This window comes from Homo sapiens, chromosome 3 (assembly GCF_000001405.40).
Source record: "Homo sapiens chromosome 3, GRCh38.p14 Primary Assembly".
Classification (NCBI taxonomy): Eukaryota; Metazoa; Chordata; class Mammalia; order Primates; family Hominidae; genus Homo; species Homo sapiens.
The window spans coordinates 67017973-67976574 of NC_000003.12; the positions used below are offsets into that span (position 1 = coordinate 67017973).

The window sequence follows — 958602 nt, forward strand, 5'->3', positions numbered from 1 at the left end:
GACCTGTGTGAGGTTGATTTCCATGGTAGCATGAAAAAATATATCTATCCTGTTTTGCATGACAAAACATATCTATCATACTTACATATATGATAACAACGACCCATGTGAAAAATAATATCTATGAGACACTGACTAATATCTTATTCTTGCATATCACTTTCTAGTTTTTGAAATGCTTTGGTATCTGTTATCTTTTTGGTTCCTACTACCGGTGCTGCAGCCATCTGTCATTGTCCCCCTTTTACTTTTGAAGAAACAAAGAAACAGAAAAGGAGTTGTTAAACTTAGGGATCAAACTTAGCTGTAAATGAAAGCAGACCTGTTAATTTCCTCCCACTCCCTAGTGAGCAGGGACCCAGGAAGATGGCCCGAATGGTTATATTCAAAGGCAGAACGTGGAGGTGCTGGGACTGCAGACCTTCTTGCTGGTCAAGGAGCCAGTTTGGGATGTAAAGTGAGTGAGTTCACTTTTGGAAGAGCTGAGTTTCAAGTGACAGAGGATCACTATGTATAGATTACTGTGCCGAGAAACAGCCAGGATGGGTGTGGAGACAGGAAACTGAATGAAGGTGATAGGTCAGGCGAAGATGTGGAGTTGGCAGTCACCCAAATACCGGTCAGCGCTCAAGGCACTTACAGAGGGAACGAGAAGAGCCCGGGTGAGAGCCAAGCGTCGGAGGGCCCACGTGAGGACTTAAGGAAGGGGAAGAGAGCATTTCAAAGAGCCAAGGACAGAGAGGTCCTGGGAGAAGCAGGAGCATAGCCTTGAGAAAGGAAAGAGGCTGCATGTGAAGGGAAAACTTGGTGTTCAGAATGAAGACGGCTCCTGAAAACTCAGTTCAACCTTTTGTTCATCAAATGTTCACTGTTAAGTGCAGGTTTTAAATTTGGACTCTGAAAAATGGTTTCTTCATATAGAATAGTGATATGAATGATTTCATTCACTGGAACATCTCACCGCCTAACCAGTGACTCAGAGGAACTTTCCTCTGTTAATGAGTGTGGCCTTCCTCTCCGCTCACCCTTCTGCACCTTGACACGGGACACTGCTCCTCTTCTGTGTCTGAGTCTGCTTGGATTTGAAGCTCCCCAAGGGCAAGGACCCTTTATCTCGAGTGTGTACTGAGCGCGGATCATGGTGCTTGACAGACAGGGGTCCCTCAACCAATTCAAGGAACAATGGCATGAATATCCCGCTTCTGCTTTCCGGCGGTTTAGTTTTCCTCTCTGGGACTCTCTGACTCCATATTTCCCGTTGTTTGGAAAGATACATTTGCAGGCTTAGCCGTGATTGGCAAACATTTTTATATGGGGCTTGGCATTTTAACATCTGGAAAAGTTGTGAAATCAATTAGCTGCAGATAAAGATGGACAGATGGAAATATCTGGTGGTTTTCTGCACATCGGCTATGCAAATAATCAGACCATTGCTTATTGTGCTACACTTGGACTCTGTTTTACCAGATTTTAGGAAGAGTATTGTTTTTTGTTTTGGAGCATGAGCACTCAGTCAGGACATAGAAATACCATCTCCTACTGAAAAGGGGACTGGGTGTAAACGTGGAGTATTTATCAGTGTGGAGTTTTCATACACTTTTCCGACAGGCTTATCAAATCTCTCTGGAAAATTTAGGTTTTTGTTTCATTCAAACAATGATGCAGTTGCATTGATTCTATTCTATCATGTATGTATGGTGGAGGAGGGCAAAGAAAGATAAAATTAACAGACTGGAGAAGGGGATGAGAACTAGGCGCTTGAAAGGGAATTGTTAAACTTGCTGGATCAAACTTTGCTTTAGCTTAAATGAAAAGAGACATTTTATCAATTTCCTGTGAGTGGGGACCCAAAAGGATGGCCTGATTGGTTATATTCAAAATAATGAAATTATTTCCCCTCCTACATCTGAGTTACAATATTAAAGCTTTGCAACCTGCTTTGTGCTGCATATATATCCTTTAGATTCCTAGATGGGCTTCCACATGTGATTAAAAATGCTCATTCCCCTCCCTTCCCTCATCTCTGCTAATATATATTGAAGCCACTGTGCCATTGCTTTCTAGCAGCCAGTGCTACTACGGATAAGTTGCAGGTTATTCTGTTTCCCTGACCTTTGTAAATTTCCTCTCTCTTTTTCTTTTTTTCTGGAATCTTATAGAATCTTCTATTTTCCTTTATATTCTGAAATTTCACAATATATGCCTAGGTTTATGGATTTTTCATGTGATATACTGGCACTGGGAAATTCTCCTGTCATTTATTTGATAATTTATTCCCCTGTGTTCTTGCTTGCTTTCTTTCTGAAATTCCTATTAGATATTGAATTTCTTAGATATGTTTGTTCTCGTATTTCTCTGTTTCTCAATCTCTTTCTACTTTCTAGAAGATTTTCTTGATTGAAGTTTTCAACTCTTCTAATAACTCAGCTACTGTTTTTTTTTTGATTTGCAAGAAGTTGTTTTTGTTTTATGATTATTCTTTTTATGGCAATCTAATAAATATTCTTTTCTTATGCATAAAATATTTTCTTGTATTTCTCTGAGAATCCTGTTTTCCAACATTTTATCATATCAAATTTCAAACACAAAAATGTTAAAGAATTGCATAGTAAATATCAATATACTTATGACCTATATCCCATAATTACATGCTGCAATTTTTATATATTTATTTAATCACATATCCATCTATTCAATGAATAATCTTTAAAAGATTTCTGTTTCTTGTGCTCTGGATTGTCTCCATTTTTTTCAAGATTCATTTCTTTTATTGTTTATTTCTTTCTTATCTTCCAGGCTGATCTCATCTGTCTGAGTTCCTAGTTACCCACTCACATTTAAGAGTAAAATCCTAAAACTCCTGACCATGCCCACCAAGCTTTGAGGAAAAGAAGTGGATCCCTGACTGCTACCATTCAGTGTGTCAGGAAGGTGGAGGAGAATGGATTGTCTCTTCTCTGTATAGATCTTCAATCCTGTCCTGTGTTCAGTCTCATTCCTCACCAATGCCTTCTGCCTTCCTTGGCACTTTTGGTCCCAGGGTCTCCAGGATTTGGTGGAGTGAATCAGCTTTCTTCTCATTCATAGCCCCCTGTGTACTCTTCAGGTACGGGTTCTTCCAATCTGCTAAAGCTACTCCTCCATTTTGTTCTCCTATCTTGCCAAATTTGGTTGAAATATTTTCACAGTTGTCCCCTATCACAATTTTTCTTGTGCATTTATGGTATGTGTGTATATACTTGCATATGCATATATATGCATATATAATATAGTACTTGCATATGTATTTGCAAGAGTTTTGAGGATGGTGAGGAAAAATATATACTTGGTTTAAAGACCATTAGAAAGCTGTCTCTTTTGTTGTTGTCCTTGAGACGGAGTGTCGCTCTTGTCGCCCAGACTGGAGTGCAGTGGCGCAATCTTGGCTTACTGCAAGCTCCGCCTCCTGGATCTCAGCCTCCTGAGTAGCTGGGATTACAGGTGCCCACCACCATGCCCGGCTGAGTTTTGTACTTTTAGTAGAGATGGCGTTTTGCCACGTTGGCCAGGCTGTTCTCGAACTCCTGACCTCAGGTGATCTGCCCACCTTGGCCTCCCAAAGTTCTGGGATTATAGGCGTGAACCACCACGCCAGGCCTGTCTTTTTCATTCTATATTGTTTTGCTTTATCAGTTGTTCCTCTGTTTCTATGGGTTCTGTATTCAGGGATTCAACCAAGGGTGGATAAAAATTTTTGAAAAAACATGGATGGTTGCATATGTGCTGAACATATCCAGACTTTTTTTTCTTGTCATTCTTCCCTAAACAATACAGTATAACTACTTACATAGCATTCACATTGTATTAGATATAATAAGTAATCTAGAGATGACTTAAAGTATACAGGATGGTGTACATAGCTCATAGGCTACTACTAAGGGACTTGAGCATTAGTGGATTTTGGTATCCGTGGGGTCTTAGAACCATTCCCCAATGGATACCAAGGGACAACTGTGTCTTCAAGCAATATGTTCATACAGGTTTGTGGATAGTATACTCTTTGAATCCTTGTGTGCCAGAAAATGTCTTCTGGGTCTCACCTTGCCAGAGAAAGTGAGGCCTGAGAGCATCATATGGGGGTCTGTCAGTGTTTTAGCTGGAGGACACAGCTGTATAGAGACATACGTAGAATAAAATAGTTGTCAATCCATCTAAGACACGTGAGTTGCCATTCGAATCCAACTTCTTACCAAAGTGGCCTCCTGACCCTCAAATTTCAGGAGTTTCCCTAGCACAGGTTCTAAACAGTACCCAATCTGGCAGCGCTGACTTGTAGAACAAGGGATCCAAACATTCGAAGACAAAGTACAGAGTAGCCAAGATCACTGAGTGACTGTGGATATGCATAGCCCAGGTCACTTTTCTCTCAGCTCAGCAGTTGAATGGCTGAATAGAGACTATGTGCCACTAATATATAACTTTCATCTCAGGTTTGAAGGGGCAGCTTTGGATGGTTCCCAGGTAAATGCCAGAAATGTGAAGTCAAGGAAATATCCCATGCTACGATTAGCTGGATATATCTACATTTTCTTCAACAGTAAGTGAAAGTAGCTTGAAAGATCCTCTAAAGGGGTGATGATGTGTAGGGTGGGATATAAGAAGGAAGCCAGGTGGGATATAAGAAGGAAACATCATCATGGAACCCCCATTGCACATAGAGAATGAAAGGTAGGGAAACAAAATGCATAGGCTTAACTAACACAGGAACAGAAAACCAAACACCCCATGTTGTCACTTATAAGTGGGAGCTGAACAACGAGAGTGCATGGTCACAGGGAGGGGAACAACTCACACTAGGGCCTGTCAGTGGGGCAAGGGGAGGGAGAACATCAGGATAAATAGCTAATGCATTCAGGGCTTAATACCTAGGTGATAGGTTGATAGGTGCAGCAAACCACCATGGGACATGTTTACTTATGTAACAAACCTGCACGTCCTGCACATGTATCCTGAAACTTCATATTAAATTAAATTTAAAAAAAAGAAAAGAAAATGCATGGCTTGCCATTTGTATTTATTCTGAACTGGATGCCTTTCCTAGGAAAAATGTCTAAAATTGCTAGAGGGTTGGTGGGGGAGAAGAGAAGCAATGATCATCTTTGTATGTGTTGACCAAGTCAGCTCAGCAGAGGTAAACACTGAATTACAGAAGGGCTTGTAACATAGGAAGCTACTCTAACGTCATGCTTACTCCGAAGTGAAAAATGCCAGAAACTGAGGGATGATGTTTCCTCCAGGTCAGAAGATACAGCTGATTTGATGAGAAAGTACTTAAAAACAAGTTATCCAGATTAAACCTAGTAACAGATAATTGCTCCCCCAAATCCATTCCTACTGTGTTCTTGAGTCAAACAGTTGCCAGGATAAACTGTACATACACATAAAAGAGTAACATGCAGAAAGAAACATCCATAGGATCTATACATTGATAATATAAGGAAAGAGACAGAGGTGGGCAGTGGGGAAGAGAGAGAGAGACAGACAGACAGAGAGAGAGAGAGAGAGAGAGAGAGAGAGAGAGAGAGAGAGAGAGAGAAACATATTAAAAAAATCACTCCAGGAAACAAAAGAAAATTTCAGACACATACTAAACAACACTAATACTGAAGCTCCCTCACTTTGAACCCTTGCTCTACCACTCCCTGGCTTGTGGGATCTTTGGCAAATTACTTGAATTTTCAGTGTCTCCACATTTTTAACAAGAAATGACAATAGTGCCTTCGTCATAGGTTTGTGAGAGGATTGGTAAGATAATATATGTAAAACATTTGTAAAGCTTTTGGCACATAATAGTACACTCTCTGTGTTAGCTATTATTCAGGAGCACACAGCTGACATTCTCATATCAAAGAAGATGGATATTATGTAGAAAAAAGAGATCAAACAAGTGATAAGGAGACAAAAAAGAAGATCAAGATGGATCTGGAGAACTCTCTAAAGAAATGAGAACTAATCAATTCATTGCAGAAATCAGTATTTATTAATAGAAGCTCAAGTAGAAATGACAGCTGAAAACAGAGCCAGGGGCATAAGAAAGACTTCTGAAAAAAAATTACACCAGAGCAAAAGCTATAGTCTCATTCTGATAGACATGAAGTTCAACAACTAAAGTGAATAAAATCACTCAATAAGCCAGAAACATAACTAAATTTGCTCTATTAATGAACAATATCTTACTGGAAATGTATCCAAGCATATGTATTGGAATAACTGTATGGTATTCCTATTAAAATCAGAAGAAGGGGTACTGTTATTTATCCCTGCTCTGGTAATGCTAATGATTGAAAAATTAGACAAGTTAGCAAAATGAGAATAGATTTTTGTGGACAAAAAAGAGACAAGTGTATGTGTGAATAATTGGTTTGCCTACCTAGAAATCTAAAAGAATCAAATGGAAAAGGGTAGAACTAATTATACAGTTCTGTGAGTTAGGCAGAGACAGTAGATGATTGCTAATACAGGAATCAAAACTTGGGCATGCCAACAAAATATCTCATTTTAAAGTTATACTCCCAGTGACAGTTAACAAATTAATTCATCCTTTTGGAGGATAGTCTATCACTTGTCCTAGAATTTGTCCTGGAGAAATTCAGCACATGTAAAAACATTTATGGGCATATGAATAGTAACTGTTGTATTATCTGTAATGGTACATAGAAATATGTGTTTTAAATAGAAAGATTATTTTAAATGGTATATAGAAAGATGTGTTTAAAATACAAATAACTGTTGTATTATTTGTAATAGTACATAGAAAGATGTGTTTAAATAGTACATAGAAAGATGTGTTTTAAACATGTATTTTTGATATTAAGAAAAAATATTCATTGTATAAATGTATCCCATTTTTATAGAAATGCTGTGTTCACATGTGTATCTTAAGTCTATCTGTGTACCTACACTAAATTCTCAATAGTGTTTACTTGCAGAGCCTAGGCTAGACAAGTGCTGTTATTGCTTCATTTCTTCATTTTATACGGCTTTGTTTGTTTCTGAGTGGGTTTTTTAATTTTTTAATTTTTTAAAAAATTTTTATTTTTTGAGATGAAGTCTCACTCTGTCGCCCAGGCTGGAGTGCAGTGGCATGATCTCGGCTCACTGCAACCTTCGCCTCCCGGGTTCAAGCAATTCTCCTGCTTCAGCCTCTTGAGTAGCTGGGATTACAGGCATGCACCACCATGCCTGGCTAATTTTTTGTATTTTTAGTAGAGACAGGGTTTCACCATGCTGGCCAGGCTGGTCTTGAACTCTTGACCTCGTGATCCACCTACCTCCATCTCCCAAAGTACTGGGATTACAGGTGTGAGCCACCACGCTCGGCCTCATTTTTGTTTGTTTTAAGCTAAGATACTATATGACTTATTACATAAATTAAATGAAGCTAACACCCAAAGTCCCTGAATTTGAACCTCAGCTCTCCTACTCACTGGCTTGTGTGATCTTTGGCAAATTACTTGAGTTTCCAGTGTTTTGGTTTCCACAGTTTTAACATGGGGCTAATAATAGTAGCTGCCACATACTGCTGTTAGATAATTAATAAGATAATACATGTAAAACATTTAAAAAGTTTCTGGCACGTAGCAAGTACTCTGTAAGTGTTAGCTATAGTTTAGAAGTGCATGTTGAATAGTTGCGAATTATTTGCCCTAGATTACTTTATTATTGCTAGTTAATTTTTAGGAATATCATGTTAAATAAACTTTGATATATTTTTATAAGTGGTTACCAACTTATGTTTTATAAAATTATACTTCTCTACTACTCAAGTGAATAAATTTATTTCCATATCAATTTTATCATCTTTCCTTTCCTTCAAATTTAATGAAGAAAATGTGGTGTACTGACATACTAATCTGTTTTTTTTTTTTTTTTTTTTTTTTTTAGACAGGATTTCACTGTCACTGCAGTGCAGTGGCGGGATCACAGTTACTGTAGCCTTGACCTCCTGGGTTCAGGTGATCCTCCCACCTCAGCCTCCCTATTAGCTGAGACTACAGGCAAACAGCACCACACCCAACTAACTTTTTGTATTTTTTGTAGAGATGGGTTTCACCATGTTGCCCAGGCTGGTCTCAAGCTCCTGGGCTCACGTGATCCTCCCACTTCGGTCTCCCAAAGTGCTGGGATTACAGGTGTGAGCCACCATGCCTGGCCTTGTTTTTAAAAAATAAATATAGAACTTTTATCTCACTTTTAGCTTTTTATCCATTTTATCCCCTCCCACCCCCACCCCTTCAAATTTCATTGCTTTTTAATTTTATACAGTCTGTCACTGCCAGAAGGCTGCAGAACCTTCAACAAGTTCTTTCAGGAGACCACAGTAAGAAAAGAGTACATTTATCTTTTATTAAAAAAAATACTAGGCCGAGTGTGGTGGCTCACACCTGTAATTCTCAGCACTTTGGGAGGCTGAGGTGGGCAGATCACGAGGTTAAGAGATTGAGACCATCCTGGCCAACATGCTGAAACCCCACCTCTACTAAAAATACAAAAATTAGCTGGGCATGGTGGTGTGCGCCTGTAGTCCCAGCTTCTCAGGAGGCTGAGGCAGAATTGCTTGAACCCGGGAGGCGGAGGTTGCAGTGAACCGAGATGGTGCCACTGCACTCCAGCCCGGTGACAGAGAGAGACTCTGTCTCAAAAAACAAACAAACAAACAAACAAACAAAAAAACAAGAAATGAAAAACAAAAACTAAACAAAAAAATCAAAAACTTACTTTGAACTTCTTATGCATACATCTAAGTAGAGAAAGTAACGTATTTTGTGGTTATATTTTTATCACCATGTTAGATGGTAGCTTAAAACAAAAACAGAAACAAAACAGTTTCTCCACTATCTCCAGGATGGTGTGAACCTGAAATTGTATAGATTGAATTTGGGTCCTTCTAGCAGGCGCTTTCTATCTAGGTTAGAAAAAAATGCTGTGTTTTCATCACATTACAGGGTAAGAATTCTGAGAAAATGCAAGTTAGTGTGCATGAATACTCTAATAGCTCTTTTCAAGTTAGATCTTAGTATCACTTTAAATCTTTTGTTTGAGTAACTATATTGTGGAATCTCAAGAGCATTTGAGATGCTTGTTTTAATTAGGAAATAAAACTTTGTCAACAACTCTGTGATAGGTATCCCTTCTTGGTTATTTTAGTTCATCTAGGTTATCATTCTCCTCTTTCAGGGCCTAAACATATTGAAATTCTACAATTAGCTTTTTGGTAGAATTGGATATAACTCTAGTGATTATAATTCATAACTAATTTGGTAGCAGATGGAAAGCTCATTGGCAAATGAATGTCTCGTATTTGCAGAATGTACTATATATCCTGAAGAGGTTTTTAAAACAATCTTTAATTTTTTTCTAACTTAGAAGTATATATATGTAATCTAGGTTCTTTCTGTGCCAGGAGGTCAGGCTAAAATGAAGCCATTCTAGCTGCATGAATAGAACAGGGAATTTTATTAAATATCTCTATTTCAGAAATACTTAGTGCAGAATCAAACTTACTCTAATTGGAATTGTTTAGAGTTAGAAAATGTTAAAAAATTGAGTAAAATATGTGAAGAATTCTGGTTAATGGCTTCTCACTTTTTCCCGCTGTGAACTTTGTTTCAGAGATGCCTTTCAAACCTTTTTGTTGCAATTATATAGCAGTTGCCCAATATTCATTTAAAATTGGATGATAAAGTTTCTACTACTTTTTCTATATCTTACTAGATTTTACATTAGTGACAAAGGCATGATTTTGAAATTGTATTTTGGTCTTTGATCAGCAAATCATGGCTCTTTGTATAGTCTTTGAGAGAGGTGCTCAAAGTCTTCAGGTAAATTAATATCTAATTAGGAGAAAGAGGGTTGCCCTCTCCTGCTGAAGGTCTCTGGGGAAGGCCAGTGCATAGTCATGCCCTAGCAGTCCATTCCTAAGCCTCGTCACCTGGAACCCAAGTCCCCTCTATGTGCGTGACATTCTGGTCTCCTTGACAAAAAGACTGCTTCCTCTCATTGATGACTTTGTGGACATGGAGAATATCTAATAAGCATATCTTTTCTATGACCCCTTCACATAATTGAAAAGGATAACTATGCCATTTCTTTGTTCTTTTCCTATATTTGACACCTTTGAATAATTTCCCACTCGTGCTGGATCGTCTCCAAATTGATTGAAAAGTGTGCTAATCTTAAACTGAGTGTTTAACAGGGTAAGAATTCTGAGAAATTCTTAGACCACATGCCAAATATCATAGACCACAGAAGGAGAGCTCATCAGTATTTTTATGTCTTTTAATAAAGCCTGGTATCATTTTGGTCTTTCCTGTTTATGAGACGACTGTATGAATTTCTATTCACTTATATATTTTTTCTTCTCTAGCTAACTTTTAGCACTTCTACTTCCTTTAATTTTTCCCTAAAAGCAAGTGTATTCTACACTTGTTCCTATTGCATTTCATTTTATTTTTATAGGCAATCTTTTCTTTTCATAGTTTCTAGTGCCTTTGCCCACCAAGTTCCACACAACACTCTAAGTTCCAGCCACAAGAAATGACTCACATTCCTGCAAACCTGTTATGCTTTTTCATGCCTGAATACCTAAGCATCCTCCTTCCTCTTCTCTACCTGGGTACTTGTGCTTGTCATTTAAGGCAAACTTCAAAGGTCACTGTATTTAGGAAGCCTTCCCCATATTCTCCCCCGTCTAAGCACCATCCCTTTGTGCTCCCATAGTACACCGTATGGATCCTCTATCTTACCCCTTGTTAGTTTATGAGTCCATTTCTGTGACATCTAAGGACAGTGATAAAGACCACTTTGTGGGTAGTGACTATGACCTACTCCTATCTCTGCTTACAACTTCTAGCACCTCGTCACATAGTTGGGTGTCAAAAATGTTTGTGAGGCTGGGCACAGTGGCTCATGCCTGTAATCTTAGTGTTTTGGGAGGCTGAAGAGGGAGGATCATTTGAGGCCAGGAGTTTGAGACCAGCCTGGGCAACATCGTGAGACCCTCTCTTAAAAAAGTTTTTTTTTAATAAGTATCCAGGTATGATGGCATGCACCTGTAATCCTAGCTTTTCTAGAGGCTGAGGCAGGATGATCAGTTAAGCCCAGGAGTTTAAGGCTGCAGTGAGCTATGATCACACCACTGCACTCCAGCTTGCGTGACAGAGTGAGACCCTAGCTGTAAAAAACAATGACAATATTTGTGGAAAGAAATTAAGAAAATTTTAAAATGTATTACTGTTATTCAGAGCATTGTTAATTCACATTAGTCTGATGTCATTTACAAACTACACATCCTGATTTGCTTCATTCAGTTCATGCCTGAAACATGTAAGAATGAATAGGCCGGGCGCGGTGGCTCATGCCTGTAATCCCAGCATTTTGGGAGGCCGAGGCGGGCGGATCACGAGGTCAGGAGATCGAGACCATTCTGGCTAAAATGGCGAAACCCCATCTCTACTAAAAATACAAAATATTAGCCGGGCGTGGTGGTGGGCGCCTGTAGTCCCAGCTACTTCGGAGGCTGAGGCAGGAGAATGGCGTGAACCCAGGAGGAGGAGCTTGCAGTGAGCCGAGATTGCGCCACTGCACTCCAGCCTGGGCGACAGAACGAGACTCCGTCTCAAAAAAAAAAAAAAAAAAAAAAAAAAAAAAAAAAAAAAAGAATGAATATCTGGCTGGGCGCCGTGGCTCATGCCTGTAATCCCAGCACTTTGGGAGGCTGAGGCGGGCGAATCATGAGGTCAGTTGATCGAGACCATCCTGGCTAACAAGGTGAAACCCCGTCTCTACTAAAAATACAAAATATTAGCCGGGCGTGGTGGGAGGGTGCCTGTAGTCCCAGCTAATGGGGAGGCTGAAGCAGAAGAATGGCGTAAACCCAGGAGGCGGAGCTTGCAGTGAGCTGAGATTGCACCACTGCACTCCAGCCTGGGCGACAGAGCGACACTCCGTCTCAAAAACAAACAAACCAACCAACCTAATATCTAACATTTACTGAACACCATGTGCCAGATGCTATTTTAAGACCTTAAAGCATGAATTCATCTAAGTTTTACAACAACCCTATGGGGTAGGTAGTATTATTATTATCATTACAGATAAGGACAGACTTGCTGGAAGATTAAAAGACTTGCCCCTACCTGGCTGAGGCAGTGTTTGCCAGGTTACTGTTCTGTCAAGCTCCTCTTTCCCCTCCCCCGCCCCCACTTTTTTTGTGAGACGGCGTCTTGCTCTGTAGCCAGGCTGGAGTGCAGTGGCGCAATCTTGGCTCACTGCAGCCTCCACCTCCCAGGTTCAAGCAATTCTCCTGCCTCAGCCTCCTGAGTAGCTGGGATTACAGGCACACACCACCACGCCCAGATGATTTTTTTTTTTTTTTTTTTTTTGTAGCTTTAGTAGAGATGGGGTTTCACCATGTTGGCCAGGATGGTCTCGATCTCTTGACCGAGTGATTCGCCCACCTCGGCCTCCCAAAGTGCTGGGATTCCAGGCCTGAGCCACCATGCCTGGCCTCCCTTCCTTTTTTTATACTGTCCTCTTTGGAAGCAAGTCACTAAGTGCAGCTCACTCTTAGGGAGAGGGGAGTTTTGCTTTCCCTGTATTCTCTTTTACATCGCCTGCCTTGAATTTTCTCACAGACCATGACCTTGGTTGATTTTCTCCTTATCATTTAGATATTCTAAATATAGGTCTAACCAAATGCCCTTAGTCTATCTCCTTTCCCCACTCAGTAGACCATCTCATCCATGCCAGTGGCTTCTCTGTCTTCTCCTCCATGCTAGAGTCTCTCAAAGGCATAACCTTGACTGAGGCTTTCTTCTGAGGCCCAAGAGAAATTATCTCTGCCCAGAGGCCTGCAAGCATGTGACAGTTCTACCTTCTGAGAACTGAACGTTTCCTTTTCTTCCCTTCTCCATTTCTATTAATAGCTTCTTTAATTGCTAAGTTGTTTAGTCATGAAACTTCAGAGTGGTATCAAGTCTTTCTTGCTTGCACCTAATTCAGTGCTTATCATGTCCCTGAAATCCTCCTTAGGAAATATCTCACTGATCTCTTCCTTTTTATCCCCATGGTTAACCCCAGAGTCAGGGCCTCAATGTCTCTTATCTAGGTAGTTTCAGCTGGTAACTTACCACATGCCTCTTTTCTCACAGTATATTCTATGCCCATGGTCAGATGATTATACAGTAGAGCTGAAATTATAGTATTCTGATTTTAAAATCTTCAGTGGCTCCTTAGTAGTGAATCTAATACAGTCCCCTATATATATTCTCCAGGCAAGTGCTGTGTCTCAGTTACTTCTTGTTATCAATGCTAGCATTTGCATAGCATTTGCATAGAGTAAATCATTTTGACAGGTTACCTTGCTTTACATTATATTGAATATCCTTTAAAATGAGAAATAGTGCCTAGATAATTACTGTGAACAATGCCCTTGGTCCTACACAACACTATCAATAATGGACCCCTTTTCTTTCCCTTCCTCTCCCCTTCCCTTCTTTTCCTCCTCTCTGTCTTCCTTCCTCCCTTGTCTTGCCTCGCACATGCTCTACTACCACCACCGTTACCAAAGGAGGTACAAGCATTTTACTGAACACTAGTGGGTAGAGACAAAAAGTGTTGAAATATGGCTCCTTTCAGCCAAGGTGGAAACATGTTCTTCACTGTGATATGTAAGTCACCAACCATTCTAGCCCTTACCTCCAAATACTTCCATACTCTGCTTATTGTTATCAAAATATGTCTTACATACACAAAGATGGGAACAATCAACAATGGGGCCTACTTGAGGGGGGAGGTGGGAGGGAGGGCATGGGTCAGAAGGCTACCTATCAGTTACTATGCTCATTATCTTAGTGACAAGATCATTCAAACACCAAGCAATTTACCCATATAACAAACCGGCACATGTACCCCCTGAACCTAATGCAAAAGTAGGAAAAAAATGTCTATGTAAATTCTGTTTTTAAGCAAATTAATTTATCTTGAATGCCCTGCTTTTGGAGACAACCCCATTACACACCCACCCACCCCCACACACAGATATCTCTCTTGTCTTTGAAGACATATAGCATTCTGTTTATATTAATGCATGGGGCTTTCTTTACAAAAGTATAGTCCTTTGTGTACATGTCTTTTGTCCTTTGCCAGACTGGTGGTTTCTCGAGGCAAGTGCTGTGTCTCAGTTACTTCTTGTTATCAACTCTAGTGTTTGCATAGAATGGACACTCAGTAAATCATTTTGACAAGTTACCTTGCTTTATGTTGTATTGAAAATCCTTGAAATGAGAAACAGTGCCTAGATAATTACTGTGAACATTGCCCTGGGTCCTATATAACACTATCAACAATGGACTGTATTTTATATCCAACTGAGTACACATCAAATAATTATCTGGCTGACATATAAGTATTGTCAGAAATTATTTTCTTTTATCATTAAAAAAAGTTAAGTGATAAGAACCAAAGAGAAACACATAGTCTAGGGTGTCTGTATGCTTTAGTAGTTTTTATTTAACAGATCTTTAAGTCCCTTTGTTAGCCAAGATATTTTAAGCACTTTCTAATATTTAATTGTGTAACATAACCATGGTTTTAGATTTAGCATCTAGGCAATTTTTCTCTTTTGTGTACTTTACAGAATTCATTTCAGATATAATTTTCAGTGTTGAATAATAACATTTTAAATCAACCCCAAGATAAAAGTTACAGTACAACATAAAAAATGAAGCCAGTTTTTCTGTGTTTCCCATTGGCGAATTACTGTTTTTTCTGCCACCAGACTTCATCTAATGATGTGACCTTTACCATGCTAATAGACAGCAAACAAAAATCTGCCAAATTGTGATAAAATACAGGTTTTAAATCTAAAATAAATTAAGCTAAAAAGACTTGTAAAGGTCAAATGCATGGAAAGAATTAAGTTGAAACAGTGATTTGTGTTAAACACACGTTGTACCAGTTTTTTCCCAAGGTTATTTTTGAACTCTTAATGTTTAATAACTGTACAAGGAAATGCAATTTTTTAAAAAAGTAACACTATAGTAGTGTTGACTTATCTTTGTGGGGCTCAAATGTTAGTTTATTCAGCAACTCTTTATTGTGCTCCTAATATGTGCCAGGCAATGCAATACAGCAGTGAAGACCTCAGTAATGATCTTGATCTCTTGCCACTTATGGTTTAATAGGAGGTACAGATAAACCTTCAACTAAATCATACAACAGAGCTAGGCTGTGAAAGAGGAAATGCAGGTGGAAGCTGTACCTATCTAACCCAGGCTGCTAAGCTGAGTCCTGAAGATAAGACGGAGGAGTTTGCTAGGCATAACAGAGTGGGAAGTGTGGTGCATACATAAAAGGTACAGAGGTACAAAGGTACAGAGGAGAAAGAAATGTGCATTCCGAAATGGAAGGAAGTTCATCATGGTGGAGATGAGTTGAGAGAATGAAGGACTATAAATGAGTGGTTCTTAATCAAGGCAGACTTTGGCCCCAGGGAACATTTGTCAATTTCTGGCAACACTTTTGGTGTCACAAGTGGCAGAGGGGGCTGCTATTAGCTTGTAGTGGGTAGAGGTCAGGGAAGCTGCTAAACATCCGCCAGTGCACAGGACAGCCTCCACAACAAAGACCAGCTCTCAAGGTCAGTAATGCTTAAGCTAAGAAACTCTGTAATATTAAAAGATAAACCTGTACACTTGGGGTTAGATTACAAAGCTACTGAAGGAATTTGGGATTTATTCTAGGAATTTGGGGGCACCACTGAAAGATTTTAAGCACATGTTGTTTGTCACTCTGAGAACCACTTTATTGTTATGGCTGAACCTCAGTATTTTAAAATCTATACTAAGTCTCACTCATGTGGGCTAACCATTGTGCCTACTACAAATGACATCTCCCTATTTTACAAAGGTGGAAAGAGCATCATTGTGAAATGTTCGCTAAAAGTTTAAAAAAGAAGATGAATTAATTATTTGATCCTCACCAGTCACAACATAATTATTTCAAAAACGTGTATTTATTTAATTGGGCTCCTTCCTGTCACACAGGGTTGAGCGTGGGGGGTCTACTCTCATGAATCTAAAGCACTTCTGGAGATTAATGGAAAATACACTGGGCCAAGGCAAGGTTACAACCTGAAATAAATAACTAAGCTTGTACATTCAGAGCAAAGGGTTTCCTAATTTAAAAAAAAACTTAGTTCCAGACTCTTTTGAACATCTGATGACACTATGGCCTCTTTTTATTTTTATTTTTATTTTTATTTTTTTTACAGAAATATGCACTTATACTCCCAAGTATTTAACTTCAGAGGCTCACAGACCCTAGAGAGATACAGTGGCTTCTCACTTGATACTGATGTTCCTAGAAATATCTAATGGCCAGATTTATAACAATAGACATTTGCCAAAAAAAAAAAAGTATAGCATAATTTAGAATCAATCAGAGAAAGCTTAGCATTTCTTAATCAAGGAGCAACTCTTTCCAAAAATGCTCATCAAGATACCATTTACGTCAACTTGTAAAATATAAATAATGTTGCATCACAGCAAAAAAAGTCTAGGGAAATGAGCAATTTTTTTATGACCCATAATGAAGACAATGTGTTGCTCTGGTTACAATAACCTCTGTGAGAAACAATTCTGTAAACCATGTGCTTTCTGCTGATTCCTTTCCATCTAATCATTACTTTCTCTAAAAATAGTGATTGATTATAGGCTCCGTGTCTTGCAAATTGGAAGAAAGGGTGAACTGATACGTGCTTGAGTTCATCACAGTTTTTTTGTTCTACAATCAAGTACCAGACTTTGGATTCCCTTTACCTTCTTTGACTGCAGATGTCCCAATGGTCTTAGTCATGACGAAACTGCCCCCAAACACCCGCATCTTATACAGACACACATGCACACACACATACACACACATATGTGTGCACACACACACACACCCTCTTCAGTTCTTTGAAGGGCTTAATGCATGCTTATATAAAGGTTTCTATCTATTTTGATGCCATCACCATTAACTCAATTCTACTTCTTGATTTGCCAGTGTGCCCTATCATTTTTCTCACTTGCTAGTTCTGTTCAGAGAATCTGTGTCAGCTTTACCTCCAATTCTCACTGTGATTTCTAGTAATCTGAACCACTTGAACCTGATTCCATTATATTGGGATTTTGTGTACTATAAATATTAGTCATAGGCCAGGTGCAGTGGCTCATGCCTGTAATCCCAGCACTTTGGAAGGCCAAGGCAGGAGGATTGCTTGATCCCAGGAGTTCAAGACCAGCTGGGGCAACATAGGGAGACCATGTATCTACAAAAAAAAAAATGTTTAAAAGTTAGCTGGGTGCAGTGACACATGCCTGTAGTTGCAGCTACTGAGGGCTGAGAAGGAAGGATTGGTTGAGCCCAGGAAGTCATGGCTGCAGTGAGCTGTGATTGTGCCACTCTACTCCAACCTGGGCAACAGAGTAAGACCCTGCCTCAAAAAATAAAATAAAGTAAAATAAAATAAAATAAAATAAGTCAAAATCGAGGTATCAGTGGGGGCTGCAGTTCTCCCCTGGCACTCAGGGTCCTCTTAGGAGCTTCTTGCTTACTTGCAGAACTCATTTCCCTCTCATGCTTTTTATGTGACTGGCTCCACCTTCAGACCCGCAATGGCAGGGAGAGCTCTCATGCTTCCCGTCTCTCTGACTTCATGTTCTGCCACATATCCCTGACACCAGCTTGAGAAAGTTCTCTGCTTTTAAGGGCTTATATGATTAAATTCGGCCAACCTGCATAACCCAAGATATTCCTTCCATCTTAGGTCTGTAGCCATTTACCATGCAGCATAATATGCTCATAGGCCTCAAGGATTAAGATGTGGACATCTTTCAGGAGCATTCTTCCTACCAGAGAAACCTACAGGTAAAATGGCATGGACATTCAGAGAGAGAGAGAGAGAGAGAGAGAGAGAAAGAGAAGGGTCAGTTTTAATTAGGAATGTGAAAGAGCTAGTCAATTAGAACTATGAGAGGTAGAACAATTTTAGCTGGGCTTCGAGTTACAGATCAAATTTTGGTTGGTGGAGATGAAGTTGGGGGATGCATTTCAGATGAAGGTGTTTAGAGAAATGATGAGAAGTCAAACTTGGGGTAGGAAGGAGGACAAAGTAGGTTGGAGTCAAGGAGTAGAAGACCTTAAATTATGGGTCAATAGTTTACTCGTACTAAACATATAAACTATACCTTAAGTAAAAATAAGTCTTAAAATTAAATATTAAACAGAAACATCCTTAATTGCTACCAGTGAATTCTGAGAAAAGTCAGTTTGCAATAGTTGGATACATTTAGCAGCAGGAAGGATAATGTTACTGGTATGATGTGGGTTGTGGGAAAGGTCTGAGAATTGATGAATCCAACTACCGAAGTGGTTCCTTTTACCAACTCCTATGTAAGGACTTCTGATTAAGATTTGATATTTTCTATGAGGTGATGCCTCAGATTTTACACTATTGTAAAAGCCTGTTTCCACCATAAATGCGGAAATGTGTTGCAGGTTATCTATTTCTTCTTTCATTCCTGAAAACCTGAAAATAATCAATTGTATTATGACTTGAAAGTCTAGAGATGAAAAAAAAATACAAAAGATATAATAGAAGGAAAATTCCTGTTTACAGTAGCAGCCGAAAAGATAAAAGGAAATGAACTTATGAAACATGCAAGATTTAGATGAAGAACACTTCAAAATGCTGTCAACAGACTAAAAAAAGAATCAAATTAATGGAAATATGTACTATTATGTTCTTAGATCAAGAAGACTAAATAGAAAGACATCAATTTTCCTATGTTAATTCAAAATTTAATATGTTATTATGTCAATAAAATATTGTTTTCTTTCATTTTTACTGGAAAAACTACATAAAAATTTGTATGAAAAAATAAATGAGAATATTCAAAAATAAAAATTCTAAAAAAGGAAAGCTGATAGATGGGACTAGCCCCATCAGATAGCAAATTACACCTAAGTGTTTCAATAGCTTAAACACTATAGTAGCAGTTCAAGACTAGACAGGGAATCCAATGGAACAGGACAGTGCAGAAATAGACCAAAACACATGCCATATTATAAAGAAGCCATCTTAGGTCAATGGAAAAAAATATGAATTAGTCACTAAATGGTACTGGGACAACTGGCTAGCTATCTAGAAAAAAAACTGTATCTATAGAATACAGAATTCCAATCTACAGAATAAACTCCAAGTGGATCAAAAATATCAATGTAAAAAGTGAAATCATAAAAACATTAGAAGAATAAATAAGAATATTCCTTTATGATCTTAGAAGCTCAGAAGCCATAAAACCAAAGGTATATATAATGATTTTAACAATTTTTTCATGGCTAAAAGCAACATAAGCTAAGTCAAAATATGGAGTTGTTTAGAGGAAATGATGAGAAGTCAAACTTGGGGTAGGAAGGAGCACAAAATAGGTTGGAATCAAGGAGTAGAAGACCTTAAATTATGGGTCAACAGTTCACTCGTACTAAACATATAAACTATACCAAACTATAAACTACACCAAAGCAATATTTGAAATAGCAAAAAAAAAAAAAAAAAAAAAAAAAAAAAGAAACACTTTAAATGTCATTTGTAGGGACCAGTTAGTTGATAAACCATGTTTGATTCATATAATGGAATGCTATGCTGCTATCAAAAAAAAAATGAGAGTTTCGTATGTATTGACATAGGAAGAACTCCTAGATATGTTATGGAGTGAAAACAGCAAAGTGTAAAATATTGTCTTAGTATGCCACCTTGTGTATAAAAAGGAGGACATTAAGAATACATATTTATAGTTGCTTGTATATGTCACGTGCGTCTGTGTGAAGAGACCATCAAACAGGCTTTCTGTGAGCAATAAAGCTTTCTAATCACCTGGGTGCAGGCGGGCTGAGTCTGAAAAGAGAGTCAGCAAAGGGAGATAGGGTTGGGGCCATTTTATAGGATTTGGGTGGGTAATGGAAAATTACAGTCAAAGAAGGTTTTTCTCTTTCAGGCAGGGGCGAGGGTCACAAGGTGATCAGTGGGGGAGCTTCTGAGCCAGAAGAAGGAATTTCACAAGAATAATCGCTCAGTTAAGTTGGGGCAAAAATAAATCACAATGGTGGAATGTCATGAGATAAGGCAGGAACTGGCAATTTTCACTTCTTTTATGATTCTTCACTTGCTTCAGGCCATCTGGATGTATATGTGCAGGTCACAGGGGATACGATGGCTGAGCTTGGGCTCAGAGGCCTGACATTCCTGTCTTCTTATATTAATAAGAAAAATAACATAAAATAGTATTGAAGTGTTGGGGCAGTGAAAATTTTTGGGGGGTGGTATAGAGAGAGAAAGGGTGATGTTTCTCAGGGTTGCTTCAAGCGGGATTAGGGGCGACATGGGAACCTAGAGTGGGAGAGATTAAGCTGAAGGAAGATTTTGTGGTAAGGGGTGATATTGTGGGGTTATTAGAAGGAGCATTTGTCATTTAGAATGATTGGTGATGGCCTGGATACAGTTTTGGATGAATTGAGAGACTAAATGAAAGACACAAGGTCTGAATAAGAGAAGGAGAAAAACAGGTATTAAAGGACTAAGAATTGAGAGGACCCAGGACACCCAATTAGAGAGTGCCCAAGGGGGTTCAGTGTAATTACTTGCTTGGTTGGCAAGTTTTTGGGCTCTATCCTTGAGTTTTTTTTATGTTGTCATATACCAGGCCAGACTGATTTAGGTAAAACAACACTTTTCATTTAAAAATCTACAGAGTCCCCTTTTTTTAGCAGTGAGTAAGTTGAGGCTTTGGCGATTTTGGAGGAAAGAGAAATGCAAAGCCAGCAATTGTTTTTTAAAGAAGGATTAGAAACAGCTAGGAGACAGTGAGTGAGATTGATAGTGTGGTGGAGACAGCTGGGGAGAGGTAGAGGGTGGCATAAGAATGGGAATGAGAATAAGAGTGAGTATAAAAGTAAAGAATAGGACTTCATTGGATGAAAGTATTGGAGTGTACCCTGTCAGCAAAGATCATCTATCCACTTTAAGAGTGGCAGTTTAGGAATAGCACCAGGCGATATTAGCTGTGATGGCTTGGAGAAACAGTGTAAACAGGCAGTGTAAACAAGAGCAGGACATTTATGAGTAGTTGAGAACAGTGAATAGGAGTATGACTAGACAGAAGACAGTAGGGATGACAAGTTTTTGGGGTGCAGTCCAAGTTGGGCTGGTGTCTGGAATGAGACTGGGGCCTAAAAAAGAGGAGTGTCCATACAGGAGCTCAAATGCGCTGTACCCTCGTAGCATCCTGAGGGCAGACCCAAGTTCTGAGAAGGGCAAGTGGTAAAAGTATTGTCCAGTCCTTTCTAAGTTGGAAACTGAACTTGGTGAGGTGTGTTTTTAAAAGACCATTAGTCCATTTTACCTTTCCTGAAGACTGAGGACCGTAAGGGGTCTGAAGGTTCCACTGAATACCAAGAGCCTGAAAAACTGCTTGGGTGATTTGACTAGTAAAGGCCTGTCCGTTATTGGACTGTATAGAGGTGGGAAGGCCAAACTGAGGAATTATTTCTGACAGAAGGGAAGAAATGACCGTGGTGGCCTTCTCAGACCCTGTGGGAAAGGCCTCTACCCATCCAGTGAAAGTTTCTACCCAGACCAAGAGGCATTTTAGTTTCCTGACTCAGGGCATGTGAGTAAAATTAATTTGCCAGTCCTAGGCAGGGGCAAATCCCTGAGCTTGATGTATAGGGAAGGGAGGGGGCCTGAACAATCCCCGAGGAGGAGTAGAATAGCAGATGGAACACTGAGAAGTGATTTCCTTGAGGATAGATTTCCACGATGGAAAGGAAATGAGAGGTTCTAAGAGATGGGCTAGTGGCTTGTAACCTACATGGAAGAGGCTATGAAATGACAACAGAATAGAATGGGCCTGTGAGGCTGGAAGGAGATATTTTCCTTGGTCTAAGAACTATTTGCCTTGTATGGGAAGAGATTGATAGGTGGAAGTTTCAGTGGGGGAGTAGGTGGGAGTGACTGATGAGAAGGAGAAAAACTGGTCGTGAGGGACAGAAGTTGGAAAGCTAGCTGCTTCTTTAGCTACCTTATCAGCATAAGTATTGCCCTGAGCAATGGGATCTGATGCCTTTTGATGGCTCTTCCAGTGAATGACTCCAACTTCCTTTGGAAGTAAAGCAGCCTTGAGAAGAGTTTTTATTAAAGAGGCATTGATGATGGAGGACCCTTGCATAGTGAGGAAACCTCTTTCTGCCTATATAACAGCATGGTGGTGCAGGATATGGAAGGCATATTTAGGGTCAGTATAAATATTGATGTGTAGTCCTTTTGCAAGAGTGAGGGCTCAAGTTAAGGCAATGAGTTCGGCTTGTTGAGAGGTAGTGGAGGGGTCAGAAAGTATATGTGTCAGATGTGAGGAAGAAAATAGATTTTGGAAGTTATGAGAACTGTAGAGAGTGAGTTGAGCATAGTTTGTGATTTTGAGGGCCTCTAAAAGTATTAGGGCAGTGGCAGCCACCGCGCGGAGACATGATGGCCAGCCTAAAACAGTAAGGTCAAATTGTTTGAACAAAAAGGCTACAGGGTGTGGTCCGGCTCTTGTGTAAGAATTTTGACCACACAGCCCTGCACTTCAGCTGTGTGTAATGAAAAAGGGTTGGAATGAGTTAGGGAGAGCTAGTGTGGGAGTAGTCTCTAAAGCTGTCTTCAAGGAACAGAAAGAGGAGTGGGGAAAGGATTTAGGATCTACGGGGTCAGCTAGGTTTCCTTTTGTGGGTTTTTATAACGTTTTTGTTAGGATGGCAAAACCAGGTATCTAAAGGCAAAAGCACCCAACCATGCCCAGGAAGGAAAGGAGTTGTTGTTTTGTAGAAGGGGTTGGGGTTTCAGAGATCAGTCGGACATGATTGGCAGGAAGAGCACGTGTGTTTTTGTGAAGAATTATGCCGAGATAGGTAATGGATTAGGCTTGACTGAAGTAATGGGGGCTGTCTGCGAAGCCTTGTGGCAGTACAGCCCAGGTAAGTTGCTGAGGCTGATGGGTATCAGGGTCAGTCCAAGTGAAATCAAAGAGAGGCTGGGATGAAGGGTGCAAAGGAATAGTAAAGAAAGCATGTTTGAGATCCAGAACAGAATAATTGGTTGTGGAGGGAGGTATTGAGGATAGGAGAATATATGGGTTTGGCACTACGGGGTGGATAAGCAAAATAATTTGGTTGATAAGGTGCAGATCCTGAACTAACTTGCAAGACTTGTACAGTTTTTGGACAGCTAAAATGGGGAATTGTAAGGAGAGTTTATAGGCTTTAAAAGGCCATGCTGTAACAGGTGAGTGATAACAGGCTTTAATCCTTTTAAAGTGTGCTGTGGGATGGGATATTGGCATTGAACGGGGTAAGGGTGATTAGGTTTTAAAGGGATGGTAAGGGGTACATGATCGGTTGCCAAGGAGGGAGTAGAGGTGTCCCATACCTGTGTATTAAGGTAGGGAGATACAAGGGGAGAATGCGAAGGAGGCTTTGAACTGGGGAAAAGGGCAGCAATGAGGTGTGACTGTAGCCTAGGAATAGTCAGGGAAGCAGATAATTTAGTTAAAATGTCTCAACCTAATAAGGGAACTGGGCAGGTGGGGATAATTTAAAAAGAGTGCATAAAAGAATGTTGTCCAAGTTGGCACCACAGTTGGGGAGTTTTAAGAGGTTTAAAAGCCTGGCTGTCAATACTCACAACAGTTATGGAGGCAAGGGAAACAGGCCCTTGAAAAGAAGGTAATGTGGAGTGGGTAGCCTCTGTATTGATTACGAAGGGGACGGACTTACCTTCCACTGTAAGAGTTACTGAAAGTGTCTGTGATGGTCCAGGAGGCTTCCGAGGTGATGGGGCAGCATCAGCCTTCAGCCACTAAGCCGAGAAGATCTGGGAAGGAGTCAGTCAGAGAGCCTTGGGCCAGAGTTCCAGGAGCTCTGGTAGTGGCTGCAGGGTGAGTTGGACAGTCCGATTTCCAGTGGGGTCCTGCACAGATGGGACATGGCTTAGGAAGAATCCCAGGCTGTGGGCATTCCTTGGCCCAATGGCCAGATTTCCAGCACTGAAGTAAGATCCTGGGGGAGGAGGTCCTGAAGGAATGCTTGACCACTGTGGTTTAGGCATTTTGAAGTTCTTGTGTGCTGGAGATGTGGCTGGGGTTTTTCTCACAGTGGAGGCAAGGAATTGCAACTCAGAAATATGTTGCTACTTGGCTGCCTCTACTCTATTATTGTACACCTTGAAAGAGAGGTTAATTAAATCCTGTTGTGGGGTTTGAGGGCCAGAATCTAATTTTTGGAGCTTTATTTAATGTCGGGAGTGGATTGGGTAATAAAATGCGTATTGAAAATAAAACAGCCTTCTGACCCTTCAGGGTCTAGGGTTGTAAAGCATCTCAGGGTTGCTGCCAAATGAGCCATGAACTGGGCTGGGTTTTTATATTTAATGAAAAAGAGCCTAAACGCTAACTGATTTGGGAGAGGTTGGATAAAGAAAAAGAAGCATTAACCTTGACTATGCCTTTAGCTCCAGCCACCTCTTTAAGAGGAAATTGTTGGGCAGGTTGGGAAGGGCTAGTTGCAGAATGAAACTGTAAGCCAGACCAGGTGTGAGAAGTGGAGGTGATAGAAGGATTATAGGGTGGGGGAGCGGAGGCAGAGGAAGAATTGGAGCCTGATTCAGCCTGGCAGGGAGTCACCTGAGGAGGAGCAGTCTGGGGAGGAGGGGAGAAGTCAGATGGGTCGGTAGAAAAGGAAGATTGAAAAGACTCAGCGATGCTTGGGGTTGGGACTGAGGGGACAGGCGGGAGGGAAAGAAGGAGGTTTTGGGATCATTCGCATTGGGAACAGAGACTAGGGAGGGACTGATGTGTAAAAGAATGCCTGGACGTCAGGCACCTCAGACCATTTGCCCATTTTACGACAAGAATTATCTAGATCTTGTAGGATGGAAAAATCGAAAGTGCCATTTTCTGGCTATTTGGAACCATTGTGGAGTTTGTATTGGGGTTAAGCGGCATTGCAGAAGAAAATAAGTCATTTAGGTTTTAGGTCAGATGTGAGTTGAGGAGGTTTTAAGTTCTTGAGAACACAGGCTAAGGGAGAAGAAGGAGGAATGGAGGGTGGAAGGTTGCCTATAGTGAAGGAGGCAAGCCCAGAGAAAAGAGAGGGTAGAGATGTGGAGAGAAGGGGTGGGGGGTTCTTGCCCCCCATGAAAGTGGTGCTTGCCACTAAGGGTGAAGGATCAAGGGAGGTGTCCCCGCGGTGATCAGACACCTCTGAAACGTGGGTGAATAATCAAGCATGCGTCCCCGCAGTGATTAATGACCAAGGGAAGACTGTCTTCCCGAGTCTGTGACCGGTGCCACTTTTGGGTTCACGGATAAAACGCATCTCCTCTGTCTCTACCAGAGAAGGAAAAGAACTGAAATTAAGAGAACGGAGAGATTGAAGGATGGCACCAAGATTGAAAGGAGAAAGAGATTGAGGGATAGTGAGAGAGGTTGGAGAAGAGAGTAAAAAGAGGCTGCTTACCTGATTTAAAATTGGTGAGATGTTACTTGGGCTGGTTGGTCTGAGAACGAGAGATTGTAGGTGGATCTTTCTCATGGAGCAAAGACCAGGAGGACAGGGGATTGATCTCCCAAGGGAGGTCCCCTGATCCGAGTCATAGCACCAAATGTCATGCACGTCCGTGTGAAGAGACTATCAAACAGGCTTTGTGTGAGCAATAAAGCTTTTTAATCACCTGGGTGCAGGCAGGCTGAGTCCGAAAAGAGAGTCAGCAAAGGGAGATAGGGGTGGGGCCATTTTATAGGATTTGGGTCGGTAGTGGAAAATTACAGTCAAAGGGGGTTTTTCTCTTGCAGGCAGGGGCGGGGGTCACAAGGTGCTCAGTGGGGGAGCTTCTGGGCCAGGAGAAGGAATTTCACAAGATTAATCGCTCAGTTAAGGTGGCGCAGAAACAAATCACAATGGTGGAATGTCATCAGTTAAGGCAGGAACCGGCCATTTTCACTTCTTTTGTGATTCTTCACTTGCTTCAGGCCTTCTGGGTATATATGTGCAGGTCACAGGGGATACGATGGCTTAGCTTGGGCTCAGAGGCCTGACAGTATACAGATGCAGAAACTTTGGAAGTGTACATAAGAAACCAGTAATAGTGCTTATTTGTTCAGAGGCTGGGAAAGTGAGTACAGATGGTCACAGGTGAGAATAAGATTTTTCTCTGAATCCCTTTTTATATTATTTTATTTTGTACTACTGATTCAAAAACTTACCCCCAAAATAAGATCTGGCAAATACCTTGCCTTTTCTAGGCAGCTCTAATTCATTCCATCAATTCTTGTTTTATTAAGTCATCATAGGGACTATGTGCCAAGCACAGAATTCTTTTCTGGCATCAGAATTGTACAATATTGACTTAAAAGTAATTGACCTAGAATACAGTACCACATGGTGCCAAAATACAAAAGGGTCTGTGTAATACTCAGTTCGAGAAAGGTAAGGTCCTTTTGGGTTTTGGGCCTCTCTGGCTCTCATAGCCACTTCAGAACAGTGAGTTATAACCTTGTAACTTTCTGAATCCATCTACCAGGCTATAAAACTCCAGGGATCTGGTGAGCCAGGCTACTTGGGGCCAGGAATTGGGCGAGTCAATCCATGACTAGGATACAGAGTTAGCAAATAAGGGATTGGCCAGGATTCCCACTCTGAATTTCTTTCTCTCTTCCCCTGGCCTCAATGATCTACCCTGACCACTTACCTCTATAGACCCCTATGAGTGCTGACATTGTGTAAGGGTCAAAAGAGAGAAATAGGGAGGAAGTCAGACTGAGAGGGAGAAAATTGGCATTTGCAGGTTCTACATACATGAGTGGTATTTTTAATTAATGAGATTTTTGGAGACACTTTCATTAAAACCATTTTTATATTTTTAGGCTTAAATTTTTTGAAAAGTTAAATTCTAGGCAAAGAGGCCCAGATCCTTTCAAATAGGGCAAGTTGTGGCTGAAGACCAATTACCTGCATGCAGAGGGCAGAAGACGGAAGGGAGCAGGCAAGCTTGGAATAAATGAGATTCCATTCCAATTAAATGAGGAGTCTCAGAAGCACCTCCCACAAGCTAGAATTACTGTGATGCCTGTTGATGTTTTAATCTCTTCTTTTCTGTCGGGTGAGAGGCATATAAAGAATCAGAGAAATAAGGAAGGCCAGTCACTTGAGAAACCACATAAGCTTTTTTTTTTTCTTTATAATTTTTAAGCATAAAGAGGCTGACTGAAATTGAGATGCGATTACTATACAAATGGCCTGAGAAGAACAAAGGCAACGGTGGTTTTGACAACTGACCATGGTGGATAAGATTTTAATTATTTAAAGAAATCCTAGAAAATCTTAAAAAAGAATCAGATGGAAAGAGAATCACTCAAGCTTTGAAAGGAAACCTAAGGTTAAAATTAACAAGGCACATTAAGAGCTGAAGATGAGTTAGAATAATACCCGATTTTACCTGGTATTTACCCTAGGTTTTCCTCTAAAATTGAGCATCTTGTTTAAAGAGAGTATTTCTTCATATTTCTAGATTTTTTTGTTTAATAGAGAATTCTACCTTGGAGGAAGCCTGAGTAGAAAATTTTGTTAAATTTGGTGACTGACTTAATCATGCCTTTGGGAAGACTAGCTATTCAGACCTTGCAGCTATAACTTAGACATCCTTCTGAAAAGGATGACAGCATCTGCCCCCAAAATAAAGAATTCAAATAGTGGGCAGAGTATCGGGAGAAACTTAGAGGCCACTGAAGTGTTAGCATAAACATGCAAATCTGCAAAATAACCTTGGTATTTTGCCAAGATTATTTTGCAGATTTGCATGTTTGCAAGCAACAGATATATACCATTTTGTATCTGTTGCTCAGAGGACAGCACTAAAATTGGCTCTTTAGGCAGATGCAGCTTTCAAAACAAGAATTAGATTTTAGGTCTTCAGAGTCTCAAAAACAAGAAAGGCAAACAAAACTTAGAGATGATTGTTGAAATATATTTAATATTTTACTTTTGCAACTTGAAAGCTAGTGACTTTTTTTTTTTTCTTTGAGATGGAGTCTCCCTCTGTCGCCCAGGCTGGGGTGCAGTGGCACAATCTCAGCTCACTGCAACCTCCACCTCCTGGGTTCAGATGATTTTCCTGCCTTAACCTCTTGAGTAGCCGGGGTTACAGGTGTGCACCACCATGCCTGACTAATTCTTGTATTTTTAGTAGAGATGGGGTTATACCATGTGGGCTAGGCTGGTCTCAAACTCCTGACCTCAGGTGATCCACCTGTCTTGGCCTCCCAAAGTGCTGGGATTACATGCGTGAACCACCGTGCTTGGCCAAAAGCTAGTGATTTTTATCTTTGCATTATTTTAATAAAGTAATTTTCAAAAGTTTTAAATGACATTGGAGCTCAGTTTGCAAGTTTATCTTCTATAGAATCTTACATACATAAACCAAAAACTAGAAATTTATTAGTTTTAACCTGTAAATTCACATTTATTACAGTTTTTACTTAAAAATAGACTGTTGACAAGCTGATAATTTGAAAACAGAAGCTGTCATTATAATAGTAGTTATGACAGTTGTAGTCCTTTGTCAGCTTCAAGACTCATCTGATTTTTGTATGTTATTTTGTTTGCACAATAGGGAGAAAAATCTTAATTCACTAAATAGGAGCAAATAGCTTTCTAACACACTCATTTTGCATTCTTTGGGTACTGGATTACTTAACTGATTTTGAAACACCACAAAGAATGGTAGATTGTTTTCCTACATTTATTCATTAATACTTCTAACTACTGTTCACATAATTAAGTGTTCAAATTTCAGAGAAGTTGATAAAAAGATATAATCAATTCTTTTGGTAGAAAATGCTTTTAAACTGTATCTTATAATGTGATGGTAAGTGGTGTTTTAAAAAAATCTTGTATACTTCAATGTTTGTCTATAAAATATAGAGTCACTTAAAATTTCAAGTAGTAAAATGGATTTTGCTTTTCATATTAAGTCCAAAATTTTGTTTCATTACTAAGGATGGTATAACTACAACCTGAACAGCCTTACAAATGTTATTTATGTTGTAAAAATTACTGTCAAGACAAAGAAGCTGATGTAAAATGTATAATCAAATGTGACAGATATCACACTCATGAATAATTAATAAAAAGCCACGTATGAAAAGCTACATGTATTTCAAAAAATTAATATTGCATTTATAAGAAGTTCAATTGTATGGAAAGAGATGTCCAAGCAAATATTATTTTGAAATTTGTGCCTGACAGCGAAAGATCAGGCATTAATGCTCTCCAATGTGTTAACATTTGGTATTTAGCACTTTTGAACAAGTTGGTTTGTGTGTTTGTGTGTTACAGTATAAATCACATCAAAAAAAGTATAAAGTCATGTTTGAATTAAACAACATTGTGTGACTCCTGAAGCACATTTTGAAATAGCTTTTAAGATATCTCAATAGTAGAGTCAGAGTTTTGGGACTTAGGATTGGAAACAATTACTACAAGCCTAAAATCCTGAGCTTTCATGTTGGTGTATAAATCCCATAAATCTCTTAATCACTCCTAGGGCAAGCTTTCATCTAATTTTCCCAAGAGAGAGTTATCAGACAAATTCTTGGAGTTCAATTAGGGCATGTTGGAGCTCTTCAGAGGATAGGTTTCATATAATTCTAATAAATCAATATGAATCCCAAGCTTGTATAATATAATTGTGTTAAATTCACTTCTTCAGAATGCTGTGCTATGACATTATGTCTTTAAATTGTTATCACAAAAGGCTGAATTTCTTTTCTAAAAAAAAGTAAAGTTAAACCTTCTATAAGTAAATAATAGGGCATTTTCTAAAGCTGTCTCACAGTGTATTTTTCTGGTTTGGTCTTTAGTTAATTTTACCACTGGTCTGTATCAACTAAAGGTATTTTATTTAAGATGTCACGAATAGTAATAATTACTGAAAAAGATATAGCACCTTAACTTAGGAGGCTGGTAATCTGTCAGAAGCGTAAAAATCATTAACACATGTATCCTTTACATAACTGAATTCACTTAAAAGGCAAACTACCAGGGTCTATAATTATAGCCTGATTACAACTTTCACTTCCTGTGTCAATTTCATGAAATGAAATCCATTCAGCGCACCAGCATGGCACATGTATACATATGTAACTAACCTGCACAATGTGCACATGTACCCTAAAACTTAAAGTATAATAAAAAAAATAAAAAAATAAAGTCAGCTCATAATAAAAAAAAATTGTCTTCATATCTCAGTTTGTTCTTCTTCCTGTTACTGTACTTTAGAAGAGTAATAAACTCTATTTAGCAACTCCTTTCCAAAAGTAGGCAATGTAAAATAAGTCAGCTTCTTCTAAAGCATTCATGTAAATGATTTTAGCCTTCCTCAGTCTTGACCTTTACTTACATTTCCCTCATTATGATAATTTTTCAAGCAATCTGTGAAAGATAATATCACAACTCTCACTTCCCCTAATTATAGGCTTGTTGTGAGAGCTGTATTTGCACTCTCCCACCTTCTTCCTGTTTTGTCCTTATGTTAATCTGTGAAAGAACTAATGGGCATAAATCCTTTAAAAATTATTTAATTCTGGTAAAAATACTTCACATGAGATCTACCCTCTTAGCAAATATTTAAGTGTACAATTATAGTTGACGATAGGTACGATGTTGTATTTGCATTTTTTTGTCTCTGTATTCTATTGACCAAGCTAGGCTCCTGAAGTGGTGTAGCACTATCTGGCATGGTGGATAGTGACATGAGAAGCCAAAAATGACTTCAGAAAGAGGGTAATTCAGAGGACTCATTAGCTTAGGTGCGAGGGAGACACACTACTGCATTGGAGTTGCATACAACTAAAGGGTTTGCTGGACAGCCAGATTTAGTCAGGCAAGTTCTGCCTTCTTGTTCAGATATGTTTTAGCTGGATAGAAAACACTTAAGAAATATCTATTAAGTAAATCCATTCACATAACCAGATATGGGAAAAAGCTGTGTTAGCATGTTCCTGGTATTGTAGAAACCCCATTTTTCACCAATGTACAAATAGAAGGCTCTGCTAAATAACTAATTATTACTTACTGCTATCCTAATAAAGGATAAGAAGAATGCCCATTTATCCAAGTGGGAAAAATTGAAATAATTATTTATTCTTGTTTTTGGAGTGTACTTATACATATATACTTGAGTGTGACTTTCATTCTGGAAACTCACATTGCTTAAAAAAAATTAAGCCACATTAAACTGAAGTTAAATAGTAGTCAAACTACGATTATCTGACTCAAGTGACAACACATTTATCTTTTTCCCATTCTTTCTTTGCTGATCAGTTCTTCAGTTCCAATATAGCTCCCCGTTGACTGCAGCAAAGCAACAGCCTTGATAGAGTTGATTTTTTTCTTCCATTTACTATTTCCCATCTTACTTATCACATAGGAAAAAAGAAGTGCTTTGCCATATATTGCAACTTCCAGAAAAACAAAATCTTCTTTATTTACATTAGAAAGCCCTGAAATAAGTGGAGCAGGTGAAATTGTCACAAAATTTGAAGGCATGAGTTAGCATGGTTAATCAGACATTCTATTCAAAGGTAAGGCACATAGGCTGTCTCATCTTTGACAGGAAGTATAGAGGACTAATGATTTTATCCATTCTTTCTCCCTCATTTTGCTTCATGCAATATACAAAAAATGATTCAGGTGGGTGAAAGACTTACATGTGAAAAGCAAAGCTTCTACGCAATTTTTTAAAAGGAGTTAGGGGAATATTTTTGTGTCATTTGCTAAGATTTGGTTGTTTGACCCCTCCAAATCTCATATTAAAATGTGATTCCTAATAAGGTGTTTGAGTCATGGGAGTGGATCCCTCATGAATGGCCTGGTGTTATCCTTGAGATAATGTGTGAATTCTTGTTCTATTAGTTCCCATAAGAACAAAAAAGAGCCTGGTGAAAAAATAAAATAAAAATAAAGATAAAAAAGAGCCTGGAACATCCCTGCCACCCCGTTGCTTCCTCTCTTTCCATGTGTCTCTGCACATGCCAACTCCCCTTCACCTTCCATTATGAGCGGAAGCAGCCTGAAGCCCTCACCAGAAGCAGATGCTGATGCCATGCTTCTTGTACAGGCTGTGAAACTGTGAGCGAAATAAGCTCTTTTTCTTAACAACTTACCCAGTTTTAGGTATTCCTTTATAGCAATACAAACATGGATTTAGATAGCACTGGAGCAAAAATGAACAGATCACAAGAGAAATGATTGGTAAATCTGACACATGAAAATTAAAAACTTGTATGTAAAAAAAGACACTGTAAACTAAGTTAAAAAATGACGACAAAAGGGAAAAAGATATTTCAAGACTTATAAGAAAAAGCATTCCTATCTAGAAACTGTAAACTCCTACAAGTCAATAAGAAGACAACGCAATTAAAAAATGGGCAAATAATATGAACAGGTAATTCACAGATGAGAAAACTCAAATAAACATATTAAAAGATGTCCAACCTCACTAGGAATGTGGGGAATTCAAACTAAAACAACAATGACCACATTTTATACTTCAAAATTTACAAGTCTATTAATACCAGGTTTTAGCTTGTAGAGAAAGAGGGAATTTTCATAAACTTCTGGCAGAAGTATAAATTGGTAAAACCACTTGGGAAAGCAATTTGGTAACACTTGGTAAAGAAAATAAACCTATCCACATTCAGGTATATTCCTTGACTTTTGCACATATGCATAAGGAGACATTATAAAGGTATTCATTACAGCAATGGAAACAACTAGATGAATGGCCACATAAATGACAAAATCCTATATGGTATCTAAAATGAATAAATATACCCAATACATATCAAAATATGATGTTCAGTGAAGAGCAAGTTTCACAATGTTTATTATTCAACTTGTATAAAAATATTAAGATATAGTTTATGCAGAAAAATATACAAATATGGACAGGAAAGATATAAGCCATCATCAGAATAGAGGTCATCTTTGGAGAGAGAAACATGGAGGGGATTGGAATAGGGGAAAGAAAAGAGGACATTCACTCTTCTCTGTAATATTTTATTTCATAAAAACAATTGCTGAAGCAAGCATGGCAAAATTAACATCTATCATTTGGAGTAATGAGGACATAAATATATATTATATTATCTTCTGTATTTTTTCTGCTTATTTTAATCATTTCATAACTAAGCAATAAAATAATAGCTGTACACTTTAAAGATAAATTAACGATAGATGCTCAAAACTAAAAATTTGAACTACTTAAAATATTTTATTTTCCAAAATAACAATTGATAAAAATTTTTTTAAAATTAAAAAACTGATTTAAAAAATAAAAAAGCTAAACATTACATAGCAGGACTTATAGAATATGGCCAATATGTTCTTTAGACAAAAATTGATTGTCTTTAATGCACTTACTTCAAGAGTTAATTCAGAATAATTCCTATAAAACCTGAGGCAAGTAGCTGAAGGAAATAACAAAGATGATTGTAGAAATCAATACTTTCAAAACTGGGTCTTTAGAAAAACAAAGAAAATAGAAAAATTTCTAGAACATTAAAGAGAACAAACAATAAAACCTAATAAGTGATATTAGAAATAAAAAAGGCATACCTACAGAAAGAAATAGAGAAGTAAAAATGAAAAGAGACTAATACACACACTGGTATGTGAACACATTTGAAAACAAAAAAAGAAATAAATCTTCTTAAAAATATACATATAAAACTTAAGAAGAAATAGGAAACCCAAATAAAAGGCAAACAAGGGAAAAATTAAGGATGGTATCAAAGGCTCTTGCATCGAATAGTATTATGAGTGAATTATTTAAGACGAAATACATATATATACCCACACATATATATATACACATATATACACACACACATATATATATACACACATATATATATATACATATATATATATGATTCCCCACCACAGAAAAATATGGAAAGCTACCCAGGTCATTTTCCAAAGCTAGCAAACCTTGAAATCTACATGTGTCAAAGATGGCATTAAAATGTTTCTATAGCTTTTTCTCACTTATAGGTATAGGGTGCACTAAAAAAGAATAATTAGCAATAGAATTAGCCAATATATTAAAATAATTCATCCTATGATAACAGTATGTTAACTTATCAGTAGAGCCAATAAGAAAAACACAGATGCAGCCTTAACAGGTCCTTAATCAGAGTTGGGATAAATTTTTTTTAATTATTATTTTTTTAACCTTATTTTTTTTAAATTTTACTTTGAGTTCTAGGATACATGTGCAGAACATGCAGGTTTGTTACATAGGTATACATGTGCCATGGTGGTTTCCTGTAGCCATCAACCCATCATCTAGGTTTTAAGCTCCACATGTATTAGGTATTTCTCCCACTGCTCTCCCTCCCCTTGCCCTCCACTCCCCAACAGGCCCCAGGGTGTGATGGTCCCCCACCGTGTCCATGTGTTCTCATTGCCCAACTCCCGCTTATGAGTGAGGACATGAGGTGTTTGGTCTTCTGTTCCTGTGTTAGTTTGCTGAGGATGATGGTTTCCAGCTTCATCCATATCCCTGCAAAGGACATGAACTCATTCTTTTTATGGCTGCATAGTATTCCATGGCATATATGTGCCACATTTTCTTTATCCAGTCTATCATTGATGGGCATCTGGGTTGGTTCTAAGACTTTGCTATTGTAAATAGTGCTGCAATAAACATACGTGTGCATGTGTCTTTATAGTAGAATGATTTATAATCCTTTGGGTGTATACGCAGTAATGGGATTGCTGGGTCAAATGGTATTTCTGGTTCTAGATTTTTGAGGAATCGCCACACTGTCTTCCACAATGGTTGAACTAATTTGCACTCCCAATAACAGTGTAAAAACATTCCTATTTCTCTACAGCCTTGCCAGCATCTTTTGTTTCCTGACTTTTTAATAGTCGCCATTCTAACCGGCATGAGATGGTATCTCATGGTGGTTTTGATTTGCATTTCTCTAATGACCAGTGACGATGAGCTTTTTTTCCATGTTTGTTGGCCAGATAGATGTCGTATTTTGAGAAGTATCTGTTCATATCCTTTGCCCACTTTTTGATGGAGTTGTTTGTTTGTTTTTCGTGTAAACTTGTTTAAGCTCCTTGTAGATTCTGGATATTTGACCTTCGTCAGATGGATAGATTGCAAAAATTTTCTCCCATTCTGTAGGTTTCTTGTTCACTCTGATGGTAGTTTCTTTTGCTGAGCAGAAGCTCTTTAGTTTAATTAGAACCCATTTGTCAATTTTGGCTTTGTTGTAATTGCTTTTGGTGTTTTAGCCATGAAGACTTTGCATATGCCTATGTCCTGAATGGTATTGCCTAGGTTTCCTGGAAGGGTTTTTATGGTTTTAGGTTTTACGTTTAACTCTTTAATCCATCTTGAGTTAATTTTTGTATAAGGTGTAAGGAAGGGATCCAGTTTCAGTTTTCGGCATATGGCTAGCCAGTTTTCCCAACACCATTTATTAAATAGGGAATCCTTTCCCCATTGCTTATTTTTGTCAGGTTTGTCAAAGATCAGATGGTTGTAGATGCTTGGTGTTATTTCTGAGGGCTCTGTTCTGTTCCATTGGTCTATATATCTGGTTTTGGTACCAGTATCATGCTGTTTTGGCTACTGTAGCCTTGTAATATAGCTTGAAGTCAGGTAGCATGAAGCTTTGTTATTTTTGCTTAGAATTGTCTTGGATATATGGGCTTTTTTTTTGGTTCCATATGAAATTTAAAGTAGTTTTTTCTAATTCTGTGAAGAAAGTCAAAGGTAGCTTGATGGGAATAGCATTGAATCTGTAAATTACTTTGGGCAGTATGGCCATTTTCATGATTCTTCCTATCCATGTTTTTCCATTTGTTCGTGTCCTCTCTTATTCCTTGAGTAGTGGTTTGTAGTTCTCCTTGAAGAGGTCCTTCATGCGCCTTGTAAGTTGTATTCCTAGGAATACAGCGTTGCTTTTATTGTTAATGGGATGGATAGATGGATAGTGTGTGAGATTTGTCTTTTTCTTTTTAAATTATATTTTCTGATTGATACATTGAAAAGCTACTAGGGTGTGTGTGTTTAATTCGAACAGACTTTTAATTGACTCTATGGGGTTTTTAAAATAAAATTTTCCTGGGCTCAAGTGATCCTCTTACTTCAGCCTCCCCAGTAGCTGGGACTACAGTTGCGTACCCCAGTCCAGCTATTTTTCGTGTGTGTTTCATGATGGGGTTTTGCCATATTACCAAGACTTGTCTCAAACTCCAGGGCTCAAGTAATCCTCCCACCTTGGCCTCCCAAAATGTCAGAATTATAGGTGTGAGCCAATGAGCCTGGCCCAATATTATTTCTGATAGCTTGGCCAGTCCATTGGAAGGAACCATTTGTTTCAACTTCTCAAAGCATTAGTGCCTTGGTGGACATAGCTTCCAGACCTTGCATTGGAATACTAGCAAAGTCTAAGAGGGATTCAGTCTTTAATTTCATAATATAACAGCCTGATAATTCTGTATATAGGAGCCATGTAGATGAGATACTTTTTTAGAACCTATACTTACTCAGTGTATTATGTTTCTGTTACAATAGCTTTTTTGAGAAATAATTCCTGTATCATACAAAATTCACTATTTAAAGTGTGTAATTCAGGAGTTTTTAATATATTCATGGAGTCGTACAAGCACTATCTAATTCCAGAACATTTTCATCACTCCTAAAAAACCCATACCCATTAGCAGTAATTCCCCTCTTTCCTTCCCCCAGCCCCTAGTAACCACTAATCCAGTCTCTGTCTCTACTGATTTGTCTATTCTGGGCATTTTATATAAATGGAATCATACAGTATTTGTCCTTTTGTGACTAGCTTTTTTTCACTTAGCATAATGTTTTCAAGGTTCATCCATGTGGTAGCATGTATCATTACTTCATTATTTTCTATTGTCAAATAAGATTCTATTGCATGAATATATAATATTTTGTTTGCACATATTATATTTTGCTTATTCATTTATCAGATGGAGGTCACTTCAATTATTTCCACTTTTATGGCCATATGCTGCCATGAATATTTATGTATAAATTTTTATGTAGACATATGTTTTCACTTATCTTGGGCATAAACCAAATAGTTAATTTACAAGTTCTAGTGTAATTTTATGTTTAACATTTTTGGGAGCTCCAAAACTGTTTTTTTAAAGTGACTGTGTAAGTTGGGCATGGTGGCTCATGCCTGTAATCCCAGTGCTTCAGAAGGATCACTTCAGGCCAGGAGTTTGATACCTGCCTAGGCAACATAGCTAGAGCCTTCTCTACAATACATAGATACATACAAAGTGACTGTGCCATTTTATAATTCATCTAGCAATGTATGAGGGTGACAGTTTCTCCACATTCTTGTCAACATTTGTTATAGCTCTTCTTTTTAAATTTTAGACATTTTAGTGGGTCTGAGAGAAATAATACACTGTATTATTTTTATTCTTTTGAAATTGTTAAGGTATGTTTTATGGCAGAGAATGTGGTCTACCTTAGTGAATGTTCCATATGAGCTTGAGAAGAATGCACATTCTGTTGTTGAAGTAATGTAGAGATGTCAATTATATTCAGTTAATTGATGATGTTTTTGAGTTCAACTATGATGTTTTTGAGTGCATGCGTCCTTACTGATTTTCTGTCTGCAAGATCTGTTCATTTCTGAAAGAGGGGTGTTGAAGTTACCCAACTATAATAGTGGATTCTTCTACTTCTTTCTGCAGAGCTATCGGTTTTATCTCATATTTTCATGCTCTGTTGTTAGGCATGTGCACATTATGGATAGTTATGTCTTTTTGGAGAACTGATCCATATCACTATGTAATGCCCCTCATTCTCCTTGATAACTTTTCTTGCATTGAAATTTTCTCTGTCTGAAATTAGTTTAGCTTGATTAACATTAGCATGGCATATCTTTCTGTATCACTTTACTTTTAATCCATATGTGTATATTTCAAGTGAGTTTCTGGTAGACAACATATAGTTGGGTCTTGTTTTTTGATCCACACTGACTGTCTTAACCGGTATATTTGTACCATTAATGTTTGAAATGATTATTAATATCTATCACATTTTTTTTACTATTTTCTATTCATTGCTCTTGTCCTTTATTTCTATTTTTGTCTTCCAACCTTTGTTTCTATTTTTGTCTTCCAATCTTTTTCTTCCTTTTGTGGTTTTAATTGATGATTTTATTTGATTCTACTTTTTTGTTAGCATATCAATTATATTTTTTAAAAGTCTTTTAGTTACCCTAGAGTTGTAATATGCATTTATGATTAATTCAAGTCCACATTCAGATAACTCCATGCTACTTCATGGGTGGTGCAAGTACTTTATAATAAAAAGGATTCCTAATTTCTCCTTCCCACCCCATGCATTATTGCTGTCATTCATTTCACTTGTACATAAACTATAATAATTGAATATATTGTTGCTATCATTATTTTGGCCAAAGTTTTAATTGTTAGGTAATTAAGAGTAAGAGAAACAAGGCCAGGCTGTGTGGCTCATGCTTGTAATCTCAGCACTTTGGGAGGCTGAGGCAGGAGGATTGCTTGAGGCCAGAAGTTTGAGACCAGTCTTAGCAATATAATGAGACCTACTCTCTACTAAAAAATAAAAACATTAGCTGGGTGTGGAGGCATGTGTCTGTAGTCCCAGCTACTTGGGAGGCTGTGGCAGGAGGATTGCTTGAGCCCAAGAGTTCAAGGTTGCAGTGAGCTATGATCATATAACTCCAGCCTGGGCAATGGAGTGAGACCCTGTCTCAAAAACAACAACAAAAAAGGAAACCAAAAGTTTTTGTTTCATGTTCACTTATTTCATCTCTAATGCTCTTCTTTTCTTTATGTAGATCTGAGTTTCTGACTTCCATCATTTTCCTTCTCCCTGAAGAACTTCTGTTAACATTTCTTGCAAGACAGATCTACTGGCAACAAATTCCCTACATTTTTTGTTAATCTGAGAAAGTGTAATTTCTCTTTCACTGTTAAAGGATAATTTTGCAGGATACAGAGTTCTAGGTTTGTAGGTTTTTTTCCTCTCAAAAATTTAAATATTTCACTTCACTCTCTTCTTATTTGCATGGCTTCTAAAAAGAAATTGTATGTAATTTGTATCTTTGCTCCTTTTTAAGGAGTTTTTTTTTCTTCTGGATTATTTTAATTTTTTTATTTTTGACTTTCTGCAACTTGAATATGATACGCCTAGTTACAGTTTTTTCTTGTTTCTTTTTCTTTCTTTTTTTTTTTGCATTCATTCTGTTTGGTGTTCTCTGAGTTTCCTAGATCTGTGTGGCATCTGACATTAATTTGGGAAACTCTCCGTCATTATTGCTTCAAATATTTATTTCTTGGTTTCTTTCTGCTTCTTTTCTTCTTCTGTTATTCCTATTATGTGTATGTTACTCATTCCGTTAAGTGTCCTCTAGTTCTTGGATATTCAGCTACATTTTTTAACTGTTTTTCTCTTTGCTTTTCAGAAATTTTTATTGACATATCTTCAAGCTCAGAGATTCTTTCCTCAGCCATGTCCAGTCTACTACTGAGCAACCAAACTAGCATTTCTTTCTGATTCTTTCTTTCCATCTCTCTAGTTAAATTACCCTTCTTTTCTTGCATGCTGCCTATTTATTCCATGAGAGCTCTTAGCATATTAATCATAGTTGTTTTAAATTCATGGTCTGATAATCAGAACATCTGTGCCATATCTGAGTCTGGTTCCAATGCTTGCGCTGTCTCTTCAAACTGTGTTTTTGTCTTTTTGTATGCCTTGTGATTATTTTGAAATAATATACTGAATATAATGTACTGGATAAAAGGAACTGCAATAAATAGGTATTTAGTAATGTGGGTGGTAAGGCATGGAGAGAGAGAAGTGTTCTGTTGTCTCATGATTAGGTCCCAGGCTTTTAGTTAGCCTGTGCCCCTTGGATGTGAATTTCACAGGTGCTTCTATGCTTTTTCTCCACTTTGGTGGGACAGGATGGTTAAAGTTGGATATTTCCCTTTCCTAAGGTCAGTTAATCTCTGGCAAACCTCATTAAATTAGACTCTGGTAAAATAGTTTTTCTTGAGGGCAGACCTTACTTAGAAGAACAGAAGGCTCTGGCTTATTTCAAAATGGTTGCTTTCCCCCTCCCTCATGCTAATCTTCACTATGAGAATTTGGTACAGCTCCTGAAGGTAAAACTCACAAAAGTGTGGGACTCCATAAGACTGTGAAGTCCTGAAGTTATTAACTCTCAGACTTGTCCATACTGAGCCCCCAGCAATTTGACAATAATAGTTCAGGTTTTCCTACCCTGGCACTGGTTTCCATGGAAGTTTCTGGTTGTGGGTTTCTGCCCCAGTAAGTTGTGATTCTCTGTATACACCTCGGTCCATTTGTGTCACAATAAAGGAATACCTGAGGTTAGGTAAAATTTAAAAAGAGGTTTATTTGACTCATGGTTCTGCAGGCTGTACATGAAACATGGGGCCAGCATCTACTTCTGGTAATAGACTTAGGCTGCTTTTCTTCATGGCAGAAGGTGAAAGGGAGCTGGCATGTGCAGATATCTTGTGGCAAGAGAGAGCAAAGAGGTTACAGGCTCTTTATAACAACTAGCTCTCACAGGAACTAATAGAGCAAGAACTCACTTATTACCATGAGGATGGCACCAAGACATTCATGAGGGATCTGTCCCTGCTAACCCAAACGCCACCAATTAGGGGCTACCTTCAACACTGGGATCAAATTTTGACATGAGATTTTGGGGAACAAGCATCCAAACTACAGCACCACAGGTCTGTCTTTCCCATTTTGTGGGCAGTAGTTTGCCCTGTGATCTCAATTCTCTGCTGTATCTAAGAAGAGTTGTTGATTTTTAATTTGTGCAGCTTTTTATTAGTTAGGTTGAAGTGATGAGTTTCAAGCCCCTTATCTGCCAGACTGAAAACCCAAAGTAACCAGAGAAAATTTTAGCCTCTGATACCTACAGCTGCCGCAAACAGTAAATACATCCTAACTCAGATTAATATAAAGCCACACACAAAAAGCCTCTTCATCTCAGTTCCTTTTACCAGATATATCATGTCTGCCTTTTAACAACAACAACAACAAAAAAGCATGTTAAAAATGTAATGTCACATTTCTATCAATGAGATTCTTTCTCCACTTTTAGGGTTTGTTGCTGTTTACCGTCATTGTTGTTGCCATTTACTTGTTTTGTGACTTTCCCAGTCAATTTATGCAAATTCTGTAATTTTAGTCATGTGAAGTCACTGAAGATTGTGTTTGTGTAGTTTAGTGATTAGGTAATGATTAAACAGAGATTTCCTTAAGTGCTTTGAAAGAGTAAGTCTTTTGGCTTCTGCAATTGGGTTCTTTGTGTGTATTGCAGCATGCCTTTAATCCTCAGGCTGACAGCTTGAAACTCTGCCTTAGTCTTCACTTCCTGCTTACATAGAGCCCATGGTCAGCCCCAGGTGACAGAAAATGGCTTTCTTGGGTGTTGCAGGAAGTCAGGAACCCTGAACGGTGGGACCTGCTGAAGCCATGGCAGAAGAACATAAATCGTGAAGATTTCATGGACATTTATTAGTTCCCCAAATTAATACTTTTATAATTTCTTATGCCTGTCTTTACTGCAATCTCTGAACATAAATTGTGAAGATTTTGTGGATACTTATCACTTCCCTAATCAATACCCTTGTGGTTTCCTATGCCTGTCTTTACTTTAATCTCTTAATCCCATCATCTTCGTAAGCTGAGGAGGATGTATGTTGCCTCAGGACCCTGTGATGACTGCGTTAACTGCACAAACTATTTGTAGAGCATGTGTGTTTGAACAATATGAATTCTGGGCACCCTGAAAAAAGAACAGGATAACAGCAATATTCAGGGAACAAGAGAGATAACCTTAAACTCTGACCGCCGGTGAGCCAGGTGGAACAAAGCCATATTTCTCGTCTTTCAAAAGCAAATGGGAGAAATATCGCTGAATTCTTTTTCTCAGCAAGGAACATCCCTGAGAAAGAGAATGCATCCCTGAGGGTAGGCCTCTAAAATGGCCGCTCTGTGGGGTGGCCATCTTTTACGGTTGAAGCTGTAGGGATGAAATAAGCCCCAATCTCCTGTAGCACTCCCAGGCTTATTAGGACAAGGAAATTCCCGCCTAATACATTTTGGTCAGACCGGTTGTCTGCTCTCAAACCCTGTCTCCTGATAAGATGTTATCAATGACAATGCGTGCCGAAACTTCATTAGCAATTTTAATTTCGCCCTGGTCCTGTAGTCCTGTGATCTTGCCCTGCCTCCATTTGCCTTGTGATATTCTATTACCTTGTGAAGCATGTGATCTCTGTGACCCACACCCTATTCGTACACTCACTCAACTTTTGAAAATCACTAATAAAAACTTTCTGGTTTTACGGCTCAGGGGGCATCACGGAACCTGCCGACATGTGATGTCTCCCCCAGACGCCCAGCTTTAAAATTTCTCTCTTTTGTACTCTGTTCCTTTATTTCTCAGACCGGCTGACACTTAGGGAAAATAGAAAAGAACCTACGTGAAATATCAGGGGTGAATTTCTCCCAATATCTGGCTGAATTTCCCCCAATACTTGGGTCTTTCCTGAACACACACAGAGCCCTGCGTAGGCTCATGTGCATCTAGATTCCCAAGAAAATGTTTGAGATTTTCAAAGCCCCCTAGGGATACCTAATTCCCAAGTTTTCGCCTTTAAGTATTTTTGTCAGGCTCATTAGCCTCAGCTGATATCATCACCTCACACAAGTATGATGTTAAACAATTGCTGCTAATTTTTTATTTTCATAATCAATGCCTTGGTGATGGGGCTGTTCCCACACAGTGAACTCTGAATCAAGTCAAATAAATACAAGCCCTAATAATAGAGCATCTCCAGGGAGCTTTCAAACAAGCCAGATAGTGACAATTCTCTGGGGATGATGCTTTGTAGGGGGCTCTGAACGTCTTCTGCCTCCTCCAAAGGCTGCTAGGCTGCTGGTTTTCATACCTGCTGTGGTTGGGAGGCTGTTATTTTTCAAGGCTATGGCAGCACTGGGGAGATGGGGATGGGAACAAGAGGAGAGAAAGTCATGAAGTTTGTAGTTCTTACTGAGATTCAGCCATTTTCTTGAATAAATACATACATAGCCAAAGAACTGTTGTAAGCCTTTGATTAATGCCCAGAGTTCTGAAACGTTGATTTTCATGATTTTTGCCAGTGTTCTCATTGCTTTTGTGGAGGAGTTGATTTCCTGAGGTCCTTATTCCAGCATTCTAGAAGTGCTTTTCCTGTTTTGTGCTAATGGCATCTATTTTGGGGTGATTAATTCACCTCCATTCGAAACTCTCCCAGTCATGATGAGAGCTACTTGATAGGAAAGCACTGATGAGAATCATCTTGCTGGAAATGTTTTACTATCCCTACCTGATGCTCTATTTCTCTTCGTGTCTCTTTTCTTAAATGTAGCTAAACATAGATAACAAATAAAAGAAACTTTGTCAGGATACAAGAGCACGAATGCTAGATCAGTTAACCAGAAACTCCCAAGGATGAAACCAGCCAGCTCTTCGGGTCTAAAAAATTGAAATGATTCAATTGTTATCACTTTCAGGTAGATATAGTTTTCCTTCTAAAAAGCATTTAAAGTGAAAATACCATGTTACTTTTGAAAATGGAAGTCATTGCAAGATCACATGTTTCAGAGTGAGGGTAAAGTAACTGTTTTTGGTTCTTCTTTATGTAAAAACATTCAATAGTTATGTATATTTTTCCTTAAAATAGTAAGATATGAACATAAGATTTTTGACTTTAGGTTGATGCTCTGTTAATAATATAAACAAACATTTTTAAGAACGTTTTAAATCCAGATTTAAGGAAGTTAATTATATTAAAAGTGGTAATAATAATTTAGCAATGTTTTAATAGAAAAATAATTATTGAGTAGTATTTCCTGTCATTTAAGATAGTCAATATTGTCATAAAGTTTGGAGATTATGGATACTTTATGTTATATTTGGCACCATGGTTATTACATAAGACACTTCCTATTTATAAACTAGGAGCAAAGGGAGGTGATGTAATTAAGTGTCTAAATTAATTCTATAGAACAACTAAATTCAGACCGTAACAATTTAGAATGTCATTATTCTCATAAGAATGAGCCAAAGTTTATCATTACTCTCTTTATATTTCTTTTAAAATTGTTTGCAGAGCAAATTAATTGAATAAGTAAATTCTCAGGAACAAACTGTAAAAGATATGCACACACAAATTATTAATATATTTAATTTTTTTGAGAGAGGGTCTTGCTCTATTGCCTAGGCTGGAGTGCAGTGGTGTGATCACAGCTCACTGCAAATCTAAATTATTGCATTTAAAGAATCCTCCTGCATCAGCCTTCCAAGTAGCTAGGACCACAGTGCACGCCACCATGCCTAGCTAATGAAAAAAATTTTTTTTTGTAGAGATGGAGTCTCATAATGTTGCCCAGGCTGGTCTTGAGCTCATAGGCTCAAGGGATCCTCCTGCCTTGGCTTCCCAAAGCACTGGGTTTATAATGTGCTCCTCCACAACCAGCTGACTTATTAATTTAGATTATTATTAATTATCTTTCAAAGCAGGCCACTTTTCCATTTGGAAACACTTTAATAACATGTATCAAGATATGTATTGGTCACTCATCTCTTCATTAAACATTTATTTCATGCCAATCGATGTGCTAGATGCTGACAATGAAAAGGTAGACAAGGCTCTCATGGAATGTGGTAGAAGATCCAGCTCTCCTCCTGACTCCATCCTCTCTGAAGTTGACAGAAATAAAGTTGAAGCAATTTGAGATAAGTGCTACACAGGAACCGGAAGAGCCTGAGACATAAGAAAAGAGCATGGAGGAAAAGAACCTACTATATATAGTACAGGCATGGGAAACCTCTCTGATGAGGAGCTCTAAAGGATAACACATTCTAGGTGATTCAGAGAATCATGTTAAGTAGAGGAACAGCATGAGCAAAGTCCTGAGGCTGGAAAGAACTTGGAGTATTTAATGAATGAAAAAAGTCAATGATGCATAATAAGAAATTGAGAGTAGAAGGAAGTGAGAAGGGTGGGTGTAGTGAGATGAAGTTGGGGAACAAGGCAAGGTCCAGATCAAGCGAGGCCTCCATAGGTCAAACTCTGGATGAAGTTTTGGGTTTTCCTTTCAAGGACACAGGACCTATGCTTATTCAGCAAATAAAGCAGGAACATTTGGGGTTAAATGATAGCATAGACAATGCTTAGAGGTTGTTTCCTTGGAAAATAAAACAAACACATTGCTTCCAGAAGAATTTCTGTCAGGAAAAAGACAAATTTTCAATCTCTCTTTTGGTTATGTGGGTACCATAAATTAATTTAGGAAGCTGCCAGAGCTCTAACAACACTAGAAACATTTTCAGGTATCTGTGGTAGTTCAAAGGCCTTCCAACTCAGGTCCTCATGGGCTAGAACATTTTGGATAGTTTAATAATGAGGTAAGACAGTTTTAGGCTGAAAATCAAATCAGGTCTTAATAATAATTGCTAACATTTATTGAGGACTTACTACATATCAAGCACTATTATCAGTGCTTCATGTGAATTAACTCATGTAATCTCCATAACCCTATGTAATTATTATTATTATCCTCATTTTTAATATGTGGAAACTAAGGCAAAAAGAAGTTAGGTAACTTTCTCAGGGCTGTGCATTTGGAAAGTGATAGAATTAGGATTTGAACCTAGGTAATCTGGTATCAGAGGCCACGCAGTGTCCACCGCACCTCACTGCCTAATCTTAGGGTGATTATACCTCACGGTTTGGTTTAGGCATGCTGCACACCTGGAAACTCCATCAGTTTATGAAGGGGAGGCCCAGCTGCCCATGTGATAAAAGGCTGATTATATCACTAGGTGGATTCACTATCATAATGAGGATTAAAAACAAAAAACGTCTTTGGTTGGAAGACCAAGTTAACATTAAATGAACTTCCCGATATGCATAAGGAATCTGAGCCAGAAAAGTGCCTTTGAGGGAGAGAGTTGCTTAGGTCATCCAATCTTGGAAAATGGTTTTTCCTCCATCCCACATCCTGAAATAACCTGGGATGACTCATAAAGGAAGTCATGGAAATATAAGCTTGGAAATCAGTGCCTAACTAAATTTGTTAAGGAAAAGATGGAATGGTATCTGACATGAGCACATTTTTTATCATATTTCCAAAATTTTGATTTTTAAACTGTGGTGATTGAAAATATATTATACTCATACGTGTGGCCTAAAACTATTTTAGAAGTATGTGACTTTTTGGGAATGTTTGCTTGCAGCAGAATATACTATGTGCAAATTTCCAGTACATATCGAAACTTTGTATCCTAAAAATTTATTAGTTATTTATACATATCTTTTAAAAATTATATGTTTATTAGGAGAGCAGTAAATTCTATCAATGAATTTTACAATTCAATATGTATATGTTAAAACATAATCCACTAAAGGAAAATACTCATTTACCACATCTTTCCACATGACGTGCTGATAATCTTCCACTAGAAACAACACAAAACAACAAGATGTGAAGAACCAAAAGAAGTCTTTAAATATATGTAGAAATCTCATGTTTTCCCTTGAAATAACATTTTCTACCTTCTAAACTTTATGTTGTAACTTATAGGAGTGAATACACATTGTTATGAATCTTACAGCTATGTGTTTATTTGTCCTGGTATAATTGAATTAGATTCTGGAATTTTTTCTGCTAATGATGGCCTATAATAACCGAATGATTAAAAAAAAAGAGAAAAGAGGAAGAAATAGAAGTGAGTGCTGAAAGGACACAAGAAGGCAAAAGCATAAATCAGAAGCATAAATGTGAATAATATCAGATTAATATCAGGTTAATACTGATATTACATGGAGCAGATAACAATTCACTGGATATACATGTCAGCCAACAAGTAGCCCTGACATATCAGAGTTGCCTTGGAATTAAAACCATATTATTGCAGCTGTATTAGATTCCCAAAAGATAAGCCCAGTGCTCTGAAACATTCATTGTGAAATATTCTAGATTCTAGACATTTTCAGTTAGTAGAAAATCCTTGAATCATTGCTAATTTCCACTTTAAGTTTTCCCCTCTTCTATGTGATCAACAGTTTTAGTAGACTCTGTTTTCCATTCCAAGTGATAACATAGTCTGATACCTTTTCAAATACATGCCTTGATTAGTTGGTTAGAAATATTTACTATGTGGATAAATATATTAAAATATATGGATATGTTCTAATTATACAAGCTATTTTTCTATCTAATTGATATTAACAAGACAATACTTTTTAAAACTTGTGTAGTTTTCTACAAACATCTTCTTCTCTGAAATGTGAACACGGCAGCTTTTTTTTCTAAAACCAATTTAGAATTATTCTTTGGACTGTCAACTGTTCAGAGACAATTTTGTTAATTTTAGACTGCACACTAAATATGCAGCATATTTGTGGCTAGAAATACAAAATGTAGTTAACTTTATTTCTTATAATGATTATCTTCATTGCTTTTCAAACTTTACATCATATAATCAATTTTCAAAACAGTTTGATTTGTTGGTAGTAATTTGCATTTTGTTTTTCTATTTGTTATTTCACAGAGTTAAGAATGTATTGTGATGATAGTATGCCTTAAAACATCAACATATCCTGATTTTAATAAATACTATGAGGTCTGCCATTTGAGGAGTTTGATTTGTAATTAAGTGTAGTAGCTATTTCTGTTTGCACAAAGCATAAAACGTTACAACATGTTCAAGTTTAAGTCCTTTGTTGCATCCTAAATGATTCACTCATTTTCCACAGAAAAGCCTCAATTACAAAGAACTAAAAAAATTAAATTAATAATCAGTGGAAGAGAAGTAGGTTTAAAAAGGATGCTCAAACTATATTGAAAAAAAGGATATGAGGCTGGGCGGGGTGGCTCACGCCTGTAATCTGAGCACTTTGGGAGGCTGAGGCAGGCAGACTGTTTGAGGCCAGGAGTTGAAGACCAGCCTGGCCAACGTAGTGAAATCTGGTCTCTACGAAAATTACAAAAACTAGCCAGGAGTGATGGCGTGGCCTGTAATCCTAGCTACGTTGGGAGGCTGAGGCAAGAGAATTGCTTGAACTTGAGAGTTGGAGGCTGCAATGAGCCAAGATCACGCCACTGCACTCTAGCCTAGGCAACAGAGCGAGACTCCATCTCAAAAAAAAAGAGAAAAAATGTATATGAAAAACATGTTGGGAATTCTCCACCGGAGAGAACACAAACCTACAAATACGTGAAGAATGACCAAAATGGTCTTTTGGAAAATGTTGATAAGGGTTGATGGAAGATCAATGTAGTATATTTGGAACATTCTGGACTATACAACACTAAATGGCCCTTCACTGTAGGACTACTCAGAGCCTGTGATATGTACATTGTTCATTACTGAGAAGCTACATATAAGAGCAAGCAGGGCTTCTGAAATAGTTTTGATGGTGGAAAATTGTTTGTTTCTTGGTAGTGCACCTCATAGAAGATCTGTGACAAATGCTTTGGGACATGGTGTGGTACCTATTTATGTCACCAACTTTATTATAGAATACATTTATTGAGGGCTCATTTAAATCTCAGGTCAAGTGATATTACATAAATTTCAACTCTCTATTAATATAGTCATTTATCTTTGCAGGTTAGCTTGGAACAAAATAAATTTCAACTGTTTTTGTAAAATATAAATTCTGAGTTAATAAACAAAAGATTTTAATTTTAACTTTTAAAGTCTAATTAAAATTTCCAACAGCATAAATTAATGCTGCAGAATAGAGAGTTCAGAAATAGACCTATGCAGATATGCTCAATTACTTTTTGATAAAATTACAAAGGCATTTCAGTGGATTTCACCAAAATAAAAATTTCTGCTCTGGGAAAGACACTGTTAAGAGATTGTAAAGCAAGCCACAGATTGAGACAAAGGTTTGCAAGTCATGTGTCTAATAAAGGACTTGTATCCAGAATATATAAAGAACTTTCAAAACTCAGTAATCAGAAAATAACCCAACTTAAACAATGAATGAAAGATTTGAACAAACAATTCACCATTGAAGATATGGCAAATAAGCACATGAAATGGTGTTTAATATTGTTAGTCACTGGGGAAATGCAAATTAAAACCACAATGAAATGCCACTACATATCTATTAGAATAGCTAACATAACCAACGAAGAAACAGTACCGAAAACAACAATGACAAAACTGACACCACCAAGTACTGACCAGGATGCAGGGAAACTAAAACTCTCGTACATTGTGGGGAGTTTAAAATAATAAAGCCACTTTGAAAAATAGGTTGAGAGTTTCTTATAAAGTTACATGTTCACTTATGCCATAGAACCAGTAATTCTACTTCTAGCTATTTACCGAGGAGAAATGAAAACATGGTCACACAAGAACCTTTTCATAAAGGCTTATAGCAGCTCTATTCATAATCATAAAAAATTGGAAGGAACCCTTCAGTGAGCCAATAGATAATCTGAGATGCATTCATATGGTGGAATACTACTCAGTGATAAAAAGCAAAAATATTGACACATAAACAATTTGAACGCATCTCAGATGCAAAAGAAACTATACTCAAAGGCTACAAGATTTCATTTACATTGCATCCTGAAAAACGCAAAACTATAGGGGATAGAATGGTTGCCAGGGGTTAAGGATCAGGAATCTTGATTGTGGCGGTGGTTATAGGAATTGATGCATTTTCCAAAATTCATAAAGCTGTACTTTAAAAAGAGTAAATTTTAATGTATGTAAATCAATAATAAGTTTTAAAAACCCACCGAAAGATGGAGAGGAAGGAGGTAATTTAAATTCCTGTACAGAAGGTTATTTGGCACAAAGGACAAATATAAAATCTTAGCCCTTTACATCATAAGTATGGTAACCATATAATGTATCACCTGAACTGGGCACTTGATGATGAAAGAGGGGTCTATGTTATTTAGAATGAGACAACAACCTAGGACTCTCCCAGGCACACTGAGCTGTACAGTCACCTTAATCTTAAGGGAAATTACAAAAACACACCAAAGAAGCTACTCACATCAATATAAATAAGTGTTACTTACTTGGCCACATATTAACATGTGGCAGCTCCCCTGGAGATTGAACTGTAAGAGTCATCAGATTATAATTTGGCCACTCTTGAACCACAAGGTTATCACATGTTGTGATGTACACAGGATTTGTAAAATCATATGTAGGAACAATTTTGTAGTCCAAAGTGATACAAAAATATCTGAATTATGGAAACTTCTCCAATGTTTTATTGTAACAAACATGCTAAAACTGTATCACCTATGCCCACTGTGTTTGTCTGGTCTTGGTTTTATATTGCTATAGAGAAATACCTAAGGCTAGGTAACTTACAAGAAAAGGAAGTTTAATTGGCTCATGGTTCTGCAGGCTCTACAGGAAGGGTGGTGCCGGCATCCAATTGGCTTCTGGTGAGGTCTCAGGAAGCTTTCAAAAATGGCAGAAGGTGAAAGGGGAGGAAGCATGTCACCTGGCAAGAGCAGGAGCAAGAGAGAGAGAAGGAGGTCCCAGACTTCTTTTTTTTTTTGAGACGGAGTCTCGCTCTGTCGCCCAGGCCGGACTGCGGACTGCAGTGGCGCAATCTCGGCTCACTGCAAGCTCCGCTTCCCGGGTTCACGCCATTCTCCTGCCTCAGCCTCCCGAGTAGCTGGGACTACAGGCGCCCGCCACCGCGCCCGGCTAATTTTTTGTATTTTTAGTAGAGACGGGGTTTCACCTTGTTAGCCAGGATGGTCTCGATCTCCTGACCTCATGATCCACCCGCCTCGGCCTCCCAAAGTGCTGGGATTACAGGCGTGAGCCACCGCGCCTGGCCCCCAGACTTCTTTAAACAACCAGATCTCATTTGAACTGAGAACTCTGCCATTTGCAGATTAAATTTGAGTGAATGGGTTTTGCCTTAGCATACTCCTTCCTTCTCTTTCATTTATTTATGCTTTCAGCAACCCTAAGTGTCATTTACCCAGCAATGCTTTGTGTCATTTGACTGTCAACTCTATGCATCATTCTTACAGAAATATTTACTCTGTGTCATGCCCTGTACTAAATATGGAGGATTCATTGGAGTATGATCCTGCCTTCATAGGGATTTACAGTATTTTAGAGGGCATGTAGGGGAAGAGAAGGGGCCCGGGCTTGTAAACAGTATTCATCCATCTCTCAATGTGCTATTTTATTAAAAATACAGACAGAGCACATGGAAGAGGGGCCTAATATAGCTTAGGTCAGGAAAAGGTTAAAGAAGTGACTTCCAAACAGCTTTACCCTGAGGGTAGCAGGGAGTAATTGAAATGTTTCAAGCAGTGTAGGTGATGTGATATGATTTGCATTTTAGAAAGATAATTCTGGCTGCTTTGTGGTGAGAGAGAGAGAGAGAGAGAGAGAGGGAGGGAGGGAGGGAGGGAGAGAGAGACGAGAGAGAGAGAGAGAGAGAGAGAGAGAGAGAGAGAGAGAGAGATCAGGAGAAAAGAAATCCAGTGAAGAGACAAGAGACTCTGGTGGTGTGAGGATAGAAAGGGAGAGACACATTCAAGCCAGTCAGAAGGTTGAATCAATTGAATGGGTTGTGGTGGTGAGGAGGAGAAACTATAGGATAACACTAAGGAATAATAAGAGATTCCATCTGTTAGATGCTCCATATCCATGCAGGAAAAGCTGATATACTTTACAGATGAAGAGATTAAAATTCCAAGAGGTTAGTAATATTCACAAGTCCAAAGAATTAATGAGTAAATGATAGAATCTAAGCAAGTTATTTAGTCCCTTCAATCTATACATTTTTCATGTATATAATGACAATAAAAGTGGCTCTAACTTTCTGTATTTGCTCAGAACAATTCCTGGCACATGTAAGCACCCAGTAAAGATGAGCTGGTCTTCCAGAGTGGGGATGTTTTTTTGCAGGTGTGAGGCTATACAGACCCAGATCCTTAAGAGTGCACAGAGGCATGAACAATGTATGGCAAACATCCTTGGCTCTCAATCGTTTGCCTGTTTTTGAGGGCTCACTGGTTCTTTCTCATGTCCCAGATCTCTAAAGGGGAAATCCTCCAGGACCCAAACCTTGGATCTCTTCTCTTCCATCTACATCCTCTTTCTATGTGATTGCACCCATTTTCATGACTTTAAATGTCACGTATATTCTAATGACTCTCACATTTCAATCTCCAGTTCTCTGCCTCAGGGCCCTGTATATGCTGCCTCTTGACAATTCCACATGGATGTCTGCAGTCCAAAACCAAGCTTCTGACTTTCTTTCCAAAGCTCACTCCTGTAGCCTGCCTCAGTCAGGTTAATGGGAAATTTTAAGTTCAATTTGCTTAGACCCAAAACAATGGTGTTATACTTCTTTTTATTGCATCCCACATCAGATTCATAGAAAAACCTGTTAGCTATGCCTTCAAAATATACCCAGAGTCAGACTACTTCTCATCATCTCTACTGCTACCTTCCTCGTCTGAGCCACCTTCTTGCTTACCTGGATTGGTGCAATCACCTGCTAATTCATCTTACTGCTTCTCCACTATCCAGCTGTAAAATATGTCCAACAAGGTAGACATAGTGGTCCTTTAAAACATAAATCAGGTCACGTCACTCCTCTGTTCTGACTCTTCCAAAGATGTCCCATGATCTAAGCACCCTACGTGACCTGTACCCCTGTTATCTTCTTGACAAAATTGCTTACAGAACTCCCTTTCACTAACTGCTGCAGCCATGTGGGCTCCATTGCTGGTCATGGAACTTGTCAGCTGTGCTCTTGTTTCAGGACCTTTGCACTTGTGGTGACCTCTGCCTGGAAAGCCCTTCCTCCAGACAGTGAGGGCTAGCTCCCACACTTCCTGCAATCTTTACCCCACTCATCTCCTGAGAGAAGCATTTCCCGGTCTAAAATGTCTACATACCTAAAATGTGAGCTACATCTAATGTTTCTTGTTCCACTTTCTTGCTTCATTTTTAGCTTTTATCACAATCTGAACACACACACACACACACACATACACACACTCTCACACCTTGCTTATTGTTTCTTTTTCCTAGTAGAAGTAAGCTGCATGGGGCACCGACTTTTATCTGTTTTATTCCCTGCTGTGTCCTCAGTGCCTAGAACAGTGAATCCTCAGTGTTTAGTACAGGGCATGACACAGAGTAAGAGTAAATATTTCTCTAAGAATGATGCGTAGAGTTGACAGTCAAATGACACAAAGCATTGCTGGGTGAAAGACACTTAGGGTTGCTGAAAACATAAATAAATGAATGAGAAGGGAGGAGTATGCTAAGGCAAAACCCATTCACTCAAATTTAACCTGCAAATGGCAGAGTTCTCAGCATTTTAGGATGAAAAACTGGGGATGTTTCTAAACCAACGTCAAAGTTGCAATTGGTGAAGGTTAAGAGAGAGGAAAGGTGGAAGGATCTGCCCTATTGAATTGCAGAGTAAATATTACATGAAGCACTTTTGATTCTAAGGCTGGTTCAGAAAGTGGAGGTATGTAGGCCCCATACACCTGGTTTGCTTGCTTGTTTTGTTATCGATTGCTGAACTTAAAGGGTAATATAACGAGGCAGGTCTGATCCTTGTTCACAAGACACGCAGTTTAGTACCAGGTCAAGATACAAACAACATCTTCTACACACTCTCCTTTCACACTGCATTTGGGCTACATGCCCCTAGGAAACATCTAAAATTGCTACTGTACTCCAAGGAAAGGTAAAAGAGTAAGACGGACATCAAATCAGGAGCCTTAGGGACTCTTTGGAAGTGGGGATTGTGATGACACAGAATAACTGGAAATAAATGACATTCCCTGCTTCCTAAAATTGATGGGGTTTGCTTCATGTGTATATCCAAGCACATCCCCTTGGAAGTAATGCTATATTTGAAGAATTTTAGAATTTTCTGGCCCGATCTGCATGTTTCTTTTCTTCCTTGGGTTTACTTGATGGCTGAGTATGTTTTGGAGTTTTCCTCAAAGTCTGTTCCAACGAACAGACTTATCTGTTGGCATTATCTAGGAATTCATCACAGCGGCAGAATCTGCATTTTAACATAATCCTGAAGTGATTTGTATGTATGTAAAAATTTGAGAAGCTTTATTTCAGAGGACTATCAGGGAAGAGCAAAACCTCGGTGCTTCTCAAACTACAGTCCCTGGACCAAAACCATCAGGATCACTTGGGAATTTGTTAGAAATGCTGATTTTTAAAACTTTATTTTTAGATTCGGAGGTACATGTGAAGATTTGTTAAACAGGTAAACATGAATCACAGGGGTTTGGTGTACAGACTATTTCATCACCCAGGTATTAAGCCCAGTACCTGAGTTACCTTTTCTGCTCCTCTCCCTCCTCCCACCCTCCACCATCAAGCAGACGCCAGTGTCTGTTGTTTCCTTCTTTGTGTTCATAAGTTCATATCATATAAGTGAGAACATGTGGTATTTGGTTTTCTGTTTCTGCATTAATTTGCTGAGGATAACAGCCTCCAGCTCCATCCGTGTTCCTACAAAAGACATGATCTTGTTCCTTTTCATGGCTGCATAGTATTCCATGGTGTATATGTGCCACATTTTCTTTATCCCATTTGTCATTGATGGGCATTTAGGTTGATTCCATGTCTTTGCTATTGTGGATACTGCTGCAATGAACATTTGTGTGCATGTGTCTTTAAGGTAGAATGATTTATATTCCTCTGGGTATATGCCCAGTAATGGGATTGCTGAGTCGAATGGTTATTTTGCTTTTAGCTCTTTGAGGAATCACCATACTGCTTTCCACAATGATTGAACTAATTTACACTCCCACCGACAATGTATAAGTGTTCCCGTTTCTCCACACCTTGCCAGCATCTGTTATTTCTTGATGTTTTAATAATAGCTAGAAATGCAGATTTTTAGCTCTATCTACTAAATCAGAAACTCAGGTGGAATCTACTACTCTATATTGTAACAAGACTTCTAGGTGATGCTGGTGCTCACTAATGTTTGAAAACCACTGATTTGGGTGGACTGCAAGATTCAATCAAGGTGTGGCGTAATGGCAGTCAGGAGATGAGGATGCTGGATGTATTGTCAGCTGCAATTAATTAGCTGTGTGACCTTGGGGAAGTAGCTTGACTAATTAACTGGATCTAGTCTCCTTAGTTGCAAAGAGAAAAAGATATCAATTCCTTGGAGTGAGAGTTCTGCAAGTGGGATTTATGGGGGCCCAGGTGGTTTATTGAGGGCCTTATCAGAAATTTAGTTATCTCAGAAATAAAAATAATACCACAAATAATAAAAATAATAAGCAAAAGTGTTTTGTGCTTAAACATATTCAGTGATTTTGAAATATAGGATATGAATGTTATAGAAATATTATAAAATCCTCCTTCCCATATGTTCTGAGGTCTGGGCTACAGAAGCCTGATTAGTTCTCAGTAACTTTTAGTTAACAGGGTGCAGATCATTTCACTAATGTGTTTTCACATCATTTTCTTATTGCCATTTTCATTAGTTAATTTCCCACTTTTATTTGCTACAGTTATACTATGTTATAATTGCAATTTTTAATAATGGTTCTACGGCTCATGAGTGGCTCATTGATACTTTGGTTTTTTTTTTTTTTTTTTTTTGGCATGGCATCTCTTTCTAGATTGCTACTTTAAAGTGCCAATACAATAACTACATAAGTGTGATTTCAGAATTACACTGATGATGCAATAAATAGCACTTTGAGGTGAATGTAAGATTTGAATCTGTTTAGGTAGAGACAAGTGAATCTTCAACATGAAGATTTTACATGGCAGTTGAAAGAGTGTCATGTGAAATAAAAAAAAGATCATCTAAATATTTTCTTAGTTTTCACCATGCTGTCTGTTATGAAACTTTGAGAATATGCCATTATATTTGTAGCTTTTCTCATTGACAAAAAGACAAATATCATATTCTATCCAGAAGCTTATTAATAAAACATTAATGACATATAACATCTCAGTAGAAATGAGATAAAAACTCTTGCTGGATTCCTTTGTGACAGCATTGGGTGATAGTATAATCCCAGTAATTTGTAACATGGAAGGGCACCTGCTCATATTCTCATGCATATGCTAAGATGGATGAATGCGGTAAGATGCAAGCCATGAATCTACTTTGTGCACACACACCTAGCACACAGATGATGGAATAATGCTCAATGGCTTTATTTTTATTTAAAATTTTATTTGTATACAGTTATGGGTTACAAGGATAATTTTGTTACATGGATATATTGCATAGTGGTGAAGTCAGGGCTTTTAGTGTATCCATCAACAGAATAACACACATCGTATCCATTAAGTAACTTCTCCTCTGTTTCTGCTTGGGCAGTAGAGTTTTATTTTTTTTTTATTTCATGTGATATCCCCAAGACCAGATTCTCCACAACACATTATTATCTCCAGTATCAAAATGTATCACTGCACAGCCAAATCACTAAGATTTTTCAAGATCAAACTGTGGAGTAGATGGCTTGATAGACAAGAGTCTGACTTGTTTCCCCAAATAAGTTGACTTTTTCACCTTTCTAAGAGAAAAATCAATAATCTCATTGGCCATTACACACACACACACACACACACACACACACACACACACATGTTGTAACCGAATAAGAAGAATGCTTTCCAGAGCCCAAAACAACCAGAGTGATTAAGAATCCATTAGCTGCCATCTTTCAAATTACTTATTCAATCTTACAGCTTTTGAATGGATATGATCATCTGATGGTGCACTGTAGTCTTCAGCGAAATCCTATACACAATTTCTTGGTCCATCCATGTTCAGTGAGACTATGTAAAACTGTTGGAGCCAAGAATCTCATGCCACCACTTTTACCTCTAGTTTCATGTTCATATTTTATCCACAGTTTACATAAGTCCTCTGTTTAGTTTTCCTGAATTTATATTCATGGAATCAATGTTTTGCAGCACACACATTTTTAAGGAATTAAGGCCTATGGAGTCTTTCAAGGAAACCAAGGATTGCTTTCCAGTTTGAAGCTGCTTTCCTCTTTTTGTGTTTTCTATGGACCTAAAGAAATGAAAACTCTCAGTTGAGATTTTCAGGAAAGTACCTGACTACTGGCTGACTCAATAAGTTGCTATGAGAAATTAAATATGCAAATCATTTTTACATGCACATTTATATAGGGAAAACACCTGCACACCTGGATCCCCAGCAGTCTCTGCTGATTAATATGCATGTAACCCCGAACTGCCCGTTGCTGGGTAATAAGAGTTTTAAATGTACTTGGCTTATTTTCAAGTAAATCTCTGGGTCTTCAGTACTGCAATTAAATGTGCCAGGTTAGATGCTCATTTCATGTCAAATCCACTTCCTACCCTATGAAAGAAGTTCTATTTTTGCATTTAATAGGTATTTTGTCTTTACTTTGGAAGAAAAAAAAAGACTCCTGTTAACAGCAAACAATGAGATTTACAATGTAAAGAAAACCACCCGGTAAACTAGAATGTTTTACAGAGTGATTTAAAAAAATAAAAAGGTTGGGGAAGATGGTTCTGCCATGAAACAGCTGAAAGATCAAATGTAACTGAAAAACACTGGGGCCAGGTTGCCTCTGATGAATGATATCTCCTTTTTGATAGTGTACTTGTAAAATTCAGGTTATACATGCACCATTTTATTTGGGAATCTACAAAGCTTTGGAGATAGGTAGCAACAAGTTGGTTATTTTTTTAAGGTGGAGAAATTGAAGCTTGGCATCCCAGTGTCCCATTCAAGACGTTCCAAGCAGTAGATGGAAATGCAGGTGAGCAGTAGAGTTCATTCGAATTCACTTCCCTTGTTCAGGCCCCTCCCGCCGTGCCATTGCTATTCTTTCTGCGTGGGTATTGCTCATTCTTCGCCTGAGAGTATTTATTCTATCTTCACTAGAAATGAAAGCTTTAACCTATGGGCTTTTCATTTAAATAACATCATTTACATTTTATTTTATTTTTCAAACAGGTCTCCAGGGACAGAATCTCTGGGAATTAATTATGTACCACACAAGACTCTAAAAAATATGAGGTTCAAACTGGCTGATGTTACTTATGGAAATGGGCTGCCAAATAAAACAATCTAAGAAATATTTAACAGTGACATCTGACACATCTTATTCCAAATTAGGTATCACATATCTTATGACAGTCCAACAGAAAGCAGAGTTTTATTGTGCATGTTTTGCTTTAAAAGATTATTCCTTTTGCACCTCAGTAATACAAATAACAGTTTATAAGCATTTATACTCTATCATTAAAAACTCACATTAATATAAGACTATACTAATAGAACCTAGTTTAAACACATGTGTATTTGTAGGTTTATATAAGTTCATATGTCAAGCATTAGATAATTTTAATTGCTCAACGTAATCTTTAAAACAACTTAATGAGATAAGTAGTAGTATTTTTATTTTATACATACAAGGAAAGTGAAACCTTTAAAAAGTGAGGCAAGGTGAGTGACTCATTCAACTTTACTGGGCTTTTGCCTGTCCCTTTTGACCCTGCCAACGGAAGTATTTCTTCCTCTGTCCTTTTTTCCACACATTTCACCTTCTATTTACTTAAATATACTTTTGTTCTTCTGAACTCAAGCTAGTATTTTTGATATGGGGAAGGCAAATTAGTAAAGAAAGGCAGTTGATATTTAGTCCAAAAATAAGCAACCTAGTTAAAGAACATAAAAGAGATAAAATATTCTAGAGTTGGCTCTAATTTTCTGTTTTTTGCTTTACAAACCAGTTTTATTTTACATTGCCAATGACTTTTGGAGTCACTCTCTTCACACCACTTTAGCCACCCATTGATAATCACATTTTTACATCTGTCAGTGAAATTTACTCAGTCCTGATATTGTCAATTTAGACACTGCGTTCCCAGATCACAACCTTCTTTTCTTTCAATTCTCTCTATTCTTTCCAAGAAATCAGCCTTTGCCTACACTCAGGACTACAGTCCTTTCTGGTTTCCCTCCCAGGCTCCTCTGTCTTAATTTATTTCACTTTTCACTGCTCAGCTTAGAATTTGCTTCTCTTCAATCACTGTCTTACAAATATTCTGAACTCCCTTGACCTCTTAACCTTTTCTTGCACTTGACTGACCAAATTCCATCTATATTTGGACAAATCCCAGAATCTACCTTTTTCATATGCAGACTTCTGGGAAGTGCTGAATACAACTGTGCAAACTAAGGCTAATATATGATTGTGGTCACTGACCTCAAATGGCTTGTTCTTTTTCTCTAATAATACTATTTTCAGTTTTATATAGTCTCTTTTGCTTATTTTTTACAGCACTTAAGTAAAATATTCTCCACTCTTGTCAAGGCTTCATTTCCTTATCTCATCATCATCTTCAGAGAAAAAAAACTAGAAGTAATCAGAGGAAAATTACCTCAACCTTCTTCCATCAAGTCCAAGTATTTTTCTTTCCTGCACTGTACTGTTTTAGTTGGGGTTTTGCTAAAACCAAAGGTGAGGTAACATAGAAATGCTAATGCTTTATAGGAAAGTGTAATCCCAAGATGGTGTGAGTCAGAGGATGGTGCAATGGTTTGAATGTTTGTGTCCCTTCCAAAATTCATATTGAAACTTAATCACCAATGCAATAGTTTTAAGAGATATGAACTTTGGAAGTCATGAGGACTCTGCCCTAGTGACTGGAATTAGCATCCTTATAAAAGGACTCAATGTTGAAGGGAGCTCTCTTTTGCCCTCCCATCCCTTCCAGCACGTGAGGACATAGTGTTCCTTTTCTCTGAAGGATGCAGCAAGAAAGCGCCATCTTGGAAAGGGAGACGAAGCTCTTACCAGACACCAAACCTGCTGGCACCGTGATCTTGGACCTCCCAGCCTCCAGAACCATGAGAAATAAATTTATGTTGTATGTAAATTATCCAGTCTGTGGTATTTTGTGACAGCAGCACAAATAAACTAAGACAGATGGAAAGCAGATATAGGTGATGCAGCATTCAGCCATCTGCTGCTTTGTGAGATGCAAAGTCACTCACCCAAGTGGCCTCTCCCTTGAAAACCTGTACAGAACACAGGTATTCCAGAGTAGAATGAGGAATAGATAAGGACATTTCCAATGGTTCCTGCTCATCTTTTGCCTTTTCATGGGCCAAAGTTTGCCTCAGAGGCAGCTATTTTGTCCACACCTCTCTATTGTGGCACTCGGTACCTTTTCAAATTTTATTTTCCGTTTCCTTTCTATCCTCTCCTTTTTAAGGCATAATTTACACATATATTTGACTGCTTGAAGTTCCCCATAGTTCACTGATATCCTTTTTAATCTTTAGAGCTGTTTATCTCTCTATGATTTATTTTGGACAATTTCTATTTGCTATGACTTCAAGTTAACTAACCTTTCGTTCTGCAATATCTAAGCTATAGTTGTTTTCCTATCCAGTGTATTTTGCATCTCAGACACTGTAGTTTTCATCCCTGGAAGTTTGATTTGTATCTTTTCATGTCTTTCATGTCCCCACTTAACATATTCAATCTTTCCTCTAGCTTCTGGAGTATATGGAGTAGTTAAATAACAGTTTTAAGGTCCTTGTCTAGTACTTTTATCACTTGTAGCATTTCTAGATGAGTTTCTATTGATTTTTCTCCTATGGGTTACATTTTTCTGCTTTTTTGCAAGCTTGGTAATTTTTTGTTGGATGCCAGATATTATGAATTTTAGCTTATTGGGTATTAGATTATTTCTTTTTTATTTTTTTGAGACAGGGTTTTGCTCTGTCACCCAGGCTAAAGTGCAGTGGTGTGATCACATTTCACTGCAGCCTTGACCTCTTGGGCACAAGTGATCCTCCTGCGTCAGTCTCTCAAGTAGCTGGGCCCACAGGTGTATGCCACCACGCCTGGCTAATTTTTGTATTTTTTCTAGAGACAGGGTTTCACCACGTTGCTCAGGCTGATCTCAAACTCCTGAGCTCAAGCAATCTGCCTGCCTTGGCCTCCCAAAATACTGGTATTACAGGTGTGAGCCACCATGCCCAGCCAGGTGCTGGATCGATCCATCCTTCCTTCCTTCCTTCCTTCCTTCCTTCCTTCCTTCCTTCCCTCCCTCCCTCCCTCCTTCCTTCCTTCCTTCCTTGGAGTCTCGCTCTGTCACCAGACTGGAGTGCAGTGGCGCGATCTCAGTTCACTGCAATCTCTGCCTCCCGGGTTCAAGCGATTTTCCTGCCTCAGCCTCCTGAGTAGCTGGGATTACAGGCACACACCACCACGCCAAGCTAATTTTTGTATTTTTAGTAGAGACGGGGTTTCACCATGTTGGGCAGGGTGGTCTCCATCTCCTGACCTCGTGATCCGCCAACCTCGGACTCCCAAAGTGCTGGGATTACAGGGGCGAGCCACTGCGCCCAGCCTGGATTATTTCCTTCTAAAACTATTCTCCAGCTTTGTTTTGAAACAAGGTTAAGTTGCTTTGAAACACTGTGGCCCTTTCAGGTCTTGCTTTTAAGCTTTGTTAGTGAGGACTAGAGCAGTGTTTGGTCTAGGGTTAATTTTCTTCACTACTGAGGTGCTCTAACTGAGTCTTTAAGTTCTCCATATGTTTTCACCTACTCCCCAAAAAGCATGTAGTATGACTGGCTTAGGTATCTGTGCATGGGCTCCCCAAGATCATCCCCAAGGTTCATGATTTGCTAGGAGAACTCACAGGACTCTCTATATGCTGTACTCACTGTGAAGATTTATTACAGCAACAAGATAGAAATCAAAATCAACAAAGGAAAAGGGCACTTGGGGTGAAATCTGAAACAAACTGGGTGCAGGTGCTCAAAGACATCTCCAAGTGGAGTCACACAGGATGTGCTTAATTCTCCCAGCAACAAGTCAGGACAACATGTGTGAAATATTGTCTACCAGGGAAGCTCATTACAAACTAAGTGCCCAGGGGTATTCTTGGGGTCTGGTCTTGTGGGCAGCTTCTGTCTGCCGTATACCTAGATTTCAGACTCCCCAAGAGAAAGCAGGTGTTTAAAAATAAAGCACATTATTTGTATGAGTAGTTTAGGCACAATGAACCAGTCTTATCGGGGAACAGTTGTAACTCTCACGAAGTCCAGGAGCAGCCTTGAAAGCAGGTATTTGCAAGTTATCACAGCAGTTCCAGCCCTGTTATAATAGCTCTTCTGCACAGTGCCGATCCCTTAAGTTTCCTTAGCACCTTATATTTCTCCTATAAACCCACTGTTCAACTGCCTGTCTCCCACAGATGGTAAACTCTTTTCTCTGTGAGAAAAGAAGGCAAACTCTGAGCCCGTGAGAAAAGAAGAAACTATACTTCACTCAATATTGCGCCTCCTGTACCTAGCCTAAAGCTTGGCATAAAGTGGATGGTCAAAAATACTTGTTAAATGAAGATAAAGGATTAATATTGTGAGACCATATAAAACTCTTAAGATTATAAAGATACATGGGCAAAGGACATAAAGAAATCAATATTCACTAATAAGCAAATCATCTGATTTTAAAAATTAGGAGTTCTTTCTAATGTATTAAAGTGACAAGGGTCAAATAAATATTAATATACGAAGTTAAGGATATGGATAAATGGTAACTGTTATCCATTGCCGAAAATAATATGTAAGTTATAAATGACTGATTTAGTAATGTATATCAAGAATTTAAAATGTTCATTACCATGTCTCGGGAAATTCCACTTATAATAATTTATCATATAAAACATTAAGAGATAAAAAAAGAAAAAAGATATAAAGATGTTAATTGCAGCATTATTTAAAATGGTATGTATGTGCTAACACTACAAATGTCCAATGATAGAAGGTTAAATAAATTAAAAGATATAAATACAATGAGATATTAAGAAGTAAACCATAGATTGCTTTCAATAAATACTTTATGAGGACATGTAAAAACACCACAATGCAATAAGTGAAAAACTCAAGATATCAGTCAATATATTTTGTTCCAAATTATGTGTATATATGTGTATATTTACATATAAGATATGTATTATTAAAACTACAATAAAGTTGGGAAATATATATGTTAAATAATATTAACTACTTGTGAAGAGTTTAATCATGGGGTCACTGTTCTTTTCTTATTTTTCTTTTTAAGTGCTTTTCAAATGGGTGTTTTTGTAATAAGGATACACATATGTATACTTGCATACATATACATTCATACAAATGAACATGTATTTCCTAATTTGTTTCATTATTTCATTATTGAATAATAACTACTGTGGGGAGAGGAATCTCAAATTAAATATCATATGTGAAGCACACAAATAAAAAAAATTATACTTGTCATTAGGAGAGGACCAATTCTCATCAGAGACATTTGGGGGAACTCACTAAGTCTTAGTTGGTACTTATCCAGTACTACTCACCATTATCAATATTTTATTTAAAAATATACTTCTGAACATGTAATTGTTTCATTTCAGAAATTAAACACTTTTTCAATCTCCACACAGCTGAGATTTCTACTTCCTTTTCATGTGATCTTAGGGTTATGTCTATTTCTGAAGGCTAGTGTATGAAAGTATTCATGAGATATTTTATACTGTCTTTGAAATTTTGATTTTACTATCTTTCATAAGTTTTAAAATATTTGCTTTTAAAATGGGAGTGAAAAGTGCAATCATCAAAGGTTAATTAAATTTCTCCCATCTGGAAATATGAATATTCTGAATATTTACATAGGATTAAAAGATTTAGACACATACATGCACATACACACACACACCAGAGACAGAGACAGACTTGTAACTTCTACTTCCAAAACCCTAATAAATAAGATTATGTAATTTGATGACAGATGATTTATTAAACAGCATCTTTACTGACAAGTTGTATTCTCTGCAACATCTGTCATTTTCCTATCTGATTATGTTTCCATCTCATTCAAACCATTATAGACAATGAATATTTTGATTAGTCATGTTGGGATACTGAATTATATCTAAAACCAAGCTGCTTCTCTGTCCTGGTTTGGATTTCTCCTAGAGCAAACCGCAAACCAAGGACTTGGGTGCAAGTAACTTGTTTGGGAGGTAATCCAAGGAGACATATTGAGGACATGGGGAGTGAGTCAGGGAATCGAGGAATGCTTGAAGCAGGTGTTCATGATCAGGCTCCTTCTGAGGGCAATCTGGATCTTGTTCTCTCTGGAGACCACCAGACAGACTGTGTGGAACATGCCTGGGAAATGACCCACTTAAGGACAAGGAAGTGAATAAGTGAATAAGGACAGTGAATTCTTTTTATGCACCAACACTTCTCTATATTATTTGAAGGTCATCAAAGGGACATTGACTTCCGGCATTTTCAGCCATCCCCATGACCAGGCTGCAAATGCCAACAGGCAGAGAGGAATGGCGATGCTCGGTGGATGGGAACTGTCTGTGGGAGACTTCTGGGTGTGGAGGAAGGCCCCGACCACCCCTCTGTGTGGAACAAGACATGGCCAGGGAAAAGAAGTGATGCTTTCACTTTTATTCTTTTGCAGAGTCACTAGCTCTGACATCAGTCTTAGCACTTAGGAGCCCAGTGACTTTGAGCCAGTTATAAATCCTCCCAAACCCCAGTTTTTCTCATCTGGACTTAGGTTTGGTCAGAACAAGTATCTGAAACTTAGAAGTAGGCAAAAAGATTAGTAGATATTCCTTCAGTGTTATGCTGGGCTTGATTTTCTATTAGCTTGGCTATTTTACAACTCTGTAGGGACAGAGGTTGATTTGTAGATTTTTGTCCTATGGAATGCAAATAATTTCTATTTGATAGAATAGAGCACCCCAAAGCTGACAGTTATGCTTCTCTTGGACATTATTCCATTTGGTATCCAACCCAGAAGTCTTATCCTAGTATTGCCTACAAACATCTGGCATTTAAATGTTCTTTGAACTGGTTTTAATATGTCAAGGGACTTTTGTTAATGAATGAATTGAATAAAAATATTTGGCATGTACTCATTTTACATTTACCTGAGAGTCATAATTTTTGCCTCTTTGAAAACTATACTTTCACAGTTTTATAAACTTATTTTAGCTGTGAGACTCTCCCATCCAAGCCTCCACGGACCCACTATATGTAAAATGGATGAGTATGCAGGAAGTGGTATATGCAGGAAGTGGTGAATATGCAGGAAGTGAGTATGCAGGAAGTGAGTACACAGGAAGTGGTGACCTGCCCACCTCCAAGCCTCTCACAGGCTGCTGAGGAATCTCTTTGCCTCTTTGGAATTGAGTTTTTTAATTGCTCTTCTAAATGATTCTCACTTGTCTTTTGGTCCTTTCTTTGTTTCAAAAAGCTTTCTTTTACAGAAAAGAAAATTGTAGAGACAAAGACCACCCAAACGAAAATTAAACAGATTATTTAGTTGGAGCTTGCTATACAAAGGAGTCAGCCACCATCACTTGTGCTCCACATGGACTTAAAGACAGGCAGAGGAGAGGGAAAGCGTACAGGGAAAAGGAGGAGGCTTCAGGTATGCCCTGATTGGAGGCTGTTGGCATGGGAAAGCTGGAGGTGGGCTGACTGGAGGTGGAGTTCCAATGTAATTGAGTTGGGGAGCATATTTTACTTTTTTTGTGTTGCTCTAAGTAGGAAGTGGGAGGACAGTGGCAAAAATTAGGGAAGCTGTCAGCTATTAAGTACTGACTACTTTGGGCTGATGGCTACAGAAATTGTGATTTGACTTCTTGGACTGGCTGCTGCAGACTGTGGGGCAAAGTTCTCTTTTTATATATGATCTGGCCATTGTCCATTTGTATTTTCAGTCCATCAAAATGGAGGCTTAAGTGTATTGAGTTGCGTGAGGTTCTGCACTCAGTGGCTAAGGAAGACTATATTGCCTGTGAATTCTAGCCTTAGCTTAACTGTAAAGAACAAAGTAAAACAAATCCCTGAGGCCCAGACCAAGACTAGGAAACAACAAAAACTAGGAGGGCAGATTAAAGAGGAGGTAGAGAGAGAAATTGAGATAGAAAGTTTATTCAAAGGGACAATAATAGAGAACTCCCCAAACCTAGAGAAAGATTTCAATATCTACGCACAAGAAGGTTAAGAATACCAAGCAGATTTAACTCAAAGAAGACTACCGGCTGGGCGCGGTGGCTCACGCCTGTAATCCCAGCACTTTGGGAGGCTGAGGTGGGAGGATAACAAGGTCAGGTGATCGAGACCATCCTGGCTAATACGGTGAAACCCCATTTCTATTAATAAATACAAAAACATTAGCTGGGCATAGTGGCAGGCACCTGTAGTCCCAGCTACTCGGGAGCCTGAGGCAGGAGAATGGCGTGAACCCAGGAGGCAGAGCTTGCAGTGAGCAGAGATTGCGCCACTGCACTCCAGCCTGGGCAACAGAGCAAGACTCCGTCTCAAAAGAAAAAAGAAGACTACCTCAAGGCATTTAATAATCAAACTCCTAAAGGTCAAGGATAAAGGATTCTAAAAGCAGCAAGAGAACAGAAACGAATAATATACAAAGACACTTCAATACTTCTGGAAGCAGCCTTTGCAATGGAAAACTTACAGGACAGGAGAGAGTGGCATGATATTTTTTAAATACTGAAGGAAAAAGACTTTTATCCTGGAATAGTATATCCAGCAAAAATGTCCTTCGGACATGAAGGAAAAATAAAGACTTTCCTAGACAAACAAAAGCTGAGGGATTTCATAAACATCAGATCTGTCCTAAGAGAAATCCTAAAGGGAGTTCTTCAATCTTAAAGAAAATGAGATTAACAAGCAATAAGAAATCACATGAAGGTACAGAACTCATGGATAATAGTAAGTACACAGACAAACACAGAATATTATAACACTGTAATTGTGGTGTGTAAACTACTATGTTGAGTAGAAAGACTAAAAGATGAACCTATAAAAAATAGTAAATAACTATTTACTAAAAGTAAATAAAGTAAATAGTAAATAGTATTACTATTTATATATATAAAGTAATATATATTTATATATAAATATATATAAAGTAAATAGTAAATAACTACTAAAAGATGAACTATTTACTAAAAGATGAACTTATCAAAAATGTAAATAACTTTTTATATCTTATTATATTATATATATTATATTATATATTTTATATCTTATATATTATATTATATTATAATATTATATCTGATTATATTATAATATATAATATAATACATATCTTATATTATATTATATATTTTTATATCTTATTATACTATATTATATATTATATAATGTACTTATATAATTATATATGACATATTATATATTATATATAACACTTATATAATATATAATTATATATGTTATTATATATGTTAATATATAATGTTATTATATAATATATTATATATAACTAATTATTGCAATCAATTATTATATATAATTATAAATATTATATAATTATAATATCTATTATATATTTACTCAAAAGTTATAACTATTTATTCAAAGTTATTTTTGAAGATATAGACAGTATAATAAGATATAAATAGAAACAACAAAAGAGTTTAAAAGTGGGGGGGATGGAGTTAAAGTGTAGAGTTTTTATCAGTTTTATCAGTTTTCTCTTTGCTTATTTGTTTTGTAATCAGTGTTAAGTATTCATGAGTTTAAAGTAATGGGCTATAAGATGTCATTTGCAAGGCTTATGGCAACTTCAAATAAAAAATACCTACAACAGATACACAAAAAATAAAAAGCAAGAAATTAAAACATACCTTTTGTGAAGGAGAAAATTACCTTCACACAAAGGAAGATAGCAAGGAAAGAAGAAAGGAGAGTAGAGCAAAAGACAATCGGAAAACAAATAGCAAACTGAGAGGAGTAAGTCCTTTCTTATCAATAATAAAATTGCATGTAAATGGACTAAACTCTCCAAACAAAAGACATAGAGTAGCTGAATGGATTGTTTAAAAAAGAACCAACGATCTGTTGCCTACAAGAAACACACTTCACCTATAAAGACATACATAGACTAAAAACAAAGAATATCAAAAAGATATTCAATGCAAATGGAAATCAAAAAAGAGCAAGAGTAGGTATATATTGGACAAAATAGATGTCAAGTAGTATCTATCAGACAAAGTTTCAGTAGTATCTATCAGACAAAATAGAATTCAAGACAAGCACTATAAAAAGAGAAAAAGAAAGTCATTATGTAATGATAAAGGGGTCAATTTTGCCAGAGGATATAACAATTTTAAGTATGTATGTACACAACAATGGAACACTAGATACGTAAAGCAAATATTATTAGAGCTAAAGAGAGAGATAGACCCCAATACAATAATAACTGGAGACTTCAACATCCCACTTTTAGCAATGAATGGATCATCCAGACAGAAAATCAACTAAGAAACATTGAACTTATAGAAGATCTGTGCTATAGACCAAATGGACCTAATAGATATTTACAGCACATTTAATCCAGCAGCTAAAGAATACACATTTGTCTGCTCAGCATATGGATCTTTCTCAAGGATAGACCATATATTAGACCACAAAAGAAAAAATTGAACTCGTATTAAGTATCTTCTCTGACCACAGTGAAATAAAGTTAGAAATCAAGAACAAAAGGAATTTTGGAAACTATGAAAACACACAGGAATTAAACAATATGCTCCAGAATGACTAGTGGGCCAATGAAGAAATTAAGAAGGAAATTGAAAAAAATTTTGAACCAATGAAAATGGGAACACAATATACTAAGACCTATGGGATACTGCAAAAGCAGTATTAAAAGGAAAGTTTATAGCAATAAGCACCTACATGAAAAAAGTAGATAAACATTAAATAAACAACCTAATGATACATCTTAAAAAAGTAGAAAAGGAAGAGCAAACCAAACCCAAAATCAATAACAAAAAAATAAAGATCAGAACAAAAGTAAATGAAATTTAAATAAAAAACCTTAAAAATTTCATTTCAAACCAATAAAGTGAAAACTTATTTTTTTGAAAAAGTAAACAAAATTGACAAACATTTAGCCAGACCTTCAGAAAAAAAAAAAGAGACAGAGAATACCCAAATAAACACAATCAGAGATGAAAAAGGAGACATTACAACTGATACCACAGAAATTTAAAGGATCATTAGAGGCTACTCTGAGCAATTATATGCCAATAAATTCAAAAACCTAGAGGAAATGGATTAATTCCTAGACACATACAATTTACCAATATTGAACCATGAAGAAATTCAAAACCTGAACAGACTGATAACAAGTAATGAGGTCGAAGCCTCAATAAAAAGTCTCCATGCAAAGAAAACCGTGGGTCCCAATGGCTTCACTGCTAAATATTACCAAACATGTAAAAAAGAACTAATACCAATCCTAGTCAAACTATTCCAAAAAATAGAGGAAGAGGGAATACTTCCAAATACATTCTACAAGGCCAGTATTACCCTGACATCAAAACCATGCAAATACATATCAAAAAAGGAAAATTACAGGCCAATGTCCCTGAAGAAAATTTATGCAAAAATTCTTAATAAAATACTAGCAAATCTAATTCAACAACACATTAAAAAGATTATTCATCATGACCAAGCGGGATTTATCCCAGGGATGCAAGGATGGTTCAACATATACAAGTCAATGAATGTGCTGCATCATATCAACAGAGTGAAAGACAAAACCCATATGATCATTTCAATTAATGCTGACAAAGCATTTGATAAAATTCAAGATCTCTTCATGATAAAAGCCTAAATAAACTGGGTATAGAAGGAACATACCTCAACACAATAAAAGCCATATACAACAGACCTACAGCTAGTATTATACTGGATGGGGAAAAACTGAAAACCTTTCTTCTAAGATCTGGAACAAGACAAGGATGTTCACTTTCACCATTGTTATCTAACATAGTACTGGAAATCCTAGCTAGAACAATCACACAAGAGAAAGAAATAGAGGTCATCTAAATTGGAATGGAAGACGTCAAATTATCCTTGTTTGCAGATGATATGATCTTATATTTGGATAAAGCTAAAGACTCCACCAAAAATTATTAGAACTGCTAAACAAACTCAGTAAAGTTGCAGGATACAAAATCATACAAAAATCAGTAACATCTCCATATGCCAACAGCAAACAATCTGAAAAAGAAATAAAGAAAGTAAATCCATTTACAAAAGCTACAAATCAAATAACATACGTATGAATTTACTTAACCAAAGAAGTGAAAGATTTCTATAATAAAAATTATAAAACACTGATAAACGAAATTGAAGAGGACACCAAAAAATGGAAAGATATTTCATGTTCATGAATTGGAAGAATGAATATTGTTAAAATGTCCACACTACCCAAAGAAGTCCATAGAGTCAGTGCAACTCCTATCAAAATCCCAATGACATTCTTCCCAGAGTAGAAAAAAAAATCCTAAAATTTTTCTGGATCCACAAAACACCCATAATAGCCAAAGGTATCCTGAGCAAAAAGAATAAAACTGGAGGAATCACATTACCTGACTTCAAATTATAATATAGAGCTATAGTAACCAAAACAGCATGGTACTGGCATAAAAACAGACATATAGACCAATGAAACAGAATAAAGAACCCAGAAATAAGTCCATATATCTACAGTAAACTCATCTTTGACAAAGGTGCCAAGAACATACACTGGGGAAAAGACAGTCTCTTCAATAAGTGGTTCTGGGAAAACTTGATATCCATATGCAGAAGAATGAAACAATTCCTATCTCTCACCAAATACAAAATAAAATCAAAATGGATTAAAGACTTAAATATAAGATCTCAAACTATGAAAATACTTAGAAAATACATTGGGGAAACTCTCCAGGACATTGGTCTGAGCAACGATTTCTTAAGTAATACCCCACAAGCATAGGCAATCAAAGCAAAAATGGACTAATAGGATCACATTGAGTCAAAAAGCTTCTGCATAGTAAAGGAAACAATCAAATAAGTGAAGAGATAACCACAGAATAGGAGAAAATATGTGCAAACTACCCATCTGACAAGGGGTTAATAACCAGAATATATAAGAACTTAATAGGAAAAAATCTAATCCGATTAAAAATGGGCAAAAGATCGGATGGACATTTCTCAAAAGAAGACATACAAATGGTAAGCAGGTATATGAGAAGGTGCTCAACATCATTGATCATTAGAGAAATACAAATCAATACTACAAAGAGATATCATCTCACTCCAGTAAGAATGGATTTTATCCAAAAGAGGTAATAATGAATGCTGGCAAGGAAAAAAGGGAACCCTTGTACACTGTTGGTGGGAATGTAAAATAGTACTTCCACTATGGAGAACAGTTTGAAATTTCCTCAAAAAACTAAAAATAGAACATATGATCCAGCAATCCCACTGGTAGATATATATCCAAAAGAAAGGAAATCAGTATATCAGAGATATCAGCACTCCAATGTTTATTGCAGCAAGATTCACGATAGCCACGATTTGGAAGCAACCTAAGTGTCCATCAGCAGATGAATGGATAAAGAAAATGTGGTACATGTACACAATGTAGTATTATTCAGCCATACAGAAGAATGAGATTCTGTCATTTACAACAACATGGATGGAGCTGGAGGTCATTATGTTAAGTGAAATAAGCCAGGCTCAGAAAGGCAATCTTTGTATGTTCTCACACATTTGGGAGCTAAAAATTAAAACAATTGAACTCATGGAGACGGAGAATAGAATGATGGTTACCAGAGGCTAGGAAGGGTAGTGGAGGTGGGGGGACAGTGAGGATGGTCAATGGGTAAGGACATCTAGTTTTGACAGATGAATAAGATTATATATTTGATAGCACAACAGAGTCACCTGATAGCACAACAGACTTTAGGTCAATAATAATTTGTTGTACAGTTAAAAATAACTAAAAGAATATAATTGGATTGTTTTTAACACAAAGAGAGGATAAACGCTTGAGGTTATGGAGACTCCATTTACCCTGATATGATTACTACACATTGTATGCCTGTATTAAAATATCTTATTTACTCCATAAACATACACATATACTATGTACCCACAAAAATTAAAAATAAAAACAACAGCAACTACAATATAACTAGGAGGACAGAGCAGAAGAAATGGAAAGGGCAGCTTGTGAATGCGTGTGAGAGATCCTAGGGCCTTCCACAGATTAACTGAGGCTTCAAAAAAGGCAGTGAGGACTGAGGACTGAAGGTTTACTTGAAGTTGGAGAAAGTCTTGGTGTTTATGTGACCACTGAAACCCCAAGGATGATGGTTAATTTTAGTTTTCAGCTTGACTGGGTTAAGGAATACTGAGATAACTGATAAAGCATTATTTCTGAGTGTGTCTTTGAGGGTGTTTATGGAAGAGATTGGCATGTGAGTCAGTGGAGTGAGTAAGATTTGCCTGCAATATGGACAGGAAGCAGCCAATCAGCTGGGGGCCCAGATAGAATAAAAAAGGCAGGAGAAATGTAATTCCTGCCCTGAGCCTCTCTGAGCACACTTTCTTGCCTTTCTGCCTTCTGCCATGGGATGATGCAGCAGAAAGGGCCCTGCTGGATGTGAGACCCTTGACCCTGAACTTCCCAGCCTCCAGAACAGTAAGAAATAAATCTCTATTCTTTATAAATTATCCAGTCTCAGGTATTCTGTGATAGCGGCACAAAATAGACTAAGACACCAGACTAGTAGAACCCATGGGAATGAAGCTTACATCTATATTTATACTTGAATTCCTCATGTTGGACCTGTCATACCTTCCCTTTTCAGGAATCTGCAAATAGCCCTTTACATCCAGGCTTGGTTTCCTCCCTTATCTGAGAACAGCATTACAAACAGAACAAAAGTACCTAGTGCCATATGGACAGACCAAAAAACTCTTTGATCAGTCATTCCACTCAGGTATGCCAGCCTGTTCCTAAACCAGGGATGGTAATGAAAGTAATTTAACATACATCTATAATTAATTGGTTACACTTTTCCTGCTGCTGGCAAATCATACTATTTTAGAAAAGTTCATGGAATTAATCTCCCAGAAGAGAGATGATGTGGAAAGCCTTCAGAAATAAATGGTTTTGTTTACTCCCAAACATCTGAGTTTTAAGAACCAATTTTAACTATAGGTCAGGGTTAATTTAGTGTTTCAAATTTGTCTTTTAGAAAGCTGTATAAAGTCAAATATCTTCTTCTCCCCACCAGATATACAGGATATCTACAGCATAATAGCATAGAAATCATTTTCCTTGTCAGATGGTTCCTATAATCTGTTAAGGGCAATAGATAAGATTTTTTTAATAGAAAGAAAATATGAAGATAAGAGATGTTATAAAAAGGCCTTTACATTTATTTATTCAACTTGATCTTTAGACAAAAGAGAATATTGTGTATTCCTGGTGAAGGTGTTACTTAGTGTTTTAGAAGTGATTTAGAATGAAAAAAGTATATGCTCATTAAGTTCAGGGTTGATTAAAATTTGACCAGACTACAAAGTAGGGTGACCAATTGATCCTGGTTTTCCTGGGACTTTCCTGATTTTAGCACTGAAAATTCTGTGTTCCTAGAAATCCCTGCAGTCCTGGAACCATTGCTCAGCCAACCAAGATTTCAAAGAATTTGAGTTTAAATAGATTCAATTTTGAAAACTGATGAATGGAATTAAGTAAGGGTAAGTCCTTAAGGATGGAAAATAGATATGCAAAATATGACAGAAAAAAATTAACTGTAGAAATACAGCAATCAGAGGATCATAGACTGCACATGATTCCCAGAATTGAAGTTTTGAAGATAAAGAGTTGCATCTCATTTAATATCTTGCTAGCAATCCAAGATATGATAAGACATGACTCAGATTCTTTCATCCTACTGTCTGCTTCTTCCATCACACTCTTTTTGCTTGGTTCTAAGAACATCTAGAGCAGTCGTTCTCAAAACTGCTGCCTAGACTAGTAGAAATAGCACCACTTGGACATGTGTTAGAAATTCAAGTTCTCAAGCTTCAGAGTTACTGAATCTGAAACTCTGGAGAAAGGGACAGAAATCTGTTGTAGCAAGCCTGCCATGTGATTCTGATGCATGTTAAATATTAAGAATGACTGATCAAGAGCAATCCTTCCTAATCTTTTTAAACTATGGATACATCAAAAATTATAATTTTATATATAACACATGGGGCAAGTGGGTGAGGCTACTTCAGGCTCTAGCCAGGGGCTAAAGTGTCACTCAGCTTACCTGCAATCCATTAGGATCACTTGTTTCTGCATACCAGATAACAAGAGACTAGATTGCTACACCTACTTTCACCATATTCCTGCTGCTCTTTCTTACTTGTGTTACCAGTCAAGGTGGTACCTGTAACCAACAGTGATTTCCTCCATAGACCTGAAGCTGTTGAAAAATTCAACCATAAATAAATGACTTCATAATTTTTTGTGCAGAGAAACCAAGAAAACGGAAATCAACCTAAGTAATAGATCTTTGCCCCAAATGAATTTCCAGAAACAGAGCGTCCTGGGGCATTCTTTGGGATAATGTAGTCAAGGAACAGTGAAGGAACAGAACTGTAGACCAGATGAGTCACGCTCTGTTATTTTTCTCATCTTGCATTGCATCTTTTTCTGTTTAATAGGTTCCCTCTTGTCTTTTCCAGAAAAATGTATAGGTTTGTCACCTTTTTTAGTGTCCAAGGGGGATTTGGCCCAAAGTGTCTGAGAGGGGGCCGCTTTACTCATCAAAGCTGGGAATTAATCTTAGTAACAACTAGAGGTCAAGGTGGGAATCTGGCAGTGGGTGCTCAATGCCTAAGAGGACAATGGGTTGAGACCACAGCTCAGTAGAACTCTCAACCACTTATTGTAAGGATCTCAACTCCAGAGAGGAGTAAATGATTTCAACAAACTAACTTGTAATTTAGGATGGATGATGTCAATACATCAACCAATATGTGGGGAGTTGTGTGACAAAAACTTAGCCTTAAACTAAACATTTAGATATTCTCACACTGAAAAGTATCCAGAAACATATTTTAAATTTCAACAAGTACAGCAGACTCTTTCCAGAGAGGCTTGAGTTTACTTTGCACATGGCTTTCTGAAAATGTATGTATCTCAGCTCCAAAACAGAAACTTTCTCCAATTTGAAGAAGCATTTAGGCCCATTTAAAATCATTCAGCTATGAACTAAATTGGACAAAGAATGCCTGTCCAATTAAGAACAACTTCCAAAGCATTCTTTTCTTGTCAAGTCATCAAAACAATATTTTCAAAGTCTCAATAGATCACATGCATCTTATAGTGTACTCACTGTTTCATCATTCAAATCATCGATGATTAATTCAATTATGAGATAACTTTATTTCCATAACTTTGGCTTTTTCAAACTAGGTTGACATGGCAGTTGCCTTTAAGTGGCTCTAACACCGAAGATTTTATTAATATATAAGATCAAGGAGACACACAAGTGCAAAAATCGGCCAATTGCCACAAAAGAGCTAGAGTGAAAAGCTGTGCTTCAGCTTAATATCTGATCTTTAGCCAATATTATTTTCTTACTTGGGGGTATTTTTTTATGGGCATAGTGTTGATAAACACCATTTTTAGTAAGAATATAGTTTTATTTAAACCTTCTTCAAGAAGCCATGGGGCTTCAACAACATTATAACCTCAAACTTGTCTCCTAGAAATAAGCAATATGACAGCAGTCAGCAAATGTTATACTACACAGAATTAATCTTCAGGTATGTGCCATCTGTGTGTGCCTGCCTGTTGTTATTTGTGGGTTGTTATTTCCTCCATCTCACTGATAACTATTTCTGTGTCTGAACTTCTACTGTACGTATTGGAGGTAGGCGGGAGAATCTCTTAAAATCAACTCTTCTTTTTGTTTTCCAAATGCAAATATGCCTGGGAGGATTTTTACTTGAAGTAATTTATAATAAATTATGAACAACTTGTTAGTATTGCTGTCCTCGCCAAGAGAGAGACTGAGTGTGAAAGGGAAAGACAACCCCTGCCACCGGAAAGAACGGAGAAAGGGTAATCAAAATGCTTACTTCTCAGTTCTGTTCAGGATCTGAGCTAACAAGGCACACCCAAACCAGCATACGGCGTGAGATATTTTCACAAGGCAATTCATCCAAGTAAGATGACAGCAACATCCCTGCTGCTGCTGCTGGAACTACAGTAGCATTAAATATTTACTGAGCACTAATTATGTTCCAGAAAATACACTGCTTCATTGTCTAATGTAAATCTTACAGCTCCCCACAATAGATTCTCTTATTACCCCATTTGAAAGATGAGGATATGGAGATTTAGAGGCAATAAATAACTTTCTCCACCACATATAAGAAATGCATGGCAAAACTAGGAAATGACTTGGTACTTTGAATGAATAACTATATCACTCTGCGGGAAGCCAAGGCCTCCTCTCCCTAGGGGCTGTGTATCCTGTTTAGGAGATTTGAGTTGAGCACCTGAGATGTTATGGGAAAATTTATAAGGTTTAAGTTAACAGGAGTTGATCTGTCTTCAAATCAGAACATACCCCAAATTTGAGAAGGAGGTTGGCTCCTAGGATGGACAGCCCTCTGCTCTTCTAAAAAATTCCAAAGTACTCATAAACCCCTTGATTCAATCCAGAGCTCATAGAACTTGCTCTGTCTCTGGCCCTCTTCCAAGAAGCTGTGATTTCCTGGTTCTGCAGATCTGGCTTCATTTGGAAACAGGCAGCATAGTTCTCTGGAACAGCCACTTCTGAGCATGCTTTCAGAACAGAGCACATTTTGCGCTTCTCCCAGACACTCATACAGCATAAGCCCCCTGTTTACATCTGGATGGTGTTTTCCTACAAAGAGTAAAATGAAGAGCTGAAGCAATTTTCTGAAACAGCTCAGGCAAAATCTTCAGATTAATGATATTGATGTCTTACAATATTCTTATTACCCAAGTACTGTAATTGTCCAACTCCAGACTCTTCTTCATCTTGACAAAAATTTTAAATTGTGTCCATTGAGAGAGTATCTACCATTGCAAACAACTGTAAACAACTCAGCAGCAAGATGGCTCTGAAAAGATATGCCAGGGCCCAGATCCAGAAGCAAAACTGGTTGGAGGCCTGAAAAAAAGCATCCTCAGTTTCAATAGGCTGCAGTCATATATTCTTTCTGTATTTCTCTGAAGGAGAATTTTTATTGCCAAATGCAAGCTGTGAACAGAAAATTCATACCTTTCTTTTAATCTGAGCTCTCCATCATCTAAGAGCAATACCCATCCAGGGATTCTTGCAGGGCAGGATGGAAAAGGAGTGAAAAGCTACAATGCTTAATTCAAGGTCTACGCTCTTCCCTCTGAATGAACCCTGTACTTCTTCTCACAAGTGTGCTGTGAAGAATAAGTAATGAATGATCATAAACCACCCAGACAACTTAGAGTGCAGTACCAGTGATGGACCCTATTTTTTTCCCATGACTTTTCTTTCATTTTGTACAGAGCACAGAGAGTCTGGGTGTTATGTCTGTGCTCTGTTATATGATCCCTGCGGCTTTTTGCAAGTAACAAATAGCCCTCCCCAGCTAATACTCATATTGAGCCACACATGCTTGTATTCTGTAGAGACTGTTTTTATAGATGAGGTTACTGCATGTGATTCTACCTTCTATGGTAATAACCTGGCAGCTTTTGAATATGTTTAGAACAAGCTAATAAGAAATAGGTCCCCAAAACATGTTTCTGCTCCATAGAAACAGCCATGGAGCACAAGGGAAACCTGTAAGAGTTTTGAATGAGGTGTCTGTCACTGTCAGAGTCAAGGCTGAGGTTTCTCCAGAATCTATTTGGAGGAAAATAGAATGCTGCTTGGGGCTGACTACCTTGTTAAACAACAAAAGAGTCTCAGGACATTATATAAACATAAATTTACTCAATCTTTTGTGTAGGGAAGCATAGGGAGCAGAAAATAAGTCACATAAGCCATTTTCTAGGGATCTACGTAAACAACCATCTATGTAACCTCAGGGTTACAACTTTCATGGTGGAAAGAGAAAGTAATAGTGTCCCTTTTCTGAATAGCGCAATATTAACAGCAGCACCAAAAAACAGATAAAACAGTTCTTTGTTTCAGCTTTTGGATGTGTATTTTAAATTGAATAAAGGCCACAGATGAGATGAGGATCCCAGGATCCCTCCTCTTGTGTTAACTCACCTAAGCCATGAAACTCATCCTAGTTCTGTTAGCTATGGTGATTTCATTTAAATCTATGCCGTCACTTCTGGTTTGAGCTTGGACATGTAAAGAACTTGAGAGTCAACATCCTCCTTCTGCAATAAGCAAAATACGAACAAACTGGAAATCAACACCTTTTTTTGGATGCATCAGAGTACCACAATTGCAAAACAAACTGTCACCCCAAAATCAGGAGAGATAGGGTTGTCCAGAGAGACACAGCTGAGATTTGCTTTCTGGAGCAAAAGCTAGAGCTATAAACTGGTAGGAACTTTAAAATGGAAAGTTTGATGAATTGCTGGAAGCTGAATGTTTACTAGTATTAAGAGTGAGAAATTCCTGGGAGCTGCATCTTAAGGGGGACTCATACCTTCATGGCTTTCCTAGATGTGTCTAGGAACCTCTGCCAGATTCTCACAGTGAGGATCCAAGAAAGATGCTCTATGACTTTGGAAGGAATAGGGGAAGAGTAATCATTGTGAAATATGCCGAGAGGCTTCCACATAATGAAATTTACTCAGCAGGGGAATAGAAGGAGACACACTTGTGAAAGTCAGAGCCCAAGTTACTGGTCCACTAAAACACTGATATCTAATTGGAACGACATAGAATGTGCCCCCTTACCTACACTATGTTACCACACTAACAGGGCTCTGGTATCATAACAGCAGATTATGTTTGAGTTGCAAGACACAGACTCTCTCTGAGACGGAGTACTGGGGGAAGCCCAAAGTCAAGAGAGAAGAAAAACTCAAACAAGGACGTTAGAGGAATTTGAAGCTGCTGGCATCTATAGGTACAGCAAACGTTGCACACAACTGATATTCTGGCCAGATTAACATAAATCCTCACACTATAGGGCTATTTAATTCAGTTCCTAATAACCAATAAGTGTTCAGGTTTCAACAAGAAATTATAAGGCATTCCAAAATGCAAAACAAACAAACAAAAACAAGCCAAAAAACTACACAGTCTGAAGAGACAAAGGAAGCATCAGAACTAAACTTAGATATGACATAGATGTTGGAATTATCAAACAAGGAATTTAAAATAATGAAGATTAAGAAGTTAAGAGCTCTAATGGAAAAGTAGACAACATACCTACAAGAGCATAAAGTAATATAAAAAGAAGGATGAAAATTCTGAGAAATAATGAAAAGGAAATAGAAACGGTACTAATAATCAAAACTAGAAATCAGAAACAGTATAACAGAAATGAATAATGCCATCCATCGGGTGAAGAAAGAATCACAGTGACAGCATGGAAGATATGTCAGTAGAAACTCCCCAAACTGAAATGCAAAGAGGAAAAACAATTCTTTAACAACAAGCAAAATAGAATATCCAAGAACTGTGGGACAACTGCAAAAGGTATATCACATGTATAATTAGAATACCAGAAGGAAAATAAAAGGACAATGGAGAAGAAAAAATATTTGAAGTGATAATGGCTGAGAACTTTTCAAAACTAATGACAGCCCTGATGCAGTGGCTCACACCTGCAATCCCAACACTTTGGGAGGCTGAGGCAGGCGGATCACCTGAGGATAGGGGTTTGAGACCAGCCTGGCCAACGTGGTGAAACCCTGTCTCTTCTAAAAATACAAAAATGAGTTGAGCGTGGTGGCAGTTGCCTGTGATCCCAGCTACTTGGGAGGCTGAGGCAGGAGAATCGCTTGAACCCTGAAGGCGGAGGTTGCAGTGAGCTGAGATCGTACCACTGCACTCTAGCCTGGGCAACAGAGTGAGACTCTGTCTCAAAAAAAAAAAAATGACAAATACAAAACTACATATCCAGAAAGCTTAGAGGACACCAGGCAGTGTAAAGCATAAACAACCCACTCCCCACAACCAAAAAAAAACAAAAAACAAAAAACAAAAAAACTTTTAAACAAACCATAGCTAGGCATATCATATTTAAATTAAGTTAAAGACAAAGAATAAATCTTGATTTATTCTTCTTTCAAGATTATAAGGCATTCCAAAATGCAAAACAAACAAATAAAAAGAAACCAAGGCAGGGACTGGGGAGAACTTTGCCTACAGAGGAACAAGAATAAGAATTACAGTGGACTGCTTGTCAGAAACCATGCAAATAAGAGGAGAGTGAAATGAAATACTCAAAGTATGTGTTATAGGCTGAATGTTTGTGTGTTCCCCACATTCATACGTTGAAGCCCTAATCCCTATTGCAGCTGTATTTGGACATGGGCCTCTTAAGGAAGTAAAGTTAAATGAGGTCATAAGTGTGGGGCCCTGACCTGGTAGGAGTAGTGTCCTTATAAGAAATACCAGAGTTCTCTCTCTCTCTCCACTTGCACGCACTAAGGAAAGGCCATGTGAGGACATATTGAGGTGGTTATCTGCAATCCAGGAGGACAGCCCTCACTAGAAACCAAATGAGCTGGAGCCAAGTTGTCTTGGACTTCCAGCCTCTGGAACTATAAGAAAATAAATTTCTGTTGCTTAAGACACCAAGTCTATGGTAGTTCGTTATGGCAGCCCAAGCAGCAATATAGTGTTGAAAGAAAGAAACACCAATCCAGAATTCTATATACAGTGAAATTATCCATCAAAAGTGAAGAAGAAAGACTTCATCAGATAAACAAAAACGGAGATAATTTACCAAAAGTCCTGTCCTGCAGGCAATGTTAAAGTAAGTTTTTTGGGTAGAAGAAAAATGATATAGGTAAGAAACTTGAACTATGTAAAAACAAGGAATAGCATTGGAGAAGAAATCAATGAAGGCAAAATAAAATATTGTATTTTTATTATTTTAAATTAATCTAAAAGACAAGTATGTATTGAAAGTAATAATAACAATAATATACCGGGTGATTACAGGATATGGATAAGTGAATTAATGGCAGCAATGGCACAAGAGGGAGGGATTGGAAATATCCTATTTATATGTGCCTGCATTACATGTGAAACAGTACAGTGTTATTTGATGGTGAGCTTCTATTAAGTTAAAATGTATATTGTAAATTTGGGGCAACCATCAAAAAATTCTTAAATGTAGTTGATATACTAAGAAAGGAGATAAAATAAGATTATGTAAAATGCTCATTTGAAACAGAGTAGGCAGAAAAATGAGAGCACTAGGAAGGGAATAAAAAACAAATTCAATAAATAGAAAACAGACACATAGTAGATGATAACCCAACCACATAAACAATGAATTTAAATTGGAATGTTCTGCAAACACTAATTAAAAAGAGATTGTTACAGTGGACATAAAAACAAGTTCCAACTATATGTTGTGTACAAGACACCCGCATTATGTATAAAGACTCAGGCTGAAAGAAAATAAATGGAAAAAGATATGCCAACCTAATATCGATCAAAAGAAAGTTGGAGCAGCTAAATTAATTTCAGACAAGGCAGCTTTGAAAACAGGAATGGTTATCAGGGGCAAAGATGAGCATTATTATAATTGTAAAGGGGGCAATTCTTCAAAAACATCATGACAATTTAAGATGTATATGCACCTACAAAGAGAATACCAAAATACATGGGGCAAAAACTGAATAACTGTAAAGAGAAACAAATAAATCCACTATCATAGTTGGAGATTTCAACATTTCTCCATTGGTAAGTGATACACTAAGCAGACAGAAAGTCATAAGATTCTAAATGATCTGAACAGCACCATCAATCAACTTGGTCTAATTGATATTTTATAGCATAATCCATCCAACAACAGCAGATGCTTCTCAAGTTCACATGGAGCATTCACCAAGATAAACCACATCCTCAAGCATAAAACATACCTGAATAAATTTAAAAGAATAGAATTTATACAAAATGTGTCCTGAGACCACAAGAGAATCAGACTCGAAATCAATAACAGAACGTTATATCTGAAAATTAAACAATACACTTTTAAATAAACCATGGGTCAAAGAAGAGGTCTCACTGAAAATTTTAAAATATTTTTAATTAAATGAAAAGGAAAATACAACTTATGAAAACACATGGGACACAGAGGAAGTAGTTCTTAGAGGGGCATTTATGGCACTAAATGTACATATTCAAAAACAAGAATCATCAAAATTCTGTATACTAAAGTTCTGCTATGGAAAACTGAGCAAAAAAGAGCAACTTAAATTTAAAGCAAGCAGAATAAAAGAAATAATAAAAATTAAAATAAAAATCAATAAAAGTAAAAACACAAAAGAAAAAATCAATGGAATTTAAAAACTGGCTCTTTGAAAAGATCAATAAAATTGACAAACTTCTAGCCAGGCTAACCATTAAAAAAGAAAAACAAGAAGACACAAGTTGCAACATTAGACATGAACATAAGTTCATCACTATTGATCCATTGGATATCTACAGGATAATAAAAGAATACTATAAACAGACAGCTCTATGACCACTGTGATAATTTAGATTAAACAGCAATTTCTTGAAGGACACAAACTTTCAAAATGCACAGAAATAGATAACCAGCATAGCCCTATGTCTATTTAATAATTCAAATCAATAATTAATACCTTTCTAACGAAGAAAGCTAGACTTAGATGTGTTAACTGGTGAATTCTAACAAACATTTAAGGTAGAAATTATACCAATTCTCCACAATCTCTTCTAGGAAACAGAAGCAGAGGGAACACTTCTGAAATATCCTAGGAATCTAGTATCACTCCAATATCAAAAGCATTTCAAGAGAGATAAAATATACATGAATATATTTCATGAAGAAAAATGCAAAAATCTTCAAGAAAATATTACCAAATGTAATACAACAATGTATAAAAAATTATACATCAACATTAAGTTGGATTTATTCCAAGTATGCAAAGCTGATTCAACATTAAAAAGTCAGTCAATGTAACCCACTGTATCAATAGGCTAAAGAAGAAAGGTTATATCATCATATCAACTGATGCTAAAAAGCCATTCAGCAAAATGGAACATAGTCATTTAAAAAGCTATCAGAAAACTAAGAATAGAGAGAAACTTCCTCCACTTAATCAAAAACATATACAAAATAGCTACAGATAACATCATACTTAATGGTGAGAGACTGGACACTTTCCTCTAAGACTGGAAACAAGGCAAGGATCTCCCCTCAACACTCCTATTTAATGTCATACTGGAAGTCCTAGCTAGTTCAATGAGACACGCAAAAGAAATAAAATGTATACAAATTAGGAAGGAAGAAATAGAATGGTCTTTATTTGCAGATGATACAATCATCTATGTAGAAAAACTGAAAGAATAAACAAAAAGCTAACAGAACTAATAAGTGAGCATAGCAAGTTTGCAGGATGAAAGGTTAAGATAGAGTTAATTGTTGTCTTATGTATTAGTAGCTAACAATTGGAATTTGAAATTTAAAAAGATACTATTTACAGTGGTACACCCACAAAAATAAATACTTGGTATAAATTTAACAACACGTTTATTGACTTGTATGCAAAATACTATAAAATTCTGATTTAAAAAAATCAAAGAAGGTATAGATAGAGAGATCTTCCATGTTCCCGGATTGGAAGACTCAATGTTATTAAGATGGCAATTATTTCCAACTTTATCTATAGATTCAACATAATTCTACTCAAAATTCCAGCAAGAAATTTTACACATATTGACAAACTGATTCTAAAGTTTACGTGACAAAAAAACTTAGAATAGCTAAAACAATAGTAAAGAAGAACATGGAGGAATCACAACGCCTAACTTTAAGACTTTCTAAAAGCTAGAAATCAAGATAACATAGTATCGGAAAAAGAATAGACACACAGATCAATAAAACAGAAAAAGACTTACACAAATGTAGTCAATTGCTCTTTGACAAATATGCAAAGGTAATTCAATGGAGAAAAGACAGTCTTTTCAACAATTAGTGTGGGAACAATTGGATGTCTCTCTATAAAAAATAAAAATAGACACAAATCTTACACATTTCCCAAAAGTTATCTCAAAATGTTTGTAGACCTAAATTAAAAGGCAAAACTACAAATCTTTTAGAAGAAGGCATGAAAGAAAATCTACATGACCTTAGGGTTGGTGGTTAATCTTTAGATACAGCACCAAAAGCACAATGCATGGAAGAAAAATTGATTCGTACATTTTATTAAATTAAAAAGCTCTGCTGTGCAAGATACCTTGTTAAGAGAATGAAAAGACAAGCCACAGGCTGGGAGACAACATTTTGAAAACACATATGAGATAGTTTGGATGCTGTCCACTCTAAATCTCATGTTGAATTGTAGTCCCCAATGTTGTGGGGATGTGAGAGGTCTTTGGGTCACCTCAGGGGGCATATCCCTCATGGCTTGGTGGTGTCCTCACAGTGGTAAGTGAGTTCTTGCAAGATCTGGTTACTTAAAAGTATGTATCACTTTACTATCTCTCTCTTGCTCCTGGTTACCATGTGAGATGCCTGCTCCCCCTTCACCTTCTACTATGAGTGTAAGCTTCCTGAGGCTTCCCTAGAAGCCATCCATGTTATACCTAGAAGCCTCAGGAAGCAGTTGCCAGCACCATACTTCCTGTAAATCTTGCAGAAGTATGAGCCAATTAAATCTCTCTTCTTTATAAATTACTCAGTCTCAGTTATTTCTTTATAGCAATGCAAGAATGATTTAACACAGAAAATTGGTATCAGGAGTGAGGTATTCCTATAAAGAGACCTGAAAATGTAGAACGGAGTAACAGGCAGAGGTTGGAAGAGTGTGGAGTGCTCAGAGGAAGACAGGAAGATAAGGGAAGGTTTGGAACTTCTTAAAGACTGGGTAAATGATTGTGACCAAAATGCTGATAGTAATATGGACAGCAAAGGCCAGGCTGATGAGGTCTCAGATAAAAATGAGGAATTTATTGGGAACTAGAGCAAAGACCACCCATGTTATGCCTTAGCAAAGGGCTTGACTGCATTCTGTTCATGCCCTAGGGAACTGAGGAAGTTTGAACTTAAGAGTGATGACTTGGGGTATCTGACAGAAGATATTTCTAAGTGTTTAAGAGTTGTCCTGGCTGCCTCTAAAAACCTATTCTCAGATGTGGGAGCAAATAAATGACTTAAATTTGGAAGTTATATTTAAACAGGAAGCAGAGTGTAAAAGTTTGGAAAATTTTACACCCTAAACATGTGGCAAAAAAAAGGGCTTTTTTGAGGGGATGAATTGCTGCGGAGCTTATTAGAGAGGTTTGCATGACTAAAAAGAGCCAAGTGCTGATAGCCAAGACCAATGGGAAAAAGTCCTCGAAGGACTTTCAGAGACATCTGAAGCAGCCCCTCCCATCACAGGCCCAAAGGCCTAGGAGGAAAGAAGGGTTTTGTTGACCAGGCCCAGGATTCTGCAGCCCTGAGCAGCCTTGGGCACTGCTTCCTGCATTCAGGCCAATCCAGCTTTAGCCATGGCTCAAAGGGACCCAGTTATAGCTTAGGCCACAGCTCTGGAGGGCACAAGCCATAAGCCTGTGTGGTTTCCACATGGTGTCAAGCCTGCAGGCTCACAAAGTGCAAGAGTGAAGAAGCTCTGGAAGCCTCTGCCTAGATTTCACAGAATTTATGGGAAAGCCTGGGTGTCCAGGCAGAAGTCTGTTGTAGGGGTGGAGCTCTCACACAGAGCCTCTACTATGGCAGTGCAGATGGGAAATGTGGAGTTGGGGACCCATGCAGAGTCCCCACTGGGGCACTGTCTAGTAAAGCTGTGGGAAGGGGGCCACTGTCCTCCAAATCCCAGAATGGTAGAGCCACCAGCAACTTGCAACCTCAGCATGAAAAAGCCACAGGGGTAGGGTTTCCCAGGGCTTTGGGAGTCCATCCCTTGCAGCAGTGTTCCCTAGATGTGGTACATAGAGTCAAAGGAGGTTATTTTGGAGCTTCAGGATTTAATGACTGCCCTGCTGGGTTTTAGACTTGTGTGGGCCTATAGCTACTTTCTTTTGGTGTATTTCTCCTTTTTTGGAATAGGAATGTTTACCAATTCTTGTACCCCTCTTGTATCTTGGAAGTAAAAAGCTTATTTTTGATTTTGCAGGCTTGTAGGTGGAAGAGACTTGGTTTGTCTCAGATGAGACTTTGCACTTAGGACTTTTGAGTAATGCTGAAATGAGTTGAGACTTTTGGAGGACTATTGGCAGGAGATGATTGTATTTTGCAATGTGAGAAGAACATGAGATGTGTGAGGCCAGGAGCAGGATAATGAGTTTGGATTGTAATCCTCAATGTTGGAGGTGGGGCCTGGTGAGAGGTGTTTGGGTCATGAAGGTGGATTCCTTATGGCTTGGTGGTCTCCTCACTATAGTGAGTTCTCCTGAGATCTGATTATTTAAAAGTGTTTGGCACCTTCGTCCCCGACTTGCTCCTGTTCTTACCATGTGAAACATCTGGTCCCCCTTTGCCTTCTGCCATGTTTGTAAGCTTCCTGAGGCCTCCCCAGAAGCTGAGCAGATACCAGGACCATGCTTTTTATAAAAGCATGCAGAACCATGAGCCAATTAATTTTCTTTTATAAGTTACTCAGTCTCAGGTATTTCTTTATAGCAATGCAAGAATGGCCTAACACAACATATTTAACAAAGGGCTTGTATCTGTAATATACAAGAACTCTTAAAACTCAGCAATAAGAAAATAAACAAGCCAATGAAAAAATGGGCAAAAGATCTAAACAGACAACTGAGAAAGAAAGATATAAAGATGGCAAAGAAGCATATGAAAAGATGCTAAATATAATTTGCCATCACAGAAGTACAAATTAAAACAATAATAAGATACCACTACATTCCTATTAGAGTGATTAAAATCCAAAAAACTGACAACATCAATTGCCAGCAAGGATTCAGAGCAACAGGAAATTTCACCTATTGTTGCAGTGGATGCAAAATGGTATAGTCATTTTGGAAGAGGTTTTACAGTTTCTTGCAAAGCTAAAATAGGCTTACCATATGTTCCAAGACTCATGCTCCTAGGTGTTTACCCAACTGATATGAAAGCCCATGTCCACACAAAAACCAGCGTGTGAATGTTTACAACTGCCTTATTTAAAATCAACATCAACTGAAAGCAACCAAGATGTCCTTCAATAGGTAAATGGATAAATTGTGATACATTCAGACAATGGGATGTCATTCAGAAAAAATGAATGTGCTATCAAGCCACTAGACTAGGTTGTAGAGAACCGTGCATGAGGTAGAATCTGACACTTTGGAGCTGGGCTGTCCACTGGGAGAGTGACTAGCCACATGAACACTTAAAATATAGCTAGTGTGATTGAAGTACTGAATTTTCAATTTAACTTAATTTAAAATTAAATACGCACCATGTGTCTAGTGGCTGCTATCTCAGCAAGTCCAGCTTTAAAACATTAAATTCTGTTCCTCTCTCCTGCAAATGTCTCCAACCCCAGATCTAGTGCCCTTTGCTTCTCTCTCCATTCTTTGTTATAAGGATCAATTTAGACTTTCTCTCTTAGTTTTTATTTGATGCTCTGTTATGGTGGAAGGTGTGGATATGAGCTAGGAAGAGTGGGGATAAGTAGACAAGTCTACTGAATAAAGACAGCACCCTCTTTTTGTAGAGTTTCAGACACTGTTCTAAGGAATCTGCATGGGTTCCTTTATCTAATTGTCATAAAATCCTATTATAATGATTTCCATTTTATAGATGTGGTACCTGGCACACAGAGAGGTTGGCAAGGTTCACATAGCTACGAAACAGTGGAATCAAGCCAGGTTCACATTGTATACCACTGTGCTATAGTGTCTCCTAGTATGGCCCTAATTTGTGGGGCCAATGGGCTTGAAATAGCATTCACTTACTTCCAATACTACAGAGTACAGAAGCAGCAGCTTCTGGAATTTAGGTATCATGAATGATTAGTACCTTGTCCTACTCCAGGGAGTAGGACATAGAACATTGTAGGGCTGATATAGGCTGGGGAAGAGATGGCATCCATCTGCTACCAATATTTGCATTGATCATGTCATTTTTAGGTCCAGTGTCTTCAGTGGCTTCCCAGTTGTCTAGGCATCAAATGCAAACTCCTCAGCCTGCAATTTGTATCTAACTTACCTTTGTGACTTGATCTTCAACTCCTTGGGTGTTTATAGCCTCTACATGGTTTCTACTACCCACTGGTCTCTGAGCCCTTCTTGCACCAGTCTTCTTGACTTCCTAATTTGTGATTGAGGCATCTTTCCCAGTGGGATCTAGGTGGTCTAGCTCTTCACTCATGCTTCTCAACCTTTCATCTGCCTTGAAGCCTGTGTAGAATACACCAACCCAGTAACATGAAGCCCAGTGATTGCCTCCCTTCCATTCCACTGCCACTGCCCTTGCTTATGTCCACACTACCTAAACCACTGTGGTCTCCCAGCTCCTCCTTCCTGTAATCCACCTCCAAAATGCACCCAATAGCTGCTGAGTTGGTCTTCCTAGCAATGCTCAGCAACTCAAATTCTTGCTCATTTGCTTAAAACTTTCACCCTTTCCCCACCACATGATAATAATAAAGGTTTCCTACCTCTCTTAATCACTGGCCTTCTTGCGTTTTCCCAAGCATGCTGGTATGTATTTACCCCTTAAGCTTTGCATGCACTAGTCCCTCTCCCTGGGATGCCCAAGTGGTTGGTTCCCACGTAGCAGTCAGGACTATGCTCAAGTTTCATTCTCTCAGAGAAGCCTTCCATGAACAGAATACTGGATCTAGCTCTCCCTTTCTTCTCTTTTCCCCTCTTCTTTATTTTTCTTTGAAGCATTTATCATTGCTTCACATTATACGGCAGGTCCTTGAAGTATACCATTTTGTTCAATGTTTCATTACAATGTTGATGAGAAAAGTAATTGATTCTGTGAAGTCTGCATGTTCTCCCAATGTCTGTGTGAGTTTTCTATGGGTCTTCCGGTTTCCTCCCACATCCCAAGGCTGTGCATGTCAGGTTAATGGGTGTGTCTAAATGGTCCCCATCTGAATATGTGTGGGTGTGTTAGTGCACCCTACAGTGGGCTGGTGTCCTGTCTGGGGCTGGTTCGTGCCTTGAGCCACTGGGACAGACTCCAGCCACCTGAGATCCTGAACTGGAAAAACTGGATAAATCATTATCTTACTTGTTTTGAGTAATCTTTTAAAAATGTGAAGTTTTTAAAACTTTAATTCACATTAATTTCAATGTTTAATATTAAAAGGCTTTCGGGTCTTTCTTTAGAAGTCTGGCAATTTTGTGACTAGAAATATGCCAAAGGAACTTAACTCCTGTTGCTATAGGTTAGCCTAGGTAAAACTGGTTTCATTGTATGTAATTGCACTTAAAGTTACAGTTTCCAAGAATCTATCAAGGATATTAAGTGAAGACTTACTGAATATTTTTTGTTTTGTTTTTTTGTTAGTCTCCCTACTGGAATGTAATTCTGCCAAGGCCCACATGCTGTCTGTTTTATTTACTGCTATCTACAGCACCGAGAACCATGCCTAGGCCCCCAATAAACATTTGTTAAACAGATGAGAAAATGTAAAATATAAATCAGAATAGCTCTATTAATCAGACAACCTGGTTATAAGAAACAGAAATCTAGGAGGACAGTGCTTATTAATAACATTTGGAAGGGGAATGGCCTATCAGTATTGTTTCTCTAAAGTTGTATGGACCAAACTGTCTTATCAATTTGCAGTGGCAGGCTCATTCGGACAAAAAAAGATTAATACTAAATGCTGCATTCCATGTTCATTTCGTGAAGATCCACAACACACGGTAGCATCTTTAAGGTTCTGAGCCACCCTGTAATAAACAAACTAGACTTAAAAAAAACTTAAATATATATCAGCACAGAATTCTTTTTCTAAAGAGCTCCTCAGAGTAGATTCAAGTTAAGGTGGTGGCCTGACGTGAAATAATTCTATCCCACCTTCTTCTGATATAGGCATGGTATATCCTAGCACAGAGGTATGCCTCTGTGGCTCACAATTTGTCTAACAGATGGACATGTGAACTAAGCCAGGCCAATTAGAGGACATCTGAGAATTAAATGATGAATCTGAGAGACAGACTTTCCTTGCCTCGCAGGCTGTGGATCTAAGGCTATAACTTTTCCCCCCCATAAGTTATTGGGGTACAGGTAGTATTTGGTTACATAAGTTCTTTAGTGGTGATTTGTAAGATTTTGGTGCACCCGTCACTCATGTATACACTGCACCATATTTGTAGTTTTTTATTCCCCAACCCCATCTCACTCTTCCCCCCAAGTCCCCAAAGTCCACTGTATCGTTCTTATATAAGGCTGTGACTTTTAAGAAGCCCAATCTATACTCCTTGTCTCATGGAGAAAGTCTGTTTATGGCAGGACAGGAGCCAACATAATTCTCAACAAGAGAATTAGCTGAGAGATGGAGAGAAAAAGAGGAGGAAAAAGTAAATAATGGAGAATAATAGGGACTTAATAGGGATAATAATATGGCATTTAAGTCTTTAAATCCAGTCAATTTCTGAAGCGAGATCCACCCCTGTCTTGACGTTTGAAAATTTCTTTTTTTTTTTTAAAGATCGGCTCACTAATACACACTCAATACCATTTTTACATAATGCCCAATGACAAACCTCAGCAGTTAAGCCTGACTTGTTGACTAGCCCACTCAAAATTGTAAAGGACAACACATAACCAACCAACTAACCAACCAACAAGAGCAAATGGTGCCCTTGTCTCTGAATGATATACAGATTTTTTTCTACTCCTTCATGGATGAAATCTACATAGATTCTTAGCTTCCAACAAGAGTAAGATAATCAGATACAGTGTGATATTGTGCAAAGACCAAGGTGAGCACTTACAAGTTTAAAGTACACAATTCCAAGGGCTGGGGGTAGGTGCTATTCACAGCAGTCTTTAGAGGCTCTTTAGTCTGATGAACCTGACTATGCAAGTTCTCTACACCTGTGTTTCTGCAGAAGCAACAAGGGGCAATCTTCCTCCACCCAGGAAAGCAAGACACTTGCCTAATGCTTCTTTATGTCCTCCAACAGTGTCTTACCTAGAGAAGGGCCTTAATTCAGGTTTGTGGAATGAATGAAACTCAGGCTGGTCCTGTTCCTTATTAACATGGTTATAGTCAAGGTTGGCTTAAGGAATTTGTAATAAAATTTATTTTCAGCACATTACTTCATGAATGCTATCCTTGTAGATTCATATATATTCAGTGGTTGCTTTTGAGAAATCTAAAAATACCGTCACTTGGCATTTGCCCTAGAACAGTGTGCTGCCTTGATGCAGCCATAACAGTCATACCATATGGGAGGAAACCTGGGTACTTTCAAACAGACTCCTCTTTTAAAATCAAGTCTGCTGCTGTCGCTGGAGCTTGCAGCCTCCTGAACCTCTTTATTTAGATACAGCATTCCAGGGCCATTATTTCATATGTAGAGGGATTTTTTTAAATAGCTTGCAGTTTGGGCTTTTCACCACTAGAGTTCAACCTTGCTCTTATCTAGATGATTTCAAGGAAGAAAACTAACTAAATAAAATAAATCAGCATCTCCTCAAACAAAACACAAAGAAAATTCCCTAAGTACCTTCTCTAATTCCAATCCTGACCTTTGACTACCAAAAGCTGGCTTCGTTCATGTGCCTTTTTTTTTTCTGACATACTTAAGATTTCCTGGTTGGTATTGTCATCAGGGATCAAATTCTTGAATGCCCTTGCTTAGTTACAAGTAATTTATCAATGCTTGATAAATAATTTCTCCTTAGATTCAGTTTGTTTATTTCTAAGTACAATCTTTAGCCGAAACTGCCTGGCTGATTGATGGGAGAGCATGCTTCTGGTCGGTAGATCCTGGGGGCTCACAACAGGGTAGTCAGAGCTACAGTGAAAGCGACTGCTACTCTGGGTCTCATAGTTGATCATTAATTTTTTGAGAAGTTTTTTCTTTAATAAATATAGCTTTCTCCCTGAGGTTTGGTTTTGATTTCCAAATTCAAGACGTACCTCTTTTTTCCCTTTCTTTGTACCCATTGTCTTCAGATATATTTCTGAAGAGACCAAAATCAAGCATACAATGTCACAATTTTGCTAGTGGTCAACCTATCACTCCCAGGACTTCTAAAAACTATGCTGTGTCAAATTAGGCATACATAATAATTAGAAATGCATGATAAAAGCTAACATTGCACATTTATCATACACTTGGCACTTTAGATGCTTTATTTCATGCAATCTTCACAAAAGTCTTATGAATCAGGGATGATCCTCAGTCCCATTTTACAGATAAATAAACAGTAATATATATAAGTCTTTTTTTTTGAGATAAGGTGTTCACTCTGTTGCCCAGGCTGGAGTACAGTGGTGCGATCTCAGCTCACTGCAGTCTCCGCCTCCTGGGTTCAAGTGATTCTCACGCCTCAGCCTCCCGCATAGCTGGGACCATAGGCATGAGCCACCATGCCTGACTAATTTTTTGTATTTTTGGTAGCGACAGGGTTTACGCCATGTTGTCCTGGCTGGTCTTGAACTCCTGAGCTCAAGCATTCCACTCGCCATGGCCTCCCAAAGTACTGCATATAAATAATTTGACTAAGGCCACTCAGCTAGTAAGTGGTGGAGTGAGAAGTCAAACACAGGTCTCTACCTGAACATTGTGCTCAATGAGGGTTCTACATTCATATAGCCTGAACTTTTTGAGGGCACAGATAAAGAGTATAATAATAACCCTGATAAAAGGAGTGGCCATGGCTAGGCAGAAAAGCAAGAAACTTGCAAGGGATACGCAGAAATTAAATGATGAAACAAAATGTGTTAATTGAGATTTTGCAGCAGACACAGACACCCTGTTCAAATGGCTGACGTATATAGGCTTCACCATCTCTAATAACAGAGAACATGCTATCAACATGTAATGTGGTAAGAACTTCTCTCAGTCATACTGGCTAAAATGTTCACCAATTTATTACAAAGGAGAATCTTAAAATTGATCTTCAAAACTCACTATTTAGATTTTCACAGTTGTGACAAATAATAATGCTCAGGTTGGCTGTATGAGGAATTATCTAGGGTTCAAGTAGTCTCATCTAACCTTTTTGTTATCACTTTAACATTCTGGGTTAATGAGTCCTGTGTCCTACCAAATGCTATTACAAGTACTTACCCCTGATAGGCCATTCATTGAACTGTTTACTTATTCATTAAATACTAAGCGTCTACTACATACCATGCACTGTACTAGGTGCTGAGAATATGAAAGAAAACAAAACAAAAAACAAATGAAAATCTCTGTCTACATTTTACATTCTGGTAGGGGAGATAGAAAATGAGCAAACGAATAAGTAAAATGTGTAGTATGTGTGATGGTGATAAATATTACATAGAGAAAAATAAAACTGGGAAGGGAGATAATAAATGCTGTTCGATTTTGTTTGCTTGTCTTGCAACTTGAAACAGGGTGGCCAGAGAAGGATAACAACAGTAATAATAATAACAGTAATAGTAGTTCTTCTTCTTTTTTTTGTGAGACAGGGTTTCAGTCTGTTGCCCAGGCTGGAGTGTAGTGACCCAATCTCTGCTCACTGCAACCTCTGCCTCTCAGGTTCAAGAGATTCTCCCACCTCAGCCTCCTGAGTAGCTGAGACTACAGGTGCACACCATCATGCCTGGATAATTTTTGCATTTTTTGGTAGAGACAGGGTTTCACCATGTTGGTCATGCTGGTCTTGAACTCGTAACCTCAAGTGATCTGCCCACCTCAGCATCCCAAAGTGATGGGATTACAGGCGTGAGCCACTGCACCCAGCCTAATAGTAGCTCTTGTTTTTGGTCATTCTAGGCAAAGTAGCAGCTAACATTAATTGAGTACTTACTATGTAGCAGGCCTCTTTAATTTATATCTCATTTAATTTTCATAACCACTCTGTTTCACAGATAAGGGGAAACAAACACAAAAATCATGTAACTTGTCCAAATCACACAGCTAACAAAAGAAAACTGTGGACATTTTGAGTCAGAGCCCAGGTTCTTAACCCTACCAGCATGCTTTTCTTTTGGTATTTGCTGCTGTATACTTTAATTGCCTATGTAAGAAACAACACCGAGTGAACCATGCTGACCTAATTTTCTAGTTCTAGTTTGTTTCATTCATAGTAATATAAAAATTAGCTGCTTATTTTCCATAATAACTCCTTAAATACACTTGTTATGTGGAATATATTAAGTTAGTTAAGAATATGGTTTATTTATATATCTAGAATATGTACTCCCTTTATATTAAAATATTTATAGCAGCTGACAAAATTTAGTGCAAAATAGACTGATTATCCATAAGAATTATAAATGATAAATAAATGAACCTTGGTAGGTTGTGCATGCAAAGACAAATCAGTTAATGATAAAAACAGAATAAGGATTATCTGCAGGAGCATGGGGTGCAGGTAATATCAGGCATCTGAGATGAACTCACTACTACTATCAGAAACTGAGTTTGGCTATACGTTTCCTAGCTGCTAAGACAGAGCAACATCCACACTAGGTTACATAATATTCATTTTTTTGAACAAAAGAAGATAGAAAATTGTCCTTGAGAAAAACTTTCTTACAACTGATCCTTGTAAAAGGTTCATGGGCTAACAGTGAAGAATATTTTCAACTTTGCAGGAAGCAAGGACTCCTGAAAGAATTTTTTTTTACAATCTTCTATAATAAATGGGAGTGAAAATGAAATTGGCATTTTTGGAAGGGGGGGGGAGAAACAGTTGAGATAATATGACCTAGGTATTCTCTGTTCTGCATACCTTATTTAACAGTGGGTTACAGAATGGGGAAATGGATAGTTAACAATTTCCACGGATTCTTCCTCAAAATATTAATTACAGTAAGCAGACCTTTGACAGGTGTCATATCACAATTAATTTCATGACTAGTAAAAATATAATTAGACTAGTAAAAACAACAACTGCTACAAAATAACAGTGGCAGCTAATAACTACTGCATACTTATCAGGAGGCAAGATCTGGGTCGAACATTTTACAAACATTATTTCATTTAAGGTTTCCCATAAGTTTCTGAGTTAGGCACAGTCATGTTCCCATTTTAAAGATGAGAAAGCTGAGACTTAGAGAAGTTAGGAAAGTTTCCCAAAGTTGCCCAGCTAGTAAGGATCCGAGAGCTCAGATTCAACTATGGTCGGACTGGTTCCAAAGCTTGTGTTTTTATCTACTACTTTGTGGTTACTCTACCACCTTTATTATATCTATTCCATGTTTTTACTGAGACAATTGCACAAGACCTGAGGAGACATAAACATTTAAGATGAGAATACACAGAGGAAAAAAAGAAGTGTTCTCCACTTCCTAGACAAAATTAGTAAGTTTAAGAAGACACAGAACCATACAGCTTACATGAAATCAGTTCTACTATTTATCACGATGGACAAAAGAAATGATGAGCCACTCTGCGCACTGTCATAGGTCAGACTAGGATCTCGCCTGGAACCCGAGGATGTGAGAAACCGCTGTGACTCATGGCTAACTGCTGTTTCAGAACCTAGGACAGCGGCACACATCCCTTCCACTAGGGGGCAGGGTGGTCATTACATTGTGATTGTTTATAAGCTGAGCCTGATTCTGACAGGCAGAAAGCCAGCTCAACTTCTGTAGCTTCAGAATAGGCAGCCAGTGGGGCCAAGTGTCCATGTTTGCCCCAGATAAGAATCTTGGACCTTTTCAAGTATTTGTAAAAGCATCCAGTGGACACCTTAGCTTTTTGCATTTGGTAACCACAGTGTCAAGAGCTAGAAAAAGTGTAAAATACCAAATATTAGAAGAGCTTTGGACAGTGCCAGCTTGAAAATGCCTCTCTTGGCCACTGTACTTATGTTGATTGATTTCATATTTACCTGTGGACTGACTGCAATAAATGGGCTTGCTAGCACATTTTTGGAACTATCCTTACCTAGGCTATGAAAAGTTCAGAAAGGGAAGTTAAGGGAGAACAGTATAACAGAAGTGGCTAGTAACAGGGGCTTTGGAGCCAGATAGACATGAATTTAGACTTGATTTCACCACTTTTTCACAATAGGACTTTGAGTAAATGATAACCTCTCTTTCTGTACTTCGATTTTCTCAACTATAAAATAGAAATGGTATAACAGATATCTTACAGGATTGTTATGATGACTAAATGAATCTCTAAAGCACTTGGCTGGATGTCTGGCACACAAGGCTCAATGATCACCAGGATGATGATGAATCTGCTATTGAAGGAAAAAAATAATAACCTTAGCATATGTCAATTTACGTTACCCAATATAGTTTATACATCTCAAACAAATATAAGAAATGTATATAAATATTCACTGGTTCATTTACTCATTTATTTATTCATCAAGCATTTATTAAACATCTGTAGTTTGCCAGGTAAGGGGAATACAAAGACAATCATTAAGAAAGCTCACAAATATTCTAGCATATAGTAAGAATTGCTTTACCCAATGAAACAGAGCAATGACATACATTGTTGCCACGTAGGAGGATCAAAAGCCACTCTATACTTTGCCATTTGATATGGTTTGGGTGGGCTGTGTCCCCAAATCTCCTCTCAAACTGTAATCCCCACTTGTTGATGGAGGGACCTGCTGGGAAGTGACTGGACCATGGGAGTGGTTCCCCCATACTGTTCTTGTGATGGTGAGTTATCATGAAATCTGATTGTTTAAAAATGGCACTTTCCCCTTTGTTCTTTCTGACTCCTGCTGCCTTGTGAAGAAGGTACTTGCTTCTCTTTCACCTTCTGCCATAATTATAAGTTTCCTAAGGCCTCCTAAGCCATGTGGAATTGTGAGTCAATTAAACCTCTTCACTTTATAAATTACCCAGTCTCAGGTATTTCTTATAGCAGTGTGAAAATGGGCTAATACACTATACTTTCCTTCTCCCCCCTAAAACAATGCACGATGTTACAGATAGCAACTTCTCGGCCAGTCTGGGTCTCTGAATGAGAATGATGGCAATGTGCAGGAGAGACCCCAGCTGACTTTTGATGGCAATAAAATGTGCACAAGAAATCAACTGTTTATTATAAGTCATTTAGATTTGGGGTCATTTACTACCTCAGCACAACCTGGGATATCCTAAATGATGTTAGGCTGCTGCTCTCAAAACAATCTACAATGGTGGAATCGATGCATGGATGCAAACAGGTAAACAATCATGCAAACTGCAGCATAAATGCTATAAGAGATGTGGGAGTGAAGTGCTTTTTGGCAGGAATCAAAGTAATAAATTTGTGATGAACTTGAAAAGGTCAATATGCACCTATCTGCTAACAAAATATCTGGTGAGGCTACAATGTGGAACTCCATTTCAAGCAGAGGAAGACACCATCTGAGGGAGACACAGCAATGCCACAGAACGTGGAAAATGTAAGACTTGGGGAAGGGGGATGGTTTATAATCCCACTGTAACTTGGAAGGAACATTGAGAAATAGAAAATAGAGTGACATTATATTCTAATGACCCAGTGACAATAACAGTCTTACTAGTGTGCCAGCTCAGGTCATATATTGTGTAATATATGGCTTCATTTCCACTTTTGACCAATAGCTACACACAAGAGGTGGTAAAACCCCGTATAATTTGGTCAAAACAATATTGGGCTGGAAATCAGAACCTCTGGCTGCTAATATGGGGTATATCAATCATGAGAGGAAATCTGAACATATTTTTTTCTCTAGACCTCCATTACCTTATTGATAAAATGAATGGAAAAAACCTAGATTATTTCTGATCCATTCTATCTCTAAGATTGTGTTTCCTACACTTGAAATGTAACATTTGAAATCTTCATTGTTTGCGTGAAAAGATTCCACCTGGGAAATAAAACCAGGCTATTGACTTGTTATAAATGGAGAGCTATTTGATTGCATCATAAACTGTAATAGATCCTGTGGAAGTGGGGAAGCTACTCCTGTCTCCTTGGAATTAGTGCACCCTCAAATTCCAATGGCCTGAGGGCTTTCTCTGGTGGCCAGAGGCTCCTTGGCCCCATTGAATAGGTTGGAAATCCAGAGAATAATTCCTCTTGGAAGCAGCCATGAACAATGACTATTGTAAGTTGGTAGACAAATGTCCAAGTTCTCTACTCTACAGGTAGGATAATTCTGAAGTTGGACATCCTCAGGATTCCCCAGCAGGACTGAGTTTCCATTACTCACATGACAACTGGTTTGACAATGTACATTTTACTGGCTACCTCCCCTTTCCTGTGTCACTACTCATTCATCTACTGGGATTTTCTAGATTCACCTCTGAAATAAAACATCTGCACTCGAATTCTTGTCTCAAGACCTGCTTCTAGAGAACCCTAAGACATATACTAATACACAGGTGAAAATACAACTACACTCCACTGTCAATAATTTTTAGGATTGGTTTAAATGTACTTCCTACACTTGGGTGCAAGTAAAATCACATTTTCAATTAATTAAATCTGGCTTTGGGCTGGGCGCAGTGGCTCATGCCTGTAATCCCAGCACTTTGGGAGGCCAAGGCAGGCAGATCACCTGAGGCCAGGAGATCGAGACCAGCCTGGAAATTATGGGGAAACCCTGTCTCTACTAAAAATACAAAAATTAGCTGGGCATGGTGGCACACAACTGTAATCTCAGCTACTTGGGATGCTGAGGTAGGAGAATTGCTTGAACCCGGGAGGTGGAGGTTGCAGTGAGCCGAGATCATGGCACTACACTGCAGCCTGGGTGACAGAGCAAGACTCCATCTCAAAAAAAAAAAATCTGGCTTTGAACCCTAACCTCAATGCTCATTGTTCAGACTCTCATAATGATTCAAAGGTGAACAACTCTACTCCCTCTATGCCAAACTGGGGCATGGAGATTTTTGCAGTTGTTCACAAATATGTAAAATCTAATGTGCAGTCTCTACCATAGATGTGTTGCCTCACTGTGGCCCTATGACCTCCTTGACATGCTGGAAACCCATTATTTCCTTCTTCTATGGAAAGCCCCATTTTGGTTTAAGGCACTCCACCTTGTCCTCCTCTAACTTCCAGTGCTGGTAGCCATCTTCTCTGACTTTGAAGGTCTGAAACATGAAAACGAAATCTTTCATGTCTGAATGTGTGAGTTTGGGTTGCGTGTGTGTGTGTGTGTGTGTGTGTGTGAGAGAGAGAGAGAGAGAGAGAGAGACAGACAGACAGAGAGAGAGAGAGAGAGAATGTGTCAGAGAAAAACAAAACAGAAAGGATAACTTAATTTTCTCCTGAAAACCCAACAATGTTCTCTCTTTCTGAATAGGGAAAATAAAATGCTTTATTCCCCACTACAATTCCCCAAAAGAAATGAAACTAGTGTTGAGATGTGTGCAGCTGTTATTGCTGTTAAAATAACTCATCCTATATCACCTTGTGAAAGTTTGAACTTCATGTGCCTAGGAACTGGCAGGGATAGATAAAAAGGAAAAGGCAAACAGGCATTTTCTCCTTTTAAGATAGAAGACTTTTAAATATTACTTTTGCATAAGAGGGGCTCAAATCTTCATCTTCAAGATGTGGCACTCCCTTAGGTATTTAAGTTGTGCATAGGTTGTCTATTTCTCTATATACTAGTCTTGGAAGAGATTACCACTTATATAGTGGCAGAGGTAAAATCGGTCAGGTACTTTTAGTGGCCAGACCACTCTCTGAGAATAATTTTCTTAGTAGATGTAACTAGGATTTGAGACTAGCCCTAGTAAATGATATGGCCATTTTAATAAGCAAGCTGGATACCAATTCTCTTCAGATGTATGAAAAGAAACCCTCTTGGGGCAAAAAAAGAGTTCTAATATGGAGAGATTTCATTTTCAATGACGTAACCTCTTTTCTCTTTGCACTGTCATACATAGCTTCCATGTAGAGTCAAAATGTTAAATATTTGAAAAAGGGAGAATTTATATACCTGAACAAGGGTAGTCAGTTCTGTTAATGAGAGCAGGCTGCTAATGATGTCAGAGTCACAACTTTGATCTGTATCTGATTTATTAATTTCCAGTTTATCTATACCTTTATTTTCTCCTATCAACCCCCTGCCGACCATCTGCCTAACGCTTTCAAAGGGGTGACTAGTTATTTGTCTGGCTATCAATCCAAATATCACCACAAAAAAATCAAAACAAAACCCTTAAAACAACCTATTCTGCTAAGGATGGAACAGGAAATAAGTGAGTAGCCACAATATTTTTCATTGGAAAGATGAGGTTATAAGTGATTTGCTTACTGGTAAGGCGAATCATGCAATTCCACTGAGTTACTTATGAACACAATCTGATCCTAGTTGTCATGGCAACATACAAAAAAAAGTGGAAAGAGTTCACGATTACATTTTCTTGAAATGATCCAAAATATTAACTGTAAGTATGTGAATTCTGTAGAAAATGTTATTTAAACTTTTTCTTGGAATCTCGGAGCTGCTGCTGGATTCCAAGAGATGTCTGCCTGCAGCTGTTCAACCATTATAATCCCCCTCTGTGATGAAAGCAGAAAAGCAATGAAGATTTGAAGAAAATAGAAGTCTTGCTTCACCCTCAGGACATCTTTCTCTAACACCCCCCTCCATTAATATACAAGGCGTGAAACATTAAATGTCACATCCATGTCATACTCTAATGCCACTGCACTGTAGAATCAAAGTGTAGAATTCTTTTGCCAATGCGACTTGGGATAAAAAGAAATCCCACTAACCAGAATAAAAGGTCAAAAACATAATTCTTAGTTTTCCTTCACATTTTCTACCAAATGAGGACAAATTGGGGAGAAAAATCCTAGGCTTTTGAGACATCATTTTCTCAGTGTTCTAGTAGAAAACAGTGCCCTGAATAAGAAGGTCACAAAAACCACCAAACACTCCTCTATCATATGTGAATAAAAACCTATAGCTTCATCCAAAAAAGGAAATGCATAAAACCTTTTAGGAAGAGAGGCCACTGTTGTATCTTCTTTTGAAATATTTTTTATTGGTATTGTTTTTCAGAGGAGAGATCTGATATTTTCTCTCACAATCATGAACTTAAAAATGGTACTATGAAAGGAATAATTAACCACTGATCATTATTTTCCTTCCCAGCAAAACAGAACTCACTCTACCAATGAAGGACCATTAGTATTTAATGCTGGAACTCTCTTGCACATGACTCTCATATCTCTACTTCTTGCATTGATGAGATTTCAACTGGGTTTAGTGACTAAGAGTTTGTGTGAGAATTTGAACAAGGCTATTTTTCCCATTGGTTTACCCAAAATTGTCTGCAACTGTCAGCATTTCTGTGTGCAGGCTGCTAGGTGGGATTAAATATATACGTCCTTCCACTTCTCAGCGGATACAAGTTCTCAGGTCAGCCAGGAACATTTCTATTCCAACATGATGACTCTGTAGGCTTTAGTGTAAGCACACAAGCCACACTAGAGTTGTAGGGTGCTGCTCTGTTCTCGTGGGATATGTAAACACTCAGTTGTTCCTAATGTGTTATAGGAAACAGGTATTAGGGATTAGCTTTTTCTCTAGGCTGCTACTCTATAATTCAACTAGTTTGTTCTCTTCTACCTTCCAGTGTGAAAAGAATTCATTATTCCAATTTTACACCAGTGTTTTCCATCTTTCTGTGTGTGCAGAACATTTTCAAAAACAAATGTTTGAGCAGCACCCCTGAAGTCAACAGTAATTTCAACCTAAAGCCTATTACAAAAGGACAATATTTTGTAGCTTCAGTAAATGGGTCCACAATGTTGCCTTGCTCTCTTGGTCACCCTCAGACCCTGTCTTTTTAAGTAAGATTGTTGTGCTGTTTGATTCAAGAATTGGGTGCTGGGAATGCAGTACTGGTGAATAAACAGACATAGTTGCTGTCATCATGAAATGTATGTGATGGAGATGGAGACAGGAGCTAAGCAGATAATTACATACAATATTTAGCTGCATTGTGATCAGCTTAAAGGGGAGAAAGACAAAACAAATGACAAATTTAAATATTGTTACAAGTAAACATTTTCTCTGTTTCCTCTCCTCCTTCTCTTTCTCCTTTAAAAAGCTTGGGGAAAAGTGATCAGTATATTCTGTTCACATTACCAATCAGCAACTGTTAAATACCCTGACAACACCAGATGTTGATTCCAAAATGAATGGCATCTGGTCTAGTACATGAGAAACAGCACACGCAAGTGCAGGCCTGGGCTCTTAAACGTGCCCTGAGACATCTTGGAGGATCTAGGGGAATTTTAGGATGGTATTAGCAACTGGTACTCCACCAGCCTGGGTCCTCTGGGAATCTGCTGTGGTTTCAACATGCTCCCAGAGATACTGCTATCTCTCACAGCCTTCATCAAAAGCAGGGTGTTCACCAAAGCCAGCCTTGTACCCTTGTGACCATGGCACACTGCTAATTAAGGGTAAGGAAACAAAACGGAAATAATATCTGAAGCCCTTGCCACTCTGAGGATATTTGTGAATGTCAGGGAGAAGAAAAAGCAACTTTCAAGAACCAGGGGGGGCAATAAAAAGCACTGGATGGAGAATCAGGGGAGGTATGTTCTTGTTCTGGCTGTGTCTCTAAAAGGTTGCTCTGAAATGGTGGGCAGTCCATTCCACCTCTCTGGCTCTCACCCAGAGGTGAATGAGTTGGCTAGATTACCTCTAAAAAAAGACAGATTAACGAAGTGACTAACAAAACAGACTTTGGAGACAGTGAGATTTGGACTTGCATCACTTCCCTCCCATTTTACAAGGTCAGAAACTTAGGAGGGTTACTTAGCCCCTCTAAGCCTCAGTATCCTCATTTGTAAAGTGGAGATGATTATAGAACATACCTCAGGATTGTTTTAAGGATAGAATTAAATAAAGCAAATAAAGTACTTGTCACAGTGCCTAGCTAAGTGCTAAGTATTAACTATTTTTTTTTGTTTTTTTAGAAAATTTATGTAATTCCATTGCTTTGTATGTAAATTAAGGCAAATGAGTCGTCGTGTAATTTTTCATGTAACCATGTAATGATATTGAAAAATTCTACTTGCCATTTCTTTTTATCAGTTTGCACTCTTGAGATGTGTGTGTGTGTGTGTGTATCAATGTATGCATGGGTTGATAAGGACACTTATTCACTTAGTAAGTATATACAACACAGTTTTGATATGAAAATAACACTCTGCTAGTGCTATTACCATGTAGATACAAGTACAATCTAACTTTCGTTTCTTGAAACATAATTGGGGGTGGGGGTGGGTAAGAAACACTCACAAAATAAGAGTTTAAAGAAATAATCAAATGCCAAATTAGAGGAAAAATGGTGAGTGCTATGGGATACAAACGAAAACACTCACACCTCACTATTAATTTACTGGCTTTATAAGAGAATTAAATTAGGACTTTATCTAAAGAGATTAATCATAGAAGTATTAAAAAGGGCCTCTATTAGACAGCCTGGCTGGTAAAATAGTCCTCTGATCTATAATTAAAGGAACACTCCTGTGTGTATATAAAGTATAAGCCCTTCTTCATTCAGTATATTGTATCACAAAAGGATACAAAATGAAACATTAAAACTTGTTACAAATTACATTATTTGTCATCATTTATAAAATCTATAGTTTGGGGACTTTGGTCAAATAAGATTGATCTATTTGTGTTACCACTTGATTAATAAAAATAAGTGTTTCCAAGATGTGTGTTGGTCTCCATGCAGCAGAGATGTTTTGCTATTGTTTGAAAATACTAAGGTCGTATTATTTCCTCCTCAATCAGTGGTTTTGGTAATGAAATTTGATTGATTTTATGACCTTTCCTAGTCCCTTTATAATTTTAATGATAAAAAGGTAGCATCTAGATTTGATTGTACCATAAATTGCAGCTTGGCTCATGGACATGTATTGTGGTGATTACCTTCTCCTGCTATGTACCACTGACAAACACAGCTCAGGGCTGTCCATCAATCAAGTCAATGGATACTGAAAAAGGCCTGTGGATCACTCCATTCTCCAAACTTAGTGGGTATCTTAATTCTGATACACCTTCCCCCGGGCTCCCAATGTAAAATACCTTGGGCCACTGCTTCAGTGGACCTTCATCCCTGATAAGGCTGTTTTTTTCCAGGAAGTATGATGGTCATATTTGTTTTAGATCCCATCTTAGTAAAAGATTTCATCTGCCACCCTGTGGCAGTGTAACTACATCACTAGAAGGGGTAAAATTGTTAATAACCTTCATCTGCCACCCCAAACACCTCAGAAATAATTTTCTTTAAAATATTACAATTACTGATTATTATCTGAAACAGATTTTTCTCTTTAAATTTATTCATATCATCTTTCAGTTTAGCCTCCTCCAGGATAACTACACAGCTGATTCCCATATGCAACAGGAAAGTCAGGAGCTGAGCTCTGCTTGCTGCTGTTCCTGAAGAGTGACTACTTACCACTTATGCCTCATCCATTGTCAGCTGTTCACCAATCACTACTGAGTATATTCCAGGCACAGTTTTATGTCCTATACATGGGTTATTTTGTTTGATCCTCCAAGGGATGCATGGGGTGGGTATTTTCTTAACCTCTATTATTCTAATGGGTATTATTCTCTATTATTCGGATGGGTATTAACCTCTATTATTCTGATGGGTAATGAGGCTCAAAGAGGTAAGGGACTTGCTCATAGGACCTCATCTAGGAACTGAAGGCAGTGGCATTAAAAAACCCAGAAGTCCTGGCGCTGAAGCCCATGCTGTTAATCACTATAGTGCATGTTTGCTTACCTCTACAAACACTGGCCAAACACTGGATCATTATCTTGCATTGAAATAATTTTCCTGTTGCATTAGTTTATACAGTAGTAAAATAGAGAAAAGACTCTGGGCTCAGACTGCCCAGCTTTTAATTATTACTCAACTACATTATCCATATGGCCTTGAGTAAGTTATTTAACCTCTTTGAACTTAATTTGCTCCTATTCCAAGATGGGAAAAACAACAGGATCTTATTCTAAGGGTGGGTGTTTGGGAAGATGTAACATGATAAAACAGGCCCACTTAGTATAATGCCATGTGCTGAGTGCTCAATAAAGATTACTGAGTATTATTATTACGGTATAATTATCAAATATTATTATTCAATAAAATAGGGATGTGACACTCTGTTGTCCAAAGAGACATCAAGACATCTAATAACTTAGGGCTTTCTGGGTGAAGGTTGTGAAGAGGAAACAGGAGAGAGGGCAGGTAGTTTCACATACACACAAGAAGAAAAAGGCAAAATACTGACGAACAGGTGCTAGAGTAAGCAGTTTCAGCCAAACCCATCACACAGCTTCCAGCCCCATGGAATTATTATGATTTCCCTTTCCTATTAAGGAGTCACATCTGGATATAAAGTTCAAAAGCAGACTTTGTCAGAATGAGCGTGCGCAAGAGCTGCTTCCACAGATATCCTGGCTGCTGTTCACAGTGCTCGGGTTTTATGTCTCTTGTTTTATCCTGAATTATTTATCCTGAGCATCTGTGTTACATTATCTTTACGTAACATCACAATGGAAATGGGAGAATGGGCGCTCTTTTCTTGTTTGCCCACTGACAGTAAATGTGCCCTGCAGCTTCCAGGTGTCTTTTCTGCCTTTCTTCACTCACTTATCGAGCTATCTCCCTGTCAAGTGGGGCACATCCCATCTCCTTGGGGGCTGAGTGAAGCCAGCTTCCAGTCAGCTTGGGGATCACAGATGGTCCCAGCTCCACTTAAAGATAAGACCAATCGATCCTTTCTAAGAGCTCCACAGCTAAGCAGCTCATACTGCAGACTGAATTTCATTTTTCAGCCACCAAAATACAAATGTCCTCTGCAGGTGGGCTTGGAATCCCATGGCCCAGACTAAATTGGAAACTTTCTGGACATCTTGACTATTTGGCAAGCTATTTCAGAGCTCCCCATCTAAACTTTTTACAATGAACCTAGAAACAGTAGTAATTATTATTCAACAACACTAATATGTGTTAGGCATTTAATATATGCTAGGAACTAAGTCACATACTTTACCTTGACTCGTTAAGATTTACTACAACCCTATGAGATAGGCACCTTATTCCCATTTTTAAAAAATGGAAGAAAATTAAGTTCAGAGAAATTAAGTGACTTGTTCAAGTTCAATATCGATTAGGCACTAAAACTAAGATTCAATCCTGAATCTTAGCCCGTGCTTTTTCCTACTTCTTTTTGACTAGTGTTTGCATGATATGTCCTTTTTGTTTCAACCAATCTATGTCTTTATATTTAAAGTAGTTTTCTCTAAGTGGCATATAATTGAGTTTCATATTTTATCCAATTACACAATATCTACATTTTAATTAGATTTTTTAGACCATTTATATTTAATGTAATTATCAAGGTTTGGGTTTAAATCTACCATCTTACTATTTATTTCCTCTTTGTATGATCAGTTCTTTGTTTCTATATTAGTATTTTCTTGACTTCTTTTGGATTGACTATTGTTTATCATTTCATTTTATCTCCACTATGGGCTCATTGGCTGTTTAGTTTTTGAGTGGTTGCTAGAATTTATAACACATACTTATCACAGTTTATCTCCAAATGATATTATATTACTTCATATATTACAGCAGAAAAGTTCAATTTCTCCCTTTTTGTACTATTGTTGTATATTTTACTTCTGCATAGTCTACATACTGCATAATCTGTAAAAAATATTTATGATTATTTTTGCTTTAAATAGTCAAATATTTAAAGAATGCTAAAAATGAAAAAAAGGCTTTTTTTTTTTTTTTTTTTTTTTTTTTGAGATGGAGTCTTGCTCTGTCAGCCAGGCTGGAGTGCAGTGGCACAATCTCTACTCACTCTAAGCTCCGCTTCCCGGGTTCATGCCATTCTCCTGCCTCAGCCTCCCAAGTAGCTGGGACTACAGGCACCCATCACCACGCCCAGCTAATTTTTTTGTATTTTTAGTAGAGACAGGGTTTCACTGTGTCAGCCAGGATGGTCTCAAACTCCTGACCTCGTGATCTGCCCGCCTCACCCTCCCACGCTGGGATTAGAGGAGTGAGCCACCACGCCCAGTCTGAAAAAAAAATCTTTAATGTTTACTCTCATAGTTACCATTTTCGGTGTTCTGAATTTCTTTGTGCAGTTCCACATTTTCATCTTGCATTATTTTCTTTCTGCATGATGATAGAAGCTCTTTAAATAATGTAGTAAAAATCATGGGGTTCCACAGTCTGCCTATGGCTGTTGCTATGAAGAAACTGAGTTCCAATGTCAGCATCAGGGATCTCTATTGTATTGTACATCGTGAGTGAGGTGAACCATGTTGAAGCAGACAGCTGAGCCACAACTGTAGAAATGGTCACTTCCTACACCCATAAGCTGTAAACTTTGGCCAAATCATGGAGTGGGGTCCTGAAGAGAAGATCTCCATCAGAAAGGCAAGTTTTGGATCTCCTTGTTCTTGAACAGTTCCTGGCTGAGAAGGAGTTCAGATTGCAATAGCATTTCAAGAATCCGAATCCTTTCCTACCCTATCTACATGTTAATGCCCTTTAGAAGCAGATGTCTAAAAAGTAAAGGACTTTACTAGCCAGCTGGGTGTTTAAGTCAGCTGGGAATCCTAAAAATGGGGGTGTATCTTCTGTAATGGAGTTGCTTATCAGTCCTCCAAAGACCAGGAACCAACTCAGACTTAGGAAGTCTTCCATTCAGTGTCATCATTTTGCATGAAAAGCCGAGTCTGGAGCCAGGCACTGCCATGGCCCAGCTCCAAGAGCTAGTAATGATTATGACGGCAAATAATAATGATAAATAATATTAATGGAAAATTTAGTAATATCCAAGCATCGTTCTAAAATCTTGACAGTTACTGAGTCATTTAATGCCGATGATAACCCAAAGAGTAGCTACTATTACTTATTATTATTTTCATTTTCAGGGCACAGAGTATTTAAATAACTTGTACAAGGTTGTGTGGTTATTAAGTGGCAGAACTGGGATTTTAATTATGGAAGTTTGGCCTTAGAGTCCATGCTCTTAAACACACACTACATTGGAATGCTTCTAAGCAAAATGGAGCTCCCCACCTTGCCCAAAGCTGCCTCACTGTCTTCTTCACAATCTCCAGTATCCTAGGTTCCTTTGCTTACTGACTCCAGAGAAGCAACAATCACTTCATTCTACCTGGTCTGAATGGATCTCATTCATTTAGACAAAGAGGAAGGCCAATGAGTCTCAATGCTTCAAGGTCTCAGTTTTCGGTTCTCCACATTGGCCAAGACTTTTCAGACCTCTCTTTCCCTGAGAGTGTGTTGAGGGTACCTAGTGGTTTTTTATTGGGTTCAGGTTTCTTGTGTTACTTCAGAAGGTAGGTCCTGAGCCTGCAGACTGAAAATTCTGGCTTAGCTGGCCTTCAGAGCTCTAGCAGCTGAGCCCTCTGGAAAACTTAGCCCTGAAAATAAATGATACTTGCCTAGTAAAACTCATCGCAGCTGGCACAACTTGCAGAGTTGAGTCTCTGTAGGAAGCATAAGCGACTAAGAGACATTGCCTTTATGGATTTGGGATGCTAAGTTAAACAGTGCATAATTTTCATTGGTATGACATTATTTTGGAGGAGAGGCCTGAGATAGCATTCTTAAAGAGGAGGTATTTCTATCATAGCAGATTGGTCCTGGAGACCTTTGACTCACGACATGCAAAATCATAAACTGAAGTGTCTTGTATGCTAAATTTATTCAGAAAAATAGAGATCCCGTCGCTGAAGATATGAAGACTGCAGCTGAAACTCATGTGGAGCTGCCTTTGGGGAAGTCTTAGGGCTTGGATTATGGAGACAAGGGCCAGGACATGATTCTGGACAGGGCATCGATGTCTTACATGAAAAGGAAACAGAGATTCTGGGATCTCATTTTCCTGTGTTGCTGAAAGTCTTGTCTCTCCTTAGGGACTGCCTGACTGCGTGAAATTCAATTCAATGATATTGTAATTCAAATCCTGCCAGTCACAACATCCTGCCTGTAATCTCAGATGACAAGGTGATCCTCAAAGTGGTGGGGCTGGTTTAGGGGATTCGTGGGAAAGAAGAAAAGGTATGCCATTTGGCAAGCTGTTAGTTTGGGCAATTTTGCTTCTTGACAGATGTACCTTTGTCCCAGAATGTCCCAGGAAACAGGGCAAATCCTGGAGACACCCAACTATCTAGTGTTACCATACACTGAATTAGGATTCTATCAAATTTTCCAGCAAACAGAGGAAATAGTGTCTACAAATAGCTATGTGACTTTGGGCATGAGTGCCAGCACTTGTCATTAACAAACTACCTCATTACCTTTGATTCTTACACCTTTCTGAAATGGTGGGACTGGAGAAGGAAAAATATATGTCATTATATTTATTCTGCCATTACTAGCACCATAAGACTATTTAACTCCAAATTAATTTTGTCTATTAAGCTGTTGTGACTCTGATGTAATCCTTCCTGTTAAGACAATAAGATTTGTTTTTAAAAATATATGATACATGATGCAAGATTTGAGTAATCATTTTGGTGACCAAGATCATTAAAAGAAACCAGTAGTATTCCTGGATTTGGACAACAAGGGCCCGAGAACCTTACTTTAGTGGCCTCGCATATCAAAATACTGAAAAAATAAACTTACTAAAAAACACGTGGCCCTTCTGTCAATTGGGATTTAGCCTTCCACACTGTTGCAGCGTGATCCATAAGTTTAATCATCCCCTCCTGGGACTGACCCTATTCAGGCTCAGAAAATGTTTCTGCACATCTCCAATGTGCAGAAACAAAAGATGTACTCAAACAAAAGATGATTTCTACCAAATATCGTAAAGATGTTTGGGTTGAGCAGCCTGGATGGAATTGGAGACTGTTATTCTAAGTGATGTAACTCAGAAATGGAACATCAAACGTCGTACGTTCTCACTCATAAGTGGGACCTAAGCTATGAGGACACAAAGGCATAAGAATGACACAATGGACTTTGGGGACTCAGGGGAAAGGGTAGGAGAGGGGTGAGGAATAAAAGACTACACATTGGGTACAGTGTACACTGCTTGGGTACACACAGATCTCAGAAATTACCACTAAAGAACTTACTCATGTAACCAAACACCACCTGTTCCCCAAAAACCTATTGAAATAAAAAATAAATTAGAAAAAATTGTGGTTTGTAGTGCTTCTGACATAGGAGCCAGATGCTGCTATGGAATGTGGGAAGGTCTTGAGAGCTAGAAGAGCTTAGGTCAGAGATAGGCAAATTAACTTGTACAAATTCTTCAGATTGTAAAAATGCAATATATTCCTGCATAAAAAAGCATCATTTCCACTTATGTTGAATATCCATTTTCTTTATACTCTTGGTTTTCCAATTTATAGTTTTAGAAATATTTGCAAGTTATCATGGTATTGACAGCAAATGCCTATGGAAGCTGAGGAATATTTTGCTACATTAAATTATCCATATTGCTGCTAAACATGTATGTACACCAGTCTACTCTAGACCTCATGCATGAACTGTGTCACCAATGGTTTATACTGGCAACTAAGTGGATGCTGAAGCCTGACATTACAAATACTATTATTTTTATAAATGCAGTCAAGATAATTTAATTAAAAAAGAACATAAGATTTTAGTTTTTAAAAATAATCTTGAGTTAAAATGTATAATTATAATTACTATTTTGACTTTTAATTTTAACAAATACTTCCGAATAATTAAAAATAACTTTTTTGAAAACACTTAACAATGACTTTAAGTTCAGTTTTTACCATTTAATTTCATTTGTATTTTTGATGAAATATTAAACATATAAGTAGATTGAATACTATTCCATTTAATTTTCTAATCCTTTAGATTATCATTGTCAATAGAATGTAAAATAAGTAAAATTATGATTATGGCAATATAATTAGTAATTTTGCTAAAATCAAGGCCAAAACATTTTTGCAATAAATATGTAATCAAACAATAATTATTTCCTGATTTTATTACTCATCTAAACATCACTATCTTAATAACTGAACACCCAGAATACAACTTAATAACAATCAAATTCAGTTGCCTTTAATACTTGGCAAACTATCAGCCACATAAGAAAGATACCTTCATACATATTTTTATTTTGCATAATGAAGTTATATTTGCCAAAGTAGAAAGATAGAATTAGTTTTATTTAATAGTTTGTTAGATGAATTTATAACTTTAAACATTTAGAGATATTGTATATGGGCTTCCATTTATTCTCTTGCCCCAGGGCCCACAAATGTCAGGGTCATAATTGAGGGAAACAAAAATTCTTTCCAAAGTCACAATTTGTGACGTATATCTCTTGAGGAGGGACTATTTACAGTATTGCCTCCTAGATTCACCCTCAGCAAAAACTTTTACTTGGCATGAGCAATTCTATTTTTATAGCTAAAATGTTGTGGACCTTGATTCACTCTCCAATTAACCTTGGCAAACTTAGAAGATGTGGGGAGTTTGAAGAACTTATAATTCATTTCTGCACACACCACCCATGAATCCAGTTCACAATCTATCACTGATCTTACACAGCCCCAGGAGCCTGCTCTGCTGCTGTCCTCCTCAGACCAAACTGGGTCTCTATGCCTTTTCAGAGCCCCCCCTCCTCCTTCCTTTACTACTCTGGACCTTTCTCTACCTCAGCCTCCTCTACATCAAAATTCTCCTACTTTGTTTCCCATTCCTCCTGGGCTTGCTCTCTACCTTGCATTAAGGTTTTCCCAAGTCCGGAGTGAGCTCATTAAATCTCTTGCCTTGGAAAGGAGCAAGGTGAGAGTAACAGGGAAGTCTTGAAGCGCTTCTGAGAGCAGAAATATGGCAGTTAACTCTGGATTCAGGGAAGTAAGTACCCCCAGGCGAGAGAAATGTCTGTGTATCAGTTACTTTTGCTCCACAATGAAGGTTGAAAGTGGAGATGTGCAGAATCCTAACTGTGTACTTCCTTCTTACTGGAGTTGCTGTAATAGGGCAGTTTGTAATTACGTAAGTGGCAGGATTATTTATCTTTTAATTTGTGCTTATTTTTGCTGTAGCTTTCCCTTCACCCACTCCAAGCAAGCAGCCAGTCTTTGTATTCCTTGTATTGTGAATTTTGCAGGGTCCATTAAGAAATGGCAGGAAGTTGACTCTCTTTCTTTTCTTCTGTGAAAGCTTGAGCTTAGGGGAAATATGATGTTAGGTATTTCTAGAGAGGAGGAGGGAGAGGTAGCTATACTTGAGGATGGCAGGAAAAGAAAGAGAGGGTTTTTTTTCCATCCCTTGACTGGAAAGCGGATGCAAGTCAGGAGGCTCCATGAGCACTGGGGACTGTGTCCTGCCCCACGACAGTTTCTTACAGATAGATCCATAGTTTTAAGGGCATGCCTCACATGTATATTTAAGAAAATTGAACCCTAGCTCAATTCTCATTCTTGCCTGTGCCTCCCAAACACAACAACACAGTTGCTGGTTTTAAGCAACCTTGTGCATGTAGACAATGAACACAGCAGTAATAACTGTTATGGATCAAAAACCTGATGCCTTGGCACAAGGTGAGGGTATGGGGAGCCCCAGCAATGACTAAGAGACTGAATTTTCAGCTACTCCAGTGGAATCAGGGCTCATGGTTTAATGTAAGTTTGTTTTGTTAAAAAATAACTTTTAGCTTTGGAATAATTTTAGATTTACAGAAAAATTGCAGAGAGAGTACAGAGAGTCCCCAATATATACCTGACCCAATTTCCCTATTGCTATCATCTTATATTACCATGGAACATTTGTCAAAACTAAGAAACTGACACTGATACATTACTATTAACTCAACTCCAGACTTTATTTGGATTTCACCAGTTTTTCCAATGACGTCCCCTTTCTGTTCCAGAATCCTATCCAGGGTACCACCTAGCATTTAGTTGTCATGTCTCCCCATCTCTACTGGTCTGTGGCAGTTTCTCAGTCTTTCCTGTTTTTCATTACCTTGGCAGCCTTGATGAACACTGGCCAGGTATTTATAGAAAGTCCCCCAGTGTGAGTTTGTCTGATATTTTTCTGGTGATTACACCGGGAATGTGGATTTTTGGAACAAATGCCACCAAGATGAAGTGGTCTTCTCATTGCATCATATCAGGGGCTAAAATTCTTCTCTTTAAAACCAGAAAAATGGACAATTCTCACACATCAGGATTTGTAGGTAAAGATTCATCGTTGTCATTTAAACATTCTTATACAAAAGAAGTTCAGACCAGTGTCACCTAAGAGAATCATAACCCTAAGCATTGTAATTGAAGGAGAATTCAGCAGCTCTTGCCTTTCCTCTAGGAGAATTCAGCAGCTCTTGCCTTTCTTTTAGGTTAGTCAATATTTCCATCAAGACTCCTAACAGACCTTCTTCTGTGTTCTGCTGTGATTCTGGGACTTGTTTAAATACCGATTTCTTAAGTATTTGAGGAAGTCTTTTGAAATCTTGTTTAAAATCAACTTCCTTGCTCTCTATACTTTTCATACCCCTTTTGGCTAAATATAATTAGTTTTATTTGAATCTTCATGTTTTTTTTTAAATACATAAACCAAGAGCATACGGTTCCAGGGGCTCAAACCAGCATTCTCTCATGGTGGTTTCTAGCTTACAGGAACTCATTCATAATAACATATCTAGACTGGGTTTTAATAGTGTGGAATAAATTTAGAATTCATAATAAGAACCATGAGAAGGACAATTATCAAGGTTATTAAAAACAATTATTTCTTACCTCATTTTCACTACAACTTTCAGCCCTCAGCACATCCAGGTCACCATGTAGGCATTAATCAAAATGTTTCCTCTAGCACTGCTGGAAATTTTGACCCATGGATAATGATTGATGGTCCCTTCCCAGGGATTGGATGGCTGTTCTCTAGAGAGGCTGGACATCTGACCCGGGCAGAGAGCATTCACAAGGCATTCACAACTCTCCCACAGCAGGTGTACATCTGTTCCACCAGGATGACATCCTCCTCTCTTTGTCACAGTTACTTACTCTTATAAAAGAGTTCTTGGATGTTGACATTCTTCTCCTTCTTTGAACAAATAGAAATCTAGAGACTTCACAGAATAGATGTTGGCTTTTTAATGATTATTTTAGATAGAAATGTTCTGCTGGTCAACAAATGCTAAGACTGATGTTCTTTAAATACACATGTTCTGGTGTGTAATGATGGAGTTATTAGAGTAAAAGGGGTTCAAGAGATTGCAGATACCTTTATCTTAGCTCTGTCCCACAGAGCAATGGTTCAGTATACTACTGGTTAGTTTGGGAACAAGGCTACCATCGTTTTGTTTTTCTCAGCCAAACAAGAACTTACACAACACTCTAACCTTTTCTATGTTGGAAGTAGGAAGATTTCCATTTGCTCCACAGTGGCGTCTTTACCATAAATATCTTTCCCATTACTTATGTTTTCATTCACAGAGAATAGTTTGATAATGTTCTAAAGGAGAAAAACATAAGGAATGTGTGTATGGTTAAAACACCCAACAGATATCAAAATGCAAGTTTCATTGCAGTCAGGCCCATGTGAGTCAGGCTAGCTCTGGGCAGAGGTAGGTAGAAACAAATCTGAAGAACAGGGAGGAGATAACTATACCAGTGAATCAACCTTTAATTGTAGGCTGACTGTAGATAATGAATCAGTTAACCTGTTCATTTCCACAAATGCAAATCCTATGCTACATAAGTTTGGCTTTTACCAATGGGTCTGCCAAGTACAATTTAGGTTGAACCACTAACACAAAGATAAAATAAAAATTCACATTTAATTTTGTTTTCTAAGGATGTGGAAGGAACTGTATGGTCCATGCTCAAGCACAAGTTATAATTGTCCATTATGTCACTTTCATTAATATGGGCCAATAGAGCTAGAATGTAACACCTATGCAGCATCAGCAACGCAGTAAAAGTATCTCCTGAAGGACAAGATCTGAATCTGGTAGGATCAATGTTTTCCTCACTAACTTTGCCACTTTTGAGGTTTTCAGGACTATTCCTTGCAAGCTAAGGAAATAGGAGGAGTGTCGAGATCAAAGTCGACTCTCCCAAGTTTCTCTCTCTTTTTTTTTGAGACGGAGTCTCACTCTGTTGCCCAGGCTGGAGTGCAGTGGTGTGATCTCGGCTCGCTGCAACCTCCGCCTCCCTAGTTCAAGCGATTCTCCTGCCTCAGCCTCCTGAGCAGCTGGGATTACAGGCATGTGCCACGACGCCTGGCTGATTTTTGTATTTTTAGTAGAGACATGGTTTCATCATGTTGGCCAGGCTGGTCTCGAACTGCTGACCTTATGATCAGCCGGCCTTGGCCTCCCAAGGGGCTGGGATTACAGGCATGAGCTACCACGCCCGGCCCTCTTGTTTAATACTATTGATACGTTATTCAAAAAGAGCAAAATGCTGAGGCTTGAGGTCACTTGAGGTCAGGAGTTTGAGACCAGCCTGGCCAACATGGTGAAACTCTGTCTCTACTAAGAATACAAAAATTGGCTGAGTGTGCTGGTACATGCCTGTAATCCCAGTTACTCAGGAGGCTGAGGCAGGAGAATCGCTTGAACCCAGGAGTTGGAGGTTGCAGTGAGCTGAGATCGCGCCACTGCACTAAAAGTGGCAAGCTGATCAGAGAAATGTTGTAAAATGCCCTGATTATGGCCCACTTCAATGCTACAATGCTTTATATGCATTATCCCCATTTTAGAGACAAAGAAACCAAGGTGTAGGAAGGTAGAATCACTTGCCCAAAGTGACAGTTAGTAAGTGGTGAAGTCAGAATTCAAACCCAGAGAATTTGATGCTGGCACCCAAGTGCTTAGTATGCATCTTTCTCCCTTTCTTTTCTGATCTAGAAAAGATTGCTAAGATAAAATGTTTGAGATAAACCTAGATTAAAATCATTGATAGGAAAGAAAACCAGTCATGAAATAATCAGGCGTTAGAAAGTTGGGTCATAAATTAACTTGCCAGCACTGAGTAGTAACAGAATTAATTGTCTCAGTCTACTTGACTTTAGCTATGTGTTGAAACCAGTCATTTTCCTTAATGATACTTGCAATTTGCTCCCTATCTTCTTGCAATTAGAAGTTACTTTCAGATCAACTGTGTCAGGCACACAGGCTCCTCTTTTACTATAAAATACCAGGACAACAACTTTAGGAGCTTTTGGAGCCACAGTTAAGATTGGGCAAAAAGAACTGACTTCAGCTCATGAGCTGGCTTTTATCTGTGTGAGAAGAATGAAGGACAGGGTTGGGAGACTTACATTGCTTTTCCTTTCACTGTCTTCATTGGAATCTATTAATTCATTAATTCTAGCCTCCTCTCTGGAATTACACTTTTTTTTTTTTTTTGCCTGTTCTCTCACAAGTCCAGACACAATACTTTCACCTTCTGCCCAGAGGACAAAATACTTTTCTGAAATGCCTCAACTGTTATCCATCCAGCCATCCATCTATCCATCCATCCATCCATCCATCCACCCATCCATCTATCCCTGCCTCCCTCTATCCATCCTTCCACTGTTAAGTGAGACCTTATGAATTAAATCAATCTTATACAATCTCATTACATCATAGAGGATTCAATTAGAAAATCCTCAAACCAAAAAAATAACTTCACTTATTACCAATTTAAATGGGAGCAAATAGAACAGTTTGCTTGTCAGATTTCCAAAGCCAAACAATTGTGAACAGTGATAAAGAATAGTTTGAACACTGCTGTGGCCATGGAGTACACTACCCAGATCTCCTTTCTCTTGGGGAAGAGCTGAGAAGAGGATAGCCGGCCAAAAGCCTCCAGCTGCTACACCTTCAGACTCACTATGACATTCATGCCAAGGTCATGTTTCCCCACAGCTCCTCAAAGAGAGAGTCTAGAACACAGTAGGGGTTCTAGAGCTGGGCCATTTCTGCCCGATATGGAACATGGGCATACTTTGTATTCCAATGGACAATCTTTGCTTGGGTACTCACCATCCACTGGGTGAGACTTTCTCAGAGCTGTGCTATAGTCAAAGGTGCTTCCTACTCAATACCTCTTCCTTTGCTTTCTCCTTTCAAATGCGTCAGACCTGCATTAAATCTAAAGTTTCCCTTTGCCTACTCCTGCTCCTTTCCTATTTTATCCTTCACGGCATTTTCCCCAATAAATCTCTTGTATGGCTGATCTCGTCTTGGCACCTGCCTCTAAGAGGAACTCAACAGAAACAAACACCAACTTTTCATGTTTATACATATCACACATACTTGGTCCATTTTCAAGCTGTACTCAACCACAATTTTGAGTTTTGTGCATCATACATGCGTAATTCCCAAATTTAATACCTGATGTTTAAGCTTGCTCTGAAATCTAAATGCCATATATCCAACTAACTAACAGCTTTACTTGATACATCCATGTTTAATATCTCATGTCCAATAACTATGTTCTATACTTCAGCCATACTGGATTTCTTTAAAAAAAAACAAAATATTTATATAAACATAATGATTCTTTTTTTATATTATTATACTTTAAGTTCTGGGATACATGTGGAGAACGTTCAGGTTTGTTACATAGGTATACATGTGCCATGGTGGTTTGCTGCGCCCATCAACTTGTCATCTAGGTTTTAAGTCCCACATGCATTAGGTATTTGTCCTAATGCTATCCCTCTCCTAGACCCCCACTCCTCAACAGGCCCCACTGTGTGATGTTCCCCTCCCTGTGTCCATGTGTTTTCATTGTTCAACTCCCACTTATGAGTGAGAACATGCAGTGTTTGGTTTTCTGTTGCTATGTTAGTTTGCTGAGAATGATGGTTTCCAGCTTCATCCATGTCCCCGCAAAGGACATGAACTCATTTTCTTATGGCTGCATAGTATTCTATGGTGTATATGTGCCACATTTTCTTTATCCAGTCTATCATTGATGGGCATCTGGGTTAGTTCCAAGTCTTTGCTATTGTAAATAGTGCTGCAATAAACATACATGTGCATGTGTCTTTATAGTAGAATGATTTGTAATCCTTTGGATATATACCAAGTAATGGGATTGCTGGGTGAAATGGCATTTCTGGTTCTAGATCCATGAATAATCACCATACTGTCTTCCACAATGGTTGAACTAATTTGCACTCCCACCAACAATGTAAAAGTGTTCCTATTTCTCCACATCCACTCTAGCATCTGTTGTTTCCTGACTTTTGAATGATCACCATTCTAACTGGTGTGAGATGGTATCTCATTGTGGTTTTGATTTGCATTTCTCTAATGACCAGTGATGGTGAGCTTTTTTTCATATGTATTTGGCTGCATAAATGTCTTCTTTTTAGAAGTGTCTGTTGATATCCTTTGCCCCCTTTTTGATGGGGTTGTTTTTTTCTTGTAAATTTGTTTAAGTTCCTTGTAGATTCTAGAAATTAGACCTTTTTCAGATGGATAGATTGCAAAATTTTTCTCCCATTCTGTAGGTTGCCTGTTCACTCTGATGATAGTTTCTTTTGCTGTGCAGAAGCTCTTTAGTTTGATTAGATCCCATTTGTGAATTTTGGACTTTGTTGCCATTGCTTTTGGTGTTTTAGTCATGAAGTCTTTGCCCATGCCTATGTCCTGAATGATATTGCCTAGGTTTTCTTCCAGGGTTTCTATGGTTTTAGGTCTTATGTTTATGTCTTTAATAAATCTTGAGTTAATTTTTGTATAAGATGTAAGGAAGGGATCCATTTTCAGCTTTCTGCAAATGACTAGGCAGTTTTCCCAACACCTGTTATTAAATAGTGAATCCTTTCCCCATTGCTTGTTTTTGTCAGGTTTGTTGAAGATTAGATGGTTGTAGATGTGTGGTGTTATTTCTGAGGTCTCTGTTATGTTCTATTGGTCTATATATCTGTTTTGGTACCAGTACCATGCTGTTTTGGTTACTGTAGCCTTGTAGTATAGTTTGAACTCAAGTAGCATGATGCCTCCAGCTTTGTTCTTTTTGCTTAGGATTGTCTTGGCTATACAGGCTCTTTTTTTTTTTGATTCCTTATGAAATTTATAGTAGTTTTTTCTAGTTCTGTGAAGAAAGTCAATGGTAGCTTGATGGGAATAGCATTGAATCTCTAAATTACTTTGGACAGTATGGCCATTTTCATGTTGTTGATTCTTCCTATCCATGACCATAGAATGTTTTTCCATTTGTGTATGTCCTCTCTTATTTCCTTGAGCAGCATTTTGTAGTTCTTGAAGAGGTCCCTCATATCCCTTGTAAGTTGTATTCCTAGGTATTTTATTTCCTTTGTAGCAATTGTGAATGGGAGTTCACTCATGATTTGGCTCTCTGTTTGTATATTATTGGTGTATAGGAATGCTTAAACTTTTTGCACATTGACTTTGTATACTGAGACTTTGCTGAAGTTACTTATCAGCTTAAGGAGATTTTGGGCTGAGACGATGGGGTTTTCTAAATATACAATCATATCCTCTGCAAACAGAGACAAATTTTGAATTCCTGTCTTCCTATTTAAATACGCTTTATTTATTTCCCTTGCCTAATTGCCCTGGCCAGAACTTCCAATATTATGTTGAATAGGAGTGGTGAGAGAGGGCATCCTTGTGTTGTGCCAGATTTCAAAGGGAATGCTTCCAGCTTTTGCCCATTCAGTACGATATTGGCTGTGGGTTTGTCATAAATAGCTCTTATTATTTTGAGATACATTCCAACAATACCTAGTTTTTTGAGAGTTCTTAGCATGAAGGGCTGTTGAATTTTGTTGAAGGCCTTTTCTGCATCTATTGAGATAATTGTGTGGTTTTTGTCATTGGTTCCATTTATGTGATAGATTACGTTTGTTAATTTGCGTATGTTGAACCAGCCTTGAATCCCAGGGATGCAGCCGACTTGATCTTGTTTGATAAGCCTTTTGATGTGCTGCTGGATTTTGTTTGCCAGTATTTTATTCAGGATTTTTCCATCAATGTTCATCAGGGATACTGGTCTGAAATTTTCTTTTCTTGTTGTGTCTCTGCCAGGTTTTGATATCAGGATGATGCTGGCTTCATAAAATGAGTTAGGGAGGAGTCCCTCTTTTTCTGTTGTTTGGAATAGTTTCAGAAGGAATGGTAGCAGTTCCTCTTTGTACCTCTGGTAGAATTCGGCTGTGAATCCTTCTGGTCCTGGGCTTTTTTTGGTTGGTAGGCTATTATTTACTGCCTCAATTTCAGAACTTGTTATTGATCTATTCAAGGATTCGACTTCTTCCTAGTTTAGTCTTGGGAGGGGATATGTGTCCAGGAATTTATCCATTTCGTCTAGATTTTCTAGTTTATCTGTGTAGAGGTGTTTATAGTATTCTCTCTGATGGTAGTTTGTATTTCTGTGGGATCAGTGGTGATATCCCCTTTACCATTTCTTATTGTGTCTATTTGATTCTTCTCTCTTTTCTTCCTTATTAGTCTGGCTAGTGGTGTACCTATTTTGTTAATCTTTTCAAAAAACCAGCTCCTAGATTCATTGAGTTTTTGAAGGGTTTTTCGTGTCTCTATCTCCTTCAGTTCTGCTCTGATCTTAGTTATTTCTTGTCTTCTGCTAGCTTTTGAATTTGTTTGCTCTTGCTTCTCTAGTTCTTTTCATTGTGATGTTAGGGTGTCCATTTTAGATCTTTCCTGCTTTCTCTTGTGGGCATTTAGTGCTATAAATGTCCCTCTAAACACTGCTATAGCTGTGTCCCAGAGATTCTGGTACGTTGTGTCTTTGTTCTCATTGGTTTCAAAGAAATTATTTGTTTCTGCCTTAATTTCATATTTACCCAGTAGTCATTCAGGGGCAGGTGGTTCAGTTTCCATGTAGTTGTAAAGTTTTGAGTGTGTTTCTTTTTTTTCTCCTATTTTTATTTTTATTATTAGATTATTTATTTTTAAATATATATATATTTATTATACTTTAAATTCTAGGGTACATGTGCACAACATGCAGGCTTTTTACACATGTATACATGTGCCATGTTGGTGTGCTGCGCCCATTAACTTGTTATTTACATTAGGTATATCTCCTAATGCTATCCCTCCCCCCTCCCCCCACCCCACAACAGGCCCCATTGTGTGATGTTCACCTTCCTGTGTCCAAGTGTTCTCATTGTTCACTTCCCACTTATGAGTGAGAACACGCGGTGTTTGGTTTTTTGTCCTTGCGATAGTTTGCTGAGAATGATCATTTCCAGCTTCATCCATGTCCCTACAAAGGACATGAACTCATCATTTTTTATGGCTGCATAGTATTCCAATCCTGAGTTCGAATTTGATTGCACTGTGGTCTGGGAGACTGTTATGATTTCCGTTCTTTTGCACTTGCTGAGGAGTGTTTTACTTCCAATTATGTGGTCGATTTTAGACTAAGTGCTATGTGGTGCTGAGAAGAATGTATATATATTCTGTTGATTTGGGGTGGAGAGTTCTGTAGATGTCTATTAGGTATGCCTGGTCTAGAGCTGAGTTCAAGTCCTGAATATCCTTGTTAATTTTCTGTTTTATTGCTCTAATATTGACAGTGGGGTGTTAAAGTCTACCACTATTATTTTGTGGGAGTCTAAGTCTCTTTGTAGGTCTCTAACAACTTGCTTTATGAATCTGAGGCTCCTGTATTGGGTGCATATATATTTAGGATAGTTATCTCTTCTTGTTGCATTGATCCCTTTACGTTATGTAATGCCCTTGTCTCTTTTCATCTTTGATGGTTTAAAGTCTGTTTTATCAGAGACTAGGATTGCCACCCTTGCTTTTTTTTTCTTTCCATTTGCTTGTTAAATATTCCTCCATCCCTTTATTTTGAGCCCATTTGTTTCTTTGCACATGAGATGGATCTCCTGAATACAGCACACCAATGGGTCTTGACTGTTTATCCAATTTGCCAGTCTGTGTCTTTTAATTGCGGCATTTAGCCCATTTACATTTAAGGCTAATATTGTTATATGTGAATTTGATCCTGTCATCATGATGCTAGTTTGTTATTTTGCGTAATAGTTGATGCAGGTTCTTCATAGTGTCATTGGTCTTTTTATTTTGGTATGTTTTTGCAGTGGCTGGTACAGGCTTTTCCTTTCCATATTTAGTGCTTCCTTCAGGACCTCTCACAAGGCAGGCCAGTTGGTGACAAAATCCCTCAGCATTTGCTTGTCTGTAAAGGATTTTATTTCTCCTTGACTTATGAAGCTTAGTTTGGCTGGATATGAGATTCTGGGTTGAAAATTCTTTTCTTTACAAACGTTGAATATTGGTCCTCACCCTCTTCTTGTTTATGGGGTTTCTGCAGACAGATTTGCTGTTAGTCTGATGGGCTTCCTTTTGTAGGTAACCTGACCTTTCTCTCTCACTACCCTTCACACTTTTTCCTTCATTTCAACCTTGGTGAATCTGACAATTATGGGTCTTGGGGTTGCTCTTCTCGAGGAGTATCTTTGTGGTGTTCTCTGTATTTCCTGCATTTGAATGTAGGCCTGCCTTGCTAGGTTGGGGAAGTTCTACTGGATAATATCCTGAAGAGTGTTTTCCAACTTGGTTCCATTCTCCCTGTCACTTTCAGATACACCAATCAAACGTAGATTTGTTTTTTTCACATAGTCCCATATTTCCTGAAGGTTTTGTTTGTTTCTTTTCACTCTTTTTTCTCTAAACTTGTCTTCATGTTTTATTTCATTAAGTTGATCTTTAATCCCTGATAACCTTTCTTCCACTTGATCAATTCAGCTATTGATCTTGTGTATGCTTCGTGAAGTTCTTGTGCTGTGTTTTTTAGCTCCGTCGGGTCATTTATGTTCTTCTCTAAAACAGTTATTCTAGTTAGCAGTTCCTGTAACCTTTTATCAAGGTTCTTTTCATCCTTGCATTGGGTTAGAACATGCTCTTTTAGCTCAGAAGAGTTTGTTATTGCCCACCTTCCGAAGCCTATTTGTGTCAATTCGTCAAAGTCAAACTCACTCTCCATTCAGTTTTGCGCCCTTGCTGGAGAGGTGTTGCAATCATTTGGAGGAAAAGAGGCATTCTGGTTTCGGAATTTTCAGCCTTTTTGCACTGTTTTTTTCCTCATCTTCATGTATTTATCCACCTTTGATCTTTGATGCTAATAACCTTTGGATAGGGTTTTTGGGTGGGCATCCTTTTTGTTGATGCTGATGTTACTGCTTTCTGTTTGTAAGTTTTCCTTCTAACAGTCAGGACCCTCTGCTGCAGGTTGGCTGGAGTTGGCTGGAGGTCCACTCTATACCCTGTTCACCTGGGTATCACCAGTGGAGTCTGCAGAACAGCAAAGATTGCTGCCTGCTTCTTCCTCTGGAAGCTTCGTCCCAGAGGGGCACCTGCCTGATGCCAGCCAGAGCTCTCTTGCATGAGGTGTCTGTCGACCCCTGCTGGGAGGTGTCTCCTAGTAAGGAGGCACAGGGGTCAGGGACCCACTTGAGGAGGCAGTCTGTCCCTTAGCAGAGCTCAAGCGCTATGCTGGGAGACCTGCTGCTGTCTTCAGAGCCAACAGGCAGGAACGTTTAAGCCTGCTGAAACTGCTCCCACAGCCACCTCGTCCCCTAGGTGCTCTGTCCCAGGGAGATGGGAGTTTTATCTGTAAGCCCCTGACTGGGACTGCTGCCTTTCTTTCAGAGATACGCTGCCCAGTGAGGAGGAATCTAGGGAGCCAGTCTGGCCACAGCCACTTTGCAGAGCTGTGGTGAGTTCCACACAGTCCGAACTTCTCGTTGGCTTCCTTAACACTGTGAGGGGAAAACCACGTATTCAAGCCTCAGTAATAGTGGACGCCCCTTCCCCCATCAAACTCTATCTTCCCAAGTTTACTTCAGACTGCTGCGCTGGCAGCGAGAATTTCAAGCCAGTGGTTCTTAGCTTGCCGGGGTCCATGGAATTGGGACCCACTAAGCGAGACCACTTTGCTCCCTGGCTTCAGCCCCCTTTCCAGGGGCATGAACGGTTCTGTCTCGCTGGGGTTCCAAGTGCCACTGGGGTATGAGGGAAAAAAAAACTCCTGTGGCTTGCTAGGTGTCTGCCCTAACAGCTGCCCAGTTTTGTGCTTGAAACCCACAGCCTTGGTGGTGTAGGCACACGTGGGAATCTCCTGGTCTGTGGGTTGCAAAAACCGTGGGAAAAGCATGATGGCTGGGCCACATAGCACGGTGCCTCACAGCTGGGAAGGGGAGGGAGGTCCCCAGCCCCTTGCACTTCCTGAGCGAGGTGACGCCCCACCCTTCTTCTGCTCGCTGTCCGTTGGTTGCACCCAGTGTCTAACCAGTTCCAATGAGATGGACCAGGTACCTCAGTTGGAAATGCAGAAATCACCCACCTTCTATGTGGGTCTCACTGGGAGCTGCAGACTGGAGCTGTTCCTATTTGGCCATCTTGCCAGATCCTCCACAATGGCTTTCTTAAGAGCTGTTACGTAAAATGCCAGAAAATGTTTCCAACTTGGGATTTTGGCATTTGCTCTTCTCATGGCCTGGATCACTCTTCCTCCAGATATTCACATGGCTGGCTTCTTAACTTTAGTCATAGCTCTGCTTCAGTGCCACCTCCTCCAAGAAGCCTTCCCTAACCTTTCCCTTCCCCAAAGAAGTGCTACATGTGAAAGCACCACACATCACACAACTCTTCTTTCCCTTACCCTGTTCTGTTTACTTCATAGTACTTACCACTAACATTTTGTTTAAAAAGAAAGGTCAAAAATTTTTTAAAAAAGAAAGGAAAAATTAAAGAAAAACTAAACTCTGCTTTTAATTTATCATAACTGACTTGGCTAATTCAGCCAACTTGAGTCTTTAGTAGATTATTTGAGCAAATGATCTACTTTTACCAACTAAAAGTTATTAGGAGATTTGGGAGATATTGCTGGTCTACGTATCATCACAATAAGGATGAGAATAGCGATATTGCCAAGTTAGGTATCTTAAATGTATCTGACACTTTTCTGAAATTACATGGATAGGTGTCACTGGTAAAATCTCAAAATGCAGGGACAAAAATCAAAGCAAACTTTTATTTAAAAATCTCCAGGACAGGCTGGGTGCAGTTGCTTACTCTGGTAATCCCAGCACTTTGGGAAGCCGAGACAGGTGGATTGCTTGAGCTCAGGAGTTTGAGACCAGTCTGAGCAACATGGCGAAACCCTATCTCTACAAGAAACTCAAAAATTAGCCAGGCGTGGTAACACACACCTATCGTGTTAGTTACTTGGAAGGCTGAGGTGGGAGAATTGCTTCAGCTCAGGAGGTTGAGGCTGCAGTGAGCCATGATTGTCCCACCGCACTCCAACCTGGGTGACAGAGCAAAGCAAGACCCTGTCTCAAAAAAGAAAAAAATCTCCAGTGCAAACATAATTTGAAATTATTTCTTATAGTACCTGAATCACATCAGTAAGTCGTTGGAGAAAGAAATGGACTTTTTCACGCTCCTGACATTGTACTTGCAATCCAAACAATAGAAGTACTGTATAAAACCTTAAAATGTGCATATACTTTGATCTATTAATTCTACTTATGGGTCTCTATCCCACAGAAATATCTGCTTATATAGGCAAATATATAGGCATATGCATATTCACTCTGTCATTGTTTATAACAGCAAAAATAGAAACACTTTAAATGTCTAGCAATGGAGAACTGTCGAAATATATGATGGTACAAACACATAATGGAATTCTCTCCAATAGTTTAAAATAATGTAGACCTACACTTTCTAACATGGGGAGATGTTTGTGATTTATTACATGAAGAAATGGATGTTAAAAATTTGTGTGCAGTAAATCCTTCTGTTAAAAATATTGTGTGTATAAATACATATGTGTGTATGTATATATATGCATATAGACACATAGTTACCTACATACAAGCATAAGAAAAAACTCTGAAAAGACATTTTTTTGAATTTTAATAGATTTGTACATGTGTAAATTATGGGTGTTTTAAATGTTTTCTGCGTATTTTTCTGTAACTTGTAGATACTTTAAAATAATAAGTACACACCAATTTTTGGAATAAAAAGATTTAAACATATATGATGATCATGTCATGGAATTACAGATTATAAGAGCTGATGGGACTTTGGAATTCATTAAATGCTATTTCGTTCAAGAGATGCTTCCATTTTACCTAAGAGGAAACTAAGACCCAGAAGAGAAATTGAATTACCCAGGACTCAGATTTATGTCTCTCTCTCTCCAGTCATTCTCCCATTTTCACACCCCAGCAGGTGCTCAATTAATGCACTGATTGATGTAGTTGGTTGGTATTGATGTGGATGAGTCTGAGGGTGATCTCATTCCACTGTTGAACTTTGATAGAAAATTTCACAGTGGGAACAGAGATAGTTCAATTTTTCCCCCTGCAACAATTATGCAAGCCTCTGATTTACATTGATCAGGACATCTCCTTGGATAGCAAATGAGTTTATTATAGAAGTTGCTCATGTAAGATTTCCTCTGCCTGCGAATGTTTCTAATTATACCTACACTACTCATAGGCCAATTCTTAGTGATCATTGAGAAAAGCATTTCTCCACATAACACATTTTATTTAGACTTTCTGAATTATTTTGTATAAACGTTATCCTGATAGAGAAACCAGAGCTGAAGTTGAAAATAAAAGTGTTCTAGATCTAATTGTTGTTATCCTCCCCAAAAGTTTGTAGTGTAAAATAATTTACTGTTGACAAAGAAAGTACATTAATAATAAAAATTCTGAAACATTATTTGCTAAGGAGGCAAAAAATGCTCAGACTCCAGTTGTATGTTCAACACTGGGCTTGTGAAACTGATTTTTGTGATCTCTTGATGATGGAATAGCCAAAAAAGGGAGTCTGTGGGAGTTGCATAATTGTCAAAAGGCCATTAAAATTTTCAATCTAAAATGGAACAGAATTCATGCACTTCTGCTGAATTTCCCAGTTCTGTGGCTCAACAAAAAATGACCACAAGTTATGGTAACCACCAGTAGGATCTTTTGTTGTCTTGCCTTGGCCTAAAACTGAGAGTCACAAAATCCTGTGCATCTTCATCAAAGAATCAGCCTTGACACAAAATACCTTCCTTTTGCCACAACTTCGGTGGCGCTGGACATCAATGGAGTTGTTTGCACATAATAAGGAAAAAAAATAATGACTGTGGGGGAGAAGAACTCTCTGCCATCACCTTTCTTGCCAAAAGCTTACTGCCTGAAAAACTATTATTCAGGGAGAGAAAGTTTGTATTTATTAGGTAAATCAGAGCCAATCCAGTAGGTATTGGACAGGAGACATTTAATTTCCTCCTCAGTAGGACATCTTACGTGGCATAACTGGTCCTTTATACATGGCCTTCTTTAGAAAACTGGTGTGAACTGTAAACTGATTGCATTAAGTAACCACACCACTGAACATTGTTGTCTTAGGTTTGTTTCTCTTTTTCTTTTTTAAGCTTCTATAGAATGAGTTATCTCCTCAGCAGTGTGACTCACATATTCTGCCCTTTGCCTTTCAGGATATTATTCACTTTGCACGAATTAGTCCAGTGCAAGATTGTTGGATGAAAAACATGGCTCAAATGCTCTTGCTCTGTGAGGATAATTAAAAAATTTTCAACATGTCCAGTTTTCTTGAAAATGTATAGTCCTGATATATATATATAGGTATACTTACACACATGAATGACTGAATGAGAAGTACAGCTTATGAATAGCCTTCCCTATATATTTTACTATATACCAAGCTAATCTTTTGTATCAATATACAATTATGTAATATAGCATAAAGAACCCTGGAATGGAATACAAAAACCCTGGGTTCTAGTTTGGGCTCTGACTCTAGATAGTTGCATGAATTTGAACAAGTCACAATATCAGATTTATTTTTCGTTTTAAATTTTATTTTGTTTTCAGAGAATGGTGTGACTATTTTGGGGCTCAGAAAATGATACCGCAAAGTAGGGTGTTTTGGTATGCTTTGATTAAAGAAAATTAACGACCTTACAAATTGCTTCAGAATTAAGGTCTCTCTGACTTTTCCTTCTTTCTCCCCTAACTGCAAGGGTGGGCTTTCTCTGAAGTTCCTTTATCTGACAGAAGGTAGTTCTTCCAAAAGAAATGCAATTGCCTTAGAACCCTCCCTGGAATCTACATTAACCATAAAATGTTAACTCTTATCACAGGAGAGGGAATGAAAAGTCTCCATACCCAGGACACTATGCCTAGACAGACTTTTCAGCTATTCTTTCAACTATTCTTCCAAGGGCTGTCACCTAAACAACTATCTGCAGAATAAGACAAATTTTATGCATAGTACACTTCTGCCCCTCATCTTCCCATAGCTTGTTGCCATCTCCTCCAGAGCCCAGAGGAACTTTGTCCAAGGCTGTTATCTACTCTTTATGCCCATTCACTTCCCTTAAAAATTATCTACTTTTCCTCTAATCCCTTTCCCCTATGAAAAGGTATTTAAACTTCAATCATCTGGCCCTTCCTTAAGTCTTGTATTTTGTGTGGCTCCTGTGCACATATGCACGTTAATCATTGTGTCTGACTTTTCTCCTGTTAATGTTTTTATTGTCCATTTATTTCAACAGACTCAATTACCAAACCTCCAGAGGGCAAGGTTACCCTTCACTGTTAAGGCAAATTATAAAATATGACTATGGTAGATTCCCTTCCCTCCTCTCCCCTCCCCTCCCTTCCTTCTTTCCTTCCTTCCTTCATATTTATTGTACACGATGTAATAGTTTGGAGAATAAAACTATAAGCTGGGTGCAGTGGCTCACTCCTGTAATCCCAGCACTTTGGGAGGCCAAGGAGGGTGGATCACCTGAGGTCGGGAGTTCGAGACCAGCCTGTCCAACATGGAGAAACCCATTTCTACTAAAAATACAAAACTAGCTGGGTGTGGTGACACATGCCTGTAATCCCAGTTACTCAGGAGGCAGAGGCAGGAGAATTGCTTGAACCTGGAAGGTGGAGGTTGTGGTGAGCCAAGATCATGCCATTGCACTCCAGCCTGGGCAACAAGAGCAAAACTCTGTTTCAAAAAACAAACAAACAAAAAACAAACTATAAACAATGCCATAAACATATCCATCATCTCTAAAAGTTTCTCCCTGCCCTCTTTATTAAAAAAATTTTTTTTTGGTGATAAGAACACAACAGAGCGGACCCTGTCTCCAAAACTAAAACAGAGGGCAGCCAAGATGGCCGAATAGGAACAGTTCCGGTCTACAGCTCCCAGTGTGAGCGACATAGAAGACGGGTGATTTCTGCATTTACATCTGAGGTACCGGGTTCATCTCACTAGGGAGTGCCAGACAGTGGACGCAGGACAGTGGGTGCAGCACACTGTGCATGAGACGAAGCAGGGCGAGGCATTGCCTCACTCGGGAAGTGCAAGCGGTCAGGGAGTTCCCTTCCCTAGTCAAAGAAAGGGGTGACAGACGGCACCTGGAAAATCGGGTCACTCCCACCCGAATACTGCACTTTTCCAATTTGCTTAAAAAATGGCGCACCAGGAGATTATATCCTGCACATGGCTTGGAGGATCCTACGCCCACGGAGTCTCACTGATTGCTAGCACAGCAGTCTGAGATCAAACTGCAAGGCGGCAGTGAGGCTGGGGGAGGGACGTCCGCCATTGCCCAGACTTGCTTAGGTAAACAAAGCAGCCGGGAAGCTCGAACTGGGTGGAGCCCACCACAGCTCAAGGAGGCCTGCCTGCCTCTGTAGGCTCCACCTCTGGGGGCAGGGCACAGACAAACAAAAAGACAGCAGTAACCTCTGCAGACTTAAATGTCCCTGTCTGACAGCCTTGAAGAGAGCAGTGGTTCTCCCAGCACACAGCTGGAGATCTGAGAACGGACAGACTGCCTCCTCAAGTGGGTCCCAGACCCCTGGCCCCTGAGCAGCCTAACTGGGAGGCACCCCCCAATAGGGGCAGACTGACACCTCACACGACCGGGTACTCCTCTGAGACAAAACTTCCAGAGGAACGATCAGATGGCAGCATTCGCGGTTCAGGAAAATCTGCTGTTCTGCAGCTACTGCTGCTCATACCCAGGTAAACAGGGTCTGGAGTGGACCTCTAGCAAACTCCAACAGACCTGCAGCTGAGGGTCCTGTCTGTTAGAAGGAAAACTAACAAACAGAAAGGACATCCACACCAAAAACCCATCTGTACATCACCATCATCAAAGACAAAAAGTAGATAAAACCACAAAGATGGGGAAAAAACAGAGCAGAAAAACTGGAAACTCTAAAAAGCAGAGCGCCTCTCCTCCTCCAAAGGAACGCAATTCCTCACCAGCAACGGAACAAAGCTGGACGGAGAATGACTTTGATGAGTTGAGAGAAGAAGGATTCAGACGATCAAACTACTCCGAGCTACAGGAGGAAATTCAAACCAAAGGCAAAGAACTTAAAAACTTTGAAAAAAATTTAGACGAATGTATAACTACAATAACCAATACAGAGAAGTGCTTAAAGGAGCTGATGGAACTGAAAGCCAAGGCTCGAGAACTATGTGAAGAATGCAGAAGCCTCAGGAGCCGATGTGATCAACTGGAAGAAAGGGTATCAGTGATGGAAGATGAAATGAATGAAATGAAGCGAGAAGGGAAGTTTAGAGAAAAAAGAATAAAAAGAAAAGAACAAAGCCTCCAAGAAATATGGGACTATGTGAAAAGACCAAATCTATGTCTGATTGGTGTACCTGAAAGTGACGGGGAGAATGGAACCAAGCTGGAAAACACTCTGCAGGATATTATCCAAGAGAACTTCCCCAATCTAGCAAGGCAGGCCAACATTCAGATTCAGGAAATAAAGAGAATGCCACAAAGATACTCCTCGAGAAGAGCAACTCCAAGACACATAATTGTCAGATTCACCAAAGTTGAAATGAAGGAAAAAATGTTAAGGGCAGCCAAAGAGAAAGGTCAGGTTACCCACAAAGGGAAGCCCATCAGACTAATAGCGGATCTCTCGGCAGAAACTCTACAAGCCAGAAGAGAGTGGGGGCCAATATTCAACATTGTTAAAGAAAAGAATTTTCAACCCAGAATTTCATATGCAGCCAAACTAAGCTTCATAAGTGAAGGAAAAATAAAATCCTTTACAGACAAGCAAATGCTGAGAGATTTTGTCACCACCAGGCCTGCCCTAAAAGAGCTCCTGAAGGAAGCACTAAACATGGAAAGGAACAACCGGTACCAGCCACTGCAAAATCATGCCAAAATGTAAAGACCATTGAAACTAGGAAGGAACTGCATCAACTAACGAGCAAAATAACCAGCTAACATCATAATGACAGGATCAAATTCACACATAACAATATTAACTTGAAATGTAAATGGACTAAATGCTCCAATTAAAAGACGCAGACTGGCAAATTGGATAAAGAATCAAGACCCATCAGTGTGCTGTATTCAGGAAATCCATCTCACGTGCAGAGACACACATAGGCTCAAAATAAAAGGATGGAGGAAGATCTACCAAGCAAATGGAAAACAAAAAAAGGCAGGGGTTGCAATCCTAGTCTCTGATAAAACAGACTTTAAACCAACAAAGATCAAAACAGACAAAGAAGGCCATTACATAATGGTAAAGGGATCAATTCAACAAGAAGATCTAACTATCCTAAATATATATGCTCCCAATACAGGAGCACCCAGATCCATAAAGCAAGTCCTGAGGGACCTACAAAGAGACTAAGACTCCCACACAATAATAATGGGATACTTTAACACCACACTGTCAACATTAGACAGATCAACGAGACAGAAAGTTAACAAGGATACCCAGGAATTGATCTCACCTCTGCACCAAGCAGACCTAATAGACATCTACAGAACTCTCCACCCCAAATCAACAGACTACACATTTTTTTCAGCACCACACCACACCTATTACAGAATTGACCACATAGTTGGAAGTAAAGCTCTCCTTAGCAAATGTAAAAGAACAGAAATTATAACAAACTGTCTCTCAGACCACAGTGCAATCAAACTAGAACTCAGGATTAAGAAATTCACTCAAAACCACTCAACTACATGGAAACTGAATAACCTGCTCCTGAATGACTACCGGGTACATAACGAAATGAAGGCAGAAATAAAGATATTCTTTGAAACCAACGAGAACAAAGACACAACATACCAGAATCTTTGGGACACAGTCAAAGCAGTGTGTAGAGGGAAATTTATAGCACTAAATGCCCACAAGAGAAAGCAGGAAAGATCCAAAATTGACACCATAACATCACAATTAAAATAACTAGAAAAGCAAGAGCAAACACATTCAAAAGCTATCAGAAGGCAAGAAATAACTAAAATCAGAGCAGAACTGAAGGAAATAGAGACACAAAAAAGCCTTCAAAAAATTAATGAATCCAGGAGCTGGTTTTTTGAAAGGATCAACAAAATTGATAGACCACTAGCAAGACTAATAAAGAAGAAAAGAGAGAAGAATCAACTAGATGCAATAAAAAATGATAAAGGGGATATCACCACCGATCCCACAGAAATACAAACTACCATCAGAGAAGACTACAAACACCTCTACGCAAATAAACTAGAAAATCTAGAAGAAATGGATAAATTCCTCGATACCTACACCCTCCCAAGACTAAAGCAGGAAGAAGTTGAATCTCTGAATAGACCAATAACAGGATCTGAAATTGTGGCAATAATCAATAGCTTACCAACCAAAAAGAGTCCAGGACCAGATGGATTCACAGCCGAATTCTACCAGAGGTAGAAGGGGGAACTGGTACCATTCCTTCTGAAAGTATTCCAATCAATAGAAAAAGAGGGAATCCTCCCTAACTCATTTTATGAGACCAGCATCATCCTGATACCAAAGCCTGGCAGAGACACAACCAAAAAAGAGAATTTCAGACCAATATCCTTGATGAACATTGATGCAAAAATCCTCAATAAAATACTGGCAAACCGAATCCAGCAGCACATCAAAAAGCTTATCCACCATGATCAAGTGGGCTTCATCCCTGGGATGCAAGGCTGGTTCAACATACGCAAATCAATAAATGTAATACAGCATATAAACAGAACCAAAGACAAAAACCACATGATTATCTCAATAGATGCAGAAAAGGCCTTTGACAAAATTCAACAACCTTCATGCTAAAAACTCTCAATAAATTAGGTATTGATGGGACGTATCTCAAAATAATGAGAGCTATCTGTGACAAACCCACAGCCAATATCATACTGAATGGGCAAAAACTGGAAGCATTCCCTTTCAAAACTGGCTCAAGACAGAGATGCCCTCTCTCACCACTCCTATTCAACGTAGTGTTGGAAGTTCTGGCCAGGGCAGTTAGGCAGGAGAAGGAAATAAAGGGTATTCAATTAGGAAAAGAGGAAGTCAAATTGTCCCTATTTGCAGATGACATGATTGTATATCTAGAAAACCCCATTGTCTCAGGCCAAAATCTCCTTAAGCTGATAAGGAACTTCAGCAAAGTCTCAGGATACAAAATCAATGTACAAAAATCACAAGCATTCTTATACACTAATAACAGACAAACAGAGAGCCAAATCATGAGTGAACTCCTATTCACTCATGCTTCAAAGAGAATAAAATACCTAGGAATCCAACTTACAAGGGATGTGAAGGACCTCTTCAAGGAGAACTACAAACCACTGCTCAATGAAATAAAAGAGGATACAAAGAAATGGAAGAACATTCTATGCTCATGGGTAGGAAGAATCAATATTGTGAAAATGGCCATACTGCCCTAGGTAATTTATAGATTCAATGCCATCTCCATCAAGCTACCAATGACTTTCTTCACAGAATTGGAAAAAACTACTTTAAAGTTCATATGGAACCAAAAAAGAGCCCGCATCGCCAAGTCAATCCTAAGGCAAAAGAACAAAGCTGGAGGCATCACACTACCTGACTTCAAACTATACTACAAGGCTACAGTAACCAAAACAGCATGGTACTGGTACCAAAACAGAGATACAGATCAATGGAACAGAACAGAGCCCTCAGAAATAACACTGCATATCTACAACTATCTGATCTTTGACAAACCTGAGAAAAACAAGCAATGGGGAGAAGATTCCCTATTTAATAAATGGTGCTGGGAAAACTGGCTAGCCATATGTAGAAAGCTGAAACTGGATCCCTTCCTTACACCTTATACAAAAATTAATTCAAGATGGATTAAAGACTTAAATGTTAGACCTAAAACCATAAAAACCCTAGAAGAAAACCTAGGCATTACCATTCAGGACATAGGCATGGGCAAGGACTTCATGTCTAAAACACCAAAAGCAATGGCAACAAAAGCAAAATTGACAAATGGGATCTCATTAAACTAAAGAGCTTCTGCACAGCAAAAGAAACTACCATCAGAATGAACAGGCAACCTACAAAATGGGAGAAAATTTTCACAACCTACTCATCTGAAAAAGGGCTAGTATCCAGAATCTACAATGAACTCAAACAAATTTACAAGAAAAAAGCAAACAACCCCATTAAAAAGTGGGCAAAGGATATCAACAGACACTTCTCAAAAGAAGACATTTATGCAGCCAAAAGACACATGAAAAAATGCTCATCATCACTGGCCATCAGAGAAATGCAAATCAAAACCACAATGAGATACCATCTCACACCAGTTAGAATGGCGATCATTAAAAAGTCAGGAAACAACAGGTGCTGGAGAGGATGTGGAGAAATAGGAACACTTTTACACTGTTGGTGGGACTGTAAACTAGTTCAACCATTGTGGAAGTCAGTGTGGCGATTCCTCAGGGATCTAGAACTAGAAATACCATTTGACCCAGCCATCCCATTACTGGGTATATACCCAAAGGATTATAAATCATGCTGCTATAAAGACACATGCACACGTATGTTTATTGCAGCACTATTCACAATAGCAAAGACTTGGAACCAACCCAAAAGTCCAACAATGATAGACTGGATTAAGAAAATGTGGCAGATATACACCATGGAATACTATGCAGCCATAAAAAATGATGAGTTCATGTCCTTTGTAGGGACATGGATGAAATTGGAAATCATCTTTCTCAGCAAACTATTGCAAGGACAAAAAACCAAACACCGCATGTTCTCACTCATAGGTGGGAATTGAACAATGAGAACACATCGACACAGGAAGGGGAACATCACACTCTGGGGACTGTTGCGGGGTAGGGGGAGGGGGGAGGGATAGCATTAGGAGATATACCTAATGCTAAATGATGAGTTAATGGGTGCAGCACACCAGCATGGCACATGTAAGCATATGTAACTAAGCTGCACATTGTGCACATGTATCCTAAAACTTAAAGTGTAATAATAATAAATTAAAAAAAGAAGTTAAAAAAACAAAAAAACAAAAACAAAAACAAAACAAAAGAACACAACATGAGATCTACCCTCTTAGCAAATTCTTACATACATATACAGTACAGTATTGTTAACCACAGGCAGTATGCTGGGTAGTCAGTGTCTAGGACATAGTCATCTTACATAATTAAAACTTTGTGTGATTTGCTGGCAAGATGGCCAAAGAGGAACAGCTCCTATCTGCAGCTCCCAGTGAGATGGATGCAGAAGGTGGGTGATTTCTGCATTTCTAACTGAGGTACCCAGTTCATCTCACTGGGACTGGTTGGACAGTGGGTGTAGCCCAAGGAGGGCGAGCCAAAACAGGGTGGGGCGTTGCCTCACCCAGGAAGCCCAAGGGGTCAGGGAACTCCCCTTCTATCCAAGGGAAACCGTTAGGGACTGTACCATGCACTCTGACCCAGAAAAGGCACTTTTCCCACGGTCTTCACAACTCACAGACCAGAAGATTTCCTCCGGTGCCTACACCACCAGGGCATTGGGTTTCCAGCACAAAAATGTGTGGCCCTTTGGGCAGACACAGAGCTAGCCACAAGAGTTTTTTTCATACCCCAGTGGTGCCTGGAATGCCAGTGAGACAGAACCGTTCACTTACCTGGAAAGGGGGCTGAAGGCAGGGAGCCAAGTAGTGTGGCTCGGCGGGGTCCCACCCCCACAGAGTCCAGCAAGATAAGATCCGCTGGCTTGAAATTCTCATGCCAGCACAGCAGTCTGAGCTCAACCTGGAACCCTCAAGCTTGGTGGGGGGAGGGGCATCCGCCACTCCTTAGGCGTGAGTAGGTGGTTTTACCCCCACAGTGTAAACAAAGCCGCCAGGAAGTTTGAACTGGGCAGAGCACACCATGCTCAACAAGGCCGCTGTGGCCAGCCTGTCTCTAAATTCCCTCCTCTCTGGGCAAGGCATCTCTGAGAAAAAGGCAGCAGCCCCAGTCAGGGACTTATAGATAAAACCTCCACGTCCCTGGGACAGAGCATCTAGGGGAAGGAGCAGTTGTGGGTGCAGCTTCAGCAGACTTAAACATCCCTACCTGGCAGCTCTGATGAGAGCAGTAAATCTCCCAGCACAGCATTCGAGCTATGATAAGGGACAGCTTGCCTCCTAAAGTGGGTCCCTGACCCCACATATACTGATGGGGAGACACCTCCCAGTAGGGGCCAACAGACATCGCATACAAGAGAGCTCTGGCTGGCATCTGGTGGGTGCCCCTCTGGGATGAAGCTTCCAGAGGAAGGAACAGGCAGCAATCTTTGCTGTTCTGCAACCTCCACCTGTGATACCCAGGCAAACAGGGTCTGGAGTGGACCTCTAGCAAACTCCAGCAGACCTGCAGAGAGGGGCCTGACTGTTAGAAGGAAAACTAATAAACAGAAAGGAATAGTATCAATATCAACAGAAAGGATATCCAATCAGAGACCCCATCTGATGATCACCGACTTCAAAGACCAAAGGTAGATAAATCCACAAGGATAGGGAGAAAACAGTGCAAAAAGACTGAAAATTCCAAAAACCAGAATGGCTTTTCTCCTCCAAAGGATCACAACTCCTTGTCAGCAAGGGAACAAAACTGGATGGAGAATGAGTTTGATGAACTGACAGAAGTAGGCTTCAGAAGGTGGGTAATAGCAAACTTCTCCAAGCTAAAGGAGCATGTTCTAACCCAATACAAGCAAGCTAAGAACTAAGAACCTTGAAAAAAGATTAGAGAAACTGCTAACTAGAATAACCAGTTTAGAGAAGAAAATAAATGACCTGATGGAGGTGAAAAACACAAAGCATGAGAACTTTGTGAAGCATACACAAGTATCAATAGCCAAATCGATCAAGCAGAAGAAAGGATATCAGAGATTGAAGACCAACTCAATGAAATGATGTGGGAAGACAAGATTAGAGAAAAAAAAGTAAAAAGAGACAAACAAAGCCTCTAAGAAATATGGGACTATGGGAAAAGACGAAATCTACGTTTGATTGGTGTGCCAGAAAGTGACGGGGGCAATGGAACCAAGTTGGAAAACGCTCTTCAGGATATTATCCAGAACTTCCCCAACCTAGCAAGGCAGGCCAACATTCAAATTCAGGAAATACAGAAAACACCACAAAGATATTCCTTGAGAAGAGCAACCCTAAGACACATAATTGTCAGATTCACCAAAGTTAAAATAAGGAAAAAATGTGAAGGGGAGCCAGAGAGAAAGGTCAGGTTACCCACAAAGGGAAGCCCATCAGACTAACAGTGGATCTCTTGGCAGAAACCTTACAAGCCAGAAGAGAGTAGGGGCCAGTATTCAACATTCTTAGGAAAGAATTTTCAACCCAAAATTTCATATCCAGTCAAACTAAGCTTCATATGCGAAGAAGAAATAAAATCCTTTACAGATAAGGAAATGCTGAGAGATTTTGTCATCACCAGGCCTACCCTACAAGAGGTCCTGAAGGAAGCACTAAACATGGAAAGGAACAACCGGTACCAGTCACTGCAAAAACACACCAAATTGTAAAGACCATCGATGCTATGAAGAAACTGCATCAACTAACAGGCAAAATAACCAGCTAGCATTTACAATGGCATGATCAGATTTATACATAACAGTATTACCTTAAATGTAAATGTGATAAATGCCCGAATTAAAAGACACAGACTGGCAAGTTGGATAAAGAGTCAAGACCCATTGGTGTGCTGTATTCAGGAGATCCATCTCATGTGCAAAGAAACAAATGGGCTCAAAATAAAGGGATGGAGGGATATTTAACAAGTAAATGGAAAGTTAAAAAAAAAATTAAAGAGCAGTGTTGCAATCCTAGTCTCTGATAAAACAGACTTTAAACCAACAAAGAACAAAAGAGACAAAGAAGGGCATTACAAAATGGTAAAGGGATCAATGCAACAAGAAGAGATAACTATCCTAAATATATATGCACCTAATACAGGAGCACCAACATTCATAAACCAAGTTTTTAGAGACCTATAAAGAGACTTAGACTCCCACACAATGATAGTGGGAGACTTTAACACCACACTGTGAATATTAGACAGATCAATGAGAAAGAAAATTAACAAGGATATCCAGGACTTGAACTCAGCTCTGGACCAAGGGGACATGATAGACATCTACAGAATTCTCCAACCCAAATCATCAGAATATACTTTCTTCTCAGCACCACATCGCACTTATTCTAAAATCAACTACATAATTGAAAGTAAAACACTCCTCAGCAAATGCAAAAGAACAGAAATCATAACAAACAGTTTCTCAGACCACAGTGCAATCAAATTCGAACTCAGGATTAAGAAACACATTCGAAACTGTGCAACTACATGGAAACTGAATGCCATGCTCCTGAATGACTACTGGGTAAAGAATGAAATTAAGGCAGAAATAAAGATGTTCTTTGAAACCAATGAGAACAAAGACACAACGTACCAGAATCTCTGGGTCACATTTAAAGCAGTGTGTAGAGGGAAATTTATAGCACTAAATGCCCACAAGAGAAAGTAGGAAAGATCTAAAATGGACACCCTAACATCACAATGAAAAGAACTAGAGAAGCAAGAGCAAACAGATCCAAAACCTAGCAGAAGACAAGAAATAACTAAGATCAGAGCAGAAATGAAGGAGATAGAGACATGAAAAACCCTTCAAAAAATCAATGAATCCAGGAGCTGGTTTTGTGAAAAGATCAACAAAATAGATACACCACTAGCCAGGGAAGAAAGAAGAATCAAATAGTTTCAATAAAAAATGATAAAGGGGATATCACCAGCAATCCTGCAGAAATACAAACTACCATCAGAGAATACTAAAAACATCTCTATGTAAATAAACTAGAAAATCTAGAAGGAATGGATAAATTCCTGGACACATACACCTTCTCAAGACTAAATGAAGAAGTCGAATCTCTGAATAGACGATAACAAGTTCTGAAATTGAAGCAGCAATTAATGGCCTACCAACCAAAAAAAGCCCAGGACCAGAAGGATTCACAGCCAAATTCTACCAGAGGTACAAAAAGGAGCTGCTACCATTCCTTCTGAAACTATTCCAAACAATAGAAAAAGAGGGACTCCTCCCTAACTCATTTTATGAGGCCAGCATCATCCTGATGCCAAAATGTGGCAGAGACACAACAAGAAAAGAAAATTTCAGACCAATATCCCTGATGAACATTGATAGAAAAATCCTGAATAAAATACTGGCAAACCAAATCCAGCAGCACATCAAAAGGCTTATCCACCAAGATCAAGTCGGCTGCATCCCTGGGATGCAAGGCTGGTTCAACATATGCACATTAATAAATGTAATCTATTACATAAACAGAACCAATGACAAAAACCATATGATTATCTCAATAGATGCAGAAAAGGCCTTTGACAAAATTCAACAGCCCTTCACGCTAAAAACTCAAAAATCTAGGTATTGATGGAACGTATCTCAAAATAATAAGAGCTATTTATGACAAACCCACAGCCAATATCATAGTGAATGGGCAAAAACTGGAAACATTCCCTTTAAAAACTGGCTCAAGACAAGGATACCTTCTCTCACCATTCCTATTCAACATAGTATTTGACGTTCCAGCCAGGGCAATCAGGCAAGAAAAAGAAATAGAGGGTATTCAATTAGGAAAAGAGGAACTGAAATGTCTGTTTGCAGATGACATGATTGTATATTTAGAAAACCCCATCGTCTCAGCCCCAAATCTCCTTAAGCTGTTAAGCAACTTCAGTAAAGTCTCAGGATATAAAATCAATGTGCAAAAATAACAAGTATTCCTATACACCAATAACAGACAAACAGAAAGCTAAATCATGAGTGAACTGCCCTTCACAATTGCTACAAAGGAAATAAAATACCTAGAAATACAACTCACAAGGGATGTGAAGGACCTCTTGAAGGAAAACTACAAACCACTGCTCAAGGAAATAAGAGAGGACTCAAACAAATGGAAAACTATTCCATACTCATGGATAGGAAGAATCAATATCATGAAAATGGCCATACTGCTGAAAGTAATTTATAGATTCAATGCTATCCCCATCAAGCTACCATTGACTATCATCACAGAATTGGAATAAAACTACTTTAAACTTCATATGGAACCAAAAAGGAGCCCCCATAGCCAAGACAATCCTAAGCAAAAAGAACAAAGCTGGAGGCATCACACTACCTGACTTCAAACTATACTACAAGGCTACAGTAACCAAAACAGCATGGTTCTGGTACCAAAACAGATATATAGACCAATGGAATAGAACAGAGGCCTCAGAAATAACACTACACATATACAAGTATCTGATCTTTGACAAACCTGACAAAAACAAGCAATGGGGAAAGGATCCCCTATTTAATAAATGGTGTTGGGAAAACTGGCTTGCCATATGCAGAAAGCTGAAACTGGATCCCTTCCTTATACCCTATACACAAATTAGCTCAAGATGGATTAAAGACTTAAACATAAGACCTAAAACCATAAAAACCCTAGAAGAAAACCTGGGCAATACCATTCTTTCAGGACATCGGCGTGGGCAAGGACTTCATGACTAAAACACAAAAGCAATGGCAAGAAAATCCAAAATTGACAAATGGGATCTTATTAAACTAAAGAGCTTCTGCACAGCAGAAGAAACTATCATTAGAGTGAACAGGCAACCTACAGAATGGGAGAAAATTTTTGCAATCTATCCATCTGACAAAGGGCTAATATCCAGAATCTACAAAGAACTTAAACAAATTTATAAGAAAAAACAAACAGCCGCATCAAAAAGTGGGTGAAGGATATGGACAGACACTTCTCAAAGGAAGACATTTATGCAGCCAACAAACATATGAAAAATAGCTCATCACTGGTCATTAGAGAAATGCAAATGAAAACCACAATGAGATACCATCTCACACCAGTTAGAGTGGTGATCATTAAAAAGTCAGGAAACAACAGATGCTGGAGTGGATGTGGAGAAACAGGAACGCTTTTACACTGTCGGTGGGAGTGTGAATTAGTTCAACCATTGTGGATGACAGTGTGGCGATTCCTCAAGGATCTAGAACTAGAAATACCATTTGACCCAAAAATCCCATTACTGGGTATATAACCAAAGAATTACAAATCACTCTACTACAAACAGACATGCACGTGTATGTTTATTGTGGCACTGTTTACAACAGCAAAGACTTGGAACCAAACCCAATGCCCATCAATGATAGACTGGATAAAGAAAATGTGGCACATATACACCATGGAATACTATGCAGCCATAAAAAAGCATGAGTTTATGTCCTTTGCAGGGAGACAGATGACACTGGAAACCATTATTCTCAGCAAACTAACACAAAAACAGAAAATCAAACACCGCATGTTCTCGCTCATAAGTGGGAGTTGATTAATGAGAATGCATGGACACAGGGAGGGGAACATCACACACTGGGGCATGTTGGGGGGTTGGGGACTAGGGAAGGGATAGCATTAGGAGAAATATCTAATGTAGATGACGGATTGATGGGTGCAGCAAACCACCATGGCACGTGTATACCTATGTAACAAACCTGCACGTTCTGCACATGTACCTCAGATCTTAAAGTATGATAAAAATAAAAAATAAAAAATATATCTTTGTACCCTTTGACTATCATCTCACTATTTCTCCCACCCTTATACCCTGGCAATCATTTTTCTACTCTCTGCTTCAACAAGTTTGACTATTTTATATTCCTCATATCACTGGGATCACATAGCATTTGTCCTCTTGTGTCTGGCTCATTTTACTTAGCATCATGTCTTCCAGGTTCATCCATGTTGTGTCAAATGACAGGATTTCTTTCTTTTTTGAAGGCTGAATACTTGTATTCATCTTCTATTGCTGCCATAACAAATGACCACAAGCTTAACACAAATTTTTTAGCTCACAGTGTCGCAGGTCATAAGCCCAGTTGGCTTGACTGATTGTGCTCCTCTGGCTTCCACGAGGCTAAAATCCAGGTTAAGTTCAGCCTGGGCTCTTCTCTGGAATCCTTGGGGGAGAATCTGCTTCCAACCTCATTCATTGTTTGCAGGATGGTGGCAGAATTTGGTTTAAGCAATGGGAAAACTGAAGTTCTCATTTCCTTGCTGGCTGCCAGCCAGGGGTTATCCTCAGCTTCTAGAGGCCACCTGCACTCCCCAACTCTTGGCTCCCTTCACCTCAAATCCAGAAACAATGGGACATTTCCTCTCAGGCTTCAGATCTCTCTTGCATCTTCTGCTGCTGCATCTGGCTCTAGTCCAAGAAATATTTCTTCTTTTAAGGGCTCAAGTGATTAGATTGGACCTAACCAGATAATTCAGACTAATCTCCTCATCTCAAAGTCTAACCTTAATCACATCTGTAGAGCCTATTTTACCATATAAGGTAACCTATTTACAGGTTCTAGGGATTAGAAGGTGACATCTCTGGGGAACATTGGTTTGCTTATCGCACTTACCTTCCCTGGGCTGCTCCAGCATCTTCACTTCTACAACAGGGGAGTTGGATGAAATCAGTGTTTCTCAAAGTATGTGAAAACATGCCTCTGGAGGACCACAACACAAGTTTAGTGAATCCTGCTCTTGGATCTGACGCTAAATGACACCGAGAGTCACACAATGAGATTGCTATTCCCATGCCAGTTTCTTTCAAGTCTTTATATTAAGGCAGGGAAATAGCCTGTTTGGTTTTAGTATTTCTTTCAGACTGCTCTAATACTTGCTTATTTCCCTTCTTATTGGGATGGGGGTTGGGAAGAGAAAGATAAAAAGGAGAGAGAATGAAGCTCAGGTCCCCCATTTCAGAGCCCATCTACCTAGTAAAATTTAACAATGTAATTTTGCTTTTATTGTATTTGTTTAAACTGCTATACTATGTTTATGGCAAATTGATATTGGTTTTCCATTTACGGTATTCAAATAAATTTTAATTTTAAAATCAATACATGTAGAAAAATCAGTAAATTTGAAGAAAAATATTAAAGAAAGTAACAATTCAGCATATATATATATATATTTTTAGATAAAGTCAGTTCTGTAAAACTAGCACAAAAATAAAGGAAACTGTGGACCTTCTACACTAGACAACCTCTTAATTCCCTTTGAGCTTCAAAAAAGTTAATTTAACCAATAGGAAAATTGCCCAAAGCTTGGAAACATGCTTCAAAAGAGAGGCTATTCACCCATTCTCCATGATGTGATTATTTCACATTGTATGCCTGTATCAAAACATCTCCTGTACAATATATAAACCTACTATGTACCCACTAAACAAAAAATAAAAAATTTAAAAAACTAACAAAAAAGAAGCTATCCAAATGGCCAAGAAACATATGAAAAGGTGCTTAGCTTTATTAATAATCAGGACAATGCAAATTAGAATCATAGTGAAACATTATTACATGCCCACCAGACTGACAAAAATTAAAAGGTCTGACAGTACCAAATGTGGCAAGATTGTAAAGCAATGAGAATTTCCAGTTACTGTTGTGAGAGGATAAAATGGTGCTCTGGGGGAAAAATGTGAATGACTTTGAAAAGGTTACTATGTGCCCTGTCTAGTGCATCTTTCCAGGTTATTACTGCCTTTCATTGTTTTTCAGCTATTTTACAGTTCTATGAATTTTAGAAAACTGATAGTAAGGCAAATGATTTTTGCCCGTAGACATGCAAATTGTTTCCAGGGGAATGAAATTGATTATTGCCCAATGTATTTTTGCCAGTTTTGCATCTATTTGTAAATTCATTAAAGCCTATATATTTGTCTGTTCTTTAGATTCTCCTTTGAACTGGCTGCAACAGTTACAGTTTCCTTCGTTGATTAATGAGTTAAATAAAATCTTCAATGTATTGGCTTTATATTTGTGTGAGAGTCACAATTTTATATTTAGAAAAATATGCTTTAACAGTCTAAACTAGAAAACAGTTTACTATTAACAAGTTATGATATGCATAGTCCAATTTTATTGAGTGCTATAACAAGATAACACAGACTGGGTAGTTTAGAAACAACAGAAATTGAATCTATAGATTGCTTTTGACAGTATGGTCATTTTCACCATATTGAGTCTTTCTATCCATCTATGAGCATAGGATGTTTTTCCATTTGTTTGTGTCATCTATGATTTTTTTTTCAGTAGTGTTTTTTAGTTCTCTTTGTAGAGATCTTTTCCCTCCTTGGTAAAGTATATTCCTAAATATTTTATTTTTTAGTGTGTGGCTGTTGTAAAAGGTATTGAGTTCTTAATTTCTCAGCTTGGTCACTGTTGGTGTATAGCAGTGCTACTAATTTGTGTACATTGATTTTGTAACCTGAGACTTCACTAAATTCATTTATCAGACCTAGGAATCATTTGGATGAGTCTCTAAGGTTTTTTAGGTAGACAATCATATCATCAGTGAACAGCGTTAGTTTGACTTTCTCTTTTCCAATTTGGATGCCTTTTAGTCATTTCTCTTGCCTGATTGCTCTGGCTGGGATTTCCAGTACTGTGCTGAATAGAAGTGGTCAAAGGGGGCATCCTTACCCTGTTCCAGTTCTCACGGGGAATGCTTTCAACTTTTCCCCATTCAGTATGATATTGGCTGTGGGTCTGTCATAAATGGTTTTGATTAATTTGTGGTAAGTCCCTTCTATGCTAGTTTATTAAGGGTTTTTTATCATAACGATATGTTAGATTTTATCAAATGCTTTATCTGTATCTATTGAAATGATCATAAAGTTTTGTTTCTAATCTGCTTAAGTCATCAAAAGCAATTGAAACAAAAGCAAAAATTGACAAATAGGATATAAACTAAAGAACTTTGGCACAGCAGAAGAAACTATCATAGAAGTGAACAGATAATCTGTAGAATGGGAGAAAATTTTTGCAACCTATCTATCTGACAAATGTCTAATATCCAAGGTGTACAAGGAACTTAAATAAATTTACAAGAAAAAACAACCCCATTAAAAACTGGGCAAAGGACATGAACAGACATTTCTCAAAAGAAGACACTCATGCAGCCAACAAACACATAAAGACAAGCTCAACATTACTGATCATTAGAGAAATGCAGATCAAAACCACAATGAGATGCTATCTCGTGCTTGTCAGAATGGCGATTATTAAAAAGTTAAGAAACAACAGATGCTGGTAAGAATGTGGAGGAATAGGAACACTTTTACACTGTCGGTGGGAATGTAAATTAGTTCAACCATTGTGGAAGACAGTGTGGCAAATCCTCAAAGACCTAGAACCAGAAATACCATTTGACCCAGCAATCCCATTGCTGGGTATATAACCCCCCAAATATAAGTCATTCTATTATAAAGATATATGCACATGTATGTTCATTGCAGCCGATTCACAGTAGCAAAGACATGGAATCAATCCAAATACCTATCAATGATAGACTGGGTAAGGAAAATATGGTACATATGTACCATGAAATACTATGCAACCATAAAAAGGAAAGAGATCATGTCCTTTGTAGGGATAGCCTTGGCATGGATGGAGCTGGAAGCCATTATCCTCAACAAACTAATTCAGGAATAGACAATCAAACACTGCATGTTCTCACCCATAAGTGGGAGCTGAACAATGAGAACATATGGACACAGGGAGGGGAACAACACACACTGGGGTCTGTCATGGGGGCAGTGGGAGGGAGAGAATCAGGAAAAATAGCTAATGTCTTCTGAGCTTAATACTTAGGTGATGGGTTGATTGGGGCAGCAAACAACCGTGACACATGTTTAACTATGTAACAAATCTGCACATCCTGCACATGTACCCTGGATTTTAAAATAAATTACAATTTAATGAAAAAACTATGTTCATGTGATGTATCACATTCATTTACTTGTGAGTGTTAAACCATTCCTACATCCCTGGTATGAAACCCACTTGATCATGGTGTATTATTTTTTCGATGTGCTGTTGAATTCAGTTGTCTAGCATTTTGTTGAAGATTTTCACATTTATGTTTATCATGGTTATTGGTTTGTAGTTTTCTTATTTTGTTATGTCCTTTCCTGGTTTTGGTATTAGAGTGATACTGGCTTCCTAGAATGATTTAGGGAAGATTCCCTCTTTCTCAATCTTTTGCGATAGTTTCAGTAGAATTGGCACCACTTCTTCTTTGAATGTGTGGTAGAATTCAGATGTAAACTCTTAGCACTGCTTTTGCCCATATACCAGATGTTATAATTTGGGTCACTATTATCATTCATTTCAAAGAATTTTTAAATGTCCATCTTGATTTTATTGTCAACTCAAAAATCATTCAGGAGCAGATATTCAATTTCCATGTATTTGTATAGTTTTGAAGGTTCCTTTTGCAGTTGATTTCCAGTTTTATTCCACTGTGGCCTGAGAAGACACTTGATATGATTTTGATTTTCTTAAATTATTGAGACTTGTGTTGTGGCCTATTATATGAACTATCCTGGAGAATGTTCTATGTGCTGATGAGAAGATTTTATATTCTGCGGTTATTGGGTAGAATATTCTGTAAATATCTGTTAAGTCCATATGTTGTAGATTATAATTTAAGTCCATTGGACTTGGTGGAAGAAGGTAGGAGGGGGGTGAGGGATAAAAGACTACATATCGGGTACAGTGTGCGCTGCTTTGGTGATGAGTGCACAAAAACCTAGAATTTACCACTATAGAGTTTATTTATGTAACCAAAACCCACTTGTACCTCAAAAGCTATTGAAATTTAAAAAAACTACAAACAGACATTTATTTCTCACAATTCTGGAAATTGGGAAGTCCAAGATCCAGGCAGATTTGGTATCTGGGGAAGGCCCATTTTCTGGTTCATAGATGGTGACTACTAGCTGTGTCCTTACATGGCAAAAGGGGTTAAAACTTTCTTGGGCTTATTTTGTAAGGGCACAGATCTCCTTCACACAGGGAAAAATCAAGGAGATAGGAAAGAAAAACAGATGAGAAAACTTCATTTTCAAATTGTTCTGTGGCCCAGATGTTGAACATATTCTACTGTTTTAGATAAATAACTTATTCTACAGCAGTAAATAATATATTAAATTGATTTTTTTCTTAGTAATAAGTTTTCTTCACTCTACCATTTTACTTTTCAATTTCTATTAGTTTTAGATATCATTTATTGCAATATCATTAGATTGAGATTTAGATATGAAGGCATGTTGTAACTCATAAAATATAATATGAAGGGTACAACATAGTACTTGGTACCGTGAATGTACCTGTTCAAATTTACCAATCCTCCTTTGCATAGTTTCATGAAAGAAATGGTTTTGGCTAATAAAATTCAGGCAAACTTAGACTTTAAAAAATCAAAATGACATGTTAATCCTTATATTTATAAATATCCTGAAAGATACCTTAATAATATGTTTTTTAATAATACTTTAATAATAAAAATACATTAATAATAGGTACAGAATAAAGGATGCCATTTTTATCTTTAATACTAAAAGCTAATCTACATTTTTCCTAGATATTAATATTAAATCATGCAGAGTAGGTATTTTGCTGTGTTTCAGCCCAATTCTTGACAGAAACTGCAAATTTCCTATAATCTAGAATTTCCATTATTTCTTTAGCTTAAACTATGCTGGAAAAATAAATAATTAAACAATCCGCAGGATAAACGAATGGGTCCACTTGAAAAACCACAAAGTAGGGTGTCAATGTAACAAGATTATATCCAGAACACAGAGTGAGCTCTAGATAAATGACCATTTATCAACCCCTTAAAAATGGCCTCTTAAAGGAATGGACACCAAATTCCAAAAGCACTCCATTATTCAGGGCAATTTCTTAATTAAGGTGCCTAGAACCTTTAAACCACCGTGACAATAAGCTCTGCTTGGCTTCAGAGACCCGCTAATATTTGTTCAAAGAGATCTTTCTGTAGCCGTGTCATCTACTACTATGATTACTCTACTGATCCCGTGACTATAATGGCTGCTACTACTGATGTCACAGTTCTCATTTGTTGAGCACTTACCCTATTCTAAGTTTTATATGTGTAGGCTTGAACCAAGCAGATGAGCCATTAACAGCAGCATCACCTCTTAGGTAGAGTTGGTCACTCGCCATTGCAAGATGAAAATTGTGTACATTCTAAATCACCCTTGACAGCTAAGCTGTGGGTATGCAAAGGCATACAGAGTAGTATAATGGACATTGAAGACTCAGAAGTGGGGACGGTGAGATGGGGGGTGAGGGATAAAAAACTATATATTGGATAAAAAGCACACTATTCAGGTGACAGGTACACTAAAATGTCAGACTTCACCACTATACCATCATCCATGTAACCAAAACAACTTGTACCCTAAAAGCATACATATATATAACAAACCAAAAAGCCCATAAAATTATTCTTGAAATTTCTTTAAATCACCCATTTTTGGTAACATCTTTGTCTACTGACCCATTTCATTAAATAAATCAACAAAGCGAGTTTTCCCCTGCAGCATTGGAACAGATCACTCTTTAGTTACATGAGGTGGTAGGATAATTTGGAGGTGGGGACATGTGTACAAGTTGACTGTAAATATCATGTGGTCTCTATTTTTTTAAAAAAAAAACACGTAGTACTATTTAATAAGTAGTGAAATAAACTCAACCCTTTCTCTTCACAGTGGATTCTTTCTGTAAAACATAAATTTTATTAGGAAGCAATTAGTTTATGTTTTAGGGAATTTGTTAAGCTTACATGTATATGTTTAAAAGTAAAGAGCACACACATCCCTATCATGCGAGGGCTGAAACAGCTGACTTTTTAGCTTACATCATGACTCAAGTCAAGATCTCAGGCATTAATTTGGATGGCTGGAGACCCTGAGATTTAAATCAGTGATTAATGAGTCTTTAAATGGCTGGCTGCTTATGTGTAACTCCCAAGGTCGGTATTATCTTATTTATTTTTAAACACACTTCAACAAGACAGTATATCTTGCAGAGAGGCTGCGTAAAGAGAGAAATTACACTCATGGAACATTTAGAATATTGATTACCCATTCCCATCCCAGTGTTCTCATAATAATTACTTAGTGATGTTTTAAAAGGTATAAGATTATGTGTGCTTTATAGACAATAACTTTGGTTACATTTCAGTCCACAAAGCACCTTTAAGTTCTGCTTTTCTTAAGACTAACGGGAGAAAAGCATTGAGTTCTGGCTATAAAATAAATACAAAATAATGTTCTCTGTTGTTGGAAAATTGTTAGTATTGCTTGTGTTTCTTGTTCATAGTCTGTTTTGACCAAAGGCTTTCTTCAAGCCACCACATCTTTGAAGTATTCTCCTTTTGAATAATACTCAGAGCAACTGAGATTTATGGAGCAATTTTAACTTTTGCAAACATTTCTACAACAGTACCAAGTTTATCCTCCCTCCAGTCAAATATGCTTTTCCTTACTTTACTGATGCAAAACATGATTAAACAGGGATTTAGTGCCATATTTAAGGTTTCCAGCTATCTATGATCTGTTAGGAACCAGAACCCAAATCTTCTAGTTTTTAATTCTGTGCTCCTTCAGTTAAGCTGAGCCATGACACTAACTGGTTGAAAAGTTCACCTCCAAGTTTCTGAATTTGTCAGGAAAAATCTCCTGAGATATTCCTTGTTCAGTTCTGAACTCGTATCCAATAGCTTATTGGCATCTCTATTTGGTGAATAAACATCTTACTCTTTTGTCATTGTTCCTTATAGCTTTTTAAAATACAGGCTTATTGAGATATAATTGACTCACTGCACATATTTAAATTTTCAAGCGGATGGATTGTAGTCTCTGTATGTATCCATGAAACCAACAGCATAATCGAGGTAATGAACATATCCGTACCTCCCCAAAATTTCCTGGTGGACTTTGTAATCTATCTCACATATCCGAAACGGAACTTTGTATTTTAAACTCTAAACATGTTTTTACCTTAGCTGTCCCTATTGTAGCAGACTGGACTGTCATCCATCCTGTTGCTAAACCCAATGCCCTACTCCCCATACATGCTATCTATCAGCAAGTCCTAGATACTGAATCCATCTATATCTCTTCATCTTTCTGGCCACCTCCCTAGTCCAGGTCACCTGGTCTCTACAATGTGGCTTCATAACAGGTCTGTATGTTTCCATTCTTACTGGACATAATTTATTCTTAACATAGCACCTAAAGTTGTCTGTTAAAAATACAAATCCAGTTAAGTCACTCCCTTGCTCGAAAACCTCTCAACGGCTTTCAGCTGCCTCTGGAATACAATGCATTCTCCTCATCATGCCTTACCAGCTCAGCTGTCATCAGCTGCTACCAACCTCTCTGATTGCCATCTCCTTCCACTCTACTACTTCTTCCACTCCTCTACTCACTACATGCCAACATCTCCTCCTTTCAGCTTCTAGAACAAGAAAAGCATATTCTTGCCACCATGTCTTTGTATCTGCTCTTGTCTCTGCCTGAAACATTGATTATCCAGTTTTATGTAGGTTACCTCCTTCTCATCATTCTTTTCTCAGATCAAATGTCATCTCTTTGAAAGAGTCTTCTCAGACCTCACTATCTCTCCTCCCCATCTCCAAGTCATTCTCTATCCTACGTTTTAATAGCACTTCTAGTGTTTGGAATTGTTTGTTTCCATGGGTTTAATAACTGGCTCTTCCACTGGAATATAAACTTGAGAACTCTGATTCACTCTATTATTCTATATCTGAAACATTCTAACAGCATTTCACGCATTATCTTATTTCATCTTCATAACACATCTATGAGAAAGGACCATTATCATCATTGTTTTAAGTCAAGGAAACTGAGGCTCAGAAATTTTAAATAATTTGTTCAAGATCACACAGCAAAGAAAGAGTGAACCCAAGTAGCCTCACTTTAACCTATCTGCATGCTGCTCAAACAAATGAATTTCTGTACTCTCTCTATTCTGTACTGACTCTATTAGACAATACTCATGACACCTGGATTGAAATCCCAACTGTGTATCTCTGGATAAGTGCTGAACTTAACCTCTCTAATTTGAATTCCTCATATGAAAAATAGGGATAATGCAGAAAATAACTCAGATGATAATCATGAAGTTAAATTAGTGCAGGTCGCTGGTTCTCAAAGGGTGGTCTCTGGACCAGCAGTATCAGCATGACTTGGGAAGTTATTTTTAAAATGCAATTTTTTGACCCTACTGCACAACTACCAAATCAGACACTCTAGGGGTGGGGCTCAGCAATTTGTAGTTTAATCTGTCCTCCAGGTGATTTTGATGCACACTAAATGTGGAGAATTACTGGTAAGTAAACCTTTTAGTTAGTGTCTGGCACAGAATAAGTGAACATAAAAAGGGCTAGTATTAACACAGCCAGGTACAGTCCAACGATGTTCTCTTTAGCAGGACAACTTCTTATTAGGCCTGTCCCTCACATTTCAGCATGTTTAACATTCTTGGACTCTGGGCATTAAATATCATTTGCAACTCCTTCAAATTTTGTGACTAAAATATGCTTTCCATGTGTACCAAAAGCTGCCTTTTGAGGGTGGGAGACTTAATACTATCTCCAGTTAAGAACCATAGCTCACTAATCAGAATGACTCTCCAATACGTTTTCTTGTTCAGGTTACAAACGGACTTCCGTCAAAGGGATACGTGGGTATGAATTGGAAGAATCTGAGTGGAAATGCAACACTGATATTTTGGATCTCCAGAATTTGCCTATAAGAAGAGTCATTTATTCAGGAGGTCCTGAATTTGCTTATAAGAAGAGTCATTCTCTGCAGAGAATGCAAAAGATGAGTCAAGGGATGATTCTGCAATATAATTGGAGGATGTAAAGCAATTGCAAAAATAATTCTGTCTCATGGAATACTGAATGTCTCTAGGAAATACCAACCAATATTGGAGTTCTGAAAAAGTGATAATGAGCAGTATACTGTAGGGAACTAGGAAAGACTACTTGACAAAGATAGTATTTGAGATCATAGATAAGTGCTTTGGGCCAAAAGAATTGTTACTTTCTCAGTTTAGTTGAAAGCAAATAATGATACTGTGCTCATTTTTATAGACAACAATAGCACACATGTATGTGGATGAAAATGAGCGATACAGACTAATTATGAGTGAAAGAAATCCTTGCAGAACTAACAATCCAGTGTTGTCCAAAACAAACCAATGGACAAAGTATTTGAAAATGCTAGTACCATCCTAACATCCCAATTGTTTTGAGCAAATTCTTATTGATAGAGATCTCTGGGCCTGCTTATCAACCAGTGAGTAACTCCAATAGTCAATAAACAAATGCTGCCTCCCTCATTAGGGATGGATATAGATGGAAATAGAATTTCAGAAGAGTTGACAGACAAGCCAAATATTGTCAACTTTCAAATTTGTCATGTTGCCCCTAGTTCGAGCCTCACTGTCCAAATCCCAGAGAAAGAGATGGTGGGATGTGAGGAATGGAGATAATCTGTGTCTCTTTGGGATGTTTTGGGGTCTACTTAAGGCCAGCATGACAAACATGTATAGTGACAACCCTAATCAATTGTTCATGGCTGTCTGAAAGGGTTGGTGAGGCTACAGTGAGCAATAAAAAATTGCCATCAGTAATTGGCCATAATTACCTTGAACAAGTGGCAACTTGTGATAGGCAACAGTTTCTATACAGTGGTAAAACATGTCTTATACTGTTCCAGAGGGTATATGATTTAATCAACAGTACAATTGAAGCTGTATTGTATTGGGGCACTTAATATTAGAATTTTGCTAAAATATTTGATTTCTATTTAGACACACAGATCTCTAAAAGATAGTTTTCTGTCTTGATTACATGTTCTTCACTTCATTCTGAATCAGATTGGAAATAATAAGTTGTGCTTTATATGCTTGGTAGCTCATTCATTCATTCACAAATTCAGCCAGTCAGCCACTGTCCTAGTTATCTATTGCTGGGTAACACATGACTTCAAAATTTGGTGGATTGAAACAACAACAATTATGTCATTATCTCTTCCAGTTTCTGTGGGTCAGGAATCTTGGAAGGACTCAGCTAGGTGGCTCAGCTCAGGTTCCCTTTGTGGTTTCAAGTCATATGGTGGCTGGGAGAGTGTGGGGCTGAAGCAGCTGGGGGCTGGATGGGCAGCTTACTGTCTTCATGTAGTTCCTGGGCCTCTGCACATGGGTTAATCTGGACTCCAAAGGTAAGATGTACCACCTTTTATGACCTAGCTTTTGAAGTTACGCAATACACGTTGAGCATCCCTAATTTGAAAATCTGAAATCCAACATGCTCCCAAGTCTGAATTTTTTGACTGCTGACATGAAGCCACAAGTGGAGAATTTCACACTTGACCCCATGTGACAGGCTGCAAGTCACAGTGCAGGAGCATAACAAGCAGTTTATTCTGTGCTTCCAAGGGAACAAAGACCCTTGGAGCCCTCCTCAGCTGTGATGTACATTTGTTGCACATGTTCAGATTCTCCCATGCAAGCAACCAGACTGTCCACATAGGTGGTTGCTAGTGACATATTTACCTTCTGATGGCTCAGTGTATACAATCTTAGTTTCATGCAAAAAAATATTTAAAATATGATATGAAATACCTTCAGGCTATGTATATAAACTGTATATAAACCATAAATGAATTTTATGTTTAGGCTTGTGTCCCATCTCCAAGATATCTCATTATGTATATGAAAATATTCCACACTCCAAAAAAAACACTAAAAATCCAAAACACTTCTGTCCCAAGAATTTCAGAATAGGGATACTTAGCCTGTATCACTTCTACTACACACTACTGATTATAAGCTAGTTATAAGACTACCCACCCAGGTTGGAGAAGAAGGGAAGTAGTCTGCACCTCTTTATGGGGATGTGACTAGGGTTTTAGAAAACATATGGGATAGGAGATGATGTTGCTATCTTGGAAAAATATGATCAGCTGATTAGCCAGAGTCACAAACATTTGTTGGGAGCCTTTTATGTGCTAGGCTGCACATACTCTGGGAATACAGTGAAGAGGAGGGACAATGTCCTTGCTCCTGAGTGGCATATATTCTACTGAGGATGAGTGAGGAGATAAACAAGAGGTAAATACACAGGAAAGACAAGATTGAATTGTGGTAAGTGCTATGAAGAATGTTAAACAAAACAGAATAACTGGGGTTTGGAGAGCTTCTTTAGATAAGGTGGTCAGGACAGGTCTCTCTCTCTCTCTTTTTTTTTTTTGCTTCAGTGTCTATTTTATTTATTTATTTATTTATTTATTTATTTATTTATTTATTTATTATACTTTAAGTTCTGGGGTACATGTGCAGAACATGCAGGTTTGTTATATAGGTATACATGTGCTATGTTGGTTTGCTGCACCCATCAACTCGTCATTTACATTAGGTATTTCTCCTAATGCTATCCCTCTTCAAGGCCCCCACCCCATGATGGCCCTGGTATGTGATGTTACCTTCCCTGTGTCCATGTGTTCTCATTGTTCAACTCCCACTTATGAGAACACGTGGTGTTTGATTTTGTTCATGTGTTACTTTGCTGAGAATGATGGTTTCCAGTTTCATCCATGTCCCTGCAAAGGACATGAACTCATCCGTTTTTATGGCTGCATAGTAGTCCATGGTGTATATGTGCAACATTTTCTTTATCTAGTCTATCATTGATAGGCATTTGGCTTGGTTCCAAGTCTTTGCTCTTGTGAACAGTGCTGCAATAAACATACATGTGCATGCGTCTTTATAGAATGATTTATAATTCTTTGGGTATATACCTAGTAATGGGATTGCTGGGTCAAATGGTATTTCTAGTTCTAGATCCCTGAGGAGTTGCCACACTGTCTTCCACAATGATTGAACTAATTTACACTTCTACCAACAGTGTAAAATTGTTCCTATTTCTCCACATCCTCTCCAGCATCTGTTGTTTCCTGACTTTTTGATGATCGCCATTCTAACTGGTGTGAGATGGTATCTCATTGTGGTTTTGATTTGCATTTCTCTAATGGATAGGTCACTTTTAATTAAAGAACTTAATGAGAAGAAAACAGTCAGGGAAACAAGAGTTCCAGGTGGATGGAAGAGCAAAAATACAGCATGTGAGGTAAGAATGAGGTTGGCTCATTTGAGAATCAGCAAAGGGCCTGGTGGCAGGAGTGCAGTGGGCAAGGAGGAAGGTGGCATGAGATCACATCTGAGAAGTAAGCTGGGGATAGAGCATAGAGCTTTGAGGCTAAAAAGCATGGATTTTGTTTCAGTTCTCCTGAAAGTTCCACAAAGGGTGACACTCTGCTTATTCACTCTTAAAGCTCCAGTGCCCAGAAGCCTGTCTAACAAACACCTGGCATTCACTTGAGCTCTGCTGAATAGAGAATGACTGAATGAACACCAGACCTTAAGTTGCCACCTGCTCATATCCCACTGCAAGCTCTACATGGTAAGGACATGTTCCATGGAGACAGAGTGGTTGAGATCTCACTTAAACTCTTTAGCTTAGGACTGGCTGGGCTACTAAACTGCATCTATTACCACCTAAATGAAGACACATAACAGGGAGCTAATTATAATGTGTCTTGCCCTGCTCTTGAAAAATTAAATGTTTTATTGTGATGTTACAATTTGAATTTATTATCCTTTGTTGGGGAACAAAATTAAACGTAATGAGGGCTGTTAGTCTCCTCTCAGTTCTGCCTGTATCCTGTACCTTATATCATTTTTACCACTTTGATTAATGGGTTTAATTTACTTCGACTGGGATATGTAGGAATCAGTAGGTGGGGGGAAGTTGAGACTGTTAAAATCCTTTTAATTAGACTAATAATGCCAAATCTGCATGTGTTAACAAGGGTGCACTATTAATTAGCTTTCGTAGATGGCTTCGGGAAAGGTAGCAGAGTAGCTTTGAAATATCCTTTGTGATATCAGGAAATCTATTAAGTTGACAGGCAAAGCATGACATTACATATTTCCTCAAATGAAGAGCCTTTCATCTCTGAAGACATAGAGAATCTCACATGACAGACCTTTCCCTAGCTTGTTGTGTGAGACGTCTTTTATGGACCCTCCAAGTTCATTCCTGCCCCTTCTTCGCTCTGCTCTCTGTCCTAGTGCTGACCTACATGGACCATATCAGCAGGGCTTCTCTGTGCTCTGCCTGCTGGTTGGATTTGGCCAAGAGAAGCCCTAGCAGGAGATCTGGGTATTGAATCTTTGACTTCCCCCACTTTGAGATCACCAGATTTGTCTCCAAAGCTGGCTATGTCCCTTGACCCAAGCTCATTGCTACTCAAGACAACTTTCTCTATACAAGTCTCTCTCTGCATTCTGCTAATATCTTCCCACTTTTGTTCTCTTCAAGCCTAGGGTAGACCTATCCTAGGATCCTTCTAGGATCCCAGAAGACCCTATGAATTTCTGTGCCATGCCCTTTCTCCAGATACTTGATACATTTCTCCACTCAAATAATTCTTTTATATAACTTTTCATTTTTTTCAGTAGTCTTATTAAATGTGACATTCTATGTTGAATCCTCTCTAGACATGTTTGCAGTGACTTGCTGATATTTCCAATCCTCTCTGTTAGATTGTCAATCGGTGGGAGCAGGGACTGTTTTCTTTGTTTCCCAAGTGCCCTGTACAGTCACCTCGACAGACATATGCTGAGGCAATAAATGAAGAAAGACAAGAGAAATTCACAAACACACCAAAACTAGTTGGCACATCAAGACTTCTTTTTTTTTTTTGAGATGGAGTCTTGCTCTGTCACCCAGGCTGGAATGCAGTGGCGCGATCTCAGATCACTGCAAACTCCGCCTCCTGGGTTTACACCTTTCTCCCAACTCAGCCTCCCGAGTAGCTGGCACTATAAGCACCTGCCACCATGCCTGGCTAAATTTTTTTTTTTTTTTTGGAGATGGAGTCTCACTCTGTCACCCAGGCTGGAGTGCAGTGACGCGTTCTCTGCTCACTGCAAACTCCACCTCCCAGGTTCACACCATTCTCCTGCCTCAGCCTCCTGAGTAGTTGGGACTACAGGCACCCACCACCATGCCTGGCAAATTTTTTTGTATTTTTAGTAGAAATGGGGTTTCACTGTGTTAGCCAGGATGGTCTCGATCTCCTGACCTCATGATCCACCTGCCTCAGCCTCCCAAAGTGCTGGGATTACAGGAGTGAGCCAACGCACCTGGCCGGCACATAAAGACTTTAAAAATGTTAAAGCGATAACAGAATTTAATTCTGATGAATGAAGTGGTGATGAAAGTGGGGTTGGCTGCTAACTGGACGTTGTGTGTGTGAGAGGTGGGGGGAGGGGTGGGATGGGCAGTTTTCAGAATAGGAGACAATATCTGTGAGCTCTATGCTGTCTTGTTCCAGAACTCAAACTGTGGCAAAGACGCAAAGCCAGGAGAAATTGTCTCGACAACCAAAACAATCTGTAAACTTGGATCAAGAGGACCCATCAATGACAAGAATACACACGAAAATCTTTTGGCCACTCTTGAAACAGATCATTCTAATCAACAGGCAATAACAGTGGGGACACCTGGGCCACAATAAACCCTTTCACAACTGTGCCCTTTACCTTGGGCCCTCATAGCCCCTCTGCTGGGATTTGCAAGTCCTCTTCAACAAGGAGTTCCCAAACCAAGGGCCAAGACACATCTGGAGACTGTCTCTTGGGTTTGACAGTTGTACTTTTAAGCATTCCTGCCCTTCTGGTTTCTTGATCCTTTGGCTCATTTATGAGAAGCACTGTGTAATCATCTGACCCTGAGCCAAGAACAGAGGCCTACAGAGGCCCTGGCTAATGTGGGAACTAAGCTTTCAGCTTTGTGGGCTGAGTCTGCTGAGCTAAGCAGCTTCCTAGGACTGTCAGAGGATTGGTGCTACTTAAGTGCAGTTGTTCTATTACACTCTTTTCTATGAGTTGGATGAGCCTTTGCGGATTAAACAGTTGTTTGCACTTCCCCAGTTCCACGCTGACTTTTATAACATATCACCAAAAGGTGTTTCACATTGAATGGAGTGTTATAAGGTTCCATATGGTGAGGTATGGTTTCCTCCTGCCTGGAGTTCTGAATCATTCTGCAATTTGTGTGAATCTGCTTTGCTATCAGGTAATGAAATAAAATGTACAATTGGTCAGATTTTTTTTTTTGAAAGAGCAACTGCCTACATTTTATCCAGAAGGTGCCAGATAGTGAGTAGGTTGATTATGGATGGCTGTCAAGCAGATGGCACTATGTAACAAGCACTGATTTAAAATCAAGGATGATTGTGTTCTGGGGCTCACTGCCACCACCAGTTTCCCCGAGATAATTCTCAAGTAACTCCTCTTTGGATAAATCTTCCCTGACCTCTCTACTCCCTCCCTTTCCCCCAGTCTGGGTTTGATACCCCTCCCCCCTGCTCCTGTAGTACCCTTAACTTTATGAAGTACTTGAAACAACGATAAAGTGCAAACACAATGGAAGGTAGAATGAGGATGTAAAACACTTTGATGTTTCAAAAAATAGTATTTCTCATCACTTCTAGTTTAAAGTCTCATCGTTCATGTCAATACGATCCCACCAAGGTAACTATGTTTCTGGTATTTTAGCCTCATTGATTCTGGATTCTCCTCTCTAGGTTCTTGAAGATGGGGCAAGGTACTGTCCCAACATCAGAGGAAGGATGTCCATATCCTTCTGGTTCCTGTGCTATTCTTGATCCTTACTGGCCTCCAAGTAGAAGGCCCTTGCTCCAAGGGTCCCTCACCATCCCATTCTGGCATATGGTGAGGTATGCCTGGCCCTGCCAGATCTTTGGGATGTGGTGCTGGCTGTCACTGCTGAAGTCCATGGCCCCTCTGCCACCTTCCTCTGATACCACTAAACTCAGCAAAGAAGACTGGAGATGTATGTTACACATGTGACTATTGTAATGAATTCAGATATGCTTTTCTTCTGATACAGAAAATATTTTATAATTAAAAGAAGATGGTTCCTTATATATGTGCCTTTTCAATGGCCATCAACAATTCATAGCTACAGATTCTGCTATGTCTGCATAGCAACAGACTCAGTCTGCTTATACCTTATGAATTATAAATTTACTCATGGACGAGTGTGTGTTGTTCTCTCAAAGGTTTGATTATTTAGATTCATTAAGTGTTGTACTCGAAAGAAATAAGACTGGTAACTGTATTTTAATAAAGTATTTAAATACCTAAACATGTTAATATTTTAACAGATATAAGAGTGTATTGTGCTGTAGGTACAGGTATTTATTATTGTTGTTATTGTTTTTAAATAGAGTAGGACTTCGAAAGGAAACCACAAGGAACTTTAAGTCCTGCTTTTAATCACCGTCACCTTATTTTACAAAGAAAAATATATTTCATTCATGTAAGTTGCTATTCATATTTAGTTATATATTTCTACATTATGAAGAAAGTATTCACCCTGAGGCGGGGAAAACAGAATCCCCAGTTAGCTCCTATTGAATGCCTCCATCCTGGAATACTGTACAACCGACACATGCATTGGAATTATTCATGCTGCTTGTATACCTTGGGAGATGAACACCTTGAAGACAAACTCAGAATTTCAGTAAGTCTAATCTTGATTATTATTTTTGCAATATCTGAAAGTATATGGTCAATAATCCAAACTAGCAGATAATTTAAAATGATTTAAATTTAACTGTGAAATATGTTATATATCTAATCCCCTCTAGACACAATTATGTTTTACCTACATTTGTATTTAAATTGATTTAAATACTAACTAGTGTGGGGCAAGCTAAGTTATCAGGTAAAAATGAGCTTGGAACAAAATACAACAGGCAAAGTAGATTAAAGATTAAGACACAATTTCATTTTCTATTACTCTTTAACTTCTAGGCAAGCTTACTATATTAAAAAGCCACATTTGTCACATTGTTCTCAGATAATATTTTTTTCTTTCAGATGAAAGTGACACACGAATGTTAAAAGTCACAAAATACAGCCAAATACCAACTTTTATTTCATTAGTCCATGTCCACAATTAGTCCACCAATTTGTTCCATATTTCAACCAAACTTAATAATTTGAACTTGCCCCAAATGACTTAAAGTTTCTGAACTTTGTATTATGCTTTCTTCTTTGCCAGACACACTTTCTCTGCCCTTGCCATGTGATTTAGAGCTCCTCCAAGTCAGGAGGGTGTGATAGAAATGGCTTCTGGGATTTGGAGCTTGATAGGGATCACACACATACACACACACCTCCAGCCCCCAAAACTTTGCAATAATGACCAATAATAATTGTGCCCTCCTCTAAGACAGCCATTGTGTGTGCGCTTGACATGTGTTATTGCCTAACACTTTGCATTGTGTTGAGGTTTGGAAACTGTCAGAAATATTTAAGGCACTGCCTAGGAAACAAACTAAGCTCATGTCTCAAACACCAGAAAGTACTCTATAATCTTATATTTGGGGAAATCTAAGACTCAGAGCAAGACATAAAAAATAAAATAATAATTTTAAGAAAAAGAGCTAGACAGATCATTTAACTTAAAAAAATAAATAAGCTGCAATTTATGACCCATCACTGTCTCCTACCTTAGCCTTGTTTTACGGCTTCACGCAAGTACTAAAGCATGTTTAGTCAACACAAACCTTGGGATTAAGGGTTACACACTGTCAATGGCTTAGGCTTACCTCTGTGGTGTAAATTACAATAAATCCTTATTTATTTATACTGAACACTGGAAAACACAATAGATAGAATCTGTAACTTATAAGAAAAGATAAAACACAATCTCACTAAATTTTATGAAAGACCACTGCATCTTGTCTAACTTTGAACCATCACAGCGTTTTGCTGAATCTTCTAACATGAAATTTCTTCTTGCTTTGTAGGTTTTGTTTGTCTTAATCTCTTTACTAAACACTAAGCAATCTAAAACAAGAAATGTTTTTTCTCTTTTAGAAAAAATAATGCCACAGCATTCAGCCTAGTGTCCCACAAATGACTGAATCTCAAAACTGTCTCTTGAATTGAATTTTGCCTGCAGATAATACAGACCTGAACACACTTGACAGCCATTGAAAATGCTTCTTTCCCCTCATATTTAAGAAATGGAATAGCCTAATGGTCAACAGAAAACCACCGTAACTCAAATCCTATCTCTGTCACATACAAGTTGTTTAACTTTAGACAAGTCTTTCTGTGCCTCAGTTCTCTCATTACTCAAATAGTTAAAAAAAATTGAGATGTAAATATATCAATATATGTAAGATGCCTCAGAAAGTGCCTAGAATGTAGCAAACACTTTACAAGTATTAATTATTATCATTATTATTATCCTAGTTTAACTCTCTGCAAAAATTGAGTTGAGACTTCAAAGGAATGGCTAACTAAAAATACGCATGCCTCACAAAGGATATTTGTTTCCAAGAGACCACAAATTTATAAATCTTCCTCCTCTCTTTCCCTGATGGTCAAATACATGGACCCATTTTGGAAATGTAATTTCCTACTGTCTGTGAAGGTAACACCCCTGCCTGTTCTCCTAAAGTACTCATGCAAATTAAACAGAATGAACTTATGGAAAAAGAGACAGAGTATGTAGGGCCTCTAGAGATGGCTGTCTGATTTTTTGTTGGGCTTATCTTCTGATTTCATTTCGATTTGGGATATAAGACCAGGGGTGTTTTGTGGTTAGTGTGAGGTCAAGGACAGAAAACAAATCCAGTGGACAATACTACCTCATCGGAGAGCAGAAAATCATAACAATTTAATACAGCATCAATGTGGCTGATTAACAGTCCAAAAATTAGTATTTTTCTTTTTCATTCTGATTAGGAATAAGATAGTAGCCTTACTTTGAAAAGCCCAAGAATAACAGGTATTCCACAAACAGGTTAACACTGAGTTTCTTCATTAGGGACTCCTCCCCTTCCCATCCTTCTCTCTCTTCTTTCTCTGTTTTACTGTACACCTCAACACCTGTGAGGAGATCATGTATAAGCATAAAAGGGAGTCAGTCTCCTGTGTTGTAGAATTAATGAGGTGTCCAAAGGGCCCCATCTCATTCCTTTTTCTCTAATTCCTTCTTGAATTTAAAGGCCTTGTCTAGCTTAAATACTTCATTTACCATAAAAATTACTTACTGGGGCTTTTTAACACACTTTGTTCAATCTTTAGCAGATAAAGCAGACCAAAAACTAAGGATATAGAAGAGTTGGGAAATATAATAGAAAATTTTGCTTTCATAGCTATGTGTTAAAATTTATTTCCTAGAGAGAGACTACATTTTTTACTAGGCCTCAAAGAACATCTCAACAAAATCCTGAAATTGGAAATTATATAGGCCTGGCAGATGAGCAGAGAGGAACGTAGGTAATAAGGTCAGGGTGGGTAATTTTTAAGAGGGCCCACTCATGCAAGGGTTGAGGGAAGAACCTCCATGAGGAAGGTCGGCATGGGGTAAGGGCATGTCAGTGGTGGTACACTTTGTAGAGGAGGACACATGTAAAATGGCACTATCATTTGATTACCTTCTTTATGAGTCTCTTGGACAAATACTAATGTTTCAATTACATATCACTGTTGTTTTCTCTAGCAACTTTTCATTGCAGTCTTCCCCAATGTGGTGTCAATATATTACCTTACAAAATTGTTAAAATGTGACAGTTTAGAAAAATGTGCTCTAGTGGAGCTCTTTTCCCACCATACCTTCCATTCGTAGCCATGCATCTGGGTTATTACCAAGAACTTTGACTGGGGAGGAAGAGGGTGGGACATATCTAAGAACTGAGCTGGAAAGCCAATGGAAATCAAATTTTGCTGAGCGGAGCTATTGGGCTACTATGGGCAATTCAAATACTTACTCAAAGCATCAGAAATATGACTTAAACCTGGTCTTGATTTCAGTGTTGTAGGGAAGAAAGAGAGAGAGAGAGGCAAGTATAGTCCAACCCAGTAAGAGTTATAGAAATGTTATTGGTCCAGGAAGGGAGTACTGATTGGTGAGAAATGGAAGGGATTGCTAGCAATACAGGGAAGAAGTAACTTTCTTAGCTGGTCCAATAAGAAAAGGGTGAGCAGAAAGACTGAGGGAAGAACCTTAGATAAGTCTTGCAAAGAAGAAAGACCATAGTCGATAGACAGTTTTGGGAACCCCAAAGACCTTCAAAATAAGTACTCCAGTGACTAATGACAGTATATGCTTACTCTAGCTTTCTTGACATTCAGGAGGAAACAACCAAAATCCTTTCTCTTAACAGACCTGTGAAGGCAATCTGCTTCTAAGATAGATTTCAGCCCCTAGGGTGGAAACACCACACATTTACCAAAACTCTTCAAATTCAGTTAAGGGTAGGAACATCTCATTTTTTCCTTCTGATTATCCATGGCATTCCTAGTTGTATCCTTTTTATATCATAAAAAGAAACACATTATGATTATAAAAGTAATGCATATTGAAAAAATACAAAAAAGAAAACAATAAAGTCAGTAATAACTCTGTTACCCAAAGATAACCACTGTGTGTAATATTGTGGTATGTATTGCTTTTTCCCTATACATATGTATATATTAAACAAAATTTAAATTATTAACAAAATTAGACATAAGCATTTAAGAACCTGCTATATCCCCGTATCATGAAATTTCTTCTGCAGTATCAGTCATACTGCATAGTATTCCACATTATGGATATTCTATTTTTAATGTTCTATTCTTGACCATCTTAGATTATTTCCAATTTTCACAACCTTTAACCACTTTTTGACTAATTAGACTTTCTCTGGCCTTCTTCTTCTCGTAGACAAACCCCTCAGGGTCTATTCATGGAAGCCTGGTTGGGTCTCTTCTTTTGGAGAACTAATAAATTAGTCCACACAACTGAACTTGCTGAAGGTAAATTTGGAGTTGGCCAACTTTTGCTGTATAACAAGCAGTGTTTGTGTACAGTGTCTGTTAGGCATTTTACTATCCACTGGCTAATATGTTCAGGGCAGGAACATCCCTTTCTACCCCATGGCTCTCCCTTTTCTCTACATGCAAGGAAGTATGTAACTGGGCACAGTGCTGCTTTGATCTGGTTTTCATTATGTGATAATTGTGGACTTTCTAAATTGTAAATGTCTGTGACTTTTTCCCCAGCAGTCAGACAATCTATGCTCTGGGAAAATTAAAGGGAAAAATCTCAGGTAACAAGAGGAGCAACATGAAGCAATACTTTGCTATAATCATCCTCTTACTAGCTGAGGTCCAAAATGCTGTATTGAGTGAAATAACATGATTAGAGTTAAATAAATAATGACAGCTAAGAGAGAAATCAGCTAGAAAGAAGTTATTTCAGCCTATTAAGAAAGGAGATGAGATGTTGCTCAAAGGAAAAAGGCCCGTATATGAAGAGTGTCAAAATAAAGGAATGAAAAAAGAAATAAATGAAGTCTGAAGAGCATGCTAGAAAAGGCAGATGGATAATTTTAAGCAAAATGTGTTGCACAGTGGGATTGGAGCTGAATGGGAGGAGGTTTGATTGTGTAAGCAGTTCCAGGTTTCTTGCTTTATAACAGGGATCTGCAACCTTTTTCTCTAAAGGGCTAGATAGTAAATATTTTAGGTTTTGTAGGTCAGAATATCTCTCACTCTACTACTCAATGCTGTCATTGTAACATGAAGGCAGGCATAGACACCACCTAACAAATGGGTGTCTCTATGTTCCAATAAAACTTTATAAAATCTGATGGTAAGCTGGATATAGCCCACAGGCTGTAGTTCTGTAGTTCTGACTCCTGGTTTAGATGATCAAAGTGGTGGCAGTTCCTTTCTCCATTGAATGGGACTCATATTAGTTTGGTGCAAAAGTCATTAATTTTGCAATTACCTTAATTAAAGGTGCCATTACCTTTAAGGGAAAAGACCACAATGACTTTTGCACCAAAGTTTGGTGTTTGTGAGGATTAAATAACAAGTGTGAAAAGTCCTAACACAGTGCTTAGCACAAGGTCCACACTCAAATGTTATCTCACCCACCGTCTTTCAAGTCAGTGATCATACTCCACAGGGAAGCATTCATGGCTTCAGTTAATCGTGCATATAAATTGAAGACAGAAAAACAGGTAGAAAAGAAAGACATGATAAATGAAAGGTCATTATTGATTTTGGTTTGGTTTTTCAATACATACAACTCAGGACAAATCATTAAAATGCATCTTCTTGCAAACTGAAGAAACAGAGCAAAGTACAACTACAAAAACAAATTATCTCAGGTTGATATAATTTTCATTTTCATGACAATAGGCTCATTTTCCTCATCTTTCATTGAGCTTGTTAAACTTTAAGAAAATCCCTACTTTTAAGAAATGATTTTTTTTAACAGTAGAGGCAGAAATATACTGATATAGGTGAATTGTACTTAACCAAAATTGTAAAATCGTCTATTTAACATTGTTAATTTCAGTTAAATGGCATCTCAATTTTGACTGGAAGTAGAATCACTCTGGTTTTGGTTTTTCATAGACTCTGAGTAGCACCACTGCAGGTTCTTTGAAGCATTTCTAAATGAGGTAATTTTATTTTACAAGGGGTTTCTTGTAAAAACTATTGTCTTTCTGTACATCTAATTAAAATAAAGATGTAATAAAGAATTTACTGTTTTAATTAGGGCATAGATCTTAAAGCAATTATCCTGTCATTAATAATTCCTTAACAGACTTTCTTGCACAAGATGAATAAAAAGATTTTTAAGCTGTGAAAAATCAATACACATTACTCATTTACATTAACAAAGCTACACAAAGTAATCTGAGCCTTCATTAAATTATTTCTCCTGTAAACCAGAGAAGTTTGGAGAGTTATTAGCTATTTATAACCTAGTGGAACTTCACTTACAAGAGAGAAATCTTACCCATGACTGGGCAGTTGTATCAATGTCATTTAAATGAACAGCCAAATAGGATTAATATATTAGTGAGTGGAAATAGATTGATATGGTCCATAAGGATGACTAAATGATGAAAGCTATCATCATGGTGTTATAATATGAATGATTCAGCACTCCATCTGAAAATTACATGTCTTAACAGTTTTTTTTCAGTGTTGTAATTAAAGTCCCTCCCCTCCATACCCCCACCATCTGCCATATACACATTTGGCTGTCTTTTAGGCAATGTAGCATCTAGGAGACACTAAGATCACTGAGCTTAAAATACAATCATGAAGGTATCTCAAGTAGTATTGCCAGACTTTGGTATTTTCTATAATTTCATCTAATATTATAGGATAATCTGGGAAGGGCAAAACCAAACCAAACAAAAACTCAAAATGATTTTTTTTTGTTAGAAAAGGAAAGGCTATGTTGTTATGAGAAGCCATTAAGAAGAAGAAAAAATATTTTGCAATCTAAATTTTAGTTACATTGTCCCTAATTGATAATTTGGAGGCAGATGGAAACCCTTACATGTGAAAGCAAAAGGTCCAAGACCACATATTGTCCAGTTTCCCTGCGGAAGAATTGTCTAAGAAATTAAATGAATCAATCCGTAACTGCAACAGGGACTTTGGGTCCTTGTTCCTGTCTGTGTTGTTTCCTGAGCCCATCAAGGTGACGGTTAATGGGAAGAGGTATTAACACAAGTTCTTGTTGGGTCATTTGGTAAAGCCCTCAATTAGCATGGCCAGATTTTAATGAATATTAAGTAATGATGATGAAATTAAAAGCATCCGGAAAGACAGCAGTAATCAAACCGGTCTGTGAACGTATGGCTGAAAAAGCTGTTCTGGGGTCCTTGTGAGAAATTTGCTCCAGGACCCTTATAAGAATTTAGAGAGGATTGCTCACCAATTTTTCATTATATATATATGCCTGTTTCAATATATATAAAACAGGCTTAATGGACCTCACAGTTCCACATGGCTGGGAGGCCTCACAATCATGGCAGAAGGTAAAAGGCACTTCTTACATGGCAGCAGGCAACACAGAATGAGAGCCAAGTGAAAGAGGAAACCCTTATAAAATCATCAGATCTCATGAGGCTTATTCACTACCACAAGAACATTATAGGAGAAACCATCCCCATGATTCAATTATCTCCCACTGTGTTCCTCCCACAATATGTGGGAATTATGGGAGCTACAGTTCTAAGACGAGATTTGGGTGGGGACATAGCCAAACCATATCTACCCTGGCCCCTCCCAAATCTCATGTCCTCACATTTCAAAACCATTCATGTTGTCCCAACAGTACCCCAAAGTCTTAACTCATTTCAGCATTAACTCAAAGGTCCACAGTACAAAATCTCATCTGAGACAAGGCAAGTCCCTTCCACCTATGAGCCTGTAAAATCAAAAGCAAGTTAGTTACTTCTTAGATACAATGGGGGTACAGGCATTGGGTAAATACAGCCATTCCAAATAAGAGAAATTGGCCAAAACAAAGGGGCTACAGGCCCGATGCAAATCTGAAATCCAGTGGGGCAGTCAAATCTTAAAGCTCCAATTTGATCTCCTTTGACTCCAGGTCTCACATCCAGGTCACGCTCATGCAAGAGGTGGACCCACAGCTTTGGGTATCTCTGCCCTGTAGCTTTGCACGGTATAGCCCTGCTCCTGGCTGCTTTCATGGGCTGGCGTTGAGTGTCTGTGGCTTTTCCAGGTGCAAGGTGCAAGCTCTCAGTGGATCTACCATTCTGGGTTCTAGAGGATGGTGGGTGGCCGTCTTCTCATAGCTCCACTAGGCAGTACCTCAGTGTGGGGACTCTGTGTGGGGTTTCACACCCCAAAATTCCCTTCTGCACTGCCCTAGCAGAGGCTGTTCATGAGGGTCCTGCCCCTGCAGCACACCTCTGTCTGGACATCCAGGCATTTCCATACATCCTCTGAAATCTAGGTGGAAGTTCCCAAACCCCAATTCTTGACTTATTTGCACCCACAGGCCCAACACCACATGTAAGCCTCCAAGGCTCGGGGCTCGAACCCTCTGAAGCAATGGCCTGAGGTCTACGTTGGTCTGTTGTAGCCACAGCTGGGATGCAGAGCACCAAGTCCCAAGACTGCACAAAGTAGCAAGGCCCTGGGCCTGGCCAGGAAGCCATTTTTTCCTCCTAGGCCTCTGGGTCTGTGATGGGAGGGGCTGCCATGAAGACCTCTGACATGCCCTGGAGACATTTTCCCCACTGTCTTGGTGATTAACACTTGGCTCCTCATTACTTATGCAAATTTCTCCAGCCAGCTTGAATTTCTCCTCAGAAAATGGGTTTTCCTTTTCTATCTCATGGTTAGGTTGCAAATTTTCTGCACTTTTATGCTCTGCTTGCTCTTTAAACCTAAGTTCCAATTCCAAACCATACCTTTGTGAATGAATAAAACTGAATGCTTTTAATAGTAGCCAAGTCACATCTTGAATGCATTGCTGATTAGGAATTTCTTTCACCAGATGTCCTAAATCATCTCTCTCAAGTTCAAAGTTCCACAGATCTCTAGGGCAGGGGCAAAATGCCACCACTCCTTTTGCTAAAACATAACAAGAGTCACCTTTGCTCCAGTTCCCAACAAGTTTCTCATCTCCATCTGAGACCACCTCAACCTGGACTTTATTGTCCATATCACTATAAGCATTTTGGTGAAAGGCATTCAACAAATCTCTAGGAAGTTCCAAAGTTTCCTACATTTTCCTGTCTTCTTCTGAGCCCTCCAAACTGTTCCAACCTCTGCCTGTTATCCAGTTCCAAAGTCGCGTCCACATTTTCAGTTATCTTTACAGGAGCACCACACTCCCAGTACCAACTTACTGTATTAGTCTGTTTTAACACTGCTGATAAAGACATACCTCAGACTGGGTAATTTATAAAGAAAAAGAGGTTTAATGGACTCAAAGTTCCACATGGCTTTGGAGGCCTCACAATCATGGAGGAAGGTGAAAGGCATGTCTTACATGGTGGCAGGCAAGAGAGAATGAGAGCCAAGTGAAAAGGGAAACCCCTTATAAAAATCATCAGCTCTTGTGAGACTTATTCACTACCATGAGAAAATTATGGGAGAAACCGCCCCCCATGATTCAATTGTCTCCAACTGGGTTCCTCCCACAACATGTGGGAGTTATGGGAGCTACCACTCAAGATGAGATTTGGGTGGGGACACAGCCAAACCATACCACTCCACCCCTGCCCACTCCCAAATCTCATGTTTTCACATTTCAAAACCATTACAATCAATTATTGTGATGCAATCTTGAATCTATAGCCAAATTTCCCACTTCTCAAGATTTATTGGAAAAAATTATCCCTAGTGTCCCTCAGAACTGTTTGGTTTTCTTTTTTTAACATTTAGACCTTTTTCATCCATCTCCAATGAACAGCATTGGAGTTGTTTATCTAGTAGAGTATGTATATAATTTATGACAAAGTTAATTTCAATGATCCTCAAGTAAGCGTTTTTTCAGTACCCCCCATGACTATTATAGTCAACTTTCTTGTTCTCAGAAACACATGAATTAATATTTCACAGATGAAGCACAAATAATCAATAAACTTATGAAACTGCTTAGTAACAATATTTATTAAATTAGTCAACATTAAAAAAAACCTCAGCTGACATGGGTATGGTGACAGATAATCTCTTTACCCAGTGATGTGACTGTGAATTACTTTCTGGAAAGCAATTTGCCTATATGTTACAAGAGCCTAATAAAAGTTCATACTCTTTGATCTAGTAATTCTACTTTAGGAAATCAACCCTATAGAATTAGGTTAATATTTTGACAAAGATGTTCATTTCAGAATTCTTTTTGGTAGTGAAATATTATTTAAAAGAGTATAAACATCTCTCAATAGAAAAATTGATTAAATTATGGTTATCACTGGGATATTATGCAGCTATTACAATTGTGTTTTTGAAGAATTTTTAGTAAAATGAAGCAGTTGTTAGAATATAAGAAGTTAAAAAAGCATATATATTTTTATTTTAAGTAAAGACAGAAAAATGACTTGATGGAAATATACTACTTTTTCAGTTATGTCCTTGGGAAGTGGAATTGTGGCTAATTTTTATTTTTTGCATTATATTTTTTCTGTGTTTTCAATTTTTGCATAATTTTAATGCATTTTTATTATGATTATAAAGAAAGATTAAAAACATAAATATGATTGAGTTCTAGATTAAACAAAACCAGAAGAAGCATTATTTACAAAAGTTGACTCAACCAAGACTTTTACTCTTTGGATCTGTTACATGTAACATTACCACGTTTTGCTGCCCAAGCCAGCATTCTCTTTCTCATTAATAACTTTATGATTATGAAATGAGTTATAAACCAATTATAAAAGAAAACCATTACTGCCTGATAGACACAAAATAACATTAAAGCAGAAATGCATCTATTCGGCACTGACAATCTTGATGGTCAAACTGCCTGGAAAATGAAACTCCTATAATTTAAATGTACCAAATTAGGAAACCTCACAAGAAACCCAGACACTTTGTCATTTGGCAATATGGACTGTTGCCTGGTTAACACACTAAATGATTACTAAAGCTTACAGAACAAAGACTGACTTTACCTAAAGGAGTCTGAAAGTTCAGAAACTCAAGAACATAGAAATATTAACATCTGGAAGAAACTGGATTGATGCTCTCAATAAAGAGTGGCACAACCTTAGATAAAATAACATTCATTTGATATGAGAGTTGAGTATAGAATAAAACCATACTTTATTCTGATGAATTCCAGATTACAATTTGCTAGAAGAAAACCCAGAGATTTTATTTAAGATGACTCTAAATTACGCCCAATGATTTATATAAAAAGTATTCCTACTAGCAATATTTATATTGATGAAAATTAAGAGAAAATTAAGGTTTAACAATTGAGCTTTTTTTAACATAAATTATATTTCCATAGAATCTTATGCCATCATTGAAAAAGGTGTTGTCACAGAATATTTAATGAATTAGGAAAATGTTAATAACTTATTAATAAAAATATAGTTATCAGATTGAAATCCATATATATGACATATATTCATATATATGTATGCAAAAACCACAATTTTGCACCCAAAAAATATCTCTAGGTAATATTGTCATAATTAGTTTTCACTTTCTTCCTTATTTTCTTTAGTTTCTAATTTTTTTATGACAGAAAAGGTGACCTGAAAGTCTTCCTAATCTCCTCACCTATGAACCTGTTAAATAATTACATTAATAATAAAGATATCTTCTTTAAAATATGTATTTAAAACATTGTAACTGAGGTTTAATCTCAGTAATTCTGAAATATTTATTTACGCATGTGGGAACAAAATGTTATTTTATAACTACCAGCAGATTATCTGTTAGTGGTAGTATATTGTTATCCCATAGAGAGAGAGAGAAAAAAAATAAACCCTTCAGCAGGACTTTTGATCACGCAAAGGCAAAACTTGACTGGAGTGGCCAGGAGTTGAACTGAGATTAGAGAGAGTTAAACTTTCCTGTATGATATTGCAAACATTTGTCTTCATTCGGTGTTGAATTATGCTTCTGCAGTTTTGTTTAACTGAGAGGTGAGCATAGAGCATTGGCGAGGGGGATGATGGAGAAAAGTCTGTTCCTCCTTTCTACTGGGCTAATCCAGGGGTGGTGAGGGGGTTATCTCAGGGGCTTAAGGACACCCAGATTCCACATATGCAAAACATAATCAAGGACATTATTAGTGGGAAAGATGTTCAGAAACTGTGTCCACCTTTTGAGAGCTTCCAATCTACTTTGAACTGCAACATACAGAATAACTACCAACAAGGTACGGTATTCCCACTGTCAAGAAATATTAATGAGCTAAGTTTGCAGAGGCCTGATATTATAGGAATCACCTACAGGATTAATGTCCACTTAGCAGTTATGGCAGAAAAATATTCATCTCTTCTTCCTCATCAACTGACATTATCTCCTGTATCAACTGCAAATGCATTTAGCTTCGAGTACTAGCAAACCCTACTAAGAGTGAGTCAAGTATTACAGACATGTATTATGCCATGGAACAGCAGGGCAACCCAGCCCCTGGCACTGGCTCAGCTATTTAATGATGTCTTCCCAGATTCTTCCTTTCTTTCCACCCTGCTATCCATAGCATGCTGGATTTTTATCCCTGGGTTTGCTGCCTCATGTTTGCAAGATGGCTGCCAGATCCTGACATTATATTTGCATCCAATGCCAGAATAAAAAGAGAAAGAGACAAGCGCAGTTGCCTTTTGTAATAAGAAAACGAACTTGCTCCCAAAACTATCATCCTTATCACCAGCAACTTTCTCCTAGATATGGCACATGACCACCCCTGACCAAATGAGTGGCTGGGAAAGCATTTCATTTGCTCCAGTTTTCTGGGAGGTGGTCAGGAATAGTGAGGTTGGAAGTGACGGTATCCGAATGGGGTCTCCCCTACTTCTCCTTGTGGTTTTGGCATTTACACAACAATTTTTCCCTTATTTCTAGTTATTCTTACAGTTACTCCCTGTAATTGTTAGAAAACATTTCTATTTTGTCCACTAAGTCCAGGCATATAATCATATAAAATTTGGTAACTTGGAATATTTAAACACAATGACAATGACAAAACTTACTGATGGTTTTGTAAATCAGAAAGCACAAAAGCGCGGAGAAGATAACGTCAAAAACATTTCTTTCTAGTATGGTGATGGGGAGATTGTGGAATGGGGCATTGCCTGAGTCCCATAATGTTGCCAATGTTATCTTTTATCTGCTTCCCCTGTTTCATTTACTCAGGACACTGAGAGGGCATAGCTGCTAGAGAGATGAACCCTCTTGCTGGAAACAATGCATACCCAAGTAATAGTTTATATCAGTGTTTTTCAAGTTTTTTCAATATTGTCTGCCTAAGGAGACCTTTCAGATATTTTTTCCTGATTGCCTTCTCCATAAAATTTTAGTAGACAGATATACAGTCAGCCCTCTGTGTTTGTGGGTTCCACATCTGTGGATTCCACCAACTAAGAATTGAAAATATTTAAAAAGAAAAACTGTGTCTGTACTGAACATGTACAGAGTTTTTCCTTATCATTATTACCTAAACAATACAGTATAACTATTTACATAGCATTTACATTTATTGTGTATAAGTTACCTAGAGATGATTTATACAGGAGATGCAGGTAGATAATATTCAAATACTATACCATTTTATATCAGACATTTGAGCACCCATGGATTTTGTTATTTGCAGGGAGGCCTGGAACCAATCCCCCACAGATACCAGGGAATGACCGTACTGTATACATGTTTATGCCTTGGATGTATATCTGTACTTTATACATAAAATGAATATGATTCTCTTGTGCCCATCTCCAAGCCAATTTTTGCTCTCTTGGGAATAACATTGCCCCTCTGAGAATGCATAGTCTCTATCATGAAGACTTCCTCTCAAGGATGGATGAATAAAGGGAATTAAGAAAAATACCTGAAATGATTCTTGAAGAATGAAAATAACTACATAGAGAGACAGAAGGAAAAAAACATCAGACGTTTTGGGAATGCAGAAATAAAGCTGAAGACATGTGGGATTGTTATGAAGGTATCGGGGATGAAGAAGTGACCAACTTAGGTGGGGTCACAGCTTTAGGTGAGGAGTAAAGAGAAAGAGTCCTCCAGCATGGCCTTTCTCAGATTGTACACTCAAGGATCTCAATGCCAGCATCAAGAGTATGAATTGTAACAAATGAGGAATTCACTAAAGGGAAGTGAAATCATCAAGGAATTGTGGCTTGGGGTTGGGGGATAATTTCCAATTTGACTAGTTTCCACATCTTTATCTTTATTTCTCAAGACAGCTGCTTCCAGGTTACAATAAAAGAGAGTCTACCTAAAGAATCTTTACTAGTTCAGTAAGAATCTCTCTAAATTCCTATTGCACAAGAGGAATCTAACTCCCACAGATAAACAATGACTGAAAGCAGCACTTGAAGACTAATCGCGTAATAAAAAAAGACTGGGTCGGCCGGGCACGTTGGATCACGCCTGTAATCCCAGCACTTCGGGAGGCCAAGGTGGGTGGGTCAGCTGAGGTCAGGAGTTCGAGACCAGCCTGGTCAACATGGTGAAACCCTGTCTCTACTAAAAATACAAAAATTAGGTGGGGGTGGTGGTGGGTGCCTGTAATTCCAGCTACTCGGGAGGCTGAAGCAGGAGAATTGCTGGAATGCGGGAGGCGGAGGTTGCAGTGAGCCGAGATTGTGCCATCGCACTCCAGCCTGGGCAACAGAGTGAGACTCCATCTCAAAAAACAAAACAAAACGAAAAAAATGACTGAGTCAGGGAAAAACTATATGAATTATCAAATGGCAAACTCTCCCTCAAGCTTCTTCCTACAAGGAAAACACCTAGAAGCTTCAGCATGAATTAAAGTTGTGTTGTGTTTTACTTTTCTTCCAAAATGGTCATAATTAATTTTGTTGACACAAATACACAAGATGTTAAAGACTAATGGCACCATGTTGGTGAGAAGACAAACCCATTCTTGCTTAATACACTGGAGAAAGATGCTCAGATCATTCAACCATGTGAAAGCAACCTTTCTTGTACTGCAAAGTCAGCAAGACCTCTGCTAAAAACAAACTAAAAAGCTATTGCATAAATGCAAATACATACATTAGGGTCACATTATGTATCTAATTTAACCAATATTTCAGACAAAATTGTGTAATAAAAATGAATGTGAATCTTGTAAAGACCTCTTTCAATTGCCCTCTCCAGTGTTCCTTCATCACCCTTAGAATAACTCCAACTTTGAGACACACACATACACACAAACACAGGATGGAATAATTTCTAGAGGTGTACATTAAAAATAAAAGTTAAATCTGTCTTGGGGATCAATGAATTAACAGAGATAGATAAACTCCTTTTGTCTTAGCCATAATAGATCAATAAAGTAAAAGAAAGACATTTTGGTAGATTTTTCTCACTGAATTTATTGACTTTTTTAATGTTATGAAGAAATGTAGAGATTATACTGTGGGATTAGTTGATCCTTTTTTCTTGAGTCTGGGAAACAAATCTGTGTAAGAACTGTGTCATGCAAAACTCAGAAGCACCTAGATCTTCCTTTCTGAATAGACAAGGAATTGTTAAATGAGACGCAGTCTCTTTTTACCCCATGATCAAAATGTAAGACTTGTAAATGGGGTCTCAAGTTAAAATTTCTTAAGTTTAAAAGGGGATTCCCTAAATTCAATTTAGTATCCTGGAATGAATCCCAGAGAAAGGGCATTAGTGGAAAACTGGGGAAATCTGAATAGACTTCCGAAAAGCAGGTTGCTGCTTTGAGTATTCTTTTTCTTTGAGTTTTGCTAATTTGATCATAATGTGCCTCAATAAAGTCTGTAGTTTAGTTAATAAAAATGTATCATTGTTAATGTCTTAGTTCTGATAAATGTTCCATGGTTATGCAAGATGTTACCATTATAAGGGAAATGATGAAAAGTATGTGGGAGCCTGTGGAATAGGCTTTTTCTGTAAATCTAAAATATTCTAAAATAAAAATTTGCTTTAAAGAAAGCTCTCTCTCCAGTTCACTCGTCTTAGAGAATACTCATGGTATTCATTGGAGTAAACCGTGTTTTATGATCACCCTAACACATTAGGGGTTATTTTGTTCTTTTTGTATATAGAAACATTTAGTAAGTATTTACTGGATTCCATTGTGCAAAGAGCATAGCAAAGATGTCCTGGATTTAAGAGTTGGAATCTTTGCATTTAGATTCATTATGAGCCGTGAGATCCTGTGCAAGTCATTTAAACCTTTAGCAGCTATGCCTCTCCACTTTAATTCCTTTTGGGATAGGAACCCCATTTCACTCATCCCGGTAGCCTTCAGTAACCTTTTTTGGAGGAAATATGGGACAAGTGACAGCTTCAGAGTCAAACTTAGTTTAAAATTCCAGCTGCCCCACTAACCATGCATGTTACTATGGGCCACAGTGTTTAACATTTTTGAGTTTCAGTTTTTTTCATCTGTAAACTTTTGAGATGATGAAATGAGATGATACACGTAGAACACCCAACAGTGTCTAGCACAAACCGGAAGATTAGCGTGCTTCCTCTATAGAACAGCACCTTTCCCATGGAATTTTACTTATTTTTAATCTCGAAACACTTTTCTAGTACTCACCATGTGGAAGACCCTGTGCTAAATGTTTTTCAAATAGCAACTCATTTGATTATCTTAACAATCTTATGAAGGTTTTATCATCCCATTTTACAGATGAGATGAGGAAATTGAGGCATAAAGAAGTTACCTTATATGCCAAGATCTAACAACTACTAAGTGGCAGGACCTAGAATCTGTACACACACAGTACTCCTCCAGGGTTCGTATTCCCCAAATGCTAAACTTTCATAGATCATATTCTACCAAAGAGATGCATAGGCCCACGAGGGGCTTGCCTTGTTTACTGTAGTCTGCCAACAGTGCCAGCACAGAGTAGGTGTTCACACACACTCTGACTAAACGAATGAATGCATAGCAGTCCCTGTATAGACATGTGCTGATTCAAATATCGGCCAACCCATTTCCCTGCATCTCCAGCATCGCAGCAGAAAGGAACTAGCCTTCTCCATGAGCCTATGTTTTAGTTCCTGTGTTTGAAACACTAGACTCTCATTCAAATCTCAAACCATCCTATAAGGGGCATGGGAATACAGCAGGTGCCCCAGAACAATGTTTCAGTCAATGAACTGAATACACAACAGTGGTCCTACGAGATCACAATGGAGCTGAAATAGTCCTGTCACCTAGTGACATTGTAGCCATTCTGCTGCTGTAGCATTACTCACTTGTTTGCGGTGATGCTGGTGTAAACAAATGTACTGAGCTGCCACTTGTATAAAAGTCTAGCACATATAATACGTACAGTACATAATGCTTGTCAATGATAATAAATAGCTATGTTACTGGTTTATGTATTTACTATACTTTTTATCATTATTTTCGAGTGTCCTCCTTCTACTTGTAAAAAAAAAAAAAAAAAAGAAAAAGAAAGAAAAGTTAACTGAAACAGCCTCAGGCAGGCCCTTCAGGAGTTATTCCAGAAGAAAGCATTGTCCTCATAGGAGATGACAGTTCCATACATGTTACTGCTCCTGAAGGCCTTCCAGTGGGACAAGATGTAGAAATGGAAGACAGTGATATTGATGATCCTGACCCTGTGTAGGCCTAGGCTAATGTGTGTGTGTGTGTGTGTGTGTGTGTGTGTGTGTGTGTGTGTCCTAGTTTTTAATAAAAAGTTTAAAAAACAAAAAGAAAAATTTTTTAAATAGAAAAAAGCTTATAAAATAAAGATATAAAGACAGAAAATATTTTTGTACAGCTGTACAATGTGTGTTTTAAGCTGTGTTATTACAAAAGAGTTGTAAAGTTAAAAAAATTAAAAAATTTATATAGTAAAAAGTTACAGTAAGTTAAGGAAATTATTGAAGAAAGAAAATTAAAAAAATTAATATAGTGTAGCCTAAGTGTACAGTATATGAGAGTCTACAGTAGTGTACAGTGACGTCCTAGGCTGTTCACATTCACTCACCACTCACTCCCGACTCACCCAGAGCAACTTCTAGTCCTGCAAGTTATGTATATGGTTAAGTGCCTTCTACGGGTGTGACTTTTTTTTATCTTTTATACCATGGTTTTACTGTACCTTTACTATGTCTAGATATGTTCAGATACACAAATACTTACCGTTGTGTTAAAATTGCCTACAGTATTCTGTATAGGCACATGCTGTACAGGCTTGTAGCCTGGGAGCAATAGGCTACACCATATTGCTTAGGTGTGTAGTAGGCTATATTCTTCAGGTTTGTGTAAGTGCAATCTATGATGTTCTTACAATGACAGAATTACCTAAGGATGCATTTCTCAGAACATATTCCCGCCATTAAGTGGCACAGGACTGTATTTCCCTCTTCTTCCTGGAGAAATCAGAACACAGAAAGAAAGCACTTAACCTCCCCAAGTCACGTAATTAATCAGAAATGCAGCCAGCATCAGATCCCCAGGATTCCTGCTTCCAAAGCACAGGCCTTTTGTAGTCTAACTGGATGCCTCCCAGGGAGATAAATACTGGGAATATGTTTGTCGTTGAAGCGGTTCTTTCCTTCGCTTGATCCAGGTCTCTGCTTCTATACCGTCTCAGAGCGACTTGCTCCAACCTCTGGAATAAACTGCTACATTCACTTGGTATCCCCCCCCTTTTTTTTTTTTTTTGAGATGGAGTCTCGCTCTACCGCCCAGGCTGGAGTGCAGTGATGCGATCTCGGCTCATTGCAAGCTCCGCCTCCCGGGTTCACGCCATTCTCCTGCCTCAGCCTCCAAGGTAGCTGGGACTACAGGAGCCCGCCACCACGCCCGGCTAATTTTTTTGTATTTTTAGTAGAGACGGCGTTTCACCGTGTTAGCCAGGATGGTCTCTATCTCCTGACCTCGTGATCCACCTGCCTCGGCCTCCCAGGTATCCTTTTACTCTACTTTATTCTTTTCCTTACTGCAGCCGTCATTATTTGGCATCACATTGTATTTGTTTTCCGCCTGTGCCCCTGTCTAACTGGCAAGTTCCAACAAGGCAGAGAATGTGTCTGTCTTGGTGATCATTGTATCTTAGGGCCTATAATAATACCCAAAACAAGCAAAGCATTAAAAATGTATATTACCCCATAAATAAATAGATATGCAGGCCATTCCAGCAATAGTTTAGTAGTATTACCCTTATTAAGATTACCAGTATCTCTTTTTATCACTTAGGTCAGTTGGGACAAAGCTTTATTTAATAAGATAAAACTGACAGGAAAATTGAGTAAACAGTGTTGGTTTCAAATCAGACCAAAGCATACAGTCCAAGCAACACCATTAACAACTAGGAAACCAAACACTTGGGGTAAGGATGTCTTTCAGACAAGCGGAATAGCCAGTACCAGTGAGTTACCAAACACAGCCCCAGTTTTCATTCCTTCTAAATCTTCATGAGCTTAGAAATACTCCTCTGCTGCAGATCTCAAATTGTTTTAATTCACCTCTCATTTTTCCATCAGGAAACAATTGGCCTTGATTTATTTTGTATCACTTTATTTATGCATCTCCTGTAAGACTGAAACATTGATTTTCCTAAGAGATAATGTTAATAGGATCAATATACCACAACAGGCATGTATCAAAGTGCCATTTCTTTACCCTAAGCTGGGTGAAGGCACGAGGCACTGGGGGCAGGCAGCCTCTGCTGAAATCCACCCAGCTCTGGTGATTTGGAAGGTGGTATAAAGGCACCTTTGCTAATAAATTATGAATGAGCTCAAGCACTTTGATGACCCAGATAAGATGCCAAAGAGCACCACTGAGGACTCTAGGGAGTCTGGAAACCTAGATCATATTTTAAAGCTATCTTTAAACACAGTCCACACTAGGGCCAGAATATTTGAGAGAGGGAGTCAGGGCAGGGGTCACACAAAGGACTAGCTCTTTGTTGGAATTTTATTCTGAGTGATTGGGGTTAACTGGAACAAGCCATTTCCCAGGTGGTCTCCTCTTTCATCTACTTTTGGAAGCTTCAAATTCCAGTGTTTGACACAGGCAGCAAAAGAGAACCAGTGACCACTGCTTAATGGTAAAGCTAAGTGAGTTTTGCAGGCAGGTTTTATTTTACCAACATAAATGTGGTCTCATTTCTTCCTGTCTGTAGACTCTAATGCAACCCAGACAGACAGTTCTGTGCTGGAAACCCACAGGCCGAAGCCTCCCTTCCCTCTCCTGACACCTACAGGGTCTCTCTGCTGTAACAAAGCACTGAGTCTTTAACTCTGCAGGGGAAGGTGCTTAGCAGAATCATGTAGGGAACTCTTCTAAAAGCACACTTGCTGGAGCAAATGATCATCCTCTCACCTAAGCTGAGAATCACTCAGACTCTCACTTGTGGTTCTAACTCTAGAAATTCATTAGAATCAGCTGAAGAACTTTTGAACACTAGATTCCCCATCCCACTTCAGACTTACTGGTAAAGAGATTGAGGGAAGGGGATGGGAATAAGGGAAAGAGAGTCTCTATTTTTAAAATGCTCCCAGGGGAATTTAATAGGCTCCTTTAGCTAACATATTTGACAACCATTTCTCCAAAATTCCAATGGCTCTCAACCATGGCTGCACATTACCTGAATTATCTGTGAAGATTTTAAACAATATTGATGTCCATGTCCCATTGTAGACCAGGGTTTCTGTGTGTTGGGGGTCTATCCCAGGCCCCTACCTGACGGATGGCCTAGCAACCTCCTCTCCTAAGCAAAAATGTCCCCAAGCATTGCCAAATGTTCCCTAGAATACAAAATTGCCTGCCCTCCCCCACCCCTAATGGTGGTGCCTAGTCATACGTTTTCAAGCTCATTTTAATGTACATCATCTCCATTACTTCATCTTCATTACATCCATCCATGCCCTTTCAATCTCTGGTCACTTTGGGTGATACACATATCTTTACTCTACATGGGCAGAGTGTATTATAGGAAGATACCAAATCCACATCCTGAAGTAGAGTCCAGCTGGTCTGTATGTGTTACATTACATGTTCATGGCCCAAACTTGCATTTACATAGACTTAAAGAAACAGTTCACAAAAGGGAAGGGACAACTAATTATAAATTAATAATGAGGGTAGTAATTTTTAAAAAGGCAAATTAAAAGAACCAAGCACAGTTTTTATTTCTCTAACACATTTGCAAAATGGATTCATTTGTTAAATATCCTGTGAGTATCTATAACGTGCCACGCAGTAAGCAATACAGACAACATTGTTGCCATTATTACTGTTGCTTCTTATATTTTAGAAGGGGAGAGACAAATGCCATGCAAGCTTACACATAAAATAATTTCATATTGTCTAAAGTGCTACTGAAGAAACAAAAGAGGTGATGTGGTGGAGAATTTGAAGCAGCAGTGAGCTACTTTAGAGCGTCATAGAAGGATGGAATAAAAGCGACATTTGAGCCTAAACCTGGTGCTGTCACCCACTGCTGATGACATGAAAATTGGCTATGTCTTCTAAGAAAATATTTTGCCAATATATTTTAGAGGTTATAATATTATTTTATCCAATCATTTAACAAATTTGGGACATCTCTGAAAATATGCTCCATCAATACCACTGCTGAGACTGTATACTAACGAAATTACTATAATAGAGTAAAATAACCCAATACATTAGAAGCTTTACAATATTTTATAAAATCACAACCTAATGAACTGTCAATGAAAGGGGACAGTTAGATAAATTCTGGCATATCAACTAAAATGTGAAGGATGCTTAAGGGATAATGTAAAAAGGTTATATAATGTGTAGAATGCTTAAGATATAATCTAATGAAAAATAAGCAGGTTACAAATTTGTCCACACATGGATTGTATGTAGGACTTGATGTGTAAAAAAATTGAGAAGAAAATTCTAAGAAAGTAATAAGAGCGATTGTGCAGCAGGTGCCTTTTATGGAGAATTTTTTTTCCTCTCCTGTTTTCAGACTTTTCTGATTCATTCTTTAGACAAATTATTAAAATGATGCTTCAGACTTTTTGTTTTTTGAGACAGACTCTCACTCTGTTGCCCAGACTGGAGTGCAGTGTTGTGATCTTGATTCAGTGCAGCCTCCACCTCCCGGGTTGTAGTGATTCTCCTGCCTCAGCCTCTGGAATAGCTAAGACTATAGGCACATGCCACCATGCCAGGCTAATTTTTGTATTTTTAGTAGAGACAGGGTTTCACCACATTGGCCAGGCTGATCTTGAACTCCTGACCTTAAGTGATCCATCCGCCTTGGCCTCCCAAAGTGTTGGGATTACAGGCATGAGCCACCACACCTGGCATAATAATGCTTCAGAAAAAAAAAAAATTATTTCAGTTCAAAGGATAAATATCTTAAAAAAAAGAAATAAATACCTTTAAAAAGATAAATACATATCTTAAAAAAATAAGAAATCAGTTGATAAAGATTTTTCTATCAAATATTTGCATAATCAGCAGTTATTTTTACTCCAAAATAAGCAGTATGAGTCAAAAACTTTGCAGCTGGGAAGCCCATTAAAATCTTTGGTTGAATTTCAGCAGTATCAAATTATTTTTCCAATGTCTATATAAACACCATAGGTGCATTGCATTTTCAAAGGAATAATTTGGCAAATAATCTGTTATAATTTCCTTACATTGACAACTTGCTTTTGAATATGTTCTAACTCTGACATAAACTTTCATATATTACGTGCACTATCATATTTTCCAAGTGTGTAACTCAATTCAAATACTGATGTCTTTGGTCTAAAAACTTTAAAACATTCTAGATCCTTGCATTTCAAAGTTTGGTCTATGAATAAAAAGTCTAGGCATTGCTTGAGATTGTTAAAAATGCAGATTTTCAGGCCCCACCCTTACATACTGAATCACTATTAATGAGATCTCCAAATGATTTGTATGCTCCTTAACATTTGAGGAGCACTGCTCTAGAATACGGGTTTCAGGATTAAATGATTTGTTCACTCTCTCCATCATTTGTATTTATCTGAAGGGATGAAAAGATTAGAATTTTCCACAGCTGAACTAGTGCTTTTGAAAAGTTCTCTATGATCTTTGCTTTCAGTCAAATGGAGAATAATGACAACCAGGCATGATCACTTTGAATTTAGGAGGTGTCTCTATTTTAGTTTTTCTGGTCTATCTGTAACTTGGAGACAGTGTACCAGATTAGGGGGATGGATGGTGTACAGAAATCCAGTGTCTGTTAAATAAATGACAAAGTCAATAAAGAAGTAGGTGAAGGTACAAATAAAGAATGCTTCAGAATCTTTCTGAAATAATTTAAAGCCAACCTAAAAATTATAGTCCAATTTTAGAACAAAAACAGGCCTGAGTTTCAGGGATAAAAATGAAGGTGGTTGATAGATCCACTTTTCTTTAACCTGAGATTAGTCAAATGCTTTTTTAAAAAGGTTTTGTGTTCTATTAGTAATTATAAATAAATATTCAAATAGATCTGAACAAAGAACTCCAGGGCACGTAAAGACAAAATATTGACTCTTCCTTTTTTCTTACCTCCAGGCACTGATTTCACAGAAGAATTCAATTGTATTCATGGCTCATGAACAAACATAATGATAAAAATGCTCTGTGGATATAAAAACATTTCTTCCCAGGGGCTCAAACTTCATTCTAGACATTATCTCATTAATTGCTTCCTTAAATCTTTCTCATTGATTTTTATATTTTTTGAACTAGCAAGTTCACTATTTTTTTTTTTTTGCATATGAAGGAAAGAGTTCACTTCAATTAGAATTTGAGATCTTAAGCATCTTTTAAAATGGCGATGTTACTTCTCAACTGACAAGGAGTTACTGGAGTAGTTTCAAGAAAAACCAAAGTGACCGAACAGCATTATTTATTTATGCATGAACTAGCAAAAGTTCTGAGGGTGTCTTGGGAAGATTGTATCAGGAATGTAAATACTTGACTAATGTACCTTGGCAGTATCAACCAGCAGAGATATGTTTGAAGATTAGAGATGTGCAAATGTCTCATTTGTGAAAGGGAAACAAAATGCTAGTATATATTATTAAATAAGGCTTCTGACAAAATAATGCAGTGATTGCTACGGACCAGTAGGGATTCACCAAGAACAAGGTCATTCCCAATCAACCATATTCCTGATTTTGACAGAATTACCACTTGGGTAAAAGAAGGGAATACACAGATGTCATAAAATTCAGCTAATAATGATCACTATTCTTCCTTGAGCACTTCCAATGGGCCAGAAACTATAGGGAGCATTTTATAGACATCTCATTTAATCCTTTAAAACTTATGAGGAAGTAGCATTACTAATTTACATATGAGGGAAAAGCAGCTAGTCCAAGGTCACAAGGCTGTTTCCAAGGATAATGTTTTGAGACAGCCAGGTGGGAAGGGGTTCCCAGAGAAACTCCAAGTAGCCTGCGCACTGAGATGAGTGCCCACTGGGGTGGAGCCACAGAAGTTCATGCCCCTTGCAGCAGGGAGGAGCTTGGCCTCTCCTCTTCCTGGGTGGAACCCAGGATTCAATCTGCGAAGCAGGAAGGATGTACTAGCAGGACTCTCGCTCTGCCCTGTTTCCCCTTTTTTGCCCAATCAATCCCATTTTTCTCACTCTTCAAATCATCTGCAAGCCTAAATTTTCGTGGCCATGTGACAAGGACCCCATCTTTAGCTGCACTAAAGTTCCACAGCAGTTTCTATGCATCACAGGATGCTCTTTTCCACAAACCTAATTTGCCTGTGAAACTGTGTGGTTAATCGGTCAGATCACTCCATCTGAGCAATTTAAACGTCGTCCATAATTTCTGTTATAGTATTTCTGCATTATAATGCCTATTTGTTTGTCTGGCTCTCTTTCCACACCAAGAGCTTTTCTTCCCTTGATTTCCTTTGCCTAGTCCAGGGCTTGCCCTCAGGTAGTGTTCAAACCACTGTTAGGAGACAATCAAGAGGGAGCCTATTGAGGCCAATGCTAGGGATGAGAATGGGGAAGTAAGACAGTGCCCACCAGAGCCTGGGGCCCTCAACCCCCAATTTAGGAGGTACTTTGAACTCTTTGGCTCTATGATTATACATAAGTATACTTTTTTGTTTGTTTGTTTTTTTTTTTTTTTGGTCTTTCTCAAAAAAAAAAAAAAAGTGATTGGATCATGGGGGCAGCTTCCCCTATGCTATTCTTGTGATAGTGAGTGAGTGCTTACGAGATCTGGTGCTTTAAAAGTGTTTGGCAGTTTCCTCTGTGTGCTGTCTCTCTCTCTCCTGCCACCATGTAAGATGTGCCTTGCTTCCCCTTCAACTTCTGCCATGATTGTAAGTTTCTTGAGGCTCCCCAGCCATGTGGAACTGTGAGTCAATCAAACCTCTTTCCTTTATAAATTACCCAGTCTCAGGCAGTTCTTATAGCAGTGTGAAAATGGACTAATATATCCTTTAAAGTAGTATTGTTTACATTTTAAAACATATAGTGATTGAAAGAACAAGGTGTTAAAGAGATGGTCCAGTGGAGTGGTTAAAAGTGTGAGTTCTGAAGATGCCCAATGTGGGTTCAATTGCAAGTGATGACCTTTAATAGCTTTTGATCTGGGCAAGTTACTAAACTTCTTGGGGCCTGTTTCTATTATCTATAACCCTTCTTCACAGGGTTATTTTGAGCATTAGATATGTTAGGTCATGTAAAACTGTTCCTGGTACATAATAAGTGTTATATGTAAACTGTTATTAGCATCTTTAGGTACAGAGATGGGGAGATTTCTAAAAAAATTATTAAGTGAGAAGAAGTGAATGGAAGAATAATATATATGGGATGGTCACTTTTACATATTAAAAACTATTTTTATTGAATAAATGCAAAGATAGAGGAAAGATGCACCAGTCTTTGTTGCTAACCTATTAGAAGGGGAAGACTGTGGGGAAAGAGGAGAAATGAATAAAGGGAATTTTCATGTGTTCAATATGCTTATTTCTACATTATTCTAATTGTTACAATGATTACATACTCAATATACATATTTATTCTATTAAAATATTAAATTAATATTGAGGGAAAAGCAGGTAGCTTTGATAATATGCTACCTGCACCCCCATAATTAAGAAGCAATGAGATAATACATGCAAAGGGTCTAGAACACCATCTGCCAGTTGCCCAACAAATGTATATGCCCTGGCCTTCTGATTTTCTTTTCTTTTTTTTTTTTTTGAGACAGAGTCTTGCTCTGTTGCCCAGGCTGGAGTGCAGTGACATGATCTCAGCTCACTGCAAGCTCTGCCTCCTGGGTTCATGCCATTCTCCTGCCTCAGCCTCCCGAGTAGCTGGGACTACAGGAGCCCGCCACCACGCCCGGCTAATTTTTTGTATTTTTAATAGAGGCGGGGTTTTACCATGTTAGCCAGGATGGTCTCAATCTCCTGACCTCGTGATCCACCTGCCTCAGCTTCCCAAAGTGCTGGGATTACAGGCGTGAGCCACCACGCCCGGCCCTGGCCTTCTGATTTTCAAAGGCACAGCACAAAAAAAACAAAAACAAAAACAAAAACAAAAAAACTTGGTCCCATGCCTCAGTTTGGTCACTAGGTAGTTTTGGTCTTAGTCTTTTGAGAGGAGAACACCAAGTCCATGGTTTTTTTCATACTCCGATGACTGGCACTGATCAATGTTAAGAAGAACGACCTTTCACTCCTGAATTTTCTCATTGACTCAGGCAAGAAGGGTCCGATGCAATTTCTTCATTTACTAATGGATATGAGAAGATTTATGTGGAGTCCTTATTAGGGAAAAGGAGTCAGGCTGGCGGCACCAAGGGAAAGCAACTAGAGAAAGCAGATGAGCTGTAGGTCTGCCTTTGTGGCCCAGGACATATAGCCCTCCCAAGCAAATAACATACATTAGGGGTCCCCAGCCCCCAGGCCACAGACCAGTACCAGTCCCTGGCCTGTTAGGAACCTGGCCACACAGCAGGAGATGAACAGCAGGCAAGAGAGCATTAAAGCACCTCCTCCTGTCAGATCAGAGGCAGCATTAGATTCTCATAGGAGCACAAACCCTATTGTGAACTGTGCATGTGATGATCTGAGGTAGAAGTATTATCTTGAAACCATGCTCCCCCAACCCCCAACCCCCAACCCCCACCCCTACTTCTCCATCCATGGAAAAATTTTCTTCCACAAAACCAGTCCCTGGTGCCAAAAAAGGTTGGGGACCACTGACGTACGTAACTCACAAACTTCCTGCTTATCATCAAACACTTCAATTTGTCATCAAACACCTCAGCTGAGAGAGAATACAAGTTAGCTCCCTGCTGCCTTGGTGGTATCAATCAGCCCAGAACCATCCTAAAAAATCTCCAGGAAGCCTTTGTTTCCTTGCAGTCAGATCCTTCTTTGCCCATTCTGCCTGTTATTCCCCTGCAACATATTTTCATACTTTCTCTAATAAATCTGCCTTTCTTTACCTACAACTGTCTTGGTAAATTCTTTTACCCCTGCACCAAGTGCCTGGAAAGTCACCGGTCACCAACTGGTCAATGCCTATTGACTATAAACTGTCACAGGAGATGTTTCAAATGAACTGTTTTCCTGAAAGTGCTTTGGAAATCTGAAGCATTAAGTAAAAAAATACATATTTAATAATAGTGACAACACTAATGATATATTATCAATTAATTTTTTTCTGTATAGAGCCAGAATTTTTTTCTGTATATAGCCAGATAATGAATATTTTCGTCTTTACAGCCATGCAGTCTCTGCCATAACTACTCAATTCTGCCATAGTAGCATGAAAGCGGTTGTGTACAGTACATCAAGCAGTGAGTGTGGCTGTATTTTGCACAGGCTATTTTATTTCCAAAAATGTAGTCCATGGTTTGGATTTGGCCCATGAACTACATAGTTTGCCAACCCCTGACAATCCACTGAGGGGAGACACTGAGAACTTGTTTTTGACATGGGATTCATGAGATCTGTATACTTTTTATGTTTCCATAGACAGAGAGATTCCTTAATCAAGTCTGCTTCATTAGCTCTGAGATAATAGTGCATCTGTCTTGCCATTCCCTCCAAAAGAAGAAAGAAAAAAAAAGGAATAAAACCCCAAATTGTGATGCGGAACAAGGGAACATGCACACTAATTTAGACTGCATAAAACCAAATTAAGGTTGTTTTTCTGATTGAAATTAGAAACAGTTGAAAACTCATGTTAGTAATTTGGAGTTGGCAGCTCTAAGTATGTTTATTTTTAACATCATTACTTATTTGTGAAGGGAAAGATACATAAAACTTGTTGTCTCAATTAATTAAAAGAAATAAGCTCCCAGAAAGAAAAAAAAAATATATAGAGTTTTAGTGAAGCTCTTTAGTCTGTGTTGACATACACTAATATTTTAACTATGCGACTGAATTAATTGAATATTGGATATTGAGCCAAATTAGTCCAAAAAGTTAAGTCACTTAAACTTTTTAGAATTCAACACGTCAAAGATTTGAACCTTATAAAGACTTCAGTGCAGATTTTAACATAGATCTTTTAAACATATATCTTCAAGTTGGAATTCCATCTGTCTCTATCATTGTTCTTCCTTAGGTGTACTTGATTTTTGTGTTTGTGTGACAAAGCCAGTTAATGCACTTGGTTGAAATTCCAAATTTTGGTTTAGATCAGTGAAATAACCATTTTGCATTCCCTAATGTGCAAGTTTTAACATATAGGACAAAAATTGAGCTGCAGTACTCATTCTATTTCATTGATATTGATAGACCGCCTCATATAATTTAATTTTAAGGAGTTCCACATTTGTTTGGCTGTAGTTTAAACTCTGACTCCCCATTCTACTACTCTTCACAGCCTTCCACGAGCAGGCAGTAGCTCTTCCAATTCTTTTACCCACTTCCCTGCACCATGCTCAGTGATGCAGCCCATCATTGCTTTCTAGACACCATGTTGTCTGACCTTTTTGCCCTTCTTCTCCTCCTGTGTTTATCCAAATCCTAAGCATCCTTCAATTTCAACTCAAATTCTCCCCCTAAGAAACCTTCCTGGATGACCTCAGCCCAAAGTGATTATTCCCTCAGATAAATTCCTAAAGCATTTACTCTCGTCATAAGTGACTTGTCACATAAGAGATATCACCTTTGGTTGGTAGTGACAGTGTCTCATCTCTAAACTCCTAGAAGGCAGGGACAATTCTTTAAAATTGTGTTCTTAGGATCTAGTATATTTCCTGCATCGTATAGTCATTCTTTCAATAATAATTTGTTGGAAGGACAGCTGGATGGATAAACAAACAATCTATACCAACCAGACTGTAAGAGGCTGGCAGGAAAGGGCCATGACTGACAACAAATACTTAGTGATTTATTTGAGCTTTACACTTATTAAATGATAGTTCCATCTCATGGTTTTAAATTCTAAAAATGAGCTTAAGACATATATACAGAATATCAATGAAATGAGACTTCCAAATGAAAATTCCAAGATTTCGATAATCTATATGTTTAAAATCACTGTATTATAGAATGAGATTTTTTAAAAAGATGTTCAACCCAACACTCTTAACTTCATAGAACACCAGCACATTTCCAACTGAAAACCATTAAAGATGAAGAAGTTATATTACACAAAGTTTTAGGAATAATTATTACAATTTTAAAAAAGAAAGTACTCAAATCTACAAATGAAAACTGGAGTAGGTGAAAACTGGAGTAGGTGATAATGAAATTATCCTTTCCAGATAATTTCAGCAAGAGAAGTTGCTGTTAAGGAGGAATTGTGAGCAGTGATGAGGAAATGGCACGGTGAGATGAAGAGTGTACCATGACCAATGGTTCACATTAAACAATCATCACACTGTGTTCTACTTTATTTTTTCCCTCATCAATGGTTCAGAAGTTTACTTGTCACTTGGATGAATATGGTGGGGGAAAAACTATTGGTAAACGTAACATTGTGGAATAGAATTTTTTCTTTTCCAAAAGGAGTTGTTTTTTGACCAGGAGAAATGAATTCAATTCCCACGTTTTCATTTAATTTTACAACTGGTCAGAGACATTTTTAACATGTTTCCATTTCTTATTCCTTATCAAAATGGATTAAAGAATCAGAAAACAGGAAGTTCCACCCCACACTAAAATAACCTGTGATTTACTGATTTGCTTTTTGCTGAAGCTTTCAAAGAACCACACAATCACATCATGGTCTATCAGATGCCTCAGATGTTCCCTATACTATAAACCACCATATTCCTTCAGCTTTCTACTTTAGTAGAACATTCTCTGTGCTGCAAAAATGCATACATGAACATAAAGACAGATAATTACAACATTAGCACAAATGTAAGGTTAAGAATCTGAAAGACGGCCAGGCATGGTGGTTCATGCCTGTAATCCCAGCACTTTGGGAGGCAGAGGTGGGCGGATCACAAGGTCAGGAGATGGAGACTATCCTGGCCAATATGGTGAAACCCTGTCTCTACTAAAAATACAAAAAATTAGCCAGGCATGGTAGTGCACGCCTGTAGTTCCACCTGCTTGGGAGGCTGAGGCAGGAGAATGGCATGAACCTGGGAGGCGGAGGTTGCAGTGAGCCGAGATGGCATCACTGCACTCCGGCCTGGGTGACAGAGCGAGACTCTGTCTCAAAAAAAAAAAAAAAAAAAAAAAAGATAGATAAGGTAGTCAAGTCAAGATTATCTTACATTGGAGTAATGTTTTTTTTTCCTATTCGGAGGCTGTATAATAAATATACAAAACATGTGCCCTTGTTTCTGGAAAAAAAAATCAAAATTACAATATCCTGTATCCTGCAGAGAGAATATAATCTGGGGTGGGAGGTATATACTTGAGTCCACTACCATTCTTTAGACAGAAAGGCAGAATTTCTTAACAATTTTATCCTTCCTCTGCTAACTGAAATGCAGGGTAGCCCAGAAACAACTGGAATTCATTTAATTTGTAAGCAGGTTTTGAGCTCTGCTGAAGCTCCTCTGTCTTCATCTTAATGTACTTTCCCCCAAAGAACAAAAAGGAGAGAAAGTTACAGGCCTGAGAAGGAAAATGCAGCAAGTTGGGGATGGGTTGGCTGGCACAGCAATAATTAATAATTAAATAATTTAAACATGCTCTCCAAAGCTGAGCATCTGACAGGCTGCTGCACTCCATCAGCACGGAGGCAGATATGAGCCAAGGAAGACATTCTAGGAAGTTGAAAGAGTCCCTCTGGGAAAATTCTGATCAAACGAATGATTAAGAGGGACTTCCAAGGGTCAAACTGAAGTCCTTTGTTGTTTTTACTTTCAAAAATCGCCCAATTCAGACATTTTTGTTAGAGTGTACATTAGCAATTAAATATGTATTTGCCTAGCTGAGTAGAAATGTTAATTCTCTCTTAACCTCCTAAACTCAGCTTTCGGGCAGGTTTAAATCATAGGATGTCAGTAAATATAAGTGTAAGTTTCATATACGTGTCATGAATGAGTGTGCCCACACTGTCATACCTTCCCTAGCAGCCAGAATAGGTTTGGAATAGAGAATGTGCTCACAGTGAATGGAAACATATGTATAGGCACATATACATTCATATAATACATTCCCAAAGAAGCTGTAAAACTGAAAGGAACATAAGATAAAAGTAGTTTGGTCTAATTCCCCACATTTTGCAGAATAGGAAATTGAGGGCCAGAGAAGCTAACACATACACACACAAAAATGTGTGCAAAATCGAACACATGGATAGAAGAAAAGGGAAAATTTGAAGTCAGGCTTTCTATAATAACACCAAAATTAGTGCACTTTCACTGCTTTGTACTTCACAGTGATAAGGACTTGAAAACGTCACTGATATACCAGATGCCTAAATTCTTCTCTTCACTCTAGTCAGCGGATTTTGGCTTCATCACATCCTAATTCTCCAAAATCAAGGTCAGATGGTGAAGACCAAAAACTCTGCAGCCTTCATACAGCTCAAAGCATAGACTCTTGAATCCTAAGTCCAAGTCTGCCATTTTGACTGCCCAGTCCTGTCTGAATCACTTAAGCATCAGTACACTTGAAGTCCTAAAAGCATATTAGATTCTATTATCATTAGCATCACTGTCAGAGCACCAGAAGCATTAATTTGTGTTGTTAGACCATGAGTTTTGTGTTTTATTGTATTTGCTAATTTGGCTTTTTATTGTACACCTAGCACCAGATGCAGTTGGCAAGGCATGTGTGTGTGCAGATATGGAATAAAAAATGATTATTAAGTGAGAGAGAACTTTACAGCCCAATGAGGGTTCAAAGGAAATAGTGTCCCTAAGGGCCAGGATTTGTAGCATGGGGGTTTCGTGGGAAAGTAACCAGGTGGTAGACATGGACAATGATTCGGGACAGTCAAGCACATGATAGGTATGAAGCCCACAGCATCCCTATCAGGCAGGCATGGTGAATATGACAGATCTATCCTGTCTTGCTGGGGAACTGTACCCTGCTCACACTGACCATAAAATTTTCAGGAAAGGATGGGACAAGGATTAAGGCTGGTAAAGGAGGAGGGGCCAGTGGTGCAGGATTTCATGTGACATATCATGAAATTAGACATCTTCTCTTTTTGTAGCTGTCAGGGAGAAGCCACTGAATGGATTCATCAGGGAGCAGCATGATCCTAAAAAGCTCATTCCGGCAGCTGCTTAGAAGTTGGAGCCTAGGAAGGAGTTGAGACAGGGACACCTAAATGAAAAACATCAGGCCAAGTATCTTGATCCAATCTGCCTCTTCAACAAGATCAGAAATGCCTCGAGTCCAGGGCCTATGTCACACTCAACATGCCAAACATTTGCATACAGCAGGTGCTCACTATACAGTTTGTTAAATGAATCAGCATTGCACTGTATTTGGGGTGACTGTCTAGAAGGAATATATTACTGCATTAGGTCATAGAGGCTAAAAACTTCAATACCCTCTTTTAAACTATAAATAAGATATTGAAGCATTATAAGGGGGAAAAAACAAGGGCCAAGGCAAGGTGAAGCACAGCTATAAGCGACAGTCCTTAAACATTGTGCAAGGGAGGAGGCACCAAATTTCTTCCAGCAAGGAAAGAAACAATCAGTTTTACTTAGAAAAGAAAGCTAGTCCTACAGCTCATTGACTGGGTGACTCAAATGAAGTTGAGGCTTGACCTTCATGATGATGAGAAGCTGAACAATCATTGCTCCTGTCAGTCTAGCCATCAAGATGGTCTAGGAGGTCTCATACACTCTGCAGGTTGTCTTCACTGCATCAGATATGTCATCTGAGTGACCGTGGCTCAGCCTGGGACAGGTGGGGGAACCTCTAGCTACTGGTTTTTAAGCCAGCGCCTAGCCAGTACCAGGACAAAACTAATTTACAGGGATGGGAAAATAATACTAGCAGAAGTTACTCTTTCCTGAATGCTTATCACCTCCAAGGCACTATGCTTAACATTTCACTGGCATTATCTCACTGAAGCCTCAAAAAACCCCTATGAGTTAGGGACATTATTACTCCCAGTTTACAAATGGGACAACTAATGCTCAAAGAAGTAATTTGTCAAAGGTCACACAACAAGAAGTGGCAGAACTAAAACTTAAATCCATGACGAGCTATCCATCCCCTGAAGCCTAATCTCTTTAATTATGATGATAGGTTGGTCTTAGCAAATAATAATGATGCTCTTCATTCTGACAGCACTTGCAGAACCCAGAAGTAATCTTGTAATTTGGACAAAGGATAGACTATGGTTATTCCTTGACAAGTTACAGGACTTATACTAGATAATATGACATAGTTTTTAGCAAAAGAAGGACTGGCAGGATTAATCATTTGTTTGGGTTCAAATCATGGTTATATTATTTCCTGGTTAGGTGACCATAAAAAAAATTGCTTACCCTCTTCTAAGCCTCACTTTACTCACTTAAAAAATGGAAATACTGTGGTGCTACTTCATAGAGTGGCTCAGAGGGTTACATGTGACAATGCACGCACACACTGAAAACACCTACCACATACTACTTACTCACATGTTGGAGTAAGTGGTAGAATTGTCCCCACTTAGCTGTTAGTAAAGTGTAGGGTCAAATAAATTATATCACTTCACTTCAATTCCATCCAATCCAATTTATTTCAGTGACCGATTCTTGGCTACCCAGTAGGTAATCATGTTCTTGGTACACATATCTTGATTCCTACTCCTAGGTGGTTTTCATTACAAAGTTTTGTAGAATTTAGTGACAGATCTAGTTGCTCTATCACTAAACCCCAAGTCTTGCATTGAGGTGAGCAGCTCATGACATTAACACCTTATGTATCTCAGAGTGGCATTTACTGTTTTCCAAATGCACTTCTTCCTTTCTGCTGTTTCTCTCCACCATTGTCCTCTCCTCAAACCATGTTGGTCTTTCCTTCCTTTCTCTTCTATCTTTGGGATCTGTGCCTTAGGGCATCACTGGCATTCAGGAATCCACAGGGCGTTGCAAAACCCTGCTCAAAGCCCCTAAAACAAGAAATCAGTGACCCTTGGAATTCTCATTTCAACGAGTGTGGGTTTTGAAAGCCCCAAGATGAAAAAAGCTGTAAGATGGCCATCCCTGTGGGAAGGGGAGTGGATCGCAACTGAGAAATGAGTCAGAGCCAGCGCTGGAGAGTCTCTGGCCTGATAGCTAGGGATGAAATGCAACATTAAAAACCATCACAGAGATCTATAGCTGAGCTCTTCAGTGGCCTGCTGCTAGCTAAAAGGCTTCCACTTGACTGCTCTGGTTTGTGCAAGTTTGTTTAAGATGCATAATTCATAAAGGGTACATAGCACCACCCTTGAATAACTTTTCACTCCCTACCTGCTCAGAGGATTAGCTGGATTGACAATGTCAGGAGATCACTCTTGAAATCTGACATTTCACCCTTTATGGCCTGGGAATGGCCATCAGCTACTCATCTCTTTACTCCGTGCTTGTCCCCATCAAATACCTGTATGTATTCCCTGGCAGATAAAGTTCTATCCTCCCTGCACGTAGTTCCAAATAGAGTCTCAAACAATAAGTGCATCTCAGAATCAAACCACATTTTAGTCCACCACCATTATATCAGGAAGCAGGAACTAACTTCCTCTGACTCTCTGTTTATTGCATAAAAAAGTGAGGGAGATTAAAAAGGTAGGGCATAAATTCAGCCCTGCTCCTAAGCACTTCTGTTCCAGCTGACACAAGCAAGAAAACGATCTCCTTAGGATCCATGAGATTGCCCCAGATTATTTGTCATCCCAATACCTGCTGATGACATAATAGTCAATTTAAAGGTCATTTATGGTGCTCCTGCTAGGACTGATAAGGATCGACTGCACAATAGGGGTTATTCGGGGGAGGCATTGTTAGTACTCTAACCTGCCCCAAATATCCCTTTCTTAGCACACTTCGATGACATTTTTTTCAGTGTGACAATAACAGCCTCTTTAAGACAATCCATCAAACTAAGCTAGAAGACAAACATAACTTCATGCTCTGAAAAACTTTATGTTCTGGTTCAGCCAACAGTCATTACTACCAACCAGTATCCTGACTGTAGTTTAATCTGATCAGTGTATTTCAACCTAGAAACAGGCCCAGTCCTCACTTCTTAGTCTAAAGTAAAAAGGGGTAAAAATGAAAATGTAGGATTAGCTATGGCTTATGATCACCCACTATGCATCTAAGGAACTCAGCACATTATCCATCTAGATTACTCCTTAAAATAATCCTAAATGGTAGATTCTCTTATTATCCCCATTTTACCTCAATTTTTTTATCTGTATAAAAAATTAAAATAATAGTACCAGTAGCAAAATAACATTGCCAATTACGACAATAACAACAGCCACCATATACTAAGTGTTTGCTATGAGCTGGACACTGTGAAAAGTCTCTTATCTTCATTGTTTCTTTCTTTCTTTCTTTTTTTTTTTTTTGAGACAAAGTTTCGCTCGTCACCCAGGCTGGAGTGCAATGGCTTGATCTCAGCTCCCTGTGACTTCTGCCTCCCAGGTTCAAGCAATTCTCCTGCCTCAGTCTCCTGAGTAGCTGGGATTACAGGCACCTGCCACCATGCCCGGTGAGTTTTTGTATTTTTAGTAGAGGCAGGGTTTCACCATGTTGGCCAGGCTGGTCTTGAACTCCTGACCTCAGGTGATCCACCCACCTCGGCTTCCCAAAGTGCTGGGATTATAGGTGTGAGCCACTGCGCCCGGCCCGTTGTTTCTTTAACCCTGACAAACCTATGACATGGACATCATTATCATCGTCTTCATTCCTTCAGACAAGAAAATTAAGAGTTCGAAAAGTTATGCAACTTGCTGAAGAGCACACAGCTAGTAAGTTGCAGAAAGGACTGAAAGACCCTGTCTATTAAAACCAGACATTTGCCTGCCTAGAATGGCTCTCAGGAAAACTCATTACCAAAGTGTGAAGGGCAGAAACCACACTGAAGGAAATTCTGTATCAAATGCAGATTTTAGTTACTAAAAAAGACAAAAGGTGCTGAACTGCTTACAACCTATTTGGCTGCTTGCTTTATTTAATTAATTCCGCTAAACTCTATGGATTTAACCAATAGTAGTAGCCTGGCAGCTTTAACGCCTCCATGAACCTTCATTAACAGCAGTTGACCCTTGCCAAAAGGTGGAGTTTGGAGCATTTGATGGGTTACAATCTTAAATGGGAACTGATTGAGCCTCCTTAAAGGAATTTTAAAAGCCAAGTGTGTGTGTAGGTACACACACACCTTTTCCAAGAGTTAGGTAAGGAGGGTGTTGTGCTGAACCCCTATTAGCCTCAATAAGGAAGATACCAAGTTCACAAGGCTGAGGAAGAGACCCACAGCCCGCAAGGGAGACATGGGCTTTCGTTTGGGGACTCCATGCAGGGAGTGGCAGTGGGCTGGACAGGAGAACCGCCTTCCCTACAGTCCAGAGGTGGCAGGCTAGGCAGGAAAACAGTAACCACTAACAAACGGCATGCAGTTTATATAGCATTTTACCTTAACTTCCCTTTAATGAGCGCCACCTGAGGGGGTCGCTCAGCTGTTCTTTATAGACAAGGAATAACTCTCCGTGTTGGCCATGCCCAGGATTCACTAGCTGGAAACACACATTCAGGTGCATCTGCCATACAAGGTCATTCTCAGAGGGTGAAGTTATTGCTGTCAGGTGTGCTTATCCTAGGGTAGGTTTCCGTAGCTAATTTGAATACATTTTCTTTATGCATAGCTGCCACTTATTGATGAGTTACTCATTGGCAGCCACTGAATTTAGAAATACTCTATATACATTGTTGTATTTAACCCTCAAGACAGCCCTAGAAGACAGATGACCTTATTACTTGCAAATTTACCTGTTTTGGGGGCTCTTCAAGTTTTTTTTCTAAAAATTGTCAAAGGTTATAAAGGCACCTCTAAAAATTATATTGCTTGTATGAGCTGAGCACATGGACCCTTGATTGCTCTCCAGCCTCCCAGATGGCTGTGGCTCTTGAAAAGGGTTTACTGAGAGTAGGCTGATGGGGAGAATAATTAGACAAGAACCAGCAGTTTCAGACAGACACATCTTTTGGCTGGTGCCCAAACCAACAGTTGTTTTCACTGAATGAAATCACTTAGAAAACACTTGATACCTGAATTTAGTCAATCCTATTTGGGGGCATGTCCCCAGTCTCAACCCTTGCTGACACAGCCTGCTCCATTTTCAGAATACTGTGGGGACTTTGAGGCCTCTGGCCCTAAGTTAAACCTTATTTCAGGCATTGGAACTTCACAAACCATTCATTCTCCTATCTTTGGTTTTCTCATCTGTGCAGTGGGATGATTATTATAGTCATAATAACAGACACTTTGTGTGCTTAGTAAGTGCTGGTTCTAAGTGCTTTACGTGCATTGCCTTTTATACTGCTCAAAGGCTTTACATTTATTGCCTAATTTAAATGTCACAACAGACCTATGAAGGAGGATCTAAACCAGGTGGACTGAATCTAAATTTCACCATTGTGTTCACTACCTATCCCTGGAGTTCTCCAGCCAAAGTGTGTATCAGAATCACGTGGAGGGCTGATGTCTCAGTAACTATGCATTGATCTGACCCAAGGCCATGGCAGCATATGTAAGGATGGCAATAAAGTTTAAGAGTTTGCAAATAAGGACAGCAGTTTATCCAAATCACAGAAATAAACATGACTTCAAAAAGCAGACAGGTGAGTATTTAAAGCTGTGGCTGAACCTAATGTACAAAAATAGACCTAAACGAATGCTTCTCGTACTACATCTTACCAGCAAACTCTGGCTGAAATACATATTCATGAATCTGTTGGTCTGGAATATCTCAGACTGAACTAGCAAATTTGGCATATGTCCAGTGTTCTTATATTCAGCACAGGTTTATTTTTGCCCCGAGGAATAAATATGATTTTTGACACTAAGCTTCGCCACTAATAATTGGGATATTAACCTAATTCTATTAGGATAGCTTTTCGACTGAGAGGGGGTTAGTGACATTTCATGTGTGAATCATGAGTAATTATGTCATTTATATAAAGACTACCCTCTCACCTCATCTCACCTGCAGCCTAAAGAGCAGATTTCTGACTGGAACACTTCCCACAGCTATGAATCCTAATCCTTGTAACACGAACACTAACTCATGAGTTACACATGTGAAAGCATTGAGTGCTTTCACAGTGGCAGGCACTGTCCTGAGTGCCTTACATCTCATCTCCTCCTAACTAGAAATATTAAGAAAGTAGTCGCTGTGATGATTAATTTCTATTTCACAGATCATAAAATTGTGAAATAGAATTGATACACAGCTAATAAATGTCTGAACTAGATTCTGATGCAGAGACTGAAAGATTCTAGAATGCATGATTTTAACTACTTCACTGGCTTCCATTTGTGTTTTCATTGTCCTGTTGTTTATATCTTAACTAGAAATAACGGTAAAAGTAAACATTGGCTGGGCGCAATGGCTCAGGCATGTAATCCCAGCGTTTTGGGAGGCCGAGGTGGGCAGATCATTTGAGGTTAGGAGCTCGAGACCAGTTTGGCCAACATGGCAAAACCACGTCTCTACTAGAAATACAAAAAAATTAGCTGGGCGTGGTAGCACATGCCTGTAATCTCTGTACTTGTGAAGCTGTGGCAGGAGAATCGCTTGAACCTCCAAGGTGGAGGTTGCAGTGAGATTGCACCACTGCACTCCAGCCTGGGCAACAGAGCGAGACACCGTCTCAAGAAAAAAAAAAAAGTTAACATTTGTTGCACTCTTTTTATGTGCTTCCTCCCAATGTGCCAGGCAGTTTCTCAGTTAATATTTTATCAATATCCCCATTTTCCAGGTGAGGGATCTAAGGTTTTCAGGGGTTAAACAGCTAGAAAGCAGTAGAGCTGGCATTCTAACTGCTTGAATAATACATACTGGGAGTTAAAATTCAAAGGTCATCCAACGTGAGGCAGTATTCCTATCCTCTTGACAGGGGCACTATTATTAGAAATGGAACAATGTTGGAGGTTCAATGGTCGGCAATGCATAAAACCCACATTTTTGCCCTTTCCGTAGGTTAAAGCACTTTATGAAATTTTCCCCCCAGTTTTATGGCTTTAAAGAACATCGGTTAGTTGAGTAACCTTGGCATAGTATTAATGAATAAAGGCATTTTTGCATTATAAATTATATGCAGAAACTTACCCTCTTAGAAACAGGCAGCTTTTATAATGTCCAAATTTTTGTTTTCAAGTGTCCAAATAGACTATGCTCAAATGGGGTATTCCCAGGCCTCAGTCCTCTTCTTTGAGCTCCCCAGAGACATACATTCCAGCAGGCAGGTGTTAACCAGCCCACCCACCCACTGCCACTGCTGATTGGGTCAGAGATGACATCTGACTCAAGGTGGGGCAATCAGGGCTCTCTTTCTGGAATTCTGAATTCACTATCTGGTAGAATAGAAACGAGGAAAATGTAAAGGTTATCATGCAACCATGTCTGTTTGTACAAACAGATGGGAAAAGCCAATCTACAGGGAGATAAGCGGCAGATACATAAAATGAGGTAAAAATAAGAGAATTTGTAGCCCCAGAAGAGAAAACGGCTGTCTAATTTCTAGTTCCAATTCCTTACTCTGCCTAAGATGCATTTCTGGACTTGAAAGACATCTCAGTGTACTTATGATAAAGCCTCCTATCCCGCCTTTCAAAGACTTAATCTAGTTTAAGTGGGTTTGTATTAGTTAACACTAACAGAGCCTTGAGTAGGGCACAATCTAGATGAATTCATAGGCAATTAGTTCTTAAATAAAGCAAGCAGAATTCCCTAAAATTAGCTCAAGAGAAACCAATTTTATTGCTTTGTCTCCTATTTAAGTCCCAAAAGAATTGTCTCAAAATGGGAATACCTTGTTCTTTAATGTTAAAATATAAACAAAGGTCATGGGTTTGAGATCTTCACAACTAGACCCCAAAACAAGGATTTGAGTGCAAGTAATGTAGTTTGGAGGTCAATCTAGGAAGCACCAGTAGGGGAGGGAAGAAATAAGACAAGAAAGATGAGGAAGACAATAAAGGATGTGTTATTGAGCCAGTTTCCTGCAACTGGGAACTTAATTCCTTGGAGAACTCTGAGAATCAGCGTAGACCATGTGTCTCAAAGTCATCCCACCCAAGGCGTGCTGAAGCTAGGGTGTTTATACACTAACTCCCATCAGAGGTTGGTTGAGGGATACTAGGAGGGAGCATGCATTTCCAGCCTGCTGCTTGGTGGTCTGCCATGCTCCCATGGCCAGAGAGATCCCTCAGGGAAAAGAATGCAGGTACAGGAACTGGAAGTCCTGGAGGGATGCAGTGAAGTGGTAAAAGCAAGTGTACACGAGTGAGATGCCCACAGAATCTGCTGCTGGTTCATGTAGAAAAATAATAGTGAGGAAACACTTTGAACTATCTATGCAATAAGAAGTTTATTCTAGTTTACTTATTAGAAATTACTGATTAACTAAAATTGGTAGTTTTCAGTATGTTGTTCCTTGCCAATTCTTTGTTCTCAGAGAGTTCTCTTTCCATTAAAAAATGGGATTGGGCAAGAAATGTGGACTGTGGGGTCTTCTGACTCATTTAAATGAGCTCCAACAAATATATTTTTGACTCACAGCTAGAGCTGGAGGAAACAGTTCCTAGTGTCCCCCTGTGTTCACCTCCTCTTTCAGGTCTCATTGCTGGAAGGAAGGGGATCTGTTGAAAAATATCCCCCCACAGAATGTTGAAGTAATTATTTAAAGGATCTACTGACAGGGCTGCAAATCTTCATGTGCATTGTGCATAAATGGAGTGGTAGAGTGTTCAACAGGCTAATGGTAGGAGTCAGGGGTTGCCCAAAGATTGGCAATTGTTCTAACTACCCCTTTGAAGAAACATGGGAAGCAATCCTTTACTTGGTGCTTACAGAGGCTAAACAAGAAGAGAAGGGGGGTAGGCAGGGCTCTGAAATTATCCTTGAGAAAGGAAGTGGCAGCTGATGTGGATTTTGTGTGCTTCACTAAGCTTAGGTCAGACTCAGTGAGGGCCATCAGTCAATAGGCATTGGACCAACTGGAGGTGATTTATAGAGTAGTTTACTCCTGCATTTCTCTGCTGCTCCAAGTCATAACTCCTCTCAAACTCCATTAAAGTCCTATCCCTTCAGCACCCCTAGCCCTTCCTCTATCCCAACTCCACCACTCCTGGTCTCTGGTGATTCCTTTTGTATATGAACTTATATAGCATCTGACCTAAATGCTCTTCTATATGTAACTTTTCCTACATGTATGCTAATCACTCTACTATTCACGGGTAGTTTGGGGTAGAGATACAAGTAAGCAGTTTTAGCAGCACTCCTAGAAAAAAAACAACAGAAGTAAGCAGAGGTGGAAATATAGAGTAGAGAAAAGAAAAGTGTATTTTTTTCCCCCATATTTTTCACTGTCTGTAGTTTAGTATTCTGCAATATAGCATGGTGGTAAGTCATGGAGCTGAAGTCAGTTTTGATTTTGCATCTCAGCTGCAACAATGATTTGAAGCTTAACCTGTCTAGCCCTCAGCTTCCCCATTTGTAAAATAAAAATCATACACTAGTAGACTAAACTAGATTTGGCATTAAATGCATGGGATATAATATTTAATAGGTTTACATTGCCTTTGTTATTATCATTCTCCTGTGTCCACCTTTGTCTCTTACAGCATTTACCCATTAACCCTCATCGTCATCATGGCAGCTAATGCTTAGAGGCCACAAAATGATCCAGGTATTCATCTAAGTATTTTATAAATATTAACTTGTTTAATCTCCATACTCTTACAGAGAGTGTTTTTATGCCCATTTCACAGATTAGGAAACAGGCATGTTAAGTGATTTGGTCAAGATCATATAGTCAGAAATTGGCTAAGCCAGTGTTTGAACCAGACAGCCAGGCTCCAGATTCTGTGCTTAACCACCATTCAGTGTCACTTCCTCTACAAATAGGCAGGAGGCCAGAATAGACTTTTAAAAGTCCACATACCCCAAATTATCCCTTCTGCATCACACAAGCTGTAAGATATAGACCAGGGTCAGGAAGGAATACCAGAGTCACCATGTTATTGAACATACTTTTCTGCCTACATATCCCAAGGGCTAAGATCCTGTTTCGGATCTTTTTCTATTCATCCCAACAATTTACTCAACCTTGAGGCAAACCTCAGCTGGGAGAAAAATGAAATCAGCTCTTTGGGATGGCAGCATCAATTTTTAACTGCAACTGTCACTGAGTATTAGAGTTGCAAAGCCTTGGGAAATGTTGATCAGGCATGGGTTCCTTGTGTGCCATGGGGCTGTGAAATCAGTCTAAGGTTTCAAAACATAAACCAGTCTTTTATCGTCTTGATTTTTTTTTCTTTCTCCATTCTGAAGGAGCCATCCAATATACATGGCTCCTTGAGCCCAGATATGAAACAGAACTGTTTTCATCATTCTGCACTATAGTCAAGGTCCAGTCAGAAGACAGAAACCTCATTGACTAATTGAATGGGAAAATTTTAAGGTCATTAACTACTAAAAAGGGCAAAAGAGAACTCCAAGGAACTCAGACACAGTAGGAACAAAAAGGCAGCTGCTCCTTCCAGGCTGAGGAGGAGTGGGCAACCAGGAACAAAGGGCCGGGAGCCCCTTTCCCAGGGGCAAGACTCAGCCCTCCTTGCAGAGGGCGTGGTGCTACAGAACATGCAGTCTGCCAAAGAAGAAGAAACTTGCCAGAGAGCACAGACCTGCACTGGCCTGACCTGCATGGTCAGGCTCAGGTGGGTGGAAGTTGCTTGGAAGCAGCTACACAGTTGACAGTGGTCTGTGGACTCCACTGGAGCTGAGCCCTACAGGCCATCAGCTCCTACAATGATTAATAAATAATAGAAGACACAAACTCAGAAGGGAAGAGTCTTCACACTCTATAGCCTTGCAGGGTCATTCCGCTGTCCTCTTTTGACAAAGCCCAAGATTCAGCCAGCTGGCAAAGGGGATGTTTACAGGGTCCCTCGGCAGTATCACAAAGACGGGCAATTTGGAGCTGAGAGACAATAAATTGGTAAGTAGAATATGGGCATATATGAAGCTGTCAGACCATGGATAATATTATCATTACTAGCATACTATTACACTTAATCTTTTTGACAGTATCCCTGTCGATTTCAGTCTCTTTAGAAGTAAGGCATTAGCCCCAGAGTTAGGTAGAATATGTGTGCTAATTTATTCATCTGGCACCATCATTTAAATCGTACAATTGTGTATGTGTGTGAGCGTGTATAAAACTGATGCTCTATGAAGGTGTTCTGTCAATTCTGTGAAACAATGACTTTGTTTCATTCATCATTATATCCCTAATGCTTGGTATAATGCTCTGCACACCAGACACTCCATGAATATTATTGAATGAATTCATGAGTGAATGAACGAAACAGTAAACAGGGCTTGGCTTATCCTGTGGCATATCCTGTACTGTATCACTGAGTAACTCAGGAGGCTACAACTACCCCAGTTTGGAAATCAATGGACAAAGTATTGGCTGATAGTGTAGAGTTAGGAACATGCAGCTTCATATGTCAGGACCTCCTGAATTATCACCATGGCCACCTAATTTTTCTTAGACTGCAAACATCTCTAGCCAAACCTGGAAAAGTGTCTCCTGGTACATGGCTCATGAATACTCTTTCCCCAGCATTTCTCATGGCTGGATGGAACTGAAACATCACAGCTCCAGAAAAGCCTCCCCTGACCACCTTACCTAAAGTGGCCTCTCCATCCTACTCCTCAAGTCATTCTTTATCATGGTGACTCCCAAACTTTGCTGCCCATTAGAGTCACCTGGGGATCTTTTTAAAAGCCCCATTAAAGTAAGCGAGACTACAGCACTAGTATAAGGCTACATACATACGTATATGAAACAGAATTGAGAGTCCAGAAATAAACCGTTACATTTATAATCAATTAATTTTAGACACAGAAGGCAATATAAGTCAAAGGGAAAGGGATATTCTTGTCAACAAATGGTGCTGAGACAAGTGGATATTCACAAGCAAAGTGATCAGTTTAGACCCTTACCTCATACCATACACAAACATTAACTCAAATAGATCACAAACCTAGATGAAAATGTAATACTACAGAATGTTTAGAAGAAAACATAGAAGAAAATGTTTGTCACCTTGGATTAGGCAAAAAGTTTTTAGATATGACACTAAAAGTCAAAGTATAGAAGAAAAAGTCAATAAATTGGACATCATCAAAAGTGAAAGGTTGTACTTCAAAAGATATTTTTAATAAAATGAAAAGAGAAGCCATAAACTGGGAGAAAATATTTCCAAAGTATATATCTTATTAAAGATATCCAGAATGTATGAAGAGCTCTTACAATTCAACAAGACGACAAACAACAAAGTTAAAAATGGGCAAAAGATCTGAATAGACATTTTACCAAATATGATGGATGAATGGCTTATAAGCACATGAAAAGATGCTCGACATCATTAGACATTATGGAAGTGCCAATAAAAAACAACGAGATACCAGTTTACACCCTCAAAGATGGTTACAGTCACAACATCAGACATTGAGTTTTGGTGGAAATGTGGAGAAACCCTTCATACATCACTGATGGGAATGTAAAATAATGCCACTTAAAAAAACAGTTTGGCAGTTTCTTAAAGAGCTACCCATGGAGTTGCCATATGACCCAGAAAACCCACTCTTAAGTCTCTAACCAACACAGATAAAAATACATTCCCATGTAAAGATTTGTATGTGAACAGTCAAAGAAACATTATTTACCAAAAAGTGGAGACAACTCTGATGTCAGCCAACTGGTGAATGGTTAGACAAAATGTAATCTACTTATACCACACAATCAATGAAGGAATAAGGAAGAATGAAGTAATAATACATGTTACAACAAGGATGAACCTCAAAAACATCATGCTAATAAAAAAATCAGGCATGAAGACCACATATTATATAATTTCATTTATATGAAATGTCCAGAAAAGGCAAATCTGTGGAGAAATAAAGTAGATTGGTGGTTGCCTGGGGCTGATGGTGAGAACTGAGATTAATTGCATATGAGTTCAGTAGATGTTTTGAGGATAATGAAAAGTGTTCTAAATCTGGATTGTGGTAATGGTGGCAAAATTACAGACACACTAAAAATTATTTACTTGTACACATAAAATGTATAATAAGATAGATGGATTTACGATATGTAATTTACACCCAATAAAGCAGTTTTAAAAAAATTGCCAATACCCAGGTATATTAGGGTTCTCCAGAGAGAGAGAACCAATAGCGTATATGTATACATAAAAGGGAGTTTATTAGGAACAATTGGCTCCCATGATTACAAGGCGAAGTCCTACAATAGGTGGTCTGCAACCTGGGGAAAGAGAAGCTGATAGTGGCTCAGTCCAAGTCTGAAAGCCTCAAAACCAAGGAAGCCGAGAATGCAGCCCTTAGTCTGCGGGTGAAGGCCTGAAAGCCCTTGGGGTGGACACTGGTGCAAGTCCCAGAGTCCGAAGGCTGAAGAACTTGGAGTCTGATATCGAATGGCAGGGGGAACAGAAGCAAGGATCCAGTACCGGAAAGGAAAAAGAGCCAGAAGACTCAGAAAGCAAGCTTATCCCACATTTTCCTGCCTATTTTGACCTAGGTATGCTGGCAGCCCAAGAGAATGGCACCCACCCACATGCGGTGAGTCTTCCTCTCCCGCTCCACCAATTCTAATGTCAACCTGCTCCAGGAACAACCTCACAGACGCACCCAGAAACAATACTTCACCAGCCATCTAGGCATCCCTCAACCCAGTCAGGTTGACACCTAATGTTAACTATCATGCCAGGATTCTCCCATTCAAATTAGACAAATATTGCTGGAGTAAAGTCAGGCATCAGTCATTTTTAAAGTTCCTCAGGTTCTGTTATGCACAGACCAGGTTGAGAACTACAGCCTATCACCATACTATTCAAAATACGCTCCAAGGACCAGCAGCATCTGTATCCACCTGCGCCCTGATTAGAAATGCAGAATCTCAGGCCCTATCCCAGGCCTACTGAATCAGAATATACATTTAAATAAGATCCTCACATGATCTAGATGCCAATTAAAATTTAAGAATCACTGCTGTATTACTTCGTATTTATCATAATCTTTTTAAATTTTTTTTTTACTTCTTTGCTGTCTACCACTAGGAACACGTGGTACAACTCCACAAAGAATGCAAAGTGAATAGTGCTTCAATCAAAATTCTGAGAAGGCAGGGTCCCTGAACACTACTTCTTCTTTATGCCTAGCAGAATTCCTGTCACAAAGCTGGTACTAAATTACACAATTGTTGAATAAATAAATAATTGTCACCCTCCACTCCATTTCCTTTTTTTAACCGTTAGACTCCTAGGAATAGTCAAGACCTAGATGAAAAGTCTCCTTTGCCAACTCCCAGGGCAGAGTCAGTTCCCATCTCTGTGACCCTGCTGGTCATCAGGACAGCACTAGCAGTATCAGGAATCCTCCTCCCATAGAAAGGGCACCATTAACCAACGGAGTTGTGTTATCCAAAGGGCTGGATCTTTTCTGCACAAATTAATCAGTTAATGCATAGAAAGCATTCAACTAGTGATTGTGTTATAAGAGATCTGCTCAATATTACTGTGTGTCTACCTTATGGGGACACATTGGTAAACAAAAACTGTCATGGACCGTGTCCTATCTGGGACTTATAATTCACTGTGGGAAATGGAGAGTAACCACTCAAAGATGTTGGCCATCTTAGCATGTTATCAAATGCCAGTCTTCTCATTTCTGAGAAGGTCTTTCATCCACCAAGTCTTTGTGTAGTTTTGCTTTTTGTGTGCTTCCTGATAATGCAAGGCATAATCTCAGCATGTAATTTACACAGCCTCCCTACTGCATGGAGACTGACTCTCCCAAGGCAGATGCTGAGAGGAGGATTCTAGTGTAAATCGTTTATTTGGAAGGTCTCAGGAAATACCAAGAGGGGCATAGGCAAGTGAGATAGAAAAGGAACAAAGCAAATTTTAAAAATGTGTTATTAAGTCAGATATTGCCTTAGAAACCTGGAGCTTGACCTCACCGGGGAACTACAGGAAGACTGTGTGGACCACACTTCAGAGAGTGGTCCTGCTTGAGGGCCAGAGAAGCTAGAGGATTTTCTACTACCTTCCCTATCTGTTATTAGCTGAAGGCTGCTTCCAGAACCATCAGCTCTCTAGCACTTTAGATTTGCTAAGAGTGATTCCTTGTTTGGAAGGGGAGTGAGGTGAGGAAGAGAGAATTGCAGGTGTTTAAAATAAACAGCCTTCCACAGGCTGCATGCCAAAGACATATTCTCTGAGAAGTTCAAGGAATATTGGCGGGGGGCAGTGGGGAGGGAAATAACAGACATTCAACCCCGAATGGACAAGGGACAACACTTCTTAATGGCTCAAAGAGGCTAACCTTGGAGAAGTGAGGTATTCAGGTCCAGAAAGTTTCTGGTGAATCACAGAAAAACAACTTTGTTTCCAAGAGGCCAAGTCAGTAGCTGGTAGCATGGAGAAAAAGCAAACTGAATGAAATGGAAATGACATTTCATTTGCCTTGCCATCCATTCTGCTGGCCACCTACAGTCCCTCCGAGGAAACACCCAGTGACCACTGGCTCAGACCTTTGCTCTTAGGCTAATGTTGCAACTTTATGGATATAGCCCCAAATATTATTGGGGGTATGTGCTTGTAGATGTGTAATGTTTAGGGGAGGGACTTTGGGGACCCATTGAAAGTCTAGGACCCAACCCACTGATGTGCAGTTACTAAGCAGAGCTGAAGGATCGAAGTCAGCCAAGCTGTCCACTCATTTCAATGTGGCAATCTTCCCAGTTAAGGTCTATGGTGGCAAATCAAATATTCTATTACATTATTTTTCAATTTCAGGCATTTCCCTGGCTGGACTCTTAAGTGGTATATTTTCCAAAGTTCTGAAACATTGTCCTGCTCACCATCTGCCTTGATGGGCTGACATATTGGACACCGAGTCTGGGACCAAAACATGTGTGACCCAAGGACACCATTTTGTCACAGGCTTATAGTGCCTGAGGAATGATGGAAACATGGAGATCTCAACCCAGCTGAACCAAACACCATGGATCCATACAAATGGCTTCTCTAGCATTGCTGGTATTTATTCAGCATTTATTAGGTGAATGTAGGTTAGCTTTACCTAAAAATTTTTACTGTCTCCTTTTCTCCAATGAGTACTATGACAATTTGGCCTTTCCCAATATAGTTATGCAACATCTGTCAGATATCAAAGGCAGCTACAGGCAGCATTTTAGTGCCAGTTTAACCTGATTAGGTGTGTTGTCAATGATTGGACCTTGAAACCTAAGCAGGTGGCTTGTGTTTTACTCTCTCTGCCTCCCCAGCTCTCCTGTGAATCATTGTCTAAATTTTTGGGACCCATATCTAAGAATAATTCGTATTCTTTAAAGGAAGGGAAGAGGAAGGAGCACAGCTGGAGCCAGAACTCTGCAGCTCTCTTAAGAGCTAGCCTGGATTCGCTGAAAAGGACTTGAGCCAGATATTCCATACCCATTAGCCGGTGTCATGAAAAGTGATTAGCATTTAGTACAACCACAACAACCATTAAAATCAAACAAGCCCTTGATCCTAGCTCCCTGTAAACTCGCTCAATTCCAGCTCTTCTTGACACTGATGTCATTAATTAGTGACACAACTCATTTCCATGAGTTTCCCCACTCCCACTTCCTACAACCCCTTAATTTGATCCTAGGGGAAACCAAAGTAACTGAGAAAGGGGAGGGGCAAAAGGCGGAATGAAGATGTAACCTTAGCTAATAATCTTGGGGCATATGAGATGGAACTCTGAGGATGCTTAGTGCCATCTGGACCTGTGGATTTTGTGATCTAGGTAGGCTCTTTCTGATGGATTGAGTTGAGGGAAGTGCTTGTGAGTTGGCTGCAACCAGGGACCAGTGCCATTTCTACTCTGGTGAACGAGGCATAGTTATTCATCATTGAATCAAGGCATCTTAGAGTGAAAAAGCTGGAAAGCTCATCTGTTCCATTCTTTTTCTCAACACAGGAGCCACTTCTACCACTCTGTCATGCTGGACCCCTATTGATTTCAATACAGATAGCACCATGTTCAAAAAGCTGAAGAAGAGACTCAGAGCCAGTGAAAGAGACAGGGTCTATTGAGGGAACTTACATACAGAGCAGTCGTGTAGAGGCGAGTTGGGAAGGAGCCGCTACTGATTTGTAAAAACATGCAGTTTATATAGATCAGATGTGTCTGCATTCGCAGGGTATGCTTAATTATTGCTTTCAGGTGCGTCTGTCATAAGGGTCATTCTCAGGGTATGCTTAAGTTACGATATTGCTATCAGGTGCATCTGCCACCCACTCCACCCTGCTGCACGCACGGTTGAATTGCCCTCACGTTCTTATCATGCCATTCTTCTATAATTTCCCAAGGGCCAGGTATGGGGAGGAGCATTGCAGCCAGCTGCTGCAGCACCAATACAAACTACAACAGCAAAAAAAGAAAAGAATAATGAATATATCATAAAGCTCTTCTAAAGGCTTGGGAGTTGATCTTAGATGCACTATGGTAGGCCCATGGTGGAGGAGAGGGGCAGCTCTCTGCAGATGCAACAATCTGTTTAGTTCTGGAGAGAGGCCACCATCTGCTTCCATTTGGCAAAGAGGTTTGTTGCCCATCATCTATGGGCAGAAGGTAAGAAAGAGCAAGTTATGGTCATTTAACAAGACACAGGAAGTTATGTTGTTCTGCAAGAGCTCCACCCCTGGTAGTGATCTGGTCCTGTTTACAATGCCAAATGGAATGGCCCCCTCTGTGACACATTGCAGGAGGGCCAAAATCAGACAATGGAGGTATTGTAAGGTTCGATAATGAGAGGATGATTGTCTCCTTGCACAAGGGAGGACCGGGATTTATTATTTGAGAATTTCAGCGGGGAGTAGGTTGTAAAATAGGTATGACCTGTATATCTTGTTCTAGGCCCTCCCTCCATGGAGTGGAAAAACTAAACTATCGGTGGCTGGTTTGCCATGTCCAGGGCCATGTAATGATGTGCTCCCCAGTGGGTAGGTGGTGTGGCAAGGGCAACAGCAGCTTGAGTCCCAGGTTGGGACAAAGGTGTACTGTCCCTGACACTGTCTACCTGGATCCTGATGGTGGTATCAGGTCCCTGCATCAGAAGAGTGTATGCCCTGGGGTGATGAGAATGCATGTGTTCATTCAAGGTGCAAAGGGCTGCTGGTAAGCTGCAAGTCCACAGAACCAGACAGCAAGTTATTGCTTCAACAGTCCATTCATCCACTCAATCAGCTCTGCTGCTGTAGGGTTGCATGGCAGGTGGGAATGCCAGTGGATATCCAGGGTCTCCACCCATTGCTGCATTTCATGACTGGTAAAATGAGAGCCCTGGTCACTGCTGATATCAGTGGAGACACAGTAGACCACATACAGCTGCCCCAGTCCTCATATGGTGGCTTTCTGGGTGGCACAACTAATGGAACATGCCTGCAGTAGCCCTGCACAGGTGACTGTATAAGCCAAGGTATAGAGGCAGCCCTCAGACAGAAGCAAAGGTCCTATGTAGTCACCTGTCACTGTAGTGCTGGGCTTCTGCTCCAGGTGATCTGTTCAGCATCATGCAGCAAGGATCTGGGGTGTTCCTGCACTTCCCATTGCAGTGGCCACATCATGAGTCCCTTAGAGACCACCCAGCCATTGGTTCACAGGACTATCAGGTCCACTAATGGAGAAGAATCATCCAGGTGGCTCGTGGTTCAGCCCATTGGCTACCATGTCCTTTGCCTGTATCAAACCAGATCCTATCAGTGGATGGCCAGATGGCCACAACTGTCCAAGCGCAAGGATTGCCTTGAGACAAGCTGTGTGCCAGGCCTGTACAAAGGAAGGAATCCGTGGAGGGTCAGTAGCCTCCGTCAAAAACTGTCCTTCAGTTGTCACATAGGTGACAGGGCCAAGCACAAAATGGGGCTCTGCTCAAGGGGCTATTAGTTAGTGCACTCCTCTGTGGCAGTCATGCATGCCATTTGGCCAGTCTGTGTCTGGGCATTCCCAGACTTTGGTTCCTGGAAGTTATCTCTTAGCCAACCTGCTAAGGAGTACTGAGCATGTACCATGACCCCCTTTGTAATGTCCTCCACTTGTTGTAACGCATATACAGCACAGAGTTGTTGCCTCCAAAGTGACATTTTTCTAACTCCAGCCCTCTTCCATAGTTGGGACCAGAACCTTAAAGTCACCTGTTTATGTTCTTTCCTTTGCCATAGGCCCCACTCAAATCCCTCAGGGGGACGGGCTACATCCAATTCACAAGGCTGTCCCTGCACTAGAACTCCCAAGGTTTTTATTTGTTTCACTGAGACTTTAGCTTGTTCAAAGGCCTCATCCTGATTTATGGACCAGTCCCATTGGGCCCCCTTCTTGACTAAGCAGTATGGGGGCTGAAGGAGTTGGGCCAAATGGGAACTAAAAGGATGCCCATACCCTAGAAGGCCTAAGAAGGAGGTTTGCAACGGCTTTGGTGTCCTGGGACATGAGTAGGCCTGCACCTTATCCATAACAGCAGCCGGAACAACTTTAGTCTTACCCGACAAGATGACACCCAATTATTTGATTGATAAGCCTGGACCCTGGACTTTGCCTGCATTGACCACCCATCCTCTGTTCACCAAGTGAGACAGCAAGGTGGGGGCTGCAGTTTGTAAACTGGAAAAAGACTCAGAAGTTAATGGAAAACATGTACCCACTCCACGGTGGTGTCCCTGGGGTAAGATGGTAAAGATCCATTGTTCTAATGCTTGATAGCAGAATCAGGATGACTATACTTAGCAACAATATTTTGTATATTTCAAAGTGACTAGAGTTGTGCAACATTTGTCAGGGGTCACCCTGATGGGCCCCTGGGCTGTCTGCTTTCCTTTAGCTCCCTTGCCTTTCGTCCTGACAGCACGCCCTCCTTTGCCTATGCAGTTTCTGCATTTCCCCTAAGTCAGCAGCTCAAGACACTGGCTGTCCTACCAAGGAACTCAGGATACATGCCAGTGTGCCATACCATTGGCTGGGTGCCAACCGTAAGATGATGCCTTTCCTGCTGGCAGTGAAAATCTCATGATCAGTACCTCAGTAATGCTTAACACAGACAGCACGCTTCATCCCTTATTCCCGGAGGATGTCCTGCCATTCCTTCATAGTCTACCATTGCAAAGGAAACGTGAGGATGTCTTCTTCCTTGGCCAGGCTGCTTGGCAGCCGGCAACCACACAGTCAAGGAAGGAATTGGCCCAATCTTCATTATTGGTGCCATAGAGGCACTGCCTCAGGGCCAGGTGGTTTGGGATGGATGCCATTTTACTTATCTCCAGTATTGACAGGATAACACCCTCCATTTCCATGTCCCACAGACGGAGAAGCCATCCCTCAGTCGACTCTCTCCCCTTCTGTCTGAACCTATTTCCCAGTTCCACCCATTCCACAGCAGTGTAGTCCCACACTGTGATGTGCTGCCATCTTTCAGGTGGGAGCAAGTTTTGCAGGTCTGCTCCCTGTGGGGGCAACTGGCCTGCTTTTATCTTTGTAGTGACTACGAGACGGACAGAGAGGACAGAAACCTCTATAGGCTTGTCCCAGTCCTCAGTCTCCTCCATGGGGTCCCAGGACAATCTAGTCATGATAGCCCTAACTCGTTAACATCACTTCTGGCAATCCTTTAGATGAGCTACCTGACAAGCCAGGGTCTCCATTTTGTCACCCTCCATGTGGGATAGTAAGGTCTCTGAGATTTCAGCCTGAACTAATCTGGAACCTCTTTCTAGTCATAGTTCATCCTGTAACTGACACACCCTTGCTTGCGCTACAGGATTAGCTTCAGGGGCTGTCAAATCGCAGTCAGGAGCAGCCAGCCAACCATGGCTGCCACAGCTCCAGCATCTCACTTTTACTCAGATAGATCAACGCCTGCACCAACTCTTCCAGGCCCTTCAGTGTTTTCAGGGCATCCCTGTGCTCACACACTGGATCCTGTCCATCAAGAGTAGTGGCTATCAGGTCCCACACAGGCATGGACAGCCAGCCTGAGATTTCTCCCTCATATTTCCCCCTTTCCCAGTCCCATTGTCTTGGTGCTCATGTAGCTTTCTCTGACCTCCTGGCTGGTGTGCAAATTGTCATGCCAGGCCCCTATTGAAGTCATCTTACAGAGGCCAAAGAAGAGACCCAGAGCCAGTGAAAGAGACTAGGATTTATTGAAGGAACTTACATACAGGTTGGTGCAGTGGCAGTGGGCTGGACAGGAGAACCATTACCATTTGTAAAAAGCATGCAGTTTATACAGATCAGGTGCGTCTGCATTCTCAGGGTATGCTTATGTTATTGCTATCAGGTGCATCTTCCATAAGGGTCACTGTCAGGGTATGCTTAAGTTACATTACTGCTATCAGGTGTGTCTGCCATACATACTCCCATGATACATGGTTGACTGCTGCCTCTGCTTAAACTAAGGTTGGCAAGCTCAGCTATCTTCAGGGGCAAGGAAGGCCAGATCAGTGAGTGAAATGGAGCTCAGTCTAAAACAACAGGGAGTAGTGAGGTCTGATAAGAACCAAAAAGCTAATGCCCCAGCTGTGCAGCTCCAGGCAATTGTTAAAATGCAGGATAAGGGCGGTGTGTAAGTGTGGGGTGTGTGTGTGTTTCTGTGTGTTTGTGTGTGCGAGAGAGAGAGAGCATGCACGAGAGCAAGAGCAGGAGTGCACAAGCAAGCATCTCAATTAAAAATTTTTTAAACATCAACGATTAAGAAAATACTGAATAGGCAAACAGTACCCATGCATATGTAAGTGACAGTCCATAAGCTACCAGCTTGTAGCTCTGGCTTATGCAGATAACAGGGAGCATACCTCACAAACCACATATTGCATGGAACAGCTATTTTTATATATTCATTTCTTTTTAACTGAATGGGTAAATAATACCCAACCATATGGTGTGTCCCATTCTTTCTTATTTAATACACTTTTATTTATCACCTACTATGCTCCAGGTCCCCTCCTCAACCAAGGGATACAAAAAAATCTGTTGGGATAACTTAGGGAATAAGACAAACTTTCTCATGGAAAGTTCATTTTACCTAATGAAGGATAACTCTGCTGTCCTTATACCTAAATCTTCTCTTTCTAGATTAAACAGCTCTGTTGTCTCTAACCCTTCCTAAAGTGGCAGGTTTTCCTTTTCATTTTCAGTTTAATATCCTTCTTAAAATGTGGTAAAACAGGTACAAACTACTAGTCATGGAGCCCCTTTCTGAATGTGTTTCAGTTCATAAGTTTTGTTAAATAATTTGCTGAACATATGCAAATGTTTTGCTGTTCGGTATACCTACCACCCCTTTATGGTTTATCTGGGTTTTGGTGTGAACACATATCTTCATTTCTAAGAATCCTAGGATATAAAGTGCTCCACGGACATCTCTGCACCCAGCAACTACAATTTGTTTTCATATTCTTCGTAACTTAATGGCACACCGTACATGCATAGCCAAGCTTATTTGCTCTTCCTGTGCATGCATTTCCAAAGGTCACGGATTTCATGCTGAAGTGCTACATGATATAAGCATTTCCAGGAGCACTTGAGGAAAATAACATTAATTGCCTGCAACTTTAATTGGTTTTATGACAGTAGCCAGGCCAGTGGCTGGGAAAAGACACCCCAGAACAGCTGTCAAATACACAACCTGGCAGAAAGGCATCAAATGCCACGAGCCCTTTCTGCACAGAACTGACATTTGAGAGGCCCACACAGGCCAAGTGATCAGAAAAATCTGCCTCCATGTAATGATTTTTCAAATCCACTTAATTTAAAATGATTTCCGTGGAGCATGCAAAACATGCCACATTTCAGCTCTGGCTGGCAATAGCTGCACTTGGAGTACCAAATTCTAAAACTACTAGTCATTAGGTGAGTGTTTAGGAATGTACACAATGATTATGCCGCAATTACATTATTTATTCAGCCTTTGCTAGGCGCGTATTTTTGTAATTAGAGATTATTTAGGGAGGACCACATGGAAATCAACAATCTCGATCTGCCAAGAATAACAAGCTTTAGCAATCATATATGTATCCTCAAATGATTGTCCTGTTTCTCTCCATCAGTAATCAGGCGTGAGCTCTGTCCCTTATCCTAGTATTTTATCTCCTGTCTGTATGAGATAAAAAAGCACAAGCCTGTAAGGATTGCAAATATTGATGGTCAGTTATCACTGCTCAGGATGTGTAGAGCTAAAAGAAAACCAGGTTGAGAATCGCGAGATCGGGGTCTATTCCTAAATTCTGCTGCTTAATATTGACTGAGTGATTGAGCCATCAAAATGATCTGCAGGGAGATTTAAATGCATATATAGAAGCAAGTTGAAAAATATGAAGCACTATGCAAAAGTATTGTGATACTATGATTATTGTAGCTCTGTTTCCTAGAAATCCCTACTATAAGATCTTAAATAGTTACAACCTGTCTTTCATCATGTTCTTTTTTCTTTTTTTTTTTTTTAAACAAGAACTACAGGATCAGTTATCTAAAGCCACTTATACTTCTATTTCAATTTCTTCACTCTCTCCTATAGCTTGCTAACTACAGATCAATGGGCTAGATTGAGCATATGGAGATGTTTAAATTGACTTGCTATGTTTTGGTTTTGTTTTTTAGATTGCCTTGTTGTCCACATTTTATATTTGAGATATTTCATACGGATATTTCCATTTGCAGTTTTCATATCAAAATCTAGATGTTGTACTTCTCTTGAAAAACAGGATGACCTGACAACATTGATTTGCATCCTCCACAGCTGCAATTGCTGGACCTGAGAGCAGCTTCCCAGAGGGTAAGTTCTTGTCACATCCCCAGGCTGTCCACCTGGCCTGCCTCACTCATTTATGTTTCTGGCTGAACCCCATAGGCACTTAGATTTCAACTCTCACTCTTCCCAATTCTTTTGTTTCAGAGAGATAAGTCTCTAAAGTACCAAAAATGATGGAAGCTAGAATATTAAAAAGAAGCCAGAAGCCTCAATAACCAACATATTGTACATTAAGAAATAAGAAAAGAGATATCAAACAGTTACTGTGAGAAGCAGCAAAGTGGTTAAAAGTATAAGTAAAATAATAAAGCAGTATCAAATCATAGCCACAGTTCGTACTGGCTTAGGAGAATTACTTAAGCTTTCTGGGCCTCAGTTTCCTCTTCTGGAATATGGGAATAACACTTGTTTTTAGAATTAATTTAAATAAGTTTTTTTTTTTGAGACAGTCTTACTCTGTCACTCAGGCTGGAGTGCAATAGTGCCATCATGGGTCACTGCAGTCTCAACCTCCTGGGCTCATGCGATCCTCCCAACTCAGCCTCCTGAATAGCTGAGACCACAGGCGTGCACCACTATGCTCAGCTAATTTTTTATTTTTTATTTTTTTTGTAGAGATGAGGTCTCACTATGATGCTCAGGCTGGTCTAAACTCCTAGGCTCAAGCGATCCTCCCCATTCAACCTCCAAACATGCTGGGATTACAGATGTGAGCCACTGCGCCTGACCTAGATAAGTATTTTTTAAGCACTCACAATGTATCATGAATTCTTCTAGGTACTGGTAATGCAGCAATAATCCAAACAAAGCCTGTAATCATGTGGTTTACATTAAATGAGAGAATCCATGTTAAGCACTTAGAACAAAGCCTGGTACATAATAAACACTCAATACATATTAGCAATTATGTTATTCATAACATATTGTCTATTCAATAGTGATTACTTAAATTAGGAATGGTAAATCTGTTTAAGCTTGTGTTTTATACCTGATAGTAGCTACCAGAAATACAAAGCTAAGAATGAGTCTGAGGTCATTTATGCAGCCAAAAAACACATGAAAAAATGCTCATCATCACTGGCCATCAGAGAAATGCAAATCAAAACCACAATGAGATACCATCTCACACCAGTTAGAATGGCGATCATTAAAAAGTCAGGAAACAACAGGTGCTGGAGAGGATGTGGAGAAATAGGAACACTTTTACACTGTTGGTGGGACTATAAACTAGTTCAACCATTGTGGAAGTCAGTGTGGCGATTCCTCAGGGATCTAGAACTAGAAACACCATTTGACCCAGCCATCCCATTACTGGGTATATACCCAAAGGACTATAAATCATGCTGCTATAAAGACACATGCACACGTATGTTTGTTGTGGCACTATTCACAATAGCAAAGACTTGGAACCAACCTAAATGTCTAACAACGATAGACTGGATTAAGAAAATGTGGCACATATACACCATGGAATACTATGCAGCCATAAAAAGTGATGAGTTCATGTCCTTTGTAGGGACATGGATGAAACTGGAAACCATCATTCTGAGAAAACTATCGCAAGGACAAAAACCAAACGCTGCATGTTCTCACTCATAGGTGGGAATTGAACAATGAGAACACATGGACACAGGAAGGGGAACATCACACACCAGGGACTGTTGTGGCGTGGGGGGAGGGGGGAGGGAGAGCATTAGGAGATATATCTAATGCTAAAGGACGAGTTGGTGGGTGCAGCACACCAACATGGCACATGTATACATATATAACAAACCTGCACGTTGTGCACATGTACCCTAAAACTTAAAGTATAACAATAATAACATTAAAAAAAAAAGAATGAGTCTGAGGCATATCCAGGCTTAGCAGAAAGAAGCTCAATGATTTATTATTGATGTCTACTTGGATTTGAGTTATGTGCACGAAAATTTGCCTGGAGGTTTTGCCGTTCTGGTTTAAAGGATCCCTCGTTCTGTAAAGTAAGCATGATTTCTGCCTCTCTTGTCCATGTTCTCAGTCTCTCTGAGGCTTTTTGTTTAGGGAGAGACAAGATCATCATACCCAGGTTTGTTTTCCTTTTAGCAGGCAGCTCAGGAAGACAAAGTCATGCTCTGCTGTTGCAGATGCACTGAGAACACACAAAGCTCAAAGGGCTGCTAGCCTGCAATTAGGGAGGGTTTGAGGATACCTGTTCCAATAACCAGCTGCAAAGATGATCCTTTCAGAGCTACTAATGCAACTTAGGGGGACTGAAATGTCTGCCCAGTGAGGGTACTTTTCTCCTCAATAAAATATCTAATGGAGAATGAAAGAAAACGAAAACATTTCAACAAATCACACCACAAAACCCAAGAGATCGCCCCCGGCAGGCCTGGAGGCTCTTCGTGGCAGCATCTCTGCCCCTACTACTTTCCCTCCTTGATGCCCCCATAGGTCTTCTGTTCTCAATTCCAGACCAGGCAAGGATGGAAAGACAGTACAAGTTTCCTCCTTCACAGGCAAGCCCAAATGTTCACTTGCAAACCCCTCAGGGGTACAAACGAAATAAAACCTTTTCCAACAATATTAAATGGGAACCTACCGTACTCCCTTGAAGCTTGCACCTGCTGGCTCAGCCAACGGCTTCATTCCATCTTCCATCAGAATCACATGTGGCAGCCAAGTTCCCAGGGATAAAGAATTCACAGCCACGGGCTGCTGATAGGAAAGGTCACGGGGTAATGAAAGACAGGAAGCGTGTTCTAGTGTCCAGCTGAAAGGTGAACAGGTGAGGTGACATCCCGTTATTAAGTAGACATGGGCAATAATGTTGGGGGCAACTGTGTAACGTGCCTCAAATGTGATCTTCTGTACCGCCTCACCTCCCCTGGGAATGCTGAGTGTTGGAAAATGATTCTCACCAGCCTCCTCACCTATACACTCCATATTTCCACAGGATTCATACTGTCCCTGTTCAGGTAAAACAAAACCTGCCTTATGCCAGGACAGGTAGACTTTCTGAAACATGTGATTGCACAAAGTAGATGGTCTCTAGGGTCCTCCTTGGTTTCATACTTGGCACTCTGACCTTTTCTTTCAGAGCGCTTGTCACTGTATATTATTTATTTGTATACTTCCTTATTTAATATTAATCTCCTCCATCAGATCATAAACATCTTGAAGACACAGACTGAGTCAGTTTTTCACCATTCTGTGCCCATCCTCCAGCACAGAGGGTGGTAAACTTTTACTTTAAAGGACCAGATAGTAAATGTTTTTGGCTTTGTGGACCATACGGTCTCTGTTGGGACTACTCGCCTCTGCAGCTGCAGCATGAAAGCAGCCACAGATAATACGTAAACAAATGGGCGTAGCTGTGTTCCAATAAAAGTTTATTAACAAAAATGGGCAGTGGGTTGTGTTTGGCTTATAGTTTATCAACTGCTGATCTAGCACAATAAATCATTAATAACTATGCATTAAGTATAAAATAACTATTGTTCATCTCCTTGTTGAGTCTCAACAAGGACTAAAGACTAATGTGATGTGATTAGAAATCACGAGTACAGAGGGCAGCTGGGCACTAAATGGGGCACAGAGACCATGTAGGGCTGAAATATTCCGTTTCTTGTTCTGAGTGCTGGTTAGTGGATTTACAGTGTGGAAATTCATCAGGATTCACACTCAAATCTGAGTACTTTTCTGCATGCATGTTATACTCTGAAACGAAAGTTTACAAGCTAAGAAACAAATATAAAAATAAAGCAAATAAGGGCCAAAGAGAGAAAGCAGGGCATCACTGCCTGCTAGATTTGAGCTTCCTTAATGACAGCTAACGATAACAAGAAGTTCCCCAACCAGCTGTGAGTCTAGACCTAGAGGATCAGCTATACCACCTACTGGCAAACGAGCAAAAATATGGCTGTTTGATCTGTCAATTCCATAGAAAAAGTTAGTCTCCTGATTATGAAATGACTTTTGAAGCCCAAAAGACATGGATTCTTTAACTTCTCTGAGCCTCCATTTCTCACCCCTAAAATCATCGTGTCTGCCCCACAACACTGTTGTAAGGGTTAAATTATATAGTGTATATAAAATGCCTAGAACAGTGCCTGGCATTTTTTAATACTCATGATTAGTACCCAGGGAACGTCAGCTAATGTGAAAAAAACCAGAGTGGATGTCTTTCGTTGCCCCTCCTCATCCATTCTCCATCCTTCTGTACTGTGCTCCCTGCCCTGAGTTGGCCAGCATGGGTTCTCTTGCCCCTCCAGGTTCCAGTGTGAGATCAGGGAAGTTATTTCCTTCAAGCAGTACCCCTTAACGAAATGGACATGAAGCCTCCCTTTCACCCAGTCTCTTTGTCTTTAAGTCCCCATAAATGCTTCTTCTTCTTGCTCCTTCAGGCCAGTGGATGATCACTGCTCCCTCCTATTAATAAACCTTGGGAAACTGGATATTTCTGTGGTTTCTCCACAGTACTTCCACACCTTTGCCCTCTGTTTCCCGGACTCTGACTAATGCACCAACTACACATTAGGAAAGTGAATTCAGCTCCAAGCAAGGCAAGAACATTTCTGGAAATAGTACATTATGCTTTGTTTTGGCTCACATATGGGACTTGAAAAAAACAAGGGGTATTTTTCTCTAGGCCCAGCACACACAGGTTATAAGGCTTTGTTTGCCAAATCTGGGCTTTCTTGCTTTCAGAGTTCATTAAGCCTGAGTTTGTTTTTCAGGAGTGAAAACAGCTGTTACCTACCAACCTAGAAACAGTAGCTTTGTTTGGGAGTAGATGCTCAGGGAGGTAAGCTGGTGCTGGGGGTAGTGACGGGTTTGAGGGAGCCTGGGAAGTCACCCGCACTCCTTAGACCAATACTTCATCTAAGGTAGCAATGAATGTCAAAGGCCTAAAACATCTGGCCATAGGGATTTTGGATCCTTGTCAAATAGTTCCCACTCCAACTTGATTGCAGAAATATCTGAGCTGCCTTCTGTTTTTTTTGTTTTTTTTTTGTTTTTGTTGTTGTTGTTGTTTTTGAGATGGAGTCTCGCTCTGTTGCCCAGACTGGAGCACAGTGGAACCATCTCAGCTCACTACAACCTCCACCTCCCGGGGTTCAAGCAGTTCTTCTGCCTCAGCCTCCCAAATTGCTGGGATTACAGGTGCCTGCCACCATGCCTGACTAATTTTTGTATTTGTAATGGAGATTGAGTTTCACCATGTTGGCAGGCTGGTCTTGAAATCCTGACCTCAGGTGATCTGCCTGCCTTGGCCTCCCAAATTGCTGGAATTACAGGCATGAACCACCATACCAAAGACGGCAGAGCTGCCGTCTTTGAATGCAGAGAGGGGTTTGAACAATGAATTCTACAGCAGTGACCACGATGTGCTGACAACCAGAGGTCTTTCTAGTTAGCATTGTGGGGGTCGTGTAAATGTCCCAGGAGTTCTCTATAATCCCAAAGGACAGTAGAGGGGCCCCCCTGATCCATAACTGGATATTCCAGGCTTCACCCCAGTGGTTCTGATTTTGTGTGACTTAAGTTGGGCCCCTACATTGCATTTTTAGCATGCACCTCAGCAATGCTGATGCAAGTAGTCCCTTAAGCACAGAGAGGCAGATACTGTAATTGTCCCCATTTTACAAAGAAGAAAATAGAGCCTCTGAGAGCCTAACCTTCTCCAGTTCCAAGTGTTTGGAAGGTCTAGGCCAATATTGGTTGAGTGAGGAAAACTGAACAAATTGTCCTTTCTTTTGTGTAGAGTACAATTCATGCCCACATAAGAAGCACAATTCTTATTTTATTCTGGGGAATCCTGCCAAAATTCAAATGTTTGCAAAATTCCAAGAACTGAGTGGTCTTCTACTTCTTCTTTTGTAATCAAGTAAGCAGAAACAGTGTAGCCAGTGAAAAGCTCACCACAAATGTTTATTAGATAAGACTGGTCTGGGGCACGTCATCTATGAAGGTGCTGAGCAAATCCAAGAAATGTTTCCTATCATACTCTTAAGCACCAAGCTTGGAAAATCAAGCAAAACAACCAACTCAGCTGCTCACAAAGTCAGCAAAAAATGTTTATATAATTAATCTTCATTATGGCAGTTCAGTCACAACATTAGTGGCAAATATACCCACAGAATAAATGCAAATTGTAGGTGCAAATCAATTTATGCATTCAGCAGCAATTCCACTTGCCCCCCACATACACACTTAATAGCTCGTTGAAACGTAGAAATCATTACTGGTCTTCAGAAAGATGCAAGTTTGCAAACCAGGATCCGAAATTAAACAATGATGACAAAATAGCAATATCAAAACCATAGGCATCAGGAGACACCTGAAGAAGAACTAGGAGTGAATATTTCGGCATGCCCTGGGGAGATGGAAGCACAGGCTTCGCTGCTTATTTTCTCTTTTTACTCTTTCTGTTGCTAAGTCTCCTAACCATCAAACCCTGGTGGTGGTGGGAGGATTTTAGAGGAGCTCCCAGATAAAGAATGCGGCCAGACTTGCTTCCATTCCAAATTACTTGGAAATTGATTCTCTTTCTCCTCTGAAATGTCTCCTCAGGTGTCCCAGAGATTTCCTTTCTTGTGCTCTGGGGACAAAACAAAAACCAAAACAAAAACATTTAAAAAGTGACTGGAAATACAAAGACCTGAGAGTCAGGTGAAATGTCTCAGAAAGTTGTAATTAAGAGAGTGCCCTCTACATGAACCTGTGTAATGTAGATACTTTCTCCCTTTATTCACTTTTCAGTTCTCTTTGTCTTTTTGGTTGCTCTCAGATGAAGGTATCAAGGTGCCTCTATTTGGCAAATTGGTTACCTTAATTGTTTTCTCTGTTTCTTAAAAGTCAACAGGTATTGATTTGGTTCAGTCTTCTCATTCTTCCATGTCCCCATCTGAACATAATTTTCATTTTTCTCACGATGCCTATGTTTAAGTGTAATTATTGTAGTAACAGTCTCATTAAGTGACATGTTTGGAGGAGAAGGGCTCTGGTTAATTGAGTCCTAAAGAAGAGAAGATAGCTTTAATTTTTCAATTCTCATTGTTGAAAATATTTATGCTTTTCATCTGTCTTTTCTTCATTCATTTCACTCTCATTTCTACCAACAGAAAAAAAAACAAATCAGTATCATTACACAAATATCCAAATTAATATAGAAAGAAATCAATATAAGGAATCATGGCTGCAAAGGGGGTAGGAACAGCACCAGGTTTCACATGTGTGCAATCATGACTCTTATTTGGCACCAAGTTTAGCTCTGAGATCCCTGGCAGGCAAAGCAAAACAAGAAATAGATCCCATGTTTTAATCAAAAGAAGCAAAGTAGTTCACAAGGAAAGACAAACTTTCTTTTTGGTGGGAAGGAGGGTGGAGGAAAGGGACATGAAAATCTAATTACAGTGACTTAAAGGAAAAGGGTCATGTGACTCTTCATTTGTGGCATTGGACCAATCTAGTGTCACATCATTGGACACTGTCATGTCGGCAGAAGGAATTTTTTCCCCTTTTCTTGCCCACACCTCCACACAGGCATTTTACTTGATTTTGTTAATGTTTTACCACCACAGATCTAACCCATGATGAGATCGTTTGGTTATAAGATGACAAAAGGCAAATTAATAGAATTATGGTTCTACTCCCACCCTCCATTAGTTCTACCTTTTAAAAATGTGTTGTACAAACATTTAGGCTAGTTTGGCAGAGCACCCCTGAAATCAATCCCTAAGCATGTTCCAAAGATCACCTAGGTATCCCAGAATTAATTGGAGACCCAAATATGAGTTACCAATGATAGCACCATACTAGTGTAAGGAGCTCCAGGACAAGAGTTTACGTTTTCTAGGTAACATTAAGTGCCTGACGTTTGATCTCTCTGAATTTTTGATTCTGCATGGCTCTAAAGGAGATCATAAATTATACTAAATGAGGATCAATCAGTTCTTTTCAACTGAAATCTAGATTTCAGTTTCATTGTCCCCATAACTATCAAACTGTCATAGAAATTGAGTATGTCAACATCTAGAGTTATCTTTTGCATGTGAAAGAAGCATAATGATTCTTACTCAGATTATATGTGCTGATTTTCAGTTTATAACCTGATGATTGTATGTACATCCCATGTAAGTGCTCTTCATCCTCCTGTAATACTAGCTAGGAGCTTTATCACTCTTAGAAAGTACTTATCTTATTTGCTTTTCTTACACTTCACCTGCTCTAATGCCTTTAATTTTTAACTTGTGTATTTAATCCAGTTTATTTAAAGTGATTTAAGCTGTATGTCTTGGGAAAGGGAGACCTCAGCTATTCTAAATGAACAGTTTTAACATTCTAATTTGGAATCACAGGAAAACCAAATCTATTTGGTAGAAAAGGTACAAGATCCGACATCAAGAAACTCATGTTTGATTCCTGTCCCTCCTCTTTACTGTCCATTTGTAAAACACACTCCAAATTTCTTAGCCTTTCTTTCCTAATCTGTAATATGAGCGTAACAATAATAATTCCTCCTTTTTAAGATTGATTTGAAGATTAAGTTTGCATATTTGAGAAAAATCTGTCAACTGTAAAATTACATTCACTTCTTATTTATTGCTATTATTAGGCCCAAGTTTTTTTTCTGATTATGAACACAGAAAGCCACAAGAATAACAGGAAACTTCATGGTGACAAGAATTCTATTAAGCACTTTAAATATATGGATTCATTTGAACCTCACAGCAACCCTAATGCAGAATTATTCTTCTCATTTTTCAAATGAAAAGCCTGAGGCAGAGAAAGGATAATAAACTTGTCCAACGTCACATAGTCAGTAAATGGCATAGCTGAGATTCAAACCCAAGTGCTAAGTGCACAGGCTCTTGTCACTATACTGTATGTCCTCAGCACACAGCTATAGTAAGTATTAGGAATATTAATAAATGTAACACACACATGCACAAAGGATTCCATCATCAAACAAGGTTAGGAAACACTAGATTCAACCAAGTTAACTAGGCGTCTTGACTGCAGGACTCCTCAGACCCTTTAACAAATGAGGGATGGTGTTCAGCAAATTCCAAGACCAAACTGAAACCAAATTGTTTCTTCATGAGCATCTCAAAGGACTTGGGTTCCAGGGAATACATTTTGGCAAGTGCTCATACATAAGTCGTGACAGATAAGTAGCAATGACATGCCAATTAAGGGCTCATTAAACAATCTTTTGAGGTATGGGAGAGAAATATAAAAGTATACCCTAATGTTATTTATACATGATCTCCATTTTATATACTACCTACCTACCCAAATTAAAAAAGGGGTATTGCAATCCTCTTTTTAAAAATGCACGTATAAATGTTGCTTTTGTTTTGACGAAAATGTAAGAGACATAGTTTTTTTCCTCTCTCCAGGATGGTTCTCTGAGGCTGACATTTGGAGAAGAAAGATGTGCAAGGAGGAACTAAAGCTTCACATGCCTTGTTGCTGTAAGATACTATAGATCATGCTGGGTCAGGGCTGAGAGAGCTCTGGGGAACTAGTCTCTGCAAGTGATTAATAACAGCAAGGTGACCCACTGACCCTTCTCAGGCACTTCTCTACCTGGGCATCTAGAATTACCTCCAGGACATATGGAGAGTGGGGGAAGGAGACTGGTTCCAAATAACTATTAAGTCTATGATCACTTTAATAGACTTAATAGAGACCCCAAGGTGGTAAATGAATCCTTGCTTATTGAATTCCTCACTTTCTGCTACTAGCACCATCACTACCCCCCCAGCACCACCCACCCCCATACACACACACACACTTTTCTCCTAATCAGGGGGAATCACAGTCTAGCTGTTTCTAGCTTAACATGGAGACTAAAATAGCTTAAAGGTATGAGTCTGGCCAGCTTCATTTGAGCATTACCAAAGGAAAAGGTTGTGATGAATGGCATATTTGATCCACTCTTTAGAAACGCCATATTGGATGTTTCCCACCAAGCCATCAGCACTAGCCTGATAACATCACTTACCTCCATCTCATAATATTTACTTACCCTGTGTATTCGTGGTATATCCACAATTATGTTGGGATATTGCTACTGGAGTGAAGCTAGAATTCTAAAAGTCTATACATTCCTATGAAGTGGATGGTGAGAACATCTTTATGTGCATTTAGGTCACATGATGTCATTCCTATGAATGATGCAGGTAATCTAAGGGCAGATTTTGCTGTTATCCTCATTTCTTCCTTCAAGCTTCTTAGCAATCCAGGTGCCTCTTGCCTTGGAATTAACACCACTTCACTCTGCCTCTCCTTTTCTACCCAAACACAGTTTCCTAATCTTCCTTTTTTATTCATAACAATTTTAAGAATAGTAAAGATATAGATGGAGTCCAAGATCTCAAAACAAACACTTCCCATTCGGAATCAAAACTGATTAAAAATCTGCTTCTCCCTGCACAGATTCTCCTCCTAGGGATGTGGAGTGGCATTCCTGAATGGAATCAATGAATCATTTCCTTCCAGTACCTTATAAGAGATCAATGGCATCTGTAATATAACACTTGTGCCTCATTGCTATTGAGTTTACTCAGGGAGAATACCATGAGACTGAGTAAGGTTTGCACGAGTATTCTGAACCCACGGTTTCTTGACCCTGTTGACAAATCTATTAGGTGCATCACTTCACAGGTTGAGATACAAACTGATTCCAATGTTGAAACAAAATCTTCAATCTTACAGAAGGATTACTGACACAGCATGGAGAGGAAGTAAGAGAATTAGACTGGAATGGACATTTTTAGTTAGTTCCGGTATCAGCTGAGTCCTCTGGGAAGTAGATGCAAAGACTGAGTCAGCAATGTAGAAGATGCATTGTAAAGTAAAACGTGTGAAAGGAAGAGGGGGAAAGTAGAATTGGGTAGGGAGAGCCTTCAGACAATACACAGATCTGGTGGTTCAGTTGGGTACTGCAGAGTACAGATTGCCCTTTAGGGGTGTCCCGCATTGGGCAGAAAGCCCTTGTACCACTGTGCTGCTCAGTTTTTGGTCAGTGCCACCCCAGAAAAAGCACAACTTTGGCTCAAAAGCTAGAGTTGACTGGAAGGAGATAATAGCTGGGGGCTATCAGCTATCCATACTTCTCATTGCCAAGCAAGGACACCTTTCTTAAATGGAGATTTGCATGTATGTGTCTGCCAGGACTCAACATACCTTTCATCTATTCCTCATAGCGGAGGAGACATACAATTTGAGAAGGTCCCTTAATTACAGTCTCAACACTGGAACTCTCATTGATGCCATTGGCTATAAATATGAGCAGAGATACACAACAGACCAAAAGCACATTAAATATGGCCACAAAAGGGATTAGTGGTCTCTTACACTTACGAATAGAATCTTTCAGAACTGAACCTGTTTGTAAGTTGAGGGTGTTTCTAGATATAGCCTGTGGATTCAGACAACCTATTAATTCCTTTTAAATCAATAACATTTTAGGGTAAGTCGACTGAAAAGGTAACTGTCACTTTGGAAAACCAAGATCAGGAAATGGGATACATGACAGATAAGTTATATTGATGAAGAAAAGAGGCTCCAGGCAGAAATTGACAAACACAGTCATAATGAATTTTTTAACTCTTAAGTTCATGGGTACATGTGCAACTTTGTTATGTAGGTAAATTTGTGTCATAGGGCTTGTTATACAGATTGTTTTGTCACCCAGGTATTAAGCCTAGTATCCATTAGTTATTTTTCCTGATCCTCTCCCTCCACCCACCCTCCATCCTCTGATAGGCCCCAGTGTGTGTTGTTTCTCTCTCTTTGTCATGTATTCTCACTTAGCTCCCACTTGTAAGTGATAACATGTGGTATTTGGTTTTCTGTTCCCGTGTTCATTTGCTAAGGATAATGGCCTCCAGCTCTATCCATGTCCCCGCAAAGGATATGATCTTGTTTCCTTATATGGCTGCATAGTATTCCATGGTATATATGTACCACATTTTCTTTATACAGTCTACCATTGATGGGTATTTAGGTGGATTCTATGTCTTTGCTATTGTGAATAGTGCTGCAGTGAACATACATGTGCTATGTCTTTATGATAGAACAATTTATATTCCTTCAGGTATATACCCAATAATGGGATTGCTCATCCGAGTGGTAGTTTGATTATATCTCTTTTAGTCACTAGTAAATCAAGCAGACAAAATTATTAAAAATATATAAAAGCTTTGAACATAATTAAAAGTTTAATCTAGCTTGATTCTTTAAATAGATACTAGCCTTACAACAACAGCCTTCAAAAGTGAAGACCTAAATAACTAGAAATGTAGACACCTGGGAGTTGTTCACCTTTCTCTGTCTGCTCTCTGTGGTTTATATAAACACATCTGTTCTGTCCCCGTAGGCCTGCTGCAGCCATAGCATGCATGCGACTTGTGGTCCACATGCCAGATACTCTTATCTCCATGCCCCATAAATGTACATTCACACCAGTCCTTGAGCAGCTGTGACTGTGCCTGTTATCACAGCTCTGTGTGCCTAGGCCAGTGGCACATGCAACTAGATTCACAAGATATAGGTCACTTGATATTCATGGATTGGACACTTGCAGGTCTGATTACTCATGAGTGCACCAAACATCTATGGCATGTAGCTATATGCAATTTTTCTGAATTCTGGAGTTCTGAGGGTCTGACCCAGGTGAACTAGTTAGTCACTGAGCCTGTAAGCAAACTTCACAGATTGTCCAGGATTCATCTGTCCACTGGCTTAATTTTCTACTCAACAGAGCTTATCATCTCTTTCTCTTTAGGAACTTAGGGGGCTGACTACATTTTTTAATCACACATTACTGCATTTTATTGGAGAATTTTTTATGTTCTGGGAGTGCTTCAAATTTGGATATTTTCAATAGAATGTTGGCAATTATTATTTTTTGTAAAAGTTTTATATAATGAATGTATGTAGAACCCTGCATTTCATATACAGAAAATGACTTGTTTTTAAACATTCATGGATCTTTTATTAAAATGGACCATATTTTAGCTTACAAATTACAGAAAATAAAATTTTAAAAACCACAAAGAATTAGTATTCCTCAGATCGCCTGCTCTTAATAATTAAAATAGTTATCGATAACAAATACTTAGCTTAAAAATCCCCCCCTACAAATTAGTAAGGAGGGTTAAATGAGGGAGATATTTAAAAGATGGGGGCAGACTTAGGGAAACCTCAAGGAATAGTGTAGTTCTCCAAGGTGAGTAAGAGTGGAGCAATTACTATCCCAAAGCCTGAAGAGGAAAGATGCAAAAAGGTAGCCAAAGCTTAGAAGAAAGAAGTACTGTGAGGAGACCACTTGGAAAAGAGAAGAGACCTTAGGTTGAGAGTACAGCCATCCTGAGGCCCCAAAGAGACAGCAACGTTTGACTCTATTCCTAGTATATTTACAGCCACTTCAACTACAAAGTCACAGTACACCATGGAAAACACCAACCCTTTAGTAGGCTGGAAAGGAGTATGTCTATTTATTGTCTTTATAAGAGACCAGAGCAGACAATGAAAAGGTATTAAGTATTCTCTTTTTTTTTCTTTTCAGCAGAAAGAGAAGCCCCTTCAGCCTTCTTGAGAGAAAGACACGAACAGTCCAAGAGAATAGTGCCTATATCAAAAGAGTCACTACAGTTCTCTTGACCAGCTGATCTGGAGCAGGCAGTTGGCCTTTGGGTTTAGGAGGAATGCTTTGCTTCAGGTTCTTGCCCACTGGGATTGGATAGTCCAAAGTATGATATGAACACTTTTTATTTTTACCTTGGAAAAAAATACTCTCCAGGCCTTTCCTATAGTACCAACTAAGACTCAAGCTACACATCAGACTATCACCTTCATTTTCAAACCTTTGAATACATCCAGGTTTGATTCAACCCTGACTTTTAGGGCAATAGTTACTTATATAGGTCACTCAGATGCCTGTATTAACCTTCCACCAGGAAGGTGCTTTAAAATCACACTAAACATCTGTAACAAGTCATCTCCAAACATCGTTACAACACCACTGCCTCCATTCCACGTGGTCACCATGGTCATCAATTTTACCCAGCAACTACAAAGGCAGACCCTCATTATTCCTGGGGTATGGCAGCTTGAAACTCTCAGTGCTAGTTCATTTGCATAAGTGCTTAGCAGCAAAAAATCTTGACTCCTGGCACCAGAAGTAAATTATTCTTGGAGTACTATACTTAGATGCTTTGAGTTTAATTACCTTGTAATTTCCAGGTCATGTTATTACCATGAAGCTACATGATTTTGCAAATTTATTTACAGCCTATGAAAAGAAAACGACTTCGGAAATGAATGTTGCTAAATTGGTCCCTTGTAAATAGTTCTTTTGTTGTTTAGAAAACATTTAAAAGCTTTTCTACTAGAAAATGTGGGCCAGTCAAATGCCAATTCTCTAAAAGTTTACAATAAGAATCTTATCTTGAGTTAGAGATGTGAGGTCCCTCCAAGTGGAGTCAGGGGGGTCTTCAAGGTGATCAGGCAGGCAGGTAGCATTTAGAAAGAAAATCATGAAGGTAAAGGGGTCAGAGATAATAAGAATGGTCATATCAGATCCAGGAGTTCTGTCAAAGTCTGAAATATTGGTAATACTTTGGATCCAAAGATCAAGAGTTCATAAATTATTAATATTGTTCAATGAAACTTTACAAAACTCGAGGATGACCTGAATATTGCACCTGTTAGACCTCATTTTATTTTGGCCACAGAATATTTATATAACACTTAAAAATGAGGCACTACTGGTTTCTAGGGGGAGTTGAGACTGTTTCCTTCCTTTCTCATCCCTAACCTGATTCTTACCTCTCTAGGATCAATAGCAAGTAAATTGGACTCCCATAAAGAGAAGAATTGCTGAAATTTAAGGACGTTGATGGTCAGGACTTTCAGAGGGGATCAAGGTCATGTCATATGTGGGCACGGCCTATCTTTGCTTTCTTCCTTGCTCCTCCAGGGAATGGCAAGAGCCTAAGGCTGTTCCAGAAGGGCCTAACATTATTCTTTCTCTCTAGAGATGCTGTCTTTCCTTCCTGTAAGGTAGCTTGGGAAGAGAACCCAGGACAGCTTGTTCTAGCTCTGTTGTCCCATTGTTGGTAGACATTGGACATCCCTTGTTTCCTGGTGATGGAACCAGGGCCTTAGGCTTGAGCACTGTAGGAAGTTGAGGGACAGTCAGAGCCATCTTCCCAACCTGCTTTATCTGAAGCTGATTTAGCCTAACTGGCTTTGGAGAAAGGAAGCTTCAGCTGGGTCAAGCTATCATTTGACAACTCTGATGTTTAGGTTTAATGTTTAGGTTTGATGTTTAGGTTCAGGTTTGATGTTTAGGTTCAACCAAAATGACATCTAGTTATCTAGTCACCAGTGATTGTTCCTAGGAATGTATCTCTCACAAGGACCTCATAGGGAAAATGGATGACTGGCCCAATGCAGAATTTATATGTTCCTTTGTTATGAGAACAACAGGTAATAGCTCAGGCTTATCCCAATGTCCAACAGCCACACAATGAGGTCCATTGTGTAGGTGACGGTCAATTCCTACGTAAATATGGCTTGTTTTTCCTTTAGCCTCCATTCTTTCTCTTGGGACTGCTTCTTGTTTCCTTTGCCTCTAACACTGGCTTTGTCCTTCTTCATTTACTCCTCCAGCAGTGTGTACCCTACTTTTCCTACCCGCCGCTACCTCCTGGCTATTCCATATTTATTTTCTCTTTATCACTCCCTACCTTTCAGCCTCTACACCACTGCTAACCACCATCCAAGTTTCTTTCCTCCCAAAAAATAACAGTGGAGCACTCAAATAGAACATTTTACTGCTCACTTGAGAGCTCAGAGAAAGGATGTGCTAATCTGTGTATAGAATGAGCTAACCATCAACCAACATTGACTATTTTCTGATTGAAACAATTAAAAGGGAGTTCCCAGTCACAAACGCTAGCATTTTCCAATTTTCAATGACCTTTTAATAGTAAAAATGCTATTTTTAAAATGTCATTATGTGCTAAAAATGTTCTTGAATGTTTTTCAAAAATGACATTACAGAATCCAAATGTTGCCACATAATTATTCAAAATAAATATTTTGCATACATTGCTCTATTTACTTTATATCCCATGAACAACACACATCAGTATACATATTAAATGCTGGAACCAAAAAGGCATGACATATTCAGTAGCTTAATGTTTTATTAAAGTAAAACCAGCTGGTGGAGATTTGGTAACTGAAGCTATAGCCCAACTTGCTAAAACGTCTGTATGGTTGCACTGCACTGGAGGAAAAAAAGCCAGCATGTGAATTTAGGCTATGAGCAACAGTTACCTAACTCCTGTTACCCTTCAGGCTACAAATTTATTCTGGGGGCTAAGTTTTATACATGGTTCCTTATAGACTTTGCAATTTCTGCACTTCTAAAAACCGATTTCTAATAAAAATAAGATTCTGATCTGCTAAAGAAATACGTAAATTCATTGAATCTCTAATTTTGTAGCAGTTGTTGTTACTAAGGACCTCATATAGGGATGCCAAAGACAAATCTGAATATAGAATAATAGAAATGATGATGAGACTGTCCCTAAGGGACCGAGGAGGTAGCATCCAAGCAGCAAGAAAAGCTCTCAATATGGTGAATGTAATACTGTCTCTTCCTTCAAGTTGAGCCCCTTTTCAAGAGAGATAGGCATCTGATCATTACATTATATAAATGAAATATGTTTATATAAGGTACTATGGAATTACAGAGGAGAAGCAACTAACTTTGTGTATAGTTGGACAGTAGACATGAGATGATGTTCATGGTTAATAAATGGCATTGAAGAGGAGAAGCAACTAACTTTGTGTATAGTTGGACAGTAGATATGAGATGATATTCATGGTTAATAAATGGCATTGAAGAAGAGGTGGTATTTAGACTGAGTCTTGAAATATGGATTGGAGGCTGCCAGGTGAAGAGCAGAGACAAGTGCATCATGTACAAAACAAAGGGATTGGAGAGAGTATGTACAAAGTGTTAAGATACTACACTTTAAAAGTCTTTAAACTTTGCTGATTCCTGGTCCCATCTGAAGAGTTTGTCCTATTCGCAGACGCTGGGTGGGGCTATACTTCTTACCTACTACCTGCTCAACTATTACTGATTGGGTCAAAGATGAATATCTGACTCAATCCATTCGTTGTTAAGTAACCAATCATATTGTCTCTAGAGAATCTGAAGTAACAGACCAGAGGTACTTAAGCTAAAAAGTTGAGATAAGGGCAGCCATATTACATGTGGTCATGGCTATATTAGGACATGTGCAGGGCCAAAAGGCAGAGAAAACTGGGCCCAGAGATAAATAGGAAATGAACAGGCTCACCAAAAAAAACGTGGCAGTAAAAGAAACCACATAATATGGTTTGTCTCTGTGTCCCCACCCAAATCTCATCTCAAATAGTGATTCCCATGTGTCGAGAAGGGGATCTGGTGGGAGGTGATTGGATCATTGAGGTGGTTTCCCCCATATTGGTCTCATGATAGTGAGTTCTCATGAGATCTGATGTTTTTGTTTTTCTTTTTCTTTTGGATGGAGTCTTGCTCTGTTGCCCAGGCTGGAGTGCAGTGGTGTGATCTCCACTCACTGCAAGCTCTGCTGCCTCCCGGAGTCATGCCATTCTCCTGCCTCAGCCTCCCAAGTAGCTGGGACTACAGGCGCCTGCCACCACACCCGGCTAATTTATTTTGTATTTTTAGTAGAGAGGGGGTTTCAACGTCTTAGCCAGGATGGTCTTGATCTCCTGAACTCATGATCCGCCTACCTTGGCCTCCCAAAGTGCTGGGATTACAGGAGTGAGCCACCGCACCTGGCCTGAGATCTGGATCTGATGGTTTAAAAGTGTTTGGCAGTTCATCCACTGCTGTCTCTCTCTCTCTCCTGCTCCGCCATGGTAAGACGTGCCTTGTTTCCCCTTCACCATCCACCATGATTGCAAGTTTCCTAAAGCCTCCCCAGCCATGTGGAACTGTGAGTCAATTAAACCCCTTTTCTTTATAAATTACCCAGTCTCAGGTAGTTCTTTATAGGAGTGTGAAAATGGGTTAATACAGAAAATTGCTGCCAAGAGAAGTGGGGCATTGCTGTAGAGAGACCTGAAAATGTGGAAGCAACTTTGGAAGTGGATAATGGGCAGAAGTTGGAACAATTTGGAGGACTCAGAAGAAAACAGGAAGATGTGAGAAAGTTTGTAACTTCTTAGAGACTTGCAGAATGGTTTTGACCAAAATGCTGATCGTGCCAGGCTGAAATGGTCTGAGATGGAGATGAGGAACTTATTGGGAACTGGAGCAAAGGTCACTCTTGCTATGCTTTAGCAAAAAGACTGGCAGCATTTTGGCCCTGCTCTAAAGATCTGTGGAACTTTGAACTTGAGAGAGATGACTTAGGGTATCTGGCAGAAGAAATTTCCAAGCAGCAAACCATTCAATATGTGACCTGGCTTTTTCTGCATTCACAAAGAGATGATCTGAAATTGGAACTTATGCTTGAAAGGGAAGCAGAACATAAAAGTTTGAAAAATTTGTAGCCTGACCATACAGTCGAAAAGAAAAACCCATTTTCTGGGGAGAAATTCAAGCCAGCTGCTGAAATTTGCATTAAGTAATGAGGAGCTGAATGTTAATAGCCGAGAAAATCAGGAAAATGTCTCCAGGGCATTTCAGAGTTCACTGCAGCCCCTCCCATCATAGATCCAGAGGCCTGGGAGGAAAAAATGGTTTCATGGGCTGAGGTACTGCTGTCCTGTGCAGCCTTGGGACAGAGACCAACTCCAGCCATGGCTAAAAGGGACCAACATATAGCTCAGGCTGTTGCTTCAGAGGGTGCAAGGCCCAAGCATTGCCAGCTTCCATGTGTTGTAGGGTCTGTGGGTACACAGAAGGCAATAGCTGAACTTTGGGAGCCTCCACCTAGATTTCAGAGAATGTATGGAAATGCCTGGATGTAGAGGCATAAGTCTGCTGCAGGGGTGAAGCCCTCATGGAGAACCTCTACTTAGGGCAATGCAGAGGGGAAATGTGGGGTTGAAGCCCCCACACAGAGGCCCCACTGGGGCACTGCCTAGTGGAGCTGTGAGAAGAGGGCCACCATCCTCCAGACCCCAGAATGGTAGAGCCACCAATGACTTGCACTCTGTACCTGGAAAAGTTGCAGGCACTCAATGCCAGCTTGTGAAGCAACTATGGGGGCTGTACCCTCAGATCTACAGGGGCAGAGCTGCCCAATGCCTTGGGAGCCCACCCCTTGCATCAGTGTGCCATGGATAGGAGACATGGAGTCAAAGGAGTTTATTTTGGAGCTTTAAGATTTAATGACTGCCCTGAAGGGTTTTGGACTTCCATGGGACTTCTAGCCCCTTTGCTTTGGCCAATTTCTTCTTTTTGAAAAGGAAGCATTTACCCAATGACTGTACCCCCATTGTATCTAGGAAGTAACTAACTTGCTTTTGATTTTACAGGCTCATAGGGGGAAGGAACTTGCCTTTTCTCAGATGAGACTTTGGAATTGGACTTCTGGGTTAATGCTGGAATGAGTTAAGATTTTGGGGGATTGCTGAGAAGGCATGATTGTGTTTTGAAATGTGAGAAGAACATGAGATTTGGGAGGGACCTGGGGTGGGATGATGTAGTTTGGCTCTGTGTTCCCACCAAAATTTCATCACAAATTGTAATCACCACATGTTGAGGGAGGGACCAGGTGGCAGGTAATAGGACCATGGGGACAGTTTCCTCCATGCTGTTCTCATGATAGTGAGTGAGTTCTCAAGAGATATGATGGTTTATTGTCTCAGTCCCAAAACTTAAGGTGATAAGCAACTTCAACAAAGTCTCAGGATACAAAATTGGTGTACACAAATCACAACCAGTCCTATACACCAACAATAGACAAGCAGAGAGCCAAATCATGAGTGAACTCCCATTCACAATTGCTACAAAGGAAATAAAATACTCAGCAATACAACTTACAAGGGATGTGAAGAACCTCTTCAAGCAGAACTATAAACCACTGCTCAAGGAAATAAAGAGGACACAAACAAATGGAAAAACATTCCATGCTCATGGATAAGAAGAATCAATATTGTGAAAATGGCCATACTGCCCAAGGTAATTTATAGATTCAATGCCATCCCCATCAAGCTACCAATGACTTTCTTCACAGAATTGGAAAAATCCACTTTAAAGTTCATATGGAGCCAAAAAAGAGCCCTCATTGCCAAGACAATCCTAAGCCAAAAGAACAAAGCTGGAGGCATCATGCTACCTGACTTCAAACTATACTACAAGGCTACAGTAACCAAAACAGCATGGTACTGGTACCAAAACAGAGATGTAGGTCAATGGAACAGAACATAGCCCTCAGAAATAACACCACACATTTACAACCATCTGATCTTTGACAAACCAGACAAAAATAAGCAATGGGGAAATAATTGTCTATTTAATAGATGGTGCTGGGTGAACTAGCTAGCCATATGCAGAAGACTGAAACTGGACCCCTTTCTTACACCTTATACAAAAATTAACTCAAGATGGATTAGAGACTTAAATGTAAAACCCAAAACCATAAAAACTCTAGAAGAAAACCTACACAATACCATTCAGGACATAGGCATGGACAAAGACTTCATGACTAAAACACCAAAAGCAATTGCAACAAAAGCCAAAATAGACAAATGGGGACTAATCAAACTAAAGAGCCTCAGCACAGCAAAATAAACTATCATCAGAGTGATCAGGCAACATACAGAATGTGAGAAAATTTTTGCAAGCTACCCATCTGACAAAGGTCTAACATCCAGAATCTACAAGGAACTTAAACAAATTTACAAGAAAAAACAACCGCATCAAAAAGTGGGCAAAGGATATGAACAGACACTTCTCAAAAGAAGACATTTATGCACCCAATAAATGTACAAAAAAAAAAAACTCATCATCACTGGTCATTAGAGAAATGCAAATCAAAACCACAATGAGATACCATCTTATGTGTTAGAATGGCAATCATTAAAAAGTCAGGAAACAACAGACACTGGAGAGGATGTGCAGAAATAGGAATGCTTTTACACTGTTGGTGGGAGAGTAAATTAGTTCAACCATTGTAAGACGGTGTGGTAATGCTTCAAGTATCTAGAACAAGAAATACCATTTGACCCAGCAATCCCATTACTGGGTATATACCCAAAGGATTATAAATTATTCTACTATAAAGAGACATGCACACATATGTTTATTGCAGCACTATTTACAATAGCAAAGACTTGGAACCAACCCAAATGCCCATCAATAATAGACTGGATAAAGAAAATGCGACACATATACACCATGGAATACTATGCAGCAATAAAAAATAATTAGTTCATATCCTTTGCAGGGACATGGATGAAGCTGGACGCCATCATTCTCAGCAAACTACCACAGGAACAGAAAACCAAACACTGCATGTTCTGACTCATAAGTGAGAGAACACATGGACACACGGAGGGGAACATCACACACCAGGGTCTGTCAGGGGGTGGGGGCAAGGAGAGGGAGAGCATTAGGACAAATACTTAATGCATGCAGGGCTTAAAACCTAGATCATGGGTTGATAGGTGCAGGAAACCACCATGGCACATGTATACGTATGTAACAAACTCGTACTTTCTGCACATGTATCCCAGAACTTAAAGTAAAATTTTTTTAAAAAAAGAAAAATCCTTAAGTAAAACTGCTATGCTCTTTTTTGTGGGGGAAGAAAAGAGATCTGATGGTTTTAAAGTGTGTGGAAGTTTCCCCTTCTCTCTCTCTCTCCCACCATGTAAGACGTGCCTTGCTTCCCCTTTGCCTTCTACCATGATTGTAAGTTCCTGAGGTCTCCCCAGCCATGTGGAATTGTGGGTAAATTAAACCTCTTTTCTTTATTATCCAGTCTCAGGTAGTTCTTTATAGCAGTATGAAAACAGACTAATACACCACCTGTAATTTGTTTCCTGACTTTTAATGTCATAATAGTCAAAATACACTAGGCTATATTACAGCAGGAGATGGTAAACTGTGGCCTTTCAGATTATCAAGTGCAGTTTTAAACTAAGATTTGTTTATACAGTTTTAAGAGCCATAGCAAAGGAGGAGCAGGAGGTGGAGGAGGTGTAGAAGGACGAGGAGGATATCAGACCCCTATATGGCCTTCAAAGCCCTTTTGAGAAAAAGTTTAGCAACCCCTGCACTATAGTAACCACTAATGCCAATGTCAAAGTGGTTTTCTTCTATGTTTTCTTTTAGGAGTTTTTTGGTTTCATGTCTTACATTTAAGTCTGTAGTCTATTTTGAAGTAATTTTTGTGTATGGTATAAAAGAAGGGTCCAATTTCATTTTTTTTTGCATGGAAATATTGAATTATCCCAACATAATTTATTGAAGAGTCTGTCTGATCTCTATTGTGTATTTTTGGCACCTTTGTCAAAAATTAGTTGACTGTATATGTTTGAGTTTATTTCTGAGTTTACTATTCTGTCCCAATTGTCTGTGTGTCTGTTTTATGCCAGCACCATACTGTTTTAAATACTACAGCTTTGGAATATAGCTTGAAATCAGGAAGTGTGATACCTCCACCTTTGTTCTTCTTAATCAATATTGCTTTAGCTACTGGAGTTTTTGATAGTTCCAAATGAGTTTGAGAGTGTTTTTCTATTTCTGTGAAAAATGCCATTGGAATTTGATACCAAAAGACAGGTAACAAAAGTAAAATTAAACAAGTAGGACTACATCAAACTGAAAAGTTTCTGCACAGCAAAGGAAAGAACCAACAAAATAAAAAAACAACCTATAAAATGGGAGAAAATATTTGTCAACTATATATCTGGTAAGGGGTTAAAATAAAATATATATAAGTAACTAATACAACTCAATATCAATTATAATAATAAACTGATTAAAAAATGGGAAAAGGACCTGAATAGACATTTTTTTCAAAAGAAGACATACAAATGGCCAACAGGTATATGAAAAGATACTCAACATCACTAATCATCAGGGAAATGCAAATCAAAACCACAATGGGATATTACCTCATACCTGTTAGGATGGCTATTAAAAAAAGTCAGAAGTGTTAGTGAGGATGTAGAGAAAAGGGAATCTGTATACTGTTGGTGGAAATGTAAATTGATATAGTCATTATGGAAAACAGTATGGAGCTTCCTCAAAAAATTAAAAATAGAACTACTATATGATCCAGCAATCTCAGTTCTAGGTATATTCAAAGGAAATAAAATCATTATTTTGAAGAGATACCTGCACTGTCATGTTCATTGCAGCATTACTCATAATAGCCAAGATATGGGATCAACCTAAGTGTCTATTGGAAGATGATTGGATAAAGAAAATGTAAGAGAGATGTGTGTGTGTGTGTGTGTGTGTGTGTGTGTGTGTTTGCATGTATGTATGTGTGTGTGTGTGTATTGGAATATTATTACATATTTTTAAAAGCTTTTAAAAAGAAGAAAATCTTGCCATTTGCAATAACATGGATGAGCCTGAAGGACATTCGGCTAAGTGAAATAAGCCAGACACAGAAAGACAAATACTGCATGATCTCACTTATATGTGAAATATGTGAAATCTGAAACAACACTGACCTCAGTAACAGAGTATAGAACAGGCTGAGGGATGGGGAAGAAAGGGAGGATACCGGTCAAAGGGCACAAATATTTAGTTATAAGATAGGACACCTAATATAAAGCATGGTGACTATAGTTAATAATCATGTATTGTATACGTGGAATCTGCTAAGAGAGTAGATCTCAAGTGTTCACACCACACACACACACACACACACACACACACACATACACACACACCACACAGTAACAGTGAGATGATGGGTAAGTTAACTTGATTGTGGTAACCATTTTTCTATGTAGACACATATCAAAACATCGTGTTGTATACCCTAAATATATGCAATTTGTATGTGTCAATTATACCTCAATAAAACTGGGGGGTGGGGAACTAACCCCAAATCTCAGAAGCTTGCAGCTTGTAAGAAAAAAGGTTTACTTCTCATGTATGCCACCTGCTATGTCCCTACCCAAATCTCACCTTGAATTGTAATAATCCCCACATGTCATGGGAGGGGCCAGGTGGAGATAATAGAATCATGGGAGTGGTTTCTCCCATACTGTCCTTGTGGTAGTAAATAAGTCTCATGAGATCTGAAGGTTGTATAAATGGGAGTTCCCCTGCACAAGCTCTCGCTTGCCTGCTGCCGTGTAAAACATGCCTTTGCTACGTCTTCACCTTCTGCCATGATTGTGAGGCCTCCCCAGCCATGTGGAAGTGTGAGTCCATTAAACCTCTTTTTCTTTATAAATTACCCAGTCTCAGGTATGTCTTTATTAGGAACGTGAGAACAGACTAATACACCACCTACCATCTTGGGTCTTTACTCCAAGTCTTCTTAGTCTGGAAAGGAGGCTGATAGAGTAGTCACAATGCTGAACACTGTCACACATTGTGGCAGAGGAAAAGGGCTCCAGAGAGTCTTGCATTAGCAATTTAATGCTCCAGCTTGGAAGCTACCATCAAAACTCACTGGCTGGAAATAGTCACTCAGCCCTACCAAAAAAAGAGAAGTACAGTCCCACTATGTACTAGGAAGGCAAAGAACCAGAAATACTTGACAAATAGCACTAACAACTAAAACAGGTCTCTGAGAATTTTTTGTTATATCCACACCTGAACAAATTGAAATAAGATTCTTTTCTTTAGAATTACAAAAAAGCTTAAGTATAGAAAAATTGCTGGAGAGGGACTTCAAAATTAGACTGGAGTCAGATTATGAAGAGTCTTGTATGTTTTGCTAAAGAGTTTATGATTTTTTCTGTGTTCAATGGAAAGTCTTAATGGACTTAATTCAATAGAAAAAGGGACCACTATAGTTCTTAGCCAAGGGATCACTTGATTAGATCGGTATTTTAGAAATGTCACTCTAGCTACCATATGGAAATACTGGATGATTTATTGAATGAGCGAACATGTTGAAATGGGAGGCCAATTAGGAAGTTACTGCAGTGAACAAGGCACGAGTAGATGTGGATTTGAAATAATGCAGTGTTCATGGGAATGAGCAAGACAAACTAGATTGAAAGAAAATAACCTAAGAAGTAGAATTTACAGGACTTGGAGGAAGCCTGAGATTTACAGCTTGGACAGCTAAGTGGGTGTTAAGACTAATCATTTTGTTAGGAATGTAGAGGAGACAATAGTACATAGGCCTTGTCCATCATGCATGGTCTCTGAAAATTCTGAGATTAACTTTTGACCTAATACCCTGCCTACATTTCTTGCTTCTTGGATCAGTAAGGAATAAACTTCAAGTCCTCTTCTCTGTTCAAATTGTGATCCTCCAGAAATTTAAGTGCCAAGTGGATAGCATTCCCAGATTTTCACTATACAAGATGCCATTTTGAAATGAGTTGTGGCACATGATGGGGTCTATATCTGATTTATTTCTTCAGTCCATACTGACTACTAGGGCCTCAGGGTTTTGTCATAAAATTGGGCATGTGAAAATGGAAGTTCAGGTTGCCACAGTTTAGTTCAGATCTTCTCTCTGGAATAAATTGGAGACGGAATTTAATGTTTGACATTAGTTATTTAAATAAATTAATATATATGAAACTGATAGAAACATGGATTTTTTTAACAGATTGAACACAATTCTTTTGGTAATGCTAAAGATACAAATTATGGCAGACAGAGGACAAAATTAGAGGAGATCTCAGATGCTTGTGCAGAGATGGATGGAAATCCATTAGTCTACCATTACTGAAGCAATTTTCACAGTGCATTAAACCATGTACTACTAATGAAAGTCAAAATATTGAATGTATCCTTTAATGTCACTGTACATGTATGTATTATAATGTAATATTAATAAACCACATATTGTATATATTCTTCTGTGTTTCTAGACTTTGTGGTCCCTGTTTGTAAGCTATAATAATTGCAATGTCACTCAGATGTCATTTTCCTTTAACATCTGTGTGGATCATGTTCAAGGATGGTCATTCTAGGATCCATTTCTTATCTCTGTTCATAGAAAGTGAAATTCCAAAAACCATAATTCCCAGCCTCCTTTGCAAACTAGTGGCTAACCAGGTTCAACCAATGGGAGGTGATGTTGGAAAAGTGGAGGGCAGAAAGAAAGGAGCAGCCAGGATATTACTGTTCCTCTCTCTCCCTTTCAGATAGCATCTTGTCTGCAGCTGCATTCCCTGCATGTTCCCAGCTCCTACTGGATATACACTTCCTCTGTGTTCCTCATTTTCTCTGGACAGCCTCTCCTTTAGCTCCAGTTCCCACTGAGTAGCTACACTCCCAGGATTCCAGCTTTTGCCTGACAGTCCAAGATACATGGTCCCTGGGCCAGCTCCTCCTCCCAGGTTTCATCTCCCTCCAAGCATCCCTAACTCCTGGGCACTGATAATGTGCCTGTTCTCTTGGTCCCCCCAGTTCTAGCAGTAATAGCACCCTGTTACCATTGTTAAACTCTGAGGTGGCTTACCTTTCCCTATTCACTCTCAGCTCCTCCAACACCTCTGTGACTAGATCCCCATATTAAACCCCATTTACAGTGGTACCTTGGAAAGGATCCTCTATATAGTCCAGAAAGCGGGACTGTAGTCTGCAAGATGGCTTCAAGGGGATATTGAAATCTATAAGGATGAATCAGTGGCACAGACACTAAGGGACAAGATTCTGCAGTCAGGCTGTGGTGGGGAAGAAAGTACGACTCTAAGAGGATTTTTGCTGAATGGATATTTCAGAAGAAAGATGAGACAAAGCTCTGAATGGGCTCTTTTATCTCCTCCTGCCCCATCCCCTTCTCCAGCTTTCAATATGAACATTCTCAGAGCACTGTCTCAAGGAAAAATGGACAACCCATTAACACTCCTATTCTCCATATCCTTACACCAAACATGCCCTAAGAGAAAACTTGGCTGCTTCCTCTGAGAATAAAATTGAAAAAAAGAGATATTAATATATTAATAAATTACTGAGAGCTAAATCAGTGTTTAAACAACATACTTTAAAAGCAATCTTTTGATGCCTCGTGTAGGATGGAAAAATGAGCTTATCTAACTTCAGTTAAATTGCCTGACTCTAGCATATGTCTGATTTTTTTTGGACAGGAGACAACAACACCTTTTACTAAATTCAATGGACTTAGAACACTCAGGCAACAATAATTCAGAACATGGACAAAACAGTAGAGTCTAGAAGTAAACTTGTAGGCTTATGAATCCAACAGGACTGGGTTTGAATCCCAGCTATTCTGCCTACTAGCTTTGTGACTTTGCTGGGTGACCTAACCTAAATCTCTATGCCTCAGTTTTCCGAGCTTTAAAATGAGGATAATAGCATCTACCTCTTTGGATAGTTATGAGGATTTAAAGAGATACCTTTTGTAAAGTATTATTAGAATACTCTTCTCTGTTCTCAGGAAGAGCTAAGAAAGTAAAGAGCTGAAGAAACTTGAAGGCTTAGCATTAGTGACTCTTAACCACTCAAATGAGTAAGAATTACTGGAGGAGTTTGTTAAGAATGTGGGATATTATGCTCTGCTCCCTGAAATTCTGATTCAAGAGGTCTGGAGGTGTATCCTTAAAATGTGCATTTTTAATACATTTATACCCAGGATTTGAATGCATGTAGAACAAAGATCCCATTATGAGAAACACTTTCATTTGTTACTTCATTCTTTATCTATTTGCAAAATTTCCTTTAAATCCACTATTTCCTTTACCTTCATGATTTATCTAAATTCTAATGTTTTCTCAGTGCATCATCTGCACTCTGCCAACTCTGGCAACCTGGACATGGGTAGTGGTTAAGCCACTTACTGACCAGATAGCTTTGAATAAGTCTCTTCATCGCTTGAAACCTTAGTTTTGTCATCTAGAGTGAGATAATAATATTTGTCCTATACACCTCTTGGGTTACTAAAAGCATCAATGGAGGAAAAGGGTATAAAAGCATTTTTAAACTACAAGGCACTATACCAATGTGAGTTATTATTATATGGGGCCTGTTTGATTACAATCTCAACTGAGGTATAAAATGGAAGGGTTTTATTTTTCCTTACCTGATGGTATCTGTGTGGTGTTGTCAAAGCTCATCTTTATCACTATAGAGCAAGCTCTTTTAATATATCTCATTTCAATCCCATGACTTTTCAGTCATTATTGGTTATTAAACCAGTCTTATTTTGGTCAAGTCTTAGTTTTGCCCATCTTCAATTTCACACTCAGCCCAAACAGGTTTTTCTTCTCCCTTACTCTGCACAGACTAGATTTATGGAACCAGCAGCACAGAGGGAAGGGGGTATGTGTGCCAACACCTCATCTTCTATCCCAAACCCTGCTCTTGCTCCTCTTCCTTCAACAGGGAGGGAGGAAAAAGTAATGTGTTCTATGTCCTTAGATCACAGCACCATGATGCACTGGCTGTTCTCTTTATGGGTGGTAATGGCCACTTCCTTGTGTGAACTACCCTGTGTAACATTGACTATGTGGCTCTTTTATTTTTCTTTGTCATGAAAGTTGATAGCTCATGGTCTACAGTTGTAGGCTTTTGCAGACCCCCGAAAAGACAAACCAGGTGAGAAGCTCCATCCCAACCAGCTTCCCTAGTATCAATTACTTCTCAACGGATTTGCTCCCATGTTCCTGCTGGTAGCACTGAGCCACATCACCTTGACTCCAGCCCATTTGCTTCATACCTAGATGGGTCTCACACAAACCTGAGGCCCTAACTCTTATCATTTCTCTCCACCCCAGTTCTCGTGCCCTATTGATATAGGAGGTAGAAATGAATTATTTAGGCAGATAGTGAGGGCAAAAGTGTCCTCAGTGGATTTTTTCCTTCTAACCAAAAGCAGCCCCCCAAATTATTACTTTTCTGACTGAACAGCCTGAAAAATTCAGCTGCAAACATAAATAAGGAAGCAAGATGCTTGCATGGGGGAATGCTGGAAGAAGCGCCAATAGAAAAGGGCTGTCTGGGGCCAGGCATGTCCAACATGGAGGCTTGGTCTTCCCTTTTTTTGTTACCACGTGTACAGTAATAGATACATGGGCATCATGACACAGCTCAGACAGAGAACCTGCCTGCATAATAAAAGACTGGGGTAGGGGCAGCCAGAGATTCCTGCCCTATGCAAACACACCTGGTCCAACCAGTTTTTCGCACCCTATGTAAATCAGGCACTGCCTCCCCATCAGCTCATCTATAAAATGCCCTGCATTTCACCATGGGTCCAGCAACTCATTTCTCCAGGACCCCTCTCTGCAGTAGAGAGCTATTATCTTTCTTTAAACCACTCTTAACCTCACTCTTTTTGTGTCCGTGTCCTTGTTCTCCATGGCCATGAGACAGTGAATCTCCGGTGCTTGTCCAGACAACGAAGCTGTTTCACTATGGGCATAGATTGGATCCATTTTAGGGTCATACCATCAATCTATTCAGCAATGCCTTTTCCCCCACATTGGGAACTCAAAGGTAGGCAGTGAGTCTGACTGCTCAGTGAACAAGCAAGTGGTGAAGGATGATGCTCATCTTTCCTCCTTGAAAAACCACTAAGCTTTCTTTTCTTTTCTTTTCTTTTCTTATTATTATTATACTTTAAGTTTTAGGGTACATGTGCACAATGTGCAGGTTAGTTACATATGTATACATGTGCCATGCTGGTGTGCTGCACCCATTAACTCGTCATTTAGCATTAGGTGTATCTCCTAATGCTATCCCTCCCCCTTCCCCCCACCCCACAACAGTCCCTAGAGTGTGATGTTCCCCTTCCTGTGTCCATGTGTTCTCATTGTTCAATTCCCACCTACGAGTGAGAATATGCGGTGTTTGGTTTTTTGTTCTTGCGATAGTTTACTGAGAATGATGATTTCCAATTTCATCCATGTCCCTACAAAGGACATGAACTCATCATTTTTTATGGCTGCATAGTATTCCATGGTGTATATGTGCTACATTTTCTTAATCCAGTCTATCATTGTTGGACATTTGGGTTGGTTCCAAGTCTTTGCTATTGTGAATAGTGCCACAATAAACATACGTGTGCATGTGTCTTTATAGCAGCATGATTTATAGTCCTTTGGGTATATACCCAGTAATGGGATGGCTGGGTCAAATGGTATTTCTAGTTCTAGATCCCTGAGGAATCGCCACACTGACTTCCACAAGGGTTGAACTAGTTTACAGTCCCACCAACAGTGTCAAAGTGTTCCTATTTCTCCACATCCTCTCCAGCACCTGTTGTTTCCTGACTTTTTAATGATTGCCATTCTAACTGGTGTGAGATGGTATCTCATTGTGGTTTTGAGTTGCATTTCTCTGATGGCCAGTGATGATGAGCATTTTTTCATGTGTCTTTTGGCTGCATAAATGTCTTCTTTTGAGAAGTGTCTGTTCATGTCCTTCGCCCACTTTTTGATGGGGTTGTTTGTTTTTTTCTTGTAAATTTGTTTGAGTTCATTGTAGATTCTGGATATTAGCCCTTTGTCAGATGAGTAGGCTGTGAAAATTTTCTCCCATTCTGTAGGTTGCCTGTTCACTCTGATGGTAGTTTCTTTTGCTGTGCAGAAGCTCTTTAGTTTAATGAGATCCCATTTGTCAATTTTGGCTTTTGTTGCCAGTGCTTTTGGTGTTTTAGACATGAAGTCCTTGCCCATGCCTATGTCCTGAATGGTAATGCCTAGGTTTTTTTCTAGGGTTTTTATGGTTTTAGGTCTAATGTTTAAGTCTTTAATCCATCTTGAATTAATTTTTGTATAAGGTGTAAGGAAGGGATCCAGTTTCAGCTTTCTACATATGGCTAGCCAGTTTTCCCAGCACCATTTATTAAATAGGGAATCCTTTCCCCATTGCCTGTTTTTCTCAGGTTTGTCAAAGATCAGATAGTTGTAGATATGTGGTGTTATTTCTGAGGGCTATGTTCTGTTCCATTGACCTACATCTCTGTTTTGGTACCAGTACCATGCTGTTTTGGTTTCTGTAGCCTTGTAGTATAGTTTGAAGTCAGGTAGTGTGATGCCTCCAGCTTTGTTCTTTTGGCTTAAGATTGACTTGGTGATGAGGGCTCTTTTTTGATTCCATATGAACTTTAAAGTAGTTTTTTCCAATTCTGTGAAGAAAGTCATTGGTAGCTTGATGGGGATGGCATTGAATCTATAAATTACCTTGGGCAGTATGGCCATTATCACAATATTGATTCTTCCTACCCATGAGCATGGAATGTTCTTCCATTTCTTTGTATCCTCTTTTATTTCATTGAGCAGTGGTTTGTAGTTCTCCTTGAAGAGGTCCTTCATGTCCCTTGTAAGTTGGATTCCTAGGTATGTTATTCCCTTTGAAGCAATTGTGAATGGGAGTTCACTCATGATTTGGCTCTCTGTTTGTCTGTTATTGATGTATAAGAATGCTTGTGATTTTTGCACATTGATTTTGTATCCTGAGACTTTGCTGAAGTTGCTTATCAGCTTAAGGAGATTTTGGGCTGAGACAATGGGGTTTTCTAGATATACAATCATGTCATCTGCAAACAGGGACAATTTGACTTCCTCTTTTCCTAATTGAATACCCTTTATTTCCTTCTCCCGCCTAACTGCCCTGGCCAGAACTTCCAACACTATGTTGAATAGGAGTAAAACCACTAAGCTTTCTAAAGTGATTTTCTCATCCACGTCCACCCCCCCAGGAACGGAAACAAAATGAGTCCCATCTCACCCTATCCCCACTCCCCAAAGAGAAGAAAGGATATATTCAAGTGTAGTTCCATTAAACTGGCATTTCTCAGCAAATCCCATAATAGGTGAGAGTCATTTGGCTGAATGTGAGAGTAACAGGGTGTGTTTTGATCTCAGGTAAAGGTTATTACCAATTCCTCAAAAATTGAAAAGTCCCACACAGGACCCCTTAGGAGCTCTTACATGGTAATTATCAATCATAGCCTGGATGTCTCAGGATTCCCCAGATGTAAGGTTGTGGTTGTTACTAGGGCTATTCACTGATATATCTTGTCTCTTCCTTTAAGTACATGTTGGGATTGTCTTTCCTTGCCCCTTTTAAATTTGATTTGGTCATGAGACTTGATAGGACCTAAGAAACATGTGTCAGTTCTGGGCTGAGAAATTTAGGACCCACTGGGCCATCCTCACATTCCTGTTTTCCTGTCTCTAGCAAGCCAGTAGCAATGTTCCAGATGGTCCAGCCTCCATCAGATTGGATTGCTGAGAATACCTTTGATGGACATGAAGTGCAATGTGGAGGTTTTGATCCAAGACTTTTGGACTGTCACTGCAGCATAATCTAGACTAGGCTGAATACAAAGGGATGAGTGGAAGTGTAAACACTGAAAAAGAATTCTCAAAGACAATCCACCCAGTTCAGTGGAGTGAATACACAATGAGTAGGAAGAGTGTCATAAACCTGCCTAATCTTAAAAGACCTGAGAATCACCGAGAAGGGGAGCACATTGCATTTGTCTAGAGAAGATAAGGAACAATCCCAATGACTACTTTTATTAGCAGTCATCAAATTTCTCATGTATTTGCATAACTGTGGCATGTGGTCCCATACTGTGGATATTCTGGTTAAAGTAGAGTGAATGCCAGTGGAGGAGAGATGCACGTGTTTGGAAACTCAATAACAGTTTATGTAAATATGAACAATGGAAACAATTTATTTCCCTTATTGAAGAGTTTGGTGTTGTTTTGTTTCCTTCAACTGGCAACATTTGATAAAGTTGCAGAAATGGGAAATTTCAAAATTTTGATAATTTAGAAAGACTGTCTATTTATTTATTTATTTATTTATTTATTTATTTATTTACTGAGATGGAGTCTTGCTCTGTCACCCAGGCTGGAGTGCAATGGCATGGTCTTGGCTCACTGCAACCTCCACCTCCTGGGTTCAAGCAATTCTCCTGCCTCAGCCTCCCAAGTAGCTGGGATTACAGGCGTCTGCCACCACCCAGCTAATTTTTGTATTTTTAGTAGAGACAGGGTTTCACCCTGTTGGCCAGGCTTGTCTCGAATTCCTGACCTTAGGTGATCTGCCCACCTTGGCCTCTCAAAGTGCTGGGATTACAAAAAGACTGTCTTTTTAAAAAGCAATAAAACTTAGGAAAAAGAAAAGACAAGCCCACAGATGGATAAAATATTTGCAGTACACATATCTGATAAAGAACTTGCATCTACAATATACAAAGAACTCATAAAACTCAACAATAGAAAAACAAAACTCAAATAATGGCCAAAAGATCTGAATAGATGTCTCACCAAATAAGACATACAATTGGCAAATAAGCATAGAAAAAGATGATGAACATCAAATGTCATTAGAGAATTGCAAGTTAAAGCAACAGTGAAATATCACTACACATCTATCAGAACGGCTAAAAAATATTGACAATAGCAAATGCTGCTGAAGATATGGAACAATAGGAACCTTCATTCATTGCTAGTGGAAATACAACATGGTACAGCCACTCCAGAACTGGCAGTTTCTTACAAAGATACACGTAGTCTTACCACATCATCCAGCATTATGTCCACACAAAAACCCGCACATGAATGTTTATAGCGGCTTTATTCATAATTGCCAAAAACTGGAGGCAACCAAGATGTTCATCAACAACTGTGGTACATCCATACGATGGAGTATTATTCAGCTGTAAAAAGAAATGAGCTATGAAGTCACAAACAAACATTGAGGAGACTTTAAATTCACACGCTAAGTATGATGGTTAATGTGTCAACTTGGCTAGGTCATGGGACCCCGGTATTTGGATAAACATTATTCAAAATGTTTCTGTGAATGTATTTTTTTTTAGCTGAGATTAACATTTAAATCAGTAGACTTTGAGTAAAGCAGATTACCCTTTATAATGTGGGTGGATCTCCTCCAATCAGCTGAAGGCCTTAATAGAAAAAGACTGAGGTTCCCTGATGAAGAAGGAATTTTGCCAGGAGACTGCCTTCAAAGTCAAACTGCAGCATCAGCCCTTCCCTGGATCTCCAGCCAGCCAACTTACCCTGCAGATTGTACTGTATGATTCTAACCATGTGACATTCTGGAAAAGGCAAAACAATTTGACAGTGAAAATAGAAGCAGTTGCCAGGGGCTCAGAGAGGTGGGGGCAAGGATGAATAGGTAGAACACAGAAACTATTTATTAGGTCAGAAAACTCTTCTAAATGATACTGTAATGGTGGATACACGACATTATGCATTTGTCAAAATCCATAGAACGTACAACGCCGAACCTTAACACAAACTATGAATTCCATTTAATAATGTGTCAATATTGGTTCATATTTTTCCACATCTAAGCTAGAGATAATAAAATGAGACTTAGAGAGTTGTCATAAAAATTAAATGAGAGAATATGTGAAAAGTTCTGGGCCTTGCGACTGGCTCAAAAAATGGCAGAGATGTAACCATGTAGATGATGCTCAGAGAAAGAGGAGGAGAGGAAAGGAAAAAAGGAAGGAAGAAATAACCAATTTCAGGGCAGATGAAGGCTTCAGAATATTACAGGTTTTTCATATTCAGTTACTGTCATTATTACCTTCAGCAACATAAGACCCTAGATTATAACCAGTATAATCCTACAGCTTAGAAAAAAGGATAGAAAAAAAAGTAAAATCTTTACAAAATAATTTCAAATTACATGTGAGTCATATTGAAACTCTTCCTTTTTATACCAGAGAGGGAAAACACCATCTAAGCTTCCAATGAAAAAAAAAAAAGTCTGAACATGTTTCCAGAATAAAACTGTAAGTTTGAGGGGAAAGTGGATATTTGGTCTCAGTTTCCACCTTCACTTTCACTTTAAATAGCCTGGAAGAAAAGTTAAAATCTAATCAGAACATATTAGAGTTTGGGTGTTTTTGAAAGAATTAAGATTTTAGCACGATTTTTCTTAATTATTTTACAACTTTTTTTCCTCCCTGATGCGAATGTTATGCCACATAGAAGCTGAAGAGCCAGGTAGCATGCCCCAGTTTCAGCAAAGGCTGAAAAACTTTAATTGTCTTCAACGAAGAGTCCTTTGCCCTGGATTTGCTGGATAATCTCTATTTTAAGTGGCTCTTCTTATTATTCTGTCTCAGAGACTGTGTTTCAAAGCCCTGATTTTGCCTGTATGCCAAACTGTAGGAAGTCATATGATTTGGGGCTGAATCTACTGCACAAGGTCTAGTATTTAAAATGCTGGAGAAAACATTTTAATAGAGAAGACTTAGAAACATACTACCTCATTTGACTGGACGTAGGCATGTAGAGAATTTGTCCCAAGCCCCAAAGCTAGTTTGTGATAAGCCAGGATTTGTACCTAGATCTATGGGACTTCAGAGACCACACTGTTAATGACACTTTTCATTTCTGAGCTCTTGAACCCCAACACCCAAGTGATTGTTTTTGAGATGAATCCCTTTCCAAAAGTACAGAAGTACAGTTCAGGGGGCAAAATTAACCTAAAGGGAATCCCTTTCTTTGGCCAAATCCATCAAGAACTCTAAAACATATCAAATGCACAGTCCAAACACCTGAAATCCTCTTTCCTCACCTACCTTCACAGCCAACTGCTCTGTAACAAATGTCAGACTATACTCCCAACTCCTCCTTCATCTCAGGCCACTAGTAGATCAGCTTACTACTGTAGGCCTAAATCCTTTACCTTTCCCTCCATTCTTTCCATTTTACTCTCCACTCTCCCCCCACTCTCCCAGCCCCTTTTTCTTAACTCTGCATTCCCAAAGCCCCAAGAACCTGTCTTCTGAAGTCAGAGCTTCCCTAAGCCAAAAGTGTCTGAGAACATTTTATTTTAAGCAAATGTGGGGAGGAGAGAAGAGTGGAGCATTCTCAAATTGTAAATCCTAATATTTTGCCTTTTTTTTTTTTACACTTGTGAGATCTCCTAACTCAGATTCTAAATCTCACTCATTTCTGAATCTTTCATATATGGTTTCTGGTTGCTATCCTACATTACATCGCAAGCAACTACCCTATTTCCAACATTATCTCTTCGGGCTTTGTGATAAGACTTTGTACCCTAAAAATCCTAAGTAACCCGTTTTCAATAATTACCCCTGGGACACTCATGGCACTTTTTATTAGCCATTATGGCAGATTATGTTTTCCAGAAATGGCTGCAATGATACATATCCCATTCCACATGCTCTTCTTACAGTGTGACCTTGACACTCCTCCATCAGGCATTAGGGTCAATGTTCTCTCCCTTTGAACCTGGGCATACTTTTGTCTCTACCAATAGAATACAGGGAAAGTGGCAGTGATTTCCAAGGCTAGGACATAAAAGGCATCACAATTTCTACCTTGGTCTTGGGTCACTCACACTGGGAAAGCCAGCTGCCATGCATTGAGAACTCTCACGCGACATAGTAGAGAGGAATGGTAGCTCCAACCAACAGCCAGCATCACATTGTCAGGCATGTAAATGAGTCATGTAGGATGTAGGTCCTTCCACCCCACTCAAGCCTTCAAATGACTGTAGCCCTGGCCAACATAGGACCGCAACTGTGCAAGGACTAAAGCAAGAACTGAGCAATAGAAACTGGAAGTAATAATATATCAATATTGCTGTTTTAAGCCACCAAATTGTGGGCTGATTTTTTTGCAGCAATACATCAATATACTAGCTATTCTAACCTAATCTTAAATTTATCCCAGCATTACATCAATTCAGATGAATTTTAATGTATCTTTCAGGGAAGGAAGAGTTTCAAAAAAATTAAGGCCAGAATGGAGGTGGGGTGGGGTTCTCTTATTGCCCCAAAAGAAATAGGGAGCACTGGGACCAGAGAAAATGCCCTCAAAAGATGAGTGAATTCAGAAAATAGACTACTTTTACTTTTCAGCCTTTTCTGAGACCCTGAATTGATATAGTTGCTGTGGCCAAGTCCTAATTCTCTGGATGATAAAGAATATTTGATCATGGGGTGAGAATTCAAATCTTTCTAATTAAAGCCCCAAATGAACTCTGTATCATTCAGGATAATAACATTAACAGTCTCTGAATTTTCTTCTGTATTGGGGGAAAAATTCATTCCCAGGCATGAGCCAATGTGGGCTTCTGAAAGCCTACTATTAAAGAATTTGAGAACCCAACAATAATCTGATGGTGACTTCAAGGTCAGGGAGGCACTGATCTTGCTTTGCAGGGACACAGGCTGGGCTGGCAACATCAACAGTCACTGAAGGAGGGCTGTGGCATACTGTCCAGAGGGATCAGACAGCCTATGGAAAAATGATGACCTGCCGAATAAGCTTCAGTAGGAACGGGAGGACAAGATGCCCTATATTTGTAGAGAAACAGTTTTCCTCTTCCTCCTCAGGACACTCAGGTTCCTGCTTATTACTGCCCAGAATGTCTCAGTGAACACGAAAGGGGGCCTGCTAGATACCACTGGAAGGAAAAAATTGGTGCTGGTGATTAATTTCCCGAGACTCTAACTTCTACCTGAAACTGGGGTATTTCTCCCTTTAACTTGAACACAGCAAACAGCTATTTGGGGGAAGATGCATTTTGAGATATGTTTCCAAGTCAGGCTGACCCCTTTTATCTCCAAGGAATAAAGGATCACTCAGGTTTCCTCAAGCCATGGGAGTTATTAGAAGAACAAATAAGGAAATAAGCAAGATAGCATAAGAGCTATGACTGCTTCTTGACACACAAACACAGGAAACATCACATTCCCTAATTTTTCTAAATTAGATCAAATCTAATATCACCACCCCCCATTACCACATTGGTAAAAATCTAATCTTAGTCATTTCAGAGAAATGGATAAACAAGAACCTTGGAACCTATGGAAGTCCAGTGAGGTTGGGGAAGAGATTCCAATATTCATAATTCATAATGGACAGCAGCTAGAATGTTCCTTGACTAAATTCCCCCAAATTCATTCAGATATGCTCATGGCATCCACTCACTTTAGGATTTGGCTCCCAAAGTCACAGCATATAGTCCTCACGCTCCAGACACGCACATGCCACCACTGTCATAGGGCTGCCTCCCCTAGGTGCTGCATGGAGGGATATACACCCTCCCTTCTAATCCCAATTATGGAAAGCCCAACTCTTGCTCATCACCCCCTGCCCTCAACCCCTAGAAGCCTGTCCTTTTGACAGTGGCGGTAGCTGGTGAGAGTACTCAGTCTCAGATACAGATAATAAGATGGTGTCTTACCTATAGAAAATGTGTAAACAATAATAAAACCCACAAGTCTGTTTTTTTTTTTTTTTTTAATTATCACCTTGCAGGCAATTTTAAAGTGCTCATTTCTGCCCAGCGGCAGACCATTCCTACTTCTCATCCTTGGTATGGCCACTGCCTTTTGAACAGTCAAGAATTATGTTCTTATGAGCCTAGAGTTGGAAAAAAGTCTCTCTGTGTCTCTCTCCCTCTCTTTCTTTTTTTTTTTTTTTTTTTGAGAGAAGGTCTCTGTCACCCACGCTGGAGAGCAGTGGTCCAATCATGGCTCACTGTATCCTTGACCACCTGGGCTCAGGTGATCCTCCCACCTCAGCCTCCAGAGTAGCTGGCACCACAGGTGCACAAAAATTAAAATTTCAACTTTTTGTACATGAAGAACTTTATAATCTGGTATCATGCAAAGAACAGGAACTATAATACCTCTGGCTTCATGGGAATAAGAACCTGAGCTGTCCAGTTAATCCTCATTATTCTTGTTGCATGGAGATTTCCCACTTGGCTGTTTGCCTCTGACCCAATCAGTGGTGGGATAGGTTCATAGGGTGCTCCGATGTTGATTTATGAGGAAGGACCCTCGTCTAAGTGGAATGCAGGTTTGGTAGATATAGTAAGATTTAACCTACCCAACAGAGTTTCAATTTGTTGGGTGCCTTTCAAGGTGGGCAGGTCAGGGAAAAGGATGGGGTCTGGAGTGGCACACTCCATGAGCTCTGTGAAATGCCTTTACATGTGGCTTGGATGATTGAACAAGGCCATGTCAGGTCAGCATCCAGGGCTAAATACCTGCTACTGCCTTGGTAGGAAACTTCTTTCTGCCTCAAATTCCCTACCCAGAAGGGAGGATTAATACCTTCAAGATAAGTCCTCAGAGGATGTCTGACCAGATAACAAAAAGGAATAAGTGACTTCCAGGATAGAGGATACTTATCTATTTCATAAATTAAGGTACATAGCTTATTTCATAGCTATTACTAAGCTTAAGGTACCATTTAGTAAGGAGGAAAGATGAATTTAAAGCTGTGTATTTCAAAGGGTGGTCCGTGAACCAACATCATCTGCATCAACTGTGAACTTGTTAGAAACAACCTTAGTTGTTTTAACCAAACAAGAATTTGGAGATGTTTATTACTGCAGCTTGTGTATACTATTCTAACTGATATAACTACAAATCGAGACTTGTGACATGGACCAAAACTAGTGCTTCAAACATTTATGCAGCCAAAAGACACATGAAAAAATGCTCATCATCACTGGCCATCAGAGAAATGCAAATCAAAACCACAATGAGATACCATCTCACACCAGTTAGAATGGCAATCATTAAAAAGTCAGGAAACAACAGGTGCCGGAGAGGATGTGGAGAAATAGGAACACTTTGACACTGTTGGTGGGACTGTAAACTACCTCAACCCTTGTGGAAGTCAGTGTGACGATTCCTCAGGGATCTAGAACTAGAAATACCATTTGACCCAGCCATCCCATTACTGGGTATATACCCAAAGGATTATAAATCGTGCTGCTATAAAGACACATGCACACGTATGTTTATTGCAGCACTATTCACAATAGCAAAGACTTGGAACCAACCCAAATGTCCAATAATGATAGACTGGATTAAGAAAATGTGGCACATATACACCATGGAATACTATGCAGCCATAAAAAAGGATGAGTTCATGTCCTTTGTAGGGGCATGGATGAAATTGGAAATCATCATTCCCAGTAAACTATCGCAAGAACAAAAAACCAAACACCGCATGTTCTCACTTACCGGTGAGAATTGAACAGTGAGAACACATGGACACAGGAAGGGGAACATCACACTCTGGGGACTGTTGTGGGGTGGGGGGAGGGGGGAGGGATAGCATTAGGAGATATACCTAATGCTAAATGACGAGTTAATGGGTGCAGCACACCAGCATGGCACATGTATACATATGTAACTAACCTGCACATTGTGCACATGTACCCTAAAACTTTAAGTATAATAATAAAAAAAAAATTTATGGCTCTAGATATATATATAAGAAAAAAAAAGAAAGGCTGAAAATTAATGAGCTAAGCAATTAGTTAAAGAACTAAAACCAACAACAACCACATAGACTCAAGGGAAATAGAAGAAAAAATTTTAAAGCAAAATAAAAAATATAAGGTTTAAATAGAGATAATTCATTAAGTCAAAAGTCAGTTCTTTGAAAAGACTAGAAAAGTCAACAAATCTCTAGTGAGTCTGATCAAGAGACAAACAGATAAGGCAAAATCTGAAAAAAAGTTATTTGGGCTAGAAAGGGGCTGTATTGATCAGGATAATGCAAACCAGACACTCAAAAAACACCCCAAATCTCTGTGGCCTAAAATATTCTTATCACAAACCAGTGCAGGTCAGTTAGCTCTGCTGGGTGACTGTCATCCAAATGTTGAAACAGACTTCAGAATTGTCCCCACTGATAGGAACAGACAACTGCCACCAGAGCAACCAGGACCAGGGTGGATTTGAATGGTGCACCTGAACTTCCAGAATTCTAGCCCACTGGCTTTTCGGGCTTGCTCTTATCATTTTATTAGTCTGGAAATAATGTGACCCCACATTTTATGTGCTTAAATTTTTTGGATCCTGATATGGTTAGGTTTTGTGTCCCCACCCAAATCTCATCTTGAATTATAATCTCCATAATCCGAATGTGTCAAGGGAGAGACCAGATGGAGGTAAGTGAATCATGGGGGTAGTTTCTCCCATGCTGTTCTCATGACAGTGAGTGAGTTCTCAGATCTGATGGTTTTGTAAGGGCTCTTCTCCCCTTTTCTCGGCCCCTCTCCTTTGTAGCAACTTGTGAAGAAGGTGCCTTGCTTCCCCTTCACCTTTCACCATGATTGTAAGTTTCCTGAGGCCTCCCCATCCATGCAGAATTGTGAGTCAATTAAACTTCTTTCCTTTATAAGTGACCCAGTCTCAGGCAATTCTTTATAGCAGTACGAAAACAGACTAGAACAGACCCCAAGTATTGTTTCTGATATGGCCATGTTGTATTTGTGAAAAAAACTAAGTCACAGAACCATTTATTACATGTCACCGTTTTTTAAAGCTTGAAAACAACCAAAATGAGAAAATGTATTGTTTAGAAATGTAAGCAAATAGGGTAATATTATTTTGCAAAAATAATAAACACAAAATTTAAGAGTGCAGTTAACTTGAGAGTATATTCAGGCAAATTGAATTGTTTTAATACTGTTCTAGTTCTTGAGTCAGATAGCATGTTTTCAGTATCCTTTTTATTATAGTATTTTATGTCTAACTGTGTCCTATGTGTTCTTCTGTATATATTAAGTACTTCCTCTATTTACCCTCAGTTTCCACTTTGATTTTTGACCTTAGCTTCTCAATTTCTCAGCTTCTCCATCTATGAAGTAGGGATCATTACATTAGCTTCTACTTCTCTCATTGGGAAAGGGTAAATGACTACAGTAGTTCCCTCCTCATCCATGGTTTAGCTTTCCATGGTTTCAGTTACCCATGGTCAACTGTGGTTCAAAATACTAAATGGAAAGTTTCAGAGATAAACAATTCATAAGTTTTAAATGGCACACTGTTCTGGGTATTGTTATAACTGTCCTATTTTATTCCTAGTTTTTGTTAATCTCTTACTGTATCTAATTTGTAAATTAAACTTTATCATAGTTATATATAGGAAAAAACATAGTCTATATAAGGTTTGGTACTATTTAGTTTTGGGCATCCACTGGGAGTCTTGGAAGACATCTTCCACAGGCAAAGGGGGACTAGTGTATTTTGAGATCTTAGTGCAAAAAGTATCCATACATTTCAATTTCTTCAGCTTCTCCAAAAAGAAGCAGGCTTAGGACAGTGGAGAAAAGACATGATGTTGTGTTCCTGTTGCAATGTGGCTGTCTAGTTAATGATCTCATGATCCTCACACAGGATAGGCTTTTTGTCCTCTGGGTGAATTTTGTAGAGGTGTGACACCCTGGGCTTTGTTACATGTGACAATTTATTAAAAATGAGTTTCCCATATTTGCATAGAAGGGAACTGTGGGACAAAAGGCAAAAAAGGAAAGAAACAGAGAGAAGACAGGAGGGAGGTAGGAACCAGGGTAAGAAGAAGAGCAAGACCAACCGTCTTTATTGAATCTACTTCCCTCCTGTGAGCTCCAGGGTCCTTGTGAAAAGCTAAAGTACTTTTCCCTGTCTAATTTGACTTGCTCATCCAAGAACTGGTAATTCTGTTAAGCAACAAGCAGGCACTCCATAGCAAAGACCAGAAGTCGTTAACTTGTGCCCAAGACCTGTCTCCCCACTTCTAAGAATACACTTCAGCGGTCCCAGAGAAAGAAATGATACTTTTAATGTTAATACACAAAACAGGAAACAACCCCAGTGTGTATTTTCTGGATAATTCTAGCCAAGAGAGTTAATGAGCAATAATAGTTTTAAAGGCTAGAGCAGTTGGGGCAATATTTATTCATCTGTAACAGCCTATGAAATACAAAGTATAAAACAAAAGGCATTACAGATTGGGGAATTTAAACAAGCAGCCAGTGAGGCTGAGTGGAGCTTTTCAGAGAAGCTGTAAAATGTACTCCGATGCATAAGAGGAAAATTAAAGATCAAAAGGACATTATCATATTCAAGCGGTTCTGCAGTACACAGCCTCACCTCTCCTGGACTTTGAGAGAAAAGCCGTCAGTGGTAATAATTAAGGAAGCCTGCACTTGTTTTTTTAATAAATATTTCATGATATGTCATCTGCTTCTGAGAGGAGCCATAACATGCCACAGCCACTGCATACTTAGCAGTCGTGGAATGACAAAAACTGGGCTAATTATGCTAAGATCATACAAATTTAGAAGCGAAGACAGTGAAAGCTGACAGGCTATGTCAAGGGCTATGAATTTGGGTTATACACAGAACTCCAGGAGTTAGCAGTGTCAGCTTGTTATGTGCCAGGCACCCCTGCAGGTCTTACTCACTGGGGCACCCTTGCAAAGAGTTCTAAAAAACACCTTTTGGCAAGAACAGCACTTCAGAGGCTTTCAGACATGAGTGGACCAAAGCCAGAAGAGCCTGCATCCCGCCTTTCCCAATGGCAGAGAGACCTTAAGACTCAGACTGCAAATAATCCTGCCTGTTTTGACCTCTTTGAGTGAGGAAAATTTCTTAATCTCTTTGAGGTTCTGTTTCATTATTCATTAATTTCCCAAATATGTATTGAGCACCTACTCAGTATCAGGCACTGGCACTAGACATTGGTAGCATAGCTCTGAATCAGACAGGCATGTGTGCCCTGGTGGCGGTCTCATTCTAGAGGGAAAGACAGGTAAGAAACAAGTGAAATATGTAATGATGCATGTTAAGAAGAAAGGTAAATCAGGGAAGGGGGATCAGAAGTGTTGGAGTTGGGTGACTGGGAATTGTTTTTTTTTTTTTTTTTTTTTGGGTTTTTTTTTTTTTTGAGACACTCACTGAGAACGTCGTAGATGAGGCTGAAGGAAGTAAGGAAAAGAGCTGAGAGGATATGTGAGAGCCGAGAACCCCAGGCAGAGTGGCAGCAAGCACAAAGGCTCTGTGCTCAGTGTGTCAGAGAAGGAGCCAGGCTGCAAGAAGGCAGGGAGAAGAGTCAGGTAGGGTGAGGTTAATAGGAGATGAGGTCAGAGAGGCCATGAAGAGGTGGCAGATCACAAAATATTCATAGTTAATTGTAAGGACTTGGATTTTATGCTGATGAGATAAGCAACCATCAGAGGGTTAGAGCAGAAGGACACCGACATGGCTTGATCCTGTATCCCCACCCAGATCACATGTTGAATTGTAATCCCCAATGTTGGGGTAGGGACCTGGTGGGAGGTGATTGGATCATGGGGTGGTTTCTAATGGCTTCGCACCATCCTCCTAGTGTTGTCTCAAGTGAGTTCTCACCAGACCTGGCTGTTTAAAAGTCTGTAGACTTCCTAGTTATTTCTTGCCTTCTGCTAGCTTTTGAATGTGTTTGCTCTTGCTTCTCTAGTTTTTTTAATTGTGATGTTAGGGTGTCAATTTTAGATCTTGCCTGCTTTCTTTTGTGGGCATTTAGTGGTATAAATTTCCCTCTACACACTGCTGTAAATGTGTCCCAGAGATTCTGGTATGTTGTGTCTTTGTTCTCATTGGTTTCAAAGAACATCTTTATTTCCACCTTCATTTTGTTATGTACCCAGTAGTGATGCAGGAGCAGGTTGTTCAGTTTCCACATAGTTGAGTGGTTTTGAGTGAGTTTCTTAATCCTGAGTTCTAGTTTGATTGCACTGTGGTCTGAGAGTTTTTGAAAAGATCAACAAAATTGATAGACCGCTAGCAAGACTAATAAAGAAGAAAAGAGAGAAGAATCAAATAGACGCAATAAAAAATGATAAAGGGGATATCACCACCGATCCCACAGAAATACAAACTACCATCAGAGAATACTATAAACACCTCTATGCAAATAAACTGGAAAATCTAGAAGAAATGGATAAATTCCTGGACACATACACCCTCCCAAGACTAAATCAGGAAGAAGTTGAATCCCTGAATAGACCAATAACAGGCTCTGAAATTGAGGCAATAATTAATAGCCTACCAACCAAAAAAAGTCCAGGAGCAGATGGATTCACAGTCGAATTCCACCAGAGGTACAAGGAGGAGCTGGTACCATTCCTTCTGAAACTATTCCAATCAATAGAAAAAGAGGGAATCCTCCCTAACTCATTTTATGAGGCCAGCATCGTCCTGATACCAAAGCCTGGCAGAGACACAACCAAAAAAGAGAATTTTAGACCAACATCCCTGATGAACATCGACGCAAAAATCCTCAATAAAATACTGGCGAACCGAATCCAGCAGCACATCAAAAAGCTTATCCACCATGATCAAGTGGGCTTCATCCCTGGGATGCAAGGCTGGTTCAACATATGCAAATCAATAGATGTAATCCAGCATATAAACAGAACCAACGACAAAAACCGCATGATTATCTCAATAGATGCAGAAAAGGCCTTTGACAAAATTCAACCCTTCATGCTAAAAACTCTCAATAAATTAGGTATTGATGGGATGTATCTCAAAATAATAAGAGCTATCTATGACAAACCCACAGCCAATATCATACTGAATGGGCAAAAACTGGAAGCATTCCCTTCGAAAACCGGCACAAGACAGGGATGCCCTCTCTCACCACTCCTATTCAACATAGTGTTGGAAGTTCTGGCCAGGGAAATCAGGCGGGAGAAAGAAATAAAGGGTATTCAATTAGGAAAAGAGGAAGACAAATTGTCCCTGTTTGCAGATGACATGATTGTATATTTAGAAAACTGCATCGTCTCAGCTCAAAATCTCCTTAGGCTGATAAGCAACTTCAGCAAAGTCTCAGGATACAAAATCAATGTGCAAAAATCACAAGCATTCTTATACACCAATAACAGACAAACAGAGAGCCAAATCATGAGTGAACTCCCATTCACAATTTCTTCAAAGAGAATAAAATACCTAGGAATCCAACTTACAAGGGATATGAAGGACCTCTTCAAGGAGAACTACAAACCACTGATCAACGAAATAAAAGAGGACACAAACAAATGGAAGAACATTCCATGCTCATGGATAGGAAAAATCAAGATCACGAAAATGGCTATACTGCCCAAGGTAATTTATAGATTCAATGCCATCCCCATCAAGCTACCAATGACTTTCTTCACAGAATTGGAAAAATCCACTTTAAAGTTCATATGGAACCAAAAAAAAAGCTCTCATTGCCAAGACAATCCTAAGCCAAAAGAACAAAGCTGGAGGCATCACACTACCTGACTTCAAACTATACTACAAGGCTACAGTAACCAAAACAGCATGGTACTGGTATCAAAACAGAGATACAGACCAATGGAACAGAACAGAGCCCTCAGAAATAATACCACACATCTACAACCATCTGATCTTTGACATACTTGACAAAAACAAGAAATGGGGAAAGGATTCCCTATTTAATAAATGGTGCTGGAAAACTGGCTAGCCATATGTAGAAAGCTGAAACTGGATCACTTCCTTACACCTTATACAAAAATTAATTCAAGATGGATTAAAGACTTAAACGTTAGACTTAAAACCATAAAAACCCTAGAAGAAAACCTAGGCAATACTATTCAGGACATAGGCATGGGCAAGGACTTCATGTCTAAAACAGCAAAAGCACTGGCAACAAAAGCCAAAATTGACAAATGGGATCTAATTAAACTAAAGAACTTCTGCACAGCAAAAGAAACTACCATCAGAGTGAACAGACAACCTAAAGAATGGGAGAAAATTTTTGCAATCTACTCATCTGACAAAGGGCTAATAAATAGAATCTACAAAGAACTCAAACAAATTTCAAGAAAAAAACAACCCCATCAAAAAGTGGGCAAAGGATATGAACAGACACTTCTCAAAAGAAGACATTTATGCAGCCAACAGACACATGAAAAAAATGCTCGTCATCACTGGCCATCAGAGAAATGCAAATCAAAACCACAATGAGATACCATCTCACACCAGTTAGAATGGCAATCATTAAAAAGTCAGGAAACAACAGGTGCTGGAGAGGATGTGGAGAAATAGGAACACTTTTACCACTGTTGGTGGGGCTGTAAACTGGTTCAACCATTGTGGAAGTCAGTGTGGCGATTCCTCAGGGATCTAGAACTAGAAATACCATTTGGCCCAGCCATCCCATTACTGGGTATATACCCAAAGTATTATAAATCATGCTGCTATAAAGACACATGCACACATATGTTTATTGCGGCACTATTCACAATAGCAAAGACTTGGAACCAACCCAAATGTCCATCAATGATAGACTGGATTAAGAAAATGTGGCACATATACACCATGGAATACTATGCAGCCATAAAAAAGGATGAGTTCATGTCCTTTGTAGGGACATGGATGAAGCTGGAAACCATCATTCTCAGCAAACGATCGCAAGGACAAAAAACCAAACACCGCATGTTTTCCCTTATAGGTGGGAATTGAACAATGAGAACACTTGGACACAGGAAGGAGAACATCACCCACTGGGGCCTGTCGTGGGGTGGGGGGAGTGGGGAGGGATAGCATTAGGAGATATACCTAATGTAAATGACTAGTTAATGGGTGCAGCACACCAACATGGCACATGTATACATATATAACAAACCTGCACGTTGTGCACATGTACCCTAGAACTTAAAGTATAATTAAAAAAAAAAAGTGTGTAGACTTCCCCCTTCACTCTCTCTCTCTCCTGGCCATGTGAAGATGTGTTTGCCTTTGCCTTCCGCCATGATTGTAAGTTTCTTGTGGCCTCCCCGACCATTCTTCCTGTATTAGTCAGAGTTCTCTAGAGGGACAGAACTAACAGGATAGATGTATAGATGTATATATGAAGGAAAGTTTATTAGGAGAATTGACTTACACGATCACAAGTTGAAGTCCCACAATAGGGATTCTGCAAGCTGAGGAGTCAGAAAGCTAGTCCGAGTCCCAAAACCTCAAAAGTAGAGAATCCAATACTGCAACCTTCAGTCTGTGGCCAAAGGGCGGAGAGACCCTGGCAAACCACTGGTGTAAGTCCCAGAGTCCAAAGGCTGAAGAACTTGGTGTCTGATGTTAAAGGGCAAGAAGCATCCAGCATGGGAGAAAGATGGAGGCCAAAAGACTTACCCAATCTAGTCTTGCCATGTTCTTCTGCCTGCTTTTATTCTGGCCATGCTGGCAGCTGATTAGAATGTGGCCACCCAGATGGATTGAAGGTGGGTCTGCCTTTCCCAGCCCACTGATTAAAATGTTAATCTCCTCTGGCAACACCCTTACAGACAAACCTGGAACAATAATTTGCATCCTTCCATCCACTCAAGTGACTCTCAATATTAACCATCACACTTCCTGTACAGCCTGTTGAACTACGAGCCAATTAAACCTCTTTTCTTTATAAATTACCCAGTCTCAGGTAGTTCTTTACAGCAACGTGAGAGCAGACTAATAGAAACACACCAACCAACAATATTCCAGCAGCACTACTCTGGCTGTTATGTTAAGAACTGACCACAATGGGGCAAAGTCAGAAGTAGCGAGACCAGTTAGGAGGCTTCTGAAATAATCCAGGTGAGAGACAATGATGGCTTAGACTAGGGAGTAGCAGTAGAAACCCAGATGAGAGGGGTTCAGAGGCAGTGCTGGCAGGATTGTTTTCATGAATGTGGAATGTCAGACTAAGAGAGGATTAAAGAGTTAATCCAAGATTTTTGGCGTGAGCAATTGAAAGAACAGAGTTAACACTTTCTGAGAAGGGTTGTCTTTGTCCATCAGCTGTAACAGAATACCTGAGACTGGGTAATTTGTAAAGACTATAAATTTATTTCTCATGGTTCTGGAGGCTGGGAAATTCAAGGTCAAGGGGCCCACATCTGGCGAGGGACTTGCAGCATCATCCCAGTGTGGAAGGTGGAAGGGCAAGAGCACGTGGTGGGTGGGGAGGAGAGGGAGCCAGGCTTATCCTTTTATCAGGCACCCACTCCTCACTGCAGTGATAACACACCCTTTCCTGCAATAATGGCATTAATTTATTCATGAGGGCAGGGCCATCATGACCTAACACCTCCTAAAGGTCCCACCTCTCAACACTGTTGCTTTGGGGATTAAGATTCCAACACACGAACTTTGGGCAATACCATAGCAAAGGTGTAACTGGAAAAAAATCACACTTAGAGGGGGAAGAATATCACGAGCTTGGCTTAGATCATTCTCATATGCCTGAGAATGTTGAGATATTGAGTGGGCAGTTGGGTATGTGGATCCAACATTTAAGAAGTGGTGTGAGCTCAATGTATTAAATTGGAAGTCACTGATATCTAGCTGGTACTTAAAGCCATGAGGCCAGATGATATTACCCAAGAAGTGAGTCCAAATGGAAAAGAGTACAGAACAACCAAAAAATGTGTCCCAGGGCATTCTAATACCTCTTCAAAATGGTAAATGATGACATCTGCAAAATGGAAGTAATAATATTGTATCTCATTGAGCTGTGAGGTTTGAAGAATGAATACATGGAAAAAGCACCAAGCTCGTATGTCCTAGCACACAGTGTAAATATTAAGTAAATTTAAATGAAGCCAAACTACCCAGTTGAAGGCAATAATTCCTATCAACCAGAGCAGATAATAAGGCCTAGAAGGGTTTAGGTGTTTCCTGTTTAATGTCATAGTGCCCAGGAGTTTTAGAGATGAGATTTAAACCCAGGTTTTGTAACTCTAAATCACGTATTTTGTCTTTGGTTGCCACGTGGTTTCCTGTTGATGAACAAGTCACATAGCTATCTTCAAGGAGCTTACACTTTAGTAGTGGGAGCGATAAGGCAGTGTATAAATTTTAAAAGATTTAAGTGACAGTCCAAAATGTGAAGAGTCTTAGATCTTGTGTCCTACAAGCCCTGGCTGTGGGAACCCTGGGTCTCCTATTCATGTCCAGGCTGTGAGATGTGGCCCAGTCGATCCTGCCTTCTTGTGAGGTCCTCATGGTTATTCATGGAGAGACAGTTATGAAGATTTTCCCTCTCTAATTATTAGGCCAACTGGAATACTGGGTCTGGCATTACTCACTGTACCAGCTTGGAATTCAAGAACGATTTTAGGTGACCATCATCAACTTCTCCTACTTAAACACAGTGCCTGGCCAGTCAAGTCTCCTTCATGGGAAAGCCTTACACTTTTTTAGCCTTTTTGAACAGTTTCTTTGCATGCTGGTGGGGGAATGCCTGTGGATGAAAGTTTTTTCTTTTGCTCTAGGGACAGAGTCAGGCTGGCTTTGTGTAAGCAAAGTTGGTAAAAGCAACTTGTGATTAAATGACACATTCCAAGGTCTTGAAGCTTCCTAGATCAGAACTAGAACCACATAGAAATGCCAATTTTGGGTCTGTGGCAGCATGTCATATGGCAGTTGGCTTTCACATCTTCCTCCTTTCATTCTTATAATAATGTGATAGAGCTTGTGGGGCTTGTATTCATTATCGGTATCCTCATTTTAGAGTAGAGGAAACTGGAGCTCAGAAAGATTCTACATCTTGCTTACAGCACTATAGCTAGGAAATGATGGACCAAAGGTTTGAACCCAAACTTTCAGATTCCACATTATCAGCTCTCATCATAGGAACATGCTATTGATTACTCTTTGGTGATTTGCTGTCATTGCATAGCAAGGTAGTAACCAGACCTTCTGATTCCATGATCCCAGTATATAGTCTACATACTGCAGTAACATGCAATCTCTCAGGATCAAAACAATCTTTAAGAAGTGCTTTTCAGCCAGATGTGGTGGCTTATGCCTGTAATCCCAGCACTTTGGGAGGCCGAGGTGGGCAGATCACCTGAGGTCAGGGGTTCAAGACCAGCCTGGCCAACAGGGTGAAACACCATCTCCACTAAAAATACAAAAATTAGCTGAGTGTGGTGGTGGGTGCCTATAATCCCAGCTATTCAGGAGGCTGAGGGGGGAGAATCGCTTGAACCCAGGAGGGGGAGGTTGCAGTGAGCTGAGATTGCACCATTGCACTCAAGCCTGGACGACAGAGTGAGACTCCTTCAAAAAAAAAAAAAAAAGAAGAAAGGAAAGAAGGGTTTTTATTATTTTTCTAATAACCTTCCTGGGGTGGGATTTATAATGGACTCACACGATCCTGAAATTTTCTCTACAGTAAGAAACATAATTTTGATGTTCTGTTTTAGAAATGCTGGTTTTCAGTGGCCATAGACATTCTCCAACATCCAGAAACACTTATCTACACGATCCCACAGTATCTTTCTCAAAAGGATTGATCGAGTCATGGGTTTTCCTTTTCACCAAATTGAATCAGCTGTTGATTTGGCATTATTAAATGCCACTTAAGAGCCTACACATGTAATGTCTACATCCGTAATCCACCCCAGATAAAAGTTCTCAAATGTCAGTAGTCACCCACATGCTATTCAAAACCCCAAATCCACACTGGTCCCACACTTTCATGACTGCCTTTTTCACTCCCCACATAAACATTCATTGTTTTCTAAATGTCCTTGTTATGCCAGCCAAAAATAAGTATCCACTCAGAGCAACCCACTCAGAAAAAGTTTTCACTTCAATTCTTTTTCCAAATGTTCAAAGGGGGGATGGATATCACAGAATTTGAGACCCAGCAGCTGATTTTGATAAGGCCTATTGGATTCATTTTTTTCTTCCATATAATTGGTTAAGAAAGAAATATAAGCATTTCCCTAACTAAAAACCAAGGCAAGATTACTTAGACTATCCCAAGTACAGTTTGTTCTATAGACAAAAAACCTGCCTCGTCTCCGTGGAAGTTGATTTTTTTTTTGTAGAAATTGATGGAGGATTTGCAATCCCGATATCCTGCTGGTCACTTCTCTAATATGCTTTAAGGACAGGAGAGAAAACCAGCATCCCCTCAATTAGTTCTTTCCTGGTAATATTTTATCACTGTACAAATGGGCCAGAAAGTGGCTTTGAGCTGAAAACCTGGAGCCCCACAAAGACACAACAGTACTATTTAATGTCTGCCAACTAACCACCAAGCCTTGGAATCATCCAACTAATGAGACAAAGAAATAGCATGGCACTGAGAATGCTGTCGGACTTGCTGGTGGATATCCTTCCTGCTAATTTGCAGTGGAAAAGCGGGGGGCAGGGGGACATTAAAATTACCTCTGTAGTCATTTTATCTGCAGAAAAAGTGAACTTTTGGAAGCAAGGAAGACCAGTGTTCACTCTGCCTGCCAAACTCCCATCACACCAACAAGCCATGCATTCCTGATGCCCAGCGTCACAGACACTGCAAGCACCTGCAACTATTTTTCTTCCCTATTTATTCTGCCTCTTTCCTTCCTTCCCTTTGTTCTGGGGCAAACATTAGCAGTTAAACTTATTTAGCTATTAAAATTCTCATTCTATGTTTTAAGAAGATTATTTATGGGATGGAAAAATATTTATAACAAATAATTAGTGAAAACAGGTTTCAAAAAAAGTAGGTAATGCATGATCCCAGTTTTACTGTGGAAAAGAAAGAATGTCTAGAAGAATATCAAAACATTAACAGGGATCTAAAGAGACATTATGCAATCAGGAGTGATTTTAATATGCTTTTTTTTGGTTTTAACTAAATCTTTCTCAATTTTACAAAAGAAACATTTGGTACTTAAAAATTACACATTATCAGGCCATTGCCATCAATTTGACAAACATTGGTTGCCTACATACTGTGGGACCTTGTAATGCATGCTAAAATAATATGAAAGGAAAGAGGGTTCCTTGTCTTCCATAGACTTACAGTCTAGTTAGTTGGCCAGAAGACAAATAATATAGAGGTAGTCAAAATATGGTGAAAGATACTTCTAATTTTTAAATAAACTTATAAACATAGAGTACTTTTAGATATACAGAAAAAATTGAGCAGACGGAACAGAGATCTCCTATAGAATCCACATCCACTTTCCTCTATTATCTTCTTATGTTAATATAGCACATTTGTCATAATTAATGAACTGATATTTATACACTACTATGAACTAATTCCCATCTTTTATTTAGATCTCCTTAGTTTTTCCTCTAATGCTCTTTTTCTGTTCCAGGATCCCATCCAGGATACCACATTACATTTAGTTGTCATATCTTCTTAGGATCCTCTAGGTTGTGACAATTTCTTAGACTTCTCTTGTATTTGATAACCTTGATAAATTTAAGGAGTACTTGTGAGGTATTTTGCAGAGTGTTTCTCAATGGGTGATATGGTTTGGCTCTGTGTCCGCACCCAAATCTCATCTCAAATTGTAACCCCCATATATGTAGAAAGGGACCTGGTGGGAGGCGACTGGATCATGGGGACAGTTTCCCCCATACTGTTATGTGATAGTGAGTTCTCATGAGAGCTGATGGTTTTGTAAGTGGTGGTTTTGCCTGCTCTCTTTTTATCCTGCTGCCTTGCGAAAAAGGTGCCTTGCTTCCTTTCATCTTTCACCATGATTGTAAGTTTCCTGAGGCCTCCCCAGCCATACAGCACTCTGAGTCAATTAAACCTCTTTATTAATTACTCAGTCTCAGGGAAGTTCTTTATAGCTGTGTGAAAACAGACTAATACAATTAGGAGTTTGTCTGATATTTGTCTCATGATTAGACTGGAGTTACTGTTTTTTAAGAGGAAGATTACATAGACAATCTTTCACCATATGATATGCCACTTTCACCATATCATATCAAGGATGCATGTTTTCAACATGTCTTAATCACTGTTATTGTTAACCTTTGTCACCTGGTTGGCTGAGTTATTGTTTGTCAGTTTTCTCCAATGTAAAGTTACTATTTTTCCCCTATCCACACTGTAAATGCTCTTTGGAAGGAAGTCACTATGCATAGCTCACACTTAAGAAGTGAGGAGTGGTACTGCACCTGTTTAAGGGCACAGTATGCACATAAATTATTTGGAATTCTTCTCATGGGAGGTTTTGCTTCTCTACATGTATTTGTCTATTCAATTATTTATGTATACTAGTATGGACTCATGGATGTTTATTTTATACTGTGGGTCATAAACCAATACTACTTTATTTACTTTGTTGCTGAAATTTTCTCAGCTTTGGCCACTGGGAGCTTTTTCACCGCCCCTGTGACATGCCCCCAGTGTTGTGGTGTGTGTGTGTGTGTGTGTATGTATGTGTGTGTTTTAGCACTTCCTTATTTTCTGGTATTACAACATGCTCCAGGCTTATCTTGTATATTTCTTGCCTCAGTTCTAAAGTCAGCCATTTTTCCAAGGATCCCTGGTTCCCTTTGCTGGAGAATCATATTAGAAACCAAGACTTGGGCCCTAGGTGTGCTCATTGTTACTGAGGTATTGTTTTTAGGCTGTCTCAATTAACAAAGTAAGGCGATATATACAGATCTACTAATCCAGCTATAAACATATAAGTATTTCTACATGTAACTCTCTGTATTTATACTAGGCTAAACATACATTCATACTGATGCTGCTGAGTCTAATTGATTACCACGTGGATCATTCTAGCCCCCTCTCCTTGTTTATTTGTAACCTCCCACTCTAATTAATAGTAAGAAACCAACAAAATCATCAGAACCTCTGGAAATAGGGTCAATATCTCAACATGTTTCAAAGCTCCCAGTTATTCTAATATGCTGTCAGAATTGAGAGCCACTGACCTTGTCAGATTATTCCAGTCCTCATTCCTACTTCTCCCATTCCTAGGCTTTGTCCTCAAGAAGTGTTTGAAAATATCTGTTGCTTAAATGAAGTTGAGGCTGAGGTTTGAGGTGATGTGGACATGCTGTGGACATGGAAAGGAAGGAAGAGAAGAATTTGAGGATTAGGAGCAGAAGATGCTGCTAGAAAAAGAAGAGACAATCAAAAAAGTCGGACAAAAGAAGAGAGGTGAAGCCACTGTCTTCATGTACATGAACTAGATGTATATAAAGGTCTTTGCTCAACATTTTTCTATCTACACAGAAGCAAAAGGAGAAAACACAGGCAAAAATTCCAGCAAGTATGCTTAGCTATAAAGAATAATTTCTTCACTGTAAAGATGTAAAAATAGAGAACAGTCTGTGAAACACTAGCCCCTGTGAATCTATTAAAAGCTCCTGCAGACATTGCGACTGAATTAGGTCAGCTGAAAAATGCAGTTTAGAAAGGGAGTTGGAACTGTTAAGAGAATGTTTTTCAGTCTTTCTTCTTCCAGACAGCACTTAATACCCTACTGGATCAAGACCCCCTATTCTGGTTTGAATGTGTCTTCAAAGTTCACTTGTTGGAAGCTTAATCCCTAATGCAACAGTGTTGGGAGGTGGGGCCTAATAAGAGGTGATTAGGTCATGAGGGCCCTGCCTTCAAGAATGGATTAATGTTGTTATCTTAGGAGTAGGTTATTTACTGAGAGAGTGGGTTCTTGATAAAAGGATGTGTTTGCCTCTCCCTTTCTCTTATGCCCCCTCAAACTCTCTTGCCCATCCATATTCTCCATGGGATGATGCAGCAAGAAGGCCTTTTCCAGATACAGGCCTCTCAACCTTTGACCTTCCAGCCTCTAGAACTGTAAGAAACAAATCTCTGTTCTTTGTAAATTACCCAGTCTGTGGTATTCTGCTATAGCAATATAGAACAGACTAAGCCTTCTCCCATCCCAGCAACATGATTATTTACTGTGGGTTGCATTTGTAGGTAAGATGGGCAGGTGACACCAAATCCCTGCCGAGCTTTAACCCTTTCTCTCCCACTCATCTACACATGCCTGTGAGCCTCACTGTGTCCCCTTATTCTCCCAGGAGAATGCAGTGCACTGCCTAGTGCGGGATGGGCTTAGTTGGACATCTGTCTCAACTGCAGCATCTTATGTCACTCTTTCCCTTTCCTCTGCAGCCACACTGATCTTTCACTTCTCCAAATATGTGCTCTTGCTCACCATGAGATTTTTGCACAAGCAGTTTCTTGCTTCTCCTTTATCTAGTTAACTTCTTCCCAACCGCTCAATCTCAGACCAAACATTACTTCCTCAGAGAAGCCCTCTCTGACTACATTGACTAAGTCAGTCTCCTTCGTCTTATGGCTTCATAGAAACATGTCCCTATCCTGCAGAGCCTATGGATACATGATTGCTAGTTTTAGTCTTTGACTAGTATCTGTCTCTCCTTCCAGATTGTAAGTTCCTTTCCCAAAGTATAAAGGCATTGTTCTGGTTTTTTATTGCTGCCTAACAAATCACCATAAAATGTAATGGCTTAAAACCACCACCACCACCACCATAATTTTGCACATGAATCTGCAGTTTGGCCAGGAGTTGGTGGGGACAGCTCATCTCTGCTCCATGTGTCTTCAGCTCCACTGGAGCTGGAGGATGCACTATGAGATGACTCTCCCAGAAGGCTGGTAGGGAGTTTTGACTATCGTTTCATCTGCACGTGGTGGCCTCTCTACTGGATTTCAAGAGCAAGTATCCCAAGAAAAAGAAAGTAGAGGTTGCAAGTTTCCTAAGGCTTGAGACTAGAAATTGACACAACATCATTTCTGCCATATTCTACTGGTCACCAGTCAAAAACTCAGATTCAGAGAGAGGAGACATAGAGCTCCCCTTTCCCTCAATGGAAGGAGTGTAAAAGAATTTGGGGGCCACGTTTTAAAAATACACAAGCATGATTTTTGTCTAGGTTCCTGTCTCATTCTCTCCTGAACATTTGGCACAAAGTCTGGAACAGAAGAGATACCAAGCTGAATGAGGAAATACACGAGCGGTGCTCTTTGTACCAGAGAATCTGTGGTTGGCCAGGATATTTTTGAACTGACCCAAGCTTTGTGATTTCTGAACTTTTCCTACAAGCCAACTTGTTACAGCAAACCAATACCTGGGTACCTCACTTAGGAGGACGCCAATTTATTCAAGTGCACTCCTCGATTCCTGACTCTTTTTTCTGTGGTTGTGAGGGAAGATGGCAAACAAGTCACTCTCACAATTAGCAAAAATGGCAATTACAGACGCTTGCCTGAAAACACAGTGTACTTTAAATTAGTTACACATGACTAATGCACGTAATACCCACCCACAGTTGACATTCAACACCACCCACAGCAGAGCCTGCAGCCGCTAATCTAAAACCACTGGGGAAATTAGCCTTGCATAAAGATAACCTGGGAAGAATCTACTCAGTTATGAATCCTGAAAGCAGCTTCCTTCCTTCATTCATTCCAACCCAGCTTTCTCCTACACTCATTGGCCTGATTATAAATGGAAAACCCTTATTGAGCACCTACTATGCATCAGGCACCATATTAAATGCTTTGCAAACGTTGACTCATTTCATCCTCACAACAACCCATGAGCTTGTTTCTTTTTAAATCATCCCTCTGGTGGCAGATAGACACGAAGATGACCCCATGATGCCCACCTCCTGGTATTCATGCCTTCGTGTGATCCTCTCCCCTTTAGTGTGGGCAGAATCTGTGACAAAGGGAATGGGGTATGTGTGATCACATTGTGCTTTTCATATGCTGAAGTCTCTCTCTTTCTGTCTTTATAGTTGACTTTGAAGAAGTTAGCTGCCATGAGTCCCATACCCAAAAGAAAATGAAATTTGCCAACAACCTGAGTGAGCTCGGAAGTGGGCTCTCCTCAGTCAAGCCTCCAGATGAGAACCAAGCCATGGCTCACACCTTGACTGCAGCCTGGCAGGTGACCCAAGTAGGCACCAGACTCCTGGACCACAGAAACTGTGAGATCATAAATGTGAGTTGCTCTAAGCCACTAAGTTGTGTTACTTTGTGACGCAGCAGTAGCTAAAGAACACCCATTTTACAGGGAGGACACGTGGGATATTAACCATGTTGCTCAGGGAATCCCTGGGATTTAAATTGGTTCTTCCAATAATAATAAGAGCTACTATTTCTGAGCCCTTACAACAAGCCAGGCATTGTGCCAGGTGCTTTACCCATGTTATTTCCTTTAATTCTCACAAAAATGTTGTGCAATAGGCACTACTCTCATTTTACTTTATAGCTAAGTAAACTGAAATCGCAAAGGCTATTTGACCAAACTTACAGCTCTTTAGTGTTGAAACCAGGATATGAACCCAGGCAGCTTGACTCCAGAGCTCATTATTTACTCTTAATTCTCTATTCTTTTGCTTCCTGGAACAGTGCAAGTAACTGCAGGTTTATTCTGATAAAATGGGAAGGCTCAGCTCTCTAAACCAGGCTAGGATTCTCAGAGCTGAAGCTAGGCAAAGAAACTGAATGGAGAGGTAAACATTGTCTTCCCCAGTTGCAGATCCTAGAGGTAAGACAGTCATCAATGATGAATCCACAGCAAACAAAAGTCTGAGCCAAATATCCTAAGCAACATGAGGGCTCTGGGAGGGAGATTTAAAGTCTGAGTGAGGCAAGACCATGAAGACAGCACCCTCAGCAAGAATGTGGTTGGAGAAAGAGGGGGTACAATAGTCCTTTTGTAAGCTCAACTGCCTCCCTGCAACCTCATAGGTACAGTCTTATGGTATAAATCTAGAGAAATTCTGCAGGTAAACTGGGCATGTCTGGGGAACCTAATCTGTTAGCCAGGAGCACCCTGTCAAATATGCATCTATGAAACAGACATGAGAACATAGTAGTATACACTCAGAATTGCTAGAGTGGCCTTACACCAGCTCTAGGGTAGAACCTGCCAGCATCACATGGCCTGGTCATTTCAAAAACCTTGCAGGAAAGCTAGAAGAGAAGGCCAGGTGGAAATGGGATCTAGGAGCTGCTGTAACTTGATTTAGCTTGGCCTAGATTCTGTCCGTTCTGATGATGTAATAGGCTCTGTCCCCAAAGATGAGTGACACAGCCCCTGCCCTCAAGAAACTCACATTTGAGTAGAACACATAAAGGTCAGCAAACCACTAGAAAACCAGAAAGTTTATATAAGCTAGAGCAGAGGTCCACATGAAATGTGGTGGGAGAAACTAACTCCAAATAGCAGAACTGGGGGAGGCTTCATGAAGGTAGGATTCTGCATGATTCTAGAAAAGTGGTTAAGTATTAAATAGGCAGAAGCAAAGAGAAAGGTGGTGTACTGAAGGATATAGAGGTAAGAGATAACAACAGTATTCATAGAGCAACAAGAAATAAGTTTGGCCACAGTGTGAGAAGCCAGGTAAACTAAGTAATGGGTTACAAAGGGAAAAAAAGGCTGGGGCCAGATTATCTAGGATTTGAAATGCAAAAAAAGGGGACATTAGATCATTATTATATAGTATGAGGAGTTCTAGAATATTTGAGAAGGAAAGTATTTAAACTTGCCTGACATTTAGGGAAACATCTTGTCTCCCTCATTTAATATAGTCCTGAATGAAAAGGGCGTTGTTTCTTAGAAAATTCTAAGGAACACTGATCACATGCAAGTTTCCATAAGCCAAAGAGTCCTCTTATAAAACACGTATCAAAAATGCGTATATTCCTTGAAGATCTGCAATGCATGTTAAGATATTAGAACAGCTTGGATGTCCTGCAGTAGAAAAACCTATTTAACTCTGTTTCACTCAGTGTTTTCCCAACTACTTAATTACAAATTTCTTTCTATGACCAAGCATATCTTACTATCTCTTGAAACTGTAGGACATGTTACCGCATGGGATGCATGCTCGGTGTTCTCCAGTTTTTCTACCAAAGAGCTTCTTAAGGTAATGCCCAAGTTCTTACTACTTCTTACAAGAAGGTTGAGAGGATGATATCTGTTTTGTGTTTAATGAGTGAGTTTCGCTAAAAGGGATGAACTGAGGATAACTCTACTAAGTGCCCTGTCATCTAAGAAAACATTGAGTCAGTCTTTTCTGCTTCAAAGACCAGGAAACTTAGAGGTTTCACTGTTGTCCTAGCTATTTGAAGCTCCCAAATGGACTTGTCTCAATACAAGTATCAGAGCATTCCACATTAATTACAAGTATCCATTAGAAGGCCCAGGAGTGGCTTTTCAGGCAGGTAAATGGGACCAGAACAGATCTATAAAAGCACAGGGCCTGATATAAATCAGACCAAAACTACCAAGGGGTCTTCACTGGGATCAGGAGCATGATTCAGCCATAAAACGATTCATAGCTTCTTCTTCCATATAAACATTTTGTGTCTCATGGAAGGATTCTTTACCATCTATTCCAGGCAACAGACCCAAAGATACAGCACAGAAAGGGAGCATAATTTGGCTATAAAAATGTTGTAATAAGTGATTTTATATAACTGAAATGCCAGTTCCTTTACTACATCCTCCCACTCATTTTACAACCAGTTAATATTTTTCTGAACTTTTGTGTTGTATTCCACTCAGCCGCCTCTGCAATCATTTTTGCCTATTTTTCTGCCAGAGCCACAAGAATAAAGCTGTCAGATGATCTGTGAAGCCATTTTTCTTGTCTGGCAAATTGTCTAGAAGCAACCAGAACCTCCTACCTGCTCCACTATGTAAGAGAAGAAGCCTGTCTTAACAAAACAGAATTAAAATAGTCTTTTGACCCACGTTATCTATAGGCATATAGAATGAAATAACTGAAAATATATTTCACTGACTTTTTTTTTTTTACCTTGCTCCAATAGGATTGAGGTGGATATTCTTGTTAAGCGGCCCTGGTGTTGACATGTTTAGAGAGATGTTATATAGCCCTCCAACAGGAATATCAAGATATTTGAACTGCAATAATAAATGTGGCTGCTCCTAGGGGAAGAAGGATACAGCAAGAAAGTGCCCCAGAAGAAGAAGATTAAGAACCGAAGTGAGCTAATGGTATACAGTGGTTAGGATTTGAATGTGATTAGGATTTATAGTTTCAATTAGTGCCGGAGAACAATTTTAGAAAGTTATTAGCAAGCAACTGGCATTCGCAAAGATGGCTCATTTGTGTGTTGCTCAAGATTAGCTGGGTCTTTTAGTTGTTTACAAACACACATAGTGGCTTGTCTTGAATGTGTAGAAGTGACTGCAACATTACATACTCAGAGCTCTTTAGCAGAAATGAAGCCTAGAGCTTTGGTTTCTTACTATTCCTGTGTGGGCAAAGCAAAACTCAATTTTGCAACATTTTCTTTATTTCAAAAAAGAAGGTAAGTTTCCCTACCTGTTCTAAACTCCAACATGCTATTTCAAATGAATAGCTTTCCCATTCAACAAACTCCTTCATATTTAAAAGTCTTAAGTGCCTCAAATACTCCATGTTGTGTTGCCTAGAATACAAACTAATTTTTTAAATCTCCCTACTGGATTGTTTTCCACTGAAACCCATAAGTCTTTACATTGGACTGTATATATTTTTCTCTTTTAAAGCCTTTGGGGCATTATTCATACAGGGCAAAAATTCTCAAATAGATTAGAATCCTGGTTGAGGCATCTGCAAACACAACAAAAAGCACTCAGTCTCAGGGAGTTGAAAGCTGTGCCTGGTTTTGTTCATGTCAAAAGCCATGGAAGGTATTACATCACCTTGAGCCAGCAGACCTTGACCTTAGCCTCCCGCTGAGCAATGAGACAGTTTCCCCAGGCCCGGAATGTGAGAAATACAAAGGAACCCTTCCCACACACGGTGACATTAGGATTCCTCATGGGATGACAAGGCCTTGCTCCAGGGATGATGTTTCCCACTGTAGGAGAACAGCTACTGTCTTTGATGAACTGAGTCTACAGGGCTATTGAAGGTATGGTCTTTGATCTCAAAATTCAAGTGCTTACAAAATATCCATTTCTTTATTTTCTCTATTTTGTAACCTAACTAAAGATATTTCCTTATCTGAAAAACATACATTTTAAATACAAATATATATTTTCTGAAATCAGATTAATGTGTCTAAACCTTCGTTTCTTCAGCTGAGAAAAACTAGTGTGTGAAATGGAATCCGGGAGGCTTATCTGATAGAAAACAGGGCCAGAGACTGCTCACATTGACCAGTCCTATTCCACTGTGGACCTTTGAGCCTAAGCATTCTTCTATTATGCTACTTTGTCAATAAATGCACTACTATGCACCCATTGCCTTCTGGGCTCTTATCTTCTTGTTTCCTAACCCTCCTATACATAAATAAATTTAATAGACTCAAGTACTTACACAGGTAAGAGAAGCTCAGATCTCAAGAGGATTTTGCTTTAAGGCCTGCAAAAATCCTAAGGCAAAGAGACAGCAAGGATTCAGCTCTCTTTGTGAGATGAGGAAGAAGATAAGATAACTCAATCATGCTAATATCTCTAAAAATTTATCCTGCCTTTAGTCTGTTGCAGGTATAAAGAGTTCAGAGTTCTACTGTTCATTTTTCCCATTCCTATCTAGAAAATATTCGTCTTTCTCTCAGTTTTGATTATCTTTGGACTTGCTTGAGGAGGCAGGAATTTGAGCATGTGGGACTAGATTCTAGAACCATGGAGAGTTAAGGACATGGTTTTGGTAGTGGTTATGAGTATGGAGCTGTGATGTCAACTCTGCCTTTAAGGATTATGACCTGGACATTGACCAATCAGATAGGCACCTATGAAATGAATGCTGACTGATACAGAAATGATTTTGCTGTACTGGTAAATACTGGCAGACTATTAGCTCAGAAATATTATACATGTTGGGTGATTTGATTGAGCTAATTGGAATAGCATTCTATAACCAAGCCAGGAAAGATACTGAAAAAATATGCCTCTCTCCAAGTCAGAGATATTAACAGCAATATAAAATAATTTGTGTTGTATATGCATTTGTATGAATATTATGTATATACTCATACGCAAATAAATATATACTCATACAAAAACAAATAAAAGGCCAGTTGCAGTGGCTCATGCCTGTAATCTGAGCACTTTGGGAGGCTGAGGCGGGAGGACTGTTTGAGCCCAGGATTTCGAGACCAGTCTGGGCAACACAGTAAGACCTCATATCTACAAATAAAAACATTAGCTGGGCATGGTGGCCTGTACCTGTGGTCCCAGCTACTGGTCCCATCTGAGGTGGGAGGAATGCTTAAGCCTGGGAGGTTGAAGCTGCAGTGAACTATGATTGCACTGCTGCACTCCAGCCTGAGTGACAGAGCAAGACCTCATCTCAAAAAAAACCCCAAATATATGTATATATGTATACATATGTACACACACACACACACACACACACACACAGACACACACCTGTATCCATCCAAAGTTAAATAACAAATAATATGTTGACACGGCAATTTCAAATCTACTCTTCAGAGATGTATCAACCAAACAGAGAGGGAGCTAAGGTTTTGATCCACCAACTCCAGTCAGCTGCTAATAGAAAGCTGCTCTGGGAATATTAATTCTCTGGCACTTGCAGCCTGTTCCATGAATGTGCAAGCTGAATGGGCTCCCTTGACCAGAGAAAGCCCTTCGGCAAAGAGACACAGTAGCTCACCATTGGAAGTCTTTGGGTCTCCTGGCATGGAAATGGGGAGTGCTTAGGAAATACGGGCAGGCCAACACTGTCATGGTCTGCCGCAGGAGCCAGCTGCTCCAGGCTGTCTGCCCAGATTCAAGACCAATGGATGCAAGAAGACCCTCCCTTTCTAATAATTCTAATTAGTCTGACCAAAGTTCTGGAATGTAAATCTTATAGCCTCTAGTAGGTTCCAGTGCAATGCTGTGGTTAGTCAAGCTTGGGCCATGTGACACCAGCCCAAACCTCATGAGTAATTTTTTGTGTATCTCAAAATAGCTAGAAGAGAAGAACTGCAATGTTTCCAACACAAAGAAAAGATAAATGTTCAAGGTGATGGATATCCTAATGACCCTGATTTGATCATTAAATATTAGATATGTGTATCAAAATAAAACACACATCCCCAAAATACATACTAACATGACATATCATTTAAAATTTTAAAACATACATAAGAAGAGTAGGGAAGGCTGATATCTCTTAGCACTTCAGATATTGGTATATTAGGAACAGGGTAGAATCAATACAAGGCAGAAAAAATAAACCCAAGAAAATGTGACTTGCTGATGTCGCAAGTACTGAAATATAGATACAGTCTTCTCATTGCCATGCAGCCATGAGTTGAAATCTCTTGGAACACATGACGGTACCTGAATCTCTAAAAGGCCAGTTGGTGGTGATCACAGTGTTATCTAGCCCTCTGCCTGACACAATTTTTTTTTGTCCTGGGTTTTGGCTGTAGTGGTTGGGAGACCTTGGAAAAAAGAAATTCAGGTAAAAGGAGCCAAAAATTAAAACACAGAGGCAAATGTCAGCCTAGTTATTCTTTCATACAATAGAAGGGTGGAGGGGTTGTAGGAAATAATTGACTTTGTCAATGGGCAGCTTAGGATGGTCAGTATAGAAGACAATCTATTTTAGCTTTTACAATATAAAGGCTAAAGAGATTACAGACTTGATCTCCCTAAGAAAATAAAAATAGGGAGAGAGACTTAGAACCAACGAGCATTGAGAGATGCTTGGTTATATTAGTTATATCTTAGACACTGTAATATTTTATCAGTTCTGTGTCTGATCAATGACAGAAGAGGCTATTTTGTTTCATTTAAAGTTTTTTATAAGAATCACATAACTGTGGCTGGGTGCGGTGGCTCAGGTCTGTAATCCCAGCACTTTGGGAGGCTGAGGCGGGTGGACCACGAGGTCAAGAGATCGAGACCATCCTGGCTAACGTGGTGAAACTCCGTCTCTACTAAAAATACAAAAAATTAGCCGGGCGTGGTGGCGGGCGCCTGTAGTCCCAGCTACTCGGGAGGCTGAGGCAGGCCTGAACTGGGAGGCGGAGCTTGCAGTGAGCCAAGATCGCCCCACTGCACTCCAGCCTGGGCGACAGAGCGACACTCCATCTCAAAAAAAAAAGAAAAAAAAAAAAAGAATTACATAACTGTAAATTAAGAACAATGCAAATTCTATGTTTGCATACCTAAGAGAAACTATATTGTTATCACATCAAGAGAGAATTTCCCTTCCCAACAGTTTTGATAAAAGTATTGGCCCTCAGAGGCTCCAACCAGAACAGATGTCGACTTCAGAAACAACCACAGTGGTTCTGAAGTGCTCCTTTGCAGGAGGAAAGCTCGAATTGCCAGACCACTTAGAGAAATGTTAGATGAACTTGAGTATTCTCAGTCTTGCTTTGATATATGACTGCCTGGTTTTGTTTACATACAAGAGGTAGAAGAAGAAAGAATGCCACTTGACCTAAAAATTTTTGCATTTGTTCTCATTATATGTATCAGTGTTTGACAAATGATGCTTCCTGATGGAAAGAGCACCACTGGTTTGAGAGCTCTTGTGCTGCATTCTGATACATAGAAAGAAATGTAACTCACATGTGGTTGCTAAATATTTTTCATATGCAAACACTTCTTTTGAGGGTACTATAACATGTGGGATCTGCAAAGAAGCTCCAAAAAGCTGAAATCTACTTTGTGTACTCTGAATTTTAATGTGCAGAGAACAGCAGGCTGTCTACCCATACAAATTGGCTTTTAAAACCAAGCATTTAATCTTAAGGCAAATAATCTGTTATTTTAATAATTAATTCAACTCCTTGAAAAAGATGGTTAGAAGCCAGTTACCAAGAGATTTAAAAAATAGTTATTTTATTGGGTTCAACTTTAAATGAAAGTTTAATGTTTAGAATTAGACAAGTGAGGATATAAATGTTTTAATAATAGGTTTAGATTATTTTGATAATAAATTCAAAAGACAATTAATGGTAAGTTTGCAGCAACTGGTGAAATAAACAAGGTCAAGAGAGGACTCAGAACAGTATATGTAGAGGACTTTTGGGGAAAATGAAGAAAGAAAAATATGGAAAGAGAGATGGTCAAGATGCAGCAATTCTTTCCCTTGGTTTTGTGTCAAAGTTCTTTTCTATTTTTACTAGAGTGTCATGAAACAGGCAAAAGGATTTCAGAAAACAAAATTTCACAGTGAACTTTTAGTGAGAGAAGTTTTTTGTTTTAAAAAACTGTTTAAAATAGAAGAGGTAAAGAATATCAGTACCAGTGGAAAGGGACTAGATAGAAATTCACAAACACTAGATTTGAGATTTAGCGCTACCACTGTCTAGATAACTTTGGACAAGTCTTAACCTTACTCTATCCCAGTTTCTTTCAAAAATGAAGGTGATGGACTTAATCCTAAATATCTCTTTGAATCTTAAATTAAGTGATTCTATGCAATACTTTAAAAAAAAGTTAACGTAAATTTTACAGCCTCCAGTAGGTTCAAGTGCAATGCTGTGGTTGAATCTTAAATTATGTGATTCTAGCTAATACTTTTTTTTAACTTAATGCATTAATGCATTAGAATTCCAACAGAAATCCTAAATCAGAGATCAGTAGCAATTGTAAGCACTGACATATATTCATATGAGAAATAAAACCAAGTTAGAAACATAATTGAACATTATCTCAAGCTGGTTTCACGTTCTTCAACAGCCTATATAGTGAGTGATGTTATTTAATAAAAATTAAAAGGCAATAACAAACATTTTTGAGTCATATTTATTTCCTTTAATAAATATAATGAGTGTTTGAAGGCAAGAAAATAGTATTTCAACTCTGCTTCCTTTCTTCCTTTTTTCTTCCACTAAAATCTATTGAATTTTCCTTTGGCTTTTTAGGGAGGCTAAAACAAACAAAATCAGTCCAATTTATATATAGCAAGCATCTTTGTTTCATAGGACTCCTTGCCTATGCACTGATTCCTTCCCTGTAGGTTAGCAGTTCAGGGAATAGTATTTATTTGTTAACTCCAGGTGCTAAACGGGTTCAGACACAAAGCACTTTATTGAAGAACCTGGATTCCATAAAAATAATCTCTGCATTTCTTTTATATAAAAGGAGATCTGGGACTAAATTCAAAATGTTTTAAGTCTATTTTAAGTAGAATGAAGTCATTGAAGATTAGAAATTGATGTTTAGGTTTCTGGTTTGTTCAAATAAACAGAGCTGCCATTCTTGAGCTAGAGGTTAGAGAAGGACCAGATCTGGGAGGAAAGATGATGACTTCATCCTGTTTGTGTGCATTGGAGGTGCCTTGGAGAGAGTCAAGCGGAACTGTCCTAGGAGACAGAACGTATGAGTCTAGAGACTAGTAAAGAGGTTGGGGCTGGAGACATCAGCCTGGGAGCCAATGGCATGTCCTTCTGGTTTATTAAAACAATAATCCCATGAAAAAGAGTGCCTGAGAATAAATTACTAGGAGACAGACACCTCCCATGCTTTACCTCAGACATGCACTGCAACAATTTCATGGGTGAATAAAGTTAACTTCATTTTACAAATGAAGAAACTGAGTCTCAGAGGCAAGCAGACCAGAGGTTTTCCCATGGTGAAACATCCTATACTTTTTCTCAGGTAAAAATAATTAAATGTGGCTCTTCCCCCCCCAGCCTCCATTCTAATCAGAATAAGCAGTTGCTGGTGGAAATTGGTCAAGGAGGAGATTGTGCCTATGGTTTCTCAAAGAGGACCTGTGTGATTTCTACTTTAGAGGATGTATGCTATCAAATAATGAGAAAAGATCAAATTGAAGAGAAGAAAAGCCACAAGCAATCCTTTTTGCACAATCAGCTACACAGTGGGACAAGTTTGATATTTGTATTGTTATTTCTCATCCTTATTTGAGCCTTGCCAGCCCAAGAGTTTAATTTTCTTGCAATCCTTTTTCTATTATTATCTTTCTATTTTCATTAAGTGTCTGTCACTGGACTTCTCTGTGGTCAGAATTCCAATATCTCATGTCATTGTCAATGCTAACTTGGACTTCAGCATTATCCCACCATCATGGGTTTTTCCTTATTGACCTGTCCAGCTCTTTTTTTTCTTGTCATTTCAACCTTGGCACTGGAAGCCAGTCACGGACACACACACATACACATACACAGCTATTCCTGGAAACACAGGGCTGAGATTGGAGTCTGCTGGGACTAGGGAGGGAGAAACTATGCAAATTAGATAACTGTAAAGCAAATACTGTAATAACTTGAAGTTTGTGCTAACACACATTTCCAAGACCCGGACAGTCCCCATGGAAACAGGACTTTGCTGTTGCAGTTACATCAGAATTCTCTTAGGTAAGTAATCAGTAACAGCATACACTTTCTTTCCGCATTGTCCTTGTCACAATGGTGAATCCTCAAATGCAAAGAGAGAACAAAAGGAGAGAGATGCGACTGATTCCCGGATGATAGGTAAAATGCCCTCTAGAAAACACCAACAACACTGGAGAGAGGCAACAGTGGGAGTTTAAGCAATAAGTGTTTTTTTTTAACAGACAACAATGAATAAGTACATTTATCTGCAGGCTGGTTAGTAATTTGCTAAAGAGGCTACAGTTCTGGTTAGCTCACTTCTATTAGTGGATATTTACTGTGCCCCAAATATCAAGACTTTAAGTTAGAGCCTGGCGAGGGGCAAGTCTAAAATTCTAAGTTCCATTGAGCTTGGAGCTTATACAATGGTGATGGGTAAGGGTGGAGTTTTTAAGACAATAATATAAAATCTTGAATACAGAATTAAGTACTGGGCATTAGAAGGGCCCCAAGAAAAATGAGGGGCTTTAAAGTGCATGCTTCACTGGTATCTTGATAAATCCACCCCTGATTTTAGAAACAGAGTGTAATAAATAATGATAAACATAAAAACAACAATAACAGCAGCAGTAGCAGCTACTCTGTGCTCAGTGCCTAGCCCTGTGCCAAGCACTTAACATGCATTGTTCCATAAATTAGACATGAATCTCACAACAACCCCAGGAATTACATATCAATTTTTGCAGAGGAGGAAATTCAGGCTCAGTAACTTGTTAAAAGACATAAAGTGGTAGAAGTGGATTCAAAATAAGCCTTATTTTTAAAAACAATCTAGTAACCACCAAGATACAAATTCTCCATAAGTTCTTGATAATATTATCACAACATTAAGGGAGGTACCTGAGCCAGTCTTGAGAAGTTCTGAAAAATTTTTCTGGGTAAGATAATACTTAAAGTGGCATTTCTCAACCTTAGCACTATTGACATTTGGAGGCTGGATCATTCTTTGCTGTGGGAGCTGTCCTATGCATTGTAGGGTGTTCAGCAGCATCCCCGGCCTCTACCCCAACTAGATGCCAATAGCATCCTCTCTTCAGTTTGGAATAATGAAAAATGTCTCCAGACATTCCTTAATGTCCCCTTGTGGAGGAGGTGCAAAATCTCCCAGTTGAGAACCAATAACTTAAAGAATGAGTAAGAAGTAACTAGATGAGAAAGTGGCAAGGTTTGGTGGGGTGGGGGGAGGGGCACTCCAGAAAGAGGGTGCAGCAAAAACAAAGGGAGAGTAGCAAAAAACAGCATGACAGGCATGGTGGGTACCTGTCAGGTAATGAAAGCAGGCAACTGGATGCTACTTGAGGCTACAGCCCATGGCGGGGGATTTGTTGGTGGCAAAGTAGGAAGGTACCAGTTTACACAGGTCATTGTGTTACATGCTAAGGAGTTAAAGTTTTATCCTATAAGAAGGAATAGCAAATATAAAACTCTCTAACACCTGATAGGGACAGGATCACAGGTACATTTTTCAACTGTTACTCTCATTCCTTTGTGGATAACGTATCTGATGGGAACAAGTCCAGTTCAGTTAAATTTGCCTTTTTCTTTACTTTTTTTTTTTTTTTTTTTGGAAACAGGGTCTTGCTGTGCTGCCCAGCCTGGAGTGTGGTGGTGCGATCATGGCTCACTGAAGCCTCCACTTACAACTCCTGGACTCAAGTGATCCTCCCACCTGAGCCTCCTGAGTAGCTAGGACTATAGGCACTTGGCACCACACCTGGCAAATTTTTTTTATCATAGGATCTCGCTACATTGGCCAGGCTGGTCTCAAACTTCTGGCCCCAAGTGATTTTCCCACCTCTGCCTCCCAAAGTGCTGAGACTACAGTCTGGCCCTTCATGATCTCTAGATATTACCAAAAGTCCCAGAGAAATGAGTGCATGGATGGCTTAATGACAACCCACTTTCTTCTCTGGAAGAAAGAACTTAGTACAGCCCTACCAGAAGGTGGGATGGCAATGCCATCTTCAGACTTGAGTGTTGGGGAGGCCTTTTCTGCTAACCAACAGCAAATGTTTTACAAGAGAAACAGGACACACAGTAGATGAAGGCAGCCATGGAAAATCTGTATGAATTATCCACTCTGTTGATCTGTGCTTAAAATATAGAAGGGAAAGTGAAGAATAAAAATGTGTCCATGAGCATCCCACCTGGCTTGCATCCAGATTGAACAATTTGAATGCTAAGAGCAGGATTTTGATAGTATGGCAGACATTGCTCATTGCTCAGCCAACCCATTCTCCCCTTTGTCCTTACTAACAACATCCTGATTTTGTGTAGGCAACAATGCTCCCAGCTAAAATTACCTACTTTACCAGACTCCTATGCAGTTAGAGGTGGCCCAGTAACCCTGGCAAATAAGATGCATGCAGGCATTACTGGACTGAGCTTCCAAAAACAGCTTTTAAAAGGGGCAAGCTCAACTGCATGACCCTTTGGGCTTTTGAACCTCTTTACCTGGAAATGAGACCTAAAGCTAAAAATGAAACAACTGTCTTGTTATCATGAGGTGACTATCATGAAGATGAAAACCTCCACACCAAATAAGTGGAAAGAAAAGTTGGAAAGAGGTGGAGAGAATGACTCAATCTTTGATGTATCAGTGCTGCATTGCCTCCCTCAAAATGTCTCAACTGTTTTATGCAGCTGAGCAAATTCGTGATCTCAAACAGCAACTCAAGCAACTCCAGGAAAGAAAAAAAATTGACCACTGGAGGAGATACCTAAGATAATCCTGGTGATACTTTCGGTGCTACAAGAAAAAAATAATCCTCGCACCCAAGAAGAAACAATGAAACCTTATTTTTCATGTAAATTTCTACTCCTGTTTGGTTCAAGCATTTGAACTGTTGCATAAGATTTTTTTGAGTGCCGCTGAGAAAAGTATTATCAATCTAGAATGCACCAGAAAGAAAGCAGCAGAAAGATTACAAACAGCTTTTCTAAACCCTTGTCCAGCATTTACCAGAAAGAGCAGCATGAATTAACAAAAGCAGAAATTTTAGTTAAAAAAAAAAAGCAACTCAACTCTGATTCCTGAGACATATAATACAGGACGTCTATCGCCCATTTACCCTCATCCAACTCAAATGGCTACCAAACTCTAAAATTAGCAGGGCATGTCGGGAAGACTTCTTATTCCTTGTATTACAGATCTGTTGACGTGTCAGTAGCATTTTCCTTTGCAAGTTATAAAATTTCCTTTCCCCAGTCTTCAAATAGGCACTTCCCCCTCCCCAAAGTCTCTTTTGTCACCAACTGCCATAACCCACCAATCAGGGAAACAAATTTCAGTTCATAAAAGAAAACCATGGGTGACCTACTGAGGACCACAGTTTCATTTCCATAACAAAGACTGACATACAACCCATGCCCAAAGTCTGGAACAGCTATGAATAACTGTGGCTGAATAGTCTATTTTCTGTTGGGATTCATATCAAACTCTATATTTGAACTTGAGATATCAGAACTTTTGTATTATAATACATAAAACCTAGGTAGTGAGTTTGAATTGTCTGCATTTATTCTCCATGGGTAATAAAAACTCATTGTTTCTCAATGTTTGTGTAACTAAACTTTATCAGCTGGAGCTAATCTTTAATTCAGAAGTTTGAGCAGTCTGTCAAGCAATACCTGGTGAAAAGAAATCTGGAAGGTTCTTGACAGGCCCTCCTGAATATGGAAATTTAATGAATTAATCTTTCTAATTCGTTGGTGAGAAACAGTAAACCAGCATGCATCAGTGGGCACGTGTGTGGGCATGTGGTAGAAGAGGGTATAAGGAAGTAAAAATAATTTTCTTAGTATAGATGCACAAAATATTTTTAATATAAAGAAATATTAACTACCATTCTTCAATGGGTAGCCTAGGGAATCCATAGATTGGAGGAGTAGCCATAAGCAAAATGTAATAAAAATATTGGCATTGCATCATAATGGGGTGGGATTGTACAAGTTAATTGGATATGAACAAACTCTCAAGAAGACTCTCAAGAAGAACATGCATTTTAAATGTCTGTAGTCTTCATTTATTTTTTCTTTTTTTAACCTTCGTGAGATATTTGCAGTGTTTACATGGAGTGGAATTGTGGCATATTTTCCATAAAATACTCAGTTTAAAACATTTATTTTTAAAAAGATTTTCCATCACTTTTCTTAAAGTTATAAATATTCCCCATCCAGTACTCCCTTTTCACTATCTCCCACTGGAAATACTGCAATTTCTCTAGCACTAGATAAATGACCATTGGTTTTACAGTACAAAAATTATATTACTCTTGATTTGATCCTAAGCCAGGTAGAACGTTGCTTTGAATTCAAACCCTTGCTAAAACACAGAGCACACAAAAAGTCTTTATTAATAAAGATTTATGATACTCCATGTATCAATATACCTAACTCACATGGACACAAACTATAAGAAATACCTTTCATAACTGGAAATCTAGATATAATTTGGGCTGCAGGCATAGCGTGATCAAGGCTCTGGCTCATTTTCTTTGGGTTTCTCTTGCCATTGCTTTTGTCGATGAAAAATTTGTTCTTAGGTAACTTCCCTTTTGTCTGCAGCACATCTATCAGTATGAACTGGGATATTGCAAAAAAGTGAAACTTCTCCCCAACCCTAAAAGCCTTTCGCTAGTTGAACTGGTTGGGACACATGACTCTGATTAGGCTTCTGGACCAATCACAGGAAAAAGCTTTCCTAGACTTGGCTAGTCAGGATGTACTCTTGGTGCTGGGGATAGAACTAGTTTCAGGGGCATCACATGGTGTTGTAGGAAGAAGGGTGGTACTGAGACTTAAATAGAGGAGGAAGAAAGAAATGGCTGCTAGAGAAATAATCAACAAAGTCTACTGCATCCTGCATTAATGAAATCCTAGAAAAGAGCCTGAATGTGAAACAGATGAGAGACAGGGGCATTCTGTCTCTTGGTGGGGCATTTCTAAGACTCACATTTGTGAATTTTTATTTTATTTTTTTTAAGAGGCACAAGATCTTGCTCTGTTGTCCAGGCTGGAGTGTAGTGGAAGGCTGACAGCTCACTGTAGCCTCAAACTTCTGAGCTCAAGTGATCCTCTCACCTTGGCCTCTTAAATAGCTGGGACTACAGGTGCATGCCACCAGGTCTGACTAATTTTTAAAATTTTTGTGGAGATGGGGTCTTAATGTGTTGCACAGGCTGGTTTCATACTCCTGGGGTCAAGTGATCCTCCTGCCTTGGCCTCCCAAAGCACTGAGATTACAGGTGTGAGCCACCATGGCTGACCTGTTTGTGAATTTTAATAGATGATTGGTCAATAAACCAAAGTAAAAGAAGAATCATGCAATATTTAGCTCTACGAGTAGCCATTACTGACTAGGAAGAAAACTTGAATGTGAGTGGGACGTTGATTTCTTGTGTCATGTAGAACTCAAGATGTTCATATTTTTTCAGGAAACCATAAATTCCTATGCCTGAGGAAGTACTTGAAACATTAGGTTCAGCCTTTGCCTGCAGGTAGGCAGGTAGGCAGGGAGGTAAATGTCTAAACTTGTGATTTCCAGGCCTTTATAGCCATCTTGCCATGCTTTCATGGGATTTTTCATAGGTTAAATTCTTAACAGCAAAATTAATGGGTCAAAGAATGTTTCCATTTAAACATTTGATAACTATTGCCAAAATATGCTTTGAAATGTCATGCCAACATACACTATCCACCACAGTATTTTAAAGCACAATTTTCACATTTTTGCCAGCATTAGATGTTATCAAATCTTAAATTCCTACTAATCTGATAGATAATTTAAGTAATGTTTTAAGCATCTTTAAATACAAGCACAGTTGAATCTCTTTTTATATTTTATTAACTCTTAATTTGTAATTCTTTAATTATTGTTAGAGTGCTGATTTATCATATGTTTATACTAATTCTGCTGCCATTTGCAGCAGAATTAGTTGCGTTTTACAATGTCCTCTGTAAGAGCTAAGGAATTAAGAGCCATCTTAGAGCAGAACCATTTTTAGGGTGCCAAGCAGTTTTGTTACCTAGTTTGTAATTTATCAGTTTTATTTGACCTGGAGATACTGAGGAGGCCAAGCATGTGCCTTAGATTATTTGCTCTAAATATAATTTATCTTAGCCAGCTTTTCGATAGGTGGAGTGATTAGACAAGTTGGGATGATTTTTCTAAGACGAGCTCATTATTCTCTGGTGAAGTCTACATCAATGATCATGGGATGGCGGGACTACTCATATGTTAGGTTTGACAATTTTTGAGTGTGAAATGCAGGAAACTTTGTTTAAAACATTGGCTAGAAGACCTCTGCCTCTCCCTTTGCCAGATGCAACAAGAGTAGTATTGGGTTAGAAAGCAATCAAGCAATCAGGTTAACAGCATAAATTAAATAGAATCAGCTAATGGGGGAAGTTCCTCCATTTCCATTTCAATTTCTCCTGTCTTTGTGCTCTTCCCCACACCCAAAGGTCCATTCATCCTGCGCCCTCCCTCACTCACTGTGTCCCAGGCTCCCAACCTGTGGGGAATACCTATCACGGCCAAACTCTCTCCTGCCTCAGGGCCTTTGCATTTGCTATCCCCCCTTCTAGCCTTCTTCCAGGGCTGTCCACAAGGCTGGCTTTTCTCTTCCAGTATCATTGGAAGGTCATCTCCTCAGAGGTGGCCCCAGCTTTCTGTTATTACAAGACTCTGTTTCTTTCTTTCCTGGTCCTTATCACAATTACTTAATGGTATGATTTTTTTAATGTAAAGTGGAATCTTTTTTAAAAATAATTATTTTGCTTGTTTACTTATGTACTTTATAAAAAATAGGCTCCATGAGAAGTAGGATCTTGATTGTCTAGTTTGCATTAAATTTGTAAAATGTTTCTGTTTTGTGCTTGAGCAGTGGAAACATTTCGAGGCCTCTGTGGGAATCAAATGATGGAAATACACTTCCCTAGGCTTCAGTAGGATGGATTACAAAGTCAAGGCTTCTTTCCATGATGCTGTTGAACAGAGAGTATTTACAATAATTCACAACTCCCCATCCCCCACTAAAAAAACCTGCAATTATAAGCACTATTGAGACTATGTTTCAAGTTGAAAGTATACTTGCCATCAATTTAGCTTGTGTTGCAGTAACACTTTTAACCAGAGATATAATTATGCTCATGGTATGAAAAGTTACATCAGTTTACACTGACACTTGATTGCTCAGTTCATCATTACCAAATGTCTATAAAAATGAACTAGAAGCTGGAAGCATATCTTTGACTCACTCTCTTGCTTAATTACATTTATGAAGAGAAGCAATTGGTCACATATATTATCCAGGGTTTCGAAGTTTGCATTTAACAATATTTGTCACAAGAATAGCACTGGCAAAAGGAAAGGCAAAACCAATACTATGCTTTCATTAAATATGTGTATATATAAAAATATAGGTGTATACTTAAACATAAAGACATTTTATGTGTACTTTTGATGTTTTTATATATAAGTATACATTTTATTCAGTTTATTTTTATTTGCATACACGTATATATTTATACAAAAAATATGTAATATCTATGTTATGTATATTATTTACACAAAATGCATTATTTTTAAACATACAAAGAACAATTTGCCTGATCTATTAAATGCAAAATGTCCAAAGCAGCAACTGTTTGGGTATAACCTAGACGTCATTTTTCATAAATTACACAGTCACTGCATTACAAATATTCCTTTTGATTTGTTATCTCCTATGTAGTTGTCATGCCTAAATTAAATAGACATTTTCAACTCATAAGAAAGGGAAATCTGAGTCCTTTAAGGAACAATTCTAAGTTGCATCTTAATCTTTCCCATATTCTCTCTCTACTTGCGTATCTGAGTTTTTTTTTTTTTTTTTTTTTTTTAAGACACAGTCTCGCTCTGTTGCCCAGGATGAAGTGCAGTGGCGTGATCTCTGCTCATTGCAACCTCTGCCTTCCAGGTTCAAGCAATTCTCCTGCCTTGGCCTCCCGAGTAGCTGGGACTACAGGTATGCACCACCATGCCTGGCTAATTTTTGTATTTTTAGTAGAGACGGGGTTTTGCCTTGTTGGTCAGGCTGGTCTCAAACTTCTGCCCTCGGGTGATCCTCCCGCTTCAGCCTCCCAAAGTGCTGTGATTACAGACGTGAGCCACCATGCCCAGCCTCTGATTTCTTCTTAATGTCCTCAGATATTTTTACACTTTATAATGTAAAGTATAAAAATACCTCTTTTCTGAGGTTGGGAAGGTATTTGCTATTTAGAAAAAGTCAGGAAACATCCTCTCCTGAAAAGTATTCTTACTGTCTGATAATTATTCAATCATGACTCGGTTGCTTTATGCCTGCAGTATGAGAGGTACATATAACAGAACATTGTGGTCTCTATCATAGCCTATTACTATGGCTGATGAATGCCAGAGCGGGAGACAAGAGAGGAAAGGGGTCATTGTTTAACACATTTCTTCCCAGAGCTAGTCTCTGGCATTCAACTTTCTAAAAGTTGGGCTTCAAGACCATTGCATACATCATTAATAACCAGACACAGCCTACAGACCTTACCCCAAACGGCCTCTATTAGAATGGGATTCAATATATGCCCTAATCTGTGTTACAGTACAGGAAGTCTGTGGAGATTGACAGGGAGCATATTTAATAATTTCTTTGCTGTAAATCCTGGAAGCATGGTGTTAGGGTAACAAAATAGGAAAAAGAAGAGACTCTTTTGAAAACCAGCCCCAGGATACGCAACCTTAGTCAGCACCTGAATTTGATCAACTCCACTGACAAGGGCTGGTGATGTTGCCCATTACCATCAGTTATTCAGGTTTACCCAGGCAAGGAGAACCGGATCGACAACCTTTTCATTGCCTGACCCCCAAACCGTATCCTCTGCCTCTAAGTCTTTTGGGTGAAAAGGCCTGGGGGCCTAAGAAAAGTTTCCAGGGAATCTCATGTTTCTCAAAGTGACTATTTCAATGTTGATAAAAATTGGGCAGCAATATGGTCCACTCTAATCTCAGGGGAGCCAAGGTGAGAGGGAAGTCCCTGTCAGACAACAGAGAAACTGTCTCTTGCCCCTTGCCAAATACAAAAGACACTTTCCCAAAGGTTCAACACCACTCTTCAAAATTCTCACTTTTTTCAAATCTGCTTTATTCATTTGCACTTAGGATCAAAGCATGTCCTCATTTGCACAGTACTAGGTACTTGTTGGAATAATATCCAGTTGTGACATAACAGCCATGACATGAACCAGAAATCAAACTAGAAATCCCACAGGACTACAGAGAACTGAAAAATGTTTCCTCTCCCCGATACCCCACTCTACAGCCATTCTAACATGTGGTGTTTTGATACATTCTGATGGGATGTGCTGAGTCTCATTCATATTAATTTGGCCCTCAATATGAATACAAGTATGAGTGAAATATGTAAGTATATTGAACGAGAGGAATAAGCCAGATATCCCCCAACGTTGCCTTCAATCCATGTGGTGCTTTTCCTGCAGCCGGCACTGTAGTCAAGAAATCCTTTTGTTTGTTTACTGAAACATAAATCTGCCAGAAGAGCCTAACTGTAAATTACTGTTGCATTTCTGATGGAAAGCTGCCACATAATTTAAATTCCAACAGCTCTACAGGTTCTCATATTTCTTATTTGTAACTTGCCACCTCACAGACAAAGTGCATTGTACTATCATTTTAATAAATAGTCTTTGAGCAAAAGCTGTTTTTGTGTCCAAATTCCATCTTTTTTTTTTCTCTTTCTCTCTCTCTTTACTGACACATCCTGAGATTCAATAAAGGCCTTTGAAAAGTCATTTCATTTCAAAGGTAGCCATTACATTTCAACAGCCAATAAACCAAATGACCAAATAGAACGATGTCTTCAAACCACCAGAGGAGGTGAGTGAGTGACAATTCTGGTTTGTCATTTCCTCTGAAGAGAAAGGATGTCGTTGATTTCTCTTGTTCAGCCACTTAGTTGTGAGTAAACATTATTTTTTAGAAAATCAGTTTTCTCGGGTTTTCTCATCAACGAAGTATCTTACCCATAACAGTAGATAATTACCTAGCACATTTGTGAAAGTGGAGTCTATCTTCACGATAGAGACGGTACTTAGATATGGATTAAGCCCAATTGGATTCACCGTCCGAGCTATCAAGAAATGGATATCATGAGACTTTTAATCTTGTATAAAACAAAAAGATTAAACTGTCAATATTATGATGAGCTGCCGTGACGAGTCCTGTGATACTCACTCTCAGAGCTGCTTCTAATGATATGTATGCAAGGCATAGATTTTTCCTGATAATGCATGTAATTAGAGTACAGAACAAAATGTTCTGTTCAAATTCATGACATGCCCGACTAATAAAGGAAGAGAGAATAAGGCCCTTACTATTTATTTGCATGAAAAAGCTTCAATACAGGATATACTTTAGAGAAATTAATTTTTAATCTAGGTGACTAGACGAGATTTTGACCCTGAACTGTTTTCTGAGTTGACTTGTGAGAATTTATGCAGAAATAAGACTGTGATGCTTACAAACCAGACAGGCATTGCTTTTTTCCCATTAATTCCTGAACGTCTTATATAGTCAAGAGAAGGAGAAAATTGGTCCTTTTAAAAGCTCACCTTATAAGAATTTCCTTCTATGAAACGTAATCAGCAAAAGCTGATAGGAATCTTAGCGGGAATGTATTCTTTTTAAATGTAGACATTTGAGAAGTTAGATACATTGATTCAGCGGTGATGATTCTCCACTGACCCATATAAAACAGAAATCTTTAGTTGTATATTGTTATGAATATATTTGGGAGGCCTCTTGCTATCATTGTACCAGCTCTTCAGGGTGAATTATGGACCCTACCATCAGCACTTGAAAGAAAGCTTTATATCAACTCTTGTGTTTATTTTTCCATGATAAAGGTTAGTATCACATCTACTGGATAGATGCATGAAATTACTTTTAAGAGGTTTTTTGCCCCCTCATTTTTAAAAACAATGGCTGATATCAACAGTATCCAGGTAATGGATCATGTAACAGCAGTAATCTACACTTACAATGCAGTAGAAAGTGGCTAAGCATGAGATAAAAGGCAAAGGCCTCATATACGTTTCAGTACCACTTGACACACTAGTAAGTAAGAGCAGCTGTCATATTCCTCATGTAGATATGAAATATAAAAGCAGTCTGGCCCATGTTAGTAAAAGGCACCAAGATCCACTTGGATGCCCAAGCCAGAAAGAGAGGTCATCATTGCTTCCTCCCTTTATCTTTTCTTCCACTTCCAAGCCATCAACAACTTCTATCAATTTTCTCTTCCCACTTATATCACAGATTTGTCCCTTCTTTTTGGCCTTAGCCCGGCTCAGACTATCATTTCTGATTGCCTAGTCTTCTAAAAGTTGGTTTTGTTGTTGTTGTTATCTCTCCTCCTTGGCCTCCTCTAATCCATCTTCCACAAAGCACACAAATAATCAGATTATATTGATCTAGCTTAAAACCTTCAATGGCTTCCCCTTGCATTTAGAGTAAATCCAAATGCACTAAGCTCAGATCCTTACGATTTAGCCTCTTCTTCTGTGTCTCACATCATTTCCCATGGAGCCAACAACACCATAGCCATCATCTTCAGCCATCCTCATTTTCTTTCCTACTTCCAGGCATACTATTTCCTCTGCCTGGGTCATTCCTCACCCTGCCTCTTCCTCATATCTCAGCTAAAATAGCCTCTCTTCTTGGTTGTAGTATCTAGAGTAATCTTGCCCTACTTAGGAATTGCCTTTGTTGTGCTTATCAAAATCTGTAATTATTTTGGGAGTAAACCTCTTTATTTGTCCATCCTCCTATGACAATTAAGGTAGACACACTGTGTGTCTTGGTTGCTATCACATCAACATATCTACAAGTCCTCCATCAAAATTGGCTGAATGAATACATGAACAAATTACAATAGCACTTTCATAGGGAGAGGCTGCTAAAATGTAGAGATGAAGATAAATTCCAGAGGAAGGAAACTGCCTGTCCTTGATTTGCTTTTATGTCCTGGAATCATAGATTTCCCCTACCAAAATATTAAATGTGCAATTATATATACTTTTCACAAAGAGAAAGGGGGGAGGAATGAATACTCTCATATATTGCAATCATAAAGCTTGCTTAAAGTATCTATTTTGGCTGGGCGTGGTGGCTCACACTTGTAATCTCAGCACTTTAGGAGGCTGAGGCAGGTGGATCACCGGAGGTCAGGAGTTCGAGACCAGCCTGGCCAACGTGGCAAAACCCTGTCTCTACTAAAAGTACAAAAATTAGCCGGGTGTGGTGGCAGGTATCTTTAGTCCCAGGTACTCGGGAGGCTGAGGCAAGAGAATCGCTTGAACCCGGGAGGTGGAGGTTGCAGTGAGCTGAGATCGTGCCACTGCACTCCAGCCTGGGCAACAAGAGCTAGACTCCATCTCAAAAAAAAAAAAGTGTCTATTTTATTTGTGAGTGAGTGAGCCAGATCTTTTTTCTGGAAGTGAGCTATACCCTCCTGGAAGCTGTGCTATCTCTTTTGGGCCACTTAAGTAACAAAGATACTAAAGTTGTTAACGAATCCCCAAGTGCTGCATTTATTGCCAAAGCACATGTACTCTGGTTATTTCCACTTGTGTCTATTCACTGTACAGAACAAGTGTAGCAGGCTTGTAAAGAAGTAAAAAAGTTCTTGGCTGACATTATTAAATCCTTTGTAAATCAAGGTACAAAAAGAGAGCTGAAGAAACTATGTTATAACAATATGTAAGAAAAATAAAAGATGTCATGGACACATGTATGTTTTGAGCGGACAAAATATTTAACAATGTTGTTGTATTTTAAGTACTGTTTTCTTCTTATTATTTATTGCCCAAAGAAAATTCAAAAAGCAGGTAAAAAATAGTTAATGAACAAACTACAATTGTACTTACTGAACTGATGTAATTGTCAAAGGTATAAATTTTATCCCATATAATTTAAAATGTTAAAATGTAGCAAATATAAACATATTAAGGAGTATAACAAGTAGTATGTACATTTTTAGAAAAAATGGTAAAAATAATATGAAAAGTTGATTTTGAAGACATATATCTAACTCCAATCATTATGAGTACATTGTTCTCTGCAATTAGGGATAATTTAAAGGCAATTTTCATAAACATGCCTAAAATGTGAGTATAATATTCATTTTCATATACCAGGGACAGGCACTGTCAAATGTAATTCATCCAGTCAAATAAATTAGTCTATCCATTTAAGGTTAGGCACTAGGGAGATTCTGACCTCATTGGGCAGAAGGGCTCATCCCTCAAGAAAACATTGCCTATCCCACATTGAAGGGATTCTGACCAACTCAGATGTAAAATAGTCTGGAAAGTCAGGCACAGAGGCATTGCCTCTATGGCTTACCCACTCGTGTAAGTCCCTAGCTGAGTGGACACGGTTATACAGGAACACACGTGAGGTCCATGAATTTGTGGGTCCATATGCATACCTGCATGTGCACACAGTTTTCTATAGCTAATGTGCTGGGGGTAATACAGTAATACTACAAAACTCAAGGCTCTTATAGCAAACGGGGGAGGTGGGAATCAGCAAGTTTACGTTTTTAAAATCAGAAAGATCTTTACTAATTGTCCCTCCAAAGGAAAGCGATAAAAAGTCAGCCTATGTCTTTAGCTCAGGCAAACAAACAAACAAACAAACAAACAAAAAACACTATAGACACAAAGATCTGGTGAAGAGAGACAGAAAGCTACAGGACCATGCAATCAGAGAAAGCCTTCTGCAAGGGAGTCACAGAAGTACCATCTTTTAAATATTAGGGGGGAAAATCCTTTTACTTAAAGGGCAAATCTCCACTTGATTCTAGAGTCCTTCCAGGGAAGTAGCAAGATTCGTGTTATTAGGAATTGGCTCTCCTAACACCTCTCAGGGTGGAACAAGCATGATAGACATTTAAAGGAGATTAGAACTCCTGGCCAAACGCTTTCAGCAGCTGCTAAGAGAGGAAAAGCAAAATACTACCGTCTTATTGTAATCACATATGCACACATACATGCACACAGACACATGTGCACACATACCCATGCAGACATGCAAACACATGCCCACTGTCTTAGTTAATTCAGGCTATTACAATAGAATACCACAGACTGAGTGACTTATAAGCAACAGAAACTTATTTCTCATAGTTCTGGAGGCTAGCAAGTCCAAGATCCAGTGACCAGCAGATTGAGTGTCTGGTGAGGGCTTGCTCCCTAGATGGTAGTCTTTTCACTGTAACTTCAGATGGCAGGAGAGGAAAGAGAGATATCTCTGGAGTCCCTTTTGTAACGATAGTAATGCCATTCATGATTATACTGAATTCATCCTCAAATCTCAATCCACTTCACTGGCGCCTGTGGGAATCTGAATTGAGTAGATCCTAAGACAGTAATTCAAGTGCGTGTGATTGACTGAGGGGATGTTTTTGATAAAGGGAGCCAGGGAGCGGGGCAGAATAGGACCAAGCAAGAATGTGGGCTCAGCTGGAACCTCCATTCAGCTGGATCTCAAGAAAAGCTCTGAAGCATAAATTGCAGCACAGAGTTGTCCCACTTTGAAGCAAAGGGGTTGGCCTTTTGATCCCTGTGTTTGGCATTGGTTGTGGGCAACTCCCAGGTCTGGGAATAACCTTCTAGTTAAGAAAAACCTTCTTTGCTGAGAATTCTCTAGTGAACAAGATAAATGTCAGCTACTAGCAGCAAAACTCATAACAGCTGGGAGATAAGTGAGCTTTCCTAGTAAAGTAGATCTTGGCATCAAATACATCCACCATAGATATTCTAGTTATAGGGAGTCATTTGGACTACATAGACCATCCCCTATATGCAAAATTCGCTCATGGTCTCGATGTTTCACAGAGGCAGCATTTTTAATCTAACTGTTCTAAAAAGACAGTCTGGATGCATTACACAGTACGAACTCGGCCATAATAATGCCCTATAATGTACATCTCTTAATTTACACACAACCTTTATGATCCAACCCTATTAAATCTAGCAAGTACTTACTGATCACTTACTATCTGCAAATCATGATAAGATATATCACTTGATTTTTCAAGCATCCTGCAGGCATAAGCAGACTAGGTGTTCTTAGCTTCTCACAAAACAAATTAGAGGACACAAAGTAGACCAAATTCAACTCCTTTAAATAGAGTTGAAAGCCACAAAGGGGTTAATTTACTTTCCCAAAGTCACAAAGGTGAAATATGGATAAATGAGAACCTTAAAACTGTCTTTTGGATGCTTTTTCTGTTTTTGAATAAGTATTCAAACTAAAGTATTCATAAGCAGGCATTTATAAATAATAAATATGACATGGTCCCAGAAGGATAAAAAAGAAATTTATCCAGCAATCAAATAATTATAGTCTCAGGAAGTTATAAAGATAGTGCAGAGAGCTCTCCCCACCCAGTTTACATAATTATAATAACAAGATAAGAAAATTGACACTGGTAAAAGGTGTGTGTACAGTTCTATGCCGTTTTATCTCGTGTGGATTTGTGAAACCACTGCCAAATAGACCTCCCTGTGCCAGTTCCTTATAGTCACACTTAGTCACAGCTCTCACCACCCCTGACACCTGGAAAACAATAATCTGTTCTCTATCTTTACAATTTTGTCATTTTCTGAATCTTACATAAATGGAATCATACAATACATGACCTATCAAGAAGGGCCTTTATCACCCAGCATGACATCCTTGAGTTTTATCCAAGGTGTTGCATTTATCAATACTTCACACCTTTTTATTGCTGGGTGGTATTCCATGATATGGATGTACAGCACTTTGTTCAACCATTCACCTACGGGGGGACATTTTATTTGTTTCATCGATTTTATCTATTGTTTTTAATTTCATTAATTTCTGGCTTATAGTTAATATTTCCTTTCTTCCGCTTGCTTTGAGTTTAACTTGCCCGTATTTTTCTAGTTCCCTGGGATGGGAGAATACTGATTTGAGGCACTTCATCTTTTCTAATTCCATGGATTGATCAGAAGTATGTTGTATAGTTTCCAAGAGCTTGAAGATTTTTCTACTTTTCTAATATTAATCTCTAGTCTGAGAACACATTTCTATGATTTCAATTATTTTAAATTTGTTGAGGCTTGTTTTATGGCCCAGATTATGGGTCTATGTTCTGTGAGTGCTTGAACAGATTGTGTAGTCTGCTGTAATTGGGTGGAACATTCTATATGTATTGATAAGATCCTGTTGGTTGATGGCATTGATGATACATCCTTGATGATTTTCTGTACAATCGTTTTATCAATTGTTGCGAGAGTGGTGTTGACATCTGCAACTATAATTGTGGGTTTGTCTATTTTTCTCTCAGTTCTGTCAGTTTTTGTTTCACCTGTTTTGTGATTGTATTGTTTGATGCATGCACATTTAATATCCTCATGTCTTCTTGGTGAACTGACATTTTTAACATAAATGTCTCTCTTTGTCCTTGGTAATTGTCTTTGGTTCAAAGTCTAATTTATCTGATATTAATATAATTACTTCTGGTTTATTTTTCTTGTCTTTCTTTTTTTTTTACTTTAAAATAACATCTTTATTGGTATGTAATTCATATGCATAAATTTCACCCTGTCAACATCTACAATTAAGTGGTTTTCAGTATAATCAGGGATTTGTACAACCATCACCACTATCTAATTTTAGGACAATTTAATCATCAAAAAGAAACACCACAACCATTCAGTCACTCTTCCTCTCTCCATCTAGTCCCTGGCAATTACTAACCTACATTTTTCTCTATGAATTTGTGTATTCTAGGCATTTCATGGAATTACATAACACATGGACTTTTGTGACCTTTTTCACCTAGCATAATGTGTTCAAGATTCTCCATGTTGAAGCATGCATCAATATTTCATTCCTTTTTGTGGCCGAATAACATTTTATTCTGTGTATATACCACATTTTACTTATTCATTCATCACTTCTCAGATATTTGGGTTGTTTGCACCTTTTGGTTATTTTGGATAATGCTACAATAAAAGTTAATGTGAAAGTTTTTGTGTACGCACATATGTTCAGATTTCTTTAGGGTGTATACCTAGAATAGGGGAACTGTTGGATCATATGGTAACCCTGTGTTTATCATTTTGAGGATATGCCAAACTGTTTTCCAAAGTGGTTTCACCATTTTACAATTCCATCAACAATGTATGAAGGTTCTCATTTTCTGCATCCTCACCAACACTAGTTATTGTCTTTTTGACTTAGCTATCTTAGTGGGTATTAAATGGAACTTATTGTAGATTTGATTTGCACTTTTTGAATGACTAACAACATTGAATATCTTTTTTTGGTGTTTACTGGCCAATGGCATATCCTCTTTGAATAAATGTTTACTCATATCTTTTGCATATTTTTAAATTGGGTTATTTGTTGAGTGGTAAGAGCCCTTTACACATTCTGTATAAAATCCCTTACCACAGACATGATTTGCAAATATTTTTTCCCATTCTGTGGATTGTGTTTTCACTTTCCTGCTGGTGTCATTTGAAACATGAAAGTTTTAAATTTTGACCACGTCCAATTTACCTTTTTGTTCTTTTGTTGCTTTTATGTTTGCTTTGTTGTCATATTTAGGAAATCATTGCCTAATTCAAGGTCACAAAGATTCACTCCTATGCTGTCTTCTAAGAGTTTTATATTTTAGTTCTTAAATTTAGGGCCACAATCCATTCTGAGTTAATTTTCTGTATGGTATTGTTGATGTTTGCCTGGAAATTTCCATTCATCCTTTTACTTTCAAACTATTTATATAATAATTTCAGTGAGTTTCTTATAGATGGAATATAGATGGGTCATCTGGCAATTTTTGTCTTAATTGCTCTACTTAGACCATTTATATTTAATGTAATTATTGACATATTAGAACATAAGTCTACCATTTTATGTTTTGTTTCTGTTTTTTTTAATCTTTTTTATTTCTCTGCTTTCTTTTTCCTCTATTTCTAGGGGTTACTTGAACATCTTTTAGAATTTATTTTGATTTATCTGTAATGTTTTTTGAGCATATTTCTTTATATGTATAGCTCTTTTAGTGATTTCTCTAGGTATTGCATTATATATACATATAACTTATCACAGTCTACTGGTATCCTCATTTCACCAGTTTGAATCAAGTATAGAAATCTTACCTTCCTTTACATCTCATTACACTTTTCCATTTAGGAAATAATTGCCTTAAATATATCTATCCTCTACATACATTGAGATCCCCATTAGATATTATTACAATTTTTGGTTCATTTGTCAAAACACATTTGGAAAATGCAAGAAGAGAGGGAAAGTCTACTATGTTTTGTTCTTTCCATTGCTCCCTCTTCCTTTCTGATGGTCCAAGATTTTTTCTTTTATCCTTTTTTTTTTTTTCAGAGAACTTTCTTCAGCCATAGATTAGGTCTACTGACAAAACTTCTCTTTATTTTCAATTTTCTAAGAATATTTTCATTTCTTATTAATTTTTGAAGGATATTTTCATTGGATAAAAGATTCTGGGTGGACATTTTTTTGCAGCACTTCAAAAAAATGTTGTGACACTTCCTTCTGGCGTCCATGATTTCTGATGAGACAGCTGCTGTCAACTAAATTTTTTATCCTATAATTAATGCATCATTTCTTTCTGACTGCTTTCAAGACTTTCTTTGTCTTTTGCTTTCAGAAGTTTGACTATCATGTGCTTTGGCAACAATTTTTTTGCATTTATTCTGCTTGGGACTTGTTCAGCTTCTTGAACCTATAGGTGTATACCTTTTGGCAAATTTGAAATATTTTCAGCTGTCATTTCTTTGAATACTTTCCTGTCATCCTCTTTCACCCCTCATCTTGGACTCCAAGGCCATGAATGTTAGATTTAAAAAAAATAGTTCCCCTGTCTCTGAATATAACTCCTATTTGTATAACTCTATCATAGGTATGTGTACATATCCATAATATGCATATGCATATGTATATGTACATTATCATGTATATATTTAATACATGTAATTGGAAAATAAACATATATAACTTACTAATTTAACATATATGTATAATACATTAATAAAAATATATGATACAAATAATATATGTAATCTGATAGAGAGAGAGTGAGAGAGAGAGAGTTTATTTTCTCCTTTGTTTAAAGTTGGAATTTCTATTACTCTATATTCAGGTTCACTGATTCTTTTTTCTGTCCTCTCCATTCTACTGTTAAGTGAATTCATTTAATTTTCTTATTTCTGTTCTAAAGTTTCCATTTGATACTTCTTTGTATCTTTTTATCTTTGAAGAGACTTTTCATTTTTCATGTTTCAAGTTTATTCTGAATGAAACATTTTTATGATTGCTGCTTAAAATATTTGTCAGATAATTTTCACATCTTTGTCAACTTGGTGTTGGTGTCTATTTATTGTCTTTTCTCATTGAAGTTGGGATCTTCCTGGTTCTTCTTGTGATGGATAATTATTTTTTATTAAAACCTGAACATCTTGTACTCAGGAGGCTGAGGCAGGAGAATCACTTGAACCCACGAGGTGGAGGTTGCAGTGAACCGAGTTCATACCACTGCACTCCAGCCTGGCAACAGAGCGAGTCTCCATCTCAAAAATAAATAAATAAATAAACAAAACAAAACAAAACAAAACAACCTGAACGTTTTGAATATTATGTTGTGAGATCTGGACCTTCTTTATCTTTGGTTTTAGCAGGCTTCCTATGACACTGCTGTGTCAGGAAAGTGGATGCTCCCTACCAAGTAGGGGGTAGAAATTCAGATTCTTGACTATTCTTCTGTTGTAAGTTGGTGGTGAAGGGCTCCTCACCACCCCAGTGGCAAAAAAGAGAGGCATCTCTTTATCACCAGGTCAGGACAGGGATACCATTTTATCTGTGGTGTGTGGCTGAAGCAGAGAAGTTATTGTCTAAAGGGTTTTTTCTTTTTTTGTTTTGCATGGCTTCCCCTTTCCTAGTCCTTTGGCTGGAAAGAGTGGGCTTTTGTTAGGGCATGTTTTGTTTCAACCATTGGCATTTCTGGATTGCTGACTCCAGGCAAAAAGAAAACTTGGAGGAACTCACCACCATGTCATTTTTGGTTCCAAGGTCCCTCGCTATCTGGGTTTCCTTCTTTTTTTCTCACCTTTTAGAGTCTTCTTATGTTGGTTTAACTATACTATCCAGGGTTTTTAGCTGTCCTTACTGAGAGAAATAGGAAAAAGTACATCTATTTAATCTTTCTAAAAGCAGAAGCTCTCATCCAGCAAACTTTTAGAAACCCTGTTGTTCAAGTCTGCGTTGGTCGATTTGAGTGTGATTGATGATTCTTCTATGGTCTCACTGGAGTGTCCACTGCCCTTGCTCTCAGTTCCTCTTCCTGCCAGTGGTTAAAGTTATTTTACCGGTACGATGCCTTGTAATAAGAAATGTTAACCTGCTGTGTGGAGAGCTGAACCCAGCTTTTGCCTAGAGATTTCTGCCAAAATTAGAAGCTAATTACAGACTTTAAGAATTCCTTTTTGTTGTTGTTATTGTTGTTCTCAAACTCCTACAAGCTTTTGCTTTACTTCTCAGTTTAGTCTTGAGTATTTTATGGCTGGTCAGTTATTTTGTAATTCTTAGAGTGGCAAAACTATGCTAATCTTTCACAAAATCTACATGGCTAATATTACCATATTCAATGATATTAAATATAAGCCATATATAACACCCAAGAAGAAGCACCACAAGTCTATGATTGGTTAGGCAGTGTATCAGTAGATTCCGACATAAAACAGAGAGCATATTCAAATTAGGATATTTAGAGGAGGGTTTATTTTACAGAAACAACTTACCAAAAAAAAAAAATAATAATAAAAAGAGACAGAAAACTATTTATAAAAGTGATACTGTAAGGATAAGGGAGAATGTATATACACCACCAAAAAGGAGAGAGTCACACCGAAAAGTCAGTTTTGAGATCAGTTTAGAGAAAATGCAGGCCAAGGCAGTGTCAGAGGGATAAAAAAATATACATCTGGACCTCTCTTTTGTTTCTCCCTCCAGTCTCCTCCAGGGGCTCCCAATGGTTGAACTCAAAAGGAAGCCATAGGATGAGGAAGCCCATGTTAGCCTCTTGGGACAGAAAGTCAGCTTAAAAGGGGGCCTGTGGAATATATTCAGCCTAGATGGTTTATTTGTTAATATTCAAGTGTAAATCTGAGCAGATTAGTTAGGTGGTGTGCTGAGGGACAGTTAGAGTCAAGAATTTAAACTTTGAATCTTATAAAATACTCAGACCAATATTAGGAATTTGAGTAAGTGGAAAGCTATAACTTGCTTAAAAATTAATGCATGTGAAATACCGATGATGGCTTTTAGCTAGAGTCCCTATAACCAAAATATGGGGTAACCTGGGCTCAGGGTTTCTAGTTTTTCCTTGATGAATTTACTTGGGAAGTTAATCATGAGTGTTAGGCAGAAATTACTGAATAACTTTTCAAATCTTCCAGTTTCTCCTGTCTATCTTCTGCCATGATTTCTGGCACTTAATACCTATCCCATGTTCAGGGAATTACAAGAAAAGGCTGAAAAAGTAGTAAGAAGGTAGTACATGACTGTTTTTCTTTCCTACACTCTCACAAATTTCAGCTTAGTAATTGAGTGATACAATCTCCAGTATTAGCACCGAAATATTATTTTTATTCCCCTAATATAATGCATAATTAGAAGATCCTTTTCATAGGAGATGCTTTCATTTTTAGCATCTTTGAGCTTAAAGAAGTATGGAACCAACTTTGGAAGCAGTCTGGCTATAGCTTTAGTATGCAAATGGTATTTCATCTGCAATTACCACAAGCCTTGAGATACAGGAAATATCTCAAACCTGGTGATCCATGACTGATATTAATGCCAATACCTTCCCATGGAATCCTATAAAGGTGAATGCAGAGCAAATAGGAAATGGAAAAAGAAGATGGATTGGTGATTGCAAACAAAGGCAATTGACTATAGACCCTCTGTCTTCTTAGAGGATGCACCAAAGCCAACATACTTCATGAGATAATGTGTTCTGGAGTGGAAAGTGAGGAGGACAATGGGAAGAAATTATAGCCCAGGGGACTGCTTTTAAAGCAAATGAAACCTCTAGAAATCCAGAGGTAGAAGAAGGTCATTCAATCCCACCTGTTACCACTTTGACAATTGCGAGAGCAGAGAAAAGGAACAAGCTTTTGAAAAAGTTGTGAACAATCTATTGAAAAAATGGGGTCATGTCCTGTGCTGCATGAAGACGTTTCAGTCAGTGACAGGCCACACATATGAGAATGATCTCATAAAATTATAATACTGTGTTTTTACCATACCTTTTCTATGGCTAGATATATTCATATATACAAATACTTACCATTGTGTTACAATTGCCTACGGTATTTAGTACAGCCACATGCTGTACAGGTTTGTAGCCTACGAGTAATAGCCTACACCATCTAGCCTAAGTGTGTAGTAAGCTATACCATCTGGTTTGTGTAACTTTATGCAATGATGTTGGCACGATGACAAAGTCACCTAACGATGCATATCTCCGACTGTATACCCATTGTTAAGTGTTGCTTGTCTGTACTCAAAAGTACACATGCTTCTCGAATTACAGTGAAGTTACATCCCAATGAACCCATCATAAAATATCATAAGTTGAAAAAGCATTTAATACTCCTAACCTACCAAACATCATAGCTTAGCCTAGCCTACCTTAAACATTCTCAGAACACTTACATTAGCCTACAGTTGGACAAAACCATCTGGCAACACAGTACAATGTACAGTATTGGTTGTTTATACTTGTGATCACCTGAGGCTCTCTGCTGCTGCCCAGCATTATAAAGAGAGTATTTTACTACTTTCTACTGAACGTGTATTGCCTTAGCACCATCATAGAGCCGAAAAATCTTAAGTTGGACCATGGTAAGTCTGGACTATCTGTACTGATTTCGAGACAATTTTCTACGTTGTTGAGGAGGACATAGAAACTATTAACATCTTTTAGTAGATATGAAACCATACATTGTCATATCAAATTAGCTATGCTTATAATTACCTCAGGTTAAATTATTCCATTTCCAGTGCTAGATTTTCTCATTATAGAATTGTTACAAGTAAGAAAAGACAGATGGTACTTCACTCTTATTTTCACTTATTCTAGTTTTTGGTATTGTTTAACTTGCTTCTTTACCGGTGGATAGAGTACACTACTGTATATTTTTATATTGAAAATGTATACATATTTTAAATGAGACATGGCAGTAAAACTTTTGAAGGTTTTATGGTTTCCCATGAGTTTGTGGTTCCTTTAACAACTAGTGGCAGAAGACTTGGGGGAAGGGAGGAAGTGTCAAACAAATTGTTCTGGCCCTTTCCCTAACATCGAATGTGAAAAAGAGAGTCAATAAGGAGTTTTGATGTTAGGAGTTCTTTTTTCTTTTCATCTTCCCTCCCCATTTTCAGTGAGTACGTTAAGGATGATTAAATTAAAATTTAAAAAATACTGACTCACAAGTACCTGTTACCGACCTTACCCAAAATGTCATAGAAGTACTTATCAAAAAGAGAAAACCTACGCACTTAACCAAATGGGAATTTATGTTAAATAACTAACACCGAATGATTTGGGTTTAGACTTTGCAGCTTGAAGGAGTCCTTGAACTGCTGTACTCACAATGTGATAAATAAATATTTACTTAAAAATATTTCTACTCAAGTAGAAAATATCAGTCTCAGGGATGATAAAAATAATTTTTAATATAGCAGGTTATGTTTGGCAAGCTAATGGAAACAGTACTTATTTGAAACAATTAACATATCAAAAATCATTGCCCTTCACTATGTGAAACTGATCTACAAATTCAATGTTAATAGAGGTAGGTGATCCCAGTCAGGAATTCCCAACCAGTGTGCCCTGAATGGATTAAAAGTACCCAGGGATCCAGCTACTCTAGAAGCTGAGGCAGGAGGATCATTTGAGGTCACGAGCTTGAGAGCAGCCTGGGCAACATAGACTCTATCTCTCAAAAAATTAAAAAAATAAAGTATGCAGGGATATTATTCCTTACATACTTCAGAGCTGCCTATTGGGAGGCCCCAGACCAAGCTGACTCTGCTATCTTCTACATGTATTTTATGTATGTTTTGATATGAAAATATCTGGAAAGCATGGCCCTAGTTATAGACTATTACATTTAAAAAGATACATGAACTGCTATGTATGGGAAGTTTGACCAGGACCATTTGTAAAAGTTCTCTTTGTAATAACATTTTTCATTTGAAGAGAAAAATACATCTACCCCTCAAAATTTGCTCTCAAGTTTGAAAAGACAGAGTCTATCTTCAGCTTAAGGGTGAGACTTCCTATTTGGGAGAACGAAATGAGGGTTGAGAAATGATGCCTTAATATGACCAGGAAAATCAGAGCGTCTTTAATTTGGTGATGATCTAATTTTATGTAGAGTAAGTCTACCGCCTGAAGGGAGGCTGGTTGGAAAAAATATACCTGTGTTACAAGATCTCATTATGCGATATACTTCTTCACTTGGAAAATATCACCTATGACAAGCCACCATCCAAGGGGAGGAGCCCAAAGACAGCAGGAAACTCAGCCCTGGATGAAAGATGTTTGACATTGATAGTATTTGACATCAGTAGTTGTGATATGTTTTCTCATTCTAAGCAATGGCAAAATAAAGGAAAATAAAATAGACCTTACAAATATATCAAGTCAAAAGAGGCCTGAGATCTAAATCTTTCTTCAGAAAATTGGGATTTGGTTGGTGAGGAAATCGTAATTCCTAACAGTGTTTACTGGATTGAGCAAAGAGCTCAAATTGGTTCCTTCTCATGAGGGTGTTCAAAGTCTGTGCAATGTTTCTGAAAGACAGTACATTATATTGTTCTATTCAGCTAGTCTCCATTGCAACCTTGTTTGCTCCACAGTGTAATCGTTCCCTGACTTCCTTTCCATTTAATGTCTTCAGCACCTGCTCTACATAGCTTTTTAGTAACTGCATACTGAGTAGTTCTCATAGGAACAGGAGCTGAAATGACTGATGAATTCATAGAAACAGAAACATGTTTTCTCCCAGTGCAACTTGTCTTCCGGCAAAGTTTCATGTCCATGAAAAAATAATTTGCCATTAAGAAAGCAACACTATTCATTTTAATTAATGCATTTTCTACAAGTAATCATCAAAAAGACCAGATGAGTCAGTGTTTACAAATTCACATTTTTAGTAGGTGTGTTTGACTGCTCCATAGATCTTGTCTTCTGCCTAAATGTTCCTTTAAAATATTTTGATTTATTATGATTAAATGTAAGCTAGGTTGGACCATTAATTAATTACAAATAAATTTGAGTTAAACCCAGACATTAATAACAGCATTAGAAAAAAATGCACTGGGTTTACATGCTAAACAGAGAGCTGTAACTTGGTTGTGAAATTTTACCTTCTTTGAAAATGACTGATACCAGGAGTTAAAACAGGCACCCCCTGGGTTAAATTTAGCCCATAGGGTGTTTTCTTTGGACAGTATCATATTTTAAAACAAATTAGAATTAGTGACCACCACTTGAAAATCAGGAGAGTTTTACACAAAATCAAGGATGTCCTTGATTTCAGTTTTAAAAAAAATCACCTCTTGGCATGGCTGAGCCTGCAATCTTCAGGGACTATCTCCAGTTGCCCCTTTAAGCAAGTGAGCAGTCTAGTGTGGCAAGTTTCCCACCCAGTGCAATTCACTCATTCATCCAAACAGTCATTCAAGAAATATTTCCTGAGTACCTACCATGTGCCAGAAGACATTGTGCTAGATTCTGCCATCATCAAACTTACAGCTTAAGGGGAAATGGACAGTAAGCTATTCTACAAAATTGCACATTTAGAGGAGTGCTATGAAGTAAAAGCTGCTATGGAAGCATTTGACAGGATATCCTGAGCTATTCTGGGAGTGGGAGAGAAAGGGTCAGGGGTTTCCCTGCAGAAGCACATGTCAGACCTGGGATGTGAAGGACTAGGAGAGGTTACTTAGGCACAGTGTGTCCTAAGGAGAGCGAAGAGTAGGAGAGTTGAAGTGACCATAGATTGTTCAAGGACCTCAAGGAAGTTCAGTATGCACAGACAAAGAACAAGGGGGTGGCTGGCATGAATGTAGCAGGGAGTAGGCACAAGCAGGGTCAGACCTGGAGTCCTAGGGTTCAGGGAAAAATGATTGGTCTTGGTATTTAAGAGCAGTGGGTAGACATTGAGGAATTTTTCAGCAAGTATCAGAAAAAGTACTTTTTGCTTCCAAAGTAACATTCTGGTTTACCGGGTGGGGAAAAGGCTCATAGGAAGCAAGAATAGAAGCAGTCAAGGATGATATGAACTAGAGTTGACCCTATAGAAAATGGCTCAAAAAATTGAAATGAAGCTAAAAAACTTTAAAGATACTGGAAATTGTACAAGGTCATAAAAGAAGACCTTCCATTTGCTGCCCCAAATCTACTCACCCCTGCTCTGTGCACAGGAGGCTGGCCCACATGGACTGTTTCCACAGGTTCCCTTACCTGCTGCTCTCTGGTATGTTCAGCCAATGGGCAGCACCAACAGGAGATCAGAGGGCGGCAGGAGTGAGGTCAGGGCATTTATTGAGTCAGCTCCCTCTTTGATGGATGGCTACATCACTAGTGGTTACATTCCTTTTCCAAAGATCACAGCTCTTGTCAGACTACAGCTGTCTCCAGTTTCTGTACCCTTTCCTGGTCCTTGCCCTTCAAGCTTTGAGACAGCAGTGGTTTCTCACTGTTACCCACACAGGGTTTCATCATTCGTCATCAGTTTCCCTTAACTTTGCCCATACATTTTTAAATAGTACCTTCACTAAATTATACTTGGTTACCCCCATTTGAGTGTGCCACTTGTTTCCTGCCAGGATCCTTGGCCTTACCCCGAACTGGAAACAAGTCAATTTCAGTATTTAAAAAAAAATCCTTACCCTAGTATCTTTAAAGGTAAAGAGGCAAAAACCAATGATAATAAAAATCACACTGACAAATCCAAAAGAGAAGCATTAGAGGCTTCATTCTCCTCACCACCTCTCTTAGAATGTGATCAAGAAAGCATCAAGAATGAAAAAGCACATGGGAGAGACACAGGAAGGGATACTGCAGTTGATGTTGTTTTGTAGTGGATTCCCCCCATCAGCTCAGTTGCTGGGAGTGTGCGTGGCTGGAGTCTCAGCTGAGGGGCTCTGTAGGCCATGCCTTTAGTCACAGAGAGTCAGCATGCAAAGACTGGTGGATGAGGGTGTACAAAGGTCCATGTAGGTCAACCCTGATGATTATCCAAGGTCCAGGCTGAGGATCTGTCTACCATTGCTGGTGCAATATCTACCATCGGCCAGTCCTGCTTCCCTCGACCCTCACAGATGTTGATCCCAAGGACACTCTCCAATAAACTTTCTACATAGAAGCATCTACTTCAGAATCCCCTTCCTAAGGAACCTGATGGAAGGCCGGTATTACGATCTATTTTCTTATATTAAAAACATAAAACCTCAAATGTCAGAAATGCAAATGGAGATATGATATATAATAGAGTGAAGTTTTTTGTTTGTTTGTTGTTGTTGTTGTTTTTTGAGATGGAATCTCACTCTGTCACCCAGGCTGGTGTGCAGCGGCGCCATCTCAGCTCACTACAACCTCCGCCTCTCTGGTTCAAGTGATTCTCCTGCCTCAGCCTCCCAACTAGCTGGGACTACAGGCATGTGCCACCACGCCTCGCTAATTTTTTGTATTTTTAGTAGAGATGGGGTTTCACCATGTTAGCCAGGATGGTCTCAATCTCCTGACCTCGTACAGTGAGCTTTATAAAAGTCCATGCAATATTGATTTCTTAATACGGATTTCTATATTAATAACTAGATGTAGCCAATTTGTCTTTTTATGTATAAATGACACAAAATTCTCTGTGTTAAAAGTACAGTATTCTTGTGGTTTTAGAAAGTAACACTATTTTAAAGATGATTAAGAAGAATGACCTTTTGAGAAATATTTCACATGAAGATGTCTCTATCACAGGAGGCTGTTAAAAGGGACAGACAAGGGTTGTGGTATGATGTACATTCCCCTAGGATATTCGTAAATTTAGCTACTGTTTACTCAGTCCTTGCTATATGCCAGACCATGTGGTAAATGCTCTATGTGTATCTTCTCATGTAATCTACAAAATAACCTTTGAGGGAGATAATTTTATCATTCCCACAAGTAGAATAGAAGAGCATCCTGCCAAAAGTAGGACAATGTGGGTTCAAGTCACTGAATCTTCATAGGCATTAATTTCTTAGCTGATACGGGCATGAGAGCTAATCTACAGATGTGTGGCAGGAACTAAATGAGATGCAAGGGGTTGTGGAAGTGCTTTTCAAGCTAAGTTATTATGCAAGTGTTAGGAATGATAATCAATGTAGTTTATGTGTGTGTGAATGAGCAAGTGATCAGGTGCGTGTGTGTTTGAGAGAAAGGGTCCTCAACAGACTAGCAAATTGGCACCTTCATTTCATTATTGTATCCATCAATAATCATGATATGTGAACTAGATTTTCTATTTCAGATGATTCAATTGCCACAAACGAAAGGATTATATGCCAATAGGAAGAGAAAAGTGAAATAATGGGATCAGAAAAATGACAACGTTGAAATTAGCTGGGTGTGGTGGCATGCGCCTGTAGTCCCAGCTACTTGGGAGGCTGAAGTGGGAGGATTGCTTGAACCCAGGAAATCTAGGCTGCAGTGAGCTGAGATTGTGCCATTGCACTCCAGCTTGGGCTACAGAGTGAGACCCTCTCTAAAAAAAAAAAAAAAAGGAAAAATGACAAAGTGGAAAGGCATTTTATAATACAAAACATGATTTCTACTGTCCCCTTTTCCTTTTTCAAATAGTATTGGTAATTATCATTGTTATTATTCAAGGTAGAAAGTGATCATTTCTGCATTCTTTGGAGTAAACTGGTTCTTCTGCTGCTTGACAGTCAAAAATATGTTTGCTCAACAATACTCCACTCATACTCTTAAAAAATTATCTGATAAGAAGTCTTTCAAGTCTCACCAGTTCACTTTAAAATGACAAAACACCAGTCATGAAGTCGAATGGAGTTTCTCAGATTCATGTCATCATGATTGGTGGGATTCATGTCAGTGTTTTGTAAGAACTACAATAAGTTTCACTTCTATCATTTGGAGTGCTGGTTCACTGGGAAACATTTATAACTAATGCTGTTGTTCATAAACAGACTATGGAAGAAGAATGCAGCTCCAAATGGGAAATATGCTGAAAGCCTACCTGCATAAATTTGACTTAATATTACTAATTTGGGTGGATAGATCATTGTTCACAGGCTTGGGTGAGCAAAACCAGTGTCTTGGAGCTTGAATTATAGAGAGAGGAACACTGGCTTATTAGACAGGCTTCGAATGCAAATGGGACACAGAAATTTCCATAGGCTCTGTTCTGATAATTTTTAAAAAGACATTTTTGAGAGCCTTGGAGAAGGTATTGCATGGAGTAGTAATCTAATTGTAAAGTTTTCACTTCATCTAATAGCAACGATAATAAAATCTCAAGAACAATCTTTCAGGAAGCTTCAGGAGTGTTTAAAAGATTTGGCATAATTATCACCACAGTTTTGTCTTTAGGCATAGAAAAAAAAAGGAAGAATCTTCAGGTGATCTTGGAATGGCCTAAACATCATTCATTCATTTATTTATTCAAAGTACAGTCTTAGAGCAATCACTATATTCCAGATTCTGTGCAAAGACTGAATATAAACAAAACATAAAACATTTTTTTTAAGTTCTCATAGTGCTTACAGACCTGTGAATCATGATATTAGGAGAAATGGGCTCTTTCTCTTTTTTGGACAAAAGGTAATTCTTCACTCTTGACTGTATGTTGTTTATGACAGTTACAATTGGAGAATGGAAAGGAAATTAGGAATGATGGGTGTAAGGGGAGAAGAGATAGAAGAAAATAATAAAACAAGAAGGAAATCAAAGGCAATGTTATCATAGTTGCTTCAGGGAAACTATGCCTTGATCCAGAATTGAGGTACAGCTGCCCTAGAAGTGATCAGCTCAATAACTCTTGAACCTTTGTTTCATCTTCCCTAACCTCTAATTCTATCTCTTTAGAAGTTAACTTCCAAAAGCGAATGACTGCATGCAAACCCTTCTCAAGCACTGTTTGTTGAGGAATTCTAGCTTAAGACAAGTGCTATTCAGACAGTTTAGCTAAGGCTGGGTCCACATCCACTGGACCCTTTGCTTATTTAAACATACAGATGTTTAACTGGTACCATGACCCACATAGCTGTCTCTATGTGATGAGGTCTAGCCTTCTCTGAAAGTAGTTATAATTTTATTTTATCATATTTTATTTTATTTTACTGTTCAGTATGGTGCAGTAGACCAAGTCCTGAGCTGGCAAATATACAGATAATAAATGTTCAATATCATTACTCATTGGGGAAATTCAAATTAAAACCCCATGATATACCACTATACAATTGCTAAAAATGAATAAAATAAAATTTAAAATTCTGACAGTACCAAGTGCTTTTGAGAATGCAGAGCAGCTGCAACTCTTATATGCTGCTGATGGGAATGCAAAATGGCACAGCTACTTTGGAAAGCAGTCTGGTAATTTCTTAGAAAGCTAAACAGACATTTACCACATCATTCAATAATACACTCAATCAAAATATTCTTCAGTTAATGAATAGATTTTTAAAATGGTGGTACACCCATGCAATGAAGTACCATCCAGCAATGAATAGAAATGTATTACTGACACATGCAACAACATGGATGACTTTCAAATGAATTATGCTAAGTAAAAGAAGCCAGACTCAAAGGGTCATGCACTATATGATTCCATTTACATGATATTATCACAAAAGGTGAACGATAGAGGCAGAGAAGAGATTAGTAGTTTTCTGTGGCTGGAGGTGTGGGGAAGGGTTGATTACAAAATGGTATGGGGAAACTTTTTAGATGCTATAGCTATTCTATATCTTGATTATAGTGTTTGTTACGGCACTATATTTGTTAAAAACACATTGAAATTGACATTAAATTTGAATAAAATCGAATAAAAACACAACGTAAAAATTTATATTTTACATTACAGATGATTTAATTTTATTCTATGGACATTATACTTCTGTAAACCAGACTTGAATATAAAGATTATGTATCAGTCAACAAAAACATTTCTCAGAGTTGTATCTATTTTTAATCTTATCTGGGTTCCAAGAATATCATTTGTTCTTTTAAAAATATATATTTAATTGAAAAATAAAAATTGTATATATTGATCATGTTCAACATGTTTTGAAATATGTATACACTGTAAAATGGCTAAATTGAGCTAATTAATATGTGCAATATCTCACATACTTTTAATTGAGTTGTTTTTTTAGAGAAATGTAGAATGAAAGTCTAATATCTTCTAGAATTACTAATAAGGATTTCACTATTAATTAAAGTCAAAAATACACTCTGTGGGAGAGCAACAAAAATTCTCACTGAATGGAAAGAAAAAAGAAGTGAATATGTGGATACCTTTTACACAGACATCAAGTTGAAAAACTAAATAACAAATTGCTTTGATTTTCTTTCTGAAGACCTACTATTATAAAGAAAGAACAAATTTCAAAGTAGAAAAACAATATTCAGAACAACTGATAAAGAAAGGGGGAAATGGGGTTAATCAGCAATAAGCAAAGGTCTAAGCATGAAAAGTCAATTTGTTTTACAGAGACAGCAGTACTAATATGCTCTCTATATACAGTAGAAAAGGCAAGATGAAAAGCACACATCTTACTACTCCAGAGAGAACAGAATGAATGTAATTGACTTAACAATCCTCAAAATGACATGCAGAAATATTTAGCAGGACTCATTACATAAACTGAAAGAAGCCTTAAACCATATATTCACACTCAGTCCAATTACAATGAACAAATTTCCTAAATTAGCTGAATAGAAAATGAAACTATGTTACAAATCAATGGAAAATGAAACTCACTTTTCAGTTTAATTTATACATTTCCAGGTAATCTATAACTGTATAGATTACCTCAGATAGGTATAGGAATAATTACTCACATATGAAGAGTGATTTTAAAATATCATCCCTAGAAGGAAAAGTGAGTCTTTATATTTGTACAGAATGAAAAATATAAAGTTGATATAATGTCTTATAATCTATTGATATTCACATGCAGATGTTAAACTCATTTTAAAAACAAAATACTGCTTTGTTTAAGAAAATACCTACCTTTGTTCTTTCAGTACCATAAAAGCTATAATTTTATTTTCAATTCCAAAACAAAAACAATTTCAAAAACTTACATTTGTAGTTAAAAATCTTCTCATAATAGACATTTGAATTTGTGGCACTTACAGTCCACAAGTTGTCAAATGGAGCTGAGTGTCTTGCTGGAGCCAGCAATCTCAGGGTGAAGACTCTGAAGCCATGGGCTATTGCAGAAGTTAAGCCCCTGAAGTGCACATGGAAATCTGCTCACTGAATATTGGACTGCCACATGGCTGACTAGGGATGTTGTATGCCAGTTATTCTTTGAAGAAAGATCAAAGTTACTGGCAAATAATCATTTTGAGTGGAAAATGGAGGGAGGATAGCCAGAACCTGTCAGAGTGCCCACATGAAGAAGCTGGGGAGCTCAGAAAAAAAAGTAGCAAAAGTCTGGATGAGATTGACCCCTCAGCCAGAGCCCAGCAAAAAGGATGGATGGGAGTGCTTACCCCTCTGACAATCTGCTGACTGCAAAACTGATGGGGAGCCCCTCTGTCCCTACGACCAACAACAACGCTGTCAGTGTCAATGGCAATTAGAGATCTTCCTTAGAATAGAGAACTGGGTGGCCAGTTTGCACAGCCATGCAACACCCTCTCACACCCTGGTCAAGACAGTGGACACCATAATAGTTGTGCACCTGTGGCACCACTGTCTTACCTGGAGCTCCACTCTTGAACTGCAATACTACGAGACCTCCCACAGATAATCCCCATAACTCACTCTGACTTTGGCAAGCACAAGGAACTGGCAGATCTCCAGGAAGTTGTGGGTTTCTTGGAGAACTAACCCTCAGTGCATACCACCCCAGGGAAGTGGAGAGCACAGACTGCCAAAGCCTCCCCCAGGACAAAGGAAACACAAGTGCAAGTGCCAACCACTGAAGGGGGCACCACCAAAGGCTGGGAACAGACGGGGAGAGGGGTCATCTCTCACCCCTGCCCCTTCCCCAGTGGACTGTTACAGACATGACTATGGTTATTTCCAATGGAGCATGACGAGTGCACACTGGGCAAGGTTGCTTTCCCCACTTCTCCAATGACTTTATCCCTGCTGAAGGCAAGCACAAACTAAGGAGGGTTCTTTCTGCACTTAAGTAGCTCTACCCTAGGTGGGGATGAATTCATGCTGACAGCCTATAGCCTATCTACCAGCTCCTACACTTAAGTACCATCTACTGGACTGCAGCCTGAAGTATACCACCAAACAAAAATACATTGCTATGACATACAGCATCTGAAAAAGCAACTGCATGAACCTATTTGCAACCAAGGAACCCATACAGAACCCTGGTCCTCTGAGAGTATCCAGATATAACACCAATCAGTCATACACAACATATGCTACGGTCATACCCTCGATGGAAAAAAGAATAAAAAATTTAAAAGCCCTATCCAAGCAATAGCATATTCAAGAAAAGAAGCATCACTTCCCTCAGATAAGGATTCAGCACAAGATCTCTGGCAATACAAAAAGCCGGCATGTTTTGGCTCCTTCACAATGGATCCTAGCCAGAATAACATATCTAAAATGACATACATAGAATTCAGAATATGAGTGGCAAGGAAGCTCAATGAGATCCAAGAGAAAATTGAAATCCAATATAAAGAAGCCAGAAAAAAAATCTTAGATTTGAAAGACAACATAGTTATATTAACAACAACAACAAAAAAAAACCCACAAATTCTGGAGTTAAAAAATTTCCTAAAATAATGTCAAAGTATACTTGGAAGTCTTAACAACAGACAAGAATAAGCAGAAGAAATAATTTCAGAGCTTGAAGACTGGTCTTTCAAATTTACCCAGTCAGAAAAAAATAAAAAAGAATTAAAATAATAACCAATACCTTTGGGAAATATGAGATTCTGTAAAATGACCAAACCTATGATTTATTGGCATTCCTGAGAGAGAAGAAGAGAAAGTGAGTAACTTGGAAAACGAATTGAGGGTATAACTCAAGAAAATTTCCCCAATATTGCAAGAGACATTGGCATACAGATACAAAAAATTCATAGAACTCCTGTGAGATACTACATAAGACGACCATCCTCAAGGCATATAGTCAACAGAATACCCAAAGTCAACATGAAAGAATATCTTGAAGGTAAGGAGAGGAAAGGGTCCAGTTAATTACAAAGGGAATTCCATCAGACTAACAGCAGACTTCTCAGCAGAAACCTTACAAGCCAGAAGAGATTGGGGGCCTAGTTTTAGTCTTCTTAAAGAAAAGAAATGCCAGCCAAGAAATGCCAAACTAAGCTTTATAAACAAAGTAGAAATAAAGTCCTTCCCAGAGAAGCAAACACTGAGGGAATTAATCACCATCAGACTGATGTAAGAAGAAATGCTTAAGGAAGTTCTAAACATGGAAACAAAGGAACAATACTTGCTACCACAAAAGCATATGTAAGTACAAAGCCCACAGACCCTGTAAAGTAACTACACAATCAAGATTGCAAAGCAACTAACTAACATTATGACAAGAATGAAACCTCATATATCAATATTAACTTTGAAAGTAAACAGCCTAAATGCTCCACTTAAAAGACATAAAGTGGGCAGAGCACAGTGGCTCACACCTGTAATCCCAGCACTTGAGGAGGCCGAGGCAGGTAGATCATGAAGTCAGGAGATTGAGACCATCCTGGCCAACATGGTGAAACCCCATCTCTATTAAAAATACAAAAATTAGCTGGGCGTGGTGGCATGTGCCTGTAATCCCAGCTACTTGGGAGGCTGAGGCAGGATAATCACTTGAACCAGGGAGTCAGAGGTTGCAGTGACCCGAGATCGTGCCACTGCACTCCAGCCTGGCAACAGAGTGAGACTCAGTTTCAATAAAAGAAAAGAAATAAAGTGGCAAATTGAATAAAAAAAAAATTCATTCATCTGCTATTTTCAAGAGACCCACCTTACATGTAAATAACACCCATAGGCTCAAAGTAAAGGGACTAAGGAAGATTCATTCATGCAACAATAAAAAGCAGAAAAGAGCAGAGGTCATTATTCTTGTATCAGATAAAACAGACTTTAAACCAAAAACAGTAAGAAAAGACAAAGATTATTACATAATGATGAGGGTTTAATTCAACAAGAAGATTTAACTATCATAAATATATATACAACCAACATTAGAAAACTCAGACTTATAAAACAATTAGACTACTAGATACTAGTCTGGTAGTGTCTATCTAAGAAAAGAGATAGATGGCCACACAATAACAGTGGGGGACTGCAACACCCCATTGACAGCATTAGACAGATAATTGAGGCAGAAAATTAACAAAGAAATTCTGCACTTATATTCGACACTTAGCCAATTTGACCTAATAGACAGCTACAGAATACTCTACCCAACAACCATAGAATACACATTCTTCTCATCTGCCCATGGAACAGACTCTAAGTTCTACCACATGCTCTGGCATAAAACAAGTCTTCTTAAATTAAAAAAGAAATGAAATCATACCAAGCATTTTCTCAGACCACAGTGACACAGAAATAGAAATTAATTTGAAAAGGACCTCTCAAAAACCACACAAACATATGGAAACTAAACAATTTGTTCCTGAATGACTTTTGTGTAAACAATGAAATTAAGACCGAAATCAAAAGAAATTTTGAAACAAGTGAAAATAGAGACACAACATACCAAAACCTATGAGATGTGGTGAAAGCAACATTAAGAGGAAAGTTTATAGCACTAAACACATATATCAAAAAGATAGAAAATTCCCAAATTAACAAGGTAATGTCACACCTAAAAGACCTAGAAAATCAAGAACAAACTAGACCCAAAACTAGCAGAAGAAAAGAAATAACTACAATCGAGGAGAACTAAATGAAATTGAGACAAAATAAACTACTAAGGATCATTGAAACAAAAAATCGTTTTTGAAAGGATAAACAAGATTGATAGACCACTAGCTCAATTAACAAAGAAAGGAGGGAGAGAAGATCCAAATAAGCATAATCAGAAATGACAAAGGTGAATTACAACTGATTCCACTGAAATACAAAAGATCCTCAGAGACTCCTATGAACATCTCTAAGCGCACAAACTAGAAAACCTAAAGAAAATGGACACATTTCTGGAAACACACAACCTCTGAAGGTTGAAACAGGAAGAAACACAAATCCTGAAGAGACTAATAATGACTTATAAAATTGAATTAGTAATTTAGAAAATCTATCAAGCAAAAAGAAAGCCCTGAACCAGATGGATTCAAAGCCAAATTCTACCACACATACAAAGAAGAGCTGGTATCAATCCTACTGAAACTATCCCAAAAAAATCAGGATGAAGGGATTCCTCCATAACCCATTCTACAAATCCATTATCATCCTGACACCAAAATCTGGCAAGGGCACAATAAAAACGACAACTACAGGCCAATATCCCTGATAAACATAGACACAAAAATTTGCAACAAAATAATAGTAAACTGAATCCAGCAGCACATCACAAAGGTAATCCACCACAATTAAGTGAGCTTTATTCCTGGAATGCAAGGATAGTTCAGCATATGGATATTAATAAATGTGATTCATCACATAAATAATTAAAAACAAAAACCATATATGATCATCTCAATAGAGGCAGAAAAAGCATTGGTAAAATCCAACATCCCTTCTTAATAAAACCACCCAACAAACTAGGCATCAAAGGAACATATCTCAAAATAATAAGATCCATCTATAATAGACCACAGCCAACATCATACTGAATGGGCAAAAGTTGGAAGCATTCCCCCTAAGAACTAGAAGAACACAGGGATGACCACTCTCATCACTCCTATTCCATATAGTACTTGAAGACCTAGCCAGAGTGATCAGGCAAGAGAAAGAAATTAAAGGTATCCAAATAAAGAGAAAGTCAAATTATCTTTCTTCACTGCTGAGATCATTCTATACCTAGAAAACCCTAAAAACTCTGCCAAAATGCTCCTATAACTGATAAATGACTTCAGTAATGTTTCATGATACAAAATCGACGTGCAAAAATCAGTAGCATTTATATACGCCAATAGCATAAAGCTGAGAGTCAAATCAAGAACGCAATCCCATTTACAATAGCCAAAAGAAGAAATAAAATGCCTCAGGATATATTTAACCAAAGAAATGAAAGATCTCTACAAGGAGAACTACATATGCTGCTGAAAGAAATCAAAGATGATGCCAAAAATAGAAAAATATTTCATGCTCATGGGTTAGAAGAATCTATATCACTAAAATGGCTATAGTGCCCAAAGCAGTTTACAGATTCAATGCTATTCCTATCAAAGTACCAATGTCATTTTTTTCACAGAAATAGAAAAAACTATTCTAAAATTCATATGGAACCAAAAAAGAGCCTGAATAAACAAAGCAATCCTAAGCAAAAAGAACAAAGCTGGAGGAATCACATTACCTATCTTCAAACTATACTACCAGGCTACAGTGTACAAAACAGCATGGTACTGGTACAAAAACAGACACATAGACCAATGGAAGAGAATAGAAAACCCAGAAATAAAACCACACACCTACAACAAACTGACCTCTAGCAAACTCAACAAAAATAAGCAATAGGGAAAAGACTCCCCTATTCAGTAAATAGTGTTGGGACAACTGGCTGTACATTTGCAGGAGAATGAAACTGGAGCCCTACCTATTGCTGCATGCAAAAAATAATGCAAGATGCATTAAAGACTTAAATGTAGGACCTCAAACTATAACAATCCTAGAAGAAAACCTAGGAAATACCCTTCTCTATGTCAGCATTCACAAATAATTTATGGCTAAGTCCTCAAAAGCAATTGCAACACAAATAAAATTTACCAAGAGGGACCTAATTAAACTAAAGAGCTTCTGCACAACAACAACAACAACAACAACAACAACAACAAAGATCAAGGGAGTAAACAGACAACCTACAGAATGAAAGAAAATATTCACAAACTATGCATCTGACCAAGTTTTAATATCAACAATTTACAAGGAAATTAAACAAATATATAAGCAAAAAACAAATAACCCCATTAAAAAGTAGGCGAAGGACATGAACAGATACTTCTCAAAAAAAGACATATATGTGGCCAAAATCATATGCAAAAGTGCTCATCATCACTAATCATCAGAGAAGTGCAAATTAAAACCACAATGAGATACTATCTCCCACCAGTCAGGATGGGTATGTTAAAAAGCAAGCAAGCAAACAAACAAACAAATAGACAATAACAACAAAAAACAAAGAAACAGATATTGGCAAGACTGCTGAGAAAACAGACACAAAAATGGTTGGTGGGAAGGTAAGTTAGTCTAGCCATTATGGAGAAGAGTTTGGAGATTCCTCAAAGAACTAAGAGTTGAACTACCATTCAACCCAGCAATCCCATTACTGGGTATACGCCCAAAGGAAAAGAAATCATTCTACCCAAAAGACACATGTACTCATATGTTCATTCCAGCAGTATTCACAATAGCAAAAACATGGAATCAACCCAGGTGCCAATCAATGGTAGATTGGATAAAGAAAATGTGGTACATGTATGCTATGGAACACTATGCCACTATATAAAAGAAAAAAATCATGTTCTTTGTAGCAACATGAATGCAGCTGGAAGCTGTTTTCCTAAGCGAATTAACACAAGAACAGAAAACCAAATACCACATATTCTCACTTATAAGTGGGGGCTAAACATAGGGTAGACATGGACATAAAGATGGGAACAATAGACACTGGGGACTACTAGGTTGGGGAGAGAAGAAGTGGAGACGATTGCTGAAAAACTACCTATTGTGTACTATGCTCACTACCTGGGTGATGGGTTCGATCATACCCCAAATCTCAGCATCATGCAATATACTTTTGTAACAAACCCGCACATGTACCCCCTGATTCTAAAATCAAAGTTAAAAAAAAAAAGAACACAATTCTAAGAAGTATGCATAGCCTTACTTAGATTTTAAGGTATTATGAATCAGAAAACGTTAAGAACCATTGCTCTAAAATAAATACAAGTACATAATTTTAACATGGTGAATGTTAAATGCTCTCACCTCAGTGGATATAATGTTTAGCTGATTAGCTGGTTTAAACTTTTTTATTTTATTTTACTTTATTTTTATTTTTATTTTTTTTTTTGAGACGGAGTCTCGCTCTGTCGCCCAGGCTGGAGTGCAGTGACGCGATCTCCGCTCACTGCAAGCTCCGCCTCCCGGGTTCACGCCATTCTCCTGCCTCAGCCTCCCAAGTAGCTGGGACTACAGGCGCCCGCCGCCATGCCTGGCTAATTTTTTGTATTTTTAGTAGAGACGGGGTTTCACTGTGTTAGCCAGGATGGTCTCGATCTCCTGACCTCGTGATCCGCCTGCCTCGGCCTACCAAAGTGCTGGGATTACAGGCTTGAGCCACCGCGCCCAGCCCTTTTTTATTTTTAAAAAATAAGAATTATGAGTATGAGACTAATACTTGTTAGTATGCATTTGGACACCGAAAAATACAGTGTGTTTCTGTCATACAACCTTCTTTCCCAGAACTTAATCAGGCATTATTGCTAAAAATAAAGCAAAAACACACTACACAATAAATCAAGAACATCCACATTGGGATGTGTATCTTCCAGGCAATTAACAATACATATCTGTGTTTCAAACTTTTCATTTTGAAATAATTATAGATTCACAAGAGTTGCGAAAAAAACTGCAGAGGTAGATCCCATGTATTCTTCACCCAGTTTCCACCAACATGAACATCTTGCTTAAAAACAGTACAATATCTAAACCAGGAAATTGACATTGGTACAGTCCACAGAGCTTATTTAGATTTCATCATTTTGCATATTTATTTGTATATGTGTAGTTTCTATGCAATTTTATCCGTGTGTAGATTTGTATAACTACTACCACACATGAAGAGTTCCATCACCACAAGGCTCCTTGACGCTATCCTTTTATAGGCACACCACCCACCACCATCTCTAATTCCTAGTAGCCACCAATCTGTTCTCCATCTTTATAATTTTGTTATATCAAGAAAATTTTATAAATGGAATTACATAGTATGTAACCTTCTGAGATGGGCTTTTTTCCCCCTGAGATCCATTCTAGTTGTTGCATCAATATTTTTTTTCTTTTTGTTGCTGCACAGTATTCCATGGTATGAATATACAACTATAACATTAACCTGTGGAGGAATACTTGAGTTGTTTCTAGTTTATGGCTGTTACCAAAGAAAAAATAAAACTACTATGAACATCTATGTTAATATATATATGTACGTTACATATAGAGAATATATATATATATATATATATACACACACACACACACACAAAGTCTTACATGTAAATGCTGATATCAGATGCATTCATAATAGTAAAAAACTCAATACAAACCAAATATCCATCAACTAGATTACAGATGAACAGTAGTGGAATATCCACACCCATACAATAAAGTATTATTCAGCAATTAAAATGAACTACTGATGCTTGCAATGCCATGGATGAATCTCAAAGCATTATATTAAATAGAGTTACAAATGAGTACCTACTTCCAGGATAGGCCATGTGCCATGTCATATGGTATAGTTTGGATATTTGTCCCTGCCCAAATCTCATGCTGAAATATAATCCTCAATCGTGGAGGTGGGACCTGGTGGAAAGTGATTGGATCATGAGGGCAGATCCCTCATAGATGGGTTGGGCCATCCCCTTAGTGATATATGAGCTCTCGTTCTGAGTTTACATGAGATCTGGTCATTTAAAAGTGTGTGGCACCTCTCCACTCCACACACACTCTCTCTCACTTTTGTTCCTGCCATATGAGATGCCTGCTCCCCCATCACCTTCCACCATGATTGTAAGATTCCTGAAGCCTCCCCAGAAGCAGCTGCTAGTTCTATGCTTCCTGTACAGCCTGCAGAACTAGAAGCCAATTAAACCTATTTTCTTATTAATTACCCAGTCTCAGGTATTTGTTTACAGGAATACGAGAATGGCCTAATACACCATACAACAAACCTAAATAAATGTTTTAAAATAAAAGTATCACAAAAATATTCTCCAACCACAATGAAATAAAACTAGAGATTGATAGCAAGAAAAATCCCTAAATTTGTGAAAGTTAAATAACACACTCCCAAATAACCTGTGGAGCAAAAAAGAAATCAAAAAGGAAACCATAAGATATTTTGAAATAAATTAAAATGAAAATACTACATATCAACACTAGTAGAATGCTGCCAATAAAATGCTTAGAGGAAAATGCATAGTTATAAATTTCTACATTAGGAAAGAAGATCTCAAATCAATAACCCAACCTTCCATTTTACGATACTGAAAAAAGAAGAGCAAGACAAACCTAAAGCAAGCAGAAGAAAGGAAATAACAAAGATTAGGGTAGAAATACAGAATAGAAACGTAATAGAGAAGACCAATAAAAACAAACAAAAAAAAGTTTCTTTGACAAAGTCAACCAAATTGACAAACCCTTAGTTAGATTGACCATTATAAAAAGAGAGGAGATTCGAATTGCCAGAATCAGAAATAAAAGATGAAACATTACCACAACCTTACAGAAATATAAATGATTATAAAGGAATTCCATAAACAATTGTAAGCCAAAAATTGGAAAATTTAGATGAAATGGACAAATTTCTACAAAGACACAAACTATCAAAACTGGCTTGAAAAGAAGTAAGCCATTTTACTAGACCTGTAACAAGTAGGAAGGTTGAATTACTAATTAAAAGACTACCCACAAAGAAAAGACCAGACCCAGATTATCTCACTGCTGACTTCTACCAAACATTCAAAGAAGAATGCCAATTCTTCGAAAACTCTTCCAAAAAATTGAAAAGGAGTGAACACCTTTCAAATTGCTTTATGAGGCCAGTTATTATCCTGATACCAAAAACAGACAAGACATCACAAGAAAAGAAAACTATAGACCAATATCTTTATAGACATGGATGCAAAATCTTTAACAAATTACCAGTGAACTGAACCCAGCAGTATATATATATTTATGATTTATATAAATTATATATCCAAATTAACTGAGGTTTATTCTAAGAATGCAAGGTTGGTTTAATATCAGAAAATCAATTAATATAATAGGATCAACGGAAGTTTTAAAAATTACACGATCATATCAGTAATGCAGAAAAAGCATTTGACACAATCCAAAACCCTTTTATGATTAAAAAAAAAACACCCAAAAATCTAGGAATAGACATGAACTTCTTCAACCAGATAAAAGACATTTATAAAAAACCCACAACAAATCTATGCCTAATGGTACAAAACTAAATACTTCCTCCTAAGAGCAGGAACAAGACAAAGATATCCATTCTCACTTCTATTCAACATTATACTGAAGGGACTAGTAAGGAAAATTAGGCAAAAAAGAAAGAAAGAGAGAGAGAAGGAAAGAGAGAGAAGGAAGGAAGGAAGGAAGGGAGGAAGGAAAGAAGGGAGGAAGGAAAGAAGGAAGGAAGGAAAAATTAAAAATAAAATGTATCTGGATTGGAAAGGAAGAAGTAAAGCAATCTATATTTGTAGAAGATATGATCTTGTATGTAGAAAATCCTAAGAAATCCATTAAAAAATATTAGATCTAATAAAAGAGTTCAGCAAGGTTGCAGGATACAAGACCATTACATAAAAATCAATGTATTTCTATTCAATTGCAATGAACTAACTGAAAATAAAATTAAGAAAACAATTCCATTTACAATAACATTGAAAATATTTAGGAATAAATTTGAAAAAGCAGTGCAAAACATATACTCTGAAAACTACAAAAATTGTTGAAAGAAATTAAATAAGATCAAATAGCTGAGAAAACATTCCATTTTAGATGGGAAGATGTAACATTGTTAAGATAGCAATACTTGCCAAACTAATCAACAGATTTATCTTACTTCTCATCAAAATCTCAGCTGACTTTGTAGAAATTGGCAAGCTTACTCTAAATTCATATGGAATTGAACAGGAAAGAGAATAGCCAAAACAATCTTAAAAAAGAACAAAGTTGGAGGACACACTCCCAATTTCAATCCTTACTACAAATCAACAGTAATGAGGACAGTGTGGTACTGGCATAAGGATAGACATGTAGATTTATGGAATAGAATTGAGAGTACAGAAATAAAGCCTACATTTCTAGTTAACTGTTTTTAGACAATGATGTCAAGACTATTCAATATGGAAAGAATAGTCTTTAAAACAAATGGTGCTGAGACAACTGCGCCACTTCATGCAAAAGAATGAAATTAGACCCTATGCAAACTTTCCTTACACAAAATTAACTCAAAACAGATCAAAGCACTAAATGTAAGAGCTAAAATTATAAAATGCTCAGAGGAAAATATAGGTAAAACTATCACCTGGATTTAGCAAAGGATTCGTATAAATGACACTACATGCATGTGCACCTCGTAGAAATGACACTAAAAGCATGAGCAACAAATAAAAAAATAGGTAAAATGACTTCATCAAAATTCAAAATTTGTTTCAAAGGATGCCATCAAGGAAGTGAAAAAAAATAATCCACAGAATGGGAGAAAAATTTTGAAAATCGTGTATCTCATTTGCATCTAGGAATTTGCATCTAATCTAATACAAGGAACTTGTATCTAGTATACAAAACAAACACTTACAATTCAATAAAAAATACTAATAATTTTTAAATGGGCAAGGGATATGAACAGACATTTCTGTAAAAAAGATACAAATGGTCAGAAAGCATGTAAAAAGTTGCTCAACATCCTTAGTGATCAGAAAAATGCAAATCAAAACCGCAATGAGATAAAACCAAAGAAAATGAGTAGAATCAAAAAGTCAGATAATAATAGGTGTTAGCAAGAACGTGGAGAAATCAGAACCCTCATACACCACAGGTTGGAATGTAAAATGATGCCAATGCTTAGGAAAACAGCCTAGTAGTTTATCAAATAATTAAAAATAGAGTTACCCTATGACCCAGAAATTCTACTTCATCTAGGAGAAACAAAAATATATGTCCATACTTTTACACAAATGTTCATGGTAATATATTCATAACAGCCAAAAGGTAGAAACAGCTCAAATGTCTATCAACTGATGAATGTATTTAATATCAACCAAATGTACTATATATATATGTAATGGAATGTTATTCAGCCATAGAAAGGAATGAAGTGCTGACCCATGCTACAACATGAATGAGCCTTGAAAACATTATGCTAACTGAAAAAAAGACAGGCACAAAAGACAACATGTTATATGCTTCCATTCATATGAAATGTCCAGAACAGGAAAATCTATACAGAAAGTAGATTAGTGATTGCTCAGGACCGTGGGGATAGGGAGGTAGGGGAATGTTATCTAAAAGGTATGAGATTTATTTTTGAGGTAATGAAAATGTTCTAAAATTGACTGAGGTGATTGTTGCACATATCACTGAATATACTAAAAACCATTGAATTGCACACTTTAAACGGTGAATTGTATAGTATGTGAATTATAGTTCAATGAAGCTGTTACAATTTTATTAAAAGAATACCTACTGTATGTTTCCATTTATACGAAATTCTAGAAGAGGCGATATTATAATGACAATAATTAAGTAGATCAGACATCATCATGGACCATGTATTAGTCTAATTCTCATGGTGCTATTAAAGACGTATCCGAGACTCGGTAATTTATAAAGAAAAGAGGTTTAACTGAGTCACAGTCCCATATGGCTGGGGAGGCCTTACAATCACGGTGGAAGGCCAAGGAGAAGCAAATTCAGGTCTTACATGATGGCAGGCAAGAGAGTCTTCGCAGGGGAACTCCCATTTATAAAATCATCAGATCTCGTGAGACTTATTTACTGCCACGAGAACAGTATGGGGGAAACTGCCCCCATATCCAAACCACATCAGACCAGGACTGGGGAGAGGGATGGACTGCAGAAAGGCCCAAGAAGAATTTTCAAGTTTATGGAATTATTCTACGTCATGATTCTGTGGTGGTCATGTTACAGTATACATTGTCAAAACATCATTTGTTCATTTAAAATTAAGGACTTTTAATATATTGAAATTATATCTCAAGGCTGATTTTCAAGATAAAAATTTATTTTCAATACCAAGTGATGTGAGATTTTGTTAGGTCATGAATTTTCTAGGCAAAATACCAATGCCAAGTGACAGCACAAATATTTTGATAGCCTTGGTAAACACTAAATACTTTACTATATCCAGTTTTTTTACAAAAGCAGATTTTTACACATCATTGCAAAGTATTCTTCCATTAGGTGGTCAGACATTGACACATTTGGTCATAAATGGGTCCCAAAACACATATCTAGCTTTGAGATAAAGACCTTTAGTTATATGATAGAATCTATAAAGTGGAAATCATATATGGATACAAAGCAGTATTCTTCCCTAAATAGTTATTCAGAAAACAGAGTTTCTTCATATGCAAGTCTTTATATGTTTTCTCATTACAGAGTACTTTCTCAAATACTTTATTTTGAACTTGTCAAAATTGAGTCTTTAAAAAAATAGAAATAAATTTAACACAGATTTGGTGTTTTTCCTGGAGAAATGATCTCATTATGGCAAGATTGGATGTCATTGTAAACAAGTCTTTTAAAGAGCAATCCAGAAAGTGATTACACTGGGGAGATCCGGAATACAAACCTACAGGATAAATGGTGGACCTCATTTACTTGTATGCTCTAGTAAAATTAATATACCAAAGCTGAATGGGGTTGAATTTTAATAAGCTAATGTTTGGGGTCCATGTGCAATGATTCTGGTTGTTAATTGTTAGTAGGTGAATGCACAGTCATGTTCTCTGGGCCTAATCTACTGGTCTTGCTCTACCTTGGGAGAGAAGGGTCAACCAGTCAAGGGATATGCTGAAACAAAATAGGAAGCTACATCTGTTATGGATCTGTTATGTCTTGAGACCAAGACATCTGCCCATCAGAGCTGTGGCCAATTTCACCGTTAGTGGATGTGCAAGTTTCGCTAGGAACACACTGAAAAGTCAAAAACAGCCCATTAGTTTCCCAGAGAATGAATAACAAGCATAATGATAATGCTCAATTTTAAAGGGGGTGGTTTCACATACCTCAAATATTTCCATGACAGAGGCCAAATAGCATAATGTTTGAGAACATGGACTGTGAAACCAGACAGCATGGCTTTGCATCTTGAATCTACCATTTATAAATCACTAACCTTTCTGTGCCTCAGTTTCCTCTTCTGCAAAACAAGGATATTAGTAACACTTAATATCTACTGGGTTGATGCATGGGTTGAATAAGTTAGTAGATGTAAAGTGCTCAGAACAGTACCAAGCAGCATTTAAGTTTCATTTATCACTTGAGGTAGGATAGGCAAATGTCATTATCCCCTTTTCACAGATGGGAAAAAGGCTTAGAAAGTGTGAGTGAATCACACAGCCAACCAGTGGCTGAGTCCTAACCAAACTGTTCAACTTCTGACTCTAGTGTTCTACCCTGTCAGTCACACATCCTGATATGGTTTGGATCTGTGTGCCCACTCAAATTTCATGTTGAATTTTAATCCCCAGTGTTGGAGGTGGGGCCTGGTGGGAGGTGACTGGTTCATGGGGATGGTTTCTCATGGCTTAGCACCATCCCATTTTATACTGTCCTTGCAATGATGAGTGAATTCTTGTGAGATCTGGTTCTTTAAAAGTGTGTAGCACACAGAGAGGGGAACAACACACACCAGGGCCTGTTAGGGGGTAGGAAGTGAGAGAAGGGAACTTAAAGGATGGGTTAATAGGTGCAGAAAACCACCATGGTTAATAGGTTAACAGGTGCAGAAAACCACCTTATACCTGTGTAACAAACCTGCATGTTCTGCACATGTATCCTGTTTTTTTTTTTTTGTAGAAGAAATAAAAAAAATCACATTATGCACTGAAAAAAAGGGGGTAGCACCTCCCCCATCTTTCTCTTGCTTCTGCTCCTACCATATGGGACATCTCGTGCCCCCTTTTCCACCATGATTGGAAACTTCCTGAGGCCTCCCCAGAAGCAGAAGCTACTATTCCTCCTGTACAGCCTGCATAACCATGAGCCACTCTTTTCTTTATAAATTACCCACTCCCAGTTATTTCTTTATAGCAGTGCAAGAATAGACTAATACACATCCTTAAATTCAGAAGCAAAGATGAGCCTGTCTCATTCAACGGTAAGAAAACCAATTAGCAAGGATCCATTCACTTTCTCACTGGGACACTTTAGAAACTGCAAAAACTTGCATAGGCCATTACATCAGTGCTTTTCAAAACGCCGTCAGAGGGTCACATATTCAGTTCAGTGGGTTGCAACTTTTAAAAAAAGTAAAACACAGTAGAATAGGAAATATAATGCATCAAAAATTGTAAGGGTAATTACTGTATTGTGATATGTTGGTTTAAATACATACATTCTGTACTCATGTGCACATATGCATGTGATAGACAGTATTATTTCCCACAATTATTCACCCCCTGGGCCACCTGCCCTTCCTTGTTGGAGAATTATGCCAGTCATTGTACTCTGTTGCTAGCTCACTTGCAGGGTTCCTGTGACCGTGGTGTGCTTCCCCACCATATTGACATTTGAGACTCACTAGAGTCAATGGAGTGTAAGCATGTGACATATACCAAGCCTGAGCAGTAGTGTTTAGAGCAATTATATAGGTTGGCTCAGTGCTTTACTCTTTCCCTTCGCCAGAAGCTCATCTTAGGATGGGGTTGCTGCCTTACGCAGAGTTCTGGAATGACAAACAACTTGGAACAGTGTTGTGGCCCTTCTACAGACTAGAAGAGAGAGTTACAGCCTAGATCAGAGCCACCACTGATGAACAGCCTGCATGTACATAATGAGGAATTAACCTTTGTTTTGATACCCCTGAGATTTTCAGTTGTTTGTTACCATAACATAACTTGGCCAAAGATGACTAACAGGTATGTTTATGTGTATTGGATTGATGAGATAAATGTATTTCTTACTGAGGAAGGTGGTCAAAAAATTTGAAAATCACTTGATTAAATAACTGTCTCAGTCAGTTTGGGCTGCTATAACAGAATCTCATAGACTAGGTGACTGAAACAATGAACATTTACTTCTTCCAGTTCTGAAGGTTGGAAGTCTGAGATCAGGGTGCCAGCAGGATTGGGTCCTTGGTGAAGGCCATCTTCCTGGTTTACAAATGTTCGTTTTTTTGTTGTAGCCTCACACGGTGGAGAGAGTGTGAGCTCTGGTCTCTATATTCCTTCATAAGGGCACTAATAACATTCATGAGGGCTCCCCACTCATGGCCTAATTACTTCTAAAATTTCCACCTCCAAATGCCCTCATATTGGGGATTTAGGCTGTAGAATTTAATTTGCGGGGACACAAACATTCAGTCTATAGAAATGACCATTTAGAAACTTGATTCTTTAAGACCAGCCTGGCCAACATGGTGAAATGCCGTCCCCACTAAAAATACAAAAATTAGCTGGGCATGGTGGCATGTGCCTGTAATCCCAACTACTCCGGTGGCTGAGGCATAAGAATCCCTTGAACTCGGGAGGCGGAGGTTGCAGTGAGCTGAGATAGCATCACTGCACTCCAGCCTTGGCAATAGAGTGAGAGTCTGTCTCAAAAAGAAAGAAACTTGGTTCTTTAAAACATTAGTTTAGTTCACTTGACACACTTAGGTATTTCTCTAGATTTCCCATTTGTTTATATTAGTTTGAAAATGCTTCACTTGTATTTTTATTTTTGTCTGCTTTTCATAGGACACACTTTAATTCCTTCTATCATATAAGAATTAGACCAATATTTTTTCAAATTATGGCATCTGTATATCAATTAACAGATTTTCAGACATGTGCACTGCCTTACATAGAAAATGAAAGAATGCAATAGCATTTATTATTTAGTGGTAATAATAATTACATGTTAATGAGAGAGATTGTTTTGTAATATACTAATAATATAAACTAATATCATAAATGAAGTAAGGTACAGAACGACATCTGGGTCAAATGTAGATCCAGATTACGAAGACCATGCCAGCTCATTATCTGACACTGAAGATAATAATCATACCACATAACACACTCAAATGTTGGAACTTGAAGGATCAAAGTGAATGGAATCCTAATCACCTCTGGTTGTCTTCAGCTCTGGAAAGTACTTTTTCTTTTGCTGTTGCAGTTTTTGGATGGGTGTTTAATCATACCAAAAAACATGTCAATGATTTCTTTCACAGTTGAGCGGGAGTGAGGGAAACACAAAGCATTTGAAATGAATTCAACTTGCAAAGACTGAGGTGTTTGTACCACAATTTGTTCTTAAAAAATCCTGGTGTCTTGTCTCCAACAATAAAAAAATAATGACAATGCTTCCTTGAAGGGATAGGTGCATGCACTCAAAACTGAATAAATCACTGAAATCTGCCACTTGAGCAAACCATCTGAAATGATAGAAACAGTCTCTACTGGCATCATCATTGTAATGAAGAAATGTGATTTTTAAATCCCATCTTTCATCTTCAAGGTTCACTTAAGCATCTTATTCCATAACAGAAGTGTGAAAACGTAGAGTTTTGAAACTGCTACATATACTTTTTTACAGTATTCTGTTAAGAGTTAAAATCAATAGCCATAATTTATTAATATTCATAGTTTTTACTATTTCTTGAATATTAAACCAAGATCTGGAGACATACTATTTTCTATAAATAGTGATATTAGATTGATAATCAGGCACAACTTCTTTAATTCAAAATCCTTCAATGCTTCATATGTAGTTGCTGCTCCTTTGCTACTGATTACAACATACGTTTTCTATTCCACCTCATAGTTTTCTAATGACCATCAAACAAAATATCTCATCTGCAGAATAGATGCTCAATGGTAAAGAAAACAGAAACTCATCTAGCACCTCCCTCTCTTAGTTATGCCATGCATAGGCTAAGAAACTTTGACATGGTATCCAATTGTGATGCAAAGCACCTGCGTACTCACACAACGTGCTTTCTTCTCCCTGATGCCACTTGCATTATATAATGACCATCAGCATCACCTGATGAAGGAAATTTGCTGAAGGGTCACTCGGCTTTCTCTCCAAGTATGTTGCTAATTCTGCTACCTTTGCCCTGAGGATGCAACCCTGCATGATGCTTTTGTTTTGTTCCCTTCTCTGTCCTTATCAAAACAATTCATCAATTTTGTATTGGAAACTTTATTTTGCATTTCCCATTCTGAGAAAAAACAATTAGTTTACCAGTTAAAATTTGAAGAAGATAAAAAACATAAATATTTTACAACATTATTGAATTTTAAAAGTTGATAAGGCTCTGAGAATTGGACTATCTATAGGTCCCATACAATCCAACTTTTAGATGTTCATCATTATACTTTTTAGACATATTTTGCTGTTTTGTTGACTTCCACCTAACTTTGTATGTCCTAGGAAACACAGATTTGGATTTAGTCTTTATGCTTACAATTTCATCTTAAGCTAAAGTAAATAATAAAAAGTAAATCATTTTACTTGTTTCATCACTACTTTTAAGCTTGAACCATTTCCAGCCATTTATTTATTTTAGTCAATTGGTAGAATAACATAACAGCAAAAAATGCCCATGTAATAAATAATAGCACAATGTCATAAAATTAGTTGAGATGAACTGTACCTTGTTATCTACTTGGAAGAGCATTAAAAAATGCTTTTATGAGGCTATTAAATGACACTTCACCACTGGTTAATTCCTGAATATGGGGGTCATTGACTAGTGTTCTCATTTACCTTTCCAATTCAGGCCTTCTTCAAAAAGTCACCATTCTTTCTTAGAAAGAGATATTAATACAGCCTCTATTCATATTAACCCCACCATGTTATCATCATTCTTCTGATTCAAAATTAATAAATACTGAGAAACAAATTTTCCTCTATCAAAGGGACAGTTTTACTTTTTACTTGTTTCTGTATTCAGTCCAATCAATAACATTTTTAAGTTGTTGGTGGATATTCTGAATATTGTAATTTTTATCATTTTTAAAGGGGCAATTTTGTAAAATGACAAGACCATAAAGGGCTACCTTTGCATGTTCTCTGCTATAGAAAATCAGATGCACTTGTTTTTAGAGAAGAAAAAAAATCATTGTTGACAAAACTCCTGTACAAAGATCTCTAATGCCTTTGGCCAGTAGTCGTCATACCAGATGCAGTCTTTTTAATGTGGACCTTTTTGGTTTAGTCCTTCTTAATCTTTTAATACAATGATGATTAGATTAAATGGGAATGTATATTGAATAAAAATTTGCTAGCAAATATTTTTACTATAACACATTATTATATGAGATATTTTAATCAGCTGTTAAAATTTGATACATGTTGATATTTTCAGTATTTATATGGCTAATATAGCTACCTAGAGCATCCAACAATGTGTAATTAAAAATATTTATCATTACCAGAAATACAAAAGAAGTTGTGGTTAAAACTTAGGCTTTGATGTCATTCTGAACTGGGTTAAAACCTTGTGTTCTCACAAACGATGTGATCTTGATCAAGCAACAACTTCTCGAAATCTGTTTCTTTATTACTACTCAGTTGCAAGCCACATAAGGGTAAGGACCTTATCTACTGAGCTAATATTTTATCACCAACATTTAACACACTGCCTTGAATATGGTAGTCAATTAATAAATATTGAATGACTGAAATAATACATTGAATAATGGGGGCAGTAATATAATTTACCTCATAGGGTAGATGCGAACGTGAAATAAGATTAGGCATGTACAGATCCAGAAGAGAAACATGATTAACTAGCTATTATTAGGGTGACCATATAATTTGACATACATATCGGGACACTTCAGAATAACAGAGGGTGCCATTAATAGTTACATGGGGGCAAAAGATGTGAACTAAGGCCATCCAAGTCAAACTAAGGTATGTAGTCACCCCAGCTCTGGCAAATATTATTAGGCAATATAGGAAACCAAGGATAGAAGGAAATGTGTAATTGTAGATACGTAACATATAATTATTTGACAATGGTTGCAATGTAGACAAATAAAACCACAGCAATAGTGTCTAACCTGGCAAAAACTGCCCCCACCTACCTGCTCGAAGCATTAGAGAGAAGGAACAGTAGAAAAATGACGTTTCCTGAGTCCAAATTTCCACATTGGGTTTTTCAGATTCGTTTAACTTACCAAGTTGAATTAGATTAATAATTCTCTTTCAAGATTCCTTGTCAAATCTCTCACAGTGATTGTTTTTCACCTCTCATATTTCTGGCCCCGCCCTGTCTGAGTGGAATGTTTCAACTTCTAATTCGACAATTTACATATTGACCTGTTTCCTGGCCAATGTTTGTTCTTCCTCAGGATATCTCTGTACTATTACCTGTTCTCTCTTCCACCTCTTCTGTCTATAAAAAAGATACATCTTTCCTTTAGGCTATGGCCCTTCACCTCACAGACACTTTACGTATGTATGTATGTATGTATGTATGTACGTATGTATCTATGTATTTGAGACAGGTTCTTACTCTGTCCTCCAGGCTGGAGTGCAGTGGTGCAATCTCGGCTCACTGCAGCCTTGACCTCCTGACTCAAGTGATCCTCCCACCTCAGCCTCCCGAGTAGCTGGGACCACAGGTGCTCACCATCATACCCAGCTATTTTTTTGTATTTTTAGTAAAGATGGGGTTTTGCCACGTTGCCCAGGCTGGGACACTCTTCTCATCATAGCCTCCAAGATGTTGTTCTTTTTTTTTTTTTTTGAGATGGAGTCTTGCTATGTCACCCAGGCTGAAGTGCAGTGGTGCGATCTCGGCTCACTGCAGCCTCTGCCTCCTCTGCCTCCCGGGTTCCAGGGATTCTCCTGCCTCAGCCACCTGGGTAGCTGAGATTACAGGCATATGCCACCACGCCTGGCTAATTTTTGTATTTTTAGTAGAGATGGGGTTTCGCCATGTTGGCCAGGCTGGTCTCGAACTCTTGATCTCAGGTGATCCACCCGCCTTGGCCTCCCATAGTGCTGGGATTACAGGCATGAGCCACTGCGCCTGACCCAAGATGTTCTTCTATCAGTTTTTCACTCTCTTCTTATTGGTGTCTTCAATATCTCCTTCCTGATAAGATTCAGAAATCTGGATCTTATGCTCTGGAATCATAAACATTTATGTTCTAATTCTGGGTTTTCGATCTCTGTGTGATCTTAGGAAAGCTGGTTAACATCATTGAGCCTCAGTTTCTTCATGGTAAAGTGGTAATTGTAATGCCTAGCTCAAAGAATAGCAAGGAGGATTAAATGAGATAATGTATATAAAATGTCTAGGAGACTTCTGGGCAAGACATTGGCACCTTAGATTCAAACACTGGTGCACATCCTCTCCTCTAAGCAAATAATAAGGGTAGGCAGAACCTTAAAAGAGAAAAGTAATAACATATGTGGAGGCTAAAAAATAAGATAAATCTATCTGGAACCAAAAACTGAACAGAAATACAAAGTCATAAAAGGAGCTGAAAATGGAGGCCTGTTGGACTCTGTTTCCGAAATAGGCAGTGGCTACCAAGAGCTAGGCTTCTATGTGTCAACAAGGACCAAAGGAAAGGCACACAAGCGAGGCAACTGGAATCAGGAGTGACAGGGATCCAGTGTCTGGGGAGAAACTTTTCCATCCCATTGGCAGCACCATTTTCCTTTTTCAACTACAGGCTGCAGTTGTTTTCCACACACTCCCATCTTAAGGCGCCTGTAAGTGCCGTGTTCATAATTCAGTTTCTATTTCCCTTCCCATACCGCTACACTTTTATTGAATGTACATTTTGCATTCCTGTGAAAAACTCACAGTGATTTATACTGATATCCCAGTGGAGCAGGAACCTCAAGGTGACATTATAAGGACTCAGGGTCCAGCTGCTGAATGTAGACAACTGAAAGAGGGAGCAAGAGGAGGGAAAAGAGGGAAGGAGAGAAAAGAAAATAAGAACAATAAACAAAAGTAAATTAAATACTGATTCATCTGCAGCAGAATTTATTCCTGAAAAAATCTATTTTATAAAGGAAACTGACAATGGCTTTAAAATAAATGTTTCAGGTATTTAAAGACAAAAATGAGTAAAACCATGAACATAATAGATTACAACACATAGACTTGGGAGAAAAGAAATAATGATGAGTAAAGAAACTGATGAAATATGTCAGCAAATTTAATGAAGTATTGACTATTTTGGGTGTGTGTTAAACAACACTGTGTTTAGAGAAAAAAAACAAGATGGGGAAAGGGAGCAATTTGGTTAATTAAATTGTGATAAGTAGGAGGATAGAAATGATTAAAAATAGATTTGTTTAAAATATTTATAGTTAAATAGGTAGGTGAAAAAAATTCAGGGTTGCCACTAAAAGTAAACAATACAATATATGCTTTCTGTATTTGTTTTCTACATCTGTACAACAAATTATCACAAATTTAGCTACTTATAAAAATACATACATTATCTCAGAGTTTCTGTGGGTCAGGAGTATGGGCACAGGCTGGCTGGGTCTTCTCTGTTCAGTGTCTCACCAGGCTGCAATCAAAGGGTAGGCCTAGCTGTGTCCTCAAGTGAAGGCTCTCTTAGGGAAAAATCTACTTCCAAGCTTCCTAAGGTTGTTGGCTGAATTCAGGTCCTTGCAGCTGTAGGCCTGGAATCCCAGAATTCCTGCAAGTGTTGGCGAGACGCTGCTCTCAGCTCCCAGGAGGTATTTCCACGTCGTTGTCACCTGACTCCCTCTATAGGCAGTTCACAAAATGACTGTTTCTTTGAGGTCAGCAGGAGAATCTCTCAGACTCCTGTTTCTGATCTCTAAACCTTCATTTGAAGGGCTCCCATAATTAGATCAGGCCCAACCAGGATAACTTCCCTCTTCATTAAGTTAACTGATTAGAGACTTAAATCGCATCTTCAAAATCCCTTCCCCTTGGCTGCACAATGTAACCTAAGCACTGGAGTGCTGTCCCATCATATGCACCAGTCCTGCCCACACTCCAGGGAAGATTATACAAGAAGGTGGGAATTTTAGGGGCCATCTTAGAATCTGCCAACCACAGTCTGTCCTTTGAATCCCCAATGATTTACATTCCTCCCAGATGCAACATGTATTTACCCCTCTCAAAGTTCCCACCAGTCTTATCTCATTACAGCAACAGCTTACAGTCCAGTAATACCATATGTTTGTATGTGTATATCTTTTTCAACTGAAAAGGAGCAATAAGAAACAAAAATGAATGATAAACAGAAGAAACAAAAAATTGTAGAAAGAAATACAAATAAACCAATAATCACAACAAACATAAAGAAATTAAGTTTATTTTTTAAAAGATATAGATTTTTTAAATGAGTAAAGTGCACAGAGTCCAGCTATATGTTTCTTAAAAAACTACAACAAAATGCAGAAAGATTAAAAGAAAGGAACTAAAAAATATATGCCAGTAAAATTGTAATCCCCAAATATCTAGGGTTCTAATATAACATCAGATAAAACAGAACCTAAATCCAAATTATTACAGGGTTAAAGAAGAATACTACTAATGATACAAAAATAACTTCCTAAGATATATAATAATAATTAATTTATGCACATCTAACAGCATTCTCTCTCTCTCTACACACACACACACACACACACAATCATATTGAAACTGGGAACTTTTAACACAACTCTATTAAGTTTATTAACTTAATAATAGTAGAAAAGATTTGAAAACAGAATGAACATGTTTGATGTAATGAACTATAATAAAATTTGTACCTCTATGTTCTTTTCAAGTACAAAGATGCCATTTACAGTAATTAACTGTATCATAATCAAATGTCAACACATCTCAAAGTTTCAATATCATAGCGACTATGTTATCTCACTGTAATGAAATTAAACCAGAAATTAAAAATTAAAAGATAGATAAAAGATCATATATTTAGAACTCTAGAACATTCACTCCTAAATAACATAATCCAAAGGAAAATAACAGTGAGAGAATTACAAAGTATTTAGGATAGAACACCAATGAAAAGACAGCTGAAACTGCAAAATTAGTGAGATGCAGATAAAATATTTACAGGTAAGTTTAAATGGATCTATTCAATATCAAGAAAGACTAAATATAAATGAGTTAAGTATTTAAAGATCTAGACAAAGAATTTAGAAAGAGTAACTCAAAATAATCAGAAGAAAAAATAACAAACATAATCAAGAAATACATAAAATAGAAAACTATAATACACTGGGGCGAATGAACGTGACCACAGCTTGGTTCTCTGAGAAACAGAAAAGGCTGTAGCAAGACTAATTTTTTAAGAATAGGCATAAATAAACAATAACAGCAAGAGAAAAGGAGAAAGATACACCACAGATACTAAAAATGCAATAGTCTGAGAATCAAGGTAATTACATTCTGCTTGTTGATGACTGAGGTAGGAGCAGGCATATGACAATTCTTGTGAAAAGGACAATGAGAAAAAAGGAGAAATTTTGCTAGAACTCTTCTTGAAAAGTATTATTTGCTTTTAGGAAAGGTCAGAAGACAAGAAACTGCCCCTTCCTGATTTTGGATGTTGTTGTCTGAAGATGTGATGGTTGGTACTGTGGCAACCACATTGGATCATGAGGGCAAAACCAAGGGAATAAGAGAAGTTAACAAGAACATTACTGAGCCCCTGAAGAACCAACCCTAGAACCGCCCTATTTTCAGATTCCTGTTATGTGAGATAATACAGTATTTATGTTTAATTAGCTCTTATAAGAATATTCTATGACTTGGAGCCAAATGCATTCTAACGGATATAACATTCTGGAACCAGTTTCTTAATTTTGTTTTATAAACAGATTATAAATAGAGAAGCAAAGTTTTTCCAACTGGAGTGGAATAATCTGAGAGGCCTTCTCTCATGGATGGCTAATATGGTACAGGAGTCATGAATGAAGAGAGGCTGTTATATAGAACGTTCTGAACTCTGATGGAGGTGCTGAACAATAAGGAGGATTAACAAGTGATGTGACAGAAGCTATCCAAAGGGAAAGGACCAATGGCTCATTCCCCACCCATTTAAGGAGCCAAAGCTCTTGGCAATCTGAACATAGTTATCGATTATACATACCCTTCATCCTCATAACTCTTCAAATGCCTTTATTAAACAAGAACACTTCTTGCATACATTACCTACCTGGACACAATTCTAAAATATTTTTGGTGAATGAACAGCTATAAGCCATGCCCTTCCATTTTCCATTTCCATTAGCATGCAGCTGAACCCAAATGTAAAAAAATAATTTTGTGATGATATTCATTAATTTGGAAAAGTAATCTCAGCAAGTATCTTAGCAAAGTAAATCTTTAACATAAAAAAATGCTGATGGCACACTTACTCAGATTTTGGTGGGCGACGTTCTCTTGGATACCAGTTATATTCTCATTTGAATTTCCTGTTTCTTGTTTTATGTGCATATAACTTCCTTTTTTTTCCATAAAAGTACCTGAAATTGGAGTGAGATTCTTGTAATGAGTTTTTTCTTGCAATATATTTAGATGAACAACAACAGTATGGTATTCCTAAGATCCTGTTACTCCTATTCCTTAATGGAAACATCGTGTTACTGATTCTTCTCCCACTGGAGGAATATGCTTTGAGGACTGAACTTTTTTCCCTGTCTCTCTCTCGTTTATTGGGAAAACAACGTCATCGTCTTCTTGGATTGCTGACATTTGGATAAGGCAGATGAAACAAGTAAGTGTCCTACGTCCAGATAGAAATAGCAACCATGCACAAAATTTTCTTATAAAACAGATAATAGAGTGACTATAATAGAGACTAGACCAGAAGTCTGGATTCTTGGGTCCAACTGTTCAATCTTAGGCTTGTTCTGAGATGCCGGAAAAAAAAAAAAATCACTCAAGAGTCTTTTGGTGCCTTTTTGGGCTGCACCTATAAATGGTAATTATACTTTTCTATTATAGAGTTCTCCACCATCTATTGTGATGTGTAACTATATCAAAGGAGTAGTTGACAGCTTAGTTAATGCATAGAGTATAAATCACGTTGAGTTTCTCACAGGAATACAAAATGTACATTAAATACAAAGTCTAGCAGCATGAGAAGGGAAATAGAAACTGTGAATCATGAGCACACCACTTACAGATGTCTCAAGATGTGGGTTATGTGGAATACAACTGCAGCCTGTAGTTAAAAAAGGAAACTGATGCTACTGGTGGGATGGGTTGTTTTCTAGGGCAGGGCTCAGGAGACAGACGAGACAGATTTCTACCCTCGACTTGAAAATGGGCCATTGTGTGAGCCTTGGCAACTTTGGTACAGCCTGCAGCGACTAAAATGGCCTGGCCCCTGCCCACTTCTCTATTATTAGATAGATTGCATTAACGGCCCAATTCTTCATCCTTTCCTGTATCCTTGCTTTTTTGCCATGGGGTTTTAAGCAACTCCTACAAAGAGGTAGAGTATATTTGGGGTATCTTGATTTAGAGTTTGGCCATGTGACTTGCTTTGGCTAATAGAATTTTAGTGGTTGTGATACTAACAGATGTCTAGAAAGTGCTTGCATGTATTTGGTTTTGCTCTTGCTCCTCTGGGATGGTGAGGGGAACATGCCCTGGCTAGGCTGCTGAAGGATGAGACATACAGAACAGAGCCAAGCTGCCCAGGTGTTCCAGCCAAAGCCAACCTAGATCAACCATCAGCCAGCTGGTTCCCAGACATGTGAATAAGCCAAACCAACAGGAAAAATTGCCCAGTTGTGCTTGTCCTAAATAACTGACTCCCAGACTCATAAGCAAAATAAATGCTTATTGTTACAAACCACTGAGTTTTGAGATGATTTGTTATACAGCATTCTTGTGGCTATCAATCTGATATACTTTCCAACACTTCCCTGTTGCTCTCCACACCCACTCCAGCAACATTAGACTTATCTATTTAAGAGAACTTTTCATGTACCCCAGGACAGGATCCTTGCACATGCTGTTCTCCCTCTGCCTGGAGCTGTCTCTTATGCGTCTCCCCTGGCCCCTTACGTTGGCCAGCTCCTTAGCTGAAATACATTTATTCATCAGTTCTTAGCTCAAAAGTAGCTTCCTTAGGCAAGCTTTTCCTTCCAATCCAGAGTAAGTGGGCTTTCTTTAAAATTGCAATATATTTTCATGTATTTGTGTTACTTTATATCAGAGAACTTTTTACTGATGTCTCTGTTAATGAATGATAATCTAATTTTTTTGTGTGTGTGTGATAGTTAAGCTGGTCTCCTCCATGAAATTGCAAAGTCCATGAGTTTAGAGGCTGCAACTGTTATCTGGGTCGCCACTGTATCCTAACGCAGCAGATAATATAGTGTATTAGGTACACGCTACCTAATGCAGTGACAGGCACCAATTTTTATTGAATGAAGATGTAAGTCGTATCCTCCACCTTTTGTGTGTGATGACTGATGAGTTACATTTGTAGCCTTCTCGAGAAGTATGCTTTGAGTAACTGGAGCTGCCTCATTCAAAGATACCTGAGAGGTACACAAATAAGCCCTCTCCCCCACAGGAAGCCTGTAATCAGTGACTCATAGATGCAGCTATGGAGTAGTCCAGCCTGCTTGCCTCTGAGTGAGATAACCTCCGTGGTGTAATTTATGCTCTAGAGCTCCCCGTGAGATGGGGCCTAGGCTTGACTTCTAAAACCACATCTTTGCCAGGTTCCTTTCCCTGCACTAATCTATGCCCTCATCTTGCTTTATGTTTCTCCTGAGAACTTGACCTCAATAAATCACTTGCAGGAAAATTCCTATTTTAGGTTCTACTTCCAACCAAACCCAAATAAAGACATGCAATAAATTTGAGCATTTCTTGCTCAACCAAAAAATAAAATAACCAAAAGAACCCTGAAATAGTATCCATTGGTATAAATCTTTGGATAGAGAAAAATTATAGCTCACTCTTCTCAAAGGGTCCAGAAATTCACAGACATCTGATAATTTGGGGGTTGGTTAGAACCTCCATAGTTATTAAAGCAAAGTTTTATTCATTCCTGGAAATGTTTATTCTCAAATTGTACCACTATACACTAATACATTTCTTAACAGCACTATTCAAGTAGAGAGCATGTTTGATGTCTGACTGCCAGGATTTTCATCTCCCCTGTATTTGTGGGTTTCTGCTTTCAGAAGATAATCAGAGAATAGGTGATGGTGGCTAGAAAAACGCCCGTCATACAGTCTTAAAAGAAAAATTATATAAGGCTACACATAGTGCAATCTTAAATAATAAAACAAATCTATCCATCTCTCTATCTAGGCATTGAAAAATCAATGAAAGAAAGCATACCAAGATGTGAACAGCAGTAGTAAAGTTCTGAGAGATTTTTATTTCATCTTTTACAATTTTACAATCTTCACATTTTAAACAGAAAGCATGACTGTGGTTTTTGAAAAAATATGGTTTAAAAAAAGGGTAACTCAGCAAACAGATCAAAGAGAGAACAATAGCACTTCCTCCCCCTCCCCCCAACCTCACCCCCTGCAAATGAGCTCTGTACAAAAGTAAATTTCTGGACATTCTACATCAAATATAAGATGGCTTTGAAAGGTGGAGAAAATCAGATCTCCTAGGGATTTAAGGAAATAAGACACAACACAGTGGTGAGTTCCCTGGGTTTTCATTTTGCCTCATATATCCCAGAGTTGGAACTGAAGAAACTGGAGAAATGCCAATGGGCACAGACAAGGAAACCACCAACAAAAGCCTGTTGTCTGTAGCCAAAGGACCAGGAAGGGGCAGCCTAACAAGGCAGGACTCTTCTATACCCACTCTACTTCAGTGGGACACCACAGAAGCAACCTGTGACCCCAGCCCTACTGAAGCCCATGAAGGCTGATTGGGGAGCTCTGACTTTCACCCTCACTAGACTATAAGGAGGAACCCAATCTCTCTGCCTGGGTGGTATTAGAAAGGCTGAGTAGAGAGTTGGTTTGTTGATCTCTTCTAGACAGTAACAAGACTTCCCACCTCCTACATGGGGTCAGTGGAGAACACATGGGGAGCCTGGCCTTCCACCCCTGCTCAGCGGTAAAGAGGCATCCCCCCCAACTATTCACTGTTGTGGTGTCAGAGGAGGCCTAACAGACAGGCAGGACTTCCACCCCCCCCACCCCCAAGTAAAGAGGCCATAACTCTCTTCTGTGGTGCTAGTGGGGCCATGAGGGAGTGCAGCACTAGGCATTCCTTGCTCTCCAAGCCTAGGGGATTCAGTCAGTGGAGGCGTAATGAAAAGTCAGAGTGCCCACCCACCCAGGAGTGATAAGGAGCCTCACTTCAGGTGTGAATGAAGGCCACCTGGTTGTCCACCCAACATGGCAGCAGTGAGGTATCTCCTTCCTCCTCTGCTGGAGCAGAGTTAGAGGAAGCTGGCTCGAACAGATTTAAACAAGATCCAAAGTCTCAGAAAGTAACATCCACAATGTCCAAGTTTCAATCGAGTAACATGCTTTATACTGGGAAGATCTCAAGCTGAATGAAAAAAAAGGTGATCCATAGATGCCAACACGGAGATGACAGGAATGGCAGAATCATCTAACGGACAGTTTAAAGCAACCATCATAAAAAATGCTGGCACTGAATAGTTATGAACACACTTGAAACAGGAACAAAATAGAAAGTTTCAGCAAAGAAACAGGATAGAAAGAACCAAATGGAAAGTTTATAACTGAAAAATACAGCAACCAAAATAAAATAAAAATGGATGAGCTGAACAGCAAAATGGAGGGCACAGAGAAAAGCATCTGTAAACTGGAAGACAGAATGATAGAAATTACCCAATTTGAACAATGCAGAGAAAACAGACTGAAAAAGTGAAAACAACATCAGGGACCTGTGGGATTATAACAGAAGAGCTAATATTTATGTCACCGAACTCCTGTATTGAAAGGAGAAAGTGGGGCTGGAAACTTGAAGATATAATAGTTGAAAATTTACCAAATTTGGCTAAAGACATACACCTTTAGAATCAAGAAGCTGAACGAAACTCACGATTTTCAAGAATAAGTCTGAGTATGACTATGTAGGTTATGAAAGCCACCAGATAATCACTTTGTTCAGATTATGAAGTTGTTGTTTTTAACCTGTGAAAAGGACTCAGAGACCATCAGTGATGCTACAGTAACAGTGTTAGACAGTGTCTAGCCAGAGTGACTAGTTATGACTTCAGTTAGCCCAGGAAGATTCAAATTAAGTGTAGAAATGTTTAAGACACTCCATTGTTCAATATTTTTGTGCATTTGATATTTTATGCATTTTCCACATGTAAGAAATATTTGGATTAACAGGTCAGTGTCCTGTTTTCATACAATCTAACATGTATGACTAAGCATACATGTTCAGTCTAACATGTGTGACTAAGCACGTGATAAAAAATTTGCAATTTTAAGTTGAAATCTTACTGAGTATGCAGGCAGTATCAGCACATTTAAGAGAACTTAAGAATTTCTTGACGATTTTTAAACTTTTTTGTGAGAATTTCTTAAATGGAGCGGACTAGCATAAAATTGAAAACAAAACTATAACGAAATATATTAAATTTGTACAGGCAGTTTGCGTATTTAAAGGAGTTTCATTGTTTGAAAACATGAATCAATCCCCTTAAAGGTGATTTTTCAAAATTGAATAGATTTATAAATAGAATGAGATCTACAAATTCAGAAAGTTGGCTTTAAAATTTGTAACTTAATTATTCACATTTAAACCTCTGGAAGATCTTTTCAATGCCTAAAACCTGCCCCTAAAGACATAAAATCCCTCACACTAACATATACATGAACATGTGGTATGATCATCATCTATGGGAAAAATCTTGTTAACTTTTTCTAGTGTGGAAACACTAGAAAAGTGGAAACTTGGTCGGGCGCAGTGGCTCACGCCTGTAATCCCGGCACTTTGGGAGGCTGAGGCAGGCGGATCATGAGGTCAGGAGATCGAGACCATCCTGGCTAACACAGTGATACCCTATCTCTACTAAACACACTGCACTCCAGCCTGAGCGAAAGAGCAAGACTCCATCTCAAAAAACAAAACAAAACAAAAAAACCCCAGAAAAGTGGAAAGTTGCATTGCTTCTCCAAGTCCTGTCCAGTTCAAGTGAGTAGTTCTAAGCATGTCTGGATTACTCATTCCTTGAGTAGAGATTTTGCCTCTATTTAATCTCTGTTATCGCTGCAGCTGCCATGGTGCCAGGGAAGAGCAGATGGTAGAGAAACACGTGTTTGAATTCAACTTAATCAGCTACATTTTCCAAGCTCTATTTTAAAATGGTGTATTCTGCGACAGTGGTCCTGAAGAGGTTTGGCTTCCAAGGATGAAATGACTCAGAAGAACCTGAAGCTCACCAGCCATATTTGCAGCCTGAGCACTCATAGGATGACAACGTTGAGCAGAATTTAGCCCCCTCCAGCACTCTGTTAGAGTTTGGGAAGAACTGTTAGCTGCCTGGAACATGCTTTTTTGTATACTCAGGAGGCAAAGTTCTGCCATGTTGCCTTTAACCAGCCATGTTTTTGAGGTGCTGATTGTCCTTACACAATGCCTTTTTCTAAGTAGCAAGCTTCACCCCCATGAAACACCTCAATATAGATCAACATACTGTTTGACATTCATCACTGGAACAAAATGTGGCATAATTTCAAATACTAGAATTTTAGACACTGCACTTCAAAGTTAAAGAGACTTACAGCAACATGAAAAAGTCATCAATAATTACAACGCATATTATAGAAAAAATTAAGTTCTATATATTGAACAAAACTGGGTGGCATATCCATGAAATACATGCTCTTTGAGAACCAGTAACTAATTATATTATTCCAGTTAAAGATCTAAAACTAAGATGAGTTTTCATTCTGAGACACTAAAATGTAAACTGAGTGAGATTTTTAAATGTTATTTGAATAGATCAGCTTTAAAACAAACTTACTTGGGTTTGTATTTACCATATTTTTTTGCAGTTTAATATTTATCCCCCCAAAAAGTATATTATTAAAAGAACAGTATAACTTACATAAGTTTTCACAATCATAGAACATTTGTAAATTAGTTCAAGATCTCAGAGAAATGTGTAAAAGCATTTGTATCTTTTTAAATTTAATATATTTATCTAATAAGTATACTCTTGTCTCACTTAACTTTATGCAGTGCTTTTTCTTTTGGTAATTTTTGTCTTTATTATACCAATGACCCATATTTACTATAGTAAATTAATACATATAATTGAATCAGTGTGTCTCAACCTTGGCACTATTGACACTTTGGGTTGAATAATTCTTTGCTGTGGAGGGCAGACCCTGTGTTGTAGAATGTTCAGCAGCATCCTTGGCCTCTACCTACTAGAAGTGAGGAGTGTCTCCAGTTTCAACAAAGAGAAGCGTCTCTAGACATTGCAAAATTTTCCCAGGGAGAGCAAAATTGTCCTTAGTTGAGAGCCACTAATTTATGAAAAGAAAACAAAGTCACCCATTTTTCTTCCACACTTATATTTTAGTTTATATTGTTATGGTCAATTTTCTCTATCTATACAGATATGTATCCAAGTATCTAGCTATAAGATATTTTATATATGGAATATATATAAACACATTTAAAATTAGCATTATTACTTCTCTTTTGCAGCATATATTATGAACATTCTTTCACAAAAACGTATATGTTTATTTCCTCATTTTTAAAATGGCTACACGATATTCCACTGTTTATACACAATATTATTTATTCCATTTACTACTTTTAGATATTGAAGTTATTCCCAATGTTTGATAAAAGTGTGCCTTTGGTTGGGTATGATATTCTTGGGAAACACATTCTTCCCCTAAAATTTTTGCAGATTTGCTTCACTGTCTTTTGGTATCAAAAATGGCTGAGAAGTATGAGTCCAGTAAAATTTCTTCTCCTCTGCATTTGTTCATCTGCATGTTTAGTCAAGGAACCCAAAGGATTCTTTCTTTATTCTTAAAGTTAAAAACCTTTGTCTTTAAAGTATCAACTTGCTGATATTTCCTGAAATACAGTGTTTCTTTTCAGTCTTTTGGCACAATTTCACATTCATTTCAATAAACTTTTATTCTATTATATCTTTAAAATCACTTTCATTTTTAGTTGCTGGTCTTTTCTACTTTAAGCACACCAATTATCCTTATGTTGGATTGTCCTTGTCCTATGTATTATTGTCTCCTAGTTCCTTTAATTTCTTTATTTCCCCCTCTGCATTCATGGTGAATCATACAATCCACTATTTTATATGTTTCCATTTTTCTGGCATCTTCATTTTATTTATTTATTTATTATTATTTTTTGAGATAGAGTTTCACTTTTGTTACCCAGGCTGGAGTGCAATGGCACAATCTTGGCTCACTGAAACCTCCACCTCCTGGGTTCAAGTGATTCTCCTACCTCAGCCTCCCAAGTAGCTGGGATTACAGGTACCCGCCACCACATCCAGCTAGTTTTTGTATTTTTAGTAGAGGAGGGGTTTCACCATGCTGGCCCAGCTGGTCTCGAATTCCTAACCTCAGGTGATCTGCACCCCTCAACCTCCCAAAGTGCTGGGATTACAGGTGTGAGCCACCAGGCCCGGCTGGCATTTTCATTTTAATGAATCCGTAACCCACATTTATTATGTTAAATTAGTAAATGTAGTTAAATTGGGGTTTCTCAACCTTGACACTATTGACATTTTGGGTAGAAAACTCTTCACTGAGGGTGGGGGCTCTCCTGTGCATTGCAATATATTTAGGATTCATTACTTTTTGTGATTTATTGGTCAGTTCTTGAATATTGTTTTCCTCCTTCTCCACTGATTTTCTTACCTCCCTTTTCTTCTTTTTCTGTTTTTATGTCAGTATTTGATCACCTTTTTGTTTATTAACTGAATTAATAGTTTTATTAAGTATTACACGAATAGGTTCTTTAGGGATTTAAAAAATGTTTTTCTTCAGTTATATGTTTTTCCAAAAGGGATTATTTGTCTATTATGGGTGGTGCCTTCGTTTTTCTGCCTTTGGCTTACCCCTCTTTCCTTTACTGAATAGCACAGATGCCATGTTGTTTCTGTTTCTTGTTTTCTTGGTCATGATGAACACAGCAGCTGTCTACCTTCTCTTTGTTCTGATATATTGTGTGCTAATTCTCTCTGATCTCCTTATCTGAGATCAGTTGTCTACCTCCCTGAGAGCTGGGAAGTGCATATGCAATACTTTCCTGAGGCTGTGTGCCATTGGTGGAAATGTGTTGTGTGTAGCGGGGAGGAAAGGAGAGGGTGGATGGGAGCCGTTCCGCTGGGCCTGTGTGCAGTCTTGTTTGGAAGAGCTGCACCATGCTGTCTCCTCTGTGATTTTGCTAAGCATCTACCTAGTTGGAGGCGTATGCCGTTGCCATTTATTAGCTCTGGATGGTGAGAAGAAAAGACGCCCACTGGCTTTCAGCACAGAGATTTCAACCTTTGCTTCTGTCACATAGATCAGCCCAGGCATTCTGTTTTCCTGTTTCACCTGTTCCTACCCAGAAGCCATTTCCATACCCTAAAGAAGTGGCACTATGAACATTTTTGAGGCTGTTAATCTGTACTAAAAAACTGACCTCCAGAAACGTTATACTGATTACATAGTAAATACTAAATTAATGAAGAGTATCTACTTTCTTATATTTTTGTCAAACTTGAATATTAATACTTTTATTTTTAATACTAGATTTTTATAAAAAATAAAAGTATGAGAAAACATAGTTTAATGAATTTCAATGTATGCGAATATTTTACAAATTTTTTTGAAATTCACACGCAATATTCTGAAAGTTTACAACTGTCAATGGGTCCATACAAATTATGTAACATTTGAAACAATTAACAGAAATTTAAAGGGTTCTTATTTAACTGAATGTTTAAAAGTTCTCTTGAAAGGAAGCAATCTTGGAAGAAATTATTTAAAACATAGGATAATTAAAAATATGTTTAATAAAGAACAATAAGTAAATGTTTCAAGATAGAGTCATGCAGTTGGGAAACAATGATCTTTTAACTAGAGGTCCAAAATTCTTTTAAAAAAATAATAGATTTTTTATTGGTATCCAGGGAGCAAGGTTACTACTGTTCTTTTCTTAAACACACAAAAAGCACCAATTGGCAAGGTCACCTGTTTGTATCCATGAGATCATATACATGAAGAGTGATAAATAAAACCCAACCAATACTTTTATTAATATACAGGAATCCCCCCTTACCTGCAGGGCATCCAAGACTCCCGAGTGAATGCCTAAAACCACAGATAGTACCAAGCCCTACACATAGCATGTCTTTTCCTAGACATATATCCTTATGGAAAGGTTTAATTTATAAATGAGGCACAGTAAGAGACAAACAGGAATAAAATTGAACAATTATGACAATATGCTGTAATAAAAGTTATATGAATGTGGTCTCTCTCAAAACATTTCATTGTACTGTACTAATCTATTTTCTGACTGTAGCTGACCACAGGTAACTAAAACTGAAATGTGAAACCATGGATAAGGGAGGACTACTGTATGTGCTGTATGTGATTCCTAATACAAGGCTATTTATTTATTTAAAACGATTTATCATTGTGATGTCGTTTCTGCTTTTTAATACAAGGTCCTTCAAAAATTATTTGTTTTGCTCAGGGCAACTAGTTATAAGGATTTAAAGCACATGAATGTTCAATATTAAAAGGTAATTGAAAAAAAACTCCAAATTGAATCTCCAAATCTTCTAGTTTCTCCCATTGTCTGATGTTTGAAAACAGATGTGTTAATGACTACTACATCATGGCTTACTTTCATTTTTTTCTTCCCTAGCTAGGAAAGGAATTAGGAGAGCTCCCAATAAACATGCCTGTATGTTGCTGCCTCTACAAACACAAGGGAGGAACAAGAACAACAACAACAAAAACCTGACAATTTCCCCATAGCTGGCATATACAATTTAATTAATTTTGGATTTGTGAAATTTGGCATAAGGTGCCTAGGAATTGCTCCTGGCTTACTTAGAATATGAAAATATGAGATAAGACTGCCAGACCTAAACTTCTCCAGAAGAAGGGTAAAGGCTGCACACTAAATTTTCTCCTAATATGATAAAAGTGCCTCCAGCCTTTATCTCTTCTGCCCCTCTGCCTTTTGTCTTTTGGATGGTCATGGTTATAGATGTTGGGAAGGCACTGAGTTAAAGAGAAGACACTTGGGAATTAGATCCCTAGAAAATGGCCCTTGCCTTATGCCTTGTGCAAGTCCCGGAGGTGCCATTCACATTGTAGTCCATATGACCTGCCAGTTGCTTATGGTGATCTTTCTGCTTCTAAATCCTGCTTCCCAAAGTATGAGATACACAGGGCAAGCAATACATTCAAGAACCCAGCTTGCTAAATGTCTTTGCCTCCAACATCCTTTCAAATGATCATAAGTGGCATAACCTTAGTGAATTTGGGTCCCCATAGATACAAAACAAAGACCAGTGGCTTTTGACTCAGAAGACCAAGTTTCAATCCTGACTCGCCACATGCTAGTTTTGTGCTCTTGGTCATGTTACTTAAATTCTCGGAGTTACAATGTTCTCACCAGTAAAACAACAATGACAGATTCATAGAGTTGCTAAAGAGGATTAATTAGGATAGCACAGGTAAAGTTCCTGGCACACAGAAAGCACTTAATCAATGTGAGCCTCTCTGAAGTGAAAGTAACGCATCCTAATACTCAGGAGATTTAGACCAGAGAGCTATACTGTCCAATATGGCAGCCACTAGCAATGTGTGGCTGTCAATTAATTAGCATTAGACTTTAAAATTCAGTTCCCAGGATGCTCAATAGTCACATGTGATGGATGACTATATGTTGGACGGCACTGATATTTACCATTGCTGTCATACAGAAAGTTTTACTGGACAATAGAAGAAATGATAGAATTAAACAAGAATCCAAAGTCCAGAAGCCAACATCTTTGCCATTAACTACGAAACTCAAGAGGAGCAACTTTATCTCACTTTGTCACAATTTCCTCACTGGTAAAATGGATACTGCCTTTGCAGTAATGTGGTGGGGATCAAGTACACTGCAGTCACTTTTTTTTTTCCTTGCTTTAGTCTTTCCAAGACTAAACAATGCATGACATACTTACTAGCAAGGATCACTTTGAGGATGAGTTAGTTGATAGGTGCAGCCCTTTGGTAGTTTAATATTCATAGCCATGATTTGGTATTATTCCAATGCACCTGTGAGCAGTTAGGAACAGCATATGTTCAAAAGTGCAAGGAGCTACTGCAGACAGTCCTTGTGGTGATGGAAAGACAAAAAGTAACAAAACTGAATTGGTTTTCATTGGCAAGTGGCCTTTTGTAGACTTTTTGTAGCTCTCACAGGGTTTAAAATGGAAAGATCAAAGATCTTATTTCCTACTTTTCCATTTCTGTTTCACTTTAATATCTAAATCTTCCTTTCTCAGGTTTGAAAACAATACTCCGTTGCTGTCATTTTGGGGGCAATGTTGTATTTTTTTATTTATCTAGAGCTGGGGTTGGCAAACCTTTTATGTAAAGGGCCAAAGAGGAAATATTTTAGGGTCATAAGGTTTCTATCACAACTACTCAGCTCTGCTGTGTAGCATGAAAGTAGCCACAGACAACATGCACACAAATGGGTGTGTCTGTGACAATAAAACTTAATTTACTAAAATAGGCCCTTGGGCCTTAGTTTGCCAACTCCAGATCTAGAAAAATATGAAAGAACATATCCTTTTCACTTCCCCACATTGTTTCCTTCCCCACTATGATATATATTTTCTCGCTTATTTTAATTTTGAACATATAGTGTATTCTACAAATGATCACAATCAAACATTCAAATATTTACTTTAGTAATGTGAAAAAATAATATTCCTTCTAATTTTTATCAAGGCTTTGCACTTAAAAAACAATATAATTCTTAATGACATTTTTTTTTTCCTCAGAGAGAAAACTGAGAGGAAGAGACATGAAAATAAAATGTAGAAGAATTGTAATTTAATTCTTGGAGGAGGGGATAAAGCAATTAAATCATTTATGTGATTATTTCATAAAAGGATTAATAACAAGCAAATAGCCTTTTATTTTCAAATAAGCTCAAAGCCAAAACAATCAAAAACACTGATTACAACTCAAGATGAGATTTTGGGTGGGGACACAGCCAAACCATATCAGGTAGTTAATATGTTAAATGTAAACTTGTCTGAGTTTTTTATGGCCTATATTTATTGTATAGAAGACCACAAAAATTATTGTAAATGAACCGGGGCCAGATTCAGGAATAGGTTACTGACCTGAAACTGATCACTGGAGTCATATTCAATTTTGGGAGGTGTCTTAGAATTACCAAGAGAAGCTTCTTTCCTTCCTCTCTCCTTCCTCCCTCTTTCTTTCGTTTATTTGCTCATTTATTTTCTCTTTCCCTCTGCTCCCTCTCTCTTTCTCTTCTGAGGATGCTAAATTTGAGAACCTCACATGTAATGGCCAGCAGCCATTATCCACCTGTAAAAATGGCCTGCCTGAGAATAAAACAATTAGAGACAAGCTACGCTAAGGATGCAAAAAGAACAAGCTCTGATGGCTTTGAGCTTATTTGAAAATAAAAGGCTATTTCCTTGTTATTAACCCTTTTATGAAATAATCACAAAAATGATTTAATTGCTTTATCCCCTCCTCCAAATTGGGTTGACTGGAAACATCAATATTTACAAGTGATTCAAACATAGTCCTCTTCAGAGATCAAAAATTTAAAAATGTTGTCTAGTTGACATAATATAGGTTATTTTTTTTACTGCACCAACTAGTGATTAAGCTATCAAAAACCAAAACACAACTAAGAAGACATTGTTAATATTCTTCATTCATTGCATGGGCATTAAGAAAGGATGTAAGACTGATCTATCCAATAGTTTATTTCTCCATGGCAAACATGGCTCTAAACAATAATGACTTTCATACTTTTGTCCACACATAAAATTTATGAGAACAAAGTAAGCTGGTAAAAAAAACAAACAAAATAGTTTGGTCTACTACATATTTATACACTGAAAGGAAAATTAATGGTGGCAATTGAGCCTCACTTAATGGAATGAGTTATACTGGAGTATCTCCCTTTGCGTTACGCAGACTGACATCACAGTTCAACCTGTCAGACATCTGAGATACATTCCTGGGGTTCTGGTTTGTGTATAACTTTTATGGATTCAATAATCTCCTAACACAGAAATGGGTATCTGATAAAGTTGAGTGGAACTGGAATAATCCTGGAATGACCCAAATTATCAAATTTTAGAGGCATACCTAAGACACTAAGACTAGTGTCTTTGTAAAAAAAAAAAATGTTTGAGGAATAAAATTGAGTAAAATGAGAGATACACACAGATCTTACAGCTTACAAAACATAATTTTATTTAAATTTGTATAGATAAAAATCTACCAAAATTTAAACAAAAATTTTATCCAAATCCTTTCCCACAACAAAATTGGACATCATGGAAAAAAAAAACACATTCAAATAAGGTTCCCATCTTTCTACCATAAACTGGTAGATTCTGGGAGGATGAGGAGTAAGAGAGAAACGAGGAGAGAAGATAGTGATACTAAACACAATTTGATCTTCAGTGTTGTCTCATCTTGAAATATCTTAATAACAGAGATTTCCATAAGAATCAGGATTCATTTTTGACACAAAAATGGAAGCTTCCACTCCCAAAATCACAAATAAGGCTTCTGGTTTTCTTTTTAGTGTGAGGTAAACAGTATATTCAATATTAAGGCAAATGGTAAAAACACATGGATGGTATATTAATGCAGATATTCCATTATTAAATATATTTTGGAATACTCACGGATTTTTCAAACATATGTTAGAATTAGAAACCTGTAAAATCTGCAGTAGTGTGTAATAGCTATTTGCTTGAATGTCTTAGCAGTGCCTTTTTAGTAGCTAATATGTTCAGTGTAATCTTATGCCTTTTTAGTAATTAATATATTAAATATAATCTTGTCTGAGTTTTTAAATGGTCTGTTTTTCTTTTTCATTATGTAGGATTAGATGCCCACCAAAATTCTTGTAAATGAAGCAGGACTTGATTTCAAATTCTGTCTATACACACAATATTTGGCCACATAGACCACTCCCCAAAGTCTGCAAAACACTGCCTACTGGGCAGGCTTACAGTGACAGAAAAGTATGAGAACACAAGATATTATTTTTATAAAGACCAAAATCAGATTTAGGCTGTCTAGATATCTTATTCCAGAAAACACAGATTTAAGATTTTTCAGTGATTCTTGCCTTCCCCCTCCCCTTTTCTTCCCCAATGAGATAACCATTTCTTTCACAATGATGAACCATCCCTTTTTACGGAAAAATGGCTTTCTTTCTCCATTGGATCAGGACAAAGACATCACTTCTTGGCCACACTGGCCACAGCCTTCTTGGCTGCATCCTCCAGGTCAATGGCTGAAGTAATGGGGAGTCCGCTGTTGTTGAGTATCTTCTGGGCCTCTTGGACGTTGGTTCCTAGAAGGGGGACAGGGAACAATCACTGAATGAAACTAGAGGTGGCGCCTTATGAAGTTTGCACAAGGACACACAAGACTCACCTGTCTACAGCTTTTCACTAGGAAATGAATTAAATATAGGTTCTCATCAAGGTCACTGACAGAAAAGATTATGTGATGAAATTTATCTCAAGCTGTGGTCCAGCTAGAAAAGAAGATGAAAGCAAGGGCTTGCAAGAGGGAAATGAACATATTTTACTGATGGAAGCTGAGTTGTCTGCTGATAATCACAGCCATGTGGATTTAATGCGGTTTTGGCCCACACCAGAAGTCACTTGTCTTAAAGCCCTCTCAGACGTCATCAGGGGTTTGGGCTGTGACCTGATTTGAGAAAGGAAGTTCCGAGAATCTGCCCAGCTATGTCCACAAATCCACTGCTTTGGAGACTCTGGCGCATCCAGCATGTCCATTTCTGCCTTCTCCTCACTCTATAAAATGAAATGGGCTGAGCCCTTCAAAACGGGCAAAGCAGCCTCTGATGGCAATCTCTTGACTGTTCCTGGTGGATCTGGAGTATCTTCTGGCCAAGTCACTTCATTCAAAGGTGTGCTTGGGGACTATTTAACATGAGAACTGCTTTTCTGCCATTTTAGAGTGAACAACTCCTGTAGGAGAAATGTAATAGAATTTAAGTGTCTAATGAAATATCTCATCCTACATCATTTCCTGTGCTTTTATCTAGTTGGCAAGACAGAGCCTATTTATAAACAAAGACCTTGAAATATAGGCCTTGGAGAACTTGCCTTACCACAAAGAGTGCAGATAAAAAGAGGCACTGGGTCAGCACATTTCATATAAAGAGGCAAATGCTGGATTAAATAGAAATGGGTGGATTGAAAAGATGATGCAGCACTGATTCCCCTGGGACCCTGGGTCTACCCAAGCAGCAGTGAAGATGGCCGCTTGGCACTGTGTCTTCACCTTAAGGCTCACCTACTCCTGTTTTTACAGAGGAAGCTGGTGAAAGTCCTCTCTGGAAGGTGAAAGCATAAAATGTGGGAAGCTGCTACCTAAAATCTCCATGCTGGCTCTGCCATGTACTTGTTATGTAGTTTTGGGTAAATCGTTTAACTTCTTTGAGCCTTAACTTTTGTTTCCATACAGAGCACTATCATCCTCGTAATCTTCCCAAGAACTAATATCATTAAGTGCTTATGTATGCCAGGCACAGTGCTAAGTAACTTATACACAGCATATGAAATCTTTACAAAAACTATGAGTAGTCCTATTGTTCCTATTTTACAGATAAGGCAACTGAGGCACAGAGAAGTTAAATAACTTTTCCATGGTCACAGAGGCGGTAAGTGTCAGAGATGGGACTTGAACTGTTCTCTGTAATTATAAACGCTGCATGTTCTAAAGATATGCTAGTCTGCTTACCTACTTGAAAAATGAGGACAGTATAGCTGATGGTATAGATTGTGATGAGAAGCAAATGAAATGAGTGTAAAAGCATTTTTGTAAATGGTGCAGTATCTGTGGCAGGCCTGGCTGGCTTTGCACCACAGACTCCTGCTCCTCTTCTGCAGTAGAGTGCTATTGCTGGAAAGCAGCTGCCCAGCCAGAAACTACATTTCCCAGGCCCCCCTGCATCTCGAAGGGGACATGTGACTGAGTTCAGGCCAAAGGAATGTCACATGGCCATGACAATCTCCAAAGGGACTCTTCACACTCGGTTTTCCTTGTCTGCTTTCTGGAGTGTTCCTAGCTGGGGCAGCCCTGGAAGTCACCTTTTTGGTTCTGGTTGTGTTTTGTCTTGCTTTTTGTTTTTGAGATAGGCTCTCGCTGTGTCACCCAAGATGGAGTGCAGTGGTGTGATCTCAGCTCACTGCAGCCTCAGCCTCCGGTGCCCAAGTGATCCTTCTACCTCAGCCTCCCAAGTAGCTGAGACTAAAGGCACACATCACCACGCCCAGCTATTTTTTGTATTTTTTGTAGAGATGGGGTTTTTCCACATTGCCCAGGCTGGTCCTGAACTCCTAAACTCAAGGACTCCATCTGCCGTGGCCTCCCAAAATGCTGGGATTACAGGCATGAGCCCTTGCACCCAGCCAAATCACTTCTTGAAGATGGCAATGACTCCTTCAGCCTGGATACTTTAATAACTCTCTGGAGCCAAGCATCTTACCCACTCACCCTCTTAGACCTTATGGGAATGAGAAAGACCCTTCTATAATGTTAAGACTCTGAAATTTCTGCATTTTTCTGTTGTTACAGGAGCTAGCATTATTTTGACTAACATATGACTTTGTAAATGCTGTGGAAGGCAGCTTCTAAAATGGTTTTCAAAGATCAATCACTCTTGCCTCCTGGTAGTCACATCTTTGTAGAATCCGTCCCCCTTGAGTATGATCTGGACCCACAGCCTTACTTCTAATAGATAAGAACATGGCAAAAGTGATGGAGTGTCACTTCTGAGACTAGGTTACAAAAGCCTGTGGCTTCAGTCTTGCTCCCTTTAACTCTTTTTTCACTCTGATGAAGCAAACTACCCTGCTATGAGCTGCCCTCTGGAGAGACTCACCTGGGCAAGGAACTGAGGGCAAACTCTGGCCAACGGCTGATGAGGAACTGAGGCTCTGGGTCTAATAGCCAAGGAGGAAGTGCATCTGGCCAAGAACCATATAAGGGATCTTGGAAGCAAATTCTTCCCTAGTCAAGCCTTGAGATCACTACAGCTCGGCTGACACTGTGATTGCAGCCTTGTGAGAGACCCTGAGTGAGAGGATCCACCTAAGCCACACCCAGATTCCTGACCACAGAAACTGTGAGATAATAACTGTTCTTTTTGTTAAGCTGCTACATTTTGGGGTAATTTGTTAAGTGCTGATAGGTAAGTAACACAGATGTAAAAATGTATTATTTCATTAACACAACCTGCGTGCACTTTGATTCATTTGACTGTGGCAGGTGTTAGATAGCAGGCTAAGGAATTTAGAAACTAATCAAAGCATGGCTTTCATGGAGTAATGACAGAGTGTGAAACAAAAGCCCTGATGGACACAGGAGCAAACCAGTCTTTGGACCAGAAGGTAAATGACAGTTACACGTGTAAATTTTGTTTTAGACAGAGTCTTGCTCTGTCACCCAGGCTGGAGTGCAGTGGCGTGATCTCAGCTCACTGCAACCTTCACCTCCCTGGTTCAAGCAATTCTCCTGCCTCAGCCTCCTGAGTAGCTGGGATGAGAGGCAGTGGCCACCTCTCCCAACCAATTTTTGTATTTTTAGTAGAGATAGGGTCTCACCATGTTGGCCAGGCTGATCTTAACCTCCTGACCTCAAGTGATCCACTTGCCTCGGCCTCCCAAAGTCTGGGATTAGAAGCATGAGCCACCGTACCCCATGTGTAAATTTCTATCTCCTCCTGCAGAGACGTAGACTAGGCCCTTCTTCCTCTTCCTTTCTTCTTTTGAGCACCTTCCAATCTCAATGCAGCTCTAAGACCTCCAGATAGGTGCAGGAGTGGCGCTCCTGATGTCTTCCTCCATTTCAGATCCTGCTCTTTCTGGAGACTAGTTTTTTATCACGGTTCCCACTTATTCAGATAACTTCTTATTCAGTTTTACCTGAGTTCCTTTGCATGTGTATGGATGAAATGAGCTCTTGATCTTCTTAATTTTTTGAGATAACTTTAATGAGTTGTGCTTCCTTGCAACCAAGTAATCTAAATAATTTAGTTCCTTAATTAATATCCTCTTTTGCACCCAACTTAGCACCAGTATTCCCAAGGGAAAAGAAATGATTTAGAAATTCATGAGCACAAAGATGTGCTGGGCCACTGCCCTTGCTGGGCTTTCCACCCAGAGCTCTGTTGGGCTGACACCTCTCTCCACTGGGCTGACACCCATTCATTCACAAGGCATCTGTTAAATGGTATTTCTTTGGGGATATCTTTCTAATCACCACCTCCCCATGCCCCAACTAAAGCAGGGGCTGGTACAATGAACTTCTGGAGCACCTTGTATTTCTAAAATCTTACCATGGATGAAGTCTTATTGGGATGACTTACTGATGCTTCCCTCGTCCCCTCTAAACATCCACTTTCCTTTGTCAGACTTGCTTACTGGATACCTCCCAATATCCGTTAGCTAGCAGTACGTGCTGACCGACGGGGTAACTCCAGATGGATTCCCACATACAAAGTGTGCTTGACGAGAAGAGGAGTGGGCGGGTACTTTTTGATAGATCTCCTTGCTGTCCTAACAACCCTTTCCTATAGGGTTGAAATAGATACCGCAAACTGCTCAAGGTGCAATCAGGAGGGATTTTTTTTTTTTTTTTGGAGTCCTCTCACAGTTACCTAGGGGTTTTGGGAGTGGCTCCTTTTGCTGGGAAGGGCCCAGGAAGAGCTGGCTGTGCTCACTGCCCTGAGTGAGGACTCCAAGCTGTTACCACTTCTCCCAACCTGTAGCAGCTTCAAGTGCCCCAGTCAAGTGAGGCCTTGCTCCAGGCTAACACTGGTGGACAGGGCCAGGGAAGAAAGGGGACGGAGCAGTTTCCCAGAAAACCACAACCCTTCTCTCCTCCCAGCTGCTCCTTCAGTGCCATGTGAAAATGCCTAATTGCTTCATAATTCTAGGATCCACAAAAGTGAATTTTAATTATACTTGCAGTTACACTTTAATTACCACCTTAATTATTAAGCATATACTAGGCATGCTCAGAACTAAGCAGTTTTTGAAGGGATTCTCATATTCAAATATGAAGCTCATCTGTTATGAGAAATGGGTCATATGCAGAGCCATCATGACCAGGTAGAAACTTGTTACAGAAGGGGAAAGGGGGGTAGAGAGAGAGAGAGGGAGATAGAGAGAGAGACAAATGAAGAGAGAGACAAGAGACAGAGTCATGGGGAATAGCTCAAAAAGGAACAGACATAAGAAAAAAGACAGGTAGAGAATAAGAGAAAGTAAAGGAAAAAAATGAGTTTGCCAAGTGCCTTCCACACCAGCCCCTACCCTGATGCTGGCACCATCTCTTTGCAGCATTCAACCTGGTTTCTCCTTGAAGGCATAGCTCTACTGCCCACTGACCCTGCCCTTGTCGTTAACTACCACTTGCTTCCTCCTTCCTGTTGAGGGAACAACTGGAAGGGGAGGTGGGGACACGCAGAGAAGAGGGATTAAAAGGAAACCAGCTGGGCATGGTGGCCTGTAGTCCCAGCTACTCAGGAGGCTGAGGTCAGAGGACCGCTTGAGCACAGAAGGTCAAGGCTGCAGTGAGCTGTGATTGCACCACTGCACTCCAGCCTGGGCAACAGAGTGAGACCCACTTCTATTTTCAAAATAAATAAATAAATAAATAAAATAAAATAAAATAAAATAAAAGTAAAACAGCAGAGAGTGGAAACAGGTTATTGAAAAAGAAAAGGAAGAAAAGAATTAGAGGAAGCCTTGGAAATGACTGTGAGTTTCTGCATTCCTTTTTTGCAAAATGATATTATTTGAGTATTTAAGGTTATTTTCTTCTTAATTCACCAAGTGTCTGACATCTATTCCCCAACCCTCTCCCTGCCTTTACTTCTAAATAGAAATTATCATAGCTGCTTTAAACTCTGACATGGAATTAAGTGTTCTAAAGAGTGTTTATGCCTGTGCACAGAATTACAAAGGAAATTGATCTCCTTCCCACATTTAAATGGTGCTACTGACATGTTCTAATATTTATTAAATGCTACATTGCTTTTTAATGAGCCTTCAGGACAACACTTTTAATAACCACCTGTACAGATAACTGATCAACTCATGCTGGTGGAACCTCAGGCACTTCTTAATATCTGCTTGTTGAGAGCCACTCAGCTAAATGGTTATCTACCCACTGCAGGCCTTAAAAATGGAAAATCAAAGGGGAATGAGTTTAAAATGAAATCTTGCTCTACTACTAGGGGATATTATAAATAATAACAATTATTAAAATGTTAAAAATTCGTGACCTCCTTGGCATGTTACCAGTGACTTTCTGCCACTGGGTGGAGTAAGAGAGCTGTAAACAAAGATGCAAGGTTAATTTATCAAAATTTCTTCTTCGCTTTTATTACACACAAGAGAAAATAAAGGTAGTGGGCACATGGTACAGGATTTTGTTCGCAAGGTGCAGACGCCTCCTGCCTTTTATCATAAGGCTGTGAAGAAAATCATTTTCCAGTCTGGAAATATGTAGAAACTGTAATTTAAAAGTTATTATTTTAATAGGAATTCAGTTTTTTAAAAAAGAATACAGTAGTTAGCACTTATTGAGTACATATTAGGTGCAACAAATGTTTGTTGGATACATGAGTTAAGGGATTTACAAGTATCATGAAACTTAATCCTCAGAGCAACCCTGCAGTCAACATCATTTTAATCCCCATTTTACAGGAGAGGCAACAAAAACACTGGGAGGCTTCGGAACTGGCCCGACATCCCCAGCAAGTCAGAGGCTGAGCCAGGACTTGAACCCAGGTTCACCTGAGGGTAAAGCCACATAACCACGCAGCTGGCCTTTAAGTGCTAGAAGGAATTCACTAGAGGAAAATGAGGCCCAGAGATGTCAGACAATTTGCTTGGATCAAACAACCAGTTAACCCTGACAGGTCTGATTCTTGGTCTAGTGCTCTGAGTCAGGGCTGGCAAGTTCTAGTTTTTGGGCAAAATTGAGCCAGCTGCCTCTTTTTGTATCACCTGCAAGTTAAGAATAGGGTTTACATTTTCAAATAGCTGGGAGGAAAAAATCACAGGAACATTTTATGATACATGAAAGTTACATGAAATTCAAATTCCAGCATCCATAAATAACTTTTTCGTGGAACATAGCCAAACTGATTTGCTTCATCAGTGGCTGTTTGCGCTTTGCAATGGGAGGAGTCAGTCGCTGTGGCACAGACAGCATGGCCTCGAAAGCCTAAAGTATTTCAGCCCCTCTGCTGGAAGTAACTGAGTTTTTTTCTCCCCACTGGGAGAGGGGAATTCAGTGGAAACAAGCCAAATTCTCTAAAGCAGCAAATTCCTCCTCAAATGTCCACTGCTCCTGTACCCTTGCACCTCCTTCCTTAGTCTCCTTTCAAGTGGCAATTAGATAGAGGAGGTCCATTTTCTTGGTGACCTGTAAATTTAGATAACTTTTCATGTCTCTTTTGCCTTGTTACTTTATGTCAGAAACAGAATAATTCATTGAGAATCAGAGGCAAAACTTCTGCTATGTCAGCAGCTCTTATTTCTTTGAGATGATATGTGCCTAATACCTAGCACCGTGCTTGGCAGCCAACAGCATTGGCCATCCATGTGGCCTCAGTCGAGATACTGACAAGGGTTTAGATAATAATAAGGATAGCTAACATTTACTGAGCCAAGGACTATTGCAAATTATTTAAAAACTCATCTGCTCCTTACAGCAACCTTATAGAGTTGCCCTATTTTTATTCCATTTTGCAGAGGAAGAAGCTGAGATTTTAAACCCGGTTCTGTTCCCAAGTAGCTGAACAACCTGGGGAAGTTACTGCAGCTTTGAGGCTTTAGATTTCTCCTTGAATGTGAATCATATCTAAATGCTTTGTACCCCTAACATTTTATGAAGATTAAAGATGACATAAGATATTCTGTGTGGCTGTATTGTATCCACACCTAATCTCCTCGATGATTTCTTCTCGCACAGTAAGAAGAAATCAACACTCGAGGTGTGAATGTGATAGTTATTCGGACCATCACAGCAGGAGCCCCCAGCTCCAGTGGCAGGAAGCCAATGGCTAAGTTCTTCTCTACACGGTTTCAAAGAATGGTGTGTATGTGCTATGATCATGCAAGCAAGGTTTAGGATCAAGTCTAACATATTCACTGAGAGCTGATGCTACGTGCTTATGCTTTCAATTACGTTAACCCTTGAAAAAAAGCAACATAGATACTAAACCAAAGTTAAAGGAGCCTTAATATTAAACAAGAATGGAATGAACCCTCTGGCAAGCAAGAACACCTTACACTTCTGTGCTCACCTGCCATCATCTGCTAGGGATAAGACAATTCTTTTAAAGAAGGGATGTTTTATACACCCAAACATCTGCATGTGAATTTACCTTTCATGCTTTCCTTGAATCTTCCTCCTAGCTTTCAAGCCATGCATACTCTAATTTACGGATGATTTAAGAAATTTTCAAAGGTAATTTTAACAGTGTGAGACTTTTGTCGAAAATGCTGACTTTGGTCCACCATTACTGCCTAGGACAGAATCACATTCATCACTGTGTCACTCAGTGTGATTCTGTCCTTACGTGGGGAAATGACTGAGTGGACCTCATTGCTAATATTTTCCTTGGGAAGAAGTCAGATTCTCAGAGCTTAATATTGCCTGCCAAATTCTTACTTGACTCTCACGAGACATTTCAGAGCTTAGGGGAAGGGAGATTTAGATAGAGATAACGTGAGGATTTTCCAGAATTCTAGGTCTTGCTGCTGGCCTCTTTTCTACACTAGGGATCTGCAAGCTATAGCTCACGGACCAAATCTGTTCCACTATCTGTTTTTGTTAAAAAAAGATTACTGTGACACAGCCATGTCCATTCCTCTACCTATTGTCTACTGCTGCTTCAACACTACAATGGCAGAGCTGAGTAATCACAACAGGGAATATACAGACACAAAGCCTAAAATCCTGCCCTTTACAGAAAAAGTTTGTAGACCTTTGCTCTATACAATCCAAATTTCTGGCCTTGTGGCTAAAGGGTCAGGTGAAGACAAGAATCATCTTCATCTGGTGTTTCCCAGCTTGCAGTCCCTACTTCTGACTTGATATAGTGGTAAGCAGCTATATATCTAGGAGAAAAAAACCCACCTATGGTCTCTTTGAATTGACAATGGCAAATATTGGCTCGAATTTCCACTCCCTCCACCCCTTCCCACATGTGTGGCTGGAAAGATCATAGAACTCTTTTTCCACTGAGCTGGGATATAGCCTCAGAATCTTTCTTGGCACAGCACTGCTCAGGCAGCCACTGCCAATAAAGAGAAGGTGGCATGAGATGAAAGCTGTCTTCCCTCATCTGAAACATTTCTCATGAAGTCTTTCCCCATAGGTAGTTCTGCCTCAGGACAGCCTCAAGGTGGCGCTCTCTGGAAGAGTCTCAGCGGGACACACTTAGCGTCTATAAGACACTACAGACTGAATCACCTGTAAGTCTCGTCCTGATAGCAATGTGCTCGCTCGCTCTTTTTGATGGCTCATCAAATATGACTTTCAAGTGGAAATTGAGTCAGGAAGAAATGAACTGACTAGTCACTCAGAAGATACCCGAGAGCACGCAGTGGTGTTCTGACACTATAAGGCAGCACTTAGGATATGCGAGTCCTGGTACCTGCCCAGTTTTAAAACCTCTCCTTATAAAAATGGCCACACCCACAGCTGCTGCTCAGGGAAGCAACTTCAGGCTCTTGTTCCTGAAGGGATGACCACTGCCTAGAGTGGGGCAGCTACCCGACCAAAGGCAGCCCACTCCTGGGGCAGATAAGACCTGTGATGTGCACTGGGGGATGTTTCCTTCCATGCAGAGGGACAGTCATTAGTGTAACCCCTCCTGTTCTCTTTGCCTATCACTGGCTCCATCCGGGAGTGGTGATGGTGTAGGGAGCTGACTGAATATTTGAATGGAGAAAGTTGGCATGGGTAGTCCCGCCCCTTCCTCTGGCCTTCCTTTTAGGGATATGCCACTCAGAGTGAGTCCAGGTCATCCTCTGCTCCTTGGGTTCCACCCTGGGATGGAAGGTACACTGAAGTCTAGTGGAGCCTGTGACTGGGTTTACAAAGCTGCCTAATTCTGGGGCTTAGAGTAAGGAAGCTCACTGGTGGTCACACAATAAGGTGCATCCTCCAACTACTTCTTTTTTCTTTGGTGATGAAGGTAATACTTTTGTTTCCTCAGTCTATTTTATTTCTTACTGGGATCAGAACCCAGGTGGAAAAGGATCTGTTGGGCCTCTTCAAAGACCCTAACCCCAAGGCTTGGCTGGATGGGCTGTGAACAATGGGAGCAGTGGCTATTAGGTAAGCTAATTAGGTTGGCTACCTATGGGATCTGGACTTTTAAGGAACACCGTGGGATCAGGATGGCCTTCCTGAGAGGCTAGAAGGTCTCAGAGGGACCAAGAAAAAACACAAAGGAGTGAGAAAGTCAGTTCTGTGGACCATACTCTGAGAATCACCATAGTAACAGCAGTAACAGACACTTTATTTATTTATTTATTTGAGACGGAGTCTCGCTCTGTCACCCAGACTGGAGTGCAGTGGCGCGATCTCGGCTCACTGCAAGCTCCGCCTCCCAGGTTCACGCCATTCTCCTGCCTCAGCCTCCCAAGTAGTTGGGACTACAGGCGCCCGCCACCACGCCCGGCTAATTTTTTTTTTTTTTTGTATTTTTAGTAGAGACGGGGTTTCACCGTGTTAGCCAGGATGGTCTCGATCTCCGACCTCATTATCCACCTGAATAACAGACACTTTAATATGATAACTATCCAAAAGTCTTGTACACTTCATCAACAAACTCAGATTACTATACTCAAGCAGCCCCACTGAGTCAACATCTACTGTATTAGTCTGTTCTCACGCCGCTAATAAAGACATATCCAACACTGGGTAATTGATAAAGGAAAGGGGTTTAATTGACTCAAAGTTCCACATGGCTGAGGAGGCCTCACAATCGTGGTGGAAGAGCAAGGGACGTCTTACATGGTGGCAGGCAAGAAAGGGCATGTGTAGGGGAATTCCCCTTTGTAAAACTACCAGATCTTGTGAGGCTTATTCACTATCAGGAGAACAGCATGGGAAAAACCCACCACCATGATTCAATTATCTTCCACAGGGTGCTGCCCACAACACGTGGGGATTATTACAATTCAAGATGAGATTTGGGTGGGGACACAGAGGCAAGCCATATCATTTACAGTATCATTCTTGGAACAGCTCAGTTTTCCCAAGCTCTGTGTTGCAGCCATAATTCCCTGGAGACCTTCTCAAGAAAAAGTCCAAGGATATTTTGACTCTGCTGGTGTACCCCCATCCTTTGACATGAAGACTCCCAAACAGTTGTAGCCTGTGTTGTTCTCTGTGCTTGCCTCTCTCTTTGTATCTCTTTCTTCTTCCACTCTCTGCCACTCTCCTTTCTCTTTCCTTCCCTGAGACTGTCTGCCTCACATGTTTAGATCTGCACAATATGGACTTAATAGAAATAATAATCACAAAGGAAAAATGAAAATGGCAGACACGCCAGTCAGCAAAGCCTAATATGAACATTAAAACATACTGATGAATTAAATCTTCTTAGAAGTGTAAATGCAGCATAATTGATCCCAATAAAAGTAATAAAAGGAAAATAAGTGACAAAGCTACAATGAAAAAAAATTGATCAAGGAGTCAATGAGTGCATCAGTATTGGTGTATTTCTGATTAAAATGTTGATGTCAGACTGTTTTCAGGGTCAAAGTGATCAGAGACCCTCAGATTTTAAGAGTCAACTCTTCTCCTGTTCTTAAAGGGGGAAAGGTCTCTATCAGCCAATTATATTATTGTTTGTCACTGGAAATAACTAGAAATGAATGCACACTACGATTGACCCATTCTTTCTGGGGATCCTTTCTGTGCCTGAGTTGTCACAGAGGCCCACAATTTATTAGTTATTCATACATTTCGAGAAAAGCTAGTTACCCTGCCTTAAATTTTTCCCAAAAGATTTAAAGGAGTGCATCTTTTATTTTCATACTCTGCTTAGTATTCCAGAAGAATTAAGTGATTTTTATAATACGCAGATGATATTCATGCTGAAATATGCAAAATACCACATTCAAGATTATTTTCCTTAATATTCTCTGCTGATTGCATCAGAGGTCTATCTGAGATACTAAGAAGAAGATTTGACATTTCTAAATTTGTTAGATGATCAGATTTGAATCTTTTAACTAAATGTACTTCCAAGGTTTATGCCTGTGGTTTTTTAATTAGTTAATTAGTATATTAGTAAATACCATGTGCATGCAGGTCAATGAACTTTAGGCATTAAGGAGGATCAAGAGAGATGTAAAAAAAAATGTCAGCTACTAGATGGCTGGGAAAATAAAATGGAAAAAACTAACAACATAAGACAATATCTATAAAATGGTAACAAGTGTTATCTGCTAATAGGACCTGCTTCTATCTTAGTAAAAGTAGCCATCAGGGGATCCCAGACAGCCACCAGACTGGTTTGCTGAATCTTCAGAAATATTGATAACTTCACAATGTCCACTGTATCATGAAGGAATTGAATGTGATAGCTCAGGATGAGATCAAAGAGGGCACTGCCTTCCAAATTTATGCAAAGAAAAATATACATAGTGACCCTTCTTAGCCACTACCCTCTTTCCACTATTATAGCTCCTCTCTTACCGTAAGAATCTGGGATCTTTATCAAGAGAGAAAAAGCAAGAGAGCTTTGGACATTTCTGGAGTCCTAGCTGGTGTCCTTTTCTTCCTCTTGTGGGAATTGGCATCTTGTGTGATAAACGTCCTCGGATAGATACAGGGTCTCACACTCAACATGAAACTACCAGGGATACTCACTAATATTCATATGTGTGATTTCTGTGAATGGAGCAGACCCATAGCAAGACAAGACCTATCCCAACATTGTATTGACCATGCCTAATAAAGGGAAGATGAAGCATTCTGTTATAACTGTATTCTTGGCACTGATCATAGGTGAAACAATGCAGAAATTTGAAGAAGGTATTATCCATAAAGGGAACTAAATGCAAATCAAGCCAATGCTTTTTAGACTAAGGAAATGCAGACTCCTAATAATGTGTCCCTTTAAGGGACAAAAGTCAGTGCCTAGTGTAGCTCTGCTCACTTTCATTGGCATAACCCACTTTTATGCTTATTCAACATGGACTATTATAGTTATAGTAGATTTAGAGATGTGAGTTAGCAAAGAAGTAGTATAAAAGGAGAATTTCCAAGTTGAGTCTGGAGGATAGGTAAGAATTGAATCATTGCAAAGGAAGAAGGAAGGAGTGGGTAGAGGATCAGAAGTCAGTCATCAAGTAAGTCATCATCCATACCTGAGAGTTGGTATTGGGGTCGTAACAGAGGTAAAAACTGAAGCCCAGGACCTGGGTAGATCAGAAGGATGTCCTGGAGAGAGTAATGGCTTTGCAGCAATATGTTACGGCTAAAAGAACAGAGTGGGAAAACTGAGTAGGTACCGAGTCAATGACATTAGGCAGAACCAAAAACCCAAGCAGAATTGCCACAGATATAAAGTGGTATGGAGGCAAGAGCAGAGAGAAAAGGAGATGAGACAACAAGGGGAATCTAAGGAATTTAAATCTGTGAACCAGAAGAATGATGGCATAGTTGATGGACTTGGGAAAGTCAGAAAGGGAACTCAATAGAGAGCGTGGGAGAGGATCAGAGATGAAGCTGCAACACTGGAGAGAGTGCATGTGGAGAAAGATGTATGAATACAGGGGGCCATCCAAGGAGAGATGTGACAGACAAATGGAGAAGTTATGGTCATTTTAAAGGCCCTTCATAAACCACATGCAGAACTGTGGTTTTCAAAGATAGCTCAGTGAAAATGAAAAACCAACCAAAACCAAAAATATCTTGTCACAAATAGTGGTTCTCAGTACTTCCAGTGGAGAAAAAGTTGCCAACTACAGGGACCTTTGCGAAATGTCTTTTATCTTCCATCTAAATTTTTCATTTGCTTTCCTCTATGTCAAAACATAAATTCTTATTCTCTCACAATTTTCTCTACATTTAGTTGTAGTTTATCCAACCTTAGAGTATGATTTGGTTCCTTCTGTTTTTTTTTTCTAAACAGAGCAAGTCTTCATTTGTCTACAAGAACAAAGAAAGATAAAGTGGTACAAAGAGATGGAAACATTTTGGACGCTTTTAGTGGTAGTTTCTATTTGACCTGACATTACACTATACTCTGTTTTGATGGATGAATTTCTCAAGGTTCTTTATTCATATCAATATTAAAATTGGCTCAGACTCCCACAACACACACCATTGTCTAGCTAGGGAGAGTGAGGTGAAAACGGGTCTCCATCATCCCAGTAGCTATTACAAAGCCAAGTGACACTAAAAATGAGATGTGATGGAAAAATGTTACCAGAGACTGGATTACAATGGTACATAATTTTTATTGCTAATATTTATTAAGTACTTTCTAAGTTTCAGGCACGCTGCCACATGTTTATCACAGTCTGAAGAACTGTGAGATTTTCAGTGATCCAGATAACAGACATTTCAAAACCCAGTGGCACATTTTGTAACTACTACCTATTTCCTGTGAATAAAGTAAGTGGCCTTCTTGTTTGTTTGGTGACCATTCAGAAGATCCAGGGTCCTTGCCATCAGTCTCTCTAATATGCAGCCCACATTTTAAAGATTCTGTTGCCCACCCACAATGTATTAAAAATATCCTGATGAGAAAAGTTTTAATCAATCAAATCAGGCTTGATGTAGTGGGATTTTGTGGACAAATCTTTGTTCTCAGCTGTATAATAATTACAAGCTGTTTCACCAGTGGATAAGGAAAGGATTATTCTCCTCTTTGAAAATGGTAACTTTATAATTACATGTATTTACTTGCCTTATCAGAACAGAACTCACCAACTGAGACAGAGGATTATTTTTGTTCAAAAGACTCTTGCGTGAAATGAACAGCTACATATTTGGGGGAAATTCAGCCTTTGTAACCAATTGTTTCTGGTGTGAATAAAGAACAAATTATCTGAAATGAGGGTTTTTTTTTTTTCCTTTTTGAAACGTATAAAAACCTTGGCACAAAAATTGCCTAGACGGTTAACTTGGCCCAACCCATGAAACTGTTGAGAAATGTACATTTATTGACAGCTCTATACAGTCAGTGTACAAAGCGTTTTGGCCAAACGCAGTAAACAAAATGTTTTGAGTGGTTTTACAGTTCTTTATCAGAATCCACCAACATCTTATAATAATTTTTTAAGAATTCCTTTTATTACTGTCCTATTTAAATCTGCAGCAAACTTCTATGTCTCAGATATGTCTGAAGAGGAATATGCTTGTTTCTCAGGTGTTCATTATGACTCCAAGTTGAGCTCTTAATATATTAATAATAAACCTCGAGATAATTTGTAGACTGGATACCGTTTCTCTTAGCCAAATCTTCTCAATTTTATTTTCCACCCAATACCAAAAGGTTTGTTTCAGCAACATAAACATTTTGTTTTTCTTTTGCCAAATGTCTTTAAAAACAATTATCCCACCCCCTTCATTCTTACAAATCTCTCTAACATTCCCTAAACTTTCTCTAAAGTTGTTGTGAACATAAACATATTCTGTGTCTTTCGCTTTCTTGACTAGGCACTGTACCTCCTCTGGGTGGACACTTTCTTATCCTTGATTCTGAAATACTGATAAACTGGAGCCACAAATAGAAGAGTACAAATCGTGTCCTTCTTAGCATGGACTCGGTATGCTAAGAAGGACACAATTTGCACTCCTATTCGCTACATGATGGTATGTGATCCTTTGGTCTGCTGGAGGAGAGAAAGAAACCTTTGGGTATTAAAGAGTTTAGAGGCAGCCATAGAGTTTTCAGCTGTGTCCCATATGCTTCGTGGCTATTCATTCTTCAAGTCTTCAGTTATGCTAGGTTCTAAGACCAAGAGATGAGAGCAGTAATAATGCCTTTACCTCCTATCAAAAAGGCAGCCTCGGTAGATTGACTGTGGGCCGAGTAGCTTTGAAAACATTTTCATTCAGAATATTAGAGCCCAAGATTTGCTGCTAACACCCAGAATACATTGAGAACGGGCCCTTAGCTGAGTGGTGGAATTGTTCTGGGCAGAGTGAATGCAGATCCCCAGCAGAGCCAAGGTCCAGTTCTGTGTCTGATGATGTCCCCTGGCCTCTTTGCACTTTTCTGGATTTAGGCATTCTCTCCGCTGCTCGTTTCCAACGTGTGTTCTGTACGGAGTTAATTTTCCATCTTCTATTCTTTACTCAAGCCCTGTCCCCTTGCAAGGTAAGATGGACCTGTTTCCCACCTCCACCCACAGCCTGTCTGAGGTCGTTCTGTTGCTGCTGTCATTGGAGACGTGGCTCTTGGAGGAGGGTCTGATGTTTTTGTCAGTGCATGCCCCTGTCCTTCTGTATGTTTGAGTCTCATTGTCCTTTCTCTTCTTACTCTCCAGGTCTCCATTTTCTACATGTCCTGTTCATCACTTTGCTCTCTGCCTCACCAGTGCCCACTCACCTCTTCATCTCCTTCCTCCTTCACTGACCCCTGTGGACATGTCCTTACTAGGACCAGTTTCACTTCACAGTGACATCTTTCACCTCTCCTGCCTTATCACTCGCATCCTCTCCACCTTTTCCCTGCAGAACCCCCTTGCTCCTTCCTCCTGGTGTTCAATTCTTCATCATCAGCTTAAACCCAGTAAGACATTGAGGGAATCCCATGCTGCCGTCAAGCCTCAAATCTGCTCCATTGTCTAAAAAACACTTCTTAATGCTTAAACTTTACCACACGTAAACATTAGACAAAGGCTCACAGGACCTGATCAAAGTATTAGTTAGGCTAGCTTTCTTAGATCGAATATATCAATTTCCAGGTAAATAATCTACTATATTTGGCCCTTTGGGTTTTCATTTTACCCCTAGGATAATGTGAGTAATTGAAATTTATCCCATGTTAGACATCCACTGCCTTACCTTAGAGAAAACGTCCTAATACACTTTAGGCAGGGGCAGAGGGGTGCTCCTTAAGGTAAAAACCACTTTCATAGTTAATAGTGGCAGTAATAATAACAATAAGAGAAGACTATGTTGGCATTTGTACTCATAGGTTGAAAGTAATGGTAGGCAAAACCGCTGGCATGTTATCATGGAATCAAGGCAGTGGCACCATACTGTGCTAGTAGTCACTGTACTTTTTTTTTTGAGATGGGGTCTTGCTAAGTTGCCCAGACTGGAGAATATTGTCATGATCATAGCTTGCTGCAGCCTTGAACTCCTGGGCTCAAACAATCCTCCTGCCTCAGTCTCCTGCTCAGCTGGGACTAGAGGCATGCATCACTACACCTGAGAGATCACTGTACTTTTTACTACCACATACTCACAGTAAGAAAAAAAAAATTGGGGAAGGCAGCCAAGATGGCCGAAATGGAACAGCTCCGGTCTACAGCTCCCAGCGTGAGCGACGCAGAAGACGGGTGATTTCTGCATTTCCATCTGAGGTACCGGGTTCATCTCACTAGGGAGTGCCAGACAGTGGGCGCAGGACAGTGCGTGCAGCGCACCATGCACGAGCCAAAGCAGGGCGAGGCATTGCCTCACTCGGGAAGTGCAAGGGGTCAGGGAGTTCCCTTTCCTAGTCAAAGAAAGGGGTGACAGATGGCACCTGGAAAATCGGGTCACTCCCACCCGAATACTGCGCTTTTCCGACGGGCTTAAAAAACGGCGCACCAGGAGATTATATCCCGCACATGGCTCAGAGGGTCCTACGCCCACGGAGTCTCACTGATTGCTAGCACAGCAGTCTGAGATCAAACTGCAAGGCGGCAGCGAGGCTGGGGGAGGGGTGCCTGCCATGGCCCAGGCTTGCTTACGTAAACAAAGCAGCCAGGAAGCTCGAACTGGGTGGAACCCACCACAGCTCAAGGAGGCCTGCCTGCCTCTGTAGGCTCCACCTTTGGGGGCAGGGCACAGACAAACAAAAAGACAGCAGTAACCTCTGCAGACTTTAATGTCCCTGTCTGACAGCTTTGAAGAGAGCAGTGGTTCTCCTGGCACGCAGCTGGAGATCTGAGAACGGGCAGACTGCCTCCTCAAGTGGGTCCCTGACCCCTGACCCCTGAGCAGCCTAACTGCGAGGCACCCCAGCAGGGGCAGACTGACACCTCACATGGCCGGGTACTCCTCTGAGACAAAACTTCCAGAGGAACGATCAGACAGCAGCATTCGCGGTTCATGAAAACCCACTGTTCTGCAGCCACCGCCACTGATACCCAGGCAAACAGGGTCTGGAGTGGACCTCTAGCAAACTCCAACAGACCTGCAGCTGAGGGTCCTGTCTGTTAGAAGGAAAACTAACAAACAGAAAGGACATCCACACCAAAAACCCATCTGTACATCACCATCATCAAAGACAAAAAGTAGATAAAACCACAAAGATGGGGAAAAAACAGAGCAGAAAAACTGGAAACTCTAAAAAGCAGAGCACCTCTCCTCCTCCAAAGGAATGCAGTTCCTCACCAGCAACAGAACAAAGCTGGACGGAGAATGACTTTGACGAGTTGAGAGAAGAAGGATTCAGATGATCAAACTACTCCGAGCTACAGGAGGAAATTCAAACCAAAGGCAAAGAAGTTAAAAACTTTGAAAAAAATTTAGATGAATGTATAACTAGAATAACCAATACAGAGAAGTGCTTAAAGGAGCTGATGGAGCTGAAAGCCAAGGCTCGAGAACTACTTGAAGAATGCAGAAGCCTCAGGAGCCGATGCGATCAACTGGAAGAAAGGGTATCAGTGATGGAAGATGAAATGAATGAAATGAAGCGAGAAGGGAAGTTTAGAGAAAAAAGAATAAAAAGAAATGAACAAAGCCTCCAAGAAATATGGGACTATGTGAAAAGATCAAATCTACGTCTCATTGGTGTACCTGAAAGTGACGGGGAGAATGGAACTAAGTTGGAAAACACTCTGCAGGATATTATCCAAGAGAACTTCCCCAATCTAGCAAGGCAGGACAACATTCAGATTCAGGAAATACAGAGAATGCCTCAAAGATACTCCTCGAGAAGAGCAACTCCAAGACACATAATTGTCAGATTCACCAAAGTTGAAATGAAGGAAAAAATGTTAAGGGCAGCCAGAGAGAAAGGTCGGGTTACCCACAAAGGGAAGCCCATCAGACTAACAGCGGATCTCTCGGCAGAAACTCTACAAGCCAGAAGAGAGTGGGGGCCAATATTCAACATTCTTAAAGAAAAGAATTTTCAACCCAGAATTTCATATCCACCCAAACTAAACTGCATAAGTGAAGGAGAAATGAAATACTTTACAGACAAGCAAATGCTGAGAGATTTTGTCACCACCAGGCCTGCCCTAAAAGATCTCCTGAAGGAAGCACTAAACATGGAAAGGAACAACCGGTACCAGCCGCGGCAAAATCATGCCAAAATGTAAAGACCATCGAGACTAGGAAGAAACTGCATCAACTAACGAGCAAAATAACCAGCTAACATCATAATGACAGGATCAAATTCACACATAACAATATTAACTTGAAATGTAAATGGACTAAATGCTCCAATTAAAAGACACAGACTGGCAAATTGGATAAAGAGTCAAGACCCATCAGTGTGCTGTATTCAGGAAACCCATCTCATGTGCAGAGACACACATAGGCTCAAAATAAAAGGATGGAGGAAGATCTACCAAGCAAATGGAAAACAGAAAAAGGCAGGGGTTGCAATCCTAGTCTCTGATAAAACAGACTTTAAACCAACAAAGACCAAAACAGACAAAGAAGGCCATTACATAATGGTAAAGGGATCAATTCAACAAGAAGAACTAACTATCCTAAATATATATGCACCCAATACAGGAGCACCCAGATTCATAAAGCAAGTCCTGAGGGACCTACAAAGAGACTTACTCCCACACAATAATAATGGGAGACTTTAACACCTCACTGTCAACATTAGACAGATCAATGAGACAGAAAGTTAACAACGATACCCAGGAATTGAACTCAGCTCTGCACCAAGTGGACCTAATAGACATCTACAGAACTCTCCACCCCAAATCAACAGAATATACATTTTTTTCAGCACCACACCACACCTATTCCAAAATTGAACACATAGTTGGAAGTAAAGCTCTCCTCAGCTAAAGTAAAAGAACAGAAATTATAACAAACTGTCTCTCAGACCACAGTGCAATCAAACTAGAACTCAGGATTAAGAAACTCACTCAAAACCGCTCAACTACATGGAAACTGAACAACCTGCCCCTGAATGACTACTGGGTACATAAGTAAATGAAGGCAGAAATAAAGATGTTTTTTGAAACCAACGAGAACAAAGACACAACATACCAGAATCTCTGGGACACATTCAAAGCAGTGTGTAGAGGGAAATTTATAGCACTAAATGCCCACAAGAGAAAGCAGGAAAGATCCAAAATTGACACCCTAACATCACAATTAAAAGAACTAGAAAAACAAGAGCAAACACATTCAAAAGCTAGCAGAAGGCAGGAAATAACTAAAATCAGAGCAGAACTGAAGGAAATAGAGACACAAAAAACCCTTCAAAAAATGAATGAAACCAGGAGCTGGTTTTTTGAAAGGATCAACAAAATTGATAGACTGCTAGCAAGACTAATAAAGAAGAAAAGAGAGAGGAATCAAATAGACGCAATAAAAAATGATAAGGGGGATATCACCACCGATCCCACAGAAATACAAACTACCATCAGAGAATACTACAAACACCTCTACGCAAATAAACTAGAAAATCTAGAAGAAATGGATAAATTCCTTGACACATACACCCTCCCAAGACTAAACCAGGAAGAAGTTGAATCTCTGAATAGACCAATAACAGGCTCTGAAATTGTGGCAATAATCAATAGCTTACCAACCATAAAGAGTCCAGGACCAGATGGATTCACAGCCGAATTCTACCAGAGGTACAAGGAGGAACTGGTACCATTCCTTCTGAAACTACTCTAATCAATAGAAAAAGAGGGAATCCTCCCTAACTCATTTTATGAGGCCAGCATCATCCTGATACCAAAGCCTGGCAGAGACACAACCAAAAAAGAGAATTTTAGACCAACGTTCTTGATGAACATCGATGCAAAAATCCTCAATAAAATACTGGCAAACCGAATCTAGCAGCATATCAAAAAGCTTATCCACCATGATCAAGTGGTCTTCATCACTGGGATGCAAGGCTGGTTCAATATACGAAAATAAATAAATGTAATCCAGCATATAAACAGAACCAAAGACAAAAACCACATGATTATCTCAATAGATGCAGAAAAGGCCTTTGACAAAATTCAACAACCCTTCATGCTAAAAACTCTCAATAAATTAGGTATTGATGGGACGTATCTCAAAATAATAAGAGCTATCTATGACAAACCCACAGCCAATATCATACTGAATGGGCAAAAACTGGAAGCATTCCCTTTGAAAACTGGCACAAGACAGGGATGCCCTCTCTCACCACTCCTATTCAACATAGTGTTGGAAGTTCTGGCCAGGGCAATTAGGCAGGAGAAGGAAATGAAGGGTATTCAATTAGGAAAAGAGGAAGCCCAACTGTCCTTGTTTGCAGATGACATGACTGTATATCTAGAAAACCCCATCGTCTCAGCCCAAAATCTCCTTAAGCTGATAAGCAACTTCAGCAAAGTCTCAGGATACAAAATCAATGTACAAAAATCACAAGCATTCTTATACACCAATAACAGACAGAGAGCCAAATCATGAGTGAACTCCCATTCACAATTGCTTCAAAGAGAATAAAATACCTAGGAATCCAACTTACAAAGGGCGTGAAGGACCTCTTCAAGGAGAACTACAAACCACTGCTCAATGAAATAAAAGATGATATAAACAAATGGAAGAACATTCCATGCTCATGGATAGGAAGAATCAATATCGTGAAAATGGCCATACTGCCCAAGGTAATTTATAGATTCAATGCCATCCCCATCAAGCTACCAATGACTTTCTTCACAGAATTGGAAAAAACTACTTTAAAGTTCATATGGAACCAAAAAAGAGCCAGCATTGCCAAGTTAACCCTAAGTAAAAAGAACAAAGCTGGAGGCATCACGCTACCTCAGTTGAAACTATACTACAAGGCTACAGTAACCAAAACAGCATGGTACTGGTACCAAAACAGAGATATAGATCAATGCAACAGAACAGAGCCCTCAGAAATAACACCGCATATCTACAACTATCTGATCTTTGACTAACCTGACAAAAAGAAGCAATGGGGAAAGGATTCCCTATTTAATAAATGGTGCTGGGAAAACTGGCTAGCCATATGTAGAAAGCTAAAACTGGATCCCTTCCTTACACCTTATACAAAAATTAATTCAAGATGGATTAAAGACTTAAATGTTAGAACTAAAACCATAAAAACCCTAGAAGAAAACCTCGGCATTACCATTCAGGACATAGGCATGGACAAGGACTTCATGTGTAAAACACCAAAAGCAATGGCAACAAAAGCCAAAATTGACAAATGGGATCTAATTAAACTAAAGAGCTTCTGCGCAGCAAAAGAAACTACCATCAGAGTGAACAGGCAATCTACAAAATGGGAGAAAATTTTCGCAACCTACTCATCTGACAAAGGGCTAATATCCAGAATCTACAATGAACTCAAACAAATTTACAAGAAAAAAACAAACAACCCCATCAAAAAGTGGGTAAAGGACATGAACAGACACTTCTCAAAAGAAGACATTTATGAAGCCAAAAGACACATGAAAAAATGCTCATCATCACTGGCCATCAGAGAAATGCAAATCAAAACCACAATGAGATACCATCTCACACCAGTGAGAATGGCAATCATTAAAAAGTCAGGAAACAACAGGTGCTGGAGAGGATGTGGAGAAATAGGAACACTTTTACACTGTTGGTGGGACTGTAAACTAGTTCAACCATTGTGGAAGTCAGTATGGCGATTCCTCAGGGATCTAGAACTAGAAATACCATTTGACCCAGCAATCCCATTACTGGGTATATACCCAAAGGACTATAAATCATGCTGCTATAAGGACACATGCACACATATGTTTATTGCAGCACTATTCATGATAGCAAAGCCTTGGAACCAACCCAAATGTCCAACGATGATAGACTGGATTAAGAAAATGTGGCTCATATACACCATGGAATACTATGCAGTCATAAAAAATGATGAGTTCATGTCCTTTGTAGGGACATGGATGAAACTGGAAATCGTCATTCTCAGTAAACTATCGCAAGGACAAAAAACCAAACACCACATGTTGTCACTCATAGGTGGGAATTGAACAATCAGAACACATGGACACAGGAAGGGGAACATCACACTCTGGGGACTGTTGTGGGGTGGGGGGAGGGGGGAAGGATAGCATTAGGAGATATACCTAATGCTAAATGACGAGTTAATCGGTGCAGCACACCAGCATGGCACATGTATACATAGGTAACTAACCTGCACATTGTGCACATGTACCCTAAAACTTAAAGTATAATAATAATAAAATAAAAAAAAAGAAAAAAAATTATTTCATTAAACCTCAACCCTTGATTACACATCTGTTTGATACTCTTTGTGACCAAATTATAAACACACATAAAGCACTTCTGCAGCATCTTGAACTGTTCTGAGGAAAAGTGTTCGTGCAACTGTCTGGGTATCAAGCTAAACTGCTCACTTTTCCATGAAATGCTGTTTCTTTCTTGGAATAAAGACTGACACACTATAGTTGCTCAGACTTGGTTAGCTGGCAGACATTTTCTTAAATATGAGTGAAGTGAGTCTGTCCCATCAAGGAAAACAACTTAACCATTTTGTGGCTGATAAAATTTGCACTATAAAGTCAAATTCAAATTCTAGACAATGTGCACCTGCCCTGTGAACTTGACAGCTTCCTACTAAAAAGCTTTTCTAATATGATGGTGGTAATATTAACAAATGTGATTTTTTTTATATTGTACATTGAAATGAGACAACCTTTGGAAGATCTGCATAATCACAAATTTTCTGGATCATCAGTGAATGATTTTGAACCATGCATGGATAAAACTCCCTTAATGTGTAACACAGACCAATGGGTTTTAATGGAATATGAAAAGTTCATCGAGATAGTTCCAGATTCCACATGGAAACTAATTTTCAATAAACTATTACCAATAGACTTTTAGTGTAGTACCAAAGAATATTCAGAACTATATGAAAAGAGCATTAAAAACTCCCCCTGGCTAGGTGTGGTAGCTTAAGCCTATAATCCCAACATTTTGGGAGGCTGAGGCAGGAGGATCACTTGAAGCCAGGAGTTCAAGACCAGCCTGGGCAACAAACAAACCCTGTCTCAAAACAAACAAACTAACAAACAAACAAACGGACAAAACTACTCCCATTTTGAAAAACACATATGTCTGTGAGGCCAGATTTTCTTCATATACTTCAACTAAAACATGTTATAACATTTTATGCAGAAACAGACATGCTAAATGTGAAAAGTTATTTACAAACCTGTAAAACAATGTCATTATTCTTACTAAAAATTTTTTAAAATATTTATTGCTATAAAATATATAATACATATGATATATAAAATATACCATAAAATATACAAATTATTTTTTAAGAGTTATTTTTTAAATTCCAAGTAATTTCAGTTATCAAATTAATTTATCAATTAAATCAATTAATAAACATTGACAAATATAAGCCAAAAAACCAAAGCTTTTTGGGATCCTCAGTTATGATGCATGATTCTCAGAGAAACATTTCTCAGAGTGTTTTTCCCCAAACACTAATCTCATAAAATGATTCATAAATAAAAGGGCTTTTGCTCTGGGGTAATTTTTCAAAATCTGGAGAATCATAACACCTGCCATACTTGGAGAGCTAAAAGCCACATTAGTTTGCTAGAGGCCCAGGGAAGTCCTGCCGTACTGTGTTTGTTTCATCTTACACAATCTAGTGTTTCGTTCTGTTATCTCAGGAAGTTTGTGAATCCAGAACATGCTGGTCACCTGACCTTGGAGAAGGGGTGCTGGCACAGCGGAAATCTACCATGACTCACCTTCAAGCCGGACCACCAGGGGCACCTTGAGTTCTAGCTCCCGGCAGGCTTTGGTGATCCCATTGGCAATGATGGCACAGTTGACGATACCACCAAATATATTGACAAGGATGGCTTCAACCTGAAATCAAAAATAAAAAGTTACCAATCAAAATGCTGATCGCCAACAGTCTCAAAAATAACTGGTTAAATAATAGAGACAATTAAAATAAGACTGCTCGTTTTTTTGTTTTTGTTTTATACAGAGCATAAAATACAAAAATGGCCCAGAACATGTTAAGAAAGCTCATATTAGTAATAAATTAATAAATATCACAATATAACATTACCAAATTTTCCCATCAATCACTCTTTTCAACTCAAAATGAATTTAATCATCATTCATTCGTCTATTATATAATGTCTTCTTTTTCTGAAAATATTATTGTCTATTCTTTTTATGAGTAGTATCATTTAAAATTTCTTGCATTTAGGTTTTTTTCCTCCACGATTTACAATTGCCTTTTTATATGTCATGGTGCCTCACACAATATTTCAAAATCAGAAACCATTTATTGTTTTGTATTAAAAGGTAAAAAAGATTCAAATGTTTTCATGCTTCCTTAATACCTCTTTGATATGCTAGAGGTATGTTCTCAAAAATCAGAGATAGTTTAATTATCTTAGACAGCAACCTTTTGATTAAAAAAAGACTCTCGAAATAAAGAGATCCAAGCTTATAGCATAAGTAAGAATGTAAGGAAAGTCAAGCTACTGACTGGAGCTTCTTAGAAATGTAAATTTAAACCCATCACCCATCATGTTAACTTGTTTGTACATATTCCATATTCAAAGGCATGTGGGCCAAAAAAAAAAAAAAAACAAACTCTACTTGTCCTGACTTGATAACTAGGCATAAGAAAATCCTGTATAATTAACATGAAGAACGAGATAATGAAGAGAATTCATTACCTAGATTAATTGATAACACCCACAGAAAAATGGCTGTTCATGAAGCTGGAGGCATCAAAATTCCAACAGTAGAGTCACAATTAAATTATGCCACACTAATTGTAAAGCATATATATATGTGCTGCATAGAATCCTATTATTTCTGTCTGTTAAATTACCTACACCAAACATATGAGAAGAGAATATCTTACATTTGTATAGCATTTAAATGTTTAGAAAGTGCCATCACACAAATCCTTATTTTTTATTGTGAGCCTTCCCAGAACCCTATTTATTAGGTAGGGTGAAGGTTGGCTCTCTAGCTGAGAAAGCCATCGGGCGCATTGGGGCATGTTGTCCCAAGGTCACACAGCTGTCATGTGGCTGTGGCCAGGCCCAAAGCCAGCTCCCTAGATTGTCTACTGATTTGTTCATTGATGTTGTTGCTAGGGCTGGGACCTTGGTCGAGTTACAGAACCTCTCTTGAACATTTCCTCATCTGTATTATGGGAATAAAAAGAGGACCTAGCCCACAGGATGTTGAAAGGCCTAAATGAGGTAATACATGTGAAATGTTTACCACATGGCTTTAAATGTACTTAATGGGTATTTACACTTGCATTTATTCAGCAAGCATTGATGAAAGTGGGCAAGTAAGAAAACCTTTTTCAGTAGACTGCAGCTCATGTTGAATTCAAATATAATGGAAATACAAACTTATTGAAATTCAACAAAAAGGTAATGCCTTAAGAATCAAAGAAATGAACAATATTTTTCAAACCAATTAGAGATTGGGGCTACTCCCAGAAAAGAAATCTCCCATTACTATTCACAGTAGGACAACTGGTAAGCAGAAGCTTGCTTTCTAATGACAGCTATTAAATGCTGTTAGCATTGAGGCTTGGTACAGCAGTAGTTTCCAAATAACTGTAGGATGGAGAGGAACTTGCCAGAACAATAGAAGAAAAACATTCAAGAGCAAGAATGACTCCATGGGGTCCATGATAGAAACTCAGGACCTGCTGAGGCTCAGTAAGGTTTGTGCAGAGGAACTTGGCATTCTAGTAAAACACACATTGGCACCTGCATGCCTCTGCCATGTTCCAGTCTGCATATTCCTTAAGGACAAGTTCGGATGTCAACTTCTCAGGGAATTCTCATTAAATTAGAATCACTGACTCTGTTTAACCCATCTAAAGCTTTACGATCATTTTACAGAGTATAGTTTACATCATAATCTTATGTGAATTCACCTAAACAGGCAGGAGTGAGGGATAGGAGCAAAAAGGAGAGAAGGGGCTTGAGACCCTGTGATTCAATTCTACTTAGTGGGTGAGTGCCTGGAGTAAGTGTCAAACAGGAATCAGTGTTGCCTCAGGTGGCATCAGTTCCCATGAGTCTCTCATGTGTTAGTATCTCGTGTTTAATTAGAGTCCGATGTTAAAAATAGATACTCTTCATATAACCACTTGCGGTTAAAATTTAACTACTTTAGTTGGTGCTGAACCCCAGGAAAAGCCTTCTTTTCTAACTGCAGAGGGATAACTGGTTTTGTTAGACTTACTGAGAAATGAATAGCTGTTGTTCTCCAATGTACTTTATTCTCCTCTTACCTTCCTCTCCCCATCCCAAGATGCAACTCCCGTGTTTGGATCATCTTTGTGCTTCTCTAAAACAAAGATTATGTATTTTCCCATTTTTTTAATAATCAGTAGCCAGCACAATCCATGATATGGCATAATCACGTAAAAATAATGGTTTAACAATGAATGAATTAATTTCAACAGACACTTGATCAACATCTCCCTTGTACCAGGTACAGAATTAAGTTTTGGGATATGGAGAAGGATGAAGTATCATCACTGTCCTCAGGGAAGAATTCAAAGACTAGTTTGAGAGCCAGACCAATAAACTGACAATTACAAATACAGGGTCTACAGATGTCTCACACAGCCAAGACCAGGGGAGAGGCGGTGATGCAGGCTGCTGACATGACAGAGGATTTTTGGAATAGGTGAGGTTCTAGTAGACAGGAAGAAAAAAAGAGCAGGATCTGAGATAAAGGGAGCAGCCAGGATAAAGGCAGATATGTCACCCAACTTAGTTCGCTGAGGAACTAATGGTTGAATGGTGAAGTAAGTTAAGATGATACAGGTGAGGCCAAGATTGTCAGGTGCCAGATGCCAGGGATGGGAATTTGGATCCTCTTATTTCTTCCTTTTTAGTTTATTTATTTATTTTTTGAGACACGTTTTGACTGTTTCACCCAGGCTGGAGTGCAGTGGCACAATCTTGACTCACTGCAACCTCCGCCTCCTGGGTTCAAGTGGTTCTCATACCTCAGCCTCCTGAGTAGCTGGGACTACAGGCAGCTGCCACCACACCTGACTAGTTTTTGCAGTATTAGTAGAGAGGCGATTTTGCCATGTTGGCCAGCTGTCTCGAACTCCTGACCTCTACTGATCCTCCTGCCTTGGCCTCCCAAAGTGTTGGGATTACAGGTGTGAGCCACCGTGCCTGGCCTCTTCCTTCTTCAGAACTGGGTAGACGCAAGTCTTGAAAGCAGGCTCCCTGAAACGCCGAAGAGAAGTTATAGGAGGGGAACAGAAGGACAGAGAGGAGAGTGAGTGCATGAGAGACAATGAGAAATACAGAACAACCATGAGAGAGCATGGGAGAGAGAGAGAGAGAGAGAATGAGTGAACAAGAAGCAGTAAAGAGAAGGCATGAGAGAACACAAAAGAATAAGAGAGAGAGAAAGTGCAAAAAGGAGAGTGAGAAGTCATGAGGAAGACAGGAACAGAAAGAGTATGACAAATACTAACAAAGCAATTGAGATTTCTACAAGAAGAGCAACAGGACATAGAAGTACGCAGGCTGCTTAGCTCAGGGAAATGGGATTGTTTAGGACACACGATACACCACAGCACCCTAAGAGGAAAGTCACCACCCTGGGTGGTGAGAAGATCCCACTCAACCAGAGATTATGCCATTCTCGCCTTCTCTCCCACTGTAAAGTAATTTGCTGCAGTCATGCACTTTAATGGAAATCTGATTTAAGGTTTAACTCTGGGCCAACTTCTATAATTAACTACTGTAATCTGCAATCTCAAACTGGGAATGCAATTAAGACAGTTTAAAAATGAAAGCCTCGTGACATCATTATTATTATTTAGCATTTATAAAGCATGTCAAATTTTCAATATGTGCCTCACGTGTTCATTCATTTTACAACCACTAACTGCTGTTCCATGATGATACCAACAGCAACTTTTAATTATCTTCCCCCAGCCCCCTGGCAAAGAGAATTTTTTTTTTTTTTTTTTTTTAAGAATTCAGTGTTAGGTCTATTTAAGTAACCAGAGACTCTCCCGGAAGATCCCAAGTGCTTTTGGGAACAGAGGCTTTTTCTAATTCTCGGGTGAGAATTATGAGGGTTGCTATTTACTGTTTTACAAAAGTAAAGATCATCTAATGAGGCAGTTGAAGTGCCAGATACAGGGCCCGGGTCCCCAGACCCCAGACAGCTGATCCCAAGGCAAGTTTGCTCTGGCAGCTGTGCAGGTGGTCAGGCAGTCCATACACAAGTTTTTCAAATGTCTGGGTGTTTTGCTTTGCAAAACACACTCTAGCTGCAGATTTTAGTACACAATTAAAAGTAAAAACTAAACTTTGAAAAAAGAACAGCTACAGCCCTTGCTATTTATCAAGCTTCTTTTGACATCATCCCCACTGCTCAAATAAACAAACCAACAAAAATCAATACTAAACCTCTTCTTTGGAACATGGATCCTTTTGAATATCTGATGAATATTAGGGATTCCTCAGTCAGGTGAATTCACAAACACAACATTTTTGGGGGATAATAGTAGTTAAGTCCCATGGCTACCCTGCTCCTACAGGATATGGCCTCCAAGACCTCCAATGGCAAGTGGTAACCTACAGCATATGCATTCAGGATAGGGCTATGAGTTTCAGATAATGGCAAGTGTTAGTGCACACCATATGTATTCAGGAGAGGGCTATGAGTTTCAGAGGAATAGTGAATTCTTCGCAGCTGTCCACAGAATTTTTGTCTGAATGTGTATTTTTCTGGGCAAAGTGTACATAATCCTCTAGAGTTGATATATGAATAGCTATCACAAATACAACCATAATTAACGTTACTAAAGCATTTAGCAGGTTGTACTCAGTATTCTAATTATTGTATATGTACTAACGCATTTAACACATGAGTATCACAGGAGGTGGGTATAATCATCCCCAAATTGAGGTGAAGATCTGGGAGAATCAGGGGTTACAGCTTTATCTACTGTCAAATATCCTTCCAAGCCAGCAAACCTAGAGAAGCCCTACAATGAGTGATGGCTTAGTCTCTTTGTGTTCATTACCACAACCAACTCTGCCATATACTTGTGAGACAGATATTACCTACCCCCCTTTCGCAGATGAGAAAACCAAGACTCAGAGGTAGAAACAAATTGTGCCAAATTAGGCAGCCTGTTTGCTGTCAGTCTAAAAAATTCAGCTCTTTTTATTCAACATGATCCTGAGTCCCCTTAATGAAATAAAAATATTGCAAGACTGCTCAATAAAAAGTTATTAATTTAATATATATTCTTCACGGCCTACTATGTGCCCTGTGCTTGTAGGCAGTAGCTAAGCCAGCAAGAAAGATTTTAAAATTAGACAAAAAGGTTCTATATATCTAAAACTGCAAACCACGATAATAGTTATGAAGGGGAGGAAAATGCTAGGTCCTATGTGAGTAGCAGGACAGGACCTATATTACACCAGGTGGTGAGGGAGGGCCTCTCATAGGCAGAGACATTTAAGCTAGAGTCTGAAGGGCAGTTGGGAAGAGGGCAGGTAGATCAAGATTAAGAGAGGGAGAAAAGTATCTTAAGACAACAGAATACCATGTATACAGGTGGAGGAACAGAAAAGAGTGTGGTGCATTTGAGAAACTGAACAGAATCTGGAGTATCAGGTCCCTGGGGCCTGAGAAGTAGAGTGATGGAAACAAGATGGGCCCCCTCGCAAATCATGCAGAGTCTCACAGAGCAAACGCCATGACAAAGAGTTTGAGAAGCCTTTGGTTTTGAGACACCTACACAGACTACAGTAAGGTCAGGAAGGAAATTAACATTTATTGAGCATCTACAATGAATTTACAATAAGCTTATAAATGTATTTTTAACCTTCATTTTATAGATAAACTGAGTCTCAGAAAATTTAGGGTTTCCTAGCTATTAAGCAGTTACAGTTCAAACCAACACTGTTTCACCACAGCACATGCAGGGCAGTTAGGAATAGCTGGATAATGATAAAGGAGCCACTGACATTCACCAGGGATCGACAACATCTTGCTTTTAAGAGCTCTATCAGTATATATTTTAGGTTTTTTGAGCCCGTCTCTGTCACAACTACTTACCCTTGTTGCAGCATGAAAGCAATCATAGACAAACAATATATAAGTAAATAAGCATGGTGTATTCCAATAAAACTTTATTTACAACAACAAGCGGTGAGCCAGATTTGGCCCACAGGTCATAGTTTGCTAACCTGACACAGATGTGATTTGGTTCATTTCCCCTCAAATTCATGGCAAGTATACCATCACCCCTCCTTCTTCATGTCACTTGATATATCTTTGATAACACTTTTCAGACATTACGTTGTCTTTCTTTGTTGTGTTATTTTCTTGCCATCACTGATAACACAAAGGTACCCAGGCAGTAGTGGTGGCCAATTACATAAAGGAGTCCAACTTTAATAACATTCCTTTAAAACAAAACCTGTTACCTTTAACAAGTTCATAGAAGGAAAGTCTCTGTTTTGTTCTTTTTTCCTCCCTGACATTGGTTGGAAGTGAAAAAATAGAAAACTTTCAGAGTAAGCCAGCTACTTTGCAAAGGTTATTGCAAATAGTTAAGTACTGCATTGTATTTAAAAACACTGTAGCATATACGTGAAGCACAGTAAGTGCAACTATTAGGTTTTGTCTGTGCCTATTCCAATCACGAATGCTAATTTAGTCCCACTGTAGCAGGCATGAGGTTGATAAAAATCAAGCAAGCATGTTTATATTAGCCAAGATAAGGACTTTTTTAAAAAAATCACAGGTTATTTTAATTCTGAATGTTGTTGCTCTTGTTTAAGCATCTGTTTTTGTGAAACTGTTTTTCTTTTTTGTTGTTTTTATTTTCCTGATGAATTCTAATCATGTCTTCTAATCCACTGGCAGCCAACGAAGGAAAATAAATGGTGAAGGAAATGAGATGCAGCTTGGATAATTGATGTTTGTATGCCTGGATTTAATAAAAAATACTCTGCTAAATTAGAGGGGAGTCTAAATAGATTCAGTCAATAAGGAAGTGATTCAGGTGAGGAATTCAATCTTGGGCTTTGTTGTAATAATACAAATAAACCAACAGATTGGTTCGATTGGGACCAGATTTGCCTTCTGCTGAAATTATGGCAAGCTGCTCAGGCTCACTTTTCTACCTTTGGTATATTCTTGGAGTTTGAAATTATTTTCTTTTGTGTGACTTCAAATGCCAGGATCCTTGGAATAAAGCAACTCATGTACCTCCAAAATAGCTAAAACTGACATGTGAAAAACAGCATTCCTCGAAAGATACCCTCCCACTCTGCCCTTTTAATTTCTTCCAAGGAAAAAAGAAATAATTTTAGTGAGTCCACGATCCTGCCTGAAAATCTCAGAATCAAAAGGAAATGTCTTATACAACACCCTTAATACAAAACAAGATTTGGGCATTTTAAATTCATCAATTGAGATGAACCAACCATTTTATTCCAACTTCTCTGAACTGATAGCATGGAAACGACATCTTATGGAGAGATCCTCTGGGGACAGTAACTTGATGGAGAGTCAAGTTTCCATTCAGGTTGACCTCTGAAAGCAGTCAGGGGAACCTAGGGAAATGGGTCTAATTAGACTCCAATCTGTCCTTATTCTGTCTATTCTCTTCTTCCTAAATTCTTCACTTTACTTATATTCTATAATTTACTCCTTGGTAGAATAAGCAAAACTGTATGGAGGATTAAGGTTTATTGAGTGTTAATTTTCCTAGGTGCTAAAATTATGTATTATAACTTTCCCTGGTAAATAAACTCAATGAGCTTAAACATCACACAGCAGTAGGCAATGGTGTCAAGATTTAAATTAAGGCGGTCTTACTGTAAAGTCCATGTTCGTTCCACTCCCTCTGGCAGTCTCTCTATAATCAGAGACTCCCAAGATGAGTCAGGAGTTCCAGCTCCATATTGGTCCTATTTCCAAGCTTCAAGAACGTGCTTCTGAGTCCTGTATTCTGGTGCCCAAGTATTTCTTGCTTTCAAATTTTGCTGCTGAATTAAAATCAATCAGAGGTAAGATATCTTGTATAGGTTTGTGGACCAATGGGTTTTAGTTCTTTACAATACAGATATTTCCTGTTTACTGATAAAAGAGTTGTCCAGAGCTCATGGTTTTGGCATTTCCTAGTTAGATGGGGCTGGGGAGGGGTCATGAAGGTACAAGAGTGGGGCCTGGCCTTCAAACACTAAACTCTGTCCTGAGCTGAAACAGATGTTCCTAACAAGAACTCTCTCTGCAGACTGATAGCTCCTCCTCTCCATGTCTGAAACACTGAAATGTATACCATTGCCACTATTATTCTTTGAAATTATGGCCATAAAAATTCTAATGGTGAGACATCATCATCAATACAGATTTTAGATATCAGGCAGTGGAATGGCCACTGGTAGGCATGGTAACTCTGTAAGTGGCTGCTTGAAGAATGATGATGGGGGCACATTCTAGTTAGTTCCATGGCAGAGATCTTTGAACTGTTAACAATGTCTGCCATGGAAGTGGAGGAAAGAGTCAATGCAAGTGTATAATACATTTGTTTCCCTAACTTTGGAGTTACATGACACATATTTACACATAATTACACATAATTACAACTAAAGGTTTAGTCTGTCAACATTGCCCCTCCTTTAATAACTTTTACAAAGAAAATATCAGGCAGTAAAGAAATCCAGTTCACATCCTGCATAACCACCAAGAATATATTAATTATGTATGATTAGGTATATGTAAAGCAAAAAATTTAAATATAGACTTCCAGCTCTAAATAGAATGAAGACATCTTCCATTAGGAATACTGGTATAGCTTAACAGGTTAAAAACTAATGTGAATACTGCACCATATAAATTATAAAGCCATACTTCCTCCCAAAACAAGGATCTGTTTCCTTAAATCAAAGTTCTCCAAAGTATATTGTACGAAGTATTAGACCTAAGTAATGCTCCTTGAAAAAATCTTCTGGTCAAATAATTTGGATTCTACCTTAATGTGAACTTTAGCAGACCATCTGTGTTCTAAATTATAACACCTTAATTTAGTTATTTTCTGCAAAAGAGTCAATGGGTTGGAAATTTGATCTGCAGAGAGCTGTCAGAAAAGGTGTTCAGGAGCTGGTATGTTTGTGGTTAGGTGGCACAGAGATCTATGGTCCTTCTTTACAAAGATGCTAATCATTTCATTATTTAGGTCAAAGTTATAGTATCTACAAAAGTAGAAGGCTTTCACAAGCAAGAACAGCAACTACAAAGGCCCTGGCCAGGCCAAGGGTGGCATATAAATGCTTCTGTAGTTGTCAGCAGACAGGGTAGTAGTGGTTAAGTCAGGTATTAACAGGATTTTCAGGAGAAGAAAAATCTGAAGATGGAAATATTGAATGGCATTATAAATAGGAAAAGGAGACAAGGAGTTAAAAGGACTGAAGGGCACAGAGATTTGGGGGAATAGCACAAGCACAGTTTCTATTTTTTTACAGCCATAGTTCCCGTATCCTTTTGAACTGAGAATCAGAACCACTGCCATGATTACAAAAACCATTTGGACATTTAGAATGGCAAATGCAACGTTCTTTTTTGAGTGCTGTGTGTTTAAAATAAATCATGCAAAAACTACCATAATGTATAATTTGGCCACAGAGATATTCAAAGCTAAAAAAAAATAGAGCAAAGAGATTTTGGTCATACTATTTCATAAAGGGGCATCAAAAGGCTTAAAAAAAGAGTCATATAATTCTCTCTTAACAAATCAGCTATTAGAATTGACTCTTCAGAAATATTTGGTTACAAAACTGTCTTTCCAGCTTAACAGATAATTGCTTTCAAAGCAGGATACTCATTGCTTATAATGCAGTATCTATATTTTATTTGTAATGGGAGCTACATTGGTGCAGATTGAGAATATTTATTGGCACATTCTTTCTGAGCCATATTTTGTTCAATCATCTCAGACTTATGTCATCTTGATGCATGTAAATACGTATACTCCATCATCATTTGTTGGAGAGTTAATATAGAGAACACCCATAAAATTGGCAACTTGGTGAAGGATCCATTTATTAATCTATAAACAGGATGTCTACCCATCTATTGTTGCAACATATCAGTCTCCACAGGGTTACTGTCCCTACAAGCAAGAGGAAAAAATATATTTCTATGAGTGGTTTCTTCTCCTTTATTTGTGATTAACATCAATTAGAAAAAAAAATAGCTAAGCAGAGAGAGCCAAAACTTAAGACCACACAGATTCACACTTCACACCACAGAGAAATGAAGACAAATTTAGTTAATGGCAAAACCCACTGTTTCTGTAAATAACAAATCTAATGTAAAACGATGGTGGAATATAATGATCCTGTGAGGTTTTAGGCATCTGTTCAAATAAACCTATTTGATCATTTAGTTTTCTGGAAAAATAAGGGGTTGACAAAGATTCATATCAAAACCCTAGTGGATAAATATCTGGCTGGAAAGAGTAAAAACATAAGATTCCAGCTATGATTTCAGTGATCTATAAGCTATTTCTTATAGACTAAAATTTATATTAAAATTATTTTAAGTAAAAGCATTTTTAAAACACATACATGTTTTATTCATTACAAATCTCACTAGTATATTTGTGAAAGGCAATTTACTGCCAAATTTCTTTACAAAAACAAGTTTCCATTTCATTTCCCCAAATCCCCACCTTTTGTTCATTCCAGTAAAATGACTCTAATGCCAAACCTGACACTCAGAATCTTAAATTCTGAAATTTCAGAATTTTCAGTCACTGCTGAAAAAATTCATTAGCATCTCAAACTTAAATTCAGGTAAATTAAGAGGAAAACCAAATAAACAATAATGCAAGAAAGTTACACATTCAAACATGTGTTATAAAAATCAACACCCCATTTGAATTAGGGCTCCTCTGAAATCCCTGGGCAGGGCTGGTGCCTGGTAATATTTAATATCAGGAGGAATGGAATCTTGTAGAATTCATTCTACACTGACCAGCAGTATTAAGTGTCACTGTCACCAAAAAAACATTCTCAGCTGTAGACAATATTCTAAAATTACTAATATCACTGTCTGACCTTGCTGTTATCTGTTGTGTGGAACAGAGATCTATTTATTTAGCTGTTCAGCAAATGTCAGTATACCATGACTGGAGAAAATTAGAAACTACATTGGCAGAGCACTCCCTACAGCCTGCTAAGTAAGGAATTGAACAAAATGCTTTCTACCTCAAAGTGTCTAAATCATTGATTGGCCACACCTTCTCTCATCCATGGTTAACCTTTCATGGACCTAGTAGAGTTCTCCAGCTATTAGACTCCTTTTGCAAAAGGATTCCAGAATATCATATTCTCTGAGGCACATGTTAAACAGACTATGAAAACATCGTGATTTGGGACCTAGCTGTGCTGCAGAATTGTCAGGGGCCTCTCCAGATCCTCTCCACTCTTTTGCAACCTCCTCTTGGCCCTGGGAGGCTGACTAGAGAGAACGGATTAATGGGTTCCTTTTGGATCTGATGTCTGGGGAGCCCTGGCAGGAGGAGAGGGAATTGGGGGCATTTATTCCCCCGTCCCTCCCAGCACGATTGTCTTGGGTGGCTGTTTCCTCCACAGAAGGTATCAGAGCATCTCAAAAAAGTCTTCATTACAGGATATTCTCTTCTGGTCAAGTAGTCACCTCCTTCTCTCTCTCTCAGCATTGGGACAGAAGCGATCCCACGCTGCCAGCCCCAGGTTCCTTTAACCCCACATATATTGTCATTATCAATATTTTTAAAAATAAACTTTCCTCCATATACTGTGAGATGAGTGTGCCATTGTTTCCTTTTAAGACTAACTGATAATGTGCCATTTTGACCAACCCAGCTTGCTCTTGGGAAAATCCATTCAACCTTCTAGAACTGGAAGGTTAACATTTTGTTCAGTTACCCCCTCTCCACAAGATAACCACGGTCATGGGTTACACAATAAAATAAAAGTCAAATAAAGCTGCACATTCTCAGCACAAGCCATTAAATGAGTATTATCACAAACATTTCTTTCCTTGGCTCTTTTTGGGACATGGCTAATACCTAAGAATCTGAAATTGTTGCTCATTAGCTGTCTGGATCTACACCCCAGTTAAAGGCAGAAAAAGGAAAACAAGCTAAAGGCTTTATTATCTTGGGTCCTGTCCATTACAAATGACAGATGATGGCTTGTCAGGTGAAAACGAGCTTCTCAGCACTAAAACGGCTTCATTCAGTTTATTAGCCACAAACAAAACTAAGGAAGGCCCACTAAGAAAGTGACTTGAAATCCTTATTTTCAGCATGATGAAAGATGGGCTCAATAAGACTGAATCCCCATGTGGTCTTCCAGTCTGTCTAAAGAAGGAACATGGGTAACATGGAGACAAACTCGAGAAGATGGTTAGTATTTAAAAATGTAGGTCTGCAACCTTGAACAAAAAGTGTTAACTTCCATAAAATGCCAATGACCCAGCTGCAAGTAGTCACCATACATTTATCTCAAAAGCCACATTATTCTGTTCTACTAAGCAAATAAACTGTGTCATTGAGCTGTTAACAGTCAACCAAAAAATATACCCAAAGGGAATACGTATAGGATGGCTTAACAACCAAGAAAAACCATGCGGAAGGAAACTAAAGCTCTCAAATTCCACATGGCTTTTCTAGGAACTGAGCAGCATCCAGTAAAGACAGATACACACACAGTACCTAAGTCCACAACGTAGACAAGCATTTGCTTTCCAGATATGCTAGAGCTTCCTTTTGTCTTCCCTGCTCTGTAACTCTCCTTTATTCTCTGAAATGTCTGGACAAATGTCCCTGTTTGCAGACGCCTACCTCATCCATCTTATCACACATGTTTCTCAGTGTGGGTTTATCTCATGAACATGTATTTTCCAATATGTTAAATCCAAAAAATAGTTTTTAACTTATTTAATGTCTATTTTGTGTCCTATCAAAAAAAAGCTTCTTGGGTTGAAAAAAATATTTTTGTAAATGTCTTGACCTGCCACCTTTTTATTTTCATGATTGCTTTGAATATCATGTCAAAGTTCTTACTCCGGAAACCTGGATGGTCTTCTGTGTTGCTCAAGGCTAGCTGAGGGCATCTCCCATTTTTTTGTTTGTCTTGAGTAGGTGATGCTTCCTGTAATGCCCATTTCTGCTACACGAGTTCCCTTTCATACTATGCCATCTAACTCGACTCCGAAGTTCTTGCCACCTAGTTGAGAAGACTGTAATCTCTGCCTTGGCAGATTTGAGAACAGGAATTCCATCCCAGTTTCATGTTACAGTTCCAAATGACTGTTTTTATAGATGTATCGAGTACATTGATGTTGGGGGTACTTCTTATGGGAGATTATATTGACTAACTGACTTGCAGAGTGTTAATTTTAATTGGAAGGGGTGGTTTCAAACTCAGTGCCAGACAGGTAAGTAAATGAGTAGAGAGGTATTAGATTAAGACAACAGAAAATACTCTGACATACCAGCAAGGACATGCCTTTTCAAATGGGGCAGTTGCTACACAATCTATCCAATTGTTGCCATGCGAATGTAGGCCTTTTATGCCCAGATCTTTCCTGTTTTCAAAAGCCAAAATTCTGGATTTTTAAAAACACTAGGCTTACTAGACAAAATGTATCTGAGAGCAGCATCTGTCCTTACTGCTTAATCTGTGTATCTCCCACAACTAGGTAGATGTATCAACATCCCAGAAGATGCTTTCCAAACCAGTGCATCTTTCCTGATACTATCACTACCCTCTCTAACTTTTGGATTTTCCCACTCCCTCAAATAATCTGAAAATTTCTATTTCTTTTTTCTTTATGAGATGCAATCTTGGCTCTGTTGCCCAGGCTGGAGTGCAATGTCGCAATCACAGCTCATTGCAGACTTGACCTCTCAGGCTCAAGTGATCCCACCTCAGCCGCCTGAGAAGCTGTGACTACAGGCATCTGCCACATGCCCAGCTAATTTTTAAAAAAGTTTTTGGTAGAGATGGAGCCTCGCTATGTTGCCTAGGCTGGTCCCGAAATCCTGGGCTCAAGTGATCCTCCTGTTTAGGTCTCCCAAAGTACTGGGATTACAAGCGTGAGCCACCATGCTTGGCCAGAATTTGAAAATATTTCTGCATATAATGAAATATTCGAATGGAAAACTGTTACATGTGTGAATGTTGGAATGCAGAATAAAGCTACACAGAGAGAGAAAAGAAACCAAGCAAGTTTGGAGAAGGACACAAGGATTTCTCCGGCTACAAAACGAGGATTGAAGAGTTATACAACATGAATTTACACATGACAGCAATCATGCTAAGGCTGAAGTAGCTAACACTTCTTAATCACTTACTAGATGCTAGGCACTGCCTAAGTATTTTATCTATCTTAACTTACTGATATCTCACCACGACCCTATAAGGAAGGTAACTGCTTTCCATATTTTACAGATGGCATACAGTATAGAGGCATTAGGTAACTCCTCTAAGCCACACATTTGATAATCCTAAACCCTCATGTGACTCCAGATCTACTGTGTCATATGGTTTGCCTTATACTCTTCTACTCTAACACCTTCAGTCACCTTACTGGCCAACTTGGCTGAAATCCTTGGCATAGCCTAAAATGTCCTTTATATACACCAGATGCAACACATTCCTTAAACATGAGACAAATCCTCCCTTGAAGATCTCCTTCCATGGTAGTTTTAAAATATGCCCACAAATCCCTTAATGTTCCTCTCTTCAAGATGTAGAGCTTAATCTTCCTCCTCTGGAGCATGGGCTGTACTTAGTGATTCATTCTAATGAGCAGAATATGGTACACATGACAGTGTGCGACTTTTGAGACCAGGTTATGAAGGGTATTGGGGCTCCTTCCTATTTGTTCTCTCTCTTGGATCACTCACTCTGGGCAAGCCAACTGCCAAGCCATAAGGACGGACACTCAAGAGACTTCTATCCAGCAAGGAACCAAGGCCTCAGGCCTCCTACCAACTGCCATGTGAGTCATTTTGGAAGCAGATTGATCCTCTAGCCCCAGTCAATCAAGTCTTGAGATGACAGTGAACCTGGCATACTTCTTGACTGCAGCCTCATGAGAGACCCTGAGGCAGAACCAACCTACAACCAAAACCAGATGTCACTTATCAATAAACTCAAGGTTGAATTGTTGGCTCACTGATAGGCAGAGTTTTGAATAAGAATTTAGGTAGCTCTTTCAATAAAATATTTTTCACATTTAAATTAATGGCAGATTGCTGAATAAAATGTATATGCTTTTACCATTTAATGACCACATATGAAAATTGAAACTAATCCTTTGCCATACTGAAATATACTAAACTGCAAGTTCTAAGAAGTGACATAGATTTATACTTTTTAACAGATGATTTTCCTAAATTTTATACTTAAAAAATCCCACTATAATAATACTGCTTTGGAAAATGCTAGCTTTTTTTTCTTAATCAGGACTATGTACAGGGAATATGAGACAATTTGGTATCCTATTAGAATCTTATTTCTCTGACATGAGTAAGTTGGGCTGATTTCTATAATGATCTGTTACATATGCCTTAAGTCTTCAAGTGCAATGTGAGTTAAATGAAAAGTACTGTGGAGTTAACATCACAATTACATCTTAAGAAATTGCAGGAGATAATCTAAATTTGTTAAATATATTGCTAAGTATATGACTATCCACATAAAGCTTAATCAATTTCATAATAAAATCTACTTTAAACCCTCCAAAGTTCTGATTGTGTTCCTTAATATAGACTATTGAAAATTATTAAAATATCTGGTTTAGTGCTACAATAAGTGAATTAAGGCAAGATCAGTATGAACTACAACTGAGACAGGTATCCACTAGAGGCCAGTGTACTTCGGCATGGAGAAGGAATTTATAACCAATTCCTGTGGAAAAACCAACCTTATTCCTACCATTCAAAAGTGGAGGTCTTGTGAAGTGAAGAAAAAAAAGATGAAGAAAGCTATTTTGATTCTCTGAAAAGAAAGCTTCAGAGGATAAGAAAGATGAGTTAAGGAAGGATGAGTCATGAAAAAAAAGAGCAAAGAGAATTCTTGTCTAGAGAAAAAAAAATAGTACTACCATACACTGTACTGTTTGATGTTTCACCAACGTAAGTGTAAATTTTCAAGATACTTGGTGTAACTGTAAGCTTTTTCATAAATGTTTCATTTGGCAATATATTGGAAATAATTAAAGATCTGGAGTACCTAGAAAGTACCACAGTAATTTCATTTTCAAGGCAGTCATCATTGCTAGCTGCCTAGACAAGGCCAAGGGTTTTGAAATGGGATGGAACAAAACTGCATGTCTGCAATTTTCTTCCCTTAAACAACTGTATTCAGAACAAGTACCAAATGGTTCCTTCTCAAACATGGAATAATTCATATAAATTCACCTAGCACTACATTCATATTGTAAAATACATTTCTTAATAATGGTGCGACACGATGCCTACAATACTTTTTAACAAGGAACTGAACTAGTTTCTCAAAACTAAAAATCGGAGTGGAAATGAAAATCTGATTCTTTAGTAAAACGTAGACAATAATAGTTGGTAGGATCCTGAGTAGGAGATTTTACTTTGTAAGAGTGAAGGCTGAATGATTTAACACATAACCCACAGATGTGTACTCTTTCCCCTTTTCCTCCAGCAGAGAAAGGCACCTTATGTAATGTGGGCATGCCGGGGAGATGAATGAACCAGAAAATCTTAGAGCTAGGCAGGACCTGAGGGTTCAGCCACCGCAGCTTGAACCTTTTCAAAGACAAAAGTTTCCTCCTTTGCAAGGTGGCCCATTGCATCCCTCCATTGCATTGTTGAGGCTATAGCTGTTTGAAAGTTATTCTTTAATCTTTATACTGGGGGACCTCATCTGACACAACAAAATACTGTTCTGGTTCCTGAGGCCAAAAAGAGGACATAAGATACAAAGATAAATAATACATGATCCTGACTTCGAGGAGCTGTAAAATTCTACCCATGCAGTAGGTTCTGATTCTGATCTCTGCAACAAAAGCACTGGCTCTATCACTTATTAGCTGTGTGAATTAGCTAACTTCTTTGGGCCTCAGTTTCTTCATCTTTAAAATGGGGATAATAATATTAGTACCTACCTTTGCAGGGTTGGTGCCAGGATTAAATGAGATAATTAAAATAAGGCACTAAGCCCAGTACGTGGCAAGTGGTAAGTACTTATTAGCAGTCAGCAATTATTGCTACTCACTATTTACCTGGCATATAAGTAATTCAACCCTTTCCAAACTCCTATGAGCTATGATTTTATTACCATTATTTTTAGAGACAGGAAAACTGAGGCTCAGAAAGCTGAAGTAGTTTGCCAAGATCAGCAGCTAATTAATGGCTAGACAAGGATTTGAACACAGGTTTATCTAATGACAAGAGCTTTAACCATTACACTAAGCTGTTCTGGTGAACAGTAAGGCAACTTCCTAATCCTAAAGTGACAGGGCCAGTATTCACTGACAAAATCTATGACAAATCCAAAATTTTTCCTTTCTCTGATATAAATATAGTTAGTGCCAAAAGCTAACCACAAGATTCCTCCCTTCCTAGCCATGGGAGAACAGGAGCCCTGGAGATGGAAGAATCTTTGAAGTCCCTGAGCCCTGCTTCCAGTGAGCCATCCTGCCTGCTGTTCCAACCTCTGTTCCTGGAGCCCATACCATCCTGGTTAATCTCTGCCTCTGTAGAGGTGGGGCTTCCACTACCTTTAACTGTTCTTCATGGGATAATCACAAACGGCCTGGACCTCTCCTGGAACTCAGGGATAACAAAAAAGTATTGAGAGAGAATTATCTAGTCGGGAATAAAGACACACAGGTGAATGTTATAAGAAATGCATTCAGTGAAACCTTTGAAATAGCTGTGTGCTCTCTATGCCAAGTCATGGATTTAAAAAAAAAAAAGGTCTGCACAATGTTAGGATCAGAATACAATGGTATGACACTTAAGAGTACTTCCAGGTTGCTTGCTTCCTGATATTACAAAAGCACGCTCAGTCATCTCTGTCCTCTATCACCAAGCACTCAGTCCTGTGATGAAAGGATGCTGGCATTCTATTTACATCAGCTAAATTTACAAAGAAACTGACTTTCTGTTGATGGCCTGTTGAGAGGAACAAATTAAAATAACTCTAAATCATGTCTGTAATTTTCTGAAGAGATACGCTTATCACACCCCACTTAGAACACCAGGTCAGATGTTATCTCGGTCTCTCCTGATATAGATTTTCTACTCCTTTGAACTTACAAGATACAGTTCTGCCTATTCATTAGGAAGGTACATAAGAAATTGGCTTACAAACTACAGTGAATCAGAATGTCTAATTGTCTGACTCTGGCTCTGAGAAATGTAACTAAAATCATGAACCATAATATTAACAAAAAATTATGGTCCTTTATCTGGGAAGGTCTTTTATGAATGTGCTTTCATTAGCTAGTAAGGCCAGAGGAAACAATTTAAACTCAAATCTTAGTGACTGTTTTCTTAAAGTCTTATATTAGGAGCATTCTGTCTGAAATGTTAATGAGAAGAGAAATCTATGTTGATTTGACCCCCAATTTATGACAGTATGATATGAAATTTCCTCCTCCTTGTCAAAAATAAGGCTTCTCCAAATAAGTGTCAAACTATTATGATTTACAATGATTTAAAAACTGTTATTGACATGATTCACAGAGTGGACAATAAACAAGCAGGAAAAGAAAATAGGATAATTGTGAGGTGAAAAATATTTAGAATGACAGGTTGCATGATTAAATGAGAAGCTGAAAATCAAAAGCTGCTGAACCATTCAATCATTTCACAGAGGCATGTTTCTCTTTAAGATGTTTAAGAAAAGGTGAGGGAAACAGAAAAGACACTGCAAGGAAGGCAGGGATGGTTTGATTGCTTCATGAAGATAATTAATTGGAATGTACTAGGAAGCTGTAGGCTTTGATATGGGCAGCAGCACCCAGTTGGCTTGATTTATTATTATGGTTACACAGAAACCAACTTATCTGCAAAGCATAAAGTACATACTTGCCATCCTAAATTCAGGAGAAAAATGGGGAAAATGGACTTGGGTGAAAAAAGGAAAATGAAATTGAATTGAGTCTGAAGTGACTTACTATCAAATATAAGTCCAACCATTTGTCACAAGTCAGGTATCTCATCTACAAAATAGGCAACGTAATAAACTGACTTTACTAAAATGTACTGACCTGAAAATTGTTTGTGATTTTGTTTTATAACAATGCAGTATACCACACTGGTGGTAAGTGAGAAAGATAATAATCTAGAATGTGTTCCAAAAACAAATTTGGCTGTATATTGGCAAATTATATTTTCATCTCTGACTTCAAGAGAAGTAAGGGAAAGAATGAAAAACAAAGTAGTAGGATGAGTATTATTAAGTATGAGTGTGGGATGGTGTGGGAAATAATAGACTATTTTCTTGTTACTGATTTGCAAAAGTCCATACACCACAAAGTAAAACTATGTTCTTTCTCTGTTAATTTGATATTGAAGAGCAAGGAGAATCTCAAGGGGACTATCCAATCCACAACTATCCTACAACATGACTTACAGACACATGTAGGAGTCCTTTTCATATTTCAAAAAACAATCCTCCATTAGGCAGCATGATAAAGTAAAAAACAAAGGAATAGATACACACACACAAAGACATACACCATATGCATACTGTGTATGTGTGTGAGTGTGTGTGGGTATTTATCTTAATTCTAAAGAAGGTGCTTGTTGTGTGTTCCAATGAGAGTTAGTAAGAAACATGACTGTCATCTTTTCCTTTCCCCTTGCAGTAATCCTAGTTTTACTGTCAGGCACATATGGGTTTTTCAATAACCATAACTCAGATAAACATGTAATATCTAAGAATAGTTAACTTTTTATTAAGGGTGTTAGTCTGTGTGAGGTGTAATGCTAAGCACATCATAAGTATCAGGTCATTTCATCCTCACAAGAAGTTCAGGTGTTGACACTGGAGATCACAGAGGTTAGTAACTTGCCCATAGTCCTACAGCTGCTTAATGTCTGAGCAGGAATTTCAATCTGGGCCCATCTGACCATGCAGCTTACCCAAACTCTTATCCAACCTGATACCCCATCTACCACATTTAAAGACCCACTGTCATTAAAGACCCATTTTAAAGACCCATTTAAAGACCCACTGTCCTACCACTGCCAGAGTACCCCACATATGCTATTACAGTATAACATGACCCTAGACACACGCTAACAGAGTCCTTTTTATATTTCCCAAAACAATCCTCTCTCAGCAAAAAAACAATCAAAGAAGCAGGGATGCATAACATTTCACTAGCAGTCAGTTGGGAGACCTGGGTTCTAGTCTTCGCTCTGCCCTGCTTTAGGTACAGGACCTTGGACACATCTCTTCATCTCTCAGGACCTCAATAACATCACCTGTTAGAAAATCCTTGAGAAACATTTCTGCACAAACATACTAAATGTATAGGCAAGTAATAGAAGTCAATCACAGTGAAGATCACTAGCACCAGACTGTTGCTTTTATTCCACTATGGTATGTTTATATAAATGTTTTACTGCTATAAAAATGAAAGATAAATAGTATTCATTGGGAGAAAGGGGCTTAGCAACTCCACATTTTGTCATCTACTATTACATATCTAGGTCAAATTTGGCTTTTATTAATAAATGAAGAATGAAGACAAAAATTGCAAATTGGAAGAGTTTAATTAGAATATAAAGACTGTCAAGAGAACTGAATTGCATCCTTGACATAAACTGGACTAGAAAAATAATTAAAATTGGCTTTTTAAAGTCTATTTCGGTTATGTTGAGGAGCAGGATATTTTGATGAGAAATGTTTTCAATTCTTTGAATAAAAGCAAAGAAGATTTGCACAGTCATCAGTCCACATGTATATAGTACAGTCCTTCAAGGCAGGAAGAAGTTTACTCAAATGAGGCAAGTAAATGCAGAACAGAACTGAATGGCTGTCAGCCCTACCTGAGTCTCAGAGACTAAGCTTCAAAACTTGAGGTTTTTCTTTCACCCTAAATAGCTCTGATGAGCAATAAAGTATGACAGGGAAGTTTAAAAAAAGAACATTCAGGCTGGGCACAGTGGCTCATGCCTGTAATCCCAGCACTTAAGGAGGCTGAGGCAGGCGGATCACAAGGTCAAGAGATTGAGACCATCCTGGCCAACATGGTGAAACCCTGTCTCTACTAAAAATACAAAAAAAATTAGCTGGGCATGGTGGTGTGCGCCTGTAGCCCCAGCTACTCTGGAGGCTGAGGCAGGAGAATCGCTTGAACCCGGGAAGTGGAGGTTGCAGTGAGCCAAGATCGCGCCACTGCACTCCGGCCTGGTGACAGAGCGAGACTCCATCTCAAAAAAAAAAAAAAAAAAAAAAAAAAAAAAGAACATTCAACACAATTTTACTAAGATCTTACAATATGTGTACAACTGTGTTGAGATGTGGAGACAAAGGAAATCTGTGACCAGAAAGTCATAGTCTTTGCCTTTGCTAATTTTATAATCTAGTGGTGAACTTGATGTTGAGAATGAGAAAGAGATTTCAAAGGCATAGCTCAACTAAGAACATCTTATAAACCATAAAGTCCCAGTTTAATAGCTACTTCACCATTTACTAAGATAATGCCTATAGGGAGGTAACTGTGGACTTTTTATTGTCTGTGCATCTTACTAAAGGGTGGGCAACTGACGGATAGGGCATCTGTATCATTTACACTTAATAAGCATCTTCAGCTACACCAAGAGAGATGGTCAATACTCAGAAGGTTGTGAGGACACCCATCACATTAGGTGGAAGCTTCTGGACCTGAGAATGGAAGGTAGAATTATGTGGTCAGGGTCTTTGGAGACAAATTTATTAGGCTGAAGAAGGTAGGTTTTTTTGGACCAGGCTGCCAGGGTTGATTTAGTCTTGTTTGTGGATGGTTAATAGGTGCAGTGATGTGGTTTGGCTCTGTGTCCCCACCCAAATCTCACCTTGCACTGTAATAATGCCCACGTATCAAGGTTGGGACCAGGTGGATGTAATTGGATCATGGGGGCGGTTCCCCCATGCTGTTCGTGTGACACTGAGTGAGTCTCACGAGATCTGATGGCTTTGTAAGTGTCTGGCATTTCCCGTGCTTGCATTCTCTCTCCCACCACCCTGTGAAGAGGTGCCTTCTGCCATGATTGTAAGTTTCCTAAGGACTCCCTGGCCATGCGGAACTGTGAGTCAATTTAAACTCTTATCTTTATAAATTACCCAGTCTCAGGTGTTCCTTCCTAGCAACATGAGAATGGACTAATACACCTAGGAATAATTTTATGCATTTCCATAAAATGCATGTTTGTAATGTTTCCATTACAGGGCTAACCTGATATGAGTACTCAAAGTCTAGACACTACAATTCCCTCCTCCCAACATCCACCAACTTCATTTAGGCTCTTTCTGTGCCTGGCATTTGAGTCTATCTTCCTCATGCCTCCCTCACCTCTTGGAGCCCAAATACTCACACATCATGCTGCCTTTGTTAATATTTGCCCAGTTTTCTCTTACCCCCTGCTCTACAAGATTCTGTAAAGATCAGAGCAGAACTTACTTCTTATTTCCGCTATTTTAAAATAAAAAGCTTTTAGACATTTTAACATTTTTGACATCAGAATCCCCCTTAGAATGAATATCTCCCTTTACTGAAGTGAGTTTTGCTCCTAAAACACCATTATTAAAACAGTGAGGTATCTTACTATAGCTAGGATTCTAGAGCAGAAGAAATACTGCATTTCTGTTGTTTAGGTCCTGACCAATAACAGGACTGACACTGATACTAACTATACACCACTTCCCTTCCTCTTGTTCCACTTCATGAAGTCTCTAAAGGATCTCATATGTTTGGTGGAAAATCAAAACTGCAGAAACTGATAAATACTCTGATTTTGTTTTCTCTGTACTTGATCTTCAAGGATTGCTTTAGTAGAATATAAAAGCAAATGATGGCTCATTCAAAAAAGGTCAGTGAATGACAACTCTTAGGAACTCTTTTGTCACTGATAAAAATAGTTCCATCTACCTGGAATAATCTTGTAATCCATTTAAACATTTGTACATAATTCTTCAATCTCTGATATACAATGGTGAGGGGACTCAGCCCACTGTGCCTGGGGAAGAGGAGAAAAAGGGGGGAATCTAAAGCCCAATTTACCACTTTCTCTCACAAACCGGATTATCTTTTTGACATCTCTATTTCCATTCACAGAGATTCAAGGACTCTTTATTTTCCCAGTTATCCTTCTCTGGACGGACTCTAGTCACCAACATCCCTCCTAAAATGTAGGATGATGCATTGGAACTGTTGCTCTCTGTAGCTACTTACTGTCCAGTGGTAATACAGGGATGTGTTTAGAAATACGGAATATAGTGTAAAATTGCCCGGGCTCAACATACTAGCTATACCCATACTAGCTCTGTGTCCTCTGGTTAGTTATGAATCTCTTCTATGCCTCCTTTTCTTGGCTGTAAAATAGATAATCATGTCTTAAAATACAATAATCCACATGAAGTACAAGATCCTGGCAAGTCATAAGAGCTCAGTAATTGCTGGCCGTTACTAAAACCACCAGCATCACTTCTGCCACCACCATTCTCACTACTGCTGCTTGATGGAGGACCCCAAATGAACTGCTGCAGGACAACGATGATTATAGAAGTGGCAGCAGCATTCCTTGCCCTCCAAGATTTGGCCCCATTTTATCTGGCTGAATATGTTGCTTAGCATTCCACTTTTAGCCAATCTGAACAATCTCTTTACTGTATTCTCCTGCTCAATCATCCAGCCTAAAAGCCCTTACCTTCTCTTACACCCTTCCAACTCTTCTGCTATCAAGGCTGCTCATTGAGCCTACTCAACATCTTCCACCCACAATCGCCTCCCCTTCCCCCACACCTTTAGCCAGAGAATCATTTTGCATTTGAATTAAGCGCTCTTCTAGTTTTAAATTCAATGTCATATAAGATTACTATGATTTATGGCTTCCTAACTGACTTATGAATTTACTTTGTTTTTCTAATTACAGGGCAAAGAGTTTCCTATTTTTACTTGGTATTGCCTTCTTGTACTTAGCATCATTTTAGGCATACAGAATAAGATCTGGGTATTATCAGTGGACTGACCCACACCTCTGTCCTAAGTGTATTATTTATCCCTAGAATTAATATTGGGATGCTTGGAAAGTACGATAATTAATTTTATATGTCAACTTGACTGGAAAATGGGATATCCGGATATCTGGTAAAACATTATTTCTGAGGGTGTCTGAGAGTGTTTCCACAAGAGATTAGCATTTGAATTCATAGACTGAATAGAGAATACCCACCCTCACCAAAGTGGGTGGGCACCATCCAATCTGTTGGGGGCCTAAGCATAAAAAAAAAGGTGGAAGAAGGGAGGATTTGCTCTCTCTGTGTGATTATTTAGCTGGGGCATCTTCCTTCTGCCATTGCCATCCCTGGTTCCCAGGCCTTTAGACTTAGACTGGATGCTAAGCCATTGGCTCTCTGGCTCTCAGGCCTTCAAACTATACCACCAGCCTTCCTGGGTCTCTGCCTTACAGACAGCAGATTGTGGGATTCCTTGGCCTTCATGACTGTATGAGCCAATACCTTATAATAAATCTCTTTATATCTCTTATTTGTCCTGTTTGGTGAACTCTAAAACAGGTGTAGTAAATTTTCACTGGACACCATGATACTGCATAAACATTCGAGCTGTCGAGGTTTCCAATGACCCAAAAATAAAATTTAGCCTCAAATAGAGACTTGTAAAATATTACTATAAGCTCAAAAGGATTTTAATGTACAGTTAGAGAGGAATTCCAGCTCAGGAAGATCCTGCTTTTCTGTAATAAAGAATATAACTCAATTACCAACTGTCTCACTTAATATATGACACAATTCCTATGAGAAAGATTCTGTACTCTGAGAGTATTAGAGAATGCTAAGTCTCTATTCCAGGAGGTTAGACAAGACAAGATTGCCAAGCTTTAGTATTTTAAAATGTTTGCTTTTTCTTGAGCTAAAAGAATAAAAAAAACAAGCAAACAATAACAAAATCCCATAATCATGATTATTTCACTACTTATAAAACTCAGTGTCATATTAGCACCTGAGGTCATTAAGGTTGGTTTGTACAATAACCAAAACATACTTGAAAGCAAGTAAAACAGACATATAAGAAAGAATATATTAGGTGAAAAAGAAAGCTCTGATTACCCAAAATGCTAATAATGGCTCTGCACAAACAATTAAAACTCTTCATTTCAAACTCCATTTGTTCAGAATGTGAATATGGAGGACTCTTCCACAATTTACCTTTGCAATATTTAAGGAAAAGTATTTGCTGAGTAAAAAAATATATATTACAGTAAGACTGTAAAGAACATACTTACCATATTCAAGAAAATAAACTTTTCTCCAGTATTGAAATGTCTCATTTATAAATACTTGATTCCTTAATAGCATGACACTCTTTTCTGCTAATTAAAATAGGTGGCATGCTGGGCGCAGTGGCTCACACCTGTAATCCCAGCACTTTGGGAGCCCAAGGCAGGCAGATCACGAGGTCAGGAGATCAAGACCATCCTGGCCAACATGGTGAAACCCCATCTCTACAAAAATACAAAAAATTAGCCAGGTGTGGTGGTTCGCGCCTGTAGTCCCAACTACCTGGGAGGCTGAGGAGGGGAATCACTTGAACCCTGGAAGCGGAGGTTGCAGTGAGCTGAGATCTTGCCACTGCACTCCAACCTGGCGACAGAGCAAGACTCCATCTCAAAAAAAAAAGTGGCAAAATCCATCCATTTGACCAAGCATCCTTTGCCTACTTTAAACACATAAAATAATAAGTAACACTAAGAATGTAATTTACAATAGGATTTCTTCCTACCGATTGGCCTTATACTAAGGATGAACAAAAGGTTTTATATATTACCTGAAAGAACGGTTTTTTTGCTGAATGAAACTGATTATTAGTAATGGTTCCAGTCACCTAAAATAGCCAAAGGTATGTATTTTATGTTATCACTCTTCTTTTTTTAGAAAAACATTTTCCTTTAAAAGTAGCCTACCAATTCACAGGTGAAACTGAATTTATTGTTGTAAGATCAGGCTTTAAAATAACTTTGAGGAGGAGAAGCCCTTGACAAGAAAGTAAACAATAGAAACCAGGTCAGCAACTGAAGACCTGATTTTATTGTTCATAGACACAAATGCTTGGTTTCAGAAATGCCTTAATATCAAGGAAGCTACTGGTCAAAAGTATTTCTATGGGCACATTATATCCCAGAACTAATGTTGTCAATTGACTATCTAGTTGGTAGGAAAAGTCAGTTCAACCTTAAAACCTAAGTTAAATAGGAAGAGGTTCCAAGATGGCCGAATAGGAACAGCTCCAGTCTACAGCTCAAGAGAAGGGTGATTTCTCCATTTCCAACTGAGGTACGAGGTTCATATCACTGGGGCTTGTCGGATACTGGGTGCAGCCCATGGAGCACGAGCCGAAGCAGGGCAGGGCATCACCTCACCTGAGAAGCACAAAGGGTCAGGGAATTCCCTTTCCTAGCCAAGAGAAGCCCTGACAAACAGTATCTGGAAAATCAGGACACTTCCACCCAAATAATGCGCTTTTCCAACAGTCTTAGCAAATGGCACACCAGGAGATTATGTCCCATGCCTGGCTCAGAGGGTCCCACAACCATGGAGCCTCACTCACTGCTACCACAGCAGTCTGAGATCGAACTGCAAGGTGGCAGCAAGGCTGGGGGAGGGGCGTCCACCATTGCTGAGGCTTGAGTAGGTAAACGAAGCAGCCAGAAAGCTTGAACTGGGTGGAGCCCACTGCAGCTCAAGGAGGCCTGCCTGCCTCTATAGACTCCACCTCTGGGGGCCGGGCATAGCTGAACAAAAGGCAGCAGGAACTTCTGGAGACTTAAACATCCCTAGTGGTTCTCCCAGCACAGAGTTTGAGAACTGGAGAATGGACAGACTGCCTCCTCAAGTGGGTCCCTGACCCCTGAGTAGCCTAACTGGGAGGCACCTCCCAGTAGGGGCCGACTGACACCTCATACAGCAGGGTGCCCCTCTGAGACGAAACTTCCAGAGGAAGAATCAGGCAGCAACATTTGCCGTTCTGCAATATTTGCTGTCCTGCAGCCTCTGCTGGTGATATCCAGGCAAACAGGGTCTGGAGTGGACCTCCAGCAAACTACAACAGACCTGCAGCTAAGGGTCCTGACTGTTAGAAGGAAAACTAACAAACAGAAAGGACATCCACACCGAAACCCCATCTGTGCGTCACCATCATCAAAGACCAAAGGTAGATAAAACCACAAAGATGGTGAGAAACCAGAGCAGAAAAGCTGAAAATTCTAAAAATCAGAGCATCTCTTTCCCTCAAAAGGAATGCAGCTCCTCGCCAGCAATGGAACAAAGCTGAACAGAGAATGACTTTGACGACTTAAGAGAAGAAAGCTTCAGACGATCGGTAATAACAAACTTCTCCAAGCTAAAGGAGGACGTTCGAACCCATCGCAAAGAAGCTAAAAACCTTGAAAAAATATTAGACAAATGGCTAACTAGAATAAACAGCATAGAGAAGACCTTAAATGACCTGATGGAGCTGAAAACCATGGCATGAGAACTACATGATGCATGCACAAGCTTCAGTAGCCGATTTGATCAAGTGGAAGAAAGGATATTAGTGATTGAAGATCAAATGAATGAAATGAAGCGAGAAGAGAAGTTTAGAGAAAAAAGAGTAAAAAGAAATGAACAAAACCTCCAAGAAATATGGGACTATGTGAAAAGACCAAATCTATGTCTGATTGGTGTACCTGAAAGTGACAGGGAGAATGGAACCAAGTTGGAAAACACTCTTCAGGACATTACCCAGAAGAACTTCCCCAACCTAGCAAGGCAGGCCAACATTCAGATTCAGGAAATACAGAGAATGCCACAAAGATACTCCTCGAGAAGAGCAACTCCAAGACACATAATTATCAGATTCACCAAAGTTGAAATGAAGGAAAAAATATTAAGGGCACCCAGAGAGAAAAGTCGGGTTATCCACAAAGGGAAGTCCATTAGACTAACAGCTGATCTCTCAGCAGAAACTCTACAAGCCAGAAGATAGTGGGGGCCAATATTCAACATTCTTAAAGAAAAGAATTTTCAACCCAGAATTTCATATCCAGCCAAACTAAGCTTCATAAGTGAAAGAGAAATAAAATCCTTTACGGGCAAGCAAATGCTGAGATTTTGTCACCACCAGGCCTGTCTTACAAGAGCTCCTGAAGGAAGCACTAAACATGGAAAGGAATAACCGGTACCAGCCACTGCAAAAACGTGCCAAGTTGTAAAGACCATCGATGCTAGGAAGAAACTGCATCAACTAACAAGAAAAATAATCAGCTAACATCAAAATGACAGGAACAAATTCACACATAACAATATTAACCTTAAATGTAAATGAGCTAAATGCTCCAAATAAAAGACACAAACTGGCAAATTGGACAAAGAGTCAAGACCCATCAGTGTCCTATATTCAGGAGATCCATCTCACGTGCAGGGACACACATAGGCTCAAAATAAAGGGATGGAGGAAGATCTACCAAGCAAATGGAAAACAAAAAAAAGAAGGGGTTGCAATCCTAGTTTCTGATAAAACAGACTTTAAACCAACAAAGATCAAAAGAGACAAAGAAGGCCATTATATAATGGTAAAGGGATCAATTCAACAAGAAGAGCTAAGTATCCTAAAAATAGATGCACCCAATACAGGAGCACCCAGATTCATAAAGCAAGTCCTTAGAGACCTACAAAGAGACTTAGACTCCCACACAATAATAATGGGAGACTTTAACACCCCACTATCAACATTAGACAGATCAACGAGAGGGAAAGTTAACAAGGATACCCAGGAATTGAACTCAGCTCTGCACCAAGTGGACCTAATAGACATCTACAGAATTCTGCACCCCAAATCAACAGAATATACATTTTTTCTCAGCACCACATTGCACTTATTCCAAAATTGACCACAGAGTTGGAAGTAAAAAACTCATCAGCAAATGAAAAGAAAAGAAATTATAACAAACTGTCTCTCAGACCACAGTGCAATCAAACTAGAACTCAGGATTAAGAAACTCACTCAAAACCGCTCAACTACATGGAAACTGAACAACCTGCTCCTGAGTGGCTACTGGGTACATAACAAAATGAAGGCAGAAATAAAGATGTTCTTTGAAACCAATGAGAACAAAGACACAACATACCAGAATCTCTGAGACACACTTAAAGCAGTGCATAGAGGAAAATTTATAGCACTAAATGCCCACAAGAGAAAGCAGGAAAGATCCAAAATTGACACCCTAACATCACAATTAAAAAGAACTAGAGAAGCAAGAGCAAACACATTCAAAAGCTAGCAGAAGGCAAGAAATAACTAAGATCAGAGCAGAACTGAAGGACATAGAGACACAAAAAACCCTTCAAAAAATCAATGAATCCAGGAGTTGGTTTTTTGAAAAGATCAACAAAATTGATAGACCACTAGCAAGATTAATCAAGAAGAAAAGAGAGAAAAATCAAATAGATGCAATAAAAAATGATAAAGGGGATATGACCACCGATCCCACAGAAATAAAAACTACCATCAGAGAATACTATAAACACCTCTACACAAATAAACTAGAAAATCTAGAAGAAATTGATAAATTCCTGGACACATACACCCTCCCAAGACTAAATCAGGAAGAAGTTGAATCTCTGAATAGACCAATAACAGGCTCTGAAATTGAGGTAATAATTAATAGCCTACCAACCAAAAAAAGTCCAGGACCAGACGGATTCACAGCCGAATTCTACCAGAGGTACAAAAAGGAGCTGGTACCATTCCTTCTGAAACTATTCCAATCAATAGAAAAGGAGGGAATCCTCCCTAACTCATTTTAAAGGCCAGCATCATCTTGATACCAAAGCCTGGCAGAGACACAACAAAAAAAAAGAGAATTTTAGACCAATATCCCTGATGAACATCGAGGCAAAAATCCTCAATAAAATACTGGCAAACTGAATCCAGCAGCACATCAAAAAGTTTATCCACCAAGATCAAGTCAGCTTCATCCCTGGGATGCAAGGCTGGTTCAACATATGCAAATCAATAAATGTAATCCATCACATAAACAAAACTGATGACAAAAACCACATGATTATCTCAATAGATGCAGAAAAGGCCTTTGATAAAATTCAACACCCCTTCATGCTAAAAACTCTCAGTGAACTAGGTATTGATGTTTACTGTGACACTATTCACAATAGCAAAGACTTGGAACCAACCCAAATGTCCATCAATGATAGACTGGATTAAGAAAATGTGGCACATATACACCATGGAATACTATGCAGCCATAAAAAAGGTTGAGTTCATGTCCTTTGTAGGGACATGGATGAAGCTGGAAACCATCATTCTCAGCAAACTATCACAAGGACAGAAAACCAAACACCGCATGTTCTCACTCATAGGTGGGAACTGAACAATCAGAACACTTGGACACACGGTGGGGAACATCACACACCGGGGCATGTCGTGGGGTGGCGGGAGGGGGGAGGGATACCATTAGGAGATATACCTAATGTAAATGATGAGTTAATGGGTGCAGCAAGCCAACATGGCACATGTATACATGTAACAAACCTGCACGTTGTGCACATGTACCCTAGAACTTAAAGTATAATAAAATAATAAAAGAAAACCTAAGTTAAATACAAACAAATAATAATTACTTAGGGGTCAGCAGCTGGTGGCTCAATTGGGCACTGGAGACCATGTTTGTTCTCTTTGGGTGGTACATTGAGGGTGTCTAACCTTAAGAAATGCAGGAAGGGGATGATGGATGGTCTGTTCAGATTCCCTTTGTCCCAACTGCATTTTTCAGCTGTCAAGAGATACTGTTAGCAGGCACTAGATTTAACAATGGGAGGCTAGATGGGAGGCTAACTACCTTTTGAAGTACACGCCTGGCAGATGACAACCAGCATCTTTACTTTTAAACCCAGCAACAGTGGGTTGCTAGGCATTGTTTTGCTGGTTTATTAAACTTGTTTCAGTAAAGAAGCAGCAAGTAACTGGCTGCATATTATACTAGACTAAGAAGCTTTTTACAGACAGCAATTGGTCTTAGTAAATGCTGTATCCTGCAGGTCTAGGACAGTACTAGAGGTGATAATATTAATTTATGATCAACAAGGTCTGATTTGAAATACAAAGTCACATGCACTGGTGAAACCTTGGGCAAACAGCTGCGAAGGAAACTTTCTGTGGTCAACTATAAACGTTCCAGCTATACAATATTATATTCCAAATTTGTTGTTTATTTTTTATCTAATTTCTATCCTTATGCCTAGAGCTTCCTTTTTCTTTACACCTGGTAAAATCCTGCCTATCCTTAGAAGCTTCATTTAAGATTCTTCTTGTGACCTCTCCCGGCATAATTACCCTTCACATTCATCCAACATGGTGACCCCGATCTGCTAGGTTCTAAGCCTCCAGTTGTTACCATATGCCATCCCATTTTACCTTTCTGTCTTTTATATCCCTCTGGTTCTTCTATCAGAATATAGAGAGAATTATCAAATAATCACATTGTATGACTCGCTCTCAAGCTTTTGAATTTGCTGAAGGACGAAATGGAACCTTTGTTATTTCGGTTACCCTTTCACCTAGAAGGTCCTTCCGTAACACCACAGTCAGAATTTTAAAACGAAGAGGAACTCCATACTCTTTTATTGGATTGAATTAAATTGAAGGAATAACTAATTTCTCTCGAGCTTCCTGATCTTAAAATCCTCTGAATAGGTAAGAAATAAAGCTGAGATGGTATCTTGTTATGCTGTACTGTTCTCCCCTATGTTAGGGGAAAGGGTGTCTATTATTTGTCTTTTGGGTTTTTCCTCACTGTACTTCTGGGGGTTGGGGGAGGTTGCTGCTAGCCATTTCCTCTAGTAAAAGTTCAAAATAGCCCTTCTATAAAAGCTACCCCATAGAACACCACTTTATAACCATTTGAAAAACCCTAAAGTTGACCTCCAGGAGAAACCACTTCATATGGCTTCCCCAAACCCTGTTTAACAAGTTTTAAAATATTTAGCTGGAATGTTACTTCAAGCTAAATATGCTACTGGTTTATTTTTTCATTCCATTTACCAGTTGTGACCTCATCTGTGCTTGCAATTGGCTGAAAGGAACCAATTTTATTCAGGGAAACTTTCGGATGTGAGCCGTGATGCCCACTGAGGATAAAGATAGGAAGGTGCGCACGGTGGGTGTGGAAGGAGGGAGAATCCTTTCTAGAAGATGGGGGAGTGGGCCCAGATTCAAGTGACTGAGTGACCTTTCTTTTTGCTAGCTGCTGTGTGAGGAAAAAAGGCTATTTCTTCCTGCAGAGAACTGCGAAATGAGGTATAAACTGAGTAGCGAGGTAGATGAGCCTACCACATTAGCTGATTAATAAGCAAACTGCTCAAATGCCCAGAGGGATAGAGAGTTCCTAGCAGAATTAATAATAAATCCAGACATTGGGTGAATTAAATTTAAGGTGTAAAGACTAAACCAGGGTCATATTAGCTAGGAAGTATGAGGTGCGGGATTTAGTAAAAAAAAAAAAAAACTTATTTGCACAGAGATGCTTAGTTAGCCTAGCTCTACAAAAACATCTATAAAACACAGCTTTTTAACTGTTTTCTTGCTGGTTTAATAATTAGCTTAATTTCTGTTCACAAAAAATTGTAGTTAAAAAAAAGCTTTCAATACCTACGAGAACTCTGTCTAATTGAGCCATGAGGGCAAATCCAAGAGGCCACCACACATACACTAGAGGTTGACAAAGTGCATGAGAAGAAGCAGGTCTCGTAAGTACTGATCTTGCAACCCCAAATCACTAAAGTACGAGTAACTGCTACAGGAGCAAATGAAATGATCTGTCAGAAATCTCTTTGAAAAGCAGAAAAGTGAGCACACAAATATATATGATCATTTCTGTTGTTTAACATAATCAAGAAATTGATGCTGCTAAAATAAGTTCAATTTAAAATTGTGGCCAGGCATAGTGGCTCACGTCCGTTATCCCAGCACTTCGTGAGGCCAAGGCGAGAGGATCTCTTGAGCTCAGGAGCTTGAGACCAGGCTGGGAAACACAGCAAGAACCTATCTCTACAAAAAATGAAAAACATTAGTCAGGCATAGTAGTGCATATCTGTAGTCCCAGCTACTGGGGAGGCTGAGGTGGGAGGATTTCTTGGGCCTGGGAGGTTGAGACTGCAGTGTGTGGTGATCATGCCACTTGTATTCCAGTCTGGTTCCTGTCTCTAACAATAACAACAACAACAATAACAACAATGTGGGACTGTGAATCTGCTTTTAAATATTGTACATAGGGTACCTAACAAAAAAAGGTGTTAAAATTATTTCTCAACACTTAGGATGAGAGAAGGGGAAGGCCAGCAGTAATATTTTATACTGGTTGGGAGAAGGGTAGATGGCAGTCAAATCTGAATACAAAGCAAAGGCTTTATTTTAAAAATGTATTTCCTTCTTTATCAGATTTCATATATATGTGACTATGTATACCACATAGCAACATGAGATGCAATGAGTTCATTTCTTTTCTCTTTTCATTCCAAATAAATGGGCAAGAGAACTGCACCCAAAAGGGCTGGGTCAAGTCCAATCTGATACATTGTACCAGTTCTTAAATGTGCATTCTTTCTACGTCTCAACTGTTGTTAGGTAAGTTCTTCACCAGTAACTAATGATAATTAAATATATAAATCTGTGAATAATGTACTTGTGCTTCTAAATGAAGTACAAAAGACTCAAGGTCAATCGTATAATAGCTTTTTCTGCACTCACTTGCTTTCTCCTGTTTATCTGCTTGAGTGGGTAAACTACAGTAGGACCTCTCCTCCATGGGCTGGTGTAGCTACAGCTGACAAAGGTTTGAGGACCACAGTTCTCATTCTCAGCAAATCACAAGTACACTTGTATGACTGCAGTTTGCAACCTTGTAATATTGATTTAGGCCCAAACAATATGCTTTCAGGATCCTTTAACAATTATTTTCCTTTTGAACAAAACATAGGAAGAATAATAAACTTAAAAGGCTATAATACCTCAAACTTTTGCTTCAAATGCAAGGTGGCTCTGGCTGAAGCAGAAAATATGTATTATTAACACTAGCAGTTGTTAATAGTGGTAATGATAATATGTTATCTCCACCACATGGCGATAATGGGTTTTTTATTATTAAAGTAAGATGCCACCTTTATTTATAGACATCGTTAAGTCAGAGAAAATGAAAATGCAAAATTACTACACAGTTCAAATTGCAGCAGCCCTTAAGACTCAGTGGGGAGAATGTACATGCATCATCTTATGGATTAAAAAGAATACACATTATCTAAGCCCAATGTTATGTCCACACATATGTGCCTCTAAGGTTGCAAGAATAGGAAAGCTAGTGAAAGTAAAGAAAATATTTTTTAGATGTGATTTTCTATTAAGAAAGATGGGCCCTAAATGTAATCTGTTTTGCTTTAATCAAGTACAGACAAGACAACATTATATGCTCACTCAATTATGACTGTTTTCCCCTTAAATAACTTCACTTAGGAACAAACACGAACATAGCTAAATGGAATTTCCACTAACCATTAAATGTAGTTAGATGTTCTTTTCTTCATATATTTTAGACTGAAGTTCTATTAATACTGTTTGTAATATAAGTATGTGAGGAATAGTGTCTCCCAAAAGCGGTCCTGAAATTGTATTTGCTATCCGAAGAGATGCATACGTTATAGCAGTAAATTTGGTACTTGGGAAACTATTTTATTTGGTTTGAGCAATTCTAAAAAAATTAAGGGCAAACATTAGTTTTGAGCATCACAGAAAGATATGAAATGAAGTCAAGTCTCAAAGTGCTTCAGGTAATTTTAAGAACCAAAGGCTCAAAAGTGAGAAAAATAACCTGCTTTTTTCTAAAGACAAGGCTACTGCTAATAATGAATGAGCAGGAAAACAAAATCTTGCTCTGCTTCAGTTCCTGCAGGAGAAAAAGTAAGTGGTCTGAAACTGAAGTAATTTAATGTTCCTGCTTTCCAGCCCTTTGCCAGACACCCATATCACAGTGACCCATAGTGGACCCCAAAGAGAGCCCACAAGGAGATGGGCTCAGTCATTATGGAAGGCATCACCATGCTAAATAATAGACTGGAGGAGGGAGGGTAAACCAACATCAAGAAGGCCAGAGGGCAAATCTTCATTGAATGGCATTTATAAAAATCCTGTAGCCAAACAAGACCAACGATTCAAAAATCTTCACTGGTTGAAGGATTCGGATTGGGAGGAACCAACTAGCAGCGATGTGCTAGTCAAGTCTGTTGCCTGGATTACTATAGGACTTTTACTAAGTTGTCACTATATCATCATCAATATTATTACTAGAAATTTACATGATACTTTTCATCAGCAAGTGTTAGGTAAAAATTTACCAGTATTTTTGTATAAACATCTCATTTAGTGCTTAAAAAAATTATAAGTGATGTATGACCACCACACAAATTTTCAATATTATATAATCTTGAATACAAATTATACATTTTTGTAGGTATTTAAATACAAATGCACACATTTCAACTTTTTTCTCACTAAACAATCAAATGTTTTTCAAATGTTACCTGTGTTTAAACACCTACATGTACTTTGTCCTTTTTCTTTGCTTTTTCTTTTCTTTTATTTATTGTTTTCCTTTTAAATATTGCCATTTTGTAAAATAATATATGATCAAGATAGGAAATAGAAAAACACAAAAAAGTAGATCAAATGACAGAGTCCTAACACTTAAACACATTGAGTATTATTAATTTTGTATATTTCCTTCTAGTATGTTTCTGGGAGTGGGGAGAAGTTTTATGCCAGGTGTGGTTAAAAAAAATACTGTGTGTAAACAGAGAGAGCAAGCAGCAGCCCCCAAGACTGAAGCTTCAGTCTTTTTTATAACCGAATTATTTCATTTCTATTCATTAGATGTGAGTCAGCAGGTAAAGCCCACATGCAAGGGGAGGTGATTACACAAGAGCCTGAACAACAAGAGATAAGGATCAATCACTAGGGGCCATTTTAAAGGCTGCCTGAAAATACAATCCTGTGTTAAACATCTTCTGGCATCAAAAATGCTGGTATTATTTTCTTAAGACAAAATACCAGACATGGACTACAAGGCTAAATGATACGATAGCTTTTTAACGTACCAGATAGAAACAGTCTTTGTGTGTCAGGATACATCCCACTTGGTAATACGGCTTATTCATTTAATAGTTGCTGACTCCTATTCAATAAATAAATTATTACAGATGTTCTCATCCATAATCATATTAATATCAGTCTTTAACTTTTTTGGCTGTAGAGAGGCTGGCTTTATTATAAGGGTAAATTTCTTCTATTTTTTTTTAAAAGAAGAGGCTTTTATGATATGTGGCAGTTTATAAAATATGGATTTAGGTGGGGAGAATTTCATGCATCAGAAAATTTGGTTGAACGTAAAGTTCTTAAGAGATGATAATGATTATGATAAAAAATTATAATCATCAGAATAATTTAATTACTACCATTACTGAGCCACTATGAAATATCACTTTCCCACTTTATGGAACAGAAAACTGAGGCTAATGTAGTGTGATGGTTTTAAGGATATGTCCATCTTTAATACTCCCTTCAAGAGATGGAACTCATTTGTTCCTTGGAGTATGGGTAGGCTTAGTGACTCACTTCTAGTGAAAAGAATACATATACGTGATGCACTGTCGCTTCTGCGATTAGTGATAAAAAGACTGTGGCTCAGTGCAATCAAATCAGAACTCAGGATTAAGAAACTCACTCAAAACCACGCAACTACGTGGAAACTGAACAACCTGTTCATAAATGACTACTGGGTAACTAATGAAATTAAGGCAGAAATAAATAAGTTCTTTGAAACCAATGAGAACAAAGACACAATGTACCAGAATCTTTGGGACACAGCTAAGGAAGTGTTTAGAGAGAAATTTATAGTACTAAATGCCTACAGGAGAAAGCAAGAAAGACCTAAAATCGACACCCTCACATCACAATTAAAAGAACTAGAGAAGCAAGAGCAAACAAATTCAAAAGGTAGCAGAAAACAAGAAATTACTAAGATCAGAGCAGAACTGAAGGAGATAAAGACATGAAAAACTCATCCTCCCACCCAAAAAAAATCAATGAATCCAAGAGCTGTTTTTTTTTAAAGATTAACAAAATAGACAGACCGCTGGCCAGACTAATAAAGAAGAGAGAAGAATCAAATAGACACAATGAAAAATGATAAAAGGGAGATCATCACTGATCCCACAGAAATACAAACTACCATCAGAGAATACTACAAACACCTCTACACAGATAAACTAGAAAATCTAGAAGAAATGGATAAATTCCTGGACACATACACCCTCCCAAGACTAAAGCAGGAAGAAGTCGAATCCCTGAATAGACCAATAACAAGCTCTGAAATTGAGGCAGTAATTAATAGCCTATCAACCAAAAAACATCAAGGATCAGACGGATTCACGGCCATATTCTACCAGAGGTACAAAGAGGAGCTGGTACCATTCCTTCTGAAACTATTGCAAACAATAGAAAAAGAGGGACTCCTCCCTAACTCGTTTTATAAGGACTGCATCATCCTGATACCAAAACCTGGAAGAGACACAATAAAAAAAGGAAATTTCAGACCAATATCCATGATGAACATCAATCCAAATATCCTCAATAAAATTCTGGCAAACCAAATCCAGTAGCACATCAAAAAGCTTTTCTACCACGATCAAGTAGGATTCAACCCTGGGATGCAAGGCTGGTTCAACATACACAAATCAATTAACGTAATCCATCACATAAACAGAACCAATGACAAAAACCACATGATTATCTCAATAGATGCAGAAAAGACCTTTGATAAAATTCAACACCTCTTCATGCTAAAAACTCTGAATAAACTTGGTAGTGATGGAACATATCGCAAAATAATAAGAGCTATTTATGACAATCCCACAGACAATATCACACTGAATGGGCAAAAGCTGGAAGTATTTCCTTTGAAAATTGGCACAAGACAAGGATGCCCTCTCTCACCACTCCTATTCAACATAGTATTGGAAGTTCCGGCCAGGGCAATCAGGCAAGAGAAATAAAGGGTATTCAAATAGGAAAAGAGGAAGTCAAATTGTCTCTGTTTGCATATGACATGATTGTATATTTAGAAAACCCCATTGTCTCAGCCCCAAATTTTCTTAAGCTAATAGGCAACTTCAGCAAAGTCTGAGGATACAAAATCAGTGTGTAAAAATCATAAGCATTCCTATACACCAATAACAAACAGAGAGCCAAATCATGAGTGAACTCCCATTCACAATTGCTACTAAGGGAATAAAATACCTAGGAATACAACTTAAAAGGGATGTGAAGGACCTCTTCAAGGAGAGTTACAAACCACTCTTCAAGGAAATAAGAGGGGACACAAACAAATGGAAAAACATTCCATGCTCATGAATAGGAAGAATCAATATCGTCAAAATGGCCATACTGCCAAAAGGAATTTACAGATTCAATGCTATCCCCATCAAGCTACCACTGACTTTCTTCACAGAATTAGAAAAATCTACTTTAAATTTCATGTGGAACCCAGGAACAGCCCATACAGCCAAGACAATCCTAAGCAAAAAGAACAAAGCTGGAGGCATCATACTACCTGAATTCAAGCTATGCTACAAGGCTACAGTAACGAAAACAGCATGGTATTAGTACCAAAACAGATATATAGACCGATGGAATAGAACAAAGCCCTCAGAAATAACGCCACACATCAACAGCCATCTGATCTTTGACAAACCTGACAAAAACAAGCAATGGGGAAAAGATTCCCTATTTAATAAATGGTGTTTGGAAAACTGGCTAGCCATATGCAGAAAACTGAAGCTGGACTCCTTCCTTACACTTTATGCAAAAACTAACTCAAGATGAATTAAAGTCTTAAATGTAAGACCTAAAACCATAAAAACCTTAGAAGAAAACCTAGGCAATACCATTCATGACATAGGCACGGGCAAAGACTTCCTGACTAAAACACCAAAAGCAATGGCAACAAAAGCCAAAATTGACAAATGGGATCTAATCAAACTAAAGAGCTTTCTGCACAGAAAAAGAAATTATCACAAGAGTGAACAGGCAACCTACAGAATGGGAGAAAATTTTTGCAATCTACCCATATGACAAAGGGCTAATATCCAGAATCTACAAAGAACTTAAATTTACAGGAAAAAAACAAACAACCCCATCAAAAAGTGGGTGAAGGATATGAACAGACACTTCTCAAAAGAAGACATTTATGCAGCAACAAACATATGAAAAAAAGCTCATCACCACCAGTCATTAGAGAAATGCAAATCAAAACCACAGTGAAATACCATCTAATGCCATTCAGAATGGCGATCATTAAAAAGTCAGGAAACAACAGATACTGGAGAGGATGTGGAGAAACAGGAATGCTTTTACACTGTTGGTAGGAGTGTAAATTAGTTCAACCATTGTGGAAGACAGTGTGGTAATTCCTCAAGGATCTAGAACTAGAAATACCATTTGACCAAGCAATCCCATTACTGGGTATATAGACAAAGGATTACAAATCATTTTACTATAAAGACACATGCACACTTATGTTTACTGCAGCACTGTTTACAATAGCAAAGACTTGGAACCAATCCAAATGCCCATCAATGATAGACTGGATAAAGAAAATGTGGCACACATACACCATGGAATACTATGCAGCCATAAAAAGGATGAGTTCATGTCCTCTGCAGGACATGGATGAAGCTGGAAACCATCATTCTCAGCAAACTAACACAGGAACAGAAAACTAAACACTGCATGTTCTCACTCATAAGTAGGAGTTGAACAATGAGAACACATGGACACAGGGAGGGGAACATCACACACTGGGGCCTGTCAGGGGCTGGGGGGCTAGGGGAGGGATAGCATTAGGACAAATACCTAATGTAGATGACAGGTTGATGGGTGCAGCAAACCACCATGGCATGTGTATAACTATGTAACAAACGTGCACATTCTGCACATGTATCTCAGAACTTAAAAAAAAAAAAAAGACTGTGGCTTCAGTGTTGTGTTGAGTCTCCTGTCTTGTCATGTGTAGCCCTATGGAGACTCATGGGAAGGAATTGAAGCCTCCTGCAAATATGTCTGCGTGTGAGCTTGAAAACATACTCCAAATACTTCTGAGACTGCATCCCTAACCAACAGTTTGTAACCTCATGGGAGACCCCTGGCCAGAACAACCCAGCTAAGCTGCTCCTGTATTTCCAACCCTCAAAAACTGGGAGTGATAATAGATGTTGTTCTAAGTTGCTCAACTTTAGGATCTTTTGTTACAAAGTAATACAGATAACTAACATATACAGTAATCTACCCAAGATGACATTGCTAGAAGTGGCAGAGTTCAAGCCACTTCCAACATACTTGCTGTTAGGAAAGAAGGAGAGGGCATGAAAGGAACCAAGAAAAATAACTCAGAATATTTCCCCACTGCTGTTAATGAAAAGAGAAATAAAAGGGCAAACATACTGGCTTCCCATCTGCTCCTCCTCCCAAATCTTACAGAAAACACTTTGCCATCTTTCTTTCCCATCAGTATCTTGTTCTGAAATATATAAAATACCTGTCAAGCAAAAGCCTTTTTAAAAAGGGTTGATTTCATCAATCTGGCTGTCTACTTTCTTTCTTTTTTTTTTTTTTTTGAGACGAAGTCTCGCTCTGTCGCCCAGGCTGGAGTGCAGTGGCGGGATCTCAGCTCACTGCAAGCTCCACCTCCCGGGTTCACGCCATTCTCCTGCCTCAGCCTCCCAAGTAGCTGGGACTACAGGCGCCCGCCACTACGCCCGGCTAATTTTTTGTATTTTTAGTAGAGACGGGGTTTCACCGTTTTAGCCGGGATGGTCTCGATCTCCTGACCTCGTGATCCGCCCGCCTCGGCCTCCCAAAGTGCTGGGATTACAGGCGTGAGCCACCGCGCCCGGCCAGGCTGTCTACTTTCAAATCACAACTGAAATCCCCAGAACAGTGGTTCTCAAACTATGGTACCTGGAACAGCGGCATCAGTATTGGCCTGAAGCTAGTGACAACTGCACATTTTGCGTCCCCACCCCGGGCTACTAAATTGGAATCTCTAAAGGTGGGGCTGAAGAATCTGTGTTCTAAAGGGCTTTCCAGGGGATTCTTATGCACACTGCTCTAGATTTAAGACTCCTGTGAAAATGACAGTGGCTGTCCTAGAGCTTTGTTCCTACTGATGGCTGAAAGTGTTTTTCAGATATGACCAAAGACTTTGGGTGGCCTTCAGCCTAATCAAAATATTTAGAGATTTAATTACTAAATGCCAACCCATACAAATGTAAAGATTTTTCCTACAGAGACTTTGTGGTGAACTGAATGCATTTTTTAATCAACTGCTTGGCAAGCAGTATGAGTTTTCTTGTTTGTAAACATCTATACTAATGCTAAACATATTTATTCACAACTTGACAAGAAATATTGCCCTGTAATTAATCATTTCCCAGACTGAATTCAGACAAAATAAAAATGCACTCCTGAAATGTGCATCCCCTTCACAATTGTAAGAGTCACACACATAAATAATACAATCAGCTCTCCCTATCCATGGGTTCTACATCCATGGATTCAACTAATCACGGTATAAAAATATTCAGAAACGAAAAAAAGGACGGTTTTGCCTGTGCTTAACATGTACAGACTTTCTTTGGTCATACTCCATAAACAATACAGTATAACAACTACTTACATAGCAAGTACATTGTATGAGGTATTACAAGTAATCTGGAGATGACTTAAACTATAAAGGAGGATGTGTCTAGGTTATATGCATATATTGTATCATGTTATATCAGGGACTTGAGCATGTGCTGATTTTGGTATCTGCAAGGGAGTCTGGAACCAATTCCCCAAGGATATTGAGGAACTAATGAAATTAGATCTCGGACCGCCGGGAGGATGGAGTTCAGCGGGCAGCGGAGCTGTCTCAGTCTTTGCCGCCGCGCCGGCGAGCGCCCCTCGGGAGGCAGCGGCTGGAGGAGCGGACGGGCCCCGCGGGGCCCGAGGGCAAGGAGCAGCCGCCTGCCTTGGCCTCCCAAAGTGCCGAGATTGCAGCCTCTGCCCGGCCGCCACCCCGTCTGGGAAGTGAGGAGTGTCTGTGCCTGGCCGCCCATCGTCTGGGATGTGAGGAGCCCCTCTGCCTGGCTGCCCAGTCTGGAAAGTGAGGAGCGTCTCCGCCCGGCCGCCATCCCATCTAGGAAGTGAGGAGCGCCTCTTCCCAGCCGCCATCACATCTAGGAAGTGAGGAGCGTCTCTGCCTGGCCGCCCATCGTCTGAGATGTGGGGAGCGCCTCTGCCCCGCCGCCCCATCTGGGATGTGAGGAGCGCCTCTGCCCGGCCGAGACCCCGTCTGGGAGGTGAGGAGCATCTCTGCCCGGCCGCCCCGTCTGAGAAGTGAGGAGACCCTCTGCCTGGCAACCACTCCGTCTGAGAAGTGAGGAGCCCCTCCGCCCGGCAGCTGCCCCGTCTGAGAAGTGAGGAGCCTCTCCACCCGGCAGCCACCCCATCTGGGAAGTGAGGAGCGTCTCCGCCCGGCAGCCACCCCGTCCGGGAGGGAGGTGGGGGGGGGTCAGCCCCCCGCCCGGCCAGCCGCCCCATCCGGGAGGGAGGTGGGGGGGTCAGCCCCCCGCCTGGCCAGCCGCCCCGTCCGGGAGGGAGGTGGAGGGGTCAGCCCCCCGCCTGGCCAGCCGCGCCGTCCGGGAGGGAGGTGGGGGGGTCAGCCCCCCGCCTGGCCAGCCGTGCCGTCCGGGAGGGAGGTGGGGGAGTCAGCCCCCCGCCCGGCCAGCCGCCCCGTCCGGGAGGTGAGGGGCGCCTCTGCCCGGCCGCCCCTACTGGGAAGTGAGGAGCCCCTCAGCCCGGCCAGCCACCCCGTCCAGGAGGGAGATGGGGGGGTCAGCCCTCCCACCCGGCCAGCCGCCCCGTCTGGGAGGGAGGTGGGGGGGTTAGCCCCCCGCCTGGCCAGCCGCCCCGTCCGGGAGGGAGGTGGGGGGGTCAGCCCTCCGCCCGGCCAGCCGCCCCGTCTGGGAGGTGAGGGGCGCCTCTGCCCGGCCGCCCCTACTGGGAAGTGAGGAGCCCCTCTGCCCGGCCAGCCGCCCCGTCCGGGAGGGAGGTGGGGGGGTCAACCCCCCCGCCCGGCCAGCCGCCCCGTCCGGGAGGTGAGGGGCGCCTCTGCCCGGCCACCCCTACTGGGAAGTGAGGAGCCCCTCTGCCCGGCCAGCCGCCCTGTCCGGGAGGGAGGTGGGGGTGTCAGTCCCCCGCCCGGCCAGCCGCCCCGTCTGGGAGGGAGGTGGGGGGGGTCAGCCCCCCTGCCCGGCCAGCCGCCCCGTCTGGGAGGTGAGGGGCGCCTCTGCCCAGCCGCCCCTACTGGGAAGTGAGGAGCCCCTCTGCCCGGCCAGCCGCCCCGTCCGGGAGGGAGGTGGGGGTGTCAGTCCCCCGCCCGGCCAGCCGCCCCGTCCGGGAGGGAGGTGGGGGGGGTCAGCCCCCCTGCCCGGCCAGCCGCCCCGTCTGGGAGGTGAGGGGCACCTCTGCCCAGCCGCCCCTACTGGGAAGTGAGGAGCCCCTCTGCCCGGCCAGCCGCCCCGTCTGGGAGGGAGGTTGGGGGGTCAGCCCCCCGCCCGGCCAGCCGCCCCGTCCGGGAGGTGAGGGGCGCCTCTGCCCGGCCCCCCCTACTGGGAAGTGAGGAGCCCCTCTGCCCGGCCACCACCCCGTCTGGGAGGTGAGCCCAACCGCTCATTGAGAACGGGCCAGGATGACAATGGCGGCTTTGTGGAATAGAAAGGCGGGAAAGGTGGGGAAAAGATTGAGAAATCGGATGGTTGCCGTGTCTGTGTAGAAAGAAGTAGACATGGGAGACTTTTCATTTTGTTCTGCACTAAGAAAAATTCCTCTGCCTTGGGATCCTGTTGATCTGTGACCTTACCCCCAACCCTGTGCTCTCTGAAACATGTGCTGTGTCCACTCAGGGTTAAATGGATTAAGGGCGGTGCAAGATGTGCTTTGTTAAACAGATGCTTGAAGGCAGCATGCTCGTTAAGAGTCATCACCAATCCCTAATCTCAAGTAATCAGGGACACAAACACTGCGGAAGGCCGCAGGGTCCTCTGCCTAGGAAAACCAGAGACCTTTGTTCACTTGTTTATCTGCTGACCTTCCCTCCACTATTGTCCCATGACCCTGCCAAATCCCCCTCTGTGAGAAACACCCAAGAATTATCAATAAAAAAATAAATTAAAAAAAAAAAAAAAAAGAAAATGAAAGCTGCAATAGAAACTCATAAATGAAAAAATTATCTCCTGACCATTTTTGAGAGAATGAGAGACATATTCTGCTCAGTGTAAAAGTGGTTATTAAAGTTATTTTGAAAAATTTCATTTAAAAAAAAAAAAAATGTCATAGAAGGAGGAACTGGTTATTCTCAACTGCAGCGACAAGTTCTGTGCTAATGAGTAACTTTCTTCAAAATGGGGTGATTTCTTAGTATAGCAGACTACACAGACATAATCAGATGTGACCTATCCCTTCAGCCATAGTTCATCCTTGTTAAGAATATGTTTATTCAACCTTGAGGAGGTTGGGATGATGCCTAAGAGAAGAACCAACTTAGGCTTCTAGACGGACCTATCGGGAGACCTGTTCCAAGTACCAATAATGTCTCTTCTTCAAAGATGTGGGCATTGGTGACCCACTATTAGAGATTTTATACAAGTTTTGGGGCTATCAGGGACCTTAGAGATCGTCTAGTCTGGATTCAAACATTAATCCAGGTATCCCATCCTCAAAGATTGCCAGGGAGCTGCATAAGCTTCCCAGGTGATGTCAATGCGCAGCTGGATTTGGAAGTGAATGCCTAAGTAAAAAGGATAATTTAGGCAATCACTTCAAGGTTCATCCTTGGAAAGTGGATTGTTTCTACTTTTTGGCTGTTATGAATAATGCTGCTATAAACATTTGTATATAAAAAAAAAAAAAAAAAAAAAGAAATTAGATCTCTCCGGTATCTAAATATGTACATATGTACATTTTTTTTTTTTTTTTTTTTTTTTTTTTTTTGAGATAGAGTCTCGCTCTGTCACTCAGGCTGGAATGCAGTTGTATGATCTCCGCTAACTGCAACCTCCACCTCCCGGGTTCAGGGATTCTCCTGCCTCACCCTCCCGAGTAGCTGGGACTACAGGCGCCTGCCACCACGCCTGGCTAATTTCTTTTTTTTTTTTTAGTAGAGATGGGATTTCACCATATTGGCCAGGCTGGTCTTGAACTCCTGACGTTGTGATGTGCCCGCCTCGGCCTCCCAAAGTGCCTGGATTACAGGCGTAAGCTATTGCACCCAGCCATGTGCAGGTCTTTTTAGGCAAAACAATGCCAGGCACTCAAAGAATGTTGGTCATTAAAAGGGTATTTCACTTTTAGAAAAATATATAACTACACACTTTATTCACTATAATCACTATTCACTTTATTTTAAATTGTGACATATTAAAAAAAGATTATCTATTAATTGCATACTTCCATTAATGTAATCCTTAATAAGATGCAAATTTTTAAATAATCCTTTATGTTTGAGGAAGAAAATGGTTAAAAATCAAAAAAGGTTAACATTAGTTTTTTGAAACAGGTTAAAATCATCACTAGTAATTAGCTGATGAAAATTCATTGTTCTCTGGTTCACTAGTTTTATTTAAGTGTGTTGTCAAAATGCAGATGTTAACAGGAATCACCTACTGAAAAACATGCTAAAATTCAAGGTCAATAAAACTGAGTTAATTTTAAAAAATCATTTTACCTACTAACATCTAGGATTTCTACCTCATTTCTCAACTGTAATAATACTAGAAGTACCATAAAATACTATAATTAAATACAAAATTGACTATAAAGTTGAACCCCAACAATGAGAGGGAATGTCTTAACAAGTCATTACCAAAAAGTGACTGTTTAAATATAGAAAATATGATTTTATAAGTGTAGGAATGAGTTTTTTTCCTACCATCTTTTCAATATTCATTGAGCAGTTATTACATGGCAGGCATTGGGATAGATGCAGGTAGCTACAAAAATCAGTACAACTCTGATTTGATTATGCCCACAATCTGGGGGTACAGAAATGGAAAAATGTGTGTCATGGAGGGCAGGAGAAATGCAGAATACAATACACTGAATGGATACAGAAAACAGGAACAAGATACTTCAGGAGGAAGCTTTGACTCCCACAACAGAAGTATTGGGTAATTAATGAACTATATTCCAAATCAACATATTTGCCAATGGAAAAGAAAGTTCATAAAAACTTGAAAAAATTTGTCCCATTTTATTTATTTATTGAGACAATTATTAATGCATTTATTTATTGAGACGGAGTCTTGCTCTGTAGCCCAGGATGGAGTGCAGTGGTGCAATCTCAGCTCACTGCAACCTCTGCTCCCGGGTTCAAGTGATTCTCATGTCTCAGCCTCCTGAGTAGCTGGGATTATAGACATGTGCCACCATGGCCGGCTAATTTTTGTATTTTTAGTAGAGACAGGGTTTTGCCATGTTGGCCAGGCTGGTCTCAAACTCCTGACCTCAGGTGATCCGCCTGCCTAGGCCTCCCAAAGTGCTGGGATTACAAGCATGACCCACCGCACCCGGCTGAGAAAATCTGTTTCAAAAAGTAGATAACAATTAAAATATTAATATGTTGCTTTAGCCGTTTTACTTCTAACAATTTATCAGAAATACAAAAGTTCATAAGGATATATAGATGATATTCACTGGATGAAAAAAATCCCCAAAAAACTATGAATAACTTAATAGCCATCAAGATGGGACTTGGTAATACATTATCATTCATTTTATGGAATGCAGTCATAAAAATGAATGAAATAGTTTCATTTGTATTAACATAAAAATCTAAGACCTATTAGGTAAAAATGTAAGTCACAGAATACATATATGATGGGTCCATTTATTTAAAGAACAAATTAGGAGACATGTAAACATATCAGAAGGGGAACAGAGAAGAGTCACACTTAAATTCTGACTCTGTAGCCCAGGCTGGAGTGCAATGGTGCAATCTCAGCTCACTGCAACCTCTGCTCCCGGGTTCAAGTGATTCTCATGCCTCAGCCTCCTGAGTAGCTGGGATTACAGACATGTGCCACCATACCCAGCTAATTTTTGTATTTTTAGTAGAGACAGGGTTTTGCCATGTTGGCCAGGCTGGTCTCAAATTCCCGACCTCAGGAGTACCTGAGATACCAGCTACTTTTTGTTTCAAAAAGTAGATAACAATTAAAATATTAATATGTTGCTTTAGCAGTTTTACTTCTAACAATTTATCAGAAATATGAAAGTTCATAAGGACATATAGCTGGTACTAGGAAACAATACACTTTTACAATGTTTAAACTGCATGAAAAAACACTATTTCTGAATCAAGTGTAAAAAAGGTTTTTTTTTCTTTTCTTTTAGTGGGTAAAGTCTAGTTATTCTGACTGCTTATCATTATTACTGTTGATTCTGGTAGTGAAAAAAAACTTTTGAATTCCATTGAGATAGTAATGAACACAGAATTGTAACAATAGACAGATGGAAGTAATATAAAAACACTGTTGAATTTGAATATTTCTTGCTTTTTTGCTTTCACAGAAACACATTATTTTACATTTACTTTATATAAGTGAGGTATTTTATGGTGTTTTCTAAATTCTATTAAGAACATTCTAAAAAGAAAAGGTGACTGTGACAGACAGATTAAAATCCAATCCACAGGCAGTCCCCTTTGGCAAACCACTCTGATTAAGTGGCTCTATTTTATTTCAAGAATATATATCTCTTGCCCCTTTAGGAAATATGTGAATGTTTTCCAAAAGCAAGTAAAGAGTGCCACATCTTAAGCACTAGAAAGCCTATGAGCTTTATCTGGGATCTTTGCTTTCATAGGCTTGTGAAGAAAATCTGAACATGCAGACAGGCAGTCACTGTCACATATTGAAGTTTAACAGTGACTAGAGGAACTATAAAAGCCCAAAACTCTATATTCATTCTGCAGTCATACAAAGAGCAGAGGGTGAATAATTTAACTTCCAAAACAATTAGTCCAGTCCTTTACTTCAAATTCTTCAATAATCCTCCTTTTCCTATAGCAGTCATCAGACATGTACATAATACCTCTGCCTTTTTTTTTTTTACCACAACAGTGCACACTATCTGTTTGCTATTTGCTGAATATTTTATTTTTATTTTATTTTATTTTTGAGTCATAGTCTCACTCTGTTGCCCAGGCTGGGGTGCAGTGGCGTGACCTCGCTCACTGGAGCTTCTACCTCCCAGGTTCAAGCAATCCTCACGCTCAGCCCCCTGAGTAGCTGGGACTACAGGTGTGTGCCACCATGCCCAGCTAATTTGTGTATTTTTAGTAGAGATGTGGTTTTGCCATGTTGGCCAGGCTGATCTTGAACTCCTGGCCTCAAGTGATCCACCTGCATGGCCTCCAAAAGTGATGGGATTACAGGCATGAGACACTGCACTCGGCCATGCTGAATATTTTAAAGCTTAAATACATTATTTGAAAAGAGAACAGTATCACTATCAATACGAAAAATAACATATTAATTCCTATAAATTGAAGATAATAAAATACAAAAAAACAGTATTTTTTTTAAAATTAACTAATTAATTTAGAGACAGGGTCTTGCTCTGTTGCCCAGGCTGAAGTGCAGTGGCATAATCATAGCTTACTGCAGCCTTGAACTCCTGGGCTCAAGCAATCCTCTCGCCTTATCTTCCCCAGTAGCTAGGACAACAGACACGTGCCACCACACCTGGCTAACTTTTAAATATTTTTTTGAGATGAGGTTTTGCTATGATTCCCAGGCTGATCTCGAACACCTGGGCTGAAGCGATCCTGTCACCTCAGCCTCCTGAGTGGCTGAAATTACAGGCTCAAGCTACCAAACCTGGGAAAATGTACAATAGTTTTATTAAATTGTAACTAGATACAGGCTGCCAGTGGCTCTGAGCCAAAGCAAAGTGTTTAAGCCATATTGGCACCAAGAGACTTTCTTGAGATTTTCTGGAATTGAAAAAGAACTAAAGAGGGAATACACTTTCTCAATTTTCCCCAATACTGTATTGTGAAAATTTTCAAGTATACAGAGAAGTTGAAAAAAATTGAACAGTGAACACCTATATGCCCATCATCTAGATACTATCATCTGGCATTTGCTGTATTTCCTTTTTCAGACATCATCTTTCTATCCATTCCTCTATGGAGAAATCAAGGCTATTTAATTTAATATTGTTATTTAACTACCTAGAGGGAGTTCTCTCAAGAATCACCAGGTCCCAATCCACAATTTTGGAAAGACTATTGTAAAAGATAACAACATCATTTCCCAGGCCTTGGCCCATCCCAGAAGGCTTGCTACTGTATCTGGCCCATGGCTATCTTTCTTCCTTATCTCTAGTCCCTAACACATAAGTGCAAAACTAAACTAACTCTGCTTGCCATAAAATGCCATTCACAACCTGGCCCTAATTCACTTCTTTGGCCTCATGGTATGTCCATCAGGTAGCGTTTATTGAGCGCTTACTCTGTGCTAGGCCTTGTCCTAGGAATTTCACTTGCTTATCTCATAAAACCCTTAAAACAGTTCTATGAGGAAGGTCTTCCTTCCTATTATTCCCAATTTATAGGTGACCAAGTGATAGCAGTGTCTTATAACTGAACAACTCAACACACTGTCCAATTTTTGCAGTGGCCTCCACTCAGCCCATGTACATTTCTTCTAACACCTTTCACAATTCTAAATCTGTAGTTTTGGCTGCTTGAATACATTTCCTACACTTCCTTCATCCAAACTTTACTCATCTGTTTAGACCTAACTCAAATGCCACCTCCTCCATGAGACATGCTCAAGTATTTTAAGAATTAAATAAATGAATCGATATTTGCAAGGTCAAAATGTACATTTGATAAACTAACTGAAATATTAGGTCTTCGTTTTCGTAAGTAAGTCTTAAGACAACCAAAATGAGACTATTTCTCACGTACAGTTGTCAGAAAAGAGTGACAAAACAAAAATCAACCAGATGTTAAATAATCCTCAAGGGAGGTACACCACCATGTTTAGGCTAGGTACAGGCAAATTCACATTTTGTTGTCCTAGCAGTTATCTCTTTTCTGGTGTCTTGAGTTCTTCAGCTCAATCATCAATGGAAGGATATTCTACCACAATGACTATTTTCATAGATACAAATTTTCATCCCCTTTCTTATACTTTTTACTTCTGGTGGGGGTGGGGCGGCAATTATAGTTGGAGTTAATTTTAAAAGATGGTAAATATCTCAGAATGTCTGTAATATAATTACTTTTGAAATAAGGGATCACTGATTTATACAGCCTTAAAGTTTGAATGGACTTTAAAGATAATATAATCTATGATGTAGTGGTACAAGGGAAGAGGGGGGCTGGGGAAGAACCTGATGTGTAGTGTTTGCCAATTTCCATAGCCCAACCCCGTCAATGAAAGCATGAGTATTCTGAGGACCAGGATAACTGAAAGAGTTGTTGAAGGTAACAGAAAAATGTGTGAGCATCTGCATTAGAAGCCAGGTTAACTGACTCCATGTAATCTATTCATTGTCAACTCCCTAGAATCATCTAGGAATTGTGGAAAGATACTTTGCCAAGCCTCACACCAGAGTAATAAAAAAATAACTTCTGGTGATTAACTCCTCTCCAGAAATACAAATACAAATAAAAAACAAAAACTCTCTATGTGCTTCTAAAATATCTAAGTTCCAGAACTCCCATAATTCTTTTCCCCAATTTTATGTTGCCTAGTAAGAAAATCTCATCCCTTTATATTAACTTGGGGAATGAATAAAACATACATTAATAAAAAGCATAAGTTATCATAATATTTTTAAAGGTTGTAAGTTTCAAGTATTTTCCATGTGTGGCCATGAATTATGCCTATTGAAATATTTTCTAAAAATTTGGGCCTGCTTTTACAAAGACGAGACTGGTTTGTAATTAGTGCATTGATTTTATGTGAATGAGTGCTTTTGAGGTGCTTAATGAGCCAGTAATGATTAATACTTTTAACAGACTAAGAATACTTTTACTTCTATTAGTTTCTTTATTAAACCCTTTCTAATATGTAGAAAACAGGTAAGTTTCAGTTAGTAGCTCAAGTTACCACAAATTCCTTGTCAAATTTACTAAACAATCCACATCCAGTTTAGCTCTTCCTCCCTTCCCACTCTTCCTCCTTTCCGCCCTTCCCTCTCAAATATTTATTGAGCATCTAGCAAGTAGATTACTAAATCCAACCCAAGACACTCCCCTGCATCAGAGATAACATCTAATAAATTCCTCTAATTGTCATTCTGTGACTGAAATTGTATTCAGGACCGCATTTCTAAATTATAGTTCAATTAGTAGCTTTGTTTACAAGTCATGAATACCATTTTAATTTTGCAGATCTTGGTAACACATATAAGAATCTTCTAGCCATTGCACTGCCTTTTGAAACTGCATAATCTCGCACGTTTTAAAGGAGCCTCTGGTATTATTTTCTTTTCAATGTAATCATAGATGAAGGTCTAAAGTAGACCTTCCCATTCTCTTTCTGAACTCCTTTAAGTTCTTTAATTATAACCCTGAAATGCATCTCTTTTGCGTGCCCAACATCTTCAGCATATTTCTCTTCTTTACCCTGCAGCTGATTAGCAAGGACTACAACACTGAATATCAAATATTATGATTTTTGAGTTATATGAGCATTTTCCTTTTCACAGGAATAATATGAAGAAAATTACCTCAGTACATTCAGACTTCTTTTTTTTTTATGAGTATTTTCTTTTAATTCTTATTGATAGTCTAAAACAAAACACCATTAACTGGATAGTTTATAAACAACAGAAATTTATTTCTCACAGTTCTGGAGTCTGAAAGATCACAATCCAGGCACCAACAGATTTGATGTCTGGTGAGGGCCTGTTTCCTGGATTACAGGTGGTGCCACCTTCTTGCTGTGTCCTCACATGGCAGAAGGAATGAAGGAGCTCCCTTGGGCCTATTTCATAAGGACACTAATCACATTCATGAGAGCCCACCCTCATGAGCTAATCAACTGCTAAAGGCCCCACTTCCTAATATCATCACCTTGAGGGTTAGGATTTCAACTTACGAATGGTGGGGAGAGGGGCACAAACATTCAGAACACAACAAAATTATTTAGCATGAATATATATATGTATTGCCTTACTGGTTACCAGGCTACAAATCAGGAAGTAAGAAAACAATCTTCCAATGCAGTTATTTTCAAGTAGTGGGAAACTCTTGATATTCCTTAATAGAGGGGCCACATCAAGCCTTTGGCTCCCAAGAAGGCAATGCCTCTTGAAAACTACTGTGTTCACTGGTCACATGTGTATCAGTTACAAATGTGACCATCCAGTTGAAACATAATTCTAGCTGTGTATGCCAGAAATATATCTAGATATAACCAGAATGCCACGATGTACTTGGGCAAACCCCCAAGGTTGTCGTTGTCGTGCATTTTGTGTGTGTGTATGTGTGTGCAAATGGCTTAAATATTCCATTACTGCCTATTGTTCTTACATAAAACTTTTCAAGAAAATTAGAAGTTAATAGGCTGACTGATGACAGCCTTATATCAATATAAATTGCTTAAAATATTCTTAGGCCTAAGTGGATGTAAATTTTTATGTTCATTCCCAATGTTGGATAAGAAGTTGACAGAGCTGCACAAAAATTGCAAAAGAAACATTCTAAATCATGAGCTCTTTAAGTACAGGGACGAGGGACGACATCTTACCCATTTATATATCTCCAGGATTTGGAACAGTAGCTGGTATATAGAGTAATTGTTGAATAAATAATATGAAAAATTGGTTTGAGATCCAGGAACAGAGTAAAGGATAGGGTTGTGGTCGCACTGGTGGTTACAAGGCAATACTTTTTTACCTTTCAAACTAAGAAAAACATCAAATATATAAAAAAAAAATAGAAGGTGAAATAATTATACAGCCTACCCATGTATCCTCTACCTACCTTTAGTAGTATTTAACGATTTGCCATATTTGCTTTCTCCCTCTCTTCCTCTCTATATCTATCTCTATAGAGATATATGTAGCTATACATATATAGATAGATGGATAGTTGTTGAAGCATTTCATACTGAGTGGCCTACATCATGACACTTCACTCCCAAATGCATCTCCTAAAAATAGGAACATTGTCCTAATCACACTACAACATGTAAGAAAATGGGCCGGGCGTGGTGGCTCATGCCTGTAATCCCAACACTTTGGGAGGCCAAGGCGGGTGGATCACAAGGTCAGGAGATCGAGACCATCCTGGCTAACAAAGTGAAACCCCATCTCTACTAAAAATACAAAAAATTAGCCGGGCATGGTAGTGGGCACCTATAGTCGCAGCTACTTGAGAGACTGAGGCAGGAGAATGGCGTGAACCTGGGAGGTGGAGCTTGTAGTGAGCAGAGATGGCGCCACTGCACTCCAGCCTGGGCGACAGAGTGAGACTCCGTCTCAAAAAAAAAAAAAAAAAAAAGAAAATGAACAATTCCCCTATTGTCATCTAATATGCAGCCTGCAGTGAAATATTCCCAGTTATCCCAAGAATGTTTTATAGACACACATACCCAAAGCAGTATCCATTCAAAGTTCACACATTGCATGTAGTTCTTAGGGTCTATTTCACATATTCAGTGTTTTAGATTTACTTATTTCAAGTTTTCTATTTCTATATATATTTTAGTCCATTTGTCCCTGAATTGTAGCAAGTATTTTCAAATCCATAACTTGAAACTGAGCTTTGTGGATTAAGGCAAAAAGGACATTGTAGATGCCTCTGGCCCATCCTCCTCACACTTTGAGTAAGTGAGGGTCTTCTGGTCCATCCTCCTGCACATCAGGCGTTATTTCACTCTTGACATACACTTGTGATGTGGGGCATAAATCACCATAAGCATCTTTCATGTTTGCCTAACCAACTCAGTTTAAATCCCATGACTAAAAAGGGAGCCTACTTTCCAGAATCAGACTGGAGGAAAAGAGGAGATTTTAAATTTCTTCCTGCTCCTAAAAATGGAATGCTTGAAAGTGATATATACTGGCAATGTAAAATAGTTTTGATGGGGAGAGAATGCAGAAATTAACTTTCTAACTTAAACAATTTCAATTTTGTAATTCTCAATGTTAGCACAAACACTATAATCAAAATTCACTGTACTGTGCTCTAGGTACTGGGTGGAGGAAAAAAAAAACACTGATGGGACAAAGATCTTCTTAGGGAATATGGCAGAGAAAGTGAAAAAGCATGAGGAATAAAGATTTTCAAATATGGGTATCTGAAAGGGTAGGCCTTTCCATTTTGTTCTACTACCCAGTGTTTCAATCCCGGCAAGAACACCACAATATTCCAGGTCTTTACCTCCATCACCCTGCCCTAAGGATATGTGGGGTAAGGGGCACTGTTGTGCCCAAGGCTCTTCAAATTTAACGTATTATTACCACTGTTATTATATTTAATTCTACCACTGGAAGTAGTAAGACCTCAATCAGGGGTGATTCACTCCCATGATATTGATCAGTATAAGGCAGAGACTATTGGGATACCAAGTGTTAATTCTTCTTTCATTAGTGGCAGTATCTCAACAGAATGTCAATTTTATAATATTTTTCAGCATCCCTTTCAACCTGGAATCATGTGATTGCTGTCTGGGTAGTGAGGTGGGACTTCCGGGATTCAGCCTGGCCTTCCTCCTCCCTTGATACATGAATATCTTAAATTATACTGCATAGGACTCTCTTCCTTTATTACCAATCAAATAAAAAATTAATTGGGTCAAAAATATATGGCCCATTATATGCAAGGGCTATAACATAGGCAGGTCTTAGGGAATATCAGCAAAGCGAAAGGAAAAAATAGGTCCCTCTATGGAGAAAATCAATGCTCCTCAAATGTAACTGAAAAACATGTTTGTCTATTCAATCCCGGTATAAGCCCTCATTGGAAGATTTACTGGAACACACTGAATTGAATATAGATAGTAAAGGAAGATGTAGCTGATAATAGGAACAGAGTTGCCCTGTGATCCATGGTATGTGAGGGCATAGGGAAAAACACATTCAACTCAAACAAGGGTATGGTAATTTCAGGCTTCATTAGAAACACAGCGAGGTGAAATCAATTGTAAGCCAGACAGGAAAGAATCAAAATCAGTTAGAAAAGAAATTTTAATTTCAAGCTTCTAAGGAGAAACTATAAATAATGCAAGGTTTAAAACATATTAGCAAAAATACATCACGGTATCTCTCTCAAGCAAAACAGCTAAACTTGAAACTTTCTTGAGGATATTCAGCTCTGAATATTTAAAAGCAAATGCACATATTTGCCAGAGAGAAAAACATGTTTAGGGGGAAAATATTAAAATGAAGTCTGGGATGATACACACCAAAATATGAATGTGGACATAAACAACTCCAGGTTATTTTCCTTTTCTTCTTTATACCTTTATGTAGTTTTTGAAAATTTTAAATTATGAATGCATAATTTTTGTAATTAGACAGATAAAGAGCTTTAGCAAAAAGAAAAACATTCAAGTCATCATATAATAACATTGTATGAACATTAGACATGGAAGGCTCATCACAAGCAAACCCCAAATATCCTCCATAAGACAATCTAATGACTTGCTCTTAATGAAAGAATGGTCCTTCCTCTCTCCAATCTCCATTTTTGGGTGCTGCTAATGGTTAAGACCTGTGCCTCTGAGTTTGTAGACTCTAGTATGGTTCTCCAGATCTTCAGCATTAAATGTATCCGGAAACAGGTAAGCAATCAGTTCAAAAGAAAAGAACAGATTTTCAATTTCCTTCTCCTAAAAATGTCATGCTCTAAAGTGATACATGGAAATGTAAAACAATTTTGGTGGGAAACATGTGCAGAAATTAACTTTATAACTTGAATAATATCAATTTTATGATTCTCAATGTTACAATTATTAGAAGTACAGAATCTCTGTCCCTAACTCAGACCTGCTTGAATTGGGGAATTGGGGAACTTATTGGGGAATTACTGATTAAAGGAATTTATTCTACCCTCCTACTTACAGAAGATGCCCGAGGAAAACTGTGGATAGTGGTGTTATTTAAACTAAGAGATACAGAAATAAAATTATTTCATTTTTTAAAACTATATAAATTGTTTTCCATCTATATCTACTTATAACAACAAAAGAACAAAAGCAGCTTTTTTTTTTTTTTTTTTTTTTTTTTAGCTGTTTTTACTCCTAAAACAGCTACCACTACTATTACTACTATACTGCAAGAGAGCAATAACATTTATGGGACCTTTACCATGCATGAGACACAGTGGTACATGCTTGGGATAGTCCATTACAATGGTGTTCTATAATGAACCTTGTCAACGTTTATAAATGCCCTTGCATAGTCCCTTCCCTTTGGATCCTGGCTGAGTCTGTGACTTGCTTTAGTCCTGAAAATGTGGCAGCAGAGATGCTGAACCAGTTTCAGGCCAATGCCTTGAGAAGGCTTGGGAGTCTCTGCCTTTGCCCTCTCAGATGCTTAAGGGCCACATAGGGAGGCTGGTTACTTTGCTGAAGGGGCCCTTTGGAGATATCACATGGAGACAGAGGGGCCTTCAACAACTGGGGATGAGGGAAGAGGCCCGCCTTCCCAGAACCTGCCAGCTGAATGCAGTCACACGAATGAACACTGACAAGAACAGTGGAAGAATGGCCTACCTAACCCCAGGCCAGATTGCTAAATCATAAGAAAATGGTTCTATCAAGTTTTGGGGTGGTTTGCTATGCAGAAATAATAACCAAAACAGTGCTTTATAGACATTTGACTCATTTTAATCTCACAACAACCCTAAGAAATAGGCACTAATAATATCATCCTTCTACAGAAGCATTTATCCAATTTGAATAACGCCTCCTATAATAAGTCGAGGGGGTAGGGCTTTACTGCATGAGAACAATTCTGTATATTATCAAACACACAGCAGTTCCATTTCTCATCTGAGGGTGGGGCATTTCCTATTACTGACTGTGTCTCATCATCTCTAAAGTAAAGAGAGTCAATAACTCACTGAACGTCTAAGATTCTTTTCAGCTCTGAAATTCCATGACTCTAAATGAGTAGCCGGTGCTTATTGTTTATACAGTGGTTTTCAACACATCACATCACACACACTAGCAAAGGTCGGAGGGGAAAAAAGCACCTTGAGAACATCCCATCCCAACTGCCCAGGCCATCTGAGTAACAGGAACCACCCCACCAGTCAGGAAGAGACGGCTGAATGCATATTAAAACACTCCAAGTATGCTGCCCTTCTGGAATATCGTTAAACAACTCAGTCTGTCATATGGTCCTTTGAGTTTTTCAATTAAAAAAGAAATGGCAAATGTAAATATTACCATCTCTTTTTCAGTCTGCTAATTTGTGTTCAGGAAAGTCTTCCAACAAGAAAAACACATGGTTAATCACCTTTGAGACCCAATATAACAAAGTAGCCTGGAAAGAGAAAAGGGGCTTTTTTATGATTTAAATTGTTATGTGGTCAATCAAATCTAATCTATTCTAATTCATTCACATGGAAGGTCAATTATCCAAATGCTCTTAATTCAACCTGCCTCTGATCTTGGTGACCAGTGAACCATTCAAAGGGCAGCTGTTTTGTGTGTGTGTGTTTTAATATGAATTCGTTATCACAGTTTTACGTTTTCCTCATTCTCAACTATTTAAGCTAACGTGGCCTGCTTGACGAAGCACATTTAAGTAGAGGGAAACACACTTAGTTCTCTTTGTATTCTGAAATAACAACATTCTCTATGACCTTTCTGGAGTCAATGTACACAGAAAACCCACAAGATTCATGCTATCACCAACTGTTGGAAGGAAAACACCAGGCAGGCAGCAAATCTACTTCCCAGGCCAATTACCCCATTCCCTAAAACTATTCCATCTTCAAAACAAGCCTAAAATGCATGTCAAGAAAAACATCCATGTGTCTTTCTTTACTCTTTTTATGAAGGCTTTTGCTTGGTGATTTGCTCAAGGGTCAAGTTTAAATTTGGGTCAGTTTGTTTATTTGTGATATAATGAAAAAGAAATTTACCAGGGAAGAACAGAACTATTGGAAGTACTCCATGGTAAATGAGAGAAAGTATGCCAAAGCTCTTCGCACCAAGACTAAATAAATTAGTTGAGAATTGTATTTGGATGCTAGGAACAAAGAAATAAATATAAGGACTTAAACATACAAGGATTTATTCTCTTACATAAAGGAACACTGGTGGTAGATAGGCCTGGGATGGTAGGATGCTACCAGGAGTCCATCAGGAACTCAGATGCCTTTGGTTTGTCTCCTCTACCATGCAATGGTACCGTTCTAAGGTTATTTCTCAGTCTAAGAGGGCTGCTGGAGCCCCTGCCATTGTAAAGTCATTCCAAGCAACAGTGAGGAGCAGGGAAAAGGGCTCCCTTCCCAGCTGCTTCAGCTTCTTAAACACAGCCTTGCCAGAGGTCCCACATTACACTTTTGTTTACATATCACTGGCCAGAAAGCAGTGACGTGATTCCACCCAGCTGAAAGGGAGGTGGAACAATATCATAGAATTGACATTTTGTTGAGATTCTACTATTAAGGAAGAAAAAAAAATTGATATTGGATATCTCAGTAGGCCCTGCCTTATACCAATTAATTTCTTGGTAGTAAATCACTACTGATTGAAGTCTTATTATTTCCAGTAGTAGAAGTGTAGCTAAGAATAATAACAGTGGTAATAACACCTTAAATCTGAAAAACTTCTATGTAAAAGTTACAATCTGGTTCACACAATAATCACATGATAGTACAATAAAAGTGACAATAATAATGATAGCAGAAATTAACAGCAGTATCTGTCATTTATTAAACACCAAATTCTGTGCTGAGTGCTATAATACCTTATTCTCATCAATCTTCACATCAACTTTGTGAGGTTTTCATTAACTCCATTTTATGAAGACATGGACTTCAGAGATGGGAAGTGACTTTTCTAAGGTCATACACTTCAGGAGGGAAACAGAACTGCAATTCCATCAAAGCCCTCTTGATCACACTGGTGTTAATCATTCCCCTGATGAGGTCATTAATATCACATTTTACAGCTGAGGAAACTGAGGTCCAAATTATCGGAGTGCTTTAATTCACTGTAATATTGAATCAATGGTAGGACTTTTATTATAAAAATCCTAACAGGGCCAGAAAAGGACTTAGGAAATCTAGCTTCTCATCCTCGCTCTATACTTTAATACTGATTTTGATCTGATAGTAAAAACAATACAGGCCCACTGGGAAGGAAAAATTAAAACTATACAGTAAAGAAGAGAGTAAAAAATCATTCCCAACACTACCAGTTGGAGAAAATATAGGCAATGCAAACATTCTAGTGAGCATTCTCTGGGGTTTATCTGATAAGATATAAAGAAGGGGAGGGGAAGTGGAGAGACAGAGGTTCCATAATTTGTCTAACGTCTCTGCACTACAGAGCCAGCACTCAGGTTCACTGCCCAAGTGCCCAGTGTACTCTCTGACCCAAGACATTCATGAGTCGTACCTTTCCTGCTGAAAGACATTCCAATTACATGCAGGATTTAAAACTCTATGACAAGGGACTGCTCTTTCTTTTTATGAGTTTTTAAGAAAATGCCTTTTAAAATTTCTCTTCCAAGCTCTGAGATAAAGAAAACTGAAATACGACCATTAACAATTTACCCACAGCATGCATGAGTTTAACGCTCCAAACGATACTCAGGGTTCTCAACATTAACAGTGCATTGAAGCCAACTCATTTCTCATTTTCTGTTGCCAACTCCATAAATCTGCTTGAAGTCTTGAAAGTATAGATTATATATTTAAGTGATTCTTGTATTCTGGCAAGTAAAAACATAAAATGTAATTCGAATTCCATATAACGGTATTGGAAGAAGCACAAAGATGGCATTCTGAGGGGGAAGGGGTTTGTGCATTTAATATTTTCGGAATCATATATTATGTATCAGGTACTGGGAAAACAGAGATCAATCAGAAAAGGAGGACCTTCCATCTAGTACTAGTACTAGTACTAGAATTTTCATCTAGTATCTAGGGGTCCCCAACCTGGAAACTAGTGTCATTTTAGGCTGGAAAATGCCTTGTTATGGTGAGCTGTTTGTGTGCTGTTGAACAGCATCCCTGACCTCTTCCTGCCAGATGCTAGTAGCATACCCACTCCAAAATGACAATAATAAATGTCTCTAGACATTGCCAAATGTCCCCTGGGAGGTAGCATGGCCCCCAGCTGAGAACAGCTGATCTGGTCCATCCCGCCCCAGTTCACAGAACCTGGGAAGATTTCCAAGGAGAAAGGGATAACAGGCAGGCAAAGTGAGGAGGGAGAGGAAGAACATTCTGGGAGAAGGGTCTCTGGAACAGATGGTAGAGATCATGCCAGCAAGGGGAGGTAAGGTCATGCGGGGCCGGATGATACAAGCTTCTGAATCTCTGACTCAGAAATTCAGAATTTAGTTTGCAGGAAATGGGGATTGTGGTATTATTTTACATATATATATGTATGTTTTTGTCCACAGTTCCTAGCTCATAACTCCCACAGCTCCTGTTACAGCCTTTTGTTATAATGTTGGGGCACTTTAGGTCTCAGAAGCAAACCTCAAAAAACAATCTCTCTCTCTCTCTCTCTGAAATTCTCCTGCCTTCCTTTCACCTGCTCCTTTTTCTTCCCACAGCAGGCTTTAGAAACTAAAAATATACTCTAATCTCCCCCCACTTTTCTGATTATGGGTCATTAGACCCTCATTTCCGAAGGGGTCCTGTGTCATACCTCAGAAGAAGGAATGCTGCACAGAGAGGCCAAGAAGCATCTGTATAGACAGGCCTTTCTGGGTGTTCCCACTCAGTCTACTAGCATTAGATCATACCCTTTTTGTCTAGTCACATTTCAAAATGGCTGTCAATCATGCCCATCCAATGGACTCTCCATAAAAGGTCCAAGAGGATGGCGTTCAGGAGCTTCTGGACGGCTGAATGCATGGAGGTTTCTGTAGGGCGGCATGCCCAGGAACGGGCTAGAGGCTCTGAGCCCCTTCCCATACCACACCCTATTCATTTCTTTATCTGTATCTTCTGTAACATCCTTTATAATAAACCAGTAAGCATAAGTTAGTATTTACCTGAGTTTTGTGTGCCACCCCAGCAAATGAATTGAACCCAAGGAAGAGGTCATGGGAAACCCAATTTATAGCCGGTTGGTGAGAAACACAGGTAAAACAACCTGGAGCTTGCAATCAGCATCGGAAGTGAGGCGTGGTTTTGTGGGACTGAGCCCTCAACCTGTGGGATCTGAGATTATCTCCAGGTGGAGTGTCAGAACTGAATTTAGATAGAGGATGCCCAGCTAGTGTCTGCTGCAGAATTGATTGCTTGCTTACTGGTGGGGAAAACCCCCCACACATTTGATCACAGAAGTCTTCTGTGTTGACTATTGTGGTGTGAAAATAGAGAAAATACAGTTTGTGTTCTTCCATTCAGGGATCAAGTTTGTGGGCAGAAACTGCAGTAAAATGCACAAAAAGCAAGTCCTATGAGTTGAGTGTGACCGTGTGCTGCTGCCATTTGATTGCTTTAATTAAAGAAAAATAGGGGATGAAGTAATTACAGGCCCTCTCTGAGACTGTCTTCTTAACAAGGTGGCTGAATGTCATTGAAAATTTTCTGGATTTTAAAACAGAAATACACTGACACAGAGAAAATATTCTGCACATTGCCTGACACACAGAGTACCCTCACCAATGTTAATTCCTTATTATTACCATTCTTGTTGCTGGCTGTCTTAAAGCAGGGTGGGGCACTGATGGCTGATGTCAGCATTTCTCAGTATGGCCCAAGGAACCCTGGTGCCTTGGAAGTGTTAATAATATCTGTACATACATACAGATGTGCAGACACAGAGAATCATTTTCTTTCAGAAATTTATCTTTTAAAAAGGAAACTATGACAAAGGATGTAGAATAACAGAAACATTTATCTTTATATATTTTGTTATAAATGCTTACCTAATTTATACTTTCTTAATAAATAAGGAGAAGAGTATCTAAATAAAATGTTTTCTTGAATTAATTTGTTTATGGGGCCATGCTTTTCCTGTTCTCTCTCAAGAGTTCCTGTTGGTACCCCACTTATATTTAATTTAGATACTGTTAGCCTGGAAAATATTGCCCTAATCCAGTTGACTGGGGTTGTATGGAAAAGGCCCTGGCTTTGGTAACCAGAGATTATGCCAGGGCCGGGGGCCGTCTTGAAATAAAGAGAAAGAAAGTGTCATCCTGTGAAAAGGTCAAGGAGGAAGCCATCTCAACAGCTGTTTGCAAACCTCACTTCAAGGCAACCAACTGACAGAGGGAGAAATAATCTCAAGGAGGTATGAAAACAGCAGCAGGGCTAGGGAAACACATCTGTGAATGCCCAGATAATTGAGCATCATTGTTTAGGAGTTGGAGGGCCATCTCTTTCTGTGCATTTGAAGCAATTTTCTCTTGTGACATACTATGTTTTGTGTTCCCGAACATTTAACCTCTGGATTTGGACAGCAGAGACCTGGCCCAAGCCCATTCCTTTTAGGAGTCCTCAAATGGTTACTGAAAGTGACGGTTTTCTAATTATTCTGTCAAGCATCAATCTCAGAAGTTCCCAGTTCCTCCATGCTCTGACTGACAGGGCAATCAGCACTTTACTTAAAGTATAAGCACCAACCTCTTCTGGACAGCAAGAGCACCTCACATGCCCAAAAACAGAAAAATTCACAGCTCTAAGAAAGTAAGAAGCCCTCATGGGTGTGCAATTTTACAAGCGTGTGTATGCATCCTTCCTGGGAATAGCGCTTTTTGATCTGGCATTTCTTTCAAATGGGACATCCCCAATTCCAAATTTCAACCATCATGGCTATGATTTTACATACTCACTGTGCTGCTGAAAACTCAATCAAAATGCACAGCAAAAAGCCAGTCTCAAAGATCTCCCTCAATCAAGGCAGACCAGAGTGGTCAGAAAAGAAGCAGATGTCTACACTCCTTCAACTCCAAGTCAAAACTTATAATTCCACTTTCTTACATGCTACTCTTCTGAGAGAAAAATGTGGGCAAAAGGAAGCATAGGAACTGTCACAACGAGAAAATATTCTTATTAATCACATTTAGGCAAATTCCATTTATTTGTTTTTCTCTAAAAGTGACCTCCATATATTAACAGATGCCCTACTTTACTTTGTCTTTTAGAAATCAGTTGCTTGTAATCTCTGAGACAATATATAGAAGTAGAAATGAGATTGGTGGATCAGTCTTCAACTGGTTTGAAGGTGATGGTAAAAGTCTATGAAAGCTGCCAGCATGGTGCTAAAACTCAAAGAGGGCATGGCATAGTGACATGGGTTATATGATGAGTGAGAGCTGCCAGGACGAATCGGAAGAGGGGCTTGACAATCGATTGCCTGAAATACATTACAGGGCAAAAGAAAGCAGGGCACCTGTGGTTATGTCCCTGATATAAGAAGATAGCCACTGTATCTTCAAGATCCCAGAGGCATGGAGAAAAAGTAGGTAATTCAAATGGAGGCAATTTGGAGACACCTAGACTAATACCATTAGTCTCCAACTAGTCTCTGTTTTCTCTTCCTTTTCCACAATGCGTACTCCTATCTTTGTCTAAGATTTCATTGTTCTGGTGCTTAAAGCCTTTCAGAGGCTTACAATTTTATCCAGAATGAATTCAAACTTCCTGATTTGGCCTGCAAGTCCTTTCAGAGCTGGGCCCAGCTTCACTCTCAGCGCCTCCTCAGTCCTTCTCGCTCACTCTGCTCTGAAACACTCAGAGCTCTCTCCTGCCTTTGCTTTTCCGCTGCTCTTTTCACTTTGCCCCAAATCAACAAGGTTCACTCATTTACATCATTCGGGTCTCCACTCAAATGTCACCTCCTCAGAGAATCCCTCTCTGGCCACCCCATCTACAGCAATTGCTGTCTCACTGCTAAGGTCCTGAGAATGCACCTCACACTCTGAACTGCAGGCAGCATGACTGGCTGCACTGGGGGCAAGGCTATGCTTCCCCTGGGCTGCTCCCAGCCGAGTAGGGGCATCCAATCTTCCTTCCCTCTCTCCTTCACTCAGAGTCAGACCTGCATCATAGTCTGATGGCCAGGCCAGCCTCTCCTGGCTGCTTTCTCATTTTCTTTCAAAGGGATTTCTGCTGATAAAATCCTTGCACATTTAATCTTGTCTTGATGGCATCTGGGACCCTAGCATATTTATTATCATCCTGTTTTACTATCTTCTTAGTACCACAGAAAATTATCTAGTGTGGCACCCAGCAATCAGCATTTTCCATGCCCTTCAGGCAGTTCTGGGACATGCTCAAGTTTGAGAAACAATGACCTATTATTATATGGTTAATTATAGTCAGAGCAAGAATCAGGACCCAGCTGTAAGAATTCCCATTCATTTCTCACCAAGCAGTACTCTTTTAATGACACACACAGCCCTTACGTTGTATCTGCTTAAATACCCTGCTTTAAAAAATTGGCCAGGCATGGTGGCTCACTCCTGTAATCTCAGCACTTTGGGAGGCTGAGGCAGGTGGATCACCTGAGGTCAGGAGTTCGAGACCAGCCTGGCCAACATGGTGAAACTCCGTCTCTATCGAAAATACAAAAGTTAGCCAGGCATGGTGGCATATGCCTGTAATCCCTGCTACTCAGGAGGCTGAGGCAAGATAATTGCTTGAACCTGGGAGGTAGAGGTTGCAGTGAGCTGAGATAGTGCCATTGCACTCCAGCCTAGGTGAGAGTGAGACTTTGTCTCAAAAAAAAGAATTTATGCTGGTCATATTTTTACATCCATTTAAAAAGATGGATTTAATAAAATGGGCATTAACATACTAGGTAAACTGAAGGAATTTGTAGAACACTGGTTTGATCAAGGCTGACTGCCTCCATCTATCTAACTGGCTTTGTAGCTTTTTAGGCAGTAAAAATAAACTTAGTGTATCCCCTGTCTTGTGAGGGAAGCTTAATCTGATGTTGTGCTATTACTAACATGGAAAAGCAGTCATGCTATCAAGATGGCATCCGGCAAGATGAGATGACACTGAAGTTTGTCGCTATCGATTTTTATATGGCAAAACCTGGGTCTTGTTCTCCCTTTTCTCCCTTTCGATCAAGTACTCTCATCTCCAGGAGGAAATGCTACTGTTTTGGTAGACAGTGGCTGCCCAGCCACAGTGCAAGCAAGTGTGATAACGACAAAATGGATTGATTACTATCAGGAAACGTATGGACAGTAAGGTATGAAATATTACCAGCTGAACAACCAAGATACAAAGATATAACATGCTTTACTGCTTACAAAGGGAGGCAGCCATTAGGAAGTTTGCTTTCTCACATAAATCCTTGACTATCTTTCCCTGGAGGGGAAAAGTATATTACATCTAGTCCAATAGAACATTTAGATACAAGTCAGGATTCTGACAAGTAGGAATATTTAATTTGTTTTGAATTAAGAATTGAGAATCGGAACTTCCACTATGATATGAATACAGAAACCAAGACCTTCCTTACTAATTAATGACCTCTGGCCTATAAAGTCTTCAGGAGAATTTCTAAATGTTCTCTACAACTTTGTGTTTTCTCTTACCTCTTGAGATTGATAATATAAACACACCTAGATACACAATAACTATCCTCCGAAATCTTTTACTATACTAGCTACAATCTCTCATACATCAAAACAGCAGCTCTAGTATATTTTTCTCACCTGAAATATTGAGGAATAGGAAGTTATTCAGTTTCTCACAATTTTCTTAAGCTCAAAGGGTTTGGTCAAAGCACACGTCATACCTGCTTAATCTCTAGAGAGAACAACTTTGACAGGTGAAGCGAGAAAAAAGCTGCTCCACTGCCTTCACGTGGAAAAAAGATGAAATGTAAAGGCCTGCAATGACAGACTTTTCAAATAGGGTTTTAGTAAAAGAATGATGTCTTTGGAAACTTAAACTGCAATTTTACCTTGAACAAGTATAGGATAGGATATCCTTTAAAGAGATTATTTGAAAACTATAAAATATTTATTCATTCAACAAATATCTAATAAATGACTACCAGATCAGTATAACACCATAACCAAGAGTTAATGGAAATGAATAATAATTAAATATGTAATATGGTAGGAGACGTATATGTTTTATCCTGTCATTTAATACTCATAGCAACCCTGCTGAGTTGTTTCTATTAATATACCCATTTCACAGGCAGGAAAAAAAAAATGAGACTTAGAGGAGTTAACTCACTTGGGAAAGTCACAGATGTAAGAGGAAACAGAGCGGGAATTCCAATCAAGGCTTACTCATGTTTTTAACTACATGGTCTAACACCAAACTAAGCACCCTGAATAATATAATGCATGCTGTCGAGAAATGCTATTGTGAAAATGAATAGGAGAGAAAAGAGCCATAATACAGATGCCCAAATGAGTGCTACAAGAGGGGCAAAAGTGTGAAATAAAAGCAGGCCGGGTGGTGTCAAATTCTGTATGATGTGTGGGTTGAGGAGGTAGAGCAGGGAGTCTGGCCTCTGAGGAGGCAAAAAAATCGAACTCACTCAAACTTGTTTTCTGAGCGAATCTTCAATTTGTCTAAGACTTTTCCCTGGAGTTAGGAATTTGCCAAAAAATTATCAGCACCTATTAGGTGCCAATATAGTATAGACATGGACCCTGTCTTCATGAAGGGCACAGTCTAGCAGAAAAAGTAGGGCAGCTTTCAAAGATGGTCCTGTAATATTTTCTGCTTCACACTCTTCTGCAGTGCAACTTTGCCATTCTCACATTAAGAGATGGGGTCTGTTTCTCTAATCCATCCAGCTCCTTGAACCTGGGCAGGACCTGTAACTGCTCTAACAGAAGATGGCAGAAATGGCACACTGTCAGTCCTGGCCTGGAAGTTTCCATTTCCTGCCTCTTGGGAGCCATTCACTATATATGATCACTCTGAGACCACCATGCTATGAAAAGGCCAAACTACACAGAGAGATCAGATGGAATGTGAAGAGAAAGAAAAAGAGATGGGCCAAGGAGCAATGAGATGCCAGGCATATGAGGAAGCCATCTTGTGTGTCCAGCCCAATTGAGTCATCACACGGCTCGGGCTCCATCCACCAATGACTGCAGCTGCATAGCAGACTCCAAGCAGGGGCCACTCAGATTAGTCATGTGAACCCACTGAAGCATGAGAGGTAGTGATAAACTGCTGTTTTTAAGCCACTAAGCTTCGGGGTGGTTTATTAAGGAAGCAATGGATAACGGAAACAGAGCTGAATACAAAATTACCTGTATGACTACATAATCAAACAAGAAAGAGTATAATTTGAGAAATCCTAACGAGGAACATGCCCCTGCCTTCAATCAGGTGTAAGGAGTGCGTACAAGGCTCTCTGCATAATTACATTCAGCTAAGACCTGAAGAGTAAGCTGAAGAAAGAAAAACATGAGAAGGGAAAGTCTGGAGCAGAAAGAACAGCTCAGTCGAAGTCTTGAAGATGGAGATGCCCTCATACATTCTAGGAAGGGAGAAAAGATTAGTAACCAAATTAAAGCAGATGTATAAAATGGGCATGAGGTAGGCTGGCGAGTTGGGCATGGGCTAGCTCATACAGAGTTATAAGCTGTGGTAAGCATTTTGAGCTGTATCCCAAAAGCAGCGGGAGCTAAACAAAGGGATGGAAGAAAGATTTGTGGCCACTGTGACTGTCATGAGAGATTCAGGAGAAATCAGTGGGGAACCTAACTGGACATAAGTTCTTAAAGATCAAGGAGAGGATACCCTGAAGGGAAACTCAACCTTTACCCTAGGCCTCACATGACTAGGAAGTTCTTAGCTATACTTTATTTTAAAATAATTTTTTTTGGCTGGGTGCGGTGGCTCACGCCTGTAATTATAGCACTTTGGGAGGCTGAGGCAGGTGGATCACGAGGTCAGGAGTTCGAGACCAGCCTGGCCAACATGGTGAAACCCCGTCTCTACTAAAAAATACAAAAATTAGCTGGGTGTGGTGGCATGTGCCTGTAGTCCCAGGTACTCGGGAGGCTGAGGTGGGAAAATCACTTGAACCCAGGAGGCGGAGGTTGCAGTGAGACGAGACTGTACCACTGCACTCCAGCCTGGGTGACAGAATGAGACTCCGTCTCAAACTAATAATAATAATTTTTTAAAAAAGATTATGGCCCGGGCACGGTGGCTCACGCCTATAATCCCAGCACTTTGGGAGGCTGAGGCAGCCCTATCACCTGAGGTCAGGAGTTCGAGACCAGCCTGACCAACATGGTGAAACCCCATCTCTACTAAAGATACATAATTAGCTGGGTGTGGTGGTGCATGCCTGTAATCCCAGCTACTCAGGAGGCTGAGGCAGGGGAATCACTTGAACCCAGGAGGTGGAGGTTGCAAAGTGCCAAGATCACGCCATTGCACTCCAGCATGGGCAACAAGAGTGAAACTCCATATCAAAAAAAAAAAAAAAAAAATGTTGTCCAAGGAATTAACTTTCTCAATTCAAACTTTACATCTCATACAATGAGTTTAATTGTATGGTCTATACATAAATCTGATCTAATTCAGGGAATAGAATGTAACTAACTTTAATAAACTAAAAAAAATGTAAAAAAGAATGACACAGTTCAAATGAGAAACTTAAATCAACTTTTCACATTTCATGTGGTATTCTCAGGCCCAAGTTAGCCAAAAATGTGCACATAATGAGCTTCTTATACTTCAGCCTCTGCTTTATTCCTCTGCTTATTTCTCTCGTATACTTCAGACTGCTGAGTCTGTAACTGCATTTTCTTATTTACATGCTTTTCTCTACAATGATGCAATGGTTTGAATGTCTCCTCCCAAACTCATGTTTAAATTTAATTGCCATTGTAACAGTGTTAAGAGGCAGAACCTTTAAAAAGTGATTAGGTCATGAGGGCATAGCCATCCTCAAATGGATGAATGTCTTTATTGCAAAAGTTGGTTAGCTGGAGTGGGCTCCTGATAAAAAGATAAGTTCAGCCCCCATTTTCTCTCTGTCTCATACACTCTCTTGCCTTTTCACTTTCTGCCATGGGATAATGTAACAAGTAGGCCCTAACCAGATGGTTGAGCAGGTGCTAGCATCATGCTCCTGGACCTCCCAGCCTCTAGAACTGTAAGCCACATAAGTCTCTTTTCTTTATAAACTACACAGTCTGTGCTATTTTGTTATAGCCGCAGAAAATGAGTTAAGATAAATGCCTCAGAGTTCTCAGTTGCCACCACTTAGATAGAAAGATACCCACTGCCATCCTTTCTATCCTTGCCCTACAAACCAAACAGGTGAAATGGGGGAGCTGCTGCTTTTTAAGCACAGCTGTTACAGACCTGAAATACCCCGTTCTTCTGTTATGCCTGTTAACTGGGAGGGTGATGGGTTACGCAAAAAGGGACACTAGAGCAAGAACCCACAGGAGCACTGCAAAGAGAAAAACTTGGAGAAGATAGAAAATATTGCTAACACTGTTGGGATCAGAGTGGTGTTCATTTCAATTTTGTTTCCTTTTGTGTATCCTCTAGATAAGAAAGAGTTATTGGAGAAATGATTATTTAAATCACATTACTGGTGAATTGAGATGGTATTCAAATGGCATTTGGCCAGAGAACCCTGGGAAGTCTGAAGGCTTCAGCCGTGATTATGAGGCTGCCACACAAGGGTGATGAGGGAAATAAATGTACAAGCAAAGTGAGGCTAGGCAATATGACCTCTATTATCAGCTGAGGTGAGAGCATCCAAATCTTTGTAAGACAGAATAACTGGGTTGAGGGCTTCTTTACCCAGTTAAGTTAATGACATTAGGACATCACACTTGCCTTTTCAACTTCCATGACCCAACTGCAGCCCCTCTAAATTCAAGCTCCTTAACTTACCACTCTATTGAAACCAGAAAACTTCATTCTTCTACAGTTACAGGGAAAGTAGCCAGAGAGAAAGACAGAGAACTCTCCAGAAACGGCTAAAACTGGTCTGGTCTAGGCTGACCTAGCCTTCTCTGGGGGAGAATACAAAAAGGTGTGGGAGAGAAATGATGATGATGAAGAAGAAGAAGGCGGCAAATTAATTTGGCCAGTTTTAGGGGAGAACCTTGGTCTGTGTTACCCCTCAGCCAGGTCCTGAGGGTAGCAGAGAACGGACAACATGGCTGGGCTCTGGATCTCTTAACCAAACCCAGCAGCTCCACTCACCAAGGCCAACTAAATATGCTTTCATGGAGCAAACCACATCCATAACTCTCCTCATCCTTGTAGTAGTTTCGTGAGAGGTGAGAAAACAAGTAGACACAAAGAACTGTTTCCTCCAGAGGCCACAATGTGATTAAAGAAAACATATTAGATATATGCATACACCTTCCTATGTTTAGAGTCCTTAATGACCTTGTTTTAAGACAATTATTTTCATAAAATTACTAAAAATAATTTGATGTTACATTATAAATGGATAAAATCACTGAAAAAAAAATCAAATCTAGTTTCATCTTGATTTCCTACTTTGTCCATCCATGAAGACATATAAAATGAGTCCAATAGGAACAAGCAAACAACTTCTTTCTTGGACTCTAATTTGAGGCATTGTTAACACAGTGATGTTCATTTATTCTATACATGGAAAAGGTGATGTCTAAAAAATTCACATGTCCATATTTTACTACTGACTTGTACATTAAAAAATATTTTTTTAAAAAACAAGACCATGTTTCCTTTCATGCTGGATGTGAATGAAGTCTGTAGCAACCACAAAGTGTCATGTGTTAGATCTAGATTAGGAATCTGGTAATCATAGACATATTACATGATATACTGGATTTTACTCTATAATTTTTACATTTTATCACAATGGCTGTTTTCTGGGTTATCTTATAATGAAATATTCTTGATGAAAATAATTTATTTTTACCCAACTGTCACTATTACACTTAGATTTATTTACTTTAATTATATGCAGACCCTCTGAAGCCATCTGTTAATGTCTAAATATCTATTATACTTGTTAATAGGTTTTTATTTAATATTTGGGATCATTTAGCAAAATGCATTGTTCAGCAGATGACAGAAGCCAATCAATCTTAATTAACTAAATGGTCACCAGAGGACTATTTTAGGGAAGGATAGCAAAAAATAAAATTCTTCCAACTTGTAGGTGTAGGGTTAAAAAAACAAACATTCAATGTAGTCCCATGTCTCCAAGGCGGGCTGGAGTGGGGATAATGATATACTTCAAATTCCATTTATAAATGTATACTACTAAACGTATCTAAGATGATGGTGACAGCAAAAAGACAGGAAGGCAGCTAAGTATCTTAAACATGGGGAAATGACTAAAAGTATAAGGGTGTAATCATATAATGGAAAATAAAATGGCCACTAAAAATCTTGTTTCAGAAAAATATTTAATGATGTCATAAAATGACTTCAGTATGTTATTAAGTGGAAAAAACAGTATGATCTAGACTTTAATTTTTAAAAATATGCATTTATACAGAAATGAAAAGAAAATACTGGAAGTAGATAAGTCAAATTTTAATAGTTGTTATTTCTGAGCTAAGGAATTATGGATGACTTTATTTTTATTTATTTTTTTTGAGACAGGGTCTTACTCCAGTTGCCCAGGCTGGAGTACACTGGTGTGATCTCAGCCCACTACAGCCTTGACCTCCCGGACTAAGGTGTTTCTCCCACCTAGCTTGATGACTTTATTTGTGTACTTTTCTGTATTCCAAATCCTTTGTAATGACTATTGTAAAGGATTACATTATGGAGCTCAATTATTTAGGAAATAAATCCCTCAGACACTTAATTCTGAAATTTGTGATTTTTTTTTTAAAAGCACCAGTGATGAAGAATAGAAATTAACTTAGAATTCCAAAAAGAATGAGTATTAAAAGGTGTGTTTTAGAGACTGTTAAAAATAAAAATCCCTTCTGTACCAACCTCCCAGGCAATCATTAAGAGTCTTTTGACTACACGATACAACACACATTAAGAGTGGATATTGCACACTTCATTTTAGAGGGAGTTTTATTTGAATTTTGACCCAACTTCATTTTAAAATGATATTTTGTTTGGAAAAGACTTAAGGCTGTTTTCTACAGATAACTTCCGAGTAGCAGTACCACCAGTCTTTAACTTCCCAAAACTTGCCAAGTGCAGCGATAAAGGTATAAACTGTGTTTAATTAAAACCACTTGCTTTAAGTAAATGGAGTAAGAGTTTATCATTCACATCACCTCCCAACTTCTCTTATCATGCCAGCTCAGCTCTTCTCTGAAGGAGGCTACTGCTGTTATCCTTAGTGATGGAAAACGGGTACAAGGTCAACATCATCTTCTTGTGGTCACTGAGTTTAAAGAATACACTAACAGGTCAGGCATGGTGGCTCACGACTGTAATCCCAGCACTTTGGGAGGCCAAGGCAGGATGATCACGAGGTCAGGAGATCAAGACCATCCTTGCTAACACGGTGAAACCCGTCTTTACTAAAAATACAAAAACAAAATTATCCGGGCATGGTGGCAGGCGCCTGTAGTCCCAGATACTCAGGAGGCTGAGGCAGGAGAATGGCGTGAACCTGGGAGGTGGAGCTTGCAGTGAGCCGAGATTGCGCCACTGCACTCCAGACTGGGTGACAGAGGGAGACTCCATCTCAAAAAAAAAAGAAAGAAAGAAAGAAAAAGAATACACTAACAGACTAACATTTTCTAGAGCTTAATTTCTATATATTGAAGAGATGAATATTACTGTGATAAAATGCCGCAAAATAATGCCCCCAAATGAAGCTTATTTGCTACTTTTTCGCCGGTCTCATTCTATAGATTTCTGTGGCTATACCAAGTAGCTGACAGAGATGAGACAAGACGTGATTTGATTGGTGACTATAAATGACTTGGCCCCCTTTCAGAAGAATATGCCAAGTCTTCCTATATTTGCTCAAATTTAACTTGCATTATGATATTGCTTTCTTTCACATTTAGAAGGGCTCATGTAATTCTAAAATACTGTTACATATAAAGTTTTAAAATAGTTTTTTAAGAAGCTTCACTTTAAATTTAAACACACACTTTACTGGCTGAATGCAACCTTCCTTTAATTTATCTTTACTGAATTTTGTCCTGGTTATTTGCAGTTTTAAAAAATGCCCATACACATGTCCAGGGCATTCACAATTCTTACAAGTCTTTTAAACTCCAGAGATTTCTCTTAGGGAAGCCCTATTCCCAGCTTTCCACAGGCGTATGGGTTGTGCCTTCATCTCTTTCTAGCTCTGGAGATAGTGGTCCCTACAACACCAACATAAGTAGGCTCTACTTTCCCAACCCTCAGAATTGCTCACTCATGATGCCAACAAGGTGTGAGTGTCCAGCTCCAACCCTTATTTCCTTTCCTGGTCTAAAAAAAAAAAAAGAGAGGAAAAATCATGCTTCCCAGAAATGAATAAAAATGCAAGCATTGTAGTCTTAATGTCATATCTTTTGTATTAGTGTCACATAAGTGAATGGCATAAGTGATCAACAAAATATTACCCTACATACAACTCAGAGTTCCCAAATCATGAGTTGGCAACTCCTGACACTGTAGGAGAATGTAGTTAAGTCAACTGCCTATTAGCAAAACAGAAAGAATGAAAACGATATTAAACCCTACCTAACTGAAACAAGACATTAAGGGCTCACCAAAGAAAATGTTTTTCATTTGTAAGAAAACTGAGTGATTTCTCTTCATTGCAAAAATGGCAAGGAAACTTTGAGTTTCTACTCCACCTAAGAAAAGCTGTGCTGGTTGGAAGTTCTGATTAAAGGCGAATCTGTCACAATTCTGAGAGCACATCCCCAAAGAGGCAGGCACTCAAGGGGACAGCCTCTAAGGGACATGCAGAAATTAAACATTTCCAAAGAGATCCTGTAACTTGCCAGCCCAATGAAATGTCCTATTATAAGTTTTCAATCAAAAGACATGTCTTGTGGTCCAAACCTTTAAATCAAATGATTTGCTGAGCATGAAGCATTCAGGTGCTATCACCCACTATGACATACCGACTTTACATAGGCATTTTCTTTTATGTGTTCACCTCGCTTCCGCTGCCCCATAATTGATTTTCCTTCCCCTCCTTTTTTTTTTTTGAGAGCGAGATGGAGTTTTGCTACACTGCCCAGGCTTGTCTCAAACTCCTGGTCTCAAATGATCCTCCCACCTCGGCCTCCCAAAGTGCTGGGATTACAGTCATCAGCCACCATGCCCAACAAAAATGTTTCCCTTTTGCAAGTGTGTACAGTTATAAACCTGAAATACTGCCTGGAAGGATAACATCATTGAAGTATGATATAGAAAGGCCAATTTAAAACCACAGAATTTGAGTATTCCTTCCCTTTCCTTCTCCCTCTCTCTCTCTCTCTCTCTCTCTCACAAGCTAATTTTGCCTATCAATTTAATAAAATTTCAATGGGATTCAATTTATGTGTAACTAATTTATAAACACAATGTTAACCTTTAATGTTTTATATGTTGATTCTGAGAAACCAAGAGTCAGGTGCACATTCATGTTATACAGCTGTCCCTAATCCCCAAGCCATGGACCAGTACTGGTCCATGGCCTGTTAGGAACTGGGCCGCACAGCAGGAGGTGAGCAGTGGGCAAGCAAACGAAGCTTCATCTGTATGTACAGCTGCTCCCCATGGCTCGCATTACCACCTGAATTCTGCCTCCTGTCCGATCAGTGGCGGGATTAGATTCCCATGAGCATGATCCCTATTGTGAACTGTGCATGTGAGGGATCAAGGTTGTGCGCTCCTTATGAGAATCTAATGCCTGATGATCTGTCATTCTCTCCCATCACTACCAGATGGGACGATCTAGTAGGAAAACAAGCTCAAAGTGCCCACTGATTCTACATTATGGTGAGCTGTATAATTATTTCATTACATATTACAATTAATAATAACAGAAACAAAGTGCACAATAAATGTAATGCACTTGAATCATCCCCAAATCACCACCTCTTCCCCCGCAACCCTGCACCCTTGGACCCTCACTCAGTAGAAAAACTGTCTTCCATGAAACCAGTCCCTGGTACCAAAATGGTTGGGAACTAATAATGTAAGATAAGAACTGGATTTGTCTCATAATATTCTCCTAACAATGTAGCTACCAGGCTAGGCAATTCATTAATTCCAAAAACTTCAGGTGGCATGAGTTAATAATTCCAGAGACTGCAGCAGTGGAAGATAACAGGAAAAAATGGAAACTGGTGGATATTTTAAATCAATGGCGTCTACATGATTCCATACTTAGCAAAACCAGGGATAGCTGATTCCAACTCTGATTCTGGTCTTGTGGAGACGCCATGAAAATTTTCTTGTGATAACCTTGAGGAGGTCTCTGGAGCCAGAATAACCGTTATCTATTACCCCCTGAACAACTGTCATGATTCTTGAATCTACAAATATATGTAAATTCTGCTTGTATCTATCTGTACCTGCCTCCCATATGCTCAGGGTTATCACCCTCTGTATCACTCCTTCTCAAAGTGGCCGCACTGTGGCATCACCTGAACAGCTTCAAAAGTCCCGATGCCTCACTACCTCCCCCATCCCAAGAAGTTGATTTAATTGCTCTGGAGTAAGGTCTGGGTATGTGGAGTGCTGAAAACTCCCCTCAGATGCTTCTAATGTGTACAAGCTCCACCATTTGGCTGACTTTTTTTTCCCCTAAAGGCAAACTCTAGATCTTAGTCATCTCCTGATTCTCAGTGTCCTCTTCACAGTACTTCTCACAATCAGTCTGTAATTAGAAAACTGGTGAGAGGCTGGGTGTGGTTGCTCATGCCTGTAATCCCAGCACTTTGGGAGGCCGAGGCAGGCAGATAACTGGAGGTCAGGAGTTCAAGGCCAGGGTGGCCAACATGGCAAAACCCCGTCTCTATTAAAAATACAAAAATTAGCTGGCCATGGTGGCAGGTGCCTGTAATCCCAGCTACTTGGGAGGCTGAGGCAGGAGAATCACTTGAACCCGAGAGGCAGAGGTTGCAGTGATCTGAGATCAAGCCACTGCACTCCAGCCTGGGTGACAGAGCAAGACTCTGTCTCAAAAAAGAAAGAAAACTAGTGGAGGTTTTACTAAGTCTGTCTGACCCACGACACTGTATGCTCCATACAATTAGGAATTATCTCTCTTTTGTTCACCACATCCCCATTCCTCAAAGAGCAGCAGAAATATGGTACAGAATGAATACTTATTTTGTGGAATAAAAGAAATTAACTGATCTACAGTGAAAAAATAAAAATAAAAATAACAGCAGCTAGCACTTACACAGACACTGTTTGCCAGAAACTGTTTTAACAGCTTTACAAATATTAACACATCTATTAATCACAACAAACCTACGATAGGTACTATTATCATGTCTACTTTATAGATGAAGAAACTAAGGCACACATAGATTAAGTTGCCCAAGGCCAAGCAGTTAGTGGCAGAGCCACCAGGATTCAAACTTAGGCAACCTGGCTCTAGAATCCCTTCTCTTATCAGCTAGCTCAACAATGCCTGGCCGGTGGGAGAGGCCACTTAACCGCCCCTTCCATATAAATGACCACAATACCCATAGCCCTGAAGACGGCCACCACGGCCACAATTTTATGGAATGACAACAAAGTACCAGACACTGCTGAGCACTTCACGTGTTATTTCCTCTAATAATGGATTAACTGCATCGTACAGACCAAACAAGCGAGGTGAAGAGATTCTGATCAACTTGCCCAAGGTCAAAAAGCCAGAAACTGGCTGAGAAGGAACTGAACAGACCTCTGTCTGTCATTGAAGTGCAAGCTCTCAATCAACATATATAATGACCCTTTCGGTTGGATAATTGAATATTAAACAAACAAATGAAAAATCCTAAAAATGGAAAACTAATATGCATGACAAGAATACCCTTCAACAATTCCTTGATCCCTGGTTGTTTTCACTGTTCTCTCCGTACTTTCATTAACATGTTATGTAGTATCATACGTCAAAGTTGCATCACATACACATTTAATTTATGTAAATCCAACTATTCAGGCACAGAGACAGAACAAGTAAGTGAGTGGGAAAGAACCAAAATTAACGAATAAAATCTAGTGGGAGGTTGCAACTGCTATTCCATTCAAAGTACACGAGTTCCTGAGACAGAAGGAAGAGAATGAGCTCTACATACCCTCATCGGGTCAGCGTCTCACCATACTACTGGGACTCTTGTGCTTAAAGGCACTAAAATGTATGGGTCACTTAAAGAATTTTCAAAGTTAATGATGATAGTAAATATGTTGTGCCTTAAGAACTGTCTTTAGACCTTCACCCTCATATAGGGTGTAACACCACTGTGCAGTGGCTACACAGAGCTAGAGATGCCCAGGATCTACAAATGGGAATTAAAAGTAGCTCAAGTCATGTCTTCTCTGGCCCACTCTCTAAGACAGACATGAACATCCAATAACATGATATAACCTCAGAGGTGGAAGAAACAGCAATGAAGTCTCATCTTGATAGTGAACGTATGAAATAAAAGAAAAGCATTCAAATCTCAATTCCCAAATGGTAGTTGACATAAAGACTATTTATCCAATATCTAGAAAAAGTCACATGCTGATTCTCTGACCACAGAGTAATCTGTAAAAGGAGCTTGTACAAAGAGCCATCAAAGTAAAAAAAAAAAACAACAAAAGAAAACATTAAATTCTATTTTTAAAAAAAGCAGTGGTTTTTTCATTCCTCATACATACCGAGGAAAAACTCAGCAAAGACCTTATGTCACATATCATTATGAATCAATTTTCTTGACCAAACATCAAAGTTGATTCAACATCTCCATCTTGAAACACTCTATTATCACGATGTTTGTCAAATACTGAAAGATCTGACCACTGTCCTTTTCCCCAGACAGCACAAGGAACACAGATAACAAATGAAGGTTGTACTCTGTAGCAAGAATAGACAGGAGACTGAATCACAGCAAAACACTTATAAATCAAGAGGCGGAAAGAAAGCGCTAAGAGTGATTAAATGCACGAAGAGCAGTAATAGGAAAGAAATCTCTTGTGAAAAGAAGCAGTTGATGGTAACTTAACGGGGACAAAAATGAATTAGATCTACCTCGATGACTGAGCTCAAGATGAGGTAATTTCATAAAGTTTATAGAAAGTCACTTAAAAATTACACAACTTGATGTAGTCTACTTTTGGAGAGAAGGAAAATAAAAGTCCTCCATGAGGGAGTTGATCTTTAGAAAAATGCATTTACAAACCACATTGATGAACTCTACCTATTATCTGGAAGATTATCCTTAATTCTCATCTGGGTAACAAAGTCACTTTAGAATGGATACAGTCCTCTGCATTTCAGGGACAGATTTTGAAACAGAAATAGAAGAGAATAAAAATCTTCAAATATAAGGGGTTATAAAGCGTATGGGGAAGGAAATAAAAATAAGTGTTAACAGAGGTGAGCTCTGGGCCACCATAGGACGCAAGAGTGTGCTGAGGCATATTCTCGGTTTGGTTAAGAATAGTACTCATGGTATGTGAAACAGGACTTTCTGTGTTGTCAGTGACCGAAAATCAACTCTAATTTAAGGGGTTAAAGGGAACCAGTTGGCTTACACCTGGGAAGGATGCTAAAGTAACTCACAGAAATAAGGAGGAGCTATAGAGCTGTAGTAGACATTCTCAAATGCAAGCAAACACGAGAATCATCTAGAAGGCTTGTTAAAACTCAGATTCCGGGGCCTCATCCCAGAGTTTCTGACTCTGAAGGTCTGGGGTGGAGCCCAAGAATCTGCATTTCTCACAGATTACCAGATGATGCTGATGCTGCTAGTCCAACCACACTTTTGAAAACCATGGAGTCATGGAAACCTAGGCTAGAGGAACTAAGCCCTATGATGGCAGGAGCCTCCATCATAGCATGGCAGGAGCTTTGCTCCTGGAGCTTACACAGGCTTTCACCAGCTACTAGGGAATGTAGCCTCCTGGGCCACATTATTTTCTTTCATGATCCCAGAGGTAGGTGGCCTCTTTCATGAGCTTCCACAGAAAACCCCTGGGGAAGGTTCTAACTAGCTTGAGGGACTTGTGGCCAGAGACCATCCCTGAAAGTAACCTACAATGGCAGGGATGCAGTAAAGCAATTGGCCTGGCCTGGGCGAAAGCTTACTCTGTGAGCAGTAGCTAGGGAAGACAGGATCCAAGTGAAGACATACAGAGAGAAAGAAGGCATCACATTTTACAGCATCACCAAGGTCAAGGAAGTATCCCCAAAGAGACAAGAGGAAGATTCATGGAAAAGCAGGGTGAGCAAAGAATAGGACAATGTGATTACCGCAGCCCATAAGGAAGTTCACTTTGGCATCAAGATGTACAATCACATTCACTTATGACACTGTTTTTTTTACAAACATATCATCTACACTCATAGAGTGCTGCTTCTTACATAATCTGTGATGATGAATGAATTTTTAAAAATAATTCCCTAACTCATTGACTTGTATTATTATAAAATGTAATAATGCAAATTACTAAAAAATTGATATTCCTCTTGCATGTCATGGCAAGGGTAATTAGCAATACAAGTTTCTAAATGCTTATTCTCAGTATCTGTACTTATCACAAACCTAAAACAGCTCACAAACAGGCACTGGTACATAAACTGGCATGGGTCCAACCACACACTTTCGAGCATTACTGCTCTAGACCACGTGGACCAGGACTTCTTGGTCACAACTTCTTAACTCCTTAAGAAAGTGAATGAGCACAGCTGTATTCCGGTACAACTTTATTTACAAAAACAGGCATTGGCCAGGACTTGGCCATGGACTGTAGTTTGTCTGTCCCTACTTTAGACCAGGGCTTTTCAAACTCTAACGTGCACAGCAATCACCTGGAGATCCCATGAAAACACAGACTGTGCATTTCTAACAGCTTAAAAATTGTTGTCAACACTGACAGTCCATGGCTGACATTCTGATTAGTAAGCCTTCACAGACAAATCTCAGTAAACCTAGAGACTGGTATGTGACCTTAAGTATAATATTGCTCTATACTGGGTTTTTATTGAGCCTTAAAAAGACTGCAGAAAAGACTACATCTGTCATTCAGGTACCTACCTTTCTCTGCTTTAAAGAGATTATTACAATCAGAAAAAAATTGATAAGGAAAGCCCCATTGGAACCAATAGCATCAAATATCGGATGGTTTCCTACTTTCTCGATTAGCTCCTAACTTGACACATAGTAGGTGCTCAAGAAATAATTGTTGGCAGGGCGTGGTGGCTCACGCCTGTAATCCCAGCACTTTGTGAGGCCGAGGCGGGCGGACCACCTGAGGTCAGGAGTTTGAGACCAGCCTGGCCAACAAGGCGAAGCCCTGTGTCTACTAAAAAATACAAAAATTAGCTGGGCATGGTGGCACTCTCCTGTAGTCCCAGCTACTCAGAAGGCTGAGGCAGGAGAATCCCTCGAACCTGGGAGGTGGAGGTTGCAGTGAGCCAAGATCATGCCACTGCACTCCAGCCTGAGTGACAGAGTGAGACTATCTCAATAAGAAGGAAGGAAGGAAGGAAGGAAGGAAGAGAGGGAGGGAGGGAAGGAAGAAAGAATTGTTGATTGCAGGCTGGATGCAGAAATACCAAGCTGTAACCACTAGAAGAGAAATATAGTATGCTGATGGGGCTTCACTTTCCGTCCTATACCTTATTTAAGGTATTTCACACTGTAGGATAAATTGGTGCAACTTTCAATTGGCAGTGCCTTTAAGGAAGTACCTGTATAGAAAAACTGAATCAAAGAATTTGTTCTTTCAGTATAAGTTCTCTTCATGTTTCTATACTTTTGTATTTTTTTACTTTAGCTTCATTCACCCTTCTTATTTGAATACCAAATATCTATTCTTTGGAATTTGGTCAGCACTGTCAGCATTTGGATTAACTATTTGGTCGTTCAGCTTAATGGAGAAGAAGGCTCCACTCATGAAATGCAACTACTGATCACAGGTTATAAAACACAGAAAATATCAGAAATCATCTAAATATGAGGTGATTTTGGTGTTTTCTCTCACACCTGCTACCCAAATGCCAAGACTCTTGGATCATAATGACACACGGAAGATTCTAAGTCACTTTTGTCTCCCTCTCAGAGAAATGTGCTACTTGGGATTAACGAGCAAGTGAAACCTAGAAGGTCAAGGGTTAAAGCTCCAAATGGATTTTCTGCTTGCTGTTTACGATCTTCAGGCCTTTCAGTATTAGAGCAGACACCTAAACGTTTGCTCAAAAACTTTCTATTGAGTTCTAATTGAGAAAAAAGGATGTGTCCAGAATACTTAGAGATAACAATTAATGAAAAAACCCACAGATAAGCTGGAAGAAAAATAATTAACTCGGATTTGTACCAGATGGCCCTTGGGAATGCTAATATGTGTGTTTGCAGTGCTCCATTTCAGAAGACCTCAAAGGTGGAAATGAAGCATTCTCAGGAGAGGTTCCTGGGTATGCAGATGAAATATCCATTGATATTCAGAAAGGACCTCTAATTGCGAGAGAGTTGCCACCCAAATTAGGGTAAAGTTGCTGCGTAAACTATTTAAGTGGACAAAACTTAAAAAAAAAAAATCTGTAATAAAGCAAGCAACATTGCTCAGAACACTTTGGTAGGTCAAGACAAGAGAAAGGAGGACAACTCCGAGGGGCAGATTCTTTCATTGATAGCATTCATGTCATTACCCACAAACTCCAACTCCAAATCATGGAACGGCGATGACATTTCTTTCTCTAAGGTCAACTATCAGAGAGGTCTGCTTGGACAAATCTATCAGAAATAACAAACACCTGGCATTTTCAAGCCCCCTTTCATTTTTATATTTCAAACTAGCAGACAGCACCAGCAGATATATTGCATAATTTTCTTTTACTAGTTACTCACCAGTGTAAACGATTTTCTATCCTCTTTAAAATGGCACCTCCAGTGAACAAGACGAGATGTATTTCACTCACTGCTTTATCCTCAGTGCCTATAAGAATGCCTGGCAGGGATGACACTTAATATATTCTTGTTTGGCTGATGTTTCTAAATGGCTTTTAATCCAGTTTAGTCATTCTGTGGTCTGAGGAACTAGTAACTGATTTCACAAAGGGGTCTTTGCAGAGCTGCCCCCTGACATGCTGGAGAACACCCCCCTACCTACTCAAGTCATTCTTGCTGTGGAATGAATCTTGAGCTCATGGTTGACACCCTGACTTGTACCTATGGCTGAGTTCCTGGCTTAGTTATCTGCCTGGTACTTGAGTCTCCCTAGAACCAAGCTTTGGCTTACAGGAGGCTTGCCATGAATGGAGTTTGGCCCTTGCACTAGTGTGGGATTGGTGGTACTGGCTATTTGTTAAAAGAATTACCTATATGTTGTTTGGGAATTGCCTCCCTCTGTGTGTGCTCTGGCTATCTTCTAACATGCTGCTTTCAGGTAAGGCCCCTCCCTACTGCCACAATCCTTCCTGTACAACCAACCATTTCCTGTACGCATTGCCTCTGGCTGCTGGATGGAACCTCATCCCACTCTCTGCAAAGAGTCCTTCCTTCCAATGCTTGCCTGACTCTGGTGAACAAGTCTAGTCCTAGAGTATGGCCCCCACCAGACTGCCCCATTGTATTACAGTCTTGCCAGACACATGGCATTGGCATCTAGCCTGGAAACTGAATCGTTTCAGAAGGGCAACTCATTGACTTATTACGCTTTTCTTCCTGGCTGAGAATATTCAGCTAGATGACTTATATGGAAATAAAAAAATAGGCTGACAATATGAGTTTGTTCTAAAAAGATATTTTTGGGGCATCTACCATGTTCTATGTACCATTACAGGGGCTACAGATAATGAAGTATACAATAGTTGCATAAAACAAAAACCTTGAATGGGGAGAAAATTCAGGAAAGCTCTATACCTTGGGTATTTTTAAAGAATATGGAGCAAAAAGCAACAAGAAATGTGGGGATGGGGAAGGGGGCAAACAAACTATAATATTTCTGAGCAATTTTACAGAATTTTTAAAAAGAAGTGAATAAATAAAGAGATTATTCAGCGGTGAGGACTGTAAATTGTAAATATCACATGAAAAAGAAAAAGGAGATAGGCACAAATTATCCCCAAGGATACATCTGATGATGGTTATAAAGATTAAAAAGACGCTTAATTTAGAAGTTCACCTGGAGTATGTTGCTCCTTTACAAAGACAGAAAGTTTGGTGGGAATGCACAGAGAAATCAGTGGAATCTTAAGAGGTTTTTGGTAAAATAAATCATTTGAGGATTCTAGCAAGAAAGAGAATGGAAAAATAAAGGTGAGTTCATTTTCTGACCAGTACCAAGTCTCATTCTTGACGCCTCCTAACCTCACTGACCTGAATATACCAGGAAGACATTGAACAGGAAGATATTAAACTGAAAAACTCGGAAGGTGCATTCAGCCACCTCTGGAATTCTTAGGTAGTTTAGCATCCCAGCAACTTAGAGGGACTGTGTCAAATATTAATAAATGACTTGCCGTTAATTCTGAGATAATTAAAACTAACTCAAATTAGAAGTCCACAGAGGTAGTAATTGTATAAAATACATAAAAAATATGTAGCTTGGTCCTGAATTATGTTAATTTTCCTTTTTTATTGTTATAAAACTGTTATGTACCCCCAAAGCTTTTCTTTTTCTTTCCTAAGTCTTATGGCTTACTGTGAAACAAAGCTCTTCATACTTGTTACTATTATATTTGATTTCTGACTGTATAATTCCCTGCTTTAAGCAAATCTGGTTTACAAAGTTCCACATGCTTTTTGAAAGATATTTTATATGTTAGGCTTCTTTAAATAAATATCTAAAATTAAAAGGTCCATTATACTGCTAGGAAAATGATGATCAAGAAGACTAACAACATGAGAAGATGTTCATCAGGCAATGACACATAATGCTGGAAGAAAATTTTTTAAAATGATAATAGTGGTTGTATTACAGGAATACAATTAGGAAATTTTTTAAAATATCACACTTTTAGTAGGAAATGTAAATTCGTAAAGGTGAAACAGCGATCATTATTTAATATTTAAAAACTTCCAAAAACATAAAGTGAAAATAACCTAAATTTGTAAGGAAAGCATTCTTAACTGAAACGTTGAAAAACTAAAATTTCCTCAAACTTTAATCATTCCATAGCTATAAAGGCAGTATGTCTAAAAAGCCATTACTGGCATATTCTAAAGGTTCTCATAATCAAATCCTTCCTTTAGGGGAACAAGTAAACTATGATAAGAAAAGTTTTTTACTTTACATTTAGACTGGGGGTTTCTGATTGTCCTTTCTTTAAAAGTGTCTCAGCTTGGCGTTGTGGCTCATGTCTGTAATCCCAGCACTTTGGGAGGCTAAGAGGCAGATCGCTTGAGCCCAGGAGTTTGAGACCAGGCAGGGCAACAAACCCTGTCTCTACAAAACAAAATTCAATTAGCCAGGTGCAGTGTCATGCACCTGTAGTCCTAGCAACTCAGGAGGCTGAGGTGGGAGGATCTCTTGAGCCCAGGAGGCCGAGGCTGCAGTGAGCTGTGATCACACCACTACACTCCAGCCTGGGTGACAGAATGAGACCCTGTGAGAAAAGACAGTCAAGAAAGAAGAAAGAAAAAGAAAGAAGAAGGAAAGAAAGAGAAAGAAAAGGTGTCTCTATCATATAATCTATGAAAAGCTGCTCATAATTATCCAAAACACTACCCAGGCAATTCTCATTATCCACAGTAGTTATGGTCTATACAGTCACTAAAACCACTGAATTAGCAAATACTCAACCATTGTTCTTAGCGGAAAAACACAGTTACATTTTTATGAGCCTCTAGTCACAATATTTTCATCAGCAGATCAATTCCTAACTTTGTTTTAAGTATGCTTCTGTTTAAAGACACCTTATTTAATATATATTGTTGCTTCTCATGGCCAACAGCATTATTAACTCATGCCGAATGAAGCTTATCTAGCACCTGTATGCTCTCTGTAGGGTACATCCCAGGCTTCTGACACTTAGGAATGCTAGAAAGCATTCAATACTATGCTTGGGGGCCAACAGTGAAATCATACACACAAAAAAGGACAAAAATGCAAAAAACATGGCCATAAATAGACTGCAAAAGGACACGTTTTACAGTATGAAAGCTGAAACAAGAAGGCAGAGGATTGCCTTTTTGATCTCATTTGGGAACATGTGCATTGGGTGACTAAAATTTTTCACCACTCTGCACATTGCCTTGAATGACCTTGAAAGTGCTGTGGAATTACAAATGACTTTTGGAGTACAAATTAATTTTAGCACACAGGCGAATTTCCAAATACAGAACAAGCAAATAATGATCAACTATACCAAGAATACTAAGAGAAAACAATGTAGATTAGATTACAGTGAAATTCCTCCAACACTCTAAAAGCATTCCTTGGAAATAAAAAGAATCTTATTAATAACTAGAGGAACATGCCACTTCTGATCCTAATATTCATCTTGCTTTAAACAGACCAGGAGAACTGTTTCCTTTGTGGGAGGGGTGGGGGGAATACCATTTTTGACTTGAAATTGTACCATGGTATGTTGATTCATGAAATCACAAATTTTAAAACTCTAAAAACAAGTTTCATGGGAAACTAAGTAAATCATAGTAAAAGACACTAACATGCATGAGGTGATCTCAATATACTCTACACAATAGTATTTCAAGTGTACATACTTTATTATAGTGAGACATCAAAATTTATATAAACAAATTTAAAGACAAGAGTCAAGATGTGGGAAAACATGACTGATGACATAAATAAAACTGCCCATTCCCTTGATCTCAAACACACATATACACACACACACACACACAAACACACACACAGAGTCCTGTGTTCTAAATCACTGTGAGAATTATGTAATAATGGAAAACTAGACAAAAAAAAAGAAAAGGCAAGTCATAAAGAGGCATTACAAATGCTGAATAGAAGAAAAAGAATTTAAAAATGCTACCTCTCCTGTTGGTAAAGAATTACAGCAATGATAGCCAAGACATGGGAAAATAAATGGGCAGTCAACTCACTGATGTTAGCCCTCTACAAGTCCTTCAACTATTACTGAGGTAATTCAGCAATGCATGTGAAAACCTTAAAATGTGCATACATTTTGACCCTTACACTTCTAGGAATTTATCTTATATGAATAATCCCAGCTTTATGTAAAGTTATGAGAACAAGGAGGTTCATGGCATTATTTTAAATTTGTAACACCCTGAATATCAAATAACAGAGCACTAGGTTAAGTAAACTTGTATATCCATACAAGTAAATACCATTCCGCCACTGAAAATGTTATAGAGAACTGTACTAGGACAGGCAAAACACATAAAAAAAAGAAAGAAAGCAGACTATATAATATTGTCAATTATATGATATAAGTCTAGTTTTGTCAAAACTAGTGTGTGTATATATATATATTTTTTAAAAAGGTATATATAAATATATCTGTGTAATCTATTTTATAATTTTCTCTTTTGTTTGTCCTTATTTTAATAATTAGGAAAAGGGACTACTATTTATAAAATAACCTAAAATAAGGACAAAAGACTATTTAGCAAACTACTAAGTCGAGCCAATTTCTTAGGCAAGCCCATATGGACATGTTGCTCGTTTAGGAATGAGACCATCTTTCCTAATTCCTAATTCTCTGACAGTGGGTGGGGCAGCATGGAAAGAGGAAAAAAAGGATTCACAGTATCTGCAATCTCCTGAATCCATGGGGCACATCCCACCAGACTACATCTCACCTCTGCTATACAGGAAAGGAATCAGTCCAAAGGATTTCAGCCTTGTTCTTCTGAATGATTTTCCTAAGTTCACTACCCACATCTAATGATGCCTTTACCAGGCTTTATCTGAATTTTAAAGTAACATCTCAAAAATACTAATAGTACAACTTTCAGATGCCCTGCCACATAAGATTATTCTTAAGATGCAGAGATTCTTGACATTATTCCCGACCATTATTGATTGTCTTGCTGAGAAATGCACTGTTTTCTAATTGTTGCATTCAATGCTTCATTTTCTCTATGCAATAACATTAAGGAAAACAACAACCCTAACTCTTCTAATAATTATATATTTTTCCAAACTATATGGCATTATACTTTGATTCATGGTCCATTTCTCTTTAACACTCTACAAAGGCATCTACACAGAGGACTCGTAATCAATTCCGGAGCTTGCTGGGACTAACGACAAAATTTACTAAGCCCCAAATCTGTTAAATTATTCAAGTCACTTACCATAAAACAAAGTAGGTTGCATTAAAACCTGGATTTTGAAGACAGAGTAAAGAGTAAAAATCTTATTTTTGGCTTGTTTCTGAGGGTATGTCAGTGAGGAGCATGTAAATAGATTTTGAGTGTTCTATTAGGGATGGTTTGAAAATGTGGTAGCTAGCAGATACACCGATCATGTGGAAGACACAAAACCAAATGCAGTCACCAGGACCCACTTATTACTGAGAAGTATTGGCAGGTAAAATGGAACAAATGTGAGGTGGGCAAGGAGGGCCAGATATTCTTGGAAATTTTAATTAACTAGACATCAGGAAAAGATATGCAAAAATCAACATTTATGAATTCCTCACACTGGGAAAACTACTGCCGGGGGAAAAAAGAAAAGGGCCCAGAGTGGTAGATGGTTTTCCATCCTCTAGCTTATGCAGAGTGACTTCCCTAAATAAAGAGCTATTCTAAGTGGAAGTGGAGACTAAATGACCAGCTGATCAACACAAAATTAATCATTCTCCACAGACTAGACTATCAGGTCGACTACCACTAGAAAGAATGGCTGCCTGGAATTTTAATCTTTTCCACTCTATATGAAAAAAATACATATTTTCAAGCAAACCTGCAAGAATAGAAATGCAGGGTAGTCATTTCAAAAATAATGCTTGTGTTGTATAAAGTATTGAGCACTATATTCGAAAATAAATTCCTACAAGAGTTCTACTTCCCTACAAAGAAAACAGTCGCTTGCAGATAAGGTATTTCAGCAAACACATGTGGTGTGTAATGAAATGGGTTTTGCTTTGTTACAATAAATTAAAATGGACACCAGACCTGAAGAATCTCTGAGCAGACAAAGCCAGTTAGGCCTCATAAGTGATCTTAACTCTGCTTGATTTGCAGACATAAACAAAACTTGAGCTATTTCTTGTAAATGCCTATGTTACAGAAAAATGAAACTTAAGGCTAACCAATTGGAAGCAGAAAGTTCTAGTTATCTAACTTATGGTTACATAACTAGAACTTTCCAGGAGGATAGACCAAATAAGGCAACAGTATAACTGTAACCAATCCAGTATTTTCTTTGCTTTACTTTCGTGTTTGCCCTATAAAAGTCTTCCCTTCACATTCTTTTGATGGAGCCCTGGAAGCACTTTTGGTTTGGAGCTGCTCAATCCGTGAATCACTGGTTATTCAAATCAACTCCTGACAATTTTACGGCACCTCAGTTTAAGTTTAAACAGCTCTGTGCCTCAGTTATACGCATGTATCTGAAAGAAAACAGGATATTCTTCTTTGTACTTAAATAAACTCTAAATGTGCAATAATTTAAAAATATGAGACAGCACAAGTGAATCCTAAAATATATTAAAACGTAAGGCATTTGCATATACCTGATTCTGAAAATATGGCATGCAGTTTTACTTCTCTGGCTTCACATTCTAAAGTTTCTGAAACATATACCATAGAGCACAAAAAGAGCTGGCCTCTTCTCAAATTTATAACAAATTATATTTTGTTCTTCTTTCAAACATGAATTTAATCCTCCCTTTATTAACTGTTTCCTTGGTTGTCTGAGTAGAGAATCATTGTAAGCTGAGTCACTTACACCTTCCATCAATTTCAAAACAACACATGAAGTAACACTGATTATCACTGAACCTGTATCAGACACCTCCCATTTCTGAGATGTGCATTTATTCTAAATCTAAGTTTTGGAAGTGATAATGGAATGAAACACTCAGAAAATATAAAAAGCCAAAGTTTTCACTATGCTTTAGAAAGGTTTGCAAGTTGGTACTTAAAACAATGCTTTAAGGTATTATTTTCATGTCTATAGATGAGGTAATACAAGTTTACAGAGTATATTCAAATGGCTAATAAATACATGAAAAGGTGCTCAACCTCATTAGTCATGACAGAAAGGCCATAATGAGATAATGCCTCATACTTACCTGAATGACTAAAATTGAAAAGACTAACCAGTAGCAAAAGTAAAGTAAAAGATAACAAATGCAAAAGAGTATACAGTACATGATTCCAGTGATATTAAGTTTAAAAATAGGTAAAACAAATCTGTGATATTAGAAATTACCTTTGAGGGCCGAACACAGTGGCTACTGCCTGTAACCCAAGCACTTTGGGAGGCCCAGGCGGGAGGACCCCTTGAGATCAGGAGTTTGAGACCAGCCTGCGCAACAAGGTAAACCCATCTCTACTAAAAATACAAAAATTAGCCGGGCATGGTGGCAGACGCCTTTAGTCCCAGCTACTCAGGAGGCTAAGTCAGAAGAAAAAAAAAAAAAAAAGAGAGAAAAGAAAAGAAATTACCTGTGGAGAGAAAGCAGGGTAGGAAAATGATGGGGACTGCATGAGGAGGAGGCTTCCAGGATCCCTGTTATGTTTTATTTCTTTTTCTTTTACTTTTTTTTTTTTTTTTTTTCCAGACGAAGTCTCGCTCTTGTCTCCCAGGCTGGAGTGCAATGGCACAATCTCGGCTCACTGCAACCTCCGCCTCCTGCGTTCAAGCAATTCTCCTGCCTCAGCCTCCCAAGTAGCTGGAATTATAGGTGCCTGCAACCACGCCTGGCTAATTTTTGCATTTTAAGTAGAGACGGGGTTTTACCATTTTGGCCAGGCTGCTCTTGAAATCCCGACCTTCTGCCCACTTCGGCCTCCCAAAGTGCTGAGATTACAGGCATGAGCCACCGCATCCAGCCATGTTCTATTTCTTGATCTGGCTGGAGGTTAGATGATATGTTCACTTTGTAATAATTCATCAAGCTGTATACTTAAAATTTGTATACTGTTCTGTATGGAGATTATACTTTAATAAGTTTATTAAATTTTTTAAATGATACTGTCATATGAAATTATTTTCCCTCTAAATGAAAAGTGTGCGTGTGTGTCTCAATATGTGTAATAAAACAACCCTCTGAGGTAAGTACTGCTATTATTACCACTTTATAAACGAGGATACCAAGGCACACAGAAGTTAAATAGCATGCCCAAGGTCCCACAACCAGTAACTGGTAAAGACAAGACTGGAACCCAGGCAGTCTGGCATAAGAATCCCACTAAGAGTCCCTTCCATTCTTCAACTTGTCTTTGGTGCTTAGGTAGCACATTTCTTCCTAGATATTTCAAGGGCTTAGAAAATATGATTCAAAGTTGGATCTAAACCAGGAAGTACAATCAAATCCAATGAGGTGCCTTTACTAATGCCAATCGTGTACTTTTGCTTTTCAAAACTAGGCCTCCAGAGAGCAAAAGATTTGCTTATCTTTGGCCAACAGAGTTGGGGTCATGGAGAGATTCGTGCCAAGTGTCCTTTCCTTGTATTCACTTCACAAGATGTTTCGTGTAAGTGAACACTAGGTGTTTTGTGTAAGTGAACACAACATATTCCAGATGTTACATTTGCTACACCTTTGGAATTCTAAGTTCAGAATTAAAATACAAACCAGAGTATAATTTGGAAAACAAAAACCCAAGGTTAACATTCTATATAGTGCTTTTCTTTTAAATGTCTTTAAATTCTTAACAGAAAACCACAAAACCCTACTTCTATTTCCTATTTTATACATTTTTGCTCTTTATGATTTAAAGAATACTAATGCTTAGAATTCTTTAAATCAAAATGATGAAGACCACCAGCAGAACAAACTCTATTACTTTTCTCTCATCTCAAGCTCAGCTGGAAAATAAGAGAATTATAAAATATTTAATGATATACTTTATATGAATTCAGTTCAGTAAGTGAGTTTATCTTGAAAAAGACTCTTGTTTTATTCAGCTTGGTAGAGGAACTTCATTTCATATATATGATAAAATAATAAGAAACGTATTAGTTGTAGAGATACTTGTGTTAGGTCCAAGTGAAAATCAGCATTTGGGTTAACAGTCAAGCAAAATAACTAAAATTTTCAGCTCTATGACTGACATCATGAGTGGAAATATATGTCAACCTGTAATAATTTTATTGAATGACGTGTTTACTAAACAGAATTATCTTAGACACACTGCAAATAAGCAGTTGTAAATATCAGTTGATAAAAGTTTAACAAAAACTGGTGTTCTGTAATTTTGACTTTCTGTGTATTCAACTAACTAATCCTTACATCTAACAAGACAATTGACACCTTTGAAATAATTAGCTTTGGGCTCTCAGGAACCTCTACTTTTGGGCAGGTGGACACGAAATAATTACTGCCAAAACTACAGCCAGTTTGCTTGCAAAATCACATCAACTCATCTATACTATTTTTTAGGTTCTGTTCTCTAAATTTTGTGAAACGAAGCCAGGATTGAAAATACTCATTACATTTCTATGTTTTTTAACTGGTTTTGAAATTTCAAGATTTGGAAAAAGTACTGTGAGATGAGCTGTGCATTCATTTTCCTGATATAGCATGAGAAAAATAAAATAACTCCCACATACCTTTATCTACCCAAGATGACAGTTAATCTCAAAAAAAGTTGAAATAATCCAAGCATTTGAAAATGTTCCATAAAGTCAAAATTTTGGAAGAGAGTGGTTTTTTTAAAAGAAAAATGGCTCTGACAGTAATTTTTCCACTATCCCTCCCCATCCTACAGGTTTTACAAAATTAAAATTTGAGGTGAGCCACTAAGAAAAGCTATTTCAACGAAATCCAATGATTGTCCTGGTAGATTTCATCTCTCAGTGGCTCTCTATTATCCTTTGCACAGAGTTTCAGTAGACGCTAAAAGTTCAGTATTTTATTACAATCGTCTGTCCTCTGGGTACTGTGTGGTTCAAGCAGCTTAAGGAGCTGTGTGTCTCGGTATTTACAGATTTCAATTGGTTTGGGAATCTCTGGGAGGAAAATGATTCTTCCCTTAGAAAGCAGTAGGAAGAAAGAATAAGTGAATTAATACATGATTAGAGAGCCACTGATAGGTGTTTCTACCTAACCAATGAAAACAAAGTGCTTATGTAAGTGGAAACATTGTTCTTTTTGCGAATACCTTCCTTATGGCTGGCTGCCTTTGAACTTCAATAACTTGGCTATTCCTGAACGGCACTGGAGAACTGAAGATAAGTGCTAATAATACCTTGCCGTCTGTTTTGTGAGTCAGAAGAAAAGACAAGCAAAAACATAAGGCCACCAACTATGTAAGTCATGAGGAAAACAGACAAGTGTACTACCAATATAAGACAAAATTTTATGCATGCAAAACAAAACAGGCTATTGCCAGTATATTTATTAATGGGAAGCTTCCATATTTAGTTCAGACCACATTTCTTTTTTAAAAAATCTGGTATTATTTTCATTTATCATTCTCTTAGTAACAATTCAGATTTCCCACATCTTCAGATATTTTAGTAACCAACTCAATATATTAGATACTCTAACAATATTGAGACAATGATTCTCAAATAAAAGTTTAGGCCAATTGTGATGGCTCACGCCTGTAATCTCCAAGATCTGAGGGCCTGAGGTAGGAGGATCACTTGAGGTCACGAGTTTGAGACCAGCCTGAGCAACACAGCAAGACAAAAAATAAAAAAAAATTGGCCAGGCATGGTGGCATGCACCTGTAGTCCTAGCTACTCAAGAGGCTGTGCGAGGAGGATACCTTGGGCCCAGGAGATTGAGGCTACAGTGAACTATGATAACACCACAGCACTCCGGTCTGGGTGACAGAACGAGACCCTGTCTCTAAAAAAAAATAATCAAAAAATTAAAGAAAAAGTTTTATATCAAATTGTTGTGGCATATACGTACTTCACAGGCCTGTTAAAAGAATGAATGAAAACCGTGTACATTAGACTTTCAAAATATTTTGGTCTTTCTACATAACAAGCATCTACCTAAACCATGTTATAGTCAACTGAGTATCTACAGGTGAAACAAAGCATACTGATATTTAACTTCCTTACTAAACTAGCTGATTAAATATTAATTGAATGCCCACACTGCCCCTAGCATGGGTGTGGTAGCTACATTCTAGTTAGCTACCCTCAAGTTAAAAAGATGCACATGAAGCAGCAATAGTAACTATGAAACCAGGTACAGTTATTTGCTACTTAGTACATATGTTACAAACTAATGGTCAGAGATAAAAATTAGAAAGCATACAAAAGAAGGTGGGGCCATTATTTCCCAGTGATTTTTGATCCCATAACCCTAAAATTTTCCAATATATGGTAATACCTTCAGCATCTTTATGGAAGGAATCATAGTACTCTTCCCTCTAAATCATGTAAGCATAGGACCAGTCACTTCTGTGTAAATTACCCAAATAAAGTTCATGCCAACCAATGTTTCGACTGGCACACTGTATCTTTTTTATTTCCTTCCACCTCTCAGGACTGTACACACAACCTCTGAAATAAGATCCCAAGCCTTTTACCCAAAACGAGTTAAATCATCACGTATTCCAATGTGATATAAGACAGAAGTTGTGGGCTGGGCGCGGTGGCTCATGCCTGTAATTTCAGCACTTTTGGAGGCCTAGGCGGGCAGACCACGAGGTAGGGAGTTTGAGACCAGCCTGGCCAACATGAGAAACCCTGTCTCTATTAAAAATACAAAAGTTAGCTGGGCGTTGTGGCGTGTGACTGTAATCCCAGCTACTCAAGAGGCTGAGGAAGAAGAATCGCTTGAACCCAGGAGACGGAGGTTGCAGTGAGCCAAGATCGCGCCACTGTACTCCAGCCTGGGCAACGGAGTAAGACTCCGTCTCAAAAAAAAAAAAAAAAGATAGAAGTTGCATCTGGGGCTGCAGAGTACACATATTGACTTATCAACTCTCACCAGGAAGAACAAGTGAGCTCTTGACGGTGAGAAATTAAAACTGGCATATAATCTCCCTACAAAGAGAAAGGTTACCTTAGGATCAGCTGTGAGCAATTTGAATGCTTGATATACTTGAGCTTCCTTTACACCACCTCCAAGATCCAAGAAGTTGGCTGGCTTCCCACCATTAAGGAAAATGATATCACAAGTAGCCATGGCGAGCCCAGCACCATTCACTGTGAAATGCAAATGGGACACAAGACAGGCTACATTTAGCAACATGAAATGGTCCATAAACATTTTCCCTCCCCCATATTGCCAAGAGAGAACTCTGTCATTGCCAGGCCAATTTATATCCTGTTTGGAATTCCATTAAACCAGATTAGTTCATAGACTTTTAGGATAAAGAATCAGGACATGTATATGCAAACAATGAAACAAAAAAGACTTAGGAATGAGGAACAGGATGTATTGGGAAGTTAAATCAATCTGAAAAACAGAAAGAAGGAAAGGTTTAAGTAAGTAACCGATTTGGGCCAGTAGTAAAAAAGGAAGTTTTAGGTTCTGCAAAGTGTAAGCTTAAGAGAATCAGGAGGCAGAGAAACAAGCTATTGGAAGTTGCTAGGACCTATGAATTACATTCTTTTTAATATACTTTAAGAGACAGGAGTAAAGAATGGAATTCTCAATGTTTTGTTTGCTGAGAATATGGTCCTTTGAATGTGGCATCTGTGGGATTGAACCACAGGCTTCCCAACTTCAGTGGGATTTTATACTTTTTTACACTTAGTACAGTCATACATGTTTACATAATGTTACCTGGATAAACTTAGAAACAAATGAACAAATGACTGCACAAAAACAATATTCTTATCCCCTTGTTCCTCTTTCAAATTAATATAAGCAATGCTCACCAGCAACCCAACCGTTAAAACTGGAACCAAAATGTGCCAACATCTTAGGAGCCTTTCTTAAGAAAGTAGGTAGAGAGTTTTAATATCAAAAGTCTTGTTTTCCAGAGCTAAGTTTTATTGATCAATTGCACTTATTTTGCTTCTTAAGCTTAATTATATAAAATTACTTTCCTTGAGAGAGAAAAAAAAAACTCCAGAACACAGCAGAAACTCACAAGGTAAAGTACCTTTCATTTTTCTGACCCTCCAATTCCCTAGAAAAGCCTATGACTGTGACTAATTAAATTTGGAGTAACTAAAATAAAAATGGTTTACACAGAATCTTAAAACAATTTGAAATGTGTAAATCATAGATTTTGAGGCTGCTATGTGGTCAAACCATGCACATTCCTACAGAGGCTATAAATAATCTGTATTTAATTTGGTTTAAACCCATATACCTTTCCCCTTTCTAAATGCCTACAAATATTGAGAGTGCATTAGCTTATCAGGATCAGAATGATGTGAGTGATCTGGTACATTATAGTTATTGCTCCAATACAAAGCAAGAGCTTTTGGTATCACTTGTAATTGGATGTCATTTTCTATTGTATTGAACAGCCACCTCTTGGATGAGGTCTCTTCAGTTCTGAATACAATGATATTGCTGGTTTAATGAGCTACAAATCATTTTTATTTTAATTCCATTAAGATTAAGACCTCAGTTTCCAGTACAATGAATTGATTCTACCAGAAACACAGTCTTGTGCAATTAAGTCAGAAGCATATAAATCTGAGCACTATAAGCTGTGAACAATAATAGAAACTGTATTGCTTCTACAGACATTCTTATCTCAGCTGAAGAAGCCATTTTCACAAATTTAGATGAGTGTGATAAAATCAATTGTTTTATTAATAAACTAGCATAATGGATTAAACATTTCATCCTTTGGTTATCACAGAACCTGAAACTTTAGCAACGTGATTAAAGTGTATGTCCTCTTCTATTTCCTCTGATAAAGGAATTTTGTTTTAAACCTAAATTTCAGAAGAGTTCTGCATATTAATACTGAGTTGAGCAGCAAAGGTTCTAATTTTTTACTAAGCAAAGTTTAACTGAGATGTTTTAAGTCAATATTTCTCAGTTGGGGTGATTTTTGCATACCACAGCCATTTGGAACTGTCTGAAGACATTTATTTTAATTTATTGATTTACATGGGTTTATTTGTCTTCACAAGTGGGGGTTGTTAGTAGTATCTAGAGGTTAGGATGCTAAACATCTTATGATGTACAGGACAGTAAAGAATTATCCCACCCAAACTCCCAATAGTGCCAGAGTTGAGAAATTCTGCTTTACACCAGTGACCATTAATCAAAACAACTTTGAGAAGAAACTTGGATACTTTCCTAAGACTTTTCAGCTACAAAAAAACTTATGTGCTTACTTCTTCTTGGTAAGTGACATTTCAGAAATCAAGGTTTCCTAAATTCTATAAGAATCCACAAAGCATTCTTTTGATATAACTGCTTCTTACCAAAGCAGGCAATGTTCCCATCTAGTCCTATGTATTTTAGATCATATTTGGCAGCTTCATTTTCAATGGGCTCATTCTCTGATTTGTCGTCCATAGCAAATATGTCTTTTTGTCGGAATTCTGCGTTGTCATCAAAGTTTATCTTGGCATCAAAACAGACAACTAAATAAAGAAGAAAACAATCATACTTGAATATCTCTTGAGGATCTATAAATTAAGTTCTTCAGGCTGGTAGGCACAAGCGAAGGGAAAGTTAAGTACTGTCATTTTTTTTCACATGTTACAGGCAGGAGAGGCTGCTTTGGCTTTCTTGACCTTTAAATTTTAGGGTTTGGTCCCTGTTGTCAAGGGACTTACGTTCTAGTAAAGAACATAGTAATTTCTACCTGTTGTTCTCATTTCAATAGAATAACCCCAAAAGTTGCCATCAACCATTAAAAGTTACAGACTGGCACAGCTTCATAGATACAGCTTTGATTCATTATTTTTATTATATATTTTTAGTATTTAACCACTAATTATCACCTTTCTCTTCTATGTAAAGAGAGACTAGACAATATTATTAATTATTTTGTCCCCTATTGTCCTTTTCTTGATATGGTAAAGTGAAATTTTTATTGAATCAGTATCCTGTCTAGTATTTCCAAAAGATTTAGTGGAAAGAATGCCAGACTAGAATCGCTCGATTTTTATTTGATCCTTAACTAACTCTGTAACATTTATTAAAAATAAAAATTGTATACACTTGAGTCTTGAACAACATGGGTTTGAACTGTGAGGGTCCACTTATAGCTGGATTTTTATTCTCAAGATGTAAAGCCCCAGAGGGTCGACTTTTCACATACATGGGTTCTGCAAGGCCAACTGCAGGAATTGTGCAATATGAACGAAGTTTGGTATATCTGAGATTCCTGGAACCGATTCCCTGCATATATTGAGGGACAACTGTGTATTTAAAGCATACAACATCATGTTTTGATATACATATAACACAGTGAAATAATTAAACACAGTGAAATGATTACTACACTGAAGCAAATTAACACATCCATCTTCTCATATAGTTTTTGGTTTTTCTTTTTGGTGTGGGAGAGCACTTAAAATATATACTTTTAGCAATTTCCAGCATACATTACTAACTCTGTAACCTTGATAAAATAACCTAGTTCTTCTCTGGGCCTTGGTTTTTTAATTGGAAAAAATGGCAATAACAATCCTTAAAACAAGGGCCATGCCCTTGATTCGTGCAGGACCATCTTATGGTGCTTCAGATTCAAGTTATAAGACACGAAAAGACCAAGACTGGTCAGTCACAAAGCCAGGATGCCAGGCATTATTAGCACAATTGTCTCTAGTTTCTGGAGCTGGTGGAAATCTCCTGGACCCAGCAAAACTCATTCCATAATAGGAGACAGACTACAGGGCACTTTCCTTGATTTACAGATCTCCTATACATACAATCAGGGAGAGACTGCAGTGGAGAGGGTGGCATTATTGGTATCTGGGTATCTGACCCCTTTTATTATCTCTCTTAGTGTAGAAATTAGTGTTCTGTGATGCCATGTCATCATAATGTTTGTTTGTTTGTTTATTTATTTATTTATTTATTTATTTCGGAGACAGAGTCTCACTCTGCTGCCCAGGCTGGAGTGCAGTGGCGCAATCTCGGCTCACTATAACCTCCACCTCCCAGGTTCAAGCGATTCTCCTGCCTCAGTCTCCCAAGCAGCTGGGACTACAGGCATGTGCCACCATGCCCAGGTAATTTTTTGTATTTTTAGTACAGATGGGGTTTCACCGTGTTAGCCAGGATGGTCTCGATCTCCTGACCTTGTGATCTGCCCACCTCAGCCTCCCAAAGTGCTGGGATTACAGGTGTGAGCCACTGCACCTGGCCAATGTTCTTTTACTTAACTTGGGATATTGATAGCCAGGAATCTTTGAACAATAATTTACAGATACTACCTATTCTCCTCCAGCATTGCTGACAGGCACCTGACTCTTGAAAGGGAAACAGCCACAGAACATTTCTCACTCACTGAAAAGCAGTGGCTATAATCTCCTAATTATACTTGCTTCTTATGAAAATAAAACATGGCTGTATATGGCATCTTGGCGTTAGAGACCCCAGGTAGAGGGTTTTCTCCAAGGGTTTCCCTACCACAATATTCAAGCACTTTGATACAAATCTGTGTAGACCAGCATATTAACATCTAAGAATACTTGTTATAAGTATATATATAGACCGCACATGACTTAAAGTAGCACTGAGCGACAAGAGAGAATCTTATATGGAAGTTAATGTCTGCTTAAATCCTTAGTCTTGCCCCAAAATGCCCAACCACTTTGTCCACACATTGTGAATGGTTGGAGTGAATGAGTAATTACTTTCCAAAATATTGAAAGCTTATTGACAGAATCCTACAATTACCAAACGAATTGGCCAATGTTCTCTGCTTGCTACAGGGGAATTTTCTCAGCAGTTAATGACTGGTATAATAATCAATAAAAAAGCAACTTCGTACATGGCTTTCCACTAGGTTTATAAATGCATTCTAATTAATTTATTAGTAATTTTAGCTCCTCCATTACTCATTGGCAAGACTACTTATAACTGACACCTTCAAAATGAATGGGCTAAGGTTATCAAATTGACTTCCTAAGGGAAGAGTTTCAAATAAAGGAATTCTTGGTTGAGATCAATAAACAAGTAAATCAAAATAGTTTCAAGCTGACCTTTGCTCCTTACAAAGACTACAGTTACAAGCTGCTTCAGAGAGAGAATAATTAATGGGTATGTATTCAAAGTTCAAAAGGCAATCCCAACTAAATGCCTGCAAAGCTAGATTTTCAGAGGATGTTTTTCTGTGGTATGACGTTCTCTCCAGGGAACAATCTTGACAGAACTTTGCAGTTAACCCAGAGCTTCAAGATGGTGACTATGGGATAAAAGGGGTGTATATCTACAACGGTCCTGTGCCGACTGTTAATTTGTAGAGAAAACTAAACAACCTAATTGGATCATTGCATGTATGTCTAAGTGTTTTGGGAAGTTAAAAACACTACCTAAATATGAAGTAATTTATTTAGAGGACTTAGGACTTAAGAAAGGGGATTCAAATTGAACTGCCACCTTCAAGACCCCAGTCTTTACTTAGTGGGTAAGGGAAGAAAAACTTTAAGGATGTAAAGGGATTCTTTCAGACACATATTTGTTACGCCTGTTTTATATTTTAAAAGTAGTCTGTGATACTGTGATTTATAATAAATATATTATTTTGGTCTTCATCCCTAATTCCTAGCATAGAGCTCTAAAACCCTTGTGATTTCCTAAGCAATAGGGGTGCTAGGAGAATCTTGTGTTCTAACATTTGGCCTTTGACCCTGATTCCTGATGCAGAGCTCCTAATCCCTTGGGATTTTCTGGGAGATAGGAGAGTCTTTTGTTCTATTAAGGTAAGTCTTGGTGGAGGCTTCTGTATGGGGCTGGTCGCCAGAAAGACCAAACTATGATTAGAAGCTTGGAAATTTCAGCCCCACCTCCATGCTCCAGAAAGAATAACAGATCATCCCTATGTAATAAAGCCTCCATAAAAATTTCTCAACTCCAGGGGACTGGAGAGCTTACAGGTTGCCAAACACAGGGAGGTGCTACAGGGTGGCTCACCTGTGGAGTACAGGGAAGCTTGTCACCCCTTCATGCATACCCTGCCCCATATACCTCTTCATCTGGCTATTCCTTTGTATCATTTAAAATATCCTTTATAAAAAAATAAGATAAAAAATAAAATAACCTTTATAATAAATCAGCAGTAGTAAGTAAAGTGCTTCCCTGGGTTCTGAGAGCCATTCTAGTAAATGATGGGGCACAAGGAGGGAGTCCTAAGAACCCCCAATTTACAGCTGGTTCATCAGAAGTACCAGAGGCTTGGTCTTACAAATGACATCCAAAGTGGAGTCAGTCTGATAAGACTGACCCCTTAACCTATGGGATCTGACTCTAATTCCAGGTAGATGGTAAAAGAATTGAATTGAATCATAGGATACCTAGCTAGTGTCAGAGATTAGTCAGTGTTGGAAAAACTCACACATCTGGTCCAAGAAGTGTTCTTCTGTGTTGAGAGTTTGGTAGGAGAAAAATGTTTGTTTTTCCCTATTATACATAGTACCAAACAAACAAAGTGCTTTCCTATCTTACTATCTACAATGTTGTGCCATCTAAATGATTTTCCTTGAACCTGACCACTTAATATAGACTGGCATCAAAAATATCAGGGTATAAATGACAACTCCTGGCACTTCCTAGCCAGCTATCCTTAAGCACATTAACCTCTCTTAAACCCGAGCCTTGTCTATACAATGGGGATCAGAGTATGTTCTACTCTAGGTGTTGGTGGCAGGAGAGATTGTATGCAAAGCGCTTAGCTTCCTAGACAGTGGGTACTAGCAGGTTGTTAGACGACCACACCACCCTCTAATATGCACATGCTTTTTTATACTTAAGAGCTTCCCATTATTGTAGCCCAGGCTACAGAACTCTCCTCTCTTCCTAACAATAAAAATTATCTGTTCCTTTATAATCTGAGATTTCTGTTTAGAGCAAATCTAAGCAAATGTCTCCCATAGTTTACATATGTACAGGTTACCCATGGTTTTCAATAAAAAGCCATCTTCTGAATGAATAAGAATTTTCCCAAAGGAAGAATATTAATAGTTGGCATTTTAGGCATCATAAATAGTAGAAAACAAGATTTTTGGCTAAAAGATAAGGGTAAAATAGGCTGTTGGTGACTCTCAAATCACATCACACCTGTGCATAAGGCCAAGGCTAAAGATTGGTACAGAATAGCTCCAAATGAAGATCTAAGCAAAGGGTAGCAACTAAGACCCTCAAGCCAGCCCTATTTTTATGAATAACAGATTGGAACATAGCCTCGTTCATATTGCCTATGGCTGCCTTCCCAAGACAAAAGCAGAGGTGAGTAGTTGCAATACAGACTGTATGGCCCGCAAACCCCCAAATATTTACTAACTGGTCCTTGACAGAAAAAGTTTGCCAATCCCTGCTAAGTCACAGTTCTCACACTTGTATCCACTTGTGTGAACCAAGTGATAGATACACAGGTGTCATATTTTATAGTGAAGGAGAAACTTAGAAAAAGTGCATTCCATTAACATGAAAACCAAAAAAAAAGTAAAATAACAAAGAAAATAAATAAAAACCTGTGGCTACGCAAAAGGAGTAGATTAATCCTGGAATACTAACTGACTCTTACATGCTTATTTCCTCCTGTAAGACGCTTCTAAATGCACTTCTTGAATTGACGTGTTAAAAATGGATTGATGTCTATGTCAACAGCAGGGCGATAAAATAAACTTGCCTGCTTAAACCCTTAGCTTTCTCATTTAATAAAACAACAAACAATACAAAATGCATTTTCAGAGGTGCTGAGCTTGGTCCGGACCTTAAGATTGTCAACGTCACATTAATGAAACTCAATTCTAAAGAAAATTCATCTTGAACAAAGGCCATTTTTTATACAAAGTGGGTGAAAGAAACATACCTATTAATATTTATAAAACAATTTTCACCATCAAAAGCACATTGTTACATGCTTGATAGATTATACAAATGTATTTTCCTTCTGAACGAATATCAAAGAAAGCTGTGGTACTTATATGCATAGGGTGTTTTGTTGTTTTGTTTAGTGGCGTGAGATTCTGTGAGCTGCTAATTCAACAATCTCGATAGAAAACATGACTGGCAGTTAGAGGCCTCTGACCCTAGAATTTTAACAGAAGAATGTGTCACAGAATTAAACAAAAGAAGAATACATTTCAGAGGGGAAACTTACACATAAAAGGAACATAAAACAGCAGGAAATAAGACTATCATAATTAGTTTGAAAAATAATCTGTCTTCAAGCAACGTACTGCGTTTGATTTGTGATAAATAACCATAATGTACTATTGAAACACGCCTTGCCAAAATGGCCTTAAAATGCTGATACTTTCAAATTAGTCCCACTTCCCATTAAATATTGATGTTCTGAGAGTTGTATACTTTTTAGAACTTTTTTTTAGTGGCTGTGAAAAGAGAAAATAGGTATGGGGTGGGTAGGGGGGTTGGGGGAGGTAGAGAACCGAAAATGTTCTTGAAAATAGAGTCTTGTGTATAAAGACAGAAACAGAGAAACACCCACCAACAACATGGGCACTTGCTAACAAGAAGCAACGGGGTGGTTATTTAGGGAAATCAATCCGAAGAAAGAAAGGAATTTGATGTGCCAGTTAACTGTGGATCACCCAGCTTTAATTCTCACGGAATCTTAGCCAGATAGTCACTGCTTCAAATTGGATCTCATTCCTTTGGCCCAGTGAATGGATTTCAGCTTCCAACTGATGAAGATGCCCCAAAGCAAGAATTCTTAATCTCTAGACTATGGACAGATTGGGTGAGGTCGTTCTCTGTGAACAGGGACCATCCTGTGCGTTGTAGTTTAGCATTATCCACGCCAGTAGCATAGCCTCCAAGTTGTGATGACTAAAAATGTTCCCTGGGGGACAAAATGCCCACCCTTCCCATGGAGTACAACTTGCTTTAAAGACATCAGAAAAAGGAGTCTGTGTACAGATAGAGCTGGCTGAAGGTGAGAAGAAATATGACATGAAATTTCACAGTGGCTAGCAAAATGAATGAATGAATACATGAATGCGCAGGTAGATAAATAAATAAATAATGATAAAACATTGCTTCTTGCTTGGCTGCAGAATTAATGAATGAATTGGCACTGCATTTGGACAAACAAGGAAAATAACGATTAATTTCTATTGACTAAGTAACAGTTTATTTTTGTTTCAATAAGGTTGCATCTTTCTGGTAGGCATGTTTTGACTCAGTGTCCCTTCTTCCATTAAGAAACTGTATGTCTCCTATACCATATGATTCTTGCTCAGTGGCTGGCATGGGCATAGACATGTGACCCAAGCAGGGTCAATGAGAATCATTTGAAGGGATTTATGGGGCTGCTGAGGGAGAGTTATGGAGCACTGGGAGCCATCTTTGCTGCCAGCTTCTGAGAGCCTGGCTGAGAAAGAAGCCAATTTGGAGGCAAGCAGGGCTGGAGAACCAGCAAATCCCTGATTCTCTTCAGGCCTTAAGCCAGTCCACACCTTAGACTTCCCTGTTACAGGAATATAACTTTTTAACAAAAACAAAGCTAATATAACTTTCTGTCATTAGCAACCATTATAATCCTAGCTAAGAGTCACTAAACTACATTGCAGTTAGTAGTGTCAAATTATATTTTTTGAATCAGATTATTAATCACATAGGAAAAAAGAGCTCTTGGACTGCAGTTCTTTCTCCGTGTCAAAAATTCCCTATGGGTGACTTAGCAGCATAGATGTTATCAAGGCCCTTGTTCTTCACTCAACACGGCATCACTTGTTGTACAAATATATGAACAATAACCTGAATTATTAAAAATAGCACTCACTGACCAATGGAAGGTCAAAAAAAGTTTCCTACAAAGAGGTGGGTACAGGCCAGGCACAATGGATCACACCTGTAATCCCAGCACTTTGGGAGGCCGAGGTGGGTGGATCACCTGAGGTCAGGAGTTCGAGACCAGCCTGGCCAACGTGGTGAAACCCCGTCTCTACTAAAAATACAAAAATTAGCTGGGCGCGGTGGTGGGCGCCTGTAATCCCAGATACTCGGGAGGCTGACGTAGGAGAATCACTTGAACTCGGGAGGTGGAGGCTGCAGTGAGCTGAGGCTGTACCACTGCACTCCAGCCTTGGCGACAGAGTGAGACCCTGTCTCAAAAATAAAAAAGAAAAAGAAAAAGAAAAAGAAACAACAACAACAAAAAAGAGCTGGTACAATGTGATGCTGAGCTCCTTAAACTTTTAAATTTAAAGAATAATTATTAAATCAAAGTTTCAATGTGGAAATTTTACCGTGAAATGTTCTGCTACTACTGATCTAAACAGAACTAACAAATACTCAGATTATAAATATTAAGATTATCAATATTGCTAAAATATAAATGACTGCTTTTACAGCTTCTAAATAAAAGATAGCTTGAGGGGACTGTGATAATGATGAAGATCAATTTGTACATTTGGTCATTAATCACCATTTCCTAATTGGGTTTAATTTGACTACTGCTCATTAGAGTTATAAACCAACATACTCATTTAATTGTGATTATAATTCAATTGCTGAACTTTTATGGTACAATGAACAAATTAATAACTAAAGATAATTTTGCTCTTAAAAATATCACATAAGACTTATGTTTTAATGAACTGTATATAATGTTTTATGATGATTCCCTTAAAAAAAAATCTCAAGACTCTTCCATTCTCTTAATAATTAAAAATCAAACTTCAGACTCATGACGTTTTATAAACACAGTCTAAGAAAAGGTTCCCATACCCCTGTTCCCTGAAGCGAGAACACAGCTCGTGACTGCTTCCCAAAGGGTTGAATAAAAAATGTATTGCAGCCATTTTTATCCCACTCCATAGCTACAGCTACATTTCCATTTTTCTTCATGCAAAGCAACCAGGCTGCTTGTGTATACTAGTTGAAAAAGCAATATATGACCTTTAAGAACTTTTGTTAAACCTTCTCCTTCATTTCTTGGATTTAATTGTCAACATGAATTCTGACTGGTATTCCCTGCCAAACTGGAGACTACTTCTAGGTCATGTACGTGAAAGCAAATAAGTAGTTTAAATGGGAGAAAGTAGAAAAGGCAGGTAGCTGCAGTTGAGTCTGGAGTATCAGAATCAATATGCACGCTGGACTCAGAGGGACATGGGTTCAAATCCCAGCTTTTGTAACTTCTGACTAGCCCCTGGGACAGTCACAATGGTTTCTCAATCCTCTATAAAATGGGGATAACAACTCCTAATTTTTCAGGGTTGTGGTAAACAATATGAAAGAATATAGGTATAAGCTTATCACAGTGTCTGGCATATAAGCTCAAGAAACAGCTTCTTCCCCTTCCTTTCTTAGCTTTATAAAATACACACAATTTGATAGCCATAGCAACTTTAAAAAAAATATTTATGAATAAAGGTAGCTTGTTTATAAATGAGCAAGCACAGATTTCTATCGGATGGTCATCTGTATAAATCATGAAATATATTATCTTCAATGGCTTCCTAAACATAAAATCTTTGCTTGTTCTCGTCTGAAATCTATACTATTCCTGGGCTACTCTGAGACTACCTGAGAAGAGGAATTTCATTTTATGAATGTTAGGGACTAGCCTATTTTGTATCTGACACTGCATGCATACTCATATATGATTTCATCTTATTTTCACAACACTCTATGAGCTAGACATCATTTCTACCACTTATTTGATTGAAAAGATTGAAAAAAAAAAAAAAGACCTGAAACTTAGGCAGGCTAAATAACTTGCCCAGATCCGTAGCCAAAACATGGCAGATACAGAATTTATACTTAGGCCTCTCTGGGTTCGAAGGAAATGATAGTGTAGTTTCTCTGAGTCTAGCTACAGAATCTCTGAAATGTGCTAAGGAGAAAATATTGTCTCATCCGTCTTGGTCCAAAAGTTGATGTGTTTACACATAATGATTCACCCCAGTTAACAATTCAATGCAAATTACTATTTACTGACTGTAACAAGCTAGACAACATGCAAGACACCGGAGGTGAAATGTACTAAAAAAGAAAAGGTTCATGGTGCTTACAGTCTGGTATCCCTATCCTATCCACCTGCCATTCCACTGTTTTGACAGCAAAAGCTTGTGAATTTGTGTGTAGAACTCCACTTTACCCCTTACCACACACACATTTACAAGCTTTTGCTATCAAATTAATAAGAACTTATGGAATATTTGCTGTATGCAAGAAACAGTGCAGTGGTGGTAGGTACTGATATATAAAAGTTATTTATACTCTACAACTACCTGATGGATAGGAGAAACCTTCACCACAAAAATGCCACCTCCTCCTGCCTGAAGCAGAAACTGCTCTCCAAGTAAGGTGAAAGAGTTCAACTGGGGGGGACTTGGGGCTTTACCAAGGTGATATAAATCCAGCCCAGAACACAAGGTGAAATTATATACAGATTTAGGCAAACTAAAGACGTTCGAAAAGTTCCAGTTCCATAAAGGCATATGCCTTCATTACACCCAAGTGTGTGGCTCCCATTTCTACACAAATCTTTACCTTAGTAGCAGCAGTGATGGGCCTAAAAAAATAAGGTGGAGAGAAAGAGGTGAACGAATGTTTCTTTCCTTTTATTATTTATTATTATTATTATTATTTTTGTAGAGACAGGGTCTCAATATGTTACCCAGGCTAGTCTCAAAGTCTTGGCCTCAAGTGATCCTCCCGCCTTGTCCTCCCAAAGTGCTGGGATTACAGGCATGAGCCACCACACCAAGCCTGAATGTTTTTAAGTAAAACAAGCAGTAGCTTCCTTAGAGGCTTGGCATTTGGCTACAAACAAACCTAAGTGCTGAAATGTTCAACTGCATCATGGGAGCATTTCAAACTATGGCAGAAATTAAATTACTGAAAGAAATTTATGCAAAGCTGCTGCTACAGTCTTTTGTGCAATTTATAGTTTGCATAAATAATTATAATACATTCATTTGTTTTCTCAATTCTTTTTTTTTTTTACCTTGTCCTTCTGGAGTTTCACCAAAGGGATTCACTTCCACCTGAGTAGCATCAATTTTCAGGAAGAGATTATACAGCTTCGTAATTTGATCTGCAGCCTAAATGTGATCAAGTGAAATAGAATTACACCAAAGCAGTAAAAGAAAATTTATTTTGCTGGATTAATGAAACCTTAAAAATAGCAAGTTATGTCTTTATTTTCAGTTAGGTTTTCTGAAGGGAAAAACAGAAAAGCATAATTATTTTAATTTCCACTGCTATTCATTAAAAGGAATTGCTCAGCTCTCCTCTAGACACCAGAAGAGACCATTATCAAGAAAAGAAAATATTTTCAGTACGGCCTAAAACGTTGTTAATCTTTTTGTAAATTATCATGTCTCTATTAGCAGAGTTATGCTGCAATATAAATTACAATCATTAATACAAACAAGCTCCATTTAAGTAAAAGGTAAACATGATTTTGAGAGTTTATAATGACTAGGTTTTCCTTATTGTGCTGAAATAAAACAGTTATTATATTCATCAATCCAACCCATAATCTGTGAAACAACAATTACTGAGTGTCTAATGAAAATTGTTGCAAAACAGGAAGATGAAAGTGCTTAATAGTGTAGTTACTGAACAGCACAAGTTCAAACTGAAAATAGCTTGTCCCAAAGGCATTAACCACAAAGGGCAAGAATATCCAAGGTTGCCCTGTTATGCCCTGACTTCATTTTTCTCACCTCTGCTTGAAATTCACTCATTCATTCATTCATTCTTTTCAACCAACATTTCTCCACTGCCTATGACACAGCAAGCTGGTATCTTGTGAGCTGGCGCTTGAAATAAGAGCATGAATGAGCCATGCCCCTACCCTGGAAAGCTCCTGGCAATAACAAAAGGAGCATGTGATGCACAGAGCAAGAGGGTGGATCGTGGAGAAGAATTAGGTATCAGTCTCATTCCCAGCTCCATTTTCCAAGCCAAAGTTTTCCCACTGCCACATTTCACTCATTGTGCCAGCCTCGGATTACTTGCAGCAGATCCGTTTTCAGTTCTCCAACTCTACTCTGTATATCAGAGAAGGTGACTCTTACAGGCTGAGTTTTCTAGGTTCCTGGGTCAGCTGGTTTCCAGCTGGGGTCAGCCAATGGCAAGCAGTGGTGAGAGATGGAGGTGGGAAGAAGGGAAGAGCCAGGGTACTTCCACTCCTCTCTTTCTATCTGGGCAGCACCTCCTCCTCTGGCTGTTGCTCCCACTGGAGAAGCCCACCAGGGCTCTAGCTTCTGTATACAAGGTCCAGTAACACCACTGCCTCATTTTTGTTCCTGGAGCATGTGGTTGGATATGCTTTAGGTTGCCTTTCTGTCAACTCTTAAAGTACTCAGCTCTTGCAGCGCCTATGAAACACATCCCTAAAGTAAATCCCCACTGGTGTAAATATTGCAAGTGGTTCCAGATTTGACTGAAGAACTCCAGATTTAATTCATGCTATCTTAATGTATTTTATAAACACCTACAAACATTTTTAAATCCAAATTTGAGGGCTAGTAGATATAAACGAACCCACATAATGAGTATGATTAAATATTTTTAATATTAAATATTTGCATAGGTAGATAATACATGTATATGATACAAAATTCCCGAAGAACTTAAGGGTTTTCCCTGATTGTACCACTCAACCACACAGGCCCCCAGTGGCAGCCAACTCATAAATTTAGCCTTCATATGAGAGACAGTCTATGCCTAACACAGTACGCATTCCTCCTTCATCTGTCTTAAAAAAGCAAACTTGTTCCAATACCTCTTTACTTAACAGAATTTTAGAGACACTTCATCAGCAACACAGGTAGATCAATCATATCTTTTTAATTGACTAAATAATATCTTACTGTATTGATATGCTATAATTCCTTTAACCTTTCACTTAAATAATGACCAACTGCATTGTTTCTAATAGGTTGACATTACAGCACTGCCTTATTTATCTCTGTATATTTAACATACATGTGATTAAACATTTGTAGGATAAATTACCCAGAGTGAAGCAAAAAGGAATGTAGCCATTTTAAACATCAAAAGGTTCTGTTAAATTGTTCTTTTTTTTTTTTTTTTTTTTGAGACCGAGACTTGCAGTGTTGCCAGCCTGGAGTGCAATGGCGCGATCTCAGCTCACTGCAACCTCCACCTGCCGGGTTCAAGCAATTCCCCTGCCTCAGCCTCCCGAGTAGCTAGGACTACAGGTGTGCCACCAAGCCTGGCTAATTTTTTATATTTTAGTAGAGACGGGTTTTCACCACGTTGGCCAGGATGGTCTCAATCTCCTGACCTCGTAATCTGCCCACCTCAGCCTCCCAAAGGTGCTGGGATTACAGGCATGAGCCACTGCGCCCGGCCTAAATTGTTCTTCATAGAAGCTGTCCCTGATTTCCACTCCTAAAAAGTGAAAATTATCAGAGACACTATTTTCCAATTCACAATCATTAGCCATTTGTATCTTTGTCAGTGTGTTAGGTGAAAAAGGGTATCTCACTGGTATGGTTGGGCTCTGTGTCCCCATCCAAATCTCACCTTGAATTGTAATAATTCCCACGTGTTGCAGGAGGGACCCAGTGGGAGGTAACTGAATCATGGGGACGGGATTTTCCCATGCTGTTCTCATGATAGTGAGTAAGTCTCACGAGATCTGGTGGTTTTATAAAGGGGGGGTTCCTCTGCACAAGCTCTCTTGCCTGCCACCATGTAAGAAGTCCCTTCACTCTTCCTTCGTCTTCCACCATGATTGTGAGGCTTCCCCAGCCATGTGGAATTGTAAGTAAATTAAACCTCTTTCCTTCATAAATTATCCAGTCACGGGTATGTCTTTATTATCAGCGTGAGAACAGACGAGTACACTCACATATAGTTTTAATTTGAATTTATTTTATTATGAATGAGTTTAGGCATTATTCTATGAGTTTAAGAGACATCTTATTTTTTTTGTGTGAATTTTGCCTATTTTTCTATTGAGATTTTGGTCCCTTATTAATTTATAGGAAGAGTGTGAGTGTGCGTGTGTGGGGGGGTGTGTGTGTGTGTACAAGAGAGTGTTGCTTTGTCACCTAGACTGGAGCGTACTGGCATAATCATGGCTCACTGCAGCCTTGAACTCCTGGGCTCAGATGATCCTCCCACCTCAGCCTTTCAAATAGCTGGACTACAGGCACATGCCACTAGGCTGAGCTAATTTTTTATTTTAATTTTTTCTAGAGATGGGGGTCTCGCTATGTTACCCAGGCTGCTCTTGAATTCCTGGTCTCAAGCAATCCTCTTGTCTCAGCCCCTTTAACATTTACCTTTTGAACATGCTTTTGTTACTTTTGCCACATGGAAATTTCACAATAATGTCACTCTTATATGGCTTCTGGCTTTGTGTCAGACTTTTAAAAGGCTAGTCCCATTCTGAGAGTATTTTTAAAAATTCTCCCATTATTTTTTCTAGTATTCTTTATAATTTCTTCCATTTTTTTAATCCAAATAAAATTTGAGTTAAAGTGCGAAGCCAGCAAATACTTCATTGCGGAATATTTTTTGTATTTTAGGGGGTTTTCTAGGTCATCAATGTGACCTTGCAATGTGAGTTGCATGGGGCAGGCATCTTATGTATCCTGGGCACCTTGGCATCCACTGTAGTGATACAACCTCTGCAGAGTCAACACTCGATAAATATCGGTTGAATTAAAGATTAATTCAGTTCTAAGTGGGGACTACATAATAGAAATAACTTCTGGGTACACATATATATATATATGTATAATCTAATCCAGCTACTTCAAAACTTCCTTTTTAAAAAATTGTGATAAAATATACAAAACATAAAATTCACCATATCTCAACCATTTTTGTCTACACAGTTCTGCAGGGTCAAGTTGGTACATTCACATTGCTGTGCAACCAATTCCTAGAACTTCTTCATCTTCCCTCACACTCTGTATCGCTAAACAAACTCCCGTTCTTCTCTTCCCACTGCCTCTGGCAACATCATTCTACTTTGTGTCTATAAATTTGACTATTCTAGATAGCATCTCTCTCTCTGCCTCTCTCTCCATCTCCATATATATATATATTTTCACACACACACACCCCCCTCTATATATACGCACATATATATCTCTCCATATATATCTCCATATATATGTATATAGATAATACGTATAGATATATATAGATACCAGATATATAGAGATATTAGAGATCTCTATATACATACATACATAAAATAAAAGATATGCATATATATACATACACTAGATACCTGTGGAATCATCCAGTGTTTGTCTTTTTGTAACTGGCTTATTTCACTTAGCATAATGTCCTCAAGCCCCATCCATACTGCAGCATGTGTCAGAATCTTCTTTTACAAGGTTCAGTAAAGTTCCATTATAGTATATACCACATTTTGTTTATCCATTCATCCACAGATACACACTTAAATTGTTTCAGAACTTCTTAAGCCTACACCAATTTTGCTTAGTACAAGGCTGCATTTTCTGCACATTAATCCCATTGTAATTATACATTAGCACAGCATTTTGGGGATATTTTCTGTTTTAATTTTTACTGTTGCACAAAGGCAGACCATAATTTTTTTGAGCAAGACTAAAACATAATCTGATCTTGGAGACATCTCCAAACCAAGCTGGTTCTCCCTTGTAGATCTCACAATGACAAACCCTTGTAAGATGTCTTATTCCAGAGGCTATTCACTAAATGGTTATAAGGGCTAAGCAGACAGAATGTGTGTGACCAGGTGTAACAGGGAATGGCATGGCATGTGGCAAGTTGAGATTAGTATTCCCACTTTCTACAAAAGTTAAAAATAAGCACAGGTCAAAGAAAACATTCTCCTGGTCAACTTGCAGTCAGTCGCTTACTACTGCCATCTATTTCTCAGCTCATAACCACTGCGTACAAAAAGTTTTTCTGCACTTTTGCCATCAATTGTTATTTTGTCTGTTAAGTAATTTTTAAAAATTAAAATTCGTAAAATCAAATATACGTACATGAAAATCTGACAAGTTTATAAAAATCTTTAAAAATGTCTCAAAAGGAGCATAAGGAGGAATGGCCTCAGAATCGTGCAGGCACAGTTGTGCGCTGCATCGCCAAGATGCCATTCCCAAAGTATACTCCATCGCGCCTGGCCACTCCACCCTCGACCCTCTACCCAGCGGAATACGACATATCCCTGGAAACCCAGCAGGCGCAAGCCGAGCGGTTGGCCATAAGAGCACAGCTGAAACAGCAGTACTTGCTTCAGTACAACGACCCTAACTGCTGACGGCTCATTGAAGATCCTGCCTTGATTTGTTGGACCTATGCAAGATCAGCAAATGTCTATCCTAATTTCACCCCTAAAAACTCACTCTTGGGAGCTTTGTGTGGAATTAGGCACCTGTTCTTCTGGTATGATGTATTCAAAACTGACAGGAATAGGAAAGAAAAACTTATCCAGGAAGGAAAATTGGATCAAACATTTAACATCTCATATTAAGTCTGGCAATGATGACTATGTGTATTCTTGCTGAAATAAATCGTCTATTAATCAAACAAAAATCTCAACAGGTTAAGAATTTTAAATATTTTTCTTGCATTCCAGAAATTATCATCAATATTCACGTACGCCTCTCAAATCTAGCCAGAAGTACAAACCACTTCAAGAGGTGTTAGTGATCTTGCACTGACTTGGACCATCCGATCTTTTCATCAGCCTAAACCTTAGAGGCACATGTTGACAATTCGTGGCACTCATGTTTTCAGAAATGAACAGTATAGATGATAATTAAGACACACTTGACAAACTTGTAAGTTTCAGTCATACAATAGTCACCCTTTATCCTCAGTTTCCCTTTCTGTGGTTTTAGTTACCCATGGTCTACTGAGGTCCAAGTTATTAAATGGAAAGGACAAAATTATGGAATAAGATCCTTGGATGGAACACAGCACTAAAGTCACTGACGGATTACAACCTCTACAGCCACACTTAGATGACCTAAAAAGAAAGAGACAAACTTCTAATTATGATGTTCTTCTAAAAGGTTGTGGTGAAAAACCTTCAGCTATCCAGGATCCCTGACCATTGACATCATCTGTTCCTGACATCCAGCCATTGACACCCATGGTTTGATGATCCAGGATCATCCAAAGTAGATGTCCCTCACGAAGTATTGCCAGGAGGTCATGAGAAGCCCAATGCTACATCGCAATGCTCACATCACTCACCCCACGTCTTACCATGTAGACATTGCATCATCTCACATCATCGCAAGAAGGGTGAGTACAGTACAATGAGGTATTTTGAGAAAGAGACCATATTCACATCACTTTTATTACAGTATATTGCTATTGTTCTATTTCATACTGTTGTTAATATCTTACTGTACCTAATTTATAAGTCAAAATTTATCCTAAGTATAAATATCTAGAATATCCAGAAAAAAAGAGTATATATAGGGTTTGGTAGTAGGTAAGCTTCAGGCATCCACTGGAAGTCTTGGGACGTATCCTCCACAGATAAGGGGGAACTACTATATTAAGCTTTCCTATGTCTTAACGTTTTTCAACAAATTCTCACAGAAAGAGACTTTGGTTGGGAACAAACACTGGTAATTTTTATGTAAAGCAAAGTATCATCTTTATTTTTGTTATGTCTAATATTCATCACATTTTAGAGACAACAGGCATGAGTCACAGGAAAGATATTAATAATTTTATAAGACTATCATTTTATATGATATTCAACCATGAGTGAGGTACCTCCAAATGCCTAAACCACATCCTAGATGAAAATTAAGTAACTTAACTTTCAAAGTCACGTTGAACCTAAGGTACCTCTAAGATACTATTTCCTTAGGAAAAGATCATTGATGATTGTTTAAATGTTTTCCCTTCTACACTGTCCCATCTGCTCATTGTACACTGGCCCTCTAGAGCATTTCACTAATCCCCACAGCTTGAGCAAGCCCCATAAAGCAGAGATTCCCAAGCCTACAACTCTAATGCACAGCTTTCCCTGGGATCCCAAGCCATATATCCCTTCTACTGTAGAAATACACTCAGGTGTCCCTAGATGAACAACTTCCAACATGTCTACAGCTGAGATCAACCTCTCTCTCCCTCTGCCCGCTGCCCCCTCCCCCACTCTCTCCTTCACATTCCTTTATCCGTCCCTCTTCCTGTATCCTCTCAGCCAGCAGGCAGATATCTACCGGTCTGTGAGCCCCTGAGGAACAATGGTTATTTTTCATTGTCTCTTTTCCCCAAGGCACAGCAGACTGAGCAGCACCCTATCAGTGCTCATTCCAAGCTGCTGAGAAAATGAAGATTTAAAGCCTTTCATGGAGTTAGCAGTGAAAAAAGAAAAAAACAAATTAAAACATTTTATTTCCTTTCCTCGATAAATTAATTCAAAGGTATACTGACAATATGGCCACTTACTTATCCCTCAGTTCTCACATATTCGTCTTCCTTCCATAGGTAACTCATTTAAAACCTAGAGTGTTTCAGGTACCAGGAAAACAAGAATAAGCCATTTAAGAGCTGTAAATAACTCTTAATTTTCTCGTATAATATGTAGTGAGGGGGCAGTATCTTGTGATGTACATTATACTGTTATTAACTTCTCTAGAACTCTCTATTATGTTCACCTCCTGAGCTTTTAAATATGTGGTCAGCAGATTTTGCCCACTCCAGATTTATTTATCTGCCATGAAAAGCCACCTATTGCTGAGCCTCTAGGAACTTCTTCAAAGTGGACACCTAGAAGTGTTGTTTCACCTAGTCATGCACATGACAAATGTTTCTTGGGCAATAAAAATAGATGCCAAGCACTTTGCCAGCTGCTGGCAACACAGCAGTGAGTAGGATGGACAAAGTCCCTGCCGTGGTAAAGATTAGGATCTAGCAAAGGTGACTGCAAATAAATAAGAGAAATATACAGATGTCCAAAGTGATATGGAGGAGGCAGACAGGGTCACTGTGCAACTCTGGAGCTGACTGCCAGACAGTGCAGCTAGACCACAGTGGCTGTATGGAAAACGGGCTCTTGGTGACCACCACTGCTACAGGAGAAGCCCCTTAATAAACATCAAATGAATGGCTAATGTAGCTGGTATCCTCATTCTCAGGAGGTGAAACCAACCACTGTAGCACATATTCAGGAATCTTCCAGGATCTTCCTTTCAACAGATCACTTTCCTGGCATCTCTTTGCTAGTCTCAGAAATGGCAATTAGTTCCTCTAACTGTCCATCGAATCCTGGCCCTTTCTCTCTCATCCTGAGGTTTAGTTCCAGATGACCCTGTTCCATTCTACCATCTTCAATCTTTTGCTTTCAAAGTGAGCCTTTATTCATTTTCAAGTAAGTGGTTTCCCTTCATTTAAGCATATATATTTTTTAAAACCTTATTCTGTTTTATCCCTCTTTGACTTGCCTACTGTTGCCATTAAACTTCCAGAGAGAGTCAATCAAAAGAAAAAGACAAGACAGAAAGAAAAGAGTGCATCATGTACTGTCTTATGGGAATAGTGCTGCCCAACCAAATTAAAGGACATACTCTGTAACCTTTTCATAAAGCCCCAGGCCAGAGAACATACACACATGCACACATACACACAATCTAGGGCCATTAAGGTGGCCTCTCTGAGTAACAGAGGAAGGAACAAGTAAGTTTATCTGATTTAGCTGTGGGACTAGGAAGCTTGCCCCACTAGACACATAATCAGGTGCCATGGGCTGGAACAAAGGCAGAGCAGGGGACGATACTAAGACAGATTCTGTCCCTCAACAGCTCTGAGGCCAATGTTTTGGTCTTTGAAGCCAAGGGATATTATTACAAAATTGGCATATTTTAAGCTGTTCTCAATAAAATATCAAGTTTATGCCATCAATATTCATTTCAAATGCCCATTAGCTATGAAAGAATAGCAATTAGCTAAATAACATGTATTATTAATATTAATACCATTAAGAACAGACCTTTATGGAGCAGTACAATAAGGACTTTTACACATTATTCTACTGAATCCCCACAATAAGCCTCTCGGGAGTTGTCATCATTCCCATTTTATAGATGATGAAACTAAAGTTCGAATGAGCTGTATCACATGCCTGCCAGGTGGCTAAGTACCAGCAATGCTACAGAAAAAATAGAGATTACCATCTATCATGAAGTGTATGTGTCCACATGCAATACACATGCACACACATACCAAAACACATTCAAAGACACATCATAAACATCCTCTTTTAAAACATCAGGGAAATATTTTTCTTCATCATAAACAGCTGGAGGAAAAAATTATAAAACAATAAATAATCCTGTTTCCTGGTAATCACAAACACTAGAGGCAATGAAGCAAGTTCCCAAATGTTTTCTGAAACAAGTCAGACACACCATCCCCCAATGGCTTATATACCTGGCTTTTCAAAGGCCCAACGAAGCCTAGATTTTCGGCCATCCGCTGAGCTTGGCTGTCCTTTATTCCTTCAAAAATGTCAATTTGCTCCTAGTAAAAATAAATCAAATAAACAAAATTCAGACAGTCAACTGAGAAGATTTACAACCTCAAAAGAAAATGCTTAGTATTTATTTGCAAATGAGTAATTAAAGTGTGGCATCTATCCAGAGATCTCTGAGCAGGGCTACCGCAGATGCCTGTAGGGTATGTTTTAATTAGCAGACCATCTATAAAAAAGCCCTTCCAAAAACTATATAATTCTTCATGGTGGCATGCTGACAAGAAAATCTGATGCCAGTTTTCACTTTTAATTACTATACAGATGGCATTGATGAATATTTAGTCAGTTAATTTTTTGACATCTTTTGGAAGGTTTCCAAAGTAAGGTTTTCCTGCCTACTAGTAGTTAAGTTTAAAGCCTGTCATAGATAGGTTAAATATTACCTTATGATTTAAACACTCTATTGATGATAATTATTACTGTTACCTTAGCTCTACAAAATGATATTGTCTCAAAGACACCGAGCACTGTCACTATACATTATTTCATGCATTCTCTTAACAAATGGAATGGCCTGCTTTAAATAATGTGAACTTTGAAAACAGCTAGGTGTTGTTGGTAAGTCTGCATATAAAGTCTCAATTCAGTTTCCAAGGTAATTAACTTATTATATAATATTAGTGAAAATATTTTAAAACCAATCACTGCAGTATGAGTACAGCAGGTCTTCAAATAACGTTACTTCATTCAAGGTCGTTTTGTTATAAGGTTGAGAAAAAAAAAAATCAATTCCCAGCCAAGGCCACTGTCTCTGTGTAGTCTACACATTCCCCTCTTGTCTGAGTAGGTTTTCTCTGGGTCCCCCGGTTTTCTCCCACATCCCAAATCTGTACATGTTAGGTCAACTGGCATGTATACACAGTCCCAGTCTGAGTGGGTGTGGTGTGTAAGTGTGCTCTGCAATGGGATGGTGTCCCATCCAGGGTGGGCTCTTACCTTGCACCCTGTGCTCCAGCCATCAGAGACCCTAAGCTGGAAAAACTGGATAAACAATTATCTTACTTGTTTTTATGAAATCTTTCTGAAACGTACATATAGCTCCTATTTATTTTAATGTGTAACATTAGAAGTGTGCTGGTCTTTATTTAGGAGTTGAGTGATGTTCTGTGAGCAGAAATATGCTATAGGAACTTAACTCTTGTTTATATCAATTAGCCTATGTATGGTAACATTGGTTTCCTTATACATCGTTTCCATTCAAGTCGCAGTTTCCAAGAACCTGTTGAGGATGCTAAGTGGGTGTTTATTGTACATTATTTAGACAAAGAGATTTAAGAAATAAAATCTCCCCTTCTCAAAGGGAAACAAAAAAATCATTTTCTAAAAGAAATAATGAATGTTTCTGGTGGAAAATTGTAATGTAATTTTGACCCCAAGAACCCAGATTAAAAACTTCAATTTTAGTTCTGAAAACTTATGTTTTTCTCCTCATAGCTGACGTAGGTTAAGAAGCACTTTATACACATCACCTCATTTAATCCTTATAATCTCACATGGTAGAAATCACCCCATGTTCATTTTACTGATTTAAAAATGAGGTTTGGAGACTTTGAGAAACTTGTGCTCTGATTAAATTTGACCTCAGATCTCTGACTTGAAACTAATCTTAATATCAATAAATGAGTCAAGATTTCAAGGATTGAAAAAAACTGATAGAATCTAGACTTCATAAAGATTCTAGTTTACATCAAGAGTACTGAGAGAACTCAAGACAGTTTCTAGTTCACATCTGCTAAAAGAGAATTCATTCATCTCCTAGGAGAGAATTTCCGGATCATATATAATATTAAATGAAAGAGAGTTAACCATAAGAAATGAAAATATAGCAGTCCTCTCCCATTGGTTAATTCTTGAGGAAGATTGGATGGAAAGGAATCAGGGAGGAAGAAAAGGCAGGAAGAAGTAAAGAAGGAAGGGTGGGAAAAGCAAAGATAAAAAGTCCTTGAACACTGAATACCTTGATTCCACCCAACTTTCAACTGGATACCCAGAAAGAAAAAGGGCTCAGCATCTTCTTACCTTAAATTGTAGAGACAGATTTAGTGCTCCTGGCCTTAGACTCCCCATTAAATATTTAACAGCTTCTACAATAACAATCAATTAATAGCAGGTAGCCCGGAATTTAAACATACCTTAAAAATGAGCTCCGGGTTTGAAGCAGCCACCTCTTCAATGTCGACGCCCCCCTGGGGGCTGCCCACCAGCACGGGGCCATTGCAGGACCGGTCCATCAGAATTGCCAGGTAGGTTTCTCTGGAAATATCCAAGGCTTCAGCAACCATCACCTACCACATTAGTGGGAAAGTCAAATTAATTCAGCATTAAGCTGATTTCTACTTGGAAATCTATACAAACTTGCTACACGAATCAAATGGCTTCATTTTCAGGCTCTTACAGCCCAGGGAGTGAGTTTGCAGAGCTTTGAGAGTTCTGCTCTCATGGTGCACACAATGCCCATTTTCACCTCCTTAATTTTGATCCCATTAACTTGTTCGAGTGACAGGTATTTCGTTTGCCTCAAGGAACCTTCCCACTTTAATCTTCTTTTTTGTCCTTCCTCAAGAAACTGTGTCACTTAAGAAATACCCTAGAGAAGTGGCTGTTATTTTAATTTGAGATATTAACAGTACACATATATATTACTACACTGACTTTTCTCAGATTTCACTGGTGGAAAACCAAGCATGATTGCCACAGACGGATTCTTTTACAGTATGTCTGATGCTTCATATGTTTGTGTATTTCTGTCTCTTCGATCACTATATTTTACTTCATTTTATACTTCCTTTTAATTTATAAAAAGAATATTTGCTTGTTCAAAAATAATGCAAACGATACCAAAAATATATAAATGAGAAAGTGAAAGCAGCTTCCTGCTGCACAGCTCTACCTCAAATAAACCCTCGGGCCCCAGGAGTCAGGGCAGATACGAGCCTACCAGGAACCTCCGTGATAACTAGAAAAAGGCACCCCTTCCTCTGGGAATATGTGGTCATTTGCCAGGGCCATGACTAGACAGGGGACAAGTGGGATGGAAGAATGTCATTCAATTCCACAAGTGAGTGGGGACTCACTGCCTCAGCCAGGTGTCCTTTTGCTCTGTAGGACTTGAATTTCATGTAACAGCCCCACCAGGAAAAACCACTGCTGACATTCTAGTCCTTTTCTATGTATCTGCAAGCATTGCAGTAATGGAATAATCCTACATGTGGAAGCACATTATATACAACAGGATGCCTTTCTTTTTTTTAATCTTTTTTTTTTTTAAAAAAAGACAGAGTCTCACTCTGTCACTGAGGCTGTAGTGCAGTGGCACGATCTCAGCTCCCTACAACCTCTGCCTCCCTGCAACCTCTGCCTCCCATGTTCAAGCAATTCTCATGCTTCAGCCTCCCGAGTAGCTGGGCTTACAGGTGCCTGCCACCATGCTTGGCTAATTTTTGTATTTTTAGTAGAGATGGGGATTCACCATGTTGGCCAGGCTGGTCTTGAACTGCTGACTTCAAGTATCTACCTGCCTCAGCCTACCAAACTGCTGGGATTACAGAGGTAAGCCACCACGCCTGGCCTCTTTTTTAAAATCTTAATACTACAACTTAAATATCTTTCTAAGGTCTTCTCTCTTCATTGTGATTACATGGTATTTATATGACAATATTTATTTAACCATGTTCCTGCATTTATTTATTTATTTATCTATTTATTTATTTGTTTATTCATTTTGAGATGGTCTTGCTGTGTTGCTCTCAGGCTGGAGTGCAATGGCACAATCGTGGCTCACTGCAGCCTTGACCTCCCAGGTTCAAACGAATCTCCTGAGTAGCTGAAACTACAGGCACGTGCCTCCATAGCCACTTAATTTTTGCTTTATTTTTTGTAGAGATGGGGTCTTGCTATGTTGCCCAGGCTGATCTCAAACTCCTGGACTCAAGCAATACACTCGCCTAAGATTCCCAAAGTGTTGGGATTACAGGCATGAGTCATGGTGCCTGGCCTGCTGACAGACATTTACATGAACTTCAATTTTCCTAAAATGCTACTTTAGTGAGTATTTTTGTACATGTATCTTTGTTCATTTCTTTTAGTATCCCTGTAGATAAGTATCCTAAAAGTGAAATGTCTAGGTTTTAAACTGTGAATATTTAAAATGTTGATAAGTACTGTCAAAGTGCTTGAGAGAGGTTGTTCCAACTTACGCACCTAACAAGAACAGTGAAAGATATCTTGGATGTTTAAAGAATATAAAAACAATCCCATAAATAATCAGTAATAGATGTGAAAACAATGAAAGCACTAACATTGCTTTTCTTTCTTTTTTTTTTTTTTTTTGTTGAGACAGAGTCTCGCTCTGTCGCCCAGGCTGGAGTGCAGTGGCGCGATCTCGGCTCACTGCAAGCTCTGCCTACCAGATTTACGCCATTCTCCTGCCTCAGCCTCCCAAGTAGCTGGGACTACAGGTGCCCGCCACCACACCCGGCTAATTTTTTTGTATTTTTTAGTGGAGACGGGGTTTCACCATGTTAGCCAGATGGTCTCAATCTCCTGACCTCGTGATCCGCCCGCCTCGGCCTCCCAAAGTGCTGGGATTACAGGCATGAGCCACCGTGCCTGGCCTAATTGTTTTGTATTTTTAGTAGAGACGGGGTTTCACCATGGTCTCAATCTCCTGACCTCGTGATTCGCCCACCTCCGCCTCCAAAGTGCTCGGATTACAAGTGTGAGCCAACGCACCCGGCCACATTGCTTTTTTTACAAGTAGTTTAGTGATGGGTTCCACAAAAAAAAGTTACAGATTAAGTAGCATTAGATTTTAACTACTCAGATACCACAAAAACACTTAAGTTTTAGGTCACATGAAATGGGATAAATATATAATGATCTAAAAAGCTATAATGGAATGAATATAGAACTCCTCTTTTTCAAACTTTTGTTGAATTTACCATTAGTTAAAAATAAAATATATAGGTCTTCATATTGATTTATCAGAAATGGAAGTTCATAAGTATATAAAAACTGTTTCTCAGCACATGGTGTTAGAATTAGCACAGAACCATTCTGATTTCAAGTTGGTTGTTCTCACCAACAATGAAGGTCAAACCATCAGTCAGTGCCTAATTCTCCCAGTCTTCAGGTTGCTTGAAACCGTAAATTCTTTCAGAATTTCTGATTGAGGGGTAGGACAATATTTGAAGCAAAAATACTTAGCCCTATTCTTTCCTTATAAAATACAGTAACAACTTGTCGTTTATAGAAATAACATAAAGTCTGCCTTTCTAAGCATCAACATTAATACAAACATTTTAAGAAATTAAGATAATCATTTCTTCTAAAACTTTCTCTAGAAGAGAAAGCTGTTTTAAGAAATTTGATTGGCACAAAATACAAAATGAGGAGTGTGTTTGGTATATGCTTTCAGGTCTACTGGCATAATACTGTTCATTTTCTAATGCAGAGTTAGTTTAGAGAATAATACTTAATGACTTTCAGTAGTTATTCTTAGAGGCAACACAAAATTATAACTTTTTAGGATAAGTGTCATTCAAGAGTCCTATTCTTAATCTTCAAAAATGTTGACAGACGTGCTCTGTATTCCACCAAATTTCTATTTGTGAAGCCCAGCTACTGTCTGAAACAGCTCTTGCTTCACAGGAATAATGCATGACTCTTTAAGAAAATGTCACCAGGAAAATGATAATTATCAAGAGATAATTCAAGAAATTTTATACAACAAAGACCAGTTTGTTGACATCGTCATGCCTTCCAAATGACCGAGGATGACAGAGTATATTAGGAAGTGTTACAGAGAAATCTAAATGGAATCCACAAACACTCATCCCGGAGCAACTCCATTAGAAACATTTCAAAAGAGCTTCACCTGTGAGTTACACAAAGAATATGTTGACACATCGTCTTTGTGGAGTCCACCAGTATAGAAAGCTTTTTAACTTTCTTTGACCTATCTACTGCTGAATCTGTTTCCTTAAAAATATCATGCTACTGGAATTGTGGTCAGGAGATGAGTGCTAGCGTACAAACTATTTGTAACACACCCATGAACAGAGAAGATTAAAAGTACATTCTCGAATTTTAAATTGATTACAGAGCAGTAACCACTATTGGTACTGAATCCTGGACCGCATGATGAGTAGCACTGTCTCACAGGCCCTAGTACTAGCCCCAGGAATACATAACACATTGGCACAGACTTAGAAAACAAATATCTGATGTGTATAAATGTGTGTATGTGTTTAAATAGCTTCTGAAATAAATTTAGAATCAAAAGGTTCTATAATCTGGGGACTTATACTTTTGAGAAGATGGAGTAGACATGTTTTTCCCTATTCTTCCCGCTAAGTACAAATAAAAGCCTTGGACATATATATACATAAAACTTAAGGTGACTCTGAAAGTTATAGAGAAGAAGGGAGACTAGCTAGGGAGCTTGAGGTCCAAGGAAGCGTATGGTAGTGAGTCTCCTATGTTTTCTTTGGCCTCATAAATCTCAGGCAGGGTGCTGGGTGCTAGAGAAGCCAGCAACCCAAAAACATTAACAGGCACAGACAAATAAATCTCCAGGCTCACATGGTTTCACTAGGGAACTTCACCAAGCATTTAAAAAGAAATCAACACCAATTAACAATGAGCATGTTGGACACTGAAATTAAGAATCCAATGCCACTTGTAATTGCTTTAAAAGAGAACAATGTATGTGTAAGACTGACAAAACATATACCAAACGTATATGCTGAAAACAATACAATGCTGATGAAATAAATCAAAGGAGACCTAAAAGAAGGAGAGACATATCATACTCATGGGTTGCAAGGCTTAACATAACAAAAAACCAATTCCCTCCAAATTCATATACAGGTTTAATAAGATTCCTATCAAAATCTTAGCAAGATTTTTTCGTAAAGATAAAATTGTTCTAGATTGTACATAAAAAGGTATAGGAACTAGAACAGGTAAAACTGTTTTGGAAAAGAAGAATAAAGTGACAAGAGTTATTCTACTCAATTTCAGAATTTATATAAATACAGTAATTAAGACTCTGTGATATTGGTGGCGGGACAGCCACAAAGATCAATGGAACAAAACAGAGAACCCCAAAACAGACCCAAAGAAATATGCCCAGCTGAATTTTGACAAAGATGTAAAAGCAATTCAATGGAGAAAAGATAAGCCTTTTCAAAAAATGGTGCAGGAGTAATTGAATATCATAGCCCTTTTGCCCCTTAAAAAATAACCTTGACCTAAGTCTCACAACTTATTCAAAAGTCAACTCAAAATGGATCACAAACCTAAATATAAAACATAAAACTATAAAACATCTAGAAAAAAACATGAGAAAATTTTTATTATGTAGGGCAACGTAAAGAGGACTTAGACCTGATACTAAAAAGGTATAATCCATAAAGGAAATATTGACGTATTGGACTTCATCAAAATTAAACACTTTTGCCCTGCAAATGACCCTGTTGAAAAAATGAATATATACGTTATATAGTGTAACAGATAATACTTACAAAGCACATATCCAACAGTGGACTAGTACCTAGAATAACTCAAAACTCAATAGTAAAAACATAATCTAATTAGAAAATGGCCAAAAGAAATTTGCTTTGTCTCTTCATGCTGCTGTTACAAAATACCTGAGATTTGGTCATTTATAAAGGACAAAAATATATTGTTTCACAGTTCTGGAGGCTGGGAAGTCCAAGATCAGTGCACCGCCATTTAGTGATATGGCCTTTCTTGCTTCATCCTCACATGGCAGAAAGTGGAAATGCAAAACAGGTCTAAGCTAGTTCCCTTCAGCCCTTTTATAAAGCACTACCAGGGATGTCCAATATTTTGGCTTCCCTGGGCCACAATGGCATAAGAAGGATTGTCTTGGGCCGCACATAAAATACACTAACACTAACAATAGCTGAGCTAAGAAACTAAAATTGCAAAAAAAATCTCATAATGTTTAGAAAGGTTACAAATTTGTCTTGGGCCACTTTCAAAGCCATCCTGGGATGCCTGTGGCCTGTGGGCCGTGGGTTGGACAAGCCTGCACTAATCCATTCATGAGGGCAGAGCCTTCATGACTAATCACTTCCCAAAAGGCTCTGCCTCTTAATGCAAACCACAATGGGGATTAAATTTCAACATGCATTTTGGAGGGAGCATTCAGACCATAGCATCCATGAACAGACAATTCACCAACCACAATCTACAGATGGCAAATAAGCACATGAAAAGATGTTCAACATCTTTAGCCATTAGGGAAATGCAAATTAAAATCACAATGAAATATCACTACACACCCATAAGAATGGCTAAAATAATACCACCACCACCAAATGCGGGCTAGAATGTGGAGAACCCTGACCACTTACACATTGCTGATGGCAATGTAAAATGGAACAGCCATGCTGGAAAACATTCATCAGTTTCTTAAAAAAACTAATTATACAACTTCCACATAACCCAACAATTATCCCCCAAAATGAAGATTTATATTTATACCAAAAACCTGTTCATGAATGTCTAGAGTGGCTTTATTTGTAATAGCCAAAAACGAACCAACCCAGATGTCTTTCAACAGATGATGGTTAAACAAACTGTGGTAGGTACATCCATATCATAGATTGCTACATAGCAAGAAAAAGGACTGTAACGGGATTATTACACATTGTATGCCTATATCAAAACATCTCATGTACCTTATAAATATATACACCTACTATGTACCCACAAAAATTAACAAAAGAAAATGGAACTAAATACTGATAAATACAACAACTTAAGAGTTTTCCACAAAACTCTCCCTGAAAAGTAAAAACAGGATGTCACCACTGCAGTGTCCTGCAGCATGGTGCATTGGTAGAGACCACTGATCTGTGACGCTATGTCAACAGAGCAGACAGCTGCCACCCCAAAATGCAGGACCCTAATTCGCTGTTAGGACAGGATCTTCTAACCATGGATGCTTTTCAGGGCTGACACATGTGATCTGTGTAGTTGTAAAGGGATTTAATGTTTAGCTATAGCTGTCTTGAAATTTTAACACGGGTCCCTGCCTTTTTATTTGGCACTGGATTCTGCAACCCAGGTAGCTAGTTCTAGTGTCTGGATACACAAAAGGGATGGTGAAAGGTAGATTGGCAGGAGGGAGAGTTAGGTTCTGGTCTCAGCTCTACCACTCACAATTTCATGACTGAGGCAGGCCACTTTCCTCTGGGCTTTATTTTCTATGTGTGGATGAGGGGTGTGTGTCCACATGCTATACATACTTGGGTACTTCAGCTGACCTTCCTAATGCAATATACCCCCAGCAATAAAAATGGCTCAAAATTACAGTCATCCTAAAATAAGGAATGGGGCATTTAGAAAAACAACCACAATAGGTAATTCTGACAGACACGCCTGGGGTTGAGGGCCACTGTGTGGGAGCAGCGAATGTCCCTCACTGAGTATAAGGCTGTCACAGCAAGCGCTTCTCAACTAAATAGAATGCATCTGTGTTCTCAGAGGGAAAGCCATTGCTCGGTCACTCACCCTCACCCACTTTTTGCTAAATGCTAATGATAATAAATAATATTACTATCATAGAGCCCTTTTTATTTCTCCTCCAAGACATACTACTTACTAAACAGATTAGATGAGCTTTAAAAAATAAAATGGCACACTGCCAAAGAGCAGTACTTCATTAGATTCTGTCAAAAACTGAAGGATGGTTTTCTTTTCTATTTTTTAACACATATATAGAAAATGACCCAAAGTATCCATATTACCTTGTTAACTTTCACACCTTCTTTTGGAGTTTGTTTTGTCGCTAGATTGTACCCAATCATCTGTTTAGCCAGCTGTCCCACAACATTAGGGCTAAGAGAAAGAGAAAACAAGCAGAAAATGAATGTTTGTTGAAAATCATTTAAATGAGAGTCCTTACACAGAGCCTCATGTCTACACTGCAAAGGGTTCACCTTCACCCTCACAAAATCCATGAGTCTTTCTGCTTATGTGCTGCGTGTTTAGCACTGTACTAGAGGCTCACTGAGAGCAAAATAAAAGTGAGTTCATGAATGAATAAATGAAACAAAAGATGCTTTGTGACCTCTTCACCCAAAAAAGTTACAGTCATAGTAAAGAGAGAATGCTGAAATGCACACCAGATTCAGATAAGGGTTGACTGAAGATCCGACAGTGGAAAACTGGGGAGATATTGAACAATGAGAGGGAAAGGAAGAGGGTAAAGATCAAAGTAAATAGTAAAAAGGTGTGTGACAGGAACAGGGAGGAGAGGAAAGTGTTCAGTGCTAGGAGATGCAGGAGATGAAGTTGAAAAGACAGGCTCAAATAAAGGAAGGCTTGGACTATCAGAGGGGAGGTACCCCAGATGCCACTGGTAATGGGGAGTCCCTTCAGGTCCTTGAATAGAGGAGTGACATTATGGAAGTAGCATTTCAGTTGGAAGTGGTATCATTTCCAACATTTATGATGAATCATTGATTGTTTAGGACAGAAGGACTGTCAAGTTTTCACCAATTAGTAAGAAAAATCATTTTGTGGGGGCAGAAGGAAAACTAGGGCACTGCCAGAGCCCTCTACCTATGATTTCAGTTTCTTCTAGTTGCTTTGGCCCGCTCCTACCCCACCACAACCAACCTCAGTGTGCCTTTCAATCTTGAGCAAGATCTTCCATAACTGCTTGGCCAAAAGACAAGGAATAACAACCTCCAGACTTACTCTTTTGTTAAATGAACACCTCCTTTCAAACCACTATTGAAGACACCTTTTCCTCTTCCTCCAGCTAAGATCTGGGCTTTTAAAACAATTTCTTTTGCATCTGAAAAAGAAAAATCCAGAGTTGGTAGCTGATTTTAAATTCTTTTTTTGTTTTTTAAGCAATAAGGAAAGCAATAATGGCACATAACTTCCAAGTAACTGGTAAAAGCTCTCTCAAACTAACTTTGAAAATAAATGCAATGAAGAACTTCAAAAAAACATCTATGAGCCTAAATACAAAGCTTGTTTACTGAGGATATTCAAATGCTTCCTACCAGTTTAATCATCTAATACTTGACCTTCCCAAGGGAAAGCAAGACATGTGTTCCCTTGCTCTTTTGAGTGTGTCAGAAGAAGCTAAATAAATCCTGGAAGGAGGTATTAATTTTACTGTGTAATGGCACTCCCATGTGGCAGAGGCACCAGTTGGCCAGTAAGAGGAGCTAACCATCAGAGATGTCAAAGGGAAGACTGGATTATGCGGGGGAAGGTTTAAAGACAAGACACAAAGGTCATAGTTAATAACTGCATTATTGGAAACCAACAGTTTTCTGAGCAGTTGTTCTATATACTGATAGGGTTGGGAAAGGGAGGAGGAAATGGATTAAAACTAAAAGCAAGCAATATTTTAAAATCATTGGCAAGGTAACAAAATATCCTGGGGGAAAGTGGTTGTGGAATCTTTGTTTCTCATCACACTCCACGAATGAAAGAACTCTCTAATCTTGACTTTTTAGACGAGAGTTATTAACACAAATATCTTCCCTTGCAGGGAAGTTGGGTGCATGAAGTAGCCCAGTGACAAATGGGGCCTTTAGCAAACAGGGTAGCTCCCCTCCCCAACCACCAAAACAAAACAAAACAACAACAAACAAAAAACTGCCTCCAAATCAAATATGTTTAATAAACCAAATAGCACACAACTGCAGACCACAGCTGATATCCTCTGTTTGTGAGTCATCTTTATTTAAAATCACAGAACCCAGCTGATCCCCTATAAGGCCATGAGAGTATTCTGGTTCAGTATACCAGATTTAGAATCTGCAAACCCAGGTTTCAATCTGGCCTTCATCCCTCACCCAGCTGTGTGACATTAGGCAAGTTACTTAATGTCTCTGAAACTCGGTTTATTCAACTGTGAAATGATGACAAGGGTTGTTTTAAAAATTAAATGAACACACATGAATGCTTTATCCCAGAGCCTGAAAACTTGTGATTAATTAAAAACTATTGCCTCGACCAGTTAGTTCATTTATTACCTTTGTATATTGTAAAGAATGAAAGGAATCATTACAGAGATGGCTAAACCAAAAAACTAACAAGCGCTCCATTAAGTTTGGTTATTTCAGCTATTACTGTCACTGTCATCATCATTGTTACCCACAGGCAAGCAGGTAAAGGTTCAAACGGAAAGAGCTGTGGAAGGTTTTATCATCAAGGCAATGGGGAGCTACAGAAGTATTTTACAGAAGGCATTCAGCCAGCTGATGTCACACCATTGAGGCTCCTTCACTGCCTTCATTGGTTAGTCTTCTTGTCTCCTATATTTGCTTACACTCAGAAAGCTGAAGCCCACCTTCTTCTCAGAAGCAAACACAGTTTTTTCTTAGAAGGCTGTCCTGTGTACCCTCTGGCAATAATTTCTGCCCTGGATACGAACCATCACAACATTGGTCAAGCCCTGTCTTATAATAAACTGGTTTCCATCAAGCTGAGTAGAAGACAAATTAATTGTCAGAAACTCACAAGGAAAGCAACCAAGTAAAATGAATACATTGCATATTTAGCTTACTGCAAGAACAGTAGTAAGAGCAAGGATATTGGAGTTAAACAGACCTGGTTAAAATCTCCAACTCTACCTATCACTTTCTTTGTAGAGAAGAAACAACTGAGATTCAGAAAGGTAAAAGTAGCATGCCCTTCTGTAAAGTAGTCATATTAAAGAAGTCTACAGTGTAAGGATGATGTGAAGAATAAATGAAATACAGTAAAGTGCCTGGCACATTTTTTTAAAGTCAAAATATGATAGCTATCAACATTATAATAATTTTCAGCAATTAAGAAAAAATGGCACACAGGAAGACATTTCCTGTTTTTCTTTGGAAGACATCAAGTGGAAAAAATACTTTTTGCTGTCTACTCAAATTTTTAATTGTGATCACTTCAAATTCTTTACATAACTGGCATTCCATTGCCATTATCATTTTTCATATCCTTGTCATCCTGAAGAGATGCTTTCCTCTCTGAGCTTTCCAGCAGCAAAACTTGAAAGCCAGAGAGAATACCTAATTGGGCATTGTTAATTGGCACTACATAGGCTTGATTAGATCAGCTTTAGTCACTAACCATCAAGACACAGAAAGAGTTGTATCCTCAATGAAGTGTTGTCAATTAAACGTGTCGCCATTTGACCTCCAGTCAAAGTATTCCATGCAAAACAGTGTTGGTAGAACAAGCAACCAGTTCAGAGACTATGAAACCAGAGATCAGGACAAATAGAAAAAGACAACAACCTACGCACATCTGCAACATACACCCCAGGCCAAAAATGAGTTCACTAAAATCATCTCTTCTGATTACATCTCAAGTGCTAAATCAATATAGTAAGTCAGCAAGTCAGCAGCCCAAAGTAAAGCAAGTTTTTCTCATCTTGAGAAAAACTCTCATGAAGTAATTTAATTCAAGGCTTATTTACTCAAGGTGCTGAAAATTAAGATGACAAATCCCACTCAACAGTAACTCGTCTCTTCATTCAGTATTTACCAAATTGATTCACATGTACTAAATGTCACTGTTTCTATTTATTTAAAGATCTGATCTCTCCCAAAACTCAAATTTCTGTTTTTATTTAACATTGCCTCTTGCCCCAATCCTGAACGGTATTAGAAAAGAAAAAAAAATCCCATATATGAAATGCAATTTTTGTCTGAATAAGACGACTTAACCATCCTTTAGAAAAACAAGCTAAAAGGACAGAGGAAAAAATTAACTCTAATATGAGTTGGGGTTTTATTTTTGTTTTTTGTTTTAGACAGAGTCTCACTTTGTCACCCAGGCTGGAGTGCAGTGGTGTGATCTTGGCCCACTGCAACCTCTGCCTCCCGGGTTCAAGCGGTTCTCCTGCCTCAGCCTTCTGAGTAGCTGGGGTTACAGGCACATGCCACCATGCCCAGCTAATTTTTTGTATTTTTAGCAGAGATGAGGTTTCCCATGTTGCTCCAGCTGGTCTCAAACTCCTGAGCTCAGGCAATCTGCCCACCTCAGCCTCCCAAAGTGCTAGGATTACAGGCATAAAATAGATTTTATATAGAAGTAGACAACAACCTAGACATTGATAATTATATTATTGGACTCTGAGTTGGTATAACTTGGGTCTGGATAACTCCAAAGTCTTTGCTCTTAATTGCTATTTTTATACGCAGTAGCCTAAGTATGCAACGTCTTCACTAAATTTTGTTCCTTTCTTAGTGAGTTTCTGAAAATAACCAGTACTCATGGTTAGGTTTTCACTCAGTTTAATAGGAACCAGTTTATTAGAATTTACATATATTTTAGTAGAAAACACTGTAAGACATATCTGACAAACTTATAAATATGTAAGACTCTCAAACACAGTATCACTTAAGAGAACAATATTTAGAGCGATTTAAAAAGTCTAAGCAAAACCTTACTCTGTGGTCTTTTTTTAGTCTATCAGCTGAATTATAACAATGCTTTTACAAATATTTTCTTTTCATTCTTTACCACAAGTGTTATTCTAATTATAATGCAGTTTTATAGCAATTTTTATAGATCCCCAATAGTCACATGCTAGATAATAAACATTCTTGGAAGCAGTAGGTCTAAAGGGAAAAAAATCAAATCATTAAGAAAAGCATAATCTAAATAGAATACACATTTTTAATTAAGCAAGCTTTGTAAAATGTGGTTCACTTAATTTTCTTAGAGATGGCTTTCTGAAAACATATTTACACAAAGTAATGCTCACAAGACATATTTCAGAGCCATAATAGGAATCATAGTAAATGTCTGAAATGTTAATCAAATATATTGACAAAAGTAAGTTATTTTCAACTATTTTTTAAAAACAGTTCAGTGATGAGTCAACTATTTGTGTTACTGAGCTGGTTTTTATTCAGCATTGCTCTTTTCTAAATTATAATACTTTCCTAAATGCTAAATGTATCACTGATACTGCAATGAGATGACTACTACAATGATCATCTATTTGGAGTCAATAATATTGGACTTGCAGAAACTGATTTCTGTGGTTCACTGACTGGAGCAAAATTGGAATATCCAGTTCTCAGCACAACTGCATCGTGTAATATGTAGCATGGCAATCACCTTCCCTGAGAGTTGATAGAATTCCTAATTGAGAAAGTTAAATTGTATTTCAGAATTTCAGATTTACCTATTACCAGAAGGCAAGGAGAAGGCAAAGTGGAAGGCAAGAGAAGAGTCAAAAGGTATTGTGTAAAGATGAACTTTAATAAAGAATATACAATTATATAGAGATAAGTTAGAGGCCTTGGTGCCAATTTCTCAAAGGAAATGAGCTCACTTCTATGTTTGCGTTACGACTTCAGAACCCAAACATAAAAATAGAGAGTTACCAATCTTCAATCATTACTATGATATCACCTATAGAATGACACATATTTCCTCAAGTTGTAACTGGGTCAATGGGAATAAGATGATACTGTAATAATTCTCCATATGTCAAAAGGCATCTTTGAGACTGAAATAATTATTTCAGCTTTCAACATGTCTGACATGGACTTTTCAAATTTGGGACAGAGAGTTTCAAACACACAGCACATTAGAATAAACCATTTCACCATTGGTCACATCATTTGACTGAATGAGACTGGAGATACATGGCTCTCCAGTAGACTGCTGCCCATCAGAGATTTGAATCGTGTATGTCTAAAACAGCCACTTTCAAGTATAAGTACAAGACAGAAATAGAACCATCTCCAGGACAAGGATTTTATGATACAAATAGGAAGTTATCCAGGGAGATATTATTTCAAATCAAGAAATTCTTGACTGATAAGGCTTTCATGTAAGTTTTAAATCTAAAACTTCCCTTTGAATATGATTCCCTATTATGAAAAAAAATCCTTTCTTTGGATACTGTGGGGGCATGATAAAGCCATTTTGAAGAGTTTGATTATTTAAAAATGATAATATCTTAACAAAAAATGTATTTATGCTTTCGACGGAATAATTTTAATTTTAGTCCCTATAAAAATTCCTAAATTAAAGTTTATTAAATCACAGTTTTTTCATATTTGCCATATGCTTAAAAATATTGTATATTTATTACTATATTATGGGCCACATTAAAATCTGTAATATAAATTAGGCTACTCCTCTGATCTTGTCACTAATCTTACTTACTGCTTTCATAACCGTTAATACACATTTTGTTGGTGATAAAATTTTTAAAGGTAAATAAAAATTATCTCTAGAAAAACCCAATTCAGTTGTAACATCTTACTATTCTCAGTAAAAGATACAATCTTGCTCTTTTCATGTAGTTTAATACTAGTAAGCCAATCTTACATTGTGTCAATTATATTAAAAGATATATTTCTACAAAAAAGCCTTAGGACAGAACTCCCTAACACTGATGGCAAAAAAAAAAAAAAAAAAAAAAAAAAAAAAAATGCCCATGTGACATCATTCAACACCTGTAACTAATTAAAGAATTTCTAACATTGTAAGAATGAAACCACAGGACATTAAACAAATCTTTTGCAAATGAAGCCACTTGAAGAAATGACAGTTTTTCAGAAAAATACAAGTTTCTTCAAAAGAACAAACTTCCAGAAGAAATCTCTACTGATTAATTACAGGACAAAGCAATCCTATTATGATATACATTGACAGTAAAAATACCTGTGTAACACTTGTAATTTCAAGAGGTGCTGGAAACAGTCATGGAAGATGAAAAGCATTTATGAAAGCCAAAAGTATTTCTACTGTATTATGTGTATGTATTTAAAGGAAGTTAAGGAAAACTAGCTATAAAAAAATCATGTCTCCCCCTGATTTTCAAACGAAAGATGTGAGTCAGCCAGGGTTCAATTAAGGAGGCAGAACTACTATGACTTATAGACAAGGGATTTATTATAGGAATCGAAGCTTGCACACTTACAAGAGGAGCTGAGAAAAGGCACGTCTAAAAGTGAGGTTGGAGGGTCCTAGGAGTCCCCAGCCAGCCAAGCAGAGGAATCAGCACCTCCAGATGGAGAAGTGGATGGCAAAGGAGGAGCTGGGGAAAAGGACTTGGGACTTGCTGCCAAGTGCTACAGTTTGGATGCTTGTCCCCACAAAATCTCTCGTTGAAATCTGACCTCCAGTGTTGGAGGACAGGCCTAATGGGAGGTGCTTGGGTCACGGGAGACGATCCCTTATGAATAGATTACCTGGAACTTAAAAGAAAATTAAATTTAAAAATAAATAAATAAATGAATTACCCATCCTCAGGTACTCTTTTACAGCAACACTAAATAGACTAAGACACCAAGCATCTCAGGATGGGCCTGGGTCCATATGGCTCAGCAGGATCAGCACTTGGGACAAACAGCTGGACACAATGCAGAGAAGAGCAAGAAAAGGCTGGAGCCTCTTGCTAACATCTCCACATCTGTCTGTCACTACCTAATCACAATGAACTGCAGGGAGTAATCACAAATTCTGTGCAAACTCCTCTTTTAGTCAACTCAAACCCAAAACTACACAGGGAAGGGGATTCTGGAAAACGCAGTTCCAGCTAAACAAGGTGACACAGTACAAGTCATCACACCTGATAGCTATAACATCTGACAGCAGAGCCCACAAGTGTTGCGGGTTGAAAATGAACAGCTCTGAAACGTTTCTGAGTTGCTTGAGAATCCACCTCTCCTTTAGTTGCATATTATTGAAGGCTACTTGACATTAAGGGGATTCTCTCGTCGACCATAACCAGTGATGAGGAAGGGAAGAACAAAAGGTGGCAACAGCCAGAACAGCTCTTGGTGTGCACACACTCATATCCTGCTGGTGGAACATAAACTCATGAAGGTTTCATTTTCAGAGCCAATTGGAATGACCATGAAATTTAAAATGTATGCAATATATACACTGTCTGGCTGCACCTATATTTAAAGATGTTCGTTTCACTTTTACAGCAATATTACTAATTTCAGAGATCATCTACCTTCTTGAATAGAAATCTTGTATTTTCCTTATTTTCTGTTATTTAAATCTGTTCCTCTCTCAGACCCTCCTCCATTGGTGATAGGCGCCCTCACAGGCAATCACAACTACTGTCCAGAATCTTTGCCCTGCTGTCTGTTCACTGCCATCATTCACTGCCTATGGTCTCTGGACCATACTCCTGCCAGTTTTCACACTAAACCTGAGACCTCTGTGCCTGCAAATCACCAAGCCCTGCTGCCCAGTCGTCTTCTTCTCATTTAGACACATCATCCATCAGGAACCCTTCACCTCTCCAACCTGTTCTGCTCTTTAGAGGAACTCATTCTCCAGACAGCCAATGCAGACTGAAATCAAACTCCCTCTCACAGACTCCTGAGCCCAGTACAAATCAAGGATTCAGGCTGGGCAACTTATTTCATACAGCTGAAAAATGCACAACAGTTAAAAAGTACCTGGAATCTTTGAAGGCAATTAGGAGGGCCATCTGCTTAGGGCTCACAGAAAATCCTTTGATAGCGCAATCCTACTTCCATGAAAATTGACAAGAGAACTAAAGATTTTCATTGCAATGTAGTTATAATAGTGAAAAAACTAGAAATAATCCAAATGTCCACCAACATTTGGACACTATTGGGAAAATAAATTTTATGTATCCAAATAATGAAACAATAAAACACCATATGTACAGTCATTAACAATAATTAAGTATACTTTTTAAAATTATACTTTAGGTTCTGGGATATATATGCAGAGCCTGCTGGTTTGTTACATAGGTATACATGAGCAATGGTGGTTTGCTGCACCCATCAACCAGTCATCTACCTTAGATATTTCTCCTAATTTTCTGTTATTTAAATCCGTTCCCCTCTCAGACCCTCCCCTACCCCCAACCCACCGACAGGCCCCAGTGTGTGATGTTCCCCTCCCTGTGTCCATGTGTTCTCATTGCTCAACTCCCACTTATGAGTGAGTACATGCACTGTGTGGTTTACTGTTCCTGTGTTACTTTGCTGAGAATGATTGTTTCCAGCTTCATCCATGTCCCTGAAAAGGACATGAACTCATCCTTTTTTATGGCTGCATAGTATTCCATAATTTATATGTGCCACATTTTCTTTATTCAGCCTATCACTGATGGGCATTTGGGTTGGTTCCAAGTCTTTGCTATTGTGCACAGTGCCGAAATAAACATACGTGTGCATGTGTCTATATAGTAGAATGATTTATAATCCTTTGGGTATACGCCCAGTAATGGGATTGCTTGGTCAAATGGCAATTTCTAGTTCTAGATCCTTGAGGAATCGCCACACTCTCTTCTACAATGGTTGAACTAATTTACACTCCCATCAACAGTGTAGAAGTGTTCCTATTTCTCCACATCCTCTCCAGCATCTATTATTTCCTGACTTTTTAATGGTTGCCATTCTAACTGGCGTGAGATGATATCTCATTGTGGTTTTGATTTGCATTTCTCTAAAGACCAGTGATGATAAGCTTTTTTTCATGTTTGTTGGCCACATAAACATCTTCTTTTGAGAAGTGTCTGTTCATATCCTTCACCCACTTTTTGATGGGTTTGTTTTCTTCTTTCTTGTAAATTTGTTTAAGTTCCTTGCAGATTCTGGATATTAGCCCTTTGTCAGATGGATAGACTGCAAAAAATGTTCTCCCACTCTGTAGGCTGCCTGTTCACTCGGATGGTAGTTTCTTTTGCTGTACAGAAGCTCTTTAGTTTAATTAGAGCCCATTTTTCAATTTTGGCTTTTGTTGCTATTGCTTTGGCGTTTTAGTCATGAAGTCTCTGCCCATGCCTATGTCCTGAATGGTATTGCCTAGGCTTTCTTGTAGGGTTTTGATCGTTTTAGGTCTTATGTTTAAGTCTTTACTCCATCTTGAGTTAATTTTTGTGTAAGGCGTAAGGAAGGGGTCCAGTTTCAGTTTTCTGCATATGGCTTACCAATTTTCCCAACACCCTTTAGGAAGAGGGAATTCTTTCCCCATTGTTTGTATTTGTCAGGTTTGTCAAAAATCAGATGGTTGTAGATGTGTGGTGTTATTTCGGAGGCCTCTGTTGGTCTATATCTCTGTTTTCGTACCAGTACCATGCTGTTTTGGTTCCTGTAGCCTTGTAGTGCAGTTTGAAGTCAGGTAGAGTGATGCCTTCAGCTTTGTTCTTTTTGCTTAGGATTGTCTTTGTTTTAGGGGCCCTTTCCTGGTTCCATATGAAAGTTAAAGTAGTTTTTACTAATTCTCTGAAGAAAGTCAATGGTAGCTTCATGGGGATAGCATTCAATCTATAAATTACTTTGGGCAGTATGGCCATTTTCACAATATTGATTCTTCCTATCCATAAGCATGGAATGTTTTTCCATTTGTTTGTATCCTCTCTTATTTCCTTGAGCAGTGGTTTGTAGTCCTCCTTGAAGAGGTCCTTCACAAACCTTGTAGTTGTATATCTAGGTATTTTATTCCCTTTGTAGCAATTGTGAATGTGAGTTCACTCATGATTTGGCTCTTTGTTTGTCTATTAATGGTGTATAGGAATGCTTGTGATTTTTGCACATTGACTTTGTATCCTGAGACTTCGCTGAAGTTCCTTATCAGCTTAAGGGAATTTTGGGCAGAGACGATGGGGTTTTCTAAATATACAATCATGTCATCTGCAAACAGAGACAATCTGACTTCCTCTCTTCCTATTTGAATACCTTTTATTTCCTTCCCTTGCCTGATTGTCCTGGCCACATCTTCTAATACTATGTTGAATAGGAGTGGTGAGAGAGGGCATCCTTGTCTTGTGCCAATTTTCAAAGGAAATGCTTCCTGCTTTTGCCCATTCAATATGATATTGGCTGTGGGTTTTTCATAAACAGATCTTATTATTTTGAGATATGTTCCATCAATACCTAGTTTATTGAGAGTTTTTAGCACGAACCGGTGTTGATTTTTATCAAAGGCCTTTTCTGCATCTATTGAGATAATCATGTGGTTTTTGTCTTTGGTTCTGTTTATGTGATGGATTATGTTAATTGATTTGTGTATGTTGAACCAGCTTGGCATCCCAGGGATGAAGCCTACTTCATCGTGGTGGATAAGCTTTTTGTTGTGCTGCTGAATTCGGTTTGCCAGTATTTTATTGAGGATTTTAGCATCGATGTTCATCAGGGATGTTGGCCTGAAATTTTCTTTTTTTGTTGTGTCTCTGCCAGGTTTTGGTATCAGGATGATGCTGGCATCATAAAATGAGTTAGGGACGAGTCCCTCCTTTTCTATTGTTTGGAATAGTTTCAGAAGGAATGGTACCAGCTCCTCTTTGTACCTACGGCAGAAGTCAGCTGTGAATCCATCTTGTCCTAGGCTTTTTTTGGTTGGTAGGCTATTAATTACTGCCTCAATTTCAGAACTTGTTATTGGTATATTCAGGGATTCAAGTTCTTCCTGGTTTAGTCATGGGAAGGTGTATGTGACCAGGAATTCATCCATTTCTTCCAGACTTTCTAGTTTATTTGCACAGAGGTGTTTATAGTATTCTCTGACTTTAGTTTGTATTTCTGTGGGATCAGTGGTGATATCCCCTTTATCATTTTTTATTGTGTCTATTTGATTCTTCTCTCTTTTTTTATTAGTCTGGCTAGCAGACTATCTATTTTGTTAGCCTTTTCAAAAAAAACAGCTCCCGGATTCATTGATTTTTTTAAGGGCTTTTCGTGTCTCCATCTCCTTCAGTTCTGCTCTGATCTTAGTTATTTCTTGTCTTCTGCTTGCTTTTGAATTTGTTTGCTGTTGCTTCTCTAGTTCTTTTAATTGTGATGTTAGGGTGTCGATTTTAGCTCTTTCTTGCTTTCTCCTGTGGGCATTTAGTGCTATAAATTTCTCTCTAAACACTCACTGCCTTAGCTGTGTCCCAGAAATTCTGGTACGTTGTGTCTTTGTTCTCATTGGTTTCAAAGAACTTATTTATCCACTGGCTTGAAATTCACACCGCCAGCACATCAGTCTGAAGTCCACCTGGGGTGCTTGGTGGGAGGAGGGGCATCTGCCATTACTGAGGCTTGAGTAGGTGGTTTTCCCCTAGTAGTATAAACAAAGCTGCTTGGAAGTTCTGACTGGGCAGAGCCCACCGCAGCGTGGCAAAGTCACTGTAGCCAGACTGCCTGTCTAGATTCCTCCTCTCTGGGCAGGGCATCTCTGAAAGCAAGGCAGCAGCCCCAGTCAGGGACTTATAGATCAAACTCCCATCTCCCTGGGATAGAGCACCTGCCAGAAGGGGCGGCTGTGGGCACAGCTTCAGCAAACTTAAAAGTTCCTGCCTCCCGGCTCTGAATAGAGCAGTGGATCTCCCAGCACACTGCTGGAGCTGTGCTAAGGGACAGACTGCCTCCTCTAGTGGGTCCCTGATCCCTGTGCCCCCTTACTGGGAGACACCTCCAGCAGGGGTCGACAGACACCTCATACAGGAGAGCTCCGGCTGGCATCTGGGGGGTGCCCCTCTGGGACAAAGCTTCCAGAGGAAGGAACACACAGCAGTCTTTGCTGTTCTGCATCCTCCACTAGTGATACTCAGGCAAACAGGTTCTGTAGTGGACCGCCAGCAAATTCCAGCAGAAATGTAGACTGTAGCAGAGGGGACTGACTGTTAGAAGAAAAACTAACAAACAGAAAGGAATAGTATAAACATCAACAACAGGGACATCCACTCAGAAATCCCATCCAAAGGTGACCAACATCAAAGACCAAAGTTAGATAAATCCACGAAGATAAGGAAGAACCAGTACAAAAAGGCTGAAAATTCCAAAAACCAGAACACCTCTTTTCCTTCAAAGGATCACAACTCCTTGCCACCAAGGGAAAAAAACTGGATGAAGAATGAGTTTGATGAATTGACAGAAGTAGGTTTCAGAAGGTGGGTATTAACAAACTCCTCTGAACTAAAGAAGCACGTTATAACCCAGTGCAAAGAAGCTAAGAACCTTGAGAAAAGGTTAGATGAATTGCTAACTAGAATAACCAGTTTTGAGAAGAACATAAATGACCTAATGGAGCTGAAGGATACACAAGTATCAATAGCTAGATCGATCAAGTGGAAGAAAGGATATCAGAGATTGAAGATCAACTCAATGAAGATTACAGAAAAAAGAGTGAAAAGCAACAAACAAAGCCTCCAAAAAATATGGGACTACGTAAAAAGACCAAACCTACGTTTGATTGGTGTACCTGAAACTGACAGGGAGAATGGAACCAAGTTGGAAAACACTCTTCAGGATGTTATCCAGGAATACTTCCCCAACCTAGCAAGGCAGGCCAAAATTCAAATTCAAGAAATACAGAGAACACCACAAAGATACTCCTTGAGAAGAGCAACCCCAAGACACATAATTGTCAGATTCACCAAGGTTGAAATGAAGGAAAAAATGTTAAGGGCAGCCAGAGAGAAAAGTCGGGTTACCCACAAAGAGAAGCCCATCAGACTAACAGTGGATCTCTCTGCAGAAACCCTGTAAGCTAGAACAGAGAGGCCAATATTCAACATTCTTTTTCTTTTTTTTTTTTTGAGACGGAGTTTTGCTCTTGTTGCCCAGGCTGGAGTGCAATGGTACAATCTTGGCTCGCTGCAACCTCCTCCTCCTGGGTTCAAGCAGTTCTCCTGCCTCAGCCTCCCAAGTAGCTGAGCTGGGATTACAGGCATGCACCACCACACCTGGCTAATTTTGTATTTTTTAGTAGAGACGGGGTTTCTCCATGTAGGTCAGGTTGGTCTCAAACTCCCAACCTCAGGTGATCCACCCACCTCAGCCTCCCAAAGTGCTGGGATTACAGGCGTGAGCCACCATGCCCGGCCCTCAACATTCTTAAAGAAAAGAATTTTCAACCCAGAATTTCATATCCAGCCAAACTAAGTTTCATAAACGAAGGAGAAATAAAATCCTTTACAGAGAAGTAAATGCTGAGAGATTTTGTTACCACCAGGCCTGCCTTACAAGAGCTCCTGAAGGAAGCACTAAATATGGAAAGCAAAAACCCGGAACAGCCACTGCAAAAACATACCAAATTGTAAAGACCATCAACACTATGAAGAAACTGCATCAACTAACGGGCAAAATAACCAGCTAGCATCATAACAACAGGATCAAATTCACACAAAACAATATTAACCTTAAATGTAAATGAGGTAAATGCCCCAATTAAAAGACACAGGCTGGCACACTGGATAAAGAGTCAAGACCCATCAGTGTGCTGTATTCAGGAGACCCGTCTCACGTGCAAATAGGCTCAAAATAAAGGGATGGAGGAATATTTACCAAGCAAATGGAAAGCAAACAAAAGCAGGGGTTGTAATCCTAGTCTGGGGTAAAACAGACTTTAAACTAACAAAGATCAAAAGAGACAAAGAAGGGCATTACATAATGATAAAGGGACCAATGCAACAAGAAGAGCTAACCATCCTCAATATATATGCACCCAAAACAAGAGCACCCAGATGCATAAAGCAAATGCTTAGAGACCTACAAAGACACTTGGACTCCCACACAATAATAGTGGGAGACTTTAACATCCCACTGTCAATATTAGGTCAATGAGACAGAAAATTAACAAGGATATTCAGGACTTGAACTCAGCTTTGGACCAAGCAGACCTAATAGACATCTACAGAACTCTCCACCCCCAATCAACAGAATATACATTCTTCTCACCACCACATTGTACTTATTCCAAAACTGACCACATAATTGGAAGTAAAACATTCCTCAGCAAATGCAAAAGAATGGAAATCATAACAGTGTCTCAGACCACAGTGCAATCAAATTAGAACTCAGGAGTAAGAAACTCACTCAAAATCACACAACTACATGGAAATTCAACAACCTGCTCCGGAATGACTACTGGATAAATTAAGTATATTTTTAAGTGTAAATGTCAGAAAATGCCCATGCACAAACTAAGCTTTAAGCTGACCTTAATGACTAGCATTTTTTAAAAAATACACCTGTAAACAGTTACATAGTCGTAATAAAATCTAAATAACCAAGGTTGGGTGTGGTGGCTCATGCCTGTAAGCCACTTTGTGAGGCCGAGGCAGGTGGGTTGATTTGGGAGGCTGAGACAGGTGGGTTGCTTGAGCCCAGGAGTTCGAGACAAGCCTGGGCAACATGGTGAAACCCTGTCTCTACAAAAAGTACAAAAATTAGCCTGGCATAGTGGCATACCTGTAGTCCAAGCTACTCAGGAGGCTGAGGTGGGAGGATCCCTTGAGCCCAGGAGGTTGCGGCTGCAGTGAGCCATGATTATGTCACTGCACTCTAGTGTGGGCAAAAGAGTGAGACCCTGTCTCAAAAACAAATAAATAAATGAGCAACAACCAAACTATTAACTGAGGTTACCTTAAGTGGCTAGGGAGTAGTATTATGGGTACAACATTATATCTTTTCTATGTTGACTTAATTATTTTGCAATTATGTGTCAGAAAAATAAAAAGAGTTTAAAAGCTGTGAATTAAATGTGGGCAGTTAATTCATAGTAGTTTGTCTTGAATATTTAAATACTCATTTCTGTATCAGCCTTTACCATTTTACCACATGGGGTCGGGGTGTTTATATTTGAGGAAGCCTCTAGAAGATATCTTAAGGACACATGGCTGAATACCTTATAACATGACCTCCTAAAGAGTCACGCAAGAAAACTGGGAGTGGCAGGAAAATGTTTTGCCCTTTTAAAATATTAGTGAGCACTTACTTATTCTATGGGAATTCAAAAAATTTTTTTAAATGTCATGGTCATTGCCTTTTGTAAACTTAAAATTGACTGGAAGAAATAGACACAAACAAATTACTGAAAATTTTTAATTTATAATAAGCATTAAGAAGCAAATTAGGAAGGGGAAATGGTGTCAAGTAAAGCTGAGAAGGAAAAAGGACGGAAGAACTATTGATATGGTTTGGCTCTGTGTCCCCACCCAAATGTCATCTCAAATTGTAATCCCCTGTTGTGAAGGGAGGGACCTAGTGGGAGGTGATTGGATCATGGGGATGATTTCCTCCATGCTGTTCTCATGATAGTGGGTAAGTTCTTACAAGATATGATGGTTTAAAAGTGGCACTCCCCACTTCACTCTCTTTCTCTCCTCCCAGCTTGTGAAGAAAGTGCTTGCTTCCCCTTCGCCTTCCACCATGATTGTAAGTTTCCTGAGGCCTCCCCAGCCACGCGGAACTGTGAGTCAATTAAACCTCTTTCCTTTATAAATTACTAGTCTCAGGGAAGCAGTGTGAGAATGGACCAATACAGCTATAAAGAGAAGAGTACTTGGCCAACGTCATGAGGAAGAGCTGTGAGACTTCTAGGAAGATGGGACTGGAGAGCAAGGACATGGAGTGAAAAACAACTAAAAAAAGGCTACTTTGCTTTTCTATTTATTTCTGTTTGGCTTTCATGGTTTGCTGTTTAAACTAGAAATCACTATAGCACCACTTCAAATAAAGCAGCAAATCATGCCAGGATCCTGCACTATAAATCATTCAAATTTGCTATTTCAGATATTCAGAAAACTTCTACAGATTAAAGTTTATTTCCCTATGTTCAAGAACAGCATATAAATAGAAAATACATTGATCATCTTTGTTAAATTTAGATATTTTACCCCAAATACTTTTAAGAGCTCTAATAATTTTATCATGCCAGTCTCAAAACAGCTCCCAACCAGGTAAGCTAACTCTCAGATAAAACAGCCCCCAGCCAGGTAAGCTAACTCTCCTATAAAAGTTCCTCAAGGGGTCAGTGAGATTCATACTAAGCATTATTTAGTAGCAACAATAATAAAGTATACGCTCCCCTCCTCCCATCCTGCAAAGAAACACATATTCCATACTTTAAATCTGCTATAATTCCAAATGCTAGAGATACAGAATTCCAGACAACAGCTTGATGTTGTTGCCATAAAAAGGAATCCAGGAGGCATTTGTCTTCAATTTTAAAGTTTGTAAAGTGGTCAATGACATGCTGGAGTTAAGCAGAAGCCAGGAATGACCTACCCCAAGAGAGATGAAAGATCTCAGAACCACTTTCCCATGATACACACATCTACTGAGGTCCAGCATAACTGTTATGCTGCTTTCAAATTGCACTGAGTTTTAAATTGCAATGTCTTGCTCTTTTATTGCCTGTCTTGATGCATTCATTGTTTTTGAAATCTAAGTCTATTGCTCGAATGTTAAACACAGAGGGGACTTTAGATTACATCCTGGAGGATGAAACTGAGCAGTATCAATGAACTTGGAAGAGTTTATATTTGGCTTTCAAGGGTTGTGAAGGCCTGAGAAATAGCTATTTCCTTTTCTCTTTATGCCACTTTCTTTGGTTTCCTCCTTCTCTCCTTCCCTGCCTCATGCTTTCTTCCTTTCTCCCTCCTCCCTCCTTTCCTCTCTCCTTTTCATTCTTCCTTTTCCCACCTGCTTCCCTGCAATACTTCCAAGTTATTTAATTTGCATGTTTGACTATATCTCAGATAACTAATTTCAGTTCCAGCAGCCAGAGAGATCCACATTTACTTCAAATTCTACCCTCCATTACACTCTCCCACAGAACCACTCCCAAATAAGAATGTATCCACTTAAATCCCTGTGAATTGGAACACTCATTATCAATGTGCTACACCTAACCACAGAAGCCATAAAACCTGAACCTACTTTCTTGGACTGTTTTCAAAACGACATTTCTGATTATATGTGAGCATTCAAATCTCTTCTGGCACTTTCTGCATCTTATTTTTCAATGCCTGGCTTGAGCTAGAATTCATACTGGGGGAAGTCAGGCCAAGTGTTATAAATGGGAAATGAGGGAATTAACAAGCTGGTATAAATTTTACTTCTTGGAGTAAAAGAATACAAAATTTTTTGACTTGAGTTTGGAATTATACCACCCAAGACAGCACAGGAAAATACTTAAGAGCTAGCATCCATATCTGGTAAAACTGAAATAAAATTTGGCAGCTTTTAAGTAGTTCTCCAATGGTATTAGTGTGGCACAGAAATCAAGTCCTGTTTCATATGAACCAAGCAGTCCTACAGGAGGATACCCTTTGAAATTCCAATCATTACAAGAAATTTGCACTAATGATTCATATTTCAGGCCGGGCAGGGTGGCTCACACCTGTAATCCCAGCACTTTGGGAGGCCAAGGCAGGTGGATCACTTGAGGCCAGGAGTTCGAGACCAGCCTGGCCAACATGGTGAAACCCCGTCTCTACTAAAAATACAAAAATTAGCCGGGCGTGGTAGCACACGCCTATAATCCCAGCTACTCGGGAGACTGAGGCAGAAGAATAGCTGGAACCGGGGAGGTGGAGGTTGCAGCGAGCCGAGATTGTGCCACTGCACTCCAGCCTGGGCCACAGAGTAAGACTCTGTCTCAAAACAAACAAACAAAATTAGCTGAGCATGGTGGCAGGTGCCTGTAATCCCAGCTACTTGGGAGGCTGAGGCAGGAGAATTGCTGGAACCGGGGAGGCAGAGGTTGCAGCGAGCTGAGATTGTACCACTGCACTCCAGCCTGGGTTACAGAGTGAGACTCCATCCCAAAAAATAAACAAACAAAAAAGATTCATATTGCATCATCACAGCTGGAAAGCTAGCATATAAGTCTATTCCTCCTATCCACACACAGCTTGCTAATATGGCTAATGTTTTTTCTATACCCCCACATTCTCTGCTATGGTCTGAATGTTTGGGTCTCTTGTACCCCAAAATTCATAAGTTGATATCCTAACCCCCAGGTGATAGTACTGGGAGGTGGGGGCAGAGACCTCCTGCATGGGATTAGTGCCCTTCTAAATGGGACCCCAGAGAGTTCCCTCATCCCTTCTACCACGTGAGGACACAGCTAGAAGGCAATATGTGTTAAGGAGAAAGCAGGCTCGCCTCAGACACTGCATCAGCCTTGGTCTTAGACTTCCCAGCCCCTAAAGCTATGAGAAACAAATTTCTGTTGTTTATAGGCCACCCAGTCTCTGGTATTTCCTTACGGCAGCCAGAATGAACTAAGATACTCCCTGAACACATAGTGTTTTACTCTATTTTCTACTTTAGTTTTCAGCAACATGGACATCCAGAAGTAAACAATACATCTATAGAATTACCTGAAATACTCTCCTTCGTCCTCAAGCACTGGTGCCCTTAAATCCAGCTGCAGCCTCTTCCAGGTTCCTGACCCTTTCTCATTGCCTCCCAGCAGGAGGTGGAACAGTCTGTCATAATGCATAAACATGATTTGACTGTGGGGAGGGGGCAGATCTTGCTACCCTAGAAGAATTTCCCAGGATACCTGTCCAAAAAGCTAAAAACAGAATAACTCCAGAAAAGAAGATGTCCTAGCCTTATGCAAAGGGAACAATTTTCACGAATCAACTAAATTAACACTGACTTGGGAATGCTACCAAGTCTAACAAAGCAGATGCCACCTCTCCTCTGAAGGCCCTTGGAGTTCAAAGGAGATGCTACAGCAAGGGGGATCCATGAAGCCAGGGAGAGATTCTGTCAAACCTAATGAAGCCACTCTCCAGTTTTGCTAATCACACCCCTTACACCGCCTCCAGTATGAAAGTTTCTACCGAAGGACGACACAGCATGATGCAAAACAAAATCGCCTCATTCTCCTGAAAATGACCAGTACCAGGCACATAGCAGGCCCTCAGCATACGGTCATTCATTCACAATCATCACTTCCTTTACTCTATGAAATCATAATCACAGTGTTTGCTAGGAGCTTACTGAAAAATAAGATTTGTGCTGAGCGTATTCACTATTTCTATTTAGCAAATGACCCAATTGAAGTTAAGGGAGTTTCCTGGAGTCATACAGCTAGGAAGAAACAGAGTTGAGATTTTTAAGCCAGAAAGATTATTTGAGAGACTGTGCTTTAACTTCCTCACATAGAGCCTTATTACTGATTTTTCCCCAATGTTCTATTATTAAAATTTCCAATCACATAGAAATGTCAAATGACTAGTAAATATCCACATATAACCTAGATCTACAACTGTTCACATTTTGTACATGTGCTTTGTCACATCTCTCAATCCAGCACAACCCATCTTATTTTTTCATGCAATTCAGAGTAAGTTCCGTGCATCAGTACAGTTAAACTCTTCAGTATCCATATCAGTTATTAGAGTTTAAAAATATTAGAGTTTAAAAATATTAATTTATAATAAACATTAAGAACCAAATAAGGTACAGTTCCTTTGGGGAAGAGGTAAAATTTAATTTCAGTGAAATACCCAAATCTCATGTGTACCAATCAATAAGTTTTAACAAATGCATATACTTGTATGACTCAATTCCCAAATCAATAAATCTATTATTGTTTCTGAGAACATATTACAAGAGTATCCTTAGGACAAATGAGCGAAAATATTGACAATAGGGATCACAAGTCTCTTCCTAAATACTTACTGAGACTAAGCATAACAAAATATTTAATTTATACACCTTAGCACAAAGCGCAATGTCCAATGCCTGGCCTACAAGAGGCACCCAACAGGTATGAGACTATCCAAAGGCGTATAAAAAAGGAATCAGCTTCCCCCATTACCACTTCCAAATCAGAATACTGCTTGAAACACTCCTAAATCAGTCACAGTCAATTATATGCAAAATACTGAGTTCAAATGGGAATTTTTTTTAAGCCATGAACATAGTAACTCTTTAGAAATAGAAACAATTCATTATTTATATATAAGTTTTTTATAGTAATGATGTTGTGTAAGCTCAGTGGAAATTATCAAAAATAGCTGCATCCACAAGTTTCCTTGCACCACGCTTGCCCAAGTATTTCTGTGTGGCTCTTCCATTTTCAACAAGGGATTGAATTTTCCTGGAAATACTTGCAACCTCCAGAAAAGCCAGGATGATACCTGGAGCTTAAGACTGATACTTAAGCAATGAAGTGACGAAAACGACTATCTTTAACCAAAAGCTTTTCTACGCTATCAATGTCACTGTCACCTGCCTGAAGCTTAACATCATGGGACTCCAGACTTTTGATAAGCCTGCAGGATTTTTGAAAGGAAACCACCAGAAAGTACTTAGAAGATAAAAGCCAAAACATATCTGTGGTACAAACTAGAGTACATTACTTTTTGCAAACTTTAGAAAATATAGACACAAATGTCTAAACAAAGTCTGAAATGATATTAATATAAAGCCCACATCAACAGTGGTTATCTATAGGGAATAGGGGTTGATCTTTACCTCCTTCTTTATAGTTTTGTTATAATCTGCGTTCTTTACAATGACTATTTATAATGAGAGAAAAACTATTTTCAAATTTAAATAAAAGATGTTTCTTTGACCTGGTAAGAGGAGTAACAGTACATTGTTATGAGGGGGAAAAGCTTAGCATAGTGCAAAATATATACCACTAAATATATGTACATATACAAATCTATAACTGAGGATAAATCTGGAATGAAATATGCCAAGATATTAACTCTGATTACTGGTAGAGAAAGGTTGTAATGGATAAATTTTTTCTTTTTTTTTTAAACTGCAAATTTGCTACAAGGAACGTATATTGTATCTGCAAATGGGGAAAATGACAGTTATTTTTAAATAAGCTTATTACGTATTAGATTAAATCAGCTGCCTGAGATGTGTACACAGACACCATTCAGCTCTACTGGGCTTAAACCACTTCTTCATTTCATGGGAGGAGTGACTCAAAATAAAGTAACGGGCAAAATTGACACTTCTGAATTCAGCTGCTAATCCTCTGATTGAACACCAGCCGTATTCTTCCCTGGGCCTGGGGCACATACATCTGCACTTGCCAGAATTAGCTGACCTGCTCCATGCGGGTAACATGATTGGTCTCTGTGAGACTCAGGCCACATTACTGCATCTCAAGTCATTGACTCCTTTCGTGAAGCAGAAAGGGGTGATGCACTCTCTTGAGGTGTCCCCCAACACCAACATCTAAGATCTATAAACAGGATTGTTAACACATCTTCCTTTTTTTTGTTTTTTCTTTTTTCCTTGAGACAGGGTCTCACTCTATCACCCAGGCTGGGGTACAGTGAAATGATCATGGCTCACTGCAGCCTCGAACTCCCGGGTTCAAGTGATCCTCCCTCAGCCTCCCAAGTAACTGGGAGTAGCTGAGAACACAAGTGCACACCACCATGCCTGGAAATTTTTTTTGTTTTTTATAGAGATGGGGTTTTGCCATGTGGTCCAGGCTGGCCTCAAACTCCTGGACTTAAGCCTCCCAAGTGCTGGGGTTATAGGTGTCAGCCATCACACCCAGCCAAACCGTCTCCTTTCTGTGTACATCTGTCTTACCAAGTTTACCATCTGTCTTAAATTTCTCCTAAAGAAGATACCTTACCAGAGATAATTAGGTGCAGTGGATAAGTTCATGAGCTGCAGGCCAGATGGCCTTGGATTAGAACTCACGCTTTGTCCCCTTCTAGGGGTCTGAGCGGCTTTGGCCAAGTGAATAGAGCCTTGATTTTCTTATCTACAAAATGAAGCTGATAATAAAAGTGCTTACGTTTAAGAGTTACTATGAGTATTAAACGGGGGGTGGGGGCAGGGGCGGCGGCAGAAATGCATGGAAAATACTTAACACAATACTTGGTGTATACTGGCTTATACTTATACATATCAAGTAAATGGTAGATGATAATGATAAATATGTTGCCTATTGGGCAAAATAATTTTTGTAATAAGTAATCTATTACTGACTTTTGCCAAGTGTTAAGAATATATAAAACACTCACGTCTTGTATTTTTTGCAAGTATTCAGAAATAAGTAAAATGTGCTCATGGTTGATGAGATGGTTGATGAGACAGTACAAAGTTAAAAAGGGTTAGATGCCTTCAAAAGCTGCCCAAATTCTAAAGACATTTAGTACTGCCCTGCCACCTTCTGATGGACTAATGCTTTTATGTGTAAAATGAGTACCTCTGGATCCTTGATAGGATTCGCCTGCTACAAATGCACACCATGTTTTTATTTATGTTTTGATAGTTTGTTTTGACCCAAGGCCTGTGTCTTGTCTTGCTTTTCGATAGTCTCCCTTTTGATATCCATGGCTGCCGCTAGTGCTGGTGGCCTTGGAAATCCACCACATTTTCTGGCAGAGAACACAACACTTGATTCCGTCTGGAGCTGCTCAACTTTGGGCCTCATTAGCAGGCTGAGGCTTATATCAGCACAGCACATCCCTCCCCCAACATCGATGCAGGGACTGATCCAGCCCTGTGGCAGCCTGGGAGGGAGGGAAAATGAGCTGGGAAGCAACCAGACACTGAAGCTTGGCTGGCGTTTTGTGGAGCAGAGTGAGCATACACAGCTATCTGTCCTTCAGTGCCATTACTGATGTTGCCATTATTGTTACTATAATGGTTGGGACTGTTGTTCTGTGTCTTAAGGAGACCACATACTCACCACTGGCTATGCACCAGGAGCTATTCAAAGGACATTACAAACCTCACCTCGTTTATCTTCACAGCAGTCCTCTACATGAGGAAACTTAAGAAATAAAGTCACTTGCCCAATATCACACAGCTGTCAACTCCAGAGCACAAGATCCAGCCAGAGCTGAAACCTTATCCACACCACCTTAGTATGGTGCTAAGAGGCCACCCACAACTCTCACCTATTCAAGCTCAGGTGAATATAAGAAGTTGGTGGGAACATGATGTGACAGTGGTCAGCAAGAAGCCACGCCACCCAGTATCAAATATGACCAGAACTCCTGATGATGGCTTCTGGGGAAACTGACTGTCAATTAAAATGGAGAAAACACTTGCACTCCAGCCTGGGCAACAGAGCAAAACTCCATCTCAAAAAAAAAAAAAAAAAAAAGAAAAAAGAAAAAATGGGGAAAACACAATGACCCAATAATAGCAAAACAAAAACCTTTCCTTTCAAGCTATATGAAAGGCTGTGCCCATCACGTATCTCACATGTATTAATGGCTTCAAGGACAATTCCTTTTACTGTCTATTTAACCAAACATTTTTGTGACTTAATATACCAAATTATAATAAAACAAGGCCCACTCTATTGGTGTATTCATGTAGTACTTTTATTATGCATGTAAAAAAAGACAGTAGTCTGAATTGATGAGGTACAAAAGTCAGAGAGCAATTCTGCAAAGTAAAGGCAATACTGGCTGGTCTTAACTTCTCTGCAACACTGTTACTGCAGACATGGATGTCTATAACATAGGAATACGAGAACGTGGATTTGAGTTCAGTAGTCTAGCATTAGATTTTGTGGATTGCCATTCCAGTTCAACTCTTTCTACTTAGCTGTGTAAAACTGGATAAGTCACTTAACCTCCATAAACCTCAGTTTCTTCATCTGCAAAACAGAGTATAACAATAAATATCTCATGGTTTATTGGGAGAATTCAAGGATGCAATCTATGTAAAGACTTTGCACAATGTCTGGCAACATTTCAAGTGACTGATAAATGTAAACTACTGTGTGTTTTATACCTTAAATTATCTGATTTGGCCCCAAATCATTTGTAAGCTATTTCAGCAGTCTCATCATCTTTCTTTAAAAAATGCAACTGTTGTCTGAACACCTGTTAGGTGATAAGAAATATACTGAATGCTTTGTATGTGTATTACTTCTAATCCACCCACTAATCACATAATTTAGAAATTATTGTCATCAATTAATTGTTAAAAACACCAGAATTCAACAGACAGTAAGACAGCCCATGCTTTTTCTATGACATCTCCCATCCCAACCAAGAAGTGGATATGAATGTTATCTTGCTGCCCAGGGCATCGAGATCAGGTACTGAAGGCTGACAATCCCTAATCTTGCCATCTTAGCCCAGACAATGACACTAGAAATTAGCTTTGGCATCCAATGTGGCATCCAGCCCCTGTGAAGACAGCACTCTTGTCCACCACAGATCTTCCATCATGGCCACTGCAGCAGGGAATTGTTCCCTTTGTCCATGGTGGCTTTGCCACAAAGGGTCCACTTGTGGTCTTCAGTTAAATATTTGCTTTAATAAAGTGACAAATGTTTAAAACTTCATCTTTTTTGTAGCCTTTGAGTTCAACTTGCAAATCTTATCATTCTACTTATAAGCTGAAAATTATAAGTTTAAAATGTAATTCACTTTCAAGGGGGCTTTTGGACTTAAATAATTCAAGTTAGATACACTAAACTCCCTTAAGTAATCAGTATCATTTACAAATTTAATTTAATTTTTAATTTTTCTTAAACATTTTAAACTGCATTTACAAACTCATTATACCCATTTTCTTTTCTTAAAGTACTTCAATTTCTGACCTGGAAAGCAAAATCTACTAAGTATTAAATTGCACCAGTAACTCCCTAACAAATTAAAATAAAAGATTCCATATACTTTAAAAGCATTGCAATATTGTTTATAATCTTTGTCAAAAACTTTATCTTTCAACATAAAAATTACAAGAGTAATGGTAACTACTCAACTAAACATAGAAAGTAGAATCAATATCTACTTTGTCAGTTACTTTAATATTCCGAGTTATCTTAAACAGTAGAAACACATCAACTAAAAAATGTACGCAGATTACTAATAATTGATAAGCATTAATTATCATGGGTTTCAGAAATTTTATCATGTTTACTAAATTCTAAACCTTCCTTGGGTTAAAAGTAACATAACCAGTAACTAAATACTTTTGAATCCCATGTCATAGACAAGGTCACAACTCTAAGGAGCTGGGGTAGCCCTCTCGGTCGGGGTAGGTGTGATTTTTTGCATGCTCTTGATAGCCAGGTTGGAGCTATCTTTACCAGTTGCCAAGACAAATGGGAAGCCCCATACAGAGTGATCTCAAAGATGGCATCCCGGGGTTCCCTCAGGATGTGCTACTACATGTTTTTACCAAATTCTGTCTGATTTTGGCAGAGAGAAGTCAGCTACCCTCTGTAAGGCTAAAGCTATTACATTTACTTAACCATGTGAATGTTGTTTTGTTGGAGTGTTGTTGTTGTTGTTAGGAATTTCAGTTGCTTTCTAATTGCCTGAGAACCTTGATGTCATGCAATAGAATTCTTTACACTCAGCTGTAATTCTTACAAACTTCTATAAATTGTGTCACTTGATTTAGGGAGATTTAAATTCAAACCCCTCACTGTAACCTCAATAAATTTGGTGCTACACTCCTTTATGAATTTCTTTACTGCCTGACTGAATTCAGAATTATTTTCATTTCCTTCTTGTCTAGAAGGGGCAATATTAGTTATAATTCGGTTTGGCTGTTAAGGGACCAAAAAATTAAAATAATACGTTGAAAACTTTACATAAGAGAGAGAAGTTTCTGTTTCTCTCACATGAAGTCCCAAGGTGAGTTATAGGGCTGGAGTTGCAATTTCATAATGATCACAGTTCGTCAACATATGGCTTCCACTTCATGGTCATACTGGCTACCAGTAGCCATAATAAAATCACACGCCCACAACTAGTTACAAGGGAGGTTGGGAAATAATTTATTCCAGGTAGCCATATATTCAGTGAAAAAGTGACAGGTCCCCTAGTACGTGAGGACAAGTGCTGAGGGGTAGAAGAAGTGTTGTGAAGATACTGGCAGCATGCATACTGGAGATCAAGTACCCAGGCACTGAGGGATGTTGGGGAGCTTCCTCACAAAGACACGGTAGTAGCATATCTGACAGCACCCCAAAACTGAAGATGTTGGAGAGCACGGGGGTTGTGGGCAGAAGAGACAGAACAGCTGGGAAACTGATCACACTGATTAATAACAGTAAATTAAGGAAATAATATATAGAGGATGAGAGCAAGTTTCTTGCTGTTGGAGGAACTTCCAAATATGGAAAGGTAGGAGGCTAGAAAGAACCCTGAGATTTAGGAATGAAATTGGAAGTATCAATATAAACCCAATATTTTTGGTAACACAGGTAGACAAATAAATGGTTGCAGATGCATGTTTATGTATGTAAATGTACATAGGGAGGGTAAAATGAATGTGTATATTTTATACTCATATATATTTGTGTGTATACTTACATATACATATATGTGTGTTTGTGTATGTCTATACACACATACTACCTCCTGAGATGGCCTAAAAGCAGTAATGCCTCAACAGTAATGATCACAAACAAGTGCCCAGATCTTAGTTTCTAAATACAATCTTTCCCAAAAACAACCAGGGTTTCTTAGAGAAATGGCTGATACCAGGGCTGGGACAAAAAAGGGATAAGTTGACATTGAGATATCTTGTGCCATAAAGTAAGGAAGTGGTTAAAGAAATGATGAAGCCATGTCAAAAAGGCTTAGAAATGAAAGACAATCCACTGAATAAAACAAGAATTCGTAAGTCTTTGATGATATAAATAAGGTAGAAGAACAGGCTCTTCCTTATACTAAAATACCAACCAGCAAATGATGGAAATGAGAATACCAATTGACAACCCCATGAAAGCCAAGACTGGTGGGTGGAAGGTAGACAAGGACCATGATATTGGCATAATCTCAGAACATCTCCCCACAAAATTCAAATCACTTACAAAGGAAAAATGTCAAATCTAAGGTGGAGAAACCTGGCATGTACCAATGTGAACAGAGTGGGACAGGCCATGTGCCTTCTGATGGGACATATATAAACACTTGACTATCATTTCTATGGCATTTTCCCCGAGTGGGGGACCTGATTCTGGCCATGTGGAGACACTGGATGGATCCAGGTTGAGAGACGTTCTAAACAGAAAAAGACCTGACTTTTTTTTAAAACTATCAAAGACTAGAAAGACAGGGAAAGATCAAAGAAATGTTCCAGAGTAGAAGAGATCCAATAGACATGATAACTAAATGTGACATGTGTTCCTGACTGAAATCCTGGGTCAGAAAAGAAGGACAATCGCCACTGGGATAGCTGGTGACCTTTCAGTGGGCTTTGTGTCCTGGGGGGCAGCAGTGCATCAACACTGTTTCCTGACTTGGAGGGCTGAATGCTGATGGTGTAGGAGAGTGTTTTCACTATTTAGGAAATACATACCCACAATGTTTAGCAGAAATGCAGTATCACGTTTGTAGCTTCCTCTCAAATGCTAACGGTTGAGGAATCAGGATGAAAATGATATGGGAGATGTCTATATTGTACTTGGAATTTTTCCCTAAGCTTGAATTTATTTCAAAATAGAGAATTAAATTTTTAAAATATCAAGGCTCTATTATTCAGGAAGAGCGGGAGCCCTGAGAGACAGCTAGTGGTGTCTGCTGGTCAAGCCACAAAACATCCTACTGTATCTGCATATATTTCTTGGCTTTGTTCAGCTCTAAAGTCACAGACCTTCTTCCCATTGTCTCTGCTGCAGTTTTTTGCTATAACACCATTATCTCCTTCCCACTAGCCCATCAATGAGATCCCAACCTGCTTTATGTACAAACCAGTAAGAGTTACCAAGGACAACATGTTTTGGGGCCGGATAACAAGATGTTTTTAACATCACAGTTTCTGCGCTGCATTTAAGAGCTGTTGGACACAATTCTGCCCTGAGGCAGAAATTGAGCAGGAATAGAAGAATGGAAATAACACAAGTAAAAAAACTGGAGAACAGGCAACATGGGGAGTATGAGATAACATAAATCGTAAAGTAGAAAACAGAAATGAGAGCAGGTTTCAGAGACATAGGCTTGGACTGCCTTTCTACCATGCACAAGACCACCTGTCGCTAGCATGATGACTAGTGTTTATTCCAAAAGTCTGGTCAATGAATCTCCCAACTAGAATTCTAGACATGTTTCTTTTAAGTATAACTTAATGTTTGCAGACTTCTCCCTCACTGGAAGAGGAATAAAGGATAGGAAGAATCTCCTTCCTAGTATCAAATGCATGCAACTCTACCTCTACAATACTCAGGTGACATTTTAAGAAATACTAATATCACATATTACATAGACGTAACATGGCTCTTAGCATCAATTTGAGATGAACAGAGATCGTTCTGATGTTTCTAATGAAGAGAATAACCTTTTTGCTCCTTTTCATATTCAAATTTATATTCCATAAACATTTATTGAATTCCTACCACGTCCTGACCACCAAGGTGAATAAAACAGCCAGTGCCCTCACTGAGCCCAAGGAGACAGACCCATAAACTAACAAATTTCATAAAAAGCACAGATGACATCAAATTATTTGTTCACTATTTCTGGGCTTACCAAATGAAGTTGCAGACCTCATGTTTTTATTTGAACTTACTTTATTCTGTTATAAGGTTAGGAACCACATTAGGGAAACTGAACACAAACTAGCTGTAGTCTTTATCATTTAAATATATAGAGCTGTATGATATATCACTGAAATCAGTGGTTTCCATGGTCCATGGCTGAGCGGCATCAGAATCACTTGTAGTGCATCTTAATAATTGAGAAATCCAAAGCAAATGAATCAAAATCCCAGGAATTAGATTCAGAGTTCAGTGTTTCTAAGAGTTCCACAGAGGGTTTTGATGCACAGGCAAGTTTGGGCACCCCTGAAAAATCACTGTCACTGATTCTACCAAGAGTGACCTTAGGCTTGCAGAACACTAGTTTGCAAAATAACAATCAGTCCCTTGGCTGTGAAATTCACAAGACTGCTGATTAATTCATTTGAATATGATTAAACTGCTTCCCTCTACCCTGGGTTTGTGAATGGTGAGGAACTGAAACGTTTGCTGCACCATCCATTATTAATGCTCTTCCCTTCCAAAGCCTGTCCCTTTGACCTCTGTTTATTCCGGCTTGTCTCCTATATGAGTTTATAGTTACTTATTATTATGTGCAATTACATCATGCTGAGTGTGAGGACACCCCACAAGCTGTTAGCTATATTAACTTAATAATAGATTTCAGGGTGTGATTTCCAATTAATTTCATTTTCCATATGCACATGCAGCTCCATGGAAAGCCAAAATTATAGAGTAGCCATATGGTGCCTCATAAGAAACAATTAAAACTAATTTTCTATTCTTTGACACCAAAAAAAAAAAAAAAAATACGGTTTACATGCCACAGAGAAAATTGAAATTTGAACAGCCTCGGTAGCTCTCTAGAAAGAAGATGCCCCACTTTCCACATTTGTGGCATGGATATTCCAGTTTCTTGCTTGGCCGTGGTGGACTATGGTCCCACCTGGCTTGTAGTACATTTGATTCCTCACTGTTCTTACCCTGCTGGACTGTCTTAGAGCAGCTGTGAGAAAGTGCTGGGCTTTCTGTTTCACAAGAGTGAGTTGAGTTGAAAAGAATAGTTTGTCTCCTTCAGAAACAGATGATTTCCGGTAATAGAAATTTCCTACTGATCCGTTTCCAAAAGGCAGTATCTGAAACACTGGGGCAATCTGCCCAAGCCAAGGAGAAAAATAAGCAGTTCCACTAAAAGCAGATGATGATTGTTAAGCAATAATGTAACTGTCCAAGGCTGAGGAGGGCTGGAGAAAGGGTCGCTCCCCTGGAAACTCAGGCTGGTTTGTTAACCAGATCAATGATCCTTTTACCCTTACCATATGGTATAATTTTGTTAATTCCCAAGGGCCCTATTTTATTAAAATCATCAGCTGGGAGGTTAAAAAATAAAAAATGAAACATATCAAGACCCTATTCAAGATAAGCAGTGTGACAAAAAATAAAAATCCTTGATTTTATTAGTCTTTCATATAGGTTTCAACTCTTAAAACTATCAAGTTTTTATGTGGGAGCAAATAATATCACAATGTATTAATAGATTTACTCTAAAGAATACCTTAACTACGTTGCTGAAAACATGACTAAATCTCATTATTTTTTATTTTATGACAAATCCCTTCTACAGCTAACATACGTGCACAAGGGTGGCAGAAGGAACCATGAGAAGGTAGAGTAAGAGGTCAGAGGTCTTTTTCGATTGTAGTATGAACGAGTAAGAAAACTACCTGTATTAGTCTGTTTTCACAATGCTATAAATATACTACCTGAGACTGGGTAATTTATAAAGGAAAGAGGTTTAACTGACTCACTGTTCCGCATGGCTGGGGAGGTCTCAGGAAACTTACAATCATGGCAGAAGGTGAAGGAGAAGCAAATACCTTCTTCACAAGGTAGCAGGAGAGAGAGATAGCACAAGGAAGTGCCACACTTTAAAACCATCAGATCTTGTGAGAACTCACTCACCATCATGAGAACAGCATAGGGGAAACCACCGCCATGATCCAATCACCTCCCACCAAATTCCTCCCTCCATACAGGGAGGGGACTCCAATTCGGATTTCAATGCAAGATGAAATATTGGTGAGGACAGAGCCAGACTACCATCTATATGTTTACTGTAAAGAAAAAAATAAAATTATCAGAGGTGAAACTTTGTGAAACTGACATCAAAATTTTTACCAATAAAAATTATAATGGCAGAGAATTTTTCACAGAGAATTTTCAGGGCAATAAAACTACTCTGTATAATGCTATAAGGACAAATATATATAATTAGACATTTGTCCAAACCCATAGAATGTACAACACCAAGAGTAAACCCTAATGTAAATTATGAACTTGGCCTGATGATGTGTCAATGTAGGTTCATCAATCGTAATGAATGTACCATGCTGGTGGGGGATGTTGGTATTGGGGGAGGCTGTGCAGTTGTCGGGGGAGGGGTATATGGGAACTCTGTACCTTCCTCTCAATTTTGTTATGAACCTAAAACTTCTCTAAAAAATTAAATCTTTAAAATATATCTATATAATGGCTACAAGGAAGAAAAACTCTAAGTCCATGTTAGGAGTTGAACTGTGTCTCAGGACCTCTGAAAATTCAGTTGTTGAAGTCCTAATCCCCAGAAACTGAGAATGTGATCTTATTTGGAGATTGAGTTGTTGAAGATGCAGTTAGCTAAAATGGCATCATTAGGGTAGGCCATAATCCAATACAATAGTATCTTTTAAAAAATGAGAAATTTGGGAGACTCTGCTTCACAGCCTCAGAAGGGCCAACCCTGCCACCACCTTGAGCAGGGACTTCTAACCTCCAGAACCATGAAACAATCAATTTCTGTTGTTCAGGTCACCCAGTTTGTGCTACTTTGCTATGGCAGCCCTAGGAAATAAATATAGCCATGTTAGGTAAAGAACGTGAGATCTGGGTTCAAGCCCTGAGTCTGCCAACCACTAGCTATGCAAGAGATGTCTCTAAGCTAGATGTCCTCTCTCAACCAGGAAGGTAAGTAAAGCCTCCTCACAGCATTGTGGTGGGGGTTCAATTATTAATACACAAAGCCGGTGAGGTACAATGTACAAGTCTTGGTGTCTAGGTAAGTGTAGGATACCTAAATGGTTCTCTTCACTATGCCCCCAACCCCAGGAGTAAACTCAGCCTTTGGGAGTGTGGGAGAACCTCATCTGCTTTTCTAGTGCCTCCTCCAAGTAACTCCTTCACACACAGAACATCACACCAGGTCTTCCTTTTCATATCCCTGGAACCACAAACTCTCCCCCTCCTTCAGGTTAGGAAACAGCAAGACGTGGAAGTTTCTGCCTAGCCTTGAGATGCCTTAGGTGTCAGTGATCAATTAAAACAGATAAGCTCCCCTCCCAACTCCATTTTTTTCCTTCCCTCCTCACCCACACTCACAAAATGAATATAAAACCAGCATAACAAACACAAACTCAGCAAGTTAATACTAACGCAATTGTGTACTTTGCTCATCTAGAATGCTAGGCTTCTGACTCCACAAGATGCTAAAAGAACACAAAAAAATCCTCTTTGATGGCTAACATTTTCTTCCTTAAGGTAAGAACAACACAATCCTCTCAGTCATTTAGTATTATATTAGCTTTATCTTATTCCCAGGGGCTGCTTGCACCTTGTTTTAGTGACTCCTACAAACTGCACTGGTCAGAACTACTGTAGCAAGCACTGTGCCTATTATCTTTTTGTAGTAAAGGGTTAATGAACATTAAATACCACATTTATTTACTCTCATGCTGGTGGACACAGATGAGCACCAAGAAAATGAAGTGGGTCTTTAACATCTTTTGCTTTCTTGCATTAAAAACACTGCCAACATTAAGACATCCTTACATGTGGCATTTCCTGCTCAGCAAGTCTTAAAGTTCCCAACAACTATTTAAAAAATATCCTCTTGTGTGGCAAAATAATAACAAAAAGCTTAGCAACAGCAGCCCCCTACTTGCTTTGCTAAATAACCGTTCCAACAAAAAATGAGCTGGAAGATTAAGTGTATCTTCATATTCCAGCAAAAATAAATATTTAGAAAAATATGTTAGGCCAAACAAGTCCCCCTTCAACATTCAATCAACCATTCCCTCTTGGTTTGTCTTTCTTTTTGCCCCCCTACTCTATTCCCATCCCTTCCATAAAAATGACTAAAGAAATTCTTGCAGTTTCACTTTTCAGTGGTGCATAATCAAAATTCAAAGGAAATTAAATAGCTGTCATTATCATGAGTATCCTAGGATTCTTTATTCCTGTACATACCAGTTCAAAAGGCAGACAAATGCACACATGACACACACTTACATGCAGAGTTCTTACAAATAAATCTTGTGTATTGCTAGTTTGCTATTACACTGTAGGGTTTTAAAAGCTCAATACATCATTTGAAAAGGTTCCTCCTCTACTTATCAGTCACTTATCCATGAAGCCTTTGGTTTCCAGCAAGGTTTTGGCCCCTCTTCCTACACCCCTGCCCCTACTCCCTTCTGCATTTTTGATGGGGGAAATGGGAACAGGTCAGTGAGAGGATGAACGACTACTGTAAATACTTAAAGACATCAATTGACCATTCATCCCCCCTTCCCTTAGGGTAGAGTCCAGTAGAGCACAAACATTCTCACTGTAAACTCTTCCTTGTGTAATCTTCAGTCATAGTGGCATTCCTTCATGTTTGCACTTTAAATATACCCTAAAAGCCCAAGTTCTCCAATTCAGTTTTTTTGTTTGTTTTTTTTTTTGAGACAGAGTCTTGCTCTGTCACCAAGGCTGGAGTGCAGCAGTGCCATCTCGGCTCATTGCAACCTCCACTTCCCAGGTTCAAGTGATTCTCCTGCCTCAGCTTCCCAAGTAGCTGGGATTACAGGCACAGGCCACCATGCCCAGCTAAATTTTGTATTTTTAGTAGAGACAGGGTTTCGCCATGTTGGCCAGGCTGGTCTCGAACTCCTGGCCTCAAATGATCCACCTGCCGCAGCCTCCCAAAGTGCTGGGATCACAGGCGTGAGCCACTGCGCCCGGCCTCCAATTTAGATTTTATTTGGCAAAACATTCCCCCAATTTTATGTAATAAAGATGCAGCACGATGGTTAATGGTCAAGTGTATGGCAAGTTGCATACACTTTTTCAACACTAATTTCCTTGTCTGTAAGAAGACAACCACTCTGGTCACCTCATAATGACACTGAAGAATTTAAATGACTTGATTTTTATAAATTGCCTCAATACAACATCTGGCACATAGTTAAATGCTCAGTAGGTGGTAGTCCCTACTATTACTGCTATTAGTATTATCCTTATTAAGGCTAAAAAGTCTTGCAAACCTTAGTGAACTGTGTATGTATGTACACATATAAAAAATTATCTATATCTTTTAATACCGTAATTTCTAAAATGGAAAACTATATAATTTACACATTTTTCATTTTAATGATTAAATTAATAAAGTAATTATATGTTTGATATAGCTTAGGAATTATAATGTGTACGATTTACATTCTATTTATTATTTTAATTATTTCTATTATAGTTTATTTATAATTTTAATATATAATACATATATACATAATATATAATACATACATTTTTTAATGTATTCTCTGAAAATGTCCCAATACCACAGAATCTGACTGGAAAATACCTTGGGTACTCCCAAAACCAGAGCCAGAAATCGCTATATTAGAAAATTAGTTTTGGGATTCTAACTGCTGTGAACAGTGAAAAACAGTATGGTCTCTTAAGGAGTTCCAAGCCTCTTGTTCTGACTTTGAACAAGGCCCGTCATGTGTAAAATGCTCTATTGTTCCTCATTCCCTAAGTTTCAAGTCCTCAACTAGCTCAGAATAACACATTTAGCCTTTAACAGGAATAGTGAGAAAAATGAGACAGTGAGGATGTGTAAGTAAATATGATACGTCCATAAACTAGAACACCATGAAGCGTTTGAAAAGAATGAAGCTGTTCCCTATACACTGACCTCTAAAATATTGTTCAGTGAAAAAATGGCAAAGTACAGAACACAATGTACAATATGCTCCCTTTTAGGCTGAATGGGGCTCACTTAACTTCTTAAGGAGCCTGCAACTGAACTTTAGCATATGCTAGAAAAGAAGTACTACTAGTTGGCCGGGCGCGGTGGCTCATGTCTGTAATCCCAGCACTTTGGGAGGCCAAGGCGGGCAGATCACAAGGTCAGGAGATCGAGACCATCCTGGTTAACACGGTGAAACCCCGTCTTTACTAAAAATACAAAAAAAATTAGCTGGGAGTGATGGCAGGTGCCCGTAGTCCCAGCTACTCAGGAGGCTGAGGCAGGAGAATGGCGTGAACCCGAGAGGCGAGCTTGCAGTGAGCGGAGATCTCGCTGCTGCACTCCAGCCTGGACAACAGAGTGAGACTCTGTCTCAAAAAAAAAAAAAAAAAAAGAAAAAAGAAAAAGAAAAGAAGTACTAGTTGTCCCTGAAGCTCTCTTTTGCCAATTAAGTGATATCTGTGAAAGAATAGAGGGAGAGGGATAAAAAGAGAAAAACATTAAGAATATTATAATTTTTCCTACTAGAAAAATCAAGTGTATCTGCAACAGCAATGTAATTTGACCAATCGAACATACTCTTTCCTTCTGTAAACAGAGCGGCTGCCAGCACAGGAAGTAATAGTGTCCATTTTTTGGACTGCATTCCACTTGGAAGATTATCTCCAAAGTACTGGATTCCAGCATATACACTTTGTTGAGCTGATCTACAGGGCTCACTAGCTTTCCCCCCTCCCCTCGCTATTAATAGTACTCACTCTGATCTTTACCTCACACTTTACCTTGACTTAGACTTTCAGCAACCTGCAAAGTAATCTACCAAAACAGAGAAGGAAATATGTCAGCATGGCAAACTGTATTAGTGAAACTAGTTAGAAACAAAACGCCACAGGTATAAACTCTACATTCACCAAAATGGACATGAGTTACTAAATAAAATCCTCTCCTGCAGGTACTATGCATCCCTGTCTTAATCATCTGTGTTTCAGATTCTATACAAAACAGTTAGCAAGCTTGTCCAATCTGTGGCCCACAGGCCACATGCAGCTCAGGACAGCTTTAAATGTGGCCCAATACAAATTTGAAAACTTTCTTAAAACATTATGAGATTTTTTTGCACTTTTTTCTTTTTAGTTCATGAGCTATCTATTGTTAGTGTGTTTTATATGTGGCCCAAGACAATTCTTCTTCCACTATGGCCCAAGGAAGCCAAAAGACTGGACACCCCTGAGTCAGAGCTTGAAATCCAGGTACTGCAGTGGAAAGGTATCATATTTTTAAAATAATTAAAATAAGCCTTTCGTGCTATTTATAATCTTAGAACAATATTTTTCCTTTCTGGTGAAAATAAAATGTACCTTGTATTCTAACACAACTTCTATTCTTCCCACTGCTTTTTTTTTTTTAACAACCAAGCATACATTAAGTTTTCAAACTGTAGCATTTGAAATTAAAGTAATGAGTGAGTGACTCTGGTACCTAACAGACTCAATCAAGTCTTAACTTAAATAGTATTTTGACAGGGAAACACATTAAATATGTGCTACGTGCTGGTCACTGCACTAGGTGCTGAGTATAAGGAAGCAAATAAAACAGGTTCCTTGATTTCACTAGGATTATGTCTAGGGGAGAAAGGTCATTCCACACAAATAATTTCATAAACTATTTGATTTAGTCACATATACTCTATATAGTTCCTGATTTATATAGAGTTAGTAATAAAAACTCTACTAAATACAATATAGTCTTCTTTTAAATCAATGTACTGTAGCACTACAGGGTGCCTTGGAAATATCTATGTGAAAAGTAGTTATTTTATTATTTCAGTCTTACCCCAACTGTATAACCCAATATTAGCTATTAAAATACAAATATGCCATACTTTTAAAAAATTAAAAACTAACCTATTTCATTGGCCACTGGCTTAAGTACAAACTGTGTAACATTGGCATATAAACAAATACCCTTCATTGCCAACAGCATGAGATATGCCACTGCCCCTGAGAAGCATTTCTGACTCTCTAGCTAAAGTTTGTAAACTCTCTGGTTGCCACAATAATTTATCCAAATTTCCACTGTGATGTTTATCATATTGTACAAGAGTAATTTGTCATCCTCCATAACCTGTGAGCTCCTCAGGTGCAGGAACAATGTCTCATTCACAACGTATCCCTAGCACTCTCACTAGCGCCTAGCACCTTGGAGCCTCTCCACAATGGTCTACTAAATGCATTGGTGAAAAAGGGTGAATTGAACACTACACGGCAGCTGTCACTTAAAGTACATTTTGAGCTTCCACAAGGCAGATTCACTGCTCAAATTGGAAATGTTCTAAAAGTCTTGTTCATCTTAGCTGTCTATCCTATCTGAAAATCATTCCTTCCTTTTGTTATATTTGATTTACTGAGGCACACTCTGTTCCAGGGACCACAGTAACAACCTTGACTCAATCAGGCAAGGAGAGTATAGCGGTGGAAGGATTCACACACCTGTCCACTTAAGACAAGATTTTGCATTCAACGACAAGCACTTGAGTGAGCTACTCAAGCATCAGGCAGCTGATGAGCCTTTCTGTGATCTTACTGATTTTCCGAATACGGTGAACATTCTAGTCTGTCTTTGACCTCACAAAGTTATATTTTTACTTCTCAGGTTGCAAATTTGCAGTGGTAAAATCATCCTAAAAACTTTACAGGAAGAAAATGGTTAAGTACGTTTTAATTCATCAAATGAGAGACTTTAGTATAATCATTAGAATTACATTTGGGGGGGATATTTTAAAATATGGAAAAAATCTCATATACCATGTTAATGTTAAAAAAAGCTGAATACAACTGTATAAAGTATAATCAAAATTTTGTGAAATAAATCTATATGAAAATAGTCACATATACATATGTATCTCCACACAGAAAAATAACTTAAAGGAGTTTCAACTTTTTCAACTATGATCATGTATTATTTATAAAAATTCTGAAAATAATGCATGCTTTTCTTCTAAAGTAAAAAACATAATTTCTTAACCGGCTTTATGGTGGATTTTGCAAAGTAACAATTCCTCTACTATCTTCCAATGATTCACTTTTCTTACAATTTTAAATTATATCTTATTCATGAAAAACGCATATACCAGAAGTAAAGATGAACCACTATGTTTCTCTCTGTGGTGAATAAATTACACTTTTAAGAAATTTAAAAGATACAATTACCTAGGACATTAAAGATTAATAGTTTCCTTTATAATTATAGATTCCTTCCATCCTATGTTTTTATGCCTCATAATTGCAGTATGTCTAACCTCCTTTAAAAGGCAAGAAAGACTGGGCATGGTGGCACACGCCTGTAATCCCAGCACTTTGGGAGGCCAAGGCAGGTGCATCACTTGAGCTCAGGAATTCAAGACTAGCCTGGCAACATGGCAAAACCCATCCCTACCAAAACACAAAAAAATTAGCTGCCCATGGTGGTGTGTGCCTGTGGTCCCAGCTACTCGGAAGGCTAAGCTGGGAGGATTGCTTGAGCCTGGGAGGCAGAAGTTGTAGTGCGCCAAGATCGCGCCACTGCACTCAACCTGGGTGACAGAGTAAGAGCCTGTCTCAAAAGAAAAAAAAAAGGTGGGAGGAGGAAAAATATCAATGGAAACTTAAAAATACTTTTAAATATAAAGTAATGCTGCATTTTAATATGGCAGAACTATACTTCCTATATCAGGATTTTTTTTTTTTTTAAGTGACAGGGTATGGCTCTGTCACCCAGGATAGAGTACAGTGATGTAATCATGGCTCACTGCAGCCTCAAACTCCTGGACTCAATCAGTCCTCCTGTCTCAGCCTCCCTAGTAGCTGGGGCTACAGGTGCACACCACCACACCTGGCTAGTTTTTTTCGTTTTAACGTTTTGTCCAGGCTGGTCTCAAACTCCTGGCCTCAAGCGATCCTGCCACCTCAGTTTCCCAAAGTGCTGGGATTATAGGCATAAGCTACCTTGCCCAGCCTCCTATGTCAGGAATTTAAAGACTAAAGGAAAATGGTAATCTGAAAACTTTTTTGGCAACCACTATATTCAAGTCCTTCTTTATTCCCACTTATACAGAAAAACTTCATTTCCTTTTGTTCTTTTTTCACATTCGAAGACCCTAAAATTGATTTTTCCCCAGTTGAGCCAAAGTGGAAGAGGGACAATGTTTTATTAAAAGATTCATTTCCCAGCATAAACTGTCTTCTTTATTTATATACAAAGAAAATCTGTCTTTTTATTCTTGTGAAAATGTTTTCTGAAGCTATCATTTTACAAAGTTAATTCAATTGTACTTGACTCTAAAAACAGACAGAGAGGGAGAAAAGATGATGATGACAACGCTGTTAGCCGCCTCAGCAAAAGAAAAAGATACGCACTGATCAGCTCTCTTAAGAATGGCTGCACAAATTAAATTCCACCAAAATGTAAGAACAAGGGCATCGTGGTGACCAGTCTTCAGTGACTTCTGTTGTGTGTGTGAGAGAGACCAGGACAGCAAAAGAACTGTGGTATTAGAGTCACTGAACTGGTTACAATTTAAGAAACATTCATCGTTGGGCTTAAATGTACTGAAGAAAAGGGTATTCATGTGACACAAAAGACAAGAGAATAAGGAGAATCCAAAATGATCCATCAAATGAAACAGACTGAGGGGCATGGTTTTGGGCCAAGTGGAGACACCCAGCTGGCTACAACACTGAAGGGAAAGCATCGAATAGATTTTAAAGTAGCAAAGTAAGGAAGGGATAAAAATAAATAAAAGACTAAAAAGTAATATGATTCTTTGATCCTATGTAAGTCTGAGATTCCACAGCAACACAGAAAGAGATAAATGAGAGAGAAAACGTGAGAAAATGAATGTTTTCCATCCTGGTCTTAAAGAAAACTTAAGTGGCATCTTTTTAAAAGAAAGCATAAGTATTTTCTGAACACAAACTTCAAATCATTAAAATTACCTTCCCTCATTCTTCCTAGAGCAGCAAGCTTTTAAAAAATAAAGAGTGAGCCGGGCGCGGTGGCTCACGCCTGTAATCCCAGCACTTTGGGAGGCCGAGGCGGGCGGATCACGAGGTCAGGAGATCGAGACCATCCTGGCTAACACGGTGAAGCCCCATCTCTACTAAAAATACAAAAAATTAGCCGGGCGTGGTAGCGGGCGCCTGTAGTCCCAGCTACTGGGGAGGCTGAGGCAGGAGAATGGCGTGAACCCGGGAGGCGGAGCTTGCAGTGAGCCGAGATCGCGCCACTGCACTCCAGCCTGGGCGACAGAGCGAGACTCCGTCTCAAAAAAAATAAAATAAAATAAAATAAAGAGTGAAAGCTCTAAGAACAAATTTAGAGCTATATGGAGTTTCCACTTTTTCAGTTTTCAATTCCTAAGTCAGAGTTAAGATTGTTATAGTTGAAACTGTATTAGAAACATATTTAGGAACGATGATTGTACCGTTGAGCTTTTCAGTTATGATCCCCACCCCTATCCTAACTGGAATCCTGAAATTATCAAGCTTACCAAAGCTAATGCATTAATTCTCTCATTTCATGATTCATTAACTCAGTAATTTCCTGCAAGATACATGGCCAACAAAAATCTCAAAATATCCCTGAGGATATTCCAGATTAAAAATGCTAAATTCTTAGGACATAATCTTTCTAGCACTCATAGAGTTTACTATTTCTTAGTTTGTTACAACTATTTGCCCAGATGCCTGTCTCCCCAAGTAGACTGTAACCTCCAAGCAAATGAAGATTGATCAAGTAGGATTCAATATTTCTTTTTCTTATACACAGATCTGATCATATTTACTCTCACCTGGACTCTTAGGGGCGGGGCTATCACTCAGAGCCACCGGGGCATGGCTGCTGCCCAAGTGGACCCAGAAGGCTGGACTTTGGCCTCAGTGGGCCCAGAGGCAGAGCATCATGGAAACAAAGAGAATTATTCTCAAGCCTTAAAATACAATGGACTTTGTCCTGCTAGGTTTTGGACTTGCTTGGGCCCCAGGATTCCTTTCTTCCTTCTAATTTGTCCCTTTAGGACTAGAATGTTTATTGTATGCCTGTTCGCCTATTTGGGAAGCAGATAACTTGTCTGGTTTCACAAATTCACAGCTTGAGAAGAATTCTGCTTCAAGATGTATCACACCTAGAGTCTCATCCATGGCTGATTTAGATGAGATTTTCAACTTAGAGCTGATGCTAGATGGGTTAAGATTTTGGGGGCTGTTGGGATAGGGTGAATGTATTTTACATGCAAGAGGAAACAAATCAGGGATGGGAGGGGGCATGCAGAAGGCAGAATGCTATGGGCTGTTTGTAAACCTCCCTAAATTCACGTATTGAATTCTCAACCCCCAGTACCTCAGAGTGTAACCATATTTAGAGACAGGGTCTTTAAAGAGGAGATTAATTTAAAATAAAGCCATTAGGAAGGGACCTAATCCAATACGATGATGATGTCCTTATAAGAAGTGGGAGAGACATCAGGGACAGGAGTGCCCAGAAGAAAGGCCGTAAGAGGACACAGCAAGGAGGTAATCATCTGCAAGTCAAGAAGAAAGGCCTCAGAATGGAATCAATACCTTGATCTTGGACTTCTAGCTTTCAGAACTATGAAAAATAAACTTCTGTTATTTAAACCACCCAGTGGGTAGCATTTTGTTATGGCAGCCCTAGCTGACTAATATGCCTGCCATTTACATTCTCCCTGAATTGCCAGTCCTGTGGCAACGTACCACACTACTTCATCTACAAATGCACATTTGTTCCTTTTGTCAGGGACTGTGTAGTAGAAAATCTGGCCTTGCCCAAAGGGTGGTCTGGCTTTTGTCCTCAACTTCTAGGAGGCAACCCATGTCATCCCTATGGGAATATGTTAGTCTTGGGAAAGAACAATTAAGGTGGGGCCAGCTACAGCCAATAGTCTTAGGTTAGGGGCTGGGCATGACAGAAAGATCAATCATGTGTTTTACAGTGGGGAACACAGAGGCTGAAATCAACCACATGGGCAATCAGGCAATTGATCATGCCTATATAGTGAAGCTCTCAATAAAAACTCTGGACACTGAGGCTCGGGTGAGCTTCCCTGGCTGGCAATACTCTGTACATACAGTTACACATTAACGACAGGAGGGTAATGCATCCTGACTCCATATGGAGAGGACACAGAAACCTGGTGTACAGAATCCTCCTAAACTCCAACTTAGTTGTCTCCTCTTTCTTTGACTGATCTGATTTCATATCTTTTCCCTGTAATGTAATAGTAATCATGAGCACTCAGTGAGTTTTGTGGGTCCTTTTAGCAAACTGTTGAAACTGAGGGTGTTTTGGGGAAACCTCACACTTGCAGTCAGTGTGAAAAGTAAAGACAGTCTTGGAGACTGGGCCCTCTAATTTTGCAGTTTGGATAATTCCATGTAGGGATGAAACCTCAGATGTCACTATCTCAGCAACATTTCTTGTATCTACCCTAAACAGAGTTAATCATAATTTCCTTCCTTCTCAGTATACCACAGGATGTAATCCTAATTTACCTGGTAATTACAGTGATTCTAAACCTGAGGAAATTTTGCCCCCCACAGAAGAGAACATTTGGCAATGTCTGGACACAGTTCTGGTGGTTACAACTGGGGGATGCTACTGGCACCTAGTACTCCACCTCCACCCTAGGGGATGGAGGCCAGGGATGCTGCTAACCATCCTACAATGCACAGGACAGCCCTCACAGCAAAGAATTATCTGACCTAAAATGTCTACATCATCAGGTTTAAGAAACCCTGCATTAGACTGTTGACATTTACCGGATGAACCCCAGGTCTGAGACAACAACTCTTGGAGTAGTGAGACAATAGCACCCTGAATTCTAAGGGCCAGTGTCCAAATGCCAATTCCACATAAAACACTTCTGTTTAATGTCAGGCAAATATCCAAACCCTTGGCCCTCAACTATCTCATTTGTAAATGAAACTAAAATAGCATGTATTCCACAGAATTATTTACAGAAGAAATAAGACCATATATTAGAACAAGTTAGCAAACTATTTAGACCACAGTAAACACTGGCTAAATGTTCACCCTATATCATTTAATTTTCCTTGTACAATGTAAAACATTTTATAAAAAATATTTGCACTGACTAGATTACTGGTAAAAGGTCACAAATCACTTTTTCTTTGGTTTAGAACAGATGTAGGACTCCTGGATCTCATAAATGTGGGCTACTAACAAATTAAATGTTTCTTTCTATGCAAAATTTGTCTTCTCTTACCAAGACCACATGTTGCTCTTTCCTTCCATTATCACCACTTATGGGTGGCTTCCTTGTGTGTCCATTTTCTTCAGAGAAACAAAGTTTATATCACATATGAGAGTTACCATAAGAGGCAATGACAAAGGAAACAATCAAGCAATCCAGAAAGGAGATTGTAGTCCACCTAATACAACCACCTGTGAAATGCAACTGCCAGGTAGGCAGCTCCTTCCTTTATGATCATCTTCCAGGAAATTACAAATTGCCCCACATCAGACATTATTCAGGTCAAATGCCTATCTATGCATATTATATCTGAGAACTAAAAAGGTTTAATTTATTCCCTTTGTGTCTGTGTCTCCTACAATCCTACATCTAAAGTGAATTCCCCAAGAAACAGGAGTAACTTTTCCCTCAGATCCCCAACCTATCACAACACCTAGCACACTGTATATGTTAATTCATCATTCTTGGATAAATGTAAGAAAAGAGATACAGATGGCCAAATGGATGAAAAAATACAAGACCAAGTGGAGGAACAAATACAAGAAGGAATAAATGAATAATTAAATAGTTCTTTAGCCTATAAATAGCAGTACTACTAATTTCTGCTTGAGCTTCAACAACATTAAAATATCAGTGTTCTTACAAACATATATGCAGGACACAATTGTTCAACAAAAGAACTTGGCTTGCAGCTATACCCTGCACAGTAAAAAAATGTACTCTCTCAGTGTTAATGAATGATTTAACCCAGAGCAGTAAGAACAGGTTAGATTCTTACTAGCAGGAAGCTACTCTGCATTTTGCAACACCACACCACAGACTACAGGTTAAAACAGCCAGGAATATGACAAATATCATACTTACTGGGAGAGAATTAATGCTACTCCCCTAAGATAGAAGGCAAGGTAAGGAAGTCGCCTCTTACCGATTCTACTCAACATGGTAGTAGAGGTTGAGCCACTGCAAGCAGGCAAGGAAGGAAAAAAAAAGGCATTCACACTGGAAAAAAACAAAAAGACATAACATGGCCTATTCACAGAAGACATAGTTCTGTATAGAGAAAATGTTAAGGAATCAATTTTAAACACAATTTGCATGAATAAACAAGAAAAGGAAGGTCACAGGATACAAAATAAAAGATACAAAGATCAATTGTATTTCAACATACAAGCAATGAATAATCTAAAAATGAAATTATTAAAGTAATGCCATTCACAGTAGCATCAAAAATAAAATACTTAGAAATAAATTTAACAAAAGAAATGAAAGACATACGCTTGAAAACCACAAAATATTGCTGAAATAAAGATCTAAATAAATGGAGAGCTATTCCATGTTCACAGACTGGAAGATTCAATATTGTGAAGATGGCCATACTCCCACAATTGATGTACAGGATCAACATGAACTCTAATCAAAACACCAGCAGGTTTACTTTCAGAAATTGACAAGCAGATCCTAAAATGTATACAGAAATGCAAAACACCTAGAATTGCCAAAACGAATTTGAAAAGGAAAAGAATATTGAAAAATTTTCACTTTCAAATTTCAAACTTTCTAATAAAGTTAACAGTAATCACGTCACCATGTTTCTGACATATATTACATTTGATTGCTTCCATTAGAAATTACCACAAATTTAGTAGCTTAACACAATGTATTATCTTACAATTCTGTAGGTCAGAAACTCAACACTGGTCTCACCAGGCTAAAATCAAGGTATTAGTGAGACAGCCACATGGGAGGGGGTCCCTGGAGAAACTCCACCCAGTCTGCCCACTGGGGTACAGCCTCGAGAAGTTCAGGATCTTTCCAGCAGAAAGCAGCCTGGCCCCTCCTTTTCCTGTGTGAAACCTGGGATTCAAACGGCCTGGTGGGAAGCGCTCTATCAGGGACTTGGCCTGGTGAGAATCCTTGTTTCCCCCTTTTTTTTTCTTTTTCACCCAATAAAACCCTGTCTTACTCACCATTCAAATTGTCTGCGAGCCTGAATTTTTGTGGCTGTGGGACAAAGAGCCCCATCTTTAGCTGAACTAAGGAAAAGTCCTGCAACAACAGCAGGGCTACATTTTTTCCTGGAGGCACTATGTAGCATCTGTGTCATTGCTCATTCAGGTGATTAACAGAATTCAGTTCCTGGGCTTGTAGTACTAAGATCCCTGTTTCCTTGCTGACAGTTCTCAGCTACTGGAGGACACATACATTCCTTGGCTAGTGGCCCCCTTCCACCATTTTCAAAGCCAGTAACCACAGGTCAAGCCCCTGTCATGCTCAAATACCTCCTCCTCCTTTCATCTCTCATCTCTGACCTAAAATGGAAAGGTTTTCTGCCTTTAAGGACTTGTGATTAGATTGGGTCCCCCTAGTAATCCAGGATAATCTCTCATCTAAACGTTTATACTTGTTAAGACATCTACAAAGTCCCTTCTGCCACATAAATAACATATTCACAGGTTCCAGGGCTTACGACATGGACGTCTTTGGGGAACTACTTTTCTAATGACCACATGGTATAAAGATAGATACATAAATCAATGGAACAGAATCGAGAGGCCAGAAATAAATTCTTACATTTATAGTCAATTGATTTTTGGCAAAGGTGCCAAGGCAATTATTGGGGAATGTATCCTCTGTTCAAAAAATGGTAGAGACAATAGCACAATTTTAACTTAGACTCTCACCGCATACCATGCACAAAAATGACTCCAAATAGATTCACAGACTTAAATGTAAAAGCTAAAATAATAAACTTTTACAAGAACATACAGTAGAAAAATCTTCGAGATGTGACTCAGGTAAAAAAAAATTTAGATACAACATCAAAAGCATTCTCCAAAACAGAAAAAAATTAGTAAGTTGGACTTTGTTAAAATTCAACTTATAGACTTCAAATGGCACTACTAGAAACATGAAATGACAAGCAACACACTGGGAAAAAGTATTTGCAAAATACATATCTAATAAAGGACTTTTCTCCAGAATTTATGAATAACTCCTACAATTCAATAAGACAAACCTCAATCAAAAAATGGGCAAACTATATGGCCAGATAATTTACCAAAGAATTTAGATGAATGGTCAGTAAGTTCATGAAAAGATATTCAACTGCATTAGTCAGTTAGAAAAGATAAATTAAAACCACAGTGAAATATCACTCTCTACCTACTACAGTAGTTAAAATTAAAGAGACAGAAAACAACAAAAGTTAGTGAGGATATAAAGAAATAGAAACTTTCATGCATTGATAAGGGGACTGTAAAATGGTGTAGCTACTTTGGAAAAAGTTTGGCAGTTTCTCAAAAAGTTAACCATAGAGCTAATATCATCCAATAATTCCAATCCTAGGTATCTATTCAAGAGAAATGAAAACATTTGTTCACAAAGACTTACATGAATATTCACAGCAGTATTATTAATAATAGCCTCAAAGTGCAAACAATCTAAATGTCCACCAACTGGTGAACAGATTATCCACATAATAAAATACTATTCAGCATTACAAAAGAAATAACTCTTGATATATGCCAAGTCATAGAAGAACCTCAAAAACAGTATGCTATGAAGCCAGATACAAAGAGCCACATATCATATGATTCCATTTATATGCAATGTCCAGAAAAGGCAAACTTAGAGACTGAAAGTGAATGAGGGGTTGCCTGGGGCTGGGGGTGAGAATGGCAATTAACATCAAACAGGCATTAGGGATCTTATGGGAGGGTGAAAATGTTCCAAAAGTAATTTATGGTGATGGTTGTGGAACTCAATGAAGTTACTAAAAATCACTGAATTATACACTTGAAATGGGTAAATTAATGATACATAAACTGCATTTCTATAAAGTTGTTTTAAGAATAACTTATTAAAAAAGAAAGCTAGCCAACAAGGACACCTATGAGAATTATCCTGGTAGGAAGCATGTGTTCTTGGGAAATTATTACAATTATGCTATTGCTACTGAACCTAAGAATAAAAAAAGTCCATCTCATTTAGACAGATTTGAAGAAAATGGGTGATATAACATGAATCTAGTGGAATTCTAGTGGATTCTAGGGGCAGCTGTTCTCTGGATTCCTAAAGGACTGAAACAGAGAAACTAGGCACTTATCATCAGGCCATTCTTGTCACGTGAAATATAGGTACCTCCATGCAGGGGCCTTGACTGGGAATCCTCTTTCACTGACAGCTGAGTCCTTTTTATCTTGAATTTCCATGTAACTGCAGCTGAATGAATATATTGGAAAAGATGGGTCTCCTTGCTATTTCCACAGCAGAGTTTCTGTGGACATGACTATTGCCATGAGAATAATAACTAAGAAATACTCCAATCAACAGAGTAGCAAACAGATAACACAGGTCAACACAGTTCTCAAGAAATCCCAGATCAAGACTTGTCTGAAAGACAGGCTCATTGAGTTTGCAGGGATATTGTTCCTTTATAACCTAGCGACTCTCTGAAGAGAGAGACACAGTATGCCATGGTAGGATTTGTATAAAGCAAATCACAGAAGTATTTCATGTGGGCCAGTAAACAATTGGTCCAAGTTTTAACAGGAAAAAAAAAAGGTAGACTTAGGAAATTTTCTTGATTCAGAATTGAACAGAGTTTTCAGAAGTATTTCCCATTCACAAGTGTGTTGAAACATTCTCCTCTTTAAATAGAAAATAGATGAATTGAGATAAATATATTTAAATTTCCAGAGCAATCTTGAAGAGCTGCAACAGTTTAGGGAAATGTCAAGAACACCCTCCGCTTGAGACAACTGCTCTGCTATGTAAGATGGAGATCATCTTAAGGAAATAGAAACCTTCTCGAAGAAACTTACTGAGTGCCACATTTTTCCCAACTGTTGATTTTTGTGAATTTCAGTTGAGAGTTACTCTCACTCTGCCAACTAAATAAAAATATCTCAAACTGGGTTGGAGGCGAAAAGCATGTAAGTTGAGAAGACAGAAAATACTACAGGTTCACCTGATTCAGAGCTTGAACACTTCTAATCCTCACTAAGAATTGATAACCAAATGCTTCAAATAAACTTCACTTGTCAATATCAGTCATTTAATTTTTATTTTATTTTTTTTTACAAAAAGCCCAAAATGGATTAACCACCTGAGTTTAAAGAACTCTACTGATTGATCGACCCAGGTAGATGGTCTAAGGAAAGAATTAAGTCCAACTAGGACACTCAAAAGTGAAGTGCTGGCCAGGTGCAGTGGCTCACACCTGTAATCCCAGCATTTTGGGAGGCTGAGGTGAGCAGATCACTGGCCAACATGGCAAAATCTCATCTCTACTAAAAAGTACAAAAAAATTAGACAAGCATGGTGGCACATGCCAGTACTCCCAGTCGGGAGGCTGAGGCAGGAGAAAAGCTTGAACCCAGGAGTTGGAGGTTGCAGTGAGCTGAGATCCTGCCACTGCACTTCAGCCTTGGTGACAGAGACAGACTGTCTCAAAAAACAAAAAAAAAAGTTAAGTGCTTATACTGAAGTTACAAATAAGATAAAAGGACTTTTAAGGAATATTCTCTACTACAAAATAATTAGGACTCAGAGCAGAGCTTGGTTCATAAGTTTAAGTAGAATCATGAGCTAGAGAGAAAAAAAACGAATTGCACTAAGTAAAAGAAGACATACATGGAAATGACACAGGAGGAGAGCTGATGTAAACATTAAATTTTCACAGCTACTAAATGCTAAATAAAAGACTTTTCATATTATAGAGTTCTTAAAATCTGGTGGCATTTCAACCTGTGGAGACCTAACACATTTTGCTCAGGGCAAAAATCTGGCAGCCAAAAGAATCTCTACCAGAGCCTCTGTCTTCCCTGGATCCTTTTCCTCAAATAAGGGCAGGAATGGCAAGAAAGAAGGCAAGGAACTCTTCAGAGCCTCAGAAAGTGGTATGCAGCCAGGTACACCCCTACTGTAAAGGGGCATCCACACTACCAGCCATCATGCTACATATTTTATATGCACTTTCTCATTCAATTTTACTGAACAATGGAATTATAGTTCCATTTGCCCAAAGACCTAAAGGCCAAGATCAGGAAGGATACCCTCTCAAGATCTTAAGAGCAATAGGAAGAAGAGAAGGTGTCAAATCTGAATTTCAAAAAGCATCATCAGTTGCAGAGTGCTTGGTGAGAGCAGGTGAAGTAAGGGGGGAAGACCAGGGGTTTATTTTGTATCTTCCTTTCTTTCTGGGCTTTTATCTCTGATTTGGTCAACATTTTTAACTCCTAACACTTCAAAATCACATCTACTTTTGGTTAAGATGATTGATTTATAAGTTACACAATGAATAAATAGCATAAACTCAATAATATAAGGAACACAGAGTAATATGTATTATATATTTTATATATATTTCATATATAAAAAATTTTACATATATCATATATAAAAAAATTTTATATATATAAAATTTTATATATATAAAATCATATATATACATATATATGATTTTAAAGCCTATTCTATATCCAAGAGGTAAAGAAATAGTGGCAACTAATCAAGAGTAAGCTGGTGCCTGCTGGAACTAATTTTCCAATAAGTACTTAGACAAAATAATTATGAGAATTTATGTTTTCAAAATGTCTTAGATTGACTTACCTAGAAAGCAAAAGCATGTGAAAAATGTGTATGCCAAATCTTATGTGAGAGTAGAATCTCAGGGAAGCCAGAAAGAGAGGGGACAGGGCAATGAGGCCAGGGAGGAAGGAAAGGAATGCAAAATGGGATGTTGCCTAGGTGACCACGGCTGAACCGGAGATCACAGCTTTCCGGAAGCTTGGTTATGGGAGATGGGTGTCTCTAGAGAGGCCATACGAACCACTGTGTCTGGGAATCATCCCTGAAGGAAGAAGGGTGGAGATGAGGAAGAAAGACAAGGCAAGGAATTTATCTGCAGGCTTTTTCTGACTCCCTTCTCTCACTGGTCAAAGTCAGTCAAACATTAGCGGGAACAGCCTGAGACCCAGAGGGTCTGATGGGACTGAACCTGGGCCTCAGAGGAGAAAAAGGGTTCCCAGGCAGGAGAGCAACACGGAGAGGCCAAGGGAGGTTGGGGTGACCTGGCACCAGTGTTGCCGCTCTCTAAGAAGATCCAGGAACACCTGGCCTGGCATCAATTGGAACACATACAGAATATTTTCTAGGATTTTTTACTGTTTTCCAAAGGCTAAAATTTCTATCTTGCAACCCTAAAATTTCCTCAGAAAGAAAGGAATTAGGAATTTCAGTATGTTATGTGCAATATCAGAATTTATAATTAAAATAAAGCTGAAAATAAAATTATTTCACCCTTAAATAAAAATTTTCCTTCCTCATTAATAGATCATTTTACAATTGAGTTTCCAGTAAGTTAAAGGGCTCATATTCACAATTTATAAATCATGGCAAGATAAGGCAATTACAAGATTAAGAGTAGAAGAATTTAGAATGTCAAGTGGCATTAATTTAAGTAGAAATAAGTTCTCTACACATAATTTAATTAATGCCAAGTGCTCATAGAGCTTTGTTTTTCTGAGATGAAACTCGAAGTTGGATGAGACTAACACAGTAATCATAGGCTAACACCCTGCCCTTCAGAACTACAAGTTTTATTGCCCATCATTTTTTAAAAATCTTATTACTCAGACTACGTGCAATATAAAATCAGGGGTAAAATTCGAACAGATGTTAATAAGCTTACTGCCACTAAATTACAAACCAAGAAACTTGCAGAGGGGTCTCTCTGTCCTGGCTTCTCTTTCTACCTGATTGGAAAGTCTGTTCTAGGAGCACAGTGATATTCCAAGCTGGGCACTAACGTCCTTCAGTGTAGCACCTAAAAGCTTTCAAACAAATCAGGGTGGTGTTAGAAAAAATCAAATTTTTTAAACTTGAACAGGGTAATGGAAAATAAAGTCCACGTCAGATATCAAAGATACTACGATGTTATCCTTTGAAATAAAGTTAGTATGTTTAAAAAAATTAACTTACCTTGTTTATAGGAAAACACATGACATTGAGTTACAAGGTAAAATGGTACCTATTATTCTGAGATACATAAACAGAAAGACACATTATTAAATATTTAAGTCACAGATGTCAGTCAGTACAACTCCACAAGACTTAAAAATCAAGGAGGTGAGTCAACAAAAAGAAAAAAATAAAAATAAATGAGAAACCATCAAATTAGAATATACTGTAGCAAATCTCAATATATTTATGTTTTATGGTTTTATCCATCTTTATTTCTTAATTATGTTACTACTATACAACTATATCCTAATACATTTTTAAAAATCAAACTTCATGGAATAAAGAATACAACGTAAAAATCCCTCCTCTTTTTTTTCTAGCATATTCAGATAAGCAACATAGGAGAAGCCCACACCAGTACCTGTTGCCATGATATATATATTTCATTCATAACACAGACAGATACAGCCATGTTTCGTGGCTGTGTGTATGCACTTACACATTCATATGTAAGTCTGGAAGGTCACACCACAAACTGACAAAAGTGATTACATCTGGGTGGGAAAATTTTACCTGTTCTTCTTCATATTTTATTTTTTGAAAAATTTTTCAATAAGCTTTTTTTGATTAAATTGAGGAAAAGAGTGCTAAAAAGATAAATATAATGAAAGATACATCTTCAAAGTGGCTACCTTTATTCTTTCACCCAACATTTGCTAAGTGCCTCCTCGGGGCACTGGGAGAGATGTATGGAAGCTGGCCAAAGCTGAGTCCAGAAATGAAGCCTGAGACAACAGGCAAACGGCAGAGATTGTCCCTTGATTAACTATTATCTCTACTTCCAGGGTGCGAACGTTACCTATGGGTCATAAAATTTGAAGCTGTTTCATCTTCCAAAATCATTGGTCAGTTTTGAACACAGTTGAGTTGAATATTATAGACCGTCAATCATAATTTCACAAGTGAGTTGTCAGGGAGAAAAAAAAATTCCTATTGCACTTGGAAATGTCAAGTGTAACCCAATAAATGTCAAATTAAATTGAGCTGTTTGTGGGAAATTGTTTAGAGCTGTTTATAATAGGGGGAAAACATGCAATCATCCTAAATGGGTATATGAACAGGAAGCCTGGGAAATACCTTCCGAAAATATGACCACCTGTATCTATTAAGAATTGTGTTTGTGTTCCTGAAATCAAGGATCCTCCCTCTCTGGTACCTTGTAAGGTAAATGGTGCTAACTTCTTCTGAAGAATACTTAATCTTTTAACACTTGGATATCCAGTCACTTTTCTAATAAAGATATTTCTCACACATGTATCTCTGTGTGCTGATGCAAAGGGAGTTACTGCGCATGTCACCAACGCTGGTTAGCACTTTCTTTAGTCATTCCCATGGTGGTCTTTTTCTCAAGAGTAAAGTCCAAAAATGCAGATAAATTAAGAAGGCACAAGATCAAAAGTACGTAGTACCCAGCTATTTGTTAATACTGAAAATAAGACTTGGTAAGCAGATGTGTCACACACATGTCTATGGTCAACATAATGGGGCTGTCTTCTGCCATATTTGTTTGTCAAAAGGACTGGAAGGTCTGTCAATGAGAAGTGACTTTCTCTGGACACTTAATCTTTCTCTAAGAGATTAAACATTCAGTATTTTTTAGAAGAGGAGGGCATGCAATGAAGTGATGGCTGCAATTCTTTGCTTTAATTCAATCAGTATTTACTGAGCACTTTCCTGTTGCAAGTTCTTTGCACCAAAGCTGTGATGGTGAAAAGTGAGCCTTGAACTTTTCAAGCTCAAAATCAAGTTAGGGAGACAGATGAAAAGAAAACAAAGACAAAAGAATGCATGATGTATAAAGTGCAGTGGCAGCATCTCAAAATGACGCCTAACTCGAGTATGGAAAGTCAGAGACACTTCTTGGAGTATTAGGCTAAGGAGATGTGAGCACTAAAGTACCTACGGGAGGAAAGAATAATTATAGAAAGACCCGGTGGTATTTAAGGCAACTTATAGGATTCAGTCAGGTAAGGATGACTTCTAACAATACAGTTAATCACCAGACATGCATTTAATGTGCAGAAATGGTAAATCAGTAAGAGTTGTAAATTAGCTCCCAAAAAGTCAGAGCACTAAATATTAACTTACAATACCCAAATTAAGAAGCCAAATTAGGAACTCTGTTTAGTTCTCAGGTTAAACCAAGCTAGATCCTTTGAAAGTTTTGTACTTAACACTTAATAAGTACCAGAGAAATTTTGCCATGTGCATGGCATATTAATATACCATATTTCTTTAAAAAAAACTTATTTAACATTCAGGGGTACATGTACAGTTTTGTTATACAGGTAAATTTCATGTCTCAGGGGTTTGTTATATAGATTTTTTGTCACCTAGGTAATAAGCATAGTACCTGATAGGTAGTTTTCCAATCTTCACCCTCCTCCTACCCTCCATTTTCAAGTAGGCCTCAGTGTCTGTTGTTCTCTTCTTTGTGTCCATATGTACTCAATGTTTAGCTCCCACTTATAAGTGAGAACATGCAGTATTTGGTTTTCTGTTCCTTAGGATAGTTTGCTTAGGATAACGGCTTCCAGCTCCATGCATGTTGCTACAAGAGACATGTTCTTGCTCTTTTTTATGGTGGCATAGTATTCCATGCTATATATGTACCACATTTTCTTTATCCGGTCTACCAGTGATGGGCACCTAAGTTGATTCCATGTCTTTGCTATAGTGAATAGCGCTACAATGAACATATATGTGCATGTGTCTTCATGGCAGAATGATTTACATTCCTTTGGGTATATACCCAATCATGGGATTGCTGGTTGAAAGGTAGTTCTGTTTTAAGTTCTTTGAGAAATCGCCAAACTGTTTTCCACAAAGGCTGAACTAATCTACATTCCCACCAGCAGTGTATAAGTGTTCCCCTCTCTCCAAAATCTTGCCAGCATCTGCTATTTTTGACTTTTTACTAGTAGCCATTCTGACTGACTACACCACACATCTAAACCATTCATTTTGGTGGAATGACATTCCCCTCCCCCACCAAAAAAAACACCTTTTATTACATCACACGATAATTCTCCCATAAGGCAACTCTCAGTCTATTCATTTTGATGTTTGTTTTCTTCCATCAAACTTCCATCACCTCCCTCCAGTAACTCAACTGTCTCAGGGTAGTGAATGGCAGTTACTTGTATGCAGTGACAAAAGGGAAAATACCTTACACTGTCTTTCTTTTACCACTGAGTCCATGACATACCTCCCTCTCCTCTGATGCCTCAGCCTCCCACTGAGACTCACCAGTGGCCTTGGTATGTTCAATCACCAAGGCTCTGGGATACCACCTCCTGCCACACCATCTCTGGCCATGCCACTTCCAGCAGAGGGCCAAACCTGCTGCAGATGCCTCTGTCATCCATTGCCCTGTCCAAATTCCAACTTGGAAGAGCCACCCTAGGGAGAGCCACCATCCTCCCCGCTTGCCTGCCTCCTCACTGGTCTCCTGCTTCTGCTCTTGGCTCCCTACAGGCCAATTTCGGCTCAGCGAAAGGATCCTTTTAAAATATCATGTCACCTTGAGCTCAAAACCACTGCAGTTTCTCAAAGTCTTAATTTACCATAAGATCTAGCAATTTCACTGCTGGGGATCTACCTGTTTTAGTTTACTTTTGCTGTCGTGGCAGATTATTACAAATGTAAAGGCTTAAAACAATGCTCATTTATTGTCTCACAGTGTTTGCAGGTCAGAAGTCTGGCAGGATGTAACTGGATTTTCTGTTTAGAGTCTCACCAAGCTAAAATCAAGCTACTGGCTGGAACTATGATTCTTATTTGCAGCTTAGAGACTTCTTCCCACCTTACTAGTTAGTGGCAGAATTCAGTTCCTTGCAGCTACAAGACTGAGGTATCCAGTTCCTTGACACAAGGCCCTCATCTTGAAGCCAACAATGGTACATCAAATCCTTCTCAGGCTTCAAATGTCTTTGATTTCTGCTATACCTCTCTAAACTTCTCTTCTGACTTCCTCTACTTCCTCTTGTGCTTTTAAGGGCTTATGTGATCATACTGGGTCCATCTAGTTAATCCAGGATAATCTCCTGATCTTAAGGTCAACTGCATAGTAACCTCAACTACATCTGCAAAGTCCTTTTTGCCATGTAATACCACATATTCAAGGGCACAAAACTAGGGGTAAAAGTCTTGGGGCCAGAATTCTGTCTATCACAGCACCCAAGAGAAATAAAAATACATTCCACATAAAGACTTGGACATAAGTGTTCATAGCAGCATTAATCGTGATAGCCAAAAATTCAAATCAACATAAATATCTACCAATTGGTAAATGGACAAAATGTGCTGTATCTATACAATGGAATACTCTTCGGTAACACAAAGAACAAACTATTAATACATTCAACAATATGAAGTAACCTCAAAAATATGATACTAAGTGAAGGAAGCTCGACACAAGAGACCACATGCTGTAGCATTCCATTTAAAGAAAAGACAAATCTATAGGGACACAATGCAGATTAATGGTTGCTGGGGCTGGCAGGAGTAATGGGATTAACAGTAAAGGGCATAAGGAATCTTATTGGAGGATGAAATGTTTTAAAACTGGACTACAGTGATGGTTATATAACTTGGTAAATTTACTAAACATCATGGAACTAAACTTCTTTCACTTAATATCATGATACCATGTTTTTGAGGTTCATTCATGTTGTTGAATGTATTAATAGTTTGTTCTTTGTGTTGCCAAAGAGTATTCCATTGTGTGGTGTATTAGTCCATATAATTGAATACTCTCTGGTAACTGCTGCTATAAAGAACTGCCTGAGACTGAGTAATTTACAAAGGAAAGAGGTTTAATTAACTCACAGTTCCACATGGCTGGGGAGGCCTCAGGAAACTTACAATCATGGTAGAAGAAGAAGCAAACACATCTTTCTTTACACAGTGGCAGGAAGGGGAAGTGCCGGGCAAAGCAGGAAGAGCCCCTTATAAAACCATCAGATCTCATGCGAACTCACTCACTATCACAAGAACAGCATGAGGGTAACTGCCCCCATGATTAAATTACCTCCCACCGGGTCCCTCCCCAAGACACATGAGGATTATGGGAACTAAAATTCAAGATGAGATTTAGGTAGGGACACAGCCAAACCATATCCTATGGATACAGTACATTTTGTCCATTGAAGGATATACTTGAAATGGGTAAATTTTATGATATACAATACATAACTTAATTAGCTTGTCAGAAAATTAAAAATAAATCAATAAATAAAACCATTGCAAAAGCCAGCACCCCTCTAGTTGCATACAGAGCCCTACAGGTTATTCTCCATGCTCCAATTTCACCTCATGTCCCACAGCTTGCTTGCTCTCTTTCTCTAATCACCTGATACCTCCAGGAACATTCCTGCCTCAGGAACTTTCCAATTGATCCCACCAATCCAGTCCTTCGAATTAGGTTAAAGTTGCTTTGGCTCCAACTCTCTCTTAAATTAGTTGTGAAAACACATGGTCTTGACCATGGAAAGAACATGAAGCGGACACTCAGTGCTCCTCTCTGCTCCCTTTGTGCTCCAATGGGATAAGGGAACATATAATGAAAAATGATGGCACTGTAAATACTGGTACAAGTTAAGTATTATGATGCTTAGAGAGCAGGCAAAGGACATTCTTCAGAACACGGATATTCCATCATCTGTCTCCAGCTGCCACTGGATGCCAATAAGCCACTAGAATGTAAGAGCTGACTACACCAGGAATGTACATATCACCATCATGCTGATGCTTCTCCCAGCTACCACTCATGTTCCCTTGTCCACCAAGAGTACTGCTTTAGGCTGGGCGCAGTGGCTCATATCTGTAATCCCAGAACTTTGGGAGGCTGAGGCGGGCAGATCACTTGAGGTCAGAAGTTCAAGACCAGCCTGGCTGACATGGCAAAACCCCATCTCTACTAAAAGTACAAAAAATTAGCCGGGCATCCATGTGGTGGGTGCCTGTAATTCCAGCTACTTGGGAGGCTGAGGCAGGAGAATCGCTCGAACCCAGGAGGTGGAGGTAGCAGTGAGCCGAGATCATGCCACTGCACTCCAGCCTGGGCAAAAGAGCAAGACTCCATTTCAAAAAAAAAAAAAAAAAAAAAAAAACCAAACCCACAAAGACTCCTGCTTTATTTCAATTATTTTCCCTGATAGATTTTCCTCCACATTTGTAAAATAATGCTGACATCAACCAGCCAAAAAAATCACACCCACTTTATCAGAACTACTTGTGCAGTTAAATAAATAGCATGCTACTTCCAAAAGAAACAATTACTTCTATTTTTTAAACAAGGATGAAGCATCCTACTTGTAATTCTCAATGATTTCCGCAGAGATCAAGTGAGGCTCCTTCTTTACTACAGCCAAATTTCCCACCACCAGATTCACAAGGCAGAAACTTGAGAGTTCAGTGAATAGTACCAGTTAACCTCAGAGGGCTGTTGTAGTTTCTCAGTAAGCTCCTGGAACAACCTAGACTGCATGGGACAAAATTTTCTTTTTGCAAATGATGTGTTTCATTTTTTTTAAAGGAAGAGCTATGAATAATAATGAGATTCATTGATTTCGAGAGATCAGAAACAGGTAAGTTTTGTAGCAGAGTCTAATGTGCCAATTTCAGTCCTTAGGCAGTCAATTAATCTACCCTTCCCAATTGGTCTGATGTTCATGATCCTATGGGGTATTTTTTAAAAGTAAGTAAAGTAAGTATTCTAAATAAAGAAGATTAAGGATGTTGCTGGCTTCTTCTATTTTTATATGTTCTGTTGGATGACCTTTTGAAATGCTCTAGACCAAAGTTCGTTGCTTTTGGCTTAAAGCAGCACAGTATGGTGGTTAGGAACACAGACTGGGACAGGTGGAGGTTCCAATTCCAAATGTGACATTTACTATGTTCAGAGATTTAAGTAACTTGTTCAAGGTCACACAAGTAGTAATTGACATGAAAGGGATCTCAACCAAGATAGTCTGACTCCTATGGGCTTAGTCAGTACCCTAAGCTGCCTCCCATTTACTGTTACTGTTCACCCATCACCACCACGACTATCCTCCTCCTGCTCCTCCTCATCATCATCATCACTATCAGACAGCCATGTTATAGATAACAATTAAAACTGTTATTAATGTATCCAGTCTTGAACACCAAAAAGCCACATTCAGCAAATGTCATCCAATAAACAGTCACCACATCCATTCATTTTTCTAATGCTATTCCAGTGAACTAGGGAAGAAAATGTCATAAAACTCATTTTACAGAATGGGGAACTGAGCTAAAAATGATTACGTCTCCTAGCTTCCCTCGGTGACTGAGAGGCTGAGACAGAACTGGTGACACTCGGCTCTGTTTGCCTGGCATTATCACTCATCTTAAAAATATTTAAGCTTCCCAAATGAAAATAGGTAGGACTGTTTCTAGCCGTCTGATCTACCTGGAGACAAACAAGGCCAAGCTGGCTTGCTAAGCACATTGGAATAAATAAAGTATTAAGACATGAGTGAGGGCCTATCATACAGAATTCCCATATTGCGTCTGCAGTCAGCATAATAACCGTGGCATTTCTTTTCGTTCTGCATTCAGCCTGGCTAATTCAGTGAAACCTTAAAAGTGACAAATGAATGTTGAAAAAGAGCTGGCATTTCTTCCAAGATTTGAGAAGATGCCAGAAGGACCCTAGGAAAGTGCAGTGACAGCTGGAATGGAGGAGGACAGAGTTTAAAAAGCAACTTACCACTTATTTTTTGTGTTTAATTTTTATATTAAGACCACAAAAATAACATGAGATTGTACTGAAAGAAAAAAAATAAGTTTTTTAATTGTACAGTTAATATTTCTAAATTAGCCAAAACCAGAACGACTGTCAAATGTGTCACCAAAGCCTATAATCCAGTCCCTATGGCATCATTCATTGACAAATATTTTTATCCATTTCAAAACACATAAGGAAAAAGGAAAAAAGACTCTTAAAGCTTCTACCAGACCTTTAAACAGGCCCTAAAAAAATCCAGAGCTTTATAATATTTTCCTACTACTTTGTTACATGCACATTTGCCAAAATTTCCCTAAAACAAACCACTTAAAATTAATAAATTACCTGTCAAATCCCATAAAAACAGATGGTCACTTAGAGACAGGAGAAGATGCTAGCATTCTGTTTTACACAGATGTTCAGACTGGGAAAAGATCATTTCATTTTCCATAACAGACAATGAACCTTGTCTAAGATTTCCAATATTATGCATAAAAATGAAAATATCATGCAGCTGCTTCTATGTTACACATCTGGTTACTGTTGAAGAAACATCTTTAATAGTAAAATGAAAATCATTATAATAAATAAGAACTAAAATTGGTCTTTGTTTTCTCTTAACAAGTATCATGCTACTTGTAAGTCCTTTGCTATCAAAAAATTTTAAGTTGCTAAATGCTCCTAAATTGAGGTACTCTAATATGCTATTTAATGCAATCAAGAATTAATCAGTAAACTCCTATCCATAAGAAAGTACACACAGCTGAATATCTGACACCCCAACTGTTTCTTCCTGTTACTCCTTTCAAGAAGGTGTTTTAGTAATTTTATCAGAAATCTAACACATGAAACAATAAGTCAACACAACATTAGTGTCACACATCCGAAATGAGATTTTGACTTGTTAGTCTCCAACACATTACTTACATTACTATAAATTGCATGAAGATGAAGACATTTGGCACCTAAGAATAGTTATGAAATACCCAACACCAAGAGCATGCCTGTATTTATGCTCAGAGCTCTCTTGGTTCTACATTTTTAGCAAAAGACATGAAACTTGATAGCTAAATATATGACCACTTTTTCACATTACTTGCCAGGAGCACCAATGTTTAAGTCTTCAAAATGTCTACAAAATATATTGGTGACATTCAACTACTCTAAGAGATGGGGTATGTACAGCAGGGGGATTCATTTAATATTGGCAAAATGATTACAATTTGGACAGGCTACTTTGGGTTAACTGTTAAGTACTGAATTTGATCAGAAGTTTTCCTAACAATCCCTTGTTTAAAATATCCAGTGGATTTCACTGGAACAAAATCCAAGCCCCTTACAGGGTCTACAAGGCTCTGGTGACCTCTAAGACCCTGCCCATCCCTCTAACCCCATCTCCTTCCACTCCCTGATGCCATGCCTCCATGATCATCTTTCTGTCCCTTGAAGTCACCAAGTACCTGGCCATCACCTATGTGATCCACCCACTTGGAATGCCCTTCCCTTAGATCTTCTTGCAGCTGTTGAGCATTCACATCTTGCATCACAATGTCATTTCCACAGGGAAGACTTCTCCGACCCTTGGTCCCACCCTTATTTTTCCATCACTATCTCACTACCCTCTTTTATATTATTCATAGCATTGCTAACTTGAGAACATTATATTGTAAGTCTTTACATGGTTTTCTGTCTTCTCTCACTAGAATTCGAAGCCGCTCCCAAGAGATGCCTTACTCCAGTTATATCTCCAGCACCAAGTACCTGTACATAATACCTGCTAAATGAAGGAACAAACTGCTTTTCATTAAACTGACTAATAATGTGATTGAAGTGGCCAAACAATCCAATGGAATCCAACTTGTATCTTGGATACCCCACTACTGGCCTCATAATTAGACTTAACCATGGAATGAGGTGATAAGTCCTCAAGGCCTAAGGGATTGTCCAGAGCCTATATATCCCCTGCCATGCACATTCCCCAGAAGTCTACCGAAATGGCCCATTGTGGGCCTCTTTTCAAGATGGGGCCTTCCAAGGGAAGCATCTGCTGTCCTCTAATTATACTCCTATGCTCAAGGGGTGGCTGTGTGCAGGAGAGGTGGATGGACCTGAACACACATACTCATGAGGCACCTCACAACGCACAGTGAAGCTGGGGGCGGAAAGAGGAACCACAGGCTAGGGGGAGGTAATCCCTAATCCCTGTGCTACATGTTCCTGCACTAAACTCCACAAAGTCCGGGAATGCAAAATGGAAGCCAGGCCTTACAGGTCACTCTGAAGGTATGTTTGTCAGGGCAAGACATTTTATTCAATTTGGGATATACTTTAGTCTACTTGATACAGCATTACCTTGATTTATATATGCATTTATGAAATTTTATATTTTGAACATATGGTGTATGGGCCTCTATTTGTCCTTCTGCCTCTGGTCCTATAAATGTTAGGGATGGGGCCTAACTGCTACTCTGAGAACTTGATCAAGTACCTCAGTTCACTGAGTCTGTTTCCTCATTTCAGAAAGAGAAATAATTCCTGTCCTGTCAACACCTTATATTATGTGAAGAACAATACATACAAATAAAAAACATAATTTTAAAATATTTCTATTATGTTCTTTCCCACATACCTCCCTGTGTATTCCAGCAAGTGAGAATGATGATAATTTCCATCACCAATTCCAAGGCAACTGTGGCTTTTGAGAAACTTTTGAACTAGACAGGTGATATGGTTTTGGTGTCTGTCCCCTCCAAATCTCATGTTGAACTGTAATTCCCAATGTTGGAGGTGGGAGCTGGTGGGAGGTGTTTGGGTCATGGGGGAAGATCCCTCATGAATGGCTTGATGCCCTCCTTGCAGACGTGAGTGAGTTCTCACTCTGAGTTCATGTGAGATCTGGTGTTTAAAAGACTATGGCACCTCCCACCTCCCACTCGTGCTCCCTCTCTCACCATGTGACATGCCTACTCCTGCTTTGCCTTCTGCCATGATATTAAGTTCCTCGAGGCCTTCCCAGAAGCCGAGCAGATGCTGATACCATGCCTCTTGTACAGCCTGCAGAACCATGAGCCAATTAAACCTCTTTTCTGTATAAATTACCCAGCCTCAGCTATTTCTTTAAAACAACATAAGAACAGACTAACACAACAGGGTTTGGCTTTTCACCGCCTTTTCTTTTAGTGTTAAGTACTCTTTACATTTCTTCTCCATTCTACAAAGTTTCACATCTTTCCAGAAGGAAAAGATGTCCAACTGTCTAAGACTTTGGACATTAAGAGAGAGAGAGTTCTTTAACAAAAATTTCTAAAGTAAAAATTAAAAAAAAACCTTTTCTAATTATTTACAGTTGTAGAGAGGTGCCAACTAAAAAATATCTCATCTCCTATTTAGTCTATTGAATACTGACATGTTTTCCAGGAAAAGTACATAATATACACTAATGCTGTGCATTTATTGATCTCTAATCGGTTGCTGGAATGAACTGAACAAGAAATATACCCCTGGGGCTGTTTTAGATCTCTCTGGCTGTCTGTCTAGAAGCCTTTCCTACCATTCCAGAGAAAGGATGGTCTCAGAGATTTAATAAATCAAGAGCACAAACAGCGCATACAAGGAAGCTAGGACAAACAAAGAGAAATGCAAAATGAGCTGGCAGGTGGGTTAGGGTATAGCAGTAGATGAAACAGACTCTGCAGGGCAAGGGAAAACAGAATGAGTTTTCAATGGACTGAGATTGAAAAAGTCAAAACCCCTTTTCACAACTGATATGGTTTTGCTGTGCCCCCATCCAAATCTCACCTTGAATTGTATTTCCCAGAATTTTCACGTGTTGTGGGAGGGACCCAGGAGAGGTAATTGAATCATGGGGGCCAGTCTTTCCCCTGCTATTCTCATTATAGTGAATAAGTCTCACAAGATCTGATGGGTTTATCAGGGGGTTCTGCTTTTGCTTCTTCCTCATTTTTCTCTTGCTGCCACCATGTAAGAAGTGCCTTTCACCTCCAGCCATGTTTCTGAGACCTCCCCAGCCATGTGGAACTGTAAGTCCAATTAAATCTTTTTTTCTTCCCAGTCTCGGGTATGTCTTCATCAGCAGCATAAAAACGGACTAATACAACAATACGTTAGATCTATCACATGGAGTACACTAGTCACTGTGGAAAAATCATAAACTGCCTAAAACTAAATAATAGAAATCTATATCACATTCCCCTTTAGAGTTCATCATATCAGAACTTTCCAATTTTCTATGTAATTAAATAGTTCTACCTTGTCTCTCAAGTCTACAAATCAAATAAATGCAGCAGGAAACCTACCTGTAAATAATAACAGCAATAATAATAAAGGAGTTAACATTTATTGTCTTTTGTATTGATTGATTTCCATACACTGATCTGAGTTATCGCTATTAATTTAATGAGGACTCAGCAACAATCTGATTCAAGAAATATGATTAGTTCCTTTCATAGATGGGGAAACTTAAGACACAGGAAAGTTAAGAAGCTTGCCCAAGATCTCATGTGGGAAAATTAGAAGAAAAGTATTTAGAACCCAGAAGGTCTGGCTTTATAGAGGCAGCCAAATGGTTCAGAGTGTAAGGCACAGAGTGAAGAACTGCCAGGAACTTGACACTTGATCAGCCAGCCCTTCAACAAATCTGTGTTCATCATTATCACATTCAAGGGTGCAAGGAAAAACAAACAACACAAATAAAGCTAATGTGAATCCAGGCCTGGAAACTCACTATCCTAGCAGAGAAGGAAGAAGATCTTATTGATAAGACCTTATGGAGCAACTTCAAATACAATCTCTCATATGATATCTCTTCACAATGTCCCTGAATTGCTATTCCCAGTTCATAGAGAAAGAAACAGAGACCAAATATGCCGAGCAAGTTATTCAAGATTACAAAAGTATTCAGTGGCATTCCCCACATATGAACAGGTGTTAATTCAATATTAATTCAACCAGCATCCCCAAATAGTCTGGGGAATAGGTCCTCCTTGTTATTCAAGACATCAACTCAACAAGTGGGAAAAGACATTGGTAATATCTAATCGTAAGCATATGTAACTCTCACATCCTCCAAAAAAAAAAAAAAAAAACAACAAAAAAAAACTGAATATCAAAGCCACAGCTCAAATCCAGACCTTCTAAATCCTATTCAAATATTGTTTCTACCACACCAGGTACACTGTCACCTCACGATACTGTATAGAAAAACCCACAATGTAATTATAAACTGTAAATCCTGATGGGTTAGGCCTTGACAAATCAAAATGAAGAAAATACACTCATTTCCCAATGTCCATGGCTTCCTTGCTTACTATAGAAGCAAACCACTATGGTGAGCCTAGGTAGCCAATGAAGGCTATTAGGAAAATGACCTTTGTTAGTGACAACCATTCTTCTGATACAATTTGTGTACATTACTATAGGTCCAGGTGGATATACGTCAACCTCCACATTTATTCCATCGATTTCTTTAACATGGTTTTAAAGATAGATACCACATTACATGTCTATAATATATAATGTATTTGCAAATAGTGGCTTGTTATTATATTCTCGCAATAATAACTAAAAGTTGTTATTCTACCCTATAGGATATTTGCATATTCAATTGGTCTAACACATATAGCACATTCAATTGTGTATCCAGCAAATAGCATATTTAATTGGTCTAACACATCCCCAATGCCTAACAACTAAAAGTTGTTATCCTACCCTATAGAATATTTGCATATTCAATTGGTCTAACACATATAACACATTCAATTGTATATCCAGCAAATAGCATATTCAATCGGTCTAACACATCCCCAATGCCTTTCTTCAACTACCCCATCCCAAACATCAACAAGTCCCGAGCTGTCCATCCAAAACACATCTCAAAGACATCAGCTCCACCACATCTCCCGTGTAAACCTCTCATTCACACCACCATCTTCTCTCACTTGGAAGACCATAATGACAGCTGATCTCTTTCTCACTTCTCCTGCAGCCCCATTAATCTATTTACCACAGGACAGTCCACAGGGTGACCGACTCATCCTGGTTTGCCTTAGGCTTTCTCAGCTTTAGCACTGAAAGTCCCATGTTCAGGGAACTCCTCATTTTTGAGCAATCAAGAGCAGTTGGTCACCCCCGACTATGGTGAACTTTTTATAAGATAGATAAGATCAGGTCATTGCAGAAATCACTAGCCCCAATTCCTCATCTCTCCCTGGATCCATGCCATTTTCCAAGTGACTATGCAGTTCTTCCCACTAGAGGCCCTGACCCCTTGTCTTTGGATTCCAACAATGGGATATTAGCAGATGTGATGCAACAAGGAGCTTGAAACATACTTGCAGTTGGGCTTGCTCTCTTGCATTCCAGCCACTTCCTTGTGAAAACTATACCCACACCTAGCCCACAAGTCCGAGGAGGATGAGAGGCACGTGGTACAGGCCTGGACCCAACCTGCAGTTTGCAGCCAAGCCCAGAGAGGGCCACCTCAACCCACTAATATGCAGACACTTGAGCAAGAACAAATGACTCCCTGAGTTTGGGGATGGTTTGTTACCTAGCGTTGTTGAGGCAATACCTAACTGACATGGATTTCATCCAAATCTTTTGGTAGCTTCCCATTTCACTTAGAATAAAATCAAATATACTTAGCTGAGCACAAAGCCTTATATGATCTGGGCTCCAACCCATTTGCCAGACCTCACCATACTATCCTTTTCTAAACTTCATTCTCACCGATCCCCTTTCTGTTTATCAAATTGATAAAGCTGTTTCTAGTTCAGGATCTCGGCCTCTCCTGTCACCTGTGCTTGAAACACTTTCATCCCAGTTCTCATGACTGGCTCGTGTTCATCCTCACAGGTCAGCTTAAAAATCACCTCCTCAGAGAAGCCTTCCTTGACTATCCTATAACATGAAATCTGTGTATTTCTGTCACAGTATTTCTCACAATCTGTCAATTATTTGCTAATTTGTTTGCTTATACTCTGCATCCTCACCAAGCTCAAATATTCAAACTATTTTCTGCATATGTTAGTGGATACCAATTGAATGGTACCCAAAAGCTCAGAAAATCCCTTAGCCTGGTACCTTCTGGTGTGATGGGTAAAAGATTTTTATTATTGAAAACAGAAAGTGAAAATCAGTAAGATAGTAAAGCTATAGATGACTTTTAGCAATCATTGATATTGTTTTAAATTAAAAGTTCAAAAGGGGTTTGATTTTTTAAGAGTTAGCTGGACATAACTTTTTTAAAACCAGAAAGAATTACACCAGATTTTTAGTTGTATCAGTCTTTCCAAATGAAATAATACCTCAAGATCAGACTCCAATAACGATACCCCCTCCCCACCAAAAAAACTACTTTGCTTAAGTCAAAGGAAGCTGAACAAATAAAAATTTGTTTGGTGTGGTATGAAATTACAAGCCTTTAGTGACAGGAGTAAAAACGGAAGCAATGAAAGTATCATTCTCTATCATTAGTTATACTTCCATACTACTGGTCATGTGGAAAATTTTAGCTATTCACTTCTTGGCAGGGACTTCGATGTTCACAAAAGACCCCTTTAAACTCCAAACACTGTGAAGTTAAAAGGCAGTGAATCGTGAAAGTAGGTGTGTTTCTATATTGAGAATACCTGTGTAATGTGAAACACAACAGACCAGTTCCTTGTTCAGCTAAAGGGGGCTGCTTGCAGTATTAAAGACAGAGGTGAGGAGGCACCAGGGCTTCTGAGAGTTTTGACTAATAAAATCACCCCAAGAAGGGAAGACACAGAACGTCAGCCAGGCCTCAAGCAGGAAAGGAGTGCCAGGGTGGGAGTCTGCCCAGTATAGGGAGTTTTGAATTGACCTTTGGGAGAAAGAGGGTGTGAAGAGATGGCTCTGCGTCCTAAGCGAAGGTAAGCAACCTCATGAACATGGCTCTGGACGCTGGAGGCCCTGGTCCCTGGACTTTGGGCTTGGAAGCAAAGGCCACTGACTGTTTCTCTATCACTCTGAGAAGCTCCATTGTGCCTGGGCCTCTTAGATGATTATTTTATAAACTATGGATTAGGACAATGGCATATCTCAGGAAGGGCACATGAGGATTCAGTGAGATAAAGCAGGATAAACACTTAACAGTGTTTATTACAGATACACTGAGTTTTCAAAACATTTCAGCCATTGTATTTTCTACCACCTAGCACACACACCAGATCAATATTTGATGAGAGCATAAGTAAATGAAAGTCTAAGGTTTTGTTGAAATGTGCTCTTTGTCTTGAAAAGGAAAAGAATTGCATAAAGGTAAAACAAGATGAATGTGTCTCCTAAGACATCAGGATGGCAGATCTGAACATTCTAGTCATGAGAAAATCATTCCATTTTGTAAATGTGCCATTGGCATTCTGGTGTATACATCATTCTCACAGGCTTGGTTGATGAACATCCAACCTCCTTAGTTTGATGAACTCTGGGTGGGTACCCACAAGTTTCCTGACCTAAAAGGCAAGGAGTGGTTTGGTTTATTTAAAGTAGTATCCCTTGACGGGTTGTCTATAGGATCTATCTCAGAAAGCAGCCTTCTACACTTCCATCGGAAAACACCTCTCTCTTCCCCTCAACACAAGTAACTAGCTTTACATACAAACAGTAAGATGATCACAGTTATTACTTCTCTGTTTAAAGCTAGAATTGCCAACTTCCTGCCAATCATTTTGAAAGATAATTTTCATGAGAGCCAGGAGAAAGAAAGAAAGTTAAGGACAAGGTTTCTATTCTGGGTCAGAAAAAAACTCTGTTTGTTAAATGTATTATATTTAATAATGAGTCAGAAAGGGAAAGTAGTTTTTGCCTCTTCCAAGAAGGCTTCCCTGACCACCCAGCATTTACAGTGGAATAGGCATCCCTTTTCCCTGCGTGCCATGACATCTGGGCACACCTTCACTACTCCTGTATCCCTATGAGTTTACACATCTGTCTCTCTACCAAGCAGTGAACGTCTTGGAAGCACCAACTATTTGTAGTCATCCTTGTGCCCAACCAACCTCAGTACCTGATTATTTCAGGTACTCAATAACTGTTAAATGAATTAACGTCCCATTGAAAAGAGGTTACTTAAATCACAGGGGGTTTTGAGCCCTCTCATGGTTTCCTTATAGTCCCCTCACTTATAACACACACAACACTGGCAAGGATGGAGAGCTACTGTCTAATACTGAGCAATACTGATGTTTTTTCCAGAAGTAGGGGAGGCAGTGACAAAAATGGCACTGAGATAAGCATATTTGGGACACCTTTAAACTGAAATGAGCACATATCCAAAGATCCTATAACTGAAAGTAGAGCTCATCAATGTAAACAGAACAAAAAGCCACTATGGACCAGGGACTTTTGTTAACATGACCTGCCAGGGATCAGAGAGAACCCACAGAAGGTGAAGCTGTCTTTGTCTAAGGAGATTCATTCCTGGTAATACCAGACCTAACCATCCCCACATTTCAACTAAGGCTGTTCTGTGGCATCAGACAGGAGGATCAGCCTGAAGAGAACCCTGGACATAAGGCTGGCAACAGGCAAAGACACCGAGTTGATGTGTCCCTTCTTAATTTCCCAACTTCCCACCATTGCCCACAGGGCTGCTGCTTCCTTAGTTTTACCTTCTCCCTTAAACAAAGCTTACAATCATGACCCAATGACATTAGAGAAAGTCACTGGGTATGTATACACCAGAAGTCCTGCTTGGCAACTTTTAGCCTAGATGGAGGGTTCCTGGATGTCTTTGTTCTCTTATTAACTCTTCCATTCAGTAATCACTTATGGAATTCACACTACAGTCCAGGTACCAGGAATGCAAAGATGAATGGGAAAGTTTTAGCCCTGGAACAAATCCAGCCTCGTCCTCCCTATCTATTTCTGTACCCCACTCCCAGTAGTCATCCCAAACTGTCTGGAAGGCCCTTTCTTCTCTTGTTCATCCTTCATTTAAAAGCTGCAAGAATTGATGGAATAATATTTAAAGCTCTCATCTTTGGCCGGGTGCAGTGGCTCACGTCTGTGGTCCCAGCACTTTGGGAGGCCAAGGCGGGTGGATCACAAGGTCAGGAGTTCGAGACCAGCCTGGCCAATATGGTAAAACTCCATCTCTACGAAAAATACAAAAATTAGCCAGGCACGGTGGCGGGTGCCTGTAGTCCCAGCTACCCCGGAGGCTGAGGGAGGAGAATCGCTTGAACCTGGGAGGCAGAGGTTGCAGTCAGCCAAGATCGTGCCCCTGCATTCCAGCCTGGGCAACAGAGTGAGACTCCATCTCAAAAAACAAACAAACAAACAACAACAACAAAAAACTCTCATTTCCTTTTCCTTTTTTTTTGGAGACGGAGTCTTGTTCTGTTGCCCAGGGTGGAGTGCAGTGGCACAATCTCAGCTCACTGCAACCTCTGCCTCCTGGGTTCCAGCAATTTTCCTGCCTCAGCCTCCTGAGTAGCTGGGACTACAGGCGCATGCCGCCATGCCCAGCTAATTTTTTTGTATTTTAGTAGAGACGGGGTTTCACTGTGTTGCCCAGGCTGTTCTCGAACTCCTGAACTCAGGCAACACGCCCACCTCGGCCTCCCAAAGTGCTAGGATTACAGGTGTGAGCCACCACGCCCGGCCAAAACTCTCACTGTCTTTCCTACAAAACAGGCTTCCTGTTAAAGACAGCTGCTATCAAAGAGTCATCCTTAATCTTATTCAGGTAACCAAAAACTTTATTCTTTAAATGGAGACAACTTTGAGAGTAAAAGGGATTTGCAGTTAATAATAGTTCTGGAATAACAGATGTATCCAAGTCTGTCCCAGGCAAACCAATAGGGATGATCACCTACACCGAAGAGACAGAAATTCTAAGCTTAAATGCCAGATGAATCTTGAAACCTGTCCAGATTTACAGAAACACCTATACTTTATTTTGTATATGAAAAGTATCGTGTGAAAGGTCACCTCACAACTATGTTGTAAGGAATATGTTTCCTCTTTCTGGGTACAGAGGCAACAGGTTAAATTACAACCCCTGCATCACCCAGTGTATGCTGTGATGTGGAACACACTATTTACCGTAACAGCAAAAAGCACATCATCTACTGATGTTTCCTATGAGCCAGAGACTGTTAAGGCCTAGATCATTCCTCCCACCAAACCCATGAGTAGACACTACTGACATCCCACATTTTACAGATGAGGAAATGGAGCCTTCGAGAAGTTACAGCACAGCTAAAAAGGATGGGACTATGCTTCAAACTAAGGCAGTCTCTTCCAGAGCCCACCTTCTTAAATACTACCACAGTGCCTTCTCAAAGACATCACTGAAGAGGTGATAAGATGAGCCACAAAAACTGGGAGATCGTGACAATGATAATGATCCTAACTACCCATTATTGGAAACTTTAGGGTATACAACTCTGCTAAACCTTATACACAGCATGATCTCATTTCACTCTCCTGGCTCTCCTAGGAATCATTATTACTAAGCCCATTTTACAGATGAGGAAACTGAGGATTCTAGAGGCTAAGTAACTTGCCTAGGGTTGTGAAGCTATCGTGGAGCAAATGCAAGATTTGAATTCAAGGCGAACTCCAGAGTCATCCTCACCATATTAGAAGGTGCACTATGAAAGAAAGAATTTGGACGAAGGCAGGAAGGAAACTGATGTGGCCACACACTGGGTAACAGGCATAAAGAGAGGACAATGAGCGAAAGGTAAATTGTGACTGCGTCATGCACAGCTGACTGTGTATGCCACAGTGAGTTAAAACTGAATCCACTAAACAAGGAACAGTAGTAAGAAATTCTGAGCAAGAGTGTCTCAACGGGATCCAGGTTTTCTCATGTTTATGATGCTAATGGACAGATCATTTATAAAGAAAATATATATTTATGTAAAGTTGTTTTTCAGTGCTGCATCTAGCACCTGAAGATTCTGGGAACAATTTGATTTTTGCACATCAAATACCTTTAGCACTGTTATTTTCCCCCTGTTATCCACGTCCCATCTGTTTCCTCTGCCCCATGCTGAAGTGACTGGTATATTTGCTCAAATAAAAGCCTGAAGACAAAAAAAAAAAAAAACTCTAATACTTGGCTCACATTTAATTTGAGAGAAATAGACTCCCAAATCTCTTAGCTTGTTCGATGTTGAATGAAAGAAAAAAAATTACACAGCTGAGATAGCTTGTTTACTTACCCAATTTTCATCCTAAGGTAGATCAAGTAACACAACTCTTTTAAACCTTCTCAATTCATTTCCTGACTTTTTTGTCCGTAACCTAGAAAACTCAAGTACAGCCTTAGTACTATTTATGAACATCTGTTAAACATTGCCAATGCCTGTTACAACCACCTTGGGGAATAGTGTAGCATCTTAAAAGCATAATTCCATATGTAATATTTATTCTGTTGCAATGTAAAGAAAGTATGACGCTCATTTTCTTTAAAAATTATGCAACTTTTGACTTACATCTTCATCTACTTAGAAAATATCAACCAACAGTACACAAGTCATTATATATTCATTATCAAGTTATCTGACAAGTTGTATAAAAAAACATAGCTTCACACTTGGGTGTTATTGCAAAAGTATTGAAAATTTTTATTTTTATCTGCTGTTGATGTTTTAATAGTTGTTTTGTATTTCTTTCATGACGGCTCAAAACACTGGCTCAGTTCAATCCAAAAAAAGAAGAAAAAAAGAAAGAGAACTTGGTGAGTGCCTCATTTGTGTGAAATGTGTTTCGTTTATCTTTGTTGCCATCTCAATCATTCCTTGAAGTATGTATTATTATCCCCTATTTTATAGTCAAGTAAATTGTGGTTTAGGGTAATCAGTCAAAGTAGGGCTGGGATGGGAGCTCTGTTCTGACTGTATAGCCTGTGTTTCTTCTAAGCCTTGAAGCAAAGAGACAAAGATTTTCAAGATTCTAAACACTACTTTCAGAAGAGACCACTACATGATCACCAAACCCATTTCTTCTTTTTCCTAAGCATGGATTGAAACTGTATTTCCCAGCCACCCTTGAAGTTGGTTGAGATCTTGCAATTACTTTTAGCTGAAATGACACAGTCCATGCAAATTTCTACATGCAATCCTCCATGGTTTTTTTGCCTTTTGAGTGGCTGGAATGGGCATACTTTCCAGGTCATCTTTGGGAGCCATGTGTGGAAGACAGCAGAGTGAAAAACAAAAGGAGCCTGGGTTCCTGTGGCAGACCAAGAACATCATGCTAGATTTGTATGTGAATAGGAAATAACTTCTTCTTGCACCAGGCTACTGAGAATGGGGCAGCTCATGTGCTTCAGAAGCTAGCACTACCTAATATGCCAATACAGAGAAAAACAATCCAAAAATAACCACAAGAGGAAATAACACAGTCAATCTAGAGATTATCATAAAACCTTAAAATAATATTTTGGAAAAAAATTTAATATTTAGACAATGTTCATTTTATAATATAGAATTTTAAAACAAAAATTATAAACAAAACTGTACTTAGTACCTCACCAAATTTATAAACAAGCTCATTCTCTCTCAATGATGTCATATACATATGTACACAGAAATTAATATTGCTGAATGCATGTGTGCAAAACAAAAATGAAAGAAAATATGTTAATATTAGCACAGGCTTCCTCTAAGTAATGAGATTAGAAGATATTTTTTACTTATTTTTTACTTTTTTGTAATTTTCTGTATTTTCCAATATCAAAATAATGAGCATGTTCCTTTGATAATCAGAAAAGATTTGTCTAATTATGTTTAAGATTTCTTTAAAAGGGGCAATCCACCCAGACAGAGCGATCACAGCAGTGAGGTCCTATGTCATTTACCCTAGGTAAAGTTTTTCTGTTTTTCTGCATTTATAGCCCATAAAGTACCCTCTGAACTTTCAAAACTGCCAAACTTTACAATGGGGTGAGTCAAAGGCCCCCAGGGTAAAATATTTCACGGGAAAGTCCTGGAAAATGAGACCACATGCCAACATAACTTCTTTGCCCATTCTCAATGAGGTAGCTTTAAAAAAACAAGTCGGCCAGGCCTATAATCTTCCCAACTTGGCCTCCCAAAGGCCAGCAATTTGGGAGGTCAAAGTGGGAAGATCACTCGAGGCCAGGAGTTCGAGACCATCCTGGCCAACATGGCGAAACCCCGTGTCTATTAAAAATATAAAAATTAGCTGGGCATGGTGGTGCACGCCTGTAATCCCAGATACTCAGGAGGCTAAGTCATGAGAACCGCCTGAACCTGGGAGGCAGAGATTGCAGTGAGCTAAGATCGCACCCCCCAACTCCAGCCGGGGCGACAGAGCAAAAGTGTCTCAAAAAATTAAAAAATTAAAAATTAAAAAAATAAAAACAAGATAATACATAACTGCATTAATGACACACCAAAAAGACAGAAAGTAAAATTATGTTAGTTACCATGGATACACAATCATGGGCATGAAGAGATCTGGTGACACTCAGTACCAGTCCTTAAAGGAAAGTCTTTCCCTTTGGTTTAGATGAAGATTCCAGGAGATAATATTTATGAAATGCTCAGCACAATACCAGGCACATGGTAAAGGCCCAAAGCTTAAACACCACCACTATTATTTTTATTGGTAAAAGTGTAAGAAGAATTAATCCTTGCTTTAGTAGGCTGTTAAAATTGAAGTTAAGGCATTGAGTTTCAAAGTACTGTTCTCATTTGTTTCTGAGAAAACTGAAAGGAAGCTACATGTACACTCCCATAAAGCCTGCCTGCCCACAACCCGCCTTGATCTCGCCCTTCACTCTGCAGGTCTCCTGCAGAGTGGTATTCAGTGAATACCACAAGACACTTAGGGAAAAGATATTCTAGCACAGAGAAATTCTAAGGAGATGACCAGAGAAGACCATTTATATTTGCAGACTTAGGAAGAAGAAAAAAGAACATTTTATAAAAGGGGGATCTCTTTGCAAAAATACATACAATAGAAAATGTCATTAAAAGCTACAACTTGTTGAATGGGATATCCTCTTTATAAATACAGTTAGGGAAAACCATTAATTTAAATTCAGGTGCTCCTTTAAGGAGCATTTGCAAGCGAGCATGAGCAAGTGAACATTTTCTGAATAACAATATTTATTCGTGAGCACCTACTGCCTCTGAGGACCTATGAGAAGCACTCTATCTGCATGAGACCAGGTTCTTAGCAGCAAGCAACAGAAATTAACTCTAGCTCAAATAAGCATGAACTAAATTACGAAAAAGAAATTGGGAGGCTCACATAATCACCAAGAAGGCAGGACAATCAGACTTAAAAAATGGGAAGGAACCAAAGAGGCCAACAGCAGGCAGGCACACAATCAAATCACACCACAGGAACCATCTGTCTGGTGAGGACACCACTGTTATTCCTAGAAAGCAGATACCGCTTCAACCTCTCATGGACCACATATGCCATTACCCTAGGAGCAGCTTTATATTATTGACTCCAAAGTCAAAATAATGGGCAGCTGATATGTTGGTAAAAGGAAAACTTACTTCACAAAAATCAATGTTATCCTTGTCTGTCATTATAAGACAAAAATGACCGTCATCTCAATAAAAAGGATATTAAGATCTTTTTGCAAGATCCTAACCACATGTCATAGGACAAAGCCACAACAATCAAGGAGGCTTGCAATGTATTTAATTGACTATGGGATTAATAGTACATATCAATCAGTAGTCAATGCACAACAGTTCTTTTTTTACATCAAATACAATTCCTTAATGGTGTTAAGTAATTCACCAGGCTTTAGGATGTGATTACATAATACCAAAAGAACAAGTTATCATATTGACGAATGGAAACATGTTATAGCTGAAAGCAATCAAAAGCTAGCCAAGTTCAATAAAAGCTCCTTATCTCCATTTTAGGATGCATGTCATTAGGCCAGAGAAGATTAATTTCTCCATTCATAGTTCAATTTTCTTTCCCAACAAAAAATAAAACTGAGCTTTTGAAACGCAATTTTCTTGCTTAATCAAATGGTAAGAGTCTCATGTCAACATGTGTGGAATAATTAATAAATTGTAGAGATTCTAAAAACTGAAAGATAGTGATCCTAGATATGTTTCATCTAAGTTTATATACAAATACTTTTTTAAGACAGGTATTTCCAGTTATATGAGAGACACAATCCTTCACTCACTTTCAAAGAGAACTGAAAAGGTAACATGAAGATCAGTCATTCACACAGTAGGTATTCTGTAATGATCTGTTGACTGTATTCATTAATTTAATCCATAAGAGAAAAAAAGTATGTACTTATAAGCCTCCTAAGAAAATTGTATGCAACGTAAACAACTCCTCCTTTAAAGCGTGATTATAAAAGGTGGCTCCGATAAATGGCAGCAGCAATGAATATTATCCACACATTAAAAACTTAATTCAAACAAATTTGCTCTCTCAGACATAAATCCATTTTCTATGCAAGAAAATGAGGATCTCACTCAATATCTTACCATTATGAACAGTGTTTCAGAAACAAAATGTATGCATTACCCATTTTAAACAAATGTTCAAATTAACAAGCTTTCCATAACTACACAGCAAAAGGTTCTATTTGCTCAGAGATAAAAGCAAATGAATCATTAAGAAAATATCTGCAGATTGCAGTTTCTATATATTGCACCTTAAAACCTGCCACATCTAGTTTTAATCCAATCTTCTAATTTTATTAATATGCATTTTCCATGTTTAAAATGCTGACCCACACATAAAAATCTCCCAAAAATATCATCATCAAGTTAGCAAAAGGAAAATGCTAGGGGAGATTTAATCTAATCTGACTGGATTAAAATCCCATCATCTTTGTCATTTAGCTCTACAATCTCGGCATGTTTTTTAACTTTATCTTGCCTGTTTCCTTGCTTGTAAAATGACATAAACAATGACTGAATTTGGCGACCAACTGAATATAGTAGACATGAGAGACATTAATGATGCAGAGCTATTTCAGCTGGGTAAGTAGGGTGGCGAGAAGAAGAGAAGGTTTGAAGCAACCAAGAGATGACAAGTTCCATTTAGGTCAGGTGTGCCAAAGACACTCATGAACAAGTGGTCAACAGACAACTAGGAATGCAGCTTCAGGCACAAAGAAAGAGATCTGCGAGACAATCCGCAGAGAAGTCACCCTGGAAATCACAGATATGATTAATGTCACATTTATTTTCAAAATATTTTATAAAATGTCATTTCAAAACACATCAAAATATGAATAAAGTAGGAAGGTAAGCAAATATCTTTCAATTATTTACAAATCTTTCTAATTAAAATATGAACTCTCCTAACACATGATTAACAGGATAGTTATTACGATGTCTCTGGTCTCTCTGTGAGTTAGAATCACAACAGTAGTGAACCTCCTGGAATTTGCTGCCACTGACAACAATGATGATGCTGATAGCAATAAAATCTTATATAGAACTTTCTCAGTGTTAGACACATAATCATTCTAGGCAATTTTCTCCCATGATGGTATCATAATTACAAGGTGAAGATCCCATTTTTTCAGGACAATCAGGAAGATGTGTGCATAATCCAGTTTTAATCTTAACCTCAAATCTATTTGCTAAAACTTCAATCGTGCTCTTGGTTCTGTCAATCTTGTGGTGACAAGAATGTAAATACTCTGAAGTTTTGCCAGATTCTTCTTGCTTTGCTCTCTCCAGGTAATCTCAGTGATGTGCACACAATTTTTATATTTATGATCAACTAATTTCACTTTTAACCAACTAGAATTGGTTCCATATCCTCTTCTAATGCTATAAATTTCCCCTTAGATCAAAACTATTCAACAACAGAAATCAGAGGAGACCTTCCTTCTACCAAAACTACTCACTGAGTTCGGGAAGGATTACTCATTCATTCACCAAATAAGGAGCTTGAATTTTCCAAATTCCTGTTTAGCTCTAGACAGAATCACAGGGAGGCCCTCTGTTGGCCATACCACCTTAAGGAGCATCATAGATATGCACTGGTGAAACCTGCATGCACACACACTCACACACTCCTATAAGCACACACACACAACCATGCATCATTCTCCATTCCTTTATCCAGCTTGATTTTGTCAATCCTTTTATCATTCTCAACCCTTTATCCAGTTTGTATTTCTTGAGAGCATACCTGAAGAACTAATTTTCTTTTACTTCAAATTGCTTTATTGTCTCTTTTTTTCCCTCCCTTGTCCCAGCCCAACACGTCAATGCAACATTGCTCATTCCTCCAGAGCAGAAATTCTATTAAAAGCATGATACAGCCAGGTGCAATGGCTCTCGGTTGTAATCTCAGCACTTTGAGAGGCTGAGGCAGGAAGATCACTTGAGGCCAAACTGGGCAACACAGAGAGACCCCATCTCTACAAAAAATAAAGACACAAAAATTAGCCAGGTGTGGTGGTGTGTGCCTGTAGTCCTACCTACTCTGAAGGCTGAGGTGGGAGGATCACTCGAGCCCAGGAGTTCGAGATTGCACTGAACTATGATTACACCACTGCACTCCAGACTGGGTGACAGAGTGAGACCCTGTCTCTAAAAGAAGTAAAAAATAAATACAAGTAAAAAGCATGGTACACAATCCCCAACCACAATACAATGGCTAAATAAATGTTCATAAAACCATAACTAAGAAGTCAATTAGCTCACTAAGTGCATATCTCCAGGAATATCTCAAAGAGATTAGGTGTTATGCCTAAGAGGGGTGAGGGGAGTAATCAGCTGGCCTCCAGAATTCTCTTTAAAAAACTTAGTTATACCTGCAATGCTAGTGCTTCACTGTATTTAAGAAAATAATGGGGAAATGAAGATCAAAGACCAACTTGAACTTTACATTTCTTTGCTCTCACTTCCCAATCCCCAAACCACAAGAGTATAAAACAAAAATGATCCTTTCTTATGAAAAGGCTGGAATACAGTACTAACCTTTACTGAGTCTATTATCAAAGTTCACTGAGGAGCTCTCATCCAGGTTTAGATCTTATTTTACTGGGATTTTTTCACAGTAAAAACCAATCTTGATAGCTTTTAAAAATGAAACCAATTTTCATTTATTAAAATATAAGTCACTTCAATTTCTACATTTAACATCTGAAAGTCACAAATTAATTTCTTTCTAGAACATAAATTCTATGAAGAAAAAGGGCTTGCCTGTCTTGCACAGCTGTGTCCACAGTGCCTAGTACATGGTTGACCCTCGATAAATATTTGTTCCAGAAGAGAATGCATATACATTTCAACTGACATAACATAGAAAGGGTCTGGTGTATTAGCATCTGGTAGAACTTTAAAAAGTTCAAAGAACAACAATTACTAGCTAAAGTACCTGCGACTTACTCTTAAAAGAGCATAGAAAATTAGAATATTGAAATATGGAGAGTGCTTCTATCCTAAACTCTCAACCTGTGCTACTGATACCTGGACAAGACTGAGTAGCAGACGCACAACTCTTTATTTTTAGTGGGAAATAACTGCATTCCCAAGGCTGAAGGATGCACATGCAAATCCTTCTAGTGTCCAAATGTGCACTGTCCTAGATGGTAGCCACTAGCCACATCAGTCTCTTGAGCACCTGAAATGTGACTAGTCTGAAATGAGATGTGCTGGAAGTGTAGCATTCCAACCAGGTTTCTGAAGATTGGGACAAAAAAATGAACACAAAATATCCTGTTGATAACTTTTTATATTAATTACATGTTGAAATGATGTTGTTTTAGATATATTGGAGTAAACAGAATATATTATTAACATTAATTTCACCCTTTTTTTCATTTTTTTAATGTGACTGTTAGAAAACTTTAAAATACTGACGTGGCTCACATTATACTCCTACTAGACAGTGGCAATCCAGACCGACACCTACAAAGTCTGTATGCCACAGGTGGGGATGCTCACTGAAAGGCAGACAGCAGGACCTGATCCCTAATATCTGGATCTGTAAGGAGGAAAATGAGCTAGATGTTCTACCACACAACAATCGCCCTTTGATATGGTTTGGCTGTCCCCACCCAAATCTCACCTTGAATTGTAATAATCTCCACATGTCAAGGGTGGGGCCAGGGGGAGATAACTGAATCATTGGGGCAGTTTTCCCCATACTGTTCTAATGGTAGTGAGTAAGCCTCACGAGATCTAATGGTTTTATAAATGGGAGTTCCCCTGCACAAGTTCTCGTCTGCCACCATGTAAGACATCCCTTTGCTCTTCCTTTGTCTTCCACTATGATTGTGAGGTCTCCCCAGCCATGCGGAACTGTGAGTCCACTAAATCTCTTTCCTTTATAAATCACCCAGTCTCAGGTATGTCTTTATTAGTAGCATGAGAATAGACTAATACACTCCTAAAGACTCGCAATAGCATTGGGAAATAAGTACTATTAGCTTTGACCTAAAGAAACTGAGGCAAGGACGGAGAAGGTACTTCTGCAGAATTACAAAGCTGGTAAAGGGAAGGCAAAACACTGAAGCAAAGTTAGCTTGACTTTAAAGTCATGCCCTTGTCTTTGGTCTCCTCCAGTCACTCAGAGGGTGCTCTCCCCATGTTCTAAGGGACTTAAAGAAGGATGTCGACAACTGACTCACCCTGCAAAGGCTTCTCAAGCCCTTCAGCCATGTTTCTCCCAGCCACTAACCCACAGCTGACAGAAGTGGGTGAAATAGTGACTAAAATCTCTGAAAAATTACCATGAAGCAACATCCCATGTGCTGCTATCTCAGGTAAAAGAATAAAGTTTTCCTAAATTGATGTTTTTTGCTTTTTTAAATTGCAGTTATCATTTCCTTTATTAGTTAACATGGATCACAATTTCCTTTTTGTGTTATCAAATATTGTTGAAGGCTTCCATCCACTCCCTGCACACATTATTGAACGATGCTCCACTGTTGTACTATTCTTCATTTCAAAAAGAGCTGGGATGAAAACACCCTAATGCTCATACTGTAAGAATTTCTGAGGATACACCCTCCCTAAGGGATACTGAAAAGAAAGGGAAGTTGTTTGTTGTTCTAATTTTTTTTTTTTTTTTAAGAGAGAGAAGGTCTCACTCTGGCGCCCAGGCTAGAGTATGTTAGAGTGATCATAGCCCACTGCAATCTCAAACTCGTGGGCTCAAGTGATCCTCCTGCCAAAGCCTCCAGAGTAGCTAGGACTACAGGCATACACCACCATACTAGGCTAATTTTTTTAGTTTTTGTAGAAACGGGTTCTGCTATGTTGCCCAGGCTGGTCTCAAACTCCTGGACTCAAGTGATCCTCCCTCCTCAGCCTCTCAAAGTACTGAGATTATAGGCATGAGCCACCCCACTGAGCCTGTTCTAAGGTTTTTGACACTTAGGCCAAGTGCCTCCAGTGAGTGATCCTGGCGGAACTGAGGACACAGAGGTGCCTGTGAATCTCATGCAGCATGGGTCAGGCAGGGCCCAGTCTAGAGGAAACCTCTAGGTGTGCCAGGGAAGAAAGGCTCTATTCTCCTACACCCAGGCCATCACACTGAAGGCTGTCCTGTGATTCCACATCTCCTCCCAGGTCAGCAGGACTGAAGACTCACAGGGACAAAGCTCTGAAAGCAGACCCCTCCCTTCACGCTGCAGTCACCATGTGATTCCTGCACACTTACACACATGTACATGAGGCAATCTGGACTTTTTTGCTTTTGCAGTTCTAAGCTCTCCCCTGTATCTGTCCCTGTCAGTTTAATCCACAACAAAAAAAATTAACTAGTGGGAAGCCACTACCTGTGAATTCACTGATTTGGGCAAGTGTATTTCACCCATTATGAATCAGCTTACTTAGTCTCTTAGCAGCCTCGAGAGCTTCATTTGCAGTGTCTGCTACAAAGAATCTTTGAACTCTCACTCCGTTGTCAGACATCAGTTTCTTGCTCTGGTATTCCTGCAGGTTCAGCCATCTTCTGGAGGTTAATTGAACTGCCTACAGAAATTGAAGGAGAGAGGTAAGAACATTCATTAATAGCAAGAAAAATAAAAGTCAACCTACATGGCCAGTCTTAGAGGTACTGTTGACTGGCAATCTGCAACCCAGAGTTGAGAGAAGCAAAAGAAAAAAAAAACCCACTTAAATTCATGCCTAATTATTTTTTAACAAAAACTGTTAAGGACAACTACACACACACAAATGAATGCAGGTTTTTTAAAAATGCTGAAAGCTGAGTGAGCTCTGTGATCTAGTTAACAGTAATACACAAATATCAATGTCTTGCTTTTGATATTGTACCACAACTACATGAGGTGTCAGCATTAGGGGAAGCTGGATGAAGAGTACATGGGGCTGCTATACTATTTTTGCAACTTCCTTTGAGTCTACAAGTATTTCAACATAAGTTATTTTAAAAACTGTTAAGGACTCTATTACATGGATATGGCTCCCCCCTTCTCACCCCAAATAAATAAAGAGCATAGCATTATTTTAATAACTGTATATAGACTGTTAATCATTGTAAGGTTTTTCAGGAAATTTGTTTAAACACTCTGAAGTCACTGGGCCACAGACTAATTCATTTCTTTACCACAGTTTTTAACAGAGTCTGGGTAGGGCCATTGTGTGTTTAACGAGATTATCTCTTTCATCCACCAAGGTTGAGTGCAATAACCTGAAAGACTGACTATTAATTAAACTAGTTCCTAAACTGCAACTTGTGTATTAAAGGAAATTTGCTTAAGTTTCAAGTAGAAGTGGTTTTCCAATATGCACTACGTGTTTATCTGTGTTAAAAGGACACAGTCAAAGGACACAATAACATGAACAAATAAATTCCTTACATTTTATCCAATAATATCAACAGTATTCCCTACCAAATCTGTAAGCCCCATTTTTAAAAGAAGGAAAAAAAAAAAAAACCAGGAAAAATGAATACACTTAATGTAAACTCCTTTCCATCCATGAGTCATATGCAAAGGAAACATTACTCACAAGAGGAAGGATGACAATACAGTTAATGCACAAACCAAAAAAATCAATCACACAACTGGATCACAAGACTGGTAGTACATGGACATCATCTGATACAATCCCTACTGGCTTCTGTCCACGGCTTTGGTGGATGTCCAAGGCAGTGTCACACAGATCATAAAAGTGAGGCCCACAGGGCTTCATCACATGGAGCCATTACCTTTTGGGACATCTACTGTGTCCTTAAAATGTCATTTTCTTCTGGTATCCCCAAGCTATGATGTATTCATGGAGCTCTTTTGAAATAGGGTGATTCAAAGCTCTATACCCCCACTACTAGACTGTGTTCCACTAAAGGGTAGAAAGTGTGCCTTAAACTTCTCTGTATCTCTGTGAAGAAGGTGACAGTGCTTGACATATGAAAGACACCCAAAAAATGCCACTTGGATGGCCAAATGAATCAACTCTGCCTTTTGTCTCCTGATATGGACAATTTTTCATTCCCAGAAACTGGCCACCTCTAAAAATAAAAAAGTACAAGTTAGTCCTTAAGATGTGAAATAAACATAATATAATGTATACATGCTGGTAAAAAATTCAAATTTCAACATGATCAAGCCTAAAGATAGCTCTCTGTTCCGTCCTTGTAGCTGCTGGTAATGATGGTTTGGTTTTGCTTTTAATATTGAAGTTGCCTATACTTCTTCTTTAGAAATAAATAATACTGGGATAAAAATAAATTGTCAGACAAGCAATGCTCACATCATTTACCGTATATTATTTTTTAACTACACATTATTTCTTAATCTTACTTTTTAAGTCTTGATGAAACATTAGTAATTTGAAAAACACAAAATTCTGTAAATGAACATACTCAAAGGCTTTATAGTCTTAATAGCGTGTTATATAACATACAAAGAAAAATACGAGTTTAAGGCATTTAGCGAAAAAGCCCCTTAGTGAAAGAAAACATTAAACATTAGCTGTGTGCTATTATCTAGGACCACTCTTAAAAGGCAAATAGGAACAATCAATAGATTATGTCTACGTTGACATAACAATTTAAAGCCATTAACCAAAGAAAGAAAAAATATAGTTTGAAAAGAGCATTTGAGGGAGACTAAAAACAGCCACAATGTGGTTGTGGTCAATTCCTTTTCATCAGAACACTCGCCATATTAATTTTAGATATGTTAATGCAATCTGCTGGAAACTAATTGCAATTGATCCAGAGGCCAGCTTCACAGACATGTAACATATATTGACTGTTTCCACACTGACTCAAATGAAAGCCAGCTTGAAGTCTGTTGCTCTTAAATTGAAAACCAGGACAATGAGCACAGTTCCAAATCCACTGATGACACCCGGCTATCACTCCACAAAGGAATTCTTTTACAGAATAATCACCTATTTTTGTCAATCCAAAACTTGGAAAACTAGGGCCCTGACTGGCTCTAAAACTTCAAGACAACTCCACTTATTAAGAATTTGTAGCTGGGTGTGGGCAGGCGCAGTGGTTCACACCTGTAATCCCAACATCTTGAGAGGCGGAGGCAGGAGGATTGCTTGAGCCCAGTAGTTCAAGACTAGCCTGGGCAACATAGTGAGACCCTGCCTCTACAGAAAGTGAAAACATTAGCTGGATGTGGTAGTGCATGCCCACAGTACCAGCTAATTGGGTGGCTGAGGCTGGAGGACAACTTGAGCCTGGAAGGCTGAGGCTGCAGTGAGCTATGATTGTGCCACTGCACTCCAGCTTGGGTGCCAGAGTGAGACTCAGTCTCAAAAAACAAAAAAAAATGTGATACATCTACAGAAGTATAATTTATGTTTACTTCTGCATTCTCAGTTGTAAAAAAAGGGTGAGAAGAAATCTGCTATGCAAATGGATGGTAGAAAGTACGCTGGAAATGTAATATAAACTGCTGAATAATAATAACAATAATAGTTCCATCTACTATTAATTGAGCACTTATGAGCTAGGCATTATATTAAATATTCATGTTTCATGGTTAAAACAATCAGGAAATGTCAAGAATTATTATCTCTCTCTGTAGCTGTCATTAGTGCAAATCAAGAAATATCCTCGGTCTTCTTCCTTCTAGGCACTTCCTTACTTCAGCTGAAGTTAGGCGATGCCGTATCTACTACCTAGAGTTAGCACCAGATCCCCCAGGTTAGAGGCTCAGTCCCACAGGACTATACCCACTTGAGATGCCAGGCACAAGCCCCAGGTTATTTTACCTGTGCTTCTGACCAACCAGTTATCAATTGGGAGTTCCCAAGACCTCCTCCTCGGGTTTAACTAATTTTATAAGATGGCTAACAGAGCTCACAAAAACCACTGCTGACATTTACCAGTTATTTATAAAGGATATGACAAAAGACACTGGTGAACAGCCAGATGGAAGAGGTGTACATAACAAGGTATGCCCATGGAGCTTCCATGCCCTCTCTGGGGGTACCACCTTGCAGATACCGCCACATATTTGGCAATCTGGACACTCTCCAAACCTTGTCCTCTTAAGATTTTATTATTTTATTACATAGGCATGATTGTTACCTCATTAGCCATTGGCGATTAACTCAACTTTTAGTCCCGCTCTCTTCCCCAGAGACTGGGAGGATGGAACCGAAAGTCCCAACCCTCTAATTATGCTATGGGCTTTCTAGTAACCAGTCACAATCCTGAAGCTACCTAGTGGACTCCAACCACTAGTCATCTCATTAGGGTAGAAAAGACACTCATCACTTCAGATATCCCAAGGGTCTTAGGAACTGTGTGCCAGGAACCAGGGGTAAAGACCAAATATGTATTTTTTTTATTATATCACAGTATCATATCAATTAACTAGTTCCAGCCAGTAAGTTGTGAGTACATATGTTGTGTGACACATTCAGGCCAACGTTTAATTGCCATCCCTCCTACCCCATCGAAGTTTGCCCTCTCTAGATATGGGGAATGGCAACATTCAAGATGGTAGCTGATCTATCAGCCAGGGACCAGAATAAGGATGGACATATACCAAGTGACTTTACGTAAATGTGTAGTAAAAAATACACCTTTGTGGATTCTTAGCCACTGAAATTCTGGGGGTTATTTGTTACTATTGCACAACCTTTTTGCCCAATTGGCTTTACTGACCAATAAAGCCATGTTACAAATTAGGAAACGGGCTGAACTTGCCCAAGATCACAAGTTACTCTGAAACAGTAAAACTTCTGGATCAACTGGGTAACACTATTGGTTCCCTGTGTTTGTATTCTGGTCCCAGAGGCTCTGTGGTGATAGAGACTGAGATAAGAGACAAGTAAAATAGTGTCCCTTTCGTCAAAAGTCTACCAGGAATAGGACTTTCACGAAATGCTGACAGAGCTCGTGTAAGGTAAAATGTAACTACTCCAGGCTTTGGGAGGGAGGGAGGTGGAGATGTGAATAGGTGTTGTCCTAAGATGCTAGAATGGTAGAAGTTTATTTCAACTCCTAGGAAGAGCTACCTGTTATGACCCTAAAAATAACATCTTTGCTGCAGGAGACATGAAGAATCTCTCAGATAATCCATGAATTCTAGAATGCAAGGAATGGAATGGAGTATAAAGATCATCTGCCCCAGTGCCTTTTGATTGTTTCTGCCAGTCATTTGCCAGCCTGCCCTCAGGACCATTCCACAGGCTCTTCTGCCTAAATTTGAGACTCTGTTCAGAGACTGAACAGTAGGGGGAAGACACCAGGCTTTGTTGTCCTCTTTGTGGGTGTAACAGCATCTCCTCTGAAGCTCCAGGTCTCTCCAGACAGCCCTCTCTTCCACATTCCAGCTCCTGCTATCTCCCCTGCTGTGACTTCTGCTTGTAACAGCTAGCCCTAGACTCGGCCAACACCATTTCCTTCCTCTCCTATGGCTCACGGAAGATTCCTGCTGTTGTCCATCCATCTCTGTGTTGCCTCCCAAGCCTGTGTGCCTTACAATCTTTCCGGCCCTTTGTTAAATTCTATTAAATGACCTCACAAAATCCCTGTCTTCCTGACTGGCCCTTACTGACACAGTGCTTCACAGGCTGAAGGTGAAGGGGAATGGCAGTGATCCACTTTTAAAAAGGTCTTTGGGACCCTATACTGGAGAAGTTTCCCAGTTAGTCACATGTTTCAAATACTGGGGTTTCAAGATATAAAGGGACCACTGGGGTCCAATCACCTCAGTTTACAGTCAGGAACCTGGAGGCCTGATGAGGGAAAGTGTCTTGCCTAGGGATCATATAGTAAGCCAGAGGCCTGATGAAAGCTGGACTAATTCCCAGCTTTTTTCCTTCCTTCACATGGATTTTGGCAAAGTGACCGTGATAGGAACAGCATCACATTCTTAAACTAGCTGGGGTAGGTGGGCACCTAGGTTTTGTTCCCTTTGGACTTGTACAATATCCTTGCCATCATTCCCTTCCTTCCTGCGTTTCTTTGATAGAGCAAACATTTCTAAGCTTGGAGGGGAAGGGGAAAAATACAACTTAAAAGAAAAGCAACACATAAAGATTTAAGGGCCTATGGGAACAAGGGAGCAGAAGCAGAAGAAAAAGAATGAAAAATGAGGCAGGGGACAAAGAGAACCAGAAGATAACAAGACAATGGCTAAGTGGGCAAAAACTGACATAAAAACTCCAAGCACAAAACCAGACAGCTACACAGAAAAAAAAAAATGACATGCCCAAGAAATCATCCTTCGCCCCATGGTTTTAAAATTAGAGGTGTAGAAACAACTGAAATAGCACCTGGGGTGGGGAGGTGGGGGAATCAACAGAGAATATCAAAAGAAATGTCCCTGAGCTCGACACCCCTGAAAGGGAAAATCGTCTACCCACTGGCTCTGCACTTGCTCCAGCCTTCTTCAGCTCGACTTTGCACACTAGTACTGCTCACTTGGGAAGGCAGCATAAAGCAGTATTAGAAAGAGCCCAGGACTTACTAGTAATCAAGAAAATAGAAACTCAAACAAAACGGAAGAAGCCATTTTGCCAAAAGGAATGAAGATGCCACTGAACACAAACACAAACACAAACACACACACACACACACACACACACACACGAGATCTGATGCTATTGTTGTTGAAGGTCAGGTGAAATGCACTTTCTCAGATACTATCCTTACAACAGAACACTAGTGCAACCACCTTCCAAAACAATTTGACAGTGTTTATGAAAACTAAAGCACCCCCATTCTCTGACCTGGAAAGTCTACTTCCTGGGTATCTATCCTAGCAAAACATGTACCAGAGATACATGCAAGGATCTTCTCTGGAGAATTGTACATAACAAAAGGATACGATTGGAAATGATCCAAATGCCCATCAAATAGAAGACTGGCAAAACAAACTATAATATATTCTGACTGTGTGAACTATTTAACATTATCTATGGCAACACAGTATCACCAAGTAACCATGTGTACCCCTACATTTCTCAGTTCTCTTGTAGCTAGTATGCCAAAACTTTTAAGAGACCATGTGCAACCCTCCAGAGCCCTATTTGTTGGCTACAAGGACCTGGAAGCCACATGTGGAGATGGTGGAATCACAGGTGAGATTAGGCTGGATTATAAGAGTTACAACATGGGGGATGTCACCTGACCCACATGTGCATGACTGAGAAATAAACGTTTGACGTGTTAACCACTGAGATCTTAGGAATAACTCATGATAACAGCATTGACTAATCTAGCCTATTAAGTCTGAACATGGTAGCACTAATTATTCTACAAGGCACAAGACTAAAAGAAACCAGCAAGCTGCAGAACAATACATACAGCAGAAGAACATATATTAGACACACATGTTCACACATGAAGCAATAATGTGTATCTTCTAAGGACAGATACATGCATAAGTAAATGTATAGGAAAAGGTCCAGATGATGTTCACCAAGCTATTGCCAGTAAACTTGGGAAGGGCAGACCAAGAAATTTCAACCTAATCTATAATTTAAAAAAATTTTTTTAATAATGAATTTTTAAATAAATTCATTTATTATTTGTGCCATAAATATCAATCTACTTAAAAGCAACATTGAGAAAAAGAAATAAAAGCCAGGCTTTAACACAATGGTGTAGCCTTAAGTCTCTATTAACTTTTGTGCAAAACAAAGGGCTTGCCCCTTACTTAAATGTAGCAGGGTTCTTCAAATGTGGTATGAAATCGAGGTGGGTGAGCAAAAGCCGCATTTTCTGTTATACAGAACTACCACCTCTAATATAAACTCCTGCTGTTAGATATGAAGAGGCTCTTAAACCTCACTTCGAGCTCTCAACAGCAGTGACGACAGTGGAATACAAACAAGGAATTAGATTTAAACTCAGAGGAAAATATATTTCCCTCTCATTACAGGCATGGCAATGAAGGCAGATGCTTGGTGGGCTGTGGCAAGTCAAAAGTTAGTATGTGTTTGTTATATTTTAGTTTTGCCAATGTTGTTCTGTATGCAAATTAGCACCGATAAATCTACCTTAGTCACGTTACCTAGGAAATATGAGGCCTCAAATAAATGTGTTGGTGCAAATGAAAAGACAGATATAACTCAATGTGTCTCAATATAAGTGTCATAAAATAAAAGGCCTGCTTGTTTAAAACAGGCTCTGATGAAGAAGGCACTTTAACTGTGCCATCCGGTAAAAGAGATTAAGTGGAATCCTGTTTGTGAGAGGAAAAATAATAATACCAATAATGCTGTTCTGCTTAGGCCTTAATACGATGACAACAGCACGTCAACTTCTCTTTCAGCATGAAAACATGCTACAGAAATAGGTAAGAAAAGTAATCATCGGGATTAGAAGCCTAAGCCTATGGAAAGGAAAAAAATAATAATGTCAGATGTAGAAGGAAGAATAGGACTGTGGGTACTGACACTGTTCTTTTTCCCTCCATGTTCAGGCTAAAGAGTAGTCTTCATTGGAAGTCACCTTTGAAAACAGAACGTCACTTTTGTTTAGCACTGCAATACTCTTCACCACTCTCCACTTGGGTTCTCCCTGTTTTGCACACTGTAAGAAAATGAATTAACCAATTAATTAGCCCCCTGTGGCTGAGTTCTTAAACTCTAGAAGGGGTACAGAGAGATCCTACCTACCCTATGGATGGCAGAAATGGCAGCTGACATGAGTTTCACTTCCTCATTTATAAAATAGAGGATACTAACAGGCCCATCTTCAAAGGCTGTTGTAAAGATTAAATGAGTTAATATATGCAAATAAACTGGAACAGTGCCCATGACAAGTACTCAAAAAAAGTTAGCTATTATTATTTAATCCAGAAATATAAAAGAGGAGGAAAGGTGTAACAAGTAGATACCTGGCAATCATTAAGATAAAAATAGTAGGTGATCATATAAATAATTTTGTTTTAATAGTGCCCACTGAGCCCTGCTCATTGTTTTAAATACATTTGTAGAGATATTTTTAAACTCTAATCATGGAATTTCTATACTTGAATCACTCAACAATCACAGAAAAAGAACAGTAATTTGCAAAAGGAAGAACTAGAAAAATCTCACATTCAGAAAGCATCTTAAAATGTGCTACTTAGGGCCAGGCGCAGTGGCTCACACCTGTAATACAAGCATTTTGGGAGGCCAAGGTGGGTAGATCACAAGGTCAAGAGATTGAGACCATCCTGGCCAACATGGTGAAAGCCCGTCTCTACTAAGAATACAAAAATTAGCTGGGTGTGGTGGTGCGTGCCTGTAGTCCCAGCTACAGGGAGGCGGGGACAGGAAAATTGCTTGAACCCCAGAGGCGGAGGTTGCAGTGAGCCGAGATCTCGCCATTGCACTCCAGCCTGGCAACAGAACAAAACTCTGTCTCAAAAAGAAAAAATGTGCTACTTACTATAAGTAAATTTACTTTTCATCTCATTTGAACTAGGTTATCCCCATCTCACAGAAGAAGTCTGAAGGTGAGACAGGTTGGTTAAGTAGCTTGTCTAAGGCCACTCAGCTGATTAAGAGAGAGTCACGATTTGAATCCAGGTCCCCCTGCCTAAAAAAAACCCATGAGCTTTCTATTATCACATCTGACTTTTTCTCTTTTTAGTCAGTCTGTAAATCCTGTGTCAATTAAAAACTACTTGGAACCACCACAGACAAAAACTATACTGCCATTCCTGACCTAAAATTACTGTTTTCCATTTTAAAGTATGAACAAATAAAGCAGCTGACAAATTGGTAATAATAATAATGACGATATGGTACCTGAAAAGCCAGCGTTGAAGGGATGTAAAACTTAATTAGAGTGGATAGCTAGAGAAGAAAAGTACTTTAAAGTTCCCGCATCAAGAGAAACAACACTTGAGTTATTCTTCACAGGACATCAGACTAGGATCAGACCAGCGTCCGAGACCATTTTTGTTCCATTGACAACGCATCTCTGATAGTGCCACATGTCTTATCTAAGGCCTCTAGCAGTAAAGCAAGCAGCATCAGTTTAAAATAATAATAATAAAATCATCTGTACTTCCAAAAAAGAATTGACAGTTGAGCTTTCAGATTATCCAGAAACTGGATCACAGCAGGTTGCTATTTTAGAATTCATTCTTCTTGGGGTGCCTTGGCAAAGTCTTACGTTGCTGATCCAAATCAAATACTAGTGAACATTTCTGAGTCCCATGAAATTCCAGAAACTGTGTTATTCCACTTGGAAAGCATTACCTCGTGAGATTCTCCAATTAAAGGAAGATACCAGCAGAAGCTCATTTTACAGATAAGCAAAAGAAGGTTCAGAGTAACTAAGTGCCTGCTCAGGGTGACACAGCTGGTTGGAGGCAAAGCCATATTTCAAATACAGGTATGTCTGACTGAGGAGCCTGTGCCCTTTAACTAGGCAGTGCTGGTGTATTATCTCCCAGTGCACAACCATGGGCCCTGAGCCTTGAAGTCAACTGGGGCAAAAGAAGCAGGAGGCTCTGGTTTATAGATTTCACTGCAGGAAGGTACAGAGCTGTACCGAATATGAGGTTCACTGGGAAAATGGGAAGGTGTGAAAGAGAGGTTGCTGGATCGGTTTCCCTAACTCGAAAGAATTAAGATTCGCAAAGATACTGCCTTGTTCTTTTTATCCTAGGTTCAGCAGAAAAGCAGCATATATTTTAAGGAGCAAAGAAATGTAAAACACTTTGTAGTAATGACAAATGCCCAAAGGAGAGTTTGCTGCATAACTCTATAATGCTGCTCTGCCAGCAGCAAGAAAGAAAAGGGAGGGAAAAAAATACAACCTTGATAAACATTAGCATATTAGCACAACAGCAGAAACAAATGTATAAAAGGCTCTAAAAATACCAAACATCCTTTCAGAATGCCTGTCTGTTCCCTCCTGGAGAGTATGCTAGCTCAATCATGTTGTAGAAGAAAATCACCTTAATTTTACCCTGCAAACAGAAGTAGGCAAGATTTATTTATAGATAAAGAAAACAAATTAAGGTAATATAAACATATACTGGCATTTAACTCCTACCAAGGAAACTGGCAGACCTATACTTTGTTCATTCATTTAACAATTTTCCACTGCATCCATAATGTGGTCACTGTGTTTGACATCCAAGATCTAGCAGTAATCAGCACAGACAAGTTCTTTGTGGTCAGCAAGCTTTTGCCCTAGGAGGAGAGGCAGGGAAGAAAGACATGAACACATTAATGAAGAGTGTAATTACAGAGCAGCAAATGCTATGAGGGAAAAGAAAGACACACATGATGAGGCCGGGTGCAGTGGCTCACACCCGTTAACCCCAGCACTTTCGGAAGCCAAGGCAGATGGATCACCTGAGGTCAGGAGTTCAAGACCAGCATGGCCCACATGGTGAAACCTTGTCTCTACTAAAAATACAAAAATTAGCTGGGCGTGGTGGCACGCACCTTTAATCCCAGGTACTCAGGAGGCTGAGACAGGAGAACAGCTTGAACGCAGGAGGCAGAGGTTGCAGTGAAACGAGAATGCACCATTGGACTCCAGCCTGGGTGACACAGTGAGACTCCATCTCAAAAAAAAAAAAAAAAAAAGAAAGAAAAAAGAAAAAGAAAAGAAAGACACATGATGAGCTGTGCAGGCCAATTTTAGACTGAGTGGTCACCTTTAAAGAAATGACATCTGTGCAGAAATCTGGAGACAGAAAAGAGGTATACCTGTGAAGGAACTGAGGCAAAGCACAGCAGGCTGAGAGGCCAGCATGTTCCAAGGCTCTGGGGTAGGAAAGGGGTTGGCACGTGCACGAACAAGGGAGTATGGTGACAGAGGAGCATGAAAATGCCAGCAGGGACCAGATAATGCAGGTGCTGGTAAGGCAAATACAGAGTTTAGACTTCATTCACTCAGTTTTAAACAGGGAAGTGAGAAGATCAAATTCACGTTTTAGAAAAGCCACTGTTTTCTGTTTGGAGAATAAAACCAATTGGGAGAGAGCTGCATTAAACCAGATTAAGGTTAGCAAACTTTTTCTATAAAGAGCCAGATAGTAAATATTATAGGCTTTGAGGCCAGGTGGACTCTGTTGCAACTACTCAACTCTGCCTTTGTAGTGCAAACTAGCCATCAATCATAAATAAATTAATAGGCATGGCTGTGTTCCAATAAAGCTTTATTTGGCTAGCAGGCCAGTGTGCTGATCTCTCAACTAGACTATAGAGAAGGGCAGTAGAGGTGGGGACAGAAAGAAATGAGGGGATTCTGGATAAAGTTTGGTGATGAGGTAAAGCTTACTTGTGGATTAGATGTGGGTTTAAGGAAAAAAAAAAGAAATCTAGTATTAGACACACACACACTTTACAATGTTAGTTGATATGCATGTGGTAAATCTGATGTACCTGCTAGTCATAAAAAAGGCACTTCTTTAAAAACAATCTTAACCTCAAATCTTTTGCCCAAACTGGCCTTATAGTTTGAATGTTTCTTCCCTCCAAAAGTCATATGGCACTTAATCTCCAATGTGGCAGTATTGAGAGGTGGGATCTATAACAGGTAATTGGGTTCTGAGAGCTTTGCCCTCATGAATGGACCAATCCATTCAAGGATGAATGGATTAATGGGTTAATGGATTATCATGGGAGTGAAATCGGTGGCTTTCTAAGAAAAAGAAGAGAGATGAGAGCTAGTACTCTCAGCCCCTTCACCATGCATCCCTTGGGGACTATGCAGAAGAGGTCTCATCAGCAAGAAGGCCCTCACCAGATACAGCCCTTTGACCTTGGACTCCTCAGGCTCCATAACTATAAGAAATAAATTCCTTTTCTTTATAAATGACCTAGTTTCAGGCTGTCTCTTATAAGCAACAGAAAATGAACTAAGACATGGCCTATGTATTACATTTAATTATTGACATTTCTGCACATCATTCCACCACATCAGAGCTGCTGGGCCTTTGATCTTATAACTTTCTTCCATTATTTAATATCAATCTCAGCGGGCAACAGGCTACAGTACCTCTATCTGCTACAGTGGCCCATCTGAGATTCTCTCCTAGGAGAGAACACAAGGCCTCCCTTGATTACAGAGATGCTACATAGAAATAACAAAAACCAAAGACATTAAAGCTAAGGATTAATAAGATTGGCCTATCCAATGGAATACTGTAAAATGGTTCCAATGAATGAACCAGCTCTTGAAATATGTCAATGCAAATATATTTACAAAGCAAAACACAGGGGAAAAACTAGCAAGTGGTAGAACAAGAGGAACACATAAGAGTATGCACACTTAAATAGAAAATAATAATAGTAAACAATCTTAGGAAGATACATACATAGATATATCAAAACCATTTGGAAGGTGACATGCCAAGTTTAGGACACTGACTATGTTAAAGGGTCAGAAGGGATCATGGATTTTCCGATGAGACAACAACAGACTTCGATTTCATCACTTATACTTTACGTCTTTTATTTTAAAGTGATCTGAGCAAATCTGAGAAAATAGTAGTTGGAACTTCTTCACATTGGACCCACAGATGACTGTGATATTAATCTCTATACGCTGTTTTATCCTGAATAAAAGTTATCTATTTCATGTAGTTAATTTAATAACTACATTTAATTCCCCAAAGATGGGTTTATTAATAAAATGAAAGAAGGCAAGCTAGAAAAAGAAAAAAAATCTAATTACATTTAATAAAATTAATAATTTTCTAACTACTTTGAAAAGATTAATAAGATCTGAAGGAAACCTGAGATTATGACAGGCCAAAAGTCCATGTGACACATGAGTAACTGAGGCCTGAAGTTACAAGAGTAACGGACACTCCCTCAACAGGCCAGCATTAAGCACCCATCCCTGTGCTTAGGCACTGCCCTTGCAGCCTGCCAAGACAACATCTCTGCAGAACAGGTGAGCTCATGGAAGAAGGCGAGGATATTTGTGCCAAGTAGCTTGGTCTTATGTCAGGTTCATGTTCATAAAAATTGAGTCTCTGCTCACTTGTGGCACAAATAACTCTAGAAGTTGTTTCCTGAAAATTAAGTCACTGCTCCATCTCATTTAAATATATATATATATACCTATGTGTATGTATGTGTATATATATGTCATTCCCCCCACCCACTCAGGTGAGTCTCTGTGGTGGCAAAAGAGGGTCTGTGTTCCAAGAATCATCTCCATGCAAAGTGTTCATTTGAAAACAAATTGCGGCTGGGCGTGGTGGCTCACGCCTGTAATCCCAGCACTTTGGGAGGCCAAAGCGGGTGAATCACGAGGTCAGGACATCGAGACCATACTGGCTAATACAGTGAAACCCCATCTCTACTAAAAATACAAAAAAATTAGCTGGGCGTGATGGCGGGTGCCTGTAGTCCCAGCTACTCAGGAGGCTGAGGCAGGAGAATGGCGCGAACCCGAGAGGCGGTGCTTGCAGTGAGTGGAGATCGAGCCACTGCACTCCAGCCTGGATGACAGAGTGAGACTCCATCTTAAGAAACAAAAAATAAGAAAGAAAAGAAAACATTAAAAAGAGTACAATACTAGGCCATGGGATCATTCTTTAAATTTTCAAAAAGGGGAAAAAATCTTGTTCTGGGGCTATTCATTATTCATTAAAACCCGCCCAACTACACCATCAGAGCAGATCCTTTACAATACTCAGAGAAGGGAAAGTACTAGATATTTTTATTCAACCATGTGGCCCAAACACATCACCAGTGTGAGAGGAACAACAGCAGTGTTTTTCAAGATCTCTACCTCAAATGAGCTTGCACACTAAGCGGGTAAAGCAGAGATATTAGCAAAACACCAGCTTCCAGGGTGGCTGGGATAATGTACGTGAAGGTGCTTTGTAAACCCTAAAGAACCTACGTGCACATTCACCATCACCATTACCAGGGGTCAAACATGTCATCTCAATGCATCAGATTTGACTGTCTCACAGGGCCCTGCTACCATCTCCACACCCTGCAGTTAGCAATTTGTTAGCCCTCCTTAAATTACTCCCCACAGTCCTTTCCAATAAATCCAGATGAAAGCTTGCAAGGGACAGACTTTATTCAATCAACCCACTCCTGCTCCTTCTAAGGATCTAATAGTGCTTAATAGTTTAGGATACATTTGAGTTTAATGGGATTTACCTGATAGCAAGAGACTTCTCATCACTTCTTTATAGCGGCAGTTTTGAGTGACCTAGCTAACTCAATCTCACAAGTTTGCCTGTCACACTGGCTTGCCAAAGAAATGACTTGTAGAGTAGGAAATGAGCGACCTTCGCTGGGGAAATTCCTGAGATCATCTGACATTTTGAATGTTCTCTGTGCAGAATGATAATTGGTGTCTGTGAGGTCTGAAGTCCACTATTTGTGTTTAGAAAGACATTTCATTCTTGTTGATGAATAAAATACTACTGCTATGGAAAACTTGATCTTAGATGCTTTTAAAGAAAAATATAACATTGCAGAGAGCACCCTTTCTTTCACAATTTCATTGTCAAAATCTCCATTTAAGGAGAAATAATAATTTTGATGATTAAATTCCATGGCCCTCCCCAATATTCCACATAAAATGCCCTAGTTATAAAAAAGAAAAACACATGCCAAATTTTTCCATCTATGTTAGTCATCTCTTCTCTTATAGTAATTTGAATTTCTTTAGCCAGGGAGGGGGAGAGGGTAAATCATCCAAATATTACTTTTATCTATAAGAATAATCCATAGAAGTTAAATTCAAGGTGAGCTTTCAGAAAACTAGATATCATGAAAAGGAAACTTTAAAATAATCCCTGAAAAAAAAATTTATACCCAAGTGCAGAATGCACGGTAGTCAAATGAGCCTGTCACACTGTCCAGGAAATGTGTGAAATACATACTGTCATTCATTTGAAAAGTCCACTGTGATGACAAAGACCTCAGAAAAGTACACACAAAAAGACTCTTACAAATAGACAATCTGACACAGTATCTAAGCAGCAAAGGAAACAATATCCTAAACATACTATACCCTCTTAAAATCAGAGGAGCCGAAGAACCTAAGAAACATCAAGAAAGTTTTATACTAATGACTCTTCTTTTAGGAACCCATAGTGAAATGCTAGATGATATTGCTACAAGCTAACAACTGGCCCAAACTAGAAGTGAAGAGAGAATGAGGCAGAAAGGATCAAAGTATGCTGTAATGTCAAGATGACAGTTCTGGGAGTTGATAATTGAGAAATAAGCTTAAGTGAGTGGCATCGAAGGCTCGGTGGGTCATCTTCACCCTGCCATTTATTCACAGGTGACCTCTGTTTGTTTATGCTAACTGCAAATATCAACCACCATGACCTTACAAGTTTGCTGGCAAAGTAAAATGAAAGATTTCTGTGAAATCTCTTTTCCACCTCGTCCAGGATCAAGAAGCAACACCAGGGAGGTGAGAAATGCACCACAGTGGGGATTTGGTTCTATGACCTTCCACCAGGTAGATCCAGCCAGCATCTAATTAGCTACCCAATGCAGGAGAAAGATCTAAACAACTCTCCCTTATTGGCCATTACTCTCTTCTCTTGAGGACCTTTGCCTCTAAAGGAGGACAGTCAGCTCAAAATTAAAATTGATCTCTGAAGCTCCTGCTGCCTCTGAAAACACTAGACATGAAAGCTACTCACCTTCTCAGGGCAGAAGAAACACCCCAAGGAAGTATACCGATGGCCGGGAAAATGAACTGAGGCCTTGAGAACAAGCCCCCTCCCAAAAGCAATCTGCTGAACACCAAGTATCACCTACACTACACGGTAAGATCTAGTGCTAAGCACAGTGGGGACACAGAAAGGATGAATGTAAGACTGGACCAAGCTGTCTAAACCAAGCTGCTATATTCATAGCAGCACTAGGGGAAAAAAATTAATGGAGTGCCCCTGGTAGAGGAGAATGGTAAGCAGATAAGAACTAGATTGAAGTAGGATCCCACAGTCAAAAGAGCATAGGACAGGGTTGTACCCAAAGTAGGAGTAGCTACATATATATATATTTACATTTTTTTTTTTTTTGAGATGAGTCTCGCTCTGTCGCCCAGGCTGGAGTGCAGTGGCGCCATCTCAGCTCACTGCAAGCTCCGCCTCCCGGGTTCACGCCATTCTCCTGCCTCAGCCTCCCGAGTAGCTGGGAGTAATTTTTGTATTTTTACTAGAGACGGGGTTTCACCGTGTTAGCCAGGATGGTCTTGATCTCCTGACCTCGTGATCTGCCCACTTCAGCCTCTCAAAGTGCTGGGATTACAGGCGTGAGCCACTGCACCCGGCCACTAGGGTTATCTTTTGTCTGAAGGCTGGGCACCCATGGAGCAGAGCGGGGGCTCGGGCAACCATCAAAATGATCAGCACCAAGCAGCAAGGGGTATGCTGGACAAAAACAGCAATTGTAGGGTACACGGGCCCAAGAGATGAAATAGTGCCTCAGGGGACTACTAACAGGAAAAGACCAGTTACTGGCAGTCACTGGTGACAGGATGGTCTAGGGCACAAGAGCAAGAATGATGAAACAACACAGACCAACATCATGAAAGAGAAACAAATAGAAGAACTAACGCTGAAGGAGAAAAAGTTGAAGGAGGACATAGCACAAAACTGCTTTTTAAAAGTACATGCCGGGTGCAGTTGCTCACGCCTGTAATCCCAGCACTTTGGGAGGCCAAAGCGGGTGAATCACGAGGTCAGGACATCGAGGCCATCCTGGCTAACACGGTGAAACCCCATCTCTACTAAAAATACAAAAAATTAGCTGGGCGTGGTGGCGGGCACCTGTAGTCCCAGCTACATGGGAGGCTGAGGCAGAAGAATGGCGTGAACCCCGGAGGCGGAGCTTGCAGTGAGCCGAGATCGCACCACTGCACTCCAGCCTGGGCGACAGAGTGAGACTCCGTCTCAAAAAAAAAAAAAAAAAAAAAAAGCATAATACATCAGACAGACGTGAGAGGACAGTATATGTATCAAAAAATTTTCAACTAGAAGTTTGAAATGTTTTTGTTTTTAAAAAAGGACTAGAGATGGGTTGAAAGTAGAGAGACTATAACCAGAAGACAAATCAGTGAGCTTGAAATTGAAGATGGGGGGATTTCATGGTCAAATATCTGGGAAATACAGTTTTATTTTCTTCACTTAGAGGTTCTCGATATATGCTTTATTTGAGGTTCTGAGGAGCTTGACCATTAAAAAAAAAAATCTACTTAACTATATTTAGTTATCCCCCAACCAATTTTTACTTGGCATCTGCTTTAAATCCCATGGAATTAGTTACTCCTTTGGGAAATGCCATAGACTGCAAAACAGGACAAAGTACACAACTAACCATACACCATATAGAAGCAAATTGGAGCTGTTGCACATCTGTGTGAAAATACTTTTACTTGGATATTTCACAATTATTTTCTCATTAGATCTGAACAGCATCTTTGGGATTCAATGTAGTAAATCAAAAGAAAGATGAAGAGGACCTAGACTTGGGCCATTATCAGTGACGTGCCAGTTATGAAGTTATTTTGTCTCAGCTCCAAAATCTCCTTTCTAGGTGTTCATTGCTCTGCGGGGCTGATAATCCTGCAAATTACTTTCTCTTTCGCCATCTGGCTTCCTATTAGGGTCTGCCCATATGGGGCACACTATAGGGAGACTAAAGGGCTGGCAGATAGAGATGATATCTGCTCCTTTCTAATGTTTTGTCACCATAGCCCCTGGCCCCACAGCTCCTCATCCTGGCAAAAGGAGCTGGTTTCAAGACTAGCTGGTTCCAGTTTACAGGTGCTACCAGCACTCCCTGACCAGCCTTGGAGCCACTGAAACCAGCCAAGCAGCAGCCTTTCCGAAAACTCTAGATCCCAGCTCTGCAGGACCTATGTTCCAAGTTCCCAAGTTCTTAGAGAGCTTCAACCTCTTCCTTTTATCTTGGGTTGGGGGTGGGGGACACTGCCTCCTGCAAGTTATAATCTCTGTTTTAGTTAGTGGTGGTTTTTTTTGGAGTTTTTTGCCCTTCTAGTCCTCCAATACTTCTTTACTCAATTCTCTATGTTAAATTTTATCTGTTAAAATAATGGGCATAGTCTCTATCTTTCTAACTGGACCCCAAATGATAAAAGCAGGAATAGGAAGACATATATAAATACATAGAAATTTAGTAAATACTTCCCTGTTTCATACTTTCTTATGTGTACTAATTTTATATATGTATATGGCTAGAGCAGCTCCACAGGGCAATCACTTGTTTTGTTCACTGATGAGTGCCCCGTGCCCAGAACACTGCATGAGACATTGTAGGCATTCGATTTAGTTTTTTATTGAATGAAGGCGAGTATGAATGTATAAGATGGTCAAAGGTAGATTTACCCCTATATGCAATTGTAAGGAATATTTTGATACACTATTTGGGATGAGTGGATGAGACACCCAGAGGGTATGTTTAAGTAACCACAGATAGAAAGCAAACTTCCATCGAAGAGAAGGGTGTCTAGCTGACCACAGGACTTTTTGGTGAGTGGACATGGAACTGATATGGTTTGGCTCTGTCCCCACTCAAATCTCACCTAGAACTGTAGCCTCCATAATTACCAATGGGAGGTAACTGAATCATGGGGGTGGGTTTTTCCCATGCTGTTTTCATGATAGTAAGTCTCATGAGATCTGATGGTTTTATAAAGGAGAGTTCCCTGCACATGCTGTCTTGCCTGCCACCCTGTAAAATGTGCTTTGCTTCTCCTTTGCCTTCCACCATGATTGTGAGGCCTCCCCAGCCATGTGGAACTGTGAGTCCACTAAACCTCTTTCCTTTATAAATTACCCAGTCTCGGATATCTCTTTATTTGCAGTGTGAAAATGAACTAATACAGCAAGTTGGGAATTATATATAGCAAGAACTGCTCCATGTTAACACAGGAGAACGTTATCAGTGAGCAGCGGGAAAAGGCAGACAGGGGAAGAGAACAAGGAAGAACAGACACATGTGATGAGAATGCGTGAGAAAAGATGTTGTGGATTCAGCATGCCTTCACATTTCTTCTCTGAAACCTGCAGCATAATCTGTTCGGTACGCTTTGGTGTAAGAACGTTTTCTGCTGAATATGAAGAGAGGCTGAGCACCATATTGAGTTAAGCACTGGCAAAGACAGATGTCATGTGTGGTGTTTTCTGACACCAAATATGTGTTATTTCCTCAGAATTCTCCAATTATCCAACACCAACTGGTTGTCCAAAAATTCCATTCAATTCTCACACTAACTCCCAGAGTTAGCACAAACACCACAGGTTAAGGGCTCAGTCCCCCAGACTGCTCCCACTCCAGATGCCAGCTGCAAACAGGGTGGCAGGCCACCTGCACACACAGGGGTTCCCACTGCTCAGGTTCAATAAGTCACTAGAACAACTCACAGAACTCTAGAGAATATTTATGATTACTGGTTTATTATAAAGGATAAACCTCAGAAATGGCCAAATGGAAGAGATGCAATAGAACATGATATGGGGGAGGGGGGGGCGCCCATATGTGTTCACCAACCTGGAAGCTCCCCTAATGTCAGTGTTTCAGAGTTTAATCAAGGTTTCATTACTTAGCCATGATTAAGAAATTGGCCATTCGTGACTGAACTCAATCTCCAGCCTCTCTCCCCTACTTAGAGGTGTTGGGGTAGGGGACTGAAAACTAAAAGTCCTATCCACCCTTCTTGGCATGGCTAACCCCTCCCTTAAAACTATTTAAAGGGCCACCAGCAGTCACCTCATTAGCATAAAAACCCAGGTATGGCTGAAAGGAGCTTAAAAATAACAAAAGAACATTTTATAAGTAACAAAAGAAGCTCCTACCACTCAGGGTTTTAGATATGTGCCAGGAACCAGGAACCATGACCAAATATATATATATTCATTATACCACACATTACATGCTAGGAAAATCAGCTTTCATTACAGCATTCTCTAATCCTACTCTCTGCCCCCTTCTCATCTTGCAACCCTAAAAACACAAAAGATAAATTATGTGGTACAGCCAGGAAATGCATATTGAGCTTATAAAAGGATTCTTATGCTGTCTCTAAAAATAAAAAAAAACTTTTCAGAGAAATGTATTATGAGGATACAAGGTACTGTACACTCTATTTACGATAAAGGAATGAAACCTACTTTATAAAGCAAATGTGAAAAAAAAAACTCCTTAATTACCTATCTTACATATTTCAAAATAAATGTTAAACAAATTCTAATTGCATTATGTTGTTTAATATTACCTATAAGAAATGTAAAGGCCTTAAGCACAAACAAGGACACAAGGAAAGAAAATCATTTAAACTGTAGACTTTGGTGGTTCTATTATATAGAAGATTAAATACTGATGGTCAAGGACATTAAACATAGAATGCAATGAATTTCCTTTCTTTCGAAAACAACTGGAATAAAAAGATGTTGCCATTAACGCTATAAGCATTTAGTAAGTACTTATGTGTAGGATAAATGATTTAAATATGGTTTTGTGGGAAGGCATCAAGATAAATGTCCATTCATTTGATAAACCCTTTTAAAACTAACAATTGTGCCAAGCACCTTATGTATAAAGATAGATGGCAAAATCCTTGCTCGCAAGGCACTCCTAGTCGCAAGGATTAAAGATGCCCAGCACTTGTACCAACCAGTGCTCCCACAAGCTGAACCTATGACCGACATCACTAGTCAATCGTCTCCTTTTCCCAAAAGAATGACCTCAGCCTCACAATCCTCATTACACAGTGTTCCACATGGATACCATCAACAGGAGTTGAAATACAAGGTGAACCTACTTGCCTAGAATACTAAACTTTAATCAACTGTCCTGAACTAACATACGATACAAAGCCCTGCATCAGCAAGTTTTACTGTAATGCAGCCATGCCTGCCCCTTTATGTACTGTCTATTGCTGCTTTTGCTTTTGAGTAGTCTCATGCAAAACCTAAAGTATCTACTCCCCGATCCTTTAAGAAAAAGTTTGCAGACCAATGTCCTATGAAGAAGACCAATGTCCTATAAGAAGATGCAGATAAACTTCTTGAGAGTCCAGATGAGGAAATTGCAGGCTGATGCTCTCTTACAACAGCACTGAGAGTCCCACAGGAGATCCTCACTAGCTACTTGACAGCATTCAGCAGCCTCCCAGTGCAGGTATGTGAAGACATTTGCTTTACTAAGCAAATGATAAGGCTCTCTGACTCTCATCAGAATCTCCCTGCTAGTCGTCCTCACTGGCCTAGACCACAGGAAAAGATGACCCTCTTGTTACCTGCAGTGATAGAGGTGAATGGTTGCAGCAGGGAATGTAAGGCCCAGGAGTATAAAGTATTTACTATGGCCGGGTGTGAGGGCTCATACCTGTACTCTCAGCACTTTAGGAGGCCGAGGTGGGTGGATTCCTTGAGGCCAGGAGTTTGAGACCAGCCTTGCCAACATGGTGAAACCCCGTCTCTACCAAAAATACAAAAAGTAGCCGGGCGTGGTGGATACGCCTGTAATCCCAGCTACTCGGGAGGCTGAGGCATAGGAATCGTTTGAACCTGGGAGGCAGAGGCTGCAGTGAGCTGAGATCACACCACTACACTCCAGCCTAGGCAACAGAGTGAGACTCCGTTTCAAAAAAAATAAAAAAATAAAGTATTTACTACGTGGTCATCTACAGAAAAAGTTTACTGACCTCTCATTTTACCTCATAACACCTCTCAATGTGTAATTATACATGTGGGTGATTTGTCAGTGTCTGCCACGTCCCATGAGACTATGATGGTCTCAAAGGCACAAACCATGTCTCATGCATTCACCAATGCATTTCCCATGCCTGGGACAGACCTGGTGCTTCTTTAGTATTTGTTGAATGATAATTAATTAATTAGATACAAAGCCCAAGGACACAATGACCCTCGATCTAAAACTGGGGCCACTGACTTGCCTTCATAGCAGACAAATAATAATGGTTCCTGTGACAACAAATTATTAGACAAGGTCAGGCACTTCCCAGGGCTAACAGTTCAGTAATCGTGTTTCCAGAATAATACAGATTTCAGCCCATATGCCCATCATCATTTATCTCTAAGACTTCAAAGCTAAAAAGTTTCTCTCTGCATTGAGCCATATATTATGTACAAATAAATAGACAAATAAGCCAGTTCAAGCACAAATTCTACAGGGAAAATCCAGAGTTCATTTTTTTTTAGACACAGTTTCACTCTGTCGCCTAGACTGGAGTGCACTGGTGCGATCTCTGCTCACTGTAGCCTCCCCTTCTTGGGTTCAAGCAATTCTCGTGTCTCAGTCTCCCAAGTAGCTGGGACTACAGGCACGCACCACCACACCCAGCTAATTTTTGTATTTTTAGTAGAAGCGGGGTTTCATCATGTTGGCCAGACTGGTCTTGAATGGGTGACCTCGAGTGATCTGCCCGCCTTGCCCTCCCAAAGTACTGAGATTAAAGATGTGAGCCACAGTGCCTGGCCCAAAGCTCATTTTTTAATGAGCATCTACTATGTGTCAGGTGGCATGCTTGAGCACCAGTGATGCTCAAGCATACAGTGATGTGGTTAAGATCATGGACACTGGATCACGGACTTGTTTGAGCCCTGGCCCCACTATGATAATGACCACAACCACTTATTAATAATACAAGCTGACCAGGGAATGGGGCACTGTTTCAGCGTATTGCTTTTGAAATCATAAGGTAGGTAAAGGGTGATCTCCAATTGCAGATGGAAAACGGAGGCACAGAAAGATTAACACATGTTTCCAAGGTCACAAGGATACAAACCTAACTTCTAGAGTCTATGACCTTAATCACTTTGCTGCCAGGTTATCATGTGTAATCAATGAGATCCTGCTTTTGAGGATACATTACAGTACCTAACACAAAGTACACACTCAACAAATGCTTTCATTATAACTATCACATCACCATAATCATCTACACTGTCAAGCAAAGAACTCATTTGATCTTTCACAGATTTAGCTAACATGTACAAAGATATTTTATAATCCTTCATATTGAGATATAAATCTGAGCTTGTCCAACGGTGCTTTTCACCATTCTCATCGCTAGAATCCACAAGTGTAGGAGGATGAAGGTACAGGTAGTGCATTTTTTAATTAATGTGCTTAAGCCAGAAAACAAAATCAAGAACAAATTAATAACGAAAAGTAAAATGTTTTTAAGGTTATTCAAAAGGACATGATTATTTTTTTGGGCTGTTTTGCAGACTGTCTCAAGTAAAATTTCTCTAATTTTATGCTAGATGAAGTACTTACTAGCAAAATGTATCCATTAAATATTTATTATATCAATATTCATAAACAATGTAGTACACTGCAATCAGTTTCTGTAGTAAAGTCATTTACACAGAGGTCAAACCTTTCAAATACAGAAAAAGCAAACCAAGGTCTGCATGTTTTCAAACACCAAGTTCTAAACCAAAAGTCAGAGTTATTATACCCTGACTCCTTCATTCTGTATTTGATTTCTTCATGTTCTATAGCCTATAAAATAATGTAACAGGCATAATTACAGTGATTTGCTCCCCAGGTTTGGATGAAATTAAATAAAAATTCCATAATGAAATGCCAGGAAAATACCTAGTTGTAGTAAATGCCAGTTAAAGAACAATGCTTCCTGTCAATGTCTATGTTCAATAAGTTTACCTGGCAATAATAAAACAAAACTTTGTTAGGCAGAAACATTTTAATGGACAGTTATTTAATGCACGCTGTGGGCTATGAAGGGCCCTCAGAGGAAAAGCCATGTCAATGTGGGTCTCGCTCAGTGTGGTTCCTTTCCTTCAAGGATGGAATCCTCTCCGCTTTCTGCCTACTTTTAGTTACACTCCAAGACTTTAAAATATTTTAATATTTTTAAAATATTTCTTATATTTTATATATTTTGTCCACAAGTTATCACTGTTTTATCTGTTATCTGTTAATCCAGTATAAGACTACTCCATTCCTGGAATAAAGTATTCATTTTATAACCATGGTGTTCAGAAAACTAAAATTTTCAGATGTGGTTGAATACAGAACAGAGCTGAAACATCATGTCCCCACTGTAGACACCCTCCATATATTATCTAAGCCTAATGCTACAACTTCCTTTCGTATCCACATGATCCTGCATCGTCTAGCTTCTTCATAGCCAGTATATTGCAGTGCTCAGTGTCTTGTAAAAAGCTCTTTGGTGCCACAACAGGCAGGGAATTCTCTTTCCTTTGCTAACTCTTCACCAGGACCACTACCATCACCAAGGTTACTATCAAGAGTCTGTAGGACTCTTCAGCTGGGCACAGTGGCTCACACCTATAATCCCAGCACTTTGGGAGGCCGAGGCAGGAGGATTGCTTGAGCAAGACCCACTCTCAATTTGTAAAATTATATTAAAATTTAAAAAAAATTTTTTTAAGAGTATATGCTTCTTTTGGAGCAGATTTCAAGAATTCTGGTGCAAACAAAGTCAACTATTAGTTATCTTATAAAGTTTATTTTCATCATTTCATTCTAATTAACTATACTTAATAATTTGCTCCTCAATATGAATGAAAATTTCAGCAGTATTCTAGCTACAAGAGTCAGTAAACCATTGCCTACAGAATCTAACTCATCTGGATAAGCAAACTACTCAGTCACTATTTATCTCTTTAACTAAAGGTTCATTCAATCTTTGGGCTCTCATTAGTATTTCTTAGTCTTTTCCCTGCCAAGTTCATGCCAGTAAACTTGACAGGGCACAGTATCATGAAAATGGTATTTTTCATATTTATCTTCCTCAGGAATCTGCTGAAACTCAGTGCAGACAATACCTGTCTTCCAATTCTAACCACATGTTTGAGAATGTGCACGTGTGTATATGTCATACTAACCAATCTTCCTTTTCCTATTAGTTCCTGGCTTTACTACTTAATAGCTGTGCATTCAACCACTCTGTGCCTTTAATCCTCAACTGTAAAACAAGAATAATAAACAGGATTGCTAGGAGAATAGGATGAGTAAAGTGCTTAGGGCATCTGTCACGTAAGGAGAGCTCAGAAAATATCAGCTATTCTCATCTATTATACTATGATTTTTGCGATATTCAACACTGCTTCCAACATCATCATGAAGAGCCAGCAAAACAACATGAAGTGACCTAGGACATTCAAATACATGACGAAAATCTTCATGACACACCAGTAATTGTGCAAAAGAGGTAGGAACTGTGGCAGAACCATCACCCTTAAAAATTCATATCAAATTCCTGCCTTGGCTGAGGCTTTGCACTGGTTATCAGTTTTTCAGACCTCTTGCCTGCCTTTCAAAGCCCAACAACTGTGAACTAAGCATATGAAACTGAGACAGGCAACTGAACAGTGGGAAAAGAGAATATTTACATTGTGTGTATCAGACATAAGTGAAAAAAGCTGAGATCCCAGTGAAGAGTGATTCATGGGTGACACATATTCAGACTCAAACTGCAAACTCTGTCTCTTGGGCAGCAGCTCAAGTCTTACTTTAGTTCTTTTTTACTTTAGCTGGGCCACTTACAGTCAGCCTTATGCATGTGTTGTTCATGAAATACCTTCTGATTTGGTCAGTTTATACACAGAATCCAGGACTCCTCCTCTCTGACTCTCTCCTTTCTGAGACACCCTCCCACCCCCAGTTTCCCGCTGCTTAGGGATCCTGAACTCTGTCCTTCAGTTCTCCAGTGCAAAAAGACTACAGGTTTTCTACCGGAGTTTAGCCACCATTGCACCCTGTCATCAAGACCAAAAAGCTGGAAGTAAAAGCTGGAAGTAAAAACTGGAAACTCAAAGCAGGCCTTTTGTTTCCCATTTCAACTCCCCTCCTTCCAGTTTCGACTCCCCTCCAGGGTCTCCCAGCCTTTGGCACTTTCCAAAACCTTCAAGTACTTGTTTTATATTTTCTCCAAAGCAGATAGTTACTAGCTATGCAAAGCCCAGTCTGTTAAGAGCTTACATGGTCACACAGGAAATAGGATCTGTCAATGACACATATTCCAGAGGGATTCAAGCTCAAGCGGAGATGTTCTTTTCTATTCCACATAGCCAGGGAACACTAACTCATGAACAGGGACAATACTTTGAAAGTTCATCCTATTAAATGACAAAGAGTCTTCACCTTAGGAGAGGAAGTCACTTCCAAGCAGAAACTCCAAAGAAATGGGTAAAGACTGGCCAAAGAATAAGTCCAGGAGCTTGTTTGGGATGAACAAACTATGCAGACAGCCTGAGAGCTATGAAAACACACACAAAGTATGGTAATAGAAAGGGTCTAGAAAAGGAGAAGATTCTCATTCAAAGAGGTAGGAAAATGGACACCAAGGCAGAATCCTTTTTTTTTTTTTTTTTGAGACAGAGTCTTGCTCTGTCACCCAGACTGGAGTGCAGTGGCAGGATCTCGGCTCACTGCAAGCTCTGCCTCCCGGGTTCATTCCATTCTCCTGCCTCAGCCTCCCGAGTAGCTGGGACTACAGGCGCCCGCCACTGCACCCGGCTAATTTTTTGTGTTTTTAGTAGAGACGGGGTTTCACCGTGTTAGCCAGGATGGTCTCGATCTCCTGACCTCGTGATCCACCTGCCTCGGCCTCCCAAAGTGCTGGGATTACAGGCGTGAGCCACTGCACCCAGCCACCTGGCTAATTTTTTTTCTATTTTTAGTAGAGACGGGGTTTCACCGTGTTAGCCAAGATGGTCTTAATCTCCTGACCTCGTGATCTGCCCACCTCGGCCTCCCAAAGTTCTGAGATTACAGGTGTGAGCCACCATGCCTGGCTGGCAGTATCTTTTTTTTTTTTTTAGAATCAGCTGATAATGTAACTTACTCAGAGATCCTGGTGGAGGATATAAACGTTCAGACCCAAAACAGACAACATCCAGACCAGGGATGGCAGAGCCTCTTAACTCTGACCAGCTGGAAATGGCTGCCCAGGGAGCTGTAGAAAGTAAGACCTCAAGGCTTTGTCATGGTAGACATCAATAATCACTCAGAACAGCATCATGAGTGATTATTGATGTCTACGACAGGAAGAGAGAGGGGCAGCTCAGTCTCAGGTATTCACAAGCCAGAATCAAGTATAAGGTTATAGGACTTGAGAAGAATAAGGACAGATTTGTCAACATCATCATTATTAAGATTACTGAGTTTCTTCAATATGCCCAGATGATGTTTAGAGTAATTCAAATTTAAGTGAAATTAAAAAGGGATATCAGACAGGCTAAAATAAAAAAGTGCCTTGAATCTTAATAAGCCCACAGTATATGAACTGCCTCTAATTAGATTCAGGAATATGACTCCTTTTGAAACCAACCAGGAGAAAACACTTATTCAGAAGATTTCAATAAAAAATTAATAACCACTTGCTTCCACTTTATCATGCACAGTCCTCAACGGTGGATTTTAAAAAACGAAAGTACAGTCTGTCTCAGGAAAATTGTACTTGTGAGTCCTTCAAAAGCTAGGACATTTTAATCAATAAAGTGTGAGGGCAATTTACTGACTTACATAATTCAACAAAATACTTGCTATTCAAAATGAGTGAAGTCTGTCACTGAAATTGTTAAGGGTTTATATAAATACACTACTAAATTAACAAAGAAAAAAGCAAGCAAAGGCTGCCCTCCAACCTGATCTTCATGCTCCAGGGAACCAGTTCTTTATCAGGATAATGGTGGTTGACGTTTCCGTAAGTTATCTGGTACTCTGCCTTTCTTTTTTGGAGAGAGATGACTTGCCCAAGGTAAATCCAGTTCAGAAAGGGAGCATCCATGCCAGTAACTTTTGATCCATGTAGCTTTCTCCTATACCACATTATGACTTGCTATAAGAGGACAGTTAAACAGGATAATTACAGAGGGCAAGTTTCCCAACTAAATGACAACCATTAAAATTAGACATGAAGTTACAAAAAAAGAGTGAACAGAGGGAGATTTTCTTAAGTACTAGTAAATTTCTACTTAGGTCCTAGGAAGTGCTGTTTACTTTATAATTACATGTTAAACTACATATATGATAAGTATTTTTTCAGTATTTTATGCTACATTGCACAATTTTAAAAAGCTTTAAAGAAGAGTGTAAGCTTCTAAGTCTCACAGCTGTGAATTCAAATTCAGACTCTATTATTTACAAGTTGGATGAGTTTAGACAAACTTCTCAACCTCTCTAAGCTTCAGTTTCCTCTTGTGTAAAATGAAGATAAATGATAGATAATGATAATGATAGTACCTATGTTACAGATTGCTGCTGAGTGTCAAAGAGAAAATGCCATTGGAATGCCTAGCACTTAGTGGCCCTCTCTGGACTGGTCTCTCCACTGCAAAGGCCCAAAACCTGCCCCCTGCATTGTTTCCAAGCTGATATACATCAACACATTTCCAGATTGTAGCTACACTTGGCATTTCACCTCCTAGTTGACAGTGTGAAGCTGTTCATACTGCTATAGGGCAGCACACAGCTGAATGCAAACACAGTTCTTTTGCCTTACCTAGGAGCTCCATGGATCAGGAGATGCCCTACAGCTGAGAGACAGGCAAGTTTGGTGGATAAAGAAAGCCAGCAAGTGGACAATCGAACATAATTTGGAATTACTGGTCATCAAAGTCTAATTCCAGAAATAAATCAATTCAATGGAAAGCCTTTATAGCAAGCAGACAGATTTAGAAAGGCTGTAAGGCACAGAAGAAATCACGTAGACTTGGGAGTCTGACAGGTGGGTGTTCAAATCCTATCTTGGTCACTAAGCAGTAACCCAATTGTAGCGGATGTTGTAAGTGACTCGCCAGTATCTTTTTCTAAACTATTCAGCAGCTTAGCCAATAATGGAGATTTCCAATTTTTGCCAATAACTGGCTCAGCAATGAGCATATGACCTAATCCCCAGCAGTGATAACCTAGAGGAAGTCTAATGGGAAGGTTATAGGAAGAACTTCCTCCCTCATAGAAGTTTAAGAAAATAAGAAAAAAAAATTATCTAGATTAACTATCTAGAGCTATTCCGTGGCCTTGTCCAGCTGCAAGGCAAGCTGGGAGATCCAGTACAGCCATGTGTCCAGAGAAAAGAAGAGCTGGCTTCAGTTAACGGATAATAGTTCCTGGCATGTTTTTAAAGAAAGCTCTGTCAAGGCTTTCTTCTGTGTAATTTATTGTAATGTACATTCGAAAAAAATGTATATGTATCAGTAATTTACCAAGCCCATACTTTCATGGACACTATTACTTATGGAGGGGCTCAAATGTGGATTTAAATATTTTTAATAGTGAATAGATTTAGAAGAAAAATGTGAAGTCAATGATATTGATACTTAAACATCACAAAAAGCCCTGAAGAGGTATTACCCTAGATGAGGCACCGAAGTGTTAAACCAGTTGTCCGAGGCACAAAGCTAGTAAGTGGCTTACATGTCACATTAGCCATGGAAGAGCCTTGCAGCAGATGCTCTCAGTGCTCCATCCGCATGGCCTCAGATCGCGCCACCATTTTTATACAGACTCACTGTGCACTCTTACTCCCAAGAGCAGCCCCGGCAGGTCTTTGTCTTAAGATGCTGAAGACAACATGCCCTTAAAGAACCTTGAAGAGGGTATATAAATACTTCAACTCTCTTGCCCCTAACTACAACTCTGAGGTGTAACCTACACAGTTTCCATAGCTGTCCTGTGGAATTAAGCAAAGTCACCCTCTTTGGGATTCAGTTTAATAACACACCCTTCTCAGCCTCCTTCCCTTCAACTTCTCTAAACCCCTTTGAGTTTTTCCTGAGAATGCCTCCCCGAAAAGCCACTTTCACATGAATCCTTTTCTCAGGATGTGTGACCAGGGAACAATAAGAAAAGTCTTGGGGTTACTATGGTCCAAGGTTCCCCAAACAAGAATCACTCATACACAATTCTTGCTACATCTAGAGAACACTAATACCAGTATCAGTTTATTTATGATGTTTATTTTAACTTAAAGATAGAGAAAACTTTAGAGCACTACCTATACTGTTTGTTTAAGTAGAAGGAGATAGCATAATTAAAAAATAAAAGGGATTCAATTCTGATTATTTGAGGTATGAAGTCCTAAGCTGAAGATCTTAAAAGCACACAAGCACAAAACTGAAAATTTCTCCGTGACAAAATCCTAAGGTTCCAAAGACAGTAACAATGAATTCAGCACTATGTGACTCACTGGTATTGGATGCTGCATCCCTGCGTTACCTAAACTCATCTCGTGTACTGCCAATGGATGTGTCCCGTGCTCTGGGCAGCACTGTTTCAACAGCCATTTTGCAAAGTTAAGCATGTATCTGGCACACAGCATAATCCCTGATACATGATAGATGTACAATGAATGTTAAACAGAGTTTAGTAAGGAAACTGAGTCTCTTCCCTAAAGCCATGCTGTTGATCAGTGGGCCAGAAACAGGCACAACTGAACCTTTTCTCTGCATACCATCTGCCTGCATCTAGAACAGAGATGTGATTCACTCCTAAAAATCCACTACGATTCTTCCTAGATGACTTCATCTACAGCAGTAAATCTACACATTTATATAGATTTTTTACTCTCTTATAACATTTGTTTTCCCCATTCTCCCCAAAACTCGTTGAGCATTCCATGGAATATTATTGCTGGCTAATTTTCACCACTATTTGCCTATTGGCATAACCGCACCCACTTTTTATCATGCTCCTTTTTCAACTACTGCTATTACTCCTTTTTTTCTTTCATTAGAACCCTCAGAAGTGATTTCACTTTTATGTTCATTATTGTTCATTTACAATCAGCTTTTGATTGCATGCTGATTGTTCTTAAATTTCAACTTTAGACTGCTGAAGAAAAACAGTGCTTGGTGTTAGCTTCTGATTACCAAAGATCAGCTGAATTAAGTTACAAAACTGTTTTTCAAAAGGCCTGGAACATAGGTAGTAAAATGTTAGTGTTTTTGTTTAACCTTGGGTGAGCTGTCTGGATAAAGAGAATGGTTAAAAACTAAGTGAGATTAAAAATAATAATGAGGTTTGCTGGATTTACTTAAAATCAAAATAAAAAAATACCAAAATTGATACATCTGAACAAGGCTCTGCATTTATTCCAATCTCTTGCTATTGTTTAAAATATTTCTAGAGCTCCTATTTGGGAAATGACAATAAACCTGTGCCCCTTTCCTTGGGATATTCTTCTCAATTGCAACTCGTCTGTCTTTAAGTTGATTTCACTCATAGAAATGGTCAGAGCTTCTCAAATCCAACACCAGCAAATAAGGTGTAGGAAACAATGTTTTAGTTGGAAAACAAGTGCTGGAAGCATAAAGCAAAAGAACTCATGGCAGTGGTCCATGGGCTAGCTCTCCAAGCAGCCAGAAAAGCATGCATCTCCAGCAAAAGTTCAGAGACTCCAGAAGTGCCAAGGTGAAAAAACAAAGGCTCATCTGGTCACATATTAGGTTGGTGCAAAGTTACAAATTTCAAAAACCGCAATTACTTTTGCACCAACCTACAATTTCAGATGTGTTTGATCAAAAAAATCAACCACACCCACGTTGTCTCAATGCAGGGTGGTTCTGGAGGTCTGTGAGGTCAAAACTATTTTCATAATAATACTAGGATGACTTTGTCACTCTCATTCTTCACAAATGTACAGACCACAAAAAGTTCATTGATGTGTGTATTAGTATCCTAGGACTGGCGTACAAAGTACCACATACTGGGTATCCTAGGACTGGCATACAAAGTACCACATACTGGGTGGCTGAAACTACAGAAAGGTATTCTCTTGCAGTTTAGGAGGCTTAAAGTCTGAGATCAAGGTATCAGAAGGGTTGGTTTCTTCTGAGGGCTGTGAGGGAGAATCTGGTCCATGCCTCTCTCCTAGCTTCCAGTGGTTCACAGGCAATCTTTGGTGTTCTTGGCTTGCAAAAGCATCACTACTTTCATCTTCACATGGCTTTCTCCCTGGGCGTGTGTGCCCGAGTATAAATTTTCTCTTTTTATAAAGACACCAATCATATTGAATTAGGGCCCTCCCTAACGACCTCATTTTAACTTGATTTCCTCTATCTATCTCTTACCTTCTATCTCCTTTAAAGATAGAGTCTTTACAGAGAAAATCAAATTACATTAGGTCACATTCTGAGATACTGAAGGTTAGATTTCAACATAGGAATTTTGTGGGGGACACAATTCCACCCATTATCAGGCATAATTCAGTGGACCCACGTGAGTGGCATCCTGAGGAGATGTGCAGGGCAACAGCTGTGACAACAAGGAAGTTGTTTAAGATCTCTGAGCCGCAGTTTGTTACTCTTTAAAATGGGCTTAGTAGCTAGGCATGGTGGCTCACACCCGTAATCTCAGCACTTTAGGAGGCTGAGGTGGGAGGATCACTTGAGGCCACAAGTTGGAGACCAACCTGGGCAACAAAGCAAGACCTTGTCTCTACAAAATTTAAAAAAAAAAAATTGGCCAGGCATAGTGGCATGCACCTGTAGTCCCAGCTAATCTGGAGGCTGAGAACAGAGGATTCATTGTGCCCAGAAGTTCAAGGATGCAGTGAGCTGTTATACGATCTTGCCACTGCACTCCAGCCTGGATGACACAACAAGACCCCATCTCTACATAAATAAGTAAAGAAAATAAAATGAGCTTAGCAATGGCTATAATAATGCCTTCCTCCTAGGGCTGCCATGAATACTCAACATGATAATCCTCCTCAAGTGCACAGCACCAAACCTGGCCCACAGAATGTGCTTGATAAACATCAGGTGTCTATTTGTACATGTGCTTCATTTCAGGTTATCCAGACACCATTAATAGCCATTGTACAGGCAAGTCCAGCAGAAAAGGACTCTGTGTGTGTGTGTGTTATCCAGACACCATTAATAGCCATTGTACAGGCAAGTCCAACAGAAAAGGACTCTGTGTGTGTGTGTGTGTGTGTGTGTGTGTGTGTGAGAGAGATGGCACCCTGCAAGGGAATGGCATCCTGGTTCCTGGCAAACAGGTTCCTGCCTTGCTCCCTGAGCTACTGGGATGGGCATCTGCCACCTGTGACACGGAACTGGAATAAAATGAATGAATGTAAATGATTGTCAAATAAACATTCATCAAGTCTACAATAATCATAAAAACACACTAAACAACGTGGTCCAAAAGTACTCAGTGTTTGTGTTTGTTTCTGAACTTTGTGGTGAAAGGAGGTGCTCCCTACCATTTTCACTTTGCAAACATTTATTCTGTGACTTAAACTACAACGACTACGACCGCCATCACTCACTTATCACCAGAAACTGGGTAAATCATTATCTTACTTGTTTTTATTAATCTTTTTGAAATGTAAGTAGAGCTTACATTTAATTCACTGTTTAATATTAGCGGTGTTTTTGGTCTTTGGAAGTTTGATGATGTTTCTGTAACCTGAAGTATGCTGAACTTAAAACTCTTGTTTACATCAATTAGCCTATAGAAAACTGGTTTGCTTTATGGTGAAACCATTTCTGTCCTCCAAGGCTGTATAATTAACTTCTTATCCTCTTCCTACATTCAGTGCTGGAATGGGTATGGAAGCAGAGAACAAATTGGAATGTCTTTAGTGAGGACTTACAGTATCCCCAGAGGGCTGGGGTGCTCTCACAACACCAAACACATCTCACTGTAATTGCCCATTTCTCATCAGTCTCCAACAAATGAGACTGTAGGTTCCTTAAAGGCAGCAACTGTCTCATATCCCCAAGCTTCCTACAAACCCACCATCTGCAACCTCCGCCTCCCAGGTTCAACTGATTCTCCTGACTCAGCCTCCCAAGTAGCTGGAATTACAGGTGTACACCATCATACCTGGCTAATTTTTGTATTTTTAGTAGAGATGGAGTTTCACCATGTTGGCCAGGCTTGTCTTCAACTCCTGACCTCAGGTGATCCACCCACCTGGGCCTCACAAAGTGCTGGGATTACAGGCGTGAGCCACCGCCTAATAGTGGGCCTAATAGTGGACCTGTGCTGCATTTGACCCACTGAAAGAATCAATGAATATGAATATACAACAGAAACATTATCAGGAAAGATATTTCTTAATAGACATTTTAGTTGGACATGGGAAACTGAAAATGTAGCCCAAGCTACATATGATACAACATTTCTACTCAGGTGAATGTTAACATAAGGTATACCTCCACGGAACACTCATGTTCATAGCAGCATTATTCACATAGCCAAAAAGGGAAAGCAACCCAAGTGTCCACCGACAAATTAATGGATTAAAAAAAAGATATATACACATATCATGGAATATTATTCAGCCTAATAAGGAAGGAAATTTTTGCACATGCTGCAACACAGATGAACTTTGAAGACATTATGCTAAATGAAATAAGCCAGTCATAAAAGAATAGCTATAGTATGAATCTTTTTAGATAAGGTTCCTAGAGTAGGCAAATTCACAGAGATCAAAAGTAGAACAGTGGTTGGCAGGGACTAGGGGAAGGGGAGATGGGGGAGTTAGCATTGAATAGGTACAGAGTTTTAGTAGGGGAGGATGAATAAGTTCAGGAAATGGATGATGGTGATGGCTGCATAACAATATGAATATATAACAATGTCCGAGTATGGTTAAAATGGCAAAATGATAAAAATGGCAAAAATGGTTAAAATGGTCAATTTTATGTCATGTATATTTTACTACAATAATAAATATATAATAAAAATTTTAAATTAAAGAATATACACATTCATATTTTTTAGTATCTTTAGAAGCTTTGGAAATCAAAAACAAGGTTTCAGAGACAAAAAAGGAACTTAATGATCCAAATTTTTAATCAAAAAAGCAATTCTTTTGCCACCTCCCTCAACACCCTAAAAGTCAATCAGAAAACACTGCTTTGTGTCAATAATTAATTTTACCTAAATTATGACAATGTTGCTTAACATCAAAATTCCAGGAAAAATATTCCACTGACCTGAAAAGAAGGACTCTGAAGTATGCAGGAGGAAATAGATTCATCCTGTAGCACATGACAACACATCTTCAAGAAAGGAACACTATGACTCTTGGCTTACCATAAGCGTAACATTACTGATATACTGCCAATATTAAGCAAAATGAAATACCACTACTAAATATTCTCACTTGGGGCCCTTTAACATAAAGAAAATTTAGTATTTTTCTCTCATCTTCCTATAAAGTTTAACTCTGTAAGTCTCCCCACATATTAAAATTATATTTTATACAAAATATAGTCATAAAAGCTATTTTATACTGGTCATAAAAGCCTCATCATATACTCATATCAAACAAAAAAGAAAGGATCCATTAGACACTCACAACATGCTATGCTGTGAGTTTTGGACGTGGGACTCCAATCCTAAAAGCGTCCTCAGGCCCACCCTCGCTTAGGACAAGTCACAAGCCTTCTGCCTCCATTTCCAACCATCCTATTCAACACTCAGCCATTCAGTCCTTCTGCATCATTTTAAAATTCATGAGGATAATCTGTTTACAACTTCACCATCTCAAAATTTACTTAGTTTTTCTAATGTGCCAAATAGCACGTATATTTTTTTCCATGGTAATTATAAAAAAGTTAAAAGCTGAAAAATTCCTTTTTTCCCTGTATTGTTGGCTTTCAATTTTAATGATACATCACTTTAAAAGAGCCCTGAATCTTAACAAAGAAACACTCATCATTAATAGTTTATTCCCTTAATCAAAAATAATTCATAACTCTCCACTTTCTATTACTTATTAAAGGCCCACGTAAGCCCTCAGGCTGGAATGAGAATGCCTATGAGAACTGGTTTTCCCCCTTTCTTTCAAAGGTAGGAAAGGACTTACTAACTCAAATAAGTCCTTCAAGTCCAGATGGTATAGCATAGCATCTCAACAACAGGTAAGAGAGTACAAGCAGAAGCTGGGGACAAAAAGCAAAGGATAAAAAATAGTTCCTTATAAAAATGTGAAGAGATCTCCATTGATAAGGAGAAAACCTTAATATTTTCTGGTAAAGCTATAATGCTGATCCCTACTTCTATTCAATGCTGTGGGCAAGCCAATCAATGCTGTGGGCACGGGGAAGGGAGGGGAATGGAGGGGAGGGCAGGGGAGGGGAGGGGAGGAGAGGGGAGGGGAGGGGAGAATATGGTGCCCTAAATGGATCAGGCCACTCCCCAGACACTGTACCCAGAGCCCTGAGCCCTGCTTCAGGCAGGGAGGAAAGCATGGTGCTGTTCCTCTCCACAGGCCTCCCGACTTCAGCCACAGACAATAAGATGGGGGTGGATCCCTTACTTAAAACCAGACAATATCGAAACAATAAAGTTTGGCCGGGCACGGTGGCTCACGCCTTAATCCCAGCACTTTGTGAGGCCAGGTGGGTGGACCACCTGAGGTCAGGAGTTGAAGACAAGCCTGGCCAACATGGTGAAACTCCATCTCTACTAAAAATACAAAAATTAGCTAGGTGTGGTGGTGTACACCTGTAATTCCAGCTACTTGGGAGGCTGAGTCAGGAGAATCACTTGAACCTGGAAGATGGAGGGTGCAGTGAGCCAAGATCTCACCACTGCACTCAAGCCTGGGCAAGAGAGTGAGACTCTGTCTGAAAAAATATAAATAAAAATAAATAAATTCAGCTTTCAGAGACACTGAAATGTGAAAAAGAAAAAAAAAAGGTATCTTACAAAGAAATATAAGTAATTGTCACAAGATCACAAAGCTATGGAGTGCTGAAGGCAAGAGTTAAACCCGGGCAGTCTGATTCCACTCACGGTGTACGTCTAGTATCCTGGCATAATGACTCACAGCATTGAATCGATGCCAAAGTCGCCCAAATGATCTCCATTCTTGCATTTCTCCAACCCTCTCCACACTATATCCAGAAAGAGTACTCTACGCATTAAACTGCCCTTGCCACTTCACTGTCTAAAACCCTTCAATGGCTCCCTATTGCCCTCCTCAAGAACAAGCTTAGCTTCATTACCAGGCCTACCAGGATCAGCGATCTTGTCCTTGCTCTTGTCTCTGGCCTCATTTCTCACCGTAAACTCTACAAGGCAGCCCTCCTGAACCTCCTTAGGGCTCTCAAGTCACAACTCTGGGACTAAGACAGCCCACAAATGGAAATACAGCAAGCACAGGGAGAAATGGATGGGAGCAGAAAAAAGATGCTAGTCCCCCCACTCCAACCCACAGGACCCAAACTTACACAAACCATGCCTTGTGCTTTGCCATGTCTCCATTAACAATTCATATATTATGTCAAATCCCTCGAATTTTAAAATAAAAATAAAATTCAAAGGTAAATGTTAGAAATCTATGCATTTATGGCTACTGCCTAAGTCCTATTCTTTTGGAATCATTTCTAGAAAGGGTAAAAGCTGACCATACTCAGTACACTGGTCAAAGTCTGAACCCAGAATACCAGGAAACTCCATCCTCCAACACCATCCCCCAAAGCCCACTCTGCAAAGGCAATGACATTTCACAATTTCTCCAGCATTCTTGAAACGCTGAGGGCAGTAGTTTGTGCTAAGCACACAGTGAAAGTCATGTCCAGTTGGCCGTTGGTTCATGCTGTGGCTACTGCCAATTCTTTAAGTGTTCCCTCACCTCAAATCTTTGATGCACGAGGTCCAGCAGTCGTCACTACTAAGTCAACACTGAGACATGTAAATGTTTGTGAAATGAGTAATAACCAGGATGGTACAATTAAGCTCCCCATGAGCTCCTCCCCACTGCCACCTCAGGCCTCACCAGACATTCATCCCAACTGTGGAATCCTGAAGATAATCAGAGCCCGGGAGGCAGATCTTCACCCCTCTGAGCCTCAGATTCCCCAGAAGTAAGCTGGGAACAATAACTCCTATTTCACATGGCTACTGCAAGGATGAAGTGAAATAAAATGTATGGAAGCACCAAGCCAGTGACTAATCCTGAGATGGCAGCACATGATAAATGCTTACTGAATCTGGGAAAGCAAAATTATTCTAGCTCAATAAAGCCTTTTAAAAAGACCAGCGAATTTAGCTTCAAATTCAGTGCAAGAGAAATAATCATCCTGGGCCCACCATCGGGTCATATGCCAAATGTCTTAAATATCATCTTATTTAATCTTTGTAACTATCTGTGCAAATGATCCCCTTTTCAAGTAACAGTAAATTGAGGCTCAGTCAGGTTCAATAATTTGCTCCAGGTTGCAGAGAAAGAACATGGGAGATCCCATAAGAATTTGAACTCCGTTGAATTTGAACCCAGACTTCGTGTCTTTAATCTCCCTACTACTCTGTTGACAAGACCCTGAAGCCAGAGAGAGAGGAAGGTGGATAAGAGTCCAGAAAGGGCAACCATGCCAAGTTGATCAGCACACCTTCATCAGCACAAGTCCAAATGACCAAAGGCGAGTGTCACTCAAGGGCAAAAAGATGGGGAAAGGTAAGCAATCAGTTTAACTGCCTAGTTCAGCCCAACTAGGATCTTTCAGTGACAGAGCTTAATAATTTAACAGCATAAGTCCTTTATCAGCATGAGGCGGGTGACTCCCTGGCACTGTGATTTTAAGCAAATGACTATAGGGCCTCTCTATGCCTCTGACTGCTTCTATAAAACATGGAGACTGTGAAATCTCCCCTGCAGTGATGTTGTAAGGGTTAAAGAAATAATGTGTGGAGATTACTTCACGCAGCCTTGTTATATACTACATGCCCAAGGAACAGTTCTATGATTATGAGGACCCTTTCACAACTAGGATTTCTATAGCCCCTTCCTTCTTCCTCATTTGCTGAAATGAGCCACATCATCCCTCAACTTCTCCTGTTCCTTACCTCCCTCTCCCTTCTCTGTGCACCCTACTCATTGACTGAGACCACAAATGCTTACTGAATACCAACTCCGGCCAGCTGGGGAATCACTCACGCTGTTACATTAAGCTGTATCACTTTGCCTTTGTGGAGCTTACATTCTTAAACTTGTAGGAGAGCGGGGAAGACGGCCAATGAACAAATAACACTACCAGGTACAGTCAAGTGTTATAAAGAACAAAGCAGATAAGGGTACAGAGAATAATCCCTGGAAAGGCAGGGCTGGGTAAGGTAATTAGGAAAAAGCCTATCTGAAGAATCAACGTTGAATCAGAAAGCTGATGAAGACAGAGATCAGGCAATGAATGATCAGAGGGAATAGTTCTGCAGACACAGGGTAAGTGGTTGACAGAGGCCAACAGTATCTTAGAAGGCTAAGAACACAGCTCAATTGCAGTACCCACTATGTTTTAGTATAACTACAGGTTTATAGGCCAGTTGTACCTCTGTGCCCTCTGAAGGTAGGAGCTGTGTTTCTTATTCCTGTCTGCATTCACTCAGTCATATTTATCTGCCCAACATTCTATAAAGAATGAGCTGTAATAAGCATTCAGAAAATATTTGCTACATAAATGATATTTGTTTGATTTTTCAGTTGTGGGGGTTAATTTTATTCCCTGCTGAATTCTGGGCTTTCTGAAGCCCCATTTAGACTTCTTTGTATACCCAAAAGTGCCATTGTCCCTCAACTTCTGCTATCCACCTCTCCCTTCTCCATACTAAACTGCTCACTACAACTACTCTCCCCCTGTTCTCTCACCTCTGCCTCTGCATGAATTCACCTGGACTGCCTTCTTCATCACCTCCACCTTCCTCACAAACTCTCAAGATTAATCTCCAAATTTCATTAGTGTACTGATATTATCATTTGTTCAAATATTTCCAAATCTCTCAAGTTCTTCAGTAAAACTTTTCCATCAAGTAACAGAAAGTGATGCATCAAGTGACAATTGCAGATTGAGTGGTAAAGACAGCTGAAGGACAAATGATCTGAGGTTACTTATGTAATTTCTTTTCCTCCCCCAAATATGCCATATTTCAGTGACTTTCTGGGCTTTGCGCCTGCAGAACTAGACCAGGGTACGAGGGCAGGAATGTTCTCACTACTGTGGGTCTGTGCACTCAATCACTCACCCATAAAAGAAATGCCTTATTTACAGCAAACAAAACCAATTTAGGACAAAGCTATCACTTAACGGTCTTCCCCACAAGGAAGGTCAATAGTTTAGCATCTAAATTATTTGAGATGGATTCCCTTTTCTAAAAGCAGAAATTGCAGCTGTACTTCATTTTAAAAAAAGAAAAAAGTCAAATATTTATTCTCCTAGGCAAGAGGGAGATACAGGTAAGTCACAACTTCCAATGCAGCCGCCACAGCCTCATTTAGCTGATAAGAACTTGCCCATAACCTTTAGTCCTTCACTTACAAAAGTCATGCATTCATCTTTCTCCTCCCACTTCCGTAAAGGCAGAAAATTAGGCTGGAGCCATTCTTTCTGAGTATACAACAGCAGGGGCATGGGTTTAAGCAGTTTCTTTGACAACATACATTCCTCTGTAAGTCCCTGGACAGAAGCTCTGGGCTGCACAGAAAACATACAACAAGGATTCTAAAATAGGAGGCCTGGCCAGGCACAGTGGCCCACATCTGTAATCCCAACACTTTGGGAGGCTGAAGGGGGCAGATCACTTGAGGTCAGGAGTTTGAGACAAACCTGACCAACATGGCGAAACCCCATCTCTACTAAAAATACAAAAATCAGCCAGGCATGGTGGCGTGCATCTGTGGTACCAGCTACTCAGGAAGCCGAGGCAGGAGAATCGCTTGTACCCAGGAGGAGGAGGTTGTAGTGAGCCAAGATCAGGCCACCGCACTCCAGCCTGGGTGAGAGTGAGACTCTCTTTCAAAAAAAAAGTAAAATAAAATTGGAGACCTGAAAGGCAGTGCTTCTCCTACAAGAGAGCTCCATGAACTTCCACTAGCCAAAGAGAGGGGAAATACCCTAAGAGACAACAAAACTGTGCTTAGACTTAAGAACCATTTCAAACTCAGTGCCCTCAGCCAACATTTCCCCTAAGACTTGACTGGCAGTATGTACTCATATCTTGCCCACCATGGCAGTGCCTGGCTATATTACACCACCAAGTACTGCACACACTTTTCACTTGGCTATATGGACACAGCAACATGGCCCCTGTCTACCAGGATTTAGGTCTTTGGAAAGACTTCTAACCATGGTTAGACCCTTACTGCTAAATTCACTGAACACCACTCTGCTAAAAGTTTCAAAGCCAGCCTAACTTAGATTTATAACAGGGGGCGTGTACAGTACATTAATTACATGCCTGTGCTTTGGCTGCCAGGACTGGGATTCAGCCTCTGTATGGTTTAAACCCCTGAAACCTCCTTAGCAGACCCTGCAGGTCTCCACATGATTTGGCCCTTGTCTTCCTCTCAGACCTAGTCTACTACCACTTTCCCCCTCTAATTACCTAGACATGCCCAGCTCATTCTCATCTCAGTCTTTGCACTTGCTGTCTGCTCTGCCTAACACACTCTTCCCCTTAGTCTCACCTAGCTGGCTACCTTTCATCGCTCAGGTCTCAGCTCATATGTCAAAAAGGCCATCTCCAGGATCACTTACATATAATGCTGAGCAATGTGAAGTATGTGTATGCCTACATATAATTTCACCTAAAGTACAAAACTGAACAAAACCAGCGTTATAAGTCAGGGGACTGGTGACCCTTTGTAGGGTGGAGGTAGTGACAGGCAGGAGCACCAGGGGGCCTCTGGGTTGTTGTTAAATGATCGTTTTCTTCATCTGTACCTAGTTAGCTGGGTTTGCATTCAGTTTATGAAAATTCATCAAGTTGTTCATTTGTAATTGTTCATTTTTCAGTATGTCTTATATTTCAGTTTAAAAAATTATGCCAATCAAAAACACACCATATCAAATAGGTCTCCTCTGATCATCCAGTCTAAACTACCCTGCTGTGAAGCAATCCATTCTCCATCCCATGACCCTGACTGATTTTCTTCACAGAATCTGTCATTGGCTGAAATCATTTTCATTATTGGTTATATGTGTACTGGCTCACTCTCTCCCACCTCCATTAAAATAAAGTATCACGTGGCCAAAGACTCTGCCTGCCTCATTCACCATCCCCAAACCCCAGGGCCTACAACAGTCCTGCCAAATGGTATGGGCTGAATAAAAACTATATGAAAAATAAGAAATGACTAAAGTGGACCCTTTAAGGACGTACTATCAATCAAAAGTCAAAACAGTAAAGCTAACAGCAAAGGTGAAAAAAAAAAAAAAACTTCAATGACACTAAGCATCAGGAATATGTGTCAAATGTTAAATTTAACCATAGGGAGGAGGTAGACAAAATGTCATTCTATGGGTATCTTTGAGAGACCAGTTAAAGTTATTTCTCTAAGCAGAAACTGGGTCTTTTATTTCTGTACAGACAACAGTTTTTCACAAGGCCTGGTGGTATAAAATAGGTCTGGGCCAAGAGTGGCAACAGATTTCTGAGACACTTGGTGAGGATTCTTAAGTATGATGAGAGAAGTGGGCCATGTTTAACTGCAATGTCTGCCACGGGCAAGGGACTATGGAAACGTAATATCAAATCAGTGTACATGAAACAGATCATAGGAAGCACCCAAGAATTTGAAAATAGCAATACTCACCATTTTTATGGACAATTCTAAGATGGTCATAAAGAAAAAAATAAAAATGTGTCAGTGGTGCTAATGACTTGGATGTTATATAGTTACTACTGGCATGCAGATTAATTTGCATGTTGATATAATATATTTTCATGAGGAAGTATATACTCACCAGGAAACAGCATGGTGTAACGGAAACGTAAAGGTAAGCCTTTACTCTGGAATGCCACAAACTCTCACTGTATCGTTGAATATGTCATTGAACTTCTTTAGGCCTCAATTTCTCTACCCATGAAATGAGCTGGCTGGACTAAATGATTGCTAATGTCCATTTCCAGTTCTTGGACACTGTGTACCTTTCTATCTTTAAAAAAACCTACTTTTACCTTCTAAGAATTTACAGAAAAACACATCATCCACAAATATGTAAATCACAGTAACCAGATGGGGCGTGCTAACAGATCTTTTTACCCAGTTTTCTTGACAAACCAAGAGTATCTCTCCCCAACCAGATTTTCTCCTGTGTTGCGTTCAGCCTCTTATTTCTTGGTTAGGGAAGTAGGCTTCACATATTTCAGCTAAACACTCTGCATTTTCAGTTTCTCTGTACAATTCATGAGTTTTCACTGCCCTGGGCCCCATGTTTCTCATCAATTCAAGTCTACACTCATGGTAAGCACCCTAGTTCTTGTTTTTTCTAACACTTAAATAATGAATAGGACTTCATCTCCTAGAGCTATTCTCCTTACTCTATTACAACAGTTATTAGTGAGTTTTAATTAGACAAAACTGCCATTCCTTTTGCTACCTCACTATACTGTCAAGCACCTATTAAGAATATTACAGTAGTAAGTATTAGCACCTTTTAAATTTACATTAACAATAACAGAGAAATGGGGAGGCAGGAAATGAAAGGAGAGGGGTAAAAATAGCTCACAGATGTCATAACCAAAGTTTAGAGGAACTCAAAAAATCATTAATCACTATTTTTTAAATTTTCTAAAAAACTATACTATGCACATCCTGGTTAAAATTGTATGAGTGATAATTTGCCTCTCATCAATTAAAAATGGGGAAATAGGCAAGGTCATTAACTCTGCTGTGGCTGAATCCCAGACTGTGCTTTCTTTAAAAGGGAAGAGAGATAGTCTACGGAGACTAACCAGTTCAGTGGTTGAGTGATTTCTACAAGAGTCATCACCAACTCAAAACTTTCCTGAAGTCCTTCTGACTATTTTAACGCTTGCCATCTGCAGAAGGTAAAAATCTGCTAGAGGCCAAGTTCCAATCGCTATCCAGCCCACCACTGACCCTCTTTGATTTCATTCTCCATCAACAAGGAGGACATGGACAGGGTCAATGGTCTAATGCGTTTTAGTGACAGCCCTGATTTTTCATTGGAAAGAGGAGAAAGATCGTTTCCCATTTTTCTCCTTGACCCACGGATTTGACCAACTCAGGCACATTAAAAGTCTGCAAAAGCAGGTAGCCTGCAGGAAGTTCACCCTAGGGGGTGAGTTCCTAGTTGGGCTGAAACGGGTTTCCAGGCATGTTTATCACGTGGTCTAAACGTGCTCAGGGTTAGTGCCAGAAGTTTGAAAAGCAGAATTAGTAGAGCTGACAATAAAACCTCAGGGCTCCAAAACCCGGTCCAAGAAACTTTTCTTAAACTTGCGTCCAGCGCCTGCTTCAGCGCCTTCGCCATGAGTCTGCGCGGGCAGACAGCGGAGACTCTAGTGCGTTGGGTCGCTCATACCCCGAGGCACCCGGGGCTGCCGCCGCGCCGCCCCTGCCCCACACTGGAGCGGGGTTCCCTGCTGCGCCTGGACCCGGCGCCGCGTCACCTCCCGAAGTGGGGCGCCCGAGGGGCCGCGCAGGGGGTCAGGCGGAGACCAAGAGTAGCAGGGGGCGAGGGAAGCCCGGGCAGGCCGGCGCCGCTGCTGGCGCCCGCAGCTCCTGCCCCCACGCTCACCTGGGACCCGGCCGCCAGGAAGCGGGGCCGCAGCGCTAGGGCTCGCAGAAGCTTCCCGGCCTGCGCTGCTACGGGGGACGCCATCTTAAACAGGAAACTCGGCACGGGGCAGTAGGGCGGGCGCGGGCAGGGGAAGGAGGCGGAGGAGGAGCAGCGGGAGGAGGGGTCAGAGGAGAAGCGGGCGCGGGGAGGAAAAGGAGGAGGAGGCAGAGGCGGTCTGGGCCGGGCCGGGCCTGACCCCTGCGTCCCGGGGGCACAGGCGTTCTTAAGGCTGCAGAGCCCTGGGTCCCCCACCCGGCCCCGGTTCACTTTGAGCGGTCCCAAGGCCTGAGGGCCTACTGTCCAGTCCCCAGGTTATCGTCCTGAGCAAAGACAGACCCCGAGCCCTGCGGTCTTGGGGCTCAAACAGTCCCTGGATGGCCAAACAAGCAAATATTCGCCATGGCAGTGGGTGCTGGAAGGGTGGCTCACGGAGCTGACGCCCTCCGCAGAGAACCGTGGTCTAGTCCTGCGGTCACGAGGCCTATCTGGGACAGTGGTGTTTGAGCTGAGACTTTAACGAATAGAGACAGGTGAGGTTCCTGCAGCCCAGGGCTTCAGGTGAGTCAAGGAGAGGCCATTGGAGGCTCTCCATCCCTTAAGGAGTTGTGGGTGTTTTGTTTTGTTCTATCCTTAACCTAAAATCAATGTAAAGCTGAGAGATGAAGCCGGGTGGGTCGGTTGGGGACTTGGAGAACTTCTCTGTCTAGCTAAATGATTGTAAATGCACCAATCAGCGCTCTGTGTCTAGCTAAAGGTTTGTAAATACACCAGCCAGCCCTCTGTGTCTAGCTAATCAGGTGGGGACTTGGAGAACTTTTCTGTTAGCTAAAGGATTGTAAATGCACCAATCAGTGCTCTGTGTCTGGCTAAAGGTTTGTAAACACACCAATCGGCACTCTGTAAAAACGCACCAATCAGCGCTCTGTGTCTAGCTAAACGTTTGTAAATGCACCAATCAGCACTCTTTAAAAAGGGACCAATCAGCACTCTGTAAAATGGACCAATTGGCACTCTGTAAAATGGACCAATCAGCAGGATGAGGGTGGGGCCAAATAAGGGAATAAAAGCTGGACACCGGCGCCAGTAGTGGCCCCTAGTTGGGGTCTCCTTCCAGGTTGTGGTTGCTTTGTGCTTTTGCTTTTTGCAGTAGCTCTTGCTGCTGTTCACTGTTTGGGTCCGCACTATCCTTATGAGCTATAACACTCACCACAAAGGTTTGCAGTTTCACTCCTGAGGTCAGGGAGACTGCGAACCCACTGGGAGGAATGAACAACTCCGTATGCCCCACCTTCGAGGGCTGTAACACTCACTGCAAAGGTCTGCAGCTTCATTCGTGAAGTCAGCGAGACCACGAACCCACAGGCAGGAACAAACAACTCCGGACGGGCCACCTTTAAGAGCTGTAACACTCACTGTGAAGTCTGCGGCTTCACTCCTGAAGTCAGCGAGACCACGAACCCACCGGAAGGAAGAAACCCCAGATACATTTGAACATCTGCAGGAACAAATTCTGGTCACGCCATCTTTACCGCGAGGGTCTGCAGTTTCATTCTGGAAGTCAGCGAGACGATTAAGAACCCACGGGAAGGAACCAATTCCGGACACAAAGCTATTGGAGGATTTTAAGCCCAGTAATCAGAGTGATAAAAGCAACATTCATTTGGAGCTGTGAACCCCAAATACCTGACACAGGTCTCAATCAATTTAAGAAGTTTATTTGGCCACAGTTAAGGACACGTGCCTGTGACACAGCCTCAGGAGGTCCTGACATGTGCCCAAGGTGTGGTGGAGGACACAGCTTGGTTTTATACATTTTAGGGAGATATGAGACATCAATATATGTAAAATGTACATTGGTTTGGTCCAGAAAAGCGAGACAACTGGAAGCAAGGAGGGGCTTCTAGGTTATGGGTAGATAAGACACAAAGGGTTGCATTCTTTTGGGTTTCTGATTGGCCTTTCCAAAGGAAGCAATCAGCTGTGCGTCTATCTCTGTGAGCAGAGGGATGACTTTGAATAGAATGGGAGGCAGGTTTGCCCTAAGCAGTTCCCACCTTAACTTTTCCCTTTACCTTAGTGATTTGGGAGTCCCAAGATTATTTCCCTTTCACAGAGTTTACGCGAGTCTAAGCAATGTGCATATAATAAAAACAACAGCAAAGTTACTGAATGTGTGCCAAGCATTAGACAAATATAAACTTGTTTAGTCTTCATAGCAAAGTTTTAAATGAGTAGAAGTGTACAATCCCCATTTTGCAGAAGAGAAAACTGAGGTGCACAGAGGTTAAGTAACTTGCCAGAGGTGGCAGGTCTGATAAGAGATGAGATTCACATCCCTTCCACCCACCCCCAAATTAAGCACTATTTTAGATTTTTTTTTTTAACCTTACTCATTCTTGAGCATATGATCATGAAAAAAGGTACAATGTGACATAAGTAGACAGCTGTTGCTACTAGCTTCTTTCCTAATCTCTCTCTTTGGAAAGTGGGGGAGCTGAGGATTTTTATTTTAATATAATTTCTAGCCCATTTCGAGACATAGTTTTACCCACTAGATGTAGCATCTTTTGATGATAAGGATGATGATGATTGTTTAAATCAATTATTGTCACGATGGTGGCAAAGTGGCAAGGTCTAACTCCATCCTACATTTATTAGTCTGTATTCTACTCAGAAAAACTGCACTCTTTCCATCATCTCCATTGATGAAAGAAAAACTTCAGCTAAATTAAATGTAAAGGAGTTTAATTGAGCAATGAACGGTTCGCCAATCGGGCAGCTCCCAGAATCACAGTGGATTCACAGAGACTCCAGCGCAGCCACGTGGTGGAAGAAGATTTATAGAGGAAAAAAGGGAAATGACTTACAGAAATCAGAAGTGAGGTACAGAACAGCTGGATTGGTTACAGCTTGGCATTTGCCTTACACAGTTTGAACACTCAGCAATGTATAAATGGTTAAAATATGGCCACTGGGATTGCCAAGACTTAGCTGTTGTTTTAGGTCCATACTTCTAAGTTAGGTTTTCAATCTTGTCTACCTATTAAGCTAGGTTGCAGTTCGTCCACAAGGACTCAAATATAGAAGTACCGAGTCCTCCTTAGGCCATATTTAGTTCACTGTAACACTATTCGTCGGTGAATTGTTTTATTCACTTGTATCACTGTGGACTCATGGATTCTTTTTTATTAAATGGCAAACCGATGCTCTTTCCTGATACATACACTCTGCTGCCTCTGTTTTCAGTCATTTAATCTTCACAGGAGCCCTGCAAATGGGGTCCTACTATTATTCCCATTTTGCCAGAGAGAAACTTGGCCACAGAGTTCCACATGACATTTACATGACTCTAAGGTCAAGTAACTTGCCAAGGGTGACACAGCTTGGGATCAAATTTCCCAAAGCTGGACTCCAATCACTCTTAGCACCCTCCTCTTGACAAAACTGGATTTGAGTTTCCATATTGTTCATCATTACCCCTACTGGGTCCGCCGGGATAGAGCAAAGACTTGCTAATGTTTGAGAGTGAACGTTTAAACTTGGTGAGAGCTTGTGAACATTTTGCCAAAAGGAGGAAGACCACCTATAGAATTAATCAAAGGCTGTTTATTCAGACGTTACTATGCTAAGGGAGTTGGCTACTATCACTTTCCTTCCAAATGAGACTAGAAGTCGTTTGAAAGAAGTGTTAGTTTTATAGAGATAAAGGAGAGACTCTTAAGACTGTCTTTGATTGATGAGTGTTCTTTTAAGATGCGATTATTCTATTATGGGGGGATTTTTGAAAGTGGAGTCGGGAGAGGCTTTCTGATTGTCATCCAAGTACATTTGGTATTCTTTGATTTGTTTACTATCTACTGGTGCGTAACTTGGGGTCTTTCCAGGGTTAGCAGCCTCCTAAGAGTTTTCCTGTCTGAATTGGAAGACTGTCTCATCCTTGGTTCTGGGGTCCAAATCTTTCATCAGCAATTCCTCAGTGTCTTTACTCGTATTATCTCATTCTGCCTTCTCTGCAGGAAGGTGGTAGGGGAGAAGGGACAGAAGGAAGAAAGAGAACCATTTATGTAGCACCTCCAGTGTCTAGCACTGGACTTTGATTAGAAAAAGTAATCAATAAACATATGTGGAATGAATTGCATTATAGAGTTCCTCGTAAGATTTCTCCCTATTTCATACTCCCCGCTTCCACCCTCCAACCTCCCCCAAATAGGAATCTCTTTGAGAACAGGGAATCTAGATTCTACCAGAGTTCTGCACTGTGCTTTCCTGGAACAAGCATTAAGTTTTCAGCCAAACTGGATTGGATTCAAATCTGACCTCCACCCCCTTGAACACCTGTGACTAGGAAAATACCTGGTTCATAGGGTAGTAGTAAGTAGTCAATGATCAGATGTTGCATGTAAAGACCTTGCACATAGTAAAGACTTCATAGATGTTCTTTTTCTTCCTCTAGTGGGTCCATAACAAATATTTGCTTGATATCAAATGTGAAACACTAGGGCCAATCTGAGATGTAGGTTAGGAGACCCCTGACACTTTGTAATTTATCTTGATAGCACTGGAGAATTACAGAGATGTACAAATGCCAGACAAAAGTATTAAGAGTCTAAAGTGGTTGCCTCCAAGAAGAGGATAGAGAGTAGTGGTCAAGGAACCATTACATTTTGTTTTAGAGTTTCAAATATTCAGATTCCTGGTCTCCACCTCATACTCATGAAATCAGAATCACTTAGGATGGAGACTGGGACCTGCATTTTAAATAATCTTTCCAAAGTGTTCTTTAGTTTGAGAACTAAAAAAGCAAACAAAGCAAACCATAGTGGTGAACTCTGAAGATGTTTCCTGGTGAATCCAAAGACGAGTTACTCTGCTATCCCCCATTTGGTTCCTAAATATAGGACAAAAAGTTGATAAATCATAGATGGAGATGATGACTGGTGCTTTCAGAGAGCCTTGACACCTGGTACCAGACCCATTTTCTACCCGTGGTCTAAATCGGCTGCGACATGTAGAAGCATTGGCTTAAGGTGAATGAACAGCTATTCTACGCTTTTGCTGTGTCAAAATGGCAATTGTGAACTGCTTGAACAGTAACTATGGCCATAGGCAATAGCACTATTGAAAGCATTCTGCACTCTGATATCAGACTGAAGCACAGAGGTAGACATTGCAAGTGTTGACTCTGTGATTTAAAAGCTCCATGACCCTGGACCAGTTACTTAACAATCTCAATTCCTTGATCTGTGGAAAGGGGATTATGATAGTACCTATTTTGCCAATGAGATGCATCCTCAAACACTTGAGATCCCAGTGGCTGTTACCTACCATACCTTCATTATTTGACTAAGAACTCTTTTTCGTGTGTTTATTTCTTTAGTATTTACATCTGTGAACCTCAGTTTTCCTATTAGTAAAATGAAGGTCAAGTATGACATCTTATTTGAGCTGTGAGTTGACAGTGTAACACTTCTCATAAACTGCATGCATTTGAAATATGAAGTTGTAAAACTCTACGATTAAGCTTTGTATTTCTAGCACCTTGGCTATACTGTTTCTTATTCAGTTAATTGTTGCAAAAAGAAAAATAAAAACATCAGCAGGCCTATATGCCTTCGCTTTCATCTTAGCAGTGCCTGTTAACAGTGAAATAATGTGCTCATTTTCATATTCGCACTGATTACTCTAGGGGCGCAGATTTACCAGAGAGACATATCATGAAACCCAGCAAAGGGATACTGCATCTAGCAGTTCTGGTGGTGTTTTATCATTACCTTTTCACTTGAGCATAAAAACTGTTTGACAAATACTAATTGTAACCAGCAGAGCTGAATAGAATATTTTAAGAAACAACCCTAATTTTCATGAATTACATATTTGAGTTCATACTGCTGCATGTCAAGAATGAAAATCACTATTACAATGATGAAATAAAGGGCATCTGTGGATTTCATCTGGTTAATTTTTTAATGGATAACAGATTTCTGGAATTTACAGGAGACTAAACTTTTTGGTCTTTCATTGTATGCATAGGTAATATCACTGTTGCTATTTGTGATAGCCATTTTAACCAGTGATTCAGTTGTATTGTTTGCCAGTGGCACAGAAAGAATGGTCATTGTGCTCAAGTTATTTTTCCCTCTTCAATAATGCGTTAAAATGATTAATTTTGATGGTATTTCTCAGCAGCTTTATTTAAATGACGGTCCTCTGTATCTGTGGGTTCCACATCTATGATTCAACCAACTGCAGATTGAAAATATTCTGGGGAAAAAATAAAAAATAACAATAATAAAAAATGATACAAGTAAAAAATACAGTGTAGCAACTATTTTCATAGCATTTACATTGTATTTGGTATTACAAGTAATCTAAAAATGACTTAAAGTATACAGGAAGATGTGCATAGGTTATATGGAAATATTATGTCATTTTATATCAGAGATTTGAGCATCCATGAATTTTATTATCCATGGGAATTCCTGGAATCAGTCCTCCATGGACAGTGAGGGACGACTATGTAAGGTGCCTAGAAGAAAAGGGATTTATGACAAAAACTGTCTCCTTTGCCAACACTGAAGTGTGCTCAAGAGAAATTCTCACTGCATCCTGGAGAGAATTCACAGGAAGCAAGTTTAGAGCAGTGGTGACAGCTCAAAGTTAAGATAAGAAAGGAGGAAGAGTAAGGAACATCATTAACTTAGGGAAGGCCCAGCTGGAGACAAGGTCAGTGGAAGAGACTAAAAACAGAGAACAAGATGAAATGGTGGAAACAAGGGTGATGACATTCTTTTGGCAGGAAGTTTGGAGCTGGATGAAGAAGATGGTAAAAGCTGAGGAAAGAACATTTACACAAAGGACTGTGGAGGTTCTTGAACCGAAAGAGAAAAGTAGCATTAGATTGACTGTGGAAAAGAAGTTAGAAACAAAACCTAAATTCTTATTGCAATTGGAACCTGCGGAGTTCAGCACCTTCAATATTATTAAGATAGCTTCTTTTAAACAGTAAAGTAAAAATTAAAGGAACATTCTTTTACAAATGTCCTGCCTCATTATAAAGTGAGCAGCCACAGCAGTGGTTCTTTTTCTTCTTCTCTTTTTTATTTTTTGAGATTGAGTCTTGCTCTGTCACCCAGGCTGGAGTGCAGTGGCATGATCATAGCTCACTGCAGCTTTGAATTCTTGGGCTCATGCAATCCTCCCACCTCAGCTTCCAGAGTAGCTGGGACTATATATATGTGCCACCACACCCGGCTAATTAAAAAATATATATTTTTATACAGATGGGCTCACTATGTTGCCCAGGCTGGTCTTAAACTCCTGGACTCAAGCTATTCTCCCTCCTCAGCCTCCCAAAGCTATGGGATTACAGGCAAGAGCCACTGTGCCCAGCCACAGGCCATGGTTCTTAGCTTAGGTGTGTAACAGAATTCCTTTGGGCCATCCTCTCCAGAAGTTCTGATTCAGTAGGTCTGTCTTGGGGCTTGAGGATCTGCATTCTTATAAATAATGCCCCTACTCCACTGTCTTTGTTGTAGGTGGTTCATGCTTCATGGTTGGAGAAACACCAACATCAGCCGGGCGCGGTGGCTCAAGCCTGTAATCCCAGCACTTTGGGAGGCCGTCACTGGCAGATCACTTGAGGTCAGGAGTTCAAGACCTGCCTGGCCAACATGGTGAAATCCCGTCTCTACTGAAAATACAAAAATTAGCCAGGCATGGTGGCAGGCACCTGTAATCCCAGCTACTTGGGAGGCAGGGGCAGGAGAATCACTTGAATCCAGGAGGCAGAGGTTGCAGTGCATCAAAGGTAGCACTTTGGCATAGCTAGAGGGAATATCAGCAGCTATCCCATTCCCACCTTTCACATTTTCTCTTCCCTTTCTTCCCCTACTTCTACCATCCTCTTCAAACTTTCCCCAGCCCCTCTAAAACCTAATTTACTACATGCCAGCAAGAAGTATGGACTGAGGCTCCAAAAGATGCCTCTATGCTCTTCCCTCTATCTGAAACACCCTTCCCTGTTGTTCACCAGCATGAGTTTCTCTCATCCTTTGAGTTTCAGTCACCCCCTTCAGGAAGCTTCCCTGAAGCGGGAGCTAGGGGTATCTCAGTGGTTATTAGAGGTTTGTTACTGCATTTGCTACTTGTCTGCTTCATCCTTCAGGATTTTAAAATCTGCAATGACAGGGACCGTGTTCTTGCAGTGTTATTATTCTGCCCACAGTACAGTGCCTGGAAGACAGGAGGTGCCCAACTGCTATTGACTGGATGGGTAAATAAATAAAGATGAAGCTGGTGCAAAAATCTCCCTAATAAGAAGATGCAAAGATTCATGAGTGTCTGGAAATCTGCCAGTAGTCCCCAGTGAGAAAGGAAGTGGAGGCCCATGAAGGGAAATAACCTGCCCTGTGTGATGCACTACACTAGTGGTTTTTATGTACAGTTCCTCAGAGTCCTTGGACACCATAGAACTCCATCTCACTCTCTCCTTCTCCCTGCTTTTATTGAACACTTAGGTGCTTTCTAAATGCTTTACAGAAATTATCTTAATCCTCACTACCGACTTATTTTGCAGACGTACAAACTGAGTCTTAAAGCAGAGAGTAAGTGGCCTGATGTAAAGAATAGGAGAAGGCCAATTCCAACCAATCTGGAATTGATTCTAGGCCAGAATTGTCCAATAGAACTTCCTGCAATGAGGAAAATGTTCTATATCTGTGCTGTACATTATCATGCTATGTGGCTATTGAACATTTGAAGTATGGCTGGTGCAACTGAAGAAATCAATTTTTAATTTCATTTGATTTTATTTAATTTATACTTAAGTTTGAATAGCCACACATGGCTAGTGGCTATCATACTGGTCAACATGGGCTATCTAATTCTGATGTACAGTCTCTGCATCATCATTCCATTTTCTAAAGTGGGTTTCTCCCACAGCAGTTGTTAAAACAAGGATTTGGATACAAAGAGATTATTTAAGAGGTGATCCTAGACAGCAGGAGAGGGATTGAGGAGGTGAGATGGAGAAGGTGAATACTAGTAAAAGACTACATTGATATGCTGTAGGCACTTGAGGTTTCTGTTTGTTTGTTTGTTTGTTTTTTTGGAAACCTTCGAGAGACTTATGGAAAACACTGTATAATTGTTTCATTGAGGAGCACGGAACTGATCATGTTTATTCACCAACTCTCATGCCTTTTTGGTTGAAGGATGCTCCTAGGGGCATTCACACCTGCTCTGAACTCCTTCTTCATCTCCAGCCTGCCTCCCTTATGGGCCATTTCATGCCACTGTACCTAGATAAAGCCTTAGGGCCAAGAGATTCAGGTGCTTGAGGCTGGGTCTATCCTTCTGAGCTGCAAATAACTTCCAGGGTGGATCAAGGGAATGTGGGGTCAGGATAGATTATATTGCCTCTCATTTACAACCAACCATATTAGCTCATATTAGTGTTTTATCTGGAATAGGAGGAGAAGCATTTGAGACTGTTAGAAAAAAGGTTCTGCTATTTAAAAAAAAAGTTTTGAAACTGTAGCTCTAAACTACATTCCTACCTGTTTTCCTGACCACCTCAATTACTAACTTGTATCGTGTTCCATATTATTTCTAGCACAGCATGGATTCTCTAACATTCTTGCAGTCTGGGCCCTGCAAGGTAGCTGTAAAAATGCTGCCCTGGGACTTTCTCAGTGGAGACATAAGAAGACTCAAGCATTCCAGAAAGTGTTTGTTTGGTTGGCTTTTATTGATGTATATAAAAAGATTAGAGACAGCAAGAGAAGAAAATCAGAGAGAACCTATACTTGGTTAAAAAAAAAAAAAAGATTTTACAGCAGAAGTAGATAGAAGTGGTGCAAATGATGATTTCTCCTCTTCTGATATCAAGCTTTGTTAAGTTCCTGGAAAAGCAAACGTGATTATGGCAGGAGTAAATTGACTGAAAGCCAAGTCAAAGAGGCAGATCAGCTTCTGAAGGAGGTCTGCTCACTTCAGCAAAGAAAGCAGGGCAAAGAATCCTAGGCTTTTGAGCTAGTTAGGCCCCCAGTTCCTACAACCATGGGCTGAAATAATGTGGAGAACTCTTGATATTGTAGGCAAAATGAATGTTAGCAGAGTTCCATCAGAGATAATGGCTGGCCATGAGCTAAAGAGAGTTTAGCCACCACAAAGAAGAACCTGCCTGTAGAGATATCTCTAAGCTAAAAACCTCTGCAAGTTTCCTTTCGAAATTCTACCTTAAAAATTTGAAATAACCTCAGATCAAAGTTAACGCAAGAGTTTCCAGAAGAGTGAAGTTCATAATGCCACAAGGAAAAAAACTAGAGGATGACTAAAGTAAAATTTCATTTTAAAATTTTTATTCATCTAGCTGAGGTTGGAAAGAGTAAAATTTTTACATGAAAATATTAAGTATCTAGAAACTCTTATAAAAAGAAAAATTAAAAAGCACAATGATAGACAAAAAGGATGAGAATAAACAATTCAGAAAAAAAAATAGAACTGATCCATAAAAAGAAAAAAATGGCCAACTTCACTTATTGCATTGAAGAAACACAAAATAAAATATAATACTGCCTATTAAAGTTGTACATTTTTAAATAAATTAATTAAAATGCCCAATGTGGGTACAATTGTGGAGGCAGTGAGCACTCTTCTACTTGTTGGTAGAAGTGGAAATTAAATTGTTACATCCTTCTAAAATAATTTGGCAATCTATTAATATATTCAGATCCTAGAATAGTTTAAAGCCTCCAGTCCAATAATTTATTATATCTATATATTGTCTGTTCATATATTTTCTATTTATATATATATCTATAATCTGTATCTACATATATATCTAGCCTACTGCCTATCTTTGTAAATAAAGTTTTATTGGAACTCAGCCATACTCATTAGTGCATGGTATTGTCTATGGCTGCTTTCCACCTGCAATGGTAGCATTCAGTAGTCGCCCTGGAGACCATACAACTAAAAACATGTAATATGCAGCCCTTTGCAGAAAAAGTTTGCTAACCCCTGCACCAGAATATAAACTCTTTGACATGTAAGCTCAATGAGTGCAAATAATTTGTCTGCTTTGTTTGCTATTGCATTCCCAGTGGCTAGAACAGTGCCTGGCACACAGTAGATGCTCAATAAATATTAGTGAAGTCATCAGTTGCTCCTATTAAAGTATATTCATATTGTTTTTACATTTAGTGGGTTTTTGGTTTTACAAATAATGTTGCAGTGAACACAGATCTTTGCTTACTTTTGCAATTATATCAGACACAATATTTTAAAAAAAATAGTTAACAACTTTAACAACCTGGAAAAATACTGTTGATATATCAAATTTTTAAAATAGACTAAAATTTTATAGATGACTCTAAATTTTGTTTTTAAAAGTGTGTGTGCATGTGTGTGCGTGTTTGTGTTAACTATAAATAATTTGAAGGCTAGGAGGTGGGTGGGGTGATTTTGATTTCCTTTCCTTTCTTTTCTTTTTGTTTTTTGTTTTGTTTTTTTTTTTTTTTTTTGAAGTGGAGTCTCGCTCTGTTGCCCAGGCTTGAGTGCAGTGGCGCGATCTCAGCTCACTGCAACCTCTGCCTCCCAGGTTCAAGCCATTCTCTTGCCTCAGCCTCCTGAATAGCTGGGATTACAAGTGCACGCCACCATGCCCAGCTAATTTTTGTGTTTTTAGTAGAGACCAGGTTTCACCATGTTGGTCAGGCAGTTCTCGAGCTCCTGACATCGTGATCCACCTGCCTTGACCTCCCAAAGTGCTGGGATTACAGGCATGAGCCACCACACCCGACCCATTTCCTTTATTTTCTAGACTTTCTACAATGAACACAAATTGATAGGAAAAAAATAAAATCTATTTTTCTAAAAAAATTAAAAGATCCTTTTCCTTTTGTTACTTCCATGTCCTTTTTTTTTTTTTTAACTGTAATACTTTCTGTTGCTACAAGTAAAATCCAAATTCTTCCACCTAATGCTTCATTCTATAGAGCCTCTGGTTTAAATATATGTTTCTGACTGTCTCTGCAATGGCTCTCCTGCACTGATGGTTTATTTACCCAGACTGTGATAGTCTTTGTCCTCAGAAAAGGCCATATACATTCTAGTTTGGCACAGGTATTCACAGCTTTTGAACTGTCCAGAATGCCGCCCTTTCCACCACCTTCCTGAGCTCACTGCTGCAGTGCTTAGCTCTTTCCAGTAGCCTTCCTCAGTCCTTCTCACAGTCAAATCCTCCGTCTCTAACCTCCTGCAGCATCTAAACCCAGTTGCCTTCAGGAGACAAAGCAAGGAAACCTAAATGAATAAAGTAAGCCAAACAAGGGAATAAGGAGTCCTGGGAGCCTTGATAACATGTATGTGCCCTATCTAAAGGCAGTCAAATAAAATAAAAACATTTTTTTTAAGAAGAAGATGAAACAAAGGCAAGGATGTTGATAAAATTTGCCCTGTAGACCATGACCTTATACTGCCTGATCTTATAACCTACTTGAAACTTTGCTTTAAAGCCTGTGGAATTCAGGAATGCAGAGAGAGCTAGGGGAAAGTAAGAGTTAACTAAAGTTCATCACAGCACTGTTCACAATAGCAAAGACATGGAATTAACCTAGGTGTCCATCAGTGGTGGATTGGATAAAGAAAATGTGGTACAGGTACACCATGGAATACTATGCAGCCATAAAAAAGTATCATTTCCTTTGCAGCAACATGAATACAGCTGGAGACCATTATCCTAAGCAAATTAACACAGGAAAGCCAAATAGCACACGTTCTCACTTGTAAGTTGGAGTTAAGTATTGGGTACACGTGTACATAAAGATGGAAACAAGAGACACTGGGGACTACTAAAGGGGGAGAGAGGAAAAGGGACAAGGACTGAAAAACTGCCTATTGGGTACTATGCCCACTACCTAGTTGATGGGATCCTTCATACCCCAAACCTCAGCATTACACAATATAACCATGGAACAGACACCCCTGAATGCACATGCACCCCCTGAATCTAAGACAAGTTCAAGTTATTAAAAAAAAAAAAAAAAGATGAAGATGGGGATAGGTTGAGAATGAGGAAAGAACAAGAGGTTTTGGGATTAAAAAGAAAGGTGAGGCTAAGGCTTTAGAATGGAGTAAGGATGTCTGTGGTAGAAGATATACAGTAATTTTTAGAATGAAATTCTGGTGTTTTATTTTTTAAGCTACAATAAAATATCTCTAGTATTAATATGGGTTAATAAAAACAGCCCAATGAAAATATTACTTCATATTTATTTATTTATTTATTTTGAGACAGAGTCTCACTCTGTTGCCTAGGCTGGAGTGCAGTGACATGAACTCTGCTCACTGCGACCTCCGCCTCCCAGGTTCAAGTGATTCTCCTGCCAAAGCCTCCCAAGTAGCTGGAATTACAGGTACTTAGCACCAAGCTCAGCTAATTTTTATACTTTTAGCAGATACAGGGTTTCACCATGTTGGCCAGGCTGGTCTCGAACGCCTGACCACAAGTGATCCACCCACCTTGGCCTCCCAAAGTGCTAGGATTACAGGTGTGAGCCACCAAGCCCAGCCTCTTGCTTTATCTTCTATACCTGCCCCAAACTTCTACTTGTTGTAACAAAAACAACAAATGGCTAAGCTGTGTTGGATCTGTGTTATGTGCAGGCACTGTGCTAAGCAGTTTTCCTGGAAGTGTCTACCTCATTTCGTTCTCTGAATAGCTCTAAGAGGTAAGTGCTATTGCACTGTTACAAAATTAGAAGGAAAACGTACAGAGAAGCAAAGTAGTTTACCTTAGATGGCATGGCTAGGAGGTTTCAGGATTGACATTTTACCTTAGACTCCAGTCTAGAGTAGTTCCTTTTGTTTCTCTGAGGTGCAGCTCTGAGGTAAAAGAAAGGGAAGATTTGGTAGCAAGGGTGTAAATGAGGATTTCATTCCCTCTGCACTATTGTCCTTTTGGGCTGGACCATTCTTTGTTGTGGGGGGCTGTCGTATGCATAATGGGATATTTAGCAGCATCCCTGGCCTCTACTATTATATGCAGTAGCAAATGCCCCCTCCTTTACACTTGTGACAATCAAAAATCTTTCTAGATACTGTATCTTTCTAAATGTTGTAATGCCAAATATCCCCTAGAAGCATGATATGGTTTTGGTGTGTCCCCACCCAAATCTCACCTTGAATTGTAGCTCCCATATCCCCACTTGTTGTGGGTAGTTACTGAATTATAGGGGTGGGTTTTTCCCATGCCATTCTCATGATAGTGAGTAAGTCTCACAAGATCTGATGGCTTTATAAAGAGCAGTTCCCCTGCACATACTCTCTTGCCTGCTGCCATGTAAGATGTGCCTTTTGCCTTCTGCCATGATTGTGAGGCCTCCCCAGCCATGTGGAACTGTGAGACCATTCAACCTCTTTTTCTTTATAAATTACCCAGTCTTGGGTATTTCTTCATAGCAGTATGAAAAGGGACTAATACATGGGGGTGGGGAGGAAGAGTAAAATCTCCCCTGGTTGAGAACCACTATTATAAATATTTGTTCTTAGAGCAGAAATACCGTAACACTTAATATTGCCAATCTCACCTTTTTGACCTTTAATAATCCTAGATATATCTCCTCCCTCCACTAAAAAACCACTAAAAACAACAAAGATTATTGCATGAAATGTTTTATTTTCATATATCTCATCTTTTAGAGTGGATTAATTTTTTAAAATTATAACAAGAGGGAGGCAAAAAGTTTTAACTCATGAAGCAATCATTAAATGAATTAAAATAGTAATTCTCATGTCATTAGTTTGATTTTAGCCAAGCCAATGAAGCACTATTCTAATATTCTGCACAAAATAGCAAATTTCAATTTGAAAATTCTCCAAGCCATTAATGGTCCTGCTATCCATCTGATTTAGTAAGGGTTCAGAGCATTTGTGAGCTAAACTTTCTCAGGAAGTCATTTTTATACTATCAGCATTAGCCTGTGCCATTAAGATCAGCTTTTCCTTGATACAATGAGTTTTTATGTTATTGTCTGTGTCTTGTGGAAAAGTATAATTTTTAATGAAAGAAACCTAAGATTCTTTCATTAGGCTCCAAATTAGGCTCCAAATTCCCCCACTGTGATTTCATCTCATCAGTCTGTGCAAGGGGAGAGTTTGGTATTCCAAAGAAAATCAATTCAAACTACTAAAAACAATTGAAAAGTGTGAAAAATATTTTTTAAATATTTGAGTATGACTCAAAATACATGCTTTATTTATTGGTCAGCGTGAACAACCCCAGAAGGAAAAAGAGTGCTGTTGTTAAAGGTATCTGGCATCATGGACCCAACCATCACCAGGAGTTTCTCACTTCATCTCTGGTGAGTTTCTCTGTTTAGCATTCCTTTCAAAGTAGGTTTTTTCTCAAGGTGGGGAACCTAGGAGCTCCAGTGTCACATCCATACTTCATTATGACCAAAGAGGAAAGATAGCCCTAGCTCAAGTCTCAAAATATCTAAAAGACCCTCATGAGGTCAGCCGGAGTCCCAGGTGTATTCCTGGAAATCTCAGTGGCCAAAGAGGTGGCTGCCATGCCGTTTCAAGTCAGATTCAGGTACAAGAGGTTTTATTAAGGAAATTTTCTTAGTAGAAAATGGTAAGGGTATATGAAGGCAGGATAAAGAAGAGAAAATTCCTGGTCAAAGCTGCAATTTCAGATGAAGTGCCAGCCTTGGGCCACAGAGAGCTTAGAGCATAAATTACATGTCAGAATTTGTCCCCTTCCACAGCAAGGGAGCTGGGCAAAAGCAACATTGTGCCAGTCATTGGTTACAGCTTGCCTTGGTCAGTGGGATGTAAACCCTGGCTCTCTATATGCATGGCAGCCCTGTTAGCTCCAAGGTAATCCTCTGAAGAAGGTTGCAGATACAAACTTTGCAGCAAAAGGAAGAAGTAGTTGGGGGCTGGGCACACAGCATTTGGTAGAGGGGATCTGAAAGGGCTGCATGGTGTTCCCTGCACACACCTATTCCTAAGTGTCCAAAATGTTGGGTCTCTATGATTGGCAACCCCAATAAGCACCATGCTTTTGAGCCAGGGAGGAGAGATTTACCAAAAGAGGGACTATCCTGTTGCTCTTTTGAAGAAGAAAGAAGTGATGGGCAGACAAAATCTGTATAGCTTCAGCTGATTTGGACTTACCAAAGTTGACCCCAAGCAAGTTGCATTAAGGTCCGATAAACACACACTTAGAAAAGGACAGTTGCATTTACTGCGCACCTAATACTGTTTTGTCAACAGCTTTATTGTAGTATAATTTGCATACAATAATGGCACACATTTAATGTGCACAGTGTGATAAATTTTGACATATGTATACATCCATGAAGCCGGCACCACAATCAAGATAATGAACATCTCGCTTACCCCAGAAGTTTCCTGTGCCCTGTCACTCCTCCGTATTCCTCCATCCTCAGGTAATCACTCATATACTTTCTATCACTATAGATTATTATGTATTTTCTAAAATGTTATATAAATAGAATCCTAGAGTATATACTCTCCTTTGTCTGTTGTATTTATTTTGAGATTAATTCATGTTGGTTTCTGCATCAGTCGTTCATTCCTTTTTATTGCTGAGTAGCATTCTGTTGTAAAGACATACCACAATTTGTTTGTCTGTTCACCTGTTGATGGCCTCTAACACTTTTACATGTCATGTTGCATTTATCTGTCATATTCTTTTCACACTACTGTGAGGTAAGTCTTATTATGCCCATTTAAGGGAAGATGCATTTAGACTTCAGAGAGAGAAACTAAGTTACCTAATTGCTCAGCTAATAAGAAACAGAGCTTAGATCTCTGTTTTTTAACTCAGTAAAGCCTATGTTTTTTTTCTTACTTCACCATCTTTCTAAGCACAGATCTGCACACAAAGTTAGATACTCATTAGTTGATTTTTATCTACTCTAATTAGCACAACTTACATATTCAGAAAAGCTTCTCCAATTTTATATGCTTACTTTCAGCTTTGATGCTGTATTTATACCACAGTTGGGAAATAACCTATTTTCTTCTCTGTTTTCTCTTCAAAATAATAAACCAGAAGAATTCAGTATCCAAAATTTGGTCGTTTTTACTCTACTATACTGAACAATTAGTCCATTTTACTATCATGCCAAACAGCTCACACTTTAACAAATCAACACTAAGTGTGCTCTATTCAGATGCCTTGAAATTTCAAAGTAAAATGGCAAATGATACTAGATGAAAAACGTTAAGAATTTCAGCAGATTTTGCAGTGATGAAACTTTGTCTTACCTCTTAGAAAATGCCATTGCGCTGACTTTAGTGCCTTAAACTTCTAAATTGCATTTGACTTACATGTTTTCACTTGTGTGTGTACAGTCTCCCCAATTCAGTTGTGAACTCTTTGAGATCATCTAGCAAGCCAACTCTCTATAAAATCTGTATGTCCGAGTTCAAAGCTCTAACTCCACTCAACCCAGATGGTATACATTCAAATCCTGTTGGCCTAACATTTTCAAATGGAAAGAATACAATTAGAAAGATTTTACCTGAATTATAGAAGCCTCATAAAGCAGTGAGAGCCTAGAGGCTAAGGAGTCATGGGGAAGTTAAATAAAGTCTTAGTCATGAAGATCCTGTTGAAGCTCTGTCTGTATCCCCTAAGTGCTTGCCTCTGTAGTCAGCTTACTGAAAACCCTTTAATTCTCTCCACCTAAGGTCATTTCTCTGTCTTTGGAAGCAAGCTTGGCCAGCATGCAGGGCAGGCTAGAAGTGCAGAAAGGTTAATGCTCCAGGAATCAATCCTAAACCAATAACAGAAAGTTGGTAGATAAGTACCTTAGCACCTTTGCTTCTGGGAAGGGGTAATTCTAAAGCTGTTCTACTTTGTTTTGAGTTCCCCCAGTGAGTTGGGTTCTGTTACCCACAGCAGTCAGCTGCTCAATAAATCACCCTTTATTATCTTCCTTCTCTGTCTCATGTCTCAGTTTTTCTCCCTCTGTGTCTTGGGATCACTTCTCAAATAAACTTCTTGCACCAAAATCCCTGTCTCAGAGGCTAATATGGGGGAAAGCCAAAGACAGACGTTAACCACCATGGCACGTCTATAGCGTATTGGGTTAAATATTTTATATACATTAATCCATTCAATCCCCATAATGAAGATAAGAGGTGGGTATTTTTATTCTTATTTGATGAATAAATGAAGTCTGAAAAGTTAAGAAATTTACCCATGTTTACACTTTATGTGGCAAAGTCAGGTGCCCTGCGCCCCCAAGTGAGTGAATCCCAACCCTATGTTTTGTATTTTTGTTTTTTTGGTTTTTTTGAGACAGTCTTGCTCTATCACCCAGGCTGGAGTGCAGTGGTGTGATCTTGGCTCACTGCAACCTCTGCCTCCTGGGTTTAAGAGATTCTCATGCCTCAGCCTCCCAAGTAGCTGGGATTACCGGCACCCACCACCACACCCAGCTAATTTTTGTATTTTTAGTAGAGACAGGGTTTCACCATGTTGGCCAGGCTGGTCTCCAACTCCTGACCTCAGGTGATCTGTCCGCCTTGGCCTCCCAAAGTGCTGGGATTACAGGCGTGAGCGACCATGCCCAGCCTCAACCCTATGTTTTACACACTATAAAAACTCTCAGGCTAGCTCCCTTGGAATTGTGGAGTACAGAATTAACCCAACCTCACCTGTTAGCACTGGAAAATGTCAACATCTTTTTCTTATATTTATGATAGTGCCCAGGAAAGGACTGGGTACATTACAGCTCCCAGTAAAAGCTGGTTAAATTGCAAGGATTTTTTCTTTATTTGTTGTGACTCTTGTGAAACCTTGACCAGCAATTTAGAATGAACATTGGCTTTGCTAGCTGTGTTTGCAGAAGTAATATCAAAATGATATCCTATTCATGTTTCTGCAAGAGTAATGTCTACCATTCATTCTGGCCTCACTGATGGTGTGCTGATAAGATTACTATAAGTGAACATTCTCATTCTGTGCCTCTCATTATTGAGGAAGGAAACTCAAGGAGTTCCAAATATATTTTATTTTTTTAATATGATAACATGCACACACAATTTTCCTCATTCTTGAATATATGCAATTTATCTATCAGAGCAGGTTTCATTTTTTATGCACTTGCATTTATTCCTTTCTCATCCATGTGTCAGAGAGAAGGGATTGTAATCACTGAAGGAGCATTTGTATAATAAAAGTGATATCTGCAATTCCTTCAGAGAAGAGCGTGAATAAATAATCTGTACATTCTTAATGCATTGCTCCAAATATGAGTTTCAATTTGCACAGAAGTTTCAATAAATTGTTTTGTGTCCCTAAAGACCTACAGATGCCTCATGGGATACATTGTAAAGGATTCCATTTAGAAAGAATTTTGCTTGTGAGTAATATATTCTCTATACTTTTCTTCCCTTTGTTAATGCCTAATGACATTGAATAATACAATCACTTTTTTCTTTTAATAAGTGATAGATACAACATGAACTTCAGTCTAAAGTTTCTGACTTGTTCAGAATTCATCAACAACTTTTCATTCAAGGATTTCAAAGCACAGCATACAACCAAAATTGAGGTCAAATTGTGATGTGGTTTGGCTCTGTGTTCTCACCCAAATCTCATGTTGAATTGGGATTTTGAGTGTTGGAGGCAGGGCCTGGTGGGAGGTGACTGGACCATGGAGGTGGTTATAATGGCTTCGCACCATCCCCCAAGTGCTATCTTGTGATAGAGTTCTCACGTGATCTGGTTGTTTGAAAGTGTGTAGCATCTTCCCCTTCTCTATCTCTGTCTCTCTCTCTCTCTCTCTCTCTCCTGCCATCCGTAAGAAGACGTGCTTGCTTCCCCTTCACCTCTGCAATGATTGTAAATTTCCTTAGGCCTCCCCAGCCATGCCTCCTGTACAGCCTGCGAAACTGTGAGCCAATTAAATCTCTTTTCTTCATAAATTACCCAGTCTCAGGTAGTTCTTTATAACACTGTGAGAATGGACTAACACAAATTGTAACTTGAATTTGTATAATAATTAACTTTGCATTTAATAAGTAATGCACACTACGCTAAGTTTTATGTATTTTATCTTTACAATATTCCTATGATGTGGGTGCTATACTCATTTTATTGATAAGCAAACTGAGGCTGAGAAAGGATGCTTTGCAGGAGGTCACACAATTGTTACAGTGTTTAAATATTAATCACAAGTTTTGTCATTTTATACCTTTTTAATCAGTACTGTACAGACATTCCCCTGCAGGTTAGCCTAAATGTCAAATAATTTCTCTGTAATAGTTGGTACTTGTTCTGAAGGCATTAAATAGCTTGTGATTTACATTATGTTGCTGAAGGTTTTACATAATACTTTGCTTGAATTATTATAAAAGGAACGGCAGTTAACATTGTTGTTACATCTCAATCAATGTTAACCAATTCAACTTAGACAATAACATCAAATTCTTCATGTTTTTGTTGCTTTGGTGGTTTAGAAGGGTTCTGAAACTCTTTACATACATATGCCAATGATTCATTTCTGGATTCATTGTGCTGGTAGTATGGATGAAACATGCTGTTTTAAACATAAATTAATTACAATGGGCAGAATAAATAAAGATTCTACCTCTTAAATTTATTTATTTATTTTATTATGATGATAATTTTTTTGAGACTGAGTCTTGCTCTGTTGCCCAGGCTGGAGTGCAATGGCATGATCTCGGCTTACTGCAACTTCCACCTCCCAGATTCAAGTGATTTTCTGCCTTAGCCTTCTGAGTAGCTGGGACTACAGGTGTGCATCACTACACCCAGCTAATTTTTTTTTGTATTTTTAGTAGAGACAGGGTTTTGCCATGTTGGCCAGGCTGGTCTCGAACTCCTGATCTCAGGTAATCCACCTGTCGCGGCCTCCCAAAGTGATGGGATTATAGGTATGAGCCAACATGCCCAACCTACCTCTTAAATTTAAGTAATTTTTTTAGCTTAAGGATGTTATGAAGCTTCAAGTCTGTTATCTAGGAAGCTTATAACACTCTAACATTAATAGAGTATCATTTTTGTAATTGTTTATAAAATTTCATGTGAAAAATGGGAAAGAAGGGAGCCAAAATGTTTTAAAAAATCTTTTTGGACCTCTAACCTGTGCCAAGCATATTCCAAGGTGTTAATTACTTCCATTGCATTGTGGTAACAGCTTGAGAAGTGGAGTGCTGATAGTCCACATCCATTTTATCAAGGTTATGCGAGGTCAAGAAATTTGCCCAAGTTGAAGTCACTTGGAAGTGTCACAGTGGGGATTTTTTTTCCTTTAAAAAATTAAAAAAATTTTTTTCTTTATGATTTTTTTATGCATGTGTATTTTTAGTAGAGACAGGGTTTTGCCATGTTGCCCAGGCTGGTCTTGAACTTCTGAGCTCAAACAATCTGCCTCAGCCTCCCAAAGTGCTGGGATTACAGTTATGAGCTACCGCACCTGGTCCGGTGTGGGAATTTTAATCATGGACAGTCTAACTTCACAGTGCAGGCCTTTTCTGTTTCAGCATATCCCAAAACATGGATGACACAAACCAGTAACTACAAAGATGATAATTGGTGCTATGTGAAAATTACGTTTTTATATGGGCCAAATGAATTTGGTTAACAATAGGTGGAACAAAGTTAACCGTATTTCTTTACTATAGGATTTCTCAGAGCCCATAATATGCTAATTCACAAACTAAATCTGAGTTATGGCAGGCTCCTAGGATTCTAACCCCCTAGCCTACCTGTCCTATCTGATCTTCCACTGAGTGAGGGTGGGATTTGTGAAACTGATGGGATAGCACTCCTGTGAGTAGGCGATATGATGTAGCAAAAGTGAAGGATCACAAATCAGTTGACTTTACATTAGTCAAAAAGGAGAATCTCCTGTGTGGGCCTGACTAAATAAGAGGGACTGGGCTCTTCGCACTGACCTTGAAGAACAGACAGCTAAGTGCGACTGCCTGTGGAGAGAGTACATCTCTCTCTGCTGGGGGCCTCAGTTCAGCCTCTACCAGGAGCTGAATTCTACCATATGAGCTTGAAGGAGGACCCTGAATTCCAGGAAAGAACATAGCTAACACCATGATTTCACCCCTGTTAGACTCTGAGCAGAGGACCCAGCCAAGCCAAGCTTGGACTCCTGACCTAGATAAAAAATGGTTGCTTTAAGCTGCTAAGTTTGTGGTGATATGTTATGCAGCATAGAAAACTCATATGGGGATATAACATTTTGTTTTCAAGAAATCTTTCTTTTTTTCCCCAGAGTATCTTATGGGACTGGTGTTCCATAGAATCAACTTTGGGAAATGCTGTGTTTTTATGGCATTCTTTTCTCCTTCAGAGAAAGACTGATGGTTAGACACAGCCTCTGCTACCAGGAATGGTTGGAGCTCGTGATTCAGAGAAGGGATGCATGTCCCTTTGGTGAACCTGGTTTCCATGTGGGATGAAGGTTGAAGTTGATGAGTTAGTGAGGTGAGGTTGACTTGATGGTTGGTAGTGAGGTGAGGTGAGGTTGAGTGGGATGGTAGTGAAGGTTTAGTTGATGAGTTAGCAATGTTTAGTGAGAGTGATGGTTAATTTTATGTGTCCACTTGACTGGGCTACGAGGTGCCCAGATATTTGGTGAAATATTATTTCTTGGTGTATCTGTGAGGGTATTTCTAGATGATACTGACATTTGAATTGGTGGACTGAGTAAAGCAGATTGCCCTCATTAGTGTGGGCAGGCTTCATCAAATCTGTTGAGAAGGCCTAATAAAATAAAAGGCTGCAGCAGAAAAAATTCTCCTTCTCTGTCTGTTTTCAAACTGGAACATCAGTCTCCTGTTGCTTTTGGTCTTGGGTCTCCAACTTGCCTATTGCAGATCTTTGAATTTTCAGTCTCCGTAATCATGCAAGCCAATTCCTTATAGTAAATCTATATCTATAGTTGTATCTCTTATTGGTTCTATTTCTCTGGAGAACCTAGACTAATACAGCTGGGTTCACAGTGACAGAGAGTGGTAGGCACCTGGAGTCATGAGTGGGCTACTCAGATAGGTCCTCACATTGTGATATTTATCCTGGGGAATTATCACAGCCAAGGCACTTCCCTTCTCATCCTTACCGATTATGAAATTCACGCTATCAATGTCCCAGAATTGATGAACGATTCCTTCCAAAAACACTAAAAGAAGGAAATCAAAGTGCCCACAATTTACAATGATAAACACAAGAGTTGGATACACCATCTTTGAGTGGGTCTTATTGGGCCATCTTCCCCTTACAAAACATCACATTTGTGATGTTTTAGATATGGGTGGTAAGAAAGAAGGGCACATCCTAAACAACATCTAGGTTTCTGACATGTTAATAGAATGGTTGATTCACAGTGGCCATTCCTGAGAAAGGATCTCAGTTAAGTGGAGAAAGATCATTAGTTAAGTCATGCTGAACTTGAGATGCTTTTGAAACATCCAAAAAAAAAAGGAGCTGTTGAGATCTGCCTGGGCAACAAAGTGAGACCCTGTGTCTACAAAAAATAAAAAAGTTAGCTGAGCATGCATACCTGTCATCCTAGCTACACTGGAGGCTGAGGCAGAAGGGTTGATTGAGCCTAGCAGTTTGAGGATGCAGTAAGCTGTGTTCACACCACTTCACTTCAGCCTGTGTGACAGAACAAGACCCTGTCTCAGAACAACAACAACAACCAAAAAAAAAAAACTGTTAAAATTAAATATGTATTAAATATGTGGTCTCTCCCAGGCTGAGCATATATATATATATACATACATACATACATACATATATATGTGTGTGTGTGTGTGTGTGTGTGTGTGTGTGTGCACGCTCCATCTGCATAAAGATAATAATTGAACCTATGATCATGAATGAGATTATCCAAGGAGGGGGATCAAAAGAGAGGCCCTAAGATTCCTGAGGAATTGCTATGGCTAATGGGCTGGTAAAGGAGGATAAGCCTGAAAAGAAGACAAGAACCTTTTGTAAAAGCATAAGAAGATAGAGTTTGAGTTCCTACTTGAAGGATAATTAAGCTTCTGACTATAGATATCAGTAGGAAGGACATTCAGGGATAGAGGGAAGATAATGAACTAAATCATTCAGGGCAAAGTGAGCAGGGCAGATGAAGGCAAGGGCAAGTTACATAGTTTGATTGTTGAGGCTGAGAAAGAGAGAACTAAAAAAGGAGATAATTGCCTTATGACAAGCAGTCTGAAATGCTATTGTACAGATTTGTATTCATCCAGCAGACTTGTGGTTTTGAAACTCAGGAGGCCAGGTGTTAGTGCTCTGCACCTCCTGCCCACACATCACTGTGGCACCTTTGCTGCTATCTTTTCATGTGTGGCTAACATAGTATTTTGAGACATGAAGTTGTTATCTATAGAGTCACAGATATGAATCTATATTATGTTTCCTCTGTGTATTTCCTTCAGCTCAAATAAGAATATGCTGTATACAGTCATGGCCTGTTTTGTTTTTCCATAGTGAAGGCCACAGGTTGGAAACTCAAATTACCTAGAAGGATGAGACAGGGAACGTAAACAGGTGAAGTGGACTGGGTGCAAGAGAACCAGGAGATGATGAGGTCTGTAGTAAACTGAAGAGCCACTTTTCTTCTTTAAAGGATTCAAATCTAACTTAAACAACAAAACCAAACACTGTGCAAGCCACACAATGCCTGTCTGTGCGCTGTAGTCAGCCCCAGGGCCACCTATTTATGACCCCTTGATGAAATTTTGGAGGAATTGGGTGAAGAAGATAATAGAAAAGTAAGAAGACTAAAACTTACAGGTATACATACCAAAATGTGCTAAAGAAGTAAAGGGGAGCATATGATTTCCTCTCCCCGTCCCCCAAGATTAGAGGTATCCCTCCACATTGTGGAGGGGTTGGAGAGACCAAAGGGAAGTTTAGAAGTGCCTGAATCCTGGGGCTGCCTGGGAGGTAGTAAAGCCTTAGGACAATGGCTGTCCATGAACAGACACAGCATGGAAGCAGCAGAGACCCTGTGCACTGGAAGGGCCAGGTGGGCAGGAAGAGTGTGGGGGTAATCGATGCTAATTCCTTGGTCCCACACATCACTGAGAAACCAGGAAAGCCTGTCTATTGTTGAGACTTTCGGCTCAGCTGAGGATCCCAGCACCATGGTTCAACCCTGGGAATGTGGGAGAGGTCACGAATTAGACTGAGATTTTCTTCCCTCCTAAAAAAAAAAAAAAAAAAAAAAAAGAGGAACAATCAGAAATTAAGCTGTTATTTTAAAAATACAAATACAGATATATGACAAATTTTACCAACCTGGGTCTAAGGCCCAAGATTCGTGTCTCTTATGTACATTCTGGAGTTCTACAGAAAAATTATCTGGAAATAAACTGAATTCACTGCTGTGAGTGACCAATTACCCCTATTTGCCACGGCTCTCTCAGTCTTTCAAACCTAAAATGCTAAAGCTGGGGAAGTTCCAAGCAAAGCAAGACAAACTGATTTCTCTATCACTGCCAATGAAGCACTAGCAAATTCCTTCCCTGAACAAGGGTAGGTTTTTGAAGAGGAGAGTGTTATGATCAGAGCTGTGTTTTGAGATCAATCTACTTGCCATGTGTATAATGAGTGGGAAGAGAAAAGAGGCCCTGAGACCAGTTCAAGTTGGGCAGTGGCTCTGATGAGAGAGAGAGGGGGTCTGGATTAGGAAAGAGGGTGTCAGAACATAGAGTAGAGGCAAGATTCAGATGATGCTGTAGTGATAAGTGGTTATGTCACCAAACTGGGGGATGTGGAGTCAGGTTTTCGTAACTAAATAAAACCTTAGCCATACTGGCTGATTTTTAGGCAGTATCTCCATCAGCCTATGCCAGTAGTTCTCAACCAAGGAGAGATATTTGGCAATGACTAGATGTTGTTGGTTATCTCAACTGGTGAATGCTACTGGTATCTCATAGGTAGAGGCCAGAGATGTGTATAAACATTGTACAACACACAGGACAGCCCCCACAAGCAAGAATTATCCATCCCTAAGCGTCAACCATGCTGAAATTGAGAAACGCTAAGCTATGTGAACCTGTATGAGAAACACATTACTATTATTATATAGAGCATATATTCTAGGTCTATGTAATGATGTATGCTCTTACAGAAAATATTTGTTGCATTAGACAATGAACTTTTTCAAGTCAGATATTTTTGTCTCTGATTTTCCAAAACCTAGTACATAATAGATGCTGAAAAATTGTTCAGTGACTGAAGAACAATAGCCATCACTTTTTTGAGCTGTTACCGTGTGTCAGGAACTTCTTTATAATTGCATGCAGTGTTCATAACAACCCTTAGTGTTAGGTTTATGATCCCCTCATTTTATGAATAAAAATCTGACGATCAGAGAGGTAAGTCACTTACTATTAGGTTGATGCAAAAGTAATTGCGGTTTTTGCCATTACTTTTGCACCAACCTTGTAGTAACAAAAGGAGCCAGTACTGAAACCCTTGCATATCTGACTCTGATGTTTATTTTGCTAACCACAACACTGAACCAACTCTGTTTTAACCTGGGTCCAAATTGTATTGGCCATATTCAAATTTCCAATTACCCGAATGCTCTAATAAGGCCTTTATAAGCTTCATAAACTATCCTCTCCTCTTTATTTTTTTGTTTGTTTATTGCCACTCTCTAAACTTGCTATTGCCATATGCACATTGAGTTTATAAATGTACCACATTAGTCAGGAACATTCTTTTTTTATAGCAGAAACATTTCTAGATGTAGTCCTGGGATTTATGTGTTAATATTACCAGTTGGATAGTATATTTGATATTATTTTAGTAGATAAGAAATCCTTGATGATAACAGCGAGCAAAAATTACCACTCCTCTTCCCGTTAAAAAAAAAAATCTCATTCTATTATTTTGGGGTGAAATGTAACCCAGTGCATTTTCATTTTATTCACTGCTTATATTGTTCTCTCCGTAAATTTATTCAGGAAAGAAAAAGAAAGTTAACTGAGATGGGGAAAATTCAACAGCAATGTACGGTCAGCTCTAAAGAATGTATATTGTCGTTTACCACTGTTAGGCTGTCTGATGGTTGATTGCTTTCTGAAAGCTCTAAAAACAGGAGATCAATATGCTGCAAAAGTCTGTTTTAGCATTGCAGGAATTTTTAACCTCACTATACTGCTATCGGTACGTGGCTAGAATAGACTAATCCTGCAAATAGTTCATAGAAACCCCTCCACATTTTTTACCATCTGGCCCCAACCTAACTTTTCCATCTCATCTTCTGTCTCCATCTACACTCCTGTCTCACAAGATCAAATATCATTGACTGAATGTGCCCTAAATATCCACCTACCTGGATGTTCAGGTCTTTTGGTCTAAAGTGTTCTACTCTCCTAGGTGAAGACCAGTTAGTTCTTCGAAGCCAAATTCAAATACCACACCAAATATGAGGCCTTTCCTCACCTGGTTCTCTCTAACCAGCAATCGTTCACTCACTCGTTCAACACACTTTTATTGAGCCCTATGTCAGGTACTCTTGAGAAAGTGGCAAATAAAACAGATATGGTTGCAACCCTCCTTGAGCTTATGGCCAACAGCAACCCAGAAACATTAATTACTGACTTTCCTGGATTCCCACACTGTTGCTTTTTGTCTCTATTTATGTTCTATCATATCTTTATTATTTTTTATCATGGGCCTACCCCTGAGCATCATAAACCATTCTGTGTCTTATTAATCTTTGCATTTTCTCAGTCCCATCCAAACCTGTCACATAGTAGACACTCAGTAGACTTCTGTGCAGTAGGATTAGATTTTCTATGCGATACCTGAAATAGTACAATAAGTCAATTACATAATTCTATGGTTCCACTTTAACTAATTTATTTATTTTTCATTTTTTTGAGACATGGTCTTGCTCTGTCACTGAGGCTGCAGTGCAGTGGCATCAACCTGGCTCACTGCAGCCTTGACCTCCTGGACTCAAGCAATCCTCTCACCTCGGCCTCCAAAGTAGCTGGGACCACAGGTGTGTGCCACCACACCTGGCTAATTTTTAAAATTTTGTAGAGAAGAGGTTATGTTACCATATGTTACCAGGCTGGTCTTAAACTCCTAGGCTCAAGTGATCCTCCCACCTCAGTCTCCAAAAGCACTGGGATTATAGGTAGGAGCCACCATGCCTGGCCAACTTTTATTTTTCTAATACTGGTCTCTCTTTTCTCTTTGACTGTTGCCCTGGATTTAAGCAGAAAAATAAGCAAATAGTTTTGTCTATTCAAGGTCCCTTGTTTTTTTCTGATTTAAAATGCCCTAAAATTTAAACTTGATTTATTCTAATCTGTGCTACTCAATACACGTGGCCACTGATCACCTGAAATGTGATTAGTCTGAATTGATCTTTGCTGTAAATGAAATCCAATGGAATATGCACTGGATTTTAAAGACGTAAAATATCTGATTAGTACTTTTGTATTGATTATATATTAAAATTATAGAATTTTGATTATATTGGGTTAAATAAACTATAGTATTAAAATTTTTACCTGTTTAATTTTGCATTCTCAAATGTGGTTACCAGAAGGTTTTTAATTGTATGCATGGCTTTCATGATGTTTCTATTGGACAGAGCTGCTCTAGATGCTTGTCCTTCCCCTTCTCTGGCTCTTCTTCCCCGAGCAGTTGCTATAAGGGGGATCCTATCTCATTCTGGTATTTGGGGTGACAGTCCTTAATGCTGGCTTTGCCTGTAGCTAGCTTGTTGCACTTTGGAGTCCAAAGGTCATATCTGCTAGGCACATAGGAAGACAAAAGGGTCTAGATTCTTGGCCTTTTTTTTTTTTTTTTTTTTTTTGTCTCCCTTAAGACTATACCTGTTAGCAGGGCTTTCCACTTTCCTTCCTGGAAATATCTGGTTGTGTATCACTTCTGTCTCCATCTCTGCAGCAATTGGTCTCAGCTTCTTAGCCCAATCTTCATGGCAGAAGAGCTGTAAATGGGGAAAGCAACTTCCTCCCAAGAAGCAAAATGCAGTTTGATATTTCAAACTGTCATTTCCTTCATATATGTTGATTGCTTGAGTGAAAAACTCAAAACATTGAGCCATAGCTTGAGTTCATCACATGGGAAATAAAACTTAGTTTCTGTCAAAGTCTCACTCACTTTCAAGGCCAGAGGAGTTTTCAAAGAGGATGCTGCAATAAGCCTCACAAGAACATAGGCTTTCTTGTAAACCACTCAATGGGTAAATGTTAGTTTTGCAGACCCAGAGTAGTCCCTTAGTAAACCCAGCCATTTATAATTTCCCCAGGATTTAAAATCTCAAGCTGTGAGAATTCTCAGTTTTCACTTGTGACAGGACAGAATGGAAAGATTCCCTCTATGACTACTGGTTCTATATATTTCATGCCACTCTGGGCTCCAGTTTACATTCTAATTTAACAATTCAGTGTGCAAAATTTCCTTCTTTTAATACCCTACCTATCACTAGGTTGTAGCTTCAAATAGGCCATCATTATCAAAGCTTCTTGGTGAATCCCTTTGAAAATATTGTTAAGCAGTCGCCATTCTATTTTATAAAATGTCAAATGATTGTCCATGGATGCTTACTCTGCCCTTGCAATGACTAATCTGTATAATCTGTAGTCCTATCAATGAGCTGTTTTTCTCCTCCCGGGCCCTGTTGTTGTTCATCCTATTTCCCTCCCTGGCAAATGTGACAGTTGTAGCTGTTGTTATTTTTCTCAAATGAGTTTAAATTGTGAATTACATCAGTTCGTCACAGCCAAAGCAAACCTCTTTTTAATTGCAGATCTCAAATGTCCCCCCTCTAAATTAAAATAAAATGCACAAAATGCTGCCAACTGTTTTTCCGACTCTTCCAAAATGGAGTATATCCAAAATGCTACTGATGGATTGAGCCACATTAAGACATATAAACATTTAAAATCACTTACAACTTTTTTGCTGTTAGGGGAAAATGTTCACATTTTAGTTGTGGGGGTTGCCTGTGAGGATGAATGTGAGTCTGTTGATTGCCATTTGTGTCCCTTTGAAGTAAAAAAGAGTTTTGCCAATTTTCAATAATTCACCATGGAGATTTCTGTGGGTTTGTAGTCAGATATAAGTGGCTGCATTGCCTTTGAGAAAGGACATTGAGGATGTCCATTTTAATAGCTGTGTAACCTTGGGCTTGTCCTTTAACTTCTGTGAACTTCATCATCATCATTCATAGACTTTGAATGGCGATATATGCCTTGCAGAATTTGGGGAATAATTATAAATAATGAATGTAAAGTACTTGACTTGAATAGGTGCTCAACAATGAAGCTGTTATCAAGATCCACAGAGTGACAGCATCCAAATGTCACACGATAAGCAGACCCCTGAGCCTTTTGGGTTTCATGAACCAAAATAATTTCAAATATTTTTGTTTTTAAATTAAATTTAGTTTTTAATATTTGTATGGATTCAGAGGGTACCCGAGCAGTTTTGTTATGTGGGTATATTTGTTCAGTGGCAAAGTCTGGGCTCTTAGTGTACCCATCACCCAAGCAGTGAACATTGTACCCAATTTCAATTTTTTTTTAATGGAACTGATATAAAGTTGACAAAATTTACTTTTATTTTCTTAAGTGAAGGCAACAAAGAAGCAAAGCCAACTAAATTCTCATCATTCTTGCAAAAGAAAGAAATTTAGCAACAACAACAAAAAGGGAAGGACAAAATCTGAGAAAATAATATAACCCTTTAAATTAAATAAATGTAGATTCATGACAAAAGTTTTAAATTTTTCATTTCAGCATGAACGAAAAAAAATCATCCATATTGTTGAGCTGCTGAATACCCAGGAAAGGCTGGAACCCATTTCTTTGTTCATGTGTTTGTCCAAATCCTGTGTTTCTCTCCATTGACTCTTGTTTTCTGAATGACCAACATATTAGAGCCATATCTTATAAGGGAAATGGGATGATGGTGAGCTTCTTTTTCCCATGGAGGCTAAGTTTAAATTATTTTCTTTCAGACGCACCCTGCCAGGCTCTGTTGCTTTCTGATCTATTTTCAGTGGCTCTTCATCTGACCTGAAAACATGCATGGGTGCTTGTTCACTGATGTTCCCATCTGTACAGATCTGCTCATAGTCTCAGATTTAACAAGCCTTATTTTATCACTTTCATTTTCACTTCCTATTTGCAGAATATCACAAGTGAACTCCCTGAAGATTCTATAATCTTTGGTTTTGTTTACTATTTCTTTAGAAATGATGGTGGCCCCAGATATTTGTTTCTCCTCTATGGCTTGAAATGATCCATTTCTTAATTTTTAAGGATGTAAATCCTTCAAAGTTGGACATTTGGTTCAACATATGTATCAAGAGCCAAAGAATGCATTCTGTAACCATATGTGATTGTGTTCCATAAGAAAGGAAGACTGAGGAAGAATGTCATATTGTTATAGAATTAGAATTTGGAATTTAAAGTTAGACTTATAAACAATAGACCAAGACCTTCCGCTTTAGACTGGAAAATTGTCTAAGGAGGAAAAAGACCTGCCAACAGTCACGTAGATATTAGACCAGGGATAGATGATGACGTGATTTGGCTGTGTCCCTACCCAAACTCATCTTGATTTGTAGTACCCATAATCCCCGTATGTCATAGGAGGGGCCAGATGGAGATAATTGCATCATGGGGGCTGTTTTCCCCATCCTGTTCTTGTGATAGTGAGTTAGTTAGCGAGTTAGTTCTCACGAGATCTGATGGTTTTATAAGGGGCTTTTCCCCTTTTGCTTGGCACTTCTTCTTGCTGCTGCCACGTGAAGAAGGACGTGTTTGCTTCCCCTTGATTGTAACATATAGTAAGTTTCCTGAGGCTTCCCCAATCATGCTGAACTGTGAGCCAATTAAACCTCTTTCCTTTATAAATTACCCAGTCTGGGCTATGTCTTTATTACTATGCAGCATGAGAATAGACTAATACAGATGACTATAGAACTATATTGTGAAGGATATTATATTACTGATTGAGCTGTTACAGAATGTTTCCTATTCTATCATTACTTAACTAGTAATGTGCTTAGGGTTTTGGGTTATGACTTATCTATGATGTATGTGTGACTGTCATGAAATTTAAAGACATGAAATGCTTGTAAACTGAAATAATAATTATAGGACACAGTCAAGAAGAGAAATAGCCACAGAGGCATAAATATTCCATTTGTACCCTGAACCCAATTTCTGGTTAGATTTTAAGCATATTCACTCCATGGGGAGATAGTACCCAGAAATGGCTGCTTCAGTGCCAAAAATACTAGAGTTTGAACCCTGGCTCAAAAAATTATTTTTTGTATGAACTTCAACGATTGCTTAACCTCTTTAAGTTTTAGTTTCTAATTTCTAAAATAGCAATGCCAACCTCAGAATTTTTTTTTACAGAAGCTAGTATTGTGATAATAAACAAGTAGAATGTATTCATTCATTGAAGTAAGATTATATCTTGAAGGTTACTGCTCTGAATAATGTTTTCATTAACAAGATATTAACAGAGCTTTTGAAGGTCAAAGTTAGGTGATCATATATGACAAAATTACAGGGAAAATTACGTTAAAATTTGAACAAAATGAAATATGTGGTGAAGCCGTATAGCATGGTTCATGGCATCATGTATAATGATATATGGTAATAATGGTATATGACAGGGATCAGGAATCTACAACCTAAGGGCCCACTACCAGTTTGTGTAAATAAAGTTTTATTGGAACACTGCTATGCCCATTTATTTACATATTGTCTATAAATATGCTGCTTTTGTGCTACAACACTAGAGTTGAATAGTTGTGACAGAGATTATATGGCCCACAAAGTCTAAAGTACTTACAATCTGGACTTTTGCAGAAAATGTTTGACAATTTCTGGTATATAATGATGCTGATACTATGGGTTCTTTTTCTCTCTCACTGAGAAAGCAGCACAGCACCAAGCATCCTTTATATTTCCTTAGCATTGACTGCAGTGCCTTGCTCTGCATTCTGCACATGTTAAGCAATCTACACATTCTATGGTGTGCTTTGCTGTCAATTTCCTATAACTTTAATAAAAATAAATTATTACATAGGATAGTGCTATGGTTTGAATATTTGTCTCCTCCAAAATTCATGTTGAAATTTAATCCCCAATGCGGTATCATTGAGAAGTAAGGACTTTAAGAAGGGATTGGGTCATGAAGGTGTTGCCCTCATGAATGGATTAATGTATTCATGAATTCATAGATTCATGCGTTAATGGATTAATGAATTATTAAGTGAGTGGGAGTGGTGGCTTTATAAGATGAGGAAGAGAGATCTGAGGTAGCACACTCAGCTCCCTCACCATGTGATGCCCTACATTGCCTTGGGACTCTGCAGAGAGTCCCAGCTAGCAAGAAGGCACTCATCAGATGCCGTCCCTTGACTCCAGACTTCTCAGCCTCCATATCTGTAAGAAATAAATTCCTTTCTTTATAAATTACCTAGGTTTAGGTATTCTGTTATAAGCAACAAAACAATGGGTAAGACAGATAGTTAAGGTGGACAAAGTATCTTCCAGCATGGGTGTTGTGAAGAGCTATTTCCATTCCTAAAATCTGGTTCACGAAACACTTATCCTAGCACAGACCTTTTGGGTTTAGTTCAGTGATTCTCAAACTTGAACATACAACAGAATTTCCTGCTGGTCTGGAAAAAACACATAGTTGGGTCCATCCCTAGATATATGATTCAATAGAGGCAGTGTAGGGCCTGAGAATTTGCATTTGTAGCAATTTCCCAGTGATGCTGATGCTGGTGGTTCATGAATCACCTTTGGGGACTTCCACATCTGGACTGCGCAGATTGATAGAATCGTAACCTCCACAAGGGGCTAGACATATGTAATTTATGCATTTAAGTATATCCAGCTTCTATCACAGGGCCTGGCCCATGTTTACCCAGCACTCAATACATATCTGTCAAGTGGATGAATAAAAAGCCACTGCCTGCTTGGCTGCCAACCTGGTAGGTGAGAGACTTGGTTTGAAAGCTCTGCCTTTGGTTGTGCCAATGACTGGGAAAAAATATCTAGAAACTTAAGAAAATCTACATGGAACTCCTTGTGGTATGCTCTGAAATACAGACTATAGAGGAAATATTTTAGTGGCTCTACAGGATACATGGTCTCTGTTGCACCTACTGAATTCTGCTACCATAGCAAGAGAGCCACCATAGAGGATATGTAATGAATGGGTATGGTTGTGCTCAAAGCAGGCATTGAGCCAGATTGTTTGCTGACTTCTCTGTTAAACCATGAATTTTAAATGATTGCATAGTATAGATGGTACATACATGGACACATGTACCATCATTGCCCTTTAATAAATTTTATTGCATTATAATATACATATAGAGAATTGTATTTATTGTCTGTTGCAGTTTGATGAATTTTGTCAACTGGATATATCCGTGACAGTACCCAGGGTGTAATTGCCTTTTGGTAGATCGGAATTGTTTCTAATTTGGGACTTTTACTAATGAAGCTATTATGAGCATAGTACCTGATATACTTTATTTTATTACTATATCTGCACATTGGTTGTATTAGTTTTCTGTTCCTTCTATAATAAATTACCATGTACTTGGTGGCTTCAATAAATACAAATTTATTATCTTACAGTTTTGCAAGTCTGAAACCTGGGTTAAAGCCAAGATGTTGGCAGGGCTGTGGTCTTTTCTGGAGGCTGTCAGGGAGAATCTGTTTCCATGCCTTTTCCAGCTTCTAGAGGACACCAACATTCCATGGCTTATGGCTCTTTTTTTCCAACTTCAAAGCCAATAACCTTGCTTCTCTCTGATCATGCTTCCATAGTCACATCTCTCTGAACCACAGGAAAAATTCTTTGATTTTAAGGACTCATGAGATTGAATTGGACCTATTGGAGAATCCAAGATTTTCTACCCTCGTCAAGATTCTTAATATAATCACACTTGCCTTTTGTCTCATAATGTATTTACAGGTTCTGAGGACTAAGGTGTGAATATTTGATGGGCGGGGTTGGATATTAGTCTGCCTAGCATGTTGGTTATATGAATTAATCAACGAAGACTACTCTAGTTTGTAGGAAAGCTGAGTTCCAAGATTTTTGCCAAATTTGCTTTTTCAAATTTTTGGAACAATAAAAAAATATGCAGTAGCATAATCAGTTAGCTAACATAGATGATCTGAATAATAGATACCCTGGTAATGAAAATATATATTAAGGTACCATTTACTCTTTCAGTGTAATGAAACAAAACCCAGCCTACTCAGGTAGAGCATAAGCTGTATGCTATGTAGAACTCTAACAGAAGACATTCTTTAGATTGCTATCTATCTGTTGACCAACACACTCTCTGACAATAACTCCTTTATGTCCTCTCCTTTCACTTGACAATCTCTTTTGCACTCTTTGCCTTGTCATCACACATCATTTTTCATGTGATCGTTTGTTGGAGACTCATATACAGATGCTCTGTCTGGTCTCTAATGGGGCAAAAACACACAGGACAGAAACACACAGCCTGGGTGTATTTTCTACTCTGAGATCACAAGCCTGAACATTGTCATCTTTTTGAACATCTTCCCAAGGGATAGTGCAAAGGGAAAAAGGGCAGAGTTTCTCAAGTGTAAGAACTAATTTCAAAAACTGTGCAAGGGTCTTTAGAGAGCTGTCGGTTAGAGACCCACTCCCCAACCAAGATCACTCTAAATGGAAAGACAATGAATGGAAGTGCATTCAGAGAATGCAGCCTGACCTTCTGGGGTACTAAGGGGCCTTGTAGGAGGGATGGCTCTAGAAGGTTTAGCTGTTCAGTCTAAGACAAAGAAAACCCAAAGTCGGTTAGAGGAAGGGGATAGAAGAGCTGTCTTTAAACATCTAATGAAGTATAACATGAAAAGGGGGTTTATGCTGGTTTTGGAGAAAGCTAAAGTAGCAATTTTCAAACTTCAGTTGTTCATTTGCATCGCTTGGGAAGATTCTGAATGCAGATTCCTAGTCTCCGCTTACTGAAGGTTCTGAAAGGGGGTGGGACATAAAGCCAAATTTTGAACAAAGTGCCACAGTTGATACTGATAGAGGTATTTCAAAGATGTTATATATATATATTCATCAGATATTTATTGAGCATTTTCAATATGACAGGCACTGTTACAAGAGTGAGGATATACAACTGAATAAAACATACTAGCTTCCTGTCCTCAAGGGGCTTATATTCTAGAGGGGGAAGGTAGACAATGAACAAATCCATTAAGAAAATGTATAGTATGTCAGACAGCGATAAGTGAAAAGAAAAAAAAAAAGCAGGAAAAGGAGCTAGGAAGTACTGGGGAGAGGGGTGAAGCTGATTTTTAAATAAGTGAACTTAAAGTAATTTTTTTTTTTGAGACAGTCTCACTTTGTCATCCAGGCTGGAGTGCCATGATGTGATCTCAGATCATTGCAGCATTGACCTCCTGGGCCCAAGTGATCCTCCCACCTCAGCCCCCCAAGTAGCTGGGAACAGGCATGCGCCACGATGTCTGGCTAATCTTTATAGTTTTTATAGAGATGGGGTCTCATTTTGTTGCCCAGGCTGGTCTTGAACCTAAGCTCAAGCACTCTGCCTGTCTCAACTTCCCAAAGTGCCAGGATTACAGACGGGAGCCACCACACCCAGCCAATTTTTTTTTTTTTTTTTTGAGACAAAATCTTATTTTGTCACTCTGGCTGGAGTACAGCAGCATGATCATAGCTCATTGTAGCTTCAAACTCCTGGGCTCAAGGGATTCCCCTGTCTCAGACTCCTGAGGAACTGAGAGTACAGGCACACAGCACCATGCTGAGCTAGTTTTTAATTTTTTGTAGAAATGAGGTCTCACTATGTTGCCCAGGCTGGTCTTGAACTCCTGGGCTCAAGCAATATTCTCACCTCAGCCTCCCAAAACACTGGGATTATAGTCATAAGCCACTGCATCCAGCCAGCTAATTTAAATTAAGGAACTGAATGAAGGAAGGGAGAGAATAAGATGTGTGGTTTCTGGAGGAAGAGTGTCCTATGCAGAGGGATCAGCAAGCGCAAAATAATTTCAGGAGATGTGTGCTTAAGGAGTGGTAAGATGCCAGTGTGACCTCGCAAACTGAGCAGGGAGGAGTTAGCTAGGACTATCTGTGAGGTGAGATACTCTGTTTATTCAACAGGGACATGAGGGAGGGCAGACTCCTTTAGAAAAGCAATTGATATATTTATTCTAAGAAGAAAGAACTTCGAGCTCTCTTGGGAAGTTTGCATTCAAGTGCATTGGTATGCCTGTTGTAGGGAGAATTCAAATATCTGGTTGGTGGTTGTTTGGTGGTTGAACCAAGCCACTGGTTTGCAAACCTGGCTGTGCCTCATAATCACCTGGGGAGGCAGAGGTGCACATTTGCTCTAACAGCATTTTTTTTTTTTTGTCTTTGGCTAATTATCTCTCCATGATTTGAAGTGTTGATGGTACTGATAATTGAAATACCTCTCTTTCCACGGCCAAGAAACAGAGATATAACCCAAGTCAAGTTAGTCACATTTTTTCTATTGGAATTTAATCAATTTAATCTTGACTAGAGTGACACATGCATGGATAACAGTAGGGGCCAATTCTTTTTTACTATGACTTGTGGAGAAGCCATCTTTTAAGTTTTGTTTCCCAGACTCCCATAACTCTCAGTTCTTATTCTTTCCAAGGTCTGAATTTTAAGCATTTTCTTTCATTCTGAGAGCCACACTATAAACTTCCAAAATATTTATTTTCCCCTTAAATAGGCGAGAGTTGTTTTTTACTGTTCTCACAACAACAAAAAGACAGGTCTGATACAGAGATTCACAAAAATACATATTTCCAGGTATCACTCTGATTCCATTGAATAAGATATTTGGGGACAACATTCTAGGATTTAGTATTTTGAAAGGCTTTTTAGGTAATGCTGATTCAGTTCTGGTCCTGCAAAATACAGGCTGAAAATCCTGGACTTGATGCTTCAGACATATCCCTGCCATGAGCTGCTTGCTGTGCCTTCTGGCTGATTTGGATAAAGGCGCTCCAATTCTGAGGCTGATTGTATTTCTCTCCTTCCCTCTAGTAGTCATTCTCCTCCCAACCGGGTTCATTAACTAGTGAAAACTGAAGCCAAGTGAACAAATTGTCTGGACCTCTATGTTAAGGGCCATGTGTAGATAAGAGTCAAAGGAAGGAATGTTTGCAGGAATCCCCACTCTGCCGGGGTCTGGCTTTGGGAGGTTGGGTAACAATTTCCTGTAACTTCACGTACTTGTGGAGAGCACACTTTCCAATTGTGTTTCAGGAAAACCTATGTTTTCTAAGAAAGGTACAAGGGGGCTATTGTGGTATATATGTATATGCTTATTTACTTATTTATTTTCAGTTTGTTCTATGCCTTCTGCCTCCCAATGTGAGTCCCACAAGGGCAGTGTCTTAGTCTGTTTTCTTTTGCTTTAACAGAATACCACAGACTGGGTAAATTATAAACAATGGAGGTTTAATTTGGTTCGAGGTTCTTGAGGCTAGGAAGTCCAAAAGCATGGTCCTGGCATCTGGTAAGAGTCATCCCATGGTGGAAGGTGGAGTGAGCACACAAGACAGAGAGAGGCACCAGGGGCTGAACTTACTTTAAGAGGTGGGGCCCAATCTCTTATTAAGCCCCACCTCTTAACATTGTTGCATTGGAGATTAGGTTCCCAACATGTGAATTTTGGGGAGTCACATTCAAACCATAGCAGGCAGGGACCTTTTCAATTTTGTTTCCCTCTGTATGCTCAGATTCTAGAATAGTTTCTAGCTCTTAGGAAGCTTTCATTAAGTAGTTTTAGAGTGAATTAATTTTTAAAACATCAGACCTTTACAGAGGTTTTACCAATGGTTCTGTTATTAAATATTATTTTGAAAGCCTCTCCACTATAGCAGTATTGTTCAAACCCAGTGCTACAGACAAGCTACATCAGAATTACCCAAGGAACTTAAGATGTAGTTTCCTGAGATGTTCCTGAAGGGGTTGTTTCAGTGAGCCTGGAGATTCATATGGTATGTTTATGATTATTACTATTATGATTGATGTTATTACTGTAGTGATGGCTGTTTTGAATTTGCAAGGTTTAAATGCACTTGACTAGATGATTGCCAAAGTCTCTCCCTGCACTGACATCCTAACAGGATGGTTCTGGTGAGAAAAATAAGCTCGGACTTCACCTAAGTGGCCCTGAAATTCCTTCCTTTCAAAATTTGGCTCTCTTCACAAGGAGTTGCTATATTGCCTCAGAGGATTTTGCTTCCTTGCTTTAGGGATGGGGAAAAGAAATCCCCTGAAATAATTTCAGGGCTTTGGGATTAAAAAAAAAAAAAAGGCAAGCAGAAGGGGGCAACTTCATATTCCTCTTGGGACTCTGGGATTTCTCCAAGATAGTAGGAGTTCTTGTTTATTAAAATGTCTTAGGTATGCTTCTCTTTTGTGGCAGGCACTATCGATTAGGCAGCAAAGAAGGTAGACAGATTTTCTGCTCCACAGAGCTTACAGTCTTGTGGAGGAGACGGATGTTAGATAAACAATGGCATAAATAGGGATTTAAATAACCATCAAGACCAATTCCTTATTTGGGAATATAGCAGTTGAAAAGGTGGAATTAAGTATTTATTCTTAGTGGTTCTTATATGAACTATATTTTAAAATAACCAAAAAGCCCAAGGTGATCAAGGAAAGTTTAGTTTTGTGTGTGAAAAAATTCTTACCAAGAAAGGAGAAAGGAGTGATAGAATCCACAAATCACTATTTTATTTCCCTTAAATAAATAATGAATGCAGGCTACACTCATCAATGAATGGAGCCATTAAAAGGAAAGTTTGTGGGGAAATTGGCAATGAAGGAGTTAGGCTATTACATTCCTACTGTTACCTAGCATTTATTGTCTCAGTATTCTGGAGGCCAGAAGTCCAATATCTGGCAGCACTGTGCTCCCTCCAGGGATTTTAGGGGAAAATTCGTTTCTTGCCTCTTCTAGATTCTTGGTTGCTGCCCTAGTGTTTCTTGGCTTGTGGCTACATCACCGCAGTCTCTGTCTTCATCTTCATAAGACCTCTGTGTTTCTCTTTCAAACTCTCTCTGCCTCTGTCCTGTGAGAATACATATGATTGCACATACAATCCACCAAGATATCTAGGGTAAATTCCTCTTCTTAAGATGCTCAAGTGAATCACATCTTTTGCCATGTAAGGTAATATTCATATCTGAGGATTGGGATGTGGACATATCTTTCTGAGGGGCGCCATTCACTCCACCACATGTGTCTTCCAGTGGGATGCACTGTGAAGTACATAGCCTCATTTGCAATCTTTCCTTGACAGAAAAGCTTTTCTGTGTTTAACCAGACCGTTGGAGCTTATAATCATTTATAGAAAATATTGGAGATAGAGAAATAAATGAAATAATCCAGGCTTAGTGGCTAGCTCCTGTAATCCTAGGGCTCTAGGAGGCCAAAGCAGGAGGATCACTTGAGGCCAGCCTGGGCAAACTAGAAAGACGCAATCTCTAAAAAATTTAAATTTAAATTTAAAAAAGAGCAAGAGAAAGTGAAATGACTTTCTAATCAGGTAAACACAAAATATGGAATGTTCCATAGGATAATTGACTTTTTTTTTGTGCTAATCAATGGCATGGAACAAGGTGAAAGTGGGCTGTTCTAGATTACAAGATTTAAAGACACAGCAACCAAGTTTTCTTGTGGACCCTGTATGAGTACTTATTAGACCAAACTAGCTCTAAAAAGACATCTTTGAAATGATAGAGTAATTTGATTTAGAACTGGGTGTGAGTTGGTACTTAGGAATTGGAATGAATTTGATTAGCAGTGACAATAACATTGTAGTTGTGTCAAGTACTTCTTGTGTCCTGTGTCACATCCTCTCAGTCCACCTTTTCACCCCAGCTGTTGCGGCTACCCCTAGTGTTGCCCAGGTAAAGCCTGATAGCACCTCCCCTAAACTTCACCACATGCCTTTCTTTCTCCTCTGGGTGCCTCTGTTCCCCTATGGGACACCTGTGGTAACTGTTCCAGCTATTCTGTCTCTTTCTGAAGCATTCCATTGCCAATCTGGGAGTGTAAGAGTTAATGCTCCGTGGGGTGATTCCTGACCAGTGGGTAGGAGAATCAGTGGATAAATACTTCCCATTGTGGTCACTCAATAAATGATCTAAATTGCATTCTACAGCTCCTCTGAGAGTCCTCAGCAGAACCCAGCCCCATGTGCCCACGGAATTAGTTCTCTGAGAATGCATAATGCATCATCCTTGGGTAGGCTTTCCCTCCTTCCCTGTTTCAGTCTTCTCAGCCCCACACTCCTTGGGATCACTTCCCAAAATAACAACTTACATACAAGCCCCTGTTTCCAGCTCTACTTTTAGGGGGACCCAGGCTGAGATAGTGTTTTTTTTAAAAAAAAAACTCTCAGGCTGGGTGTGGTGGCTCATGCCTGTAATCTCAGTACTTTGCGAGGCTGAGGTGGGTGGATCACCTTAGGTCAGGAGTTAGAGAAAAGACTGGCCAACATGGTGAAAACTTATCTAAAAATACAAAGATTAGCCGGGAGTGGTGGTACATGCCTGTAGTCCCAGCTGTTCGGGAGACTGAGACAGGAGAATCACTTGAACCCAGGAGGCGGAGGTTGCAGTGAGCCAAGATTGCACCACTGCACTGCGGCCTGGTTCCAGCCTGAGTGACAGAGTGAGACTCTCAAAAATAATAATAATAATAATAATTTTTAAAAAATAGCTGATTTTTTTTTTTTTTTGAGATGGAGTCTCACTCTTGTTGCCCAGGCTGGAGTGCAATGGTGCGACGTTGGCTCACCACAACCTCCACCTTCCGGGTTCAAGTGATTATCCTGCCTCAGCCTCCTGAGTAGCTGGGATTACAGATATGCGCCACCATGCCTGGCTAATTTTTGTATGTTTAGTAGAGACAGGGTTTCTCCATGTTGGTCAGGCTGGTCTCGAACTCCTAACCTCAGGTGATCTGCCTGCCTCGGCCTCTCAAAGTGCTTGGATTACAGGCGTGAGCCACCGCGACTGGTCAGCTGATTATTTTTAAGACATGCATATTGAAGTAATTAGACATGAAATGGCATGATGCCTGGGTTTTGCTTTAAGTATTTCACTAATATCAAAGAAGAAAGAGAAGAAAGAGCTAGATGAAACAAATGTAAATTTATGACGACTGTTGAATCTGGGTGTTGAGTACATGGGAGAATGTTATTGATTATTTTATAATTTGCTATAACAAAACATTTAAAAGGTTAAAAGTATTACAAGGTCTGTGAAATAGAGGAACAGACTACTCTGAAAGTACATGCTAGAGGACCTAGTCTAGGTGGGAGATCGAAAAAGACTTGTCTGATGAAATGGCTTTTAAGCTGTGGCTGAAAGGATGAAATGGATTTTTCAGACCCTTTCTCCTAAGGTACTTAAGGTACCTTCGTGAATCCGGCCATAGTTTTAGAATTACTTCTGCACTCTCTTGCTTAGAACATAGGATCCTAAGCCTGCCACCCAGGGCCTTCCAGGGCTGGCTCTCTTTACTGCTTTTAAATGGCTCATTTCCCCTGTATTGAGTATCTGCTCTGGGTGGCAAATCATTTTGTGTGAAATATATTCATTCACCTGTAGACACCTTACCATATCTCCAAGTGACTCTTTGAAATCTGACTATTTCTTTTATTTGTTGTGAATGATAGAGAGGAAATAGGAGGGCTATTTTAGGGTGGTCCAAAGTTGAATGAACTGCCTGGTAAATGTGACTGAATAACTAGCTTCCTTGCTATTTGCGACATCAGAATGCTTAGATCTATTTGATGCCAGCGGACTCAAGCCAGGTCCTCTGTGCTGTCATTTTTGTGCTGTAAATGAAGCTGTGGGGAGAAACATTTCCCCTATTAGAGCACATTCATCCTCTATGCCCAACAGACGAAAGAGGATTTCATAGCTGTATAGCTGACTGGGCGAGGAAAATGCATTTTGCCTATAATTCAGTAAACAACCAGTCAAGTCAGTCTTTTAAATTTGATTTGCTTTGTAATGCCTTATTTACAGCAGTTTTCTCCACTGGTATTGACATTTAATTCCCAATGCTTATTGATACTTACCTTTACTATCATGCAGTATTACCTTGCATGTTTAACTTGCTTTGTGTACCACAAAGGGCTTTCATAACCATATCTCATTTAGCCCTCATAGCAACCTTGTGATGTTTTTTCTTTCTTTCCTTCCCTTTCTTTTCCTCTACTTTTTTTCTCCCTTCCTCCCATCCATCTTCCTTGCCTCCCACTCGTTCCTCACTGCCTTGCCTTCTCTCCTTTTCCATTTCCTTTTCTTTCTTTCCTTTCATTCCATCATTCATTATTCTTTCTGTCCCTGTCTCCTTCCTTTGCCCCCTCCCTTCCTACCTTTCTTAATTGTAGCAAATATTTTTTAAAGTTTCGTTTGCAAGTTTGATAGCTTGAGTTCAAATCCTGGTTGTGTCATTCCCTATCTGTATGACCTTAGGTAAGTTACTTGAGCTTTAAGCTTGAATTTGCCCATTCATAAAATGAGCATCATAATAATGCACTTTCACAATGCAGTGAGTGCTTGTTTGTTTACTGGGTTCAGTCTCTGGCAGATGGAAAGCAATCAAAACTGTTTTCTATTATTGTTATTCCCATTACTTATTACACTGTTCAGATACAGCAATGACTGTGACCAATGTAATTAACAAGCCCATGGAGTTTTTAATAGGCCTGTCAAGAAAACTGAGGCATGCAGCTAGTAAGTGGCAGAACCAAGGTTTCAATTTGGACCTTGTTTTCAAGGTAAGAGCCTTCTTCGCTACTCTGCTTAATGCTTTAGACAAAAAATTATCAATAACTCAGAGTTCTTTTTTTCTGTTTTTAGAAAGTAGTCTCAGGATTTGTTATAATTCTATGTTGTTATTATACCTATATATATGTGTATCTAAAAAGAGTTCCCTAATTACCGGATATGCAGAACTTGTTACTACACAGTTCAAATTCTTGCCCTTCAGGAGTTTGATACCTAAGAAAGAATAATTGAGTCAGTTATATTTTTGTAATTGAATATAATTTAAACCTGTCTTAGCTATCTGCCTATTGTCTGAAAAAAAATTTGATTCAAAATAATGTTTTTCCAAGTTTTGCTTATTTAATATAAGGCTATATTGGAAAAAATCCATAATTTCACATGATGGCTACTTGCCTGTGACAGATGACTGCCTCGTGCCTTCAATAGGAAAAGTGGATGAGACTATTTAGAATTAGAGAATATCCTGATGATTTCATAAATTATGGCAACCACGTAGAATGATTTTAACCTAAACCTCTTGTTCAGTAACAGTGCTTCCACTGGCAGCGTCTCATCATAACCTGTGGGTTGTAGGGTGTGTGTCCCATTGCCATGTTGGCACTGTGGTCGCACTGTACAAATGAATATTTATACATGCCAATCACTATATGCTTAAAATTTTTATGCACTCACCAACTATAACATAGCAGTTAAGAATGGGTAACTTATAACTGCCAAAACCTCTGCTTTGCCCTTTGCTAGTTACATGAATTTTCTGAGCCTCAGTTTCTCATCTGTAAAATTAACAATGGGTAATGACTTCATGGTGTTATTGCAAAGAATTAATAAGAAGTGCACATAAAACATTTTGTATAGAGTTTGGTATATACGGAAAAGTTATTATTATTCATCTATTTATTCATTTTTTGAATACCTCATATATACTGGACGAAGGCCAAATGCTGGAGATGCAAAGGTGAATGATACCCTGTTTAGTTTACGTTCAGAGTTCACAAAAGATGGTATAAAAAATATTTTCAGATAGCAAGTCAAGATTACGGAAAAAAGTGATCATCGCTCAAAGTTTCCCGGTTCACACAGTTGCAGCAATATATGTCAATTATATAGTCTGACAAGGCATTTAATTTTGCCGTATGTATTTCGGTAACTGATTTCAGATCTGACAGTTTCCTTTAAGGTGCAGTGTCTGATGCTTCCATTTATTTCAAAGAATTGTCTTTCAAACAATACTCTGCAAAAGTTGTATGTTAGAACATTATCAAGTAACCTAATGCAATTAGAGCTCACCGTTGCTGATGTGATCAATGAAAACCTCTAGCCTTTGACTATAACACGGAATAATTTATAGTTAAACTCCACTGGATTTTTCACATTAGATTCCATGTTATTTTAGCTGAGTAGGAACTTTACAGAGCCTCAAGGCGCTCAGAAAATATAAGCAATTGAAAAAAGAAAACAGAGACCGACAGCCTTACCAAAAAGCAATCAAATTTGAAATTTAACAGAAACTTGGCAGTCACATATTGTTATGACACCACTTACTATCAAATCAGTACTGGCCATAAACTGGGTTTGTTAATTATTACAGCCTCTTACTTCTGTGTGGAGGTCAAATGGGGAAGAAAAAAAAGATGGTCATAAACTAAAGACTCAGAAGGGCATATGCCAGTTTCGCTGGAAAATATTTGCTGGCTTCAGGGCATAGCAGTGCACATCCTCCCAATTAATAGCGTCTTTCCCTCATCAGCGATGCCAGTAGAAGAAGGCACATGTTCTAGTTTCTTTGTTTGCAAATTAGAGAATATTGGAAAATTATCCTGTATTTTAAAGATCAAAACCAAAATGGCCTGGCCAATCTGGGTTGATGCTTCAGTTTCTTTTTTTTTTCTTTTCCTTTCTTTTAGAGACGGGGTCTCACTCTTTCACCTAGGCTGGAGTGCACTGGTGTGTTTATAGCTCACTGCAACCTCCAACTCCTGGGCACAAATGATCCCTCACTTCAGCCTCCCGAGTAGCTTGGACTACAGGCACATGCTTGGCTATTTTTTTTTATTTTTATTTTTTTGTAGAGCCAGGTGTCTTGCTTTGCGGCCAAACTGGTCTCTAACTCCTGGCCTCCGGCACTTTGGCCTCTCAAAGTGCTGGGATTACCGGTATGGCCACCATGCCAGGCTTCAGTTTCTTCGAAATGAAAACAGAGTTTAAGTGAAATACAACATGAGAAATTTGAAGTGAATTCATCTGATAAGCCAAGTAATTTACAGAAATGATCCATGAAGATAATGTGCAATGAAGAACAGATGCCAAATTACACTGGATATTTTCTGTTTTCAGGGATAAACAATCAGTGGATCTTTTTCCCAGTGCTGGTTTGCTTGTCTCCTTGCTTCCTAACATCACCTTCGTTGCCTGAATCCTTTCCTCCATCTTAAATGAACCATTTTTTCTTTTATCCAGCTAATCTGAGCAGTGTAGTGCCAATGTACATTTCCAGACTAATTTTCCAGCTATTCCCTTTCCACTCATTCTGATTTCTGGCTTTGTAGGACTTTTACTTCCTCTGATGACCTTTTACCGTGATCACACTTTGACACTGACCATCACTCTCTGCTGTGCTTATTTTTGCTGTGTAATAAAGTCTTACTCATTCTCCTCCAAGACCCATTTCTAACATTCCCTCCTCTATGAGGCCTTGGGTGCTGTCTACAGGTTACTTGTCCCTTCGCTGTTCACATTATCCTACATTTGTTCATGTGGTTTGTGTCTGCCCAAGTGGACTGTGAACTCCATGAGAGACAGAACCTAATCTCATTCACTTTTGTATTTCTGGGACCCGGCACAGGACTGGCACAAAGTAGGCGTTTTATAGATGTTTGCTGGATACTGGGCTGCTGTGTATGTTGGTTAGCATCTTGCACAAAGACATCTAGCCAAGGGAAAGGGCACTAAAATCCAGCTCATGACCATATGTATCTTGGTCACGATACAACCCTAAGGAGGGGCACCTCTCTTAACCCTAAGGAGGGGCACCTGTTTTGTAATTTCTTTACCCAGAAGGGCCCCTTTATGCAATTTCCATAGGGACATAGTATGTGCTAGTAACTGACCTTGTTGAATGGATGTATAAAGAAACAAGTGAATGAAGTTTCCCGTAATCCTCTACAGCTATTAATAATACAAAACAAATAATCAAAAAGACAAAAGAAGCCTTTTCACAAGACTAAAATCATCTAGTCCAGTTATCAAAACTGATCAAATTCGGCACTGCTCACCTTATATGCTATTCAACTTCTGTTTGACTAATTCTGTGAAGAATAAATCCTCACATTTGCATCTTAGGTTGGATAATTCTCTTGGCAGTGGTATCTGAATAGTATTATTTTGAATGCAAGCATTTTTTATGACTATGATTTTTTATATTGGGACTGTCTATCTTTCTGTCCTACACATTAGTGATACCTCTTGGACATTCTGTAGGGATACTGAAACGTGTCTACAAATGGTTCATGGTCTATTATGTAAGCTTCTTTGTGCTCAGTTGTAAAAAAGGATGGTCCTAAGGTCTTAATTATATGAGTCATTACAATTTTAAAAAATTCCTAGGTAGAAGTCAGGCTATTTAGTTGATTTAAAAATATTTTTGCTAGAATGGATTTCTTCTAGCATGTTGAAAATGCTGAATCCCATGTTGTAACACCTCACCAGAAATTATCAGTAGACCAGAAGGTAATGTTGATTATGATCTCATTTATTCATCCATTCATTCACACATTCATTTACTAAAAAATTACTTACATTTCTCCAGTGCTTAATGTAATGCTTAACATATAGTAGACAATGAATTTGTGTTGACTTGAATTTATTCATATATGCATTCTTTCATTCTCTTATCAATATTTATGGGGCTGCTACCTCAGGCCAGACATTATGTGATCAGTGCAGATACAGCTTCTTGGCCTGTGGAAGCATCACGCCAATCCCTGTCTTCATGTTCACATGTTGTTCACCCAGAGTATGTCTCTGGATCCAAACTGTATCTGCATTTTCTTTATCTGCGTTGATCACTAATGTAGTTCCAGGACTTAACATAATGCTTAAAATAATTGATATATTTTATAGTTCCCTCTCTGAATGACAGCAGGCTTTATGAGGCATTTAATGAGTGATTGTCAGTCCTGGCTGCACATTAGAACCACCTAAGGTGCCTCTTAAAAATACCAATACCTGGGGCTTAACCCAGACCAATTAAATCAACATCAGTGAAGGTGAGACCCAGGCATAGCTAATTTTTAAAGCTCCCCAGGATATTGTGAGCTCCACCCAACGTTGACAATTACTGAGTTATTCTGTGCCCTTTTTTTTTATGTCACTGGTTAATGTCACTTCTCTGGGTTGAATTATATCCCTCCAAGATTTATAGGTTGAAGTCCTAACCCCCAGTACCTCAGAATGTAATTACCTTGTAGAGGTAATCAAGTTAAAATAGGACATTAGAAGGAGTTCTAACTTATGTCCTTATAAAAAGAAGTTCGGATCCAGAGACACACACAGGATGAATGCCATGTGGACACAAAGACAGATATTGGGGTGATGCTACCACAGGCCAAGGAATACCAAGGCAAACCCGCAGAAGCCAGGAGAGAGGGACGGAACAGAGTCCTCCCTCGAAGTCTTCAGAAGGAATCAACCCTTGCAGTACACGTGTATTTTGGACTTGTAGCCTGCAGAATGATCAGAAAATAAATTTCCTTATTTATTTATTTTTTTTGTAGAGACAGGGTTTTAACATGTTGCCTAGGCAGGTCTTGAACTCTTGAGCTCAAGTGACCTGCCCTCCTCAGCCTCCCAAAGTGCTGGGATTACACTGCCCCTGGCCAATTTCTGTTTTTCGGGCTCCCTCCACCCCCGACCATGTGGCACTTTGTTATAGCAGCCCTAGTGAACAGTACAATCAGCGCCTTTATAAATGCGTTTTTTAAAGAGCTAACTTTAAAATGTTCTGCTTCCTTCAGTCCCCATTCCCTTCTGAAAATGGACCAACTCCCGTCTCTGAGCCCAGACCAGATGCTATCTCTCTACTTCTTCCAAGGTGGCCTTATCTTTACTAAGAGTCAGTGTTGAAACATGCATGACCAGCCCACCTGGAGCTAGAGACTTACAGGCTGACTCCATGATGAATAATCAATGTGCGATAATTCCACTTGCCAAGCAAAGCTCGGCGTAGACAGCGGCTGCTTCTGGCAGATCGATAAAGTACTTGAAGACACTTGTTTCAGTGGCTCTTTGAATTCCGCATCATCATTTGATTTGCTCCGATAACATTCAAGTCTTGCCTCTTTAAGTTATTGTTTTAGCAAATTCAATTTACAATTACTTTCCATATGAAAAGCTTAAGAGATTCAGTTTAATGCCTTATTAGCTGTAAAATCAACTGCTGTTTCAACTACGCGGTGTGAGGAGCAGTGAAAAGGCTTCGGTTCTTGGCGAAACTTTCCCTCTGGGCTTCTGACGAGGGGCAGCTTCTTCAGTTGTGGAGCTATCTTCACAATACCTGCTTTCTAAGCTCCTAGTCATTGGACCCAAATTCAAATTACATTTCCCTCCCGTGTCAGGGATTTCTGGGGTAAAAATAAGCTACTTTGAAGACAGGTTGCTCTCAGCAGGGATTTTTTGCTCATCAAATGTGATCCATGCAACAGGCACCTTTGAAAACTCACCATGACGCCGATTTTATTTTTAAATGGAGGGACTAAATGGCCATTACAGAAAGTCGGCCTGAGTGGAGTGGGGGTTGGGGGGAGAGAGTTTATTACTGTTGTTTGAATCATTTATAATAATGTACTTTTGTGTCTCTGGATAACTACATGTTAGGAGTGAAGAAAATCCTCACTACATGAAATATAAAAGACCTTCTTACTATGGTGTGCAAAGTCCTGTAAGCTCTTTCCAGCACCTGCTGCTTGGACCTCCTCTTCAGTCATGCACCCCTAGTTCATTGTCCTCCTGCTCGAGTCCTTCCTGCCCCCATGCGTAGAAGCCTGATGCCACCTCATGGCCTTTGTATCTCTCGATCGAATGCTGTTCCCTCACATATTTGCCTGGCTGTCATATCTTCTTCTGATTAAATGTCACCAAACTAGTAAAGCCTTCTTTAATCATCTTCTCCCTCCCTGCCCACCTCAGTCACCCTCTGTTCCTTTATCTTGTTTTGTTTTTATCACAGTATTCACCTCTTTTTGCGTGAAATTATTATTTATTTGTCTGTTTTCTAATTGTCAGTCTTGCCCCTCTCTGCCCTCAGATGTGAGAATGTAAACTTTGTGGGAGAAGGGACCTTTGTCAATGTTCACCTCTGTTTTTCCAGTGCCAATTGATGGGCACAAGGTTGGCATTGAATGAATAGTTGTGGGTGAATAAATGACAGAAACAGTGTGCTTTACTTAGTGCTGCATAACACACTACCCACAAAGTAAGTAGCTAAAAACAAAAACTATTTATACTTTTTCTGGATTTCCTGGGTGGCAGGCAGTTCTGCTTTCTGGCCTGGGTGGGCTTAGCTGGGACAATTAGGGTGCCTGGCTTCTCTATCTACATATTATTTCATGCTAGGCTTCTTCAGACATGGTGGTCTCAGGGTTTAAGAACATGAGAGCTGGCAGGGTGTGGTGGCTTATGCCTGTATTCCCAGAAATTTGGGAGGCCGAGGCAGGCGGATCACCTGAGGTCAGGAGTTCGAGACTAGCCTGACCAACATGGAGAAACCCTGTCTCTACTAAAAATATAAAATTAGCCGTGCGTGGTGGCGCATGCCTGTAATCCCAGCTACTTGGGAGGCTGAGGCAGGAGAATCGCTGGAACCCGGGAGGCGGAGGTTGCCGTGAGCCAAGACTGCGACATTGCACTCCAGCCTGGACAACAAGAGAGCAGAAGTTGCCAGCATCTTAAGAAGGCCTAAGCTTTGGGACATACACAAAGTCACTTCTTCCAGCTTCTGTTGGTCAAGGGAAGCCATAAGGCCAGACCAAATTCAAGCAAGTAGAGAAATACATTTGGCCTCTTGAGAGTGGTGGCAATGGATCATGGGGCCAGGAACAGGATTCATTAGGGGTTATTACTGTTATTATGTAGTGATCTGCCCCAAGCCCCAAGTGATATATTTTTTGTGGGAAAGCTCATTCTGACCTACATATGAGTGGCAGGTTTTGGAACATAAGATTCATATCTTATATATTCATATCCCAGACATTTGCATTTGTGCCACCTGTCATAATACCCTGCACACTATAAACAATAAATGCCTCCTTGGTTTTGCTGTTGCTACTGTACTTACATCGCTATATTTAGGATAAATTTTCATGTTTACACACACATCAGTGGATGTGCAGGGATTATCCAAAGACCTTAGTACATCATTTCAAGAAAATGGGAGTGAATTCGGGAATAAATTATATTGATTTTACTTCAGACATTTAAATTTGTTTCATCTATTGCTTTTGCTGTGGAAGAATTGATTTCAACAAGGCAGACAGAGAAAAAATAAATTGGTTTTATTGAATTCACAGTGACCTGATTAAAAAAATAGTCATTGCAAGAAAAATGATCTTACTTCCTATTTTATTACAGATTTTTTTCCTTCAAAAATTTATTGGTTTAATATAGTAAGTGAAGAAGATGATGAATTTTATTTAGCATTGTGCAGAATGGTTTGGGGGCTGTTAGAAAACACATTTCTTGAACTATTTCTTATTCAGATGATTGTAAAGATTATTTTGATTAAGAAGGCACCTCTCGCTGTTTGATGCTTTTATACTGAATGAAAAACAGTCCAAAGGTCTGTAAGACAATTCACATTGGTACAGATTTAGATCATTATTTCCTGAAAAGAAATGTTGAAATGTTAGTTACTACTCAAATTCTTTTCTTAAAACAAAATGAAACATTCGAGTTTGACTTAGAAAATTACTAGACTGCAGAAGGGAATAGAGAAGAAAGCAAAAATCACCTGATGTCTTTAAACTTCACCTTGAGTGTTTACAATTCAGAAATAACATTCAATGTTCAATTAAAATTTGAATGTCTCTATTTGTACTCAGGAGATGAATAGATTTGGATATACTTTCTGATAATTCCTTCACTGTCCAAACTGCTGCTACTTACTATCTGAAATCAGGAACTAAATAGATTTGGGAAAACACAGAGTCCTTTGTTATCTGAACTTGCTGTGCAAACTCCCAATAACTGAGAACTGATTTGGATAGCAAGAGATACTTGGATATAGGTTATCTATACTCTTTAATGACATTGGTAACCCTCTGATCCCATTGTCTATACTGTTTGTAAGTTACTCTTTTCACTCGAAAATATACTGTGAAAGGAAGATTGCAGCTGGGGAGCATAGTTTGTCAATCTCTCTAAATCCACACATAAAAACAGAGCAACTGGACAGCAAAACCCTCATACAATGTTTAGCACAAAACCACGTCACAAGGTCTCTTCACAAACTCCATATCCACTCCATGGGGTGAAATGTGTGTAAACAAGCAATAAACATGGTGTGATAAATGCTCTGTTCTGAGCTCCCTTGAGATGAGATCAGAGTACAGGGAGTTCCTTAAAGACTTCGCGGAGCTTCAAAGAGTATTTACAAAGAAAAACGGCATAATAGCAACTTAGGGGACAACTTTCACATGCACAGTTCTTCATTCAGCATTCCCCACATGCTTCTTATGTTTAGTTTACTCATTCAGACATTTTTTCCCTTGTCAAACTTTGTTTGCATGGTCAGTATAGTACTAGTTGTACATATCTGGTATGAAGTTTTAAGAGTTGCTTTTTACTTTTGTAAGATCAATTATGGATCTTTCAGGAGAATATGTGATCTTGTAGATATATCAAGGTGGATTGTAAAGACTACTGAATCTAATCCTTAGTTAAAGTCGGATTCATTCTTTGTCTACTCAACGCTGACTTTACTTTTAAACAATGTTTTTCAACCAAGGGCACTATACACACAAATAATTGCAAGTTTTAAATATTATTTGATGTTTAGATGCAAAAGGAGACAATGGTTAAACCCATTACTCTTATCCTTTAGCCCTTGATATATTTCATCTTATGTTAGATAGAGTTTAAGAGACTACTAACTAGTTACAAAAGCTTGTATTGTTTCTTTATTATAGAAGTAACTCATGTTAATTTCAGAAAAAAATATAGAATACATATTAAGAATGGGATAAAAGATTACCCAGGATTCCAATTTGTTGTTGTTGTTGTTTAGAAACCGGGTCTTGCTCTGTCGCCTAGGCAGGAGTGCAGTGGCATCTTCTTAGCTCCCTGCAACCTCAAACTCCTGGGCTCAAGTGATACTCTCGCGTCAGCCTCCCAAAGTGTTGGGATTACATGCCTGGCCTCATTTTCCACTTTTTGACAGTGATTGCTATTAATGTTTTAGTATTTATCTTCTTACAGAGTTTTTAATGCAAATGTATTGTTTTACCAAAATGAGATCATGATTTATATTCTGTTTTTTAACCTTTTTCTTTTTAAAATTTCAATAAATAATGCTCTGCAGCTTTGTTTTCAATGACTTCATAGTATTTTATCGTATGGATGTACCATAATAAATTCACTGATTATTTATTATTGTTAAATATTTTGATTGTTTCCAAAATATCAAAGTTTTTTACTTACGAGGTTGCAGTGAGCCGAGAGTGCACCATTGCATTGCAGCCTGGATGACAAGAGCAAGACTATGTCTCATAAAAAAAAATAAAAAAAAAAGTTGTAATAAAAAGCTGCACATTTATTTTGGCTAATATGTCCAATTGCTTAGCTAAGAGTAACTAACAGACATGGAATTTATGGAAAAAAATGTACATTTTAATGTTTTCAATCAGATTACCAAAGGCCCTTCAAACTGTAACATTTTATCTCTAACTAGTAGTATATTATGATGCTCTTTCATTCATACCTTTACAAGTAATGGGCTTTTTCTCATTGTTATTTTAATTTTTGTTTGCTTAACTATTAGTAAGGTCGAACATTTTTGTTAGTTTATATTTATTATATACTAGTAAACCAAAGGAGGAGTTAATAGTAAATGAAAAGAGCTTAATTAAATTAAGCCATGGAGAGCTTATTGACTGGTCCCTCACTCAGCGATTTAGTATATAAATAGAAGACTTTTAAAATAAACTTTGGCTTACCTATGTTGAAATAATATGCTGCTTTGAAAAGGAATTCAGTAGCCCCCTATGTACTGAAGAACAAAAAATGTATGAGACACATTGTCAAGTGTCTTAATACTTAACATAAAAAAGTCACAAGGTACAACTTAAAAAGTGCTTTTAAAATTAAATTTGTTTACATACTTGAAAAGTTAATTTTATTATATATTTTATTTACTTATTGAAGTGAAAAATGTGCAAAAGGTTATCTGTGATGACTCCCTCTCACCTCTACCCCAGTCATTTCATTCTTTTCCCTGGAGGGTATTAGGTTTTGAGGTTTTAAAAAACATTCTTTTAGTGATATTTCATGCATTTTTTATAAAAATGGATTCATATAATATACAGTGTTCTGGTCCTTGCTTTTTTTTTCATTTGACAGTATAACTTTCAGACCTTGCCGTATCTATTTCCTGACTTGTTTCTTATGGCCCCAGAAAATTCTTTTATATGGATGCAACATTTGCTAGTCTCTTGGTAATGGGTATTACAATTTTCTCTGATCTTTTGCTAGTACTAAAAAAGAATGCTGAAATTAACATATATATGTATGCATATATATATGTATGCATATAAAATTTGAAAATGGATTTTTAAAAATGTCTGAAAGTTTTAACAATAAACAAGGACTACCTCCATGGGAGTGGGGAGCTGGATGTGCCAGGTAAGATTTTACTGTTTATTTCATGCACTGTTTTGATGGTCTAAATTTTTTTATTGAGGTTTTAGTACTTTGAATTTTTTGAAAATGAATTTTTTTTCTTGAGATGGAGTCTCGCTTTTTTGCCCAGGCTGGAGTGCAGTGGTGTGATCCTGGCTCACCACAACCTCTGCCTCCTGGGTTCAAGCAATTCTCCTGCCTGAGCCTCCTGAGTAGCTGGGACTGCAGGCATGCACCACTACACCAGGTTAATTTTTGTATTTTTAGTAGAGACGGGGTTCCACCATGTTGGCCAGGCTGGTCTCAAACTCCTGGCTTCAGGTGATCCATCTGCCTCGGCTTCCCAAAGTGCTGGGATTATAGGTGTGAGCCACCACATCCAACCTGAATTTTAAAATTATAAATTAGTACAGCCATTATGGAAAAAGAGTATGGAGGTTCCTCAAATAATTAAAAATAGATCTACCAGATGATCCAGCAATCTCCTACTTGGTATATATCCAAAGGAAATGAAATCAGTCTGTCGAAGAGATATCTGTATTCACATGTTCACTGCAGCACTATTCATAATAGCTGAGATATGGAATCATCCAAGTGTTCATCAATAGATGAATGGATAAAGAAAACATGTACAAAATGGAATACTATTCAGCCTTAAAAAGGGAGGGAAATCCTGTCATTGGTGACAACAGCGATGAACTTGGAGGACATCATGTTAAGTAAAATTAGCCAAGCACAGAAAGACAAATACTGCATAATCTCACTCATGTGTGGAATCCAAACAGTTGACCTCATAGAAGGAGAGAGTAAAATAGTAGTTACCAGGGGTCAGGAGGTTGGGTGGGAAGATGTTGGTCAAAGGTCACAAAATTTCAGTTAGACAGGAGGAATGAATTCAAGTGATCTATTGTACTCACTAAAAGAATAGATTTTAAGTGTTCTCACCACAAAGAATGATAAGTGTGTGAGGGGTTGCATGTGTTAATTAGCTCAATTTAGCCATTCCAGAATGTATACATATTTCAAGCATCATATTGTACACAATAAATATATGCAATTTTTTGTCAACTAAAATTTTTTAAAAAATCAATAGATTGAAAAATTAGTGTTTTAGATTCAGAATTATGATGTGGACAGATAAATACCTTTGGGAAGCTGGCACTGGAAAGAATTTTGATGGAATGTTGCCCACTGCTAAAACCAGTTTTCCCTCCTCTGGGTGGTGCTGGTGCTGGTGATGATGCAGATAAATGTATTAGGTCATTGAGAAAAGAGGAGTTTTTGTCCTTTAGATTCTGAGTCCTAAAAGGAATAAAGCTGAAAACTTGATTCTGTTCTTTTGACTTTCAAATTCCTCAGCTGAAAGCCAAGATAACTGAAAACTGGTGGGCAAGGAGTTCTATAGCTGAAGGAATTATATACATGTAGACATTTAATATCCCTCTAACACACCATCTAGAGGCATATTTGTAAGTCCACAAGTAATCATTTCCTGTGAAAATAAAGATTAATATGTTTAAAATAATTTATCTCATTACATGTTGACATCAGACTTTTTACTGGCTCTTAATATTTCACATTGTAATGCTTGATCAGGTTGAATATTGAACATTAGCAAGTGTAGAAACATTTATGAAAAATGACATAATTTATTTTGTGAAACCAATTCCAAATACATGAAAACATGGGGTTAGAATTAATTCATCAAGAATATCAATAAGCTGATAAAGCAGAGTCATTTTCATTTCCATCATAATCTTTAAGCTATATTCACAGAAAAATTACTTATTAAAGCAGCCATATGTGTGATTAATGGGTTGGTAGTGGTACTAATTACTCATTAGAATGCAAGGACTAAAATACCCTAGGACTCAAAAAAACATAATGATTTTTTATTCAAAGGGTTGGCTGGGTCCCAAAGTCTCAATGGATTTGTATTTTGAGCTATAAGAACATGGTTTTGATCTAAAATGAGGGAGAAATTATTTTAGGAAGGTCTTACTTGGTACTAACATAGTGAAACCCTTCTTTTTCATATGCTTATTCAATCAAAAGTTCCCACTTTGAGATCAATAACCAGGTTACGATTTGCCTACATGCGTTTTCAAAGTTAAAACATTGGGATATGTATGCTTTTCTTTTCTTTTTCGTTTTTTGAGACAGGGTCTCACTCAGTTACTGAGGCTGGAGTGCAGTGGTATGATCATAGCTCATTGCAGCCTCTAACTCCTGGGCTCCGGCGATTCTCCCACCTCTGCCTCTGGAGTAGCTAGGACTACAGGTGCATGTCACCATGCCCCTGTTTTTTCTTTTGAATGCTTGATCATCTATGGACAAACATTTCTCCATTTCCCATGAGTAATTGTATGGGTGCTGTTTTACAATGGTGGCCTATGTGACTGTTTAAATAATAACCAAATTTTAAAATTCATAAATTCAATTGAGCATCAAATTAGCAGCATTAATCATTATTAGAATATAAGTAGTGCATGCAAGTATTTCTTACATATTAAAAATATTTTCTCCATCATTATCACTGAACACTGCAGCTTGGAGTGAGGATAGAGATTAGGTAGAATAAAACCTGCTATTAAGTAAAGATGCATCTTCTGAAACAAATCTTAAAAATAAGAAACAATTCTAAGGAAGTCAGATTATTTTATGTTTTGGATATCCCAATCACGTTAAAATTCTGAGTATCAACTACAATTTTCACATGAGTAACACCACTAATTTTTATAAGCTAAAATGACAACAAGAAACTCTACCCCACGAAATATTTTCATTTTAATTAAGCACCGTAGAGATTTGCTGTGAATCACAGTGGTGTTTGCTTTTGACACTGGAGATGGAAAGGAGATCTCAATGCTTTATTTTTCATCAAAAAATAAAAAAGTCAAGAAGGATTCTAAATATATCAAAGAATAGCTTTAAAACATTAAAACACCAAGGTAACATTTTGAGATGTGAGAGAATATTATCTTGTGAGTGGTGAATCTAGGGAAGCTTTTGTCTGTGTAGGAAAAAGAGGGTTTAGCAATTCTACAACTTCCTTTTTTCTTGGGGATAGGAGGGAAGTGTGGCAAAAGTGCCATCACCAACAAGCAAGTAAGAAATAGCAGAATGATGTGAAGCAACTATAGGCATTAACTTGGATGCTTTGCTGCCCATAAATCTCACTCAATGTATACTTTTAAATAAGATTATTTAACACAACAGTTGAATGTGTAGCAAGCCACAGTTCATTCTCTCAAATAGGTTCCTTATAATTTTATTTATCTATTTTATTTTACTTGTATATTGGACCAGTTGGACTAAAATAATATATCCTTCTATAGGGACAGTGGGTCAAGATTTCGTTAGTAATGGAAAACTCAAACAATCCTTCTTACACAAGAATGTCAACCCAAAAGACCCGCTGAAACACCTATTGGTTATGCAAAACTAAATTTGTTAAACCTACTGCAGTAACAGAGAACACACCTTACCAAAGTCTTGGTAGCATATGAAAATAAGAAATTAGATGAGGATATGTATAGGTGTTTAGAGTGTGGGCTGTGCAATTTTAGGGTGAGTCTTGCTAAAGAGGACACTGGCTGTGATGGGGCGGAGTCCATGACAGAGGAGGTCTGGGCTGGTGGATGCTGTGAGGTGAAAAGTGGGAAAGCAGCCACAGTGAGCAAGATGTTAGTCTTGCTAAGTAAGCGGTCTTAGTTTATGCTCTTATCTTCCAGGAGCAAGCCTCTAAGTTATTTTTTGTTTTTTCTTGGTATTGTTTAATGTAGGGAAAGTATGCCCCTCCCCAGAATTGTTTAACTTGGGGTCAGGCAAGGATGTTGGTCTCAGTGTTCTTTAACAGGGTGAGAAGGAATTATGTGGATGCCCGTCCGCCTGTAAGGTACCCCCCAGAGAAATCTGCCTGTTAGTATTCATGGCCTTATGTAATCCTCTCCCTTTGAGTGTGGGCTGGGTTTACTGGCTTCTCATGAATAGAATAGGAAAAAAAAAATAGACTGTCACTTCTGAGATTAGGTTACAAAAAACCATGACTTTGGCCGGGCGCGGTGGATCATGCCTGTAATCCCAGGACTTTGGGAGGCCAAGGCGGGTGGATCACGAGGTCAGGAGATCGAGACCGTCCTGGCCAACATGCTGAAACACCGTCTCTACTAAAAACACAAAAATTAGCTGGGCGTGGTGGTGGGTGCCTGTAATCCCAGCTACTTGGGAGGCTGAGGCAGGAGAATCCCTTGAACAGGGGAGGCAGAGCTTGCAGTGAGCAGAGATCACCCCACTGCACTCCAGCCTGGCAACAGAGAGAGACTCTGTCTGAAAAAAAAAAACCAAAAAAGAAACAACAAAAAAAAAGACCATGACTTCTGCTTTGCTGCTTCCTCCCTCTCTCTCCTGTTGCTCTTGCTCTGGGGGAAAGAGGCCATGAGTGGCTCCATGGAGAGGTCCATGTGGCAAGAAACTGTCTCTAGCCAACAGATACCAAGAACACAAAGCCTGCCAACAACCATGTGAGAGAGCTTGGTCACAGATCCTTCCCCAGTCAAGGGATGAGATGATTGAAGGCAGGCAAGAGACTCAGAGAGAGAGACTCACATGAGCCGTGCCTGAATTCTTAAGCCTTAGAAACTGTGCAATGTCAATAAAGAAAAATCATGAGACAAGTCTCATTCATTTTAGGAGGTTTATTTGCCAAAGTTAAGGAAGCACATCCAAGAGACAGGTCTATGCCTTTCTCTGAAGATGATTTTGAGGGCTCCACATTTAAAGGGGAAAGGGCGGGATATTGAGAAGTACACAATTTTCATGTAAGAGAGGTTTGAGGAAAAATATGCATTCATGCCATTGTCTGGCTCAGTGAATCTGCATTTTTTTTACATAAGATGACATAGACAAATGGGGCAGAGGAGAAATGCAGGGAATCTGCATTTTTACATAAGATAACACAGACAAAATAGGACAGGGGAACAATCAGATATGCATTTGTGTCAAGTGGGCCCGGGGGGTGACTGCACTTGTAAAGATAAGCTATCAGTTTACATTGGGTGAAATGTAAAATTCACCCAATGTGAAATATGAAATGCCATGGTGAAATTTTAACAGAAACACTTTGGGGTAAAGATCTGGGAGCTCACTAGGAATTTCCTTGTGGACAAAATCTGGGGAGGTGTATAGCTTTTTTCATCTTGTAGCCATCTTATTTAGGAAGCAAAAAAAGTGGGAGGCAGGTTTGCATGACCCAGTTCCCAGCTTAACTTTTCCCTTTGGCTTCACCAGTTTGGGGTCCCAAGATTTAATTTGCTTTCACGGCGATGATAGTATTTGTTATTTTAATTTACTATGTTTCTGGATAATGTGTTATACAGCAATATATAACTAATGCATGTTGATGTCATGTTTTCAGGATGCATAAATATACTTTCTACTGAAATTTTTACTTATTTCAGAATAAGCAGATTTATTGTCCAAAATATTGGTTAATTTACTATTTTTGCATCGAAACTTGAGAGACATACTTCATATGTTTATTATGAACATTTCTTCATTCTGCTCTATAGAAACTGGCCATATTTGAAGCCGATAGTGACTATTCTGTGGAGAGATAGCTGAAGGGAATGATGTAGAATTAATGCTTCCCTGAGGAACACACTGGATTAGGACCTTGGAAAGAGCTACTCTGTAACCTACGGAGCATTTCTCTGCAGCTTTGTCTCTTTGGCACATGGCAGGCCTGAAGTCTACTTGAGAAGAACAGATATAAACCCAACATCTGTATCAGATGCACTTTCCCAGCCTTGGCCTCAAAGAAGGATTTCTGGACTCTCTGTTACAGTGAGTCCTGACTCTCCCTACTGCCCGTGGTTGCTCTTCCTATCACCCAATGTCTGCTGCTTAAGGGAGTAGTTTTCTTCTCCCATCACCAACCTAGGGAAATTCAGTTCTTGGGAGGCAAACACAATTTCCCTAAGACTTTATCATTGTTTAAATTTGAAAGAAAGAAATATCAATGGTGTTCTGAAAAATTTAAAAAGGGATGTATGGTTACTAATTGGGGCTAGGAAAACTGGAGTGCAAACTCAGAGAGATACAGCTTCCTTGCTTATAGGGGTAATTGTGAATGGATGATTGCCAGCATTGTCCTGGAAAATTTCAAGATATATAGAGTTTCTCTGAGCCACTGTTAACAAGCTAATAAATTCAACTGTTTCTGGTGGAGGTGAGAAAGAGACAAGGACAGCCAAAATACTTTCGGGTTCTGCATGTTTCCCAGTTGGCTTTGGCCTTAGATTTGGATTTGCATAGAGCAGAAGCTAAATTCCATTTCTTCCATATAGTCAACTTATTTTGGGCCATACATATCTACTTCGATTGTCTGCTTTTTGGTTACTGAATTTTATAAGCTCTCCTCCATTACTATTTTTCTTTCCTGGTCTACCAACTTTTGTGCCCATTAGTTACTCATCTGCGCTCCCCGCCCCACCCCCGCTCAAGTTTTGCGACATCTCTGAACATGTTGAACAGGGAAAAAGAAATTGGTTGACTATCTATAGATAAATATGCATAGAGCGGGTGCTGTGCAAATAACTTTGCCATGGATTAACCCATCTGCCCTCACCATAGCCACATCCTTCAGGATAGACTCATCTTACCGTCACCCCGATAAGCTGTGTGCCTTGGTTTTTCTAGTCTCTGAGCCTTATTTCCCTTATCTGCAGTTTCTTCTGCCAACTTGAAAGCATAACAAATCTGCAATTCACACTGAGAGTCTTTCCAAGTCATTGCTAAAGTCTTTATTTATCAAAGCCAGTATTTTTCCCACCCTGTTTATATTTTCTAACTTTTAATAGTCTTTACTCACAAATGGGTCTCAACGTCTATTCACGTAGGCTGTTGCTAAGTTGGCTGCAAAATTGGCTTCAGAAAAGCTTCAAGGGCCCCAAATGTCTGCATTCCCATATTGTTCTGTTTGTAGCTGAAGCATCAAAGGCCTCTGTCTGAATCATTAGAAGGCAAAGATAGTGAGCCTTTACTAGCCTACAGCCTGGTGTAGATGACTCTCCCGGGTAATCCAGAAAATCTAACCAATTTTCTGGGAAGCTGGATTCAAGATGAGGGGATTCAAGGGGGCAGAGTGTACTTAGAACCTCGGATATGGAATAGGCAAAGCATTGTGAATGAAGGTTGGCAATGGAAGGCACCAAGGTAAGTCAGAGTTCTAATCAAAAGGCCACACAAGAGTGCAATGGTTCCCAAATGAACTGTACGTTGAAATCACCTGGGAATCTTTTAAACAATACTGAAGGTTGCTTCTATTCCAGACATTCTGATTTAATTTTCTGGAGTGTGACCTGGCATAATTATTTTTAAAAATTCATCAGTTCTAATGTACAGAAAAATTTGAGAACCAATGGAGTAATGGTTAAAGGCTTGCACTTTGAATCTAGACAGATCTTAGTTTCAATCCCGGCTTTACCACTAATCCACATGACTTTGGGCAAGTTATTTGACCCCTCTGAGCTCCAGGTCTTTTTGCAAATCAGAGATAAAAATAGTACCTGGCACTTAGGGTTATTATTAATAATACTAAATATATGCTTAGCACAGTGCCTAGCACACAGTAAGTACTCAGAAGACACTAACCAATATTATTTAATACTAGTACCAGAGTTTCAATGTTAGAAGAAGGCTTGACAGTGGTCAAGGTATACTTAATAACCAAGACACCATGGGGTGGAGAAAAACATAGCTTCTCACTAGCCCTGCCTCCAGCAATCAGGCAGTGGGAATAATAGAGAAAGCTTGTGTGTGTGTGTGTGTGTGTGTGTGTGTGTGTGTGTGTGTTACTCCCCAGGGATTCTGCCTTGCAGGATCTCATCAATCAACCCATTTGACTTATTACCATTATGTATAATTTTGAGGTTTGTGTCAAAGGAACAGGTTTGTCGTGGTTGCTCTAATTATGGGGAAATCATGTGTAATACATATTACACATGTATTTTTATGGCAGGTCTTTTACGAAACAGGCTTAGTTTCTAATAATTTTACAAAGGAAGATGGGGGTGGTTTAAAGCTTAACTGGAACAATTTTAAATGCATGTTGGACTGAAGACTTATGGATTCAGATGTTTCAAATCTGTGTTGAAAACTGCTGAGAATATACTCAGAATCTTCAGGATTTAATTCACACATAGATGTGTATATTTTACATTCACATTATCCTTTATTTTATTTTTAACTAGAGTTAAGCATAATTTTACAGATATTCATATTGTTAGCAGATGGCTGCATTCACACTAATAAACAGCATTTTAAAATTTAATTTTTTTTGAGATAATTGTGATTATCTCAAAATACAGATTCATATGCAGTTGGAAGAAATATCACATACCCTTTACCTAACATATTTCAAAACTATATAGTACAATATCACAACCGGGATTTGGATATTGATACAGTCAAAGACAACATTTCTGTCACTTCAGTGTTCTTCATGTTGACCTTTTATAGCCATGCCAACCTCCCTTCCACCCCCTCCTTAACCCCTGGCAAACATTAAATTTTTTGTTTTCCGTTTCTATAATTTTGTCATTTTCAGAATATTCTATAAATGGAATCATATAGTAACTAACCTTTTGTGATTGACTTTTATCATCATGCATAATTTGGTATCTAGGTAATACTAGCTTCATAAAATGAATTGGGATATATTCTCTACTCTTCTATTTTCTGGAAGAGATTTTGTATAGACTCAGTGTAAATTCTTCTTTAAACATATGGTAGAATTCTCCAATGTAATGATCTAGGCCTGGAGATTTCTTTTTCTTGGAGTTTTAAAATTACAATTCAATTTTCATAATAGCTTTATGGCTATTCAAATGATCTACTTCATATTGGATATTGGGTGAGTTGTGGGAGTTTATGTTTTTTTTAAGAACGTGTCCATTTTATATAAATTGTCAAATTTATGTGTGTAGAGTTGTTCATAGAGTTTTCTTATTATGCTTTTGATGTCTGCAGGATCTGTAGTGATATCCCCTATTTTGTTCTTGATACTGGTAATTGGTGTCTTCTCTCTCTCTCTCTCTCTGTCTCTGTCTCTTTTTGGTCAGTCTTATTAAGGTTTGTCAATCATATCGATCCTTTGAAAGAACCAGGTTTTTGTTTCATTGATTTTCTTCATTGTTAGCTTGTTTTCAATTTCATTAATTGCTGCTTTCATCTTTCTTATTTCTTTCCTCCTATTTGCTTTGTATTTATTTTGCTCTTTCTTGGTTGTTGAGGTAGGAGCTTAGATTCGGGATGAGCATTTCCTCTCTCTAATGCTTGCATTTAATGCTTTAAACTTCCCACTCAGTATGTCTTTAGCTGTGTCCCACACATTTTGATATGTTGTATTTTCATTTTCATTTAGTTCAATGTATTTTTTAAACTTCCCTGAGACTTCCTCTTTACACATGAATTATTTGGAATTGTGTTGTTTAGCTTCCAACTGCTTAGGGATTTTCCTGTTATCTTTCTGTTATTAACTTCTAGTTTGATTTCACTGTGGTTGGAAAACATTCTGTATGCTTTCAATTTTTTTTTAATTTGTTGATGTTTGTTGAATGGCTGAGGATATGGTCCATTTTTGTATACGTTTTGTAGATACTTGAAAAGATTATGTATTCTGCTCTTGTTAGGTGGAGTGTTCTGTAAATGTTGATTAGATTCTGTTTGTTGATGGTGTTGTTGAGTTCTATATCCCAGCTGATTTTTTACCTAGTTGTCCTATCAACTGTTGAAGAAGAGTATTAAACTTTGTAACAGTAATTGTCGATTTGTCTGTTTGCCCTTTCATTCCAATTAGTTTTTGCATCTCATATTTTGCAATTTTGTTTGGTACATACTTATTTAGGATTGCTATCATTTGGCAGATTGACACTTTTGTCATTATGTAATGTCCATCCCTGTCTTTGGTAATTTTTTTTGTGTGCTGATGTCTATGTTATATGATATAATGCAGTGACTCCTGCATTCTTTAAACACTTGAGATATAATTCATGTACCATAAAATTCCTCTTTTAAAAGTATGCAGTTCAATAGTTTTAATATATTTACAAAGTTATACAACAATGACCACTGTCTAATTCCGTGATGTTTTCATCACTTCCCTTCAAAATATATCCGCTATTAGTCATATCCCATTTACCCATTTCTCTAGCCCCTGGCAACCACTAATTTGTTTTCTTCCTCTATCGTTTGCTTATTATAGGTATTTCATATAAATGGAATTATACAACAGTATCCTTCTGTGTCTGGCTTCTTTAACTTAGTACAATGTTTTCAAGATTCATTTATGTAATTAGCATGAATTAATACTTCCTTCCTTCTTATGATTGAATAATATTCCATTGTATGAATACAGCATCTTTTGCTTGTTAATTTACCAGTCGATGAGCTTTTGGATTGATTCTATTTTTTAACTATTTTTAATAATGTTTTTATGAACATTTGGATATAGAGATAGGTTTTCAATTCTTTTGGATATATAACCAGGTGTGGAATTGCTGGGTAATTCTGTTTAATTGCTTGAGAAAGTGTTAAACATTTTTTTTTTTTTTTGAGATGGAGTCTTGCTCTTGTCACCCACACTGGAATGCAGTGGCACGATCTCGGCTCACTGCACCTCCGCCTCCTGGGTCTCCTGGGTTCAAGCCATTCTCCTGCCTCAGCCTCCTCAGTAGCTGGGATTACAGGCACCCACCACCACGCCCAGCTAATTTTTGTATTTTTTTAGTAAAGATGGGGTTTCACCACGTTGGCCAGGCTGGTCTCGAACTCCTAACTTTGTGGTCTGCCCGCCTTGGCCTCCCAAAGTGCTGGGATTATAGGCGTGAGCCACTGCACCCAGACTAAACTTTTTTTTTAAGTGGCTACACCATTTTACCTTTCATTGTATGAGGATTCCAATTTCTTCACATCCTGCCAATACTTTTTATTGTCGGTCCTTTTGATACACGCTTTCGTAGTGGGTATAAAATGGTACCTTATTGTGGCTTCGATTTTCATTTCCCGAGCATCTTTTCATGTACATATTGGTTATTTGTATAAATTTCTATCTAGCACTTTTGCCCATTTTTAAATTGGTGTTGTCTTTATATTATTAATTTATAAGAGTTCATTATATACTCTGGATATTAGACCTTTATCAGGTATATGATTTGCAAATATTTTCTTCCATTCTGTGGGTTGTCTTTTCACTTTCTTGGTACTGTTCTTTGAAGCACAATAATTTCCAATTTTGATGTATTCCAACTTACCTATTTTCTCTTTCATTGCTGTCATATCTAAGAAACGATTGCCTAATTTAAGGTCATGAAGTTTTTCACCTATGTTTTCTTTTAAGAGTTCTATAGTTTTAGCTCTCATATTTACATCCTGATCCATTTAGAGGTTTTTTTTTAATATAAGGTGTGAGTTACAGTGTCCAATTTCATTTCTGTGAATACATTTCTTTTGATTAATGCTTCCATGACATATATTTTTCTGTATTTTTACTTTAACCTACCTATCTTGTTATATTTAATGCAAATTTCTTGTAGACAGCATGGATTCTATTCCTTTATTTGCTGTATTTAGACCATTTACATTTAATGAAATTGTTGATATGTTAGGGCTTAAGCCTGCCATTTTATTTTCTGTTTTCCGTTTATTCTGTCTGATTTTTCTGATTTCATTTTGTTTCTCTGGTTTGTTTTTCTTTCTGTCATCCTGTGGGTTGCTTGAACATTTTCTAGATTTCATTTTCTAGAATTTGGTTTATCTATAGTGTATCCTTTTATTTTTTGAGTCAGAGTCTCACTCTGTCACTCAGGCTGGAGTGGAGTGGCATGATCTCAGCTCACCGCAACCTCTGCCTCCTGGGTTCAAGTGATTCTTAAGCCTCAGCCTCCTGAGTAGCTGGGATTACAGGCATGTGCCACCACACCTAGCTAATTTTTTTGTATTTTTAGTAGAGACAGGGTTTCACCATGTTGATAAGGCTGGTCTTGAACTCCTGACCTTAAGTGATCCACCCACCTTGGCCTCCGAAAGTGCTGAGATTACAGGCGTGAGCCACTGCGCCTGGCCTATCTATAGTGTTTCTGAGGATATCTCTTTTTATAGTGTTTTAGTGATTGCTCTATGTATTATATGTACACAGCCTAGCATAGTCTACTGATGTCATTTTACCAGTTTGAATAAATTATAGAAAATTTGTCTTTCTTTATTTTTATTTTGTTTTCTTTATTTTTATTTATTTATTTATTTTTTTATGTTGCCCAGGTTGATCTCAAACTCCTAGACTCAAGTGATCCTCCCACCTTGGCCTCCCAAAAGTATTGTGATTAAGGCTTGAGTCACTGCTCCCAGCCAAGTTTCTTTACCCTTTCTCTTTTATAATTGTTTTAAATATTTTCTGTGCACACATTTAATATCACATCAGATAATGTTATAATTTTTGTTGCACTTATCAAATGTAAATGAGAAAATTGGAGAGGAGAAGGAAAGTCTATTTATTTATCTGTATTTTTGTTTGCCATACTCTTTTTTCCTGCTTGATATTCTACAGTTCCTGCTTTTGTCATTTCCTTTCTGTTTAGAGGACTTCCTTTAATCTTTCTTCTAGGGTAGGGATGCTAGAGACAAATTCTCTTAGTTTTCTTTTATCTGAGAAATGTCTTAATTTCTCCTTTATTTATGGAGGACATTTTCTCTGGATATAAAGTTCTGGTTTGGCACTTCTTTTTTTCCACACTTAAAAGACGTTGTGAGAATTCCTTTTGGCCTCCATTGTTGCTGATGAGAATGCCACTGTCATTTGGATTGTTTTTGTCTTATAGGTGTCATTTGTTTTTTGCTGCTTTCAAGATAATTACTTTGTCTTTAGTTTTCAGAAGTATGACTATGAAGTTTCTTGGTATTTTGGACTGAATTATCTCCACCACCACTGCTCCTCCCCCTCAAATCTATATGTTGAAGCCCAAATCCCCCAATATGATTGAATTTGGAGATAGGACCTTTAAGGAGATAATTAAGGCTAAATGAGCTCATAAGAGTGGGGCCCCAATACTATAGAACTAATGTCCTTTCAAGAAGGGGAAGAAACACCAGATCTTTCTCCCTTTCTCTCTGTCTGTGGATGTAGAGGAAAGGCCATGTGAGGACACAGTGAGAAGGTACCATCTGCAAACCAGGAAGAAAGGCCTCACCAGGAACCTACCCTGCCAGCTCATTGATCTTGGACTTGTGAACCCCAAAAATCTGAGACAGCTTTCAGCGAATTTAGAAAATTTATTTTGCCAAGGTTGAGGATGCACTCTACTGACACAGCCTCAGGAGGTCCTGATGACATGGGCCAAAGATGGTCAGAGCACAGTCTGATTTTACACATTCTAGGGAGACATGTGACATCAATCAACATAAGCAAGATGAACACTGGTTCAGTCTGGAAAGGTGGAACAACTCGAAGCAAAGGTGGGAAGAGTAGAAGAGGGGAGGGGGCTTCCAGGTCATAGGTAGATAAGAGACAAATTGTTGCCTTCTTTTGAGTTTCCGATTAGCCTCTCCAAAGGAGGCAATTAGATATGCATTTATCTCAGTGAGCAGTGGAGTGACTTAGAATAGAAAGGGAGGCAGGTTTGCCCTAAGCAGTTCCCAGCTTGAGTTTTCCCTTCAGCTTAGTGATTTTGGGGCCCCAAGATTTATTTTCCTTTCTTTTAGCATCTGGACTGTAAGAAAATAAGTTTCTGTTGGTGAAGCCATCTAGTCCGTGATATTCTGTAATGGCAGCCTGAGTAGACTAATATACTTGGTGTAAATTTTTTTGAGTTTATCTTGTTTGTGGTTTGCTAACCTTGATTCTGTAGGTTTATGTCTTTTGCCTAATTAGGAAGTTTTTGGTAATTATTTCTTCAGATGCTTTTTCAGCTCTGCCCTCTTTTTCCTCTCCTCCTGGGACTCCAATGACGTGAAGGTTGACTCTTTGGTTGTAGTCCCATGACTTCCTGAAGCTCTATTTATTTATTTGTGTAATCTATATTCTTTTATTTAGATTGGGTAATTTCTATTGCTTTATCTTCCAGTTGACTGTTCTTTCATCTGTTCTACCCATTCTAATTTTGAGCCCATGCGTTGAGGTTTTTTAATTTTGGTTAATGTATTTTTCAAATCTATAATTTACGTATTGCTGTTCTTCATATTTTCTATTTCTTTGGAGAGACTTTCTATTTCTTTGCTAAAATGATGTTTTTTCATTTGTTTTAAGAGTGTTCTTAATTGCTTGTTAAAGCATTTTTGTGGAGGCTGCTTTAAAAGTTTTTGTCAGTTAATTCTAACATCTATGTCAAGTTTCGTGTTGGCAGCTATACATTTTTTAAATTTAATTTGAGATCTTTCCAGTTCTTCATATGATGCATGCTTTTTTATTGAAATATGGGCATTTTGGGTTTTATGAAGACTCTGGATGTTATGTAAACTTTCTGTTTTAGCTGGCTTCCTCTGATGCTAGTGGGCAAAGCAAGAGTTCTAGCTCGCCAGTGGCCTTATATTATGAAAGGATGAGGGACTTTACTGCCCTGTGGGATACAAGTCTTGCCTTCCAGCTCTTCCTTCCTACACAGCAGAGTGCTTTGTTGTGCTTTGTTAAACAGCCTCTCAGGAGAGAAGCCTGGGCACCTCAGTCAGCCTTGGCTGCTGTGGCTCAGGAAGGGGCCACAGTTATTTCTGTGGTATGTGGCTGGAGTAGACCAGTTATTTTCTAAAAGCTTTCCCCTTGCTGGGCAGCCCATTTGCTAGCCTTTAGCTGAAGAGCAGAATTTGTGGGGATACTTTTGTCTGTGCCTATTAGCATTTCTGGATTTCTGGCTTCTTCAGTGGCAAGTCTGAAATATGTGAAGTGAAAAAGCAAAGACCCAAAACCCCAAACCAAACAAACCCAGGGAACGTTCCACTATGTTGTTCTTTGGGGGTTAAGTTGCCTAGCTCATCTGTCTTCCCTCTACCTTTCAGACTCTCCTAATGTTTGTTTTATGTATAATGCCCAGGGTTTGTAGTTCTACTTAGCAGGTGGAATAGGAAAAAGTATGTCTACATCTTCCCTGATGTGGAAGTCCCCTGAATTCTATCATTTAACTGCTCATGATTTTGCAATTATTCCAATGTGGATTTTGGCTGTTCTAGATTTGACACAGACAGTTTTTCTTTTCACATGCACATCACCTGAGCCAAGAGAGCACCCTAGGCCACGTGTCAAACACCCTGTGGCAATAAGTTAACATTGTCAAGTCTCCCTAATGAAGCATGTTGACAAATATGTTATACATACAATTCGGTGCTGGCTTTATATTTCTGCATTTATATCTATGCATATTATATAGTTTTATATACTGAGTAGCTTTTTAACATACTACCAGCCACCTAATTAAAACCTTTCTGGGGTTTTTAAAAAGCTGTAGAAAAAGCAGAAATTAGCACTCTAAAAATGGTTTATTTTATAGCCAAATGTCAACTAATTATTCCCATAGGTTGAAAATTCTTGCTCATTTTAACTAGGGTTATGTTCATTTTCAGAGGAAAAAAATCCCCCTCTGTCAAAACATGAACCCCCCTCCCCCACAACCTCTTTGTTATAAAAAGTTAAGTGTTTCCTCATCTGGATTTTACTATCATAGTCTTATAAATGACCAGATTATTAAGCATAGCCTTCCTGGGTATGTTCATGAAAATGAAGATTATAGTTTTCAGTCAATGGGCAACTCCTTATGAATCTGTGGATGTTTGATGTACAAGCCCCTGCCTGGGGCTGATGATACAGTGAGCAGGGTCTTACTGAGAGTCACCTGACTCAGCATCTCCTTCCAACCACCGCCTTTTCATTCACTGATATTGTGTCCAGAGCATGCTCAGTTTTCCTGTCTTTCACTGTTCTTAGCTCAGTTGGTTACATCTTAGGGAATCCCTTTCTTATTTGTGCTCTCGCCTTTAATTTAATCCCGGTCCACAACTCTTTCCCTTCCAAATGCTTCAAAAATCTCAGAATCATAGTTGCTTCTTATACAAGTATGAGGCAAAGACCTGGAGAAAATCAAATGTGATTTTGCTAAAATATGTATATTAATAGTGGAAAGAGAGAATAAGATCTCTTGTTCTCTAACAAAAAAAGGTATTCCTGTCTTTGTTACATTTCTGTAACTCTCTCTTTCTCTCTTTGTTATATTTCTGTAATCTCCCTGGGGGCAAGGAAGGGAAAAATAAAACACCACTAACAATGGGTGATTAATGGCAGGAATAAACCCAAATCAAACAAAAAAGCCATGCATAGACAAGTGAAGTTTGATAAATAGCCAGTGTCCTCTAATGTGAATCCTTTTTGACATTTCTGGAATACAACCCACCTGGTATCAAGCTGAAGAGGAACTGAGTAGGTTCTCCTTGGTATTCTCATAGAAAAAGGTGAAAACATATACTATTAGTTGATATTTGTTGTAAAACAAATGAAGTCTTTTATTCTGGTTGAAAGTGATGGAAAGACAATAAAAAAATCCTGAAACATAAAGGGAAAATTTTTGGCTCATGTATTTATGAAACAAGCTTGAGGCACAGGTGGATCTAGGTGTTAAAAAGTTGAAGTCAGGAATTCATTTTTTATATTGCTTAGCTTTGCCATCCTGTATTGGTTTAATTTCCAAGTAGGCTTGTCATTAAAAAAAAAAATGTAAGCAGCACGAGGTTTGTGTCTTACAAAATTAGAGACCCTTGGGGAATTAAGATATTTTCCCCAATAGTTTCAGTAAAAGTCATGCACATTGGCTGTGACTAGAACTGCTAGTGTTATATGCACATCTTTTGACTTCCTCTAATTTTCTGACTTCTTGACCTCTGTTATGGAGTCAGTTCTATTTAAACATAAACTGAAAGTAGGAAAGGAATTACTCTCCTCCTCTGCCCACCAAAATTGAAATTCTATCAGCAGAAGAAGAGCAAAGGATGCCAGAAGGTTAAATCAACATGTATCTACTACCCACAGAGAAGATAGTAATGTGGATACATAATGAGGTCAGGGAGAATTAATCCCATGAACACCAAGGCTATCCTTGCTATTGTTGGTTTAGGTATCTCTTCTGAACTAGGGGTAGGATCCTCAAGGTTCCAGTTATTCTTAAAATCTGTTTTAGAATCTTTCTAAAAGTCTTTATCTATCTTGTCCTTTTTAATTAAAAGGCATGAGTTTTCAAGATGCATTTTAAAAAGAAACTTTTATTCAATGTTATTTCTTCTGCTTTGTTTAACCTGTACCAACAAGGCAATATGAACCGTATTTGTGGATATGCTTTACTCTAGCAAAGTTACAGGCTACATAAGTTTGGGGACTAGACTGGAAACTTAACCACATTTTAAAACCATTTTTTCATGGAAAAAAAATTTCAAATGGTAATAGGATCCTCCGAGCCATGTGCAGGATATAATCTCCTGGTGTGCCGTTTGTTAAGCCCATTGGAAAAGCGCAGTATTAGGGTGGGAGCAACCCGATTTTCCAGGTGCCATCTGTCACCCCTTTCTTTGACTAGGAAAGGGAATTCCCTGACCCCTTGCTTTTCCCAGGCGAGGTGATGCCTCGCTCTGCTTCGGCTCACCCACAGTGTGCTGCACTCACTGTCCTGCACCCACTGTCCGGCACTCCCCATTGAGATGAACCCGGTACCTCAGTTGGAAATGCAGAAATCACCTGTCTTCTGCGTCGCTCATGCTGGGAGCTGTAGACTGGAGCTGTTCCTATTTGGCCATCTTGGCTCCACCCTCCTTTTCATTTAAGGAAATCTTGTTGCTCTGTGATTCCTCACCCATCAGATCCATAGCCTTCATAGGTTAGGAATGGGCAAGTATCACCCAGAAGAAAGAGATCATTGTTGATTGAGTGTTGGGTTTGGGATGGGGCCAAAGAATTTGCATTCTAACATATTTTTCTAACATGCTGATGTTTAGAGCACTTTGAAAGCAACCTAGAGAGATAATAGTCTTGAAAGTCAAGTTTACTGAGATAGAACAAAGATTTATAAATTTTAGAGTTTCCATTTCCATATCAATACCAAAACCTGGAGTTCTAAAACTGGTTTTACCATAAATAGATGTAAGTAGGCCTTGCCAGACAGGACAAAAAATCCTGCTGCTACTGGACAGAGGTGGGGAAGGAGACAAAATGACTAAGAAAAGATAGAATGTTCTTACTCCTAGCCAGGTGCAGTGGCTTATGCCTGTAATCCCAGTACTTTGGGAGGCCAAGGTGGGCTGATCACTTGAGGCCAGGAGTTTGAGACCATCCTGGCCAACATAATGAAACCCTGTCTCTACTAAAAATACAAAAATTAGCCAGGCTTGGTGGTGTGTTTCTGTAGTCCCAGCTACTCAGGGGGCTGAGGCAGGAGAATTGCTTGAACCAGGAGGAGGAGGTTGCAGTGAGCTGAAGATTGTGCTATTGCACTCCAGCCTGGACCACAGACTGATACTGTCTAAAAAAAAAACTAAATAAAATAAATAAATAAATAATGTTCTTACTGCCTTTCCCCTAACACCATCTTAGAGTCTAGTGTAAATCATTGGAAGTAGCAATTAGTGGTTAATTTGGAGAAATTAAGGCCTAGCCAAAGATGGGGCCCATATTCTTGCCTAGCTTGGTTTAGGCCTCTCAGGAAGCTCTGTGCCATCATGAGGTGATTGCAGAACTCGCCATGGTGGATGGCATCCAGGGGCAAGAAAGGGGTCTGAGACATGGCTCTTCTTTTTCTGTATGGCTTGTGCATGATGTTGAATAAATCTAGAAGTTCCTATGAGACTCTGGTGGCTGAGTGAGGGGATGCAAAGGTAGCCAAGAATAAAGAGCTGGAGAGTACTCCAGGGAGTGGACACAGCACAGTGCACGGATCTGTAGAACCAGGCAGATTTTGCCACTTGGTAGACACGCAGAGGGTCAGCAGCTCTCAAAAGACAAGGAGGGAGACTGTCCATAGGGAAGAAGCTGAGTTCCCCAGGAGCGGGCTTAGTATTGCCCACATGGAGACAACAGGCCAACCGCACACACTTGAGCACAGAATGCAGTGCATGAGGGCTAGGAGAGAGAAGCAACAACACACCGGGAGATTGCTGGGAGCTTGCAGAGAATGTCAACACCAGAAGCAGACAGCTCTTTCATTCCTTGGGCTTAGAGCCATTCAGGGAAAATGAGGGTAAAACTGGCAGGACTGAGCACCCAACCCCAAAGCTCTTGGTTTACCTGAATGTGACTGTTCTAAATTGGGCAAGCAGAAGTGTGTCTTTTCACAACAACTCATCAGAATGGGAGCGCCAAAGAAAAAGGAGGGCAGATAAAGAAAACAACAGTATTCTGGGAGAAGGGGCGGTGGTGCTAGGGATTACATTTTAACCCTGTCATGTTATTTCCAGGACAGATATAATTCAGAGGTAACTCAACATGTTATAAATAATGTGATTTTCATATATTTGTTTAAAATGCCACACTCTTGTAATCTTCACCTTTTATTTAGTTCCAAAATTTCAACAAATGACCCTGAAGAGCTCTCTATTGATACTTTGGGCCAAGATCTTGCTAGACACTGGAATCTTAGGTGGCTTCCACCATGGCTGGGATCTAAGCTGGGGCCTAGGCACTGCTGACCATTAGGCCTTGGGCATTTCTGGAGAATTTCTGGTGAACTGGTGACGGGGGCTAAGGGAAATCTGCCTGAGGGGTCTAAGGAACCACCTGAGGGGGAGTTCGTCTTACGGAAGGAAAGCAGGCAGTCTGCAAATGTCCCTTTCACAAAGCTGTGGTTGTCGAGGGAGGAGAAGGGATGGTGTAGTGAATGATATTCTAATTTATTCCTAGTCTGGCTCTTGGATGTATCTCTTTATTTTCAGGTACAGTCTCAAAAAACTCTTTAAATGCTGTTGTACATTGGGGCCCAACAGCGCTGCTTTCAGGCTTTTGTTCTAAGCAGAAGGACAGGCGTTCTTCTTGCTTTGTCGCTGAATACTGAGATCTTTGCCTTCTTGATGGGTGGGGTGGCCATGGAGAATGCTGGCTTTCAGAGGAGAAATTAGATAGAGTCTGATGTCCCATTTGGCCGGGCAGCATAGCCACAGAGCCTGGTAGATCACAGTTATTTGGGAGCCCACTTGAAGTACCCGATAAGGACTTCTAAGGACTTCCAAAAAATGTGACAGGCCTTCTGTGAAGTACAAATGGCCCTAAATGAACAGGTGAGGGCAAAATGAAAATTTAGTCACCACCCTGAGAATCACTAATTCAAACATTTTATTTAGAATAATCTTTTTTTTTTTTTAAAGGATTTTAGTACTTCAAAGGCTGGAAAACTGCCTTTTTATCAAGGCTAGACTTGCAAGGCCCAGTGCAAACTGAAAACACAGCGTCCATGTTTAGAAACTAAGACTTTCAAGGCAGCAACAGCAGAGCATTAAAGCAACTGCAGTGTGCGCCTGCGTGCAGGGCCCTGTGTGACTGTGCAGGTTGCACAGCCATGAAGCTGGCCCTAGGATCACTTACCAGCCAGAACAAACAGACAAAAATAAAATATTCTTTATCCATCTCCCACTTTTTCTCCATGCTGCACCTCAGGTTCTAGCCAAATTAACTTTAGATTCTTTGAAAGTGTCTGAAGTTGGGTTCCCTGAAAGGTGTATTTACTTGGAGGTGATTTTTTTGAGGAAGCGCTCCAGGGAGGCCAGTAAGAGCCTGGAGGAAGCAGGACAAGCAGAGGGGGAAGCTGAGCAAATGTGTCATCTTTCTTTTCTCTCTCTCTCTTTTTTTTGTACAATTTTAAAATTCATTTTATTTTGCTATGTTTCCATCTTTCTGTGTTTCCCTGGCTGGTCTCAAACTCCTGAGCTCAAGTGATCCTCCTGTCTCAGCCTCCTGAGTAGCCCAGCCAAGTGTGCTATCTTGATACCAGGAGAAGGCCCATAAAGGGAAGGCTTCAGCTTGAGTCCCCGAGGGAACTTGAGTGTAATTTCATCTCAGAGTTATCCCAAGCTAAGGTAAGGGAGATGGGTATTCACATCCAGTGCACTGACTAGTATTGGTTAATAGCTGCCTAGTGCCTCTGGGCAAACCTGCTGGGCTCCCGAAGACTAGCAGCAGGTTCTGGCCATTGAAAGGCAGGGAGTGGTAACTCCCATTTGTCTTTCAGGTCACCCCTTAGCCCTTGCATCTCTGAGAAGCCTTTCTTCCCTGATTCCTAGATGTCCCCAGATGATGCAAGCTTCTTGAAAAAATGTCCTTGTCTTGTTCATTTTTGCACTTCTAAAACCTAGGAGGCACCTAATGAGTATTTGTGTAATGGATGAAGAAATGAAGGTACCTCATCTAATGAGAGAGCATCAGCCCAACAACTTTTATTCTCTTCTAAACCATTTTGGGCTTGTTAGGGAGACATAGTCTTAAACTTCTCTTTCAGGGTGGTTCAGTGCCCCAGACTATTACTATTAGATTTTTTCCAATATATTAAAAAGCTAATAAAAATTAATACCTTCAAAACCCAAAGTATAGCCACATAAATAATTCCACATACATGAGCCGTGAATTCACCAGTGACTTAAAATATAACCATACCTCCAGTGAATCCGCATTTTATAAGCCATTAAATCTCTCTTTTTTATGTGAACAGAAGGTGCATCCAGGACTTTTAATTGTTAAGAATTTTCCTTTTGTTTCCCAGTGAGGGCAAAAGCTATATTCTTTTTGAAATGGGTACAACCCTGTAATGGCATGCTTTCCTATTTGGATATGACAGATATCCTCTCAGGAACTAAACTCATTTCTGCATGACATACTTGAGACTTGGAGAAGTAAACTACAATTTATCTCCTCTAAATTGCACTCCCCAGTTCAGAGCAGGAGGCAGATAACCTCAATGTGAACTTTGCCTATGGATGTTTATCTACAGGCTCCAAATAATATGGATTTATTCTGGTAATATACAGACCATTTGGTAGATAACGTTGAGAGCAAATATTTTATTGCTGATTTCTTGTAAATTATACATGGCTGTGTTTTAGTGGATTCTCCTTCCAAACCACAGACTCACAACATGAGTAGTTATACAGATTTTTATTATGATCTTGAATATTGACTTTTAATTATGCACTGGTTAACAAAACAAATAAGACTGTCACTTCCATCAAGGGAGCATTAAGGATGGAGGGTATCCTTTTGACATCTCTTCTATCTTTCCATCCCAGTGCTACTTGCTTTAATATCACCCATGCCAGGCATAAAAAGGGAAAAATTTCACATTACTTTAAGAAGACCCTAGAGCAGTTTGTAGTTATGTTTATTGCAAAAGATACAGGGCTTACAGTAATGGTAGCTGAAGGACACCTTAACAACCTTATTCAAGAGTAAGGAGGGAAATTCAAAGAGACGTGAGGCATTATTTCCATCTCAGTAGAAGACAGACTGGACACAAAATACATTTATATTGAAGCCAAAGAAGGTAGACAATTGAATGAACTTCCTGACTACAAGAATATTAGGGGAAAGAAGTCATCAAAAAATCCAAGAGCTAAATTCCACTCTTTTTGATATCTTTTGGTTCTTAACATGGCCTTATAGAAGACTCAGTAACTCAGTATCTGACAGCAATGGCCCAAAAGTTTTGCAGATCTGAGGTCAGCATCCAGAAACGGTGACCCCTCTGACACCCCTCGCATTCTAAGACTCAGTGATCTCATCCTTGGAGATAATAAGAGGTGATGAGAAACTTCTATGTGACGTGTATATTTTTAGATTCTATTTCTAAGTATGAGGAGGGTTAAAGGCTTTTGAATTTCTTTTCTGGCAATTCAGGCAAGAAAATAGGTCAAGAGCTCAGTAGGACCAAGAAGATCAGTGATTTATTTCTGTACGGCGGTTGGTGTTCTTTTTAACCCTTTCTCACAAGAATATCCTGAAATATATCCTGTGAGAAAATGTTAATGGTGAAGATAAATGCAGAATATTGAGGTCTTGGTGAATGTTAATTGTGTAATAAATCTTAGTAGAAAGTATGAATGTGATCCAGTGACTCTTTGACAATAGTATAGTTTGGATGCAATCAGGTTAATGTATTTTGTTTAGACTTATAGAAAATTTGAGCTGGAAAGGACCTCAGAAATCAAATCTAATTATATTATTATTCATTTAGTTTTTACTGGTGGAGCAACTGAGTCATTTGCCATCTGGATAATAGCATGGGTGCTGCAAATTCAATCCAGTGTGATGGTGTTTCCATTCCGTTACTCTCTTCTAGGATGCCAGTTCTCTCTGCACCTTACCTTATGGAAAAAGCTAGAATTTTGTAGTTGTTTATTTTTTATCCCTATAGCAAAAAATGTAAGAAGATAGTTTTTTTTTCTCAATCTGTGAAAAATGTGAAAAATGGCAACTACTTTAATGTCTTGTACCAGGTTAAAATTTTTCCATCAATTCGGTGCCACCATGGCAACTTTCTAAACAAAAGAGCAATAAAAGGGTGGTGCTCATTATTCTTAAAAATCATCATTACAGAAAACAATTACTTGGTCAGTACTATGAAACAATATTTTTACAAACCCTAGCCAAGCAACAGGAAAGCTGTCACCATATAACATCATCTATATGAAGATCCACTGGGCTCCTTCTTATTTCATCAATTGACTTCCCTGTTTTGTTGTTTGAAATGGAATTAAATCCTGAGTATATTGAGGAAAATTGGGGAGTTCATGGAAAATGGTCACTTTGAGTGGAGAATGTATGTATTTTGGAAGCCAACATTAAAGTGAGGGTATTTTTCCTAACACAGAAGAGCTTTAAGGTTGCCTCCATACTTTTGCAGAAATAAGTGCCTTCCCAGTAGAATTTCAGCCACCCTAGCCAATTATCAGGAATTATTTCTACCTTGACAATGAAATAAACCCTCAATAAGGAAAAAAACATAAGCACACTGCAATTTGAGGAACCCGTGTGTATTTCAGAGTCTCCAGGAACAATGTGTTGTTAAACAAAATATAAAATGTGCAATAAACTTTAGGTATAAAGGACTTTGTTGGCTATAAAATTTTATTTTACTGCTATCCTCCTATGGCTAAACATGTTGGAGATCAGTAAAGTATTAAAATATTTAAGATGACAGAACATGAAGCCTAATTCTAGAAATATAGCAGTGAGAAAGAATGACAAGGGGCAGACACAGAATGCCTATTCCATCAGCTGCATACTTTCCATCATTTCAGTGTATACTTAATCTTAAAAGATACAGAGGGTGGAGTGAGCATGCGTGGTTGACCATCTTAATTACACTCTACACAGAGACACCAGTTGAAACTGAGAGTGACAACTTTGTGTCAGAATCACAGTGTTGGAGCAAGTCCCACGTGGTCACTTCTTTCTTGCTTAAACACACAGTCAGGATGTTGGAGAATTTTCCTGAGGCTCAACTTACTGTTTTCATGAGTCTATGGGAGCTTATAAAAATACATACTGTTTAAATTTTCCTAAATGTGCATGGAGGCAAAGATTTTTATTCTGAAATGGAAAACCTCTTGTTTTCCATTGTTAAGGAAAGACTTTGTTACAGAAATAAGTCTCCCTGTGGAAAATTATAGTTTTCAGGTGAGCTATCCCTACTAATCAGACTCAAGGTTGATTGGAACATTACAAAATTGTATGATTTTTCCTTTGGAATAAAAATTACTGAATGAGAGAAGCAAAATCCTAAAAATGAGAAGATGATGGTGTTTTCTACTGAACCATTTCCAAAGTAGAATTAGAAAATTATTTGAATATTCTGCTAGACTTACATGCATGATTAATTAGGATGGCACCGCCAAAACCAGATTCCTTGCTTTTAGAGTGTCTGTATTAAATTTGAACTTGATTTTTTCAATCTCTAATTTTCAGTTATCTACACATGGTTTATTGTGGTTTTGTTGCTTTTTTTGTTGCTCTGTGTGTAGAGACATGTGTGTGGATATGTGTGTGTGAATATGTGTGTGTGGAGAGTGGGTGTCTCATTATTGTATTCTTAGTTTGTAGCAAACTTCCTAGCACATAGTGGGATATTAACTAATATATCTTAAAGAAAGACACTTGAGTACGTTTGCTTTTGTCCTGTATTTATAAAAGTAATACTCATTTTAGAAAAATATAAAGGAGAATAAAAAAATAGACAAGGAAACTAAGTTTACTCGTAATCTTACCAACCAGTAATAATGTTATTAATCTTTTGGTGTGACTCCAATCATCTAATTTATATATATATGTATATATGCATACAGACAGATATTTCTAGAAACACACACACACACACCAGACACTCACAATTGGTTTCTGTATTAGTTCATTTTCACATTGCTATAACGAACCAACTGAGACTGAGTAATTTATGAAGAAAGGAGGTCTAATTGATTCACAGTTCCACATGGCTGAGGAGGCCTCAGGAACCTTACAATCATGGTGGAAGGCAGAGAGGAAGCAAGGCATGTCTTCCATGGCAGCAGAAGAGACAGCGAGTGAGGGGGGAACTGCCAAACACTTTTCAACCATTAGATCTCATGGGAACTCACCCACTATCATGAGAACAGCATGGGGGAAATTGCCTCCATGATGCAATCACCTCCCATTAAGTCCCTTCCTCCACATGTGGGGATTACAATTCAAGATGAGATTTGGGTGGGGACCCAGAACAAAACTATATTAGTAACAAACCAAATATTCAGCTATGTAGTCTTTTTTCAGTTTAACCTTAATGAGTTGAAAAATATTCTATCAAATGAAAAATTCTTTATAAAGTTTACCATGCCCACTTATGAAAAAACTTTAAAACCATGAGCTCCACAAGCTAGGGTTGAAGAAAGCTCCCCTGTGTTTCCTTTACTGGCCAGTAGTGATGTTTATTGAACACTCACTAAGTGATAGAAACTCTTCTAAGCACTTACTCATAATGTCCAGGTTTAATCTCTACAACTTTTGAAGTAGATGCCATTAGGATCGTCCTTTTATGAACTAGAGAGTGTGACAAATTTGCTCAAATTCATATAGCAGGTTAGAGAGCTGAATTTTGGACACAGTTTTGCTGAATCTAGACCCTGAGGTCCAGGTTTGCTGAACCTAGACTTATGAACCTCTGGGCATATTACTGCCTTCCATGGCTATGGTATACATCTGGACACGTCTTTAGTCCTTTCACCCTTTGATCACTTGGTCCTATTTATCCTGTTGGTAAAATGTCTCCTGTTCTCCAACCTCCCATCAATACCTTAACTCACTGGATCTCAACCAGGGCCAGTTTGCCCTCCTGGGGACATTTGGGGATGCCTGGAGACATTTTTGTTTGTCACAACTTGAAGGCAGATGCTACTGGTATCTACTGGGTAGGGACCAAGGATATTGCTAAACACCCTACAATGTACAGGACAGCCCCTGCAGCAAAGAATTATGCAGCCCAAAATGTCAGTAGCATCAAAGTTGAGAATGCTGCCTTAGCTCATTTCCTCAACCTCTTTTGTCTGAACATAAATAGCCTTCTAATCAGTTTCTTTACCTTTAGTTTTATCCTTATCCACACTGCTGCTATGACTAGCTCTTTAAACACAAATAAATCATGCTGTTCTCTTGCTCTGTTTAGCTCTGTCACTCTGGATGGCTACCTGGGTTCAAATTATGATTCAAACAGTTCAGGATCATATGACCTTGGGCAAGTGATTCGTAGCACCTGGCTCAATAATGTTCTTGTGAGGATTTTAACACTTTGTAGCTAGCATAAATTAAGTCTTCAATAAATGCTATCTACCATTTTAAAAAAATCTTTGAAGGCTTTCTACTGCCTACAGAAGAAAGCCTATCCTTGTCAACATGATATCCCTTCACTGTGTTTTATTACTCAGAGCCTCTTCTCTGGGATACTGCCCTGGTTGCCCTGTGTCCAGTCCTGCAGGACTGGACCCTTTAGATTAATGGAGACTTGGGTATCAGGTGTCTTTGCTCAGACTCTGCTGCCAGCTTGGGAAGTCCATCTCCAGCTCCTCCGCTTGGACACATCTGTCTTAGCCAAGACTCAGGTCAAATGTAACCGTTTCTGTTTAACCTTATCTAATAGCTAGTCAGATTTATTTACTCCTTCCCCTACATTTTCACAACATTTTGGTTATATCATCTCTCTTTCCATCCATCTATCCATCCATCCTTTGATCCTTTCATCCATCCACCCACCTATTCATTGGCTGTCATACATAGTAATTAAGAGGGCAAGCTCTGGAACCAGATTTTCTTAGTTCAAAAGTCAGATTCCAAAACCAAACTGAGTAACCTTGATCAAGTTACTTGATCATGAAGCCTTAATTTCCTTGCATCTCAAATAAGTATAATAATATTATGTAATTAATAAATTGACAGTGAGGGTTGAATGTATGTAAATCATTTATTATATTGTCTGTTATGTACAAACCCTAACTAAATGTTAGCTCTCACCCATTTGTATTTGTTAAATTCCTACTCTGTGATGGGTCCTCTTTACATGATGCCTTGCATTATAATAAGTTGTGCATGTGCCCAACTCTCCGATTAGGTGATGAGCTTGCAGAGTAAAGGCCCCCTCCCTGCCCCTTAAAAGTAATCTCCTCTCCACTCCAGCACTTGAAATATAGGTGAAAAAATCATTTCCATCAACATCTAGCCTGTGTTTCATAATGTCCTTGCTGGGCAGTATTTCTCTCTTAAGATGCTATGCATCTACTAACGTGAGAAGTATGGCCAGTCAAAAGGAGCCTGCTATTCTCCTGGATTGGTTGCATCCTACTCCCACCCCTCTCCTCAGCATTTCCAACCCACATTTCAGCTGCCTCTCTGGGAGTCATACAATCACAGTGAATCTCTTCCTGATTATAATAATGGCCTTCAGCCTCCTCCATTATGCTGGAGCTGAAGAGATGATGTCAGTGACATATTCCTGTAGGAAGAACTCAGTGACTGCTTAATTTTCCATGTAGGTTTTTAATGCTTTGTATTTTGTTAAAATCCAGATCACAATCTTCCACTAAGCAAGTGGTCCAATCTGATTAATATAGTACATTCTCCTTTGTTGCCAAACATTGCCAAGGGCAAGGTAATACTTAGGGAACCACCCCCTCCTCCAAACATACACACATATAAATGAAAAATAAGTAGATCTGTACAATCATTATTGAGCTAAAATAGCACTTAGAAATGTATTTTTATTGTGAAAAATGGCCAAATAAGAGTTGCTGACTATTTGTAGCCCTGTAATGTAAGTCAGATAAATTGGTGCCCAGAAGTCTGACATTTCAAAAGCCCAGGAATATGTCGCATTTTTTCTGGTATGCCATTTTTGTAATTCTCCCAGCTATTTTCCTTTAGCAAGAAGCAATTCTTCTGTGCCCAAGCAGCTCAATTAGAGCATTGTAAAAGTTGTCATAATGACTTTAACATAAGTGCCCCTGAGCAATAGGGATAATTTTGGAGGGGAGCAAGTTCCGCTGTTACTTTCCTGGTATGGAAAATGGTAATAGCTTGCTTGGAGAAGAAATGCACCATCTGTAACTTAACTCAGTTAACCTGCTCGGAGAACTAAAAACACACTATCTCACCTGAAGTGGTTTTCCTGTTTTGGTCTTTTCAACATCTTTGTACCTTCTGTAGCCAACAGCACTCTCCTTTTCCTCTCAGTGCACATATATTAGGTGACTCCACCTCTGTGGTGGTTTATAACAGTACTCCCCAGCCTTTTGGGCACCAGGCACCGGTTCCATGGAAAGCACTTTTTCCACAGATGGGCTGGGGGTGGGGGATGGTTTTGGAATGAAACTGTTCCATCTCAGATCATCAAATATTAGATTATTATAAGAAATGTGCAACCTAGATCCCTTGCATGTGCAGTTCACAATAGGGTTCATGCTCGTATGAGAATCTAATGCCCTGCTGATCTGACAGGAGGTAGAGCTCAGGCGGTAATGCTCACTTGCCTCCTGCTGTGTGGCCCAGCTCCTAACAGGCCACGGATTGGTACTGGTCCATGGCCTGGGGGTTAGGGACCCCTGGTTTAGAATATACCTACAAATTCTCCCCTTGAATATCAACTGGCCTCCGTGATTTACTTCTAATAAATAGAATGCAGCAGAAATTACACTGTCTGACATTTGAGCACAGGTCAGCGGTCAGCGCATTTTTTCTGCAAATGCTCACATTGTAAATATTTTCAGCTTCACAGGCCATACCCACATGGCCTCTGTCACAACTCCATAGCTCTGCTATTGTAGCATGTAGCAGCCATAGATAATATACAGACAACCTTGGCTATTTTCTGATGAAAATTTATTTCACCTTGAAGCCACCATGCTAGAGAGGTTATGAGGAAAGAATACATAGAGATAGAAAGAGATGCTCATGAAGCCCCAGCGTCCAAGCCATCTTCCCTTGCAGGTATGTGAGGAGGAGGCCTTCAAGATGAGTCCAGCTTAGCCACCATCTGGATGCAACTACACTGTGAGACCCCCAGTGAGAACAGATTAGCTGGTGCAGTCAACTCCCAGAACTGTGACAGATGATGATAATGACAATAATGATATAATGGCTTTGGGATGGGCACATGATCTAGACCTCACTTATCCGTATATTTTAACTCCCTGCCAATATTACTTTGTAGAGGAAGGGACACGTGCCTCAGTTTGATCCAATGAGATGCAGTTCCTTGATCTTGAGGAAGAGTGGAGGAACTCTCCTTTTGCTATGTTTCTAACCAGACAACCTGAGGCTGCTCGTGGACATTTTGATACCACATGGGAAGAGCCTGTCCAAGATAATAACCAACAAAGAAGAAACCAGGGCAGATAAGCAGAGAGCTAGAGAGACAGATTCTGAAGGCATCGTTTGGGTATCATTACAGAGTTGTTCCTGAACACTAACCATGTGTATTTCAGTTATAGGAGCCAATTGTTTAAACTTTTCATTATAGTAAGATATATATTCATAAATCATAAGTGTATAGGTTGATGATTTTAACAAACTGACCACAGCCATGTAGCCAGGACCCAGGTTAAGAGACCAAAGTTTGCCACTCTTCCAACTGCCTATCTCTTGCCTCTTTTCAGCTTTTCTCCAAAGATAACCACTAGCTTTGACAGCATATATTAGTTGTTTTACTTTTTGTGCTTTGTTCCAATGTAATCATACAGTATGCACTCTTTTGCATCTGACTTGTTATTTTCTCCCTTTTATTTTTGGTTGACACATAATAGTTGTACATATTTATGGGATACAGAGTAATATTTTAATACATGTATACAATGTGTAATGATCAAATCAGAGTAATTAGAATATCCATCACCTTAAATGTTTATCATTTCTTTGTATTGTGAACATTCAAAATCCTCTCTTCTAGCTTTGTGAAAATATATGATAAATTATTGTTAACTGTATTTGCCCTATAGTGCCATAGAACATGAGAACTTATTCCTCTTATTATCTAGCTATCTAGCTGTAATTTTGTATCTTGAACCAACCTCTCCCTATCCTTCCCTGCCTCCTACTCATCCCAGCCTCTATAACCACAATTTTCCTCTGTTCAGTTGTTCAACTCCCACATGTGTGTGAGAACACATAGTATTTATTTTTCTTTGATGACTTATTTCACTTAACATAATACCTTCCAGACTTTTTCATGTTGCCACAAATGACAGGATTTTATTCTTTTTAATGGTTGGATAGCTTCTATTGTGTATATATACCATATTTTCTTTATCTATTCATCTGGTGATGAACATTTAGGTTGATCCCATATCTTGGCTATGTGAATAGTGTTGCAATAAACATGGGGGGCAGATATATGCTTGTAAAAGAATTGCCTTTTCTCTGCATCCTCTTCTGCATTTGTTATTTTTTGTCTTTTTGATAATAACCATTCTGATGGGAGTGAGGTGATATCTCACTGTAGTTTGGATTTACATTTTCCTAATGATTGGTGATATTGAGCATTTTTTTCATATACTTCTTGGCCATTTGTATATCTTCTTTTGAGAAGTGTTTTTTCAGATCCTTTGCCCACTTTTAAGTCAGATCTTTTTTTGTATGAATTGTTTGAGTTCCTTGTATATTCTGGATATTAGTTCCTTTTCAGATTAATAGTTTGCAAATATTTTTTCTCGTTCAACACATTGTCTCTCTCTCATGTTGATTGTTTCCTTTGGTGTACAGAAGCTTTTTAGTTTGATATAGTGCCATTTGTCTTTTTTTGTTTCTGTTGCTTGTGCTTTTGAAATCTTAGTCATAAGTTTTTTGCCTAGACCAATGTCCTCAAGTGTTTCCCCTATGTTTTCTTCTAGTGATTTTATAGTTTCAGGTCTTATATTTAAGTCTTCAATTCATTTTGAGTTTATTTTTGTATATGGTGACAGACAGGGATCATTTCATTCTTCTACATATGGATATCCAGTTTTTCTACCATCTCTTTTTGAAGAGGTTGTGCTTTCCTCAATATGTATTCTTGGTGCCTTTGTCAAAAATTAGTTGGCTGTAAACATATGGATTTAATGCTAGGTTCTCTGTTACTTTCCACTGGTCTGTGTGTCTGTTTTTATACCAATACTATGCTGTTTTGTTTGCTGTAGCTTTGTAGTACATTTTGAAGTCAGGTGGTGTGGTACTTTCAGCTTTGTTCTTTTTGCTCAGCATAGCTTTGGCTACTCAAGGTCTTTTATGGTTTCATACAAATTTTGGAACAGTTTTTAAAAGTTCCTGTAAAGAAGGTCATTGATATTTTGATAGGAATTGCATTGAATCTGTAGATTGTTTTGGGTGTATAATCATTTTAACAATGTTAATTTTTTTGTTCTATGAGCCTGATATGTCTTTCCATTTGTTGTTGTTGTTGTGTTGCCTCTTCAATTTCTTTTATCAGCATTTCGTGGTTTTCATTATAGAGATCTTTCACCTTCTTGGTTAAATTTATATCTAGGTATTTTACATATTTTTTGTAGCTATGGAATTGCAGTTTGATTTCTTTTTCAACTAGTTCTTTATTGATGTATAGAAACACTACTGATTTTTGTATATATTGATGCAGTATTCTGCCACTTTACTAGATTTGTCTGTGCTAAGGGTATTTATTTATCTTTAGGTTTTTCTATATACAAGATAATGTACTCTGTGAAGAGGGACAATTTGACTTTCTATTTTCTAATTTGAATGCCCTTTAATTCTTCTCTTGCTAATTACTCTAGCTAGGACTTCCAATACTGTGTTGAGTAGAAGTGGTGAAAGTGGGCATTTTTGTCTTTCTCCACCTTTTAGAGCGAAGGCTTTCAGCTTTGCCCCGTTCAGTATAATGTTAGTTATGGGTTTGTCCTATATATGGCTGTTTTTGTTTTGAGGTATGTTCCTTCTATATTTAATTTGTTTAAAGTTTTTAAAATCATTTTATAAAATATTTTTTCTGTGTTTATTGAGATGATCACATGATTTTTGGGTTTTATTCTGTTGATGTGATGTATTACATTCATTGATTTGCAAATGTTGAACCAACCTTGCATCCCTGGGGTAAATCCCAGTTTAGCATGATGTATTATTTTTTTCAATGCACTGTTTGATTCAGTTTGCTGGTATTTTGTTGAGAATTTTTACAGCTTTCTTCATCAGGGATATTGTCCTGCAGTTTTCTTTTTTTGTTATGTCTTTTTCTGGTTTTGGTATGAGGGTAATGCTGGTCTCATAGAATGTGTTAGGAAGAATTTCCTCCGCTTCAATTTTTGAAATGGTTTGAGAAGATTTAATGTGACTTCTTTAGAAGTTTGGAATTTAGCAGTAAAGCTATTCAGACTAGGCTATTCTTTGTTGGGAGACTTTTTATTAACAATGAATCTCATTAATTATTATTGGTCTCTTCAGTTTTTCTATGACTTCCTGATTCAGTCTTGGTAGGTTATATATGTCCAGGAATTTATACATTTCTTGCAGGTTTTCCAATTTGTTGGTGTATAATTGTTCATAACAGTTTCTAATAGTCCTTTGTATTTCTGTGGTATCAGTTGTAAAGTCTCCATTTTTTTGCTTCTGATTTTATTTATTAGGGTCTTCTCCTTTTCTTAATTTAGCTAATGGTATGTTGATTTTGTTTATCTTTTCAAAAAAACCTGCTTTTTGCTTTGTTGGCCTTTTGTATTTTTTTTATCTCAACGTCTTTTAGTTGTGCTATAATCTTTATTATTTTTTTCCTTCTATCAGTTTTGGGTTTGGTTTGTTCTTGCTTGTCTAGTTCCTTGAAGTGCGTAATTAGGTTGTTTATTTGAAATCCTTGTACATTTTTGATGTAGTCATTTATTGCTAAAAATTTCCCTCTTAGTACTGCTTTTGTTATATCCCATGAGTTTTGGTATGTTTCTATTTTCATTTGTTTCAAGACTTTTTTTTATTTCTTTCTCAATGTCTTCATTAACTGAATAATCATTCAGAAACATGTTTAATTTGCATTTACAGTTCTGTAAGAGTCTCTTAGGTCCATTTTGTCTATAGTGCAGTTTAAGTCCAATGTTCCTTGCTGAGTTTCTGTCTAGGTGATTTGTGCAATACTGAAAGTGAGGTGTTGAAGTTCCCAGCTCTTACTATATTATTAGAGCTAACTTGTTATATACCTGGGTGCTTCTTTGTTGGGTACATATATAATTGTTATATCTTCTTTTTTTATTATTATACTTTAAGTTTTAGGGTACATGTGCACAATGTGCAGGTTTGTTACATATGTATACATGTGCCATGTTGGTGTGCTGCACCCATTAACTTGTCATTAACATTAGGTATATCTCCTAATGCTATCCCTCCACCCTCCCCCCACCCCACAACATATATCTTCTTGCTGAATTTGTCCCTTTATCATTATATAATCACCTTCTTGATTTCTTTTTTTTTTCACTTAAAGTCTGTTTTTTCTGATATAAGTACAGCTGTTTCTACATGCTTTTGATTTCCATTTGTGTGGAATACCTTTTTATATCCCTTAACTCTAAGTCTATGTGTGTATTTATGGACGAAGTACCTTCTCACAGGCAACATATGGTTGAGTTTTTTAAAACATCTATTCAGCCAGTCTGTATCTTTTAACCGGGAATTCAAACTTTACAATCAAGGTTTTTATTGATGGAAGAGAACTTACTCTTGTCATTTTGTTCATCGTTATCTAATTATTTTATATATCCTATGTTCCTTCATTTATGTCTTGTGATTTATCTTTGTGATATGGTGGTTTTCTGTAGTAATGACATTCTCCAGGTGTCAAGATGATGTTTTACTTTGGGACCTCAATTTTCTGATGGATCCAAGAAAAGCCATTGATTTTCAATTTGATCAGCTTTTTATTGTTGTTTTAAGGATGGAAATGATTGGAATGTGACTACCACTTTACATATCAGAACTGAAATGGGAAGCTTATACATTAAAGTTTTAGAGGACTCACTTTTTATTCTTTTTGGAATCTTTTTTGTGTTTTTTTGATACTAATTTACAAAATTCGTGTTTTTTAGTACGGATTAGTGACACTGGAATGATAGTCAAGTCACTTTTAACTTCATTGTTCTAAATTTCTTTTAAAAAATTGTTTTGAAACAGGTTCCTGCTCTGTCACCCAGCCTGGAGTGCAGTAATACAATCATAGCTCACTACAGCCTCGAACTCCTGGGCTCAACTGATTCTCTTGCCTCAGCCTCCTGAATAGCTGGGACAACAGGCATGTGCCACCACACCCGGCTAATATTTTTTACGTTTTGTGGAAGTGGAGTCTCACTATGTTACCCAGGCTGGCCTCAAACTCATGAGTTCAAAACATACTCCTGTCTTAGCCTCTCAAAATCCTGGGATTATAGATGTGAGCCAGGATAACTGGCCCATTATTCTAAATTCCAATCATTCATGAGTCTATGAAAAATTTATAACAAATGACTACTTTGGAGTTCAATAAGCTGAGTAACTCAGCCTCAGTCACACAACTAACTAACCCCAGAGAAGAGACCCAAATCTCTCTGGTCCTCTGGACACATTGCTCAGTGATCTTGCCTCTGCATCTTTCTAAGGTCTGGTTTCACTCTATAATTTTCTTTCAAACCATGGTATGACTGTGAACCTAGTGTACTTTCTGTTATCTTGTTGGGGAAAAATTATAATACATAATTCAATAGCATACACATTATTTGCTTTCCTTTGTAGATTCCAGGGAGTCTACCAACTTATAACACATTAAAAAATCATTTAAAGGTATTAGAAAGGTATTTTTTGGTTGAGTAAAAGTGGAAATGTATGAACAGTTTAAAATTTTTTTTTTGGTTGTTGAGTGATCTTCACTTTGAATACTGAAGGAGTCTGATTTCATTCTATTGGTTTTTCAATGACAGGTATGTCCTTAAAATTCAACTATTTATTTAGGCTGTCACTAAAGAAAACTGCTGACATGGTAAAAGCCCATGGTATAAGTACCAAGCCTAAAAATATGTGGAGTGTTTAGAGAGAATATAAAAAAAAAAAAGATATGTAAAAGAATGTGAATTAAGCCAGCAGTTTGTCTTTGAAAAAGAGAGTGTTGATTTGGGGCTTCTGATCTGTATGCTACCCCATTTCTCTACTGATATTTCTCTACTGATAGTAAAGATGTTCAAAGGCACCTAAAAGTCTGAACTATTAAGAAGCTATACTCCAAAATCAATGTTAGTTTTGTCTCTCACTCCTTCACAGACAGGCTTTTTTTTTTTTTTTTTTTTTTTTTAAATCAATTCCTGTTTGGGGCTAATTGTTTAAAAGCCATGACTTCATTTTCAGGTTAAATACATGTCTCTTCCATTCTGAGAATTAAAAAAAAAGAAAAGAAAAAAAAAAAACAGTCTTTGAGTACTATGTTCAATTTACTAAAAATATCTAGAAAACTAAAGTATTCCCAAAGGCAAATCTTTGGTGTGACAGATGTAAAATAATATCCACAAGCTGAAGGGTCTGTCTTAGAAAAGCATTCTGCAACTGCTTCAACAAGAGTACTGGGTGTCATTTATAATTCATGCAAGTATATTGAAGCTTTCTGCTGTCGTCCAAGAAAGATGGTTTTCAAAGCTACAGAGTGCAATAATCCAATATTCCTTGTAGAGAGTCCCATATATCTCATATAGATTTTACACTGGAGATCATTTCCATGCTGATGACCTCAAGAATACAATGTGATATTTTCAGAAAACACAGATTTATGCTATGTGCTATTTCTGTGGGCTTGGGGGACAACCATTAGATCATTAAGTTGAAGGTATATTTCTAGTCAGACTTAATCCACATTGCAGTGGTCACTACAAAAAAAAATGTGTATCTAAATGCCTCAAGAACTTCAGTTTTTGTGTTCAACATATTTTGCAGTGGAAAATGAGTTTGATGATCAGAGTGTACTCCTATAGAAGGCAAAATGACCATGAGAATAATTAGAATAATTCAATCATTTCTTCTTCTTCTTCTTCTTCTTTTTTTTTTTTAAACAGAGTCTTGCTCTGTCGCCCATGCTGGAGTGCACTGGAGTGATCTCGGCTCACTGCAAGCTCCGCCTCCCGGGTTCACGCCATTCTCCTGCCTCAGTCTCCCGAGTAGCTGGGACTACAGGCACTCGCCACCACGCCCGGCTAATTTTTTTGTATTTTTAGTAGAGTCAGGGTTTCATCGTGTTAGCCAGGATGGTCTTGATCTCCTGACCTCGTGATCCGCCCACCTCGGCCTCCCAAAGTGCTAGGAATACAGGCGTGAGCCACTGTGCCTGGCCTCAATCATTTCTTCTAAAGTACAGGACTTTGAATATGAGATCAGCTTATATTCAAAATCAATTTAATAATTAAATCAAATTTAAATATTAAATTATTTGCAGGCCAAAAGAAGTGAGCTTCCTAAAGTGACACCCAATACTCTTGTTAAAGCTGCTACAGAATGCTTTTCTAAGAAAGACCCTTCAGCTTATGGGTGTTATTTTACATCTGTCACACAAAAGATTTCTCTTTGGAAACAATTTAGTATTCTAAATATTTTTAGTTAATTGAACATAGTACTCAAAGACTGACTTTTGTTGCCACTATGAGAACATGGTAATGTCACAGGTCAACCAATAACAGGTAGTTATTACAGGCTCTGATTAACACTACAGTGCATTTGAAGACCACATAGTCAGAAAATAATCAAAGACATTTTCAATAGACCAATGTGTGCAATATAATCTATCATAAAAATCCAGTTATGAGAAATTCTCCATCCACAGTAACCTTTTGAGTAGCACCTGCCCTTCAATATTTCCCTCCTTTCTTTTCAGGATTTCATCAAATGGTCTGCTGCACTGTGCTGGAATTTTGAACTCCCCAGAGTAGTAAACAACATCTTCTCAAGGGTATACAAGTCATCAGATAGAGAAAACACCCATTATAGAGCTGTGGAGCCCTTACGATATAGTGCTATGCTGCAACAAATTAGACAGAAGAGTATTTGTTGAATAATAAAAGGTATCAATGAACGAACAAATAAATTAATGAGCTGATGTATTGATTAAATGAATTTACTTCTTTCAGATTTACTTTTCCAAACTAAAAAAAAATTGTTTTAAACTTTGTTCCAAAGTTATACAGTTTTTACAAAAATAAAACTTTATTTTTGAATTGCTTTATATTTACAGAAAAGTTGCAAAGATATGGAAAGTTGCCTCACCCTATAATTAGCTTCTGACATTAGTATGGTACATTTGTCACAATTATTGAACCAGTATTGATGATATGTTATTATTAACTAAATTCTATACTTTATAAAGATTTCCTCAGTTTTTACCTAATGCCATTTCTCTGTTCCAGGAACCCATCCCAGAAATCACATTTCATATTGATATCAAGTTTCCTAAGACTCCTCTTCGTAGGTACAGTTTCAGGGCCAAAATTTTAAGGGCCTTGAGTGTTTTGAGCAGTACTGGACAGGTGTTTTTTAGGATGTCCCTCGACTGAGCTTTGACTGATGAATTGCTCATGATTGAATTGGGACTATGGGTCTTCAGAAGAAAGATCATGAGCCCTTTTTGTCACATCATGTCAAAGATACCATGCCATCAATACAACTTATTACTGATGATGTTGACATTGACCACTTGACTGAGATAACATTTGTCAGATTTCTCCACTGTAAAGTTACTTTTCCCCACTTTCCATACTATACTCTTTTGTAGGAAGTCACTATGCACAGGCCATACTTAAAGAGAGCTCCATCTCCTTGAGGGCAGAGTAACTACATTAAATATTTGAAATCTTTCTGCCCAGGAGATTTGTCTATTTTTCCAATTTATTTATTCAATCTATTATTATTATGTTAGATATGAGACCTTGCTATGTTGCCTAGATGGGTCTCAAACTCCTGAGCTCAAGTAATCCTTCTGTCTCAGCCTCCTGAGCAGGTGGGACTATAGGCATGCACCACTGCACCTGACAATCATTTATTGATGGCAGTATGAACTCATGGACATTTGTTTTATCCTTAAGTTATAACCCAATATTATATTATTTTATTGCTAAATTATTTCAGTTTTGGCCATTGAAGCTCTTTTGTTTAATGCCCATGTCATTTTGACATACCTCTATCATTGTGGGATTTCTTTTTACTTTTTTGCAGATATTTCTTTAGTTTTTGGCACTACAAGAGGCTCTAGTTTCATCATCTATCCTGCCCCAGCCCAAGATTCAACCATTTCTTCAAGTAGCCCTTGCTCTTTTTTACTGTACATTGTAATTAATAATCAAGTTCTTGGCACTAGGTTCTTCAGAAATTTTTTTTTAGTTTATATGTTTGTTGATAAGGTATTGATAAAGATTCTGCTAGTGATTACCAATGTAACTTTTGGCAAATTATCTGAAACATGGAAATAATAATTTCTACTTCATAGGACTGTTGTACATTTTAAATGGATTCACTAGGATAGTGCACGGAGTAAAAGGAAACAAATAGTAACTCTAAATGGTATTATTACAAATTCATTGGAAATAAATAAATGTAAATTTGCTTCCAAAAGTCAATCTGAATTCTCTGGAAGTTTTGTTTCTGCTTTGACATGTTTTCATTGCTATATACGTAGACTAAGAAGTTAGAGACTCTGATTCTAGGCCTAGCTCGGTTGTTAAAAAGAATTCACTCCAGTCATCTAATGCCTCCTCTTTTAAAATGGGTATAATACTCTTTGCTGACTTTAACCCCACAGGGTTAGTCTATTGGTGTAATTGATATAAAATGAAGTTTATACAAATGTATAGGTGGCAATATTACCACCATTTTTGTCGGTATCATAGGCCTCTGATTCATTCATTGCTCTTTGCAGCTCCATTTTCTTTCTCCTTTTCTTAAAAAGTGTTGACCATACTATCTTGAATCCATCTATTTATTATAAACTTTAATTATGTCAGGTTTTGAAAAACTAGTATTCAAGTTTAGACAACACAATTGTGTTCAAATGCTATTACAACGAATCCACATTGCACAACTATTTTAGAGACTTAAAATTTAGTTAACATTTTTCTAATTAGTTCGCAGACAGTAGTAAGCTGGTGAGCCCACCTAGTTCTTGGTCTTGAGAAATTTTCATTCAACTAAGCATAACTAAGCCTACTGAGTTACTAAGTCATAAAGAAAGTAGAAATATAGATGTTTGGGAAAGTAAGGGATAGCAGGAGTGTGTGGCATCTTAAAAATGCCCTAGTATCAAATTATTGATGCAAAGCAGTTGGCTACTGTCTTAAAAGGAAGGGACATCAACCATCTAGACAAGATCAAATATCAAAGTCGATGGGTTTTGCAAACTGATCATCTTGTTTTCCTCTTACCAAGGTAAAGCAAGGTGCTTCGACACACCTGATAGATTACAGACTGTATCAATATCACTATATGAGTAATGTTGATCTCCATAGGATGTGTCAACCTTCAAAAACATTTTAACAGGTTTATGTAATTGTTTGCTATCTCGTTGTTGGGCAGTATGGATAAGAAAAAGTGAATATTTAGCTCTAAATCCTTTGAGCCTCACTTCCTTCAAAATACCTGTCAGATCATCTGCAAAAATTCACTCTAATTGATCTTAAGACTTAATGGCAACATGTTGAGAAGGAGAATTGAACTGGGTTCCCATGCTAAATGTGTTTAAAGTCACTTCTCTGATTTATTTTCTTTCTTTCATGGACAGCAAATTCAAACTTAACTATTTGTACGTATCAGTGAATACCTTTTGTTATGGGTGTAAGATTTATTTGCAAATCGGCAAAATGGTTAATCAAATATTTTGTGTGCATTATCTGATCTCTTAACCTTTCTGTGCATCTGATTCATAAATAACCAAATATATTAATAATTCTTTTTTTTTTTTTTTGAGACAGAGTCTCACTCTATTGCCCAGGCTGGAGTGCAGTGGCATGATCTCGGTACACTGCAAGCTCTGTCTCCTGAGTTCAAGCGATTCTCATGCCTCAGCCTCCCGAGTAGCTGGGATTACAGGTGTGCACCACCATACATGGCTAATTTTTTTGTACTTTTAGTAAAGACGGGGTTTCACCATGTTGGACAGGCTGGTCTTGAACTCCTGAACTCAGGTGATCCACTTGCCTTGGCCTCACAGAGTGCCATGGCCAGCCAATAATTCTTAGTAATCCTTAGATGGATGTGGTCTTAACTATTAACGCATGTTTATTTTAGATTTGCCATTTCAACAGATTTATTGGTTTCTTTTTTCTCTCAGCCTCCTAGCTACCTTTAAAAAATTGAAAATGGAATCCCATACCTGCATAAATATTAAGGGCAAATTAACTTCAAGGCTGTGTAGAGACAGGAAGACTCAGATCCATATTTACATGTTTTACCTGGGAATGGGGGTGGGATTCAGAAGAATAGAAAAGATAATTGTTTCCCCACTGATTATACTTCCTGTGTTTCATTTTCAGTTTTCCAATAATAACATAGAAAAAAGGAAGAATTTGAGAGTTTCTCAGATTAGGCAATTCCTTGAAGAATCTGAGAACACAGAAGCTCCCCTCCCTACTTTCCATGATTGAAATCAGTGATTCATTGGTTTCTTTGTGTGGGCTTTTGAAAGATCATTAGAAACCAACCTGAAGATCATGAGATTCTTGTGGACACAGGAGCAATGAGTGGCAATACAGTGCTTTCTAATGCAACCTACTTTAAAAGGTAAACAGATAAAAGAAAATACCGAAGACTGAAAATGCAGAAAATTCAACCATGCAGCCCATTCCAAATTAAATATGTCTTCCTCTCTAATTCCTCTCTTCTAGCAGAGAAGGGGAGATGAGCTATGACTCCATGCTCATGCTTAACAAAATTGTGTTAGATTGGTGCAAAAGTAATTGCAGTTTTTGCCATTTAAAAGTAATTGCAATGTTATCTCCTAGAATTTTTATAGTTTCAGGTCTTAAGTTTAAGTCCTTAATCCATCTTGAGCTGATTTTTTGTATAGGGCTGGACGTTCGCTTAGGCAAGGATTTCATGACCAACAACCTGAAAGGAAATGCAATAAAAACAAAGATAAATAGCTGGAACCTAGTTAAACTAAAGAGCTTTTGCATGGCAAAAAGAAGAGTCAGCAGAGCAAACAGATAACAAACAGAGTGGGAGAAAACCTTCATAATCTGTACATCTGACAAAGTGCTAATATCCAGAATCTACAATGAACTCAAACAAATCAGTAAGAAAAAAACAATTCCATCAGAAAGTGGCTAAGGATATGAATAGGCAATTCTCAAAAGAAGATATACAAATGGCCAACAAACATAGGAAAAAACGCTCAACATCACAAATGATCAGGGAAATGCAAATCAAAACCACAATGCGATACCACCTCACTCCTGCAAGAATGGCCATAATTAAAAAAAAAAATCAAAAAACAGTAGATGTTAGCATGGATGCGGTGAACAGGGAACACTTCTACACTGCTGGTGGGAATGTAAACTAGTAAAGCCACTATGGAAAACAGTGTGGAGATTCCTTGAAGAATTAAAAGTAGAACTACCATTTGATCCAGCAATCCCACTACTGGGTATCTACCCAGAGGAAAAGAAGTCACTATTCAAAAAAGATACTTGCACACACATGTTTATAGTGGCACAATTCAAAATAGCAAAATCGTGGAACCAACCCAAATGCCCATCAATCAACAAGTGGATAAAGAAACTGTGGTATGTATATATAATGGAATACTATGCAGCCATAAAAAGGAATGAATTAACAGCATTTGCAGTGACCTGAATGAGATTGGAAACTTATTCTAAGTAAAGTAACTCAGGAATGGAAAACCAAACATCATATCTTCTCACAGATATATGGGAACTAAGTTATGAGGACTCAAAGGCATAAGAATGATACAATGGACTTTGGGGACTTGGGGGGAAGGGTGAGAAGTGGGTGAGGTATAAAACACTACAAATATGCTGCGGTGTATACTGCGCAGGTGATGGGTGCACGAAAATCTCACAAATCATCCCTAAAGAACTTACTCATGTAACCAAATACCATCTATACCTCAATAACTTATGGGGAAAAAAGTAATTGCAAAAACTGCAATTACCTTTGCATGAACCAAAGGCCTACTTTGGAGAGTCAGAGGAATTCTTAACCATAATTCAACCAAGACATACGGTATGTGCCTTCTCTTTGGTGGAACAGTGAATATACAGGCTACTAGCCTGTACTGAGTGTTTCAGCCAAAACACATTCTTTTAAAAGTCACAGTTTTAAGTGACAATATCCCAATGAAAATACAAATTAAAAAATGCATTGGCATATCTATATTCCCTCCCAAAATAACACACATTTGGAATATATAAAGAACTCTTAAAAGTCAATGAGAAAAAAAGCAATAGCTCAGTAGAAAAGTGGGAAGAAGACTTGGACACTTCAGAAAAGAGAATATATTAAAATAGTCCATAAACAGAAATAAAAGGTGCTCAACTTTATGAGTCATCTGGGATATGTAGATTAAAACCACAGTGCAATATTATACCACCCCTACCAGAATAACTAAAAAGAGTAAGTTGGAAAATACTCAGTGCTGATGAGAAAGTGGGGTAATTGAAACTCTTATACATCATTCTAGGAACATCCACTTAGGAAAACAACTTGGCAGTGTCTAATAAAGTCCAGTATATGCATTCCCTATAACCCAGAATTTTTACTCTCAGGTGTATACCCAACAGAAATGCAGGTGTGTGTTCACCAGAAATCATGTTCAAGAATGTTCATGGTATCACTAGTCATGAGGCACAAAAACTGGAAATGTTCATCAACAATGAGTAGGATAAATAAGTTGTGTTAATATTTATACAATTGAAAATTATACAGCAGAAAGAATAAATAATCTAAACCTACACACAACAGCATGAAGAAATCTCATGAGTGGAATGTTAGATCATAACCTAAATAAACTTACCTGGAGCAGGTGCCACTGAAGCCATAAAATGGTAGGATGAATTGCTGGAGGCTGACTATGGACTAGCTTGACAGTAAAAAATTTGGGGAGGTCCATTCTGAAGGAGGCCCCTCACACTTTCTTGGATTTTATCTTCAGGAAGCCCACCAGATTTTCATGGTGAAGATCTTAGAAAACATCTCTCATATCTTGGTCAGTTGGGGGAAAGTAGCATTTTGAAATAATCCTAGAGCATTCTCCATAGCCAAGGTTTACTCCTCAACGGAAACAACTTTACCAGAGCCTTAGTTGACCATGGAGAAGGGCAGTTAGCCCCCTACATCCCTCTCTAGCTTTCTTGTGTTACTTAGTGGAAGGAAAAAAAGGATAAGAAACACTTCTGAAGTCCAATTCAGGGACTTGAGCCCACTAAAAGACTGAAATATACTTACCTCCTCCACACCTTACCACCACATCAACACAGCTCCAGAATAATCACAATGGGTTACAATGGAAAGAGCTGCAAAACATAGACTCTATTTAAGAAGGAATTCTTAGGGAAATCCAATGTGGAGAAAACAAAGACACTGAGGAAACTAAAGTCTCTGGCATCTATAGCTATGGAAAACATGAAGCACAACCCATCTGCTAGGCAGATTGACATAAAACCTCATACTAAAGACCTATTTTCCTCAGTTCTCATTACCTGATACATCATGTTTGACTTTTAACAAAAAATCATAAGGAAGGCTATACAAAAAGAAAAGGAAAAACACAGTCAGAAGAGACAAAGTAAGCATCTGAACTAGACTTTGACATGAAACAAAGTTTGGAATAATCAAATAGATAATTAAAAATAACTATGATTAGTTATGTTAAGGACTGTAATAGAAAAAGTATAAGCATGCAAGAGCAGATGAATAATATAAGCAGAATAATGAAAACTCTAAGAAAGAATCAGAAGAAAATGACAGAAATGAAAAACACTGCAACAGAAATGAAGAATGCCTTTGATAAGCTCATTACTAAACTGAACATAAACAAGGAAATAATCAATAATTTAAAGATATATCAAAGGAGACATTGCAAATTGAAATACTAAGAGAAAAAGGACTACAACCTCCATTCCAATATCCAAGAACAATTACAAAAATATAACATATGCATAATTGAAGTACTAGAAGAAGAAGAAAGGAGCAGAGGAAGTGCAGAGGAAGTACAGTAGTTCCCTCTTATCCATGGTGGATACATTCAAAGACCCCCAGTGGATGCCTGAAAATGCAGATAGTACCAAACCCTACCTATACATTCTATGTTTTTTCCTATATGTACATATCTATGATAAGGTTTAACTTATAAATTAGGCATAAAAAGAGTTTAACAGTATAATAAAATAGAAAAATTATAACAATACTCAGAACCAAGCACAACTGAAAACTTGTGAAATGTTTATTTCTGGGCATGGTGGCTCATGCCTGTAATCCCAACACTTTGCAAAGCCAAGGCAGATGGATTGCTTGAGCTCAGGAGTTTAAGACCAGTGTGGGAAGCATGGTGAAACCTCATCTCTACAAAAAATACAAAAAATTATCTAGGTGTAGTGGCACATGCCCATAGTTCCAGCTACTCGGGGTGGTGGGAGGGTGTGTGGTGGGGGGCAGTGTGGGGTGGAAGGGAGCTGAAATGGGATAATCGCTTGAGACCAGGAAGTCAAGGCTGTACTGAGCCTTGACTGGGCCACTGCACTCCAGCCTGGGTGACAGAATGAGACCCTGTCTCAAAAAAAAAAAAAAAGGAAAATTATTAAGGATAAAGATGGGCATTAAATAATGAGAAAGGGGCAATTATCCAAAAAACATAATAATTCTTAAGTTATGCAGGTAACACAGCATCTAAATACATGAGACAAAAATTTATAAAACTGCAAGAAGAAATAATCAAATTTAATATTATTTAATAATATTTTTGGAGATCTCAACATCCCTATATTAATAACAGCTAATTTCAACAAGCAGAAATCAGGAAAATGTTCAACTGAATAGCACTAACAATGAACAGGATCTAACTGTTCAAGTAGCAGCAGAATAATTAATCAAGTAACAGCAGAATACATATTCCTCTCAAGTTTATATGGGACTTTATGCAAAATAGACCACATTCTGGGGCTGAAAAAGATGCCCTCACAAATTTAAAAGAATAGAAGGTTTACTGCATGTGTTCTTAGACTATAATGAAATTTAACTGGAAATCAGTGCCAGAAAAAAACTCAGAAGTCCCCAAATAGTTTGAGATTAAATAACATACTTTTATATAACACATAGGTCAAAGAAGAAGTCTCAAAGGAAATTTAAAAATATTTCGAACTAAACAAAATGAAATGTACATCAAAATTTATGGGATGCTCAGGAAAAATAGCTAGTGGATGCTTGGCTTCATACCTAGGTGATGGGTTGATCTGTGCAGCAAAGCACCATGGCACACGTTTACCTATGTAACAAACCTGCACATCCTGCACATGTACCCTGGAACTGAAAATAAAAATTGATTAAAAAAGAAAGAGAAAGGATAATTCCTTTCACCCACAGTTTCCTGTCTCCTAATAGTCCTTCTGTTGTGTCTTTAAATAAATGTGTCTCAAATCTTAAGATATTCATAAAATCTGGGATTGCAGATGTATTTTGCATTACAAGTCCTATTTTTATTTTTTAATGGAATGCTGTAAAAGCAGTTCTTAGAGGCAAATTTATAGCAGCAAATGCATATATTAGAAAAGAAGAAAAATCTAAAATCACTAATAGAAATGTGCCTTAGGAAAGTAAAGAGAGGAGAGCAATTTAAGCCTCAAGTAAGCAGAAGAAAAGACATAAAACTTTGAGCAGAAATCAATAAAATTGAAAACATGAGGTCAACAGAGAAAGTCAATAAACCCAAAAGGCAATGCCTTTAAAAGATCAATAAAATCGATAAATCCATAGCCAGGCTAACCAAGTGAAAAAGGGAGAAGACACAAATTATAAATATTGATTCCATAGACATTAAAAAGATAATAAAAGAACATTACAAACAAATGTATACTGACACTTTTGGTAATTTAGATGAAATGAATCAATTCCTTGAAAGACATAAACCATCAAAACTTATGGAAAAGAAATACATTACCTAAATAGATCTATATTTATTTAAAAAATAGATAAATCATTAATAATCTTTCGAAAAAGAAAGCGTCTCGCCCAGATTCTTTCACTAATGAATTCCACCAAGCATTTAAGGAAGAAATAATGTCAGTTCTCTATAATCACTTTTAGAAAATAGAAGTAAGAGGTATACCTCCTAACTCATTCAAGGAGGCAGGCATTATCTTAATATCAAAACCGGGGAAATACACTACAAGAAATGAAACCTACAGCTCAATATATTTTATGAATATAGATGGAAAAATTTTCAATAAAATATTAGCTAATTGAATCCAAAAATATATAAAAATAGTAATACATCACAGTAAGTGCAATTTATTTTAGGCATACCAGACTGATCTGACATTTATTAACTGGCTAAAGAACTATTTTATGATTCTGTCAATTGATGCAGAGAAAGCATTTGACAAACTCCAACATCTATTTATGAGAAAAAGTCTTAGAAAACTAGGAATAAAAAACATCCTCAACTTAATCTGGAACATCTAAAAAATGGGACTTCACGCTATTTTATGGTGAGAAATGATATGCTTTTCTTCTATATTGGGAACAAGACAAGGTTCTTTTTTTGCCACTCTTATTCACCATCCTACTGGATGTCCTAATTAGTGCAACAAGGCAAGAAAAAATATATATACAGATTAGAAAGAAAAAAAGAAAACTACCTCTGTTCAAGATGACATAATTACTTATTTAGTAAAACTGAAAGAATTGACTCCTGGAATTAATATGTGATTATAGCAAGGTTGCAGGATGCGAGGTTAATAGAAGTCAATTGTGTTTCCATGTACCACCAGTGAACAAGTGAAAATTGAAGTTGAAAACAAAATACAATTTCATTCCTTCCCCCAGCAAAAATGAAATATAAACAACAAAATATGTATACAACGTATATTATGTATATGGAAAATTTTAAGTCTGATGAAAGAAATAAAGGAAGATCTAAATAAATGGAGATGTACCACTTTCATGGATAAGTAGATTCAATAATGTTGAGATATAAATTCTTCACGAATTGGTGTATACATTTAATACAATTCTAATAAATTCTCAGCAAGTTATTTTGTGGTTATTGACAAATTTATTCTATTTTTTAGCTTCATCTCAAAAGATGATTTTAAAATTTATATGGAAATGCAAGAGACCCAGAATAGTCTACATAATACTGACCAAAGGACTAAGTTGGAGAACTGACACTACTCATAGTACTACAAAGCTACAGTAATTATGACAGTGAGGTATTTGTACAAGAATAGACAAATGGATTAATAGAAAAGAGGAGAGAGCCTCTTTTAGACCCTCAACTGATCCTTGACAGAGCAAAATAAATTCAATTGAGAAAGGACAGTCTTTTCAACAAATAATCATCAAAAATTGTGCATATACATGCAAAAATGAATCTAGACATATACCTTATGCTTTTCACAAAAATTAATTTAAAATGGACCTTAGTTCTAAATGTAAAACAAAAACTAGAAAACTTCTATGAGATAGCATAGGAGAAAATCTAGGTGACCTTGGGTTTGATTAAATCATGATCCATGAAAGAAAAAAATTAAAAAAAAATTGAACTTAATTAAATTTAAAAATTGTTATGTGAAATATATTGTTAAGTAAATGAGAAGACAAGCCACAGAATGAGAGAAAATATTTTAAAAACATATCCAGTAAAGGAGTTAAATCCAAATGACACCAAGGTATTTAAATAATTCTATGTAATGATCAAAAGATCTGAACATTCAACTCACCAAATAAGATGTACAGATGGCATATAAGCATATGAAAAGATGCTCAACATCTTATGTTATTAGAGAATAGTAAATTAAAACAACAATGAGAAACCACTACACCTATTAGAATGGCTGAAATCCAAATTACTGACAACAACCAATGCTGTTGAGAATGCAATGCAAGAGAAACTCTAGTTCATCCAATTTTCAAATGTGACTGTAAAAGGCTGCAGCCACTTTAGAAGACATTTTGTCTGTTTCTTACAAAGCTAAGCATAGCCTTGCATTATAATCTGCAGTTGTGTTCCTCTGTATATACCCAATTACACTGAAACATTATGTCTACAAAAAAATCCTGAAAACAAATGTTTATAGCAGGTTTATTGTTACTTGGTAGTTACCAAAAATGGAAAACAATCAAGATGTCTTTCAATAGATGAGTGAATAAACTATAAGATATCCATAAAATGGAATATTATTCAGCAGTAAAAAGAAATGAGCTTTCAAATCATGAAAAGACATGGAGGAAACTCAAATGCATACTGTTACATGAAAGCAGCCAGTGTGAAAAGGCTACATGCTATATAATTTCAATTAGATGACATTTTGGAAAGAAGCAAAACTGTAAAGAAAAAGATCAGTTTTTGCCTGGCGTTCAGGGAAAGGGAAGAATAAGTTAAGCACAGGAGACTTGGGGAGCTGTGAAATGATTCTGTGCAATATTGGTGGAATTTTGGCAACATTATGCATTTGCCAAAGGCAATAGAAGTTTTTGACACAAAGAGTTACCATAATGCAGGCAAATTTTAGAAAATTATTTAGAAGGTCAGAGGATCCCAGAAGCAATGTGGACTTTACAGAAGAAATTCACTGCATTACAAAGCATCAGATAACCTTAGTAAGGTGGAGAGAGAAAATGGTCTTAACATAAATATCTTTAAAAATGAATGGAATCTGTCAGACTATAGGCAAGATGAGCTGCACAAAAGCACTGTACTCTAGCTGATAAAATTATTTCTCATTGGCTTCTGGTTAACAGTTCTGATACTGCTATACATATATATGGGAATTGAATAATTAAGCCTATAAATGGCAAACATTGGGAGTTATATTTCTCACGGTGTGGAAATTTACAGATCAACTAGGGGAACAGTCTTGAATAATCAATGTGATGATCATTACAGTTGGAGACATCAAGGAGAACTAATGTTTAACTTAATATAGATATGGGTGGTTATATATAGAAATATTCAAAGATGTTTATGTAAATACACAAAAGCACAACCATGACACATCTAAAATAAATAACACCCTGGTAACCATGGGCACACTTAGTACTCAAATGCTGGAGTGCAATGGCGTGATCTTGGCTCACTGCAACCTCTGCCCCCTGGGTTTAAGCAATTCTCCAGCCTCAGCCACCAGAGTAGCAGTGATTACAGGCACTCACCACCACACCTGGCTAATTTTTGTATTTTTAGTAGAGACAGGGTTTCACCATGTTGGCCAGGCTTATCTCGAACTCCTGACCTTGTGATCTGCCCTCCTTGGCCTCCCAAGGTGCTGGGATTACAGGCATGAGCTACCAGGCCTGGCCTGTTGATTTTTTCTTTTTTTTTTTTTTATTATACTTTAAGTTCTGGGATACATGTGCAGAATGTGCAGGTTTGGAACATAGATATACACGTGCCATAGTGGTTTGCTGCACCCATCAATCGGTCATCTATATTAGATATTTCTCCTAATGTTATCCCTCCCCTAGTTCCCTACCCACCAAAGGGCCCAGTGTGTGATGTTCCCCTCCCTGTGTCCATGTGTTCTCTTTTTTCAACTCCCACTTATGAGTGAGAACATGCAGTGTTTGGTTTTCTGTTCCTGTGTTAGCTTGCTGAGAATGATGGTTTCCAGCTTCATCCATGTCCCTGCAAAGGACATGAGCTCATCCTTTTTTATGGCTGCATAGTATTCCATGGTGTATATGTGCCACATTTTCTTTATCCAGTCTATCACTGATGAGCATTTGGGTTGATTCCAAGTCTTTGTTGTTGTGAACAGTGTTGCAGTAAATGGGTGTGTGTCTTTGTAGAATGATTTATAATCCTTTGGGTATATACCCAGTGATGGGATTGCTGGATCAAATGGTATTTCTGGTTCTAGATCCTTGAGGAATTGCCACACTGTCTTCCACAATGGGTGATCTAATTTACACTCCCACCAACAGTGTAAAAGCCTTCCTATTTGTCCACATCCTCTCCAGCATCTGTTGTTTCCTGACTTTTTAATGATCGCCATTTTAACTGGCGTGAGATGGTATCTCACTGTGGTTTTGATTTGCATTTCTCTAATGACCAGTGATGATGAGCTTTTTTTCATATGTTTGTTGGCCACATAAATGTCTTCTTTTGAGAAGTGTCTGTTTATATCCTTTGCCCACTTTTTGATGGGGTTGTTTGTTTTTTTTTCTCGTAAATTTGTTTAGGTTCTTTGTAGATTCTGGATATTAGCCCTTCGGCAGATGAGTAGATTGCAAAAAGGTTCTCCCATTCTGTAGGTTGTCTGTTCACTCTGATGATAGTTTCTTTTGCTGTTTAGAAACTCTTTAGTTTAATTAGATCCCATTTGTCAATTTTGACATTTGTTGCCATTGCTTTTGGTGTTTTAGTCATGAAGTCTTTGCCCATGCCTATGTCCTGAATGGTATAGCCTAGGTTTTCTTCTGGGGTTTTCATAGTTAGAGGTTTTATGTTTAAGTCTTTAATCCATCTTGAGTTCGTTTTTGTACAAGGTCTGAGGAAGGGTTCAGTATCAGTTTTCTGCATATAGCTAGCCAGTTTTCCCAACACCATTTATTAAATAGGGAATACATCCCCCATTGCTTGTATTTGTCGGGTTCGTCAAAGATCAGATGGTTGTAGATGTGTGGCATTATTTCTGAGGCCTCTGTTCTGTTTCATTGGTCTATATATCTGTTTTGGTACCAGTACCATGCTGTTTTGGTTACTGTAGCATTGTAGTAGAGTTTGAAGTCAGGTAGCGTAATACCTCCAGCTTTGTTCTTTTTGCTTAGAATTGTCTTGACTATGCGGGCTCTTTTTTGGTTCCATATGAAATTTAAAGTAGTTTTTTCTAGTTCTGTGAAGAAAGTCAATGGTTGCTTGATGGGGATAGCACTGAATCTATAACTTACTTTGGGCAGTATGGCCATTTTGATGATATTGATTCTTCCTATCCGTGGGCATGATATGTTTTTCCATTTGTTTGTGTCGTCTCTTATTTCCTTGAGCAGTGGTTTGTAGTTCTCCTTGAAGAGGTCCTTCACATACCATGTAAGTTTTATTCCTGGGTACTTTATTCTCTTTGTAGCAATTGTGAATGGAAGTTCACTCATGATTTGGCTCTCTGTTTGCCTATTATTGGTGTATACAAATGCTTGTGATTTTTGCACACTGCTTTTGTATCCTGAGATTTTGCTGAAGTTGCTTATCAACTTGAGATTTTGGGCCGAAATGGTGGGGTATTCTAAATACACAATCATATCATCTGCAAGCAGAGACAATTTGACTTCCTGTCTTCCTATTTGAAAACTCTTTATTTCGTTCTCCTGCCTGATGACCCTGGCTAGAACTTCCAATATATGGTGAATAGGAGTGGTGAGAGAGGGCATCCTTTTCTTGTGCCAGTTTTCAAAGGGAATGCTTCCAGTTCTTGCCCATTTAGTATGATATCGGCTGTGAGTTTCTTGTAAATAACTATTATTATTTTGAGATATGTTCCATCAATACCTAGTTTACTGACAGTTTTTAGCATGAAGCTGTGTTGAATTTTATCAAAGGCGTTTTCTGCGTCTATTGAGATAATCATGTGATTTTTGTCATCAGTTTTGTTTATGTGATGGATTATGTTTATTGATTTGCATATGTTGAACCAGCCTTGCATCCCAGGGATTAAGCTGACTTGATTGTGGAGGATAAACTTTTTGATGTGCTGCTGGATTCGGTTTGCCAGTATTTTATTGAGGATTTTTGCATCGATGTTCATCAGGGATATTGGCCTGAAATTTTCCTTTTTTGTTGTGTCTCTTCCAGGTTTTGGTATCAGAATGATGCTGGCCTCATAAAATGAGTTAGGGAGGAGTCCCTCTTTTTCTATTGTTTGGAATCATTTCAGGAGGAATGGTACCAGCTCCTCTTTTTACCTCTGGTAGAATTTGGCTGTGAATCCATCTGGTCCTGGGCTTTTTTTGGCTGGTAGGCTATTAATTACTGCCTCAATTTCAGAACTTGTTATTGGTCTATTCAAGAATTTGACTTCTTCCTAGTTTAGTCTTGGGAGGGTGTATGTGTTGAGGAATTTATCCATTTCTGCTAGATTTTCTAGTTTATTTTCATAGAGGTGTTTATAGTATTCTCTGATGGTAGTTTGTATTTCTGTGGGATCAGTAGTCATCTTCCCTTTATCATTTCTTATTGTGTCTATTTGATTCTTCTCTCTTTTCTTCTTTATTAGTCTGGCTAACAGTCTATCTATTTTGTTAATCTTTTCAAAAAACCAGCTCATGGATGCATTTACGTTTTCGAAGGGTTTTTCATGTCCCTGTCTTCTTCAATTCTGCTCTGATCTTAGTTATTTCTTATCTTCTGCTAGCTTTTGAATTTGTTTGCTCTTGCTTCTCTAGTTCTTTTAATTGTGATGTTAAGGTGTCAATTTTAGATCTTTCCCACTTTCTACTGTGGGCATTTAATGCTATAAATTTCCCTCTAAAAACTGCTTTAGCTATGTCCCAGAGATTCTGGTACATTGTATCTTTGTTCTCATTGGTTTCAAAGAACTCATTTATTTCTGCCTTAATTTTGTTTTTTACCCAGTAGTCATTCAGAAGAAGGTTGTTCAGTTTCCATGCAGTTGTGCTGTTTTGAGGGAGTTTCTTAATCATGAGTTCTAATTTGATTGCACTGTGGTTTGAGAGATGGTTTGTTGTGATTTCTGCTCTTTTGGATTTTTCTGAGGAGTGTTTTATTTCTAATTGTGTGGTCAATTTTATAATAAGCACAATGTGGTACTGAGAAGAATGTATATTCTGCTGATTAGGGGTGGAGAGTTCTATAGATGTCTATTAGGTCTGCTTGGTCCAGAGCTGAGTTCAAGTCCTGAATATCCTTGTTAATTTTCTGTCTCATTGATCTGTCTAATATTGACAGTGGGGTGTTAAAGTCTCCCACTATTATTGTGTGGGAGTCCAAGTCTCTCTGTAGATCTCTAAGAACTTGCTTTATGAATCTGGATGCCCTTGTATTGGGTGCATATATATTTAGAATAGTTAGACCTTCTTGTTGCATTGATCCCTTTACCATTATGTAATGCCCTTCTTTGTCTCTTTTGATCTTTGTTGGCTTAAAGTCTGTTTTATCTGAGACTAGGATTGCAACCCCTGGGTTTTGTTTGTTTGTTTGTTTTCTTTATATTTGCTTGGTAAATCTTCCCTCATCCCTTTATTTTGAGCCTATGTTGTGTCTTTGGACGTGAGATGAGTCTCCTGAATACAGCACACTGATGAATCTTGACTCTTTATCCCATTTGCCAGTCTGTGTCTTTTAACTGGGGCATTTAGCCCATTTACATTTAAGGTTAATATTGTTATGTGTGAATTTGATCCTGTCATTATGATCCTAGCTGGTTGTTTTGCCTGTTAGTTGGTGCAGTATCTTCATAATGTCGATGGTCTTTACAATTTGATATGTTTTTGCAGTGGCTGGTACCAGTTTTTCCTTTCCATATTTAGTGCGATGATCTTACAATTTGGTATGTTTTTGCACTGGCTGATACTGGTTTTTCCTTTCCATATCTTGTGCTTCTTTCAATAGCTCTTGTAAGGCAGGCCTGCTGGTGACAAAATGTCTCAGCATTTGCTTCTCTGTGAAGGATTTTATTTTTCCTTCGCTTACGAAGCTTAGTTTTGCTGGATATGAAATTCTGGGTTGAAAATTCTTTTCTTTAAGAATGTTGAATATTGGCCCTCCTCTGTTCTGGCTTGTAGGGTTTCTGCAGAGAGATCCGCTGTTAGTCTGATGGGCTTCCCTTTGTGGGTAACCTGACCTTTCTCCCTGGCTTCCGTTAACATTTTTTCCTTCATTTCAACCTTGGTGAATCTGATGATTATGTGTCTTGGAGTTGCTCTTCTTGAGGAGTGTCTTTGTAGTGTTCTCTGTATTTCCTGAATTTGAATGTTGGCCTGTCTTGCTACATTGGGGAAGTTTTCCAGGATAATATCCTGAAAAGTGTTTTCCAACTTGGTTCCATTCTCCCCGTCACTTTCAGGTACACCAATCCAATGTAGGTTTGGTCTTTTCACATAGTCCCATATTTCTTGGAGGCTTTGCTCAGAGAGGAGGAACTCAGAGAGGCAGTCTGGCTATAGCAGATTTGCTGAGCTGTTGTGGGCTCTGCCCAGTTCAAAATTTTTGGCAGCTCCTTTACTCAAGCCTCAGTAATGTTGGATGCCCCACCCCCAACCACGCTTGAGCATCCCAGGGCAACTTCAGACTGTTGTGCCTGCAGTGAGAATTTCAAGCCCGTGAATCTTAGCTTGCTAGGCTCCATGGGGGTGGGATCTGCTGAGCTAGACCACTTGGCTCCCTGGCTTCATCCCCCTTTCCAGGCGAGTGAAAAGTTCTGTCTCACTGGCATTCCTGGCACCACTGGGGTATGAAAAAAAAACTCCTGCAGCTAGCTTCCTGTCTGACCAAACCGTTGCCCAGTTTTGTGCTTGAAACCCAGGGCCCTGGTGGCATAGGCACCTGAGAGAATCTCCTGGTCTGTGAGTTGCAAAGATCGTGGGAAAAGCATAGTATCTGGGCCAGAGTGCACAGTTCCTCAAGGCACATTCTGTCGTGGCTTCCCTTGGCTAGGGGAGGGTGTTCCCTGACCCCTTGCACTTCCCAGGTGAAGTGACACCCCACCCTGCTTTGGCTCACCCTCCATGGGCTGCACCCACTGTCTAACCAGTCCCGATGAGATGAGCCAGATACCTCAGTTGGAAATGCAGAAATCACCCGTCTTCTGCATTGATCTCACCGGGAGCTGTAGACCACAGCTATTCCTATTTGGCCTTTTTTTCTTTTGAGACAGGGTTTCACTCTTGTCACCCAGGCTGGAGTGCAATGGTGCAATCTTGGCTCACTGCAACCTCTGCCTCCCAGGTTCAAGTGATTCTCCTGCCTAAGCCTCCCAAGTAGCTGGCATTATAGGCACTCACCACCATACCCAGCTAATTTTTGTATCTTTTGTAGAGATGGGGTTTCACCATGTTGGCTAGGCTGGTTTTGAACTCCTAACCTCAGGTGACCCACCTGCCTCGGCCTCCCAAAGTGTTGGGATTACAGGCATGAGCCACTGCACCTGGCCAAATGTTGATTTTTTTAATACCATTTTATAATAAAAGGAACAAGGACTCCCTGGAGAAACAGCTGATACTAAGGCAGGAGTAGAAAATATACAAGATAATCCTGGAAAATCTTGTAGGGCCAGAAAGTAAACAAGTGCATTAAAAATAAGTCACATTGGTAATAATATGTCAAAGGAACAAGGGAGTCTACTGAAAGAGCTCCCAAAGGCCAAAGCTGGAAGAAGTAGAGCAAGAAAGTAAACTAGCTTTGAATTATAACCCAAAATATAAAGTAAATATCCATAAGTCTCTACTGATATAAAGCACAATTGAATAATAACTGGGAGAGGGAGGGAGAATAAATAAGTTCTACGTAAAAGAATTTCTTATAAATTTTGTAGATATGACTTTCTAAACAAATTCTCATTCTTAAGAATTCATAGTGACTTCCTTCCAAAAATTACAATATGGAAAACTGATAAAAAATGAGTAACTCTACAGTGGAGGAATCTGACACATACTACATCAGCCAGGTTATTGAGGTCAACATCAACAGCCATAAATCATGTGAACAGTATGTACACTTGGTATGATGTAACGAATAGCACTTCACTTCTGTGGTCTTTCTCCCCAGGCTCATTATCTCAGTATAATCATGAAAAAAAAAAAAAAAAAAAAACCCAGCAAAGTCCAATAGAGGAATATTCTACAAAATACCTCACTATACTCTTTAAAAGAGTTAAGGTCATTAAAATGGAGTCGGAGACAATGTCCTCAACATGAGGAGTCTAAAGAGACAGGCCAACTAAATTTAGTATGGTATACTGGATGAATTCCTGGAACAGAAAAAAGGTTATTAGGTAACAACTCAGGAAATCTGAATAAAGAAAGAAATCAGTTAATAACAATGTATCAGTATTGCTTTATTAATTATGACAAAAGTACCATACTAGTGAAAGATGAATAATCGGAGTAACTGTGTGCAAAGACTGGGTAGAGGGGTTATTATTAAAATTTTCAGTACCAGCTGCTCAATTTTCCTATAAACCTAAAATTGCTTTTAAAAATAAAATTTGTTAATACAAAATGTAATGTATTATCATTGAGAAAATTTGATACATAAAAGTATTAATTTATGGTATAGCTCCGAAGTATAATTTACGTTTTGGTTGTTATTTTATAAAATCATTAATTTCAGGGCTTCTTTAAAGATGAACTGCCCCAGTTAGCACATCCACAATGTGATTTTATTTACAAATTTTTTTTGCAATTATATAATTCTATAGTGTTATAACTGTGGGGCGAATTGAGACCTTCCTGAATGGAAATGATTGACATAGAATTTTTCAATAGAATCCAGCTATGGATTTTTTGTATATATGACGTTTAGAGGAATCAATTTATTGGAAGTTTACACATCTCTCCATCCTTGTAGATTATCATGATCAGTGACAATTATATGTACACTGAATCTGTTATAAAATAAATCATTATTTTTTAAAGTAGTGATATAAACTTAAATCCTGACCTGTTAATGCATTAAAAGTGAATTATGTAAATTGCTTAATTTCTATATATTTTTCTTATCTTTAAAGTAGGTGATTAAGAATACTCACTTCTGCTTTTCTTTTAGTATAAATTAAGACAATCAGTGTAAAACTCTTAGCACCAATCTTAGCATATTTTAATATTAGCTGTTGATATTATTATTGTCTTGCAGTGCCTACAACATGTAATGATTAAAAACAGCATAAGAGATTAATAATAATTCACATTTGCACAGAACCTTAGGGCTTTTAAAATACTTGATGCATGTGAAATCACTTAAAAACCCTCTAATGTTTTCTGCAAATATAGGAAGTTAATATTGTCTTGGGCTTTTCTGAAGCTCTCTCAAACCTCACAGTAGTTCTGTGAGGTCTTCAGGGAAAATATTTGACTTTATTTTATAGATGAGGAAACTGAGATTCAGAGGATATACTAGGTCCATCACTTCCACCGATGATGCCATCTTGGAAAAATTATTTAACCTCTCTAAGTATCAGTTTCTTCATTTGTATAACAGTGTATACTGCCATTTACTTCTAGGCTGGTCATTGAGTAAGCTAATGTACATTATGCAGTTAGCTTTATGCCTGATATTCTAAAAATGCTATAACTGTTTTTGTTGTGTGTCTTATTGTCTGTTTTTCTATAGCTTCATTTAACCTCTCAGGGCAGTCATAGAGTTGGTGGATAATCAAAACAAGAATCACCATTTAATTTTTATCATTCAAGACTGAGTTTTGGCAGAGACTTACGGCTTCCAGATTGGGGTTTTATTTATTTGCTTGAGCATTTACTAAACAGTTTTAATAACCAAGCTCTGGATGAGGTAAAGTGGCCTATGGAAAGATAAATGCAACCTAAATTTGCCCTCAAGGAGATGATACAATGTATAAATAACTTAAAGACCAAGTAGGGAGAAGATGTAAAAAGTTTGCAGGAGCAGACTTTAAAACTTTAAGATCACTTTAAACTTGTAACAGAAAAGAAAGCAGGCAAGAGAAGGTGACATTTGAATGGGACCTTGAACAAGGAGTAGGAATTAGCATGGTGTATATTTGCATGCTGGGAATCTACATATTGGATGGCAGATTGCATTTCGTTCTTTCAATCATTATCAGTGGAATCATTCATAACAAAAGTAGAGAGTCTGTTCTGCTAATACATGTGCTTCTGTAACACAAATTAGTTTCCATGCAGTTGTAAATAGGGAATGATATCAGTTAAACATAAAGTGATGCTGGAGTCATACTTGCTTTTTCTTAAATAGGCAAGTGAAGATGGAATGAAGGGAGTAGAATAACAACCTTTAGTGGGGGGAAAAAGCCTTTAGTAAGTTCTTCTGCTGGATATGCAAGAGACTTTTAAACTCCATTTTTAAGAAAATTAAAAATAAACAACTGTATCCAACTTCCTCCCCAAAGAGGTGCACCCCAACCTTGCAGAGCTCTTGCCTTGTAGCAGGTTGTACTTCTTCCCATGTTCACCTTAACAGCAGCCCGACTGGCTCAGAACTTCTATTCTATTTGCATTGTCTCAGAGCGCAAGAAAACATTTACATTTTATTGTTTCTTGTTCCTTTCTAGTTGCTGGAAGGCAGTTCAAGTAACTGCCTTAGTATCAATTGTTATTATTTCGAATTGGTTATGAAGTTGAATAAGTTTGGAGTATCCTTAACCATACTTTTTCTGTAAGTACTGTTATTTTTAAATATGTTATTTTGCAGAAGACAAAGTTTTTTTCAGAACACATGTATCATGTTACACCTTAGCCTTTGACAAAAGGGGGTCCTGGGCCCCTGGCTTTAGAAAACCCACCTCTGGCCCTCCTCAGGGTAAACAGTTCATGGGGGTAGGAGAATGTGCCTACAGGGAGCTCATGCATCCTTCTTCTAGAATATGTTTTTGGTGCCTAGACTTGAAATTCCCTGATTTCACTTGCAGAGTCTGTGTGGGTTCTTTCTGATTCTCTCCTTCCAAGGGCAGATCATGCTGCCAGAATGGAAATCCCTGGATCTGAAGAATATTAAAGGGGCAGTTATTTGAAGTGAAATGGAGATGGTTGTATGTGAAAGAAAGGTGGGCAGGCCAGGGATTGAAGGATGGAAGATGACTCTCCCCATGCTATCATTTTCTCTTTCGGGGCTCCATAGACTTTGGGAATTCAGAATTCAAACCTGATGTCCCAGGTTTTTGTGAGGATATATTTGTCCATGTAGAAAGAAAGAATAAATTTATTTCATAGTTAATGTGCGATATGAGATTTAAATGTCTATTTGAAATCTTACTGTGGACTCTGCCAATGTTAGAGGCAGGCCTGACTAACAATAAAAGTACTCAGGCTAAATGAATTTTAGGATTTCTTTTCTTTTTCTGTAAAAAATGCCATTGAGATTTTGATAGGAATTGCATTAAATCTATAGGTTGCTTCGGGTAGTACGGCCATTTTAACAACATATGCCTTCCAATCCATGAACAGAGGCTGTTTTCCATTTATTTGTGTCTACTTTAATTTATCTCATCAATGTTTGGTAATTTTCAGGTACAAGTCCTTTTTAGTTAAGTTTATTCCTAAGAATTTTATCTTTTTGATGATATTATAGATGAAATTATTTTCTTAATTTCCTTTTGGGATAGTTTATTGTTTGTGTATAGAAATGCAACATTTTTGTATGTTAATTTTGCACCCTGCAACTTTATTGTTTATTAGTTCTAATTTTTTTTTTTGGTGGAGACTTTCTATATATAACATCATGCCATCTGCAAAGAGAGATCATTTACCTCTTTTTTCTGATCCTTTTTCTTTCTTTCATTTTTCTCTTCCTGCCTAATTGCTCTGGCTTGGCAAACAAATGGCCAACAGGCATATGAAAAGATTTTCAACATTACTAATCATCGGTGAAATGCAAATCAAAGCCTTAATGTGATGTTAGGAAGTGTCAAAGACAAACAAACAATAAAACCCAAACCCAAAAGATCACAAGTGTTGGTAAAGATGTAGAGGAATTTGAACCTGTATACACTGTTGGTGGGAATATAAAACTGTGAAGCTGTTATGAAAAACATTATGAAGGTTTCTTAAAAAATTAAAAATAGAACTACCATATGATCCCACAATCTCATTTCTGGATATATATCCAAAGGAAATGAAATCAGTATGTCAAGGAGGTATGTGCATTCCCATGCCTATTGCAGCATTATTCACGATAGTCAAGGCATGGAAACAACCTAAATGTTCATCAACAGGTAAATGGAAAAAGAAAATATGGTATATATGAAACTTCCCAATGGGTTCACTTTGCCTGTTGCCTAGACAGAGTCAACTTATCAAGACAGGGGAATTGCAATAGAGAAAAAGTAATTCACAAAGAGGCAGCTGTGTGGGAGACCGGAGTTCTTACGCAAATCAGTTTCCAGCATTAGGGGATCACAGTTTTTAAGGACAACTTGGTGGATGGGGGAAGCCAGTGAACCATCAGTGCTGATTAGTTGATTGATCAGGTCAGAGATGAAATCACAGGGAGTCGAAGCTGTCTTCTTGCACTGAGTCAGTTCTTGAGTGGGGGCCACAAGATCAGATACGCCAGCTTATCAATCTGGGTGGTGCCAGCTGATCCATCAAGTGCAGGGTCTGTAAAATATCTCAAGCACTGGTCTTAGGTTTTACACTAGTGATTTTATCCCCAGGAACAATTTGGGGAGGGTCAGAATCTTTTAGCTTCCAGCTGCATGACTCCTAAAGTATACTTTCTAATCCTGTGGCTAATTTGTTAGTCCTACTAAGGCAGTCTAGTCCCCAGGCAAGAAGGAAGTTTGTTTTGGGAAAGGGTCACTATCGCCCGTTTTTTTGTTTTTGTTTTTGTTTTTTTTGAGATGGAATCTTACTCTTGTCGCCCAGGCTGGAGTGCAATGGCATGATCTTGCCTCACTGCAACCTCTCCCTCCCAGGCTCAAGCGATTCTCCTGCCTCAGCATCCCGAGTAGCCGGGATTACAGGCGCACACCACCACGCTCAGCTAATTTTTGTATTTTTAGTAGAGACAGGGGTTTCACCATGTTGGCCAGGCTGCTCTCAAACTCCTGACCTCAGGTGATCCACCCACCTCGGCCTCCCAACGTGCTGGGATTACAGGTGTGAGCCACTGCACCCAGCATCACCTTTGTTTTAAACTACAAACTAAGTTTCTCCCGAAGTTAGTTCAGCCTACGCCCAGGAATGAACAAGGACAGCTTAGAGATTAGAAGCAAGATGGAGGTTTTTTTTTTTTGAGATGGAGTCTCGCTCTGTTGCGGAGGCTGGAGTGCAGTGGCGTGATCTCGGCTCACTGCAAGCTCCGTCTCCTGGGTTCACGCCATTCTCCTGCCCCAGCCTCCCAAGTAGCTGGGACCACAGGCACCCGCCACCACGCGCGCTAATTTTTTGTATTTTTAGTAGAGACGGCGTTTCACTGTGTTAGCCAGGATGGTCTCCGTCTCCTGACCTTGTGATCCACCCGCCTCGGCCTCCCAAAGTGCTGGGATTACAGGCATGAGCCACGACACCCGGCCCAAGACGGAGTTTGTTAAGTCAGATCTTTCACTGTCTCAGTCATAATTTTGCAATGGCAGTTAAGACATTATGCTAAATGAGATAAGCTAGTCACAGAGGGAAAAATATGGCTTGATTCCACTTATATGAGGTTTCTAAAATAGTCAAATGCATAGCAGCAGGGAGTAGAATAGTTGTTGCCAAGGGCTGGGGGGAAGGAGAAAATGGGGAGATGCTATTCAACAGGTATAAAGTTTCAGTTACGCAAGATGAATGAGTTCTAGAGATCTGGTGTATGATCCTGCAACTGTAGTTAACAATATAGTGTTGTGTCACAATTTGGTTAAGAAGGTAGACCTTATGTTAAGTGTTCTTAGAACAATAATAATAATAATAATAACCATACTAAGAAATTGGACATTGGAGGCATAAACTTTCCATCTGGTTTGAATGAACCTCCAACTTAAGTAGTAATGTGTAATAGATTTAAGGAAAATGGTAATATAAATTAGAATGGTTATTTTCAATGATTTATGAAGCCCTGTAGAGGAGGTTGTTATTATTATCATTGCCATTATTATGCTGCTAATGAGTAGCTTCGTCTTTAACTACTCTGTGACCTTGGGCAATTTACTTCGCGTTTTGGGAAGAAGTTCTTACCTGCATAATATGAAGAGGCTGAAAGAAAAGAGTTTTCGGGTTTTCCCTCCAACACTTATGGTATTTTATTATCTTTTGCAAAAATGTGTTTTTTTCCCTGTCTGCCCCTTTTTATATCAGTAGGGTCTCCTTTATGAATTTTCATTCCCTATAGTTTTTCTTACTGCCTTAGTCCTTTTCTTCAAACTCAGTGCTATACAAACCAAATTTGCAATATATAAAGCTATCTCTAAGGACTCTACATAAAACAATATTCAAGAGCTTTAAACTCAGAGTGACATTTAAGGATAGAAACAGCCAGATAAAAAGATAAGTTTCTGATTTACTCTAAAATGTATTCTCTGAATCTGCATTTCTGAAGTCTAGCAGAAATGGTTGCTTCAGTCATTATGCGTGGCAAGGTAAAAGCTCCAACGCCAGGAGAATTTAATCCAAGCTTTTCCTTGGTTCTGTGAGCTACAGAATTGTTTCTCCTTTCCTGATGATGAACTTTCCCGTGAATTCTCTTTCTTTGTGACTTACATATTCATGGCGACAGCCCTTACCTTCCAGGTTAGCTAATGGCAAGAACGTGGTGACAGATTCTACTGCTGAGGAATGTTAGTGGGTTGGGTAGTGAAAGGTTATATTCAATCAATTCAGCAGAGGATCTTTAGCAGCCAGAGTGCTGTTGACACTCAATTACATTAGGAAAAGAGACACGATCAACATAAGATTAAAATATAAGAAATATATCAAAATGAGAACAATATAGGAGGGATCATGAAATCCACGAACAGAAATCATAAATTGTGTGTAGCGCTTTAACAGAAATGACGGAGGATTAAAAAAGGCTAGACTATGGCTCTTACTCTTGAGCTTCAAATTTAGCTGAGACGACTAGCCATTCATAAAATAATTAAAACAAAAAAAAAGAAGTAATGTGTGATAAGGAGGAGTTTATAAATTTGGTGAAGAAGTTGTACATTGTGGAAATTGTGGAACTGTACATCAGGGAAAGTGTAGAATTGTTCATTATGGAAAGAAACTTGGACTTGAAGAAAAATAATTTCATCAAAATTTCTAACTAATCTTTCCCAGTATTAAACTGCCTTATCCATTCATTTTGATTACTTATTCATTTAGTTTTTTCAATTGTTGCAGAGTGCCTTCTATGTGCTAGGCAATATTCTTGGTGCTGATGAACAAAATACAAATTTAATGGTGAGATTAAAAAATGAGATAAATAATATGTGGATGATGTGAAGTTCTACAGAAAAAGAAAATGAGCAGGGAAAGGAACAGGGAGCTTGTGGGAAGGTGACATTCAAGCAAACACCTAGAGGTGGTGTGGGAGTTAGTTATGTGGATATCTTAGGGAAAGACAGCCAAGGTAGAGGAAAAAGCCAGTGCAAAGGCACTGACACAGGCATCTGGCTGGCATATTCAAACAATACCAAAGAGATAAATGAGGCTGGAGCTGAAGGATAAAGAGAAGGGATAGTAGAAGACACGAGGTTGAGGGGTGGAGGACAGGACAGTCAGATCATTTAGGACTTGGAAAAGGCTGGCAGGAATTTTTACTTCTTCTTTTTTTTCTTTTTTTGAGATGGAGTCTTGCTCTGTCACCTGTTGCCCAGGCTGGAGTGCAGTGGCCCGATCTCGGCTCACTGCAAGCTCTGCCTCCTGGGTTCATGCCATTCTCCTGCCTCAGCCTCCTGAGTAGGTGGGACTAGAGGCGCCCGCCACCACGCCTGGCTAATTTTTTTTTTTTTGTATTTTTAGTAGAGACGGGGTTTCACCGTGTTAGTCAGGATGGTCTCAATCTCCGGACCTCGTCATCTGCCCTCCTCAGCCTCCCAAAGTGCTGGGATTACAGGCGTGAGCCACCGCACCCAACGAAGAATTTTTATTTCTATCATTATTGTGTTTATGCTTGGAAGCCATTGAAGGGTTCTTAGGAGAATGTTATGGTCTGACTTATGCTTTAAAGGGTCACTCTGGCTGCCTTGTTGAAAATAACGCTGTACAGGAACAGGGAGACTGTAGAAACCATTCATGAGTATATTAGAATAATCCAGCTAAGACATGGTGGTAGCAGTGAAATTAATGAAACAGTGGCTAGATTCTGGGTATATTTTGAAGGCAGAGACAAAATAATTTGCTGACAGATTACAAATGTGGTGTAAAAGAAAGAAAAAAAGGATATCAAGGTTTTTAGTGTGTTTGGACATCATTTTGAAGAGACAAAATGTGAAGACAGTGTAATCAAGAAGTATATATATTTCTTAAAACATTCAGATCTGGAGTTCATATAGCAAGTTTTCTTTGGTATGCAGTTTGGAGCCAAGACACACACCACTTCAGTTTATTTACGAACATTCAGTAGTGACCCATGTAGACTTGGTTGGAGTATGGTTGTTTTTGGTTTGCTTTGTTTTGTTTTTACAAGTACTCAAACTTTTATGACAGATTAGTTGAGGCAGGCTTTGCCATTCTGTCTCTCTCTCTCTCTCTCATTTTAATTAAACTTTTTTGTTTCAGATAAATATAGATTTACATGTAGTTTTAAGAAGTAATACAGAGATATCCTGTGTACCTTTTACTCAGTTTCTCTCAATGGCAACATCTTGCAGACTTATGGTATGATATTACAACCAGAATATTGACACTGATACAATCAAGCTACAAAACAATTCCATAACCACAGTGAACTCTAGTTTTAGGTGCCCTTTTATAGCTGCATTGGATGCTGGATTTTTCTCAACCCCTTTGATGGACTTGCGACAGGGGTGCCCCTTTACTGGGCTCACCACGCTCAACCCCTTTTAGGAGGGAGCACGTGAGCGAGCAAGTGCAGGATCCAGCCAGCCACCACTCTGGGCACTGGGAGGAGCAGGCTCTGTTTACTCAGAGCGAGCAAAGCCAGCCACTCGACTCCAGCAGAAACAAGTTCTATGTGGGGCCCACAGTGGTGCCCAGGTGCAACCCCAAAGCCCCAGAGGGTGTGTTACAATGCTCTTAGCTCTGCTGTCTGCAGATGGTGCTGTGTTATCAGCTCCGTTGACCCCTTGCCTCATCATGTGGGGTGGCTGCCCTCCCCTGGTAAGGGCAAAGAGCCAGTATGACAGGTTTTTTTGAGTACCCACACTCAGTGGGTCCTGAGCTCTCGTCCGGCATCCAAGAAGAATGAGATCGTGTGGACACTTGAAGGATGGCGAAGGTGGAGAATTTTATTTAGCAATGGAAATGGCTCTTAGTGGAGAGGGGAGCTGGAGAGAGGGTGGGCCTGTCAGGTAGTCTTCTCCCGAAGTCCAGCCATCTCTTCCCCGAAGTCCGGCTGGCTCTCCTCTGAAGTCCAGCTGTCTCCCGGAAGCCAAGTTGCCTCGCTCCAGTCAAGCCACCCTCTATCCTCTTTTGACTGAGTCTCAGGTCTTTATAGGCACAGAATAGTGGGGGAGGTAGGCCATAGGTAGTTTAGGAAAAGGCAACATTGGATTGGCAAAAAGGCATTATTCAGAAAGAGCCAATTGGGAGAGAGTGGGCAAGCAGGATTAGTTCTCACCTTGGGCTGGGGGTTTCAGGCTGTTTGCCTTCAAGGTGGGGCTTCACTGGGGATCTGCCCCTGTCTGCCTAATGCCTCTATCACGTCTACTTCCCTTTCCCCTCTCCCTGTCCTTAAACCTTGACAACTATAGCCTCTTTTTAAAAAAAATTATTATTATAATTTAAGTTCTGGGGTACATGTGCAGATGTGCAGGTTTGTTACATAGGTATACATGTGCCATGGTGGTTTGCTGCACCCATCAACCTGTCACCTACATTAGGTATTTCTCCTAATGCTATCCCTCCCCTAGCCCCCCATTTTCCAACATGCCCTTGTGTGTGATGTTCCCCTCCCTGTGTCCATGTGTTCTCATTGTTCAATTCCCACTTATGAGTGAGAACATGTGGTGTTTGGTTTTCTGTTCTTGTGACAGTTTGTTGAGAATGATGGTTTCTGGCATCATCCATGTCCTTGCAAAGGATGTGAACTCATCCTTTTTTATGGCTGCATAGTATTCCATGATGTATGTGCCACATTTTCATTATCCAGTGTATCATTGGTAGACATTTGGGTTGGTTCCAAGTCCTTGCTATTGTGAATAGTGCCACAGTACATGTGCATGTGTCTTTATAGTAGAATGATTTATAGTCCTTTGGGTATACACCCAGTAATGGGATTGCTGGGTCAAATGGTATTTCTAGTTCTAGATCCTTGAGGAATCGCCACACTGTCTTGCACAATGGCTTAACTAATTTACATTCCACCAACAGTGTAAAAGCCTTCCTATTTCTCCACATCCTTTCCAGCATCTGTTGTTTCCTGACTTTTTAATGATCGCTATTCTAACTGGCATGAGATGGTATCTCATTGTGGTTTTGATTTGCATTTGTCAAATGACCAGTGATGAGCTTTTTTTTCATATGTTTATTGGCCACATAAATGTCTTCTTTTGAGAAGTGTCTGTTTATATCCTTTGCCCACTTTTTGATGGGGTTGTTTGTTTTTTTTCTTGTAAATTTGTTTAAGTTTCTTGTAGATTTTGGATATTAGCCCTTTGTCAGGTGGATAAATTGCAAAAGTTTTCTCCCATTCTGTAGGTTGCCTGTTCACTCTGATAATAGTTTCTTTTGCTGTGCAGAAACTCTTTAGTTTAATTAGATCCCATTTGTCAATTTTGGCTTTTGTTGCCATTGCTTTTGGTGTTTTAGACATGAAGATTTTGCCCATGCCTATGTCCTGAATGGTATTGCCCAGGTTTTCTTCTAGGATTTGTATGGTTTTAGGTCTTATGCTTAAGTCTTTAATCTATCTTCTGATAATTTTTGTATAAGGTGTAAGGAAGGGGTCCAGTTTCAGTTTTCTGAATATGGCTAGCCAGTTTTCCCAATGCCATTTATTAAATAGGGAATCTTTTTCCCATTGCTTGTTTGTGTCAGGTTTGTCAAAAATCAGGTGGTTGTAGGAGTGTGATGTTATTTCAGATGGTTGTAGGAGTGTGGTGTTCTATTTCATTCGTCTATGTATCTGTTTTGGTACCAGTACCATGCAGTTTTAGTTTCTGTAGCATTGTAGTATAGTTTGAAGTCAGGTAGCATGATGCCTCCAGCTTTGTTCTTTTTGCTTAGGATTGTCTTGGCCATGTGGGCTCATTTTTGATTCCATATAAAGTAGTTTTTTCCAATTCTGTGAAGAAAGTCATTGGTAGCTTGATGGGGATAGCATTGAATCTATAAATTACTTTGGCCAGTGTGGCCATTTCGACGGTATTGATTCTTTCTGTCCATGAGCATGGAATGTTTTTCCATTTGTTTGTGTTTTCTCTTATTTTCTTGAGCAGTGGTTTGTAGTTCTCCTTAAAGAGCTCCTTCACATACCTTGTAAGTTGTATTCCTAGGTATTTTATTCTCTTTGTAGCAATGTGAGAGTGAGTTCACTCATGATTTGGCTCTCTGTTTGTCTGTTATTGATGTATAAAAAAGCTTGCGATTTTTGCACACTGCTTTTATATCCTGAGACTTTGCTGAAGTCACTTACCAGCTTGATGAGATTTTGGGCTGAGACGATGGGGTTTTCCAAATATACAATCATGTCATCTGCAAACAGAGACAACTTGACTTCCTCTCTTCTTATTTGAATACCTTTATTTGTTTTTCTTGCCTGATTGCCCTGGCCAGAACTTCCAATACTGTGGTGAATAGGAATGGTGAGAGAGGGCATACTTGTCTTGTGCCAGTTTTGAAAGGGAATGCTTCCAGCTTTTGCCCATTCAGTATGATATTGGCTATGGATTTGTCATAAGTAGCTCTTATTATTTTGAGATATGTTCCACCGATACCTAGTTTACTGAGAGTTTTTAGCATGAAGGGGTGTTGAATTTTGTCAAAGGCCTTTTCTGCATCTATTGAGATAATCATGTGGTTTTTATCTTCAGTTTTGTTTATGCGATGGATTACGTTTATTGATTTGTGTATGTTGAACCAGACTTGCATTCCAGGTATGAAGCTGACTTGATTGTGCTGGAAAAGCTTTTTGATGTGCTGCTGGATTTGGTTTGCCAGTAGTTTATTGAGGATTTTCCCACCAATGTCCATCAGGGATATTGGCCTGAAATTTTCCTTTTTTGTTGTGTCTCTGCCAGGTTTTGGTAACAGAATGATGCTGGCCTCATAAAATGAGTTAGGGAGGAGTCCCTCTTTTTCTAGTGTTTGGAATACTTTCAGAAGGAATGGTACCAGCTCCTCTTTGTACCTCTGGTAGAATTCGGCTGTGAATCCATCTGGTCCCGGACTTTTTTTGGTTGGTAGGCTATTCCTCAATTTAAGAACTTGTTATTGGTCTATTCAGGGATTTGGCTTCTTCCTAGTTTAGACTTGGGAGGGTGTATGTGTCGAGGAATTTATCCATTTCTGCTAGATTTTCTAGTTTATTTGTGTTGAGGTGTTTATAGTATTCTCTGATGGTAGTTTGTATTTCTGTGGAATCAGAGGTGATATCCCCTTTATCATTTTTTATTGTATCTATCTGATTCTGCTGTCTTTTCTTCTTTATTAGTCTGGCTAGCAGTCTATCTATTTTGTTGATGTTTTCAAAAAAACAGCTCTTGGATTTATTGATTTTTTTGAAGGGATTTTTGTGTCTCTATCTCCTTCAGTTCTGCTCTGATCTTAGTTATTTCTTTTCTTCTGTTAGCTTTTGAATTTGTTTGCTGTTACTTCTCAAGTTCTTTTACTTTTGATGTTAGGGAGTCAGTTTTAGATCTTCCCTGCTTTCTCTTGTTGGCATTTAGTGCTATAAATTTCCCTCTACACACTGCTTTAAATGTGACCCAGAGATTCCGGTACGTTGTGTCTTCGCTGTCATTGCTTTCAAAGAACAACTTTATTTCTGCCTTCACTTCGTTATTTACCCAGTCGTCATTCAAGAGCAGGTTGTTCAGTTTCCATGTAGTTGTGTGGTTTTGAGTGAGTTTCTTAATCCTGAATTCTAATTTGATTGCACTTTGGTCTGAGAGACTGTTTATTATGATTTCCATTCTTTTGCATTTGCTGAGGAGTGTTTTACTTCCAATTATGTCATCAATTTTAAAATAAGTGCGATGTGGTGCTAAAAACGAATGTATATTCTGTTGTTTTGGGGTGGAGAGTTCTGCAGATGTTTATGAGGTCTACTTGGTCCAGAGCTGAGTTCAAGTCCTGAATGTCCTTGTTAATTTTCTTCTCATTGATCTGTCTAATATTGACAGTTGAGTGTTAAAGTCTCCCACTATTATTGTGTGGGAGTCTAACTCCCTTTGTTCATCTCTAAGAACTTGCTTTATGAATCTGAGTGCTCCTGTATTGGGTGCATATATATTTAGGATAGTTAGCTCTTGTTGCATTGATCTCTTTACCATTATGTAATGCCCTTCTTTGTCTCTTTTGGTCTTTGTTGGTTTAAAGTCTGTTTTACCAGAGATTAGAATTGGAACTTCTGCTTTTTTTGCTTTTCTTTTGCTTGATAAATATTTTCCATCCATTTACTCTGAGCCTATGTGTGTGTTTCCACATGAGATGGGTCTCCTGAATGCAGCACACTGATGGGCCTTGACTCTTTATCCAATTTGCTATTCTGTGTCTTTAAGTTGGGGCATTTAGCCCATTCACATTTAAGGTTAATATTGTTGTGCTTGAATTTGATCCTGTCATTATGTTCCTAGCTGGCTGTTTTGCCTATTAGTTGATGCAGTTTCTTCATATTTGTGATGTTCTTTACAATTTGGTATTTTTTTTGCAGTGATTGGTACTGGTTGTTCCTTTCCATGTTTAGTGCTTCCTTCAGGAGCTCTTGTAAGGCAGGCCTGGTGGTGACAAAACCTCTAAGCATTTGCTTCTCTGTAAAGGATTTTATTTTTCCTTTGCTTATGAAACTTAGTTTGGGGATGTGAAATTCTGGGTTGAATATTCTTTTCTTTAAGAATGTCGAATATTGACCCTCTTCTGGCTTGTAGAGTTTCGCAGAGAGATCTGCTGTTAGTCTGATGGGCTTCCCTTTGTGGGTAGCTCGACCTTTCTCTCTGGCTGCCCTTAACATTTTTCCTTTATTTCAACCTTGGTGAATCTGACGATTATGTGTTTTGGGGTTATTCTTCTCAAGGAGTACCTTTGTGGTGTTCTCTGTATTTCCTGAATTTGAATGTTGGCCTTTCTCACTAGGTTGGGGAAGTTCTCCTGGATAATATCCTGAAGAGTGTTTTCCTGCTTGGTTCCATTCTCCCCGTCACTTTCAGGTACACCAATCAAATGTAGGTTTGGTCTTTTCACATAGTACCATATTTCTTGGAGGCTTTGTTCATTCCTTCTATTCTTCTTTCTCTAATCTTGTCTTCTTACTTTATTTCATTAAGTTGATCTTCAATCACTGATATCATTTCTTCTGCTTGATCAATTCAGCTATTGATACTTGTGTATGCTTCACAAAGTTCTCATACTGTGTTTTTCAGCTCCTTCAGGTCATTTATGTTCTTCTCTAAACTGCTTATTCAAGTTAGCAATTCATCTAACCTTTTTTCAAGGTTCTTAACTTCCTTGCATTGGGTTAGAACGTGCTCTTTTAGCTTGGAGGAGTTTGTTTTGTTTTTAACCACCTTCATAAGCCTACTTCTGTCAGTTCATCAAACTTACTGTCTGTCCAGTTTTGTTACCTTGCTGGCGAGGAGTTGTGATCCTTTGGAGGAGAAGAGGCATTCTGGTTTTTGGAATTTTCAGCCTTTTTGTGCTGGTTTCTCCCCATCTTTGTGGATTTATCTACATTTGGTCTTTGATGTTGGTAACCTTCAGATGAGGTTTTTGAGTGGACGTGCTATTCCTTTCTGTTTCTTAGTTTTCCTTCTGACAGTCAGGCTCCTCTGCTGCAGGTCTGCTGGAGTTTGCTGGAGGTCCACTCCCAACTCTGTTTGCCTGGGTATCAGCAGCAGAGGCTCCAGAACAGCAAATATTGCTTCCTGCTTTTTCCTCTGGAGACTTTGTCCCAGAGGGGCACCTGCCAGATGCCAGTCAGAGCTCTCCTTTATGAGGTGTCTGTTGGCTCCTACTGGGAGGTATCTCCCAGTTAGGATACATGGGGGTCAGAGAGCCACTTGAGGAGGTAGTCTGACCCTTAGCAGAGCTTGAACACTATGCTGGGAGGTCTGCTGCTCTCTTCAGAGCTGTCAAGCAGGGATGTTTAAGTTTGCTGAAGCTGCGCCCACAGCTGCCCCTTCCCCAGGTGCTCTGTCCCTCAGGTGTTCTATCCCAGGGAGATGGGGGTTTTATCTATAAGTCCCTGGCTGGTACTGCTGCCTTTTTTTCTGAGATGCCCTGCCCAAAGAGGAGAAATCTGGCAGTCTGGCCACAGGGTCCTTGCTGAGCTGCAGTTGGCTCCACCCAGTTCGAACTTCCTGGTGGCTTTGTTTACACTGTGAGCATAAAACCGCCTGCCCAAGCCTCAGAAATGGCGGACGCTCCTCCCCCAAGCAAGCGTGAGCTTCCGAGTTCGAACTCAGACTGCTGCTGTGCTGGTAGCAAAAATTTCAAGCCAGTGGATCTTAGTTTGTTGGGCTCCGTGGGCGTGGGACCCGCCGATCCAGACCACTTGGCTCCCTGGCTTCAACACCCCTTTCCAGGGAAGTGAAAGGTTCTGTCTCACTGGTGTTCCAGGCACAACTGGGATATGGAAAAAAGAAAAATCAAAAAACAAAACTCCTGCAGCTAGTCCGGTGACTGCTCAAATGGATGCCCAGTTTTGCGCTTGAAACCCAGGGACCTGGTGGGGTAGGCACCAGAGGGAATCTCCTGGTCTGTGGGTTGTGAAGACCATGGGACAAGCACGATATCTGGGCCGGAGTGTGCACAGTTCCTCAGGCTCAGTCCCTCACAGTTTCCCTCGGGCAGGGGAGAAAATTCCCTGACCCCTTGCACTTCCCCGGTGAGGCGACGCCCCACCCTGCTTCAGTTCACCCTCTGTGGGCTGCACCCACTGTCCAGCCAGTCCCAATGAGATGAACTGGATACCTCAGTTGGAAATGCAGAAATCGCCCGCCTTCTGTTTTGATCTCGCTCGGAGCTGCTGACCACAGCTGTTCCTGTTTGGCCATCTTGCCAGCAATCCTGCCTCTCTGTTTATATCACACTTAGAACACTACAATCACTTTAAGAAAGAAATTGGTGACATTGAAATGTGTTTAGAGAAGAACTGTTTAGAATCAGGGGGAAGCACAAAAACATGACATATGAAGAAAAATAACCAAGAATACAGTATTTATCACAATAAAAATCAAGCTCAGGGTAAAATATATAGCTCTCCATGATTTTGGAGTGCTCCCATGTGTCTGAGGACTTAGAGTTGTTCTGTAAGACCAACAGATATAGTGTTTTTTTTTTTTTTTTAAAGGGATTCCATTTCTTTTAGGAAGAATTTTTTCAGATTTAGGAAATATTATTAATACTTCCAGGAGGTTTTTTTTTTTTTTTTTTTTTTTTTTAGATAGAGTCTCACTGTGTTGCCCAGCTCACTGCAACCTCTGCCTCCCAGGTTCAAGTGAGTCTCCTGCCTCAACCTCCTGAGTAGCTGGGATTATGGGATTACAGGAGGAGCCTGTCACCACAGCCAGCAAATAGTTGTATTTTTAGTAGAGATGGGGTTTCACAATGTTGGCCAGGTTGGTCTCAAACTCCTGACCTCAAGTGATCCCCCTACCTCAACCTCCCAAAGTGCTGGGGTTACAAGTGTGAAACACTATGCCTGGCCTTTCTTTCAGGAGGTAAGTTCTCTCTTTGTTCAGCTGAAGAGAGTTTAAGCAATCACTATGTAATAACTCAATAATTTTCTGGAGGTTTGAACTTCATAATTTTTTTCAATGATAACATAGAAAATATTTTTTCCTTTTGCTTCTTCCAGTGGCTTTATTTAGTTTATTTTTTAATTGAAAATAAAACTTTGTGTGATACTGTAGATAAGATACAGCTGTAAAAAATAATACAGAAAGCTCCTAGGTACCTTTTGCCCAGTTTCTCCCAATGGTTACGCTTGTCAAAATTATAAGAACTAGGATATTGACCATGATAAAATTCAGCAATCTTATTCAGATTTTCCAAGTTTTATTTATACTTATGTGTGTGTGTGTATTTGTGTGTATTAAATTTTATACCGTTTTATTACGTGCAGGTTCTTGTATCCACTGCCACAGTAATGATACTAACAGTTCCAACACCACAAGGATCCTCTTGTTGCCTTTTTATATCCACACTCACCTCCTGCTTGCCACCCTCCTTCTCCAACCCCCACTCCCCATCCCCTAACTCCTGCCAACTACTCATCTACCTCCATCTAAATTATTTTTCATATTTCAAAATGTTACATAAATGAAATTAACAGTGCTATGTAGCCTTTTGGGATTAGCTTTTTTCACTCAACATAATTTTCTGAAATTCATCTAAGTTCTTGCTTGTATCAATAGTTTGTTTCTTTTATTGCTGAGTAGTATTCCATGGAATGTACTTGTCACAGTTTGTTTAATCATTCATGTGTTGAACATCTGGGCTGATTCCAGTTTTTAGCTATTGTAAATAAAACTGCTATGAATATTTGTGTATGGGTTTTTGTTTTGGTAAACATAAATTTTAATTTCTCTAGGAAGTGTCTCCAGGAGTGCAACTGCTGGGTGTTATTGTGGTTGCATGTTTAGTTTTAGTTTTGTTTTGTTTTTGTTTAAGAAATTGCCAAGCTGTTTTCCAAAATGGCCAGACCAGTTTACATTCCCTGTCTGTCTTTTTAAACATTGTAGTTTATCTTCTGTTTGTGGAATCTTAGCTGGGCTAAATGAATCCCAGTGTGGGAAGGATTTTAGAAACCTTGCCAAGACACAAAAAATAAAGTATGTTCTGAACTAATCTGAAGAAGAGAAAATCTTGTTTAACTAAACCTGTCTATGTAACAAGGTCATAAAAAAGGCTACACAATAAGAGAGAGGATCGTTCTTTTGGATTTTCAGAGAAGCCTTTGTTAAAATTCCACATGACCCAATGCTACTTAAAACCAAAGTCATGGGGATTAAAGGGGAAATATAAAGAATCAAAAATCTAATTCACAGTGAGTTACGCAGGCTGCTTTGTGCCTGGATTCTTGTGTACTTACAGCTGTCTACAGCACATTCCATCTAGAGTTGCTAGATGCTCTCCTTTAAGGTGTTAGCTTTCCCAGACATGCTTTGATGTCCTAGCAGTACCAACGTGGGCAGAGTGTCATGGGCTGCAAGGAAATGGGAGAATGCTGACACTTTCTTTACATCCTATCAGGACTCTTTGGAATGAAAGATACATTTTAGTTATTGTTTTCATTTTGAGAACAATAAGCACATATAATTAATTATGATATTTACAGTTATAGCCACCATTTTGAGTTTCTACCATGTGCCAGGATCTGTGCTAAATTACATACATTATATACAGTTCTCAAAATCAGCCTTCAAAGAAGGTATTTTTTTAGATCTCCAATTTATAAATGAGGGAGGTTAGGTCATCAAGTTTAACCACATATATTCATTAGACTACTATGAAACAAATTCAAAATTTTTATTAATTTCCATGCTAAGGAATTCTAAATGCCCAGTTTCACCTATGACTTCTCTATCTACCGTGATTCATTACTGACTGCTGGGGGCAGGGGAAGAATTAGGAGGATGGGTAGTAGAGGTAGAGTGGCTTAAGGTACACAAATATAATAATCATAATTATAATCATATTTTAATTATGCCATCATTTATTGAGTTTCTGCTATGTGCTGGGATTTCTGCTAATTTTGATATATAAGGTCTTGACTTCAAACAAAAATAATCTTGTGTAAAACAGTCACGTAAATACATGAGGAAACAGGCTTAGAAAGGTGAAGTGATTTTTCATAAAGTCACACACCTGGAGAAAATTCTAAGATTCAATCAGTGATCTACCTGACTCTAAAATTATTGCTCTGTTTGTTTGCATATCTCTATGTATGTATATCAATGGAAAACACACACCCACACCCACACTCACTCATACACACACAAATTCGTTATTAGAGAAATTAAGATTCTTGGTGATATGGTTTGGCTCTTTGTCCCCACCCGAATCTCATCTTGCAGCTCCCGTAATTCCCACATGTTGTCAGAGGGACGTGGTGGGAGATGACTGAATCATGGAGGTGGGTCTTTCCCATGTTGTTCTCATGATAGTGAATAAGTCTCACGAGATCTGATGGTTTAAAAATGGTAGTTTCCCTGCACAAGCTCTCTCTTTGCCTGCTGCCATCCATATAAGATGTGACTTGCTTCTCCTTGCCTTCCGCCATCATTGTGAGGCCTCCCCAGCCATGTGGAACTGTAAGTCCATTAAATTGCTTTTTCTCCCCAGCTTTGGGTATGTCTTTATCAGCAGCATGAAAACAAGCTAATATGGTAAATTGGTACCAGTAGAGTGGGGTGCTGCTGAAAAGATACCTGAAAATGTGGAAGACATTTTCCCCATTGTCTTGAGGATTAACATTCGGCTCCTTATAAATTATGCAAATTTCAGCAGTCAGCTTGAATTTCTCCTTAGAAAATAGGATTTTCTTTTCCATCGTGTTGTCAGGCTGCAAATTTTCCAAACTCTTATGCTCTGCTTCCCTTACAAAACTGAATGCCTTTAACAGCACCCAAGTCACCTCTTGAATGCTTTGCTGCTTAGAAATTTCTTCTGCCAGGTACCCTAAATCATCTCTCTCAAGTTCAGTGTTCTACAAATCTCTAGGGCAAGGGCAAAATGCCACCAGTCTGTTTGCTAAAACATAACAAGAGTCACCTTTCTCCAGTTCCTGAAAACTTCCTCATTTCCATCTGAGACCACCTCAGCATGGATTTCATTGTCGATATCATTATCAACATTTTAGTCAAAATCATTCAACAAGTTTCTAGGGAGTTCAAAACTTTCTCACATTTTTCTGTCTTCTTTTGAGCCCTCCAAACTGTTCTAACCTCTGCCTGTTACCCAGTTTTTGTGGCTGGTAAGTCTGATGGAAAACTTTGGGTAGTTGTCTTCAACAGTTAACAGAATATAGAAGAATAGGACTAGTGCAGTATCATGCTCATTGACCTGGTTTTTTCATGTTCATCAATCTCTCCTCAGTCTCAACCATTCCCCTTTCTACTTATTTACTACAAAATTTCTTTGTCACTGATGGATCAACACTCCTTTACTTGTAGCTGGTGGTACATAATTCCCACTATCTATTATATAGGAGCTCCATACTGTCTCTCACTTTATATTTTCTTCATAATAGACACTTATTAAATATTTGAATGATGAATGAATGAAATATTAGAATTTTCCCTTCCACACTATTTACCTTCTTGGTATCAATTGCTCTTTAATGTTTTCACCATCTCCGATAGCTCCTTTCAAGAATATCTGATTTAAAAGGTAATTCCCTGTGTTTAAAATTGAGCATTCTGTTTAGTTCAGTTTAATAGCATGTAGTAATTTAGCCTTTAAGCGGGGAACCCTGTTAGGTGCTCAGGGCAAGGAGATGACTAACACATCACCTGACTTTTAAGGAGTTCCCTATTTTCTAGAGGACACAAATGAGTATGATAAGGGCAGCTAGAGAAACCTGCACAAGAAATGAAGGAAATTCATCGTATCGGATCACCAGAAGAGATGGACAAAGATGGCTTTCCACAGGGGATGATACCTAACCTGGATTTTGAAAGATGAATAAGAGTTTTCCTTTTTAGATAGATGAGCAAGGACTATCTTAAATAGAAAACATTTTTGTTCACTGAGTTAGCTCTGGAAATTGCAGGAAATGTTACGTGGATTTTGGGGATCTAGGCTCAGAATCAAAACCTGGGTTTTGATGTATTAGGATTGGGAGTTTCACCTTTACAGCATGACAGGGAGAGAAGTGGTTGATACAAGTAACAACTTTTATAAACAATGGCTGCTTCACATTTTATTCTAATTCCTGGATGAACCTGGGCAAAAAAATGAACAGAATAGAGATCTTTGTGGAATACATAAATAAAGCTATATTTTAAAATGGTTTGAAATTATGAGTTTAAATCTAAACTTTCTCAACTGAAGGCATTAAGGTGTTTCATCTTCTTCTTGTTGCTTCACTGTGGGTAGGGTGCATATTAAAAGTGCACAACTTTAAGAAGTTGAAGGACTTAGTTTGTCAAAAAGCGTAAAAAGCCCCTCCATCAACTCTAAGGATTATTATATCCTTAGTAGAAATAATTGCACGTGCCCACACTGATAGTGGAATGCATTTCCTGGAGTGCTGCATTGAGATAGATTCTGAGGCAATATCAACATTCATAGGAAAAAGCCCTATGATCAATTGTTCACATGTGTATATACGTGCATGTGTGTGTTGCTGGGGGCAGAGGGGATTGTGAACCATGTGCTGCATTTCTGCCATCTCTCAATCAGAAAAATAATGAATGGGTGGCCACAATAACTTGGGAAGCCTGATCACCTTATTTTTTAATAATTATACCCCATCCATACCCACATTGTATTTTCATCAAATTAATAAAAGATGATTTTGCAGTGTCCTTTTTTGTCATAGTATTAACATTCTCACAAGCACAACCATAAAATCAGTTGACATTTACTCTTAATTTACACAGAATAATGGTGTTGGTTAAAGAGTGATTACATATGAAGTTTAATACACAGTTATTTTTTACCTGGCTCTCTATTATCTATCTTTTATATCAGGAAAGCAATTTAATTTGGTGAGATATCCATGTAGATAACCACCATAGCTTGCACTTACAGCTTGATAATGCCCTATAGGGACTTCTATACAAAGGAGAAGGCACTCAATAAATACACATGAAATGAAAGAATAATTCCGAGTCATATGACAGGGGGAATGTGAAGGAGGCTAAAAATGGGAAAGAATTAAGATAAGATTCTTAAGTTGAATTTATGTGGCATAAATGAAATACAGGATGGCGAAGGGTACTCCACTGTTTTATTGCCACTTCTTGCAGAAGGCCTGTGTAATTCATTTAATGCTTCCCTTTTTGTGACTTATGCTGTCATCCCAGATTCACAATAATGTAAGTTTACAGCACTCCATATCGACATATATTCTCTCTCCACTGTGTTTGCAAACTTCTCTACTCCTGCTGCGTTCCTAGGGGAGAGGGTTAATTCCCAAAAGGCACCACATCAGGAGATGTTATAAGTGGAATTGTTCCAGATAAGCAATGTCAGTCATGCAGTCATCCTGATGTGCAAGTCGAACCTCTTCATGGACATGATACTGGTGGTGTCCAGGAAACTAGGGTGTGGCTAAGACTGGAACAGCATAGGTCAAACTTTGCAAAATTAACTGTGTTCATTTTCATTAAAGTGTCTTCCTTATATCCTATTCTAATCAGAAAAATAAACATTTTATTGATTATGGATAAAATTTAGTGAGTGCTGTAACTTGATCCTATTTAATCCTTCCTAAACCCTATCAGTTAGTGATATGGTTTGGCTTTTTGTTCCTGTCCAAATCTTATCTAAAATTGTAATCCCCAAGTGTTGAGGGAGGTGCTGGGTGGGAGGTGATTGGATTATAGGGGCGGTTTCCCCCATGCTGTTCTCATGATAGTGTGTGAGTTCTCTTGAGATCTGATGCTTTAGAAGTGTTTGGCAGTTACCCCTTTTTCTCGCTCGCTCTCTCTCTCCTGCCGCATTGTGAAGAAGGTACTTGCTCCTCCTTCACCTATCTGCCGTGATTGTAAGTTTCCTGAGGCCTCCCCAGCCATGCGGAACCATGAGTCAATTAAACCTCTTTTGTTTATATATTACCCAGTCTCAGGTACTATCTTTGTAGCAATGTGAAAACAGATGAATACAGTTGACTACCATTATTTTCTCCAGTTTGCATTTTGGAAAATTGAAACTTAAGGAGCATAAGTAGTTAGTCTAAGATTGCATAGCTGAGTGTCATGGTCTAGTTTAAATCAAAGGTTGCCTAATACCGATGTTTTTATCATGCTAATCACCATACAGCATAGCCTTCTGTACAGAAACTGTGGTTGACATCTTCCCATTTACCTGGCTGATTTAACAGTCCCTCCTAACAGCTGTCTGCCTGGGGAGCTGTGTCAACCCTATAGAGCAAACATTGGGAATTTAGTTTATAACTTGAACAAAATATCTACATGTCAGGGAGAGTCCCAGAGAAATAAGACACTGGTTTATTCCCCTTACCCTCCTTTTTCCAGTCTTTTATTCTGGTCTTAAAACTGCTTAGTTGTAACTAATAAATGTTACTGGGTGAATAAATGTTCACCCAAAATACTGTTTTTGACATAAATAATGTAATGTCCAAACAATGCAGAAGCTGCCTTAAATAAAACATGTGAATGCTGGGTCTTTCTTGTAATAATTTGAAAAATATCAATAATGTTGTCAGTTTAACAACAAAACATGCTATCTGCCCTTTTCGTCTTCCTGGCTATATTAGAAAAAGAAAAATGTGCCCCTTCATCACATAAAAAGTATACTTCTCATCACAATTGTCTTAAGAGTTGTTCTAGAAACCTACATTTAATTTTAAAATGAGCAAATGCAAATGAATGGATTAGTAAACAAGAATGTTTGCTGGCTTTAGAATTAAATAACATGAACTTGAATCTCAGCTGGGAGGCTTTGGGCAACACCCTTACCTTCTTTGAACCTCTGTTTTTTCATGTAAAGTGGAGATAATTATACCTACTACAGAATGTTGCTGTGAGGATTAAATGAGATAATGAATGGGTATCAATTTGTTAACCAATGTAAATTTCATAGTGGTGCAAGCAGGAAAGAGCTTTATTTTGTTTTTCCCCCCAACACGATCTTTAATTTCTTGCTCCTTAAAGCTATCTAATTGGAGCCCATGGCTGTTGGGAACCTTCAGTGATAACAATCATTTCATTTGGATAGTTGTCTTAATTTGGATTTCCCCTGAAATGATCTTGAGAGAAGAATATGGGTGCAGTTAGTCTATCTGGAAAGTGGGTGCAGGTAGTACAAGTGAAGAAAAGAGGAAAAGAGGAAAAAATAAAAACCAACAAAAGCTTTAGAGCAGGTCATTACTATGGGTAACTGGGGCTCCATCTCTCTGAAATACCACGTGGAAGATACCTTGGAACATTCTCTTTGGAAGAAGGGGATGTAGGAGTGCTGTTGGTTCCCCAAGTGGATCCTCTTGTCTGCTCTATTGCACACATCCCCCATTACCCTGAGCATTGAATGGCTCACTGCTGCCCCCTGCTCCTTCTCCTGAGAATTGTTTTTAGTTTAGCCCACTCTCACTCCAGTTGCCAAGAGCGGATGAATGACAGAGACACATAAGGCCAGCCCTTTGCCTCAATAGGAGATGATTCTGATGGGTAATTTAAGCTACAGAGCCCTTTTCTACCCATGAATCTGGCTAGATGGACCTGTGATCTCACACTAGCTTGGCTCTTTTTTCTTCCCTCTTCTGTTTTATTCCCTCCTTTTACTGGTTTCTCCTGAGGCATCTCTATCACTAAAACTCATGCATGTGAATTTCTGTCTCAATCTGTGCTTCTAGGGAACTTGACATAAGTCAGGGCAATTATTTAATTATGCTCATCTCCCACTGCTTGAGGATTTGGAGGCACTGACTAGCTGCTGCCTTTGTGGTTCACACCACAGCTTATTTCTGTTGCGGGCTCATTGCTCCCTTCATGGAGTGATATTGGGTGTGGCCCCATCAGGTTGGTCTGAGACAGGTGAAGATTCTTGGTATACAGGAGACTTGTCATGCTTGCTGTGTAGACAGTCTCCACTGTTGCCCTCTCCTCTCCCTGTTATTGGTGTTGTCTGCAGCCAGTTTACCATCTTCAGATGGTAAACTCAGAAAACCTCAGAAAGGAAGTAAATAGCAGCTTCTTGTTTTGCTTATGCTCCCATAGTTAAGGAATACATGTAAACCTCCTTCAAGAATTCTGCCACCGAGTTCTGTCTTGGGGAATGGGGATAGGTTGGGGAACACTAACATGTTTTTCTGTCCACCCGCAAGCAGGCTGCCAGGGAATGAAACCTTAATCTACCCATCTGATAATCAGCCTTCGTTCACTTCATGGAAATGCCCTAACTTGGTTTGTGCAATAGCCACTCAGCCAACAATTTCCTGATTCAACAATCTCTCTTAACTCTAGTCTTCTGCCTATATGAGCTGGATGAGATGATGGGGGTGTGGGTAAAATGACCAATTTGGCCACCTTCTTTTTTAAATATGAGGTTTTCTATAGTCTCTTGGGACTTTGGGACTTTAGTTGGTTTCCAGAAGGAACAGAAAGCATTTTAATATTATTTTATAGATGTAAATTAAAACTTAGATGCTCACCAAGTGGTAGCTCTTAGTTTAATTACAAAATTAGTCTCTGGAATGTTTGAAAAGTCATTGTTTCTTAGTGTTTTCTTTAATAAGGTGACTTAGCATATTTAATAAAAAAGACCACAGGCCTGAGAAGTAGGAGACCTGGGTCATCATGCTTTTAGCTCTGTGACATTTTTAAATAATTTCACCTTCCAACAGCCAATACGTAGGATAATAAAAGTTGTTTAACATATCCCACAGGTTGTTGTAAGTCTGAAATGAAGGAAAACACCCAAAACATATTTGAAAGCAAAAGATAATGAAATGTCAGTTAATAATTAATAAAGTAACTCAATGTTAAGGGAGCCTATCAAAAGGCAATTTCTCCTTTCCTTCAGAGACGCTCACACCGATCCAACAAGCCGCCGTGACTGAGACCTGACTCGTTTTTGGCAAACAGATGCCACTCTAAATGATGACAAAGTGATAAACCTATGTAAATATTTCATATGGAAGCAAAGTCAATATGGACAAATGTGAAAGACATGATTCCAAGACTGGAATGCCAGGCTATGCATAGACACAGCAAAAAACAATGTGGATATTGGAGTAGATCATAAGCTGAAAACAAACCCCATGCTGTTATTTAAAAGCTTACCAGAAACCCCTAAAAGGCATGGGCCAGGCATAATTTTGTCATTCTTCCCTAACCTCATCATGTCATATGCTGTCAATTGGGTGAGGCACAGTGTAGAAAAAAGTGTCCTGTGTTCTAATTCCTGCTCCTCCTGACCTTGGATTTGATGCTTCCTTCTCCTTGTTCTTTGATGGTCAAGGTGTCATGGTAATGTGTATCTCTGTTCAAAGAATAGTTATAGATGATATGAGATAGTGTATGTGAAAGTGTTTTGGAAAAGATAGTTATTCTGTAGAGGTATAAGGTAATATTAAACAAGTGATAAAAAAGATAGAATGTTCTAGAACAGAGTGAGAAAATAGCCTGGAGGAAAGGAAGCCAGAAGTTGTCCTATTTTATCACACTATCATAGACTGCCCAAAAGGAGCAAATGTCTCTGTCAGAGAGAGAGAGAGAGAGAGAGAGAGAGAGAGAGAGAGAGAGAGAGAGGAGAGACTGCTGTGCAAGCTAAAGCTTCGAAGATTTTTTTTTTTTTTTAAAGACAGGGTCCCACCCTGTTACCCAGTCTGGAGTGCAGTGGAGCAATCATAGCTCACTACAGCCTTGACCTCCTGGGCTCAGGTGATCCTTCCATCGCAGCCTCCCAAGTAGCTGAGACTACAGGCACCCACCACCATGCCTGGCTAATTTTTATATATTTTCTCTAAAAATAGGGTCTCACCATGTTGCCCAGGCTGGTCTCAAATTCCTGGGCTTAAGTGATCCACCTGCCTCAGCCTCCAAAAGTGCTGGGATTACAGGTATGAGCCACTGCACCCAGGCCCTGAGGACAAATTTTGTATGGAGTGGGCATTCATCTGCCCAGTGCCACCAAGATTGATAACATCTCACATGTGGAGGAGCCCTTCCAAATAGCCCATGGTCAACACATGAAATCAGCCGTTTAAATGTAAACCAATGACAAGTCAAACCATTTCTGAAAAACAAGAATTTCTTTATTATGGAAAATTCCAAATGTATACCAAAGAGACAGAATAGAATAGTGAATTCTATACACCCATCACTCTGCTTCAATATTGTTACCATTCTAGGAAGACTATTCCTTTAGAAATATATTTTTTGATTTAAAAATTTTATTTGGAAACAATGTCAAATAAGAGTAGTAAAGACCATTCCTTTAAAAATGTTTTTGATTTTAAAACTTTTATTTGGAAATAATGTCAAATAAGAGTAGCTTAGATAGAATAATATAGAAAATTGTAACATAAGTAGAATAATTTCAAGTAAGAACAAGAATAGTGTAAAGAAAACCCATAAACCCTTTATTCAGTCACCTATTGTTAATATTTTATTACTTTTCCTTTATCATTGTCACATAGCTCCCCCCAATTCCGCCCCACCTCATTCTCTGTACATTTCTTTTTCTGAATTGAGGATGATTCATACCCCTCATAGACATTTTCTTTTTTTTGTTCTTCAGGTTACATATCTATTCCTTTTTTTCAGGTTACAGATTTATTCTTTTTTTTTTTTTTTTTTTTTTGAGATGGAGTTTCGCTCTTGTTGCCCAGGCTGGAGTGCAATGGCGTGATCTGCAACCTCCACCTCCTGGGTTCAAGCTATTCTTCTGCCTCAGCCTCTTGAGTAGCTGAGATTACAGGCGCCTGCCACTATGCTAGGCTAATTTTTGTATTTTTAGTAGAGACAGGGTTTCACTATGTTGGTCAGGCTGGTCTCGAACTCCTGACCTCAGGTGATCTGCCTGCCTCGGCCTCCCAAAGTGCTGGGATTACAGGCCTGAGCCACCAAGCCCATCCTCTTTTTAAAAATTTTATTATATTTTAAGTACTGTGATATATGTGCAGTAAGTGCAGGTTTGTTGATATATAGGTAAACATGTGCCATGGTGGTTTGCTGCACCTATTAACCTATCACCTAGGTATTAAGCCCCGAGTGTTTCAGCTAGTTGTCTTGATTAAAATAATTTACATTCCCACTAACAGTGTAAAAGCATTCCTACTTCTCCACAGCCTTGTTGTTTCTTGAATTTTTTATAATTGCCATTCTGACTGGTGTGAGATGATATCCCATTGTGGTTTTGATTTGCATTTCTCTAATGAAAAGTGATGTTGGGCTTTTTTTCATATATTTGTTGGCCACATAAATGTCTTCTTTTGGGAAGTGTCTATTCATATCCTTTACCTAGTTTTTAATGGGGTTGTTTTTTTCTTGTAAATTTGTTTAAGTGTCTTGCAGATTCTGGATATTAGACCTTTGTCAGGTGGATAGATCGCAAAATTTTTCTCCCATTCTGTAGGTTGTCTGTTCACTTTGATTGTAGTTTCTTTTGCTATGCAGAAGCTCTTTAGTTTAATTAGATCCCATTTGTCAATTTTTGCTTTTCTTCCAATTACTTTTGATGTTTTTGTCATGAAATCTTTTCCTATGCCTATGTCCTGAATGGTATTACCTAGATTTTCTTCTGGGGTTTTTATAGTTTTGGGTTTTACATTTAAGTTTTAAATCCATCTTGAGTTAATTTTTGTACAAGGTGTAAGGAAGGGGTCCAGTTTCAATTTTCTGCATATGACTAGCCAGTTTTTCCAGCACTATTTATTAAGTAAGGAATCCTTTCCCCATTGCTTGTTCTTGTCAGATTTGTCGAAGATCAGATGGTTGTAGATGTGCGGTCTTTTTTCTGAGTTTCTGTTCCATTGGTCTATGTGTCTGTTTTCGTACCAGTACCATGCTGATTTGGTTACTGTAGCCTTGTAGTATAGTTTGAAGTCAGGTAGTGAGATGCATCCAGCTTTGTCCTTTTTGCTTAGGATTGTCTTGGCTATACGGGGTCTTCTTTGTATGGTGTGGGCATTTATCTGCCCAGTGCCCTACAAAGAAATTCCATATGAAATTTATAATAGTTTTTTCCAATTCTGTGAAGAATGTCAATGGTAGTTTGATGGGAATAGCATTGAATCTATAAATTACTTCTGGCAGTATGGCCATTTTCATGATATTGATTTTTCCTATTAGGATGGAATGTTTTTCCATTTGTATGTGCCCTGTCTTATTTCCTTGAGCAGTGGTTTGTAGTTCTCCTTGAAAAGGTCCTTCACATCCCTTGCTAACTGTATTCCTATGTATTTTACTCTCTCAGTGATTGTGAATGGGAGTTCATTTATGATTTGGCTCTCTTGTCTATTGTTGGTGGAAAGGAATGCTTGTGGTTTTCACACATTGATTTTGTATCCTGAGACTTTGCTGAGGTTGCTTATCAGTTTAAGGAGTTTCTGGGCTGAGATGATGGGGTTTTCTAAATATAAAATTGTGTCATCTGCAAACAGAGACAATTTGACTTCCTCTCTTCCTATTTGAATACCCTTTATTTCTTTCTCTTTTCATGGCCATTTTTAATTTTTCACTGTGTATTTCCTAAGTATAGGGATATGCTCTTATATGACTACAGTACAGTTATCAACATCATAACTTTATATTGGTACAATTTTATTATGTTCTAGTTTTATCAGTTGACCCAAAGATTTTTTAAATAGTACTTTTCCTTCTCTATTACAGGATCCAGTCTAGAGTCAGGTATTGCATTTGGCTGTCATGTCTCTTTACCTCCTTTAACGTAGAATACCCTTTGTTTCTGTACAACATTGACATTAAAAAATACACTCCTCAATACCCATATGTGTTAACGGAATGATCTTCATTTGGGCTTCATCTAATGTTTCTTCCTGATTAGATTTAGGTTATGCATGCTTGGCCAGAATATTGCATAGGTGATGGCGTGTCCCTCTCGGGGTGCCACATCTGGTGGCAGGACTCCCATCTACTTCTAATCGGTGGTGTTAATTTTGACCATTTGGTTAAGGTGTTGTCTGATTTCTCTACTGTATAATTAATATTTTTTCCCTTGCACTCTTTAATCTGTGGAGAGACACATTAAGACCATGCACATATTCTTCTCCACATCAATTTTTCTCCCTAATTTTTTGCATTCATTCATAATCCTTGGCTCATCTAATCTTTATAAACAATGGCTGCAAGTTGCTGATTTTCTATCCCAGTACTCTTTCCACATTTATTAGCCAGCACATGGTATTCTGCCATAAACAAGAGCCCTCTCATCTCCCCTTTTTATTTATTTTTTCTATATATTTATTATCAATATGGAAACATAATTTTCTTTATTCCCCAAATGGTTTTTAATAGATTAGTTAATTATTGCCGTTTTGAAATTGCCCCGTATTTGGCTGGTGGGAGCACCGTTAAGCTGGCTTCTGTATCTTTGGGCGTTCTCCCATCAATTATTTGAGCACTTACTTGATAGCATACCAAGATGTTCCAGGCTCATCTTACACCTATTTACCCAAGCCCTGGAATCAGCCACTTCTCTAAGGAGTCCTGGTTTCTTTCAGTGGGGAATTATATTAGATAGCAAGCTCTAGGTACTAGGTGTGCTCATTGTTACTAGGTGTGGCATTTTGACCCTTTCAATGTACAGAACTAGGAAATACATGCTATATACAGAGACATATATATACACACTTGCATATGCATACATATGTGCTTAAACATGTACACATATACATGCGCCTGTACATATATCTACGTATCTTTGAAATTTTGAATTCGCACCAATACTCACAATTTTCAAGTCATCCCTGCATGGCTATTTCTTGTCTTTCCCCGTTTCATATTCGTATGTACCTTCTTTCTCATTGACAACCCTGGCTCCTAAATTAATTCATTTGCTCAACCCTCTAATACATCTAAAATAATTTCACAACTTTTCCCACACCATTACAAAAAAGATTATCAAAAATAGTTCAGGGTTTGTTTACAATTCTTGTTACCACCCTACCCTACTCCGCTGCAAACTGAGGGTGGATGGCCAATTACTTGGATTTTTTTCTTCCTTTCTTCCTTTATTTCTTTTTCTTTTTTCTCTCCCTCCATTATTTCCTCCCTCCTTTCCTTCATCTCTTCCTTTCTCTCTTTTTATTTTTTTATTCTCTTGTTCTTTCTCTCTCTCCTTTCCTCCCTCCGTCTCTTCCTCACTCCTTTCTTTCTGTTCCTCTTAAGAGCAATTGTAGCATTCCTTTGAAATACAATTGAATTCATGTGGTTCACTTTGCTTTCAGTTTTAGTCCCCTCCTCCTTCCACCCTTATTGATTTAGCTATTTTTATTATGTAGAGGATTAAAGTCTTGAGAAAGTCAAAACTATATACAAAAAGGAATATTCTAGGGTGTCAGTTCCTTCCTCACCCCCTCCACTCCTTTGCCGTCCCAACATAAGAATATATATGAATGAAAACATTCACATTAAACAAAGTGATATGGTTGCCTATAGGGGAAGCATGAGAGAATGAAGTTAAAGGGGAACTTGTTGATCAATCAATTGATCAAAATAGGGTTTTGCCCCAGGGATCACTGATGATTGTATACAATGAACCAGGGGACATGACTAACTGCACTCTCAAGTACTTAAGTATAATTTCCCCTCACCCCACTCAAAGCCATTGAGACAGATGGCAGAAATTCACAGTGTATGTTCTGCTAAACACTGGTCTCATGAGCTGAGTGCAGGGAAGAAGTTGTTTCTGGTCAAATAAGTATAGGTAACATTATATATGTGATCCTCTTCTTGGAAGTCTTTCTGTCAAGAAACTATGTTTTCCTGACATGGAATTCTTTTTTATTTGTATAAATTTCAAGGGTAACAGTGTAGTTTTGTCGCATTTACATGAATATTTTGTGTAGTGGTGAAATTTGAGATTTTAGTGTAACTATCACCCCAATAACACACATTGTACCCATTAAGTAATTTCTGATGCCTCACTCCCTTCCCACCCTCCCACCCTTGCAAGTCTCCAATGTGTGTGTGGTGTGTGTGTGTGTGTGTATATATATATATATATATATATATATATATTGTTTTTTGAGATGGAGTCTCACTCTGTTGCCCAGGTTACAGTGCAGTGGCACAGTCTGGACTCACTGCAACCTCTGCCTCCCAGGTACAAGTGCTTCTCTTACCTCAGCCTCCCCAGTAGCTAGAATTACAGGCACCTACCACCATGCCTGGCTGATTTTTTATTTTTAGTAGAGATGCGCTTTTGCCATGTTGGCCAGGCTGGTATTGAACTGCTGACCTCAGGTGATCCGCCTGCCTCAGCCTCCCAAAGTGGTGGGATTACAGGCATGTGCCTCTGTGCCTGGCCACCAATGTATATTATTCCATTCAACGTCCAAGTGTAGAAATTATTTAGCTCCCCCTTAGAAGTGAGAACATGCAGTATTTTACTGTTTCTGAGTTGTTTCACTTAAGCCTCCAGTTCCATCCATGTTGCTGAAAAAGACATAATTTCATTCTTATTGTGAGTGAATAGTATTTCATTGTGCCTGTATATATATATACCATATTTTCTTTATCTAATCATCCATTGATGGAACTTAGGTTGATTTCATATCTTTGCTATTATAAATAGTACTGTGATAAACATTTGAGTTCAGATATCTTTTTGATGTAATGATTTCTTTTCCTTTGGGCAGAAATCCAGTGGCAGGATTGCTGGACCAAATGGTTGTTCTATTTTTAGTTATTTGAGGAATCTCCATGCTGTTTTTCATGGAGATTATACTAATTTACATTCCCACTAATGCATAAGCATTCTCCTTTCTCCACATCCTTGCCAACATGTATCATTTTTGAATTTTTAAATAATAGTTATTCTGACTGGTGTAAGATGATATCTCATCGTGGTTTTAATTAGCATTTTCCTGATGATTAGTCATATTAAGCATTTTTTTTCATATGCTTGTTGGCCATTTGTATATCTTCTTTTGGAAAATGTCTGTTCATGTTCTTTGCCTACTTTTTAATGGGGTTATTTGGGGATTTTTTTTTAAGTTGTTTGACTTCCTTGTACATTCTGGATATTAGTCCCCTGTCAGATGCATTGTTTGCAAACATTTTCTCCCATTCTACAAGTTGTCTTTCACTCTGTCGATCATTTATTTTGCTGTGCAGAAGATTTTTAGTTTAATGAAGTCTCATTTGTCCATTTTTGTTTTTGTTGCTTGTGCTTTTGAGGTCATAGTCATTCATTCTTTGCCTATAACAATGTTCATAGAGTTTTTCCTAGATTTCTTTTAGTATTTTTATAGTTTCAGGCCTTACGTTTATGTACTTAATCCATCTAGAGCTGATTTTTGTATGTAGTGAAAGATAGGGACCCAGTTTTATTCTTCTGCATATGGCAATTCAGTTTCCCCAGCACAAGTATTGAAAAGGGTGTCCTTTATCCAGTGTATGTTCTTGTCAACTTTATCAAAGATCAGATAACTATAGATATGTGGCATTATTTCTGCACATTTTATTCTGTCCTATTGATCTGTATGTCTATATTTATTACATTACCATGCTGTTTTGTTTGCCATAGGCTTGTTGTGCAATTTCAGGTGAATTAATGTGATGCTTCTAGCTTTGTCCTTTTTACTTAGGATTGCTTTTGTTATTCAGGCTATTTTTTTGGTTCCATAATAATTTTAGGATTCTTTTTTTCTAATTCTGTGAAAAATCACCCTGGTATTTAAATAGGGATCACATCGAATCTGTAGAATGCTTTGAGTAGCATGGTTATTTTAATAATATTGATTCTCCTAATTCATGAGCATGGGATGTTTTTCCATTTGTTTTTGCATCATCTATAATTTCTTTCATCAGTGTTTTATAATTTTCCTTGCAGAGATCTTTCACCGCCTTGGTTAAACATATTACTAGATATTTTATTTTTTGGTAGCTATTATAAATATGATTGACTTCTTGATCCAGTCTTCAGATTGATTATTATTGTTGTACAGAAATGCTACTGATTTTTGTATATTGATTTTGTATCCTAAAACCTCACTTAATTAACTTAGCAAATCTCAGAGTTTTCTGGAAAAGTCCTTAGAATTTCTAGGTACAAGATCATATTGTCAGTGAACAGAGATAATTTGACTTGCTTTTTTTCAATTTTGATGTCTTTTATTTCTTTCTCTTGCCTGTTTTCTCTGGCTAGGACACCCAGTACTGTGTTAAATTGGAGTGGTAAAAGTGGGTATTCTTGTCTGTTCAGCTTTTTAGGGGCATTTCTTTCAACTTTTCCCCATTCAGTATGATGTTGGCTATGGGTTTGTCATATATGGCTGTTATTATGTTGAGGTATGTTTCTTCAATGCCTATGTTGTTGAAGAATTTTATCATGAAGCAGTTCTTAATTTTATCAGAAGCTTTTTCTGCAGTTATTGAAATGGTCATATGGTTGTTGTCCTTAATTCTGCTCATATAATGAATCACATATATCAGTTTGCATATGTTGAACCATCCTTGCATCCTTGGACTAAAACTCACTTGATGCTGGTGCATTATCTTCTTGATGTGCTGTTGGATTCAGTTTGCTAGTATTTTGTTGAAGATTTCTGCATCTATGTTTATCACGGATATTGGTCTCTAGTTGTGTGTGTATGTGTGTGTGTGTCATTGTCTGGCTTTGATATCAGGGTAATACTGGCTTGGTAGAGTTAGTTAGGGAGGATTTCCTGCTCCTTGATTTTTTGGAACAGTTTTGGGAGGATTGGCATTATTACTATCTACCTCTTTCTTTAGGCCTAGTAATCTTTGTTTTATAAGTCTGGGTGCGCTGGTGTTCTTTGTACATTTGGTAGAATTTGGCTATGAATTCATCTGTTCCTGGGATTTTTTTCGTTGTCATTGGGAGATTTTTTTTTACATTACTGATTCAATCTAATTACTCATTATTGGTCCATTCAGGATTTCTATTTCTTTCTGCTTTAATCTTGGGAGGTTGTATGTTTCCAGGAATTTATTAATTTCCTGTAGGTTACCTAGTTTGTGAGCATATAGTTCTTCATCGTAGTTTCTGATGATCTTTTGTATTTCTGTGGTGTCACTTGTAATGTCTCCTTATTCATTTCTGACTTTGTTTATGTGGATCTTTTTTTGTTAGTCTAGCTTGTGGCTTGTCAATTTTATTTATCTTTTCAAATAATTGTTTTTTTATTTTGTTGATCTTTTTATCTTTTTTTGGTCTCAATTTCATTTAGTTCTGTTCTCATCTTTGTTATTTCTTTCTTCTGCCAGCTTTGAGTTTACTTTGTTCTGTTTTTCCAGTTCCTTGAGGTGCAACATTTGATTGTTAATTTGTGATTATTTTTATTTGATGTAGGCATTTAACATTATAAACTTCCCTCTTATCACTGCTTTTGCTGTATCCCAGAGGTTTTGGTATATTGTATTTCCATTCTCACTTATTTCAAAACATGTTTTAATTTCTGTCTTAATTTCATTGTTCACCCAAACATTGTTCAGGAGTGGTTTAATTTTCACATTCTACAGGGTTCCACATGGTATTAATTTGTAGTTTAATTCTGCTGTAGTCTGAGAAGATACCTGATATAATTTTGATTTAAAAAATTTATTAAGACTTGACCTGTGGCCTAACATATGGTCTATCTTGGAAAATGTTCCATGTGCTGACAAAAAAAATGTATGTCTTGCAGTGGTTGGGGAGAGTGTTCTGTATTAACTGTTAGGTTTATTTGGTCTAAAGCCTGATTTTAGTCTAGCGTTTCTTTCTTGATTTTCTGTCTAAATGATCTGTCTAATACTGTGAGTGGGATGTTGAATCCCTCACTATTAGTATTACTGTCTATATCTTTCTTTAGGTCTAGTAATCTTTGTTTTATAAGTCTGGGTCCTCTGGTGTTGGGTGCATATATATTTAGGATTGTTATATATTCTTGTTGAATTGATCCCTTTATCATGACCTTCTTTATCTTTTTTACATTGTTAATTTAATGTTTATTTTGTCAGATATGAATACAGCTACTCCTGCTCACTTTAGGACTTTGGGTTTTCACTTATGTGGAATATCTTTTTCCACTCCTTTGCCTTCAGTCTATAAATATATTTAGCAATAAGGTGAGTTTCTTGAAAGCAGACTATAGTTCATTCATTTAAAAAAAATTTATTCAGGCAATCCATATCTTTTAAGTGAAGGATTTAATCCATTTACTTTCAAGGTTAATATTGATATGTGAGGTTTTGTTTCTGTCGTAATGTTAATTGTTATCTAGTTGTTCTATAGATTCTTTTTTGTTGTTGTTGTTTTTTTTTCTGTTTATCTTTGTGGTTAAGTGGAGTGCTGTTGTGTTGCCACTTGATTTCTTTCTCTTTCTCTTTTGTGTAATTATTTAATAAGACTTTTAGGCTGGGCACAGTGGCTCATGCCTATAATCCCACCACTTTGGGAGGCCAAGGTGGGTGGATCACCTAAGGTCAGGAGTTTGAGACCAGCCTGGCCAATGTGGTGAAACCCTATCTCTACTAAAAATACACACACACACACACACACACACACACACACACAAATTAGCCGGGTGTGGTGGCAGGTGCCTGTAATCCCAGCTTCTCTGGAGGCTGAGGCAGGAGAATCACTTGAACCCGGGAGGCAGAGGTTGCAGTGAGCTGAGGTTGCACCATTGCACTCTAGCTTGGGCAACAAGAGTGAAACTCTGTCTCAAAAAACAACAAAAAAAGTCTTGTGAATTTTATACTTTCCTGGCTTTTATGATGGCAAATATTGACCTTTTGTTTCCATGTTTTGTACTCCATTGAGCATTTTTTGTAAGACTGGTCTAGTGGTGACGAATTTCCTCAGCATTTGCTTCTTTGGGAAATATGTTATTTCTTCCTCATTTATGAAGCTTCTTCTGGCAGGACATAAAATTCATGGTTGGAAATTTTTGTTATTCTTTGAGTACTTTGAAAATAGGATCCCAATCTCTTCTGGATTGAAAGGTTGCTGTTTTTTTTTTTTTTTTTTTTTTTTTTTTTGAGACGGAGTGTCACTCTGTCACTCAGGCTGAATGAAGTGGCGTGATCTTGGCTCACTGCAGCCTCCGCCTCCTGGGTTCAAGCAATTCTCCTGCCTCAGCCTCCCAAGTAGCTGGGATTACAATTGCCTACCACCATGCCTGGCTATATATATATTTTTGTATTTTTAGTAGAGACAGAGTTTCACCACATTGGCCAGGTTGGTTTTGAACTCCTGACTTCAACGGATCCACCTGCCTTGGCCTCCCAAAGTGCTAGGATTACAGGTGTGAGCCACCGTGCCTGGATGTTTGAAAGGTTTTTGCTGAGAAGTCCACTGTTAGTCTTGTGGGGCTTCCTTTATAGCTGACTAGAAAATTTTCTCTTGGTGAATTTAGGATTTTTTCCTTCACATGGACTTTAGATAGTCCGATGACTTTTCTGGTGAAGAACATCTTGTAATGTATTTTTCTGGTGTTCTTTGAGCCTTTCATACTAGAAAGTCTAAATCTCTTGATAGACTAGGGATATTTTTGGCTATTGTATTTTAAAATAGGTTTTCTAAACTTTGAACTTTTTCTTCTCCCTTAGGAATACCAGTGATTCATAAGTTTGGTCATTTCATATGGTCCCATACTTCTTGAAGGCTTTATTCATTCTTTTTAAAATTCCATTTATTTATTCTTGTCTGATTGGATTAATTCAAAAGATGTGTTTCAGGTTCTAATATTCTCTCTTAGGCTTGGTCTAGTCTACTATTGAAGCTTTCAACTGTATTTTGTAGTTCCTTCAGTAATTTTTTTTATTTCCAGAAGTTTTGCTTTTTAAAAAAAGGTATCTATCTCCTTGGTAAATTCCTCATTCATATCGTGAATTGATTTTCTGATTCCTTTGTATTGGTTTTTAGATTTCTCTTGTATCTCATCAAGCGTATTTAAAGTGAATATTTTGAATTAATTCTCTGGCATTTTGGAAGTTTCCTTTTATTAGGATCCATTGCTAGAGAATGGCTATGTTCCTTTGGGAGTGTCATAACACCTAGGGTTTTCATACTTTCGGAATTATTATGCTGATTTCTTCACATCTGGAGAAACAGTCTCTTCTTATTTTTGAATTTAACTTTCATTGGGGCAGGACTTTTTTTTCTGGAGGATATGATTATGATGTATTTTGAGTAGGGCTGTTGACTTTGCTTATGGGTGCATTTGGTAGCGAAGACTGTATCATTTCCTTGGTTATAAATAGCCTTAGTATGGTGGCTTTCACAAATGCCAGTTGTAGGAGCAGTGTACTGGGTGGGTGAGTGGATTCATGGCATCCTGGGTAGCTGGAGTGGCATAGGCAATGGTGGTAGTAGAGGTCCTAAGAGGCTTGTCTCATTCCTGAGCACTGTGCAGTTGTGTCAGCAGATGTTGTAATGGGCTGTGTGGGTTGACCTCTAGGCCAGTAGGTGGTGCTTGCCAGTAAAAGCCAGCTGTGGTGGTAACAGTAGGTTTGTGCTTGATCTTCGTAAACTGAGAGAAGTAGTCTGTTGTCCCGGTTGGTGGATTAGGCCCTGGAGCACTCAAGGCCTAAGTCCTGCCACCTCTGTCTAGGAGTGGGTGGCAAAGCTAGGCAGAGCCAACCAGAAAAGACTTGAGGTCCCTCAAGGTAAGCACCAGCCCTGACTGGGGTGGCAAAGGAGTCCTCAGACCAAATATTTGAGTGACGAGTGATCACTGCTGCACTGAGGTCTCTGTACTGGCAGTGAGGGACAGTCTCAGTGCCTCTTTCTTGGCAGTCAGGAATGAGGTCTTCTTTCCTCTCACACCCCTGTCCCAGTGTTCAGAATAGTCAGTTAGGTTAGACACTGCAGTTTGCTTTTAGGCTGCAATATAACCCAGGACCACAGGAGATGCCACTCCAGCGACTCAACACTAAATCTCTGTGGCAGCTGGCAGTGCGTGCAGTGTGGAGTTTCCACCCACAGCCCCAAACACTCAGCTTTCAGGCTCTGTTACTCTCTAGGGCAGCAATGCTGCATTTCTATGCAGGAGGAGGGAAAGACACCGCCCTTTGTGCAATGCTGGGCTGAGGCCATGCTGCCAGTGGGGTCACAGTTGTCCCTCAGAGTCCCAGATAGACCACACTGCTCATCCACATCAGCCTCCTTGAGCAGCAGCAGTGGCTGTTCCTGCAGAAGTGTGCGAAGCAGGAGGTGGGGTCTTATTCTCCACTCATGAGGCAGAGTGAGCAGAGACTGCTTGGCCAGTGGTGGGGGACTTGACTCTTCACCTGCAAAGCCCAGCATAGTTTGCATGACTGTTGAAGGCAGGGTCACTTTTTACTGTCCCAAACAGGGAGCTCTCAGGCTCTCCTGCTCTTTGTGGCGGCAGCACTAGAGGACCGCCTAGTGGGCTGCCTAGTGGAGTCAGGGGGCCTTTCCTTTCCTTTTAGTCCAGGCTAAGAGACTATTCCACCAGTGGGGTTGCGGTCATCACTCACAGCCTGAGAGAGGCAGCAGTCTGGTTAGCTTGTGCCAACTTCCTGTGGCTGTAGCAGTGGCCGTGCCTGGAGTGTTTGTGTGGAGGAGAACAGAGGTCTCCTTCTCTAGGTATGGGCTATAGCACAGAGGCTGCTCAGCTGGTAGGAGGGAATTTCACTCTCTGAAGAACTGAGCACAGAGTTTGTGCCTCTGCTGGAAGTGGACACACTTTCACAGCCCCATGCAGGGAGCTCTTGGGCTCTAGAAAGTCCTTTGGTTTTCTTTATCCTGGGGGCTGCCATTTTGGTGTGCTGTACTCGTCTTTCCCTCCACAGAAGTAGCACTCCCTGAGGGCTACAGAGCTGGAAATCCTGCAGCTCTTTTAGGTCCAGCTAGCAGTGTTGCTGCAGCCCTCCTACTGGGCACTGGGGAATGTCAGAGGGAGCTCCGGGATGTGAAGATACCAGAGTTGAGGTTCCTAGGGCAGGATGCAGTCCCTGAGAACTGTGCTGTCAGAGTGGCATCCTGCTGCAGCCACTGAGTCTGGGTGTAGGGTGAGTGACCCAGTATGAGTTTACAGTCTGGTGCAATGCTCTCATATATTCTCCAAATTACCACCCATACTAGTGCAGTCATGAGAACAGAGGAGCTCTCCCATAGTTCCAATCCCGGAAGTCTGCAGTAGGGATGAGGGCTACCAAAACTCTTGCACTTACCCTTACCTCCAATACTGAGTCGCTCCAGGCTTCTAGCTGATCATGACTAAGTTGGCCTTTCTCTTCCTTCTTTTTCTGTGCTTCAGGTTTTTCCTGTGAGCCCTCCACTGGGTTCTAGTGTTCTCTCTTTGATATTCTATTTGAGGTATAATTATTCATTATTTTTATTCTTTCTAGGGAGAACTGATGTCCAGCACGTATAGTCAGTTATCTTAAACCCCCTGACATGGAATTTTTTGAATGAATATTTACTATTAACATCATTCAGAACTAGTCTTCAGGGGGACAAATTTTGGAAATTTTGAGTCCATTCATTGACTCAACCATCATTTATTGAGCACTTACTCTGTTCTGCATGCTGTTTGTGGTAGTGTGCATGGACAGCCAATGACAGAAATATGAAGTACTTGTCCTTGTGGAGCACTGAGGTTGGGAAAAAGGCGATGAGATAGGCAGAAATACAACAGTTGGATACATGATGTCCATTACTGTATCCATTCTGGAAAGATGTGTAGAGCCTGATGATCACCTTTCTTCCTTGGGAAGACTGCAAAATGCTGACCCAAAAGGAAAGAAAATGAAGGAATAAATGCTTCAACCAACCTGGCGGCTAAGCATCAGGTTAAGAGGGAACATAATGAGGGACTTCAACCTTCTACATCATCTGTATACATTTGAGCAAGAGCCAAAAATTAGGGGGTATAAAATTAAAAAGTAAGGGAAAAATTCTCGAGTTTTTGATCACATCCCCATGTTGATAAAATATTTATGAGTTCTCCTTCAATTAATTAGAATAAACTATGTAACACTGCAAGAAACACATTGAAAATTGAATAAAGTAAGTTCACTTCCAATTTCTTTTGAAGAAAGAAGCTAATTATATTTAGTTCTGTAATTATAACTTTAATTAAAATATAATGCAAAATATTCCATAAAGTGAAAACAGTGCTGAGTAATAAAATGGAGCTTTTAAGACAATTTGTTCTTTAGATGAAAATTTATAATTAAAATAAAGCCTTTAGTGGACCCTTTCCTCCAAATTTCATCCTTTTGGTATGAATTAAATTTAACAATCTTCTTATAAAGACTAATTAATGTTTATTTACCGTTTTAAACCTATTTCCTCCTGTTTGTTGCGTGCTAAAATCTCCTTTTCATCTGTTATAGCTATCTTCCTTTTCGAGTTTGTTTAAAGAGATACTCCTATTTCTCCTTTGCATATCATAATTTATAGCACATTCCTTTTGAGTTAGAACATCGCTTGAAACTTTCAGTGACTTAAAACTTGAAAGCTCAGATGCTCTTAGAAGTAGTTCGCATATCAGTCCCCTTCACCTGGCTGGCACGGAGATGATTTGATTGCTCCAGGCAAACATCCCGGTGGAAGGAAATTTAGATCCTCTAAAATGAAATTAGGAAGGTGATAAAATGACCTTCTGGTGATGTTTTTAATAATCATTTGCTCTCAAACACTTCTCAGAGGAATAGTTGACTAATAGTTTGCCCAGATGTTAGACTTAAATTCCAAAGTCTACTAGAATGTGGGACCATTTGCTGTGATGAAAGTCATATCCATTTCTAAAGGCCTTTTAAACTGCTCTTTAATTTTAAAGCTACTCTGCTTTTACCCAAATCACAGAGGTTTATGGAAGGAAGATGCCTAGCTTGAAAGCTCAGAGTTTTTCTACTCAACATCTCTTTATACTTTAGCATTCAAGGAAAGAGTCACTGGCTTATGACTAAGAAATATTTATTGAATGCATACTGTATAGAAGATACTATACTTTCTGCGCAAAAATATCTCCCTGAGTAGTTGTTAAAAATCAGATTTCTACACCACCACTGCCTCCCTCTCACATATTCAGATTCAGTTCATCTTGTGTGGGTCCCAGGTGATTTTTATTCAATTAGTTTGAGAGACGTTGTACTACTGGGTGTCTACAAGTTCCGGAGTTGAGTAATATTAATACAAAGAACTTACAATTCTAGTGCCTGGTGTTGTTAATTCAGTGAGGGAACATACTTATTTACAACTCCTTTTGCTTTCTATTGGAGCGGAACTTTTCCTGCTCTTTCCAGAGTGGAGAAGATGGCTGGAGTAAGTGAGGAAAGGAAATTGTCTGCTCTTTGGATGTGGAGAATGAAAGTCCTGTTGCCTATGATTTGGGCCTCAGTAAATGTCATGGTGAGGTACAAAGTAATCAAGAAAGGCATTGATTGGGGGTGGCTAGGATGCTAGGAAACGATGGACCCAGAATCAGTTTCTTGCTTGATGCTTTACTTTAGGGCCATAACCTTGGGTGCCTATTCCTGAAATACCTAACCACTCAGATTTTCAAACCTCCTGAGTTTTGCAGAAAGGATTGGTGGCTTTTGAAGGGACTTTATGTGCTTCATTTTGATCTATTTTACTGTGTCTAGCTTAGGGTCTGCACATACTGGATGCTCTAATATTTACTGCACATTTAATTGTCATGGATAAAAATATTTGAAAAAGTAAAATTTGCTCATTCTAATAAGTTAAACCATGGCAGAAACATAAAAAAACTCATCATCTTTTGTACTGCCCACATCCTTAAGGTGGCGAACGTGAACAGGTTGGTATGAATATTTTCATATCTTTTGCTGTAGGTAGGTTTTAATATATTTTAAACCAAATGATATTATACGAAACCCAATCATCTGCATCTTTTTTTTCTTTTAGGTTTTGTAAAAGCATGTGCTTCCCTGCAGGAACTGTTTACTGCTAGAGAGCACAGAAACCTAGGACAGGGTGTGTCACGGGAGGCTAGATCTGTGGCCCTTACAAGTCTAGACCCCAAGCAGGAAGATTACAACTCAGTGATTCTCATGGGGGCATATTTGGGGGGTATTTTGCCACCCCACTCTCCAGGGAACATTTGATAGTGCCAGAGGCACTTTGCTGTCACACCCGTGGGGGGTGCTCCTGGTATTTTGTGGGTACAGCCCAGGGATTCTGCTCACCATTCTACCATGTACAAGGCAGCCACTGCCCCTACCCCCACCCCTGCCAACTGCCCACACAGCAAAGAATGAACTAGCCCAAAACGTTAATGGTGCCAGATTGAGAAATATTAGAATAGAGAACAATGAGGACTCTGTCCCTGAAAAAAGAGGGATTTATTTTCACTCTTGTGGGAAATTCTACCAGGAAAGGATACGGAGCTAAATATCTCCCAACAGTACAGAGCTTTTCAGTTTCTAATGTACTTTCTTGTATAATCCCTATTTGGTGCTCATAAATTGTGTGACTGAGGGCAAGTATCTCTATAAGCCTCTGTTTCCTCATCAACTAAATGGGCCTAATGATATCTATTATTTACAGGGCAATTCAATAAGAAGATGCACTATGCCCAGCCCATGGGCATTATTCAATATGCATAAGTTGTTACCATTATTTATGATTCGGGTTTCATCAGATACACAGAAGCCACTCAATGTGTTCCAAGTATAAAGTCTTTTAATTTAGGCAAATAGAGACTTAGGCAATTTTGGGGAGGATGCAGTAGCAAAGGTCAATGGTCAGAAAAGTTATTTCCAATCATCTCAGTCAGCAGCCTTGAACTCACTGGGTCTAGACACCCGTTGAAAGCTGCTGTAACTCTCAAGAGCTCCAGGATGCTGCAGGAATCCCTACTGAGCTGTTCAGCATGCCTTGTAGGGGAGGAAGTCTCCAGCAGACACCTCCCACCACTGCAGGTGTCCACAGCACTGAAGCGGGGGATGCACACAGGTGCTTGCAGAAGCCACTGCCAACCTTTCCTGTGCTGCGATGCCTCTTTATGATAATGGCTTAATTCTCCTTTCTGCTTTCCAAATCTTATACAAGTACTTCTCTCTGGCAGAATCCAACCTGGAGATGTTCCATGAAGGAAATTCTGGAAATTATGGTTCTGACTTCTTTGCAATGTAGAGGACACCACGGAAGGGGATGACAAGGACTTTGAGGTGACAATAGACAGTTTGGCATATTTACTGCAATCGCTCTTATTTCTGCAGTTCTCTGAAATAGGCATTATCTTCACTTTTTAGGTGAGAAAATGGTCACTCAGAGAGGTGATTATATTCTTCTGAAGTATAATTTGTGACAGACCTGGATTCTGAATTTAATATTTTCTCCACTACACAATCATTCTCTAGATGTCGTACAAAAAATTAGCCATGACTCTGGAGTCATTAAAAGAAATAAAGGCTTTATTTTTCCAAACATTTTTCTTCCATAAGTCTAAATTTCTTTATTATTCATTTGGGTTAAAATATTAAATTCCTCTTTTAAAGTCACAGTAAAATAATAGAGAGGGGTGGCCATAAAAACATTATTGATGATTGACATCTTAATCCAAATATCTTTTTCATCAAATTAGAATATTATGTCAAAGGAATCCTATTGTCCTTCTGGCTGGTTTCCCTATAAAGCAATGCAATGGAAAGAGAGTGGATTTAGAGTTTGACTTGGGTTTTGTGATTTGCTCTCCAAGTGACTTTGGGCAAGACAGTAGCTTTGCTGAGCTCTGGTATTCTCATAAATAGAAGGGAGATGACACCATTGCCCTCAAAATTTCAATATGAAGATTTAATAAGATAATATCAAGAGAGCATGGAGAAGCACCTTATTTCTTTACACACTTGTACTAAAAAATATTTGAAATGCACCACTGTGTTAGGTGCTATGCTAAGCACTAGGAAGATAGATGAGGTCTTAGTCCCTATGGGGCATATAGCCTAGTGTCGTTGGGAGGGAGACAATATGAATAAATAAATAAAACACTAAAGAAGGTAGCAAGTATCCTCACAACTGCAATACAGAAATAAACATGGTGATAGGCTATAGAGTGGGGGCGTGGAAGGGTGTTTTGGGTGGGTTGATCCACCCTGAGGTGGTAGATATTTGATCTGAGACCTGAAGTATTACACTAACTCTTTCTACGAATATTTATTTAAAGACCTATTATGTGCCAGGCACTATTCTAGGCACTGGAGATAAAGCAGGGAACAAGACAGTGTGTGCTTGTAACTTTAGTGAGGAGATACAGATAAACAAGTGTATAAGTAAATATAGGGGGTGATCTATTTTATGGAGGAAAGTGAAGCAGGGCATATGCCACTGCTGGGAAGACATTTGGGCTGACATTGAAGGGAGTCATAGATAAGCCATGAAACTATCTGGGGGAAAAGCACTCTAGGCAGTTGGAAAAGCAAATATAAAGGCCCTGAGGCAGCAGCATGCCTGTTTGAGTAAAGCTAGGATGCCCATATGAGTGGAGAGAAGGGAATGAGGGAGAGGGTACTAGAAGAGAAGCTCAGAGAGGTAAAAGGGTCTAGGCTATGTAGACCTTTGTGGTTTATGGTGAAAACATTGGCTTTTTGTTTGAGTAAGATGGATGACAATGCCTGGTGGTAAAAAATAGACTGTAGGGAGCAATGTGGGGTCAGGAATGTACATTAGGATGCTAGAGCAATTATCCATGTGAGACAGGATGGTGCCTTGGACCAGAATGGTAGTAGCGGTGGTGGTGGTAACTATTTGGATTCTAGGTATGTTTTATTTTATTTTTTATTTTTTTTTTGAGACAGAATCCCACTCTGTCACTCAGTTCCATGGCATGATCTTAGCTCAATGCAATTCTCATGCTTCAGCCTCCTGAGTATCTGAGATTACAGATGCGTGCTACCACTTCTGGCGAATTTTTGTATTTTTTTAGTAGAGACGGTTTTCACCATGTTGGCCAGGCTGGTCTCAAGCTCCTGACCTCAGGTGGTCCGCCTGCCTCAGCATCCCAAAGTGCTGAGATTACAGGCATGAACCACCGTGCCTGGCCTACATTCTAGATATATTTTACAGGCAATGTCAACAGGGAGGATATAATGAAAGATTAGATTTTGGGCGAAAAAGAAGAAAGAGTCAAGGATGACTCCAAGATTTGGAGCCAGAGTTGTTCAGAAAAGGTAGAGCAGTCGTTTACTGAGATGGGGAAGCAGGTTGCAGGGAGGGAATCAGAAATTCTATTATGGTCTTGTTAAGTTTAAGGTGCCGATTAAACATCCACAGGACAAGTGGGAATAAGAAGTTTTGGGAAAAGTCAATGGTGGAGATCTAAGTTTGGGGGTTGAAAGCATATATATGGTATCTAAACCCATGAAACTAAATGCAACCAGCAACTGTAGATAGAGTAGTTGAGAGGCCCGAGGTCTAATCTCTGGGGTGTGGCAACATTTACGGGTGGACAAGACAAAAGTAGCTAACAGAATGGATACTTTAGGAAAGAAAGAGAAAGCCAAGGAAGGAAGTGCTTCAAGAAGGAAGGTAGGTCAATTTGTTCAAATGCTGTGAATAACTCAAGTAAAATGAAGACTGAAATCTTTTGGATTTAGCAATGTGAGGTCAATGGTGACTTTGGCCTGAGCAGTTTTGATGTAGTAATGTAGATGTAAACTTAATTGGAGAAGGATTAAGAGAGATTATAAAAAAATAAATTAGACTCTTTGAGGATTTTGTTGTAAAGAAGAACAAAGAAATGGGCAATTAAGGGGGGTGTGGGAAAGAGGCATGTGGTCAAAAGAAGGTAGAATAAAAATGGTAGACTCGCCAGAACTTCAAAGTACAATGATATATCAGACTTATCTAGAGAGAGTTTGTTCAAATGAGATTGTTAGGTTCTACCCAAACTTCAAGAGCATATCACAGTCACCCGTGTGTGTGGGGAGGTGTTGCATGTTAAAACCAGACAGCTGGTCCCCCTTCTAGAGTTTCTAATTCAGTAGGTCATGGGTAGGACTCAAGAATATGCATTTCCATCATGATCTCAGGTGATGCAGATGCTACTGGTACAGGGAACACACTTTGAGTATCACTGCTCATGGACACAAATTCCTTTGCTGACCCTTCTATGCAAAGTAACATCCTATCCTCCCATCCTTTTCTTCTACTCTCTCACTATGTGAATCTGCCTTATTATTTTTCATTATTTAAATCCCCATTGGCATAGTTTCTCTAGGAAAGGAGACCTATCTCTCTTGTTTACCATTGTTCCCCATGTGTAGCATCATAGTTAGCATACAATGGAAACAAAATTTTAAACAATGAATTAAATAAAGAAATGAGAAGTTCCAACAATAATAAGCATTGCTTTATACAATCTTTGAGATGCCTAATGTTTCTTTGGGACTCTTTATAAAGATAAACAAAAAGCCATGTTTTGCTAAATGGCAAACTAAGAGTTAAATTTCAATCTCTGAGACACCCAGAGGGATCTGAGCTGGTTATTTACATTTCAAAATTCATTGTAACCAGCCTAGAGATCCCTAATGTGACTGTTATGTGGTATTTCAAATATGATCACATAACTTTCAAAGAAAATTCTGCTTGGAAAGCCATGAGTTGTTTTGTCATTAATTATTTACTTCTAGGTTCACAACTGTCACCGTTTCAGAAACCTCCCTAGTTGAAGAAATAACATTAGGGGCATGCTTTGGTCTTCAATGCACTAATTAGCCTATAAGCCAACTCATTTGTAGCTGGCTCAGTCTAAATCATCCAGGTTTTACATGGGGGATATTTAAGGCCCATTTAGTTGGAAAAATTTACCTGCCAATCCAAGCCTCTTAAAAATACGACACAAAACAAAACAGGGTCGCCAGGTTTCTTTAACAGTTTTTTTAAGAGTGTTAAGTGAAAACGTCTCTGTTTGATAGTCATCATTTGTCAATGACCGTTTCTTCACTCAGACAACATGAATAAAATATGTTACTTTTTGTCATTAGCAACTCATTCAGGGAAAAGAGAAAAATTGGACATTTAAGAACATCTTACTTTCTGTCATTTCGGAGTAAATGACGCTCTTAAATGATGGCTAGTCAAACCTACAGAATCTATTAGTAACTTGAAAATAAGTGTGAAGGGATGCTAAAACCCAAAGGAATCTTAAACTTGCATTTATCAAGCTTGTCACATCATTGCTCCTGGTAATAAAAGCATTTTTGTTTTATGTTGTAATGTCTACAGAGAATAATATTTTTTTTGGCCAGTGTAAAAAGTGATATTGCAACATTCATCATATATTTTGATATAAAATAGTCTAAAAAGGTTGAAAACTGACATTCATTATTTTAGAGCTAATTTAAAAGCCTTGTGCATTTACAGAAGTTTTCTTGGTTGCTTTTTATAAAGTTCCAGTGTTCAATAGTCATTCAATTTTCAGAAGCATTTTCTTTTTTTTTTTTTTTTCTTTTTTTCTTTTTTTTAATTATTATTATACTTTAAGTTTTAGGGTACATGTGCACATTGTGCAGGTTAGTTACATATGTATACATGTGCCATGCTGGTGCGCTGCACCCACTAACGTGTCATCTAGCATTAGGTATATCTCCCAATGCTATCCCTCCCCCCTCCCCCGACCCCACCACAGTCCCCAGAGTGTGATATTCCCCTTCCTGTGTCCATGTGATCTCATTGTTCAATTCCCACCTATGAGTGAGAATATGCGGTGTTTGGTTTTTTGTTCTTGCGATAGTTTACTGAGAATGATGGTTTCCAATTTCATCCATGTCCCTACAAAGGACATGAACTCATCATTTTTTATGGCTGCATAGTATTCCATGGTGTATATGTGCCACATTTTCTTCATCCAGTCTATCATTGTTGGACATTTGGGTTGGTTCCAAGTCTTTGCTATTGTGAATAATGCCGCAATAAACATACGTGTGCATGTGTCTTTATAGCAGCATGATTTATAGTCCTTTGGGTATATACCCAGTAATGGGATGGCTGGGTCAAATGGTATTTCTAGTTCTAGATCCCTGAGGAATCGCCACACTGACTTCCACAATGGTTGAACTAGTTTACAGTCCCACCAACAGTGTAAAAGTGTTCCTATTTCTCCACATCCTCTCCAGCACCTGTTGTTTCCTGACTTTTTAATGATTGCCATTCTAACTGGTGTGAGATGATATCTCATAGTGGTTTTGATTTGCATTTCTCTGATGGCCAGTGATGATGAGCATTTTTTCATGTGTTTTTTGGCTTCCCCAATCTAGCAAGGCAGGCCAATGTTCAGATTCAGGAAATACAGAGAACGCCACAAAGATACTCCTCGAGAAGAGCAACTCCAAGACACATAATTGTCAGATTCACCAAAGTTGAAATGAAGGAAAAAATATTAAGGGCAGCCAGAGAGAAAGGTCGGGTTACCCTCAAAGGAAAGCCCATCAGACTAACAGCGGATCTCTCGGCAGAAACCCTACAAGCCAGAAGAGAGTGGGGGCCAATATTCAACATTCTTAAAGAAAAGAATTTTCAACCCAGAATTTCATATCCAGCCAAACTAAGCTTCATAAGTGAAGGAGAAATAAAATACTTTATAGACAAGCAAATGCTGAGAGATTTTGTCACCACCAGGCCTGCCCTAAAAGAGCTCCTGAAGGAAGTGCTAAACATGGAAAGGAACAACCGGTACCAGCCGCTGCAAAATCATGCCAAAATGTAAAGACCATCGAGACTAGGAAGAAACTGCATCAACTAACGAGCAAAATCACCAGCTAACATCATAATGACAGGATCAAATTCACACATAACAATATTAACTTTAAATATAAGCAGCCAGAAGCATTTTCTTACATGGATTTCATGGATTTTGTTGGGTTCTCAGAATAAATGCTCAGGTTTTAATGATGGTGGTAGTACCTGACCAATTGATTGGTGTATTTATTTTCTTATAATCACTCAGCTGCTGGTCCTGTTGCATTGCAATGACCAAAGAAACAAAGACTTGTCATTTTTCAAGTTCTATAAGATTTAATCATAGCCCAAACTTTCACTCCTTTCTTTTTTTTTCCCCTCAAGATCTCCAAAGCACCGATCTAATGAAAGAAAACTTAATCTAGGAAGTGAAAGAGAAACCAAGACTGGAAGACGCAGTTGAAATGGATTGCCACGTTTATACATACATTGATTTTTACATGACTGCATTCAGAAACAAAATACCATCCTCTGTGATTAATTTATAAAGCTTCCCTCTCAGTTAAATTAAAAACAAAGTGAATCCATAGCAGCAGATCCCCTTTTAGTTAGAGATCTAACCTCTCTCAAGAAGCAAACATGGATTTATACCTCCCTCATTTGATGGTCAGCTTAGGACAATTGCTGAATTCTCTGACACTGTTGGGAATCCGCACAGTAAAATACATGTGATTTCTACTGAAAATTCAGATATAAGTCAAACTGCTACATTGGAGAGGTAAGAGATTCTGATTCTGCCACTTAATCATCTTCTGAATATTAGGCCAGGAAAGAGGAAGTATAACATGACTTAAATTTTTGAGGGTACTGGGAATCTATGCACCTCTCTCCATAATTGTGACCTTGACTTAGCTAGTGCGGTCGTGCAGCATGTCACACATATTGGCTGGTAAAATATAAGATGATTAAATAAAATACATGAAACAATGTATTTTTTTTTTTCTGAGACGGAGGCTGGCTCTGTCACCCAGGCTGGAGTGCAGTGGCGCCATCTCGGCTGACTGCAAGCTCCACCTCCCAGTTTCACGCCATTCTCTTGCTTCAGCCTCCCAAAGTAGCTGGGACTACAGGCGCCCGCCCCCATGCCAGGCTAATTTTGTTTTTGTATTTTTAGTAGAGACTGGGTTTCACCGTGTTAGCCAGGATGGTCTCGATCTCCTGACCTCGTGATCCGCCTGCCTCGGCCTCCTAAAGTGCTGGGATTACAGGCATGAGCCACGGCACCCGGCCGAGACAATGTACTTTATTTAGTGGCTACAGATTCATTTTTACATGTATTAAAATATTGCTAGAACCTCAACTCTTTGGTTTCATGGATACAATTCTCAGGACATTGTGAAAATAAAGGCCTTAATTTGAAACAAACTTTAAGACAATTTTAGAGAAAATACTACAATGGGGTATGCAAGATATGCATGAAGAAAGTGAAGGACTGAAGTATGGGAACTACCACTAGGGTAGAGTTATTTTTCTTCCTTTTAAGATGTTGGTGAGCCTTGTCTGTCTTTTCTGAAGTATTTGGAGAAAAGGGAGGGAGGACAGAGTGGGAGGAAGAGAGAAAATGGACCTGACCAGTTAGAGAACTATAGTTATTCAAAGTTTATCAAGTAGAAAAAGAGAAACATTCAAAAACATATTTTGAAATATATTTTGAAAAAGCAAATACAAACATTTAGAGAATAGTGTCATGAACCCCAATATAGCTATCACCCAAATTCAACAATGGATTTTGTTGGGTTCTCAGATCAAGTCATGACCAATCTTGTTTCAGTTGCATCCCATCCATTTCCTTTCATCCTCCCAGATTATTTTGAAGCAAATTCCAGGTATCATATCTTGTCTATATGTATCTCAGCAGTCATCTTAGAAAGATAAGAACTTTTTTTAAAAACAGAGATTTCTAGTTGCTTTTCTGGCAGGTAAGAAACATAGAAGTTGCCACTCTGTCCTAACAAGTACAAATAAATGAGGTCATCAGACCCATCAAAGAAATGAGGTCACAGGAAAGACTACTGTCCCCAAAATTGGAGAGATTGGGAGCTACAATCCAAGATGAGATTTGGGTGGGGATACAACCAAACCATATCACCATGCTAACATCAGTCAAAAGAAGTGGAAGTAGCTATACTAATTTCAGACACAGCAGACCTCAGAGCCAGGAAAATTATCAGAAATAAAGAGGGGATATTACTTAATGATAAAAGTGTCAATGCTCCAAGAAGACATAACAGTCTTTAAGATGTGTATGCCTAATGACAGTGTCAAAATAGTTGAAACAGAAACTGAGAGAATTGCAAGGAGAAACAGGAGAATCCACCCTTATAGTTGGAGACTCCAACACTCCTCTATTAGAAGAGGACAGATCCAAAAGGTGGAGGACATGGTTGAACTCAAGAGCACCATCAGTCAACTTGTATTGCACATATTAGAAAAGAAGAATCTCAAATCAATAATTTAAGCCCTCACCTTAGGAAGCTAGAAAAGGAAGAGCAAATTAAATCCAAAGTAAGCGGAAGAAAAGAAATAATAAAAGCTAGAATGCACATCAATACAATTGAGAAACAAAAAGTCAACAAAGAAAATAAATGAAATGAAAAACTGGTTCTTTGAAAAGATCAATAAAACCTCTAGCTGGGCTAAGAGAGAGAGATGACATAAATTACTAGTACCATACATTAAAGAGGGGATATTACTACAGAACCCGTTGATGTTAAAATGATAACAAAAGGTTATTATGAACAGTTCTATGCTCACAACTTGATAATCTAGATGAAATGGACACAATTTCTTGAGGAATACAACGTGTCAAATGTTACACAACAAGAAAGAGGCAATCATAAGCCAATATCTATTAAAGACATTGAATCAATAACTAATAACCTTTAACCTTTAAAAATAAAAGCACCAGACCCAGAGGGGTTCACTGCTAAATTATACCAAACATTTAAGGAAAAGAAATCATACCAATTCTCTACAATCTCTTCCAGAAGATTAAAACAGTGAATAGTTTCTAACTCAGTCTAAGAGGCCAACACTGCTTCAGTACAAAAATTAGACAAAGATATTACATGGAAAAACCATAAAGAGTAATACCTCACACATACATAGGTACAAAAATCCTTAACAAAATATTAGTAAGTTCAATCCAACAATGTATAAAAATAATTATGCACCATGATCAAGTGTGGTTATCAACAAACTGATTTTAAAGTTTCTATGGAGAAGCAAAATACCCAGAATAGCCAACCCAATATCAAAAGAGAAGAACAAAACTGGAGGCAGTAAAAAGTGTTGTGGTTGACAGGGCTTAGATGAGAGGGACAGATGAATAGACAGAGAGCATAGAGGATGTTTAGGGCAGTTAAATTATTCTGCATGATACTTTAATGTGAATACATGTCACTATACATTTGTCCAAACCCACAGAATGTCCAACACTAAGTGATCCCTAATGTAAACTGTGGACTTTGGGTGAAAATGGTGTGTCAGTGTAGGTTTATTGGTTGCATTAAATATACACTCTAGTGTATGATGTAGAGAGTAGGGTATGTTGTGTGTGTGGGGTGGGCGGGAAGCAGGAGGTAGATAGGAACTCACTGCACTTTCTGCACTTTTTGCTGTGAACCTAAAACTGCTCAAAAAATAAAATGTATTAACAATAAAAAAGCCAAAATAGCAGTGTCATTGTTACAACATCAAATATATGAGTAGTTCCCAAATGCCATAAATATTCGCTCAATGTTCAAATTTCCCTGAGTGCCTCATGAATTATTTTAGATTTTTACAGTTTGCTTATATTAAGTCCTGAAAAAGGTCCATACTTTGCTATTAGTTGATTTGTATTGAGTTGTATTATACCAATGTGTCCTTGGTGCTTATTTTTACTTTCTATTTTAGTGAAGATAAAAGGCAATTTTTAATCTATCAGAACCATTTACATTGCTACCTACATTTCTTAATTTATTAAGCATCAAGCACTCGAATGTCCTCAAGATTCTGCCAGGTAACATACAGACTGGAAAAGTGAGCTAGATGAAGACTGTGACCAACAGGAGGGCTCAGGTTCTTTCTGTAGGTGGCAGCACTTTCTCAGCTCTGGCCACTACTACCCTGCAGAAATTTGTATAGTAGGGGAGGGTGTATGACTAGATTTTCCAGAGAAGCTGGCAATCTCAATTTTCATATCATGTCTCCTGACTTTTAAATGTTGTCAAATAATGCAAAATTTTGAAACACCAATATGCAGGTCAAACAAAACACATCTGCAAAAGTTTCCAGCTTATGACCTACCAGCACATTATTTTTGCTACAGATAATTAAATGGACTGCTGTCATTTCTATTGCCTTCTATCTTTTCATTCTGGAAGTTGAGGGGGAACATACTCTCCTCCTTATGCCCTTGTCTCCCTTTCAATTTCAGACTGTGACTCGTATTTTAGGAAGAGCTGATCTGGCCCAAATGCTTCCCTTTACTTATGGGTTACTGGGGCTCAGAGAAGACAAGTATGTTAAAAAAAAATCAACGGGCTTTGTTGATTATCTAAATCTTTAATCTAGTTCTGATGCCAGTGCAGGGTACTGTGCACCATAGCCGGTTATTAGTAAAGCAATAATGCAGCACCATCATGCCACTAAACACGTTTCTGTTCTAGGAGCATAAACTTTCCCAGGCGTTGGCATCCCATGACTTGTTCAGTTACTTGGAAGCAGAGAAGGAAGAAGGGAGCTAACAGTCACCAAGAAACTGGAAAGCTCTGGACCCTGTCCTAGATGCATTGTGTTATCTTAATAATTAACCATCACACAAAATCACCAAGATGTGGATATTATTATCTTTTTGAATACATGAAAAAAAGTGAGGCTCAAAGATTTAAGCCACTTTTTCTAGGCCACACAGATATTAAGTAACAGACCCTGGTTTGTGTGACTCTCAATCCTGGGTTCTTTCCATAACTCCATTAACTTCATACTGCCTGTCATTTCCAAGCTCCCAATGACACCCAATGTCATTTTCTTAATTTCTGCAACACTGTAACCTAAGACAGATGGCTTAGGGAGTAGTGCTGCTTTCCTAGAGGACAGCCAAGGACCATAGCAGCATGTTGTCTTGGAGGTTTCTCTCCCTTCATCGCTACTATTCTCCTTCCTCCACTTCAAGTCACCTTTCTGGAACTCATTTACCAATCAGGACCAATTCACTTGCTAGGTTAGTGTCCCAGCAGGAAACAGATAAAATATTCAAATGAGATAATTGAGTTAAGTTTAATGAAGGAGACATTAGATAGGTATGGGCAGTGTTAAGAGAGACTCACAAACAGTGGTGTAGGACTCCATGGCTAGTGACATCAGGGAATATTTGCTGCCACCAAACAGCAGCTGTGGTCTTGGAAAAAGGCAGCCACTGCAGCCTGACAGCCTGGCCAGGAAGTAGCTAGGGATCAAAACTGTGATGTCCCTCCCATATATGAAAGGAAGAAAGAAGGAAAGAAGGAAGGAAGGAAGGAAGGACAGACAGACATGGAGGGAGGGAGGGAAGAAGGAAGGAAGGAAGGAAGGAAGGAAGGAAAGAAGGAAGAGACAAAGTAGAAAATGGAAATGGAGGTGCAAACAAAGAATACTCTGATTATTTCCTTCACTTTTCTGCAAGCTGCTGCCACCTAAGCAGACATGAGCCTTGTTCTGAAGGACACCTCTGCTAGAAAAGATCAGATACTTCCCTCTCATTCTGAGCTTCACTGCTGTGTCCCTGGCTGGAATCCCAGCCAGCTTGCATCCAGACACACCTTTGGCTCTGCACTGGCATACGTGAGACTCGCTACCATCTGGGTCAGGCAACCAACATTTTTCAAGCTCATGCTATAGGATACCGAGTGGAAAAGCCACCTTCTTTCCCAAGCACATCTGCACGGTTAACATCTGCACATTTCTGCTCTTTCTGGAAACTTGACCTGTGTTTTTACTTCACTTTCTTGCTTTCTCTGGCCCTGCTCTTTTACTTGAATTCCTAATAATATTTTGCTCCCCCTCTACCCCTCTGCCTCCAGGACCAGAGTGCCAGCAAATCAAGTTATTTTCATTTTATGAATATGCATATACAAAACCCAAGATATTTTCTGAGAGAAACTTCAAATTTGATCTGCAGGAAATATGCTGTTATTTCTGCCAATGAATAGAAGTATCGCTGAATTAAACCAAAAGCCAGCCGGTTCTGTGCTCTTGGAAAGCGTTTTGCCATTTTTCAGGGAAGAACTTTTTCAGTGTGCTGTTGTTGCTTGGACAAACTATTTTTTATTTTATCAAACATATGGAGAAAGTTGGGGTTTTGCCCTCCTTCAAAATTCTTAGAGAAGACAATGCACAATCGATTTCACATGATGTAAACCTTAAGTCCCTTGCTTCAGAAATCTGTTTCTTTCCTAACTACATCAGAATCAGCACTTTCCTTCTCATGTTAGGTCCTCTTTGTGCAATCAGCAAAAATGTAACAATTTGATTTTTTTTTTGGCTCCTCATAGCACTTTTCCCAATTATACTTGCTTGACACTATACAACAGCATAATAAAGGGTTGGTTTCCCCCTATCTGCAACACAAAACATGGTACAGACATGAGTGATTAAAAAAGACAGAGCAAGAGCAAAGAGCTCATATCTTAACAATGGTGTCATTACAGAATTTTAATGCTTATGCCAGTTGAACTTTCTGGCAAGTTAGACTAATGTTAGAGTAACATTAAGTTAGTCATTAAATACTGAGCATGCTACTTATAAATGTTGATTGGATCCTATTGGTTGATGATGTTGGGTTATTCTTTACACTTGCTAATTTTTTGTCTAATTGTTCTATCAGTTGTTGAGAGGGATGTTGAAATCGCCAACTATAACTGTGTACACTTCTGTTTTTCTTTTAACTATGTTGTATTTGGTGGCTTTGTTGTTTGATGCATACACATTTAGGATTGCTATGTCTTCTTGTTTGATTGATCTTTTTAATCATTATATATTGATTTTTTAATCGTATATATTTTATCATTATATACTAGATATAGAACTTTTTATCAATAAATATATATTTCCTTATCATTATATATTATATATGATTATATGTCATCATGTATTATTATTATATGTTTTATCACTGTCTATCCATGTTTCTGGTAATTTTCTCTGCAGTCTACTCTGTTATTAAGATAGCCACTTTAATTTTGATTTTGTTAATGTTTTGAGGATATATCTTTTTATACTGTGTCATCATTTTATCATTTGAAATGATGTATGAAAGCCCAGGTTCCTTTTATGCCCCTTTAAACTCTTACGTTTATAATATATAGTCATGAGCCATATGACAATGTTTTGATCAAAGATAGACCTCATATATGATGGTCCCATAAGATTATAATGGAGCTTAAAATTTTCTATCACCTAGTGAGTTTGTAACTGTCATAATGTTGTAGCACAATGCATTTGTTACTCATGTTTTTGTAGTGATGCTGGTATAAACAAACCTATTGTGTTGCCAGTCATATAAAGTTATAGCACATAAAATTATGTAGTGCATAATAATGATAGTGGTAATAAATATGTATAGTGTTTTTTAAGGTCTACAGTAGCATACAGTAATGGCCTAGGACTTCACATTCACTCACAACCCACTCATTAACTCATGCAGAGCAATCTCCACTCCTTCAAGCTCCATTCATGGTAAATGCCCTATCCAGTGTACCATTTTTTATCCTTCACACCATATTTTTATTGTATCTTTTCTATGTTTAGATTTTTTTTTTTTTTTTTTGAGACAGAGTTTTGCTCGTTGCCCAGGCTGGAGTGCAAAATGGCACAGTCTTGGCTCACTACAACCTCACCTCCCTGGTTCAAGTGATTCTCCTGCCTTAGCCTCTCCAGTAGCTGGGATTACAGGCATGCGCCACCATGCCTGGCTAATTTTGTATTTTTAGTAGAGGTGGGGTTTCACCATGTTGGTCACAAATACTTCCCATAGTGTTACGATTGTCTAAAGTATTCAGTCAAGTAACATGCTCTGTAGGTTTGTAGCCAAGGAGCAACAGGCTATATATTATATAGGCTACATGTGGAAGAGGCTATACCATTTAGGTTTATGTAAGTACACTCTCATGTTCGCACAATAATGAAATTGCCTAATGATGTATTTTTTAGAATGTATCCATGTCATCAAGTGACACATGACCGTAATTTTCTAAAGTTTTCCTCTATATACTTTAGAACTGTATCAGAAAGTATTATACTCTTTGCTTCAATCATCAAACATAATTTAGAAAACACAACAGGAGATGAAAATCCTATTGTAATTACCCATATTTTTGCTTGCCATGTTCATTCTTCCTTCTTGATATTCCAAGTTTCCTTCATTTGTTGTTTTCTTTTGGTTTAGAGCTTATTTTAGCCATTCTTTTAGAGTAGGTCTGCTGTTTCCAAATAATCTTAGTTTACCTTCATCTGAGAATGTCTTGATTTTTCCTGCATTCCTGAGAGATAGTTTCATTGTATATATTTTTTCTTTCAGCACTTGCAAGTGTTGTGCCAATTCCTCCTGACTTCCTGTTCCGATGAGAACTCTGTCATTCTAATAGTTTTCTTTTGTAGATAATGTATCATTTTTCTCAAGTTGCTTCAAAGATTTATTATTTTTTAAAAAAATTTTAAGATGATTGATTATAATGTGCTCTGGCATAGATTTTTAAATTTATTTTTAGTTTATCCTGCTTAGGGTTTGCTCAGTTTCTTGAGTCTTTGGAGGTTTGTCTCTTGCTAACTTTGGCAAGTTTTCAGCTGTTGTTTCTCTGAGTGCTTATTTATTCTTTCTCTTTCTTCACCTCTCCTTCCAATGAAATCAATGTCAGATTTTTTGTGATAGTCCCAGAAGGCCCTGAGAATTTGTTCATTTTGGGTTTAGTCCTTTTTCACTGTTTTATTCAGATTGGATAATTTTTGTTGTTTTATCTTTACTGATTTTTCTTCTGTCCCTTCCATTCTGATGTTGAGCCCATTCATTGAGCTTTTTATTTTCTGTATTGTATTTTGGAGGTCTAAAATTTGCTTTTAGTTTTAAAATATCTTTGATTTGATTTTTAATTTATTGCCTAAGAGCTCTATGTTTTCATTTGTTTCAAGCATATTTGTAATTGTTTGATGAAGCGTTTTTATGATGGGCTGTCTTAAAAATCTTTGTTAGGAAATCGTAATGTCTTTGTCATCTTGGTGTTGAAATCTATGGATTTTCTTTTTCTTAATTCAATTTAAGCCCTCCTTGGGTTTTGGATGGTGAATCAATAAATTTTTGAAATTCTGGGCACTTTTGTTTATTTTATGAGACTGTGAATCTTGTTTAAACCTTCTGCTTTAGCTTGCTTTTTCTGAAACTACTCTGACAGGGGAAAGAGAAGGGATAGCCTTGCTACTTCCAGGTGGAGATAGGCATCAAGGTTCCACAGTCAGTCTCTGTTGATACCTGTGATAGAGACTTCTGATTGTTGATGAGTGGGAGTGTAAGTCTGGCTCCCACATGCTGTCCACTGACATTGCAATGGGGAATGGCCTCATTACTGCTGAGCAATAATGAACATCTTGACTCTTCCTGAGGCCTTCTCTGATACCACCCCAGTGGGGAGGTGGAAAGACACCTCATTATTGCCTGGTGGAGATGAATGTTCAGGCCCTCCACTTGGCATTATATGACACCACCCTGCCAGAGATGTTGTAGTACCTCCTTGTAGTCTTGGAAGGGTAAAAGTTTAAGCTCTCCATTTGACCTTTGATAGTATGGATGCGGTTGGAGCCACATTTTGTTTTTTTCTGTGGTATTTGGCTATAGGGGTGAAGATGGTGTTTAAAATTTTCTGGCTTGTTAGGCTGTGCTTTCCTGGTCCTTTGGCTAGAGAGAGCAGAGTTTTAGGGGGCTTAACTGTTGAGTTCTTCACCACCAAGTCTGGTATATATGAAGCAAAAAGAACAGCCAAGGAACTTACTACTGTGTTATTTTTCAGGTCTCTAGGTTCCAAACAGTCAGTTTGTCTTCATGGAGTAAGTGTTGGTTGGGTAAGGTGCTTTAGCTTTGGTTCTGGATGGGCACAGTAGTGTAGTGTTCTCATGAGATCTTAGGCTGTAATCAATGTCAGTGGTGTCTGTTAATTCCTTATTGGCTTATGCTGCAGTTGTCTGTGGAGGGTGTGATACAACTATGGTGGATATAGGGACTTTCATGGGTCAGTCCTCAGGCCTCAAGAGGAGGGAGAGTATGCAAACACTGATGGTGGCAGTGATAGACCTCAGGCAGGCCTATGAACAATCTCTTCATAGATATGTACAAGAATTTTTCTAGATCTGTTCTGTCCAATGTGGTAACCACTAGCACATGGCAATATTAAGATTAAAATCAAAGTGAATTAAAATAAAATATGTCCTTATTCACAGTAGCCACATTTCAAGTGTTCAGTAACCATACATGGCAAATGGTTACCACATTAGAAAATGAGGTTATAAAATACTTTCTTCATCATCAAATGTCTATTGGGTAGCCCTGGCTTAGAGTACATATTTAGGAGCAGAGTTACTGGTTTGAAGAGTATGAGCTTCATTACCTTTATTAGAAAATGATAAGATGTTTTCCAAAGTAGTTGTATTGATTTATACTTCCATTAGCAGTTGATAAGAATTCTTATTGTTTCACATTTGTGTTAAGAAATTTTGTCATATTGATGGGTAGGAAAATGAAAAGGTACCATTTTCTCATTAACTAAAGAAAGTGGATATCTTTTTATGTGTTTATTGACCATTATAAAAGAGGCTGTTTAAATCTTTCACCCATTTTTCCATTGAGATGTTTATTCTTTTCTTATTAATTCATAGGGGTTTTAAAAGTATATTACACACTAATCTTTTGTCTATTAAATGTACTACAAATGCCTTCTTCACTTTGTAGCTGTCATTTTTCTATGGTGTTTCTTAGTCAGAATAGAACAGACTAAACTGGGATAACACATGAATCTCAATTCTTAGTGAAATAATGAAGTCTGATGTTAGTAGCTGTGCCTTATAAAACACATGGCCTTCACAGTTGCTGCAGCAAGGGAAGGAGAACTAGAGAATTGCATAGGTTATTTTTAAGTGCTATGTTTGGAAGTGGCTTATGTCACTACTGTCCAAATCACATCTGGCCCCAATCTAATGCAAGGGAGGTTGGAAAGTGTAGGGAAGTACATGAGTATTTCAGAGGATTCACAGTATCTGCCACATGGTGCCATTTAAGGAATGGGCACTCTAATTTTAATGTAATTGAACTTAATTCTCTTTCATTATGTTTTTTTCTTCTATCTTATTTAAAAAGTCCTTCCCTACTTCAAAGTCAATTTCAGAATAAAATGGAGGATTCCTTGAATGGAACGGTGAAGCCATTTTTTCTACATTGCCTCTAAACTTGCTACCCTTTTGCTGTTCAAACTTAGGTCTTTAATTCATATGAAATTGTCTTGTTTTATTTAGGGGTTCAATTGTATTGTTTTAGCACCATTTATAGAAAAACTCATGTTTCCCACTAATCTGTGAATCAAACATGCATACATTTCTGAATATGTTTCTGGATTCCAGATACTGTTCCACCGCTCTATTCATCTATTCCTGGGCTCATACCACCATATCTTAAATACTAAATATTTATAAAAACTCTTGATGTCTGGTAAGGCAAGTATCTTACCATATACTTCCTATTATGAGCTGTCTTGGCTATTATTAGTCTTTGTCCTGCTATTTGAATCACATAATCTTTTTGTCAAACTTCAAAGTAAAGCCAACTGGTATTGAATACATAGATCAGTTTGGGAAGAATTGTTATCTTTACAATATTGAGTCTTCCTATCTATGAACAATGATAAATCTGTATATTTATTTAGCACTTATTTAATACATTTTAATAAAGTTTCAAAGGTTTGTGTTGTTAAAGTCTTGTATATGTTTAGTTAAATTGATTTGTTGGTACTATTTAAAATGTTATTTTAAAAAAACTTACATATTTATACTGCTTATCATATGGAAATTCAGTTGGTTTTTCAGTATATTGTATGGTCTTTTCTTTGTAATTTTTAGATTTTTTTTCCTGACTTCCACTCAATAACAAGGTATAGATACCTAATTTTATTTTTTACTCCTAGGAGGTGTAGTTTTATTTCTAGTTTGTCTGCTGAGGGTGTAAATTTTTTAGCCCCAGGTATACGTGTAGAATCTCGTATTAGATTTACTACCCTGAAAGATTTTTCTCTTGTCTTCATTCCTCATGAGACCATGAAAAATGAAGCCCAAAGTCATTTGGGCTCAGAAGATGCCCTCAGGGTAAAAGTGAGCTTTGATCCTTGTTTATCATGTTGGGCTCTTGTTCTTCCTTAAGTCCTCTGGACAATCCTTATCTTCTTGCCAGTTTATCAATGCATTAAAATAGATGTTTATTTTTATTTGTATTTGGTTTTAGTATATATATACACACACACACATATACATACATATATACACACACACAGATACAATTTCAGCTTCTGGCAGCATAGTAGACTACATAAACTAATTGATTGATATATATATATATGTTTGTGTGTATATATATGTATGTGTGTGTGTGTGTGTGTGTGTATGTATATATGCACACACATATATACACATATGCATATATACACACACATATACATACATATATATACACACACACAGTTTTAAACCCCTTCAAAATCCCATATTCGTAATAATTCCAAAAAAATTCTCTATAATTATTTTTAAAGGCTGAATTTAAATGACTTGTTTCCATTGAATTACAAATCTCAGCAGCGATATTATTGTAATTCAACTTTCTTTACTGATTCATTTTTTTCCTTCTCCATTTTTCTTTCTTATTTGGCTGTTAAGTCAATAAAATACTTTAAGACTTACGGTCAATAAAATTGGCTTATCCTTCTTGTTAGATGGATTGACATTTTATAACAATCTACCCAATCTCCTAACACTGTGGCCTTTATATTGCACATTCTGTGACAGTGAGAGTTAATGCTAACCTTGCTAGATCTTGCAAAATCAAGTTGTCTCTGATATAAACTTTCCTCCCATTTCTACCAATTAATCAACAAGTGGCTTTTGAGTTTCTACCAAAAAGCTGTTACTGTGATAATGGCATACTTGTTCTGCTAGCCAAGGGGTGTTAAGCCAGATTTTCCCAAGGGTGAGAATCTGACTAAACTGATTTTGTATGATTACCCTAATCCTGCCCTTTCTTTCACAGATTCCCTACAGGAATTTCTCAGGGAGACCAAAGGGTATAGTTAATTACTTTTGGAATCTTTTCCTCTGTGGATGGTAAAACAACACATAGAACATTGAGATAAAAATTTAAGCCCATAAGCAAGTTGTGCCAATTGAGTTCAGGAAAATTCAAAATTAGCAGTTCACTTGGTGTTTTATCATTATAATAAATATGAAAATACTTAAAGCAATGTCCCAATTTATAAACTCCTTCTTTATTGATATAAAGAACATTGGCCCACAAAATATCGTCTGTGCTATATAATCTCCCCGTTAAAGAGCTGTCCTAAATATTTTTCTATAATTACAAAAAATACAACAAATATCTCTCATAAAATTAATATTTGCCCAAATTGCTACAACACTTCTCTTTTGAGTGGTTGATAAAGTTAACTGATATATTTTTCTCTCATCACTGAAAAATATTCATGTTTCTGCACAATTAATCCTTGTTTGCTGTTGAGAGAAATTAAAATAGAGATAAGGAAGTAGAAAAAACTCATTTCAATACTCAGAAATAATTACTCAACATTTTCAAAAATGTTTTATTATAAAATAATTTCATAGTTATAGGAATGTTATAAGAATAATACAGAGAACTCCCATATTCCCCTCAATGATTCCATATGTATATATTCAATATTCTACCTGTATATCTATTTATTATTTTTACTTATGTATGTCATCATTTTTATGTATTTATTTTATTATTTTATATATATACATACATACGTATCATATATATTTATATACACATAAAGGATTTGGAAAAATATGTATATACATACACACACACATATACATATTTTTTCCTAAATCATTTGAGTGACAATTGCATCTATTATAATCCTTCACTCTGAAGTGCTTCAGGGTGTATCTCCTAAGAACAAAGTCATTCTATTACATAACCACAACTCGATTATCAAATTTGAGAAATTAAGCATTGATATAATACTCTCATTTAAAATACAGCTGATATTCAAATTTTATCAATTGTTTCAACAATGTTCTTTATAATAATTTTCCATGATCCTGAGTTCCATCATCAGTCATGTATAAAATGTAGCCACCATGTCTTGTAGGGTTTTTTTAATCCTCAGCCTTTCTTTATCTTTCATGACATTGACATTTTTGCGGAGAACAGACCAGTTGATTTCTAGAACGCCTTTCAATTAGTTTGATATTTCTTAATTTTAAAAAGGCTTTAAAAAGGTTATATGAACTCACTTTCAGCTCTGCCTTCCTATTCTCTTGAGATTCTAATTTATTCTGACTTTTGGTCCCTATCATTCTTCCAAGAGTGCTTTTATTTAGGTCACTAGTGACCTTCATGTCGCAAAATTCAATGCTCAATTCTCAGTCTTTCATTCAACCTCTTAGCAGAATTTGATAGAGTTTATCTCTTCTGCTTACTTGAGAGTACCATACTGTATATGCATTCCTAGTTCTACCACACCAATTAGTTAGAAAATCATGGAGATTCTATCTACTGTGAACTTCTATCCACTCTCTCTCATCTGTTGCTACTATTACTTCCTGATATGGTTTGTGTGTGTCCCCACCCAAATCTCATCTTGAATTGTAACTCCCACAATTCCCACGAGTGGGAGGTGATTGGCTGGCTCCTCTAGTGAGAGGTGATTGAATTATGGGGGCAGGTCTCTCCTGAGCTGTTTTCATGACAGTGAATGAACCTCACAAGGTCTGATGGTTTTAGAAACGGGAATTTCCCTACACAAGCTCTCTTTTGCCTGCTGACATCTATGTGAGCTGTGACTTGCTCCTACTTACCTTCCACCATGATTGTGAGGCCTCCCCAGCCATGTGGAACTGTAAGTCTGTTAAAACCCTTTCTTTTGTAAATTGCCCAGTCTTGGGTATGTCTTTATCAGCAGTGTAAAAAATGGACTAATACAGTAAATTGGTACCAGTAGAGTGGGGCATTGCTGAAAAGATGCCCGAAAATGTAAAAGTGACTTTGGAACTTGGTAACAGGCAGAGGTTGGAACAGTTTGGAGGGCTCAGAAGAAGACAGGAAAATGTGGGAAAGTTCGGAACTTCCTAGAGACTTGTTGAATGGGTTTGATAAAAATGCTGACAGTCATATGAACAATAAGGTCCAGGCTGAGATGGTTTCAGATGGACATGAGAAATTTGTTGGGAACTGGAGCAAAGGTGACTCTTGTTATGTTTTAGCAAAGGTACTGGTGGCATTTTGCCCCTGCCCTAGAGATGTGTGGAAATTTGAACTTGAGAGAGATGATTTAGGGTATCTGGCAGAAGAAATTTCTAAGCAGCATAGCATTCAAAATGTGACTTGGGTGCTGTTAAAGGCATTCAGTTTTATAAGGGAAGTAGAGCATAGGAGTTTGGAAAATTTGCAGCCTGACAATGTGATAGAAAAGAAAATCCCATTTTCTGAGGAGAAATTCAAGGACTGCAGAAATGTGCATAAGTAACAAGGAGCTAAATGCTAATCCTCAAGACAATGGGGAAAATGGCTCCAGGGCACATCAGAGGTCTTCCTGGCAGCCCCTCCCGTCACAAGCCCAGAGGCCTAGGAAAAGAACATGGTTTTGTGGGCCAGACCCAGGGCTCCTCTGCTCTGTGCAGTCTAGAGACTGGGTGCCCTGTGTCCCAGCAACTCCAGCCATGGCTGAAAAGGGACAAGGTACAGCTTGATCCGTGGCTTCAGAAGGTGCAAGCCCAAAGCCTTGGCAGCTTCCAAGTGGCGTTGAGCCTACAGGTACACAGAAGTCAAGAACTGAGGTTTGGGAGCCTCTGCCTAGATTTCAGAGGATGTATGGAAATGCCTGGATGCCCAGGCAGAAGTTTGCTGCAGGGGTGAAGCTGTCATGGAGAACCTCTGTGGAAGGGAAATGTGGGGTTGGAGCCCCCACACAGAGTCCATACTGGGGCACCGTGTAGTAGAACTATGAGAAGAGGGCACTGTCCTCCAGAACCCAGAATGGTAGATCCACCAACAGCTTGCTCCATGTGTCTGGAAAATCCACAGGCACTCAACACCAGCCTGTGAAAGCAGCCAGGAGGGAGGCTGTACCCTGCAAAGCCACAGGGGCGGAGCTGACCAAGACCATGGGAACCCACCTCTTGCATCAGTGTGACCCACATGCAAGACATGGATTCAAAGGAGATCATTTTGGAGCTTTAAGATTTGACTGCCCTGCTGGATTTCAGACTTGCATGAGTCCCATAGCCCCTTAGTTTTGGCCAATTTATCCCATTTGGAACAGCTGTATTTACCCAATACCTGTACCCCCATTGTATCTAGGATGTAAATCACTTGCTTTTGCTTTTACAGGCTCATAGGCAGAAGGGACTTGCCTTGTCTCAGATGAGATGTTGGACTGTGGATTTTTGAGTTAATGCTGAAATGAGTTAAGACTTTGGGGGGCTGTTGGGAAAATATGATTGGTTTTGAAATGTGAAGACATGAGATTTCGGAGGGGTCAGGGGAGGAATGATGTGGTTTAGCTCTGTCCTTACCCATATCTCATCTTGAATTATAACTCCCACAATTCCCACATGTCTTGGGAGGAACCCAGTGGGAGGTGATTGAATTATCGGGGTGGGTCTTCCCTGAGCTGTTCCTTTGATAGTGAGTCTCACGAGATCTGTTGGTTTTAAGAATTGGAGTTTCCCTGCACAAACTCTCTCTTTGCCTGCTGCCATCCATTTGAGATGTGACATGCTCCTCCTTGCCTTCTGCCATGATTTGAGACCTCCCCAGCCACGTGGAACTGTAAGTCCATTAAACCTCTTTCTTTTGTAAATTGCCCAGTCTCAGGTATGTCTTTATCAGCAGCGTGAAAATGGACTAATACACCTCCCTAGTTTTAGATGTCAGTGAATCCCGTTTATATTTTTACCATCTAGACTTCATGTCTCTAGAAATCAGTTTTTCCTTTGTAATTCGGCTTACAGTCCTCTGTTGAAGTTACCTTTCTGAAACTTCGTTGCAAGCAATATAATGAAGTTGTAAGGAGAGTGGGTTCTGGCATAGAAAGACTTGAGTTGGAATCTTGGCTCTGTAGACCAAAAGACACTGAGTGGGAATGATGATCTACATCCAGGGTTGGCAAATCTGGCTTGCTGCCTGTTTGTGTAATAAACACTGTTGGAATGTAACCACACCCATTTATTTGTGTCTTATACATGACTGCTTCCTCCTACAACTGCAGAATTAAGTACAGTCATCTATCACTTAATGGGGGATACCTTCTGAGAAATGCATTGTTAGGCAATTTCATTATTGTTTGAACATCATAGAGTGTACTTATGTAAACTTAGATGGGATAGTCTACTACACACCTAGGCTAGATGGTATCACTTATTGCTCCTAGGCTACAAACCTGTACAACATGTTACTGTCCTGAATACTTTAGGCAATTGTAACACAATGGGAAGTATTTGTGTATCTCAACATAGGAAAGGTACAGTAGAAATATGGTATAAAGGATAACAAATGGTATATTTGTATAGAGCACTTACCATGAGTGGAGCTTGCAGGACTGGAAGTTGTCACTAAGGAATAGAAATTTTCCAGGTGATATCAATTTTTCAGCTCCATTATAATATCTGAGACCACCATTGTGGTCTGTCGTTGACCTAAATGTCATTGTGTGGTGCATGGCTATAGTTGTAACAGGGATGATAGGACCCACAAAGCCTAAATTATTTGCTAACTGGTTCTTACAAAAGAAGTTTGCAAATCCCTGATCTTTATCACAGAAGTGCCAGAAGAATTAAATATAATAATACATGAAAAGAAAATACCAATATACTTGACATTGTAAATGCTTAGTAATTGTGAGTGATTATCATTATCATTATGATTTTAGACTTTCAACTCACTGACCTCTGTGTTGTCAATTCACCCAATTAATCAGTGCTGTTCATTCCTATTATTCATCTTAAAGACTCACGCTCATGGCATAGTGCAAATATGGAGTTAGCATTTCATTTTTACCTATTTTGTCTTCTACCATAACCCCAGTTGTCTTCTAGATAGTTCTTCCTTAATGTCCATTCCTCAAATATCATAGGCCCTGTGATGGTTAATACTGAGTGTCAACTTGATTGGATTGAAGGATACAAAATATTAATCCTGGGTGTGTCTGTGTGGGTGTTGCCAAAAGAGATTAACATTTGAGTCAGTGGGCTAGGGAAGGCAGACCCACCGTTAATCTGGTGGGCACAATCTAATCAGTTTCCAGTGAATTTAAAGCGGGCAGAAAAACGTGAAGAGGAGAGACTGGTCTAGCCTCCCAGCCTACATCTTTCTCCCATGCTTGATGCTTCCTGCCCTAAACATCAGACTCCAAGTTCTACAGTTTTGGAACTCAGACTTGCTCTCCTTGCTCCTCAGCTTGCAGACAGCCTATTGTGGGACCTTGTGATTGTGTAAGTTAATACTTAATAAACTCCCCTTTATATATATCATATTAGATCTGTCCCTCTAGAGAAGCCTGACTAATATAGATTTTGGTACCAGAAGTGGGGTTTTTGCATGCCCAGCTCCATGCCAGTGAACCAGGCTTCTTACGCATTTAAAATTTGAGAATAGGTTGAGATCGCTTTGACCCTAAGACCTTTAATCATTTTCTTTACTGAATAAAATTGCACGGGGTGAGGGCTAGTATGATGGGAAAGGCCAAATGGAAGCCATTAGAGCTGCATCTACCTAGAAAAATAGTAAATCAAAAACAACATTGCAACCCTGAAGGGATTGTGGCGATTACTGCCACCATCAAGGACTTGAAAGACTCAGGGGTGGCAATTCCCACCACATTTCCATTCATCTCTCCCATTTGGTCTGTGCAGAAGACAGATGGATCTTGGGGAATGACAGTGGATTATCATAAGCTTAACCAAGTGGTGACTCCAATTGCAGCTGCTGTACCAGAAGTGATTTTATTGCTTGAGCAAATTAACACATCTCCTGGTACCTGGTATGCAGCCATTGACTTGGCAAATGCCTTTTTCTCCATTTCTCTCCATAAGGCACACCAGAAGCAATTTGTCTTCAGCTGGCAAGGCCAGCAATATACCTTTACTGTCCTACCTCAGGGCTATCTCAACTCTCCAGCTTTTTGTCACAATCTTATTCAGAAATACCTTGATCATTTTTCGCCTCCACAAGATATCACACTGGTCCATTACATTGATGACATTATGCTGATTGGATCCAGTGAGCAGTCTTGCAAACACACCGGACTTATTGGTGAGACATTTGCATGCCAGAGGATGGGGAATAAATCTGACTAAAATTCAGGGAACTCCTACCTCAGTGAAATTTCTAGGGGTCCAGTGGTGTGGGGCCTGTCAAGATACTCCTTCTAAGGTGAAGGATAAGTTGCCACCTTTGGACCCTCCTACAACCAAGAAAGAGGCACAATGCCTAGTGGGCCTATTTGGATTTTGGAGGCAACACATTCCTCACTTGGGTTTGTTACTCCAGCCCATTTACCAAGTGACCTGAAAGGCTGCCAGTTTTAAGTGAAGTCCAGAACAGGAGAGGCTCTGCAACAGGTCCAGGCTGCTGTGTAAGCTGCTCTGCCATTTGGGCCATATGACGCAGCAGATCCAATGGTGCTTGAGGTGTCAGTGGCAGATAGGGATGCTGTTTGGAGCCTTTGGCAGGCCCAATAGGTGAATCACAGTGGAGGCCTCTAGGATTTTCGAGCAAGGCCCTGCCATCTTCTGCAGATAACTACTCTCCTTTCGAGAGACGGTTCTTGGTCTGTTATGGGGCTTTGCTGGAAATTGAACATTTGACCAAGGGTCATCAAGTCACCATGTGACTTGAACTGCCTATCATGAACTGGGTGCTTTCTGACCCATCCAGCCATAAAGTGGGTCATGGCACAGCAGCAGCATTGTATCATCAGATGGAAGTGCTGTATATGTGATCGGGCTCAGGCAGGTCCTGAAGGCACAAGTAAGTTACGTGAGGAAGTGGCTCAAATGCCCATGGTCTCCACTCCTGTCACCCTGTCTTCTCAACCCCAGCCTGCACTAATGATAGCCTCATGGAGAGTTCCCTATGATTGGTTGATAGAGGAAGAGAAGACTAGGGCCTGGTTTACAGATTGTTCTGCACGATATGCAGGCAGCACCAGAAAGTGGACAGCTGCAGCACTACAGTCCCTTTCTAGGACATCCCTGAAGGACAGCAGTGAAGGCAAATCTTCCCAATGGGCAGAACTTCGAGAAGTGCACCGTGTTGTGCACTTTGCATGGAAGAAGAAATGGCCAGATGTGCGATTATATACTGATTCATGGGCCGTAGCCAATGATTTGGCTGGATGGTCAGGGACCTGGAAGAAGCTTGATTGGAAAACTGGTGACAAAGAAATTTGGCGAAGAGGTATGTGGATTGACCTCTCTGAGTGGTCAAAAACTATGAAGATATTTGTATCACGTGTGAGTGCTCAGCAATGGGTGACCTTAGCAGAGGAGGAGTTTAATAATCAAGTGTATAGAATGACCTGTTCTGTGGACACCACTCAGCCTCTTTCACCAGCCACCCTTGTCATCACCCAATGGGTCCATGAACAAAGTGACCATGTTGGCAGGGATGGAGGTTACTCATGGGCTCAGCAACATGGACTTCCACTCACCAAGGCTGACCTGGCTACAGCTACTGCTGAGTGCCCAATTTGCCAGCAGCAGAGACCAACACAGAGCCTTTGATATGGCACCATTCCTTGGGATGATCAGACAGCTGTCTGGTGGCACGTTCATTAAATTGGACCTCTTTCATCACGGAAAGGGCAGAGGTTTGTCCTCACTGGAATAGGCTCTTACTCCAATATGGGTTTGCCTATCCTACACACAATGCTTCTGCCAAGACTACCATCTGTGGACTCACAGAATGCCTTATTCACCAGCATGGTATTCCATACAGCATTGCCTCTGACCAAAGCACTCACTTTATGGCTAACGAAGTGCGGCAGTGGGCTTATGCTCATGGAATTCACTGGTCTTACCATGTTCCCCAACATCCTAAAGCAGCTGGATTAATAGAACTGTGGAATGGCCTTTTGAAGTCACAATTACAACGCCAACTAGGTGACAATACTTTGCAAGGATAGGGCAGAGTTCTCCAGAAGGCCGTGTATGCTCTGAATCAGTGTTCAATATATGTTACTTTTTCTCTCATAGCCAGGATTTGCAGGTCCAGGAATCAAGGGGTAGAAGTGGGAGTGGCACCACTCACCATCACCCCTAGTGATCCACTAGCAAAAGTTTTGCTTCCTGTTCCCAAGATACTACGTTCTGCCGGCCTAGAGGTCTTAGTTCCAGAGGGAGGAATGCTGCGACCAGGAGACACAACAACAATTCCATTAAACTGGAAGTTAAGGTTGCCACCTGGACACTTTGGGCTCCTTCTGCCTTTAAGTCAACAGGCTAAGAAGGGAGTTACAGTGTTGGCTGGGGTGATTGACCTGGACTATCAAGATGAAATCAGTCTACTCCACAATGGAGGTAAGGAAGAGTATGCATGGAATACAGGAGATACATTAGGGCATCTCTTATTATTCCCATGCCCTGTGATTAAGGTCAATTGGAAACTACAACAGCCCAATCCAGGCAGGACTACAAATGGCCCAGATTCCTCAGGAATGAAGGTTTGGGTCACTCCACCAGGAAAAAAAAAAAAGCAACAAACCATGACCTGCTGAGATGCTTGCTGAAGGCAAAGGGAATACAGAATGGGAAGTAGAAGAAGGTAGTCGTCAATACCAGCTACGACCACGTGACCAGCTGCAGAAACGAAGACTGTAATTGTCATGAGTATTTCCTCCTTCTTTTGTGAAAAACATGTTTGTGCATGTATACACTTGTACTAAGAAAATATCTTTATTTTATTTCCTTTTCCTTTATCATGTGACATAAGATGTACTGACTTCATATAAGCGTTTAAATATTGTTAACTTTAAGTAACAGTATTTGTGTTGGGGATTGTTGCATTTCCGGTTGTTTGAAGGATAGTTGTATTATGCTAGGCCTAATTATGACCTTATTATTGTCTTTATTTGAAGATTATTTATGATCTCAGGAGATGTTTATGGGTTCAAGTTGACACGGAGTGGACTTGTGGTGGTTAATACTGAGTGTCAAATTGATTGGATTGAAGGATACAAAGTACTAATCCTGGGTGTGTCTGTGTGGGTATTGCCAAAAGAGATTAACATTTGAGTCAGTGGGCTGGGGAAGGCAGATCCACCCTTAATCTAGTGGGCACAAACTAATCAGCTTCCAGCAAATGTAAAGCAGGCAGAAAAACGTGAAGAAGAGAGACTGGCCTAGCCTCCCAGCCTACATCTTTCTCCCGTGCTGGATGCTTCCTGCCCTCGAATATCGAACCCCAGGTTCTTCTGTTTTGGAACTCAGACTGGCCCTCCTTGCTCCTCAGCTTGCAGACAGCCTATTGTGAGACCTTGTGATTATGGAAGTTAATACGTAATAAACTCCCCTTTTTATATATATCTATATATAGATCTTAGTTCTGTCCCTCTAGAGAACCCTAACAGAGGCCTCAAATTCTTTTTTAAAAACTTTTTCAATTTTGTAATTGATATATAATAGATGTGCATTCTTTTATCTTCTCTATCAAATGGGCTTTTCCTCCTCAATTCCAAATTTCTATGAAATGCAGTATTATTGAAGCAGTCTTGAAATGAAGCTTAAAGATGTAGAGAACATTGTAACTCACAAAACATTAGAAGTGTGGGCTTTTTAAGCCAAAAGAGAATCATAAAGTTCAGCTGTCTTGTTTCTTGTAAGTCTGGAAATTTCTTTCCTTCATTCAGTGCATCGGTTTGCAGTGAAATTGTATTTATTATTCTTTTTAAGTGTTTATTTATTTTTCTTTTTAAGTGTTTATTTCTCACATCCATTTATTCTCATTTCTACCTAACCCTTTCATGCAAACATTCATTCCTTTATCCGTTGACTCCATCATTCATTCATTCCACTGATATTTATCAAGCATCATTAAATGGTATGTATTGAGCAAGACAGTGAGGATATGGCAGTAAATAAGATCCAGCACCTGCCCTGCAAAGTTATGATAAATATTTATGCAAATCTATGTTCATTAGTAATAACGGAAACTAAATTCTGACCTCAGTAGTCAGGCTTATTGCTTATTCACTTTTTCTCCTCCGTGGCTCTAGAATTAAGCTTTTTGGGGTTGCAAATGCTTTGTGTTAGGATATATTCATTTGTCTCTATTTATATGAGTCTATGGGGAAACATCTCTTCTACTTGTACCATGATCTTCTCATAGTTCACCTCAAAAATTGGCACTGGTGGTTTGGTTTTAATCTGATGATTTTCAAAAAGCACCTTGCAAATTTCCTGGCATTCTATACAGTTTCTTTGACTAACACTTCAGGATAGAAAAGGAATGGGAGCAAGACGTTGGGCTCCTTCCTTCAACTAGAACAATGTCATATTTATCATGATACATTAATCACTTACAAGACCTTCAAGGACAGGGTTCTGAGGTTTTGAAAAATGTTTAAAAAAATTAATATCCTATTTACAATAAAAATTCACTTTTAATTTTGTATTTCTTCAGGTAATTATAGTTCAATATGAAAAATAGTGATAAAGGTCTTTTATGAACATTTACCATGTGATTTTTAATTCTCCCAACAACAGGAGGTACCATAATTTTGCCTGCCTATTCAGGTGAATAAGTCTGGGGTCAGATGGGTTTGAATTGACTTTTCCTATATCCCCTAGCTTATAGGGCAGAGCCAAGAAAAAAGTCTGACATATTTGACTCAATGCTTTGCCTTTAACCACTCTACTCTTCTGCTTTATGTAGTTTGTAGACTGCTCTCCCCCTTTCACCACCCTGCATTATTTCACTCTTTCTTTTGATTTTTTTTTCCAAGTCACATGTGCAATAGTCCCTTGCTTTTTGTTTACCTTTTTGTGTATGTTTGTTTGGTTTCTGTTTTCTTAAAAAAACACAATTGCATGCCTCTGATTCCTTCTCCCACCAATCTGTGCCCCACACTTATCAAATTAATCTACCCCAATACCATTCTCTTCATTTCTTTGTCTTATTTAAAATCTTCTGATTATCCCTATTTCCTACAGTGATATTTCCCAAAACATGTTCTCCAAGCTGTTAATATTCTATGTAAATGAAAGAAAAAGGAAGAAAGAAAAAGAAAGGAAGAAAAGAAGGAGGAAGAAAAAGAAGGGAGGGAGAAAAAAGGAAAGAAAAAGAAAAGACAAACTCGTGAGTTTGGAAAGCACTTTCATTACAGAAAGATTTATCTGACTATTATGTTAATATCCATGTGACAGTAATAAAGAAATCATCTATTGGAGATAAATATAGAATAGTTTCAAAACTTGCTTTCTCTAAATCAGAGTGTCTGGGTTTAAGTGACCTTTCCCAATGTTCTATGTTCTTTGTCAAATGACTTCGTCTCTCTGATTTTAGTTCCCTGATCTGCAAAATAAGATAATGATTATGACCTCTGAAATGGCCTGCAATTATCCTCTCACACTGTGTTCACACACTTGGTAGTCTCTTCCCCCATGAGAAAGGACCGACTTTTATAGCCCATAGGATGTTGCAGAGTTGTATTCAAAGCTGAGTCATGAAAGACACTGTATCTCTTCCTTGCTCTCTCTTGGATAACTTGTTCTGGAGGAAGCCAACTGCCATGTCATGAGGATCCTCAAAGAGCCCATTAGAATGCCTACGTAGAGAAAAAGCCTTCAACTAATAACCAGCACCAACATGGCAGCCATGTGAGCAAGCCAACTGGGAAGTGCACCCTGAGGACATAATCAAGCTCTCAGAGTACTTCAGCTAAGGCTGATGACTTGACTGCAACTAACTGAGACATGTTGAGCCTGAACTCCCAGTCAAGATGCTACCAAACTCTTGGCCCATAGAAAAGGTGAGAGAATAAATGTTCAAAGTTGTTTTAAGCCAGTTTTTAGGGTAATTTGTTACACAACAATAAATAATAAATACAATGATAATGATGTTGGTGATGATAGTATCTACCTACCAAAAAACAACAAATGATAATGCAAGTAACAAACTTAGCCATGGTTTAGGGCAAGAGTAAGCATTAAACCAAAGTTCAACATTAATAATAGAGGTAAAAGTCATATGAAGCATATCTTAAATACATGATTTCCTCTTTTTATGGAGCAGTAAGGAAATTGTGCTTTCTGAAATACACTTTGAAGAAACCTTCTCTAGAGTCTAAATATTCTAGGTGTTTATATGAGGCATCCCTATCTGGGTCTCACCCATTTCCCCAAATTGCTCTCTAACTCTGCAAAAATAGACCTTGTATTTTGCACAGTCTACCTCTAAACTTATTATCCCATTCAGCGTCATAAGGCTTCCTCTTCATATTCCCTTCTGTCCTATAAGACATGTTTTAAATCCCACCCTCATGAAATTCCACATATAGATGATTTCTGTGGGGCCAAGACTATGTGTGAGGTTCTCAAACGTGGGATCAAGTTTTAATTATTCAAATCACCTTGGTTTGAATAATTAGACAGTATTACACAATGGTCAAGAAGTAGAGAAGTGCAGGAATATACCTCATATAGCTAGCCAAAAACAACAACAAACTTTTAAACTAAAAACAATGCAAAACCAGCCACCACAAACCTTAGATAGTAAATACTGCAAATAATGAAAAATTAGCAGTGTAAAAAAGTCATATGTAGATATGAAGAAGGAGTTAAATAAATACAATGAAAGAAAAAAATATGGACTGTTTGGTAGTAGGAAAAAAAATCCAAGACACCAAGAGTTAAGCCTCCTGCCAGTTTCCTCTTTTTTGTGATCTGAAATCTACTTGGTATTTTAGTTTCTTTTCCTCAGAGAAGAAAGAAAAAAGAGAAGAACTTGAATATTAAACACCATTAAATTCCATTAAGAAATTATTTTGAGAAAATACTTTTTGGAAAAAAAATTTTTTTTTTCTGAATCAACCAGATATCTTTTCTCTTAAGGCTGAAGTTTTGTGAAAAACACATCCAGAATCAATTAACTAAAGAGTTGTTAAATTTGTTATTTCGTATACTTGAGTAATGAAGAAGCCTAAAATGTTACATAATTAGAGGTAGATAACAATGTAAGCATTTATTTCCAATGTAATAATTTGGTATCAAAGAGATAGCCAACTCTTTCATGATTATCCAAGTTAAAGTTGTAGCCAGTCTGCAGTGTGGGAAAAAGGTAAGAGAAAATATCCTGGAAAGAGTGAGTTGACTGTTGAAAATGGTTTTCTCATAAGGGCAATAATGGTAACCATGAAAAAACTTTCTTTCTTTTTTTTTTTTTTTTTTTGAGACAGAGTCTCACTGTGTCGCCCAGGCCGGAGTGCAGTGGCACAGTCTCGGCTCACTGCAACCTCCACCTCCTGGGTTCACGCCATTCTCCTGCCTCAGCCTCCCGAGTAGCTGGGACTACAGGTGCCTGCCACCACGCCCGGCTAATTTTTTGTATTTTTAGTAGAGATGGGGTTTTACCTTGTTAGCCAGGATGGTCTCGATCTCCTGACCTCGTGACCTACCCACCTCCGCCTCCCAAAGTGCTAGGATTACAGGCGTGAGCCACTGCACCCAGCAAAACTTTCAAATGGTATTAATTTGGGACTATTTGCTGAAAATGGTGGAGCCATAATTTGTAAGGGCCAGAACTCACCTCCCACACAAACTCCTTATACTGGAGTGAGTGAGCAAATAATCACTGAGATTTCAAGGTTGCTCCTTATAGCAGCTAACATTTCTTACCCTGACAGAAACCGAGGCCCAGAAAGGTGACTGCATGCCAATGGCTCTTTAGTGAAGAAAAGGATCTGGAGACTTCACCATTTTCTTCCCCTTATTTTTGAAAACCAATTTGTAAAAGGTCTCTGTTTGCAAGTAATCACTTGTTCCTTCTCATAGCTTACCTCAGATGAATGTAAAAACTTCATTAAATGACCGTGACATTAAACCAAGTCATTATATCATAAAATTACAGTGGCAACTATTCAAAAACATTTAGAGCAGCTTCAAAATATAGCACATCTATTTACCTAAATGAAGTTACGTTGCTTTAACTTTCTACTTTTACCAAGTAATAGGTGAGTTCAACCTGACATGATACAAAGGGTTTCACAGTCTCACCAGTAAGAATTCATGTACTTCAGACAATCCCGTCTCTCCTTCCCCACACAATTTGTTCTGCTTGAAATTTAATTTTATGGGAATTTCTTACTTTAACAATCTCACAATGTAGGGCATAGTGTCTTTAAACACAGTCCTAAATAGAAACCCTAATAAATCACCATGTTTTGGATAAGAGCCATGTCTACAGTATAAATTGGAATGGAAGATAAATGATTCTGCAGAGGGACATTCACCTAAATAGGTTTATCCTCAGTAAAAATGACAATTCCCTACCTGGGTTGTAGGAATATAATGGAATCTCCAGGGAAGTTGGAAAGTTGAGATGTCAGTAAAGTGAAATCAAGTATTTTCTATTCAATAGCTATGCCTGGGCTAGTTCCGACCAAGCGTCAAGGATACCAATAGCAAAAGACTAAGCAATGGAGACGTTTATAGCCACATTTTCTTCAGGTGAGGCTAAGATGAGGATAGAAACAGAAATTTGTATCTGGGGACAGAACGGTCAAGAGCAAAAGGCGAGCAAAAGGCAAACAAAAGACAAGAGCAAGGCCATGCTGTCCCATTTAGGAGGGACAAAGGGAGGTGCTGACTCAGCCCAAAAGAGTAACCATGTCAGAGGAGAGAAGAGGGGTCTAGGAGAACAGAGGAAGGAGAACATGGGATGTAAAATTTTTTAAACCTGGACTTAAAGTCCAATTCTGCTATGATAGAATGACTCTTGGGAAGTCACCCTTTCTCTCTAAGCCTATTCCTTTATTTGTATTATGGTAATACAGAATTGCATCTGATGGGAGTTTATCTTAGGCAAATTCAAATATAAACACTCTGTTAGAGGAAAAGAAGTAATTTAATTAGTGCAAGAGTTCTGCTAGCCATAAATGGCAATAGCATGTGTGCCAAAAATCTGGACTATTGTTCCCGCATTACATGTGCTTCTCACAGTGTATGCTAGACTGTAAGCCTGCCGAGGCCAAGAATATAGTCTCTCTGTTTCATGACTGTATATACAACACCTATGATAATGCCTTATATGTAAGAGAGGTCATAAATATTTATGAAAAGAGGTAAGAAAGAAGAACGGGAGGGAAAGAAATGAAGAAATAGCATGCATCTTGCTATACTGAACATGTCTCTATTTTCTTGAACAGCATGAGCCCATAGAGAAGCCATCCACTTTACCAGGCATGAGTGGAAGAAACAGCAACGAATCCTAATACTTGCAGGAAAACTGAGTGTGTTGGAGTTTTTTAAAGAAAAAATTCTCAGAGGTAATTTTGACTATATACAATTTTCTCTTTATGTACTTTAGAACCCCACTGCCAAATAAGATGCAATTCTACCATAATAATAATTGTAACAACATCTGCATAACCTAACTCACTAGGCTCATATAAGAACACAATAAGATTAAAATCTAGAATGGCACTCTGCATAATAGTGTTGTAACATGCAAATGTCAGGTGTAAATGATTTGTATAATTATCTGGCACCACCTACTAGCATACTCTCTTCTACTGAATTCTGTTAAAAAACACAACGACTGTATAGTTTCTTTAGTTACCTGACAAAAGGAATGTCTGCGGTTGAACTACTGGAGATGTTGATACCCGAAGGTTAGGAAAACTAGCGAAGGGAGGAAATATCTGCTACTCATTTCATCAACTGGATAGCCTTATAGCACTATTGACATCCTCATCTGGGCTCTGTGGGGTTTGTCACAGAGATGTTCACCAACAAAAGCTATTGCTACCATCGTTAAGCTTGTAAGCATCCATTCATTACTACTGTACTTTCTTCATTAAGTTCCTTTAACTTAGCTCTGTCCTTTTTCCTCATTTCTCAGACTCCTCCTTTTAAGTAATGTTTCTTCAGCTTCTTTAATCTTCCAGACCTGTAAATGATGGAATGCCATGAAACCTCAGTCCTCAAACCTGTGAACAAAAAAGTATCTGAGACAGGTCTCAATCAATTTTGAAAGTTTGCTTTGCCAAGGTTAAGGACACGCTGCTCATGACAGAGGCTCAGGAGGTCCTGATGACATGTGCTCAAGGTAGTCGGGGTTCAGCTTTGATTTTATACATTTTAGGAAGACACGAGACATCAATTAATACATGTAAGATGTACACTGGTTTGGTCCAGAAAGGTGGGACAACTCGAAGCGGGGACTTCTGGACCATAGGTAGATTTAAAGATTTTCTGATTGGTAATTGGTTGAAAGAGTTATTATCCAAAGAAAGGAATGTCTGGGTTATGATAAGGAGTTGTGGAGACCAAGATTTAATTATGCAGATGAAGCCTCCAGATAGCAGGCTTTAGAGAGAATAGATTGTAAATGTTTCTTATCAGACTTAAAGAGTCTATTCTATCAGTCTTTAGGTTTGTTTTGATGTTAATGGTAATGAAGCATGTCTGACCACCTTCTCCTCCACCACTTCCCATTATGGCTTGAAGTAGTTTTTCAGGTTAACTTTGAAATGCCGTTGGCTGAGAGGAGGGGTCCATTCGGATAGTTGGGAGGGCTTAGAATTTTAGTTTTTGTTTACAGACCCCTTTGCTTTCTGCATTTATTTTCAAAGTAGTCTTGCCAACCTAGAAGATGGATTTAAATGCCATTGTATATGTTATCCCAAATGTATAATACAGCTTACACATGCCTCCTGAATGGTAGATAAAGTATCAAACTATCTACCTCCCATTTGGAGGTCTAATAGATCACTTGAACTTACCAAGTCTATTACCAAACTCTTTATTATTCTTCTAATGCCTGCCCAGCCTCTCTCTCAATTCAGAATAAGACTCAAAGTCCCCTATAGGGCATTACATAATGTGATGTCACACTAATTTTCTGATCTCATCTCATATTGCATTTCCTTCTACTTGGTGTCTCTCATCACAGCCAGTACAATTATACCTCAGGACTTCTCCACGGGGAGTTCTCTCTGCCTGGAATCCTCTTCCTCCAGATAACGATGTGGCTTATTTTCTCACTTCATTCACGTTTCTGGGAAAAATAATCTCTAATTGAAGAGTTGTTTTCTGACTACTTTATTTAATATACAAATTTTCTCCACGTTAGTTTTGTCACTCTTTATCCAATTTTTCTGCTTTATTTTTCTTTGTTGCACTCATTATTGTCTTACATATAATTTTTCTTCACCTCCCATACTGGACTGTTAACTCCATGCTCATAGAGATTTTGCTTATTTAAATCCTATATGTGCAGCTTTTAGCATAATTTCTGACTCATAGTAGGAATTCAGGAAATATCTGTGAGGTGAATGAATAAATATATTTTTAGATTTTCTTTATACATAAAAGTGTCTATTCAAAAATTTTTTTCAGATAATGCTGTCTTTGTGGTTCTGGAAATTGCTTTCTTACTTAGTAATATGCTCTAAGCATCTTTCTATAATACATCACCAAATATAGATCTAAATCATTTTTACTAGTCTCAGAGTATTTCATTGTATGGAGGTGCTGCGATTGATTTATTCAAACTCAACTGATGGACAGTTGGATTGTTTTCCTTTTTTTTCTATTTCAAACAATGCTTTAATAAATAAGCTTATATTGAAATCTTTTGTAATGCAATTCTTCAAGCAATTATTGAGTATCTGCTATACACAATTCACTGGCCTAGACAATGGGATGGTAAAGTAGAGACAAATGTGACATGGTTCCTGCATTCAGGGAGCTCATGACCTACTCAAGGAGACAGATGATGGAAAATAAGAATGACATATTTTAGAGAATAATAGAGTATAGAATTATAGAGTACTGCAAGGGCAGTAGAGAATAGGGGATTCAGGAATGGAAACTATCAGGAGATGCAAGATTCAGAAAAGCTTTTTGGAAGGTCTGTAAGTTTGGCCTGGGCTTTGGCAAAGGTTTCAACCAGCAGAGGGTCTGAGGTGAAGAGAGAGTGCTACGCATTTAGAGGATTGCCAGAACTATTCTTGCATAGTTTAGCTCTCTAGTTTGACTGGAACAGAAGGTGGGTGAGCAACAAGGTCAAAAATGTAGGCTGGGGCAAGAGCACCTACCAGGTCCCAATCATTGTCAAGCCAAAAGATCCAGGGATAAAGAATAATGTGGGAATAGATCCATGTGACTTACCCATCAGACTTTTTCCTTTTTCAGAAGAAAGTTTGTCTGGGCTCTCCTGGTCTGTGGGTAAACAGACTCATTATTCCCAAATGTTCTGGTATTTGAAGAAAAGCTAGAAATCTGTATTTTTTATGTTTATTTTTTATTTTTGAGATGGAGCCTCACTCTTTTGCCCAGGCTGGAGTGCAGGGGCATACTCTCGGCTCACTGCAACCTCTGCCTCCCAGGTTCAAGCAATTCTCCTGTCTCAGCCTCCCGAGTAGCTGGGACTACAGGCTCCTGCCAGCACACCCAGCTAATTTTTGTGTTTTTAGTGGAGACGGGGTTTCACCTTGTTGGTCAGGCTGGTCTCGGACTCCTGACCTCAGATGATCCACCCAACTCGGCCTCCCAGAGTGCTGGAATTACAGGCATGAGCCATCGTGCCCAGCCAAAATCTGTGCTTTTAAAATATGAAACCTCCTGACTTTTAACTGCTGACCATTTTGTCTTATTTTTTCAGAACCTCATTTTGTGAACCATAAAACAACAACAATAAAATTCCCAATCGACCCACTGCTAATGGGCTGTATGTATCCTGTGAACCACCAATTTGTAAATTCTGCCCTAAGGGCCCTGAGGAGACTCTGTCCCCTAATAATGGTGAATTTCATTCTTTTTGGACCTTGAATATGATAGCGAAATTCCATTTTACATCATAATCTAAGATGCACATACATAAGCAAATATAAATGAAACAAAACTTTTAGAAAACAGTACTTAATCCTAACAACTTACTTAACAAAAAGAAAAGCGCTATGATTTAGACTAGTTCAGTTCATTCTCTTCTGTTCTTCCAAAAAGAAATCTTTCTTTTAACCTACACAGCGAACTTCAGGACTCACCATGATTGCAAAATTCATTGAAAACATTGTCCTGACTATAATGCTTCTTTTGCCATCTAAACCTATGTGATTTTGTAATACCTCTTAGGAGTTTCCTTCTCAGGTGTTTAGGAATTGTGGATCCAACTAGAACATAAACAGCTTTCAGGCAGGATTTCCTCCTTTCTCTTAGATCCACAATCACAGCAAATGTAGCAATTATTCAACAACTGGATGTTGGAATTTGGGCCTCTGAGATTCTCCCCAAGTCAGATTTTATAGTCTGAGTTTCAAAGGCCTTGGGTTTGTAAACCGATTCCTTGACGTAGCTGGAGGAGATGGTCATTGACTTTTACTTAGAAAACCATTTGTCACTAGTTCATCCAGCTTCCCTCCAAAAATGTGTCCCTGAACCTCAGCCTGAAATTGAAATCCTCTTTATCTTGAGGCCAAATTGGCTCCACTCCTACAGCTCCTATCTCAACCCCAGGCCACGTCCTTTTGTTGGATTGATTGTGAAGGCCAAATCATAAGTTCTTCCTATTTTATGCTTTATATAATGTGAACCCTTTCTGGTTATTAAGAAACACAAATGATTTTAGTTATCATGGAATTAAATGTAGCCTAGAACATTCAATATTTGTCAGGTCATGTTGCAAATGAGCTACTGTATTCATAATGGATGTGTCACCATCATAAATATGACAAAAGGACATTTTCAAAAGATGATTATGCGCACCGATGGGAGAGAAATATGAGCTCAAGAAATTAACATTCTCATCACTGCCTTGCTCCTCTGCTTTGCATTATTTAAGGATCTCTGGTGACTTGACTGAAGTCCTCCTTGTCCCCTAAAGCCCTCAGTGTGCCAAGCTTTTGGAGTATAGCCCACCTTGATATCAAAAGAAAGACCCCTGTTGGAGAAGTTGACATTTCCCCCTCTCATCTCTAGGTTAATGGGGAGACCTGAATTCAAAGGCACCTTCGTCTCAGTGGGAGCACCTTAAGACATCTTCAGTTTTGATTTATATTGCTTTCAGGTACATGTTGGATAAAAGCTGATGGGAATGGGAGAAAGAAGCCAGATGCAGAGTAGATCCAAGGGAAGAACCGAAATGCAGAACATTTTACTTCTTTGTTTAGCTATGCTGTGTATTAACTAGCCAACACTGTATTGAATACTTGCCATGCACAAGACTAGTTGTCCTCCACTCTCTTGATCACTCAAATCTCCTGGGGAGCTTTTTAAAACTACCAATATCCTGGCCCCATAAAGACTCTGATTCAATTGGTTGTGAGTGGGGACCCAGCAATATGGAAGTTTTAAACAGCTCTGCAAGAGGTTTGAATGTGCAGCCATGGTTGAGAACCACTGCATTAGATGCTATTCATAAACTTTAAATTTTTAGCTTGTTCATCCCACAGGTCTATAAGGTTGCTATTATCATTATCCTCAATTTTCAGGATTTTTACCTCTATTTAGTAAAATAAAGGTAAAGAGAAGTTAGGTACTATGCCCATGTCATACAGGCTGGTAAGGGGTGGAATCCAAACGTGAGTCTAGGTAGTTGGATTTCAGAGTGCAAAGTAAGTTTAATGCAAAGATCAAAGGAAGGAGGAACACTTATGGTCAGGCATTTGGGACAGAAGTAGCAAAGGGCTGACTACATAGGTGGATAAGTTATAGCAATGGAGTCTCCATTGTATATACCTCCACCCTAAAGGAATATGGGAAGGAGAGTGCTTAAAGTCTATCAGCAGGACTGGCTTTAGAGTGTACAACCTGTGCATGAGCTCAAAAGGGTCCCATACCTTGTTTAATGCTCTGCTGTTCCTGTCTTGAAATTCTTAATAGGTTTGAAATAAGAAGCTCCACATTTTCATTTTGCACTGGACCCCACAAATTATTAATATGACACTCAGGCCAGTCCTGAGTGTCAGACTCATGGAAATGAAATTGTAGCCATTTTTTCTAGTTTGAATGCTGTGTGTGATGAGAGGGGTGGTTGCCTCTCTGCAGGGGTTTCAGTGGAACAGCAATCCCTGCCACCCTTTCTTTGTGAATGCACAGCTCCTAGAGCTGGAAAAGCAAACATCAAAGTCTCTGACAAATGGAGAACAGAGCTGTGAGTTGCACAGATTAAAATATAGAGTGGGGAGAACCCAAAAAAAACCAGTGGTGTCCTAAAAAGTCCTCTATGCATTGCTGCACTGAATCTTTACAACTCTAGAAGATGAGAATGAGTGTGAACCTCCCAGGTTCGCGCCATTGTCCTGCCTCAGTCTCCTGAGTAGCTGGGACTACAGGCGCCCACCACTGTGCCCGGCTAATTTTTTGTATTTTTAGTAGCGATGGGGTTTTATCGTGTTAGCCAGGATGGTCTCGATCTCCTGATCTCGTGATCTGCCCGCCTCAGCCTCCCAAAGTGCTGGGATTACAGGCATGAGCCACTGCGCCCGGCCAACTATTTTATTTTTATTCTATCATCACCCATTCAACAGTTACTCACAGGGCACCTTCAGTACCTTAGGTACTGTTCTTCTTTCTTGAATTTAAAAGGGGTGAGGATTCAGTGAGATGATGTTGTACAAATATGACCTGTTATTACCTGGAGTCTTCTCCTGCCCCAGTTTGGCTGTTCACTGAGTTCCCAAGTGTGACTTGTGATTACGTGGTCAGCTATCTCCTATTTTTATTTATTTATTTATTTTTTACCTTTCAACTTCATACACTTCCTTTAAAACTGAGATCAAATTTATAAACCTGACTCATTATGAGGATGGTGATTCTAAGGGTAGCTCATGTTTTTGGAGTATGTAATGTGTGCCAGATGCAGTGACAACAATTATTTGCATCAGCTCATTTAATTTAACCCTTACAATAGTCCAATGAGATAGGTACAGAAAGCTAGGGAAGGATTAACAAGTTTCTCAGTATCACTCAGATGCCAATGCTAGGGCAAGACTTCAAACCATATGTTGCATGGCATTAAAGACCAGGCTCTTAAACACTGTAGTACTGAAACACTTATTCTATATTTCTATTATTATAGAAATCGATTATATATACATATTTATATTACATATAAATATTAGTATTTCACTTATTATTGAATATTGATTCCTTCAGTGTTATTGTACACTGATATGGTATGTATGTTATGTGTTAGCTTCCAAGTGTCTAGAAGAAGCTATATTTTTACACTTAATGTCTCAGGTAGCATTTGTAATTGTGTCTTTCATGGTGCAGATATTAAAACATACTGATTGACTAAAATTCTACTGGAAAATATATAATACCTAATCATTGGTCAAGTAAAAAATCTATAAAATTGTTTATGTAAGATCATAGTTTTTTTTTGGTTAGACACCAATTTCTCTTTGCCTGAATTTCTAGAATTGTATTTAGAAAAATAGATTACTTAGTAATTTTAACATTCCAAAAAGAGCGGTTAATATTATTTAAGCATTTTTCCATATCACAGTTATTATCCAAGTGCTCTACCTATCTTAAGCCATTTAATCTCTACTAACATGGTGGATGCAGTTTGTAATTCACTCCTTCTTTCCTGACTTACTCTGGGTATTTAGATTTCCCCCTTGTGGCAACTGTATTAGCCTGTTTTCCCACTGCTGATAAAGACATACCCAAGACTGGATAATTTATAAAGGAAAGAGGTTTAATGAACTCACAGTTCCACGTGGCCAGGGAGGCCTCACAATCATGGTGAGGTGAAAGGCAGGCAAGAGAGGATGAGAACCAAGTGAAAGGGGTTTCCCCTTATAAAACCATCAGATCTCGTGAGACTTATTCACTACCGCAAGAACAGTATGGGGGAAACAGCTCCCATGATTCAATGATCTCTCACTGGGTCCGTCCCACAACACGTGGGAATTATGGGAGCTACAATTCAAGATGAGATTTGGGTGGGGACACAGCCAAACCATATCAGCAACAAATGCTTCAGGGGAGGGGAGCCTGTCCCCAGCTTCAGGATGGGTCTGATTTGTTTCCTGTCTCCTTGAGAGTAACTGGTATAGGAATCCAGGACAACCAACAGGACGAATTGCTGCACAGAAGAATTGGCTTAGGAAAGAGTGTGCATCTCAGTCCAGGAGAAGGAGACAAGACACAATGTTTACAGGGAGCATTTGGAAAAGTGAAAGCCACAGGAAAAGATGGCTTCTCTCCACCAAGGACATCACCATGTTAGAACTAAGGCAGCTTTCTCACTATCAGCTCAAGAATGAAGCTAAGAGAGAAGAGAGACAGCCAAGAGAATCACAAAGAAACTGAATTCAGGCCTTAATTAGTCTTCCCTATCTCTAGAATTTTCAGATATGTAAGCCAGTAAATTTCCTTGTTGTTTAAGCTGGTTTGAGATGGGTTTTCTGTTCCTTGCCTCCAAAGCCATCAAACTCTCACATGGATATCAAATGTTATGTTATATGTTAGAATTAGATATAAGAAGATACACCAGCAATTGAAATATGACAATTACAGAAATGCTATCATATGACATTTGCGTAGTGCTGTACAAGGGTTGCCAAAGCATTATGTGTAACAAGCTCCTGATATTTCAGTTGTAAACTATGGCTATTGAAAAAGAGAAAACATTGCCGACCAACATGGACCAGCCCTGCCTTTGCCAATAAAAAGCTGCTTCTCCCCAAATATGAAGAAGATACATGGGATATGACCGTGAGTGCAAATCTCCTGAACAAATTCCCTGTCCTGCAAGAGTCTCAATGTTGTGTCAAGTACGTGGCCATCTTCCCTACTTGACCTGGTTCTGACCTTGTGCTTACTTGTACATACTTGGATAACTGCTAGATGCACTTCCCTAGAGGAGCTCCCTGTAAATCTATAACAAACCATGTCACTCACAGGAGCACTCTTGTAGCTACAGATTGCTCACAGGGCCAAAAGCAACTTTTGCACGTTTTCAGATTAGTGCTATGGTTTTGCTGGCCATGTTGCCTTAGTCTGAGAGATGGCATTGAATCTGTAAATGGCTAAATGCCCAATCTTTTCCTGATTCCCTCATTGGAAGTGAATCCTTCCTTTCCCCAGTATCCTGTCTTTTGTACTTGCATTGCAGCATTAGCCAGAGTTCATCTTAAATCAGAATTATTTATGCAAATGATTGTCTTCTTAACTTGATTGTGGGCAAGTTAAGAGCTAAAGACAGTGTCTCAATTTCTTTTCTAGTCTTTGGATTATCAAAGAGTGGACCTGCTGGTTGAATGTAACATAAGATCAAAAAGCCCCAGAAATCTCATGGGGGGCTCATGGACTATGAGGGCTCATAAACAGATGTTGAGAACCATGCAGTAGAGACAAAGATGATGTTTGAGTTTTTACAATATATTTACACGCCAGAGAAATACAAATACAAAGCTAGGTGTCGTTCCTTCTCTTGATGAAAGAAATATCGAGTAGCAGATATTTATAATTTTTTATTGTATGTATCTAAAAATATTTTGATATTTGAAGAGTATAGAAAATAAAGATAATACAGAGACAGAGCTTATAGAATTACTGTCACTATAGAAGCTGAAAATGCCAGGCACTCACTTATTCTGGCAAGGGCTGTTGTACAGTCAGGGCAAGGGCTAATGATAGGCTTGGCAAGTCAGGCACATCCATCCCAGGCTTTGGTGACTTAGGATCTCCCACTAGCAGACCTTGAAACAAGGTCTTTGGCTCATGTGTTTGTTTTGGAAGTCAACCAGGAAGCTCAAGTGAAGGAATGGGGAAGGCGAAGGAGGGGAGAGAGTGAAGCCTGTTAAAAGGAATGTTAATGAGTGGGTTACTGCTGTAGACAGGTGGGTCTCAATCTTCCCGAGAATCATCAAAAATCTTCTAGAAAGCATAGTAGAAGTGCTGCAGTGAGAAGCGGGGCTATTTATTCACCAACTTCCACTCATCATTGGTTGAGATTTTTCCCGGCACACAGGCTAGTGGAGCTCTTGGGTACATAAAGTCTTCAGGTGGCAAAGTAGAAAGAGAGGGAAGATGATGGCATGATGATGGACATGATGGCAGGTCAGCTCAGAGCTGTGCTGCGGAGATATGAGGTGGGCAGGGTATTGACAGCAGCTGCCTCATTCTGGGAGCCAGAAGCAAGAAGAATAAAACTGGGGGAATCTGCTGTGGTGGTGCAACCCTGGTTGAAGCACTCAGGGTCTTGAATCAGCATTGGCTCCCAGGATAGAGTGCTAAAGTGGTGGCGATGCACTCCAAGGTTATTTCGTGTAATCTTCACAACTCTGCCATATTGGGTGAGGAAAAAAGAGAGCCTTAGGGATGAAAAATTAACTTGTGTAAGGTCATACAACTACTACTGTAGTAAAGATAATCTTTCAAGGAGTGCAAAACAGATAACCAACAATGATAATGATTCTTAATATTTAGAGGTAATTAAGACAATAATAATAATAATAATATCATTATGATAGTTCTTTGCCTGTGTAGAGTTCATATCAATGTGCTTTTCCAAACATTTCATTTATTTTGCTTCATTCATGGGGAGGCATTTCTGTTGTCTTGTATAGATGGGAATACTGAGCTTCCAACATGCAATAACTTGCCAGGAAGCCATGGAATTAACTGCAGTCTAAGCACAATTCCCTTCCCAGAGTGCTTACCTTCCTTCATCCCTGTAGGCAGCAGAAGACAAATGTACTATGCAAATAGTACAATTCATTTCTTTTGCAGGTGTATGTCTCTCTGTATTCAATTCTCATGAAACCTTTCATGAGGTTAAAGTACCTGTTTGCAGAAGTTTTGGAAAGCCCCACAGTTGCAAAAGTAAACACACAACCTTCATACATATTCTAGTCTCCTTAGCATAGCAAACCGTTGATGTAACCACCTGCTATTCTCTGGGGGAAAAGAAAGATTTAGAGGGAATATGAAATCTGGAGAAATGGTTCCATTGAGAATTAACCCTCTTTTAAGAGAAGTCTCAGGCTGTTACAACTGGATATGTATGAGTTTTCATTCAGGGCTTAAAATAGAACAAAATTAGATCTTATGAAAGATTTATGAAGCAGCAATTTGCTCATCTATGCATTTGGATTTTGTGTGTGTTCTCTCATTTTGGGAAGTGCAGTGGTAAAAGTGAATGGCAATGACCAAACTTAGATATTTTGACTGTGTGCAGTGGTCCCCATCACCTATAGAAATGTGTGGTTCTGCCAAGGCAAGTGATGTAAGGCTGGAGGATGGAAAGTGTCGCTGTGCAGTCAGTATCTTTTTATCATCAGCCCTCAAATGCATTGGGGTGCATGTAGTTTTAAATACACATGAAACCATCTGGTCAATTAAGTCATCATCTTTGTACTTTTGACCAGTTAGCTTTTTTTTCTGATGTTTTTATGATAAAAATGAACATGAGAAGTAACGAAATGTTAGGTCTAGATCATCATGGTGTCACAGTCAAGATCAAGAAAGAGAATTTCCCTTGCCCTTCTTCCTTGATGTAAAAATCAAAAAGTTGTGAACAGAACAGTAAAAAAATTGTTATTAGTAACTGGTATCAAATAACATGCATAATTGTTTATTTGGAATCAATATGTTTTACAAAGCACCAATAAATCACTGTGGGCTGGTTGGGGCTGCATCAAGATGAACTTTTATGCAGAGTGCCTATAATAAACAGCACCGGGCTATTCTTTAAGTTAGCTATTCCGCTTATTTGTTGCTGCTTCATGAATGAAGCCACACTGGACTAGGTGGCTTAAGACAATAACCATTTTATTTATTTGGTCCCAAACTGCATCAGCTGGGGCAGCTTGTTGAAGGCTGGAGAATCTGCTTCCAAGATAGCCTCAGCCACATGGCAGGGAAATCAGAGCTGCCTGTTGGCTGGGGTATTGACTGGAGCTCCTGATCTGGGACTCAGTTCACACGATTAGGTTGGACTTAGCACAGCCTGGCACTTTTAGGATATTCAGATCTTACATGGTAGCTGGCCTTCCCCAGAGTGCAAAAGCAGAGGATGATATACATTCTTAAGACAGGCACAGAACAGGCACATCATCATTTCTGTTACATTCTGTTGGTGATTTGATTTAAATACGGAGAATAAATCCTCTATTTCTCTGGAAGGATTGTTAAAACTTGGGTAAAATTTTTAACATACTATTATCATTCAGCACATACACAGAATCCTTTCTTCTGAGCGGGGAACAAATGCAACCTAGGAATGGAGGAAAATCTCTTTCATTAGAATTCAGACTAAGTATTTCTGAATACACCTCCATCAAACATAGTTATCCTCACCAGCATCACTAAAATTTGATAATTTGTTACAATACTTAACTCTCTGGAAATATATCAAAGTTCATATCTCTACCCTTGCTAATAGGACTTTTAAAGGAAACCTTGTGAGTTCATGCCCTAAAATAATATTCCCTGTTGATCAAAGTATCAGGCCTTGCAAATTTCATGATCATTCCCATAATTAAGATTTCTGCCTGAGGTTAATTTCCCTAGGGACTGCCCAACTTCTTGGGAGGGATATTTCCTAATTTATGATACCTTGTTAGTGAGGGTTTCTGTAGCATCAGGGAAGGTTTCTAAGCCTGTAGCCTGAGTCATGACAAAATAGGAGGGTAGCTAACAATTATTGAACACTTTCTATCTGCTGCATGCTGCGTAGAATTATCATAAGCCTGATTTTTTTTTCAAAAGAAATCAATTGTAATACAAAATAGCAAGTCATATGAATTATCAGTGGTCATTTAGCTAGGAAGTGGCAGAACAGGATTCAAACCTGGACAGCTTTCATTGCAGAGTCTGTGTGCTGACCTCCGGCAGGGCCATCTGCAATGGCGAGTCACTATAGTTGGGTGGTTCTCAAAGCGTGTTTATGGACCAGCAGCAGCAGCATGGCCTGGGGACTTGTGAGAACTGCAGACTCTTAGCCACTGCTCAGAGCGAGTGAATCAGAAACTTTGGAGACGGGATTTAGCAATGTGTGTTTTCTCCATCCTGGTGATTCTGATACATTCTCAAATTTGAGACTCATGTTTTAAAAATCGTCACTTCAAGAAAATGCTGTATTAATCATAGGGCTGACTGATTAAAGCTATCATGCCATAGGCTTCTCAAGGCACCTCAACAAAGACCAACATCCTTCACAGAAATGATCCACATTCAACAAACATTCTAGCTGTAGCTTGACTTAATGATCATGTCTTTCGCATTTGGCTTGGAATACAAATTCACTCCATTTCCCAACTCTCCAGTTGGTTCTATGCTTCAGTTTCCTCATATTAAAATATACATAATGATGCTTGTTCTCTTCTCTCACAGAAATAGTCTAGGAATTAATGAGCTATATTAAACTCATTCAGTTCCTGGAAGAAAGGCAGTATATAAACACTATATTAATATTTTAAGCAGGTTAACTTTTTCCATGTGAATAAAAGCCTTTTTTCTTTTGGTCATCAAACATGTTGCTTTTTCTCAAAAGAATTTTTTGATTCTTTAAAAGTTTTCTTTTTTAAAGATACCAACCAGATTTCTTTCCAAGTACCAAAGGGAAGAGTATCAGGATGAGAAAACATTTTTATGAGAAGAGCTAAAGTTTTAAAATTCCTGGTTTTATTAGCGATAAGAGGCAGTGTGGTGTTATAGCAAGAACACTGAGTTAGGATGCCAATAATGCCAAGTTTAAGTTCTCCATGCTACTTTTGAGGTGTGCAAACTAGGGTACCCTCTTCCACTTTTTAGGCCTCAGTTTACTGAACTATAAAAAGTGGCAATATACCAAAGAATTGGAGTCTAGGCACTGGCCTCAAAAACCTGGGTGTGAATCCTGGCTTGGCCATTCATTAGCTGTGTGACCTAAGATTAGTTACTTACTTTCCTTGATCACCTGTCTCCTCATATGAATAAGAAGGAGAGCAACATAATTCAATAAGGAAATGAAACCAAGGAGCTCAGCTTAGTGCTTGGCACTCAATAATAAGCCCTGGCTATTATTAACATTAATAAAAATTCAGGTATAGACTAGATCATCCCAGAAGGCCTGGCTGCTTTGGAATTTTAGGATCCTCTCAGAAGTTTCTCCCAGAATCTCCAGTTGCTTTCTTCCCTAAGGATTCAACATTCTTCATTCAATATTCTTCATGTATTTATTGAGCACCGACTATGCACCAGGACCATTAGAAGCAGTATCTCTAGTGAACATAGAGAAAAATCCCTGCCCTCGAGGAACTTAACATGCTAGGGGGAGCAGGCCTTTCATAAACATACTACTCTAGGTACATAAATACTCAATACATCTTGGGCCAATTGAATGGAATTTCTTTTTGTGTTGAAAAATCTTCAACCTAGATAGAAAACTATTTTTCTTAGCCTTCATCTATTCAGAGATAAAAACCTCCCTTTGATGAGTGCTTGAGAGCTCTGCTCTTATATTTTTTTAATTCTATTTTTAAAGTGAAGGCTTCCCTCTTAGTGAATGAGTAAAGGAAGGAGGTGGGTGGAGGAGGTGGGAAGGAAGTGGGTGTCCCTTGCTTCATCTTGCCTGAATTGAGGGAAGAGTTGACAAATTAGGGTAGGTTGGGAGCATGACAACTTGGTTAACAGGAAACAGAAGATATTTTGAAATCTATCTGTTTAGTTGCCAATCCCTGTTTGCAGGTTAAGAAGAAAGAAGTTTTGACATTTGGGTACCAGTTTGTGCAAGGGAGTCCACATCTATCCAGAAGTTTTGGGAAATCTGAAATGATGTTGTCCCAACCTGTTTGGAGGAGGATGTTGCTAAACCTTTCTGGATTCAGAGAGAAAATCTTCCTCCTAATGCTCTTTCTTCATGATACAGGAAAAACAGTGCCAGATCTCGGCTGACATAAACATTTTAAGCAGGAAGGAGTGCACTTCTTCTATTTCTTAACAACATAAATTAAACATCACAGTAGACATCAGCCTGGAAAAAGTTACAGGAACCCAAGGTTCTTTCAGCAGTTTATTAATGCAGTCTGGCCAGAAGGTTCAGAGGGGCAGTGAGATCACCAGCTGGTATGGAGCCCTGGGTGATCCACAGACAGTTGGCTGGGACTCAAAAGACAATTTGTTCTGGTTCTGAATGCTGTATTTTGTGCAGCCCACTTAGGTCTAGAGATGTTAATTGGAAATACAGGCACACAGGCAGGACCAAGGAACCTTATCAGCCACGTGCAGCAGCACTGAACCATGGTCAGGAGAAGCTGGGAAGCATCAAGATCAGAGGTCAGACTGGGCTGGTGAGAGAAGTGGCCAACGTGGTACCCAGACTACAGTAGAGGCTGTGCCAAGGTGCTTGTCCACATGGAAAAATGGCATACAGTTTACAATGAGGCCTGACGGCAGAATAAGCTCAAGTCTAGATTGCCAGGCTGAGTTGGAGACCAATTTGGTCTCCAAGGAGACATCAGGGTGTAGCAGATGTATTAGTTTCTGAGAGCTGCTGTAACAAAACTGGGCTTATAACAGAAATGTAATCTCTTATAGTTGTAGAAGCTAGAAGTCCAAAATGAAGGTGCTGGCAGGGTTGGTTCCTTCTGGAGGCTCTGAGAAGGAATCAGTTCATGTCTCTCTCCTAGCTTTTGGTGGCTGCATGGCAGTCCTTCATGTTTCTTGACTTGCAGATGCATTACTCCAATCTCTGCCTCCCTCTTTACATGGTCATCTCCTCTTGAATCTCTATGCCTTTTTTCTTCTTATAAGGAAATCTGTCATTGGATTTAGGGATCATGCTAAATTCAGGATGATTTCATCTTAAAATCCTTAATTACATCTGCCAAGACCTTTTTACCAAAAAAGGCCACTTTCACAGGTTATGAGGTTTAGGAGGTGGCATATCTTTTGAGGATGCCAATTATTCAACCCACTAAGTGGATATACAGGTAGAAGTCAGAAAACTTGGGTTTCAATTCTAATAATATGACAATAGCTATCCTTTAAGAAAATTTTAAATCAGTTGTCAAGCACTCATTTATGATGAACAAATACACTGTTCTAGGTTCTCAGACTTAAGTAACAAAAAAAAATGACAGAGATTTTTGCTCTCATAAAGCCACTCTCTATTGGGTATCGTTGGAGACAGACAGATAAATAAGTCGAAGCATATGGAATGTCTGATGATGATGAGCACTAGAGAGAAAGTAAATTAGGGAGGAGGATGGGAGTGCTGGAGTACTGGAAGGTGGCAGTTTTAAATAAGATGGTCTTTGAAAGCCTTAGTAAGAGCTACCATTTGAGTAAAGTCTCCAAAGAAGGGATGGATGAGCCCGGTAGATGCCTGGAGAAAAAGTCTCTCAGGTACAGGGAAGAGCAACTGCAAAGGACCTGAGGCTGGAACAGGCCTGGTCCTTTTGAGAAGTAAGGAGGCCAGCAAGGCAGAAGGGGAGCGAGCAAGGGGAAAAAGTGGAAGAAGATGAGGTGGGAGAGATAACAGGGAGCAGATTATGCACACAGGCCTGGCTGTTTCCTGTTGGGACTTTTTGCTCTGAGTGGAATGAGGAGGCATGTGGTTCTTCATGTATTCTGCAGCTGGAGCGGCTAGAATATGCTGAATGGGAAGCCATAGGCATGACACAACCCGATCCCATGATTGCTGGGTCACTTCTGCAGCTGTATGGAAAACAGACTCATGTGGAGGCAAGGGTAGAGCAGGAAGATCATAGGGACAATTGCCCTAGTGAAGGGGAGGGATGATAGGGGCTTGGACCAGTGGAGATTGGGAGAAGTCATGGGGTTCTTCATGTATTCTGAAGCTGGAGCTGCTACAATATGCTGAGGGTTTAATGTGAGGGATAAAAAAAGGAGTCAAGACTACCTCCAAGGTATTGGGCCCCCAAACCAGAAACATTTATTGAGATGAGGTGGTGCTAATGACTTCACATGCATTAGACAACCCATTGCTCAGCCCTGTAAGGTTGGTAACATTATACCCATTTTACAGATAAAGAAACAGTCTTTCAAAATTTAAGTAAACTGTCTAAGAGCATGTAGCTATTAATAGTACCTGAAATAGGATATAGGCCAGTTCTCTCATATTTATAATCCCAGATTCCTAACTCTCAGAGCTCCAGCTTTTTCCTCTGCATAAAGAATCTTCTTATCTACATCCACAAGATTGTGAGAGTTATGAGAATGAAAGTAAAAGTGCTTTATAAATTACAATGTACTATCCAACTATGTATCAGTTATCTATTTCAGTGTAACAAAACACTCTAAACTTAGTGATGTAAAATAACAATATATTATTATCTGTTAAGGTTCTGGAGGTGGACTGGGCTCAACTTGGTGCTTCTTGCTCAAATCTCTCTTGTAGTTTCAGTCTGATACTGCTTAGGCTAGAGTCATCTCAAGGTCTCACTTATGTATCTGGTGGTTGATGACGGCTTTTGGTTAGGACCTCAGCTGGGATTGTTGGCTCGAACATCTATACATGGCTTCTCCATGTGGCCTGGACTTCCTTACAGCATGGTGGCCAACTTCCAAGAGCAAGCATCCCTGAAAAGAAATAATTAGGTAGAAGCTGTGTTATCTTTTATGATCTAGCCTTGGAAGTCATATAGGATCACTTCTGCCATGTATACTACTGATAGAGGCAGTCACAAATTTCCACTGGGTTCAAGGGGAAGGGATATAGACAACATATCTTTATACAGGAGTGGCAAAGTCATATATTCACAGCATGTGGGATGGGAGATACTGTTATCACCATCTTTGGAAAATACAATCTACAATAAAGTAGAAGATATTATTACAAGGGAAGTTTATCAAGGCAAGAAGGCTCGACAAAATGAGACAGATTGCACTCTCAGTGTAAGCCAGGCACAAGCAAATGCAGAAAGAAATGTAGAGAAGGTAACTAGAAACAGTCTCCCAGGGTAGTAGCAGAGTAAGCAGACAGCATTACACAGCCAGATGATGATGGATATCTGGGCCCAGATCCAGAAAATTCTGCTCATTGTTGCATTTTTTTCCCCATCTTTTTTATGATTTGTTCCGGAACTTATGAAAAGAGCTCCAGGTAATACATCTTATAGAAAAAAGGAAAAGCTACACGGAAGCATAACAAAAAACAATTCCCCATCATTCCACCACACAATCGGAATCCATATTAATGTGCTGGTGTTGGGTATGTTGTCTTCCTGGGTGGAGAGCAGTGCAGTGAGTAAGGGCTTTGGGCTTGAAAATCCCACAAACCTGGTTGAAATCCCAGTTCTGTCTCTTTTAGCTGTATGATCTCTTGGGCAAATTACATAACCACTCTGTGCCTCAACTTCCTAGTCTGGAAAACTGGGACGATACTAAAATAATCCTATAATGTGGCACAGGGGCTGGAAAATAGTAAGTTCTCAATGCACATTAGCTTGTAAAATCACTATTAAATAAATACATGATTCTTTTCACAAAATGGGATCATTTGCAAAACAGCATGCATGCTGGTATGTAGCTGCTTTTTTCACTTAATGAATTTATCTTGAATACCTTCCTATATGACTCTGGAAGCAGAAACTTGTATCATTTTGTTTATGAGATGCACATCCTTTCATTGTGAACATGAATTACAATTTGCCTATTTGTTTAACAGCTTCTAATTGATGGATATTTAGCTTTTTTTTTAAAGTTTTACCTATTATGTATAGCCCTGCAATACTCAAGTACTTGTCTAAATATTTTCTTATTGCTTGGAATATTTTTTCAATAAACAAATGAATATTGACAAGTTTCTAGAAGTGGACTTACTGGCCCCAAATGTCCCATTCAGTAATTTTAAATTTACTTTTTATTATGAAAATTTCAAACCCACAGCAAATTAGAAAGCGTAGTACAATGAACACAAACATGTAGCTAGCAAGTATATTCAGCCTGATTACATTCTGCCATACTTGCTTGGTGTTTGTTTTTCTTAAGTATTTTAAAATAAAACATATGCATCATAACATTTCACCCTACTACTGTAAATCTGTGTCTCATAAAAATGAGAACTTCTCCTGTATAATTATTGTACCTAACAAAATTAAGTGCAATTCCCTAATATCTAATATACGATCCATTTAAAAAATTCCCAATGGTCCAAAATGCCATTTTCAGCTTTTTTTTTTTTTACATTGAACACCAACTTTTAATTTTTACTTTTTTTTGATTTTTTTTATTATTATACTTTAAGTTCTGGGATACATGTGCAGAACGTACAGGTTTGTTACATAGGTATACATGTGCCATGGTGGTTTGCTGCACCCATCAATCCATCATCTACATTAGGTATTTCTCCTAATGCTATCCTTCCCCTAGCCCCCATCCCCTGACAGGCCCCAGTGTGTGATGTTCCCTTCCCTGTGTCCATGTGTTCTGATTGTTTAACTCCCACTTATGAGTGAGAATGTTTTTCAAATTAGGATCCAACCAAGGACCAGTTATTACGTTTGATTGTTGCATCTCTTAAGTGTCTTTCCATCAAGAGCAATCCCTTCCGCCTTTGTTCTCCTCTTTAACATTGACTTGCTGAAGAGACTGAGCTGTTGATCTTCTCCTCTTGTAAACATTAAAAACTCCTGTTTCTCAAAGAAAATTCTCGGATGTGAAATCGTTGGATTAAAAGGCCCATCCTGGTTGCAGGCTTCTTCCAGGATGTGTGAGCCCTTTGCTTGCAGGTGTGGGCTGCTCCAAAGTGAGGCTCTCCTCAGCAGATAGATGCCCTTCATTGTCAAGGCTGGCTCTAGCAGGGCACTTGGGAGGCCCCACCCTTTCCACAGGGATGTTGGGGTCCACCGTTCAGTACAAAGTCTCTTCAGAGAAGAGGCAATTTTGGAAGACTTCATTCTCCTCTATCGTCAGATGCAGGTAAGCGTCTCCTGGATAGATTTGTGTTCCTGCTGGTGGGGTGGATGACAGCAGACCTTTATAGTTAGAGATATGCATTGAAATCCTGGTTCTGCCTGTTACTAGGGTAACTTGCTACCTTGGAAAAACCACTTAAATTTCCATTGTATTTCGCCCTCTAGTGGAATGCGCTGAGTCCTTTATCATGCACCTGTCTATTTCATACACTACTGGGTAGCAAAGATACTGCCACTGAGAAGTGGGCAGGTCTCCTAATTTCCACAACAGGCCTCTCAAACTTTCATGTACTTAAGGAACACTTTTGGGGTGAGGGATACTTGTAATAACCAGAGATCTCTGAGATTCTGATTCAGTAGATGAGACCCAGGAATCTACTTTTTAAATTTGTTTTAAAAAAATTTGTATAAATTTAGGGGGTCCAAGTGTCTTTTTGTTACCTGGATATATTGCATAGTGGTGATGTCTGTACTCATTAATGAATTTCTCATCTCTCACCCTCCCCAACCTTCAGAGTCTCCAATTCTATCATTCCATACTCTATGTCCACGTGTATACATTATTTAGCTCCTACTTATACATAAGAACAGGCAGCGTTTGACTTTCTGTTTCTGATGGTCTCCAGTTCCATTCATGTTACTGCAAAGGAAAACATGATTTCATTCATTTTTATGGCCCAGTAGTATTCCATTGTATATATTTCTTAACAGGCACCCTAAGGGATTCTGACTTAGGGACCCTAAGGGATTCAGGGACTATGCTTGAAAAAAGTCTTATCTGGGAACTTCCACTTCCTTGTTAGTAATAGGTAACACTTCATAGCAATTACAGTTGTACCAAGCACTCTTCCGACCACACACAGTAACTTACTCAACCCTCACAACTACTGTGTGTACTAGATACCCATATTTTATACATGAGGAAATCAAGGCTCAGAGAGTTTAAGTAACTTGCCAAGGTTGACACTGATAGCAGGTAGCTGAGCCAAGTGCTAGCATTCTGTGACTTTTTTTTAGAAGTAACAAAATAAATGACCTGGTATTTTAACTTTGAGAGATATGGCACTATCAACAAAAAATAACCACGTGGTATTGCTGAGAATGTTTGGGTGATAAGGAGCTCTGAATTCAGGGCTGCCTTCCAGAAAACAAGCTGTCAGTTTTAAGGGTGAGAATTGATACAGATGTTTCCAGTGAGAAATTTCAGTACCTGAAGATTAGACAATATCATCAGGTTTTGCTATTTTTTTAACTAATGGAAATGTCCTTTCCAGTGTTGTTACATTATTCAATTTGGGAATAAGAAACACACGATACTGAAGGATGCTTTCAGAAACCAAAGTTGAGTCTTTGGCCGTCTTGTTCTGACATCATTCTGGTGAACCAATCCAGTTTCCTTCTACACTCTGAGAGAGGATGTTGTGGTAGGGTTGCCTGTTAAAATACAGGACGCCCAGATAAATTTGAATTTCAGATAAATGATGAATATTTTAGTATAAATATGTATACTTATAGGTGTATGTATATATGTATGAATACGTCTCAAATATTGCAAATATCTGTTTGCTAAATATAACAACTGTAGATTGTGGTGCAGGGCAATGCTTCTCAAACTTTACTCTGTATATAAGTCAGCTGGGAATTTTGTTAGAATGCAGACTCTGGGGCGCGGTGGCTCACGCCTGTAATCCCAGCACTTTGGGAGGCCGAGGCGGGCGGATCACGAGGTCAGGAGATCGAGACCATCCCGGCTAAAACGGTGAAACCCCGTCTCTACTAAAAATACAAAAAATTAGCCGGGCGTAGTGGCGGGCGCCTGTAGTCCCAGCTACTTGGGAGGCTGAGGCAGGAGAATGGCGTGAACCCGGGAGGCGGAGCTTGCAGTGAGCCGAGGTCCCGCCACTGCACTCCAGCCTGGGCGACAGAGCGAGACTCCGTCTGAAAAAAAAAAAAAAAAAAAAAGAAAAAAAAAGAATGCAGACTCTGAGTCAGTCGTTGCTATGTTAAAGCTGCTGTTCTAAAGACCACATCCAAAAGGAAAGTGTGAGCAGAGATATTTGTTGAGCTTGGCTGGAATAGAAGAACCACCTGTGGCGCCTATTGAAAATATAGATACTTTGCCATAACAAAGTACTGTAGTTTGAATGGCTTAAATAATGGGAATGTATACTCTCACAGTTCTAGAGGCTGGAAGCCCAAGACCAAGGTATCAGCAGGTTGGTTTTCTTCTCAGATTTCCCTCTCTGACTAGCAGACAGCTGCCCTCTCACCGCCTCTTTACATGGTTGTGTCTCTGTATCTGTGTGCCCATGGTGTGTCTATGTGTCCTAATCACCTCTTTTAGTAAGAATATCGGTTGTATTGAATTAAAGTATACTCTAATGGTCCCATTTTCACTTAATTACCTCTTTAAAGTTCCTGTCTCCAAATGCAGTCATTGGGTTAGGATTACAACATATGAAGTTTGGGGACACACAATTCAGTCTGTAACACCATCTGAGAACCACTGAGACCAGACTTTCTGTGGGAGGGACTTTCAGAGGCTACCAATTTGGCCAGCTGGAAGCCCTGGTTGAAGAAGAACATCCCAGGTGAGTTTTATCAGGTAAATTTAAGAAATCTGGTATAGAATAGTAATTCTTCAACTTGAGCATCAATTGGAATCACCTGAAGAACTTGTTCAGCGCCCCAAGATTCTGACTGAAGAGGTTAAGGTGGAGCTCAGATTCGGCTTCTTAACAAGAAGACATGCTTAAGGACACCACCTTAGACACATCCCTCAACCTCTCTCACAAGCGGAGGCAGGAGGAACATACTCATCACATGGCTGTGGTGTGGATTTCCTGAGATTAGGAGGCAAAAGCTCTTGGGAACTTCAGGGCCCTATGTTAGAAGAAGGTGAGTCATGGTGATGAATTTTCCACCAGTTATAAAGCATGCGAACCAAAGTCAATGTATTTTCATGAATAGCAAAACAGTGTGTACTTTTTTTTTTTAATCTTTAACTTTTATTTTAATTTCCGGGGAACACGTGCAGGATGTGCAGGTTTGTTACATAGGCAAACGTGTGCCATGGTGGTTTGCTGCACAGATCATCCCATCACCTGGGTATTAAGCCCAGAATCCACTAGCTTGTCTTCTTCATCCTCTGCCTCCTCCCAACATCCCCTGACAGGCCTCAGTGTGTGTTGCTCCACACCCCACCTCCACCACCATGTGTCCATGTGTTCCCATTGTTCAGCTCCCGCTTACAAGTGAGAACGTGTGGTGTTTGTTTTTTTGTTCTTGCGTTAGTTTGCTGAGGATAATGACTTCCAGCTCCATCCACGTTCCTGCAGAGGACATTATCTCTTTCCTTTTTATGGCTGCATAGAATTTCATGGTGTGTATGTACCAGATTTTCTTTATCTAATCTATCACTGATGGGCATTTGGATTGATTCCGTGTCTTTGCTGTAGTGAATAGTGCTGCAATGAACATACGTATGCATGCATCTTTATAATAGAATGATTTATATTTCTTGGGGTATATACCCAGTAATGGGATTGCTGAGTCAAATGGTATTTCTGCCTCTAGGTCTTTGAGGAATCACCACGCTGTCTTCCACAATGGTTGAACTAATTTATACTTCCACCAAGAGTGTAAAAGTGTTACTTTTTCTCCATAACCTCACCAGCATCTATTGTTTCTTGACTTTTTAATAATTGCCATTCTGACTGGCATGAGATGGTATCTCATTGTGGTTTTGGTTATTAGAACTTTCTTATTATTCTATTCATGGATGAGTCAGCAAGGTGTCCTTCATTCTTGCCACCATAGTGGTCTTTATTAAAGAGCACATTGCTAGATCCCATGAGGCCAGTTTTCCAAATGCGATGCGAGTTGAAGATAAAATCCACCTAGTTTGGGAATGGAAAAGAGTTGAAAGGCCTCCAAATTATGTGATTAAACCTGCAATCTCCTGAGAAACTGCTTTCTTGTTACAACTGTGGTTCCTGAGACACAAGTTACTTTGATGTTGATCATGTTAATAAACTTGTAAATAAAGTCTTGCAGAAGAAGAAATCAATAGCTTTGCTTACAGGCCTCTAAAGCACTTATGAGAGTGACCCTCTCTGGTGAATTAACATTCTTGAACTTCACCAATCCTGGTAAATACAGAGGTCTTAAGAAAATGTACCTTTCTCTATACTGTAGTTTTATGAGTTTCTTACTAAAAACCAGTACTCTGCCATTTTCTTTCTTTTCTAAAATTGGATGTTAATGACTAGCTGGTAAGCATTTTTAAAGGTCATATTTATAATAACAGGGCTATAAGTTGAGCTTAGTCTTCAGTACAATGGGTTTAAGATTACCACCTATTAATTCAGTGAGAATTAAATGTGTGCAAAGCTGCTACTATAGACTTCGTGAAGTATAATAGCTCCATAAATGACATTTTATTTGTATGGTTATATACATCTAAATACGTTGTCTTTTTCTGCTCATTTAAACTTCAATGCTTTCTTCTTTTTTCTTTTCTTTTTCTTCCTTTCTTTGCTCTTCCTAGCCAATTAATCAAATCATGATGTATATCTTAAAATAGCGTATTTTGACCAGAAAAATTGTGAGGAGGGCTTTTTTTGTTGTTGTTCAATCTCTGAGTGATAAGGAAACAGAGGCCCAGAGATTAAATAGCTTGATCAAGGTTAATCAAGGTTAAGACAGAGCTGACTTTGAACACAGGATTCTGATCCCAGCAGTATTGGAGCCCTTCTGTTTTCTCCTCCAGATGTACACTCAGCTTTTATTTTTTCCACCACACTCTTTTCTCAGAAGACTGAGCATTTGGGATGCCTTGGAGAACTCCCTTGCTTTCTGGCTTCCTGTTGGGATCAGCCAATGGGGAGCACGGGCAGGACATGGGGCAGGGGTTGGGGGTAGGAAAGGGAGACTGGGGTATTTTATTCCATTGGGTTCCTTCTCAAAGGGATCACTTTGGACTGGCTGTCACCTTAAACAAAAACCACAGCTCCTAAGAAGGTGGCCCTCTCTGTAAGTCTTTCCAGGTTCTGATAACAGTTCCCTCCCATTGTCCCCTTCCAGCTAAGAAGTGGGAACAGCTCTGCTGGCACTAACATCACGGTACTGTTACCGCTTTTATAGTTTTCTTGCACCCTCTGTCAACGATTCCCTCATCAAAACTCTCCTCATTATTCTATTTGACTATGCCATTTGTTTCCCACTGGGGCCCTACCTCATAGACTCCGACTTATTCACTTCCTTAACACTTCACTGGACTTGGAGGATATTTAAGGGACTGCCTATGAGCAACATTCTGATTCTATCCATAGCTCAGATAAGCGTAGACTTCCTTTGTTCACAGAGGGAATTCTGCCATGGTTGCTCTCTCCAAGGCACAAAAGGAGAGATGGAAAGCCAGCTGGAGTTCTAACATTTACCTTCTAACAGCTGCCTCCTTCATGTGAAATCTTTGAAGAAAGGCTGGCCCAACCCAGATGGCAAAGAGCAGATAAATTGAGGATGATCCTAGGGACTAAAAACTTAAGTAAACTTTGTAATTTTTATCTGAACGATACAATATGATTAAAATATAAAGGAGTTTGCTCCCAAGGAGAAATAAAGAGGCCTTAACTAGGTCCCTGCTTGGCAGCAGAATTTTATGCCTCTTAATATTTGCATGGTCAATTAATCCCTTAAAGTGATGACTAGTAGGCAATTTATTTGGACGGTGCAAGGGGCTAATTGGTAACATTGTTACACAAAATCTTGTGGGCAAAAATTATGCCTGTCTTTAAAAAAATACGCCTTTGGTATTTGAAGGCAGAGCTCTAGTGCCTTGGGCCTCAGAGGAATTCAGACTGCTGATGTCAGAATTAATGAAGTATATGGAAACTTAAGTGTAGGATGGATGGAGTGAAAAATGCATTAAAGATTAATGACATTAGACTAGTGGGAGAGCCACATTTTCTGGTGATCAAAGACTCTGAGGCTTTCATCTGCAAGTGCCTGGGAGAATGTTGAACATCTTGGAATTTGTCATATCGCCTTTGGTTAAATTCAGCCTGCTATTCAGCAAAGTGCTCCAAGAAAAATCCCCCACCCTTCGGGGTCTGATCTGTTCATTCATTCAAGAAATCTTTTTTGAGTGCCTACTCTGTGGCAGACATTGATTAAGAAAAAAACACTGAGGTCAGTGATGAACCAAAACACATACATTTTCTTTTCTTATGGAGATTCCAATGTCGTGAAATAGACAAGTTTTCTTAAATAACAGAATATGCATTTGCATTCTTAGGTAATTATATTTTTTGGTAATATTATATTCTAGGATAACAAGAAGTCCTCTAGTTTCAAAATATGTCAAACATTGGATAAAATATAATAAGAAACATTTTATAGCCAGGCATAATGGTGGGCGCCTGTAGTCTCAGTTCCTTGAGAGGCTGTGGTGGGAGAATTGCTGGAGCCCAAAAGCTCCAGGCTGCAGTGAACTGTTATCATACCACTGCACTCCAGCCGGGGTGACAGAGAGAGACCCTGTCTCAAAACAAACAAACAAACAAATTAAAAAAACACGAAACATTTCAAAAGTAGAACTAAATGCCTCCAAAGTCAGAGAAGTCCTCAGTGACCAGAAAAAAAAGGAAAAATAAAAACAAAAACAAAAAAACCCCTGAAAACCAGAGAGAGGAGTGGGGCTAAAGTTCAGGTTGCCTTGTCTGTGGAGCGAGAGAGAAAAATCCTCACAGGTTATACATAACAGGGAACAGGTCACTGTGTGTGAGAGTCAGCCAATACAGTGGACGGTGTATTTAAGCCTTCAAACTAGGGTAATGTTCCAAAGGAAAGCAAAATTGTGTTCTGGGGCATCAAGCCAGATAATGTGGCCTAAGGTGGGCCATGCCTCTGCTATGGAAGCTTCCTAGAAGACACTATACCTGGAGTGACTGTGAAAAATAGGCCTGGTGCAGTGGCTCATGCCTGTAATCCCAACACTTTGGGAGGCCAAAGTGAGCAGATCACTTGAGGTCAGGAGTTTGAGACCAGCCTGACCAACATGGTGAAACCCTGTCTCTACTAAAAATACAAAAATTAGCCTGGCGTGGTGGTGCTTGCCTGTAATCCCAGCTACTTGGGAGGTGGAGGGAGGAGAATCGCTTGAACCCAGGAGGCAGAGGTTGCAGTGAGCTGAGATCGCATTACTGCACTCCACCCTGAGTGAAAGAGTGAGACTCTCTCAAAAAAAAAAAAAATAAATAAATAAATAAATAAATTGGATGAGCATAGTGGCAACCAGGGGTGGGCATTCCTAGTGGAAGGTTGGTTGTGTGAGTCAGATCTGGGTTGGAGGGGCCAGGGAGTGTTGGAGGGACTCAAAGGATGCTATGGCTGGAAAGAGAGAGAGAGAGAGAGAAAGGAAAGTGTGCATTATGAGACTAGAAAGCTAAGCTAATAAAGACTCACTCTTAATGGGGTCAGGAGTTTCACCTGTATCTGAAAAGCAATGGGCAACTATTATTAAGGGTTGTAAGCAGTGTGGCAACATCAGAATTACTATTTTAAAGTCATCTGCTTGCACTTTTTATAGCAGGGACTACAGCAGGGCATGAGTAGAAGATGATCCAGGAGAGAGAAGGTCATGAACAGGACATCATGGAAGGCAGTGGGGGAGATAGCTCCTACAGAAGGATGCAGGACTTTGCTCAGTGCTTCAGTTATATTTCTGGTGCTGAAAAGGAGTAGATAGAATACTCCAACATGGGCAAAATATCTGCACTGTATATGTGGTTTCCGATTGAAGTATTGAAAAATACAAGATCATGCAGGAGCTGGATTTAAAAAATAATAATAAGATATGAAATCCAGAATACCTAAACAAACCACCATCACCACTACCAAAAATTTGTTTCTAAGAAATGAAGAAGAAAAAGCCACTTGCATTAGATGCTAGAGCAGAAGTGGGTATAGAATGTAGCTGGAAATCTACTTCAGGGTTAACATATAGCAAACTTGTTTTCAGTTCCTCTGTCCTGTCCTATTCTCTCACAATTGTACCTCCATGAGCCATTTTTCCTCTGGTTCAATTTCTTCCCCTAATGCAGCTTCTGCCATCTCTGTCTTCCATGTCTTCATTTGCCTATTTTTATTTCTTCCAAATGTTTACATTACTAACAAAAACTGACATCACTTACTAACAAAACTAACATAAAAGTACAACTTCATGGCTGTGCTAAATACTTCTATTGGGACAATTTTTTAGTTCTTACAACAACTTTGTGAGGTAGGTACTTAATATTCTCGTTTGCAGATAGGAGGAGTGAGTTTCAGGTAAGCCAGATGACTTGGTCAAAGGTCACACAGTTAGTAATGGCAGAGCCAGTATTTAAACCCAGGTAGCCCATTTAAAAAAAATCAGAATTAGCTCTTGATATGAGCACCCTTAGACCTACATACTTGTGCTTAAACTTTACATTGAATATCTATCACCTACAGAGCTTGTTAAAATGCAGATTTTGATTTTGTGGCCCTGGAATGGGGCCCAAGTTTTGCATTTTCTTTTTTTAAATTTTATTTTATTTTATTTTATTTTAATTTAAGGTTTTGCATCTTCTACATGCTCTCATGTTGAAATTGCTGGTTCCTGGATCCCACTCTGAGTAGCATTAGTGTATGACAGGCATTCAGTGAATATTTATTGAATGAAGTAATTCAAATAAAGAAATGCTAAGATGTATATGTCAGTGATTTCTTTCTTTGGATATCTTGTTGTTGCCTTGCACTTATGGCTGTCTGAATAGTAATTATTCAGTTGAATATTGAATGATCACCTGCTATGGATAGGGAAGACCCACTGTGAAAGACGCAGAGATGAATGGATATGACCTCTCTTCTGGGCTGGAAGCCTTAGGTGCCATTTTCAGGTGGGCAAGGATTCTGGCTCAGCACAGGCTCCTGGACAAGTTGCCGCTCAGCCTGCTCTCCCTACCACTAGTCTTCATGACATGATCTACCAGGGCCAGTCTCTGTGCTAAGTGTTTTATTAATACATGTATCATTTCATTAGTTACATTCAACATTCCTGCACTGTAGGTACTACTGTTTTTCCTCACTTACATATGAGGAAACTGTGGCAGAGAGCAGTTAACTAGCTTGCCCAGATACACAACAAGGTTGACATTTGAATCAAAGTGTTTTTCATTATAGGGCCCCATTTCTTATTTATTTATATACTTGTTTGTTAGTTTATTTAAAAATATTTTAATTTTTACAGATTCAGGGGTTACTTGTGCAGGTTATTTTTTTTTACATGGATATGTTGTATAATGGTGAGGTTTGGGCTTCTAGTATGCCCATCAACTGAATAGTGAACATTGCACCCAATAGGTTGTTTTTAAGCTGATACTTCCCCACATGCTCCCACCATTTGAAGTCTCCATTGTCTATTATTTCCATCTGTATGTCTATGTGTACTTATTGTGAAGTTCCCACTTATAAGTGAGAACAAGCAGTATTTGATTTTCCAAATTATTCCACTTAGAAATAACTTAGTTATTTCACTTGAAGTATAATGACTTTCAGCTTCATTCATGTTGCCGAAAAAGACATGATTTTATTCTTTGATATGTGGAGTACCATTTCTTAACCATAATTCTCTTCTGCCAATCTGGAATGATGAGATGGAGAATGATGCAAAGGTAGAAATAGGAAGTAGCAAGCATACAAATAGTTGTCTTGTTTGGTCTTTTAAATCTTGAGAAATACAGAAAATGGAAAATTTAGAAAAGTATATCACAAATGGTGGGATATTCGCATTGATAAAGGCTTTTTGTCAGTCTTGTTTTATATTTTTTTAATGTAAAACAAACAAAACCTGACAGGTAATGTTCACAATCCCTTTATGCCTCCCAATTCACATTTTCTCTCCCACCCTTTCCAGAGCTGTGCTTGTTTACTTCCAGGTCATGTTTCTCTATTTCTAGAAAATATTTTTCTGTATTCTTGAAAGTGTTTTTCTGTAATATTATATATATGCAACACAACATATATATTGTATCGTTTGGGTGTTAAAAATATCCAGAAGTTATAATATGCTACGTGTAACAATCTACAACATACATTTTTCACTTGGCATTATGTTTTTGAGGTCTGTCTGTGTTGAATCATATAGGAATAGCTTTTCAATTTTAATTTCTACTACATTCCATCTTATCTGTTCTACTGTCAATGGATATTTAGCTTGATTATAATACAATTTCATGAATGCTGATGTAAACATTCTTGAGCAGTCTTCTGAGACATAAGTGCAAGAGTTTCTATAGAATCTATAGGTAGAAATGGAATTGTTGAATTTTATGTTCTTTTAAAAATTATTGATATGTTGACAACTATTCTCAGAAATGATTGCAGCAACTTAATTCCTTCCGGAAATGTATACTGTTATCAACACTTTGTGAAGTCTGATATTTTTCTCCCTATTTGAAGAGCATAAATTGGTATCCAAATGTTAATTTAACTCGCAGTACTTTGGTTGCCGATTCAAGTTATGTTGGTTTTTGTTTGTTGGTTTGTTTGTTGGTTGTTGGATTTCTATTTTGCCTCTTCACATGTTTGGCTCATTTTTTCTAACTAGTTTGTAACAGTCCTTGTCTGTTCTTAATACTGTACTTAATACTTAATCCTATTTGCGGTTCATTACAATAGCTATTTGTATTCTCTTTGTTATTTGCTTTATACTATCCATAAGTCAATACTGAACACTTAGAAAAATTATATTTTTTCTTTCGTGAGACGTACTTGTCACTTACAAAGGGCTTCTTTGGGGAGAGGAAGCATAAAAGAATGATTAGGAACTTTGTCTCTGCAGCTAGGCTGCCTGAGATGGAAGCTGAGCTGTCTCCCATCCCATCCCATCCCATCCCATCCCATCCCATCCCATCCCATCCCATCCCATCCCATCCTAACCTCTCCTATCCATCTTATCACATTGCATTGATCTGACCTTCAGTACAATGTTGAACAGTAGAGGTGATTGGAGGAGGTAGGGTTAGCAGAATTCCTTGTGAAGTAGCAGCATGGTCTCGATTGCGAATTACAGAATTTTTTTTCAGGCCTGTCCTGTGTAGCAGGCATGAAGATAAGAATAGCTTTTGTTGCTGGTGCTTCATCCTTGCAAGGATTTTAGTCAAATTATCATTTGGAGGGAGTAGTCATACTGTATGTGAGGACAGCAGGCTTAGGTTAGAAATGCTGAAAACTATTTTGGGTCCATTCACCACGAATTTTCTGTTTAACTTCATATGCATTTTAGTTGTCATTTTATTTATTGATATCCCCCACTAGACTCATGAGGATAATGTCCATGACAATATTATTGACTGATATAGTTCCAAAGTCTAAAATAGTATCTGGCATATTTTAGGTATATATTTATCAAATGATTGAATTAATGATCTCACTTTGCCTCTCTGTCCAATTATATCTGTAAAATGAGGTCAGTGGAATTTGCCCCGCTCCCCTGAAAGAGTTGGCAAGGTTAAATCAGATAATGTGTTCTGAAAAACCACCCAATTTATGATGATCACAGGTCATGGTGGATAGCAGTAATCAAGGAAGCACAAGTAGGTGACACATTTGTCTGTCTCCTCCACCAGAATGGGAATTCCATGAGAACACAGATTTTCTACGACTTATTTGTTCCTGTGACTCATGTGTCTGGAATAGTGCCCGGAATTTGGGTACTTTTGGATAAATGGAATAGAGTGGAATTTAATCAATATCTTTATTTGACACAAAAAATAAAGGACAAAGCGAAGTTGAATTCAAGAATCTGATGTGAAAGCATATATATGAGTGAGAGTGTATATGAGAAGAGTGGAAAAGAAGAAAGCAGAAGAAAAAAATGGATCGGAAAACCATAAGTGAGAATGAAGGAGACAATGTCTAGGATTTTTAAAAAACGCTAGTCTGAAAAGGTCAATTTGATGTTTGGGGTTGTCTTTCTAACTGAATAGGATCGATCCAACGACCAGTATGATTGCATAAAACTGGTCATTAAGATGGTAAGGGAACCACAATTTAACTGTAAGTGCCTGATTTAGGATTTGTAAGTCAGTGAAGAGAGATGAGAGACAAGAGTCTGCAGACCTCTGACCCTATGTATTCTGTGGAAGTGCTTTAAGACTTGGACAGTTGCCTGAGCTTAGAAAACAATAATAATGTATCCTGAAGAACTTTGAATTTATACTTGGGTTTTGTCCATCCTAACATTCTCTGTATTCTCATAAAAGTAGTTTCAGTAGGCATCTGTTGTTTTTTCCTTGTCCTGCATTTATTTTCTTTGTTTTTTTTCCCTTGCTAACAGCTTCCCAGTTTGTTTTGGGGAATAACTTCCCAGTTTCATTCCTTTGATTTGTGTGATGATTTACTGCTCTTCCATCTATAGGAGTGGCCATGGGACCCAGGCCAGGGCAATGAACATAGACCATTTCTTGGCCACAATGTTTTGCTCAATAATGTTCACAAGGCCTGATATAGGCAAATACATTCAATCTTTGGACTTCTGGTCTAACTGTTGTGAAAGAGAAGTCATCTTTCAACTAGGATTACTGCACTGACCGTTAACCAAAGAAGAGAACCTGACCAAGAGAAGCCAAACAAAACAAAACAAAAAAAAGCTAATAGGGAGAAGCTAAGTTGTGATGATAATGTTTAGGTATGTGAATCCGTTGTTGCCTAAAGTTCTTCTGCATGAGCCATTTCAATTGTATCGGCCAGTAAATTCTCTAGTACATTTAATTTGAATGGAGATTCACTTGCAGTCAAAAAGCATATTGATTACTACACTTTGATTTTTTAAAACTTTTCAATGGAATTGATTCTTGAGAGCACAGCCCTTATGCCTAGGCTGAAGAAAGTCAGAAGTATATGTCATGCCCCAAGTAAAACATTACTTCTAGATAATTTTTTATTGAAAACACACTTTTGGGACCTTTGAATCTTGTCAGTGTTTGCACATCTATAGCAAGGTATGGTTGAATTAGATTACGTCCAGGTCAAAAGTGTAAAATTTTATGACAGCTTTTCTTGCAATGATCCCATGATATTGCCTGGTATTTTCTGGCAATTCCTGATGAGGAGGTTAACTCTTGCCAAGTTTGAGAGTACACCCTGCCATTTATCCCACTTTCTTATTTCTTTTCATGTTCATGTTTCTTAATGCCCCAATAACATTAAAAGGCACTGCAGCTGTGATAATGATGAAAATAGCTATTATTTTGAATTCTTACAATACTAAGTTCTTGACATAAGTCATTTCAATTAATCTTCCCAAGAACACAGTGAGGCAGGAATTAATATGCAATATATAATCATGGTTTCAGCATGAGGGTCTTGGGATTATTTAGATTAACCTCACCTCACCTACCCCTCAAGTATAGATAGGCAACTTCTCCACTTACCCTAATTAGTGTCCAGAGTCTCATTATCATTTTAGGGGCCTACAGGTTCCCTGAGAGGTTGTGTATTAGTGAGGTGTCACTTGGGCCAATCAGGTGAGATCTACCAAGTTGTTTTCCATAAATAGGCATAACTCTTGCCGAGTGTTTGCGGGTGATATACTGCTATTTTGGCTTCCAATGAAAATCACTTGGAAGGTTCTTCCTTTTGTGATGGCTAAGCAGGTAGTGATGAGAGTGATCATTTATCTCCAACATGACCCTTTAGTAGATGTGAACAGTGCCGCTCCACGTGATCCTTCCAAGAGTTTGCAAGCTGGCTCTTGCGGGGTAGGATAATCTTTTATCTTTCAAGGAAGTTGTCTCTAGGATCATATTCTAACATCTCAGAGCTTTTTTTCTTTTTTTTCTTAAAGTAATTCTTCCACTTTACTTTGATCTCTATGCTGCCCCTCCCTCTCCTCCTTCTCTTTCTTTTTGCAATTATTTTTCCTCTTGTTCTTTCACGGTTGACAGGAAGGATTCATTAAACTTATAATTCAAATTATTAGCAATCAAAAATGTTTTAAAGTTGACTTTTTTAAAGTTTGACTTCAAAATCAAAAACCTAAACTTTAAATGATGCCAGGAAGTAAAGGGAAATTCTTAAAATTAATCTTCAGAATTCATAAGGAAAAAAGAAAAAGGAGTTAATTCTCCTTTTTAAAATGTTGTGAATGTTCATATTCTAAAACCATTTCAATCCTCGTTTTACAGATTAGGAAACCAAGGCTCAGAGAATGAGTAATTAGTAATTAGTAATGAGTCAAAGATCACAGAGTTAAGAAGCTGTATGTAGAGCTTGTAGTCAAGCCTAGGTGCGACTGAATATAAAACCTTGCTACTATCCATTTAGCCCAAAGGATGTGGGCAAGATCTGGTCCATAACGCACTCTTAGGAAAATGATTTGAGAAAAATGTCATAAATAATGGCTTTTAGAAAAAAAAAGGATACGCCACAAGATTTGTCAGTTCTTTTCTACAGGTTATTATAGGAAGGAGCCAACAAACCGTTTAGAAGTCCATGTGGATTTCTAAACTTATAACCTATAATAGTCCTTGACAATGAACATTCTCTGAAATTCATAGTTTGTAGACAAACTTCTGGGCATTTGTTTTGCTCTGTGTTTAAAAATAACTTCGATATGTTCTATATGTAATTTTACTGATTAAATTTTTACAACTATATATATTTATAACCCATTCATAGCTTTATTTCTCAATATTTAGTGAGTTATGGTTACATATTTTAAATAATTTTTAACCTTATATAGTAGCTATGAATGTAATACTTTTATTATTCTATACAAAATGGAAACTGTTCTTTCAGTATAAACAGTTATTAGCTGTTTACATTTCACATGAACATTTTTGAGGTATGAAAAGCATCTTTTCAGTAGTTCTTGATAAACCCTCCTGCTTCATTTCTTGTGTCAGAATACAGGAAACAAAGAGGTATGTATTTAATATCATGAAAGGATCTTGTCACATCCAAAATAGAACAGTTAATTCTACAAGTTTCAACATGCACAGGAATAACTTATAAACCTGATAATGAAATGCATTTTTCACTGGCAATTTCCAGTTTCAGTAACTGAACGTTGCTTTGCACAAAGTTAGACTCTCAAAATTCAGAGAATTCCTGAAGCCAACTTGTTGCTGTATAACTGCACATTTTTGTATCTGTAGTAAATTGTAACTTAAAAGTTTCTAGTGTTTTCTATGGAAAATTTTCTTTCATGGCTTGAGAATTAAAGTACTAGAGTATGGATATACAAATGTTTCATACTGAAAGGTAACATAGACAGCATGTCAGTTGCTGCACATTGGACAGAGTCGGACATGGTATGTCATTTGCTGGACTCTAGGTAATGTTGGAAATGCTTCTTCATGTTCTTTATAGTGACAATGAAGATGTTTTGTTTGTTTGGCTTCAGTTTTCTTTTTTTTTTTGCCATTTTTTTTTTGGCTTAAAGATCATCATGAAAGACCCCTTACAGTACAGTGGTGATATCAAAGTTGGAAGGGAAAGCTAATGTGAAAAATGCCAAAATCCAAATAAAAATCCAACAGGATGAGCTCAAATGGGGGAGAGAATTCCATTAAGTGTAGATGTGATAACAATAAAAGTTCAGAAGCACAAAATTTCCTAGAATATCAGGGTAATCTGGATTAAAATCTGCTCATAAAGGGGAAAATAGAGGTCCTAGATGACAAGTGCTGCCTATAGAACACAGCTGCTTAAACAGATGATGTGACCTCAACTGCACGCCTTGAGTCACTTCACACAATATTATCAGGTTATATCTAGAACATGGACTCCTTTCTTAAGGACATTATTGACAGGTGAGAGAAGTTGAAAATTCTGGGACGGCTTTGTCTAAGGAGGATCTGGAGAGACTGTTCAGATGTGGAGATCATGTTTTCTCCTCCTGTGGCCTGTTGACACTTCCTCATAAATAGAATAAAATACATAAATGGAATCCCATGTAATTCTCTCTCCTATTTGTTTGTCTTCATTATTCTCTATATTGGTAAAGAGAAGCACCACTGTTGGGATTAAAAGAGACAATGTGACACTTGGCTATGAGTTTGGTCCATAGTAAGCTCTCAATACATGGCTGACAGTTATGATTACCATATATCTCTTCATTTAATTCTTCTAAAAACTTTACGAGGTAAGTACTACTCTTATCTGCATATTTAGATGAGAAAACTGAGGGTCGCAGGAGTTACATGGTTGAATTAGGGCAACCTTGTCTAGGCTTCAGAGTAGGAGGGAACCTGAAGTCTGTCTGACCTCATAGAAAGCTTATGCCATTAATCAATAATCCCTACTGCCTCTCGAGACTATACAATATGATTGGATAATGACAGTGAAGTGAGAAGGGGAGGTTATAATTTCCACATCCCTTTTAACTTGTTCTGAAAGCCTTGCTACTTTACTTTGGGTCTTTAAAGCTTCCAGTACCATTCCTTTGTACTTTGAATGTCTTCTCAACTGCAGAGACACACACACGCACACATACACACACAGAGAGAGAACTACATTAGCTATTAAACTGGATACATGGCCATGTACTATTTTCTAACTGAACTTTTTAGTACTTCAAAGACTTGAAGTACAGTTTAATGGTGTTTTAGCTGTCACTGGAATTAAAAGTCGTGTGCCATTGTGTGCTGAGTTTGGTCCCCCCTTTCAGCTGATATTTAGAGAAGTAATTATTCTACTTGAGGCTTGAGGGATGTGTGTACCATGAAACAGACAATAAAGACAGACCTCTTGAGGTCTGCCATGGATTATTTATTTCCCCCTCATATTCCTTACTGAGAACAATTCACAGCCTACATTTTTGATCCACTATAACTTTTTCCTTAATAGAAAGGTAAAAGGACTTTAGAGCTAACTCTCCCAAATTTATATAATCACTAAATCACACAGCAAAAAACAACAACAAAATCTAGTCCTTAAGGTTGCCAGCACCAGGGAGCAAAGGCAGAGGTGGCTTTTGCCAGGCAATGATTAAACACACTCAGAGTGATTGTTCTTCAAAGAGACTCATACTATGGACTGAGCAGAATCACAGTTGGCCAGTAAGGAATTCATATTTTTTCATGTCCCCTCCTCTAACCATATGAAGCTTAGACAATGTCCCCCTGCTTCAATTTGTCAAGTATTTATTGCTTATATTTTATCAGTTGAGGTTTGCTGGTTGTTGACTCCATCTTTCAGTTGGTATAGCATGTTTGTTTGCTTTCTCCCTTTCCTCATGTGTCTTCTGAGTATCTGGGACTATAGATGTGCATCACCATGTCTGGCTAATTAAAAAAATTTTTTTATAGAGACACTATGTTGCCCAGGCTGGTCTCAAACTCCTGGTCTCAAGCAATCCTCTTGCCTTGACCTCCCAAAGCACTGGGATTACAGGGTGAGCTACTGCACCCGGCCGAGTTTTCTGTTTTCTATATGATTCAACATACCTTCTGATTTGAGGCACTCAGGACATAATTAATAAATACTTATTAACTTAATATGCCTAAGAATGAGCCAAGAAAGTGATGAAGCCCTGATTTCATCCCACCAATAACCATGGAAAGCTTTCTGAATCAACCCCACTTGTGGCATGTGAAACAGGAGTAGCAGCAGTTTTAAGCTATTGTAGGTCAGAAATAGTTGCTATATTCTAGGAGCCCTGGGACAGAAAGGTAAGAAATGGGTGAAGTGAACAGATTTACAAAAAGGAAAGAGTTGTGGGGCTTATGGGTACTGGAAAGACCACGCTGAATCAAAAAGTGTCCAAGTTCAAATCTCTGGAAACAAGCAAACAGAAGCACAAGAAAAGGTCCACAAATCTGTAGCCTGCTAGTTAATGGGCTCTGATTATAGACAAACTGAGGCAAGTTCAGAGCATCAGGGATGTCAGGGGTTCAATGATATCTTATGAGATAGTGCTGGATACTTTATCCTATGTAAGAGAGAACTCAAATTGGAAGGTAACATTTTCTTCGGTAATCTAAAAAGACTGACCAGGGAAGAATAAGACTTAGTGTCCGAGGTCAGTATTTGGAATTCACAAGAAGATAGATTTTGCTTGAGTTCATTTGCTTGAGAGATTTTGAATGAATTCTGATGAATAATCAGTTCCTCTCACTCAAGGTGTTTAGGCTTAGTTTGGGGAAATTAGAGCCAGCATGTTGAAGAGGGATTGGATTTAAGGATGTTCATGGTCTTTTGCCAGTTTTGTTATTTCACAATTACTTGAAGGCCACGGTGCAGGGAGATATTCTAGATGAATGGATGTGTATAATCATCATTTACCAAACAGTTCCTTGCAGATGGAGTAGTAATCAGCCATTGATGGATATTTAGAACAATAAATATGTCTTCTATTATTAAATAAATAATCACTTTACAATCTAGAAGTTAGAGAAACAATTGAGGTAATCTGTCTAGTGAATTAGTTATCTATCATTTGCATAACAAATTACCCAAAAATATAGGGGCTGGTATAGTTTGAATATATGTCCCTGCCAAACGTCACATGAATTGTAATCCCCGCTGTTGGAGGTGGGGCCTAGTGGGAGATGTTTAGGTCATGAGAGAGGACCCCTCATGGCTTGGTGCTGTCCTTGTGATAGTGACTGAGTTCTCATGAGATGCAGTCAATTAAAAGTGTGGCACCTTCTACCTTCCCTTGCTACTGCTTTTGCCTTGTGATGTACCTGCTCCCAATTCACCATCTACTTTGAGTAAAAGCTCCTTGAGGCCTCTCCAGAAGTGGAGCAGATGCTGGCACCATGCTTGTACAACCTGCATTAAACCTTTTTTCTTTATAGATTATTCAGCTTCAGATATTTCTTTATAGCAATGTAAGAACAGCCTAATACAGGGGCTTCATACAACAATGTTCATTTATTATCTCATGGCTTTTGTGAGTCTGGAATCCTAGAGTGGCTTAGCTGGGTAGTTCTGATGCAGGGTGTTTCAGAAGGTCTTGATCAAGATGTCAGCCAGGGCTGCAGCTGTTGGTAGGCCTGACTGAGCCTGGAGGATCTGCTTCCAATGCGGCTCACTCACATGATGGGCAAGTTGGTGCTGACCGCAGATGAGAAGTCCCAATTCCTCCCGGCTTGGCCTTCTATAGAGGGTTGCTTGAATGTCCTTGTAGTATGGCAGTTGGCTTTCCCCAGAGTGTCTGATTCAAAAGAAAGAAGCCACACCTTTTTTTGACCTCAGAAGTCACACTTCGTTTTTGCAATATTCAGCTGGTTTCACAGACCAGCCCTATTCGCTGTGGGAAGGGAATACACAAGAGAATAAACATCAGGAAGCAAGAATCATTGAGGACTGCCTTGGACATTGGCCACCGCATCTGATCAGTCCTACCCTTGTGGATTTATTTCTCACATATTCTTCCAAGTTTGAAATATCTTGATCAAAGAGAGTTTCTGCATAATTTTACAGTTCAGTGTGTGTTTTTTTTCTCTTGTACTTTTTAATTTGAACTCATTCTTTATATAGGTATTTTGAAGAACAGCTTGATAACGTTCCATCCTGGATCTCTTAGTGTGCAATTACTGAGAAAACCTTTTATACCTAATTATCAAAGGGCACACGGATTAGGAAGAAAAACTCTCAGACCAGATATTGAGCATTCTAATATTATTGGTCCTTTGAAATTTCTAGCTAAGGGTTAAATGTTCAGTTCTTACAACTTCTGCTATGTAATTAATATGTATATAATGCATGGAAATTCATGTTGTCCTTCATGAGTTGCTGATATTTAATCTACTGTTCAAGCCTTCACCAGCTCTACTATTTTCTCAGGAAAAGGGCCATAAAAAAGGTTTTATCGAGTCCATTTTATCAGCTTTTTGATGGGTTTACTAAACCTAACGGAGAATTGCTGTGTCAGAGTGTATCACTTTAAAAAAAATGGGCATTTGGATGAGGTATTTTTGTTTTCCTGGTTACATTTTGCAGCACTGTCAGTTGCTGATTTTTTTCCCTTCTACCACAGATTGTTATAGTATTTAACGTTTATGTGTTCTCTCTTAGTAACAACTGGGGCCATGGCCAAAATTCTGATTGGGAGTGGGTGGTAGGGTTGGAAACTATATATATGATGGCTGAACAGCTGAGATAATTTATGTTTTTGAGGCAATAATCATGAATAATGCAAATCTAGCTATTAAAATAGAAGGAAGGGATGACATCTTACTGGGTGGGAATTTTAAGGTAAAGCTATAGTTTTAGAGTTATAATAATGGTACCTATGGCTAGGCGTCAACATTATTACTCACTGTGCACTCAATTTGAGGCCAAAAATGTAATATATTTAATTTAACCCTGAGGAACAGTTGGCAGGGAATTAATCTGGTCGTGTTTCCTCGGAGAAGTCTTCCTCTCCCTGGCTCCCCTACATTGGATCAGGTGCTCCTCTGAGTGCTCCCACAGCCCCCTGTATGTGTCCATCATTAGCAGTTATTATGACTCATTGACGTCTTAACATATTTCACAAGAATGTTAACTTGATGAGGCAGAGGCTACATTTACTTTAGTTACTGTTGAATTCCTAGTACTGTGCATGCTGTGGGCATGTTAGTTAGTAGGCTTTCAGCAGCAGCTTTCAGCATTTCAGTAGGGAAATCCAACTGAAACAGGCTAAACCACAAAAGATAACTAATTACTCAATACCTTCAAAGTCTCTTTGTACATGGTTTCAAGCAGGACTGGATCTAAATACCCAAAGGTGTATGTTGTCTCTGTCTCTTGAAGCTTTTTTCCTTAGTGCTAGTGTTAATTTCAGGGAACTTCTTCCTTTTGGGTATCAACATGGCCACCAGCAAGCCCCTTTTTGAACCACCAAAAAGGTTATATAATAACAATTCTCTGAAAATGAGTCTTTGCAGAAGCTCCAACCACATTCTGCCAGTGGCCCTTCCAGCGGCTACTGTGTTGCTGGTTTTCACTATGATTGTGGCCTGTTAGTTTTCCTTTTTTTTTTTTCCTCTTCCTCAAATGGTTTCAGTGCAAATCCTAGGCACTCAAGCACTTTGCTTCGATGAGACTATTTGGGGTCACACATTCTCCTGAGCCATTCACTGTCTTTGGAGGGCTAGAAATACAGTGATTGATATGAGTTATCTACAAGGGATCTGCCGAGGACGTGGAACCTGAAAGGTTTTGACTGATGACCAGGCTTAGGTAAGAGGAGAGCAGGGGAAGGCATTCTGGCTAGGTAAGCCAAAGGAACAAAGACAAAGAGCCATGGCATATGGAGAAGTTGAAGAGGCAAGTAATTGGTGGAAACAGTATTTGAACCGCAGCTCTCTGAATGAGAATCACACTTAACCTGCCATAGTACCACATTGCTCTCTTATAAATGCTATCTTGTAAAGGCTATTTTATGCTATTCTTTATACTTTCATATGCTTAAAGGAACTTCAAACACTGGATAGGGTTAGATATCTCTAAACCGTCTGGAGAAAGCAGAAGGAGTTGTTGTTTTTAGCACTCCACATATTGGTTGAGCAGATTTTACCCACCTGGGTGATAAAGTGAGGTATAACTATAAAGTGGCTAAAGCAACAAAAGAAAGATGCCAAGTGAAGCAGTGTGATTTCTGAAAATGGAAGATATATTAATCTACAAAGACAGTGATTTTCCTGAAATAAGTCTCAAAGCAGAAATTAACTGAGGGTCCTTACACAAAGGATATTGAAACAAAGTAGTATGCTATTGCTTAACCCGTAGACATTCAAAGATTTGAATGTTATTGGATCATTGGCTATTCATAGTGTCCACAAAGGAGGTAAGTGTCAGACAATTCACATTACACCTTCATTAATTGTGTTTCTTGAAACCTCTCACATCCATAGTTGCTGATACTCTATCTCTCCTCCCAAATACACACCCACATAACATTCATGTTCAAAAGCCAAACATCTGACCTCTCAGACATATGAAATCTTACATGATGCCCAATGAGTTTACAAAAAGCACTGTGTCTTGTGTCTTTGCACTGTCATCTTCTCTGTTGGAATGTTAAGTGCATGCAACATAACACTAAGTAGTTCAGAATATGATTTATTTTTCATTGCCACTAAGATTTACAAAAAGCCTTACTATGTGTCAGGCTGCAATGCCAAGCACTTTTCAAGTGTAGTCTAATTTAATTGACCAGTATTTGTATAGATTAATAATGGTGTGCATAGAGTAGAGGTGATTTATTTAGCTCCCTCCTTGGAATTCACATTAAGAGCAAGGTTATTACTTCCTTATCTCCCTCATGAATTAAAATAAGTGGCCAGGACACTGTTGTGTGTGTTCCCTTCCCCAGACCCATATCATTCATGATCTGTCTGTAACAGTGAACAAAGTGGCTGTGAGTTGCTGTCCCAGCCAGATGTTTCAGGCCATGCTCAGAGGCAGACAAATGTGTCCAGTGGAACAGTCACCATTTCTACAAGTGACCTTGTCTCTGGCAGATCAAAGTAGCCTCACTGAGCAGTTAGGAAATGCCTGAACTATTCTCCAGTTGGGGTAGAGGATAGGGGCTCTTTCTTAACATAATGATTTAAAAAGCCAACCAACAAATTCTGTTCACATTTTAGTTCCAAGATGTGAAAACAAATACTCAAAGTCTCTAAACCAAAATATTTAGGAAATAAATGGCAAACAAATTTCCTAATGTGACCAAAACCTGGCCAAACTTGGAACACCGAGTTTCCATTAAGTGAATAATTTCTTATACTGAAACACAAGCTCCCATTTCCCAACTGCCTATGAGACCTCAGGACCATAACCATCCCTAAATTGTGTCTTGTTTTTGTGAGTTCATTGCTGTAAGGTACTATGGCATGAGTTTTGTCTTAATGTTGTCATTGTAGCCTCAATTGAAATAATTTCCATCATTCTATTTGGTCAGATGTCTTTCTGGTTATGCTCTGTAAATGTTAGACCTTTGAGTATAGAGAGATGCTTGGTAATGTTCATCAAACAAAAGAAGTTAAATAAAGCCCAAAGAATTACCAATCTGGGATTCTTACCTAGAAACATAATGCTCCATTTCTATGACTGGCATGCTCCACAGGAAGGGAAAATCACAGAAAATCACTTCTGGCCAGCTGTTGCTTCTGCAGCATCTTGGCTGTCTCTGGCAGGAGGCAATGCTTTTCCTTCCCTCAGGCAGAAAATAATTTGGAATTTGGGGAAGCATTGAAGAAAAGGTCAAGTCTGACTGGAAAGGACATAGAAAATAACTGGTGATGCTACTTTTGCTCTTAGGTATTACTGGCTTTTTTATTCTAGAAAGCAACTATAAAAAATCTCCAAAGTTTGCATAGAAGCCTTGGTCCTTATTATTCAAAAGCTCACAGTTTAAGCTATGTCCTGGTAACCTCAAAGGTCTGTAACAGATAACAGCATTCAAATTTCTTGGGTAAGGTGAAAGAATAAGTCATAAGTCACTTAGCTAGTGAGTAAACCTAGATAACTGCCCAACATCAAGATCTCAATGGGGCTTTGATATCTTTGACTCTTTCCTATATTTAGTAACATTTGTGAATTTATTAAAAAAACAACAGCAACTTTGCTTTTTAAAGAAATTGACTACCAGATAAAGGTAAATGTGGGTCAAAGTTGAAAGTTGGGTTATCAGTGGGGAAGACCATATGAGAGAAAATATGTATTTCTTGATGTGATTAAAAAGGAAGAAGTCAACCTGTATTCATCAGCTTGAGCATTTGCAATGGTTTCATTGTGTATCTCCTTCTCAATGTCAGGACAAAAATGTCATTTACTGTGTGTGCTTTGGTAGGTGATGGTCTCATTATGCATTTCCTTCTCAGTGTCAGGACACAAATGCCATTTAATGTGTGTGCTTTGGTAGATAGTTTTATTGTAGTGTAAATATCAAGATAGTTAAATAATCACCATTTAGAGGGAACAAAAATAATTTAAAAATGACTTACCCTTCAATTATTCTCATCTTCTAAATACTGACCAAACTGGACACTTGCATCTTTACCCAGCCCTGACACGTGGTATTTTCTGGGAGCAAATTAAGGGAGAGGGAAAAAAAAAAACCCAGGGGAGAAAAAGGGAAGAGTCAATACAGCACAGGTTGTAAGCCAACTATGCCTTTAGGGATGAAGAAAGAAGGACAGAGGTGACAGCACTAAAAATGATGATGTAAGTGACAGGTGAAGCCAGCCTGACTTCCTGGGTCGAGTGGGGACTTGGAGAACTTTTCTGTCTAGCTAAAGGTTTGTAAACGCACCAATCAACACTCTGTAAAAACGGACCAATCAGCACTCTGTGTCTAGCTAAATGTTTGTAAATGCACCAATCAGCACTCTGTAAAAACGAACCAATCAGCACACTGTAAAATGGACCAATCAGCGCTCTGTAAAATGGACCAATCAGCAGGAAGTGGGCGGGTCCAAATAAGGGAATAAAAGCTGGACACCCACCCAGCAGCGGGAACCCGCTTGGGTCCCCTTCCATGCTGTGAAAGCTTTGTGCTTTAGCTCTTTGCCAATAAATCTTGCTGCTGCTCACTCTTTGGGTCCATGCAGCCTTTATGAGCTGTAACGTTCACTGGGAAGGTCTGCAGCTTCACTCCTGAAGTGAGCGAGACCACGAACCCACTGGAAGGAAAGAACAACTCTGGATGCACTGCAAGAGCTGTAACACTCACTGTGAAGGTCTGCGACTTCACTCCTGAAGTCAGCAAGACCATGAACCCACCAGAAGGAATAAACTCCAGACACATCTGAACATGTGAAGGAACAAACTCCAGACACACCATCTTTAAGAACCGAAACACTCACCATGAGGGTCCGTGGCTTCATTCTTGAAGTTAGCAAGACCAAGAACCCACCAATTCTGGACACATAAGGAGCTCTGAAATTTCTCTCCTCCATAAAAACAATGAAAAAACTGGCAAAAATGATCAGAACCAACTTTCTCAGACTTTGGAAATTAACCAAGGGCTTGCAGTAACCTAGGGAACATTTGTTCTAAAAAACAAGTGAATCTTCATAAGAAGAGTGAACATTGTTGCATTTTAATTTGCTCTATTTCTATCTCCCTTTCTCCAGTTCCACAGTTGCATTGAAAACTAATAGACCACAGGCCGGGCACAGTGGCTCACGCGTGTAATCCCAGCACTTTGGGAGGCCGAGGTGAGTGGATCACAAGGTAAGGAGTTCAAGAGCCAACATGGTGAAACCCCATCTCTACTGAAAATACAAAAGTTAGCTGGGTATGGTGGCATGTGCCTGTAATCCCAGCTACTCAGGAGGCTGAGGCAGGAAAATTGTTTGCACTGGGATCCAGGAGGTGGAGGTTGCAGTGAGCTGAGATCATGCCATTGCACTCCAGTCTGGTCTACAGATGGAGACTCCGTCTCCAAAAAAAAACAGAAAAGAAAACTAACAGACCACAGTCATAGTGAAAACCAGCAACACAGTAGCCACTGGAAGGGCTACTGGCAGAATAGTCTTTCCTGGAAAGACCTCACTTGCAAAGCTGTCTTTATTTGACCTGACTTCCATCTCACCAAGTGAAGAAATCTGTTTTCTTGGGGACACTGTCAAAAACATTTAGAGCCAAATGTTTAACTTTGTGGCTGCCTGATGCAATAGACCACAGTTGGGTCAAATAATAGGCTAAACCAAAAAACTTAAAAGAAAAAGCTGGAGAATGATAGTCTATAAAAGCTTTGGAAGACTCCAACATGCTGTTAGGAATTTAGAAGGCCATGCACATGTGTAAAGCTGCACACAGGCCTAGGACTGTGTGAATACTCTGGAAAGACCTGTGACTGTCCTAAGCTCTCACCTTTGGGTGACCTTGAGGTTCTGTGCTAGCAAGAAGTAAAGACTAAGGTGAAATTGTCTACTGACTGGCTGCGTGTTAAAGGTATGCCCCAACATTCATGCAGAGCCACTCAACAAAGACTGGAACAGCTATCAGTTTCATGTGTTAAAGAACACATCTGTTCAATTATTAGCAACCACTAAGCTAATGAGCAACATTTCACTGACCAAGCAAAATGAAGAGTACTGCTTTTACAGAATTAGTTCAGAAAAGTTACTAAATAAGAACATGACAACAGTCAGCAACAATAAACCCTGAGGAGGAGAAATTCTGGCTTTCAGAGTTTCCACATTATTTTATGTAAAATGTCCAGTTTCCAACAAAAATTATGAGACACACAAATAAATAAGTATGGCCAATACTAAGAAAAAATGAATTGATAGAAACTGTCCCTGAGGAAGCCCAAATGTTGGAATAAGTAGTCAAAGACTTTAAATTGACTATTTTAAATATGTCTTAAAAATCTAAAAGGAACATGTTTATAAAACTTAAGTGTGAGAACAATTTTGTACCAGATAGAGACTACCAAGAAAGGTATGAAAAATATTTTTTAAAAGCTAAATAGAAATTCTGGAATTGAAAGTATAACTGAAATAAAAAATTCACTAGAAGGGCTAAACAGCAAATTTGGACTGGTAAAAGAAAGAATCATTGAACTTGAAGATAGGTAAATGGAGATTATCCAGTCTGAGACACAGAAGAAACAAGGAAGGAAGAAAAATGAACTGAGCTTTAGAGACTTGTGGGGCACACAAATGTATCAACCTGCACATAATGGGAATCCTAGAGGGAGAGAAGAGAACAAAAGGGGTAGATTGAATATTTAAAGAAATAATGGCTGACATTTTCAAAAGCTGATGAAAAAAATTTCTCTGTATATTTAAGAAGCACGATGAACTCCATGTAGAATACACTCAAAGAGATTCATACCTAGACAAATTATAATCAAATTGAACAAAGAGATAATCTTGAAAGTAGGAAAAGTGAAGTGACTCATCACTTACAAGGGATCAACAAGTATATTAACTGATTTCTCATCAGAAGCCATGAAGGTCAGAGACAGTAGGATGATATAGCCAATGTATTCAAAGAAAAATACTGCAACCCAATAAATCCATCAAAACTGTTTGCAAAAATAAGATAGAAATAAAGACATTTCAAGTTAAGCAAAAACTGAGAGAATACCACATACAAAAATTAACACAAAATGGATTAAAGACCCAAGTGTAAGAGCTAAAACTATCAAATGCTTAGAAGGAAGTACAACAAAGAAAAAAATAGATCAAAAGACACCATCAAGAAAGTAAAAAGATAAGCCCCCAAATGGAAGAAATAACTTGCAATAATAGATACACACACACACACACACACACACACACACACGTGTCAGATGTATACCCTTGTCAGATATTAATGAGTTAAGTTTTTATGTGGTGTGATGGGGAGTTGAACTTTATTCATTAGCATGTGGATATTCAATTGTCCCAGCACCATTTGATGGAAAGATGTGGATTTGAGGGAAATGATCATTAGTTTAGCAGGTCACTGACATGCAAACATAGTCTTCATGCTTGATATAGTTTGGATATACGTCTCCATCCAAATCTCCTGTTGAATTGTAATCAACAATGTTGGAGGTGGAGCCTGGTGGGAGGTATTGGAATCAAGGGAGTAGATCCCTCAAGAATGGCTTGGGCCATCTCCTTGGTGATAAGTGAGCTCTTGCTCTGAGTTCACACAAGATCTGATCCATTAAAAGTGTACCGCACCTCTTGCCACCACTATCTTTTTCTCATGCTCCTATTTTTGCCATGTAAAGTGCCTGCCCCCACTTTGCGTTCCACCATAATTGTAAGCTTCCTGAGGTCTCTTTAGAAGCCAAGCAGATGCCAGCACCATGCTTCATATAAAGCTTGCAGAACTGAGAGCCAATTAAACCTCTTTACTTATAAATCACCCTTTCTCAGCTGTTTCTTTGTAGCAACGAAAGAATGGCCTAATGCAATGCACAATGCCCCAACTGGGGAATTTCCCAACCTGCATTTTACAAATTGGATTAATGTTAAACATATAGCCACGGATGCTAGTTTGTTTGACAGGATGAACAGAGAAATAACACGTATGACTATGGTATTTCTGAAAACTTTGCTTTACTCAAGTATCACTGAAGCATTTTTTCTGTAGCCACTTACCAACTCTTCCCTCAACTTTTTCTATTAATTTATCTACAATAAATAGCTAATTAAAAAATTTTAAACTCTATTAAGCACATCATAAGTGTTATCTGTAAAATCATGAGTTTATTGTGTTTGTAATAGTTCCTCCAACAAATTAATACATACTCATTAAAGGTAAAGATTATCCACTTAATTCCTTCCAATTTCTTAGGAGCATTAAGGCCTATGAATAACGTATTTGGGGAGACATTAGTGTTTGGAAAGAGCCTTCCTTCTGTGGAAAGTTATTTGACCAGAATTTTAGTTTCCAATATAATGGGTTTGTGATCTTTGGTGAGCAAGACATATCTATGGCCTTATATGTAAACAGTGAGCAAGATATGTTACCTGTGTTACCTATCATTACTGAGGGCCTTCTGAAAGCCAGGATCTTCCTATCAGACATTACCTAATCGGGTTGTTCATTACCTCCTGTTGTGGGTGGAATGGTGTCTCCTTCAAAACATGTTTTAAAATCCTGACCCTTGGTATCTGTAAATGTGACCTTATTTGGAAGTAGTCTTCTCCGATGTAGTCAATTTAAGATGATACTTGATTAGGGTGTGCCCTAAATCCAACCACTAGTGTCTTTATAAGATGAGGAAGATTTGGACACACAGACGCCCTGGGAGAGTGCCACATGACAATGGAGGAATAGATTGAGTGAGGTGTCTATAAACCAATGAATACTCAGGATTGCTGGCAACCACCTGAAGCTAGGAGAGGCAATGAAGGATCCTTCCCCAGAGCCTTTAGAGGGAGTGTGGCTCTGTGGACACATTGATTTCAGACTTCTAGCCACCAGAAGATAAATCTCTGTTGTTTTAAGCCACCCAGTTAGTAGTAATTTGTTGCAGAGCCCTAGGGAAATAATACACCTACCTTTTCTTGTCTATGTCAGCTAGATGAGGGCAGGGATCGCTCATTTATTTTGTTCACTGCTGATCCTCAGATCCTGGAACAGTTTCTCACACACTGTAAATGCTTAATTCATATTTTTTGAGTGAATGCATTAATAAGGTCTCTTAACAGTTCTGAGAGTTATACACGTTGTATTATGAAGAAAACAAGCCTGGGAGAGTTTGTAAAACATATTCAAGGTTATACAGAATTCTAGATACATCTAATTTCAAAATCTCTGCTCCTTTCACTGTACTCTGCCCACTGCAAAATAAAGAACTGGAACAAAATGGTTTCTTGTCCCTTGCAGCTGAGAGCAATGGTTCTTTGATAACACACATGCTTTTTCGAGATGGCATATTGAGCCATCACTTCCAAAAATATTTGTTGAGGTTGTAGCAAGACTGGGACCCCCCAATAGAGCAAAGTAATGCTAACGTTTTAATTTTTTATTCAATAAATATTGAGTGAGCACTTACTATGTACCAGGTCCCTTAAGTACTTTACTTGATGAATCACTTTATATGCTTTTCACAATAGTCTTACCAAGCTGAAATTATTATTTCCATTTTACATATGAAGAAACTGATGCAAAGAGAAGTCACACAGCCTGCTGAATGTCACAGCTAGGAAGGAGCCAAACCCACATTCAGTCCAGACCTTGAAACTACAAATCTCAATTACCTGAAATGCTTGTACCCTCCCTTACATGTTCCACCCTGTCTTCAGGTTCTGGTTCAGCATCTTACAGCCCGGGGAGCCCTCCTTTCATACTGTACACCTTGTGGTATATTCCTCAAGCATTCCACCCTCCTGCACTTCTTTCCACCTTGGTAGATATCTGGCCCACCTCCTGAACTACATTCCTAGCCTCCGAAGCTTACAAACAACAGATATAACATGCCTTAAGTTGGTAATATAAATGGTGCCAAAGAAGCTGCTTCATGGATGCCTGAGACAAATTTTCCAGGATGATCGCATTCTGAACTAGTTGAAACCACAATCATATTGCCATCAATCTTCTTGAAGTATTTAATCACTTGCACGGAATCTCTTGGGGATGCTTGCTAAAAATATACTTTCCTGGGCTTCACTTGAAACTTACAGAATCAAAACACCTGAAGGTGGGATCTTCCCAACATCAGCATATATGGTGTTTCCAGGATCTGCAGTGTATACTCCCTGTTTAATGATTTCACTGGAAAAATTTCCCATTGCGTTTCAGGTTTTACCTATATGTCTCAGCCTCTAAGAATATTTCTTTTCACCCGAGGCTACAGACCCTCACCTGTAGTAAGTAAGTGCTTCTCTGTGTTCCCGTTGAGCACTTTGGTATTTAGCCCCATTATAGTAATTTGCATACTCTTATATACTTGCATCTTTACTTATAAGTCTCCCTTTCACTTACCTGTGAGCTCCTTAGGGTCAGAGTCTTTCCCAGTCATATCCCATGTGCTTATCATAGTCCTTGACAGGTAGCAGGTGGTCAATAGTAAAATACAGGAATACACAAACAAAAAAAGATAGTGGAATTAATGAGCAATTAGGAGCACTGAATTTCTACTCAAATTTCTGCCAAGAGCACACAGGGACAGAATACATCCATTTTATTTAGTGTTAGCGTGGAGATCACATCTTTCCCCCACAACTGGCCATTTTCTCAGTTGCAAGAGGTAGAATTAATTGTCATAGAGAAGCAGAAGGAAACCATGAGTGCTGATGGGATTGTTTGTCCTACTCATCTAGTTTGAGAAGGATGCAAATGCAGAAAATTTAGATGTTTATGGGACAACAGCCTCCGCCTTCTAAACAGTTCCTGGATACGTTTGGCATGACTTCTGTTGGAATGCATGAAGAAAGTAGGAATGACAACCACATAATTTTGCAAATCACAGTATTTCAAACAAAACACACCCTTTTGGCAATCTAGGATAACTACAAATTAAGGGAGCCAGTATCTCTCTTCTTTTAAAGTCTAGGATGGGGCTGGGTGCGGTGGTTCACACCTGTAACCCCAGCACTTTGGGAGGCCTAGGTGGGCAGATGACCGGAGGTCGGGAGTTCAAGACAAGCCTGGCCAAAATGGTGAAACCGCATCTTTACTAAAAATCCACAAATTAGCCGGTCACGGTGGCTGTCACCTGTAATCCCAGCTACTCGGCAGGCTGAGGCAGAGAATTGCTTGAACACGGGAGGCAGAGGTTGCAGTGAGCTGAGATCATGACACTCCACTCCAGCTTGGATGACAGAGTAAGACTCTGTCTCAAAAAAAATAAACAAACAAACAAATAAATAAAATCTAGGATGTTTTTATTTCCTGATAGCATCTAGTAGGTGCTGCATTTATTATGTAGGCACTTAATAAATGCTTATGAATTGGACTTATCTTGCTAGTGGCCTCCCTACCAATGCATGTGGGAAAGGAAAAAATGCCTTTGAAATTTCTTTCCTTTGTGGTCCACTTATTTATACAAACCTGCCATATGTTTATGCAAGCAATGTACTGGTGGCTGGTAGAAAGAATTTTAGAATAGGATAGAAAATATTTTTAGGCTTTGGTCTTGGGTTTGTCCCTAACTAGCCCAGTGGCCTCAGATAAGACACTTAATTTCTCTACTTTTTTAATGTCCTTACTTGCCAGAGAAGGATCATTTTAGCCCCCTTGTTAGCTTATATTTTTGATAGAAGGCGTTAAGGCAATGTGCTAGTGAGAATTTAACTTGTATGAAATACATAGTCACTTAGTAATTATCAAGAATAAAAAAATAAGTAAATGCAACAATAAGTATGAAGGAGCTTTAGTGATACAGAGCTACCCAGGAATATGAAGACTTCCAAAAGCCCAGAAACTTTCAAAGAAAATTATTTCAGAAGGATTTAGGCTTCTTCACACCTAGGCAAGAATCAGTTAATCTGATCATTTGAGGACAGGTCTATGTCAAAGTATTTCCTGTTGGAAAAGGACCATAGGCTGGATACATTTTGATAGGAGGAAAAACAGTAAGGACTTGCTATAGGAAGGAATGATTGGATATGGGTCCATGCATTGCCCCAGCTTGGGATCTGAGGCAACTTAACAATACGTGGTGATAGGGAGGGAGAGTAGAGGAAACTAAGCTGAAAATTCAGCCCTTTCTGCTACCGATGAGGTTTTCCTAATTCTGTTTTTCCTAAGAGAGAGAGAGAGAGAGAGAGAGTGTGTGTGTGTGTGTGTGTGTGTGTGTGTGTAGTTCTTTGCATTTGGCATCGGGGGTAGAATCAATGGTGTGCTAGTTCATGTTTAACAATCAATTCTTCAGAAAAAAAAAGGCAACCTTGATTTTCATGATATAAATACACTGCCATGGCTGATTTGAAGCTGTCAGTGCTTTAACAACAGGCTCATAAAATTTCTTAAAGTTTGACAGTCAGTTCTTTGAGCCAGTGTGAGCCAACTCCAGCAAAACACTGAATAGGTTAACTATGAAGTAATAAAAACTGATTATGGGAGACTTCAAAGAGTAAAGAGAACTGTCTAACAGATCCCCATATTCCCATTACCTAGCTTCAGTAATTGTCAAACCAAGTAAAATTCCTTTCTCTGTACCTTACCTGCTCCTTCCATCCCCAGCTGGATTATTTTGAAGCCTGTATCTCAATATGTGTCTCTAAAAGATAAGGACTCTTTAAAAATGTAATACAATTACTGTATCAAATATATTAACAACAATTCCTGAAAACCATAAGTATCTAGTCAGTGTTCAAATTTCTCTGAATCCATATATATGTATTATATTTATTTATTTATTTATTCCTTTGAGGAATGCACACTTGGTTTATTCAAATCAGGAGCCAAGCAAAGTCAATACACTGCCTTTAATTGATATATCTCTTAATTCTCTTTAAATCTGTAAGCTTCTTCTTCCCTTCCCCACCACTTTTATTTTCTTTGCAATTTGTTTGTTGGGAAAACAAGGTCACTTATCTTGTGGTTTTCACTGAAATTTGCTGATGGTACTTCCATGGTGTTAATGTGTTCTCCTGTCCCCTGTTTTTTTCTATATAGGGGTAATTAGATCTAAAGGCTCGATCCAATTTAGGTTCTCTCTCTCTCTCTCTGTTTCTTGTGTGTGTGTGTGTGTGTGTGTGTGTGGGGGGGGGGGGGGGTGTGTCTGCATGAACAAGGGTCCTTCATAGGGAAGCGTAAAACTTTCTTATTTCCTCATATTAGGAGACACATTGTGCCTGGTTGTTCATCTTTTAGTGATATCAAGATCGATCAGTGGGTTCAGTCTGAAACAGACTACACTCACATTGCCAAAAAAAAACTACCCAAAATCTGAGATAAATATTTTCTTTTTCAGTCTCGAAGATGCCTTTTAACCACAAACACATAAATCAATATATCCGTATAAACAGTTACTAAATCAACCCATCTATTTTATTCATGATCACTTCACATTTGAAAGCTCTTGCTGTATTTATTTATTTTTTTGAACTGAATTTGGGGCTTTGACTAGGAAGCCATAAATCTAGTTTTTGATGAAATACGACTTCACCACAATGCCAGATTGGAAAGAGTTCCCTGCCAATTTTTCTTCTTCACATTGCTTTGGTAAGTGGTGAGTATTCACATTCCCTCTGTTCAGGGCTAATGCACCGCTGATTTAGCTTCAACCTCCTCAAAAGTTTTTTCTTTAACTGTTAATTTTTGATGGACAATGTATTACCAGGGACAGTCACATCTGCCAGGTTGTGCAGGCAGGATTTGAAGCGTGCCTAAGGTGTGGGCAGATGAACAAGTTCTATCACCTGGAGTGTGGCGGTTTCCCTAACTCTCCCTAGCCACTAGTTAGGCCTTAATATGCTTAGAAGGTTGCTCGTCTAATATGAACTGTGTGAGACTTTGGCTGGAGGGTAGTTCTGTGTCCCAGTGATAAAAGAACACGTAAAACAACCCAGTGCCTGATCATTCTCCCTGGCTGTCAGTGAATCATGTCTAATGGCATCTCTATACAGTTTGCGCCAATTTGCTTGCAATGGCATCCTTTTCCGTGGGCTCGCTGCTCAGCAGGCCCTGAAGCAATCTATGAATAACTTCCCAACAGATGCTGTTTATGAATTGAAGCAAATGGCTTCCCTGTTTCTCTTTTTTCTCACTTCAATAATTTTCAGTTACATTACGATGAATATTTATAGTCCTGTAGCAGTGCATAAAAATGGAGAACAAGCAGACCTGGGCATTGTTTCATACGTGAGTGCTGTTCTAATGGGTTTTGGCTGACTGGTTTTAATAATGTTCAGTTGATGGACTGAAAGAGGATGCAAATCGTAGATCAGTCATTTTCATGCACTGTTTTAGCAGGATGGGCATTGATGGAGCGCTGGTTGCATCCCTCACGTGCCTGTGATGCCTTAACTCTCTAAGTCAACTCGTTCCTATGTGTCTGCCTCCTCTGTCTACTTCTTTTGAGTAATATCAACTAGTTGACTTCCGCAGAGACTCTGACACCAATGTAAGAGCTCATTAGGTTTATTTTACCACTCTCTACAGGTATTACCATTTGTGATTCAAACGACTAACTGTGTTAGAAGCTGCGGCCCAACCAACATAACATTCTGTGAAATGAAAATGTAAAATCATAAGGAATACGTTGGTTTTGATTTGCCAGCTTATTTTATAGAAAGATATTGAGCCACATTTTACTCTAAATGGCTTTTTCAAATGTTCCATATTTCCATGTTCTCTTAAATATTACAAAAATGAGAGGACTTACATCTAAACATCGCTCCTAAATTTGATTCCAAGAGAGCTACTCTAACTTCAGTGGCTTATGTTTCAAATAGCTGATATACCTTACTTGCATTTTCTATTTTACAATAATGAGTTAGTTAACTAGCCTATATTTTCCAAACCATTGACTGTGTCATATGGGCCCACATACAAATAATTGTCTGTTTGGCTATTTGCTTATAAATAAGAGTGTTGAAAATTGTATGTAAATATGTATATGCATGCACAGTAAATATATATTGAAGCCTCCCAAAATATTCAAATTGCCTCATTTTCCACTGTTGCATTATGAAATACTCACCAACTACTCAAATGGAACCATATTTATTATGCATGCAAACCCACAATATCTTTACCACCTATCATTTGTATGCTGTACACAGAAGGTTGTGCTGTAACACAACAGTAAAAAATAAAAACGGCAATTTGGAGAGAAGGATCTTTCTTGCTCTAACTGCAGCAGATGCAAAGAGTGGTTTCCTTTGAAAAGGGGAAGTATAACACAATCCTGAAATATTTGAAGCATTAACAAAAAGTTCAAGAATTTAATATTTGATATGCAAATATTATTGTTAAAGAAACTAATATGCAGCATAATGTCTCAGAATGCTTCAAAATCATGCCCCCAAAATACTAAACTAAGAAACTCTGAGAATATTTTCAGGCCTGGAGCAAAAGGTCTAAAAATAGACCAGGATTTGTACTTTTGCAGAACAATTCACCATAGCACTTTTCTATTTGTCTTAAATAATAGTAAAATATTGTAAATGTTACAAATGTAATAAACAGTATGGGAAGTTAATTGTTCCCCTCACTAGGAAAACTACCGTTAATAATGCTTTGTATATAACTTTAGATAGTAGTACGCATATGGAACATTTACACAGGAATATTTTTCTTCATGTGCCATATTTTCTCTTCCATAATGGAAAGTGTCTGGATCTTGTGTTCTTTTTGCACTTTTTATTTTTTTATTTTTTGAGACAGAGTTTTGCTCTTGTCACACAGGCTAGAGTGCAACGGCACAATCTTGGCTCACTGCAACTCTGCCTCCCAGGTTCAAGCGATTCTCCCGCCAGAGCCTCCCGAGTAGCTGGGATTACAGGTGCCCCCCACTACACAGGGTTACTTTTTGTATTTTTGGTAGAGATGTGGTTTCACCATGTTGGCCAGACTGGCCTCGAAGTCCTGACCTTAAGACCTCAAGTGAGCTACTCGCCTTGGTCTCCCAAAGTTCTGGGATTACGGGCGTGAGCCACCGCGACCAGCCGTCTTTTTGCACCTTGTTCTTGATCAACACTTCTCCTGATTTCTAAGTAGGCAAGCTTTTTTATTGTTTATTGTTTTGTTTTCTTTTATATTATTCCTTCACCCTAGAGTTACTTTGAGTTTCATTTTAAGTATGATTTTTAAAAAGCCATGGGGAAAATTGTCACTTGCTGATGGGTTTTTCTGTAGTGGCCACAGTATCAGGGAGTGAGTCCACTTCTCAATACAAGGGTGCTGCAAAAACATTATTTGGGTATGCAGAATTGTGTGTGAGATCTAGGCATCAGGAAGTAATTCTGTTATAATAAATAGGTGGATAAATAAGAGGATGAGGAGGGTACTAGATACAAACATAAGCCTAAGTTGGGGGCTAAGATAGTGCCCAGCAGAAAACTATCAGGAATACTACATCAGAACCATGCTTCAAGACAGGGGGTTTAGGTCACAGAGAAGATGTAGTTTGGCCTGTTGTTTGTTTACCTTGAAGCTAAAACTGCCTGAAAAATTAAGGAAGATAAATTGAGACTAGTTCAAAAATCAAGACAATTATCTCATATAAATTTCTTAAAAGCCCCTTTGTAAACAATTTCATTTCACAAATCAGGAAACAGGCCTAGAGTGTTCCAAGGTGACACTGTTCTGCTAGGCTTGAACCTAGGTCTATGTGACACAAATGGCCATACTCTTGACCGGCATGCTTCATCAGCCTGTCACATGAACCCCTTCGATGCTAAAGGTGGGAAGAGGCTACTGATAAAGCAAGCCACAGGTAGCATGCACCAGATTAATGAGATGTTCCTGATTCACCTAATCACATCAACTAATCTTCCAGCACTAAAACCAACCACTAACTTACCATAATAATTTTCACATGGTTTGATTCATGAGAACTTGAGAGGGGCCTAGGATTTATAATAAGCCCTGGCAGGAGATTCTAAACCATATGTGGAGAAATGGCGTGTTAGTCCATGTTACTTTTTTATTTGGTATAAATATAAATTCAAATGTTTTCAGAAAACATAAACTAAAAATTCTTTATTGGAAGAATCAGTTAGACTTTGTAAAACATTCATGCAAATTGGCAACTATAGATCCTCAATTATTTTAGATTACATGTAAACCTTAAATTATTTTACTCCCACAACCCAATAACTGAGGTTAGATGTAGTTAAAAATGATTGTTGCCCCCATCATCATAACAGCATGCATTGTTAAAAAGTATATTTTAAAGAGCACAGAAAGTAACTACTGACAATTTCTCATGGAAATTACTTTTTTTTGTCCCTGGACAAAGAGTTCAGGGCTAATCAAAAACCAATCAATATAAACTCTAATGTAAACCATAATTAAGGATGACAAATAGGTTCTTGTATGATGTTAAACAATGCATTTATAAAGATAACAATCCAAAGTAAAAATTTAAAAACCAAACCACCAAAGTATAGAGGATGCATGCTGGTGACTTTTTCTTTGTCACTCACTCCAAATCTTCATGTAACCATAAAGTTACCTGCAACTGAGTATAAATGCCTTAAGAGGTGCCAATACTTAGAGTGTGAGTCCTGTGATATTTTAAAAGGTATTTTAGGTTTTCATGTACCGATGATTCATTTTAGCCAACTCTTGATACTCAGTTGCTGTGTTTGATAAGGTCATTTGGTTCTGAGATTCTCCTATGGGATGGGCAGGGAGACCCCTGATGTGCATGGTTCTTAGAACTTGGAAGACTGGTAGATGTCTCTAATGCATTATCAAAAGGGCTGAAGTCAGCACCTGTAAGAATTCAAGCACAGCAAGAATGCAGATGCTGTCCATTTCAAAGCAAGCATTTATAGGAAAAAACCCAGGCAATAGAGTCTTGGAATAATTTTGGTAAACACATTTAACAGGAAGGCCTCATCTGAGAAGCAAACAGGACTGTCATGCTGTACACCCTTAGGGGGCACCAATTCCATTGTGCACCAACAAACATCGCACTGGAAAGTAATTATTCTCATAGTATACTATATGGAAAATGAATGTAAATTGCCAGTCTATTCCCATTTTATAGAGCTGTCATGAAGGTCAATTTGTTTGCAAAGAGGCTGAGCATTTGGGAGAAATGCATACATTTATTACACATTTGTATTAGGTAGTTTATATTTAAATAGGAACCATGTACTAGAAGTAAAACAACCCCTCTAAACTTTCGGTATTTCTGATGATTATTTAATATTTTATACTTTTAATGTGCTGTCAGATTAATAAAGTATGGATAAAAGGCACTGTACAAAGTTATAGGTGATATTATTAAATAACACTAATTTAAGCTGATGACTAGAGATTGCACTACTTAAATTTCTATTTCGAGTCACCAGCTGTTTATTTTGTATTTTCCTGTTTGAAGGTGATTTTCAAAGGGATCTTCATGCTGAATGGAGGCACACACACAGAAACAATTGTCTTTAAAATGCAGTCCATATCATATCTGCATGTCTGACTTGGACTTTGTCCATATAAATGGCTTTTGGGCTATGGGCTCTTTGTTTTCAGTAGATGTATAGGGAGACTGAAGACATTTGTGAGTCAGGCATCCTAAACACAAGGCATGACTGTGCCAAAATGATAACCACCTGGCAAAATTCACGTTGTTGGGAATGAGGCTAAAAGTACCTGTTTCTCTCCACTGCCTAGAGAGTTAAGTTGGAGGATCATTTGATGTGTCTAGTTCTTTGCAGTCTATCCTAAGGTTAAGATTACCTTGTTCTTTGCATCACTTAGATTGGCAAAAAGTTCTGGTTAAAACTTGTGATTTAAATTGTGGACTGCCTTGGGTATACTGGTATGCTTTTCATGGACTTAGTAGGTAGGTCTGGAAAAACTTGACAAAATGTATCACCATCTAGGATTCTTTGGTTTTCGTTTTCTCTTTTACTGTATATGCAGAAATAATTTGATGTAGTGAACTTGCTAACTAAATTCTATTTTTTCCAGCTATAATCAAGCAGATACTAAGAACCATTTACTAAGGATCTGTGATGAGCAGTGTTCTGCCCTAGCAGTTTAAACATATTTTCTTATTTATATTATGCAAGAACTTTATAAGACTAATGTTTTTCCCCTTTTAGAGATAAATAAACTGAGGCTCAGAATGATTAATTTATTCAAGGCCAAAAATCTAATATTTAATCCAGGTATGTTGGGCCTTTTTTTATTTTTTATTTTTTTTATTATCATTATACTTTAAGTTTTAGGGTACATGTGCACAATGTGCAGGTTAGTTACATATGTATACATGTGCCATGCTGGTGCGCTGCACCCACTAACTTGTCATCTAGCATTAGGTATATCTCCCAATGCTATCCCTCCCCCCTCCCCCCACCCCACAACAGTCCCCAGAGTGTGATGTTCCCCTTCCTGTGTCCATGTGTTCTCATTGTTCAATTCCCACCTATGAGTGAGAATATGCGGTGTTTGGTTTTTTGTTCTTGTGATAGTTTACTGAGAATGATGATTTCCAATTTCATCCATGTCCCTAAAAAGGACATGAACTCATCATTTTTTATGGCTGCATAGTATTCTATGGTGTATATGTGCCACATTTTCTTAATCCAGTCTATCATTGTTGGACATTTGGGTTGGTTCCAAGTCTTTGCTATTATGAATAATGCTGCAATAAACATACGTTTGCATGTGTCTTTATAGCAGCATGATTTATAGTCCTTTGGGTGTATACCCAGTAATGGGATGGCTGGGTCAAATGGTATTTCTAGTTCGAGATCCCTGAGGAAACGCCACACTGACTTCCACAATGGTTGAACTAGTTTACAGTCCCACCAACAGTGTAAAAGTGTTCCTATTTCTCCACATCCTCTCCAGCACCTGTTGTTTCCTGACTTTTTAATGATTGCCATTCTCACTGGTGTGAAATGGTATCTCATTATGGTTTTGATTTGCATTTCTCTGATGGCCAGTGATGATGAGCATTTTTTCACGTGTTTTTTGGCTGCATAAATGTCTTCTTTTGAGAAGTGTCTGTTCATGTCCTTTGCCCACTTTTTGATGGGGTTGTTTGTTTTTTTCTTGTAAATTTGTTTGAGTTCACTGTAGATTCTGAATATTAGCCCTTTGTCAGATGAGTAGGTTGCGAAAATTTTCTTCCATTTTATAGGTTGCCTGTTCACTCTGATGGTAGTTTCTTTTGCTGTGCAGAAGCTCTTTAGTTTAATTAGATCCCAATGGTCAATTTTGGCTTTTGTTGCCATTGCTTTTGGTGTTTTAGACATGAAGTCCTTGCCCATGCCTATGTCCTGAATGGTAATGCCTAAGTTTTCTTCTAGGGTTTTTATGGTTTTAGGTCTAACGTTTAAGTCTTTAATCCATCTTGAATTAATTTTTGTATAAGGTGTAAGGAAGGGATCCAGTTTCAGCTTTGTACATATGGCTAGCCAGTTTTCCCAGCACCATTTATTAAATAGGGAATCCTTTCCCCATTGCTTGTTTTTCTCAGGTTAGTCAAAGATCAGATAGTTGTAGATATGCGGCATTATTTCTGAGGGCTCTGTTCTGTTCCATTGATCTATATGTCTGTTTTGGTACCAGTACCATGCTGTTTTGGTTACTGTAGCCTTGTAGTATAGTTTGAAGTCAGGTAGTGTGATGCCTCCGGCTTTGTTCTTTTGGCTCAGGATTGACTTGGCGATGTGGGCTCTTTTTTGGTTCCACATGAACTTTAAAGTAGTTTTTTCCAATTCTGTGAAGAAAGTCATTGGTAGCTTGATGGGGATGGCATTGAATCTGTAAATTACCTTGGGCAGTATGGCTATTTTCATGATATTGATTCTTCCTAACCATGAGCATGGAATGTTTTTCCATTTGTTTGTATCCTCTTTCATTTCCTTGAGCAGTGGTTTGTAGTTCTCCTTGAAGAGGTCCTTCACATCCCTTGTAAGGTGGATTCCTGGGTATTTTATTCTCTTTGAAGCAGTTGTGAATGGGAGTTCACTCATGATTTGGCTCTCTGTTTGTCTGTTGTTGGTGTATAAGAATGCTTGTGATTTTTGTACATTGATTTTGTATCCTGAGACTTTGCTGAAGTTGCTTATCAGCTTAAGGAGATTTTGGGCTGAGACAATGGGGTTTTCTAGATATACAATCATGTCGTCTGCAAACAGGGACAATTTGACTTCCTCTTTTCCTAATTGAATACCCTTTATTTCCTTCTCCTGCCTAATTGCCCTGGCCAGAATTTCCAACATTATGTTGAATAGGAATAGTGAGAGAGGGCATCCCTGTCTTGTGCCAGTTTTCAAAGGGAATGCTTCCAGTTTTTGCCCATTCAGTATGATATTGGCTGTGGGTTTGTCATAGATAGCTCTTATTATTTTGAGATACGTCCCATCAATACATAATTTATTGAGAGTTTTTAGCATGAAGTGTTGTTGATTTTTGTCAAAGGCCTTTTCTGCGTCTATTGAGATAATCATGTGGTTTTTGTCTTTGGTTCTGTTTAAATGCTGGATTACATGTATTGATTTGCATATATTGAACCAGCCTTGCATCCCAGGGATGAAGCCCACTTGATCATGGTGGATAAGCTTTTTGATGTGCTGCTGGATTCGTTTTGCCGTATTTTATTGAGGATTTTTGCATCAATGTTCATCAAGGATATTGGCCTAAAATTCTCTTTTTTGGTTGTGTCTCTGCCCGGCTTTGGTATCAGGATGATGCTGGCCTCATAAAATGAGTTAGGGAGGATTCCCTCTTTTTCTATTGATTGGAATAGTTTCAGAAGGAATGGTACCAGTTCCTCCTTGTACCTCTGGTAGAATTCGGCTGTGAATCCATCTGGTCCTGGGGCCTTTTTATAACCTATGACTCCTTCCTGCCATGTGATTTCATGAATATGGGTACATTTTTACCATCTGTGTAATAAGAGAGTAACAGTAAATTACTTCCAATGCTTCTTGCAACATTTTATTAATACTATCTTGATTCCATTAATTCAATATTTTGTATAGAACATAATTCAGTGTAATGAGCATCTTTTTTATCTTTATCCAAGATATGCATTAATAAATTACTAAGCCCGTATTGGAATCTATTATGGAAGAACTTTTGCCTATCGGTTAAGCTTTCTCATGGTAAAAACCTGAAAACCAGCATTATCGAATGTTTTTGTATACGACCTTCCTTCCAGATGTCAAACAAAACAGTCCTTTCAAATATGCAAACAGTATAAGCAGATGCATTGATTATAAGGCTTTGAGTGCTTATATTTTTTTCTAGGAATTATCAGGACAGGATTTTATTTTAAAGGTGGTGACAGCGTGTGGTTTGTGGTGAACTTTCAGCATCCGCTACAAATTTATTTTTAAATCACAACTGTTGCATCTCTAGGGCCTACCCTGGGAACATAAAAAGGAAAAAAAAAAAAAGCCTAGAGCCCTTTCTTAACTCAATTAAGAACACCACAAGTGATAACTGCATTTTCCTATGTTTTCTCCCAGCATGAGCTGACTCAGCCAGAAATAGCACGATAGTATCGCAGATGTTCCTTTGCTCGGATTGCTGGTTATTGCTTATCTCAATGATATTTTAATACAAACACACAACTGTTCACCCTGTTTTATGGCTGTCAGAATTTTGCTTCATATTTAACAAATGGAAGTTTATGAGCAGATGTATCATTGACTCAGATTTACTTTTCCCCTCATTAAGTTGCATGGAAAAGCTAAATGCTGAATTGAAGAGGGCATCAGACACATCTGCAGTAGTAGACTATTGGAGTCAGATCGTTCATCTGGACTGTCATTGCCCACCAGCTCAATAGACCTGTGAGCTTCATCCTCTATTGTTAAGACCAAAAGATCAACATTTCATTCTAGGATCCCAGGCAAATATTTCCTCTATTTTTGCCAGTGACATATGTTTAATATCACTACTTTCTCCTGGAAATAATAAAACAGTTTCCTGAACCATCATCATCTTCAAATGATTTTTTTTTTCTGACCTAGCTCAGTGTACTGAGCAAGGCTGAAGAACCAGGTGCACATGGCATTGAGTTTTGACTCTCTGTGGATTTAGCTATACAACCTTGGTGGATTCATGTATATTTTGATCTGGTCCCTTTCTGCTCTCCAGCCTCCTCTTGAGCTACCATTTAACCTCATCTCAGTAACACTGACTTTTCAGTTTCTTTCTTGAAACAAGTTGCAGGATTTGCCTTTGAGTGGGCGAAGCCTCAGAACACTAGGGGGTTGATACACCTGGGGCATTCACCTTGAGTGGCACTCAGCAAGGTGCCGGGATTGCCTTCCACCTGGTAGAAAGTCAGACTCCAAAACCTTTGAGATGAGGCAGAAGGTTATTTAAAAATAACTGAGACTGGCAAAGTCTCTTTCCGATGACCTGCTGCAATTCTTACTCCAATAACAGTATGATCAGCAGCTAGGAAACTTCGTGGGAGTAGTTTAGCCCCCTGAAATTTATAGCTCTGATTGAATGTTCAGGAGTCCGTTTCCAAGCCCAAAATCCAATGTGCAGTCTTTCACATCCAACCATAGGCAATCACATACAAGGCTTTGCCTGGAAGTCTTCATGGGGAAGCTGCTCAACCTACACCATACTTGGTGCACAGGCAGTGCATTGAAGTTTTCAGGAGGGAACTGCAGTCAAGGACTCAAGCTCACTGGGCCAGCCATGCTCTTTGGCACAGCTGCTTTCCTTGCCCAGGCAACCTGGCTGGTACCTCCTTATCAGGGGCTATGGCTGAGGCATTTTTCTCCACTTTGATTTTGTACCTTTTCTCCTCTTTTAGACCTTTTTCCTTCTCTTGTCTCCCTACTCTGCCCCCAACATGAGCTCATAAAGAGGCAGGTGCTCCTTGGCAATGTGATGATTCCCCCATCTGCAGTGCATCCACTTGACCCTCGCCCAGCACTTTTCTGTGGGGAAAAGTGACACACTGTGGGGCTGGCACCTCTCATGAACTGCTTACTTGCACTGTCAGGGTGAGTGAATAATGGCATGATTGTTCCTGTCACTTTGGCTTATTGTTCTAATTGACTACTTTGACAACTGATTGCTCCAAAGCTATTCCACTGTGTTTCCTTTTTGGTGTGCTTTCATAATAATAGTAAGGAAAGCAAAAACTTACTGATCACTGTGTACTAGGCACTGTTTTAAATATTTTGTAAAAATTAACTCAAAAAATTCTAAGGTAAGTACTCCATTCTATTCCCATTTTGTAACTGAGATAACTGAGGCAGTGAGAGGCTTTTTAACTTGCTTGATATTGTACAGATATGTGGGAAAATGAGGATTTGAAACTGTGCCCGCTAGGATATAGGACTTCTCTTTTACTTCCCTTAAAAAACCTTGTTTCCTTTGCTGTGACTTCTGACATATTCTCATCAGCCATTTGACTGTGTCGATATAAAATCAGCATGGTATCATTTTTCTTCTCAGGTCTTTTGCACATAAAATTCACTCATGCATTTATTTGTCCTGCTACCTTCTATTCATCAATAAGATTTCAGGTGAAAGATCATTTTCTCAGAGAAACTTTCCTTGAACTCTCTCTGCATTTATTCTTATGACATCCTATACCTCTTCTATGAGCACTTAACCCTGATTGTGATCAAATAATTATTTGTTAAATAGACTCTCCTACTAATATTCCGTGCGGGTAAAGATTCTAGTTATGTGTCTCCAGTGAAGTGAAATACTCATCACTGAGCTTAATGCAAGAATTGTAGGTGAATAAATCAATTGGTGTCTACGTTTCCTCATCCATAGAGAAGGAACAAAAACATATATCTTACAGACATTTTGTAAAGATGAATTATAATAATTCTAATAGCATGTAGCACAAAGCTTAGCATATAGTAATTGTTCAATAAATAATAGTTATTGCTAGATATGGTAGAAACAGTATTGTTCTTCACAATGTTTTCTTCTCCTCCCCTCCCATCCCTCTCTCCATGGGAAGATCATACATTCCTGACCCTTTGATGTTAGGCTACATCATGTGACTTGATTTGGCAAGTGAAAAACAAGTAGAAATGATATGTGTTGCTTTCAAGTAGAAACCTTAAAAGTCATTGAGTCATTGAGTGATTAGTCAATGCTCCCTTTTCCCTCTACCATGAGACTTTCCCTAGGCCAGCAAATCTCCAGACATGAGCTGCTCTTTCACAGATCAGGCACACATGAGGTGATGTTTAGCCCAACTTCAGTTGATAGATGTGAAGTGTGATCCAGAAATAAAACTTAATTGTTGCAAGTCAATGAGATTTTGAGGCTGTTTTTACACAATAGTAAAAATTAAACTAAGCTTACTGATATATTAGCCCAATAGGTTAATGTGCACGCAGCAATTCTTTTGGAAGAGTAATTTATTTTATTTTATTATTTTATATATATATTTATTTTTTAGACAGAGTCTCGCTCTGTCACCCAGGCTGGAGTTCAGTGGCGCGATCTCAGCTCACTGCAACCTCCGCCTCCTGGGTTCAAGCAATTCTCCTGCCTCAGCCTCCTGAGCAGTTGGGACTACAGGGACCTGCCACCACGCCCGGCTAATTTTTTGTATTTTTAGTGGAGATGGGGTTTCACCGTGTTATCCAGGATGGTCTCGATCTCCTGACCTCATGATCCATCCGCCTCTGCCTCCCAAAGTGCTGGGATTATAGGCATGAGCCACCGCGCCCGGCCTTTGGAAGAGTAATTTCTATTTTATTTTATTGTGGTAAAAACATGGAAGTCATTTTTTAAGGGCATTTTCTTTCAGTATCAAGTGTTTTCTTAAACATTTGAGAAACACACCTAAATGTATGTACAAAATAAAAATAATAGCTAGCAATTATCAAGCATTTAGTATATGTTAAGGATGTTTACAAGTGCTTTGCAAATGTTAAAGTATTTAATCCTCTAAAACCTTGTGAGGTTGGTTCTGCTATGATATCCTTTTCACAGATGTGGAAAATGAGGCACAGAGCAGCTAAATTTATTTTTCCAAGGCCAGACAAGTAGTAAGTGACAGAGCCTGAATTTGAGCCCAAGTGTTGAGTTCAGAGCCTGCAATTAACCGCCATGCTTCATTATGTCATATGTAAAATGCTTCATTATGTCATATGTACAAATGTGCAGACACAGGTCGAAACACAAATATGCGTGAAGTGCTAAGAAGAATATATATTTAAGTACAGTTGGCCCCTGAACAACACGAGTTTGAGCTGCTTGGATCTACTTACATGCAATTTTTTTTAGTATTTATATTGGAAAATATTTTGGAGCCTTGCAACAATTTGAAAAAACTTGCAGCCGAACCCCATAGACTAGAAGGAATAAAAATTAGAAAAAAGTTAAGTATGTCATGAGAGTATAAAATATGTGTAGATACTAGTCTATTTTATTCTTTACTAACATAAAATATACACAAATTTATTATAAAAAGTTAAAATGTATCAGAACGTACCCACACAAACACAGACTGAATATGGAGCTATTTGCAGTCAAGAGAAATGTAAACAAAGTTAAAGACCTGTGTTAAAGCCTAACTGCAAAAATTAACTGTAGTACATACTGTTCTACTGTAATCATTTCATAGCCACCTCCTGTTGCTATTGTAGTGAGCTCAAGTGTTGCGAGTATCCACTTAAAACGCTGTGTGATACTGATCATCTCTATGTGGGCAGTTCACCTCCCCAGTAAATTGCATATTGCAGTAAAACGTGATCTCTCATAGTTCTCATGTATTTTTCGTGGTGTTTAGTGCAATACCATAAGCCTCAAATAACACCATAGAACCCATCTAGTGATGCTGGAAGTGCTCCCAAGAAACAGAAAAAAAGTCATGACATTACAAGGAAACGTTGAGTTGCTTGATATGTACCTGATTGAGGTCTGCAGCTTTGTTTGCCCACCATTTTAGACAGACAATTGACCTTGAAAACAGAAAACATAAACTTATGGTGTCAATCATAATTAAGAAAATTATGAGGAAGAGAAAATACACTGCAGTGTTATAAATGTGTTTTCTCTTCCTCTTAATTTTCTTAATAACTTTTTCTTTTCTCTAGCTTACTTTAAGAATACAGTATATAATACATATACAAAATATGTATTAATTGACTGTACATTATCAGTAAGACTTTTGATCAACAGTAGGTTATTAGCAGTTAAGTTTTTGGGTAGTCAAAAGTTAAACTCAAATTTTCAACTGTGCAGGGAGTCAGCACCCTTAAACCCCATATTGTTTAACGATCAACTGTACATATTTAATATTACCATACAGAAAATAAAAGGATGGACTGTATTGAGATTCTTCCCAGATCTCACATTCTGTCATTTAATTTTATTTTTGTTTTCCCATGAGTATGACTCAGCCAGGAAAAAGATCAGTCCTGCTCATTGAAATCTCGCAATTGCTGACCTACAAGAGAGGGTGGGACCATGGTTCAAATTCACAGATCCTTGAAAAGCATATCCTTATGCACAATAGCAAAGACTTGGAACCAACCCAAATGTCCAACAATGATAGACTGGATTAAGCAAATGTGGCACATATACACCATGGAATACTATGCAGCCATAAAAATGATGAGTTCATGTCCTTTGTAGGGACATGGATGAAGCTGGGAGTTTGCTTTTAAAGGGATTATTCAGTGCTCCCCTTCATTTACTGATTTAACAAGGATTCTACAGTAATGTCCAAACAACCATTCCCAAGTTGGATAGATGGTCCAATCTTAAGGGTCGACCCCCTACTGAAATTTCTGAGTTCTTTATAATAACATAGAAAATATACGCTTTTGTTTTGATGAAATTGTCAAAAATAAATATAAACACAGTTTGAATTAATTGGGAGGTGAATGGAAATTTGATAAAAGCCAAAATGTTAGTGTTGTTGGAAGCAATTAGTTTTGAGTCAGCCAGACCTGGTTTCAAATTGCAGCTCTGCCTCTGTGTGAATTGGAACCATGTTGTTTGCGGTCCCTAAGTTTCAGATTCCTTATCTACCAATTGAAATGATAAATTCCTAAATCATTGGGTTGCTGTGAAAACTGAATTTAATGTTATCTTCAACTAGCATATAATAAATGTCCTATAAATTAATAAAGTAGCTATTCTTTATAATTAATTATTAATTATAATTAATTATTAATTAAAGAACAAATTCCTTAAAAGAATCATTTTACATTGTAATATACTGGATAGGAACTTATTTACCCAGGTATCTCTCAAAGGACTTCCTCAGGGATTGATAATAACATGAATGTTACTGCACAAAAACTGGCTCCCTTTTAAAGATGTTAGGTTTGGCAAACTGGAAAAGCTCGGCTTACCCAAACTATGATTCCACACTGTTTCCGAGCAGGGCGTACATAAGTGGACATTCCAAGGAAGAAACTATTTTAGCACAACAACAAAAACAGGTAAAGCAGAGGCAATAAAATAGAGCAAAACAAATAGATTTTATAAATAGAAAGTGAAAACCAAACAACTGTGGCAATTACAGCTTTCATATGATTTATGTCTTTAATTTGTCTAAATCAGTGACCCATGGAGTATTGGCATAAAAATTTCAAATTCAGCAAAAACCTAAATCACTATAAAGAAACACTGAATTTTTATTAGTTATCCTTCTTTCATTGACTTCTCCCAAACAAAATGAATTCTTCCCTGAGTGAGGCAAAATGAAGTATTATATTTTACTAAGGTATTATTGATCTGCAATTCTTAGGATCCAATATGTCACAGAAACATAGCAACAGAACTTACCCATGAAATTGACAGTACAGAATCACTGCCCAAAGGCCTTTTGCCCCTTGCTTCTGTTTAACACTAACACTAGGTATCGGTTAAGATTATTTAGTAGAAACTAACAGAAATGGACTCTGGCTAACTCGGGTAAAAACAAACAGACAAAAAAACCAAAAAGCTTCTTGGGAAGATAAGATATAGCTCAAAGAGTCAGGAGACTAGATAAGTATCCAGGCTTCAGAAAGGACAGAAATCAGGACCATCTCCATGTAAAGAAAAGACGTATGGTTTCACACAGGCAGCGATGCCAGGGATCTAGAAGGTATAAATAAATGACCAGTCATTTCAAGTTCTTGCAGATGAGTGAAATAACTCTGGTGGATTCCAACCTTAAATTACAGCCCTCAAAATTCAAATACTTGGGCAAAATTGTTTGACTGGCCTTCATTGGCCAGAGGAGGGAAAGGCACCTTGACATACAGTGTAACGATGAAGGCATGGTGTTCCCCACATTGAGGAACCCCACCAGCCTCCAGAAATGATCAAAGTCCTGTCAATTAAAATGTTACTTTCAGTCCTGTGATACTCATGTTGGGCTAAACTACAGAGCCATGCGGTAAGAAATCTGCGTTGTTTTAAGCCTGGTAATATGTTACAGCAACAACAGAACATTAATACAACTACTTTTTTTAGTATAAATATGTCTCAAGTATTGCATGTGACACATGATATTTTAAAATATGATAGTTGCTCTGTACCCTCTTATCCTAAAATGAGAAGCTAAGTCACCAAAGCAATACATGCTAAGAGATGGCAAAGCTGGTTGGCCAGGTTCTGAGAATACCCACCGCTGGCAATTAAGGTGGGAGGAAGATATGAGGAAATGCATGGTGTGGTATATCCCTTTGTTTTCACACCTTCCCTCATGGAGGAGGGGAGAGCTGTGTGTGCAACCTAAGCCCAACTTTAAGTGATGCAAGGAAAACACTAGTGGAGATAAATGCCTATTCGTTCTGGTTTAGGCCTATGGTGGTAAAGCAAAGAGGACGACACTCTACGGACAGATTATTTTTTTCTTTCTTCTCTCTTCCCTCTTCCTCTTCCTCTCCTCCTCCTCCTCCCCTCCTCCTTCCCTTTTCCCCTCCTTTTCCTCCTTCTTCTACTCATCTTCCTCCTCCTTCTCCTTCTCCTTCTCTTCTTCTTGATGGAGTCTTGCTCTTTTGCCCAGACTGGAGAGAAGTGATGCAATCAGCCTCAAACTCCTGGACTCAGGTGATCCTCCCACCTCAGCCGCCCAAGTAGCTAGAACTAAAGGCATATGCCACCACACCTTGCTAATTTTTAATTTTTTTGTAGAAATCCAGTCTCACAATTTTTCCCAGGCTGGTCTTAAACTCCTGAGCTCGAGTAATCCCCATGCCTTGGCCTCCCAAAGTGCTGGGATTATAGGCATGGGCCACAATGCCTGGCGTCAGATGCTTCTTGGCTTTACATCCTAATAAGCCCATTGTAAGTTGAAACTATTCTAAGTTGAAAATGCATTTAATATTCCTAACCTACCAAACATCATAGCTGAGCCTAGCCTAAAATGTTCTCAGATCACTTACATTAGCCTGTGGTTGGACAAAATCATTTAGCACAAAGCCTATTTTATAATAATGTTGATTGTTGCATGTGATTTATTGAATATTGTACTACAAATGAAAAACAGAATGGTTTTGTGGGTACTTAAAGTACAGTTACACCATTATAAAGTTGAAAAATCATAGCCAAGCCATAGCGAGTTGGGACCATCTGTGCTTATCTCCATATTAAGGAAAGATGTATGGTTTTGCAGAGGCAGTGTGAAAGAGTTTCCACCCAGAGAGCTTCCGGTGGGGGGCAAGTGACCCAGGAGAGTGTTGGAGAGTAGGAATTCCAGGGATAAGACGGGGGGCAGGAAGCATACCAAAGGTGTTGCTAGTGTCATAGGAGCTGTGGTCAGAAGGCCCCCATGGGAGGGTGTCCTAGGAAACACTGAAGAGCCCCCACGTGTAGGAATCTGCATTTGTATTCCTGCCACCCTCCAGAAGGCTCAGCTCCTAAGCCATGACTTCCTTCTGGATTAGAGTCTTCAGGCCTCAGAAACAGAGCTGGTGAAGAAGCTGTGTGTATTAATCAGGGTTCTCTAGAGGGACAGGATTAATAGAATAGATGTATATATGAAAGGGAGTTTATTAGGAGAATTGACTCACACAATCACAAGGTGAAGTCCCACAATAGGCCATCTACAAGCTGAGGAGCAAGTAAGTCAGTCCAAGTCCCAAAACCTCAAAAGTAGGGAAGTGCAGCTTTCAGTCTGTGGCCAAAGGCCTGAGAGCCTCTGGCAAACCACTGATGTAGGTCCAAAAGTACAAAAGCTGAAGAACTTGGAGTTTGATATTTGAGGGCAGGAAGCATCCAATACAGGAGAAAGATAGGAGTCCAGAAGACTCAGCCAGTCTAGCCTTTCTATGTTCCTTGGCCTCTTTTTATCCTAGCCATGCTGACAGCTGATTATATGGTGCCCACCCAGATTGAGGGTGGGTCTGCCTCTCCTAGTCCACTGACTCAAATGTTAATCTCCTTTGGCAACACCCTTACAGACATACCCAGGAACAATATTTTGCATCTTTCAATCCAATCAAGTTGACACCCAATATTAACCATCACAGTGTGGACGGATGGGACAGGGCAAAAAAAGAAGCAACCACACCTCCTGCCCTCACTGAAAACTTCCCCTCTTGAGGTGAATTTGAACTAGGAAAGGAGAACAATTTAAAATTTAGAGTCGTAATATACTTTAAAGTGGACTTTGTAGTTACTGAAATGAGATTGTTCTTGTGACTTGAAAGGGACCAGAGAAGCTTTGGGTGTTATCTCACTTTTCATGTAAGAACAAAAAAGATTAACACAAAGTACGGGTTGGAGGAGATGGGGAGGAAGCATACCAACTTTTTTCATGATGTGTCCTGTTGAGTCCAGCATTTCTCATGTATTAGCTATAAAAACAACAGAGTGATTTGTAGACTCAAGGAAACAGATCAGTAAGTAGAAATATCAAGTAAGAGAATAAACATTGAACGTTTAATTATTGACATAGAAGGGAGACTATACATAATTACAGTGAATCCAGATGAGATTAAAACAGTAAGAATGCTAATAGATAAATAAGACTAAAACAAGCAGCTTAATAATAAATGGTGTCTCTAAGGTGGATATTCCTCCCAAAGCAAAAAATAAAAATAAAAAAAGGGCACTCAGAGATATAACACAAAATAATTTCCCTGAAATGAAGAGAAAATCACATCTGCAGATCCAGGAGCACACACTGATTCAGCACATCCCATCCTTGAGGTTTCCAGGCAGAAAAAGCAAATTATTTACCTGGGAGAAGAAATCCGGATGGCCTCAGACTTTTCCATGTTGACATCCAAGGCCAGAAGACAGAAAGTCTGCAGTGCTTGAGGGAGAGAGAGCACCACCCAATGACCAGAGTTGCTTTTATTTCTAATGGTTACAGAGCAACATTGTCAAACATGAAATAAATCAGGAAATGTAGAGCCTGTGAGCTCTTGCTGGGGGGAAACTCTCCTGAAAACTAAAGCCAGCCAATGGAGAGACCAATCAGAGTAAGAATCCAGGAATGACAAATCCAGGAATGAGAAACAGTCTGGTGGGGAGCACTGACTGTGTTTAAATATAATATGATATTTTGACAGGTGTAGGAAAGTAACTTAGTCAACAGCCATCCTACCCTCCATTTATAGTGCAAGGTTGTGAAAGCAAAACTTTCATTTCTCAGCACCTCTTAATTTAGATTGTGCCAACCAGATGCTCTCTAGACAAAGGTTCTGAATGCGGAAATAAAGTGTAGGCATGCTGTCTTGACTTCTGCGTTTTCTGCTGCAGGCACCCAAGGGGAAGCCTTGAGTTTTCCGTTGCCGTTCTCCAATCGTGAATTGTGGTATCAAGTTAGTTCTCTTTCCTGCCAAGGTGGATCTAAGAAGCAGGGTGTAGCTCTGAAACCCATAGTTGGATGGCAATGGTTTTCTGATACCTGTGTTAGTCCCTAGAGTTGACCATTCTATTGTCGTTTGCCAAGATGTGGACCTTCTTGATGGTGACAGTGGTAATAACTCTCATTTTGGACCCATTCTTTCATATTCAAAATGGAGTTTCTCAGCCTAAGTATTGTTGACATTTTGGGTCAAATAATTCTGTTGTGAGGGCTATCCTGTACAAAGTAGGATGTTGATCATCTACATGTCAGATGTCTATAGCACCCGCCCTCCTCCCAAGTTGTGACAATCAAAAATGTCTTCAGACATTACTTAATGTCCCCTAGGGACCAAATGCCTCCTGTTGAGAACCTCTGCTCTGTAATCATAAAGCCTGCTTCTACAACTCTTGCAATCCTCCTGTTCAGTTTTGTGTTGTGTAAGATTCGAAAAAAGAGAGGTTTAAAAGAGTTCCACAGAGCAAGAGTTTGGAACAAGGATCACAGAGTGACTTTCTGCCCCTGGAACAGTAGAGTTTTGTTTAGGGAGACTGAGTCTCTATCTGGGTATGTAGCAAGAGTAGTGGCTGGACTTACGGGCGCCCTAAATCTTCACCTTGTGATTCTTTGAGGAGTCTCTTCCATCCCCATTGATATTGTGGTGCAGGCCTTGAACTATTAGAAAACCATGTGGCAGAAGTATATTCTAAGTAGAATTACTCTGCCTCACCCTGATGTCCTGTACATTATTTGATGATCATGATGATGACAACAAGTATTACGAGTGGAGTGGTAGTACAGTAGTCTGCACTTATCCTTGGGGAATTTGTCCCAGGACTCCCAGTGGATGCCTATCACAGATAGCACTGAATCCTAGATATACTGTGTTTTTTTTTTCCCCTGTACATACATAGTCATGATAAAGTTTAATTTACAATAAGATATTAAGAACAATAATAAGAAAATAGAACAATTACAACAATATGCTATAATAAAAGTTATGTGAATGTGGTCTTTTTCTCTCAAACTTATTGTACTGTACTTGCCTATTTTTGGACCACAGTTGACCCTGGGTAACTGCATCACAGGAAGCAAAAGCTCTGATGAAGAAGGTCCATTGTAGGAGTAGTTTTGGCCCAACAGGCACAGTCTTTGTCCTATCTTCTAATAAATTATAAAATGACTTTCTTATTCCACATCCCTCTCTTCTTTTCTCTATTGAATTTTGGGTGGACTTCTTAAAGCATTACTTTTTGAATTATAAATTATAGGTTCATCTAGAAAAAATCTGAAAAATATAAAGAATACAACAAAAATTTTCTACAATCCCACTGGCCATGGATTCTGATTGTTTACATTTTGCTGCATTTCCTTGAAATGTTTTCCTTTATGTTTCTCTATATACATGCATGCCAATGTTTGTAATTATATACTTTTTAAAAACAAAACTGCCATGATAAATATACACATAGTTTACATCCTGCTTCTTCACATAAAGGTATTTCATGTAATATTTCGCATAACATTGTGAAGGAAAAATATGAATTTTCTTTCCACTATCCCCTATGTTTGTGCTTTTTAGAGCCAATCTTCTTCCCCTTGTCTTGTGCCATTCATTTATTCAACAGATATTTGTTGAGTCTTTTCAATAGGGCAAATTCTGGCTTAGACACTGAGGATACAAAGCTCAGAAAGAAATGACTTCTGTGCTTGAGGAGCCCTTTCAATTGGAGAGACATGAGGAAACAAATCACTTCAATGCCATTTTCTTTGCTGCCACTATCACCAGCCACTTCCTTGCCATTATTTAAAAATAGGAATTAAGCTCCTGATTGCAGAAAGGACTGATTCAGGCAAGATGTTAGAAATCTCGGGCAGACATGCTGATACAGAGGCACATCTGTAAGTCAGTGAGCTGTTCACATCCATTGGAGGTTAAGGACAACTGCATATTAGCAGAAGAAAGCAAGGGTCAGTATGTAATTGGGAGGAGAACTGGAAAAGTGATTATAGACATGGCACAATCAGTTATTTGCCCAGCAAGACCCTAGAGAGGATTGGAAGCAAAAAAGTTGTAAGAGAGGACTGATTAGTGGCACCAGCTGGTAAACATGTTTTCTGCAGAATGATACCTGTTGCTTTAGATTTCAATATCTGCAACATTTCTATGTCTGCAACATTGTAGCCGAAGTCATTTGCATCAATCCTCTGCTTCCAAGCAGCCATATCTCTCTTTCAGTCATCATGAACAGAAATGCTTGACTTGTACTCATCAGATTTGTGGAAAGAGTTCTGAGAGTCAAAAACCCTGAAGGTCAAGAAGCATGTTGAAATCTTACTGCAGTTCTCTCTATCCAGGGCTTAAACTGGCTAAATAATAGTGTAGTGGGCTCTTGCTGCCATGTAAGTCATGACATTTTTTTTGTTCAGAGATACTTTACAAAGTGTCCTTGACCTATCTTCTATCCGTGAGGAAGAACCATATATATATATGTGTGTTTTTGTTTGTGTGTGTATATATACACACACACATACTTTTATACTACATATATACATTTATACTACATATATGTGTATATATATACATACATTTATACACACATACATATACCTGTATATGTGCATATGTATGTATGTATATGTAAACGTATGTATGTAGTATAAATTTAGGCAGTACAAGTGCAATTTTGTTACATGGATATATTGCATAGTAGTGAAGTCTGGGCTTTTATTGTAACCATCACACAAATAGTGTATATTGTACTGATTAAGTGATTTCTCATCTCCCATCCCTCTCCCACCCTCCCACTTTCAGAGTCTCCAATGATTATTATTCCACACGCTTGATGTATATACTTTATTTAGCTCCCACTTATAAGTCAGAACATGTAGTATTTGACTTTCTGATTCTGAGTTGTTTCACTTAAGATAATGGCCTCCAGTTCCACCCATGTTGCTGCAAGAACCACATATTCTTTAAATGAGTCCATCACAAGGGGAGAGGTACTAGATCCAGGTTATGTGCCACCTCATACTTGCTCAGTCTGCCTGCACCCTCTCACTTGGGGCCTCAGCTACCTGCCCAGTATCCTGTTGGAATGGCCCAGGGAAGGCTCCTGTTCTTATGTTTCTAAAGTTCCTGTGGACATTCCCTTCCCTAGGGACAAAAGCCTAGGCTTGGTTGTACTCACTGTGGCATGGTCCATAGCAGTTCCAGCTCCTGGATCTGGACCTACAAGGCTCTGGCTTTCCCAGAGCTGCCCAGAAGGGCCTTGTACCACAATATAAAAGTGCAGGAAAGATAATAGCCCGTGGGGAGAACTTTGATCAGTAAGTGATAGGAGAGGGGAAAGGAGCCACAGATAGTGTTGCTACCATTCCCCTTGATGGACCGTTCTTCAACATGGCCATCCCATGTGGCTTCTGAGCGACTGAGTGATGGTGTTATGTTCTGCTGGGAAGCCAAGGTCAACTTACTGATGCACCACCCTGCTTTGGTTTCCCTTCCTTCCCTAATTCACGTCCCCATTTCTGTTACTCTTGCTACCCCAGGATTAAACTCCCTTAATAAAGTGTGAACACAATTTTTTCAAAGTGTGTCAATCAGGGTTGAATAGTTATAGCTAACTCTTATTTTGAATTGTAATTAATTTCAAAAACAAATAAGAACTTCGTAGGCTGTTGTGGTCAGTTCAGGCTGTTATAACAAATTACCATATACTGGTTATGGCTTATAAATAGGAGTTACCTATTTCTCACAGTTATAGAGGCTGAAAGTCCAAGATCAGGGTGCCAGCATGGTCAGGTTCTGGTGAGGGCTTTCCTCTTAATTATGTCCTCACCCAGCCTTCCTTGATGGATGCACACAGAGAAGAGAGCAAGAGAGATCTTGTGCCTCTTCCTTTTCTTATAAGGACATTAATCCCATCATGGGGCTCCACCCTCAGGATCTTGTCTAAACCTAAATACCTCTGGAAGATCTACCTCCTAATACTATTACATTGAGAATTAGGGCTTCAATATAGGAATTTGGGAAGTGGGATGTTACACAAATATTCAGTCCTTAGCACAGGCCATCTCCCTGAACAGTTTTGCAAAAACAATAGATTTCATCTTACAGTATAACTACTAGAACAATCAATGACAGCAATTTGCCTACAAGGTCATAGTGCCAGTGGGGTGGGAAGGACTGGAATTGAAGACCATCTATCTATCATTGGAGTCTCTTAGAAAAGTGTGCTATAGGGTGCTAGCTTTAGGTCAGTGGGTGTGGTTTTTTGGGGGGAAACATAAAAGTTTATGACGAGAGAGCTCAATGCACCGAAACATAAATTCTCTGATGGAAGTGGGCTTTGTGCATTCTCAGTCGTTAACGTATGTCCCTGCCAAATGCGTCACTGAAAAAAAATGAAAAGACCAATACATCACCCTGGGAATATCAACCTTCCAAACCGTCAGCTAGGTATTTCTTTCAAGGTACAACATGTACCTATTCAACAAAATTTTCCGAAATAGAAATGGCACCAAGAGGGGAAACCCCTCAGGCATAAATTCATCACATATGCTCAATACTCAATGGGATGTTTTCAAATTAAAATAAGGCCCCTAAAGCAGAAACTAACACTTTACTAGATGAAGTAAATTGAGGATATTGGCTGCTGAGAAGTTTTGGCAGGGCTTTCTGAGGTATGTAATATCAGTACAACCATATTGCCACATTTTCATTTCTGTTGAAAAACTTAAAATGCCTTTCAGATGCAGTAAGTTAAATCTTTAATTCTCATCGCCTGTGGCCTCAGGAGCAAACCAGAACTTTTATATCCAGTCCGCTGCTCTATCTGTTGGGGGCAGAATTTTCAACACTAATAAAATATTTTCTTATTCTCTGATTCAGTCGCAGCCCCAGGATTACTTTGCTGTAACTTTTATTTGGCAGCTCATTTCCTTCGAGGAGTTGTTTGTTATAAAACCCAATGGGAAATGAATAATATATAAATTTTTAAGACTACCCCTATTCAGCTCCCTCATTATGGCCCACTGTGTTTTTAGGAGCATATGTGTTAGCGGAGTGTTTGCAGTATTCATAACTTGAACTTCTAATTTATGAGCTCTTAAAAGTACACTAAGCATCGGCATACTAATTATTAATATTGTGCTCTGAGGATTTTTTTTCTCTAGCTCTTATTGCAGGCAAAAGGAATGTTCTTAAAAGTAATATTCGGCAACTTCCAGACAAGCATGGCTAGGTCAGGCTGGAACATGGACCTCTGGCATTGATGTGTGGATAGTAATATCATAAGAAATTATTTATTACATGAAATGCCAACCTTGCCAATTTTTAAATGTTAATGGCCTTATGGTGAAGATAAAAGGTTTATACTCTCCACCTAGAGATTTCAGAATTTTGTAATCCTGGCATGGGAATGGTTTCATTATCTCATGAGTCATTTTTAGTTCTCTTTTAATTATAGGTGTTTATGAACTTTTATAAATTAAAAATCACAACTTTCTGGAATATTGTCTATAATAATTGAGTCAAAATGACTGAATTTGATATGCTGGATGTACGGACTTCTAGGGAGGAAAGATTTCCCTGTTGGTTCTGGGGGAAAAAAAAGAACCAAAATAAATTTTAAGTATATTATATGGATTTGTCTAAGCTAATCCAGAATGTTCAGCTGCATTCATAGGAAATCCTAATTTACTCAATAACTTGAAAATATCATCTTTAGCAAATTAGAACAAATTGCTCAGGGCCTAGCTTTTCCTAAGAGATTTTGCCTAAATGTCCATAAAGCTCTTAGTTCATTACTTAATTTTTATTTATTGTTTGTGAATTTTTTTTAAATGTTCAACTAAAAATATATCTCATATTTGGATAATATTCCTTAGGGGTAGTTCCCATTGATTTATTGCATACTAATTTAAACATTTTAGAGGGCTAGCCTTAAAGTTCTTATTTTAGAATATGGTTACAACTTGCTCAAATTATTCATAGGATGTTACTATAGTTAACATGTTATGTGTATGTAATTTGTATGGATGATACTGCTAAATCTAGTAGTAATCATTACCTAAACATGTGCTTAATATGAAAAAGCTATATGCTTTTCTTATCTGAAGTTACTTGCAATTTCAGGAGATTTAAGGAAATGTACTGCCTTATTAAAATTGAGTACAGAGAATAAATAGAAATTCTTGTGACTGTCCATAATGTTCAAGTTAGAATTTTCATTAACCTCTTTGACAAACACATTTTCAGCAATGATTAAGTTGCAACCTAATAAAAATGCTAAACACAATTTAGTAATCATAGAAGCTAACTTTCTAACTTCCCACTAGTACAAATAAATGGAACATAGGTTTAAAAATCACTCATATTACTATTATCAAAGGTAATTTTATCTTTTGGTATATTTATTTCTATTCTTTTATCTACACATAGCCTGTTTGTGTTTTTAATAGTGCAACATTAAAATATATCATGAAATTCTATTTTACATGATACTTATGCTGTAAATTTTTTTTGTGTAACTTCAAAGTCTTTGTTTACATAATAAAATGACTATAGAGTGTTACACAGCGGACATATAGTAATGGTGATGTGAAGATGCCAGGCAGTTCTTTCTTCAGAAAACAGTGTAAAAAGACCCATATTTGGAATTTGCCACCTCTATGTCTTCTCCAGTGAAAAATTTCTTCATATATTTTGCTGATTTTCTAATTGTTTGTTAAGATTGTTTTGAGAGTCCCTTATATATACTAGCTATGAGTCCTTCAGGGAAATTCAAATTAAAACCACAATCAGATATAACTACACATCTATCAGAGTGGCTAAAGAATAATAGCAATGCCAAATGCTGGTGAGAATGTGGAGATAATAATCACTTATGCTAGTGACAGTGAGAAATGATAGTCACTCTGGGAAATAGTTTGATAGTTTCTTTCAAAACTAAGCATGCAGTTACCATATAACCAAGCAATTGCACTCTTAGGCATTTATGCAGCAAAATGAGAACCTATGTTCACAAATAATACTGTACACAAATGTTCATAGCAGCTATTCATAATAGCTTAAAACTGGAAACATCCCAGATAACCTTTAACCAGTGAATGGCAAACAAACTGTGGTGTATTTATTCCATGGCATGCAACTCAACAATAAGAAGAAAATAACAATTGATTTCTGTCTAACTTGGATGAATCTCTGAAAAAGTATGCTAAGTGAAAAAGGCCAATGTCAGAAGGTTATGTAATGTAGAGTTCCAGTTATACAACATTTTGAAATGACAGACTTGGAGAAATGGTATACAGATTAGTGGTTTCTAGGGGCTAAGAGAGATAGGGGTGGAAGGGAAGTGAATTTGGTCATAAAAGGGATCCTTGGAGTTAAGGAAGTGTTGAGTAGCTTGACTGTGGTGGTAAATATGTGAATCTACATATATGACAAAATTTTATAGAACTACATACACAAACACACACATACATGAATACATGTAAATCAGGGAAATATAAATAAGATCAGTGGATAATATCAGTCAGTGTTAGTATCCTGGTCATAATATCGTACTGTAGTTTTTCAAAATGTTACAACATATAAGTAAAGTATATGTAGGATCTCTATTGTTCCTTACAAATTCATAATAACTTAAATTATATTAATAACAAATATTTTAAAAATTGGACTACTATGTCTGGCATGACTGGCAAAAACTATACATTTATGGCTTTTGTACATGGTTTCCCCCAGTGAACTACCCCAACCAGTCATACCAGTTTGAAGTAGATTATAGCACCAAGAGGACAGGAATATTTGACCTTTACAAACGAATTCTGGAAGTGAGAGAGATGCAAAAGTATTGAAGTTCAAAGTCCGAGTATAAACTTTCCCCAAATCCCTGGCTGACCCCAGAACTGCAAACACCAGCTACTGTACGTAGTAGGGGAAACTATTTTCATAGTTTGAATCTAGACCAATCAAATTGCCTACTCAAATGAAAATAATAAAACAAGCAAACCAATAATCCTCAGATGTCTCAGAGTCACTACGAGGTATAATCTACAACATTTAATTTAAAACAAGAAATTACTAGATATAGAAATAAACTTGATGGTGCTTCTTTGCCTGAGTTTGTGTGACAGTCAATGGAAACTGACACGGAATGGGCCTTGATGATATATTGAGCAGATAAACATTTCAAAGAGGCAATTTTAAATTCATTCAGATAATTAAAGGAGACTATAATATTTATAAATAAACAGATAGGAAATTGTGACAGAGAAATGTAAGCAATAAGAAAAAAACAAGTGGAAATTCTAGAACTACAAAGTACAGTATTGGAAATGAAAACTTCACTATATGGTCTCAAAAGCAGAGTTGAAATGACAGGATAAAGAATCAGTGAAATTGGCCAGCACAGTAGTTTACATCTGTAATCCTAGCACTTTGGGAGGCTAAGACAGGAAGATTGCTTGAGCCCAAGGGTTTGAGTCCAGCCTGGGCAAAAGAGGGAGACCCTGTCTTTACAAAAAATAAAAAATTAGCTGGGCACGGTGGCGTGCACTTCTGGTATCAGCTTCTTTGGAGGCTGAGGAGGGAGGATCACTTGAGTCCAAGAGGTTGAGGCTACAATGAGCTGTGATTGTGCCACTGCACTGCAGCCTGGGTGACAAAAGGAGACCCTGTCTTTAAAAAGAAGAAGAAGAAATTAAAGTTAGATCAGTAGAAACTATCAAATTTGAATAACATGGAAAAAAACATTTAGCAAAAATGAACAAAACCCCAGAAAACTGTGGAACAACATCAAACAGTTCAACATGTGTGTGAATGGGGTCCCAGAAGGTGAAGAAGGAGAGAAAGGGACAAAAAAATTTGAGGGAAGAATGGCCCATATCCTCTTAAATTTGCTAAAGAAAACCCACTAACTTAGTCACTCAAGAAGTTCAATGAAACCCAAATAATATAAAGACACACACACACACACACACACACCAACAATCCAATCTCAGTACGCTACAGCAAGACACCTAAAAAGAAAACATAAAAACCTCAGAAAACCTTAAAAATGGCAAGAGAAAAACAATACATTACATGCAGAAAGTAGCAAGAGAAAAACAACAATATGATCAATTGCTGATTTATCACCAGAAATAATGCAGACCAGAAGACATTCGACTTACATATTCAACATACTGAGTAATCAAGAAAAAAAAACAAAAACAAAACACTGGCAGCCAAGAATTCTATAACTAGTCAAACTATAATACAAATATAAAAATGAAATAGAAGTTTTTAGGCAAAAACCTAGAAAATCCATAGCTAACGGACTAGCAGTACCAGAAACACTAAAGAAACTTTGAGTGCAAGGAAAATGACACCAGATGGTAATGTGGATATGCAGAAAGAAATAAGAAGCGTTGAAAAAATATGGTAAAATATAAAAGCTTATACAAATATTTTGTTCTCTCTTTTAAATATTTTTGAAAAGACATTATAGAGTTTATAAAGTACATTGGTGTAATATATGTGAGAACAACAGCATGGAAGATAGAGGGTAAATGGAACTGTACTGTTTTAAGATTCTGGTATTTTAATAAAAATAATAACTCAAGGTCACATTTGGTGGTTCACACCTGCAATCCTAGCACTTTGGGAGGCCAAGGCAGGCTGATTGCTTGAGCCTAGGAGTTCAAGACCAGCCTGGGCAACATAGCAAGACCCTGTGTCAACTAAAAATAAAAAAATAGCTGGGTGTGGTGATGTGTACCTGTAGTCCCAGGTTTATAGGAGGCTGAGGTGGGGAGGTTATTTGAGCCTGGAGGGATGAGGCTGCAGTGAGGAGTGATTGTGCCACTGTATTCCAGCCTGGGTGACAGAGTGAGACCCTGTCTCAATAATAATAATAATAATAATAATAATAATAATAATAATAATAATAATTCAATATTAAATCTAAGAAAATTATCATGAGCTAACAATGCACGTTGTTAACCCTAAGCAACCACTAAAAAAAATGCAAAGAAATATAGTTGAAAGCTAACAGAGGGTAAAATGACATACTAAAATATTTGTGGAAAACCAAAGAAAAGCTAGGAAAGGAGGAAGAGAGGAATAAAAAAGGGATGAGAGAAAAAAACAAATAGCACGATGGCAGACTAAAATCCTGTTATATAATCATATTAAATATATGGGTAAATATTTTAAATGAAAGGCAGATAATATTGGATTGGATTTTTAAAAACCAAGATCTGTCTATAAAAGTTGTACTTTAAACACAGACACAAATAAACTCTAAGTAAAAGGATAGAAAATGATACACACTATTCAAATAGTAAGCTTAAAAAGAGGGACTGGAAGGAAGGACATGGTGAGAGAACAATTTGAAGAGTGCCGAAGCGTGGAAGTGTCTTCTGCCCAAAAGGCATGGTCTGAAGGTGGAACTAACTATGCCTGGCAGTCTTTAACCTCGGGATGCTATTGGGGTATCCCTGAGTCCTACTGATACTTCTTCTCTTTTCATGCTTTGAGGGTCAAGAAAACAAGAAAACTCTTACACCATCAACAGCATCCTCATGAAGATCCAGCCAAATTTGGTGCAAACAGAGCAGAACCTGACCCTGTAGTGCATCATAGATGCCAGCACCACCTTGTACATCAAGCCTCAGCACCTGGTGCTTTTTTAGAAGGATGGCACAACATTTTTACTTCTCCCTAGGCAACATAGAAGTATTTTTCATTTCTCAGGCTTGGGTCTATGACTCAGGGAAATAGAAGTACATTTTGGTTCAGAACAACAAGGAGAAAACCACGCCAGAGTACCAGGTGTTAGTGAAAGGAGTGGTCAGTTCCAGAGCAATGCAGGACAAGAAGGAGGTGATAGAAGGCAAAGTCTTGATGGTGAATTGTTCTATTCCAGAGGTAAAGTCCCAACATACTTCACAGCTGAAAAACTTGAACTAGAAACAAAAAGAGTCAAGCAAAAAAGAGAGAATACTTCTCAGAACCAGAATTTTGTGATGCTGGAATTCCCCAAATGAGAAGCAAGACCATGCTTTAATATTCCAATGTTAAGCTATGATCGTTTCTGGGATCTGGGTGGTGACCTTGGAATCCACCAGAAGTCACCTGGCCACCACGGGGGGTCAGAGTCCTGCTCTCCTTTTCACCATTTTTTTTTTTTTGGTGGTTTCCTTGTTTGGTATGAGGAGAAAGAGCCCAAAATTGGAAAGGGGCTGGGGCTTTCTGGATGGATTTCTGTTCTCAGGACTTAAGACCTGTTATTAATCACTTTAACAATTTATATCGGTATTTTTCAAATTATTTGACTGTGAAATATATATATATATATATATAAAATCTATATGTCCTAAACAAAAGTTTTATAAACAATACTTGCCTTTAATGCACATGATACATTTTGATATTTTCTACTCTATTGTAGTTTTTTAAAGCACTGGCCATGACAGTAAATTGATTCATTATGTAACCTGCAGTTTGGAAACCCAATGAGGGTCAGACACCAAGAAGCAGGGTCTGGAGGAGATTGTAAGGGAAGGCAGGCCAGGTCCTCAGCCTTTGCATTTGATGAGAAGCTCTCCACTTTTCTACCTCCACCAGCCCCCAACATCCAAGACATTGGACAAACAGGAAACTAATGAGGTGGCCTGAGAAATGCTCTCAGGAGAGAAAGAGGCTAAAACAGAGGAAAGCCTGAGTGAGTATCCAGGACAAACAGGTCCCCAGAAGCTCCCAGTGATCTATGGGGGTGGGCTAGGACTGGTGAAGCTGAAAAGTTAGGGGAAGGCACACCCTGCTATAGACAGCTGCAAATATTCCCAAAGTAGAAAACCTAATTTGTCATAAATGACCTTATTTTGACACCTCTCTTCACCCCGCCAATTGTTTATGTATATAAAAATACCTCCTATTTCAGTGATTATAATTCATGTTTTTGGTAAAATTTTCAGAAAATATGCTACAATATAAAGTACTAAGTGACAATCACTCATGGTACCACTATTGAGAGAAAACATATGGTCTGGACTTTTTTTTTACCTGTACATTCACACACACACACACACACACACACACACACACACACACACAGAGTTTTTGTTTCTCTTTGTTTTTACAAAAAATGGGGACATAGCAAACCTATTATTTTATAACTTTTAAAGACACTTAATATATTACAGACTTTTGTCTAGATCAAGAAATATGGTTGTACCTCATTTTAGCGGCAACTTGGAATTCTATTGTAGGGATGTGCCATAATTTATTTACCCCATTTTTAAAAATGGATATTTAAGTATTTCCCAGTTTTTTGCTATTAAAACAATCCTGCAATGCACATGTCTATATTTATATCTTGTGTACTTTTGCAAGTAATTTATTATTATTATTATTTATGGAGTTAATTCTTAGCACTAAAGTTGTTGATGCAAATATTTCATACATTTTCAATATTGATATATATTGCCAAATATCTCCTTCAAATAGTTGAATACTGCCATGAAAAGTGAGTTTATTTTCCAAATATTTCCCAATACATACTATTATCAATGCTTTATTATTTTTCCCAATCAAATTAAGGCACAATGATATATCATTAGTATTGTGATTTGTATTTTTTTTAGGTTTTAGTGAGGTTAAGTATGTTTCTTATGTTTATTGGTCTATGCTATTTTCCCCTATAAACTGCCTGTTCATAAATACTGCCCATTCTTACTATTTTGATTTATTTGTTTGAGCCCTTTGTGAATTAAAGAAAATAACTCTTTGTCAGAGATATGATGAAAAAAAAGAAAATATAAATGGGATATATGAATATCATGTAAATTACACTTTAAAGAGAGTTGGTTGAAAGCTCTAATGTATAACATGAAGACTATAGTTAATAATAATGCATTGTATTCAGGATCTTTGCTAAATAAGAAAATTATAGCTGCTCTTGCTATAGAAAGGAAAATGGGTAACTATGTGACCTAATAGATATGTTAATTTGTTTCTCTATAGTAAACATTTAACTATATATATATATATATGTGTATTTTATAAAATCAGGTTGTATATTTTAAATATTTACAATAACACTTATTTAAAAAGAAAACAAGATTTTTTTCAATCCATGAAAAAAAGATAAAGTAGTATTAGTAGACGAAGAGGGATATTTGATTAAAAAAAGAATCAGTATAACAGGAACAATGGTTCTATAAAACTGTTATAAAAGTCTGTGTACCCAGTAACAGAGCTCCACATTGCATGAAGCAAAAACTGTCAGAATTGAAAAGATAATAGACAATTTAACAATTATTAGCAAGTATAGTTACAAATTTCAAAACTCCTTTCTCAGTAATTAGAACAAATAGGTAAAAAATCAGTAATGATATAAAAAAATTTGCATAGTATCAGGGGAAACAGCCCCCAGTATTTTAACGTAGGTTCTTTTCTATTTTCCCTAAATGTCAGCCGGTCTGAGAAATAAAGAGAAAGAGTACAAAGAGAGAAAGTTTACAGCTGGGCCTCCGGGGGTGACATCGCATATTGGTAGGACCGTGATGACGACCTGGAGCTGCAAAACCAGCAAGTTTTTATTAGGGATTTTAAAAGGGGAGGGGGTGTATGAACAGGGAGTAGGTCACAAGGATCACATGCTTCAGAGGACAATTAAGATCACAAGGCAAAGGCAAAATTAGAATTACTGATGAGGGTCTATGTCCCACTGTGCAGGTATTGTCTTGATAAACATCTTAACAGGAAACAGTGTTCAAGAGCAGAGAACTGGTCTGACTAGAATTTACCAGGCTGGAGTTTCCCAATCCTGGTAAGCCTGAGGGTACTACAGGAGACCAGGGCGTATTTCAGTCCTTATCTCAACTGCATTAGACAGACATTCCCAGAGCAGTAATCTACAGACCTCCCCGCAGGAATGCATTCCTTCCCCAGGGTTATTCCTTGCTGGGAAAAGAATTCAGCGATATCTCTCCTACTCACACATCCACTTATAGGCTTTCCGCAAGAAGAAAAATATGGCTCTATTCTGCCTGACCCTGCAGGCAGTCAGACCTTATGGTTATCTTCCCTTCTTCCCCAAAATCACTGTTATTCTGTTCTTTTCAAAGTGCACTAATTTCATATTGTTCAAACACACATGTCTTAAAATCAGTTTGTACAATAGTGATCCTGAGGTGACATCCTGAGGTACATTCTCAGCTGATGAAGATAATGAGATTAAGAGATTAAAGTAAAGACAGACATAAGAAGTTATAAGAGTATTATTAGGGAAGTGATAAATGTCCATGAAATCTTCACAATTTATATTCAGAGATTGCAGTAAAGACAGGCATAAGAAATTATAAAAGTGTTAATTTTGGGAACTGATAAATGTCCATGAAATATTCACAATTTATTTTCTTTGCCTCGGCTGCAGCTGGTCCCTCCGTTCAGGGTCCCTGACTTCCTGCAACAGCATAGGCCAGGTGCGGTGGCTCACGCCTGTATTCCCAGCATTTTGGGAGGCCGAGGCAGGTGGATCACCTGAGGTCAAGAGTTCAAGACCAGCCTGGCCAACATGGTGAAACCCCATCTCTACTAAAAATACAAAAATTAGCTGAGTATGGTGGTGCATGCCTGTAATCCCAGCTACTCAGGAGCCTGAGGCAGGAGAATTCCTTGAACCCAGGAGGCAGAGGTTGCAGTGAGCCGAGATTGTGCCACTGCACTCCAGCCTAGGCGACAGAGTGAGACTCCATCGCAAAAAAAAAAAAAACAAAAAAAACAGAAAAAAAAGGTTTGAACAATATGAACCAACATAAAGAAACTGGCATTTATAAAATAGTTTATGCCTAAACAGAATAATATATATTCTTTTCACAAACACATGGAGCATTCACTAAGATATACCAAATGCAGGGTCATAAAACAAATGTCAACAAATACAAAAATATTTAAATCATATGATGTTTTCTCTATAATAGAATTAAATTATGAATTTATAACTGAAAACCATCTGGAAAATCACCCAAATATTTGGACAATAAAAAATACAGTTATAAATAACCCATGTTCAAAACAAAGTTACAAATTTTACTTCTGGGTGTATATCCAAAAAAATTGAAAAAAGTGACATAAAGAGATATTTTTATACTCACATTTATAGCAGCATTATTCACAATAGCTAAAAGGTAGTATTAATCCAAATGTCCATTGTTGGATAAATGGATAAACAACATGTGGTAAATATGTACAATGAAATATTATTCAGCCTTAAAATTAAGGAAATTTGGACACATGCTACAACATGGAAGAACTTTGAAAACATTATGCTAAGTGTAATAAACCAGACCAAAAAGGACAAATATTGTATGATTTCACTTATGTGAAGTACCTAGAATTGTCAAATTTGTAGAGATAGAAAGTAGAAAGGTAGTTTCCAGGGGTTCAGGAAAAGGAATCAGGAGTTATTGTTTAATGGGTAAAGTTTTAGTTTGGAAATATGACAAAGTTGTTCTAGAGATGGATGGTGGTGACTGCTGCACAACAGCATAAATGTACTTAGTGCTACTAAACTGTACACTTAAAAGGATTAAAATGGTAAATTTTATGTATTCTGTATCATCATATAAATTATTTAAAAACTAGAAAACATTTTAATAGCAAAAAATGAAAGAAAAGCATATTAGATTTTGTGGATTGTGGCTAATCAGTGTTCAGCAGCACTTTTATAGATTTAAATGCTTGTGTTTAAAAGGTGAAACATCTCAAATCAAGATCTAAGCTTGCACCATAGGAAGCTAGCAAAAACCAGCAAACTAATTAAGTAGAAGAAATGAATTAATAAAAATAAGAGCATAAATCCATAACAGGAAACTTTATGAAAAATTTTATGCCAATAAATTTGACACTTTAGATGAAATGGACAAATATCTTGAAAAACAACTCACCAAAATAGCCTCAAGAAGAAATAGAGCACTTAGATAACCCTATATCCATTAAAAACATTAAATTGGTAATTTAAAAATGTTCTGAGAAAGAAAACGATAGGACATGGTGGCTTCACTAGTGAAGTCTATCAAATATTTAATGAAGAAAGTGTAACAATCTTACAAAAACTGTTTCAGAAAATAGAAGAGGGTTCACTTCCCAACAGATTTTACGAGGCCAGTATTACACTGATACCAAAACCAGATTAAGATATTCCCAAAATTGAAAACTACAGACCAACAGCTCTCATGAATATAGATGAAAACATTCTTAATATTAGCAAATCAAATTCAACATTATATAAAAAGAATAGTTCATCACATACAAGAGGCTTTAATCTCAAGAATTGAAGATTTGCTTAATATTCAAATATCACTCAATGCAATTCATCATATTAATTGAATAAAGAAGAAAAATTCTTTGGCCATCTTGATAGCAGTAGAAAAAAATTCTTAAAAATTAACACTTATTCATGATAAAAATTTCAGGTAACTAGCATTTAAAAATACCTTCCCAGCTTGATAAAGGCTTCTATAAAAGATTCACAGTAAACATAATACTTAGTAAAAGACTAAATTTGTTATACCAAAAATATGGAATAATGAAGAATGTCTGCTTTCACCATTTCAATTCAGTATTGTTCTAGAGGTCTAAATCAGTCCAATAAGGGAAGAAAAATAATAAGATTGTACAAAAGGAGAAAAACTATCTCTATTTGCAGATGATATTGTCATATATGTAGAAAATCCTAAGGAATATATTTAAAAAGCTATTAGTGCCTTCACAAGGCATGAAGGCAATATACAAAAAAAGGACTGCATTTCTAAGAACAGTAATGAACAACTGGAAAATGGAATTAAAAATACAATTGCATTGACAATGGAACCTGAAATAAGTATAGCCCTTAGAAATAAATTTAACAAAGATATGTGAGACCTGTATAGTAATTATTACAAAACAGTGCTGAGATAAATTAAAGAAGACCTAAATAAGTGAAGAAAGATGCCATGTTTGCTGTCTGAAGTCTCCATATTGTTAACATGTCCATTATCCAATGAACATATAAATCCAATGCAATTCCCACAAAAATCCACATATGGAAATACAAGATATCTGGAATTGCCAAAATAATTGTGAGAAGGAAGAAAGTTGAAGGGCTTACAGTAACTGACCTGAATCTACAGTGAACAAAACAATGTGGTTTTGTTTAAAACAGTATTCCCCAACCTTTTTGACCCAAGGAACCAGTTTCAAGGTAGACAATTTTTCCACAGATGGGTTGGGATGGGGTGGGACTCAAGCATATTGCATTTATTGTGCACTTTATTTCTATTATTATTACATACTCACCATAATATAGAATCAGTGGGAGTCCTGAGCTTGTGTTCCTGCAACTAGTCGGTCCCATCTAGCAGTGATGGGAGACAGTGGCAGATCATCACGCATTAGATTCTCATAAAGAGCATGCAGTCTAGATCCCTCTCATGCACAGTTCACAATAGGGTCCATGATCCTATGAGAATCTAATGCCACCACCCATCTGACAGGAGGCAGAGCTCAGCTTCGCTCACTCTCCTGTCACTCACCTCCTACTGTGTGGCCTGGTTTCTAACAGGCCACAGACCAAAACTAGTCTGTAGGCCATGGGTTGGGGACCCCTGGTTTAAAAGATAGACAAAGAAATCAGAGGAATAGAATAGAATCCAGAGATAGATCCATACATGGTCAACTGATTTTCAACCAAGATGCCACATTAGTTCAATGGGAAAAGGAGTCTTTGTAACATACAGCCTTGGTACATTTGATACAATAGACAAAATAATTCCTCCACCCCCACCCCAAAGATGTCCAGATTCTAATTCTCAGAACCTGTGAATGTGTTTGGATACATGGCAAAGAGGAATTAAGTTTGCAAATCCAATTGTTAACTTTAAAATAGGAAGATAAACTGGGTTATCCAGGTGGGCCCACTGTAATCACAAGTGTTTTTGAGAGGAGAGAGGCAGAAAAGAACCAGAGAGATGGTAGAGGAGAATAACTGGTCCAATGTTGCAGGCTTTAAAGATGGAGAAAGAGGCCATGAGTTACAGAATATGAGTTGCCTCGGGAAGATAGAAAGGGCAAATATATGAATTCCTCCCTAGGTCTCCAGAAAGAGATGTAGCCTTGCTGACAACTTGGACTTCTAACTTATAGAATTGCACAATAATATATTTGTGTTGTTTTAAAACTGTAAGTTTGTGTTAATTTTCTATAGCTGCCATAGAAAAGTAATATAATTAAGTATCTCTCTGGGGTGAAATACAGAAGCATCTCAACCCTGATATTTATATAATTTACAAATTAAATGGAAATAAATTGTAAACCTAAATGTAAAACCTAAAACCATAAAACATCTGTATAAAACCAGGAAAAAAACCCATTGTGTTCTTGGTATAACCAAGGATTTCTTAAGTATGATACAAAAAGCATTAACCAGAAAAGAAAAAAAATTATAAATTGGACTTTATCAAAGTTAAAAACCATTTATTTTTGAAAGACTCTTAAGAAAAAGGTAATTGACAGATCAGTAAAAAATATTTGCAAAACCATATATCTGACTAAGAACTTGTATCCAGAATTTGTGAAAAACTTTTACAACTCAATAAGAAAACATGTAACAATTAAGAATGTGCAAAAATTTGAACAGACACTTCACTGAGGAAGATACATGATGGCAAATAAGCATATTGTATGTGTCCCATCCTGCTGGTCATCAGCAAAATGAAAATTAAATTCACAAACAAGCACTGGATATCCACTAAAATGGCTGAAATTGAAAAGACTCACTATACTAAGTGTTGGCAAGTATGTAAAGCCAATGGAAGTCTCATTCATTGCTGATAGAAATGAGAAAATGTTATAGCCACTTTGGAAGACAGATTGGCAGTTTTTTATAAAGTTAAACTTGTACTTGTTTTTATGACTCATCATGGGTTCCTTTCCTGGTTTATTATCTACCCAAGGAAAATGAACATGCATGGGATTAACTGCGGGGGATTAACTGCTCAACTGATACTGTCTACCTTAGATTTGTAATGCTGCAGTGAATATTCAAAGCGGCATTATTTGTAAAATCCAAAAATTAGAATAAGCCAAAGTTTTCATCAGCTGATGAATGGATAAGGAAAATGTGGTATATCCAAACAATAAAACACTATTAAACAGCAAAAAGGAGCAAACCACTTAAACATGCACCAACATAGATGACTCTCAATAGATACTTCATTGTTATACTGAGCAATAGAACATAAATCCAAAAGATTGTGTATTATATGTTTCCATTCATATGAAATTCTAGAAAAGGGAAAACTATAGTGACAGGAAGCATATTGGTGGTTGTCCAGGAGAGATGAGGGAATTTACTGCAAAGCGGCAAGAGAAAACTGAGATGAGAGAAACGTCTGTCTTATGTGGTGGTAGTTACAAGGCTGTATACTTTGGGCAAAACACATCAAGCTGTGCACTTAAAATAGAATTTGCATTTATTTTATGAAAATTATACTTTAATGAATATCTTAAACCATTAAAATATAATGTCCCTATAGCATTTGTCATGCTTATGCTAACAGTAATTAACATTAATAATGAATAACATTTACTGAGTTCCTACTAGTGGATTTGTACTTACTGAACTTACATTTTTAAATTATGAAACTCTGTGAATCTCAGTTGCTTTATGGCAGTATTGAAAATAAACAGGAAGGCCTGGCCTGATGGCTCATGCCTGTAATACCAACACTTTGGGAGGTTGAGGTGAGAGGATTGCTTGAGCCCAGGAGTTCAAGACCAGCCTGGGCAATATAGAGAATCCTCATCTCTACAATTTTTTTAAAAAAATCAGCAAGGGGTGGAGGCACATTCCTGTAGTCCCAGCTACACGGGAGGTTGAGGTGGGAGGATCGCTTGAGCCTAGGAGCTTCAGGCTGCAGTGAGCTATGATCATGCCACTGCACTCCAGCCTGAGCAAGAGTGAGAACCTGTCTCAAAAAGAAACAAAAGAAAAAGCAGAATTGGTTATTTGAAATACATCAACTAGTATGGCACAGGAACCAATTAACTGAAACGCACATTGGCCAGTTAGAAAGGTCTTGGTGTAAATAGCTGGTATAGGTGAATAGGTACACAATTTCACATCATTCCTAGAAATAATAACAATCATGTCTACCTCAATATTGCCATAGAATTAAATGAAAGGAGGCATGTGACATGCTTAGCACAGTGCTTGACACATAACTATCCCTGAATACAAGGAAGTTGTTACCCTGCATGAAATCTGAGCTTTCTCCATGGGAAAATCATGATAGTAGCAGTCAAATGTTGTTTCTACCTGTTCAACATAATCTTCCCCTTTCTTCACGTAAGAAAACATTTTATTTTTCCTTTGGGTAACTGCCGTGGTGTCCTATTAAGCAGTTAATCCCGTGGGGGCACTCAGGGAGAGCCCCTCAGGTTCTTTGATTTTGTTACTATAATTCATAACTAATTTTATATTCTGTCTCTTATATTCCTATATTAAATAATTAGGTGTCTAAATCTGATTGTTTGCTTGCTTTTGCTGACTCTCTCACCCATGGTGGTTTGTGGGCTCCTACTGGTTGACCTTAATGCATTGGAAACCTAGGGGGTTACACCGGGGATAATTTCCACCATGGGGGATTTGCTTTTGCATTTGCTAAGGGCCAGGGGATATTAGCCTGGGACAACTTTAAACCCTTCGGGGGCCACAGGCTAAATCTAGGAATCTCAGGTTCTGCTCATCTAATCATCTCTGATAGTCATGTTCTCCTGAAATCTAGACATAGACAATATTCAAGCGTATGCATACATAACCTCTGACAGTGTATCAGATGTCTCTTATACAGCACTTTATATAACCTCTTTGTGCCATCTCTCACTCTAGCCACTGATGCAATGATGGCCTCTTCCAAGTTTTGACCAGCTTTGTGCTGGTACAACCTTATGTGTTCTTTGACCTCTAGGCTGCAGTGATTAGGTAAGAAAGGGCCCTCAATCCAAGTCAGGCCAATTAGAATTTTATCTGAGATTTGGTAGCTCATCAATAAAGGTGCATATTTGAGGTTACTTGTTGCTATCTTCTGAGCCTTCTGGAAACATGAGCCTGAGAATGAAGCCCACATACTATCAGAAGAAATAAAAGCTAAGTGAGGCAGAGTGCTAGGGACATTGTTTATGCTTCTGAGTCAGATGAACTTGTGACCTTCTAGTTTTATGAGTGAATAAAATATCTCCTCCCACCCCTTTTACCTAAACTAGTTTGATTTGGGTTTCCACCATTTGTAACCAAAAGAATTCACTGTTTCAGACATTGCTTTCACCAAGAATCTTTCTTCATGCACACAATTGTATTTATCTCTTATGGCTTGTATTTTCTTATGCATTTGAAACATTAGTTCTCATGATTCATTAATAATAGTAAATTTTGAATATTGTGTGATAAACCGATTGAAAAGAAAATGTTCTTAGGCCATTGTATACAAGGCTATCTGATATTTCTGACATTTTGGCTCTTTGAGGCAGTTTGCATTTGAACTGGTGATAGGCAATGCATGTATCTTTGGTCAGTCCTTTGAAACAAATCATGACAACTTTTGGAGAGTTTTAAATATCTATTCAGACTTAGCCACAGCATGTTGATAGTTCTTTATCTGAAGGTAAAATAAAAACTTTTATGTTTCTTATTATTTTTAAAAATTTTATTTATTTTGGATTCAGGGGTACATGTGCAGTGTTACATGTATATATTGTTTAATGGTGAGGTTTGGACTTCTAGTGTACCCATCACCCCAAAAGTGACCATTGTACTCAATAGATAGTTCCAAATACAGCATAGCTGGCACTCATGATACTTACAACATTTCATTTGTGGATTATTTTAAAATTCGTATTCATGAACATCCTGATAATCCTCCCTCTCCCTCTAGAAAGCTTTGGCTTTTGAATCTTGGTTCCACTACTTCCTGGCAGTAAGACCCTGAGCAAGTTTCCAGATAACTCTGGGTAGGTTCCTTGTCTCAAAAATAAAGGTGATGATTGTACCTATTTTGCAAAAGGTTGTAAGGATTAAATGAATAAATGAAGTAATGTGTTCAAAAGGCTTAGAACAGTGTCTGAAACCTAGCTAATTCTAGAGAAGGCTTTGCTGTTGTTATTATTAAAATCCATTTTTCTTCTTGAAGCTGTGTTTTGATAGGCTGAGGAAGGGTTTGTAAGACATAGGTATAAAAATTTTTAACAGCCATTGTCATTAATGACTAGATTAAGAAATTAATTAAATGAAATAGATAAGAAATTTTACTTATATGTATAACAAAGTTATTCATTTCAAATGCATTTTCCATACCAAGTGTTTTGCCTAGAGTAGGGACTCAATATTGGTCAAATGAAATTGACTCCCAGTAGTTTACAATCAAAGCATACACAATAACTTTGTTTCCTTTATGACAGTGGCAAGTTCACATTGTCATAGGTGACTTGCTTAGCTAGTTGTAGTTATATCATCTGTGAGAAAAACCTTAACAACAATAACGATAAAAAAACATTTTAGCCATAAAATGAAAGCCTTTCTACAATGGATTGTGGCTTTCTCCACCATCTTAAGTTGCAGTTTGAACAGAATTTCATGTTCTGTATAAGATGCCTAGGGGTTATCCTTTTTACTGTTATCGAACCATGTGGGAAACAGAGGTATCTTGAGGTACCTTTGCTGATTCAAGAGGAGTATGCTTTTTGAATACTTGCATACAATGCTATGTTATTTTTCTATACTTTGCCTCAGTATTAGACAGCACTTCTTTCAGGAAGCGTGCCTTAAGAGCTTTCTTTCTATTTATAATTTATTTGTTAATAATATTCACAGGAAAATGAAATAGGTAACATTGTTAAAAGTATGTCTAAGATAAAAGTAAATAAGTCATTAGTGAGTACACTTTCCTAAGACTTAAATACCTTAGCTGGTGATGTTTACACATGTCGGTGCCTCAGGACTCTGTTTGGGGTCTTATTTAACCCAATCTCTCATCCCAGTTGAATTCCACATATGAATTTGCTTGAAAAAGTTCCCCATGTGAATGAATGATCATTATAAAGTGCTCTGGTAATTCCATGAGCTCAACTGGTGGTCTTTATTCAATGTTAGTTTTTCTAATGGGTGATTTAGGTAATATGACTTTTCTTTGGTTATGTAACATATTATTAGGAAAACATTAGGATTTAAGGGTAAAACTTCCTAAATAATATTCTCAATATACCACTTGCATAAGTAGTGGATTTTTCAATAGTATAAAAATTAAATTTTTGATCAGAATTGTCTAAGTGTTATGGTCTTTGCTAAATATCTGATAGATGCCTAAATTTGCATTTACATCTTGCTAAATGTGTAAAATAGTACATACATAGTGACTTAAAGCCAAGTCAGGATTTGGCATAAAAGCTTTACTAGGCCCTTCTGTAAGAGGTGATAAGAGACACTGAGAAAAAAAAAATTGAATACATCGCTTGTAGTCAACTATACACTCAGAAATTGAATCTCCCTTACAATGAAGTACAGTAAGTCATGATTTAAAATAACAAATTAGGAAGTTCAGTGTCACTAACAACATACAGACATGATACAGAGCTTCCTAATTTCTTTCTCAATATTTGGGTTCTAGGCAACAGCTGTGGGGGTTATAGTGGCATTTCCCTAAATGCTAGTATGATTTCAGAAGAGACTTCCACAATATGGAGAAGTCACAATTTTCATCATTAGTTTAAACTAAGGCACCTTATCTCACTTCCTCTAAGTCACATAATTCTCATTTTATGTTAATAGAAGTTAAACCTAATTATCAAGGGGAGAGTAGATTTCTAAGTTATAGTTTCTTCTTGAAGAGTTATGAGTGTAACCTCCATTAACACTAGGCCATGTTAAAAAGGCAACTCTTTGAATGTTGGGATAAAAATACATCCCTCTAGTGGAGGGTTATATTTTATCTGTAACTGAGTAATTTGGACTCAAGTGACCTACATTGAGAAATAGGTTTAATAGTGAAAAGACTGTGGATTGATGGATCCCTGCCAGGCAGGAACTGAAAGTTCAGAGCATTAGCAGTAGCTGACAGAATATAGGACATGATGTTATTCCCAAAATTATCAGGAAGAGAAAATATAATAGAGAGGAAAAAATAGTGTGAGACGATTTCTACTCCCACCTCCCCGGATGTTCAAGCTAATGTTTCCTTAGATGAAGTTTTTGCATCAGATTTCACTTTTCAAAAAGTTCAGCCTTTTACAGACTCTCTCCCAGTGAGAAATAAACCGAAAGCTTTTGTTTATTTTTGTAGTGATCACTGTGTCCTCACTATATAATTCTCTGAAGCCCACTTGTTGGTATTCTAAGAAAATTTGCTGCCTCATATGAGATAAAACTAGCATACATGGTAATCTTCCAATATAAAGTTAAGAATGTGTCCTAGTCATCTTGCAAGCTAAGTGTCTCTAATAGCATTGCTTCTCCATGGAAACACTACTTTTGGGAGTAGGCTATCTTGGTTCTCTTCCTCTCTCCCTCCCTCCTCCTCCCCTCAACCTGCCTTTTTCCCCCTCTCCTTCCTCCTTTTCTTCCTTTTCTTCTGCCTCCCCCCCTTCTTCCTCCCACGTTAGTTCCCGTAACATTGCTGAAAAAAAATCTGTCCCAGATTTTAAGCACTTTGAAATTCTTATGTTAGGAAATGTATCCTGAATTTAATCTGATTATTAAAAAAGAACTGCAGATTTAATTTCTTATAATAACTTGCTACTATGTTATTGACTTTATATCTTCAGGATGTAGCTAAAGTCATCTAAAGTAGGTGGTATAGATGAAAAGAATAAAAAAACCAAAACCAAAACCAAACCAAACCCAAGCCATGTCTCTTCAATACATAATACAGACTAGAAACTGTTTCAGAAATTTAGAAACTACATCACTGATTTGTTTTTCTGTACTAGATGCTAAAAGGAATTTAGATGTGCTTGTGGTGCATCATTCTATTTTTAAAGGTGATTTCATGATGGGCAATCGTCGAGCCACAAATGTTCCTCTGAAAGATGCAGAATCCTGAGTTGGATAAACTTGGCTTCTGAGTAAGTGTGGCCTTGTTCTTTGAACACAGTACTTGCATCTGTAAGATCCCTGCCTGCATGATCTAATTATTTCTGGGCTTGGGGTCTATAAACCAGACATTCTGACACTTGGTTGCTGCTTTTCTCAGCATTTGGTTTTCTTTTAAGGTTGTAAATTGATCCCCCACGTAAGACAGTCTTAGGCAATACATGACTTCTTATTAAATAATGACTAATATCATTAAGACAATAAAATATTTCCATAAACAAATAATTAAACCCTTATAAGACCTAGGTCCAAATTGAAGTCCCATTCTCTCAGCCCTTTCAGGTTTTGGGACTGATTTTTTATTTAAATCAGTGACGACTGCAGGCTTAAGCATGTACTATAGGTCCATTAAACGTTGCTTCAAAGAGAGAGGGAAAGAAATGGCCTCTAATGATCCCCAACTTTCTGGCAATCATACCCTGTCAGTGAAAGGAATAAAAAAGTACTGAAAAGTGAATAGAAAATGTGAAGCTTTTAACAGTCTTCTATTTACTGGAGGACTGGCCGTTACCGTCACTCAACCATTAACCCCCGTATGCCTTGGCCTGGGAACATCTCATTTCAAATCTCTCTGCTTTAAAATCTATACATACCGATAATGAGTTCCAAGACAAACTGTAAAGTGCAAAGCATCAAGGAGGGGAGCAGGTAAACATACATGCAAATACACATGCATGTACAATATATATACAAAACAAATGGAGCATCTCTGGAAGCATACGTAACACACTGGCAATGATGACACTGCCTTTAAAATGGAACAGCGAAAGAAGATAAACTTAATTTTTCGGTATTTTTTTTTGTTTTTTGAGTTGGAGTCTCGCTCTGTCCCCCAGTCTGGAATGCAGTGGTGCCATCTCGGCTCACTGCAACCTATGCTTCTTGGGTTCAAGTGATTCTTCTGCCTCAGCCTCCCGAGTAGCTGGGACTACAGGCACATACCACCATGCCCAGCTAATTTTTTTGTATTTTTAGTAGAGATGGGGTTTCACCATATTGGCCAGGCTGGTCTCAAACTCCTGACCTCATGATCCGCCCACCTTGGCCTCCCAAAGTGCTGGGATTACAGGCATGAGGCACCGCACCCAACCTATATGTTCCTTTTTACCTATTTAAATTTTAAAAAGATTAAAAGTACCTACTCCTGTGTAACTATTCATAATTCTAAGCTGGTATTTAAAGTTGATCTTCTCAATTAGGTATTTCCTAATTGTGCATCAAGTTTGAAAGAAGATGCATACTCTACTACGTTGGCCAGAATCTCTGATACACATGTTGGTTAAATAATTTATTTATAATGCAACAGATGGAAAATGACCAGACTATGCTGGTGATTAGGGTCTAAGTCTTTTTTATTGTAGGGTCATGGATACTCTGTTATGAAAGAGGTGAATCAATGGGACACATTTTTATATACCCAACCCCTGGGTTTGTGCACATATGTGTCTTTGTGGAATATTATGGAATGTCTGAACATATTACATAATGTGTAGGAATACTACAATGTGTCTGAACCACATGTTGCAATTAATGCTCTAGGGTTAAATAAAAATTTTGAATGGATTAGAAAATAGGCAGTCTCTATCAGATAGGTATGGTTGAGTAAAAATTCACTCAAAATATGTTGACTTAAAATAACAATTGTGTATTTGGCTTATGATTCTGCTGGGCAGTACTAGTGTGTCTTCCTTGTGTGTCTGTGGTCAGCTGTGAGTGACCACAGTAGAGCTGTAGGCTGGCTTTGGTGGCTTTGCTAATCAATGTGGGTCTGGCAGGTGTCTGGGACCTCAACTGGCATAAGTAGGCTGACTGGCCTCTGACCCACATTGTATCTCTTCCTCCGGCAGGCTAGCCCAAAGTTATGCTCATGACTGAGGCAGAGTCCCCAGAGACCAAGTGAGAGCCCACATGGCTTCTGGAGGCCTAAATCTGGAATAGGCACTCAGCCCCTTTTGCTGAGTTCAGTTGGCCAAGCATTCCATAGCCAGCAATCATCCAGTGGCCTAAGAAATACACCTCACCTCTTGATGGAGGGCCATCAAAGCCATATTGCCAGGGGAGTGGAAAGGGAACCACAGTGTCCACATGGTCTTGAGCTTTGGGAAAAGGATGCTGAGTGAGGTGGATACTACATATTTTTAAAATTTTTAAAAATTTTCCACACAGTTTGAAAAAGTGTAATTAATTTTAAACTTTGCTTTGGTACTGTGTCATAATTTTATATCTTTTATTTATTTTCACATTCTTCTACCACAATAATAATAGCTGTTACTTACTGAGCACTCACAACATGCTGGATACTATGCTGCCCAGGAGGTGTTTTAGATACATTTACATTTTGCCATTACAATGTAAGGTAGATATTCCGATTTTTCAGAAGAGTAAACTAAAAATTTTATGAATTCAATTATGAGCGCACTACATTGGGGTCAGGGATGGGGACTGAGCGAAAGCAAAAGGGAAAATAATTTAAATAATAAGGGCAGTCCAACCAGCCACTCTACCCAGTGAGTGTACGTCCTACAGGAACTCTGAGTTGGACTCCATGACTTTGCTGTTACCTCAGTTAATTACAGCTCCCACGTGCTTCTGAGGCTGGTGTGATTCTGATATTTTTGTTTCCTTTTATTAATATAATTGTAAATACCAGCTAGTTCCTTTATCTCATCTTCAATCAGAGAAAAAGTGATCAAATTAGTGTTAAAGCAAAAACCATCTATCTTGTACAGACTATGAGTTGTAGTTCAGTCTCTGGTGTACCACATCACTGGGGAATTTTCAAGGATAATTTTGACGCTATGTATTTTTCCTTTTAAGAGCTAAGGAAACTTCAGTAGGATACAAATTCAGTTAACTATGTTGTATTTTCTGGAAGGGGGATTTTAATGTTTGTGTAATAAAATGCCTTTCTAAAGTGGGGTATAAAATATTTATTTTGCAATCTTCAGGTGTACTAATCTGGTTAAACACATCAGAAAAATAAGTGACGTTACTATGACGGTGTCTACTGCAATGCCATTTTGTGGAAGAACTAGACTCCGCATTATGTTTTATGAATGAATCACTAGTTAATTAAAAAATGTTCTGCAGGGAAGATGATAGTTTTGTTATTAAGAATTCTTTGCTGTTGATTGTTATAAAGTTAATGTGGAAAACAGTATATAAATTGAAGTGAGCAAACAAAATTATCTTATCCGAAGCATTCTGCTTTTATTTTTTATGGTTTAAATTTTATTAAAATATAATTTACATGGAGAAATGTGCACATGAAAGTGGACCATTCAATATGTTTTCACAAACTGAATACAACTGTGTGACTAGCACTCACAAACAAGCATCTTAGAAGCCCACTCCTGCTCCCTTCCAGACACAAATCTCCCTACTCCCCAGAGTAACCACTATTTGGGCTTTTTAATTGTATAGATTAATTTTGCCTGTATTGTATTTCATAGAATAGAATCCTATATAGTATGTACTTCCTGTGTGTGTCTGAGGTCTTTCATTTAGCATTAAGTTTCAAAGATTGGTCCACCAGACTACATGTCATTGCAGATGGTTCATTTGCATTGCTGATGAGTGAATATACCACCATTCATCCACTAAACTGGGATGAGCATTTGGGTAGTTCCTAGTATGGGGCTGTATTGGGCCATTTTTGCATTGCTATAAACAGATACCTGAGACTGGGTAATTTATAAAGAAAAGAGTTTTAATTGACTTGTGGTTCTGCAGGCTTTACAAGAGGCATGGTGCTGGCATCTGCTTGGCTTCTAGGGAGGCCTCAGGAAGCTTACAATCATGGTGGAAGACAAAGGGGGAGCAGGCAATCTCACATAGCCGAGCAGGAGCAAGGGAAAGAGAGAGTGTATGTGTGGAGGGATGCCACACACTTTTAAATGACCATATCTCCTGTGAACTCAGAGCAGGAGCTCATTTATCACCAAGGGAATAGTCCAAGCCATTCATGAGGGATTCACCCTCATGATCCAAACACCTGCCACTATGCCTCACCTCCAACACTGGGGATTACATTTCATAAATACTTTAATACATCTTTTTATGAACACATATCATATTTCTGTTGTGAATTTATCTAAGAATGGACTTTTGGTTTATGGAGTGTGCATGTTTACATCTTTGGTGAGAAACATCACTTCTCAAAAGTGGTTGCCAATTCACTGCCATTAGAAGTATTTGAGAGCTCCTAGTACTTGGTATTTTTCTTCTTTTTTATCTTAACTAGTATGGTTTCCTCTTACCTAAAACATTGTAATTATTGAAGTTTCCTGTACTAAATATATATAATCTCAATGTTTCAGGTTAACAACTCTAAGAAGACAATTATTAAAAGACACCTCTGATGATTCCAGGGAAGATATTACTCTTAAAACTATCACAGTAAACTCACCTTCATGAAAATATGACACAGAATAATTGAAATTTAAGTTAAAAGTGATGGTAGCTGGTTTGTATGTATCTTTTGGTCTTCTTTATCTTTTAAAACCATTAGTAATGACTAATGTGTACTGTACACTCATTTAAAAAGACTCATTTAAAAAGACTCAATGCAAGACAATCTTTTTTTTTCCCTCATTTTGTCCAGTGACTTTAGTTTTCTTTCCTAACTATGACCAAGGTCTCAAGTTAGAAAACAGTATTTTCAAAGCAGTCTTGTGCATTACAATCCTGTGACACAATTCTATGCAGAAGAAATGCCTGTGGTTTTATTATCTTAGCATATGCCTCAAAGAAGATGCCCATCTGTACATGCAAGTTTCCCTTTTGCATCTGAAAAGATAAAATGTCTCTCAAAATAGTAACTCTCTCAAGGGCATGTAATTTTTGGAGAATTGAAGGTTTCATCAGTATTTTGTTTGGGAGCTATGACTTATAAAGTCAGTAATAGAATTCTTGTGAATTGCTTAACTAAATTAGGAATCTAAAAGTTAAAATTACAGAAACTATAGGAAGGCTCTCCTCAAAGTCAATAGTGGTATGACTTTAAAGTTACCGTTTCTCAGTTGTAAGTATTGTGTTGCAATACAAAAGGCTTTATCAATCAAGGATATAGTCATTTTCAGATAATATCAACTGTTTTGACTTTATTGTGTGAGTTACTTTAACATTAATGCACAGATTAACTACTACTTGTTTCAGTTATTCGTTTAAAATAAGTCTTATGAAAAGAGACTTTATATGCAGGTCATGACCATTCTGAGGTGTATTTTTTATTTATTTATTTATTTATTTAGAGATGAAGTCTTGCTCTGTCACCAGGCTGGAGTGCAGTGGTGTGATCTCGGCTCAATGCAACCTCCGCCTCCCAGGTTCAAGTGATTCCCCTGCCTCAGTGTCCTGTGTAGCTGGGACTACAGGAGTGTGCCACCACACCCAACTATTTTTTTTATTGTATTTTAGTAGAGACAGGGTTTCACCATGTTGGCCAGAATGGTCTCAATCTCCTGACCTCGTGATCCACCCACCTTGGCCTCTCAAAATGCTGGGATTACAGGCATGAGCCACTGTGCCTGGCTGTGTAATCTTATGGGTGAATAGCGACTGATATGAACAGAATATCTTTGAAATTTGTAAGCCAAACTTGCAACTTTGAGGGAGATAAAGAAACAATTTACCAAACAATATGGAAAACACTGAAATCCCCAAAGAAAGGGAAAATTAAATGTGGCTTTTACTAGGAATTTACCATATTAACATCCTACCTGGCACATGATAAGTGCCCAATGAATGATAACCAAAAGAAAAAAACCATAATGTTAAGTGTGGTTACTGGCTCTATTTTACAAATAAAGATGTTGAAACTCAAAGGGATTAGAATAAGTAATTTGTTCAAATCATACAGCTGATATGTTTGAGAGGTAGGATTCGAGAGACAGGATTCAAACTTATTAAACAAGACTTGTCAAGTGCTTCCAAGATGGCCAAACAGGAACAGCTCCAGTCTGCAGCTCCCAGCGAGATTGACACAGAAGATGGGTGATTTCTGCATTTCCAACTGAGATACCTCGTTCATCTCACTGGGACTGGTTGGACAGTGGGTGCAGCCCACGGAGGGTGAGCTGAAGGAGAGCGGCGTGTCACCTCACCTGGGAAGTGCAAGGGGTCAGGGGATTTCCCTTTTCTAGCCAAGGGAAGGTGTGACAGACTGTATCTGGAGAAACAATACTCTCCTGACCAAATATTGTGTTTTTCCCACAGTCTTAGCAACGAGCAGACCAGGAGATACTCTCCCTTGCCTGGCTCGGTGGCTCCCGCGCCCACAGAGCCTTGTTTGCTGCTAGCACAGCAGTCTGAGATCAACCTGTGATTCTGCAGCTTCACAGGGGGAGGGGCGTCCACCATTGCTGAGGCTTGAGTAGCTCACAGTATAAACAAAGAGGCCAGGAAGCATGAAATGGGTGGAGCCCACCACAACTCAGCAAGTCCTGCTGCCTCTATAGATTCCACCTCTGGGGGCAGGGCATAGTAGAACAAAAGGCAGCAGACAACTTCTGCAGACTTAAACATCCCGGTCTGACAGCTCTGAAGAGAGCAGTGATTCTCTCAGCATGGTGTTCGAGCTCTGAGAACGGACAGACTACCTCCTCAAGCTGGTCCCTCACCCCCATGTAGCCTGACTAGGAAACACCTCCCAGTAGGGGCTGACAGACACCTCAAACAGGCGGGTGCTCCTCTGGAATGAAGCTTCCAGGGCAATGTTCAGGCAGCAATATTTGCTGTTCTGCAGCCTCTGCTGGTGACTACAACAGACCTGTAGCTGATGGGTCTGACTGTTAGAAGAAAAATTAACAAACTGAAAAGAATAGCATCAACATCAACAAAAAGGACATCCACACCAAAACCCCATCTGTAGGTCACCAATATCAATGACCAAAGGTAGATAAAACCACAAAGATGGGGAGAAACCAGAGCAGAAAAGCTGAAAATTTCAAAAAACAGAGTGCCTCTTCTCCTCCAAAGGATCGCAGCTCCTTGCCAGCAAAGGAACAAAACTGGACAGAGAATGAGTTAGATGAGTTGACAGAAGTAGACTTCAGAAGGTCAGTAATAACAAACTTCTCTGAGCTAAAGGAGCATGTTCTAACCCATCGCAAGGAAGCTAAAAAGCTTGAAAAAAGTTTAGACAAATGGCTAACTAGAAAAAACAGTGTAGAGAAGACCTTACATGAACTGATGGAGGTGAAAAACATGGCACAAGAATTTCATGACACATGCACAAGCTTCAATAGCCAATTCGATCAAGTGGAAGAAAGGATATCAGTGATTGAAGATCAAATTAATGAAATAAAGTGAGAATACAAGATTAAAGAAAAAAAAGTGAAAAGAAATGAACAAAGCTTCCAAGAAATATGGGACTATGTGAAAAGACCAAATATACATTTGATTGGTGTACCAGAAAGTGACGGGGAGAATGGAATCAAGTTAGAAAACACTCTTCAGGATATTATCCAGGAGAACTTCCCTAACCTAGCAAAGCAGGCCAACATTCAAATTCAGGAAATACAGAGAACAACACAAAGATACTCCTCGAGAAGAGCAACCCCAAGACACGTAATTGTCAGATTCACCAAGATTGAAATAAAGGAAAAATTGCTAAGGGTAGCCAGTGAGAAAGCTCGGGTTACCCACAAAGGGAAGCCTATCAGACTAACAGCAGATCTCTCGGCAGATACCCTACAAGCTAGAAGAGAGTGGGGGCCAATATTCACCATTCTTAAAGAAAAGAACTTTCAACCCAGAATCCCATATCCAGCCAAACTAAGCTTCACAACTGAAGGGGACATAAAATCCTTTACAGACAAGCGAATGCTGAGCTATTTTGTCACCACCAGGCCTGCCTTACAAGAACTCCTGAAGGAAGCACTAAACATGGAAAGGAACAACCGGTACCAGCCACTGCAAAACCATGCCAAATGGTAAAGACCATCGAAACTATGAAGAAACCGCATCAATTAACAAGCAAAATAACCAGCTAACATCATAATGACAGGATGAAATTAAAACATAACAATATTACCCTTAAATGTAAGTGGACTAAATGCCCCAATTAAAAGACACAGACTGGCAAATTGCATAAAGAGTCAAGAACAATTGGTGTGCTGTATTCAGGAGACCCATCGCACGTGCAAAGATGCACATAGGCTCAAAATAAAGGGATGGAAGGAGATCTACCAAGCAAATGGAAAGCAAAAAAAAAAAAAAAAAAAAAAAAAATAGCAGGGGTTGCAATCTTATTCTCTGATAAAACAGACTTTAAACCAACAAAGATCAAAAGAAACAAAGAAGGCCCTCCATAATGGTAAAGAGATCAATTCACCCAGAAGAGCTAACTATCCTAAATATATATGCACCCAATGCAAGAGCACCCAGATTCATAAAGGAAGTCCTTAGGGACGTACGAAGAGACTTAGACTCCCACACAATAATAATGGGAGACTTTAACACCCCATTGTCAATATTACACAGATCAATGAGACAGAAGGTTAACAAGGATATCCAGGACTTGAACTCATCTCTGGACCAAGCAGACCTAATAGACATCTACAGAATTCTACACCCCAAATCAACAGAATATACATTCTTCTCAGCACCACATTGCACTTATTCTAAAATTGACCGCATAATTGGTAGTAAAACACTTCTCAGCAAATGTAAAAGAACAGAAATCACAGCAAACTGTGTCTCCAGCCACAGTGCCATCAAATTAGAACTCAGGATTAAGAAACTCACTCAAAACCACACAACTACATGGAAACTGAACAACCTGCTCCTGAATGACTACTGGGTAAATAATGAAATGAAGGGAGAAATAAAGATGTTCTTTGAATCCAGTGAGAACCAAGATACAACATACCAGAATCTCTGGGACACATTTAAAGCACTGTGTAGAGAGAAATTTATAGCACTAAATGCCCGCAAGAGACAGCAGGGAAGATCTAACATCGACACCGTAACATCACAATTAAAAGAACTGGAGAAGCAAGAGCAAACAAATTCAAAAGGTAGCAGAAGGCAAGAAATAACTAAGATCAGAGCAGAACTGAAGGAGATAGAGACACAAAAAACCCTTCAAAAAATCAATGAACCCAAGAGCTGGTGTTTTGAAAAGACCAACAAAATAGATAGACAGCTAGCAAGACTAGTAAAAAATAAAGGAGAGAAGAATCAAATAGGCACAACAAAAATGATGAAGGGGATATCACCACCAATCCCACAGAAATACAAACTACCATCAGAGAATACTATAAACATCTCTATGCAAATAAACTTGAAAATCTAGAAGAAATGGATAAATTCCTGGACACATACACCCTCCTAAGACTAAACCAGGAAGAAGTTGAATCTCTGAATAGACCAATAATAGGTTCTGAAATTAAGGCAATAATTAATAAATAGCCTACCAACCAAAAAAGGTTCAGGACCAGACAGATTCACAGCCGAATTCTACCAGAGGTACAAAGAGGAACTGGTACCGTTCCTTCTAAAAGTATTTCAATCAATAGAAAAAGAGAGAATCCTCCCTAACTCATTTTATAGGGCTAGTATCATCCTGACACCAAAGCCTGGTAGAGACACAACAATAAAAGAGAATTTTAGGCCAATATCCCTGATGAACATCAACGTGAAAATCCTTGATAAAATATTGGCAAACCAAATCCAGCAGGACATCAAAAAGCTTATCCACCACGATCAAGACAGCTTCATCCCTGGGATGCAAAGCTGGTTCAACATATGCAAATCAATACACGTAATCCATCACATACACAGAACCAATGACAAAAACCACATGATTATCTCAATAGATGCAGAAAAGGCCTTTGATAAAATTCAACATCCCTTCATGCTAAAAACTCTCAATAAATAGGTATTGTTGGAAATGTATCTCAAAATAATAAGAGCTATTTATGACAAACCCACAGCCAATAACATACTGAATGGGCAAAAACTGGAAGCATTCCCTTTGAAAACCAGCACAAGACAGGGATGCCCTCTCTCACCACTCCTATTCAACATAGTATTGGATGTTCTGGCTAGGGCAATCAGGCAAGAGAAAGAAATAAAGCGTATTCCATTAGGAAAGGAGGAAGTCAAATTGTCTCTGTTTGCAGATGACATAATTGTATATTTAGAAAACCCCATGGTCTCAGCCCAAAATCTCCTTAAGTTGATAAGCAACTTCAGCAGAGTCTCAGGATACAAAATCAATCTGCAAAAATCACAAGCATTCCTATACAACAAGAACACACAAACAGAGAGCCAAATCTTGAGTGAACTCACATTCACAATTACTACAAAGAGAATAAAATTCCTAGGAATCCAACTTACAAGGGATGTGAAGGACCTCTTCAAGGAGAACTAAAAACCACTGCTCAACGAAATAAAAGAGGACACAAACAAATGGAAGAACATTTAATGCTCATGGATAGGAAGAATCAATATCATGAAAATGGCCATACTGCCCAAGGTAATTTACAGATTCAATGCCATCCCCATCAAGCTACCAATGACTTTCTTCACAGAATTGGAAAAAGCTATTTTAAAGTTCCTATGGAACCAAAAATAACCTGCATAGCCAAGATAATCCTAAGCTAAAAGAACAAAGCTGGAGGCATCACGATACCTGACTTCAAACTATACTACAGTGCTGCAGCAACCAAATCAGCATGGTACTGGTACCAAAATAGAGAGAGAGACCAAGGGAACAGAACAGAGGCCTCAGAAACAATACCACACATCTACAACTATCAGATCTTTGACAAACCTGACAAAAACAAGGAATGGGGAAAGGATTTCCTATTTAATAAATGGTGCTGGGAAAACTGGCTAGCCATATGTAGAAAGCTGAAACTGGATCCCTTCCTTACATTGTATACAAAAATTAACCAAGATGGATTAAAGACTTAAAGGTAAGACCTAACACCATAAAAACCCTAGAAGAAAACCTAGGCAATACCATTCAGGACATAGGCATGTGCAAAGACTTCATGACTAAAACACCAAAAGCAATGGCAACAAAAGCCAAAATGGAAAAATGGGATCTAATTAAATTAAAGAGCTTCTGCATAGCAAAGAAACTATCATCAGAGTGTACAGGAAACCTACAGAATGGGAGGAAATCTTTGCATTCTGCCTATCTGAGAAAGGGCTAATATCCAGAATCCAAAGAGAACTTAAACAAATTTACAAGAATAAAACAAACCACTCCATCAAAAAGTGGTCAAAGGATATGAACAGACAATTCTCAAAAGAAGACATTTATGCAGCCAACAGACATATGAAAAAATTCTCATCATCACTGGTCATCAGAGAAATGCAAATCAAAATCACAATGAGATACAATTTCATGCCAGTTAGAATGGCGATCATTAAAAAGTAAGGAAACAACAGATGCTAGAGAGGATGTGGAGAAATAGAAACGCTTTTACACTGTTCGTGGGAGTGTAAATTAGTTCAACGATTGTGGAAGACAGTGTGGTGATTCCTCAAGGATCTAGAACTAGAAATACCATTTGACCCAGCAATCCCATTACTGGGTATATACCCAAATTATTATGAATCACGTTACTATAAAGACACATGCACACATATGTTTATTGTGGTACTATTCACAATAGCAGAGACTTAGAATCAACCCAAATGTCCATCATTGATAGAATGGCTTAAGAAAATGTGACACATATACACCATGGAATACTATGCAGCCATAAAAAGGATGAGTTCATGTCTTTTGCCAGGGACATGGGTGAAGCTGGAAACCATCATTCTAAACCAATGATCACAAGGACAGAAAACCAAACACCACATGTTCTCACTCATAGGTGGAAGTTGAACTACGAGAACACATGGCCAGGGTGGGGAGCATCACACACCGAGGCCTGTTGGGGGTTGTGGGACTGGGGGCAGGATAGCATTAGGAGGAATACCTAATGTAAATGACAAGTTGATGGGTGCAGCAAACCAATACGGCTTATGTATACTTATGTAACAAACCTGCACATTGCGCACATGTACCCTAGAACTTAAAGTATAATATAAAAAACACCAAGACTTGTCACCTTTCATCTATCTAAATGATGAAGATGAAAAACATAATATAGTAAGTATTTGTTTTGTATGGTAGTGACATGCACAAATTTCATTCACCACCAGTTAATTCACTAGCAAGCAGCCCTCCAAAAACACAGTTCAAATTTCAGTTACCACAGAATATTAACTGTAATTGTATGAATTCCAATCTTCTCTTACTAGTTCTTCAATCCACAAATAACTACATAAATAACAGATGAACATCATAACCAGAGACCCATGATGTCATTTCTTTCAAAGCCCATTGGCAATTGGTCACTGTGCACCGGTTATTTATATTATGCACAGACAGCAATGCATGTAGTTGTGTTGCCTCTTGTCTGCCAGTGATAGAACTACATGAAGTTTTATAGAAATGGATAATTGAATTAAGGAATTGGCCAATAAATATGAAAATGGAGGAAGGAAACCAAAAACGATAATACTGGAACTGAAATTAAAACTGAATGTGGGTGAAATCAGAGAAGAAAGAGCTGACTGTGGGAACATTGACACTACCATCATTTGAGAGATTCTACATGTGTAGCCAGAGGAACTTAGTGAAGGTGAACTTGTCAATATAAATGAGAAAAGTGATTCATGTGAAAGTATGAAGATGTCCCAGAGAAAGTGACATTAGAAAAAAGTTTTCACATTCAAGAAACTCCTGGTGATATTTCATGACATTGAAATCCCAAAGGATAAAATGTTGGAAGCCGATTGAGACTTAGAAGGGAGTATGACAATTTGCCAAGGTATAGAAAAGATTTGGCTTGAGTATAGAAGTTCTATGATGAGAAGAGGAAGGCAAACACTGGTTAAACTACTCTTGATAAGTTTGTTTGGTTTTAGAGTTGAGGTCTTGCTCTGTTGTTCAGGCTGGAGTACAGTGGCACAATCATAGCTCATTGAAGCCTCAAACTCCTGGGCTCAAGAGATCCTCCCATGTCAGCCACCCAAGTAGCTGGGACTACAGGTGTGTGCCACTGCACTTGGATAATTTTTTATGTATTTTTATTTTTATTTTTTTTAGAGATGGGGTCTCCATGTGTTGCCCAGGATGGTTTTGAACTCCTGGGTTCAAGCAGTCCTCCTGCCTCAGCCTCCCAAGTAGTTGGTATTACAGGCACAAGCCACTGTGCCCAACTTTTTGTTTTCTTTTTAACAAAGAAATAAAATACCTTGTCTTATCTCAGACTTTCATAACAAAATACAATTGACTGGGTGATTTAAACAACAGGAAGTTGTTTCTCACAGTTCTGGAGGCTGGGAAGTTTAAAATCAAAGGGCTGGCTAAGTAGATTTTATTCCAAGGCTTCTTCTCTCAGTTTATAGGCAGCTATTATCTCACTGTGTCACATGACCTCTTCTTTATGCAAGTGAGGGAAGAGAGAGATCTCTTTCTCTTCGTCTTCTTGTAAGGTCACCCATCACATAAGATAAGATTCACTCTCAGGACCTCATCTGACTTTAATTATCTCCTAAAAGCCCTATTTTCAAATAGAGTCACTTTGGGGATTAAAGTTTCAACATATGAATTTGAGGAAGGGACACAATTAAGTTCATAGCACACCTTACTTTTCAGTGTTTCTAATGTTTAGTGTTCTACTAAATATATGCATTTTACTGTCTTTTAAATTTCTCTATATATTTATAGCTGAGAGTGAGTTTTAATGATTTAACAAAAAGTTTAAAAGGTCAGAGAATAATTGCCATTTTTCTATTGGTTATTAAGATCCCTTTGTACAGTTTCAGTTTGTGTGGTCATTTTTACACTCTCAGATTGCCTAGCGAAGGAGAGACCACTTGGGCTGAGTGCTGGTGACTTTGCAGTGAGGTGAGCATTCTCAAACATGGCTAACAGGAGTAGAAATTAATAAATGAAACTCTTCATTTAGGACAAGTTGACTGAATGTAACAGGGAACGGAAAAAATTACCATTTCTGGCCTTGTAATTTTACTACTTGGATTATGTCACCTGTAAATAGAGACACAGTCAGATATTTATATACCAGTATGTTTATTTTTAGCATCAAAGATTGCTACATTAGCTGAAGAGGTAATGTGGCTTCGGACACAAACAAATAGAAGGCAGACATAAGGACATTTTCTCAAATACAAAACGAAGATTATGAATTCAGAACAAGTTCAAATTGTTCCCAGTATGTTTGTGTGTGTGTGTGTGTATATATATATATATATATATATATATATATTTTTTTTTTTTTTTTTTTTTTTTTTGAGACAGAGTTTTTCTCTTGTCACTGTGATGGAGTGCAATGGTGCGATCTTGGCTCACTGCAACCTCCGCCTCTCTAGTTCAAGCGATTCTCCTGCCTCAGACTTTCGAGTAGCTAGGAGTACAGTCACCTGCCACCATGCCCAGCTAATTTTTGTATTTTTAGTAAAGACAGGGTTTCACCATGTTGGCCAGGCTGGTCTCGAACTCCTGACCTCGGTGATCCACCTGCCTCAGCCTCCCAAAGTGCTGGGATCCCTGGTGTGAGCCACCGTTCTGTGAGTTATATGTATTTTTAAACAATGAACACAGTTTCTGGGATCTGACTCTTAGGACTGCCTAGCAGGTTTCTTGACCGTGTACAAATCAGATTGTCTTATTCTCCTTCCCGTAACTATCAAAAGGCTTCTTGATTCCATCAAAATGAATCCCAGATTCTCTACAGTGGCTGATAGGGTCTTCTGGGAGCAGACCTTGACCAAACATTTAACTTCCTTTCCTACTGCATTGATTTTCTTTCTGTTTCTTTTCACCTCAGAGGTTTGCCACCAGTTGTTTCTGTATTTAGAAGACAGCACCCACATTCTCATGGGGTTGACTCCTTTTATACCTTGGGGTCTCAGCTCAACTCTCCTCTCTTCCTAAAAGGCTCTCAGCTTCTTCTCCTCAACTCCAATCACTCTATCATTTGACTCTGTTTTATTTTCTTCCTAATCTTGTTCTGTTTTAGGAAGAGTTGACCAGGAATCAGAGTATGAAACAAAGTTCTGAGTGCAGGAAGCTTACTGGAGAAATGATCCAGGGAGCAGGAGAAATAGATAAGCTTGATGAACAAGGAAATAAAGAAAGTCAATATAAGGATGAGTTATAGGATTGGCTGCTGTTAAGGGACACTGTGGTGCTAGACCCTTTGAAATGCATTTCTGAGCTATTCATCTTGAGGATAGAGACACATTTATCTTTATGTTTCCAGCCCCCAGGGGTCAGAAGTAGCCCCATGGCATTAGCTACCTCACATTTCCAAGAATTAAGCAACTTCTTGTAGGCACCCTGTGCCATAGTGTCTTAGATAAATTTGGGTCAGGAAGCAAGAGGTACATGAAGTGGGGCAAAATTTCACCTTCAAGGAACTCTTGGGTATATTCTATGACACAGAAAATGAAAAGCATGAAATGTTGGAACTTGATCTAACTTCAAAAAGGTATGAGTCACTGTAAGGTTGCACCAGTATGAAGCTCATCAAAACTTGGGAGAGGCCATTATGGTATCAGTGGTTAGAGTGAGAGATGGTACAAAGAAGTTATTTAAAGTGCTGTAGAAGAGGCATCCGATACATCATCAGAAATTATGTTTGCATACAGTTGAGTATTGTTCATCTCTAAATTTCAGGAGAACATGACTATCAAGGATGACTATATGAGCAGAACCTTATATTCCTCGATTTAGCCTGTGCCCTTGAAGGATCTAAAGTTATTACTGGCTAATAGCATCTTCTGGCTCTTAGCAATTCCAGAAGTAAATCCCACATAATGAAATGTAACCCCAGTATAACCGCCTAGGGTTTCAATTCACTGAGGTCAACCAATAGGAGTCCAAAAACCACAATGGGTGAGACTCAGCAAAAGCAAGCAAACAATCAGATTTAGACACCTAATTATTTAACATGGGAATATCAGAAACAAAATACAAAATTACCTTATGAAATATTTAAAGAAATAAAAGATGAAATAAAAATGAGCAAGCAATAAGGAAGCTATTTAAAATAATCAGATATTTACCAAGTAAAAGTCTATTTTTGCATCCAGTATGGCCAACTCTTTGATGTTAGAACTGTGCTAGAAAAGGCAAATACATGGTTCATGTATGTGAATCCATACAGAAAAAAATTAATTAATTAAAAAATATTAGGCTGAACAGACCAATAACAAGTAGCAAGATCAAAGTCCTAATAAAAAGTCTACCAGTAATGAAAAGCCCAGGACCCAATGTCTTCACTGCTAAATTCTACCAAACATTTAAAGAACTAATACCAATCCTACTCAAACTATTCCAAAAAAGTGGAGGAGGAGAGAATACTTCCAAACTCATTCTACAAGGCCATTACTACTCCAATACCAAAACCAGACAAAGACACATCAAAGAAACAAACAAACAAACACTACAGGCCAACATCCCTGATGAATATTAATGCAAAAAACCTCAACAAAATAATAGAAAATTCAATTCAAGAACACATTAAAAAGGTCATTCATCATGACCAAGTGGGATTTATGCCACGGATGCAAGAATGATTCAATATATGCAAATCAATCAGTGTGATACATCATACTAACAAAATGAAGGGCAAAGACCATGTGATCATTTCAGTTGATGCTGAAAATTTTTTTAAAAAATTCAACATCCTGGCATGATAAAAACTATAAAAATACTGTTTATAGAAGGAATATACCTCAGCATAATAAAAGCTGTATTGACAGACTCATAGCTAGTATCATACTGAATGGGGAAAGACCGAAACCTTTTCTGTAAAATGGGGAACACAACAAGCATGTCTAGTTTCACCAATATTATTCAATACACTACTGGAAATCCTAGCTAGAGCAAACAGACAAGAGAAAGATATAAAGGGCTTTCAAAACCCATTTATGCCTAGTGTTCCATTATTGGAACACTAAACATGTGGGAGTTATTTTTATCCTACTGCTCAAGGTCATCACCAAAGTCCGATTTTTCAAATTCAAAAAATTGCAACCTCAAGCATAAATGGGTTAAAATGGAAGACTTCTACTTATCCTTGTTTGCAGGTTATGATCTTACATTTGGAAAAACCCTAAAGACTCCATCAAAAAACTGTTAGAACTGATAAACAAATTCAGTAAATTTGTAGCACACAAAATCAACATAAAAAATTAGTAGCATATCTATATGCTAATAGTGAACAATCAGAAAAAGAAATCAAGAAAGTAATCCCATTTACAATAGCTACAAGTACAAGTAAATACTTAGGAATTAATTTAACCAAGAAAGATCTCTACAATGAAAACTGTAAAACATTGATGTCAGAAATTAAAGACACAAGAAATGAAAAGTATTCCATGTTCATGGACTGGAAGAATCAATATTGTTAAAATGTCTATACTACTCAAAGTGATGTACAGACTTAGTGCAAAGACCCAGAATAGCCAAAGCTATCCTAAGTTTTGGCTACAATGAATAAAACTGGAAGAATTACATTACGTGATTTCAAATCATAGTACGGATCTATAGTAACCAAAGCATCATTGTACTGACATAGAAACACACACATAGACCAATGTAAAAGAATACAGAACCCATAAATAAATCCATACAGTGTACTCATTTTTTACAAAGGTGCCAAGAACATACCTTGGGGGAAAGAATAATTTCTACAACAAATGGTGCTGAAAAACTGGATATCCAGATTCAGAAGAATAAAACTAGACTACTATCTCTCACCATACACAAAAGTAAAATAAAAATGAATTAAAGACTTAAATCTAAGACCTCACTATGAAACTACTACACAAACAGTGGGGACATTGGACTGGGCAAAGACTTCTTGAGAAATGCCCTATAAGAAAAGGCAACCAAAGCAAAAATGGACATATGGGATTACATCAAGTTAAAAAGCTTCTGAACAGCAAAGGATGCAATCAACAAAGTGAAGATCAACCAACAGAATCAGAGAAAATATTTGCAAACTACCTATTTGACCAGAGACTAATAACCAGAATATATAAGGAGCTCAAACAACTCTATAGGAAAAACAATTAATGTTCTGATTTAAAAATGGGCAAATAATCTGACTAGACATTTCTCAAAAGAAGACATACAAATGACAAACAGGCATATGAAAAGGTGCTCAACATCATTGATCATAAGGAAATGCAAATTAAAACTACGATGGGATATTATCTCACCCCAGTTAAAATGGCTTATATCCAAAAGACAGAAAATAACAAATGCTGGTGAAGATGTGGAGAAAAGGCAGCCCTTGTACACTGTTGGAAGGAATGTAAATTAGTGCAACATCTATGGAGGACAGCTTGGAGGTTCCTCAAAAAACTAAAAAATACAGCAACTATATGATCTAGCAATCCCACTGCTAGGTGTACACCCAAAAGAAAGGAAATCATTATATTGAAAAGACACCTTTACTTTCATTTGTTTTTGCAGTATTATTCACAATAACCAAGATTTGGAAACAACCTAAGTGCCAATCAACAGACAAATGGATAAAGACAATGTGGTGCATATCAGTAATGGAGTACTATTCAGTCATAAAAAACAATACGATAGCTAAGACAATTCTAAGCAAAAAGAACAAAGCTGCAGGCATCACTCAACCTGATTTCAAACTATACTACTAGGCTACAGTAACCAAAACAGCATGGTACTGGTACCAGAACAGGCATATAGACCAATGGAACAGAACAGAGACCTCAGAAACAGCATCACATATCTACAACTATCTGATCTTCAACAAGCCTGACAAAAACAAGGAATGGGGAAAGGATTCCCTATTTAATAAGTGGTGCTGGGAAAATGAGGTAGCCATACACAGAAAACTGAAAGTAGACCCCTTTCTTACATCTTATATAAAAATTAACACAAGATATATTAAAGACTTAAATGTAAAACCCAAAACCATAAAAACCCTAGAAGAAAACCTAGACAATACCATTCAGGATATAGGCATGGGCAAAGACTTCATGATGAAAACCCTAAAAGCAATTGCAACAAAAGCCAAAATTAACAAATGGGATATAATTAAACTAAAGAGCTTCTGCACAGCCAAGAAACTAGCATCAGAGTGATCAGGCAACATACAGAATGGGAGAAAATGTTTGCAATCTACCCATCTGACAAAGGTCTAATATCCAGATTCTACAAGGAACTTAAACAAATTTACAAGAAAAAAGCAACCCCATCAAAAAGAGGGCAAAGGATATGAACAGAAACTTCTCAAAAGGAGACATTTATCCAGCCAACAAACATGAAAAAAAAGCTCAACATCACTGATCACTAAAGAAATGCAAATCAAAACCACAGTGAGATACCATCTCACACCAGTCAAAATGCGATTATTAAAAAGTCAAGAAACAATAGATGCTGGCAAGGCTGTGGAGAATGGTTTTACACTGTTGGTGGGAGTGTAAATTAGTTCAACCATTGTGGAAGACAATGTGGTGATTCCTCAAGGATCTAGAACCAGAAATACCATTTGACCCAGCAATCCCATTACTGGGTATCTACCCAAAGGAATATAAATCATTCTACTATGAAGACACATGCACATGTACGTTCATTGCAGCACTGTTTACAATAGCAAAGACATGGAACCAACCCAAATGCCCATCAATTATAGACTGGATAAAGAAAATGTGGCACATATACACCATGGAATACTATATAGCCATAAAGAAGAATGAGCTCATGTCCTTTGCAGGGACATGGATGAAGCTGGAGGCCATCATCCTCAGCAAACTAATACAGGCACAGAAGACCAGGAACCTCATGTTCTCACTCATAAGTGGGAGTTGAACAGAGAACACATGGACACAGGGAGGGGAACAACAAACACCAGGGCCTGTCAGGGGGTGGAGAGCAAGGGGAAGTAGAGCATTAGGACAAATAGCTAATGCATGCAGGGCTTAAAACCTAGATGATGGGTTGATAGATGCAGCAAACCACCATAGCACATATATACCAATGTAATAAACCTGTATGTTCTACATACGTATCCGGAACTTAAAGTAAAATAAAAACAAACACACAAAAACAATCCGATCCTGTCATTTGCATCAATGTGGATGGGACTGGAGGTCATTACGTTAAATGAAATAGGCCAGGCATGGAAAGGCAAACTTTGCATACTCTCACTTATTGTGGGAGGTAAAAATTAAAATAATTGAACTCATGGAGATAGGGAGTAAAGGGATGATTCCCAGTGCCTGGGAAAGGTAGTGGTGGTGCTTGGTGGGGGGAATGGGGATGGTTAATGGTTACAAAAACATAGTTAGAAAGAATGAATAAGATCTCATATTTGATAGCACAACAGCATGACTATAGTCAATAATAATTTAATTATATATTTAAAAATAACTAAAAGAGTATAACAGGATTGTTTGTCACACAAAGGATCAATGCTCAAGTTGATGGATACCCCCATTTGCCCTGATGTAATTTTTATGTACTGAATGACTGTATCAAAATAACTCATGTATACACTTACTATGTATCTGAATTTTTTTAATTTAAAATATTATTAGACACAAAAATCATTTACTAAAAGTAAATCTCAACTCACTAGGAAGATATAATTCTAAATATGTATGTACTTTACAAAATAGTCTCAACCTATATAAAGCAAAAATTGCTACAACTACAGAAAGAAACTGACAAATCTAACATCACAGTAGGAGATTTACAGAACTTCATGCTTTACTGAAAATTCTGTCAGTTATCCATCTCATTAGAATTGCCTGTTTTGTTAATCTTTTTAATAGTGCTGATTCCTTAAAATGGGCTGAGTCTTTGTCTTTGGCCTAGATCATGGTAAGATTTTATGAAATTATCACATTGGTTTAAGAAGAATGTGGCTTATCTAGTTGATAGGCACAAGACATAACTCTAAACATGTATGTACTTCAAAAAATAGTCTTCTATAGATTCAGGCTTATTAATTATATCATTCAAACCTTGTATAACTTAGCTTTATAAATTTCTTTTTTCAAACCAAGAAAACACCAGATTTTGATGGCTTTATAGGATATTCTACAAAACTTTATGGAACAAATCATTGCAATTTTATAAAAATTCTTTCACAAGATACAAAAAAGGGACACTATCATATAATTTCATTCTATGATCCAAAATGGAAATAAGGAGTGATCTTACTCATAAATATAAATGCAAAGGTATTACCCCAAATATTAGAAAAATAAAATTCAGCAATCTGTTTTAGAAAAATAAAGTTCAGCAATCTGCACAAAGGGTAATGTGCCAAAACTAAGCTGAATTTATTCCAAAAATTCACAAGTGAGTTAAAAAGTTTATTCATGTAATTTCCACATTAATGTATTTAAGGATGAAAACAACATGATTTCAACAGATGTCAGACAAGCACTTAACAAACTCCACATTTATTTGTGATGAAACTTTTAGCAAACTATGAATAAAAGGAAATTCCTTTAATCTATTAAAAAGTACCAAATAACTCCTACAGTAAACATAATTCTTAATAGTAAAACATTAAAAACATTATCTTTAAAACTTCAAACAAGGCAAGGATGCTTATTTTTACTACTGCTATCCAACATTATGGTGCAGGTCCCAGCCAGTGCAGCATGGAAAGAAAGAGGAAAAAATGTAAAATATGGAAAGGAAAAACACCATGCTTTTATCATTTTTTTGGCATGTGATTGTCCATACAGAAAATTGAAAGATCTCTCTCTCTCTCTCTCTCTCTATATATATATATACATATATATAAGATATATATGGTAGATATATATATATGTATTTCTATAAAATGTAGATATCTATATATATACATGTATATATCTATATATATGTCAAAATAATAGAGGGTAGAGAGGTGGATGGTTGTAACACCAGCAGTCCAAAATTGCATTTATATACACTAACCAAAAATTTATGAAACATAATTTTGAGAAGGTAATATTATATTAGCAGCAAAGTATGTATGGTACTTAGGAATAAATTTAGAAGTAAATGTGCAAAACGTGGAGAAATATAGTACTTTATTACTTTATTTAAAAATATAAACAATAAAAATTATTATTTTATGAATACAAAGGCTTAATACTGTAAAGATATTAATTCTTCCCTGTTGATCTAGAGATTAAATGAATTTTTAATCACAATCCAGACATTTAAGAAATGATTTATAAGCTGATTTTATATTTTAATGGAAGATCAAATGACCAGGAATAGTCAAGAGACTCCTGAAAAAACAAAACAAAACAAAACAAAGGGAGGAAGGTGAAAGGTCTAGCTTTACCACATAAGAACAACTATAATAAAGTTACAATAATTTGCCCAGAGTAGTGTGGTAGGCAAATTGGCCACTGAAACAGACTCAAGATCCTAAAAAGAAACCCACACTTATAAGGCACCTTAATATGTGATGGTTACTTTGTGAATTAATAAAAGAAAAATGAACATTTTAGTAAGCGGTATTGGAAAAATTTATTACCCCAAAACAAACAAACAAAAAAACCCAAACAATAAAATCAATAAAATTAAATCCCTGCCTCACATCCATAAGCAAAGTCAGTATCTGATAAATTAAAAACATTTAAATGTGAAGACAAGTCTTCAAAACTTCAGAAGGTAATATACAGGGTATCTTCACAGCTTTAAGATGTAAAAAATTTTTACAGCACAAAAATTCCTAACCATTGTATTTGTTTTCTGTGGCTGCTATAACAAATTACCACAAACTAGGTGGCTTACAACATAGAAATTTCTTCTCTCACATTTCTGGAGGCTGCAAGTCAGAGGTCATGGTGTCAGCAGGCTCATGCTCCCTCTGAATATCTAGGGAAGTCCTTCCTTGCCTCTGCAGCTTCTGGTGTTTGCTGGCAGTCTTTAGCATTCCTTGGCTTACAGCTGCACCATTCCAATGTCTTCTTTCTTTGTCACATGGCTGTCTTCCCTGTGTCTCCTCTGTCTCTGTGTCTGAATTCCTCTCTTCTTATAAGAGAACAACAGTGTTTTGATTTGGGGTCCACCCTAATTCCGTGTGACCTGTATCAACCCTATTCCAAATAAGGTCACATCCACGGATTCTGGTGGACGTGAATTTTGGGGGGACACTATTCAAACTAGTATAAGCATTGTACTAGTTTGTTTTTATGCTGCTAATAAAGACATACCCGAGACTGGGAAGAAAAAGAGGTTTAATTGGACTTATAGTTCCACATGGCTGGGGAGGAGTCAAAATTATGATGGGAGGAAAAATGCACTTTTTACATGACAGCGGCAAGAGAAAATGAGGAAGATGAAAAAGCAGAAAGTCCTGATAAAACCGTCAGGTCTCATGAAACTTATTCACTACCATGAGAACAGTATGGGGGACACTGCCCCCATGATTCAAATTATTTCCCACTAGGTCCCTCCCACAACATGTGGGAATTATGGGAGTACAATTCAAGATGAGATTTGGGTGGGGACACAGAGCCAAACCATATCAACCATTAAGGAAAAGATTGATAAATCCTTTCACTATTTACCATGAAGAGAATAAAAAGACAAGCCATAAACTGAGAGAGAATATTAATGTTATATATATAATGAAAAATTTATGTGAATATACTGTATAAACAGACACATAACTGACATGACTCAATAAGGAAGATAATGCAATAGGAAAATTGGCAAGGGTCATCAACAAGCAGTTCACAGAAGAGAAAACATGTATGATGAATTACCTTATGAAAATGTGCTAAGCCTTTGTAGTAAGCAGAGAAATGGAAATTAAGAACACAATAAAATATTTTTTTACTTTCCTTAAATTATGGGGTCTGACAATAACAAGGATGGCTGAAGATTTAGCATAATGGGAAATCTCATGCATTACTAGTGAGATTGTTCATAGAAGCATTATTTATGATGGCAAAACAATAAAAGCAAACCAACATTCATTGGTAAGATAACTGATGTATTGTGATATATTCATTAACTGTACTATTTTTACACATTAATAAAAAATAAATTAACTATAGATACAAGTGACAGCACAGTTGAGCAAAACTGTTTGATACAGACATATATGATCAATCTATCCTTAACAAAAAGCAAGAGAATGACAAATATAAAATGCAAGATAGTGGTTACCTTCAGGGAGGAGTCAGGAAGCTGAGCCAGAGAAGGATCATGTGAGGATATTGGTAATAGTCTAGTTCTTTGGTGGTAGATTTTTATGTGCTTCTTTTATTAGGCATTACCATGTGGATGTGTGCTATGAATGGTTGTGTATAGCAAATATTCCATGATATAAATAAAAAATATATTTTAAATGTCATGATATGGGAACCCAGATATATTCAACACTCTGAAACTAGCCCCATTTTAATTGCAGTATTGATGAACAAGGATTTAAGTCGTCAATAGAATGTACTGACAAAACTTGTGCTCAAATCTGGACTCGACCATTGACTAACTGTGGGATATTGGTAAATTTTCTTAATTTCTCTTTGCTTTGGTTTTCTCATCTATAAAACTAGGATAAAAATGGACCTTGCTTTACAGGGTTGTTATGAAAATCATATAAAACAATGGGGATAAAGTTCTTCATAACAATTGCTTGAACATGCAGTAAGCACCTAGTGAATGTGATGTATTTAGATTAGACAGAGGCCTGAAATGTACTTAGGCAAGTGCTGTCTTGCCCATCTGTCATTGCCCTGAAAAGGCCTTGCTCCCAGGTAGCTGCTGCCCCTTTTGCCTGGGTTCTAGAATGAACACACATGAGCCCAGCCCGCACTGAGGATCTAAGCCCAAGTGAGCTTGCAGTTTGAAACAGAGCTGCCTGCCTGAGCCCAGACTCAATTGACAAATCCCCAGCTGACATGCTGGTTGAAGAATTGAGAATAAATAATTGTGTTAAGCCTATGAGTCTTAGAGCATTTTGTTTATAAAAGTAGTTGACCAATACATGAGCTGCTATTATTGTTATAATAATTATTATTTATATTAAAGATAACAAAGATAGTTGCTCTTGGGTCTGCAATGTTTATCTCATGCCCACTGGTTGTAAATAAACTGATTGTTTAATGCCTTAAAACATGGAGAACTTTCCATTTCTATCTTGAGCAACTGCCACAAGCATAAATGGCTTACTCACATCAGCTTCATCCCTCCTATATCTCCAGAACACACTGGGTTGTATCAGCTCTGCTTCAGCACACACTGCCATTGTGAAAAAGACCTGAGCACAGAGGAGAGACACGCTATCCCTAGTTTAGTGGAGTCAGTTGTGTAACTGGATGTTCCACATCAATATTATGAATGCCTCTTTTTGTTGTTAGAACATTGTACAGTCCATAAACCACTCATTCACGTATTGTCCTATTGATCTGCACTTCAATCTTCCCGATAGCCATGGTCAGGATTATGCTGCCTCCTGTGTAATAAAAAGCCCTAATCTTTCAGCAGTTATAGTGACTTGACAAAGGCCACAAAGCTTGTACAGTACAAAAGGACTCAAATCTACAACTTCTAATGCCAAACCCTGGCTTACTTTCACTGCCTCATGGATGCCTCTTAATGCTCACAATTTTCTTTCTCAAGAATAGACAATTTTCAATGAATTGGGTCAGCAACAGGTTGGGCCAGTCTCTTATGTGACCCTGGTGTCACAGGAAATGTGCTACCACATACATAGCGGCATTCTGTCATTCCTCTGTCAGACACTGGAACTCATACAAATACACAAATTCTAAAACATTGACAGTGGCTTCTGGAACTCTTAGTCTTTGCTGGTTTCTCAAACTGTTTTTGGTTAGAAGATTCGAAGGTTGGGGAGCAGATGAAGTAGGGACAGATCCTTATCTAAGGTACTTGGAAATATCTGAACCCAAACTATCCAATGCATTAATACAAGATTACAGAATCAAGAAACCAAGGCCTGTTTCCATAGACTCGTTTGTAAATTCAGATATCATGTGAAATAAATTGACAAATGAATTTAATGTGTTTTCTTTAAAACTTCTGCACAACCAGTAAGAACATAAGGGAAGCTTTCCAAAGTATTGCCTCGGTTTATGACACAAGATGTCCTTGTGTGTAAAATTCTTTTAAATAGTTGCCTAGATTTTTAATAATACACTTTATTTTTATCAAATAAAGCTGTGAGTTTCTGAACACTTCCTCTTTGGGAGAAAACTGGGTTCAATAATTTAGCATCGGAGTAAAGCACTGGGTATTTGTCTGTCTGGGTTATAATCTCAATTCCACCACCTACTGGTTGTGTGACTTTGGACAAGATGCTTCAGATTTCTAAACCTCAAGTTTCTCATCTATAAATTGGGACAATTAATAAGACTTTTCTCGTAGGTTTTTATGAGGATTAAACTAGGCAATTCATATACAGTGCTTAGAAAAACAGCTGGTATAGTTGAAGGTCAAATCCTAGCAATTTAGTAGTAATTGTTCCTCAAATTATTAGGAATTAGCTGGACATGATTTTTGGCAGGTGATTTCATTTTTGTCATTGCTTCATCAGAGCGCTATAGTGTGTTTATTGCTTTATCTGAGTATTATGTGATGGTTAAAGAAGTTGTGCTTAAATCAGATTTTTGAGGTTTCAGATTGCATGCGCAAGAAACGGAACAATTTTAGTCTCTAGTGTGTTATTTTAAAAAATGCTGAAAAATAAGAGAATCCACCCCATAGGATCATTCATAAGATAAAGTGAGAAAATGGATATGGATGGCAAGCCCTTAGAAGAATGCCTTGAACACGCCGATTCCATAGTGACAAAACAACAGCAAGGGAGTTAGAATAAAGACCCAAAGTCTGTTATCTTTGTCTCCATTGGTCTGAAGGTGTTGACTCTGTAAACCTCTAACAAGAATATTTTAAACTCAAGTCACTGACATCTTTGTGCTGTTAGTTGCCAGTCCCTGGGTTGTCAGTCTCTGGCTCGTGTTGGGTTGCTCCACCTGCCCTTGGCTTTGGGCCCTTTCTCCCTAAAGGGGCATGTTTGGAGCTGAGCCAGAGTCCATATACTCACAGTGGGCACCACGGCTCACAGCTGCTGCCAGTGTGTTGCCCAGAACACACTCTCCTTGAGAGAGCTTCTCCAAGTTGTCATCCCAGTAGTGGTTGGAGTAGAAGATATCCCTTTTTCCAGCATTAGGCTACATTTCTGACAATTCCAAAAACCCATTTCCGCACAGCCCTGGTGCCAGCCCAGCCAGAATTTATCAACTCCAATCCCTTATCCATTCCTGCAATACTTCTATCTTTCACCCCAGGCTGTAAAAATCCAGGCCTATCCATATTTAAAGGTCTAGTCAGAACATTTCTTGCTTCACAGCTAATCAGAAATTCTCTCTTTTATTGAAACCTCTCATCACACTTTAAAAAGAATAAATCTAAGCTCTCTGTCATGACCTGAAAGTCTTTTTCTGCCTCTCTGATTCTATTTCCTTCTTCATTTGTGTTCTTCAGTCACACAAATCCTTTGTATGTTCTTTGGACTTTCCAAGTTCATTATCTAGTGTAGCATTTGCTGTTTACCATGCTTGGAAAACTTGCTTCCAAAATCATCGCTTGGTTGGGTGTATTTTTTTCAGTTTTGAATCCTTTCCCCTCCATCAAACAACAACAACAACAACAACAACAACAGCACAACTCACTTTCCAGTCAATCTTGAGTGGGGTTCTTGACTAGGGGTGCTGCCTCCACCCTCAACTGGGGGACATTAGGCAATCTCTGGAGACATTCTTAATTTTCACAACTTCTTTTCAACATAGTACTAGAAGCACTATCAGGAGCAATTAGACAAGAAAAATAAATGAAGGATATCTAAATTGGAAAAGAAAAAGTAAAATTGTCTCTATTTGCAGATGACATGATCCTATATATAGAAAACCCCAAAGACTCCACCAAAAAACTTCTATATCTAATAAATGAATTCATTAAAGTTGTGAAACATAAAATCAACATACAAAAAAATCCATGACATTTCTATTTGCAAATATCAACCTACCTGAAAAAGAAATCAAGAAACACTCCCATCACTCCCATTTATGATAGTATCAAAAAGACTTCAAAATAAATTTAACTGAGATGAAAGACCTATAAACTGGATACTATAAAACATTGATGTTGTTTTAAATCAACAATATATACTCTCTGCTTTACCTTGACTAATAAAGATAAAGCTTTTTAAAAAGCTTTTAAAAAACTAGTTAATTCAGATTTTTCTCTCATGAACCTATGCCTGACTTTACTCTCACCAAGAATGAATGCTAACTACAATTTACTTCTTTAGCTGTATGCTTTTCCAAAATTCTTTAAACACTTTCTAGCATATTCTAACATAAAATCATATATTCTTACTTGGAAGAACACTTTGTATTTGTGATAAACCAGTCTAGAATAAATGAATTGTTATTAATCCAACTAATGACAGTAACTAATTAATTCACCTGTTTCTTCTAACAATTTCCTGATAAAATGTTTTCTTATCTATCTGTTTTTTAACACAAATGTTGATATAATGATTTACTATGATAATATAGTTAACACAACTTTTTCCTTGTATATATTTTTTTATACCTCCTGGAAATATAAACCTATGTTCTTCATGCTTATCTCCTTTATCTCTTGACAATTTTTTAGAACCAAAGATCTGATTTTGGTGACTAAGTGAAATAAAAAGAAACCATTAAGCAAATTTAATAATAATAATAATTATTATTATTATTATCATTATATTTTGAGACGGAGTCTTGCTCTGTCACCCAGGCTGTAGTGCAGTGGCACGATCTCAGCTCACTGCAACCTCTGCCTCCTGGGTTCAAGGGATTCTCCTGGCTCAGCCTCCCAGATAGCTGGGACAGGCATGTACCACCATGCCTGGCTAACTTTTGTATTTTTAATAGAGATGGGGTTTCACCATGTTGGCCAGGCTGGTCTCGAACTCCTGATCTCAGGTGATCTGCCCACCTTGGCCTTCTAAAGTGCTGGGATTACACGTGTGAGACACCGTGTCCAGCCAAATTTAATATTATGTAACTGTTGGTGATTCTACTTTTAATCATTTTATAATTTACTTATTTAGGCAAAGTCCTATTTTTTAGAAATCTTTTCCTATAGAAATGTTTTTAATATAGATTTTAGTTCAAAAAGAGCAACAATGCTGACAATATAATCATCATCAACATTAACTCAATAGCAATTATAGTTACCATTCCTTATGTCACATCCTTCTCTACAAATTCAATGAAAATATTTTATTTAATCCTCAAAACAACAGTGGAGAGAAGACAGGACAATTTGGAGAAAATGAGATATATGAATTTTAAGTGACTTATGCAAACTAAGGCTTGATCCTAGGCCTTCTGTCTCTGCCAAGTATTCCTTTCCTCCCTTGTGCAATCCCAACGCTTGTGGAACCCAAACTTATCACCTGTAACAAGCATTACTTTCTATACAAACTGGAGATACCTCATTGAAACAATTCTTGAGTCTCAAAAGAGAAGTAAATCTATGATTTTCATGGATTAACCTATTGTTGTATCTTAGGCATTAGTCACAGTTTTGCTATACCTAGATTTTTGCTATCCAACATGGTAGTCACTAATTACATGTGGCTGTTGAGCATTTGAAATGTGAGTAGTCTGAATTGAGATGTGGTGTAAGTATCAAATACATACTGGATTTCAAAAACTTAGTATAAGAAGAAGAATGTACTACAAATCTTCTGTACAGCAAAGAAAACAATCAACAGAGGAAGTGAAAATCCATGGAATGGGAGAATACATTTGTAAACCATGTGTCTGATAATGAGCTAATATCCAAAATATGTAAGGAACTTAAGCAACTCAATAGCAAGCAAACAAATAATCTGATTAAAATGGACAAGGGACCTGAATAGTCATTTCTCAAAAGGAGACATACAAGTGGCCAAAAAGTATATGAAAAAATATTCAACATCACTAATCACCAGAGAAATGCAAATCAAAATCACAACTGTTAGAATGGCTATTATCAAAATGGCAAAAGTTAAGAAGCGGTGGTGAGGTTGTAAAGAAAAGGAAACCCTTGCATACTGTTGTTGATAATGTAAATTACTATAGCACTTATGGAAAACAATATGGAGGTTTCTCAAAAACTTAAAAATAGAACTATCATATTATACAGCAATCGCACTACTGGGTATACATCCAAAGGAAATGAAATCAGCATGCCAAAGAGATACCTGCACTCCCATGTTCATCAAAGCATTTTTCACAATAGCCAAAGTATGGAATCAACCTAAGTGTCTATCAGTGGATGAATGGCTAAAGAAAATGTGGTACACATACACAATGGAATACTCTTCAACCATACAAAAGAAGGAAATTCTGTCATCTGTGACAACATAAATGAACCTGGAGGACATTAGGTTAAGTGAAATAACCTAGCACAGAAAGACAAATATCACATGATCTCACTTGTATATGAAATCTAAAAAAGTTGAGCTCATAGAAGCAGACAGTAGAATGGTGGTCACCAGGTTGGAGGGTGAGATTACGGGGATGTTGATTAAAAGACAAAAAGTTCCAGTAAGATAGGAGGAATAAGTTCAAGAGATCTGTTGTATAACATGGTGACTACAGTTAATAGCAATATATTTCATCTTTGAAAATCACTGAGATAGTAGATTTTGTGTTCTCACCACAAAAAATAAGTATGTGAGGTAATGCTTATGTTAATTAGTATGATTTAGCCATTCCATAATATATACAAACATTTCAAAACATCATGTTGTACAGAATTAACATACAATTTTTATTTCTCAATTATAAATTAACTTATTTTATTTATTTTTTGAGATGGAGTCTCATTCTGTTGCCCAGGCTGGAGTGCTGTGGTGAGATCTTGGCTCACTTCAACCTCTGCCTCCTAAGTTCAAGTGATTCTCCTGCTTCAGCCTCCCAAGTAGCTGGGACTATAGGCGCATGACACCACATCTAGCTAATTTTTGTATTTTTAGTAGAGATGAGATTTCACCATGTTGGCCAAGCTGGTCTGGAACTCCTGGCCTCAAGTGATCTGCCCACCTCTGCCTCCCAAAGTGCTAGGATTACAGGTTCACAGGTGTGAACCACCATGCCCAGCCAAGCAATTAATTTTTAAAAAGGAATGTAAAATATCTCATTAATAATTTTTAATATTCATTATACATGGAAATGAAAATATTTTGGATGTAATGTGTTTAACATACCATTATAACTAATTTTATCTGTTTTTAAACATTCTTATAATATGGGTTACTAGAGAATATGGAATAATATACATGGTTCACATGCATGCCTCACATTCTGTTTTTATTGGACAGCTCTGCCCTAGAGTTTTTAATCTTTCTTGGGCATAGTTCCTGATTTTACTCTTTATTTAATATGTTTTCCCTTTCAAAATGATTGAAACTTTTCTGCCAGTACTTAAGCCTCATTATCACATAATCATCTGTTTATTTCCTATATTTGGCACTTGACACTTTAATCTAGACCCTGTTATGCTAAACACATAACTTAAAAAAATTTATAAGACCTTTTTAGATATTCAAAATTACTTTCAAGTTAGAATTTCAAGTGTATTCTTAAGAAAAAGAAAAGGACAAAGTATAAAGGCAGAGGGAGAGGGCATAGCACAAGTCAATTTTATCCTGCAGGGAGAGCACTTAAAGTAAAATTTTATTGAATAATTACACTGGGAAATTCTGCTTGAGTTTCCCCATGTACTGTGTGCCTATGTGTGCGTATTAGAGTCTTTCAAGGATCAGATGAGTTAATAAGCATAAAACACACAGAACAGTGTTTGCCATCGAATAAACAACAAATACTAGCTTTTATTTTATTATAAAATTTGATTGGAGATACCTCACAGATCAATATATTTCCAAATGATCTATGGCCACAATAGAACTTAATAGCTAATATGGGAGTGATTATTAATAAAAGATAGTTGTAACATAGAAATAATAAATATTTGAAGTGATGCTTGCCCTAAATCCTCTGATGCTTTCCCTAAATCCTCTGAGTTGAACATTGCACATATGCATGTAACAAATTATCACATGGACCCCATAAATAGGTATAAATATGTATCACTAAAAAATAAAATAATATTCTCTCCATCCCATCAGTCACTCTCCTCTACCTGCCTTATCCAACATCACAGCCCTTTCCCCCACCTGACATGTTTCTATACATTTGTTTGTCATTGGTCTGCCCACCAGAATGTAAGCTGCCTGAGGGCAGGATCTTTGTTTTGCTTCTTGTTGAATCCTCTGAGCCTAGAATAACACCTGACAGAGTAGGTAGTCCCATAGGGGTCTGTTAAATAAACTGTGGACAAATAAAAAAAATGTTTAAAGAGAGTTGTAGAAACATATTTCAATGCAATTCTCTCTTTCTGTATCCTTTCACCTAACTATCCCTTCAATTTTACAACTATGCACTTTATATTTCTATTGTTCTTAGTATTGCAAAATTGTACCACTGAAGGGGAAATAATACAGTATTATCTAGTCAAACTTCCTTACTTAACAGATGAAAAAGATGCCACCCAAAGAAGTTAAGTAACAGGTCTTGTTCTAAAATAGTTATTTAAGAGATGGAAGAGTGATAGTGGCATTTTATCAAGCAATTGCCATCAGCCAGCACTATATACAAGCTTTGAAGACAGTATCTCATTTAGTCCCCATAACAAGTGATTAAGAGAAATACTGCTTCTTCTTGCATGACACGAGTGGGAAAATGGAAACTGGAAGGGATTGGGTTAGTTGTCTAAGGTTGCACATCAGGCAGGCTAAGAGTTGGGGTATAAACTGGAGTTTGATTCCAAAGTTGTGGGCTTCACACTGTGTTTTTGCTGTTTTTCTTACTAGTTTTGTTTTGTTTTTAAAGTAAAGTGATACAGTAAGGGAATTACAAAGTAACCGTTCAGCCTCTCTTTTGGTTAGTCTTGGATGAATGTGAATTTAAGGCGTCTGTCAGATCTAGACTCTCGTTGGTAGCAAATGCCAAGAAGGAAAGGAGGCAGCCCATTTCATGGTTATAAAGCCCAGAGCAAAGACCCCAGGGAGGCCCTTGATGTGTTCAGTTTCAGTGGGAATAAACATAAAGGATGAGGAATTAACTGAGTTATGACGGACAAAATATATAGACACTCTTCCTTGAGGGACATGTCAATTGATTTAAGGAGCAAACAGGGAGAGTATGTGAAATGGACTGTAAAAATGACTCTGTGCTTCTTCTCTGTCTAGAGATATCAGAGATTAACTTTTCTCTCACAACAGAATCATCAAGTTATCAAACACATTTAAGAGTCTTTATTCTGACAGAACCAGTATTAATAAATTAAAATAACTTTAAAATTGGGTAAAAGAAAGTTGAAATTATGTAATTGCTTGTTCATTGAATGAAAAAAATGATTTCTTATTTATTATTAAGCTGTTTTAAAGTTTGTCTTAAGTAATTTACCTAAAGTAGTATGAGATCTATGGGGCTTAATGTTTTGAACAGTGAAATTTGATTTGGAAATGATATGAATTCCTTGGATCTTTCTTGCTGGAAAATAAAACACTCACAAACATATAAATCACCCAACCCTAAACTGAGGGAGATAGAGGTAAAATGGAAGATGAACGAAGTTTATTCAAACCCAAATATTGTTTCTAAATTACTGGATAATATAGTTCCAGAAAATTCACATGAAAAAAGGCCACTCCTGGTAAGAATGAGTATATTAATTTCCTGTTGTTACTGTAACAAATTACCCCAAATTTAGTGGTATAAAAAAAGGACTGGTTCTATTACAGTTCTGTATACCAGAAGTCTCACTGGGCTAAAAATCAAGATGCCAACAGGGCTACGTTCCTCCTGGAGGCTTCAGAGGATAATCTATTTCCTTGAGGTTGCCAGCTTCTGGAGGCTGCCTGCATTCCATGTCTTCTGGCCCCTTCCTCCACCTTAAAGGCCAGCAGAATAGCATCTTCAAATCTCTCCCTCTAACTTTCACACTCTCTTCTGCCTTCCTTTTCCATTTATCAGAACCTGGAGGCAGTCATCCTTCATCTCAAAGTCACAATCTCTTTGTGCTGTCTTCTCTGTGTTCAACTTTTCCCCATTCTTTTCTTCCCAGGTCCTCTGTCATCAAGTCTTGGTAGTCACAGGTCCTGCTTTAGACTAGCATTGTTCTCATTTCTATAACTTACCATTTTATTGGACTCAATTATCACCTAAGGGGCATTCTTCAGCAGGAAGCACATTTATCTGAGATAAAGTAAGTTTTGTCGTCTGTCCTCTTGAGACTTTGGTTATTTTACAATCTTGCAACAACGCTGCTAGATCCTTCTTCTGCATGATAGTTGTGTGTCATCACTGGTATTGTTCCTTCCAGCCTCTCCATGAAATTTCTATTATTCAGAATTACCTGGCTTAATTCTAGTTCTCCACTTCCATTTTGGCATGTGTATAGATGCCCACAATATCTGTGTGCACACAGATACACATCATATCTTGGATGCCTACTGATGCTCACAATATATGGGTATGTGTATATACACATATATACACATACGTATATATGCATAT

General features: G+C 38.7%; 1 protein-coding gene, 4 long non-coding RNA genes, 1 other non-coding gene and 1 pseudogene across 12 annotated transcripts, besides 18 other annotated features; 5 read left to right on the forward strand and 2 right to left on the reverse strand.

Moving 5' to 3' along the window:
- Positions 422 to 471: an enhancer, noted in NCBI's record as "active region_20047". NCBI's record gives its function as "activates an Ori minimal core promoter by ATAC-STARR-seq in GM12878 lymphoblastoid cells {active_cell/tissue: GM12878}" and the evidence as "EXISTENCE:reporter gene assay evidence [ECO:0000049][PMID:35858748]".
- Positions 30129 to 30188: a silencer, noted in NCBI's record as "silent region_14510". NCBI's record gives its function as "represses an Ori minimal core promoter by ATAC-STARR-seq in GM12878 lymphoblastoid cells {active_cell/tissue: GM12878}" and the evidence as "EXISTENCE:reporter gene assay evidence [ECO:0000049][PMID:35858748]".
- LOC124909391 (uncharacterized) lies at positions 58062 to 60257 on the forward strand. Its single transcript, XR_007095954.1, has 2 exons — positions 58062 to 58132; positions 60096 to 60257. It is a non-coding gene; the product is annotated as an uncharacterized LOC124909391 (long non-coding RNA).
- Positions 64976 to 66175: an enhancer, noted in NCBI's record as "MED14-independent group 3 enhancer chr3:67133372-67134571 (GRCh37/hg19 assembly coordinates)". NCBI's record gives its function as "activates an origin of replication core promoter dependent on BRD2, BRD4, P300/CBP and CDK7 cofactors, and independent of MED14, by STARR-seq in HCT116 cells {active_cell/tissue: HCT116}" and the evidence as "EXISTENCE:reporter gene assay evidence [ECO:0000049][PMID:35650434]".
- Positions 96090 to 96139: a silencer, noted in NCBI's record as "silent region_14511". NCBI's record gives its function as "represses an Ori minimal core promoter by ATAC-STARR-seq in GM12878 lymphoblastoid cells {active_cell/tissue: GM12878}" and the evidence as "EXISTENCE:reporter gene assay evidence [ECO:0000049][PMID:35858748]".
- Positions 109079 to 109580: an enhancer, noted in NCBI's record as "NANOG-H3K4me1 hESC enhancer chr3:67177475-67177976 (GRCh37/hg19 assembly coordinates)". NCBI's record gives its function as "activates a minimal SCP1, AML or CMV promoter by ChIP-STARR-seq in primed H9 embryonic stem cells {active_cell/tissue: H9 hESC(primed)}" and the evidence as "EXISTENCE:reporter gene assay evidence [ECO:0000049][PMID:30033119]".
- Positions 124073 to 124574: an enhancer, noted in NCBI's record as "H3K4me1 hESC enhancer chr3:67192469-67192970 (GRCh37/hg19 assembly coordinates)". NCBI's record gives its function as "activates a minimal SCP1, AML or CMV promoter by ChIP-STARR-seq in primed H9 embryonic stem cells {active_cell/tissue: H9 hESC(primed)}" and the evidence as "EXISTENCE:reporter gene assay evidence [ECO:0000049][PMID:30033119]".
- LOC124909392 (uncharacterized) lies at positions 156145 to 160049 on the forward strand. Its single transcript, XR_007095955.1, has 2 exons — positions 156145 to 156272; positions 158212 to 160049. It is a non-coding gene; the product is annotated as an uncharacterized LOC124909392 (long non-coding RNA).
- Positions 160050 to 207491: 47442 nt separating this feature from the next.
- On the forward strand, positions 207492 to 207555 carry MIR4272 (microRNA 4272). The gene has a single exon (NR_036234.1). It is a non-coding gene; the product is annotated as a microRNA 4272 (primary transcript).
- Positions 222735 to 246540, reverse strand: LOC112267879 (uncharacterized). Its single transcript, XR_002959676.2, has 2 exons — positions 241309 to 246540; positions 222735 to 223847 (listed from the first exon to the last, which is right to left on the reverse strand). It is a non-coding gene; the product is annotated as an uncharacterized LOC112267879 (long non-coding RNA).
- Positions 277690 to 278889: an enhancer, noted in NCBI's record as "CDK7 strongly-dependent group 2 enhancer chr3:67346086-67347285 (GRCh37/hg19 assembly coordinates)". NCBI's record gives its function as "activates an origin of replication core promoter dependent on BRD2, BRD4, P300/CBP, MED14 and CDK7 cofactors, with strong dependence on CDK7, by STARR-seq in HCT116 cells {active_cell/tissue: HCT116}" and the evidence as "EXISTENCE:reporter gene assay evidence [ECO:0000049][PMID:35650434]".
- Positions 342488 to 636640, reverse strand: SUCLG2 (succinate-CoA ligase GDP-forming subunit beta). Of its 6 annotated transcripts, none has more exons than NM_001177599.2 (11): positions 636531 to 636640; positions 591483 to 591624; positions 511115 to 511214; positions 510160 to 510250; positions 502510 to 502662; positions 500275 to 500364; positions 490835 to 490931; positions 480162 to 480323; positions 477826 to 477968; positions 382759 to 382879; positions 342488 to 342796 (listed from the first exon to the last, which is right to left on the reverse strand). In NM_001177599.2, the coding sequence occupies exons 1-11, from the start codon at positions 636612 to 636614 to the stop codon at positions 342657 to 342659; spliced, it is 1323 nt and encodes a 440-aa protein (NP_001171070.1). In that variant the 5' UTR covers positions 636615 to 636640; the 3' UTR covers positions 342488 to 342656. The 6 variants fall into 6 exon arrangements, 4 of the variants coding, with proteins under 4 accessions (NP_001171070.1, NP_003839.2, XP_016862909.1 ...); NM_003848.4 differs by lacking the exon at positions 342488 to 342796 and adding an exon at positions 356747 to 357887; XM_017007420.3 differs by lacking the exon at positions 342488 to 342796 and adding an exon at positions 356747 to 358533.
- Positions 425785 to 426490: an enhancer, noted in NCBI's record as "H3K27ac hESC enhancer chr3:67494181-67494886 (GRCh37/hg19 assembly coordinates)". NCBI's record gives its function as "activates a minimal SCP1, AML or CMV promoter by ChIP-STARR-seq in naive H9 embryonic stem cells {active_cell/tissue: H9 hESC(naive)}" and the evidence as "EXISTENCE:reporter gene assay evidence [ECO:0000049][PMID:30033119]".
- Positions 495945 to 496405, forward strand: NDUFB4P1 (NADH:ubiquinone oxidoreductase subunit B4 pseudogene 1; annotated as a pseudogene).
- Positions 531240 to 531440: a silencer, noted in NCBI's record as "peak4691 fragment used in MPRA reporter construct". NCBI's record gives its function as "represses an SCP1 promoter by STARR-seq MPRAs in K562 erythroleukemia cells {active_cell/tissue: K562}" and the evidence as "EXISTENCE:reporter gene assay evidence [ECO:0000049][PMID:32103011]".
- Positions 535191 to 535340: a silencer, noted in NCBI's record as "fragment chr3:67603587-67603736 (GRCh37/hg19 assembly coordinates)". NCBI's record gives its function as "represses an EF-1alpha promoter that drives an FKBP-Casp9 reporter gene in an ReSE screen in HepG2 liver carcinoma cells {active_cell/tissue: HepG2}" and the evidence as "EXISTENCE:reporter gene assay evidence [ECO:0000049][PMID:32094911]".
- Positions 541152 to 541511: an enhancer, noted in NCBI's record as "active region_20048". NCBI's record gives its function as "activates an Ori minimal core promoter by ATAC-STARR-seq in GM12878 lymphoblastoid cells {active_cell/tissue: GM12878}" and the evidence as "EXISTENCE:reporter gene assay evidence [ECO:0000049][PMID:35858748]".
- Positions 629533 to 629827: a silencer, noted in NCBI's record as "tiled region #7041; K562 Repressive non-DNase unmatched - State 15:Elon". NCBI's record gives its function as "weakly represses a minimal TATA promoter and a strong SV40 promoter by Sharpr-MPRA in K562 cells {active_cell/tissue: K562}" and the evidence as "EXISTENCE:reporter gene assay evidence [ECO:0000049][PMID:27701403]".
- Positions 629533 to 629827: an enhancer, noted in NCBI's record as "tiled region #7041; HepG2 Activating non-DNase unmatched - State 5:Enh". NCBI's record gives its function as "activates a minimal TATA promoter and a strong SV40 promoter by Sharpr-MPRA in HepG2 cells {active_cell/tissue: HepG2}" and the evidence as "EXISTENCE:reporter gene assay evidence [ECO:0000049][PMID:27701403]".
- Positions 632763 to 632812: an enhancer, noted in NCBI's record as "active region_20049". NCBI's record gives its function as "activates an Ori minimal core promoter by ATAC-STARR-seq in GM12878 lymphoblastoid cells {active_cell/tissue: GM12878}" and the evidence as "EXISTENCE:reporter gene assay evidence [ECO:0000049][PMID:35858748]".
- Positions 636252 to 636931: a silencer, noted in NCBI's record as "silent region_14512". NCBI's record gives its function as "represses an Ori minimal core promoter by ATAC-STARR-seq in GM12878 lymphoblastoid cells {active_cell/tissue: GM12878}" and the evidence as "EXISTENCE:reporter gene assay evidence [ECO:0000049][PMID:35858748]".
- Positions 636252 to 636946: a biological region, named in NCBI's record as "H3K27ac hESC enhancer GRCh37_chr3:67704843-67705342".
- Positions 636447 to 636946: an enhancer, noted in NCBI's record as "H3K27ac hESC enhancer chr3:67704843-67705342 (GRCh37/hg19 assembly coordinates)". NCBI's record gives its function as "activates a minimal SCP1, AML or CMV promoter by ChIP-STARR-seq in naive H9 embryonic stem cells {active_cell/tissue: H9 hESC(naive)}" and the evidence as "EXISTENCE:reporter gene assay evidence [ECO:0000049][PMID:30033119]".
- On the forward strand, positions 636725 to 929741 carry SUCLG2-DT (SUCLG2 divergent transcript). 2 transcript variants are annotated; one of them, NR_109992.1, is made up of 7 exons: positions 636725 to 637130; positions 651844 to 651937; positions 652857 to 653032; positions 822050 to 822867; positions 826261 to 826380; positions 871038 to 871137; positions 929169 to 929741. It is a non-coding gene; the product is annotated as an SUCLG2 divergent transcript (long non-coding RNA). The 2 variants fall into 2 exon arrangements; NR_109993.1 differs by lacking the exons at positions 822050 to 822867; positions 826261 to 826380; positions 871038 to 871137; positions 929169 to 929741 and adding an exon at positions 728799 to 729138 and having other exon boundaries at positions 652910 to 653032.
- Positions 660783 to 660942: a silencer, noted in NCBI's record as "silent region_14513". NCBI's record gives its function as "represses an Ori minimal core promoter by ATAC-STARR-seq in GM12878 lymphoblastoid cells {active_cell/tissue: GM12878}" and the evidence as "EXISTENCE:reporter gene assay evidence [ECO:0000049][PMID:35858748]".
- Positions 929742 to 958602: the final 28861 nt, after the last annotated feature.

What these genes read in the sequence shown, in the direction of transcription:
- SUCLG2 (NM_001177599.2), bottom strand. Translation starts at nt 636,614, where the DNA reads ATGGCGTCCCCCGTAGCAGCGCAGGCCGGGAAGCTTCTGCGAGCCCTA. An exon ending in ACCCGGAGCTCATTTTTAAG is followed by an intron (nt 500,365 to 502,509) that starts GTATGTTTAAAT and finishes TATTTTTACTAG; the next exon opens with GAGCAAATTGACATTTTTGA. An exon ending in CCTGGTGGTCCGGCTTGAAG is followed by an intron (nt 342,797 to 382,758) that starts GTGAGTCATGGT and finishes CTCCAATTTCAG; the next exon opens with GTACTTTTATGGAAAAAAAA.